The sequence below is a fragment of the Bos indicus genome, chromosome 3, assembly GCF_029378745.1.
Source record: "Bos indicus isolate NIAB-ARS_2022 breed Sahiwal x Tharparkar chromosome 3, NIAB-ARS_B.indTharparkar_mat_pri_1.0, whole genome shotgun sequence".
NCBI lineage: Eukaryota > Metazoa > Chordata > Mammalia > Artiodactyla > Bovidae > Bos > Bos indicus.
This window is the reverse complement of record NC_091762.1, coordinates 55,300,815-56,454,247: the sequence shown is the minus strand read 5'-3', so window position 1 is coordinate 56,454,247 and position 1,153,433 is coordinate 55,300,815. Positions and strand designations below refer to the sequence as shown.

The 1,153,433-nt window shown below is 38.4% G+C and overlaps 2 protein-coding genes, 2 long non-coding RNA genes and 1 pseudogene across 9 annotated transcripts; 2 read left to right on the top strand and 3 right to left on the bottom strand.

Moving 5' to 3' along the window:
• The first annotated feature begins 147,628 nt into the window (after positions 1 to 147,628).
• Positions 147,629 to 166,203, top strand: LOC109556820 (POU domain, class 5, transcription factor 1-like; annotated as a pseudogene).
• Positions 166,204 to 190,669: 24,466 nt separating this feature from the next.
• LOC139182202 (uncharacterized) lies at positions 190,670 to 195,219 on the bottom strand. The gene is made up of 2 exons (XR_011565814.1): positions 194,975 to 195,219; positions 190,670 to 191,022 (listed from the first exon to the last, which is right to left on the bottom strand). It is a non-coding gene; the product is annotated as an uncharacterized lncRNA (long non-coding RNA).
• Positions 195,220 to 200,701: 5,482 nt separating this feature from the next.
• On the bottom strand, positions 200,702 to 830,640 carry LOC139182201 (uncharacterized). 3 transcript variants are annotated; one of them, XR_011565811.1, is made up of 7 exons: positions 830,058 to 830,640; positions 800,082 to 800,163; positions 791,709 to 791,835; positions 668,247 to 668,321; positions 499,700 to 499,772; positions 382,223 to 382,390; positions 200,702 to 202,012 (listed from the first exon to the last, which is right to left on the bottom strand). It is a non-coding gene; the product is annotated as an uncharacterized lncRNA (long non-coding RNA). The 3 variants fall into 3 exon arrangements; XR_011565812.1 differs by lacking the exon at positions 830,058 to 830,640 and adding an exon at positions 801,214 to 803,122; XR_011565813.1 differs by lacking the exons at positions 200,702 to 202,012; positions 382,223 to 382,390 and adding an exon at positions 483,000 to 483,127.
• A 120,689-nt stretch (positions 830,641 to 951,329) lies between these two features.
• On the top strand, positions 951,330 to 1,087,057 carry PKN2 (protein kinase N2). Of its 3 annotated transcripts, none has more exons than XM_019957146.2 (22): positions 951,330 to 952,190; positions 999,371 to 999,671; positions 1,022,318 to 1,022,472; positions 1,030,193 to 1,030,310; positions 1,030,652 to 1,030,797; positions 1,030,883 to 1,031,096; positions 1,047,470 to 1,047,607; positions 1,048,619 to 1,048,728; positions 1,058,218 to 1,058,361; positions 1,058,686 to 1,058,761; positions 1,059,336 to 1,059,510; positions 1,059,732 to 1,059,852; positions 1,061,890 to 1,062,020; positions 1,062,102 to 1,062,177; positions 1,062,255 to 1,062,346; positions 1,069,820 to 1,069,996; positions 1,074,522 to 1,074,584; positions 1,076,155 to 1,076,231; positions 1,079,309 to 1,079,451; positions 1,082,910 to 1,083,017; positions 1,083,486 to 1,083,566; positions 1,083,653 to 1,087,057. In XM_019957146.2, the coding sequence occupies exons 1-22, from the start codon at positions 952,143 to 952,145 to the stop codon at positions 1,083,854 to 1,083,856; spliced, it is 2,898 nt and encodes a 965-aa protein (XP_019812705.2). In that variant the 5' UTR covers positions 951,330 to 952,142; the 3' UTR covers positions 1,083,857 to 1,087,057. The 3 variants fall into 3 exon arrangements, with proteins under 3 accessions (XP_019812705.2, XP_019812706.2, XP_019812704.2); XM_019957145.2 differs by having other exon boundaries at positions 951,332 to 952,190; positions 1,047,470 to 1,047,655; XM_019957147.2 differs by lacking the exon at positions 1,058,218 to 1,058,361 and having other exon boundaries at positions 1,047,470 to 1,047,655.
• An 18,429-nt stretch (positions 1,087,058 to 1,105,486) lies between these two features.
• GTF2B (general transcription factor IIB) lies at positions 1,105,487 to 1,136,555 on the bottom strand. 2 transcript variants are annotated; one of them, XM_019957143.2, is made up of 7 exons: positions 1,136,426 to 1,136,555; positions 1,131,513 to 1,131,619; positions 1,112,592 to 1,112,725; positions 1,110,259 to 1,110,405; positions 1,109,788 to 1,109,917; positions 1,108,375 to 1,108,656; positions 1,105,487 to 1,105,905 (listed from the first exon to the last, which is right to left on the bottom strand). In XM_019957143.2, exons 1-7 carry the CDS (start codon positions 1,136,440 to 1,136,442, stop codon positions 1,105,772 to 1,105,774), a joined length of 951 nt encoding a protein of 316 aa, XP_019812702.1. In that variant the 5' UTR covers positions 1,136,443 to 1,136,555; the 3' UTR covers positions 1,105,487 to 1,105,771. The 2 variants fall into 2 exon arrangements, with proteins under 2 accessions (XP_019812702.1, XP_070642268.1); XM_070786167.1 differs by lacking the exon at positions 1,136,426 to 1,136,555 and adding an exon at positions 1,135,242 to 1,136,380.
• Positions 1,136,556 to 1,153,433: the final 16,878 nt, after the last annotated feature.

Here is a 1,153,433-nt window from a genome sequence, read left to right as displayed (position 1 = left end):
CATCAAGTGGCTCTTTAGTTCTTCACTTTCTACCATAAAGGTGGTGTCATCTGCATATCTGAGGTTATTGATATTTCTACCGGCTATCTTGATTCCAGCTTGTGCTTCATCCCAGCCAGATTTCTCATGATGTACTCTGCATAAAAATTAAATAAAAGGGTGACAATATACAGTCTTGACGTACTCTTTTTCCAATTTTGAACAAAGCTGTTGTTCCATGTGCAGTTCTAAATGTTGCTTCTTGACCTGCATATAGATTTCTCAGGAGGCAGGTCAGGTGGTCTGGTATTCCCATCTCTTGAAGAATTTTCCACAGTTTGTTGTGATCCACACAGTCAAAGGTTTTGGTGTAGTCAATAAAGCAGAAGTAGATGTTTTTCTGGAACTCTCTTGCTTTTTCGATGATCCAGCAGATGTTGGTGATTTGATCTCCGGTTCCTCTGCTTTTTCTAAATCCAGCTTGAATATCTGAAAATTCATGGTCACAGACTGTTGAATCCTGGCTTGGATAATTTTGAGCATTACTTTGCTAGTATGTGAGATGAGTGCAATTGTGCAGCAGTTTGAACATTCTTTGGCATTGCCTTACTTTGGGATTGGAATGAAAGCTGACCTTTTCCAGTCCTGTGGCCACTGCTGAGTTTTCCCAATTTGCTGGCATATTGAGTGCAGAACTTTCATTGAATCATCTTTTAGGATTGAAATCGCTCAACTGGAATTCCATCACCTCCACTAGCTTTGTTTGTAGTGATGCTTTCTAAGGCCCACTTGACTCCACATTCCAGGATGTCTGGCTCTAGGTGAGTGACCACACCATTGTGATTATCTGGGTCATGAAGATTTTTTTTGTATAATTCTTCTGTGTATTCTTGCCACTTCTTCTTAATATCTTCTGTTTCTGTTAGGTCCATACAATTTCTTCCCTTTATTGTGCCCATCTTTGCATGAAAAGTTCCCTTGGTAATTCTAATTTTCTTGAAGAGATATCTAGTCTTTCCCATTCTATTGCTTTCCTCAGTGTCTTTGCATTGATTACTGAGGAAACCATTCTTATCTCTCCTTGCTATTCTTTGGAACTCTAAATTCAAATGGGTATATTTTTCCTTTTCTCCTTGCCCTTTGCTGCTCTTCTTTTCTCAGCTATTTGTAAGGCCTCCACAGACAACCATTTTTCCTTTCTGCATTTCTTTTTCTTGGGGATGGTCTTGATCCCTGCCTCCTGTACAATATCATGAACCTCTGTCCATAGTTTTTCAGGCATTCTGCCTATAAGATCTAATCCCTTGAAACCATTTGTCACTTCTACTGCATACTCGTAAGGGATTTGATTTAGGTCATACCTGAATGATCTAGTGGTTTTTCCTACTTTCTTCAATTTACATCTGAATTCAGCAATAAGTTGTTTATAATCTGAGCCACCGTCAGGTCCTTGTCTTGTTCTTGCTAACTTGTTTTTGCTTCTCCATCTTTGGCTGCAAAGAACATAATCAATCTGATTTCAGTGTTGACCATCTGGTGATGTCCATGTGTAGAGTCTTCCCTTGTGTTGTTGGAAGAGGGTGTTTGCTATGACCAGTGTGTTCTCTTGGCAAAACTCCATCAGCCTTTGCCTTGCTTCATTCCGTATTCCAAGGCCAAATTTGCCTGTTACTCCAGGTGTTTCTTGACTTCCTACTTTTGCATTCCAGTTCCCTATAATGAAAAGGACATCTTTTTTGGGGAGTTAATTCTAGAAGGTCTTCATAGAACCATTCAACTTCAGCTTCTTCAGCATTACTGGTCAGGGCATAGACTTGGATTATTGTCATATTGAATGGTTTGCCTTGGAAAGGATCAGAGATCATCCTGTGGTTTTTGAGACTGCATCCAAGTACTACATTTTGGAATTTTTGTTAACTATGATGGCTACTCCATTTCTTCTGAGGGATTCTTGCACACAGTAGTAGATACAATGGTCATCTGAGTTAAATTCAGGCATTCCAGTCCATTTTAGTTCACTGATTCCTAAAATGTCGATGTTCACTCTTGCCATTTCCTGTTTGACCACTTCCAATTTGCCTTGATTCATGGACCCAACATTCCAGTATTGCTCTTACAGCATCAGACTTTACTTCCATCACCAGTCACATCCACAACTGGGTGATGCTTTTGCTTTGGCTCCATCTCTTCATCCTTTCTGAAGTTGTTTCTTCACTGTTCTCCAGTAGCATATTGGGCACCTACCAATCTGAGGAGTTCATCTTTCAGTGTCCTATCTTTTTGCCTTTTCATACTGTTCATGGGGTTATCAAGGCAAGAATACTGAAGTGGTTTGCCATTCCCTTCTCCAGTGGACCACATTTTGTCAGAAGTCTCCACCATGACCCATCCATCTTGGGTGGCCCTACATGGCATGGCTCATAGTTTCATTGAGTTAGATAAGGCTGTATATCTTAGATTATCAATATTTCTCCCAAAATCTTGTTACCAGCTGTACTTCATCCAGCCTTGCATTTTGTATGATGTGCTCTGGATACACCTAGGAAACCCCTTTTATACTTTAAATATGTGCAGGTCTGTTAAAATTAAAAATTTTAAAGATCCTAATAAGGGTGTTAATTCTAAAATTTACATGAGGAGAGATATATTCAAGCGTTAAGAAATTAGGCAAATAATCTGTAAATTTCAAAATTTTAATTTAATGACCACAAATAATTCAAGGTCAGGAGGGGAAGCCGTGAGGAGATACCCCTTGTCCAAGGTAAGGAGCAGTGGCTGCACTTTGATGGAGCAGCCATGAAGAGATACCCCACGTCCACGGTAAAAGAAACCCAAATAAGACGGTAGGTGTTGCAAGAGGGCATCAGAGGGCAGACACACTGAAAGCATAATCACAGAAAACTGGTCAATCTGATAACATGGACCACAGCCTTGTCTAACTCAATGAAACTAAGCCATGCTGTGTGGGGCCACCAATGATGGAAGGGTCATGGTGGAGAGGTCTGACAGAATGTGGTCCACTGGAGAAGGGAATGGCAAATTACTTCAGTATTCTTGCTTTGAGAACCCCATGAACAGTATGAAAAGGCAAAATGATAGGATACTGAAAGAGGAACTCCCCAGGTCGGTAGGTGCCCAATATGCTACTGGAGATCAGCGGAGAAATAACTCCAGAAAGAATGAAAGGATGAAGCCAAAGCAAAAACAACACCCAGTTGTGGATGTGACTGGTGATAGAAGCAAGGTCCGATACTGTAAAGAGCAATATTGCATAGGAACCTGGAATGTTGGGTCCATGAATCAAGGCAAATTGGAAGTGGTCAAACAGGAGATGGCAAGAGTGAATGTCGACATTCTAGTAATCAGCGAACTGAAATGGACTGGAATGGGTGAATGTAACTCAGATGACCATTATATCTACTACTGTGGGCAGGAATCCCTTAGAAGAAATGGAGTAGCCATCACGGTCTACAAATGAGTCCGAAATGCAGTACTTGGATGCAATCTCAAAAATGACAGAATGATCTCTTTTCATTTCCAAGGCAAACCATTCAATATCACAGTAATCCAAGTCTATGCCCCAACCAGTAGCACTGAAGAAGCTAAAGGTGAATGGTTCTATGAAGACCTACAAGACCTTTTAGAACTAACACCCAGAAAGATGTCCTTTTCATTATACGGGACTGGAATGCAAAAGTAGGAAGTCAAGAAACACCTGGGGTAACAGGCAAATTTGGCCTTGGAATATGGAAAGAAGCAGGGCAAATGTTAGTAGAGTTTTGCCAAGAGAACACACTGGTCATAGCAAACATCCTCTTCCAACAACACAAGAGAAGACTCTATACATGGACATCACCAAATGGTCAACACTGAAATCAGATTGATTATATTCTTTGCACCCAAAGATGGAGAAGCTCCATACAGTCAGCAAAAACAAGATTGGGAGCTGACTGAGGCTCAGATCATGAACTCCTTATTGCCAAATTCAGACTGAAATTGAAGACAGTAGGGAAAACCACTAGACCATTCAGATATGACCTAAATCAAATCTCTTATGATTATACAGTGGAAGTGAGAAATAGATTTAAGGGACTAGATCTGATAGACAGAGTGCCTGATGAACTGTGGACTGAGGTTCATGACATTGTACAGGAGACAGAGATCAAGACCATCCCCGTGGAAAAGAAATACAAAAAAGCAAAACGGCTGTCTGGGAAGGCCTTACAAATAGCTGTGAAAAGAAGAGAAGTGAAAAGAAAAGGAGACAAGGAAAGATATAAACATCTGAATGCAGTGTTCCAAAGAATAGAAAGGAGAGACAAGAAAGCCTTCCTCAGGGATCAATGCAAAGAAATAGAGGAAAACAACAGAATGGGAAAGACTAGAGATCTCTTCAAGAAAATTAGAGATACCAAGGGAACATTTCATGAAAAGATGGGCTTGATAAAGGACAGATATGGTATGGACCTAACAGAAGGGATCACGACCATCCCCATGGAAAAGAAATGCAAAAAAGCAAAATGGCTGTCTGGGGAGACCTTACAAATAGCTGTGAAAAAAAGAGAAGTGAAAAGCAAAGGAGACAAGGAAAGATATAAGCATCTGAATGCAGAGTTCCAAAGAATAACAAGAAGAGATAAGAAAGCCTTCTTCAGTGATCAATGCAAAGAAATAGAGGAAAACAACAGAATGGAAAAGACTAGAGATCTCTTCAAGAAAATTAGAGATATCAAGGGAACATTTCATGCAAAGATGGTCTTGATAAAGGACAGAAATGGTATGGACCTAACAGAAGCAGAAGATACCAAGAAGAGGTGGCAAGAATACACAGAAGAACTGTACAAAAAAGATCTTCACGACCTAGAAAATTACGATGGTGTGATCACTGACCTAGAGCCAGACATCCTGGAATGTGAAGTCAAGTGGGCCTTAGAAAGCATCACTACAAACAAAGCTAGTGGAGGTGATGGAATTCCAGTTGAGCTATTCCAAATCCTGAAAGATGATGCTGTGAAAGTGCTGCACTCAATATGCCAGCAAATTGGGAAAACTCAGCAGTGGCCACAGGACTGGAAAAGGTCAATTTTCATTCCAGTCCCAAAGAAAGGCAATGCCAAAGAATGCTCAAACTACCACACAATTGCACTCATCTCACATGCTAGTAAAGAAATGCTCAACATTCTCCAAGCCAGGCTTCAGCAATATGTGAACCGTGAACTTCCTGATGTTGAAGCTGGTTTTAGAAAAGGCAGAGGAACCAGAGATCAAATTGCCAACATCTGCTGGATCATGGAAAAAGCAAGAGAGTTCCAGAAAAACATCTATTTCTGCTTTATTGACTATGCCAAAGCCTTTGACTGTGTGGATCACAATAAACTGTGGAAAATTCTGAAAGAGATGGGAATACCAGATCACCTGACCTGCCTCTTGAGAAATTTGTATGCAGGTCAGGAAGCAACAGTGAGAACTGGACATGGAACAACAGACTGGTTCCAAATAGAAAAAGGAGTATGTCAAGGCTGTATATAGTAACCCTGCTTATTTAACTTATAAGCAGAGTATATCATGAGAAACGCTGGACTGGAAGAAGCACAGGCTGGAATCAAGATTGCCGGAAGAAATATCAATAACCTCAGATATGCAGATGACACCACCCTTATGGCAGAAAGTGAAGAGGAACTAAAGAGCCTCTTGATGAAAGTGAAAGAGGAGAGTGAAAAAGTTGGCTTAAAGCTCAACATTCAGAAAACGAAGATCATGGCATCCGGTCCCTTCACTTCATGGGAAATAGATGGGGAAACAGTGGAGACAGTGTCAGACTTTATTTTTTGGGGCTCCAAAATCACTGCAGATGGTGACTGCAGCCATGAAATTAAAAGATGCTTACTCCTTGGAAGGAAAGTTATGACCAACCTAGATAGCATATTCAAAAGCAGAGACATTACTTTGCCAACAAAGGTCAAGGCTATGGTTTTTCCTGTGGTCATGTATGGATGTGAGAGTTGGACTGTGAAGAAAGCTGAGTGCCGAAGAATTGATGCTTTTGAACTGTGGTGTTGGAGAAGACTCTTGAGAGTCCCTTGGACTGCAAGGGCTGAAGGAGATCAGCCCTGGGATTTCTTTGGAAGGAATGATGCTAAAGCTGAAACTCCAGTACTTTGGCCACCTCATGCGAAGTGTTGACTCATTGGAGAAGACTGATGCTGGGAGGGATTGGGGGCAGGAGGAGAAGAGGATGACAGAGGATGAGATGGCGGTGGCATACTAACTTGATGGATGTGAGTCTGGGTGAATTCCGGGAGTTGCTGCTGGACAGGGAGGCCTGGCGTGCTGTGATTCATGGGGTCGCAAAAAGTCAGACATGACTGAGCGACTGAACTGAACTGAAAATCACCACAGATGTTGATTGCAGCCATGAAATTAAAAGATGCTTACTCCTTGGAAGGAAACTTATGACCAACCTAGATAGCATATGAAAAAGCAGAGGCATTACTTTTTCAACAAGTGTCCATCTAGTCAAGACTATGGTTTTCCAGTGGTCATGTATGGATGTGAGAGTTGGACTGTGAAGAAAGCTGAGTGCCGAAGAATTGATGCTTTTAAAACTGTGGTGTTGAAGAAGACTCTTGAGAGTCCCTTGGACTGCAAGGAGATCCAACCGGTCCATCCTAAAGGAGATCCGTTCTGAATATTCAGTGGAAGCACTGATACTGAAGCTGAAACTCCAATACTTTGGCCACTTGTTTGAAGAACTGACTCATTTGAAAATACCCCGATGCTGGGAAAGATTGAAGGTGGGAGGAGAAGGGGACAACAAAGGATGAGATGGCTGGATGGCACCCGCGACTCGATGGACATCAGTTTGGGTAAACTCTGGGAGTTGGTGATGGGCAGGGAATCCTGGCATGCTGTTTGTGATTCATGAGGTTGCAAAGAGTCGGACAGGACTGAGCAACTGAACTGAACTGAATAAATTGCTTACTTTGTGCTAGGTACTGTTCTATGTGCATTACAAGTATTGACTTATTTAGTCTCTGTGGTAATTCTATTCATTGTATATGGCATTATCCATACCTATCTTTGGGGTTCCCAAAAGGCACTAGTATTAAGAATCTGCTTGCAGTGCGGGAGTTGTAAGAGATGCAGGTTAGATTCCTGGGTCGGGAAGGTCACCTGGAGGAGGCAACCACTCCAGTACCCTTGTCTGGAGAGTATCATGGACAGAGGAGCCCGGCAGGCTATGGTTCATAGGGCTGTAAAAAGATGAATACTACTGAAATGACTTAACACATACCCATCTTACATATGACGAAATTGAGGCACAGAGAGTAGCAGTTTTATAAATGCAAAGCTTGGGTTTCAACCCAGGTGGTCTGGCTTCAGGGATACAGCTCTGTTTAATCTTGCTTAAAAAGAGAGTTTATTTTGACTACTTCACAGATTCAGTGACTGTACCATAGAATTTTCCTTTCGTTTTCTTACCGCCCACATACTGAATGGATTTTTGCATGCAGGTTGGTTCCTCACTGCCTTTTTATAAGATAATACTTCAACACAGACTATGTACTGCTTTCATTAGCACATGGTATCCTGCCCACCGCACTCCTGCTTTAAAACCTCTTTGTATCCCTATTCTTTACTTCTTTTCTGAATTGATTCCATTCTACAAAGCACAAATCTTCCGATTTTGAAATAAATACAGCAATATGACACCTATTTTTATTCCCACCCAAACGGATTCGTCTCATTGTAAAGCATTCATTATCCAGGTACGACTCATAGTTTTGATTGAGTACTGCTTCTAATGATTCTTAGTCTGAGAATGTAAATTTTGTGTTGACAATGACTTTGAGATCAGAAACCAAGTCTTCATCTTATGTCATGCATATGCAGAAACACATATTTCTGATACAGAATTACCAGCTTCTCAGGACTCAGGGGAACATACATGCTCCACTTGGAGAATATAATCATATATTTTTTTAAATCCTCGTGTTGAACAAGCAGCTCAGCATATGAGGGTTGGCAATGCATCTCTCCCATCACCATCTCCAAGTTTCGCCTTGGGTGTGTAATGAGGGATGTCCACTCAGGCATGAAGAATAGAGGCTAAATGAATTGTGTTGGAATTGTGAAAATGGTGTGCTTTATGTGGTTAGGGCACATTCCACATTTTTTCTTCTTAAAGAATGGGACATTTGTGTCAACTGGAGAAGTGTGGGAGTGTCCTTTTGGTATGGGTACAAGTTCATTAAGCTAGTTCAGCAGCAAACATCAGGATCCACTTCTTACCCAGTCCTTCCTTCTCAAATAGTTTACATTAACTCTCTGAGTTCTAAAACAAGTCTTTCTCATTTTTTCATTACATGTTTCATATAATTTATTGTACATAATAAATAGTTTGCAAGAGTTGGGTTTATGAATAGCTTGAAACAGGTTTTCCATGTCCAAATCAAGCTGCCATAGTAACCATTTTTCATTTCTGCCAAACGTATGGTCTTTTCCCTTTTTTTCTGCCTTGAAATATGTTGTTTAAAAAAATCCCAAATTATTCACGAAAGTTGATCAGGTTTCATTAAAATAATGACTTCATTGTTAGCAAATGCTCATTTCAATCTCTTATTAAATGACTCCTTCTTGCATTTTGGGCATCAAACTGAAAATAAAATTACATAGCTTTAAATTTTGACTTAATGATATTTATCATAAAATAAATTAAAATACATTTTCATTCTCCTCCCACTTCCCCATAAAAGAATCTCTGCTCCCTTAAAACAACAGAACAGGAACTCAACCAGGTTAAGTTTCTGAGATAGTTCCATGTAGAAAGTCCAGGAGGACAGTAGTCTGCTGGATATTTATATCCATACCTCCTCACACAGCCTCCAAATTCTTTGCCAAGAAAAAGAATTAAAAAAAAAAAGTTTTTCTACAGGTGTTTTCCAATGTATCATCATTATAATATTTTGACTTTTCAAAATCAGATCTCTTATCAAAGTAACAGTCCCTTCTAGGTAAATGCCCGAGTTCCAAAAGACAACTTAACTCAAAAGATTGCAAAAGCTGCACTCAACACCTATTTGCTTCAGATTCTCAAACAAAAAACTACCTTCAGAAGTCACTGTGATATATGACCCTTATAACAGTAAAAGTGTTATGGAGGTTGAAGGGAGCGGTTGTGTTTTGGCAAGTAAAGAGATATGTTTGTTATGACTCATTTACTTTGAGAGTTTTTCAAAAACTTTATAAAAACTTTTCTCCTTTAACCTCTACACACTATTATTTAGCTTAGAGAAAGAAAGTGATTTATTAATCAGTCCAGGTTTATTCTGTAACCCAGTGACACCATGAGATGTATATACTTTTACCTCTGCCCACTAAAGTGCCTTGTTTTAAAGTACTTTCAAAAACCTCATTTTTTCTCTATATACTCTAGACTTTTACATACCTAATCTAACTTTATTCCCTTCACAAGTTTTTCCATTTTTTTATTCAATAAATATTTAATGAGTGACTTCTCTCTGCAATATCTTTTGGTTCCATGGAGCCATAGATTCAAGAGTAATCTCTGAACCTTATCATCATGGATGTAACCAAAACATAAAGGTGAAATACACATAAGGGTTGGAACTAGATGGTGTAACACACTGCATGAGAAGCCAAAGAGTTTGGATTACACTATCCCTACTACTCCTAGTGATGGTGTCACTTTCACTATTACAATGACTACTACTAATTACAGTTTAAAACTTCTATTTTGTAAGTTTCAAAAACCAGTTGCATCCAATTTAACTTAGAAAATGCGTGGGGATAAGAATCTATTCAAATAATCTAGACTATCTCATGGAATCTGAAGAAGAGATCAACAATCAGCCTTGAGAACTGTAAGAAATAGGAAACTTGAACTTTTGGAACCTCAACTGCAAGAGTTTTGGAAAATTGTCTCCTGACTGCTGCCATTAAAGTGAAATAGCTTCTGGCTCTTGATTCACAAACCAGAATTAGTCCAGCTTGAGTCACTGTCCATTCCAAATTAGCTACGGTCAAATGAACAGAGTCAAGTATTACAGGCACTGCTTCTCCTCATTCCTGAAAATAGGGTTGGAGGAGGTAATTCCTTGAGAAGGGGAAATCTTATGAGATAGTTAGAAAAAGTCTTCTGTAACATCTAGCATTCCCTTGGTTAAGCATTGTGCTAAGTATACCTTTTACATTCCACTTAAAAACTCCCCAAGAAGTCTAACACGGCTGTTCAGTCACTAAGTCATGTCCATCTCTTTGCAACCCCATGGACTGCAGCACACCAGGCTTTCCCATCCTCCATTATCTCCCAGAGCTTGCTCAAACTCATGTCCATTGAGTCGGTGATGCCATCCAACTATCTCATCTTCTGTTGTCCACTTTCCTTCAGTGGACTGACTTGCCTTCAGTCTTTCCCAGCATCATAGTCTTTTCTAATGAGCTGGCTCTTCACATCAGAAGAATGTCCAAAGTATTGGAGCTTCAGCTTCAGCATCAGTCCTTCCAAAGAACATTCAGGATTTGTTTTATTATTATCATTTAACCTATAAAAATTACAATTTTAAAAGGGTAACAACCAATAAGTAGTGGAGCCTAAAGCTAAAGTCTACTCTTTGTGTCTGCACAGCATATTCTCTGTTCTTCATCTTGATGCTGTCAATCCGAAAGGTTTACAGGAAGATTGAGTCTGACACCTCTGTCTTTGTAAACTTTCTGTTGTCAACTCTTCATTTTGAGTAGATTAAGAATTGATTGATGGCAAGAGTCATTTGAAGAGCTAGTAAACATCTAACTGGTACCCTCAAAGCACCTACTGTTTCCTGTCATGTTTTAACACAATATGAGATGGGTGTGAGTTCCAGGTAAACACATTTGTGTATTTTCATGGACTCTATGTGATATATGGTACTCAGACATAGATGAACTGATGCTACCAGTACTGTATTCCAGACTAAATATATACCAGAGTAATACAGATTTTCTTGTATATGCGTGTGGAATTCAAGACACCAGTTATCATGCTGTCTAAACATTTTGACTTAGAACTAATGACAGGTCAGATACTGCTTGTAGACTGTTTCTTTTGGACAATCACCATGGTAAAAATAAAATATGCTTTTCTTTAATGAATCAACTTTTAATTTGAAAAATGGAAAATAATTCACATCTCTCTTCCAATCAGAAGTGTAGAAATTCACAATCTGAGGACCTATTAAAGATGGAGAGAGAACTCTGGTATTGGGTAGGATGAATCCAGACCAGTGATAACTTATCTGTCTATTTGGCACAGGAGAGGTAATAGTTTGGGTCTGGCACTCAGACTTTTGAAACAAAGCCCAGTTCATTATCTCAGCAGTGAGGGAGTGGATGGTGGGTGGTGATGGGAAGAAGGTACAGGGGGAGCAAAATTGTGGCCATCATTGCCACTTCCTATTCATAGTCTCAGGTTATTACCAGGTCCCAAATTCACAAGTATGGAACTTTCTATGAGAAAAGTCAGACTACCTTTAAATACTACAATAAAATGTGTATAAATCACTATCAGGGTCAGCCTTTTAAAAGGAATTGTAAGCTTTTCCTGTGGGCGGGGGGACCTGTTTTTGATAGCAAACCCTTTACGAAAGTACTAAACAGAAGTTTATTGACTTTCTTTAGGGAAAACCATAGGAAACAAATTCTTTGAAGAAATGAGAGTTTTGTCCTAGACGGAATCCAGGACTCCACTTGTGCAGTGGAATTCTCAATAATGGGAAGATGAACTGGACTCCCTCGGTTGGATAAACTTAGGGTGTTCCTAGCAAAGCTGATTGTCTGCCTCTGTTAGTCATGATGTCTTTATAAACACTGCAAATGAGTTAAGGAAGAGCTCAGAATGCAAAAATATCCAAATTTACATTGATGAATGAATTAAATAGGACACGACTAACTCAAAAATTCTGATAACAAAAATAGGAGCCAGTGGGAAAGTCAATTGCTTCTCCTCTGTTGGAGAGGGAAACACAAGCAGACCTTATCATTTTAAATTCAGTTTAAATATAGCCCAAACACAGTCCAGATTACTTTTTGTGATCATAGAGAACGTACTTTTGACTAATTCATCTGGCTTAGGTTTCCAAGAAGATTTTGGCACAGTAAGGAAAACTTGTTGTCTGAGGGGGTGCACAGAATGTACCTAAATGGCTTTGGTACTAAATGGCTCGGGCAGAAGGGTGAGGCGTCTTCACTTGCCAGATCAGAGCTGGAAGGAACGACGTGCAACTGCTAACATTCTCTCACTTTCTACACTGACACAGACATCCTGTTAGGAGGAGAGGGAGGGCACAGGGAGAGAGGAAGGGAAAGATTAGAGCAGAGAGCAAAGAAATAAAGGGAGAGAAACCAGATGAAATTTGTTCAGGACATTGGACATTAAATTAAGGTGTTTTGATATGGGAATATCCCCCCTAAACCTTGTCCCAATTTTTAGGATATTAGAAAATGATTCCCATTTAAGAGAGAGAGAAGCTTTCTTAAAACCTAAATATATCTCCCCAAAATTGGCTACAACTGTCTTCACACAAAGACAAGTTTGAGAGATACGAGTAGTCATGGGAGGAATATTTTATGGAACAAAATATTTATTCTTGCTTCTCTTATGAGGATATCAAGACATAAAATGGTCTCTGGAGGAAATCCTGCCTGTGCAAGATATTTTAAGATCAAAGTTTACCTGACACATAAAACAACTCACTAACAATGAAAATCATGAAATTCTGTTTTGGAAGGCACTGATTTTTCTTTTTTCCTTTATCAATTCAGCCCTTTGTCTTTTACAAAATATATGTGCAACTATGACACTGTGATCTTTTTTACTGTTAAAACTTGAAACTTGTAATTTGATCAGAGAATTCAAACCCCACATGGAACACTAGGAACTTCGTTTTCTTGACATACTTCTGATAATTTTTTGAAACAATGAAATTTATCTCATACTAAATGCCATCAATCTTCCCATTTATATATACAATGAATTCTAAGCTTTTGAAAGAAAAAAAAAACCTATTCAGTAGTATAATACCTTTTTTTGTGTGGCTCAATTTTTCTTCAGTTGCTGATGAGAAAATCAGAAATACATTATTCTTACTAACTAGAGCTGAATGAAAGTCTTCATTTAAAGTAACTTAATTATATACAGAAAGTATGTAATAAAATAATGACCTCTATTATAAATCATAAGTAGCAATCAAAATAATGATCAAATCAGATAATAAGTTTGATTATGTGCAGAATTCCACTTTCCTTAGGTATGTTATTACTCCCAGAACAGGATGGAAACAAAAGAACTTGGCTGGAAATAGGCTCTCTCTTGATCACATGCCTAGTACAGTTCTCTGTGCCCAGTGGGTTCTCAATAAATATTCAGTGATGATTATAATGAGTCTTCTGGAAACATTGAAATGTGCAGGTATACACAGATCTGAGATTAGGAAAAAAAGTTGTCAGTGTAATTGATTGTATCAGAAGAGAAAGAATTCTATATTGGATATCATCATATAAACTGTGGACTGAGACAAACAAAATTGCTGGATGGCTTTTTCTTCTAATCTTTTTTTTTTTTCCTGGCCACCCCACATACTAAATGGAAACTTGTTGGACATATCTGTCACTTGATTAAATTATCCAGGAGCAAAGCAGAACAGTCACACTGTTACTAAATGCTTCTGGACAGTGTACCTTATTTCCTGAATCAGGTCCTTGATTCTTGACTGTTCTCTTCCAGGGAATAGTTCTATGGAGCACAGTACTTTGGAAGGACCTGAGATTGCTGTCATTGTGCCAGACTTTAGGCCATTCGGAGGTTACAGAACCAAGTTGCAAGTGCCATAAGTCTGCATGTTAAGGAAATAAATGCTGAATTAAAACAAACAAATGTGAACCCTGGCTCTTGTTATTTGCAGATTGTGACAGTGTTTAGGACAAATAAATATCACACAAATATCACACCAGTGGAAAAGTGGGCCAGATATTTTGTTTCACTGCCACAACCTAACAACTTTACCTTTAGCAAATGTGAACCTTAGATCCCCAAAGAGAAAAGGAAGGAGTAGATGGTTATATTGTTCATGTGGAAGGTGAAAGTCAATCTTGACTCTTTCACCTCTACTCCTCTCCATGTAATCTATGGTCAAATTTTCTCTACCCTCTTGGAATACTTGAAATCTTTCTATTTCTTTCTAATTTGCTGTCACCTTCATTTCTTATATGGAGTGTGCTATAAACATGTAATTGCTGCCTACGCATCTTAATATTTTCAATCCATTTGCCTCTCTGTAGTTGGGATCATTTTTTAAAAGATCTGACATGATACTCTGTATAAGACACTATGCCAGGCACTATGATAGGTACTTTATTTATATATGTTCAATTTCATCATTTGATCCTCTTAAAAACCCAATTTGGTAAATGTAAGTGTATTCATTCTCTATTGTTTCTGTAAAAACATGATGAATTTAATGCTGTAAAACAATACTAACCTATCACCAGTCTTACATTGCCCAGTCAGGGCCGTGAGCCTGAAACATTCCCTTATGACCAGTGCTGAGACATAGCTCAGATTCTCCTTCCTTATTAGGGGAAATATTTCCCTATTCTGAGTGCAAAGTGAACTTCCTTGTACTGCTTAAGTGGTGCATGGCATAGCATCTGGCCAGTCCACTAGCATTTCTCCTCTGAGGGAAGGGAACGGAATTTTCACTCACAGGACAAGAGGGGCCTGTGCAGCTCACCACTCTGTATAGGCTATCCTGCTGCCCATGGAAGACAGGCTCATGCCACAGACCCTACTGTTGCTAGGCCTTTTCTTCCGTTTGTGATTGAAATGTTCTTCCAACAAGCACCTTTTGAGTGGAGTTCTCCTTGGTGACTCAGAGCTGCAATCTGTGAGTTCTTACTTCTGATGGTTGACAGTGTTATGCTCTTTGCTCTCTTCCATAAGGTATAAAACCTCACCAGTGATTGGTAGTTCGAACTTCCAGCTCAACAAACAGAAATGTGTTCTTTTTCAGCTCTTGAGGCCCAAAGTCCAAAATGAGCCTATGGGAAAAAAGTAAAGTCAATCAGTGGGGCTGTTTCCTTCTGGGGGCCCCAAGGAATAATCTATTCCTTGGCAGAAAGTGAAGAGGAACTAAAAAGCCTCTTGATGAAAGTGAAAGTGGAGAGTGAAAAAGTTGGCTTAAAGGTCAACATTCAGAAAATGAAGATCATGGCATCCGGTCCCATCACGTCATGGGAAATAGATGGGGAAACAGTGGAAACAGTGTCAGACTTTATTTTTTTGGGCTCCAAAATCACTGCAGATGGTGATTGCAGCCATGAAATTAAAAGACACTTACTCCTTGGAAGCAAAGTTATGACCAACCTAGATAGCATATTCAAAAGCAGAGACATTACTTTGCCAACAAAGATCCATCTAATCAAGGCTATGGTTTTTCCTGTGGTCATGTATGGATGTGAGAGTTGGACTGTGAAGAAAGCTGAGCACCGAAGAATTGATGCTTTTGAACTGTGGTGTTGGAGAAGACTCTTGAGAGTCCCTTGGACTGCAAGGAGATCCAACCAGTCATTCTGAAGGAGATCAGCCCTGGGATTTCTTTGGAGGGAATGATGCTAAAGCTGAAACTCCAGTACTTTGGCCACCTCATGTGAAGAGCTGACTCATTGGAAAAGACTCTGATGCTGGGAGGGATTGGGGGCAGGAGGAGAAGGGGACGACAGAGGATGAGATGGCTGGATGGCATCACTGACTTGATGGATATGAGTCTCAGTGAACTCTGGGAGTTGGTGATGGACAGGGAGGCCTGGCGTGCTGCGATTCATGGGGTCACGAAGAGTCGGACACGACTGAGCGACTGAACTGAACTGAACTGAACTGTCTCTTCCAGCTATGAAAGTTCTTGGATATCAGTAGTTCTTGCTTTGTGGTTACTTGTTTACCCTAGATGACCTTATGTTTCCAAAATGAAGCAGGGCAAAGGCTAACAGAGTTTTGCCAAGAGAATGCACTGGTCATCGCAAATACCCTCTTCCAACAGGAGGGTGAATACCAAAATCAGATTGATTATATTCTTTGCAGCCAAATATGGAGAAACTCTATATTGTCAGTGAAAAACAAGACCGGAAACTGACTGTGGCTCAGATCACGAACCCCTTATTGCAAAATTCAGACTTATATTGAAAAAAGTAGAGAAAACCACTAGACCATTCAGGTATGACCTAAATCAAACCTCTTACAATTATACAGTGAAAGTGACAAATAGATTCAAGGGATTAGATCTGATAGACAGTGCCTGAAGAACTATGGATGGAGGTTCATGACATTGTATAAGAGGCGGGGATCAAGAACATCCCCAAGAAAAAGAAATGCAAAAAGACAAAATGATTGTCTGAGGAGGCCTAAAAATAGCTGAGAAAAGAATAGAAATGAAAGGCAAAGGAGAAAAGGAAAGATACACTCATTTGAATGCAGAGTTCCAAATAGCAAGGAGAGATAAGAAAGCCTTCCTCAGTGATCAATGCAAAGAAATAGAGGAAAACAACAGAATGGGAAAGACTAGAGATCTCTTCAAGAAAATTAGAGATACCAAGGGAACATTTCATGCAAAGATGGGCACAATAAAGGACAGAAATGGTTTGAAACTAACAGAAGCAAAAGATATTAAGAGGTGGCAAGAATATGCAGAAGAACAACAAAAAAAAAGATCTTCATGACCCAGATAATCATGATGGTGTAATCACTCATCTAGAGCCAGACATCCTGGAATGTGAAGTCAAGTGGGCCTTAGAAAGCATCACTACGAACAAAGCTAGTGGAGGTGATGGAATTCCAGTTGAGCTATTTCAAATCCTAAAAGATGATGCTGTGAAAGTACTGCACTCAATATGCCAGCAAATTTCAAAAACTCAGCAGTGGCCACAAGACTGGAAAAGGTCAGCTTTCCTTCCAATCCCAAAGTAAGGCAATGTCAAAGAATGTTCAAACTACTGCACAATTGCACTCATCTCACATACTAGCAAAGTAATGCTCAAAATTATCCAAGCCAGGATTCAATAGTATGTGAATCATGAACTTCCAGATGTTCAAGCTGGATTTAGAAAAGGCAGAGGAACCAGAGGTAAAATTGCCAGCAACCACTGGATCATCAAAAAAGCAAGAGAGTTTCAGAGAAACATATACTTCTGCTTTATTGACTATGCCAAAGTCTTTGACTGTGTGGATCATAATAAACTATGGAAAATTCTGAAAGAGATGGAAATACCAGACCACCTTACATGCCTCTTGAGAAATCTGTATGCAGGTCAGGAAGCAGCAGTTAGAGCTGGACATGGAACAACAGACTAGTTCCAAATTGGGATAAGAGTACGTCAAGGCTGTATATTGTCACCCTGTACATTTAAATTATATGCAGGGTACGTTATGCAAAATCCCAGGCTGGATGAAGCACAAGCTGGAATCAAGATTGCCAGGAGAAATATCAATAACCTCAGACACCACCCTTATGGCATAAAGTGAAGAACTAAACAGCCTCTTGATGAAAGTGAAAGAGGAGAATGAAAAAGCTGGCTTAAAACTCAACATTTAGAGAACCAAGATCATGGCATCCAGTCCCATCACTTCATGGCCAATAGATGGGGAAATGCTGGAAATAGTGAGATACTTTATTTTTTTGGGCTCCAAAATCACTGCAGATGGTGACTGCAACCATGGAATTATACAATTCTTGCTCCTTGGAAGAAAAGCTATGACCAACCTAGACAGCATATTAAAAGGCAGAGATATTACTCTGCTAACAAAGTTCTGTTTAGTCAAAGCTATGGTTTTTCCTGTAGTCATGTATGGATGTAAGAGTTGGACTATAAAGAAAGCTGAGTGCTGAAGAATTGATGCTTTTGAACTGTGGTGTTGAGAAGCCTCTTGTGATTCCCTTGGACTGCATGGAGATCCAACCAGTCAGTCCTAGAGTTAATCAGTCCTAAATTGGAAAGACTTTCATTGGAAAGACTGATGCTGAAGCTGAAACTCTAATACTTTGGCCAACTGATGCGAAGAACTGGCTCATTTGAAAAGACCTTGATGCTGAGAAAGATTGAAAGCAGGAGGAGAAGGGGATGACAGAGGATGAGATGGTTGGATGGCATCACTCCCTTGATGGACATGACTTTGAGTCAGTCCCAGGAGTTGGTGATGGACACGGAGGCCAGGCATGCTGCAGTCCATGTGTTCACAAAGAGAGGGACACGACAGAGTGACTGAGCTAAAAACTGAACTGATATTTACCCATTCTTCATTGTCACATTACATTCTGTTTTGTGGAAGATGGTCAAGAGAATGAGAAGACAAGCCACAGAATGGGAGAAAATATTGGCAAATGATATATTCAGTAAAAGATGTTAGCCAAAATGTGAAAATAACTCTTAAAATTCAACAACATGAAAAGAAACAACCCAATAAAAGATGAGCAAGAGCACTAAAAGACAACTTTCAAGGAGTTTGCAGGGAGGAAGGTAGGAATAGGTAGAGCAGTAAGACTGTTTCGTGATACTATAGTGAATACATGTCATTATACGTTTGTCAAAGTCCACAGAATGTACAACACCCAAGAGTGAACTCTAATGTAAACTGTAGACTTTAGGTGATAGCGATTTATCAGTGTAAGTTCATCAATTGTAACCAAAATAAAAAAAAAAGGAGGGTGCAAGGGATTTATGAGAGACATTGCAGAAGCAAGATGCTAAGTTTTATTCCAGTCAAGAGATGGGACATGTGGTGGTGATTTAGATGAAAGAGTCAGAGCTTTATGCCTTAATGCTAGACAGAATGGTGGTGCCATCGGTAAAAATAGTGAAGTTCGAAGGCAATACTTTGTTTTAAGAGGGAGATAACCTCAGTTTAGATAAATAGAATTTAAGGAACAAGTAAGACAACTAAATGATCATTGTAATTTATGGACTAGAACTTGAGAGGATCCCTAAGGCTAGAGATAAAGATTTGACTATTATTTATACAGATGAAGGCCAATTCTCTGCAGCAATTAGCTTTCACTGGACACATTTTATTTTACAGCACTTGTTTAATTCTCACAGCAACCCTACGAGATAGATATTCTTTTCCCATTTCATAGATGAAAAGTCAGGCTCAGAAATGTTAAAAAACTTCTCAAGGTCACATACCCAGGAAGTGGTGGAACATGGAGCCATATCCTTCAGATTTCAAAGCCCCTACTTTTAATTACTTAATTTGCTAAACTGGTGTAAGAGTAAATACAATCATCCCAGGCAGTGCTTCTCTAAGGCAGTTTCTGGAAGGTACCTTGTGGCCAAGAAGTATGCTGCTGCTGCTGCTAAGTCGCTTCAGTCGTATCCGACTCTGTGCGACCCCATAGACGGCAGCCCACCAGGCTCCCCCGTCCCTGGGATTCTCCAGGCAAGAACACTGGAGTGGGTTGCCATTTCCTTCTCCAATGAATGAAAGTGAAAAGTGAAAGTCAAGTCGCTCAGTCGTGTCTGACTCTTAGCGACCTCATGGACTGCAGCCTACCAGGCTCCTCCATCCATGGGATTTTCCAGGCAAGAGTACTGGAGTGGGTTGCCATTGCCTTCTCCTAAGAAGTATGCTAGCTGATCCTATTTCTGCCTGAGTGAAAAGGTTGGTTATTAAGAAGTAGATAGGAACTCTCACTGAAAGAAGAAATTTCTTATCCTAAAAATTCATTTTAAGATTGAATTAATATAAAAATTATGGTTTCTACTCCACAGTGTCAAGTAAAATTTATAATCTAAGGAGATGTGTCTTATGTAACCTCTGCCTTTACTCTCAGCAGACTATCAGATGTTCTGGGGTAGAGAAGGAAGGATCCAGGCTGAGCAACATAGACCCCAGTAGAACACAGACAGCTAGGGGCAGAAGCCTATATATGTCAACATTTATGAAATAAAAGGAAGAAGGAGGGCTTAAAAGAGTAATGGAAGAGTTGTCAGAGAAGTGAGGGCTGAACTGGCACACAAAAATGTGGGTGAGAGTTTCCATTCTGTCAGACACATGCAAAGGAAATATCCAAAGTTTGAGAAATTAAAATAAAGTTTAAAAGACCTTTATATTTAGCAAGAAGTAACTTTCAAAAGTGGAGTTCAAATGAGTTAAGAGTCAGATTGAATAAAAGTAAGAAATGAGTAAGTGCTCAGAAATTGGAAGGGCAACCAGTGAATGCTCCTCATTTGTGAAGTTTGTAGCAAGAAATTAATACGCTGGTTCAAGTAAAACAAGAAACCCGGAAACAGCTGAGATGCTGCTGTTGCTTACAACACAGATTGCATAACCTAAGCAAAATAAGGATTTAGTACAATGAGATAGGGTAATTCTCGGAACCAAAATGATAGGTAGTTAGAATAGGAAAAGGGAGTCCAAAATGTCAGTGACTACAAGACAAAGAAGGGAAAAGCCCATGAAAATAGAACAAAGGATGGTCCAAGGACTGAAGTGAGGACCTCAGGTAAAACAAACAGCCTTCCTGGCTAGCACAATTTACATAGGGCAGGCTCATTGGGGAGGAGATAAATGTATAAAAGGAGGAAGCCTAGAAGGATTGAGGCCTCTCTTCTCTTCGTCTTTTGGGTCAGCTCACCCTCACTCCCTGAGGGCATACTATCCTTTGTTTTTCCTAAAAAAACTGAGCTGTAACACCGATTTGTCCGTCGCTTCAAATTTTTGCTGTGGTGAGACAGAACAGAGGAAATCACACACTCCCCCAACATATATGGTGCCATTTCTTGGATTTAACCTGGCTGGAACAACCTTGGCTTGGCCCCCGCGAGGCCAAGGCCAAGCACAGCAGAAGCCCAACTCGGCAGAAGCTCCCGTGGTGGAAGCTGAACACAAGAAAACCCAGCACGGTGGAAGTGACAATAAGCCCACCATGCTTATCCCAAACTGGGACAGCAAAAACAAACCAGGCAGAAAGCTCACACGGCTCAGTCTCAGATTCCAGAAGACCTCGGGTTAAGGTAGGAGGTCCTCGCTCCTATAGCTAGAAGGACATGTGGCTAACAAAATCTCAATTCCTTTACAATCTCTCATATCTCATTTCTTCAAAGCCCCTGCGAACAGGCGAGCAGCAGTGCGTGCCCCAGGGGGTCCTGAAGGCTCTACTATCTGTGGACAACCCCTAGCTGTTGTCCAAGCGCTAGGGGTTCTTCTATCCTTAATCTTCTTTGTGACAAAGATCAGGCCAATGAAAAATGTGAGCACAGGTCAGGTATTTAGCAGATTTTCTGGCAGGTTATGAAGAGGATTCCTCAGCACGTTTTCCTCACTGCTAAAGAATTAAACCTGAGAAAGTACAGGAACAAGATCAATTCTAACAGCAAGTAGCAGAGAGGAACTGGTGAACAGTCCCTTCAGAGCAATGCCATCTTGTGACTCCACTCCAGCCCTTTTCAAGCCTTGAACTGCTATGGTTGAAGATGTAAGTTCTTGGGGGAACATTTAACTGGCCTAGTTCTGGTCATGTAATCACACTTGGCAAGGGAAGGACAAGGTCCTTGAATTACGGTTTATCTACCAAGGCAAGGTTCATTCTTCAAAGAAAATTTGAAGAATGAGGTCCAAGAAGTAAAACACTACTAAGGAATAGAAATATACAGGCAGTTCTTACTTGGCACTGTGTGATACTAGCTGAAACCCATGCACACTGGCACTGATTCTTCACTTGGCACGGTTCTGTGGTAACTAACATTTGACCTCTGACACCATGGATGTTGCAGTGAGAAACTGGTATCAATAGGTACCAATTTCAGTTACCAGGAATCATGCAAAGTGACAACTGCCTGCATGTATGACCAAGAACAATTTATAAAGGATCCAAGACTTCAGAGACAGACTTGGAAAACAAACATGCTATCATAAAAAGGGAACTTACAGGTCATCAGATCCAGACCTTTCTTGTTACAGAGGAAGAAATGGAAGCCAGGGGAGTAACATTGACTTATCCAAGACTTCCTTCTTGGACAAACAGAAATTATAATAACAAAAGAAGTACTAAGGAAAAGAGTGATTCCCAGAGCTGGCTTCAACTTCAGAGGGAAAGCAATTTTGTGGGAAGTAAGTTTTGAGTTAGGGGTTGAAGGACTTCGGAAATGTGTTTGCTCAGGTGTAAATTGAGGGCTGATCTAAATCTATAAGAGCCTTTTCAGCTTTGACATGCTATGATTAAGAGCAATATGTGCTAAAATTAGCAAATAATAGATAGAGAATAGTAAGCAGGCTGGTGTGGTTGGAGCAAAGAGGCTTATTAGGGAATAATGACAGCTCTAGGATTGTTGGCTGATGGTTGTTTGACTGGAAGTCCAGGGTCCAAGGGGGTCAAGGGAACACCCCATCCCCAAGGTAATGTAGTATGCCCACTGTTTATGAAGCAATGGACCAACACACTTGTTAAACCATAGCGCCTGATACCTTTCCACAGAATGTGACTGAAACAGTATTGGGAAAAATTTTTCTGCAGGGCTATAATAAGCTGACATTCCCTATTGTCTTATTAGATGAAGCATCTATAATTTTTAATTTTGATTCTCACAGAGTGTATGTGACTTCCATCGGATGTGTGCCATCCCTAAGGCCAAGGCCCAGGGATATACAGAATGAACATACAAACTGAAGATTGAATATAACTCATTTTAGTAACCATATGACAAACTCACTTATAGATGCTAAGCAGGGTTTGCTCAGTGTTTTATTCCCTAGTGGAAACATTTACTTTTCATATGTATGGAAGTTAAATGATATTTTTAAAAAAGAAAATTGCTCTAATTCTTCTGGCTCTGTTATCTATTATCTTTACATAAATCCAAATGCTTTTTGATCAGATTATCAAATTAATAGACAAGGAGATATATTCAGTTCTTTCACTGAAGTCCAGTTATATTTAGATATCTTAGCATACAAAAAAAAAAAAAAAAAACCCCACTAATATCCTATGCTTGCTTCTCTGTCTGATCTCTTCATTTTTGGTCAGTTTTATCATTCTTCTCTCATTTCATTCTTTTTGTTTCTTGGTTTCCTTGTGCATTTTTTTTTTCCTTTCCTGTATCTCACTCTCCACCACTCACTCTGATTACCACATTCATGTTGTTTGTCCTGAGCTAATTAAGATGCTTCATCTTCCCCTCTTCCCCTCCAGTTTGGGCCACTTTTACCAACTTCCACTGTATTTTTATAAATGGAATGGAAATGTTTACTCTGTCCAAAGCTGCCAGATGTGCTCATTCCAAATCGAAGGGATTCTAGAAGCTTCACACAAGAGCCTGAACAGCCCTGGAGTGAGAGCAGCAGAGACTTTCTTATCTGGATGTCTACCCTCTCTGTGATACTCTCGTATTATGGGCTGTGGAACGCCTGCTCTCTTATTAGTAGGTCTCCTAGATTCACTATTTTCCTCAATCCACTTCTGACCTTAACTGAAACCAAACTTTATCCTCTGGATACCCATTACAGCCCATCATCCTGGCCAGTGCACACTAGCACTTGACTGAGTTGCCCAACTATTTTCCCATCATCATCGCTCATCAGCTTCCTCTTTTTTTTTCAACATATAAATACATCATAGGCCTATGCAAACATTTTGCCACTATTTCATGTTTTTAAATATATATAGGCTTTCCCTTTTCTGGAAGACATTGCATATCTCTTCATCATTGATTATTATCATTTTCAAAGAGTTAGACATCTAAACAGAGGTATGTTTCTCCAATTTCTTCTGCTTGCTGACTCCAGTGATCCTGAAATACAGTCATTCCTTAGATTGTGTTTTTATCAAAATGTCCATTTTCATACCTCAAATGCTAAGCTTCCCTTCTCTAATTTTCACTTTCTTTGATTCCACTTCCCAAAGTTTCTTTTCAAATGCAAATAAGACATTTCATCCTCCACCTACTAAAACCCTTCATTGACTTCTTTGCACTTGAAATAAAATGTAAATTTCTTACAAGACTTCTTCTAGGTAGCTATCTTAAACTACTCTAAAAAATAAAATTTTAATAAAATTTAAATAAAAAAAATCTGCATTGGTTACCAGCAAACATAAATTATAAATAATGCTAAATGAAGTCAATAACAAAAGCTTAACAACAACAAAAAAATGATACCAAATGGAAACTTGGGTCTCACAAAGGAATAAAAAGTGTGAAAAACATAAATATGTGGATAAACATAGTAAAATTTCCTATTAAAAGAAAAACCTATAAATACAGCTAATTAAAACAAGCAAAATAGTAGTGCATTTTGGGGTTTATAATGTAATGTTTTAATATTTTTATACTATATGAGAAGAGTAGTGATCCATTTCATTCTTGTGTGCCTGAGACTTTCCTGATTTTAGCATGAAAATTTCAAGCTGGGAATCCCTAAGACTTAGCACACTGCTATGGTTAGTCATCCAAAATGGAAAAGCAATTATGACAGTAAAATGCATTTTGTAAGCTCTAAGGCAATCAGTAAAAAATAAGCAAAAAATATTGCTAATAAGCCAATATGCAAAAGTAAAATAAAATACTAAAAATATTCAATCCATAAAAAGGCAGCAAAAGACTAAAAAAGGAATAAAAAATAGATGTCACAAATAGAAAAAATAGAAAACTAATAATTTAAACCTGTTAGGTAGTTAGAATAGGAAACAGGAGTCCAAAATGGTGGTGGCTAAAAGAAAAGGAAGGGAAAAGCCCACGAAAATAGAAAAAGAAAGGTCAAGGAAGGTCTAAGGACCAGAGTGAGGACCTCAGGTAGAATAAACAGCACTTCTGGCTAGCCTAATTTACATAGGGCAGGCCCAGGGGGAGGAAAAAACATATAAAAAGAGGAGCCAAAGGGCTCTCTCTCTCTCCCCCACATGCTGGCACGCTCCCCCACTCTTTTTTCTTCGTGTCCTTGGGTTGGCATGCCCTCATGCCTCAAGGATGATTCTCCTGCTATTTTCTAAATAAAATAGAGCTGTAACACGGAGCTGTAACACCGATTTGTCTAAGAGCTATAACACGGTCTGTTCAAGACCTGAGAGCTCTAACACTGTCTGTCCAAGACCCGAGAGCTGTGACCCACGGAGGGCTTTAATGTCCATCACTCCAAAACTTTGTTGTGACAAGACAGACCCGAGGAGTATACACTCGCCTGACAAACCTTAGCATATAAATACTCATATTAAATGCGAATGGTATGAACTTATAATTAAAAGAAATTATCAAACTGTATACTTAAAGTCCAAATTCTATGCTGTTAACAAGAAACTCATTTTAATATAATAACATAGCTAGGTTAAAAACAAAAAGGGAAATAAAGCCATATTATGCAAACTCAGCATAAAGCAACTGGAGTGACTATAATTAATATTAGATAAACTATAAAACAAGGTGTATTATCTGAACTTTCACGATGTTAAAGGGGTCAGTCCATTAAGGAAACAAAGCAATCTTAAATATCTATGCACTTAATAACAGGACTTCACAATGCACAAAGCAAAATCTGAATAAACCAAAAGGACAAATGTTGATGGAGCAAATTGACAGAAAGTCAGTAAGAATATAAAAGAGTTGAACTATGCTAAGCAACAATTATATGCTATAATTAGCTTTTTAGAATGCCCCAAAGTCCTTGGAATACATATCTTAAAATATGCAAATGTTCATTTAAATCAAACAGATTGCAACAATTTTTAAAATGAAATTGAAATTTCATAGTGTATGTTATCTAGCCATAAAACAAACTAATAACAAAGTTATCTGGGAAATCCTCAAACATTTGAAAATACAACAACATGCTTCTAAATAACTCATGGAAAAAACATGAGAAAAATTATAAAATGTTTTGAGTGAAACTTAAAATATTGCATATCAAAATCATGAGTGTAGCTAAAACTTGGAGCAAATCTTATAGTGTTAATTGTTTCTATTTGAAAAGATAGTTTAAAATTTAATGATCCAAGTTCCCAACTTAACAACAAGAAAAACAAGAGGAAGAATATGCATAAGAATGGAAATAATAAAGAGGAGAAATTAATGAAATAGAAAAAGAATATAGTGAAACAATGAAACCATGTATTATTTGAACAACAACAAAAAATATGAACTTCCAGCTAGACAAATCAAGATAAAAAGAGAGAAGACAAACTACTCACATCTAGAAAGAGAAGATATCATTATGACTCCTATAGAGATTAAATCACAATTAGAGAATATTATGAAATATTTTGTACCAATAAATACAACACCTTAGATTAAATGGACAAATTTTAAAAATGGAGAAATTTCAAAATTCAAATTTTTGAAAGACACAAATTATTAAAACTAACTCAACAAATCCCATTGCAGTTAGATCTACAATATTACTTCTATGAAACCATCTTTGATAAAGTCACCAGTGAGTGCCCAGCTACTGAATGCAAAGAACTTTTCAGGGCCCACTTCTCTAATTGATAGTATTGAGCAGTTCAGTTCAGTTCAGTCACTCAGTCACGTCTGACTCTTTGTGACACCATGGACTGCAGCACACCAGGTTTCCCTGTCCATCACCAACTCCCAGAGCTTGCTCAAACTCATGTCCATCAAGTTGGTGAGGCCATACAACCATCTCAACCTCTGTCATCCCCTTCTCCTCCTGTCTTCAAACTTTCCGGGCATCAGGGTCTTTTCCAGTGAGTAAATTCTTTGCACCAAGTGGCCAAAGTATTGGAACTTCAGCTTTAGCATCAGTCCTTCCAATGAATATTCAGGACTGATTAACTTTAGGACTGACTGGTTTAATCTCCTTGCAGTCCAAGTGACTCACAAGAGTCTTCTCCAACACCACAGTTCAAAAGCATCAGTTCTTCAGCACTCAGCTTTCTTTATGGTTCAACTCTCACATCCATACATGACTACTGGAAAAACCATAGATTTGACTAGATGGACCTTTGTGGCAAAGTAACATCTCTGCTTTTTAATATGCTGTCTAGGTTGGTCATAGCTTTTCTGCTAGGGAGCAAGAGTCTTTTAAATTCATGGCTGCAATCACCATCTGCAGTGATTTTGGAGCCCAAGAAAATAAAGTATCTCACTGTTTCCACTGTTTCCCCATCTATTTCCCATGAAGTGATGGGACCGGATGCCCTGATCTCAGTTTTCTGAATGTTGAGCTTTAAGCCAGCTTTTTCACTCTCCTCTTTCACTTTCATCAAGAGGCTCTTTAGTTCTTCTTCACTTTCTGCCATAAGGGTGGTGTCATCTGCATATCTGAGGTTATTGTTATTTTTCCCAGCAATCTTGATTCCAGCTTGTGTTTCATCCAGCTCAGCATTTCACATGATATTCTCTGCATATAAGTTAAATAAGCAGGGTGACAAATATACAGCCTTGAATCCTTTCCCAATTTGGAACCAGTCTGTTGTTCCATGTCAGGTTCTAACTGTTGCAGCTCTACCTGCATATAGATTTCTCAGGAGGCAGGTCAGGTGGTATGGTATTCCCATCTCTTCATAATTTTCCACAGTTTATTGTGATCCACACAGTCAAAGGCTTTGGCATAGTCAGTCAATAAAGCAGAAGTAGGTGTTTTTCTGAAACTCTTGCTTTTTCTGTGATCCAACAGATGTTGGCAATTTGATCTCTGGTTCCTCTGCCTTTTCTAAATCTAGCTTGAACATCTGGAAGTTCTCAGTTCACACAGTGTTGAAGCCTAGTTTGGATAATTTTGAGCATTACTTTGCTAGCATGTGAGATGAGTATAATTGTGTTGTGGTTTGAACGTTCTTTGGTGTTGCCTTTCTTTGGGATTGGAATGAAACTGACCTTTTCCAGTCCTGCAGCCACTGCTGAGTTTTCCGGAATATTGAGTGTAGCTGGAATATTGCTGGCATATTGAGTGCAGCACTTTCACAGCATCATATTTTAGAATTTGAAATCGCTCAACTGGAATTCCATCACTTCCACTAGCTTTGTTTGTAGTGATGTTTCCTAAAGCCCACTTGACTTCGCACTCCAGGATGTCTGACTCTAGATGTGATCACACCATCATGGTTGTCTGGGTCATGAAGATCTTTTTTGTATAGTTCTGTGTATTCTTGCTACTTCTTTTTAATATCTTCTACTTCTGCTAGGTCCATGCCATTTCTGTCCTTTAATGTGCCCATCTTTACATGAAATTCTTGAAATTCTTTCTTCCTCATTTTGGTTACATAAAGCCTTCTTTGATTTATTCCTACCTCTTGTCCTAGACTCTACTCTAGAGTCTAGAATGCTCTTTTGGTGATCTCATTTATTCTTGAGATTCCACAGCACTCTACAGACAGACCAATGGATCCCCTATTTATGACTCTCAGCTAACTGAATATCTGCACTTATGTGTACAATAGATACTGCAAGTTCAACATGTCCAAAATGGATTTGATCCCTGTCCAGACTGGAGCTTTCATCTTTGTTTATGCTTTCTCAATAAATGAATGAATCATCTCCACAATTCCTCTTTTTACCAAGACTGGAAACCGTCACCCTTCACTGTCTTGTCACTCACTCACACTTTCATCATTTAACTGTTCATCATGGATTCTTTCTACCTAGCTTTTTGCATGATTACTATCTGAGTTTCTGATACTGTTTCTTGCTTAATTTACTAAAATAGCCTCTACCACTCTACCAGGGCTTCCCTGGTGGCTCAGAGGTTAAAGCATCTGCCTGCAATGTGGGAGACACGGGTTTGATCCCTGGGTTGGGAAGCTCCCCTGGAGAAGGCTATGGCAACCCATTCCAGTATTCTTGCCTGGAGAATCCCATGGAGCGAGGAGCCTAGTAGGCTATAGTCCACGGGGTCGCAAAGAGTTGGACATGACTGAGCGACTTCACTTTCACTTTCACCACTCTTTTAATCCATATTTTTCCTTACTTATACCCATTCTCCACATTTTTCCAAAGTGATCTTTCAAAAGCAGAAATTATTCTCTTTAAGATCCTTTACTACGCCCTTTTCCCACCAGGATGAAAATCAAACCCTATTGTGGTGTGCAATATTCTTTACAATTTTATTCTTGCTTTTCTTTTTGGCCGTATCATCTATTGCTCAACCTTTACAATTTATTTTCTTTTCATAGTGAAATCACAGTTGCAGTTTCATTAGTTATTCTCCTTTCTCATACTCTTCTTGAGTTTCACACATAAGATGCCTTCTCTGCCAAGATTGCTCAACCTCAGCAATCTGAGGTAGCATGTCTCCTAAGTTTTTCTATATCATCCTCTTAATACAATTTATATAATACTTAGTACCTTTTGGAAAAACATTGAAAACAAAATTTGGAAAAACAAAATCATCACTCTACAGATACAGGAAATGGAGAGACATGTAAAGGGAAATATTAACACAATCCAACAGGATGAGCTTTGTTAAATGGAGGTAATGGAGGAAGATATAAACAACAGAAATAATTAATGGACTTTGACACATTTTTAAAAAAAAGAAAAAGGAAGATGTCTATAGAAATATCACGAGGCAGAAGAATGAAATTAATAAAAATGAACTGCAGGCTGATTCTCTAGGGGAAATATCTCAAGAATCAAATTCATTGGTCTCTGGCATCTTCTCCTTGGAAAGGTTGATAACTCCCAGCATTTAGGCATTTTTTACTGAAAATACCTAGCTCTTGAACCTTAAACTGAGTGACCAGGAAATTTTTTATTTTAAACTGAGATTTCTCAGATCTTTGTAGATCTTTCCTCTTTTTAATTTTTGCATGGCATTAATTGTGATGATGCACCCCCAGAAGGCTCAGCTCTGATGGCTCAGACTCTCAGAGCCAAATATGTAAAGTCTGCAACAACTCTCATTCTCCAGGTCTAGAACTTTGATTCAGCTTTGTGTCTAAAGGTATTCACATCACAGTCCCTGAACGCAGAGGAAGCATCTTCAAACTAGGATATGCTGTTGAGAAGATGAAAACTTATTCTCCAGACATGGTGCAAAACACTTAATGTGATTCAAAGGAAGCCTGTGGTCAAATTGAGCATTTTGCAGCCACAGGGAGCAATCACTTCCACAAAAGTTTGAGTGACTGACCACTAGAAACTTCTTACTCTAAGAGTCTGTTATGTTTTTAATTAAATTAGTTCAAATGCTAAATTTACTTGCTTTTTGCCTTATATAGGCAGCTGCTTAGAAGTATTTGATACTAAGTACTGAGAATTATGGCATGTGCCAAAAGGATTTTAGAATTGGGACCAAGTTGTGATCTAATTAAACAATAAGACCTGACAAAACAGTCACTACTAGTCTGTTAATGACTTCCTGGGGCAGTTCAACTTCCCGTGTCAAGGCAGAACAAGGGCAAGGTCATCTGCCTTTGGCTGGGGCTTTTTCCCCTCTTAAGAATAATGCCTCTACTGTTTCTCTCTTTCTCTCCCTCTGCTATAAAATCATACCCTAAACCAGTGACCAGAAAGTCTGATTCAGAAGTCTCAAAACAGCAAGACTAAAATTAAAAAAAAGAAAAAAGTTCTTAACAATCCTATAAAAATATGCAAGAAAGAAATAGCACACCACAGCCCACAGCTCTACCAAATAGAGGCATAAAGTGAGGCAAAGGAGTTGAACAGCTTGAAACACACATCACCACAGTGAATGACACAAAGGAAAAGGCAGAGGCAGACTCAAACCCCAACTCCCACACGTGGAAGCATCTGTTCACATTGTGGCCACACCTGTTGCCCTGTTCAGGACGCTAAGACAGACCTCAATGTATGAGAGATGCTTATCATCACCTACTTTATGTAGATTTCCTGAAGCTCTTGGAAGCTAGGTCCATTTTAGTGTTGGTAATTATTTAAAGAGCCACTTCACTTGTCTAGGTGAAAAATCAAGTACAACTTTGAGTTTGGAGGACAGATACATTTCTTTCAGATTATTTTCACTGACTAAAAATCTAGTTCTTTAAAAAACCACCACCACAACCATAAAGCATTGAATTAGGTTGAATTAAGGAACACAGTAAAATCAAAGTCTATAACAGAGGCTGTTACATTGTGAAAACGACTTTTGAACTCTTGTTTCCTAAATAAAGGAAACATTTTAAGATTTAGATTAATTATTTTAGGTGACAAATGCAATTTTCTCTGCATCAGTTCACAGGCAAGGTCATTTGCAAATAGTGTGCTGACTGCCTCCAGGCTGTGACATATGCTTTTTTGCATGGAGTAGACAGATAAAATATAGGACATTCATTTACACTGGAATTGGAGGTAAATAATGAATAATTGTTTAGTATAAGTATGTTTCATGTAACATGTGGGACTTTTTTACTTGCTAAATCCAGAAACCCTATTTTCACAGTATTTTTGCTTTTAAATACTTTGCTTCCTTCTGCCTTCATAAGGAAAGGAGATATGAAGGCAATACGCATGGGATATATTTGACACAAACCAAATTAACTGAAAAAAAAATTAGACACTGTTTGAGGAAAAAGAAGGCTCCCTCTGTAAGGGCCCTATCTGTCAGAAGTCTTCACCTGTCAATAGAACTTTACAGTCTCCCAAGGGACCTGTTGGGGGCGAGGACTGAATGCATCCTGGGGATAGGAGATTCAGCTTTCTTAGACCTGGGGTGGCTACCAGCATCTCAGGCGATCCTAGTGCACAGTTACTGTTGGTCATAATCTTCAAAAACATGTGTCTGCCTATTGTGTAGGGTAGCATTGTTAATTATTAAAAATTTCCTCTTAAGCTTTTCCCATAATTATCGTTACATCTCAGAGTATGGCCAGGGAGTCTCATTTAGACAGGTAAGACGGATTCACTCATTTAATCGTCCTCGGAAGGGTTTGTTCACCTTCTTGTCCTCTAAAACACCAAGCTTTCTTTTTAAGTTTTTAATGCAGCAAACATTACCCTACCTGCCTGCTTCCTTTGGGATTTCTGCATGGTTTACTCTAATTACTCCCGATGCCAGACCTTGTGTGCTATGAACAACTTCAAAGAAAAAAAAAAAAAAAAGAACAGTGTGGTGTTTCTTTCTTGTTTTTTTTTTTTTTTTTCCTTTAAGACACAGTATCAAGGAGACAAGATAGCATTTTGTTCTTATAATGTGATGGACAAATCATATGTATAATCTATTAGGATGATGGATGATATAAATTTTAATACAAAACATCAACCGTAGTGAATTTCTCCTAGAACGTCTTTGAAAGTGAACTGCCTCTGTTTGGTCCAAATTTAATAGTCAGGTCTCTAAGTTTAAAACTACTCTGGATATAAAAAAATGTGATTAACTTTAATTATGTTCATTGCAGGAACCAGTCAAGTCTTGGTTCAGAGCAATTGTTTTAGGAGGAAGTTCCTAAAATGAATCCCATTCCCTGCCTCAAGGCTAAATAGTAGCTGACCTTAAATGTCTGTTACCCTTCTGCCCTGATAAAAGCCTATTTCTGTAGTCTCTATTTTTCTGTTTTTTCCTGAAGCCAAATTAACCCAATGAAATTGTTTGTCTTATTCTGCTTTGCTTCACCCTAGATGCTGTATTTTCTTAAAATATATTTTGTTCAAAAGACAATTCTTATATGCCTACTGTGTGCCAAGATCCGTCTCTTGGCCTCATACACCACGACTGTTGTCCTCAAATCTTACTGTCTGTTGTTGGTCAGACAAGTTAAAAAAAAAGTTACAAGAAAGATGAATGTGTTGCTAGTTTTATATATGTGTGTATACAGTGCTTTGGGAGCAAAAATACAGAACAACTAACTCATAACCATTTTGTAATTCTAATCAAAATAGAATTTTCACAGAACCATAGAGCTAGAAAATATCCTTCCTAGTGGTTAAAATTAAACAGACCCAGTTTCAAAATCTGACTGTCACTTCCTAACCACATGACATTTTAAAAATTGCTTAACCTTTCTGAACTTTAGTTGCATCTATAAAATGTGGATATTAATACTTATAAAGTTTCAGGCTGTGAGAATTGAATTAAAGAGCTAGTTCCTGGTCCCCACTGCTATCCTCACTGCTACACGTGGCTGACATTTATGGTTAAGCTGTGGCAAACATCTCACATGTATTATTCAGTTAACCTTCACAACTACCCTCTGAGGTTCATGTTACTTGTGTTCCCATTTCACAGGTGAGGAAATTAAAGTTCCCAAGGTCACATAACTAGTTCTTTGAATTCAGGCAAACTTCAGGGTCTCACCAATAATTGTAAAACTGATTAATCTTGGGAGCTGCTCTTTTTTCCTTTTTATACTTACTATTGAAGAAAAATCTGGCATCACCTACTTGAAATACCTTCTTTTATAGATGAAAGATCAGAGAATAGAAAAGTTAAGACACTGGGGAAAGTCACAGCCAGTTAAAAAAAAAAAAATTTAGGACTAAAACTTCTGAGTAAATCATCATATTGCCATCTATTTTAATATCGAACATTGGTTGTTAACTTGTAAAATGATATCATAACTTTTAAAACAGAAAATTTAGGATTCAAGGCCTATCTCACATCAATCCTCAAAACAAATTTTTTGGAGATAAATTGAAAGTTGTCCTCTTCTTGGAGGCTGACTAGATCAGCTTATGTGAGCCTCCATGTCATGGGTGACTGATGCAAACCAGAAATGACTTAGTCATATGGAAAGAAGGGTCCCTCCTTGAGTTCAGGGAACTCAGGCTCATATCCTCTCGTATGTGCATCACAGAAAACTACCTTCAGGGACATACAGAAGCTGAAAATGCAAAGAAACAGCTCAAACAGCGGATGGGTGTTCAGAATATCCTTTAAATAAGAAAATTAAAATCAGATCACTACATTTCCTAAACAGGCTATAAAGCAATTATTTTTTAGGCTTACCAACTGGACTCACTTAACAATTTAATGTCCTCACTATTCCACTCAATGTTTGCATCAAAGAAGAGAAATAATATAAACTTCATTGTCATTTAGTAAAGGGAGAAACAAATTTCTCTTTCACTAGACAACTAATATTTCTTCAGAAGTGACACTGCATCCATTGAAAAAAAAAAAAGAAAAACAAAGATACCAGATCACAATACCCTATGTTTTTACTTATCTGTTTATGTTCTATTATTATTATAATTAGTTCCCTACAATGTAACTTATACTGTGCTGGTCACTATATTTATGAAGTTTAATTAAATTCTCACAAACAGTTCTGCAAGGTGGGCGATCTGATTTCCATTTTTCAGATAAGACTCTGAATCTCCAAAAGAATAAATAATTTGCCTAAAGTCTCACACCATATTCGTGGCAGAATCAGGACCACCACTCAGATTTTGCTGACCCCAAAGCTGGTGTTCTTTCCACCACATTAAGTGACCTCTAAAAAAACCATGGGCTTAAGTCTTACCTGAAAGAGAAAAACAAACAAATGAACAGACAAAAATCAACATGGTCTAGGGAGGAGAACATTGTATGACTGGGCCAGGAATAAAGTCCAAATTTTTCAATCCTTTTGTTCAGGGGCTGCGACATTAGTCCCCATCATCTGCTTTGGAAAAAAAAAAAAAGTGTACAAGCAGAAAGGAGTCAAAAAGGTCTCACCAAGAACAACAACAGTCTTTCAAATCCATGTTCCAATGGAACAGACCACCGTGGTTTGTAACGTAGTACCTGCATCAATCACATCGTGTGCCATGTAAGTCAGTAACATATTCAAATATACCTGACACCGGCAAACCGCCTCTGCCATTGTTGCACAGGGAGGTGGACGTTCATTTTGTTCATTTGCATTTGGTTGGTGATGCACTTAATACTGTTCTTCTTTCCAATTTCTGAAAAAAAAAGCCCATTTCCCATCAAATATATTTCAAACATATCCTCACTAAAAGAAATGATAATCCTTCCCATTGAGTCAGCTGCACGAAGGTTTTTTCTGTGTTCTTAGGTCAGCGTAAAAATGTGTAGGTCAGATCAGAGATGGTGGCATGGTAACTATGATGCAGTAGGCATGCCTTGTTTATTATGATGCATGTGAAAATGATGCACATGCATTTCATGCTGCCTAAAATATTTTCAAACTTGAAAGTGGAAGAAGAAAAAAAAAATCACCCTGAGTCACAGATTCTATATTTTGTGGAACAGAATTAAATTGTCTAAAATATTGCATAAGAAGGATCACCTAGGGACTCTTGTTCACACAATAACTTTTAAAATCCTTTACCCAATGTCACAGGTTTTTTTAATCCAGAAATTTGGTGGAGATGCCAAAGGGTCTTTAAGCAAAAAAAGAAGTAGAAATCAATGCTAGAATTATTATTTTCAACAGGGTATTGACAGCTATAATAAAGTTATTGCAACTGGACCTGGGAATGTAAAGTCAGTTAATGGACTTTATTTAGACAACATCAGATAAGGACATTAGTAATAACTGTTATCTTGATAGATAACCTTAAATTCAAGAAAATGTTTCCCCAAAAACAGCTTGTTGTGAATTCTTTTCCCTTTTATCTTAGAGTAGGCAGAAGATTGCAACCTCCTATTATGAAATAGCATCATAAAATGCAGAGCACAGTCACCCTGACTAAAACCACCGTTCTCCTTTGCTGATACAGACCAACTAGCAGTAAATGCTTTTTGAGTTCCTGGCGGGCAGATAAATTCCTGTGAATGTCCCCAATTGGACTGGGAGATTGAGAGACACCGGGGAGAGAATAGCTGAGGCCAGGAGAATTTAACATGGCAATTAGCAACCCTTTGGCTTCGCTAGACCCCACAGCACAAGATGGGATGCAAGGAACCAAAAATCTCTCTAGCAGAGTAGATGATAAATTGGTTGGGTCCCAGGGGTTGCTGGACACAGTTATTATCCAATGGCAGGCCTGGATGATGTGGAAGTCTCTGTAGTGAGGTCAGAAAATGAAACACAGGGCTCTAAATTCCCAAGGAGAGTGCCTTGGCTTACATCTCAATCGGTGTGCCCTTTCCCCTCATTTTAGAAGGCTCTGGATCACATCACATCATCTATATTAGCGTTCCTATCTTAACAACTTCCAAAGCATCAAGTATATAAAACACTGTAACCATTATCACCAGTGATTCCTTCTTTGAAAAGTTAAGAAAGTAAAAGATAATCTTTAAAATAAAGCTACTTGAAGACTTTCAGATGTATTTTTCTTTGAGCAGAGGGAGGGTATACGGAGGAAGAGAATCTTGATTCTCTTTCTGAATTTTGATAGCTGCTTTTAGTCACCATTTAAACCATCACATTATGGTTCATAACAACTTTAGCAGTATATTGAAATTCACTCTATAATTCCTAAGTTTTTAGAGCTTTAGTTTCTTCATTAGAAAAATGAGGCTAATATTGTCTGCTCAAAATGTTGTTGTAAAGATTAAATGAGGTGAAAAGTGAAAGTGAAAGTCACTCTGTCATGTCCGATTCTTTGCAACCCCATGGACTACACAATCCATGGACTTCTCCAGGCCAGAATACTGGAGTGGGTAGCCTTTCCCTTCTCCAGGGAATTTTCCCAACCCAGGGATCGAACCCAGGTCTCCCGCATTGCAGGCGTATTCTTTACCAGCTGAGCCACAAGGGAAGCCAAAGAATACTCGAGTGGGCCTATACCTTCTCTGAGGGATCTTCCTGACCTAGGGATCAAACCAGGGTCACATGCATTGCAGGCATATTCTTTACCAATGAAGCCCAAATGAGGTAATATATGTAAATGCTAAAAGACTACCTGGAACTGAAGAAATTCTCAAAATGTGTTAGCAATAATGATAATGAAGAAAAAGATGATGACCAAGGCAATAATAAAGATTGTTGTCAAATATCACTCTAGCTAGTTTTTATAATCCTTAGATCAAGGACCATATATACCTTGTTTATAGTTAAAGCCCCAGCACAATGCCTGAAGTGCAATTAATATTTATTGGTTGATGGAATGATTGATCACATTAGTTTTTTTTTAATGCCCCGTTCTCCACTTGTGCTACTATTGATTTAACTTAATTATGAAGATTATTAGGAGTCATTAAAAAGGAAGTGGGAAATAGATTTAGTAAAATCAATGTCATCATTTGCATTTATTGAAGGACTACTACATGGAGAGCACACTGCTTGGAATACTGTATCAATTTGCAATGGGCATAAAAAAGAAGCAAAACACAGAGGCAGCTTAACATGAAGATAATTTTCTAATAAAGCAGCCATGTAACAACTCCTCAGACATTTCAATTCTGTTTTGCAAATTTCTAACCAGTCCATTCTGAAGGAGATCAGCCCTGGGATTTCTTTGGAAGGAATGATGCTAAAGCTGAAACTCCAGTACTTTGGCCACCTCATGCGAAGAGTTGACTCATTGGAAAAGACTCTGATGCTGGGAAGGATTGGGGGCAGGAGGAGAAGGGGACGACAGAGGATGAGATGGCTGGATGGCATCACTGACTCGATGGACGTGAGTCTGAGTGAACTCCGGGAGTTGGTGATGGACAGGGAGGCCTGGCATGCTGCGATTCATGGGGTCGCAAAGAGTTGGACACCACTGAGAGACTGAACTGAACTGAACTTTCCTCAAATTGTTGATATGAAGGGTCCCTCCCTCTTTCCTCCCCTTTCTTCTTTCCTCTCTTCTCCTCCCCTTTCTTTATCCTCTCTCCCCACCAAAAAGTCTCTCTCTCTCTCTTTTTTTCTTTCCTTTACAGTGCTCTTACAGGCTACATCGTTAAATATTCTAAGTAAAAAAAAAAAAAAAAAAAAAAAACCCTGCAAATATTTCTTTTTCTATTAAAATTGGCCCTTGAAATTTTCCATTTAGATTCCACTTTATTTAAAACTCTGAGCCAATTCTAAGTCTGGGTTCTGCAGCTTTGGCCAAATAACATTCTTGATTGACCTGCGTCTCAGTATTAAAGGAAGTCTCTCTCTCTCCCCCCTCTCTCTAGTTAGTTTCTCTTATCTTCAGAGGTCTAAAGTGATCTTTGGTGAGTTGTTTATCAATGTCAATATTAAAATTGAAGAGTATTTAACTAAATAGTTGAGATTTTTATTTTTTGTAATACTTTGTGCCTACTACTTTCTTTATCTTCCACTGGCATTTTAAAATACACAATCACTGATTTTTGGAAACATTTAGGAAAGTGAAGCCCAGTCACAGATAGGTAAACACTGGCTCAAATTTTGTAGTCTGGTGTTTGTATTTAGGCTTCCCTCGTGGCTCATATGGTAGAGAATCTGTCTGCAATGCAGGAGACCCCGGGTTCAATCCCTGGGTTGGGAAGACCCCTTGGTGAAGGGAATGGCAACCCAATCCAGTATTCTTGCCTGGAGAATTCCATGGACAGAGGAACCTGGCAGGCTACAGTCCATGGGATTGCAAAGACACAACTGAGCAAGTCTGCATTTGGAGCTCTCTTGAACTTGTAAAATCTTAGCTTAGTGCAATAGTTTGAAAGGAAGTGCCTGAGAATGAATCAGATTTCCTGTCCTAATGCTACACATTGTCTGAACCATTTTTTTTTCTGCCCCAAACAAAATGCCATTTGCCTAGACTTGTTCCATAGCCAACTAATTTGCGATTGGTCTTTTTTTTTTTTTTACTCAGTTTTTTTTTTTTTTCTGTCTTCTGTGATTGCTTTGTCCTCTCATGAATACTTGATTCTATCATTATCCAGTTTACTTGATAGACATTTATTAATCAATACTATGGGTGAGTCACCCAGGAACACAGACTAAAACAAAACATGATCCCTGTCCTTCAAAGGCTCTCTACATGTAAAATGACCCTCTGCACCTTCACCTGGTGTCTCCCTAAACCCTCTACTTCTCTGCCTATCATGTATCTGCCTAACATGTTATATACTTATTTGCATATGGTTTATCTTTCCCACTGACTCTAAGGATTCCTATGATAGTGCTGGGCATAGTAGGGACATGAAAAATTTCTAAATTAATTTATGAATGTTGTAAGAAACACTTCAACAGGCTTTACGTTTTTAGGCCTAGGCAGTAGTCACAGAGAAGGCAATGGCACCCCACTCCAGTACTCCTGCCTGGAGAATCCCAGGGATGGGGGAGCCTGGTGGGCTGCTGTCTATGGGGTCACACAGAGCCAGACATGACTGAAATGACTTAGCAGTAGTCACACAGGTATTGCCTTATAAGAAATCATTGAACTGCACATTTTTGATTTGTGGAGTTTTATGTATGCCTTGTATTTCACAATAAAGAAGGCTACAAACTCCAGGCTTCTTTTAAGCTTCAAGTCACATTCAATTACATATTTGTTAGCTACACCAACTAGTTCTTGGACAGCAAGGAGATCAAACCATTCAATCCTAAAGGAAATCAACCCTGAATATTCACTGGAAGTATTGATGATGAAGCTGAACTCCAATACTTTGGCCACCTGATGCAAAGAGCCAACTCCATGGATAAGACCTTGATGCTGGGAAAGATTGAGGGCAAGAGGAGAAGGGGACGAGAGAGGATGAGATGACTGGATGGCATCACTGACTCAATGGACATGAGTTTGAGCAAATTTCAGGAGATAGTGAAGGACAGGGAAGCCTGGTGTGCTGCAGTTAATGGGGTCACAAAGAGTCAGCCATGACTGAGTCACTGAACAACAATCTAGGTAGCAAAACCTAGTTAGTCATTTACAACCAAAAGCTTTATTGAGCACCAACTCTGTTTATCTCTCACTATATAAAAGTAAGTTCAAAGAGCATAAAATTCTTTAGAATGTGACACTTCTTCACAGGCCAGGGGTATAAAGAACAACAGACTTAGCAGCCTCACTTCTCAGGCCCTGAAAATACATACTGAGCTGTAGATTTTGGAGAAACCCACTTGAGTGAGGGTGGTTCACAGAGGAAGGTGGATAGACCAAATACTTTGTAAGATCAGTCTTTTTCCAGACTGAAAGTGGGAACAAAACCGTATCCAGATTCATTGTAAAAAGTCACAGATGCAAAGAAAACTGCTAATTTGGCTTCAGTATTTAAAATAAATTCATTTGATGAGTTTGCTTTGTTTTTTAGAACCATAAATCTGTTTCGTAAATAAAATGTAGCTGGTAAGGTTGGTGGGGGTTCAGCATAGAGAATAAGATGGTACATGCCTTCTGCATGCTTCTCACTGTGACCCCCTCTCCAGTGTGTCAGCAAGACATGCCCTCCATCTGTAGCAGCATTGCCCACGTGCCTGTGAGCCAGTGCTGGGATTTTGTGCCTGGGGCTATGGTTACATTTGATAAATAGGTTAGGGCCAGTTGCATTAAATAAATATTTTTTATGGCTTATGATAGCCAATATTTTAGAAACCAAAGAAAATAATTATGTCCTACTTAAAGGAGTTTTATTTCAAACCCTAGCTAGGGCCCCACAGCGGTCACTGCTTACATTTTTCAAAATTGATTTTCCACCATATAAACAGTTAGTCTGAAGTTACGTGTGACACTTCCTCCAAGTAACAATGATACAATGTCTCTGAAGCATTTTCTGGTGTTTATCATTTTTTCTTTTTTCTGTAGCACTCATTTCTTTAACACAGTCTCTTTAGGAGAACTTGTTCCAGGGATTCTACCATACTAACTATTGACCTGTATGACCCAGGGAGCTAGGGAATTAGGAAACTTAAGCAGAATTTTAATTTATCCTTGGAAATAAAAGTTTAGCTTGCATTAGTCTCCCCTCAATAAGTGTTATTCACTTTTGCTATAAAGCATTAAGGCCTGCGTTAATCAGCTCTGATTGTATTGCTCCCTAAGGCAAACTTGAGAAGGAGAAGTTGGTCTTGAGAGTTTATCCAAGCTCTCTTTCTCCTCTATTAGGAACATCCACTATCTGCTTCTTCCCTGAGTCCCTGGTGTACTGGCTTCCCTGGGCCTGAAAATTGACCCAGGCATGATGTCACAGCACAAATCTAGACAACTTCCTCTAAGGTCACCTGCCTGTGTCTTCCTCCCTGAGATCTCTGCTTCCTGTTTTGCACAGCAGCTATAAAAAGAATTAAGTAATGTTGCTAATATTTGACAAAGGACCTATAGATGTTTTTGGAGGTAAAAAAAAATCAGTGGACTTAGAAAGAGAAGGTCTCAATTCTCATACCAGTTCTTCCACTTAGCATTTGGGTGGCAAACTGATTGTTTATAAGACTTGCTTTTCTCACCTATAAAGTGGAATTGACAATACATAGCCTACAGAGGCTCAAATTAGGTGAAGTAGGTGAATTTCCTTGCCAACTATAAGTTTAACAACAGTACAGTGTTGTTTTAATTCAGGTGACTGGGGAAGAAACGTTACGCTTTTTTACTTTCAGCACAAAAGTTGACCCTGCTCCACCCAGCGTGCAGGCCTTTTCCTGGAAAGCAGAGTACAGTGTGTTTTTCTGAGTTAAGGAACAGGGACTCAGTTGCTTAATTTGAACCCCACACCCAGCCCCCAGCACTCAAGCTTTTGATTCATAAATGCTTTAGCTCCAGCAAACCTTCATTGTGAAAACTCTGAGAAACCCAACCTCCCTGGACAGGTGACTTGCCTTAGAGAACCAGTGCATGCATAATGATAGTATTTATAACCTGGGAGTAAGAACCCAGCCTCTGTTCCAGGCCTATAGCCCCACTAAATAAATCCAGGGCAAGTAGCACTTGAAAGGGATGGAACATACCTCAAAGATACTCGGAACCTCTGGCAAGAGAGGCTGAGTGTAACTGAATATTGCGTGACGAGGTGTGACACCTAGGTAAGCTGGTTGTCAAAGGAGCCCTCTCGGTACAAAATCCTCAAGGATGGGGGTAGAGGGGTCCACTCGTCATGCCCGAGCCTTTGCTTCCTAAGTGTTTCCAAAATGTGTAAGTGTACATTTTGAAGTGCCAGAGGAGAGCAGAGAAAGCAGTAGAAGAGATATTCAAAAAATGAATACACTGAAAAACATATGTGCTGCTTACTCTTTACATGAGTGCTACTAAATAGAAAACCAAATATCATGAGAGGCCTCTAAAATGAAAAGGAACTGAAGCAAGTCTCCATTCTATAAGGCTCAGGTTAGTCATGAAGATTGTATGGCCAAGACTGCCGAATTCTGCAAGGCATTCCAGTGTTAGTGGGCTTTCTGGTCTCCTCTCATATGGAATGGGAAACATCCACAAGGGCCCATTTCAGTAAGAAAATCCTTTCAATTATTTTTATTGGCTTTCAAGCCACCAGTACTCCTAGCCATGTCTTGATATAATTTTGTTCTAGAAAAAGTCTTGAGTGCCTCAAATATATAATTAATCTTCTTTTCATGGGTTAAACTTAAGACACACATGTAATTGCACTATTTGATTTATTATTAAAGGAAATTCACAGAAATAGAGGATCCCGCATATCCTGCGTGACAATAAAATGATTCCTTATCGATATATTGTGTGAATTGGTTTCAATCAGTCCATTTAATACCAGTTAAATCTGTTGTAATATTATGCTGGTTAGCCTCAGATAATAAACATATTGTGAATAAGCTCTCCTTAGTTCCAAGGACTGATAGAAGACTTCCTCTGTGTGTGTGTGTGTGTGTGTGTGTGTTAGTCACTCAGTTGTGTCTGACTCTTTGCGACCCCATGGATTATAGCCCACCAGGCTCCTCTGTGCATGGGATTCTCCAGGCAAGAATACTGGAGTGGGTTGCCATTTCCTTCCCCAGGGAAGACTTCCTAGCCAACTCTGAATTACTGCAATTCCTAGAAAACTTTATTGAACAGTGTGTGAGCAGGGCAGCTGCCTCTGTTTTTCTAGTATTACTGCCCCTTTAGAGCAAGAGCTCATGGGCTCATTTGAAAATTCTTTTAGTGTTTTCATTCTAGCTCGTGGCATCACATTATATTTTGGTGTATAGAAAGCGCAGTATGTGAGGAGGATAATATCATATCAAAAAGAACCCTGGAGATAGCTTTAAAGTATACCAGTTAGCAACTCGGCAGAGAACCTTCCATCAAACAACCTGAAGTGAGGTTGCTTTGTTCATTAAACTGACCTACATGAACCATTATTGCTATTTGGCTCTGAATTATTAAAAATCAGTAGCAAGATTTAGCACACCTCTAACTCCAGGCTCTCCTGTTCTTTAAGATAAAAACAGTCTCTCTTTGAGCTAGTTAGAAAACATATGTGAACGTCCTAGCACTCAGCTTCTCGTGATAACCTTGTTAGTGTCTATATAACTGCATGTATCCACTCAGCATGACATCCTTTTCCATTTCTCTTTATGAATAATTTTGTTATACCTCATCCATTTTCCAGTGCTCTTTATTACAGCATGCTACTACATTTATTAGAGTTCCCATCAGAGAATTCTTCTTCTTGTTATCCTTAATAGTGCCATGTACTGCCCTGTCTTGACTGTAAACCTGGCACTGTTCAAAGCACATGTGTTAGTTTATAAGCCTTGCATTTTAAATTCCTGCCAAGAACTTCCTGGGTGAAGAATAAGTTTGCAATAAATATTCACACACACACACACACACACAGGAAACACCTCCACCATCATCACCACTGCTATTAGAATTACAGCACCAGTGACCTGCCTTTCAACCCACAACATCAGAAACCTCACAGGTTAATAACTTATTCATTTAAACCTATTATGACCAGGCACTTCAGCAGGCTCTAAGCAGAAGGTGCTTTCATTTAATTCCAGAGCACATACTTGGACTTGAAGATTTGGTTCAACAACCTTGCTGCCCTGGATTTTTATTGTGTGGACTACCTCACCCTGACTACAGGCAGTGAAAGGCTGAGAATAAGCAGAAATCTCCATTTTTGATGTCTTCTCAACAGTCTAAATTGAAATCCTTTTGAGGTTGGCCAGGTTTGGTATTAGTTGCTTCACACTGGCAACTTGCCTCTTTTGGGCTTCTTACAAGATCACATTTGAAACACAGCCATTGATACACAGAGATAATGGAAAATGAGTGGGGAGCATGTCCTTTTGTTCTTTAATCTGTATCTGTATCTGTATCTGAAGAGAAGCTTCTTCTCCCAAGGACCAGCTTATCTTCTGTTCTTTAGAAAGAGGAAGTAAAGTGATTGGAAAGGGAGGAGCAATGCCAACAGGAGCAAGAGGAGAAAAGCGGGCATCAGAAGGAGAAATGGGGGGAAACCATTACTACCAATACACACACAAACAAATCTTTCAGCAATGGAGTCTGCCAAATGTGTATTTACATACAACCATAAACATTACTAAAAGCTTTCACCACTTTTGCTTCAAGTAGATTTACTCCTTCTTTCTCCAAACGATAAAACATATTGTTACAGGAAGACGTAACTGCAGAGATGCTAAATATCTTATGATTTTTGGAGCTCACAAAAACCCGTGTTATGCAGCCGATTCCCCAAAGTCCTCGTAGATAGTAAGAGGCATTCATTGACAATAGTAACAGTACTAGGTGATGAGGGGGAATTCTACTGGGCTTCATTCATAATTAGATTCTGCTTTGATTCCCAGAGATGTGTATTCACTACCACCAACTCCAGGAACTGCTCTACATACCACCAGGAGCAGTCCTTCGACAGTCAAGAAACGCATCTCTCTGCCTCCTGTTGTTATTTAGCTATTACTATTACTCTATACTAAAACTTCTGTTGCGGCCTTTTTCTCCCTCTTATCACTGTTGATATCTAGAAATTATATGTTGGCTGCTTTCTATGAGGAGGTAAGACTACTAGCCTTGGGAAAGGTTAGCTACCATTTCAAGATGACAAACAGAGGTGGCAAATTTAGAAACAAAATATTCAGAGTTAGGAGGAGCTTGAAAGGGATGTATCCCAATTGGTTATTTTTGTACTTTTATACAATGACTGTCAGAATGGTAGCAGCCCTTTTTTGTTTTCTTTTTTTGTCTTGGTCATCTAAGAAAGACAAACATTTCATACCCCTTTTCCCCTTCCCCTATCCATCTGCTTCCTGATACTGAGTTCTCTACTACTGTATCCATAAATACTGCTTGCATGAGATGTTCCATTTTCAGCAAACTAGAGGTAGATTCTTGTGTGTAATTAAAAGAACTGTCTGCCAATCCCTGCAAGTATTTAGACATAAATTCTGGAGTATGCTCAGAGATGAAGCTCCAGTGATGTCCTAGAGGAAAGTTTAATATTAGTATTTGAGACATAATAAGAATTGGCTCATGAAATCTTAATGTAAGGAGACCTCTTCAACTAGAACTATATTCTATTAAAGAGAGACCAAATGAAATGGGCCCAGGACATGGAAATATCAGCTTCACAATCAAGAGAAGTACTAGAGGAAGAAAATCCAAGAAAATGAAAAACCTTCCAAGAGATCTGCCATGCTGGTGGGAACAGAAGACAGAAGAAAAAACAAACAAAAAGAGGCATAAATGTCAAGAAAATGAAAAGCTTAGTTTTAAGAGAAGAACAACCAAACCTGGGGTTACATCTGGGATTGTTGCTGCTGCTGCTGCTAAGTTGCTTCAGTCGTGTCCGACTCTGTGCAACCCCATAGACGGCAGCCCACCAGGGTCCCCGGTTCCTGGGATTCTCCAGGCAAGAACACTGGAGTGGGTTGCCATTTCCTTCTCCAATGCATGAAAGTGAAAAGTGAAAGTGAAGTCGCTCAGTCGTGTCCGACTCTTAGCAACCCCATGGACTGCAGCAAACCAGGCTCCTCCATCCATGGGATTTTCCAGGCAAGAGTACTGGAGTGAGGTGCCATTGCAATTAAAAGCTGGCAAAAGGAGAACTCGTCAGTGACTTAGAATGAAGTAAAGAAGACCAAGTGCAAGGGGCTTTGTTTTTAATATATTTCATTCAGAGTAGGCTCCGTTGCAGGAGTAGAAAACAGTAACAGAGAAAAAGAGGAAAACAGTCCATTTTTAAAGCCAAAGAAAATCTCAGTCAATTATCACTATGAAATTGTTCAAACAGATTAAAGATAAAATTGATCACTATTTGATGACAATTGATTTGTACATAATGTAAAATTTTCAGTACACACAAAACTTTCAGACTCACAAAACTGCCCAAAGATGCACATGAGTTTCTGTTTAGATAAACACAAGTGGCCAAAGATGTCTTCCCTCTGGAGCCTCTTTAAGTCTCTGGATGAGACTTAGGCCACCTAGCTCTCTTACTTCCCAAGCCCTTCCCTAATCAGAAGGTCATGGGTTTTTTACTCTTGCTTTTTTGCTCCCATATCACCTCATTTGTTTCATAAAAATGTTTTAATCCAGCAAACCATATTTTTGCATTTTGTTAATAGTAAGGCTTTATCATGGTAGGTCCCATATTTGATCCAATGGTTAAATTTCTTCTTGAATGATCATTTCTCCTTATCCTCATTACTCACTGATGAACCCTCTCAGAAAACTTGAGAACTTAGAAAAATTGTTTACCTCTACTTCTTGAGCCAACTTGGAAGCAAGTTAAGAAATACTATGGTTAGGTAAAATTCTGAACCCTTGTGATGATTATAACATTTTTTTCCTATAACTACTTGCATGTGTCCCTGATGGTAGATGATTAGAGTGGGCTGAAGAAGGTAGCTTCTCAACATTCTTACAGCTATACTTTTTATAAATATTATCCAGCTTCTAGACCTCTCCTACTACAACAAACAAGCCCCATCACTGCCACATTCTTCTCCGAATTGAGTTCTACCTGTCCTTTGCTCATCCACCAAAAATCTTAAATGCCAAATACAAATTCTCATAATATGCCACCTACAAAGCAGGTATTATTTATTTTTATCTCCAGCTTTGTAGATTTTATCAATTTTCCCCATAAGTTATGAAGAATATGTATTTCCTTAAAAAAAAAAACAAATTTACTATTGTCTCCATTTTTCTCTTTAAATTTTATACTTATTTTATTTATCGACAGTTATCTAATTCCTAAACATTAACATGTGTGCCTAAGTAGCTGCCACTGAAAGTCTAATCTTCAGTTTTACTGAATGTACTGCTACTACTTTCCTGTAGCCTTTTACATTCTGGGAACACACATCACTGAAGCAATTCAAGCCTTGAAGTTAAATGGAGTTCACACTGCAGTTTCTATTTTGGATTTACCCCTATAAACCTTTAACTAAGATTTCTAGTGAAGATTGCACTCTCTGATCACCCAGAACCAACTGAGGGCCATGGGAAGATTCATGAATCTTAACGATAGCCAGTATGCCAGTGTAAATGCCACAGCTTGAATATGTAGCTATATTGTTTATATGAAAGTTTACACGATTAAATGGAAACGTATTGATAAGTCAACTTTTCTTCATGGATTTCTTGTTATGAAAGACTTTTATGTTACCGAATCAAATAAAATAGTCCAAACAGAAACAGCTTGTTTGCTTAATGGACTGTGAAAGTAGGGCCAGTGATTGCACTTGTAATTTCTGGCACTAAGACTCTCAAACATTTAATAAAATCATCACATTGCTAAAATTTCTTCTCTTGCCTCTGTGCCCTGTAACAGCTCAGAGATTTAATTTCAATAATGAGATCAATAGTGTGATGAGAAGATTGTGGCTTTCTTTTCAGGGATGTGTTACACAGAGAAATAAAGTGAACTCCTTTCTCAGCTGGTATGATGAAGGGATATAAGCAGTCACAATCCCTTTTGACAATCCTTGTGTGTGTGTGTTTAGACGCTCATTTGTGTCTGACTCTTTGTGATCCTATGGACTATAGCTCACCAGGCTCTTCTGTCCATGGGATTTCCCAGGCAAGAATACTGGAATGGGTTGCCATCTCCTCCTCCAGGGGATCTTCCCAGCCCAGGGACCAAACCCGCATCTCCTGAGTCTGTTGCATTGCAGGTGGACTCTTTACCATTGAATTAACAAGGAATACTACTTGAAGGACATATTGACTCCTTCATTCACTGCTTTCCAAATCTTGTGGATTGTTCATTTCTACACTTAAAACATTTAAACATCAGAAACCAGTCTTCTATATATGTACCTTATTTGTTAATTACATTATATGATTGTCTCTGAATACCTTAAAATATAGGCACAAAATATAAGTTTACAATAATGAAATAAACATTATTTTTAAAGGTCATTAGCTAATATCTCAATTCATATTTTCTATTTGAAGCTCTTTGTCATGACAGTGGATGACAAGCTGTATTTCAAGTAGTTTTTCTTGATTTTTTTAAAACTCACTTTGAAAGAATATTGGAATATCCAAATAAATTTTCATTGTTTTTAGTTCCTGAGTTTATTCTGTGAGTGGACATGTCAGCTCTATACGTTTCCTGTGTCATCTATGGTATTATCTTTAGTCAACATTGTTTCCTTACTGGAAATTTTGTGAACTGCTTGCTAATTTAGAAGTATTAGGCTGCTAAGTTGCTTCAGTCATGTCTGACTCTTTGAGACCCCATGGACTGGAGCCTGCCAGGTTTCTCTCTCCATTGGATTCTCCGGGCAAGAATACTTGAGTGGGTTGCTGTGCCCTCCTCCAGAGGATCTTTCTGACCCAGGGATCAAACCAGTATCTCTTATATCTCCGACATTGGCAGGAGGATTCTTTACCACTAGTGCAAACTGGGAAGCCCTTAGAAGAGTTAGTTTAGTTGAAATCTGATAACATAATCTGTGGATTCTCATCACTGTCCCTATACCAACTAGAAAATACTACAATGCAAGTAAAATGAATGAGTTGAAGAGGACTCTGTTAAGTATTTTGCCTTATAGAACTATTATCCTCTTCAAAGGACTCTTGAGAGTCCCTTGGACTGTAAGATCAAAACTGTCAATCCTAAAGAAAATAAGTCCTGAATATTCATTGAAAGGACTGATGCTGAAGCTGAAGCTCCAATACTTTAGCCACCTGATGCAAGGAACTGACTCTTTAGAAAAGACCCTGATGCTGGGAAAGATTGAAGAGAGGAGGAGAAGGGGACAACAGAGGATGAGATGTTTGGATGGCATCACCTACTCGATGGACATGAGTTTGAGCAAGCTCTAGGAGTTGGTGATGGACAGGGAAGCCTGGTGTGCTGCAGTCCATGACGTCACAAAGAGTTGGACACAACTGAGAGACTGAACTGAAGGACTTTGAAACATGGACTGAGTGAGTTATTTTAATTTGTTATTAGATTTTTCTTATAAATTAATTGCATTCTTTTTCATAGTATGTACAATAAACATACTTAGAAGCTTCAGTATTTTCTTTCTGTACCTCAGTGGATCATTTTATACAATAGGTTATTATTATTTTTATTATTGGTGATATTAATGTTAAGATCCATTCATCTTTTTAGGATGAGGGTGTAATACAGAAAGCTGTTTGGAGAGCCATGTATATACAGATGTGACTTGTCCACTTGAGACCTCTGCTTTATGACAATTGCTCAGAGAACTCTCTTTAAAGGTATACTGTTTCTCTTTTTAATTTTTAATAATCTTTCTGGATGATTTTATAAATACTGAAAATGCCAGATATACCACCAGCTTGAACTTTACTTCTGTGCTACAGACCCAGTATGTAATAATTATCTATTGGGTATCTCCACATGAAAATCCTACATTTCCAAAATTGACTTACCTTTCTGATCAATGGTTCTACCATCCACTTTCTACCCAAGCAAGAAAGGTTGGCCTGTCCTCTGCTTGTCTCATTTATGACCACTTTGCTTGCTTCATTCATTTCTTTTATTCCACCTCTTAACATCTCCTCAAGTTGCCACTCTGACTTTGTCTTATTTAATGCTTTTATTATTTCTTCTGAAATGATGGCAAGTTGCCTGCTGATTTCCTCTAGTCTTATTACCATCTAAAAATTGATATTTATCATAGGGAAAATTACGTGTCTCCACTTTCATAACTCTACGTGAATGGTTCCCTTTTTCCCACAAGATAAGAGAGTTTGCTTCTCAAGGGCACAAAGACTTTCTAAGACCTGGATGCTGCCCTCTTCTCCTGCTTTATTCCTTGACACCCTTCTCTCATGCTATGAGATCTTGTCATTTCAAACTATTTGAAAATATTGAAGGTAAGATGGTTTTCCATAGAGCCATCATTTTAGGCTTAAATGTCTTCCAACTTCTATTTATGTTCATCCGGAAAACTACTCATTTGAAAACCTAAATTCTCCTCTCTAAATTAAAAAATGGCCATTATTCTACCCAAGCATATATCTTTTAATTTATTTAATGGATTTACTTATATTCTCACTTAGCTTAGGGTGAGTATCTTTTTATGAGGAGCCATTTCTTATCAATGTTGATAGAATATAGCACAAAAATCTAGTATATAATAGCAAAAGGTATCATCAGCAGTGTGTATCAGGAACTGTTCTAGGTGCTGAGCATTCAGGAGTGAACAGACTATACAAAAAAATTTCAGTTCTTGCAACACACATTGTAAGCTGTAATGGTTGTTATCATATATTATAATTTATATAACAATATATGATAGTTTATATCACATTGATGCAAAAGAATTGTCTCAAATAGTAAAAATCATTTTAGAGTCACCAAGCTGACTGTAGACTGAAATTTAACTCTGCCTTCAAGCAAGAAAACTTGTATCTTGTAATCAGATCAAGAAAAGGTCATATTACTGAATGCATTTTATATGGCATCAAATTTCTTTTAATAAAAGACAGATTTATGTAAAATGAAGCACATTACCTTTAAATACCTTTTTTGGGGTAATGTTTACTAACCTCTATCTTTTGAGTATACTTGCTCTGATAACTTTTGTTGTTTTATTTGTTATTGTTGTTCAATCACTAAGTCATGTTCAACTCTTTGTGACCCAGTGGACTGCAGCACAACAGGCTTCCCTGTATGTCACTATTTTCCGGAGTTTACGGAAATTCATGTCCATTGAGTTAGTGATACTATCTAACCATCTAATCCTCTGCTGCCGTCTTCTCCTTCTGCCTTCAATCTTTCCCAGAATCAGGGTCTTTTCCAATGAGTCCGCTCTTCGAATCAGGTGCTTGTGTGCTAAGTTGCTTCAGTTGTTTACGACTCTTTGAAACCCCATGGACTGAAGTCAGGTGGCCAAAGTATTGGAACTTCAACTTAACATTAGTCCTTCCAGTAAATATTCAGATTTTACTTCCTTTGGGACTGACTGGTTTGATCTCCTTGCAGTCCGAGGGACTCTCAAGAGTCTTCTCCAGCAACCACAATTCAAAAGCATCAATTCTTTGGTGCTCAATTCTTTACAGTCCAACTCTCACATCCATACATGACAGGAAAAAAACACAGCTTTGACTATATGGACCTCTGTCACCAAAGTGATGTCTTTGCTTTTTAATATGCTATCTAGGTTTGTCATAGCTTTCCTTCCAAGGATCAAACATCTTTTAATTTCATGGCTGCAGTCACTGTTCTCATTGATTTTGGAGCCCAAGAAAATAAAATCTGTCACTGCTTCCACTTTTCCCCCTTATATTTGCCATGAAGTAATAGGACCAGATGCCATGATCTTAGTTTTTTTAACATTGAATTTTAAGCCAGCTTTTTCACTCTCCTCTTTGACTCTCATCAAAAGTTCTTTAGTTTCTCTTTACTTTCTATCATTAGAGTGGTATCATCTGCATATCTGAGGTTGTTGATATTTCTCCTGGCAATCTTGATTCCAGCTTATGCTTCATCCAGCCTGGGATTTCACATGATGTACTCTGCATGTCCGTTAAATAAACAAAGTGACAATATTTGACGAACTCCTTTCCCAATTTGGAACCAGTCTGTTGTTTTGTGTTCAGTTCTAACTTTTGCTTCTTGACCCGCATACAAGTTTCTCAGGAGACAAATAAGGTAGCTTATATTCCTATCTCTTTGAGTGTTTTCCACAGTTTGTTGTGATACACAGAGTCAGAATCTTTAGCATACTCAATGAAGCAGAAGTAGATGCTTTTCTGGAATTCCTTTTCTTTCTATATGATCCAGGGAATGTTGGTAATTTGACCTCTTGTTCCTCTGCCTTTTATAAACCCAGCTTGTTCTTAGATAACTAGCTCTCTGATAACTAGCAGTAGTAAATACTAAATATTCAATAGTTATTTGAGATTATAACTAAATAATAATAACAATGATCTTGGATCCAGAAGCTAGAATATTTTTATATATCTTATAAGGCACAAACCCAGATTATGAAGGGAACAGGCTAGAGCTAGTGCTTAATTTCACCATATACATTTCCCATGATGCTCAGTGTTCTACGTCAGGCTTTACAAATCACAACACTACAGTCCTGCTGATGCTGGCTTTCACAGTTTAAAAAGTTTTGCCAGATATAACAATGATATATTATTGAGTGTCAGATCTTACATGAAGCATATCTTCCCTAGTTTTTTTGAGATATGATTGATATAATGTACGCAATATTTTATGTGAATTGTCTTGTTGAATCCACAACTCCATGAACTAGGTTCTATAATTCTTTAAATTTTACATGAGGAAATTGAGACTCAGTGAGGCTTAATAATCTGCCCATTATCACAGTGTTAATGACTAACAGAGTGAGAATTTGAACTCAGAGCAAGGATTTGAACTTGAAATGCCCCTAACTTGACTCTAACCTCTGCTTCACTGCAACTCATACAAGGCACTAACGCTGAAGAAGAGAATTCACAGGTTAATAAAATCACCAAACCCTAGGTGGGCAAATGTATCCATTATCTACTAGGACTGAGGTATGCGCACAAATAGCACAGTTAAGAGAGGAAAGAGAGGAGGGGAAAAGTGCTCAATGTGAACTGAACATAGAAGTTATCAATCTGCAGCCTCAAAAAGTTTCAAATAAGAGCTTGTCATTGGCACAGGAAGAATGAAGAGGAAATAGTTCCACACTGTCTATTGTGGAAGTTGTTTGTGGGAAAATACATCAGAGCTACTTTTTGTTTCTGCTTCATGTCAGTTTCAATTCATGCTGGCATGCTCCATGTTAAAGTGTCCTGATGGTGTTCGGAAGCAGTGGAGTAGCCTGGGTGGAAGGGCCAGAAATGCGGCTCTGCAAGTGAAACTGAGTAGATTTCCTATAAACTGGTCTACTAGATTAGCTCTAATTACCAAACATGGCCTTGATAACTGAGACTTCAGCAATTAGGTTTCAAATTAATTTAATTTGTTGAGTTTACAACAAAATGAGAAAAAAGGAACATGAGAGTGAATGATTGGAAAGGATGATGATAAGAAAATGAGTGAAAGGAGAGCCAGAAACAAATTCTACCTATCTCTTCTATACAACAACTAGTATTTCCATGATTTAGAAAGTTAGGAACTCCTAAAGGTAGTTCAGTTCAGTTCAGTTGCTCAGTCGTGTCCGACTCTTTGCAACCCCGTGAACCGCAGCACGCCAGGCCTCCCTGTCCATCACCAACTCCCAGAGTCCACCCAAACCCATGTCTATTGAGTTGGTGAGGCCATCCAACCAACTCATCCTCTGTCGTCCCCTTCTCCTCCTGACCTCAATCTTTCCCAGCATCAAAGACTTTTCAAATGAGTCAGCTCTTCACATCAGGTGGCCAAAGTATTGGAGTTTCAGCTTCAGCATCAGTCCTTCCAATGAACACCCAGACATGCCTCAAAAATGAGTTCATTATTAGAACAAGAGCCCATGTCTTTGAGTCATACCTGTGCTCAAGCCTAGGTTCCTTATCTAACTAGTTTTGCAAGTTTATCTTGTCTGGACCTCTTTCTCTTCTTTTAAATGGTAATGAGAGTATTTACCTCTCAATATTATTGTGAGATAATGTGTAATGCCCCCAGTACAGGCCTAAGACATAGTACAGATGAATGAGCCATCTAAAAAAAATTCACAAATGCTCATAACACACACATACACACACACTCACACCACATACACATCACTGACTTAGAGGGAGGAAAAAAAAAAGAAGCAGGCACTTTTACAATGTGAAAAATAGAAGCATTATGCTTTGACCCCATTTTTTCTTATATGTCATGCTAAAGATTTACAAAGATCTTTAGAAAGAGATTGTCATTCAGCAGTCAAAGAGCTCAAAGGGCAGCTTCTTACAAACATCAGCCTGCCAAGGGTTTACTGAGAAAGTGCCCTGTCTACCCACTAAACTGATTCTTATCTTTGGGAAAAGTTGTTTAGAAGAAACTTCATGTTTTCTTTAGAGCCAATCACATCTAATCCTAAACGATAAGACCCTTTGGGAAGTGAGATCGGAGTCTAACATCTGCTTGAGACTCAAGTTAACCAAAATCAAAGCCATGATCTCTGCTAGATACGTTACCTTGCAGTCCAATGCACACCTTCTACTCTACTTTGGAGTCAGCTTTGTCTGCTTCTCCCTTTCTGTGTGTATGATGGCATTTCATAGAGTTCTGTTTCTTGTCCCTAGACTGTGTCGAACAAAAATATAAAAGTGAGAAATGCTACTCACAGTTACTCTGACTATATAAGTCACATAATAATTATAAGAAGTATGCTTTGTGTTAACCTATATGTAACCTGAAAACATACCTTAATCATCAGTGAAGCTGTCTGGACAAGAATTTAGAGAGTTTAGCTGGCTCTCTAAGATAATATTAAATAACAAACACATAGTTGTTTTATATGCCGGGTACTATTCTAAACGTTTACCATATATTAATTTATTCAGTGTTCCCTGAACCTTATAAGGCAGTTACTGTTATTGTCCTCATTGTGCAAATAAGGAATTTCAGGGACAGAGACGTTCAACGATTTGTCCAAAGTGTATTAGCTGGTAAGTGCAGAAACTGTTCTGTGGTCTAGTGTACTTTGCCCTATGTTATCATTCCTATTGGCACTTTGAACACTTTGTGTAAAACAAGATGGCTTCTTCCTCTCACTGTCAAAATTTTCCAGGTACAATAAAATCTTATTCCGTTCCACCATTTTTCCAACTCCTTGAGGATGGACAAACAACTTTCTTATAATACAGAGAAGTATTATTACAAAATTTACTGCCAGGTTGAGACCTTGCATGCCATACTAAATTTTTATGACAGTTATAAACACCTAAAAAATCTAAGTCTATCATGGGACTGCTTATAAATCCTAATAATAACTCTCTGACCAAGCAGCATCATAAAAGAGTAGAGTGGCTGACTTCAAGTAAGCAAGAGCAAAGGTTTAGATAATTTTAGTTTGATGTTTGGTTCTTCTTCCCTTTCTCTGCACGATGCTAAGAGAAGGGGGCGGTGATGAGAGGTGAAAGAGAAAGAAGGCTTCCCATAAAAGCCCTGCTAGATCTAACTTTCTGAACTTCTCTTTTCTTTTAAGTATAATGGTATTCAATACATTGTAGCATCCTTAGAAATTCCATCTTACTAAAGCCACTCAGGATTTAGGAGAATAATTTAATAAGTGATTGTAGAATTCCCACCATCTGAGTGCTACCTCAGGAGTCATTTCCCTGCTGTGTGTTTATTTTTAAGTATTGGAAGGCCTGGGGAAATACTAAACAGAATTACAAAAATGAATTATACAAGATCTGACTTTAAAGTAATAAGACTAATTCTACAAGCCATACCTGAAAATCAGCACTATCGTCATAATCACACTTGTGCTTGCAGTCAAGAAGTCATAACACAAATTGGTGGGATTAGGAAGGAAAAATGGATTAGAAGAATACACATCAAACTCAGAATAGTGGTTACCTCGGAGATTAGAGGGGCTTCCACAGTGGATCAGTGGGTAAGGAATCCTCCTTCAATCTGCCTGCATTAGACACAAGAGACGGGAATTTGATCCCTGGGTCAGGGAGATCCCTGGAGGAGGGCATGGCAACCCACTCCAGTATTCTTGCCTGGAGAATCCCATGGACAGAGGAGCCTGGTTGGCTATAGCCCATAGGGTCTAAAGAGTCAGACACAACTGGAGCAATTGAGCATGCAGGCATGCTGTGATTAAAGAGGACTCTGGCTTACTCTATAATGTTATCATTTATTAAGCATAGTGTCTTTATATATTCTTAAAATAAATCAACTAACACATTTTGGTCTAAAGAGTACCTAAACTAATCTTTAAAATTGCTGTTCAATTTTTTTCTCATGAATTTTTCAAAGAAAAAGACTTCATGCTTTCAAGAAGTAACCATTCCAAGGCTTCAATTCTCAGGCAGTACTGTGTTCACATGTTACTTTCATTTTAGGGTTGTCATTATTATCACTACTAATCAGAAACAAAATATTTGTTTGCCATGAGTAGGGAATCTCACTGGCTTCTTTGATGTAGGAATCCAACCCTGTCATGTTTCTCACTAGACTTTATTAATATATTCTGTCACTCTCTCCCATATACTTGAGTCTCACCATTAATTTCATTTCTTTTAGTTGACTTGTTTCATTATCACCCACTAGACTAGGCCCAATGATTGATTTCCATATACATTTCTCAGATATTCAAGAAGAAAATTCATTTTCTCTCTTTAGAGGGAAAAAGGCAAAGGGAAATCATTTATTGCTAAACTTGAATTTGTCATCATAAGCAAGTTTTAATGGATGGTGGTGGGAGGAACTATATCTTCAAGCAAAAGTGATTTGTCCATTGGCTTGACTCTTTAGAAGTTAGGTATATACCCTAGAATGCCTAGTTCTTAAAAATACATATCTTGGTTAAAACACAGGAAAAAGTCTATTTTAATTTTACCCACAGTAAAAATATTGGTCAACATGAAATTAAAAGTGAAAACAATACTTCTCCTTGTCCCAGCCTCCCCCCAAAAAACTCAACCTCTTATAAAGTCTTTAAAAACAAAATAACATGCATTTATGTGTTTTTTCTACTAACATTCTTTTGGTATTTATAATGTAGTACAGAAAGACTTTTAAGAGGAGAAAATGGCAAGTTAGAACAACATACCAATGTGCTTAGCACTGAGATTACAGAGGGTACCCACTCACACCACAGTACTCTGACCAGGCGAGTAGAAGAGAGCAGCAAGGGAAGAAGAGAACTGCTCGCCATAATAGCTACAATGAGGCAAAATAGTTATTCAGAAAAATCACCTGGGAAAATAAGCCTCTGGCCCCCTTCATCTGGTGCAGGTGGGCATCCATGCATACATTTACATATATAATTATTGACAGTAAAATATAAGTACATTGGATCATAATCATTAGTGAGAATTTATCAAGCCTTACTGTAAAGGGTACTGACAGTATGAAATGGGAAGGCAAATCCCTGTGGAAGGACCTCTGATAAGACATTCTTGATTCTTTATCAAATAGTGAAATTAACTGAGAATGCCTCATGTGACTGCACCCTGAGGCCAAGTGATATTCATACATTAACACTCCAACCCAGGGAACTAAGGTATAGATACCTTCAATTCCTCCTCCAGCTTGCTCCTGTTAGACAAGAAAGCCTCACATTACTCTGTGTGTATAGGGGCAGCATATGTGTATTAACAGATGAGACATCATGGGAAAATTCACTTCTTAAAAAAATTCAAATGAGTATGCTTGTAAATATCAAATCTTAATATTTTTGAACTGAGATTTTAAGAAAACTGAGAAATAAAATGTTTACTATCAATAGAGTTCAGAGATATAAGAAAAATACCCAGACATTACTATGATGTCTATAAAGCTTAACCACTTTTGATGTATCCATTCCTGTAGTCATCTGTATAAATGATTGATTAACTTCTTAATTACAGTCTCTTGACTGACATGTGTGGACAAATAGAAAGAGTGTAAGCTGTAGAACCAGGCCTAAAACCACATGCAGCTTCAGTGACTAGCTATATGTTCCTAGACGAGTCATCCAGCCTCTCTGGGTTTTATTTCCTTTATCTGCAAAATGAAGATAATAAGGTTTACTTCACATAATTGTGTGATAGAGACCTTCTTAATCTGGAACAAAGTAGGTGTTCAATAATTGGTACATAACTTTCTTATTCTTACTATTGATAAAGTGAATACCATTTTCCAAAGAACCTGACCGTCTCCTAGGCATAAATCGTGTAAGGCACTAACAAGCACAGAAAGGACACAGCATCTATTCAACTCCTAGCATATGCAATGGCACCGCACTCCAGTACTCTTGCCTGCAAACCCCCATGGACGGAGGAGCCTGGTAGGCTGCAGTCCATGAGGTCGTGAAGAGTCGGACACGACTGAGCTACTTCACTTTCACTTTTCACTTTTCACTTTCATGCATTGGAGAAGGCAATGGCAACCCACTCCAGTGTTCTTGCCTGGAGAATCCCAGGGACGGGGGAGCCTGGTGGGCTGCCGTCTATAGGGTCGCACAGAGTCGGACATGACTGAAGCGACTTAGTAGCAGCAGTATATGCCAGGAATTTTATTTTGCACTTTATATACGTTATCTCATGAAATTGTCCCAGTAATCTGAAAAAGTAGGTATTCTTAGCTCTGTTTAAAGATGAGATGACTGAGACTGAATAAGATTAAGCATTATCCTTAAAATCAGACAACTATAAATGTCAAAGTATCAGAGAATGAGGATTTTTGGAATGCTGCTTGTTCGTCTTTGCTTTGCTAATTGAGTCTGTATCTTTCCAAATTCATTTTAACCACGAGATGGTGTCAGGTATAATATCTACGATCATAAAGTTCCAGTTCTTACTAAAGTTGTCTTCTGGCAAGCTTTGCAAAGAGCTGCAAATGCTCCTTAGAAGTTTAGTGATGATGTCCAGAAATCTTAGTATTGCAGAGCTTGGGATTTCAACCTCAGTGTTCCATAGATCTTCTCTAGAAGGAAAAGGGTAATTTTTCCTCCTCGTGGTGGAAGAGAAGAGTTTGCATTTTCAAGGTTCAAAATAGACCCTTCCTTTTCCTGCATTTCCTTCAAATCGCCTTGGGTGACAGTTGATCAAGTATTCTATACTACGTCAAAACTGTTTGTGGAAAGGCTCCAGGAAACTGTAAATCTCAAAACATCTAGGCTTGCTGTCTTCAGAGTATAATAGCCAATAAACTCATAAGGGCATCAAGGTTTAATTTTTACTTTGTGGTCCCCATATTTGCAAAAACCACAAAGATGCACAGATGCACACCCCACCCCCAGACAATCATACATAATTTCTTGCATTTGCCAGATCCCTGGAACATTTATATTTTCAAAGATTTGAAGAGATTTTATTCAAGATGACTAAATTTAGAATTGCCAGAGTAATTCTAAAACAATGCACGGCACACAATTGTTTTGTCACCCACTTGATGTTTAAGAACTACTTGGGTGAATCATCATAAAATGTGCCTAGTATAGTACCTTGCCTTAAAACATCTTAATAAATAGTTGCTAATTGAATGAATAAATTAGTTCAAGAGTTAAATATATCACAGTTATCTTTCTTCTTTAAAACATAAAAATAACTTTTGGTCAATGTGGACAGATAAATCATAATAAATATGTGCTTTCAGAATAGACAAGTTTATTCTCACTTAACTAATTTCATAGTGAATCTATTCTTAATATTTATACATGGAACAGATAAAATTGTATGAAAATCATAAAGAAGAGTGCATACACAGCATTATTCCTGTGTATTTATAAATGTCTTCATCTAGGCAACAATTATTATTTTGTGTTCCAAATATAAAAAGGGAAAGTACAAGGAGTGCTATGAGCTCGATATTCATTCATTCTTCAGCAAAATTAAATCATTTGGAAAGCTACAATGACTTTAATAGTATTAGGAAGAATAATAACGGTTGCCATGTTTTCTTTGTCTTACTGAGGGCTGCATGTTTAATATATTACCTTTACGGAGAATTCCAGATTCTTAGGAAGTTGGTAAGTTAAAGTGGCCAGACATTTTGACAAGTCATTTAGCCCCATTTCATTCATGTTTATTACCATTCTTCATTACCTTAAAAATAAAGTCCAAATTCCACAGCTGACGTTCAAGGCCTTTGATAATCAGGCCATGCTTTCTTCTAATATCAGCTAGGACTCCGATTTCAATCTATTGATACTGACTATAATTTATTTAATAAAAAATCAAATTTGTTAGAAGGATACATGGTGCTAATAGGTTGGAATAGAAGGCGGCAGAAGCAAGATTAAATGCTGGGGAAAACCAGGGTATTTCAAAAGGGCTCAAAGCTGGAAGCTGCTTGTCTGTTTCATATGGGAATGCTTCTGTAAACATAAGGATCTCAGTAATTTTCAGTCTTTTTCTCACTCTTTTTGTTCTCAGGCTAACAGAAACCAGGCATCATATTAGTCCTGCCTGATAGTTCCCGATGGAAAGAATCCAAATAAAATCAAATTCATATTTCCATAAGAAAGGTAGTGAATGCAGCTAAATAGCCACAACTGTCCATCTCTCCCCTCCAATTTATTTGTGCCCCTCTTTCTGTTTTTTCAGCCACATGGAAGAAATTTCAGGTCCATAAATTTCTTGGATCTGAAGATCTCATAAGACCTCAAGATCTCATAAGTGATCTTATGCCTCCGTGCCTCTATACATCCTTCCCTCTACGAAAAAACCTTCCTTTTTTTCTTCCCTCATACATAATTTTTCTTCTCTCATAACATAATTCTAACCAAGCCTCTAAGATTTAACTTCTCTAAGAGCCTTTGCCAACATATCTTCCTCCCACCCGCATTGCCCACCTGAGTTGTGTCCTTCTTCCATTTTCCATAGCATTCTCTGTTCACTTCCACCATACCTCTTACCATGGGTAGTGTTGTAATTCCTAATTTAACCTCCCTTTCTCAGACCTGTCCCTAAATGTTGTTTGGAGCTGTCCACTCTTCTCTTCCCGTCCTTTGCTGTTTTTTGCTCCATGTTGGCCTTTTTTTTTTTTCTTTTTCTTTTATTTTGCAGAAACCTATCTGGCCTAGGAATTAGTGGTGTGCCTTTGGGAGAATGAACCTGGGGAAGAGGCTCTGCACAAACCCAGGAAGCAGGGCTTCCTCACTGAGTGGAGAACTCTGGGTCTCAGGTACCTGGCGTGTGGTCTAGAAGGGATGGTGGCTCAAGTTCTAGGTGAACACATCTCCTTGGTCCTATGGGAAAAAACAAAAACAGTCAGAGGAGGGCAGTAGAATGCTCTAAAGCTCCATGTCTAATGCAGGGGCCCTGGATACCTGAGTCTAAGGACCAGCCAGCCTCATGTAGGCTATGAGTTACTGGAAGCAGATCCAGCACCTCCTGTGGCTCATATGTAGGCAGTGTCCTATCCAAGCATTAAATAGATTAAAAAACTTCAGTTTTCTTTGTAAAATAGAGATCATATGTAAAATAGAGATATTTTACATATTTGTAAATAGAGATCATACTATCATACAGGTATGATCTCATTCCATGGCTGACATGAGAAAAAGGAACTAATCGATTCAAGGGTGCTTTGAAAGAATTTAAGTTTTTAAAGGTTGTTTTTAACATTTTCCCAAACAGGTTATGAATTATTTTTGCTGCCTTCCCAGAACAAGAAATAGGAAAATGTTTAACCAAATCACACAGAATAAAGTTCAGATTATATATACTAAACCCTTAGCACAGAACCTTACAAATTGGGTTATGATTATGAACAATAGGATAAATAGAGACATTAATATCTTAATTTCCATGATTTATACTTTTACCTTTCCTAAAAAATAATGTTAGGAAATCTATAATATGAGACCTCTGACAGAAGAAACAAACACCAATTGGCACAGGATGCTAATTATTCTTAAGACACTCAGGTTCCTACAAGATAATCATTTCAGTGCAGCAATTTCAGGCTGAGGTCCATTTTGAATAGAGTGCCTGATGAACTACGGAATGAGGTTCGTGACATTGTACAGGAGACAGGGATCAAGACCATTCCCATAGAAAAGAAATGCAAAAAAGCAAAATGGCTGTCTGGGGAGGCCTTACAAATAGCTGTGAAAAGAAGAGAAGCGAAAAGCAAAGGAGAAAAGGAAAGATATAAACATCTGAATGCAGAGTTCCAAAGAATAGCAAGAAGAGATAAGAAAGCCTTCTTCAGCCATCAGTGCAAAGAAATAGAGGAAAACAACAGAATGGGAAAGACTAGGAATCTTTTCAAGAAAATCAGAGATACCAAAGGAACATTTCATGCAAAGATGAGCTCGATAAAGGACAGAAATGGTATGGACCTAACAGAAGCAGAAGATATTGAGAAGAGATGGCAAGAATACACAGAAGAACTGTACCAAAAAGATCTTCATGACCCAGATAATCACAATGGTGTGATCACTGACCTAGAGCCAGACATCCTGGAATGTGAAGTCAAGTGGACCTTAGAAAGCATGACTACGAACAAAGCTAGTGGAGGTGATGGAATTCCAGTTGAGCTATTCCAAATCCTGAAAAAAAGATGCTGTGAAGGTGCTGCACTCAATATGCCAGCAAATTGGGAAAACTCAGCAGTGGCCACAGGACTGGAAAAGGTCAATTTTCATTCCAATCCCAAAGAAAGGCAATGCTAAAGAATGCTCAAACTACTGCACAATTGCACTCATCTCACACGCTAGTAAAGTAATGCTCAAAATTCTCCAAGCCAGGCTTCAGCAATATGTGAACCGTGAACTTCATGATGTTCAAGCTGGTTTTAGAAAAGGCAGAGGAACCAGAGATCAAATTGCCAACATCTGCTGGATCATGGAAAAAGCAAGAGAGTTCCAGAAAAACATCTATTTCTGCTTTATTGACTATGCCAAAGCCTTTGACTGTGTGGATCACAATAAACTGTGGAAAATTCTGAAAGAGATGGGAATACCAGACCACCTGACCTGCCTCTTGAGAAATTTGTATGCAGGTCAGGAAGCAACAGTTAGAACTGGACATGGAACAACAGACTGGTTCCAAATAGGAAAAGGAGTCCATCAAGGCTGTATATTGTCACCCTGTTTATTTAACTTATATGCAGAGTACATCCTGAGAAATGCTGGACTGGAAGAAACACAAGCTGGAATCAAGATTGCCGGGAGAAACATCAGTAACCTCAGATATGCAGATGACACCACCCTTATGGCAGAAAGTGAAGAGGAACTCAAAAGCCTCTTGATGAAAGTGAAAGTGGAGAGTGAAAAAGTTGGCTTAAAGCTTGACATTCAGAAAACGAAGATCATGGCATCCGGTCCCACCACTTCACGGGAAATAGATGGGGATACAGTGGAGACAGTGTCAGACTTTATCTTTCTGGGCTCCAAAATCACTGCAGATGGTGACTGCAGCCATGAAATTTAAAGACGCTTACTCCTTGGAAGGAAAGTTATGACCATCCTAGATTGTATATTCAAAAGCAGAGACATTACTTTGCCAAAAAAGGTCCGTCTAGTCAAGGCTATGGTTTTTCCTGTGGTCATGTATGGATGTGAGAGTTGGACTGTGAAGAAGGCTGAGCGCCGAAGAATTGATGCTTTTGAACTGTGGTGTTGGAGAAGATTCTTGAGAGTCCCTTGGACTTTGAGGAAATCCAACCAGTCCATTCTGAAGGAGATCAGCCCTGGGATTTCTTTGGAGGGAATGATGCTAAAGCTGAAACTCCAATACTTTGGCCACCTCATGCGAAGAGTTGACTCATTGGAAAAGACTCTGATGCTGGGAAGGACTGGGGGCAGGAGGAGAAGAGGGCGACAGAGGATGAGATGGCTGGATGGCATCACTGACTCGATGGATGTGAGTCTCAGTGAACTCCGGGAGTTGGTGATGGACAGGGAGGCCTGGCGTGCTGTGACTCATGGGGTCGCAAAGAGTCGGACACGACTGAGAGACTGATCTGATCTGATAACATAATTATTTTCTCTGAAAATTTACTTATATAGGAAAGAACATCATCTTAGGTGTGAAGTGACCCTGGGAAAGTGAAAAGAATAACTAGGATTTGATGCACATAGGTCCTACTCCTGATTAAGCTGTGTTCATTCATTTGTTCATTCATTCATGTTATTCATCCAATGTGGAACAGTTCTTGAGCACTTTCCTGCTGCAGAAACTGTAAAAGATGCCGGGGACAAAAAAAGAAGAAAACAAAACAAAACATGAAAGCTGCCTTCTAGGAGTTTGTGATTTGGTGAGAAAGAAAAAAAGCAAGCCATACAATGTGAAACACACCATGCATGCTTGGTCGTGTCTGACTCTATGCAGTCCCATGGACTGAAGTCCGCCAGGTTCCTCTGTCTATGGAATTTTCCAGGCAAGAATACTGGAATGGGGTGTCATTTCCTTCTCAAAGGGACCTTCCAAACTCAGGGATCAAACCGGTGTCTCTTGCATCTCTTACACTGGCAGGCGGGTTCTTTACCACTAGAGCTAATCTGGGAAGCTGAAACACACCATAATGGTAACCATAAGCATAAATCTTGATATAGAGTTACATATCCACTCCACTCCTCTTAAACTTTTCCAGAACTTCCAGCATTGCAAAGTTGATGATAAAAAAAGGTGCTAGCCCATCTAGTTGATTCCTGTTAAGTTCTATGTTTGTTTGACTTTCAGGGTTTTTCTTTTTCTTTTTTATACATCTCATTCAATTTTGTCAACAGATCAGTTGAGTAGCTATCGCGTAACAAGATGAAGACAACTGTGGCTCACTCAGCTTCAGTGTCAACAAGACTGACTCCATCCTGGAAAACAGGTATAGGATATTTAATTCATTCTACTCACCACTTAGATTAGTGCCACTCAGACTCATTTCACAAGTATTACTTGATGAATGAGATGTCTGCATTTCTAACTGTGTGTCCAAGTTTCTATTGCCTGGCCCAGACCGTTGAACACTAGTGTAATGAACAGAAGCTGAACTTATACTTATTTTTATCCCCACTCCCAGCTCAGATTGGTGACAATGAGTTGCAGTCTTGGTTTGAATGAAAAATGACTTTAAATTGATTTGTTAAGAAAAGATTAAAAATAATGTGACACTTGAAAGTGAATCAAATCTGACAATGAAAACCAATAAAATTGGTTCTAGCTTTATGGTAATCAACAATTTTCACAATGAAACATTATGCCATGCTAAGAAAAGTGTAGCAAAATAACCTAGAGAACTCCAAAGAAAAATCAAATAAATGCCTTTTAAAAAATTATTGACTCTGATACACCAACCCTTGACACTTAACACCTGAAGTGATCATGAACCATGCCAGGCCCTTTGAACCATACCATTCCATTGTATACAGAATCTGTTCTGAGTTCCTGGCACAAGCCTATATTTGTTTAATATCAGTCGTGCATTTACTCTCCTCCAGCCAGGGCTTGCAGGCACCAGCTGCTTACGCATCTTCAGGAGGAGGAAGGGGAGTGACTTGTTCGCTCTGCACATTGTCTCCTGTCAGAAAACTTTCCAAGTCACTGAGGGTTGTGTGAGACTGCAGAGTTGAAGGAAAGTTTGGTCTTTAGTATTTCCTTTTCTGTCTTCTTACGTTAAAAGCACTAAACACAGACTCGACCAGTGTCATTTCATGGGGGCAATTGCACTGCCTCTGTTTCCTAATGACCTGGATGGTGTGGCAGTCAATTGTTAAAACAGTAGTGACTCTAAAACCTTTTGTAACCTCTCTGAGCTGTCTAGGATATGACAACATGCAACCATTCTTGAGGTGTTGTTTAGGCAGCTGAAAAGACTTTGCCAGGAGAAAACAAAGAGTCGGAGAAAACCTGCTGATGGTGGAGAGAAACTAAAGGTGTAAAATGCAAATAACATGAAAATTATACAATGGTCTTATGTAGGGTAATCATTGACGTTGACTTCCTGGCCAGCCACTAGAGTTCTTAGTTCACATGTGCCTCTAGACTGGGCACCAAGTCTTTGCCTTGCTACCAGGAGACTGGTGAATTGTGAAGGTAATGATTTGTTGCTCAGACGGCTGGATAAAAACTACATAATTTGAAACTCACTAGTTTGAGTTGTAGTTTTATAAGTAATTTTGAAAAGAGCAAGACATGCACTATGGACAAAATAATAGACGTGACAGGAAACAGGGGCAGAAGGCTTCAAACTGCTGGAGAGCAGAGACCAGTTCACCCGGATTTCACTCAGGGAGCCTGGCTGTGCAGAATGCCCTGCATGAGGGTGTGCAAACACAATTATAATCCAAACCTTATGCTCACCGAGTTTTACAAGCAAGTGTCAACTTACACTAGACATCCACTCTACAAAAGGCACTCACAAATGTTAGCTCATGTGATCCTCTGGGCAGGGCTACCTAGTGGAGAGAAAACCTCGGGAAGATGGTTTAAGCCTTGCTTCCTCAACACCTGAGAGTGAAGTGGAATGGAACCATGATTTCAGCAGCTGGGTTCTTTGTGCTTACAACAGGAGTAGTCTACACCTGTGTGTGCGTGCTATGTCACTTCAGGCATGTCCGACTCTTCATGAGTCTTATGAGTCCTATGGACTCTAGGCCACCAGGGATCCTTTGTCCATGGGATTGCCCAGGCAAGAATATTGGAGTGGGTTGCCATGCCCTCTTCCAGCAGGTTCTCCTGACCCAGGAATCGAACCTGAGTATTCGGCAGCTCCTGCATTGCAGGCAGATTCTTTACTGCTGAGCCACCAAGAAGCTCTAGTTTATACCAAGGAAGAGAGAAAAATATACCTACTGAGCAAGCCATAATCTGGGAGGTGATATTCTAGGATTAAAGTCTCATATTTTGTTTCCTTGTTTTCATCCATCCACAAATGTACTTGTGGCAGTCCTTTGAATCATCAGTTACTTACTTGCCACAACTGTTGGCCAATTGGAAATAAATACTGCTTACATTTATTACCAGGTGGCTCAGTTGTAAAAAATCCACATGCCAATGCAGGAGACTCAGGAGATGTGGGTTTGATCCCTGTGTTGGGAAGATCCCCTGGAGGAGGAAATGGCAACCCACTCCAATATTCTTGCCTAGAAAATCCCATGGACAGAGGAGCCTGGTTTGCTGAAGTCCATGGGGTCACAAAGAGTTGTACATGACTGAGCATGTGTACACATTCATTATATCATCATTATAATTTTCTTAGGAAGGAAAAAAATTTCTTAAGATGTGTCCATCTGCTTAATTTTGCTCTAAGAATTAAGATGATTGGATCTTTGTTGAATATCTTAAATTTCTTTTATTTTTTTTTAAATAAAAAGTATAAGACCATAGTTGTGAATTTTCAGAAACATCTTTCCATGGAAGGCAATGGAAATCTAAGGGAAACACACACACACACCCTTTTAATGCTTTACTAACATCCTGCAACATTCTTTCACCAACAAAGTACTAAAGATGCAAAGTACCAAATGGTAGATGATAAATCATAGTTCTCTGCCTGTTTTCCATTTGGTATGGCTGTACTCACAACCTTGATAGCAATAAGCAAACCGTCTGTTTCTTCTTCAAAAATTTTATGGGATAATCTCATGTCCTTTTCTTCCCCTATTCCTCCCTGCTACAATTCAGCTCACTCAGAAAATGCTATAAAGTTTCAGAGAAGAGGTTTGCTCAAAGCAACTACAAATAAAGTGCATGTACATAAATAACTTAGCCTGACTTTTTGTTTAATGTCCAAGATGATTGGAACAGATTGTATCATGAACTACTTTCCCTTTGGCTAATTAAATAGCAGTCCCCACTTACCATAAAGCATATTCTTATTAAAACAAGTATCTATAGTCACTCTGCTGGATAAATTACTCCCAAGTAGTGCCATAAAGCCCATTACATTCCTGCTTTAGGAATGGAGCAGGTCCAAACAGACAATCAAAGGATTTCACTGGGATTATTTTAGATTAGAAAAACTAAGGGAGACATGCGGCCCTGACAAAATCGTAAAGGCATAAAGGATAAATTAGCAGTTCCATACCAAACAAAGTGCTCTAGTGGTATCATAGTATATCCAAAAGTAAAAACAAATTCCTACTGTATTAACCTTCGCCAAAATGGAAATCTGTTTATGCAGAAATAAAAATGTCATGAACAACTGTTATCTTCTTGCAAATCAAAATGACTGTTTTGAATAATAATAAAAAAATCCTTTCAAACCAATGACTATGGAAAAGCGCCATAAGGAAGATGTCTTCATTTCAATAAATTGCTTTCTACAGTTAATAGAAAAGGTTATGTTATGATTTGTCATGTTAATGAACCATTATTGCATAACCATATTTTTATTGCAATATATTACCTGCTAAATGATGCCATTTTTTTCAGAAGAAAAAAATTTTGTCAAACAGATTCTATAGGAGTTTTTCTTGCTGCCAGTTGTTAAATCTTTCAAAAGCTGTCAGGAGTCTCAGAAATCAAGTTCAAAATAACATAACCAACATGAGTATAGGCATAAGCTAGTTCATTTTTAAATTGTAACACAAAATTGTCAGAGAAATATCTAAACACAAAAAATTATTTAAAAAATGAGATCATCTTATCTAACTTGTCAATATAAAGGACAAAGCCCGTGAAGTGAAATTTAACCCACAACTTCTATAAATATAGCTAGACATTTGAGTGCTATGTGATTTTTTTTTTCAGATTAATTTTTCCTTAAATGTATCATGCACCAGAGCCTTCATGCACTCAGCCTGCACAGATCTGGCCCACGGCAGCCACAGGTAGTATGGGATGCCAATCAGCCAAGGCAGTCAACTGGCTCAGTTCCCTACTTTGCCTCAGTCAAGCAAGCCCTTCTCTCACAGGATGAATGGGTGGCAAAGACATTGGCCTCTGCCCTGGAAACTTCTGCAGGAAAGGAGCCATACTTGTTTTTACAAATAGCATTCTGGATTTGCCCTGTGTCTGAGCACTGATTCACCACACTGCTTTTGACTGACAAAACTCTGTCCTTGGCATTACAGTAAGAGCGACACCAGCCGGGATTCCCTCAGAATATCCCAAGCTTGTGACAGTGAACTAGTGGCCTAATGGAAACAGAGGTGAGTTATTTAGGATTATCTTCCTGCTTAAGCTGCTGCTGCTGCTGCTGCTGTCATATTCTTGGAGGGAAGGGACAGGCAAAACGAAGGTATGAGCTGTCATTTCCTTAGGTATTGCCTGCCTTGGCTGTCAGTTTATGGGTGTACTCACCTTTGGCCGCTGCTGACAGACATTACAGCCCATCATTCATTCCAGACATATTTTTTTAAAGTATTTTATGTGACAGCAGTGCATTAGGTGCTGGAAACAAGAGTGAACAAAGTTCTTACTCTCAAGCAACTTTAAGTCTAGTGACGGAATCAAATATTTAATGAGTAGTCAAAGAGATTGCATATTTGGAATCTGCAAAAAAATATAGCTTGGAGAAATTCTTACCACTTTTAAAAATGATACAAATATTATACAAATTATGCATGTTGCAGAACACCTAAACAATTAATACTGTGAAAATTCTCTACCTTCTCCCTCCAACCTACACCCTTTCTATAGGTAAATATTGCACTTTTACATTTAAAAATAATATCTAGATAAGTTCCCACCTCTGTACTTATATGAACACACATACAGGCTTACTTTTCTTTTTCACATATATAGTCTAAATATTATGCTGCTTAAATTTATATCTTAGAAAAATTTTCATGTATATATATAAAGCCACCACTTATCGCAATGATTAAATTCCTGTATATCAACAGAACATAATTTATATGACTCTTCCCCTTTTGGTGGGTGTATTAATTTCCTGTGGCCACTGTAACAATTAAGCACAAACTAGATGAATTAAAACAGGATCTTATTTTTTTATGATACTGGGACCAAAAGCCTTAAATCAGTATTGATGGGCTAAAATCAGCTTGGCAGTTGGGCTATACTCCCTCCAGAGACCCCACTCCTTGCCTCTTCCATCTTTTGATTTCCCCAAAGGCGCTCAGGGAAAATCCATTCCTTGCCTTTTGAAGTCTGCCAGCACTCCTTGACTTGTGGCCACATCACTACAGTTTTTAAGGACAGCGTCTTCAAATCTCTCTCTGCTCCATTTTCATGTGGCCTTCTCTTCAGTGTGTGTCAAATTATCCTCTGACTCCTTCTTACAAGGCTACTTGTGATGGTATTTAGGGCCTATCTGGATAATCCAAGATAATTTTCTTATCTCAAAATTCTTAGCTTATTAATATTCCAATTTATAAGTCAAATTTGGAACCAAATTATGGTCCTTTTCTTGTCATAGAAAGTTATAGTCATAGGCTCTAGACATTAAAACTTGGTAACTCTGGAGGTCATTATTCTGTGCACTATGGTGGGTATTTAGGTTTTTATATTTCTTAATAAAACAACAGAGAAACTATGATCATTGAAATTTACATTTGTGCACATATATAAATATTTTGGTAGATGAGATTCCTAAAAGCAAAATTTAAAAATCATAGAGTATAACATTTTTTACAAAATATTGTTAAATAATGCCAAGTATTCTCTGAAAAATATTGTATCACAACACTGTATAGTCTACAAAATACTTCATGGAATTCTTTTTTCCTATTTTTGTCAAAATTATATATTTTATCTTTGTTCTTATAAATTTGAAAAGTGAAAACTGACAATTTATCATTGTTGATTTGAATTCTCTTCATTACTAATAGGTTTAAAATTTTTTATCTGTATAGTTTCTCATTCTTAATTTTTCAACTTTTTTTTTAAATTTGTAAGCAATCATTTTTAAATTAACATTATTATATATTTTATTCTTATATTTTTATGAATCTATTACTTATCTTTATAGACTTGTTGAAAGAAATTATAATTAAAGTTTATACTATTTTCCTTTTGCATATTTTAAGTTTTGCATCTTATTTAGAAATATCTTGCTCATTCTAAAAAGAGGAAATGTATTCTTACAATTTCTTCATTTTTTTCCCTAGTTGCCAGGAATTTAAGTGTAGCAGTCTAGTTTAATTAGCTCTCTTTCCAATGGATAACCAATTATACCACTGATATTTTAAAACTAATGCATCTGCCCTCTCACTAATTTTGAAAACTACCTTTATCATGTATTAAGTATTTCAGTACACCCAGAACTGTTTTGAACTATCTATTGATTATCAATTATTTGTTTTTATAATAAATCTCCACACTGTTCTCCATAGTGGCTATACCAATTTGCATTCCCACTAACAGTGTAAGAGGGGTCCCTTTTCTCCACACCCTCTCCAGCATTTATTGTTTGTAGACTTTTTAATGATGGCCATTCTGATGGGTGATATCTCATTGTGGTTTTAATTTGCATTTCTCTAATACTGAGTGATGTTGAGCATCTTTTCATTTATTAGCCATCTGCATTTCTTCTTTGGAGAAATGTCTGTTTAGTTCTTTTGCCCACTTTTTGATTGGGTTGTTTGTTTTTCTGGTATTGAGTTGCATAAGCTGCTTGTATATTTTGGAGATTAATTTTTTGTCAGTTGTTTCATTTGCTATTATTTTCTCCCATTCTGAAGGCTGTCTTTTTACCATGCTTATAGTTTTCTTCAATGTGCAAAAGCTTTTAAGTTTAATCGAACTGCCATACAACCCAGCAATTTCTCTACTGGGCATATACCCTGAGGAAACCAGAATTGAAAGAGACTCATATACCCCAGTGTTCACTGCAGAACTATTTACAATAGCTAGGACATGGAAACAATCTATATGTTCATTAGCAGAGAAGGTATCACAGAAAGCTGTGATACGTATACACAATGAAATATTACTCAGCTATAAAAAAGAACATATTTGAGTCAGTCCTATGAGGTGGATGAAATTGAAGCATATTTTACAGTATGAAGTGAGTCAGAAAGAGAAAGACAAATACTATATATTAATACTAAATATATGGAATTTAGAAAGCCAGTAATGATGATCCAACATGCTGGGCAGCAAAGGAGATACAGATGGAAAGAACAGACTCAGTGGGAGAAGGTGAGAGTGGGATGATGGGAGAAAATAGCATTGAAACATGTATATTACAGTATGTAAAATAGATGACCAGTGCAAGTTCGATACATGAAGCAGAGGCCCCCAAAGCAAGTGCTCTGGTACAACCCAGAGGGATAGACTGAGGAGGAAGGTAGGACGGGGTTTCAGGATGGAGGGACACATGTGTACCTGTGGCTGATTGATGTTGGTTGATGTATGGAAAAAACCATCACAACATTGTAAAGAATTATCTTCCAATTAAAATAAATTAAATATTTTTTAAAAAGTATTTGTTTTGCTATTTCAGAGAGTTCTATGAGGGTTATGTTCTATGAGGGTTATATTCTGAGAGTTCTATGAGAATTATGTCTGTCTCTCCATTCTGTACCTCAGTGGTATACAGGGTACATCTATATGCACACATACACACATACATATATATATATAACACACACACACACACACACACCTACAAGCATTCAGTTAATGTGCCAGTAAAGCATAAGACTTCCAGTCAAATATGAATTAGTATAACTGTGTTGCAAATATTGAATGAAACATACTTATGATAAGAAAAATTATTCATTGTTTACCTGAAATACAAATTTAACTTGGTTTCCCATATTTTTACCTGCTAAATCTAAAACTGTACAGTTAGGATGCATTGAACACTCCATTATAATTTTGTAATTATATTTGTTATTATATTTCATAAATATATTTATTATCATACAGGGAAAATTTCTTCTTAGTGTTCTTCTTTTATAAAAGATTTTGCTTATTTTTAAGAAGTCTCCATCCTGCATAAATCTCAGAATCATTTTGCTAAGTATTTTTATTGGGATTGCATTAAATTTATCAATAGTCTTTATTTTGCTTTCTGTACTTCTATAATTCTCAATACTCAGACATGTTGAAAAAAAGGTGATGAATAAATAAATAACTTTGGCCAATATATGTTTAATGTTTAAACACGAAGGGCATTATCATTTAACAAAGAACAAGAAAAGAATGAAAAACTGCCACCTTTAGAAACTTTAGCCTCTTTAAAAAACAAGGAAAAGGCATGAAATATATGAACACTGGGACATGAAAATTATTTGCTCATAATATAATTTCTTATCTAAAAGTTCCTATTTAGAAAACCCAAAGAATAATTAAATATATTCAAATTAATATGAACTAATTTAGTAAATGGATCAACTATAAAATAATTGTATAAAAAAGTAACTTTTATTGATTTTCAATAAAATCAGTTAGAAATCATGACCTAAAAATATAATTCTTAATAGGAAACAAAAATATAAAAAAATCTAGAAATAAGCTTAACCAAATATACCTGTTTATATAAAACACTCAGAATTATAAAATTTTACTAAGACATGTGAGAAGTCTTTAATACATGAAGAGATTTATCATATTCTTGGATAAGAAGTTTTAATGTTCAAAATGAGATTTTTATTGAAATTACTTTCAAATTTATTATAATCTTTATGATACAGTATAATTTTTGATGTCATTTGTAAATCTGAAAAATCTCTCAAACATGTCCTACACCCCTTTTAATAATGAAGTTTTATGACTATGTCTTCTCAAGTCTGTGGAAAACTATTATATCTCATAAATCAAGTTTGCTAACTTAAAATATATGTTATCTGAAATGATAAAATTGCTTGATTGATATTTTTACATATCAAAAACCAGTTGCATAGTGTACCCTGAGTTAATAAAATTACATCAATGAGAAAAAATGATCAAGATTATTTAGAAAAAATAATACCATTAATAACTAAGAAATAAAGAAGAATGAGAGAAGGAAATAGCAACCCACTCCAGTATTCTTGCCTGGAAAATCCCATGTATAGAGGAGCCTGGTGGGCTACAGTCTATACAGTGGCAAAGAGTTGGACATGACTGAGCAACTTCACTTTTTCAAAGAAGAATGAGGGGAACTTGTAGTAGCAGATATGGAAGAGCAAAATAAAGCTATGAAAATAAGAATGATTTTTTAATGAAAGAATAGACAGAAAACAGAGCAGATTAAAAAATGAACAGAACTACTAAATAAAAGCACAGCTGCTACTGCTGCTAAGTCACTTCATTCATGTCTGATTCTGTGCGACCCCATAGACGGCAGCCCACCAGGCTCCCCTGTCCCTGGGATTCTCCAGGCAAGAACACTGGAGTGGGTTGCCATTTCCTTCTCCAATGAGTGAAAGTGAAAAGTGAAAGCACAGCACCATACTCTAATACTCCTGGTCACTTTTTACCCCAGTACTGAGCCTGAGTAGTCTTTCTCCAAGAAATCATTTTATGAGAGACTGGTTCAAAATGGCAGACTTCATATGTGACTCAACCTTCCTTTCCTCTTGCGGTTCCACTTGGTGCAAGATATGTATATTTACAAACATATACCACTCAATGCTAGTAGAATAAAAAAATTGAGCAGGAATAGATTAGAAACAAAAAAAAACTGAGAAAAACATGAAAGTTATAAAACAGATGGTGCTTGATTAACCGGGAAAATATAACAGGGAAATAGAGAGCTTGAGATACCAGAGGAAGTGATTCTTTCTATCCAAAGCAATGACAAGTATAGGGCCATAAATTTCCAGACTAAGAGAATGGGAATGGGGTAAACATCAGGGGAACTGGCTGAAAGAAAGATTCAGAATAATTGAGTGGATTGTGCCTCTTCCTCACCACTTTCTTTGTGAAGCAAGGGAAGAAGGACTTGACTGTAATTTTCTCTTGTTCTTCCCTTGATTCTTAACAATCCCTTTTTTATGAATTCATCATTTTAAAAAACTGTATGTGTCCTTAGGTTATCTTGCTGCTAAGTCACTTCAGTTGTGTCCGACTCTGTGTGACCCCATAGATAGCAGCCCGCCAGGCTCCCCCATCCCTGGGATTCTCCAGGCAGGAACACTGGAGTGGGTTGCCATTTCCTTCTCCAATGCATGGAAGTGAAAAGTGAAAGTGAAGTCACTCAGCCGTGTCTGACCCTCAGCGACCCCATGGACTGCAGCCTTCCAGGCTCCTCCATCCATGGGATTTTCCAGGCAAGAGTACTAGAGTGGGTTGCCATTTCCTTAACCAAACCAAAATGTAAGAATAGAATTTAGGAAACAAGTTGTTAGAAGATATTCCTTTATGCTATTTGTAATTTGGTTGTTAATGATTCCTCTTATTGAGGAAACTAAAGAGTCATAAAGTAAAATAATTTAAAATTTTAATCAACTATATCCCATACTTATATGAAAAAGGCTAAGTTTGGGAAATGTAGGTGTACTTTGATCCACATGATCTAGGGGAGTGAGTATACACTCTGACACTAATTAGTTACTCATTTGTATGATAGGTTCCCTTTGTTTATGATTCTATTAGAGAACAATTGATTGTTACTTGATGACAGTCACCTTTCTTTAAGATAATACAACTTCATTCCTCATTGAATATATTTCTTAAATAGACTTCTCTATGAGGAACACAGTTCCACACAGCTAAGAGGGATATTTTTATCAGTTATATCTGCTGTTCTAAATTAACAGAATGGGCATTCTGAGATACAAATCTAGCCATTGTGAATGTGGTTGACAATAGTTAGTGTTCATTTCTACTTTGTTCTGCCCACCCTAATTGAAATTTGCAAATGAACTAATTATATTGTGCTGTTGAATCTGAGATACCACTCACATGATAACCCCTTCAGATAATCACTGGACTTTCTAGGATGTATTTACTGAAAAACTACATCATAACACAGAAGGCCCCAAAGTCTTAACTAGTCTGTGGGCCATTCTCATAATGCATTTTCTTCCTTCTTCTTTTTTTTAATAACTATTTATTTGGCTGCATCATATCTTAGTTGCAGCACAGATCTTATTTGCCCCACAGCATTCGGGATCTTCCCCTACCAGGGATGGAACCTACATCCCCTGCATTGGAAGACAGATTCTTAACCCCTAACCACTGGATCACAAGGGAAGTCCCATCATAGTTTATTTTCTGTCTTTCTCATCTTCCTGTTCTATCCAATCCCTGTTCACTCTGATAACCCATCCTCTCTTCTTTTACCCAGATGTGAAGTTACCCTTTGACCAACACAGTTTTTAAAACTGTCTTTAACATCACTATTATTCCATTGTCACATTAGTAGAGCTCTTGTGTTGTTTTTTTTTTTAGCATAAGTTTATAAATATCAGCCCATTAGAAAGTTGAGACTCTAGTTTTACCATTTAACTTGGAAATGTGTCTTATATCTGTTTGGGCTTACTATCTGGTTCTACTTTTACTCTTAAGATGGATTTTTTAGTGTGTCATTTTAGAATAGAAATTAATAGACAGACAATTATAAAGGTTGAACGGTAGGCAGTTGAAGGAAGCTGTGCTAGAATGGGAGCCCACAGCCGCACATAGCTGTGTCTCTAGCAAACCTTAGCCTTTAATAAAATAGTTTTTATGCATCATCCTGCTTATCTGTGTGTTCACAGGTGTGTGAAAGGCTATCATCTGCAGAATAAAACACCCCAATGGCACCAGGACAATAAAAAGTGGTGACTCTCATCTATCTTTGCCTGAGGAAAAGAAGGCTTGAGAACATATAGGAATAGAATGTGGGAGAGAAAGAAAAGGCCACAGGCAAAGTTTAAACGGTTTCCGGTTTGGGTCAGTGGAAGGGGTATGCACCACACGGAGCTAGGAGGCATTGACCTTGCCATCCAGCAGGTACACTTAGAGATGTGGCAAGATGGCCCAGTACAAGGCCCCACTTGGCACAAATGTAGCTGTGACCTAAATTAAGGAAGCAGAGAGCCACATTAAAAAAGCAAGATAAGACCCTAATCGCATCTTTCTGGAAAGAGAGAGAAAGATATTGTAAACAGAATAGACTGGAGAGAAAGGACAAAAGTACGCACAAATACATAGCCCAAAATGTAGACAAATTCCCTTTAAATTCAAAATTGAGAAATCCAGTCTAAGAGATACGTTTGGCCAAGTGGGCTGAGGGTTTATTTATTTCACTGCTATATTAGCTTTAGCCTCTCTGGCATATAAAACATTCTATTAAACAGGAAAAGGTCTATTTTTTCAAGTATAAGAAAACTTTTCTTCAAAAAAGTTTCTTTTAATTGTCCAAACTATTCCAAACCTTTCTCTATATTAAAAGATTAAATGAATCAAATAAATTCTGAACTGAAACTCAAAGTTCTTCTGTCATTATTTTCAAACTAATGCAGCCTTCAGAAGAAGGCAAAATAGGGATAAAGAAGTGAGACCAAAAAAATCTTGCCAATGTTTGTACCTAATTGTCAGTTCCAAAGTTGCCTGAATTTCATCTAGTTGCCTGAATTTCATTCTGAATGACTAAGGGAAGAGTGTCATTGTAACCAGAGTTCTGGGGAGACCTGAATGATATTATTTTATTTAGGAGAATGGTAGCCACCTGAGCAAACAGACAACCCAAAATTGGGCCTGATTTGAAACAACGTAACTTGTTCTCAGACACTTAGCCTCCTGGTAAGCGGGTTACCTGTTAGACAGGATAACACAGCCCCAGCATCCATTTTCAAAGATTTCATCATTTCAGATATGTGGGGGAAACACACATTGCCAGACACACAAAATAAACTCTAACATCCTGAAGGGCACCGATTTTCTTGTACCTGAAATGCTTATGCATTTGAGTCAAGTATTCTGAGTATGAAAGGGAGGTACATTGTAGAAACAGTGGGGTGTAATGATTTTCACTGCAGTGGAGTGAGATTTATATCATACTGAAGAGCATTCAAAAGAAAAAGGTCTATACATGGACAGGATGAACACATTTTACTAGGTTTCTCCCTCTCCACAATTTTACCTTCCCAAGCTTGAATTTATAGGCTTAGGTTTCATAGTGTAATTACTGGGCTTAATATCAGAGAGGAGAGCAGCTTTGGTTTTTGGAGTATGTTTGGTGTTTATTCAAGGGAAACAATCTCCAACGCAGTTTCATTTTCTTTTCATTTTCACTGGGGTGGGGGTGGGGGATGAATACTGATGTTTATGGAGTTTAAGGGTCTGGCAGCACTGGGAACTGCAGAACTTTGTTTATCCAGCGTCCAGTTTCAATCCAGAGGGTGCCAATGCAAACTTCTCCAGACCACCACGCCAAAAATGTCAGCCCTGTCTTGGAGGAGCAGCTTTCCCAAGCAGGGAGAGGTTCTCAGAGCCAGCTTAGTTTGCAACTGAACTGGGGAGAAAGCCCAAGCACTAAACCATGCTGTCTCAAGCACAGCAGTTTAAAAATATGCTTTTTATCAGATTTGCCTCATATTTTGCCTCATATTTTTTATCACAGCAGGAGCCTGCCATCCCCAGCTAAGCTGACTGACTGTGTCCTCTATCAGCATTCAGCTTTGATATTCATGTCTTCAGGAAGGCTCCCTCCCTTTCACTTATACTCTTGCTGGGGTCTCTTTATGCACCCACTATTACCGCAGTCACAGCATCTGTCCCCCAACTGGGAAGGAAGCTTAAACTCATCAGGATCACCTGCATATCTACTAACTGTGGGTGCCATCAGAAATGCAGTGCAGTCAGCACTTTCTTTCCATTCTTGAGACATTACAACTCCACAGCCCTTGGGGGGTTTCATTCTAACAGCTGGAAAGTCCTGATTTTCAATACAATTTGCTTCTTCCTCCTCATATTGCTTGGTATCAGGGCCAACTTCGTAAGGCAGTTTTTAATGAACCCGTAGCCAGTGTGTTAAATATGTTAGTTGAGTTTTTCCATAAAGCCAAGCTAATATAACCCGATTGTTTTCTTAGGCACCCTGTGGGGAGTAAGGAACATAGAGGGTAGGAAAAGTGGGGGTGTGTAGTTGATATAGTTGGTATGCTGCCAAAGTTACCCACCTTTCAAGACTTCCCACCCAATAGTGAGCTGATGGCCTTCATGTTAGCTGAGCTTTCTAAAGTAAGGAGCTCATCGATACAGTGGCGCCCAGAAAGACTCAAATTTGAAGTATAAGCCTTTGGAAAATGCTGCCGTACTGAGAAAAAACTAGCTCAGTAACCAGCATGGACAAACGCTGAAGTCAAACTCTATGCTTGCCGCTTTTATTCCTAGAATTCCTGTCACTGTAAAACTGTCTACGAAGATCACTGCCAAACTATTTGATGTTAATCAAGTGCAGTAAAAAGACTGATACACCGTATTTGTTTTTCTGTAACTTGTGCTGCCTGTGGCATTTGTCCAGTGCCTACTAGGCAGCACGTTCTCAAGTGCTGGGGACGGTTTTGGATTATTCCTATGTGAGTTCACTATGCAGTCCTGTGAGAGGTGGCAAATATCTGTCAGTAGTCAGAGCAGTTCATTTAAGTGCAAACCTCTAAAACTACGAAGTGAGAAGACAATATCAAAAATTAAAACAAGCAAACAAACAAAATATCCCAAGTGCAATAAGTTAGTGAAAATCCTGGACTCTTGAGTCAGACTACCTGAGTTTCAGTTCCAGCCATTCACTAGCCGTTATGGTCTCAGGCAAGAGTTCTAACCTTTCTCTGTCTCAGTTTTCTCCTCTGTAAAATCGGATATATACAAAAGATAATAATAGTATTTACTCATTTTATTAGAGTGATAATTAATTGATGATATCTATAAGAGGCTGGTGATTAGTATATAATAAGTTCATTTAGATAAATGTTAAATAAAATACTCTCAAGATGCGGTCACTGATTAGAGGATAATAGTCCCTTGTCAGATTTGAAAGTACTATACGTGGAAAGAATGCATACATTGCACAGAAGAACTAATTCCATCAATTATTAAATATTCCAGTATCATGGTATGTATTCAAATTAAAACAAATTATTGAAAACTAAGCATTTACAACATTGCCAATGACGATAATTTAAAACATTGTGTAACATTTAAAGCCGAACTGACAAAGGTTTTGAGTTCTAACTCTGATGGTTACAAACTTGTAACTAAAATTTCTGCATTCTACTTTCCTCATCTGTAAAAGGAGCTTTTATAGCACTTCTTGCAGTAGATTATGGTGAGAACCAAATAAATGTTTAGTACAGTGTTTGACATATAGCAACCATCCAGTAATACAGAGAATGTTATTTTTTTAATTAGGAGGCCATGATACATTTTTGGTAATGAAACTTCAATATAGTTATCAAGAAGTAGGGTTCTTATAGCATAAAATCTTCCTGATTTTAAGGACTCAAACTAACAAAGATCAGGTTTAAAGATTAACCAACATCTTATTTTGTGACAAATTTTGGGACTTGTAATTGTCAAGCAATGGCACCTATCAAAAGGAAAGATTTTATTCCCCTTTTAATCAACATTCAAAAAAAGAAATGGTTAATTATGACATGAGAGATGATAATTGTTCATGGTTAGCAATGGTGTTTCTAAGAAACATACCTAAAACTAGAAATTAGTAAAGGGCAAAGTATACAGCCTTTTAAAAGGATGTAAAATAATTATTGATAAAAATTTCTAAGAACTTTAGCCTGGAGTTTATATTTTTATTCCAGGTCTTTCAGTAGTTTTATTTCTGAGCCCCATGTTTTATTTCCTGTAAAAACTGATTTGGCTCCATCTTCCTTCAAACTCCTCCCATGTAAGGAATTCAAAGTTATGTAATCTTAGATCTAGGAGATGCCTTCTCAATCATCTAGTCAAGACTTCTTATGAGGAAGCTGAGGCTCAGAGAAGTGAAGTAGTCGGCCCAAGCCCACAGAGATGCTCAGAGGCAAAGGCAGGTTTAGCATCTAGGATTCCCGGTGTTCTTCCCACTTAATTTAGTGGAATGAAAAATTTTGTCAAAGTTGCTGGAGAGGTGACAACAATCATCAGTTTTAGTTTTTGTTTGCAAGGTATGCATGTGTAAGACTGTTTATTTCCTCTCAGATACCATTTCTACAGCTCCAGTACCTGTCACAGGGTGAGTAATGGTATCTAGGCTATGGTCTTCTGTGTAAGCAAATAGGTTTCCCAAATAGACTGAATATTTGATTTTAGTACCTGCTTCCATTCATGTGTGTATGTACTTTATACATACATATGCCGTTCTTACTGTGTTAACTTTTTGTTATTTTAATGTATATGTGTATATATATATATATATATATATATATATATGAAAGTGAAGTCGCTCAGTTGTGTCTGACTCTTTGTGACCCCGTGGACTGACTATGGCCTACCAGGCTCCTCGGTCCATGGGATTTTCCAGGCAAGAATACTGGAGTGGGTTGCCATTTCCTTCTCCAGGAGACCTTTCCGACCCAGGGATTGAACCCAGGTCTCCCTCATTGCAGGCAGACTCTTGAGCCACCAAGGAAGTCATATATATATATATATATATATATAAATATGTATATGTGTATATATATGTATATATATACGTGTATATATATGTAAATATATACATATTTACTTAAGTAAATACATATATATGCATGTATATACTTATGTATTTATATACAAATACCTTGCACACTGTACATACATATACATATTTACTTAAGTAAATTATATATATATATATATAAACTTAAAGAAATATAATGCTTAGGTGCAAGTTAATGCAATCAGTTGTTAACAATTTTTATGTCTAACCCCAGCCTTCTGTTCAGATAGAACACAATATTCCCAATAAGTTTGAACTTAATCTTGAAGTCCACTCGGATAAATAGGCTGCTACTGAGTCAAGCATTCGGGAATCTTCAGTTGAAGATGTTTAATTTTCTTATAGGATTCTACTGATCTCTGCTTATAACTCATCACAAATGAGGGATGACATTCCCTTGCCAAAACTATCAAGCAATTTTTTACTATCTGGATTCCCAGGTCTCCTAACCATTTTGAGAAAGGTAAAACTGATTTGGTTAAAAAAAAAAATAGAATATGTAATAAGAGGTTTGGTTCTTACAAAAGTTCTATGGAGTAGGTTCTGTTATTATCTCCATTTTACACATGAGGAGACTAAGACACAGAGAGGCTAAGTAATTTGTTCGATAAGTAACAAAACTGAAATTTAAACCCACACAATGGGGCTCCAGAGTCTACATTGTTAACCACAACAATTACAGCCTCTCTACTAAGCCAGCGGACTTCCTAAGAGGAAGGGTGGTTTCTGGTCTCTTCCATCTGAAATCTGTTAGAGAACCCAATTATTCAGTAGTCTTTATGGTTCCCTAGCTCATCTTTTGGAGAAGGCAATGGCAACCCACTCCAGTACTCTTGCCTGGAAAATCCCATGGACGGAGGAGCCTGGTAGGCTGCAGTCCATGGGGTCACTAGGAGTCGGACATGACTGAGTGACTTCACTTTTCACTTTCATGCACTGGAGAAGGAAATGGCAACCCTCTCCAGTATCCTTGCCTGGAGAATCCTAGGGACAGAGGAGCCTGGTAGGCTGCCATCTATGGGGTCACACAGAGTCGGACATGATTGAAGTGACTTAGCAGTAGCAGCAGCTTATCTTTAACCTAACTTCAAATTCAGAGAGCAAGATTATACTCTATTTAATAAATTATGCATTATTTCATATCATATATTGTTAATATTATACATCTTAGGCAGGAGACCTGGGTTCCATCCCTGGGTCGGAAAGATCCCCTGGAGAAGGAAATGGCACCCCACTCCAGTACTATTGCCTGGAAAATCCCATGGACAGAGGAGCCTGGTAGGCTACAGTCCATGGGGTCGCAAAGAGTTGGACATGACTGAGCGACTCCACTTTTTTATAACAAATACATGCAGACAAAATGTATGGAGTTTCATGGAGTTTCAAAGTATACTATACAAACTGCATATGTGGTTTTGTCAAGAATATCTTGCATTATCACTATATTTTGGATAAACATACAGATTAAAAAAATTTTTTTTTGCATGAAAAGAGCAACTAATCATGTTGCATTAAAAAATTATATTACTTGAGCAACAGATTTTGGAAACTGAACATAAAGAGAAAATAGTATATAATCAAATTAAACATATAAAATATTATTGCAAAATATGTATAAGAAAATGCATAATCATTGTGGTATAGTAGTAAGGTATAAAATCCAGAGAGCACGGTGTAAGTACTATAATGGTTAATACTCTTACATAGCAAAATTATGGTTTTCTATTTTTCATTCCCATTTTATTGGTTCCCAGAATCTAGAGTCATCATCATTATTAGCAGATTTTTTCCAGCATATATAATAAGGTCTTGTTACCTACTCATACTGTTATGCATATTAGAAGATCATGTCCTAAACTCAACAAGCTAGTATCTTGGGTTCCTCTACCTGTAGGATTTGCTGCAACCAGAAACAATGCTCCGTGCACATGGTATGCTACCGGGAGCAATGGAGTTGCTTCCTGACCAGAATGTAAAAGTCATCCACCAAGAGCTCCTGTGTCCCCAAAGTCTCAAGATGGGGATTCGGGGCTATCAGCACAAAGAGATGGAAACTTTAGACAAAGCCACTGCTCCTCCATCTCCCAAAGGAGTTTAATCACAATTCTGAGGGGAAGCAAACTGAGCTATTGAATGTGAGATGATAAAACCTTACTGGGAGAGGATGTCGTGAGAAGAGCCTTATGGAAGGCTGAAGTCAGTTGCATGTGGAGAGTGCTGGTGGAGAGCAGAGAAAAGCTGAAAGCTACGAAAGGGAGATGAGAAGGACTGGGGAAAGCAGTGGCTGGGGTAAAGTCCAGAATGGGAAGTATAGAGAAAAGCAGTGGCTGTGAACATGTGCTCAGCCCAGGGAAGATGGACTCTAAGTCTCTGGTCTCTCAAGCAGAAAGGTAAAGATCCCATTGCTGTAGAATGGTTCTCCTCTTACCTCCAGATGTCTTCCAGTGACATTCTGCTGCTTTCATGGGTCCTGGGATGGCAAATCTGAGACCACTGTTAGGTAGAATTACTGCTTTTAGATTCTCCCTGCAACCTGAAGGGTTAAAAAAAAAAAAAAGTGAGAAAAAGATTCTTTCCAGGTAACTAATACCATTAATAACTCTTTACCTCTAGACGGGGACTGATGGGGACAAATATGGTGTAATATTCCAAATCCAAAAAATTCCTGCTGCTTTAAATCCATTGCATACTCAAAATACACTTGCAACCAAAAAACACTTTGCTCTACTATCAGACAATAGCTTAAAATGTTTTTGCCCTTAGGAACAGTACCACATAATTTTTATTCTTAAAATGACTGAGTTTTCTTATGCCCAAATTTCAATAAATGTGGATGCAAGGAGAGAGGAGTCTGGATAACTGAGCCACTGAAATAAGTGTGAGGAGGTACCTGAAAAGGTATGTTGGGTGTCTTAAAGAAAACTAAATGCTTCTGTATTTCCACCTCAGATTGCTTCTTCAAGGAGCCTACCCAAAGGCAAGCCATAACCATAACCAAGAAGATAAAGAGCACTAAGGTAGAACTATGAAACTCTCTACTCTTCCATGATACCTGGTTTCCTCGTTAGTAAAATCAGTGTTTTAGTGGACTTCTATAGCCCTTTTGGAGAAGGAAATGGCAACCCACTCTAGTATTCTTGCCTGGAAAATCTCATGTACAGAGAATCCTGGCAGGCTACACTCCATGAGGTCACAAAGAGTTGGATATGAATTAGCAACTGAGCATACGCATGAAAGTCCCTTTAAATTTTAGTCTTATAATTGCTGGGGTTTTCTTCAAACATTTACTTTTTAAAGATTTTTTGATGTGGATCATTTTTAAACTCTTTATTGAATTTGTTACAATATTGTTTCTGTTTTATGTTTCAGCTTTTTGTCCACCAGACCTGTGGGGTCTTAGCTCCCTGACCAGAGATCAAACCCTCACCCTCTGTGTTGGAAAGTGAAGTCTTAACCTCTAGACTACCAGGGAAGTCCCTTAAGTATTTATTTTTAAGCCAGTAAAATTATTATTTTTCCAACAAAATCTGAAATAAGAAACAAATAAAAACACTACTCTGATTAAAAATAAGATCGGGAAGCCCACACCCTGTTTTCTCAGCCTCTTCATTTCCTCAAGGACCCCTGAAGGATCATCAAGGCAAAAAAGAAGTCCATCCTTAACATTATTGGAGCCCAGGGCAAGGGTACAAATGGAGACCATACATCTAAACATGTAAAATGAAGCATTTATAAATGAAATTAAATAATCATTAAAATAAGCATATTCCATCCTCCTACTTCATCAAATAAATATTCATAATGATGGAAACTAAGATCATGGCATCTGGTCCCATCACTTCATGGCAAATAGATGGGGTAACAGTGAAAACAGTGGCTGACTTTATTTTTCAGGGCTCCAAAATCACTGCAGATGGTGATTGCAGCCATGAAATTAAAAGACGCTTACTCCTTGGAAGGAAAGTTATGACCAACCTAGATAGCATATTAAAAAGCAGAGACATTACTTTGCCAACAAAGGTCCGTCTAGTCAAGGCTATGGTTTTTCCTGTGGTCATGTATGGATGTGAGAGTTGGACTATAAAGAAGGCTGAATGCTGAAGAATTGATACTTTTGAACTGTGGTGTTAGAGAAGACTCTTGAGAGTCCCTTGGACTGCAAGGAAATCCAACCAGTCCATCCTAAAGGAGATCAGTCCTGGGTGTTCATTGGTAGGACTGATGTTGAAGCTGAAACTCCAATACTTTGGCCACCTGATGAGAAGAGCTGACTTATTTGAAAAGACCCTGATGCTAGGAAAGATTGAGGGCAGGAGGAGAAGGGGACAACACAGGATGAGATGGTTGGATGGTATCACCATTTGATAGACATGGGTTTGGGTGGACTCTGGGAGTTGGTGATGGACAGGGAGGCCTAGTGTGCTGTGGTTTATGGGGTCGCAAAGAGTCGGACACGACTGAGCTACTGAACTGAACTGAACTGAATGATGGATAAGAACATGTTCAAATATAGAATTCTTAGATGCCTCAGAGTTTGTGATGGAAAATTCTGGAATGAGATGAGCCAGCTACTGGCCCCTAGTCCCTGGTGCCCAGCCTAGAGTCCACTCATTTTTTTCTTACTATTCACAGTTCCATCTCCCATGGTGGACATTGAGAGGCATCCTGTGAGCACCAAGCTTACAGTTAGAAACACTGCCTCAATTTCTGTGAAGTGGCTTTGGGGTACATCCTTGAATGATAAAACCTTGCGGGGGAGGATTATTTAGGTTCAGACCATCTGAGCAAAGAAATCCAGAGCCCAGAATGCCACCCAGACAATGGCTTAGAGAGCAGGCAGTGGCTCCTGGTGGGCACATGTTCATCAGGCCCATAGATCTCAGATAGTATTGCCTGGGGAGGGTTACACTCCCCAGGCAAGGTGCTTTACGTGTGAAACCGTTACCAACCAGGGTTCTTGGCTTTCTTAGTCAATGGAAGTTGACAAAAGGCCAGGCAAGAAATTCAGGCAAGGCTTTGTTGGGGCCCCTGCTGTAGTAATGGGAAGAAAACAAGTAGCAGCTTCCCTTGCTTGCTTGTTCATTGTAGAGGGGAAGCAAGCTGGTTCCTTATGTGAGGTGAGGGTAAGGGTGTGTCCAGAGGTTGGGCCGAAGGGGTGGCGTGGATGTTTTGCCCACCCCCTTGTTGGTGGTGTGTGCAGGAGGTATATGTAGTACCCTGATTTTGCTCCTAGCTCTTCGGAAGTGACAATTGCAAGTGGGATTTTTTTGTTGTTGTTGTTGTTGTCCATAATTTTCCCCCAACTGTGCATGCATGCTTATTTTTAACCCCTTATAATTTCTCTGTATTTTGTTGTTTAGGGACACATTTGTCTAGGGGCAAGCATTGCAGCAAAGCGTCCCAGGTCACAGGTCCCAACCTACCTCAGAGCCTTGACCCAAAGGCTCTCTTGCCCAAATCTGGGGCAGTACTGACTGAGCAGAGGTGGAGACTAGGAAACCATCCTGTGGGGCCTTGAGGGCTCTCTTTTGAATGCAGTTTGGCAGAATGTTTTTAGTGGACTTCAATGTCAGATCTTTATAATCAACTCCATTGCATATGCCTTTAGACTGCAATATCAGCTGCTGTTGAATCTCCAGCCTTTGAATCTCTGTCCTCCTCCTTTATACATTTCAGACTTGCCAGCCTCACAGCAGCAATGAGGCAATTAATTTCTTAAAATCATATACATATCAGAACTTCAGTATGACACTTATGTTATATGACCTGGGGTTGGTTCCTGACTTCTCTGACAGTTTATTACTTCATCAGTATCATCAAGGAGAAGGCAATGGCAACCCACTCCAGTACTCTTGCCTGGAAAATCCCATGGACGGAGGAGCCTGGTGGGCTGCAGTCCATGGGGTTGCTGAGTCGGACACGACTGAGTGCCTTCACTTTCACTTTTCACTCGCATGCATTGGAGAAGGAAATGGCAACCCACTCCAGTGTTCTTTCCTGGAGAATCCCAGGGATGGGGTAGCCTAGTGGGCTGCCGTCTATGGGGTCACACAGAGTTGGACACGACTGAAGCGACTTAGCAGCAGCAGCAGCAGTATCATCAAAATAGTAACAGCAACCTCTTGGCCAGTGAAAGATTAAAAAAAGATAAAGTATGGCAAGTTCATCATACTGAGTTTGACACAGGATAATGACTTCAAAAAAGTAACAACCACTACTTATTATTACTATTAACAATGAAGCAAAAGCTATTAAGCTGTAAGTTAGTTATAGAAATGTCAAAACATTCATTCAGTGTAATATATTAATAGTAACTGAGAACAGGGTCTTTGAACTCAGGTCACAGGTGTTTGTATGTTTGCTCTATCACCTACTACAGAATATTCTAGGCACAGTCACAGTCCCTGCCCCACAGAATCACGATCTGACTGACATGAGTGCAAAACTCATGAGAGTTTTTCATGATTATTAGACCCTACCATATTGACTTACTTTTACTTTTTTTAAAAAACTAAAACTCATTTTTAGTTTAGGCTCTTATATTTGAAAAGCACTACCAGATCTCAAATAGAGCACAGTCATTAACCAGTAGGAACTTAGGTTCATTTGGAAAACTGAGTCTGGCAATGGCAAAATTGTTCAAATTTTGCACGGCAGCTTAGAGGAAGCAGCTCAGAAACATCATCACAGTCAGGATGTATGAAAATCCAAAACGTTTCAAATACGGAATGTCACAACATTGAATTGGTCATTTTATTGATGTCTTTTCAGCGTTGCTCCCTGGAAGAAATAAAGTTTAAACAAAAAGTTTGGTTTTTTCCTGACTACTAAAAAATACTTAAGGATATGACATTTAATATGATAATGGCATAAATTTCTCTGTTACCTATCAACTGAAGGCTATTTTTAAAACATAAACATTACATTTATATGAAGGAAAGCAAGACCAGGAATGACAATTGTCATTTTTATGGGAGCCAGATCTCTCTAAGATAATTGCATGTGTACATTCAAGGACAGAGATTTATAGCTGAAGCACACTTTGTAGATTCCAGTGACAGGTACAGGCCTTGAAATACATCTCCAATACAGGAGATCAAACAGATTTTTTATTTTTAATTTTTGGTTAAAGCTCCTGATAGCATGGTAAGAAAATGAGCTGACAACTTACTGAGTTAATCTCTCCCTTTTCACCTCCTGTACAATAGATTTTTCACAATTCCTACGGCTTTTATTGTCTCTTATCTCAGAGATTCTCCCACATCACACCTGGAATCTGTGGCTACTGAGTCAGGTCCCTGAGCTTTTCTCTGTTGGTGGGAAGCTCTGGCACTGAAGGCTGTCCTGTGTTGTGATAGTAATAAGTGCTGCTAACACAAGGGATTAATCTAAACCAAGCCCAGGGGTTCAGTAACCCCTGGAAAAACTGGTCTTTTCCCCGGAGTTGCACCCTTGTCTGTAAGTGTTAAACCTTATAACAACCTAGGGAAATATAACAAGTACAGTTCACTCAATTTCTGGTTTATCAGGTATGGAGTGTCAAACTGCAGTGAGCTCCATATATTAACATACTGAAGAGCTGAATCAACACCTAAGCCTGTTTCCCTGAACAAGAGATTCATAGAATCTCAGTCATGCAAAGAACTTTTAATCATGGTGGGGGGTGTGAATAAAGAAGACTAAAAGGGACAAGGATAACAGAGAAAAAGGACTAGACAAGTGTGGAGCCCTTGGAAAATTGTACAGTGAGAAATGAAAATCTAAGCTGTTTGGGTTAAGTCTTATCATAACAAAGAAAATTTTCAATCCTCCAAAACAATTCCAAGTCCTAGAAAATGCCTCACTTATGTTAAGGGAGATTTTATATGGTAAAACTTGCCCACAGCAATGGAATTTATATGATCCTTTGGTGTGGTATAAAATAAGGATTGCATGGCAAAAAGGAAAGATGTCTTGGGGCCAGATGGATCCATGTTCAAATCTTTTATCAATTCATAGCTGGGTGGTCTTGGCCAAATCACTTAGTCTATAGCTTTAATTTCCTGGTCTGTCAAAAAGAAGTAGTTTATTATAGACTCTAGTCTATAAGGGGTGTTCTGTAAGTGGTGGTTATTATTATAAAAGAATATGACCTTCAATCAGAAAAATACTGGGCTATAATACCAGGCAAAATATACTGGGCTAAGCAGTCAATAGGTGGGTTGGTCATACATCCCAGTTTTCTCAGGACAGCACCAATTTATACCTGCTTCCTTTCATTCATGATGGATGATATGGTCTTTCTGGTAATAGGCTAAGTCCTCACTGGTCAGCTAAGGCAGAAAGGAGCAGGTACAGGCATCAACCAACTGAGTCCTGGTGAAGAAAGAAGAGGAGTCCTAGCAAGCCCAGAACTTTTGAGGCTGAGCTCTCAATATAGGTCAGTTGCCTCTTCATTTGAGAGTCAGAATCCATGGGTAAAAAATGTCCTTATGTATAAAACTTTCTGGATATAATTTTGTTTTATCAAATATTATTGGGTATATTGACTTCCCAGGTGGTGCTAGTGATAAAGAACCTGCTTGCCAATGCAGGAGACATAAGAGATGCAGAATCGATCCCTGGGTTAGGAAGATCCCCTGGGGAAGGACATGACAACCCACTCCAGTATTTTTGCCTGAAGAATCCCATGGACAGAAGAGCCTGGTGGGCTATGGTTCACAGGGTCACAAAGAGTTGGACACAACTGAAATGACTGAGCATTCATGCACACTGGGTATCTACTAGGTACCAGTTAGTGCCCTAAAGGGCTTCCCTGGTGGCTCAGATGGTAAAGAATCTGCCTGCAGTGCAGGAGACCTGGGTTCAATCCCTGGGTCAGAAAGACCCCCTGGAGAAGGGCATGGCAACCCATTCCAGTACTCTTGGCTGGAGAATCCCATGGACAGAGGAGCCTAGTGGGCTACAGTCCATGGGGTGGCAAAGAGTCAGACATGACTGAGCGACTGACACGCAACACAGTACCCTAAAAATGTCTCCTTTTAAAATTTTCTAGTTTATACCCAAAGAAAGACCCAGAACATTATTTCATATTATACTTGTTAAACTAGTGACTTTAATAAAAGGTCTAAATAGGAAGATTTGTAAGGAATATTTAACTTTGCCCAAGAAGAGAGCAACAGTATAGGCTTAGAGCCTGGCTTTGAAATTTGGGTAGGTAGGTATGTCTCAGGCAAATAAGGGGATACTATCTATTTTCTAGAGTCAAATGCTTGAGGACAGAGCCATGAAGAAGACTTGTCTGCTCCAGAAAATTCTAAGACATCAGACATGAGAACAGAGTAGCTTTTATAAAGGTAGATGAATCTAGAAAGGTTACCTGTGTCAGGCGAGGAGAGCTTATGTGCGCCAGAATAATCTTGAGCCAACTAAGGATTATTTTATGTAATGAAATGACTGAAAGGGATAAAGCTCTCAGTATGTGGTCAAAACCAAACCAATAACTCTTGGGTTTATTTTTAGTGCAATTCCTGAAAAATGAATATTTGAAAGGGAAAAAAAAAGTTGTAGGGAATATAACACATTGACACATTTGTTCAAGTTATATTTCATAACCACTAAAAATAAACAGAATTAGTTCTTCGTCACATTGCTTTCCTTGACTCCTTTATTTATTATTTTTCAGGAGCTGCTTCCTCTGAGTCTGGAGGTCCCTTCTAGACTAACTGTGGAACTTAATGTCCTTTTGCCATTAGTGGGTTAGGACAATATTCACCAGGCTGCTGTGAAAGAATTCTTTCAATAGAAAGAATTGAGCCAGTTTAAACTGTAAAATAGGCTTGGAAAGAAAATTAATAATTTTGTGAATGCTTTGTTGTGTTATTTTTATTCAGCTCTGTAGTCCTGGACAAGTCATTAACAGAATCTCAGACATCTAGAGATAATAAATCTTGTATGAGTTATATATCTAAACAGAGGTATCCATCAAAAATAGATTGTGGCAAGAAAATGCTTGTCCAGTTATCTAATCTTTTAATTAATGCATTTATTCAATAAGAATTCACTCCGGGCTAGGAAATATTATAGATATTATGAGGGATACAATGTTTGATGAACTATGCTTTCTGCCTTAAAAGAAGAAGAACCTCAGATAAACTCAGAAATACATGATAATATATAGAAACATTTGAGACAAACTGGTGATATTAAGAAACTATTAAACATCTTCCTCTTCTACTCCAAGTGCTTAGGTGTACCAAGCAAAATAGTTAATTTTTCTCTTCAAAAACATACAGCTGATCTTGAATGGAAGGAAGGGAAATATTCAGGTACCAGATAAGTTTAAGAAATCCAATGAAGTAACTGAAAGTCAAATGAGTTATGAAGGAAAATGTTGAAAGGGGGTTTTGACAACCATGTGGTGATGGTAGTTAAAAAATGCAACCTGGGAGGTGAAATGCACAAAGGGAGGTGAAGCTGGGATCTCAGCATCTGAAGATGGGAGCCAAGAACTGGCTAACTTCCATAAAAGGAAATTTTAAAACATCTTTATTCTGACTGGGTTGGAACCTAAAGATAGCTGTTAACTTTTGCCCATAAATATAAATAATAATCTATGATGGACAGAAATCCACATTTAGGAATTGAGCCGATTTAAGCCATGTGTTGGGGGAATATAAAGAGCAAAAACATTACTTAGAATACTCTAGGGCCTGATTACATAGTAACTGCAAAGCCATCGCATAGTGGATCTCCATAATCAAGATACACTTGGAAGAAAGCAATTATAGAATGTGAGAAATTCTACTGTTAAGAGACAATGTGTAGCAAAGGAAAAAAATTACTCCGAAGAGAATTAGAGAGAAGAGATATACTGTAACAGTAAAGTTATGAAACAAGAATAAGCAATAAGAGATAAAAAAGAATAAAAAAGAGATGGAGATAAGGTACTCATTAAAAAATCTAGATAGGTAAAAAGATAAAGCTAAAGAGAGAATTAATTAATTGGAAGATAACAGAGGAAATCATCCTTAGGAAAAAAATAGAGAAATGAGAAATGAAATGAATGAAAGAAAAGTAAAAATATTTGAAAAGTAGAATAAGAAGCTTTAACAAGTATATGACAGTTACTTTAAAATTTTATTTAAAATAATCATAGATTCACAGAAATTTTTAAAAACAGTAAACTGAGGTCCCATATACCCTTGACCTAGTTTCCTCTAAAGGTTACATCTTACATCTTAATATTTCATTTAATATAAATTCATATACATGTGTATTAGTTGCTCAGTTGTGTCCAACTCTTTGTGACCTCATGGACTTCAGTTTGCCAGGATCTTCTGTCCATGGAATTCTCTAGGCAAGAATACTGGAGTGGGTTGCTACATCATTCTCCAGGGGATCTTCCCAACCCAGGGATTAAACCTGGGTCTCCTGGATTGCAGGCAGATGCTTTACCATCTGAGGCACCAGGGAAGCAAAACAGGTAAATTAATAGCGGTATAATATGTATAATTGTACCAATGTCTCCTTATTCCTAATAATTTTCTTTACTCTGATGTCCACTTACTCTAATGTTAATATAGCCACTCCTACTTTCTTTGGATTAATGTTAGTATACCTTTTACTTTTAACTTGCCTATTTCTATATATAAACTTAAAGTGAGCTTCTTACCGGCAGCATATGCTTCAGTTAAGCCAAACTGCATATTAATTGAATATTGGGGTATTTAAATTATTCACTTATTGTTAAAGTTAAAATAAATTTAATTTTTTAGGACAGTTTTAGATTTATAGAAAAATTGCAAAGGTAGTATAGGAATGGTATCATATAACCAACCCCAACTTCCCCTATTATTTACATTGTTATGGAACTTCTGTTGCAATTAATGAATCAATATTGATACACCATTACCTTTTTCATGTTCATATTCTCTATTCATATTTTTTTTTTTTTTTTAGTTTTTACTTCATGTCCTTGTTCGATTTCCCACTCAGGGTACTAGTTGTCATGTCTCCTTAGGCTTTTCTTGGCTGTGACAGTTTCTCAGGCTTTCCTTATTTTTGATGTCTTTAATTGTGTTAAGAAGTATTGGGGAAGTATTTTGTAGAATTTCCCCCAATTAGGATTTGTCTGACCTTTCTCTCATGATTAGACTGAAGTATGATTTTCAGGGGAAATCCATGGAGATAAAGACATTTAACCCCATCATATCAAGGATACATACTACCAACATGAATTATCATTGCTGACTTTTAACCTTGACCTTTTGGTTAACTTAAAAGCACTGTCATTAAACTTGCTTTCCCTTAAAGGTAAAGTGCCATAGTGCTCTCAGGATTTTTTTCTTTGCTTGCTTTTTAGAAGTTTGACTATTATGTGTCTTGGCATGGATTTCTTTGAGTTTATTCTGAGTTTTCCTAGCTTCTTGAATCTGTAGACTTTATGGGTTGTTTTGTTTTTGCTTGTTTATTTTTCTAAATCTGAGAAATTTTCAGCCCTTAATTTTTTCAAATACTTTTTCAGCTGTCTCTTACACCTGCCCTTTGGACTTGAATTAAACAAATGTTAAATCTTTTGTTGCAATACTTAAGATCCTGGAGCCACCGGGTTTTTGCTTTGTTTCTTTTATTTTCTCTTTTTCCTTTTCTTTTTTCTTTTTTTACTGTCCCAGTCTGTTTTTGTCTGTTCGGATTGGGTGATTTTTATTGTTCAGTCATCAAGTTCATTGAGTCTTTCTTCTGTCCTCTCCATTCTGCTGTTGAGTTCATCCATGAGTTTTTCACTTTAGTTGTGTATTTCAAATTAAAAAAAAAAGTCCATTCAGCTTTTCTTTATATCTTCTACTTCTCTACTGAGACTTTCCATTTTTTCATTTGCGTCGTTTCTTTGTAATCCCTCACCCAAAACATTTTTCTGATGACTGCATTACAAACTTTATCAGATAATTCCAACAGCTATACCATCCCAGTGGTGGTATCCACTGATTCTCTTTTCTTACTCCAATTGAGATTTTCCTCACTCATGTTATGAGTTGTGATTTTCAATTATTCCCTGGCTATTTGGGGTGTTATGTTTTGAGATTCAAGCTTTTGTTTAAATCTTTTGTTTAACAGGCCTTCTATGATGCTTCATGAGTGGGAAAGGGAAGCATCACCTTGCTATTATTGCCAGGTGAGGTCAGGGGTCCAGATTCCCCACGGGGCTTCCACTGACACTGGAAAGGTGGGGGGACTCCATTACCTCTGAAAAGCAGTGAAGTTCTGGCTGTCCTCTAGGTTTCCTTTGACACCAGTGCAGGAAGGAGGGGAGAGGTGAGGCATGCCTCACCTCCAGTAAGTCATGGGGGAAGTGTAGGAGCCCCACATGGTGAGAGTTTCCTTGTTACTGTCTGTGGGTTGAAATCTTGTCTTCATACTTGGCCTTCTCTAATATCACCCTGGTGGTGGTGGGCAGAGAAACATCTCATTCAAGTCAGCCAAGAGTGAAGTCTAGATGCCCTAGACTTTGACGAGGGATGAGGTAGGGGTTAAGCCAAGTCTGGTTGGGGCTGAGTATTATTGTTTAAAAGTTTTCTATTTTGCTAGGCTTTTCTTCCTAGTCTTTGGTGCAAAATGAGCTAACATTTCTTGGGTCTTTTCTTGTTTATGCCCATCATGTTTCTGGATGGCTGGGCTCTCCAGCACCCAATAGGGCAAAAATATAGCCCACTACCCTTGTTGTCTGAAAGTGCTGAGGTCCCCAGTGCTCTGCCTTCTTTTTGCTTTTCAATCCTTTGATGTTCACTTTACACGTGATCCAAGTTTTCTTAGGTGTATTTAGCAGGAGGAACAGGAAGAGGTGCATCTACTTCTGACAGGAGTTTGTAGAAAGAATAGTGAGTAGGTAATATTTGAAGAACAGTTGAGAATTTCCAGATATGACAGAAAAAGGAATTTAAATTGAAAGGACACATTGAGGACTTGGTAGAATTAAAAATAAGTCTGTCACTTAGAAACACTATAGAGAATTTATAGAATATCATAGATAAATAAAAAAAATCATAAAACTCACGAGAGAGAGATCATCCCAAAGGGAACAACAATAAATTTAGCACCAAATTCAGCAGCAGCAGCAGCTATAAATGTCTAAAATAATCTAATTAATACATTTGAAAATGTCATAAATTTGTTAAAAATTGTCATAAATCTAGAACTGAAAACAAACCAATCTATCACTTAAACTGAGATTAAAATAGATATATTAATAGGCATCAGTTCAGTTTGGTCGCTCAATCATGTCTCTTTGTGACCCCATGGATTGCAGCATGCCAGGCCTTCCTGTTCATCACCAACCCCCAGAGCTTACTCAAATTTATGTCCATTGAGTCAGTGATGTCATCCAACCATCTCATCCTCTGTCATCCCCTTCTCCTCCCACCTTCAATCTTTCCCAGCATCAGGGTCTTTTCAAATGAGTCAGTTCTTCACATCAGGTGTCCAAAGTATTGGAGTTTCAGCTTCACCATCAGTCCTTCCAATGAATATTCAGGACTGATTTCCTTTAGGATGGACTGGTTGGATCTCCTTGTAGTCCAAGGGACTCTCAAGAGTCTTCTCCAACACCACAGTTCAGAAGCATCAATTCTTCAGCGCTCAGCTTTCTTTATAATCCAACTCTCACATTCATACATGACTACTGGAAAAACCATAGCTTTGACTAGACAGACCTTTGTCAGCAGAATAATGTCTCTGCTTTTTAATATGCTATCTAGGTTGGTCATAACTTTTCTTCCAAGGAGCAAACGTCTTTTAATTTCATGGCTGCAGTCACCATCTGCAGTGATTTTGGAGCCCCCCAAAATAAATTCCCATATAATGGGCAAATAATGTTTCCCCATCTATTTCCCATGAAGTGATGGGACCAGATGCCATGATCTTAGTTTTCTGAATGTTGAGTTTTAAGCCAACTTTTTCACTCTCCTGTTTCACTTTCATCAAGAGGCTCTTTCGTTCTTCTTCACTTTCTGTTATAAGGATGGTGTCATCTGCACATCTGAGTTTACTGATAATTTCTCCTGGCAATCTTGATTCCAGCTTGTGCTTCATCCAACCCAGCACTTCTCATGATGTGCTCTTCATATAAGTTAAAAACGCAGGGTGACAGTATAAGCCTTGATGTACTCCTTTCCAGATTTGGAACTTGTCTGTTTTTCCATGTCTAGTTCTAACTGTTGCTTCTTGACCTGCAAACAGATTTCTCAGGAGGCAGGTCAGGTGGCCTGGTATTCCCATCTCTTGAAGAATTTTCCACAGTTTGTTGTGATCCACAAAGTCAAAGGCTTTGGCATGGTCAATAAAGCAGAAGTAGATGTTTTCCTGGAACTCTCTTGCTTTCTCGATGATCCAATGGATGTTGGCAATTTCATCTCTGGTTCCTCTGCCTTTTCTAAATCCAGTTTGAACATCTGGAAGCTCACGATTCACGTACTGGTTGAAGCCTGGCTTGGAGAATTTTGAGCATTACCTTGCTAGCATGTGAGATGAGTACAATCGTGCAGTAGTTTGAGCATTCTTTGGCATTGCCTTTCTTTGGGATTGGAATGGAAACTGACCTAGAAATCTTAAAGTTTTCTACCTACAGGACTTCACTGAAAGGGCTACTTTTAAATTGCTTCTGTGAAGTAAAAATATACTAGGAGGAAAGTGTGGGCTTCCAGAAGAAAAGAGATGTGTCAGGACATTGATAAATCATGGTGGCAAAGCTAAAGCAGTAATGATGAAGAACATAATAAACATACTGTTACTACAAATATTTATAAATAACATGGATGTAATTATGATGCAACAATAGTTAATAATACTTTTACTATATTTAATAGCATTCATTACAGAACAAGAAAGAATAAAGCTTGAACATTAGAAAAGATGCTAATTTAAAGGAAAATTTAAAATATGTTAGGAAATTTACCTTTTTCAGGGGGAAAATAAAGATATTTATGCTAACTTGCTTAGAAAAATATTAATTTAAAAATATACTATTACTTAAGTATAAAGAATAAACTAAGTATTTTTTAAAAGAGAAGGGGGGAGAAAAAGAAACTAGCAAAACTCATTATCAAACAGAAAGCAAAAACAAAGGGGCAAAAAGCTAAGACTGTAGGAGAATAACAAACATATAAATTATAATAACTCATATAAGCAGCAAACTCATGGATTAAAACATAGAGTCTCTGCAATGAACATTGGGGTACACTTGTCTCTTTCCCTTCTGGTTTCCTCGGTGTGTATGCCCAGCAGTGGGATTGCTGGATCATAAGGCAGTTCTATTTCCAGTTTTTTAAGGAATCTCCACACTGTTCTCCATAGTGGCTGTACTAGTTTGCATTCCCACCAACAGTGTAAGAGAGTTCCCTTTTCTCCACACCCTCTCCAGCATTTATTGCTTGTAGGCTTTTGGATCGTAGCCATTCTGACTGGCATGAAATGGTACCTCATAGTGGTTTTGATTTGCATTTCTCTAATAATGAGTGATATTGAGCATCTTTTCATGTGTTTGTTAGCCATCTGTATGTCTTCTTTGGAGAAATGTCTATTTAGTTCTTTGGCCCATTTTTTGATTGGGTCATTTATTTTTCTGGAGTTGAGCTGTAGGAGTTGCTTGTATATTTTTGAGATTAGTTGTTTGTCAGTTATACACACTGAGGAAACCAGAAGGGAAAGAGACACGTGTACCCCAATGTTCATTGCAGCACTGTTTATAATAGCCAGGACATGGAAGCAACCTAGATGTCCATCAGCAGATGAATGGATAAGAAAGCTGTGGTACATATACACAATGGAGTATTACTCAGCCGTTAAAAAGAGTACATTTGAATCAGTTCTAATGAGATGGATGAAACTGGAACCTATTATACACAGTGAAGTAAGCCAGAAAGAAAAACACCAATACAGTATACTAATGCATATATATGGAATTTAGAAAGATAGTAACAATAACCCTGTGTACGAGACAGCAAAAGAGACACTGATGTATAGATCAGTCTTATGGACTCTGTGGGAGAGGGAGAGGGTGGGGACATTTGGGAGAACGGCATTGAAACATGTATAATATCATGTATGAAATGAGTTGCCAGTCCAGGTTCGATGCACGATACTGGATGCTTGGGGCTGGTGCACTGGGACGACCCAGAGGGAGGGTATGGGGAGGGAGGAGGGAGGAGGGTTCAGGATGGGGAACACAGATATACCTGTGGCAGATTCATTTTTATATTTGGCAAAACTAATACAATATTGTAAAGTTTAAAAATAAAATAAAAAATAAAATAAAAGCAAAAAAACACACAAAAACATAGAGACTCTCAGATTAGATACTGTCAAATCCAGATATATGCATTTTTCAAGAGACTATTTTAAAAGCAAATAATAGAGAAGGTAGAAAATAAAGATCTGGGAGAAAGTAAGTGGCTTTTCAGGTGGCACTAGTGGTAAAGAACCCACCTGCCCATGTAAGAGACGTGAGACTCAGGTTCAATCCCTGGGTCAAGAAGATCCCCTGGAAGAGGGCATGATGATCTACTTCAGTATTCTTGAGAATCCCACAGATAGAGGAGCCTGACAGGCTACAGTCCATAGGGTCACAAAGAGTTGGACATGACTGAAGTGACTCAGAACTGACAGATCAGGTAAGTGCCAACCAAAGTGTACCAGTAAATCACTGCAAATATAAAGCAGGGTTTCACAACCTCAGTACCACTGACACTGTAGGCAATATATTTGTTGTAGGAGGCTGATCAGTGCATTGTAGTATCCACCCTACTACACAGCAGTGGTACCCTCTCCCCTAGTTTTGATGACTTAAAATGTTTCTAGGCATTTTGAATATGACTTTGCTGGATATCAACATTACTGAATATTACCTGGGGCAAGTTACTTCTGGCTGAGGACACAGACTTAAAGAAAATTATATTAAAGGGAGGAAAGCAAGGACTTTCCATATACTCAGAATTCTAAGATTTTCTCTAAGATTACTGCCTCCTGTTGTACACACACAGTCTTCCTGTCATTTAAACAAATACTAATCTTGGTGCAGTTGAAGGATCTGCAGATCTAATTAAGGTCTCAAATCAATTGACCTTAAAATAGAGAGATTATGCTATATGGAAACTGACCTAACCATGTGAACTTTTAAAAGGGCCTAGGCTCTTCCTGGAGTTAGACATTTGAAGTGAGGGGGACTTCATGAAAGAGTCTCCACTACTTATCTTTAAACATGGATAGGACAATGTGGCAAGGAAAATGGCAAAAAGTGGCTATCCCCTGGAAGTTGAATCCAGCCTCTGGCTCTGATAGCCAGCAAAATATGGGGGCCTCCATCCTGCAGCTGCAAACAGCTGCCAACACCATCTCTGCTCATCTATTTCAAACTTTCTTGCTTAGTCTTATACTTTTACTCTTCCCCGTGAATTTGAAGAATTCATTTCTTGCGTTCTATAGTCCATTATTTTGCCTGTAAAATGGAGATAATATAAAGATTAAATAGTATTAAGAGACTGGAGAAGATATTTTTAATATGTGGTAGATAACTGATTATCAATTAACTTCCAGAATATGTAAAAATAACTTTTAAAAACAATAAGAAAAAGACAGCAGCAAAATCAGAAAATTAGTCAAGATATTGAATTGCAAAAAAATTCACAAGAAATTTGAAATATAATCTCCAAATAAAAATTATAAGCTCCCAATTTAGGACCTCTTCTATAGTATCTTTTCTTAATCAAAATGTAAAGCAATTTACATTCAAGTTCAAGAATATCAAATACTGAGAATGCTAAGAGTTGAATTGTTACCAACACTTTGGAGAGAATTTGGCAGCACTAGTAAAGTGTAAGGTAAATACCTGAGGATCCAACAATCCACGTTTGGGTGTACAATACAGAGAGACTCTTACAGTTGTGGAGAGTAGACACAGTTATAAAAAGCTATAAAAATATGCATTTTTAGAATTGTTTTAATGGAAAGAAAAACTTTCCTAAAAGATCATATTACTAGATAGGGAAATGCATAAATAAAATGTGGAATATTCACATGAAGAACAAACAACAGTTTAGTAAAATAATCAACTTGGCCATATTTTTTGCATAATCCTTAGAAGGGTTTAAAAATAAATAAGAAACAGAATGTTACGTCTATTACAAAATCATAGCAAAAATGTCATATATTATTTATGGAAGCATATATAGGTTTTGTTATTAAAATATAGATGGGAAGCATGCATGGCAAATCCATGATAATAGTTGCCTCTAGGGAGAGAGAAATAAACAAATAATCATTTAATATTTAATTAAATAATTTATTAGTTAATAAATACAAGTAATATTATATATTTGTGTGCAATATATATTCTTATATATGCGAAGTTTTATTTTTTTAAATATTAAAAGCAAATAAGATAAAATGTTACTAATATTAGGTTTTATAAATGTGAGCATTTGTTTTACTGTTTCTCTGTTTTTTCATAACTCTTTAATTTCTCAAAATAAAAAGAATGGAGGAACAAACTTTGGAGGAAAAAAAGCAGAAAAGACTTGGGGCTAGGATTTGGATGACATAAGACAGAAGGAAAAAATCTTCCTAGGAAGAAACTAGAGGAAAATGGGAAATCATTTCATTCAGTGGTTTTCTGAGGTGCTTTGTGGACTCTAAAGTGGAAGGTGGCATGGTATGGGGTGAGCAGAGCTCATGTCAACAGGGCTTTAGACATCCACACCCATTTCAATCCAAGAGATTTCATCTGTATCTGTTTCATAAAATGGGCTTCCATGTACACAACTTTGAATTCAGGGTTCCCTTGATAAAGACTTTCCCATCCTATGGTTCAGTGCAACTCTCTCATAGATTCACAGACTGGCTCAAGGTCATATTGGATGCAATATGGCCATCGGATGCAGTATTGGATCCATTGGAGCTTGATGTAGAGGCCCAGTTAAACTGTTGTCCTAACATTCTCTCCAGGGCTTATCTTTTCTGGCTCTTCTCAGAGTTAAGGAAGATAATCCTCAAAGTTATGGACTGGGCTTAGAGTTAATTCCTAAAATGATCTGAGGATACAAAATTCCCAGCATTCCACATGCTGTGGCCCATGAGAGACCACTTAGGGGCTGCCAGGCTACTTATTGCTGGTATCCTTTGGCTGAGAGTGAATGTCACAGATTTTAAGTTTCTTCTTTAGAAATAGTGGCACTGTATAATTTTGGTTGTCTTGATATAATTCAGTTGACATGGCATATTACTTGTTAGCACAAATAACCCTGGCCAAAGCTTTGTTTATGGAATGCAAATGGACACGATTTCAGTTCAGTTCAGTTCATTTGCTCAGTTGTGTCCAACTCTTTGCGATGCCATGAATTGCAGCACACCAGACCTCCCTGTCCATCACCAACTCCGAGTTCACCCAAACTCATGTGCGTCGAGTCGGTGATGCCATCCAGCCATCTCATCCTTTGTCTTCCCCTTTTCCTCCTGCCCCCAAACCCTCCCAGCATCAGGGTCTTTTCCAATGAGTCAGTTCTTCACATCAAGTGGCCAAAGTATTGGAGTTTCAGCCTCAGCATCAGTTCCTCCAATGAACACCCAGGACTGGTCTCCTTTAGGATGAACTGGTTGGATCTCCTTTCAGTCCAAGGGACTCTCAAGAGTCCTCTCCAACACTACAGTTCAAAAGCATCAATTCTTCGGTGTTCAGCTTTCTTCACAGTCCAACTCTCACATCCATACATGACCACAGGAAAAACCATAGCCTTAACTAGATGGACTTTTGTTGGCAAAGTAATGTCTCTGCTTTTTTAATTGCTATCTGGTTGTCATAACTTTCCTTCCAAGGAGTAAGTGTCTTTTAATTTCATGGCTGTAATCACCATCTGCAGTGATTTTGGAGCCCCCAAAAATAAAGTCTGACACTGTCACCACTGTTTCCCCATCTATTTCCCATGAAGTGATGGGACTGGATGCCATGATCTTCATTTTCTGAATGTTGAGCTTTAAGCCAACTTTTCCACTCTCCTCTTTCACCTTCATCAAGAGGCTTTTTAGTTCCTCTTCACTTTCTGCCATAAGGGTGGTGTCATCTGCATATTTGAGGTTACTGATATTTCTCCTGGCAATCTTGATTCCAGCTTGTGCTTCTTCCAGCCCAGCGTTTCTCATGATGTGCTCTTCATATAAGTTAAATAAGCAGGGTGACAATATACAGCCTTGACGTACTCCTTTTCCTATTTGGAACCAGTCTGTTGTTCCATGTCCAGTTCTAACTGTTGCTTCCTGACCTGCATATAGATTTCTCAAAAGGCAGGTCAGGTGGTTTGGTATTCCCATCCCTTTCAGAATTTTCCACAGTTTGTTGTGATCCACACAGTCAAAGGCTTTGGCATAGTCAATAAAGCAGAAATAGATATTTTTCTGGAACTCTATTGCTTTTTCGATGATCCAGTGGATGTTGGCAATTTGATCTCTGGTTCCTCTGCCTTTTCTAAAACCAGCTTGAACATCTGGAAATTCACGGTTCACATATTACTGAAGCATGGCTTGGAGAATTTTGAGCATTACTTTACTAGCATGTGAGATGAGTGCAATTGTGCAGTAGTATGAGCATTCTTTAGTCCATGTGAAATCCAAAGAACAGAATATGAGCAAAGAACAAAGAATATGAATATTACATTGTGCCTTTAAAAAATGTTCATCAATATTTCGTAAGTTTCTTTTCTATTGGTAAAGTGTTTTTGCACACATTTTCCCTCATGATCCTCAGGACACTGCTAGGCGTTAACATTTTATGCCTAAGGAAATCAGAAGTCAAGAGATATGAGTGCCATCCCTGAAGTTTGATTCCTACCTTGGTATTTGTAACATCATTACAGTTAAAGTACTAGCTTACATGTTATCTTAGTGACCGATGCATAGGGATCAGACAGATTTAACAGAGAACACTCCATGCACATAAGCTGGTTGCCATGTGGTTCAAGCTCCCTTTATAACGAATTTTAGAAGTTTTGGCCTTGAGGATCAACATGGTCTACAAAATACAGCTGAAGACCGTACTAAATGTCAAATTTTTTTAAAATGATGTTTTTATTTCCTGTTCAAAAAAGGCACACACACACATATAACACACACACGTATATAAATGTATATGCATAACTGAAATCATACAGAACTCTGCAAAATTAAGGAACATCTGATACCACTTGGAGAACTCTGAAATATATTTTTTTCAAAAGAGAACAATAGGATGCAATATAACTTTCATTTGCAGGGCTGCTTTCATGCTAATCATTGCCCCCAGAAGCTTTACAGATCAATATAATAGAAGGCAGCAGCAGAAAGCATATGGTCCAGTGTAAATTACTAGAAAAAATGAGTTACAAAGACATTATATGATGAATAAATTAAAGTATTCAGTCATAAATCCAATAAGAAAGGGAGAAATTAAGAAGTTGTGAATAGGAGGAAAGAAAGTGCTCAGAATTAACTCTGAGATGAAATGAAGAATACATGTTATGGATGTGTGTCTCCCAAGTGAAGTGGAAAGAGGGAGTGTGAGAGCCTTGAACTCCTCAGCCAGGCCTCTAGGAGCCATAGTGAAATATTGGCAAGAAGAGGGCCCAGCCAGGAAAATAAATATTGGGTCACTGCCTAGGATCTAAAAGAAATAAGGTTAAACCTAATGAAAATCAGACAGCAGATCTAAAGAAAAATGTATAATATTCTGTCCTTTCTTTTTTCTGTTTTGATTGGTTTTGATAGGAACATGTGTTTATGGGAGGGCTCTAATCTATGCATGCAGAGGTTTGTTTTCTTTTAAAACCCTGAGATGGAGAGAAATAGAAATGAGAGAACACTGTGCTGGGAAATTGGCTTAAGCCAGTGCAAATTTTGTGGGATATTAAATGTTGGCATCCAAATTATATTCTTAAATTATCTGTATATTCTTTATATGTTCTGGAGACCAGAGAGCCAGGATTTCGTCTCCGAGGTCCACAGAAGAGGCAGGTGAGCCAAGAACACATTCAGAACATTTGTTAGGTTCTTTAATTCAAAAATATTGGGAGGATTGTGGACCAGTATCAAAGTGGAGCTTGTGTAGGTTATCAGAACCAAGTTCCAGTGGGGGCTGCTACAGCAAATAGGCAGAAGAAATTAAAGTACCAGCAGTAGCTGGTTGCACATATAACCCATAAGTTTGCTACAATCCATGGACATGTGTCTATACATCAAATATTACTAAATTCCTAATCTATGGCATGGGAGAAACATCCAAAGTGAAGCCACTGTGTAATGCACATTGATACACATACATACACCCATATACATGCACAAACACATATACACACGTACACACACACACATACAGTGAGAATCACAGAGGGGTGAAAGGGGCCATCAATAGAGAAACACTGTTTCTAAGAGGGGAAAAAGAGAACGTGACCAAGAATGAGAATACAGATCTCTGTATAGTTGTGATAGTTTCCAAAGTTATAATATTTCTCTATTTACTCATTTATTGAATTACTAAACACCTATAGCTCATATGCCATGTATCAGGCACTGTGTTGGGTAGCGGGTGTAAGCAAAAATGAAGAAGGTACCACCATCCTTGGGCTGGGTCTTCCCAGGTGGCGCAATAGTAAAGAATTTGCCTATCAATGCAGGAGAAACAGGAGACGTAGGTTCTATCCCTAGGTCGGGAAGATCCCCTGGCAAAGGAAATGGCAACCCATTGCAGTGTTCTTGCCTGGAAAATTCCATGGACAGAGGAGCCTGACAGACTGCAGTCCAGGGGGTCGCAAAGAGTTGGACATAACTGTGACAGAGCATGCAGGCATGCATCCTTGGGCTACCTCGAACCTAGAGGAATGATTTTCAGGAGAAAACCACTGAAAAGAGGAAATTTGTGTGTGTGTGTGGTGTTATTAAAAGTGAAAAAGAGACTAACTCTAATTGAAAGAAGAAAAATAAAATCTGTTCAACAGCATTAGAAGGTGGGGAAGGGACATCAACCAAAATGGAAAGTGAGTTTAGGGGTACAAAGGAAAACCTGCCCTTGCTTTTAAAATGTAGAATTTTCACAAAATCAAAGCCACCTGAAGAAAAGAGTGTGGCTCACTTTCCCCGCTCTGCAGTCTGAAGGGAGCAAGCCACAGGAGATACATGCTGCATGTATAGCTCAAGTTTCTTGCTCTGAACAGAGTCTAGCTTACTGTAGGTGCTCACTATATACTTGCACACCTGGAGTGTCCACCTGGATCTCACCTTTCAGGTTAAAGTGGCAAAAGTCATCAAGGGAGGGGAAAGGGGAAGTCAGCAGCATTTTCCTGCCTCCCTGAGATTCTCCAGGGAGCGTCTCCCATCAGGCACGTGGTGTTCATCTGCTCTTTGTCTTGTGATACAAAGGTCTGTGATCACAGACTGGCAGGTGTGAAAGGAGCAAAGAGGATGATGGAAGGAGGAGAGTAGAAAATGATCTGATGTATATAATATAATGCCTTTTTCTGATTTCTTTGCTCTCTTCAGATTAAGAGCAGTCCTTAGTTAAACTGCAACTTGTTTACCTGATAGTTTATCAATCTCCCTTTTATATTCTCTATATTTGGTATCTTACTTATATTTTCAGCCTAGATTACTTTCAAACACACTGTAATTACGGTTAGAAGAAAGATGCAAGAAGGACAGAGATAGAGCATATACAAGATAATCTTAAATATAGTTGTTAAACTGAAGAGAAGCAAGGAAAAGAGAAAAAGGTAGTATGAATAACATTAGATTCATGATTTAGTTAAAAGAATATATGTTAACATCTCTGTATAGAAAGAAATGAAATCAACAGCAAATAAAATAATTTGGAATATTTTCTTTGTGGAATGGCTATAAATTAGTTTACTTTAAACTGTGAATGCTTCTTTCTTTTCTCCAGAGATCTGAATAAACACATTGACACTGAATCTTAGTAACAAAAAAAAAAAGGAAAAACAAAACAGACTTTAGAGACTGATCAATACATTTACTATCTGCTCAAGTTCTCCAGCAATGATTTTTCAGTGTTCATTGTTTTGGACTTTAAGAAAAAAAATTTAAAAAGAGAAAGAAAAGAAAAAGTGCATTTACATTCACTCTTCCAGGCTTCAGGGACTACCTTTTCTCTTGGATCCTTCATGAAACACTTTCTCTGCCTGCAGAGGTCTCTCTCTGGCACTCTGCTCATCGCAGCATATCAGCCCATCTTCCGATTGGCATCTTCCTTCATTCTAACAAGACTATCATTGGTGCCAAACTCCACTGATCTATGCAGGAGCATTTTTGAAAGGCCGGTTCTATTGGGACCTAAGCGCAGATCTGTGCTGTGCTCAGTCACTTAGTAGTGTCTGACTCTTTGTGACCGCATGAACTGAAGCCCACCAGGCTCCTCTGTCCATGGAATTTTCCAGGCAAGAATACTGGAGTGGATTGCCTTACTCCAGTGGATTGTTTCTTACTCCAGGGGGTCTTCTTGACCCAGAGATTGAATCTGTGTCTCCTGGGCCTCCTGCATTGACAGGTGGATTCTTTACAACTGCATCACCTTTGAAGCTCAAGTGCAGATCACCGTATTAGAAAACAAAGCATCTGACTACAAAACCAATTTACAGCAAACAAACTACATATTGCAAATCCCAGTGGTCTTCAGTCACATCAGCACTTAGTCATGCCATGCTTGGCCAGACATCATTAACCCATTGCTGTGAGCTATGGCAATGCTGATGCCCAAACTGTAAAGGATATTCTAGAAATAACTATCTTTATACCTGTTAGACTCTTATTAGATATCAGATTCTAAAAATGTTTAAGGGTCATCCACGCTGTGTACTGGAGTCCACTATCAAATTAAAATGGGCTGGAGGGAGGGCAGTTAGAGGGGAGACCGCTAAAACCATCTCACACGGTCTTCTCTGAAAAACAGACAATATTGCCAATGTCTGGATGTCTATTTAGCTATTCCACTCAAGTTCATTCTTAGGGGGGTCTTGTCAATAAAGTCAAACCAAGGCTCTTGGTGTGTAGCAGAGTTTCTGAGGGTCTTTTTGAGAGCTTCATTAAAAGCAGACAGTTTCTATAACCTTTTAGCAGAACCTGTTATCTGATGACGTGAATTAAAGTCTCTCAAATGACTAATAATCATATCAGGGCTGCCATGTCAGCTTGTAGATTTGAATAAGAGGGTCTGAAAACATTTGCATGCCTCGATGTGCCAGTGCTAAGAAGCTAATGTGATAGTGCTGTCATAAAGCACTGCAAAGACATGACTTAATGTAATCTGTCATGTCATATGCTAATCTTCAACCATTACTTGAGTGCTGTAAGTAAGTAGAAAGCATTTGGGAGAAATCCTTTCCAATTTCTCTGAGTACCACTTCTGCTGCTGGTCAGCTCAAATGGGTTTTATGCATTTAATGCAGAGCTCAAGTCAAGTTGGTTTAGGTCACACTTAATTAACCAGCACACTGATGGGCTGGGCCATTACAGCTCTATGGAAAATGGTTATTTCAGAGGCGGCCTAACAAGTAAATATTTCATACACTGAAGAAAAAGGGAAAAGGACACTTTCTCAGTCCTTGATAAAGAATATGTTCTTTTCAGAGAAAACACTATGAATCTTAACTAGACATCATTTTGGCTTCTGCTTGCCTTCTTCTATATTTAAGTTGAGTTTACAGAGAGTAGATAATAAATAGTTAAAGACATTCCTCTCACCCTGATAGCAAGAACTCCCCTGTTCACCAGATACGGACTTCTCACTCAAACAATAGAGGCTGCTGCAACTGCAAGTCCACGGAAACAGAGGACAAGTGATCAAAGGAAGACATCTACTTGGCACACTCTTTAATGAGATGACAGCATCTCTTAATATACCGTCATTAAGGAAGGAGACGGGTTCTCACAGCTAAGTACAGTTTGCGAGACAGACAATGAGGGAGACTAGAGAGACTGACAAATTTTTGCCCAATTTTTTTAAGAACGTGTGCATGGAATTGTGATTCAAAATATGAAGGTTATTTTTATCAGCCACACTGAGTCAAGTCAAAAACACGCCTAAAAACTCGAAGAACTGCCTTCTGGAATAGCATTTTTGAGGACGCTGAGCAGATGGTATGAGATTGGCCCCAACAATACTGCCTGAATTTCCCAACATTCCAGTGAGGCCCACTATTGGTAACCCAAGGGAACTTTCATTCACGTGGGAACTGTCTTTTTATAGGGTCTAATTAGAGAGCGCAACCAATTCCTACCTACAGAATTAAAAGAAAATGCTTCTATAAAATATGTTTCCTTGACAAATGTGTGTCAAATTCATACAGAAAAATGAGTATAAATCAAAATTGGTAGAGATGTGAGGTCAGTATTTTCCTTCCAGCCATGAGTTTTGCTAAAATTTGGGACTATCTCTCAAAAGAAGGACAAAAACTGATCACAGAAGTGGTGAGGATCTGTGCTACTTACACTGCTTCCAGAATATCTTGACCACTGATCATGAATTGATGGCTGCCTAGCATAGCTACAGTCTCCTTAATGTTCACTTACAAAATTTCAGCTGACATTTCAAAGAGGTGAAGAATGAGTGTGATTCTTGGTGCCAGTGAAATGTGGTTCCTTATCTAGTTCTTTTTGCTCCTGACACAACCTAATCACCAGGGGACCCTTTGATCTTTTCAGCTCTTATTCAACTGTGAAAACTGGTCAGATGACTTCTTTGGGCGGGTTGGAAGCTGGTCTCACTGGCACAGATTTCCAAGGCCAATCATCATTTGGACCAACCATTTAACAGCACTTTCAACTCCATCCAGGCATCTTGCATTTGTATATTGCTAGCTCTGGGAAAACTCATTATTATTAAGAGAACAAAGTAACACATTCCTCAGATTTGAGGTCAGTGGCTTCACCTTCCAAATGAGGGCAGTAAAATGCCTTCTAAGGCCTCTGGGGATTTATCAGCTTGAGTTTAACATCACAGAAGTGCGTAGGACTAGGTCCCAGAAAATGATACTCCCTAATAACATTAAGCCAAAGCCAGCCTCTTTCCCCCTCCTATATCTTCCTATTCTTAATAGACTATCCAAATAATCTGTTTGGGTTAATCCCTCTTAATTGCCATAACTTCCTGATAGCCTCTCAAAGTTCTGACTCAGTCAATTTAAATTATTCTTTACCCCAAGCTCCAATGTGTGCAACTTTCCAGGGCTCGCAATCACTCTTTCTGTGCCATTCCTTAACCCTTTCTCTTAAAAAAAAAAAAAAAAAAAATACTATTTGACTACCTTCTCTTCCCTGTGATTTCCTAGGCTATAACTTTTGCCTAAACAGTCTCATTTCTTGTGAAGCCTCAAATTATGTCCCTTCCCATCATTAAATTAATATTTTCCCCCAGTGTATCTGGCAAATATTCCCTGGTTAATCCAGCCAATAATTAATATTATCATTGACTATTTTCATCTATTCCTTCCTTCAAGGAAGCTTATATATATGATTAAACTCCTCTGTTGGGTCAGGTGCTATGCTAGCCAGTAGTAATGGTAATACAAATAAGGAAATAGTTCTCACTCTCATATTCATTTTGTCTTAAGCCTATGTACACAAATGTAAATTATGTTGGCTAAATACTCTTCCTTCTGACTTTTTATATTATGTTCTCCTTAAGGGTCTCATGGACTTCCCTTGTGGCTTAGTTGGTAAAGAATCCACCTGCAATGTAGGAGACTTGGGTTCGATCCCTGGGTTGGGAAGATCCCCTGCAGGAGGGCATGGCAACCCACTCCAGTATCCTTGCCTGGAGAATCCCCATGAACAGAAGAGCCTGGGGGCTACAGTCCATGGGGTCTCAAGGAGTCAGACACAACTGAGTGACTTTCACTTAAGGGTCGTATACAGAGAAAGTTTTTAGATCATACCTACTATTTTATATATCAATGTACTCTGTCGCTCCTACCTACTACCTTCTGAAAAAATCCAGGCAGCTTTCAGTTATGTAGAGGTGCTCATTCAGTTCTAAAACAACTTATAACCTTTAAGTTATTGTGTAAATAGCTCTGACTAAGGCAGTATAGAAGATAAACATGCATCGTGAGGCATTCCCCTGCTGTCAAATGATTGGGAATCTTTAGTGGAAGGTAATACTCTATATATTAGAAACTTGAATGGCTCAAAGACAACATGAAATAAAGTGCCAAACTCAGCATGATCAGATTGGGTCAACAGAGATGGTACAGGTGAAACACACATGTAAGGACTAGAGTTGATAGGAGAAGGAAGAAATGAAGATTGGCTGGAGTAACCCATACGTTTCTGCAAATTTATCATTAATTAAGTTTCATCAGAGGAGGAGGATATTAGGGAACCACGGATGCTAGTATGGATCCTGTTGGGCTAGAGAGAAACGAGAAATCAGGAGAAAGAGGGGTCTTTAATGTGAGAGGATCGGAGGCAGGGAGAAAGTTAGCTGAAAAGTATGAGACCTGGGAAATCTATTTGAGATACTATCACTCTAAAGTACTAAATTTATTAGTGTATCTCCAAAATCAGACTTCTTGCCATCAAAAATGGAAACAGAATTTAGAGGCAAATGGCTGAGAGCTGTAAGATATCTTATGTTGGTTCACCAATTAGGACTTTTAGTACGGTCAAGACTACTCCCTGAACTTATGTAGTTTTAAAAAATATATTTCAGAAATTATTAACTTACCCATTATCTTTCTTATCAAGCAACAGATTTATGGCAAAACATAATATAAACTCTTAACCAGTATCTGCTCTTCAGTCTTAATTAGGGGATTTAGGTTTTGCTAAAGGTTCACTGGTAAAGGCAGTTCATTCATTTCTAAATCAAGTTTTTACTTTTTAGATGCCATTGTGTCTCTTAGGCCCCTTGTCAGCTTCCTGCTGGGTTTCTATCCAAGAACTTAATTGTTAATGGCTCCCAGCTGTGCTACAACCATGCTTCTTTAACTCCTTCCTTCCTGGCTGCCAAATGGCATTCTATGCTTCAGAAATCAAGTCCCCAGTGTGAGCAGAATTAATTGTCAGGTAGGAAGACTTGATTGGAGAGAGCATACATGAATTTTACCAGATCCTTGGCTTGACAAGTACACCTCTGTTCCTGTCTCTCAGGCTGAAGTGAATAACTGAACTTTTACCTTGAATCTTGAACAACAGCATCAAAGATATCTTTTCTTGATATCTTATCTAGTCTTGATGGAGTTTAAAAAATTATTTATTAATTTAGGCATCAACTTCCTCCTGAAAGCTGCTATCTGTAGTCAATCCCTACTGGCAATTCTTCGGCTTCCTGTTCCCTTCCTCATCTTGCCTTGATGAGCTATGATCTTTCATGATCTTCAGTTCAACCCCCCAGTGAGTCTTGCTGTCAAACCCTATCCACATCAGCACATCAGGCAAGTTCAGTGCATCTTAACACCTGTGAAAGTCATCCAATTTTCTTTTAATTTCTGCACATGCTTGCTGCTAGTTCATCTTGCAAAGGAACATCTCCTTTGTAAAGGAACGTAGCCGAGGCAGCCTCTAAAGTCCAGGAATAAGGTCTTGTGATGGCATAGACTATGAGCACTTGACCCTGTCCAGGAGTTCTGAAAATTTTCTTCAACACAGTGACACACTGAGACCTGCTGGATGAGAGTGAAAGGCATTAGAGTTGTGATGGGGTGATTATTTCAGGCAGAAAACCAGCAATGGGCACAGACTCTAAAATAACAAAATACCTGGAGCCACAGAAGAAGTCAATGAAGACCAGCATTGGCTAAATGTTTATGACAGGAGGAAAGAGAGTGGTAGGAAGTAAGGCTGGAGAGATGGGCAGGAACCATACTATGTGGGACCTTCATGCCAGGGCAAAGATTTTGGTCTACTATTTGAAGTGCAATAGGAAACTCTCCCATAGTTTTAGTTGGAAAGTGACTTAGATTTATAGTCATCCCTTGATATCCATAGGGGACTGGTTCCAGGATTCCTCATGGATCTTATAATTCTTAGATGCTCAAGTACCTTACATAGAATGTATCTGTGGGTTCTATGTTCGAGAAGGCAATGGCACCCCACTCCAGTACTCTTGCCTGGAAAATCCCATGGATGGAGGAGCCTGGTAGGCTGCAGTCCATGGTGTCGCTAAGAGTCAGACACGACTGAGTGACTTCACTTCCACTTTTCACTTTCATGCATTGGAGAAGGCAGTGGCAACCCACTCCAGTGTTCTTGCCTGGAGAATCCCAGGGACGGCGGAGCCTGGTGAGCGGCCATCTCTGGGGTCTCACAGAGTCAGACATGACTGAAGCGACTTAGCAGCAGCAGCAGTGGGTTCTATGTGGTTGAATTTGATCTGAAGTTGGTTAAATCTCTGAATATATAACCCTTGGATACAGAGGTCAGAATTTACTTTTTAAAGTTGGCACCAAAAGAGAATAAATTAGAGGCAGTTGGATGCAGGTATAGCATATCAATTAGAATGTTTAACTAGCCAATGATATTTTATTGTAATGCTCATCTTACAGATGAAGAAACTAAGGTTTAGAGAGGCTATACCCTTTGCCTAAGTTGACTGAGTTTGTGCTGAAGTCAGGATCTGAATCCAGTTCTGTCTGACACTCAAGTTAATGTTACTTTCCACTACATCAATCTTCCACTTGTGAGTACAACATATGCCTCTTTACTCGCTGAATGTAACTTGAGGCTAGGGCTTAGAAAAACTTCCCCAGAGCACACACCTGGTAATTAGCACACTGTGAATTTTAACTCATGTCTTTGAGGGCAAATCCAGTGTTCTTTCCACATTGCGTTGTCTCTTGCTATTAGCCAACATGTTTCAAAATGATCCCTCTTTATGATGAAAATAGAAACCATTAAGTCTTAAATGACAGTACAGTCATAAATGCAATGTATGAAAATACCTGCCCAGTATACCTCACAGAATTGTTATGAGGTTGAGATAATATGTATTAAAACACTTCATAAATTGCCAAGTACTATGCAAAAGTAAGGCATTGCTCGTGTTTGTTACACAGGAAACCAGAATGCCATGGCAACTTGTCCAGTAGGAATGAGATCTCAGCCTCAAATTATTTTGATATCAGTTGCCAAAGAGCTCACAGATTTTCAAGTGTCAGTGAATTTCAGATTTTTGCAATTCAGGAATAGGGCCAAAGAAAAACATTTGACATCCATGTTTCTACCACACTCTATTACATGGTTATGCCCAGTCAGAGTTCAATTGGATAATCCTCAGTATAATTACTTGACCTAGAGAAATCTGTGTGTCCCAGAATGTTGCCTGGTGTGTCATTACTTCTATTTTATGAGGCAAAGGTATTTTTTTTTAAACATACCTGAAGGTGAGAATTTATCTTTGCAATTTAAATTCCCAAGGAGAATGAAACATGGATACACAAACCCAAATCAATAGTCATCTTTCTTCCATTAAAGAACTTTTAGAGTCTTTTATAGGATTCCATTTCTGATCATTAGCCCATTCCTAAAGATGCTTTTGGTCTGACTTGGTGTTTGTAAAAGGGCAGATCATGACCCATTGGTGGGTTGTAAAATCAATTTAATAGTCATATACAGTATTTTAAGAAATGAAATAGAAGCAAGAGAAAATATCCCAGTGTATACAACAAAGACATTGTTTTAGGATGCTTTTTTCCCCCAGCCATAAACCTCTGTGCCTGAGTGCTGGGTCACAGTAGAAAATGTTACTCTTACTGTAGGTCACTATCAAAAATTACTTGCAGCACACTGGCCTGTTGGCTTCAGGAAGAAAGCTGGTGCCTTTATACTTTAATGGGCTGGACTTAATCAAACCTTAGCCCAACTTTGGAACGGAGAGGTGTACAGATTCTATAATGACTAGGCTTCCTTCAGTTTCAGTATTCTCCACAAGCCATATCATGTGGAGAGGGTGATGAATGGGAAATCAGCACTACCCAACAGCTATTCCTGAAAAGATGCCTGAGCTGGGGGCTTCTTTAAAGGAGGGGTGCTGAAACATCTTCCAAACAATAGCTAAGAATGGAACTTCTTGATAATATAAATAGACATGGGCTATGTGCCAGGCTCTGTATTTATATGTTTGCTTTATCTGTCTACCATCATTTACAGTACTCACAGTGTGCCCAGCCCTCTTCTCAGTGCTCTGAAGACACTAATTCATGTAACCTATAAGGCAGCACTGTTATTGTTGCTGTTGGCTAGTCACTAAGATGTGTCCAACTCTTTGTGACCCCATGGACTGCAGCCCACCAGGCTCCTCCATCCATGGGATCTTCCAGGCAAGAGTACTAGAGTGGGCTGCCATCTCCTTCTCCAGGAGATCTCCACCCAGAGATAAAAACTGCATCTCTTGCATTGGTAGGTGAATTCTTTACCACTGAGCCATGTGGGAAGCTCAGGCACTATTGTTCGTCCCATTTAAAGGAGAAGACATTAAGACATGGAGAAGATAAGGAGCAACACAGGAAATACTTTTCAATGATGTGCTCTGCTGGTGTTGATGCCTCTCCTTGGTTCCCACACCATGCTCAGTAATAAGTGTGTTTTACCACTGATTCTAGTTCAACTCACATCACTAAATTGAGGCTGTATACATGTGTATGTGTGCTTGTGCTTGAGTGTGTGTGTATGTCTGACACTCAAGTTCATGTTACTTTCCACTACATCGATCTTTCACTTGTGAATACGTGTGGATGTGTGTGTGCAACATGGAAGCACTTATTACTGGGAGTGGTGGGAAAGATAATGTGAAAGAATCCTATTGACACCAATTTGTACTAAATTGACAAAATGCAGGGTCTTCCTATTTTTATTCTGGCATTCTGTTTGCCTGTTCTAAATGCTGATTAAAATAACAATTAAAAGGTGGGTCCTGAGCTCCATTTCACACGCATGAACACATAAGTATCAGGGTAACATTCAAAAAGGACAAAACCTTTAGAGTAATTAGACTGAGGAGTTAAAGGGGAAATTGAGAAGGGATTTGATGGGATGGAAGGCTCACACTCTGGGAAGGTTTTTACAAGGCCTTGTGAAGAGCGAAGGAAGAACAACAAAACCTTTTGATTTAGGACAAAGAGTTCCCTAGGCTGGTCAAACTGTTTAAGTGTGTTCTCCAATCAGAAACAGAAAGCAGACAGAAGAAAAAAGCACCAGGGGGCTAAGAAGGGGAAGAAACTAAGGGGAACAGAACTACAATTAGGTTGATGGAAAGGATGCTTATAATGTGCATATAATCAATGTGCCCTTTGCATATGAAAATATTACACAGAGTCCATTAGAAGAAGCCTCAGTGTGACTCGGTATCATTTGCAATTACATGTTAAGGGAAACGGAAAGACCTCATGTGAGAGAAGACTGAGACTTTTCCTCAGGTAAGAGTGGAGAGTAGAAATATTTGAGTCCTACAGGCGAAGAAAAGACAGCAGAGTTCCCCGAGGCCCCATGTGCCATTAAGTAAGTTGGTAAAAGTTGGTTATTGTTTCTACATGTTCTTTGGTGTCTATCTGGGGAATTTTCAGTATGACAGCAGCTGAGACCTCAGTCCTGAGTGTGGCACCTGGGAGTGTAGTGAGGGCAGGAGGGGGTGAGGACCTGTGGTCACCCATCACTCCAGTGAGATCAGGCAACCAGCTGGGCTTCCAGAAAGCCTTCCAGGTCATTCTGGCCAGCAGTGAATTCCCGCCTTTCCGACTCCCTTTATGTTTCTTTGTAGTAATTTTTCACTCAATATGTGAGCTAGTTTATCAGGTAAATTTCTTATACCCACGTTAGAGGGACAGCTCCCTGAAGGTAGAGTATCACGACCAGCACATACTACTCTGTGTATGTGGGTGTGCTCAGTCATGTCTAATTCTTTGCAACCGCATGAACTGTAACCCACCCAGCTCCTCTGGCCATGGAATTTTCCATGGCAGGAATACTGGAGTGGGTGTTGACAGATTCTCCCCCAGGGGATCTTCCTGATCTGGGAACTGAACCCACATCTCTTGTGTCTCCTGCATCGGCAGGCAGATTCTTTACCAGTGAGCCACCTGGAAAGTATATACTAAACCCTCAATAAATGTTTATTGATCGAAAGAGATGTGAGACCTCAGAAAGTTCTAGGCTAGAGGACTTTGCATATACCTGGAGCTGTCATTTCTGTTGCTATTTCATGTTTATATTACTTTGAATGGCCTTCTGAACATTTATTTTGATCACATCTCAGTCTTTGGGGATATTGGTAGGAAACCACTTCTCTACAATTCCAAATCCTCTCCCAAGTTGACTGTGGCCACTCAAATTAAGAGCCACAATGGAAAATTTAAATACATACAGACAATGGCTATCCCAAACTGATACATAGCTACTTGTTGTGTACACTGAGTCACTTTAATAGGGATTCTCCCTTGTGCTCAATAGCCTGCTCCAGACCATTGACCTCTCAAAGGCAGTTTGCCTGTTTCTTCGGAAGTGCCATGTACAGCTTTCCTGACATTGAGGTCAACCTCTTGGAAGTGTGTTCCCACAGGCTCCTATGTCCACAGGCTGCCCTCTTCATGTGTGTAGAAAGAAGCAAGTGTAGCCTAATCAGCTGTCATAATTATGTCATGAATAAAGGCCTTAGACCCTGGAGGTCTCAAGAAGTGGTATGTTTTCATGCAGGCCACCATTGTGTGGCTAAGCTAGGGCCAGCTGAAGGCTAACATCAGTACAGTGCCAACAACTTTGTTACTTAGAGGTAACAAGGTTCATTAGGAGACAGTGCAGAAGTGTTATCAGTTCCCCCACTTAATGCTTCTTCATACACTATGTGTTCATGGGAAATGTCAGCTCTAGCTTCTATAGGTTATGTGTGTGGGTAATTTATGAAGTTATCCGGCTTATAAAGGAGAAGTGGATTCTGGAGGCTATTCTGGTTTGGTTACTAAAAACATTAGGATAATGGCATTAACAGAAAGGAGAGATGAGAAAGAGGAAAGGAGAAAGAAGAGCCCACATCGTCACCTCCATGAGGCTTGTAAGGATCTGCAGGAATCTTCTCCCTCTACTTCTCGGAGAGCATGGGATAGTTTCTAAATCTTCCACTTTTCCCCATTTGGATTTTGTGAAGGAGAACAATCTGGGACCCGTGGGGTGGATGTCAGACCCCATGCTTTCCTTACTAAGTGCAAGTGAACATGTTCTGTATGACTTTATGAATGTGAGAGTCACTCGTCTTGCCCACCTCGCCCTAGTTTTCTTATTGTGTGGTAATCTGCCTGTTAGTTGTCTGCATAGTCTTTAATGGTGATGGAATTCCAACTGACTGAAGCCATGAAATTAAAAGATGCTTATTTCTTGGAAGGAAAGCTATGAAAAACCTAGGTGGAGTATTAAAAAGCAGAGACATCACTTTGCTGACAAAGGTCCATATAGTCAAAGTTATGTTTTTTCCAGTAGTCATGAATGGATGTGAGAGTTGGACAATAAAGAAGGCTGAGCACTGAAGAATTGATGCTTTCAAATTATGTTGCTGGAGAAGACTCTTGAGAGTCTCTTGGACAGCAAGGAGATCCAACCAGTCAGTCCTAAAGGAAATAAACTCTGAATATGCATTAGAAGGACTGATGCTGAAGCTGAAGCTCCAATGCTTTGGCCACCTTATATGAAGAGCTGACTCATTGGTAAAAACCCTGATGCTGGGAAAGATTGTGGGCAGGAGGGGAAACAGGATGAAATGGTTAGATGGCATATTTGACTCAATGGATAAAAGTTTGAGCAAACTCTGAGAGATGGTGAAGGACAGGGAAGCCTGGAATTGTGCAGTCCATGGAGTTGCAAACAGTTGGACATGACTTAGTGACTGAAAAACAATAGTCCTTAATACAAGGTTAGTTGCTTTTTCTTTCTTTTTTCTTTCTTGATATCTCTTTGAGTTAGTGATCTCATCATCTTTGTATGTATATATATGTATATACCCAGGAGTAGTATTGTTGGGTCATATTTTTAAATTTTTGAGGAATGTCATACAGTTTTCTATAGTGGTTGTACCATTTACACCCCCACCAATAGTTTGCTTGTTTTTTTTGTTTTTTGTTTTGTTTTTAATTCACTTCACCATTATTTTTTCTGAGTTTCTGTTTTGTAAGCATCATTGTGTTAGGCACTGATGAGGCAAAAATGAACAAATACATTCACAGCTCTCAAGATACCCCCAGGAAGACAGACATATGAACAAAAACATTTCAGTATTATCTGAAATGTATTTAAGGCCAGGTTGCCATGAGAACACATTGGAGAGGCCCTTACCCCAGTCTGGGGAAGAGGTGGTCAGGGAAGGATTCCAGAACAAGTGGTGCTTGGACAGTGGGAGAAGATAAGGAATTAGCTTGGGAATTCATGGGAGGAAAGGAAAGGAAGACCAGGAAGGAGGAAGCTCCCAGGAGTGGTCAGCTTCTGCAAAGGCTCTGGAGGGAGGAAAAGCAAAGCCCCAGTCCGGGGAATTGCAAATGGTTCAGTATGGCTAAAGCATCCAGTGTAAGAGAACCAGACAGAAACCAGATAATGAAGGGCATCTGAAGTCACAGTAAGGAGTTTGGACTTCCCTGAGGGCAAGAGGGAATCACTGAAGGGTTTAAATGGGCAATTGACAGATCTAATTTGCATTTTATATGGATCTCTCCAATTGCAGCATGGGGAACAGATTACCACCAGAAAAGAGACTGGCTAGATGGCCATCACAATAATCTGAAGGAGAAAGTTAAGCGCCTGACCTAGGGAGTAATAGGGGGATGGCTAGAAATGATTGGACCCAACAGGATGTGGTGCTGATTGGACATGGACGTGATGGAGGGAGGAGCCATGGATGACCCTGGATTCTGATGATGGAGTCCCGCAAGCTTCAGTGCATTGGTGGGTGAGACATGGAATTATGATACAATTTAATCTTTCCTTTTCCTCATATGTTACCATTTTTTATTTTATTTGTCCTGTTTTTATAGGATAAAATAACATTCATTTGACTCTTGGCTGCAATATTCTTTCTAACTTTGAAAACCAGTAATTTCACATAAAGATGAAGTAGGCTAGAAGAAAAGTTTGAAAAAAAAAATACTATTAATATTTTCAGGAAAAAAAAAAAAAACTATGCCATATGCAGAAAGTTTCCAATTAGGTTAATGTACCTTAAACTGTATTAGTAATTAAGTGCTTTGGGTATTAACATACCTAATCTAGCTGCAGGCTGTTTTTGATAAATCCTTTGACATTTTCCCAGCTGAGGGGAAGAGACAGAACAGAGGAGGTCTCGCCTGGGATTACAGAGCTCTTGGCTTCACTCTCCAGCTTATAGCGGTTTACCATGTGACCTTGGTAAAGCAGCTTTAGATCCCCAGCCTCTAGTTACCTTATCTGTAAAATGGCAAAAATAAGAATATGGATACATGACTATGTAAATAACTTCTAACAAAAGGTTTGGAACTCGGTGGGACAGAGCTTTTCTTGGGGGTGGGGTACGAGAAGAATGTTACTTTGGGTTTTGTTTCTATGTTATTATGCTACTTAGGGACATATTCACTTGTAAGTAACAAGATAGCTGATATTTCTGACTTGAAAACAATTTTTTTTTGATAACAAGAAACTGGCAGATAGGCAATCCAGGACACCCATACAAAATGCATACAGCTATGGTAATTCAGCCACGTCATCCGTGGCCCAAGTTGCTTCTGTCTTTCCACTCCAATGTCCTTAGCATTTCTTGTTGTTGGAGAGTGGCTGTATCTTTAAGAATCATGTCTACATCCAGCAGGAAAAAAGAAGGGTTGGTGCTAGCTTTGTTTCTCCCATTTGTCAGCAAGAGAATCACTTTCCCAGAAGCAGTGCCATGAATGGCTTGGATGCCCATCAATAGCACTGCTTCTGCTCCCACTACTGCTCAAATCCTAGGGAAGCTGGGAATGTGAGGAAAGCCCTACACAACTTTTCCTGCTTCCTCAGTGAAAGGGGCAAGAAAGGAGGGGCCGGGAATAGGTGTTGAGTGAGCAAATCAACAGCATCTGTCACACCTGCTAAACAGAGCACCATCAAACACAGGCAAGTGAATCATTTCTCTAGAAGAAAAGCATTGAAGGTTAGGCTGGAGCTGAGACGTTGCAAAGGCAGCCCCCACTGGGAGTTTGCTTCAAGTACAGTGGGAGTTTTTGAGTAATTTCTTTGGTCCAAATTTGTGAAAATCTGCCTGCCCCCCGCTCCCTCCGCCACTGGAAGGTGAATTATAGGAAAACCTGATTTCTTTAGCTAGCAGGTAGGCTTAGCAATGAATAAAAAGCACATGAAAAGAGGGAGAAAAAGAGAACGATACATCCATAAAAGTAGGATAGGAGCCCATTACTGAAGAAATCTAGTTTAGCATAGCCCTTTCAGACTTAGTCATTATAAGATATGACAGGGAGAGACTAAGCCGAGGAAAGAAAAATCAAATTGCTTAATTGTGTGAACCCCTCGAAAAAAATCTAACCCAGCATTTGAAGACACAGAAGGAGAAGGTGTGTACAGTTGCATGTGGCTTCCCCAGTGGCTCAGCAGTAAAGAATCCACCTGCAGTGTAGGAGACACTGGTTTGATCCCTGGGTCAGGAAGATTCCCCTGGAGAAGGAAATGGCAACCCACTCCAGTAGTTTTGCCTGGAGAATCCCATGGGCAGAGGAACTTGGTGGGCTGTACTCAGTGGAGTCCCAAAAGAGTTGGACACAACTTAGCGACTAAACAACAACAGAACAACAGTTGCATATGCTCCCAATTCCAAAATTGGTTGGCCCCTCTGATGTGCATGGATCCTCTACTGCTTCCCTGGAGAGATCCTTCCTTTACTCCCAAGAGGGCAGGGAGTGTGCAAGTGTGATTTCTCTATCAAATTTGAATAAGGTCTCAAATTTTCTGTTCAGATTATCTTCTAACAAGGTTTATCATTCATGCTTTTATGCCTCGGGCAGCCTATTAGGACATTAGGGCACAATTGCCCACCATTTTTTTTCTTTAACCTAGAAACAAAACATGCAGAATTCCAGTTTCTATTCCTAGAGTTGAGGAAGGACAGCTCCCAGGTCTGACCACCCACCTAAACCCCCTTCCCTCCTTGACCTCTGATCCCACGAATTGGAGAAGTTGAACTGTGCTACATTTGGAAAGTGTCTCCAACCACAGGCCACTTTTCCTCTGAGCCTTCACCTTGATGGAAGGTCCATAGTCTGTGAGATTCAAAAAAAAACTTTTTAAAAGGTCAGCTTTTTAAGCAAGACTGTCACTTCCCTTTTTTCTTTTTTCATGTGAAATGTTTCCCCAGGTAGGGATCCTGTGCACTTCCAGATGTGTCTGTCTGATGCCAGGTAGACTCAGCCGACAGGAGTGGAGCATGTAATTCTCACAGCTAGAGTAACGCAGGGTCTCTCAGACAGAGCTCAGTGAGGAGAAGCAGGCTCCTCAGCTGGTAAAAGTGAACTGGTAACTCAATTTAAGTACACAGGAGAATTACCACAGAGGCTCTGACTACAGACCAAAGCCTTGTCTGTGTATTTTTGCATGCATTTGTGCCACTACTAATCTGTCTGCTTGCGATGCAATTGCCCAGTTCTTTTACTAGAATTAAGTGCAGCCAGCAGAAGGGAAGCAAGCTCGCATACAATTAGGACACACTTCTGAACAATACAGTACTGAAATTAAGGTTGATGAGCACTGACTATATTTTCACATCCCTCTGCTAGCACTTGCTCCAGTGGCTCAAAGCCATATAGATCACACTCTGAAAATCCATTTCAGAGACACTATGATGCCCTTCATGAAGTTTACATATCCACTTTCATCAACTCATGGTGACACATTAAAGACCCCTAGCATCATGAGTGTCAAAGCCTGTTTAATGGAAAAGGGTCTGTTTCCATGATCCTTCAATTCTACCCAGAGAAGACATTTAAATACTCCAGAATCAAAAGTGGAACGGGAGCTCTAAAGAGACTCTCCTTGTGAACGGAGAATGGCCCTGGATATTCAGCACTCCTCCTCCTGTGGTTTCCCAGGTCAGAATTGAGGAAGGCAGGTGGAGCAGGGACATAGTGAAGAGTCGTTGGAAGAACAGGGGTTTCATATGCAATGGGGCTGGTGTATTTAGCTTCTGGTCCTGCTGAGCCGTTCTAGTGTGGTCAGAGTAACGTGCTTTGATCTCCCCTGAGAGCATCACCATTCAGGTCTGGGCCACAGCCATTTTGAAAAGTGCCTCAGGACTGGGAAACAACTTCTCTAATTTATGAATCAGGATAACTTGGTACCCTGTTCTGTAATGAACTGAGGGAGAATTCTCTCTCTCTGGGATTTTTCAAATTTTCCTTAAACCATTTGACATAATAGTGTTCCTTCCGGGATTCCTACTCCTTACCCAACCCTGTGTCTTCTGACACAGATACCGCCTGAGTTTAATGACCATATATTAACCTGAAATATACCCACTTAAAGTCTGGAAAAATGAGGACTGATACAAACATTTCAATTCTATTCATTGATCAGAGTTAAAAAAGAATGCTCATATTTATACTTTATACATTTTATTATAGTTGTTCAGTCCATTCTGATGCAGAAACATCATTCAAGAAGGTGCAACTGTCTATGTCTCCTTTCTGGACTGATCAGCCACTTTGATTATTATTGACTGTTGCACCTACGTGGCCCTTTCTCAGTTGTCTCTGGGCTCATGAGAGTCTTTCTGAATTTTTTTGCCATCCTTATACCCAAATAGATTTTTGACTTGGCCTGTGGGGTTTGGGACAGTAGACACTAGCTTTAGGGCAAAGAGCTGCTAGAGAGATTTGCTTTTGGGAAAGAATTTTAAAGTCCTATCTGTTTAGGGGCAGTTTTACAGGATGCTTTTCCTGGTAGCCATAGCTCCCCCTGCTGCCCAGTTAGCGGCAGGAGAGGCCAAAGGAACCTCTGAAAAAGGACAAAGCGTGGACTACCTGGAATCAGGGTGGCCCTGGGAGCTAGATACTGAAGGCTGTTAACCTCAGCTTAAAAGTCTACGGTCTCAAGCATGCTCAGGGTGAGGAAAGGAAGTGAATGACTCAGGAAGGCAGGTGTGGGTCTTTGAGCGTGGGAGAGCAGAGAGAGGGGGATTGGATTTTAAACATGGCACCACCAACTGTTGGTTAAAGATCAAAACTGCAGGTAAGAGAATCCCTTGGACTCCTATGCCCGTGTAATGCCCTGGCAAGTTCTGCAGGTCTCCATCACTTGCTCATGCATGCATGACATTATTCTTGACTTCTAATAGCAGCTCTGTCAGCTCTTTAGCGGAGGGCCTAAAACCTCTGCCTCAGTTTTCTGACCTGTAAAAAGGATTTATTTGTTGACTCAATGGAAAAAAAAATGTATTCATCACCATGCCCCACATATAGAAGCAGCCAACATATATTGACTATTGCTATTATTTTAGTTATTATTATTTTTAATTGGTTCTCAAACTTAACTGCATATTGGAGTTACCTGGAGTTGTTTCTCTCTTTTTTTAATGGTACTATTTTTATTTTTTAAATAAGGTATAATTGAGTTTCACTATCCATAACTTCAAACTACAGAGATTTTCAAAAACTTAATTTTTATAGTTGCATATTTGCCTTAAAATATACACTGATATGCTTTTATTAATGATGGAGTTGTTTTTAAAATGCTAATGCCTGGGTATCCATCCTAGAGATTCCGACTTAGCTGATGTGGGGAGTGGTGGCGGCATTGGGATTTTTTAAAGCTCTCAGGGGATTATAATATGCAGGAAGTCTGAGAACCATCTCTCCAGAGTCCCTCAGCATCCCTCTTCAAAGACTAATATTTCACAGGGAGATGGTCCCTTGTGCTAGGTAGAGTGAAGGGCCTTCTGCAGTGTTGGGCTAGCTATGGGTCTTGGGGAAACACTCTCTTTGCTCAACTGTGATCTCTGGATATGCAACATCTGAGTCACTTGGGAGCAGGTTAAATTCTCATGTCCCATCTCAGTCTTTGGGATCAAAGCCTCCATTTTAACAAGGTCACCATGCGATCTGTACACAAATTCAAGTTGGAGAAGCCATGCTCTAACACATACTTTCTCTCTCTCTTTCTTCTCCTTCTTGCTTGGATTTCTTTTTTTCACCATGGACAATATCCTTTCAAAGAAAGCCCCTGGTCTCTATTTCAAGTCTCCTCAGATTCAAATATCCTTATTATTTTTTTTTTCAGCTGCCACACATAGTTTGAGTTTTTAATACCTGTCTCAACTCACAAGCACCCACTTCATATCTGCTGATAGATGGGTACTGGGCCTCTTGTGTAGCTTCTAAAAATATTCCTTCTAGGGCTCTTGCAAATACCCTGATCTGGCCAGCTTTGGTCTATTGTTGAGACAAGGTTGGCATTTGATAGAAGATCTTCTGTACATCACAGCTGGGAGACCAAATTTAGAGGATGATTATTATTTACTAAAGGCTTAAAAGGGGAATAAAATCCTCCGTTAGAACCTAGTCATTAAGGTTAACAGTAAACCATAAAATGAATGGAATATTGGCCCTGTGAACAGGTTCCCAAAAAAGACAGTACTAATGTTTTTAACTAAAACTGGGGAGACCAGACAGGCCTTGGAAGGAGGGGATGGGAGTCGAGTGAATGATTAGAAAAGAGACTAAACTTCAACAGAAAATTAGCTGCTATGACATGAGCACTTCCCCTTCCCTCCTTCTCTCCCTTTCTCCCACCCTCACCCACTCCATTTCAAACAGAAAAAAAAAAAAAAAAATAAGTGTGAGTTTTAAAAGATTCATATTGAGAGAGAAATAACACAAGCATTACCATGGCTGTCTTCACTTTTTTCCTCTCTTATTCTCCTTCTAGAGACACAAGGTCCTGTTTATGATGCTTTTATGTCTATAAACAATTTAGGGAAAGACACTGAAACCAAATCTGTAAACGTGCAAGGCTCCTGGTTTGGGAGGAGTGGGGCGGGGTGAGGGGGAGACACAAATTGCAAAGAGCAGAATAATCAGACACAGAGGGACTTTGATCTTCTGGAGACCTCAGCTAATAGATGTTAAGTGCAGTTCAGTGGAAGTAATAACCCATGAAGAAAACAAAATCTGCAAAATGATAAAATGCTGTAGTCGACTGATCAAGGAAGACATTGGAAAATTACTATGAAAGCATCCTTAACCCAGCAGACCCAAGGTGAAGAAAGGGCTATGTCTGCCAACCAGCAGCCAGACATTCCAGGCAGACTTAGCTGTCTCCCATTCTGCGGCCAGATTAACACTCTGTGGAACTTGAGTGCTTTCTCACTGAAAAGGCATGAACTGGCACCATCTCAACCCTGGGCTTCATAATCTCCCCGAGTGATGCCATAGTGAATCACCCCACGGCTGGCCATGTGCTCTGTGGGGGCATTTCAGGCCCGTTGTTACAGGTAATCAATTAGTCCAAGGAAAAAAATTTCTGAATAGTCTCCAAATGAAGTGTTGGTCATTTTCTTTCTTTCTTTCTTTTTTTTTGACATCAGAACATAGTCAAGACATATTAGACATTCTGCAACGAATTAAAATCTTACCAAGAAAACCTAATTAAGCAGAAATTTATAAATTATAAACATTTTAAATGCAATTTAAAAATCCAGACACTTTATAAAAGGGAACTCCTTAACACAGTTTATTTAAATAATATTTTATTATGTGTATCTGTTAATTGAGTAATGACTCATTATACACATTGAGTAAAGTAGGACAGAATTAATTTAATCTGTCTATAGATGGAACTGAAATTTTATTATCAGAAGAAAATCTAAAACTTGAAGCAGTTTGATAAATTTAGTCTGAAAAGATTCTTTATTACAAAAAGATTTTTTTTTAAACAACAAAAAGCCACCAGAGAATGTCAGTTAAAATTCAGGAAACTGAGAGAAAATGGAAAAAATACTGTAAGAGCCACACCTTCCTACGTTTCATGTACTGGCTAATTAAACATATGGAATACATTATCTGGACCACGTATTAATGTGTTTGGATAGGGTGGGAGCAAACAAATGAAAATAAAGGAAAGCTATACGGTTGTAATCCAGACATGATGTGGACAAGCTCTGCTGGGCAAAAGCATTGGTTCATCTTTGAAAAATGTACGTTAGAACACTTAAAAGCAATAATCTTGCTTAGAGGATTCTTCTTATCAAGAGAAAAATTGAACTTGGCAAACCTCTGATAACATTACATTGGTATCTGCAGAGAATAATTCCAGGACTCCCTCAGATACCAAAATCCTCAGATGCTCAAATCTCTTACATAAAATAGCATAGTATTTACATATAACCTACACACATCCTCTCATATACTTTAAATCATCTGTAGATTACTTATAATACCTAATACAATGTAAATGCTATGTAAATAGTTGTAAATACAATGTAAATGCTATGTAAATAGTTGCTGGTGTGCAACAAATTCAAGTTTTGCTTTATAGAACTTTCTGGAATTTTTTTCAAATATTTCCTGTCTGTGGTTGGTTAAATCCACGGATGTGGAACCAAAGGATATGGAGGACCAACTGTATAGATGAGTCTGATATCCAAAAAGAACAAAAAATTACACCACGGATTTGTTCTGGTGCATTTAAACTCTCCAGACTATTTTCTCGTGTTGAAAGGGCATTGGTTAGCATGGACATGTGCCCTTAGTAACCACAATGCTGCTCCTCAATGGAGTTATTTACACAGACAAGCCCTTTAAAATATATTTCCTGTATGGCGAAACCTGAGATTGGGCCCACATGATGCCAAAGGAACTTAATGGAAAATTAAAACTCCAAGCCTACCAAAAATTGTTGGAAAAAATATTTTATTTGATATATATATATGTGTGTGTGTGTGTATATATATGTGTGTGTATATATATATACACACACATACTTAGTTCTTAAACAAATTGAATCCTTGTTTTGAAGGCCTGTGGGATGGGCCCAGCTCCTATGGCAAACTGGATGGTTAAGATGAGGACTGTCATCTCAGCCTCCGAGTTTCCAGTCCATTCCTCACCAACAACCATCCTTATCTATTATATGCATATAACACAATTTAGACTAAGCATGCTGAGTGGATTAACTAATGATCGCAAACCACTTTGGAAATAGAAAATAGCCCATACGTGCACAGAATTACTAATGATCAGACAATAGACTGTTCTAAATTTTACTTTTCATTCAAATAAACCTTTTCTTGATGAAAGTTGTGCCGTTAAACAAAAGACTTTTTTTTTTTTTACTAGAGGTTTTCATGGTATTTTCATTTAGGTTGAATTTCTGTTCTTCAGACCCATATTTCTGCCAATTTCTATCTCTTGTGCTTTCTCTGGCACAACTGAAAGAACAAAGTTAATAACAGAGAAAGGACAAGCTTTAAAAAGTGCTGCATTTATCGTCTGGTGTAATTCTGCTATTAAATGGTCTTGGCATTTGGGAAATTCTTCTCCATCTTACTTTTTTACTTAGAGAAAAAAACTGAAAACATGAAATTTATACTAAAAATAATTCTTCTCCATCTTTCACTTTCTCAGTCTTTTCCTCTCTTGCATTCAATGTTAGCCCTCCTACCTCTGCAAGATAGTACGAGATAAATGCTGGGCCTTTGTCTTCTCCTTCACTTTTCTAGAAGTAACACACACTCATGCTCTTACACACACACATACACGCATCCCACATACGTGGTTTGTGTAGAATTATTTTTCACTCTGATTTCTGCCTGTGGAACAGATTGAAGATTTTACCATCCAAAACCCACAAAGAGAAAACTCCTACTGTGGTCTTCAGAATTTCCATTCAGTTGGTTTGCCTGCCAAGTCCAGTGACCAGGACCACCGCTCCTGATGGTGGGGAGCATATGGTACTGCTGTGAATAGTTTTGCTCTCACTGCTGTGAAATCCCACGCCCTCCCACAGAAAGCGTTTGGAGGAGCTGATGGTAAGTGTTGCTATTCAGCACAGCTCTGTCTCTGCTTGTGGAACCCATTCCTTTAAACAATGCAACGAAGACATAACTGCAGGTCTTTGCAGGCCCTGGCTTACCAAGCAGCTTCATAATTAATGGTGACCTGTGATTGTTCACTGTTCCTTCTCCCAGTGAAGGGGAAATTATCCTTAACACATCTTAGATTTATTAGGATCCATAAGGGTAAATCAATCACCCATCATTTTTCTTTCTTTCTTTTTTCTTTGTATTTATTTTCTTCTTTCTCCTTCTTCTCCTAAAAAAAATCTCAAAGTAGGACGCAATCTCCAAGTTAAATTGGGGCTCCAAAAAGAGCACTGGACTTGGCATTGGAAAGCCTGAAGTATCAAACATGAACTAGCCTTGTAACTTTGGGCAAATGTATTCTGTGCCTCTTCTATGAAACAGATGGTGTGGGCCCTTTATGCTCCTTCCAGTTCTAAGACTGTATGTATTTGTCAAATTCAACCCCTCCCCACTCCCAACCTCATCTCTAGAAAAGTCTCTTTCTAAACCACTCAAAATAAATGATTCTCTTTCATTGTATAACACAGCTTTCAGGAACTTACTTGGTAGCTTGTTTCTGGGATTATTCACCTCTGAAGTCAAGGGCTTCTGTTTGTTGAGCGAAACTCTCTTTCCCGCTACAGTGTAAGATTGCTTTTTTCTCCTTCTGTTTCCTGTGAAAACAGAGAACAATTCTTTGGAATCTTGCTTATAATAACTTTTCTTACACATGCTAATTGTTACTGTCACTCTTTCATGCCTTGACCCTTAAGATGTGTATTCTAATGTACTTATTGTCTCTTCTACACCTCCTTCTGTCCTGATCACCATGCTCTTGCTTCATCAAAGGAGATGTGTGATGAGTGAGCCACTGACTTGGGCTGTTTGGAGACCTAGCCAACAGCTAGGCCCGATTCCGTGGGTGCCACATCCGCTGCTGTGCAATGGGAGGGGAAAGGAGAGAGCAGCCTTTCCTCGGCTGTTGAAGAGGGCTGTGGAAACTGAAGTCATAGACATGCTTCAGCGAAGGATGAGGATTTGCCCAGATGGGAAGCCTCAAGTACCCAGGCACTTATACATCTACTTATCTTGAGTCTCAATGATGCTGTTTATGAGTGAGCTATTCAAATGGAGAGAGAAACCCACAGAGAAGAAAAAATAACAGGTTGGAGTGATTATGTACAGGAGGAGAGGCCCTCGTAGAAATCCAATGAGAAAGGAAGAAGGGAATAAAATTAAGAATGATTAATGGCAGATCTTTAATGGTTTCATTGGATCCAAAGGACCAGGGCAATATAGAGTAAAAAACACTTGATAAAGGAAAGGAATATAAGTATGAAGGAAAATGCATCATTCTACAGATGTGGACAGGCTCTGAGGATGGGCACAGATTCCTCCAGAGCAAAAAGGAGCTGTCACCTCCTCCCAACCACACACAGAGGCACCCTAGCTGGCATGGCATCGTCTCCTGGTATTTCTGGGAAATTCTCTCCAGCTGTATTCCATCAGGGCCAAGCAAAATAACTATGGCAATAAATGAGGGGGAATAAAAAAAAAATGGATTTCAGTTTTTAGGAACATTTAGTTCAGGGGCCCAGGCACTTCTCCTTCTAATTGTGTCCTTAAATATACTGTAAGGGGCATGTGTGTGTGTGTGTGTGTGTGTGTGTGTGTGTGTGTGTGTGTGTGTGTGTTGCTCAAAGTATCTGCCTGAGAATTAGAACACAGATTCGAGTTTTAGTTGCAATGGACACAGCTGTAGTCTCCCGCCACCCCAGTTCTTACTACTCCCACCCCCCACATCAAGCTTAGAATGGCAATAATGTTTAAAGCTACTTATAACGGGAAATAATAATATCTGCCATTTATGGAGTTCTTAATATATGCCAGCATTGTGGCATATTTTCACATTTAATCCTCACAGCAATATATGAGGTAATTACAAACATTTAATAGCACTTTTTAAATGTCAGATGATAATCTAAATACCTTATACATGTGTATATATATACCTATATATAATATACATTTTATGTGGCTTCCCCAATGGCTCGAGCAGGAAAGAATCTGCCTGCAATGCAAGAGACTTAGAAGACGCAGGTTTGATCCCTAGGTAGGAAAGATCCCCTGGACGAGGAAATGGCAGCTCACTCCAGTATTCTTGCCTGGAAAATCCCATGGACATAGGAGCCTGGTGGGTTACAGTCCGTAGGGTTGCAAAGAGTCAGACACATCTGAGCACACATGGATCTCCAAACTTTATATATATATGTGTGTGTATATAAATTTATTTAGGTATATGATGGTACGTTTTTGACATATGAAGGCACTAAGGCACAAAGATGTAAAATACCTTCAACAAAGAGCTAGTGTCAGAGTCTAGATTCACAACTCAAGTCTGACTTATCTCATTAGACTGTAAGCTCCGTGAAAGTAGTAATTGCATGTGGTTTGCTGTCAAATCCTGATGCCTTGAACACAGTAAACACTCATACAGAAGGACTGAGTGATTGAATATAGAACCTATAACATTAACCTCTATGCCATATCAAGTGTTACGCACTTCAGTCGTGTCTGACTCTTTGTGACCCTGTGAACTGTAGCCCACTAGGCTCCTCTGTCCATGGGATTTCCCAGTCAAGAATACTGGAGTGGGTTGCCATTTCCTTCTACAGGGGATCTTCCTGACCCAAGGATCGAACCCAGGACTCCTACATTGTGGGCAGGTTCTTTACTGTCTGAGCCGCCAAGACACTGGGAAAATAGGCATCCCCCAACATCAAGGGAACCAAAACTAGACAAGCAATAGCACTAGAAAAATAGTCATTCATTTAATCATCATTCTTTCAACAAGTATTTTTCAAACACCTACTATTTGCCAGGGTGTAGCCTGGGTGCAAGTGGCACCTTCTCTTTTAGAAGAGAAAATTCTCTTTTAGAAGAGAAAAGTTGCGTAACTTATTCTGATACCTCCTATGCCCAGGAGGATTTACCTCCAACTTTCCTCCATATCTTTCATGTCCACCCCCCCAACCCCGATTACCTCCCATAGCTAATAAAATGGGCCCAGCAACGTGGGGGGAGGCAGTTCTGATCTCATGCAAGCAGGTCACAGACATATTCCACTTATTTTCCCTCAGTCCTAGGCTTGAAGGACCCTCTGGGGATAATGGCTCAGTGCTAGGGAAAGCATGGGGGCTGCATGAAGCAAATCTCAGAGGGAGGGACTGCAGATTGGAGACATTTTATTGTTTTCTCCTTTCTTACCTTGAAAACTTGCCAAAAAGAGAGATCTATTTGAGTGGTTTGCAAAATCCATCTTAAGGTCAACCCTAATTAACTTGAGATCTGGCAGCTGTATGGTTTTCCGTGTTGTTACACAGCTGCCAAAGGCAACTGAGGTGCCCACCTTCAATGGCAGCGGTGAGTCTTGGACTGCCTGCCTGGCTCCTGCAGCCTCCCAGACCAACTTGGCCTCCATGACATGTAGAATAGGTTCGTGCCAAAGAGAAAATCTGTGCTATACTTGGGTTGAAGTAGACTGATGCAGGAGTTTAGAATTTCATATTTTGGTAAAGTTTAGGAGAACATGGACACCAATTGTATCACATAGTAGGTACTCAAGCAGTCTTCTATTTCTCTACTCTAAGAGGCATGTGGAACAGAGCCATCACTAGCCATAACCAGCCTCGACAAGACAAATCCCAGTTAATTCGACCCTCAAAAGCTAAACAAATTCTGGCTTTAATCCACTGAGATGTGGAGTGGATTGTTATGTGGTAGTTGTATGACAGTAGCTAACTGATACATCATTGGTTTAGAAGACAGGAGTTGGAGATTGCTTTATTTTAAAAGAGGAGTTCATTAGTGAAATTTGCAAATATATTTACTTCCCCATATTTGGTGAAACTTCAGATATACTTTTATCTGAGTAAAATTTTGAGAGGAGAAGGAAGAAGTTTTGCTAAAATTATCTTTTTAGTTCAAATGACAATTTTAATGGTATTCGAAGCATTTTAAATTGCTGGATTATGAATGTTTGAAAACTTGCCATTAGGTCTGAGTATTCTAGCTTTAATTTTAGATTTGGGAATTTTAAGCAGGGAGGGACTTAATATATGTAGGTCCAAACCTGATTATAGAGTATGTCTGCATATTGCTTAATATCATTTTCTTTTTGTAAAACCTACATATTTTAGTAGGAGTTTTAGTCAGATTAACGAGGCTTTCAAAATACTGTGTCAAAAGATGGCCCTTGATGGGTCAACAGTAACCTCTGTTTACAAGGTCAGATACATATCTTAGAAAGAAGGACTTTGAAAGAAACCAATCACTCCCAAGCCAACACAATCACTTCTTAAATAAATCAGTATTCAAGTCTATCTATAAAACAGAAGCCATGTTCTTCTGGGCATTAGGACCAATACTAGCTGGTAAGCTTCTTCAGGGCAGGGACCGGAACAAATATTCACAACACCCGCCATATGACTGCTTGGGGAGCTGAAGATGAATGCTACCATCAAAGAAAGGCAAGTTGAAACTTCACTACGTAGGATCCAGACCAAATGTTGCTCCACCAGAAAGAATGCATTTTTTTCTCATCTGTGTTCCCCTGGGACCTGTCAGGTCTGTTTCCATGTCTGGCACTGCCACTAGGCTGTCAGCCCCTCAAAGACATGAGCCACATTGTACTTCTGTTACATCCCCTATACCTAGCAAGATACCTTATATACCCTGTGAGCTTAATAAGCTCTTGTTAGATAAATGAATGCTAGTACTGCCCCAGTTTATAAATGAGGAAGCTGAAAATCAGAAAGATTAACTGATTTTCTAGAAATCATACAGCTAGGCGGAGCCTGGTGGGCTGCCGTCTACGGGGTCACACAGAGTCGGACACGACTGAAGCGACTTAGAAGCAGCAGACAAAGTTGGGAAATAGATTTGAATGTAGCTCCAGGTGAATCCAGTCTATTTCTACTATATTATGCTTGAATCAGGGTTCTGGTGGCAATAAACAAAGATTATGGGTTTAGTACCTACTAACAGATACCAAAAATATGTTCCTTACCTTTTTCATGCCGTGCTCTAGGACCAGGGATCCCTCTATTGGAGATTTCTTTCTTTTCAGGTGAATTATTTTTCCTTAGAAGTTATCAACTTACTGCTCATTGAGGAAGTTAGAAAACAAACCAAATATCCTAGCAGAGTAATGGCTCGTTTATGACATTAAATATCAATTGGAGTATTGTTCAGTCATAAACAATTACGTATATAGGAAGAGCTTAAAATAACATGGAAATGCATTCAACAGTGATGTTGGGGTTTGGGGAATGCAGCATCTAATTTCTTTTTTAATGTATGCAATATTTTTGCAGTAGTATCACAATGCTTCCGAAATTAAATATATATATATATATATATATAGAGAGAGAGAGAGAGAGAGAGAGAGAGAGAAGAATGGAGGGAAAGATTAGAAGCAAGTTGGAAATATTTGCCTTTAGACAATAATAACAAGGATGATTTTTGTCATCTTTATACTTTCCTGAAATTTTCAAGTTTCAAAAAATGAGCATGTCTTATTTTTATACCTGAAAGGCTTTCACAGTAGCCCCCATAATGCCTTTTCTGCTTCCCAATCTGCCTTTGGTAGATGGACCACTGTAACCATTTTGTCCAACTTTGTCAATGCTTCCACTCTTTTCTTATGGTATCTAAACCCCTCTATTGAACTTAATGGTTTCCATATTTATCTCTTCTGTTACCTGATTGTGAGTTCATTAAGGCCAGGAATTGTCTGATTCCTCTGCATTTTTCCAGTACCCAACTAGAACATAGTCCAAAGTAGTACGCTCATAAATTTTTGTTGAATGAATGCTATTTCTCATGACTAAATTCATAATTGGCACCTTGACCTCCATGAAAAGGCAGAATAGGAAAATGTGTATGTTTATATGTGTGTATTTCAACAGAGTCAGAGCTTGCAAACACTGTACTACATGTTTTCACGTCTTCCTTCAATTTTGCACATTCACGAATTAGAAAATAAAACTAAAAATGCAGTTGAGTTTTTTTTTCTTCCACATTGCCTTTTCTGAATAATGATGACTAGTGCTCAATATGCATGTTTGTCTAACATGAAGTCTGTAAATTCTCTGAATACAGGCAAAATGTATGGAAATTATATCAAATCTAATTTAAGTGTGTTTTCTTAAAATTAGAATGTATAATATTTACTTTCATGAGCAGAACAAATAATACAATTAGTGTTTATTCTTTGACTGCTCTTTTCCTAAACAGCTCAGTTAAAACATGCAGGCAACACAAAAACACAGAGCTTCCCAGTCAATGTTCCAAGTTTCATATGTTAAACAAAGACAGGCCAACCTTAAACCTTTTGATAAATACGATGCTTGTGGTAACTGCAGCATTCACTTCGTATCCCATTTCTCCAAGTTCCTGTCAGCCAGATGTCACTTGCAATGCAAACACTAGAAAAATATGAAATAATAATTTCATACATCATCTATGTGTGCATGAGCCGGTCAAACATTCAATACAAATTCAAACTGCTACTACACACAAAGCAAATATCATCCAAATAATATTTAAAATGATTGAAAGGCTTTTGATTTGGAAGTGTATTCTCTTAAGCTAAGTGGTCCCCAAGACCATCTAGAAAATTCAATTGTTTCATTTTTAAAATGTTTTCTGCCCAAAATTATATCAAACCCTAATGTCTCAATAGAAACACATGGGATTGGATTGCTGACTGGGCGCCTAATGTCAAAGAAAAATCTAATTTCACAATGGCATTTCCTCATACTGTCTCACCAAAACACAAAATTGATAAAATTTTAATGGATAATTTTCAGAAGCAGAATGTTAACCATTGGAAAAATATGAAAGGAAAGTTAGCCTTGTAGCACAAGAGAGGCAAAGTGAAGGAAGGAATTGACTATAAATACAGATATACAATGCTGTATAAAACGCACCCTTAAAAGCTTTTTCTTATCAAAACCAGAACTTCAACTTTAAAACTGTCCTTACTATCAAGACATAAGCCTTTTCTGTGTCTGTTTCTAAGTTTCTCTTCCCAAATCTTTTCTATTTTGTAAAATGACATAGGAAAAAGAATCATACCGTAAACTATAGTATTAGATATTCATTTGTACTGTGTTGATTTCTATTTTTGATGTTAGCTGTAAAAACAGGCATGTCTACCCTCAGCTTCAATTAGAGATAAGAGAGTATGGTATTAGATTCAGCCCCATTTCTTTTCACCAAGGCCCTGAACATCATCTCTTTCTGCTTGCTGTTTAGTTGAATTTCCCTGCCTGCCTGCAGGGGAAAAGGTCCCATTCCCTTTGTTTTAAGGAGGGAACTCGATGCTATACAAAAAGCATGGTTCAGAGTAGATAGCTCTTCATCCTGACTGTGTGACCTTCAGCATGTCCCTTACCATCTTTGAGTCTCAGTGTTCTTATCTGTAAGGAAGAGAGAGCAATTCCTACCTTATTGTTTTCTTGTGATGTATAGGAATAAAACTTTTAAAATATCCGATGCAGTGCTTGAGGAAGAACTCAGATATTATCCTATGATGATTCTACTTTCTTTGTGCTTCTAATACTTGCTTTCTTGGGTTCTGCCTTTCCTAAACAAATCTCTTTTGGCCATCTTCACACAAGTTGGCAGAATGGGCAGGTTTCACATAAAGTGCTGAGGGAGGAAGGGGTAGCCTTCATTGGGCAACTTTGCCAGAGTGACCCTGGTATCAGTGAGGTGGGCAATGTGACAGCCAAGCCATATCAACTCTGAAAGTCTCTGTGTAACCTGGAGCCATGGACTTGAGGCATTGGTGACAGCACAAAGTGGCAGCTGCTAGTCTCTTACAGGAATCTTGCTCCTTGGGGACACTAAGGATGGTCATCCATTTTCCTCAGGACCCCACCTCCATACCACCAAGGCTCTCTAAAGTGGACCTCAGGATTTTTAAAGCGGAGTCAACTACAACACTGATGTTCCTGCTTAAAACACCTAAAATTGACTAGAAATATATTTAGCATTTCCCCTCTCTCTCAAATCCCTCTCCTTATCTCCCATTCATCTTCTCCACTACATTATATTTTCCTATGAGAGCCGGTCCTGGTTCTTAAAGTATCCTCATATGCATCTTTTCTTGTCTCCAGCCCTAGCACAAGGCTTTGGATTGGGTAGATCATTAATAAATATCTAGTATTTAATATTGAAGTTAGCTTTTTCTCTTGAGGCAGCTTATTTGACTGAATAAAATTGACTCTATTTATTAGCCTAGATGAGGAGACTGTATGGTATAGTTGCTGACACTATGGGGTTTAAAACCAAACAGAAACGGTTATCCCAACTCCTCTACCTTTACTTACCACTGTGGGCAATTTAAAAAAAATGTCTCTGACTCTTAGTTTCCTTAATCGTAAAATGGGAATAATAATTGTTTCTTCTTAGGATTCTTCCAAATAGCATTGCCAGATAAAATACAGGCGGAGGTAGTGAATTAGTCACTAAGCTGTGTCCTACTCTTTGCGATCCCATGGTCAGTAGCCTGCCAGGCTCCTCTGTCCGTGTTATTTCCCAGGCAAGAATAATGGAGTAGGTTGCCATTTCCTTCTCTAGATAAAATACAACCCCATCCTTAAATATGAATTTCAAGAAGAAAACAACATTTTTAAGTATAAGTATATCCCAAATACTGTATGAGACATATTTATACTGCAAAGAATGTGTTACTTATCTGAAATTCAAATGTAACTAGATGTTAACTAGATTTTAATTTGCTAACTACGGCAACCCTAATTATAAAGACTAAATGAAACAATACATTTAAAAATGAAGTTACTAGCTTGGTGCCCATTGGCTAGTAGGTGCTTATTAAGTTTTAGCTCATTATCTTCTACCTCATGGGGCTATTGTGCAATTAAATGCCTGGTGCATAGTACCAGTTCAATAAATCTGAGTGTGCTTTTCTTCTCAAGGCTCAACCCCAAAGAATATGCTTTATGCCTTCAACAGAGGAGAGACCTCATTGACTTGCAACATTTGTCTCCAGGTGGCTTGCCTGCTTCTTTCTCCTTCCCAGGGCATGTTAGCTTCATGGAGTCCAGATGGTTTGACATGGCCCTGGTGAAAGGGCGAAACTGAAGGGACCAAGTTGTTGATAGAGTTCCCCCTCAATTTAAGGCAACTTGATCTCTGAAAATCTGAATTTACTGTGGAAATAGATGTTAGAAATTCTTTAATTTGTGAGCCCTCTGAAGTGCTCCAAAACAAAATTGTAAAGAAGAGTTTGATTTACAAAAACACAGAAATAAGATAACCTGTTCAGCAAAAAATCTGCTGCCTAAAATGTGCTATAAAGGCGTCGCTAACAGCTCTATAAAACTCTGCCTTGCTTCCACAGGCACCCCTCACCCTGCAAGACAGCTCTTCCGGACACTGTTATTTATCAGGACAGAAAAGCTTTCTTCTGCGACTGTTGCCAAATGCCCTCCTGGGGTGGCTAGGCATGAACTTGGCTATCCGCAAAAGATATGGGCCAGGGTTTTAAGGACACTTTTTGTTTTCTTTACAAGTTCAGTGTTGTTCCTCTCTGAGAAGCCAGAGATAGTGCATAGGATATGATTCAATGGAAAGTCTTTGTATGAGAAAATGGCTTTTTCAATGTGGTCTATCTGAGGATCAGCACATTTGGAGTCTGTCCGACCCATGGTCCCAGACCTACAGCTGGTTCTGCCGGACCAGAGAGAAGCTGCCAGCATCCAGGGAGAAACTCCCTTTTGCCCCAGTTTTTTCCCATGTCTGGAAAATAGTTGGGGCCTAAAACTTTTGAATATTTCTAGATTACACATCAAATTATTCCATGGGAATCGAGTCCTTGGCTGACAGCAGAAAGCAGGTACTGTCCACTTCCTTCAACTCAAATTCTCATGTAAACAGGCGGCCACCGTGGTACTCAGCACCAGCTGCAGCTTCTGGGTGGTCCTGTAGGAAGTTCCAAGCAGATTGCAGTGGAGTCTCCTAGGCTGGTGGTCACAAAGCTCGAGTAAGCATCTGTGGGAGAGAGCACGCTCTCCAAACTCCAGTCTCGGGTGGAAATATCAAAGTAAAATCTAACTTCCCAGAGAAGGTCTGTGCTTCAAAATTAAAAAACAAAGCGGAACCAGAGAGAAACATAGAGGCAAACAGTGAGTGGATTTTTCTGGCAAGCAATCATCAATATAAAAATTTGGGTGTTCTGCCCTCCTTTTCTCTTGGGCATATGGAAGCAGAGTCTTCTTAAGTACATGCTAATTGATCAGTGTGATGGCACGCTAAGGTACAGTGTCCTGAGACTTTCCACACCTTTCCTTAGGAAGATAAACGGGGGATTGCTGGGGTGGAATCCCACCTCCACCACTTATTAGCTGTTTAACAAGTTACTTAACCTTTCTGTGTTGTTGTGAGAATATAAATGCATCAATATGCACAAAGGTTTAGAACACTGCCTGGCTATAGTAAGCCTTAAAGAAGTATTAACTATTTTCAACATAATTAAAACAACATTAGTAGCCATGCTCTGTGTGTGTATAGTGTTTTATAGTTAAAAAGTACTTCCTCCTCTCTTTTGGTGGATCTGTAGTGGAGCTGAAGTGGAGTGAGACTGAGAAATCTCCTTTTTTTTTTTTTTTTGCATTGAGAGAAGGGAGAAATAGAAGTAATCAGATGGCTCACTGGGATTGTTCCAGGTGGAAAGGGTCGTACATGTGACTTAGAGCTAGAAGAGGCACGTTCCATAGTTGCTGGGTTGGAACTGAGAACCCACAGTAACCCGGGGGCATGCACAGTCAGTGAATAGAAATGAATGGAAATGAAAATAAATGTTTATAAAGAAATTACAAAGAAAAATCAGAAGTTTAAATGTGATTTTGGAGACAACTAAGGTCATGGGTGATGATTTAACATTTTGAGAAGAACCTAAGTTGACTTGCTCTATACCTTACTCCAGATCTGTTACAGATGAAGGTTTAAGGGTTGAATGTATAAAAAAATTTAAAGAGCATAGAGTAACCAGAAGAGAAAATTTAAAATGAAAAAATATTTTGGGTGGGTTTAATTTTCTAAGCTTTGAATCAATAGATCAAATATTTTTGAGTGTTCACACTTTCCTTATGGTATTTATGGACCAAATCGGATAAATCAATTTTAGGGCATAAAAGTAGCCCTTCCAATAGAAGTTTGTTGTTTTCCAAGTTTCATCTTGCCATCAAGACCCTCAGGCAGGGGATGTATAGTCTGTGGTACCCAGTAAAAAATGAAAATATGGAGGCCTTTGTTCAAAAAACAGGAAGAAGTATAAAATTTTATTTCTTCTGTGGTATCTCCTTTGAATTGTCATATTTTAAATTTTCTATTAATGTAATTCAAGTAAACAAAAATTAAGATTTTTTATTATTAGCATGAATTTTATTTACTGTTCATCATTATATTGGCAATGCCAGTTTTAAATGTAAATACAAAAGTATTTATATTATGTGCAGAATTACTGAAATTGCATAAGTTTTATTTCATAGTTTGTACATGCATATGTATTTTGCTACCAAAGATTGGAAATGGTACACAACACTAACTCAACTGTTTTTATCACATTTATTTACACATACACATTCACCAACATGGTGCTTTCAATTTACTGATGAAAAGGTAAGGAAGAGGGGAAAACAAGGACTCTAGATTGCCCTACCACTTCCTTTACTTCTGCGTCGTCATTTTCAGCTTAAGTGATTGGCTAACACATGGACGTAACGTGAGTAAGAAGGATATGATATGATTGATTGCTTGCATTTCTTAGAACACCATGCCTTCTTTATGTGTTCTATGTTTGAAGCAAATTCTGGTGGGATGAAACCTAGCCTCCGGGACATATCAGCGTCCCCTCTCCTTTGCTTATACTCATGGATATAGCATTTTGACCTTGTACTTGCTTTGAGTCTTCCACAGTAACTCCCCCATATTGTAGGTCCACCACAATTGTACACACATCTGGGGCATTGTGAATTCCAAGTGTGAATGGGGCAGCAAGGACAGATAGACATGCATATTGTATATGTATATTCCCTGTTCATGTGCCTGCTCCATTCTACCTTAGAGTGTCACCCACGGAACACATTCAAAGATTTAATTACTAAGAATTTTAAGATAGTGACAGCCCAGTATCATTAGTCCCATGAGACTGCGCAGGTCACACACCAGTGAAGTAGGCCACATCTTTAAGCAAAGTTCTCCTTCATCTCAGTTTCAGTTACTGTACTGTCTTTGGAGCACCCTCAGCGTAATATAGTCCAAACAAGTCTTGTATAGTGGTTTCTATCATTTAAGCCTGTAGTGGTCTCTTTTAGACTCATCATAAGCTCTTGGAAAGGAAGAACTGTATTTTATAAGAATTTGCATCTTCAGCAGAATGCTGTGTATATGGGAGGTGTTGTTGTGAATATTGATGGAGGTGAGCACCCCACACAATGTGACTCACCAAATCCTTGAAACCAGAGTTAGTAATGCTTCTTATTCTATTCCTACTTGCTAAATCCTTTATGTCAAACTAACAAAAAAGTGAGGTACTCTGGCTCCTACTTTTGATGTTCCTTTTTAACCTGTCACATCTTGAGGAATCGCCAAAAGTTTACCTTTGTAGTATGGGTGAACTTTCTGGTTCTTTCCTAGTCTGTGGCTACAGTGTGCAGGTCCCCATACTATCTCAGTCCAAAAATTGTAGGGTGCTTCTACCACCTCCAAGTCTAATCCCTCTGAAGACACAGTGTATGCAACCACTGCTAGGATCTTGGACAATCAAATCTTTGTGTATGTATAAGACACAAATCCTACACATACAAATATTGAACCCTCAGGGGGAAAATGAAATGACACAATGACTTTAAAATATACAGACACGAGCCAGTTCACCATGGTGGAAAAAGACACTCCAAATTGAGGCCTAAATGTGTGACACATTACTCACCTTTACCCCCTTAAACCCAGGGACTGCAGCAAGCCCTATACTAACCGAGTAAGATGATACTGTAAAAAGATTCTGGGTGTATAGGTTAACTATATCTCTAGTATCAAATCATTTCCAAGAGTGGCCTCAAAAGGGGACAGTCTGAAAGATTTGCATTTTGTGTTAAAGGACCTAGAATCTATCTAGTAATAAGGGTAAAAGCCAGAGAAGCCAAAATGCCTACCTAGACCAAGGGGATGAACACAGGGTCAGACAGAGGAAATCAGAGAGAACTATGGTCCAGATATTTTCTAGACTGCAGAAGACAGCAAATGGAATGACATAGAGCAGATGATTTAGAATGACTTTTGGTGAGTAAGTGGTTCAGTGAATTTAAAGGCATTGACTCTGGTCTAGATACATGGCCAAGGATATGTCAATATGATCACTGTCCTTCTTGCTGGATAGCACAGCTCGTGGGATAAACAGGATTTACAGAATGAAGAAAAAACTCAGGAAATGCTATCCTTGTACTCACCATGAGGATCAGAGGAAGAAATCCAAGGCAACTAAGCAAAATAATAAGAGTAAATTTGGAAAAAAGAAAAAATAAGAAAACCACGAGGGAAGGAAGGAACAAAGGGAGGAGAAGAAAGAAAGAAAATGATGGCTCAGCTGGTAAAAAATCCACCTGCAATGTGGGAAACATGGGTTTGATCCCTGGGTTGGGAAGATGCCATGGAGAAGGGAACGACTACCACTCCAGTATGGGTTCCTCATCTGTGGATTCAAACAGCTGAAAATATATGGGAGAAACATTCCAGAAAGCTCTCAATAACAAAACCTGAATTTGCTACACTGGCAATTATGTACATAACATTTACACTGTATTAGGTATGTAGAGATGATTTAAAGTAAACAAGAGGGTGTGTGCGGGCTATATGGAAATGCTACGTCATTTTATATTCATATAAGGGACTTCAACTACCGCAGATTTGGTATGCACGGGAGTCCTAGAACCCGTCCCCTGTGAATATGGAAGGAAGACCGCATGTTCGTGAAAGTCCCCAGCCTTGCACAAGGCCTGACACATGGAAGCAATTTCAAGTCAGTGAAAGATTAGAGAAATTAGAAAGGAACAAAATAAACTATGATTTAGTTTCGATTAGTGCAATTTTTCTCTTCAATCTCTGCCTGCTAAAAATGTCAAAATTTACCCCATGATGAGAAACTCAAAAGACAAACACTTAATTGAAATCAGTTGATACCTTTCCTAAGGGTACTCATCTTCGAAGTGGGAAGAAGAGAATGAAGGAAAGATGGAAAATGAAAGAGAAGAGAATGGATGGCTCACTCATCGATTCCAATCAAAAACAGCTTGAGTTGCTCCGAGGGTAGCCTCTGAGGCGTGGTTGCCAAACAAAACATGGAGAAGTGGACCTGCTGTGATCCACAGAGACTCGGAGACGCTGAACGGCCACCTCACAAAGCTAAGAAAGATCTTCTTAGGAAAGCATCTCTGAGGGGCCATGGTTTCTGTGTTCATCAAAAATCCCCGAAAACCTAAGAATTGGGAGGTAGTCAGAATTGATTTAATCCTTTTTACTATAAATCTCATTTCTGCAAATGATTAACAGAGGCAGAGACATAAATGGTAAAGTCTCGATCAGGGAAAATGCTGTCAGCGTATCATCTAGATAGATTAGAAAATGAGCGCTCAGGTTTCTGTGAAGGAAGACTAATGACATTAAGTCAAGATGAAATAGAAGGGAGCGTTGCACAGGCTCCGAAATCATAAACCATGAGCTCACCCTGACAGAGGACCCTCAGCAACTTTCTGAACTGGAAAATTATCAGGAGTTTGGGCTCAGAGTAGGTTCTTAGGCCTCATTTAGAGTCCCTGGTTTGTTTGGGTTTGTTCTGCATGGCCTCGCCAAGGTTCTGACAATTGTATGAAAGTAAGATCCTTCTGCCTACAGCTTTCAGTGCAATTGATCGCACACTCCGAAACAAGAAAAGGAGGGTTTGGCTCACTACAATAAATAAACATTTAAGAAACTTCCATACTGTGCAACCATCTGATTTTCGAAGTGTCACAATTCTGCTGCCTTTCAGAAAGAGGGCTGTTACCCTGAAATCAGTGGTGGCTGAGACCAACATCCTTTGTTTAAGTTAAGATCAAATAGTGAAGCAAGTATATAAATTCCTGCCAAATAAAGCTAAACCAGGCCTTCTGCTCTGTTTAGTAGTGGGAACAAGCCTGTGCGTCTGCTTCACATGTGGTATATCACTTGATTACTTTAAGTGTGTCTCCCCTGAAACACACACACACACACACACACGCTTCCCCTTTTTAAAATAAGCCAGTAGAATAACTTCAAGTGTAAATAGTTTCCTACAATTTCCCTGTGATTTGATAGAGTAAATCTTTTGTGTTCTATTGCAGTGTCTTTAAGTTGATCCATCCTTTTTCAGTGACACACGATGATTAACTGTAAATTGCTCCCATCATCTTAAAAACTAAGAGTCCTTGCAAACTCACTGTGAGCGAGTCTTTCATACTTAGGCAGGGAGAACTGGCGTCCCTGACATTTGCTGTCCTGTGGCTAGGCCAGGAATGATTTCCAAGCCTCATAACACACCACTGATTTTTAGAAAAGATAGTCCTATTAATCTAATATTCAAGGTAAAATCTTTATCCAGTTTCAGAGTTGGAATGGTTATGTGAAAAATAATTCCCATTCTCTAATCCCAAACCCCTTATTATGGCTATACCATCAGCAGATAAAAATACACTGTTCCTTACCTCAAATTTCTAAAATATGCAATAGCTAGATGGATAGTTAGGTGGGTAGATACTTACTGTTCAATTCTAATGTTTCTGACTTAAAATTTTAAGGTCATTGTCTCCTTTCTGACACCTTTTATTACATCAATATCCCATTATATCATTATAGACTCATGAAGCAATGTACTTTTACATTTTGCAGGATAATGACTCTTTTGTATTTCAGTTTTTATCATAATATAAATCTTGAATTGCAATTTGCATATCTTTTGTTTAGAAAAAGAGACCCCTATTTAAGACTTTGTCATTTTAATACATAAGCTTAAAGTGGCTTTTTTTTTTTTTAAGAAATGCACCGAAATATTCCAATTTATTCTTCAACTGAATAACTGAATCTGATTCAACTTCTCCTCCGCATCAAGAAGTTAACAAATGTCCTGAACAATACATTTCCAACAATGATGGCTCCACCGCTTAGTCCTCTGTGCCAGTAGGTTTTTTGCCGTTATAAGACCAATCAAATTGGTAATGGTGTCTTGGACTGTACATCAGGCTAATTTTACACACACAGGTGTGAACACATGCATCTTTATGTATGTGTATGTATATGTATATATTACTAATTTATTTATTTCATGTGAAGATATGAAGAGCACATTATGTATGTGTGTGTGATCACTCAGTTGTGTCTGAGTCTTTGCAACCCCAATGATTGTAGCCTGCCAGGCTCCTCTGTTCATGGAATTCTCCAGGCAAGAATTCTAGAGTGGGTTGCCGTTTCCTACCCCAGGGGATATTCCTGACCCAGGGATCAAACCCACATCTCTGGCGTCTCGTGCATTGGCAGGCAGATTCTTTCACCACCCGTGCAGCCTGGGAAGCCCAGCACTATGTCTATATACAAATGTGTGTATATGTATATACGTTTGTTTATTTTTTTCACATAAAGAGTACACTGTCTGCTCATCAACTTTTTACTTCTATCACTTTGTTTCTTCCCTTTGTTAAACCATCTCTTTAAGAAACCTGAGAAATTTGTCACTGTGACAGAACTTGGGTAGATTTGAAAAAGCCTTTAAGAGACAGGTGGAGAAAGCAATGGCACCCCACTCCAGTACTCTTGCCTGGAAAATCCCATGGATGGAGGAGCCTGGTGGGCTGCAGTCCATGGAGTCGCTAAGAGTCAGACACGACTGAGCAACTTCACTTTCACTTTTCACTTTCATGCACTGGAGAAGGAAATGGTAACCCACTCCAGTGTTCTTGCCTGGAGAATCCCAGGGACGGGGGAGCCTGGTGGGCTGCCGTCTATGGAGTCACTCAGAGTCGGACATGACTGAAGCAACTTGGCAGCAGCAGCAGCAGCTTAAGAGACAGGGTGTGAGCAGCATCCTGTGGCCTCTGCACAGCAGGAAGGAAGCAGGCAGAGTGCTGAAGTATCTAGCATCCCTCATGCCTAATGCAGTGCTTAGCACACAGTAAATGCATACCAAATAGTTGTTGAATAAATGAATGGATGAAATGAACCAGAACTTTTTCCCACTCTTATCAAATTAGTGAACTACCTCAGTAGCTCTCCCTCTCAGAGACTGACAGACCCTTTACAGTTCCTTTGTCCTGCCCGGCCCACAGCCTTACTCAGTTGACTTTATTCCACTCTTGTGCATTCGTTCCATTCTACAAGGGTTTGGTGAGGTCAAGGGTTAAGGCTGTTGCAAAAAAGCTACCTTTCTGCAATAAAACAAACCCACCATCTTAAAAGTAAGTGTAACCTTGTACTTACAAATGTCCTGACGACACACCTGAACCCATTGCTTAGGTTAAATGAGAGTGAATGAAATGTGGAGCTCCCAACCAGCACTGGGAGGCCACAGAAAAATGGAGTTGAAATCCTGGTTCTTCCATTCACTAGCTGTCTTCCTTTCTGCAAGTGATTTCATTCTCTAAGCCTCAATTTCCTCATTTGTAAAGTGGGAGTAATAATACCTGCCTTACAGGACTGCTGTGAAGACTAAATGTGACAATACGCATGAAACAGTTTATGTAGCCCATACTACGTTTGCAACATGTGTTTACTTCCACTGCCAGCCCTTCTTTCCCTCTCTCCTTCCCTCATGCAATTATTTCAAATTATTTCTCTTTCTTCCTGGAGAGAATGGGACATTCAAATATGTCTTCAGACTTGGCCAGAATGAGGTAGATGAGCCAATGGGAAGTGGACCAAAACAGCCAGAGCAGAAATACCAATCTCATGCCCTGAGGGCTTTGTCTCCTCTGAGCCCTTCAGCTCTCCCTGACCTTCCCCTTGGACTAGGACATGTGCCCCAGGCACTCCAAGAAGTCCACATTTGGCCAACCTGGCTGACAGTGACTCTGCGGGGAGCTTTGCAAGCCCCGTAAACATAGGCAATTAAACCCCTAAAAGCTCTTAGGCTTATTGCCCAGTAAATTCACAATGAATAGTAACCTTAATAAATGTTATAAATCTCACCTCAGAGCCAACAGGAAATTCAAACTTTTGCATGTGTGGGAGGCAAAATGCTGCTGAAACAAAAGGGAGGTGTGTGGACAAGGAGAACATTGTGCTCGGCCTCCTTACCTCTGGCAGCACCAGAGCGCCATGGGCCTGGGAAAGGCCCTTAATTGTATTTTGTGAGGCAGTTCTCTGGACTTCTGTCTCCTCTGGTCCTTCACTTGCCTTAACTCTTTCTTGTCCCAGTGGCCCAAGAAGTCATCCATCCATAGACATCTCCTACGGATTGAAATAAATAATGGAAATAAGGAACAGGGACAAATTACGGACAAGTTGCCTTTTTAAGTCAATGTTTCAGTCAGAAACAATTTTAAAAACTTAATGAAACTCTAAAACTGAAACTTAAACTCAGTGCTATAAAAAAGGGGAATATTGAAGAAGAGAAACCACTGGATATTTTGATCCACACCCTCACTCACAAAAGGGTGTTAGTTTTAATAAACAGTCACAATTTGGGGCTGTTATGAACCATAAGGCACACTCCTGGCCGTGTTTCCAATTTCCTCTCTTGCCTTTACTGCTGTTATATTAAGGTCTGTGGTGAGGCAAATCTTTATTAAAAAAAGGTGAGGAGAGCAATATTCCAGATTAGATTATTTCACCTGTTCTAACTGTGCACCAGCCAATCGGAGATCTTCAGTGTGGGTTTAAATGCAGCAGCCCTCCCACCTCTGGGGTTGACAGAGGGGGAGTTTCAGCCGGTGGTTACAAAGTGAATGCAGATTAGGTCGTTTTAATTACTGACTTTAACTGAATATGGAATACATTTTCCAGTCACAGAGAGGGGCAAATAAATGCATCTGGAGCCTCCTCCATCATGGAAATAATTACACTGGGACTGAAAAACATCTCGGGAGTGATGAGCGATGTGGTAGAACAGTCTTCGGAGAAGGTGTCTTTCCTTGAAGGACGGGTTAACGTGGAGGGGACATTGAGTGACTTCATATGGAAATAAAAAATTTTCTCTTTGAAGACCCAATTCATGTAGGACTCTTGGAGAAAAATGAGGGGAAATGCTCAGCATGTTGGAAATTACCTAGAACACAGTCCTCAAATAGCAAAAATCCCATTAAAGCATATGCTTCTTTGATTCTCCTGGAGGTTTCTTTAAGACGATAGACTTTCTCAAAATGAATCGTCGGGGACTTCCAAATCCTTTAATTGTTTCTGAAATTTCTCTAATTGTGGGAGTTGCCGAAAAGTACTTTTATGTATTGAATGAATGGCTTCTATTCCCCAGTGTTAACACAGTTTCTTTATATCCTTTCCTTCTCTTCTTTTCATTTTGGTAGGTATAGGACAGTTCTATTCCAAGCCAATACATACATGGGATTTTATTGAATAGTGTTATTAAGGCGTGGGATAAGCTACTTAACCGATGGCATAGCCAATTTCACGTCATAATAAACTATGTTGTTACACCATCTTACAGAATTTATTTTGGAAACACAGGTTTTAAAATTCTTAACATAAGCATCCTTCTTATATCTACCCACATTCAAATACAGAGGGCTTGCTCCTGTGAGCAGTCCTACCCTATAGAAAGATAATGTACATTGTAAATGTGAGTAATATAAAATTTTCTTGCATAAATAATTTAAAATTTTCTGATAGTCATATTAGAAAAAACATAAACGAAACAGGTGAAATTAACTCAGTATGTTATTTAGTCCCACATTTCCACAATATTATTATTTTCACATATAAGCAGTATGAAACCTTTATTAACAAGACATTTTACATTCTTTTTGATAACTAAGTCTTCAGAACGTATTTTCTTGAAGACATTTTGCATCTTACATTTACAGAACATCTCAAATCAGATCAGCAACATTTCAAATGCTCAATAGCCACTGCGGCTACCAAATTAGTCAGTGCAACTGTAGACTCAAAAATCTCTAATGCTTTAAGGAGTTTATCTGATTCCATCCTCCCTTCTAGTCCCTTTGGTGTATATTGCTACCATTTTCTTACCAACTACATCTGCTTTAAAACCTTACATGTCCTGTGAGTTCTGAGTAAACCCAGGTCCTATCATATAACCACAGACCCTTGTAGTTTCCAGGGGGGGTGAACTTGATACTTCCCAATGTTTATTCTGAGAACATAAATCCTCATCTTTTAAGATGCCTGTTTCCTTCATGTGTGTTCATAGGAGTACCAGTCCCTATACGCCAATCACCACAGGGAAGAGAGACTCCAGTTTGGAATCAAAAGAAAGCCATCCACATTCTACAGGTGGGGTTTTATTAAGGCGGAACACCATCCCCACCTCCCTTGTCTGCTCCTTTAGGGCAGTCTCAAACCCACAGCTCCCTCTACATTGCATCCATTTTACCCTTTACCTTGTCCTTCTGCTATATATTCAATCTGACAGGCTGTCACCACAAGTAATTTAACACTGTCTTCACCTTGAGATAATCAAGAACTCAGGGGGTAGTTTTTAAGTACAAACTTATATATATATATACACAAAAACATATGTTTCTTTCTTTCTCTCACCCCTAATCACAAAGAAGACATAAAAAGTACCTTCATAGTTGTTTCCCGAAAAAAGATTTTTATTAGTCCACTAATGGATCTTTAAAGCTTCCTTCAGGCCTTCTCGCCCCTGCTGGGCAGTGGAGGCCATCGGCAGGGAGGGCCACAGCCAGGCTGGGTTGATCCTCGGACCTGGATGAGCTTCCAAGGGCCTCCGGGTGGGTCAGGAATCTGGCTGGAGCTTGTGCCCAGCACGAGGTGTGGGGGCTTCCCCTGTGCCCCCACCCTATGACTTGTGCAGAGGGATGGCCTGCTGTGCACCGCAGGTTAGAGTGGGGCTGGTGCCCCAAGGTGTCCTGGAGGGTGCCTCAGCCCGAGGGCGAGGCGGGAGCCAGGGTGGAAAGCAACTCCGAGGGGGCCTCCCTGGACCAGGTGCCATGAAGCTGGACAAGGAGAAACTGGAGCGGATCCTGAGGAGTCCCAGAACATCAAAGCTCTTCAGAAAGACCTGGAACAATTTGCCAAACTCCTAAAGCAGAAGAGGGTCACCCTGGGATATACCCAGACCAATGTGGGGCTCACCTGGGCTCACTTTTTGGAAAGGTGTTCAGCCAAAGGTCTACCTGTCAATTTGAGGCTTTGCAACTCAGTTTCAAAGAACACGTGTAAGCTGTGGCCTCTGCTGCAGAAGTGGGTGGAGGAAAACTGACAACAAGGAAATCTGCAGGAGATATGCAAGGCAGAGGCCCTAGTGCACGCCCAGAAGAGAAAGTGGACTAGTATGGAGAATCGAGTGAGAGGCAACCTGGAGAGCATGTTCCTGCAGTGCCCGAAGCCCACTCTGCAGCACATCAGCCACTTCGCTCAGCAGCTTGGGCTAGAGAAGGACGTGGTTCCGGTGTCGTTCTGCAACCATTGCCAGAAGGGCAAACCATCAAGCAGCAACTATTTCCAACCAGAGGATTTTGAGGCTGCTGGGTCTGCCTTCTCAGGGGTATCCGCATCCGTTCCTCTGACGCCAGGGCCCCATTTTGGTACCCCAGGCAATTGGAGCCCTCATGTCAGTATGCTGTACCCCTACATCCCAGTCCCTGAGGGTGAGGCCTTTCCCTCGGTGTCTGTCACCACCCTGAGCTCTCCTGTGCATTCAAACCGAGGTGCCCACTCTCCCCGGGAATGGGGTGTGGGGGGAGAGGAAGGGAGAGCTACGGAGAGAACCCTGGGGTTTGTACCAGGGCTTTAGGATTAAGTTCTTCATTCACTAAGAAAGGAATTGGGAACACAAAGGGTGTGGGGGCAGGGAGTTTGGAGAAACTGGTTGGAGGGAAGGTGAAGTAGGATGATGTTCTTAACTTTAATCCCCACATCACTCCTCACTTTGTTCTTATATGAAGGCCTGGGACCTAAAAACAAAACAAAGCTTCCTTCAGTGTTAATGAATGTGTCCTGCCACTTTTTTTTTTTTTTTTAATTAATTTATTTATTTGGCTGTGTCAGGTCTTGGCTATGGCACCCGGACTTTCTCCAGGGCATGTGGGATCCTAGTTCCCGGACAAGGAATCGAATCCATGTGCCTTGCATTGGAAAGCAGATCCTTAACCACTGGACCACCAGGGATGTCCCATCCTACCACATCCTTACCAGAAGTAAGGAACCCGAACAATCCAGAGGAGGAATGCTGAGGTGGAGGACCTATCAGCCTGTGAGCATGAGGATTTGGGGGCACTTAAAAAATACAAAACCCAAACAAAACAAAAAAAAACAAAACAAAAAAAACTTACATTCAAAAATATTCTGTCATGATATCAACATATGCCTGTAGTCTTGCTACTTCAGAAGCCCATTTATCTAAACAAGGCCTTTTGATGTCACCCGTCTTGAAGTATTTGATCTGGTCAGCAAAAGACTTCAGAATACTGGCTGTTTGTGAAAGAAAGTTCATGTGAACAAACAGCCAAAATAACTAAAGCAGAGACTGAAAAATCAGGTTTAGGGGAAAAAGAATTCAAAAGCTTTGAGTGTCATATATATACACACACACATATATATTAAATGTTATCCAACATTTTTTCAGTTATATAATTATTGATCATTGTTCTTAATTAAATAGTTAGGCTATTTTTTTTTGTTATAGAGAAAACATCAAATATGGGGGTTCATTTTTAGTACATTCTTCCTGGGCCTCAATCACTCACTTCTGTTACAGACCATTATCACCAATACAGCTATTATACAAGATGTCCACACCCAGTTGCAAGTATTTAAATGTACAGGCACTGTGTCAATTAGAAAAGGAAAAAGAAAGAAAAGAGATGAAAAGAAAATCCTAGCACGACAAATGCAAACCCATAAAGCAGCAGCAAGTGCCACAAAAGCAGTCTCCAACCTCCTCTCTCGCCAAGACTGCCGCTGTGTTCTGAGCTGGGTAAATAATGCCAGGTCCAGATAATGTGTCTTTGTTCAGGACCAGACTCCAGGGGCTCTCCAGGTGAGTAGAAAACTCCTGATGCTGAGACTGGGCAGCCTCCGACCCTGTGTGATCCTGTCCTGCCTGATCAACCATAATGCAAATGTCCTGAGGCTCTTTGAAGACAGTGAATCTGAAAAGATTTACGCTTGTCTGAAAGTATATTTTTGAGGTTTTAAAAAAAATCTTCCAAACATTAGCCAAAGGAATTGTACATGTGAGAAAAAATCAAGGTTTACAAAAGCTAAGTTACTTGTTTAAGATCATGTAACTAGTTGCTAGAATTAGGGCTAGAAATTGCAGGGAAACTGAAATAGGAAAAGAAATCAAAGTATACCACATGAAAACCAGCTTGTGGTTCTTCTATTTTCTTTTATGATTTCGATCACGTGGGGCCTTCATTATGTAATGAAAGTAAACTGCTTATTGATGACTATTAAATAGCTGTGTGGCTGGGAGTGGTTAGATTTTTCTGGGAGAAAGCTAGATCACAAGTGTAAGTGTGAACCCTTCCTTTTCTTGTCAGGTTAAACATCATGAGAACAGAAAATTCTCCTCTAGTGCTGAACCCTAGTTCCCAGCGCAGTGCCTCATCCATTATAGAGTCTCAATAAGCAGGTTTCAAATGAAAGAGTGGATAAATAAATTAATGAATAATCAAATGGGCTCTTGGAATGAAAGCTCTTTACAGTAGAGATGTGTCTGGTTTTACATATTTATTACATTCCTGTAAATGTGTGTGTGGGCCTGATTTTGGTTACTCATGTGATAAACTATTTTTTTTAATGTACTTATTTTTTAAACTTTTTTTTTTTTTGTATTGGGGTATAGCTGATAACAACATTGTAATAGCTGCAGGTGAACAGCGAAGGGACTCAGCCAAGCAAATACATGTATCCACTCCCCTCCAAATGCATCCACTTTGCATCTAAATTAGCAGTAGCCATTCTGTTAAGTCATTAATGATTTGAACCAAACACATACAACCAGAAGTGGAGTTCTATTTAGAGGAACTTTCCAAAAGTCAACTATTCTTTATGTGTTCGGGAGGACAGATATCCCCTTACCTATCTGTTTTGTAAGCTTGGATGCGTGCACGCAGCTCGGTTACTGTTGTTTTAATAGCTGGAGTCATCTGTTCAAAGGAAAAGGAGAAGCACCAACAACAAAGAACAAAAAGCAACACGCCCGAGGCCCTCCAGGAGTTGTGACAAGTGATTAAGAGCAGAACGGGGCTACGCCTCAAGAACTCTTGCTCTCGGCTGCTCCCCTTGAACCCTGGGAGACTTGGTTTGCCATCAATTCTGCACAAAGTGAGGCTGTATTTTTCAGTTGAGAGACAGTTGCAGGGACAGAGACAAACACCTTGGTATGTCAACCTTGAAGTACCACCTGGAGGGCGAGGACCTTTCACAGTTTAATAGTGGACAGAATGTTATGGTGATGATCTGGGTCAGGTGGTGACTGAAGCAGTCACGGATCCTGAAACAACAGATGTCACAGTGACAGCTGTAATATCCAAGACTTATTTTTCTCCTTCAGAAGCAGGACCAAATAACGGGGAACAGATCTGATTCTACAGAGGTGGTACTACGTTGACTTTATTAGTTCCCTCACTTGGACTGTACGATGTTAACTCCTTACACCATGTGTGCCAAATCCCGAGCAGTCAGATATGTCCTGAAGACACGAAGTAAAACCCATGATGCTAAAGGTAGGCCTTTAAAACCTAATTTTCTAAAAAGAGTTTTATCTTGGCATTTTTGTCACCAAATTCTCCTTGGGTCCCACAGAGAAAAATGATCTGGCTTTTAAAGCCTACTGGCAAATTGGTGTACAATTGCTGATAAAGTAGCTCTCTATCTAATGTGAAGTTCAGAATGTCATGATTATAAATATGTCATAGAATTTTTAAATGGCTCAACATACTGGATAGTCTATATCTATGAGACTATAAATTTCATTGATTCATAAAGTATATGGAATAGTTTTACAATATTAAACAATGGACAGATAAAATTATGTTGGCATAATATCTGGTATAGTAGACACTCAATAAATATAAACAAGCAAATAGTGGTCCAGAACTGTGTCTAGAGCCGTTGGTAACTGTATCAAGGCTTTTAAGTATTTACTACTTGCCCCCATCTTTTTCTACCTTTCTCTATATACACTTGCTTGATTAATACTGTTCTAAATGATATGATACACTGTAAAATTTTTGTTTATGCTTTATAATATATGGGATGCAATAAAAGTTAATTAAATACCACAAGGAAAAAGAACTCTCAAGCAGAAACCAAGGAAAACAGCATCTTTTAAACTAGACTTCCAAATGCCTTTACCCTTAGAAAATGACTCTGTGTTTTTCAAGGGATGTGGAACACAGTCACTGTCCATTGCTGAGTGTTTCTGTGGTTCCTAGTGTGAGGCTTTTTGACATCTTTTTGGGGCTGATCCACAAGCTCTTCTAGAGCTTGCTGTCTCTTTGTCACCTCATTCTCAAATTGCATGAGAATGTATTTCTCAGTGTTTCTCTTCCTGCCACAATTGTGTCTGGATCGGCAGAGCCCTTTCCACAACTACTTTTCCTACTAGCCCCAGACAAATTGGCCTAAGGATCTGGAATAATGACTGAGGATTCCTGTCATTCTAGTTTCCCTGTGGTGGGAGTGAGGAGCAAATTGATGAAGACTTGGCTTCATGTCCATGAGCATCATCCTCACTCATCAAGGGCTACTATTCATTGGATTCTGAAGACATAGACAAGTAAAACAATATGAAGTCCTTCAGAAACGTAGAGATGTCCTTGGGAAAATAACTAGCAACATAAGACAGTTCAAGAAAATATCCCAAATGCATGATGTGGGCAATAATTGTTGAATGAGGGCTGAGTGCACTGGGAGGCAGTGGTCGAACATACCTGGAGTGTATGGAGGAAAAATAAGGAAATCAAGACCAGAATGCTAAAAAAAACTAAACTGTGAAAGGCTAAGAAGAGTTAATTCTATTTCAAACCAAAGTGAAAAACCCTGAAAGCAAGAAAAAAGATTTTTATCTTCATATCTGGCCTATTCTAAACCAAGAAGTATGAGGAACTTCACAAGAATGAGTTTGATCGCATATGATTGACAGAGTAGAAATTTTAAAATAATATTGGAAAAATACCTGAGAGTGGCCCCCTCCTCCCTGTCTGTGGGTGGCCCCAACCTAATCATATGAGCGATTAGAACTGGAGGAGGCAGGTCATAGACTAGGTGAGTTCTAGAAATATAACCAAACATGCAGTGTTAGGAAGACAGAAGGAGAAGGAAAAAAGAAAAATCCTCAGTGGGATGAAACCCAATTTTAAGCCTCTAGAGCATAGAAAAGCCCCACTATTCATTAAGGGAGGTCCCACCAGCTATTTTCTCAGGCAGCTTGTATTCACATTAATGAATGAAAGAGAGAATTTTAATGTGCACCTCTGAGAGAAATAAGACCCCCAAAAAGTTCATTCCCCAGATCCCTCTGGGTCTTTTTTTTTTTTTTTTTTCCTTTTCCCTTTTCTAGTGCATAGTAATGAGGTTTCTTGGTTCTGTCAAGGTGGGGCAGGATAGAGCTGGAGCAGGCTAGGCAGGTTCTGTGCTCATTCACAGAGGTTTAGCATCAGAGAGCTCACCTTTATCTGTAACCCAGCACTTCCTCCCATGCTTGTAACTCAGACGCAGCCTCAAGTTCCATCCAGTGGGGCAGAGGGAGCTGAACACAGTCATCCCTCTGGGCCAGGGGAAGCCCAGGCTACTAATGGGACCATCCTTAACCTCCTCCGGAATAAACCTCCAAACATGCACCAACCTTGACTCTAGTCTCCTGGTATTTAATCCTGGCTTCTTAATGCCCTTTCCTCCCCCATCCAAATCAAAGAATAAACTTCTACTGGACATTATAAGAAAGGCTTAATTCAAAGAGCCAGAGGTCAAGATGTCAATCATATTTGCCCTGAAATATCCCTGAACGTGTAGAAATTCATATTTGTTTGCATTATAAATGCACTAAAATGAGCTAATTATAGTGATCATAACTCACAATTAAAAACAAACACAGTTAGAAATTTCAAAGACTTTTGATATCTTTTCTTTAATCATTCACCCAGGCTCAAAATATGCATTTTTTAGATTAAAGCATTAAAGTTGCTAATTATATTCTCAGAGCTAACAATTATTTCTTTACCCTTTTACTACCTTCTTCTGGCAACAAAAAAATGTCAGCACTGATTTAATTTTTTGTTATTATAGGATTAAAAGAAGTTTCTAAAAACGCAATTAAATTTGCCCTATAGCTAAAGCAACTTCCCTATCAGCATCTGAAACCTCTTCTCTAAGACAACAGCATAAAAAAAAAAATGATTCAGAATTTCTTGACTTTTGTGATACATTCCTTCGGTGATTATCTCCGATAACAACTCAACCGTTTTAATGAAACTCCCTGCACATCACGTCCTGGTGAAAGGTAGAACATATTAGATTAATAAAGAAAATGAAAGTTAAATTGGCTGTTGGAGTGTGAAGCCCTGCCCTTGTCATGCATGGGTTCTTCACCTTTGGGAGCCTAGTTCAACTTCAGCCCCAGGCCCTAAGTGAAAAGTTCAGTAGTCTTGAGTATGTCCCCACTTAATATATCACAAAATCAATTATTTTATGGTGGTACACTTGGTAACCTATGCTCAGACAGAATCAAGTTTTGTTCCCACTGGGGATTCACCAATTATCTATTCAGTGAATTATTTTCAGATAAAGCAGAAACACCTGCTGTCAGCAGAGGGAGTATCTGCCTAAGATGGGTATCGCTCTGAGCCTGACGTGTTATTGCATTTGTCACGTGCAGGATGGCACTGCGAGACTTTGGATGGATTTATCGCATTACCGAAATGCTGGATGGGACATTGTAGCATGATTCAGTGCCCAAAGTTAGAGCTAAAATGCTGTAGCAAAGAGATCTAAATGAAGCCACAGAAAAATTGGGGAAGGGGGTAATCAAGTGTGCAGATACTGCAACTCATCTGTCTTGCCTTATTTCCAATAAGTCAGCACAAATAAAAATTGTGATAATTCAGCACAATTTCCTTTTACTGGCTATTGACCTGGGCCAGATTCAAAGTAGCAACCAAAGAAAGGCTCCATGGACTTTGATTCTGAGATTGGGACAAAGGTCAGGCTTGAGACAAGCATAGTTTATGAGGGTTGCTATCCCTAACCATCTACTCAGGTAAGATTTTCATTCTTTCAGGTCTCTTTCTCAGCAGTCAGTCAACCTCAAAACATCAGTGCCATTTATTTTCTCTCTTTGTCAAAATTAATAACAATATCTGAAACTGAAATAAAGAACAAGCACAACAAACAAACAAGGTATCTCTGTAAGCTCAGCTGTATTTCATAATCTCAAAAAATTAACGCATGAATTCCTGGACCCACGCACAGTGAAGCCCAGAAGCATGTATGAGATACAGGCCACTGTATGAAGAGTACTTTCCACTGGTGGATGGAATAGGACAGCATTAGGGGGCCCTCAATAGAGTGATACTGAGGGATTAGTGGGTACTTTTCTATTATACTTTTGTTCTTCACTGGAATGATTCCCTATCAAAAGTATTATGCCAGGAATCATGGGGAAAAGTATCATTTTTCTGATTATGGGCATGGTTTCTAGAGCTAAGTTTAGAACACAGTTTCCAGGATTCAAATCCTAGATCTACCCAATTAACACCTGTGTTACCTTGGGCATTTATTAAACCACATATATAAGCCTTAGTTCCCTTAACCTCAATATGAGAAAAATGGTTCATAGCATTATCCTGAAAAGTGGAAGTGAAAGTGTTAGTCTCTCAGTTGTATTTGACTTTTTGTGACCCCATGGGCTGTAGCCCACCAGGATTCTCTGTCCATGGAATTCTGCAGGCAAGAATACTGGACTGGGTTGCCGTGCCCTTCTCCAGGGGATCTTCCCAACCCAGGGATCAAACCTGGGTTCAATCTGCCTGCATTGCAGGCAGAGTCTTTACAATCTGAGCCACCCAGGAAGCCCTAGAATTATCCTGAGGAGGATTGTTAATAATTTATGTAAAGGTTTTGCATGATACCTGTCACATGACAATACTCTGAAATTTTTACCTGTTGTAGTGGTGGGGTTATTACTCTCACTGTTATTGTGCTGTTGCTATATTATTAATATAGGAGAATATTAAATGATTCCCAGGACCAATCCATAAAACTCTTTAGTTGAGAGAAGTAGTGGAAGAAACATAATGATTGTGCTTTAAGCTGAAAGGAAAAGAGGCAATGCGTTTAGAACAGACATCAATCTTACTGCACAGGCTCTAAGTCAGCTCTCAAATTATCTTTGCTAATAGAGAGGAGAAAATAATTCCAAAACAACAGCTGACTCAACAAGCTGGCATTTTTTAAAAATTGAAATCCCCTCAGAGATACAGAAAAACAAACTGTCAGCTGATGCTCTTTGTACTGGCTCTTGGTCCTAGTCGCTGGCAGGTGCCTGATACTCATCTGCATCTCTGAGAGGGGACTTTACCTTGCTGGTGACCTGGGACCTGCCACCCTCATAGCACTCCAGGAGCCCTGACTGCAGAAGAGCCTCACTAAGACTACATCTCACATGCACTGTCAACCACTCCCTACCCAAATTTCCTCTCCATTCCAGCTCCCTTGACTTATTTTCTCAAGGCCAGAAGTTCTACCTATCTATTGAAAGAATTAACCTTACTGTGAAATATTTCATCATATCCTAAAGACATAGCCTACATGAAAACATAGGAACTTGCTCTGGAAAATATAGTTATTCCAGGCCTGGAGTTTCTTTGGAATCTCTGATGTCCAAGCTCTAGCCTTCCCCCACCTTCCTCCTCACCCTACCCCACTGCTATTATTCCCAGATATTGTTCTCAGCCCTGGCAAGCAGCATAAACACAAAGGCACTGTCTCTTGAAGTAGGGGCCAAGTCCCTCTATGACAGGGGTATCTGGAAAAGAGGCAAGTGTTGGGTGGGGATCATGATGGGAAAACACAGGATGAGTTCAAGCTCTTTATGCTTTAGCATGGAGTTAAGCAGAGTGAAAGTTCGGAGGAACATCAGGTAAATTTCAGTCCTGCCAGTCTTTTCAGCTGACCACCAAAAATGGTTTGCCTCTCTCTACTTTTACTGCAAGACTTAATAGAACAGATAGCTTAACTATAATAATTTGACAGAAATCCATTCATTATACAAATAGTATAATGAATAATAATCCACTCCTTATAAAAATCATTCAAAACTTAGTAATTTATTCACCTACAAATATTTATGTTAGCAGGTACTGAACTAAGTTCTGTGGGGAAGAGAAGCTAAGATAGATACACAAAACCTAGACCAGTGGTTCTTACCCTGGTGCGATTTTGTTCTGAGGGGAGGTTTGGCAAACTCTGGAGACAATTTGGATTGTTACAATTGGTGGGCTCATGGTACTGACATCAGGGAAGAAGAGACCAGAGATGTTGCTGAACATCCTACAATGTAGAGGATCGTCCCTATAATGAAGGATTATCCAGCCTCAAACACCATAGTGCAGAGGTTTAAAAGCCTGAACTCTACTGGAAGATGTTACAACCTACATTCAACACAAAAGACCAAAGTGCCCACATACAGTATTGTATGTGATCTAGATGGAGACGAAGAACAGTTGACTACTGTCTGCTGAATGGGGTCCAATTCTCCACTGGGCTCTGATTGCTATGGAGGAGAATGGAGGGAGCATCCATTCTCCCTACATGAATGCCTCCATTGTAGCTATTTCACAGTCACTTGAAGGTTTTCTTCAATTTATTCCCTTAGAGAGGCTAACTTGCCACCTGGGGAGATTCTAAGTTGTATTCATGAAACTTTGGAGAATCATCCCTTTGAAACTCATTGTCAAGTGGGAGAAAAGGTTGAGAGACTGTGTTATAGGTTTTAATAGGGAGCCTAATCTAATAAAATTCAGCTTACCTGGATTCTTGAATTTGGGGACAGTTTAAATTCTATATTATTGCTAATAGAGTTTACTGGCATATATTCTTCCAGAGTCTCTCAAAATTCTACTTGATATATTTATTTTTAAAAACCGAATGAAATTTATTTTATTTTGAGCCCTCCCTCCTTTAGTATGGCAGAAGTGGACATCTTTCAAAGCACAGGAGTCCACGATGGAAAAGAAGACACAAAGGGGCCCCTCAGTGCTGAAAGAGTTGGGAATGGCTGAGTTGTGTGTGTCCTGTGTCTTTTTTTTTTTTTCTATTAGGTCATGTCTAGTTAACAATCTTTTATGTGCAAGCTTAACCACTAGGTTAAGAGCAGACTATATCACTTCCAATCTTGGTTCTAGCACTAATTGGATGTGTGATCTTGGGTCCACCTTGCAACTTCCCTGTGCCTTATAGGAAGGACAAGATGATAAAAGTAATTAATATATGTAAACTGCTTCTAGGAGTAACTGGCTCACAGTTAAGTACCCTTTAAGTTTTACCCATTTTTGTTTCATTTAACAGAATTTAGTGGCACCATTTGAAACACATTGACTTTTCTTTATGTACTACTGGTCTCTGGCTCAAGGGTTTTCCCTGAAGCCCCCAGGCTTTCCATTTATGTCCACACCGACAGTCTTCTCCTTGGTGGCCCTCTAGGAGTCCTGAACAGCTGTAATTGTCACTATAATACTAGCACATAGGTCTTTAGCCAGAGTCTCTGGAGTCCTTGAGATCCATGAGGTTCTTTATTATTTTTCAAATCCTAATGTAGCTCATTTGCTTACTCATAATAAAGCTATATGTATAGTGCCTGGCATATAGTAGTCATTGTTAGTGAAATGGATGGACTCTAACTTCTGGTCTTATTTGTTTGCTTTCAGATGTTAATTAATCAGAGGTATGGTTATTCTATCCTGAAAAATAGATCAGTTCAGTTCAGTTGCTCAGTCATGTCTGACTCTTTGTGACCCCATGGACTGTAGCACGCCAAGCTTCCCTGTCCATCACCGACTCCTGGAGCTTGCTCAAATTCATGTCCATCGAGTCAGTGATGCCATCCAACCATCTTAACCTCTGTTGTCCCCTTCTCCTCCTGCCTTCAATCTTTCCCAGCATCAGGATCTTTTCCAAGGAGTCAGTTCTTCACATTAGGTGGCCAAAGTATTGGAGTTTCAGATTCAGCATCAGTCCTTCCAAAGAACATTGAGGGCTGATTTCCCTTAGGATTGACTGGTTTGATCTCCTTGCAGTCCAAGGGAAAAAGCAAATGAGTTTGTATAAATGAAGATCAGTTTGTGTAAATGCATGTCTCCTATGAGTAAAAATAAGGAAGTAAATTAATCATGTCTTTAAAAATGCTTATTGTTCAGAAGACTAAATGTTTTAAAATAAGGAGTCCATCCATGTTTGGGGGAAGGACTAATCAAAGGAATCTTCACTGACAAAAAAGGTTAGAAGTTGCTGAAGTCTAATGTAGTATACCTTGTTTTCTCTCTCTTTTTTATATTTGATTAAGTATATCTATGAAGGGCTCCCAGGTGGCGCTAGTAGTAAACAACCCGGCTGCCAATGCAGGAGACATGAGACCTGGGTTCTATCCCTGGGTTGGGGAGATATCCTGGAGGAGGACACGGCAACCCACTCCAGTGTTCTTGCCTGGAGAATCCCATGGACAGAGGAACCTAGTGGGCTACAGTCGATAGGGTCACAAAGAACTGGACAGGACTGAAGAGATTTAGCACACAAGTGTATCCATGAAATAACAAAAACATGAATGTCTCCAAAAAGCAGGCCCAGAAGTGAAATGGGAGGCACGGTGCCTGGCTGATGCAGGATGCATGGTTGAAATATAATCTTCTGTGTGCAAACTTAACGTGCCAGTTGTTTTATTTAGGGAGAGAGAGAGGCGGGGGGGATGCATTAGAGAAGAAGTCCACAGCATAATTAGGAAACAATCAACACGTTTTTCTTGCTGTCCTAATTTTTTCTTCACTTTAAAATGCTCCATTGAGTTTAATTAAACTTGCCCTAGGCTTATAAGCCTAGAAAACTGGGGAACATTTTTTTTTTTTTTTTTGAAACTCGCTTTCCTGTCAGAAAGGTTTTCTTCAAACTGGCCCAGTACTGCTGAACTTGAAGGTTTCAGGGGATGTTAAAACAACTGCAACCAAATTAATGTAGATTATCTTTATTTCTTCCTATTGATTTGAGCAGAGGGGACGGGAAGCTGGGCACTGCCAAATGAAAGACTTCTACAAGGTTATTAAGGATGCTTGGTTTGGAAAGCGGAGAGTGGCAAGATGATTTCACGTGGTTGTGAAGGAGAAAGAGAGGGATAAAGTGCCATGCCAATGATGAATGATTACTGTTATTTCAGTGTACTGCTATTAAGAATGCCATTTCTTCCCTTCTTTGTGGATGTCAGCATCCTATTCGCCATTTCCCCATTCTGTGAAGTCCCAGCAGGACTGCCAGCTATTTGGTCTGCCTGCCACCAGCTACCACTTTCCTTGGCAAAGGGGCAGATGGGTATGTGACCATTCTGGAAAAGTGAGAATCTCATTTTCTCTCCCTTAGGAATTTGGATCTTAATCAGAGAGACACATAATAAGGAGTTTGGGGAAAAAAATAATTTTAATTTCAAGGTCATGTAGAGTTTGTCCATGAGTCCTAGAATAAATTCTTTATAGTCACTTAGATTCCAGTCTGTTCTGAAGCATGCTTGCCCAGTTTGGGGTTGGATTTTGTGAGTTCTTCAGTATTTGTATTAGCTGTATTTCACTCATTTATGCTGAGATAGCGAGCAACCCCCAAATCTCAAGGGCTTACAACAATACAAGTTTATGTCTTACTCATGTTAAATGTTGCTTGCAGGTTGCCCGAAGCTGTGCTCCATACACCCTTCTTTCCAGGTTGAAGGTATAGCTTCTAATGGGGGAATTGCTACTCTGGTAGAAGATGGAAAAGCACTGTGAGGAAATCATAGGATCCCTGCTAAACCTTCTGCTTGGGAGTGGGCATGTGTTATTTCCAGTCATCCTCACTTGGTCCAAGCAAGTCTAATATCAGAAGGGCTGGAAATAAAATCCTCCTCCAGGGAGGAGTCTATTAAGAGTAACAGATACTCTTGAGAAATAGTACAATTTGAACTCCAGTTCTGCCAAATATTAAGTGTGAAAATGTGGGGAAATAACTCTCAGGGCTTCAGTTTCTACATTTTTAAACAGCGCTCACTAACATCTAATCCCCCTTTTCTGGGCATATGGAAAACTACACATCCCAGCACCCTTTTAGTTGAATGGGACAATATGACAAGTCCTGGCCAATGAAATAAGCAGAAATGATAAGTTTCATTTTCAGAATAAGATAAGGATAAGGTAAGCCACCAGGGCTTCCCTGGTGGTTCAGCAGTAAAGAATCCACCTGCATGGCAGGAGACACAAGAGATGGGGGTGTGATCCCTGGGTTGGGAAAAATCCTTTGGAGAAGGCAACCCATTCCAATATTCTTGCCTGGGAAATCCCATGGACAGAGGAGCCTGGTGAGCTACAGTCCATGGGGTCATGAAAAGACATGACTGAAGATAAGGATAAGCCATGTGAAATTCTCCAGTCAGCCTCTTCTCTGTTGTAGCAATTTAGAAGACCAGAAATTCTAATGGCACAAGTGTAATATATTTGAGCTTCTGTCTGCTTGAGCTTCAAGTGACTATGTTAAACATAATAAATTCCCTTCTATTGACCCAAGCTAGACATTGCAATGAGGAGCAAATGACAATCCTTCGTTACACTAAGCCATGAGTTAGAGGTTAATTTCTTTCTTCAATGTAACCTTGGTCTTCTGACTAGCATAGAAATTTGTAGTGATATTATAATCATCTAATACCTTTCTGCTTGAAATACCCAGGGTAGCTTTATTTTCCTGTATTAATCTGACTGATTCAGGTACCTAATCCAACCAGGAGATAATGGGAGAAACTTCTTGCACAAAGTCTTGTGCTAACTATATCTAAAAGAATGAATAGAATAAGTGATGCTAAGGAAAAGGACATTCCAGACTGGATTTATAGCATGAACAAAGAACAAGTGACAGCATGATGGAGATATATATTTAAATTTATATGCTGATGTTATAGAAAATGAAGTTTGGAGATAAATAATAAATTCTGTTGAGGTGGTTAGAGAAGGAGGATATTGTGTCTAATATTAAGACCCATGAAGTTACATTACATGACAGCAATGGGAAAAGCCATGGAAACATATTAAAGCAGGAAGAGTACAGGTGGTTACATATGAATTTTAGATAAACCATGAAACATGAAGGTTAAATTTGGCAGATCAGCTAATGGATAAAATAAAGACTAGAAAGCCAATTAGAAGGCTATTTTCTAAGTAAACTTAAACTGGAGGAGTAGAAGAGGACATCAGATTGAGGGAAATATCTGGATTCTGGAAATTTTCTGGATACTCGATCAATAGTACTTGTTGAACACTTGAGTATGGTAGTGGGAAAGGGGGAGAATTTAAGAAAAATTCTCAGATTTCTAACTTGGATGACTGCTTGGGTGAGATCCCTGAAGCTGAGGAGGATATTTTTGGAGAAGGTTAAGGTAATTAATTCAATTTTGTATTTATTGATGGTGAAGCATTAAGGGCATATCCAAATATATCTGTGAAAAAATATGAATAGCTAGGTTTAACATTCAAAACAGAGTCTAAACTGAAAATATAGTTTCATAGATTACAGAACCATCAACCTATAAGTGTCAGTTGAAACTGGAAGTGGGTGAGGTCACTCAGGATATTTGAGGAGAGTCATAGCCTAGAAGAAAATAAAAATTCAGAAAGGAGTACACAGATTAGATATAAAAAGAACTGAGAGGATCAAGGAAAACCATAGAATTGTGAAACAAGCTGATAATGACAAAAGTTTCAAATGCAGAGGTTTATTAATTTATGATCTGAAACATTTCCACTGGATTTGACATTAAGGAAGATTACAGTAGGATTTAGAAGGGAATTGCAAATCAAGAATAGAAAATCATATATTCATTTCTTAAAAGTATGATAATAAGAGAAGTATTTAATGGGAGAAAATTTTAAACATTTTTACAAGGCACAAAGATGGAATCCTGAAAAAGAAAAAGTAGAAGATACTTTAGGTAATGGTCATGTATGGATGTGAGAGTTGGACTGTGAAGAAAGCAGAGTGCCAAAGAATTGATGCTTTTGAACTGTGGTGTTGGAGAAGACTCTTTCGAGTCCCTTGGACTGCAAGGAGATCCAACCAGTCCATTCTGAAGGAGATCAGTCCTGGGTGTTCTTTGGAAGGAATGATGCTAAAGCTGAAACTCCAGTACTTTGGCCACCTCATGCGAAGAGTTGACTCATTGGAAAAGACTCTGATGCTGGGAGAGATTGGGGGCAGGAGGAGAAGGGGATGACAGAGGATGAGATGGCTGGATGGCATCACCGACTCCATGGACGTGAGTTTGAGTGAACTCTGGGAGTTGGTGATGGACAGGGAGGCCTGGTGTGCTGCGGTTCATGGGGTCGCAAAGAGTCTGACATGACTGAGTGACTGAACTGAACGAACTGAAGGAAAGATAGACTAAAACCTCAAAGGGCAAATGAGGAGTCAGAGTGTCAGGAAGAAAGATGAAGGTCAAAGGAGAAAGGTTTAGAACAGAAGGCGACTATACAACAAGAAAAAAGGGAGCGGAATCAGGCTGTGGATAGAGAAAATCTGTTGGTAAGACTCATGATACAACTTTTTTGAATTTCAGACCTTAGAAATGACATAGTCCATTCTGAGTAGTCACAAGTTTAGACTATGGCCATAGTAAAGGGAGAATGAAACAAAAGGTGGACAAAGATCTTTACAGCTGAACGAGACAGGAATCCAGAAGTTTAGAATTTTTGCATGGATACTACACATGAGCTCATGATGTTACTGAATTTGGTGTGGAAAGGAGGACCCAGGGACTGTTTCAGAGTCTCCAGTGACTCAAAGCTAGGGAGAAATGAGTAGGCAAAAAGCAGTGAGTTGATAAAAATTGTCTAACGTCATGAATCTCAGATTAGGGAATTTTACAGGTAAATAAAGAAAGTCACAGGAGAAATGAGAAGAATGCCAAGCCCATCCCCAGTTCAAGTCACAAGTATCTCAGTCTGATTATAAAGCATATAGTCCATCTAGCTTGGGGAAATAGATCTTTAAGGAAAACCCACATTTCCTAACAAAGGAAGTAGGGGAAATATTTTGTGTCTAGGTACATGTTATAGAAAAGATTAATGGGGATAAGTTTGTACAAGTAGTTTGAGTCCCTCCATAAATGACCACATGATGCTACCCTCCCTTTTTTCTGCTCTGGAAATTCTCAATAGCTTGTTATGGTCATTATCTTTTCACTGTCCTCACCTCAAAAGCGTTGCCTAATCTCTTAACCTACATTTAAATCTTTAAAGACCCAATTTGAATCCTACTTCTCTCCTGAAATCTTCTCAGATTATAGCAGTTTTTCTCAACTACGCTATGAACTTAGAGGCATTTTTTGGATATGTTAATGTGGAGTACCTCATTACAGGTGTCCTATATCCATGAGGAATTGGCTCAAAGACCCCCACAGATACCAAAATCTGAGGATGTTCAAGTCCTTTATGTAAAATGGCGTAGTACAGATGCCTCTGTATCCAGTTTCTGCATCCGTGGATTCAAACAATAGCAGCCTCGTTGGTTGACTCTGCAGATACCAAACTCATGGATACTGAAGGAGGGCAGTGTTGTTTTGAATCTCTGTGCTGGCTGGGTTCCTCCAGTAATTTGCAAGCTCTTTGAGTGCATGGTCTACACAGTGGCTTTGTATGGTGCTGCCTTCACTTCAGTACCCTACCCTTATTTCTTTTGAGAAACTGCCTTTTGCCAATTTTAACTGCATGCTCCTTCTGGGGATCAACATTACTAGTTAAAATACTAACCTCATCTCTCCATCACAGAAATAGCCAGGTGAGCAAGGTTTGATGATTTATAATACTACATTCTAGTAATTATAATGGTTCGTATATAGGGTAACTAATAAGAAGTTTTCTCTAGTATTTCCCAATGGCAGCTAGAAGGAAAGGAAGTATTTCCTGTCTCTTTGGTATTCAAGGCATTGGGGTGGGACTTCTTAACTGATGGCAGGTATGTTCCGTGACAGTTAATTTTACCTGTTATTTGATCAGGCCACAAGACACCCAGATATTTAGTCAAACATTAATCTGAGTGTTCCTGTGAGTGTGTCTTTGGATGAGATGAATGCTTAAATTGATATAATAAGTAAAGCAGACTGCTCTTCCTAATGTGGGTGGACCTCATCCAATTATTTGAAGGCCTAGACCTAACAAAAAGGCTGACCCGTCTCTGAGTAAGGGACCTTTTCCTGCCTGACTGAAAGCAAGAAAAAAAATTTTTTTTTCCTGCCTTCAGACTCTAACTGAAACTTTAGTTCTTCCTGATTTTGAAACCATTGACCTTTGGACTGGAAGTGCACCATCAGTTTTCCTGATTTTCAGACATTTTGACTTAGAATGGAACTAAATCATTGGCTCTCCTGGGCTTCAATTGTGCTGACTCACCCAGCAGATCTTGGGACTTCCCAGCCTCCATAATCATGTAAGCCAAGTCCTTATAATAAACCTCTTTACACACACACATACATATATGTACTGACATTCTATTGTTTCTGTTTCTGTCTCTCTGGAGAACGCTGACTAATACATATGTCCTGCTATGTGGAGAATGAGAACGAAACTGACATCCAGAGATAAGAGGCAGAGAAAGAGAGATGTGGCTTCAAGGCCTCAAGTACTGGATTTTTATTTCACTTCTTATGTTCCTAGTTCATGGTTGTAGCACTGTTTCCTTCAATTCTAAGGCTAAATTAGACTCTTCCAATAAATTCCCTCTGATGCTTTAACTAGCTTGAGTTGTGCTTCTGTGACTTGCAACCAAAAGAATCCTGACCAAAACATCTATGTTTTCAATGTCTATAGCCCCTGTAGGACTCAGCACTGTGCATATGGTTGATTTGATAAAAACCTGTTGAATGAGTGATTAATCAATTGATATTGGAATTAGATTACTCTGCTCAATTGGTTCCTGCTAAACTCCTGGCCTTCTCAATATTTCCTTCTGAGCCCTATAATGTAGAAAATTTATCCAGACTGCTCCTAACAGATAATCCAACTCTTGAGAGAACAAGGCCACTGGCAATAAATAGCCTAGATGCACAAAAAATAAAACAGATTAGTCTAACTAGAAACTTTTTGGCTGAAATCACAAAGATTATATTAGCTAAAGGGAATGTGGTAGATGATTATTTGATTTTGTGTCTTGATAGTGCACATAGTAAAGTGCTGGATACAGCATCTCATGAAATCTTGATAGCTAAATTAATTTAAATTGGCTGAATATGTAGATCTTAAATATCCAAATACAGCAAACATGGGGTGAATATAATATAGGAAGGTGTCAAGTTAGAATGCGCAGACTGGCTAATCAGATAATGGGGGATCAGTTTAACTCTGCTTTATTGGACCATCATCACTAATAGCATCTGAAGGGGTAAACAGCATGTTAATGAAATCTTCAAAGCATCCGTAAGAGCATTAATAAATTAAACACAGAACTTAAAGAGATATGAGAGATAAGTTAAATATCAGAGAGGAAAATATTCCTCAGATCACTTAGATCCCAAATACTTTAATTAGAAATAAAAAGAAAGTGACTAAGAAACATAAAATTGTCTGATTTTAAAAAGGTGCTGCAGATCAGGGCTTAATATGCTGGAATATAAGGTGACATGAGAGTCCAGAAAGCAAGTGTGTGCACCCAGCCTCACAATTTTTTAACAGGAAAAATTCAGATCTAATCTTAGGATTAGGGATGACTTTTAAAACATGAAATCAAAAGATGAATCCATAAAGAAGATATTGGTCAACTTAATGACTATACACTATTAAGTGCTGCTGCTTATTGTCAAAAACTAGAGTGAGTGAAAGTTGCCCGGTCATGTCTGACTCTTTGCAACCCTATGGACTATACAGTCCATGGAATTCCGTAGGCCAGAATACTGGAGTGGATAGCCTTTCCCTTCTCCAGGGGATCTTCCCAACCCAGGGATTGAACCCAGGTCTCCCACATTGTAGGCACATTCTTCACCAACTAAGCCATAAGGGAAGCCCAAACTACAAAATATAACAGAGATAATAATAATTGTATGTAAAAAAGCTTTCCAAATCCTCAAAGAATAAGGTAAATAATCCAATAGAAAATGAACACATTTTATGACAAAGAATATTCATAAGACAAAAAATAAATCATCAATAATATATAAACATTTAAAGCCATATTACTAAAAAAAATGAGAAAAAAAGATACGACATTTTTGACCTTGAGAGTCAACAGGTCTAGAAATAAAACTCTTTCACTTACTGCTAGTAGAAATAGTATTTAAAGCTAGCACTCACAGTGTTCTTAACGGCACAGAGTAACCTTTATGTCTGAGACTTTGGAGGGTAGAGGAGTATATTAGAATAGTAGAGTAGGCTAGCCTGCAATAACAAAGAGATCTTAAGCTTTTAGTGGCTGATTAAAAGGAAGTCTCCTTTTTTCATGTACGATTTCTGGGCAGATATTCAGGCTGGCGAAGCAGCTTTGATCTGGTCAATCCAAGACTCCAGGCTCCATCATCTCTTTGCTCTACTGTTTGCATGTCCACGGTTGTCATCTGAATCCAGTGCTGAAGAGTGAGTGAAAGCTCCTCTCACTCTCCAGAAAGAGGCAGGTGGCATTTCTGTTCACATTCACTGGGTAAATTGCCATCATGTGGGCTACAGTGAGTATGAGGGTTCTTAGGAAATGTCATCTAGCTGTGTGTTCCAAGAAACAGGGTTGGGCAGTCAAGCAGCAGTCTCTGAGGTATCAAGGAATCTGACTGAGCCAAGTGGAATCCAACAACTGTAGCTCAAGGAGTGATCAGCTCCAGAATAAATCAACAAACTCACATGTATTAACTCCTCGGGGGACTTCTCCCAGCATTCCCATTCTATCCTCATAACATCTCTGGAAGATAAGTATTAAAGTTTCCAAAAGGACAATACAGGTCTGAAAGTCTTTAAAAGTGTATTTAAGTCAGATAGCTATTAATAGGAAATGGGAGAGTCAAACTCAGATCTAATTCCACAGAAGATTGCTTTTGCTTTGTTTTTGTTTCTTTATTTTTTGTTTATACCTCTATGGGTAGAGTAAGCCCTCAAAGGTTTTAGCTGCTCCATCTAGCTCTACAATAACTTATATATATAGTCCCTCATCAATTGTATACTCACTCACTTACTTCAACATTTAGTAAGACATTACTATTTGCTTGATTCTGAACTAGCCCAGTTAACATGTATGACCTCTCAATTCCTTCAACCACCCACCTTGAGGAAGACATTTTTATTTTCCACTGTGAATAAACTTGGCAATAGTCACACAGTGAGTGGGCAGCCGATCCAGATTGCAAAGCTTAGACTCCTCACATTAACACCATTCAGATCCACACGTGCATACACATACTTCCCCAGTGAGACTTCACGGAGGCCAACTTTGTACACAGCACTGTGAGATTCTTTGAGACATGGCTCAATAAAAATCTACTCTCTGCTCTCAATAACTTTACAGATTAGTTGGAGGAGATAAAACACTCATACTCACATGTATACTCACATGACACTCACTACACATGCTGACATGATGCAAAAATTACCTATAGTTTGTATCTGACTGGAGGACAAAATGAACATTTATTAGAGATGGAAGGGAAACCTTCTTGGACTCAAGAGGACCAGAATGGGTGGACTGAGAGAGACATGGAGGTACAGAAGAGGAAACAAGACAGAGACCTTCTAAGGTGGGAGAACAGAGGAGCTTAGCAAGGGAAGCTGATAATAGTCAGAGCTGGTCCCACGCATTCAAGTCCCGTGGATCACTATCTGATCAATAATGTTGGTTAAAACAAACAAGCAAATACACCAAAAGCTTTTCAAATATAGGTTAACGAGGTCTTGGCTCCATTATTTTTCCTTCCAGGGTGTATGATCTGAATCCTAATTCAAAGTCTCCTCTAAAGGGCTCCAGTTCTTGGTTTGAAATACCTCCCCCTCTCCCCTTTTAATGAATGTGCAAATGTTATAATGCAAAGGTGAACTGAAAAGCTCTTTGTCTTCAGAGACCAAAATATATTGCCCTAATATTAGTTGGTGATATTGCTCTTGCAACAGCTCAACAGCTGTTTTCCTATTAATATATGTGCAGTTTACTTTGTTTAGCCAGGCTTATACCAAGAGATATTATTGGAAGGGAGAGTAGAGACCTCAGGGAGAAAGGAAGAAGAGAGTTCCATAGCTCCAAAAATCTTATTTTAATGTGTGGTCAATTTGCCTTCTGTCCCAGAAATGACATAAACATATTTTTTCAGAAAAAGCTTTACCAATCTTTTGGTGGAAGTACATGGGGGGGTACATTTTATTTACCAAACAAACAAACAAATAAAAATGATCCTAAACACCCACCTTGACTGAGAAGAGCTTAATTGTAGGAAGAAATGTATCACGAGGTATGTAGACAGTTTTAAACCGTAAGGTAGCCTATTTTAAATCAAGTGTTTAAAATAAAATCCTTACTAGGCAAGGTACTATTGTAAGTTCTCACTGCCCACCTCACCTTTGGTTCCAAAGATCCCAGCTAAGAATTGGAAGAGATCCTTTCTCACTGGCAAGATAAAACTTCTATTCTTTCCCAGGCACTTACTCATATTTAATAGATATATTTCTTCAACCATGTGCCAGACACTTTTCTAGGTATAAGTAATATTGCAGTGATCCAAAAGATATAATAAACATTCTAGGATACATTACATTCTGCGAGGCACAATAACTCAAAAGAAGGGGGTAAAGTCGCGGGAAAGGTGCTCTTTAGAATGGACGGGACAGGGGAATGCTCCATGACAATGTGAAATTTGAGGAAAAGTGGCCTGAATGAAATACATGGGCAAGTCCTCTGGACATTTGAGGGGATGAAATCTTAGGCAGAGCTATAGTAAGTTCAAATGGCCTGAGGGAGAAACATACTTGGAGTGTTAGAAGAACAAGGAAAGCAATGTGGCTGGGAAACAGCAAACAGGGAAAAAAGCAGGAAGTGAATCATAGAAAATGGGCCACTGGGTCAATGTAGGTTATTTTTACTTTGAGTGATGTTGAAAATCTTAAGAATGTTTTGAGCAGAGATGTGATAGTATCTAACTTATTTTTTTAAAGATAGTTCTAGTTGCTGTTTGAGACCAGATGGTGGAAGGGCAAGGATTGTAGCAGGGAAACCACTTAGGAGACTACGATATAATCCAGGAGAGAAAAGATGATGGCTTGGACCCAGGGGAAAGGAAATATGAGTGGGATAGAAGTGGCAAAAGAGGTAATTTAATGCATCTATTTGAACTTAGAACTAATAGAATTTTTTTGGTGGGCTGGATTTAGGGTATGAGAGAAAAAATACAAGGATGAAAAAGGATTTGGGAACCTGAGTAACTGAAAAATAGACTTATGATTTAATGAGCTGAGGAAGGCAGTGGGATGGGTGGGTAATGTTAACACAAGAACTCTGTTTTCTTGTGCTAAATTTAAGATGGTGATTAGATATATAAGTGGATATGAGAAATGAATGGTTGGATACAGGAACTTGGAATTCAGGTGACAAGTCAGGGCCTAGATGTAAATATGAGAGTTACAGGGGTGTAGTATACATTATAAATGCCTGGCAACTAGACAGTGAGTGCAGAATAAAGAAAGAAAGAATTCCAAGAAATGAGCTCTAAGGAATTCCATTACTTAGAGGTTGGGCATATAAAAAATCATCATGCAAAGGAGGTTGAGAAATTGCAGTCAGTAATAACAGGAGGAAAACCAAGACAGAAAGTGTCTTGCAGGCCAAGTGTATATATTATTTCTGGGAGGAAGGAGGATTCAGAGCAGACAAATAGCAGCTATGGCTCCAAGAACCACCATGAAGAGGCAACTTCCCAGATTCAAAAGCCATGATCCAGTGACTTGCTCTGGGGTCTGATTGCCTAACGGAGCTTAGGCTGAAAGTTACTTGATGTTCGGAGTGCACCTCCAGCTTTCTCTCTCTGAATGTTTCAGTTCTTGCTGCTGTCTCAAGGTTGACACCTTCTACTTTCTAATTATTTCCAACTTGAGAAGTTGGAATTTAAAAAGAGATGATTATACATTTTCACTCAGTTGAGGCTTCTTCCTACATCATCATCATTATTTAGTCATTGTTGACATTTTCATTGTCTAATCATTTTTGTAGGATCTATACATGCCCCTGAATTAAGATTTTTGCCTTTATTTCATGTTAACCCTAACAACAATCAGAGAGTTAGAAGGCTTTGTTTCTATTTTAATATATTGGAAAACTGAGACAGGTGGGTAGAGTGCATGCTTGAAAATAATAGAGCTAAGACCTCAGGGTGTCTAAATCCAGGATCCATGCTTTTAATCACTCCTGTACTTCTGATTTAATGACTCTCATGTGCCTGGCTTCAATTCAGTTCAGTCTCTCAGTCATGTCCGACTCTTTGCGACCCCATGGACTCCAGCATGCCAGGCCCCCTATCCATTACCAACTCCCAGAGTTTACTCAAACTCATGTCCATTGAGTTGGTGATGCCATCCAACCATCTCATCATCTGTTGTCCTCTTCTCCCACCTTCAATCTTTCCCAGCATTAGGTTCTTCACATCAGGTGGCCAAAGTATTGGAGTTTCAGCTTCAGCATCAGTCCTTCCAATGAATATTCAGTACTGATTTCCTTTAGGATGAACTGATTGGATCTCCTTGCAGTCCAAAGGACTTTCAAGAGTCTTCTCCAACACCACAGTTCAGAAGCATCAATTCTTCGGTGCTCAGCTTTCTTTATAGTCCACCTTTCACATCCATACATGACTACTGGAAAAACCATAGGCTTGACTAGATGGACCTTTGGTGGCAAAGTAATGTCTCTGCTTTTTAATATGCTGTCTAGGTTGATCATAGCTTTTCTTCCAAGGAACAAGTGTCTTTTAATTTCATGGCTATAGTCATGATCTGCAGTGATTTTGGAGCCCAAGAAAATAAAGTCTGTCTCTGCTTCCATTGTTTCCCCATCTATTTGCCATGACGTGATGGGACCGGATGCCATGATCTTCTTTTTTGGAATGTTGAGTTTTAAGCCAGCTTTTTCATGTGCCTGGCTTACTTTCGGTAAAATAAATTTAGTTCACATAAAGAAAAAAATGTACCAAGAACTTACCAAAATTCAGAGGGAAAGTATTTGAAAATCTTTCACAAACCCTTACCCCATCCATCTTTCTGAAAAAATATTTTGTCAGATTTCAAAATTTGAAAACTCTTTTAGATGTTAGCATACTTTACATGGCTCCACTCCCATTTCCACCACCATTCCCACTCCCAGAAATTTCTCTCCTTAAGGCAGGAGGTTGCTGTGTTATTTTTCTGTTTTGTTTTTGTTGTTGTTTTTTGGTGGAGGACAGGGATGTGAGATAAGCACAACTATGGTTTTCACTATACAAGTTAACATGCATCACCTCGTTTATATCACTTCTCTAAAGTCAGGCTTCCAATTACTTTTTTCTATGAACTTGGTTTTAAGTGAAAATATATTCATTTTGCAAATATGTGAGAGAACTTGATTTCTGCTACAATTGATAGCTTTGAATGTCTAAAGATTTTAGAGTCTATCATTTCTACTCTTGTTAAATCTTTATCATTTATAGAATATGCATATTGCATTTTATCTGGACTTCACTGATCATTTTTCTCCTACATCACATTAATAGGGCGAATATTCATACTAGAGTTTTCATCTCAAGATTGAAAATTTAGATAGTTCACCATTTTTGATGGCAGGAATTGAAAAAGTGAGATTTGTGCTTCTTCTCAGCCAATGTAACTGGGCTAAACTCCATTTACCTCTTTATGAGATATCCATTTCATTTCTCAGCTTAACAAAAACCAGAATAATATTTTAGTAGCCATGGAAATTATATCCCACTATTATTTTTGGTTAATGTGTGTTTTTTGTTCTAGTTGTAGGATTTTTATCTCATAATAAAACTTTCATTAATATTCCAATGACTTTTTCAGAGTCTGTCCTTCAAAAACCAACAGGAGCATGTTAATAATAAGCTCCACCAAGCTTCTCATCATTTCCAACAGCTCAACAAACACATATTCAGAGCTGTCCTCTTAGAATTTCCTTTTCATTATGGCAAATATTTCTGGAAGCTAAATTTTCATTTCAAATTTCACAATAACATAACAGCAGATTTCCATCACTAGATACAAACTAAAAGCAAGAGTCCAGAGGGGAGACAAGTTCTAGTATCTAATCTATGGACACCTCTTTAGCCTCATTTCTCATTCTTCTATATTTTTAAAATACATCATTTTAATTTTTCCACATCAAAATGATTGATACTCTGACTTTCCAGTCATATTCACCTTCTTTCAGTATCTTCCTCACCACTTAGCTCCTCTTCACCTTTCATGTTGGCACCATAAAGTCCCTCTGTCGGTAGTGCCTGCCCTGATGCACATAGTAAGCTCAATCCTTGTCAAGAGATTTTCTAGCACTTTGTAATTCCCCTATCAGAACATTTGTTAAGCTTTTTATTGACTTATATTGTTATATTAGCTTCAGGTGTACAACATGGTGATTCAATATATGTATTTGTTGTTTAGTTGCTCAGTCGTGTCCAACACTTTGAAAGCCCATGGACTGCAACCCACCAGTCTCCCCTGTCCATGGGATTTCTCAGGCAAGAATCATGGAGTGGGTTGCCATTTCCTTTGGCTGTGTGGATAACAATAAACTGTGGAAAATTCTTGAAGAGATGAGACTATCAGACCACCTTACCTATCTTCTGAGAAACCTGTATGCCTGTAAAGGAGCAACAATTAGAACTGGACATGGAACAACTGCTGCTGCTGCTAAGTCGCTTCAGTCGTGTTCGACTCTGTGCGACCCCATAGATGGCAGCCCACTAGGCTCCTCTGTCCCTGGGATTCTCCAGGCAAGAACACTGGAGTGGGTTGCCATTTCCTTCTCCAATGCATGAAAGTGAAAAGTGAAAGTGACGTCGCTCAGTCGTGTCCGACTCTTAGCGACCCCGTGGACTGGAGCCTACCAGGCTCCTCCATCCATGGGATTTTCCAGGCAAGAGTACTGGAGTGGGGTGCCATTGCCTTCTCCGAAAACATCATCTATTGACCTATTAAAGCAGTAAATGAAGATTTTAGGTCTTTTACACACATAAATATACATACAGCTGTTGTTCAGTCACTAAGTCATGTTCAACTTTTTCTGACCCCATGAATTATAGCATACCAGGCTCCTCTGTCCTTCACTATCTCTTGGGGTTTGCTCAATTTCATGTCCATTAAGTCAGTGATGATACCTAACTGTCTCATCCACTGCCACCCCCTTCTCCTTTTGCCCTCAATCTTTCAAAATAGCAAAAAAATGCATAAAGCAGAAATAAAAGCATTGATCCTCTCAGTTCAGTTCAATTCAGTTACTCAGTCATGTCTGACTCTTTGTGACCCCATGGAGTGCAGCACACCAGGCTTCCCTGTCCATCACCAACTTCCAGAGCTTGCTCAAACTCATGTCCATCGAGTCAGTGATGCCATCCAACCATCTCATCCTCTGTTGTCCCCTTCTTCTCCTGCTTTCAATCTTTCCCAGCATCAGGGTCTTTCCCAATGAGTCAGTTTTTCGCATCAAAGGAGGGCAAGGCCTTAACATTTCATTCAACAGATTGTCTACTAAGTTTTATGTACTTTATCAGTATGTATGGAAAAAATGAAGTGCAACATTAGAGGAGGTGGATAAAGAAAACTTTATAGTGATTGTATAGTGTGGTTTATAGGAGTTCAGCCTTGGATCTTCCCTGGTAGTCCAGTGGTTAAGACTCTGTGCTTCCACTCAGGGGGCATGGGTTCAATCAATGACCAAGGAACTAAGATCCCACCTGCCACCTGGCACAGCCAAAAATAAAAGAGTTCAGTCTTCCTTCACATGAATGCTGCATTCAAATCTCAGCTTGGGCACCACCAAGCTGACCTTGGATTAATTGCTTAATTCACTGACCTTGGATTAATTGCCTAATATTATTTGAATTTCAGATCCTTCAGTAAGAAAATGGAGATAAAAATAGACAACTCCTCAGAGACAGTGTATATACAGTTGCATAGTTCATATGGCACTGTATCTGATACATAAAAGTATTAAATATATATATACACAATTCTTATTATTTTACTAAACAATACTGTTACTAAATGATAAAATATGTTTACAGATCTGGCTGTGGATTGCATTTGTAACACTGGTTTTGAGTTTCAGTGGTAAATCCAAAAACAACTAATGGAAAACTTTATGTGGTAAAGACAATAATTGTACGGTAATTTGTTGAATTTACAACCCCAGACAATTAATGAAGGTTAAAATGTGGTATCACATTGGCCAAGCTGCTAAATTCTCTGTTAGGCACCAAGGACAATGAACGTTATGTCTTTATGCTAATCTTTGAGAATTAAAGAAATGCAGATTGAATTATGTATGTTGTAAACTAAAAGGCAACCATTAGTAGAATTAAAAATACAATGTCTATCTTCTGAATAAGTGTAAAGTCTGTAACAGTGAAACACAGAAAACCAAGGAAGGGGCAGATCAGAAAAAGTAAAACCATACAAACAATAAGAAGAAAAGAATATTCCTAAAACATGGCAAATGCAAGGCTAAATTTATGTTGTAAAATATATATAAATATATTGTGCAACCTATTAAAAAAGTAAGGCCTCTCAGATTGATATTTTAAAATTCAATATAATCCTCTAAGAATAAAACAACTTTATAAAAATTGAAATGCAAGATTTACTAAGGACAATCAGAAATTCAGTCTTTTATAATTTCAAGTTTTCTACAAGTAGGTATTACCTCCTTAATTAGGGATAAAATGGAGTAGATGAATACATGTTTACACCTCAAAAGAGTGCTTGGCATAAAGTAAGCTCTAAAGTATTGGTTCATGGTACCAGTCATTACTATGGCTATGCCATTTAAGTAATATATCAAAGCCAGAACATTGCAATACAGTCACCACAATCATGCAGCCTCCCTAGCTTTAGGGTGTAATTGCTCACATTTGTGCAAAGTCCCCAGGGTGAAATTCCTTGTGATTTCAGCTCTTTGTGGTACAGCTCATTCATCATCACCATATCCCTTATTTGTAGACTAATGAGTAGCACATAATGGATATTTACTTACATTATCTTCATTAAAACGGCAATAATGCTATTTAAACTGCTCTGCAGTTTACAACATGGCTTTGTCTCTATTTCCTAATAGAAAAATTAAGCAAAATTTCATTAAAAGTCTTTGCTCTCCCTCAACATGTAAAATTAGCTCGTATTTTCCTTTATTTCATTTATTAATTCATTTGTTAATTCCTTACCAGGCATTGTGCCTATATAAAGGTGAGTAAGAGCATGTGTGGAACTTGTCCTCATAAAGCTTATTATCTATGAGGAGACAACATTAATTTCGTGTCTCACCCAAAGAACAAAATACAGTTCCATGAGAGCAAATAAGCATATGACCAAGAAGTCTTCCCTTGTTGACAGGGGCAGGTGGGCCAGGGTTTTCACAGAAGAACTATTATAGCCAAGGGTTATTATTAGCATATCTTCTCTGTCATGTCCATAGTTCAATTCATCTTTATAACTTCCAGAATGCTGATTCACCAGAATAAGTACATTTATATTCCATGGATCCTTTGTTCCAATCTCTCAAATTAGCTCTATAATATATTAGTTTATACCTTTTTTATTAAACCCTGTATATCTTCTGAAAAACATGCTTTGCATTCATTAGTAAGAACCACATGTAACAGCCACAGCAGGAAAAGAATAGACACACTTAGATGAGCTATTATATATCTAGAGTGTTTTCAAATAGGTTTATGTTTGGGCAGGAGATCCAGCAGTCTTTGCCCCACACACTCTGCTACAGTAATGAATGGATGGTTTTGCATAAAGTCAATTGCTTTGTCAAGTCCCTAGAAATGTTCCCATGTTTGAAGGGCGTTATCTGGGCATAAAGAAAAAAACAGTGTAATAGACATTGCTATGCATTTCCCTTTGACTTTTTTCCAATAGCCATAGCAAGTTAAAAAAAAAAAAAGTTTAGTTAGTTAATATTAGAATGCATTTCCCTAATAAAAAGGAAGACATTGGAAATAAGATTAAAGTCTCTTTTGAAAACAAGCCCTGTATCGTATACCATTAACAGAAGTAATCATTGTCATCGATTTGATGTGTTTCTTCCAGGACAGTTTTCTCTGAATTTACACATACATATGGGGTAATAATTTTTCTGGTTTGGGTTTCTTTTATACACAAGTAATATGTATATATTTTTTGAAAAATTTTTGAATAAAGACTATCTTGTAACTTTTACATGAGGATACAAATAGATCTACCTCATTCATTTTTATTGTTGCACAGTATATGAAAGTGAGGGCATATCACAATTTATTAAATCTCCTACTCATGGGCCTTTGTGTAAGACGCGTCAGTCGTGTTTGATTCTTTGCAATCCTGTGGACTGTATCCTGCCAGGTTCCTCTGTCCATGGGATTCCCCGGGCAAGAACACTAGAGGGGGTTGCCACGCTCTCCTCCAGGGGATCTTCCCTATCTAAGGATTGAACCTGTGTCTCTCGTGTCTCCTGCATTGGCAGGTGGCTTCTTTACCACAAGTGCCACCTTTAGTTTCCCATTTTTTCCTATTACAAACAACGCTGCAGTGAATATTGTTGTCAATATGCTAATAACTTTGCTAGGCTATTGTTACAGATTTTATATTCTTGGGCTCTAAAATCACTGCGGACTGTGACTATAGCCATGAAATTAAAAGACGCTTGCGCCTTAAAAGGAAAGCTATGACAAACCTAGATAGTGTATTAAAAAGCAAGGGAACCCTCTTACACTGTTGGTGGGAATGCAAACTAGTACAGCCACTATGGAGAACAGTGTGGAGATTCCTTAAAAAACTGGAAATAGAACTGCCTTATGATCCAGCAATCCCACTGCTGGGCATACACACTGAGGAAACCAGAAGGGAAAGAGACACGTGTACCCCAATGTTCATCACAGCACTGTTTATAATAGCCAGGACATGGAAGCAACCTAGATGTCCATCAGCAGACGAATGGAGAAGAAAGCTGTGGTACATATACACAGTGGAGTATTACTCAGCCATTAAAAAGAATTCATTTGAATCAGTTCTAATGAGGTGGATGAAACTGGAGCCTATTATACAGAGTGAAGTAAGCCAGAAGGAAAAACACCAATACAGTATACTAACGCATATATATGGAATTTAGAAAGATGATAACAATAACCCTGTGTACGAGACAGCAAAAGAGACGCTGATGTATGGAACAGTCTTATGGACTCTGTGGGAGAGGGAGAGGGTAGGAAGATTTGGGAGAATGGCATTGAAACATGTAAAATATCATGTATGAAACGAGATGCCAGTCCAGGTTCAATGCACGATACTGGATGCTTGGGGCTAGTACACTGGGACGACCCAGAGGGATGGTATGGGGAGGGAGGAGGGAGGACGGTTCAGGATGGGGAGCACATGTATACCTGTGATGGATTCATTTTGATATTTGGCAAAACTAATACAATTATGTAAAGTTTAAAAATAAAATAAAATTAAAAAAAAAATAAAAAGCAGCCATCACTTTACCAAACAAGGACCATAGAGTCAAAGTGATGGTTTACCTAGTAGTCATGTATGGATGTATGAGTTGGACCACAAAGAAACCTGGTGAAGTGAACTGTTAGTTACTCAGTGGTGTCTGATTCTTTGCAACCCCATGAACTGAGACTTGCCATACTCTTCTGTCCATGGGATTCTGTCCCTGTCCAAAGAAAGCTGTGCATGGAAGAATTTATGCTTTTGAATTGTGGTGCTGGAGAAGACTCTTTAGAGTCTCTTGGACTGCAAGGAGATAAAACCAGTCAATCCTAAAGGAAATCAACTCTGAATATCATTGGAAGTACTGATGCTAAAGCTGAAGCGCCAATACACCTGATGCAAAGACCTGACTCATTAGAAAAGATCCTGATGATGGGAAAGATTGAAGGCAAAAGGAGAAGGGGGCAAAAGAGAATTAGATGGTGAGATAGCATCACTGACTCAGTGGACATGAAATTGAGCAAACTTTGGAAGATAGTTAAGGACAGGGAAGCCTAGCGTGCCACAGTCCATGGTGTTGCAAAGAGTCCAACATGACTTAGTGACTGAACAACAACAACACATAGAAGTGAGCTTGTGGAAACTTCAAAAGTGCTGTCTGTCACTTTATAATTATATATGCCACCATAAATGACATTAAAAATTTTAAAAATCAAAATGTCACAGGCATTGACCAATTAGAAAGGATATACAAAAGAGGCATGCAGACACCAGCCAGAAGCATTCAGTGTGCCATACATTTTCCTTCTGCCCAGATGCCTGCTCTGGGATTTAAACACTGGCATTTAAGAAACATTTTTACCCTCTTAAACATATTTCCTCGTGATCATATTTGGCTATTCATACTAGCAATGGTGCTCATTCATGGCCAAAAAATACAAGCCAAAGACTCTGTTTATGTGTGTGTAATGTGCATGCCATTGTTCATTATAGCTGATATAAAAATACATTATAGTTTTAATAAATGTTATAAATCTATTAAAATATCTAAATAAAGAAAATGATAAGTAGTAAAGCACATAACTTTTAAAGAAATATTTTTAAATAATATGACACACACAAATGATTTGGTATCTTTCTCAGTAAATCCTAACTATTTTTTATCCATATCAGTCTTAATATTACCTACAGAATCTGATCTGGTACTTCTTTCTTAATCATTCAGATTTTTAGCTTGGGCCTTTTCTCAAATTTTATATGCTTCTAGTGCTTCAGGTCAGTTTCCCTCAAAAGCTTCTCTAGCTTTGTAAATTGTAACTATGCATTCTTAAGGAACTAATCCTGTGACTAGTCAGCTTTCATATTTGCTTAAAAAATGTCAAAAGTTTCAGTAGTCTTCTTCTTAAGGCATTTCTTTCATCCTTTCCATGACATAGAATCACAAAAAAAAAAAAAAAAAGGAAAAGAAACACATGGGGTATTCCCTTTGCTGAGATTTCAAAAACTCCTTGTGATTACTTCAAAAGAATCTGAAAGAAGTTCTTTTCTGTTTAATTATTAAATAATAATGAGGAATATTTCTTCCATAGTTTTTCTTTTAGAATAACAGGAAGTGGGAATAGCATGGCATGTTGTAGTCAGTGAAGCATATTTCTATGCACCAAATGGAACTCCCTAGCAAAGTAAAACAATACATCTCAGAACACCATTTCCTTTAGCAATACCCTAACAATAATCCCTACCCTTACATGTGATCCCTACCCTTATACATGGGTATTGTCTTGCCAAAATTTTCATACTGTTAGAAAAAAAATTTATTAATTAATCCAATGAGAATTTTCAAAATCGGTTATCTGATGGTAGCCCTGAGAGAGAGGAGTATGGGTCAATCCTATTTTCTATGCCCATTTCCCCCAATCACTCAGAAATATGATTGTTTTGTACCTTCATGATCCAAAAGCAAATCAAAGTTGTATTTCATTCAAAGTGCTCATGGCAGATGGATCTTGGGAAGTAATTTCCAACCCATGATTTTAGAATCTATTAAACCTCTTGTTCTTATAATTATGTTCACATTTTTTCCATTACTTTACATAGATAGCAGAATAAAGCTGCAATTCTGATTACAAGAATGTTTCAATCTCATTACTTCTTCATATCCACTTTTTTCTCTTTAATTTCTAATTTGAAATATATTAAAATAGTAAAAAAAATTTCAATGATTCTAACACTAATTATTTGACAGGTCTAAGATCCTAATCTTTCAAACATCTTACTTATTTCAATGAAGCACATATAATTTTAAACATTAAGAAAAAATTAATTTTAATTTATTCTGTACATGAAGAACATTATATTTAGTTTGATAACACATTTGTCGATTCAAACTGAATTTGAAGGGGAGAAACAGTATACTGTTGGTAACCTAAAATCAAGGTTGCCTATACTAAGTTGTAAGGATGAACCTGACATTTTTATTTAAAACATGAAAAAATTCTACAGACTAGAAGATAGGTGTGTTCACTAGTCACACATAACTCTGACCCTGGCTCTGCATTAGGTTGTTGGATACAATGTTGAAAAGGATCCAGACTTGAGAAACTCACAATATAATAAAATACAAAGTGGCTGACACTAATAGACGTATAAATACTGGTGGGACATTATAGGTAGCAATGATCCCCTCCTCCAAAGGGAACACTGGGAAGGGCTTCACAGGGGTGATGTTTTATTAGAATGAGCAGCAGCAGCAGCAGCAGCAATTAGAATAAGCATACACTGAGATACATTTTAAATGAACTCGATATCCAGCTATTAAAATCCACTTTAAGGATTGTTTTTCCTATATAGATAAATTTAGTTTCCCCCTACTATAGTAACGTGCAAGCTGTATCTACAGGAGGTCTTCACGAGGGGCAAATGCAGGACAAGAAAGCTTCTACTTTCTTCTTCTACCTTCCCCTCAACATCTGTTTCCTCTTTTGCAAGAAAAGCTCTCCTTCTAGCTGTGCTATGTTTACAAGATTGTGCTACAAAAAGAAATCATTTTCTCAATTTACATTTTGTAAATTCAGACTTTTGGGTGTATATGTATGTGTAAGTGTACAGTTGCTCAACTGCTCAGTCGTGTCCGACTCTGTGACCGCATGGACTGTAGCCCACCAGGTTCCTCTGTCCATGAAATTCTCCAGGCAAGAATACTGGAGTGGGTTGTCATTTCCTCCTCCAAGGGATCTGCCCGATCCAGGGATCAAACTTCCATTTTTGGATACTGAAAGTGAAAGTGAAGTCGCTCAGTCATGTCCCACTGTTTGGGACCCCATGGACACCAGGCTCCTCCGTCCATGGGATTTTCTAGGCAAGAGTACTGGAGTGGGTTGCCATTTCCTTCTCCAGGGAATCTTCCCGACCCAGGGATCGAACCCAGGTGTCCCGCATTGTAGACAGACGGTTTACCGACTGAGCCACCAGGGAAGTCCAAGGGTGTGTTGCCTCCCCGTCGGGGAATCGAACCCCGGTCTCTGGCGTGACAGGCGGGGATATTCACCACTATACTAACGAAGACGGCTTTACATTTAAATCAGTGGACTTTGAGTAAAGAAAATTTCCCTCCATAATGTGAGCAAGCATCTTCCCGAATGAAACAAAAGTGTGACCTTCTCTGAGCAAGAGGGAATTTTCTAGCAGATTGCCTTTAAACTTCATCTGAAATACTGGCTTTTCCTCATTCTTAAGCAGACTGCCTTTGAACTTGAACTGAAACCCTTTCGGAGTCTTCATGCTACTGTCCACTTCAAACTCCACAACACACACACACACACACACACACACACAATCACATTTTTTTGATTCATCAAGTCTCCACAATCACATGAAACAATTCCTTAAAAATAACTTCTTTCTATTTTATACACATCCTATTGGTTCTGTTTCTTGGGAGAATCATGACCAATGCATACAGTTCTTATAATTTGTTCTGTTTTAATTGGGAAAGAGTCACGTAGATAGATAAACTGTTCTGCCTTGGAGGGAAGGAGCAGCATACTTGGGGAAGGATGTGAAAGTAGAAAGGAAGAGTATTTTCAACAAAGCAAGGGAATAAAACTGGTTGGAGAAAACAAATGGAAAATTTTCAGGGCCTGTTACAATCGAGGCTTCTAAGAAGAAAAAATAAGACATATAATTGTTTTTTTCTATAAGTTGGCTTTACCATATTGTGGTGTATCCACCTTTCAATCTTTCCATGATCCCATTTTCCATTCATTGATTCCAAATCCTCAGTAAAAATCTACTCATTCATAGCCTTCAGTAGGTGGCATCTCAGAAAGTTAAGAGATTATATTAGTGTTGAGAAGTGTGATTCAACATGGAAACTAGATAGTTATGCAAGTGATAACATGTAGAGAAATGACTGAGAATTTAGCAGAAGTAGCAATGTCTAGGAAAAAAATGAGCCCAAAGTTACTCAGGCATATGAGGAAAGGAAGACATTAAGTATTCCATCACCAGTAGGACAACAGCAAAGTGATTCTAGTGAAACTTGGGACTTTCAAATGTTTGACCCATGGATTATATTTCTCATTGTACCACATGGTTACTGAGGCCAATGCTTAGAAAGCAATAGAAAAGAAGGGAAGGAGGAAGGGGAGTAAAAAGGTAACAGGTAGAGATTAAAGAAAAGAAAAAGGAAAGTAATGTAAAAGAACTATGTTCCAAACCCCACCTTTCAGTTTGTCCCTAATATTTTGGTTCAGTTCTGTTCAGTCACTCAGTCGTTTCTGACTTTTTGTGACCCCACGGACTGCAGCACACCAGGCTTCCCTGTCCATCACCAACTCCCAGAGTTTACTCAAACTCATGTCCATTGAGTCAGTGATGCCATCCAACCATCTCATCCTCTGTTGTCCCCTTCTCCTCCCGCCTTCAATCTTTCCCAGGATCAGGGTCTTTTCCAATGAGTCAGTTCTTCGCATCAGGTGGCCAAAGTATTGGAGTTTCAACTTCAACATCAGTCCTTCCAATGAATATTCAGGACTGATCTCCTTTGGGATGGACTGGTTGGATCTCCTTGCAGTCCAAAGGACTCTCAAGAGTCTTCTCCAACACCACAGTTCAAAAGCATCAATTCTTCAGCATTCAGCTTTCTTTATAGTCCAACTCTCACATTCATACATGACTACTAGAAATAGTCATATATTTTGATAATTTCTATAAAATTAAATATTTTCTGTGAAACTTTTGTAAAATCAAATATTTTCTGTGAAACTTCTGTAAAATAAAATATTTTGGTAACTTCCATAAAATCAAAGACTTCATACATGTAAAATCAAAGACTATATATCATCCAGTGTTATACTATCCATCCCGAGCTAGCTCCAAAATTTCTTTTGAGCTACATCTCCCAGTAAATCTTTATGTTAAAACTCCAACCACTGGTTGCTGACCACTGGGACTAGTAAAGATTTATCCCAATTTTAATCAGGAAAACCCTCACCTTCTAGTGAAGGAGTAAAGCGTGGAGAAGGACTTTGATACAGTGCCTGCAGCTCCAATGCTGGCAGCTGGTAAGGTTAGGCATCTATCTTCTCCTTTCTGGATTTGATCTGGGTATGATAGGGTGCAAATAGAGTCCAGATAGTCTCCATCTACCCATCTAGGAAGATCTTACTGTAATCTTGGAGAGAAAATTCAATAATGCACTTCGGTATATATTATTTCAAATATATATATTATGTGTGTATATATATATATATACACACACAAATAATTAGTATATATATTATTATGCTTGGCTTTTTACTTTATTGAAAAACCAAGTTATTTCTTCATTCTCTGAGGTTTCTCTTTATTGGTATACTGGAAACTCACATCTATTGCCCCAAATTGGGAAGGTTACAAATTTGAAAAGAAAAGTGTGCAAAGGGGAAATGCATTGGTCATAACAGAACAGACTCATCCTGTTCCAGCCAGTAATTGACAATTGTGATGATTTAGTTACTGGGATGAAATGCTGTTTCATGCACTAGGGAGAGTTTGATAAACAAAGAAAGAATCAATGTGATTTGGTCCCTGGCCAGATTTTGCCCCTTTGTCCTACCGCTCTTTCTTTCATCACTAAGTTTCCAACATGGGATTGCAACACACCGAGCCTGTTCGCAACTTAGGGCTCTTACACCTTGCTTATCCGCTTGGAATGCTCAAATCTTAACATAGTTGGCTCCTTCTCAATATTTAGTCTCTGATCTGTTGTCACCTTCCTTAGAGCTTTTTCCTGACCCTTCTTAAAATAGCACTCAACATACCCCCAGAACACCCCCAGACACTTTCTATTTTCTGCTTACCATGTGTCATTATGTGACATCCATATGTCTCTATCTATCATCCATCTATCCTTCCATCTATCATCCATCTAATTATCTTTCTTTAAATGTAAAATATCCTAGTTTGAATCTAAATCTCATGAAAGCAAGGACCTTTTCCTCCAGATTCCTAGTCTATCCTTAGCATGTAGAACAGTATCCTACACATAGTAGGGATTCACTTATCTTGAATGAATAAGAGTATTTAAAGAGATTTTAAGAACAGTATGCATCTACTGTTCTTTGTTTCCAATACATCGGTCAATAACAAATGATTCTTATCTACTCTCAATATTGGACCAGTGAAACTTCTAGCTAAGCTGTTTTCATTCACTGTCTAATAAAGTTCTGCCTAAAATGTAATAAATGTATATGTAATTTAAAAATTTGAAACCATTCAGGCTTTTATACTAAATGTGATCAACCCCTTACCCAAATTAAAATGAATCATTAAGAATTTTTGTAATGTAAATCTCAAAATCCTTTTTCTTTGTTAAATAAAATTGAAAGGAAATGGCTAATTAGTCAATTTGAATGATTTCCAAATAACACACCAGCCTGTGTTTGTCTATACTACCAAGGTGAATTATTCATTAGCATTTATGAGAAGTGCCTGAAGAACACTAGCAGTGGGAGTAAAACAACCTAGAATGGTTTTTAAACGACCTTCCAAGCAACTTGGATTAACACTGGCATTATTCTCTCTGCGCAAATCGAGTTAAAATTTTCCATGTGTCAGTTCTCAGAAGAAGGCAGTGAAGGAGTGCTGTCTTGAGAGGAAAATGACCTTCTGCACCTCATACAATTAGATTCTGCTCCTTTCTCTGTATTTGGTGTCCATGTATATCTATGTGTATCTGGGCTGAGGAGGGAGAGAAAGAGAGAGAAACAAAAAAATTCAGAAAAGAGAAAGAGTCAGAGAGAGAGATAAGAGATGAGAAGGAAGACGAAGGAAAAAAGACAAAGATGAGTCAGAAAGAAATAGGAAGGAAAGAGAAGAGAGATAGGGCGTAAAAGAAAGGAAAGAAAGATAAAGAAGAGATATATGAAATTAAATCTAGAAAGCAGAAGGAAGAAAGGGGAGAAACAGGACTCGAGGAGGAAATGTATGATAAAAGGGATAGATTCTGAGGCAGGCTCTCCCTGGAGCTGACACACCAGGTTGCCAGGCTCCCAGGAGTTCTCCCAGGTGTGTAGGGTCATCTGACTTAATACGGATTAAAAGTGTAAATTGCAACACAAAAAGAAAAAAAAAAAGAAGTAATTGTCATATTTCTTCTCTCCTGTGAGGTCACACTCTCTGAGCCTGCTGCTAGGCACACCCCTCTTGTTTAATAAAATTGTATTAACTTTATCCCTGCCCTTGATTTGTGGCTTTCTCACGTTGTGAGGAATAAATAATAAATGATTGTAAAGCACTTGTACATATGAAATGCCACATAAATGCTTAATAATAATCAGCTTAGGCCAGGAAGCCAGGGGGGTTGAATAGAAATCATTGCATACAGCCGTTCTTGTTTATGGGACTAAAATCGTCCTGTGTGCTGTCTCCACTTCAAATCATACCACAGATTCAATTTTCACCCATTCAAGAATCCACTTCTCTGCAAACTAAACAACCTTTGTTCCTCCAGTAATGTCATGTGTAATGGTAGAATGTAACTGCCACAGCCCAGCTCTGCCTTTTCATTTCAGCTTGTTTTCTGAGGCAGTGCTTTCCTTGTTACCCTTCCAAATCCCCATGTGTGCTATTTTAAGTCATCATTTCTTACCCCTCAGGGATGCCTGTTATACTCTGGTTATCTTCGGAAAAATATCTGTTTTCTAGTCTTGGATTTCATTGTGTTTGCTTCTGGGAAATCCAAGGTAGCTAAGATGTTGTTCCTTGATGCTCTTCATTCATGCATTTCTTTAATCATTTATTCACTCAGCACGAATGGAGTGTTGTGCTAGGCATTGAGGATACAGTGAAAATCAAGAAGGAGAGAGTCTGCATTCTGTAAGAAAGACATGCAAGGTGAGTCTAGCAGAGTTTGGGAAATGATCCAGTCAGAGTAAGCACAGGGAGCTAAAGGGAGTTAGCACGGAAGCAGTACGAAGTAGGAAATTCTGCTAGGGTCTGAGTTGATTTTGCTTTCTCCTTTTGTGTTCAAATGTCTTTAAAAGTTTTTCTGTGTGGTACTTAACATGGCTGAAACTCTCTCGGTTTGACCTGGCTGTGGATAGAAGGAGGCGGTGCAGACCCAGGGAGACAGCCTGGACTGCCCTTTCCGCCTTGTCTCAGGGGAGCACAGGCACCCTCCGAGTCACCTCTGTCTGCTTCAATTTCAGGTAGAACTCAACCTTTGAGAGTTAGAAAGACTTGGTCTTTTGCTGATGGGACAATCTACTTTTAACCTGGAGTCTATATTTTCAAAAGAAGATATTGTCTAAACTTGTATTAATATGCTGCTGCTGCTAAGTTGCATCAGGCGTGTCTGACTCTGTGCAACCCCATAGACCCCACCAGGCTCCCCATCCCTGGGATTCTCCAGAATCCCAAGAATCTGGAGTGGATTGCCATTTCCTTCTCCAATGCATGCCATGCATGCATGCTAAGTCGCTTCAGTCATGTCCGACTCTGTGCGACCCCATGGACAGCAGCCCACCAGGCTCCCCTGTCCACGGTATTCTCCAGGCAAGAATACTGTAGTGAGTTGCCATATACTTAATGACAAAAAAAGGGACATGCCTACTGAAAAAAAATGAAAGTAAAGCAAAAATAAATTAAGTGCAATCAGATCACCCACTGGGACCATTTTTATCATTTAATATATATCCTATCATTCTTTCCATGCTTATATCATATAAAAAAGTACCTTACACACATATTCCTTAACCCCATAGCATTACATTTCTCATCAGTGTGAATTATACTATACTTTGCAGAATACGTATTATTTTATTGCCTATTTTACTTTTTACACAAAATATAAAAAATACAGTTTCATATCAAAAATATACTTAAACATGATTTCTGTGACTCCATATTCTATTATGTATGCCAATTATTTCAAACTTTTAGATATACAATTTGCTGAGATAAATTCCTAAAATTGAAATTACTAGGTGATATGCTATGTTAAAGTTTCTGTTACATTGCCAAAACGCATTCCAGAGATCAAACTGGCTCACAATCTCATCTCCCATTGATCAGACCCCTGCCCATGCCCCTTATCCTCTCTTATCCCTGAATACTCCCCTTAGCCAAAATCAAGTGCTCTCAAGGAAGATAGGCTTGAAGCTCAACAATTTTCATTTCTCCTCTACTTTCCCATGTGTTCCCTTGTGGCATGAGGATTAGTGGGCCTTGGGTTTTCAAACAGGTGGAGAAGGCTGTAGTGTGTATAATTGCTTTTGGTGAAACCATCAACGTCCACGTTTAGTTCTTCCTGCTCCACTTCCTCCAATTCAATTAGGCTGTTCTTACCAGAGGGAGAGTTTTCAAAGCATCAGATGAAGTGTTACCTCATGATTAATAATTCATGACAAGAAATGAAGATCGGGAAAGGTAATAATGCCCTCCAAGCTGTTTTTCTCCACCACTCCCTTGTTCTCTTTCGCATAAAATGCTGTGTCTCAATCATTAAAACAAACATACAAAGTTTCACTGCCCCATAAACCAAAGATCCAAAGCAGGGATTCATAAATTTTTTGAAGTTTTAAGCTGCTTCCAGAATCTCATGAAAGCTGCAGACTCTCTCCTGGTGAAAAAAAAAAAAAAAAAAAACCCGGTGTTGCAGCATGCACAGATATTGTACTTCTAATTCCCATGGGGCAAGCACCCCTGGAAGATCATTCAAAGACTCTCTTGGTAAAAATTTCTGGTCAAACAGGCTGGAAAATAGGACAAATCCAAAAGGAATGAAAAGTAGGATGAATAAGAAATTTCATGTGCCTTGCCTCTATTTTCTGTGCCCCAATTTTTAATTAAACAAAGCACTTTTCAAGTGTTATTTATTTCAATATTTAGGTGTTTACAAGGGGTCCAGTGAAGTAACTGAAAATTAGAAGAGCAGATTTTGGCAAATATATACCTTACAGGGCAAATCAAATAGGGATGAGGGTAGGGGCATGGTTGATGTTGAAATCTATTTGCAAGAGTACTATAGAGGCTGCAGATTTTTTCTTGCCAAATGCTATCAGCCATAAAATATCCAAGGCAGTGGGTCACACCCACTCCTTCATGCTCTACTACTTGGCATTTCTCTAAGTTCTTCCTCAATTGTCATATCTCCACAGGCCATAACAAGGGACAACAGTCAGCAGCAATTCAATTTCGGCCTCCATCTGCTGGCAATAAGAACATAAGGGGGAAATTAATGTACACTCACACACTTGTCATTATAATAGCCCAAATTTGTTTTTATAGTATGACTTTCTTCCAAGGAAATCAAAAAACAATTTATATTCAAATTCCCAAATAGCAACTCACCTGGTAGATGGTTAAAACAATCATCTCCATTTTTTGAAGGCACAGAAATGCTAAAAAATTGTCAAAGGCCACATAGCACTTTCATGGTGAAAAATGCTTATTAGAACAAGTCTCTGGAAATCATTCTAGCATCCCTTAAAATTGACATCTAATACGCAAGCCAGAGTATGTTATATTAATAGTTAATCATATTATATAAACATATAGCAAAATATTCCTGTTCTACTAGTTAACCTAGTGTTTCTTCACTCATTTTACTCTGTTTAATTTATTCTCCTTCCCTAAACCCAGGACTCATGATTTTCCATTTATGAGCCCTATGATGCTGTACAAATGACTTAATCTCCCTCTGCCTCCATTTATACCTCTGCAAAATGGAAGTAAAAAGAGACGTCAACTCATACACTTGTCATGAGGATTAAATGAAAAATTCTTAGAAGATCTTCTGTATAGACAGAGTGTCATTAAAATTTGGAAATACAAATACTGTAATTTTATGTTTTTTAAATATTGATAAAAAATGAATGGATCGAGTTGATACTGCTATGCAGATGAAATGGCTGATAATAACAATGAATAGCAGAACTCTTTAATGCACATCATTTTGAAAGAACTGCCATTTCCCACAGCACAACTGGAAAGCTGGTTCAAAAATTCAGAGATACAGACAGTGTGTTGGACACACACTTTTGTGAATTATCATCCATTTCCAACAAGGTGAATGAGACTGGCATAGCCATGGCTGTGACCAGTCCAAAGAGGTCAACTTGCCAAAGATTCAAGGAATTGAAGTTACCAGCAGAATGGTACAAGAGAGATCCCAGATACATGCCCTTCAATCGTACATAACGTAAGTTCTACAAAGTTTATGGGAACATGATCCTGACCATCATGATAAGGGGCAATGCACTGAATGTATCAGGTCAGATCATTGAACAAAATCATATATTGTAATATAGATAACTACTTTTTTATGCATTTTTGCCTACGTTTTCATACTTTTTGGCCATCTATAGTAAGTACTTATTAAATATTTATTAGTGGTATTCATTATTTAAGGAAAGAACAAAGATGTTTCATAATTCACTATGTTTTCATTTTAGATATAATCACATTTTGGCACCAGCAAGTAAAGACAGAGAAATCACTAGCTAGTACTAATGATTCTGCCCCACTCAGTTGGTCCCCTATTGACTTCTTTCTTCATTAGCTTGCTGATACCCGTCAATTCTTTAAGAAAATACAAAGAGTGAAGTGTGTCTGCACATGTTTCCTATCCTTCTCCCAAGAATCAAAATTGAAATGTGAATCTATCTGCATATTTTTTCTGTTTCCTAATGTTGATTTCCTTCTCATAAAGAGATAAAGTCTTGAAGTTGACTTAGACTCATGAAAATACTATACCAAGGAGCTGAAAATAATTATACAAATAAAACCAATATCTTTATACACACACAACACTAAAAGCAATTTATTTCTGATCACCTGTGTTATGCTCTCTGGAGAAGATTTAATGACAGATTTCTGATGAGCAATTCCATAAAAGCAATTATGAGCAAATTATACATGGGGCAATTTTGAAAAACCTGCCTTTGCTTATGCTCACCCTCAATAAAGATACAGAGAACTTTCTGAACAGAAGATACACATATATTATGTAGTAAAAATAATATGTAGCATGCTGTCATGTCAAATGGACCTATTTTACCAGGTACTTCACATTGATCTTAATTCTCTAGCTTAGACTTATTCAATCTGGCCAAAAAAGGAAGTTCAAGAAATGTTTATTGCTAAAATGCTGATGAGCTTCAATGGTAACAGGGGTGATCAAGTTTAAAGGGTCAAGTGTCAAAAGGACATCAGTAGTGTCATAAAGCAGTCTTTCTACAGGATCTATTAAAGGAAAGTCAAGTCTGAAAAAAACTGAAATATTTAAATTGCCATTTTCAAGCATATCTGAATTTTAGTCTGCCATCTAGCAGAAACTGAGTTTCAGAGACTAGAGAGAGGCTAGTAGCTCAATCAGTAAAGAATCTGCCTGAAGTGCAGGACACTTGGGTTTCATCCCTGGGTCGGGAAGATCCCCTGGAGCAGGAAATGGCAAACCACTCCAGCATTCTTGCCTGCAAAATTCCATGCTCAGAGGGACCTGGCGGCCTACAGTCCATGGGGTCACAAGAGTTGGACACGACTTAGCGAATAAACCAATATATACGTATAATCTCTGAAATTTTGTACTTCCTATGAATATGAGACTTTAGGGAAATCAGAGTGTCATGGACAGCAACAATGGCTAAAATACAGGCATGAAGACCAAAGGCTTTTTAATAAGTTGATTAGTAACTAGTGTAATAACAACAAAGACTGTTATAAATGGATCAGATCAACCAGGAAGCTTTTTAGTAACCATCCACAGGTATTATTCTTAGCCATAACTGTTCACAATTTTATTAGCAACTTGATGAAAGAAACAGAAGGTAGAATTTTTAAATTCAATATAGCACAAAACTGAAAGGGACAGATAATATTTTTTTTAAGACAGGAGTTCAGTATAGAGAAAGGATAGGTTGAAATTTTGATGTTAAAAAAGAAGAGTAGGAAGACTTAGAGTTTCAGTGTGATTTCCAGCTTAAAAGATACCCTAAAATTAGTATAATTTAGAAGAAGTAAACAAAGGAATTATTAAAAAGAGTGTGTATAGGGAAAACCATAAGGGATTGTGAAATACCCAAAAGAATAAAAAACTCAACCACCCCTTGTACACCTGAAAGTGTGAGAAGAGGAGCTGATTAAGGGGACACTGATACACAGAAGGATGGATGGAGAAAGTCGTCTAAGTCAGAGGAGATTGGAGGAAAGAAATAAGGGGAATAAATTTTTTGACCTCACTTTTTTCCTTTCCTCCAGTCTCCTAGGGCTCCTCATCCACGAAGCTGAACTAAAAATCAGAGAACAAGTAACTCATTGATGTTATGATTCCTGGGGTAGAACCCAGAAACCTGTATTTTGTTCACAAATATGGTAATGGTTTGGATACAACCCAAAGGTTGAGAACCATCAGAGTCCAGTGCAACTCTGAGTCTTGCTTTACTGTAAAGATCAGAAAACTGTTTATGCAAAGAGCCCGAGAGTAGACATTTTAGGCTCTTTGGGCAATGTAGTCTCTATTGTAGCTACTCCAGTCTGCCTTTGTAGCACAAAAGCAGCTTAAGCAAATGGGCTTGGCTGGAATTAATCCCAGCAGCTTGGCTTTGACCCATATGCTGTAAAACTTAAATTAAAAGCCTTTTAAATACACCGATAATTACACTTACTATATCATCATTTATTATCAATCAACAATCCCTGACAAATTTTCTGTGGTCTCAATAATACCAGAAGTGAAATTTGACAAAAGTCTATCCCAGAAAGTTTCATCTAGGAAACTCATATTCCAGGAAGACAATCTATTATGATACAACAGGGAATATTAGAACTTTTATATATAGTTACTTTTTATTGTATTTGTTTTAAATTTCTATTTTCAAATACTTTAAGATGTACCTAAAGAATTAGTATTTTAGTACATGGGAGTATTTATGAATTAAATAAATTACTCTGTTTATTGGAAAGCAACATTGGCAAAGTAAGGGTCTCTGAAAATCCACCCTTCCATAAAAGCGATCAGAACACTGATAAACAATTGTTAAATCATCTTTTTTAAGAACTCCTGGAATTAACCGAAGACTTTCAACAACCCAAGGAGTGTTTATTCAAGAAAACTGGTTGAATCTCAGTAAGAATATTGAGCTTTGTGGCATTTTAACTTACTGTATTCCCATCTTCTTTCTCCCAGGTTTATAGTAGCCTTAAGAACCATTCACTTTGGAACCACGGTAACTAAAAAACAGCAGTCCAGCAGTCATGGGAATGGACCAAATGGATTTGGAACTCTCCTAAAAATCCATTCCCAAAGAAATGTCATTATCTGATCTGTCTTGGAGCTTCATGGTAAAAAACATTCCCAGAGCTTGTTCTTACTCAAACTCACTTAGAGCTCAGTGGATGAGGAAAGTCCATGGGGCATTTGTCTAAAATAGTCAGAGATAATAGTTTAACCTCTGTCTCCTAGGACAGCAATGCCAGTTGGGGTAACTGAGCAGCCAAAAAATTAAAAGGGAAATGAGATCTCCATGAGGGTTTTTGAAGATACCTAACATTTTTCTGGGGACCTAGAAGGCCATCTGCATGTATAGCACAGTGACACATGCCACAGAAAGACTTGATGAGGTTCTACTCTCTATCCATAGCTGATCTTAAGGATCTGTGCAAGCAAGAACTAAAGGCTAAGGTACAAACTACTCCAGCGTTGAACGCCTACTCCAACACACACACTGGGTCCAACAGAGGTGAGAAGCTTACTGGTTCAGGCCATTCAAGAAAATCTCTGTCCAATCACTATCTGACCAGAAAGATAACTAAGCAGAGAGGAAACTTTAATGGCTACACATAACAAAGAGTAAGGTATTACATAATTGCCCAGAAAATTCACTAAACAAATAAACCACAATGATAAGAACAGTCTGGGGGAGGAGGCAAAGATTTATTCTCAGAGCTACCATGCTAGGTTACTTAAAATGTCCAAGTTTCAACAAAAGAATTACATGATATATGAAGAAATAGAAAAGCATGTCCAATAGTCCAAATACTGGACTTACAAGACAAAAACTTTAAATCAGATATCATATACATGCTAAACTAATGAAATAAAATTACCTTTTAAAAACTAAAGGGAAGTATGATAAGTCTCACACTTAAGAGTCTCTTGGACTGCAAAGAGATCAAACCAGTCAATCCTAAAGGAAATCAATCCTGAATATTCATTAGAAGGACTGATGGTGAAGTTGAAGCTCCAATACTTTGGCCACTTAACACAAAGAGCTGACTCATTAGAAAAGACCCTGATGCTGGGAAAGACTGAAGGCAGGAGGAGAACGGGACAATGGTGGATGAGATGGTTGGATGGCACCACCGACTCAATGGACAAGAGTTTGAGCAAGCTCCAGGCTATGGTGAAGGACAGGGAAGCCTGGTATGCTGCAGTCCTTGGGGTCAGAAAGAGTCAGATATGACTGAGTCAACAACAACAGAACAGAAAATATGAACAAAAAATTAAAATTATGAAATGAAACCAAACAGAAATGCTGGAGCTTAAAAGTCTGATTGTTAAAATGAAACATTCATTAGAGTGGAATAAGAGCAGATAAGAACTGACAGAAGAAAAATAAGTATGCTTGAAGATAGGTCAAATGAAATTATCCACTTTGAGGCATAGAAAAAATAATTAAAGGAAAATTACCAGAAACTCAGAAGCCTGATAGATACTCTGATGTGAAAGTTCCAGAAGAAAAAGAGAGAATCAGAAAGGGCAGAAACAATATTTGAAGAAAGAATAGCTGAAAACTCCCCAAATTTGATGAACCTATACTTAAAAGAATCCTGAAACACTACTAGTAGGATAAACAAAGGAGATCCATATCTAGAGACATCATAGCCAAACTGTCAAAAGACAAGGAGAGAACCTTGAAGGAGCAATAGGGAGAGAAAACAAACTCAACATGCACAAGTAATTTTCAATGAGAGTGACAACTGGCTTACCAAAAACCAGGAAAACTAGAATGTCGTAAGGAGGTGATAAACTCAAAGGACTGAAATAAGACTATAAACAACAACAACAACAAAACTATTGGTCAAAAATAAAGGTAAAATTAAAACATTGCAAGTAAACAAAATGAGAAAATTAATTGCTAGGGAGCCTGCCTTAGAAATACTAAAGGGAATCCTTCAGCTTGAAATAAAAGGACACTTCAGTTCAGTTTAGTTGCTCAGTCATGTCTGACTCTTTGCAAACCCACAAAGTGCAGCATGCCAGGCCTCCCTGTCCATCACCAACTCCCAGAGTCCACCCAAACCCATGTCCATCGAGTCGGTGATGCCATCCAACCATCACATCCTCTGTCGTCCCCTTCTCCTCCAGCCCACAATCTTTCCCAGCATCAGGGTTTTTTCCAATGAGTCAGCTCTTCACATCAGGTGGCCAAAGTATTGGAGTTTCAGCTTCAACATCAGTCCTTCCAATGAACACCCAGGACTGATCTCCTTTAGGATGGACTGACTGGATCTCCTTGCAGTCCAAGGGACTCTCAAGAGCCTTCTCCAACACCACAGTTCAAAAGCTTCAATTCTTTGGCACTCAGCTTTCTTTATAGTCCAACTCTCACATCCATACATGACCACTGGAAAAACCATAGCCTTCACTAGACAGACCTTTGTTGACAAATGTCTTTGCTTTTCAATATGCTGTCTAGGTTGGTCATAAGTTTCCTTCCAAGGAGTAAGTGTCTTCTAATTTCATGGTTGCAGTCACCATCTGCAGTGATTTTGGAGCCCAGAAAAATACTAGGCATTAGTTTTAATCCACAAGGATTCATAAAGAGTACCAGTGATGGTAACTCAGTCCAGTTCAGTTCAGTCACTCAGTCATGTCAAACTCTTTGCAACCCCATGGACTGCAGCATGCCAGGCTTCTCTGTGCGTCACCATCTCCCAGAGCTTGCTCAAACTCATGTCCATTGAGTCAGTGATGCCATACAACCATCTCATCCTCTGTTGTCCCCTTCTCCTCCTGCCTTCAATCTTTCCCAGCATCAAGGTCTTTTCCAGTGAGTCAGTTATTCTCATCAGGTGGCCAAAGTATTGGAGTTTCAGCTTCAGCATCAGTCTTCCCAATGAATATTCAGGACTGATTTCCTTTAGGATGGACTGGTTGGATCTCCTTGCAGTCCAAGGGACTCTCAAGAGTCTTCTCTAACATCACAGTTCAGAAGCATCAATCCTTCAGCATTCAGCTTTCTTTATAGTCCAACTCTCACATCCAAATATGACTACTGGAAAAACCATAGCCTTGACTGGACAGACCTTTGTTGGTAAAGTAATATCTCTGCCTTTTAAAATGCTGTGTAGATTGGTCATAGCATTTCTTCCAAAGAGCAAGTAACTTTTAATTTCACGGCTGCAGTCACCATCTGCAGTGATTTTGTAGCCCAAGAAAATAAAGTCTGTCACTGTTTTCATTATTTCCCCATCTATTTTCCATGAAGTGATGGAACCCAATGCAATGATCTTAGTTTTCTAAATGTTGAGTTTTAAGCCAGCTTTTTCACTCTCCTCTTTCACTTTCATCAAGAGGCTCTTTAGTGGTTGTAACTACACAGGTAAATATGGAAGACAGTACAAATATATTTTTGTTGGTAACTAATTCCTCTATCTCAGTTGAAAAACAACTGCATAAAGCAGTATTTATAAAGCTATTTTGATGGACTTGAAATGTATAAAGACATAATTTGTATGTCAATAACAACATAAAAGAGTGGAAAAGCAATGGGGCTTTGTTAGAACAAATTGTTTTGTATACTATTCAAGTTAAGTTGGTACTAATAAAAACTAGATTGTTATAAACAAGATGTCAGTTGTACTCCCTAGTGAAGTTACTAAGAAAATAACTTTAAAAACACTTAATATTCATAAAACAAACAGCAAAATAATTACATACTAGGAAATACATAGTTAATACCAAAGAAGGCAGTGATGAAAATAAAGGGAATAATATACGTATGGAAATCAAATAGCAAAATGGCAAACCTAAATCTCCCTTCATCAACCCTAGTTCATTGCTAGTGGAAATATGTCAATGTAATCCCTTTAAAAAAAGCTTATCTCAAAAAATTGAACATATAGTTACTTTATGACTCAGTCATCCCACTCCTAGATGTATATCAAGAGAAATTATACACATCCACACAAAAACTTGTACAGGATGTTCACAATAGTCAAAAACTGGAAAAAAAACCCAAGTGCTCACCAGCTGATGGACAGGTAGACAAAATGTGGCATATCTATAAAATTGAATGTTATTTTAAAGAAATAACAGCTGAATATTTTTCAAAATATGATAAAGACACAAATTTAAAGATTTAAGAACCTCAGTAATTCCCAATCAGGAAATATATGAGAGAATCATACTTAGATATACTAAAATAAAACTGCACAAAACCAAAGAAAAAGAGAAAAATAAACTGAAAACAGCCAAAGGAAAATGAAGCATTATATACAGAGAGAAAAAAATAGATCGTTATACCATTTATTTACCAGAAACTTTGGGACCCAGAAGAGAATAGGGAGATATCATTAAGGTGATGAAATCAAAATATCAAACAAACAAAATCTTTCAACAACTAGGAATTCTATATCTAGCAACAAAATCCTTCTAGAATGTAGGGAAAATACATTTTTGGATTAAAAATATATATTAGAGAATTTGTTGCCAGCAGACATAAATTAAAAGAATTGCCAAAGGCAGGTCTGAGACTAGAGAAAATTAAGCCAATTGGAAACTCATATCCTTAGGAAGAATAAAGACTATTGAAAATGGCAAATATGAAGATAAACAACTAATCTCTTTCCTCTAAATTTCTTTAAAATTCATATGATAATTTAAAACAAAAATTACAGCATTATCTCATGGAGTTTATAATGTATACAGAAATAAAATTTTATGTCCATGAGAACATAAAGTGAGAGATATTGTATGATCTTATACACAACTGCAACATTCTGCAGTTTGCATAAAATGGCATGATATTAGCTCTAGATTCACTGTGAAAATGTAAAGATGTATTTTGAATATCTAAAGCAATTACTAAAAATAATGCAAGTAGATATAAATGAAAACCAATAGATAAATTAAATTGCAATTTTAAAAATATTTAAAAATCCAAAAAAGACAGAAACATAGGAACAGAGGTAATTAAAGGCAAAGTAAGTAAAATAAGGGAAATTATCACAATAATGGCAGATTTTAATGAAATAAAAAACAGACAAGCAATACAAATATCACTAAGGCTAAAACTTGATTTTCTTTAGAAGATCAACAAAATAATAAGCCTCTAGTTAGACTGATCAAAAATAAATAAAGAACACAGGTTACCAATAACAGGAACAAAAGCGTTGCTATCATTGCTTATCCTACAGACATTAAAAGGACATTAAAACAATATTACGATCAACTTTGTATCACAAACTTATTGACAATGTAGATGAAATAGATAAATCCTGGGGGCAGAGAGGAACAGCTTACAAAAACTGACTTTAAATTAAACTGAAAATCGGAAATGTCCTACTATTAATAAAGTCAAATCAATCATCAAAAGACTTGCACAAGGAAAATTCCAGGTGCAGATGATTTCATTTGTGAATTCTACCAAAATATAAGGAAAATAGTACCAAATTTACACAAAAGCTTACAGAAATTAGAGGAAGAAAGAATATTTGCTAACTTACTTTATGAAGGCAGCATAATCTTGATACTGATATCTCACAAAAAATATTAACAAAAAAATTATAGACAAATATCTCTCATGGACATAGATACTTAAATCTTCAAAAATACTTAATAAAATATTATTGAACCAAATTATAGTTTTATTCAAAATAGCCCAATCAGATGTCCATAAATGGAAACATAAATCAATTGTGACATATTTATACAATGAAATATAACTCACCAAAAAAAAAAAGGAACAAACTGTTAAAATACATGATATGGGTGAATATCAGAAACATCATGCTGAGTAAAAGAAATCTTATGATATTTGTCTTTCTCTGACTTATTTCACTTAGTATTATAATCTCTAGCTACAAATGGTAAATATCATACATATTCAGTTCAGTTCAGTTCAGTCACTCAGTCATGTCCTACTCTTTGCAACCCCATGAATCGCAGCATGCCAGGCCTTCCTGTCCATCACCAACTCCCAGAGTTCACTCAGACTCACGTCCATCGAGTCAGCGATGCCATCCAGCCATCGCATCCTCTGTCGTCCCCTTCTTCTGCCCCCAATCCCTCCCAGCATCAGAGTCTTTTCCAATGAGTCAACTCTTCGCATGAGGTGGCCAAAGTACTGGAGTTTCAGCTTTAGCATCATTCCTTCCAAAGAACACCCAGGGCTGATCTCCTTCAGAATGGACTGGTTGGATCTCCTTGCAGTCCAAGGGACTCTCAAGAGTCTTCTCCAACACCACAGTTCAAAGGCATCAATTCTTCAGCGCTCAGCCTTCTTCACAGTCCAACTCTCACATCCATACATGACCACAGGAAAACCCATAGCCTTGACTAGACGGACCTTTGTTGGCAAAGTAATGTCTCTGCTTTTCAATATGTTATCTAGGTTGGTCATAACTTTCCTTCTAAGGAGTAAGAGTCTTTTAATTTCATGGCTACAGTCACCATCTGCAGTGATTTTGGAGCCCCAAAAAATAAAGTCTGACACTGTTTCCACTGTTTCCCCATCTATTTCCCATGAAGTGATGGGACCGGATGCCATGATCTTCTTTTTCTGAATGTTGAGCTTTAAGCCAACTTTTCCACTCTCCACTTTCACTTTCATTAAAGAGGCTTTTTAGTTCCTCTTCACTTTCTGCCATAAGGGTGGTGTCATCTGCATATCTGAGGTTATTGATATTTCTCCTGGCAATCTTGATTCCAGCTTGTGCTTCTTCCAGTCCAGTGCTTCTCATGATGTACTTTGCATAGAAGTTAAATAAGCAGGGTGACAATATACAGCCTTGATGTACTCCTTTTCCTATTTGGAACCAGTCTATTGTTCTGTATCCAGTTCTAACTGTTGCTTCCTGACCTACATACAGATTTCTCCAGAGGCAGGTCAGGTGGTCTGGTATTCCCATTTCTTTTAGAATTTTCCACAGTTTATTGTGATCCACACAGTCAAAGGCTTTGCTTATATGTAAAATCTAAAAGAAAAATGATACGAATAACATATTTATAAAATAGAAGCAAACTCACAGACATAGAAAACAAAAGTATGGTTACCAAAGGGGAAAGGGCAACAAAAGGATAAATTAGGAGCTTGGGATTAACAGATACATGATACTTTATATAAAACAGACAAGAAAAAGGTTATACTCTATAGCAGAGGGAACAACATTCCATAAGAAAAAGAATACGAAAGAGGATATATCTATAGCTCCATATAGGTATATATGCAACTAAATCACTCTGCTGTACTAACACTACATTGTAAATCAGCTATGAAAGTGTGAGAGTATTAGTCGCTCAGTGGTGTCTGACTCTGTGACCACTCGCCAGGCTCCTCAGTCTGTGGAATTCTCCAGGCAGGAATACTGGGTTGGGTAGCCCTTCTCTTCTCTGGGAGATCTTCCCAACCCAGGGATTGAAGTTGATCCTAAAGTAAATCAACTATACTTCAGTTTAAAAATAAACAAACAAATAAATACTTACTGCTAATTTTGAAGTTAGCCAAATTCACGGAATTATGAGAGAGTACCCATCATTGAAAAAAAGAGTTGAAGCTAAAAAGTCTAAATGGTTTATTGAAATCCACAAAATAAAAATATCAAATATAAATGGGGTTCCATTCCAAGCAGAACTTTCCAAGGAGCATAAAAAATAACTCACAGTAGCATTACAGAGGCTAGACCAGGAGAATTATTTATATATCAACCTGTCTCCCACTGATTAGGAGATGCACTTGGAAACATTAACATCGTGATACCTCTTGGTTTCACAGGCTGATTGTTCCTACCAGCTTCTTTTGTAAAATGAGAGAAGCCCAGCCAGAAATGAAAGACCTAGAGTTACTAGGTCCTCTAGTGTCTGAACAAGACACTGTCAGCATGAGATGGGTGGAAGGCTCAAGAAAATGTCTATTCTAACCACGGCCGAAATCAGAGGTGAGACAAAGATGATTTTACTCAGGACATGAAGATGAGTCTGATGTTTCTCTGATAGATCTTCCAAGATCTGTAAGCTTTGCAATTCATGATTAATTTCCTTCCATCCTCCCACTTTGCCCAATTCCCCAGAACTTCTTTTGGAAATAGTGACTTATGTTTCTGCTTACATGGAAGAGCAATTTAAACAATATTATTGGTGAAGGCAATAAGAATATTAAGAATAAACCAATGTATATGTGTAATTTTCATCTTTTTTACCCCAGGAGCAAAGGATACTAGTTCTTTTAAAATATATGTACAAGAATTCATATGCTAAAAAATTCTCATTGTTAAAAAATAAAAACTATAAGAAAAAAATGAAACTAGGACTTCTTTATGTAGTTTAAATTCTCACTTCTATGTTACACTATAACTTCCATATTCTTTAGTTTTTGCTGTCTGGCATACGTACTAGGCCAGACATTTGCTTATTTGCTCTCAACTCTTATTTTCTCTTCTGTGCTTTTCTGTATATCGAAAGTTAGAAGTCTGCAAGGTATGTTTCTCAGTTCTCCTTGACTGCTTTCTTTCTGATGAGTTCTGCTAATAGAAGGTACTAATGAGAAATAAGAAGAAAGCAGAACAAGCAGAGGTTCCTCCTTTGGCTCCAAAACTGTGGCAGTAGCTGGCAATTGCTGGCAGTTCTGTAGTAGCAGCAGGAATAGGTTGATTGATTCTAGATCAAAGAAGAGTGGGCATAGGTGGTCACTTTTCCTTGGTGTTAGCTTTGTTCCTCCAACTCTTTTTCCTTGTCTTTTTTGCTATCTTAACCTTTCCAGTATTCATCAACATGTCTTTATATAAAATTCTCTTTCTTGGGAGTGACCATCATTAAAAATCTACAAATAACAAAGGCTGGAGAAGGTGTGGAGAAAAGAGAACTCTCCCACACTGTTGGTGGGAATGCAATTTGGTAAAACCACTATGGAGAATAGTATGGAGGTTCTTCAAAAGACTAAAAATAGAGTTGCTATACAGTACAGTAATCTAACTCCTGGACATATATCCAGAAAAACCTATAATTTGAAAAGATCCATGCATCCCTATATTCATAGCATCACTATTTACAAACAGCCTATATGACCAATGACAGATGAATGGATAAAGGTGTTGTACATATATCCAATGGAATATTATTAATCAATAAATAGAATGAAATAATGCCACTTGCAGCTACATGGATGGACCTAGAGATTATCATACTAAGCAAAGTAAGTGAGAAGGAGAAAGATAAATACCGTATGATGTCACTTATATGTGGAATCTGACATATGACACAAACGAACTTATCTATGAAACAGACTCAGACATAGAGAATAGACTTACGGCTGCCAAGGGGGTGGTGCAGTGTGGGAGGAATGGATTGGGAGTTTAGGACTAGCAGATGCAGACTATTACATATAGAATGGATAAACAACAAAGTCCTATTGTATACCACATAGAACTATAGTCAATGCTGCTGCTAAGTCTCTTCATTCGTGTCTGACTCTGTGCGACCCCATAGACGGCAGCCCACCAGGCTCCCCCGTCCCTGGGATTCTCCAGGCAAGAACACTGGAGTGGGTTGCCATTTCCTTCTCCAATAATAAACCATGACGGAAAAAAAAAATTCTCTCTATTGGATGTCTCTATAGTGAATTTTGTTTCCCAGATTCTGAATAATAATATATTTTTTGAATAATTCTTAGTTCAAATTAGCATGACTTTATTACATTGCAAATAGGGCTTCTGTAGTAGTTCAGTCAGTAAAGAATCTGCCTGCAGTGCAAGAGACCCAGGTTCTATTTCTGAGTCAGGAAGATTCTCTGGAGAAGGAAATGGCAAAGTGAAAGTGGCTCAGTCATGTCTGACTCTTTGTAACCTTAAGGACTATACAGTCCATGGAATTCACCAGGCCAGAATACTGGAGTGGGTAGCCTTCCCCTTCTCCAGGGGATTTTCCCAACCCAGGGATCAAACCCAGGTCTCCTGCATTGCAGGCAGATTCTTGACCATCTGAGCTATCAGGGGAGGCAACCCACTCCAGTACTCTTGCCTGGAGAATTCTATGGACAGAGAAGCCTGGCAGGCTACAGTCCATTGGGTCACAAGAGTCAGACACGACTGAGTGACTAACACACACACACACACACACACACACACACAATGTCTTCTGTACATTTCATTTACTTTTTTGCACCATGCAACCTAAGACTTTGTCTACTCACTCTCCTTCTGTTCCTCCTCTCCTTTCACAAGTAGCAGATCCACTTCTCAGTAAAGACTCTCACTATCTTGTCCAGCTCCTTCCAATTTATCTTTACAGGCACACAGGAAATAGCCATAATGATGCCCTAGAACTGATAATTCGGTTTGCTGTTGCTTATCTGACAGCCTTAACACACACTGATGGGAAGTGCAGTTTAGACAGATTACTCCAGTGGTTGGTTGGAACCTGAAATTGAACAGAAATATCTGGAAGCAGGAAGAACAATATAGAAATCTTCCTTTAAAATGTATTTTAAATAGTAGTTCACCAAATTTAGAAATTAAGAGGGCTTTTATTTCCATACTTTAAAAAGTAAATTTATTTTAAAAATATGTACAAAACTAGTGCACATTCATAACAGAGCAATCAGGATAATGAACAGAACAAAAGATACTGACAGCATGTGAAGGGAATGAAGAAGAAAACAACACGAAGGATCTTAAGAGTGGTATACAAAGTGGGAACTTGGCTTCTTGTACTAAGATCAACTAATACAGGCTACAAGGACACAAATTTCACCTCGATCAAAAGCTTTTACAATAGATTTACAAAGCAAACAGCCCCTTTGTGGGATATTCAGAAAAGGACTTGACCACTTGAATCACAGGCCGGATGGCTGGAGTCTAATAATTTTGAGATTGTTCTAATGCTGTTAGTTGACTTCACAACAACTTCAGTAAAATGTAAGAATGCACTTCCTATCATTTAATTTCCTTTTTCCTAAGATCATTCTTATATTCATGGTGATGTCAACAGAACATGCCTGCAAGAAAGCACCCCCTCTGAAAATGCCTGTTTACTGTGTCTCAGTGAGGGCATAAATCCATATCTCAGTGGAGAAGAACATATGGTGCCCAAAGAAAGGAAGAAAATATATTGGTTTTAAAACAACTAATTAAAGCTGGTGACTGGACCAGAAATACCTTCCACCTTTACACTAAAACATTTCAAATTAGTTTCTAATTGACATAAAGTGGAAAACTTAAAAATAGTCCTATTTCTCTAGGTGTTACTTTTGTCATTGTTGCTATGAAAATGATGGGCTGGGCAAAAATGGCCTGGAAGATATGGCATAACCTAGCTACATAGTATTAATGTATATTTAAAGTTTAGTGCCTCTGTCCTATTTACCTAAGTCATAGGTCTCCTCTTATATTTCTCAAAATATATGAAGATAAAAGTAAATACTTATTAATACAAACTCAAGTTCCTCTAAAGAAGATGTAAATGTAGCCTAATTAGTCAATGAGTTGATATTTATTAAAAGCCCACAGTATGGCAAGATTGTGGACAAATATGAGGTCTTCCAGGTGGTTCAGTGGTAAAGAATCTGCCTGCCAATGCAAGAGACTCAGGAGACATGGGTTTGCCTGCTGGGTTGGGAAGAATCCTTGGAGGAGGAAATGGCAACCCACTCCAGTATTCTTGCCTGTAGAGTCCTGTGGACAGAGGAGTCTGGCGGGCTACAGTCCACCGGGTCACAAAGAGTCAGACACAACTGAGTGACTGAGCACATTTGATAATTTATCTCAGGCAATGGTATCGCCGTCTATAGTTACCTAACCTAGCTCATCAGCTCTTCAGACCTACTACCACTTTCCCAACATATGGTTTCATTGCTTCCTTTCTGGATTATTAAAATAGACTTCTCTCTGGATGTCCTATTCCTCAACTATTACCCTGCCAATCCACCATCCACATTATTACCAAAATTATCTAATTATCTCATTTCTGCATTTGAAAGCCTTCAATGTCTTCTCAGAGCCTCATAATAAAAATAAATTTTCACAAAGCCCACTTGTAAAATGTTTGGACTGTATTATTTCTATTCTTTCCACCTTTGACAGATTGTGGATTTATGCCCCTCAGTAAATTTTTACTAAATGAGGAGCATTTCCCAGACAACATCCTAGTTAAATAAACACATGTCTATGGCCATGTGGTAATTTTCCTAAATTACTGAACTGATTTTTATATCTGTGCCAGTTATCTATTTAAATACATATACAAAAAGAAAAAAAAAAGATAGGGTAATGATGAGTGCCCAACATCACTGAAAGTGTGTCAGAAATAAATTACTTTTAATAATTATCTCCATTTTAAAATCTTTATGCTTCACTTTAGAAGCTTAAAAAACCAATATTGATGGCAAAATTATCAATAATCCCACTATTTAGAGATAATTAATGCTGATATTTCAGCTTCTTTCTTTCCCTTTTTTTAGAATGCAAGAATAAACTATTTAAAATCAAAATTCTATGGCATACAGAGTTTGTCACTTAGGTAGCATGAATATTCTTTCATATCATTAAACTTTTGGGGAAAATGTTCTTTTAGTAACTATACAACTTATTTGGCTATTATCCTGTCTTAAACATCAATTAATTAATCCTTAACTATATTTCTAATTATTTCCTTAATATAAATTTCTAAAAATGTGATTGCTGGGCTGGAAGGAAAGATTAGTTTTAATGTTCTCAAATAGTGATGAATTTTTCCAGAAAGTATGCTAATCATGTAAGAAAATGTTCATCTCACCAACAACCTGCCAGCATTGTGCATTATCTTTTTAAGAGATTATTTTGCCATTTGAAACTAGGTTTAAAGTTTATTACTAAGATAATTTAACATGTTTTCTTATAGTAGCCATTTGTTTCGGTTCTGTTGTAAATTGCCCCTTCATGTACCTGGCCCATTTTTTTCACAGAGGTATGAAATAACACATATTTTGCCAGCAGGTTTCAACACACATGGGAAAAAGATATATTCATGGAATGTACCTTTGAAGCTGCATTCAAAAGATCTCAGGCAGAGGTTGGTGGTGAATAAAGCAATTGCTTTTGCTTAATGACACAGGTTGGGAAAGAGTTTGTAGAGCATGTTTTTCTTGAAAATAAAATATCTGTGGCTCACAATGTAGGTGTACATACAAATCAGCTTCAAAAGTGCTTTCATAGAAGGAGCTGCTGGAAACATAGTATAAATATCTGCCTTTTGTATCACAACATTTCTTTAGAAGGGCATATATAATAGTTCTTTCAAACCTAAATTTAGGAGTTGATAAGTAAAATATGAGAGGAGCTAGAAACTTCAGAGTCATCCTTGACATGTCCCCTATCCAACTGCTAACAAATTCCTATTCATTTTTCCTGCATGTCAGTCCAATAGAGCCCCCTAGATCCATCCCCTTTGCCACTGTCTTAATTCAATCCTGTCACATCTCCCAGAACCGTTGTAACAGCTTCTGAGCATCTAAAATCACTCCCAATTAGTATTTAGTCTTGGAGTTCTCTCAGAGATAAATCAATAGTTAAGTCACATTTTTTTCCTTAAAGTAGCAAAATCTCATATGAGAAAATGTAGATGTTAAAAAAGCAAAAAGGAAGTAGTATGTGTAGTTCCAGCTAACTGTCAGAGATAAAAACTAAACTTCCTGCATATATTCTTTCATTCTTTCCACATACACAAAATTGGAATCATCCTATGCATGTGCAGAATCTCTTATAGAGAAATCTATTCATTGTGACTATCTTCTTAAGTTTAGAGCATTTTTCTGTAACATAATTTTAAGTGGATGCATGGTATACCATTGTATGGACATTCAAGGCACTTTCAGTATTTCGCTATTATAAGAAATGTCACAGTAAATATTTTTGTAATTAAATATTTACTTTCATAAACATTTTTGTAATCAAATATTTACTTTCAGTTCTTAAGCACACTAATTTTTCTTCCATCCACTGTTGCTGTGGAGAAATCTGATGCCAATCTTATTCTTCTTTCCTTGTAGATGAGCTGCTCTTTCTTTCTGGAAGATAGTAAAGTCCACCACTTCTCTTTGCTAGTCCCTGTGGGAGGCTTTCCTTCTTTTTCTTGTTTGGTGCTCTACCAGCCCTTGTCATTCTAAGGTCTTGAAATTTTCAAAAATCCTGTTACATTTTTCTTTTTTCTTTAACTATTTCATTCCATTTTTCTCCCCTGGGCTTTCTGGTATTTACATAATGTCACTTCTAGTTCTAGCTGCTGTGACTCTTAGCTTTTCTGTCTTTTACTCCCTCATCCTACCTCCTGCTGACTGGGTGTGTGCTGTGTGTTGTGTGCTTAGTCGCTCAGTTGTGTCAGACTCTTGAGACCTCATAGACTGTAGCCTGCCAGGCTCCTTTGTCCATGGGATTCTCCAGGCAAGAATACTGGAGTGAGTTGCCATTTCTTTCTCCAGGGAATCTTCCTGACCCAGGGATCGAACCCAGGTTTCCTGCATAGCAGTCAGACTCTTTACCAACTGAGCTACAAGCGAAGCCCAGAGTTTCTCATTCTGATCTTTTAACTTATTCCTCGTTCTGTTTCCCAAAATGTATTTTAATCATACTTATTTTAGAATATTCATCCATCTCTTCTAAAAGTTTACTCTTAGAAGATGTATGTTGCCCAGTCTGATGTGTGTTCTGTAAGAAAGTTAACTGCCATAGTATGCTTGCTATCTCAGTCCATGAGTCCATGTTCTCTTGTGAGTGCCTATTGCTCTCTGTCTGGTAAAATGTGCAGTGGAAGAGCCCAAGGACCAAAGACAGATAAGCAAGCATAAGGAAAAATAAGGATGAGCCCAGAGCAGAGACGTGAGTCAGTATACAATCATTGTTGACCACTCCCTTTTGTTGCAAGCCCACCAGGTAACTCCTCTGGGAAAGTTTTGTTGCCAAGCAACAGTGTCAGGAGGCAAACTCTGCATAGTGACCCCCAACTCTGGGTTCAGAGGGCCAGGGCAAACCAGTGGGCACCTGAGGACAACTGATGGGCAGGAACCTGTTCACCCCAATTATTCATACCTTCAGGGATTTTTGCTATGCTACTTTGATCCTATCCCTCAGACCCAAATACTGAGAGTGTAGGTCTCTAGAAAAATAGCAGGCATTAATGATCCCAAGATAATGGAAGGAAAGGTGAGAACAAAAATTAAACCTTTCTAGCCAGGTTCACATATTTATTGCCATAACCAGTTATATCTTGTGTCTCCATTTACTGTCTCAAGAGCATCCAGTACTACCACACATTCAAAAGTCAACCATCCACTGTGGTCTTATTGGTTTTTCACAGTTTTCTGATATTATTTGTCCTAGAGTCTCTAATTTTTTCTTAATGTTTCTAGGATTGATTAGAGGCAGGGATCCAACAGCCCTTCTAATTTGCTATCTTGGTGAGAACCAGAAACTCATATCACAACTTTATTCTTATTTCATGGCAATTCTCTTAAAATAAATTCCTGCAAACAGAAATGCTATGGAATAGTGTACCTAAAAATTTAAGACTTTGGTTATGTTTACCAAATTCTCCAGAGTTATAAGAAGGAAAATACATGTTTTGGATCATTTACATCCAAACTCATTTAATCTCTATCCTCATAAACAAGCTGTTATGATCCATATATGTCCATATCTACAACTTGACACATGATAAACCCTCCTCTTTTCTACATGCATCTTGGTTTCTTAGAATGGTGCTGAGTTTATTCTTCATTGCACTGTAACTCAAATATCGCCTATTATGTGGATCCCTCCTCCTACTCCCCAAAGTTAATCTCTCCATTTTTCTGTTACCGTATAGTATTTTGTTCATGCCTCCATTATAACATAGTGTATTTTAATTATTTACTCTTGTACCTAAAAAAAAGCAAATGGCTGTCTGAGGAGGCCTTACAAATAGCTGTGAAAAGAAGAGAAATGAAAAGCAAAGGAGAAAAGAAAAGATATATCCATTTGAATGCAGAGTTCCAAAAAATAGCAAGGAGAGATAAGAAAGCCTTCCTCAGCGATCAATGCAAAAAAAAAAAAAAAAATAGAGGAAAACAATAGAATGAGAAAGACTAGAGACCTCTTCCAGAAAATTAGAGATACCAAGGGAACATTTCATGCAAAAATGGGCTCAATAAAGGACAGAAATTGTATGGAACTAATAGAAGCAGAAGATATTAAGAAGAGGTGGCAAGAATACACAGAAGAACTGTACAAAAAAGATCTCATGACCCAGATAATCATGAAGGTGTGATCACTCACACTCACCTAGAGCCGGACATCCTGGAATGTGAAGTCAGGTGGGCCTTAGGAAGCATCACTATGAACAAAGCTAGTGGAGGTGATGGAATTCCAGTTGAGTTATTTCAAATCCTAAAAGATGATGCTGTGAAAGTGCTGCACTCAATATGCCAGCAAATTTGGAAAACTCAGCAGTGGCCACAGGACTGGAAAAGGTCAGTTTTCATTCCAATGCCAAAGAAAGGCAATGCCAAAGAAAGGCAATGCCAAAGAATGCTCAAACTACCTCACAATTGCACTTATCTCACACGCTAGTAAGTAATTCTCAAAATTCTGCAAGCCAGGCTTCAGCAATACATGAACTGTGAACTTCCAGATGTTCAAGCTGGTTTTAGAAAAGGCAGAGGAACCAGAGATCAAATTGCCAACATCCGTTGGATCATCAAAAAAGCAAGAGAGTTCCAGAAAAAACATCAATTTCTGCTTTATTGACTATGCCAAAGCCTTTGACTGTGTGGATCACAATAAACTGTGGAAAATTCTAAAGGAGATGGGCATACCAGACCACCTGACCTGCCTCATGAGAAATCTGTATGCAGGTCAGGAAGCAATAGTTAGAACTGGACATGGAACAGCATACTGGTTCCAAATAGGAAAAGGAGTCCGTAAAGGCTGTGTATTGTCACACTGCTTATTTAACTTATATGCAGAGTACATCATGAGAAATGCTGGGGCTGGAGGAAGCACAAGCTGGAGTCAAGATTGCCAGGAGAAATAGCAATAACCTCAGATATGCAGATGACACCACCCTTATGGCAGAAAGTGAAGAAGAACTAAAGAGCCTCTTGATGAAATTGAAAGAGAAGAGTGAAAAAGTTGGTTTAGATCTCAACATTTTGAAAACTAAGATCATGGCATCCAGTCCCATCACTTCATGGGAAATAGATGGGGAAACAGTGGACACAGTGGCTGACTTTATTTTTCTGGGCTCCAAAATCACTGCAGATGGTGATTGCAGCCATGAAATTAAAAGACGCTTACTCCTTGGAAGGAAAGTTATGACCAACCTAGATAGCATATTCAAAAGCAGAGACATTACTTTGCCAACAAAGGTCCGTCTAGTCAAGGCTATGGTTTTTCCTGTGGTCATGTATGGATGTGAGAGTTGGACTATAAAGAAAGCTGAGCTCCAAAGAATTGATGCTTTTGAACTGTGGTGTTGAAGACTCTTGAGAGTCCCTTGGACTGCAAGGAGATCCAACCAGTCCATCCTATAGGAGATTAGCTCTGGGTGTTCATTGGAATGACTGATGTTGAACCTCAAAGTCCAAACTTTGGCCACCTGATGTGAAGAGCTGACTCATTGGAAAAGACCCTAATGCTGGGAAGGATTGAAGGCAGGAGGAGGAGGGGACGACAGAGGATGAGATGGTTGGATGGCATCACCGACACAATGGACATGGGTTTGGGTGGACTCCGGAAGTTGGTGATGGACAGGGAGGCCTAGTGTGCTGCGGTTCATGGTGTCGCAGAGTCAGACACGACTGAGAGACTAAACTGAACTGAACTGAACTTGTACCTAAATGAGCACCTAGACTGTGAAGTTCTTTTGGATAAAGAATTTATCTTAATCATCTTATTATTGCCAGAGGCTTGTGACTTTCACTGAAAGGTGATCAGTCAATGTTTGCAGAAACAACGAATGAATTTTCAACCAACAGAAACTGAACTAAAAGTACATAACACTGTATAAGCACTTTGGTTCCATACATCTTCAAAACCACTTGTTCTATTATTTCCACTTTGTAGATGAGAAAACCAAAGCTTAGTGAGGGTAGGTAGCTTCCTAGGGTAGAGCTGAAATTTGAATTCCCATCTAATTCCAGAGTTTAAGGGCAAAGTAGCAATGCAAAAATCCAAGAGGGGAAGAAGATCTGGGGCTAACAGGTTTCTACTCATGAGGTTAAGTTGAGACCTAGCCACTAGGGTCTTATGGTTCCTGCTTGTTCTGTGCTTGGATAAGTGTGGGTAAACAAAATCAGGAAGATCATTTAATAAGAAAGTTCACTTTTTTTTTTTTTTTGTAAAGTTACTATTTCTAACTCAATGCAATCCAGCATTTGAGACACATTGCCTTCACCATTCAAAATAAACCTTAAACTAGAAGGATTAAATTATGTCAACTGAGAAATAGTCTAAATAGTTTCTTTGTATAATAACCTTGCTAAGATACTATTAAAAGAACAGATTTGAAAACATTCATCTGCCAGCAACATGACATAATTCGTATCTTTGTAAAACAGTTCCATTTCAGAATGTTCCTAAATTTGCATAGTCTTCTACTAGTATTTCCTGATAGGGGAATGGAGTAGGAAGAGAATATAAGCATCGTAAGAGGCAAACAAACAAGTATTGAGATACTGAGCTAAGCTATGTGGATATGCTGTTTAATTTCTAGAATTACTTTAAGAAGTTTCAAGCATATAATTAATGGCATATATGATGAACTAGCTTAGAGATTTTTACCATCCTCATGAAAAACTCTACAGATGCAAACAAGGAACACATGTTGAATTGCATCATTTTGATGCCTCCGGTAGATACATATGGTTGAAAGATGACTGTATGATACCAAGTAGTCCTACAAGATCGAGTTTTCAGCTGTCTTCATCATCTACCACCTGGCAGTCAACCAGGCAGAGGAGGTGGAATGGATCACCTATGCCCCTGATCCGCTCTGACATGCTCTTGTTATTTCAGGCATGGAGACACAGTCCAAGGTAAATGTCACTGATATGTATTCCCCTAAAGCTGAATAAAAACAAAGGCAGAGCTTATTGATTTTTTAAAATTAATTTCTTTCTGCCAGACTTCATTTAGGCCCATTGCCTACTTTCCTTGAGAACACCTGGGCAAGCAGAAATTTCCACTGCTGATTTAGAACATGGGAAAATCAAACTATAAAGAGCAAAGTTTTTGTCATTTAATACAAGGGAAAAGTGATCTTCAAGAGGGGCGTGGTGATAAATTGCTAAAAGGAGTTAGCAAACATCCAGGAAAGTGCCCCAGAGGTATAAGAACGACACCACATTCTGATGTTATCCTCTCTGAAGGTAGAGATTCTTACTGTTGAAAGTTTCTTTATTTTTCTGGCATATTTCCATATCTACTTCTGCATTACAGTTGGTCATTTTATTAAATATGTTTTTGAAGCACTTTAGCAAAGTGTATGTCAGGATTCCCAAACATGAGAGGTGGGAATTTCTATCATCTTAGACTTCCTTGTCAAAAAGAGAGTATAATTTAAGATTAAGCCCTGAAAGAATGGGCTTCTCAGGTGGCACTAGTGGTAAAGAATCTACCTGCAAATGCAGGAGACACAGGTTCGATCCCTGGATCAGGAAGATCCCCTGGAGGAGGGCATGGTAACCCAGTCTAGTATTCTTGCCTGGAGAATCCCATGGATAGAGGAGCCTGGCAGGCTACAGTCCCTAGGGTTGCAAAGAGTGGGATACAACTGAAGCAACTTAGCATGCACACAGCTGAAGGAATGTGACCCAGTGAGCTCTCTTACTGTTGAAAGACTTATATAAGAATAAAACATTTAAGATTTTAAGAAAATATTTAGTCAAGGTGTTTTAACTTAGAAGCACAATGGTCTACAGACCCTCAATGCTCTAGACATGAAGTGAATCTCAACACGAAAGACAAGTGTGAAGGGTCACTGAAGAAAGAAAATAGATGAAATGGAAGAGCCACTGCCATGATTTCCTTCTTCACAAGTGTTGTGAAGTTAACCTTTGGAACCTGCTCTCTTCCTTGTGCTGAAAGGAACATCTGCTTATTAGAAGCAATGAAAATGAAATGTAACAGGTGCTGATGGTACACTTTTGAACATGGGAAGAGGTGATATAGGTCTGCTCAGGAACTAATGGCCCTGAGATACTACAGTTCTAACTCCTGGGTCATAACCCTGAGACTGAAAAATAAACTGAATTATATGTGACTTGATAGACAGCCTGATGACTTATGCCCTGCATATCATAACACTGAGTATGTAACTTTATTGAAAATCAAGACATTTTATTACTAAAGCTTTGGATTTCTTTCTCTTTCTTAAACACACACACACTGTTTTCAATAACTGAGATACAAAATTCAGGCCCATTTTACAATACCTTAAAGTTGACCCTGGCCTGATTGCTACACAGACATCCCTACTACAGTACAAACGTGTGGTAGACCAGAATTGTTTTGTGCTGGGAAGTAGATAAATGACATGGATTGAAATTATGGTAAATTTAAATTGATGGCCTAATTAGTATTATCTCTTTTTGTATTCATTGTAAGAAAAATTATCCAGGAGGAACTCATTTTGCATTAATGTTGATATAAAGTGTAATTCTCCAGGATTTTCATTGTAATTTGGCATTAATTAATGCATCATTATTTTAAAGTGTTAATTAAATTGTTACAGAAAAGGACATCTGCAGTGGCTCAGAAAGAAAATCACATGAACAATTAGTTTTGTATAGGTCTGTGGTGCAGAATCCAAGATCACATGCATGGCAGCAGCTTAGAGGCCAAGGTAGGTGGCAGACGGAAAGAGCCCTGCTCTTCCCCGCTCAGTGCACTGTTGACAGTACCTGCCCACTTCTGTTACCTTGGCCACTGTGTTCACTCTCTAGATGAACACTCTCTAGACCACTGGATATTTGTTCCATCCTTAGGATAGAAAGCACTTCAGGACTATGGGATTTTCCTTCATTTTTTTTCTGGGAGCTTAGTAGAAATAACTGACCATTCTCATGTCAGTAAAAAGAATAACAGTCTCCTTTTTCAGTTCCTTTTTTTTTTTTGCAATATTGTCTGAAGATTTCAGAAATAGGCTGCTGTTGAAGGTTAGGTTAATATTTCTTCTGATAATAAACTCCATACAAAACTGTGACAAATCAAAGGGGAGATAATCTGTGGTAATTCCTTACGCAGTGGACCATCATTGTGAAGGCATCTGGAAGTCATTGAATGCTATCCCGGCTTAAGATATATCATTCCAAGGAAATTCCACCATGATTTCATATATCAAGGAATTGTGGCAATCAGATAGCAATGCGGGTTGGCAGTTCAATGGAACTTGGGACTCGGAGGGAGTATATCAAGTAGGCCTCAGATACTCTGCATCACAGTCTCATAGGACACAGAAATTTGGGGAATCTTACTGTCAGCAATGTTATACTATATTTATCCCTGTAGGACTTTACTGAATGAGCATTCTTTGTCAAGAGTTGTAAACTAAGATTCCCAGAGGAAGAGTGTAAAAGAATAGTATAACATCATACCGTGTAAAACTATGAACCCCTTAAGTTGGTTACATAGTTTTTTTCTGGATACCAACTTAACGCTAAGGTTACAACATATCCGTTAGCAGCCACAATGAGAGTCTCTAATGTCTTAGGTTCTGCAAACTTTTCCTAACAGATAACCCTGTTTTATGAACCTATGAGGCAAAGCCCAAATTTCTACTACCAAGTTGAAGTAAAACCTTTCCTCTTTGCATTAAATAATAAATTGGATGAGAGTCACTCCATACTGTTCTGATGGTTCTCCTAAATGATTGGTATTTCACTTCCTTCCTCATGAAGATGCATACTTGCTGCAGATGAAGATTTCTTCATCTTTTGTCCAGTTTGCAGCCTGGTGCCAGGATTGTTCAATGAACAGTCAATTGATTTATTCATGTAACTCATGGATAATTGCCTTCCTAAAAGAGTTGACCACAAAGTTTCTACAAGTTCAATAGATTCTACTTGAGTGTGATTGGTTTCACACAAGTATTTCCAAATCTTTAAGGCCCCAAAGTTCTTCATTGTCTATACTAATTGCTAGAAAAGGCTATGAAATGAAACAGCCTGAAAATCAAATCTAATCGCAACTAAAGAGGACAATTTGGTTAGTGGAAAAAAATCTCTCCTGGTAGAGAAATAAGTATTTTTGAAAAATATGTAGTAGGAGGAAGAAAAGGGTAGAAGCCAGTCGCTACTGCAGAACTGGAAGAACCCATTCGTTGCCTGTGGCAATGTTACATGACCCTTAGTTCAGGATTCACTCTGTCCCCTGAGATTAAATTACTTTAAAAGGAGTCCTCATCTCTCAGCAAGGATTCCTCCCAGTCTCCCCAGAGATTTTGGAAGTTACGGTGAGTGCTGAGAAAACACTTCTAGTTACCTTTGGTTTTGTATTTTTGCTTTGACCAAAGACCAAATTATCTCAGTTTATCAATTATCACTATGTGCTTTTATGAAATAGTTTACTTCGGTTTGGACTCCCCACTTCCCAAAACGTTGATTTGGGAGCAAGCAGAGGCATTCACAACAACAAAGCATAATTGTCCAACTTGAATATGACACATGTCTGTACTCAAGGTCATTTCCCATCCTTGGGAGAAAACAATTTTCAGTGATCATCTTCTCTTGTTCACCCTCCTCTTGCATCCTAGATCTCAAACTTGTGCCCTCTCTCCTTTCTACAGTGAACTTCAGCCCTGAAAGACTGCTAACTTCTTTTGCAAAACAGTTTAGACTCCTCTTTGTTTTATTGTCTATTTTCATGCCATGCCCCGAGGCCCTACTCTCCTAACTGAAATGGGTCTTTCAAATCAGTTTTGCCAAACAAAGGACTTTTGAGTCTTTCTTAGCAAACAGAAGAATTTGCATTCACTTGAGTTTTTAATAACTTTTTATGTTTTGTTGAGCTTATCATCTCATAATTTCAAGTTACCTTGGACTCTTTAGAAAATTCTGGTTTCTTGTTAACCATGCTTCAGTCCCTCATATCAGATGCCAATTCCTTTCAGGCAATGAACATGTGTCTAGTTTCCTTCATAGGTGTTTGTAAATGCCAAGTAGACTCTCCTGCCCACTTTGGGCACTAAATAAAGACAAATGCTGCTGAGAAGCAAAAACTGACAGAATTTCAGAGAGATGACAAGTGTTTCAAAGAGATGAAAGTGTTTCCAGGCCCAAGGTTTGGATGTGAGAAAGGAATTGTGCAGAGGATTTTACTACCATCCTTGAAATAAGAAAAATCCAGAAAGAACACAAAACTAGCTTTCATTCTTAAAGCGTAAGATGCTCTACATTTCTTGCTCTAAATTAAGTGCTGTGGCATTCAGTTAAAACCACCTTGTGTCCAATAATATACTTCCTGGCCTGCCCCAAGGTCTTCAGGAAGCATTTTATCTTTCATATAATTGCCAGGGTGAATCCCTAGTTATAACATACTCTACAGCATATAAAATAATTGTTGCAACTGAACCGATCACATAAATATTAGTGATTGAAGAGATTGGTTGGGATAAATCAATGTGGGTGACATATTTAATAAACTTTGTATAAACATTGTTTGCAACAGCTATAAATAAAATTGTCTTTAGGAATTTTACATATTGCACATCTCCCTATTCAAGGAGAAGCATAGGCATGATTTTTAGCTGCACGAAATGACAAGCAATGCCTTTTCTAACCTGCCCAAATCAGACCAGGCAAGTTGAATCAGGGAGCGTGCCCACACCTGGCTCGGCCTGTGCTGGGGCTTGCTCTGGTGTCCGAGCTCTCCACATGGCTCACTTGCGAGTGGGAATGAGAATCAGTCAGAAGAGAAAGTCAAGCCAACATTCTGCTTCTTTTCTTTTTTTCCCCAAAGAAAAAACCACACCATAAATAAAGCATGATTGAGATGGCATTTTACATTCACACAGATTTTGGCATAAATAAATAAAAGGGATTTTGTTCAAATTCTGTCATCCTTACGTGCCATTTTAAAATTATCTTTCCCTACCAGTTCAGCATATTCAACTACACTCTGGGAGTCATCTTGGCTCCCTCCAGTGGCTGACTTAGTGACTGAAACCAACAGGGGTATTTCTCGAGGCCATACAGCCTAGTGGTTCAAGGCGGAAGCACTTAACTTCTGAGATAAAGAGTTCAAATCACTCTGGGAATTCTGCCTCACCCTTACCATGCATTACCTTTTCTGGAAAGGTTTGAGGTGTGGATTTTAATTGATCTACCTCATAATCTCCCATCCAAATTGATATATTTCACTGTTTCCATTTTATGAATGAAAACAACCCATTGGAAGGCAGTGGGAGGACTGGGGATGCTAAAAGGTCATGGCGATGCCTCATGTCTGAGCTCAGGACCAGGGAGTTTCCGTAACAGCCTTCTCTAGACTCAGATCCTATCATATTTTCTGCCTTATTATTGTTAGATTCCAAGGGATGACAAAGTGCAGAAATATTTAGGTTCCTTTTTTCAAAGAGGTCAGACATAATACAGTGTGTCTTCAGCTTTAAGCTTAATGAAATGTCACATACACATTTGGAAATTCAGGTATGAACTATGGGTCTTACATTGTTTGAAATTTACAACTTTCACATTTATTTTTATTAGTAATATTTTAGTCGCTCAATATATTTCCCTGGCATTAATGGAAAAAACATGGTGTCTTCAAGCAGCCAAAATAATCTCTCTAAACTCCCACTGAGTTTAAGCAAAGGCCTTGCAATTTAATGACTGAAGTTACAGCTACAGACTTCCAGTGTGGTGGGTTCAAATCCCATTAAATTAGACTCTAATTAAAATTCATCTGAGCTATTTTTTCATTGTGTAATCTTTTTAAAGTTCTTAATGACTCACTTTAACCTCATTTTACTCAAGGAAAACAAAGGGGAAATTAAAAAAAATAAAGCAAGGCAGGAAAAAAAGCAGATGAATTAGAGGATGATATGATGCCTTTTTAAAACGCAGCCTGAGAACTGGGTGTGCAGTGCAGACATCAAGAGGAGACTTAATTAGGGCTCAACCGCTCAGTTCATAGTTCTCGAGTCTTTATAAAAGCCAAGAGCAAAGCTAAATCACGTGTAATTTGCCATTATTTCCCCAGCTAGCTCTCTCTGAAATGTTATTTTTCACTTACCTTTTCCTTTTTTTCTCATCTTGAGAGCATGGTATCAGACCTTGTATATACAGTGTGCCACTTGCCTGCTGTCAGAGAGAGAAGTGACAACACTTGTCACTACCAATCTCTTCATGTCTGGTCTCATCTGAGCAATACACACAGCCTGATTTCCAGGTGTTTGTTGAAACTCCGAGTTATGTAACATGTCTTTGCTGTGCTCAGAACTGAAAAAGAAGCACCGCAGGGGGAATAAATTCTTATCTTTCTAAGAACTCTGAATGTGCATAATAGTGATTTTAGCCCAGTTCCACGTTACTGAAGGGACAACTGGGAGAAAGAGAAAGGAGGCATTGTAAAGCTAAAGAGGAAACTGATAGATTCAGGGACGGTCAAGTAGCAATGATGGCAAGGATCTACAAGCTTAAAAAATTAAAGAAATGTGAGTATACAGTTGAAGAATTTCACCATTACTAACAGCAATATATACTTTTTTTTTTTAATATATACTTTTTTTTTTAAAGATTATCCTTTCTGTTTACTACCCAGTTTATATATTGCCAAGGGCAACAACTTTTTTTTAATGTTTTTAACTATGTCTACTGCTACCCAGCTATATTGTGATTTATCAAAGTAAAACGTCATCTATTGACCTATTAAAGCAGTAAATGAAGATTTTAGGTCTTTTACACACATAAATATACATACAGCTGTTGTTCAGTGACTAAGTCATGTTCAGCTTTTTGTGACACCATGAATTATAGCATACCAGGCTCCTCCGTCCTTTACTATCTCTTGGGGTTTGCTCAATTTCATGTCCGTTAAGTCAGTGATGATATCTAACTATCTCATCCACTGCGACCCCCTTCTCCTTTTGCCCTCAATCTTTCCCACCATCAGGGTCCTTTCCAATGAGTCAGCTCTTCGCATCAGGTGGCCAAAGTATTGGAGCTTCAGCTTCAGCATCAGTCCTTCCAGTGAATATTCAGGATTGATTTTCATTAAGATTGACTGGTTTGATGTGTTTGCGCTCTAAGAGATTCCCACAAGTCTTCTCCAGCACCACACTTAGAAATCATCAAGACTTCAGTGCTCATCCTTCTCTCACATCCATGCATGACTACTGGAAAAACCATAGCATTTACTATACAAACCTTTTTGGCAAAATGATATCTCTGCTTTTTAATACACTGCCTAGGTTTGTCATAACTATCCTTCCAAGATGCAAGTTCAGTTTCAGTTCAGTCTCTCAGTCATGTCCAACTCCCTGCAACCCCATGGACTGCAGCATCCCAGGCTTTCCTCGTCATCACCATCTCCCAGAGCTTGCTCAGACTCATGTCCACTGAGTCAGTGACACCATCCAATCATCTCATCCTCTGTCATCTCCTTCTCCTCCTACCTTCAATCTTTCCCAGCATCAGGGTCTTTTCAAATGAGTCAGCTCTTTGTGTTAAGTGGCCAAAGTATTGGAGTTTCAGCTTCAGCATCAGTCCTTCCAATGAATATTCAGTACTGATTTCCTTTACGATGGACTAGTTGCAGTCCAAGGGACTCTCAAGAGTCTTCTCCGACACCACAGTTCAAAAGCATCAATTCTTCGGTGCTCAGCCTTCTTCACAGTCCAACTCTCACATCCATACATGACTACTGGAAAAACCATAGCTTTGACTAGTCAGACCTTTGTTGGCAAAGTAATGTCTCTGTTTTTTAATATATTGTCTAGGTTGGTCATAGCTTTTCTGCCAGGGAGCAAGTGTCTTTTAATTTCATGGCTCAGTCACCATCTGCAGTGATTTTGGAGCCCAAGAAAATAAAGTCTGTCATTGCTTCCATTGTTTCCCCATCTATTTGCCACGAAGTGATGGGACTGGATACCATGATCTTAATTTTCTGAATGTTGAGTTTTAAGCCAGCTTTTTCACTCTCCTCTTTCACTTTCATCAAGAGGCTCTTTAGTTCTTCTTCACTCTCTGCCATAAGGGTGGTGTCATCTGCATATCTGAGGTTATTGATATTTCTCCTAGCAATTTTTTTTTTAATTTATTTTTTATTAAAGGATAATTGCATTACAGAATTTTGTTGTATTCTGTCAAAGCCCAACATGAATCAGCCTTAGGAACACATATATCCCTTTCCTTTTGAAACTCCCTCCCATCTCCCTCTGCATCCTACTCCTCCAGGTTGATACAGAGCCCCTGTTTGAGTTTCCTGAGTCATACAGCAAATTCCTGTTGGCTATCTATTTTACATATGGTAATGTAAGTTTCCATGTTACTCTTTCCATACATCTCAACCTCTCCTCCCCTCTCCCCGTGTCGATAAGTCTATTCTCTATATCTGTGTCTCCACTGTTGCCCTGTAAATAAATTTTTCAGTACCATTTTTCTAGATTCCATATATATGCATTAGAGTATGCTATTTATCTTACTCTTTCTGACTTACTTCATTCTGTATAATAGGTTCTAGGTTCATCTACCTGTTTAGAACTGACGCAAATGTGTTCCTTTTTATAGCTGAGTACTATTCTGTTGTGGATTTGTACCACAGCTTCTTTATCCATTCATCTGTCGATGGACATCTAGGTTGCTTCCATGTTCTAGCTATTGTAAATAGTGCTGCATTGAACATTGGGATACATGTGTCCTTTGAAATTTTGGTTTCCTCAGGGTATATGCCTAAGAGTGGGATTGCTGGGTCACATGGTGGTTTTATTCCTAGGTTTTTAAGGGATCTACATATCATCTTCCATAGTGGCTGCATCAATTTACATTCCCACCAACAGCGCAAGAGCGTTTCCTTTTCTCCACACCCTCTCCAACATTTATTGTTTGTAGACTTTTTGATGATGGCCATTCTGACTGGTGTGAGGTGATATCTCATTGTAGTTTTGACTTGCATTTCTCTAATAATGAGCGATGTTGAGCATCTTTTCATGTGCTTGTTAGCCATCTGTATGTCTTCTTTGGAGAAATGTCTGTTTAGGTCTTTTTCCCACTTTTTTGATTGGGTTGTTTGTTTTTCTGGTATTGAGTTGTATGAGCTGCTTGTATATTTTGGAAATTAATCCTTTGTCAGTCATTTCATTTGCTACTATTTTCTCCCATTCTTAGGTTTGTCTTTTCACCTTGCTTATAGTTGCTTTTGCTCTGCAAAATCTTTTAAGTTTAATCAGGTCCCACTTGTTTACTTTTGTTTTTATTTCCGTTACTTTAGGAGGTAGGCCATAAAGGCTCTCGCTTTGATTTATTTCATCTAGTGTTCTGCCTATGTTTTCTTCTAAGAGTTTTATAGTTTATGATGTTAGCTTTAGGTCTTTAATCCATTTTGAGTTTATTTTTTTGTATGGTGTTCTTTTACATGTAGCTGTCCTACCTAAACAGTAAGACCTAAACAGACCTTACATGGCATCCGGTCCCATCACTTCATGGCAAACAGATGGGGAAACAATGGAAACAGTGGCTGACTTTATTTTTCTGGGCTCCAAAATCACTGCAGATGGTGACTGCAGCCATGAAATTAAAAGACACTTGCTCCTTGGAAGGAAAGTTATGACCAACCTAGATAGCATATTAAAAAGCAGAGACATTACTTTGTCAACAAAGGTCCATCTAGTCAAGGCTATGGTTTTTCCAGTGGTCATGTTTGGATGTGAGAGTTGGACTGTGAAGAGAGCTGAGCACTGAAGAATTGACGCTTTTGAACTGTGGTGTTGGAGAAGACTTTTGAGAGTCCCTTGGACTGCAAGGAGATCCAACCAGTCCATTCTGAAGGAGATCAGTCCTGGGTGTTCACTGGTAGGACTGATTTTGAAGCTGAAACTCCAATACTTTGGCCACCTGATGCGAAGAGCTGACTCATTTGAAAAGACCCTGATGCTGGGAAAGATTGAGGGTGGGTGAAGAAGGGGACGACAGAGGATGAGATGGTTGGAGGGCATCACTGACTCAATGGACATGAGTTTGGGTCAACTCCAGGAGTTGGTGATGGACAGGAAGGCCTAGAGTGCTGCGATTCATGGGGTCACAAAGAGTCGGACACAACTTAGTGACTAAACTGAACTGAAGTCCATTTTAGTCACTGATTCCTAAAATGTCAGTGTTCACTCTTGCCATCTCCTGTTTGACCACTTGCAATTTGCCTTGATTTATAGACCTAACATCCCAGTTTCCTATGTAATATTGTTCTTTACACCATCAGACTTTAATTTCATCACCAGTCACATCCAAAGCTAGGTGTTGTTTTTGCTTTGACTCCATCTCTTCATTCTTTCTGGAGTTTTTTCTCCAGTGATGTCCAGTAGCATATTGGGCACCTATCAACCTGGGGAGTTCATCTTTCAGTGTTCTATCTTTTGCCTTTTCAATCTGTTCATGGGGTTCTCAAGGCAAGAATACTGAAGTGGTTTGCCATTTCCTTCTCCAGTAAACCATGTTTTGTCATAACTCTCCATCATGACCCATCCATCTTGGGCAGCTTACATGGCATGGCTCATAGTTTCATTGAGTTAGACAAGGCTGTGGTCCATATGATCAGTTTGGTTAGTTTTCTGTGATTGTGGTTTTCATTCTGTCTGCCCTCTGATAGAGAAGGATAAGAAGCTTATGGAAGCTTCCTGATGTGAGAGCCTATTCAAGAGTAAACTGGGTGTTATTCTTATGGGTGGGGCCATGCTCAGTAAATCTTTAATCCAATTTTCTGTTGATGGGCACAGCTGTGTTCTCCCCCTGTTTGACCTGAGAGAACACAGCCCTGCCAATGGCTGCAGTCACCATCCACAGTGATTTTGGAGCCCAAGAAAAGAAAATCTGTCACTGCTTCCACTTTTTCCTCTTATATTTGCCATGGGAGTGATGGGACAGGATGCCATGATCTTGGTTTTATAATGTTGAGTTTTAAGCCAGCTTTTTCACTGTCTTCAAGTGGCTCTTTAGTTCCTCTTCACTTTCTCCCAATAGAGTGGTGTCTGAGTGTCAGAGATTGTTGCTATTTCTCCCAGCAATCTTGATTCCAACTTGTGATTCATCCATCCCAGCATTTTGCTTGATGTTCTCTGCATGTAAGTTAAATAAGCAGAGTGAAAATATACAACATTGTCATACTCCTTTCCCAATTTGAAGCCAGTCCACAGTGGAAATATAAAGAATTTCCACTTTATATTCTTTAGTCTTTTTTTTTTTTTAATCCCTGAATTATTTTAAAATAACTTCCTTGTCTTTATTTTCTCTGTTCTTTCTTTCCAGAATGCCTATTAAGTCTATGTTAGACCTCATTTTTGGGTCATAAGGTGTTCCAAAACATTTCCTCTGTTCATCTCTTTCTATTATCATTCTTTCTGGGATATTTTCTGACTGTATCTTATAACACTTTTATTCAAATTTGGCTATCATATATTAATTTTAAAAACACTTTATTTTTTTCAAATTGTTCCATTTTCTATTGTTGATTCATTAGTGAAAGATATTCATTCTTTCCATTGTCCAGATTTCTTATCAGTTCTGTTCTTTATTTGTTTCTCTATATTACAGTGTCTAATCATTCTTCTCTGTTCATAGTTAGGCATTAAAGAGTTGATGGGAAACCATACATTAATGTAGTGGTCAACTAATGAGTGCCTCTGTAGCACAAGAGTGACTGGCTGGCTTTTCATTGGGACATCTAAATATTCTCATCTGTAGGTCTGTACTGGTTTAATTTCAGTAGAGAAGCATCCTCCAATTCCCCCTCTGCTGCTAGCATTTTGGACTTGAACATACTGCTAAGTCGCTTCAGTCGTGTCTGACTCTGTGCAACCCCATAGACGGCAGCCCACCAGGCTCCCCCGTCCCTGGAATTCTCCAGGCAAGAACACTGGAGTGGGTTGCCATTTCCTTCTCCAATGCATGAAAGTGAAAAGTGAAAGTGAAGTCACTCAGTCGTGTCCGACTCTTAGCGACCCAATGGACTGCAGCCTACAAGGCTCCTCCGTCCATGGGATTTGCTGGCAAACGTACCGGAGTGGGGTGCCATTGCCTTCTCCTTGAAAATACTAGTGGAGCTCATATGGGGGTGGTCTCATGATTCTATGAGATTTTCACTTCATCCCCAAATCTGCATTTCCTGCCAGATTCCAGTTTACCTCTGTGCCTGGGATCCTCAAACTTCTCAATGAGTATTTTTTGTTTTAATGGTTTTGAGTTTTTTAAAAAGTTCTGATATTGTTGTGGCTGTTGTTTTACATCATGTATAGGTGCTTGCAGTAGAATTGGCGAAAAGACATTTATCATTTTTCATTCTTCACTTAACAATGCCAACTCACTTTCTGTGGGCAACAACAGGTTTGTCTATTTACCCTCTCTTCCTTTCTCAACCAATTTGGGTAATCATGTGATATTAAAGACAGAAACCTTTTAAATTTGGTTTCTATAGTCTAAGGCAACACAGTCTAATTAAAAGCATGGGATTTGGAACCATAAAGACCTGTGGTTGACTTATATTTATCACTTGTGTGAAGTTAAAAAACTTTTCTGGATCCCAAAATTCTCATCATTAAAGTAAGCTAAGTTCTCTGAGATTCTTTGTCAACTATGACATGGAAATAAAAAATTTTTCTACATGTCAGAATTATATGAGTTATTACATATAAATTGTCTAGCACATAAAATTGCCCCAATTCCCCTTTTCCTTGGAATTTTAATGGGTTAGTATATCAGTTAGAATTAGGTTTAGCTGTATAAGAAGAAAAGTCTAAGACAACTGTGCTTTAAAGGATATGTAGGTGGCCAGTCCTATTTATGATAGGAACTTGGGTTCTTCTAGCTTTTTGTTCCAACACTTAAAAATGAGAGTGATAATAATATTGTCATCATTAGGATCCTAGGAGGAGGAAACATGTAGGAAATATTTAGCACAGTATTTGTATACAAAAAATTACAATTAAAAAAAGAAAAATTCAGTCAGTCAGGTTAGTCATAACCAATAATTTGACAAAGAATCTCAAAATATAGGATGTTTATCACAAGACATGAAGAGTGCACCACCAAAAGTCTGAAAGTAAATTATGAATCACCTACAATGGTTTAGAGTGAAAATAAACCACTTGGCAAATTGTACTTCTAGTAACAAATACCCTGCTGTTCCATTTTAGAGCATGCAACACCACTCTCCTGGGGTTTCCCAGGTAACTTAATGGTAAAGAATCTGCCTGACAATGCAGCAGATGCAAGAGACATGGGTTTGATCCCTGAATCAGGAAGACCCTGTGGAGGAGGAAATGGCAACCCACTCCAGTATTCCTGCCAAAAAAAAAAAAAAAATTCCATGGATAGAAGAGCCTGGTAAGCTGCAGTCCAGGGGCCCCAAAGAGTTGGACATGATTGAGCACAACATCACTGTCCTTGGCTTATTTCCTCCTTTTTGGCACATCGTGTCACATATTCTCAGTCTATCAACTGGATACAAATGGCAATCACCATCAACAGCATCACTTCACAAACTCCATACAAGGTCATCTGTTCAGACAATTTCATTCATCCTATCTACATTAATGCCAGTTAACATGGCTTCTGCCTCATTCTTAAAAGACATTTAGTTTCTGTTTAAATTGGTAATAACCCCAGTAAATTCTAGATCTAACTTTTGTAAGTGTTTTATTGTTCTTTTAGTTTCTTCCCCCTAGGGCCTGGCAGAAATATTAAAATTCCTTCTAAGACAAAATTATGATAATGAATAAAAATGTTTTTACCTTTCCCACTAAATCTTCTCTAATAATTATCTGGAATGCTATAATTATTGTCTTCTAAATAGTAACTGAAAGAATTTGTTAAAAATCTCTTAGACTACTTTTTTTCATTTTTGCTTATTATTCTAGAAATTCTTTTTTTCCCAAATCTTTCCAGAATCAATAGGAGCCAAATAATTCATTCATGAGCACCAGTTCTTCACTGTACTACATGTAAATTGCTAAACGTAAGATTTCTTCATCTGATGCATGAATTGTGTCAATTAACAAAATAGAATATCCTCCCACAATCATGGCTTATTCCTTCACAATCTCAACCAGAGAGAGCAGGCCCAAACAACTTCTGAAGTCCACTTAGACTTGCAGCAGAGAGCAGTCTACTTTCTGCTAGATTCTGTACTCAATGCTCCAAATGATGAACAGACAGTGAAACTGTTGTGGAAGTTGGGGTTAGTTCAGGATTGGGTATCATTCGAAACTATACCCAAAAGAATCACAGGCCAAGTCCATTTTATTGTACTAAAACTTCCTCTTTGCACTAGTGATTATGAAAATGTAATTCTTAAAACACAAAACTTAAGAAAAAATGCACATTGGGCAGCACCAGCAAGGCCAGCTAATTCATCAAGAGCCAGATAAAAAAGTCCACATTTCCACTTTGCTAGTAAGCTTATCTGCTTTATCTAATGCCAACAACTCAATCCTCTGAACAGATGATATACTGAATAAAGGAATCTTTTCAGATTCATGGATTACTTCATTTCTCATCTTTTCAATGTATCATTTGCTACAAGGCTTCATTCTATCATTTTAGAGTCAGCAAATAGATTATTGTGCCAAGTCAGTATTCTGAAGGTGCTGAGATAAAAACTGCATTCTCCTCCTGAGAATCCTATCAGGACAATGGTTATATTTTGGAATCAATTTACCATGTATCCTGGGGTTTCCAGAAGTTCTATTACACAGAAAACTGAATACAGGATCCTTCCGTAAAGTTTTAACTTTCCATTCTTTGTCAACAATTGTTATATAATAAAGAGACAATAGACTTGTAATTGGGGAGGAGGAAAATAACTCAATTTAAACAATTATGTACTTCTGGGAAATTCAATTCTGTAATCACAAAACTTTTGATACAATGGTTCACAATAGAACTCACTTCTCTTGGTTTATTTTTCAATAGGAATCTATTAACAGTCACATTCCACATTGGAAATTCATTTTTCTGTAGACTTGAATTTGCTGGTGACCGATTGTGGAAGCTGATCAACCTTTACAAAGCTTACTAATTTCATTTTTCCCACCTTTGCACCAGATTGAAGGAATCATCACAAGGTCTCCAGAAGGTCCTCACAAAATCTCCATGCTTAAGAGGAAGGGGAGAACTTGTTATTTTACCCTCCACACAGAGAAGAACTGCATAGTGATCACAAGGGGAGGCTGGTGTTGATACAGTCACGGGTGCTGTGTGAGTGGAACAAGGCTGCCATCTGCACAATGATGAGCCTTTTTCTCTTGTGATGTGCAGATCTCACTCAGAAGATGCTGTGCATCTGTTGCACAGACTAATTGTAGAAGCTAAGCTTCTACTATTGGGAGCATGGAGACTGACAGTATGAGCTGTCTGAGTGAGGGGTGTTGAAGATCTGAATGCCTTGTGAAAGGAGCTGGTATGTTTAAATTGTTTTACATGTCATTGTTTAGTGCAAGGCCCTTCCAAGTGTTAGGAGAGCAATAATGTCCCCTCGCTTTGGAGAAGGCAATGGCACCCCACTCCAGTACTCTTGCCTGGAAAATCCCATGGATGGAGGAGCCTGGTAGGGCTGCAGTCCATGGGGTCGCTAAGAGTCGGACACGACTGAGCAACTTTACTTTCACTTTTTCACGTTCATGCATTGGAGAAGGAAATGGCAACCCACTCCAGTGTTCTTGCCTGGAGAATCCCAGGGGCAGGAGAGCCTGGTGGGCTGATGTCTATGGGGTCACACAGAGTCGGACACGACTGAAGTGACTTAGCAGCAGCAGCAGCAGCAGCAATGTCCCCTCCCTTAAAATTCTTTTCATGGGAGAACAGACCAGATGATCTCTATAGACTCCTCCTCCCTGTACCATAAGTCTACAGTCAAAGTTTGTGGTTCTAGGCCTCACATGTAAAAACAGAATGGTTGTGTGATGGGCTCTCTGCTCTCAGAAAGCTTAAGATCTATTGATGGAATGAAAGTTTAGATAAGAAATATACATCAAGAGCAATAAATTGCACCACAAATAAGGACCCAACCATATGGCACAAGGATGTTTGTCAGTGTGGTTCATTGTTGTATGTTCAGTATCTCAAAGTACCTGGTAAGTTGTAGGGGACTGACAATTAGTTTCAAATAAGTGAATAATTCTATACAAAATATACTTCAGTCAAGAACAGAATTTTCAAAGCTAAATAGATTTACCCTCAAAAGCAACATATCATACAATTTCACTTATATAACATTCTTGAAATGACAACAAAGTACAAGTGGAGAACTGAGGAGAGACAGCCAGGAGCTGGTAAGCATAGATAGGAAAGTGGCTGTGGCTGTATGAGTGCAGCACAAGGGATCCTGTGATGGAACGTCTGTGTATCTTAATTGCGGTGATTATCACATGAATCTGCATGTGTGATGCAGTTGCCTGGAATGAAATACACACATGCACACTCACACATGCTTGTGCAGGCATGCAGACACACAGACATGAAAGCTTGTGAAACTGGTGAATTTTAAATAAAGCTGGTGAAGTGTTTCAGTATCAACACCCCATTTGTGATTCTATACTATAAATAACAGGGAAACTGGGTGAAGAGTATAGGAGATATCTCTCCACTAGGTCTTACAGTCACATGTGAATCTATAATTATTGCAAAATAAAGAGTTCAGAAAAAATAGCAAAAGCCTGAATCAGTTCATTGGAGAAGAGTTCCCAGAGATGTAGGACTGAGCTGGCATTTGGATAGGAAGAGAAGGGAGGGCACAGGTGATGCAAGGAATGGGCTGAAAAGTAGTCTTATGAGAATCTCCAAGGGACAGTGGTCCATGGATGATAGCATGCAAGGGGCTAGCTGCATGGTTTGGCAATTTGGGTAGAGAAAGGATGAATTTTAGTCGAACCCCCTTCAATCTGTAGGTCAGTTCCCACACTCCCATTTTCATAAGGGCAGCAAAACCTCTGAATGAAGGGCTCCTCATTTATATCATGGAGAGCATGGTATGAGCATGAAAGGAGCTAATGTACACAGAAGCCTGGCTCAGATTTTGGCATACAGTACGTATTTAGCAATTATAGATTCCTTTTCCTGCCCTTGGACACAATCCTACAGGCAAACCAAGGGATTCTGAGTCAAGTCCAGGGCAATTTCTTGAACATTCCTACCACTTCTCCCTCTTGGGAAAGCTGAGAAGGAGGGCAGTGACAGGAGCAGAGACCTGTCATTCATGAGCTAGGCTTAGCTTCAGCCTAAGTCCAGTCTGAGGAGAGAAGGTGAGTGAGAGTTGGGAAGTGTCCCGAGTCTGCACTGAAAGGCATGTTGATCGGAAAGAAAGGACAGAGACAAAGTAGGGTGGCGGGTCACAGCCAGAGCCAGCAGTCGGGTCACCAGGGCCTACTGGCTTTACTGCCTCTGCTTATGCTGGAGAAGGCAAAGAAATCAAGCCAGGATGTCTTGTAAAGAATCCACCTGCTGCTTCAAGAAATATAAGAGAGGCAGTTTTGATCCCCTAGCCAGGAAGATTCCCTGGAGCAGGAAATGGCAACCCACTTCAGTATTCTTGCCTGGGAAATTCCATGGACAGAGGAGCCTGACAGGCGATAGTCCTTGAGATCTCAGAGTCAGACACAACTGAAGCGACTTAGCACACATGTCTTCTGGGCAGTGAAAGCAAGCTCCTGGCTGAGCCCGGGTAGGGTGTCACTGCTCAGGCTGTGTGCAGGGTCAGCCAGGATCCAAACTGGCCTAGTGAGAAGACTCCCCTTGGGCAACAACTGCAGCAGCCGTGGGAACAAAACAGAAAACTTTTAAAATAAAATGTTTGCTCACATACCAAAAATTTTTAAAAAATCTACATTTAAAATTAGTACCAATTTGGAGACAGATGAAAGATCTAAAATAATAACTTTCTAAGGAGTGTTTCTCCCTCATTTCCTCTAATTTCAAAATTCAAAATGATGACCGTTTTGAAATCTTGGTTTGCATGTGTGTCTCCTTGGGAGTGTCTGAATGTGTGTGTGTGTATGTGTGTGTTTTGTCTGCAGTGAATATTAGTACATTTTCTGCTATTTTCTTCCGGAGAAGAAAAACAGATTGGAGAGACAAAACCCTAGGCTGACAATATACAGTTGTGTAAATACAACATGTAATGATCCAAGCATTTACCAACAGGCATTAGCTGCAGCAGCACGAATTCCACGGCTGAGGGGTACAAAACATATTCGGAGCTATTGCTGTAAAGCACACTACTGATGGAGGAGGAATGCGTTTATTGAGATGTACAGTGAAACCTGAGGAGCTGATCACACACAGGAAAGGAATCTAAATTGATCTCCAAATTTCTGCGGCTTTCAGGAAATAAAAACCTAAAACTCTGGACTCTAAACAAAATCTCTGTCAAAATGGACATTTAGTTTAAGATCCAGTCAGAGACGTCAGGCTGGGAGAATAAGTCAACATTCTTTGTTACGGTGGTAGTGTTTTTGGTATTGTTTTCATAGTGCTTTTTCGTATAGTTCTATTTTTGCTGCTATTGATACATCAGGCAGCCAATCATGAAAAACAACGTCCATGTCACTGAAATGGCCTCCAGGCATCCAGTATATCTACATTGGGGTTAAACATCTGTGTGAAGATGTGACAGCACACCCTATAAAAGATATTATTGAGTCATATAGACTTTCTGTAATAACCAAACAGTAAAGAATATAGCTTTTTAAAGGTCTCCCCATGGCTGATCTCATGACTCAAAGATAAGACACTGTGCTGCAAGGTAAGTAATAAAATCTAGTGGATACTCTGGGCGAGCTTGTGACAAATCATATCAAAGTATTATTAAAGAAAGAACTTGAGACCCAAGACTATTATTGATTCTTGACAGAATTTCTTATAAATAAAGTGTTGCAATCAGGTCCTGGACTCACCAAGGTCCTGGTAGAATTCTTCCTATTATAGGGGAGGCAGCAAAATAGTAATGTTCCATTAGTGAGAGCCGAATGCCTCTGTGTGCAGCACCGAAAGGATGGGTCATGGTCAAAAGAGAGCCAGTAAGAAGCCAATTTCCAAAGGCATTTTAAGGCCCCTTTTACTGATCTCTTTTTGAAATGGGAAAAGCTGCTTCCAAGCTTCCATGGGAAACAGTCTGTGCCCTGACTGTGTTAGCAGAATGAATCTGTGACCCTTCCCAGCACTAAGGACACACCCCATTAGTGTCCATATTCTTACAGGGAAGAGCCTGATACAGTCAACTGAAATGACAGGGTGATAAATATAAAACCACTATCATCAATAAGACTGGAATGTAAAAGCACTTAGTTTCAGCCTAAGTAACTCACAGAAAGTTTGGTTTCAAGAACCAATGCGTCATCCATCACTGCTGTACCTTCTGTTGACAAAGTAATTGTAAGATATCTAGAATGGAGGTTCAATACAAGCTGACATTTTTGAAAGGAGGAATTGTGTGCCGTACTTACTCATTAAATGTATTTTTCCTCCACTAAAGATGTTTCCTTTTTTAGTTTATGTATGAATAACTTTAACTAAAGTTCCCTTGACACCCTGACTTTGCTCTGAATAGCACCTATGTTCATTAACATAAAACCTGAAAGAAAATAATTTTAATGTAGTTTTTTTAACACTTCAAAAGCCTCTAACAAATTGATCGAGCACAATTATGCATTCTAAAGGGAGTTATAAAGAGATCACAGAAGGTTGAAAAGTTTTAGCTTAAAAAAAAAAAAAACCTTGGGGTGAAAAAGAAAAGAAAAATAGGCAGTTAATGTGAAACTTGGATGCACACTGAATAAAAGTGAACTTATACATTTTAGACATTTTTAAAATTTCCTATAAATGCAGTGTTCACAGAGAAGAATAAATAAGAACCCATAGCAAGATGAAGCTCAGATAATTTGACAGAATGAGGTATACTTTTTGTTAGTGTATGGACTTTGGATTCAGACAGACCTGAGTTTAAATTTCTGCTCTGCCACTTATTATCTGTATGATAATGAGAAAGTCACTGTTATTTTCAAGACTTGGTTTTCTTATATAAGAAAAATTAAGAGAATTAAATAATACAATTTTAAAGCATTTAACATTCTGTTTCACACATGGTAGGGTGTCTGCCTGCAATGCGGGAGACCTGGGTTCGATCCCTGGGTTGGGAAGATCTCCTGGAGAAGGAAATGGCAACCCATTTCAGTACTCTTGCCTGGAGAATCCCACGGATGGAGGAGCCTGGTGGGCCACAGTCCATGGGGTCGCAAAGAGTCAGACACGACTGAGTGACTTCACTTTCACTTTCACACATACAAAGCATTTAACAATTTAGTCCTCCCAAACCTCATTCCAAGTAAATTGTGAAATGACCAGTTCTTCCTTTCTTAAACCATACAGAATTTTTTTTTTTTTGGAAGAACAAATTATCCCACTTAAAGTTCCAGGATAGAAATAGGAAAAACTTTATGTTATGATGGGTACATCAACTTAGGCTGAAATTTCTACCCCCGTTCAAGTGCAAGGGTGATCATTCTTAAAACTTCTTTTTTCTATATATTGTTCTCAATTCTATTGCTTTTCACAAAGTTCAGTTAAATCCTACTTTCTCCAAGGAGCCATTCCAGATTCTTCCAGGCAGATTTCCATCCCTCTAGAGGCATACTGACTATGCCAAAGCCTTTGACTGTGTGGATCACAATAAACTGTGGAAAATTCTGAAAGAGATGGGAATACCAGACCACCTGACCTGCCTCTTGAGAAATCTGTATGCAGGTCAGGAAGCAATAGCTAGAACTGGACATGGAACAACAGACTGGTTCCAAATAGGAAAAGGAGTTCGTCAAGGCTGTATATTGTCACCCTGCTTATTTAACTTATATGCAGAGTACATCATGAGAAATGCTGGACTGGAAGAAACACAAGCTGGAATCAAGATTGCCGGGAGAAATATCAATAACCTCAGACATGCAGATGACACCACCCTTATGGCAGAAAGTGAAGAGGAACTAAAAAGCCTCTTGATGAAAGTGAAAGTGGAGAGTGAAAAAGTTGGCTTAAAGCTCAACATTCAGAAAACAAAGATCATGGCATCCGGTCCCACCACTTCATGGGAAATAGATGGGGAAACAGGGGAAACAGTGTCAGACTTTATTTTTTTGGGCTCCAAAATCACTGCAGCTGGTGACTGCAGCCATGAAATTAAAAGACGCTTACTCCCTGGAAGGAAAGTTATGACCAACCTAGATAGCATATTCAAAAGCAGAGACATTACTTTGCCAACAAAGGTCCGTCTAGTCAAGGCTATGGTTTTTCCTGTGGTCATGTATGGATGTGAGAGTTGGACTGTGAAGAAGGCTGAGCGCCGAAGAATTGATGCTTTTAAACTGTGGTGTTGGAGAAGACTCTTGAGAGTCCCTTGGACTGCAAGGAGATCCAACCAGTCCATTCTGAAGGAGATCAGCCCTGGGATTTCTTTGGAGGGAATGATGCTGAAGCTGAAACTCCAGTACTTTGGCCACCTCATGCGAAGAGTTGACTCATTGGAAAAGACTCTGATGCTGGGAGGGATTGGGGGCAGGAGGAGAAGGGGACGACAGAGGATGAGATGGCTGGATGGCATCACTGACTCGATGGACGTGAGTCTGAGTGAACTCCGGGAGTTGGTGATGGACAGGGAGGCCTGGTGTGCTGCGATTCATGGGGTCGCGAAGAGTCGGACACGACTGAGCGACTGAACTGAACTGAGAGGCATGTTGTTTAATTTAATCTCCACTGTATTGTGAGTTCTTGAAGATCACTGTCTTATTTGCCTTTGGACTCTTCTGTACCTAGCCACTGGCCTTTTCTGATGGCGAACAACAACAAAAAAAAGGTGCATTGACTGTAGATCAATTATACTTCAATAAAAATAAATAAATGTACACTGAATGTCTATTGGCTTGCTGTCTTATAAAACCAGACTAAGAATAAAGCCTCAGAATCTGGAATAAAATTCTTAAGCAGCTGAACCATGGAACTAAACCCTTTTTTCATTTTGCAAATATGATCACTGTGACCACCATGCAGAGTTGCTGAAAGTCAATCAAAACCACTTACTAAGCCCCAAAGCTTTATGAATAAGGAATATACAAGAGAAATAAAGGGCTACACACAAATCTTTGGGAAACTTGCTATCTCACTGAGAAAATATACATGAGGGGGATGTTAAAAACACACCACTACCATATGCAGGTTGTAAATCCTAGACTGCCAGGCAATAAACTTCAGCGGATATGTTCCTGGTAGCCTCAAGCCATTGTATACAAGTTACAGTGCAGAGAGTGTATCAGTAAAACTCGACTGGACCTGTTGCTCTGCATGAGGCTAGATTTAAACTTAGCTAGAATGCCCAGGCAACCAGTGCAAGTCTGCTCTCTTTGTTTCAAGTGACAGGACTTCCTAGTGGTTAAGAACCTATGCTCTGGAGACAGTTAGCCTTGGTCAACATCAGTGTGAACTTGGACAAATCACTCAATCTCTCTGTGTTGTACTCTCCTCATCTGCAAAATGAGAGTGAAAAATAGGATCTTCCTCATAGCAATTGTGGGGGTGGGGGTGGGGGTGGGGAAGGAGGTTAAAGTAGTAAATTCAAGGGGAGCACTCAGAACAGTACCTGTCCCAAAGTGAGAACTCAAGAAACACTATCATTAATTGTTTCCTAGAAAGCAGCATATTTTGGCAAGAACACCATTTACTAAGGCTCTTGACTTCTTGGCAAAATTCATTCTCCCAAGTTTATGAGCTCACCTTACGCTGTATTGCTGGTTGGATTTTCCCTGTACTCCAAATTACATTGGCCTTGTGAATTAAAGCTGGAAGGACTTAAAGGAGAACAAGGCCTCAGGGCCTGGGAGTGGAATCTAAAGCAACTTTTACTTAGAAATTGGTGAGAATTATGAAATGGGGATGGTGAAAGGATTTGAGTTCACAGAGGATGTCAGTCATTTACCTGAGAGCATAGGGCAGGGAACTGCAGACCTTAGGTGTGTGTTGCTCTTGTTATAGCAACAGTAGGGTCAGAAACCAAGTCTGACTTCAAACTCAGTCTTTCAAAGATACTCTTCCCTATGAAACAGTTCTGAATGTAGGAGAAAATTGCTTTGCCAGGAATCAAACTTAGTACCTACCTTTCACCCTGCACACAGTTAGAGCCATCAGTAAATTACCTCTAGAATCTAGAGAACATTTGGTATTAACTAGAATTCAGTCTATGTGTCATTTGCACTAAAGAGAGAAACTCTGATTCTTCATCATGATGCTTTCTTTGTCCCAACGCAAAATTTTTTTTTTCTAATTTTATTTTATTTTTAAACTTTACATAATTGTATTAGTTTTGCCAAATATCAAAATGAATCCGCCACAGGTATACATGTGTTCCCCATCCCGAACCCTCCACCCTCCTCCCTCCCCATACCATCCCTCTGGGCCGTCCCATTGCACCAGCCCCAAGCATCCAGCTTCGTGCATCGAACCTGGACTGGCAACTCGTTTCCTACATGGTATTTTACATGTTTCATTGCCATTCTCCCAAATCTTCCCACCCTCTCCCTCTCCCACAGAGTCCATAAGACTGTTCTATACATCAGTGTCTCTTTTGCTGTCTCGTACACCGGGTTATTGTTACCATCTTTCTAAATACCATATATATGCGTTAGTATACTGTATTTATGTTTTTCCTTCTGGCTTACTTCACTCTGTATAATAGGCTCCAGTTTCATCCACCTCATTAGAACTGATTCAAATGCAAAATTTAAAAGACAAAAATTAAGTATACTCTTTTGCTGTTTAGATACTCTGTTTCTGCTTTCTGCAGCAGCAATTGGGTCCCTGGAGCACTTGAACCCATTTATTTCCCATCTGTTTCTTGCTTTCCTAAAGCCATTTTATTGGAGCCCAGAAGGCTTTGCTTCTCTCAATTAGAGAGGAGAGAACACTCAAAGACATACAGGATGCACCAGAGACTTTGCAGGTATGCAAAGAGGATAAATAGGTTCAAGAGTCCAGCAATGTAGATATCTGATCCTTTCTCACGTTGACACATGTTGACCTGGCCTACTTTTGTCTACAAGATTACAGTTCAAGAAGACCTGAATCTAGGAGTCCATTTTTGGGGGTGGGGAAGCTGACTTTGCCATTCAGGGGGTGATGCTTTGGGTGCTTTTAAGAAATAGAATAGACACACAAATTGGTGGGAGGGTGGCTTTTCATGCATAAGATGAAAATGTAAAGAAGAGTTTTAAAATGCGGCAGGGCGGCAGAATACTCAGAAGTCTTGGTGAATCAATTTTCTCCCTGAGGATGGCCTCAGGCTTTTCCCTCTGAAGCAAGAACATCTAAAGCCCATCATTTTGTACCATTGACTGCCTGCTCCTAGGGAGATTCCCCTGTGAAACTCTGGAAGGTGTTTCCCCAGAGCCATGCCAGGTTTAATGACTCCTGTTTGGATCCAATTAGGACTGGCTTGGGAAACTGGGAGAATACAAAATCAGCAGGGGTGGGAAGATGCAGTAGAAAGCAAAGGTAACTCATTCATAGCTTTTCAGAGGGCAAAGGGGATTCATTCATAGCTTTTCAAGTATCTGAAAACAGCACTCACTCTTGACTTCTCTTACTCCAAATTGTTATGAGAGCCAATTATTCCACCTATTAAGGTTTTAATGTGGCACCAATAAGTTAAAACAGGTTTAACAACTAAGAATTATAGTTGGTATAAAATGTTCGAATTTGGGCTAATAACATATACTAAGTTATTAGACAGATGAGATTTAAAATGACTAATGTAAGAAATTGGGTTTATAATGGACACATTAATAGACCACTAAACTGACTTTAATAGCAGGCACAGTCAAGACACAAAATATATAACAACTCCATCTATCTTGAGCTTCCTCATCATGTCACCTAATAGAATTCTGAACACTATTAGCACACTGATAAATGCTTATTACATATTACCCACGCATGCTGTCATTTGAATTAAACAACAGGAACAGGCATCTGCTACTTTGTCGGACTGGGTCATCTTTCCTTACTTTGATTACTTCTCCAGATTGTTAAAGGAACCACAGACTTTCTTCAAACTTCAGAAAAGCCCTTTTGTGACCAGAATGACCACAGTTCTGACTAGATAAATATTCAAAGCAATTTAAGAAAAAGACATCCAGGATAGCTTCTGTTAAACTGAACTATCTCGTGGCTTAGAGACTAGCCCTAATTTGCCATTGCTACCTCTGTCAGGCTAAGGACCATCATCAATCATTTACTCATCAAATATTTTTTTGAGCAACTACTTTAAGCTGGGAACAGTTACAGTTACTGAAAATACAATGACAAAATGTATCTGGATCTTAAGGGGGCTTAAGGTTTTGCAGGAGAGATAATCATTAAACAAATAACAATAAAAAATAACTTGATTATAACATACTTACCCTGTGGGACCTTAAGAAGAGGAAAAGAGCCCAATAATTCTTCTCTGAGGAATGACAGTTAATCAGAAGTCTGAATCATACATAGGATTTATTCAAGTAAAAAAAAAAAATGGAAGAAAGGGATGTATACAAAATGCCAGAAGTATAAAAGAGCTCTTCTACTCACCAAAAGAAAGGAGTAAGATTAAGAGACTGCTTCTTGGAGAGTATGGTAAAGATTTAGGGTTTTGCTTCAGGAGCAATGGGAAGTCATTGAAAAGATTTAAGCAGAGGAGCCATGTGGTTAAATTCCAGCTTTTGAAAAACACTGTCATTACTGCTATATAGAAAGTAGATTGAAGGGAGGGATCAAGAGAGACAGTTCGAAGTGTAATTAGGAAGTGATTTCAGTGAACCATGTCATTTGTGAGATGATTAAGGTCTAAGTCAGGATCAGAATGCTGACAGAAGAAACAAGGAGCCCTGGAAGGAATCAAGATCCATTTTGAAAGTCAGATCAATAAGACCTGTGATGTACAGGATATAGGGATGGAGAGAGAGGAAGATGTCAAGAATAAGTCCCGGATTTCTGGCATGAGGAACTGAAGGAATAGAGATGCTATTTAACCACCTGAGCTTATGGTAGAGGCATAAATTCATAGGGAAATTCCATTAAAAGTACATCAATCCCTTGTCTATTCCAATAGCTTAATTTTCTGGAAACCTTATTGATGGAGAACTTAGTTAAGTTAGAGATAACACTTCCATGGGAACCAAAATAGATATCATAAAATTCATGAGATAAAATTATGAACCTTAATATAGAAAAATCCCTTAATCTCTCAGTCAAAACCTTTTACTCTTTCTTTAAGCATAATATATTGGACTTTCTCATATAGTACATAGGTGGCCATAGAAATGATACAAGCAATATACAGAAACAAGTGAATGACACCACAAAGCAAGTAGAAACATCCATAAGAACATAGAAATGAGAGTATATAATTTGTGATGTGAAATGGCATATATGGGGAGTTTTCTTTGTTTTGATTATATTTGACCAAGAAAGACACTCTTTCTCTCAAATTTCCCTATATATTAATACCTCAACGCATTAAAATAATTTCTATTATTGCTTTTATTTCTCCCTTTTCTTTCTGTTCATTTTAGTTCCCCCTCCCATTCCCTGTTCTTATTTTTGCTGTGCATTTTTCCTTGGAAATTCCAAAATTAGACTTTTATTAATTATAGTTAGATCTATGAGAAAAGACACAGTGAAGACTGAGAAGAGTTTCTTAAAGGCAGCAAATACACACAGGAAGACTGTAGAATCTTTTTGAATTCCCATTAAAGAATCATTAGGCTATGATCTTAAACTCATACAGACTTATTTATTTTTGTATTCCCAGATTTCAACACAATACCCAGGAATATTGATTTGAAATTTCTTTAGTGAATGGGTATAATGATTACCTAAGAAGATAATATTGAATTATCAAAAAGGGTGTTAGGGTTAGTTTGGCAAGGCCAGTTGTAAAGGTCATGGATGGAAAGGCAACTTAAACAAAAATGACAAAGAAAGACTTTAAATTAGACACTAGAGGGCTTTTCTCATTGCCAGGGTAAAATATATTTTTCATGTTACATCACTCAAGATTGTGGTATCTCTTTCTTGTGGTATTTAATTTAATTTGATATTTTTTATTACAGAACAAATACTATTATGGCAAATGGAAATAAGAAGAAAACATGAACCCAAATCTGTAGAAACTCAACAAATTATATTTACATTTATGTGGTGCTCTTCCTAGTCCCTGTAAACACACACACACACACACACACACACACACAAACTGAGTAGTATCTTACAAGTGGTAATCATAGTATATAAACAATGAATGGTTTTGATTCTTTTATGTGAATATTATATCATAAATTTTGTACATAATGTTCACAATTGTAATTTTAATGACTCATTAGAAATTCAGTCAGTTTGAAAATGATGATCTGAGGACCTATCCACAGTTCAGAAAATTCCTATTGAAATAACAAAAATATATCAAAAAGAATATTTCAAAATCAGTTAATATATTTATTCATTCATTAACCCAACAAACATTTATTGAGTGTCAGTCATGTGCTAGATAACTTTATAGACTTTGGATACATAATGGGAACAAAAGTTGATCTTTGATCTCATACTGATTCCAGTCTAGTGGGATGAGAGACATTTTCCCAAGGAACCTCAGAAAGATTCAGTTCTGGAGTTGGCAGGAAAGATAATCAGAAATGGGCTTTGGTGCATTGTTCAGGACAATTAAATAAAGGAATGTCTATAAAACAGCTGGGGCTATTGATCCCTCCACCTTCTATACAGAAACAGAGTAACACCTGCCCCTATCTTAATTGAATACTTAGGAAACTATTTCCAAACAAAGTGTTAAATTTGCCTCAGAGGGTCTTTATTGGGAAATGGGATTAAAGAAAGACCTGAGCTGGGGATAATTCTTGACCCACACAACAGTCCAAAGCAGAGGTGGAGTTTGAGGATGGGTAGAAAGACAGCTCCAGCCTGGCACAAGAATGAAGTAAAGAAAGCACTTCACTCTGACGCCAGAGTAAATTCTCCCTTTCAATGGAATGGTTGGAAGTACTGAACGTGCCTGCCTGTTTCCTGCCCATACATTCCACAAGGAAGGCTGATTGCTACAAGCACAGCCCCCTGTCAGCCTCATCTGGAGGAGGAAGAATCCTTTGAAAAATCAAGTACAGGAGTGACAATAATAATCTTGCCACAATTTATGCTAAGTACACGGTCCTCATTTACTCATGTTAATAACAGCTACGTAACCAATAGCATTAAAGAGGATTATCAAAAGTAAACGAATATAACAGATAACCCTAGGGAAATAGAACTAGTTTAAGCTACAGAAGCGATCCTAAAAGAAAATCTAATTCATATCTTGGGAGATATTCAAGAAGATATTATATCCCTGAGTATATGTAGACCACTCTAAAAGAGAAGTAATCAGGAAGTTATATATTTTTTTAAATTAAATAAGATTTTTAAAATTAAAAAACTCAGTAGAAGAATTGAATCATGTATGAGCATGGTTGAAAATGAATTTGGGTGATTTGGAAGACATAATTGAAAAAAACCTACCAGAACTAAGTAATAAGAGACTAGAAACCATGAGCCAATATAAAAGACAGGAAAGGTCAATCCAGAATAGACCAAAATAACTAATTAAAATTCCTGAGAAAAATATTATTTTCTTTCCACAGATGGGAGATATAATCAAATAAATTATAGAAGGAGATTTATCTGGGCTAAAGATATAATTGACTAGGCAAATTGAAACAAAGACTTAGATGCATTTTAATGAAATTTCAGAATTTAAGAGCAATGAGAAATCCTTAGTCCCAGAGGGAAAATATAGATTATTTACAAAGCATCAAAACCCAGATTGACATCATTCTTTTAAATTAGGAGTAAAAGCTAGCAAGTAACTTATCAATCCTATTGGAAATCTCACACAAACTTGAGGATGTACTCCAGCAAAACAAAACAGAAATCGTGAAAAGTATAATTGAAGCACAGTAATACCAATATAAGACAGAAAAAGGAGAAGACAGTTATATAGCCAACTTAATCAGCTATGGGCAAAATTAGTGAGAGTGCTATACGGAAAAGTTTTTAATAAGAAAGACAATTCTATTACAAATCACGTGATTCAAAAATTGATCAAATAAAATCATGTGTCTTTTCCCTTTCTCAATGAGGAAAATAGAGGCATTAAGCAGTTATAGGATAAAACAGATGCAAAGTCATAGTCCCAATAGCAAACACACTATAAGGTGAATGACTAAGATGTAAGAATCCACCTGCTATTGATGTTTAGAATAGATATTCTCCTTCAAGGGGTAGAAATTAAGTGACACAGATAAACATAATTTTCTTTGTGGATCCAGTGGCTTCACTTAGATCTGAGGAGAATCATATATGCATTACAATGATATTATATATGTATTTATGTATTTTTAATTTATAGAATCAATTTACAGACAAAGCACAGCTGACAATTATAATTACAAATTGTGTAAATGTAATATTACGGTTATTGTGGTTTCCAATGAGCTGACTCATTGGAAAAGACTCTGATGCTGGGAAAGATTGAAGGCAAAAGGAGAAGAGGGCAGCGGAGGATGAGACAGATACCATCACTGACTCAATGGACGTGAATTTGAGTAAATGCTGGGAGACAGTGGAGGACAAAGAAGCCTGGCGTGCTGCAGTCCATGGAGTTGCAAAGAGTTGGACACAACTTAGTGACAGAATAACAGCCACAACAATAGTATGGTTACCAAGAGTTAAAATGTAGAGGAAGAGGAGGAGGAAAATAGATGGAAAAAGCTAGGTTCACTAATTATCCTGCTTATCTAATGAGGGGTCAATTGATACTCTCTAAATTGATAAATAAAGAATAAGTAGAGGCCCAAGTAGCAATTGTGGTAAAGAACCCGCCTGCCAATGCAGGAGATTCAGGAGATGCAGGCTCAATCCCTGGGTCAGGAATAGCCTGTGGACTAGGAAATGGAAACCCCCTCCAGTATTCTTGCTTAGAGAATCCCATGGACAGAGAAGCCTGGCAGGCTACAGTCCATGGGGTCGCAAAGAGTCAGACAACTGAAACGACTTAGCATGCATGCATGCAGAGGCCTATATCCATTATTAAGTTATAAATGTAACTGCTAGAAGTATAAATAGTATAACTAATAAAACAGAGATAAAAGTGTATCAAAATACTAACGTTTTATAGTTTGGCATAAACAGATACAATCTAAAGTTGATAAATCAAGAAATGGACATATAAGTATATTATTTAGAATTTACATAGCAATTCATGGTGGATGAACTTGATTATCATTACAACCTTGCTATATTGTTTCTTCTCAGCAGATTACTCAAGAGAATATCTCTCAGTAATAAGTAATAAAAGGGCTCATAATTGTGATTCAATTTTGTGTCATTTCTCCAGGAGGAGATTGCCTATGGTTTTTGTTCTGTTGCCTGATTTTAATCCCTATGTGAAGCACAAACTGATATAATGCCCAGTTCTGATGCAATGAGAATGATAGGAGAACTCTTTTAAGTAGAAGAAATAATTGGTGAGGAATCTGGTCCCAACACTTCATGGCAAATAGACAGGGAAACAATGGAAACAGTGACAGACTTTATTTTTGGAGGGCTCAAAAATCACTGCAGATGGTGACTGAAGCCATGATTAAAAGATGCTGTATCCTTGGAAGAAAAGTTATGACCAACCTAGACAACATATTAAAAATCAGAGACATTACTTTGCCAACAAAAGTCTGTCCAGTCAAAACTACGGTTTTTCCAGTAGTCATGTATGGATATGAGAGTTGGACTATAAAGAAAGCTGAGCTCCAAAGAATTGATGCTTTTGAATTGTGGTGTTGGAGAAGACTGTTGAGAGTCCCTTGGACTGCAAGGAGACCCTACCAGTCCATCCTAAATGAAATCAATCCTGAATATTCATTGGAAGGACTGATGCTGAAGCTGAAACTCCCATATTTTGGCCACCTAATGCGAAGAGCTGACTCATTGGAAAAGACCCTGACCCTGGGAAAGAGTGAAGGCAGGAGGAGAAGGGGACAACAGAGGATGAGATGGTTGGATGGCATCACTGACTCAGTGGACATGGGTTTGGGTGGACTCCTGGAGTTGGTGATGGACAGGGAAGCCTGGCATGCTGCAGTCCATGGTGTCACAAAGAGTCGGACATGACTGAGCAATTGAACTGAACTGAATAGGAATTTTCAAAGGAAAACTAACTCCCCTGGGAGTACAAAAAAGACAATGAAGACCATGTGTCCAAAGTTTTTATTCTTGGTAATGTGTTCTGAATATGACACAGAAGACGTGATCTTGTTAGGGTCTTTCAAAGTTCAGGCATCCTTCTCATGGTTTGTGACTAGAGTTTTGTTCGTTAGGCTATTTATTTTTCCAAATACATGTAACTGATTTTGAAGAAAGATTTCACTTGAGACAGTTAATAATATTCATCCGTCAAATGCAATGTGGATTCACTCTGGACAATTCAAATGACACTTTAAAGAAAATCTAGGTCTGCTATTTAGGGCCCTCCCTCTTAAGAATATTTGGCAAAGGCTTACAAAGTGACTGTGTCCAAATGCTCAGGGTATAGTGTCAGGTACATATCACCAGCAGTTGCAAACACCTAGGGCTATGATCTCTCTTCCTACCACCTATGGCATCAACGTGCAGTATCGTAAGCCAGACAGACCAGAGGACAACTTGTGAATCTTTCATAAATTGTGTGACCACTGGTAATTACAAATCCTCTCCAAAATCTCATTTTCCTCATTTGCTAATTGGACATATTGAAGATAATTTGGCATAACCTGCCTACTCATTGATTTGTTACAGTAATTAAATGAAATCATTTGTTAAAAGTTCTTTGTAAATTTAATGTGCTCTATTTATTACTAGTATTATCGTCTACACCATTGTGGGATAGATTTTAAGAAAACTCTTCTATTTGGCCTATTCTTCTCTATTTTGCTTTGGTCTAGACATGAACATGTTGATGGTACAAAATTTCAGAAGGTTATGCCAGTGGCTTTCCTGCTCCCAGATCAAAGATGCTCCTCAAATCTTCCAAGCCAGTGAGATGGAATTTAAGTTACTTTGCTATAAACCATGACATGAGAGTTACAATTCAGAATCTTTGTGGTTGGCTACTACTTCCATAAGCCAACCTCACATTTGGTATTTCCTTTTTCCGTCCTTCATTTCCAAGTTCTTCATCTTGTATTATTTCTAAATATGTCTCTCTCTACAGTTAATGGCTGGAAAAATTTTCTCTCTGATTTACTGGTCCCTTTGGCATTTTGGATTACTGTGATATTGAATGGTTTGCCTTGGAAATGAACAGAGATCATTCTGTCATTTTTGAGATTGCATCCAAGTACTGCATTTCAGACTCTTTTGTTGACCATGATGGCCACTCCATTTCTTCTGAGGGATTCCTGCCTGCAGTAGTAGATATAATGGTCATCTGAGTTAAATTCACCCATTCCAGTCCATTTCAGTTCGCTGATTCCTAGAATGTCAACATTCACTCTTGCCATCTCTTGTTTGACCACTTCCAATTTGCCTTGATTCATGGACCTGACATTCCAGGTTCCTATGCAATATTGCTCTTTACAGCATCAGACCTTGCTTCTATCACCAGTCACATCCACAGCTGGGTATCCTTTTTGCTTTGGCTCCATCCCTTCATTCTTTCTGGAGTTATTTCTCCACTGATCTCCAGTAGCATATTGGGTACCTACTGACCTGGGGAGTTTCTCTTTCAGTATTCTATCACTTTGCCTTTTCATACTGTTCATGGGGTTCTCAAGGCAAGAATACTGAAGTGGTTTGCCATTCCCTTCTCCAGTGGACCACATTCTGTCAGATCTCTCCATCATGACCCGCCTGTCTTGGGTTGCCCCACGGGCATGGCTTAGTTTCATGGAGTTAGACAAGGCTGTGGTCTTAGTGTGATTAGATTGACTAGTTTTCTGTGAGTATGGTTTCAGTGTGTTTGCCCTCTGATGCCCTCTTGCAACACCTACCGTCTTACTTGGGATTCTCTTACCTTGGGCATGGGGTATCTCTTCATGGCTGCTCCAGCAAAGGGCAGCCATTGCTCCTTACCTTGGATGACGGGTATCTCCTCACGGCTGCCCTTCCTGACCTTCAACGTGGGATAGCTCTCTAGGCCTTCCTGCACCCGTGCAGCCAGGGTTCCTTGGACGTGGGGTTGGTCCTCCCGGCCACTGCCCCTGGCTTCGGGTGTGGGGTAGCTCCTCCCACCAGCTGCCCCTGGCTTCGGGCTTAGGGGCATGCGGTGGCTCCTCCTCTCGTTGCCGCCCCTGACCTCGGATGCTGGGTATCTCCTCTTGGCTGCCCGCCCTGAGCTCGGACTTAGGGTAGCTCCTCTCAGCCATTCCTGTGCCGAAATCAGATTGATTATATTCTTTGCAGCCAAAGATGGACAAGCTCTATACAGTCAGCAAAAACAAGACCAGGAGCTGACTGTGGCTCAGACCATGAACTCCTTATTGCCAAATTCAGACTGAAATTGAAGAAAGTAGGGAAAACCACTAGACCATTCAGGTATGACCTAAATCAAATCCCTTATGATTATACAGTGGAAGTGAGAAATAGATTTAAGGGCCTAGATTTGATAGAGACAGTGCCTGATGAACTATGGAATGAGGTTCGTGACATTGTACAGGAGACAGGGATCAAAACCATCCCCATGGAAAAGAAATGCAAAAAAGCAAAATGGCTGTCTGGGCAGGCCTTACAAATAGCTGTGAAAAGAAGAGAAGCGAAAAGCAAAGGAGAAAAGGAAAGATATAAACATCTGAATGCAGAGTTCCAAAGAATAGCAAGAAGAGATAAGAAAGCCTTCCTCAGCGATCAATGCAAAGAAATAGAGGAAAACAACAGAATGGGAAAGACTAGGAATCTCTTCAAGAAAATCAGAGATACCAAAGGAACATTTCATGCAAAGATGGGCTCGATAAAGGACAGAAATGGTATGGACCTAACAGAAGCAGAAGATATTAAGAAGAGATGGCAAGAATACACAGAAGAACTGTACAAAAAAGATCTTCACGACCCAGATAATCACGATGGTGTGATCACTGACCTAGAGCCAGATATCCTGGAATATGAAGTCAAGTGGGCCTTAGAAAGCATCACTACAAACAAAGCTAGTGGAGGTGATGGAATTCCAGTTGAGCTATTTCAAATCCTGAAAGATGATGCTGTGAAAGTGCTGCACTTAGTATGCCAGCACATTTGGAAAACTCAGCAGTGGCCACAGGACTGGAAAAGGTCAGTTTTCATTCCAGTCCCAAAGAAAGGCAATGCCAAAGAATGCTCAAACTACCGCACAATTGAACACACCTCACACGCTAGTAAAGTAATGCTCAAAATTCTCCAAGCCAGGCTTCAGCATTATGTGAACCATGAACTTCCTGATGTTCAAGCTGGTTTTAGAAAATGCAGAGGAACCAGAGATCAAATTGCCAACATCCACTGGATCATAGAAAAAGCAAGAGAGTTCCAGAAAAACATCTATTTCTGCTTTATTGACTATGCCAAAACCTTTGACTGTGTGGATCACAATAAACTGTGGAAAATTCTGAAAGAGATGGGAATACCAGACCACCTGATCTGCCTCTTGAGAAATTTGTATGCAGGTCAGGAAGCAACAGTTAAAACTGGACATGGAACAACAGACTGGTTCCAAATAGGAAAAGGAGTTCATCAAGGCTGTACATTTTCACCCTGTTTATTTAACTTATATGCAGAGTACATCATGAGAAACGCTGGACTGGAAGAAGCACAAGCTGGAATCAAGATTGCCGGGAGAAATATCAATCACCTCAGATATGCAGATGACACCACCCTTATGGTAGAAAGTGAAGAGGAACTAAAAAGCCTCTTGATGAAAGTGAAAGTGGAGAGTGAAAAAGTTGGCTTAAAGCTCAACATTCAGAAAACTAAGATCATGGCATCCGGTCCCATCACTTCATGGGAAATAGATGGGAAAACAGTGGAAACAGTGTCAGACTTTATTTTGGGGGCTCCAAAATCACTGCAGATGGTGACTGCAGCCATGAAATTAAAAGACACTTAGTCCTTGGAAGGAAAGTTACGACCAACCTACAAAGCATATTCAAAAGCAGAGACATTACTTTGCCAACAAAGGTTCGTCTATTCAAGGCTATGGTTTTTCCTGTGGTCATGTATGGATGTGAGCATTGGACTGTGAAGAAGGCTGAGCGCCAAAGAATTGATGCTTTTGAACTGTGGTGTTGGAGAAGACTCTCGAGAGTCCCTTGGACTGCAAGGAGATCCAACCAGTCCATTTTGAAGGAGATCAGCCCTGGGATTTCTTTGGAAGGAATGATGCTGAAGCTGAAACTCCAGTACTTTGGCCACCTCATGCGAAGAGTTGACTCATTGGAAAAGACTCTGATGCTGGGAGGGATTGGGGGCAGGAGGAGAAGGGGACAACAGAGGATGAGATGGCTGGATGGCATCACTGACTCGATGTACCTGAGTCTGGGTGAACTCCGGGAGTTGGTGATGGACAGGGAGGCCTGGCGTGCTACGATTCATGGGGTCACAGAGTCAGACATGACTGAGCAACTGATCTGATCTGACTCCTGTGCCTAGGGTGACAAGAAATTCTGATTTGCCCTGGGGTACAATTAATGTCAGCTGGTGTGATATTTATTTCATTTTATATTATGAGTCCCTGATAACAGTTTCTTAAAATAAATTGGAATAGGTTTGATAGGCTTCCATTCTGTAATAAATGCCAGTTCTTGGCATGGTCTATTCCATAGTGTGTAAGTAATGTGTGTAGTGAACCAAGTTTTCACTTTAACATGTGGTGAGAGATGAAAAATGACCAAGAACATTCTGCTACATTTATTTCCAAATGCAGTATAACTGAGGCTTCCATTTCAAGGGAGCATGCACAGGTCCTTTAAGTACCTAGCTGAGGACAGTCTACTTCTTTCTGGTCTCAGGTGGTACTGCAGGGAACATATGATGCCACCTACTCTGCCAATCATTGGTGTACAGGAGCCCCAGCTCCAGCCTGTGAGATGCATAAAGGTACCATTTGCCAATAAAGGATCAATGAGAAGTGAGGGAAACATGGTTTATGTATACATGAAATGTATGCATGAACTAAGACTATACAGTTCTTCTATAGAACATATATTGTATATGCTGAATATCCTTGGTATAGAGATTTTGCTATTGCTTTATACTGATATACAACTATTTAATTTTTGGCAAAGTTTGTCAATTTTTGAAATACAACATTTCAATAGCAAGGAGCTCAAAATGTATGTTAAAGAAAGTGAAAGTGCTATTTTTTTATTTCTCTTGGTAATTTTCATGCTTAATTTCCTCATAATGCTTATCAATGTTTACTGCTTATTCTGGAAGCCATAAATTATATCACCAACATGAAAACTGAAAGATAAAAATCTGCCGATGTAACATCAGTATCTATTTCAAAAGTTAGTGATTATTTCAAAATCTGGGCTGAAAAAAAGATAATTTAACTGATGCAGCTGCAGAATGTATGTTTTACAAATCACTCTAAGAACCAAGACTTTTCATTTAGATCAAAGGATTATAGTTTTAAATTAATTGTTTTTACTTTCAACTTACATTTTATTTTGAATGAATAAAAAGTGAAGTGATAGCTGTTAACATGTTGAGTTCATTAGCAGAAAAAGTAATACCAGTTTCCTAGCAGAATCATTAGATGCTTCAAAAAGAAAATAAGTTAATTTTAATGCTGGTTAAAATTGTCATACCATACCTCAAATCTAAGTAAGGCTTTGGAAGTTAATAACGTTAAGGATAAAATATTGCCATTGTTGAATGCTATTGTGAAATAAATTTAAAAGGAAAACCTTGAAAGTCACAATTGTTTTGTTTGATAACAAAAATATAAAATTTTCAAAATACATTAGTATGGTAAAAACAGAGTTCTTACTAAATTAAGAGGTGTATGGAAAAATAGAATTACCATATTATCCAGCAATCCCACTCCTGGGCATATAACCAGACAAAACAATAATTCAAAACCTACTTGCACTCTTAGGTTCAAGCAGCACTATTCACAGTAGCCAACACATGGAAACAACCTAAACGTCCACGGACAGACAGATGGGTAAAGAAGATGTGGTGCATATATACAAAGGAATACTATCCAGCCATAAAAATGAACAAAGTAATGCCGTATGCAGCAACATGGATGCAGTTAGAAATTATTATATTAAATGAAGTTCAGTCAGAAAAAGAAAGACAAAGACCATATGACATTACTTATATATGGAATGTAAACTATGGCGCAAATGAACCTATCTACAAAACAGAAATAGACTCACAGACATACAGACATAGAGATCAGATTTGTGGTTGCCAAGGGGGAGGGAGGGAAGGAGAGAGACAGACTGGGAATTTGGAGTTGGTAGATGCAAACTATTACATTTAGCATGGATAAACAGCAAGGTCTTACTGTATAGCACAGGGAACTATATTCAATCTCCTGGGATAAGCAATAATAGAAAAGAATATTTTAAAAAGAATGTGAAAGTGAAATGAGAGTCACTCAGTCGTGTTTGATCTTTGCCGACCCCATGGACTGTAGTCCATGGAATTCTCCAGGCCAGAATTCTGGAGCAGGTAGACTTTTCCTTCTCCAGAGGATCTTCCCAACCCAGGGATCGAACCAGGTCTCCTGTATTGCAGGCAGATTCCTTACCAGCTGAGCCACAAGGGAAGCCCAAGAATATTGGAGTGGGTAGCCTATCCCTTCTCCCGGGCATCTTCCCAACCCAGGAATTGAACCAGGGTCTCCTGTACTGCTGGCAGATTCTTTACCAACTGAGCTATCAGGGAAGCCCAAAATATATGTGTAAAACTGAGTCACTTTGCTTACCACAGAGGTTGACACAACATTGTAAATCAACTACACCATAATTTTCTAAAAGCCTGTGAAGCAGATATATACTAGGGATTGATTTTGATGAACACATAATTTGTGATCATGTTCAAATAATTTGAGATAGATCACCAAGGAAAATAGAAGCTATAGTTGTGTGTGCACATGCACACACACACACACACATACACAGAGTAGCTAAACAACAAAATTTGACAACACTGATATTGAATTAAAAAAAATAGAACTTCTATATGGCAATACAAGTTTTGTCTCTTCATTATCTATATCAAATGGGTTTTAGAAATGTTTGCACTTTTGAAGAACTGCTTTTTAAAGCAAACTTGTTGTTTCGTAAAGATACTATGTGTGTTTATAAATGATCCCAAATTTCAGTTGTTTGTGCAAAAGCAGTTGAAAATATTTAATCAAATTACTACACTAATAGAGTATCAATAACCTTTTGAATTTTTTCATAAATTGTAGTTGTGAACATAAAGGACAAATAAGATGATAAAATTTGTATAATTGTAAGATGTTATACGATAAAAATCTTATAACTGTGCTTGGGAATAGCTGTTTGTGGGAAGAATCCTACAATAAATTTCCTATTATTAATTGAATAAATCTGTGTTATATACTGAAATTGGATGAAATTGAGAAGTTTTATGATTTTACAGCATCTATAGCTGGCAAAACATCCAAAAATCACAAATGGAAAAACTTATTTGGAGTTGTCAAATATTGCAAAAATATTTGTTAAAGAACAGACAAAAATATAGTAATTGTGGAAATATTTGTCCTGAACTACTTACATATTTCCACATAAAAAAAGTAAATTTGAGAAGATTCTTCATTTTGTGGAATAAGATCTGAAGTTACCTGATACCTTAACATTTATAGATAAAACATTTTTTTCATTTCAAAATATTGTAGAATAACAGAAAAATTAATTGAGAATGTCAAAGATTTCAAGTTTATTAACCTTAGACCACAACTTTGAAGAACATTGCAAGGAATTTATGACAGCAAAAATAAAGAGATCATAATGAAAAAAATATATTCTTCTGAAAAGAACATCTTGTATTAGGATTCACCATGGTAACTGAAAGAATACAATGGTTTATATGTATATAAACAGAGAGAGACAGACAGACAGATACTCATGTGATTATGAAGGCTTAGAAGTTCTGCTAATGGTGTACTTCTAGTCCAATGGCAGAAGATTAATGTTCCAGCTTAAAAACAGGCAGAGAGATGGAATCTCAAGCTTCCATCAGGTTGGATGAGGCCCACTCACACTAGGAGGGCAATCGCTTTACACAGTCTACCAGTTCAAATGTTCAGTTCATCCTGAACACTATTATAGACACATCGAGAATGAGGTTTAATCAAGTCAACCTGAGGCTAAGACAAACTGACACACAAAATTACCTACTACATGGCTATAACATGGTGTTAAGATTTCCTGTTGTTCAGTCACTAAATCATGTCCAATTCTTTGCAATCCCATGGACTACAGCACATCAGGCTTCACTGTCCTTCATTATCTCCAGGATTTTGCTCAGACTCCTGTCCATTGAGTCAGTGATGTAATCCAACCATCTCATCCTCTGTCATCCCCTTCTCCTCTTGCCCCAATCTTTCCCAGCATCAGGGTCTTTTCCAATGAGTTAGCTCTTAGCATCAGATGGCCAAAGTATTGGAGCTTCAGATTCACATCAGTCCTTCCAATGAATATTCAGGACTGATTTCCTTTAGGATTGACTAGTTTGATCTCCTTGCTGTCCAAGGGACTCTCAAGAGTCTTTTCCAATACCACAGTTCAAAAGCAACACTTCTTCAGTACTCAGCCTTCTTTATGATCCAACTCTAACATCTGTACACAATTAGTTGAAAAAACATAGCTTTGACCATACAGATCTTTGTCAGCAAAGTGATATCTCTGCTATTTAATACACTATCTAGGTTTATCATTGCTTTTCTTCCCAGGAACAGGTGTCTTTTAATTTCATTGCTGTAGTCTCTGTCCACAGTGATTTTTGAGAGGCGTTAAGATAGGCAAGGCTAAGAAATTAATTGAAGTATCTAAGTTCAGTCATTTCAGTCACTCAGTCATGTCGGACTCTTTGGGACCCTATGACTGCAGCATGCCAGGCCTCCCCATCTATCAACAACTCCTAGAGTTTACTCAGACTCATGTCCATTGAGTCGGTGATGCCATCCAACCATCTCATCCTCTGTGATCCCCTTCTCCTCCTGCCTTCAATCTTTCCCAACATCAGGGTCTTCTCAAATGAGTCAGTTCTTCGCATCAGGTAGTCAAAGTATTGGAGCTTCAGCTTCAGCATCAGTGCTTCCAATGAATATTCAGGACTGATTTCCTTTAGAATGGACTGGTTGGATCTCCTTGCTGTCCAAGGGACTCTCAAGAGTCTTCTCTAACACCACATTTCAAAAGCATCAATTTTTCGGCACTCAGCTTTCTTAATAGTCCAACTCTCATATCCATACATGACTACTGGAAAACCATAGCTTTGACTAGATGGACCCTTGTTGGCAAAGTAATGTCTCTGATTTTTAATATGATGTCTGGGTTGGTCACAACTTTTCTCCCAAGGAGAAAGTGTCTTTTAATTTCATGGCTGCAGTCCCATCTACAATGATTTTGGTGCCCCAAAATTAAAGTCTGTAACTGTTTCCATTGTTTCCCCATCTATTTGCCGTGAAGTGATGGGACCGGATGCCATGATCTTAGTTTTCTGAATGTTGAGCTTTAAGCCAACATTTTCATTCTCTTCTTTCACTTTCATCAAGAGGCTCTTTAGTTCTTCTCCACTTTCTGCCATAAGGGTGGTGTCATCTGCATATCTGAGGTTATTGGTATTTCTCCCAGCAATCTTGATTGCAGCTTTTGCTTCCTCCAGCCCAGCCTGTCTCATGATATACTCTGCATATAAGTTAAATAAGCAGGGTGACAATATACAGCCTTGACATACTCCTTTCCCAATTTGGAACCAGTCTGTTGTTCCATGTTCAGCTCTAACTGTTGCTTCCTGACCTGCACATAGATTTCTCAAGATGCAGGTTGGATGGTCTGCTATTCCCATCACTAAGAATATTCCACAGTTTATTGTGATCCACACAGTCAAAGGCTTTGGCATAGTCAATAAAGCAGAAGTAGATGTTTTTCTGTAACTCTTTTGCTTTTTTGATGATCCAACGGATGTTGGCAATTTGATCTCTGGTTCCTCTGCCTTTTCTAAATCCACCCAAATCTGGAAGTTCATAGTTCATGAACTGTTGAAGCCTTGCTTGGAGAATTCTGAGCATTACTTTACTAGCGTGTGAGGTGTGTTCAATTGTGTGGTAGTTTGAGCATTCTTTGGCATTGCCTTTCTTCGGGATTGGAATGAAAACTGACCTTTTCCAGTCCTGTGGCCAGTGCTGAGTTTTCCAAATTTGCTGGCATATTGAGTGTAGCATTTTCACAGCATCATCTTTTAGGATTTGAAATAGCTCAACTGGAATTCCATCACCTCCACTAGCTTTGTTTGTAGTGATTCTTCCTAAGCCCCACTTGACCTCGCATTCCAGGATGTCTGGCTCTAGGTAACTGATCACACCAATGTGGTTATATGGGTCATGAAGATCTTTTTTTTTTATATAGTTCTTCTGTGTATTCTTGCCACCTTTTCTTAATATCTTCTGCTTCGTTAGGTCCATACCATTTCTGTCCTTTATTGTGCCTATCTTTACATGAAATGTTCCTTTGGTATCTCTGATTTTCTTGAAGAGATCTCTAGTCTTTCCCATTCTGTTGTTTTCCTCTATTTCTTTGCACTGATCACTGTGAAGGCTTTCTTATCTCTCCTTGCCATTCTTTGGAACTCTGCATTCAAATGGGTGTATCTTTCCTTTCCTCATTTGCCTTCACATCTTTTATTTTCTCAGCTATTTGTAAGACCTCCTCAGATAACCATTTGCCTTTTTGCATTTGTTTTTCTTGGCGATGGTCTTGATCACTGCCTCCTGTACAATGTCACAAACCCCTGCCCATAGTTCTTCAGGTACTCTATCAGATCTAACCCCTTGAATCTATTTGTCACTTCTACTGTATAATCGTGGAATTTGAGGACTTCCCTGGTGGCTTAGATGGTAAAGCTGTCTGCCTACAGTGCGGGATACCTGGGTTCAAACCCTGGGTTGGGAGGATCTCTTGGAGAAGGAAATGTCAACCCACTCCAGTATTCTTGCCTGGAAAATCCCATGGAGGGAGGAGCCTGGTAGGCTACAGTTCATGCAGTCACAAAGAGTCGGACATGACTGAATGACTTCCCTTTCACTTTCTTTCACTGTATAATCGTAAGAGATTTAATTTAGGTTATACCTCAATGGTCTAGTGGTTTTCCCTATTTTCTTCAATTTAAGCCTGAATTTGGCAATAAGGAGTTCATGATCTGAGCCACAGTCAGCTCCTGGTCTTGTTTGTGCTGATTCTATAGAGCTTGTCCATCTTTGGCTGAAAAGAATATAATCAATTTGATTTCGGTATTGGCCATCTGGTGATGTCCATGTGTAGAGTCTTCTACTATGTTGTTGGAAGAGGGTGTTTGCTATGACCAGTGTAATCCCTTGGCAAACTCTATTAGCCTTTGCCCTGCTTCATTCTGTACTCCAAGGCCAAATTTGCCTGTTACTCCAAGTGTTTCTTGACTTCCTACTTTTGCATTCCAGTCCCCTATAATGAAAAGGACATCTTTTTGGGGTGTTAGTTCTAGAAGGTCTTGTAGGTCTTCAGAGAACCATTTAACTTCAGCTTCTTCAGCACTACTGGTTGGGGCATAGAAGTATCTAAATATAAATTTAAATAATTGCTCTGCTTATGTGATTTTAAAAAGTTAAGATGGCTAAAATTCTATTTTTACTTTGCTTATGTTATTTTAAATGTTCAAGTAATTGATAGCAATACCTTTTTTTTCTCTTGACTTTCTGGTGATGCGTTAGTCTCTAAGTCATGACCGACTCTTGCAACCCCATGGACTGCCAGGATCCTCTATTCATGGATACTGGAGTGGGTTGCCATTTTCTTCTCCAGAGAATCTTCCCCACCCAAGGATTGAAGCCATGTCTCCCTCATGCAGGCAGATTCTTTTACCACTGAGCCACCAGGAATTCCATCTTGTCTTTCTAGATACATGAATAAATATGAAAGACTATAAACTCTGTTTTGTTTAAAACAGTTTGAGTTGGATTCCCTGCAGTTTGCAAGCCAGTGAATCCTAACACCATACTTACTAGGACTCTTTGGAAGAAGTTGGTAGATAATGTTTGTGAAGCATAGCATCCTGTGTCATAAATTCTCCACCAAGGCAGCTATTCCTATAAATCTGGCAAATAATTTCCAACAGATATGTATACAAAATGCCAAGATAGCATCAAGTCCCTAGTAATATTTTAATACCATTTGGATAATGCTAATTACAGCTCCCATGCATTCAACTTTTTCCCTACAGTTTCTCTACTTTCTCTAAGTACTCTGCCCTCCTTATAGCAGTAATCAATATTCATGGTAAAGAGTTTGAAAGAGCTGGAGGAGTAGGCTGAGAAGTTAATAATCTCTATAGAGTAATTTAAGACCCCCTAGAATACCTATTATTCAAATATAGTTTCTGAATCATACATGAATTTAGGTAAATCTAAATAATATGGGATTTACACCCTACTTAACTGTTGTCTCCTCCAGCTTTTCTTAGATTTTGATGCATATGCTGGTGAAGAGGAAACTATTATAAGTAATTAGACATCTAGTCTTTCACCCAACAAAGATCTATTTATTTATTTATGAAGCACTTGTTGTATATCAGAGTTTGATTTACCTGTTATGCACCAACCTGAAAAATAAAATTCCAACCTTTGTGGAATTTATAACCTGTGGGTAAGAGAAACTAACAACACTATTTTTAAGTGAATTCAATAATACATTATAAGGAAATAAGTTATATGGGGAAAAAATAATATATATATGGAAAGAGAGATCTTCTTCTTGGTGGATGGATCAAGAGAGAGACGCAGAGGTTGGATTTTAGCAAAGACTTAGAGTGGACATCTGGGAGGAGAGAGTCCCAAACAGATAAAACAGCTAGGATAAATGCCCTAAAGAGGGAGTGGGCCTAACCTGTTTGAGAAAGAGGGAGACAGTGTGGTTGGTTTGAGTGAGCAAAAGACAGAAGAGGTGATGGCATTGAAGGCCTTGACTATAACTCTGACGGAAATGAATTAATTTACAAATTTATCTTCTTCCTGGCAAGGGAGTTCCCCTCTACTTAGGAAGGAACTGAAAGCTGGCTGCCATGTGTAAAAAGGCAAAAGCACGTATTTGTTGGTAAAAGATGAAATAAAAACTCATCATTTTCCATAGAACACTCTTGCAAATAGAATACATTTCAACAGAATGACCTGAAAAAACAAACAGATGCCAGCTGGAGGAGGAAAAGTGGCAGTTCTTCAGGGGCAAGTGACAGAACATCAAAGCCTTGGACGGTGTTATTAGACCGAATGAGCCTCAGTCCATTTCCATGGTGGCCTGTGCACGAAGTGATTGATTCTCATCATCTTAACCTGGTGTACTTCCCACAATGCCAGAAGGCTGATAGAAAAGAGAATGAGATGTACTATTTCTTAACATGTGGTCCATGGACCACCAGCATAGTATCACTTGGGGACACTTACGAAAATGCAGATAACTGGATCCTTCCCAAGCATACTGGATTATGCCGTCTAGGTCACTTTTATGCATCTAAAGTTTGAGGACACTGAATAAAAAGACAACTTCCTAAGCAACCCTCTGGATTTCTATAAGCAGAGTGTCCTATGCCAGGTCCCCCAAATGTTTAACCCTGGTGTCTTTTGCTTACGACTTATCAGGGTCACTGATCTTTGAATTAGATGGGGAGGAAGTAGTTGAGAAAACTACTGTAAGATGTGATTTAAATAAACGTTTAAATCACGGTTCATTTCTATAACTGTACAATCATTTCAAAATGTGCATTGTCATTGGGTAGAGGTCACCTTTTCATAGTGATGTTTAGATTCAAGTGTGTATTAGTTTCTCTGAGTGTGCTGTTGTTGATTCTGAAGATTTGAGCCAAAGAGAAGTAATGATGGCTAAATACCCGAGATCTATTGCCTTGTTAGTGATGTTAACGGCCAATGACAACACAATCTAAAGAGATTTACTGTTTGGCTTTAGAAGAAGTATCAAGCTAAAAGTATAATTAAAACGTTTATTAACCTGCCAAGTTGAAAAGGGTAGGTTAAGAATTATGGTGTCTGAAGGGTAGCAATGATTTCTTTTCATTCTTTCCTATGCCCACGTTGTCTCATGGAATATCCCCACCTAGTCTATAGGAACTGAGGAGATGGGCTTACTAATTTTCTTTAATTTCTAGTTTGAGCTCCAAAAGACTTTGAAAAAATTCTTTCTTGAAAAGCGAGCAATTGTTGAAATTCTCTAATTACCCTGTCTGAGACCTTTCTTCATACTGGGGTGATGCAGACGGTCTCTCAATTTTTTAAAGGCCGAATTACCTTGCTTCAGGATCCTCTGGTGATGGGCCAAATGAGATGAGCCTAATTTAATATGTCTCTGCTGCTTTTCTTTCAATCCAAAGGGGCATCCATCATGGGCTTCTCATTCTGACTGGTATTGATTAGGTAATTGCCCTCAGCTTGTCAAACTATCATGATTTTTTATAAGAATGAGTCTTTTCTAAAGGAAAGTGACCTAAGAGAGAGAAAGATGTAGATTTCAATTAGAAGTTTGCCCAAAAGACAGTTAAAGTAGAAGGCAAGGATGGAGAGAGGAGATAGGGGCCAGGGGAAGGAAGAGGGTAAGAGGAGAAAGAAAACATAGTGTTGTATCCTTCTAAAAAGCAGTTGTGTGAATTACAACGATCCACTGTGTACAATTGAGAAAAAAGTTCCAGCCCAGCACATAACGCCACTTAGTGAAGGCCAGTTATGATAAAGCCAACCATGTGCTTGCTCAAAGCAAGCATTAAAAAAAAAAAAAAATACCAGCCTTACTTAAGCTTCTGTCTCAGGATAAAGGTGGAGACTATTCTCATGGCTCAGGACAACTGCTTTCTTTTTCTCTTCTGCTACTGCTACTGCTGCTAAGTCGCTTCAGTTGTGTCCGACTCTGTGCAACCCCATAGATGGCAGCCCACTAGGCTCCTCCATCCCTGGGATTCTCCGGGCAAGAACACTGGAGTGGGTTGCCATTTCCTTCTCCAATGCATGAAAGTGAAAAGTGAAAGTGAAAATGCTCAGTCCTGTCCTAAACATTACCCAACGCTTTCATTTATCCTAGATTATTAGGGGGAAGACAGAACCCCAAAAAGAAAGGAAAAACTCCTGTCAGGAAAGGAGTTTCTCCAAGAAACCACATAATGTAGATTTGGGGAAAGTCTTAATGGGACAGACATCCCAAGCCCAGGGACATCTTGAGAGAAAAACTCTTCCTTCAAGACACGCTGAGCTGTGTACAAGACAAATTTGGCCCATATGGCTTTATGTGAAATAGAGCAAGGTTACGAGAGCTCATGTGAAGAGCCTAGAAAGTCAAAGAGAGCCTACATCTAGGGTATCATTATAGTTAACAACCTGTTCCAGGCAGTGCTGGGTGTCCATGAGCTGTATCAAGCCAGCAGGGAGAGCCTTCCTGCTGCAAAGGTTTCATATAATCATCCGCCATCCCCGCAGATATCCAAGACTAGCTGGATGCCCTTCAATTGAGAGTGCTTAAGAATAAAGGATGCAGCTTGGTCACCTTCAGACAATTCTAGAAATAATCCCTTAAAACACCAGTGCCTTCTATAAAGTCACTTTAAAACAACTGACTCTTTAATCAGATTCTTTCTCAGACTTCACTGGCCTTAAGCCCTTTTACATTTGGAAGTCTTGCCCCTCTCCCCACCATACATCAACATTTACTAAAAATATACCCAGGATCCGCATTTAACCTAATATTGGTATGATTTTTTTCAAAAAAATACATGTAAATTTGCTTTTGAAATCATTTGGCTACTAGTAACTGACTTGATTCACAACTTGTTCTGAACTCTCAGCAATTACCATGCACAGTTGAAAATTTCACAAAGTGAGAAAATCTAAACCTACAAATTGTTTTCAAATGCAGTGAAGTTTTAATGAATACTAAATTTAACATTTAATTAAGTTGGCATAATATCACAAAGTGTTGGTATGTAATACCACATTTATTAAAATCCATTCTGCGACTTTCTTTGTGTATTTTGGAGCCAATTTTCTGAGCAAAATGCTCAGTCTTGTCTCCCATCTCAAATGAATATGTGCTCTGACCTTGGTTCTTTCAATGGTAGTAACACGAGTACAATGGAAAATATTGTTTGTTGAATCTTTATAGGAGTTTTGCAGTATAAATTGTTAAAGTTTGTCCCTTGCAAAGTGAATTTCATATTACAGCTCATCTCCTACTGGGGACCAAGAATGTCTGAGCAAATGGACAATTTTGTTGGACTAGGTACTTGGTACTGGATGTTCTATTACCCTAAGAAAATATAAACCAAGGATGAGTCTCGGCTCCACCTGAAACTACTTATCTGTTACCCAGAGAAAGATCATAGTAAGTTGATGTTACTGAGGAAGAAAGATACAGGAAAAATAACTAAAGGAAGTGGAAAGTGTTTTTTTGTTTTAGCTTGCATTTCTGGGCTTCAAGGTTGCTCTTTCCATTTTAATTTCTTTTTCACACAATCTCCTTTTTCTTATCTATGTCTCAAAATAATTGCCAATGGCATGTTGAGCTAACACAGTAAATACACGTAGATGAAGCAGATCAAAGATCTCTTCCATGCATTCCTTCATTCTTCCAGGTTGCCTTCCCCCAGGAAAACTCCAATTACTGGTTTAGCTGACTCGTGTACCTGTGCACATCTGCACATGCACTTAACAGGTACATGTGCACACTCACAAGTGGGCACTCTTGGTGTTTTTCTGCTGGGAGTCACCCTCCTTGGATGGCAGCTAAGGCTATAAACCTTGCATCAAGCTCACCACCTGACCTCCCCATTCCACACTCTCTCCTTTCCTGGCTCCTGGCTCCAGCTGACTGGGATTACTAAAGAAATGGTCCACCACCTTGTAGTGTGCAGTCTTACTGCTGTACATTTTCTGTGAATCTAGACAAAACTACTGAATAAAGAGTAAATGCTGTTTATTTATTTTGCTCATATTTCTTCCACTTACACGATATTGGATTTTTTCTCTCGTGTTCAATCATAACGTCTATGTATATGTGTATGTGTACATATGTATATATATAGTCTCTGTGTGTTAATGTCTAGCCAATTTTACATTTATATCCTTTCATATTTTCAGAATTAATCACATTTGAGCCTTCTCTCTTAAACTGGATGTCGAATGTGCCTTTTGGATCTTCCCTATGTAAATAATGTGTGAAATAATCAAAGCAACATCATGACCCGAAGGCTGAGTCCTTTGATTAACAAGACTTTATATGGGATTATCATATGGCATTTCCAAACTAAATTATGAGTCATGTAGAGTACTGTTGCAATATCAGCCCTCAGTTTGGAATTTATACATTTTACAAGGAGTAAAATAAAGGAATAAAGTAAAAGACTTGGAATTGGGTGCCCTTACTTTTAACACGACATTTTTAAAAAAGAAAGAAAGGAAGGAAAGTCATCATTTAACATCCCCCTGACTGTCCAGGTATGGTTCCTGAAACTTTGAAGGGAACCTTATGTTCTATATTGTCTCTTAGATTCTATTACCCCATATACTTAAAATCAACATGTTGAAACATCCTTAGAAATTAGCTAATCTAACACTCCCTCTTTACAAATGAGGGAACTGAGCAGAGCTAGAAACACAATCCAAAGCTCCCAACCCTTGAACACTTTTCCACTAAACCTCACAGCTTCCTTAGACAACCATATACACAGACAAAACTTCATCAAAACATCAAAATGACAACACATAAGTGAAACAAAGCAAAGGTATCCTACATATGAAATATCAGTTTCCTAAACAAAGTTATTTATACAGTTTGTGAACCATTTCTGAAAACACTGCACCATTCAAGTGGGAAAATATTTTATTCTTGGCTAAATTCAATTTTTCCTTGCTTTGACTATATTGCTACTGCTACTGCTAAGTCACTTCAGTCGTGTCCGACTCTGTGCGACCCTATAGACGGCAGCCCACCAGGCTCCCCCGTCCCTGGGATTCTCCAGGCAAGAACACTGGAGTGGGTTGCCATTTCCTTCTCCAAAGCTTGACTATATTACTACTCTATAATTTCTTAGAAATGGTAACAGAGAAAACAAATACTGTTTCCCTCCCCCCCCTTTTTTTTAATTGGAGCCCTAAAAGAGAGTGACGTGTCTTTAAGTATCCCCCTCATATTTCCTTCCAGTGGTCTGCAGCATAGACAGCCATTTCTGCCAGCTCTAACCCTGGTCTACTTGATACTGGGCTTGGTGTTGGAGAATTTACATCATCTCTAGGAGTGAGCAGATTAGTGGTAAATTGTATACACTGACGTTTGTATATCACATCACTCTTTAAATGTTCCTCCAAGGCTCCTTGTGGACGATTAGTTGGAGGTTCCTTGTGGACCATTCTTCTGTAAAGACAATGCTATCCAATCAACTCTGCATTTGATAGTGTTGATATTCCAACAGGTAAGACCACCATATAATGTAGCAATAAAATCTAGATATAATTGCTGCTTTATCAAAAGGATGACTGTAAAAATCACTTACAAATCCATGAGTCACAAGAAGAGAAAATGCAATCCAGATATAGAACTACAGTCCTATGATACAGAATAAAATGGTTTCTTCTGCCCAGACCTACTCCGTATAAAAATACAGTTCATCTGATCTCACAGCTGACACACGTTGGATTGCCTGTATCATCAAAGCAGGATAATTTGACCTAAAATAAAATATATTATAGGGAAAGAGGCTTTATCAACCCTTATGGAAGAAATGTCTAAAACAGGGTACAGTCTTTCAAGAAAGTATTTTAAAAGTCCTTTCAGTTATCAAACTGAAAGTTTTGCCAACTGCTGGGATATTTCCTTGGTCCCTTCAGTGCGGGCTAATATTTCAAGGAGCAAGAGGGTCATAAGGCCAAAACTGACAAAGGTGTTGTAACTTCTCTCTTTGATATTTCATAAATATCAGCACTGGGATTTCTAAATTCTCAAAGCTTTCTTTCTTACCCTGATTCAGAAGTCGTACCTCTTCACTGAAAATGGCATAATCACTAAACCAGAAATTGACTGTAAATACACACAAACTTGTGTGACCCAAAGGGGTAAAACAGAAACCATGACAAAGTGAAGAAGTAAAACAAAACAAAACAAAACAAAAATCGCTGGTCACAATTTCTTTTCCTTTTTATATATTTCTTCAAAGCAGACAGTCATGGTATCACTCCAGTTCACCAGTATTGAAGTAGACACATTTGGTTAAATGATGGGCTTCTAGTATGCTCAGGCTTAGTGTTAATATCTCAGATTTGTTTGTTAAAGTCAAACAAAATAACCTACATTATATTATAACATTCACTTAGCAATAAACTGAAACTTGCCAAATCCTCTATTTCTCCTGAACCAGTTCAGACTATGGATGTTCATTCAGAGAAACTCTGTCTTCATAATCAATTATTTTCAGAGAATTAAAAATATTTAGGAGCCAGGACCAGGACTCTCTTCATAGTGATCTTTAACAAAACTGAATGGCTTCAACATGGAACTGTGGCAATCAGAAAACCTCTCATGTTCACAATTATGTGTGAATGCAAATATCTCCTTACTCTAATGAAATAATGATGCCTTATTTTCTGCAGTTTCATTGACAAATAATATGAAAGGTGTTTAAATGGGTGTGGCAGGGTGAGGGTTAAATCAGATTGTAATTAGATTGCAGTATGCATGGTCATGTGGTTAATAGTAAATTTTCCTTGATTAACTGGTCCTGTTTGTTAAGAGCCCCTATTAACATTAGTACTCTCCATGTTGGCTGTGGAGACACACCATGGACCAGTGCAAAATTAATGAAGGCAGGTACGCATGCTGATTAGAATGTGGCAGTTTAATAAACTCTTCCAACATTAAATTATTTAATGCATTCATGCTCATGCAGGCTATTCGATGGTCAGCTTGACCACCTATGTGTTAATATTGGGAATTGAAATGCAGAGAGTGGAAGAGATATAGTGGTGTATGAGATAATTAGCTCTCATGTCTGATAAATGGGGCAATACCTATGTGTGCGCATGTTTTAGGACACCACAAATGGTGCTTTCATTAGCTGGAATCTTCTGTGGAAATTTTTATAAACGTTTAGTTTGATTTTTGCACCATAAACAGTGGGTCTGATAGCTGTAGTCACTGTCAGATGAATATTTGAGGCAAATTTCAAGTCAGCTATAAAGTAAACTGTCTTATTAAAATAAATAGGTCACAAAAATTAAATAAGAAGCTTATCAATAAACATCTCCAATCTGGACATAATCTCTATCAATCATATAGAAAATATTTTATATAAATATAAATTATTTCAATATAGTAAATGCAAATACCTATTAGACTGTGAGCAAAATAATAAGATCTTACATTTGTACAATGCACTATAGTTTATACAATGCGTGTACATATGTTTTTCCATTTAATCCTAATCATAGCCATCTTTGGTGCACAGTATTTGATAATAAGTAGCCAATCAGAGTCTTAAAATCTCTCAGTTCTTGTAACTCAAAATCCAGAGCTTTCTAGCACAATTCCACAACTGCCCACAAAACCAGTGTTTATAAGAATAAACTATTGTTTATGAAACAAGTTCGTTTTTAGCAGTAAATGAGTATTCTACAAACTTAACTTCTCTGGGAACAGGATGCTACTCAGGTTTGGTGGAAACACAAAGAGGAGATTTCTATACTTTAATACAGTCTAAATATAAACAGGCTTCTCTTGTGGCTTAGTGGTAAAGAATCCACCTGCCAGTTCAGCAGACGTGGGTTTGATCGCTGGGTAGGGAAGAAACCCTGGAGAAGGAAATGACAACCCACTCCAGTATGCTTGCCTGGGAAATCCCATGCCCAGAGGAGCCTGGCGGGCTACAGTCCACGTCATCACAAAAGTGTAAGACACAACTTAGTGACTTAACAACAACAACAAGTATCAACAAGTCCTTTAAATGACTTACATTTTCCTAGATCCGAGGATACTTTCTGGATGTAATTTAGGCATTCGTAGGAACTTTCGGTGTTTGCCTGGAAATAAGCATGCTAACACAAAAACAATGCAGACTCTGGACCTTGGAAATAGTGTAGAAAATATAAACTATGCATTTGTGAAGTCACCAAATCTAGGTTTACTGAGTGAAAAGACCACTCACTGTAAAAATAAGTCCCGGAAGAATGACAATACATTTCTCCATCTGGGATTTCTATTATTTTGCCATTCCCATCTTCAGTTCTTCTTACAATCTTAGGATGCCAGCTCAAAGAACAAGGAGAAAAGGATTCTTGCTCTTACAAAATCAAAGGAGAGTAGACAGGAAGCCTGGAAAGACTAATGTACGGAATCTAGTATAGCAAATCTATCTTCTAGTCTTGGACATTCCCAAGAACTGGCAGCATGACTTTGAGCAATTAGTTAGCTTCTCTAGGTCTCAATCTTTTCAAATGTAATTGAGGGGATTGGGGATAGGAAACTCTCAAGTTCCTCAAATCTCTAGCAGGATCTTCTAATTGTCTTTTACCAGGAGAAAGGATGCCAAGGGTCTTTTTTCCCACCCCCAGTGGATGAAAAAAGAGCCTGTGAAAATCTGTAGCAGACAAAAACACACCACCTTTGAACCACAGCCTCTGCAATTCCCCTTCTCCTAAGAGCCTGAATGGGTAATTTGGGGTTTTGGCTGGCCTCTGATTACTCCGTGGGCCTTAACCAGCCTGGATGGTCTGATTGAATTCATTCTATTGTTGCGGGGTTTTTTGTTTTGGTTTTTCCATCTCTGGCTAGCTTCAAAGGCTGCCATGATCATGAATTAATATTGTCCTGTTGGTTAGCTGTTACAATGTTGGTTGTGGTATCACTGCTGCTTGTCCTCGCTGCTTTCCTTTGACAACGTGGACAGTTATTGATGTCTGGCACTTGTTATAGGTGGTTGGCAGCTATGTGAATATTGTAACTTATGATAGGCTTTCCACAACATTACTGTGGTGTCCATGAATTCTGACAGTTATTTGAAGGATATAAGAGGTGCCAGTCCACTTTTTGCAGTCATGGTGTTTGCTGACAAAATGGATTTTATCTTCCTTTGGAATTAGCAGAAAATCTGTACAATTAGGAGAATAAACAATTTCCATTTGTTTGTATATTTTGAGTCAATGAGCATTGTGGAAAATCACTGTATCCTATCCATCTAAATTATTTACTACAAAGTAAAAGTAGCAGTGGCTGCGCTATGCTGGAGCAGCCGTGAAGAGATATCCCACATCCAAGGTAAGAGAAATCCAAGTAAGATGGTAGGCACTGAGAGAGGGCATCAGAGGGCGGACAGACTGAAACCACAATCACAGACAACTAGCCAATATGATTTCACGGACCACACCTTCTCTAACTCAATGAAACTAAGCCACGCTGTGTGGGTCCAACCAAGATGGATAGGTCATGGTGGAGTGGTCTGACAGAATGTGGTCCACTGGAGAAGGGAATGGCAAACCACTTCAGTATTCTTGCTTTGAGAACCCCATGAACAGTATGAAAAGGCAAAGTGATAGGACACTGAAAGATGAACTCCCCAGGTCAGTAGGTGCCCAATATGCTACTGGAGATCAGTGGAGAAATAACTCCAGAAAGAATGAAGGGATGGAGCCAAAGCAAAACAACACCCAGTTGTGGATGGGACTGGTGATAGAAACAAGGTTCAATGCTGTAAACAGCAATATTGCATAGGAACCTGGAATATCAGGTCCATGAATCAAGGCAAATTGGAAGTGGTCAAACAGGAGATGACAAGAGTGAACATTGACATTCTAGGAATCAGCGAATTAAGATGGACTGGAATGGGTGATTTTAACTCAGATGACCATAATATCTACTACTGTGGGCAGGAATCCTTTAGAAGAAATGGAGTAGCCATCATAGTCAACAAAGAGTCCAAAATGGAGTACTTGGATGCAATATCAAAAATAACAGAATGATCTCTGTTCATTTCCAAGGCAAACCATTCAATATCATGGTAATCCAAGTCTATGCCCCAACCAGTAATGCTGAAGAAGCTGAAGTTGAATGGTTCTATGAAGACCTACAGGAAATAACACCCTAAAAAGATGTTCTTTTCATTATAGGGGACTGGAATGCAAAAGTAGGAAGTCAAGAAACACCTGGGGTAACAGGCAAATTTGACCTTGGAGTATGGAATGAAGCAGGGCAAAGGCTAACAGAGTTCTGCCAAGAGAAGGCACTGGCCATAGCAACATAGCAAACACCCTCTTCCAACAACACAAGAGAAGAATCTACACATGGACATCACCAGATGTTCAACACTGAAATCAGATTGATTATATTCATTGAAGCCAAAGATGGACAAGCTCTATACAGTCAGCAAAAACAAGACCGGGAGCTGACTGGCTCAGATCATGAACTCCTTACTGCCAAATTAATACTTAAATTAAAGAAAGTGGGGAAAGCCACTAGATCATTCAGGTATGACCTAAATCAAATCCCTTATGGCTATACTGTGGAAGTGAGAAATAGAGTTAAGGGACTAGATCTGATAGATAGAGTGCCTGATGAACTATGGACGGAGGTTCGTGACATTGTACAGGAGACAGGGATCAAGACCATCCCCATGGAAAAGAAATGCAAAAAAGCAAAACGGCTGTCTGGGGAGGCCTTACAAATAGCTGTGAAAAGAAGAGAAATGAAAAGCAAAGGAGAAAAGAAAAGATATAAGCATCTGAATGCAGAGTTCCAAAGAATAGCAAGGAGAGATAAGAAAGCCTTCCTCAGCAATCAGAGCAAAGAAATAGAAGAAAACAACAGACTGGGAAAGACTAGAGATCTCTTCAAGAAAATTAGAGATACCAAGGGAACATTTCATGCAAAGATGGGCTCAATAAAGGACAGAAATTGTAGGGACCTAACAGAAGCAGAAGATATTAAAAAGAGGTGGCAAGAATACACAGAAAAACTACAAAAAAGATCTTCGTGACCCAGATAATCATGATGGTGTGATCACTCACACTCACCTAGAGCCATACATCCTGGAATGTGAAGTCAAGTGGGCCTTAGGAAGCATTACTACAAACAAAGCTAGTGGAGGTGATGGAATTCCAGTTGAGCTATTGCAAATCCTGAAAGATGATGCTGTGAAAGTGCTGCACTCAGTATGCCAGCAAATTTGGAAAACTCCACAGTGGCCATAGAACTGGAAAAAGTCAGTTTTCATTCCAATCCCAAAGAAAGGCAATGTCAAAGAATGCTCAAACTACCACACAATTGCACTCATCTGACACGCTAGTAAAGTAATGCTCAAAATTCTCCAAGCCAGGCTTCAGCAATACGTGAACCGTGAACTTCCAGATGTTCAAGCTCGATTTAGAAAAGGCAGAGGAACCAGAGATCAATGGCAAACATCCGCTGGATCATTGAAAAAGCAAGAGAGTTTCAGAAAACATCTATTTCTGCTTTATTGACTATGCCTAAGTCTTTGACTGTGTGAATCGCAATAAACTGTGGAAAATTCTTCAAGAGATAGGGATACCAGACCACCTGACCTGCCTCTTGAGAAACCTATATACAGATCAGGAAGCAACAGTTAGAACTGGACATGGAACAACAGACTGGTTCCAAATAGGAAAAGGCGTACGTCAAGGCTGTACATTGTCACCCTGCTTATTTAACTTCTATGCAGAGTACATCATGAGAAATGCTGGTCTGGAAGAAACACAAGCTGGAATCAAGATTGCCAGGAGAAATATCAATAACCTCAGATATGCAGATAGCACCACCCTTATGGCAGAAAGTTGAAGAAGAACTAAATAGCCTCTTGATGAAAGTGAAAGAGGAGAGTGAAAAAGTTGGCTTAAAGCTCAACATTCAGAAAATGAAGATCATGGCATCTGGTCCCATCACTTCATGGGAAATAGATGGGGAAACAGTGGAAACAGTGACAGACATTTTTTTGAGCTCCAAAATCACTGCAGATGGTGATTGCAGCCATGAAATTAAAAGACACTTACTCCTTGAAAGGAAAGTTATGACCAACCTAGATAACATATTAAAAAGCAGAGACAATACTTTGTCAACAAACTTCCGTCTAGTCAAGGCTATGGTTTTTCCAGTAGTCATGTGGATGTGAGAGTTGGACTATAAAGAAATCTGAGCACCAAAAAATTGATGCTTTTGAACTGTGGTGTTGGAGAAGACTCTTGAGAGTACCTTGGACTGCAAGGAGATCCAACCAGTCCATCCTAAAGGAGATCGGTCCTGGGTGTTCATTGGAAGGACTGATGCTGAAGCTGAAACTCCAATATTTTGGCCAACTTATGCAAAGAGCTGACTCATTTGAAAAGACCCGGATGCTTGGAAAGATTGAGGGCAGGATGAGAAGGGGACGACAGAGGATGAGATGGTTTGATGGCATCACTGACTCAGTGGTATGGATTTGGGTAGACTCTGGCATTTGGTGATGGACAGGGAGGCCTGGCATGCTGTGGCTCATGGAGTTGCAAGGAGTTGGACATGACTGAGCGACTGAACTGAACTGCAAAGTAGCTCAAACCAGGTTAAGTGTTCCCTTTTTACTTTCAAACCTTTGGCTTCTTGGAAACCCAAGTGTTAGAAAGCATTTTATCTGAATACCTAAACGAGAGAAGTCTACTCCCAATAGACAGCAAGGTCACAGCAAACACACAGAATGAGTTCAAAACAGCAACAATAATTAAGCATTTCGAATGGCATGATTAGATGGCTGGGGTAATGATGATGTGGTTAACATGGAAATACAACTTTGATATCATACACAAAGGGCATTTTCAAAATGCCCTTCTAAGCTCAAGTAGTTTTCTTAGCAATATCATTTCCTTTGCATTATCTAGTGTAGTATATTCAGTATTTTCCAGGTATATTAAATTCATTTAACCCTTATGACAACTCAATGAGATGAGCAATTTTTGTCCATGGTTCACATATTAGGAAACTGAGTCTCAGAAAATTTCATTAACTTTCCCATGTTCATGGAAGGCCAAGATAGAGGCAAGATTCAGACTCAGAGTCTTAGAGTTCTTAATCTCTGTAAGTGTACATCAAAACCTATACAGTTCAATATGTAGCCACTAGTCACATGTAGCTATTGAGCAGTTGAAATGTGCCCAGTCTGAATTCAAATGTGCTACTAGGGTGAAATATAGGTGATTTGAAGCCTGGGTATGGGAAAAATTAATATAAAATATCTCATTATCAATTTTGTTATATTGAGAACATGTTAAACTGGTAATGTTTTACATATTTGGAGTTAAATAAAATATTTTGTTAACTAATTACACCTGTTCCTTTTACTTTTTAAGGTATCTACTAGAATATTTATGCAAATATTACACACACACCAGCTATCGGTAGCTCAGCTGGTAAAGAATCTGCCTGCAATGCAGGAGACCTCAGTTCGATTCCTGGGTAGAGCCCCTGAAGTAGGGATAGGCTACCCACTCCAGTATTCTTGGGCTTCCCTGGTGGTTCACCTGGTAAAGAATCACCTGCAGTGCAGGAGCTCTGGGTTTGATCCCTGGGTTGGGAAGATCCCCTGGAGGAGGACATGGCAACCCACTTCAGTATTCTTGTTTGGAGAATCCCCATGGACAGAGGAACCTAATGGGCCACAGTCCATTGGGTTGCAAAGAGTTGGATATGACTGAGTAACTAAACACACAGCACATTGATTGATTCAGATTCTTCACCCACGTGGCTTCAGTTCTATTTGTTTTCCATATTTTCCATCATGGGAATATTTAATTTGTACAAAGACCCATAGACAGTGGAGGGGTGGAGGGGTAGGAAAGCCAGAATGCCTTTTCCTTCAACCAAAAACCACGATGCTCTCAATATTGTCTATCTCCTGCCATGTTTCATGGACACAACCTCATGTGGAATTTAGAATAGTAGAATAGTTGTCCATCAACAGTAATTATAAACCGAAGTGAGCCTCTTCACCCTGTCATGGAACTCTTCTGATTTACAACAATAACCCATGCTGGCATCTTTTAAATGTTGGGAACTCCTGGCCAATCAAATGTCAGCTTCTACCAAGTGCAATTACCTAAGCTAAAGTCTTCAAGAGTAGGCATTATATATTACTTATTATTTTGTAAAAGAGACTAGCATAGGCTCTTAGGAGAATACAATAGTGGTAGTCAGAGACTTTGGTCCCACAGCACCAGTGAAATCCATTTAGGGAGCGAGAAGAAGAAACCCCTCACAGGGTATGGAAAAACAGCTCATTGTATTCACAACTGTACAAATATCTTATAACCAACATAATCAACCAAAACACATTTAGGCCATTTTCACACAGCAGTTACGCTTTGAGGGAAAAAAAAATTGTCATAATTAACTTTGGGGAAAGTATTTGTTGCTGACTGACTGAACTTATCTTCTAAATGAAATTAGTAAGTCCACAAGAGTCATGAGGTACATGCACCAGAAGGAAAACTTTTAAAAACAATTACGCGAAGCTGTGTCAAAAGCAGAGTCTTGTTTACATTCCCACCAACAGAGCAGAGGGGTCCCTCTTCTCCACACTCTCTCTAGATGAATTGTTTGGAGATCTTCTTGATGAGGGCCATTCTGATTGATGTGAGGTGATACCTTGTTGTAGTTTTGATTTGTATTTCTCTAATAATGGGTCATGTTGAGCATCTTTTCATGTATTTATTGGTCATCTGTGTGTCTTCTTTGGAGAAATGTCTAAGTCTTCTGCCCGTTTTTTTTTTTTTTATTATTATTTAATTGTTTGTTTTTCTGATATTGAGCTGCATTAACCTATTTGCAGGGAAGGAATGAAGATGCAGACATAGAGAACAGACTTGTGCACACACCAGGGGAAGGAGAGGGTGGGATGAATTGAGAGAGTAGCATTGACATATATACACTATCAGTGTAAAATAGATAGCTACTGGGAAACAGCTATATAACACAGGGAGCCCAGCCTGGCACTCTGGGTGGGGTGGGATAGAGGAGGGAGGCCAAGAAGGAAGGGATGGGTGTGTGTGTGTGTGTGTGTGTGTGTGTGTATAATTATGGCTGATTCACGTTGTTGTACAGCAGAAACCAACACAACATTATAATTACCCTCCAGTTAAAATATAAATAAAATAAAAAAGCAAAGCCCAGGAACTGTCTACATCCTCATGATAAGGAAACAACACATATGAAAAGCCAGAGAATAAAGGCTTGTAAGCTTTAATGAACATGCATAGGACACGGACTTATGCCCACATTGGACTTACATACTGCACATGAGTTAAGACATGAAAGAAGACTGAGACAGGTAGATGTAGGGGGAAAGGTATCAAACCTCCACTCATAAGATTCACTTTGACTTGAGTGGCAAATACATGCCATTTTAGAAATAACTGATCAAATAGAAAAATCCAAATTTAATTGTTTTTGAAACAGTAAAGACAAAAGCAACAAAATCTTAGTGTTTTTTTCCTCACCTCTAGCTATAAACCAGCTAAATTATCAAACCAAATTTGGCAGGCCCTTGATGGCATGCTTTCAGCATGATGTTTTAAAAATTAAACTCTGGAGCAATCTTTAAACATTAATGGAGGTCACATGCAAACTCCATTCCTGCAACAGAATCATCGTGTCCATCTCTTCAAATGTGAGTCTCAGGGCCCAGAGCTGGAAGAACACAAAGAGACGTTCTTATCCTCCCTCGTCTTCCTCTTCTTTGGGTTCTCGGAACATCTTTTAAACATTTCTGTAGCACATCTAATTCTTCTCTAATACATTTTGCTGGCTTTGGTGTTCAATTTAATTTAAATCAGCAGAATAATCCAAGTGAATCTAGGTTGCTGTAATGTTACATTAGTAAGATCTGATCCATTTGCAGCTGAGGTAGACCCAAATTCATTAACATTTACTCAATAGGCTTCGAGCAGGTGACTTTATGAGAGGAAGCAGACGCATCTGAATGTCACCTTACCACACATGCGACTATTAATAGATTTCTGCTCTGTCCATATACAATTGCTGCATCCCATTCTAAGGGAATGGATAATGCCATTAGTTTAATTTATTTTTAAATACATGGAATTATACAGAAATGTTCTTTAAGAAGCTTTGACAGTTAAATGGGTCCAAATTTTACACAGGAGCAGTGGGGATCGACCTCAATGGCTTTCTAAGTGCTAATTACTAAACTTCAATGCTGCATGACTCAAAGAGCTAAACCACAGAGAGGGTGGTGAGAGGTTGTGGGTTCTAGTTTCCACATCAATATAACGACCTAAAGCTGACTTTCTAGAACAGAAAAGTAAAAACAAGCACTCCAGCTGTCTGACTTCTGCACCAGGGCAAGGAAATTGGTTGGAGACCTGTAGCCTCAGATATAGGTTCACACATCCTGAAGAAACTCAGCCCCTTGCCAAAAGGAGCTTTTATAACCAAACTATAAACCAAACTTTATAAAACCAAGCTAATTAATTAGTACAAAAATAAAGGAAAATTATGAATGCTGACAAAAATGTAGAAGGAATTCTATAAGTCCAGAGAATGAAGAAATCACATGAGCCCATTAGGCTTGTGGAAACATTTGGGGATATTGGGATGAGGTAAAGGGAATACATAGCAAGAATCACAGGACGTTATTAGTTCTAGTACTGGCATATCTCTGAGCCATGGTTTTCCTCCTGTATTAAATAGGAATGATAGTTCGTTCCTGACCTATCAATGCACAAAAATATTGTGGAGGAAACAAGATCATGAGTATGAAAGCATTCTAAACACTATAAAGAACTGAAGTGCTATGGAAACTGTTATGTATTATTGGGTTGCTGAATTGCAAGTGAAATGAAGCCTTCCTAAAACACACTTATTAAAAAGACAGTTTTCAACAGCACACTCAGATGGTTTGGGAGTATGTGGCATATGCCTCTGTGCAGAGCCCCACAAGACACAGAGGGAGTGATGTTGCTAGTATCTGTATCTGTGGCGTGCTCATGATCGGAGGAAAAATGGTCCTGCACATAACCCCACCCTATAAGTGAATAAACCCCACGTTAAACTAAGAGGAGAAGAAGAAAAAAATGGGTAAAAGAGAGGAAAGGAAGGCTGGAAGAAGTGAGGGTGGGAGAGAAAGAATGTAAACTTCTCCAAAGTCTCCTGGCTGATGGGAGTGTGAGCAGCAGTGCCTAGAGCTCAGTGGTCCAGCCAGTCACACCCGCTAAAGCTCCTCTTCAGCGTGGTGCCTCCTCCCCTCCTCTGGTCTCCCCTCCTTTTCACTTTCCCCATCCTTCCACATAAGTTATCTACCTAAGTCTGGCCTCCCATTTTCTAAACAAATTCTGTTCCCTGCATTCTGTGTGACCCTTCTAATCCAGGTCAGTCTGGTCTTTCTTAGTTCTCTCCCTTTATTCACTTGCCCATGAACCTGAACAGCAAAATAAGGTCCTAAGGACTGAGGAGACAAACTAAGATCTGTCTTACAAGGTGAGAGCGTAAGGGAGACTATAAATACCTCTATACAAATATAAGAGGATGACACACAAAGGTTTGTGGGATTATAATAGTTTTCATTTATTGGTGCCTATCGTAGGCTAGGCATTGCTTCAAGTACTTTACTTAACTCCTTTAATTCCCTCAACCACCCTATGAGATAGGTAGTGTTCTTATCCCACCTTTATAGAAGAAGACAATGAAACCCAGAGACGGTACCTAATTTGCCCAAAGTCACAAAGCTTCAAGTCTGACTAAGGAGTTTGCACTCCAGCCACTAGAGGAGACGGGTGACTAGTTAGAGAAATGAATCAATGATTAACATATTGAAGCGGGCTTTGTAGGACTAAGAAGCCAGGGCTGGAACATTGTGAAGAGAGGGTGATGCCTGCCGAAGGGGTCAGAGCCAAACCCGAGAGCACAAACTCATTGCAAGCTCCTGACAAGGTACAATATTGTCCAAAGTCAACCCCTCTCTAGGCGATGTTTTCTCCAAGGCTGATTTGTAGGGTGAGTCATGTTTGAGAAATTAAATTTGTATTGGTTACCAATCTCATTAAACTCAGGGAATAGGAGAGTCAAATGAAGCAGAATGAGAACCAAGCTAAACTCAGTGAAGGCCCATATATTAAATGCAGCCCAAACCCCCAAACTTATTACGGATCTGGGAAAAACCCACTAATCAGGGGCAGTAAAGCGTCACATTCCCAGGGGCTGGTATGGCATGAAGGTTGATGTGTCATCTATTTTGGCTCATGCAGTATTCCCCCACCAACCCTGTCTATGTTTAATAAGATGTAAAAGCAATAGGAATTTGTTCCACAAGCTCAAGTAATCTGTATTAAAGGTGGTGGTATCTCTTCTTTTTTTTTAATATTTATAACTTTTTTCTCTTTGGTTTCATGAAGGTTTATACTATATGCAATATTGAGAGTTACTAAAATGAATTGTTTTCATGTATTTAGTCTTCAGGAGAAATTATTCAGATACATTCCAGAGACTAGTAATTGACTGTTATTAGTACTAACAGGAATTACACGGCCAAATCTCAATGCCATGCACTAAAAATTTACCCCTTAGGATCAAGCCTCAAGAATAATTTGAACATGTTGAAATGTAATTTCCAGTTCACAGACCTTTCATAGAGGCTAAACAGATATGGGAGTTTAGTTTTGAGATAATAAAAAGAAAACTTCCTAGTTTGTGCTGCTTGGAATTAGAAATATGTAATAATTAATCATATTTTTTCAAAATGCAGGAATCCTTTTGGTATAATTCATACGACTGAACTGATACACAGGACAAGCAATTAATTCTATGAGGAACACTTAATAGTGGGTATTCTCTATGCATTTCTTGAAATGAAAGGTACCTCTGGCTATATTTCTTTCTTTAAGAACCATTTCCTTAGCTTTCAAATTTCTATAACAGAATATTTGAGTATCTTAAAAATACATTATTGCCTTGTAAGTAGGTTGTAAAAATTACCAGTCCACACAAATTTTATCAGTTTGTCTCATGCTAGATTTTACTTCTAATGCAAAATAAAGATTTTGGCCTTCTTGCCTTTTTAACTGATAGATACAATTTGTTCTGTACCTTGGAAGAAACTGTAAGTCTGCTATAAACAACTACTGATACATAATTTAAAACATCAGTAAAGTCTAAGGAGAGCTTCCCAGGTGGCTCAGTGGGTAAAGAATCTGCCTGCCAATGCAGGAGACGCAGGAGACATGAGTTCGATCCCCGGGTTGGAAAGTCACTCTGGAATAGGAAATGGCAATCAGCTCCAGTATCCTTGCCTGGAAAATTCCACGGACGAAGGAGCCTGGTGAGCTACAGCCCATGGGGTCGCAAAGGGCTGGACATGACTGAGCACACACACATGTGAGGAAGTCTAAGGAAAGGCAATCTTGATTTTGCTGATTTTGCCTATTGAGACAGGAAACAGGCAGCCCCTTTCATGTGTATATCCTCTGTGTTAGTCTGGTGCTTTCTGTTATTATACCACAAATCAACCTGCCCCAGTTCTTCCACTGCTCTATATTAGCATCTTCCATGTTTTGAAACTTGATTCAACAATCATTCCACACCAGAGGATATATCGTGACTTGTGAAATGCTCAGTACCTTTCCATAAAAAAAGATGAACTAATTTTACATAAGCAAGTTTAAAATGTCAGGAGAACAGAAGTGGATCTGTATGAAATTATTTCTGAAAAAGAATTTGATTTTTGTCCATAGTGCATGAAAAACAATGAAATAGCCAAGAAAATATTTTGATATTTTATGGTTCTTTTGGCAGGTCAGTCTTAGACTCTTAAAACTTGGTATTCTAAAATCATATCTATATGTTCAGTTAGAAGATAAAATATTCTCTGAAAGTTTGCTTTCAATAAAACCCAAATAGGTGAATGATAACAAAAAGGATTAATAAACTACAACATGTGCTGTTTTACTGATGTGATGGGGAGTTAGGTTTATTACTTTTCAATTGCCTTAATTTTTCAAAAATTCCTGAATAAGAGGTCCTGGTAACATTTCCATTGTGAAGTATACAGTCATTGGAATTCTAGTCCCCAAAACTTTAAACAGATCTACTGTGAACATATGGATGTCTTCTTTTCAAAAATAAAAAATGGAGACTTCTGTGGTGGTCCAGTGATTAAAATCTGCCTTACAATGCAGGGGTTGTGGGTTCAATCCCTGGTAGGGGAGCTAAGATCCCACATGCCTCACGGACAAACAACCAAAACATAAAACAGAAGCAATACTATAACATAGTCAACAAAGCCTTAAAAAATTAAAAAAAAAAAAAAACAACTAAAAGTGATTTTACTAAAGCATCCTGGTAACCATGCTGCTGCTGCTGCTGCTAAGTCACTTCAGTTGTGTCCGACTCTGTGTGACCCATAGACGGCAGCCCAGCAGGCTCCCCCGTCCCTGGGATTCTCCAGGCAAGAACACTGGAGTGGGTTGCCATTTCCTTCTCCAATGCATGAAAGTGAAAAGTGAAAGTGAAGTCGCTCAGTTGTGTCCGACTCCTAGTGACCCCATGGACTGCAGCCTACCAGGCTCCTCCGTCCATAAGATTTGCCAGGCAAGAGTACTGGAGTGGGTTGCCATTGCCTTCTCCACCTTGTAACCATAAGCCAGGTCAAAATGTCTTGGAAACTGCACATCTCACGTGTCTCCTGATAAATTCAAAAGTAGTGCCTTTCACCAAGAGGTATGTGAGAAAGAACATCATTTATGAAAAGCCAACTTTAGGTGAACCATAATTTCCTCTTTAATGTATCTATCCTGGTTTGAGAAAATTGTTCTACTTTCATATCAACATTAGGTCTTTGAGTGTGTGTGTGTGTGTGTGTTTTCCTGAACTGCAAGTGAACTCATGAAGGTCTTTTTTTTTTTTCTCTTCTATAAGCTCTGAAAAACAATTATTTTCATTTTTAAGATAAGCATCCACTGGTAATTGTGGTGATCTGTATTTACGGAGTAATATTACCTAAAAAGACCACAATGCTCTGCCTCTTGTAAAGTGACTCTTATTTCAAGAATCTCCAAAGAACGTATCCCTGAAACTTCACACTGAATAAGTTTTAATATGTCAATATTTTAAAGGATAACATGATTTGTAAAGAGCCCAGGAGTGAAGTGGAAGCACTGCTATCAATGATACTTTTGAGAATGGAATATGTTGTCCAGGTTCCTTGAAATAGGAATCAGGAATGGGGAAAATTGCTCCTTTGTTTTTCATAAATTGGAGGAGATAACCTTCTAAGCAAGGAATGAGGGACACAAAGACACGGTGCTAAAAACAGTCTGAGGGAGGAATAGAGAGGAAATTCCACTGGAAAATTCTAAATAGTTACATTTTTTCAAAAGGCAACAGGCCCATTTAGCATGATCAAACCCCTTTACTCCTCTCTTTTTGAGATTTACTAGTATTGCCGTCTACGGGGTCACACAGAGTCGGACACGACTGAGGTGACTTAGCAGCAGTAGCAGCAGCAGCATTCCTATATTTTCTTTCCATTTTTCAGTGTTCTTCAACATTTCTCTCTATAGTTGCGTTTACCTAGCGTGGACTAAGCTCAGACAGCAGAGTGGCCTCTCCTGGCCTAGTTGGTCTTCCCTGGCCACACCTTGAACTTTGGTGCCCTGATATTTTTGCAAAAGGAATGCCTGAAGTAAGAATTGTCTCTTTCCCTATATCGCAATCCTCCCTTCTTCCAGGCCCCAATTCAAAGACTTCTTCAGTTGAGGACTTACCTTTTGTCTCCTGACATGTTATACACTGCGCATAAGCTTGCTATGTAATGGTTATTTTACCACTCGCATGCCACGTATCAATGTCACTATGTTTAAATGTCAGATTTAGTGTAAGTTCCCAGAAGAATGAAGACGTCTTTCACTTTGGTGCATCTTCAGTGTGTATGGCACAGATCTTTTCATATAATAAGAAGTCAATTATTGTTTCTTGAGTAAAAAGTAGGCAAGAGATAATATGAACAGAAAATATGAAGACTCTTAACCATGAGAAGCTACTCATATTTTAAAGCATATTCACACTTGGAAACAAGCACTGTAAGACTAAAGAAATCTGAACTAAGCAGTGATCTCAAAGATTTCACTAAAGTAGATGTTGAAAGTGGAATGAGATTAAACTACTAAATTCGATCAGCAGTGCTCTAAATCTTTCAAAAACAGATCTTTGAAAGACACACTTAAATGAGGAAGAGGCAAACTATGATCTGAAAAGCTAACAATGTGTACGTCTTGATTCAAAATACAAGTTACACTCCACCTTTTGGGCAACCTGGAGGGCAGAAAGGAAGGGAAAAGTTATGCATTTTAAAAAGAATTTCCTTTAATTCCAAACAATCCTTCACATGGGAAGCTTAAAACCTGTTAAAATGTCTTATCTGATAGTTTGATCACCTACTATGGTCATGTTCCATCTTGGGGCAGCAAAGCCAGAAGGTGCAGAAACTCTGAAGTCACACTGAGTGTCAGTAATCTGGCTAAGAGAACAATGCATCCCTTCCAAATCCTTGACTCATTCTTGACCATGAGGCTATATTTTCGACACCTCTCATATAAGAAAGATAATAAGAAACATACTTTTTAAAGAGTTAGTCAGTTCAGTTCAGTAGCTCAGTCGTGTCCGACTCTTTGCGACCCCATGAATCGCAGCACGCCAGGCCTCCTTGTCCATCACCAACTCCCGGAGTTCACTCAGACTCACGTCCATCAAGTCAGTGATGCCATCCAGCCATCTCATCCTCTGTCATCCCCTTCTCCTCCTGCCCTCAATCCCTCCCAGCATCAGAGTCTTTTCCAGTGAGTCAACTCTTTGCATGAGGTGGCCAAAGTCCTGGAGTTTCAGCTTTAGCATCATTCCTTCCAAAGAAATCCCAGGGCTGATCTCCTTCAGAATGGACTGGTTGGATCTCCTTGCAGTCCAATGGACTCTCAAGAGTCTTCTCCAACTAGTAATCACCAAACTTAAAATTTTCTACAAACCAGCTGTCCACTCTCATTGTCACTGCATTACCCTAAATTCTTTTAAATTTACCATTAGATTATTGCTATAACAAGACTCTCCAATGTCAGCCTCTTCCTTCACCAAAAGTCCCTCTTAACACTGTGATGTTCAGTTCAGTTCAGTCGCTCAGTCATGTCCGACTCTTTGCGATCCCATGAATCACAGCACGCCAGGCCTCCCTGTGCATCACCAACTCCTGGAGTTCACTCAGACTCACATCCATGGAGTCAGTGATGCCATCAGCCATCTCATCCTCTGTCGTCCCCTTCTCCTCCTGCCCCCAATCCCTCCCAGCATCAGAGTCTTTTCCAATGAGTCAACTCTTCGCATGAGGTGGCCAAAGTACTGGAGTTTCAGCTTTAGCATCATTCCTTCTAAAGAAATCCCAGGGCTGATCTCCTTCAGAATGGACTGGTTGGATCTCCTTGCAGTCCAAGGCACTCTCAAGAGTGTTCTCGAACACCACAGTCCAAAGGCATCAATTCTTTGGCACTCAGCTTTCTTCACAGTCCAACTCTCACATCCATACATGACCACAGGAAAAACCATAGCCTTGACTAGACAGACCTTTGTTGGCAAAGTAATGTCTCTGCTTTTGAATATGCTATCTAGGTTGGTGATAACTTTCCTTCTAAGGAGTAAGTGTCTTTTAATTTCATGGCTGCAGTCACCATCTGCAGTGATTTTGGAGCCCCAAAAATAAAGTCTGACACTGTTTCCACTGTTTCCCCATCTATTTCCCATGAAGTGATGGGACCAGATGCCATGATCTTCGTTTTCTGAATGTTGAGCTTTAAGCCAACTTTTTCACTCTCCTCTTTCACTTTCATTAAGATGCTGTTTAGTTCATCTTCACTTTCTGCCACAAGGGTGGTGTCATCTGCATATCTGAGGTTATTGATATTTCTCCCAGCAATCTTGATTCCAGCTTGTGCTTCTTCCAGTCCAGGGTTTCTCATGATGTACTCTGCATATAAGTTAAATAAGCAGGGTGACAATATACAGCCTTGATGTACTCCTTTTCCTATTTGGAACCAGTCTGTTGTTCCATTTCCAGTTCTAACTGTTGCTTCCTGACCTGCGTACAGATTTCTCAAGAGGCGGGCCAGGTGGTCTGGTATTCCCATCTCTTCAGAATTTTCCACAGTTTATTGTGATCCACACAGTCAAAGGCTTTGGTATAGTCAATAAAGCAGAAATACATGCTTTTCTGGAACTCTCTTGCTTTTTTGATGATCCAGCGGATGTTGGCAATTTGATCTCTGGTTCCTCTGCCTTTTCTAATACCAGCTTGAACATCAGGAAGTTCACAGTTCAGATATTGCTGAAGCCTGGCTTGGAGAATTTTGAGCATTACTTTACTAGCAAGTGGGATGAGTGCAATTGTGTGGTAGTTTGAGCATTCTTTGGCATTGCCTTTCTTTGGGATTGGAATGAAAACTGACCTTTTCCAGTCCTGTGGCCATTGCTGAGTTTTCCAAATTTGCTGGCATACTGAGTGCAGCACTTTCACAGCATCATCTTTCAGGATTTGCAATAGCTCAACTGGAATTCCATCACCTCCACTAGCTTTGTTTGCAGTGATGCTTTCTAAGGCCCACTTGACTTCACATTCCAGGATGTCTGGCTCTAGGTGAGTGATCATACCATCGTGATTATCTTGGACGTGAAGATCTTTTTTGTACACTTCTTCTGTGTATTCTTGCCACCTCTTCTTAATATCTTCTGCTGCTGTTAGGTCCATACCATTTCTGTCCTTTATTGAGCCCATCTTTGCATGAAATATTCCCTTGGTATCTCTAATTTTCTTGAAGAGATCTCTAGTCTTTCCCAGTCTGTTGTTTTCTTCTATTTCTTTGCATTGATCGCTGAGGAAGGCTTTCTTATCTCTTCTTGCTCTTCTTTGGAACTCTGCATTCAGATGTTTCTATCTTTCCTTTTCTGCTTTGCTTTTCGCTTCTCTTCCACTGTGATGTAAGTCTTCCTAAATCACGCAGTCCAAGTATAGTACTGTTACTTTCCTCCTTTCTCTAGTTACTAAGGTGTTGTAAAATCTGATCACACCTAACTAACCAACATTTTTCTACCACTGAACAGTTGAATATGTAAAATACTTTTCTAATGAATCAAAGTAAAATAATCTTGACTTTTCAGATGTATCTTAAATGTCTGAAGGCTCACCACAATGCCATGCACAAAACAGAGGTCTAGTGTACACATATATTAACTGATTAAATAACTGAAACATTTTTTCAAAAGTGCTTGTGAGGTACTGGTAAATTGTTGCATATTCTATAAGCTACTTTGTAATGTCACCATCTAACCCTCTGTATGTAAATATTTATAGGTTCAACAGCTCTAGAAAAGTCAACAGAGGTCCCTTTCCCCATCAAAACCACTGTGGTCTAAAACATTCCCCTAACAAGATTCTGGTTTCATCATCTCTCTCAGACAAGATTCTAAAGGCACTTCCACATTTAGAAGTGCTGAATTTATTTGAATACCAAAAGCCTAAACCAGAGTTTATTTGCCTTCTTACAAACACTTCAGTAAGACAGATCCAACAGCTATCAATTTAAGAGCAACATCTGGATCTCTCATAACTGCCTAATAGATGCAGAGTGTTCTGTTCAAGGATTTTAAGACAATACACAAGAAACAGGATACAAAGCTAGCAAACCTTATGTACTATAGAATAAAAAGCACAGCTCATTCTTCCACAATTGAGAGGAATTGCGATTCTCATAGAGGCTTCCATTGCAATTACTTGGAAGATGGAATCTCTCAAAGGAGAGTTTGCATCTGTCTTGAGAGTTTGTCCGCAGGACAGGTATTTATAAATTTCCACTTCCCTGGTTTAATTTCAGTCTTAGGTGAGCAAACAGGCATTTGTTTCACAATGCATCTCTTCTTGCCAACCCTTCAGATTATCTCCTTTGCAGCTTGGTGATCAAACCCAGTGAAAGCTACAGTTGGGTCACTCATGGGTCACTTTCTTAAAATTCTCCATCCTGCTCTACTTGCATCCAGCAAGGAGACAGCATTTTTGGTCACTTGTTATCAGACCATTTCTTAGGTAAAGAGCAAGAGAAAATGCACAGTTGCTAATAAGCTCATTATTAGTGATGCAGACTGCCAGTCAGCTATTGCCAGTTAATGACCAAAAATCACCATGTAGACAACTGACATTTTGCCTGAACACACTTCTCTGGCCAGTGATAATTAACCTGGAGGTACAGAACCAGTCATTTTCTTAATACAACAAGGCACCTCTTTCAAAGTTGGGGCTCTTCCTGTTTTAATAATCAAAACGAAAAGACCTTTGGTACTTAATATTTAAACAAAATGTTTAATATTTACACAGTAAAGTTCTTCTTCTGATATTAAACCCACATTAAAGCAGGGATGGAAATTGGTTTATAATCTCTGACACTAGGCCTGGAGCCTTGTAGTGTAGTAAACAATGTCACTCTTCAGATGGGCACCACCTGCAATGGGTTCAGAAATGTCAACTGTAATTAAACATTTTATTTCAAGGATAATTCATAGGTTACGTACATGAAGGTTATGTACTGCTTTCTGCCATGAGAAATTTCAAAGTACTAGGCTGTGTAAATAAGAAGCAGGTCTTCCTTTTTTTTCTTTATTGCATGTTTCTTAAAAAGTGCATGCAAACTGACAGAGACCTAATTAATTTTATCCTTAAACACACCCATCGTATTTTGCAAAGATTTTTAAAGTGAATTTCATGAAGTTGACTGGTAGTGATATGTCTCTGCCTTACCAATTATTTCTTCTAACTGCAAGTAAGAATACTATTGTGGGGGAAAAAGGACATGATTTGCCACAAACTCACATAAAGTAACAGCAACATTAGGATTGGCTGAATTTTCTAAATTTTTCTTTGGGGCTTTAGTTTTAACTTATGGTTTCAGTGAAAGTCTAAAGAATATTTATTATTTTTAAAAGGATGGCATGTTATTTAAAGGTGTGGGGGTGACCTAGCACCTCCAACAATGGCTCCCAATTGTAATGAGAATTTAAAATGAAATCAGTCAATTAAGAAATATGTGTTTGTGCATGTGTATGTCTGTGTGTGTACACACACATATACATGTATGTAAGAGGAAAGTTATTTAACTTATATGCAGAGTACATCATGAGAAACGCTGGGCTGGAAGAAGCACAAGCTGGAATCAAGATTGCCGGGAGAAATATCAATAACCTCAGACACACAGATGACACCACCCTTATGGCAGAAAGTGAAGAGGAACTCAAAAGCCTCTTGATGAAAGTGAAAGTGGAGAGTGAAAAAGTTGGCTTAAAGCTCAATATTCAGAAAACGAAGATCATGGCATCACTTCATAGGAAATAGATGGAGAAACAGTGGAAACAGTGTCAGACTTTATTTTTCTGGGCGATTGCAGCCATGAAATTAAAAGATACTTACTCCTTGGAAGGAAAGTTGTGACCAACCTACACAGCATATTCAAAAGCAGAGACATTACTTTGCCAACAAAGGTCCGTCTAGTCAAGGCTATGGTTTTTCCAATGGTCATGTATGGATGTGACAGTTGGACTGTGAAGATAGCTGAGCACCAAAGAGTTGATGCTTTTGAACTGTGGCGTTGGAGAAGACTCTTGAGAGCCCCTTGGACTGCAAGGAGATCCAACCACTCCATCCTAAAGGAGATCAGTCCTGGGTGTTCATTGGAAGGACTGATGCCGAAGCTGAAATTCCAATACTTTGGCCACCTCATGCAAAGAGTTGACTCATTGGAAAAGTCCCTGATGCTGGGAGGAATTGGGAGCAGGAGGAGAAGGGGACGACAGAGGATGAGATGGCTGGATGGCATCACCGACACGATGGACATGAGTTTGGGTAAACTCTGGGAGTTGATGACGGACAGGGAGGCCTGGCGTGCTGCGATTCATGGGGTCGCAAAGAGTCGGACACGGCTGAGCGACTGAACTGAACTGAAGAGGAAGGAAGCAACTCTTCATTCTTTCTGTACAAGTAAAAATTCCTTCACTGTTCCTTAATAGCAATTTCTTAAAAGCTAATATAATGATTCTGAGACTTTCAGTACACTTTCCTCTCCCTCCAGCTTAATAGTCTACATCTTTTCCTCAAAAACAAGGCTCAAGGGGAAAGATCCTAAGTGAAAATGTTTAAATATTTCATTAAAATAATAATAAAAAAATCTGGGTTGAAATGGCACTTTTTTATGCTTTTAACACAGCCCATTCTCTTTAAAGAGTACTCTTTTCTCTAATTATTTAAGGCAAGAAGAAAAAGAATAATCTGTTTATGTCTCATTTGCTCTCTCTCCCTGTTCCTTCTGAACTACTTCACAGACAAATATTTTATGACCTATGTCATCTACCAAAAAGAAGTCCTTACATACCTAAATGGGCTTCCCTGGTGGCTCAGATGGTAAAGAATCTGCTGGCTTAGGTTTAATCCCTGGGTCGGGAAGATACCCTGGGGAAGGGAATGGCAACCCACTCCAGTATTCTTGCCTGGAAAATGCCACGGACAGAGGAACCTGGCCTACTCCAATCCAAAGGGTTGCAAAGAGTCTCTCGCAATTGAGCAACTAACACGCATATGTCTACCTAAACAAGCTTGACCAAAAAAAGAAGAGGCATTTGCTAAAAACAAGCAGAGCCCCACTTCCACCAGGTGGGACTCTGCAGAGACGCCCAGTACTGACCCAATGAAAACATGCCCCTGTGGCACCATTTCTGAAATAAAATGCTAGTCTTTGTCTCTGTGAAAAATTTGCTTATAATAACAAAAAGCTTTAGACATAAACTCTTCAAAATCACTATTATAAGATGAGTGTTATACAGATATTACTACTAAAAGAGCTTTAATTGTCCTTCCTTTAATTAATGGTCTTTTCTTTTGAAAATATGATAACTGTAAAAGCTATGTGTAAATATGGGAAAAGGAAATCATACATTAAGAGATAAACACTATGAATTATATGCTTATTGATTTTAAATTACATTATAATTTAAAAAATGATATTTAAGAGAAGTACTTGAAGGAAATATGACAAGAGTATGTTAAAATGATGGGGTTATGAGTAAGAATTTTTTCCATTTCCCAACTTTCTGTAATGTGATTGTATGACTTTAATTACTAAACAGTTATGTCAAGTAAGGAGATAATCACCTTGGGGAATTAAAAAATCTGCAATGCACTTGTTCATTGAACCACAGTAATAAGAGGTGAAGAAGAAATTCTGTGAAAGCTTGAACCAGACACAATCTGTCTCCACATCTCTCTTGCAACATAGAATAATCCAAGAGTGTTGGCAAAACACAATGAAGAAAGAAGGCAGAACATAGTCTCAGAATATTAGTTGGTTTGAACCTGGAGCTTCTGTTTAACTAACTCTAGATTCGAAATTCTAAAGATTTCCTTTCTCTTCCTATTAAAATGGTGCTGTACTGGCTGCAAGATAGAAGACAAAAGCTTTCCTAGTTCAGCTATAACCAATCTTAGTTAGAAAAGTAGTAAGGACTGTGGTTTTGGTTACCTCCTGGTAGGCTGCAGTCCGTGGGGTCACTAAGAATCGGATACAACCGAGGGACTCTCACTTTCACTTTTCATTTTCCTGCATCAGAGAAAGAAATGGCAACCCACTCCAGTGTTCTTGCCTGGAGAATCCCAGGGACGGGGGAGCCTCATGGGCTGCCGTCTATGGGGTCGCACAGAGTCGGACACGACTGAAGCGACTTAGCGGCAGCAGCATAGCTATCACAAAAAAGGATTACAGCACAAACAACACATTTCAACTGCATAAATCTCCACTGAATCGGATCAGCCTTAAATGTTAAATTTACAGTGCATTTTTAAACTCAGAAAGTAGAAAGGATATGTCTAAAGCCACAACGCTAGCAAATGACAGAACTGATAATATGGCACAAATGATCACCTGACTGTTCCATGAACTTCTTCATTCAAGCCACATATGTACACATATGCATTCTTTGTCTCAGTCAATTAACATGTGGTGAATACTTGTCATGTGACTTATGTGAGTATCATGTTACTTATCATGAGTTCAATCTCATTTTACCTCTCAACCTAACATAATTCCTCACTGCCTCTTCCAACCACACTCTCTTCTCTGCAAAAAATTCTATGATTGGAACAGATCTGCTACAATGCCAATGCCAAAAGCCTCCCATGCAATAAACCCCATTAGCCACCCTTGCAGTCTTCCAGATACAGGGTTTGAGCTTGAGACTTCTTACATAAAAAATGAGGTGAAGCTCATGGCAGCCATGGAAGAGTAATTAGAAAGAATATTCTTCCCCTAGAGACTTCTTTGCCTACTGAGATGGAAAGGCTTAGGAAGAAGAATCCTAAAGCACCATACCTGATCAAATAAGAATTCATTTAGAACAAATGCAACATTAAAAGCTAATTTTTTTCACCACAAAATTAATTGATTAACTTTTCACTCTACAAATATATTACTAAAACTTTCTCACTGCACAAACTCTCCAAACAAAATTAATGGTTTTGTTTTGAAAATTAATTTAGATATTAAAAAATTATATTTTCCACCAAGATCTCAGTTACTCAGATTAAATATTAACCAAAAGCTGTCTTCTGCTTAAATAGAATTTAGCCTTTGAAGTGTTTTTATTAATCTCTTCTGATGTAGGTGCTTGAAATTCTATGAAAGTGCTGCTGCTACCCGTTCTGTGCATCACTTACTGTAATTTATTTTCAGAACATAATTCTATTTATAAATGAAAATCCTATTAAAAGAAGACAAGAAAAATTAGTCCGAGACTTTGCATTGGTAGAGTAGAAGCAAAATGAGCGGCCTAACCTGAAGTGACATTTACAAATTACCTGTTAATTTAAACCAGGTTGAGGGATGACAGAATTTAGTCAGACTGACAGGAAGTACCGAAGGAATGACAGTTGGGTCTGGAGTGGTCATAAAGCTCTCACTGCTGGCACATTTATCTGTGTTCCTCTCCTATCCCACCACCTCCCCTGAAGCTTCTTGCCTAGTAAATAATATATTGGTAAAAATATTTACATTTTTGTCAGATTAGTGAGTAAAGGTTTTACACAGCCGGAAGCGCTCCTCTTTTGTTTAAGGGGAGGAAATCATTTATTTAAAAAGCCTTCAGGCTTTAGTCATGTGAGTGACCCCACTATACACACACACCATCCTATTATTTAGGTCCACATATCAGTAGTTTTCTTTATGAGGGTTTTTGAATAAGCATGAGGGCCCAAGAAGAATACAGACAGCTGAATACCACTCATGGGCATATAGATACATCCCTCTCACTGTCCTCCTCAGTGTTTCTGAGAATAAGCTATCAGAAAGAGCTGGTGCTCCTTTGACTCCTTTTACTCATTTTTTGAAATGCAACATCCAAAAATATTTTGTAAATAAAAGTATAAAATACTTTGAAAAGGAAGCCAAAGAAGGGAAACTGCAATAGGCTTGGATTTTTTTTTTTTTTTTTTTTTTGCTCTTTAGTTGCTCACTTATGTCCAGCTCTTTTGCAACCACATGGACTATAGCCCGCCAGGCTTCTCTGTCTATAGGATTTTCCAGGCAAGAATACTGGAGTGGGTTGCCATTTCCTTCTCCAGATGGACTTTTTTTAGTTCAATTTAAATTACTACCCTCCTTACTAAGTATCTACAGATATTATACATTTTTAAGTAGATTTTCAGTTCAGTTCAGTCGCTCAGTTGTGTCCGACTCTTTGCGACCCCATGAATCGCAGCACACCAGACCTCCCTGTCCATCACCAACTCCCAGAGTTCACTCAAACCCATGTCCATCGAGTCAGTGATGCCATTCAGCCATTTCATCCTCTGTCATCCCCTTCTCTTCCTGCCCCCAATCCTTCCCAGCATCAGGGTCTTTTCCAATGAGTCAACTCTTCGCATGAGGTGGCCAAAGTATTGGAGTTTCAGCTTCAACATCAGTCCTTCCAATGAACACCCAGGACTGATCTCCTTTAGGATGGAGTGGTTGGATCTCCTTGCAGTCCAAGGGACTCTCAAGAGTCTTCTCCAACACCACAGTTCAAAAGCATCAATTGCAATACAAATATATTATTTACAGTCATCTGTTTTCTCATGAACAAGACCTCTTTTTACCTTAAAATACAAAACTGGTGTTTATTTTTAAGTAGGGGACCACCTTTACATTCATCAATTAATGACAAATACATTTTGATAACATAAATATACGTTAAATAAAATGAGTGATAATACAAAAATAGATCATCTTTGCATCCTTAAATTAATGACAATAAAACATATTGCTGTTTTATCTGCCTGCATACTAGCTAAGGCTCCTGCTCTTTTTTGTCACTTTTACATGGATGTCAAGAAATTTATGTATTCTTTTTTCTTGTTTACCCATTTTGGAATTCTATGGGTTGTGCAGGGATAATTCTGTAACAGAAAAGTAATTGCTATGGATTATTCACACCCTGATTCTCAGAATCTTTACGCAACTTTCAGCAAATATTCTGGGCTGGAAAATTATTGGGTGTAGGCTTTCTTCTCTAAACAAATATCTATTTGTGATAATGGTGCCTACCAGAGACTCTGAACCATGACTGTTGTTTCAAGAGCAATGTTACCAAAGTCAGAAAGAACTCTATCTTCAAATTTTGATCCATTGTTTCTGATGCTGTACCATTTGTTATCTAGCAATAAGGAATAATTCAATCTCTTAATACTAGCATAATCAGAATAATCACAGTAATTTTAGCTTTTCCCAAGAAGAAACTAGTTCTTTTTTTTAAGTTTTTTAAAGTTTTATTATTGGAGTATAATTGCTTTACAATCTTTAGTATTAGTTTCTGCTGAACAACAAAGTGAATTAACTATGTTGTTGTTTAGTCACTAAGTCATGTCCCACTGTTTGCAAAACCATACACTGTAGCCTGCCAAGTTCCCGTATCCATGGGATTTCCCAGGCAAGAATGGTTTGCCATTTCCTTCTTCAGGGGATCTTTCCCAACCCAAAGATGGAACCTGTGTCTCCTGCATTGGCAGGAGATTCTTTACCCCTCCCTCTTGCGCCTCCCACCCCCACCCCATCCCACACCTGTGGCTCATCACTGAGCATGAGACTAAATGTTAAATTTGAGTGAAAAGTTTTGAAATCTGTGATTCTGACAAAGAGTCTGTTGGAAAAACAAATCCAGTTTCATTCAGTTCCTCAACCTAACTGGGTGAGAGCCAGCCCCATACAAATTCCATAATTTGTTCTCTCCAAACAAATTTCATAATTCCAATTATCAGGTCATTTAAAATTAATACCAAATTTAAAACAAAGTTCAGAAAGGATAATAAAGAGAAATTATTCAACTCTTCCTCATTCCTCCACAACCCAAATGCCATAGGAGCTTTCCTCCCACTTCCATCTTCTATAAAAGTGAAAGTCAAGAGACTCCCTTGTCCTCTTTGGCACATAGAGAAACACTTGTTATGCTAAGTGCTACTTTTGAGTCTTTCTTTAGTTTGAGTTTAGAGATAAATTATAAGTTATCTGTGTCTTAGACTCCTCAGTCATATTGCTGTCAAGAAGCATATGCCTGTTTGGACCTGGTTACAAGATTTATGAAATGTTACTCTGCTCCAAGATTGATATCCACGTCCTTATTCAGTATATCAAGGGCGTGTGATAATGGTAGCGATCAATGTTGTTTTAACACTGCACAAAGGCCAGAGTGTCAAGGCCATCACTTCATTAAACAACAGGACTATTGATTATTAACTAGAGACTGGCTAAAATCGAAGTACCTGTACAATCTCCCCATGCCAAAAAATTACTGGTAGGCAAACATATTACATAATCTGTCAACCACTGAAACTTTCTCAAAGCTAAACAGAGGGTATGAGGAACATTCCAAAGCGTATTTCATGAGCAATTCTTCTTTATGATCCCTAAGCTTCTGTTCTCCTATCTCCTAAAGTTGAAATAATTTAAGATTTGCAGCATTGCTTGAATCCTGACCTTATGGTATAAATGCTCATTAAGAAATGAGGAAAAGGGGTATGAGAAACTGCTAAGGTTTTATTCAGTAGGTATGGAAGGGAAAGAAAAGAAGAAAGAGGTTACAGCTGTGAAGGGAAACAACTAAGGACTATTTATCCCCTACATTTCTCTAATCTTCCGATTTCTGCCTTTTAAAAAATAGTAAATGTTTTCTAAATATCACTAGGCTAAAGGAAACCACACAGTTTTCCTTCCCTATCCAGAGATGTATTATCATTTAAATACCTGATCATTTTTCACACGCAAATTTATCAGATGCCCGTTCTCTTGGCCCTAAGCTACCAGCTATGAAATTTATACTCTTGCTGCAGGTGTTAAAGAGGCTTCTCTATACTGGAGTTATATATTTGGACACTAAAGCAATTTCCCATCATGTCTTCTTTAATTGGGCCATGCTTCCTAAACAGCACAATTTCCCCCTTGACCAGTCCTCTCTGTGCACACACTTAGAAAACAGGGAGTGGGTTAAAAGGAGGGCATTGGGAGAGGAAAAAAAAAAAAAAACAAAACCTGTTTGAAACAGTGATTTGAACACCTCTAATGGAGCTCTAAGAACTCATCCTAAGTAAAGCAAATGGCATGAGGCATGTGGAAAACTGATTAGCGAGGACCAAAGCAGACATTTATTGCCCAGAGGTAGAAAGTCCACTAATCTTCCTGTTAAACCTCTGTTTTCATTTCCTTCTCAACTAACCTCACTCTGGACCAAATTCATCACCTGTCTTAAGCTTCCAATTGCTACTGAAATCGACGTCAAGGGAATAGTGAATGGGAATCTCATGGGGCGTTATTTCCCCCTTTCCTCCCCGAATTCCCAAAGATCATTTTGAAATGCTGAAATGTCAGGGCCTTGACCCTTTACAACTTTTATTACATTTCTGCTTTTCAGAAGTAGCCTTAGGAATCCCACATCATGGTCTGAGACCATTAGCAGTAGCCTTGAAGAAGGGTGATAAGACTGACTTTGGTGAGTTGTTGACCACACAGAGCAGAAATCTCTAACTAATTACAACATGAGGATACAATGGAAGCCTTTGGTGTCATGAGATTAATTCCCAGGTCAAGCAATTTTTCTTTGGTGGTACTAGACTGGTATGGTGGAACCCTTTTGGCAAGTGAGAGACCCTAAAACTGAAAATCTTAAAATAGATCATCAGGGAGTTCCCTGGCTGTCCAGTGGTTAAGAATTCACCTTCCAATGCAGGGGGTTTAGTTTCCATCCCTGGCTGGGGAGGCTAAGATTCCCACATGCCCTGCAGTCAAAAAACAAAACATAAAACAGAAGCTATATTCTAATAAGTGCAAGAAAGACTTTTAAAATGGTCCACATAAGAAAAAAAAAAAAAACTTTAGAAAAAGGATCATCAAAGCTGGAACAATTTGAGTAACAAAATAAGCAGCCATATTAGATTATAACTCTAAATATAAAATAAATATATATGAGCCCATATTGTTATAAATAAATGAAGGAATAAATAAATGAGAAGAGAAAAACCTCTTCGCAGAAGAATTTTTAATAATTGACACAGATATTCTCCCTTCCAGAAGGAGGCTTTTAGTGCCCTGTTCCCCATCCCCCACCTTCCCTACCCTTGACCTGGACTGGATTTAGTAACTTTCTTCCAAAGAACAGAGTGTGCAGGGGAGGAGTAGGGAGTGAGTTTACAATGGAAAAATTTGCCAAATATTACCTAGACCAGATGATCAAGATTAGTGTCACCAGTGATAAGGTATGTTGATAAAACAGAATCTGACAAGAAGAGCATTTCACTTTTGTGGTGCCGTGCCCTGCCAAGTCGCTTCAGTCACGTTCGACTCTGCGACCCTATAGACTGTAGCCCACCAGGCTCCTCTGTCCATGGGATTCTCCAAGCAAGAATACAGGAGTGGGTGGCCATTTCCTTCTCCAGGGGATCTTCCCAACCTAGTGATCAAACATGCATCTCTTATGTCTCCTGCTTTGGTAGGCGGGTTTTTTTTCCCACTAGTGCTACCTGTGAAGCACTTTGAAAACCTTTGTGGTTTTCTTCCTAAAAGGTCTTCCGGTCTACTTCCCTCCAGCCTACTCAGAAGGAAAACATCAGACAATACCAAATTAAGGAAGTACAAAATAACTGACCACTAATCTCTAAAACTGTCAAGGTCATGCAAACAAAGACAGACTAAGAAACTGTCACAGACTAGAGGAGACTAACATGTGACATTTGAATACAATATAGTGTCCTGAATTTGATCCTGAGACAGAAAAAGACATTCATAGAACAACTAGCAAAATCTAAAGTCTGAAGTTTAATTGATGGTAATATGCCAGTGTTGGTTTCTTAACTTTGACAAATGAACTCTCCTGTATAGAATGTGGACATTAGGGGAAGCTGAGTGAGAGGTACAGAGGAACTCTTTGCATTTTCTTTGAAAAATTTTCTGTAAGTGTAAAATCATTCCAAAGTAAAGAGTTTATTTAAAAAATCCAAAAATGTTTTTTAATGATCCACTAGAATTTTTCCCATTCTGTAAAGAAGAGAAATAGAATAGAAAATAAATACAAATGTTAAGAAAACCATGAAAGGGTGATAATCCATTTATACAAAAAAAAAATATATATATATATACACACACATATGCTCACATGTACATATGTAGATGTATATGTGTGTGTGTGTATATATATATATATATATATAATACAGACACATGTATATTCAGTTCAGTTAAGTTCAGTTGATCAGTCGTGTCCGACTCTTTGCGACCCCATGAATCACAGCACGCCAAGCCTCCCTGTCCATCACCAACTCCCAGAGTTCACTCAAACCCAAGTCCATTGAATAGGTGATGCCATCCAACCATTTCATCAATGTCGTCTCCTTCTCCTCCTGCCCTCAATCTTTCCCAGTATCAGGGTCTTTTCAAATGAGTCAGTTCTTTGCATCAGGTGGCCAAAGTATTGGAGTTTCAGCTTCAACATCAGTCCTTCCAATGAATATTCAGGATTGATTTCCTTTAGGATGGACTGGTTGGATCTCCTTGCAATCCAATGGACTTTCAGTCTTCTCCAACACCACAGTTCAAAAGCATCAGTTCTCGGGACTCAGCTTTCTTCACAGTCCAACTCTCACATCCATACATGTCACTGGAAAAACCATAGCCTTGACTAGACAGACCTTTGTCAGCAAAGTAATGTCCCTGCTTTTTAATGTGCTGTCTAAGTTGGTCATAACTTTTCTTCCAAGGAATAAGTATCTTTTAATTTCATGGCTGCAGTCACCATCTGCAGTGATTTTGGAGCCCAGAAAAATAAAGTCAGCCACTGTTTCCACTGTTTCCCTATCTATTTCCCATGAAGTAATGGGACCAGATGCCATGATCTTAGTTTTCAAAATGTTGAGCTTTAGGCCAACTTTTTCACTCTCCTCTTTCACTTTCATCAAGAGGCTCTTTAGTTCTTCCTCACTTTCTGCCATAAGGGTGGTATCATCTGCATATCTGAGGTTATTGATATTTCTCCTGGCAATCTTGATTCCAGCTGTGCTTCCTCCAGCCCAGCGTTTCTCATGATGTACTCTGCTTATAAGTTAAATAAACAGCGTGACAATATACAGCCTTGATGTACTCCTTTTCCTATTTGGAACCAGTCTGTTGTTCCATGTCCAGTTCTAACTGTTGCTTCCTGACCTGCATACAAATTTCTCAAGAGGCAGATCAGGTGGTCTGGTATTCCCATCTCTTTCAGAATTTTCCACAGTTTATTGTGATCCACACAGTCAAAGGCTTTGGCATAGTCAATAAAGCAGAAACAGATGTTTTCCTGGAACTCTCTTGCTTCTTCCATGATCCAGTGGATGTTGGCAATTTGGTCTTTGGTTCCTCTGCCTTTTCTAAAACCAGCTTGAACATCTGGATGTTCACAGTTCACGTATTGCTGAAGGCTGGCTTGCAGAATTTTGAGCATTACTTTACTAACGTATGAGATGAGTGCAATTGTGCGGTAGTTTGAGCATTCTTTGGCATTGCCTTTCTTGAGACTGGAATGAAAACTGACCTTTTCCAGTCCTGTGGCCACTGCTGAGTTTTCCAAATGTGCTGGCATATTGAGTGCAGCACTTTCACAGCATCGTCTTTCAGGATTTAAAATAGCTCAACTGGAATTCCATCACCTCCATTAGCTTTGTTCACAGTGATGCATCCTAAGGCCCATTTGATTTCACATTCCAGGATGTATGGCTCTAAGTGAATGATCACACCATAGTGATTATCTGGGTCATGAAGATCTTTTTTGTACAGTTCTGTATATTCTTGCCACCTCTTCTAATACCTTCTGCTTCTGTTGGATCCATACGATTTCTGTCTTTTATCGAGCCCATCTTTGCATGAAATGTTCCTGTGGTATCTCTAATTTTCTTGAAGAGATCTCTAGTCTTTCCCATTCTATTGTTTCTTCTATTTCTTTCCATTGATTGCTGAGGAAGGCTTTCTTATCTCTCCTTGCTATTCTTTGGAACTCTGCATTCAAATGGGTATATCTTTCCTTTTCTCCTTTGCTTTTCACTTCCCTTCTTTTCACCTTTATTTGTAAGGCCTCCTCAGACAGCCATTTTGCTTTTTTGCAGTTCTTTTTCTTGAGGATAGTCTTGATTCCTATCTTCTGTACAATGTCACAAACCTCTGTCCATAGTTCATCAGGCACTCTGTCTATCAGATCTAGTCTCTTAAATCTATTTCTCACTACCACTGTATAGTCATGAGGGATTTGATTTAGGTCATACCTGAATGGTCTAGTGGTTTTCTCCACTTTCTTCAATTTAAGTCTTAATTTGGCAATAAGGAGTTCATGATCTGAGCCACAGTCAGCTCCCGGTCTTGTTTTTGCTGACTGTATAGAGCTTCTCCATCTTTAGCTGCAAAGGTTATAAGCAACCTGATTTCAGTGTCGACCATCTGTTGATGTCCATGTGTAGAGTCTTCTCTTATATTGTTAGAAGAGGGTGTTTGCTATGACCAGTGCATTCTCTTGGCAGAACTCTATTAGCCTTTGCCCTGATTCATTCTGTACTCCAAGGCCAAATTTGCCTGTTACTCCAAGTGTTTCTTGACTTCCTACTTTTGCATTCCAGTCCCCTATAATGAAAAGGACATCTTTTGGGGGTGTTCATTCTAGAAGGTCTTGTAGGTCTTCATAGAACTGTTCAACTTCAGCTTCTTCAGCATTCCTGGTCGGGGCATAGACTTGGATTACCATGATATTGAATGGTTTGCCTTGGAAATGAACAGAGATAATTCTGTCTTTTTTGAGATTGCATCCAAGTACTGCGTGTTGGACTCTTTTGTTGACTATGATGGCTACTCCATTACTTCTAAGGGATTCTTGCCCACAGTAGTAGATACAATGGTCATCTGAGTTATCAGTTCAGTCGCTCAGTCATGTACGACTCTTTGCGACCCCATGAACCGCAGCACGCCAGGCCTCCCTGTCCATCACCAACTCCTGGAGTCTACCCAAACCCATGTCCATCGAGTTGGTGATGCCATTCAGCCATTTCATCCTCTGTCATCCCCTTCTCCTCCTGCCCCCAATCCTTCCCAGCATTAGGGTCTTTTCCCATGAGTCAACTCTTCACATGAGGTGGCCAAAGTATTGGAGTTTCAGCTTCAACATCAGTCCTTCCAACGAACACCCAGAACTGATATCCTTTAGGATGGACTGGTTGGATCTCCTTGCAGTCCAAGGGACTCTCAAGAGTCTTCTCCAACACCACAGTTCAAAAGCATCAATTCTTCAGTGCTCAGCCTTCTTCACAGTCCAACTCTCACATCCATACATGTCACTGGAAAAACCATAGCCTTGATTAGACAGACCTTTGTTGGCAAAGTAATGTCTCTGCTTTTGAATATGCTATCTAGGTTGGTCATAACTTTCCTTCCAAGGAGTAAGCGTCTTTTAATTTCATGGCTGTAACCACCACATGCAGTGATTCTGAGTTATAGATAGTTGATAAATACATAGAGATATAGATCAAACCATCATGCCAATCAATCATACACTCATTTATTATAGTATTCATTCATTCACTATTACTGAGTCACTGCTATTTTGAAACTACTACATGTGAGGCACTTGGCTATGGACTTGGAATTCAACCATGACAAGAAGAATATGGATCTCCAAGGAGCTCTTATTTAAGTTCATTCTTTTATGTTCCAAAAGAATCCTCCAAAACCTTCAAGGATTTCATGTATTCCTCAAAAGCATTGTTTTTTGTTTTATTTAGTAAAATTCCTGGATTTCTATCTGAATATATCACTTATTTAGTCTGTGTTCTGAACAAGATTCTTAACATCTACCTGTATTTCTGTTTTCTAGTCTATAAAATGTGAATTATATAATTACTATCTCCCAAAGCTGTCTTAGATTTCCCAGATGCACAGTGGTAAAGAATCTGCCTGCCAATGCAAGAGACACAGTTTCTATCCCTGGGTTGGGAAGATCCCCTGGAGTAGGAAATGGCAACTCATTCCAATATTCCTGCCTGGGAAATCCTATGGACAGGGGAGGCTGGTGGGCTACAATCCATGGGGTCACAAAAAGTCAGACAGGACTGAGTACACACATACATACACACACAAAGCTATCTTAAGGATAAAGTAAATCCTCACATATATTATAAATTGTTATGCAAATGCTACCTATAACACAAAGAACAGTTACTGTGCTATGTAGGAGTATCCATTAGGAATAGGTAGGAGGAGGAAATCAGAGTACCAAAAAAAGTCTTCTCTACTACAAAATTTTCCTTGGTGTCAGCTCTGGAACTGAATATGTAAATATCCAGAAGAAAAGAACACAACAATCTTGCAAAGTAAGTAAAAATTACACATTGTTAGCCCCCTAGATAGATGAGGTACCTGAGGCCAAAAGGTATTGAATAACTTGCTCGAAATTCCACACTGAGCCAGAGACTCATGAAAATTTAGAATTTAGTCCCCTTCATGTTGAGTGTTAGTACAAAGATTTTGTCATTTAGCTCACCTTTTGTGTTTATGCTGACTTCATCAGGACTCAGGATCTAAAACTACAACTTGGATTTATCAGTGACTGTGATTGGGAGATTTATGTATAATTGTTTCACCAGATGACACACCAAAGCCCTCAAATTGCTATTCTTCTATGCATTTGCAATTAGCTAGAAAGTTCCTTACTGATTGCGCATGCTCTGTTTTATCATCTCAAATACCATATCACTAACTATCCATGAGAAGCTTCTACTGCAAGTTATATGCCAGTCCTTTCTTCTCTTCCTTTCCCTGTATTGTATGACACAATTAAATTATGATGTATACTGGTATTTTAATGTTATATTTATAACTGTACATATGCCCAAAGGCTTTAGCAGGAGTTACATTTTTATATCTTGAAAGAAATACATATTCAAAACATCAGTTTTTGAAAAGCAAGAAAATTCCTTTAGTAGTTTTCTTCTTTTTGCAAGACAAGACTAAAGTCAAAGTTTTCCCTAGGTTACTTTATGAAGCATTAGATCAATTTGAAAAGTTTTTTGCCTTTAATGAAAAATATTCCAGTGGTTCTCCTAGCTATTCTTTTATACACAGGGCACACAGGTGACAGTCTATTTCAAGTCAACATTTCAAGTCCATGGTCATTTAGTGAGTTCTAAGTTCTTGAGATACAAAAAAAAAAAAAAAGATGAGTTTTATTCCTCAGAAAGTTTACTATCCAGTGAAGACAGAAAACAAAACAAACAGGAAGTGATATAATAATCTTGTGTTAGGCATACATATAAGTTGCTGCTGAGGTTTATTTTAGCTGGGGTTGTTGGGGAGAAAATGATGAGGAAGAAAAAAGGTGAAGAAGGAGACATTTTCAAGCTGGATCTTGGAAAATATGTGTGGGTTTAATAGGAGAACAAGAAGAAGTACATATCTAAGCAGAGACAGTAATAGTAGCAGAGACGCAGAAAAATTTAGGATATTAAGAAGTGCATAAATTTAAGGAAACTGACACCAATGATCTCAGCTGTCTCTAGCATCTAAGTGGTGCTGAGGGATGGCAAGAGAATACCCAGAAACCTCTGGCAAACCTCATCTTTGCCATTACCCAATGCTTCACAGAAGCAAAGATGGTTTCTGATTCTCTTTTGCTTTCCATCTCCTGTGCAAATGTCTTTCATTGTTGGAACTACAGCAGATTTCTACTGGCAGAGACTCTAAGAAACTTGGTTCTTATGCTTCAAAGCCCTTGCAGCATTGGTAGTGCATAGAAGACTGGAAATGGTATTAAGCTGCCCATAGACAGTCTGGTTCATTGTGTAAGGAAAGTCAATATCTGGGGTAAATATTATTTAAATGTAACCCAATGTAACACTTTCAGTTCTCAAATGTACTGGAAAAACAAACCAACAAATATAAAAAAAAGAGGACCAGTTTCCAAGAACTCTTGAACTCTGCTCTGTTTTATTATTGGTTAGTCGCTAAGTCATGGCTGACCTTTTTGTGACCCCATGGACTGTAGCCCACCAGGCTCCTCTGTCCATGGGACTTTCCAGGCAAGAATACTGGAGCGGGTTGCCATTTCCTTCTCCAGGCGATCTTTTCCACCCAGCGATGGAACCAGGGTCTCCTGCATTGCAGGTGGATTCTTTACCAGCTGAGTCACCAGAATTCTGCTTTACCCTTTTCTAATTCCCCAAAGTTTTTGCCAATTCAGGTGAATCAAAAATCAGTACATCAAGCCCCATCCACTCATTGGGCCTTCTGAATCCAGTTCCAACTAACTCAGTCTCCACAATTACTCATAATGATTCATGAGACTTCTGAAGGTTTGAAAGACACAGGAAATGTTTAGTTTTGACATATTGAAATGGGATCAGGCTTAAGCATAAAATCTTATATGAGATTGATTGTGGATTCCAACAGGATTTTTTTTGCAATGTTCTTAAACTTATAGGAAATTTCCAAAAAATATTGCAATTCTGACCACTTACACAAACACACATACATAGATACTAGATTCGTATATCCTTCTCTTGCTTCCTCTTGCTCTTAGGATAAAGTTCAGATTTGTAAATAATGTCTACTGGGCACTGCAAATTATGGCCCTTGACTACCTCTCCAGGTTCCACATCCCTCTGCTCCCCACAAGGACCTCAGAGTCTGCTTTGTCATTGTTCAGTCTTTCCTTACAGATGTCTGTCTTCATCTCCCAGGGACCTCTTTGTCCATGCCTCCTCCCCTGCCTTCTCCCATTTATCTCTTCAGTATTGGTTTACATGGGACTTGCCTTGTGCATCTCCCTTGCTCATCAGTTTGAAGCTCCCATCATGGTCTAGGACTGTTCCCCCATCATAGTCTATGTTTTTTCTACATAGAATTTACCTAGTATAATCACATAATTTTGTGCATAATTTATTGCTAATTGTTCACTTTCTATCTCTTTCAGTAGCTTTTATACAGGCTATGAATTCTGTTCATCTTGTTTATAATTGCATCTTCAGAATCTACCACAGAGTGTATTATAGTAGGCATTCAATAACTATTTGTTGGAACAAAAGACATAAAGAGTAAGGAAGGAAGAAAAAGAAGGAAAGGAAAGGAAGAAATACTAGCACTTTCCCCCCATTATCATTTTGCACAATATCTACTCTTTCATTAAAAAAAGGTGGTGGAGGGGAGGGGGGCATTATTTCCTTGCATTTTCCCTTGATCTACAAAAACACTAGAAATTAGTGAGTTCTTTGATTTCAATTTGTTTAATGTATACATGTAAAACAGCAACCCTTAATTCCTTTTCTTAGAGCAATTGAAATCTCAGTCTTTGGGGGGATATTCTTGAAATGTGGACCACTGCCTTGGGAATGAATTTTCTGTGTGAGAAAGAATGACAAGTTTCAACAAAAGAGAAACAGGAAGCCACATCCATAGACTCTGGATCAGACTCTGCCAGTGGACAAACTCTGGGGGGTCTGACATCTGGTCTAGGAATGAGAAGGTTTTTTGAGCAGCCGCAACACTCTCTTTGCTTGCAACTTCTGATCTGTGGCAGCTGCATCTTCAGAGTGGCAGTAAACCAAAAATGGGTGAAATTAGCAGAAAAACACAGTTATTTGCATGTTATAATCTAAAATAGGCCACGGGATGGTGAGAAGGAAAGAACGATTTGATCCAAAATTACTGTAGACTGTAGCCAGAAGTTGAACTGCTTCATTTCAAATGTGTTATCAATAGGTGATTGTTAAACAGCTTGTGCTTTTATATATAAACTAAATCAGAGATACAAATGCAAAACCCAGCATCCAGGGACATCATTTGGATTTTTAAATGCTCCCTAGGGAACCCAGAGCCCTTAAAGCAATGAATGGATTACAATGAAGCAAAATACACTATTTTCATTTCTGAAAGATATAATCTTATTCGAAACTGGCCTGTTACTTAAAAGAAAATGATATCCATTTTTAGGAACCCAACATTGAAATTTCAAGAGTTAAGAACCCCCTCAGCTTGAATAAACTCATAAACATATGAAATTTAATTTTGTATTATTCCTTGAAACTTCACACTTAACAAGCAGCAAAATTGGCATTGACTTTGTTATTCCATCAGCTTAAAAGGAAAGAACACAATTAGGGATGTGGCAATTTTTCCACTCCTTTTTCTGTCCCTCAGCAGCTAAATGGCACTATTGTGGAGCAGTAACTTAAACAGCAAGCAGAGATGTTGATGATCTATGCATTGAGCAAATCTCACAAGATCAGGTTCAACAGATACATTTAGGAATCTGTTATTGGGAGAACCAACACACACACACACAGCATCTAGCAAAGAAACAACTACTAAAAAGTTGCCTGGATAGAAGTAAATCACAGAGATGAAGCTAGACTGCCTACGCATTCCGCCTCTACTACTTCACAACAATGCAATTCCAAGTCATTTATACCCCTGTGCCCTAATTTTCTCATTTATAAAGTAAGATGAAAACTAGTATCTTGCCCAGTGATTTTTGTGAGCCTTCAATGAGCTAATGAATGTGAAGTGGTTATGATAGTCACCTGAAGCATGGTAATACAGAGATTTGTTATTGTTTGTTTAGTTGCTAGGTCATGTTCAACTCTTTGCAGCCACATGGATTGTAGCCCACTAGGCTTTCCCAGGCAAGAATAATGGAGTAGGTTGTAATTTCCTTCTCCATGGGAACTTCCTGACCCAGGGATTGAATCGATGTCTCCTGCAATGGCAGGTGGATTTTTTTTTTTTTTTTTTTTTACCACTGTGTCACCAGGGAAGCCTATAATGTATAGATAAAAGGTCTTATTAAGATGAGGACACTTTCCAATGAAAGTTCTAATTCTTGGACTTTTCCTCCAAAACAATCATATTTATGAGTACCTTTCAGGATCTTCATTCATTGCTAAGTGCTCTGTCCTTCTGTATTATCCCCTGTTCAGTTCAGTTCAGTTCAGTTACTCAGTCATGTCCAACTCTTTGTGACCCCATGGATTGCAGCATGCCAGGCTTCCCTGTCCAAAACCAACTCCCAGACCTTACTGGCAGTAAGGTCCATTGAGTCGGTGATGACATGCAACCATCTCATCCTCTGTCATTCCCTTCTCCTCCCACCTTCAATCTTTCCCAGCATCAGGGTCTTTTCCAGTGAGTCAGTTCTCTGAAGCAGGTGACCAAAGTATTGGAGTTTCAGATTCAACATCAGTCCCTCCAATGAATATTCAGAACTGATTTCCTTTAGGATGGACTGGTTGGATCTTCTTGCAGTCCAAGGGACTCTCAAGAGTCTTCTCCAACACCACAGTTCAAAAGCATCAATTTTTTGGCACTCAGATTTCTTAATTTTCCAACTCTCACATCCATACATGACTACTGGAAAAACCATAGCTTTGACTAGATGGACCTTTGTTGGCAAAGAAATGTCTTTTGTTTTTAATATGCTATCTAGGTTGGTCATAACTTCTCTTCCAAAGAGAAAGTGTCTTTTAATTTCATGGCCACAGTCACCATCTGCAGTGATTTTGGAGCCCAGAAAAATAAAGTCAGCCACTGGTTCCACTGTTTCCCCATCTATTTGCCATGAAGTGATAGGTCCATATGCCATGATCTTAGTTTTCTGAATGTTGAGTTTTAAGCCAACTTTTTCACTCTCCTCTTTCACTTTCATTAAGAGGCTCTTTAGTTTTCTTCACTTTCTGCCATAAGGGTGGGGTCATCTGCATATCTGAAGTTATTGATATTTCTCCTGGCAATCTTGATTCCAGCTTGTGCTTCATCCAGTCTGGCATTTCTCATGATGTACTCTGCATATGAGTTAAATAAGCAGGGTGACAATATACAGCCTTACGTACTCCTTTCCCAATTTGGAACCAGCCTGTTGTTCCATGTCAAGTTCCAACTGTTGCTTCTTGACCTGCATACAGATTTCTCAGGAGGCAGGTCAGGTGGTCTGGTATGCCCATCTCTTTCAGAATTTTCCACAGTTTATTGTGACCATACAGTCAAAGGTTTTGGCATTGTCAGTAAAGCAGAAGTAGGTGTTTTTCTGTGACTCTCTTGTTTTTTCAATGATCCAACAGATGTTGGCAATTTGATCTCTGGTTCCTCTGCCTTTTCTAAATCCAACTTGAACATCTGGAAGTTCATGGTTCACATTCTGTTGAAGCCTGCCTTGGAGAATTTTGAGTATTACTTTGCTAGCGTGTGAGACGAGTGCAATTGTGCAGTAGTTTGAAGATTCTTTGGCATTATCTTTCTTTGAGATTGGAAGGAAAACTGACCTTTACAAGTCCTGTGGCCATTGCTGAGTTTTCCCAATTTGCTGTCAAATTGAGTGCAGCACTTTCACAGCATCATCTTTCAGGATTTGAAATAGCTCAACTGGAATTCCATCATCTCCACGAGCTTTGTTTGTAGTGATGCTTCCTAAGGCCCACTTGACTTCTCATTCCAGGATGTATGGCTCTAGGTGAATGATCACACCATCATGATTTTCTGGTCATGAAGAGCTTTTTGTATAGTTCTTCTGTGTCACCTCTTCTTGCCACCTCTTCTTAATATCTTCTGCTTCTGTTAGGTCCATACCATTTCTGTCCTTTATTGTGCCCATCTTTGCATGAAATGTTCCTTTGGTATCTCTGATTTTCTTGAAGAGATCTCTAGTCTTTCCCATTTTATTGTTTTCCTCTATTTCTTTGCACTGATCGCTGAGGAAGGCTTTCTTATCTCTCCTTGCTATTCTTTGGAACTCTGCATTCAAATGGGTATATCTTTCCTTTTCTCCTTTGCTTTTTGCTTCTCTTCTTTTCACAGCTATTTGTAAGGCCTCCTCAGACAGACATATTGCTTTTTTGCATTTCTGTTTCTTGGGGGTGGTCTTGATCCCTGTTTCCTGTACAAAGTCATGAACCTCTGTCCACAGTTCATCAGGCACTCTATCAGATCTATTCCCTTGACTCTATTTCTCACTTCCACTGTATAATCATAAGGGATTTGATTTAAGTCATACCTGAAAGGTTTGGAGGTTTTCCCTACTTTCTTCAATTTAAGTCTGAATTTGGCAATAAGGAGTTCATGATCTGAGACACAGTCAGCTCCTGGTCTTGTTTTTGCTGACTGTATAGAGCTTCTCCGTCTTTGGCTGAAAAGAATATAATCAATCTGATTTCAGTATTGACCATCTGGTGATGTCCATGTGTAGAGTCTTCTCTTGTGTTGTTGGAAGAGGGTGTCTGCTATGACCAGTGCATTCTCTTGGAAGAGCTCTGTTAGGCTTTGCCCTGCTTCATTTTGTACTCCAAGGCCAAATCTGCCTGTTCCTCTACGTAGCTCTTGACTTCCTACTTTTGCATTCCAGTCCCCTAAAATTGAAAGAACATCTTTTTTGGATGTTAGTTCTAGAACATCTTGTAGGTCTTCATAGAACGATTCAACTTCAGCTTCTTCAGCTTTACTGTGTAGGCACAGACTTGGATTACCATGATATTGAATGGTTTGCCTTGGAAATGAACAGAGATCATTCTGGTTTTTTTTGTTGTTGTTGTTGATCCCTGGGTCAGAAAGATCCCCTTGAGAAGGAAATGGCAACCCAATCCAGTTTTCTTGCCTGGGAAATCCTATGGACAGAGGAGCCTGGTGGACTACAGTCTATGGGTGGCAAGAGGAGGACATGACTTAGCGACTAAACCACCACCACACTATCTACGGTGTAAAATGTGAATTAAAAAGGCTTACAATTTATTTTATTTACTAAAACCTAGCCTGAAATATTGGGATATTGTGTTCATTTTGGGATATCACATTTAAAGTACATTGATAAGTCAGAGTGTATCCATAGGAATTTTAAATAAAGAAAAGAGGGCGTCAAAGTACCAGAGTTCAAGAGTATGAAGAGCTGTCATGTAACACTGTTTACACTATTCATATGCAGTGGGTAGTGTTAGAGTGAATGAATGGGCTTGCTCAAAGCAGGTTTATACTTTCTATGACAAAATAATTAAGTGATTAGATCTGCCTTTTTTTTTTTTTTTTTTTGTTTCATACATGACATTTCACATGTTTCAATGCCATTCTCCAAAATCTTCCCACCCTCTCCCTCTCCCACAGAGTCCATAAGCCTGTTCTATACATCAGTGTCTCCTTTGCTGTCTCGTATACAGGGTTATCGTTACCATCTTTCTAAATTCCATATATATGCATTAGTATACTGTATTGGTGTTTTTCCTTCTGGCTTACTTCACTCTGTATAATAGGCTCCAGTTTCATCCACCTCATTAGAACTGATTCAAATGTATTCTTTTTAATGGCTGAGTAATACTCCATTGTGTATATGTACCACAGCTTTCTTATCCATTCATCTGCTGATGGACATCTAGGTTGCTTCCATGTCCTGGCTATTATAAACAGTGCTGCAATGAACATTGGGGTACACGTGTCTCTTTCCCTTCCGGTTTCCTCAGTGTGTATGCCCAGCAGTGGGATTGCTGGATCATAAGGCAGTTCTATTTCCAGTTTTTTAAGGAATCTCCACACTGTCCTCCATAGTGGCTGTACTAGTTTGCATTCCCACCAACAGTGTAAGAGGGTTCCCTTTTCTCCACACCCTCTCCAGCATTTATTATTTGTAGACTTTTGGGTCGCAGCCATTCTGACTGGTGTGAAATGATATCTCATAGTGGTTTTGATTTGCATTTCTCTGATAATGAGTGATGTTGAGCATCTTTTCATGTGTTTGTTAGCCATCTGTATGTCTTCTTTGGAGAAATGTCTATTTAGATCTTTGGCCCATTTTTTGATTGGGTCATTTATTTTTCTGGAGTTGAGCTGTAGGAGTTGCTTGTATATTTTTGAGATTCACCATTGCAATGAAAAGAATAAAATACTTAGGAATATATCTACCTAAAGAAACTAAAGACCCATATATAGAAAACTATAAAACACTGGTGAAAGAAATCAAAGAGGACACTAATAGATGGAGAAATATACCATGTTCATGGATTGGAAGAATCAATATAGTGAAAATGAGTATACTACCCAAAGCAATTTATAGATTCAATGCAATCCCTATCAAGCTACCAACAGTATTCTTCACAGAGCTAGAACAAATAATTTCACAATTTGTATGGAAATACAAAAAACCTCGAATAGCCAAAGCGATCTTGAGAAAGAAAAATGGAACTGGAGGAATCAACCTACCTGACTTCAGGCTCTACTACAAAGCCACAGTTATCAAGACAGTATGGTACTGGCACAAAGACAGAAATATAGATCAATGGAACAAAATAGAAAGCCCAGAGATAAATCCACACACATATGGACACCTTATCTTTGACAAAGGAGGCAAGAATATACAATGGATTAAAGACAATCTCTTTAACAAGTGGTGCTGGGAAATCTGGTCAACCACTTGTAAAAGAATGAAACTAGAACACTTTCTAACACCATACACAAAAATAAACTCAAAATGGATTAAAGATCTAAACGTAAGACCAGAAACTATAAAACTCCTAGAGGAGAACATAGGCAAAACACTCTCTGACATACATCACAGCAGGATCCTCTATGACCCACCTCCCAGAATATTGGAAATAAAAGCAAAAATAAACAAATGGGACCTAATTAAACTTAAAAGCTTCTGCACATCAAAGGAAACTATTAGCAAGGTGAAAAGACAGCCTTCAGAATGGGAGAAAATAATAGCAAATGAAGCATTCTGTTGTTTTTGAGATTGCATCCAAGTACTGCATTTCAGACTCTTCTGTGGACTATGAGGGCCACTCCGTTTCTTCTAAGAGATTCTTGCACACAGTAGTAGATATAACGATCATCTCTCTTAAATTCACCCATTTCAGTCCATTTTTAGTTCGTTGATTCCTAAAATGTTGATGTTCATTCTTGCCATCTTTTGTTTGACCACTTCCAATTTGCCTAGATTCATGGACCTAACACTACAGGTTCCTATGCAATAATGTTCTTTACAGCATCAGACTTTACTTCCATCACCAGTCACATCCACAACTTGGTGTTGTTTTGCTTTGGCTCCTTCCCTTCATTCTTTATGGAGTTATTTCTCCACCGATCTCCAGTAGCGTTTTGGGCACCTACGGACCTGGGGAGTTCATCTTTCAGTGTCCTATCTTTTTGCCTTTTCATTATGTTCATGGGATTCTCAAGGCAAGAATACTGAACTGAATGATAATAATTCTCTCTTTATGATACTGAGTGACATATGATCTAAGGCAGTTGCTGTAAAGGGCTAGAGAGTAAATACTTTAGGCTTTGCAACTACTAAAGTCTGTTATTGCAGTGTAAAAACTGCTCTAGACAATACTTAACAAATGAGCCTGATGTGTTTCCAGTAAAACTTTATTTATAAAAACTGGAGGTGGGCTAAACTTGGCCCCCAGACTGTAGTTTACCTACTCCTGATCTAATGGTTCCTACAACTAAGAAAACTTTGCAAAAGTAGTTTCCTAAATGAAAGGATTTAGAAAAGTAGAATTCACATTTCTTTAGATATTTAATCCAAGGTTTCACAGGGCTTTCTCTCAAAAGAAGTCCTTCCTGATATTGCATTTAAACTCTCCGGAGGCATTTAAGAAGCCTCGGTTTCCTATCAAAATGCAAAGGACACTTCAGACTGATACCAGTTTACCTGTTAATAAAAGTTTACTCTGAGACAGTCAGTGTTTCAAGGGCGTTATGGATTGTCTTATGCCGGGAGCCGGCATATTGCATGTTGAGTGCATATCGCATATTGCATATTGAGTGCAGCACTTTCCACAGCATCATCTTTCAGGATCTGGAATAGCTCAACTGGAATTCTATCACTGCCGGGAGCCAGCGTGAGGGACTCCGCCCATGACAAAGGTCATGAGGAAGGAGGCTCGGCATACGCAAAGGCGGGATCGAGCCTCAGGAGTCCCCCTGGAAATTCTCGAGCATCTACCCCCAAAACCAGAGTCTGCCTACTTTCTGCTTTGTGCTTTCACCTACACCTCTGACTTTACGGGGGGCTGTCCCCCACTACCTCTCTCTGAAAAAAGAGTTAGCTCACAGCTCCAGTTAATTCCTGGGTGTGATAGTGTTTCAACCTACAAACTCCTTTGGAAGTCCTCTAGCCTGCCTGAATAGGTTTTTCTGGCCACATGTGATCATTCAGAGCCTCCCAACTGTGAGAGGCAGGAGATGTTCTAAACTGTCTAAACACAGATTGTTTTGAGTAGTTAAAAGATTGATTAGAAATTGTATTGGTGAAGGGTTTTTCACTTATTGGGCCAATGTTTGCTGCTAAGTCTCCATATCCCTTACCTACTGTGTCCTTGGCAGTGTATTGATTGATATAATGGGTGTATAGAAATGTAAGTAGTAGCCTCAATGTTTGTAACCTTGGACCCTTGAGTTAATTCTTTTCTTGATTGAGCCCACCTCACCTTTGCCCTATAGGAATGCAGCTTTGTCCAGTGCTTTTTTGGAGGCTGGCGCCTGACTTTGGAATAATCACCTTTAGAGAAAAATAAGTTTCTTAAAATGTTATCAGGCCTCCTGGCCAGAAGATGATGCAAATCACCTGAACTTTTGCATATGATAAGTTTGAAAGCCTGGCTTAGATTAGAACCAGGAACTGCTGTCCTTGCATGACTCCACCCCTTCCCCCATTATCCTCTATGCACAACTTAAGGTATAAAAACTACTTTGGAAAATAAAGTGCGGGCCTTGTTCACCGAAACTTGGTCTCCCCATGTCGCTCTCTCTCTCACTTTGGCTGAGTCTCCATCTAGAGCGCGGAATCCACCGTGCTTACTAATTATGCCTGGGCTTCTAAGATCCGACCGGGGAGGCCTCAGTGTCTCCCCTCCTTCGGGAGAACGGAAGGACGCCTGCGGCCTACGTAAGTGGTGCAAACTTCTTGTCTTGAAGTTTTATTGGTCTCCCGCGTAAACCAAGCTACTCAGCCTCTTTTCTCCACTGAATTTCCTCACTGAGCTATCCTCCTTCTATTACTCTTTATATCCTTAATTAACGTTTAATTAAGCAGTTGTTTCCTGATCCTCGCCTAAGCCGTCTCTCCTTCGAATACCCTGGATCAGCCGGGGCTGGACCCCGGCAGTCTTATTTAACAATGATGATGGAAAATCTCAGCATCAACACTTTCAGAATGTATCCACATCCTGCTCACTTCTCCTTACCTCCACCAGTACCATCCTGATCCCAGAAAGCTTCAGGCCTGATCTGGTTTTATTAGAATAATAGCTGCTCTCCATGTTCTTACTTTTACTCCCTATGGTCCATCCCTAAATTTAACAGCCAGGGTGGTCTATATAGAATGTGTCAGATGATGTCATTCTTCGGCCTGAAACCCTTCAGCAACTCTCCTTCTCAACTCAGAATAAATGCTGAATGCCTGATGTAGCCTGTGAGACCTCCAAGCTGGCCGTTATCTTCTCTCTGACCTCATCTTTTACTATCGTCACCCTCTACTTATTCTGAGTCTCTTCCTGCTGGGTGGTTTTAAGTCACATATGGCTTTTCCTAGGCGATATGAGCCTCCCGCCTTCACATGGTTGTTTAAATGACATCTTCCAAGTTAGCCTACTTTGACTTTTCTATTACAAAATGCATCCCACTCACCTCTCTCCTTATCCTTTCTCTCTACTTCATTTTTCTCTATAACTCTTGTTATATATTTATTTGCTTTTCATATGTGTGTGTCTCCTTCCACCCACTAGAATGAAAGCTAAAGGGAGTAGGGATTTCTGTTCACTTTTGTGTCTCCAGCACCTACACATGGTAGGTACTTCACAAATACTTGTTGACGCATGAGTCTATGAGACCCTTCCATGTTCCAGAGGCAGTTATAATGCTTTATGAGTATTAAGGTACTTTAATCCTCACAACTTTGTGGGTGCTTGCTATTAGTAACATAATCCACATTCTCAAATGAAACAAAAGTATTGAAAGATTAAATGATTTGCCCCAAATCACATGGCAAGTAGTGGAAGAATGCACTTGAATGTAGGCTATTTTGCCCCAATGTCTGTGCCACCAATGACCTCCTCCCCTTATATATCCTCTATTTTCCTGAGTGAGGGATGATAATTATCTGATTTTATAGGTAAGAATGGTGAAGCTTATAAACATTAAGTAATTTGCTCAGGGTTACAAAGCCTGGATATTACAAGGCTCAGATTCAAACTTGTTTGCCTATCTCAAAAACTGAAAATATTAATCACATTTTTGAATACTATGAGATGTGATGGGCTTTGACAAAGGAAGGCTGATAAAATTTTACAATTACACCATTCACATAGTGATGGGTAAGCCAACCATCTAGAAATCCTTTTTCCAACATTACTGGATATGACTAGTTTTTTGAAGTTTCTTCCAGAATTCAGGGGGTTGTCAGACAACATCAATAAGCCTGGGTAAAGACGCTGTTATCATACTCACTGCATTAAGGAGAAAGAAAGACAGAATGGTACAACCTAGGCACAAGGTGACACAGCCGCCTGTAACAAAGGAGAAAATAAATCTAAGAACTTAACACTTCAAATTTGACCAAGTAGCTCATTCTGATGCTCCCAAATTAAATTCCAGCCACCTTGGTTCAGATATGCACTTGCTGGGATTCAAGAAGGACTCAAAGATGGTGGCAATGTGCAGAGAAAAAGAATTACTCCACTTGGAGCACAAATAAAAACAATTCCTACCACTGAGCATATGTTGAGTTAGGATCTCGTTTACATGAAGGGAAATGACAACAAAGATCAGGAGCAGAAGCAATGGCTGAACTGGACCCCTCGTCAGAAACAAGCATGGGCTGAGCAAATCCAAACAAAGGTAACAAACATGAAAGAAAAGTTGTTTTGATTTGTAAAAGCATGAAAAAGAAGGGACCATCTGGAAATTCTAATTTTTAAAAGGACATGGATAAACACAAATGCTTTATTTCGTATTTTATAAAAAAAGTTAGGTACATAAGGAGGCTATAAATACTAAGGATGTGCTCTTGCTTGTATTTTAAAGCAGCTAAAATTACAATGATGCATCAAGAAGTATCACAAAAGACCTGGAATTTTAATAATTTGGAGAGGGCTTCTGATGCATGAAGGCAAGGGGAGGGATTAGATTCTTGATATCCAGTTCTCATCACACCAGGACTCTCATATTAATGTTTGTTAGGAAAAGGAATCCACCATAATTCCTGCTGCCTTAACGTTGAACAGAAATGTCAATATGTTTTATTCAACCTTTTATTTTTCTTCATAAGGTAAAATCTGGCTCATATATCTCAGTGCATAATAACCCTCAAAAAGTCTAAAGAAAGATAAGAATTTATACTTTGATAATTACTAAGTTCTTATCATTATTTAGAATGTACAACTACAAAAATATTTTACGCACATGTGTGTCTGTATATGTGTGTACAATGTGTGTATATATAAACACACAAAATCTTTTAAAACATTTCTCAAAAGGTTAAGGAAATAAAATCCTATAAGAAAAATCTAATATTATTTTAAATGTTACATGCAGAAGAACATTTTAAGCTGGTTCCGCTGTGTCTAGATATACATATGTCTGCACACAATCAGGATATGTATAATGAAAAGCAGTCACAAAATCTCAGAAACTTGACAATGATGAACAGAAATAATTTGATTAGAGAACATAATCTTTGAGGATAAAGCAAAGTACATAAAATCCTCAAAGCTGAACTCAACATTTGTGGGTTGGAGGGAAAGAGATGAGATTTTAAAAATATTTTGCTAAAGTTTCATAGTTCAGAATGCTGCTCTGAAACTGATGAAAAAATATGAGCTATATCTTTACTATTATCTACAGCCACAGCCATGCATGCATGGGTGTGCACACACACACACACACAGTCACACACACACACAACACTAAATGGAATTTGTCACTATGGGATATTTAAAAGCCAGACTTGCTGCATTTAAAATGTATGGAATTTATTTTTAAACCAACCATATCTGAATTCAATGCCTTATATTTTGAGTTTTAATTCCAATCATGCTAATTTTAAGTCACAAACATATATCTGCCGGTAATGAAGGTTGTTTAATTAGGTCCAGATAAAATAGCTCCAATTCTGTTTCTGATCCACCTGTCAAAGCAAATCAGTCTTTTACATGGCTAAAAAAAAAACAAATTAGACTAGCTGATGACTTTTTGAATATTCAAGTAGACACACCGAGGATAAATCCAAACAGAACTTGTGACTGAACAAAAGCCTGAAACGTGACCTCAAAGATGAAGATATCTTATTCTGCCAAAAGCACATTTGCAGGCAGGGTTCTCCCAGTATTATGCAGTCAAGGACGGGGTACTAAGTAATGGAAGGATAACAAAGACTAAGCAAGCACTATAAGAAATCAAATTTGCCGCAGCTTAGAGCAATGCACCAGCTCAAACCAGTGCAAAATAAACACAAACAATGACAAAATTGTTACAAAGGGGGTCAGTTTAACATTCTTTCTTCCAAGGACATTTCAAAACCAGAGACAGCCTAACTCATGGAGGATACATTACCCAGTTACATATAAATTATTTTCAAGGCTACTACAGATAGAAAAACTATCCCCCTTACAAGTCTAGTATGACTAGTTCTAGTCTTATGGACTCTAGTTTACTTGTGTATAAAGCACTATGCATTTGATGATAGATCCACAATGCAAAGGAGTAAAGTGTTTTGAAATTGGTACACTGGACACAGGAACAGGGAGCTTTAGATGGATAGATGCAGAGAGGAGGAGAGAAAGAATAACCAGAAACCCAGATCTGTGGAGTCTGACTACTAGTTGCTTCTACATAAAACTTTCAGTACATTCTGTCCTCATGTGGTTAGCACCTGAGCAGAGATGCGAGATGGAGTCAAGGCTCCAGATGTGTGGCTATCCTCCTAATTCCTCATGACTGCATTCAGAAAAGAGATCCATGCTCAGCTCTCTCAGTCCCAAAGTGCTTCACATAGAGACACAAATATAAAAATGACCTATGCTGTAAACATTTCACAGAAGATACATAGATTTTATACACATACACACACACACACACACACACACATATATATATACAATCTCCTTATTTTATTATATATATTACTTGTAATATATAGTAATGTTTTACATATATATACATTGCATATAATTTACTGGGGGAAAAGATAAAAATAATAGAAAAGTTGACTTCATTTGAAATAAAATTAGTTTCCATTCTTACCTTATACTATACACAAAATTAACTCAAAATGGATGATAGGTCTATATGTAAAAAATAAAACTAAAATTTCATTAAATAAAATTATCAGACAAGTGTAGGATAGAAGACTTCCCTGGGATAGATAAATGGGGTAGATAAAGATTTCTTAGAGTAAAGACATCAAACCCACGAGTCATAGAAGAAAATACTGATAAACTGGACTTCAAAGTAAAAGTCTTTGCTTTTCTAAACATATCATTAGGAAAATAAAATTCAAGGCACAGGCAAAATTGTCTTTGTTATATCTACGGTGTGTTAGTCACTCAATCGTGCCCAACTCTGCGACCTCATGGACTGCAGCCCACCCGGCTCCTCTGTCCATGGGATTTTCCAGGCAAGGACACTGGAGTGGGTAGCCATTTCCTTCTCCAGGTTGCTGTATCTATAGCTGATGAATAAGAAAAACAACTGAGCTATAAAAATGGTTAAAAGATTTGAATACAGACTTCCCCCAAATTGAATTGTACAAATGGCTAATGAGCACATAGAAAGAAGTTTATCATCATCAAGTCATCAGGGAGATATGCAAAGTAAAACCACAATAAAACACCACTCTACACACATTGGAATGGCTAAAATTAAGAGACTGACCAAACCAAATCTTGGCAAGGGCATGCAATAACTGACATTTTCATATATGCTGCTATGTGCTGTGCTGTGCTTAGTCGCTCAGTCGTGTCTGACTCTTTGTGACCCCATGGACTGTAGCCCACCAGGCTCGTCTGTCCACTGGGATTCTCCAGGCAAGAATACTGGAGTGGGTTGCTATATCCTCATATGCTGCTATAAAGTGATGTAGACACTTAGAAAACAGTTTGATAGCCTCTTATAACATTAAAAATACACCTACCACATGACCCAGAAAATCTATTCAAATTTCACCCCTGGCTTGGGTCAAATTTAAAAGTTACTTGACCCAGAAACTAGAAAAAAAACCTACATATCTATCAAGAGAATATTGCCTGGGAAGGAGCACAAGGTAACATTCTCAAAGATGGGGATCTTTCTGTATCTTAAGTGTGTTAAATGTGTCAAAAACTCATTGAAATATACATCGAAATGGGTACATTTTATTATACATAAATTATACCTCAATAAAGTTAATTTTAAATTGGAGTTGAAAACACTTTAGAAGACATGTATTTTAACCTTTTTATATTATAGATGAAGAGTGAAGACCAAAGAACTTTGTCCAGCTGAGTCAGATGGTTTATATATCTTATAGAAGTCAGCCAAAAATCCCACATCCTAAATCCCAGTCAAATACCCTGTGAAACCACTACCTAAGCAAGAGAATCAATTTAAATGTGAGTTAGCTTAAAATCGTCTGGAAACGCAGAATTTTAATTCCTTGAAAGTTAAGAGATTTTTTGAGGGGAACAATGATGATGATGATGATAGTAAAGATGATTTTGTTTCTACATGTCCATTCTCTCATTTCTAAAAAATAGACCCTAGTTTCCATCCATTGCTCCCCATTCTCCAGTCATGTAGTGTGGGCATTGAACTTCAACTCCTGCTCCAAGGGACTGCATGTGACCCAAGTCACATTGGCCATCATTCTAATATGGCTGCCACTAGCCACATGTGGCTACTCAAAATATGGCTGTGCTATAAATAAATACATTGAACTGATCTTTTACATGTCCTTTTTGGTAAAAAAAAAAAAAAAAAAGACTGTAAAATACATTTTATGTTGATCATATGTAAAAATAGTAATATTTAGTATACATAATGAAATATAATATAATATCAAATTAATTTCACCTGTTTATTTTAACATCTCTGGAACCAGAGATCAAATTGCCAACATCCGCTGGATCATAGAAAAAGCAAGAGAGTTCCAGAAAAACATCTATTTCTGCTTTATTGACTATGCCAAAGCCTTTGACTGTGTGGATCACAATAAACTGTGGAAAATTCTGAAAGAGATGGGAATACCAGACCACCTGATCTGCCTCTTGAGAAATTTGTATGAAGGTCAGGAAGCAACAGTTAGAACTGGACATGGAACAACAGACTGGTTCCAATAGGAAAAGGAGTTCGTCAAGCCTGTATATTGTCACCCTGTTTATTTAACTTATATGCAGAGTACATCATGAGAAACACTGGACTTGGATCCCAAACTTGGTGTAAATCAAAATACTGAACTGCATTGTATAAACCATGGTAGAGTTCTCGGGCACTTTCACATTCATTACCTTCTTTTATCAGGTAGTTATTATTATTATAAGGAAGCTGGGGTTCAAAGAGATTATGTGAGCTGACCAAGGACAAACTAAGAAATAAACTGAGTTGCTAAACCAGGTGTTTGGATTTCAGACTCCAAATCTTTCCCGTTTGGTACCACACTTTGCTGATCCACTTAGAATGTTACCTTTTGATGCTGAAGGTAACAGAATCAGAAGGTAAATGGAAATTACTTGCCATGTGTGGGTCTCTGCCCAGGAATGACTCCACCTAAAGGTGATTTGCAATGTGCCTCTGATATTAATATGCATTCCAAATGTTACTAGGCCATATAAAGCAACTTGTGGCTACTTGAAATAGTCAGAAACACGATATTGTAACATAAGAAATAGAAATTAAGAGAGAGTTCATTCGTGAAATGAGCAAGGGTATTTTTTGGAAGTTTCTAATAACAATATAAAGCCGTGGAAGGTTGGATAGTAAGGAGTTTATACCTCTTCAGGGCTGTTCAGTGGAGAGTTAGACTCTATACATTGGGCCCAAGAATACAGGCCACCAGGTTCCATATAAAAGGACTGGGAATAATTCTGTGGGTTCAACCATAGCCTTGGAAATTTCATTCTATGGTCTCTAAGCTTCTCAGATTATTTGGTTTCCTAGATGCCATGACTCAGATATTTCATGGAGACAAAATTTTAAAAGTGCAATTTTGAATGAAAATAAATAATTTATATAATCTGTATTGTGTATTAACTTAAACAAATTCCCTGGAGAATGAATGTCCCATAAAGAGTGGTGATGTTGATATTTTGAATATGTAACACAGAGTGAGAGCGTGCGTGCTAAGTTGCTTCAGTCGTGTCTGTCCCTTTGCTACCCTATGGACTGTAACCTAACAGGCACCTCTGTCCATGGGATTCTCCAGGCAAGAATACTGGAGTAGGTTGCTATGCCCTCCTCCAGGGGATCTTCCCAACCCAGAGATTGAACCTGCATCTCTTATATCTCCTGCATTGGCAGGCAGGTTCTTTACTCCTAGTGCCACCCAGGAAGCCCCATAACAGAGTCAGTTCAGTTCAGTCACTCAGTCGTGGCTGACTCTTTGCAGCCCCATGGACTGCAGCATGCCAGGCCTCCCTGTCCATCACCAACTCCCAGAGTTTACTCAGACTCATGTCCATTGAGTCGGTGATGCCATCCAATCATCTCATCCTCTGTCATCCCCTTCTTCTGCCTTCAATCTTTCCCAGTGTCAGGGTCTTTTCAAATGAGTCAGCTCTTCACATCAGGTGGCCAAAGTATTGGAGTTTCAGCTTCAACATCAGTCCTTCCAATGAACACTCATTGGACTGATCTTTAGGATGGACTGGTTGGATTTCCTTGCAGTCCAAGGGACTCTCAAGAGTCTTCTCCAACACCACAGTTCATCAATTCCTTGGTGCTCAGCTTTCTTTATGGTCCAACTCTCACATCCATACATGACCACTGGAAAAACCATAGCCTTGACTAGACGGACCTTTGTTGGCAAAGTAATGTCTCTGCTTTTTAATATGTTGTCTAGGTTGGTCATGGGAGAAGGCAATGGCACCCCACTCCAGTACTCTTGCCTGGAAAATACCATGGACAGAGGAGCTTGGTGGGCTGCAGTCCACGGGGTCGCAAAGAGTCGGACACGACTGAGCGACTTCACTTTCACTTTTCACTTTCATGCGTTGGAGGAGGAAATGGCAACCTACTCCAGTGTTCTTGCCTGGAGAATCCCAGGGAGAGGGGAGCCTGGTGGGCTGCCATCTATGGGGTTGCACAGAGTCGGACACGACTGAAGCGACTTAGCAGCAGCAGCAGCAGGTTGGTCATAACTTTCCTTCCAAGGAGTAAGCGTCTTTTAATTTTGTGGCTGCAGTCACCATCTGCAGCAATTTTGGAGCCCCCCAAAAATGAAGCAGTCTGTAACAGAGTACTAGGGCCCAATTTCTACCAAAATGCACAAAATGCACAGTTGCTAAGTCTTGTCAACTGTTTGTGACCCCATGGACTGCAGCACTCCAAGCTCCTCAATCCTTCGCTATCTTCCAGAGTTTGCTCAAATTCATGTCTATTGAGTCAGTGATGCTATCTAACCATCTCATCTTCTGCCACTCCCTTCTGCTTTTGCTTTTAATCTTTCCCAGCATCAGGGTCTTTTTCAATGAATCGGTTCTTCGCATCAGGTGGACAAAGTACTGGAACTTCAGCTTCAGCGTCAGTCCTTCCAACAAATATTCAGGATTGATTTCCTTTAGAATTCATTGGTTTGACCTCCTTGCAGTCCAAGGGACTCTGAAGTCTTCTTCAGCACCACAATTCGAAAGCATCAGTTCTTTGGCACTCTGCCTTCTTTACAGTCAAACTCTCACATCTATACATACTACTGGAAAAATCATAGCTTTGACTAGCTGGACTTTTGCTGGCAAAGTGATGTCTCCATTTTGTAATACACTGTTTAGACTTGTCAAGTTTTCTTTCTAAGAAGAAAGTTTTTTTTCGTTTTTTTGTTTTTAATTTCATGGCCACAGTCACTGTTTGCAGTGATTTAGAAGCCCAAGAAAAGAAAAATCTGTCACTGCTTCAACTTTTCCAGCTTTTATTTGTCATGAAGTGATGGGATCTAATGCTCTAATCTTATTTTTTTTTTTATACTGAGTTTCAAGCCAATTTTTTCACTCTCTTTCACCCTCATCAAGAGGCTCTCTAGTTCCTCTTCACTTTCTGCCATTAGAGTGGTATCATCTGCATATCCAAGGTTGTTGATATTTCTCCCAGAAATCTTGATTCCAGCTTGTGATTCATCAAGCCCAGCATTTTGCATGATGTACTCCGCATAGAAATTAAAAAACCAGGGTGAGCATATATAGCCTTGACATACTCCTTTCCCAATTTTGAACCAGTCGGTTTGTTCCCTGTGTGGCTCTAACTGTTGCTTCTTGATCCATATACAGGTTTCTCAGGGAACAGGTAAGGTGGTCTGGTACTCCCGTCTCTTGAAGAATTTTACAATTTGCTGTGATCCACACACTCAAAGACTTTAGTGTAGTCAATGAAACAGAGTGAGTGAAGTCGCTCAGTCATGTCCGACTCCTTGCGACCCCATGGACTGTAGCCTACCAGGATCCTCAGTCCATGGGATTTTCCAGGCAAGAATACTGGAGTGGGTTGCCATTTCCTTCTCCAGGGGAATCTTCGTGACCCAGGGATTGAACTCAGGTCTCCCGCATTGTAGGCAGATGCTTTACCGTCTGAGCTACCAGGCCCTGGATAATGTTTTTCTGGAATTATCTTGCTTTTTCCATAATCCAATGAATGTTTGCAATTTGATCTTTGGCTCCTCTGCCTTTTCTAAATCCAGCTTGTACATCTAGAAGCTCTCAGTTCACGTACTGCTGAAGCCTAGCTTGAAGGATTTTGAGCATAACCTTGCTAGCATGTGATGAAAGTGAAAGTTGCTTAGTCATGTCCGACTCTTTGTTGACCCCACGGGTCCCTGGAATTCTCCAGGCCAGAATCTTAGAGTGGGTGGCCGATCCCTTCTCCAGGGGATCTTTCCAACCCAGGGTTCAAACCCATGTCTCCCACATTGCAAGTGGATTCTTTATCAGCTGAGCCACGAAGGAAGAGAAATGAGTGCAATTTGTACAGTAGTTTGAACATTCTTTGGCATTTCCTTTCTTTGGGATTGGAATGGCATTTTCCAGTCCTGTGGCCCAAGGATACTTTGGGCAAAGGGTGATTCACTTCCCAAGGGGAACAAAGTTTGGCTGCATCACATTTTATTACACTATTCAGAATGGCCACACAATTTAAAATTTATGAAATGTGTTTTTCTGCAATTTGCCATTTAACATTTTGAGACCACAGTTTATCACATTAACTGAAACAGCAGAAAGTGAATCCATGAATAAGAGAGAAAACAGTAGTTGCAGTGATACACATCTTGGATTTACCAGAATAGCCCTGATTTCAAAATCCTTTATCATTGTCCCCTTGAGAAAACAACTTGTATCCTAATTAAAATATATGTTCTTGTTTTTAGTTATAAAAATCTGCTTTATAAGGCTTCCCTGATAGCTCAGTTGGTAAATAATCTGCCTGCAATGCAGGAGAGCCCTGTTCAATTCCTGTGTCAGGAAGATCCCCTGGAGAAGGGCTAGGCTACCCACTCCATTATTCTTGGGCTTCCCTTGTGGCTCAGCTGCTAAAGAATTCACCTGCAATGCAGGAGACCTGGGTTCGATACCTAGGTTGGGACTATCCCCTGGAGAAGGGAAAGGCTACCCATTCCAGTATTCTGGCCTGGAAAATTCCAAGTTCAAATCCTCATCCTCATGGAAATTACAATTTAGTGGCAAACTGAGGAAACTACATGTATCAAAGGAATAGAAGGCAGGGGGAATTGTAGAAACTGCCAAAGGCAGGGGATACTCTTAGAGCATGTGCTAACAGTTGCCCAGCTTACCCTAGTCTCTTCAGCCTGAAACCTGGAGGGGCAGAAACAATTCCTATTAGGTGTCTGGACAAGCAGGGATAGTTGCCTAACCTCTCTGTGCTTCAGTCACCCTATCTATAGAATAAATATGATCATACCAACTTCACAGGGATGTTGTGGAAATTAAACGTGTAAGTATAAGCACTTAGTGCTTGTTGTTATTGCTATTTAGTTGTTGTTGCTATTTAGTTGCTTAGTGTCTGACTTCTTTGCAACCTCATGGACTGTAGGCCCCAAGACTTCTCTGTTCATGGGATTTCCCAGGAAGAATACTGGAGTGGGTTTCCATTTCCTTCTCCAGGGGGTCTTCTCATCTCAGGGACTGAAGCCAAGTCTCCTGCGTTGGCAGGTAGGTTCTTTATCACTGAGCCACCAGGGAAACAGTGCTAGGTACACAGTAAGCACTTTGCCATTGGCAGCCAACAACAGTATAGCAATATTCATTACCACTTCCTCTTTAGTGGGACTTAACTTCACACCATAAGGAAAGAAAGACTTATTTGTTGCTCCTTAAAAAACAAACTAACAAAACTTTGCTTGGATACCCTGGGGAATATGTAAGTCCAGGAAGCTTTGGACTGAAATTTCCCAAAGTGTGTGACAATTAGCTTTGATTCTGCCCCTTGCCCCCAGCATGGTAGTGGAGCAGCAGCAACACTAAAAAGTTATGAGTCAGTAATTTTACCTCAAGTATGTCTTTACAGCTTCCTTTCCAACTCAGTTTTCTCTAATGAAAGTTGCTGTATAAGCAAAAAATATTATTAGTATTAATAAAAATATTTCAGCCATGCTGCTTCTTGCATCATATGTAATTCATTAGCAGCAGCTCATAGATGAAGCAAAATTTTCATGTCAAATAAGGTTTTATGGGTGTTTTGAATATTATACTCACTGGGTGTCCCCACATCATGATGAGACCTCCCTAGGAGGGAAGACAGACAGTGGAGGCTTTTTGAAGCCCTTTCTTTTTCAGATTTGCTTGGGGAAAAGGTTTGTTTCTGTTTTTTGTTCAGCATCCACAGTGCGGGGAAGTTTAGGTGCTTCTTAAAGGGCATCTGTTGTATTGTTCATGGAAATAGGATTTATAATGATGTTAACTCAAAACAAGAAATTAAATATAAAAAGGTTAATGAAAAGTTTCAGTCATGATTATAGTCACCATGATCAATCAAAGGCCATAGAAATGGTCTTTTTACAATTAAAATATCCCAACACATTGTTATTTATCACAATTGCTTTATTGCAGCAGCAGGCCACAATTAATCATATAAATCACCCCAATGAACTAAATTCTGAGATTTCCCTTTTGTCATATAAGAGGGCTATGTTATTGTTAAAGCTGATGAAAAGAAATTTTTCATGATATTCTGATTTAAAATACTCTTATTAAAAGGATCTCCAGTGCAAAGATTATAGGGAAAACCTAAACAGGGAACTTTAGTAAATTTTTGAAAGCTCATTAGGTTTTAAGAATAGATAAATACCTCCCATGCAAACGCACAACAATGTTTTCATAAAAGTCTATCAAAAGATGAATTAACTGGGCCTTATGCTTGGCAGCCATTCCTTCCTTCATTCATTTATTTATTCATTTATCAACCAGCTTGAGTACCTACTATGTACCAGCCCTCAGCTGTGCCCCAGAGCTGCAGCATCCATGGTTCTAACCTCATGTAATTTAGAGTCTAGCAAGCAAGAATGCTATTGCAATAGTTATTGCAAAAGTGGAGAATGCTATGATAGAGTATAAAAGACCCCCAAAATTTATAGGAATTTGGGCTGGTGGGTGAAGAAAGTGAATTTCAACTGAGACGTGACAGACAAGGAAGAGTAGTTAGATAGGTCATGGAGAAATAGGCAGGCAGAGAAAATAGCTTGTACAATTGATTACTGCTGTATGGCTGGGACCTGGCACATTGTAGATACCTGATAAATATTTATGGAATAGATTAATGTCGACTGTTATACTTCCAGAGGTACTTGACTTCTTATACTCAGTCATGCTCTAGAGATGTATGTGCCCCAGGACAAGGCCCACTCAGCCACCTCCTTCTCTTGCCCATATTCCTGCACAGATAAAACCTCACCAAGATGAAAATGCCAGATTGAGGATAAAGAAAGAGAGAGATGTCATAAAAGGGCAACAGAGAATCTATGTGGGGTAGGAGACAGGTGGAGAGGAAGGAACTTTGTATTGACAGTAGCCGCCCTATAGGTTCACCTGATGTTGGCATTGGGGAGCCAAGTATATGTCTATCAGAGCCTGGGGGCTTTGTCTTCCCATTAGAAGATGCCAAGTTCCTCTCTCAATGTTGTCTGATTTTCTAGCAATCAAGAACATCACCTTTTTTTTTTTATTGCTTCTCCCCTTCTCCAAAAGCCAGAACCCAGGGCTATTATTCTCCTGGCCCACATGGTAGGATGAAGTCTGCTTCTGGTCCACTCTCTGCTCAATGGCAAATGAGCCTGAGCCCTTAGGTCCAGGGTTACTATGTGAAACTCTGCAGTTTGCCCTATGCACAAAGGCAGTGAGTGGCAGCTGAAACAATCCTGGACTCTACTTTCCAAGCTGAAGGTCTTCGCACTGCCTGTTCCCTCACAGAGGTGGCATCTTTCTCTAATTTGTTCACTTGAAGATGATGCCTTTTTAAACTCCTACAAGTCACTGTATAATCCAGTTGCATCCCTGTTCTTTCGTATTCCCCATCCTTGTGGACAGTTGGATACATGGATATTAGCTTCATATTTAACACAAGAGTTTTCACGTTAAAAAAAAAAAAAAAAAAAAACGATCTAAACCAAATGACTACTTCAGCAAAATGGAAAAGTGGGACATGGCTATACTGGGGATGGGGATGATGTTATCAAAGTGGAGGTCTTTGTAGTCCGAGGTGCAAGGCTGTAATTTGTTCTTCTAATGTGTTCCTGTGTAGATCCAAAGGCATGTTGTAACATCACTGTCTCCATGGCAAAGCACCACCCAGCACTGGAAAGCCCTAATCTCACAAGCCTAATACATAAAGATTAAGGACATAGTTAATGCCGACAGTGTATATCCCTCAAACCAAACAACCTCCAAGCCACCAAGAGAAGACACATAAAGCTAAAACACTTCCCCAAGACTAGGTTTCATAAAGGAACAAAGAAGAATGAGATTTTGTCTCTGCTGTCCCTGCCTTTAGATAATTTAGTCTTCCCAGGTGGCAACAGTGGTGAATAACCTGCCTGCCAATCCAGGAGACATAAGAGACATGGGTTCGATCCCTGGGTCAGGAAGATTCCCCTGGAGAAGGAAATGGTAATCCACTCCAGTATCCTTGCCTGGAGAATTCCATGGACAGAGGAGCCTGGTGGGCTACAGTCCATGGGGTTGCAAAGAGTCGAACACTACTGAGCGACTAACACTTTCACTTAAGATAATTTACATACAGTAAAAAATGGGAAAACAACTGTGTTTTCTACTGTGAATATACAGATAAAAATTGCCCAACAGCACAAATATAAGATGGAAAGTAAAAATACTTCTTAGTGTATATGAATATAATCAGGGAAATTCATGTCAAGAGTAATCACATGCCACATTTTGCCCCTGCTTTATTCATTTAAGAGTGCATGCAAATATGATTCCCATTGAACCTCACAATAATCTTGTGAAGTTAGGCAGACCAAATATTTTCATATTCATTTTATACCCAAATGAAGTAGTTTCTGGGAAAAAAATTAGTGACTTGCCCAAAGTCACAGAGAATTCAGATCAGAAAACAGGCAACCTGACCCCGAGCTTTCTTTGACAAGGATGTAGACTGGAAAACAAAGTTACATGTCCCTTGTATGTATGTTTGTGAGGCCACGGGGTTGCTGTGACTATTCCTGGCAGGACTATTTTTGCCATAAATTATTATAAGTATCCAACAGAAGAAAACCTGGTGGATGAGAGGTGCCGACAACATGTGGCAGTTAACTGAACATATAATCAGGGGCTGCACCACTGTGGAGGCTCTGGATTATATCAACAGGCATAATGATGTTGCTAAAATTATGCACCCACAATTATCCCTCGAAGGTAAGGTGATAAATGGATTAACTAAGTACCGGGAGCACAAACCTTCAAATATTTAGAAATTGACTGCTGCAAAGTGTACAGAGACAGCAATATATCAAAGAGTAGACATTCCAGGTGATTAGTATGCTCTTTATTCATGACAATAATTTAGTAATATGTTGACATGTGTGCTCCATGTAGTTGAAACATTTTTTAAAAAGAAAAAAATTAAGCATTTATATGTTGGCACTGGCAAAAGGAGGCAAAAGCAAGTAGAAAATTGAAAAAGCATCAGATTAAAGCAGAGATGGTTTCCCAGACTGTATAGACAATCACTGCTTTGTAAAGAATGGTTATCTCAAGCACCAACAGCATTTCATATTTAAGTACCAGAAATCTGTATGTGAGGATTAACTAATCTTTAGAGGATGTCAAATCAAGATACAGGAAGAGAAGATGTGTGCTTGCCAAGAGGATGGTGAGCAAGCAGGTATCCTGGGCATTGTTGTGGTGGATTCCTGTGAGCCTCAGAAGAGGCATGGCAAGGTGGGAGTGGCCCGTCCGGAAGCACAGGAAATCTCAGGGATCAGACATGCCTTACTTGCAGTCCTCACGTGGTTCTTACTAGCATTGCATACAATGCGCTTGCGCTTAGTCACTCAATCGTATCTGACTCTTTGTGACCCTTTGAATTGTAGCCCATCAGGCTTCTCTGTATATGGGATTTTTCAGGCAAGAATACTGAAGTGGGTTGCCATTTCCTCCGCCGGGGATCTTCCCAACCCAGGGATCAAACCATATCTTCAGCATCTCCTGCATTGCAAGCAGATTCTTTACCCACTGAGCCACCAGGGAAGCCCCAGGTGAGTACTTAATTCCTGTTAAGCCTCAGTTTCCTCGCTCAGTCATGCCCGACTCTTTGCGACCCCATGGACAGTAGCCTGGACCAAGCTCCTCCATTCATGGGATTTTCCAGGCAATAGTACTGGAGTGGGCTGCCATTTCCTTCTCCAGGGAATCTTCCTGACCCAGGGATCAAACCCAGGTCTCCCACATTGTACACAGACGCTTTACCATCTGAGCCACCAGGGAAGTCCCATCTAAAATATAGGAGTAATAATTGCTCCAACCTCATTGATTTGTTGTGAAGATTAAGCAAATAAATGTGAATGTTTAGCTCACTACTTATGGAGTACGTACTCAGTAGTCACTGTCACCTTCATTATCATTATTGCTGCTCTGTCTCAGGCCACCAGGACATATGTATGCTATGGATGATTAGGAAAGCCTTACTTTTCTCATGGCATTGTGTCATTAATCAAGTGAGTTCCTACATCTGTCTCCATCAGTATCTTTACACTCCTTCATGTTTCAAAGGGATACACATGGTCATCAGGCAGCAGGCTTCTTTTGTTTGTTTATAACATTTGATGAGAGGCTTTTCAGTCAAAATAAATAGGAAAGTGACCAAGATCAGCCACTGTAGTAGTTATAGCTCAGTATTTGATAAGGATGGAGGTTTTAAATTAATCACATAAATAAGGATAGAGAACTGCCTCTGTTTTATGCTCATCCGTGCTGGCCAGGTCCCCATTACCATAGATAATTGAGAACTGACTGTATTTATTCCCAAAGACTTCCTCAAAATGGAAACATCTCTGTGGCATCTATAAGATTCAATTAGAGGACCTTTATAAGCACACATCTAGTTGAACCAAATGAGAGATAAATTAACCTATAAACAGCATGCTCTTTCTTGTGGAATCCTCTAATGGCCTGATTTAGGATATCAGCAGATGGGAGGTCAGTGCCCAGTGCTTTCAGAGTTCAACCCATTCATTACAATAAGGTTCACAATGCCACGAAGAGGTTCTAATGAAATACACTCCAGTAAGCCTCAGAGGGGGACAGTTCATGCATGTGCAAAGCATGAGTTTAAGGCGGCAGACGATGATTTTGTATTTTTAGACAGGTAGGGGGTCCAAACAGAGCCACTGCACATTTATTAAGTTGTATTCTTTCAGAGGAGTAACTCTTGCCGAAACATCTTACCTGTAAGCTCCTTTAAGCTTTTAGCCGAAATGCTCTAGTTCACATACAAAGAAAATTGCACTGTTTGTCACTAGTCAATGTCCTCTAACATCAGGGTTTTAGTGGGAAAAAGACACATTAAAAAGGTACCTGATCTTCCTTGTATCTCTCCTTACTCCAGCTGAGAGTGCCCTCTCTGAGTCCTTTCTTCTCAAGACTGGGAGAATAAAAACTATATCTTGGATCCTGCCATATTATAGCCCCAAATAATACGTGCTTGTTTTTTGCTTTTGTTTTTTTTAACCAATGCACTCCAGAAGCCTGAAAAAAAAATCTGCTTTTGTGGCCATGTCCACTAACAAAAAACTTTATAAATTGTCTATAAACCAAATTAAAAACATCACAGTAAGAAGACATCCACGTTTAGCATACATGTATAAGATCACAGGGCATCTTGTTGGTTTAGAAATGCCCTGTTTTATATGGTGCTAGCAGATAAGGATAGCCTTTTACATGTGTTGTACAGATGATCCTGGGGTACAGTGAGATGGGCATGTCAATGAACTGTAAATAACAAATTGGAATCTTGATCTAATGCTTCCCCTGAGAACCCATGCTGAGAGGGACTCTTAAAGATGACATGGCTTCTGAGCCTACATTAGTACTTCAGTAAATGCATCCCTTCAGATATAAGTCTCTAATGGCTCTGTTTTCTACTAAATTCCAATGTATAATTAATAGTTTTACGGTATAGTTTACAAAATATTTTCTTCATATTTTATTATTAACTTTGTATTTTTCCCATATAAGTATATTTATATAACTACTCTTTTTACCTCTCTTTTCAACTAATCAAAATCTTTATTGAATCCTGGATATACTTTCACTATGCCTGTAGTTTATAGTAGTAGGTTGGTTGATTAGCATTCATGATATCCAAGTTAAAATATTAAAATCTGAAATTTTGGCACTTCAAGATATGCATTTTAGAATAACTAAATGGCCTGCTCTGCCTGAAATATGTGGTGATGCATATAAATTCTTCTCTCCTAAAAACAAATTAGTAGCTATAGTATGCAGCTTTCTTCCTGGTAACAATGGTTATAAACCACCAGGATAAAAGATTTCTTCTTCATAATAATTAATATCTACCTCTCTGCCATGTATTCACTATCATTCTCTTGACCACTCTTGATTCCATCTCAGGAAAAAAATTCCAATCGTATATAGATTGTGTACTTAGTGTAGTCCCTTCTCTGTGAGGTTGCAACATGGCTAGGGGTTCCTTCAAGAGAATTAAATGGCTCCCCTCTCTGTTGCACAAAGTTCTTCAAAAATTTTAAATGTTTGCTCATGCAAACTTAACTATCACTTAACTACCCACTTAACTGGGTAGATCCTCCCCTTTTTTCATCTCAATTGTAATTGAGCAACTTCACTTTCACTTTTCACTTTCATGCATTGGAGAAGGAAATGGCAACCCACTCCAGTGTTCTTGCCTAGAGAATTCCAGGGATGGGAGAGCCTGGTGGGCTGCAGTCCATGGGGTCGCACAGAGTCGGACACGACTGAAGCGATTTAGCAGCAGCAGCAGCAGTATTCTTTCACTAAATGTGTGTTTGATAAGCATTATATACCAAGCATTATGCAAGGTATCTGGGAAATAGGAGAAAATGAAATAAACCACAACTAGGGTTCTCACAAAGTTTCATGTGCCAGGGACTATAGGGAATTATTACACAGTGTTGGAAAGAGTACAGGAACCACATAGGAAGGGAACCTAATCCAGACTTGGGGAAGGCAGCAAAGGCTTCTAGGAGAATGAGACATCTCAGTTTGACCTAATGGAACATAGACACCAGACAAGGAAAAGAGAGAAGGATAGAAATTGATTCAAATCATCAAGGCAGAAGAATAGCATGTGTGAAGATTAAGGAACAAGAGCGTGAGCACTGCATATTAAAGCACCTAAAAAGACAAGCCAAAGTTTCCAAAGAGAGTGCCAAAAAATGCCTGTACTGATCACCCAAACTAATGTAGTCCATAAACCCACACCCTGTGCTGCCTCCACAAGATGAGCTTGCTGTATTTTTTCATAGATTTTGTAAGTACAGTAGAAGCTCACTAGCCATTAAGATTTCAAATCTGTGTAATAAACTATACTGGAAAAATATGAAAAAGAATATATCAGAATCATTTTGTTATACACCAGAAACTAATACAACATAGTAAATTAACTATACTTCAATTTTTTAAAGTAGATTTGGACTCTGTATTTGATCACTTGATTTAAAGTGGCATTTAAGTGAAGAAATATAAATGTGATGTTAAAAACCATAAATGCTTTTTTAATATACACCATAAACATATATTCACTTATCAATAATTTGATGTAGAGATAAGGCCTTTTATTTAAGAAGGAATCCTCTCACCAGCATTTTATTTTCTCTCTGTTGCATAAACCACATCTGTAATACATTATCAACAATTTTCAGTTTAGATTTTCGAGGGATAGAGGAAGAAATTAAAGACAATGGGAAGTAATTTGAATGCAGATTTTTATAGAATTCTCTCAAACATTTTATAGTTGTCTTATCTACATCTGATTTAACAATTAATTTTTAGCAGATTTTGTTGGATATTTTCAAGTATGTAAAACATTTTTTTTACAGAAACAACATTTTAAAAAATTATCCTAATCCTTTATTTTTTCAACTCCTCCTAAAATCAGGGACCTTAAACTTAGAGGCCTATTGTATATGTACCATTTAAAATATTGCATGATACATAATTCAGTTCAGTTCAGTCACTCAGTCATGTCTGACTCTGCAACCCCATGAACCACAGCACACCAGGCCTCCTGTCCATCATCAACTCCCGGAGTTCGCCCAAACCCATGTCCATTGTGTCGGTGACGCCATCCAACCGTCTTATCCTCTGTTGTCCCCTTCTCCTCCTGCCCTCAATATTTCCCAGCATCAGGGTCTTTTCAAATGAGTCAGCTCTCCATAACAGGTGGCCAAAGTATTGGAGTTTTAGCTTCAACATCAGTTCCTCCAATGAACACCCAGAACTGATCTCCTTTAGGATGGACTGGTTGGAACTCCTTGCAGTCCAAGGGATTCTCAAGAGTCTTCTCCAACACCACAGTTCAAAAGCATCAATTTTTCGGCGCTCAGCTTTCTTTATAGTCCAACTCTCACATCCATACATGACTACTGGAAAAACCATAGCTTTGACTAGATGGACCTTTGTTGACAAAATAATGTCTCTGCTTTTTAATATGCTATCTAGGTTGGTCATAACTTTCCTTCCAAGGAGCAAGTGTCTTTTAATTTCATGGCTGCAATCACCATCTGCAGTGATTTTGGAGCCCAGAAAAATAAAGTCAGCCACTGTTTCCACTGTTTCCTCATCTATTTGCCATGAAGTGATGGACCAGATGCCATGATCTTCATTTTCTGAATGTTGAGCTTTAAGCCAACTTTTTCACTCTGCTCTTTCACTTTCATCAAGAGGCTCTTTAGTTCTTCTTTGCTTTCTGCCATAAGGGTGGAGTCATCTGCATATCTGAGGTTATTGATATTTCTCCCAGCAATCTTGATTGCATCTTGTGCTTCCTCCAGCCCAGCGTTTCTCATGATGTACTCTGCATATAAGTTAAATAAGCAGTGTGACAATATACAGCCTTGACATATTCCTTTTCCTATTTGGAACCAGTCTGTTGTTCCATGTCCAGTTATCAGTAAATATTTATTTAATGACAAAATAAAAACATGATGCTAGTGAAGCAAATTTTGAAAAACAAAGCAAGTCAGGGTAAGGGGTGTGAATATTATTCTAAGAGCAATGGGTAGTTAAAGAAAGATTTTGAAAGAGGATAATGGCACAGTAGAGGTGATACAATTTTATTTTTAAAAAATACTTTTCACTTGGGAGAGAGTGTGAGAGAATGAGGCTCACCAGTTAAGAACAAACAGTAGCCATGATGTAGGCAATATGATGGATATGAATTGTGAATAAATATTAAGTGAATGGTTAGTAAGAAGTGTTTGGGAGACAGAATTCACAGTGGCACTGATTGTTTTCTTAGGCCTCCCCCATAACATTAATTCTACCCACTGACAGCTCTAGAAGGAAGGAGCTAGAAATCCCTTCTCATTCATCTTGGGATCCTCCCATAAAAACCAGCTGAGTTCTCATGTACAATATACGTTCACCAAATGTTCCAGGTTCCAATAACGGTTTAAACTTTTGGTATGTTTTGACCCATACGGGAAATTTGAGCTGAATGTCAGGGAATCTGAATAAGGTTTTATCCATGTTTTCAAGACCTAAAAGAAACAAAGATAAGTCCAAAGAAATCAAGCAGAAAAAACATTTGGAAATCAAGCTGTTTATATTGTCTTTTTCTTCTTCTGGGATAATCTGTAAAACTGATGGATTGGAGGATTTGTCTTAGAAGGCGAGAATAGAGATGTTTTGTGCTTAACTGTTATTTGGGAGAGGACAGTGCAATAAGTTAAAGAGCAAAAGTGAATGCAACCAGCAACAGCATTTCCTGAAGCCAGCAGTGAATTAGACTCTCAGAACTTTCATCCTTTCAAAGATGCTTCTAGAAAGAAAAACTTTCAGGAGAACATAAAGGAAAGCAAGGACTAAGATCAGTAGAGAGGAGGCAAGAATCCTTTAAGCATAGAAATAAGAACATATATAATATCAACAGGAACACTTTTTTCAATTTTCTCACTAGCCTGTAAGTTTCCTGATTGGCAGAGACTTTGTCTACTTATATAAAAATTGTTGTATTAACACTACTTATTGTGATGTCTGGCATAAAATAAATATTTGACAAATGAATGAATGTAAGGTAGTGATGAAAAGTGAAATTAAAGTCTTAAATGTCTGATAAAGTGTCTCTATACTTCAGTAGGCAATGGTTTTTAAAGAGGTAGTGGGAGTAAGAATGATAAGTGAAGAGCAACATTTTGGAAAGAGTGATGTAGTATCTGTGCACAGGAGAAGTAGGAAGAAGGAGGAGTTCACCTGTGGAATACTGTGAAACTGGAATAGAATTGGAAGGAAAGTTATGACCAACCTAGATAGCATATTCAAAAGCAGAGACATTACTTTGCCAACAAAGGTTCGTCTAGTCAAGGCTATAGTTTTTCCTGTGGTCATGTATGCATGTGAGAGTTGGACTGTGAAGAAGGCTGAGTGCTGAAGAATTGATGCTTTTGAACTGTGGTGTTGGAGAAGACTCTTGAGAGTCCCTTGGACTGCAAGGAGATCCAACCAGTTCATTCTGAAGGAGATCAGCCCTGGGATTTCTTTGGAAGGAATGATGCTAAAGCTGAAACTCCAGTACTTTGGCCACCTCATGCGAAGAGTTGACTCACTGGAAAAGACTCTGATCCTGGGAGGGATTGGGGGCAGGAGGAGAAGGGGACGACAGAGGATATGATGGCTGGATGGCATCACCGACTTGATGGACGTGAGTCTGAGTGAACTCTGGGAGTTGGTGAGGGTCAGGGAGGCCTGGCGTGCTGCGATTTATGGGGTCGCAAAGAGTCGGACACGACTGAGCGACTGATCTGATCTGAATGAGATCAGAAAGGAAGTGACAGATGTAAAAGATATAATAAAGAATTGTCTGAACTTGAAGATGAAGTGATGTGGCAAGAGAGAGAAGATAAGGAGCCCAGGATAAATACAGGATTTGGAGTTGCTACAACTGGAAGAGAGTATGTGTAATGAGTCCAAAACAGAGAAGACAATTCTGAGTTCCTATGAAAACAAATTCATCCAAATCTTGGGTCTGTGGGCACATGGCCAAAAAGCAAAGCACAAGGGATAATGAGACAATGTAAACTACCAAGTCAGAATTAAAGGCAAAAAAGAAATGAAACAGATTCATTCAAGAGACAGCAAATCCATTTCTAGGTTCTCAGAATCAGGAAGTAAACCAAGGTAAAGTCAGAGTAAAGAAGGAGGTAGAATTCCAGCTCATAAAGATACCAATAACTAACATTTATATAGAGTTACTATATGCCAGGCACAGTGACATTTTGTCTTTACATAGATGATGACTTTTTACCCTAACTGTTTGATTTCTAGTTTACAGATGAGAAAACCAAGGTAAAGAAAGGTCAAATTTCTTGCCCGTGGTCACACAATCAGTGCAATGCCAGAATTTATGTTCATAATCACCTGACCTTGCTCCCGTGTAAGTTTATTAATCAGAGCAGTTCCTACTCGAAAAACCAGATTACCAACAGAAAGAGAAAAACCTGTGGTCTCTTAACACCCTTAAGGGATCTCTCCTCTATGTCAGCCTGATTCACTGTCTACCTCTGCAAGGTCAACCAACACCATTCCATACCTACCCTAACAGAAACAAGTATAAAAATCTTTTAAGCCAGGATAGATATTTTAGGTTCTTGTTAATTTTGAAAAATATGAAAGCTGCTTATAAAGAACACAGAATGTCTAGGCTATACTAATAGAGACTCTAAAATACTTAACTGCATAATTTATTTGGAGCTATAATTTACATCTTTCTTAAATTGCTTATCAATTTCCTAAGTTTTTACATCTCACAATTGAACTGCTTTCTAGTATTCCACTATCTTGCCATGCAAACCTATACATGATTCCATCTATTTTTACTGTTTAAAATGTATATATATGTAAATTATTATTCATTGCATCCTTTTGCATCTGAGATATAAATGCTGAATCAATGTGGGAAACATCAAGTGTCTGTTTCAACCTGACTTGATTATATCTAAATATAAAATATAAATTAGCATTTTATTTTTGGTTGTATTTATTGTTGTATTATATCATGCATTAATTAAAAACATATGTGTTTTAAAAACACCTAATTTACAATTCACCAGTATACACCACCATAAGTTCAAAATTTGTAAAGGCTGAAAGATTTACACCAAATATTTAACAATATAATATATACTTATTGATTATTTTTCAGATTTAGTATCGATTTTAGCTCAGTATTAAAGGTTTAAAAAATAGAAAATAAACAGGTTCCAAGAAGTCTGTGTTTTGTAACATTGCCAAACATCATTTTTCTACTCTATTGATATGATTGACATATAGATATAATTTAGAGGGGAAACCATTATTAATATGAAGAAAAGTTATGACTATTGAATCATGACACTTTGCTGTTTTAAGTAATTTGCTGGCTCTGTGTTCTCAAAGAGAACATCGTTCAAATGGAGAACAGGTTAAGAAGTTTGCACCTTTTAAAAAAATCAAAACACTAATGGAATGAGACATTGGGATTTAAAATAAAATAAGTACCCAGAGGTGGAAAGTGTCAGGATGGCTACAACACCAAATCAAGCTCTGTTCCCAGTTTTCCACTCCCAACCCTCCCTTCCTAAGCCCCACTCCTGGTTACAGAAATGTGAACCTTCCACAGTTGTCATGCAAATGAAAATTATGTCCACACGAATGACCATGAATTATCAAAGAAATTTCATTTCATAAATTATGACCTACCTACAAAATTTGAAAAAAGAACTCTCTGAAATGCAATGAGAGATTCTAGGGGGAGATATCCCATAATTTATTCTGGTGGTTCTTTTTGTTCAACTGTAGAATTGATTAAAATATAGGGCTAAAGAGAAAAGATTTCAGTTTTATCCTTATTTTGGTCCACTGAATTGTGATTTTTTTTGTCTCTATCCTGTAGTTTCCTCCTCAACCTTAGAAATAATGAGCTGCTCTTGGACATAAGAGAAGTTGAGGGTGGTGGGGTGAATACAACCCTACAAATCCATCATTAGAATGAGAGGAAAAAATAACTGAGATTATAATACAATATTTGACAATATATACACTATGGTACTGGCTCCCTGGTAGCTCAGTGGTAAAGAATCTGTCTGCAAATCAAGAGACACAAGAGATGCGAGTTCGATCCCTGGATGGGGAAGATCCCCCGGAGAAAGAAATAGCAACCCATTTCAGTATTCTTGCCTGGGAAATCCCATGGACAGAGGAGCCTGGCAGGCTGTTACAGTCCATGGGGTCACAAGAGTCCATCACGACTTAGCGACTAAACCACCATACTATAGTACAGGCTTCCCAGGTGGCATCAGTGGTAAAGAACCCGCCCGCCTTTGTACACAAGCACATAATGCAGTTATTGACAATATACACTGTCAATTGATGCATCATCTTGGGAATTTGTCTTATCTCTGAAATGTGTTTGGAATTCATCCATTCCAAATGTGTTTGAAATCCATTATATCCCTACTTTAAATTCCTAGCATTTATTGTTTGAGCTTAATATTGACCCCAAGCTGGGTTCCTTGCTCCCTGGCTCCTGCACATGAAACCATTTGCCATGTTTCAAACAGATTTTCTTTCAAAAGCATGGTTCTCGTTATGCCATTTGCAGTTCCCAAAGCTTTGACGTCTTCCCATTGTCTCTCAGGGAAAATTCAGAGCCTTTACTTGGCACTCAAGACCCTATTTGCACTGGCTCCAGTCTCTCCTTCCAGCCTCATCTCCTTCCACCCTCCCTCAAGCTCAGACCATCCTGTTCTACTTGCTAATCCCTAAATGTGCACACCCTATCACGCTCCTGAGTCTTTGTTTATAATGTTTCTTCTATCTGGAATGCTTTTCCTTTTATTTCCTTTTTTCCTTTATTTCCTTTTATTCTTCACCTTGTGAAAAAGTATTCCTCGTCAATGCTGAAGTCAAAAGTTTCCTTCTCTGTAAAGACCTCTGACTTCTACCATCCCAGAGAGAAATAATTTCTTTCATCATAGTCAATTGAATGTCTTCATTTCCCCCTAAGGGATATTTAGGTTTTGGGAAATCATGGCTTATTTATCTTTATATTCCTATGACTTAACATACAATAAGTGCTCAGTAAATACTTGTTAAGTTTAATTGTAGGGAAGTTAAGTTGTGCTTTTATTCCACACAAAATAGAGTAGTTATAAGACAAGTAAAATAAAATACCTACATATCTGGCATTCTTTACTGAGTCACAATCAAAGATAAAGTTTATAGGTTTGCATAAGATGTGATCCCTAACATTTATAATGTTATAAATTCATTGGGAAAACTTACAAATAAAATAACACATGCGTTCATTTGACAAGGATTTGTTAGGAACTACGTATAAGCCCACCTCATGTGAAGAGTTGACTCATTGGAAAAGACTCTTATGCTGGGAAGGATTGGGGGCAGGAGGAGAAGGGGACGACAGAGGATGAGATGGCTGGATGGCATCACCGACTCAATGGACATGGGTTTGAGTGAACTCCGGGAGTTGGTGACGGACAGGGAGGCCTGGCGTGCTGCGATTCAAGGGGTTGCAAAGAGTCTGACACGACTGAGCGACTGAACTGAACTGAACTGATGTATAAGGCATTTTAGTAACAAATACTATTGGTAAATATTTAAGAAATTCATAAGAGGTTGAGATTATTATCAGATGGAGCAACTAGGAAAGGCTCCATAGAGGCATGAATACGTGACTTGGACTTATAATAAGATTAATAATTTTTAAAAAAGCAGCCAGTGTATCATGAGTGTGAAAGATTGCAATAGAAAAGCAAGTTGCATAATAGAAGAAGCAGTTAAGCCCATTTGGCCAGAAGGTAGCATATATTTAAGGCTATATTTAGAACTGGACTAGACATTTAGTGAAGATTAGATTGGAAAGGACCCTAAAATAAAATTTAGCAAATGGATCTTATTTCAAAGTCTTTGTTGAGTCATGGACAGTTAGAGTAGACAATAGTAGTTTGAGACCATTGTAAAAAAACAAGGAAAGAGAAAGAAATGAAGAGAAAATTTTTGAGTAATATTGCAATAGTGCAGGATCAAGGGGAAGAGGAAACAGATTGGGTGGCAGTAATGGAAAGAAAAAACTCCCAGGTAGTAAATAAAAATGAAAAGTTGTTCTGAGTCTAAGCTCGAAAGTCTAATATACAGATATGGGCTTAAATTTCAGCTCCATCAAATTCATAGTCATCTGAATTTGATGAAATAATTTATTCATGCCTCAGGGGTTTTTTTAATTCTAAAATGGGACACTAATATGCCTACCTATATACATATGTATTTATATATATTACAGTACAATTCATAGGTATGCTATGGGAACTAACATGAGACAATGCATATAAAGTACATAGAAATGCATAGAAGACAAATGTATATAAGGCAAATAGAAAGGAGTTAAGAATGAGTCAATAATTGAGAATCTTTGTAACTGGGGAGATAATAGGTTCACTGGCAAACTGAGAAGCTGTATTCAGATATGTTTGGGAAATAATGACAGTTTGGTTTTAGACATGTTAAGTTTCAGGTGGCAGTAGACACTAAAATACTGACATCCATTAGGCAACTAAAGACCTAAGACCAGGGCACAGGAGAAATAACAAAACGGAAACATAGAAATTTCTCATTTATTCATTAATTCTTTCAACAAATAGTTATCAAGTGTTTTTCTCCATCCCAAACACTGCAAAATGGGAATGCAATGTGCAGTGTGCTCGATGGGAACTGATGAGAAAAGTAAACACAAATGCTGTGTTCTTATGGCAAGCAATCTATTAAGGACTCAATAATCACAAATAACTACAAACTATGGCTAAGAAATGTAAAGGAAAATTCACCTTCTTAAAAAATCACGCAGGACACTGCCAATATGGCTAACACAACCATTTCAAAGTACAAAGAAATATATGCAGAAACTAAACTTTGAGATATGGTTTGTATCCAAGTCCTTGGAAAAGATAATACAGTCCATGAACAAGATCAAGCAGAATAAGTCAGAGAGGTAGAAAGCAAACTCGGGCATGAAAGGATTGTGGAAACCATGGAAGAGAAGGACCTTTCAAGAAAAGAGGGAATTTCCAACCATCTTAAATGATGCAGTAAGGTCAAGGAAAAAGGAGGATAAGTACAAACAATTAGGAATATACTGAATAGCTTTAAAAGAACTGCAGAGAAACAATCAACATTCAATGGGTTAGGAAAATGTTGGCGGAGATGATGTGGTACTATAATTATGCTCAGATCAGATATTGGAGAAGTCCAATCCAAGAAATCAGCAAAATTAATAAAGTAAATGAAGAATGGGAGTCTTAAGGGGCCTCTGAGCAGTAGATTAAAAACAGGATGGGATACAAAAGTAGAGCTTATATTATTGTTGAGATTATCAATGAACACTTGCAATGTTTCATTTAATTTAAAAGCATCTGTTATCCTAATGGTTCTTCCCCCACTTAAAATTTTATGATTTTTGATGATTTAATTTTCCACTAAACAAAGAACTAAGACTTCTAAATATGCTAAGTGAGAAAACTTTATCATCTGCTCTTATGGTTTTGGGTAACTGAGAAAATAAGCGTGAATGATGTAGTTCCAAGATTTTTCAGTCGCACCAGCCCACAGAACATTTAATATGAAATGATGCAATTGTAATATAGGAGAATGAGTAGATCTTCATTGCCAACACTAAATGAAATTCAGCTACAACAGAACAAAACACCACCAACATGGTTTTCTCAGACAGCCTCAGTTATCCCCAGCTCCTTTGATTCACCCTATCAAATGAATGTTCATCGTATTAAACCTGTGGCCACACAGACAAAAAGCATGAAAACTTGTGTGGTAACCACATCAATACATCTGACCCATGTGGATCTTCAGAGAAAAAGCCAAGAATGGAGGGTTGGACTAGAAATAATCTGAAAACAGAAATTTGTTGAGTGCTGCTGCATTATTTGATTTACCTCTCACATCTGATAAAATTTGAAAGAAAAAAAATATGAGAAGGAGAATGAAGAAATAACCTCTGCACACACACACACACACACACAAGGGGAAGGATGAGGAAAAACTTTCTTATAAATCTTGTTTAGAACATTATATGGAGATGTTTAGTATTCCTATCTAGGCTTCCTCTGTGGTCTTAGAGTGGATCAAGTCTTATAGCCATTCTTCCTCCTTAACAATATTTCTGGAGGCTAGTGTGACAATGAGGGTTCATCTTTACACACCTCATCCGTACTTTACTGTAAACTTTATGCAAACTCAAATTTTCCAAAACACAAAAGAATCTCTAAGATTTTCTGCAGCCTTTCTCTCAGATATGGCACAGTCTGTTGTCAGACATTTTTTAGGGCAAGAAGAAACTTGAAAAGCATTGGCTCTCCCAGAGATGCTGGACCAGAGTCATTACCAGGTCCACTGGGCCACTTCATAGGGGGCTGATGACAACACTAACATAAAATTTCCACTGATACATAAATTCTTACCTAAGCACTAGAGCAACAATTATTTTCCCTAAATTAAAAAATAACTGAAATTCCCCCATTACATCTCATGTTTATTTTATTGGCATGCAACAAACATCTCAGATTTTCAAATAATCCAAGTCAATCTACGCTCACAAATTGAAATGCAGAAAACGGGGACCAAGTCAGAGCAATTATTCTTGCCCGCATCATCTTTCAGCACAGTGACTGAACACACAGGCTATAGAGACAGACTGCGCATGCATGCTCAGTCATGACTCTTTGTAACTCCATAACTATAGCCCACTAGGCTCCTCTGTCCGTGGAATTTTCCAGGCAAGAATACTGCAGTGGGTTGCCATTCTCTTCTCCAGGCAGAGCCAGACCATTTGAGTTAAATACAGCTCTGTCACATAGTTTCTTAAATACTTTCCCCCAAATTTGGCATTTGCGAATGTGGGCAATGATTGTACTTATCTTGTAAAGTTGCTGGAACATTAAATGAGATTATTTTACTGTACTTACAACAGTGCCTATCATATAACAAACACCAAAAAAAAAAAAAAAACTTTTAGTTGCTATCATAATAGATCATTTTATTCCATTTATTCAACACTCAACACACTTTGAACATGTTTTTATATTCCTTTATTGAATACCTGTCTCCACATAAATAACCAAGGTTACTGTTTTTAGGAAGCTTATGGTTTGAGCAGTGAATTTTGATTCCAGCAGGTTAAAGATTGGGGTATTCGGTAGAAGTGGGCAGTGACTCATGGTGTCATATGTACAATCCAGCACATGTGAGAACAATTGTTGGGGTATTGTTCCTCTGCCCACAACGATGCATACAAGAATCACATTTTCTTCTCACCATTTGCTTTTGTATTTATCTTCCAACTTGAGCTCATTGAGTCGAGCTTCCCTGCTGCAAATCCGGTGCAATTGCACAGGGCCCCACACTCAATAGGCCCCACACTTGACTTAATGCTCTGTCATGAAATCCTTGATGATTGTTGAATTCCCATTTTCACTTTGTGCTATTCCTTCAAATTATACAGCTGGTCATTCCTGGAACCATGTCCTTTTCATCCCTATAACTCCATGAATAGTACTAAAAGCTTGATAAATTTTACTGAAGGAATGACATTTATGAACAGATGAATGAGTTAACTGCATGGAAGAGTGGATGACTCTGAAAACAGTCAAGTGAGACATTTAAACCCAAATGTGCTTCCCTGGTGGCTCAGGCGGTAAAGCGTCTGTCTACAATGTGAGAGACCTGGGCTCGATCCCTGGGTTGGGAATATCCCCTGGAGAAGGAAATGGCAATCCACTCCAGTACTGTTGCCTGGAAAATCCCATGGACAGAGGAGCCTGGTAGGCTACAGTCCATGGGGTCGCAAAGAGTCGGACATGACTGAGCACACTTTCACTTTCATATTGTTTTTTCCTTAAAAGGCACAATGAGTGGTCAAGCCAGGATCCCATAAAGCATTGCCAGGGATGCTAACCTTCCAGTGGCACAAAGTCCCTGGCATTGCTTTGCTGGGTTTCAACCATGGAGTTCCCACCAACGTTAATGGGCATTGGGAAAGGGAATCAATGGTGGGCCTGAGCGAGGCCTGCAGTATTCTTTTTGATAACTGGATTCAGTCACATTTACTCCTTAAAGGTTATTAGTTATTTTAAATAATTTTGTTAAATGCTCGAGAGGGAAAATGAAGATGTATTAATAAACACACAATTATACAGGTTAGAGCAACAATGCAGTGCTGGTCATTCAGGAACCTTGTGCTAATTTTAATTAGCTGCTTTCCCTTGCTTTCAAATGTAATTAAAGGAGCTTAGTTGTGCTCAGTGATGCAAGCCACCTTATTTAATCACTAACATTATTTCCCTGAACTATTAATGATTTTCAAAACGCTTGTTTATGCAGAATTAGAACAGTAATTACCTTACCAGTTAATTTTGTACCTTCACATTTCACACCTAGCTCAAACGTCATTCATTTACCACGGCTTCTCTGTCAAAACAAAGAAATGCTTGTTCTAAATGTGCTTCTGAGTGCCAAATTGAAAGCCAAGTTTTGTAACACTAATAAAGTAGCTCCCAAGTGAAACAGGTGTAGTAATTTAGACCCTTCCTGTCTCGAGCTTGCACGTACATGCTATGTCTTTTCTTTATTAGCTTTAAAATGAGAGCTTGGTGTGCAAAATAAGCTATTTAATTCAGACTTGTGGAGCAGAATATAATCTTTAATTTAAACTAGTGCAATAAAAAGAGGCCTTTAATTTTAACTGGCATGTGCGTGTGAATTTGAATTAATAATCCAGAAAATTGAAACTGTTTTGCCGCTGTTGCTGGATATTGACTGTTCTTCACATGCCCTTAGTTTCACTCACTCGATTTCTCCCTAACCATAGCTAGTGCTTTCTGTCCCATTTTTTTTTTCCTCCCTTATGATGTAGTTGCCTTACGTAAGGCAGAGCTTTCTGGAAAAACGTCTCAGTTGACTGAACTCCCCTTTCCAAAAGAAAAGCACTTTATTAAAGAAACACTAAACCTGCAAATTTAGTTTACAAAAAGAAAATAATTGGTGTATTCATTACAGCTACTTAAGATCTAATTCAAGTGTACTCTGAATTCATGCCTGTTTGAATTCTTAGATGGGAAGAGTATCTACCCACATTCCTAACGACAAGAATCCAAAGGCACCAATTTCTGACCTGAAGTTTGATCTCCTATCAGAAACAAATTTTTAGAAAATGTTCAATTTTACCTATGATGCTATAGTGATTATGATTTAGATAGAATGCAGTCTTACCTATCTTACAGAGTTGCATGAGGATTACCTATCCAGGAAACCCCCAGGTTTGCTGCTAACCCTGACTGGACACTCCTTCCCTGCATCCCAGAAGCACTGAGCATGTGTGCACACAATCAGCTCCTTATCACTATGTATGAATTCCTCCATTAATGTGGGGCCTTTGTAATTGATCACGCTTCTTTGCTAAAAACATTTCCCAAGGTCTCAACACCTCAGGGCTGGGGCTATGTCTTTTCAGTTAATATTTGCATATGATGTAATAAATTTCTGAGGTGGAAATTAATACCAGAAGCATAAGTGTGAACTCCAAAATGTCAAATAGGTGGACTATTGTGCAAAAAACCACTGAACTGAAAGAATGTCAAGAATATTGGAAAATATAAAATATGCATTTTAGGGCAGTGAAAGGGAGAAAATAATTTCATTAGGAATTACGAGAGTTTATTGCTTTTATCTGATAGCATTAAGACTAGGAGAAAAAAAAAGGAAAAGTAAAAAAAGGAGATTCCTCAGGCTAGTATATCTGGAATCAAACAACACTGTAGGCAAGCTCCTGACAGAGTTGACACTGAATACATGCAGCCTCCTCTTCCCCACGAAGCATCCCACCAGGCCTTCAGCAGGAGGAGCCAAAATCTGCAGGAGAGATGACAGCACCCTTCCATCCATGGGAGAGACCATGGATGGAATCCCAAAGGCCCCACTAACTGCCAAGCCAAATATAGCTAGATGATAAACAGCCAGCCAGCCAGAAATAGATATGCACTTATGTAAATATCTTACCTTTCTGATAGTTCATAAAGCTCTCTTAATAGAAGGCAAAGCTTTTCATTAATTAAAGCTCAAAATTTAAATTGCTATAAGGCAATCATTTGTGGAGGTAACACTCCTTGACACCAGAATGCAGTAGTCAACATGGGTAAGAAACAGCCTTACTTGATTTCAGCTGGGTGGTTACACAGAGAAGACTTGTGCAGAGGCATTTGAAGCCATACAGAAGATTTAGAAAAGGCAGAGGAACCAGAGATCAAATTGCCAACATCTGTTGGATAATAGAAAAATGAAGAGAGTCCCAGAAAAATATCTGCTTCTGCTTTATTCACTATGCCAAAGCCTTTAATTGTGTGGACCACGACAAACTCTGGAAAATTCTTCAAGAGATGGGAATACTAGACTACCTGACCTGCCTCTTGAGAAATCTGTATGCAGGTCAGGAAGCAACAGTTAGAACTGGATGTGGAACAACAGACTGGTTCCAAATAGGGAAAGGAATACATCACGGCTATATACTGTCACCCTACTTATTTAACTTATATGCAGAGTACATCATGTGAAATGCTGGGCTGAATGAAGCACAAGCTGGAATCAAAATTCCAAGGAGAAATAGCAATAACCTCAGATATGCAGATGACACCACCCTTATGGCAGAAAGTGAAGAACTAAAGAGCCTCTTGATGAAAGTGAAAGAGGAGAGTGAAAAAGTTGGCTTAAAACTCAACATTCAGAAAACTAAGACCATGGCATCCAGTCCCATCACTTCATGGCAAATAGATGGGGAAACAGTGGAAACAGTGACAGACTTTATTTTGGGGGGCTCCAAAATCACTGCAGATGGTGACTGCAGTCATGAAATTAAAAGACATTTACTCCTTGGAAGAAAGCTATGACAAACCTAGACAGCATTTTAAAAAGCAGAGACATTACTTTGCCAACAAAGATCCATCTAGTCAAAGCTATGGTTTTTCCAATATTCATGTAGAGATGTGAGAGATGGACTATTAAGAAAGCTGAGCATGGAAGAATTGATGCTTTTGAACTGTGGGGTTGCAGAAGACTCTTGAGAGTTCCTTGGGCTGCAAGGAGATCCAACCAGTCCCTCCTAAAGGAGATCACTCCTGAATATTCATTGGAAGGACTGATGCTGAAGCTGAAGCTCCAGTACTTTGGCCACCTGATGTGAAGAACTGATTCATTTGAAAAAACCCTGATGCTAGGAAAGATTCAAGGCGGGAGGAGAGGGGGAGGACAGAGGATGAGATGTTTGGATGGCATCATTGACTCAATGGACATGAGCTTGAATAAGCTCTCAGAGTTGGTGATGGATAGGGGAGCTTGGCATGCTGTAGTCCACGGTGTCACAAAGAGTCAGACATGACTGAGTAACTGAACTGAACTGAACTGAGCGCCACCTGGGAAACCCATGATGGGAAGCCCATGGTTTTGTATCAGATCAGATCAGATCAGTCGCTCAGTCGTGTCTGACTCTTTGCGACCCCATGAATCACAGCACGCCAGGCCTCCCTGTCCCTCACCAACTCCCGGAGTTCACTCAGACTCACGTCCATCGAGTCAGTGATGCCATCCAGCCATTTCATCCTCTGTCGTCCCCTTCTCCTCCTGCCACCAATCACTCCCAGCATCAGAGTCTTTTCCAAAGAGTCAACTCTTCGCATGAGGTGGCCAAAGGACTGGAGTTTCAGCTTTAGCATCATTCCTTCCAAAGAAATCCCAGGGCTCATCTCCTTCAGAATGGACTGGTTGGATCTCCTTGCAGTCCAAAGGACTCTCAAGCATCTTCTCCAACACCACAATTCAAAAGCATCAATTCTTCGGCGCTCAGCCTTCTTCACAGTCCAACTCTCACATCCATACATGACCACTGGAAAAACCATAGCCTTGACTAGATGGACTTTTGTTGGCAAAGTAATGTCTCTGCTTTTGAATATGCTATCTAGGTTGGTCATAACTTTCCTTCCAAGGAGTAAGCGTCTTTTAATTTCATGGCTGCAGTCACCATCTGTAGTGATTTTGGGGCCCAGAAAAATAAAGTCTGACACTGTTTCCACTGTTTCCCCATCTATTTCCCATGAAGTGGTGGGACCGGATGCCATGATCTTCGTTTTCTGAATATTGAGCTTTAAGCCAACTTTTTCACTTTCCACTTTCACTTTCATCAAGAGGCTTTTGAGTTCCTCTTCAGTTTCTGCCATCAGGGTGGTGTCATCTGCATATCTGAGGTTATTGATATTTCTCCCGGCAATCTTGATACCAGCTTGTGTATAGTATAGCTTTTATTTCTTGTAATTTGGTCAAATCTCCCCACACTAGGATTAACTGCAGAGAACAATCTCCTGGATGGCAGGATTCACGTTGTATGCACCTATTTCCTCTTTTGTACTGTGTTCAGTAAAGTAAAATAGTAGATAAACCCCCAAGTTAATGATATACTAATTGATATATTGTTTAAATCATTGGCTAAACAAAAGCTAAATCTTATGATACTTTTCAACCTGCTTAATTCCCTGTGTATACAGTTCAGCACTGGAAATCCCCTTAGTTTGTGTCATGGCTGTGTACTGTACATACAATTTCATTTAGTGTTGATTATGGGCTTGCCAGGTGCCAGGGATTGTGCTGAGCCCTGAGAAAGCAAAGATTAATATGGCCCAACCCTTGCCCCTAGTGAAGGAGAGAGATACATGAAATAAGTTGAACATGATGTGGTATGAATCACAGAGGGGGAAAGTATCCCTCAGAGTAGATTATCAAGGACTTCTCTGGTAGTCCAGTGGTTAAGGTTTTGCCTTCCTATGAAGAGGGTGCAGGTTCGATCTCTGGTCAAGGAACTAAGTTTCCATAAGCCTTATGGCCATAAAACTCAAAACAGAAAAAAAAAAAAAAATATATATATATAGTAAATAATTCAATTAATACTTTTAAAAAATAGTCCACATCAAAAAAAATCTTAAAAAAAACAGATTATCAATTCTTTCAAAACTTTCTAGGAATATTTGGTATATACATGCTCTGTACGATGTTTTGGCTTTATTCTTTACTATAGTTCTAGAAGATGATTGAGGATTTTTTCAGTTCTGAAATGTTGACTACATTTTCCTTAAGTCATACCAGAATACATTCTAATATAAATCCACTTCCTATTATTAAAATCTCCTTACTATAGTGACAAGAGTCTTTCTTCATTAAGATTATTTCCCATTCTTTAATAAATGAACCCTACTGCACTCTTGGTGGGAATGTAAATTGATACATTCACTGTGGAGCACAGTATGGAGATCCCTTAAAAAAAGGAAAACTAAGAATAAAGTGACCATACAACCTAGCAATCCCACTACAGAGCATATACTCTAAGAAAACCATAAGTGAAAAAGACACACATACCCCATGTTCATAGCACCACTATCTGCAGTACCTAGGGCATGAAAGCAACCGAGATGTCCACTGAACGAAGAATACATAAAGAAGATGTGCTACATACATGCACAGACTATTACTCAGCCATAAAAAAGAACAAATTTAAATCAGTTCTAGAGAGGTGAATGAACCTAGAGCCTGTTACACAGAGTGAAGTAAGTCAGAAAGAGAAAAATAAATATGGTACATTAACACAAATGTAGGGAATGTAGAAAAATAGTATTGATGAACCTATTTTCAGGGAAAGAATGAAAATGAAGGTGTAGAGAATGGATTTGTGGATAATGAGGGAAGAAAAGAGTGGGATGAACAGAGAAAGTAGCATAGACATATATACACTACCATGTGTAAAATAGATAGCTGCTGAGAAGTTGCTGTATGACATAGGGAGCCCAGCCTGGCACTCTGTGATGACCTAGAGGGGTGGGCCGAGGGAGGGGGGGAAGCTCAAGAGAGAGCTGATATATGTATAATTATGACTGATTTATGCTCTTGTGCAGCGGAAACCAACACAAAATTGTAAAACAATGTTCTTACAATTAAATTTTAAAAATAGAATGGATTCACAACAAAGTCCTACTATATAGCACAGGGAACTATATCCAATGCCCTAGAATAAACCATAATGGAAAAGATTATAAAAAAGTATGTGTATCTATATTCATAACTAAGTCACTCTGCTGTACAACAGAAATTAACACAACACTGTATATCACTATACTTAGATTTAAAGAGAGAACAAAAAAAGAAGAAGAAAGAATACTTTGCAAATATAATTGAAAGTAATCTTCAAGTTACTTTTCACTTTTCTGTATCCTTCTTCTATTTTCTCTTGTATTTTTTTTTCCCTTTCCTTTCTTTCTCCATCCCTCATTTCCTGTAAACATATGGTCTTGTAAGACATTCTTCATTGAATATAAGGGCTGATGAAACCACTATCTACCCTTAAGGATCTGACAGCTTTGTGAGGAAGATGTGATCAGGTGTTACTAAAGTAATCACAAATAAAGTAACTTGGGAATTCAAAGTGAATAAAAATGAATAATCAGAAAAAGAGTGATGGAAGAATTAGGTAATTCCCAGAGGAATGAGAGTTGAGGAAATGCATTCTAGGATAAGAAAGCAGGTAACAAGGAGAGAAAGAGAGAGAAAGAAAGAAAAGAAGAAAGGAAGAAGGAAAGAAAGAAATAGGGAGGGAGGGAAGGAGGGAGGAAGGAAGGATGAAATTTGGTGTCCTTATGAAATTCCAAATAATAATCATTATTGGGTGGAAGAAGTAAGACATGTAATGGAAAATGAAACTGCAAAAGCAAGTCAAAGTCAGAGGTTGGGTACCCTTGCACGTTGTTTAAGAGAACATTCTCCAGGCCACTGAGGCCTCAAGAAAAACAATAAAAAATAAATGAGTATCTCCTTGCATTTTAGAAGATAGAAATGATAAAGCATGAACTTTGAAATTAGGAAGAAACAGTTTAAAGTTTAGCAATTCCATTTGCTAACTGCTTAAGCATAAGAACATTTCTTTTTTTTTTTAAGTTTGCTTCTGGTTTTTATTTTTCCAGATTATATCAGAAAACACAAAGGAAAACAATATTCTCAGGGTATATTAGGCAATAGTGCCACACAATACATTTCTGAAAAGTAGTGAAAACATAGCCTTGGTAAATAAATGTAGTATGTTGATTTGGTTGATTTATTCATTCCTTATGTACTAGAAACAAAAGGCTACCTATAAAATGTAATAACTGACTTGAGCATTAATATCTGGTTTGATATATTCTGAGTCACTAAAATTATAGAGAAATCCAACCTTGAAATAAAGTTTTACTTTTTTTCTGTTTGTTTGTTTTAATTTAAATTTATTTATTTTAATCGGAGGTTAATTACTTTAAAATATTGTATTGGTTTTGCCATACATCAACATGAATCTGCCACGGGTGTACACGTGTTCTCCATCCTGAACCCCCCTCCCACCTCCCTGCCTGTACTATCTATCCCTCTGGGTCATCCCAGTGCACCAGCCCCAAGCATCTTGTATCCTGCATCGAACCTGGACTGGTGATTCGTTTCTTATATGATATTATTTCTTAAAACTCTCCCTTAGCCTCAGTTTCGCCATTGGTAGAATGGGATAATAAACCTCCCTCGTGGATATGTCCTGGAAGTGAATCCTTGCACTGTTGCAAGATGCCTGTGCCTGGTATAGAGGATAAGCCATAAAATGTTTCCCATCCCCTTCCTTGTGTTTCCTATTTTCATTAATGATATGTCTTATGTGTTTTGACACCTCACCTCCCCTTCCCCACCCAATCAGTGGACAAATCCTGTCAATTCTGCCTCTGCACTAGCTCTTGTATCCATATTTTTAGTGACCTTATCCAATCATCTTGTTCAGTCACTTAGTCATGTTTGACTCTTTGCAACCCCATGGACTGCAGCACGCCAACCTTCACTATCTTCAAGAGTTTGCTCAAACTCATGTTAATTGACTCAGTGAGGTTATTTAACATCCTCTACACTATCTCAGACCTTGATTTCTACTTGTTTGAGCTATTGCTTTAGGCTTCATTCTGATTTAGGCCACCTCTAAGCCGTCTACTTTCCAGCCCATCCTGCTGAGAGGCTGGATTCATATTCTTGTAGCCCTTTCCTGGTTCTATCAGTGCCCTAGCTAAAATGTACCCATGGTTCTGAATAGTCTGCAGAGTTAAATCTGAACTCCTTAGTTTCATATTCAGGACCCTACAATGCCTGGATATACCTTTTTCAACATAAGCTCCCATTAATTACTATATTTCAGTCAGATAAAGAAATTTCTTGTTTCCTACATCGCCCTGTGGTCTTCAGACTCTGCATCTTTGTTCATGTCATTCACTGCCTGGAATCTGTTCCTCTTAGAACAGTTCATTCAACCGTGAAGGAAACTGACTTGATGAGAAAGACATTGGGGGAAGTTAGAAAGAAACTGCATCCTTGATGACATCATTGAACCACTAAAATAACCAATCTTAGGACCACCCAACCTCAGAACTTCTTATCTAAGCTAATAAATTATCTGTAGTTTAAGAGAGTTGCATTGGGTTATTTTATAACTAACAATTAAAAGCATCATTTATGATAGTATCGGAGAAGGCAATGGCACCCCACTCCAGTACTCTTGCCTGGAAAATCCCATGGAGGGAGGAGCCTGGTAGGCTGCAGTCCATGGGGTTGCTAAGAGTCGGATATGACTGAGCAACTTCACTTTCCCTTTATGATAGTATGGCCACTCCCTTAAAGAGCTCATAATTTAGCATGATAATATAGGACAAATAACTTGCAAACAACTATTTGTATATTGGGATAAAAATAAACTTATCTTCCAGAAGGATTCATGTCTCCATTCTCTGTACCCCTGTGAAACTAGAATTGTTGAATCATTCTGCTCCATTGGCCACAAGAAAACCAAAGACTTCAGAAATAATTACAAAGTTTACCAATGTTCCAAATACACCAGTAACCCCACTCTACTGGCCTAGAAGCTGTCTGACTTCTCTTCTAAAAAGACATAAAGGCAGAAGAGATGATCTGTGGCCTTCCTTTCCTGCAAAGGATACATACACAGTACCTGCTGTGGTTCCCATGCCTGGCTTTACTGTTGCTCTCCTTTCAGGAGAATTCTCTCTCCTGGTATGCAAATCATTTCAGAAAATTAGATTTTACAACTTTAGAATGAATAAACAATCCCTTTCATGTCTAAAATTTAACTTTCCTGCTCAGGGGACTTCTAGAAGCCTTTCTCTAAAAAAGCTAATATGGCCATTTTCTCCCCCTACTTCTAAGGAATCTCCCCCAAAATAAGACTTTGATGTTACAGAGTTCCTCTGTTGGATAATCCAACATGAATCTTGTGTTCTAAACATCTCCAACTTCATTATTAACTTTTACATAATAGTGTTATTTACTTGAGTGAGTACATGCCTTGACTTCTAAAGCAACACGTTTTCTGAGGGCAGTTTTCTTATCTGTTTCATCTTTGTTGTCCTGGCATAGTTTCCTGAACATCACTGTTGCTGTCAAAAATAAGGAGAATATAGAGTAGCTAGGTCTTCCCAAGTGGCTCAGTGGCAAAGAATCCACCTGATGATGCAGGAGTTGCAGGAGATATGGGTTCAATCCTTGGGCCGGGAAGAACCTATGGAGGAGGGCACCCACTCCAGTACCTGAAGAATACCATGAACAATCTCATGGACAATCCCAGGGACTGTAGCTTAGAGCCTGCCAAAAATAAGAAAACTCATATTTTCTCTTTTCTCTGATTATCTCAACTATGAGTTCTGCCCTCCTGAACCAAATAAGATATTTATGTCACTTTAAATAATTTCAAGGATGAAATGAGACATAAGAAAAAAATAAATAAAAGCATTTCAAAAATAGCCAGTTTTATAAAACTGAAGTTTTATATGCAGAATCTTTAAATTCGAAGAGACAATGTATACTGTTTCTAAGGTGATTTCAAAACAGCACCATTTGGATAATCTACTTTGTAGCCAGCAATTTTCTGCTTTTTACATGAGGGAATATATTTATTAAGCTATTTATAGATTTTTAACATATAATTTACTGTACTAAACACTCATTTCTTGATCTTTGCTCTTTATACCAGACATCCATTTAGTACAGCATATATAATTCAACTGTCATAATAAGAGAGGCAAAATGAAAACATTGTATTAATTTAGTACAGAATTATGTTTTAGTAACTTTTTTCCTGCATTTTGGTTATATTATTTATACATATAAATTAAATAAATCATTTTCATAAGAGTTTTAACCAAATTTGAATGGGCTTTTTGTAATGGTTTCTACCTCCTACAAGTTTAATGATACCATATTGAAGGAATTCTACAATCACTGAAAGGATTCTAGAAGGTGGCACAGTAGCTGTGTTGCACTTATTCAAAAGTGATACGAAAGGTCAATTCCATTTAAGATTTCAAATATAGACCCTAATTTTAAAGCTGTTGAACACCTTACATGTAATCATGAACACTTTATATGTAATAGTGGCAGTGTTAGTTTAAGAAAAATATATATTGAACTTTACACTAAATATATTTAACATTTAAATATGTTCTGTATCTTAAAGAGCTAAGGAAACTTAAGGTGACAAAAAATATTTCTAATATTTCTGCAATGCCCAGGATTCATGGTCTCCAGGCAACTAGGAGCACATAGCTGCACAGGGTATGGCCTGTTCTTCAGCACCATTGTGTGTTTGGTTGATGATTTATTCAAACCCAGTCTCAAACCTGCTATTAGCTCCCTCACTGCTTTAACACAGCTAGTCCACCATTCATAACTGTCAAGGACCAGTTCATCAGAACCGGGACAGTTCAGGCTTCCAAACTTGTAAAAAAATAAGTATTTTTTTCTTGTTAGCTATATGACTACAAACACTATTGGTCCATTCTTTCACAACCTCCACTTTTTGTAAATACTTTCAAAAACATTTACCCAGTTTTTAAACTATCTGTCAAAGGAAACATACTTGAACTATAAGTACACACAGAATTTGTAGAGATATTTTTTGTTTGTGGTTGATAGTGGTGGCCCTTGAATGCCTCTCAACTAATCATGGGCGAATAATAGTGGCTTTCATAAAATTCAAATAAACCACAGCGTGCATAACTTGAGAGGAATAAGTGACCAAGCAACTAAAAACTTGATGAGATCTTCTTAAAAATGTAACAGAGAAATGACCCTTGAACTTAGATTTTTGGTCTTCTTCCATTAAAAAAAAAAAGAATGTATAGTAATGGATCAATCTCAAGAGCATAACACTTCAGGAAATAATTAAAACACAGAGGAATAAATAGAGCATATGTCATTTATATAATGTTAAAAACTGGCAAAAAAAAAAAAAAAAAAAAAGATTAACCAAAAATCTAGGTAATGGTTACCTGGAGGATGCAAAGCTGAGAAAGTGAGATTTAAAGAGGCAAATAAAAGACTTCCAAAATTCCTGTGATAACTTTAGAAAACAGCATAAATCATAGAACCACACTCTGAAATTAGTTGGTAGATAGTAGGCAAAATTGTCTTTCTTCATAATTATTTTTGGTGAGAAAAGCTTATTAAGATTTTCAGGGGGGCAAAAAGGCTTATGGCTTATGGCAAAAAGGCTAGTTCACTTTGAAAATGTCAGTCTTAATATTATAAAGCTCAGAAAGTCTTCTCAGGAGAACCTCCTGATGTTTTGCACATCTCATCAGGAATGTGGACAGAGGAATAAAGTGGCATTTGATCTGCTGGACAGTGTGGTGTTTGTCTTTGGCTATCAATTTAAAAGGGCTGCAATTCCACTCATCTGGAGAAGATTAGAATACTCTGCAAAATCAGAGAAAATGCAACCATAGAACGCTGGCCAATCATAGAATGCTCCCCAGCTCACTCGGGAAGAGAGCATAGTCCTACCTAACTGCACAAGGATTAATAAACTACATTCTCAACACACTAACGCCACGAGACAAAAATGTTCCTGGGCCCTCACATTTCAAATCATGAACCATAAAGATTACCTGACATGGAAATTCTTCATTCAAAAGGAAAAAAATTCACTTTATATACAAATAACATTTTATTTTTGAATCTGAAACTTCAAGAAATTAATCACTTATTTAGATAATCTGGAAGGTTTTATGTGTTAAAGTGAATATACTTAGTCATATGCTGTCTGTTGAAAGAAAGCTCACATTTTAAATTCCAAGTTTAAAACTGAATAATTTCAATAGTTTTTCATATGTTTCTCTAAAAGCACATGCACCTGTTCCAAGAAGAGAGTGTTTATTGCTATAATTATTTACAGGTCATTCAAATTCAGGATGAAGCATGTATGCCTGCATATATACATACATACCTAATGATACAGATACACACAGACACATGCACACATGTATATACATATTACATAGATACATAGATACATAGATATATGTATTTGAGTAAAAATTTGAATAAAAATATACTTCTTTTTTGTTGCCTTAAAATTAATTTTGTGCTGTTGTACTTAGTCACTCAGTCGTGTCCAATTCTTTGTGACCCCATGGATGGTAGCCTACCAGGCTCCTCTGTCCATGGGATTCTCCAGGCAAGAATACTGGAATGGGTTGCCATGCCCTCCTCCTAGGGATCTTCCCAACCCAGGATTGAACCCAGGTCTCCTGCACTGCAGGTGGATTCTTTGTTGTTTGAGCCATCAGGGAAGCCCAAAATTAACTTTAAAGGATTTCAAAATTGCATTCCTCGTTAAATACTATGTGCCTTGGTGGTAAAGAATCTACTTGCCAATACAAGAGGCGTGGGTTTGATCCCTGAGTCAGGAAGATCCACTAGAGGAGGAAATGGCAACCCACTCCAATATTTGCCTGGGAAATCCCATGGAGGAGTCTGGTCAGCTACAGGCCATGGGCTCTCCAAAAGAGCTGGACTCGACTAAGCAATTAAACAAACAACAAATATGCTATAAGCCTTCTATTACATCATTATATCACTGAACACAAATATTCCCCCAAAGAACTGGTTCAGGAAAGTGCGAGAACACAGCTGTCTGTCCTATCCTTGTTTGGGTTGAAGTCCAACTAAGTCTACCAGAAGAAAATGACTTCCTGCCAAGAGCAGAAACAAAGGCAGAGGACAGTGTTAGCCTTGGACCATGGGGAAATTAAAGGCAGTCATGGAGACTCATGCTTTTGGACTTGCCCATCTGATCTAGACTGGGAAATCCTGAAGGGATTGGTGTGAATCAAGCATGTCCTCTTAGGTTCTGATGTGTATGTTTATTTTTCTATAATAAACCTTCAGTACATAAGGCTTTAGGATGAAACTCCAGAACACACAGGCTAATATAAGGATGATATCTCCTGGATCGAGTGTTCTAATCCTTGAGCCCTTTCAACACCACTCCATCTCCTAGAGCTTAGTGAACTACACTGAAGCTAGGCTTCCACAGTGAGAAATGAGTGGAGACCTTGACATTTGTCATCCTCAAGTCACAATGTGGGCAGAGTTGTTCCTTTAGTAATTGAATCTAGGTGCAGTGTAGGAACAGAGTAGCTGAGTTCTAACACCACGTCTGCCATCAACTTACTGTGTGCCCCTGAGCAAGTCACTTCACTTCTCTGAGCCGTTGTTTCCTCCTCTGTAAAATAAGACTTTTTAAATTGCTTTAATGTGGCCCAAGGACCCTGGAAGTCTCTGAATTCCTTTCAGATTGTTGGTGAAATCAAAATCTTTTTGAATAATAATACTAAGAGGTCATCTACCTGTTTGACTTTCACTGGCTCACAAGTATCCACTGGAATTTTCCAGACACTGTGTGAGCCAGTCATTAGACAGAGGTATGTCTAATACCTTGGTAGTTCACATAAGCAAATCAAAACCTAAGCAAGAGCCATCTCAACCAAATCCAGGAAAGTAAAACTTAAGAACACTAATCACAAATAGCTGAGGTAGGTTTCCCAAACAAGACAACCTTGCTGCTGCTGAGTCACTTCAGTCATGTCCGACTCTGTGCGACCTCACAGACAGCAGCCCACCAGGCTCCTCCATCCCTGGGATTCTCCAGGCAAGGACACTGGAGTGGGTTGCCATTTTCTTCTCCAATGCATGAAAGTGAAAAGTGAAAGTGAAGTCGCTCAGTCGTGTCCGACTCTTAGCGACCCCATGGATTGCAGCCTACCAGGCTCCTCCATCCATGGGATTTTCCAGGCAAGAGTACTGGAGTGCTATAGGCAAACAATTTCTTTGCTTTGCTTTCATCTTCTCTATGAAAACCTTGCCTCTAGTTCCTGTTGGTGGACCTCTCCTAATCACTTTCTTTGGCAGTGCCCAATTTCAATCCATACGTACTCAAATTCTTGAAAAGTTTAACATGCCTTGATTTACCTTTTAACACACATAATATCAAAATAAAGGTAGAAGTATATATGAAAATCTAGCTATCTTCCATTAAATCATACCTTAAAAATATTTACCAAAGTAAAACAATGTCACTCTTCTCATTAATAAAAATATAGTTGCTTCTCATAGAAATGTGTTATTTTATTTATTGACAACATATTCAGTAATATTATTTTTAAATGAATGAATAAACACTTGAAATTTTCACTTTTAACATCTAACAAATAATAATGAGAGCTACAGCTCACATAAACCAAAACTCTTTGGGGTCCTCAGTGATTTTTGACATTGTAAAGTAGCCCTGAGGTCAATAAGTTTGAGAACTACTGAATAAGATTATATCTGAGACCCTTTTCACCATTATGATTCTTTAATGTTTTATATATCATCAGATATTATTACCTAGAGTGAGCAACACCACAGGAGAACTAAAATCTCCAGTTTACCTTGTCCTGTATAGATATAATCTATAAATAATTCATTGAAAATATTTCCTAAACTAAACAAAAATTGGTAAATAATTATCTACCCTGAGAACTTATTAGATGCAAAATCTTCCCCTGAAGAGTCACCCACACCTAACTATCTATATATGGTTTAGCCTGCATTTTGACATCTCTGTTCCTAAAATTTTTATTTTCAATGTGTTTAGCAGATTAGTACCTATTCCAAAGTCAGCCACTTGTGGAGTACAGGAAGCCCATACAGTGACTCAGTGCAAAATTCTAACCAAGAGTGTCTTTGTCTTATTGAAAACAAATTAATCAATCAGGTTTTCACCTTGAGGAACTTGTAGGTGACATGTGGAGAGATCTATAAAAAGCCCTGTTTCACACACTCTGAAAGGCACATGGGCAGAACTGAATCCGCAAAGTAGGAAGAACCATATAAGAAGCAACAATTAAACAGAAACCATGAGACAGATGGAGAAGGCAATGGCACCCCACTCCAGTACTCTTGCCTGGAAAATCCCATGGATGGAGGAACCTGGTAGGCTGCAGTCCATGGGGTTGCGAAGAGTCAGACATGACTGAGCAACTTCACTTTCACTTTTCACTTTCATGCATTGGAAAAGGAAATGGCAACCTGCTCCAGTATTCTTGCCTGGAGAATCCCAGGGACAGCAGAGCCTGGTGGGCTGCCGTCTATGGGGTCGCACAGAGTCGGACACGACTGAAGCGACTTAGAAGCATGAGACAGAAGAAACCAAGAGAAAAGCCACCAGTGAATAAAACAGGGGAAAGGGGAAGTAGAAATGGAGGGAGGAGCAAGGACAAAAATAATCTGCTGCACAAGAAGGGAAAACTGCTAGAATTGCTTCAGCCTGCTGGAATAGTTTCCCACATGATGGTTCAGGTGTCCAAAAGCCAAGTGCTCAACTGCTAGAGTTCTCCTTACATGTGTTCTGTCCCTAGGTCATATCCAACTCTTTGCAGCCCCATGGACTGTAGCCCACTAGGCTCCTCTCTCCATGAGTTTTCTCAGGCAAGAATACTGAAGTGGGTTGCCATTGCCTTCTCCAGGGGATCGTCCCAGAACAGGGATCAAATCCATGTCTCCTGCACTGGCATGCGGATTCTTTACCACTGAGCCACCAAGGAGGTCTTATACCCTTTCTTATTTTTATGTATATGTGCAAAAGCTGGAGAAGGCAATGGCACCCCACTCCAGTACTCTTGCCTGGAAAATCCCATGGACAGAGGACCCTGGTGGGCTGCAGTCCATGGGGTCACTAAGAGTCAGACACGACTAAGAGACTTCACTTTCACTTTTCACTTTCATGCATTGGAGAAGGAAATGGCAACCCACTCCAGTGATCTTGCCTGGAGAACCCCAGGGATGGGGGAGCCTGGTGGGCTGCCGTCTATGGGGTCTCACAGAGTTGGACACGACTGAAGTGACGCAGCAGCAGCAGCAATAGCCAGGGCTTCCCAGGTGGCGCAGTGGTAAAAAAAAAAAAAAAAAAAAAGAAGAAGAAGAAGAAGAAGTAAGAAAATCCACCTGCCAATGCAGGATATGTGAATCCTATTCCTGGGTCAGGAAGACCCCCTGGAGAAGGAAATGGCAAGCTACTCCAGCATTCTTGCATGGGAAATTCCATGGACCAGAGGAGTTTGGCAGGCTGCAGTCATGGGGTTACAAGGAGTCGGATACAACTGAGCACACAAGCACATGCAGTAGCCAAGGAAACTGTGATGTGTTTCTTTATTTCCTAAAAACTCTAATTAACACAGCTCAACAGGGCTGGAGCATATATTAGGAAACTGAAATTTAAAAGAATGAGCAAGGGAAACACAGTGTATTTATCTAAAGCAAATTCACATATATAACCTTTAGAGAGTTATGTATATTACTTCCTACATACATTGTATATTACATTCAAATGAATAATATACAAATGCATAATCTTAGAGTTGTAGTCTCCCTCCTATTTAAAGAACTCACAAAATATCAATAAAATTCCAATTACTAGCAGGGATTGGAGAGAAACTGACCAATGCTAAAACAGGGTGAAAGAAAAGGAGAAAGGACAGTTACTCAAGGGCAATGAGTTCTACCCTTTGGGAACTTGTAAGAGAGAGAAGCTAAGAATAACAGCTGAAAGCAAAAAAACAATAATGAATTGATATTAATTATTAGAGATCAAAATGGGTTAAAAAAGCCTACATTTCCAAAGAATCCCTTCTGTTGTTCCTGAGAAACAGGATACTTAGATTTTTATATTGCTTATCTGCCTCCACTGCTAAAAGGTATCAAGAGTAAGGATATCATAAATTTCACTGGCTGATCATCTGTTCATTATCACATTTCTCCACCTATTTACTACTTTATTCAGTATATTTGTGTTGAGTGTCAGGATTAGTGTTGGAGGCCCAAACAGATTAGGCATTCAGGGACTTTTGGGGAATGAGAGGAATAAATAAAGACTGCCGGGCACCACCATGGCTGCAAGCATGGTACAGTCATGGCCCATGCTTCCAAGAGTTGATAATCAAAGAAACAAGAAACTAAATTCTTAAGGTGCAAGGTAGTTGTGATCCATGTCTTGAAATGGCCATCAAGTCTTGACCAAGGCTATAGATGACTTCTACCTGCAGGGAATAGGAAAGCTTTGTGAAGGAATATTTCAACTAGGTCTTAGAAAGTGAGTAGGTTTATGACAGGTAAAGATGACATAAAAATGGATGGGGAAGGCAAAAATAAGGCCACACAAACAGACGCAAATGGGGCCTATTTGAAAGACATCAAAGAGAAGTCCTAGTGAAGAAAATTTTCTTAACATTGTTTCATAGGTACTAGTACAATAAGGGGAGAAGGCAATGGCACCCCACTCCAGTACTCTTGCCTGGAAAATCCCATGGATGGAGGAGCCTGGTGGGCTGCAGTCCATTGGGTCACTAAGAGTCGGACACGACTGAGCGACTTCACTTTCACTTTCCACTTTCATGCATTGGAGAAGGAAATGGCAAGCCACTCCAGTGTTCTTGCCTGGAGAATCCCAGGGATGGGGGAGCCCGGTGGGCTGCCGTCTATGGGGTTGCACAGAGTCGGACACGACTGAAGCGACCTAGCAGCAGCAGCAGCAGCAGCAGCAGTGCAATAAGGACAAAGAGTTTCAAACCTGGATGACTGCGAGGATGACTGTGGCTTTAATAACAATCTGGAAATAAAGAGCTGGAAACAGAGCATCAGAGCCCAGGACAGGTTAGCACTAGAGATGGGAATTTGGATACATTCAATTTCCAATGCATTGCAGGAGACACAGAAGATGAGGGTTCAATCCCTAAATTGGGAAAAGCCCCTGGAGGAGGGCATAGCAACCCACTCTAGTGTTCTTGCCTGGAGAATCTCATGGACAGAGGAGTCTGACGGGCTACAGTCCAAGGGGTCGCACAGAGTCGGACACAACTGGAGCCTTGTGTCCAAGATAGCCTTGAAGTCATGACAGGGAATGAGAGGGAGAACACAGGAAGAGAAGAAGCCTGAGGAAACAGCAGAGCTAAAAGCTGTGATAACGAGGCAAAAGCAGGAAAAGATCGAGTGGAAAAGACAACAAAGTCAGAAACAAAGAAGAGGACACTGAAAGATGTTCTCCTGGAAGCCAGACGAGGAGAGTTTCACATTGCTCAACTGTGCAGGCTGTATCCAGTCCATCAGATCAAATTGACCCAACCTTCCAAATCTGTTCAGTTTGACTTTTCACCCTTGTCATCCCCACCAGGTCTCATCCAAACCCTCATCTCCTCCTGCCTCGGACTGATACAGTCACCCTGCTTCTACTTGTATACCCGCAGTGTTCTCAGACCAACACGACAATCCCAGTGAGACTTTTCAAATGGAAGGCAGATCACATCAGTCCTCTTCCCAATAACGCTTCACTCGCTCCCCAGTCTTTAAAAGCCAAAGAGCTTATAATGACCAACAACTCTCAGTCCCCACGTGATCTCTCCATGTGTTACCTCTCCGAACTCATCTCTCACTACTTGCCCCAACTCACTCTCTCCATTCTATCACTGCCTCTCCTAAAACCTAACACATTCCTGCATTGGGGGCCTTTGCACTACTGCTACTGCTACTGCTAAGTCACTTCAGTCGTGTCCGACTCTGTGCGACCCCACAGATGGCAGCCCACCAGGCTCTCTCATCCCTGGGATTCTCCAGGCAAGAACAGGTCTCCCTTTTAGTTCAAATGAGAAATCTAGGGCACAAAATTCAAAGAAGTAAGGTAGTACAAATGCCAATCCTGAGAGGGACTGATGTCTTAAATTTTGAGACATCTCATTTGCCTCATCCAGTCCTGGCTCTCTGTATGTTTCACTATTGATAATACAGTTCTTATTTAGTATATCAATTACTTACTGTCTACATTCTTCATTTAGAATATAAGGACAGAAATTTTTAGTTTCCATGTTCATGGATACATTTCCAACGCAGGAACAAAAAAGGGTGGTATGGCCCAGAAACATCACATGCTGCAGATACGTCATATAACTTAGAGATTAAAAAATGGTTGAAAGATTTGGGAGTCAATCTTCCCAAGAACACAGTCAAGGCCAGAAAGCAAAGTCTGGATGGTTAAAGAAAGATGGTTAAGAAGTGACAGCAGTGAATAGAAGGTCTACTTTTTAGAAACAAAACAGTAATATCCTGAAGAGTAAGGTGGTAAGCATCAGTTCCTGTTCTTAGAGTTTTTCAGGGAAGGAAAGTTGAGGAGCAAGTTCTTAGCTTGCAGGGCAGAGGCAGGCTGGATAGTGGGGCTGGGCTGGTAAACAAGGTTTGTAAGGAGAGGAATATCCATGGTTTACAGAAAAAAAGGAAAGATCCAGAGAGGACTGAGTTGTTGGAGATGTGAAAGACAAGTAATGATTGGTTTGGTGAAACCTAGGGTGAAGGAAAAGAGGGGAAAACAAGCCAAGAAGAAGAAATAAAAAGACAAGAAGCAGATTAATAAAAGGAATTTTTTTGAAGAGACAGTCACAACCACAAGGACTTGGTGTGACACAAAGCTCATGAAACTATTACCACATCACTTATTAGTAGCTCTTGCTCCTGTACTGAAAGCAAGTTTACAGCTAGGAGGAATGTCAACCAAACTGAAGACTAGTTTACAGAGGAAAGGTTCAAAGTAACAGGTAAAAGCAGGTAGTCAAGTCTAAAGATACATTCTCAGACAAAGGAGCCTTGCAGGTATTACTGACTCAATGGTCATGAATTTGAGCAAACTCCCAGAAGATAGTGGAGAACAGAGGACCCTGGCATGCTGTAGTCCATGGGGTTGAAAAGAATCAGATGTGACTTAGCAACTGAAGAACAACAAAGATAAATGCAACTGACATGTCCAACTGTGTGTGTGTGTGCTCAGTCACGTCCAACTCCGCAACCCCATGGACTATAGCTCATCAAGCTACTCTGACCATGGAATTTTCCAGGCAAGAATATAGAGTGGCTTACCATTTCCTACTCCAGGAGATCTTCCCAACCAAGAGATTGAACCTGTATCTCTTGCATCTCTTGCATTGGCAGGCAGATTCTTCGGCACTATACCACGTGGGATGTCCAACTAGTAACATCAAATTAACAATCCTTTTTAGTTCTTCAACAAGGGATTCCCAGTTTCTGTGGCCACTAAGAGATTCACTAATCATCTAAACTTGAAAATTCATTTACAAATTAGACTTGCTACCACAAGCTGTGAATGAAGGGTTCTGATCTAGGACGTTGGAAAACAGGGTGAAAAAAAAAAAGAGACAGGCAATTTTCATCAGTGTCTGCAGCCAGCTAGAGGGATATTCAAAATCACATTTCAGATGAAGTATGAGCACAAGCAATATATTCACCTGGTGCTCACAAATCCCAGGGAAAGTTAATTAGCCACTTGGGGATGCAGTTACATTTTCTCTACCTTAGATGTACTGTGGGAAAAGGGCAAAAAGTTGGAATCACTTCTACTAGGAATGAGATTAGTTTATACATTGGTTTCAAGCCCTGGTTTCCCACATATGTGAAAAATGAAACTAGAAACATATGTGCTCTGAGGTTGTACCTGGTTCTCTCCTTGTTTTAACAAGGACATCTAGAATGGTGATCAGGTCTGCTGTTTCATAGCAGGACTCACTCAAGCTTCCCCAGAGGATTCATCAAAGTACTCATCAATATTTCACACAAGAAAACAGTGGTGACTTTTCCCAGGATCTTGAAGGATATCTATCTATCTATCTATTTATCTATCTATCTATCTATCTATATATATATTCCCCCTGCCCCTGTATTCCTAGAAACTCCAGCTACACATTGTGTCACTTAGCTTTTTCAAATCTGCCCCAACTGGGCACATTTTCATTGTTACAGCTTCAGACAGTCCTGAGTGGTGAATTTCATTTTTACTGTATGAAAAACATGTAAAAATAGGAATGCTTCAATGAAAACAAATATCACATGCATCCAAAGCAATCAACTTATCTTTCCAGGTTTACTCAAAATCTTGGTTAGCGCCTAAGAGACATGAGTTCAATCCATGGAAAGATCCCCTGAAGTAGGAAATGGCAACCCATTCCAGTATTCTATACTGGAAAACTCCATGGACAGAGGAGCCTGGCAGGCTACAGTCTGTGGGGTTGAAATGAGTCAGGCATGACTGAATGACTGAGCACACAAACACACATTTTAATTGGGTGCAAGTGTTTTATCTTCTAAAGCATGACATAGCTAACTTACACATCCATGAACAGTATGTGCACACCCTTTTCAACAAATCCTTTACTATATAGTTTCAGCCCAATAGCCACAGGTATAAGAGGCAGCATGTCTGCAGTTCTCAATCACAGTCTCTTTTATTATAGGCTAAGAGTTGGACATGACTGAGCGACTTCACTTTCACTTTTCACTTTCATGCATCGGGGAAGGAAATGGCAACCCACTCCAGTGTTCTTGCCTGGAGAATCCTAGGGACTGGGGAGCCTGGTGGGCTGCCGTCTATGGGGTTGCACAGAGTCAGACACGACTGGAGTGACTTAGCAGCAGCAGCATGTCAGTCTGCATGATCTATAGTGAATGTATTGGGTTTTGTGCTCTTTCAGAAGTTTCAGCCAGTATCTACAAGCCCTTCACTTGGTGTTCCTGAGAGCCGGAGAGCCTCAGGGAGGGGTGGACGAAAGTGGAAAATATAAATAACAAATCAAAAATTACAATTGATTGGATAAACAATTTCCCTTAGTCTGTTTCTTAATAAGTGATCGATTTTATGATCAATATTCATTATTTCCCAGAACATACCAAACTGCTTATTGAACAAATGAATGGCTGAAACTACAATGACACAGAATCAAAAAGGTGAACCAATTTCTTTAATAACATGGGTTGAACTGACTGTCTCATCTTACCTGGTTGTTCCACATCAATGCACTTTTCTGCATAGCCCTTTGGAAAAAGGCTGAAGTTCAGGAAAACAGGGGAGGTAATTCATTATTCATTGCAAGAAATGGGCTTTGGGAGCACATGTTTATATGTGTGAGGGTTGAGTTGCAGTTTGAGTTGCAGTTGTCTTTTGTCTGTTCACAGTAAATTCTCCAAGCTGCCAAGCCAGGCTCTTTCTAAAGGCATTGCCTTTTGAATCTGGTGAACTCCATGGATGTGTCGAGGGTTGGAAAACCCAGAGCATATCTACTTTCTAGAAATATTTTTATTAAAACTCAAGAACATGACTAATACAGATTTGAGGTGAAATCATTAAGGTTAAACAAACTACTTGGTAGCCAATATCATCATTTTGTTTGCCCATTCTATGATAAATTTCAGAGAAATTAGTTGAATTTAACCAATTCTGATAAATTATGATAGACATCCAGAATCTTCTACTCTGTTGTTGTTGTTCATTTGCTAAGTCATGTCTGACTTTCTGTGAACCCATGGACTGCAGCATACCAGGCTTCCTTGTCCTTCACTATCTCCCAGAGTTTGCTCAAATTCATTGAGTCAGTAATGCCATCCAGCCATATTATCCTCTGTCACCCCCTTCTCCTCTTGCCCTTAATCCTTCCCAGTATTAGGGTCTTTTCCAATGAGTTGACTCTTCACATCAGGTGACCAAATTATTGGAGCTTCAGTTTCAGTATCAGTCCTTCCAATGAATATCCAGGGTCAGTTTCCTTTAGGATTGACTGGTTTGATCTCCAGTGGTTCCCTTCATCATTTTGAAATAATATGATGACCCAAAGAGTTTCAGATGACTGTCTTCTCTCTAATTTTTAGTGATTCCCAATAGTCTTGTGTACATAAAAAGAGACTGTGGAGAAATGCAATTGCTCTGGCAGTTGATATTAGTACTAACGTCACCAAACTGCTGACACTAGTGTGTGAACAAAGTCCATCGTTTGGCAGCAGTAGTTAGCATCATCCTCACCTGGTGATGAGCAGTGTCCAGGCAGGCCTCCAGCTCTGCCACAGTACCCCTGCCCTTTGCAGCCTGCAGGGGAGTGAGGAAACACAGCAGCCTGTAAGTCCCTTTGGGGTTCTTCTTTCTCATCTCTCATCTCATAGTCCCATAGTGTCTTTAATAAATGCCTAATTACCCAGCTCTATGAGTAATGCTGGACCGATCAATTATGAAAGAAAGAAATGATTAACTGGTTAAAAACAAAACAAAACAAAAAAAAAAACCACATCACTTATTTAAAGACAGTCATCCAAGGCTTATCCAACTACTTAGGAAAATCTCATTAAATCAGGCTCTCCTAATTAGAAATTAGATAATTCTGACAGGAGCAAAGCTCAGTTTTACCTTTGTACTGTCTGTAAAAAAAATATTTTTGCAAAGCAAAGGAATAATATGTTATACAAGGCTTAATGATTTTGTAAATCTCAAGTTCTAGGGTAGATTTAGCATTCCCTTAAGTATCTTGACAGCAAGTTGTCAACCTTGAAGCTATCTTCATACTGTATATAAACCTGCATCTACAGAAAACACTCAAAGCCTTAATTGTAAAAACATGCTTATCTATCACTAAAGGAAATCTGGGAAAGACTTTACTAGGTAACATAACTGCAGCTGAGTGGTAATTAAGGCTATTTTAATACATGTTTAAGTGTCTCATTTATATTGCATCATCAGGAATCCATAGAGTAAAATTTCTAGACAACTGAGCTTTTAACTTTAAGCAGAAGTATTTATTTACTTCAACAAGTGGGGGCTCGGGCTGAGTCCACTGCCTCCACCCTGCTCAAGTTCAAGTCTTTTTCCTCAGCTTCTCACCTGTAAAATGGGGATAATGATGGTAACTCTTTTTGATGTTGTTCCACTGTTCTGAATATTTAATAAGATGATACATAAAAAGTCTTTAGATCAAAGTTTGTTCCACAGTAAATGCTCAGTGAGTACAAATTACTATTATTTAATCCTTTTTGAAAGAACTTAGAAAAATATATTGCCTTTTCCAACAGAATGAACAGAGCATAATTTAACCCATTCTTATTTATTCAAGGTCACCATCATGAAAATAATCCTATTACGCTATAAGGGACTGCTTTTTCCTTTATTCACTTCAGTTCAGTCACTCAGTTGTGTCCGACTCTTTGTGACCCCATGAATTGCAGCACGCCAGGCCTCCCTGTCCATCACCAACTCCCAGAGTTCACTCAGACTCACGTCCATCGAGTCAGTGATGCCATCCAGCCATCTCATCCTCTGTCATCCCCTTCTCCTCCTGCCCCCAATCCCTCGCAGCATCAGAGTCTTTTCCAGTGAGTCAGTTCTTTGCAGGAGGTGGCCAAAGTACTGGAGTTTCAGCTTTAGCATCATTCCTTCCAAAGAACACCCAGGGCTGATCTCCTTCAGAATGGACTGGTTGGATCTCCTTGCAGTCCAAGGGACTCTCAAGAGTCTTCTCCAACACCACAGTTCAAAAGCATCAATTCTTTGGCTCTCAGCTTTCTTTAAGTCATGTCAAATTATCATATTTATATTGGCCTTCAATAGTTCTCCCTCTTGTCATCACTGTTCATTATCTGTTATCAGTATGTCCCTGGTGTTTATAATAAAGTGCCTTATTTTATACACAATGGTCCAGACGAGTTTCTGTGAGTAAAGCACTGCTTTCCTAGGAAGCACATTACATATGCTTTCTGGAAGGTTTTTCGGCACTGTCAGTAAGACCTTTTCTATGTTCTGAATTTTAGTCTAGTCTTGATGACTACATTTGCTAGAGACCTGGGATCTCCATAAATAGAGTGCCATTATGTTTAAAAGCACTAGGTATATATTTAAAGTTCCATAATCCAGAATTTTCACTGATATTGATCATCCCCTAGTTATTAATATTTTATAGAATTTATTTCTGTGTCTCACGAGCTCCTTTTAACCAGTACAAGGCCACTGTAATCAGAGTTGCTTGTATGGATTCTGTAGAGGAGGACTTGATAATGTACTGTTTCCTCTTCCTCTTCACCACCCACTTTCACCTATGAGTTATATCAATCTGAAAAGTACAAGTTTGGGGGATTTGTTTTTTTGGTAGAATTTTTACCCAGTCTTTCATCATTTAATCTGAACTCTCTGAAATAAGGCTCACATTAGAAAAAAGAGATATGGAAAACTGTTAACAGCAAAGTTTCCAAGCATGGTGACTGCATTCCTCTAGTAAGTTTTCATCCATCAGCATCAGACTCAGCACAGAGTACAGACTTTATCTTACATGTGTTATATTGAAGGTTTTTTCATCTCATGAAGTGTAACATAAGCTGATGTGGCACTCAGTATTTACAGAAAATAGATGTATTTTGACTCACAAGGGTAAACACGTTTTCTCCAGAGAACAGGTAGATGTTAAAAAACACGGATGTTTTTAAATGTTATATTATAAAATACCCATCCTATTCCTCCCAATTTCAAGTATAAAGGGACCATGATCTAATTATGTTATTTGATGGCAATCATCTGTGATAGTGAATACAAATGGTCGTGCCTTCCTGTATCTGATGACAATGTTTCAGGGAATGGGTAAAGGAAATCAAGAAGAAAATGGAAGAAAGAGGTGAGGTGATGGCCCACCATCCCAGAAATTAAAATGAAACCCTCTACTTCTGCTGCCAGGCTCAAGGACAATAAGAAGAAGAAGGTAATCAACCCAGCAGCTTTCCTGAGAGGACTTATAGTCTTTGAAAATAATGGTTTTCTCTCTACCTTGCTGTGGGACCCTACTCTAACACAGTTAAACTAGACAACCACAATTCAAACTTCCCCATTGAAAGCAGGCATAGGTCAGAAAAACTATTTGAATACTTACATTTTAGACCTCAGAAGAAAAGCCAAACCATATTCATAATTCAAGGGAGGGCAACAAACCATCCATGGGAAGGTACCATCATTTGGGATTCAAATCACCTACAGTTTGACCAAACACCGTTGCCATGGCTGGGGGCCATGTCCAGGTCCAGTCTGAGGACTGGCTGTTCCTTGGCCTAACCCCTTTTCTTCTGGTGGGCTCAGTACAGAAGCGCACTCTGAACTGGAATATTACAGCTGCAGTGAGTGCTTTGTCCTGCCAGGCAGTTCTGAATTTCTACAAAAGTAGAAAGAAAAAATCGACTGCTACAAAACCCTAGAATTTATGCATCATTCCCCCAGCTTCTTAGTTTTGTACATTATCGTCTCAGTCTCTCCTTGAATTTCAATAACCACTCACCATCTCCAAGGACTGAGTCTATTTACTCCACTCATGTTCTCTATCAAAATCTGTTTTCAAAAAGTCAAATTAATTCATTCTGAGTGACATAATTTCTTCAAGGACTTCCATAACCCAAGGAGATTTGCTTTGTGACAGAATCAGTGCTATAAATGCAGTTTCTGATTTGGGGTGTATAGTGATACACTCTGATAGAGAAGGAAAATATCAGTTCTTCTACTGGATTGACCAAAAGTTCATTTGAGTTTTTCCATAAGATGTTTTAAAAGTTTACTAATATCTAACAGAGATATTAGATTGACCCCAGTATCCCCATGCAGTCTGCTTTTCAAGTGGTTACATACCATGTGAGTTACACAAGGTACCCTATGGACAGAAAAGGAAATCAAGTGTAGAAGGGGGGAACTCAGAATGCTTCCCTTGTCTTGTGAGATCGTGCAGCTTGCTTAGCTTAAGAGATGTGTGCATTGTTACCAAGTTGTAACTAAACAAAGCCTTACAAATGGATGAGATTTTTAAATTTTTGCAAAAAAATCTTTTCACTGGCATTATTCACAAGCTGTTACAGCAAAAAGTTGAAGCTAAAAGTGTCAAAGTCCTACTGGATTAATAATAGCAATGACAACCACAAAACTTTTAAAATATAATAAAATATTTAAAATTCCCTACAAAGAGATACAAAGGGCTCATGAAAATATTTTGTATCACATAGAAGTTAGCTAATTATCTCACGACCAAGAACTAGAAAATCTTGAGACATTAATTATGAACTTCCTGACTTTTTTGGAAATAAAATACTTGATCTGGCCTTTAATGTCAACCATGGGTAAGAAACTGCATTAAAACCAAAAGCAAAAAATTAAAACTTAGACAATGGAAATAATGTTTAAAAATTAGTATTTAGAATCATTTCCATTTTAATATGCTTTTATTAACAAAAATGATATGTCTGTCACCTGTAAAAAGTTCTCATATCTTCATACTTCTTAACAACTTGAAAATAGAATATTGTGACCTGTTTAAAAATCCTCTAGGACAAAACTCTCAGAGGAATTTAAATTCATTTGTTAAAAAATATTAAAGTGTATACCTTCTAATTAGCTTGCAAAGACAACTAATTAGCATCAAGAAAGATGGACATTTGCTTGCCAAGGAGCAACACAATTGCCTGAATAGTGCTGGAGGAAAAGAAAAACTGGGTGTCACAAATTGGTAAATGCAGCCACGTCTTTTTTCATTTTACCTACATACTTTAATGAAGCATTCCTCTTAGCTATAAAAGACATTAAAATAAACTTTTAAAATAAGCTGAACTTAGAACCAAATCAAGTAATATCACAAAGTATTTAAACCAAGATGATAAATATTTTTTAATTATAACTAATCATACTCATAATAATAATAATTTTGTGACAATAAAGGGCTTTGCACCATTACTAAATAAAAAATTTTATTTCACTTTTGTTTCCTCCAGTTAAAATGTTTGCATTTGTTCTATTATGTATGACCATATTCCTGCAATACTACATTTATAATTTATAAATCAATAAATATGCATATTTGGGGCTAAGTACTCAAAAAAGTTTATTGATACGATATATAATTTTAGAACTCTGAGCAGCTACTACTTTTAGGAGGTTCACTTTTACTTCCTTCTTCTAACCCTTTCAATAAAATTTCTCAGATGGAATTTCCAATTTTAGCAAATAAATGAAAAATGTGGGCAGAGCAAAGTCTTTCCTTTTACCTCTGAAGGTGTGCTCAGAATCCACCTATGTGTAAAGCCATCTTTAGAACTAATCCCACCTCAAAGCTCAACTAGATAAGTGTGGTGGGGCTAACAGACATAGATAAAAGTCTGTATAGTCAGTAGCTGCCCAGTATGCTACTGGAGATCAGTGGAGAAATAACTCCAGAAACAATGAAGAGATGGAGCCAAAGCAAAAACAACACTGAGTTGTGGATGTGACCTGTGATGGAAGTAAAGTCTGATATGTAAAGAGCAATATTGCATAGGAACCTGGAATGTTAGGTCCATGAACCAAGGCAAATTGGAAGTGGTCAAACAGGAGATGGAATGTCAACATTTTAAGAATCAGTGAACTAAAATGGACTGGAAAGGGTTAATTTAGCTCACATGACCACTGTATCTACTACTGTGGGCAAGAATCCCTTAGAAGAAATGGAGTAGCCCTCATGGTCAACAAAAGAGTCCAACATGCAGTATTTGGATGCAATCTCAAAACTGACATAATAATCTTTGTTCATTTCCAAGGCAAACCATTCAATATCACAGTAAACCAAGTCTATGCCCTGACTTAGTAATGTTGAAGAAGCTGAAGTTGAATGGTTCTGTGAAGACCTACAAGACCTTTTATAACTAACACCCCCCAAAAATGTCCTTTTCATTATAGGGGACTGGAATGCAAAAGTAGGAAGTCAAGGAACACCTGGAGTATCAGGCAAATTTGGCCTTGGAGTACGGAATGAAGCAGGGCAAAGGCTAATAGAGTTTTGCACTGGTCATAGCAAACACCTTCTTCCAACAACACAAAAGAAGACTTTACACATGGACATCCCCAGATGGTCAATACCAAAATCAGATTGATTATATTCTTTTCAGCCAAAGATGGAGAAGCTCTATACAGTCAACAAAAACAAGACTGAGAGCTGACTGTGGCTCAGATCATGAACTCCTTATCGCCAAATTCAGACTTAAATTGAAGAAAGTAGAGAAAACCACTAGACCATTCAGGTATGACCTAAATCAAATCCCTTACAATTATACAGTAAAAGTGAGAAATAGAGTGAAGGGAATAGATCTAATAGAGTACCTGATGAACTATGGATAGAGGTTCATGACATTGTACAGGAGACAGGGATTAAGACCATCCCCAAGAAAAAGAAATGCAAAAAAGCAATATGGCTGTCTGAGGAGGCCTTACAAATAGCTGTCAAAAAAAGAGAAGCAAAAAGCAAAGGAGAAAAAGAAAGATATATCTATTTGAATGCAGAGTTCCAAAGAATAGCAAGGAAAGATAAGAAAGCCTTCCTCAGTGATCAGTGCATAAAAATAGAGGAAAATAATAGAATGGGAATGACTAGTGATCTCTTCAAAAAATTAGATATACCAAGGGAACATTTCATGCAAAGATGGGCACAATAAAGGACAGAAATGGTATGGACCTAACAGAAGCAGAAGATATTAAGATGAGGTGGGAAGAATACGTGGAAGAACTGTACAAAACAGAGCTTCACAACTCAGATAACCACAATGGTGTGATCACTGACCTAGAGCCAGACATTCTGGAATGTGAAGTCAAATGGGCATTAGGAAGCATCACTATGAACAAAGCTAGTGGAGGTGATGGAATTCCAGTTGAGCTATTTCAAATCCTGAAAGATGGTGCTGTGAAAGTGCTGCACTCAATATGCCAGCAAATTTGGAAAACTCAGCAGTGGCCACAGGACTGGAAAAGGTCACTTTTCATTCCAATCTCAAAGAAAGGCAACGCCAAAGAATGCTAAAACTATTGCACAATTGCACTCATTGCACATGCTAGTAAAGCAATGCTTAAAATTCTCCAAGCCAGCCTTCAGCAATGTGTGAACCATGAGCTTACAGATGTTCAAGCTGGTTTTAGGAAAGGCAGAGGAACCAGCGATTAAATTGCCAACATCTACTGGATCATCAAAAAAGCAAGAGAGTTCCAGAAAAACACCCATTTCTGTTTTATTGACTATGCCAAAGCCTTTGACTGTGTGGATCACAATAAACTGTGGAAAATTCTGAAAGAGATGGGCATACCAGACCACCTGACCTGCCTCTTGAGAAACCTATATGCCGGTCAGGAATCAGCAGTTAGAACTGGACTTGGAACAACAGACTGGTTCCAAATAGGAAAAGGAGTATGTCAAAGCTGTATATTATCACCCTGCTTATTTAACTTATATACAGAATACATCACGAGAAACTCTGGGCTGGAGGAAGCACAAGCTGGAATCAAGATTGTTGGGAGAAATATCAATAACTTCAGATATGTAGATGATACCCCCCTTAGGGCAGAAAGGGAAGAACTAAAGAGCCTCTTGATTAAAGTGAAAGAGGGGAGTGAAAAAGTTGGCTTAAAGCTCAACATTCAGAAAACTAAGATCATGGCATCCAGTACTATTACTTCATGGAAAGTAGATGGGGAAACAGTGGAAACAGTGGTAGACTTCATTTTTTCTAGGCTCCAAAATCACTGCAGATGGTAACTGCAGCCATGAAATTAAAACACTCTTACTCCTTGGAAGGAATGTTATGACCAACCTAGACAGCATATTAAAAAGCAGAGACATTACTTTGCCAACAAAGGTCCATCTAGTCAAGGATATCGTTTTTCCAGTAGCCATGTATGGATGTCAGAGTTGGACCATAAAGAAAGCTGAGCACCGAAGAATTGATGCTTCTGAACTGTGCTGTTGGAGAAGACTCTTGAGAGTCCCTTCACTGCAAGGAGATCCAACCAGTCCATCCTAAAGGAGATCAGTCCTGGGTGTTCATTGGAAGGACTGATGTTGAAGCTGACACTCCAATACTTTGGCCACCTGATGCGAAGAATTGACTCATTTGAAAAGAGCCTGATATTGGGAAAGATTGAAGGCAGGAGAAGGTGACAACAGAGGATGAGATGTTTGGATGGCATCACTGACTCAATGGACCTGAGTTTAAGTAAACTCCAGGAGGTGGTGATGGACAGGGAGGCCTGGCGTGCTGCAGTCCATGGGGTTGCAAAGAGCTGGACACGACTGAGCGACTGAACTGAACTGAACTGAATACAACTGGGTTAGTGGTTAGCCTAAAGTGGGAAAATGTAATATTTCTAGTTATTCATTTGTTTCAAAGATTTTTCTTGAGTTCCATCAGGCTCTACCCCAGATTTCAGAGAAACAGAATTATCTTTAAAATTCATTCATTCTTGGAAGTAGACACAGCTCATCCTCTTTGCCTAGGGAGGACCCACAAGAATCCTATCTTAGAAATAAGGAAGCCATGTAGCCCCGCTGTGTAATAGTTATACAAATTGCATTTGCAGTGTATCTTTAAATTGCAGGGAGCAGAAGTGCACCTGTGATTTTAAAATATTCCTAACAGTGTCCTCTGGATATGCTCCACCTTCAGCTACAAACATTCTGCCGGCAAAGCTATTCCAGTCACTCTATTTCCTTCCTCAGCCCTTCTGTTCCTCTGCCCACACGTTTCAGGAAACTACCAGAAGCCACCAGGCAGGCAGCTGCCACCAAGCACCAAGTTAAGGATGATGATTTTAACTTCTTGGGGTACATTTTCCAAATGCCAGAAAAAGCAGAATCAGAGAAAACTAGCCATCTGACCATGGCACCATGCAGGCAAGAGGGCAAATTCTATTCTGCCCCCAGTTATAGAAGCGGGCAACTATTTCAAGATCTGTTTTATGTGCTTGTGGTTCAGAAACATTTTTCCTTGAATATACACTGGCAAAATCACTCTGACTTTTAATACAGCCCTGAGAAAATACCCAAAATCTGTAGAACAGGCTTACCACTACACAACACACTCCCATGGGAGATTGGTGCTATGGTTTCCCTCTTTAGGGTTCTTCTTTCCAACTTGCAAAGAAACATCCATCAGAACTTAATGAATAGCAATGTGAAACAACAAGATACATCGTTTCAGGATAGACATGTATGTAGAGAAAGTATAAAGAAATGCACCAACCAAATTCATTATCCTTTTTCTCACATAGAGGAGAAGAGCAAGGTCAGCAGAGAGGGAACCCTCTACTAGGAAGTAAGCTCTGTGTCCAAAACTGGGGTGGAGGAGCTGCCGGGTGATTGTCCCAAGTTTCACTATCTCTTGGGAGTCTTAAGTATAGTTTGTATTACATTTTTTTTTTAACCCTAATGTCTTTTATTCCATATGACACCAATGTTTTCATTACCTAAACTTCTCAGGAGAAAGAGACAGACCTGGAATCAGATAAGCCAAATTCAAAACCAGCTCTGTCACTTACCAGGTTAGGTAGTTTTCTTAACCTATCAAAGCATTGGTTTTATTTATCCGAAAAATATGCGGAAATCATAGTATCTATTTCAAAGATGGTTGGAAGAAATAAAGTCATGAATGCAAGAACTGAGTACTGTGCCTAGTATATATGAAGTACTCGATAAATGTTATTTTAGTAGCTAAATCATGTCCAACTCTTTTGACACCCCATGGACTGTAGCCCACCAGGCTCCTCTGTCCACGGAATTTTCCAGGCAAGAATACTAGAGTGGGTTGCCATTCCCTTCTCTGGGGGATCTTACCAACCCAAAGAATGAACTCATGTCTCCTGCACCGGCTAAGCGAATTCCTTGCCACTGAGCCAACAGAGAAGTGTTAGTCATCATCAGTTATTACTTTATGCTTTCTTAGTGACTCACCTACTAACAATCTACTCAAATTTGGACTGTACTCACTGAGCAGCCTTTTTCATCTGGTCCTTCTTAAGTAGCAAGCAATGTATAGAGTACCCAAAGATGTGAATATCCATCAGAGGAAGCCATGCCCTTTCAGCCCAAATTCCACATTCCCCAATGTCTTAAAACAAACATCTTCTGCATCAGAAAGCAGCCACTCATATTATTTTTAGCTTCAGGGATTAGGAATGGATTGGCTCTAGTGTTAATGCACCAGAAAGTGGTTTTATTTGACACTAATACCAGAATAGTTTCACTGTAAGCTAGATACCATATACATATATTCAGCATGTTGGTTTTTCCCACAGTTCTAGACCTGAACATTATGATAACAATATACACAAAAATATAGTGACCACAAACAGGTACTCAGTATCAGTGCCTTTAGCTGTCTGAAACCAAGAACTTCCATAGCATGTAAGGCAACTTCTAAGAATCTTGCCTCAAGACAAAACTGCCCAGCATTCACCAGTACTACCTGGCAGCATAAAATACCATCAGATATCCTTCCCACTGAAAGGTTTCCCGTGGAATAATGCAACTCTGATATACAATGGGATGCATTCAGCCCTTAAGTTGCCATCTCTGCAGACATGCTGGCTGTTCTCCATAGACTGAGGATGGCTCTTTGTCAGACCAAAGAGGTAATTTCAACAGCACCATCAGTCGCTTGGCTAGTTGTTATCGGCATTGCTCAGGGAGCCATGAGGGCGGGAGTTAATCCAGGAGAGGTTTCAAAGCCTTTGCTACTAGCATAAAGAGCACATCTGCTGCCTGACCACTGTCCATGGCCAATGAGCAGAGCCAAGATGCGTTCTATTTTCACCTGATTTTGTTCACTCTCCTCGTAGTGGTAAATCTACCCACATTAACGTGGAAAGTTTATTTTACATACATTTATCTACAGGATTTGTGGAAAGGCTACATTTTTCTTTGGAGTTGCCTAATGCAGGAACTTTAAGCAGGTGTGTCCTCTGGTTTCAGGAGGTGGCTGATAAATAAAGAAGGCCACTCCTTTTATCTTTTATGTTGATTATCCCTGATCTTGAAGATAAACTGACTCAATTATTATCATTGAGTTTCAGTTCTCAGCCACAGCCCACACCAGTCAATCTTTGTATTGTGATCAAGTTCTCTTATTTACCAGCACTTTATCTGTCTTAGCCTGTGGCTCCATGGAGGTTTCTGTTACCCTAAATCCAAGTCTGAGTCCTGTTTAGAACCAGGATTTCGTGACCAAAGGCCTAACTTGGCCAACAGCAGGAATGCCCTATCTGAATAAATCCACTGTAGCTGCCATATTCTTTATAAGATGTACACTTGCATCACTATCTTTAGTTTGAGATTAGTCCTTCCAGGTATCTAATGACAGCTGCTCTTCAGCTCAGAGATCTCTACTGGAACATAACTGAGGATCACAAGGGAGAGGCAGTGTCTCATTATCAAAAACAGCATTTCTCTCCACCAGAGTCTGTCCTCCCTTCCACGCCCCCAGACCCCCACTCCCACTGTTTCTTCCTAATCTACAGCTCTTGGACACTGATATGAATGAGATCCAAGTTCAGAACGCATCATTACTTTCTACTTGTTTGTATCAAGCATAATATACTGAGAGTCAGGATGTCTTTTAATTACATGAAGATGAGAGTCTACTCTCAAGGGACTTTCACTTTAAAACACAAAAACAGCCCAGATGTAAAGAAATTGACCTCAAACACATGAAACATAATTTAAGTACTAAAACAAAATATACAGTTTCATCTATAAACATGTCTTTCGGTCTGTTTTGATGTAAAACTTCCATTGCTTTTCTGGACTGGCTTCAAAACAGTCCTTTTTTCTCCAAAAGCTCTGTTTAAGGAAAGATCTATGTTGGTCTGAGCTCTTACACTTCTCTGATTCAAACCTAAGCAGACTGGCATTGTGCGTATCATGCATATAAATTTATAAGCATACAATTTCTCGAAAATTGACCTCAAAAAAAGTGTGTGAATGGGCCTCAAACAATGGCTGGTAAATAATAATAATGGGCACTCAATACATCTGAAAGATGAATTCAACCATTTGGTCATAAATTATGATTTACATTTTTTTCTATGTAAGATTCTACAAGAGACAATGATTATTTTTTATTGCAGTAATATCTAAATTCTAGCTCCAGAAAAAAACTTGGAAAAGAGAGTCAGGGACACTTACATATGCATTCCAAGAGGAAAACAGAAACACAGGCAAATTCTATAAGAACAACCTATAACTGGTGAACCTGTTATTAAACACTTTCTTCCGAAATTCTATAGCATTAAGAGGTCTATTTTCATGGGGTTAAAAAAAAAAAAAAAAAAAAAACAGAAATCCCCTTTAAAAAAGTAAAACTCTCACAAGAAAAAAAATTAATTAATTAAGAAACATGGTCATTCATTCCATTTTTCTCTGGCAGCCATTTTGTTTCCTACTCAGCATATAAAGTCAGTAACTCTAAAACAATAAAGATGGCATGGGGAAACTCCTTACTAATGAAACACTTGAAATGAGCTCCCTAAATACTTTAACTAGCATTTAATTTATTTTTAATCAGGTGCTTATCATTTGTTAAATAAATTCCAAAGGCCCCAAGATTCCACAGCCCTTAGATAGGCTAATCTCCCATTGGGAAGCAACACATATTAAATAGTTGCTAAACCTTGGTAAATACACTTTTAATAATTAATTCTAGAAGTATTTAACTTGCAGTAATATACCGGATATTTTCAGCAATATTGTAATCCATGGGATATTGCCGAGGGATTTCTCAGATTAACACAATTGGGTCCCCGAGTCCCATCTGTATCCCTCATTCTGAATTAACAGCAGGTGATTCAACACATGGCTCCCAGCCTCTCTGTGTCTGAGTGACCAATGATTTTATTACCCTATCAGTGAGATCAAATCAGTGAAATGCATCAGCTAAGGAAATGCTTACTAAGGGATGAGACAGACAGTGGCTTGCAAGTCAACCTGGGTTTTCGAAAATGATAACTACTGAAAAGAAAAATTACTTTTCCTGTTGGGATGTGTAAATATTATGTAGATAATCTAACTCAATCTCTATGATGGATGGTGCTCAATTTTAAACACATTTCAATAATGCTTTAATAGGATGGAAGATACCCAAGATGTTGAAGGATCAAGGTGAGAATAAATTTTCTTGCACAGATGGTTTGGTCTTGTTTTTTTAAAATCCCTGGGATTCTTACACTTCTCACTCCATAAAAACAAGGCTCTGCTTTCTTTCCTTCTTTAAAAAAGACATGAGTAGCCAGTTTCACATATACTCTATATGGCCGGTCCAGTTCTACTGAGCCTTCTCTAACATGATTTTTGTTTCCCCTACCCCTTATTGGTCGTAAATTGCAACTCACAGTTTAGTTCAGTCGCTCAGTCGTGTCCAACTCTTTGTGACCCCGTGGACTGCAGCATGACAGGATTCCCTGTCCATCACCAACTCCTGGAGCCTTCTCAAACTCATGTCTATTGAGTGAGTCAGTGAAGCCATCCAAACATCTCATCCTCTGTCATCCCCTTCTCCTCCTGCCTTCAATCTTTCCCAGCATCAGGGTCTTTTCCAATGAGTCAGCTCTTCGTATCAGGTGGCCAAAGTATTGGAGCTTCAGCTTCAGCATCAGTCCTTCCAATGAACACCAGGACTGATCTCCTTTAGGATGGACTGGTTGGATCTCCTTGCAATCCAAGGGACTCTGAAGAGTTTTCTCCAACACCACAGTTCAAAAGCATCAATTCTTCGGCACTCAGCTTTCTTAATAGTCCAACTCTCATATCCATACCTGACTACTGGAAAATGATAGCCTTGACTAGACAGACCTTTGTTGGCAAAGTAATGTCTCTGCTTTTTAACACACTGTCTAGGTTTATCATAGCTTTTCTTCCAAGGAGGAAGAGTCTTATAATTTCATGGCTGCAGTCACCATCTGCAGTGATTTTGAAGCCCCCCCAAAATAAAGTCTTTCACTCTTTCCATTGTTTCCCCATCTATTTGCCATGAAGTGATGAGATGAGATGCCATGATCTTAGTTTCCTGGATGTTGAGTTTTAAGTCAACTTTTTCAGTCTCCTCTTTCACTTTCATCAAGAGGCTCTTTAGTTCTTTGCTCTCTGCCATAAGGGTGGTGTCATCTGCATATCTGAGTTTATTGATATTTCTTCCAACAATCTTGATTCCAGCTTGTGCTTCATCCAACCCAGCATTTCTCATGATGTACTTTGCATATAAGTTAAATAAGCAGGGTGACAATATACAGCCTTAACATACTCCTTTCCCAATTTGGAACCCGTCTGTTGTTCCATGTCCAGTTCTAACTGTTGCTTCCTGATCTGCACACAGATCTCTCAGGAGGCAGGTAAGATGGTCTCGTATTCCCATCTCTTTCAGAATTTTCCACAGTTTGTTGTGATCCACACAGTCAAAGGCTTTGGCATAGTCAATAAAGCAGAAGTAGATATTTTTCTGGAACTCTCTTGCTTTTTTGATGATCCAGTAGATGTTGGCAATTTCATCTCTGGTTCCTCTGCCTTTTCTAAAACCAGCTTGAACATCTGAACGTTCACAGTTCACGTACTGTTGAAGCATGGTTTGGAGAATTTTAAGCATTACTTTGCTATCGTGTGACATGTGTGCAATTATGCAGTAGGTTGAGCATTATTTAGCATTGCCTTTCTTTGGGATTGGAACGAAAACTGACCTTTTCCAGTCCTGTGGCCACTGCTGAGTCTTCCAAATTTGCTGGCATATTGAGTGCAGCACTTTCACAGCACCATCTTTCAGGATTTGAAATAGCTCAACTGGAATTCCATCACCTCCACTAGCTTAGTTTATAGTGATGCTTCCTAAGGCCCACTTGACTTCACATTCCAGGATGTCTGGCTCTAGGCTAGTGATCACACCGTCATGATTATCTGGGTCGTGAAGATCTTTTTTGTACAGTTCTTCTATGTATTCTTGACACCTCTTCTTAATATCTTCTGCTTCTGTTAGGTCCATACCATTTCTGTCCTTTATTGAGCCCATCTTTGCATGAAATGTTCCCTTGGTATCGCTAATTTTCTTGAAGAGATCTCTATTCTTTCCCATTCTGTTGTTTTCCTCTATTTCTTTGCATTGATTGCTGAGGAAGGCTTTCTTATCTCTCCTTGCTATTCTTTGGAACTCTGCATTCAAATGGGTCTATCTTTCCTTTTCTCCTTTGCCTTTAGCTTCTCTTCTCAGCTATTTGTAAGGCCTCCTCAGACAACCATTTTGCCTTTTTGCATCTCTTTTTTTGGTGGGTGGTCTTAATCACTTCCTCCTGTACAATGTCACAAGCTGTATGTTAAAACTGAAGTCAGGCAGTGACCCTTGTCTGGAACGGAAACAGGCCACTTGCCCAACCGGACTGACAGAGACCACAGGCTGACCAGCAGATGGTGCTGCTGAGCAGGCAGCCGCAGGGGCTGTGAACTCCTCGGCGCTCCAGGACTGCCTAACGGACTCTCTCCAGAGAATGTCTTCTATTAATAATACAGCTAGTCAGTTATCCCACTGAGGAAGGGCTTCTCCTTTCCTCATCTCCTTCTTCTCCACTTCTTTTTTCAGTTTCATAAATGTGTTCTTTCTAGTCTCAAAAAAAAAAAAAAAAACAACCAGCCATGGCCTGTCCCCAGCACCGTTCCTGCAGGGCATGGTGGAATACCTGTGTAAACAGGCACGTGCCCAGCGGCCTTTTCACTCAAAAAGAAGTCTCCTGCTTCCCGCACTGGCTAACGGAAGCTCGCGCCAACGGCGATGTTTTAGTAGTGATAAAAATCAAACATTTTCTGGAGCCATTATAGTCTAAAATGTTAATGCAGTTTACTTTTTAAAAGGTGATCGATAGATGGGGGAAAGTGCCCATAAATTACTAAAGGCAAAAAACGGTCGCGGTGGATTTTGCAATATTTGTCCGTCACTGTGTTTTACTGGGGGCGTGGCTGGAGGGGAGAAGATTTTTAATTTGCTGAAATCTTGAGCTTTGCTTTGTTTTGTTTTTAAATACCTGTCTTTGTCTTTCTCTTTTCAAGAGGGCTATTTTTAACATGAGTCATTCAGGAAATGTAATTCTAACGCAGTATAGCTGTAGGTTTCAATTAAGGTTCTACCTTTCTGACAGCCTTTACATTACATGTTTTATGAAATCATTAACTATTGTCATGTTTCTATTATGATACTATTAGGAAATAAAGAGACTTATGTAAATGGAGATGTAAAAGAAATGTATGACAGTTACTCGGAGCAACATCTGTGCACTATCATACATGCTCACACTAATTTTCTAAAGATTGTTCCATTCATTATAGAGCATTGTTAGTTGCAGTGGCACAACCCTTATTTCCATGCATTTAGGGAATGAGGCAGAGAGTGGGTAAATGAGAGCCTAATCAATACCACTTTTCATTTTGCATCTAATGTGCTGCCTTTCCCTTTCCTTTCCTCATGCACAAATCCAAAAAAGATCCTGACGTTACAGTCATAAAATGTAATTCTTCTGCAGAAACACAGACAATAATGCTTTCTGTATTCAGGCGTATTGCATATTCTAATGGCATTTGGCTAAATTGAGTATGGATTTAACATCAAAGGCTTCATGAATTTTTCAAATGAGATATTAAAGTCAATATTTCAAGTGAAAGATATTTCAATTTAGTTGCATACACAACAATAAAAAACTTCTACAAGGTGGAGGTACTAGTGGCTGTAGCAGTATTAGTTCATTCAAGAAATTATTAGTTTATAAGAAAATCAAACACAAGGTTGTGATATGGCAACGACTCTGAATAAATTAGACTAACCGATATGTACTAGTGTACTTTATCTCTTGCAGGCTAAGCAGTATGCTTGCCACAGGCATGTTCAGGGCTCCTGGCTGATTTTTTCTAAACTCTGTTGATTAGCGTGAAGATTTGCATTGCCATTTCATAAATCTCCTTATTTTCATTTGTACGCGTGAGAGACTTAGAATATGTGAAAAAGAGCAGTTTTTCACCTCGTATTTAAAGTGGATCTTACTTCAAGGTGTCAATCCCTGAAGTGGTTCTCCACGGAGATTCTGAATATCGCCTTCCGGGCAGGCTGGAGGATGCTCAGATGTAGCGTGGATGTGTAGGGCCGTGGCTTGCTGACAGGCGTCCACACCATGGCAGGTGGCTGATACCTTTAAACAACACATGAGTCCTTGTATTTCTATAGCATCTTTCCAAGGAAGAAGTCATAGCTCATCCACACATGTTATCTCATTCACTTAACCAAATCTCCAATGAAGAAGGGAATAGCATAGAATATCGCCGTTCCCATTTCACAGATGGGCAAATATAAGGCACAGAATATGAAAATGACTTGCTTTCCTGCTGACCTGTGGCTTTGGGGGAATGCTTTAATAGAGAAGTCAGCACTAAAACCAGGACTGGGACTACATCTCCTGATTTCCAGACCAAAGTTTTAAATATTGAACCCACATCCATCGTCTTCAGCTATGATGCCAGCTTAAATGTGCATTGTCTACCTGGCTTTGCTATAGGCACACAGAAAGGCCTTAGTTTGCATTTTCTGCATAGCAGTCCCCATCTTCCTTCTTCATTTTGACTACCGCAAACTTACAGTGCCTTTTATTCAGTATTTTCAAGCTCCTCATCAGTTTAATTATGGATTAACTCTCAACCTCAGATAAACACTCTGTATTCACAGATACTTTAGGTAATAAAGACTAAAGCAACTCACACACCCAGCATCCTAGAAGAAATGACCATTCCTGGGTGATGAGAAGCAGCCCCAACCAGCTGACCTGTATGCAAAATGCCTTTCTGGAGTTCACAGCTAAGCAAGACACTGAGCAATGCCTATGCACTCAGCTCTGCTTCATGCCTGTTAACCCGTCCTCTACCAGTACATTATTTAAACCAGCTTCATTGTCAGAATCCCTCATTTTACGGAGGTTTCTCAGAAGAGATGGCATTTTAAAGACCCAACAACCCTGAAAAGCATGAAGATTTCATTCTGTAATTTGAAGAATGACTGCCCATCTTTAGAAGAGGAAAAATCCTAACTCCATAAATACTCTGTAATGAGGAAAATAGGAAGATACACACCCACCACAAGTGCTTTTTTTTTTAACAAGAGAAAAATACTAGAACCATCTCTTCTTGCTATTTCAGAGGACATGGAGACCCCTAGGAGACTGTTTTCCATTGGCCTAACACACACTGTGCCCACAAAATACTCACTTCACCTGTTTAGTAAAGACTCACATGACAGGACTGATTTTGCAATTGGATTGCACACAGCTATTTTTCAATGTATCTATACCCACCCTGATAACAACAACAAAAAGCCTCCAGAACTGAAGATTGTTTCTTTGCTTCATTACATCTAAATGATCAGACTCATTTCAGTCTCAATTCTCAAGCTTCCCTCCCTCCCTTTATTCTTCTTTTAAGGGACCCTATTATAGGGAGGAAAAACAAACGAGAACAAAGCTACAATTCAGTGCTCCTTGTAAGGCTTTCAGTTATAACAGTGCTCCTGGGCATGACTATTACATATTGGCTTCTTTGGAAAACTGTTGATCTTTTGATGTTTATCATTTCTTTATTTAAACTGTAAAAGGGAACTTTGTGGAGAACTAGACTTGTCTCTAACCAAGGTCTGTATTAAAACTTAGCTCAGGCAATGAATGAAAGTGGAGGCTGTGGACTCAAACTATTCCCTCATCAGCCCCTGCCCATATCGTAAAACCAGTGAGCTATTTGGCACAGAAGGAAAGAGATGGGAAAACTCAAGAACCGAAAGCCAGGCCGACCACGTACCTAAGAGCCACGAATATAAACACAGAAGGAAGTGTTAGCTTAGCTCTAGAAGGTGGCAAGGGGAACATCAGAGGTTTATGTGATATTCAGTGTTCATATTCCTAAAAGAAAGTGCACATTTAAAAATTTTCACTGCACATCTGTGCATTGCTACATTTTTAAGGGCCTGCTAGGACTGGAATTACAGGAGATTTGAAGCCCACAACTGAGTAGCTCTGGCAAAGCTGCATGGGGGAGGAAGGCTACTGAAAATCATAGGGGGAAAGGCAGAGCCTGTGCCAAAGAGGAACATTAAAACGGGTTCTAGCCGAGGAAACTGTCAGCTTTATATATGGGAACTTGAAATGGAAAAATTGGTAGTGCCACTGAACCTGAACAGCAGCTGTGAAATCAGAATTTACTCCCTAATCTGAATTAACTAATCAAAACCAGGTCACTCCTCCACCTTCCCTCCACTACCCACCGCATCGCCCCTGGGTTATTTTTCATGACCAATCGCCTTTTGCAGCAAAATAAATAAAGAGCAACAAAACCAGAAATACTAAAGGTCAAAGTTTCCCTGCAAGACCCAATGCACTTGAGATTTATCAATGGAGGAAAAAACACAAATTTTCTACCTTTCATCTTTGCATCTTTGTGATACATACACTTAATGAAAAAGAGCAAGGTGACGTGTGTGTCCCCAATGTACACAAATACAAACCAAGAAGGGTTTTTAAATGATGATTTCTGAGATCTAAGCTCGAAAACTAAAAGGGAAAGACTGCATGGAGCCAACGGATCACTGTGCTAGTGATTTTTAAAAATTCAGTTTTGCAGCTAATTTCATACACAAGCACTTTTTGATCAAGCATAAGCATTAAATAAAATGGTACTGGTAAATTATCCAAAGAAATACAGTAAACGGTGTACACTAGCCAAAGCACGATTTGAAGCTCTTATTAACTGGTGATTATCTTCACTGATTCACATTACCATTCCGTTGCAGATGTTACTGACATTAAGATGTATGATACAGAGGCTGGAGAAAAAGCCCATTTAAGACAGGTGAATACTTAATAGTAATTCAACATACGCAGCACAAAATGTCTTTCACAGGAGTTCAAGGATTTTTTTTTCTTTTTCTCCTTGAAATTTTATGTGAATGTTTATAAATAAAATGAGAAATGAAACTCCATTTGGTAGCCATTTGACTTGCTCAAGTTTAATGGCCATTTAAAACTTTGCAATTTATCATTGTAGGCTTCTTTTTCATCTGGCTTTATTTTTATTTATTTATTTTAAAATCTTCCTCACTTCTGAATTCTCATGAAAGACCCATATTTTAAGTATGCTGGTAAAATTTATCTGCCTTAGAGCAGTTGTTTATCTTTTGGCTTTGGTAATTTCACATCTGATGTTCTTATAGTTAACTGACTGTCCACTGGACGCAGAACCTGTAAAACCTGTCTCCTTGCTGTTCACCTGCTCAGTATATAGAAGGACCCATTGCCTTTGCCCCACTTATACCCCTACCCCATACTATGTAGCACAGAGTAGATAGAGAAATAGATCTACTCCATGCATTTCTTGGCACAACAGAACAGTCAGTGGATTACTAGGGATGCCTTTGTCAAGTTTTCTCTTTTCTCTTTTAGGAAAGAGAACCTAGATATTTCAGTAAGAAGGAAGCCAGTCAACACATTCAAAAAACTAAGATCATGGCATCCTGTCCTATCACTTCATAGATGAAGAAATAGGGAAAAAATGGAAAAAGTGACAGACTTTATTTTTCTTGGGCTCCAAAATCACTGCAGATGGTGACTGCAGTCATGAAATTAAAAGACACTTGCTCCTTGGAAGAAAAGCTATGACAAACCTAGATAGACTATTAAAAAGTAGAGACATCACTTTGCCAACAAAGGTCCCTATAGTCAAAGCTATGATTTCTCCAGTAGTCATGTACAGATGTGAGAGTTGGAACATAAAGCAGGCTGAGCACTGAAGAACTGACCCTTGTGAACTGTGGTGCTGGAGAGTCCCTTGGGCTGCAAGGAAAGGAATCCTAAAGGAAATCCTAAAGGAAATCAATCCTGAATGTTCACTGGAAAGACTGATGCTGAAGCTGAAGTTCCAATACTGTGGCTATCTGATGCGAAGATCTGACTCATTGCAAAAGACCTGGATGCTGGGAAAGTCTGAAGGCAGGAGGAGAAGGGGATGAGATGGTTGGATGGCATCACTGAGTCAATGGACATGAGTTTGAGCAAAACTCTGGGAGATAGTGAAGTACCAGGAAACCTGAGTGCTGCAGGCTTGTACTGTAGTCCGTGGGGTCGCAAAGAGTCAGACACGACTGAGAGGCTGAACAACAACAACACAATTGAAAAATCTCTAGTATGATTCAGGCCATCTAATCAATCTCCCTCTGTATGAGTGTCTTTATACAAATGCTAATTGATTACTGATTTTATGCACAGGTTGAAAGTGAAAATGAAGTTGCTCAGTTGTGTCTGACTCTTTGCAATCCCATGGACTGTAGCCTATCAGGGTCCTCCATCCATGGGATTTTCCTGGCTGGAGTGGATTGCCATTTCCTTCTCCAGGTGATCTTCCCAACCCAGGAATCGAACCCAGCTCTCCCGCATTGCAAACAGACGCTTTACCGTCTGAGCCACCAGGGAAGTCTGGTTGCTGCTGCTGATTCTCCAGGCAAGAAAACTGGAGTGGGTTGCCATTTCCTTCTCCGATGCATGAAAGGGAAAAGTGAAAGTGAAGTCGCTCAGTCGTGTCCGAATCTTAGCGACCCCATGGACTGCAGCCTACCAGGCTCCTCCTTCCATGGGATTTTCCAGGCAAGAGTACTGGAGTGGGGTGCCATTGCCTTCTCCGGGAAGTCTGGTTATATTCACACAAACCCTAAGTAGTTATACAACTGCAAGAGTAACAAAGTTTTTTTCAGCATATCTATCCTCCTTTCCGGATAGTTCTGATGTTAAATGTTAGACTGTCTCTGATAACCTATGTCATACTGCAGCTGGTCAGTCTCTTCCCAATCCAACCTAAATGATTTTCCCCAAATGATTTTCTCCATACTCTTTATTCTCTTTGAAAAATCTTTTCAGTCTTGTACTTCACAAACTCTCCTAATCTTCCTCTCTGCAGGCTTGGTTGAAAATAGAACATTAAAATCCAATAATGGCAAACTATATGCCATAATTCAGCTGATAATTCTTTTTCAGCCATTTCCTCTACCTGAAGAAGTGAGTAATGGGAGACCCAACACATGCAACAGGGCCAGTGGGAAGTATATTTTGTCTGAGGAGGTTTTTTCCTAATTACACAACATAAGCATCTACTTATTCTGCATAAGCATAACTCTGATCCTATAAACATACACATATGTGTATTCATAGTTTCCCTTCCCATATTTGGAAATATATGTGTGTTGCCAGTTATTGTTGTATATAAACAGAAATTCTACTGTCTTTAGGGGAATCTATATTGTAAAATGTCTTGCACATTCAAACATGGAGTTTCCAGTATTTTTCTTTATTTTATCAGACAAAATAGAGAGCAGAGATGACTTCTCTTCAGGTCAGTGGAAATGTGTCTCAGGAATTCTGAGTTGCCTTGAGTCAGTGATTTTCATACTGTACTCAGGGAAGTCATTAGCTTCCACTGAGGTTTCTAAGGAGAGAAGACTTGGGGAAGACAAGATGTGGAGGCTGAGTTTGAAGGAGATCCTGTCCTTCAAACTCCTTTCTTAGCCAAAGCAATTCTACTTTTATTGACTTCTCATAAAAGAGGTGTGAGAAAGATTTTGCCTATGGACAGGTCTCCTCTACCCAAAGACAGAGTGTTAGACTTATTCTCGGAGAATGGTACTGAGGAGAGGAAGACTGACTCCAGAGGCCCAAAGAGAAAAGAAACTATTGAACCATCTTTCTTCTGTCATTGTAATCTGCAGCAAACTTCCATATACTGGACAATGATCCCGCCAGATTCTTTTCAAATACTAGGCCCAACTCAACTCTGTGTCTTCCTAGACCTCATAGAAGTTCACCTAGACTCTGTACTCAAAGGCTTTCAGCAGACTTCATCCTTGAACTCCTTCTCAGAAACAGAAATGAATATATAAATAATATGTTTATTTTACTTGCAAAAGGACAAAGACTTGTGGGTAACATCTAATTTGTTTTTAATGTCGATACACAAGATATAATCTAAAACATCTTTGCAAAACTATCACTAAAAGATGGCCCTTATCCCAAGCTATTAAATGTTTTGCTGTCAAGTTCTACTTTTTTCTTAAGTGTCTGCACCATCAGGGTTAGATATGCATTTTACATTTGTGGGAAGAGAAAACCATGATATACTAAATAGGTTTCTTTCCTCCTAGACAACCTGTTAAGATAGATGGTAGCATAACCATAGCTGGGATCAAAGGAACACAAGACACCAAACTTAGGGTAAATATTTTCTAAAAGCAAGTGTTCTCTCATACTGTATGGCCCATCATCATGGCAGAGTACCATTTGCCTTTCTCACTGGAGAGTTGTTCAACTAATTACCTCAAATTCTGAAAATGAGGGTAAAAGAAACAATAAAAACAAAATACTAGTAATGAGGATTAAACAATAATAATGTGCTCTAACTTTGTCAAAATCTGAGAAATTTCCATTTTGCAAAAGATTTCACACTTTCTACATCTCTGTAGAACAGATGGTATGTTCCAGTGCAAGTTAATTAGAGTTCATTGATTCAGCCTTGTTTCAGAGCCCAGTGGCAGGAAAAGGTGAGCACACAAGTGTGGCGCTATCGAGCACCAGGGAGTCCTTCATTTAAACTGATATGCAATCTATTAAGTCCCACATTTGAAATTGCATCAAAAGTACAGAAAGAAAACACTTGCAATGGGTTACCACTCTGTGCATGTTCAACAAAATGCTTCCTTTGGTTCTACATTTGAGAAGGCCTGTTGTCCTTTTTCTTAACAAAGGAAGGCAAAGGTCTAGTGGAACATTAAGGACACACAGTGCTTCCCTTGTGAGGGCAATTACATAGTACAGGAGGAGCTCTTTGTCATCACGTTGCTGTATCACCACCAAAGAATGCTCTTACAGAATAGTGTGGTGCTTAAAATACAGTAATTACTGTTACAGTGTGTGCACAGCAATGTAAGAACCATATCTAGAGCTATACGTGGTACCAAGAGTCGAGAAACAGCTGTAATTTTGGCTTTAAATATGTTTATGAGCATTTTGAATGGTTTAAGCTTGCTGTGCGGCATATGATTTTAATTTTCTTTATGGATATAGGGGGGCTATGAAATGCTGACTTTTGATATAATAATCTTTCAGGTTTCAGAGAAACTATAGGAGGCCAGTCAGTCCTCATGCCTGCCCTCTTAAATCTCAACTTATAAATTTCTCAGTTAGATGTAAGCTAAAAAAATTATACTGCACATTATATAGTAAGTCTTATATCTCTGATTTGAATAAATCCTTTCAGTTGACTACTTAGGCTAGGGAAATCAAAGAAAACCTGTAAAATGGAGGCACATATCTTATTTACCAAATCCTGACTCCTTCCTTTGAAACATAAGAAATAGAGCATTCCAAAGGAAAATTCAATTTCCTTATTTACCATACACAAAACTCAAGGAATAGTCATTTTCATATTGAAACTCATATTTAAACACACTTCAAAGCAAGTGCTAAATTGGTCACTTCTTTGGAACTGCTAAAGCAGATTTGCTTACAATTAAAAAAAGAAAAACATTTGAATTGCCTCTAGTTATTGTAAGTTAATTGTGCCTACTTTGGTTTGTTTCATTTAAAAGAACACATCCCAGACCAGTTAGTAGTTGAAACATTAGTGATGGAGAAGAAATGGATCCAACAAAAAAAGATGAACTCAGTGAAAAAGGAATGATGTTATTTGCCTCAAACGATGTCTATTGTGAGAGACTCACAAATACTTATTTGACTAAAACTAGAGAAAAGTAATAAAGGTAATACTTGATAGGCAAGTATTACCAGATATGGTGTGGGCTCAGGCAGGTAATTTCATCTGCTCTTTAAAAATATTTTACTGCATTATAATTTTTTCAGCAACATGTCTTATTTCTGTCATCAAGGTACAAAGTTACTTCTCAAATTAAAAAAAATAAATTTGTCAATCAAATATCCCTACCAACTTTTGTTCACATCAAGAAAGTATAATAAATGACACACTAAAAGCCTAGGGATATGTTGACGATTAAATCCCAAGTGGCTGATAGCCAATATGTCATGATTTTAAAAAGAAAAAAATAGTTGTGCTATATAACCCATTACATGACAGGAGTAGCTAGGTTCTATACTTCCTGGATGGCAATATGGTTAGGTTACAAGGCTAGATTAACCAAACTGAATTTTATTTTCTCCTGGAACATAACTGGATTCCATTTTCAAACCTTCCTTCCAACAAGTTGGAGTCATAGGATTGAGTTCTGGCCAATAAAATATGCCAATAAAATATGGCAAATCTAGTCTTTTTCATTCTTTCTCATTTTCCATACACTGAGGGAAATGACAGAGCCACATGACAGCGTGTCACCTGTCCTGAATGACTGCATGAGCCAAGACATAAGTCCTGAATGAGCCACCTGTATTGAACGACTGCAAACAGCCAAGATATGAGTAAGAAATCTGCTTTTATTATGTAAAATCCCTGAGATTTTGACTAATGCAAACAGGGACATTGTTGTGTCTCCCACATATCAGAAATTTCAGTCTTTTCAAAGAACCCTCAGAGAAGTAGTGAGTACATTTGTTCGAAAGTCTGCATTTAGAACTTACTCCAGGCACCATGGCCACAACTAAGCGACTTTCACTTCACTTCCAGGCACCACACGGAGTTGAAAGACGTAGGCTCTTCTCTCAGTCACGTCCAACTCATTGCAACCCCTGGACTATATAGTCCATGGAATTCTCCAGGCCAGAATACTGGAGTGGGTAGCCATTCCCTTCTCAAGGGTATCTTCCCAACCCAGGATCGAACCCAGGTCTCCCGCATTGCAGGCAGAGTCTTTATCATCTGAGCCACCAGGAAAGCCCAGGAATACTGAAGTGGGTAGCCTATCATTTCTCCAGCGGATCTTCCTGACCCAGGAATCGAACCGGGGTCTCCTTCATCACAGGAAGATTCTTTACCAGCTGAGCTACCAGGGAAACCCGGGGGTTGGGGGATGTTTGTGGGATTACAAAAAATCGTGCCTGATACATTGTACAGGGTGCTAAGTGTGAACGTACAAAAGGTTTCTAACACAGTCTGGAAGGTTATTGAAGACTCCACATTGGTGGTTATAATTCAAATGAAAGGGTTAGCGGGGTGGACCACAAAAAAAAAATGGGGCTGTGAACTTCTACTTAGGCCCTTAGTAGAAGGGCCTAAGCATGTACTTGACTCTGTGCCAGGCTCAGGGTCTAATCATTCAAGGAATTCAGAATCTAGTGGAATTACAACACATCAGAGACATGCCATAGGTTCCATCAGATCAGCTTCATCACAGAAATATGTATTTTGCTATATACAAACATATAAATTCTCTCCAGAAAAAAAAAGTACATTCACCAAAAAAAAAAAAAAAATCCAAATGAAGGTCATACAGATTTTCCTGAATGTGGTAAGTCTGACCAATTCCTTGAAAGGGATGAAGATGAGGCAGCTTTGTTAGTCTTCAGTTCTAGAAGAAACATCTTTAAGTCCTACCTATATGACACTCAATCTTTTTATGCTTTTAAGAATATTACTAGAATTATTTCTATGCTTTTAAAATTCAGACTAATATTTGTGTATGATTATATATAGATATTGGGCTTCCCAGGTGGCTCAGTGGGTAAAATAACTGCCTGCATTGCTGGAGACGCAGGAGATATAGGTTCAGTTCCTAGTTCAGGAAGATCCCCTGGAAGAGGAAATGGCAACTGACTCCAATATTCTTGTCTGGGAAATCTCATGGACAGAAGAGCCTGACTGGCTTATGGCTTGATGGCAGAAAGCAAAACTTGCTAGTATGTTCTATAAAGATGGCTTAAAACAAAAGATAACATAGGGACTTCCCTGGCAGTCCAGTAGTTAAGATTCCATGCTTCCACTGCAGGGAGTGAGGGCTCTATCCTTGGTCAGGGAACTAAGATCCCACATACTGCACTGTGCAGCCAAAAATTCAAAACAAATCCAAACAAAGATAACAATGTAGCATAGTTTAGCATCACAAGCAAAAATATATTGCTAACCAGCATGATCAGCAATATATTTTTTAACCAAGCCAGTCATTGGTTAAATGAATGCAGCTATGAGATTCCCAGCATCACTATAGAATGTAAACCAGAAATAGCATTAGATGACAGCAATCTGGAAAGAGGTAGAGGTGGCAGTCACACACACACACGCACACACATACACGAATACAAATGCAGGCAAGAATGCAGATAGAAGGAAAAAGAAAGGCTTAAAACCCAACAACAAAAATGATAAAATCTCTCTCTCCAAATGAGTCATTAAACCAAAAAATTACAAAACTCATTAGGAAACAGTGGGAAGAAAGATAGCTAACAAAATATTCAGAATAGTAACATTCTAAAGAAATAATTGTATAGAGCATGTATTTTGAGGATGCCCAGTGAGATAAATGAAGAAAGAAATTTGCTTAAAAATAAATGTTATTTTTAAAAAAGATATAAAATAAAAATGGATATGTAAAAGAATCAATTAGAAGTCTTGGAAGGAAAAAAAATTTTACAGAAAAAAAAATTAATAGTATGGTAAAGTCTGGACTGAAAAATAGTTGAAGAAACAATCGGGAAATTGGAACACTGAACTGAAAAATTTTACCCAGAGTGAAGCATATAGAGAAAAAACGGTTTTTTTTATTATGAAATATTAGATACAAGACATAAACAATAGATGACAAGATCTAATTTATGTCTACTAAATGCTGCATAAACTGGAAATAAAATGGAAATATTATGAAAAGGTATTACTTGAAAAATTAATAACTATGGATTCTGTAAAAACTAAACAAGACACGAATACTTATATTTGAGTATTCTTCTGGGTATTGAGCAAGATAAATAAATGTAAACCTAGCCAAATAACATCTCATCAAACCTGTAGGGCATTGAACATTGAAGATATTAAAGAAAAATGAAACTAGTAGGGAAAAAAACTGAGATTGCCATGATAATTATACTGAGGTTAAACTTGTCAGTAGTAAATAAATGTCAGAAAAGAAAGAACAAATATTTTAAAAGTTCTCAGGGAAAATTTCTGTCAATTTATCAGTTTTTACTCACTTAAGCTATTGTTCAGGAAGAAAAGAAAAATGGAAGTACTTTCAGATATGCAAAAACAAAAGGAACTTACTACTCACATTCTTTACCTAAAAGATCTTTAAAGAATATATTTAATACATCAGAAAATTGCCAAATTAACACAGAAGTTGCAGAAATCAAAGAACAATGGTGAGACCAGAAACTGATAAAATATGTGAATAAATGTAATCAATGATCGTCTGTTCACACATTTTTTTTTAAGCAAGTTAAAAACTGCCATAAACACACACATAATAACTATTGTTGTGTGTTGGGAAGAGGGAGACAAGGTACTCAGTAGCTGCTAAAAACTTGATCAATCCAAAGTTAATTTTAAAAAAAGGAAAACACAAACAGAAATCCAAAATAGGATTATAGAAATAGGCCCAAATATAACAGCATTCTCAATAAATAAAAATGGAAAAGAGAGAATACCAGAACAGCCTGAAAAAACAATAGCACTGTATAGCTTATTCAGCTCAGTTCAGTTCAGTCACTCAGTCGTGTCCGACTCTTTGTGACCCCATGAATCGCAGCACGCCAGGCCTCCCTGTCCATCACCAACTCCTGGAGTTCACTCAGACTGATGTCCATCGAGTCAGTGATGCCATTCAGCCATCTCATCCTCTGTCGTCCCCTTCTCCTCCTGCCCCCAATCCCTCCCAGCATCAGAGTCTTTTCCAATGAGTCAACTCTTTGCATGAGGTGGCCAAAGTACTGGAGTTTCAGCTTTAGCATCATGCCTTCCAAAGAACACCCAGGACCGATCTCCTTTAGAATGGACTGGTTGGATCTCCTTGCAGTCCAAGGGACTCTCAAGAGTCTTCAACACCACAGTTCAATAGCATCAATTCTTTGGTGCGCAGCTTTCTTCACAGTCCAACTCTCACATCCATACATGACCACTGGAAAAACCATAGCCTTGATTAGATGGACTTTTGTTGGCAAAGTAATGTCTCTGCTTTTCAATATGCTATCTAGGTTGGTCATAACTTTTCTTCCAAGGAGTAAGTGTCTTTTAATTTCATGGCTGCAGTCACCATCTGCAGTGATTTTGGAGCCCCCAAAAATGAAGTTTGACACTGTTTCCACTGTTTCCCCATCTATTTCCCATGAAGTGATGGGACCAGATGTCATGATCTTCGTTTTCTGAATGTTGAGCTTTAAGCCAACTTTTCCCTCTCCTCTTTCACTTTCATCAAGAGGCTTTTTAGTTCCTCTTCACTTTCTGCCATAAGCGTGGTGTCATCTGTATATCTGAGGTTATTGATATTTCTCCTGTCAATGTTGATTCCAGCTTGTGCTTCTTCCAGCCCAGTGTTTCTCATGATATTAGACATAGAGGAACTAAAAAGCCTTTTGATGAAAGTGAAAGTGGAGAGTGAAAAAGTTGACTTAAAGCTCAACATTCAGAAAACGAAGTTCATAGCATCCAGTCCCATCACTGCATTGGAAATAGATGGGGAAACAGTGGGAACAGTGTCAGACTCTATTTTTCTGGGTTCCAAAATCACTGCAGATGGTGACTGCAGCCATGAAATTAAAAGACACTTACTCCTTGGAAGGAAAGTTATGACCAACCTAGATAGCATATTCAAAAGCAGAGACATTACTTTGCCAACAAAGGTTCGTTTAATCAAGGCTATGGTTTTTCCTGTGGCCATGTATGGATGTGAGAGTTGGACTGTGAAGAAGGCTGAGCGCCAAAGAATTGATGCTTTTGAATTGTGGTGTTGGAGAAGACGCTTGAGAGTCCCTTGGACTGCAAGGAGATCCAACCAGTCCATTCTGAAGGAGATCAGCCCTGGGATTTCTTTGGAAGGAATGATGCTAAAGCTGAAACTCCAGTACTTTGGCCACCTCATGCGAAGAGTTGACTCATTGGAAAAGACTCTGATGCTGGGAGGGATTGGGGGCAAGAGGAGAAGGGGACAACAGAGGATGAGATGGCTGGATGGCATCACTGACTCGATGGACGTGAGTCTGAGTGAACTCCGGGAGTTGGTGATGGACAGGGAGGCCTGGCATGCTGCGATTCATGGGGTCGCAAAGAGTTGGGCACGACTGAGCGACTGATCTGATCTGATCTGATCTGAAAACAAAATCACACTGAATGGTTAAAATAAAGAAACTGGAAAATATCAGAAAAATATATATTAATACAGAAGAAAGTCATGGGAATTAAGGAAATATAGTGAAACCAGAAATCAAAATAAGCTTGTCTTCCTATACTTTTTAAATCATAAGCATCTACAACAATGTGTTACCATTTGATCAAACTGACTTTTTTAAAATTTCATTGCTCCCTAGAGCTTTCTGTATAGTTGTAATGTTTTCTAATAAAAACATTGTTAAAAAAAATTATATTGGATTCAGGGAACCAGGAGTTGTACAATAAATTCTCAGTTATGTCACTAATTTTGGCACCTCTGTAGCCTTGAGGTAATATACCTAGAAAATGAGAATTTTGAATTTTCAGTGGTTCATGCATCTCCTGTATCAATATCATTGTCACATATTAAAAATTACCTCCTGCATCGGGAGGAGGGGCCTGGATCTTCAGATGGGGCCAAAGTAGATACAGGGTAGGCATGTCTATTTTTAAAAGCCCACTCTGCACCTCCATGAAGGACATCTGGATTTGGAAACTATTAGTAAACTATCTCTCATTTCAAAGGAAACTTTGCCTATGATTTGTCATAATCTCAGAAACAAACTATTAACAGTCTTTACTCTTCCTTTTATTTGGAAAAGATGCAAAAAACTAAAACAAGTTAAAGGCTAAAGATATGAGATTTACATATATTAGCAAAGAAAAAGCAGAGCAAAATAATTATTTTGTTAAGTAAGTAATACTTTAAAAGCTTTCTAGTATCTACTCAGATGTTCTTAACCCAGAGTTGATAGGAGTTCAGAGGGTCTACAGAATCCCCTAAAACATGCATGCATGTATGTGAGCATGTTCAGGAGAACAGGGTCATCACTTTTCATTTAGTTACAAAGGTTTGTAATGCTAAATAGACTAGAAACCACTTATTTAAGAAAATGACTGTAAGAAACTAAAAATACTAGAAAGAAACTTCTCCAAACCTTGTAGCATTTCAGTGTGATGTTAGAAGTTGTGATTAGATGTTGTTTGTGGGCAGGATTGAGGTCAGCACCAATTCATCAGGAAGCAGTGACTAAGGATCCAGAAGAGGTCATTTACAATGACATGCCCTGATACCTTGAAATGCCATCAATGGAAGAGGGGATCCTTTAAGCTGGCACTGGGTAGAAAAGGATGGTCAAATAGGAGACCGTTGTAGGAGGCTAGAACCTAGGTTCTAGTCCTACCTAGCCCCACAGTGAGGAGTGTACCTGGGCAAGTCTCTCCTCATCAAAATGTGAAGGTAGTGGCAGCAGGTTACTTAAAAATTACTTCTTTTCTGAGATTCCATAATTCTACCAAAAAACAATGTTCTCTCCTCCAAAACAGAAGATAAGCCAACCACACACCCCAAGTACAGATCTAAATGCAGTCCAAAAAATCCAGTGAAGGATCAGAGATAGGAAAATCCAATTTTAGAAACAAATATATTAATTTTATTAATCCAATAACTTGAACATTAATTCCATGCAAAACTAGCACCACACACAGTACCTCTGAGCAAATAATTAAGTTTCAGAAAGCAGACAAAGGCCATTAGGATGACTGAAAGCAAGGGATGTGCTTTTCCTTTCAAGGTGTTCTTATTTCTCTTGAAAGTTCAAAATTAACAAATCAGATAAGCTTGGGCAAGCTTCGATTCACTGGCAGTCAGCCAAACCACCATTCATCCTAGGCGTCCTACAGTCAAAGCACAATCATAAGAGTTTATGCCCACTACATCCCTTGAGTTGTGACTGCATTAGTCTTTAACTGACCCAAACTATTAGTATTTGTTATTCCTAAAAGTCTATCTAGTTAATCCTCTGGTTTCCAAACTGTGTGCCAAGCCACCAAGGAATAACTGCAGCAAATTCACAGGGCACAGGGATATTTTGAAATTTCAAGGGACACACATCCATATTTCTCAGACCTCCCTTGAACTACTAGCATCATTTCAACTTAAGCCTTGCCTCATTCCTTTCAATGACATAGAATATTTGCAAAGTTTGGTTAGGTTTTTGATGATTGCTATGTAAAATATAAGTATAAACTAAGTGACACACAAAATTCATGGTGGAATAAGAAATGGGGGAGGTGATATCCAACCTGGATCCAGAGTTTAAAAAGTTGCAAGGTATCTACCAGGTACACATATTTCATTAATAAGTAATTGTGGTTATTTAAGAATAAAATAAAAATATGACTCTGGGTTTCAATTTCTGTGCATTACTTTTTTTTCAAGTGTTATGTTGGTGTGTTAGTCGCTCACTAACACATGTACGACTCTGCAACCCCATGAACTGTATGTAGCTCACCAGGCTCCTCTGTCCATGGAATTCTTCAGGTAAGAATACTGGAGTGGATTGCCATTCCCTTCTCCAAGGGATCTTTTCAGGGATCAAACCCAGGTCTCCTGGGCAGGCAGATTCTTTATCATCTAAGCCACCAGGGAAGCTGCAAGTATTACTACTACTACTACTACTACTGCTGCTGTCACTTCAGTCGTGTCCGACTCTGTGCGACCCTACAGATGGCAGCCCACCAGGCTCTCCTGTCCCTGGGATTCTCCAGGCAAGAACACTGGAGTGGGTTGCCATTTCCTTCTCCAATGCAGGAAAGTGAAAAGTGAAAGTAAAGTCGCTCAGTCGCATCTGACTCTTAGCGACCCCACGGACTGCAGTGCACCAGGCTCCTCCATCCACGGGATTTTCCAGGCAAGAGTACTGGAGTGGGGTGCCATTAGGACATAAATACTAAGCTATTTGGACTTAGCTACCTCATAAACAGAAAAATCACCAAGATAACAAGAGTTGTGAGAAAGTTTGGGAAGCACCTTTAAGAGTGGTCCAAAGATTGGATGGAAAACAAGTTTTACATTTGAAGCTGTAGAACATGTATTTGTTCTTGGATTAAGCAATATAATAAGAGGGGAGGAAAAGGATGGCAAGGAGAAGAATAAGGAGGAAGAGGAGCAATAGAAGAACAAGAAGAGGAAATAAGGTGGTAATATTAATAATAATTGGAGAAGGGAATGGCAATCCACTCCAGTATTCTTGCCTGGAAAATCCCATGGACAGAGGAGCCTGGCGGGCTACTGTCCATAGGGTTCCAAAGAGTCAGACACGACTGAGCGAATAAAACATTAATAATAATAGTATTAACTGAGTACTTATTACATGACAGGCATTGTGCTAAGCACTTTAACTTAATTTTTTTCAATCTTATGACTATTTGCCCAGCCTGTGTGCTCTCATAGGTACTAAATTTCCTCTGTTCTGTTTAGTAAACAGGTGTTATTTCAACTCCTCAAGGGTTCCCCCCTTACTCTGGCAGTCCCAGCCCCTTCCCCAAGTGCATCCCCTATATCACCCTACAAAACAGAAATTAAAGTAGTCAGCAAGGGAGTCAGTCTTATAACTGGCATTGATCAAGTCCTGGGCTTTGTTATGTGTTAATTAAATATTTAGAATTTGCTTATGTTGACGCCTCATGGCAATACTATGAGGAAGAGGTGCTTCTACTCTCAGATTTAGATGTTAATCTTGATCCCAGTTCTATGTGAATTCTGAGTCTGGGTTCTTCACCAACATATGTAGCACTGCCTTGTTAGAACTGCCCCACATTTCTGACACATGCTTGGCCCAACGGGCCTAGATTCCAGTGCGCAGCACACTTTGGACCTGTAGCCACTTCACATTCCTCTTGACTTGAGGTCTAATATTAAACATAATGAACTCTTTCCATTGAAGTTCCTCATTAGTTGACATCAACTTTCCAACATGTACACACACTTTTAATACTCCACAGTAGAATTTTAACAATCAATAAGCATCATGTATCCTGTAAGAGGCAAATCACAATGGTTTAAATCCCCCAGTCTCTTGCTTTTTAATAGTGAATGATAAGAATTTTCTTAGGAGCAGGCTTTGCTGGCAGGAGCAGCTTCCAAAGTCAGCTGTGCCTTTCCCAAGTGATGCTGGCAGAATGGCCTTTTCCTGGTCCCAGGCTACATATAGTCTCTTGGGGTACTCACAGTGTTATTAATACTGGGAGGAACCTTGGAGTTTACTTTCTGATTTGACATAGGAGTATAATGGCTCCAAAATTGCTTCCTCTCCTTGTCGAATGGGGTCTGGATTCCCATGCCTTTGAAATTGGTGGGAGAAGTTGTCAAGGGTAATTCCTCTATTTTTAAATCAACTATCCTTCAGTGAAAAAGAGCAATTACTCTATTTTTAAATAAGGAAGGGTGAAATCCCACCCCAACTACATTCCTTTGTCTATCAACGACAGTACATGGTTTCCTCCCTCCCCTAGTCCATGATTTCTTCAGACTGACCCCACAGCCTGCTCCTATTGAATAATATCACAAGACTCTGGATGGAACAATACAGCCCCCTTCCCAGAGGAAGGTCTTCACTCTTCTGTTTGTATCTGTTCCCATCCATCATGAGGCCACCCTTCCATTCTCCTAATATAGATCTGAATTTTCCATTAAAACAAGCGATTATAAAATGATCACAATAAAACAAACAGTATCAGGCCTGATTTTGTGTGAATAAGAACTTTCTGGAAACAACATACCCTTCACTTTTCCATTATTAAGTAAATTTCCTTTTTCATGGCTCTAATCAGCATCCTAAAAGGGCAAATTCATCTCCCATGGGTAATGATTTGCTCCCACTGAATAGTTTAACTACTTCAGTTCACCAAAGGTTCAGGTCCAGTGTAATTAGAATACTATAAACTTCAACTGGTAGAGCAAAGACAGCCATTTGTATCTCTGCTCTAATTTTACAAGTTCTCAAAGTAAGTTTTCAAAACTCCAGATATTCAGAGTGGATCTGTTTGATGCAGTTAGAAAAGATCTCCCTGGGCTGAGAAAATTGGAGAGTGGGTTAGCTGCTTGATAGAAAATTTAGTAGACTTTATAGAATTTATAAATTTAGTAGAATTAATTTCCAAAGGTAGAAATGAATCAATACCTTTATTTTGGTAACCAACACGGGTAAGAATTAGACCTAGATAACAGCAAAATAAGTATCCAAATGAAAATATTTTAAGCATTTAGCTTCCATGGTCTGAATTTGAAGTTAAGGCAAATTAAAGCTTGGTGGAGGTTATCAACCAAAGACATACAGCTGGTTAATGGCAGGGCCAAGTTAGTCTCTTGCATCTCAGGTTTCCATTATTTCCCATATACAATATGGCCCCTTGATAGCTCAGTTGGTAAAGAATCCGCCTGCAGTGCAGGAGACCACGGTTTGATTCCTGGGTCAGGAAGATCTGCTGGAGAAGGAATAGGCTACTCACTCCAGTATTCTTGGGCTTCTCTTGTGGCTCAGCTGGTAAAGAATCCGCCTGCAATGTGGGAGACCTGGGTTCAATCCCTGGGTTGGGAAGACCCCCTGGAAAAGGGAAAGGCTACCCACTCCAGTATTCTGGCCTGGACAATTCCATGGACTACAGCTGATGGGCTTAGCAAAGAGCCGGACACTACTGAGTGACTTTCACTTTCATATGGCCCAGCAAATGGTCTAGAAAGGAAAGCTACACTTTTTCTTTGTAACTTACTCTTTGTATATTCTCTGAAATAAAATACAAAGAACCAAGTCCAAACATCCAATTTCACTCAAAACCAACTTACTAAATATTTCTCATGTGCCAGATTATATAAGGTACTAAAAAGTGGTTAGAAAGTTGACCAAGATGTATCTTCTGCCCTCAAGAGACATATGTTCTTAACAGAAATAGTGGTGCCGTTTTTCCCTGAACAAAATTTAGTTATCCAGGCTTATTCTAGTTAGTCTCTAAATTCTTTATTAAGATTTTCAAACAGAAATTATTTTTTTTTGAGATTTGACAGCTTTTAGTAGACTATAATCCTTCCTAATAGGTAATATTATTTTTAAATAGGTCTTGTCCTTAAAACTAAGCATTCCCCTTTTCCCTTGCAAATTTTGAAGTCAATTTACAGGAGCCACACCTGAATGAATTCCTAATGACCTATTTTAACTATTGTGAATTTGCCTTAAGTAGTGTGATTAACCTCTCCTGCAAAAGATCTTTTTCTAAATATAGAGCTGGGTTACCTTAATGAGAGAAGCCCATTGGATACTGAAGTTCTTCCTCAGTGAGGGAGGAATGGGGCGGAGGGTGGGGGGTATGCATGTACGTTACCTAGAGAAACTGCCAAAATTGACTCCACTATTTTAACAAGCTCTGAAATAATCCCATACATTCCCTGCCAAAGAATAAATGAGTTTCTTAGTGGAGATGGGAAATAAAGAGCTTCCACGGTGATAAAATTCCATTTTTTGCTTATTTATAAATTTTATAGATAGAAAATTGTATTAGAAAGAAGACAGGCATAAGTCAAAGAAGGAATATGTATATTTTTAATTCCATCACTAACTTATTGCAATTGAGCAGGAGCAGACCAATGTCCCACATGATCTATAACACATATGCATCCTATGCCTACTAAGAGTCAAAGAATAACATAAGTAATTAAGGACAGTGTTTTTTTTGCTGGAGTCTTCACAAGAGAGTATTTGGATTGTGAAGCTTAAGAAGGTGAAAATCAAGAGGATACAATGCCAGCAGAGCTATAAAAATCAAACAGGCTGAGAGTGTAAGCAAGTTCAGGACAGAGCTGACCCTTCTTACTCACAAACTTCAAATGATGTGTCAAGACCTATTTGTGCCATTGGGGACTTGGAATCTAACAACTCTCAGACTCCATGTGTGGCCTAAAAACATCTGGCATGAAATTGCAACTGCTCTGGATCAGATTGTCTAATGCTGAATTGCACAGTCGGTGTCTCAAATTAGTCCAGGACCAATGTCACAATGGTGCTTTATCTTCTGTGCAGCCAACTCAGCGCAGCTGTTTTCCCTTCCACCGCCATGAGATTTCTCATGTCAGGACTGCCTTGGAAGTGCCAGTCCTATCTTGCTCATACAAAGTAGAAGGATTGGGAGTCAGATGTTCAATCATGTAGTGCATGTTTATTGAGCACCTGTAACCGGCATATGTAATGCAGGGCACTGAGAAAGCAGGATAAATGAGAGTCATCCAACTCCTCTGCCATTCATAGTAGTAATGATCCCACAAACAGGATTCCATGACATATCTTTCCCCAAATATTCTGTTCCAATGTCAGACATGTCCTGCCTGTTAATTAATTAAATGGAGTCACTGTGGATGTTAGCTCAGTCACTCAGTCTTGTCTGACTCTTTGCGACTCTATGGACTGTAGCCCATCAGGCTTCTCTGTCCACAGGTCTTCCTAGGCAAGAATATTGTAGTGGACTGCCATTTCCTCCTCCAAGGAATCTTCCCAACTCAGGGATCAAGCGTGTGTCTTCTGCATTTCTTGCTTTGGCAGGCGGATTTTTTACCACTGAGTCACCTGGGAAGTAGAGTCCCTGCATAACTCCTGAAGAACAGTAAACAGAGCCATTGAGATTTCATTATATGGCATTTAGTATGTAGGATTCCCTGGTGGCTTAGATGGTAAAGCGTCTGCCTGCAATGCGGGAGACCCGGGTTCAATCCCTGGGTCAGGAACATCCTCTGGAGAAGGAAATGGCAACCCACTCCCAGTACTCATGCCTGGAAAATTCCATGGATGGAGAAGCCTGGTGGGCTACCGTCCATGGGGTCGCAAAGAGCTGGACATGACTGAGCGACTCCACTTTCACTTTCACTTTCGTATGTAGATATTTGAAGTGGGAGAAGAATTCTTGTACTTTTAAAGGTAAGATGGCATGGAATTGAAAAAACCTTGGTGATAAAAGGCAACCAAGAATCATGAAATTTCAGATCATGTTAAATAAACTTTTTTGCACCCTGTTGAACCAAATAAGTTAGAAAACATGTAATAAGGCCAATTCATTGCACTACATGGGGATGCCCTTTATATCACAGTCTAAATCAATGGCATTCTTGAACTTGCACACTCCACAGCATGGATGGACTACATGCAGAAGGTCTCTGTGGATGAAAACAATACTTGATGAACTATCGGTCACTTTTGGACCTGCACCCTTTCCCAGCTACATTTAATGTTCTCCAAGCTTCTTTATCATTGCCTGTCACCGGCCCAGACCCAATAGAATGTGAGCTATGAAGATTTGTCTTTCCATTACTCATACCATAGAACAAGGTGGCTTTAATAGGAAAGTCCAGCACTTCAGGAGCCTTCCTATATGCCAGATACTTTACTAAGTACTTCATCTTTAATGTTTAATCCTCAAAACCATAAGGCAATTATTATTAATATTCCCATTTTATAAAGAGAAAATTTGTCCATCCTTACTTCTTCCTTTTTCTTCATTTTCCACGTGCAAGCCATCCTCAACTTTTCATAGCTGTACCATTGTACCATAGCTGTACTTTATGTTCTTGGTCAAATTCCCATTCTCTTACTGTGGGACTGCAGTGGTCTACTCAGGGCAATTAGATAGAGGTGGTGCCTTTTGCTGATCCAGGGAAGAGTGTGGAAGTCTTGGTTTGGACAGATATTTGAAAAAATAATAATTTGTTCTTGCTCTTGTTAAGCCTGAAATGCCTTAAAGACATTCAAGTGGAGATGCTGAGTGGATGACCCAAACTCAGAAGGAGTCATCCATGTAGAGATTTGAAGGTGATCAATTTAAGAGTCATAAAAGTAGAGGTTTAATAAGTCATCAATATGGAGTTACCAATGCATTCAGTAAAATAGGACTAGAAGAATTCCCTTAGGAGATATAGTGGGCAAAGTTAAAATAGAGAAGAGGGTTGGAGACATGCCTTCAACCTCAAGAGGAGCACCCAGGGGACATGGAAGAGAAACTAGCAGGCAGGGAAACCCAGAGCAATACCCTCAAGAGTCTCTTTCCTTATCTTTAAAATGAAAGATAAAATACCAGCCTTCATTATCACCCCAGGAGAGTTATAAATGTCAAGTGTGACACTACAGGTTAAAGAAAGGAATTGTAGTTTACAAAAGCAACATGATTGGAGATTTTTTAAATTAGCTCATCTCTGCCATGTACTAAATTTATAAATTTGAGCAAGTAGTTTTCCTCTCATTTTCAGTTTACAAATCTGTAAAAGGATATCAGCCTTATAGCATTTTTGTATGTTTCTATAGATTAAATGAATATATGCTAAGCACTGGATTACAGCAAAAGCTTAAAACATGGTGACTTGGAGATGCTTTATTGGCATCATAGTCTAATAGAAAAAGCCTGAACTTTGGCCTTAAATAGACCTTATTTTTAAATCCCAGCTCTGCCAATTGACCTTTAGAAAGTTATTGAACTTCTTAGAGTCTAATTCCCCATCTGTAATACAGAGAAAATAATACCTACCAGTTGGTGGCATAGTGAGGATTAGAATGACAGATACAAAGTACCTGGTGAATAAAAACCACTTCATAATGTGTAGCTTTTATCAATTTATTACTTTTATTACTTATTATTATTTATTTATTAATATTACTCTTATTTTTATAATCCTTATCATTGCCTAAGTCACATGGTTAGATTATAGCACAACTCAGAGCAAAAGTTCCAAATTCCAGTCCTTGGACTCTAAGTTCGGTGCTCTTCCTAAAAGATTCTGTCACTCACTAAGCACTCTCCAAGCAATCTTTCATCTTTAATGACATGAACAGCACCTCCCTTAAAATTCAGAACACTCCACTACACCCAGATCATAAGTCCACAATCCTTAACATCGATGATCTAATAGTTACACAATGCTTTGGCACTCAAAACAGTTTTCCTGGAAGGAAGAAACATCCTCTTGGCTTCTCCACTGGGGCTGTAAAGGTGAATAACAAAACTCTAACTGCACTGAGTAACTAGCTAGCAGGAATGGAGAGAGAGTTGAATTTCCATATTTACCCATAAAGAGAGCGTGCCCTCCCATGTACCCTACCTGTACTTTAAAATTTAAAAAAATAGTGTGGAGTCTTTAGACAAAAACGTTAACTGCATGTTTGACCCATCTCTGTCTTGACATTAAAAGTTGATGAGAAAAGAATAGTTATTAAGAATATGCATTATAATTATCTTCAGTGAAAATTCAAGTTCCTCAGATGAAAGATGTTTATATGGAGTATAGATGATGATTCTTCTATGATTAGCTATATTCTATCCCAAAAGCACTCAGTAAAGTGTGTGAATACATTACTAACCCTAGATATTGTATTTTATATTTACATTTTCAAGGTTTTATTGCTATATGAATATTATTCAAATAGTTTTCTCTAGCCAAGTTCTGTGTGTTTACTTTGAATAACAGACCTTCACTTGAAACAAATACTATTAAAATGGCTCCAACACAAGGAAATAAAAAGAAGTGTGATGAAGTTGACTGGTGTTACACACATATATTGAGCATGAAATGAAAAATGAGAAAGAAATAGAAAGCTTTTGAGGGAAATGTTTTGAGTGGTAGATGTAATAATCTGGGGAATCAGAAACAAATTCTCTATGAATTAAGCTAGGCTACATTTATGCCCTTGCTAGAACCTAAATCCATCTGATAGGCTCTATGAGTGATTTTAAAAGATGTTTAAGTGTTACCCTCAAGGAGTTTATAGGCTAGTCAAGAAAGCAGTGCACACAAACACATACCCAAAGGAACACAAGTACACACATACAGACACTTAAAATACCTACAAAGAAATGTAGGAAAAATGTGTGAATCATAAAGAAAACAAAAAAACAGAGTTTTCATTGTTGTTTAGTGGCTAAGTTGTGTACGACTCTTTTGTGACCCGATGGACTGTAAACTGCCAGGTTCCTCTGTCCATGGGATTTTCCCATGGCAAGAGTGGTGCCAAGGCAGGAATTTCCAGGCAGGAATACTGGAGTGGGTTGCCATTTTCTCCACCAAGGGATCTTCCTAACCCTTTTCAGGGAAAGCTTTGTAGTAAATAGGGAAGCCCAGTTTAGGGATAGCTTTGTAATAAAACCTGAAAAGTAATTTATGTATATAACTGGCACAAATACTTGATTTAAGTGTGTGTCACTACATTTGCGGCTTCCCTTGTGACTCAGTGGTAAAGAATCTACCTGCTAATGCAGGAGACATGGGTCTGAGTCCTGGGTTGGGAAGATCCCCTAGAAAAGGCAATGGCAACCCACTCAAATTCTTGCCTCAGAAATCCCATGGACAGAGGAGCCTGGTGGGCTACAGTCTATGGAATTGCAAGACAACTGGACACAAGTTAAGGACTACACAACAACAACACATTTGACTTACTTATTCTTATGAACTAACTTACAGTTCTTTGGGGCAATCAAAACTATGTTGTTTTGGAGTCCTCAAATTAATGTAATATTATTCTACCTTCTAGATTCTCTGTCCTGTTGTCCTGATGCCCTGTTGTGATGCATTAAGTAGTGGACAAGCTGTTAAGAATTCCTGCTGCTCAGTCAACTAATTGAAGAGGCCACAGTTGATAGGCAGTGAGAAATATTTGAGGCTCTTTAGGTTAATATATATATCACTAAGGGCTTCCCAGGTGGTGCTCATGGTAAAGAACTCGCCTGCCAATGCAGGAGATGTAAGAGATGCTGATTTGATCTCTGGATCAGGAAAATCCCCCAGAGAAGGTCATAGCAACCTATGCCAGTACTCTTGCCTGGAGAATCCCATGGACCGAGGAGCCTGGTGGGTGACATTCTATAGCTTCTCAAAGAGTCAGACGTGACTGAAGCAACTTAGCACGCACGCATGCACGTATATCACTAAATAACCTAAGACAAAGATTTTCTTTGGAAATCCCAGAGTAAAATCAGAATTTTAGGATCAACAGTATAACAGCCAATTAATATGGCTACCTAGTCCTCCTTAAGGGGAGTGATGGGGCAATGGGCCACACTGTTGAGAAGGCTGGACAGTCTGATAATGCAGCTAAGACATGGAATGAAGGGCTCTGTTCATGAAAAGCTGGGTGAATTTATGACAGCTGCTTCTCTTTGGAGTCTCTGTGCCACACTGACTGCAAATGACTAATCTCTTTCTCGTCTTCAAAGGAAAGTCTCATACAAGTGATTCCATCAAGGTTGGAATGTTTGTAGGGTACTAGAGTTCTTCCAAGGTCTTCCCTGGTAGTTCAGCTGGTAAAGAATCCACCTGCAATGCAGGCGGATCCCTGGGTTGGGAAGATCCCCTGGAGAAGGAAATCCTTCTCCAGTACTCTAGCCTGGAGCATTCCATGGACTGCATAGTCCATGGGGTCACAAAAAGTCAGGCACAACTGAGCCACCTTCACTTTCAGAGTTCTTCCACAGAAAAAAAAAAAGGCCAGTTTCCCACATTAAGGCCTGTGGAGGCCAGCTCTGTACCTCTATACATTACCCTTTTCATTCTTTGCAAGTTCTGTGCCCTGATTAATGCCCAGACCAAGACCCAGTTTCTCCAGGTCACACTCTCATCCTCCCACTACCTGGTTTCCAATAACACTTCCCATGCCACATGATCTGTTCTTCTTATTTAATATTAAGTATTGTGAGAAGGAAATGGCAACCCACTCCAGTGTTCTTGCCTGGAGAATCCCAGGGACGGGTGAGCCTGGTGGGCTGCCGTCTCTGGGGTCACACAGAGTCGGACACAACTGAAGCGACTTAGCATAGCATAGCATAGCATAGCATAGCATTGTGATTTAAATGCTTTCTCAAATTTTCCTTCTTCCTTTCCCTAGAATGGTAGCCTTTTCTAAAATGTGGACTATATTTCATATTGTTCTTTATTTCCTGGGGACCCTAAGATGGTCCTTTGCATTGCTTCTTTTAGATTTCTATGGTACCTATTAAGTGAATCATGAATGATTATTGAATTGAGGTTGTTACACCTTGTGTCTTTGGTAGATAACCAAGGATAGCATCAGACCCAGGACTGAGGACAGTCATGAACACCAGTCTTCTCAAGGAGCAGCAACCATGATAGAAAGCAATGCGAAAACCACAGTCAAGGACAGTGATTGACTGTTCAACAAACATGACTATCTTCTAAATTAGGCATTAGAGATAAGATGTGCTATCAGCTCTTTGCTTCAAAGCACTGGGTTCCTGCAGGTGCTCTTGGTCTGATATCTAAAGTCAGTGAATGTCAGGCCACACATAATCTCTGAAATGTGTTAAAATTGATGATTACAAAGGAGCCATAAATACATAAACTAAAACTACTCTGGGTCCACCTATGAAACTAGGGCAATATTGCCTAGCCACTCAAATCTGCAAAATGCTTCAAATATTTTCTCTAATTGGGTAGATAGTTCTATGCCCAAAACCTTTCTCACGTCAAAGGAACAAATGAAAATGGATGGACACCAAGGATGGCCCAGTCTCTTCAATGCTCTCCATTTTTTTGATGTGCTCCAAACAAGACCCATATTTGGCTTGGGGATTTTCTCGAAATGTGTTATCTAAGACCCGAAACCATTTTTAAGTAAGAAATTTCCCCACTGAATTTGTACAACTGTCAAAACTTGTTCACTTAGGAATTTGGTCTTAAAAAACCAAATTTTGCTGAACTCTATGTAATACTAAAAAAAAACAAATCTGAGTCAAGTTTTGGGTGCCCCTGGGATAAACCTTGAGTGAATGTGCCCCTCATAACTAGGAATTCACAAGAGATTTATACCTTCATCTAGAAACCATTCAATACCTGATGATTTCTTTTGATTTGGCTTTAGCCAGGATATAAAATTCTCCTTGAATAACTTGACATTTGGGCTAAGATTCCAAGAAACACATGGGATGCAAATTCATTCTGTCTGAGCTCAACAAAAGATTTTTGAGCTCCTTGCTAACTGGGCACACACACACTTCTGATATCGTCTGTTATCCCTATGATAAACCCAGCCCATAAATCAAGTATATCATATATAAGAAATAGCATGTAAAAGATACTGAAAAATATCATATAACTACATGAATAATTGTGTTTATAAATTTAGTCCTACCAGTTATAGAGAAATCTAAAAGATACCAAATTTCTAGGGAGAAGCAGCTATATAATAGAAGGTGAATTATTCATTACTCCCCTGGAATAACACATTGTCTACAAGCTAATACTCTACTACACCTAGGCAAGTATTTCCTGTAAGATTCTACCTAATGCTCTCATATATTTGCATGCTACTTTGGAGATCATTCCTTAATCTGTGTGTTTGAGTGCTCAGCCACTACAGTCATATCCAACTCTTTGTGACCCTATGGACTGTAGTTCACCAGCCTCCTCTGTTCATAGGATTCTCTAGGCAAGAATACTGGAGTGGGTTGCCATGCCCTCTTCCAGGGAATCTTCCTGACCCAGAGATGGAACCCACATTTTGTATATCTCCTGCATTGCCAGTGGGTTCTTTACCATTAGCACAACCTGGGAAGCCTCCTTAATATGAGAGTCTCATATAAAAAAGTTGGAGCTATGTGTCTGAGACCAGGGCCAAGTGATTAGACTAAGTTCCTTTTTTAAGACTGAAATGAGGAAGGCACAGTTCTTCTGGCTCTGCCTTTGTCAGAGGATATGCAATCTCACTTAGTACATCATATTTTTGTTCTCTTTGGTTTGTTAAATAATTATTTACGTGTTGTGCCAGGTTCTGTGCTAGGTACAGGAGATATGAAGGTGACTAAGACATGAACTCATTCTTGAGATAAAGGTAAAACTGGCCACATATGCACAGCAAAGCTCACACAGTGAGTCTCTGTTTCCTAGGCTCTGTGGCATTCCTCACAGTTGGCTCAGGTCTACCTACTACCACCACTTCTTTTGTTCTTAGGATCGATCCTGACCAAACGTAGACATTCAGGAGCAGGTCATCAGTCTTCCTGGCCTTGACTCACAATTAGCCTTCCAGTACTAATAACAGGAAGGGACTAGACTCAGCTCTTTCCAAAGATTATTTTTTCAACTCCTCACAATAATCCAGAAAAGTATTTTTCAATCCATCTTACAAAAGCAGAAATTGAGAATCTGAGGAGTAATATATGTTTCCCCAAATCACCCTGTCAAGTAAGTGATGGAAAAAGGATTTGGACCTTGACTAGTAGGACCTCAAAAATCTACTCAAGAAGCTCAAGGTCTGACTGCAAAGCCCAGTACTACACCCACCTTTAGTTTTCACCAATGATTCCCCCTCTTTCCTTACTTCCTGTTCTTCCAAGAATTAACACTTATTCCCGGTGACTGTCAACCATCTCTTCCACCTCCTCAAGCCAATCACCATAACCGACTATTTGCCTGACCAAGCAATACCACTAGAAGGCCTTTGCCTTTCGGAAAGCAGTTCACACAGCTCCTGTCCCTGCTGGCAAGGAAATAAGTGCCTAGTCCCTACCCGATCCCAAATGGCTAACTGGCCATGGTTGGCCAACAATTATTGTACAGTTTTCAGGGTGTACAGCTTTTCAGATTAACACTTTTCTCCGCCTTTTCTGCTGCTGGGTAAAACTGAAGAGTATAGAGGGGAAACTGCTGTGTTTATAAAGTGCCAAAAAGGACATGAAGTATCAACCATAATTGCCCCATTTTTTTTCTGAGAATAAAGCCAGACTTGAGGCTTTTTGAAGATTCTGGACTTCTCATAGCATATCATGCTGAGTAGTGCATGAATACTATTTTGATTAAGATGCAATTGTACATTTGGAAGCATTTTAGTATATTCAGTTCTTCTTTCTTCCTTTCCTCCCCCATGCCCTTTCCAAAATATCAATCAAAATAACAATATCACAAACATAGAACAAAGAATAACCCATGATCTAAAATAATTCTAACTTGGATTAGTGGTCTCACAAATGAAATCTGTTGAATGTCCCTTGTAGGTTTTAGGTAGGTCCATGATTATTTCTTATATTATTTAAATTTAAAAACTCTTTTTGTTTAAGAATTCTTGAGAGCTTTGAGGACATCAGCATTTATTATATCCATTTTATAGAAGAAAAACCAAATGTCCAGAGAGGTTAAGGCACCAGCAAAGAACCACAGAATGATGTATGGGAAGTTCTGTGAGGAGGTTTCAAGAAGCCTAATTTCTAAAGCAGTGTTCTATCCACTCAGCCATGCTGTCACTCAGTAAGATGTACCCCTCAGTAAAATGAGGCATAACCATTAAAAATCCTTTAGCGTTCTAACATTAACTACCTTTGTGTATCTCAGGTCTAATGCTTCACAAAGGCTCAGAAGTGAATTAGACATTTTATTTAAGTGCTACTTAACTAAAAGTTAAAAAGTATAATTTTCTATTGCAGAATAAGAACCAGAGAGACTAATTTGGTGGAGTAGTTAAATTTTACAAAGCCTGAGTCTCAATTTTCAAAAAATATTGTACATTTATTTATTGAAGTGAATGAAACATTTTCTATAAAACTATTCAACGGAAAGTTTTTTAACAAAGCATAATTTACTTTTCATTTGCAGAACAATGGAAAGTAGAAGGAAATCTCCTCTAAGGTATTAGAATCATGTACAGTTTCATATTTGACTAAAAAATTATTTCCCCAGCCTGTTTTCTCAACATTAAAGATATGCAGAAAAGTATCACCTGCATTCATCATGAAAATTACAGAAAAATGACTGAAACTACTGAGAACATTATTAAATAAAACATATACTTATTATCTATTTTTTTGTCTTTTTCTATGGTTTACAGAACACTGACTTTTCCTTACCAGTCCTCCTACTTAGAAATTATATTTCACTCTAACCTCCAAGGTGGGAAGTCAAAGAATCCCCCTCCAAATACATGTGGGGCATGTGAGGGTGAAATCTACACCGGGGCTGTGGATCCAAGCTCTCGATTGCCTGCTGGGAGTGCACCCTTCAATTTAAGTACGGTAAGTGGGGCAGTGGGAGGCCTTCTCTTCCCCCAGCAGATGGTAAGCAGAATCAGGGGTTCTTTGTTCCAGGTGCATTGAGTTTCAAAATGAGAATGGGGCCCATTTCTCCTTATCTGATTATGCACAAGCACAGCATTTCAACCCAGGAGGCAAAAGCAATGAATATGCACTCTGATACATTCAATGCCAGTGTGTGTGTGTGTGTGTGTGTACATGTTTGTGGGGAACTTTTCAGTTACACAGGGTATGATGATGCCCTTATAAAGTCAAGAGTAGCCATAGGGGCTTACTGCTGACTTCAGCAAGCACAGGCTTCCAAGGTGGGCTCACAGGGTTCATGTACAGGACCTAAACAGCAGAAGGGGGGTGGTGCTAAGAGGGATGGGGCCAGGTCCCAGAGGACAGACAGAATCACTGGGAACCAGGAGAAACTCTTGAGGAAGTTTTCAGCAGCAAAGAGATGAAAGTATTCACAGGAGAGTGGGGTGCCACTAGACCCTGGGTTTCCTGAGCAAGGACCAATATTTTATCCATTATTGTTTTCTCAGCAATAGAGTAAGCATACAGTAAATGTATGTGCCTTGAATTAATGAATGAAAAACAAGGCAATAAACAGAGGCTTAGGTAGCTACATCCAAAGATCCAATGCGTGTGTAGCAGTGTGTGTGTGCTAAGTCCCTTTAGCTGTGTCTCTTTCTTTGCAACCCTGTGGACTATAGCCCACCAGGCTCCTCTGTCCATGGGAATTCTCCACACAAAAATACTGGAGTGGGTTGCCATACCCTCCTCCAGGAGATCTTCCCAACCCAGTGATCAAACCCATGTCTCTTTATGTCTCTTACATTAGCAGGTAGATTCTTTACCACTAGGGTCACCTGGGAAGCCCAAGTTAGTGGGGCTCAGGTCAAAAGTGTTTCTCTTCAGAATTTGGTGGGATCAGGAAACTGGGACACATAGGGGTTGGAAGGTGCAAAATGGAAATCAGTGATTGCAAATGGAATAAATGGACTCAGCCACTCAGAACAGCAGAAGAGTTCAGATCTGGTAATTGGCATATACTATCAGAGAAAATCAGTAAAGAGGGTGACATGATGTTAAGACCCTGAATTGGTGAGGGAAGGGATTAGTGCATGGACCTTGGTGCATAACTGCAGAAGAAGAGAGGGACCAACTTTGGGGTTTTTCCTTATTTACCATTTTATTCAGTCACCAACTATGTACTGAATGCCTGTTTTATATTAGCCACTTAGATATTGGGGAGGCAAAAAGTTTATTTCATTTGGGAGGATATTCATTCACAAGGAGAATCAGCAAGGTGAATGAACAAGCGTTAACAGATGTTTCTTCCAGAACCTGGGAAAGGTCAGGCTTGATGGCAGTAGCCATCAATACAATTCATTGGTGGAGATGGAATGGGCAGAAGTGTCACCTCAGACAGTGTGCAGGTCACTACCAACTGACCCTTCCCTTTCCATCTGTGTACTGCATCCAGTCCCTTAGGAATCAGAAATGTATCTCTCTATCAAGATCAATTACTGCTCCAGGACCAGAAGAACAGCCAAATCAGGAAGCAGAGAATGATGGTACAGAGAAAGTTTATTTTCCTCTGAAGTTCCTGTAGAACTTCTCAGAGAAGTCCTTGTACTTGAAAGCTTTAGTCTTTAAGAGTAGAAAAAACATTTCTGAAGGTTATCAGATAAACATACTATTTAGTACTAAAAATAAAATGATAAATGTATCCTGAAAAGATAATATATAACATGAAAAGACTCAGCAAAGACATGAGGTCTGTGTTCAGACACTTGAAGACATGAGATTTGTCATGTGGAAGAGAAATCAACCCTGTTCTGTGATACTCTTAAGAAGTAGAATTGGGAGCATTGGGTTATAAGTTCTGCCTCAGTATTAGCAATAAGTTGCCAACTCAGAGTTACTTGTGGAAGAAATAGACTATCACAACATGGTTGGTTCAAGCACACAAAGCATGCCTAGACTGCTCCAAGCAGACAGTAACTTGATCATCTGCTGAGTCAGTATCTACAGAAATTGACCAGCAGCCTTTAAAACTGAGAACTAGAGTCCAAAATGCCATCTCATAATGGTGAGCATGGTGGAAGTAATAGAACATAGAGGACACTCCCAAATCAGGTTAAGTTATTAGTCACTGAGAGCAGGATTCCAGCCAAGACCTGGTCGACAGAAAGTGTGAGCTAAGGATAGTCATCCTGAGCAGGCCTATAGAGGCGTAGCCCACAAAGCTCATTAGGATGAGGAGGCAGAAAACTAGGCTGGTGTGTTCACCATACTGTCTTCTAATTTAGTGATTTTCAGCTATATTATGGGAGAAGGCAATGGCATCCCACTCCAGTACTCTTGACTGGAAAATCCCATGGACAGAGGAGCCTGGTAGGCTGCAGTCCATGGGGTCGTAAAAGAGTTGGACACAACTGAGCGACTTCACTTTCCCTTTTTACTTTCATGTATTGGAGAAGGAAACGGCAACCCACTCCAGTGTTCTTGCCTGGAGAATCCCAGGGACGGGGGAGCCTGGTGGGCTGCTGTCCATGGGGTCTCACAGAGTTGGACACGATTGAAGTGACTTAGCAGCAGCAGCAGCAGCTATATTATGAAGATCTTGTGGTCTAAGAAGATGTCTCATTGGAGCCTTGAGGAGGAGAGAGCGGAAAAATTAAGAATCTGAGATCCCCATTTCCCACTTTATTTTTTATTTATTTTTTTAAATTTTATTTTATTTTTAAACTTTACAATATTGTATTGGTTTTGCCAAATAAAGCCTAGCTTCTTATCTATTTTATTTATGTAAGATTTCATTGAAGAAATCCTTGACTCCAAGCAGAGTGTAAAGCACAGGGCTCCACTGAAGTGTGGAGCCATATAGACACATAAGAGTTTTAAGCCCTTCACATATCATTCCATCACTCCAAGAAGGAAAATATAAGAACATAATGAAGTTCTCCTAGATGCACAGTTGGTCTATGATAACTAGAGGAGGTGATTTAGGTATGAGCAAAAGAATTATCTCTGCTTCTCTACCATACTTGAGAGCCCTTATTTGGATGGATTCACATTTCCTATCTTCCTCTTTCCTATCCTCCTCCAATGTTACTGCTTTGCTAACTCTAATTGCAAAGTCTAGGAGAACCAGAAAGGCATAGGAAAATGGAAACAACTTTAACTAGCTCTGTTCCAAACTCCAGAAGGGTTGCTATCTTCATCCTTCTCTCACTCTGAAAGTAATGTTTCTAAAGACCGTGATCATCATATGTGGCTTAGGGAAAGAGACTTCAAGTTAGATAAATAACAGCAGTTTAGTAACTTGTATGTAGACTAGCCTGCCTGACCAATGCAGAACAAAACAGATATCAGTGTTAAGGCCTAAAAACACTGTTTGCTCACCCTGATTGATCAAGATGGAGAAGGAGCACTTGAAAATCACTTCCCCACTCAAACACATCAAACATACACACATCTACAGGTGGAACAAATGTCACTGAAAACTAATAGGAAGCTGGCAGAAAGACTCCTGTAGAACCAAGGCTGTAAGAAAGATTAAAATGGAAGGTAGTTTCCCACAACCACTCTGGTTGTGCACCGCAGCATTGAGCCAGCAAATGCTTCAGCCCCACTTACTTTACCTTGTACCTCTTCTGCAGCAAAGGCTATAAAAACCTGGAAGAGAGCTCAGCTATGGGACACACAGGACCTGGGTGGCATCTTAGGAGAGTGGGGGTGCCTATTGTTTGCATTTACGTAGACAGTGCATAAGAGGTGACCCATATCTCTGAAAGAGGCCAAACCACCATAGCTCTCACCCAGACAAACACCAAATGTCCATCCAGGACCAGCCTGCTCAGCACCACAATGGCTGTAAGGGGCAAAGGAGTCTTAGACGCAGTTGGCGGGGGCTGGCTGCCATTGCTGATGATTGCAGTCAGCACATCAGATGCAACACAGACCTCCATCTGTGGCTACCCCACAGTAGGCCATGGCTCATCAAAGCTGAGAGACTGCACAAGCCCCTCTTTCTCCAAGACTGCTGCCCCCTGAGACAAGAGTACCAGTGCTATGAGAGAGGCAATCATATACTTAAACAGGAGAAAGTCAACTTAGACATGACCCTCAGGACTTCTGCTCCATCAACTTGGGGGATACAACCCCACTTCTGATAGAACAGTGATGGCCACTGAGCAGACAGGAAACCCTGCCTTACACATGACTATGGCCCTAGCTCCTCCATCTCCAGCTTCAGTCACTTCAGGTCAGTCGCTCAGTCATGTCCGACTCTTTGTGACCCCATGGACTACAGCATGTTAGGCTTCCCTGTCCATCACCAACTCCCAGAGCTTACTCAAACTCATGTCCATCGAGTCAGTGATGCCATCCAACCATCTCATCCTCTGTCATCTTCTCCTCCTGCCTTCAATCTTTCCCAGCATCAGGGTCTTTTCCAATGAGTTCGTTCTTCACACCAAGTGGCCAAAGTACTGGGGTTTCAGCTTCAGCATCGGTCCTTCCAATGAATGTTCAGGATTGATTTCCTTTAGGTTGGAGTGGTTGAATCCCCTTGCAGTCCAAGTGATGCTCAAGAGTCTTCTCCAACGCCGCAGTTCAAAAACATCAATTCTTCAGCACTCAACTTTCTTTATAGTCCAACTCTCACATCCATACATGACTGCTGGAAAAACCATAGCTTTAACTAGAAAGACCTTTGTTAGCAAAGTAATGTCTCTGCTTTTTAATATGCTGTCTAGGTTGGTCACAGTTTTTCTTCCAAGGAGTAAGAGTCTTTTAATTTCATGGCTGCAGTCACCATCTTCAGTGATTTTGGAGCCCCTAAATATAAAGTCTGTCACTGTTTCCATTGTTTCCCCATTTGTTTGCCATGAAGTGATGAAACTGGATGCCATGATCCCAGTTTTCTGAATGTTGAGTTTTAAGCCAGTTTTTTCACTCTCCTCTTTCACTTTCATCAAGAGGCTCTTTAGTTCTTCTTCACTTTCTGCCATAAGGGTGGTGTCATCTGCATATCTGAGGTTATTGATATTTCTCCAAGCAATCTTGATTCCAGCTTGTGCTCCATCCAGCCTGGCATTTCACATGATATACTCTGCATATAATTTAAATAAGCAGAGTGACAATATACAACCTTGATGTACTTCTTTCTTTTTTTTCAATTAGACTGTTGTGCTGTGTCCAGTTCTAACTGTTGCTTCTTGACTTGCATACAGATTTCTCAGGAGGCAGGTTCAGTGTTTTGGTATTTACATCTCTTGAAGAACTTTTGAGAATTTCTTGTGATCCACACAGTCAAAGGTTTTGGTGTAGTCAATAAAGCAAAAGTAGATGTTTTTCTAGAACTCTCTTACTTTTTTGATGATCCAACAGATGTTGGCAATTTCATCTCTGGTTCTTTTGCCTTCTCTAAATTCAGGGTGAACATCTGGAATTGCACAGTACACATACTGTTGAAGGCTGGCTTGGAGAATTTTGAGCATTACTTTGCTAGCATGTGAGCTGAGTGCAATTGTGCAGTGATTTGAACCATCTTTGGTACTGCCTTTCTTTGGGACTGGAATGAAAACTGACCTTTACCAGTCCTGTGGCCACTGCTGAGTTTCCCAGATTTGCTGGCACATGGAGTGCAGCACTTTTACAGCACTGTCTTTCAGGATTTGAAATAGCTCCACTGCAAATACATCACCTCCACTAGCTTTATTTGTAGTGATACTGCCTATGGCCCACTTGACTTCCCACTCCAGGATGTCTGGCTCTAGGTAAGTGATCACACCATCATGGTTATCTGGGTCATTAAGATCTTTTTTGTATAGTTCTTCCATGTATCCTTGCCACCTTTTCTTAGTATCTTCTGCTTCTGTTAGGTCCATACCATTTCTGTCCTTTATGTGCCCATTTTGCATGAAATGTTCCATTGGTATCTCCAATTTTCTTGAAGAGATCTCTAGTTTTTCTCATTCTATTGATTTCCTCTATTTGTTTGCATTGATCACTGAAGGCTTTCTTATCTCTGCGTGATATTCTTTGTAACTCTGCATTCAAATGGGTATATCTTTCCTTTTCTCCTTTGCCTTTCACGTCTGTTCTTTTCTCAGCTATTTGTAAGGGCTCCTCAGACAACTATTTTGCCTTTTTGCATTTCTTTTTCTGGGGGATGGTTTTGATCCCTTCCTCCTGTACAGTGTCACAAACTTCCATCCATAGTTCTCCAGGCACTCTGTCTATCAGACCTAATCCCTTGAATCTATTTGTCACTTCCACTATATAATTGTAAGGGATTTGATTTATGTCCTACCTGAATGGTCTAGTGGTTTTCCCTAATTTCTTCAACTGAAGTCTGAATTTGGCAATAAGGAGTTCATGATCTGAGCCACAGTCAGCTCCTGGTCTTGTTTTTGCTGACTGTATAGAGCTTCTCCATCTTTGGCTGCAAAGAATATAATCAATCTGATTTTGGTATTGACCATCTTGAGATGTCCATGTGTAGAGTCTTCTCTTGTGTTGTTGAAAGAGGGTGTTTGCAGAAGGAATGAATATCAGACTAAGTGATATAAAGAACACATGACTGACTTGCAAGATAGAATGATGAAAATCACCAAATCAGAATAGCAAAAAGAAAAACAAATTTTAAAAAACAAGAAAAATTTAGATGTCTGGAATAAAATCAAACATACCAACATTCACAGTATAGGGGTCTCAGAGGGAGAAAGAAGGAAAGCATCAAAAATGTAACTGACAAAATTATGGGTGAAAACATCCCACTACTGGAGACGGAAACAGATAGCCAGGGGCTGGAGGAACATAGAGTTCCAAATAAGATAAACCCAAGCAGACCCACACAAAGATGTGTCATTACCAAAACAGCAAATGTTAAGAGAGAATTCTACAGGCAGCATGAGAAAAACAGAGAGTCATAGAGAATGAAATCCCCATAAAACTATCAGCTGGTTTTTCTGCAGAAAAGTTGCAGATCAGAAGGGAGTGGCATGACATAGTCACAGTACTGAAAGGGAAAACTCTATTGTTTAGGACATCCTCCACAGCAAGGTTTTCATTTAAACTTGAAGATAACTTCTCAGACAAGCAAAAGCTAAAGAAATTCACCTAAGCCTGGCATAAAAGAAATGTTGAAGGATCTTCTCTAAATTGAAAAGGAAAGCTATATCAAGAAGTAAGAATCTATAGAAAATGAAAAATACCACTAAGAAAGAAAAATACATAGTAAGGAATGAGGATCAACCACTTAAATAAGCTGGTATGAAGATTAAAATAGAAAAAATTATAAAAGCAACTATGTGATGGTGTTAGTTGCTAGGATGTATCCAACTCTTTGCAACCCCATGGACTGTAGCCTGACAGACTCCTCAGTCTTTGGAATTCTCCAGGCAAGAATACTGGAGTCAGTTGCCATTTCCTCCTCCAGGGAATCTTCCCAACCCAGGGATTGAACCAGAGTCCTGGGTACAATAAACAGTGAAGGGATAAACATGAACACATAAAATATGACACCAACTGCATAAAATATGTGTGGCAGGGAGTAAAACAGACAAATATTTTAGAATGTGTTTGAACTTAAATGACTACCAGTTTAAAACAAGTAGCCATATTTATAGGTCAACATATATAAACCTCAAAGTAATGACAAATAAAAAATCTACTTATACATACACAAAAACTAGAAAGAAATGAACAAAGCAAACTATTAAAAAATAAACCATCAAACCCACAAGAGGAAACAAAAAGAAATAAGCAGAGAAGAACTACAGAAACAACTGTAAAATAAGTAATAATATGGCAATAAGTACATACCTATCAACACTTACTGCAAATATTAATGGACTAAATTCCCCAATCAAAAGACATAGGGTGGCTGAATGAACTAACATGTTGCATACCAGAGACTCATATAAGAGCTAAGGACACACAGAGACTGAAAGTTAGATAATAAAAAAAGATATTACATGCTAATTAATCACAATGAAGCAGGGATAGCAATACTCATATTAGACAAAACACTGTAAAACAAAGACTATAACACAAGACAAAGAAGAACATTATATAGTGATAAAAGGATCAATATAAGAAGAGGATATTATGCATGTATGTACATACATGCACCAAATGCAGAAGCACTTAAATATATAAGGCAAATATTAACAGACATAAAGGAAGAAATTTAAAATAATACAGTAAGAGTTGAGATGTAGCATCTCACTTATATCAATGAATACATTATCTTAGACAAAACTAAATACCAACATTGGACTTAAATGACATAATAGACCAGTTTGACATAATAAATACCTATAGGATATTCCACTCAGAATCATCAGAATAAGCGCTGTTTTCAAGTGCACACAGACTATTTACCAGGACGGATCACATGCTAGGTCACAAAAATAAGTTTCAACAAATTTAAGGGGACAGAAATTATATAAGCATTTTTCCAACCACAGTAGTATAAAAGTAGAAATCAATTACAGAAAGGAAACTAGGAAAAGCAACAACACGTTGAGACTAAACAACATGCTACTAAAAAACCAATGGAATCTAGAAAGATGGTATCGATGAACTTATTCTCAGGCAGCAGTGGAGAGACAGACATAGAGAACAGACTTGTGGACACGGGGTAGGGGGAAGGAGAGGGTGGACTGAATGGAGAGAGTAGCTTGGAAATATATACACTACCATATTTAAATAGAGAGCCAGTGGGAACTTGCTGTATGACTCAGAAAATTCAACTGGGGCTCTATGACAACCCAGAAGGGTGGGATGGGGTGGGAGTTGGGAAGGGGGTTCAAGGGGGAAGGGACATATGTATACCTATGGTTGATTCATGTTAATGTATGGCAGAAACAAACAGAATATTGTGAAGTGACTGTTCTTCAATTTTAAAAAAATAATTTTTTTAAATGAAAATGAAGAAATAAAAAAAATCATAAAATACCTTAAGACAAATTAAAATGGAAACACAACTTTCCAAAACCTATGGAATTCAGCAAAAACAGTTCCAAGATGGCAGTTTATAGTGATACAAGCCTTCTCTAAGAAACAAGAAAAATCTCAAACAGTCTAAATTACCATCTAAAGGAATTAGAAAAAGAAGATCAACCAAAGTCAAAAAAAGTCAGGAGAAGGAAGGAAATAATAAAGATCAGAGAAGAAGTAAATAAAATAGAGACCAAAAATGCAAAGATCAATCAAACCAAGAGCTGGATTTTTTAAAAAGATAATCAAAATTGATAAACATCTAACCATGCTCATTAAGAAAAGAGAGGACTCAAACAAAATAAGAAATGAAAGAGTAGAATCAACGACAAATACCGTGGAGATACAAAAATCATAAAAGAATGCCACAATTATACGCTAATAATTTGGACAACCTAGAAGAAATGAACAAATTTACAGAAACATAAACCTACAAGGACTGAATTAGGAAAAAACAGCCAATCTGAACAGACTGATCACCAGTAGTAAAAATACATTTGCAATTTAAAATACTCCCAGCAAGCAGAAGTTTAGACAAGATGGATTCAAAGGGGAAATTTTACCAGACATACAAAGAAGAGCTAATACCTATCCTTCTCAACCTATTCTAAAAGACTGAAGAGAATGGAACACTCCCAAATTCATTCTAAAAGGCGACCATTATCCTGATACTAAAACTGGACATGGCAAAACTAATACAATTATGTAAAGTTTAAAAATAAAATAAAATTTAAAAAAATAAATAAATAAAACTGGACAAAGATATTACAAAAAAAATCATTACAGGCCAATGCATTTGATGAATATGGATATACAAATCCTCAACAAAACATTAGCAAACTGAATCCAATAATATGTAATTACACAAAATGGCAAAGGAATATGGAAGCCTTCCATCTATTAGAGATGTGTTTACTTATGACTTATAATTAGAAAATCAGACACCAGGCCTATGGCAGCAAAATTAATTCCTGCTTCTCCATACTGGTGGGACAGAACCCATACAAGGATTAGATTTGATTTGCTCAAATATATTACTGCAAATCATAAGTAAAAATACCTGCAGATACATGTTCATTTGAAACATATCTGGAGCTTTGGAGGAAAAAAAGCAAAAATACCTAGGCATTTGTATTTTTCAAAAAATTCCAAGATAATTCTGCTATGCATCTGGATTTTAAAACATGATTACAGATTTTTCTATTAAATGTTAGTTCTGGTGGTATGGAAATCTATTATTCTTCTGTTAAGCTCAACATTCAGAAAATGAAGATCATGGCATCTGGTCCCACCACTTCATGGGAAATAGATGGGGAAACAGTACAAACAGTGTCAGACTTTATTTTGGGGGGTTCCAAAATCACTGCAGATGGTGATTGCAGCCATGAAAGTAAAAGATGCTTACTCCTTGGAAGGAAAGTTATGACCAATCTAGATAGCATATTAAAAAGCAGAGACATTACTTCGCCAACAAAGGTTCATCTAGTCAAGGCTATGGTTTTTCCAGTGGTCATATATAGATGTGAGAGTTGGACTGTGAAGAAAGCTGAGCACCAAAGAATTGATGCTTTTGAACTGTGGTGTTGGAGAAGACTCTTGAGAGTCCCTTGGCCTGCAAGTACATCCAACCAGTCCATCCTAAAGGAGATCCGTCCTGGGTGTTCATTGGAAGAACTGATGCTGATGCTGAAACTCCAATACTTTGGCCACCTGATGTGAAGAGCTGACTCATTTGAAAAGACCCTGATGCTGGGAGGGACTGGGGGCAGGAGGAAAAGGGGACGACAGAGGATGGGATGGCTGGATGGCATCACCAACTTGATAGACATGAGTTTGGGTAAACTCCAGGAGTTGGTGATGGACAGGGAGGCCTGGTATGCTGCAATTCATGGGGTCGCAAAGAGTCAGACATGACTGAGAGACTGAACTGAACTGAACTGAACCAATTATGATACAATGGTATTGAATAATAGTTACATAATCACAATAGTAAGATATTTTCTGGACTATATGATGATCTTTTATCTAATTTGTTTCAATTTTTTTACTTCATATTCAGTGCCCTCAATGCATTCAGCATATGTTTTCCAATTTCCCCATCTCTTTTTTTGTTCTGATGTCCTTTCTTAAGCCTTTATCAAGTGTAGTGGAAAAGCTTATGTATATGTATGTATACATAATATGTATAATACACATATTCTAGAAAACTTAGGATTTTTGCCTAACCAAAAAATTTATAACATTTTGATTCCACTTGTTTGACTTAGTATGAATAGAAAGCTAGGTTTCTAATATTAAAAAAAAAAAAAGATATGCAGCAAGCAGCAAAGGTTTACTATATAGCACAGGGACCTATGGTCAGTATCTTGTAATAACCTATGTTGGAAAATAATCTGCAAAATCCCTGGGAAGACAGACACAGTCCTCGTTAGATGTGTTCAAATTTGAGCTGGAAGTCTGGTTTTTTTGTGGAACTTAAGAAGGAATTCAGATATTGGAACTCATGTTCTTTTTTCAAGCCCCATTACTTCCACTCCCATCTCCAACTTGCATTGCCAAAAAAGTTCTCTCTGATCCAATTCAATCTGTGCTGTGTTGCTCTAGTCAAGTCCAATTCTTTGTGACTGTATGGACTGTGGCCCACAAGGCTCCTCTGTCCATGAGATCCTTCAGGTAAGAATACTAGAGTGGGTTGCCTTCTCCAGAGGATCTTCCCAACCCAGGGATTGAACCCACATCTCTTATGTCTCCTGCATTGGCAGGTGGGTTCTTTATCACTAGGGCCACCTGGGAAGCCCCAAATTCAATCCAGTAAGTACCAGAATGACTCCTGTGTGTGTGAACACAATAATATTGATTTGTTGTCTATGTACAGTCCACTGAGAGTATTCTGGTTGATGAGTAGATTTCTAGTTTCAGGAAAATATATTTTTCCCATTCCAGACTGTAACTTATTACAGTTTACTTGTCTTAATGTTTTATTGGTTCAAATGAAGTGTAGAAATATTATTTCCATTTAGATTTATCTTCTCCATTAAAAAAATAATCTTATTAAGCAATTCTTCTATGTATATATTAAGCACCACATCAGAAGTTGTATTTTATTTTATTTAACCGTCAAATATAATTTAAGAAATTCATGAAAGCAGTTTATTATAATTGCCCTAATTTTTACCCATTCTGGTGTTCTTTCTTCTCTAAAGTTCCAAACCTACTTCTGTTTTTTTTCTTTCTGTTTAGAGAACGTCCCTTAGCCACTCTGTAAGGGTAGGCTTACTCTTAGTGACAAAGTCTTAGTTTTACTTGTCTGAGAATGTCTTGAGTTTATCTTCCTTCCTAAGGATATTTTTGCTGGATACAAAATTCTGGGTTGAATGTTCTTTTTTTTTTTTCAGCACTTAAAAATTTTTGTGCCATCCTTTTTCTGGCTTCCTATGTTTCAGATGAGAAATTTATTGTCATTTGAATTGACGTTCAATTAAAATTGGAGTTCAGTTCAATTGATAAGTAACGTGTCAATTCTCTGCTTTAAAGTTTTTTCTTCATATTTAATTTTCAAAGGCTAATTTTAATATATCTTAAAATAGATTTTTTGGAGGATATCCCACTTAAGTTTTGCTCTGATTCTTGAATGTGTAGGTTTAAATTGTTCATCAAACTTAGAAGATTTTCAAACATGTTATCTTTAATTTTTTTATCTCAACTCTTTCTCTGTCTTCTTTTTTCAAGACTATTTTCTCAGTTCTTCAATTTGTGTAAATTCTATTTACACAGTAGAAGTGTAAATTCTATTTGCACAATATAACGCTTAAGTTTACTGATTCTCTTCTCTGTTATCTCTACCCCTGAGCCAGTATTTTATTTTTCTTTTAATGATTTTAAATTTTATAATTTCCATTTGGTTCTTTTCTTAAATAACTTCTTTGCTGAGATTTTCTAGTTTTATCAGTCAAGTCAAAAAAATTTGTTATTTTTGTATGTTTATGATGGCTACTTTGGAATTCTGATCAGATAATTCCAACATCTGATTCATCTTGGTATTAGTATCGGTTGACTATCATTTTTTTTTCAAGTTGTAATTTTTAGGTTCTTGATAATGAGCAATTTTTAAATTGTACCTAGACAATTTGTATTAGTGGACTTTAGATCCTATATGATCTTTTTTGTAGACAGTCACTCTGTTAAGGTATAGAATAAAGGCTAGGTAAGTTTATATGTTCAGCTTTCCACTGGGTCCTACTAGTATCCCCCAGGCAAAAATGGAGTACTAACTCATACTGCCACATTGCAGATGAGTGGTGTAAAAGTTCAACTACCTTTTCAGCCTCTAAGATACCTTCCTACTTAAATTAAGGAACTGGTTCACGCCATTTCATTGCCGTTGAGTAGGGATTTAAGCTCACTCCAGCTCCCCAACTGTGCCCAACTGGTACCAAGAAGGTCAGAAGCTTAGGGGTGATTAGTACTAACTCACTTCACCTTGTTCAGTCTCACTGATTCCCAGTGGGTGTGGGAGAGTCACTTTGCAGTACAATCACACTTTTTTGTTGTTTCCTTGAGTACAGTGTAAGTTCCAGAAGACAAGGATGTGTTTGGTTCATCTTTATAGTCTTCAGTTCAGTTCAGTTCAGTTGCTCAGTCATGTCCGACTCTTTGTGACCCCATGAATCGCAGCACACCAGGTCTCCCTGTCCATCACCAACTCCTGGAGTTCACTCAGATTCATGTCCATCGAGTCAGTGATGCCATCCAGCCATCTCATCCTCTGTCGTCCCCTTCTCCTTCTGCCTCCAATCCCTCCCAGCATCAGAGTCTTTTCCAATGAGTCAACTCTTCGCATGACGTGGCCAAAGTATTGGAGTTTCAGCTTTAGCACCATTCCTTCCAAAGAAATCCCAGGGCTGATCTCCTTCAGAATGGACTGGTTGGATCTCCTTGCAGTCCAAGGGACTCTGAAGAGTCTTCTCCAACACCACAGTTCAAACGCATCAATTCTTTGGTGCTCAGCTTTCTTCACAGTCAAACTCTCACATCCATACATGACCACTGGAAAAACCATAGCCTTGACTAGACGGACCTTTGTTGGCAAAGTAATGTCTCTGCTTTTGAATATGCTATCTAGGTTAGTCATAACTTTTCTTCCAAGGAGTAAGAGTCTTTTAATTTCATGGCTGCAGTCACCATCTGCAGTGATTTAGAACCTCATAAAGCATGATGCAGCCATTCTTAATTATTAAATGAATTTAAAAGATGGGATTAAATGAACTTTAATGGGGCAGAGTTTCTGAGGTTCTATAGTCTACAATACTAAATAAAACATCACTAGAGGCTAAAGTATGTGTTTCAGTGATACAGATATTTATGAAGTGTCCTGGTGACCTAGTGAGTAGGATTTTGGGCTTTCACTGCCATGGCTAGGACTCAATCCCTGGTCAGGGAACTGAGATCCTGCAAGCCATGTGGCATGACCAAAATTTTTCTTGAATACCAAAATATTTTTTTTTTAATTTATAAAAATTTCCCATCAGTGATAGGGAAGGAAGAGTCTTGATAAACCCTTCTATAATTCATTTAATATTGTACACACAAGATTTCAAATTGACACTAAAACAGTAATCCCACACTTTTCTGGGAAGAAAATTTGATTTGAATTTTCAAAAATTCACCAAGTAAAGTTTCTATTGCCTCTTGTGAGAAGCAATTTGAACTTTTCTTAACTCAAAACTACATATGTCCTTCCCTTTTCTTCATATAAATCTAATAGGATGCCAGAAAGTCACTAGTTACACCTTTACTGGCTGTTTCCCAGTGGCCTGCTTTCAATTTTAAAGAAGAATTATCTGGAGTCATTAAATTAACAACACTCTCCAGTGTACCCACTCTGTTATCCATCTGCTTAAGATGCTTGTCAGATGATACCTTTCTGTATCTGCAGTCTTCATCTGATATTCAAAGCTGTCAAACCTGGCTCCAAGGTAGTCTACCTTCTGTTCCTAGCTACAAACTGACTCTCATCTTTCAATTCTAATGACTGCCTAATGACTAATAACCCTCTCTCATCACTCCCCATTAAGGTTTTTGGGTCTTTGGAATACATTTATACCTGGAGGATAGTAAGTGGGAAACATTTTAGAGATCAAAATATGTAGAAAGGTGCTTCTAAAAGAGACTCAGATCGTCACACTCACTCTCCTTCAACCACAACCCTGGATTATTTTATTTTACCCTTTCATATATGCCAGTCTATTTCTTACAACTTGGAAACTTTTTCCTATTCATCCCCAAGAATAAAAATAATAGAAGGTTCTGGTCATCACTAAAATCCAGTCAAGACTGTGTGTTAAAAGCAAATTAAAATATAAACATCAACTGCAGAGAAATTCAGGGAGTATGGGGTAAAAGAAATAAACTTCAATTGATTTTTAAACAAAATTATTTTTAAAAACTTTCAATGGCATCCCTTTATTTCAATTCCTTGACCTGGCAATCAACGTCCTACACATTAATATAATCCCAATCCCACACCCTCTTCCCCAAATCACAATTACACATTTCCACACCAATAAAACGAAATGTAATTGTACTGCAAAAGATCAATTATATATTTCCCATTCATACCTCTGCTCATATCTTTTCCCTTGCTTGGAAAACCTGCATTGTTCCTTTCTGAATGCCCAGTTTCTCCATGAACATCTCTGTCATCATTGGCATCTTCAGTCTTCAGAGGCCTCTCATGCGGAACTCCTAAAAAGTTGTTTTCTACATTATTAACCTAACACCTAACTTCACAGTTTTCCTAGTATCCTTCTAAGCTAGTAGTTCTCAAAGTAGATTTTCATCAGAATCGCTTGGAGTGGTGTTAGAAAGACAGATTTCTTTGGCTCCACTGAAGAGACACTGATTTAGTAGGTGTGTTAGGCAGAATTCTGCTGCTGTTGCTGCTAAGTCGCTTCAGTCGTATTCGACTCTGTGCGACCCCATGGACTGCAGCCTACCAGGCTTCTCCGTCCATGGGATCCTCCAGGCAAGAACACTGGAGTGGGTTGCCATTTCCTTCTCCAATGCATCAGTCGTGTCTGACTCTTAGCGACCCCATGGACTGCAGCCTACCAGGCTCCTCCGTCCATGGGATTTTCCAGGCAACAGTACTGGAGTGGGGTGCCATTGCCTTCTCCCAGGCAGAATTCTAACCCGCCCCCCCCCAAGATCTCTATATCTTGTTTATTCAATCAAACACTAATCAAAGTACTGCTATGAAGGAATTTTGCAGATATAATTAAAGTCTCAAGTGGATACACCTTAAAATTTGGAGATTATCTGGTTGGGTCTACACTAATCATCTGAGCCCTGTAGAAACAGATTTTTCTCTGACATGAAACAGCAAAAGAAGAAAGATTCAAAGTATGAGGTGGCCTCCACATGACTTTGCTGGTTTGAAAATGGAAAGAGCCAAGCAGGAAGGAATGTGGGTGGCCTCCAGAAGCAGAAAGCCACCTCCAGCTGACAGCCAAAAAGGACCTGAATTGTGCCAACAACTTGAGGGGAGCTTGGAACTGGATTTTTTTCCCAGAGTCTTCAATAAGAACTTGGACTAATGCAACCCTACTTTTGGACTTGTGACACCTTAAACAAAAAAACTCAGTCATACCAAGTAGACCTGCGACTTTCAGAACTAGGAGATAATAAATAGTTGTTGTTTTACACTGCTAAATTCATGATGATTTGTTACATAGTACTAAAAACCTAACATAATAGATATGGACCTAGGCTCAGGAATCTGTGTTTCAACAAGTGGGTGGTCCCTGACCACAATTTAAAAGAATCATTGAAAAGTTTTATAATTTTCATTTCATTGGTCCAAAAGACTAGGTTCACCACTAATTTCCAACTTGGGAAAATAATATAATTGTCCCTTAATTCCACCTCACACAGATATATTCCTGAATATCTAACTTTGCAAAATTCTCCAAAGGGGATAAATTATTTACATCCAAAATGTGAGACCCCAAGTTTGTGTCTGGACAAGTTCACATTCATGGAAGCCTATGAAAGCCAAGGATGACTTCTGGATGGGCCTCAACTTCTCTGTAGCTGTACACTGGCCACACAGTAGTAATAGGAATCCCTCAGTCTGCTAGTCAGTGTTCTGTATGAAATCTTGACAATGACATCCTAAAACTAGAGTTTTAAGTGCCATGCTTTCTCCTGGTCTCTCAGCAAGACCACCCCATGTGTAAACAGAACATTTTCTAGGTAACATATGGTAGCAGGGAGCCTGCTTTACAGGCTTCCTAATATGTTAGATGGCAACCCACTCCAGTACTCTTGCCTGGAAAATCCCATGGACAGAGGAGCCTAGTAGGCTACAGTCCATGGGGTCGCTAAGAGTTGGACATGACTAAGCGACTTCCCTTTCACTTTTCACTTTCATGCATTGGATAAGAAAATGGCAACCCACTCCAGTGTTCTTGCCTGGAGAATCCCAGGGACGGGGGAGCCTGGTGGGCTGCCGTCTATGGGGTCGCACAGGGTCGGACAAGACTGAAGCGACTTAGCAGCAGCAGCAGCAGCAATATGTTAGATACAGAAGACCAAGGGCTTGAGATTCCTGAACATTGTGAAATTCTATCATCATGGGAATTCTCCCACTTTGCTTGATAGAGGCAGTTGAGCACAGCCTTTCCAGTCAAAAGAAACTTCATCAACATTATTTATGGAAAGGAACTAGGAGCTCACACAGTTCAAGCTGCTGCTGCTGCTGCTGCTGCTAAGTCCCTTCAGTTGTGTCTGACTCTGTGCGACTCCATTGATGGCAGCCCACCAGGCTCCCCCATCCCTGGGATTCTCCAGGCAAGAACACTGGAGTGGGTTGCCATTTCCTTCTCCAATGCATGAAAGTGAAAAGTGAAAGGGAAGTCGCTCAGTCATGTCCGACTCTTCGCCACCCCATGGACTGCAGCCTACCAGGCTCTTCTGTACATGGGATTTTCCAGGCAAGAGTACTGGAGTGGATTGCCATTGCCTTCTCCGAGTTCAAGCTCCCAGACCAAACTCTACTTTACTACTTTTGATGGTGGGGAGCTCACCATCTTCCAAGTCGGCCCGTTCCAGGACTGGACAGCTCTGTTAGAGAGTGCTTCCTCAGGCTGTGCATCCCCCTTGGGCTTTAGGATAGCTTCTGCACTGCTTCATAGTGCTGATCTGGCCTTGAGCACCCTGATGACACTTGAAGACTACCATCATACCTCATCCCTTTGTCATGTGTGTTTTTAGGTAAATATTCCCACTCTCTCCAATAATGTCTTTTTCCCACTCACTCCACATGGTCAGTGTCTCAGAAAATCAACCACATCAGGAGTAGTAGGAAGAAAGATGCGGGAAAGGCAAAGTGTTAACAAAAATAGGAGATGATAGTGACTTAACAAAGGGGAATACAGAGACAAAACAGAGACACCGACACACAGGCCAAAGAGCTGGTATCTAGTCCTTCATAGTTCTTAAGTTCCAAAAGAATACCCATGATTCAGAGTAGCATATTGAAACTCATTGCTCCCTTACAAAAACAATTCCCTATCATCTCGGCACTATTTCACAAACCCCACTGCATTCCCGTCCTTATTTTTGCCAGAATCATAAAGCAGCTGCAGTTAGAAGCCCTAATGGAGTCTCTAACCTGAGCTAGAAAACAAAGAAGATTTTAAAGGCTAAAACGAATAGACGGCAGAGGAGGAAAAGCGGCCCCAATCCTCTTTCGTCCAGATAATATAACATAATCTTTGTCTTATCTGTCAATATCTGCAAGTCTGAAAACCTAAATATGTACAGTGCTTATGTGTCTAGACAGACAGACAGTTCTAGACAAATCACAGGGTTGAATTTTTATGCTTTGGCAATATTTTAAACAAAGGTACCGCTGCAGTGGTTTTAAATCGCACATGCTGGTAGCTCCACTGCAGCAGGAATTAGAGCAAGTGTTTTCAGGCTCTGATGAAAGGGGAAAGATCTGACGCTACAAAAAAAGTTTCTTTTCTGTTTCTCTCTCCCCTCCCAGCAGCCAGGCGCAACACCTGTCTCATCAGCAGGGGCACTCGGAAGGGATGGGCCTCCAGGCACCTCAGTCCCAAGATTCTCTATGCCTCATTCTTCATCCACGCTGCTCGTAATGTTCCATCACTGGCACAGTTACACCTGAACACTCTGGTGCTGCCAAACACCTGGCTTGATTTTCCACTGTCCAAATGAAAAATAAGCATAATCTGCTTTTTGAGGATACAGCAAATGAGGGAGTTCATGACAAATTGTGTTGGTTTATGCAGAATAGTGATAATAAGATACAAATGAGAATTTTTTGCTTAATGAATAATACTAATCACGTTTCAACAAATGCTGTGCCCTTCTAATTAGAGAGACTGCATAAAATCAGCTTAATTTATTTGTGACTAGTTATACAGAGTTTAAATATTTACTAGAGATTTACTCAAATGTTTGAGAGGATTTTAAACATTTCCTACAGTTGAAGCGGCCTGCCTAGTTCTTCGAGGTGTGGAGACAGCTCTCACTTGTGGGAGCTCTCTGATTCTGCTGTGTGTCATGCAAATCCTGGTTTCAGAACAAAAAAGAAAGGGTATTATTGATTTACATACTAATTCTCCAACTGTTACTCGTTTTCTTGATTCCAGCTTCCGAAGTTGCTCTCCCAACATTCATCACTGCAGTGCAGTACACTGGAGGGGATGAGCATCTTTTTCAATAAATTAAAGGAACTATGACTAATTACAGCGATATTAACTATGCAAAGTAATGTGTAACTTAAAATGGATACGTTCATCATTTCAAATTATGCCTTTTGATGGTCTAATACAGACATGCTCTTTTTTGTACTGAATGTGTACTATGTGTTCTAAGAAACTCTTTGTAATTCTAGATTCTGCTTCTGAACATCCTGACCTATTAAAAGTAAGCTTCTAGATCCTCTTTTATGATACAGAGGATTTAAAAGGGGGATAAGCAGATGACCACGGGATGAAAGATGATAAGAAGATGATAAGAAGCAGACACATATGTCTAAATATACATATATACATATATATGTACATATATGTTTTTACTCCCTGGTATGGAATTAGATATAAAAATCCTGGTTATAAGAAGCTGTGCTGAAATGCCTTATTATTTGTATTTTTCAAAAGCATTTTTACCATAAATCACTTTATTCAATCTCAATAGCAATCCTGGGTGTTTTAGGTAACTGTATCCTTACCTTCTGGGTGAAGATACGGAGGCACTTATAGGCTAGATGGGGCTTCCCAGTGGTAAAGAACCTGCCTGGCAGTACAGGAGACACAGGAGTTGTGGGTTCAATCCCTGGGTCTGGAAGACCCCCTGGAGAAGGAAATGGCAACCCACTCCAGTATTCTTGCCTGAAGAATCCCATGGACAGAGGAGCCTGGCAAGCTATAGTCCATGGGGTTGCAAAGGGGCAGACACAACCGAGCGACTAAGCACAGCACAGCACGTGGGCTACGTGAACTGTCCAAGGCCACAGGGCTACTTAGTGACAGCCTGGGACTAGACCCTAAGCTGTGCCATCTGGGCCTTTTTTATATTCTTTATACCAACTGAACTGATATTTAAGTGGGCTCATTATAAAAACAAAGAAAATTTCCAAAATTCTCCCTTTACTTGAGCAATATGATTTGTTCCATCATTCATTTGTCCATTCATTCCTCAATTCACAATCATTTATTGAACACATTTTCTGTCTTAGATACTATGTTAAATACTGCAGATAGAACATGCAGACACAATTCTTCCCTTACAGGGCTCTTCCTCTGGTTAGGAAGATGGACATCTAGTCCAAGAACTACCAAACACATGGGGAGGGCTATAATAAAGGTTTGCATAACGTGCTATGAGAGCACAGAACTGAGAGAATTATTTCTGACTAAGGGATTAGTAAGGAGGTGGTCAAAGGAGGATTCTCCAATTAGGGGATGGTTAAACTGAGTCTGAAAGAATTCACGGATTTCTCCCAGCACAAAAGAGCAGAAAAGGCATTCCAAATGCTTGAAACAGCAAAACATGAAGGAAGAAAAGTTTGGAAAGCCAAGCAGAGGATTTTGTGGAGGGCCTTATATGTCATGGTGAACAGCTCAGGCTTTATTCTATGGTGAAGAGTCAGGGGAGGGTTCTGAGCAGAACAGAACTGGGGTCAGTTTTCTGTTTCAACAAGGTCACGTGGAAAGGATGTGGAAAATGGATTGGAAGGAAATACATTGGAGAAAGAGAGACCAAGTGGAAGGCTACTGCAGTGCTGTAGGAGCAAGTGGCAAGGACCTGAGTCAGCACTGGGGAATCAAAGGCAGGGGCTGAGTAGGGAAAGTCGAGTTAAAGGATATTTAAGAATAGAATGGTTTACTGGATTATACTTATGGTATTCATAGGCATATTTGCCCCAGTCTTCTGTTTCTTTTTTCTTTCTATGTTTAGGTGGCATGATTCATTAGCCCTTAAGCTTCTAGAAGGCAGGAGCGGTGTTTGTCAAAGGGAAATTCTTGTTATTCTCTTGAAATTGCACCTTGTACAGAGCTCACAATGTAACAGGTATATCCTAGATAAGGCTTTTTGACTTATGATTCACTGACATATTGTGACATGATGGACTTTCCTCCAACTTACAAAGAAACCAAACAAGTACATCACAATAAAAATGTGTCCATCGACCCATATGCTTAGTGGAAGGACATATTAAATTCCCAAGTGCCAACGACAACAGCACTGCAAGCTTCAAAGAATTTTTTTTTCCTATACTATAATATATAGCCCAGCTTTTAGGTGTTTAAGATGGCATACTGTATTTCAAGATAGCTGTGACATCACTTAACTCATAATTAAGAAAATGACTGTGTAATAAAGAAGTGGGTTAAGTGCAGACTCTGAAGCCAATAGCTTTTTTTTTTTTTTCAAATTCTGACTCTTAATAAACTGAGTGACCATAAATAAGTCATTTAACCTCCTTGTATCTCAATTTCCTCATTTGTAAAATGGGGGGGGGGGAGTAGTACCTCTAGAGTTGTTATGAGTATTAATGAGTACTGTATGTACAGAGTTTAGAACGACTTTGACATTATTATCATTGCTGCTACAACTTTCACATTAAAGAAAAACAGACTTAGGCCTTAACAGTAAAATGTGGTTCTATCAGAAATCCTTAAGTACAACAATAATAGATAGTACCATCACTATTAATTATAATGAGACCAAAGAAAGTGTGTTTCAATCATAGCCAGGTTCCTAACTCTGATGTTAAGATGTACTTGACTGAGAACAGCAATATCTAACTATTAGACTTGCTTCGAATTTTGTTTCCCAGTTTTCCTTTCAGTTCAGTTCAGTTGCTCAGTTGTGTCCAACTCTTTGCAACCCCATGAATTGCAGCACGCCAGGCCTCCCTGTCCATCACCAACTCCTGGAGTAGAGCATCTTTTAAAATATAAAAACCTTTTTGAAATTAGTGAGACTTTCAGTCTTGAGGTGAAAGACCCATTCTTTTTCTATCCAGTATTGCCTTTCATAGGTCCTATGTCTATTTTTTCAATATTCAGAAGATTTTTAAATCCACATAAACTCCTGATATTTGATAGCTAAATCTGTGTTTAAAATAAACAGAAGGAAACATTTATGGAAAACATAGTAGTACTCAATAAATGTTTGTCTGGCTAGACTCTTGACATGAGTAGCATGTTTGCTCACTAGATACATGCACTGCTATTTGGTCCTTATGACATGAGGTCAGGCAGCAGTGTTGATCTCTGCTATGCAGGCAAGAAATCTGGGAGAATCAGAGCCTTACCCAGGATCACACAATTAACAGGTCACCCAGAAGGAATCTGCCCTGAAGTCACCTGATTCTAATTCCCTGTGCCCAGCCCCAGTGATCAAGGTGATTCTTGGACTTCAGCTCCTCACGCTGAAGAATCTTATTAATAATTATTTTAGACAAAGTTGACCCTTCCAACGTGTTAAGTATTTTATTAGGCTTTTCTCAGATTATTCAACTCCATCGTGTCTTTTTCTTCTAAGGTCATCTCAGCAGCCTGAACAACATGCAGATGCATCATGGTAGAACAGAATATTTTAAACAATCCTCCAAGGATGCAGCATCCTCATCTAAAAATCAATGGACCAAGAAGAGTAGGTGCTAACTCAGAAACTAGTATGATTTTAGACCTTGGTCATCTCAAGTGCCTCTCAGTGACTTCACGTGCTCATACTTTATGACTGTTACAAAATAAAGATTAGGTAATTAAATGGAATTTAAAAGATCACTGAACATTTTTTAAAGTGTTTAATGAAATGACCCTTTAAAAACAACCTACTAGATGTCACATGCCTTTCAAAAACATGGAACATCCTAATAAGAACAGAACAAACAAATAAACAGCTGAGGCCTTTAGGGTCCCTGAGATCATAAAACTTTTGGCCTCTTTTCTGACACCAATGGCTTTCAACTCCACTGCACCCCCTCAGACAGTTGGTGCCAGAGGCTGCAGCCTTGAAAGGCAGCCGGCAGCAACTCGGACTGAAGTTGTTCTGGCAGCAGGAGGCCCCAAAAGCATCTGATTATTTTAAAATGTGCTTTCATTGTGCTGCTTGCAGCTGTGAGTAAATTTTGTTTAAACAAACAAAAGAAAGGACCACTTGCTTCTTTAAAATCCAGGTTTTCCCCCCTCTGCAGAGCAGCTGCAAAGAGCGCAGCATTGCCTTCACAAGCCCCCTGCCTTCCTGAGAGCACCACTTTGGGAGGATGCCTTCCTCTCCAGCAGAGAATCAACACCGAGCTCCCAAGGGCTCAGGCTTCCAGGGCTCTCCTCATTGGCTGATCCGTGCAGACAGGCAGATGAATGGACCAACTTAGAACTGTAGAGTTTCAAAGTTGGCAGAATCCTTAGAAGTACTCTGGTCTGACTAGCAGGTCTTTTACAGATGAGAATACTCAAGGACAGAGAGGTTATGTGGCTGGCCTAAGGTTTCACATCTAGTTAATGGCAGCCCCAGTGCATATAATCTGGAACCAGGAGTAATGGGGTGCAGGGAAATAGAGATGGGGCACCATCATTAGACAGAATCTGCCATTTTTCTTCCCCAAGGCAGTATTTACAAGAGCTGTCTGCTTGGTATCCTAAAGATGCTTGGCCACTGGCTCCCTTGTTCCTCGCCAGTTCCATTTCTGAATCACCTTCTCAGTTGAATTCTGGAACTACTTCTCTCTACCCTCACCATCTGCCACAGGATCACCTCTCTCAATAAAGAATCTTCCTGCCAGTGTAGGAGAAGCAGGATCGCGAGTTTGATCCCTGGGTATGGAAGATCTCCTGAAGGAGGAAATGGCAACGCACTCCAGTATTCTTGCCAGTAAAAAATCTCACAGACCGAGGTACCTGGCAGGCTACGGTCTGTGGGGCACAAAGAGTTTGGTGCAACTAAGCACACATGCATGGTGCTTCTCTTAAAAAGTATCATCTCCCCAATGCATCAGGCGTTACAAATTTGATATGACTGTAATTCATAGATGTGAATATGTGCCTTGTTTAAATTTATTTCTGGCCTTTGCAATCCACATTACTCATGGGGTTTATTCCTTTGAGAACACTACCAAATTAGGCAAGAGAGTCTTAGAGCATGGCTTCAGAGCTTCTTCTTAGGTCAGCACACAGGTAACCAGTGACCATGAATCCTCCCAGGCATCTATGAGTTCAGGATGAGCCACATGGTGATAAATGGTGATCAATTTCATTTATGCCATTGCCCCTTTAGCAAGAGGGTAGCTCTGCCAATCACTTGCCAATCAATTTAACAGAATGCAGATTGTGTCTCACCCAATTCAAGTCTCCTAATTAATGGAGCAACAAAATTTTGACATTTTGCTGGCTTCTCCAGCTCTTGTGGGAATTGGGGAAGAGAACTGAAGGAGGTTCAGGAGAAGGGGGAGAGTAAGGAGAGAAAAATACATACTGATTTAATGGGTCTTCACCAATTCTTAGCTAATAACAACTTTTTAAATAAGCAATTTTTAAATTATAAAAGCAATATGTGTTCAGTGCAGAAAATCTTTATAAAATACTGGGAAGTATAAAGAATAAATAACTTTGATCTTTTTTTTTTTTTTCATGTAATTAAAACCTGAATGCCATTTAGCTTAAATGGTTAGGTAATATATTAGCTCATTCTAAAATTAGGGCACAATTTAGTGCTGTTTTAATTCAGAAATGTGACAATGCCATCAGATACAAGGTCTCACTACACCTCTGTTCCATCTCCTGTGTGTCAGTTACCCTTAAGGCCAACTTCCTTCCCCAGGGGATTTCCCACAAAATCTCTTCCAATATCACCTGGGACTTCATGTTTCCTCATCATGGTCAAGGAAAGAGAATGTGTATCTACCACCCAACTAAATGTCTGTCAAGTCTTTTAGTTGGATCAAATGAGAGGACATGCCTATATCTGAATCAGACATTAGTGCCAAGGTAGTGCTTGCACTAAATGGCATGGGCCTGGATTATGTGTCTATTTCTAACCTAGTAACCATAACTAGACAGATGGGGTCATGCTGACTGACTTCAGTCAATGATAGACCACCTATAGAACTCAAGGTAAAAGTCAGCCTTATCAAATTATATGGCTGTTGCATATGGTATGAAGGTAGAAAGGATAATGGGATAGATGTTAGGGAGTCAATCACAATGTTTTCCATACACTGGAAGTCCAACTGCCTACTGAAGAACCACTTTAGGTATTTTTTCTATATAGCTCTGAACATAACATATATATATTATGTATGCATGTGTTTGTGTGTGTACATTAGAAATATACTATATATACTGTTTTATGTATTTTTTATTTTTAACTGACAAATACATCATCAGTGTTTTCTCATGCCACTAAATATTCTAAAAAAATTATTTAAAAGGCTGCATGGAATATAATTACTTTACAATGTTGTATTAGTTTCTGCTGTACAACAAAGTGAACAGCCATATGTATGCCAATGAAAAAACAATTAAATTAAAGAAAGGCTGCATGGAATTTAAATAACTCCCCAAGTTTGAAGATTTACTGAGTCATTTCATCCTTTATCCTTACAAATTAAGCTATAATAAATAAATCTGCACATGTATCATTGTCATATCCAAGCTTGCTTCCATAGGACAGACTACAAGAAGTGGTATTGGAGAGTGAAAGGGAATAAACAAAGCTGAGAAGCTAAGACCCCAGTTTCCAAAACCTGAGTCTGTATTTTCTTACTAACAGAAAGCCTCACCTAAGCCTTGATTTCAAAGATCCAGGGATATACCCTGATTGGTCAAGCTCAGTTCATCCACAGATTCCTTGCTGTGAAGATAGTTGAAGTAGAGTTCTGTAGAGTTGCTACTTGACTGGCAGCCCCTTACATCCCTGGTAGCTCAGCTGGTAAAGAATCTGGCTGCAATGCAGGAGACCCTGGTTTGATTCCTGGGTCAGGAAGATCCCCTGGAGAAAGGATAGACTACCCACTCCAGTATTCTCAGGCTTCCCTGGTGGCTCAGCTGGAGAAAGGAACAGCTACCCCCTCCAGTAGTCCGGCCTGGAGAATTCCATGACCTGTATAGTCCTTGGAGTTACAAAGAGTTGCACATGACTGAACGACTTTCACTTCCACTTACATCAGAGACATGATCTAAGTAGCAAGGAGCAGCTTCTCTAGAGGAGAAAGTCATGATCAGAAGGAGAGGGAAGACAGGATAAGTGGACACTAACAACTCAGCATATAAATGGCATCTTTTAAAATCCTTAATGCCATGACATAGTTACTACCATAAATTGGGTAGAGAAAGAAACTAAGATTCATAGAAATCAAAGTAATTGCCTTGGATCTCTGTGTCTCTCTGTCTCTGTTGCTCTCTCTCTCTCTCTTTCTCTTTCTCACACATACACCTTTCAGTCATTTTTCTCTTCTGCACTCCAGGACGGTGTGCTAACTTTTCCCAAAAGTGTTCCAAATGGCTTCTTAGCATCACAGAAGAACCTGTAGACTCAGTCTAGTCTGTTCATCTTATTTTCTAGCCTAGGAGAATAATATAACCAGAAATATTAAATACCCTGCCCAAGTTAAAACCTAATGTCATAAGCAAATTCAAACTCAAGGCTTCCATCTCCCAAGCTAGGTGATCTCCCATTCACACGTGGATATTTCTGTCACTTCAAAGAAGAGTGAGCTCTGAGGGTAAAAATTAGTGTCAGGAAGACACTCCAGAGAAGAATGACAAAGGACAATGAGCACCTGTGCAGTCTCCAGAGTATCCTCCTGTCTCCTTAGAAAGAGATGAACTCACATCTACTGATAGCAGTGTTAAAGGAGTAACTGAGGACAGCAGTGTAGTTAGAAAGTCAACAAACATTTATCACATACCTCTTAGGTGTCCAAACACCTTTTGCATGCAAGGTCCTGGGGAGAGAGTCATAAACAACGCAGGTATGGTCACTTGCCTCACAAAGGTAGAAATCTGGTGAGGAAGGTTGATGTTAAACAAAAAGTCACAGGTGTGATGGCTATTTGGAAAGGTCAAGTGCAGGATACTGTGGGAATGCAAAGCCCAGCCCATCAATGGCAAGTAGGAATGGCCACTCAAAAGAGGGGAGTTTAAGTTGAGACTTGAATGATGTGTAGGATATATTCAAGGGCATTTGGAGTGGAGTAGTGAGCCAAGTAATAGTATATAAAGGCCCAGAGGAGAAAGAAAGTGATGGTGTGGGATATAAGGTCCCTGTGGTTGGAATATAGAGTAAAGAAGAGGGTGGAACAACTGCCTAGAGAGGAGAGTAGGGACCAGAGAACATAGAGCTCCATGAGCTATGTTCAAGAATTTGGTATTCATTCTGAGGACAATAGAGTTTTAAGCAGGGAGAGACATAACCATCTGTGCATTTTTAAAGATCTTTCTTCCAGCAGCATTGAGAGCTCAGAAGGAACTGAAACTGAACATGGTGAAAAACCTCTTAGGATGAGCTTACACTGGTCAGATTAAACCATGGTGGTGGCTTAGATGTGAGTGTTAGCAGAGAGGAGCTCAGCATTTGCTTCCACTATTCCTTGAACCATGCGTAACAGGAAAAGCAAAATCAAACCTGAAGTCTATGCATGAGGGGGGTCTCTGAGAATTAAGATAAAAAGGAATTAAAATTGCCTTCTGTTTGCTAAGAAAGGATTAGAGAAATGAGTCCACAGAAGAAAAATAAAATTAGGTGTAGTGTTCTGATTCACAGACACTATTTCCTGGCCAGATGCTGCTGTGAAAATTTCAGAAACACTCGCTAAAAATCATAAATGAAAATCACATATTCACAACATTTAATGAGAATACAGGCTGAATTTACAGCTGCTGAATGTACAATATGGATGAAGATGTTGATTTACCCATGGAAGATGGAAATATATATGATAGAGGAAAACAGTACCCAGAAATGTGATAAACATTTGCATGAAAATGAGTCACTGGAAAAATTCAAAACTTCTCCAATACTTTATGCACCAAATTATCTTCAGAGCAGTCAAAAAGAAATAATAATATATAATAATAGTGCATTTTCCTGCCATTAATTTTGTCACAAAACTTCTGTTGACTTCAGTGGAAGTTCTGCATCTAGAATGTGGCCCAGGAAATTTATAGTCTGTAACTCAGAGACCAAAGACCTTGAACATCAAGAAAATCTCTTACCCTTATTTATATACACTGTTCTTTATCACAAAAGAAGAGCTGGTACCCATTCCAACTAACCAATCATTATGCAAGGAATATTCTGACTCACCCAGCATCTTTAATCAGTAAATGCTGTGCCAATGGAAAGAGAGTGGGAAGAAGTCACAGCATCCATTAATAAAAAATGACTGGGGCTTTCTATCAACAGAAGCATCATTAGAAAACGTATGGTAGGAAAATAGTAGGCTGTAGATTTGTGGTGGCAGGGATGGCAGTAGAATACTAACATTTATACCCTCTTAAGCACTTTGTTTTAAAATGATGCAGATTTCAGGTAACTACATATGTACTTAACACAGCATTTTGCATTTCCAATTTCTTCCTAAATTCCTGACTATAGTCTCAAAAGACAGGACTGCCTTACCTGACTCTGGCTCGCCCTCCAGCCTCCAAACACAAATATTTCTATTTTTTCCAGTTTTATTGAAATAAAATTGACACATGACATCATATGATTTTAAGATATACAACTTAATGATTTGATATATGTATTTAGTACAAAATTGTAATTCATAATAAGTTTGGTTTAAAAATAGTGCTTCATGAATGTGCATGTTATCTTTGCATAGAGACCATGCTTAGTCTTCTCTGTTTGGTTCAAATTTTGTAGTGTACATGCTTTGGGGGCAAACATCAGAGGTATTTTTAACAGGTAAGTGACTGTCACTGTCGGAGTACATCTTCCATAAAGGCTTTTGGTCAATTCTTGGCAAAAGACATATCAGATATAAAGAAGAAGAACCTCAGATTAATATAATATTTTCTTGAACAGTCTCCTCTTTGCTCCACTTCTCCTCCCAATCATGATCTCTTGAGTAAGTAAAAAAATATAATTCACATTTCTAATAAACTGTGCAATCTGTATTTTAACTGAGGGTACTTCTTGGTCACACAGTAGAGTTGTAATTCCAAAGTAACTGTACTGCATTTTGAAAGAAAACAAGGCAGTCACATTCCATTAACAGTATGCCTTATCAAGTGTGTCTCTTGGTAGGTTAAAGGGAGTGAGTCATTCACTGAGGGTAAATGGGAGGATCATACATTCATATAAAACACCTACAAATCTTAATAAGGGAATGAGCTAAAACTACAAAAGTCCTCATTATCTGTATAACTTTTCCAGTATCACTAACACATGTCACCAGTGGATTAATAGTATTCTGCCCTAATGGCATTTCTATCCTAACATTAACCCAAGCACGGTCCATAAAGTTACTCAAATATCCATGGAGGAGCTTACTATAGTTTATGCAACTTCCAGTTCTAGCAGTTCAATAAGAACAACAGCATCAAATTCCTCATCTAAGGCTCAGTTGTACAGATCTGAAGTCTAGAGACTAGATAATAATATCAAATATTATTCACAATGAATTTAGATTCCCGTTGTATCAGTTTTCCAAGCCTTGTTTTCAAACGATCATGGCTCTGATCCTGTTATACATAGTAGAAAACGACTGCTCATGATATTTCACTATTAACCTATATTCTATCTTCAGACAGAAGAGGGATATATGGTGTTCTCAAATCACTACTCAGTCTATACTGGAAATAAAACTGGCTTTTATAAGAAGTAGTTGGAACGGGACTTCCCAGGCAGTGCTAATGGTAAAGAACCCACCTACCAACGCAGGAGATGCAAGAGATGTGAGTTCAATTCCTGGGTTGGGAAGATCCCTTGAAGTAGGCAGTGGCAACCCACTCCAGTATCTTGCCTGTAAAATTCCATGGACAGAGAAGCCTGGAGGGACACAGTCCATGAGGCCACAAAGAGTCAAACACAACTGAGTACACGTACATGCACACACATGCACACACACACATATACACACAGTTGGAATATACCACCCACCAAAAGAAAAAAAAAATCCTATTTAATCCACTCTTTTATTGGAATTCCAGGATTTATGTCACTATTATAGAAAAACTCATTTTGGTTATAGCACCAACATGGCCAAACAAATGACTTCTAGATGGGAGAAGAAAATATTTGGCCAAGATAAATAGGTGTTCAAACAGGCCTCCCCAGCTTACTCATTTTGCTATATGGAAAATGAACTAACCGAGTTTAATGTACACCAAATGAGATTTGGAAGCATGTTCTAATTCACTTCATTCTGTACCAGGAATGAGCAGTTTTTGATTTCTCTACACCCACATTTAGCCCCTACAGTATATTCTCAACAAAGTGGCCAGTGATCCTTTTAAAATATACACTAGGTCATAAGACTTCTCTATTCAGTCTCCTCCACATCTCCCATTCTAGAAATAGCAACCCTGAGCCCTGGCAATGGTCTACAGACCTATGCAATCTGGCTTCTCTGGTCTACTTCTTACCCTCCCCTGCTCACTTTACTCCAGTCCCACTGAACACACACTTCTCAAACATGCCCAGCATACTCACAACTCAGGACCTTTGCACTATTTGTTCCCTCTGACCAGAGCACTCTTTCCTCTGACATCACATGACTCATTCTCTCACCTTCTTCAAATTTTTGCTCAAAAGTCAGTATCTCAACAGGCATCCAACCTATTTAAAATTATCTTGTGCCTCCTCTCACCCATTCCCCTGGTCCTATTCTGTTTGTCCTCCATCAGTTCAGTTCAGTTCACTCGCTCAGTCGCGTCCGACTCTTTGTGACCCCATGAATCGCAGCACGCCGGGCCTCCCTGTCCATCACCATCTCCCGGAGTTCACTCAGACTCACGTCCATTGAGTCGATGATGCCATCAGCCATCTCACTCTCTGTTGTCCCCTTCTCCTCCTGCCCCCAATCCCTCCCAGCATCAGAGTCTTTTCCAATGAGTCAACTCTTCGCATGAGGTGGCCAAAGTACTGGAGTTTCAGCTTTAGCATCATTCCTTCCCAAGAACACCTAGGGTGATCTCCTTCAGAATGTCCTCCATAGCACTCATCGTTTCCTAACACTCTACAGAGTTTACGCGTTTACTGTGTTTATTGTCTCTCTCCCTCACTAGAATGTAAACTTCACAAGGGCAGAAACTTTAGTCCATTTTATGCACTACTATTTACTCAGAACTTGAAACAATTCATGTTGTGTTACTGTTGCTGTTTACTCGCGCACTCATGTCCAACTGTTTGAAATTCCATGGACTGTAGCCTGCCAGGCTCTTCTGTCCATTGGATTTCCCAGGCAAGAATACTGGAGTGGGTTGCTATTTCCTTCTCTAGGGGATCTTCCCAACCCAGGGATTGAACCCAGGTCTCCTGTTTCCTGCATTGGCAGGCTGATTCTTTACCTCTGAGCCACCTGGGAAGCCAAGAAACAATGCACAGCACACAGTAAATGTAAGTTTAGTAATATTTGTTGAATAAAAGAATTCATTCCAAAGTTGCTGAACTTAGCAAAGATCTAGCACGCTGAAGAGTCACAGCTGTTTTACTTCAAGCTGTAATTTAAATTCTGAAGCCTTAGTTTTATCATCTGTGAAATGGAATAATTATGTTATTTAACACTTAGGCTTGTTGTAAAGATTAAGGGCATTAAAGTTTAAGGGATCAAATATAAATGGAAAGTATTTTAGGCAATGATTCATATACTGATGATTTTGATTAGTCCAAGAGTAATAGGAACCATAACTAACACTTGTATAGAATTTTACATCTTACAAAGAACACCATTGTTTTCATTAGATCCTCCCAGGATCCTCCCAGGTTCACTCTGGGAAAATTTTAATAACTGAATCCTCAGTGTCTGTGCCTCAGCAACGTCAGGGGTGTATCTAACCACAAGGCTCTGAATGAAAGAGGCAGATTCAGACTGAAGTCCTCTGGGTCCAAGCCCTATGCTCTCTCCTCAGTGTCAGAGAAAGAAAATATACTTCTAGCACAAGATTTTAATAAAACAAGATGCTCTCTACTGTTTCTGTTTTTGTTTTGCTTTGTTTATTGAGCCTGGATGTACGCACAGAATGTGGCTTATATGAGGTGGTAGCATCAACACCAAGTACTCCCTGCAAATCCCAAGAAGTCAAGACTCAACCATTGGAAGAGACTTCTTATCACCGATCACTGACTTAATCACGTGGGTGCAGACGAGAGTACCTTTACTAGGTCAGTGTTTCCTAACATCCTACAAACATCTCTAGAAAAGGATCAGGTTTTCTAAGAGCATCCAAATTCCTGATTCAGTCTGGTTTACATGGTTGGCATTTAGTAAATTCTTAATGCATAAATGAATGGATTTTAAAAATGAATGTGTTTATTGTTGCTGCCCACATTAGCTTGCAACACAACATTTTCTCCCTTCTTTTCTTCTACAGTAATTAGAGTACAAGCAGATGTCTACAGCATCATGCCACACCCCATCCCTCACTACTGTGCTAACTGGAAAACAAGTTCCCCAGAATGTTGTGCATGAAAGAATAACACACTGAGGAAATGCTGAATTAAACAAGTTCAAACAGGATTTTTCAATACAGGACTTCTCAGATCTTTTATCCCATGATGCACATTGCAAATCTTCAAAATCTGTAGCATTTTGCAAATTTATTGAAAAATTTGTATACTCCCTTCCCCATGAAACAAAGCTTTTTGCACAGAGTTTCTCTCAAGTCAAGCTTACCAAAGAATGTGTTTATCTATAACAAATACACAGAGGATCTTCAAAAGTAGATCCACAAAAAAAGTAAAATAAAATGTGAAGAACATGAAGAAGTCAAGAGGAGTCCACATATTTTCTGAAACTGAATACCTTACAAGGTAATTTTACTTAGATTTACTATTCAATTTCCATTAAGTCTTGGCTTCCCCAGTGGCTCAGCGGTAAAGAATCTGCCTGAAATGCAGGAGCGGCAGGAGATATAAGTTCGATATCTGGGTCAGGTCAAGATACCTGGGAGGAGGAAATGGCAACCCATTCCAGTATTCCTGTCTGAAGAATCCCATGGACAGAGGAGTCTGGTGGGCTACAGTCCATGGGGTCATGAAGAGCTGGACACGACTGAGTGACTAACACACTTTTCCGTTAAGCTGAATGAAAGGTTTGCTTAAGCCCCAGATTCTGAAAGTGTATTATTTTGGAGGATGTGCTAAAGATTGATATTTATTTCACCTTTTTTTTTTTTTCAAAGGAAGGCACTGGTTTTGGGTCCTTACATAATCTCGTGGATAGACCAAAGCTCCTCATAGACAAAGTAGTTAAACTTACGGTGGGAAGGAAAACAAAGGATGCCCCTGTCCCACTGGTCTTAGCACAGGGTCTCTTGGCCCATGTAGATGAAAACTTCCATCAAAAGGCAAAAGTTATCAAAAAACCTTTTTCAGTTAACAGCATGTTATTTATATTTGTAAGATTAAATAAAGCTAACAAAGTACTGAGAACATAGGCCACAGACTTACACATTTAAATGAGGCCAAGAAGAGGATGGTTGAGGAGTGAGGTATGTCAGGGAAGGATGGCTGGGATTGGGCTCCCTAAAGGGGGTGATAGGAAGGTCTTATCATGAAGGAGGATCAAGTAAAATGGGAATGAAAGACCCTTGAAGTCCACTGTGTCCACTGTGTACATTAGCCTTGTGGCAGCCATGTTGATTGGCTCAGCAGTAAAGAATCCACCTGCCAATGGAGGAGACGTGGGTTCGATTCCTGGGTTGAAAAGATTCCCTGGAGAAGGGAATGGCAACTCTCTCCAGTATTCTTGCCTGGAGAATCCCATGGACAGAGGAACCTGACGGACTACAGTCCATGGGGTCACAAAGGAGTCAGACACAACTTAGAAACTACACAACAACAACAAAGCCATGATGACAGATTTTGAGTTTTGAAATTTTTTGTAGGAAACAGTAAGCAGAAAGCTAGAAGACTAAAGCTGGCTGTGTAGATGCTTCTGGCTAAAGATACAAAGATACATAGGGACAGAAGTTACGTCCAAAGAGGACCCTGCCTTTAGCTAGTATGAGAAGCAACTGACAATGTGAGGTCCCATTTGATGTAAAAACCAAACAAAACAAGCCTTTTTCTCTGGCTTATCCAAGGGAGTCCAATTCCCCCTCTTTCTCCACTCCACCCCACACTTACCTCCTTAGCCTTAACCCCTGAATAAAGAGGACAGAAACTAACCAGATTGTCTCTGCTGCTGTGACAGAGTTTTATATATGCATTAAGAAATACTCCACTCATCATCACTGCCCTATCTTACATTTCATTTTTCAAGCTATAGAAATATACAGACTGTTTGAATAGCAGGTAAATCCCCTTCTCTCTTTCTGAATGTAGACGGTTAGTGAATCATTAATGAAATCACTTGACATTGAGATCTTGTTATGTTATACGGAGACACTTTTCATGGGCTTTATCTGCAAATCCAAACCAGAGTCCAGTTCCTTTTTGTCCTCAGCGTTCCCACTATGCTCTTCCTTCCAGGCTTTTTAAAATATCACGCAGAGTCCTTTCCAGGCAATCCATATTAAGCATGCAGCTATCTGAGGCAAAGGCTTTCTCTTAGTGCACCTGGTTTTGGAGTGTTTTAATGGGACCATTTTAAATAGGTTAACCCCAAACCTCGAACAAATCTTCATGCTGTTGAGAGAGAATGCACTGTCCCTAGACCAACACAGCTATCCGTCAGCCCACTCATTGTCACCCACAGCTCCCTCCTCAGAGCTGTTGAAATCTGCTCTTCCTTTGTCTTCTTAAGAAGATCTAGTTTCCCCTGGATTCTTTCCAGGATAAAACCCACTCATTTCCTTGACTTGCAATGTCCTCTTGAAAGCTAAGTAATGAAAGCAGATGCTCTAATTCAGACACATATTTTCTCACTCAAATGTTCATCACATCTTCCCACCTAAAGCTGAAGTATTAGCTCTTGGGAAAAATCAGTCTCTAAAGGCCACAGAAAAGTTGGTCAGGATGTTTTGGTGGGTTCTGTAACTTTCAATTAATCCAAAACTTTATTTCATAAAGCTTTTGTGTATTCTGTTTTCATTCCTATAGGATATCCATGGAAAAACAAATATGCTTTTCTTTCTGAGTATCCCGTACTCTTTCCACATCCTTGAGTGCTAAGTTGCTTCAGTCTTGTCCAATTCTTTGCAATCATATGGATTGTAACCCATAATCCACCTCCCCAACCCAGGCTATCCATGGGATTCTCCAGTCAAGAATACTGGAGTGGGTTGCCATGCCCACTTCCAGGGGACCTTCCCAACCCAGGGATCAAACCTGTGTCTATTATGTCTGTTACATTGGCAGGTAAGTTCTTTACCACTACTGCCACCTGAGAAGCCCTCATACCATTTAAAAATAAAAACAACAACAATGAAGGTATTCTTTTTCTTGGAAAGAAAACCTGCAACCTGGAGATTATCTTCTTTTCCCAGTTGCAAATAAACTAATATCCTTTCAGCTAAAACCCCAAACAATACCCACAAAAGAAAGATATGAAAAATTATTTCCTCATATTCCTGATTTTCCTTTATCTTCCATGATGTGGGGAGAGAAGGAGCTAATATAACGGGCAAGTAATTTCTAACTTGTTCCCATAAACACACAGGCCTTACGCTGCGGACATGACCCTTCTTATAACTGTATTATCTGCTATAGATCAAAATTTTTCCAAGTTAAAGAATCCAAAAAAGCAAGACTATTACAGTAACCTTGTGTGTCTTACTGCATGGCTGATTCTAAAAAGCTAACTAAATAAAATTAATTAATTAAAAGACTCACATCCAGTATTTCCTGTGACTGCTGTTTATCCTCCATGGCATGCACAAACTTTTTTTTTAGAAATTGCGGGAAGTGTCAAGACCCTTACTTGTTACAATTTAATTTTCTGCTTCTAAGGCAATTACAGTTCAATGAATGATGATTCAAACACATCGAAGTTTTCATTACTCTTTGCTTAATTTGTCAGTTAATGCCTTTGAGTTCTATGGTTTCCCCGGCAGTCTTAACTTGCCATTAAAAACCTGTCAAAGAAACAACCTTCTGATTCTGGTGGGTTTAAAGAATGTACCTCTTTTCATTGTTAAGTTAGAACTTGCTCCTCAACCAAAGTATTCATACTCTAGGAATTCACAGTTAGGAAAGGTTGCAATAATTCTGCTTAGTGTTTTTTAATATAACAGCACTGCAATAAATAGCGGAAATAAGAGTTCATGCTTAAAATACTATATATCACAAGAATGTTACTTTCTATCAATGTTTCGTAGTGGTTTATGGTTACCTGATAAATGTTGGACTTTTACATTCCTCTCCATGTCCCAAGCATCTATTATATTTACACATTTTGTACTTCTCTAATATTTTTGCAATACATTTTCCTGAATCGGCTGATGACATTTAATAGAATGTTTAAGACACAATATAAAACCTTAAATGCTTTTGCTTATTCTGGGGGAAAATGTACACATAGATTGGATTTCAGATTAAAACCTATGATGGTGTACCCAACATTTTTGCTTCTGCTATACATATTAAAATATAACTAAGCACTCCTTATGCAATACTGCAGCATCCAGACAAATAACAAGCTCTCATACTTACAAGCAAGCTAGATGATTAAGGAGCTATTAATGAAGGGAAACAAAACCACAATGCTGGGATGTAATAGTCCATGAAATTCTTATTGGTAGAAAGAAAATCTGCAGCAAATAAATATTAACCTAAATGCTATAGAAAATATAAAGCAAACAGGGGGAAAATGTATTCTTTAAGCTAAAATATAGGTTAAAAATTGCTGACAATGTGAGGAAAGTCTATTTGCATACCACAGGGCTCCATCTGCTGTGGAAAATATATGCTGCAAGAATGATTTAATATTTAATAGAAGTAGTAGCCACTGTTAATTATAATTTGCACATTTACAAATCAGCACTGATAGCAATACAAATTATGAAATATAAGGGTGTTCTGCTGGATACTAGGGAAAATAAGATGACAGACAAAGTTAATGGAGTATCCCTAACCACAGCTCTGTCAGAACACATCAGAGAACTAATCCAGTTACAAAGAGCCTGCAATGGAAAATCTATTTAAAATATTAAAATGCTGTTTGGTAAAAGCTTTTTCATAGTGCATTTTACTTAAACAGTTGCTTATTGCTCATGGGTCATTAGCTGTACACCCAGATGCATTCTGCAAACTGCCATTTAAAAGAATAGTAGAAATTAAATAAGAAATATATTTCTGCAGCATTTTTCTTGATATATAGAAAGAGTTCGCTTAATATCTAGTCTGGATATGGAAAAATTAGCTTGTGGTCACACCATAAGTGGAAAGCTGTGGAATTAAGCACTACACTTTGCCTACACAGAGCCATAAAATTCAACACAACTTTTCCCTCTAGACTCAATCTTATTCCCATTTATACTGAGATGCTAATAGTGATGATACAAATCGACTCTTATTTAGTAAGAAGACAGAAATTAGCATTGATTTTTTCATTAATCTTCTATTTCACCTCATTTCTCTCATCATCATATAATATGGATTAGTAGTGAGTGCATTTTATGCACAATGTTTTAATAGTAACTTTTATTCTCTACATCATGAATACTGTTAATTTTAGCCCCTGAAATTTTTAATTTATGGAACCGATCCTGTATCCAAATTCCTTCAATTTACTATGATTAGGAAATCTTTACTCTGTGACCATTATCTTTAATGTATGGTAAAGATGTTTTTGCATCTTGGAAAAAATAGAGAACAAAGGCTATACCAAGAATAGTTTTAAATAGTCTAAGGTGGCTCAGGGATAAATAATCCACCTGCCAGTGTAGGGGATGTAGGAGACAAGAGTTCAGTCGCTGGGTTGGGAAGATCCCCTGGAGAAAGAAATGGCAACCCACTCCAAATTCCATGGACAGAGGAGCCTGGCAGGCTATGGTCTATGGGGTTGCAGGAGTCAGACATGACTTAGTGACCAAACCACCCCAGTACATCAGGAAATATTAGCATATAGTTAAGTCTACTTAAAGTATATTATGAAGGTGCTTGTTGGCTGCAGGTAGAGGTAAAAAATTAGCAGTCTCAGGGTCAAGTACTTATAGGAAACATTTTCTTAGTCATCTTCTTTTTAAAACTGGAATTGGAAGCTTCTAAACAAAGCACCCATCACCTTTTACTGTCTTATTTTTAGAACTTTATACCTTCACATTTTCTTCCTGACCTCTGTATTATTCCTGACTTAAAAAATATTTACATCACTATTAATAAGCTATTTTATCTGTTGTGGGATGTATTTTTTTTTTTACCACCCAAAGCATCCAGTTCATGCAAACAACCCAAATGAGGACCCATGAGATATGGACTTCATTAATCTGAGGCCTGAAAGGTGCTACAGCACTAATACAAAGATATTGAAACCTATGAGGAATTTGTCTGTTTTCATCAGGACTCTGGATGGAAAACATACATATACAAAGTATAATAGTTTCTCCTGAGAATCAGCCCTGTGAACTTGCTACCATTCAGGTCACAACTTCAAATATATAATATCTGTGCAGCCACAGAAACCTGAAGCTAAAATATTATATTAGAATGGTATCACCTTGGTGGTTTAGTCACTAAGTTGTGTCCGACTCTTGCTACCCCACAGACTGCAGCCTGCCAGGCTCCTCTGTCCATGGGATCCTCCAGGCAAGAATACTGGAATGGGTTGCCATTTCCTTCTCCAGGGTATCTTCCCGACCCAGGGATCGAACCCAGGTCTTCTGCATTGCAGGCAGATTCTTTAGCAAAGGAGCTATAGTATCACCTTAGTACCATCCAACTGTACCCACCAGGAGCAAGAACAAGATCTTTCTGGAGGAAAATATCCCCGAGCTAGGCCCTCAAGATACCCACAGAAGTTTAAAAAAATACGAGCTCATAGTAAAAAAAAAAAATTATCAAGCATGTGAAGACATACTCCACTATTTATGAATAAACAGAAACAAACTACAGGTTTAAACCTGTAAGCCTTATAGTTCTAAAAATATTAGTTATAGAATGTAAAATAATTACAAGTGGAATGTTTTGAAAAGAGAGAGAAATAGAAAAACAAGATTTATGAGCAAAGAACAAACATGATCAAAAATGACCCGATTTGGAAAAGAAATAAAATGCATTGAAATAATACACATACACATACTTTGAATTTTTTAAATCACTTGGAGTTCTGCTTCCAGTGGTGGCAAACTAGATATTTCAGATCAACTCTCCAACTCAAAACAACTAATAAATGTGAGCAATTATTTTGCATAATATGTTTTAATTCATTCAAAAAATAACAAAACAGTAAAGAATTATGAATTCAAACTGCAAAAATTCAGAGAATTCATCCTACTTTTAAGCATAGCTTGCCGTATGAGTCTCTGCTCTTTCCAGAATAAACTTTTTCACAGAGCTTTAATAGACTTGTGAGGCTAAATGGAAAGAAATTCAAGTTCAGAATCTGCTAACAGGGAAGAGACTGACACATCTCATAGGCTTCGAATAAGAGTGAACAAAATAAAAACTACTCTCAAATGACCTAAATTCCCACTTGGATTAAAGCAAACCTTAGAAATAAACATAAATTTTCTCAGGTGGAAGATAGCATCACCCTAAGCCTCAAGTTATCACTATATTTTTTGATAGGCAGTGATTAGATTTTAGCACAAAAACAATAATAATAGGTGTATAATTAAGCAAGGTAATATACTCAAAATGTAAGAGAAACAATAGGATGTAGAAGTAGATCCACAGAGAATCTGAATAATGGAGTTATCATCTAGTAACTTCAAAATAACTATGCTTAGTATGCTTAAATAAATAAATAAAAAAAAGATAAGCAATTTTAACAGAAAACATAAACTATAAACATGGAAATTCTAGAAATTAAAAATACAATAATTTAACTCAGAATTCCATGACTAGGATTAACTGCTGAACAGACAGAATTAAAAGGACTGATACTGATTTAAAATATAGAAATAGATCTAGGATAGGTTAGAAAACATATCAATATTTCAGCAGAAATATCAGTGTCAATAAACAAAAATATGCTAATAGAAAATATACATGATAAAGCACAGATCAGAAAAAGATAGGGTGAAAAACATAGGCGAGTATAAGAATTAAGGTCAATGAAATTAAAAGGCTTAATCTATATCCAATTAAAGTCCCCAAAGAGTTGAGAGAATGAAGTTGAAGTACTAGGTGAGAAGATAATAACTGAGAATATTTTAAAATTGTTGAGAGACATTAAGCCATATTTTTGAAAGTACTAAAATGTCAAGCAAGATAAGTATTAAAAATGTCACACCAAGTGTAACTGTAGATCCTATAACCAACCAGAGAAAAGATAGTTACCATAAAATAAGCACCACTAAGGGCTAATAGCCAATTTCACCAAGGAAAAAAGTCAAAGCCAGAAGACAATAAAATGATTTTTCAAATGCTGAAAGAATATATCTGCTACAATAAAAGAGAAATAGTCCTCAAAAACAAAAACTAAAGACATTTTCAAGCAAAAAAAAAAAAAAAAAACTAATTAAAAGTTTAACAAAATAAAATAGAAAAAGTATTTTTCAGGGAAGAAAGATTCCATGTGGAACTGAAATATACATTTCTCATGTGTTTGTTTGCCATCTGTATATCTTCTTTGGAGAAATGTCTATTTAGTTCTTTGGCCTATATTTTGATTGGGTCATTTATTTTTCTGGAGTTGAGCTATAGGAGTTGCTTGTATATTTTTGAGATTAGTTGTTTGTCAGTTGCTTCATTTGCTATTATTTTCTCCCATTCTGAAGGCTGCCTTTTCACCTTGCTAATAGTTTCCTTAGTTGTGCAGAAGCTTTTAAGTTTAATTAGGTCCCATTTGTTTATTTTTGCTTTTATTTCCAATATTCTGGGAGGTGGGTCATAGAGGATCCTGTTGTGATGTATGTCAGAGAGTGTTTTGCCTATGTTCTCCTCTAGGAGTTTCATAGTTTCTGGTCTTACGTTTAGATCTTTAATCTATTTTGAGTTTATTTTTGTGTATGGTGTTAGAAAGTGTTCTAGTTTCATTCTTTTACAAGTGGTTGACCAGTTTTCCCAGCACCACTTGTTAAAGAGATTGTCTTTAATCCATTGTATATTCTTGCCTCCTTTGTCAAAGATAAGGTGTCCATATGTGCGTGGACTTATCTCTGGGCTTTCTATTTTGTTCCATTGATCTATATTTCTGTCTTTGTGCCAGTGCCATACTGTCTTGATAACTGTGGCTTTGTAGTAGAGCCTGAAGTCAGGTAGGTTGATTCCTCCAGTTCCATTCTTCTTTCTCAAGATAGCTTTGGCTATTCGAGGTTTTTTGTATTTCCATACAAATTGTGAAATTATTTGTTCTGGCTCTGTGAAGAATACCGTTGGTAGCTTGATAGGGATTGCATTGAATCTATAAATTGCTTTGGGTAGTATACTCATTTTCACTATATTGATTCTTCCAATCCATGAACATGGTATATTTCTCCATCTATTAGTGTCCTCTTTGATTTCTTTCACCAGTGTTTTATAGTTTTCTATATATAGGTCTTTAGTTTCTTTAGGTAGATATATTCCTAAGTATTTTATTCTTTCCGTTGCAATGGTGAATGGAATTGTTTCCTTAATTTCTCTTTCTGTTTTCTCATTATTAGTGTATAGGAATACAAGGGATTTCTGTGTGTTGATTTTATATGCTCAACATCACTCATTATCAGAGAAATGCAAATCAAAACCACTAAGAGGTACCATTTCACACCAGTCAGAATAGCTGCGATCCAAAAGTCTACAAATAATAAATGCTGGAGAGGGTGTGGAGAAAAGGGAACCCTCTTACACTGTTGGTGGGAATGCAAACTAGTACAGCCACTATGGAGAACAGTGTGGAGATTCCTTAAAAAACTGGAAATAGAACTGCCTTATGATCCAGCAATCCCACTGCTGGGCATACACACTGAGGAAACCAGAAGTGAAAGAGACACATGTACCCCAATGTTCATCGCAGCACTGTTTATAATAGCCAGGACATGGAAGCAACCTAGATGTCCATCAGCAGATGAATGGATAAGAAAGCTGTGGTACATATACACAATGGAGTATTACTCAGCCATTAAAAAGAATACATTTGAATCAGTTCTAATGAGGTGGATGAAACTGGAGCCTATTATACAGAGTGAAGTAAGCCAGAAAGAAAAACACCAATACAGTATACTAACGCATATATATGGAATTTAGAAAGATGGTAACAATAACCCTGTATATGAGAGAGCAAAAGAGACACTGATGTATAGAACAGTCTTTTGGACTCTGTGGGAGAGGGAGAGGGTGGGAAGATTTGGGTGAATGGCATTGAAACATGTATAATATCATGTATGAAACGAATCGCCAGTCCAGGTTCAATGCACGATACTGGATGCTTGGGGCTGGTGCACTGGGATGACCCAGAGGGATGGTATGGGGAGGGAGGAGGGAGGAGGGTTCAGGATGGGGAACACATGTATACCTGTGGCGGATTCATTTCTATATTTGGCAAAACTAATACAGTATTATAAAGTTTAAGAATAAAATAAAATTTAAAAAAAATTTCTAAATTGCCTAAATAAATTGAGAAATATACCACATTTATGGATAGGATGGCTTAATGTATTTAATTTAGCAATTTTCCTCAAAATTAATCTTCAGTTCAGTTCAGTCACACAGTTGTGTCCAACTCTTTGCAACCCCATGAATTGCAGCACGCCAGGCCTCCCTGTCCATCACCAGCTCCCAGAGTTCACCCAAACTCACGTCCATCAAGTTGGTGATGCCATCCAGCATCACCAGCATCCCTCTCAGCATCAGAGTCTTTTCCAATGAGTCAACTCTTCGCATGAGGTGGCCAAAGTACTGGAGTTTCAGCTTTAGCATCAGTCCTTCCAAAGAAATCTCAGGGCTGATCTCCTTCAGAATGGACTGGCTGGATCTCCTTGCAGTCCAATGGACTCTCAAGAGTATTCTCCAACACCACAGTTTAAAAGCATCAGTTCTTCTGTGCTCAGCTTTCTCCACAGTCCAACTCTCACATCTATACATGACCACTGGAAAAACCATAGCCTTGACTAGATGGACCTTTGTTGCTAAAGTAATGTCTCTGCTTTTGAATAGGCTATCTAGGTTGGTCATAACTTTCCTTCCAAGGAGTAAGTATCTTTTAATTTCATGGCTGCAGTCACCATCTGCAGTGATTTTGGAGCCAAGAAAAATAAAGTCTGACACTGTTTCCACTGTTTCCCCATCTATATCCCAGGAAGTGATGGGACCGGATGCCATGATCTTCGTTTTCTGAATGTTGAGCTTTAAGCCAACTTTTTCACTCTCCTCTTTCACTTTCATCAAGAGGCTTTTTAGTTCCTCTTCACTTTCTGCCATAAGGGTGGTGTCATCTGCATATCTGAGGTTATTGATATTTTTCCAAGCAATCTTGATTCCAGCTTGTGCTTCTTACAGCCCAGCGTTTCTCATGATGTATTCTGCTTATAAGTTAAATAAGCAGGGTGACAATATACAGCCTTGATGTACTCCTTTTCCTATTTGGAACCAGTCTGTTGTTCCATGTCCAGTTCTAACTGTTGCTTCCTGACCTGCATATAGGTTTCTCAAGAGGCAGGTCAGGTGGTCTGGTATTCCCATCTCTTTCAGAATTTTCCACGGTTTATTGTGATCCACACAGTCAAAGGCTTTGGCATAGTCAATAAAGCAGAAATAGATGTTTTTCTAGAAGAGGTGATAAGATTCGACTCAAACTTCAAATCAAATATTTGAGAAATTAAACAAGTATTCTAAAATTAATGCAGGTAAAGTTCTAAGAAAAACCAAGATACTCCCAAAAGGAGGAGAAACAAATTAAGTGGGATAATACTATCAAAAATCAAAGCTTATTAGAAAACTGTATTAATCAATGATGTTTTACACAAATATACAAGCATTAATAAAAATATAATAAAGAGCGCAGAAACAGACAGACCCACATACACCCACATATGTCAGTGACATTACAGATTACTGAAGAAAGAAAAACTAGTCAATAAACTATATTAGAAAACTGACAATTCACTTGGGAAAAATAAAATTGAATCTCAGTCTGTATTCTAGATGGATTAAGTAAAAGCAAAAGAAGTGGGTGGCAGATTATGAGATGGTTAGATAGCATCACCAACTCAATGGACATGAGTCTGAGCAAAGTCTGGGAGACAGTGAAGGGCAGGGAAGCCTGGAGTGCTGCAGTCCATGGGGTCACAAAGAGTCGGACATGGCTTAGCAACTGAACAACAACAACATTTAAAAAAAAATAATCTTTACAAAATTTAGGGAAAATATAAGAGAATATCTTTATCATCACTGGTAGAAAAGGACTTCTTAAACAAGAACTTGAAATCTACTAACCAAATAGGGGAAAATTGATAAATTTGCCTACCATGGCATTAGTAATGATTAGCAGAACATTTCCTCAGCAGAATACTGACCACTGGTTGACTTTCAGAAGCTATTGACCTGCTTTTCAGTTATTCCATATTTGAGCTGTGTTTAGAAAAACCATTTCAATTTGTTCACAAATCTGTTTCTTCCCAGTTATATTTCTTTTTATATCATGTTTTAGGATGGCCCACTTCAACTTTTTTTGGTTAAATTGTTATTTACCAGAGTTAACTGTGTTGCATACTAAAGGTTTTTATTTTCCACAGACATGATTTAAATAAGTAGGCAGAATGCTCAACTTAATTTTTTTTCTAAAAAGTTGACTTTATTATTTAAGAAATTATTAACATATATTCCTCAACAACAACAAAAGATTAGCAAAAAATTTCATAAGGAAATATTAAAAAAAAATTCCAAACGTAAACTTAGAGAATGCACTGATAAAATATAAAACCAAAAGTTCACTCTTGTTTAGTTGCTAAGTCATGTTCAACTCTTTATGACTGCAAGGACTGCAGCAAACCAGGCTCCTCTGTCTGCCTAGAGTTTGCTCAAGTTCATGTCCACTGAGTCACTGATGCTATCTAATCATCTCATCGTCTGTCACCCCTTCTCCTTTTTCCTTCAATTTCTCCCAGCATCAGAGTCTTTTTCATTGAGTCGGCTCTTCATATCAGGTGGCCAAAGTATTGGAGCTTCAGCATCAGTCCTTCCAGTGAATATTCAAAGTTGATTTCCTTTAGGATTGACTGGTTTGATCTCCTTGCAGTCCAGGGGATTCTCAAGAGTCCTCTCCAGCACCACAGTTCAAAAGCATGAATTCTTTGGCACTCAGACTTCTTTATGGTCCAATTCTCACATCCATACATGACTACTGGAAAAACCATAGCTTTGACTAGATAGACCTTTGTCAGCAAAGTGATATCTCTGCTTTTTAATACACTGTCTAGGTTTGTCATAGCTTTCCTTCCAAGAAGTAAGCATCTTTTAATTTCATGGCTACAGTCACTATTCACAGTGATTTTGAAGCCTAAGAAAATAAAATCTGTCACTGTTTCAACTTTTTCCCCTTCTATTTGCCATGAAGTAATGGCACCAGATGCCATGATCTTAGTTTTTTAATGTTGAGCTTCAAACAAGCTTTTTCATTCTCCTCTTTCACCCTCATCAAGAGGTTCTTTTGTTCTTCTTCAGTTTCTGCCATTAGAGTAGTATTATCTGCTTATCTGAGGCTGTTGCTATTTCTTTGGGCAATCTTGATTCCAGCTTGTGATTCATCCAGCTTGGCATTTCACATGATGTACTCTGCATGTAAGTTAAATACGCAGGGTGAAAACATGCAGGCTTGTCATACTCCTTTCCCAATTTAGAATGAGTCCATTGTTCCATGTCCAGTTCTAACTGTTGTTTTTTGACCCACGTACAGGTTCCTCATGAGACAGGTAAGGTGGTCTGGCATTCTTTAAGAATTTCCCAGTTTATTGTAATCCACACAGTCAAAGTCTTTAGCATAGTCAATGAAGCAGAAGTAGATATTTTTCTGGAAGTTTACCATTTATATTTAAAAATCCAGGAAATCAATAAGAGCAAAGAAAAAAAACATAGAAAATGAGTAAAAGGTACAAGTAGTTATTTCATAGTAAAGATCACACAAATAGCGAATAAATTTTTTTAAAAACTCACATTTGTATCAGCAACCAAAGATAAGCAAATTAAGGGCTTCAGTGTTATGTAATTTTATAACCATTCAGTTCAGTTCAGTTCAGTTCAGTCACTCAGTTGTGTCCGACCCTTTGCAACCCCATGAATTGCAGCATACCAGGCCTCCTTGTCCATCACCAACTCCCGGACTTCACTCAGACTCACGTCCATCGAATCAGTGATGCCATCCAGCCATCTCATCCTCTGTCGTCCCCTTCTCCTCCTGCCCCCAATCCCTCCCAGCATCAGAGTCTTTTCCAATGAGTCAACTCTTCGCATGAGGTGGCCAAAGTACTGGAGTTTCAGCTTTAGCATCATGCCTTCCAAAGAACACCCAGGACTGATCTTCTTCAGAATGGACTGGTTGGATCTCCTTGCAGTCCAAGGGACTCTCAAGAGTCTTCTCCAACACCACAGTTCAAAAGCATCAATTCTTTGGTGCTCAGCCTTCTTCACAGTCCAACTCTCACATCCATACATGAACACTGGAAAAACCATAGCCTTGACTAGATGGACTTTTGTTGGCAAAGTAATGTCTCTGCTTTTCAATTTACTATCTAGGTTGGTCATAATATAATCATTAGACCAGCAAAAATTTAAGAATCTGGCAATGTTGAGGAATATGAAATCAGCAAAATGGTATATAGAATTTCCTTAAGTTGAGATCACTGGTGTAGATTCTGATAAAGTTTTGAAAAAAATTAATGTGTTTCAATAAAATTTCCAGGATTAGAGGCTGCCAATTTGTTGTTTATTGTCATTGTAATGACTGCACCAATTCCCTGGGACTCTTTGGTGATCTTCCAGCAGATGCTATTCTGAACAAGTCAGTGCTAATACAGTAATTTAAAATAATTCTGCTTGCCAAGTAATAGATTTTAATAACTATGTCGTCTGAATTTCCACTTTATTCAGCCAGTGGTAAACAAATTTGCTTAAATATGTGCCTTGGACTTAAAACAATTTAAAAATAACTGTTTAAGGTATATCCAATAGTTAAGAACACTAATTTTGTCTGTTAAATGAGATGTAATCATTTAAACGGAGAAGGCAATGGGACCCCACTCCAGTACTTTTGCCTGGAAAATCCCATGGATGGAGGAGCCTGGTAGGCTGCAGTCCATGGGGTCGCGAAGAGTCGGACACAACTGAGCAACTTCACTTTGACTTTTCACTTCCATGCATTGGAGAAGGAAATGGCAACCCACTCCAGTGTTCTTGCCTTGAGAATCCCAGGGATGGAGGAGCCTCGTGGGCTGCCGTCTATGGGGTTGCACAGAGTCAGACACGACTGAAGCGACTTAGCAGTAGCAGCAATCATTTAAAACTTCTTTGTAGACAGCAAAAATGAGTTACAAAGAAAAAATTTTGTTGTTACTATATTAACTACAAAACTATTAGCTAAGTTCAAAGAATGAAATTCAGAAAAAAAGTCAGCTTGAGATTTAGGGCAATGTTAACAAGTGAATCACATCAACTCCTTGGTTCCCTAGATTCACTGTCTGTACATATAACATCAAGATAGCAAAAACAAAAAACAACAAAAGCCCTTCAAGTTTTCTGAAAAATAATAGACTTGGTGACTGCATATCTGGGGCCTTAGTTTTTTCATCTGATGATAAACATAAACATAGCTGCTCTCTCATGGTTGTTGTAAAGACAAATTAATAATTCTTAAAGAAGCATTTGGAAAATATTAAGTGTCCTATTTATGCTAAGCATCAATATTTGTGGAATAAAATGCTTTAACTGGAAGCCTAACAAGTAGATGTTTTCTATCTATTCCTCAATAGGCAATAATTTCAAAAGGATTAAAGGAATTACTGGAACCAGTATTACTGGTTCCCTTTTTACCTCAGTACCAAAATGAAATAAAAAATTCCATTTTGGCTTATTTATTCAAAAGAATGTCCAAAATATCTACCAAAATTTGCCTTATGTTCTATTCATTATTTACAATACAGTAGAAAGAATATTTAATATTCTTCCTTCCATTTCTCTCACCATAATTTTTTTTTTTTCATCACTCACCCCATATGTTCTCATAGTGGCAGGGAACTTTTCTTTCTTTTTTTTTTTTTCTCTTTTATTTATTTATTTATTTATTTTTTACTTTACAATATTGTATTGGTTTTGCCATACATCAACATGCATCTGCCATGGGTGTACACGTGTTCCTCATCTTGAACCCCCCTCCCACCTCCCTCCCCATACCATCCCTCTGGGTCATCCCATTGCACCAGCCCCAAGCTTCCTGTATCCTGCATCAAACCTGGACTGGCGATTCATTTCTTATATGATATTATACATGTTTTAATGCCATTCTCCCAAATCATCACCCCCACACACAGAGTCCAAAAGACTGTTCTATACATCTGTGTCTCTTTTGCTGTCTTGCATACAGGATTGTCATTACCATCTTTCTAAATTCCATATATATGCGTTAGTATACTGTATTGGTGTTTTTCTTTCTGGCTTACTTAATAGGCTCCAGTTTCATCCACCTCATCAGAACTGATTCAAATTCTATTATTACATTAATCAATATTTTGTGCAGCTCTCTTTACTAAGAGAAGATACAAAAATAAGGCAGTGTTTGGACCTGGCATTGGAAGAAAGCTTACAGATCATCTCATCTAGCTTGCCATCAATACAGATTTTCATTTCATTATATCTCTGACAAATGACCACCTATCTAGACAGTTGAAACACTCAGTGAAAGGGCATTTACTATGTAGATGACAGGGACTACCTCAACTGTTTGTAGAACAACATTTTCTGATTTGAGTCAATTTTTGACTCACCAAGGGCTTCCCTTGTGGCTCAGCTGGTAAAGAATCTGCCTGCAATGTGGGAGACCTGGGTTCAACCGCTGGAGAAGGGAAAGGCTACCCACTTCAGTATTCTGGAGAATTCCTTGGACTAAGAGTCAGACACGACTGAGCGACTTTCACTCACTCACTTGCTTGACCAAAATCTGTTACCGTTGATGCTGTTTCTGCTCTCTAAAACAAGAAAGAACAAACCTACTCACTCTTCCATGATCTTTCAAAACTTTGAAGTTTTCTTTTTGGAGGGGATTTCTTTTGTAGTCATGTCTTGTCTAGTTCCTGTGTGATAAGGTTTCTGGAAAATCATAATTAGTGTTCTCAGAGCATGCTGTAGTTTGTATGTCACTTTCTAAACCTAAGAAATACTGAGCACTCGACTTTAATTATGTACTTAAGCTAACACTGTTTTCGGGGAAAGGTTCCCCAACTCCAGTCTTTTTCCACTGACGTAGAACAAGGTATTTGATTAGCTTTTTTAGTGGCGATGTTAGATATTGTTTCACAGATATCATGAACAACTACAACTCCAAAACTATTCCATGGGTCACTTGTAAAGGGAGGTTGCCCTGATGCTGCCTTACTATATTTTTTGAAAGCAAGTTCAATTTTACTTTGTTATTTTTGACTCAGAATTTCTATAATTCCATGTTCATGTTTAAATTACGTAATTTGCTCTCTAATGAAACCATATTTCATCGTCACTAATTTAGATGAGCCAGATTTGTATGACTTTATCCATCACTGATGAATAGTTCAGTTCAGTTCAGTTCAGTCACTCAGTCGTGTCCAACTCTTCGCGACCCCATGAATCACAGCATGCCAGGCCTCCCTGTCCATCACCAAATCCCGGAGTTCACTCAGACTCACGTCCATTGAGTCAGTGATGCCATCCAGCCATCTCATCCTCCGTCGTCCCCTTCTCCTCCTGCCACCAATCACTCCCAGCATCAGAGTCTTTTCCAATGAGTCAACTCTTCACATGAGGTGGCCAAAGTACTGGAGTTTCAGCTTCAGCATCATTCCCTCCAAAGAAATCCCAGGGCTGATCTCCTTCAGAATGGACTGGTTGGATCTCCTTGCAGTCTAAGGGACTCTCAAGAGTCTTCTTCCACACCACAGTTCAAAAGCATCAATTCTTCAGCGCTCAGCCTTCTTCACAGTCCAACTCTCACATCCATACATGACCACTGGAAAAACCACAGCCTTGACTAGATGGACCTTTGTTGCCAAAGTGATGTCTCTGCTTTTGAATATGTTATCTAGTTTGGACATAACTTTCCTTCCAAGGAGTAAGTGTCTTTTAATTTCATGGCTGCAGTCACCATCTGCAGTGATCTTTGAGCCCAAAAAGAAAAAGTCTGACACTGTTTCCACTGTTTCCCCATCTATATCCCAGGAAGTGATGGGACCGGATGCCATGATCTTCGTTTTCTGAATGTTGAGCTTTAAGCCAAGTTTTTCACTCTCCACTTTCACTTTCATCAAGAGGCTTTTTAGTTCCTCTTCACTTTCTGCCATAAGGGTGGTGTCATCTGCATATCTGAGGTTATTGATATTTCTCCAAGCAATCTTGACTCCAGCTTGTGTTTCTTCCAGTCCTGTGTTTCTCATGATGTACTCTGCATATAAGTTAAATAAGCAGGGGTGATAATATACAGCGTTGATGTACTCCTTTTCCTATTTGGAACCAGTCTGTTGTTCCATGTCCAGTTCTAACTGTTGCTTCCTGACCTGCATACAGATTTCTCAAGAGGCAGGTCAGGTGGTCTGGTACTCCTGTCTCTTTCAGGATTTTCCACAGTTTATTGTGATCCATACAGTCAAAGGCTTTGGCATAGTCAATAAAGCAGAAATAGATGTTTTTCTGGAACTCTCTTGCTTTTTCCATGATCCAGCAGATGTTGGCAATTTGATCTCCGGTTCCTCTTCCTTTGCTAAAACCAGCTTGAACATCAGGAAGTTCACGGTTCACATATTGCTGAAGCCTGGCTTGGAGAATTTTGAGCATTACTTTACTAGCATGTGAGATGAGTGCAATTGTACGGGAGTTTGAGCATTCTTTGGCATTGCCTTTCATTCTTTGGGAATGAAAACTGACCTTTTCCAGTCCTGTGGCCACTGCTGAGTTTTCCAAATGTGCTGGCATATTGAGTACAGCACTTTCACAGCATCATCTTTCAGGATTTGAAATAGCTCCACTGGAATTCCATCACCTCCACTAGCTTTGTTCATAGTGATGCTTTCTAAGGCCCACTTGACTTCACATTCCAGGATGTCTGGCTCTAGGTGAGTGATCACACCATCGTGATTGTCTGGGTTGTGAAGATCTTTTTTGTGCAGTTCTTCTGTGTATTCTTGCCAACTCTTCTTAATATCTTCTGCTTCTGTTAGGTCGATACCATTTCTGTCCTTTATCGAGCCTATCTTTGCATGAAATGTCCCCTTGGTATCTCTAATTTTCTTGAAGAGATCTCTAGTCTTTCCCATTCTGTTGTTTTCCTCTATTTCTTTGCATTGATTCCTGAGGAAGGCTTTCTTATCTCTTCTTGCTATTCTTTCGAACTCTGCATTCAGATGCTTATATCTTTCCTTTTCTCCTTTGCTTTTTGCTTCTCTTCTTTTCATAGCTATTTGTAAGACCTCCCTAGACAGCCATTTTGCTTTCTTGCATTTGTTTTCCATGGGGATGTTCTTTTTTTGTGTGTGTGTGTTTATTGGTATTATTATGTAACATGCTTTTTATTTATTTATTTTTTATTTTATTTTATTTTATTTATTTTATTTATTTTTTTTTATTTTTAAAAGAAAATCCATCCTGAACCCTCCTCCCTCCTCCCTCCCCATACCATCCCTCTGGGTCGTCCCAGTGCACCAGTCCCAAGATGTTCTTGACCCCTGTCTCCTGTACAATGTCACGAACCTCAGTCCATAGTTCATCAGGCACTCTATCTATCAGATCTAGGCCCTTAAATCTATTTCTCACTTATACTGTTAATCAGAGGGGATTTGATTTAGGTCACACCTGAATGGTCTAGTGGTTTTCCCTACTTTCTTCAATTTAAGTCTGAATTTGGCAATAAGGTGCTCATGGTCTGAGCCACAGTCAGCTCCTGGTCTTGTTTTTGCTAACTGTATAGAGCTTCTCCATCTTCGGCTGCAGAGAATATAATCAATCTGATTTCAGTGTCGACCATCTGGTGATGTCCATGTGTAGAGTCCTCTCTTGTGTTGTTGGAAGAGGGTGTTTGCTATGACCAGTGCATTTTCTTGGCAAAACTCTATTAGTCTTTGCCCTGCTTCATTCTGTATTCCAAGGCCAAATTTGCCTGTTACTCCAGATATTTCTTGACTTCCTACTTTTGCATTCCAGTCCCCTATAATGAAAAGGACATCTTTTTTGGGTGTTCATTCTAAAAGGTCTTGTAGGTCTTCATAGAACCATTCAACTTCAGCTTCTTCAGCATTACTGGGTGGGGCATAGACTTGGATTACTGTGATATTGAATGGTTTGACTTGGAAACGAACAGAGATCATTCTGTTGTTTTTGAGATTGCATCCAAGTACTGCATTTCGGACTCTTTTGTTGACCATGATGGCTACTCCATTTCTTCTGAGGGATTCCTGTCTGCAGTAGTAGATATAATGGTCATCTGAGTTAAATTCACCCATTCCAGTCCATTTCAGTTCGCTGTTTCCTAGAATGTTGTCATTCACTCTTGCCATCTCTTGTTTGACCACTTCCAATTTGCCTTGATTCATGGACCTGACATTCCAGGTTCCTATGCAATATTGCTCTTTACAGCATCGGACCTTGCTTCTATCACCAGTCACATCCACAGCTGGGTATTCTTTTTGCTTTGGCTCCATCCCTTCATTCTTTCTGGAGTTATTTCTCCACTGATCTCCAGTAGCATATTGGGTCCCTAGTGACCTGGGGAGTTCCTCTTTCAGTATCCTACGATTTTTCCTTTTCATACTGTTCATGGGGTTCTCAAGGCAAGAATACTGAAGTGGTTTGCCATTCCCTTCTCCAGTGGACCACATTCTGTCAGACCTCTCCACCATGACTCGCCCAGACAAGGTTAAAGACAGAGTCCTAACCCATATTCTTAGATAATTCTATTCACTTTGACACAGTCCTGGTTTATCATTAACCTCAAAAACCACCCTTAAATCCAGTTAACTCTATCAACATGTAGCTAGCCTACATTTTTCAATTTATCCACATGAATATCCTGATTTTTGTGCCAACTTCCTAAAATCAAGTTATTCTATACTTATGAGGATTCTTACACCTAATACTACTAGTAATAGATATTCCCTCAATATGTACTGGTTTCTCCATGAGGCCTTCTCTGTTATCCAGACTTCAGCTCTGTGTCATATAATTTCTCACTTAATCATTGTGTGTGATAATCATTATTGTGTGATTAGAAACCTTCATATCTTGGTTTGAGATACAAGGCTTCATATCTGCTTGTCTTTATTGCTTTCACAGTATTTGTATTTTATTTAATTGAAGAAGGAAGAAGGAAAGGAGGAAGAAAGAGAAGAAGAAAGAATGAGAAGAAGGAAGGAAGAAAAGGAAGAGAGAAGGGATTAAGAGGTTCAGGTCTTCATCTACACTGTAAACTCTGAAAAGTAAGAATCTGCGCTTTTTACACAGTTTGTCTGCCCACAGTACTCATCTCAGTATAGAATCCACAGTCAGAAATCTATACCTTATATAAGGACTAAGAACAAACCTTTAGAGACCACTGAGGATGGAGTTAGTATCATCTATGGACTGATATAAATGGATACAAAGGGATAATAAGAAAAAGTTGAATGAATTAAAATATTACAGCAGGTTGTTAGAAGATGTGCAAAATTACAAGGCAGTGAAACAGATCTCTAGGTATGCTGAAACAGTTTTGACAGAATTGAGACCATATTGAATCAATCTGTAAGATATTCACTGCTGATGCTGAGGAAATGGAGAGCTCACTCATGCAGATTGATTAGCTAGCAGGTTCTATACCTGGTGAATGGAAAGAGGTATTAATGAGCCTATAGTAGAAGGAAATCTCCGTCCTGGAGTTAAAGTTAGGGAGAAAGGTCAATGAAGGAAATGAGGTGAACCAGAGGGTCAATCAATTGCCGGTCACAGTGGATCAATTACACCCCCATCTATAAGACTCCCAACCAGAAACTCAGTGTCAACTCTCTCCCCTCTTTTTCTCTCACTCTTTTATGGGTATCAAGACCCATCATTTCTAATCCTGAAATCAGTCCTTTTCCTCCCTATTTACAATTCCACTTCCTTAATTTAGGCCTCATTTCTTGCTTAAATATTGTGAAGGTTTTTCAACAAATCTCCATGCCTTTAGTCTTACTCTTTCATCCCAATCACTCCACAAGAATTATCTTTTAAATCACAAATCTGATCATGTCACATTCCTAAATAAAATCTTTTGATGGTTCCTAGTATTCTTCCCTGGAGAATCCCATGGACAGAGAAGCCTGGTAGGCTACAGTCCACGGGGTCGCAAAGAGTCAGACACGACTGAGCGACTTCACTTTCACTTTTCACTTTCACTTTCAATTACCTACAGGATAAAATTCTTGGCATGGCATTGGAGGTCCTTCATTATCAGTTTCAATGTATCTCTGGAACATCATTTTCTACCACTCTTCAGCACACACTGTGCTAGTCACCACAAATGACCTCCTCAAGTTCTATACCTCTTGCCCTTGCTCAAGTTTTCCCATCTTCCTAGAAAGCCATTTCTCGTCTCTCTACTTGATATACTTCTACTATCATTTATAGCCAAGCTGAAATGTCAAGTCCTTTCAAAGATTTTCCCACTTCCTCAACCCCTCTTCTGAACACAGATTATCTCTTCTATCTCAGTATTCCCACAGTACTTTTCCAATGCATCTTATTTGAGACCTACTGAACTGTGAATTTCTTCATCTTTATATGCCCAAAGGTTCTCAGCAAGTGCTGAATGAGTGAATGAATAAATGATCCAGAAAACAGGTTCAGAAGTGAGAAGTACAATATGACAAAAAAGGAGATGATGGTATCTATCCTCTCAGATATAACTTTCATTCACTCTTACACTGAGTCCTATAAAATGACATAACATATGTAATCTGAATATACATATTTATATATTTATCTGAATCTGTTTATAAATTTTATGATACTGTATTTTGATTATTTTTATTCATAATCTTTATTATTTTAAAACATTCAAATATATAGCAAGCATACCCCTACTTATCCATCCCCAAAATATCTGTACCATGAGTTGTTCTAGGCATTGTGATTATAATGGGGAATAAGACATGCAAGCTACCCTTGTAAATTTCACACTGCAGTGGCAATGGCAATGACAGACAATAAATAAACAAATAAACTTAAATTGTGATCCATGCCAAATACAACACCATAATGTGATAAGAATGGATGGGCACAGGTATGGTTAGAAAAGAATTTTCAAAAAAAGTTGAAATTTGAACTAAATGATGAGAAGGGGTCAGCCATGAAAAAATATGGCTGAAGAGCATTTCAGGCTGAGGAAAGAGTAAGGACAAAGTCTCTGAGGAGGCAATGACCTGCATTTGAAGATGAGTATGTCACTTGCTGGTGCTCAATAGAAGGGCAGCAGGAAAGCCGGGGGGCAGGCAGAGACCCTATCATGCAGGACTTCATAGGCTGTGAGAATACTCAAATTTATTTTCAGTGAGATGAACATCCAAAAGACTCCATCATAAGTCATTAAACTTGTAACTAGCCAAACCATAGCAACAATCTCTTTAACATATGCTCTGATTTCCACTCCACTGCCTTAATTCAAACCATCATTATATCCTGCCTAAACTATTGAAATAACCTCCACTGGTCTCCTTGATATCAAGTTATCCCTCAATTAGACTATATTATTATCAGAGTTTCTTTTTTGATAAAAACCATGCTATCAAGGTATCCACTGCTTACAAATCAGTGAAGTGTCTGCATGTTTACCCAGTACTCAGTCTTTTTTCAGCTATTTGCCATGATAGATGCCATTCAAGAGCAAACTATACTCCCTTTGGTGTAGAGACACTTTGATGACACCAAAATAATCTCAACTAGTGTAATGGAGAGATAATATTTGTTAAGCTTTATATAGTAATGTTAAACACCTTCCCATTTTAGATAAGTATTTTTAAGGGGATTATAACCTAGAATTTAGAACTATCTTTCCTACCAAAGTATTTAACCAAAGTTAAATTTTCTACCAAAATTCACATAACTGTGTTGGAATTTACAAAACCTGACATAATATGGCTATACCCTAGCGTTATAATTTTGTTAGAAATATCTCTTAGCATTTCTCCTGTTTATATATATAATGTACATGCAGCACTATCAAGTCTTCAGTTGATTTTACATAACTCTTCACGTAAAGCACAGACAGTTAGTTTGATGCACTTTTACAAATATATACAGTTGCGTAACCACCAATCACTTCATGGGAAATAGATGGGGAAACAGTGGAAACAGTGTCAGACTTTATTTTTGGGGGCTCAAAGATCACTGCAGATGGTGACTGCAGCCATGAAATTAAAAGACGTTTACTCCTTGGAAGGAAAGTTATGACCAACCTAGATAGCATATTCAAAGCCGAGACATTACTTTGCCAACAAAGGTCCATCTAGTCAAGGCTATGGTTTTTCCTGTGGTCATGTATGGACGTGAGAGTTGGACTGTGAAGAAGGCTGAGCGCTGAAGAATTGATGCTTTTGAACTGTGTTGTGGGAGAAGACTCTTGAAAGTCTCTTGGACTGCAAGGAGATCCAACCAGTCCATTCTGAAGGAGATCAGCCCTGGGATTTCTTTGGAAGGAATGATGCTAAAGCTGAAACTCCAGTACTTTGGCCACCTCATGCGAAGAGTTGACTCTTTGGAAAAGACTCTGATGCTGGGAGGGATTGGGGGCAGGAGGAGAAGGGGACGACAGAGGATGAGATGGCTGGATGGCATCACTGACTCTATGGACGTGAGTCTGAGTGAAGTCCGGGAGTTGGTGAGGGACAGGGAGGCCTGGCGTGCTGCAATTCATGGGGTCGCAGAGTCGGACACGACTGAGTGACTGAACTGAACTGAACAGAACCACCAATCAAGGAATATCAAGAACATTTCCGTTACCCCACAAAGTATCTTTGTACCTTTCCCAGTCAGTTTTTCCAACCTACAACCTCAAGTAACTACTTATCTACTTTTTTCTTTACAGATTACATTTGTCCTTTCTAGAGTTTCATAAAACTATGATCATGCAGTACATGTGTATTTATGTGTCATGTACATATATATCCATAAATTATTTACCCAGTATAATGTTTTTGAACTTTATTCACATTGTTGCATGTGTCAATAATTTTCCCCTCATTTCCGAGTAGCAGTTAATTGGTTTAACCAACCAACTTTTGCATGTTTATATTTTGGAAAACTCAGCAGTGGCCACAGGACTGAAAAAGGTCAGTTTTCACGCCAATCCCAAAGAAAGGCAATGCCAAAGAACATTCAAACTACTGCACAATTGCACTTATCTCACATACTGGCAAAGTAATGCTCAAAATTCTCCAAGCTAGGCTTCAACAGTACATGAACTGAGAACTTCCAGATTTCAAGCTGGATTTAGAAAAGGCAGAGGAACCAAAGATCAAATTGCCAATATCAGCTGGATCATCAAAAAAGCAAGAGAGTTCCAGAAAAACATCTACTTCTGCTTCATTGACTATGCTAAAGCTTTTGACTGTGTGGATCACAACAAACTGTGGAAAATTCTGAAAGAGATGGAAATACCAGACCACCTTACCTGTCTCCTGAGAAATTTGTATGCAGGTCAAGAAGCAACAGTTAGAACCAGACATGGAACAGTGGACTGGTTCCAAATTGGGAGAGGAGTACATCAAGGCTGTTTTTTTTTTTTTCCTTTGTTATGTTAATTCCTTCTTTTGAAAAATATGGTTTTTCTTTTTTGTGTTCCATTTATCTCTTATTTTAATTGGTTAGGGTATACCTCTTTGCTTTACTTTTCTCAGTTGTTGCTCTAGGGTTTACAATATCATACCCTTATAGCAATTTACCTTCAAATAATATTATAGTACTTCTTAATTTAAGAATCAGACAACTGCATTTATCTTTAGTCTCTATCTCACTTCAGCAGGACCACTGGATTTTGCTTGGCTTCTCCTACATTTGCTGAGGAGCAATAAATTCTTCTAGGAAGAAAGTAGAGTTATCTAAATATAGCTTTAAAATCACACCTCACAACATAAAAATAACTCAATCCCCACAATTAGTAATGCTCAATCAATAAGTGTTCACTTCAGTTTAGTCACTCAGTCATGTCTGACTCTGTGACCCCACCGATTATAGCATACCAGACTTCCCTATCCATCACCAACTCTCAGAGCTTACACAGACTCATGTCCATTGAGTCAGTGATGCCATCCATCCATCTCATCCTTTGTCATCCCCTTCTCCTCCCACCATCAATCTTTCCTAGCATCAGGGTCTTTTCCAATGAGTCAGTTCTCTGCATCAGGTGGCCAAAGTATTGGAGCTTCAGCTTCAGCATTAGTCCTTTCAAGGAATATTCAGGACTGATCTCCTTTAGGATTGACTGGTTTGATCTCCTTGCAGTCCAAGGGACTCTCAAGAGTCTTCTCCAACACCACAGTTCAAAAGCATCAATTCTTTGGCGCTCAGCTTTCTTTATAGTCCAGTTCTCACATCCATAGTGTGGCCTGGGACTAAAACAAACTGAGAGGTAGGTTATGAGTGATTTCCTGCATACCTGCTGTATCCTACCCTATTTCCTCATATTTAAGGAGATCAGAATACCAGTGAGAAATGTAATGTTACAGTATGAATAAACATGCCTCTAATTTTTATTTTATTCATAACATAACTCAAATAATTGCAGATCATCAGTGTGTACAAATACTAGTGTTCAGAATCACCACCATTAATTTAAGGGTGAAAATACAACTCTAAAACTTAGAACATCTGACTCTCAGAATCTGGCTTCCAGCAATGGCAGAGCCACATCTCCCTCTGGTTTGTTTTATTCATACCATGTTCCAACCTCAGTGAATTTACATCACTCCCAGAATGCACCATGTCTTTGCTCGACTCAACACCTTTACTCCTGTGGTTTCCTCTCTCCTCTTTGTGAGGTGTCTAATTTTTGTTCTGCAAACCAATCCTTATCCTGCTTTTAAGATCCCAAACCTTGAATTAATAATTAAGCTAATGTTAAAATATTTATTGAGTGCTCTCTGTCAGTTACTTTTAACTTTACCTGTATTAACTCATTTTTTAAACTTACAGTAACATTATACACTAACTTTAAAGATAAGGAAATTAAGGGTTAAAGAATATATACTTGCTTAAGTTACAGTAGAAAGGAAACAGGGATATAAATCTAGATCTGTATGAGTCCAGAGCTTGTGCTTTTAATTAGGAAACTGATTATTCTTGAATTTTGTTATATGCTAGAATTACCTGGAAACTTTCAAAAATCTCCAAACCAATTATATCAGAATTTCTGGGAGTGTGGCTCAGACATTAGCTTCTGCTAAAATCCTGCAGGTAATACTAATGTGAAGTCAAATTTGAGAATCCATGTACTACCCTTCAATTTTTCTTCAAATCAATTTGGTATTGGTCAATGAGGACTTAAGAATGTAACCAAAACTAAGTATATTAGACTGGAATTTAGCATTTACCAAATGATTACTGCTTATAACGTGTAGAAATCAACTGCTCAAAGCAGTCTCAAACCCAAGCACCAGGCAACTGTTGAGTGATTGAATAGCAAAAGTCTACCATTAAAGCAATAATAAAATATGCCTAGCTTGTTACTGTGGTTGGCTGATTTTAAGTTACTATCCCCTAGGCATTGCAGGATACCATAAAGTAAATAAGAGATATTACAAAATTGCTTTGCAACTATAACTATAAAAGAGTACTGTTAGATTGTTAAGTACAAGCACTGAGCACTACACACTACTAATAACCTTTGAAGGAAAAAGTGAATCTGGGTTCATGCTTGTCAGAGAAATTTCCATTCACCTATCCAAAATTTTTTGCCTTTTCATACTGTTCATGTGGTTCTCACGGCAAGAATACTGAAGTGGTTTGCCATTCACTCCTCTGGTGGACCATGTTTCGTCAGAACTCTCTGCTATGACACGTCCATTTTGGGTGGCCCTGCACGGCATGGCTCATAGCTTCACTGAGTTATGCAAGCCCCTTAGCCAGAACTAGACAGTGATCCAGTTGGATGGCATCCCTGATTCAAAGGATTTGAACTTGGGCAAACTCCAGGAGAGAGTGAGGGACAGGGAGGCCTGGCATGCTGCAGTTCATGGGGTCACAAAGAGTCGTACATGACATAGCTACTAAACAATACCAGTAATCCATAATTATCAGGGAATATAGCATTTAAATATTGGATGAGAATGTGATTCTTTCAAGTCTTGTGTCCCGGCTGTCTCCAAGAATTGCCTGTGCCCAGTGATTCAGTAGAACTTAACATATACACCCACCCACCCATCTCCCCCTCACACACACATTGTGTTTCTAGTCACTTGCTTAGAACAGAATTCTTCCAGGTCCCAATAGGAAATCAGCTTCAGGATTAGAAATAATGAAATTCGATTAACTCTCTAAATTGATTTGTATGTTTACAAATACTAATGTGTCTAAACTCTGCCTGTTTATCCCTTGATCAAATTCTGAGATACATAGATTTACTTAGCATTACCAGAATTCAACCAAGATGACACTTTTTAGCATCACGATAATGAGACACTTTTCCTATAGAGAGCAAAGCTGCTTTTGAGAAACTTAAGTATTTCTTGTCTCTTGTTTTGTTTTGTGGGGAAAAAAAAGTACCAATGTTCAACAACATGTTATTAATATCCACTTAACATCCCCATTTTCCAGTTGGGGGTTGGATACATCAGGATAAAGTAGAATATGTTGTGGTAGCAATAAGCCCTCAAATAATGGTGGCTTCAGACAGCAATAGTGAACATTTTACATACACTACCAACCATTGCAGATTAGCGCTGCAGGCTTTAGGTTCATAGTTCACAGGGATTTGAGCTGATGGAAGGATGCTTCAAAGGTGCTGGTAACCACACCAAAATTAAAGAGAGAGTTTATTTAACTACGCTCTGAGTCTTTAAGCTTTAACACAGAAGTAATTTCTGTTTACACTTCTTTGCACAAAGGGACCAAGAAAACACCAACTTACCATGTGTTTAAAAAGAAAACCAGGAAAATTTGGTAAACAGAAATGATGACTACTAGAAACTGTCCTGATTATCAAAGATTTGATTCATAATCACTCCTGAATGCAAAACACATCTACGCCTACCCAGGAGAAATAACTCAGATTTTTTATTTGATTACAGCATCAAACTCACAGTCCAGGATCTTGGGATAATGCACAGTGGTCTCTTTATCATTCATCATCACTCCATCCATGAAACGAAAGCAAAGGGCACACAGGAGTTACTGGTCCATGACAAATCTAAAATCCTAGACAGATATTTTGAGGGTCCCTATTCTAGAGTGAAGACTATTCCTTGATTAGTCCCTGATGACTTCCTTGTCCATGGTTCACTGTGGTCCTTGGATTTGTCTTCTCAGTTTGTTCCTTTTTATCATATTCTTTGGCTACATAAAAAATAAGCATCAGAGAGGGGCCATGGAAGTGCATGGAAGTGAAAAGTCAAAGTGAAGTTGCTCAGTTGTGTCCAACTCTTTGCGACCCATGGACTGTAGCTACCAGGCTCCTCTGTCCATGGGATTTTCCAGGCAATAGTACTGGAGTGGATTGCCATTTCCTTCTCCAACACCAAACTCAAAAACAACTTCAAATCTCAGTTGGAGTTAGAAGGGAAAAAGGGGGGTTGGGGTAGGGAATAAGGACTATTTCCTTTTCAAGCTGTATAAGCATTACAGATTGTCAGGGATATCTATTCATTGTTGTCATTCAAGGTCCCAGCCACTACCTCAAAAGTTGCTGATCATCACTCCAGGCATAAAGAGAGAACGTGCTAAATCACATACCAGCTCTTAAAGAAATCACCCAGAAGATCCATGTATCACAGAAGCCAAAGTGAGCCACATGGCCACAGTTAACTCCATGGGAGCTGGAAGCATAACCCTACCATATGCCCAGAAGGAAAACTGGATATACTTAATGAACAACATGGATTATCACAGAGGAGGACTTAGAGGAAAAGATTTAGCGACTTAATTAATAAGTAATAAAATAGTTCAGCAAATCAAAGGAAGAAATTCTCTTCCCACCATCAACTTAAAGTCACAGAGTTTCAAGATTATAGACACTATACAAAACCAATACAATGTAAAGGAACAGTTTTTTGACAGCTTCTACTCAAAAGGGAAATATAAAATCACTGTTATATTTTAACAAAAATAAATTTTTTTCATTCCCATCTCTTCTATTTACCAGAGGGGAGGACTTATTCTGAGAAAATTTCTTAGATAAAATAATTTAGAGCTTAGCTTTTTTTTCCCCCTTATACTACTTTTGAATGTTCTATCTCAGCACCCTCTATAATCATCTGAGATAATGTGGACCACACACAAGAAAGAAATCTGAGATGGGCTTAGCATAGGAGAGAAATTAGTGCTTTACTTAGGCATAACATTGGGCGAGTCACTTGCTATTAGGTGCTAAGGTTTCCTATTCATAAATATTTGACACCCACATACACTGCAGGGCTGTTGGAAAGGTTAGTGTGACAATGTCTGAGAAGTGCCTTGAACCGCTGAACAGTGAGGTGCTAGAGCCAATTTAAGAGATCATCTTTTTGAATAAGACTCAATAAACTCATCTCTTGTTCCTCTACTCAAAATATTAACAGGAGCTACAAAATGCCACAGTTTAGTAGAATTAGCAGATTATTCTTTATCATACCTCAACTGCATAATCAGTACAATTATGTCCCATTATCCTGCCTTTCCTCAAGCTGTTTAGTACCTAAAAGCTCTTCAAGCCTTGTTATTCAAAAGCTGAATATGGGCCATCAATTTCTCCTTCTGTGCTACTTTCAGTTACCACAGCCTGAAGAGATCTTCAAAGAAATAGTTATTCACATGGCACTCACTCCCATCAATAACTCATTACTGCCACATTCTGCAAAGCCAACTGGACTGTGTTTACAAGACTCAAACAAAGGTCGAGCAGAGCAGGGGGGTTATGCCACAAAACTTCATAAGTAGTATCAATGCCCAGCTGACTTGACCTTAACTTTTCAGGTCTCAATTTTATTGCCCATCACTAGCCTCTACTTGGCCCCTTTTTAATGCCCCATTCCATCATACTAGCTTTAGTGCCTGGAGTAACTTTCTAATTAAGACCTTATTCATCAATCATACACCATTGTATTCACAGACATAATTCTTCTTCTGTTAAAAAAGGAATTTTTTCTCAAACTGTTAAAATTAAATTAGGGAAAATTTTATAGTTTCATACGATTACTCAAGCCCCAAGCCTACCAATATCAGGTATATTGGAAATCCTTAGTACATGATTTGCTTATAAAATATGGTATGTGGTTAACCAAAGATTCATCATCATATTAGTGCATAATACCTATCAATAAGTTAGCAATGTTTAAAGAATGAGAATATGATCAAAAGTTTTTTTTCCTGTGGGAAATATACTTCAAGATCATAATGAATCTCAAGCTTATCTTTATAAAACTATCATTACACCCCAGTCAGAAGTGGCAGATACTGTTAGTGGCCCCAGTTGATGGATTTCCTGTATCAATACCCATTTGCTCTGCCGTTCTATAAGCTTCTCATATTCTGACACTGGGTTCAGTCAGGTCACTTGATTTGGCCAACTGGACAGGAACAAACTTGACACTAGCAGAGAGTTGAAAAAGTACTTGAATGTTTTTGCTTTTTTTCTTGCGCTTCTGCCTTCAGGATAGGAACACTCCTAGGCTAGCTCACTGATACATGAGACATACAGAGCTGAGTCAACCCAGTGTCCCAGCCAAAGCCTCAACCACGTCAGAGAATGCAGCTGCCTTGCTGATCTGCTGCTGTCCATAGAGAGCTTTACCCATCCCAGTTCAGATCAGCAGAGCCATCAGTCACATGACCCATGAATAAAAACACATATTTACTAGAAGATCCCACTTGGGTTTGAAGATAACATCACATAGCGTTTTCACTGCCATACATCACTGATACATGGAGGTATTATTAAGTAGAGATTTGAGGTTAATAGAATGCCAGGAAACAGAGTTCATGATGCCCAAAATTAGTCTTGAAATCTGTTAGTACAAAATTCTTTTATGGAGCTTCATAGTAACATATTATGAAACTTCCGAGGAAAAAAATATTAATCTAAAATGTTCTTTAAATGTCATTTTACCATATTGAGCAAGCAAACATTGCTTCTGAAAGTCAGTCCACTTCTCTCTTTTTTCTCCTAAACAGATAGATACATGTGCAAAGCCAGGAAGACAGTTTGAAGGAATGAAAAGTTTTTAAAAGCTGAGCAATAAGGGAAGCTATGCCTCTATAATGATTGTATTGCTGCTGAGAACTCACACCCTGGATCTACCAAGAGATGAGAATGTCTGTGAAGGGGACCCCAGAAAACTTCTCTGACGACCTTGCCACGACTGAAGGGTGTGCACACTACCCCACCTTAGAAATGGTCGACTATGTTCTCCCCTATACTGGGGTTCTTTAAACCACAAGACTCCACTCACTGCTCAGAATCTTTGCTCTTTCAGAAGCTCTGAAATGGAGCATCTAATACCAAATCATCAACCTTCCATGCCCATCCATGGAGTATGAGATATCACACAAGTTCAGCATCCCACAAAGCCAAATCAAAGGTTTGAATTTGGCAGCAGGCAACATTTCTTGGACTTTGAACTGTACCTGCCTTTAAACTTGACTGGCTGTCATGGAAAAGTAGATGTCTCAAATGTCCTCTTAGGAGCTGCAATGAATTGGAGGGCATCCCTTTCTCAGTTGATGAATGAGATGACTGCTCTGTCCTTCTTATCAGCTTGATACTGAAGCTTTCAGTCAAGAATTTCAACATCCTGCCCTGCTCCTCACTGCTTCCATTACCTTAAGTCTCTTCTCCTCTGAACAGTTCCCAGATACAGGCTTACTTATCCCCACTGTATTCTATAGTCTGAGGAAGGAAGCTTGGAAATACAGAGTTTTTACCACCCAAAAAGGTAAAAGCAATACTAGGGGAAAAAAATGGATATTCTAACTCTCAATCTAGTACTTTTGCTATAGACACTGGGTATTCACTGCTGAAAAAACAGTGAAACAAACAATATACACTTGTCATTCTGAAGTAGGAGGGAAATGTTATGAATATTTTTTAGCCAGAGGTACACACCTGATAAACGCATAATGGTAATGATGCTCCATTTAATCATTTCTACAATCATTTTATTTTTTAAGGGAAAAATATATATTTTATTACGCTCCTTCCTCCTTTCCTGGCCTCTCTCGTCTGTCACCAGCTTCTTCTCCAATAGTGTTAGTGTTGGAAGAGGTTATCTAAAGAACATGATCACATGTTGTCCTATACAGTTGGTCCAGGCAACTGAATGCTTCTTACCCTCTCCCTTGTCCTTGGGATGTAAATCCTGCCCACTGTTCCTACAGTAGGAGCCATTTCAAGGACACAGCCTTGAGACAGTAAATTTATGGAAACCATCTGACAGTGTATGTAACGCATCCTTGTTGAGGCCTCTATATAAACTTTTAAGACTCTGGCTGATGGGTATGGAGACCTACTCATCTTGTAGCCACCTTAGACAAGCCTCATATGCAAGTTCTCTGGCTTATTATGACTGCCACCTACTCAGGTGGAATGAGCTGCCTCTTTTTTCTGTCTTCCTTTATCCTCCATCTATGGGGACTGGTTTCAGATTTCAACCAGGGAATTCCAAAAGTTGGGAACTAAAAGTCAGGAGTTCTAATTATGATTTAGAACTTTACAAAAGCAAATCGATTACTGAAGAATTTACTCCTACCACCTGACTTCAACCCTTGGAAAGAAAGATCCCAAGACTGATGGAGAAACTGTAAAAGAAATTTAGTCTAAAGTTTAACTGCCCAAACTTCACTGACTCTGAATATCACAGATGGGTTTCAGAAAATGATGTGAATTCTCAAAATATACAAATTTTAAATATACAAATTCACATGCCTTTCTTTTGAGGAAAAGTTAATGTGTATTATAAAGATTAAAAATGAAGAAGAATGATATTTAAAGAATGCTGCATGCATGCCCATAATGAATTCATTATATATTTCATAAAGTAACACAATTATACCATTCTTACCCCAAAATTTTTCATAAATGCTCCTCTTAAACTATTTTATTGTTTCAGAAAGATTTTCCATATAGCATGCAATTCCAACTTTTATCAGTAAAAATCCAAGAAAAATCCCCTGTAATGTGCTTACGAATTTTCTTTTCTTTTCCAAGCAGTAATAATAATACCTATAGCAAAAAATACAGGTGGTACTGTTTCAGCCTTTGTGGCTGATTTGATGTTAAGGTATTTTTCAATTTTCAACTATCTTCTGACACACAAGTTTCCCAGCCTCATCAAGGGTTTGCATTCCAAACCACCTTGTTTCAGAACACTCCCAAACCTATCACAATTTCACGAGTGATTTGTCCTACTGATAAGTTCTCCCTGGTTAGAATAATACACAGTGGAGTAATTTGGGAACTAGCGGCTTGGTCTAATTATTTGAAATACATTTTTGCTTAATAGCTATAAAAGCACTGGAGTCTCTTAAAGGTTTCTATGACTAGCATCAATTCAGAAATCATGCTTTTGTACACTCATCCCCCACCCCCAGCACAACTGGAACACAGCCCAGCCACTCCTGAAACGAGGCTTTCCAAAGACACAATATACATTTTTGTTTTTCAGAGCATGTTCCCAATTTTCACTTTCAATAGGAATATTTTTAGAGATCATTGAAAGCAAAATGTCTCGAAAATGTCTTCAAAACTTCTCTAAGTTTCTTTCCAAATGTCATGATTTTTGGAAAAGACCACACCAAGTGGTAAAGAGATGGACAAGACTGCAAACACTTCTAAAATCTCTTTGGAGATATTCCATGTACCACATTATATATGAACTGAGAAATGAAACATCTGTGACTAATACAAAATTGAGTCTGTCTTAAATTATAATTAACAGCAATGAGAAAATCTTGCCTGTTCACTTCTTCAGAGAATCAAATCATCTTTTTACCAGTAAAAAGCTTGAGTCAATGATCATTATTTGTATAATTGCCCTGCCCAGTGCTTTTCCAAATTGCAGCTCAAGACTCACAACAGAATAAGAACAATGAGGACTCATGCCACAATTGAACAAGACCTTCAAAAATTAGTTTTCAGAGGACTTTAAGCGCTCCATAATACTTAATCTGTAAGACCTCCTTTTGGCCTCATATCAAATATTCATACCATCTTTTTCTTTGCACCAGACACTAAGTTGATAGAACTTAAGCTTCTAGCTTAAGAAAATATATAGTACTAATTTTTCTCCTGACAAAATCTCCAAGAGAATGTAACAAAGGAGAAGGGAATAAATTAAATGTCTTTGGGGACCCATGCTGAGGGCTCTAGGCTGTGCTCGTATAAGAGGAAATAAGTCCTTAGTATATCAGTGCTTCATCACAGACATGGCACCTGATCCCCAAGGCCTCCCCAGCCTTTCCCCACTCCAACAGCACTGACACAGGCCCTTGCCTTTAAATAGTCTAGTCTACACCTGTCTCCCAGTGGTCTTCACACTTTGGGACACATCACTCCTCCTTTCTAACTATCTAATTGCAATGCACTCTTCAAAGCTAGTTCTAGCCTTGCCTTCCATTTGAAGTTTCTTTGACAACTGATAATATTGCTTTCCCCAGGAACTCTCTGTCCTCCAAATTCCTATTATAGCCCCACGATCTTGCCTCCTTTAGTGCGTGGGTGTCATACCTCAACTCAACAAAAAGCTACTCAAAGGTAGGGTGCTGTTCTAGTCTTCATTAACAAGAACAGCAATTCCTTGTACCTGGGAAAACAATTTGGAAAACCATAAATTACTTTTCAAATTTCAACCTCCTTATATATTCCTTTCTATTTGAGTTTCACAATATTTTGTGAGGTAAGCCAGGACAGTCTTTTAATAATCATATTGTACAGACTTGAGAAGTTAAAAGTTAGATCTATTTGGTGACAAACCAATGGTACCCTTGTTGAGACTATAAACCAGGTCTAGGGTTCTGTACATTAACAGTAGTTTCAAAGTTTTCATATGAGAATACCATTCAAACATCTAAAAATTCATAGACCCTGAAATAATTGTTGTTGCACTTAATTTATGTCTCCCTTGACTCTGGTGCTTACCTTCCAAATTTTTGGGCCCCTCTGATATCCAGTAAATCTGTTTTGTGTCCATGCCTCCACCTACCTCCACTCTTGTTCAGTTCAGTTCAGTTGCTCAGTCGTGTCTGATTCTTTGCAACCCCATGAATCACAGCACGCCAGGCCTCCCTGTCCATCACCAACTCCCAGAGTTCACTCAGACTCACGTCCATCGAGTCAGTGATGCCATCCAGCTATCTCATCCTCTGTCGTCCCCTTCTCCTCCTGCCCCCAATCCCTCCCAGCATCAGAGTCTTTTCCAAAGAGTCAACTCTTCGCATCAGGTGGCCAAAGTATTGGAGTTTCAGCTTTAGCATCATTCCCTCCAAAGAAATCCCAGGGATGATCTCCTTCAGGATGGACTGGTTGGATCTCCTTGCAGTCCAAGGGACTCTCAAGAGTATTCTCCAACACCACAGTTCAAAAGCATCAATTCTTTGGTGCTCATCTTTCTTCACAGTCCAACTCTCACATCCGTACATGACCACAGGAAAAACCATAGCCTTGACTAGACGAACCTTTGTTGGCAAAGTAATGTCTCTGGTTTTGAATATGCTATCTAGGTTGGTCATAATTTTCCTTCCAAGGAGTAAGCATCTTTTAATTTCATGGCTGCAGTCACCATCTGCAGTGATTTTGGAGCCCCAAAAAATAAAGTCTGACACTGTTTCCACTGTTTCCCCATCTATTTCCCATAAAGTGATGGGACCGGATGCCATGATCTTCATTCTCTGAATGTTGAGCTTTAAGCCAACTTTTTCACTCTCCACTTTCACTTTCATCAAGAGGCTTTTTAGGTTCACCCAGTTAGTCTCTTGGCTGGCCCTCTTCCACTGACAAATGGGACTCCTTGTAACGTAAATCATAGTTTCACTTAGAAAAATAATCACCTTCTCCACATCCTCCTACATCTTGGCCTTCCAGACTACCAGAGCTGCTTGTCCCTAGAGAAGGGGGTTTCTGTATTCTCTAGGCATAAGAGCCCATTGCATATTTTGGCAGCAAGCAATGTCCATCTAAACTTCAGAAGGGTGTCTGGCATTCACATGAACAACTGGGTAAGAAGGACCAGTCAGGAAGGTATTGCATGAGCCTAAGCAGTGACGAAGTCCTAAGGCAGTAGGAGTCATGTTTGGAAAGAAAAACAGGGGCTGTGACCAAGGAAGCCCTGAGCAATATACAATAGGGGATACAAAGATGGCATAATATTGCATAAGAAAGATATGATAAATAGAGAAAACAGGAAACTGTTTATTTAGCCAAACAGCATCTCACTTTCTTTTCCATTCAGAAGCTCCTTCAAACCCGACCTCCTATATAAAGTTTCTGCAGACTGTTGAGATGGACACCTTTCAGGTAAGTAGAATGAGGAAAACATACCTCTTTAGTATAATAAATGGGCTTCTTAGAAGTTTTTTTTTCCAGTTGGTGTTAGGACCAGATGGTAAAGAATCCTTGAATGCTAGTGTTTGAGCTCATTAGTTGCATGCACCATTCAGGAAAGCTGAAAAGAAGAGAATGCATGTGTGCTAAGCCAATTCAGTCATGTCCAACTCTTCAAGACCCTGTGGACTGTAGATTACCAGGCTTATCTATCCATAGGATTCTCCAGGAAAGAATACTGGAATGGGTTGCCATGCCCTCCTCTAGGGGATCTGCATGACCCAGGGACTGAACCCACATCTCCTGAATTGGCAGACAGGTTCTTTACCACCAGTACGACCTGGGAAGCCCCAAAAGAAGAGAATGCATATACTTAGTCACTCAGTCATGTCCGACTCTGCGGCCCCATGGATTGTAGCCCGCCGGGGTTCCTCTGTCCATGGGGATTCTCCAGGCAAGAACACTGGAGTGGGTTGCCATGCCCTCCTCCAGGGGATCTTCCCAGCCCAGGGATTGAACCCAGGTCTCCCACATTGCAGGTGTATTCTTTACCATCTGATCCACCAGGGAAGCCCATGAAGAAAAGAATACTAGGAGTCAAATGATCTGCCATCCTTGAACCTCAAGCATGAAATAATGTGTGTATGGTGTTGCTTTGAATACTAGAAGGTGTTATTGTAATGTGACAGTGAATGACATCTCTGAGACACCTGAGATGGACTGAATATACAGTCTTATACCAGTCTCTGTGTATGGACTGATTGACTGGCTGATTATTATCCAAATCAGGTTTACCTGATTTCAACTCTTTTTCCATTAGTACTCCTCTATGATATTTATTCTTTCCAATATATCAGATTTAAAATATCAACCCTGTTGCCAAGTATTGAAATATTCATATTAAAATCACTGGCTTAAAGTTTAATTGTATTGATCTGATTTTTACAGGCAGCACTCACAAAAAATATTAACTATGCTATGCTGCAATGCAACATTGACTCAAATTGGCTTTGAACATAAAACCCACCCTGCAATTATGCAATCCGTAAACCCTCAGAAGCAAAGACAAAGCATAATCCATGCTGAATTTCACCTCCTCCCCTACTGATTCCATCTCTCCTTCACTGTCTCTGTAGTGGTCCGTTAAGGAGCCCTGAAGCAGTGAGTGGTGCTCCATTTACTGAGAAACTGAGTAATCATGCGACAGGAAAGCATCATCAACTTCTGACTGTCAGAGGCAGGTAAAAGTAACAGGAAGTATGAAAGCCTGGGAAACAAATAAATACATTTTCTAGTTTTGGTTGGAGGTGTTAACTTAGATGAACTACAAGCAAATCACTTATACTCATCTCAGACTTCATGACCGAAAATTAGGTAATAATCTTACCCAACTCACATCTGTGGAAAGGACAGAAGTAAGTTTGGGAGCCATCCGAGCAGGGTTCAAACCCAGGATTCTCACAAATCACACCATTAGTCGTCATTTCCTCTTGAAATTAGGAGAAATAATTTTTAAATCATCAGTGCCATACAAGGATTAAGTGAGATAATGTGGTGAATATATTTTGAACAGAAGATATTCGCTAAGGGTTCTTTTCCTTCCGTCCTATTTTAAAGAACTGTTACGGGAATCCAATTATAGCAGAGATAAATATAATTGAAAAAATTTTAAAGATCGATGCAAGTGTGTATGTGTGTGTCTACCAGTGGTGTCCAACTCTTTGTGACCCCATGGACTGTAGTCTGCCAGGCTCCCCTGTTCATGGGATTTCCCAGGCAAGAATACTGGAATGGGTTGCCATTTCCTTCTCCACTATGCAAGTGTAAAGCATTATTATTATGATTATGATCCTTCAACTCAATTTTCTCATTTCATCCAGACACTGGTGTTCTTTTAAAAAAAATGGTTTGTGGATAAGAGACAAGCTGAGAGGAATAGAGTTAAACAAACTAAAGCAGACAGTAGAATGCTAATGTTTCTTCATTTGTTTCCAGTTCCATGGTATTTGGTAAGTCAGCAAATAAAACCAATCAGTTCCAATTAACTTTCCTGGAAGTGAGTAACCAAAAATAAAAGAGTAAGCTATATATGTATTTTTTTTTAATCTTCTTGGTGGTGAAAAAGACCTCGAAGTCTGTACAGTGAAAAAAAAAAGAAGTGCAATGACATTACTAACAAAATGTGACTTGCTACCTGAAACAACACATAAGACCCTCTGGTGACTGCGAAAGAGCAACATTCCTGGGTTTCTGTGGGTATTGTTCACAGCTGACTCATACAATCACTAATAGCAGGAGCACTCCAAGGAGCGCTGCTGTGTGGTTGCCAAAAAAAAAAAAAAAAGTGGATTTCCAAGGGCTGTATCCTAAATTCTGCAGTAATGATACCTCCAAAAATAGCAATAAAAAGCAAGGACTTCAATCTGCTCATGGTGTGAAGCTACCAGACCTTTAGCATGTATGTATCAGAAGCTACCAGAAATAGTCTCAGCAATGCCACAAGTGGAATAACTATCCTTATAAAGATAACATAAAAGGAACACCCAGAATTGGACATGACCCTGGGAGTATAGGGAGAAAGACTGGAAGTCAAGACACTCAGTTTAACTTCAGAAGAGATTTATTTCAAGGCTCAAGTTTCAAGTTTCAACTAGTTCATTTCTTGTTTAAGTAAAAAAAAAAAAAAATGTTACTCTTTCTCTATATGCCTTTAAAAACAGAATTCTTCAGTGCTGTCCCCAGAGAAGCTTAGTTATATAGGAAGGGAGATCTTTTAACTCCTGTAGAACTACATTCTTCATTTAAAACATGGAAGGAGAAGGAACTAAAGCTTTAAAAAGTGTTAAAATACAGGGAACATTGTAAAATGGTCATTTTAACTTAAAATCCTAACATTTTCTTCCACCAGTTTTCCGAATCAATTTCTTCTCTTCACCCACAAATACAGTTGTATTCCATTAAGAGTCCTATGCCTTCAAATCAAAACATATGGAATAGGTCTCCTCTTTAAATACCCTCATTTCTCAAGTAGGAAATACCTCACACTCATTACTGAACCTGAAAATTCCTTGTCTTAATGCCATTGTAAGTCCACTGGATATGGAATTGTTAATGTTATAAATAGGAAAATACTAGCCAAAAGGGAAACAAAATAGCATTGATGAGCTTTGCTCCAATGCTGTACATTAAAATTCTCTTCACTGTAGAGCTTTTTCATCTTTTGAAATTTGAAAAAGGGCTAAGATACATGCTAATTTTTTTTAAGTTCACACCATCTCGCAAAACCATCCAAATCATTTTGGTGTGCAGAGATTTTATTTCTAATCTTTCTCTGCAAAATGCTTTGTTAAATCCTGATGACAACTTTTATGCATAATGCATAAAATAAACTTTGCCAAAATCTAAGTCACTTTCAAAAGCATGTAAACCCCTTTAGAAGCAAAATGACACATTACAGGACATGTCGTTGCAATACACTGGGAAAACCACACGGCAAGGTTGACAGAAAGCACTGAGCTCTGTATCATTAACTTCCAAATGTCTAATATGTGTAGTTACCTTGGTTTGCCTGCATTCAAAATTGTGTGCTATTTCTTATAAGATTTTTCATATATTGATGCGTCATTTATGTACTACATAAATTCAACTCTTGCCTTCCACACTTCTGGGAATCTTTACACTTTAAAAAGACCAGGTACTTATTTCATATAACCGAGAAAATCTTGTCACTGACCAAAAATAATTTTGAAAATGTTTGTGTGTGTGAATTAGTATTTCTACACATGTATCTTTCATTTGATAAATTAGATAGAGTTAACTCCAGTTCAAATCTTATGGCTGTTTTTGCTTATTTAAAACCATAAAAATAGAGACCGGGAAGGAAAAAGACTTAGCATTCAAAAGTAGGTACTATAAATCCTGTCTTGCAAGAGCCAAATAAAAAAAACAAACAAATAAAAATCAGAATAATAACAGTGTATCACTAGCCAGTGTCACTAAAATGATTTGTTTTACTCCTTTAATCTTTACCGTATCTAAACTGACTATAATAAATGAATAATCGCTCTGAATACAGAGCAGTTAATTGAAAAACTGCACCAAGTATAAAACCAAGAAATCATAACACACAATACAAGGTTTCATCAGTGTTTAAGAACTTGTCTTTGTCAATATTTTTAAGGTTCAGTGTAAATGATATTGTTACTATCATATATAACAGACCCTCCTGAATTATGTTAGATATCCCGTGAATATTAATGGCCTTAAGTTAAAGGACATTTCATCCGCACACATTCAGGTGTGAAATTCTGACAGAGTTTGGTTTCTTCCTCAAAGGAAATGGCGTGATCGAAACTAGCTTTATCTTGAAAGCCAAGTTTCTGAGGGCAACCCCTCTTCAAAAGGCATGTGCCAATTTGACAAAGTGTGGGCATCATCTTGAATGTGGAAGATGTGGCCTCTAGCTTATGGGCAGGTTGTTTTTCAAAGTTCCCCTCTGGACATTCATTTAGCATTGTGTGTACCAAACAATGCAAATCCTGAGAGGGGGGTGGATATTAGAATGCAGAAACAAAAACTGCATTGTTGATTTCAAACAGTGTTGTCCTGGGAGAGCACACATTTGTGCGGGCATCCCGCAGTAGACAAAGTAAGAATTTGTTGAATGGAAGCAAGGGGACAAAGACAAGTTGTTAATTATTTGGGCCAGTGGAAAATGTCCTTTCTGGAAAATCTTTGAAAACCTATAGCACCTGAATTTGCATGAAAGTAGTATTATGTGAATATTTCTGTATTGAAAATAAAGCATTTCTGGCTCAGTTCAATAATAACAGCTTACAGGAGAGTGATTGAAGTTATCCAATTCTCTTCCCATTGAAAATGACCTACAGTACATACATACGGAGACACACACAGAAAAATCTGTCATGCCATTTTATTGATACTGAAGTAAAAAGGAATTGGGGTGAGGCACTGTGTGAGCGTTTAACGCACACCAAATGATGATATGGTCGGGGAAAATTATCCCTTTTTCTTCACGTTCCTTTTCCAAATTCTCATCTTGTTCTACCCCCTGCTGAGCTCCTATTGACTTCAAAGAGAGGTCCATGGGGGTCCAGAGCAAGATGAGAATTTGGCCCCGCATGCATAATTTCTGTGCTCTCTTATTCATAACATACACAATAAGCACTGGATTTGAAAAGGCTCTAACAGAGGCTGGTAATGGCTCCTGAATCACCACGTATCTTCTTGGTATACTAAATGATATCTTCAATTGTGCCAGTGGAAACACTGAACACTCTGAGGATAAGACCATGCCAAGTCTTTACCATTCTCCTCATCTATCATTATTACTCTAGCTAATAATAACAATATTTATGCTGTATTAGAATCATAATCTCTTCACTGAAACTTTTATAAGACCACAGGCATATCTGAATCTTTGTAATAAGGAGGATGTACAGAAAATTCTGAAATCTGCTCCCAGGAAATCTCACCATCCCAAGGTGCAAGAAGACATCATGTGGACCAGCATACAACAAAAATCACATCAAATTCCTGTGAATAATGATGAAGAAATAATGAGATGAAGTCAGTCACTTTTTAGAACACTGGTAGAGAAGATAAGTTAGTCTATTCTGTGATTGCAAATGTCATAGATGACATCCAAAGGAAAAGCTGAGAGATAAAGCTGGGGTGAGGCTGAAGGATGCACCTGAAAATTGCAGCATTGTGTAAAGAATATTATGGGAAGGGGGGAATGTGGGAATGTGTAATCAAGTTACAACCTGATGGAATCTGACCATCTTGGGAAGCAAGACACTATACCATGACATTAGTTTATTATTCACAAATGAAAGCATTTGGTCAACTACAGACAAATGAGGAGCAGGAAAAGATAATCCAGTCTCCCTAGTATATGTTCAGTCCATCATTATTTCATCCTACAAAGTTTTTACCTAAGTGTGTGGTTAATCTAATATTGCCTCTTATTTTTCACTGTCCTGTCCTTAAAGGATAATTTGCATTCTCAAACACTGATGCCTTACTATCTATACTATACTATCAAAGACAGCCAAGAATGTGGATTTGCTGAGCAACTCATTTCCTTACATAATTTTCAGATAATCATTTTGACATTTCTTGGTATCCAGGATCCTCAAAAACAGCTGATATCCCTTCCTACTTAAAGTGCATTTATAACTTCGATGGGCAGCAAAGTGCTCTCCCCTATTTATAGATAAGGCCTGCAACTTACAGAAATTAGTATACAAAAATTAGAGTGATGTCACAAATCCAGAAAGCACTTTATGGTTTGTTTACAAAGAAGTTTAAATATTTTATTTCATTTGTTTCTCAACACTATTGGAGGTCTGTTGAAGGGAAGAAGGAGGAACTTCTAATTACCAGGGCAGCTTGCAACAGACCTCTTTGCTCTGGCAGATAAGGCACTTAGTTAAGAAGTAGACATACTGCTTCTCTTGTTACTGACTTCCCTTTCCTGGATATCTCCCAGTAGCCTTAGCATTCAACCTTTTTCTCAGTTGTCCTTGCCTGGAGAACCCCAGGGATGGGATCCTGGTGGGCTGCCGTCTATGGGGTCGCACAGAGTCAGACACAACTGAAGCGACTTAGCAGCAGCAGCAGCAGCAGTATTGGTATTATCACCAATACATGCAAAAAGGAAAAAATGACAGTAACTCAGAGATGCTATTATAAGTGTTGAGCTAGTAGTGTATACACTCTGCTTTTACTTCTTTGAGATGAACATTGTATCAACATAATGTTATCTGTTGTTCTAGCTCTAGGACTCAATAATGCATGCTTCTGAGGACTAAAGAGGGGAAACCAGGCTTATTTGATATCCACCTGTTTTTCCCTCCTGATTCACTATTTAAAATGAAATTCATGGACAAGAAGTTCTATGGGTCCCCAGCACCTGACTAAGCACTTAGTACAAAGTAGGTAATCAATAAATACCTTTAAAATGAATGAATCAGTCAATGTGTATATTGTGTGCAGAGACACTCTTTTAAAATAATTATTTGATTCATTTGCCTTTAAGACATTACTCTCAACTTGAAGCCAATTTAAAATTTTAGGCTCTGTGATTTCATTTACTGATGGGTCTCACTACTGTAGGCATTTAAGGTGGACCTAAAAAGGAGAATTTCAAACAAAGGCAAAGAATTATAACTCAGGCTTCTTCCTAGCTCATGGGGAAAGATGCCTTTCCTTAAAGAGACCTTTTCTCCTGTCTCTCCATGGTTGAGAAATTCGAAACAAAACACAACACACAGGCGAAAATCACATGTAAATGGTTGAAGCACTTGGCATGCAACTGTCTCACATTCTCACAGCCTTAAGTAGTAGAAGATTATCCTTTTAACGAGGATAATTTTATTTTTCACTAGATATCTATCAAAGGAAAGATTACAACATAGCAGCTGGAACGCTGGAACCTACATAATGTATTGCGCATTTTAATCATGTTGGATAAAACACTCTTTCTATGGATATCAATTATACTAATGACTCTTATATAATACTCTCATTGTGCCTACGGGATATGTATTGTCACCTCTCCTTTGTCATAAAAATAGTAGCTCTGGATCCACACTGAAGTGGTTGCTTTCATTTTTATATAATGAATGAGTAACACTGTAAAAAAAGACATTTTATCCCATATTAGTTTAACAGAGTGAAGAGATTTCACATATGACAGTGCTAAATATACTCTTAAGCTGCTAATAAAGCCAAAGCCTGCAGGGAAAAATTCTAATGATGAGCAATGCCAGAAGTTTGTATTTCTGAAACTAAAGCAAAAATGTTCCACTTAGGTACATCCTAAATATCTTAAAAAGGAACAGGGATTTCTAATAATTTCATTTCCAATAAATCTTCCTAGTCAATTTGGAATCATTTTATTTGCAATAAATCTCCTCAGTCAGCCTGAAAGATAAGCACAAATTTTTTTTTTTCCTCTTCCCTGAGTGCAATGTTATGGAGGAAGCTTCTTTTAATGTGTCCTTAAAATTAATAATGACAACAGAAGGTATGATTCATAGCCAGACTACTACATGCTTCCTATTTGTCAACAGAACAAAAATTTCTGCTAGAATGGTTCCAGATTATTCACCTAAAAATAAATAAATGGCCACGTGACCAAATTTCTCAGGTTGTGTTCTAGAAATGCCTCTGCCGAGAGTCTATCAGTGCTCCCATTCTTTAGAGTACCTGCTAGCAATGCTGGAGTTAAGGCTTTATGAGAATTTCTATTATAAACTTCTAGTTTCCAGGTTTAATAAATCAGTCATAAAAATGTGCTCAAAGCTGAAACTTGGCAAAGCAATTTAAAGACAAGAAAAAACTTCTGCCTGGTCATTTTTAAGTTACACAAGTATAAAAAGATACGGCTAGGAAGGAGTCTCAGAAGCATTCCCCTACTAGTGGTTTTGAAGGCATATGATTTCAATTATACAGAAAATTGGTCAAGTGATTGGTCCATAGTGTAGTCAGGATATTTGGGGTGGTTTGAAGGAAAAGGTAAAATAATGAAGTTATTTAAATTCCACCTAGAAGCTTTTAGATGTGCATTTTAAATGTCATAGTCTCTCCGGTTCACCGGAGTTTTTAAAAAAGCACTGGATCATCACTTGCTTCTCTTTTTGTTCAACTAAATAGGGTATCAATCTGAAAAGATCTTGGAAAATTCTCTCCAATTTAAGTACTGACATTTATAAGATATGTATACATTTAATTATTTATGTAGCAAAATGGAATTACCTGCATTAATAGAAGTTTCTGGTTTCTCCAATTTCTCTTTACAAAAATTGCCTCTAAATTTTGTGGGTAACATTTAAATATGTCAATAGATCCATTTCAACACTAAATCTTCAAGTACATATTGAGTGTTTCTTGGACTCTATTCATACAATCAAATAGAATATTTGTTAACTGATTATATCCCCCATTCAAGTTTGATGACCATTGGAACTACTGAAGATTTTGCCACAGCCATCCAAACCTTACTACAAAAACAGGAGGACTAAGGAGAATTTTGTAAGGCAAACATCTTTTTAATTTAAATTTCTTCCCTTTCTCCCAAAATGGAGACATTAATTCCTTGGTAGTTACATATTTAATCTTTGACTGTTAAGGTCAAAGATTTTGAATTCTGAAGGTTCACGCATTTTTTTTCAATTTTGCTCATGTCCGCTGTGAGATCCATATATATAGGAAGAAGGACTTAGCTGGTGAGCTAGCCAAGCCAGCTGCCCCGAATCTCTATCCTAACCCAGTTTTCTTTTCTAATTACTCTCATGTATCCAGTAATAACATGATCATTTCTTGTAAAAAAATATCCCTTAAAATAAAGATTACTGGTATTGAAAGTGACACAGGCTAAAAAGTTATAATTATTCATACTAAACAGAGCAGTATAGTTTGGTATATTTGAATTACACTGCCTGGATTCAAATCCCAGATTCATTCATTTTCTATTTGTGTGACTCTGGGCACATTATTTATTCTAAAGCTCAGTTTCCTTATTTGAAAAAAAGGTGATGAAAATAATAATAATGCTTCCTCATAAGATTTTTGTGAGAACTGAGTTTCAGCACTTATCAGACTAGTTATCAGTAACCTATTTGTTATAATTATTATTACCATCACCGTCATTGTTAATATAATCATCCTCATTAAGGAGAAATAAAGAGGTGGGCCAAATATCTCCCAAGATTTTACAGTTCCCACAGTCAACGTCAAATAGTTTTTATCCCATCTCCTTTTTTTTATTTCCTTTTGGTTTCTTTATGCTCAGTCTCTGACAACACTTTAAAGTCTAAGTGAAGTGAAGTCACTCAGTCGTGTCCGACTCTTTGCAACCAACAACTGTAGCCTATCAGGCTCCTCCGTCTTTGGGATTTTCCAGGCAAGAGCGCTGGAGTGGATTGCCATTTCCTTCTCCAGGGGATCTTCCCGACCCAGGGATCAAACCCGGATCTCCCGCATTGCGGGCAGACGCTTTACCATCTGAGCCACCAGGAAAGCCCTACTTTAAAGTCTAACTTTCAAGCAAAACAAAGCCAAGGGTACCTGTCTACTTACTAGTGAATAGCAAGAATAGTTCACAACTTGGATAAAGATTTAGAAATCATATCTGTCGAATTGGTATTAATATATAACATAAAGTTGGCACAATCACTAATATGAGAGATGAAAAAAATAAAACTATAAAGACTCCAACAGATGAAAATAATAGGTAAGAACTAACAAGGTAGTCAAATCACATTTGGAATATTGGGCTAGTTCTGGGCAAAAGCAGACTAAATTTCATCTAAAATACAATCAGAATGACAAGAGGCCATAAAAGTCCCAATATCTGAGGAAAGATTGAAATATTTGTGACCATTTTTCCCAAATAAAACTGAGGAGTCAAACATACCGTTTTCCAAATATCTGAAAAAGCTATTATTTTAAATAGAGATTGTTTTTATTCTGCATATTTCCATAAATATTGATCAGGGCCACTGGATATAAACTGGACATGGATTTCAAATTATTAAAAGATTTTTTTCAAACTATTAGATATTTTTCTAAAAAAAAAAAAAAAGATTACCCTCATGAAGTGCTACATGCACAGTTTTCTCATCTTGATTTTGTATTTTATTTTTATTTCTATTGGGCAATACCAGTGATTCCTACATGCTTTGTATGCTGGCCTTTCTCCTGACCTCTAGGTCCAAATGTCCCCTGGATTTCCAAGCCTCTCAAAGCAGATTCACTGTCTGAATATGCCAACATGCTTCTATTCTGGGCTTCCCTGCTCATTTATCAGTCACTGAAGATAAAAACTTGAAGGGCTCAAAATTTCCTTTTCTTCATGATGATGATGGTGACTACTTTCTGTTGAATTTTTACTATCTGAAGTCAATGTGCTAAATTTTACATATATTACTATATATAATCTTTACAGTGATTTTTTTTTTTAAAGTTTGCATTATTTTTCTCATTTTATAGGGGATCAGATCAGATCAGATCAGTCGCTCAGTCGTGTCCGACTCTTTGCGACCCCATGAATCGCAGCACACCAGGCCTCCCTGTCCATCACCAACTCCCGGAGTTCACTCAGACTCACGTCCATCGAGTCAGTGATGCCATCCAGCCATCTCATCCTCTGTCGTCCCCTTCTCCTCCTGCCCCCAATCCCTCCCAGCACCAGAGTCTTTTCCAATGAGTCAACTCTTTGCATGATGTGGCCAAAGTACTGGAGTCTCAGCTTTAGCATCAGTCCTTCCAAAGAAATCCCAGGGCTGATCTCCTTCAGAATGGACTGGTTGGATCTCCTTGCAGTCCAAGGGACTCTGAAGAGTCTTCTCCAACACCACAGTTCAAAAGCATCAATTCTTCGGTGCTCAGCCTTCTTCACAGTCCAACTCTCACATCCATACATGACCACAGGAAAAACCATAGCCTTGACTAGACGAACCTTTGTTGGCAAAGTAATGTCTCTGCTTTTGAATATGCTATCTAGGTTGGTCATAACTTTCCTTCCAAGGAGTAAGCGTCTTTTAATTTCATGGCTGCAGTCACCATCTGCAGTGATTTTGGAGCCCCCAAAAATAAAGTCTGACACTGTTTCCACTGTTTCCCCATCTATTTCCCAGGAAGTGATGGGGCTGGATGCCATGATCTTAGTTTTCTGAATGTTGAGCTTAAAGCCAACTTTTTCACTCTCCACTTTCATCTTCATCAAGAGGCTTTTTAGTTCATCTTCACTTTCTGCCATAAGGGTGGTGTCATCTGCATATCTGAGGTTATTGATATTTCTCCTGGCAATCTTGATTCCAGCTTGTGTTTCTTCCAGCCCAGCGTTTCTCATGATGTACTCTGCATATAAGTTAAATAAACAGGGTGACAATATACAGCCTTAACGTACTCCTTTTCCTATTTGGAACCAGTCTGTTGTTCCATGTCCAGTTTTAACTGTTGCTTCCTGACCTGCATACAAATTTCTCAAGAGGCAGATCAGGTGGTCTGGTATTCCCATCTCTCAGAATTTTCCACAGTTTACTGTGATCCACACAGTCAAAGGCTTTGGCATAGTCAATAAAGCAGAAATAGATGTTTTTCTGGAACTCTCTTGCTTTTTCCATCATCCAGCGGATGTTGGCAATTTGATCTCTGGTTCCTCTGCCTTTTCTAAAACCAGCTTGAACATCTGGAAGTTCATGGTTCACATATTGCTGAAGCCTGGCTTGGATAATTTTAAGTATTACCTTACTAGCGTGTGAGATGAGTGCAATTGTGCGGTAGTTTGAGCATTCTTTGGCATTGCCTTTCTTTGGGATTGGAATGAAAACTGACCTTTTCCAGTCCTGTGGCCACTGCTGAGTTTTCCAAATTTGCTGGCATATTGAGTGCAGCACTTTCACAGCATCATCTTTCAGGACCTGGAACAGCTCAACTAGAAGCTGAGGCTTAATAGGGTAAGCTGAATAGCATGGATTTGTAGTCATGAGTATATGACTCTAAAGTTGATATGATTATTCCCTCCCCTATATAGTCTTTCCAATTATTTATCTGTTCTTCTGTAAAATGTTTCTCCCTGCAGCCTTCTCACTTTTCATCTCTCTGAAAGTGAGGGAACTCTGGCTCTTCACATGGCTGTCTTTTTCTCTCAACCTCCATGCAGCAGTTTGTATGTCATCCTAACTGAGAAGACCCCCTTTACTCTAACCTCATGGCACCCTAAGCACAGTGTCCATCATTATTAGTTTTCTGTTATATTTACTTATTTATTGCACCAATTCTCTTAAAAAAAGAGAAAATTCCATGGGGGAGAACGTCCTATCTTGTTCTTCTCTGAATCTCTAGCACCTAGATTGCACTTAGTCAATATTTGCTGATGGACTGGTTGATGGGATATGGCTTTTACCCCATCCCCTCACGTGCAGTCTTTCCACCACTTGACACGGTTCAAGCCCTTATCGTCTCATTTCAGCAACACTGACAGTCACCCATTTTGCCTCCAGTTTCTTCTCACTTGAAGATACAGATACAGAAAGAATCATGTCCCCTGCTCAGAAATCTTCAGTAGCTAGAAAATAAGACTAAACTTCTTAACATGACACTGAAAATGTGATACTAACACTACATGTGTTGCCTTCTATGTTCCTCACTCCCAGTGTTGTTTGAGTGAGCTGTATAATAGTAAGCGGTATAAATTCATGTCCTCTTATCTATTTAATGTTGTTTCATCCCAGAAACCCTTTTTTCCCTCTACTGAAAAAAAAAAAATTCATTCTTTAGGAATTATCTCTTCCACACGTGTTTTTCTGGTTCTATCCTTCAGAGAAAAGTTAAACATTTCCCCCACTCGCATACATTTCCGTTGCACTTTGTCTACTGTCTTTATATTTGTAGAATATATTACAATTCATTATACACTTTTTTTATATTCCCAACTGGATTTAAGATTACAGAAATGACATATAATAAATGCTTAATAAATGACTAAATTTTGAGTAAAGGAGAAAGTGTATTAAATGATATCTAATACCCTTTCATATTTGATATTTTATATATCTTTAATGATTCCATTATTTTAAAAATAAAAAGTATTTTGGCAGCCCCTATCACATTCTTTTACTTTTGATCCATGTCCACTCATTAAAAGCAGTTAATGTTAAAAATAAAATTATAGTGCCAAAAGTGGGGAAGGGATTCATATAAAAAAATTCTTAGGTTGTTTAATGCTGACACTTATTAAGCAACTACATTTTTCATTTAAATTAAAAATCTCCTCATACATCTCTGGTGGAAATTTAAATTGATGAATCTGTTTGGAGGACAAGCTGGCAATATGTATCAGGAGTTTTATAAATGTTTATGGTCTTACATTCAGCATTTGACTTCTAGGAAATCAAAGGAAAAACAGCTAGGAAAAACAAAGGTACAAAATCAATTGTATCATCAATTTACTATTATATTATATATTATTTTATACTAAAATAGCCAGATAAAATTGGAATCAAAAGTTCAATAACAAGAAAATGAAGAAAATTTAAATAAATTAGAGTATCTGCATACAATTAGAATACATCTTTGAATAATCAAAGGCACAAAAAACTAATCATAACAACATGAAAAAGTGGCAAAAATTGTTTATCACATAATCCCCAATATATACATATGTATACATATATACACATATATATACACATGAATGCATACATACATACATGCATGTGTGTGTGTTGGTGTCTGTATGTGTGTGGGGAGGAGAGGGGTAATTAATCTATAATCTCCAGGGGATGAGACTATGTATAATTATGATTTTTTTCTTTATTATTTTTTCTTTATTTTTCAGCTCAACAAAAATAGATATTCCTTATGCATAAGATTTTAAAAATTATTTTAAAAGCTTTCACACTCAGTCTGATTGACATTCAGACAATCTAAAGTGCAGTTAATGATCCAGAATCCTCCCAGTCTTGAAGCCTAGTAGGACTACCAGCTAACCACACAATATAAATTCTGCTTCAAACAAACATACACTTCACACAAAAAATCTTCCATGCAGCATAAGTTATAAAATGTCTTATGAAAAATTAACACATTTTAACCAAAGAGCTCAATAAAAAGTAGTGTAAAGAAGGGGGTAATCTAAGAAAGAAAGAGCATACATAATTCTTGGATGAAGTTGATATATGGAAGTGATGAATGGTTAACATAATGTGCCAAGGAGAAAGGGATATGTGTGGGAGAGATGGCCTAATATAATATGTGTACATATTCATGTCTGAGTAAAAAATGCAAAATATATCCCATCTGTTTTCACCCTCTTTTTATTCTCTTTAGTTCCTCAAACAGCTGGTTACCCAGCAGTGGACTTTCTTGGTGATCGCTTGTTAGAGAAGGTTTCCAATATTACTTTAACAAACCAGAGATGGCTAATGGGGCCAATTCAAGGGGACAGACACTGTCACAGCTTATGTACAAATTTCCTTACGTAATGAGTGGTCCTGGGTTATTAATTCGGTCTTTAGTTTATTGCTCCTGCCAGGCACATTTTGTCTGCCTTTAGTATAAATTATTATGGTATCAGGACACTTGCAACAAATTCCTATCTAAAATAAGGTGGCAGAAGGTAAGAGACTTGCACAGATTAATTTCATTGCAGTACAACTTCAAACATGCTATGTGAGCAGTTTGACGCTATTATCATCACCTGAAGTATCTGCAAGACTGAACTATAACAAGTAAAACTTTTCTGAATATTTCTATTTCATTCATATAAATAATGCGTTCTTTCTGACTTACTCAGATGGCCACCATCTCAAGGCACCTAGGATGTTCCTGAGTAATGACTTTAGTGTTCATGGGTCAGTGGAATATTCCTTCCACAGTAATACCCAAAGTTAATCTGCTACAATGGGAAGAATACTATAAGAATAATAAGATCTAGGTTTGGGTTCTACCTCAACTTCTAATCAATTGCATGATCTAGGACATGTTATTTAGCCAACTCACCTTCAAATTCAATACCTAAAAAAACTAAAATGGAGTAGAGCCCTAGAAGTCTACGCTTCCACCCCAGTGGTTCTTAAGCAGGCATGGTTTTGTCCCTCTGTCCATCTACCCAAGGGACATTTGGCAATGTTAGGAGACATTTTTGGTCATTATAATTTGGATGAAAGAGCTACTGACATCTAAGAGGTAGAATCCAAGGCTGCTGCTAAACATCCTACATGCCTAGGACAGCTCCCCAAAACAAAGAATTACCTGACCCAAAATGTCAATAGCACAATATTGAGAAAGCCAGCTCTTATCCTCCAGTTGCATCATTACAGAAGAGAAATTTCAAATGATACATCAGAACTTTAAACATTGACTTTTTTATACTATGAAGCTTGAACATTTATGGTGGGATTCTAGATGGTTGGTGAACTTCATCTTCTAAAATGAAAAAATTTAAGAAAGACTAGAATATCACCATCTATTTCAACTGTCTCAGGGACTTAATTTAATAGGTGCTTATTTATATAAAATGAGTCTTCTAAACCTTAAGTACAAGTGGCATTTTCTGCTGTCTTAGGAAAAGATTTCAAAAATCTGTTTTCAAGTGACCAAAACTCTTAACATTATGAATGTGATAGCATTTGGAAATCAATGTGGGTTTCTCTATCAGTCTATTTAAATAGCTGACCATTTACTTGGTTATTTTCCTTAACTCTGAGCTTGGCTATTTTTTCTAATACTAAGCTTGTCAATGGCCTCATATTACTGAAGTAATATGAGGATTAGATGATAATATTTCTTGTTGGAATTTCATTCCTTAAAGGACTCAAGATTCTAATATAAATGATTATTAATTAAATGTGAAGATTAGGAAAAGTTCACAGTTAAGAATCTTCTTAAAAATTATTTTTAAAAGCCAGAGTTTTATGAGATTAAAAAAAAACACATTGTATAAAAGATTCTTTTTGTTAATTTGTTTTCCTTTAACAGGAGAACAGTGAAAAATCTGTTATTAACATTAATGAACATTGTAGTTCAATGTGTTCTTTGAAAAGGAGATGGAGAAAAATCTTGCCTTATTTTTTCTTTAAAATTGTAATAATTTTGAAATAATTCTGTCACCATGGGTCCTAAGTATGGATTTATAATAACTGAAGTTCCTATAACTCACCTTGAAGATTTCATCAGAGATGCTGTCAACTTCAAAGATTCTGTTTTCTATTGATTTCTCGTGTTGCCACACCCTATCAAAAAAAGTGAAGAGGGTAAAATTTGCTTTAGATTAGAAGTTCCAAGTTAGAGTTGCAAATACATATCTCAACAAGAGTCTTACCTAAATAGATCTTCTGAAAGTCCTTCAATAAACACAAAACTATTCTTTAATATTCATAAATTTAGACCTCAATGTGTCCCTGAGCGTGAGAACTATAGAACATTGTGGGAAAACCAAATGAACCTGTATATTGTAGGAATCAGAGAATTGTTGGGTAGACATATACATATCTGACTATCCTACCATTTGTTCTTTATGTCCTAGGCTTTGCTTTGAAACTCTGTGTAGATAGTTCCATTTCTTTCACTTATAGTTTAAGCAATTTTAGAAAGCTTTAAAAGCCTTGTACTAACAGTCAATCAACTCTTAAAGTGCCTCGTCATTCTTGTCAAATCAGCCTTAATGTTTCTTGGCAGAAAATCCAATTGTTTCCGTAATGGTGGACTTAAAGAAACCCCAAGTTAATGCTGAGGAGGATTCTTCAATTTCTAAAAGAAAGACTGGTACAAATGCTTTAACTTGATTTGAGTGTTCAACCCTCAGTTGTTTGACAGTATAAATTCTGCTATGGCAGTCTGACATCATAGGCAGAGCACAGAAGTTAGGGACCAAAAATATCTTCCTTAGAATCACAGCTCTGCCATTTAATAGTGGTGGGTCTTTGGATATATTACATCACATTACTGAGTCTTAGTCACTATTATGGGATAAAAACACTTAATTTTTAGGGTTACTGTTGGCATTAAAAAGAAAAATGTTGTGAAAGTACTCTATATATTGCAAATCACTATACAACTGTCAGTCATAATTTCTGCCTTTAAGGATACATTGAATAGATACACTGAGCAAACATCCAACGGTAGATGTGGTAGAACACACACCACTATGAGCTGGTGTGTTAACATAATGACAGCACAGTCTCTACATTACAAGCAACCTATTTCTGTAAACTGCAGATGGAGGAAGAACTAGCTCCTACTCCCCTAGAAGGTTAATGTCTTTTTTCCCCCTTAATATAAAATATGTAGCAAGAAGATTACCTCATGAGCTTCTATTTTTATGCAGATGTAGAAGGAAAAGGAGTTGATAAACTAAGGGTTCACAATAAGAAGGGACCCTTTCCAGGAGAGATACCACTGCTAAGGAAAGTGGTTCCTGATATTCAGAAGTAGGACTTAGATGCATATTTTTGTAGAAGCAGGGTAAGGTGCAGTAAATGTAGCTGAAATAATATTTGCCGTCATTGTTATACGTCTGGTTTCCAATGGTGTGCAAAAGAGGCTCTTATAAATAGCCTCCAAACCTAACCATCACACATGGCATTCTTTCTACAGGAAAATGTGTTTAAAATACAAACAGATAAGTTTAAATTAACATTTAGATTTCAGCTTCACTCAAAGTTAGGAAGTGCTTGTACAATCAGTACTTTGGCCACCTCATGCAAAGAGTTTACTCTTTGGAAAAGACTCTGATGCTGGGAGGGATTGGGAGCAGGAGTAGAAGGGGACGACAGAGGATGAGATGGCTGGATGGCATCACTGACTCGATGGACGTGAGTCTGAGTGAACTCCAGGAGTTGGTGATGGACAGGGAGGCCTGGCGTGCTGCAATTCATGGGGTCACAAAGAGTCGGACACAACTGAGCGACTGAACTGACTGAACTGAACTGTACAACCAATTAAGTATAATTATATTGAAAATTCTACCAGGTTTAAATTTCCTGAGGATGGAATCAAAGACTTGCCTGCTAGTGAAATAATGGTGAGCAGCTGGCCCATGATGTGCTATTAAGAATCCTGGTTTCATGGAAACAGTCCCTGTCTGCTTTGGTGCACATCATCTTTCTCTGAGTTTTCCTATTACCTTATATTGTGCTTATCTGATGAAACTAGTGTTTTAATACAATATTCTACTTGCTTGAATAAGAGGAAGGGATAATTAAATTGACTTTTCCTTCTTCAATTACCAATGACTCCATTCTTAAACCCCAGTGTTCTTTACAACCTGATGTGAATATTACTAAATAAATCACTTTTCAGAATTATTAATAAATTAATGACTATAGTCCAGATAATTTTATCATCGCAGCTTTTTCTATCATGCCAATAAATATTTGTGACTGATTGGTAGTATGAGGGTATAAAATGATTCTTATGAGTACTAATATTATTGTGGCATATTTGCTGTTGTTCTGTGTTAGTCGCTCGGTTGTGTCCAACTCTTTGCAATCCCACGGACTGTAGCTCACCAGGCTCCTCTGTCCATGGGATTCTCCAGGCAAGAATACTGGAGTGGGTTGTCATTCCCTTCTCCAGGGGTTCTTCCTGACCCAAGAATCCAACGCAGGTCTCCTACATTGCAGGCACATTCTTTACCATCTGAGCCATGAGGGAAGCCCAGCACTTACGTTATCACTTTATAAATACCTCTTTAGAGACCATTTCCTGAGTGTAGGGAATATGTTATTCACCTGTAATAATTACTATAGAATAATAATTATTTTATGATTACATAAGAGATATTGAGAGTCAAGAATTGTGCTCATGATGTTTTAGCTTCTTGACAATTTCACAAGTCTCATAAGCTGATCAGTTTTTTCATTCAGTGAATCATTTGAAGGGTAGTTGTGGTTTCTGTGCATCCATTGTGTGGACAGAAGACCCTGCATTAGTCATATCCTTCTACCTTATATTTAACAGTGATATCGTGAGTCTCTCACAGGAATTCTCAAGCCGTTGATTCTACTCTGATTGTTCCTAATAATAGGTCAGTTGCAGATCTGAGGAGACTGGTTGGACTCTCAACTCTACTCACTATCTACATAAATTTGAGAAAGTTACTTAACCTCTCGAGACCTCAGGTCTCACATCTGTAAAATGAGGATTGTTGTAATAAGACAACTTGTGTAAAAACCCTAGAGGGCACCTGCATATGGCTAGGGTGCTATGGCAAGAATCATGAAATGTTTTATCTGCCTGCTTCCCTCACCATTCTCATCCTTCTTCAATAGCTAAATTTGATGTAACCATGTTGGATATCATCCTCCTAATGGCTGTGATGATTCTACCAAGGGAGAAAATGTAAACATAAAAGTGGAAATTTCTAAAAACACAAATTAAATCACCTACTTTGAAAAGAATCTATAATTCCCAATACCTCATTCATTCATTTATTCACTTGAGAATATTTTACTGAATGTCTGACATATGCCAGAACTTAACTAGCTTTGAATACACAGTAATTAGTAAGACAATCTTCCTTACTCCCATAGGGCATTTAGTCTAGTGGCCTTCAAACTATGAAGACATCAAATGCCTGGGTTTATGTATAAAGCTGGAGAATAGTTTATATCTTCCAATCGTGAAAGTATTTTATTGTTTCTTAACTAAGACAGAATTTCCATGTTGAATTGTTTCCCAGTAACATATTTTTAATTATCACAGTGTCTTGTACATAGTGGCTGCTGAAAGAAAAAAACACTTATTTAATTAATGAAATCTTAGGAAACTTGTATTTAACTTTAAAATGCCTATGAAGATACAACAACTCCAAAAAGACCTTAGAAATAGTCACTGAATGTTGACTGAGGAGCAAAGAATGTGAATTTTATGCATCATGCCAGCTCTCCTGCCTCCTCTAGGAAAAACAGACAGGTTGGATATCTAAATAAATAAAAATTTTTCACAGCTGGTGATTTGGGGTATTTAATTATGAGAGGAGAAAGAACTGCTTTTCCTACCAGAGAGGAACATGAATTGGTCTTACCCACTGAAAAGATTTTAAAAAGTATATTTTACTGAGAATAAGTTACACAAGAGAAAGGAAAAAATATCCACCCACTGGTACATGAGCATACTAAATATTCATTCCATTGAGCTTGCTGTCAACTTCCTCCTTTTGCTTCTGTGAAGAGACTTTGGGAGCCTTTCTATTTTGTTCTTTTGTAGCTAGGGTGGCTAATGGTGCTTCATTGAGTCTCACTGCACTTAAGATGTATCTGTATTTCTGCAGGAAGTGAAGAGGCTCTCACTGCATCAGATGATGAAGAATACCCTTGTTCCAACACCTACATGGCATTGTGCAATGCTCACTGAGGCAACACTAACTCCATCCTCTGCAATGGAACAATGGTAAAATTTGGGAGCTATATATGTACTTAGGATTTCTTAGTTGTTTGATCACATCAGTGAAGGGATATGCAATCAATCTACCCCTAAGACAGTGAGTGGTATTGGCCTTAACTCATTACTCCGTCAAGGATTTGGCATTTCAATCGATGGGAAATGATGTGTGATCATTCTAATTTATTATACATCATTTCCCATCAATCGACAAGCTGAAGCCTTGACATAATAAGTACTTACAGACACTGTCAATCATTCTTGGTTTAAATACCTCCCAGTGCTGCCTCTTGGGATATCCTCAAATAGTCATGAAAATAGGATGTACCCCCAAATCTCAAAATGCAATGACTTCATCCAGCAGAAGAAGACTTTGAGATGACCTCTTGCTGGTTAATTCCATCCTTTAAGTAAGGCTGGACCATCCACCAAGCTAAAGGGGATGAAATTGATGAATATTTTCATTACCCATGATTTTCTGCCCAACAAGTCCAAATGCAATTCAAAGCATGGTGGTGTTACCAGAATCATAGGGGTACACATCTGTCTTTGGAAAATGCCAATCTACTCAACCTACTTCATCTCAAAAAAATTGCTATTTCCTGAGTGCTTTTTGGAATAATGTCAAAGCACATTTATTTTCCTGCCTTTTGGCACTGTGGGTAATGACATCACAAGAGAGCAGATCACTAAATAGTATCAAGAAAAGAGATCTCATGAATTGCCAGTCCTTTTAAATACCACAAAGGATGAGAACTGTCTGGTTTGAATAGTTCTAATTGTTTGAAGCTGGATTCTCATGAAAATAACATAAAATAATCCTCAAGTGCATGTGCTAAAGTAACAATGCCCAAAGTCATGATTTTGGACATGGCATGTTGCATATGGTTTTCATGGTGACTCCAAAAACTGCCTGCTGCTTCATATAAGCACTTTTTGGTAATTTTGAAAATATATTATGGCATTTTCAATCTACTTTGTGATGATTTTCAGAAACAAAAACATATTGCCATGAGAATTTGCATATATAGTAGGAGGAGAATTTTTATTTTCACCAGGAGAAAAAGGGAACATTTTCTGAAGAAAGGAGGGTGATGTACTCTAGAACTGACACACATGGCAACATTCTTGTGAGGACAGAAAGAAAAACACGGCATTTGGGCAGGAAAAAGTTTCTTTGCCTGTGAATATCTCCATTAAAATAGCTTGGAAAAGAAGGAAGTCAAGCTGCAAAGGACTTTTCAATCTTAATAAATTTTTTAAAAGGGGGAAAGAAAAGGAATAAACTCTACATGATATTTTTTCACCAGCAACATTTGCGGCATCAGCTTTTTCAAATTTTTTTAAGAATCCAGCTGTGGAAGTCTGATCATTGTGGATAAAGTCTAGCACAGTGCTTTGCATGCAGTGTGTGAGTATGACCTAGAAGTCAGTTCAGAGATGCTAAACCATCACCAAGAAAGTCTGATTCCACCCTGTACGAGGACCCAGTCAGTACCCAAGAGATTAAAAATGACAAACTAATACAATGGATAGACTCCCTCTATCCATTAGTCTAGTTAATAGACTCCCTCTCAATGGGTTTCAAAGCATTCATTAGCTCTTTGAATCTTCACAATCTGCCTTAGCCAATAACTTTCTAATCTTGGGGGTGAATGCCCTCCTCAGTCTTCCCAGCACCAATGTTTCCTCTTTGCTTCCTCATCAGGAATCAGTGGGTCTTGGCAGAACCAGGGCTTGCTGGGGAGCCAGCTGGCTCTGTTAGCTCTTCATATGCTCTGGGGCTTATCCAGACTAATGGAGTAACACAGTTCATTATGCACCTTCCTCCTTTACCCCCTCTGAAGAAGTTCCAGGGTATACCAGGTTTAGGGTAGGAGGCATCGTTGCCATGGAAGCTGCCAAAAGGAGCTGCCAATATCCTATGGAGGAGCTGAGGGATATCAATACTTGTAATAAAATGTACCCTGACCTCAGAAGAGGCTTAGAAGGGAACCCAAGGATGCGGGAAGTCTAGTGTTAGGGCCTAATTCTACCTGAGTCTATATTAGTAGGGCACCAGAAACCATCACTTAAAGGGCAAGCCCTTTACACATATTAACTTATTTATTTCTTTCTATAAATATATATAAAAACAATGCTAGATATTGGTATTGTTATTGTGCCTGTTTTTTTTTTTCCATGAAGTAACAGAAACAGGGATTACATAGTCAAAATAACTTGCCTAGAATCATGTGGCATGTGTAACAGCTGCCATTGCAACCTGAGTTTCAGTAAGACCATCTTCTTACCTGTATTATTGTTGTTGTTCTTTAGCTGCTAAGTTGTGTACAACTCTTTGCAGTGCCATCGACTGTAGCCCGCCAGGCTCCTCTGTCCATGGGATTTTCCAGGCAAGAATACTGGAGTGGGTTGCCATTTCCTTCTCCAGGGGATCTTTCCAACCCAGGAATCAAACCCATGTCTCCTGCTTGGCAGGCAGATTCTTTACCACTGAGCCACCTGGGAAGCCCTCTTACTTATATAGTACAATCTTTAAGAAAGGAGAGAGTTGACATTCAATTCAAAGACAAAGAGGAAAGCAAGTCAAGGAGGCATTTTTATGCATGGAAAGGGGAACAGGCAAGAAGAGAGGAGGGAAATGGCAAACACCTAAGTGATCAAGAGAAGCTTCCAAATATGGTACAAGTGCATAAAATTATAAACTAAAAGAGCATAAGGGTGTCCTTATGATAATTAAGACTTTTTTTTTATATAAATATCTATTTCAAGAGAAGAAAAGGTATAAACATGCAAAAACATTTTAGAGAAAAGTTGATTTCAAAAAAAGGGAAGCTTTTTTCAAAAATCTGATGCAGAATCAATCACAGTCCTCACCACTCCATAAGAAATGAGGCCCCTGCTTCAGAACCCTTGCTAACAAAAGAAACAATGCAGAGAGTGAATGCTCACACATGATGTCTGAGTTAGATGCGATTTGAAAAGCTTGAGTAATAAACTCCTGAAAAATGGGGTTTGGTAATGAGCAAGCCTTTAACTATATAGACATGTTGCCAGGTACTACTTTAATAAACTATTACAAATGATCGATGCAAAGGTGTTTCCAACAGCTGTTTATGCAATGTGGCTGGAAGAATTCTTCCCTAAAGAAACTGTTAGTGGAAAAATTGGCTATGCATGGTTGTGATGTCAAATCCATACATAACAAACTTTCTCCTGTCAATCAACAATCTTGCCATAAATTAATCCATTTATAACAGGCTTTTTTGAATTGACAACGTCGATGTGAATAATAAAAAGGACTCTTTAAGGAACATGAACTCAGAATGGCTTTTTGCAACTCTTTAACACATAGGGAGAAGTGGCAAAGCCTTGTGACTTTTAATTTATATTGAAAAATGTTGGCAGCAGCTCCAAACACCAAAGTAGCTATCCAAAGACATCTGAATACAACAAAGCCAGGGTGACCTCTAACGTTCAACTTACAGAGGTTAAGCAGGATCAGTACATATACAATGATGGAAACAAATGCCAGAGCATTTCTCTTGACTGCCTGAGACACAAAGATCAATGTAGATGAGGTTGTTATGTAAAAATATTCTTGTTTTCATTCTGTCCAATAGGGTATTGCCCCACCAGAGCCTCATGTAGGAAAGTGTGCCTGTGTCGTTACCAGCATCATATCAGGTGCATGAAGCAGACACTTCCATCCTGATTTAGGGTTCTGTTGCCCTGCCCTTTGACCTTGCTTTGATCTTACTTTTCACTCATCTTGTTTCTCAAACTCAGTTAACTCTGCTTTCTGATGTTGTTTCAAAGAAGTCCAGTTTACAAAAATCACAGGGTTGTAAAGAATGTCTCCATGATATCAGATATGTGCTCAGTGTCCCAAATTAAACAATACCTAAAGCAAGAGTTGGGTTCTTAGACAGCTAGAGATGAAATGTCATAATCCCTTCAGGGATCTCTAATCCAACATTTCTGAGTTTATCTTCATGTAGTACAATGGCCCTTCCTACCATCACTACAGTGAAAATTTGACTATTTCTCGTGTCTAAATTCAACATGTTTTTTCTGGCTAACTAACACATATTTCTGGAACCAGGGTTTCCTTTCTCCGAAGTTCTTTTAGCATATATAACATTTCTGTCCTCTTCAATCCTCTTCTACCCTCCACTTAGTCAATCTGATCAAAAAGTAGATATGAATACATGACTATAAGCAGACATGAAAGGCAAAATTATGTAACACATTAATAAGATTTTTGCAATGTATTAGGAGTATCTGGTTGATTTATATTTTGTTTTCCTGCACTGGATAAGAACCACTGCTTTAAATTCTCCACACTTTACCCTATTTCATCTGCTCTTAAAGAGAGAAGCCAATTCTGCTGCTGCTAAGTCGCTTCAGTCGTGCCCGACTCTGTACAACCCCATAGATGGCAGCCCACCAGGCTCCCCCATCCCTGGGATTCTCCAGGCAAGAACACTGGAGTGGGTTGCCATTTCCTTCTCCAATGCATGAAAGTGAAAAGTGAAAGTGAAGTCACTCAGTCGTGTCCGACTCTTCGTGACACCATGGACTGGAGCTCACCAGGCTCCTCCGTCCATGGGATTTTCCAGGCAAGTATACTGGAGTGGGTTGCCATTGCCTTCTCCAAGCCAATCCTAGACCCTATCCAAACATCTCTTTTCACAGGTGCTCTGTTAAGAAAGATTACTCTGAGATTATCCTTTGTTCTTGCTTTGCCCACCAATTGGCACGCTAGCTGAACTGCTCACCTGCTTCCAGTTGATCACACCCCTTTGCCTGGTGAGTCTTTACAGGCATAGTCACACAGAAAACCAGTGTCTAGGCCTATCCATTTATTTCTTAGATGCTTGAGTTTTTGCCACTAATTTTCAATCTCTTAACTTTCCCTCATGTGTTCACTTTGTCAAGAGCATATAGTACTAAAACTATTTTCCAGTGTAGCCTCACCCAACTAAGCCATACATGCCTCTGTAGAGTGCATTTTCTCAATTCCACCATCAGGGCCATTGATGAAAATGACTAAGTCTGATCACAGGGAGGGTGTAACAGACAATAGATTTTAAGATGGAATATAAAACACTAAATTTTGAAAGACAATGAAACATTCTAAATGCATCCCTTCTCCCTTTATCTATCACAGTGTGTTTTATACCTTGCAGACTCTTGCGTTTGTTCAGTAAGTAAGTGAATGGACAAATAAATAATTGGTCCAATGGAAACTTCTGCTGGGCAGGGAACATACATTCCCAACCTCAATGCATTAGCTTTAAGTTTAAATTTACTCAGATTAAGTTTCTATAATGTGGACAAATATTTCCATTTAAATATCTCAACCTACCCTATGAAATTCTTTTAAGGATCTTCTTCAATATATCAATACTATTAACACAACTATAACTATTTCTGTAGTGCTACCAAAGGCCGAAATGCTAGTATATTCAGAGACAATTACAGCCATACCATTCAAAGCAGATAAAGCAAATCTGTGCCTACTTTTAAGAAATGCATTTGTTCAAAATGTGGGGAGCCCTTTACACATTAATGTTGAAGATGTAATAACATGCTCATCCTCAGTATCTCAATTATTCATTTGAAGTTATTGCCCAAACCAGTATATTGCTCTCAACTTGTTTGAAGTTAAATGTTACCTACTATTCTTCTCCTTCCTTCTTTCCTTCAATATTCACTGAGCACTTAATGTGCAGACACAAAGAGAATACGTGATCCTGCTCAAAGCCAGATGTTCCTGGCTACAGCACTCCAATGAGACTGTAATGGCAGGATAAAGGAGGCACAAGTAACAAACAAGATTTCTTTTATATTCCTTCACAAACATGTATTCAGGGCCAGGCACTGTCCTGTCAGTGTTCTATCAGTGTCAAAAATACCTAAAAACAAACAAAAGTCCCTACCATCATAGGGCCCATTGAAGCAAACAAGTCCTATATTTTATTTTACTGATTCTGAACTGGTTCAATTCAGTTCAGTCAATTTAGTCACTCAGTCATATCCGACTATTTGCAAACCCATGGATTGCAGCACACCAGGCCTCCCTGTCCATCAGCAACTCCCAGAGCTTGCTCAAACTCATGTCCATCAAATTGGTGATGCCATCCAACCATCTCATCCTCTGTCATTCCCTTCTCTTCCTGCCTTCAATCTTTCCTAGCATCAGGGTCTTTTGCAATGAGTCAGTTCTTCCCATCAGGTGGCCAAAGCATTGGAGTTTCAGCTTCAGCCTCAGTCCTTCCAATGAATAATCAGGACTGATTTCCTTTAGGACTGACTGGTTGGATCTCCTTGAAGTCCAAGGGACTCTTAAGAGTCTTCTCCAACACCACAATTCAAAAACATAAATTCTTCACTGCTTAGATTTCTTTATGGTCCAACTCTCACATCCATACATGGCTACTGGGTAAACTGTAGCTTTGACTACATGGACCTTTTTCAGCAAAGCAATGTCTCTGCTTTTTAATATGCTGTCTAGGTTTGTCATAGCTTTTCTTCCAAAGAGCAAGTGTCTTTTAATTTCAAGGCTGCAGTCACCATCTGCAGTGATTTTGGAGCCCAAGAAAATAAAGTCTGTCACTGTTTCCATTGTTTCCCCATCTATTTGCCATGAAGTTATGGGACTAGATGCCGTGATCTTAGTTTTTTGAACCTTGAGTTTTAAGCCAGCTTTTTCACTCTCCTCTTCTATGGCTCAGCTGGTAAAGAATCCACCTGCAATGCAGGAGACCTGGGTTGGATCCCTGGGTTGGGAAGATCCCCTGGAGAAGGGAAAGGCTGCCTACTCCAGTATTCTGGCCTGGAGAATTCCACGGACTTTATAGTCTATGGGATCACAAAGAATCAGATACAGCTGAGTGACTTTCACTCACTCACTCATGAACTGATTCAGATAATGAAAAAGATGAAAGAAAGGACAAAGAAAGCATGTCCAAAAGAGAAACATGAGACAGGCAGTCAGGGAAATGGGCCTGACTTAGGTTAAGAAAATCAGAGGTTTCTTCAGTCACCTATTTTCTCTCTTCCCTGCCAGGTTAAATTCTGGATGCTCCATTACCACCCAGTCATGAGCAGTTTCTCTGCAGGAAACCTAACAATCTGAAACAGGCTAAGTTTACCATTTGTAGATATCTAAAACTTCCCTTCAAATCCCTAAAATATGGAGAGCTCATTGCCTATAGATCAACTGTTATCCTTTAAAAATCCATGAATAATGAAGAATAACAACAGTAATCCAGGTAAGTATATATCTCCCCTGCTCTCAAGTCCACCACAGTTCTTTAGTAGGGGTGTTGGAAAAAAAGTTGTCTCTACTCTTGTAGTTTCTTCTGTCTAGCTGAATAATTAAATTGACATGATACAGATAAATAGCTAAAAAACAAATTTAATTACATATATATGGGGAACTAGAATACAAGAGTTTCCAAAGGCGGTTGGATAAAATGAGATATATTTGTCCTCTTGGACTAAGTAGAAGGAGATAGGGGTTTGGGACTTCAAGGAAAGAAAGACAATCACAGGAAGATGGAAAAGAGCAAATGCTTGGTCAACAGATATTTGCTAGACCATGCAGAGACAATGAGTGACAGAAAGTTTTTGGTCTCCAGGGCCTGCCAAGGTGCCTCGACCACACCTAGCCCAGATTCTGTGTAAACATCTCAGAGGACTGTCCTCCTCCTAGTCTAAACCATTTATATAAATATTTTTAGGCATTTAGTCAAGTGAAAGTCACTCAGTCATGTCCAACTCTTTGCAACACTATGGACTATACAGTCCATGGAATTCTCTAGGCCAGAATACTGGATTGGGTAGCCTTTCCTTTCTCCAGGGGATGTTCCCAATCCAGGGATCAAACTCAGGTCTCCCGCATTGCAGGTGGATTCTTTACCAGCTGAGGCACAAGGGAAGCCCAAGGTAAGGCGGAGGCAAAAAGAAGGGCTTCCTGAGTCTTCTGTTCTTTAAAATAATCAGCCTAAAATAATCCTTGAACCCAAAAGACATATACTGGGATAGCAATGTCTGCTCCCTTACAAAAGCAAGGGTCTCCTTTCCTGTCTGCATTGCTTCTTCATTTTATACCACCTATTCAATTAAACAAGAATTGACTAGCAAAATCTGAAACTAAATTTCCTGAACTTATTATTTGAGAACTTTTCCCAAAAAAGACATTTGGAAAGAACTGATAAGACTCAAAAGCTTAGGTGAACATTTTTGCTTTAACTCTATAGTTTCAAATTAGGAGCAGTGCAAATGGAGATCTTGGGATAAAGTTAATGTAAATAAGATCTTTGTCTCTAAATGATACTAGTTCCTCAAAACTCTTTTTTCTTTTGGACTTAACTGTTCGGCATGGACCTAACAGAAGCAGAAGATATTAAGAAGAGGTGGCGAGAATACACAGAAGAACTATACAAAAAAGATCTTCATGATGCAGATAACCATGATGATGTGATCACTCACCTAGAACCAGACATCCTGGAATGTGAAGTCAAGTGGGCCTCAGGAAGCATCACTATGAACAAAGCTAGTAGAGGTGATGGAATTCCAGTTGAGCTATTTCAAACCCTAAATGATGATGCTGTGAAAGTGCTGCACTCAATATGCCAGCACATTTGGAAAACTCAACAGTGGCCTCAGGACTGGAAAAGGTCAGTTTTCATTCCAATCCCAAAGAAAGGCAATGCCAAAGAATGCTCAAACTACTGCACAATTGCACTCATCTCACACAACAGCAAAGTAATGCTCAAAATTCTCCAAGCCAGGCTTCAACAGTATGTGAACCATGAAATTCCAGATGTTCAAGATCATTTTAGAAAAGGCAGAGGAACCAAAGATCAAATTGTCAACAACAGTTGGATCATCAAAAAAGCAAGAGAGTTCCAGAAAAACATCGATTTCTGCTTTATTGACTATGCCAAAGCCTTTGACTGTGTGGATCACAACAAACTGTGGAAAATTCCTAGAGAGATGGGAATACCAGAGCACCTGACCTGCCTCCTGAGAAATCTGTATGCAGGTCAAGAAGCAACAGTTAGAACTGGACATGGAACAACAGACTGGTTCCAAATCGGGAAAGGAGTATGTCAAGGCTGTATATTGTCACCCTGCTTATTTAACTTATATACAGAATACATCATACAAAATGCTGGGCTGGATGAAGCACAAGCTGAAATCAAGATTGCCCAGAGAAATAGCAATAACCTCAGATATGCAGATGACACCACCCTTAAGGCACAAAGTAAACAAGAACTAAAGAGCCTCTTGATGAAGGTGAAAGAGGAGAGTGAAAAAGTTGGCTTAAAACTCAACATTCAGAAAACTAAGATCATGGCATCTGGTCCCATCACTTCATTGGAAATAGATGGGGAAGCAGTGGAAACTGTGACAGACTTTATTTTGGGGGGCTCCTAAATAACTTCAGATGGTTACTGCAGCCATGAAATTAATAGAAACTTGTTCCTTGGGAAAAAAAGTTATGACCAACCTAGACAGCATATTAAAAGCAGACCTTACTTTGCCACAAAGGTCCATCTAGTCAAAGCTATGGTTTTTCCAGTAGTCATGTAAGGATGTGAGAGTTGGACTATAAAGAAAGCTGAGCACCAAAGAATTGATGCTTTTGAACTGTGGTGTTGGAGAAGACTCTTAAGAGTCCCTTGGACTGCAAGGAGATCAACCAGTCCATCCTAAAGGAAATCAGTCCTGGGTGTTCATTGGAAGGACTGATGCTGAAGCTGAAACTCCAATGCTTTGGCCACCTGATGGGAAGAACTGACTCATCTGAAAAGATGCTGATGTTGGGAAAGATTGAAGGCAGGAGGAGAAGGGGACAACAGAGAATGAGATGGTTGGATGGCATCACTGACTCAATGGACATGAGTTTGAGTAAGCTCCAGGAGTTGCTGATGGACAGGGAGGCCTGGCGTGCTGCAGTCCATGGGATTGAAGAGTTGGACAAGACTGAGAGACTGAACTGAACTGAACTCTTAGGCCCACTTGCAGTGAAATTCAATCACATTTATTAGCATTTCTAAAGAATGTAAGCTACTCAAAGCAGCTGCATTGTCTTTCCCTTTCAACTAAAATGCAGCTTTTTCCTCTAAAAGGAGAAATCTCCCTTTAGTTACAGGATTCTTTCTTCTTGGCACCCATAATTTTCAATGGTGGAGCCAACCCTCATGAAACAGGAAGTGCAATCCCATTTCATCTCACTTGAAAGAAATTGTAAATACTTAGTAAGGATGGAAACTGTGGCTCAAAGAAAAACACAATAAGAATAATAATAGCAGTGGAAGAAAAAAATGCAAGTGAGACAAAGTAACAGTCCCTTAAATGAACTAATTCTTTGTCCCTGTACTAACACTATCATTATCAAAGGTATTTAATATATTCCCTGTGGAAAGCAGGCTGTAGACTGTCAGACTTTCTTCTTTTTCATTTTCTATTTCACTGGAACATTTGATATAGCCATTGGAATTCATCTTTTTAATTTCTTAGGTCTATATGAATAATATTCCATATGCTTCAAATCATAAAATTACCTACTTTTTTTACAGGTGGGTATTGATGGAAATATTATTGCAGGAAAGAACCAAGCGTTTACAAGTTAATCTTTTTTTACTGACATAGAAAACCATCTTTCATGATGCCCAGTTAAAAATTCTGCCTGTAATTCAATGTAAATCCAATTTTGTGCAGCTAAAGCCTAGAGAATATGCTGTTATTTACAAAGGAAAATGGTGCACTAATCCTTCTTGAGAAGGACAAGCCCTGGACCTGTGTTTCAAAGAAGTTTCTCCATGACCTATAAGATGTTCTGCTGTATCCCTTGTGACAGTACTATCAGACAAGGTTAGAGGGGCTTTGTGTTACCATGGGCTGGAGACTCTACTAGTTTCAAGTCCTAATCCAATGAACGAAGCAGGCACAGAGATTAGGAAAGTGGTGGGCATGCTGGAAATATGGAAATGGATCATTTATAATCACATCTGAATGACACAAAAGACAATGCAAGATTGAATCAATCTTCTGTTTCCAGTAGATGTCATATTGAATTAAAACACTGTAATTTATAAAAAGCTGACCAAAAAAACTTTTGGAAATGAAGCTGCTCATTAGTGGAATCTACTAATAGCAGCTGGGTCTGGTGCTATAGACAGTAGGAAGAGCAGCAGTCAGGGCTCTCGCCACTAATGGATGTTTTTGGTTTTTTTTTAAAGTGTTTCACATGTGATTTGCTCAAATTACTGCACTTGTGAAATTAGTAAATCCCTAAACAGGTGTGTCAGAGACACTTTCTATGTTTAAACCTGGCACACCAATTCCCTTCATAGAAACTGCTGCTGACCTGGGCTGAGTAACTCTCTAATAAGAAAGAAAACATGAATCTGAGACCACAAGTGATAATCAGACTGATTCTAAAATTTCATGAGATGTAAATCCTTCTTAAAGGAATTTTTCAATTCATGCATATGGGGAACAGTAAGTCAGAAATGTCAAACTGCAAATGACAATTCCCTGCAAAAGTGCTTCTTCAGAGACTGTCATCCCTGAAAGACAGGCTGGTTAACTCTCCAGCATCCCTGTGATGAAACTGAAAATTGTGGGTAGTTACTCACATGTTACAGGAAACTGATTGGAGAATAGCTTTATAAAGAAACACAAAGGATCCAAGAGAGGAGTACTAGCAAATTCGTGCTGTATTCCATTAGGGACTCTCCCAGCTAGGGAGAAACAACAGCATTTCCTTGTCCTGTCAGCCCAAGGAGAACAAGTATCTGATGCTGTAGTTCTAGAAGCAGCATTGGACTCCCAGTGGAAACTGCATCCATCAACTTTCCTGAGTTTCTGTCATGGTGGATGCAGAGATCCAAGCTGAAAGTGTATGGTTCTAAAAGATTTCATCCATTCTGCAGCAAATTTTGCCAGATAAATCCTACTCTTCAAAACTCATTTTGACCCTGTTCTGCTAACATATTTGCCTAGTATGTATGACCCTCTTGGCTTCCCTGGTGGCTCAGTGGTAAAGAATCCACCTGCAATGCAGGAGATACAGGAAACAAAGGTTCGATCCCTGGAAGGGGAAGATTCCCTGGAGGAGGGAATGGCAACCCACTCCAGCTTTCTTGCCTGGAGAATCCCATGGACAGAGGAGCCTGGTGAGCTATAGTCCATGGGGTCGCAGACTCTGACACAACTGAAGTGACTTAGCACACATGCACATGTGACCCTCTTACTCAAGTGTTGGTATATGTAGAAAAAGAGACACTAGTGTTTAAGAGCATGATTGAAATGGAAGGACACAAAAGTATGGGTATGTGCCCTCCTCCTGAAGATATATATATAACATAATAACAGCAATAATAATACTAGCTGTGGTTTACTGAGCTTGTATTTTGTACTGGAGACAACGATAAATACTTTAAATGCATCCACCTTCTTAATTTATACAACAACACTATGAGTAAGGTATTACTATTAATCCATTTTACAGTTAAGAAAATGGAGAGAGGCAAAAACAGATGGAATTCTTGCTCTTGACATACAGCTGTCAAACACTATAGCAGGACTAGTCTTCAAATCTCTCCATCACCAACTCCATGCATTTAACTAGGATGTTAAACTCCCTTGCTTCATAATAGTTAAAATATCTCTCTGTCCTAGTTGAGCAATTGTCCTGTGTAATCTTACAAGACTGTCAAGAGAATCATCCAGTCCTTTGACTACATTATGCCTGACCCTTGCTCAGACAGTAAAGAGACTGCCTGCAATGAAGGAGACCCAGGTTCAATCCCTGGGTTGGGAAGATCCCCTACAGAAGGGAATGGCATCCCACTTCAATATTCTTGCCTAGGGAATTCCATGGCAGAGGATCCTGGTGGGCTATAGTCCATGAAGTCACAAAGAGTCGGACACAACTGAGCAATTTCCCCATTCACTACTATCTAAAATTTCTTTTGGGCTTCCTGGTTGCTCAGCTGGTAAAGAGGAGGGAGGAGGGAGGAGGGTTCAGGATGGGGAACACATGTATACCTGTGGCGGATTCATTTTGATATTTGACAAAACTAATACAATTATGTAAAGTTTAAAAATAAAATTAAAAAAAAAAGAGGCCACAGAATAACTCTGCTCTCCCAAGTCACTGAAGCCAATAAACATAGCTGAAATCATAAAAAAAAAGAATCTGCCTGCAATGAGGAAGACCTGGGTTTGATGCCTGGGCTGAGAAGATCCCCTGGAGAAGGGAATGGCTAACCACTCCAGTATTCTAGAGAATTCTATGGACTGTATAATCCATGGGGTCACAAAGAATTGATATTTTGGGGCTTCCCTGGTAGCTCAACTGGTGAAAAATATGCCTGCAATGCAGGATATCCTGGTCCGATTCCTGGGTCAGGAAGATCCCCTGGAGAAGGGATAGGCTACCCACTTTAGTATTCTTGGGCTTCCCTAGTGGCTCAGCTGGTAAATAATCTGCCTGCAATGTAGGAGACCTGGGTTCGATCCCTGGGTTGGAATGATCCCCTGGAGAATGGAATGGCTAACCACCCCAATATTCTGGCCTGGAGAATTCCATTGACTGTATAGTCCATGGGCTCACAAAGAGTCAGACATGACTGAACAGGTTTCACTTTCACTTTCATGACATACATGGCTTAGACTTCAGCAACTGAATTTAAGCTCTCTAGAATAGTGCTAATCTATAGAACTCCCAGCAATGTTAGAAGTATTCTAAAAAGTTGCACTGTTCAATGCGGTAGCCACTAGTCACATGTGACTATTGAGCACTTGAAATGTGTCCAGTGTGACTAAAGAACTGAATTTTTAATTTACTTTAATTTTAATTAATTCAAATTTAAATAACCACATATGGCTAGTGACCACTATAGCATAGCACATCTCTAGAGGGAAAACACGGTGCTCACTGAACTGAAACTATCTAACTTATTCACTTAAATAACATTTCTTGAGAGCCTACTATACATCAGATCCAGTAACAGACATTATAAAGAATACAGTGAACAAAATAGACATTGATTTCTGACCAAAAGGGAGAATAAGATAAAGGAGCCAGAGAGATTAGAGAAGATTAAGAGAGTGTGGCATCATGTAAACTCAGAGAGCCTGGGTCCCTGCTCTACTGTGTAGATGGCTATTGAAAAGACAAGAAAAAAACACAATTTTGAGCTGGATCTGTCAATACCAAGAAAGGTTATCACCTTATCTAGAGTAGTTTCAGTGAAATAAATGAATAAGAATCCAGACTGGAATTGGTTAGAGTAAATAGGAGTTACAAAAATGAAGACAAAGATGACTTACATAGACAATACTCAAGAATTAAGACTAAAAGGGGGAATAAAGAAATGAGGGTGATATCAGAAAGAATATGCATGATCCAGGCATCTGTTATTCTGCATATTTGTAGGCCCAAGGAAATAATCTCTTTAACAGAGAAGAGAAAAACTGGCAAAGCAGAAAAAGTTGGGGGGGGTAATGGAAGGGAATATTATCCAGGTAACAGTGAGTGGTCTGGCCTGGCTCACAGGAAGGACACTCCCCCAGATAAGAGAAGGAGGAAGAAGATAGTACAAGTGAAGAGAGGCTTGCAGTTGTATCCGCTTCATCCAGTTGAGCCTGGCTCCCCTGGAGCCTTCCTGAGCCAGGTTGTTGTTCAGTCACTAAGTCATGTCTGACTCTTTGCAACTCCATGGACTGCAGCGCACAAGTCCTCCCCACCCCTCACTATCTCCCAGAATTTCCCCAAGTTCCTGTCCATTGAGTCAGTGATGCTATCCAATCATCTCATCCTCTGCCACCATCTTCTTTTGCCTTCATTCTTTCCCAGGATCAGGGTCTTTTCCAATGAGTTGGCTCTTTGCAGCAGGTGGGCAAGGTATTGGAACTTCAGCTTCAGCATCAGTCCTTCCAATGAATATTCAGTGTTGACTTCCTTCAGGACTGACTTTTTTAGTTGCACTCTAAAAGGTCAGTCTAATATCCAAACATAATTGAAAAGCAATTAAATATTTTTGCAGTTTCTGGAGAAATCGCCAAAGGAAGTTACATTAATAACATACAATTAAAAAAAAAAAAAAACTTCCTAAAACTTCTTCACCTGTCTCTCCCTGTCTCTCTCTCTGCCTCTGTCTCCTCTTTCTCATTTCCATCCCTATCATTTCCCACCATTCCAAAATCTCAAGAAAGTCTCTTACTAAAAATATAAATGGAGTGAGATGAAATGATGTCTAGCACTAGCTCTAAAATTTTATGATTCTATAAATGATAGAACTTGATATTTAAAACTCCACCTTTTCATTTATGAGAAGCACAGCAAGCTTGGAGGAATTTTGAAGGTTATTTAGGTTTTTAATAAAGTTACTAAGATACCATATCATACAGTATGTAAAAATTTAATGTGGAAAATTCCAAAATTGCAAGGGACATAATATGAGGGGGAAAAAGGTTTAGGGAAGGCCGGGTTTGGAACTGGAGGAGGAGGAGGAAGAAGAAGAGACCACAGAAATAAGTAGGAGAACCAGGGCCAGTATTGCCAAGCCCTGAGGAGAAAATTAGAGATGTAGATGGAGGCATAACATCTGCTTTTTTGTTCCAAGCAGCTCTTGTTTCCAAGTTCACCTCTTCTTTCCTTGCTTCAGCCAGACCCTGGCTTCCTTTTCTTTGAAATAATCTAAATAGCAAAAAACTCACCAAACAGTGGAAATTTCTGTTATATCACATCCCAAATGAGATGGGTGTACTTGAGCACATACAATGATAATAATACAATCAGCGTTTTCTGGGTTTTTTGTTTTTTTATTGAAGGGGATGCAAAGGGAGGAGGTAAAGTAACTTACCTCTTAAGCTGTTTGTTTGAAAATAATATGCAGAAAGGGAAAAACAATCCTCAGCTAACAACTGCCTTCCTTGCCATCTGCTTAATCTAAACATTAGCATATCACATATCTGGGTGAATTCAAATTGCACTAGAAACAGAGTGTTCTGTTCTACTTTTTCAGGCCCTTAATGGAGGAGTCAAGTGAGAATTCTCTATGGGATTATATGGGCTTTATGGGCTTCCAACACATGCATTTAGGGCCACGTTTTCAGTCCAGCCTTAACTCATCATACTATGACTGGAGGCAAAATTGTGCCTGGCTTAATTAGCACAAGTACTAATCAAGTACTAATGAAATTTGCCCACAAGCATTTCTTCAGACTAGGGCACAAGTAGTGCGCACAATTTCTGTATATATCACTTAGCATGTCAGCACAAAAGGAGGGAAGAAATGAACAATTCTTTCCTAAAATTTGCTTCAGGCTAACCACAGGCAAATATCATCTCTACCCAGAAGTAATACATTAGTTGCATCAGTGTAAACTTAGTAAACCCCAAATGTGCAAACTGCATCCCAATTTGCCATATTAGGTTGCAAATTTATAAAAATATAAACAATGCTATTAATGAAGACACTTCATTCTGTTTTATGAGCTATTTAAGACCTGAATTTGGAAATGAGTGTGATCTATAATATACCTTAAAACACACAGGCACCCTTTCAAGCTAAAACATCAATTCTCAAAGGTAGTAGTAATGTTGGAAAACAGACCGATCTATTTAAACTCAGAAGAGCGGAAAAAAAGGAGGCCCAATTTTTATCCCTTCCATCAGTGATAGGTCCTTAGTCCTCTTACTGTGTTTTAAATCTGCTATTTAGATCTGTCCAAACCTAAGAGCTTACTTACAACACAAATATCAATTACGCTAAGGAAGATGCCTTCAATCTATCAATTAAATCATACTAATCAGAGATGTGGTAAGCACACTGACATAAGTATTTATGTAATTGAGCTTCACAAATAAGAAACATTTTGTTTTGGGTATCTCACAGTTTTGCCAAAAATGAAATCCTGGGTCATTCCAGTGATTCATTCTCAAAGCAAGATCACATTAAAAAGCCAGGCAGAAAATTAAGAGAGAACTCTAGGAGGAAGGAAGCTGCCATCTCTTCTGCCCTGTAAACTACACCCCTTCCTCAAAGAGCTGTCACATTTCTCCTGGGGAAACATGTCACCTTTAAGGAGCTGAAACTTACCCACTTGAACAGGTGCGAGGGCCAGACAACCGGTTGTTCTCTTTATGGACTATCGACAAAGATCACTTAAAAAAATCATGATCATTGGTGAGTGGTAAAAACCAGCCAATTCACACAAAGCCTTCAAAAAATGAAACTCAGGAGAGAGGAAAGAAAATTGACCAGAAGCAGGGTAACTCAGATACAACCTGTCACCTGTGGTCGCAGTGAAAGCCTCCTACAGGGCCACCGAAGTTAAAAACAGGTTAATTTTGACACTGACTTCTCTTGCCCTTTCAAAGATGAAGTTGTCTAGGTATTATGTTATACTCATTTTGTGGTCTGTAAACAGATCTAACATCTCTACAGAACAGTAGAAAGGGGAAAAAAAGAAATTTCTTGTCATTAATGAGTTTTGTTTTTCTTGATTATATACATGTTTGTGAACTATAAAGAGTAGGCAAATTTAACAAGCAAAATTCATGTGGACCGCAGACATTAACAAAACCCATGTCTGACATTCTTCAAAGGAACCAAGGGCCCCATCTGCTGATGTTTAAATGTACTACAGTAGCAAACAGATTAAAAGGAGCATATGAGACAAGAAATTCTGGCACTAAAATACAAATAAAGTGCCTAAAGATGCAGAATCTGAGCAGCAGAAGGCACCTTTAGAAGTCGGAGACTTATGTATTGGGGCATACCTGCAGGGCAGTCTTTCCAAGCAGATAAGTAGTTATTTTGGTTTTTATATTAGTCCTCAGGAAAGGAGCTCCAAGCATACAGTCTTCCCCAGCCACCACTTCTCTCCTGAGAGACCGCTGGTTGGAGCAAGTGTTCTTGTGCCTCTAATGGGGGCATTCTTGCTTTTAAGGGACTTTAAAGAGTTTTTTATCTTAATGGGTTTGGAAGCTTCCCCTTTTGATGAGAAAGAAGACATCCCAATCACTTCTCAGCCTTATCTCCAATATGAGATAACTCTGGGTCCTCTCTCTCATTTATTCTGTTTATTACCATTGCAGCAGCTGAATGAGTAAAGCATAAGAGGAAAAAACTGAGATAGATTAGAATCATGTATTTTGGAGTTCCGTTCACAGCTGTGTCAAATATTCACTATTTGACCTTTTTCTACCTAGTTTTATTCACCTTAAAAGTAAGGTGTCAGTCTGTGTGAACTTTAAATGCCTTTCTTCCCAGCTCTAAAATCCATTGTATTATCCAGAAGGGTAGAGACAGTATCATATAGATCTTTATATCAGCATAGGACATTGCATACATTAGGTGCTCCATAAAAATGTGTTAAATGGACATGTTTTCTGTCAAAAAAATATTTGTCATGTAACTATCTTCTTTATCCAATTTTGCCATTTAAGTTTATTATACCCCTTTTATATTTGGAACTTAATAATACCTGTAGCTAATCCAGCAGTAAAGAACCCACCTGCCATTGCAGAAGACACGGTGGGTTCAATCCCTGGGTTGGGAAGATCCCCTAGAGAAGGAAATAGCAACCCACTACAGTATTCTTGCCTGGGAAATCCCACAGACAGAGGAGCTACAGAGCTCCTCTGGAGCTACTGGTGGGCTACAGTCCATGGTGTCGAAAAGAGTCAGATATGACAGCAACTAAGCATACCCGGAGCAGACAGTTTACTTGGGGTAACACAGACTCCCTTCCCCCTTTATTTACAAAACTACCTCAGTGCTCTTAGGAACAATGATCTGCCCTCCACTATGAATAGTTCTGGTGGGACTATCAGGCAGGCTTCTCTCTGATCTCTCTTATATGAGTTGTGAGCATGTGAACCAAGCCTGGCCCACTCTCTACCATGGCTTTGAGTCATATGCAGAGTAAAAGCAAAAAGGGTGATTCATTCTAGAAGCATGCTCTGAAATAGCTGTCCACTGGTGCCTGTGACCTTGGCCCCTAGACTCCAGGAGCTGACCTAGTTTCTGTCCTATTTCTGAGATGGATTCTCCAGCCTTTCCTTCAGGCAGCTGAAGCATGAGGCCAAGCTACTTTCCAGGCTTCTGAAAACATTTATTTTCTGCATAAGCAGTGTGGTGGACATTTGCTGGTTGTATTTCCCACGTGATTCCCCCTTGCCTGCTTTCTAACAGCATCCGGATGTCCCAGTCATGCAGTTAGTGTAGAATTGACTCCATCTGTCTCTCCAGGGGTAGATCTTGATTGGTTCAAGCTAATTATCACATCTCCTCCCTTGGCCACAGCAAATGGTTCAGAAATGGACATTTAACTATATAACTGAATTTGGGCCAATCAAATATAAGACATGTTTACTGGGGACTCTGGGGAAGAGGTTACTTCTATTTTCTGTGGAAATTATTTTAAAACTTGCTCTCTTTATCGCTGGACGTGAAGCATGAAACCCTAGTTGTATCAGCATCAGTAACTACCTTATTATCAAAAGAGGAACCAGTCTCAAAACGAGGCCAACACTTTGAAAACTATAATGAAAAGAAAGAAAGAAGCTACATCCTTGGAGATAATGTAACAAGCCTGAAACCTGGACTTTTTAGTTGTATGAGATAGTGTATTCCCTTTATTGTTTAAGCCATTTTGATTTGGATATTCTATTACTTAACATTGAAATTATCCTAAACAATATCCAGTCTGTTTCTCTCGGTAAGAACCAAAGCACTTCAGCAGACACAGTATTCATTTAGGAATCTGACTTTCTAGGAAAATGAATCATTTTTGTTCTTACAGTCTATACTATTATCTAGTTTCTTCAGTGTTATGCTTGATGTGGTATTTCAATATCATGCTTGCTTTTTTCTTTACATTGGTGAATCCTGTTCAAGTCTGCAGTCCACTATCCCCACCATTCTCCTCTAAAGCCAATAGATCATTTATTCTCTTCTATTGGGAGATTGTCTTTTTTCTTCCTTTATTTGCTTATTTCAGTATTTACCACTTATCTTGTTTTCCTAAGTAATTCTCAAGTATATATAAGTCTTTTGCAGGCAGTAAGCAAATTTTGCCTTCTAAAGTACCTGGCAAGTATACCACACAGTAGGTGTCCGTGTGAAGAATGAGCGAAGGGCTTTATGTCCCAAACCACTCTACTTTATTAATTTAATGAATACTCTCCTACTGCTTCTCTAGGGTCAAAATAAATGAATTTTATCAGAGGTCCAGCAAGGTCTTAGCTTGGGAGCATGTGGTTATTGAAACACTAATGACGTGGTCATCTGTGACTGGGAGAGTCAACCTAAACCATTTTTGGATAAACTCTTGATTTTCCTCTCTTGCACTTACCCCACCTGTTCAGCTTCCAACTGTCCTTTCTCTCGGTAATAGAAGGGAAACAGGATGGACCACCTCACTGATTACAACACCAGTTCTCTCTCATCATCTGAATCACTTATTTCACACCTCGTTCCCAGGTACCTCGAACATATCAGCTCATCCTGTTTCACCTCTTTCCAGATGCCTCACCCCCAGTCAGTCTCCTTTGTTTCTGATCCATCTCACCTGTGGGACCTTCACTCCCCAACTAGCTCAGACTAAAACACCAGCTTTTCCTGTCCCTCATCGACCACATATTAAAACCATTGAAAACAGTTGACTCTATTTAAGCAATATTTAGCATATTACCTCCTCCACTCCTATCTGCATTTTCTGTTTGGGACTCTTTTAAACTCTTAATTGAACTATCATTCTACTTCCTGTCTCTCCCTCCAGTCCTGCCACATTTATATACATCTTTCATTTGTCTCCATGGTGATGCATCTAAGATGTAAATGTGACTGTCATTCCCCTGAATAAGGCAATGGTTTCCTATTACTTCCACTATGCACTCTAACCTGGATCCTGCCTGCTCTGTTCTTACCTCTCACCACTTTGGACGCAGCTACTAAAGTTCCAGGAAGATTAAACAACATGTGGTTCAGTCTCTGAAACATATTTCTTCCTACTCTATTCCGTATGGCTCATGCTATTTTCTCTGCCTAGTATACCTTTCCACCACTTCTTCCCTAACTTTGACGAAACCTGCTTGAGTGTCATCTTTCCCAGGGGGTATGTTCTGACTTCCCCTAGATTTGGCCAAGTGATTAAATTCTATTACCCTAGAGATTCTGAACCCCATCAAGTTTTAGCATTACCAAGCCAAATTTGAAGTAGACATATCAACACACGGCCTATACTCTGCCCCCTTGTGTAGCCTTTAATGAACTTAGACTTGATTTTACCATGTGATCTTACTTTCCTGTTCCTACTGATTGGATCAGGGGTAGGTACACAGTGTCAAAGGGCAGCCAGGATTGCATTTTTAAAAAATGGGTTGGACCAATTCTATCATGCTTGTATTTTGAACTAAGTAATACAGAGAAAACTTTAGAAACATGGGAAAATTCTAAAAACCCATTATGTAGAGAAAAATATTGATCGATTCCCTCACCCCTCACAAAAAAAGATTTAAGTGAGCAGAAATCACGCATAAGTAGAAGGTATATGATAGAGAAGTAAAGAGAGCCTGCTTAGGACTAGTGAAGTCCCACTCTGAAATGAGTGAAATCGCCAGGGCCACCTGCATCCAGAACCACCTTTCAGTTCTTGCTCTTCTAAGTCAAGAGGCTATTGTGTGCTTATCTTCTTACAATAATCTTTGTAACACAAGATGTATGAGCTGAGTCTTAGTTCTAGTAAGTAAAGGGGTCTGATCAAAACAGCACTGAATTTTCTGCTGTCTTCATTGGTGTTTATTACCAGCTTACATGCTTTCTAGGGAAAAAAAATATATAGCATGTGCAATGTAGTAAATACCAAATAGATTAGATATTAAAATCCAAGAATGAGAAATTAAATAGAAGGTGTATAGAGCGGGTGATGGGGATCTATTGCCAGTAAACTTACCTTAACTATAAGGAAATGTACATAAAACAATAAAACAGTATATTTGTCTCATCAATTACTTAAAGATTCTTTATTTTCAAATGATTATTATGTAAGGGAAATTTTTCCACACTACCCTGTATCCTGTAAAATATGGTACTTGCAATTTGTGTTATATAAAATTTTGTAGGTTAAACAAGGACTTAATGATCACCTACTATGTGTTTAGCACATTGCTGTGCTGTGCTGTGCTTAGTTGCTCAGTCGTGTCCAACTCTTTACAACCCCATGGACTGTAGTTCACCAGCCTCCTCTGTCCATGAGTATTCTCCAGGCAAGAATAGTGGAGTGGGTTGCCATGCCCTCCTCCAGGGGAACTTCCCAACCCAGGGATCAAACCAGGTCTCCCACATTGCAGACAGATTCTATACCATCTGAGACACCAGGGAAGCCCAAGAATACTGGAGTGGGTAGCCTATCCCTCCTCCAGGGGATCTTCCCGACCCAGGAATCAAACCGGTGTCTCCTGCATTGCAGGCAGATTTGTTACCAGCTGAGCTACCAAGGAAGCCCCAGCACATTTCGAGCCACCAGGGAAGCCCGCTATGAAAGATACTAAAATATATAAACATAAAATTCCTGTTACTGAGACCCTTATTTTCAGCATCTGTCCTTTCTAATGTTTCATAATCACCCTGTTCCCTGATCTTTACGATGTATTTTGAAAGTAATTTAATCATCCTATACCTTGCTCATAAAAGCTTTCAAAAATGGAATATTTTTTAAATGCCACAAGTTCTAGCTTCTTGCCCCAGTTAATCTAGTAAAGGCACAGTGAAATATTATCAACCATAGACAATTTTTTTGACTACTTCAGCCACAATAAAGAGATTATGAAAATTCTAAATGCCTTGCAACTTAAAGTATATAAACTCTATTTTTCAAACTATATGAATAGCTGGAAGAAGCAGCTAAGAGGAAAGGCAAGCAGGGAATTGTAGAATAAAACTTTCATAAAGTCTCTGAGATGTCTAGTGAGGAAGTCTCAGGGCTGACTGTTAGGATGATTTAAAACCTTAAACACTGTTTTGTTGACACATAATTCTTTTATATATTTTCAGTATATAAATTGTGAGCTTCTCTAAAGGAAACACAGTTTTTCACAGCAAAAACAAAGCAAAAAGCTTCTAACTCTTATTACATTTTAAGCACTAGATAACTTTGCGAGTGGGTAACCAAGTTTATGAAATCATGTAAGTCAGCACTCTGTGAATTGGTGTGGCAGGAAGCGTCTCCAAAGCAGGCTTTCTATTGACATGTATCTAACTGTTTTCACATTTAATATTTTTCCTTATGGTTGTTAATGTGCCACAAAAATATGGAAATGTGAAAACCAATAGATTCTGTGGGTGCAGATTGGATAGTAACTAATGCAGACAGGAGTTGTTTTTTTCCCTTTGGAACCTCTGAAAGCTTTGAGCAGTAACAGGGTTTTTATTCCTTCAAAAGGAGCCTCTCTTATTCACAACACTATTTCCAGTAAATATAATATCAGGATAGAGGTTGTTTTTCCTTTACTACATTGGGAGGACAAACAGTGCTCAACATATATGTATTGAATATTCAATGAAAAAATAGATTAAAAATTAAGAAAGCAGTAGGGGATAGAAATGAGGGTATAGTGGGAATTGAGGCAAAAGCTTTCTTTTTTTTTAAACAAAATTTTCTAAAACTCTAGGCCCTACCTAAGGTGGCTATCACCATGGCATTTCATAACATGAAAAAGAACAATGAGTAGTTCTTGGATCAGATAAAGTTGTTTTCAGAAATCAGATGACCGTTCAGTTCAGTCGCTCAGTCATGTCGGACTCTTTTCGACCCCAGGGAATTCAGCACGGCAGGCCTCCCTGTCCATCACCCACTCCTGGAGTTTACTCAAACTCATGTCCTTTGAGTCAGTGATGCCATCCAACTATCTCATCCTCTGTCGTCCCCTTCTCTTCCCACCTTCAATCTTTCCCAACATCAGGGTCTTTTCCAATGAGTCAGTTCTTCCCATCAGGTGGCCAAAGTATTGGAGTTTCAGCTTCAATAACAGTCCTTCCAATGAACACGCATAAAGGACTGATCTCCTTTAGGATGGACTGGTTGGATCTCCTTGCAGTCCAAGGGACTCTCAAGAGTCTTCTCCAACACCACAGTTCAAAAGCATCAATTCTTTGGTGCTCAGCTTTCTTTACAGTCCAACTCTCACATCCATATAGGACTATTGGAAAAACCATAGCCTGGACTAGATGGACCTTTGTTGACAAAGTAATGTCTCTGCTTTTCAATATGCTATCTAGGTTGGTCATAACTTTCCTTCCAAGGAGTAAGCGTCTTTTAATTTCATGGCTGTCATCACCATCTGCGGTGATTTTGGAGCCCCAAAAAATTAAGTCAGCCACTGTTTCCACTGTTTCCCCATCTATTTGCCATGAAGTGATGAGACCGGATGCCATGATCTTAATTTTCTGAATGTTGAGCTTTAAACCAACTTTTTCACTCTTATCTTTCACTTTCACCAAGAGGCTCTTTAGTTCTTCTTCATTTTGTGCCATAAGGGTGGTGTCATCTGCATATCTGAGGTTATTGATATTTCTCCCGGCAATCTTGATTCCAGCTTGTGCTTCATCCAGCCCAGCGTTTCTCATGATGTACTCTGCATAGAAGTTAAATAACAAGGGTGACAATATACAGCCTTGACGTACTCCTTTTCCTGTTTGGAACCAGTCTGTTGTTCCATGTCCAGTTCTAACTGTTGCTTCCTGACCTGCATACAGATTTCTCAAGAGGCAGGTCAGGTGGTCTGGTATTCCCATCTCTTGAATTTTCCACAGTTTATTGTGACCCACACAGTCAAAGGCTTTGGCATAGTCAATAAAGCAGAAATAGATGTTTTTCTGGAACTCTCTTGCTTTTTCCATGATCCAGCAGATGTTGGCAATTTGATCTCTGGTTTCTCCACCTTTTCTAAAACCAACTTGAACATCTGGCAGTTCACAGTTCATGTATTGTTGAAGCCTGACTTGGAGAATTTTGAGCATTACTTTACTAGTGTGTGAGGTGAGTGCAACTGTGTGGTAGTTTGAGCATTCTTTGGCATTGCCTTTCTTTTGGATTGGCATAAAAACTGACCTTTTCCAGTCCTGTGGCCACTGTTGAGTTTTCCAAATTTGCTGGCATATTGAGTACAGCACTTTCATAGCATCATCTTTTAGGGTTTGAAGTAGCTCAACTGGAATTTAACCATTCATTAATCCATTCACTCATTTATCCACCAAATATTTGCTGAGCAGGGGAGGAGGATGGGGGGTGATAGAAGCTATAATTTTAGGTAGCATGGACAGAGAGACCAAAGGACAGGGAGACCATTCTTGACCTCATCACAGAAGTGAAAAAGGAAGCCATGTGAGCATCTGGGTGAACAGTAGGAATAGCAAGTGCTGTTCTGAGCCGGTAGCAAGTGCAGTGTGTTCAAGAAGCAAGAAGGAGGGAGGTGGGAAAACAGCAGGAAGCTAGAATAAGTAGGGCCTTACAGGCCATGGTAATATCTTTGGATTCAATGCTAAGTGTGATGGGAAGCCAGTGTAAAAGATACTCAGACTTGTCCTTTTGTAGCTGGAATCTAAAATCTCAGGAATGAATAGTGTGGGGTTCAACTGCATCAAACAGGGTTCACACTATTTACCTCAGGCTCACAACAATTTTCCAATCATTTTCCAAATGTAATTCCAAACTTTGTACTTGAGGAAAGGTAGACATTTTTCTTCAACCACAGCAATCAACCAAAGGTTTATCAATTAGGGACCTTAAAAAAAAAAAACAAAAAACCTGACAGCATCTGATCAATAATAAATATTTTCAGGATCCAATTAAGGGTGAGCTTCAGGAACATGCCATTGACAATCTCAGTTTGCAGAAGCCCAAGATGTAACTAGGCTCTGCTGAAACTTGGTTTATGCATGGTCAAGTCATACTGAGCCTCTAGGGTAGACCTCTATGGTAGATATAACTTCTGTTAATAATTCTGCATGATTTTCAGATCTAGTTCAAGAAAGCACAAATCTGATGATAAATCATCTTTTAAAACAGTATTCTGTTGCATTTGAATATATAGTTCTAAAATCGAGGTAATCTAAGTGAAAGTACTTCTTTAATGACTCATTAATAATGAATAGCATTCATAGGTATAGCAGCAATTAAAATTTGCTAAATCTTTCAAAATAAGATGCTGACACCTTTCGAACAGCAGCAGTTCTTGTGCTAGTCAGGGTACACCAACAGTTGTTTAAAAAAAAAATCCCCAAATCTCGGAGGCCCGGCACAGTACAGTGTTGCATCTTGACCTCATCACAGTTCAGGCTGGCAGCGAGGGCCTTGACTTCATGTTGTCATCCAGTGACCAGGCTCCTCACACTTCATTACTCTGCCCTCCTCTGGGTCCTTGGAGTCCTCTGCATTCAGCCAGTGGGTGGGAAGGGGAAGACATGTGTGAGGTTTTCACTCCACTTTCACGTCAACACCCCATCTCCTTGATATGCCTCCAACTTCCCTGGTCACTGCTTCTTGGTCTCCTTTTGCTGCTTTCTCTTCTTCTCATTAATTTCTTAATGTCAAGGGATGAAGGAAGAAGGAAGCTAGAATCAGTCCCAGAAGCTCCCCTCTTCTCTATCTAGAGTTGCTCCCAGTAATATAGCCCAAGGCTGTATATATCAAGGCTTTAATAGCATCTAGTGGTGGCACCTCCCAGGTGTACTTCCCTCCTTGGACTTCGCTCTCCAGTCTCCAGATCATACATCTACTTGCCTAGTCAACATCTCCATATCAAAGACCTTATTTTAAAAAATAGACTTTCATCTTTCATGCCATTGACTGTACTAACTGATTTCTTCTCTCTGATAGAACCTAGTTCTCTTCTTTGATTTAATACCTTTTCCAAATGGCTGCACTGCCAATGCCCAACACCATGTTTCTCTTCCCACCCCAAGTTGCAGTCAGTCTGGTTGTCATGGAAAGAGGAGAGGTTAAGTATTATTGCATAATGCTAAAAACTTTGCACATAGAGAAAGGAAGAGAATTGGGTTCATAGGAGGGTAGAAGGAAATGAGTTTAAAAATAGAATGGGAGATGGTGGAATAGAGCAGGCAAGAATTCAAGGTTGATCTCTCTTGTAGAACCAGCTTCACAGTTTCTTAAGTCAACTCTGTTTTTCATTTATTTTGAGTTCCTTGGAGATTGAACCTCAAGACCCTTATGTATAGTCTTGTGTTTGTGAAACCTAGAAAGACTGAAGTTTCAAACTGTGTACAAGGCTCAATTCCAGTAGCCTAAATGTAATGTTTACAATAAATACTTAAGGAAGACAGTGCTATATGGAATAAAACCATGGTAGTACAGTCATTAGGTTTGCGGAGATTACACACTTGCCAAATTTTACTACCAGATGCTTAGGAGAGAGAGAAAATTACAATTCCAACTAGTCAGTGGTCAGAGGTAATATTCAAAACATCCCACCACATGGATAAACAACAAAATAATTAGAAATCAAATGTTAGAGAATTCTGCAGTGAGCATGAATGTAATCCACAGGATAAACAACACTTGGTTGACATTTGACTGAATAAATTAAAACCCAAAGTAATTTAAATAAAAATTCAAGACATGTATCAGAGAAGTTCAGGACAGGAAACAAAAGATAAAACTTCTTCTTACCATTTGAGCTTTATTGGAGTTCATGGGTAGGCCTGGAAAAGAAGGTCAAGATCTTTTTCCTTGTAGTTCTATCCCACTGCACTCTGGGATGAACTTCACTGTAGCAAGGCCAGAACTTGACTTGAGAAATCCATTAAGCTGAACTGTGTACATTCAAGACAGTGTGTGGCTAAAATTGCCTTACTCAAAGCAAATAAAAAGTCAATCCAAACCATCAACGTTGTCTCGTGTTTCTTTGAAACAAGATTAATAATAACAAATCAGAAACATTCTACTAGGTTTTCATTACTCTCCATAAAAGAGCAACAATAACTAGTTACCCAGGTAAGGTGAAGGAAGTCTGCCTGTCATATGCATTAACAGTGTACACAGGCACACACACACACACACACACACACACACACACACACACACACACAGGCTTTCTTTGGAGAATAAGGATTCTAATATCATGAGTTATACAGAATTGACTGTTCAGTTGATTTTATTATCCTACAGCAAATACTTTCTTCGACAAAAATGGTTCTATGAAACTTCCACAGAGTTTGAACTTTTGTACTTTAGGTTTACAGAAAAAATCATAGCCATCTGCAAACCTGGCTCTCAACACTGAAAATATGCACTATATCACACACGCATGCACACACGCGCACACACACACACAGATTTTTGCTTAAAGAGACTTAACAAATACCTGAATTGATGGTTATGTCACTAGGGTGACCACAGGTTCAGGGTTTCCGCTTTCTTGAATCTCCTCATTTCAGGCAGACTGAAACCCTCTGGTCACTCTGGTGATATACTAGGGTGCTGAACTTGATATTGAGAGGAACAAAATATATGCTGTTGTACTTGGAATTTAGAGGAAAAAAATCACAGATAATAGGAATTCTGATCGGAGAAAATATACAATAAAAGGTTTATTCTGGTGACCAGTGAAGCTATAGCCATTCAATGATTGTACAGAGTGAACAAGGCCATTGCCTAATATATCAAATCCATCAAGAAAAATAATTACATCCATATCAATTATTGGTCTATTAGAAATGAAGACCTGGTGGAAGGACACTATCCAAAGGTGATTGTCTAGTGCTTTAAAAATAAATGTCTTATCTCTGCCTTGGCATTTTCTGTACCATCAAAAGGCCATTATCCCATGACAGTTCCATTCCACAGACATTAACATTAGATACCAATTCTTTCTAAAGGCTCTTTACAATGCTTTGTCTCATTTGGTGGGTTTGCCAAATGTTCTTCACATTTCATTAATAAATTGACCCACACAGATCCCTTAGGACTTGAGGGGAAATTAAGTCTCATTCTTTTTTTTCCTCCTACTCTAATTAATACTATTAGGAATGAAAAGATGCTATCAATAGATCAATCGAGTATAGTAAATTAAGCAGCACAATTTAAATGAAATAACATTAAGTGGGAAACTATATTAATAAATATAACTATATATAGCAATTATATGTCCCCCCAGTTATGCTAAGAGCTTCACATGTATTTCATTTATGCACACAATAATAATAAGGCAGCTGTTATTTGTCCACATTATAGTTGAGGAAACAAAGGCTTAGGGAGTTACTAAGTGCTGACCTCAGAATCTAGGTCTGTTTGACTTCAAAGCCTGGGCTGTAAACATTCTCTTTCATTGCCTCTTAGATGGTATGTTATAGGACTGTCTTAAACACTGACCTTAGGCAAATCATATAGGAACTCCATATCTCAGTTTCCCACTAGTGAAAGTAAAAGTAGATAAACTGGTCCATCTCATAGTCCCTCCTTAGAGGATCTCAACCTCACAGGTGGTTGGCAAGAACAGAACTTACATCTTTAGGCTATGATCAAATGTGCTGTACAACAGTAGTCCCCAACCTTTTTGGGATCAGAGACTGGTTTCACGGGAGACAATTTTCCCCTGGACCGGGTAGGTGGGGATGGTTTCGGAGTGATTCAAGCACATTACATTTATTAGTGCATTTTATTTCTATTATTATTATATTGTGACATGTAATTAAATAATTATGCAACTCACCATCATGTAGAATCAGGGGGAGCCCTGAGCTTGTTTTTCTGCAACTAGACAGTCCCATCTGGGGGGACGGGAGACAGTGACTCTTGAAATGTGTTGCTTATGTCCAGTCTACTCCCTAATCTTGCTTTGGTTGCTGTCACTGCCAAAAAAACCAGCTTCACAAAGCTGGAAATGGAAGCAGGTTTTTCAGAGCATTTGTGCCAACTTCAGGGCATTCCACCTTGACTTTAATCCAGAATGTACAGAGATTTGAAGCTGTCTCAAACATACTTTTAAGGCCACCTTCATTTGTGATCTCAAGCGGTAACGTGAGCCATAGGGAGCGGCTGTAAATACAGATGAAGCTTCGCTTGCTGATCCACTGCTCACCTCCTGCTATACAGCCTACTTCCTAATAGGCCATGAACTGCTGCTGCTCCACGCCCAGGGATTGGGGACCTCTGGTGCAAAACATAAAGTCATGTCATAAGAAGGAGGAGTAATACTAAAATCTTACTAGAATGTTATATCTAGCTCCTCTCTTTTCCATTGCTCTAGGTGAGTGTCAATTTATCATTCATCAAAATACAATAAGACTCTCATCCTCTGTAAAGAATCCTAGGGAGGTCTGGTCCAATAAAGCACTAGAGCCAAGTGTAGAAATGACACTGCACACATTGGCTGCCAAGTTCATGAAACTTGTTCATAACTTGATCCTCCACTTGATTTAATTTTTTTCCATAGGAAAATGCAATTTATTCCCTTGAGCTTATAAGCCTGCAATAACCATCCTACTGTTTATGATAATCTCTGTACTGTTCACATGAAAAACCACTCTAAGTAATTATAAATCAGAGGACCTCCACATAGGAGTTTTTGTCAGTAGGTCCCAAGCAAGAAGAAAATCAGCTGGAGGTTTATCTCTTTCCAGATCCGGGACCAACTTTCCACAAGCACAGTCGAGGGTCTGAGGATAAAGGAAAGATTGCCAGAGAGTTTATCCTGGATGGAGGAAAAAAACCTTTCCTTAAGACTTTACAGACCAATACAAATCAGTTTCCCCAGTTACAGATAATACAGACAGACTAAAGAAGATTAAGAACCAACAGCACTTAGGAGCTGGAAAGAACCGTGAGAATCTATTTGACCCAACTCACTGCCTTCTGGCAAGTGAGTGTCAAAACCTTCCAAGACAAATGAGGGAACCCAACCTTTTAAAAATGTAATATTTTACAGAGTTGTTGTCCAACCATGAGGAAAGGGAAGACAGAGAGAAAACTTCACTGAGAAGCTCAGAGGCAGGCCAAGTTTCCCTTTCCCCTTCCCTTCTTCTCTCTGGGTAACAGCCTGAAACAGCAAAATGGTCTTTCCCAGGGTGAGGTTGATGACCTTCGTGCCAACCTCACCATTTCCCAGCATGCTCCACCACCACCTCACACGGTGCTAATGGCAGCCTCCCTGAAAGTTCAGTTCAGATATTTTTGCAATAGTCCAAACACAGTCTAAATATTATCTCTTTTTTCTTTTAAAAATGTATAATATTAATTTTATTAATTTTGGTCCCAAATATACTTTTGTAGGAATATTTGAAATATATGAGTCAGACACAACTGAGCGTGCACACACACACACACACATACCATTTCCATTATGATGTCAACAGGAAATGACAGTTAGATTCCAAGGAATTGATTTGCGGGTAGCTCTGAGAATTTATTTGTTGCACAGGCTGGAGGAACGCTGCAGAGCCCATAGTGTTTGGAATATAATGGAATGATGAACATGGAATGGAATATAATGGAATGGAACATGGGAGACAGGGAATCACATTTAAACAAGATCACAAGTGAGACTCATTTCCCTTAGTGTGAAGAGGGAATAAAGTCCCAAATAAAAGCCTTCAAGTGATAAAAGCCTTAGACTGAATGATACAATCGCCCATGGATTGGGGAGGGGGGCTGGAAATAAAGTGAAAAGAGAGAGGAAATAAGGTGAGAAGAGAAGGAGAAACTATTTATTTGATTATACTTTGATTCCAAGTCCCTTGTTCTAGCTACTTCTTCAGGTAAAGTTATGTACAAATTATTTTCGGCATATGCCTGTAAAACTTAAGTGAAAGAAACTAAACCATCAAATTGCATTAAAGCTCTGATCTGACAATTTAAGACAAAGATATTCAGAGAGAAGGTTGCTTTTCAATCCTTTAATCATCTGTTGTGTCCTGACATTCTAGGTGTCTCAGAAGAGTGCATGACAAATAACATTCCATATGTGCAGTTAAAACTATCTGCAATACGGATAAGTGACGGATAAGTGAAGCACCCTGGCTATAAGTGATTAATACCAACACACTGGAACCACCTCTTCAATGACCTACATGATGGATAAAGTCATACACAGAAAAGGCATGAGCTGGTTTGCTTGTGTGACCCAAAGAAGTTGCACTGATTTCCACCCTCCTGGGTAAAATGCTTACAGTTCACTCACTATACAAGTTTACTTGGAGGTTTGTGCCCACAACTGATGGTTACCTGCCTATGAATTCTTCAAACCAGAATCCAGTACACTTCACTTCCCTCCCTCCCTTTCCTTACCAGGGTGCTATTACTGAACTGATACAAACTATCACTTTTTTAACACTGGATGAAGAAAAGGAACTTCCCAAAGCACCTTACAGTATGTCCAAAACCAAACACGAATGAGTTGGCTGTGCTTTGGGATTATCTGATTCCCTGGTGGCTCAGAGGATAAAGCATCTGCCTGCAATGCAGGAGACCCGGGTTCGATCCCTGGGTTGGGACGATCCCCTGGAGAAGGAAATGGCAACCCACTCCAGTATTCTTGCCTGGAGAATCCCATGGACAGAGAAGCCTGGCAGGCTACAGTCCACAGGGTCGCAGAGTTGGACACGACTGAGAGACTTCACTCACTTTCCAAATGCACAGATATTTGAGAGGGATGCTGCACAGTCACCATTGGCATGGCTTCTATAATCATGCTTGTTTTCCCTTAAGACAGAGGTCTCCGAACTGCAGGCATGGACTGGTACCTCCTGTCAGATCAGTGGTGGCATTAGATAGAAATAAAGTGCACAGTAAGTGTCATGTGCTTGAATCAGCCTGAAACCATCCTCCTCACCCTTGGTCCGTGGAAAAATTATCTTCATGTAATTGGTCCCTGATGTCAAAAAAAGTGGTGAACCTCTGCCTTAGGACATACACAAATACTCAATATACATCATTTTTATCAGACCTGCTCCCAGCATACAGTAGACATCTGAGTAATTAGACAGGATAACACACTGTGTAAGTTCCAAGAACATTTTCATGTAAAAAAATAAAAGAAAGGTGGATATTTCCCATTATTCTATGTGAAAGTAAATAGACTTTGGTGCTTGTGAGTGGATATATATCCTCATGATCAGAGTAATTTATGAATATTTTTGTGGTTAAAAACACCAGCACTTGTTTCTGCTAAAGATCTGTAAGCATAATGTATATAGAGTATGCCTGTCCTATTGAGTTTTGTTTTTAATATTGGGTCATGGAAGCGTAAATTGTTTCCTAAATCCATATTGGGAATTTATGTGTGTGTATTTCCTGCTGGAATTTCTACAATATTCTAAAGTGACATGATAGAACTTTTTAAGATTTAAATGCATCCCCAATCAGTATAAGAAATTATTCCAAACAAGTTAAAATATATTCAACTCCTTACGGGAAAAAAGAAAGTTGTGCTTTATTTAATGAGAGCAATGTTTTGCTACAAAGGGAGTCATTTTTATGCTTCAACAACCAAATATTTTCTGTTATATGCACATGTGATATGAATGTACAATTTGGGGCAGTTATTCAGAGTCAAGTTCCTAATATTCAGCATTGTTCTGTATCCTATCACACCGCACCCTTTCTTAATCATACTATATGTAGTTGCTCATATAAATTCTGTAACTGAAAAAGGGAAGGAGGAAATCTAACAGAAAATTTCTTGCCAGATGGAGAAAATTGAAACATTACCCTTGTTTCTTTGCCAGCACAGATCCATTTTGACAAGCTGGAAATGATTTATGGGGAAAAAAATGTATTTACACTGGCAGAGATGTTATTAATTGCCATACAATGTTCACATTTTTGCATTGTTTTGTATATGATTACTTACGAGGCTTAAATATACAGTCCAAATATGTGACTTTTTTTGCATGCTGATTATTATATGACAGACAAACTTACAATACATGATGCATGCTATAAATTTCATTTAAACCCTCACAGACAACACAACAGCAAAAACACGAGAAAACGGCAAACCCACAAACAGCATTCAAAGAAAACAGGTCATTTTGTCTGTGCATTCACACACAGAGGCATGCACACATGGATGCAAATGATTTAAGGTATGATGTACAGTATATGGGAGTTGATGAATAATATAACATTCAAACACATAAAAATATTACTTTTATTACTTCTCAGGATGACTCTTGCTACATGAAACTATTACTAAAAGAAGGCCCCAAAATGTTTGAAAATGAAAATATTAAAGCAATATATAATTTCTGAGTTAGATAAATTTTACAACATAAAAGACTGCTAGATGTGTTAACTTCCATAACAGAAATTTGAAGAGTACTTTTTAGGCATTTTATTTCAAATAGTTTGAAAATAATATCTTTAGAATGTAATTTTTCCTCATATGCATATGTAGTTATAGGAAAAAGAAAAATTAGACTATTTAGTGAGAATAAAAGTAATTGCAATAACAAGGCAATTTATCATAGACACTAACCATTAGCTGTCTGTTTATTGCTTTTACAATACTGTCACATTTCACACTAATATAGATGGATATATTTATTACTACTTGAAATTCCAGATTTTAAACTCATATTGGAAAGATATTCCCATATAACAGCTATTTTGTCCAGGAATTACTACAATATATCTGTGTCCATTGAGAACATTTTAAGATACCCTTATTCTCAGCTGTGGAAATTAATTTCTAAGGTCTCTATTTCAAGCAATCATATCAGCATTCTTACAAGTGTTCATACATAGCTGTCCCTTAGGTTTAATGTTTTAGTAGCACAGTCTCTCTGCAATTAGTTTTATACTCCTTAAATGTAAATCAGATGTAAGTCTCTATAAACACTCACTCTCTATAGTGTTCTGCAGACTGTTCCCATTGTATTAGGTTACTCTAGGAGGCAAATAATTCTAAACACGAAACAAAACAGTGTGCCTGTGCCAAAACTATAATTTAGCTGCTTATGATTTACCCAATTCCATTCTTGCTTGGGAAAATGGATTCAATATGTCTATTTAAAATTAGTTCATAAGTAAGAGCTTATTGTGAATGATTAATGAGTGGTCCTGCTTATATAAGATTAATTCTGTCCAAGGTCACTCTATCCTACTGGGAGTTTGGGCATTTGCCCAGTGACCCCCTGTGGGTGGTCTTTACTTTTCCAAACTGGGACACCCAATAGGAAGCAGAATCACCCAGCTGCCAAGCATCACATTCAAGCTACTTCTTTCACTTTATCTTGCCTAGCAACTCTTGTACATTTCAGTTCCTAAGGAGCTGAGTACAGACCTGGATTCATAGGATTTATTACCTGCATGTTCCTACATATGCAATCACTGGCTCAAAAAGCTTTTATTGAGTATCTACTTTGTATTCAGTGCTCTACTGAGCATCATTGGATGGAGGGAATCATAATACAGAACACTGTTGTTTTAATGAGGCCAATTGCTGATGATTCAAGAAACCGGCATTTCTTTATTTAGAGATGTTTTAACATATATCAATTCAAATTAATAGATCTAAAAATAATTTTTAAATATGTATTCTGGTTAATTGGAGAAGAAAATGGCTACCCATTCTAGTTCTAGCCTGGAGAATTCCATGGGCAGACGAGCCTGACAGGCTACAGTCCATGGGGTCACAATGATTGGACATGACTGAGTGATTAACACTTTCTGGTTAATAGGCGATTTAGAAAACAAGGGAATGAGGCTGGAAGAATGAAAAGGAACACCTAGAATATTGTTTTTCTTTTTTCCTCTCATCAGAAAGAACTCTGTTTTCAGATGGTTGTCATTAGAGAGACAGACGATACAGCATCATAATTAGAGCAAGGGTGCTAGGGCCTGAAACTTAGCTCTACCACCAACCAGCTGTGGAGCTCTTTAACACATTCCTTAATCTCTCTGTGTTCCAGCTTCTTCATCTGTAAAATGGAGACAATGATGATGATGATAATGATGATGACAATATCTCGAAATGCTGTTGCAATGATTAAGGCAGTTAATAAATACAAAGCATTTAGCATAGTGTCTGACTTTCAGTAACTACTCATTAACATGTGTTACTACTTTTATCCAGAATGCATATGCTTTATGATCAGTTCGGTTCAGTTCAGTCGCTCAGTTGTGTCCGACTCTTTGCAACCCCATGAATCGCAGCACACCAGGCCTCCCTGTCCATCACCAACTCCCGGACTTCACTCAGACTCACATCCATCGAGTCAGTGATGCCATCCAGCCATCTCATCCTCTGTCATCCCCTTCTCTTCTTGTCCCCAATCCCTCCCAGCATCAGAGTCTTCCAATGAGTCAACTCTTCACATGAGGTGGCCAAAGGACTGGAGTTTCAGCTTTAGCATCATTCCTTCCAAAGAAATCCCAGGGCTGATCTCCTTCACAATGGACTGGTTGGATCTCCTTGTAGTCCAAGGGACTCTCAAGACTCTTCGCCAACACCACAGTTCAAAAGCATCAATTCTTCGGTGCTCAGCCCTCTTCACAGTCCAACTCTCACATCCATACACGACCACAGGAAAAAACATAGCCTCGACTAGACGAACATTTGTTGGCAAAGTAATGTCTCTGCTTTTGAATATGCTATCTAGGTTGGTCATAACTTTCCTTCCAAGGAGTAAGCGTCTTTTAATTTCATGGCTGCAGTCACCATCTTCAGTGATTTTGGAGCCCCCCAAAATAAAGTCTGATGCTATTTCCACTGTTTCCCCATCTGTTTCCCATGAAGTGATGGGACCGGATGCCATGATCTTCGTTTTCTGAATGTTGAGCTTTAAGCCAACTTTTTCGCTCTCCTCTTTCACTTTCATCAAGAGGCTTCTCAGTTCCTCTTCACTTTCTGCCATAAGGGTGGTGTCATCTGCATATCTGAGGTTATTGATATTTCTCCCGGCAATCTTGATTCCAGCTTGTGCTTCTTCCAGTCCTGTGTTTCTTATGATGTACTCTGCATATAAATTAAATAAGCAGGGTGACAATATACAGCCTTGATGAACTCCTTTTCCTATTTGGAACCAGTCTGTTGTTCCATGTCCAGTTCTAACTGTTGCTTCCTGACCTGCATACAAATTTCTCAAGAGGCAGGTCAGGTGGTCTGGTATTCCATCTCTTTCAGAATTTTCCACAGTTTATTGTGATCCACACAGTCAAAGGTTTTGGCATAGTCAATAAAGCAGAAATGGATGTTTTTCTGGAACTCTCTTGCTTTTTCCATGATCCAGCAGATGTTGGCAATTTGATCTCTGGTTCCTCTGCCTTTTCTAAAACCAGCTTGAACATCAGGAAGTTCACGGTTCATATATTGCTGAAGCCTGGCTTGGAGAATTTTGAGCATTACTTTACTAGCGTGTGAGATGAGTGCAATTGTGTGGTAGTTTGAGCATTCTTTGGCATTGCCTTTCTTTGGGATTGGAATGAAAACTGACCTTTTCCAGTCCTGTGGCCACTGCTGAGTTTTCCACATTTGCTGGCATATTGAGTGCAGCACTTTCACAGCATCATCTTTCAGGATAGACTCCTTTAAACTAAGAGGGATTGGAGAGATAAAAAGATTTTATGGAAAGATATTATAAGTATATATTTGTTTTCATAACTCAACCGTGAGGTCCCTGACATTAGGACTTGCATATATTTCTCTCTGAATTCCCAGTTACTAACAAGATGCTGACACTTGTAGATGCTCTATATTGTTTGTTGAACTTAACTGAATTATGTACACTTTTGAATACTTTTCAAACTGAGAGTTCTCAAATGTTCACATTCCAATCTCTGAGCCAAGGAGTCTTAAAGACTAACCATCTAAGATTGATTGATTAAATAAATAAAAATAAGAAATAAACATAATTCTCAGGAAGGAAAAACTTTTTTTTATTATAAAATGGCTCCTGTAACAGCAGCAAGAAGATTGGAATGCACATAGAGGCTGGGAATCAGAGCAAGGACACAGCCATAGTTATGTGAGGAGAAATGCTAAGATAGGAAACAGAAACAGTCACTGAGAAGTAGGAAATTTTACCATCAGGGACCATGGAAAGAGTTGGTAAATGCACTCCAATAGCCTACAGTCACATGGAGGGGAGAGCTGAACTAGACATTTGTCAGGTATATATGTTGACCTGCCCAGCATGCAAAACCTTCCCATTTGAAAGCAGCTTCAAAAGAAGGTGGGAATCGGACTTCCCTGGTGGTCCCAGTGGTTAAGAATCTGCCTGTCAATGTAGGGCACATGGGTTCAATCCCTGGTCCAGGAAGATTCCACATGCTGAGGTAAAACTAAAGCCATGTGCCATAACTACTGAGCCTGTGATCTAGAACCCACAAGCTGTAATAAGAGAAGCCACCACAAGGAGAAGCCTGCACGTCTCAATGAAGAGTAGCCCTCACTCGCTGCAACCAGAGGAAGTCAGCATGCAGCAATGAAGACCCAGCGCAGCCAAAAATAAATAAATAAATAAGTGGAAATCAGGGTAAAGGGAGACAGACAGTTAATTCCTTTCCTCTCCTCTCAGACTCTGGGTTGTAGGCATGTGACCCAGGCTTGACATGGAGATGAAGGGGCTGAGAGTGATGGTTGGCTGTGGCTGTCGGTAGATCATCCAGAGGTCCAAGGGCAAGTAGCCACTGGCATCAATTTCAATAGTAGCTTCCCAAGTTGATGATTTCTGTGGCATTTTCTACAGAATTTGCTGCCAAGTATCCTTTGGCTCCTGCCTATTTTTGAGCCTGGTTCTTAAGAATTTCCTGGCTCTTCTATGAAATCCTTGATATCCTTCCAGTAGATTTCTTTCCTGCTTCAGTGAACTAGAGTTGGTTTCCCTTACGTGCAACCAAGAACCCTGATTAATACAAAGACAGAGCTAAATGCCTATGTGACTGTCACCCAAAATTATTGTCCCAACTTTATAATACTTACTGGCTATGTGACCTTGGGCATGCTACTTGTTCCCAGGTTCCAGGAATAGTGACAGTGAATATATTAGGTTATAACAGGGTTCAATTAAATAATGAACATAAAGCACTTAGAAGAGTGCAAGTACATAGTACCCAATGTAGGCCACCTGTCATCTTTGGCTAATCCTAATGAAGGAAACAGTAACAAATGAGACCCCAATTTTATCCTGAATTTTATCCTGCTTGAGTTAGATATCTCAAGACTCCATCTCTTCATCAATGAAAATTATTCAATCATATTTTAATAGCTTCTCAATAATTGCCTGATATATCACATATAAAGATTTTTCCAGGTGGCTCAGTGGTAAGAATCCACCTGCCAATGCAAGAGACACAAGTTTGATCCCTGGGCTGGGAAGATCCCCTGGAGAAGGAAATAGCAACTCACTCTAGTAGTCATACCTGGAAAACCCATAGACAGAGGAGTTTGGCAGGCTGCAGCCCATGGGGTTGCAAAAAGTCAGACATGACTGAGCAACTAAGCACACACAGTCCACATAAAGGAAAGATTTTTAAGGAATACATTTACTAACACACGCATCATTTCCCTCACATATTTGATGCTACACAACTTCACAGAAATTAAAATAGAAGTTGACTTTTGTCATCTGTCCTCTGGCAGTCTTATGTCTCATAATTAGACTGCAGACTCACAGGAGAGGAGAAATTGGTCTTATATTTCCTTTGTATCCTCACAATGTCGAGCACATAATAGATGCTAACTATACGCTCATTGATTGATAGCCCAGCATTTTGTTTCATTACTAGAGCCATCTGGGCCACTAAATGATGTAGTTTGCACCCAACCATCTGGAACTCCCTCTGACCTCAGTCTGGTCCCCGCTTGCTAGGACTAGGACACAGACCACAAAGTCACCCAAAGATGAAGGTGTGGCTCATAATGACCTGTCTGATTCAGGTGGAGAAGTCCAATTCAGCTTTCTCCTCTATGTCCCTTCTGCTTCCTTACACTGTTAAATGAATGAGAACAAAATGGACTTCTCCAGGACAGAAGTAGCCAAGGATCATCAGATTTTCCTAAGCGGGTACCGGTCCAGCATCTCACTTATCCAGATTGCAGGCAGCTGTGAGGTTTGCTCCTCTGGGTCACCTCAAGGAACACTGGAATGATGAGTTTCAGTATCATTTTTTTCTCCTTCGGGAGAATACTGCCACTGATTCCTCTCAGCATACACTTTATTATCATCCAAGTTCCCAAAGGCACTCAAGAATATATGATTAAAAGAATTCCCTACTGTCATATATATGATAAATCTAACTGGCTTTATTATCCAGCAAGTTTTTTTTTTTTTTTTAACTCCTTCAATCTAATGTCTACTAGCTAGAGATGAAGCCATTCACCAAACATCTTAAACTCAGTCTTACTTTTTTGACATTGAATTGAGGGTGCATAGGTCAAGTGTCAAACTTCCAGCATATTGGCTATTCAGATTTGGTTGGCTTGAAAAGAGGCTTACAGGATTTGAATATTCTAGTGTTATATGGGCAAACTGAATTCAGAATTCCCACACCTTCAAAGTGGAGCTTAGATTTGAAGGCAATGGTACCAAAAAGGACCCTCCTTTCATTTCTATTTAAAGCTTTATTTTCACATTCCCATTTTTAAGTGGGTGAAAAACATCTAAACATATTATTTCCCTCCTCCACTGGTCTCTTCACTTTCTGTCTTGGTCAGTTTGAGTAGCTATAACAAATTCCCATAGACAGGGTAGGTTATAAATGACAGACATTTATTTCTCACAGTTCTGAAAGGTAGAAGTCTGAGATCAGGGTGCCAGCATGGTCAAGCTCTGGTGGCAGACTGCTGACCTGCTATATCCTCACATGGCAGGGACCAAAGAGAGGAAGCAAATGGTCTCCTATTATAAGGGCACCCATCCCCTTCATGAGGGCCCCACCTCCCTGATCTCATTAAATCCCAATTACTTCCCAAAGGCCCCAGCTCCTGAGCACAGTAGAGTTTCAACATTTGGATTTTGGGGAGGAGACACAAACATTTATTCCATAACACCTTCTCCTTATTTTCTTACCAATTCAATCTCAGTCTTTTAAGTAGTGGATGGAGAACACGGTCAGGTCAAAGACCTAGTCGAGGACCTTCACATCTGAACCCCGAGCTTTGGATAAGATGAGTGTGATGAAAATAAACCTTCAAGCCCAAAGGACCATTTTCCCGGTAGTTATTTGCCAGTTTGACTTGACTACTAATTCTCCTCCTGTGTTACTACACCAACCGAACCGTTCTGTCAAAGGATTTTTCATTTTCCATTGTTATTGCTGTCCTTGCCTATCTCTCTCATGCAAATGAGTGCTCATTATCAAATTTTATGTCTGCACAGCCTAGGATGGGACCCGATATATGATGATTATAATAGATTGGGAAGACACTTAATCATAAGTGTCTTCCATCCATGTATGCACCTCTTTGCAAGGGCACTAAGCTGTTCCTACCAGCAAAAGGTAGAGCTGATTTTTTCTTGTCCCTTTAACTCAGATTGACCTCATAGCTTGTCTGACTAATAGAATAAGGCAGAATTACAGAGTGCCAGGTCCAAGCCAAAGCCTCCAGAAGCGATAAAGTTCTGTTTTCAGGTTCTTCAAGGGATGCTGCCACCTTATGAAGAAGCCTGGACCGACCGCTTCCAGAATGAGAGGCTACATGGAGTCAAGATACACCATTCTGGCTGAGGCTTCTTCCACCAACCACTTGACAGAACACCACTTTCTAATCATGTGAGCAAGGTCTTTTGAGGCTATCCAGATCCTTGTTGAGCTGCTATATAGGATAGCAACCACATGACTAAGCCCAGGAGAGACCAGGAGATGACCATCTGGCTGAGCCAGTCAAACCACAAATTCACATAAATATAGGTAAATAAAATTATTATCCTAGGTCATTGATTTTTGATGTATTTTGTCACATATCAGTAACTCTTATAGGTTTGTAAGATGAATGAATAAATGAATCAGTTAATTGAGAAGAGAAAATCTCATCAATTGCAATCCCTTGTCCTCATGGCCAGTCCAGAGCATCAGCAGAATAGGTTAGCATCTGCTTGATGTGACAAATTTATCTATACTTTTTCATGGTCATGATCACACAGACCTGAAAGGACTAATTTCCTACACTATCCTTAATTTCACACTATCCCCTAAAAATTCTCATAGATTTTAACATAGATTCATTAGGAAATTTGCCTTCTTGTCTCAAATCTGTCATTATCAAGTCAAATGGCTTTGGAGCAATCATAAGCTGTAAGGTACATCCAAGCCTACCCAGTACAATCCCGATTTAGTGCCCCTTTCATTCCCAAGGAATCCAAGTTTGGGTAAGAAATTATATAGTAACATTGTCTTGAGTCTCAGTTCTTTATAAATGAAAAACAATGTTAAAACAGAAATAATATCAGAGCTATTTTCAGAACTAAAGAGAAAATATAGGGGTAAGTAAAAAACACTATTACTACAATAGTAAGGTATTACTCCTCCCACCTGACATAACTATAATATTAACTATAGCTGTACATTGAGTGTCTACTGGGTTCCAGGCACTGAAGTGAGGTTAATATCTTAACACGTAGCTATGTCTGACTCTGAAACCCCATGGACTGCAGCCCACCAGGTTCCTCTGTCCATGGAAAAGGGGGTTAGACGTAATATAAATGCCCCCTCTCTTCAGCTATTGATGAATATAAATTAACCCTACTCATAGCAACCAGTTACATTTCTCTCCCAATTGGTTTCTGGCTTCTATGCAAAAAAATTAATACTCATTTTAAAGCCACCAAATACTGTGTGCATGCATGTTAAGTCACTTCAGATAGATCAGTCGCTCAGTCGTGTCCGACTCTTTGCAACCCCATGAATCACAGCACGCCAGGCCTCCTTGTCCATCACCAACTCCCGGACTTCACTCAGACTCACACCCATCGAGTCAGTGATGCCATCCAGCCATCCCATCCTCTGTCGTCCCCTTCTCCTCTTGCCCCCAATCCCTCCCAGCATCAGAGTCTTTTCCAATGAGTCAACTCTTCACATGAGGTGGCCAAAGTACTGGAGTTTCAGCCTTAGTATCATTCCTTCCAAAGAAATCCCAGGGCTGATCTCCTTCAGAATGGACCAGTTGGATCTCCTTGCAGTCCAAGGGACTCTCAAGAGTCTTCTCCAACACCACAGTTCAAAAGCATCAATTCTTCAGTGCTCAGCCTTCTTCACAGTCCAACTCTCACATCCATACATGACTACAGGAAAAACCATAGCCTTGACTAGACGAACCTTTGTTGGCAAAGTAATGTCTCTGCTTTTGAATATGCTATCTAGGTTGGTCATAACTTTCCTTCCAAGGAGTAAGCGTCTTTTAATTTCATGGCTGCAATCACCATCTGCAGTGATTTTGGAGCCTCCCAAAATTAAGTCTGACACTGTTTCCACTGTTTCCCCACCTATTTCCCATGAAGTGGTGGGACCAGATGCCATGATCTTCATTTTCTGAATGTTGAGCTTTAAGCCAACTTTTTCACTCTCCACTTTCACTTTCATCAAGAGGCTTCTCAGTTCCTCCACTTTCTGCCATAAGGGTGGTGTCATCTGCATATCTGAGGTTATTGATATTTCTCCTGCCAATCTTGATTCCAGCTTGTGTTTCTTCCAGTCCAGCATTTCTCATGATGTACTCTACATAGAAATTAAATAAACAGGGTGACAATATACAGCCTTGACGTCCTCCTTTTCCTATTTGGAACCAGTCTGTTGTTCCATGTCTAGTTCTAACTGTTGCTTCCTGACCTGTATACAAATTTCTCAAGAGTCAGATCAGGTGGTCTGGTATTCCCATCTCTTTCAGAATTTTCCACAGTTTACTGTGATCCACACAGTCAAAGGCTTTGGCATAGTCAATAAAGCAGAAATAGATGTTTTTCTGGAACTCTCTTGCTTTCTCTATGATCCAATAGATGTTGGCAATTTGATCTCTGGTTCCTCTGCCTTTTCTAAAACCAGCTTGAACATCAGGAAGTTCACGGTTCACATATTGCTGAAGCCTGGCTTGGAGAATTTTGACCACTACTTTACTAGTGTGTGAGATGAGTGCAATTGTGCGGTAGTTTGAGCATTCTTTGACATTGCCTTTCTTTGGGATTGGAATGAAAACTGACCTTTTCCAGTCCTGTGGCCACCGCTGAGTTTTCCAAATTTGCTGGCATATTGAGTGCAGCACTTTCACAGCATCATCTTTCAGGATTTGAAATAGCTCCACTGGAATTCCATCACCTCCACTAGCTTTGTTCGTAGTGATGCTTTCTAAGGCCCACTTGACTTCACATCCCAGGATGTCTGGCTCTAGGTCAGTGATCACACCATCGTGATTATCTGGGTCGTGAAGATCTTTTTTGTACAGTTCTTCTGTGTATTCTTTCCACCTCTTCTTAATATCTTCTGCTTCTGTTAGGTCCATACCATTTCTGTCCTTTATCGAGCTCATCTTTGCATGAAATGTTCCTTTGGTATCTCTGATTTTCTTGAACAGATCTCTAGTCTTTCCCATTCTGTTGTTTTCCTCTATTTCTTTGCATTGATAGCTGAAGAAGGCTTTCTTATCTCTTCTTGCTATTCTTTGGAACTCTGCATTCAGATGTTTATATCTTTCCTTTTCTCCTTTGCTTTTTGCTTCTCTTCTTTTCACAGCTATTTGTAAGGCCTCCCCAGACAGCCATTTTGCTTTCTTGCATTTCTTTTCCATGGGAATGGTCTTGATCCCTGTCTCCTGTACAATATCATGAACCTCATTCCATAGTTCATCAGGCACTCTATCTATCAGATCTAGGCCCTTAAATCTATTTCTCACTTCCACTGTATAATCATAAGGGATTTGATTTAGGTCATACCTGAGTGGTCTAGTGGTTTTCTCTACTTTCTTCAATTTCAGTCTGAATTTGGCAATAAGGAGTTCATGGTCTGAGCCACAGCCAGCTCCTGGTCTTGTTTTTGCTGACTGTATAGAGCTTCTCCATCTTTGGCTGCAAAGAATATAATCAATCTGATTTCAGTGTTGCATCCAACTCTTTGCAATCCTGTGGACTGTAGTCTGCCAGGCTCCTCTGTCCATGGGATTCTCCATGCAAGAGTACTGAAGTGAGTTGCCATGCCCTCCTCCAGGGGATCTTCCCAACCCATGGATCAAACCTCGGTCTCTTACATCTCCTATGTTGGCAGGTGGGTTCTTTCCAACTAGCACCATCTGGGTAGTGACTAAGATATACCCCAACTGCTCTTTGACAAAAAAAAAAAAAAAAAAGGATACCTAGACATCATATAACCATGATAGAAAATTTTATTACTCATCTCAAAAAATACTCTTGGTACATACATTACCTTATTTATCTACAAGTCCTTATTATTACACCTATTTTCCAGATGAGGAAATGTGAAGCCTAGAAAAGTTAAATACCTTGCCCAAAGTCACATAGTGAGGAAAGGGCAGATTCAACCCAAAATCTAAGTCCAAACTCTGCTCTCAAATCCTCTTCTACAGTCCCACATTAAATTATGTCTTGTGAGAGATGACAAATGCAGTGTCATTACAAAAAAATCATCTTTAAAACTGTTTTTAAATGTTATTAGGGATATATGTGAAACCAAGAAAAATGGTAATACATAATCTTATTTGCAAAGCAGAAGTAGAAACACAGATGCAGAGAATAAATGTATAGATACCAAGCAGGAAAGGGGTGGGGTGGGGTGGGAGGAATTAGGAGACTGGGATTAACACACATATACTATTGATACTATGTATACAATAGATAACTAGTGAGAACATACTGTATTGCACACAGATCTCTAATGCTCTTTGGTGACCGGAATGGGAAGGAAGTCCAAAAGGGAGGGGATATATATGCATATATGGCTGATTCACTTTGCTGCATGGTAGAAGCTAACACAATACTGTAAAGCAACTACACTCCAATAAGAATTAATTTTAAAACGTTATTAAGGACAAGTACATCAGATTAAGGTCTAATACGTTAGAGCCCCACATTAAGACATTGGGCTTCCCAGGTGGCTCAGTGGATAAAGAATCTGCCTACAATGCAGGAGACAGGAGACACTGGTTCGATCCCCGGGTCGGAAAGTTTCCCTAGAGGAGGAAATGGCAACCCACTCCAGTATTCTTGCCTAGAGAACCTATGGACAGAAGAGCCTGGCAGGCAATAGTCCACAGAGTCACAAAGAGCTGGAGATAACTGATGCAACAGAGCACACATGTGTGCACAATTCAATAAATTTTAGTAGAATTATGGGTGAGGAGAAAGGAGACCAACAGACAAAGTATTTAGGTGGTGAAAAAGGAATGAGAAAAAGAAAGAGGGTATACAGAGGTGAGACCAAGTCAGGAAAACAGTGGGGTGCGACAGACGACATGTAGAAAGTAGGCTGAGGAAAAGAGGCCCTGGGACTTTTCAGATAGCTACCAGCTTAGAACAAGGTCTAAAAATGAAAGGGAGGAGAGCCTCAAAAACTAATTTTTCTTATGCTGACAGGGGCTAGCAAGCCTTTTCCATTTTCATCTAAAAGAAGCTGTGTTTTAGATTTAATTTGTAAGCAAAAACACTAATGTCCTCCCATTATCCGTTGATGGGTACTTTATACTTGTTTTACTGTTGCTTAATAAATAAATTAGAACATAGCTGAACTTGTTCAGCAGCCAGTCATTAGTGCAGTTATATCCACTGTTCAGAAAACTGAAGGGCTATTGACTCGGCTCGGTTTAATGAAGGAAAATGAGTCACAGGAGATCTGGGCAGGAATGACTCATAGCTACACCAGCAGCCTTCTCTCCATTGTAAACTACTTTCCATCATTTGTAGTCAGCAAGAAGCTAAAAGAATGTTGATGTTTCTTTCCTGAATGTTAACTTCCTGAGTTCAGACATACTGAAACTGCAGACAACAGGAAGTCAACATTTCTATGGGAAGTGGCCAATTATATAAAAGCTAGCAGGCAGCCAGATTTCTCGTTTGATTTTCAGAAATAAAGAGTGGTACTGTCCTAAGAGAAGTCCGGAAACCATCTCATAGGAGAACTGTCTAATAACAAGAGATCCTTCTGATACAGAAGTGATCAGAAGGGAGAACTCTCTATTGAAACTAACAAAAACTGAATTCTGTTCTAGGGTAATGTTACTAGAAGGTCATCAAGTAGTTTCTTGGCTTGTTATGAGAGCAGTTCCTCTTTTTGGTGCCCCAGTCTTAGAAAGATGCTTGTGACACAATCAAATATGTTATTAATAGGGACAATGAAAAAATTTGTCATTCTTCAGACATAGAGACAGCAATCAGTTGTAGACGTTGATAGGTGGCCCTAGTAGTGGGATTCTGTAAAGCTATGGGAGAAGGCAGATTCTTATAAAGACAGCTGATGGCCACCACAAGACAGGGTAATCTATAAATTATATATAATTCTTGAATTAAGGGGAAAAAAGTATTCATGGAAGTACTCAGACTCCAGATAGTTCTCAGAGTTTGTCCTGAGATAGTTCTCAGACTTGGAGATAGAATTAAGGTAGGTTTCCTTGGGCAATACCACATCTCTGTTACCCTTGGCTTCCCCCAATCTCAATGTTACTGAGACCATCTTGAAAAATAATTGGAACTCAGGTTAGAATTTCATTTTCAAAGAACCATATAAAACCAAATTATAGATAAGCCCGTAAAAATATCTCAAACTTTCCTGAAAAGAGAATTTTCTATAACATACCTTAAACTTCAGAACTGTGGAGCTGATCCCCTTGTACTGAAGACACACAAGGTGTAGCAGGGGACACCAGCAAGTAGACAGGTATTTATTACACACCATGGTGAGAGTTACGACAAAACTGCACAAGGTGCTGTGGAAAGAGATCTTAAGCCAGACTTTGAGTTAGGTGAAGGTTCCAGTATAAATCAGGATTTTCCAGAGAAACAGAACCAACAAGATGTGTGTATATAGACAGAGAGTGGGGGGGACTTATTTATTTTAAAGAACTGGCTCATGTAATTGCAGAGGACTAGTGAGTTCGGACACGACTGAAGCGACTTAGCAGCAGCAGCAGCAGTGAGTTCAAAGGGCTTCCCAGGTGGTATAGTTGGTAAAGAATCTACTTGACAATGCAAGAGATGCAAGAGACATGGGTTCAATCCCTAGATCTGGAAGATTCCCCTAGAGAAGGAAACGGAAACCCACTCCAGTATTCTTGCCTGGAGAATTCCATGGACAGAGGAGCTTGGTGAGCTATAGGCCATGGAGTTGCAAAGAGTCAGACATGACTGAGCATGCACTTCTTCCTTAGTGAGTCCAAAATCTGTTGGGGTTAGGTCAACAAGCTGGAGACTCAGGGAAGAGTTGCAATTAAGAGACCAAGGAAAGTCTCCTGGCAGAATCACTTCTTGGTCAGGGGATATCAGTCTGTTCTATCAGGGCCTTCAATGATTGAACGAGGGCCACCTACATCAAAGAAGGCAATTTGCTTTACTTAAAGTACACTAATTTATATGCTAAAAGGGGACAACAGAGGATGAGATGGCTGGATGGCATCACTGACTCGATGGACATGAGTTTGAGCGAACTCCGGGAGATGGTGATGGACAGGGAGGCCTGGTGTGCTGCAATTCATGGGGTCGCAAAGAGTCGGACATGACTGATCTACTGAACTGAACTGAACTGAGTTAGAAAACATTTTCACGTAAGCATGCATAATACTGTTTCATCAAATATCTGGACACCTTGGCCCAACCAAGTTGACACATAACATTATTTGTTTATAGAATAATTTCATTGATATCCATTAATATTTGAATCCCCACTAGATCAACTGATCAGTCACTCCCGTGTCCCCTCCCCTGAGCCCCTGCCAACGACTAATCTGCTTTCTATTTCTATGGATGTATCTATTCTAGATATTTCACAAAAATGGAATTGTACAATAAGTAACTTTTATGCTTATATCTTTCACTTAGCATAGTATTTTCAAGTTCATCCATGTTGAAGCATGGATCAGTGCTTCTTTACTTTTTCTGACTGAATACTATTCCACTGTATGAAAGTACCACATTTTGTTTAGCCACTCATCAGTTAGTGAGTATTTTAATTGTTTCCACCTTTTTAGCTATTGTGAATGGTAGCTTTATTGACATTAATGTACAGGTATTTGAGTATTTGTTTTCCATTCTTTTAGTATGTATATTTTTGTTGTTATTCAGTCACTAACTCATGTCCAACTCTTTGCAATCCCATGGACTGCAGTGTCCCAGACGTTCCTGTCCTTCACTATCTTGCAGAGTTTGCTCAGATTCATATCCACTGAGTTGGTGATATCCATACAACCATCTCATCCTCTGGTGCCCCCTTCTCCTCCTGCCCTCAATCTTTCCCAGCATCCGGGTCTTTTCCAATGAGCAAGTTCTTTGCATCAGGTGGCCAAAGTATTGGAACTTCAGCTTTAGCATCAGTCCTTCCAGTGAATATTCAGGATTGATTTCTTTTAGAATTGACTGATTGGATCTCCTTGCAATCCAAGGGACCCTCAAGAGTCTCCTCCAGCACAATTCAAAAGCATCAATTCTTCGGCGCTCAGCTGTCTTTATAGTCCAACTCTCACATCAATACCTGACTACTGGAAAAACCAGAGCATTGACAATATGACCTTTGCTAGCAAAGTCATGTCTCTGCTTTTAAATATTCTGTCTAGATTTGTCATAGCTTTCCTTTCAAGGAAAAAGTGTCTTTTAATTTCAAGGCTGCAGTCACCATCTGCAGCGATTTTAGAGTCTAAGAAAATAAAATCTGTTAGTGTATCCATTCTTTCCCCTTCTATTTGCCACAAAGTGATGGGACCAGATGCCATGATCTTCATTTTTGAATGTTGATTTAAGCCAGCTTTTTCACTTCCCTCTTTCAACCTCATCACCAGGCTCCTTAATTCTCTTCACTTTCTGCCATTAGAGTGGTATCATCTGCATATCTGAGGTTGTTGATATTTCTTCCAGGAATCTTGATTCCAGTTTGTGATTCATCCAGCTCAGAATTTCACATGATGTACTCTGCATATAAGTTAAATAATCAGGGTGACAATATACAGCCTTGACGTACTCCTTTCCCAATTTTGAACCAGTCCATTGTTCCATGTCCAGTTCTAACTATGGAATTGCTGGGTAATATGGTACATTCCAGGAAAATTAGAGATACCAACAGAACATTTCATGCAAAGACGGGCTCAATAAAGGACAGAAATGGTATGGACCTAACATAAGCAGAAGATATTAAGAAGAGGTGGCAAGAATACACAGAATTGTACAAAACAGACCTTCATGACCCAGATAATCACGATGGTGTGATCACTCACACTCACCTAGAGCCAGACATCCTGGAATGTGAAGTCAAATGGGCTTTTAGGAAGCATCACTATGAACAAAGCTAGTGGAGGTGATGGAATTCTAGATGATGCTGTGAAAGTGCTGCACTCAATATGCCAGCAAATTTGGAAAACTCAGCAGTGGCCACAGGACTGGAAAAGGTCAGTTTTCATTCCAATCCCAAAGAAAGGCAGTGCCAAAGAATGCTCAAACTACACACACTTACACTCATCTCACACGATAGCAAAGTAATGCTCAAAATTCTTCAAGCCAGGATTCAGCATTACATGAACCGTGAAATTCCAGATGTTCAAGCTGGTTTTAGAAAAGGCAGAGGAACCAGAGACCAAATTGCCAACATCCACTGGATCATGGAAAAAGCAAGAGGGTTCCAGAAAAACATCTATTTCTGCTTTATTGACTATGCCAAAGCCTTTGACTGTATGGATCACAATAAACTGGAAAATTCTTCAAGAGATGGGAATAGCAGACCACCTGACCTGCGTCTTGAGAAATCTGTATGCAGGTCAGGAAGCAACAGTTAGAACTGGACATGGAACAACAGACTGGTTCCAAATAGGAAAAGGAGTATGTCAAGGCTATATATTGTCACCCTGCTTATGAGACATGCTGGGCTGGAGGAAGCACAAGCTGGAATCAAGATTGCCGGGAGAAATATCAATAACCTCAGATATGCAGATGACACCACCCTTATGTCAGAAAGTGAAGAAGAACTAAAAAGCCTCTTGATGAAAGTGAAAGAGGAGAGGGAAAAAGTTGGCTTAAAGCTCAATATTCAGAAAATGAAGATCATGGCATCTGGTCCCATCACTTCATGGGAAATAGATGGGGAAACAGTGGAAACAGTGACAGACATTTTTTTGGGCTCCAAAATCACTGCAGATGGTGATTGCAGCCATGAAATTAAAAGACACTTACTCCTTGGAAGGAAAGTTATGACCAACCTAGATAGCATATTAAAAAGCAGAGACATTACTTTGCCAACAAAGGTCCATCTAGTCAAGGCTATGGTTTTTCTAGTGGTCATATATGGATGTGAAAGTTGGACTGTCAAGAAAGCTGAGCGCTGAAGAATTGATGCTTTTGAACTGTGGTGTTGGAGAAGACTCTCGAGAGTCCCTTGGACTGCAAGGAGATCCGGTCAGTCCATCCTAAAGGAGATCAGTCTTGAGCGTTCATTGGAAGGACTGATGTTGAAGCTGAAACTCCAATACTTTGGCCACCTGATGCAAAGACCTGACTCATTTGAAAAGACCCTGATGCTGGGAAAGATTGATGGCAGGAGAAGAAGGGGATGACAGAGGATGAGATGGTTGGATGGCATTACCTACTCAATGGACATGAGTTTTGGTGGACTCCAGGAGTTGGTAATTGACAGGGAGCCCTGGTGTGCTGCGGTTCATGGTGTCACAAAGAGTCAGATATGACTGAGCGACTGGACTGAACTGAACTGAACTGATGGTAACTCTGTGTTTAACCTTTTGAGGAACTGGCAAATAGTCTTCCACAGTAGCTGTGCCATTTTTATTTTCCTACCAACACTACATAAGCATTCCAGGTTTTCCATAACCTTATAAATTCTTGTTATTTCCCTTTAAAAAATTCTTGTCATCTTAGTGGGTATGAAGTATTATCTTACTGTGGCTTTGATTTGCATTTTCCTAATGGCTAATAGTGTTGAGTATCTTTTCACATGCTTGCTCATTTTTATATCTTCTTTGAAGAAATGTCTATTCAATTTTGCTCATTTTTAAATTGGGTTGTTTGTTGCTGAGTTATATGAGTTCTTTATACATTCTGAATACCTTATCCTTATCAGATATGTGGTCACTAATATAATCTCTCACTGTGTCACATCTGTTTTCCCCACAGTTATATCCCCAGGACCTCTTACAATTCCTAGAAGAAAATATGTATTGAATGAATGAGGAGAAACATTTGGAGATATAAAGAGTCTGTACAAGGTATAAAAAACAAACAAAGTTATTATCAAGTGCAATATTCGTAGCATTAACTGTGTTTATCTGAAAGTTGTCATATTGAAACTGGGATTAATAGGCCACAGTTCAGTTCAGTTCAGTCACTCAGTCGTGTCCGACTCTTTGCGACCCCATGAATCGCAGCACGCCAGGCCTCCCTGTCCATCACCAACTCCCGGAGTTCATTCAGACTCACGTCCATCGAGTCAGTGATGCCATCCAGCCATCTCATCCTCTGTCGTCCCCTTCTCCTCCTGCCCCTAATCCCTCGCAGCATCAGAGTCTTTTCCAATGAGTCAACTCTTCGCATGAGGTGGCCAAAGGACTGGAGTTTCAGCTTTAGCATCATTCTTTCCAAGGAATCCCAGGGCTGATCTCCTTCAGAATCGACTGGTTGGATCTCCTTGCAGGCCAAGGGACTCTCAAGAGTCTTCTTCAACACCACAGTTCAAAAGCATCAATTCTTCAGTGCTCAGCCTTCTTCACAGTCCAACTCTTACATCCATACATGACCACAGGAAAAACCATAGCCTTGACTAGATGGACCTTTGTTGGCAAAGTAATGTCTCTGCTTTTCAATATGCTGTCTAGGTTGGTCATAACTTTTCTTCCAAGGAGTAAGCATCTTTTAATTTCATGGCTGCAGTCACCATCTGTAGTGATTTTGGAGCCCAGAAAAATAAAGTCTGACACTGCTTCCACTGTTTCCCCATCTATTTCCCATGAAGTGATGGGACCGGATGCCGTGATCTTCATTTTCTGAATGTTGAGTTTCAAGCCCACTTTTTCACTCTCCTCTTTCACCTTCATCAAGAGACTTTTTAGTTTCTCTTCACTTTCTGCCTAAGGGTGGTGTCATCTGCATATCTGAGGTTATTGATGTTTCTCCTGGCAATCTTGATTCCAGCTTGTGCTTCTTCCAGCCCAGTGTTTCTCATGATGTACTCTGCATAGAAATTAAATAATAAGGGTGACAATATACAGCCTTGACCTACTCCTTTTCCTATTTGGAACCAGTCTGTTGTTCCATGTCCAGTTCTAACTGTTGCTTCCTGACCTACATACAAATTTCTCAAGAGGCAGGTCAAGTGGTCTGGTATTCCCATCTCTTTCAGGATTTTCCACAGTTTATTGTGATCCACACAGTCAAAGGCTTTGGCATAGTCAATAAAGCAGAAATAGATGTTTTTCTGGAACTCTCTTGCTTTTTCTATGATCCATCAGATGTTGGCAATTTGGTCTCTGGTTCCTTTGCCTTTTCTAAAACCAGCTTGAACATCTGGAAGTTCATGTTTCATGTATTGCTGAAGCCTGGCTTGGAGAATTTTGAGCATCACTTTACTAGTGTGTGAGATGAGTGCAATTGTACGGGAGTTTGAGCATTCTTTGGCATTGCCTTTCTTTGGGATTGGAATGAAAACTGACCTTTTTCAGTCCTGTGGCCACTGCTGAATTTTCCAAGTTTGATGGCATATTGAGTGCAACACTTTCACAGCATCATCTTTCAGGATTTGAAATAGCTCCACTGGAATTCCATCACCTCCACTAGCTTTGTTCGTAGTGATGCTTTCTAAGGCCCACTTGACCTCACATTCCATGTTATCTGGCTCTAGGTGAGTGATCACACCATCATGATTATCTGGGTCATGAAGATCTTTTTTGTACAGTTCTTCTGTGTATTCTTGCCACCTCTTCTTAATATCTTCTGCTTCTGTTAGGTCCATACCATTTCCGTCCTTTATTGAGCCCAACCTTGCATGAAATGTTCCCTTGGTATCTCTAATTTTCTTGAAGAGATCTCTAGTCTTTCCCATTCTGTTGTTTTCCTCTATTTCTTTGCATTAATAGCTGAGGAAGGCTTTCTTATCTCTTCTTGCTATTCTTTGGAACTCTGCATTCAGATGCTTATATCTTTCCTTCTCTCCTTTGCTTTTCACTTCTCTTCTTTTCACAGCTATTTGTAAGGCCTCCCCAGACAGCCATTTTGCTTTCTTGCATTTCTTTTCCATGGGGATGGTCTTGATCCCTGTCTTCTGTACAATGCCACGAACCTCAGTCCATAGTTCATCAGGCACTCTATCTATCAGATCTAGGCCCTTAAATCTATTTGTCACTTCCACTGTATAATCATAAGGGATTTCATTTAGGTCATACCTGAATGGTCTAGTGGTTTTCCCTACTTTCTTCAATTTCAGTCTGAATTTGGCAATAAGGAGCTCATGATCTGAGCCACAGTCAGCTCCTGGTCTTGTTTTTGTTGACTGTATAGAGCTTCTCCACCCTTGGCTGCAAAGAATATAATCAATCTGATTTCAGTGTTGACCATCTGGTGATGTCCATGTGTAGAGTCTTCTCTTGTGTTGTGGGAAGAGGGTGTTTGCTATGACCAGTGTGTTCTCTTGGCAAAATTCTATTAGCCTTTGCCCTGCTTCATTCCGTATTCCAAGGCCAAATTTGCCTGTTACTCCAGGTGTTTCTTGGCTTCCTACTTTTGCATTCCAGTCCCCTATAATGAAAAGGACATCTTTTTTTGGGTGTTAGTTCTAAAAGGTCTTGTAGGTATTCATAGAACCGTTCCACTTCAGCTTCTTCAGCATTACTGGTTGGGGCATAGACTTGGATTACTGTGATATTGAATGGTTTGCCTTGGAAATGAACAGAGATCATTCTGTCGTTTTTGAGATTGCATCCAAGTACTGCATTTCGAACTCTTTTGTTGACCATGATGGCTACTCCTTCTTCTGAGGGGTTCCTGCCCACAGTAGTAGATATAATGGTCATCTGAGTTAAATTCACCCATTCCAGTCCATTTTAGTTTGCTGATTCCTAGAATATCGACGTTCACTCTTGCCATCTCCTGTTTGACCACTTCCAATTTGCCTTGATCCATGGACCTTACATTTCAGGTTCCTATGCAATATTGCTCTTTACAGCATCAGACCTTGCTTCTATCACCAGTCACATCCACAACTGGGTACTGTTTTTGCTTTGGCTCCATCCCAAAGGCCACACATAAGTCTAATTTGTGCTTCTCTCATAGCTCAGTCAGTAAAGAATCTGCCTGCCAATGCAGACGACCTGGGTTTGAGTCCTGATTGGGAAGATCCCCTGGAGAAGGAAATGGCAACCCACTTCAGTACTCTTGCCTGGAAAATCCCATGGACAGAGAAGCCTGGTAGGCTACAGTCTATGGGGTTGCTAAGAGTTGGACATGACTGAGTGACTTCACTCACTTTCACTTTCACCCAGGTCTAATTGACAAGAATGCTATGTTTGGTTTAAAATGTTTTTATTAATAAACTTTTGATAATACAGGGTTTTAAACAGTGATATCTGAGCATGATAATACATCAAGAGTGAAGCTTCAGGTAGAGTTGATAAGGACCAGAATGCCATAGTGCTGTTTTGTTTTGTTTTTGGTAGCATGGAAGTAGTAATATTGCCTTGTGCTTGTTTATAGAATGTTTTTTCATCTTCAAACTGCTTTTCAATCATTAATTAATACTCATAATGCTACTTTTAGCTCTTTTATTGCATCCCTACTTATTGTGGCATAAAACAGTTAAGGCAGGAAACCTACACACATGCACATACACACACATACCTATAGGAGAGCTTCTTCTCTATAGTACTGAGATACAAACATACACATACGCTCATACATATACACACACACATACACATACACACACATACCTATAGGAGAGCTTCTTCTCTATAGTACTGAGATACAAACATACACATACGCTCATACACATACACACACACATACACACACATACCTATAGGAGAGCTTCTTCTCTACAGTACTGAGATACAAACATATTTGATTTTATCATGTTAATATCTAGTTTTAATCTTTTCATTTCCTAAAGAAATGTTCCCTCTAGATGCTAACTACTGAACTCAACAAGAGAAACTATAGAGGAAAGTGAAAATGGGGCAGAGGACCAAATGTTCTCTTTGTTCTTTCTTTATCCAAACTCCATTTTTGGAAGACATGTGGATTTATGATACAATTGCTAATATGAAGGGGTGATGCCATAAACACTGATATTCAGGGAAAAGGAGCAACTTGAGGACATATCTCTAAGAGAAAAAGACCTGCTTAGGATCCTAAGAGATATCCTTATCTTTTTAGGGTGGAAGCCAGATCTTTAGTGAGGACTGAGTTGCGTTCCCCCAAAATTCACATTTAAGTCCTAATCCCCAGTACCTCAAAATGTGACTGTATTTAGAGACAGAGCCTTTAAATTTGCAAATAAGGTAAAGTGAGCTCACATGGGTAAGCACTAATCATGACACAGGGAGAAGACAGCTAACTACTAACCAAGGAGAGAGGCCATGGAAGCTAGCCAAGCTGATACCTTCATTTTGGACTCCTAGACTCAAGAACTGTGAGGAAATAAATTTCTGCTGTTTAAGTCTGTGATGCTTTGTTATGGCAGTCCAGAAAACCTTTCATATAGTATCAAACTTGCTTTATTATTATAAGACTCCTTTCCAGAGAAATTTTGGTTATATCTGAAGTAAGTCCTTTAAATACAAGGTTTTGTGTGTGTGCGTGTGTGTGTGTGTGTGTGTTTTCGGCTTGGCTGGTGTAATCAATCATTGATTTATTTTTCTAACTATACTGCACAGTCAAATGAGATCCAAGCTAGGGTTTTCACTGAAAGAATAAATCAAGAATTGGATTATTTTAAACCCAATGGATATTCAGGAATAATTTTCACTAATACTCAAATGTCTTAAAACAGAAAGTGTTTTTAACTTCTTTCATTTCAACATATGGGAATTCTTATGTCTATGAGAAGCAAAGGGTCACAGCTGTATTCAATGAGCATTTCTATATACTCTTAAAAGAATATATGTGTACACTGTCTTATAGCTTACAAAGTGCTGATAAACCATTATCCCATTTGATCTTTAAAACAACACCAAGATAAATCAAGGCAGATGGTATATTCTTGTGTTGTCTTTTTTTTAACTGATGAGAAAACACAAGTTACTTTCCAACAGTCACACAGCTAGTAGGATGATTGTAGAAGAGAGTCTGCCATGGGCTGACCAAACCAATTCTTTTTATCTCCTAGATCAATGGTTAGCAAACTGTAGCTCACTCACAAAATCCAGCTTGAATGTGAAGTGAAAGTGAAAGTCTCTCAGTTCAGTTCAGTCACTCAGTCGTGTCTAACTCTTTGCAACCTCATGAATCACAGCACGCCAGGCCTCCCTGTCCATCACCAACTCCCGGAGTTCACTCAGACTCACGTCCATCGAGTCGGTGATGCCATCCAGCCATTTCATCCTCTGTCATCCCCTTCTCCTCCTGCCCCCAATCCCTCCCAGCATCAGAGTCTTTTCCAATGAATCAACTCTTTGCATGAGGTGGCCAAAGTACTGGAGTTTCAGCTTTAGCATCATTCCTTCCAAAGAACACCCAGGGCTGATCTCCGTCAGAATAGACTGGTTGGATCTCCTTGCAGTCCAAGGGACTCTCAAGCGTCTTCTCCAACACCACAGTTCAAAAGCATTAATTCTTCAATGCTCAGCTTTCTTCACAGTCTAACTCTCGCATCCTTACACGACTACTGGAAAAAAAAAATAGCCTTGACTAGACGGACCTTTGTTGGCAAAGTAATGTCTCTGCTTTTGAATATGCTATCTAGGTTGGTCATAACTTTCCTTCCAAGGAGTAAGCGTCTTTTAATTTCATGGCTGCAGTCACCATCTGCAGTGATTTTGGAGACCCCAAAAATAAAGTCTGACACTATTTCCACTGTTTCCCCATCTGTTTCCCATGAAGTGATGGGACCGGATGCCATGATCTTCATTTTCTGTATGTTGAGCTTTAAGCTCACTTTTTCACTCTCCTCTTTCACCTTCATCAAGAGACTTTTTAGTTCCTCTTCACTTTCTGCCATAAGGGTGGTGTCATCCGCATATCTGAGGTTATTGATATTTCTCCCGGCAATCTTGATTCCAGCTTGTGCTTCCTCCAGCCCAGCATTTCTCATGATGTACTCTGCATAGAAGTTAAATAAGCAGGGTGACAATATACAGCCTTGATGTACTCCTTTTCCTATTTGGAACCAGTCTGTTGTTCCATGTCCAGATCTAACTGTTGCTTCCTGACCTGCATATAGGTTTCTCAAAAGGCAGGCCAGGTGGTCTGGTATTCCCATCTCTTTCAGGATTTTCCACAGTTTATTGTGATCCACACAGTCAAAGGTTTTGGCATAGTCAATAAAGCAGAAATAGATGTTTTTCTGGAACTCTCTTGCTTTTTCTATGATCCAGCGAATGTTGGCAGTTTGATCTCTGGTTCCTCTGCCTTTTCTAAAACCAGCTTAAATATCAGGAAGTTCACGGTTCATATATTGCTGAAGCCTGGCTTGGAGAATTTTGAGCATCACTTTACTAGCGTATGAGATGAGTGCAATTGTACAGGAGTTTGAGCTTTCTTTGGCATTGCCTTTCTTTGGGATTGGAATGAAAACTGACCTTTTCCAGTCCTGTGGCCACCGCTGAGTTTTCCAAGTTTGCTGGTATACTGAGTGCAGCACTTTCACAGCATCATCTTTCAGGATTTGAAATAGCTCCACTGGAATTCCATCACCTCCACTAGCTTTGTTCGTAGTGATGCTTTCTAAGGCCCACTTGACTTCACATCCCAGGATGTCTGGCTCTGGTGAGTGATCATACCATCGTGATTATCTTGGACGTGAAGATCTTTTTTGTACACTTCTTCTCTGTGTTCTTGCCACCTCTTCTTAATATCTTCTGCTTCTGTTAGGTCCATATCATTTCTGTCCTTTATTGAGCCCATCTTTGCATGAAATGTTACCTTTGTATCTCTAATTTTCTTGAAGAGATCTCTAGTCTTTCCCATTCTGTTGTTTTCCTCTATTTCTTTGCATTGATTGCTGAGGAAGGCTTTCTTATCTCTTCTTGCTATTCTTTGGAACTCTGCATTCAGATGCTTATATCTTTCCTTCTCTCCTTTGCTTTTCACTTCTCTTCTTTTCACAGCTATTTGTAAGGCCTCCCCAGACAGCCATTTTGCTTTCTTGCATTTCTTTTCCATGGGGATGGTCTTGATCCCTGTCTTCTGTACAATGCCACGAACCTCAGTCCATAGTTCATCAGGCACTCTATCTATCAGATCTAGGCCCTTAAATCTATTTGTCACTTCCACTGTATAATCATAAGGGATTTCATTTAGGTCATACCTGAATGGTCTAGTGGTTTTCCCTACTTTCTTCAATTTCAGTCTGAATTTGGCAATAAGGAGCTCATGATCTGAGCCACAGTCAGCTCCTGGTCTTGTTTTTGTTGACTGTATAGAGCTTCTCCACCCTTGGCTGCAAAGAATATAATCAACCTGATTTCAGTGTTGACCATCTGGTGATGTCCATGTGTAGAGTCTTCTCTTGTGTTGTTGGAAGAGGGTGTTTGCTATGACCAGTGTGTTCTCTTGGCAAAATTCTATTAGCCTTTGCCCTGCTTCATTCCGTATTCCAAGGCCAAATTTGCCTGTTACTCCAGGTGTTTCTTGACTTCCTACTTTTGCATTCCAGTCCCCTATAATGAAAAGTACATCTTTTGGGGGTGTTAGTTCTAGAAGGTCTTGTAGGTCTTCATAGAACCATTCATCTTCAGCTTCTTCAGCATTACTGGTCAGGGCATAGGCTTGGATTACTGTGATATTGAATGGTTTGCCTTGGAAATGAATAGAGATCATTCTGTCGTTTTTGAGATTGCATCCAAGTACTGCATTTTGGACTCTTTTGTTGACCATGATGGCTACTCCATTTCTTCTAAGGGGTTCTTGTCCACAGTAGTAGATATAATGGTCATCTGAGTTAAATTCACCCATTCCAGTCCATTTTAGTTTGCTGATTCCTAGAATGTTGACGTTCACTCTTGCCATCTCCTGTTTGACCACTTCCAATTTGCCTTGATCCGTGGACCGAACATTCCAGGTTCCTATGCAATATTGCTCTTTACAGCATCGGACCTTGCTTCTATCACCAGTCACATCCACAACTGGGTATTGTTTTTGCTTTGGCTCCATCCTTCATTCTTTCTGGAGTTATTTCTCCACTGATCTCCAGTAGCATTTGGGCACCTACTGACTTGGGGAGTTTCTCTTTCAGTATCCTATCATTTTGCCTTTTCATGCTGTTCATGGGATTCTCAAGGCAAGAATACTGAAGTGATTTGCCATTCCCTTCTCCAGTGGACCACATTCTGTCAGACCTCTCCACCATGATCCTCCCATCATGGGTGGCCCCACAGGGCATGGCTTAGTTTCATTGAGTTAGACAAAGCTGTGGTCCTAGTGTGATTAGATTGACTAGTTTTCTGTGATTATGGTTTCAGTGTGTCTGCCCTCTGAAGCCCTCTTGCAACACCTACTGTCTTACTTGGGTTTCTCTTACCTTGGACGTGGGGTATCTCTTCACGGCTGCTCCAGCAAAGCACAGCCACTGCTCCTTACCTTGGACGAGGGGTATCTCCTCACTGCCGCCCCTCCTGACCTTGAACGTGGAGTCGCTCCTCTAGGCCCTCCTGCAGTGATATCCAATTCTTTGCGACCTTATAGACTATACAGTCTATGGAATTCTCTAAGCCATAATACTGGAGTGGGTAGCCTTTCCCTTATCTAGAGAATCTTCCCAACCCAGGTCTCCCACCATTACAGGCAGATTCTTTACCAGCTAAGTCACCAGGTAAGCCCAAGAATACTGGAGTGGGTAGCCTATTCCTTCTCCAGCAGATCTGCCTGACTCAGGAATCAAACTAGGGTCTTCTGCATTGCAGGCAGATTCTTTACCAGCTGAACTACCTGGGAAGCGCCAAATCCAGCTTATTTCCATAAATAAAGGTTTATTGAAAAGCAGCCACACCTATTCATTTACATATTGTTAGGGACTGCTTTTGTTCTACAGTAGCAGAGTTGAGTAGATGAAACAGACTATAAGACCCACAAACCTAAAATATTTACTATCTGGCCCTTTACAGGAAAAAGTACGCTGTCCCTGTACTAGACATACAACTAAACTACATTTCCCTGAAACTCCTCTCACAATCCAGGATTTCTCTCTTGCTTATCCTGGGGCTGAATGCGGAGGATGCTATGCAGCATTCCAAGGCTTCAGGGAAGGGCAGAACCACTGGATGGAAGAGAGGGTAGAGAGGCATAGAGCACATCCATGCTGCAGTACACCATCGATCTAGGACCCACATGAGAAACGTTTGCTTCTTGCTTTTTGTATCAAGTCACTAATATTTGGTAGTTTTTACATCAATTAATTTATCATGGTTAAGAAAAAACAGTAACTTTGTCTTTTTTAAAATCTAAATCCAGAACTGTTCCCCTTCTTGAGAAGGAATAATGAGTCAAGAGCAAGGTCTGGAGCCAAGAGAGCATCACCCTGACTTCTAGGCAGAGTAGCTTTAGTGCACAGGTGATTATGGGTTTCATCTCATGTGGGCAGTGCGGCCATTTCCAGTCTCTAAAGAAGTAGCAGCAGGCCAGTTATCAATACCTACCATGGGCTCAGGAATGGGGAGAGGTATGACAATCAGGGATTTCGCCATGCACACCTCAGAGACAACCTGAATGATGAGAATACCTGTTCTACCTTTAAGGATATGAAAGGGAGAGTTTTCAGTCCGAGCCACATACTTAAATATGCTGATACTAATTAATACAACCAGAAGAATATCCTAAATACCAATTTCAAATGATTTGGAATGGGGGCAGGGGAGGCAAGGGGAGCTGTTTAACCCAGAGAATTGAAAAATTAAAATTAAAAAAGACCCCATAAACTGAATTTTACCACTTAAGATATGCTAGGCTTCATACTAGAAATTTGATTGCATTTTTGTTTTGCGAAAAATGACAGCTGCATTCCAAGTATTCACATGGTTTACCCAAGCTACTTACTTGCTACAAAGGCAGAGACTTCTCAATGGCCTTCCCTGGTAAGCAGGAAGGGTGTTTATCATTACTGTTCTTATTATTTACTTTCCTAAGCTTTTCAGTGTTTAGTTGGCAGAGTCTCAGAAGAAAGATTCTCATGAAAAAAATTCCATTTGATTGGTAAAAAGATGCAATTAAGAAAAGGAAAAAGAAATTATCTTTATGTCTCTTTCAACTTGAAGTTATTGCTCAAACAAACCATGGATCTCAAAACTCTGCTTGTGTCTTCAATGTTTTCTCATGGTTTCTCCCCGAGTGAATGCAGAAATCCTCATAAATATGGTCTGTTCTGAAGTTTCATTATGTATCTTCCATGAGTGTTTATTTTTGAGGCAATTATAGTAAATAGAAATGAGGTGGCAATAGGCTATTTTCCACCAACCCTCTTTTCCCTTATTTTGGTAACACTATTGTAGGTCATTCTCCCCTTGCTGAAAATTTTCCATCGTGTTTTCCAGCATATCATTTTTATGTATTTGCCAGGTTGCTCACAGGCACTGCAGCACCAGTGAAAGGTTTGTGAACCATTCGGTAAGTGGTTCCTGCTCGAATGAATTACCTAGCTTTCATGAACAGCCATGCAGAAGCAAAGCAGGCAGAAAAATAATGAATACATTTGTACCTTGGCACTCTTCTCAGCTATGAGCTTCTTACAACCATACAATTTCCCCACGAGGAAAGACAAGATTGCACTGTCATTAGAATAGGTAATCATTAGATTTATCTTTTATATAATTTGTAGCATCTTAAACTATTCTATGTAGCCTCATTACTGCCAGGAGTCCTCTTTAAGTGAGATGATAAGTAAATAAAGTAGAAATTACACACCAACAAGAACCTGGAATATGTTGTTTTAGTGTATGTCTGAGAGCTCCCTTTAGCAAACCTAATCTGCACAGCAGTTACCATTATTTCTACCTCAATGAGCATCTCCTAATTGCTGTGCTATTGCTTGTGAAGAAAATATATTATTAAAGTCCACAACTCATGACTTGTTGCATATCTACCCATGAAAAGAACTTAAATTTCATCAGCTTTTAATCTGTTTCACATGGGATGATATGGAGAAGGGGTATTTTCCCCCTCTCTTGAATATCTGTTCATTGCCATTTCCTAATATCAATGTATCCTTCTAACAGTCAAGATGCATTCATAATTTATTCAGAGACCTGAAGATATTATTAAACTAAATTTATTTAATTCTCCATGAATTGGCTAAGGATGATTTTGGTAGTTTTTGTAATGAACAACAATTAAAGGGCTCTGAACCCCCTTTTAGTTGTTAATGTTTTATACTCTGTTGTTGGTCTGCTGCCAGCTAATGATTCACAGAGCATTAAAATCTTGTATTAATATTATCTTTACAAATGCAGTGCTGCTCAGTGGAGGACAAACTTTCCAAAGGTTTCTTTCTGTATGTGTTAGGTAACTGTTAGAAATTTTAGGCAGTATTTGAAGCTGACATATTGGACTCTGGATTAGGGATTTAAAATCTCAAGACCCATGTTCTTCATTTCCTATTGGATATTCTAGCACAGGTCGGTCACACCAGCTGGCTTTCAGTCAAGGTGAAATCAGAACAGCCTTATGGTCTCTCAATGAATTTGAGCAGAGTAATAAATTTTAAAACTAGAATGGATTTCATTATTCAATAACCAATTACAAATTATTTAATGATTCAAACAACATGGATCAAGGGCCATATGTAAGTATCAATCAACAATACAGACAATTCAGGAATGCTAGGTTAGTACATTATTGTTCACTTATGGCAGGAATTTGGAAGAGTTATGATCAACAGTCAGTATATTTCTCCCAATATATATTGAGTGACTAAGCACAGCATACATTCCAATAAGTATTTGATTTTTCTAGGACCGTTGAGATAATGTTTTGGTCAGAACTCAGATAAGTCTAAAATATTTATGAGAGTCAAAAACCAGGGGTAAAGTTCTCTTTCATTAAACACCCTTGCTTCGGGAGTGACACATCAGGTGGTAAAAGATTAGGCTGGCATCAGCCTAGAGGAGCTAAATCAGTCTGTACAGTTATCCAAGCCAGTGATCCAATCTTGTCCCACAGGGCTCAAATGGATAAATCCATCCTATTATCCTTAAGGTTCAAGGTCAGTTTGGTTTGAGAATGGGTGATGAAGAGCTCTCCTTACCACCACCACTCAACACTCCCAAGCCCATCAAGAGCCTGCGAATGAACCCTATAGATACAAATGTCAGAGTAGCTTTAGTCTAAAAAGTAGGGCTCTTTAAAAATAATACGAACCTGTTGAGAAGAAAAGGACAGAAAGCAAAGGAGGGAGGTCCTGCAGTATTTCCTTCATTAACCTTTGCCTTCAGCTTTTTGCAAATGTTCCAACATAAAAGCTTTGCCTTTAAATTTTCCACAAAGAACATGAAAGATATTATACATGTTAGTAGAGCATATGATTAAGAGATTGAAATCTGAAATCATATCACTCAACATTCAAATTCTGGCTCTACCATGTACTACCTAGATGAATGATCTCTTGCAATGTTGTGCTTCAGCTTTCTTTTTTTATATACAATTTTATTTATTTATTTTCCACTATGCTGGGTCTTTGTTTCTGCATACATTTTCTCTAGTTGCAGCAAGCTGGGGTTACTCTTTGTTGTGGTTTGAGAGCTTCTTACTGTGGTGGCTTCTCTTGTTGTGAGCACAGACTCTGGGGCACATGGGCTCAGTAGTTGTGATTCCCAGACTCCAGAGCACAGGGTCAACAGTTGTGCCACACAGGTTTGGTTGCTCCACAGCATGTGGGATCTTCCCAGACCAGGGATAGAACTGGTCTCTCCTCAATTGGCAGGTGAATTCTTTACCACTGTACCATTAGAGAAGCTCTGCTTTAGCTTTTTATCTATAATGGACATAATCATAGTTCCTACCCCATAGACTTCTTGGAAGAATTAAATGAATTATTGCATGTAAAACCCTTAGAACAGCAAATAAGAAGTGTTCACTAAATGTTAGTCATTATTTATTCAGTGGACAGATACTTATTGAGTGCACACTATGTTTTAAACATTATATAGGCACTGGAGATTTAGCAGCGAGTGAAACAGATGAAATTTTCTGCTTTCTTGGGGCCCATTTCAGACAGTAGACCAATAAGTAAGACATAAAGTATTAAAATGATATACCAAATGGGTTAAGTGCTTTAGAAAAAAATTAAGACAGTAGAAACAGAAAAAAAAAAAAAAAACACTGACATTGTAACCTTGAGTGTAAAAAGAGGAGGCTTTACTAAGAAGGCGACATCTTAGAGCAGACCTAAGATAAAGGACTTCCCTGGTAGCCAGACGGTTAAGCGTCTGTCTACAATGTGGGAGACCCGGGTTTGATCCCTGGGTTGGGAAAATCCCCTGGAGAAGGAAATGGCAATCCACTCCAGTACTATTGCCTGGAAAATCCCATGGACAGAGGAGCCTGGTAGGCTATAGTCCATGGTGTCACAAAGAGTCAGACACAATTGAGCAACTTCACTTTCAAAGGAGATAAAGGAGTGGGCCAAAAAATTTCTGGAGGAAGAGAGGTTTGTGCAGAGGAAAGAGAAAGTACAAAAGATCTGATGCAGAGCACATTTGATTTATGATGTGATTTAAAAACAGCACAATAAATATTATCTGGCAGCCCAGTTGGTAAAGAATCTTCCTGCAACGCAGGAGATCCAGGCTCAATCCCTGGGTTGAGAAGACTTCCTGGAGAAGGAACCAATTCCAATATTCTTGCCGGGGAAATACCATGAACAGAGGAGCTTGGTAGACTGCTGTCCATGGAGTCATAAGAGTCAGACACAATTTGGTGACTAAACCATCACCACCATTAGCTACTAGTATTTGGGTTATATTTGCATTCCTAAACTCCATGATGGCAAATAGACGGGGGAAAAGTGGAAACAGTGACAGATTGTCTTTTCTTGGGCTCCAAACTCACTGCAGATAGTGACTGCAACCACGAAATTAAAAGACGCTTGCTCCTTGGAAGAAAAACTATGACAAACCTAGACAGTGTATTAAAAAGTAAAGACATCACTTTGCCAGCACAGGTCTGTCTAGTCAAAACTATGGTTTTTCCAGTAGTCATGTATGGATGTAAGAGTGGGACCATAAAGAAGGCTGAGTGACGAAGAATTGATGCTTTGAATTATGGTGTTGAAGAAGACTTTTGAGAGTCTCTTGGACAGCAAGCAGCTCCGGTCAGTCAATCCTAAAAAAAATCAACTCTGAATATCCATTGGAAGGACTGATGCTAAAACTGAAGATTCAGTATTTTGGCCACCTGATGAAAAGAGCCAACTAATTGGAGAAGACCCTGATGATGGTAAAAATTGAGGGCAAGAGAGCAGGCGACAGGGGATGAGATGACTGGATGGAATCACTGACTCAATGGACATGAGTTTGAGCAAACTCGGGGAGATAGTGAAGGACAGGGAAACCTGGCATGCTGCAGTCCTTGGGGTCACAAAGAGTCGGACACAACTTAGCCACTGAACAACAACAAGCTCCTTTAACAGTAGAGACCATATCTATAACTTCTTTTCATCCATTATAAGGCTTGGTTCACTGCTAAGTGAAGAGTAGAGCTGGTGTTTCTTATAATAAATTACTGACTCTGTATCAGAATGACAGCATTTGTTTAAAAAGAGTAACCCCCATATCAGGTCTATAGAATCATGAGGTCAGATCCCTGGAATCTGCACTCAAGTGTTATTGGTAAACACATGCTAGGCTGATTCATTCCTTTTTATTTCTATACAGATCCATGGGTCCACATTGCTCTAGTCCTGCCTTGCAGATGCCCTATAGATGGATGAACTTGGAATCTACTTTGGAGAGAGACGCAGTGTTTGATAAAAGTCAGAAAGCATGCTGGCATACATTTACATTGGATGAAATACAAATTCCATTTAGCTACAGTGTGAAATGCTTCTTTTATTTGCATGGGAGATCAACCATATAAGGCATAATAACTTCTTTCAAAAGTTCATTGCTAGTCCCATACTAGCTTCTCCCAGCAGGGTTGGCTGGCAGCTCTTCTTGCAGTAAGTGGAAAGCCATAGTCTGTCAAAGCATCAAGCACTAATGAAATAAACAAAAACTTTCCTTACCTGAGGCAGGTGCCAAAGCCTGCTAGTCTAAGTGCCCCCACTGGACACAATTTAGACTTGCTTTCAAATGCTAAAAACAAATAGGTTCTCCTAAGAGCAATTAAAGCTAAGCCACACATTGAATCTACTGATACTGATGGAGTTATTTTGACTCCAAGGCTCTTAAGAGTTTTTCCTGAAAATATCACATAATTTGGTAATTATTGTTTTATACTAATATATGACAGGGAATGTCAAAAACAGTCATGAGCTTCCTAGTCTTTCTTTTTAATAATCTTGAATCAATACTGAGTATTTCTCCAAAGAACAAAGTAGTTACTGTGCCATTATTGTACAGTATGATTTAATTTAAATGATTAAATATGCTGTTTTAATAAGAAGTATTTCCATATTAAAAATACTTGCTATTTCCTCCTGTTCCATAGCTCCCCCTCTCTACCCTGGAAAAAAAGCCTAATTCCCAACCCATGCCAATTATTTTACTATTTCTTTTGACATAAGGGTTATATTTGAGAGGTTTTGTTCTTTTTCTGTTATTCAAGCCAATCTGAAAAAGCTCTCTACTCCCAAATATCTCTAGTTATTACCATCAAAAATTTAGACTGTGGGCAAATGAAACTTCTATGGCAGGATGAAAGAGGGTTCTATTAATCAGTATGTCAGGACTCAGGCTTAATTAAACCAGGACTGGCCTCAGCAAACCAGGAGATATATCCAATCTAAAAGCTTCCAAGGGGATGCAGTGGTAAAGAATCAGGCTGCCAATGCAGGAGACACAAGATATGTGGGTTTGATCCCTGGGTCGGGAAGATGCCCTGGAGAAGGAAATGGCAACCCACTCCAGCATTCTTACTGGGAAAATCCCAGGGACAGAGGAGCCTGGTGGGCTACAGTCCATGGGGTCGCTCCTAAGTCTAATGGAGGGTGTTGATGAAGATGCTTAGAAACTACTGCCCACAAAGAAGAGAGAAGAGGATACTGCCATTGTCTTCCCTAACATGGGAGAATTCAGCCTGCTAAGCACACTGCTCAAGGTCCTGAGGTTCTCTCTGCCAGCCCTTCCCTAGCCCCATCTTTTCTCCCCATCCAGTCTCCTCATCTCCTCTTAGGTATCCAAACCCTAAGCAACTGTAGCAGACACTTCCTTCAAGCCCAGGTATAATGAAATCCTTTACTCCCAGAGCCATAATAGACTCTAAGCATAATGTATTTCATAATCATTCTCCACACACATTCCAAGTAGCCCCTAATAATTTATTATTATTGACCGATGGGATGGAAGTTACCAATTTGTGACTGTCACTCTGGTCCAATCTAGTGTCATGCCAACATCCATTGCCCATACTCTCTAGTGGTAAAGACTGAAAATTATACTATCATAGGAATGGGTTATAATTTAGCTAATGACTTCTCTGTGAAACACTCAATACCTCCTAGTTTTCTTACCCTCAAAAGCAACTTGGCAGTAAAAAATAATGTTACTAAAATTTACAAGAATATAAGCTGCATAACGTAAGATGATGAGCCTGTTCTGCTCATCTAACACAAAGCCTGGCACTTAGTAAGTAGATGCTTATTAAGGACTTGGTGATTAGCTAACTGATGGAGGGAAAGAAATCAAGAAATACTACACTCCAACATTATAAATGTAAAGAAGGACAGACGAAGGAAAATTAATTTACTTATGAGGAATTAGAAAAAGATACAGACAAGAACTAACATTTGAGTGGACCTTAGAAGGATAATTAGAAATTGAATAGAATAGGAAAACGTGGAGGCAAACATTTCGGATAGAAAGAACAGTAGGAAATAAGAATTAAAATGTAAAAGTACATTGGCTTTTTAGAAAATGTGAGTCAAGGTAGTTTTCATTTTGGGGTAATGATGTAATTCTAGAAGAGTAATAGGTTAAGACTAGGTTTTGAAAAATCTTATAGAAATGCAGGAAAAGGTCCTTTAGACACAGTTATTATACTTTTAAACATTTACTTTTAATATTAGACAAGTGTATAAAGACATTTGTTTAGGAATGTTTATCAGAAATTTTATTACAATATTTAAAAGTCTAAGTAACATAAATGACCATTAAGGGGATTTGAAAGTTAAATGAATGATGGTCCACCCATAAAATGTACCTGCTAAAAATGATGATGAAGATCTTTATTTATTGATATGAGAAAATATCTGCACTACATTAAGGGGGAAAAGAAGGCTACAAAATATGCAGAGCATGGTCTCATTTTTGTTTTGTTGTTTTGTTTTAGGTGATATATTCATAGAAAAGAATATGGAAGGAGAAATACCAAAATGTTCAGTTCAGTTCAATTGCTCATTCGTGTCTGACTCTTTGTGACCCCATGGACTGCAGCATGCCAGGCCTCCCTGTCCATCACCAACTCTCAGAGTTTACTCAAATCATGTCCATTGAGTCAGTGATGTCATCAAACCATCTCATCCTATGTTGTCTCCTTCTCCTCCTGCTTTCAATCATTCCCAGCATCAGGGTCTTTTCCAGAGAGACAGTTCTTTGCATCAGGTGGCCAAAGTATTGGAGTTTTTTCTTCAGCATCAATCCTTCCAATTAACACTCAGGACTGATTCCCTTTAGGATGGACTGGCTGGATCTCCTTGCAATCCAAGGGACTCTCAAGGGTCTTCTCCAGCACCACACTTCAAAAGCATCAACTCTTCAGTGCTCAGCTTTCTTCACAGTCCAACTTTCACATCCATACATGACTATTGGGAAAACCATAGCTTTGCCTAGATGGACCTTTGTTGACAAAGTAATGTCTCTGCTTTTTAATATGCTGTCTATGTTGGTCATAACTTTCCTTCCAAGGAGCAAGTGTCTTTTAATTTCATGGCTACAATCACTATCTGCAGTGATTTTGGAACCGAAAAAATAAAGTCTGCCACTGTTTCCACTGCTTCCCCATTTATTTGCCATGAAGTGATGGAACCGGATGCCATGATCTTAGTTTTTTGAATGTTGAGCTTTAAGCCAACTTTTCACTATCTTCTTTCACTTTCATCAAGAGGCTCTTTAGTTCTTCGCTTTCTACCATAAGGGTGGTGTCATCTGCATATCTGAGGTTATTGATATTTCTCTTGGCAATCTTGATTCCAGCTTGTGCTTCTTCCAGCCTGGCACTTTGCATGATGTACTCTGCATATAAGTTAAATAAGCAAGGTGACAACATACAGCCTTGACGTACCCCTTTCCCTATTTAGAACCAGTCTGTTGTTCCAAGTTCAATTCTAACTGTTGTTTCTTGATCTGCATACATATTTCTCAAGAGGCAGGTCAGGTGGTCTGGTATTCCCATCTCTTGAAGAATTTTCCACAGTTTGTTGTGATCCACACAGTCAAAGGCTTTGGCATAGTCAATGAAGCAGAAGTAGATATTTTTCTGGAACTCTCTTGCTTTTTCAGTGATTCAACAGATGTTGGCAATTTCATCTCTGATTGCTCTGCCTTTTCTAAATCCAGATTGAACATCTGGAAGCTCACAGTTCATGTACTGCTGAAGCCTGGCTTGGGAATTTTGAGCATTACTTTGCTAGTGTGTGAGATGAGTGCAATTGTGCGGTAGTTTGAGCATTCTTTGGCATTGCCTTTCTTGGGATTGGAATGAAAACTGACCTTTTCCAGTCCTGTGGCCACTGTTGAGTTTTCTAAATTTGCTGGCATATTGAGTGCAGCACTTTCACAACATCATCTTTTAGGGTTTGAAATAGCTCAACTGGAATTCCATCACCTCCACTAGCTTTGTTCATAGTGATGCTTCCTAAGGCCCACTTGACTTCACATGTCAGGATGTCTGGCTCTCTGTGAGTGATCACAACATCGTGATTATCTGTGTCGTGAAGAAGTTTTTTGTATAGTTCTTCTGTGTATTCTTGCCACCTCTTCTTAATATCTTCTGCTTCTGTTAGGTCCCTATCATTTCTGTCCTTTATTGAGCCCATCTTTGCATGAAATGTTCCCTTGGTATCTCTAATTTTCTTGACAAGATTTCTAGTCTTTACCATTCTATTGTTTTCCTCTATTTATTTGCATTGATCACTGAGGAAGGCATTCTTATATTTTAGGAATGGTTATTTCAGGATGGTGTGATCATATAAAATGTTTACTTCCTTGTTTTATATATATATTATATATACATATATAAAATAATATAGTATATACACAGTGTTTTTTACAATGTATATGTATTATTTGTACAATCAGAAAAAGCAAACATTTTTAAGAAAGTTAATTTTATTGGTAAGTTTACTTACCAAGTAAGGCTTACTTCACCTTTCTTTTGTTTCTGTGTCTCTGACTCTCTCTTTAGATCATAAATATGTATATCTATCTTTCATGGTCATCTTCACCCTGGCTAGGAACACTTGAGGTCAATTTACTTAATTGTTCCTAAATGTCTGAATATCACTGCAAGAAGATTAGCAAGAAAATTGTATTCTACTTGCAAGATAATAGTCATGATTTTGGAATTACAGGTCCAACTGCAACCTGGTAAGAGAAGTGAATTTTTAAAAAGTAGTCATTAAAGGCACAAGCATTGTGAAGACTCAGAAAGGAAAAAGGACAGTCTGAATGAGAGAATGATCAAATTGAATGATCACATTGGGAAAGACACATTCATAACCCAACAATGGTTGTATAAAACTGTGGTAATTGTAGAAAGTCAGAAAATGAGATCAGATTTGTCAGACAGCATTAACATCAACTCTTCAGAGACCAATTAGAGTCTACAAAGACAAAAGTATATTCAAACCTTAAACTGGGTCTATCCCAGCTCTCTTACAGGTCATATACAAGACCCACCAGTTCTTAAGACATAGCTGTAATACAACTGGGCTTCCCAGGTGGCTGGAGCAGTACAGAATCTGCCTGCCAATGTAGGTGACACAAAAGACACAGGTTTGATCCCTGGGTAGGGAAGATCCCCTGGAGTAGGAAATGGCAACTCACTCCACTATTCTTGTCTGGAAAACTCCACAGAAAGAGGAGCCTAGTGAGCTACAGTCAAAATACAGATAGTGAGGGAAGACATGATAAAAATACATATTTCTGAAATTTAAAAGTACAAATGATAAACTGGAAAAAAATGAATGAACAAAATTCTCAGAAATGAAAATGAAAGCAAGATATTTAGGAAATTCTTACTTTTAATTATTTTAAAATGTGACAAATATATATATAGCACTTGTTTTATTATTATTTATACAATAAAAAGGTACTTATACTTCACTACTATATCCTCAGTGACTGGAATAGTGTTGGGAACATAATAGATACTCAACAAATGCTTATATTATGAATTTTATATTAATAACTTTAGAAGGAATATGCAACTGGTTTAATTTCCTCCAAATAATCAAATCAGAGAACTCAAAAATAATGATTCTGGTGAACTATATTAAACTCTGGATAATAAAGACATGAAGTTTGAATAATTAAAAAGTCACTTATATTTGATGCTGAGACACAGAAGGGCCCTGCCACTTCGAGCATTCTATGATGCTGGACAGGATAGAGTGAGAAAGTTTGGAATTGAAAATCAAGTGTATGAATTCTGGCTCAACACTTAACACTATGGCCTTAAAAAATGATTTATTTACTCTTGTTACTGACAGCTCCAGTTACCTCATCTTTAAAACGATAATAATAATATTTGCCCCACTCATGTGACTAGTTTTTATACTCAAACTTGATCATATGTAGTGTAACACTAAAATTCTAAAGAGCTATTTTGGTATAGAAGGGGATTTGAGAGGCAACCTTGCCTCCATTATATTTTGTTAAATAAAGGCCTTAAAAATTGAGTAGTTGGAAAAAAGATCAAGCTATTGTTTTCTATTAAGCACATTATAAACATTATCTCTTTATTCTGATATATAAACAGTATCCCTAGTTTAGGGATGAAGAACTGATGTTTAGAGAGGTACAGAGAATAGGTCAACACTATACAAGCTGTAACTGATGACTCTGTTCAATTAATATTAAAATGCATTTCTTTAGTAATTTTATAAGAAGAATCATAAGAAAAATATGTAGAGGTCCAGACTTATGTCAGAAGCCATTGTTCATCAAAAATAACCATTTAAAACCCAATAGAGGCAAGGTTAAGAAGAAAATTTTAAAAGGCACCCAGAACAGCTCCTAATTGTATTCACTCTATGTAAAAAGCACCTAAAAAAAAAAAAAAACCTCTGTAAAGGTTACTAGACTTCAGTGTTAAATTTAAATAAGCAGTTTAATTACCATATGAGACAGGGATCTAACTCTATACATCTCCCCACATGCAAATCATCCTGAAGATTACTTACCAGAGAATTGAAATCTGGAAGAGAGAAGCCCCCTCATTCTGTCATCAATGTCTGCTGATTTCAGTGAAGCATAAAGGCAACCAAGCACAGAAAGGGAAGTAGTAGGAGTAGAAGGCTTGTCATTGCCCAGCAGTACAGACTGTGTTATTGTGTCTGACCCTGAGTTCTGCATGGTCACCCAACTCTGCATTGAATACCCAGGGGATAATTTATCATAAATGAAAATGCTCTTGGTAAAGGTGGGGGAGGAGTCAGTGGTCGTGGCTAGAGCTGGGATTTATGACTTTATAACAAGTTAATTAACTGTTGCACTCATTGCTTTTTAAAGGATGAGAATAACATCCAAAAGTACATGCTTATTGGGAAGGATATCTTAAGGCATACCAAATGCTTGTTAGAGAAGGTGTCTTAAGATGAATTAAAATATGGAGTTTTATGAGGTGTAGGCCTGCACATTAGTCATAAGAATTAGAGAATTACAGGCTAATGGTGTCATAAAGATTTGATCGGGTTACATTTGTGGATATGTGGTGAGATTGTCAGTTAAAAAATACAAAGGGAGTACTAATAGGAATGAGTTAATTTCATTCCAAAATAACCAGTATATCTGAATATTTGGGAAGATTCTGAAACTAGCGAATAGGATGTTAATAAATGGAAAGAAAAATATTGATGCATTATTCTGCTTTGTGTAAACTAAAACAGAATGCTTTATGTGAACTATAATATATCAAAATTATTAATAGCACAATTCATTAAAAATTAAAATAAATTGAAAAAGTCATCTGAAAGCCACATCTGAGCCCTAGAAAGGGAACTCTGTGTCATAACACATTTACATTGAAGTAAATTCCTTCAGACTTTCAAGGGACAAATCTTTGCCACATTATATAAGCTATTTCAGAGAATTGAAAAAGATTAAAAATATTTCAGATCATTTTAAGAAAAAACATACCCTAGTTTTTACAATTCCAACAAATTCCAGAAAGAAATATAGCTGCATGTCATTTAATAAAGATATTTTTAAACTTAAATAAAATGATAGCAACTAGACTTCAGTAATATAGAAAAAGGAGTCTTTTACTTATAGCCAAGTAGTATTTATTATTGGAATCCACAAATAGTCTGAAACTAGAAAACCTATTTGTATACCACATTAGTAGATTTAAATTCGAATCAAAAACATTTTAATAGTAGTATATCTTCTTAACATATCTTTAAGATGTCCAGTTCAAACCATCAGCCAACATTTTAGTTAACAGTGAAATAATAAAATAATTCTCATTAAAATACAGATAAATGAAATCACTGTTACTATTTGATATTATTATTATTAATAATATCATCTGACGAGTTCTCATATATCAGACACTTGCTAAAGGATATACATACATGTTATTTATTTAATATCATTTCAAACATTCTTAAGATATAAAACAAACATTAGAGGGAAGAGACAAAATATGGTTATTTATTGTGATGATTTTATAACATAAAAATAGAAAGAAATCAAATGAAAAGCTATTGAAATTAAATTAAAGATTTGCATAATAGCCAGACAAGATATAAATATTCTCGTATACCAAACACAATTTAATAGAAAAAACATAAACTGAAAAGATCCCTTTTATAATCACAAAGCAAAATTTAAATTAACAGAAAATAATGTCTTATGTGACAATAAGCTCAATGTTTTATGAACAGATATAAAAGACAAAAAAGCTGAATAAAGGAAGAAGGAGGTCTAATGTGATTCTAAATAGGAAACTAATTTTTACATAATAAAAGTTTTTATTAAAATGTTTAGTGCATTCATTAAAATTCTACATCACATCCCAATAGGATCTTTCTGGAATTTGACCAAATAATTCTAAAATTGATTTGAAAGTATAAACAGATTTGTGGATTCAGAGGGTGGGGGGAGGAGAGGGTGGGACAAATTGAGTAGCACTGAAACATACGTATTACCATATGTAAAATTAGGTAGCTGGTAGAAATTTGCTGTATGACACAGAGAGCTCAAATCTGGTGCCCTGTAACAACCTAGAGGAATGGGATGAGATGGGAGGGAGGTTCAAGAGGGAGGGGACATACGTATACTTATGGCTGATTCATGATATATGGCAGAAACCAACACAATATTGAAAAATAAATAAATATATTTAAATTGAAAGTATAAACAGAAGAGTAACAATTGCTTTAAAGAGGGAGGGATTACTTTTAACAAAATATTAAAACACATAAAACTAACTACAACTTAATGGCAAGTATAAGAAAAAGGCAAATGAGTAGAAAAGAATAGACCACTCAAAATATACCGCAATACCCATATGTACTCAGGGACTTCCCTGGTGGCTAAGACGGTAAAGCGTCTGCCTACAGTGCAGGAGACCCGGGTTCGATCCCTGGGTCAGGAAGATCCTCTGGAGAAGGAAATGGCAACCCACTCCATTTGCCTGGAAAATCCCATGGATAGAGGAGCGTAGTAGACTACAGTCCATGGGGTCGCAAAGAGTCGGACACAACTGAGCGACTTCACTTCACTTCACTTCATATGACAAAACAGAAGAGAGATAAGATTTCAACCAAAAATAATCATAATTTGTCTATAAATTTATAATTTAGTCTATTTTAAACCTCTCAAAAGAGAAGGAATTCCTAACCCAAAATCAATTAGAAAAGAGAAAAGGAACAGAAGGGAGAGAAAAAAGTAACAGAAAGTTTTCTAAACCAAAAGAATTAATTAAAAAGAAGGAGGAGGAGAAAGAAAGAAAAATTATAGCAAAGTAAAAGATTTGACTATGTAAAAAGTAAAAATAGTACCAGAAAATTTTAAAGCAAGATTAAAAGATAAGCAATATGTTAGGAGAAAATATTTGTAGAGAACACATCAATTCAAAGGTATACCATCTTTATTTCATACAAAGTTCATATGAAGTGATACACATCCCTTAAGCTAGATAGGTGCCACACTGCTGAGGCTAAATTCAAGTGCTGAAAGGGTCCCAGATGAATAGAGGAGGCAAGTGAAGAGGGCAGCCAGCCATGAAGAGCACATGAGCAACGAATGGGAGACTGGAGGTGATAGGGGGCATTCTAAGCAGTGTTCTCATGCTGGAGTGGAATGTGAACCTGTATCCCCAGATCTGCTTTTTTTCTGGAGAAACCAAAAATTTAGATCTTTTTTTAATGCTGGAAAAAATTATCAACAATATGCTGACAAAACAGAGCATGCATAGTTAGCTACATGCCATGTAATCCACCAGTTTACAGTCACTAACTGGCATGAATAGACAATTAATGAGAAAATACTATTAGTAAACAAACACTATTAGCATTGATTGTGAGTTAGTCATATGGCTCTCATCTATATGGGGACTCTTCAGGATATAAGAAATTTCCAAAAAGCAAGCAGCAGTTAAAGCAGCATCGTGCTGTTTATTTCTAATACTCACTGGCTCAGCATCTCACTGTGGGGTCTACCCTGTGCCCAGCCATCAGCAGTCCTACACTGTAGCTATCCTGAATTACATGCAGTTACCCAAACACTTGCATTCTTTTGTTCCTGCTGTTGCTTCCTCCTGGAATGTTCTCTATTGTTGATAAAGAAAATCTTATTTACTCTTTAAAGCTTAGTTCAAACATTACTCCACTGTAAAACCCAAGGCAGAATTAAGCATAAAATCAACACATCTGTTGAGTACCTGCACAGTGTCAGGCAGTGGGAACTATAGCAGCAAAAAAAGAGAGAATCATTTCTGCCTTCATGGAGCTTATACTCTGCCTTCCCGCAGCACTTAGCTCCTGTCATGGCTCTTAGTGTGCTCATATTTATAATTATTAGAGTAATGAGAGGTTGTTTACTTCCCTTCCCGGACTCTAAGCCCCTAGAAAGAATGAATGTGTCTCCCCATAAAAGCTTCTCCAATCGTGCATACCTTTTTCTCCCTACAATTTCAAGGTTTGTAAATTGTTTGGGTATAAAATAGACATTTGGACTTCCCAGGTGGTGCTAGTGACCCACCTGCCACTGCAGGCGACATAAGAGACACAGGTTCGATCCCCAGGTGGAGAAGATCCCCTGGAGGAGGAAATGGCAATCCCATCCAGTATTCTTGCCTGGAGAATCCCCTGGACAGAGGAGCTTGGTGGTCTATGGTCTATGGGGTCACAAAGAGTCAGCCACTACGGAAGCAACTTAGAATGCATGCACATATAATAGACATTCAGTATATTCTATCCTGAGAGGTGAACTATCCTGTTATAAAAGATCACCATGACAATGGAGTCTTAAACTTTCTGTGGGTAAATTTTTTAAGTTATTTAGAAGTCAAAACTATTCATCACAATTTCCCAGTACTTAGTGCCACACTGCTGCATTCTGCTTTCCCTAAAAAAGTGACAAAACACTGAAACATTAATCAATCCAGATATCTGCTAATCACTCTTACAGTTAATTTGAGCAACAGAAAAAGGAGTCGGTATTCTTAAATTATCAGAGACATATTAGCATAGAAACACAACACAAATTCGTTTCAACATCTGGAGTTCTGTGTAGTAACTACACCTAAAACACAAGTATATTGGTCATGTCCTCTTAAAAAAACTGCCAATTCATTTCTTCTTGGTATCAGGTCACTAGAGATTTCTATCACAGGGTTATCCTGAGTCACCATGTCTAAGGTCCACAGTTTTGGCTAGAAAAAAAGGGAAGTGTTAATTATCAAGATAGGAAATAAGAGGCAGAATTTAGAATATATTTAGTGCCACTCTGGCTTGGGGCTCCCTAGTGTATTTTGTAAGGGGGAGTTATGTGACTCTCCCTGGGTCTATCTTCCTCTATGGACCAAAAGTTCTCTGAAAGTGAGAAGACCCAGAACATGTATCTTTTAGGACAATGACTTGTATTTGATGGGTGTGCAGTGAAAGTTCTATCATTGTTGAATATGTATTATATTTCATCATATAAAACGTAATATGAACACTGCATTTGAGATTATGCAATGCCAACATTTGGTCTTCCCAGGTGGCACAGTGGTAAAGAAACCTGAAGGAGGCTCAAAAGATGTGGGTTTGATCCTTGCCTCAGGAAGATCCTCTGAAGAAGGAAATGGCAACCCACTCCAGTGTTGTTGTGACCCCATGGACTGCAGCACACCAGGCTTCCCTGTCCTTCACCATCTCCCAGAGCTTGCTCAAACTCATGTCCATTGAGTTGGTGATGCCATCCAACCATCTCATCCTCTGTCGAGCTCTTCTCCTCCTGTTGTCAATCTTTCCCAACATCAGGGTCTTTTCTAACAAGTCAGTTCTTCACATCAGGTGGCCGAAGTATTGGAGCTTCAGCTTCATCATCAGTCCTTCCAATGAATATTCAGGATTAATTTCCTTTAGGATTGACTGGTTTTATCTCCTTGAAGTCCAAGGGACTCTCAAGAGTCTTCTCCAACACCACACTTCAAAGGCATCAATTTTTCGGCATTCAGCCTTCTTTATGATCCAACTCTCACATCTATACATGAATACTGGAAAAATCACAGCCAACCTTTGCCAGCAAAGTAATGTCTCTGCTTTTTAATATGCTGTCTAGGTTGGTCATAGCTTTTCTTCCAAGAAGCAAGCGTCTTTTAATTTCGCAGCTGCAGTCACCAACTGCAGTGATTTTGGAGCCCAAGAAAATAAAGTCTCTCATTGTTTCCATTGTTTCCCCATCTCAGATCGTGAACTGCAGTATTCTTGACTGGAAAATTCCATGGACAGAGGAGCCTGGCAGGCTCCAGTCCTTGGGATTGCAAAGAATAGGACACGACTGAGTACACAGCACAATGCCAACATTACCACGTTTTCATTGTTTGACTTTTAAATCATCTGCATTTTATTTGTAACACCCAGTATAAAATATAGAAATGAGTGGAAGAGAGAAGACAGAGGACCTAATCAAACAGTGAGAAAGCCAGTAAATGTGTCCCTCTCTCAGGCTAGAGTCTATTTACAGATCATCAGTGAAAGATTAAAACTGATACGCCACAGATATCTCATAGTGAATACTAGAATCACCCAGCGCCACAAAAATATCCAAGTTATTTATGCTAAAATATTGACTGAATGCAATAAATCATCCTTAAGTACAATCATTCAAAGATAGGAATTGGCTCATTGTTGGGAGCGATAATCATTTGTATAGACATTGTTCAATCACTCATTTATAAAATGTTTTTGAGATTCGATAGTGTAGAAAGGTGAGTCATCACTGAGAACATCAGATGTGGTTGCTATCCCCAAAAGCCTACAGTCTGAAGGAGAAAAGATAGACATAACTGGAATATCAGATCCTCATGCTAACCAGAGTTACATATAGAGTTGCTGACTTGGAGGTATTTACAAAGTACTATTCACATTTGTTTCTCTACATCTCTGTGTTAGAAGGCCATGTCAGAAAAACAACAAATGCTTCATACAGTCATGAAGTGTTACGGTTTGAAGAATTCATAGAAGTCATGTGCATGCATGCTCAGTCGCTAAGTCGTGTCCAACTCTCTATGATACCATGGACTGTAGCACAATAGGATCCTCTGATCATGAAATTCTCCAAGCAAGAATACTGGAGTGGGTTACCATTTCCTTCTCTAGGAGATCTTCCTGACCCAGGGATCGAACCTGCATCTCTTGCATTAGCAAGTGGACTCTTTACTACTGAGCCACCTGGGAAGCAAATGTCATGTAGTTACTTTCTTTTTTTACGTATTAAAAAAGAAATTCCATAACAGCTAAATGCATTGTTCAAAATTATCCATAACAAAGCAACACATCTTAGACAAAAACATAAGTTTTTAGCCCCTTTGTTTTTCTACTAACACCACATTGAACTGTCTTTAAGAGAAGTAAGGTATTACATTTATACCAGAAAATACAGATTGCTTCTAATATTAACATGCCCAACTATGTACGCTTTTGTCTTTCAATTGACTTTTAGCAATTCTAGCTCAGCTATAGTCTAGTGACCCCATACAACAAAATGCTCATCTCTTTATACATATTTTATAATTTGTTTTAAGATGTACTTTACAAGGTGTCTAAGTCTTTCTTTGGTATCCTGATTTTAGTTAATAGCAGAAAACAACAACAAGAGCAAAAATATAAAATAACAGTCCTTGATCTAGACCTGTTTAGTGCACCAAAGAAAAAATGCATCAGGGCTGCAGGCACATGAAAACATGTCAATCAGATGTAATTGCTCTCCAAGAGAGACACTTTTCAGGCAAGTAAAAAAGAACTCATCCTGAACACAAGGCTTTGTAGCAGCAACTAATCTACTAATGACAAGCTCAGTTTGTTATTCCCAAACTCGTTGTTCAAGATTCAACATTTGAATCATGACAGAAAAGGACAACCTGACCAAGTCAAAGCTCTTTAACAATTACAAAAATGATATGTGCAGACATTTATAGATTATGTATTTATATACTGTATAGAAAGATTATATGTGTGTGTATATATATTACAATGATATTTTATTATATCATTAATAATTGCTGAGAATCAAAGTAGCTTTTAAGTACTTGATGGTTACTTATACCAGTGCCAACAAATATCTGAACTGTAGTACATTAAAAAAAAAAAAGCTTTTGCTTTTTTGCACAATTACTCTTAAGGACACTCAATAGGCCAGATTCTGCCTGAAGACAGTAAAGCCCACATCCCAGGGGGTAGTATTTGAAGGCTATATTTGGCTGGATGCATATAAAGATACCTTTAAAATTCTTTCAATATCTTTTTCCATTATTGCAGAGTCTGCTTAAATGGAAACTTAATAATCCTTGTAACAAAGGACAACTGCTAACTCCAAAAAGAAGGTGGTGGCCTCTATTTTTGCTGCTTGCATTCATTACTCAAAAACTGAGATGTCATATTTTTTTAGCACCAGAGTTGGGATATTCACTAACTAAAAGACATAAAAGTTATAAAAAAATAAAACAAATAATGGAAAACAACAACAACAAATCTTATAGTAAGCCTGAGCCGACAACTCCATTGTAATCCCAATCTAAATTCACTAAAATTGGATGCCACCCATTAAGATACTGTCATTCTCTCTCTGGATGCCATATTCAGGACAACCCACAAACTATTTGTGTACAAAACCCATCTGAAGTTTCAAAATAACAGATTTTCAGTCAGGTGGGCAGGCAGGATTGTAGGAATGGTATTTTCTTCTCTCTGCCCATCAGATGCCTCAGTTCATAAGAGAAGAAACCTGAAGCTGAACAGCTGGTGGCTAATCTGTTCAGCCTCTACAAGCTCTTTCCAACAGTGCAAAAATGGCTATCACATTGTTCCTGATTTGGGTTAAAGATCAGCCGTGTTTCATTAGTGGTTATGATTGTGGTGGCATTTACAGGTAGAGTTAGACTCCACCGCTCGCTTTCCTCTTCATATACTCAGGCCATAGGATATCTCTGCAGGTAACTTCCAGGTTGTAAGTGCAGTTTCTAAGGGGAAGAGCAGCAGCTTTGCCATGTGGACTCTTGGTAAGAGCATTTGGTTGGTACGGTAGACACTGTGATGAATCACCCAGATACTCCTTGCAGGAAGGACTTGTTACATCAACTTCTGGGATCACTGTTAGCTCCTCTGGAGCCTACTTAGTCTTAGAGAGTCACCACCCTCTCCCCCCAAGGTCACTTATCTTCCCAGGGCAGCCCACATCAGACAACTTATTAATGGAGCAGTGTAAAAGCGTGGTCATCTCAGCCTACCTCAGGAAAACTCTGAAGGCTCATTCTAGTTCCAGAACTCCCAAGGAGTCAGCCTAGACTGTCCTTGTACCTGCATCACAGCTCAACTTTGTCCTCTCTGCACACCTGCTTCCTAGATTTCCTTTCCACGGGTGTGGATTCACAGGCATTTGTTAATAAACATTTCTGCACACTGAGTCTTGACTGAGATGTTGCTTCCTGGGGAACACAGTCTGAGACAGTAGGGCTCTGATCTTCCATTCTAGATTCCACGAAGTGGGACTCTCTGTTCAGTTGTCAGCTCTAAGAGTCCTGCTGCAGCTTCATTTACCAGAGAAGTTCTGCCCTTGGATGTGACTGTGCACACTCTAGCTATTAATAAAAATGTATCTCATTTCCCTATTGGATGCTGCCATCATGTCAGAACCTACTTGTCATCGGAACAGATTAGAAGTGGCAATAAAATTTAAGTATCAAAATCCCACTCAATATCCCTAATAAGGCCTACTCCTGAAGTCAACTGGAAAGAAACACCATGAGAATCCAGGAATGTCAAGCCTTCATCTTGAAATCATTTAAATTTGCCCACTTGAGATTCATCATTTCCATGACAACTATAAGGAGAAAAGTTACCTAATAGTTTGCAAAATGCAGAAAAGCTGTGAAGACTGAGAAATTTAATACATTTAATTAGTTAAATTAAATTAAGGTAAACTTTCTTTGCTATTTAATAAATGGAAAGAATATAGATATGAAAGAATATCTTTCCTTCCCAGTCCCAACAAAAAGGAAGAAGACCAATCCTCAGGAAAATCTTCATTTGACTAGTTGGAACGTCATGAGAACTTTCAAATTTCAACACATACTCCATGGCCAGCATTTGTCAGTAGGGGCAAATGATACAAAATAAATGCACATTTCAAATGCATATATCCATGGTCTGATATTTAAGTACCTTATTACCTTTGTGTTGCTGAAGAAAGTTTAACCATTAGATTTATGAATTCTACCTACATGAAAATAAAAGATTATATTCCCTTTATTTTGCTGTTGTTGCTCAGTCACTAAGTCATAACCGACTCTTTGTGACCCCACGGACTGCAGCACACCAGGCTTCCCTGTCCTTCACTCTCTCCCTGAGTTTGCTCAAACACATGTCCATTGAGTCAGTGATGCCGTCCAACCATCTCGTCCTCTGTCCCCACTTTCTTCTTTTGCCTTCAACTTTTCCCAGAATCAGGGTCTTTTCCAATGAGTCAGCTCTTCATATCAGGTGGCCAAAGTACTGGAGCTTCAGCTTCAGATCACTCCTTCCAATGAATAGTCAGGATTTATTTCCTTTAGGATTGACTGGTTTGATCTTCTTGCAGTACAAGGGACTCTCCAGAGTCTTCTCTAGCACCAGAATTCAAAAGCATCAATTCTTCAGCACTCAGCCTTCTTTATGGTGCAATTCTCATATCCATAGATGATTACTAGAAAAACCATAACTTTGACTATACAGATCTTTGTCAGCAAAGTGATGTCTTTGATTTTTAAAACACTGGTCTAGGTTTGTCATAGCTTTCCTTCTAAGGAGCAAAGTGTTTTTTAATTTCACGGCTGCAGTTACTGTCCACAGTGATTTCAGAGCTCAAGAAAATAAAATATGTCAGTTTCCACTTTTTCCCCTTCTATTTGCTGTGAATTGATGGGACCGGATGCCATGATCTTAGTTTTCTGAATGTTGAGTTTTAAACCAGTTTTTTTTCACTCTCCTCTTATATCTGCTATTTTGATCTGGTTGATATGAAATTTCAACGTACAGCATTCCTATGCTTGTATTAAATATAAACTTACAGGATTATTTATATAAACATTAACTTGACATTCTTGCTAAAACTTTAAACTGAAAGTGTTTGCTGAACAAACTTAAACACAAAGGGCTTATACTGCTATTAAAGTAAATTATTTTTAACTTCTTTTAGGTCATTTGTAAAGCTTCTTTTAGTTTATAATACTAGAATTGAAGAAAAATGTCTTCAGATTGAAAAAGCCCCCTGAATAGGTATAAAAAACAAATTCTGGGAAAAATGTTTTCAATTTTAAATTCTATAACTCAAGTAAGCTATTATCAAATTTGAAAGAAGAATAAAGATACTTCTCAATGTATAAGCATTCAGAAATTTTCTCCGTCTCATATGTTCCTTTTCAAAAAAATTACTTAAGGATATATCCAAGAAAAATGAGGAAATATACAAAAAACAGGAAATCCAGAAAAGAAACAGTTCCAACCAAGGAAAGCAGGCAAAGTAAGTCTGAGAATGATGCCTACACATGAACCCATCCAGCCTAAAAAAAGACAGAAAACTCTGTAGAGTATCTTAGAAAAAGAAGGAGGATTGACAGAAGAGAGAGAGATTAATTTAAGGGGACTGGAGGAGAAAAATCAAATAATGAAAAGAAATAATATAACAGTTCAGAATATGTGCCAACTAGTAGCCTTCCAAATATGAAACAAAGTAAGATGACAATCTACAGTACTCAAAAAAAAGATTCAATTTATAATTAATGCAAGGAAGAATTCTCTTCTTGTGGCCCAGGTACTTCTCATATTCATTTGGTATTCTAGAGAAGGAAATTTAACACCCTAACTGAACCAAAATTAAACAATGGGCATAGTCATGCAAATACTATTCACTCCTTTTCAACAAAGAGTGGAATATTTGTTTGTAAATGTAAGACAGAATATGTCATTAACAGTCTTAATGTAAAAATAAAAGTGAAGCTGACAGAGAATGTTATGTGGAAGGAGGAAGAAGGGGACAAGGGTAGGAATAATAATACTTTCTTGTTAGAAATTTGGAAGTCAAGAGATAATAAAGGAAATTGAAACAAGAAATAATGTTTAAGGATATTATTTAAAGTGATAAAGATAAACAATGTAAGACCTAAAAATTACATAAATGTCATGTATTTGGAGGAAGAGAGGTGGTATAAATGAACCAGATCTTCATCTTTCATTTCAAAGAGCTAATAGATATTGCCAAGCATATGGAGTCTGAAACAGAAGTAAAAATACACTCTCTAGTCATTTGAAGAAATATTTGTATTATTTACTGTCACGTGATACAAATAATTTAAAAATGAATACAAGTGTTAAATTCCAGAGGAAGAAAGGTGTGTATTTTTTAATTAATTTTTCTTGTTGTTGCTTTATGATGTGTTAGTTACTGCTGTACAGTAAAATGAATGAGCTATACGTCTACATATATCCCCTCTTTTCTGGATTTCCTTCCAATTAGGTCAACACAGAGCACTGAGTAGAGTTCCCTGTGCTATCCAGTAGGTTCTCATAGTTATCTATTATATACACAGTAGTGTATATATGTCAATCCCAATCACCCAATTCATCTCAGTCCCCTTCCCCCACCCCCTTAGCGTCCATATCTTTGTTCTCTACATCTGTGTCTCCATTTCTGCTTTCAGAGAGGTGTGTGTTTTGAGGAGTAGAACTTTCACTCTCTCCCAAGATAGCCCATCTTTGTTTCTACCCTTCCCTTGGTCCGTGTACTCCTTTTAGCTCCACAACTCTTTAGTGCCTACTCTCAACTCTCTTCTTTGACTTAGAAATCACTTCTAATTGGGAAACTTGTAATATCACTGCAACTTCCCTGACTTTTTCTAACATTCTGAGCCTCTTCCCTTTACATTTAATAGAATATGATTATGAATGTGATAGCATGACACACACAATTTTTAAAAAGGCAAAGTGTCTTGGTGCTTTAAATGATGATAGAATATTTTTTCACTAGCATAAATCAGTCCAAACTCTTTCAATTCCAAGTAACAGAAACTACATTCAAACTGGCTAAGAAGAAATACTGCCTCCAGGACTCCAGGAATAGTTAAATGACCAAACCACAGGAGTAAGGCCTCAAAAGAGATGGAACCAGGGTGATCACTTCTCTGGTTATCCAGTGGTTAAGACTCTGTACTCCCAATCCAGAGGGCTGGGTTCGATCCTTGGTCAGGGAACTAAGATCCATGCATACCATATGGCACAACCTAAAAAAATTTTTAATGGGACCTGGAAATTCAGCACTGCCAGAATTACCCATCTCCATCGTCATCTGATTTTCTGCATACCGACTTTATCTCCCTCACTGAAGACTAGAGTCAGCCACAAATAGGGGCAAGCGTGACAGCAGGCAGCTCTCAGTCCTCACAGCATCCAACTTTACCATCAGAGAGAGACTTTGCCAGCTCAAGTTTTAAAGCTCCTAGGGAAGAACTTATTGGCTGACCGTGGGTAAGGTGCCCAACTCTGGACGAATTAGTTATGATCAGGAAATACTACAACTGGACAGGTTGTATGACTCCTACTCCCCTGACCAATCAACTGTTATAACGAATACAAATTCATGTGAGAACAGCCAGCTCCTACTGGAACTGTGTGGTTAGAATAGAGGAAAGAAACTCAAATGAAGAGAAGTGTGGGGTTCCCTGGTGATCCAGTGGTTAAGAATCAATCTACCAATGCAGGAGACATGGGTTTGATCCCTGGTCCAAGAGGATCCCACATGCCACAGAGCAACTAAGGTCATGAGCCACAACTACTGCACTTGTGCTCTAGATCCTGCCAGTCGCAACTACTGAGCCCATGCGCCACAACTACTACAGCCCTCATGCCCTAGATCAAGTGCTCCCCAACAAGAAAAGCCAACAGTGAGAAGCTTGGGCACTGCAGTGAAGCCCCCACTTGCCACAACTAGAGAAAGCCTGTGCTCTGCAACAAAGACCCAGCAAAGCCAATAAATAGACAAATCCTTTAAAAAATATATATAAGAGAAATGTGATTCCAAGGAGTGGGATTCTGTGATAGATGTATTAGAAAGATAAAATGATAAGTGCTTGCTATGTAGGAAATAAAACTATTTTAAAGAAATTACCTGGTGCCTAATAATTATGAAAAAAGTTATCATAGCATTAGGGCTTTGCTCTTGAAAAACAACAGTTAAAACATTAATTCAACTTCACCTTTCAAAAAGGCAGAAGAAGAAGAGGAATGATTATTTATGCTCTTAAAGATTATCTTGAAGAAGAATGATTAAGAAGAAGAATGAATTGAATGAGAAAAAGAATGATTATTTATGGTCTTAAAGATTATCTAACTTTTGCCCACAACTCCCCTAAAATAATTTCATTTGAATCTTCTCAAAGCTGACAAGATTTTGTTCTTAGGATATATATATAGTTTTAAAACAACTAAGTATCAGTTAGATATATGTGTGAGGACAAATAAGAAAGACAATCAAGCTAAAGATTTTTATTTCAAAACATTTTAGCTTTTAAAAAATAAAATACATACATCTTTATTCATTCCTCTATTCATGGACGTTTAGGTTGCTTCCATGTCCTGCTATTGCAAATAGTGCTACAATGAATATTGGAGTGCATGTGTATTTTTGAATTATGTTTTTCTCCAGATATATGCCCAGGAGTGGGCCATATGGTAGTCTACTTGTAGTTTTTTAAACAACTTTCATATTGTACCAACTGGTTCATATATACAATGGAATATACAATATACAATGGAATATGACTGTACATATACAATGGAATATTACTCAGCCACCAAAAAAATGTCATTTGCTGCAAAATGGAGGGATTGACTGTCATAACTAATTGTCACACTGATTGAAGTCAGTCAGTCACAGAAAACAAATACCATAGAATGTAGCTTATATGTGGAATCTAAAAAGGGGGTATAAATGAACTTATTTACAAAATAGAAGGAGAATCATGGATGTAGAAAGCAAATTTAAGGTTACCAAAGGATAAGGGCAGGGGGTGGGGATAAATTGAGAGATTGGGACTGACATATACACAATACTATATATAAAATAGGTAATTAATAAGAACCTGTTGTATAGTACAGGTAACTCTAGTCAATACTCTGTAATGGCCTATAAGGGAAATGAATCTTAAAAAAGAGTGGGTATGAATATGTATAAATTATTCACTTTGTTAGGTACCTGAAACTAACCCATTGTAAATCAATTATACTCCAATGAAATTTTTAAAAATAAATAAGTAAGTAAATCTTTAAAACAATACAAGACTACATGATACAACCAGTTTTCCTGTGTGACTCTACAGATAATTCCAAAGAAGGATTACAGAAGTCATATTTGGAACAAGAGATGTATTTTTTACACAAGTATGTATCATATGTCTATCATCAGTCTTGCTCCTCTATGCTGATATTGATAAACTTTCCTTTATAAAGAGCCAAACAATTAGTTTAGGCTTGTCCTAAACTGTCTTATCTCTATAAGGACTAACCAACACTGATGTTGCTGCTTAGAGACAGCCATAGTCAGTAAGTATATTAACTGATATGGTTGTGTTGTAATAAAACTTTATTTACAAAACCATACTGTTGGATTTGGCCTACAAGCCATAATTTGCTGACCTATGCTCTATACTAAGCAAATATTTGTTATCTCCATTCCCTTACTCTTCTTCCACATATCCTACCTACTACTTTTATTCTGTTCTAAAGCACAAATGTGATCATATCACAATATTGCTTAAAAACGTTTACTGACAAATTCCAGTTCTCACTTCATTTGAGGTGTTGGCTGAATCCTAAGTTACAAAGGACTGAGAGGTTCAGGAAACAACTTTTGAGCTTGAATACAGTGTCTTACTCTGTGCTTTGTACACCATAAATATTGACAAAACAGATATTTACTCAAGAACCAAAAGACATGACCTTCAACTTTCACATGCTTACTATTATTGGAAAGTATCTAGTGTTAGGAAATTAAATGGCATTAAAGCAATCAATCACAAAATAGTGAATCAAAAAATAGTGAAATACAGGCACTGATGAAATATCAACATCTTTAGGGTTCTTCAGCCTGTTATTCCCTAAGCCTTTATGATTTTAGTTCCATCAACCCCACTGTCAGTTACAAAATAGATTCAATCGATCTTACTAAATTATTTTCCTATGGATCAAGTTCAACTTCCTTGCCTTGTTCCAGAAAGCACTTTAGGACTAGTCTTATTTTTAAACTCCTCAAAACAATGATAGTCATTTATGAACTGAGGTAACAAGCTTTAAACAATATTCATATTTGTGTTTGTAATCTCACACACACAAAAAATCAAGGTATTATTTACTTTGTAGATATCAATCCTTTTAAAACTATCTCTAGTCTGCTACTCTCACTTGTCACTTGATTTAAATATCTTCTCAAATAACATATTTAAAGAATATTAAATGTATTATTTCTATAGAAATAATACAAACTCATTATGTAAAATTGTAAGCAATATGGAACTTTCTAAAATTTTAAAACCCACTTGATATCTACCACTTAGTAATAAGTATCCTTAATATTCCTAAAATATATGGATTGATGGATAGTGTGATAGGCAAAATAATGACTCCTGAAAGGTGTCCACATATTAATCCTCATTGCCATGTTACCTTACATAGAAAAGGGACTTATAATTAAGGTTATGGACCTTGATACGGGGGAGACTGGGCTTCCAAGGTGGTGCAGTGGTAAAGAACCTGCCTGCCAATTCAGAAGATGCAGCGTACACAGCTTCCATCCCTGGGTCTGGAAGATCCCCTGGAGGAGGAAATGGCAACTTGATCCAGTATTCTTGCCTTAAAAATTCCATGGACAGAGGAGCCTGGTGGGCTACAGTCTATGGCGTCATAAAGGGTCAGATATGACTGAACAACTGAGCACACACACACACATACATACACACATATGGGGAGACTATTCTGCATTACCCAAGAAACCCAAATTTAATTACAAGTCTTTAAAAGCAGAGAACTTTTTCAGGTTGTAGTCAGAAGTAGAATCAAAGAGATGAAGCATGAGAATCCAGTTTGCCATTTCCGGCACTGACAATGAAGAAAGAAGGGCATGAGCCAAGGAATGGAGTGGCCTCTGGAAGCTGAGAATGGCCAGATTATAGCCAGCAAGAAAACAAGAACCTCAGTCCTATAAATTAAAAAAACTTAATTCTATCAATAACTCAAAAGAACAGGAAAAAGATTCTCCACTAGAGCATATATACAAAGAATCATCTTGATTTTAGCCCAGTAAGATCCATGTTAGACTTCTGACACATAGAACTGTAGTTCTGGTGACAAAAGAAATTTAACAGAATTAATACATACAGGTAGATAGATGCAGGACTTTTTCAAAAATGAATCATTCTATATATCCCATTTTAGAATAAAAAACTTTATTAAGTTATATGTGCATTTTAAAAAGAGCAAAAATTAAAATAGAAACATTTTCTTACCGTAAGATGTGTTTCTAAAAAATAAATTCATCTAATATTTAAAAATTATGAAAAACTGTGAAAATTTGGAAATGGAATGAGCTTTTAAAAAACTATGTTTCTGATTTAGGCAATATCTATCAAATTTGCTATAAAAATAAGTTAGTCTATTCCCACTTCTTCCCATTCCTCTCCCATATCACCAAATTTTATTGCTTATACTATTGATTTTACTATATCAAAGTTAATAATATTTACACTTTGTTCTCTAATCAATAATTCCAATAATTTTGAGTTATTATTTTTAGTTTTAGTGCTTAAAACCAGTCCTTTTTATCATGGATTATTTATTCAGGAGTTTTTAATTTTTATTCAGCTTTTGGTTGGCTGAAATTGCCTAATATGCTTTCAAGAATGATTCATGACTACTATATTCTGAGTTCTTGCATATGAGGAATACTTAAAACTTGAAGGATAATGTAGCCGGGTATAAAAAACTTTGATTAAATTTATTTTCTTCAGTAATTTTTAGCTATTGCCCCACTCTTCTCTGGCATTTGATGTTGTTATAGAAAGACTGAGGCTAGCCTAATATTACACTCATATATATTTTCATTTTTTTATTTTTCTTCTCCTGATAGAAAAGTAATCTTTCTTTATCCCTGCAATCCTCTAGGAAATATATTTTTGTGGATAGTTTTATATCAATTGTTTTCAAGGACAGGATAAACCTTGTTTATATATTCAGATACTTTTTTCAGAGAATTTATTTGCTATTACATCATTTTTCCTGTTTTTCCCCCTGTTCAATTTTTTTATAGGCTTTCCTAGTTATGCTTACTCATTTATTCATCCCTGCAGTATATTCATTTTATTTTCCATTTCTTTTCCAGTCACTGCAAATTCTGTCTTAACTTCCTTCAGTTTATTATTTTTTCTTTGAAGATTAGCATATTTTCCTTGAACTTCCACTGATCTTCCTTTTAAAGAGAGATCAGTGGCCTAAATTTTCTTAAGTCTGAAAATTTTGTCTCTTCCCACTTAATTATCCCTGCAATATTTTTTTCATTTGTCTTCAGGTTATGTTATTGTTCTCTTTTATTTTATATTTTATGCTTATAGGCCTCATGATAATTCTGCCATGATTATTACTTATCTTGAAATATATCCAGCTATTTATGGAAGTATGAAATGAAAAGAGGGTTAAGTCAAAGCAGTCAATGACTTCTATGGGGTATGTGTTTTAAACACTCTCTTAAGAAATCTATTATCATCTGGGGGAAATGGTATGGCTAGGGAGAAGGCAATGGCACCCTACTCCAGTAGTCTTGCCTGGAGAATCCCATGGACAGAGGAGCCTGGTGGGCTGCAGTCCATGGGGTCGCGAAGAGTCGGACACGACTGAGCGACTTCCCTTTCACTTTTCACTTTCATGCATTGGAGAAGGAAATGGCAACCCACTCCAGTGTTCTTGCCTGGAGAATCCCAGGGATTGGGGGAGCCTGGTGGGCTGCCGTCTATGGGGTCGCACAGAGTTGGACACGACTGAAGTGACTTAGCAGTAGCAGTAGCAGAGATAAGCAAAGGAAATCCTTGCTGCTCCTGAACACATTTTCAAAAAATAAAGTACATTTTCAACAATGTTTTAAGGAATATGTTGAAATGATGCCTATAATGAAAAGACATTACGGTTGGTCTGTTCATTGTACAATTAAAATGTCAATGTTCAAAATGTGCTGACCTTTTAAACTTCAAAGCATCCCCTCTCATACCACATCATACCATATCACCTCTCCTTCATACCATATCACCTCTCTTTCACCTACATATCATCTCTCCTTCATACATATTCATACCATATTCATACCATATCACCTCTCCTTCACCTAAAGCAATCTTTCCTTAGGACAGATGATTTTAAAATAAAAGAGTAAGAAGATTTGTTGACATGTTGCCTCCTTCAGTACCAACTTACAGTTCTGTAGTATTTAAGTTTCTACAGAGCTACTTCCCACTGCTTTCTGGGCCCACTCACATCCCTAGATTTTACTTTTAATGAAAATACTCTTAGATAATATCCATTTAGATCAAAGATAATTTTAGGGAAGTATAGTTCTGCTCTGGTTTCAAGATGGCATTTATGGGCAGCTTCCTTGTCAACTCCCATTCAGATGTCACACTAGGTAAGTATTTATAAAAGTGTTCCATTGTAACTGATAATTTTTTGATGGAGTGTTTCTTTTTCTAGTTAAGAGTTTTACTGTTTTGATTTGTTAATTTTGAGGGAAAGAAGCAGAAAACAATGATTTTATTTATCATTTTTAACCATGAATCTCAGATAATCTTTCCTAAATCAAAATTAATAAAACCCTAGCCAATGGGTTATGGAATTGAGGTAAAATTTGGATATGGGTAAACAATTCAGATATGGGTAAACAATTCGTGGACCACAGCCTTGTCTAACTCAATGAAACTAAGCTATGCCGTGTGGGGCCACCCAAGACAGGACGGTCTTGGTAGAGAGGTCTGACAGAATGTGGTCCACTGGAGAAGGGAATGGCAAACCACTTCAGTATTCTTGCCTTGAGAACCCCATGAACAGTATGAAAAGGAAAAATCATAGGATACTGAAAGAGGAGATCCCCAGGTCGGTAGGTGCCCAATATGCTTCTGGAGATCAGTGGAAAAATAACTCCAGAAAGAATAAAGGGATGGAGCCAAAGTAAAAACAATATCCAGTTGTGGATGTGACTGGTGATAGAAACAAGTTTCAATGCTGTAAGAGCAATACTGCATAGGAACCTGGAATGTTAGGTCCATGAATCAAGGCAAATTGGAAATGGTCAAACAGATGGCAAGAGTGAACATCGACATTCTAGGAATCAGAGAAGTAAAATGGACTGGAATGGGTGAATTTAACTCAGATGACCATTATATCTACTACTGTGGGCAGGAATCCCTTAGAAGAAATGGAGTAGCCATCATGGTCAACAAAGAGTCCGAAATGTAGTACTTGGATGCAATCTCAAAAACAACAGAATGATCTCTGTTCGTTTCCGAGGCAAACCATTCAATATCACAGTAATCCAAGTCCATGCCCCAACCAGTAATGCTGAAGAAGCTGAAATTGAATGGTTCTATGAATACCTACAAGACCTTTTAGAACTAACACCCAAAAAAGATGTCCTTTTGATTATAGGGGACTGGAATGCAAAAGTAGGAAGTCAAGAAACACCTGGAGTAACAGGCAAATTTGGCCTTGGAATACAGAATGAAGTAGGGCAAAGGCTACTAGAGTTTTGCCAAGAGAATGCACTGGTCATAACAAACACTGTCTTCCAACAACACAAGAGAAGACTCTATACATGGACATCACCAGATGGTCAACACCAAAATCAGATTGATTATATTCTTTGCAGCCAAAGATGGAGAAGCTCTATACAGTCAGCAAAAACAAGACCAGGAGCTTATGGCTTAGATCATGAACTCCTTATTGCCAAATTCAGACTGAAATTGAAGAAAGTGGGGAAAACCACTAGGCCATTCAGGTATGACATAAATCAAATCCCTTATGATTATACAGTGAAAGTGAGAAATAGATTTAAGGGACTAGATCTGATAGACAGAGTGCCTGATGAACTATGGACTGAGGTTCATGACATTGTACAGGAGACAGGGATCAAGACCATCCCCATGGAAAAGAAATGCAAGAAAGCAAAATGGCTGTCTGAGGAGGCCGTACAAATAGCTGTGAAAAGAAGAGAAGTGAAAAGCAAAGGAGAAAAGGAAAGATATAAACATCTGAATGCAGAGTTCCAAAGAATAGCAACGGGAGATAAGAAAGCCTTCCTCAGCGATCGATGCAAAGAAATAGAGGAAAACAACAGAATGGGAAAGACTAGAGATCTCTTCAAGAAAATTAGAGATACCAAGGGAACATTTCATGCAAGGATGGGCTCAATAAATGACAAAAATGGTATGGACCTAACAGAAGCAGAAGATATTAAGAAGAGGTGGAAAGAATACGCAGAAGAACTGTACAAAAAAGATTTCCACGATCCAGATAATCACGATGGTGTGATCACTGACCTAGAGCCAGACATCCTGGAATGTGAAGTCAAGTGGGCCTTAGAAAGCATCACTACGAACAAAGCTAGTGGAAGTGATGGAATTCCAGTGAAGCTATTTCAAATCCTGAAAGATGATGCTGTGAAAGTGCTGCACTCAATATGCCAGCAAATTTGGAAAACTCAGCAGTGGCCACAGGACTGGAAAAGGTCAGTTTTCATTCCAATCCCAAAGAAAGGCAATGCCAAAGAATGCTCAAACTACCACACAATTGCACTCATCTCACACGCTAGTAAAGTAATGGTCAAAATTCTCCAAGCCAGGCTTCAGCAATATGTGAACCGTGAACTTCCTGATGTTCAAGCTGGTTTTAGAAAAGGCAGAGGAACCAGAGATCAAATTGCCAACATCCACTGGATCATCAAAAAAGCAAGAGAATTCCAGAAAAACATCTATTTCTGCTTTATTGACTATGCCAAAGCCTTTGACTGTATGGATCACAATAAACTGTGGAAAATTTAGAAAGAGATCGATATCAGACCACCTGACCTGCCTCTTGAGAAACCTATATGTAGGTCAGGAAGCAACAGTTAGAACTGGACATGGAACAAGAGACTGGTTCCAAATAGGAAAAGGAGTACATCAAGGCTGTATATTGTCACCTGCTTATTTAACTTATATGCAGAGTACATCATGAGAAATGCTGGGCTGGAAGAAGCACAAGCTGGAATCAAGACTGCCGGGAGAAATATCAACAACCTCAGATTTGCAGATGACACCACCCTTATGGCAGAAAGTGAAGAGGAACTAAAAAGCCTCTTGATGAACGTGAAAGAGGAGTGAAAAAGTTGGCTTAAAGCTCAACATTCAGAAAACTAAGATCATGGCATCTGGTTCCATCACTTCATGGGAAATAGATGGGGAAACAGTGGAAACAGTGTCAGACTTAATTTTGGGGGGCTCCAAAATCACTGCAGATGGTGACTGCAGCCATGAAATTAATAGTTGTTTACTCCTTGGAAAGAAAGTTATGACCAACCTAGACAGCATATTCAAAAGAAGAGATATTACTTTGCCAACAAAGGCCCGTCTAGTCAAGGCTATGGTTTTTCCAGTGGTCATGTATGGATATGAGAGTTGGACTGTGAAGAAAGGTGAGCGCCAAAGTATTGATGCTTTTGAACTGTGGTGTTGGAGAAGACTCTTGAGAGTCCCTTGGACTGCAAGGAGATCCAACCAGTCCATCCTAAAGGAGATCAGTCCTGGGTGTTCATTGGAAGGACTGATGCTGAAGCTCAAACTCCAATACATTGACCACTTTATGTGAAGAGCTGACTCATTGGAAAAGACCCTGAGGCTGGAAGGGATTTGGGGCAGGAGAAGAAGGGGACTACAGAAGATGAGATGGCTGGATGGCATCACCAACTCGATGCACATGAGTTTGAGTGAACTCCGGGACTTGGTGATGGACAGGGAGGCCTGGCGTGCTGTGATTCATGGGGTCGCAGAGTCGGACACGACTGAGCGACTGAAATGAACTGAACTGAAACTTTTCAGACATCAGAATGATGGTGATTAAGTGAAAGGTGGGGGTAAAGTCAATGCCCATGGGCATTACTGTGATAAAGAAGATTTAAGAAGCAATATGTTCAGGTTACAATATTTTTAACCAGGAGAGAGGTGATGAAAAAAATATCTTCAAAGACGGAATGTAATATAAACTCAGGTTACATTTTTAAACAACAGATAGATCTTTGGCAGTATTCTGAAGAGCTCTTGGAGGTTCTGCACAAAAAGCATGAAGAGTTTCAGCTGAAAAGATCATTTCCATCAAATAGGTGTGTGAGTTGGTCTATCATAGTTTTAAACCTTTGTCTACATCATATTATGAGGCATCTTTTTCTAAAACAGAAGAGTTTCATCTCTGTTGACAATCCAGTAAATAAGCCTCTTTGTGATAATCACAGCAAGAGTAATAGTGAACTCTTCAGTAGTTACAGTTTCACCTTCAATGTCCTGACCACTCACTTTGATGTTGCACAGATTAAAATAAGTTCCATCTGGTGCTTGACCAAAGTTTTTTCGGTGGTAGACTATGATTAGCTTTTAGGTTCTCAAAGTCTTAACTTTCCATTGAATTTATATTAAGCTAACATGCACTGAGAATTTACTTTGATCCTCTGAAAGAAAGTGAAAGTGAAAGTGAAGTGGTGTCCGACTCTTTGCGACCCCGTGAACTGTAGCCCACCAGGCTCCTCCATCCATGGGATTCTCCAGGCAAGAATACTGGAGTGGGTTGCCATTTCCTTCTCCAGGGGATCTTCCTGACCCAGGGATCAAACCCAAGTCTCCCACATTGCAGGCAGACACTTTAACCTCTTAGCCACCAAGGAAGCTACACTCAAAATATTCTCCATCAATCATATTTTTTCACCTCTTGTTAATTATAGTTAAATATATATATATATATATGCTGTACTCACATTATGGCTGACTCATTCTGTATTTCAGAATTTTCTCACTGTCAAATGACTAATTCACAATAAATTATGATACTTATGCATCATTGTCTCATCCTTTTCCATTTTTTAAATTATCTCAGTTTTGTTTGCATCATAACCTATACTTCTCCTTACTAGCATTTGCAACATTACTATTACGTTGGGATTAATAATACTGCTGTAATTCCTTAAAACTAAATAAGAGCACAGTCAACATATAAGCATACACAAATGATGATGACTAAGTCAGCTGCTTGTACCCAGTATCACATCTCTTGGTTTAACTATAGTGTGCTCTAGCAGGTAGCTTTCTTGCTCAAAAATTGGTACAACTTATACCTCTCTGAGGGGCTTTCCTGGTGGCTCAGATGGTAAAGAATCTGCCTGCAATGAGAGAGAACTGTGTTCAGTCCCTGGGTTGGGAAGATCCCCTGTAGAAGGGCATGGCAACCCATTCCAGTATTCTTTCCTGGAGAACCCCGTGGACCGAGGAGCCTGGCAGACTATGGGGTCACAAAGAGTCAGACATGCCTGAGCAACTATCACACACACACACACACACACAGCTCTTTGGGTCTTGAAAGGCAAGCAATGAGGCTAAATTACTTGCTAATTTAGTAATATTGCTTTTCTTGGCCAGTGGTCTCAGTTAGAAATATGGATGGAAAAAAAGTGAAAGTGTTTGTTAGTTGCTCAGTTGTGTCCAACTCTTTGAGACCCCACGGACAGTAGCCTGTCCCTCTTTCCATGGGATTCTACAAGGAAGAAGACAAGTGGATAGCCATTTCTGTAAATATTGCTAAATATGTTCCTAAAAGTATTAGAATATTTGGCTAAAAAAAAGGAGACAGTTGGCATTACCAGGATCGTTTTTGTATCTCAGTTTTTACATGAGGAAAACCTTGACCTCCTAATCTGAGGAGACAGAACTTGTTTTAATGATTAGTAAATTCTCTTTCATACGGCAGCATTTTCTCCCTTGAAATTTTAGAGATTTGTTGCTTAATGCTCTTAAAGTTAGGCAATGGATTGTAATAGTCTTATTTCCATCAGTATAAATGCGAAGGTTGCCCATGGGAACTCAAGGAAACTCTGTTGGCATCATTGACATTTAGATGGAAACCTGCTGTAGTCATTTACTTCCAATCTGGTGAACTATTAAGCTCGTAGATTTAAAACATATACTTCCTACTTTTCCTCTTCTTAGTGCAGCACCTGATACAGGGCATAAAGGCATGTCATAAAACATTTTTATGGTAAGAAAGAGATTATTATTTGATATTTGTGGCTACCACACAATAAAATGGTATCAAAGTCTTCTAACTCTCTGCTTGAGCTCCTTAAAAATCCCACAAAAGTAGCTTCTCATAGGTTCATCATAGCCATTAAAGTCAGATGGCATATACCATGGTATCTGTTTATTCCTTCCAAATACACACCTTTCCAAATGGAATTCTATGATTTTCCTAGAAAGGAAACAAATGTGATCTTTGGTATGATTGCTGTTATCCAGTATATCATTGAAATACATTTAACTAGGTATCTACTGTTTGGGGAATTTGCGGTGATTGAGTTCCAGTTCATTACTTTAAGGGCTGCGATGCTATTGTCATGGCCTCAAAATCAGTGCAATGGCCTAAACCCAGGTCAGAGAGGCTACGATAGCACAAAGGCAATTATGCTGCAAGAAAAATGTTGTCCACTAATCAGCTGGCAATCAATTACTAAGAAGAGAAGATAACCCTCTCCCCACTCAAGCTCTTCAGTATTAATAGTGCCATCGTGTAATTACTTTTGGCTTGGGCAGGTGCATGAAAGGACAGACTATAGCACACTGCATTGAAGATTAATGAGTTCTGTCAATTTGCCCAGCAGACATCTGATTCTCCAGCTTTCTGTAGCTACTAGTTTTACACATGCCTCAGGGTTTTTTCCTCCTGAAAAAATTAGCTAGTAATTTAAATACATTCAATAAGCATACATCTTTAAGGAAAGAAAAAAAAACCCACTCTAATTTTGCAATGAAGTACAAACTAAAAAGACTCTTCATCTGAATATTAACATAGCAAGTAGTTCATAATGGCAGTATTCTTTTAAGTCATACTTTATTTTTAGTTATTGCAATTAGTGATATACAGGATTCAGAGGCCATATAAACTCTTTAAAGTAGGATCATGTACACCACACATCCCTAACATTCTCCCTTTACTTTTGTGGCCCAGAAGCTAAAAAGGGAAAAGCTGTGAGAGCTCCAATAATTTATAGGACTGTTTTAAAGCCTCCTATAATACAAATGGCCTAACAAGGAGGAGACTTTAGCCCACAGATTTTCTGGGTAAAAGTCACTGAGACTTCCCCCACACTCCCACCCCAAAGGAAAATGCAGCATTGGCCCAGAGAACTTGGTCATCCAGGCCTATACATTTGTGTCAGAACAGGAATTGCCTATAAACTGAAATGAATATCAGGAAATTTGCTGTTGCTCCAAATTGATATTTTATAACCCAACTACTGTAAAATCTCATAATCTTTAAATACATGAGGTCAATGTACTAAATGGCTATTTTATGATGTTACCTAAAGGCTCTGATTTGTTTCTGAGGATCTAAGTCTTTCTAGTTCATGGCTCTCTCTCGATTGCTCTTTCAATGAGTATATGAATAAAAGGATGAGAAAAAAACTGATTCAGAAACATTATTTGTTCCTTTACCTCTGCCTGCATTTAATGTTACAATCATCCATCCATGAAATTTTTTTCCAGACTACATTTATTGGATATTAGATTCTGCTAATTAATTCTTTGTATTAATTTCTTTTGAAGTGATGTTATCAATTGTTTCCAGAAGAAGAAAAAGAATAAAACAAAGACAGACATTAAAAAAAAAAAAAACAGCCCAGCCATACTTGATTTTTGCATAAATGGATTTAAGCCTACTCAAATGCTATAGGCTTTTTTATCCTTGATCTGTATTCATTGGTTGATGCTGTTTGAATTATTATTTTCCACAGTAAGAGACAATAGAGTAGGAAATACTTTTGATCTGGAAAACTGTGTCTAAGAAGATACCAGTACCTGTGCTTCCTTAAAAAAAAATAAAGTCTTATGCCTCTAAAGTTACTAATCTTCAAAGTTGGAAATATTTTGAAACCCACATCAGACAGAGAATCTTCATCAAAAAAAAGATGAGAGACATTATAAAAACCACAATCTCATAGTCAACAAGGACTAATGCCACCATACCCCTACTATAAAATGATCTTCACTGTTTGAGTTTTCATCCTGATCATATTTTTAGTTATGCTGATATCTTTATAGCCATCTACGGGTTACAAAAGAGGTTATTTTTCCCAAATATCTGTTACCTTCTAACGAAGCTCTTAGCAGGTACTTCATAGGGCTCAACTAGAAGAATGTCCAGCCCAGCGACAAGAGCTGTCCTGCCTGGAGACACAGTTCTGGGAACTTACCCCTGATGTGTGATGACCCAGGCCACCAGCTGTACTGCCACAAGAAGTGTCAAAGGTAGAGCTAATTTCAATCATAATCATTCAAATATGTACACATGTAAGTATGCATACATGTACATTTAAGTAATACTTCAGTACCATTCTGACTACTAATTTTGGTCAACATTGTTATGTTAGTCACTCAGTTGTGTCCGGCTTTTTGACCCCATGGTTGGTAGCCCACTAGGCTCCTCTGTCCATGGAATTCTCCTGGCAAGAATACTGCAATGGTTAGCCATACCTTTCTCCAGGGGATCTTCCTGATCCAGGAATTGAACCCAGGTCTCCCACATTGCAGGCAGATTTTTTACCATCTGAGCCACCAGGGAAGCCCCTGGTCAGCATTACCTGAGTACTGTAGAGACCAACATTTAAGATCTATTTGGCTATTCTGCCCAAGAAAATCTAAATAGTGTAAACTCAATAGATATGTAAGGAAAATAGGCAGTACTAAACTCAGCACACATAAGAAATCTCGGGCTTCCCTGGTGGCTCAGACAGTAAAGAAGCTGCTTGCAATGCAGGAGACCCAAGTTCAATCCCTCGGTCAGGAAGATCCCTTGGAGAAAAGAATGGCTACCCACTCCAGTATTCTTGCCTGGAGAAGTCCATGGACAGAGGAGCCTGGTGGGTTACAGTCCATGGAGTTGCAGAGTCCAATACAATGGAGCGACTAATACACACATATAGGAAATCTTAGCACTCTGGTCCAAAGGGAACCTAAGTTCAGTAGTCTCTTCGCATCATTACTCCATGACTGGAAATTGATTAATCCTAATAGGTATATTATTATTCTAAGATGAAGAAAGATAATTCTTGCTGCTGCTGCTGCTGCTAAGTTGCTTCAGTCGTGTCCAACTCTGTGCAACCCCATAGATGGCAGCCTACCAGGCTCCACCGTCCCTGGGATTCTCCAGGCAAGAACACTGGAGTGGGTTGCAATTTCCTTCTCCAATGAATGAAAGTGAAAAGTGAAGGTGAAGTTGCTCAGTCGTGTCTGACTCTTCTCGACCCTACTAGGCTCCTCTGCCCATGGGATTTTCCAGGCAAGAGTACTAGAGTGGGTTGTCATTGCGTTCTCCGAGATAATTCTTAGCAGACATATAAAATGTCTAAACCCCCTCCATCCAGACTACCAAGGGGCAAAAAAAAAAAAAAAAAACCAACGAATTTAATTTTAATACAACTTTGAGCAAGAGGGGATATGGAAACTTAAGGGGTTTGTCATAGGAAAACAAGGGTATTTCTCATCTCTAACCCTCATTAGTCCTGGAACATGTTTTATCCAGATGGTTTTCTATTAACTGGTCAGAGTACTTCTTAAGTAGGGGCCACCTTTAACTGGAAAGAGCTCACTATGGCAGCCAAAGGCAGTCTTTCACTCAATGCACACCCTGTAGGTGTTGGCATGTAGAGATATGTTTACATAAGTATAGACGTAAGCCTGGATAAGTATAGAGGTAACTCTGAATCTTCTGCCTGCCAATGCAGGATACATGGGATCCCTGGGTTGGGAAGATCCCCGGGAAAAGGAAATGGCAACACACTCCAGTATTCTTGCCTAGGAAATCCCATGGACAGAGGAGTCTGGCAGGCTACAGTTAGGAAGTCACAGAGTTGGATACGACTTAGTGACTAAAGAACAACAAGAAGCCTGGATCTACTTAAACAGAGGGACATTTCTTGCAATCCCAAACCTCCCAGCTTCTTCCATCCAGGAAACAGATTTAATTAGCATGCCTTGAAATAACATGGGTGAAAGAAACAAACACAGTCTCTATTTCCTGCTCTGTGAAAACTATCACCTACAAAGTCCTTGTACAGAATTTACCTAGTACATACACGAGGGGCTAAATCCCCTAAGTAGGACACATTTACAGTTTAAGCCCCTTTGAACATTTTTTTCCTGGTCTACCATCCCTAGAAACAGCCTCATCAGGTATTCCAAATATAAAACCTATTACTTTGTAAATTATAATTTTGTATTTAAAATTCAACATGGTCTAAAAACTTTTACAACTATTAGAGTAATAAACATAAAGGCTAACACTTTGGCCTTGCTAAAGTCGGGCACCATGTAAGTGTCTTACATGCATTAACACTTTAAATCCTCATGATGACTTCATGAAATTGGTACTACTATGATTTTCACCCTAGAGATGCAGAAACCAAGGTGCACAGAAGTTAGCAATTTGATCGGGACCAAACACTAAGTGGAAAAACTAAGATTCAAACTCAAGGAGTTCTCTTCAGAATCTGCTTTTTACCATTACATTAGAATAGAATTTTTAAACAATCATACCATCAAAAGATGACAAAAACAATAGAAAATATTTTTAAATGTTATCAAATATTAGACTCAAAAATGAACATATAATTGAGCAATATTGTGATAGAGCTATTTAATCAATGTAATGTATCAAAACACCCTATTTATAAGCCCAAGGCTGAGTCAACTGAGTTTTCTGAACTCACCGAAGTTTGTCTTTAGTGCTCAATCTAAATGTTCATTTTTCATCCAGATAATTTTTGTGGTGGGCTGGCATTGAATTAATTGCATGCATCATTGGATTTCATCCACAAGACACATAATTATCTTTCTTACTTTTTCTGATCAGGGTATCTATGAAGATCAGCTTGAGAACTGAAGTACTGACACGCATCCCCTCTTAAAGGACTTCCTGGAGATTGCAAGAAATCATCAAAAACTCCCAGTACACAGATATGGACCACACATCCTTCCTCTCATGCCTCAGGTGTGCTAGGTTTTGGATGGAGTCCCAGGACACACTGCCAACAATTTAAGCAGCTATCTTCCTATGTCATTTCATAAGCAGGTTCAGCTACACACAACAGAAAATTGAACTCATGATGACTTAGCCAAACAGAAATTGGTTGGTTGGTTTTCACACAGTAAGAGATTGGATTGAAAGTTGCCAGCTGATCTACTGTATAGTATACAGAACTCTACACAATGTTACGTAGCAACGTGGATGGGAAGGGAGTCTGGGGGAGATATATGGATATATGTATATGTATGGCTGAATCCCTTTGCTGTACTTCTGAAACTATCATAACATTGTTAATCAGCTATACCCCAATACAAAATAAAAAGTTTAAGAAAAAAAAGAAAATCCCAGGCTGATGTGGCAGTGACAAAATGTCATTGGTAACGCATCTTCTGTCCCTATTTCACCACATGCTTGGGGTGTGGACTCAGTTTGCATAGTCTCATACACTATGTTTCTGGCACAGATAGAACAAAGCGGGGAGGACAAGGTGAAAGGCATATGCCAGATGGGCATGGCTGTCATCTAAGGAACGTCACTGAGAGTCTTGTGCTAAGACTTTTGTTTACATCTCATCGTCCAAAATTGCAGCATCTTGCCAATCCCAATCAGCAAAGAAGTCTGGGAAATGTGTTTTTCAGCTGGGCACTTTGCCACCTAGAAAAATAATTTGGATTATGATAGTAATAAAAGCAAGAGTAAAATTGGGTTGTCAACTCTCCGTCTGCCGCACTGATATTAGTCATGCATGGGAGAATCCTTACACTGATGTATCTTACCTCTGCTTAACCAGTTCCAAAGTTTGGAATCTGTTGACTGCAATTCTGATATGTAAGCACACTATTAGTTATAAATAAAAGAACTCATTTCAAAGAAGCTTAAGTGTAAAAGGAAATTCAATAAGTTCACATAAATTAAAATTCTAGGGCATACTGGCTTCAGGTACAGCTAAATCCAGGAGCTGAAACAGTGTCATCAAAGTCCTTCCTCTCTATTTCCTTTTCCTCATCTTCCTCCTCTTCCTCTTATATAAGATTTTTCTATTAGAAAAATAGAAGTAAAAATGGCTGTTAGACATCCATATCCTATACACTTAGCATTTGCAGTGGAAAGAGTGATTACGTATAGTACTGAGGTTCCAAAGAGGAGTTAAAAATGACACTATATTTAAGGGGTTCACAAATCTAAGGAAATGCTTTAACTTTCTTGGATGAATCAAGGTATATGAAAGTAAATTATTATATTATACTCCTACTAATTTGAAACACTTTTTTAAAACTATTGTTCATCTCTAGTCTGTACTACCATCTATCATTACATAAATATCCCTTCAACTCTAAAACCATAAGACTGAGCATAATATCTCAAAGGTATACCAAAAAGCAGCAGATCTGTCATGTTATATAGAAAAGGGTTTCCATGCCAAGTAAGTGTCAGAAACCATGCATACTCATTCTATTCTTATATATTTAAAATGTTCATTAACTTTTTAAAGGTCCTAAAATTAGGAAACCTGTATAATTTTATAAAATCCAGTATTGTCCAAACTTTACCAAACAATAGTTTTTTGAGTTGAGTAAATGAAATTCAGCTCTGAAAAGCAAGTTCTTGGATTTGAACAAAATTTTGAAAACAGGAAAGAAATTAGAATTGTAATTTATATTTTATAATATCTCACATTATCTTTCTCTTACCTGTAAAGACATAATTCCATGTTCATGCCATGATACACATCATTAACCATAGCAAAATAAGCAGGGAGCAGAGCAATGAAAAAATGAGAGAATGGTTCACTTTGGTATGAATTGGAAGATTGAGTTATTTCTTTTAAAAGCAGCTTTGTCTTCCAACAGGAATCTAAGTGCATTTTGACAGAATAATGCTGCATGGTTCATGTTGTTTATGATACAGTGTTTCAGTTACTTAATTATACACTGAAGTACCTAGAAATGAAATATCTCTTTTATGTACAGCTTGCTTAGGAGAGCTTCTAGATTGAAACTACATGGCTCTCTTTGTATTCTGGCAAGTTGCTCACTGCCTTATACATTAATAGGCTCTCTGTGTACTTGATGTTGACAATAACCATGAGCAATCAGGAACAACTAACCTGACCTAGTGACCCTCTCTCAGCACACTTTCTGCTTCGTTACATTCACACCATTGTGCAAGCTGTTCCTGCTATGTGAACCCCCTATTCGGAAGCTAACGAAAAACCACCCAAAACTAATCCCACGTCTTCTGTGAAGTCATCCCTGACAATAAAAGTAATAGTTAATATTTGCTAGGCATTTACCATGTGCCCTGGTCTAAGTGTTTTGCATACATTATTTATTTGATCTCCATGTATCTTAAAGCCCTATAGAGTCAGCTTATTGATTATCTCCATCTTATATGAGGCCTAGCCATCATACTCCAGTCATTTCCCAAGAACCACTTTGGACAATTTCCACTAGGCATGGCTCTAAAATAGGACAGGAATTGTTCTCATCCCATGGCCACTCTGGCAAGCACAGTGCTAGTCGTAAGGGTTTTGTGTCAGATTGTAAATATCAAAGGTTACACAGAGTGTATGAACTGAGGTTGACTGTTGAAGGACATGGTAGATTGTTAAAATCAAGTAAACAAGAGCTTATTGGGGCTCATGGACCTTGAAAATCCTCATCATTGAATGACTCTCAAAGCTGTCTAAAGTCTGGATCTCTATATATAACGTCCATTACATCAAAAGAAAGAGGCAGGAATCCATTCACTGAAACTGATATTATGCCTTTAAAAAGTATTTGATTTGAGCATTTAAAATACTGTGCTTCACTGCTGGTTTAATTTTTACAAATGTTCCCCCTCTTATAGATCTTCTCAATAGCCACATCAGAGGAGAGTAAAGCAAGAATAAGCTCCTCATTCAGGCTCTCAGTACACTTCTGCTTGATTAGAATGGATATGGTACATAATATGTCCCTACAGATGTTTCCTCCAGTGGGGCACATTGAATTTCATTTAAATGCCAAGGCACAAAATCTAAAACAATGTGACTTTAACAAAAAATCTGATGAGGAATTTGATGAGAAAATGGCAAGAATTCCTGTGGCATTTGGGTAACAATTTCAAGCCTTCATTTTAATAGAATAAACAGGATCATATTTCATTCAAATCTGGCAATGAGATGAGCTTTGGGTATTACATTGATATAAACCAATAAAGAATTTGCAAATTTGAAGCACTAATTAACAGACATAATATTAAATGAAAAAAGTTTGCTCCAGGGGCAAATATATTTTGAAGACTTTAAACTTTTATTAAAAGACATTTTTTTGAATCACTTCTTTTGTAGTTTGCTCTTCTGCTGATTTTTATAAAATATGGGAATATTGTGATATTTTCAAAATGATACCTTTAACACAGCATCTGATATTCCTTTTTACCTTTTTGAGGCAATACATCAATGTCACAGTGTTTTGAAATCTAGAGAAAAATAAGCCAAAACATGAGCTCAAATATCACAGAATAATCAGAGCAGGCTTAATTTAAGATATTCTGTCAATGAACAAAGTGCAACAAACTATAGGTATTCAACTTGACTGTAGTAGGTGCATACTATAACAGTCACAGGGTCATTCTCACAATAGAACAAGTTAAGCCAATTATCCCCAAGGGGAAGGGCAGGTACTCAGAAAGAGCATTATAATGGTGAAAAGATGGAGTTCCACCTTTTTAGACTGGAAGAGATCTCAATATTTTATTCATGTAATCAGATAACACTTAATTCCCCCACCACCATGTCAAGAGCATCCATGTAAATGCTTTTGTGACTCCTTGCCCCAAAGATGTCCTCAGGATGTTAATTTGGACCTGATTTCCACCTGGATAAATATGTGAAGGAAGATGAAGGGATGGATGTGAAGAGATACAGTAGATTTGACTCGGGTCTTGCAAACAGATAAACCTTTTTAAATGAATAACCCATTAATTTTAAACTCCATGTGAAAATCATTTCATCATAATTCTAGAGGAAGGACTCTGAAGCTTGACTTACTGGTCACAAATGCACTACAAAATGTTCTCTATCTAATTGCAATGCTGCACAGTTACTTTCTTGAGACTACAATGTCTAAGATATATGCATCTAAAGACTCATACTTCAGAAAGCAGGAATGCCTGAAGAATGTTAAATAATCAAATACAGGAGACCAACCTTCACATAGATATTGTGGCCTGGCTCTGTGTGTGTGTGTGTGTGTGCTCATGCGCATGCATGCACATACAAGTGCACATTTTTGGTCTTGGTTTGAGTGTGTGTATTTTTAAAGTAGTTATTTTATGCAAAGCAGTATTCAGCAAAAGTCAGCTGCTGTTAATACTACCTGTACCAACAATTCTGCAATCTGTGCCCCACTTACGGGTTTTCACAGAGAATAAATTTGTTTGCATAATGACTAAATACCACATTTTCTAAGAGGAAAGGAAAGGGGGATTAAGTATAGTACAAAGATCTTTATATACATTTTATCCTTACAACCACCTCATGAGAGAAATATCACTGCATCCACATTACAGATGAGGAAAGTAAGACCCAGAAAGATAAAGTAGCCTGCCCAATGTCACACAACCAAAAACAATTTTTAAAAGAGCCAGAATCTCAAACCAAACAGATTTGGCTCCGGAACCCAGGCTTTTTTCCTACTACACCAGAACATCAGAAAAATTGGTTTAAAAGTGAAAGATTTGATCAAATTAGTTAGACCATCAAACAACCAATTTAACTTATATTAACTCATTTTTTGCTCAGAAGAAACTCTTATCTGATCCAATGCCAAGAATACCCATTTCATGAAAACTGTGAGCCAGCTTTTGTTGTAGAAAGCTTAGAAATAAATTTGTGCTTGCCCACCCTGTCCCTTTGGTCTGTCATGTTATCAAGTAGAACCTTATCACTAGCCTCATTCAACCTCAACCTTTCTTCTGTTTTGCCACTTTGTTATATTTTACACACCCTTATAGGTACAAGAATTGCTTTCTGGAAGAAAGTATACTATAAATAAGCAACAAAAATTTATCCTATTGCACTAATCAGTCCTTGGGTGGAACTTATGGCTCAACCAGTGTCTTGAGTATCATTTTCCCTCCTCCAGTTTTTTATATTCATCACCCTGTCTGCACTGTATTTAATGCAGTACAAATAAATGATATTCTATTGTAACTTAAGATGTATTGACTTTATATCCTAGTATTTAAAGATGGTTCATTTTACATCATCATATTTAAGTTACAGGATATCAAAGAGAAGAGTAAATATTATTCAAGGATTTTACCTCATTTTCCGGGGAAGGAATTAGTGCATTTCCAGTTGTGCACAGGATAATTGTATAATGCTGGATAGAATTATGACCTTGCTACTATTTTTATTTGGAGATTAAGTATGGTTTAAGTTAATACATATGGGTACCAATTGACAAGGGGTGGACTTGTGATGGTTAATTTTTGTGTCAACTTGACTGGACCATGTGGTATCCGAATATTTGGTTAATGTTATATCTGAGTGTGTCCACAGGGGTGTTTCTGGATGAGATTAACATTTTAATCAATAGAGTAAAGCAGATTGCCCTCCCCAGTGTGGGTGGGCTTCATCTAACCTGTTGAAGACCTGGAGAAAGTAAAACGCTAAGAAAAACTTTTGCTATCTGGCTGTCCTCCTGAAACTAAGCCATCAGCTCTCTTGAATCTCCAGGTTGCCAAGTGCAGATCTTGGATTACTCAGCCTCTAAATTCAATCATATGAGCTAATTCCTTATAATAAATAAAAATGTGTCTCTTTCTCTAAGATATCTCTTTCCTGTTTATATACATTTATTGTATCATAATAAATTATGTTATACCTCCACACACAGTCTCTGTTTTTCTGAAGAACCCAGACTAACACAGATTTTGGTTCCATGACAGGGGCTTGCTGCTGTAATAAGTACCTAAATGTGTGGAACTGACTTTGGAACTGAGTATACACTGAGAGGGTTTCAAGGTGTCTTCTAGAAATATGAACATTAAGGGCAGTTCTAGTGAGGTCTCAGATGGAAATGAGGAACATGTTATTGGAAACTGGAGGAAAGGCAATCCTTGTCATAAAGTGATATTGAGCTTGGCTGGGTTGTATTGTGTTCTAGTGTTTTGGGAAAGGTAGAAATTTCAAGTGATGAAATTGGATATTTAGCTGAGGAGACATCCAAGCAAAATATATGAAGTGGGGTTCTTTTCCTCTTGACTGCTTATAGTAAAATGTGAGAAGAAAAAGATGAATTGAAAAAATAATGTTAAGCAAAAATTAACCTGATCCTAAGGATTTGGAAAATTCTCAGACTGTTCATACGGCAAAAACCTAAGAAATTATATTCAGAAAAGAACACTAAAAATATAACTGGACTGTCACTTGATAAAACAGTTCATTGTATTATAAAAGCAAAAGCACTATCATTTTGAACTGAAGGGGATGGAGACAGGATGAAATAAAGAAAGCTGACAGATTTCTTAGATCCTGCAGGACTGGAAAATAGAGCTATTCAGCTGCACACATGCACTATCCTTGAAGTTTATAAAGAGAAGAATCTCAAAAGTAATTTAGAAATTATCATAACCATGGGAAGGGAGGTGGGAGGGATATCCAAGTGGGAGGGGACATGGGTAAACCTATGGCTGATTCATGTTGATGTTTCGTAGAAAACACCAACAAAATACTGTAAAGAAATTATTCTTCAATTAAACATAATTTTTTTAAACAAGAAATTATCAGAGCCACTACCTCAGTCTGAACAGGCAACACCCTTGGAGTTCAGGTCATCCTGTGGAGTCAGGTCCTGGGACTTCCACTTAGACCCAGAAGGAGTGGTGCTTCTGTCTCTGTGGGCGGAGCTTTGAAAGTTCAGTTCAGTCACTCAGTCATGTCCAACTCTTTGCGGCCCCATGGACTGCAGCATGCCAGGCCTCCCTGTCCATCACCAACTCCCGAAATCTACCCAAACTCATGTCCATTGAGTCGGTGATGCCATCCAACCATCTCATCCTCCATCGTCCCCTTCTCCTCCTGCCCTCAATCTTTCCCAGCATCAGGGTCTTTTCAAATGAGTCAGCTCTTCGCATCAGGTGGCCAAAGTATTGGAGTTTCAGCTTCAATATCAGTCCTACCAATGAACTCCCAGGACTGATCTCCTTTAGGATGGACTGGTCAGATCTCCTTGCAGTCCAAGGGACTCTCAAGAGTCTTCTCCAACACCACAGTTCAAAAGCATCAATTCTTCAGCGCTCAGCTTTCTTTATAGTACAACTCTCACATCCATACATGACCACTAGAAAAACCATAGCCTTGACTAGACGGATCTTTGTTGGCAAAGTAATGTCTCTGGTTTTTAAGATGCTGTCTGTTGGTCATAACTTTCCTTCCAAGGAGTAAGCGTCTTTTAATTTCATGGCTGCAATCACCATCCGCAATGATTTTGGAGCCCCCAAAAATTAAGTAGGCCACTGTTTCCACTGGTCCCCCATCTATTTGCCATGAAGTAATGGGACTGGATGCCATGATCTTAGTTTTCTGAATGTTGAGCTTTAAGCCAACTTTTTCACTCTGCTCTTTCACTTTCATCAAGAGGCTTTTGAGTTCCTCTTCACTTTCTGCCATAAGGGTGGTGTCATCTGCATATCTGAGGTTACTGATATTTCTCCTGGCAATCTTGATTCCAGCTTGTGCTTCCTCCAGCCCAGCGTTTCTCATGATGTACTCTGCATAGAAGTTAAATAAGCAGAGTGACAACATACAATCTTGACGTACTCCTTTTCCTATTTGGAACCAGTCTGTTGTTCCATGTCCAGTTCTAACTGTTGCTTTCTGACCTGCATACAAGTCTCTCAAGAGGCAGGCCAGGTGGTCTGGTATTCCCATCTCTTTCAGAATTTTCCACAATTTATTGTGATCCACACAAGCTGGAATCAAGATTGCTGGGAGAAATATCAATAACCTCAGATATACAAATGACACCACCCTTATGGCAGAAAGTGAAGATGAACTAAAAAGCCTCTTGATGAAAGTAAAAGTGGAAAGTGAAAAAGTTGGCTTAAAGCTCAACATTCAGAAAACGAACATCATGGCATCTGGTCCCATCACTTCATGGGACATAGATGGGGAAACAGTGGAAACAGTGCCAGACTTTATTTTTTGGGGCTCCAAAATCACTGCATATGGTGACTGCAGCCATGAAATTAAAAGACACTTTCTTCTTGGAAGGAAAGTTATGACCAACCTAGATAGCATATTCAAAAGCAGAGACATTACTTTGTCAACTAAGGTCCGTCTAGTCAAGGCTATGGTTTTTCCTGTGGTCATGTATGGATGTAAGAGTTGGACTGTGAAGAAGGCTGAGCACTGAAGAATTGATGCTTTTGAACTGTGGTGTTGGAGAAGACTCTTGAGAGTCCCTTGGACTGCAAGGAGATCCAACCAGTCCATTCTGAAGGAGATCAGCCCTGGGATTTCTTTGGAAGGAATGATGCTAAAGCTGAAACTCCAGTCCTTTGGCCACCTCATGCGAAGAGTTGACTCATTGGAAAAGACTCTGATGCTGGGAGGGATTGGGGGCAAGAGGAGAAGGGGACAACAGAGGATGAGATGGCTGGATGGCATCACTGACTCAATGCACGTGAGTCTGAGTGAACTCCGGGAGTTGGTGATGGACAGGGAGGCCTGGGTGCGGTTCATGGGGTCGCACATGAATCGTGCTGCGATTCACGGGGTCGCAAAGAGTCGGATACAACTGAGCAACTGATCTGATCTGATCTGATTGTGATCCACACAGTCAAAGGCTTTGGCATAGTCAATAAAGCAGAAATAGATGCTTTTCTGGAACTCTCTTGCTTTTTCGATGAGCCAGTGGATGTTGGCAATTTGATCTCTGGTTCCTCTGCCTTTTCTAAAACCCGCTTGAACGTCTGAAAGTTCACAGTTCACCTACTGCTGAAGCCTGGCTTGGAGAATTTTAAGAATTACTTTGCTAGCGTGTGAGATGAGTGCAATTATGCAGTAGTTTGAGCAATCTTTGGCACTGCCTTTGTTTGGAATTGGAATGAAAACTGACCTTTTCCAGTCCTGTGGCCACTGCTGAGTTTTCCAAATTTGCTAGTATATTGAATGCAGCACTTTCACAGCATCACCTTTTAGGATTTGAAATAGCTCAATTGGAATTCCATCACCCCCACTAGCTTTGTTTGTAGTGATGCTTCCTAAGGCCAACTTGACTTCACATTCCAGGATGTGAATTTGGTGAGTGAATCACTCTAGGTGAATGATCACACCATCATGATTATCTGGGTTGTGAAGATCTTTTTTGTACAGTTCTTCTGTGTATTCTTGCCACCTCTTCTTAATATCTTCTGCTTCTGTTAAGTCCATACCATTTTTGTCCTTTATTCAGCCCATATTTGCATGAAATGTTCCCTTGGTATCTCTAATTTTCTTGAAGAGATCTCTAGTCTTTCCCATTCTATTAAACATCAAAACAAAGAAAATTATTCTGAAGGTTTAATATCTCATGGAATTTGCCTTACTAGACTTTGCATTTGCCCGATTCCATCATCCATTCTTTCCTTCTTATTATTCCTTTTAGAATGGGGATGTCTATCTTATGACTGGCCCATCATTGTATTCTTGAAGCACGTAACTTTTATAGTTTCACTGGATCACATCTGGAGGAGAATTTTGCCTCAAGACAAACTGTACCTCAAGACTCACTCATATCTGGCTTAGATGATAATGGGTTGAGATTTTAGACTTCAGAGCTAATGTAAAACAAGTTAAGACTTAAAGGTTGCTCCTATGGAATGAATTAATTTTTCATTCAAGAAGAACATTAGAAATCCACGGGTAGAATATTACGGACTGATATTTGCTCCCTAAATTCATATGTTTAAAGACTTTACCTAAACATGATGGTTTTTAGAGATGTGGCCTTTGAAAGATAATTAGGTTTAAATAGGTCATATATGTTATATATGTAAGGCCCTCATGATGGTATTAGTGCTCTTAAAGGAGATCAGCACAGAATATTCACTGGAAGGACTGATGCAGAAGCTGAAGCTCCAATGCTTTGGCTACCTAATATGAAGAGCTGACTCATTGGAAAAGACCCTGATGCTGGGAAAGATTGAGGGCAGGAAGAGAAAGGGATGACAGAGGATGAGATGGTTGGATGGTATCACTGACTCAATGGACATGAGTTTGAGCAAACTCAGAGAGATAGTGAAGGACAGGAAAGCCTGGAGTGCTGCAGTCCATGGGATCACAAAGAATTGGACACAACTGAGTGAATGAATGACAACAAGGTGGTAGAGAGAGTTCTGGTTTGTATTCTCTCAGCATGCACACCCTTAGGAAAGCCCACCTGAGAACATAGTTAAAAAGAAGCCATCTGCAAGCCACAAAGAGAGCCCCTAACAAACCTGCTCATGCTGGCACAATGATTTAACTCCAAAAACTATGAGAAAATACATTTGTGTTGTCTAAGCCACCCAGCCTAAGTTATGTTGTTATAGCAGCTTGAGTAGATCAAGATATGAATTTTAAAGGCCAGAGTTAGGCTGAGTATGTCTATTTCAATTATTCATTCCAGAACTGAGCAAACAACCACAGATGGGTTTATGTCTTAGTCCACTTAGGATGTTATAACAAGAATATCAAGACCTAGGTGGGTTATAAACAACAAACATATGTTTCTCACAGTCCTGGAAGTTGAGAAGTTCAAGATCAAGACTCTGACAGATCCAGTGTCTGGTGAGAACCCACTCTATGGTTTAGAGATGTCACCTGCTCACCATGTCCTTTGTGATGAAACAGGCTAGGGAGCTCTGCAGGAATTCTTTTATAAGCACACTAATCTTATTCTTGAGGGCTCCACCCTTACCTCCCAAAGGATCCAAGTCCTAATACCAACACACAAGACATCAGGTTTCAGTATATAAATTTTGAGAACATTCAGTCAATAGCCATTCAAGAACCCACTAAACCTACTGTGAGATGGTCCTCGGCTAAAATTTCATCAATCACCTGACCTCCTTAAAGCTTCAACGCTAGCTGGTAGATCACAGTGACATCCTTGGTTTCCTGGAATTAATTCAATTTCAACAGCAATATATGTTGAAAAGTATATCAGAAAAATGTGATTATTTTTCTTTTTTTTCAGTACACATTAACCTTGTTTAAAGGCCATAGATTCCTTTGAGGAAACTGGGAGAAAGGCTAACAGTATAAATTTTTGCCCTGTAGTATGGTTCTTCCTCAAGGAGGGATACCTGACCTCTCTTTCATTCATGGGGTTCTGGGTCTCTAAACTAGCTCAAGTCTGATAATTGATTAAGGGATCATGACTCTATCATTAAATCATTAGATCATTTTAATGATTTCAGTTAGACTTCTATTCACTTGACCTTGAACTCACCCAGATAAACAGATTAAGTAAGAATTTAGTAGACTGCCCATCTATTTCACTGCTAGGGACACCATGATCAACTAGTCAAGGTTATAGGTCTGTAAAAGTCAAGACTATTCTGATTACTGCTTTGACTCTGTTGTCTACAATGGTAATCACACCCACCTTGTAACATGGCCCTGTCACTCTGAGATTCAGTTGTCTACACTGCATTTAGTTGTTCAATTCAGTGGCATCACAATTTCTGACTCACAAAGAAAAGTGACCAGAGGGAATTTTTTGGCAGTCTAGAGGTTAGAACTCCATACTTTCACTGCTGAGGGCCTAGGCTTGATCTCTGGCCAGGGAACTAAGATCCTTCCTCAAAAAAAGTGACCACAGACACCAAGAACCTGGGCTCCCCTCACAAATTTATCCCTTGCAGTGGTGGTGAAAGATAGGTCCTCTGGCCTCTCCTGGAGTAGATGAGAAGAAACCCACTTTAACATGACAGAGTTGAATGTATGGGTGTATGACAGCAAATGACCAAGATGAGAGGGATCAGTGGATAGTATTTAAAAATTAAAATAAAACATAACTCTTAGGTAGAGACTTAATTAAGAAGTGCTTTATTCCTTACAGAGCTAATTCTATCAAACCACAATCTTAAAAGCAAAGACTTGGCTTTTTCTTTTGGTTGAATATAGTCTTTCCAAGTTCAAGACACCTCAGTACCTTTCACACTAATTTCCCCTATCTTCCAAAGATAGTGACAGCTTTTTTTTTTCCCATTTGCAAGCAAGAGTGAGTGCATTCTAAGTCATGTCAGTTGTGTCTGACTCTGCGACCCTATGGACTGTACCCCACCAGGCTCCTCCTGTCCATGGGATTTCTCAGGCAGTACTGAAGTGGGTTGTGATGCCCTCTTCCAAGTGATCCTCTCAAACCAGGGATCAAACCCGTGTCTCTGACATCTCCTTCACTGGCAGGTGGGTTCTTTACCACTAGCGCCACCTGGGAAGCCCAACAAAAAGTAATGCCTACAAATATAAAAGAGCCTCACCTTGCAGATGAAGGGCCTATCTTTTTAGACACTGCCATGAATCAGAGCTAAAAGAGGAGGAAAGTATTGCCTGTCCAGCACTGATTCTATCAATAACACTTTAAGAAAATTTACCTCTGTTTCTAAAGTGCTATTAACTATGGACATAATTTAACTGACATGCAAAAGAAAACAAAACAACTCTAAAAGTTTTACCCAATACCCATTCTAATAGTTTAGCCTTACCACATCAGTATACAGAGGAATACAGAGCTGAAGCTGGCTTTTTATTTTTTTCCACAGAGACACTGTTTATATTAGTTATGGACAGTTAATCATATTATAGGGTCCTAGGTCCTATATTATTATACTAGGGTCCTAGTATACATTATACTAGGGTCCTCATATCTGCTGCTGCCTTTTTTTTTTAATTGGAGGCTAATTACTTTACAATATTGTGGTGGTTTTTGCCATATATTTACATGAATCAGCCATGGGTGTACATGTGTCCCCCATCCTGAACTCCTCTCCCACCTCCCTCCCCATCCCATCCCCCAGGGTTGTCCCAGTGCACCAGCCCTGAGCACCCTGTCTCATGCATCAAACCTGGACTGGCGATCTATTTCACATATGATAATATACATGTTTCAATGAAGCTGGCTTTTTAAAAATTAAATCTACATACCTTCAAATAAAAAACCATCCAGGAAAGTGATTTGCATATTATACAGTTTAAGTGCAAAAAATCTGCCAAGACTTGCCTCCTAGCCTACTGCATTTGAGACGTAAACTTTTCTTATCATGTATAAGACTATTCTTTTACAAAATCTGGGAAACATTGGCTTTACATAATAGAAAAGGAACCAAAGTTTTTTCTCTTTCTTCCCTGTGGGTACCTTTTAGGTCCATGAACATGGATGTTGATGAGACACTCTGTATCATTCAAAGAAAGATATGGAAAGTTTGAATTTTAAATATCAATGTTGTTTTTTAATTCCAACTGATATATATGATTACATATACCATGTCATTTTAATTATTTATATATTTATATATTTATATTTCTGTCTGCCCCAGTAGACTGTGAGCTTTTTGAAGACAGATTCTTTCTCAATTTTTCACACCCAGTGGCTAGGACCATTCCTGGCATGAATCTCTCTAGGCAGCATGTTTTCAACTTAAGCTTCCCATGTGAACATTTGTTGAATCCTAGTGATTGTATAGAATACATCAATTCAGTGGAGTAGAATTCACATGAAAAACTGGCCATGAAACAATCTATCTAGCAGATTGGCTGCTCCCTTGTCTACAACTACTGCAACAACTATTAGCATTACGAAATAATAGTTTATAGCAAATTGAATCCTAGAAAATCTCTATTTCTGTTGAATATAGAGTCCAATGTAGCAGTTTGGGAGCAGAACTTTTGGGAACCATGCTATTACCTCCAAGACCTAAGCTGTCAACCCTATCCCCATATTCTTATTATTTTTAAACCTTATGTGCAGAATTTAGTTATTATACACTCCAGTTTATGACACACTGCTGTCATCTGTCTACCAAAAAAACACACATTTTGTTTTCACCCACTATATTTGATATATTTTTCCCTAAACATACAGGTTTCCTTGAAAAGTAGCGTGTTTCAGATTCACAGACAAAACACAGCTTATGGTTGCCAGCATGGAAGGATTTGGGGAAGGGATAGTTAGGGATGGACAGATGCACACTGCTATATTTAAAGTGGATAATACAACACAAACCTACTGTATAGCCCATGGAACTCAGCTCAATGTTATGTGACAGCCTGGATTGGAAGAGAGTTTGGGGGAGAATGAATACATGTACATGTATGGCTGAGTCCCTTCACTATTCACCTGAAATTATTACAACATTGTTTGTTAACTGGCTATACCCCAATACAAAATAAAAAGTTTTAAAAAAAAGTATCATGTTTCATAGTTTAAGGTATAATCTTATTGTATATATACATTAATATTTAATCATTGATCACTAATAATTACATGTTGTTTCCTGTGTTCCCTAAACATTATGTTTTTGAATTCTGCTCATTTTGCCAGTTCAGTTCAGTTCAGTCACTCTGTCATGTCCAACTCTGTGACCCCATGGACTGCAGCACACCAGGCCTCCTTGTCCATCACCAACTCCCGGAGTTCACTCAAACTCATGTCCATTGAGTCAGTGATGCCATCCAACTATCTCATCTTCTGTCATCCCCTTCTCCTCCTGCCTTCAATCTTTCCCAACATCAGGGCCTTTTCCAATGAGTCAGTTCTTCTCATTGGGTGGCCAAAGTATTGGAGTTTCAGCTTCAACATCAGTCCTTCCAATGAACACTCAGGACTGATTTCGTTTAGGATGGACTGGTTGGATCTCCTTGCAGTCCAAGGGACTCTCAAGAGTCTTCTCCAATACCACAATTCAAAAGCATCAATTCTTCAGCACTCAGCTTTCTTTATAGTCCAACTCTCATATCTATACATGATCACTGGAAAAACCATAGCCTTGACTAGACGGACATTTGTTGGTAAAGTAATATCTCTGCTTTTTAATATGCTGTCTAGGTTGGTCATAACTTTTCTTTCCAGGACTAAATTGTCTTTTAATTTCATGGTTGCAGTCACCATCTGCAGTGATTTTGGAGCCCAAAAAACCAGAGATGAATGTAATTCATGGTTTCTGACTTCTGCATCTCATCATATGCATATACTCACAATTTATTTATCCTTCTTCTTTTTTATAATTTTTAAATTTATTTTGGTTTTGTCTTTTTTGTTTTCTTTTTCTGGCTGTACAGCATGTGGGAATTTTAGTTTCCTGGCCCAAGATCTAACTGGCACCCCTGGAAGCACAGAGACTTAACCACTGTAAAACCAGGGAAGTCCCACTTACTCACCTTCTTAATACCTCTGAATCCTCACCACCGCAAATAATCCTGCAGTGGATATCCTTGCACATTTCCCCTTGGAGACTTTATCTACATCTTTCACTGAGCACTGCCAGATTTCCTTTCAAAGCAGATGCACTAATTTATACTTCCATCTATAGTTCCTAGAAGTTCTCACTTGCCCACATCCCTGTCAACACTTAATATTATGCATTTTCTAACCTTTGCCAATACAATGGATATAAAATTATATCTCATAGTTACAATATAGGTTGAACATAATTTCATATAGTTTTGGTCTTCTTTTAATTCCTCCTTTTTTTGAATTGTTGTTTATATTCTTTATTTTTCCTTGTGCTCTGTTTGTGATATTCAATGCAGGAGTTTCTTATATAATCCAGATTTCTTTGATGGTTTTAGGTATTGCAAAATCTCCTCCCAATCTTTGGCTGTATCCTTATTCCACAAGTATTGAGACTGACTGTATAAGAGTTACTGTTCTAGAATCTGCAGAAAAAATAGTGAACAAAAAAGAAAAAGCCTCCACACTTAAAGTAGGGGGGGAAAAAAGAGTAGGAAAAAACCCCATAATCTAAGTGAGAAGTTACACAGTAACACACACTAGATCAAGATGAACCACCACAACTTCTGGATCCCTCCCAAGAACTAATTCACTTTAAAAATCAAGATGTTGAGAAAACTTGGAGAAAATCCCTGAACATTGGTAGGAAAGGGTTGAACTAACTGGTGTATGTGGAGTAGCAGCATTGGCCTGAGGCCAAGAGAAAGGATACCAAAAGGTTGTTGCTGAACCACGAAAAGACCCGGGATTCTTGGCCTCCAGAGGAGAAGAATTCAATCCAGAGCCAGAGACGAGGCTTGATCACTTAGAGCTTTTGTGTAATTAAGTTTTATTTAAGTATAAAGGAGATAGAGAAAGCTTCTGACATAGACATCAGAAGAGGGCAGAAAGAATACCCCCCTGCTAGTCTTTAGCTGGATGTTATATAGCTACTAGCAGTCTGCCTATTAAAGGAAGGAAATGTCTCAAAACTCAGAGAATGGCATCAGACCCCTCACCCACAAGATGCATTTTGAGATCATCTTGGCACCAGGTGGTCATCCTGGGCCATAAAATGATTGACATGAATCTTGAAGAAAGGCAGATTCCCATACAAATATGTAGTTTCATTAACACAGATTAAGAGAACAATGTATGAATATTACATACTGGTTTGTCCAGTCAGTTCTGAGCCTTTAGGAGAACCCACTTGAAGACACAGTCTGGGGTAAATGCATAGTACATTAACATAGCTTAAGACAAACATTTCCATAAGAAAAATGCATTGGTTAGCTCAAGGTTTGAGAATAGTTAAGTTCAGGTGGAACCACGTGTCATTATGGCAACACAGTATTTTAAGAGAAACCTCTTTTTAAATTTGTATAGAAAAGGGGGGGGAAAAAAAAAAAAAATATATATATATATATATATATATATATATCTCACTAGTTTATTTCCTCCTGCCACTTAACAGAGAGATACAAAATGTCTGACACTTGCAGCCTATTTCCTCCATTTGGAAACCCCTGGCCTTCCTGCCTGTTACCCTCTCAATACCACTGTTGGGGGTTCTGCCCTTGCATCCCCTTCCCCTTTGCTCCTCTCATCCTCACTGCACCCATACCTATATAACTCACACTTCTGGTCCAAGTGTTTTCAGAAGTTAAATAAAAACAAGACAAACTCCTATACTTGAAAGCTGCTGAGAGAAACAGAGAAGAACTAACTGCAGACAAGTAGCATCTCACCCTAATCCTCCAAGGACCTGGTCCTAGTGACTTATAATCTATGTATGTCTCATTCTACAGCTGCTTCTCCTTGGGCCTTGGGGTGCAAAGTGTGAAGATTTGATCTAAGGAACTGTTTAGTAGGTTATGGTTTTCTAGTACCTACTCTCTTCACCCAAGCTCACTCATTCTCTCTCTCTCTCTCTCTCTCTCTCTCTCTCTCTCACACACACACACACACACACAAACACACACACACACTCGCTCACTCTTAAGGTAATGCACACTAAAATCTCTGCAGCTGACTTTGACAAGGGTCTGGGCTTCCTCTGTTTAGTTTACCTAAGAGCATTGGTGAGATTCCCAGGGGAAAATGAACTCACAGGCCCAGAAAGGAGCACAACTATTTCAATATGGATATCATTAAGAAGAATATTAGAAAAGACACACGAAGATTTCAAAACTGAAAAATATGTTGAAAGAAAGAAAGATATTAGCATATGGAACAAACACATAAGCAAGGGATGAAAGACTGGCAATTTCAAATAACATTCAGGGATGGCTTCACTAAAAGGTAACATTTAAATAAAGACCAAAAGAAGAGAGTTTGTCACATGAATACCAGGGAGACCAGCAAAGCAATCCAAGTTGATAAAAGTCAAGTGTGAGCTGGAGCCAAGAGAAAGGAGGAAGAGTGGCAGGAAATGAAGCCAAGAGGAAAGAAGACAGACTACAGGGGTCATAGATACCATTGTTTAGTTTTGTTTTGTTTTGTTTGTTTTTTGGAAGCTCGGAGTCTTAATCACTGGATTGTCAGGGAAGTCCCTGGATGCCATGCCATTGTATAGCTTGATTTTACTCTAAGGGAGTCAGGAAAGTTATTGGAGGGTTTTGAGCTTAGGAATGATATGATCTAACTTGTTTTAACATAATTACTCTCTTAAAATAGACTATAGGGGAGAAAAAAATTGACAACAGGAATACCAGCCAGTAGGATATTCTAGGTGAGATGAAGGCAACTAGGACTTGAGTAGCAGGTGCTGAGAAATGGTCAGCTTTGGGATGGAATAGAGAAAAGAGGCAGCCATTTACTGAGTTGAGGGAAACTGAGAGAGGAGCAGGTTTGGGAATAAATAATAGCTCAGTTTTAGATGTGCTAATTTTGAGAATGCTTAAAGAATATCCAAATGAAATGTCAATTAGACAGGCAGATATAGAAAGTCTCTATGTCAGAGGAAACATCAGAAATAAATATAGAAAGCCTTGGAAGTCATATACTATTAAAAAACTAAAAGCTTTTCAATGTGATGGATTAAATGAATAGACTTTCTGATTTTGAACAATCATATCATTCCTGGGATTAAAAAGTACTCAGTCATGACATATTAGTTTTAATACAATCTAAGATTCAATTGGGCTTCCCAAGTGGCATTAGTGATAAAGAGCTTGCCTGCCAATGCAGGTTAGAGGTAAGAGACGTGGGTTCAATCCCTGGGTTGGGAGATGCCCTGGAGGAAGGTACAGCAACCAACTCCAATATTCTTGCCTGGAGAATCCCATGGACAGAAGAGCTTGCCGGGTTACAGTCCATAGGGTCGCTAAGAATCAGGTATGACTGAAGCAACAGCATGCATGTGGAAGATTCAATTAGCCAATATTTTATATGTATAGATTTTTGCATCTATATCCATGAGTGATATTGGCCTATAAGTCTTTTTTCTTAACAATATTTCCCAAAACTTAAACCGCAAGTGTTGGTAACAGGTTTTAATTACCTCATAAAATGACTTTGGCAACTTTTCCTCTTTTGCTATTTTCTAGAACAACTTGTGTAAGATAAGAGTATATGCCTTATAAGCAAAGAAAAAGACTTTGGGATATATTCCAAGTGTGATGGGAAAGCATTGGAGGATTTTGACCAAGAGGATTACAAAATCCAATTAATATTTTAAAGAGACTAACTCAACTGTGAGATAGAGAGGAATTATCAGGGGCTATTGCAGTAATCCAGGTGAGAGATAATGGTGCCTTAGACCAGAATCACAGAAGTAGAGATGGAAGAAAATGAACAGATTCACAATATATTCTGGAGAATCTAGTTAGTGACTGTGTGTATATTTGAGTTTCTAAAAAAAGGAAGTGGTGACCATTGTGATGACAACAATTTCTTAAAGGTCAAAAGACTCATGTATAAATAGGACAATCATCATACCATACCCATGGCACCTTTATCCCTATCCCAAATACAAACTAAATGTATAAATTATATTAAAATTGGTGTTAATATAGGTCAGATTAATCTCAAATCTCTCAGTAATATGTTTCACACTTGTGAGGAGACACTTTCAAGTGCATTTTGCATCACTGCCATGTGTTCATAACTATTTCAAAAAATATTAGACTGTATTTTTTTTAAAAATTAGGTTTCATTTTTGTGGAACTGGAAGATCCAACTACCAATCCCAGGTGAAGATTCCCATTGTGTAGAGGATGCCAAAGAGTATAACAATGCCAACAACCAGAGGTAGGAACCCATATAGCTTGGCCCACTGTATCTTCTATGGGTTCAGAGTTGTTGAGAAGGACTCCACACATAAGACACTGGTTGGAACAATGCTTATCTCACAGAAAGGAGAAGAGATACAACAATATCCTCATCTCTAGTGTGCTCTGGTCTCCAATGGCCAAAAGGTCTCTCCAGAGAGCTTTCTTAGAGCAATAAACTGCATATACCCCTCTCACACTGCAGAATAAAGGAGAGTGGGACTAGCCAGATGCTATATGACCACATGCTTGAGCAACATAAAAGTTCACTGCACACCCAGGACAAGAAAATATTTCTCCTAATAAGTAAGAAGAATCTAGGGTCAAGTGAAAGCTTGGAACCTGGCCTCCATATAAGAGAAAACTCCAGACCCAGGGCACTGATTGGGAATCCTAGGACAGGCAACAGGTCATATGATGATTGCTTTTCCAACAAATGTTATAGGCAATGGTATTTCTTCTAACTTTTCCATTCTCAGGTACTTTTTAACATCCACATGAGAAGGGTTTCTGATAGAAAATCATAAAACACGATTCATAAAAAGCTACCCAAGTGTTGTATGATGACTTCAAATTTTCTAATCCACCTTTCTCCTACACATCCTGTTGATTAAGAAAATTCATTGATTTATGAAGTAGTAAAATATAACTAAGTTACACTGACTTGTAATGCATCAAAAATATGTATATCACAGAGAGTCAAGGAGGAAATACTTGTAAGAAAAATTTCATTGAAAATAAAAGTATCTGCAAAAAAAAAATGTTCTCAATATTTCAAAGGCAGCAGGTGGGTTATGGAATTCTACCAGCTCAAGTAATTTTAGTCTCCATTTGGAGATGAAATTTCTTAAATCTTTACCACTACAGTGCTAACTTGTAAGACATAATTGAATCAGAGCAGGCTTGGTATCTGCTAAGAATCTTCTCTCAAACTTAAGAGCTATTGTCACTGGTTCCCCGAGGACCATTCATGTTTATGAGTTTACATGTATCAATTATGCCTTTTTCGACAGACTTTATCTATTTAAGACCATCAACCAAGCTTATATTAAACTGCAGACAGGCAAAAAATCTAATATGCTATCAATGAGAGGATCCATGGACAAAGATTGAAAAGGTCAAAAAGAATTTACTGCTGGCTTTTTTTTAAGTGTTGAGTGGAAAGCTGTCTATCCTGTCTATTTCTGTTCCTGAGAAAGAAGAGGAGGCTTAATTCCCAAGTATATAGGGCTAACATATTAATACTACAGTTTCTGAAAACATATGGAAAAAAAACAGGAATCAAGACTTTAAAAAGGAAAAATATACTGATCCTAAAATATAAAAGCCACACTATCTGAACTTGTGACCCCAATTGGGAGTGTAATCTAGTGTTTACTGGTATCATATTTTGGTGCACCATGCTACTATGACATTTTATTTTTCAATTACACTCTTGCCACACTTGTGGCTGTGTATATTTCTGTCACTTTAAAGTGAAAGGTTATTTAGGGCAGAGAATCTGGTGTAATGGATTCCAAAGTTGAAAAACTGACACTTTTTATGTAATAAAACTTAAATAAGTCACTGGGCCTCAGTTTTCTCCTCTTTAAATGGGGATAGCCATAACAGATTCTTCTCAAAGTTTTAAATAAGATGTCTGATAAGTAAATGTAAATTTTTAGATCACTAAACAAATACTGATGACTACTGTTGCATATCTATGTATACCATAGGGTGAAGCACAGTTTTTTGAACACTCAGAGCACTTATTAAGCTTTTTGTTGAATGTGTGTGTTAGTCACTCAGTTGTGTTCAACTCTGCGACACTATGGACTCTAGCCCGCCAGGTTCCTCTGTCCATGGGATTTCCCAGGCAAGAATACTGGAGTGGGCTGTCATTTCCTTCTCCAGGAGATCTTCCCAACACAGGGATTGAACCCAGGTCTCCTGCACTGCAGGAGCCACCATCTGAGCCACCAGGGAAATCTCTTGTTAAATGGAACACACACAACTGAAATAGTGAATTAATCTCCAGTTCAGTTCAGTCACTCAGTTGTGTCCAACTCTTTGCAATCCCATGGACTACAGCATACCAGGCCTCCCTGTCCATCACAAACTCCCAGGGCCTACTCAAACTCACGTCCATTGCATAAGTGAGGCCATCCAATCATCTCATCCTCTGTCATCCCCTTCTCCTCCTGCCTTCAATCTTTCCCAGCATCAGAGTATTTTCCAGTGAGTCAGTTCTTTGCATCAGGTGGCCAAAGTATTGAAGTTTCAGCTTCACCATCAGTCCTTCCAATGAATATTCAGGACTGATCTCCTTTAGGATGGACTGTTTGGATCTCCTTGCAGTCCAAGGGACTCTCAGGAGTCTTCTCCAACACCACAGTTCAAAAGCGTCAATTCTTCAGCACTCAGCTTTCTTTATAATCCAACTCACACATCCATACATGACTATTGGAAAAACCATAGTTTTGACTAGATGGACCTTTGTTGGTAAAGTAATGTCTCTGCTTTTTAATATGCTGTCTAGGTTGCTCACAGCTTTTCTTCCAAGGAGCGAGTGTCTTTTAATTTGATGGCTGCAGTCACCATCTGCACTGATTTTGGAGTCCTCAAATAATAAGTCTGTCAGTTTCCATTGTTTCCCCATCTATTTGCCATGAAGTATGGGACCAGATGCCATGATCTTAGTTTTCTGAATGTTGAGTTTTAAAAAGCCAACTTTTTCACTCTCCTCTTTCACTTGCATCAAGAGGCTCTTTAGTTCCTCTTCGTTTTCTGCCATAAGGGTGGTGTCATCTGCATATCTGAGGTTATTGATATTTCTCCCAGCAATCTTGATTCCAGTTTGTGCTTCTTCCAGTCCAGCATTTCTCATGATGTACTCTGCATGTACGTTAAATAAGCAGGGTGACAATACACAGCCTTGATGTACTCCTTTCCCTATTTGCAACCAGTCTGTTTTCCAGTTCTAACTGTTGCTTCTTGAACTGCACACAGATTTCTCAAGGGGCAGGTCAGGTGGTCTGGAATTCCCATCTCTTGAAGAATTTTCCACAGTTTGTGGTGATCCACTCAGTCAACAGCTTGGCGTAGTCAATAAAGCAAAAGTAGATGTTTCTCTGGAACTTTCTTGCTTTTTCAATGATCCAACAGATGTTGACAATTTGATCTCTGGACCTCTGCCTTTTCTAAGACCAGCTTGAACAACTAGAAATTCATGATTCAAGTACTGTTGAAGCCTGGCTTGGAGAATTTTGGGCATTACTTTGCTAGCAGGTGAGATGAGTGCAATTGTGTGGTAGCTCAAATTTGGAAAACTCAGCAGTGGCCACAGGACTGGAAAAGGTCAGTTTTCATTCCAATCCCAAAGAAAGGCAATGCCAAAGAATGCTCAAACTACCACACAGTTGCACTCATCTCATACACTAGTAAAGTAATCCTCAAAATTCTCCAAGCCAGGCTTCAGCAATATGTGAACCATGAACTTCCTGATGTTCAAGCTGGTTTTAGAAAAGGCAGAGGAACCAGAGATCAAATTGCCAACATCTACTGGATCATCAAAAAAGCAAGAGAGTTCCAGAAAAACATCTATTTCTGCTTCATTGACTATGCCAAACCCTTTGACTATGTGGATCACAATAAACTGTGGAAAATTCTGAAAGAGATGGGAATACCAGACCACCTGATCTGCCTCTTGAGAAATCTGTATGCAGGTCAGGAAGCAACAGTTAGAACTGGACATGGAACAACAGACTGGCTCCAAATAGGAAAAGGAGTATGTCAAGGCTGTATATTGTCACCCTGCTTATTTAACTTCTATGCAGAGTACATCATGAGAAATGGTGGACTGGAAGAAGCACAAGCTGGAATCAAGATTGCCGGGAGAAATATTAATAACCTCAGATATGCAGATGACACCACCCTTATGGCAGAAAGTGAAGAGGAACTCAAAAGCCTCTTGATGAAAGTGAAAGTGGAAAGTGAAAAAGTTGGCTTAAAGCTCAACATTCAGAAAACGAAGATCATGGCATCCGGTCCCACCACTTCATGGGAAATAGATGGGGAAACAGTGGAAACAGTGGCAGAGTTTATTTTGGGGGGCTCCAAAATCACTGCACATGGTGACTGCAGCCATGAAATTAAAAGACACTTACTCCTTGGAAGGAAAGTTATGACCAACCTAGATAGCATATTCAAAAGCAGAGACATTACTTTGCCAACAAATGTTCGTCTAGTCAAGGCTATGGTTTTTCCTGTGGTCATGTATGGATGTGAGAGTTGGACTGTGAAGAAGGCTGAGTGCCGAAGAATTGATGCTTTTAAACTGTGGAGTTGGAGAAGACTCTTGAGAGTCCCTTGGACTGCAAGGGGATCCAACCAGTCCATTCTGAAGGAGATCAGCCCTGGGATTTCTTTGGAAGGAATGATGCTAAAGCTGAAACTCCAGTCCTTTGGCCACTTGATGTGAAGAGTTGACTCACTGGAAAAGACTCTGATGCTGGGAGGGACTGGGGGCAGGAGGCGAAGGGGACAACAGAAGATGAGATGGCTGGATGGCATCACTGACTCCATGGACGTGAGTCTGGGTGAACTCCGGGAGTTGGTGATGGACAGGGAGGCCTGGCATGCTGCGATTCATGGGGTCGCAAAGAGTCGGACACGACTGAGTGACTGATCTGATCTGATCTGATCTTGAACATTCTTTGGCATTGCCTTTCTTTGGGATTGAAATGAAAACAAATCTTTTCCAGTCCCATGGTCACTGCTGAGTTTTCCATATTTCCTGGCATATTGAGTGCAACATTTTCACAGCATCATCTTTTAGGATTTGAAATAGTTCAACTGGAATTCCATCACCTCCACTAGCTTTGTTCCTAGTGATGCTTCCTAAGGCCCACTTGACTTTGCATTCCACAATGTCTGGCTCTAGATGAGTGCTCACACCATCGTGGTTATCTGGGTCATGGAGATCTTTTTTGTATAGTTCTTCTGTGTATTCTTGCCATCTCTTCTTAATATCTTCTGCTTCTGTTAGGTCCATACCATTTCTGTCCTTTATTGTGCTCATCTTTGCATGAAATGTAACCTTGGTATCTAATTTTCTTGAAGAGATCTCTAGTCTTTCCCATTCTATTGTTTTCCTCTATTTCTTTGCATTGATCACTGAGGAAGGCTTTCTTTTCCCTCCTTGCTATTCTTTGGAACTCTGCATTCAAATGGATATATCTTTCCTTTCCTCCTTTGCCTTTAGCTTCTCTTCTTTTCTCAGCTATTTGTAAAGCCTCATCAGACAACCATTTTGCCTTTTTGCATTTATTTTTCTTGGGGATGGTGTTGATCACTGCCTCCAGTACAATGTCATGAACCTCCATCCATAGTTCTTCAGGCACTGTCACATAAGAGGGTTCTTCTTCATGAGACACATTTCAAATTTGTGAAGCAAGCCTAGTTTTCCCTAAGACCCACAGTCTGTTTTATGACCTCAAGCTGTTCCTCTGACACCCTAGAGCTTATTACCCGATTTAACCCAAAACCCTCTCCTTTCCTTGGTTGTCTATTTCTCTAGAATCTTGTCTGTATAAAACTCAAAATTGTCAATGGGCCAACTGGGTAAACAAAGCTTTGCAAATAGGGAAAAGAGCTGTATAGACATAAAACAACCCCCTTTCCAGCCATTTTCTCAATGTTCCCATTTTTTGTGTATCAGTTTCTCATAAACACTGGTCCCACTCTGAGTAACATTAAAAGTATGCTTTAAAACATTTAAAAACTAAATTCAAATTTTATATTTAATTTATGTTGCTGTAGTATTGCAAATTTCTGTAATGGTTATGTAAATGCTAGGTTCTACCTAGGGAAGTCCATGATTCCACCAGTAGTATACTAACCAACAGTTGAGAACCACTGACCTAACAAATAAACATTAATGCCTGATAAACACTTTGGCCAAAGGGGGATATATTCTTCAGATATATCTTCTGCTGGTAGACCGTCAGAGGTTTTATGTTAGAGGAGTATTCAGAAGTCTTGCAAATACAATAAAATTCTATTATATGATATTCCTCTCTTCTTGAGTTCAGATTTGTTGTTAGTAGTTGCCGAGTCATGTCTGACTCTTTAGTGATCCCATGGACTGCAGCCCACCAGGCTCCTTCATCCATGGGATTTCTCAGGCAATAAACCTGGAGTGAGTAGCCATTTCTTTCCCTAGGGAATCCTCCTGATCCAGGGATCAAATCCTCATTTCCTATGCTGACAGGTGGATTCTTTACCACCGAGCCACTAGGCAAGCTCAGCAGTGCTATAATATTTACTATTTAAAAAATTGTATGTATGTGGACCCACAGAGTTCAAATCCATGTTGCTCAGAAGTCAACTGTACATGTATATATACAAATCTACAATAACCACCAGTGTAAATGATAATTCCTACAGTTTATGCAGTGCATAACCATGAGGTGATGACCCCTTCCTCATAAGTAAATGAGATTTTACTTTGCCATTTATAGCATTTAGTACAATTTCAGTAAATGTCTATTATTAATATATAGACAATGCCCAGCCTACACTATTGATACAAAAAGTCTAGAACATTGATATTGTGTTTCCTAGACAATAACACAGCATCACTGTAGCAAAGTTGCACTGTATAAATGCTTTTACATTTCTAAATGAGAAACACACATGCTAAGTTGATTCAGTTATGTCCAACTCTTTGCGACTCTATGGACTGTAGCCTGTGAGGCTCCTCTGCCCATGGGAGTCTCCAAGCAACAATATTGGAATGGGTTGCCATGCCCTTCTCCAGGGGTTCTTCCTGACCCAGGGATTGAACTCATGTCTCTTAAGTTCTCCTGCATTGGCAGGCAGGTTCCTTACCACTAGTGCCACGTGGGAAGCCCTCTAAATGAGAAGTGAAAACAGTAAAAACATCAAAATCATTTTCAAGACACTTTTCAATATTTTTGAGCCTGGTAAAACTTCTAATCAGTCCAAAATGTTTGCATTAAGTAACATACTTCTTAATGCCACTCAAGTTTTTCTTTTTACTGTTCAACTCTTCTCAGATATCTTATATTTACAGAAAACAAGTAAATAGCTACAACAAAGTTATGCTTGTAGTTCAGATCTGGACTTGATTTTCCAAGAAAAGCAAGCACAGAAGAAATATCAAGAGGAAGCAAAATATATTTAACTTACATTAGGTTTCCCCTATTGAAATAAAATTGGAATTTCTTTGGAAAGATAAAACTTGCTTGTTTGCTCCCCTTGGTTTGGTTTTGTTGATTTTATTTGTTTTAGGGTAGATGAGGGTCATCAAGGATTAGGAACAGAAGACAAAACCCTTCAATTTTAAACAGATTAAACTTATAAATTATATTAATTTGTATATAGAAATGTTAAAGAAATCTTAGCTCAGCCTTTGAGCTGAACTCCAATCTCATAGCCACACTCTAGTCCTAAAGCAGCTTCATTCACATTAAATGCAAAAGAAAAGAACACGTTTATAAATGGAAGAAAATAGTTTATAATTAAGCAGAGCTAAATGCTCTAACAGACAATATGCAAGGAATAAAAATGAAAAACATTTCAATCCTTCGTTTGCTTTCTTGGTCTAACACATCTCTCCTTGATGAGCTGGCGTGACCACAGCTGGGCCTTACATTCTGTAATTAGCACAGCACAAGCACAAGCGAGGGTGCAGCTTTTCCTCTTCTATTGTTTGCACACTGGGGGGCAGGATTTGAAATGTGAGAGGCTATTACAAAATGGCCTACTAGCTCCTCAAAACAAGTTTGAAGACCTTTTAAGAATTACTGAAATCAGACCCCATATCCCCCATTAGATAGGGATTCTAGGCATCAGGAACTTCCAAAGGGCTTGTCAGTTTTCTGAGGGAAAAACAAGAATAAAAATAAATGAGCTTTTAGCTTGCCTTGTGGAAAGCTCTGATGTAAATTTTGAGGTGCAGGACCCTGCCCTTTGATTTCATCTTCACATCACTTCATTGAAGGAGAGATGTTTTCCTTTAAATCAGAGGAAAAAGCTGGAGGAAAAGCCAAACTGTGACTTCTGTTTGAAAGTTTTATAATTCCTAGACATTCATTTTCATACCCACTTACTGACAGCTAGATCTCCTAAGTCAGTAAATAACCTAAGAAGAAAGAGTTTGGATCTCGTTTCCCTGACAGTTACATAATATGTAGGCCCTGTAAAACACTAGGTACTGCTTTTACATCACGAGAAAACTGCCAGGTATCCAGACACCTAAAAGTTTTATATAGTCCTAATTACCGCAGTGCAGGGTGGCAAGGAACTAAATCAACCATCCCATTTTTTTCCCCTTGTGAGTTTCCAACTCCTAGAAATAAAACTGAGGATTAACTTAAATGGGAAAGAAACCCCACGTTGCTTAGGTTATTTGAGAAGTCCATGTAACTTGGACAACACACTTTCATCTACTTCCCTATTTTTCTAAGTTAGATGAAACCCTAAAGACCATAATGCAAAACAGAAAACTAATCTTTATTCTGGAAGTTGTACAGGTCAGCCTTGGCAGAGAATCTATGGCCCATTAACAAGTAACATGGTATAGATTCCACTCAGCAAAGCAATGTATGCCACCACAAAACCAAAGGACAAGATCAGATTCATAACATGAAGAGCAAGAATCAGGGTGATGGGGGGAAAGAGGATGGAAAATATCAGGATCATGTAGAACAACTTTTCATCCATACACTGACAAAATGTGCTACACTTTCATTGCTTCTCTTCTACTGAAAAGGGAGGAATTTGGTGAAACCACCACCAGGAGAGCCTTGATGGAAAGGGGGAATAATATCCAAGATAGGAACTGCTCAACTGATGAAGGACAATTTCATTCTCGCTTATCAGTAGGCTCATAAATAGTCAAGTGCTTACTGTGAGATTTTTTTTAAATTTTTTAGAAAACAAAATGAGATAGACAGTCTAAGGAGAGATAAAGAAAGAAGAGTAGCACCTGTAGTTATACTTATGTCTGGTCCATCCTTAATCTCACTTTCTAGTAATAATGTTCACCACTTCCCCATGAACTTCCATAATTTTTCATCAAACCAACGTATCATTTAGCCAATCATAGAATAAACATTGTGGAGAGTCACAATTCATGCATTTGGATCCATTAAAGTTCCTTCACTTTCATATGTGTGTATATGTGTTTATATGTATGTATAAGCATGTACATGCATACTCAAGGGGGTGTATGTGCCTCTACAAGCATTCGTTCTCAACAGTACAGCTCAGTTCTGACCATTAGTACTTTCTATTTTGATGGAAATGGTCTGTATCTGCACTGTTCAATATGGTAGCCATGTGTTTATTAAGTACCTGCTGGTTGAGTGTTTTGTTTGCTTCCTACTTGGCTTGTTTATTTTAGGTTTGTTTAGGTTTTTTTTTCCTATGTGGTAAATAACACAAACAGAAGTATACCTATTCAATCACTGTGGAAGAGGAAATGATAATCAAGTCAAACTAAAATTCACACCCAGTCATCTAATGACTAGATGATGTATTCACGTCACAGTACGTTTCCTCTCTTAACACTTTTTTTCAATGACAAAGAATGGTGAGTGCCAGGAGAGAAAGTCGCTCAGTCATGTCCAACTCTTTGCGACCCCATGTACTATAGTCCATGGAATTCTCCAGGCCAGAATACTGCAGTGGGTAGCCTTTCCCTTCTCCAGGGGATCTTCCCAACCCAGGAATCGAACTCAGGTCTCCCACATTGCAGGCGGATTCTTTGCCAGCTGAGTCACAAGTTTGAGTCAGCTCCAGGAGTTGGTGATGGACAGGGAAGCCTGGCGTGCTGCAGTCCATAGGGTCAAAAAAGCTGGACATGACTGAGCAACTGAACTGAACTGAGCCACAAGGAGTGCCAGGAGAGATAGCTCTAAATACTAATCCAAAACTTGTTTAAAAAAATATGGAGGCGGGGTGTCTCAGTGTTGCCAATACCAAAGGGATCAGGATGGCTGAATTTACTAAGGAAGAAGACACTGTTTTCAACTGCCATTGTTTCCAAACAAGCGCTAGCTATGGAAACAAATAATAAAACAACAACAACTGCATCTCCCAAGCACCTATCTAGAACATACTCTATGATAAAAGCAAAAAACAAGGAACAGATGTGTCTCAAACCAGAAATGACTTTCCAAATCAATAAAACTAATGTTTTGAGCTACTTTCAAATATTTTTAATCCAGGACAGATGATGACACTGCTATATACATCAGAATAATTTTACAAGAACCAACTTGGTGGTCCTGATGTTGCACTGGATTGATAATGATGATGTTTTTATCAGATTTTATTATAGAATATTGCACCTTTGAGAGTAAGAAGAAACTGAAAAGTTACAGAATTATTTTGAAGTCTTAAAGTGACCTCTAAAATAAGCATAATCCAAGTTTTCTTCCTAGTAACTGCTTAACCTTATATGGCAAGGGAAGTTATAGTCTTTCCTTTTAGTACAGCAGTTAAAATTGCCACTTTGCAACATCAAGCCATTGAATTTATTTTCTTAAAGGATCATCTTTAGATCCCATAACTCTAGCATTCCAGATAATTTTCTACTCTCTTTTCAATACAAAAAATTCTGGCTAAAATTGCACTATCTGACCTTTGCATTAATAGTCTTGCTTTTTGCCTGTCAAGCTAATAAAGAGTTTGGGGAATCACAAGGACTCATCTGGAAATGATACAATTTCTGCCTTTGTCTTTCTTCCCTGGACACTAATGGCTTTTTGTCAGTTGTCCTCACTCAGTGCATGACACATGAAGCCATTCCATTTTAGTTGTCCATTAACTTCAAGCATTATGACAAGAACAAAGCAACCCCCCCAAAGAAACTGAACTCAAACACTCACAATAAATTTCTCCAGTTTCTAAGCTTATAAGGTGCTGTTTTCAATTGTCAATAATGTTCATAAGAGTAAGCGATATCCATTACTAATTAAAACAAGCTGTTTAAACAAACACAAAAGGTCACCAAACCTGTAGATCAACATATTCATGCTATTGCTTGGTTTCCTGGTGCATTATCATCTGATGATTTGTTTCTATCTTCTAGTCACCTATTTTTCTAAGTAACAAACATAGAGAATAAACACGCAGAAAGCTACCTTCCCTAATAGGTGACTTGAGGCCCAGGGCTTCAATGTACCAGTGGATATTGTTTCCTTAAATCAGTAATGTGTATCATATCATTGCAAATGAAAGCAAAGAAATTTTCATTTACTTTTCCTGAGTTTGTAGGGATGAAAGGCATAAACTACAGGGAAAATGCAGGTTTTATTAGGAAAAGTGACATCTGTAGTTTTCTGCCAGATGTTTAAACAACCATTTATCTGTATGTATGTGCTAGTAAGACACAAATAAATGTAATATTAATACCTTGTCTGACATGCTGAACAATGGCTTACTTTAAAAGTTTTCTTTATTTTTGTGCCACAAAGTTCCCTATAAAATATTTTGAAACTATTTACTCAATCATGGCTGGAGCTCTGACATTTGAAACTGACTTTTCTTTTAAAATTGTATTGCTTAATAGTTTATGAATTACACAGAGGATATGATCTCTGAATTGGTATCAAATCAATTGAGTAAGCTGGTTGATATAAGGAACCAGAAAGACTTTTTAAGCTACTTAATATGAAGTTGTATGATTCAATTATTATAATTAATTCCAAATTATCGACAGAAATAGAAGGAAGGAACAATTTAAATTAACAAAACTCAGAGATAATTCCCAAACCTCACTTTAGCCAGTAGTATCAACATTCTCCTCCAAAAGTTCTATCCAAAAGTTTTATGAAGACTAACTTACAGATTTTTATTCACCTTAAGTTTTTTTCTGGCCTAAATTATATGAAACATGTAAATGAAGTTTGAAAGAAGGAAGAACAGAAAAGAATCTTTGTTGCTCATCTACTACATTCTTGTCTAAGCGATAAACCCTTTACTTACATCATCCCATCTCACTTTTTTGCCGTTGTATGAGGCTGGTAATATTATCCACAATTTGCAAATAAGGATACAAAAACTCAGAGAGTTTACATAACTTATCCAAAGCCATTCGCCAGGAATGAGTAGAATTCATGCTAAGAATTCAATTATATAATCAAGTCCAGCAGCCTGAGGAGTTGACTAAAGTCAATATGATTCTTTGGCATTAGCTAAACCAGAAGGCATACTGAGTTTGAAAGTTTTAAATGGTGTTTATTTGCAGTAAATAACGGAATTGCCTTGTTTCACTCTGACCCTCTGATTATACATATTATGACTTTGCTTCCAGCTTTACAGCATTGTAGTCATGTGGTGCGGGGAAGCACTTCATTAGTTACTATACAGTGAAAACAATACAAGTTGGATAGTAATGTTGACTTGGCCATTCAGTACAGAAAAAAAAACCTTCAGACATTTGTATATAGAAAGCTACAATGTTTAGACATTTGAAAATTGTGATTCTTGTCATATTCGGAGTTTCTGCCAACTTGTAAACATCATTTGAACTCCACTTATCCATATTCTCACTTCATTGCCTACAAAATTTAAAGAGCAAACACATTTTGGGGTACAGATAACACTGAAAAACAAGCAATCTTCAAAACAGAATCTATAGAACAATGCACTGAAATCTAAATCTTATTTTCTTCCTGTTCATTTAAGCAGTTTCTAGTTAAAAAGCTATTGTATCAAGTACAAACTAACCAAACTGAGCATGTTTTGCCAACTTCAGGATCTACTTAGAAATCATTATTTTGTTTTGTCAAATTCATTTTAAACATTTTGATGACTAAAAGCATAACAAATTGTGAATTGCTTCCAACAAAAAATTAAGTTTCACAGATATTCAAAATAATATAGTAGTAGTATGTTTGATTTAAGAAGGAATAAATCAGAAAACTGGATTAAATGCCATTTAATAATCTTTATTTCTAAAAGTATAAGCAACATTCCTTTTTTTTTTTTTTTAATTTTCTGAAACATAAAACATAGTAAAAGGAGCATGAGGATATTTTTGATAATAAGGAAACAAAAGTTCACCCAACTGACTACCTCCATGAACACCCACCATTGTTCTTCATTTTTTTTTCTCTTCCTTCCCACATTCCTGGGCATTAACATATTCACCAGAGCCTTATCGGGAAAAAATCAAAGGAGGTGAAATTCAATTCTATTGATTCTTGCCATCTCTTAACTACTCTGATAAAAGGTTCAGTGGAGAAAATGGTTTAAACCGCAAAGTAAAGTGCACCACTTAAGGACTTGTAAGATTAAATTCTCCAGGCAATTGAGATCTGGCTACAGACTGTTTTACTCCTAACAATATTGGGAAGAAAGTAACTCCATGTGACAGAAAACACATTTTGTATAATATACAGTTAGTTGTTCAGTGAACTTTAGGAAAACAAAAACTTCATTAAAATAAAGACTGAATGTCGCTCCTGCTTTCTTTTTTTTTTCATATGGACACCTTATCTTAAACAAAGGAGGCAAGAATATACAATGGATTAAAGACAATCTCTTTAACAAGTGGTGCTGGGAAAACTGGTCAACCACTTGTAAAAGAATGAAACTAGAACACTTTCTAACACCATACACAAAAATAAACTCAAAATGGATTAAAGATCTCAACGTAAGACCAGAAACTATAAAACTCCTAGAGGAGAACATAGGCAAAACACTCTCCGACATACATCACAGCAGGATCCTCTATGACCCACCTCCCAGAATATTGGAAATAAAAGCAAAAATAAACAAATGGGACCTAATTAAACTTAAAAGCTTCTGCACAACAAAGGAAACTATTAGCAAGGTGAAAAGGCAGCCTTCAGAATGGGAGAAAATAATAGCAAATGAAGCAACAGACAAACAACTAATCTCAAAAATATACAAGCAACTCCTACAGCTCAACTCCAGAAAAATAAATGACCCAATCAAAAAATGGGCCAAAGAACTAAATAGACATTTCTCCAAAGAAGACATACAGATGGCTAACAAACACATGAAAAGATGCTCAACATCACTCATTATCAGAGAAATGCAAATCAAAACCACTATGAGGTACCATTTCATGCCACTCAGAATGGCTGCGATCCAAAAGTCTACAAGCAATAAATGCTGGAGAGGGTGTGAAGAAAAAGGAACCCTCTTACAGTGTTGGTGGGAATGCAAACTAGTACAGCCACTATGGAGAACAGTGTGGAGATTCCTTAAAAAACTGGAAATAAAACTACCTTATGATCCAGCAATCCCACTGCTGGGTATACACACTGAGGAAACCAGAAGGGAAAGAGACACTTGTACCCCAATGTTCATCGCAGCACTGTTTACAATAGCCAGGACATGGAAGCAACCTAGATGTCCATCAGCAGATGAATGGATAAGAAAGCAATGGTACATATACACAATGGAGTATTACTCAGCCATTAAAAAGAATACATTTGAGTCAGTTCTAATGAGGTGGATGAAACTGGAACCTATTATACAGAGTGAAGTAAGCCAGAAAGAAAAACACCAATACAGTATACTAACGCATATATATGGAATTTAGAAAGATGGTAACAATAACCCTGTGTACGAGACAGCAAAAGAGACACTGATGTATAGAACAGTCTTATGGACTCTGTGGGAGAGGGAGAGGGTGGGAAGATTTGGGAGAATGGCATTGAAGCATGTATAATATCATGTATGAAACGAGTCGCCAAGTCCAGGTTCGATGCACGATACTGGATGCTTGGGGCTGGTGCACTAGGACGACCCAGAGGGATGGTATGGGAAGGGAGAAGGGAGGAGGGTTCAGGATGGGGAACACATGTATACCTGTGGCAGATTCATTTCGATATTTGGCAAAACTAACACAATATTGTAAAGTTTAAAAATAAAATAAAATTAATTCAAATTCAAAAAAAAAAAAAAAAAGACTGAATGTCAGACTTTATAACATATTAGAAAGTACATAGAATTTAAAAGAAGGCCTAGATTCAAATCCCAACTCTCCTACTTTTTAGTTATATTATCCTCAAGTAGTCATTCAGGATTTCCAAAACTCAGTTTCTTCACACATAAAGTTAATAATACACTAATGTACTGCAAGAGATACATGAGATAAAACACTTAAAGTACTTAACACATTATCTGGAACCTTGTTATTGTTCAGTCATTAAGTCATGTCCCACCCTTTGTGACCCCATGGACTGCAGCACGCCACGCTTTCCTGTCCTTCACTATCTCCTGGAGTTTGCTCAAATGTATGTCCATTGAGTCAGTGATGCCATCCAACCATCTCATCCTCTGTCACCCCCTTCTCCTCCCACCCTCAATCTTTCGCAGTATCAGGGTCTCTTTCAATGAGTTGGCTCTTTGTATCAGGTGGCCAAAATACAGGAGCTTCAGCATCAGTCCTTCAAATGAATATTCAGGGCTGATTCCCTTTAGAATTGACTGGTTTGATCTCCTTGCAGTCCAAGGGACTCTCAAGAGTCTTCTCCAGCACCATGATTGAAAAACATCAATTCTTCAGCACTCAACCTTCTTTATGGTCCAACTCTCAAATCCATACATGACTACTGGAAAAACCATAGCTTTGACTATATGGACCTTTTGTCAGCAAAGTAATGTCTCTGCTTTTTAAAACACTATCTAGGTTTGTCAGCTTTCCTTAAAAGGACCAAGTGTCTTTTAATTTCAAGACTTCAGTCACTTCAGTCAAGTGAAGTGAAGTCACTTCAGTCACTTCAGTCAAGATTTTGAAGCTCAAGAAAATAAAATCTGTCACTGTTTCCACTTTCTCCCCTTCTATTTGCTGTAAAATGATGGGACCAGATGCTATGATCTTAGTTTTTTGAATGTTGAGTTTTAAGCCAGCTTTTTCTGAATGCAGAGTTCCAGAAAACAGCAAGGAAAGATAAGAAAGGCTTCTTAAGTGACCAGTGCAAAGAAATAGAGGAAAGCAATAGGATAGGAAACACTAGAGATCTCTTCAACAAAACTGGAGACAACAAGGGTGCATTTCAAGCAAGGATGAACACAATAAAGAAGAGAAATGGTAAGGACCTAACAGAAGCAGAAGAGATTAAGAAGAGGTTACAAGAATACCAAAACTATACAAAAAATGTCTTAGGGGGTCTTCATGGCCCAGGGATCGAACCTGTGTCTCCTGCACTGACAGGCAGATTCCTTACCACTAGTGCCACCTGGGAAGCAAAAAGATATTCAATATATGGGATAATTCTAGGAAAGTGACATGTTCCTGACCTCCAATGACTTCATTTTACCCATCTTCATGTCCCATAATAAATATTTTTATAATCCTACCACATGCAATTACAGGGTACAAGAGACCAAAGGAAAAGAAGAGGAATCAGATAGGCTACAGTAAAAGCACCATTTCTGTCATATGTCATGTGTACACATTCAAGGACTCATGATTAAGGGAAGGAGAAAGTAGAGTAAGAATATTGACTCCATTTTTAAGGAAAACTCAAATGGCTACTTTATTTGCAGAAAGTCCTCAGCAGCAAGTCTTATTGACTTATAGGTTACTTATTAATTTAACAGTGCATTATATGTACATGTAATTCAGTGGTAGATTAGAGACCTCTAAGCCATAAAAGAGTGGGCACAGGAGGGCCGAGAGGAGCTACTCCACATTCAAGGTCAGGAGGGGTGGCCAGTGAGGAGATACCCCTCGTCCAAGGTAAGACACAGCAGCGGCGCTTTGCTGGAGCAGCCGTGAAGAGATACCCCAAGTCCAAGGTAAGAGAAACCCAAGTAAGACAGTAGGTGTTGCAAGAGGGCATCAGAGAACAGACACATTGAAACCATAATCACAGAAAACTAGTCAATCTAATCACACAGACCACAGCCTGGTCTAACTCAATGAAACTAAGCCATGCCCTGTGGGGCCAACCAAGACAGGTGGGTCATGGTGGAGAGCTCTGACAGAATGTGGCCCACTGGAGAAGGGAATGGCAAACCACTTCAGTATTCCTGCCTTGAGAACCCCATGAACAGTATGAAAAGGTAAAATGATAAGATACTAAAAGAGAAACTCCCCAGGTCAGTAGGTGCCCAATATGCTCCTGGAGATCAGTGGAGAAATAACTCCAGAAAGAATGCGGGGATGGAACCAAAGCAAAAACAATACCCAGTTGTGGATGTGACTGATGATAGAAGCAAGGTCCGATGCTGTAAACAGCAATATTGCATAGGAACCTGGAATGTCAGGTCCATGAATCAAGGCAAATTGGAAGTGGTCAAACAGATGGCAAGAGTGAAGGTTGAAATTCTAGGAATCAGTGAACTAAAATGGACTGGAATGGGTGAATTTAACTCAGATGACCATTATAACTACTACTGTGGGCAGGAATCCTTTAGAAGAAATGGAGTAGCCATCATGGTCAACAAGAGAGTCCAAAATGCAGTACTTGGATGCAATCTCAAAAACGACAAAATAATCTCTGTTCATTTCCAAGGCAAATCATTCAATATCACGGTAATCCAAGTCTATGCCACAACCAGTAACGCTGAAGAAGCTGAAGTTGAATGATTCTATGAAGACCTTTTAGAATTAACACCTAAAAAAGATGTCCTTTTCATTATAGGGGACTGGAATGCAAAAGTAGGAAGTCAAGAAACACCTGGAGTAACAGGCAGATTTGGCCTTGGAGTACAGAATGAAGCAGGGCAAAGGCTAACAGAGTTTTGCCAAGAGAACACACTGGTCATAGCAAACACCCTCTTCCAACAACACAAGAGAAGACTCTACACATGGACATAGTAGATGGTCAACACCGAAATCAGATTGATTATATTCTTTGCAGCCAAAGATGGAGAAGCTCTATACAGTCAGCAAAACAAGACCAGGAGCTGACTGTGGCTCAGATCATGAACTCCTTATTGCCAAATTCAGACTTTTGAAGAAAGTAGGGAAAACCACTAGACCATTCAGGTATGACCTAAATCAAATCCCTTATGATTATAGAGTGGAAGTGAGAAATAGTTTTAAGGGTCTAGATCTGATAGACAGAGTGCATGATGAACTACGGACAGAGGTTCATGACATTGTACAGCAGACAGGGATCAAGATCATCCCCATGGAAAAGAAATGCAAAAAAGAAAATAGCTGTCTGAGGGGGCCTTATAAATAGCTGTGAAAAGAAGAGAAGTGAAAAGCTAAAGAGTAAAGGAAATATATAAGCATCTGAATGCAGAGTTCCAAAGAATAGCAAGAAGAGATAAGAAAGCCTTCTTCAGTGATCAATGCAAAGAATTAGAGGAAAACAACAGAATGGGAAAAACTAGAGATTTCTTCAAGAAAATTAGAGATACCAAGGGAACATTTCATGCAAAGATGGGCTCGTTAAAGGACAAAAATGGTATGGACCTAACAGAAGCAGAAGATATTAAGAAGAGGTGGCAAGAATACACAGAAGAACTGTACAAAAAAGATCTCATGACCCAGATAATCACAACGGTGTGATCACTCACCTAGAGCCAGACGTTCTGGAACGTAAAGTCAAGTGGGCCTTAGAAAGCATCACTACAAACAAAGCTAGTAGAGGTGATGGAATTCCAGTTGAGCTATTAGAAATCCTGAAAGATGATGCTGTGAAAGTGCTGCACTCCATATGCCAGCACATTTGGAAAACTCAGCAGTGGCCACAGGACTGGAAAAGGTCAGTTTTCATTCCAATCCCAAAGAAAGGCAATGCCAAAGAATACTCAAACTTGCACTCATCTCATATGCTAGTAAAGTAATGCTCGAAATTCTCCAAGCCAGGCTTCAGCAATATGTGAACTGTGAACTTCCAGATGTTCAAGCAGGTTTTAGAAAAGGCAGAGGAACCAGAGATCAAATTGCCAACATCTGCTGGATCATCAAAAAAGCAAGAGAGTTCCAGAAAAACATCTATTTCTGCTTTATTGACTATGCCAAAGCCTTTGACTGTGTGGATCACAATAAACTGTGGAAAATTCTGAAAGAGATGGGAATACCAGACCACCTGACCTGCCTCTTGAGAAACCTATATGCAGGTCAGGAAGCAACAGTTAGAACTGGACATGGAACAACAGACTGGTTCCAAATAGGAAAAGGAGGACATCAAGGCTGTATATTGTCACCCTGTTTGCCGGGGACCAGCCCCGGCTGATCCAGGGTATTCGAAGCGGGGATGGCGTCAGCGACCTATTTATTTAAATATTTTATCAAAGATATAAAGAGTAATAGGATGAGGATAGCTCAGTAGGAAAATTCAGTGGAGAAAAGAGGCTGAGGAGCTTGGTTTACGCGGGAGACCAATAAAACTTCAAGACAAGAAGTTTGCACCACTTACGTAGGCCGCAGGCGTCCTTCCGTTCTCCCGAAGGAGAAGAGACATTGAGGCTTCCCCGGTTGGATCTTAGAAGCCCAGGCATAATTAGCAAGCATGGCGGGTTCTGCGCTCCAGATGGAGACTCAGCCAGAATTTGGGAGAGAGCGACATGGGGAGACCAAGTTTCGGTGAACAAGGCCCGCACTTTATTTTCCAAAGTAGTTTTTATACCTTAAGTTGTGCGTAGAGGATAATGGGGGAAGGGGTGGAGTCACGCAAGGACAGCAGTTCCTGGTCCTAATCAAAGCCAGGCTTTCAAACTTATCATATGCAAAATTTCAGGTGAATTACATCATCTTCTGGCCAGGAGGACTGTTAACATTTTAAGAAACTTATCTTTCTCTAAGGCACCAGCCTCCAAAAAAGCACTGGACAAAGCTGCATTCCTATAGGGCAAAGGTGAGGTGGGCTCAATCAATAAAAGAATTAACTCAAGGATCCAAGGTTACAAACATTGAGGCTACTACTTACATTTCTATACACCCATTATATCAATCAATACACTGCCAAGGACACAGTAGGTAAGGAGTATGGAGACTTAGCAGCAAACATTGGCCCAATAAGTGAAAAACCCTTCACCAATACAATTTCTAATCAATCTTTTAACTACTCAAAGGAATCTGTGTTTAGACAGTTTAGAACATCTCCTGCCTCTCACAGTTGGGAGGCTCTGAACAATCACATGTGGCCGGAAAAACCTATTCAGGCAGGCTAGAGGATTTGCAAAGGAGTCTGTAGGTTAAACACTGACACACCCAGGAATTATTAACTGGAGCTGTAAGCTAACTCTTTTTTCAGAGAGAGGTAGTGGGAGACAGCCCCCCGTAAAGTCAGAGGTGTAGGTGAAAGCACAAAGCAGAAAGTAGGCAGACTCTGGTTTTGGGGGTAGATGCTTGAGAATTTCCAGGGAGACTCCTGAGGCTTGATCCTGCCTTTGCGTATGCCAAGCCTCCTTCCTCATGACCTTTGCCACGGGAGGAGCTCGCTCCCCGCACCTGTTTATTTAACTTATATGCAGAGTACATCATGAGAAACGCTGGACTGGAAGAAACACAAGCTGGAATCAAGATTTCCAGGAGAAATATCAGTAACCCCAGATATGCAGATGACACCACCCTTATGGCAGAAAGTGAAGAGGAACTCAAAAGCCTCTTGATGAAGGTGAAAGAGGAGAGTGAAAAAGTTGGCTTAAAGCTCAACATTCAGAAAACGAAGATCATGGCATCCGGTCCCATCACTTCATGGGACATAGTTTGGGAAACAGTGGAAACAGTGTCAGACTTTATTTTTTTGGGCTCCAAAATCACTGCAGATGGTGACTGCAGCCATGAAATTAAAAGACGCTTACTCCTTGGAAGGAAAGTTATGACCAACCTGGATAGCATATTCAAAAGCAGAGACCTTACTTTGCCAACAAAGGTCCATCTAGTCAAGGCTATGTTTTTTCCTGTGGTCATGTATGGATGTGAGAGTTGGACTGTGAAGAAGGCTGAGTGCCGAAGAATTGATGCTTTTGAACTGTGGTGTTGGAGAATACTCTTGAGAGTCCCTTGGACTGCAAGGAGATCCAACCAGTCCATTCTGAAGGAGATCAGCCCTGGGATTTCTTTGGAAGGAATGATGCTAAAGCTGAAACTCCAGTCCTTTGGCCACCTCATGCGAAGAGTTGACTCATTGGAAAAGACTCTGATGCTGGGAGGGATTGGGGGCAGGAGGAGAAGGGGACAACAGAGGATGAGATGGCAGATGGCATCACCGACTCGATGGACATGAGTTTGAGTGAACTCCGGGAGTTGGTGATGGACAGGGAGGCCTGGCATGCTGCGATTTATGGGGTTGCAAAGAGTCGGACACAACTGAGCAACTGAAATGAATGAACTGAACTGAAGCCATAAAGTAATGTAACATAGTAGTACATATTATGGGATAAGAGGTAAGAGTGAGTGACTTTTGTGATTGGGGGATGGATTGAAAGATACAACATCAACTAAATATTGAATACAGGTAATTTAAATAGTATTAAGGAAAAGTTCAAACATAACACTGAAAGTCTGCATTTCATATAAGGGGAGGGTGAAGTGAGAAAAAGAAAGAAAACAGAAGGAAAGATGTTATGACTAGTGATTTAAGGCAGTAAAAATGTATGAATATGTTCTGCACTGTCATTTTATTTCTGCAGCAGGTTGTAATATGAAACTTTAATGACATAGCCTTTGGAATAAAAAATAAGTTCAGCTGATAACTATATTTGACATTAGCAGGTACAACTAATATGGAATATCACAGCACAAATATTGCTAAGATAATATATAAACTCACAAAAATCACTCTCAGGATGATGCTCAATAATCTTTGCCACAAAGTTTTCTCACTCTCTTTCTTATATGTAATAGGGGGTCCAAAGACCTTTTTTGTTTTGAATTGTCTCTGTCATTTATAGACCAAGTTGGCAGTGGTTCCATCAGTATAATTCTCTTAAAAATTTTGTGGATCTTCTACAAATCTTATTAAAATTTACTCATTAGAGAAAAGCCACACCCACAAATCTTGTTTAAATAAATCCTTATTTATGTTGTTTCCCATAATGCTGCTATAGAAAAACATCTTAAAGATTCTTAGAAACTATTGTAAAACTAAAAATACTTTGTGAAAAAATACTCTTAAAATCTGTACAGGGCTATTTGTCTATTAAAGGCAGTACTTTAAATTTTTTGAATTTTTCCACAAAGAGTTTCACCCTTATCCTCAAGACTATGTCTTCCTAACAGCGCCTGGATTTAATACTTACCCAGATGCCTTTTCTTATTTTCAGCATTGTTTGCTATCTAGAGAGTCTGGACAGGAGAAACAATTTTTTTAACTCAGCTCCTATGTATTTAATGGAACTTTTTTGAATTTATCTTGCTCCTCTTGCATTTTACTCTAAACAAAAGAAATGGCAGGGTGGGAATTTCAACACTCTGCCTGAAAATATCCTTAGCCAGATCATCCAATTTATTAAATACATTTACCATTTTCAGTATAACCACAAATTATGGTGCTGCATTTTCCATAAATATATAACAATAATACTCTTTTTTCCAGCTTACTATATGACATGTTTCTCAATCTCTTAAAGCTCTCAGGAATAACCTCCTCAAGGGCTTCCACCAATAATTTCTTCAAAGTCTTTCTAACTTCCATTTCCCACCCAGTCCCAAATCAACTGCCACATATATTGTTTCTTTTTAACAATACCCCACTTCTGGTCCCAAAATCTGTATCAGCTATTATGGTTGTATGATAAATATTCCTAAAACATGGCTTAGCACCACAATAATCATTTATTATCTCTTGTGGTTTCTGTGGATCATGAATTTCAGAAAGGTGTCAGCTAGAAAGTTATGTTTTGGGTTTCTCATGTGATTTCAGTCAGTTGTTTGGTAGACATTTAGTCATCTAAAGACCTTTTTTTATTGAAAAAGAAGGGCAATTCAAGAGGTAGAACCCAGAGCCAAGAGGTCAAAGGGAGTTATTTCCAGGCAGTAGAACTGAGCCTTAATCAAAGGATTGGTGATATGTTCCTGCTTGGGCTCCAGAATTCTTTGGATTAGTGAGTGATTCCTGTGTGCGTCTTACTTTTCCCACTTTGGAATAGGAAAGTCTACAATGCTTATTCTTGCCTAGAACACCATTGTACATTGGTTGGGTGGGGAATCAGATAATATATTGCTTCAGTTCGAAGTCTTTAATCAAGAACTATACTGAAGAAGTGTTAGTTGGCGAAGCTTATTTATAGCTAGACCTGAGTTAGATGACGAGATCCCAAACCTAGAGCTCGAGTCAAAGCTGTAATAGATGTGCTTTTAGAGCCTTAAGAGAGAGAGAGGCATATTTTGCATTTGGGAAGAATATGAAGTATCAGAGACTGGACAGAGTACTGTGATAATCAGCCTCCAAGGTCCTTGCCTCATAGGGTTTATGTCCTGGATATTATTCTCTTGCATTGAATGAAGGCTGGCCTAGATGATCAATAGAATATGACAGAAATGGAATTTGACTTCCAAAGCTAGGCCACGAAAAGTATTTTGGTTTCTGCCTTAGCCTCTTGATTCTCGCCCTCTGGATGAAGCCAGTTGCCATCTTATGAGGATACACAAGCAGCCCTGTGGCAACAACTATGGCTTGTAGCCAACTGTCAGCACAATGAGTGAACAACCTTGAACGTGGATATCCTGGCTCCAGTCAAACATTCAGACGACTACAGCCCAACATCCAACTACAAATGCACACAAAATCCCAAGTGAGAACTATTCAGCTGAGCCCTTCTCAAATTTCAAATCCATAGGAAACAAGAGATGTAATAAGTAATTGTTGTTTTGAGTATCTAAGTTTTGGAATAACCTTTTACACAAAGTACCCTATACATAAATACAAGACTAATTAAGTACTGAAAATAGACAATAGATCAGATCAGATCAGATCAGACCAGCCGCTCAGTCGTGTCCGACTCTTTGTGACCTAATGAATCGCAGCACGCCAGGCCTCTCCGTCCATCACCAACTCCCGGAGTTCACTCAGACTCACGTCCATCGAGTCAGTGATGTCATCCAGCCATTTCATCTTCTGTCGTCCCCTTCTCCTCCTGCCCTCAATCCCTCCCAGCATCAGAGTCTTTTCCAATGAGTCAACTCTTCACATGAGGTGGCCAAAGTACTGGAGTTTCAGCTTTAGCATCATTCCTTCCAAAGAAATCCCAGGGCTGATCTCCTTCAGAATGACTGGCTGGATCTCCTTGCAGTCCAAGGGACTCTCAAGAGTCTTCTCCAACACCACAGTTCAAAAGCATCAATTCTTCAGCACTCAGCCTTCTTCACAGTCCAACTCTCACATTCATACATGACCACAGGAAAAAACATAGCCTTGACTAGATGGACCTTTGTTGGCAAAGTAAGGTCTCTGCTTTTGAATATGCTATCTAGGTTGGTCATAACTTTCCTTCCAAGAAGTAAGCATCTTTTAATTTCATGGCTGCAGTCACCAACTGCAGTGATTTTGGAGCCCCAAAAAATAAAGTCTGACACTGTTTCCACTGTTACCCCATCTATTTCCCATGAAGTGATGGGACCGGATGCCATGATCTTAGTTTTCTGAATGTTGAGCTTTAAGCCAACTTTCACTCTCCTCTTTCACTTTCATCAAGAGGCTTTTGAGTTCCTCTTCACTTTCTTCCATAAGGGTGGTGTCATCTGCATGTCTGAGGTTATTGATATTTCTCCTGGCAATCTTGATTCCAGCTTGTGTTTCTTCCAGTCCAGCGTTTCTAATGATGCACTCTGCATATAAGTTAAATCAACAGGGTGACAATATACAGCCTTGATGTACTCCTTTTCCTATTTGGAACCAGTCTGCTGTTCCATATCCAGTTCTAACTACTGCTTCCTGACCTGCATACAAATTTCTCAAGAGGCAGGTCAGGTGGTCTGGTATTCCCATCTCTTTCAGAATTTTCCACAGTTTATTGTGATCCACACAGTCAAAGGCTTTGGCATAGTCAATAAAGCAGAAATAGATGTTTTTCTGGAACTCTCTTGCTTTTTCTATGATCCAGCAGATGTTGGTGATCTCTGGTTCCTCTGCCTTTTCTAAAACCAGCTGGAACATCAGGAAGTTCACGGTTCACATATTGCTGAAGCCTGGCTTGGAGAATTTTGAGCATTACTTTACTAGCATGTGAGATGAGTGCAACTGTGCGGTAGTTTGAGCATTCTTTGGCATTGCCTTTCTTTGGGATTGGCATGAAAACTGACCTTTTCCAGTCCTGTGACCACTGCTGAGTTTTCCAAATGTGCTGGCATATTGAGTGCAACACTTTCACAGCATCATCTTTCAGGATTTGTAATAGCTCAACTGGAATTCTATCACCTCCACTAGCTTTGTTCGTAATGATGCTTTCTAAGGACCACTTGACTTCACATTTCAGGATGTCTGGCTCTAGGTCAGTGATCTGGGTCATGAAGATCTTTTTTGTACAGTTCTTCTGTGTATTCTTGCCACCTCTTCTTAATATCTTCTGCTTCTGTTAGGTCCATACCATTTCTGTCCTTTATAGAGCCCATCTTTGCATGAAATGTTCCTGTGGTATCTCTGATTTTCTTGAAGAGATCTCTAGTCTTTCCCATTCTGTTGTTTTCCTCTATTTCTTTGCACTGATAGCTGAAGAAGGCTTTCTTATCTCTTCTTGCTATTCTTTGGAACTCTGCATTCAGATGTTTATATCTTTCCTTTTCTCCTTTGCTTTTCACTTCTCTTCTTTTCACAGCTATTTGTAAGACCTCGCCAGACAGCCATTTTGCTTTTTTGCATTTCTTTTCCATGGGGATGGTCTTGATCCCTGTCTCCTATACAATGTCACGAACCTCATTCCATAGTTCATCGGGCACTCTATCTATCAGATCTAGGCCCTTAAATCTATTTGTCACTTCCACTGTATAATCATAAGGGATTTGATTTAGGTCATACCTGAATGGTCTAGTGGTTTTCCCTACTTTCTTCAATTTCAGTCTGAATTTGGCAATAAGGAGCCACAGTCAGCTCCTGGTCTTGTTTTTGCTGACTGTATAGAGCTTCTCCATCTTTGGCTACAAAGAATATAATCAATCTGATTTCGATGTTGACCATCTGGTGATGTCCATGTATAGTCTTCTCTTGTGTTGTTGGAAGAGGGTGTTTGTTATGACCAGTGCATTTTCTTGGCAAAACTCTATTAGTCTTTGCCCTGCTTCATTCCGCATTCCAAGACCAAATTTGCCTGTTACTCCAGGTGTTTCTTGACTTCCTATTTGCATTCCAGTCCCCTATAATGAAAAGGACATCTTTTTTGGGTGTTAGTTCTAAAAGGTCTTGTAGGTCTTCATAGAACCGTTCAACTTCAGCTTCTTCAGCGTTACTGGTTGGGGCATAGACTTGGATTACTGTGATATTGAATGGTTTGCCTTGTTATTCTGTCGTTTTTCAGATTGCATCCAAGTACTGCATTTCGGACTCTTTTGTTGACCATGATGGCTACTCCATTTCTTCTGAGGGATTCCTGCCCACAGTAGTAGATATAATGGTCATCTGAGTTAAATTCACCCATTACAGCCCATTTGAGTTCGCTGATTCCTAGAATGTTGACATTCACTCTTGCCATCTCTTGTTTGACCACTTCCAATTTGCCTTGATTCATGGACCTGACATTCCAGGTTCCTATGCAATATTGCTCTTTACAGCATCGGACCTTGCTTCTATCACCAGTCACATCCACAGCTGGGTATTCTTTTTGCTTTGGCTCCATCCCTTCATTCTTTCTGGAGTTATTTCTCCACTGATCTCCAGTAGCATATTGGGCACCTACTGACCTGGGGAGTTTCTCTTTCAATATCCTATCATTTTGCCTTTTCAAACTGTTCATGGTGAAAGTGAAAAGTAAACTTGTAATAAAAAAACATAGATTATATTTTGTAGCAGAGAAGCTTCATGAAGAAAAAAAGAAAATATGGCAGGAGGAAAGATACCGTGACTCAACAGGAAAACTTACCTGTGTTTTGCAAAGCTTTTTATTTCAGTAACAGGATATAATACGAGCCATTAATAAGACACTACATATCTGCTGCTAAGTCGCTTCAGTCCTGTCTGACTCTTTGTGACCCTATGGACTGTAGCTTGCCGGGCTGCTCTGTCAGTGGGATTCTCCAGGCAAGAATACAGGAGTGGGTTGCTATTTCATATCACTCAAAAAAACAAATACAATAATTATATAATAGATATTAACTGGTACAATTAACTCAGAATTTCATGGTACAAACATTATAAACATGTCAATGCCATACATACTAACAAAGTATACAGAATCAGTTTTTAAAAGGCTACAGGTATCTAAAAATGCACACTGAGACCATGTGACATAATTTCAGAATGTAAACAGTTACTCTTTTTTGTCATTTTAACAAGAATTTAAAATATTGTTAGAATTTCTTTTAAATGAACTTGTATTTACTAGAACATGGCACCAAAAGTTTGTTTACTTTTATTTTGTCTGCAATAAGCAATATGTATTAACCTATCCAACTTTACATATAAACTAATTGTAATTATTAAAATCCATGTAATTTAGCAGGTTTTTTTAAAAAAAAATTACACCCAAGCAACACCTTTCCATATGGCCAATTAGTAGAGTCATAAAATGCAACAAATATATGATGCTGTATTGAACATCTGTGTTGGTTATCCTATGGGAATTTTTAATAAAGGACCAAGCAGCATATTGATGTTAATTCTACGTTACCGGGACTTTAAATAAAAAACTAAAATAAATAGCATCCATTAAACTGATCATACTGTTGTAACTCAAATTGTGTTTATTATGCTAATGGAACATGAAATTAAGAAAAAGACCTTTATGCCAGTGGAATTAATTAATGAGCTTTATGAAGGCATTGGGATGTAATTTATTTCTAGATAAGTAAGTCTAATTTGCAGTTCCATGGGTCTCTGCAATGCTGATTGTAATAGTTATTCCTGCAGATGTGCAACTCACAGCATGTCTTTCCATTAGAACTGAACACCTCATTATATAAACTGTACCTAATTAAACATAATACAGTGGTGACTTGTTAAACTGGCCTTTTTAAGTCAGCAGCTGCCTAAGCTAATAATACCATACACAAGATTTATATCATCTTCCCTATAATACTGATATTAAAATATACTGCCCAAGGGATTGATAACTAATTTACCAGTATGTAACAGGTACATTTCTGATTCTGTGATAAGAGATTAAAGACCAGCAGCCCATAAAAGTAAAATGAATTCAAGTCCATTTGAAACTCAAGAGTACTTGGGAAACTTTATTAAAACTACATAACCATTTTAAAAAATCAGTAAAATAGTCATGAAAGAAAGTGAACACTAAAAGTAGAAAATATAAATAAATAAATGTGAAAGATATAGAGGTCCTTTGGGTATTTTTTCAAGTGTATGAAAAATTTTCTCAGAGTCAACAAGACACAGTTACATTCGTCACTTATAGTCATATCTGGATATGAAATATGGCATTTACCACTAGAGATAAGAAAAACACTTATAATAGCAGATCTTCCTTTTTTTAAACTAGGATTTTATTAGACATCTTTATAGACACCATAATACTCTTCTTTTTTTTTAATTGTTGACTGGCAAGGTGAAAATATAGTCATAAGACTTGAGCTCAGTAATACAAAGCACATACACAGAAATACTCATGTTAATTCATGTTCTTCTCCAACTCCCCATTCATATGGTTCAACTATTCACACTTCACCACTCAACTTCGTACTAAAATGCTCTGAAAAGTTATTCTTGACCACCACCCAATCTATCTTAGCTATTTTTTGTTATATCTCCTAAATATCACTATTTCTATTTCAGGTAAGATAATGCACCATTATAAATGTCCAGAATGTGTTTCTATCTTTTCACTCCTGACCACTCATAAGACAAGGTCTATCTATAATTTATCACTTCAACCCAACTCCTCTTCAGAACCTAGTGTTGCTTAATAAATATTAGTTGATTGGATGATTTAAATATGTAACTTTGCTGTTAATCCATTCTTCACCTAACTCTTTACAACTTTATAAGGATATAGGAGATAACTTGGTAAGTATTTTTCAATTTAACCCATCAACAGACCCTATTAAAACCATAGTCCATTTAACTGTGAACCATATTTAAACATCAGAAATTCCACACTTGACCAAACCTGGTACATCTCATTTCCAACAGCCACCTCACTTAAAATATATACTATTTGAATATAAAAGAGTCTTCTTTCAGCAGTTCCAAGTATCATATCTAGAAATTGGGCTTCCCTGGTAGCTCAGGAGTAAAGAATCTGCCTGCAATGCAGAAGATGCAGCTTCAATCCCTGGATCAGGAAAATCCCCTGGAGAAGGAAATGGCAACCCACTCCAGTATTCTTGCCTAGAAAATCCCAAGAACAGAGGAATCTGGTGAACTATCATCCCTGGGGTCTCAAAAGAGTCAGACACGACTTAGCAACTGAACAAAAAATAAAAATATTGCAAAGAATCCGTATGGCCATTTTAGAATTTTAAACATAAGGCATAATAAGTTTTGACAAATTGGTATTTATTTGTAGTATATAGTGGAGCCACCACAATCCCTATTATTGTTCACTCCTCCTAAAATGTCCTAAAAGTCCTGCTATCCTTATTTTAAGTTAGCAAAAGGCATTAATCAAGGGTTAAAAAATAGTCATAGGTTAGCCAAGGACTAGCAGCCAAAACAGACTGACTTTAAAAAAAAAAAAACAAAAAACTAGGCAATAGTAGGGGACTTTAACACTCTATTTACACCAATAGATCATCCAGACAGAAAAGTAATAAGGAAAAACAAACCTTAAATGATACATTAGACCAGATACACTTAATTGATATTTATAGGACATACCATCCAAAACAGCAGAATACACTTTCTTCTCAGGTGTACACAAAACATTCTCTAGGATAGATCACATCTTGGGTCACAAATCAAGCCACAGTAAATTTAAGAAAACTGAAATTCCATCAGGCATCTTTTCTGATCACAACATTGTGAGATTAGAAATTAATTATAGAAAGAATACTCTAAAAAACGCAAATACATGGGGCTCAATAATATGCTACTAAATGACTAATGGCTAACTGCAGAAATAAAAAAAGTAATCAAAAAATGCTATGCTATGCTATGCTAAGTCACTTCAGTCATGTCCGACTCTGTGCGACCCCATAGACGGCAGCCTACCAGGCTCCTCCATCCATGGGATTTTCCAAGCAAGAGTACTCGAGTGGGGTGCCATTACCTAGAAACAAATGACAACAAAAACACAACCCAAAAGACTACAGGATGCAGCACAAGTGGTTCTAAGAGGGATCTGAGAGCAATTTATTGACAGCAATAAAATCCTACCTTAAGAAACAAGAAAAATTTCAAATAAACAACCTAACTTTACACCTAAAGAAACTAGAGGAAGAACATCAAATCCCAAAGTTAGTAGAAGGAAATAAATCATAAAGATTAGAGCAAAAATTAAGGAAGTGGAATTGAAGAAAAAAGTAGCAAAGATCAATAAAACTAAATGTTGCTTCCTTGAGAAGATAAATAAAATTGATAAACCCTTAGCCAGATTCATCAAGACAAAAAGAGAGAGAGCCCAAATCACTAAAATTAAAAATGTAAAAAGAGAAGTTACACCTGACACTGCAGAAATATAGAGCCATGACAGACTACTACAAGCAACCACATGCCAAAAAAATGGGCAACCTGGAAGAAGTGAACAAATTCTTCAGCTCAGTTCAGTTCAGTCGCTCAGTCGTGTCCTACTCTTTGTGACCCCATGAATTGCAGCACGCCAGGCTTCCCTGCCCATCACCAATTCCCTGAGCCTACTCAAAGAACCTGGAAGAAGTGTACAAATTCTTAGAAAGACAAATTCGTAGAAAACTTTCCAAGGCTGAACCAGGAAGAAACAGAAAATATTAACAGACCAATCACAAGTAATGAAATTGAAACTGATTTAAAATTTTCCAGCAAACAAAAGTCCAAGACCAGATGGCTTCACAGGCAAATTCTATCAAATATTTAGAGAAAAGCTAACATCTATATTTCTCGAACTCTTCCAAAAACTTGTAGAGAAAGGAACACTCTCCCACTCATTCTATGAGGCTATCATCACCCTGATACCAAAATCAGATAAAGATATAAAAAAGAAAATTACAGGCCAATATCACTGATGAACATAGAAGCAAAAAACTCTCAACAAAATACTTAGCAAACAGAATCCAATGACACATTAAAGGATCATATGCCCTGATCAAGTGGGATTTAGCCCAGGGATGCAAGGATTCTTCAATATATGCAAATCAACCAATATGATACACCATATTAACAAATTGAAGAATAAAAACCATACGATCATCTTAATAGATGGCCAACAAGCACATGAAAAGATGTCCAATATCACTAATTACTGCTGCTAAGTCACCTCAGTCATGTCCGACTCTGTGTGACCCCATAGACGGCAGCCCACCAGGCTTCCCCGTCCCTGGGATTCTCCAGGCAAGAACACTGGAGTGGGTTGCCATTTCCTTCTCCAGTGCATGAAAGTGAAAAGTGAAAGTGAAGTCGCTCAGTCGTGTCCAACTCTTAGCGGCCCCATGGACTGCAGCCCACCAGGCTCCTCCGTCCATGGGATTTTCCAGGCAAGAGTACTGGAGTGGGGTGCCATTGCCTTCAGCCATTAAATGAATGAAACTGTGCAATTTGCAGAGAAATGGGTGGACCTAGAGACTGTTAAACAGGGTGAAGTAAGTCAGAAAGAGAAAAATAAGTATATAATATCACTTATATGTGGAATCTAGAAAAATGATACAGATGAATTTATTCACAAAGCAGAAACAGAGACACATAGGTAGAGAGCAGATGTATAGATTCTAGGAGGGGAAGAGAGGGTGGGATAAACTGGGAGATTGGAATTGACATACATACACTGCCATGTATACAGTGGATGGTTGGTGAAAGCCTGCTGTATAGCATGGGGAGCTCTGCTCGGGGCTCTGTGGTAACCAGGATGGGAAGGAAATTCAAAAGAGGGGGGATTTATGTGTGCATGTGGCTGCTTCACTTTGCTGTGCAGCAGAATCTAGCACAGCATTGTGAAAAGGCTGTAGTCCAATAAAAATTAGTTTTTAAAAAAAAGACTCCATATCAATCCTTCAGTGTTTTTACTCTAACTGGAAAACACCTGCCAGTCTTTTTTTTTTTTTTTTTAGTGTATGTGATTTGCAGGTTGTGTTGTTTTCAGGCCTGCAGCAGATTGGGTCAGTTATGCATATGAATATGAAAGTCTTAGTCGCTCAGTCGTGTCCGACTCTTTACAACCTCATGGACTATAGATTGCCAGACTCCTCTGTCCATGGGATTCTCCAGGCAAGAATATTGGAGTGGGTACCCATCCCTTTCTCCAGGCAACCTTCCTGATTCAGGGACTGAACCTAGGGTCTCCCACATTGCAGGCAGATTCTTTATCATCTGAGCCATCACGGAAGCCCACAAATGAATACATCCACTCTTTTTTTAAATTCTTTTCCCATGTAGGCCATTACAGAGTACTGAGGGAGTTCCCTGTGTTATGAAGTGGGTTCTTATTGGTTGTCTGTTTTCTGTATAGCAGTGTGTATATGTCAGTGTGTTTTTGGAAGACCTGGCCTTACTGTCAAAGAAGAATTTTAAGCTAAAAATAAAAGTCCAGAAAGACCGAAAAAAATAAATAAAGTGCAGGAAGAATGTAAAAATAAGATGTATATACATGGATGTTTCCAGACAATGCATAGAAATTATTTTCAATCATTACCATATATGACTTATGAAAGAAATCTGGACCTCCAAATACTGATTATGGAAGTCATTTTTTGATTCTTCAGATACTTTAGGCAAGGCTTTTAGTTATATATAACCATGCAAGAAGAACTACACATGATAAGAACACAAAGGAATAAATAATGATGAAAAATTCCTGATTTTACAGTTAATAATCTGGCACTGTAATTTACACTGAACAATAAAATTATAGTCAATGTTAAGTTAAAAAATAAAGCTGGCAAATTACATTTTATTTTCAACAAAACTGGAAAAATAAACATGACTGGTTAGTTAGAAATGACGTTGCATGTGAAAATATTCACAGAATTGGGTAAGAGCCGTAGCAGGCCAAAGCTATTTACAAGCTAAAGATGTGAGAGAACAGAAAAGGCATACAGTACAAGAACTGGAAAAGGTCAGTTTTCATTCCAATCCCAAAGAAAGGCAATGCCAAAGAATGCTCAAACTACCACACAGTTGCACTCATCTCACATGCTAGCAAAGTGATGCTCAAAATTCTCCAAGCCAGGCTTCAGCAATATGTGAACCATGAACTTCCAGATGTTCCAGCTGGTTTTAGAAAAGGCAGAGGAACCAGAGATCAAATTGCCAACATCCACTGGATCATTGAAAAAGTGAGAGAGTTCCAGAAAAAACATCTATTTCTGCTTTATTGACAATGCCAAAGCCTTTGACTGTGTGGATCACAATAAACTGGAAAATTCTGAAAGAGATGGGAATACCAGACCACTTGACCTGCCTCTTGAGAAACCTGTATGCAGGTCAGGAAGCAACAGTTAGAATTGGACATGGAACAACAGACTGGTTCCAAATAGGAAAAGGAGTATGTCAAGGCAGTATATTGCCACCCTGCTTATTTAACTTCTATGCAGAGTACATCGTGAGAAACGCTGGGCTGGAAGAAGCACAAGATGGAATCAAGATTGCCAGGAGAAATATCAATAACCTCAAATACGCAGATGATACCACCCTTATGGCAGAAAGTGAAGAAGAATTAAAGAGCCTCTTGATGAATGTGAAAGAGGAGAGTGAAAAAGTTGGCTTAAAGCTCAACATTCAGAAAACTAAGATCATGGCATTCAGTCCCATCACTTTATGGCAAATAGATGGGGAAACAGTGCAAACAGTGGCTGATTTTATTTTGAGGACTCCAACATCACTGCAGATTGTGTTTGCAGCCATGAAATTAAAAGACGTTTATTCCTTGGAAGGAAAGTTATGACCAACCTAGACAGCATATTAAAAAGCAGAGATATTACTTTGCCAACAAACGTCCGTCTAGTCAAGGCTGTTTTCCAGTGGTCATGTATGGATGTGAGAGTTGGACTATAAAGAGGGCTGAGTGCAGAAGAATTGATTCTTTTGAACTGTTGTGCTGAGAAGACTCTTGAAAGTCCCTTGGACTGCAAGGAGATTCAACCAGTCCATCCTAAGGGAAATCGGTCCTGGGTGTTCATTGGAAGGACTGATGTTAAAGCTGAAAGTCCAGTATTTTGGCCAACTGCTCTGAAGAGCTGACTCATTTGAAAAGACCCTGATGTTGGGAAAGATTGAGGGCAGGAGGAGAAGGGGATGATGGAGGATGAGATGGTTAGACGGCATCACCAACTCAATGGAGAGGAGTTTGGGTAAACTCCGGGAGTTAGTGATGGACAGGGAGGCCTGGCGTGCTGCGGTTCACGGTTCACAAAATGTCGGACACAACTGAGTGACTGAACTGACTGACTGACTGACAAGGTGAGGTGAACTCTTGGTCAAACAAGAACAGTACAGTCACTCAATTGGAGTAGAGATGTGACAAAAGAGACCTCTGGACTTCCCTATACAATTTCAATCCACACAAGAAAAAGTCTTCCTTTTCTTCAGGCAACCTTAGTAGGCATCTGTTTTTTATACTTAAAAGAACCAAAATCAAATGCATTATTAGATGAGAGGCATATAAATTAGTATAACGCTAGTTACTATAACAAACAAGGTCCAAAACTTCAGTAGCTGTTCTATTAAAAAGTGTGTAATCTCATGGATGCATTCAAAAGTCAAAGAAACCAGTATTTCCAAACCATTACCAACAATTGAGCTAAAAGTGTTTGGTTCAATGTGAAATGAAGATAGCAACTCTACCAAGGAGAAGAAATAACTCTGACAAAGACAAGAAGGAGAGAGATTTTTAAGTTCTATTTGTTTTTTAATACAATTCACACTATGTGCGCATGCTCGGTCATGTCTGACTCTTTGCAACCCCGTATATTGCACCTTGCCAGATTCCTCTGTCCATGGGATTGTCCAGCCAAGAATATTGGAGTGGGTTGCCATTTCCTCCTCCAGGGGATCTTCCCAACCCAGGGGTTGAACCCGTACCTCCTGCTTCTCCTGCATTGGCAGGGTCATTCTTTATCACTGAGCACCCACAATACATGCATAACATCACATAATATTGGATCCAGACAAGGGAAAGTAGATTATGAAACTTAATAAATGTGAAAACTTGACTGAACATAACTGAAACTAACAGAAAATAAACTTCATGTTGCAAAACATGTAAGGAATGCTATTTAATTTTAGATACTCATGTTAGCAGCTTCTTTTCTTCACTGTTCTGTCACTATTGCGACTACCTTGAAGGTAAGCAACAGGGAGTCATGGAAGAAATCAGGGACCTGTTTGAATTCTTTCTTAATAGTTATGGAGCATTTAGAAAGCTTTTGGAATATTTCTGAGCTTAAGTTTCCACATGTAGAAATAAAGTAACAACAGCAATCAAATAGCATAGAATGGACATAAAAACAAACACAGAGATCAATGTAACTGAATAGAAAGCCCGGAAATAAACCACATGTATACGTTTACTCCTTGGAAGGAAAGTTATGACCAACCTAGATAGCCTATTGAAAAGCAGAGACATTACTTTGCCAACAATGGTCCGTCTAGTCAAGGCTATGGTTTTTCCAGTAGTCACGTATGGATGTGAGAGTTGGACTGTGAAGAAAGCTGAGTGACAAAGAATTGATGCTTTTGAACTGTGGTGTTGGAGAAGACTCTTGAGAGTCCCTTGGACTGCAAGGAGATCCAACAAGTCCATTCTAAAGGAAACCAGTCCTGGGTGTTCTTTGGAAGGAATGATGGTAAAGCTGAAACTTCAGTACTTTGGCCACCTCATGCGAAGAGTTGACTCATTGGAAAAGACTCTGATGCTGGGAGGGATTGGGGGCAGGAGGAGAAGGGGACAACAGAGGATGAGATGGCTGGATGGCATCACCGACTCAATGGACGTGAGTTCGAGTGAACTCCGGGAGTTGGTGATGGACAGGGAGGCCTAGCATGCTGCGATTCATGGGGTCACAAAGAGTCGGACATTAATGAGCGACTGAACTGAACTGAACTGAACTGATATGGTCAGTTAATTTATGACAAAGGAGCCAAGAATATACAATGAGGAAAAGACAGTCTCCTTAATAAATGCTGTTGGGAAAACTGAACAACCACATGCAAAAGAAGGAAAATAGACTATTATCTTACACCATACACAAAAATTAATTCAAAATGGATTAAAGACTTGAATCTAAGACCTGAACTAAAACCACAAAACTCCAAGAAGAAACCATGGCAGTAAATTCCTTGACACCAGTCTTGGCAATGATTTTTTGAATCTGATTCCAAAAGCAAAGGCCACAAAAACAAAAATATACAAGCAGGACTACACTAAACAGAAAACTTTCTGCATGGCAAACGAAAATTATCAACAAAATGAAAAGTCAACCTACTGAATGGGAGAAAATATTTACAAATCATATATCTGATAAGAAGCTATATCCTAAATATGTAAAGAATTCATATTAATACAATTCAATAACATAAAATATCCAACTTAAAAAATGACCAGAAAACATAACTAGACATTTTTCTAAGAAATATAAATGACAGACAAATACATGAAAAGATGTCAACATCCATAATCAAAACCACAATGAGGTAACACCTGTTAGAATGGCTATTACCAAAAACAAGTGTGTCATGGATGTGGAGAAAAGGGAACCCTTGTATACTGTAGTGTGAATGTAAATTGGTGCACCCACCATGGAAATCAGTGTGAAAGTTCCTCAAAAAATTAAAAATAAAACTACTATATGATTCAGCAACTCCAATTCGGGGTATTTATCCAAAGAAAACAGAAACACTGATTTGAAAAGATATATGCACCTCCTGATGTTCACTGCAGCATTATTTAAAAGCCAAGATATGGAAACAATGTAAATGTTCATTGATGGATGAATGAATGGATAAAGAAGATGTGGTATGTCCATACATACAGTGAAATACTATCCAGCCATAAAAAATAATGACAGCTTGTCACTTGTGACAACATGGATGGAATGTGAGGGCATTATGCTAAGTGGAATCAGTCAGATAAAGAAAGATAAATACTCTATAATCTCACTTACACTTGGAATTTTTTTAAAAAGCTTATATATTCAAAGAATACGCTGATGGTTGCCAGAGGCAGGGGTTGAAGATGAGCAAAAATAAACAAGGTATGAACTTTCAGCTATAAAATAAATAAATCATGGGGCTGTAGGTACAGCATGACAATAGTAATTAATAATACTGAATTATATATTTGAAAGTTGCTAAAAGGACAGATTTTAAAAGCTCTCATAACAGGAAAAAATTATTTATCATTATAAATAAAGTTATTCTTCTTAAACAGTATCAGATCAGATCAGATCAGTCACTCAGTCGTGTCCGACTCTTTTCGACTCCATGAATCGCAGCACGCCAGGCCTCCCTGTCCATCACCAACTCCCAGAGTTCACCCAGACTCATGCCCATCGAGTCAGTGATGCCATCCAGCCATCTCATCCTCTGTTGTCCCCTTCTCCTCCTGCCCCCAATCCCTCCCAGCATCAGAGTCTTTTCCAATGAGTCAACTCTTCGCATCAGGTGGCCAAAGGACTGGAGTTTCAGCTTTAGCATCATTCCTTCCAAAGAAATCCCAGGGCTGATCTCCTTCAGAATGGACTGGTTGGATCTCCTTGCAGTCCAAGGGACTCTCAAGAGTTTCTCCAACACCACAGTTCAAAAGCATCAATTCTTCAGCGCTCAGCCTTCTTCACAGTCCAACTCTCACATCCATACATGACCACAGGAAAAACCATAGCCTTGACTAGACGAACCTTTGTTGGCAAAGTAATGTCTCTGCTTTTGAATATGCTATCTAGGTTGGTCATAACTTTCCTTCCAAGGAGTAAGCGTCTTTTAATTTCATGGCTGCAGTCACCATCTGTAGTGATTTTGGAGCCCAGAAAAATAAAGTCTGACACTGTTTCCACTGTTTCCCCATCTATTTCCCAAGAAGTGGTGGGACCGGATGCCATGACCTTCATTTTCTGAATGTTGAGCTTTAAGCCAACTTTTTCACTCTCCACTTTCACTTTCATCAAGAGGCTTTTGAGTTCCTCTTCACTTTCTGCCATAAGGGTGGTGTCATCTGCATATCTGAGGTTATTGATATTTCTCCCGGCAATCTTGATTCCAGCTTGTGTTTCTTCCAGTCCAGCATTTCTCTTGATGTACTCTGTATATAAGTTAAATAAGCAGGGTGACAATATACAGCCTCGATGAACTCCTTTTCCTGTTTGGAACCAGTCTGTTGTTCCATGTCCAGTTCTAACTGTTGCTTCCTGACCTGCATACAAATTTCTCAAGAGGCAGATCAGGTGGTCTGGTATTCCCATCTCTTTCAGAATTTTCCACAGCTTATTGTGATCCACACAGTCAAAGGCTTTGGCATAGACAATAAAGCAGAAATTGATGTTTTCTGGAACTCTCTTGCTTTTTTGATGATCCAGCGGATGTTGGCAATTTGATCTCTGGTTCCTCTGCCTTTTCTTAAACCGGCTTGAACATCAGGAAGTTCACAGTTCACATATTGCTGAAGCCTGGCTTGGAGAATTTTGAGCATTACTCTACTAGCGTGAGAGATGAGTGCAATTGTGCGGTAGTTTGAGCATTCTTTGGCATTGCCTTTCTTTGGGATTGGAATGAAAACTGACCTTTTCCAGTCCTGTGGCCACCGCTGAGTTTTCCACATTTGCTGGCATATGGAGTGCAGCACTTTCACAGCATCATCTTTCAGGATTTGGAATAGCTCAACTGGAATTCCATCACCTCCACTAGCTTTGTTCGTAGTGATGCTTTCTAAGGCCCACTTGACTTCACATTCCAGGATGTCTGGCTCTAGGTCAGTGATCACACCATCGTGATTATCTGGGTCGTGAAGATCTTTTTTGTACAGTTCTTCCGTTAAACAGTATAGTCATTTTTAAAAATGAGAACACCTATTCTGAAGTTGTGTGTAAATTAAAAGGATAATATATAAAAAGCTCCTCTTACCTTCTATACTATAGATCTTAGCTTAGTGTGGCATGGCTAGTCAGCTTCAAAATGTAACCTGAGCATGGCACTATTATTTTGATAACATGTTTAATCTAGATTCCTTTGAGGATCAGAATTGCTACGCTTCTGCTTTCCAAAACAACTGAGGTCTCAAGCTGTGGCTATGCCAACAAGTTCTGAATTTAAGAACACAGCTCCTCAAATATGAAAGTTATCTTAGCTGTGTTAGCCATTAAACTAACAGTGCAAATTATTCTCCAAAGCTATCTCCAGCCATGACTCATTCAGTAGAATAGTTGATACTTTATTCTGAATTGTAACAGGAATTATAATCCAAAATCTTCCCAGTCCTCTACAAAATGCTGACAGCAATGAGGTTACCCAAAGAGCAACAACCCAAATTTCAGTTACCTCTGTATAATGCTGGAACTCAGCCTCCACTCAGTTCTCTCAAGCTATGTATGAAGGGCTGGGGGTTTTCTCACAAGTTCTCAGAAATACAACATCTTGTATTTACCATGTGTCTCTTCTTCCCCCCACCCCACCCTCTGCTTCTAGATTTCTATTGCTCAGAAATTTACTTGAAGGCAATTTTTCACCTGCATTACTACCAGTACCATCCTTTTTAAAACAAAGGTTCCCTGCCTAAGATGCTGTCCCCAGGGTACCCAAAACTACCAGCGCCAAAGTGTTGAAGTTAGGCTGTGTTCCTAACTACACTGAAGCCTCTCTAGGCTTTCATAAAAGTGAACAGAATGTATCCCTCCATTATTCTATCATACGGGCCCCCAAAGAGAACTACCTCTGCCTTCAGAGCTAATAGCAGATCCTCTCTAGAAAAGTGAGCTACTCCTTTCTCCTAAGAGAGAACAGTGTGCAGTCTTCCTCAGGCTCCCCATTCCCTTTGTCCTACTCCACTTTCAACAGAAGTTATCTTGCGTATCTCTGTTCTTTAAATAAATCAACTCATATAAATAAACACTAAGGGCAAAAGGCCCTACCAATGTTTCACACAGGCCAAGATATGGAAGAAAGTCAATGATGATACCACCAGTGCCTTGAATATAATAAAATATACAGAAATTAACATGCTAAGAAATATCCAATCAAAATACTCTCTGGTGGTCCAGTGACTAAGACTCCATGTTCCTACACAGGGGGCCTGGGTTCAATCTCTAGTCAGGGAACTGGAAACCACATGCCACAAAGAATGTCAAAGATCCCATGCGCTGTAACTAAGGCCCGATACAGTCAAATAAATACTTTTTAAAATACCTTAGAAAACTATTTCACTCTAGTAGTCCCAGGTGTTCATTTTTCAAACAATTTTAGACTCAAGATGTACCAACTGGCAAATAAGCTAATAATTGGGCCTTCATAAAGATGGGGCCATATAAATGCTTCATATAGACATCATTACAGATTGACCAAAGAAAACCAAACTACTAGGTAGAGAATTCAACTCTCAGAGCCAAACCTTCCTAAATCTTTTAGCATCAGAAGTTAAGCTGTGCTCACACAGATAAATACATTAAGCAAATTTTGATTTTTTAAAATTTGTACCTTACCTACATCTAGCAGTGCCTGCAGTAACTCCACTGAAGAAGATCCTATTTGATTCTTCCAGGGTCAGTTCTCAGAATCTATAAAACAAAAACATTTCATAGGCATTCTTAGGAAATAAAGACAGGAAATTGAATGTTGTGACAACAACAAAACAAAAACATAACTAACAGGAGATAATAAGGTTACATTTCAGGGCTTGAAAATGAACTATTACTATCTTGAATATATCTATTTCTCTCTAATTTTACTGCCACCCTTTTTGGTTAAGTCAGGCTTATTGACCATCTGAACTATTGCAATAGTCTTGAACTTGCTGTCCTGCATCCTCACCTATATCCCTGTTTTTTCTTCTTTTTACCTGGCATATTTACATCTATTCTTCAGGTTTCAATGTAAATGTCAATCAGTATAAAAATGAAAGCTTACTCTGACACTCTTTCTCTAGGTAGATTAAGATTATGTTATAGGCAGAATAATGGCCCTTCAATGATGTCCTAATCCCTAGAAATTGCTTAATTTGTTATATTACACAGTAAAAGGAGAATTAAGATTGCAGATGGAACTAACGTTGCTAATCAGCTGACCTTAAGATAGGAAAAGTAACCTAGATTATTCAGATGGGTCTACTGTAATACACCATTCTTAATACGGAAAAAGGATCAAAAGAGGTGATCAGAGTAAATGTGAAAAAGGACTCAATCCACCACTGCAAGCATGGAAAATGTAGAAAGGGATCCACAAGCAAAAGGATGCAGGTAGCCTCTAGAACTCTTACTCCTTGGATGCTTACTCCTCGGAAGGAAAGTTATGACCAACCTAGATAGCATATTCAAAAGCAGAGACATTACTTCACCAACAAAGGTCCATCTAATCAAGGCTATGGTTTTTTCAGTGGTCGTGTATGGATGTGAGAGTTGGACTGTGAAGAAAGCTGAGCACCGAAGAATTGATGCTTTTGAACTGTGGTGTTGGAGAAGACTCTTGAGAGTCCCTTGGACTGCAAGGAGGTCCAACCTGTCCATCCCAAAGGAGATCCGTCCTGGGTGTTCATTGGAAGGACTGATGCTAAAGCTGAAACTCCAATACTTTGGCGACCTCATGCAAAGAGTTGACTCATTGGAAAAGACCCTGATGCTGGGAGGGACTGGGGGCAGGAGGAGAAGGGGACGACAGAGGATGAGGGATGCCATCACCGACTCGATCGACATGAGTTTGAGTGAACTCCGGGAGTTGGTGATGGACAGGGAGGCCTGGCGTGCTGCAATTCATGGGGTCGCAGAATCGGACATGACTGAGCGACTGAACTGAACTGAACTGAGCCTCTGCTGCTGCTGCTGCTGTCACTTCAATCATGTCCGACTCTGTGCGACCCCATGGATGGCAGCCTACCAGGCTCCCCCGTCCCTGGGATTCTCCAAGCAAGAACACTGGAGTGGGTTGCCATTTCTTTCTCCAATGCAGGAAAGTGAAAAGTGAAAGTGAAGTTGCTCAGTCGAGTCCGACTGGAATAAGCAAGGAAGCAGATCCTTGCCTAGAGCATCTAAACACACTGATGATAGCCCAGTGAGACGTATGTTAGACTTCTGACTTCCAGAATTGTAGGCAATAAAGCTGTGTTGTTTTAAGCCACGATGTTTGTATTAATTTTTTATAGCAGCAACATAAAATGAATCCATCCCTTTATTATAAATTCTCATGGGACATGTTTAGCTAAAAAAGTCATTACACTAATTATTTGGTCAATGTCTGTTTCCTTTCTTAAAAAGAGCGTATTTTCAGTCTGTCATGTTTATAACTGACTTAGCACATTGCCTGGAATTTTGGGTTCTCTGTAAATATTTGTCAAATTTGTTGCTGTTCAGTCACTAAGTTATGTCCAACACTTTGCAACCCCATGAACTGCAGCACGCCAGGCTTCCCTATCCTTCACTATCTCCCTGATTTTGCTCAAACTCATGTACATTGAGTCAGTGGTACCATCCAACCATATATTCTCTGTTGCCCCCTTCTCCTCTTGCCCTCAATCTTTCCCGCATCAGAGTCTTTTCCAATGAGTAAGCTCTTCACATCAGGTAGACAAAGTATTGGAGCTTCAGCTTCAGTGCCAGTCCTTCCAATGAATATTCAGGATTGATTTCTTTTAGGATTGACTGGTTTGATGTCCTTTCAGTCCAAGGGACTCTCAAAAGTCTTCTCTAGTACCACAGTTCAAAAGCATCAACTCTTCAGTGCTCAGACCTCTTTCTGGTCCAACTCTCACATCCACACATGACTATTGGAAAAGCCATAGCTTTGACTAGACAGACTTTTGTTGGCAAAGTGATGTCTCTGCTTTTTAATATACTGTCTAGGTTGGTCATAGCTATTCTTCCAAGGAGCAAGCGTCTTTTATTTCATGGCTGTAGTCAACATCTGCAGTGATTTTGTAGCCCATGAAAATGAAATCTGACACTGTTTCCACCTTTTCCACATCTATTTGTCCTGAAGTGATGGGATAGATGCCATGATCTTTGTCTTTCGAATGCTGAGTTTTAAGCCAGCTTTTTCACACTCTTCTTTCACCTTCATCAAGAGGCTCTTTAGTTCCTCTTTGCTTTCTGCCATAAGGGTGGTGTCATCTCCATATCTGAGGTTGTTGATATTTCTCCCAGTAATTCTGATTCCAGCTTGTGCTTCATCCAGCCCAGCATTTCATATGATATACTCTGCATATAAGTTAAATAAGCAGGGTGACAGTATACAGCCTTGACATACTCTTTTCCCAATTTTGAACCAGTTTGTTGTTCCATGTCCAGTTCTAACTGTTACTTCTTGTCCTGAATATAGATTTCTCAGGAGGCAGGTAATGTGGTCTGGTATTCCCATATCTTTAAGAATATTCCACAATTTGTTATGATCTATACAGGCAAAGGCTTTAGAGTAGTCAATGAAACAGATTTTTTTTTTTTTTTTTTTTTTGGCATTTCCTTGCTTTTTCTATGATCTAGTTGGCAATTTGATCTCTGGTTCCTCTGCCTTTTCTAAAACCAGCTTGTACATCTGGAAGTTCTCAGTCCACATACTGTTAAAGCCTAGCTTGGAGAATTTTGAGCATTACTTTGCTAGCATACGAAATGAGTGCAATTGTATGGAAGTATGAACATTCTTTGGCATTGCCTTTCTTTAGGATTGAAATGAAAACTGACCTTTTACAGTCCTATGGCCACTGCTGAGTTTTCCACATTTGCTGGCATAATGATCGCAGCACTTTGACATCATCATCTTTTAGAATTTGAAATAGCTCAGCTGGAATTCCATCACCCTCACCAACTTTGTTCATAGCAATGTTTACTAAGGCCCACTTGCCTTCACACTCCAGGATGTCAAATTAGTGAACTGTATATGTAGTAAAATATTCCTATCCAAGTAATGCCCAATCCACCCCCAAAGCTGAGTTTTTTGTGACTAAATGATATATGCAAGGCCTTAGATTTTTTAAAAAGGATCACTTTAAAAAGAGAAACACTTTTAATTTATAAACATTAAAAGGATGCAAGAGTGAGTGAGAAATATGAAGGACAGCCAAAGAAGATCATGGTCGGAGGAGCCTGGTGGGCTGCAGTCCATGGGGTCACAAAGAGTCGGACATGACTGAGCGACTTCACTTTCACTTTTCACTTTCATGAACTAGAGAAGGAAATGGCAACCCACTCCAGTGTTCTTGCCTGGAGAATCCCAGGGATGGCGGGGCCTGGTGGGCTGCCGTCTATGGGGTTGCACAGAGTCAGACATGACTGAAGCGACTTAGCAGCAGCAGCAGCAGCAGAGAAGACCAAGTATACATTTAAGTCCCTAAAGAATAAAACCAAAACAAAGAAATGGAACAAATTTTAAAAATTGTAACTCAAAAATTTTCTAAAGTTAAAAAAATATTTGAAACTATATATTGAACAGCACTCATACTTGAGAATATCAACTTAGAAAAATCAACATTAGGCATATTTTAGTAATTATGGAGTATTTTAACTTGACAATTTCCTATGTCCTAAAGAATCAGATTCTCGTGCAGAAGAAATAGAAATAAGCAGAGTGGAAGTAAAAATCTTTAGTTCAAGAGATATTTAAAATTTAAGGACACATGCACACACATTTCCTAGATCTGTCTACTGAAAAGGTCTAGAAACAATGACTAACCCAGAATCAGTGAACATCATTAAAGCCCATACTATCCACAATGTACCATTTCCCTATAAGAGGAACCATGATTGTTTAGACTAATGGCTAATTTCAGGTCAGGAACAGTAAATGTATAAGGTTGGCCGAGAACATCTTCATATACCAGATAACAAAATTATCAAAGACTGCAAGGGTGAGATATGGAGAGAGAAAGATATTTATCAACAGATAGATTCAAACATATACATACATATATATGTGTAAGTGTGTATATATATACATATATATAAACTTAGAAGACAACTTAAAAGGAGAACCCAATGGCCCAAAGACAGGAAAGTCTGAGCTTTGATAAGGAAAAGACTTGCAGAAGGGCATGGCAACCGACTCCAGTATTCTTGCCTGGAGAATCCCAAGGACAGAGGAGCCTTGCTAGCTATAGTCCATAGGGTCTCAACGAGCCAGACACTACTGAAGTGAATTAGCATGCACACAAGGATAAGATTACAATGGATTGAAATCTATTAATTATGCTTAAATTCATGAATTTATAGTATCTATGAACAAAAATTTTGATTATCTTCTGAGAATGACAAGGCATAAATTCAGTATCTTGAAAACTGAACAAATAAAAAGAAAATACCAAGATTTAATCCTGTCTACCTATGTGATTTGTACTAATAATAGACTATGAAAATAATAGGTGAGAGGAAGTATCTCCTTATAAAATATTACCGCTAGTAAATAAAAACAACTTGGTAGAATTAGAACATCACCATTTTACAACCATCAAGGAATTAATGCTTCTAGGTATTGAGCATCAGTGGCAGTAAAAAACAACTATAAAAAGAGCAAAAACTGGATATCATGTGCTTCCTGATTAAAAAAAAAAACATACTACTACCTATAACATTGCCAAAGGATCAAACCTAAATCACATGCTGCCTCTGGATCCAGCAGCCAACTTACAGGAAATACAAAAGAAAGGACGGGAGTGGGGAGGGAGGCTCAAGAGGGAGTGGGTAGATTATAAATTATAAGTTATGACTGATTGGTACAGCAGAAACCAGCATAACACTGTAGAGCAATTATCCTCCAATTAAAAATAAACAAATAATTTTTTTTTTTAAGGGAGAACAAGCAGAAGTGCTTCTTGAGTATACAGTCAAGAAAATCCAGAATGTGGACAACTTTACAAGTCAGATGGCAGGTTTGCTGATACATATGTTGTAAATAAAAGAGTGACAAATTATGTTAATTGTAGATTAAAAGATACTTAAAAGAATTTCATGTTTCTAACATATAGAACTGAACTACTAGAGTGTCTAGGGAAGTGATGAAACCATAAAGAAGTTCAAAGAAGTGACAACTACAGCAGTCAGATTAGTTACTTTTGAAAAGAGGAAAAGACTGTGACGAGGTACTAGGATGGCTGAAAAGTTCAATTTTGTCCCAGATGCTGATTGCCGTGGTTTTTACCTTGAAACAATTTACTAGCTTTATATTTTGGTGTGATTTCCTATACTTGCATTTTACTTTACAATAAAAAGTTTTTAAAATATAAATGCAGTTTTTAAGAATACAGACAACTAAGAATAGAGAAGCAACATCTTTCTCCCTGAGTTGGTCACAGGTAAATAGAAATCAATGCTGAGCAAATTCAGAGCAATAGAATTCATAAAAGATTGTTTAATTCTTATGAAAATACGCTTAAAGAATGAGGGTAAAGTCAGATGCATCTAGACAGTAAAATTCTGAGAACCTAATCATCCTTTCCCCCAGAACTTTAGCATGGTTACAGGGATGGGGGTTGGGCCCTTGGAGGGAGGCCAGGGATGATAATTTGTGATTGCTTGACAAAATCACAGCTACAAATTTCCATGGAAATTTTAATCTACACCATGGAAAACTGGAAAATTTGGCTTTTTTTTTTTTTCTTTGTAATCTCATTTCCTAGATTCAGCTGAAATCAGGGGTAGAAATAGCAAAACCAACTACTTGAACTGAACATGATCCTATTTAATTAAATAAAGAAATAATACAGTTAACCCTTTTCAATATAATTATTAATGATTTTATATGCTTATTTGAAATTATTTTAGTTCCAAAACATCAAAAAATTGGGATTCCTCTCAAAACCGAATTTCTAAAATACATACAGGATCAATGCAATCACTAAATACAACCCATGAACAATTTAGATCCAATTGCGATGAAGTGGAAAAAAATTAGATATTGTCCTGAAAATATGTTAAAATTAATAGAGACAGAAAATAGGTTAATAGTTGCTAGAATCTGGGAGGAAGAAGGAATGGAGTGACTGCTAATGGGTATGTGATAAAAATGCTCTAAAATTGGGTAGTGTGATGGTCACATAAGTCTGTGAACAAACTAAAAGCCATTAATTTGTACCCTTTTAAAGGGGTGAATTTTATGATATGTGAATTATATCTCAATAAAGCTGTTACACAGAAACACACGCACACAGATAAATATTTCTGCTGCTCTTACTCCTGCTCTCACCTATTCTTTTCCTATCTTTATTCCCTTGCTCCTTCACCTGAAAGGTAATCAAATTAATTCTTTAAAATCTTTTAAGTGTGCTTTCTCTAAATATCAGGTCATGCATATAGTCGTAAAAGATTGCATCCTTTTACTGCAAATTAGAGCTTTGGAAATTTGTCATGCAAATTTATGCAAAATAAGAATATGAGTGTGTTAGTAACTTTCAATTCAGAGAAAAGAACACTGTCACTTTAAAAAATAGATCAAACCTACCTCACTGTTATCCTGATCTTTCTGATTTCAAGAAATAGCAACTGTTTCTGATTTAAATGCCTTCCTACTATTATATGTATTTTTAATAGGCATTAATAGCACATTACACATATTACATCCATTAAGTGAAACACATATCAGCAAATTTGTGTGCTGCATGCATCGAATGGAGCAGAGATGATAACATACTTGATTAAAATACTGGGTAAAAGTGTTTCTATCCAAGAAGTCTCTAGTATGGATATAATTTCGTTTATGTACATATAAATTATACTAACTGCCTTGGTTTCTAAGTGTTTAAGTGTAATGCTACAGTGATTTTCAGCAACATGTACCTCTACTACATTTCTCATGCCACTATAGATTAGATATGTCTTCAAAACATAAATGTAACACCAGAATTTTATCTTATCTTTTCATGACTGCTATCTATAAACCAAACACTTCAAGAATGTTTTTGAAATCCAAACACGACCACTACAGTTTTTGCATTGGAAATTTTTAAGTTATACTGGGCTTTAACTGAATTCTAACTGCATATTCTCCCTGATTATTTGAAAAGCATATCAAATTTTCCTTATAGCAAATGCTTCAAGCTTAAACATTATATTTGCATTTGTTTCAAGGCCAGAGATTTATTGAAACAATATCAAAAAAACATTTTTTAAACTTTAGTAAATACAGTGTCTCATTTTATAAAGCAAAATACTCAAAATTTGTGCCAGTTTTCCTGTGGTTTGTAAAATCTGGTGTACAGTATGTTTGGTGAGTGAAGCCAAATCATTGGGATAGAAAACACAGTCCCAAGTTAATACATCACTTTACCATCTAGCATTTATCAAACATGTACAGAAAAGTAGGAAAACAGTATGAAATATGTTTTACATTTTATGGTAGTAGATACATCAGGGCATTTTCTTAAAGTTAGATACCTTTGTTTAAAATAAGCTAATTCTCATTCTTTAAAAAAGGTAAGTAATTCATTGAAAATGACAAAATTAAAAGAGAGGTCTGTCTTTCATCATTTCTTTTTTCCTTACTAGGACAAAATGGAACATATTTACCCCATTGCTGTCCCATTTGGCTTTGTGATTTCAGTCACAAAGATATTTCAAAAGCAGAATTTGAAATATTGCTGTAAGACAGACAACATTAGCGTAACACCATGGCATTCTCTGTCCATGGGATTCTCCAGGCAAGAACACTGGAGTGGGTTGCCATTTCCTTCTCCAGGGTATCTTCCTGACCCAGGAATCGAGCCTGGGTTTCCTGCATTGCAGGCAGATTCTTTACCGACTAAGCTATAAGGGAAGCCCAGCAAGACACTAACTAAAGCAAAACCAGTCATTTATGTGGCAAGGATTTACCAAAATATAAAATATCCACTGTTTTATATTACCAGTGATGATTCTTCCTCAAAATTAGCAAAGCCTGTTAGAACACGCTACCCATGAGGCAGAACCTTTGTCTCATTCACCACTTTATCCCCAACACCTAAGATGGAGTCTGGCATATATCACGGAGTCATTACATATGCACTAAATAAATAACTTGCTAGTGAATTAATAAATTAATGAAACTGATGATGATTTATAACTGCATCTAAAATACTTCATGTAAACACCTGAAATTTGAATGCATAGAGAGGTAGCATAGAACAACTGTGAGTTTAAAAAAATTTAATATCCCTTGTTAGCTCTTCTTTCATTTTTCTACATTTTTACTATCATCTAAAGTTTATGCAGATGTAAACTAATACTTTTTTGGATGACAATGTATAATATACATTATAAGCTTTGCATCCAGAACTATTTTTACAAATTTATCTGAAGACAATGATCAGAGATAGGCACAAATGTTTACTGACAAAGATAAAAGGGTTATTTATAAGAATGAAAAGTTGAAATAAGTTATTCATCTAAAAGTAACAGAGTTGTAATCTACAGATGTAATGTAATTCGTATCAAAACACCCATGACATTCTTCATAGAATGAGGAAAATATTTCTAAAATTCATATGGAAATACAAAAAAACCAAATTGCCAAAGCAATCTTAAGAACAAGCTAGAGTTATCACCCTTCCTGACTTCGGATTACACTACAAAGCTATGGTAATCAAAACAGTATGGTACTGGCACAAAAGGATATCAGTGGAACAGAATAGAGAGCCTAGAAATAAACCCACACACTTAGTCAATTAATTTATGACAAAGAAGGCAAGAATATACCATGGGGAAAAGATAATCTCTCAAACAAGTGATACATGGAAAACTATACAGCTATATGTAAAACAATAAGATTAGAGCATTTTCTCACACCATATACAAAAATACAGTCAAAATTTATTAAAGACCTAAATATAAGACCTGAAGGCATAAAACTCCTAGAAGAGAACATAGGCAGAACACTCTGACATAAGTCATAGCAATATTTTTTTGGATCTGTCTCCGAAAGCAAAATAAATATGTGGGACCTAGTTAAATATAAAAACTTATGTATAGCAAAGATGACCACTGACAAAATGAAAAGACAAATTATTGAATGAGAGAAAATACTTGCAAATGATATAACCATCAATAGGGTTAATATCCAAAATACATAGACAGCTCATATAACTGAATATCAAAAATAAAAATTAAAAAATGAGTAGAAGACCTAAACAGACATTTTCCTAAAAAAGACATACATATGGCTAACAAGCACATGAAAAGATGTTCAGCATCACTAAATTAGTAGAGAAATGCAAATCAAGACAGCAATTGGATATCACCTCATGCCTGGCAGAATGGCTATCATCAAAGAGTCTACAAATAACAAATGATGGTGAGATGTGGAGAAAAGGGAACATTTATACACTGTTGGTAAGAATGTAAATTGGTGCAGTCACTAGGGAAAACAGTATGAAAGTTTCTCAAAAACCTAAAATAAGAACTGCCATATAATCCATCAATTCTACTCCTGGGTATATATTCAGAAAAAAATGAAAACACTAATTTGAAAAGATACATGCACTCCAATATTCAGAGCAGCACTATTTATAATAAGCAACCCAAGATATGAAAGATATGGAAGCAACTCAAGTGTTCATCAATAGATAAATGGATAAAGAAGATGTGATGCATATAGACATAGGCTTCCCAGGTGGCACTATTGGTAAAGAACCTGCTTGCCAATGCAGAAGACATGGTCACAGGTTCCATGGATCCCTGGGTCGGGAAGATCCCCCGAAGGAGGGCATGGCAACCCACTCCAGTATTCCTGCCTGGAGAATCCCATGGACAGAGGAGCCTGGCAGGCTACAGTCCATAGGGTCGCAAAGAGTCAGACATGACTGAAGCAACTTAGCACACACACAAACATATATATATGTATATGCAATGGAATATTGCTCACTATAAAAATAATAAAATTCTGCCATTTCAGGATGTAGATGGACCTAGAGAATATTATGCTTAGTGAAATAAGTCAGATAAAGACAAATACTGTATGATATCACTTATATGAGGAATCTAAAAGATTAAAACAAAATGTATATTGAAAAACAGACTCACAGATCTAGAGAACAAACTAGCGGCTACCAATGTGGAGAGGGAGAAGAGGCAAGATGGGGTATAGGATTAAGAGAAACAAACTACTATATATAAATTTGATATGCAACAAGGATATATTACACAGGACAGGGAATTATAGCCATTATTTTGTAATAACTTTTAATGGACTACAATCTATAAAGATACTGAATTACTATGTTGTACACCTGATATTAATACTGTAAATCAACTAATACATCAATAAAAATCACATAAAATAAAAAAACAATAGTAATGGAGCAGTCAATAAAGTTATGGAATACCTATAGAATGGAATAATATGCAGCAATAAAAAACTGTCGAAGTATTCAATAACACCAAAAAAAGTTCTAGAAATTTTAACTTAAAAAGTCAGAAAATAGTATGATCCCTTTCAAAATAAAGTTAATAGGCATATTCTTAAAGAATGGAAAGGGCTTTCCTTGTGGTTCAGATGGTAAAGAATCTGCCAGTAATGCAGGAGAGCTGGGTTCGATCCCTGGGTTGGGAAGATCCCCTGGAGGAGGCATGGCAACCTACTCCAATATTCTTACTTGAAGAATCCCCATGGACAGAGGAGCCTAGCAGGCTACAGTCCATGTGGTTGCAAAGAGTCGGACATGACTGAGCAACTAAGCACACACAAAGAATGGAAAAAACTTCAAAATATTCATGGTGGTTATTTCTTGGTGGTGGACTATAGGTGATAAGCATTTTTAATATTTTGTTATCATTTTTTTCAATATTTTCCAAATTTTATACAATGAGAAAACATTAATTTTGAGGCTAGATGATTTTGATGATATTGATTTAAAAGCAAAATGTCTCAATTCCAGAAAAATAAATGACCTAATCAAAAAATGGGCCAAAGAACTAAATAGACATTTCTCCAAAGAAGACATACAGATGGCTAACAAACACGTGAAAAGATGCTCTTCATCACTCATTATCAGAGAAATGCAAATCAAAACCACAGTGAGGTACCATTTCATGCCAGTCAGAATGGCTGTGATCCAGAAGTCTACAAGCAATAAATGCTGGAGAGGGTGTGAAGAAAAGGGAATCCTCTCACACTGTTGGTGGGAATGCAAACTAGCACAGCCACTATGGAGAAGAGTGTGGAGAGTCCTTTAAAAACTGGAAATAGAACTGCCTTATGACCCAGCAATCCCACTGCTGGGCATACATACTGAGGAAATCAGAATTGAAAGAGAAACATGTACCCCAATGTTCATCGCAGCACTGTTTACAATAGCCAGGACATGGAAACAACCTAGATGTCCATCAGCAGATGAATGGATAAAAAAGCTGTGGTACATATACACAATGGAGTATTATTCAGCCATTAAAAAGAATACATTTGAGTCAGTTCTAATGAGGTGGATGAAACTGGAGCCTATTATACAGTGAAGTAAGCCAGAAAGAAAAACACCAATACAATATACTAATGCATATATATGGAATTTAGAAAGATGGTAACGATAACCCTGTATGCTAGACAGCAAAAGAGACACAGATGTATAGAACAGTCTTTTGGACTCGGTGGGAGAGAGAGAGGGTGGGATGATTTGAGAGAATGGCATTGAAACATGTATAATATCATATAAGAAATGAAAAAAAAAATAAAAGCAAAATATCAATACAAAAAAAAGCTTGAAACTAGGTTTAAAATTAGATTTAGGCAAAATGTTCTTATCCTGTCCCTTTATGTATATAATGCCATCTACATTGAAAGGCTTGATTTAGGATCCTGCACATAGCAAACGCTCAATAAATACAGCTAATATGAAATACATCCAGTTAATACTACACATCAACATCTACAGATGAAGATAAGAAATGCATTTTTTTAATTTTCCCTTTTAACATCTTTATACTCATCAAAAATGTATTTCATTTGTTACACAGGGTCAGTTCAAAGAACACTTAATTACATATGGAAGAACCATGTGAAATTACAGCCAAAGCAATTGCTAATGCAGTTCGTGAATGTATTTTTGAGCATATTGCTCAAATGCTTAAAATGTCATTTAAAAAAAAATCTATCTAAAACATTTTATAACTGGCCAGCTTTTATGACAATTTAAATTTTTCCATATGGCTAACAGCTGACAGTATTACGCCAGCTTTAGTGTTCCTCTCCATTTTTATATAAATATGAACTTTCAAAAACAGATTTAAATTATTGAGAAGAGAACTATGAATTTTTATAGAGCTCATGTTGACCTAGAGCTTCATATTACTTAAGCTAAACTTTATATCTTTTATATCATTTTTCTCCATAGAACACATGGAGTTGTAACTCTATGAAAATACTTAAGAGGTCAGTTTCCAATCTCTTTAGTGCTATTGATTCTTCCATAACAAATTTTGTGCTAATAGCCTAGCTCAATCTGAGCTTTTGACTGTCGAAGGAGATCCAGATTAGAATCTCCCAAATGTTTATCATCGAGCAAGCCCTAGCTCCACATAAAAACATGAAAGTAGGATTCTGTGCTCATAGGAGCTTGGGAAACAGTTTTCCCATTGGCGAGTCACTGGCACATTAACACACTAAACCCGCGATTCTCAAGACTGTTGAGGAGGCTGGTGGAGAGGACATCTGGAGGACATCATCAGAATCAACATAAAATCTCATTCTCCTACCCCCACATATCCAACAACCCAGCAATCTTGAGGTGAGGATACACTTTGGGGTGAAGTAAATTAATCTTTTTTTTTAATTGAAGTATATTTTATTTACAGTATTATATTAGCTTCAGGTATACAACATAGCGATTCAATATTTTATAGATTATACTCCACTTAAGATGATTACAAAATAAGGGCTATATTTTCCCCTGTGCTGTATAATATTTTCTTGTTGCTTACCTATTTTATACAGAAGAGTTTGCATCTCTTAATCCCATACCCCTATCTTGTCCCTCCCCACTGCCCTCTCCCCACAGGTAACCACTAGTGTGTTCTCTACATCTTTTGAATCTGTTTCTGTTTTGTTAAATACATTTTTTAAAATCTGTTTTTTAAAAGTATCTCAGAGATTCTGAAATAGGGGCATGTCAGAGCGTTTAAAACTTTTTTATTAAAGGTAAGAATTTCTCCATTAATATACAGGCTGGACTTTTTAATCTTGCTATTTAACACACTGTTATAAGTAATATCTGGGCTTTCCTGATGGCGCAACAGTAAAGAATCTGCCTGCTAATGCAGGAGACGTGGGTTCAATCCCTGGTCAGATAGATTCCCTGGAGAAGGAAATGGCAATCCACTCCAGTATTCTTGCCTGGGAAATCCCAAGGATAGAGGAGACTGGCAGGCCACTGTCCATGGGGTCGCAAGAGTCAAACATGACTTGTTGTTGTTAAAACAACAAGTAACATCTATTAATACCCCACATAACTGTTTTTCAGAACAGGGCTTAGAAAACACTGCACCCTGAAATGTAAGTTAACATCATTGCAATTATTATTCACCACACTGGCTTGAGAAAACCACCTGATTGAAGAGGTCACTAAAAGATGTAATCCATGCATGGGGCTCTGAAAGGTCTATGTGAAGTTTTCAAAGGTTGCCAGTTAAGATTTATTCTGAAACTGGGCAAGTATGCAATGAAAATACTCAACTAAAGGAAAATATAAAAGATGTCTATGACTTTGGGATAGGAAAAGCTTTCTTAAAATTCAGGCATCACCTTAAATATGACACAAGATTAATAAGCATTAGGCAAGTCTGTTTTTTACAACTGTATTGTCAAAAAGAAAATTAAATCCTTAGGTCTAAGTGTGCTATATATCCTTTTCTTTATGTACTCATTCACCAAATAGTTATTGTATACCTACTATGAAAGTTTGGAAATGATTTTTTTCAGAGACTTGTGTATTAGTTATTATTTTTTCACATAGAATTTCCTGCAGTGATCATAAGCCAAACTTTTCAGTCACAACAGTTAGGTAAAGTTTGAAACTGCGCTCTCTCTCTTAACACTGTTCTGTTTACTTCTTCCTTGGTCTTCACAACACAAGGCTTCTAGTACAAAACCGCACTATTATTCACATTTGACTTGGAGAGATTACATATTCCCCCAAAATGACAGATTGAACCTTCAGGTAGGAGCAATCACAATGCCTCATCCTATATAATAGAACTATAAAAAAATTTGATTTGAGGGTTTTTTCCAACCATTGGGCTTCCCCTGTGGCTCAGCTGGTAAAGAATCAGCCTGCTATGCGGGAGATTGTGGTTCCATTCCTGGGTCGGGAAGATCCACCAGAGAAGGGATAGGCCACCCACTCCAGTACTCTTGGGCTTCCCTTGTGGCTCAGCTGGTAAAGAATCCACCTGCAGTGCGAGAGACCAGGGTTCGATCTTCCCTGGGTTGGGAAGACCCCCAGGAGAAAAGAAAGGCTACCCACTCCAGTATTCTGGCCTGGAGAATTCAATGGACTAGTCCATGGGTGTCGCAAAGAGTCAGATACAACTGAGCGACTTTCACTTTCAGCCATTATTTCTTTGAATACTTTTTTCAGCCCCACACTTCTCCTCCACACTTTCTGAAATTTGGTTTAAATGACTGTCAGATCTTTTGTTATAGTTCCATAGGTCCCCGAAGCTCTGTTCATTATTCTTTAATCTATTTTCTCGGTTTTTCAAGTTGGGTAATTGCTATTACTCTAATTTTAAGTTCATATTCGTTCCTCTGTTCTGTGTATTACATCACTGAGCCTATCCAGTAAGTTTTTAGTTTTAGTTAACTGTATTTTTCCATTCTAACACTTCATTTGGTTCTTGTCCATATCTTCTATTTCTTTTTCTTTTTTGTAATTAGCTCTCATTCAATTTATTGTGCTTTGTTAATTACAACAAATTATACAGACATATGTAACCAAAGGGAGAAGGCAATGGCAACCCACTCCAGTACTCTTTTTGCCTGGACAATCCCATGGATGGCGGAGCCTGGTAGGCTACAGTCCATGGCGTCACGAAGAGTCGGACACGACTGAACGACTTCACTTTCACTTTTCCCTTTCATGCACTGGAGAAGAAAATGGCAACCTACTTCAGTATTCTTGCCTGGAGAATCCCAGAGACAGAGGAGCCTGGTGGGCTGCTGTCTATGGGGTCGCACAGAGTCGCACCAAGTTGGACACGTGACTTAGCAGCAGCAGCATGTAAGCAAACACATAGGCTGCAATAGTCATGGTGCTGATTTCTGTCAGTCGGAATTATGGAATTTCCTCCTTTATTTTTTTAATTTATTTTTCATTGAGGGATAATTGCTTCACAATGTTGTATTGGTTTCTGCCAAACAATAAGGCAAATCCGCCATAAGAATACACATGTCCCCTCCCCCCTGAATAGCTTCTATTTCTTTGTTGATACTTTCATTTTATCATTTGTTTCAAGTGTGTTAACAGTTGCTGATTGAGGCATTTTTATGATGGGTTGCTTTAAAACTCTTGTCAGATAATTCCAATATCTATGCCACTTTGGTGGGCTTCCCAGGTAGCACTAGTGGTAAAGAACCTGCCTGCGAATTCAGGAGACATAAGGGATGCAGGTTCAATCCCTAGGTTGGGAAGATCCCCTGGAGGAAGGCATGCCAACCCACTCCAGCATTCTCGCCTAGAGAATTCCATGGACAGAGGAGCCTGGTGGACTACAGTCCATGGGGTCACAAAGAGTCGGACACACCTGAGAGACCCAGCACACATGCAGGCACACGCCGCCTCGAGGCTGCCTGGCTTCGGTTCATTGTATTTTCTCATTCCAGCTGAGATTTTCATGGCCTTTGATAGACACATGATTTTTTACTGAATTCTGAACATTGTGGGTATTCAGTCCTGAGAATTTTGGATGGAAGAAGTCGTCTGTCTTAGCAGGCTTCTGCGGACACAGCCCCAGCTGGGAGAGAGAGAGCTGCCTCATTTCTTCTGGGTAGGAATGAAATTCAGTCTCCCTACTACACCTTCCTAACATCATCCCAGCTGGGAAAAGACAAGGTGCTTTGTCACTGCTCCACACATGGCATCCACTAACACCTCGGCTCATGCGCAGTGGCTCATGACCCCTGGAGGAAGGAGCAAGCCTCAGATCCCCTCAGCCTCTCAGGCACAATCCTAGTGAGGAGTGGGAGAAATGCCTCCTTCCATGTGAGAGTGGAAGTCCTGGCTGCTCACTCATCTTCTGCTGGCAAGGGTGGAAGGAAGACCTCAATTTTTTTCCCATGGTATTTGGATAGAGCAGGGACCTTATTTTCTAGAAGTTTTCCTTCTTACTAGGTAGATGCTTCCTGGGACTTTTGCTAAAGAGATCAGGCTTTTACTGAACTTCTTCTGGTCTGTAATGTTGGCGTTTCTTGGTTCCTGGCTTCTCCAGCTCCAGTTTGGGATATATATGGCAAAGATAAAACCCTCACCATGTTGTTCCTCAGACCCCAGGGTTAACTGGGCTGCCTTCTATTCTTCTTTCAGAATTTTCTTACACTTGTTTCATATGTAATTTCCAAGAGTGCTTAACAGTATTTAACAGGAGGAATAGGGAGAAGGGCATGCATCCTAGTTTTTCTAGAACCAGAAATCAATGTATTTAATTCTAACATTCTACATATTTTATGTATTTCATTTCTCAAAAAATTTTTGTGATCTATTTCATTCATTTGGAGGCTCACTTAGAAATGTTTTTCATAACTACTGTATCTTTACATATTTCTCTGAGAAATTTTCATTGTACCGTTACAATTTTCTTAATCTGCAATGCACATCAAATTGCATTTTTTATGCAAACCTATGTTTCTTGGAAGGTATAACATGCACAATCACAAACTCAATTTTAATGAAAGTACAGAGATAGTATATGATCATTCCACATGGGCGAAGGATGAGATTCTACTCATCATATCTTTCATAGACTTTTTCCAAATGCACACAACCTGATTATTCTCTTAATTTCAGCCTCACCTGAACAGATGTTCCTAGTTGATTTTCTTCTACTTGTGCACTGATAGTCTCATTTATTCTGATTATCATTTTGTGTTTTTATTGAGCATGATCTTCTATTTGCTCATTTTCATTCCCCATTCTTGTCTGAGCACCTCCATCATCTTTCACACAGTTTGCTTTTGATGTCTGAAAAAGCCAATGATACCCACAAATCTGCTGTGGCTCAGATGCTCACTACAAAAGTCTTTTCCTTTTCAGTCCATCTCCTGAAGATATTTTCCTGGCAGGCAATAAAACAACTTTGGAGAAATAATGTCTCATTTACTTCTTTCTACTTAATTTGCTTTAAAAAATTTTTCTCATCTTGAGAATTTATATGAGAGCAAAACTTCATTGTTTTGGGCCTGTCTCATGAACTAAACATAACCTTTGACAACATTTCAGTGATACAATGCTCATTTGGATATTTTACTAAAAATGTAAAACCTGTTTGGTGTAGCAAGCCATGCTCACCACTGGGTTTTTCACATCTGCACTATTTTGAAACAAAGGATCTTAACATCTAAATAATCTTGTCCCTGACTGTTGTTTTGGTTTGCACTGGGGTTTCACGAAACTTAATAGACAGATAACATAAATTCACACAAGTAAATTAATTCTAAAGCTGATTTGTACGCTGTGCGACACCACTTTTTTTATTTTTTGCAATCACCTAAGAAAGGATATTTTTAAGCAAAGAAAATAGAGTCTAAAAAAATCATAGAAATACTAGGCCTGCTGTTCTGATTTTTGCTCTTCTTGGCACGTATAGATTTGCAACTGAAGTCCTTTTGGCTCCTATGATGTCATTATAGAAATGCCGTCTTGCAAATCCTTCCCATTTGTCTCTTTCACTGCCTGCTCTATAGTTGAAACAATTCTTTTCAAAATAATTTATAATTTGTTTTGTATGACACCAGTGACATTTATTACAGGTGTCAAGTTCAGCAAAAGATACCCAATTATTTCCATTTAATTCATTTATCAAATGCTAAGGTCTATGGCAAGAATTTAGAGGTCATGTCCCTTAGTATCTCACAGTAAAGAGGAAGGACAGTTTTGTTCTCAGTCAGATTAGCTAACTTGGAAGACCATGGTCAACAGGAAATCTTCCAGAGAAGAAGAAATGGTGGCTTTGAACAAAGATGCTTTGGATAAGGGTCAAAGAGTAACCACAGTACAAACAGTTAATTTGATTTGCTGTCATTTTTTTCTTTTAATTTCAGAAGGTGGCTGTTTTCCATTATTTCTCTAAAACTGTGTTAGTTTATTTTTTTTTCAAATTGTTAAATTACATGGGTAAAAGTGATTCTTCGGATAAATCTGACTCTTCAACCTCAATTATTATCTAATGAGTGTACTATTACACACACAGTGGGATTAACTTTGAAATGCAGGTGGAAACCATGTTCAATTTATCTCCCATTACTGCATATCATAAAGCTTTAATGCAACACAAATACTGCCTCCAAATTATTTCTCTTCATTGAAATTTTACTTGAAGAATTTATCATCACAAAATGGAGTTTATAGGACTCTGCATCTATCTGTTAGACAACAAATTTCCTTATCCACCATCTTTGCCTCCACTCATAGGAGAGAATATTCCAAACCATAGGGCTCAGCACCCGCTTTAGTTTCATTCACTCCATCCAATATAGGACAAAAACGATTGTTAGATAAAACTGTAGTATCACTCTCTTATTAACTTTCATTCATACTTGTTTATAACTGGAGCTGAAAAAAACTGGCCATCCTCGCATTTTAGATGTAGGAATGCTCAAACTCAAAGAAGAAAGTATTCTAAATTTGTGTTCAATGACATCTTAAGTTGCACTATTTTTTAAACTAAACCATTTTTCACTCGTATTTCAATATTAACTGCTTTAATGTATTATGAGTATTACAAATCTACTCAAAAAATAATATTATTTGGGCAGATTGAAGCTCTTCACTAGTCTTTACAAATAAAAGATTCTCAAACTGATGGCCAGAAAACGTCTACATTCTGGGAACTTGCATGTGCATGCACACACCTGCTCAGTGGTGCCCAACTCTTTGCATTTGCAACCTTATGAACGATAGTCCTTCAGGCTTCTCTGTCCATGGAATTTTCCAGGCAAGAATAATGGAGTGGGTTGCCATTTCCTACTCCAGGGGAATTCGCCTCCCAGAATTGAATTCCCGTCTCTTGCGTCTCCTGCATGGGGGGTGGATTTTTTTTTACTGCTGCAGCACCTGGGAAGCCCCTGGGTCCTTGGAGAATGCGTAAAAGAGATGTCACTTTGAATTGCAACAAAGATCACTAGTGAGGGAAGGCCCTTCAAATAGACCCCTGACTGGCTATCACACACAGTTGTATTATCATGGAAGCTGGTCTTTGGCTAAGAATACTCCACTGCATGACCCTCACACTGGCACCTGCACTCTAGAGTCTCTTTTTCTTGCAACATGAGAAAGTAGAAAATTTTCTTTCTGGGATGCTGAATGCATTCATGTTTAATTCTTCATATAACTAATCAAACATCTGCAAGTTAATAGCACCTTGAGGTCTTTTAAATTTATTTTTGTGCATTTTTTCCCTCTCTTGGACCACATATTCCCTTTTCTTCATCCATCTGCCTTTATTTCTCCTACTATATCTACCTATTTCTTGCAAAGAAATGGGACTCAAACATTTTCACTTGCAGCACTCCTTCCCCAGAGTCAGTGCCAACAAACTGCAACCATTCACCAGCCCTGGTGTGCTCAAACACTTGCGTACATCCCCACTAGAAACACTAAGAGACAGCAAGCAAGCATCTAGTGTGGATACAGAGCTAACATCCACCACTTGGCAAGCTGTGTTTGGGGAGGCTTACTTAGCTCTCATTCTGGGATTATTATAAAAATAAATCTTTTAGCATTTGTTTGGGATTAAAAGTGAGGGAATCTAGACTCACATTTTAAAATGCACATTCTGATGAATAATAAATACACTTAGTAAATATACATTAAGGGAGAATTATATTTTCTGCAGCTTGTTGTGTTTTACTGAAAGCATTCTCCACATAACAATGAATTAACAGAACCCAAATATCAGATGAAGTTGGAGTGGTGAGTATAATTTGTATCATCTAGTAGAAATTAAAGAGGTGGAAACAAGAGCAGATCAAAATGAAAGGGCTTGTTGTGAGAGGACAGAAGAGCGGCCTGCAGGGCGATACAGCCCAACACATAGGAGGCTGCCCAGGGTGTGTTGGAGAGCCCTGGGCTCAGAGCAAACAACTGTGAGTTCGAATCTTGGGTTCATCACCAGTCCCCAGTCTCTCAGGTTCCTCAGCGGCCAAAGGGAATTAAAATGTCTGTGAGGACCTCAGAATTACTTGTAAACTGTTTAATGACAGATAGGAAGGGCAGAAGTCCTTTAATTTCAGGATCAAGGAGACATCTGAGAAAACGATTCCATCAGGTCAACCACAAGCATATCGATGAAATCAACGTTCTGCCCCCTTCACTCCTCCCCTTTTTCATGATCATTTCCATAGCCCTTGCCTTCCAAGCCCCAAGCTGTGATCATGAGCACAAAATATTCACCTTCTCTCTGCTTAGTCTTCCCTTCATGCATACTCCGTCATCTGCTGGACAACACCCTCCCCAACTCACCACATCAAAGTTTAATTGTCCTGTACCCCCTTTATTGTGAACCCCATTTGCTGTCAACACCACACAGGAAGAACACACAAGTTCAGGAATCAAAGACTCTAAATTCAAACCTAGCTCTTATGCTTGTGAACTGAGACTTTGGCAAATAATTTAACCCCATGTGCCTTAGCCTCCTCCTCATCATACCTGAAGCTCATAACAGTATCAGTTTCATAGCACTCTTGTGAAGGTAAATAATAAGGATAAAATCTCTGGCACAGAGCCTAGCTCATAAATAAATACTTAATAAATGTAAGTAGTATTATTTGATCTAAAATGTTAATAGACATCAGCTTAAGGTCATTCCTCCAAAGCAACTCCCAATTTTACCAGCAGCCTTAACGTAAAGGACAGCATAGTTGTGTGATTTTTAAACACCATAACAAAGTGCTAGGGGAGATACTTAGGGGCGAGAGCAAAGGGTCCCTTAGGATAGGCTATTCCAACTTTAGTACCGGATAGTCCACCATCCAGACCAGCCCACTGGCTGTGATTGTGTCCATACATCCCCTGCCTCCTTTGCAGAACAACAGAATATGCAGAGACCTGGACCAGAAGACACAAGGGAATATCTGTCAGGACACAGTTTCCTCTGGGACCTTGTTAAATGATCTGCTTTTTATCCAGAACTGGGTAAACAGAAGTACTTCCTCAGAAACAAGTAAACATTGTACTATGCAGTGATTTCACAACCACTCTTTAATAGTCCATTACCAGCTTTTCCAGACAAGCAATCAGTGAAAGGACAGTCGTTGCTTTGTTTATGGCTTGGGGGTGTGGGGGAAGACAGGAGGGACAAGAGAGGTGACACTAAAACTACTTGCCCTCTTTGAAGCTTTCCAGGTGAGCTGTGCCCAGACTCAAGGACAGTGTGTTAAGACTGACTCCTATGTCGCCCCGGAGAAGCCCTGGGAATTTTAATTGAAATTACTTTTCTGCACTGGCATGCTGCCTTATTTACAATTTGTATTATGAAGGACAATGCTAAATAATAAGGGTGACTTTTTTTAAATACAGACTTCAAAACTGTATATTGGCTGCCCTCCCCTCTCCACCTAAGAAATAAACACAAGATTTTTTTTTTTTTTTCCACTAAAGGACAGTAAACTTCTTTGGTTATCGATATTCAAAAACCAAACTAAAACAGCACAAAAACCAAACTAAAACAGCACAAAAACCAAACTAAAAAAGCTTTAATGGGAGAATGTCCCCAAAGCAGATAGCTACTCATGGAAATGGAAACAAGTAGAAGAACAAACAAAAAATCTTCCGGGGTTTATTCTATATTTCAAAGCTGCATTAAAGTCACAGTTCTTCTCATTGCAAGATGGTTCCTAAAACTTCATGAAACTGCCACAAAACAGGAAGTTCAGACTATTACTTTTTCAGTATTATCTTCCTTTCTCAATTCAGCTTTAGTTTATCCACTAACTTAACAGAATAATACTTTCTGAATAGGAAAACCTGGTAACTTCCCATGAATACCTTTCCTGCCAAGTCCCCTGCCCCTGGCTCTCATTTCTAGAGTGTTCTCAGCTGGTGGCTATGCTGCCTTCCTGTGACTTAAGAACAGCTTTTTCCAGAAGGAAATACAATGCTAAACAAGATTTATCTTTTCAAAAGCGCATCTGGCTTAGAGAAAATGATGCTTACCTAGTTGTAAGATAGAATGGTAATATGCGGAGGTGGGTAAATCAAAGTCTGCTCTTGAGAGGAGACAATCTCAAAAAACCTTCCAACTTCTCAATGTAGGAACATGGAAATCCTTTCTCAGGGCCCAGATATGTGCCAGAGATAATATGCCAAGAGATACATTATTTCCCTGGGATAGGCTACTATGATTATCTATCCTATTATGAGTCAAGCCCTTGAAAATCCAAAGGTAAGTAGCAGTTAAACAGCTATAAACAGTGGCTTATGAGAATTCTGAGGAAATATGATGAGGTGACAATGCTGTGAAACTCACTGCAGAAATAAATCCCTCAGTATGGAAAAAAAAATGTGTCCTATATGGCAGATTCTAAGTTTTCTCTCCTTTTTCTTTCATGATCTTCTCTCTTCTATCCACCTCTTCCATTCTTTTTCCTTCTTTCTTCCATTCTATTTCATTTTTCCAGTTTATTTTTCTCTCTCTCTACCCCCTCTGCCTCTGTATCCCCATCTTTCTTGCTTGGATTTTCCTTTTTTTTTTTCATTTCCACATGTCATTACTCACCCCAGTGACGTGTCACAATATTGCATGCAAGTTCATTGTAAGCACATTTTGGTTCCCTGTTGTTACGTTTCTAATCCATCAAAGTTAACATTTTTATATCACTCTTTCTCTGCCCAAAAGGAAACCAAGTTAAGATACTTTTGATTTTTATATGATATGTCTCTACACTTGAAAATCACTCACCCAAAATGGGGAGAGGAAGGAGGTGAGGAACGGAAGATACAATCCTTATCCTCAAAAAAAAAAAGCCAAAGCTGTAAGGAACTCTTCAAACTAGATCCCTTTTATCCCATTTGTCTTGTTTCCCAGCTTTTTTTTTTTTAACATTTACTCATTATAAATTTATTGAGTACTTAACGCTTGCCAGGAAGTTTAGGCATACAAACAATAGGTTGGTAGAAGGATTATAAGGAAAGGAGAAAGGTTTTTCTACTTTTTTCTCCCAAATGTATTCCTTTTCTTTGTGAGGAAACCAGAGCAGAAAGAAATAAAAGGTCAGAAACAAACCCGTACACACACACCCACACGCACCCACCTGGATCTAGTGCAGGAACATCTGCTTGCCTCCTTTCCCCAGCCCCACCCTCCCTGTAGACCTCACCCTGAGAACTGACCTTTCTTCCAGGCACACTGAAGAAAAAAATGTGAGAGAAAGCATTAACCAGAGGCCAAATTCTTTCCTTCACCAATCTAAAGAACTCTGAGCAAAAAGTTCAGATGTGCAGTTTGTTGGTGGTACTCTGACAGGTATATATGGCCACCTGCCCTGCAAGGTGGATATTACCGTTCTTGAACGTTGAGTTTCAGGGAGGTGATTGAAACACTTGGTTCAGCAAGTATGTGGCAGCTTCTAACTCAGTTATCTGACTATGAGACCCACTCTAGTTCACTGCCACCTTCTCTACCTTAACAAACTCCAGCTCTGACTTGAACACTCAGTCAAGTTTCCTTCCTACTAAACTGATCCTTCCTTCTCTTGCCTCAGGCCCCTGACACCATCTCTGTTACACAGCACATTGTTGACAATTCTTTACTCCTTGGTTATTTTGCCCACTCACTTTTGCACTGCTACAGGGCAGAGTAACCATCCTGTTCACCTTTGAGGCTCCCAGACTCTCCATGCAGCACCTTATACTCAGGGTTTCAATAAATGTCAGTCGCATCAAATTAAGTGGAACACCAAAATACGGTAAAGCACATTGGGTTTACAAAACCTATGTTATCCTCAATAAATGAATAAATGGTAAAGCAGTATGATAACCATGGAAAGAAAAGAGGCTCTAAGTCTGAAATAGCACTTCCGCTGCTTCAGATGGACAGGCAGCTCAGGAAACACAATTTTCCATGGGGAACCCATGAGAGACTGAAGGACAAGAACCAGAGAACCTGATGGGTGGATTCGGGGTTATAAAGCTGATAAATAAGACAGAAAGTGTGTTTGGGCAAGCCTAACAAGATAAGGGTTAACTTACTGAGGAGAGAGGTAGAAAAGACATATTCTCTCATCAGTGATTCCAAAATAACCTCTAGTAATTGGGGCTCTGAAACCATGGGTTAAATCAGTGTCACCTGCCTTCACTAATTAAGGTTGTTTTAAGACTTACTTGTCCTACAATCTGGCACGTGGCCTGAACAACAGGATGCAAACTCCAGTTACTTTCCGGGACCTAGCAGTCAGCGCCATCAGATTTGAGCTGAGCAGAGAGAGTCAGCAGAGTCGCATTGAGACCTCCCTGCCCCCAACCCTTCAACTGGGCATGCGCGTGTGTCCACGGGGTGACCTTTTGACGTAAACTCCACCCTCAGAAGACGTCCATAGTCTAGTCACACCTGCAGGATGACAGTTACCACAACTTTTTCCAAACACTTTTCCCCACCCTCCAGATGCTCCCCACACCCTGGACCGCTCAGCTTCCTTATTCACTGTTGCAAAAATACCTCAGCCCCTTTCTTGAGGAGGCAGATTTGAGAATGGTTCTCTCTTCGCCTTGCTTGACTGCCTTGTGAATATCCCCCTCGGCTGCAAATTTCAGCATGTCAGTGTTTTTGGCTTGCTTGGCTTGGGCAAAAAAAACCTAGTTGGGTTACAGTTCTAATGTTATACCCAATTAACTGGTTATGTAGAGGACACATAATCTTATACTCACCCTTAGACAGAATTTTTCCTAGCCAGTATTTTTGTTCAGCTTTATTGAGATACAATTGATGAATAATATTGTAAGATACCTAAAGCATACATCATGGTGACTTGATATACATTTACACTGTGAAAGGATCTGTCACGTCACACTTATATTTGGGGGAATTGAGAACATTTAATTCTGTCTCTTAGCAAATTTCAATTATATAATACAGTGTTAACTGCTGTAGTCATCATGTTTTACTTTATATCCTCAGACGTTATTCATCTTATAGCTGAAAGTTTGAACCCTTTTACCAACCTCTCCCTATTTCCCCCACCCTCTCAGCCCCTAGCAACTACTTTTCTACTCTGTTTCCGTGAGTTTGACATTTTTTAGATCCTATGTGTAAGTGACTATGCAGTGTTTGTCTTTGGCTTATTTCACTTAGCATAATGCCTTCAAGGTACATCCATGTTATTGCAAAAGCAAGATTCCTTTATTTTTTAAAGCTAAAATATGCATATATATATATATATATACACACACACATACACACACACACACACATAAAGTCACATCTTTATCCATTCATCTGTTGCTGGACACAGGTTGTTTCCATATCTTGGCTGTGGTGAATGATCTTAGCTGAAGTTTTAATTCAGCTTAAACTAACAGATATAGAGGTAAGTTACCACCCTCCCACCTTTAACTGAAGTTTGAGCAGATCTTTAAACAAACCTCTCTTTGAATTGTATCAACCATAGATAACAAATACAACCTTCACTATGAAGTGACATCACTTGTCTTATGGTTTTTGAATGGATTCCTACTACTTTAAAACATTTCTCAAATTTTTTTCAACATGTGATAAACTTTTATCATTGAAATTATGAAATTCTGCCTAGATTTTTTTATTTCAATTTGGAAGAAAATGTCACTTATTTGTATATAAAGTGCTTTTGTGTATGCTATGTTTTTGTGTGTGCTACACTTTTGTGTATGCTTAGTTTTCTGGCACTGAAGATTGAAAGTGTCAGACTTAATTTGGGGGGGGGGCTCCAAAATCACTGCAGATGGTGATTGCAGCCATGAAATTAAAAGACACTTACTCCTTGGAAGGAAAGTTACAACCAACCTAGATAGCATATTCAAAAGCAGAGACGTTACTTTGCCGACAAAGGTCTGTCTAGTCAAGGCTATGGTTTTTCCAGTAGTCATGTATAGATGTGAGTGTTGGACTGTGAAGAAAACTGAGTGCCGAAGAACTGATGCTTTTGAACTGTGGTGTTGGAGAAGACTTTTGAGAGTCCCTTGGACTGCAAGGAGATCCAACCAGTCCATTCTAAGGAGATCAGTCCTGGGTGTTCATTGGAAGGACTGATGCTAAAGCTGAAACTCCAGTCCTTCGGCCATGTCATGCGAAGAGTTGACTCACTGGAAAAGATTCTGATGCTGGGAGGGATTGGGGGCAGGAGGAGAAGGGGACGACAGAGGATGAGATGGCTGGATGGCATCACTGACTCGATGGACGTGAGTTTGAGTGAACTCCAGGTGGGAGGCCTGGAGTGCTGCAATTCATGGGGTCGCAAAGAGTCGGACACGACTGAGCGACTGAACTGGAATGAACTGAACTGAACTGAACTGAAGATTGAAAATTCAATTTTTTAGGTCTGCAAAATAAAATGTGATTTAGTAAGGTAAATTATTTAGAATGGTGGGGAAATGTTGTATTTTGCTTAACTCTAAGTTAAATGAACTATTCCTATTCACCATAAGAAAGAGACTGATTCTCAAAATGTGGGCAGTATTCTCACAAGACTTAATAAAAGTTTATAAATCTGTCTTGATTTCACTGGGGTCTTGAGTTCTTAGAAAGTCATTACAAACATTACAGTCATTACAAATTCTAATTATACAGTATGATCAGGGTAGAAGTTATAAGATTCTAGCCATTATCCATGAACAGAAGGTACGTGGATTATTTTAATGGCATTGTTGGAAGAGACCTAGCTGGGCCCTAGACAAGCTGTGAATAGTTCATTTCAGGTACCTCCTTTCCGCCCTCATCCACATCTCCATTCTATTTTTCTGCTTTCCTCCTCCCATTTCCTGTCTCTATTCCATCCCCCAAATTCCTCTAACTTGCTTTTGTTGTGGTGGTGGTTTAGTTGCTAAGTCATGTCTGACTCTTTTGCAACCTCATGGACTGCAGCCCACCAGCCTCCTTTGTCCATGGGATTTCCCAGGCAAGAATATGGGAGTGGGTTGCCATTTCCTTCTCCAGGGGATCTTCCCAACCCAGGATCAAATCAGAGTCTCCTGCTTGACAGACAGATTCTTTACCACTGAGCCACCTGGGAAACACCTAACTTGTTTTATGTTACAGCTGATCACTGCTAACATAGATATTAGTTAGGGATGAGGATAAGATTGCTATGATCCAGGAATATGTATTTGTCCTCTCAAGGAAGCTGCGTAAATAGGTGTCTCCAACACCCCCTCCTCTCCCACCCATGACTGAGACAAATGGAGACATGACCTATGCTTCATGGTGGTTTAGTCGCAAAGATGTGTCAGACTCTCGCTACCCCATTTACTGTAGCTCGCTATGCTCCTCTGTCCATGGGATTTCCCAGGCAAGAATACTGAGTTGGTTGTCATTTCTTTCTCCAGGTTATCTTCCCAACCGAGAGATCAAACCAGAGTCTCTTGCGTCTCCTGCATTTGGCAAGCGGATTCTTTACCGACTGAGCCACCAGGGAAGACTTATGCTTAATTTAATACAAAAAGCACTTACTGATCTGACCTCTGGCTTTGTAGTTCAATCTACGGCGCTCCTGAGCACAAACCTACAGCCAGCTTTCATTTCATGTCATGCTGTCTTGGCATCCCACTTGCTTTTTCTTCTACCTGGTAAAACCTAACTTGCACCCATCCCTCCCCACCCTACCCCACCCCAGACCACAATCACCTTCACCTTAATGACTGCCTTTGGAGGAGGGCTCAAATAAATACGGCAGGGAGAAGCTCTCCCAGGCCTCCCAGTCCACTTTAGATGCCCCTCCTCCACACATCCCTGGCACTCTAGGTGCTTTAGGACACTTACTATTTCATACAATAATTATTGGTTCCTTTCTCTGTTTTTCCCCTAGCTAGACTGTAACCTCCTTACAGCCTTATCAGTCTTCATATTTTCAACGTCTAGCAAATTGCTCAGGACTCACAGCTCATTAAGGCTGAACAAATGAAAGATTGCAAGGAAATGAAGGAGGTTTGGGATACAGTGTTTCAAGGAGGGTGGAATTTTTTAATGCTGGAAATACTCATTTAAAATGTTGTCAACCTCCACTGTAGAATATAAGACTTAATATGCACAGAGCCAATAGCACTATAAAGTTTCCTGGGTTTTTTTGTTTAAAAAATTCCTGATACTAGCTTATTAACTTTTCATTTGTTCCTTTCTCACTAAAGAAGAGCACAAAGCAATCCCATTATTTAGGCTTCCCAACTGTCTAAGTTCCAGATAAATAGGCTCACCGAGTTTGTGTGTGCTTTTATGCACTTTAATCAATATATTTCCCAGTCTGAACAAGACAATAAATTAATTCCTGTCTTTTTTAAACTAGTTTCCACTTACTCAAAGATGTCACTACCCAACTTGGAAGTAGCCTTGAAGAATGAAAAAAACAGATTCCTTGAAGAAGTTAGTACCCTTGCAAGTTTCAGTCCTGACTCTGCCTCTGTAGACTTGGGAAAATTACATAACATTTACGGACCTGATTCCTCACCTATAAAACATAGGAGTTGGACCAGTTGATTTTTAAGCTGCCTGTCAGTTTTAAAATTCTATTATTGTATAAATCTTTAATTCTAACATACAGCAGGTAGACCCTGAAAAGTGCTAGAAATGACAATGCTGTACTGTCACACAAAGAAGATAATCTCCATCACAGGCAATTCATTTTAAAATTCACGACCAAGTCAAGTTGGCACGTACTACATCTGAGAGGGTAAGAGTAATAAATGCATCTATGGAAAGAGCAGGAAGCAAGGGGAAGCAGACCCATGCACTCTATGAGACAGTACACAGCCTAAATGTATTTTCTCACACTGATGTATTTTAAATTTGTGACTATGAATATACCACAGTGAACAGCTTGAAGTTCTTTGGAACAAACATCGTCTCGTCTAAGGTCACTCCTGAAGGAACAGCAATAATAACATTTGGCATATGTAGATAGAGTTCTCTGCAAAGTGGAGCATGGAGAATTATACTCTGCATGTTCCAGAAAAGATGATCCATGATTCAGGTGAAAAAAAATGTCAGGTACATTTTTGACAGTGGCAGCAAACCCAAGCACCATAACCATACAATCAATATGGACGCCCTCATTAAAATCCCCAAGTAGCTTCGAGTTTGATTTTCAGCAAGTCTGGACAGGAATAATGGATTTCGTGGCCTGGAGGAACATTAGAAGTTTTAATAAAAGGAACTTAGAATTACCAGTGCTGGCCCTGGTTCCATGGAAGCCCTGGCTCCCTCTATACAACAACACAGGATGAACCTAATTCCTTGCCTCAGATTCTTGTTATTCAATTTAAAATGCCATTTTATAGACAGCCTGATAATTTCTTCTCAAAAACACATTCATAAAAATTGCTTTAAAATTCTGATCAATGTTTTCAGTTCACATAGATATTAAACTGAATTTCCTAAAGCCTGAAAAGCTAATTATGCATTCAATTAGAGTTTCTTAATAAAGATTAAAACTCTGAAGTCTATTACAAGCACATATTTAATTCAACTGCCATTTTATCCATGCCATGGAAGTGTAAGTGGTAACAATGAATATAAATTATAATACATGCCATAGAAAGAATGCTATTTGTCCAAGTACGTTCCTATAAAGAATTAAATTTTGCTATCAGTTCCACGATCTAGTTAAAATTGGTATTCTTTATTTGGTCTTTCAATGTAGTCCAATTTCCTACTTTGAAAAACAAATTCTAGGGAATAAAGAAAAGAGATTAATTTATCATTAAGACTCTGCTTAATTGAAGTCAATTCCGAACAAACTTGAATTCAATTTCTGCTCATTAAATTGAATGTGCTCTGCGTTCCTCTCTGCATTGCTTTGAGCAAGCAGCTGAGAACAAGGGACTAACATCAAAATTATTAAATTGAGGAGATTTTATTTGGTCTTCACATGCCAGAGCCGCTTTGATGAGGAGCTGTTTTGGCACTGAAAGGAAAGAAGAGCAGCTGGAGGAAAAATCAAATGAAACTAAGCCTTGGAAAATTGAAGAAAACGCAAGCTTAATAATATTTAATAATTAAATTTCCACAAACAATAGCGGCAAATGAAGTAATCTGCAAAGTCTGTGAACTCATTTGCATAATTGATGCCGGTCCCCTGTAAATGAATAATGAAGATAATAAAAGATGTTGCTAAAAATGGGCACAATAACAGCAAATTTCATCAAGCCGCGCGCTCTGATTAATCTGCTCTTGCAAATCAGCAGCGAGAGGGGAGCGCGTGATTAACCGCACCGAGGCCGGCAGCAGGCGGCGGCGCTGCCCTTTCTCCGCGTGTCTCTGGGCGCGTCCTGCCCGCTCCCCGCGCCGCCCGCGCGCCTCTCGCCGCAGCTGCCGCTGGGGCCGCCCCGGGAGCGGCTCAACGGGGCGCACCGCCGCCGCCTGCCCGCCGCCCGGGCTTCACGCCTCGGCCGCTGCGCCGCAGCCTTTTGTCGCGGCTGCGTGCGGGGTGATGGCCGCCTTGCCCCGCGGTCCCCTCGCACCTCCGCTCCGGGAGCTTCCCGCCTGCGCCTTGGTAGGGGGGAGGCCCCGGAGGCGCTGAAGTCCTCGCTACCCCCGTTCACTCTCCCGATGCAGAATAAACTGGGAAACAATTAGCTAGCCGGGTGGGAAGGTGGTGGGCTACTCCAAGGCCGGCGGGCTGTGTACCCCCGCCCTCGAATGGGGCTGGGGGTCCCGGCAGTTGGGAATTGCTAATTAGGAGAGAAGATGAGAGCTGCCCGTTGGGCCCGTGAGGGCAGCCACTTTCGAAGAAACCAGGAATGGCGCTGTGAGATGCGCGGGCCCTGTTCCACCCAGCTCCCCATCACGCACAAAAAAGAACGGGCCTTGAAGGAGATGAGTTTATTATCCCCTTTTAAACGACTGTTCAGAAAAGATCAGGAGAGGGAAAAAAAAAAAAAAATGCTTCCACCCCGCCAATTTCCTTCCCTTGAAGAAAAGAGAAAGAAAAAGCAACCCACAAAGGTAAGCTGAGCATTTTCAGATTTTGTGGGTTTTGCTTTGTTTTTTGAAGAATCAAAATAACAGTTTCCAGTTTGCGACTTAAATTTTCGTGTGCTTTTTTTCTCAGGGCCAACACAAGGGGCTAATAAAATCTCTGAGAGCTGTAGTACTCAAATACATGTTGTGTGGGAGTTTGTGAAAGCAACTTTGCTGAGTACAAACCCTAGACGATGAAACTGAAAACACTTCGAAAATCACAGGATCCTCTCCCAATCACGGCGCCGCACTTTTCCAGCTTTCTAGGATAAAGTTGTCTCAGGAAAATAAAAACTGTTGATAAACCATCGTTCCAGACTGTTACTTATTTTGCAACTCTCCGTTTGCAATCGATCATAGCTCGGGCCTAACAGAACTGACTCGGGCTTTTCATTTGTTTATAGAGAGTGCAGTGTTTTATACCTCAAATGTACCATGTCAGCTGTGTAATAATGCGTTATTTTTGTTCGCATCCTGGATCCACCTCTGCAATGGCTTTTGTTTAAAATAAAAGCCGTGATTATTTTCCATTATTACAGAATGGAAACTTCGATCCTAGACATCTAACATATCTTAAAAATCCAGTTGGGAAAAGTAGAGAGGAGCTCATGTTTACTTCATTTGTAACATGCAGTTGACTATTTAACTGGACCAGTTTTAATCCAATCTAATAAACCACTAGCTTGCTTCTGCTTCAGAAAAAGCGAGTAAGCGACCCTGAGGCCCAAATCCCATCTTTCACAGTGTCAGGTAAACCTGTGATTACCTTGTTTTTGCTAAATGAATAGCTCATACAGTGGCAGTTAATTTTTCTGGTGCAAGAATCACATTGTAATTTTCCCTAATTCCTCTAAGTACAAAGAAATCCTAATATCATGGAATTGTGAGCCAGAGGCAACCTCCTTACTTTATTTGGTAAGAAATGGAGACAGCATTAAGTACTGCCCACTCTCCTCTGGTCTCACCCTCCACACTCCAGGTTTCCCTACTCCCAGGCCAGTGGTCTCTCTCCACCCCTAACCTCTTGTACAGATCAAGGGAAAGAAACTGGGAAAGGACTCCAAAGCAACGTTTCAGGAACCACAGGGAAATCAAGGGAATGCAGTGACAGAATTCATGGGATGTGGGAAGGGTTCAAACAATAAATCCAGATGATAAAATGAGTTCTCAAAGAATTAGGAGCCACATGGTAATAGGGAAGCTATGTGAAGGGCAGAGATTGTGTAAAAAATGATCTGGAAAAAATAAGGACTGTGGCGAGAAAGTAAGTGGTTTATATGATGTATAAAACATGGGACCAAAGTTAGAACAAGAGAAGAAAGGAAAAGTCCATGGGATGTTTGTAGACAGGCAGATGGAGAATTGGTGTCCAAAAGATTCCTTATGTGATGCTTTTGAGGAAGAAAGGCTGACATACCGGCTCATGAGAATAAACTAGTAAGGAGGCCAGAGACACCGAAATGGCCAGACAGTGACACAGTCAAGGTGAAGAGTTTCATCCAGGAACATGATAGGAATGCCAGGGCTTGACCCACATCAAGGGTACTTTGTCTGCTCAGACATGGAGAGTGTCCTAAAACCCACCAATCCTTAGATGAAGAAGCACACTGTCCAGGGTCACCCAGCAGCTCCATGCCTGGCATAGAAAATTCAGGCTTTCTCATCCCTGTGGGTGCACCCTCTAGTGATGCCACTTCTCTTTCCTATGATTAGGATTTGTTCAGTTAGGTGGGGTTCTGAAAAGATGCCCTCAGAATTCTTTGCTTTTTCCTGTTTCACATTACCCTGATGTATAAATTAAAAATGTATTCTACAGGGTTCTTCAATTTATTAGCTTAAGTATAAGAAATGAATGTCTCTTGTTGTCACTTGAAAACATCCACATTTTAGAAATGTCTGGGCCACTCGAAAGTAATAAAAAACAAAATTTATTTCAGTTCATCAATATGGAAAGTACACTGACCAGTCATACTTTATCTAATTACTCCTGGTTCACACTGAAGAGATGGAAAAGAAGGTAAGATTTTACAGCCAAAATTCTTTGGTTTTTTTCCTGTCCTAAAAAAAAATAATAAGACTAACCAGTTTGAGCAAGAGTCTAATGCTCTAAGCAGGTAAACTGTGCAGCTGTGTGTCTGAAACCCTGGGTTCTGTGATACTTTATGGCACTTAATCTCCTTCGAGAGCCATTCCTCCTTAAGGGGCCAGGAATCTGAGTTCTGTATGGGCAGAAAATGTACCCACACAGTACTGTTTGCCTGGTTACCCTGGTTAACTGATGACGACCACATACAATATAAACCAGTGTCTAATTCAAAGGTTATTATCAGAGATGCCAGCTCCCCTTACACAGAGCAATAGACAGAAATTGCTGCTAATCTGACAAATGAAAATATTCATACCCTGTGATGTTTACTGTCTGTTCATAGACAAACCTGCACACAATCGTGAGTTATCATTTCCTCACAAATAATTCATCTCTAATGAATAATGATGTCTTTGTTTCCCCCATTCAATTAAAATTTCCTTACAAAAACAGAACATTTTATTAAAATAGATATTATATAAAGTTAGTATGTGGACTAAAAAAAGTATTTAAGTAGGAGATCCATAAGGCATGTAAAGCATTGTTTATGATTATATAGATATTTTAAACAATTAGGGATCTTCCCTCCCTGGTTATTAAGTTTTTTTAAGGATAGCTTTGCCATCTACATTCCTCCAAAGGTAAAAAGTACAAGTTATTTATCTGTCCTGGTTTGACCAAGATTTTCTAGGATTTACAATCCGCTAAAAACAAGTGTCAAAACCCCTACATCTGCCCTATTTCTACTCATTCTGCCCTTCTCTCTGGAAGCCATAATGAAAAGGAATTAGAAGAAAAAAGCATGCAATTCAAAATTCCTTATTGACACTCTTTTCCTTCCTCACTATATTTGATTCAATCAGTATGTGCTGAGCACCCACCACATGACAGATGCTGAGGAAGCAGGTGAATATCTATGATCCCAGCCAACCAACCTGCCACCAGGGGGATACTACATGTACATAGATAATGTACTTACAGGGCTTCCCAGGTGGCGCTAGTGATAAGGAATCTGCCCGCTAATGCAGAAGATGCAAGAGACGTGGGTTCGATCCCTGGGTCAGGAAGATCCCCTGGGGGAGGGCATGACAACCCACTCCAGTATTCTTGCCTGGAGAATCCAATGGATAGAGGAGCATGGCGGGCTACACTCCATAGGATCATGGAGTCGGACATGACAGCACAACAATAGTGTAATAAGTACTCTAAGCCCTTAGCTCAGTTGCAGAACTGTGGGATGTTTTCTTAAGAAAAAGTTTAAAAAAAAAAAATGGGGGAAATTGTTTGATAGCTTAATTCATGATCTGCTTGTTAACTTCATGATGGTTTCTTTCCAACCACAGACATCACCTTGTAATATTCCCCATCTCCAATATGTATCAGAAAAGTCACTTATTCATAATTCCAATGGGCTATTGGCAATCACAGTTTAATTCTACATGATCCCATGAACACATTTTTTCAGAGGGCTTAAGTTTGAAAAAAGAATCCCAGGCATACTTTGTTCAGCACTGAACTGTATGACATTGATTTGTTAGAGTGCTGTATACATAAGACCTGTTGTAAATATGTGTATGTGTATACCTGAATATATACATGTCTCACTCTGGATATTAAATTACACGTTTTATGGTGACTTGAGACACCATTAAGAAATTGGTCTAAGAAACCAAATGTAAGAATTATTAGACAATTAAGAACTAGTAGAAGTTCTTGGACTTTATATATGGCATTATAAACATTATTGTAGCCTGAGAGGATTAGCCAGCAAATGTATGACCAACAGCCAGAAGAAACTTTGACTACAGTGTGTCATGACTTCAGGGGATATGAAAAGAATGTAAGAGTGACTGCCAAAGCAGAGTACTGGGAATCTGTATTCTCAGAAACCATAACAAAACTATTGTATCAGACTCTATTGCTTTCACCTGTTTGGAACAGGAACCCTACTCAGCTAGCTTAATTAAATAGTTCTTTGCTTTTCACTTACTGGGAGACCAGGCAGGACTAGTTCAGCAGCCCTACAATTCCACAAGAAACTCAGTTTCCTCTCCTTCCTGTCTATCATCCTTAACATGCTTTTTATTTTTTGTTGTTGTTGTTGTGGTCACAAGATGGCCCCTTTACCATCTTATGGTAAATAAAACAGAGATGTTTTGCCCCCAAGATGTCTATTCCAAGAAAAAAAAGGGGGTGGGGGGAGAGTAAAAGATATGTACCAGCTGAGTTTGGCCTTTTTTTATAGAAAAAAGTTTGCCAAAAGCCTCACCCAGTAGAGATTTCTGTTTACATATCACTGGATAGAAGTAGGTCTAGGTCACATGGCTTTAGCTGGAAAAGAGTCTGGTGGGGGGCGGGGGTGGTGAGAAATTTTAACTGAACACATAGCTGTCCCAAGAAAATCCAAATTATCTTGGTAAGTTAAAAAGGAAAACTTGATACTGAAAAGAGAACCAGTGCGGCTTCATTAGGGTTTGCAATTCTGGAAGGTGTTGGTTGCCCCCACGCTAATTCATACAACCACTCTGTGTTGGTATACCATGTAGCACTGTTGTAAAATAAAGATATCAAATAATGTTCATACCTCCCTATGAGATATGGCATCCCCATACGTCTCCTGGGTAAAGAATTAGCATATTTGTAAAGTTATCAAGTGGCCTGACCATTTTTAAAGGCTGTCAAGACCCCCAATATTACTATAAAGATACTATACTCCATGCTGAATCTTAATCCCACACTATGCTATATTTGTAAAGGGTTTTTCATCCTTGCTGCTGGAAGTTTATTTGTGAGCTTATCATAAATGCATGAGTAACATAAAGTAATGTTTTAATACACAAGACAAGTATGAAGGTATCTGAATGGGCTCAGGAATTGGGACCTGAATCAGTGATATAAAAGGAAGACATATGAACAATATGTTTTTATCATGGGACATCTTTGTCATGAAAAGCACCAACATGCACATATCATAGTTATCAAAATAAAACAGAAAGATGTCTTACTCCAATCAACTCAATTTTATTTATCCTGTTACCTATTTTTTTATAAACTCTTTATCCACTCAGTAGTACCTCAACCTGAGTAGCAGTTCAGAGTTGGGGGACAGTGACAAACCTCAAATCAGTCAACCTAATTATGTTATTAGCTATGTTGTTGGCTATAGTTTGAGGTTTGCTGAGAGAGGAGATTGAAGCTACTTGTAAAATAAAGCTTGTGTTTGTGGATTTCAATTATCCATGCTATTCCTAGTCCCTATTTCTATGGATAAACAAGAGTTGATGAATCTAAAACTATTATTTTGAAGCAAGATTTGGTTGCTATCTTTCAGAAATCATAGTTTGTGTAAAAATCATTTATCCCACCCTACTTTTATGCCAGGCATTGTACAGTGGGGTCTTTTGGGAAAACGGCAATGTTATAGCAGCCCTCTTACTACATGCACATTTTCTTAGAAAAAGCAAGTAATAAGTATATAAGTGTATAACCTTCAACATTATGGAAGGAAAAGTACATATATTTTTTTCCTCAATAATTAGATGCAGATTCTTAGGAGTCTGGTTGAAGGCGTCGGCCGAGATGTATCATCTCATCTAGTTATCCCAAAAGGGAAGTTTGAGTGTTCAGTTTACACAAATGTGCTGACTTAGGTTTTACAAATGAACTTTTTTAAACGTCTCATGCAATGCTCCACACCAGACCCTGCTCTTTGTCTTCCTTTGATTGCAGTGCAAAGAGACACAGCACTGCCAATTACAATGTGACCTTCTGCAAGTTACTCATTTAACCTTTCTGAGCTTCCCTTCCTTCATCTTTAAAATGGGGGCAACAAATTCCACTCTGCAGAGTTGTGATGGGGAAGAAAAAAAGTGATTTTGGTTGCAAAAATCACTGTAAAATGTAATGGGCCAAACTAATATAAGGTATATTATCATTTCATTAATCCAAACATACTATTGGGGAATCTTTATCTAATGTTGAAGCCACTGAGCATTTGAAAGATTTAAAGCTTTAAATAATTTTGTTGAAGTACCAAAGACCAGCCAATGTCAACCAGCTCATTAGAAAATCTCTGGTTTTGAAATGAATGCCAAGGTAGTATACAGTGCACTTCTGCTTCAGAAATCCTGTTTAGCATAATCCTACTTTGGAAATAGTCACAAAACATTTTGCAGGTTTGCTGAAATAAACTTTCTTCGGCCTTCAGAAATAATAGATACATGAGTAGGTATGCTGCTGCTAAGTCACTTCAGTCGTGTCCGACTCTGTGCGACCCCATAGACGGCAGCCCACCGGGCTCGCCCGTCCCTGGGATTCTCCAGGCAAGAACATTGGAGTGGGTTGCCATTTCCTTCTCCAATGCATGAAAGTGAAAAGTGAAAGTGAAGTCGCTCAGTCGTGTCTAACTCTAGCGACCCCATGGACTGCAGCCTACCAGGCTCCTCCGTCCATGGGATTCTCCAGGCAAGAATACTGGAGTGGGGTGCCATTGCCTTCTCCGATGAGTAGGTATAGTCATCATTTATTTATTTAGTGGGCATGTGTGCTCAGTGCTTCAGTTGTGTCTGACTCGGCAACCGTCTGTTCTGCGTCCACCAGGTTACTCTGTTCATGGGATTTTTTAGGCAAGAATATTAGAGTGGGTTGCCATTTCCTCCTCCAGGGGATCTTTCTGACCTGGGGATTGAACCCTCATTTTCTGCATTGCAGGTGGATTCTTTACCCGCTGAGCCACCTGGGAAGCCCTTATTTAGTATTGAATGTTACTAATAGCCTTTAAATGTTTCAGAAGAAACCTTCACATTTTATGTACATTTTTCCTTTTTAAGGAATGCATTAACTAAAATGAAGACATTGCTCGATGGGGTGGGTTAGACTTCACAGATTCCTACCACCCAAAATATGATTATTGTTTTCTCCTTTATTACCTAAGTTTCAGCTTGCCCAACTCAAGGAACACCAAACAATAAAAATACTGTGTAATCCTTGTCTGATATTTTGCATTAAATCATCCATGTTCTTTTAACACTTAGGTTGTTGCTATCACTATAAATCTCTTGGGTCACTCAGTTTTTATCTCAAGTATATATAAATTTCACAAACATTTGATGGAAAGGTTTTTTTTTTTTTAATTGTTACTTTCTTAATTAATGCTCAGTTCCTCTAGCATTTTGTAATGATAGTTTCATGCTAAATAAGCATCAGGCATTGCGTTAAACTATTTTCCAATGCATGCTTCCAAACATTTGTGGATAAAGTCTAAAATGGATTTTGAGTAGAGGGTCTTAGGAAAAAGTATCAGTAGTATCCCTCCTCAGCTAATTTAGCCAAGTACATTCCACAACTCTTCCAATCAGTATATTAAGCAGATGTGGTCTTTGTCCACCTAGTAAGTTGAGTTAGACCTTTCAACACTCTGCAGTCTTTTTATCACTCAGCTGCCAAGTTCCCTAGGGTAATCATAGACAGCTTGTCAATTTAATTGCAAAGAAACAGGCTTTCTTGTGACCATTCCAATTTTAGCTGCTACTTTAAATTGTACATGATAGTTCTTCCATGCTGTCTGCCCTTTAAACAGTGTGGATCTCTGCAAGCCTCTTAATGGTGATGGAAAGAAGAGGCAAGGCTGAAAATCTGGCTAGCTGATAGAGCCTATAACATGCATTTTATTAAGTTGCTGCTTTCGAAAAAGAAGCTTTTCCTTCAGTCCTGTACGTTGCCATTACAATGCCAACGCTAAATTATTTATTTTTTCTTTTCAATGTTCCACTTTCATGCATATTTTCTTCCTTTCTGGGTGATAGAGGATTCATAGGCCATCTGGCTTCTGAAACATCTGGACACTGAATTTCTGCAGAGGAGAATCAGAGGGAAGAGACGATCACTGGTATTTGGTGTCTCCAGAGAGATTTAAATCAACGATGATATTTTGGTTGTCTCCCTGTTGGAAAGTTAACACAAAAAGTGAAAGGAAATAACACCACATCACAGGAACCCAGAGTTCCACGAAAACTAGGAATATATAAGAAGGTAGGACTTTTAGATATGAATTTAGGTCAGTAACTATTTAGTTACCCTGTATCGAATATCTCTATGTTAGACACCATTTCTACAATATCCCCCATTTTTTCAATTGCCATGAATTTTTGGATTTAATTTATTTAGATATAATTTTTAACAGTTATAAATTTAGATGGTATATTATTGAGCACAACATATTTTGCCTCAGATTGTGTATAATTCAAATCTATAAATTTTTATTAATCAAGGGCATGCTGTGGTTCATGGGGTCGCAAAGAGTCGGACATGACTGAGCGACTGAACTGAACTGAACTGACATGTATGTTGATATGTTCAGCTAGATAGAAATATTTACCCAAATAGACTGGGGCACTATTTGGGTAAAACAAGAAGAGTTACTTTTCTAAAATATATAGAAGAAAATTAGAACAAAGAGAGAACAGTGATTCCCAAGACAGCTCAAGTTGCAAGCTTCTGGACCCCAAAATCCAGAAGTAAGATGATAGCACAGGAGGGAGAGAGGGTCTCATCAGAACTTTAGAAAGTTCAACTGCCCTCCAACAAGCTCAGCCTTGAGCACAAGCACGTGTGTGTGTGTGTGTGTGTGTGTGTGTGTGTGTGTGTGTAAGGATCGGCATAGAGACAGAGGTTGCTCTGGAAATGCACAGGGGTCACCTCTTCTAGACTATCAGTCTTGGTGTTATACCACATATAATGTGACTATGCAGTTCGGTACAGTCAATCATGCTGCTGCTGCTGCTAAGTCGCGTCATTCATGTCCAAATCTGTGCGACCCCATAGACTACAGCCCACCAGGCTCCCCCGTCCCTGGGATTTTCCAGGCAAGAACACTGGAGTGGGTTGCCATTTCCTTCTCCAATGCATGAAAGGGAAAAGTGAAAGTGAAGTCGCTCAGTCATGTCCAACTCTTAGCGGCCCCATGGACTGCAGTCTAGCAGGCTCCTCCATCCATGGGATTTTCCAGGCAAGAGTACTAGAGTGGGGTGCCATCACCTCCCCCAAGTCAATCATGAGCACAGTGTTAATCACTGTCACTTTTCCCCATTAACGTAGCCTGGTCCACAGCCTTCCTTCAAGTTGAGATTCAGAACCAGAACAAGGGCTAGTTTCCCAGATTGTCCAACAACTCACAACAACAAGCCCTTAGATGACTCTTAAAGTATCTCTATGTTCAAAGGTACTAGACTTAGCTGCCAGGCAAGTGTGAGGAGATGTTTAGATCCTGTGATTTATTTCCCATGCTCTTGCAAAATTATATTTTTTTCCTTTCACTATATTTTCTCTGGTAAATATTTGGGCTCTTAATTAATAGATGTTCTTTTCCCCAAATAATTGAAGTTGCTACAGAGTACTCTTTGAGAGATATGCATTTGAAGCAACTAATCTCATGCACCTTTCTGCTATTTTCCTGAGTATGTGACACTCTGCCATATATAAAAACAGAACTGTCAGTTTAAGTTGATTTCTAGGAAGCCAACAGTAAAACTGTAGTAACTATTCAAAAGAAAAAGAATCCAACTGTAAAATTTAAGTAACTATTTTTTAATTAGGCTATGTACATTTAAATACAATAACTCTCAAATAAGGGACTACAGATATATTCTCTGGTTTCTGCCAGCTCATTGTGTCCTTAATTTCCTCTAACTGCATCCTCGCTGAGCCCCACAATGAAGCACAATATTAGATGTTCAATTGTAAGATATCAACCTTGTATGAAGAGAATGAATAAAAAATGAAGTTCTTAGCTGTGATCTATTTCAGATTAGCAATTTTCATTTATAAAACTGTTTATTTTACTTTGTCAGCTTGAAGGTCAATCTAACTTCAAATTGCATTTTGCAGAATTTCAACAAAGATATGAGCCCCATCTCTGCTTCCTTTAAAACTAAAGGTAAAAAACTAAGTCTTAACTGGGATATTACACAGAACTTTATGAAATGGACCAGATCATATTGATATAAGACTTGCAAAGACAGTTCACTTTGAAGTCAAAGCATCAGAGCTTGGACAGTGTGGTAGATGGCATCGGGGTTAGCAGGTATTAACTGTAGACAGTAACCCAGGACAAGCTGTAGGAGCAAATTCAATGAAATAATTGTCATACCCTAAGGAAAGAATAAACAACAATCACAATAGCTACCATTATGATTAGGCTTCCCAGGTGGTGCTCCTGGTAAAGAACCTGCCTGCCAGTTTAGGAGACATAAGAGACATGGGTTTGATCCCTGTGTCGGGAAGATCCCCTGAAGGAGGAGGGCACAGCAACCCACTCCAATATTCTTGTCTGGAGAATACTACGCACAGAGGAGCCTGGTGGGCTACAGCTCATAGGGTCGCTAAGAGTCAGACATGGCTGAAGCGACTTAGCATGCAGCATGCACTTTAAATACTTCACATGTATGAGGGACTATTCTATGCATTTTCGATAGATTATCTCCCCACATTTCTACAATAAAATTTGAGGTAGATACTGTTTGTTATCACATCTTACCAATGAAGAATCTGAAGGACAAGGTGGTTAAGAATCTTAGCCAAGATCACACAACAAGTACACGAGAGAGCACAGATTCAAAACCAGGCAGAAAAACTCCAAAATCCATATTCTAAATGACAAGGCTGTGTGTATATACCTGTAAAGGATATAATGAAGGCCACCACTAAATATGCTCTGACACTGACCTACATTTTTAAAAATCTCCAGCCCCTCTTACATATTCCCATAGCACTTAAGTCCCCCTTCATTATCTCACACCTACCCCACTTGACTCTAAGCTTCACATGGACAGGGACCACCATGCCTGTTTCATTCACTTCTATAGTGTCAGTGTCTAACCCATTACCAGACCTGCTGTGGCCTTTTGATGAATATTTACTGACTAAATATTTAATAAATAGATTTAGTGAGTATTTATTAAAATATGATTTCTTGTGAGACACTGCCCACTCGTCAGGGTGTTTTTAAATAAGACCACGGAGTCTAGCAAAGAGAACATGGGATTCAAATACAAATAACAGGTTCTCGGCCAAACACTGCAACATCCCACTTCTGTGGTCTTGGACAAACCACTAAACTCTAGAGTCTCAATTTTATCATCTGACCAGCAAACGCAATAAAGATACATTTCTTAAGAAGTCTTTGGTGCCATACAAATTATCATTATTGAAACTATGGGTTCTTGTAGCTGATGATGAAATATCTATCAAGATAGATATAAATAAGAAAGCCAACTCATTGTGTGTTTGTGAGAGTGTGTGTGTGTGTGTGTGTGTGTGTGTGTATTCTGGGGACAGGAACACAAAATAGGAAACCACAAATGCTAAATGCCCATTTCACTGACAAGACCCAATGTCCTCAAACTTGGCCTGAATAAGCCCTGGGGGCTTTTCTTGTTAACGGCTTCCCTGGTGGCATAGTGGTAAAGAATCCACTTGCAATGCAGGAGACACGAGAGACGAGGATTCGATCCCTGGGTTGGGAAGATCCCCTGGAGGGGAAATGGCAACCCACTCCAGTATTCTTGCCTGGAAAACCCCATGGACAGAGGATCCTGGTGGACTACAGTCCACAGGGTTGCAAAAGTCTTACACAACTGAAGCAAAGCAGCTTAGCATGCACACTCGCTTTTCTTGTTAAACACACCTTCCGGTACTTGTTCTGAAGTAAACAGCAGCCTACGTATGCCTCTGGGATTACAGCATTTCCTGCTTTGGGTCATTCTGCCCCTTAAGATAGGCTGGATCTTTAACCATTTTTAAATGCACCCCAAATTCTTTGTCCAGAGGTAACTTCCCAAAGGCATCTTAGAGCTCTGACTCAAGCAGACCTTCTCAACGCTGCAACCATGCTTCCTGAAGATCTGCCTCCTCTTTAGGTAAGCTTATTTAAGAAGCAGTCTTTTGTCTCTGGTAAAATATACTTCTGCTTTTTGGTTAATTATCTTCCCTTTCTGAAAGGCCAACCTCAGAAACTATTGTGAGATAAAATTATAGATACACTTTTTCATATGGAGTGAGCCCAGATTTATTTTTTCTTTGACAGAAATTTTAGTAATCCCCACAGACTATATCAGTTCAGTTCAGTTCAGTCGCTTGGTCATGTCTGACTCTTTGCAACCCCATGAACTGCAGCACGCCAGGCCTCCCTGTCCATCACCAACTCCCGGAGTTCACTCAAACTCACTTCCATCGAGTCGGTAATGCCATCCAGCCATCTCATCCTCTGTCGTTCCCTTCTCCTCCTGCCCCAAATCCCTCCCAGCATCAGAGTCTTTTCCAATGAGTCAACTCTTCGCATGAGGTGGCCAAAGTACTGGAGTTTCAGCTTTAGCATCATTCCTTCCAAAGAACACCCAGGGCTGATCTCCTTCAGAATGGACTGGCTGGATCTCCTTGCCATCCAAGGGACTCTCAAGAGTCTTCTCCAACACCACAGTTCAAAAGCATCAATTCTTCCGCCCTCAGCTTTCTTCACAGTCCAACTCTCACATCCATACATGACTACTGGAAAAACCATAGCTTTGACTAGACGGACCTTTGTTGGCAAAGTAATGTCTCTACTTTTGAATATGCTATCTAGGTCGGTCATAACTTTCCTTCCAAGGAGTAAGCGTCTTTTAATTTCATGGCTGCAATCACCATCTGCAGTGATTTTGGAGCCCCCCAAAATTAAGTCTGACACTGTTTTCAGTTTGCCCTTCTATTTCCCTTCTATGAAGTGATGGGACCGGATGCCATGATCTTAGTTTTCTGAATGTTGAGCTTTAAGCCAACTTTTTCACTCTCCTCTTTCACTTTCATCAAGAGGCTTTTTAGTTCCTCTTCACTTTCTGCCATAAGGGTGGTGTCATCTGCATATCTGAGGTTATTGATATTTCTCCTGGCAATCTTGATTCCATCTTGTGCTTCTTCCAGCCCAGCGTTTCTCATGATGTACTCTGCATAGAAGTTAAATAAGCAGGGTGACAATATACAGCCTTGACGTACTCCTTTTCCTATTTGGAACCAGTTTGTAGTTCCATGTCCAGTTCTAACTGTTGCTTCCTGATCTGCATATAGGTTTCTCAAGAGGCAGGTCAGGTGGTCTGGTATTCCCGTCTCTTTCAGAATTGTCCACAGTTTATTGTGATCCACATATAGCTTTCCTAAATCAGTCAGTTTAGGAAGTGTGTCTGCATTTGGCAAGTGAATTTAAAAATGGATTCTCATTTTATAATAATCCATTTATAAGTAGAATTACTTATTAAAACTATTTGATAATTTTATGCTTACCTTACACCAATTAGGAGTCCATTCAGGCCCATCTGAAACCCACAACTTTTAAAATATTCTTTAAAACCAAATTTTATTATTAAAAAACTATGAATAGTTCTTTGTTATTAGATATAATAGTAGCTGACATATTTTTTAAATCGTAAGCATTGCTAGTATAAAAATAGATTTTAATATTGCAAATAAATCTTTTATTTATTTTTTTAATTTTATTTTATTTTTAAACTTTACATAATTGTATTAGTTTTGCCAAATATCAAAATGAATCCGCCACAGGTATACCTGTGTTCCCCATCCTGAACCCTCCTCCCTCCTCCCTCCCCATACCATCCCTCTGGGTTGTCCCAGTGCACTAGCCCCAAGCATCCAGTATCGTGCATCGAACCTGGACTGGCAACTCATTTCTTACATGATATTTTACATGTTTCAATGTCATTCTCCCAAATCTTCCCACCCTCTCCCTCTCCCACAGAGTCCATAAGACTGTTCTATACATCAAAATGACCTATGTAGGGATTCTTAATGTGGTCCATGCATAGAATTAAGAAAGTCCCTGAATTTGGATAAGAACAAAACTTGCATTTTTATTTGTATAACCTCTAATTAAAATGTTGCATTTTCTTTCATTAAGAATACCAAGAACCAGTCACAATAGTATTAGCAATACTTGTGATTTTATCACCAATAAAAATCACAAACATTTAAAATTACATTACAGTTACTACAGGTATTTCAAAATATTATTTTTATGCACCACTACATCAGAATTATGCTAAAGCTGAAACTCCAGTACTTTGGCCACCTCATGCGAAGAGCTGACTCATTGGAAAATACTCTGATGCTGGGAGGGATTGGGGGCAGGAGGAAAAGGGGATGACAGAGGATGAGGTGGCTGGATAGTATCACTGACTCGATGGACGTGAGTTTGAGTGAACTCCGGGAGTTGGTGATGGACAGGGAGGCCTGGAGTGCTGCGATTCATGGGGTTGCAAAGAGTCGGACATGACTGAGCAACTGAACTGAACATCAGAATTACGGTACTTATTAGACAAACTTTTAGAGCATGTTATTTAATGTATTAATAAAGAAACACATATTTCTAGATCACAATGTTTCAGTATTTTGCTAACCACCTCTCCATACAATTGGTTTCTATTGTAATGTTGTATAATTTACATTATGCATTTAAAAACTTTACTCTGAAAGGGGGTCCATAGGCTTTACCAAATTGCCAAAGGGTCTTTGGCTCCAAAAAAGCCTTATGAACCCGTATTCTAAAACCATATTAAATAATTCAGAGTATGCTATAGATTGGATTTATTAATATCTCCCCCAAGTTCAAATTCACGTGAAACACGAACCCTCAATATGACATATTGAGAGACAAGGCTTTTATCAGAAATAATTAAGGTTAAATGAGGTCATTAGGGAGGAGAGATGATCCAAATGTATTAGTGTCCTTGTAAGAAGAGATCACAGAGCGCATTCAAGCTCTCTCCTAGTGAGGGCATGAGATAATGGCCATCTACACACCAGAAAGAAAGTTCTCATCAGAACCTGACTATGCTGGCACCCTAATCTTGGACTTCCAGCTTTTAGAACTGTGAAAAAATACATTTCTGTTGTTTAAGCAACCCAGTTTATGATATTTTGTTTTAGCAGCCCAAGCTAACTGATACCAGCTTTTTCCTTTTTAATACTTCCTTGCTATTAATACTTCTTTTAGTTGCAAATCTGGGTGCTATTGGGGAATTCACTGTACTCCTTCACCAGGATTCAAGACCCAGAGTTTCTTTTAAGAAAAAAGTTCTGTGAGTTGCTATTTAAATAAATATCACAAAAAAGAACCAATCTATTGGACAATAATAAACCACATTTTCCCCTGGTGGCTCAGATGGTAAAGAATCCGCCTGCAATGTGAGAGACCTGGGTTCAATCCCTGGGATCAGGAAGATCCACTGGAGAAGGAAATGACTATCCACTCCAGAAAATAAAATATTAGATAAATAATAGAAAATAATATTTTAAATACAGTCATCATTAGTGTCAGCTAAGTAGGTGGCAATTGCTGAAACAGCTATTAGTGTCTGCTTCCATCAGCAACATTGTTTTTACAAGTCCTTTGTGATTCAACTCCCTTCTGAGATGCTCAACAGTTCCTTTATACAGTGACTTTGCAGGCCCCTGTCCCACAGGGAACTAACCCTAACCCAGTTAGGCATTTGGATATCCCTGACTGTGTCTAATGGTGCCAAGGATTTTTGTTAAGGACCCATATCCCTACATCAGTACTTTTAACCAGTTTCAGGAAACACACCACACCATTTCTGGTTAACCTTAAAACAATCCCATTAAAATAAAGAGGACTGTCAGTAGAGCAATTTTATAAATAGCTAAAATTAAACAGAGTAAGACTGGCAGTGCTAATACATAAGCAAAGAACTGACTTCCTGCATTTCATCGAGAATTCCTGATAGCAAACTGCAGTACGTTTATTATACATTAATTCAACACAGCATTCAAAATGAATTTATGCCCTGGCTGAAGGGTGCAATATTGAAACTAAGTATTATTTATTGTCTTAATATTAGTAATAACCACACTAAAAAAATTGTGTTAACAATTCAGGGTGTTTAGAAAGCTAAAGATACCATAGCTCTACTTACCAATCAACTGCTCTTGCTTTAATTTATGCAAGTGTAGCCTATAGCTAAGAGCTTTGTATATTTGTTTCCCCATGGTATTAGTGCTCAAAAATAGGACACTCTTTCAAGGGCACCTTATAAACACAGAACTATAATTTATTTGGCAAATTAAAGCTCATATAAAATGTGCACACAGAGGTACAGATTAACATATTTAATTTCAATATTACCTGCAAACCTATTTTTTCCCATACACTGTTCTAATTAGTCATATAAAATCGAGTCTATGTATTATAAGCAATTATTTCAGTGGAAATAGAAACTGGATCTGAATTAAATATACTGTAAAAAGATATCACTTTTATGGAAATGAATATATCCATTTGTATCTAGAAAAATGTGTTCTAGTTAAATGGCATGAAAATGTTGAGCACTCAAAACCTGATTGCAGGAAAAGTCGAGATTTTTATGATTTAATAATACAGAATAATATGCAATCTTGATAATACACCAATATTTATATTTTGATGATATTTCTGAGTTTCCAAGTCCCTCGTTAACTATTATATTCACTTTATGCAGTGGAATTTTTCCTATTATGAATATTCACTCCCCCTACAGTTGAATGTGCAAACTGTTCATGAACATTTTATTTCACAAATGATTCTTTTCCTATTAAGCCTGTACTAGGAATTTTAGTGGTGTAGGTATAAAGCTTATGTTGCATTAAAACTGTTGCAAATTGATGTCAATAAAATATTATGCCTATAAGTAAGTAGAATCTATAACTTTAGTGGCAGGATGGTTAGGCTTTCTAAAAGTTGTCATAAACTGACATAAAGGCTTCACCACTTAAGATTTTTGAAAAGAAAAAAATTAAATTGAAGCCACTTGACCTAACACAGGACATGTGACTGGTGATGACCTCAGACTGTAAGCTTTCATTCTCAGGTCTTAGGTCAAATGTAACCTTCCCAGAGAAACTTCCCCGGAACCCCTGACTTCAGATGGTTCTGCTGCACATGCCCAACCCACTACTTCTACCTGCCTATCTGCCATGTTACTTTCACGGGACCAATCAAGAATTTAGCACTGCTCCTTGTACCAAGAAGGGGCTCAACTACCAGTTTTTTGAAGGAATGGATGAGCAAGCTAATGTGATTTTTCTTTAAGACATTTCTATAAGATGATTTAGTATCTAGTTGTCAAGAAATCTTAGATTTCTAAAAAGGTTTTTCAGATATTCCCTTTGATTCAGGATTAGCTGTCCATTATATTCACACACACACACACACACAAAAGCAGCCTAGAAGAATCATGTCCTTCCCCTTCTGTTTACCTACCCAAACATGAGAATCTTCCTTACAGATTTAAATCGTACTGTGTGAGGAGAGCTCACAGAACTCCGTCATTGATATCCTGTTGTTTTTACAGCTACCCCTTGGGCCCAGGTAATGTTTTCTACAAAATACTGTAAACTTCCACAGCTCACATATACCTCTCTTCCGTGCTAACTACGATAACACTCATTGCTCCCAGCCCCCTGGAATGGTTTCCTACTTTGGTCCAATTACAATTAACAAGTCCAGTTGGCAAAACACTCTAAGATTCACTGTCCTTATTCACTTCTGTTTAAATGTTGCCAACTGTAAGTCTGTCCAGCTTCTAAAGACTTTCAGAAAAGGCAACCCTACAAAGTCATTGTAATGTATTCTAATGTCAAATTTTTTTTCCGCCTACCTCTTCTACTCAGTGGAGGCTTTTTTTTCTTTTAGGATTCTATGGGTAGATAGAAAACAGCTTGTCACCACTCATTAACCATGACCTGTTCCAACAGTAAAACACAGGACAAACACGACCAGCTACCCAGTCTTTTCCATATCATTCATTATTTTACACGCCTGCTTCTATTCTTTCCAATTTAAAAAGGTTTTTGCAACTCTCAGTCTGAGAGTCACACCACCAGGCACACCATACCTGGTTTCTATTATTCCTCCTTGGTCTTTTGTGTTTCTTTTTATGTTTTTTGTATTTCTTTTTATGCTTTTTTAAGTAAAATAGTGGCAATATTAAATATTACAATCCTACCTTGTTTTGGTTTGCAAATTTTCCATTCATCCTGCTTTCTCCCATGCCTCTCATATACATTTTAAGCAGAAACTTCTATTACACTGCCCTTGAAACACTCATTATTAACTTCTTTCCAGCTAAAGGCTTCTAATATGTTGTTTAATACTTTTTTTCTTAGCATTTTAAATGGCTTCTCATTGCTCTTAAATTCAAAATCCTCAGAAGGCTGGTAGCCCCTTGCTCAGTCTGGTCCCTACGTTTCCCTTCAATCTCATTTCACAATACCTGCCCCTGGCACACAAAGCTCTTGCCACACTCTCTCATGCTGTGTTTTGCAAGCACACCAGGCCCCATCCTACCGTAGGTCACTTGCTTAGGCTAGCACTCTACCCTGCTCTCTTCTCCCAAACTCTCCTCTCTTTTTCAGGCCAATTCTTTCTGACTCATCCTTCAGGTCCTTTTGAAAGTGCCACTTTCTGCAGGAAGCTTGCCCAGACCAGCTTATACCTCAGAACCCCATGAAGCTCTCTTTCAGGGCACTTGTTCACAATTGCAATTACACAAGTAGTTCTCTAGGTGTATGTTTAATGCTGGTGGCATTGCAGTCCTCCCAGCTCCTTATATTCTCATCGCCTGAGTCTCATCCATCCCAGGGCTTTAAATATTGTCAACATACTGACCATTCCCAAATGTACATATCCAATCCAGACTTCTCTCCCAAACTCAAGATACATACTTCAAATTTCCTACTTTGACATATGTGTGTGTGCTCAGTTGTGTCCTACTCTTTGCAACCCATGGACTGTGGCTCCCCAGACTCCTCTGTCCATGGGACTTTCCAGGCAAGAATACTGCAGTGGGTGGCAATTTCCTCCTCCAGGAGATCTTCCAGTTGACCTAAATAGACTTTTAAGCATATCAAATGCCACATGTCCACCTCTGAAGTCCTTACCTTCCCCCCAAACCTGTTCCACCTGCAACCTTTGCTCCATTTCAGTGGATGACGACTCCGTTCTTCCAGGTGCTCGGACCAAGGAACCTTGGAGTCCTTTTCCACACATCTTCCTCTCTGATCTTCATCCAATCTCTCAGAAAATGCTGTTGGTAATTTCTTCAAGCTATCTTCAAATTTTGTCCACTTCTCCCTATTGCACTGTGCATTCCCTGGCCTGGGATGCCTCACCTGGATTACTTCCTTCACCTGATGACTGGACTCCTGAATACACTCACTCTTTACAGTCTATCTCAACACAACAGGTGGAATTTTTAAAATCCAAGTGAGATGGTCTCACTTGTCAACTTGAAATGCTGCAATGGTTCCCCCGTTTTCCTTCAAAAAGGAACCAAAGACCTTACAACCATCTGTGTTATCTGTCTGATTTTATCTCTTCACTCTGCTCCAACCACACTCAGTCAGTTCAGTTCAGTCACTCAGTCATGCATGACTCTTTGCAACCCCATGAATCGCAGCATGCCAGGCCTCCCTGTCCATCACCAACTCCTGGAGTTTACCCAGACTCATGTCCATTGAGCACTAATCACCTTCAATTTCCTCAAATGGCCAGCCCGGCTCCTGCCTTGGGGTCTTTGCACTGACTGACCTTTCATCTTGGAAGGCTCTTCACCCAGCTATCCCCATGAATAATCCCTCAGTGCCTTCAAAACTTCTCTTTTGTTTATTTTTCCATAGCAATTATCATCTTCTAACATTGTTTATCGGAGAAGGCAATGGCACCCCACTCCAATACTCTTGCCTGGCAAATCCCAAGGACGGAGGAGCCTGGTAGGCTGCAGTCCATGGGGTCACTAAGAGTCAGACACGACTGAGCGACTTCACTTTGACTTTTCACTTTCATGGATTGGAGAAGGAAATGGAAACCCACTCTAGTGTTCTTGCCTGGAGAATCCCAGGGATGGGGGAGCCTGGTGGGCTGCCATCTATGGGGTCGCACAGAGTAGGCCACGACTGAAGCGACTTAGCAGTAGCAACATCGTTTATAATCTAGCTATTTTTACATCTATTTATTTATTGTCCATATTCCCTACTCATCTATTCATTAGGTTAGAGATTTTGTTCACTGATATATCCCAAGCAGTTGAAATATAATGGATTCACAACTAATTGTGAGATGAGTGTAGGGAAACTCCTATACAAGCTGCAGTGTGTAAGTGTTTACAAGGTTGTTTTAAGGATAAATGAAATAGTGTCTGTGAAAGTGCTTTGTAGGCTAAAGTCTCCTTTGATAAATACCTCAGTCTTGATTCTTTTCACAGAAGTCACCAATGTATCAGTCAGTCATGCATTTTTTTCATTTTTAATATGTGTACATATACTAATAAAATATAATATTGTTTAATATAAGCTTTTCTAATAGTGAACAGCATTACAATATTGAAAAACAAAAACCCTTTGCAACCTGTAAAGTTATGTGTGTGATACTGCTGTTACTTTGGAGTAAGATTAAGGGACTCTCTAAACAAGGGATGAATTACAAATTTTTGCAGTAACCCTGTACCTTAACTCCAATGACCTTTAAATATACCTCTCTGAAAATAAAGTACCCTATAAAAATAGAAATAAATGCAGTTTCCTTAAGGTTGAGGCAAAGATTGAGGAGATAAAGTTCACTTTTCTAAGATATATTTTATCTGGTTTGTCATTCTCCATGTGTTCTGAGGGATTCTAGTGGAATTTATATTCAATTTCTGAAGAAATGCTGAGAGTTCTAGATTCAAAAAATCACAAAAGAGGTTGTTGTCTCAATCTCCTGAAAGTTTAATTTTTATGTCTACTTCTAATTTCTGACTTCAAAATTGATGTAAGTCATAATTTATTGCTACATGTTTCTAAAACATTTGACTATTTTTAGGTCACCTAATTTGCTGAATATTTTATCTTTATTACCCACATATAATAACCATATAGCACTAACTTCAATATTTTCTTGAATGAAAAACATTAATTGGTTCCTTTGAAATGCTTTTCCTTTCTGAATGCAGCTTATTTACCTTAAAAGTAGATAATTCTGCTTTCTCTCTTAAAGACTTTGTCTTATTTGTTTTTATGTTTGTTAATTGTCATATAATTTTTGCAGTCTCCATCAAGATTGTTATTTCTAAACAAGTTAAGATAGGTTTGTAATAGGTTCATTGTAGTTTAACCCAATAAATCTAGCAAGCAAAATTGAAAGTTTGAGTCAGTGAAGCCAATGTGGGTTATCATTGCCAATTTTGCTATCAAAAGTAATCCATTATGATATAGTTTATTACAAAGTACATTTAACACATTAATTATTAACCCCAGTCCAAAGCTTTTATGAAAAGCCTATCCTTGATTGCTTTGTTTTCCCAAGTAATTAGATTCCACAATTTTGTAATCTAAGATTAGTATTTGGCGCCTTGATCAAATTCCCAAAGTTCTGTAATGTCTCTTTCTATTGCCAGTAAATCCAGATGGAAGTGGCTTTTAGTGTGAGTTTATTAATGTTATCTATTAAGCCCACACTGCACATTGCCCATGTAAGAACTTTCAAAATCATACTAAATGATTTTGATAAATGAACCATACAAGTCCAAAAGGTTTAAGAACAAAATGAAGACTCTATTACATAAATTAAAACATTCTGTTGGTGCTTTCAAAGCATCTTGGACACAGAGTTCTGACTCATTAATTATATACTAGAGCACAGCCTCTCATAAGTAAAGTTTTCAAGCTATAACCACAAGTTTCCAAAATGAACTTTAAAATTAAGGGAGGAGGAGAGAAATAAAGCCAGTCTGAAAATAGTAGCTCCTCACGTGGGAATAGGGGTGAAGGATGGCTTGGGCCCTGCATCAGGAGGCAAAAATAAGCTGAGCTACAGGAATCATCTGCTGTTATAGAACATTCCTACACAAGAAGATCAACAGAAAATTAGCAGAGCCAATGCCTACAGAGTTGCCCAGAAAATAACTTTCACAGAGGCCAGTATATATTCTCTAACTGTTGATAAACACCCAGAAAACATCACTCTATTCACTTCTAAAAATTAACTCACATGCTAAGAAAATAAAAAGTAAAATCATGGAGCATTTAAAATGTTTGCATATCCCTGGACTCTTCCTGATATTATTTTCTTGAATAAGTTTGCTTTATAAATCAAGTTGTTCATTTAAAAAGCTAAAATCACACCTTTCTGGGGCTCTGTCTGATGGGCATTGGAATTGGAGATAAGCTTCATAGTTCCCGCCTCCCCTGAAATGTAGACTGTGAGCTCAGTGGAAAGCAGGAGTGCAGATGAAGCATCAGGTTGGGGTCAGGCACAGGGGTCAGGCTAGGTTCCAGCCTTAGGGCACAAGCTAGAGAAGAGGATGGTTTTTACAACAGCATGTGAAGAGCAGCAGGATGGTCCTCAACATGCACCCTACTCTTTCCCCTGTGTCCAAAGCCAAAACTACAGCTATAAGAACCTATAACGAAGAGTATATACAAAGGACAAAACCCTGCATTAGTAAAGCCTCTGCAAGAAATAGCACACAAGCTGTTGCATTGCCTAAAACCAAGGTTGACATAGTGAGAGGGAGGTCTGTCTCCACTTTGACAAGGGTCAAGGAGCTGGCATGGATGCATGGCTAAGGCCACATCTCAAGTGGTGGTGGTGTCACAGCCTCCTCCCAGGCCTAGGCGCACCATCTGAGAGCAGAAAGAGATGATGTCACAATGTTGGAGTATAGAAGATCCACTTCCTTTACCCCTTTCCCACCAAGGACTTCCTACAATCATCTGAAAGGATTCCCGATTCTTCAAGGTGGAGAAGGAGGAGTGGAGGTATTGAATTGAAATTTACTTTTTGACTTTCCATGGAATCCTATTACACACTCTTGACTGAGTGACACAGAGCATTAACACTGCATCCTCTCCTTTGCTTCTGGAACACATAGCATCCTTTAGGTGCACCCCACTGAGCATTCAACCTAAAAGGTGGAGTCCAAACAGAATCCCCAGTTACGTCAACACATGGCTCGCAGAAGTTCCATGATGGAAAAAGACTGGCGATAGAGTAAAGTATACCCCTCCAAATATACTCCCCCAGTTATCTATACAGTAGTACTCTTTATCTTCAAGGGATACGTTTCAGGACACCCAGTGGATGTGCTAAACAAAGGGATAATTTACGTCCCCAGTCCCAGAAGGGAAAAGGAAGATGCAAGATTTTTACATTACTCAGAAGAGTGTGCAATGTAAAATTTATGAAGTTTATTTCTGGAATTTTCAATTTAATATTTTGGGACCATGATTGGCCACAGGAAAATGAAACTGCGGAAAATGAAGCCACGGATAAGGAAGACAACTGCACCTAATAGGTGAAAATCATGTCGAGTAAATGGCTATTTAATAGTTCCCTCCTACCCTGCAATTTGTGCAAATTCTTTAAATCTTCTGTTAAGAAAGTCAAACGCAGATTCTTACCTGCCTCTGTGAAGCATGGCGGCGCATGGCACTACAGCAAGCCACTTGCTTAAAGTACAGTCATAATAAAAAGATGACCAGTTTTTAAATCTATCTCCATCCTTTGCTTCTCAATATTCCAATCTTTGTTACTTACTGGTAGTTTCTAGGTACAGGTTCATTCATCTTTTAAAAAGTCAGAATTTGTTACTTGCACTTTATCAGCAGGATTCACTCCCAGAGTTTTAGGTCAAAATAGCTCTGGGCAGCTGTAGGTGACCTCTCTGGCCATCAAACGGCTAAAATGGGCCCTCTCTTTTTATTGTAAAGGAACTTAAGATATGACAGTTGAACCAATGCCTCACCATAAAGTGCAAGGGGAGTGACAGAAAGAGTGACAGACAAATTAAAGAGTAACTTCTGTTTAGCAATTTTGGGTGACAGCACTTAAAATTTTTAGCTCCAGGGTTGTTTAGGAATGACAGTGTGCTGCTGAGAAAGGCAGTCTACCCATTATAAAAAGGAATTGGTGTGCGAACTTAGAACAAGCAGTTCTCAAAACTGGAAAAAAAACTCTTTACCTATGTTATTTAAATAGTAACCCATTAACCTTTCACACAGTCTTCACATCATTTATTGCCACATTTCCTCATCAGCCCAAAGCTTGAATCAAGGCGTTTGAACAGATTTTATTTCACCAACCCTATAGAATGTCATAAGAAATTGAATTTCAATTCAAGTCCTTGTTGTTATTATTGTCAACCTTCTCATTTTTCCAACCAATGACCTGTGCCATCACAAAGGTCACCTTCTAACCAGAAAAAAGCTTCAAGATGAAGGCTCCCCTTAGTAAGATGCTCATTGCCTGTGATAAACTTGCACTGATCTCGTAAGGGACAGTAATAACTTATTATGTACATTTTATATACTAGACACAATATCATCTGTCTCTGGCATATATAATGGACACTCAGTAAATGTGTGTTGGTGGGAAAGAAGACAAAAGAACAAGCTGAGAAAAGAAAGGAGGGAAGGACAGAAGGAAAAAAGCACCACTATAATTTATGACTTTTATTGAGCATTACTTTTTTAGGGAATTTTAAGAACTTGAAAAACAAGTTGTTTAGCAGGTGGAAATAGCCCTTTTTTTCTCAACAGGATGTACTGAAGCAGGACTCAAACCTAACGAGAAACACGCCCAAACTGCCTTTTTATTTTCGCTCTTACAGCTTTCAATCGTGGGTAACTTGCTGGCAACAACTAAAACTAATATCTCAGAAGAAGTGAGCAACACCGTTCTCCTCACTTCAGAGAAATTCTGAAATGAATCCAGTTACCATAAGCTCCTTGCTTCCCCTTTGCCTTTCTCACTCTGAAGATTTAGAGTCAAGAAGCAACTTGTAAGGTGTACACAAGAGATTCCTCATAGATGGTATAAACAGAAGATGAGTGCAAAGGTTCAGGCCAGGACCTAGCTGTCATCTAAAGAGAGGATCAGCTCCAAAGCTTTTTCAAACATTCATCAAAAGCAGGTTTCGGAATGTCTTATATGGGTTTGAGCCAGGTTTTTACCTTGTCCATATCCCCAAAAGTATGATCCATCCCAGTGCCAGGGACTTTCAAATAACAATAAAAATTATTTGATTATAAGAAAAAAGGGGACAAGAAAATGACCAGTCTTTAAGGACTCAAACAGAGCCTGAACAACAAGGGGATAGGTTGATCCCTTGGAGAATCTATAACATATTACAGATTGCATTCCAACAAGCTGTTTAGTAGGATTTTGTGACTAAGCATGAAGTTGCATTTATACTGTCTCCCATGTCACATTGTTGTGGCACATATATTTTCTCTTCATTATTTCAGCTTTTTTTTTTCTATGCTGGTGCTTCATATAAGCTCACAAAATAATTGTTACTTTATAAGCTACAAAAGAAAATATATGTCCTTTTATTTCTATAGTGTTGGAAGGATTTGGTTGGAGAATGTTATTGTTAACTATTAGTGATTGTGTTGTTATTATCCTTATTCCCAACTTTAAGCTAGTCCTTCACATCCACATAGTTTTCATCTGCAAAACAATAAAGGCAAACAGCCATTCAAAAGTAATTTGTGCTTCTTTCTTTGTTCTCAGCCTATTCTGATTCCAAGATAGTTTCCACTCACCTCCTAACCCACAGCCTGAACTTTCAACTGGTGCTGATGGCTATCTTTGGGGCCTGATACTGCAGGAAAAATCACAATTATCTTAAGAAATGCAGGGGGAAAAGTATTTAAAACCGATTCAAATTTAATTTTAAAGTACTTTAAAAATTAGACTAGAATTCTTAACCTGAGAAATGACATCATCGTAGACCATTATAGACCTAATCATCATTTAAATGATAAAATTATAGTATAATTCCCATTTAAATCACCAACAAACAAGATGCCCACCATTCTCCTATCACTGCTTTTGTTCAATAATATCTTGAAGTCTTACAATAATTAGGTAAGCAAGTAAAATAAAATATATAAAAACTAGGAAAGAAAAAACAAAATTGCCTTTTCCACACCATGATCATCTGTAGAGTATATTCAAAATAACCTGCAGACAAACTAATGAAACCAATAATAGAGTTCAGCAAAGTAGTTAGATAAAAGTAATTTGACTAGTTAACACACTGATTTTTACTCTAGGCCAGGAATAGTTAGAGGTACTTTCTATATATTTTTAACTAGTAATATTAACTAATTTAATAGCCACAATCACCTCAGATATGCAGATGACACCACCCTTATGACAGAAAGCAAAGAGGAACTAAAGAGCCACTTAACGAAAGTGAAAGAGGAGAGTAAAAAAGTTGGCTTAAAACTCAACATTCAAAAACTAAGATCATGGCATCTGGTCCCATCACTTCATGGCATATAGATGGGCAAACAATGGAAACAGTAAAAGACTTTATTTTCTTGGGCTCCAAGATCACTGTGGATGGTGACTACAGCCATAAAATTAAAGATGCTTACTCCTTGGAAGAAAAGCTATGACAAACCTAAACAACGTATTAAAAAGCAGAGACATTACTTTGCCAACAAAGGTCCATCTAGTAAAAGCTATTTTTTTCCAGTGGTCATGTATGGATGTGAGAGTTGGACCATAAAGAAAGCTGAGCATTGAAGAATTGATGCTTTTAGACTACAGTGTTGGAGAAGACTCTTGAGAGTCCCTTGGACAGCAAGGGGATCAAACCAGTCAATCCTAAAGGAAATCAACCCTGAATACTCATTGGAAGGACTGATTCTGAAGCTGAAGCTCCATTACTTTGGCCACCTGATGTGAAGAGCCAACTCATCGGAAAAGACCCTGATGCCGGGAAGGATAGAAGGTAGGAGGAGAACAGGTGACAGAGGATGAGATGGTTGGTTGGCATCATTGACTCAATGGACATGAGTTTGCACAAGCTCTGAGAAATGGTGAAGGACAGGGAAGCCTGAAGTGCTGCAGCCCATGGAGTTGCAAAAAGTCAGACACGACTGAGCAACTGAACAACAGCAACAATAAAATATCATATAAAAGCTATAATTATATATATATATACACACAGACACACACACACACATGCACCCACACATACAGCTTCCCTGATGGCTCAGCAGATAATCTGCCTGCAGTGAAGAAGACACAGGAGTCTCCAGCTCAATCCATGGGTTGGGAAGATCCCCTGGAGGTGGAAATGGTACCCAGTCCAGTATTCTTGCTGAAAAATCTCATGGACAGAGGAGCCTGGCAGGTTACAGTCCAGAGTGTTGTGAAGGGTCAGACACAACTGAGCCTCTCAGCATATATATATATGTAATTCATAAATATAAGTAAGAATTCCATGTATATAAAGTTTAAAACAAAACATATATACTACTTATTGATAGATATATGCATGATAATACAAGGCATCCATGGGAATAATGAACAACAAATTACGGACATTAATAATGTTTTCTGGGGAATGGAACAGTATTGGGAGGGCTAGTCAATTATATCTACTATTTAATATTGTAATTTTTAAATCTATAGCAAAAAAATTGGTAAAATTTAAGAGTTAACAGGAGAGACGGGTGGGTGTTTGTTGTAGTCTTCTCTATACTTTCTGGGTGCTGGCATTATTTAATCTAAATAAAAAATGTTAACGTCTGTTGAAGTTGGCAGGAACTCAATGTCAGTTTAAGTCCTAAATTCAGCACTTGCTGTTAAAATTTAGAGTCTGCCATCAAGTTCTATAAATAAGATAATAGAATGTAGGAATTATACTTAATCCTCTAATTACTCTCAGCTTTAATCAAGCCTTTATTAACATAATGTGTCTAGCTTGGGGTCTTAAAACCTGAGAGGGGATTTAGGGAAGAGTAATCAAAACAATGAAAAATAAGTAAGTGATAGAAGGAAAGGCAAAGGGAACTGGGATGGTTTAGACTAGGGAAAGAAAGCAAAGGGGGAAATGTATTGAGGAGGATGAACAGTTTCCTCCTTTTATAGTGATGTCTGTGCCTCAAGTAAGGCCTGAATAAAATCAGCTGTTTTAGTTATCTAGCGCTATGTAACAAATCACTCTAAAACACAGTGACTTAAAGCAATAGTAGTTATCTATTTTGCTCATGAACTGTCATTTGGTCAGGACTTCAGTGAGAATGGCTCCTTGCTGCTACACGAGGCATCAACTGCAACAGCTCACCTGCGGTTGGATCATCCACTTGCACAACTCATATGCTAGCAAGTTAGTGCTAGCTATTGACTGGAGCTATGTCAGGACTGTGGGCCATAATCCTCAGTCCCTCTCCTTGTGAGGCCTTTCCATGGGTTTCTTGGACTTCTTCACACCATGATGTCTGGATTCCAAGCGCAAGAGTCTCATGGAGGAAGTGTGTGACATTTTCATATGCTATCCTTAAAACTCCTAGAGTGGCATTTCGTTGAACTCTAGTGGTCCAGATAGTCACCAAGACCCATCCAGTTTCTAGGGAAAAGGGCATACATTTCACTTCTTGATGGGAGAGTGGCACAGTCATAGAAGAAATTTGGGTGGGAAGATATTGTTGGATTCATCTTTGTAAAATATAATTTGCTACACTGACCCCCTTGCTCAAATCTCTTTCAGGGTCAACTTATTTTTCTTGCTGCTCCCAGAAATAGATCTGGTCATACCATCCTCTTGTTCAACAAGAGAGATTGTTTTCTGCTCTTCATCTTGCAAGTCTTCATGGAGTTAGAAGGTATATAATAACTCACTGAGAATCGTGAAAGATTTTCTTTTGTGACCAAAACTTAGGAAAGGTTGACCAAAAATATTGATGCCTCAGATGGTTTTCCTCTTGAGTTAAGTTAAATAATGTGACAGAACATTCATATTTAATGTAAGCTGGTGTCAAGTCTACATGCAGACATATCAGCAATGCAGGTGAATTTGGAGGAATTCACACAGCAGTATTTCTGTCACACTCTAGACATTCAAGCAGAATGTCATCAACTGAATCAGATTTTTAAATATTTTTTAACCTAAAGAAAGACCAAAGAGGCCTTGGCAAGTTTCCCTTTGATATTCCTTAAGTTACTGGTTTTTTTCAGCACAACAGTCAAAAGTGATGTTTGTCAGTTCAAGGATCTGATAGTTGGTCACACCATTAGATTTCTATTTTCACCCTACCCTTCAAATGCATATATTTCATTCTTGTTTTTTTCTTACAAAAGTTGGAAAATTAAGTGTCATTTTTAAGCCATAACAAGTTCTACCACTTCTTTCTTGCTGAAACTGTTAAGCATGCCACCTGAACAGATACCAACTGGAGCTAACTGACATGAGAGACTAGGATGACCTAGGGACAAATTTGATTAAGATGGTTCTCAGACTCTACTTCTATTACACTGAATCACATTAAATCTCTGAGAGTCAACCAATGTTGGCCAAAAAAAAAAGGGAATTGCAAATAGTATACATGCCTTGATCAGACTGAGAAATGACCCAAGAATTCAGAGATTTGATTCAAGGTTGGTCTAGAGTGAGTCCTATCTGTAGATTCAAACTGTTTTTCCATGTACACAATGTTCTGATATGAAACTCCAGGAAAGTGGTACTACTGAATCTTTAGTGAGTCATCACATAGGGAAAAAACAAAAAACGCTTGTTTATTTTTACTGTTTTTTTCACTGCTGTGTAAATCAGTGAATAAAATTTCACCATAAAAAGAAACAAATTTAAGTCAATTCTAGTGAGGTGGATGAACCTAGAGCCTGTTAAACAGAATGAAGTAAGTAAAACAAATACCATATCTTAAAACATATATATGGAACCTAGAAAAATGGTACTGATGAGCCTATTTGCAATGCAGGAATAGAGGTGCAGACATAGAGAACAAACTTGCGGACACAACGGGAGGAGAGGGGAGGACGAACTGAGAGAGTAGCATTGACATATATGTATATATATAAAATAGATGGCCAGTGGGAAGCTGCTGTGGAGCACAGGGAGCTCAGCTCAGTGCTCTGTGATAACCTAGAGGTATGGGGTGAATGGGCGGGAGGGAAGCTCAAGAGGGAGAGGACATAGGTATACTGCTAGCTGATTCACAGTGTTGTATAGCAGAAACCAACACAACATGGTGAAGGAATTATACTCCAATAATAAATAAATTAAAAATAAAATAAAATGTAAATATGAGAGCCTATAAGAATAGGTTTGATGTCATTGGATAAAGCCTTTGTGGAATTTTTAATAAACCAGATTTAACTGGAATGGTTAAAGATTTTTGTTTTTAAACTGTGAGGTGAAAAAACTAATCCTGATTTATCCTAGAAGTTAGAAGAATCCTTAAGCAATACTTAATAAGTACTTAATGCTATAATTATGATTTATGAAATAGACATCCATAAAAAAATGACCACATGATTGGGGATTATGATTAGTATGACATAATAACAAGTCTGTGGCAGAGTTTAGAAGGTAATCACCTATTTCAATTGCTAAAAAACAAAAAGATGTGCTAAGAAAATTAAAATAAAAGACATGTATAATTTTCAAATACATTAACTTAATTTGATATCTCTGGGAATAAATATAGGTATAGGATAAAGCCTCTGTGAGTATTTTGGAGAAATACAAAATTTATCAAAATGGTTGAATGTTTCTAAGTTTTGGCACTTTTCATGTCCTTTTATAAATTCTACTTGATGTGCTCCTAGTTGAGTGATGTAACAACAAAAGGATAAAAATTACATGGAGTCTAATATGCCAGTATACTACTCTAAGTGTCTCTTCAAAGTGCAGTAAGCAAATAAGAGCATAGCTCTCTGGGTGTGTGAGACAACAGGTTGTTTTATGTACCCAGTCATGCAATTCCATCCCAATATTCTTCTCTCCAACCACAAGATTTTCCAGAGAGAGAAAAGGGTGGAAGGATAAACTGGGAATTTGTGTTTACTAGACATACTGCTATACATAAAATTGAGAAGCAAGGACCCACTGAGAGTTGGACCATAAAAAAAGCCCAGTGTCAAAAAATTGATGCTTTTGAACTGTGATGTTAGAGAAGACTCTTGAGAGTCCCTTGGACAGAAAGGAGATCAAACTAGTCAATCCTAAAGGAAATCAGCCCTGAATATTCATTGGAAAGACTGATGCTGAAGCTGAGGCTCCAATATTTTGGCCACCTGATGCAAAGAACTGATTCATTGGAAAAGACCCTGATGCTGGGAAAAATTGAAGGCTGGAGGAAAAGATGACAGATGATGAGATGGTTGGATGGCCTCACCGACTCAATGGACATGAATTTGAGCAACCTCCGGGAGTTGGTAATGGACAGGGAAGCCTGGTGTGCTGCAGTCCATGGGGTTGCAAAGAACTGGATGTGACGGAGCAACTGAATTGTATAGCATAGGGAGCTGTATTTGATACCTTGTAATAACTTACAATGGAAAGGAATGTGAAAATATGCATGTATATCTGAATCACTTGGCTGTACACCTGAAATACTGTAAATCAGCTATACTTCAATACAAAATGAATAAATAAATAATTTTTAAATATCCCTTGCCTTACAGAACTTACATTTAGTTAAAGGATGTATCAATTTACACATAAACAAATAAATATCAAGATTGCAGATAATGGTAACTGCTAATGAAAAATAAAAAGATGAACTAGAGAGTTTCTTGTGGGTGAGAAGTGTAACTGTGGCATTTTAGAAAGGTGATCAACATGATTTCTTTGAGAAAATGACTTTTGAACTAAAGGAATGTGAAATGAATCTTTTTTCATTTAAAATTTCTTTCATCCTTTGTATCATGTTTAATCAAAATAATACTTGTATATGGTAAATGCGTATACCCAAAAAGTTGACAATAAAAATAATTGCTGCCCTAACCCATGCATCCTAGGTCCGATTTCAGAAGCATCCTCTTTTAATTCTCCTTTTCATCATTATATGAAAGCCATAGGTGGAGGTTGACAGAGTTAAAATAGGGAAAGATCCTAGGTTCCTCAATGATCTCAAAGCCACTATATCATCCCTGAAGTTCCTTCTTTCATGTGGGAGAAAATAAATCTATCGTAAGCCTCTGTTCTTCAGCAGTACTAGTTGGGGCATAGACTTGGATTACTGATATTACATGGTTTGCCCTGGAAATGAACAGAGATCATTCTGTCATTTTTGAGATTGCATCCAAGTACTGCATTTTGGACTCTTTGGTTGACTATGATGGCTACTCCATTTCTTTTAAGGGATACTTGCCTACAGTAGTAAATATAATGGTCATCTGAATTAAATTCACCCATTCCAGTCCATTTTAGTTCACTGATTCCTAGAATGCCGACGTTCACTCTTGCCATCTCCTGCCTGACTACTTCCAATTTGCCTTGATTCATGGACCTAACATTCCAGGTTCCTATGCAACATTGCTCTTCACAGCATCAGACTTTACTTCCATCACCAGTCACATCCACAACTGGGTGCTGTTTTTGCTTTGGCTCCATCTCTTCATTCTTTCTGGAGTTATTTCTCCACTCTTCTCCAGTAGCATACTGGGCAGCTACTGACCTGGGGAGTTCATCTTTCAGTGTCATACATTTTTGCCTTTTCATACTGTTCATGGGCTCTCAAGGCGAGAATACTGAAGTGGTTTGCATTCCCTTCTCCAGTGGACCACATTTTGTCAGAACTCTCCGCCATGACCTGTCCATCTTGGGTGGCCCTACACAGCATGGCTCATAGTTTCATTGACCTAGACAAGGCTGTGGTCCATGTGATCAGTTTGGTTAGTTTTCTGTGGTTATGGTTTTCATTCTGTCTGCCCTCTGATGGATAATGATAAGAGACTTATGGAAGCTTCCTGATGGGAAAGACCGACTGAGGGGAAACTGGGTCTTGTTCTGATGGGTGGGGCCATAGTCAGTAAATCTTTAATCCAATTTTCTGTTGATGGGTGAGGCTGTGTTCACTCCCTGTTGCTTGACCTGAGACCAAACTAAGGTGGAGGCAATGAAGATAATGGCTACCTCCTTCAAAAGATCTCATGTATACATTGCTGCACTCAGTTCCCCCAACACTGCATCAGGCCACTGCAGACTCATGCCTCCAGTGGAGACTCCTGGTCACTCATGGCCATGCCTGGGTAAGTGTCTTGTGTGGTCACTTCTCCTTTCTCCTGGGTCCTGGTGCACACAAGGTTTTGTTTGTGCCCTCCAAGTGTCTGTTTCCCCAGTCCTGTGTAAGTTCTGGGAGTTCTATGATAGGGTTGGTGGCGACTTCCTCCAAAAGGCTTATGCCATACCCAGGTCTGCTGGACCCAGAGCTCCTGCCCTTGCTGACCCATACCTCCACAGGAGACAACTCAGACACAGTTCTGGTTCAGTCTCTGTGGGTTGGGCATGCATCTTGTGCCCTTCCCAGGTCTGAGAAGCTCAGGTAACCAGGAGATTGGCGAGCAAACTGTCCCAGGTGGGCCATACGTCTTAATCACCTCCCTGGTCCCGGCCACTCAGTTTCCCGGGTGACCGTGAGAGCACCGTTTCAGGTGCGCCATATGTCTCCTCTGGAGAGCTAATCTCAGGCTTGGACCCTCCTGGTGGATGTCAACCATCCAGGATCTCAGGAAGACATGGTTAGCAGCTAGGAGCCTGCTGACAGTTTGGTGGAAGATGCCATCTCTGGAGTTGAGATTACAGCAGCCCCTTGCCTTCCAGCTCTGGCTATTGCAAGCCTGCCTCTCTGCCTCTGGGGGGGAGGGGCCAGTAGGAAGCCTACTAGCTCTCCTTTGGTATTCACACAATCCTTTGTTCTGTGAGAGGGCCAGGCTGTGTGCTAGGTCAGGTTAGAACCTTTCGCAGGAAAGTTCTCTTTTCTGCAGTTGCAGTTAGGCATGTATTCTGTGGTTGTTGTTGTTGTTGTCTTCCTGGTTAGGTTGCCTTCTAAGATTCCAAAACTCCACACAAACCCGCCTGTGAGCGGGTTTCATACTGTGTGGAAACTTGTCCTTCACGACTCCCTTCCCAGGACAGGTCTCCATCCCTAACTCTTTTGTCTCTCTTTTTGTCTTTTATATTTTGTCCTACCTCCTTTTGAAGAGAATGGTCTGACTTTCTGGATGATACCAAGGGAACATTTCATGCAAAGATTAGCACAATAAAGGACAGAAGTGGTATGGACCTAACAGAAGAAGAAGATATTAAGAAGAGGTGGCAAGAATACACAGAAGAACTGTACAAAAAAGATCTTCATGACCCAGATAACCATGATGCTGTGATCACTCACCTAGAGCCAAACATTCTGGAATGTGAAGTCAAGTAGGCCTTAGAAAGCAGTGGTTAGAGGAAGTGATAGAATTACAGTTGAGCTATTTTAAATCCTAAAAGATGATGCTATGAAAGTGCTGCACTCAATATGCCAGCAAATTTGGAAAACTCAGCAGTGGCCACAGGACTGGAAAAGGTCAGTTTTCATTCCAATCCCAAAGAAAGGCAATGCCAAAGAATCTCCAGCTACAGCACAATTGCATTCATCTCACATGCTAGCAAAGTAATGCTAAAATTCTCCAAGGCAGGCTTCAACAGTAAGTGAACCGTGAACTTCCAGGTTTTCAAGCTGGATTTAGAAAAAGCACAGGAACCAGAGATCAAATTGCCAACATCCGCTGGATCATTGAAAAAGCAAGAGAATTCCAGAAAAACATCTACTTCTGCTTTATTGACTACACTAAAGCCTTTGACTGTGTGGATCACAACAAACTGTGGAAAATTCTTCAAGAGATGGAGATACCAGACCTCTTGACCTGCCTTCTGAGAAATCTGTATGCAGATCAGGAAGCAACAGTTAGAACCGGACATGGAACAGAGTGGTTCCAAATTGGGAATGGGGTACGTCAAGGTTGTATATTGTCACCCTGCTTATTTAACTTATATTCAGAGTACATCATGCAACATGCCAGGCTGGATGAAGCACAAGCTGGAATCAACATTGCTGGGAGAAATATCAATAACCTCAGATAGCAGATGACACCACCCTTATGGAAGAAAGCAAAGAAGAACTAAAGAGCCTCTTGATGAAAGTGAAAGTGGAGAGTGAAAAAGTTGGCTTAAAGCTCAACATTCAGAAAACGAAGATCATGGCATCTGGTCCCATCACTTCATGGCAAATAGATGGAGAAACAATGGAAACAGTGAGAGACTTTCTTTTTGGGGGCTCCAAAATCACTGCAGATGGTGACTGCAGCCATGAAATTAAAAGATGCTTACTCCTTGGAAGAAAAGTTATGACCAACCTAGATAGCATATTCAAAAGCAGAGACATTATTTTGCCAACAAAAGTCCATCTAGTCAAGGCTATGGTTTTTCCAGTGGTCATGTATGGATGTGAGAGTTGGACTGTGAAGAAGGCTGAGCACTGAAGAATTGATGCTTTTGAACTGTGGTGTTGGAGAAGACTCTTGAGAGTCCCTTGGACTGCAAGCAGATCCAACCAGTCCATTCTAAAGGAGATCAGCCCTGAGATTTCTTTGGAAGGAATGATGCTGAAGCTGAAACTCCAGTACTTTGGCCACCTCATGTGAAGAGTTGATTCATTGGAAAAGACTCTGATGCTGGGACGGATTGGGGGCAGGAGGAGAAGGGGACAACAGAGGATGAGATGGCTGGATGGCATCACTGGCTCGATGGACGTGAGTCTGGGTGAACTCCGGGAGTTGGTGATGGACAGGGAGGCCTGGCGTGCTATGATTCGTGGGGTCGCAAAGAGTCGGACACAACTGAGTGACTGGACTGAACTGAACTGAAGCCTCTGTTATTTGGAGATACTGTTGTTGTTTAGTCGCTAAGTTGGGTCCGACTCTTTTGCAACACCATGGACTGTAGCCTGCCAGGCTCCTTTTTCCATGGGATTTTCCAGGCAAGAATACTGGATTTCCTTCTCCAGTTGCCATTTCCTTCTCCAGGGGATCTTTCCAGACCAGGGATTGAACCCATGTCTCCTGCACTGCAGGTGGATTTTTTACCACTAAGCCTCCAGGGAAGCTCCAGAGATACATGTTACATGTAGCCAAATCTTAAGTGATACAGGCTCCAGTGTTATAACTCCTGGAAACTTAAAGAAAATATTCTAAGCATCTAAGTCAAATGCATTATGTTTTCCATCTAGACAGTAATTGCTCAAAATCATGCTACCTTTTAGTTTGCTTTCTATTTGGATTGTGACATCCCTGTACAGTTTTTTGCTTTTTTATCCTTTTCTAATTCTCTTTTCTGCTTTTTTTTTTTTTTTTAAAGAAACATGACTGCTTCAACCTGTCATTCATACATCGGCTTTTTTTTTTATTTTATTTTATTTTTAAACTTTACAATATTGTATTGGTTTGCCAAATATCGAAATGAATCCACCAAGGTATACATGTGTTCTCCATCCTGAATCCTCCTCCCTCCTCTCTCCCCATACCATCCCTCTGGGTCATCCCAGTGCACCAGCCCCAAGCATCCAGTATCGTGCATCAAACCTGGACTGGCGACTCGTTTCATACATATTATACATGTTTCAATGCCATTCTCCCAAATCTTCCCACCCTCTCCCTCTCCCACAGAGTCCATAAGACTGTTCTATACATCAGTGTCTCTTTTGCTGTCTCGTATACAGGGTTATTGTTACCATCTTTCTAAATTCCATATATATGCGTTAGTATACTGTATTGGTGTTTTTCTTTCTGGCTTACTTCACTCTGTATAATAGGCTCCAGTTTCATCCACCTCATTAGAACTGATTCAAATGTATTCTTTTTAATGGCTGAGTAATACTCCATTGTGTATATGTACCACAGCTTTCTTATCCATTCATCTGCTGATGGACATCTAGGTTGCTTCCATGTCCTGGCTATTATAAACAGTGTTGCGATGAACATTGGGGTACACGTGCCTCTTTCCCTTCTGGTTTCCTCGGTGTGTATGCCTAGCAATGGGATTGCTGGATCATAAGGCAGTACTATTTCCAGTTTTTTAAGGAATCTCCACACATACATCGGCTTTTAACCCATTCCGCCTAATCTTTGAAATCTGTTTCTTTCTTCTATTTTGAGTCATGCTTAAAGGGGGATTCAGAAGCTTTTAGGATAAACGTCCTATTGTGTTGTCTTTTACTTGGACTCCTGGCTAAATTCCATAGTTTATGTTGTGTCTCATTTTTTTCTTGCATGGATTTTACCCTCATTGTTCCATAGTGTGCCATAAAATAATTTTCTAAACAAGAATGCCTGCAAATAAATGTCCCAAGTGCTTATAGGCTGGAAAAAGTCTGCTTTTCACTTCATACTTGGATTGATTATAACTTTTTCATAGAATTTTGCAGGCTTTGTTTTGCCCTATTGTCTTCAAGATCCCATACATTTGGGATTGCCAATTATCAGCCTGATTCTTGCTCCCTTTTTTTGACCTGTATTTTCTCTCTGGAGGCTTCTCAGACATACTGTTCATTTTTGGATCTGAAGTTTCACGATGCTGCATTTAAATATGGAGGTCTTCTTGCACTTATTTATCTCAACACTAGGTGGGATTTTTCCAATAATAAAGATGTGTGTCTTTCTATTCTGCTCTGGACATTTTTCTTCAATTGTTTTGATCATGTCCTTTCCTGTGTTCTTTCTGGTACATCTATTAGTTAAGGTTAAATATCTGGATAGATCCACTGTATCTGTCAACTCAGTTGAAGTTCCTACAGAGTTTTTCCTGGCAAGTAAGTTCTTTCCATTGTTGCAGTCCCTGCTTCAGTGTCCCAGAATTGCATTTTCTCAATTAAAAAAAAAAAAAAACCATCAACAGGTTTCTGTTCTTCCAACTTCCGCAAATTGTTGAAACATGGCACTCACAAATGGCATCCCTCTCTTTTGTTTTATTCCTTGGTACTTCCTATATTTTCTTTTCTTTTCAGATCTTTGTGTTCAGTCTGCCATCTTGCTAGAACACTTAAAGTTTACGTTGTGTGACAGAGTTGAAATAAAACAGCTGCACCAATTCCTCAGCAATGCTATTTTTAAATACAAGAATATGTTGGACAACTTAAGTAATGCCAGAACACAAGTTTAAGTATTTAAGTATTTTATCATTGTAAAATAGGATATGAAAGGGAAAATATACCCAGGTTTTCCTTTCTTAAAAAATAAAGCAATGAATAGAGTGCTATTCTTCTTCTGTTATTTTTCATTTCCATGTAGAATGTAGCCTTTGAACTCATATTGCTTTTAAAACATTTTTTTTAATTTAGGTGATATCTTAAAAGCTTCTCTGTAGAAAAGCTTAAATGATTTTCAGTAAAGATTTTTCGTGTCCTTGGACCATTTCTGATTCCTTTTAGATGTGTTTCCCACTGTGATATTAACGTATTACTATAAGAATTGTAACAGCAGGAGATAGATTTTTTTCTTCTTCAGGAGAGATGGAAAGAATGAGTGCCTACACTTTGTATGAGAATTTCCTTGACATCTAACTTATACTCTTGGCAGTATAAGTGCTACAGTAACATTTCTACCCTTTAGTGGGCTTCTGATGAACTTAAGGATATATAAGCAAAACATATTTCTGTATATCTATAAATTTCATAACTGTTTATAGATGGCTGAAGTATATTTAATCAATAAATATTTGTGCTGAGCACTGTATTTTTCCCATAGATACCACAGTAAACAGGGCTTCCCTGGTGGCTCAGATGGTAAAAAATCTGCATGCAATGCGGGAGTCCTGGGTTCAACCCCTGGGTCAGGAAGATCACTTGGAGAAGGGAATGGCAACCTACTCCAGCATTCTTGCCTGGAGAATTCCATGGACAGAGAAACCTGGTTGGCTACAGTCCATGGGGTTGCAAAGAGTTGGACACGACTAAGTGACTAATATTTTCATACCACAATAAACATGTTCATTGTTTCCTCCTGAGGGGTTATTAGGTCTAATGAAGGGATTTGTTGTTGTTGTTGTTGTTTAATCACTAAGCTGTGTCTGACTCTTTGTGACCGCATGGACTGTAGCCCACCAGGCTCCTCTGACCATGAGATTTTCTAGGCAAGAATACTGGAGTGGATTGCCATTTGATACAAAACATGTGATAATGCTATTGTGGAGTAACCATAAGAGGCCATAAAATCGTATAACAGGAATAGTGAATTCCATAGTAAAGGATGGAAAGTTTAAGTGAGAGGTGAGTTCTTGGGAGGGTGGCTCCTGAGCTGAAACTCAAAGGACCAGCACAAATTAGCCAGCAGAAAGAAGTTGAGATAAACAGGATAAGAGGAACATTTTATGTGTTTAGAACAATATGTGTGAACGCCAATAGTCAGGACTAGACATGAAACACAAAGAAAGATGGCAGGCAATGAAAATGAAGCAGAAAGCAGAGGCCAGACTCAAAAACATTTTCAATGTACTATATCAATGAAGATGGACTTTCTCCTAAAACCAGCAGCAAGAACTATGCTCAATATTGGTGCAAGTCCTTCACGCTGTCTTCGAGCAAGTTCCGATTTTTTCCTACAGAGAAAGTAATAATATAACAAACTTTCAGTATGTGCCTATTGTGTGCAAGATACCATACCTGGCAGGTAGAGAGTAAAGGAATTCAAACTCAAGAATCAGTGTGAAAATAAGTCAAAATATTTGGGGCTGCTGAGTATTCTGGTGAGAAGAAAACACATGTAGCAGGAGCACTGGCTGTAGAAGAAAAAACTGAAATGTTAGGTTACAGACTAACATAGTAAGCATTTGGACTTTAATAGATTTACTCAGTGAGTTCAATTCAGTCACTCAGTTGTGTCTGACTCTTTACGACCCCATGAATCACAGCACGCCAGGCCTCCCTGTCCATCACCAACTCCTAGAGTTTACCCAAACTCATGTCATTCGAGTTGGTGATGCCATCCAGCCACCTCATACTCTATTGTCCCTTTCTCCTCCTGCCCCCAACCTCTCCCAGTATCAGAGTCTTTACCAATGAGTCAATTCTTCGCATGAGGTGGCCAAAGTAATGGAATTTCAGCTTCAGCATCAGTCCTTTCAATGAACACCCAGGACTGATCTCCTTTAGGATGGACTGGTTGGATCCCCCTGCAGTCCAAGGGACTCTCAAGAGTCTTCTCCAACACCACAGTTCAAAACCATCAATTCTTCGGCGCTCAGCTTTCTTCACAGTCCAACTCTCACATCCATACATGACCACTGGAAGAACCATAGCCTTGACTAGATGAACCTTTGTTGGCAAAGTAATGTCTCTGCTTTTCAATATGCTAACTCAGTTGGTCATAACTTTCCTTCCAAGGAGTAAGCCTGTTTTAATTTGATGGCTGCAATCACCATCTGCAGTGATTTTGGAGCCCCTCAAAATTAAGTCTGACACTGTTTCCACTGTTTCTCCATCTATTTCCCAGGAAGTGATGGGACCAGATACCATGATCTTAGTTTTCTGAATGTTAAGCTTTAAGCCAACTTTTTCACTCTCTTCTTTCACTTTCATCAAGAGGCTTTTTAGTTCCTCTTCACTTTCTGCCATAAGGGTGGTGTCATCTGTATATCTGAGGTTATTGATATTTCTCCCAGCAATCTTGATTCCAGCTTGTGCTTCTTCCAGCCCAGCATTTCTCATGATGTACTCTGCATAGAAGTTAAATAAGCAGGGTGACAATATACAACCTTGACGTACTCCTTTTCCTATTTGGAACCAGTCTGTGTTCCAAATCCAGTTCTAACTGTTGCTTCCTGACCTGCATATAGGTTTCTCAAGAGGCAGGTCAGGTGGTCTGGTATTCCCATCTCCTTCAGAATTTTTCACAGTTTATTGCAATCCACACAGTCAAAGGCTTTGGCATAGTCAACAAAGCAGAAATCGATGTTGTTCTGGAACACTTTTGCTTTTTTGATGATCCAGCGGATGTTGGCAATTTGAGCTCTGGTTCCTCTGCCTTTTCTAAAACCAGCTTGAACATCCGAAAGCTCACAGTTCATGTATTGCTGAAGCCTGGCTTGAAGAACTTTGAGCATTACTTTACTAGCATGTGAGATGAGTGCAACTGTGTGGTAGTTGGAACATTCTTTGGCATTGCCTTTCTTTGGGATTGGAATGAAAACTGACCTTTTCCAGTCCTGTGGCCACTGTTGCGATTTCCAAATTTGCTGGCATATGGAGTGCAGCACTTTCACAGCATCATCTTTCAGGATTTGGAATAGCTCAACTGGAATTCCATCATCTCCACTAGCTTTGATCGTAGTGATGGTTTCTAAGGCCCACTTGACTTCACATTCCAGGATGTCTGGCTGTAGGTGAGTGATCACAGCATCATGATTATCTGGGTCATGAAGATCTTTTTGCACAGTTCTTCTGTGTATTCTTGCCACCTCTTCTTAATATCATCTGCTCCTGTTAGGTCCATACCATTTCTGTCCTTTATCAAGCCCGTCTTTGCAATAAATGTTCCCTGGGTATCTCTAATTTTCTTGAAGAGATCTCTAGTCTTTCCCATTCTGTTGTTTTCCTCTATTTCTTTGCATTGATCGCTGAGGAAGGTGTTCCTATCTCTCCTTGCTATTCTTTGGAACTCTGCATTCAGATGCTTATATATTTCCTTTTCTCCTTTGCTTTTCACATCCCTTGTTTTCACAGCTATCTGTAAGGCCTCCTCAGACAGCCATTTTGCTTTTTTTGCACTTCCTTTCCATTGGGATGGTCTTGATCCCTGTCTCTTGTACAATGTCACAATCCTCCATCCATAGTTCATCAGGCACTCTATCTATCAGATCTAGTCCCCTAAATCTATTTCTCACTTGCACTGTATAATCATAAAGGATATGATTTAGGTCATACCTGAATGATGTAGTGGTTTTCCCCACTTTCTTCAATTTAAGTCTGAATTTCGCAATAAGGAGTTCATGATCTGAGCCACAATCAGCTCCCAGTCTTGTTTTTGCTGACTGTATAGAGTTTCTCCATCTTTGGCTGCAAATAATATAATCAATCTGATTTTGGTGTTGACCATCTGGTGATGTCCATGTGTAGAGTCTTCTCTTGTGTTGTTGGAAGAGGGTGTTTGCTATGACCAGTGTGTTCTCTTGGCAAAACTCTGTTAGCCTTTGCCCTGCTTCATTCCATACTCCAAGGCCAAATCTGCCTGTTACCCCAGGTGTTTCTTGACTTCCTACTTTTGCATTCCAGTCCCCTATAATGAAAAGGACATCTTTTTTGGGTGTTAGTTTAAAAGGTCTTATAGGTCTTTATAGAACCATTCAACTTCAGCTCTTCAGTGTTACTGGTTGGGGCATAGGCTTGGATTACCGTGATATTGAATGGTGTGCCTTGGAAATGAACAGTGATCATTCTGTCGTTTCTGAGACTGCATCCAAATACAGCATTTCAGACTCTTCTGTTGACTATGATGGCTACCACTTCTTCAAAGGGATTCCTGCCCACAGTAGTAGTTATAATGGTCATCTGAGTTAAATTCACCCATTCCAGTCCATTTTAATTCGCTAATTCCTAGAATGTCAACGTTCGCTCTTGCCATCTCCTATTTGACCACTTCCAATTTGCCTTGATTCATGGATTTAACATTCCAGGTTCCTATGCAATATTGCTCTTTACAGCATTGGACTTTACTTCTATCACCAGTCACATCCACAACTGCGTATTGTTTTTGCTTTGGCCCCATCCCTTCATTCTCTCTGGAGTTATTTCTCCACTGATTTCTAGTAGCATATTGGGCACTTACTGACCTGGGGAGTTCCCCTTTCAGTATCCTATCATTTTGCCTTTTCATACTGTTCATGGGGTTCTCAAGGCAAGAATACTGAAGTGGTTTGCCATTCCCTTCTCCAGTGGACCACATTCTGTCAGACCTCTCCACCATGACCCGTCTGTTTTGGGTGGCCCCACATAGCATAGCTTAGTTTCATTGAGTTAGACAAGGCTGTTATCCATGTGATCAGATTGGCTAGTTTTCTGAGATTATGGTTTCAGTGTATCTGCCCTCTGATGCCCTCTCGCAACACCTACCGTCTTACTTGGTTTCTCTTACCTTGAACATGGGGTATCTCTTCACAGCTGCTCCAGCAAAGCACAGCCACTGCTTTTTACCTTGCAGGAGGTCATCCCTCCTGACCTTGAATGTGGAGTAGCAACTCTTGGCCCTTCTGCGCCTGGCCAGCCGCCACTCATTGGACGTGGGGTTGCTTCTCTTGGCCACTGCCCCTGACCTCAGAGGTGGGGTAGCTCCTCTCAACCACTCCTGCACCATCACAGCCTGGCGCTCTCGGTCACCGACCCTGATAAATACACTACTCAAGTCTTTTTAAGCAAGGAAAAGTCCTGACCCTATGTTTGTTTTGCCCCAATTGTGTATTCCTATTCCTTATTATACTGACATGTCAGGAAATATATCACTTGGCTTGAAGCAATTTAAGCTTTGCTTCTCTTTTAGTGAATTATGGACCTGGGTTATCTAAATGAGCTGCTATGGCTTACTTTATATATTGATCCCTGCTCAGCATTCTCTCCAAAATCAAATTGAACATTTATTCAACTTGCCCTCAAGGAGCTTACAGTCTAAAGTTACACATTTTTCTCTGTTTTTATTCAATGATGGTGAAGCCAAATGGGCACAAAATCTCATGGTAACTCCATGGTTCTTTCTACATTTCCCCATCCACTTCTCTGGGCTTCTCATTTGTAATCAAGTTACATGAATGGCAGTGGTTTAAGTCAACCCATAGTCCTTCTATTAAAATATAATTTGTCAGAGAAAAATAAATATCATATATTAATGCATATATATGGAATCTAGAAAGTAGTACTGATGAACCTATTTGCAGGGAAAGAATGGAGATGCAGATATAGAGAATGGATGTGTGGACCCAGTGAGAGAAGGAGAGGGCAGGGCAAATTGAGAAAGTAGCATTGATATATATATGAAGTGAAGTGAAGTGAAGTTGCTCAGTCATGTCCGACTTTTTGCGACCCCGTGGACTGTAGCCTACCAGGCTCCTCCCTCCATGGGATTCTTCAGGCAAGAGTACTGGAGTGGGTTTCCATTTATATATATGCTGCTGCTGCTAAGTCGCTTCAGTCGTGTCCGACTCTGTGCAACCCCAGAGATGGCAGCCCACCAGGCTCCCCCATCCTTGGGATTCTCCAGGCAAGAACACTGAAGTGGGTTGCCATTTCCTTACCCAGTGCATGAAAGTGAAAAGTGAAAGTGAAGTCACTCAGTTGTGTCCGACTAGCGACCCCTTGGACTGAAATTTTACACATGTAGTATTAAAAAAATACATGTGTAAAATAGATAACTAGTTTGAAGCTGCTATATAACACAGAGAACCCAGTCTGGTGCTCTGTGATGACCTAGAGGAATGGGACGTGAGGGGGGAAGCAGGCTCAAAGGGCTGGGGTATATACACAATTATGACTGATTCACATTTTTCTATGGCAGAACCAACACAATATTGTAAAGCAATTTTCCTCCAATTAAAAAACAAAAATACAAAGTTAAAAAATAAAATAAATATCACTTGTCTTCTAAAAACCAAAAAGCACTTTCTACCTCCTTCTCACAGACATGAGCAGATTCGGTTGTGTGAACAGAGTTCACTCATTTGAGGGGGGGAGGAGGACTTTTTAAGAAAACAGAATATAAAATTATACATACAGATTCCTAGATTTCCTCCTTGGAAGAACTTGTCTTTACAAGTAAAGGGCCAAGCTCAATTAGTTTCATAGTAAAATTCTCCTCTTGTGAAGAGCAAATATATAAACATGCAACATACTTTCAAGAGTTGTTAATAAAATTACACCTACATTGGCCATTTGGGTATAAAAAATATGTCAGAAACATGTAGGACTTAACAGTCGTTAAAGGCCTCTGCTTTCTGCCATAGTCACCTACATTTGCCAAAACCTTGACTTGTCACAGGGAGCAGTTCTTATCTGAATATTCAATCAATAAGAACATTTTTATTCATGGTCTCTCCACTATGTCTCCACTCCCTGTCTTCTAACTATTTTACTAATTCTATATTCTAGCTCCTCAGCACTTCACCAATGAACCTTTGCTCCATATCTGTCCTTTCAATAAGCTCTACCCAGAAAGCGAGCCCATTTTTAAATGCTGGCACTGATATAGCTGAGATAAGAAGGTAGACAAGATGTGCCTTATCAGATAGAAACAAAAAAAATTGGGGGCAGTATCCTTAAAAGTCTAGTTCTGAAACTACTGTTGGCTATTGTATTTAGCTGCTTAGTTCCATGGAAACCAGTTGTATGACTCCACAGATGAAAGGTTGTAGACCTCTGGAATACAAGCAAGTAGCACCTCATTATACAAATAGAAGCAACTCAACTATGCATACCCTCAGACTGAGCTCAGTGTTCTGCTGCATTTCAAAAATATCCATCTGTTCCAAGAGAAGAAACAGGAAGTTCTGTTAATTATCTCTCACAACTCACTAGTTAGTTTCCAGAAAAATCACTAAAGCCATCTTTCCTGAATAAATTTAATAAGTAAGTTACAAGATGAAGCACAGTAGATAAACCTCACATTACTCCTTTTCAATGAACCAAATCTATCAGTTAACCAATTGCACACTTGCTGTCCCTAAGCCCCTTCCCATGACTTCAGCACTCAACAGACATAACTATAAAAAGTATACAATGTTTTATACAGCAATATTGGTTAATAAAGTAATACCACACTAGAAACATGCAAAACACTAGATATTATGTAAGCACTTAGATATTTTCTGACTTATTAACGTTGAGTATAATTAGCTTCACGATTTCATTAAAATATCTCACAAATTTTTACACTATTAGACAAAATAGACTCATTGAAAATATTCTGCTGTCATTTATTAGCGAATTTAAATAGATATCTCTAAAACTTCTTCCTCAGCCTAATTATGTCTTCTCACCTAAGATTTCATGGCAGAGAGCTATAATTGTATTAAGAATACACATGCCCAGTTGGACTCCTGCCATCATTCTATAAATCATTGCCAATTATGCCAATAAAACAGCCTGGACAATGATTGATATCTTAGTTATACTGTCAGCTGTTACTTTGACACTTTGTTTTCCTTTAAATGTCTCAACCGTGGCCTAGTTTCCTAAAATCATGATGGCTTACATTTCCCCCAAAGAGACATTTGTACACATCTGTTGGTGAGAAGAAGAATTTAGAAATTTACTGAAACCTCATTTAATTCCATCTAGCTGCTGAAGAGGATTACCCAAATCTGTGAAAACTCTAGATTGTGAAAGATTAAAATATATATATATATATAAAGTAGGGTTTTCCCCTACTTTTATATATCCATAACTACTCAAATTAATCTAACAAAGAATCACTTTTTGAAGTGCTTACCATCTGTGAATTATATGGTAAGTTTATAAAAATGTAACAAATATTTGCATTATCATGACAATTGACTGCTAACTAGAGTTACATCCTCACTAGCAAAGAGAGGCATAATATTATAGAATCTTTGGTGCAAGAGCTCTTTTATTTTTAGTAGAATTAATTATTTGCCACAACTGAAATGTGTTTCTGGTCAAATATCATGGCTCAAGATGGGCTATTTGATATTTATCCAGATATTAACCACTAGACCCAGCTGGAAAACAAAATGATAGAGTGGAAAGCCAAACTTGAGTTCAAATCTCAGTTCTACCCTTCACTAGCTCTATAGGATTTATCCATTAATTCAGTCAACAAATACGTTTTATACAGCTACTCTGGGCTGCAGATTATAGTGGTAGTGGGCCAAGTCTCTATTTCATAAAGGTTAAATTCTCTAGGTAGGGGGAAGAAAATAATCAAATAAAGGAACAAAATAATGCCAGATAATGTTAAGTCTGTAAAGAGTGAGCAGAGTGATGCTTGGAGTGGGATAACATGTATTAGGGAAGACCTCAGGAGCAGACAATGCCCCAGCTGAGGTCCAGTGACACAAAGGTGAGTCACACAAAGGCTAGGATGGGGCAATTTATTCAAAGCAAAAGGAACAGGACAAAGGTCCTGAGTTGGAACAAGTCTGGTATGTTCAAAGAAAACATATAAGGCTTGCTGTCTCTGAGTGACAATTATCTTCAGATATGAGATGGATATAACAATCATGCTGATTTTACAGGATTATTGCAGAAATTTTGTATGCACAGTCCCTCAACAGTGCCTAGTACATCTTAGATACTCAAAATAAATAAATGTTATTATTATAATTATATTTTATGTTTGGGACACTGAAGTCCTGTGAGTAACTCAATATCTATAAAACCACTCAGAATTATGGATAACTTCTAAAAAATTCCAGCAGACCATATTTATCTACAGTGCCAAAACTGATTTTTGTTTTATCTCCTTGTGGAAGCAGATACTCATATTTGATTTCAAATGCCTGTGAATATATCGTTTAACTTTAAATACTCAGAAATATACATCTGCCATATTCAAAACATTTTAGCAAAAACCAACATTTAAAGGTACTCCACAAATCTTGCAGATTTGTAGTAAAAATTGATATTGATAAAGTGGCAATGTGTCCACCTGGGTCATTTATAAATATGCACATTCTCTGCATTAACAATATAAAAAAGCTCAAAACTATAGACTGTGTTAGAATTGTTGTACTGATGTAACTAGAACTAAGTGTTCATAATACACCTTCTAAAGTAGCACCATAAATCTGTTAATTGTGCTAAGCATAATCAATTCACAAGCATCCCTCTTAACATTTAAGTCACCCCAGGTGACTGAGCAACTGAACTGAACTGAACTGAAGCTACTTAATTTTCCAAAAATAAAAATATCCTTACACCAACAAAGCTACAGTTCAGTTCAGTTGCTCAGTCATGTTCAACTTTTTGCAACCCCATGAACCGCAGCACACCAGGCCTCCCTGTCCATCACCAGCTCCTGGAGTTCACACAAACTCATGTCCATTGAGTCGGTGATGCCATTCAACCTCATTCAATCCCATCCTCTGTCGTCCCCTTCTCCTCCTGCCTTCAATCTCTCCCAGCATCGGGGTCTTTTCCAATGAGTCAGCCCTTCACATCAGGTGGCCAAAGTATTGGAGTTTCAGCTTCAGCATCAGTCCTTCCAATCAACACTCAGACTGATCTCCTTTAGGATGGACTGGTTAGATCTCCTTGCAGTCCAAGGGACTCTCAAGAGTCTTCTCCAACACCACAGTTCAAAAGCATCAATTCTTTAGTGCTCAGCTTTCTTTATAGTCCAACTCTCACATCCATACATGACCACTGGAAAAACCATAGCCTTGACTAGACAGACTTTTGTTGGCAAAGTAATGTCTCTGGTTTTCAATATGCTATCTAGGTTGGTCGTAACTTTCCTTCCAAGGAGTAAGTGTCTTTTAAGTTCATGACTGCAATCACCATCTGCAGTGATTTTGGAGCCCAGAAAAATAAAGTCAGCCACTGTTTCCACTGTTTCCCCATCTATTTGCCATGAAGTGATGGGACCAGATGCCATGATCTTAGTTTTCTGAAGGTTGAGCTTTTAGCCAACTTCTTAATATCATCTGCTTCTGTTAGGTCCATACCATTTCTGTCCTTTATTGAGCCCACCTTTACATGAAATGTTCCCTTGGTATCTCTAATTTTCTTGAAGAGATCTCTAGTCTTTCCCATTCTATTATTTTCCTCTATTTCTTTGCATTGATTGCTGAGGAAGGCTTTCTTATCTCTCCTTGCTATTCTTTGGAACTCTGCATTCAGATGCTTATATATTTCCTTTTGTCCTTTGCTTTTACTTCTCTTCTTTTCACAGCTATTTTTAAGGCCTCCTCAGACAGCCATTTTGCCTTTTTGCATTTCTTTTTCTTGAGGATGGTCTTGATCCCTGCCTCCTGTACAATGTCAAGAACTTCCGTCCATAGTTCATCAGGCAGTCTATCTATCAGATCTAGTCCCTTAAATCTATTTCTCACTTCCACTGTATAATCATAAGGAATTTGATTTAGGTCATACCTGAATGGTCTAGTGGTTTTCCCTACTTTCTCCAATTTAAGTCTGAGTTTGGCAATAAGGAGCTACATTCAAATGCAATCAAATCAAATAGGCAACACCTTGGAGTCATAGGTGAGAAAAAAATAGTTTCTAATTCAGTAAGAAATATTACTAATTAAAAGAAGCCATCTTCTTTATCTAAAAGTGCTCTAACACAACACTGTAAATCAACTATAATCCAATAAAAATTTTTATAAGAAAAAAAATGCTAGTTGTCTAGAGATAAAATGAAAATGTACTAGCAAGCATTACCTTCTCTCTCTCTCTCTTTTTTTTTTTTTAGGTTCATAAGCCACATAGAAAATAAATAATCTCATTTTCACTTAAACGTCTGTATTTCAAAATCAAAAGTCAGATCTAAAATATGTAAGTTAGTAAGATGGCAGAGAAATAGGACTGAGAAACCACTTTCTCCCTGACAAATTCATTGAAAGATCATTTGAACGCTGAGCAAATACCACAAACATCTTCTGAACACTGGCAGAGGACACCAAGCACCCAGAAAGGCAGCCCATTGTCTTCGAAAGGAGGTAGGGCAAAATACAAAAGATAAAAAGAGAGACAAAAGAGAGGGATGAAGACCTATCCCAGGGAGAGAGTTGTAAAAGAGGAGAAGTTTTCAAACACCAGGAAACCCTCTCACTGGCAGGTCTGTGGGGAGTTTTGGAATCTCAGAGGGCAACATAACTGGGAGGAAAAAATAAATAAATGAAACCCACAGATTACGCGCCTAACTGCAACTCCCAGCGGAGAAGTAGCGCAGACACTTGCATCTGCCACCAGCAAATGGGGGCTGAACAGGGAGGGGTGGGCTGCATTGCTTAGGGTAAGGACCAGGCCTGAATGCCCTGAGAGTAATCTGAGGGAGCTAATGTGAGATAGTAACCCAAACTGTGGGATAGCCAGAGAGAGAGAGAAATAAAAAAGAGGAAAGAGAGAGAGAGAGAGAACTTTCCTGGGAAAAGCTCTAACCTAAGGCACTGCCAGGCCTGCTCATAGAACAAAGGACTGAGCGAATACCAGAGGAGAGCTAGCCGGCAGCGGACCAGCCCATTCCCTGCCAGAGGCAGGGAGGCAGGTGGGCGACAGCCAGAGCCAGAAGGCAAGGAGCAAACTCGGCCCCAGAGATGGCAGCCTCTCCCAAACTGTGAGCAGGCTCCCGGTTGCTAACCAAGTCTTCCTGGGATCCTGGACGGTTGACATCCACCAGGAGGGTTGCAGCCAGAGATCAGCTCCCCAGAGGAGACACATGCACATCTGAGACGGTGCTCCCACTGTGCACCCAGGAAACCAAGTGGCTGGAACGAGGGAAGTGATAAGACGCACCACCCCACCTGGGGAGTGTGTGCTCGCCAAGCACCTAGTCACCTGAGTTGCTCGGACCTGGGAAGGGCACAAAACCCAGGCCCAACCAAGTCTGCTTTTGTGGAGTACCCGAGAACCTGAACCTGAGCAGCTTAGACCTGGGAAGTGCATGCAACCCAGGGTCCGCTTAGACAGTTACCCTGCAAAGCAACCTGGAGCCTGAGCAGTGTAAACCAGGAAAGCACACACACCATGAGCGGGGGCAAACCCCGTGTGGCCCAGACACTGCGAGCACTCCCCACACACACCAGTGACATTTGCTTGCAGTGTTCCTCCCTTCCTGCAGCACAATTGAACAAGGGAGCCTAAATAAATAACTACCTTTGCCCCCTTATGTCAGGGTGGAAGCTAAATACTAAAGAGACTTACAAACAGAGGAAGCCAAAATAAAGAAGAGGGATCCACTTTGGAAGTGAAAGGTGCAACAGATTAAAACCCTGTAGTTAGCATTGGCTACATTGGAAGGGACCTATAGCCATTGAGAAGAAGTATAAGCTGGAACAAGGAACTATCTGAAATTAAATTGACTCCACACTGTCCTCAACAGCTCCAGAGAAATTCCTAGTTATATTTTACCATTATCATTTTTTTTATTTTTAAGTTCTTTATTATTCCTTTAACTTTCATTTTTAAAACCTATTACCTTGTTAAAAAAAAAGACCCTATTTTTAAAGCAAATTTCGTATATATTTTAATAACTTTTGCAATTTTCTTTTTTTAATATTGTATTTTTGAGAGTCTAACATCTACTCTAGATTTTTAATCTTTGCTTTTTGGTATTTGTTATCAATTCTGTACCTTTAAGAATCCAATCTTCAGTATCCATTTTTACTTAGGAGTGTGATTACTGGCTTGATTGCTCTCTCCTCTTCTGACTCTCTTTTCTCCCCCAGGTCACCTCTATCTCCTCCTCCCCTTCTCTTCTCTACTTAACTCTGTGAATCTCTTTGGGAATTCTGGGCTGTGGAGAACACTTAGGGAACTGATCACAGGCTAGATTGGTCTCTCTCCTTTTGACTCTCCCTCCTATCCCCCTGTGGCTCAGATGGTAAAGCATCTGCCTGCAATGCAGGAGACCCTGGTTCAATCCCTGGGTTGGGAAGATCCTCTGGAGAAGGAAATGGCAACCCACTCCAGCACTCTTGCCTGAAAAACTCCACGGACTGTTGCCTGAGGAGCCTGGGGGCCGACAGCCCATGGAGTTGCAAAGAGTTGAACATGGCTGAGCAACTTCACTCACCTCTCCCCCTGGTTACCTCTATCTCCTTCCTCCCTCTTCTCTTCTCTATGGAACTCTGTGAACCTCTCTGAGTGTTCCAGACTGTGGAGAGTAAATAGGGAATTGATTACTGGCTAGATTGCTCTCGCCCCTTTTGATTCCCCCTCTTCTCCTCCTGGTCACCACTATCTCCCTCCTCCCTCTTCTCTTCTCCATGTAATTCTGTGAACCTCTCTGGGTGTCCTCCACTGTGGAGAATCTTTTCACCATTAACCTAGATGTTTTATCATTGGTGCTATATGGATGGAGAAATCTTGAGGCTACTGTAAGAATAAGACTGAAAGACAGAGGCAGGAGGCTTAAATCCAAAACTTGAGAACACCAGAAAACTGACCAGGGAACATTAATTGACAAGAGCTCATCCAAAAGCCTCCATACCTACACTGAAACCAAGCTCCACCGAAGAGCCAACAAGTTTCAGAGCAAGACATACCAAGCTAATTCTCCAACAACACAGGAACATAACCCTGAGCACAAAAATACAGGCGGCCAAAAGTCACACCAAACCCATAGACACCTCAAAACTCACTATTGGACACTTCATTGCATTCCAGAGAGAAGAGATCCAGCTCCACCCACCAGAACACCAACACAAGCTTCCCTAACCAGGAAACCTTTACAAACCACTCGTCCAACCCCACCCACAGGGAGAAACCTCCACAATAAAGGAACCACAAACTTCCAGCATACAGAAAGGCCACCCTAAAACACAGCAACCTAAACAAGATGAAAAGGAAGAGAAACATTCAGCATGTAAAAGAACATGATAAAAGCCCACCAAACCAAAAAAAAAAAAGGAGGAGATAGGGAGTATACCTGAAAAATAATTCAGAATGATGATAGTAAACATGATCCAAAATCTTGAAAACAAAATGGAGTTACAGATAAATAGTCTGGAGACAAGGATTGAGAAGATGCAAGAATGCAAGAAAAGTTTTAAAAGGATCCAGAAGAAATAAAAATGAATCACTCAATAATGAATAATGTAATAACTGAGATCAAAAGCACTCTGGAGGGAACAAACAGTAGAATAACTGAGGCAGAAGATAGGATAAGTGAGGTGGAAGATAGAATGGTGCAAATAAATGAAGCAGAGAAGAAAAAAGAAAAAAGAATTAAAAGAAATGAGGACAACCTCAGAGACCTCTGGGAAAATGTTAAATGCCCCAACATTTGAATCATAGGAGTCCCAGAAGAAGAAGACAAAAAGAAAGGCCATGAGAAAATACTTGAGGAGATAATAGTTGAAAACTTCCCTAAAATGGGGAAGGAAATAGCCACCCAAGTCCAAGAAACCCAGAGAGTCCCAAACAGGATTAACTCAAGGCAAAACACCCCAAGACACATATTAATCAAATTAATGAAGATCAAACACAAAGAACAAATATTAAAAGCAGCAAGAGAAAAACAACAAATAACTCACAAGGGGATCCCCATAAGGATAACAGCTGATCTTTCAATAGAAACTCTTCAAGCCAGAAGGGAATGGCAGAACATACTTAAAGTGATGAAAGAGAAAAACTTACAACCCAGATTACTGTGCCCAGCAAGGATCACATTCAAACATGAAGGAGAAATTGAAAGCTTTACAGACGAGCAAAAGCTGAGAGAATTCAGCACCACCAAACCAGCTCTTCAATAAATGCTAAAGGATCTTCTCTAGACAGGAAACACAGAAAAGTTTTATAAACTCAAACCCCAAACAACAGAGTAAATGGCAATGGGATCATACTTATCAATAATTACCTTAAAGGTAAATGTGTTGAATGGGCCCCAACCAAAAGACAAAGACTAGCTGAATGGATACAAAAACAAGACCCCTATATATGCTGTCTACAAGAGACCCACCTCAAAACTAGGGACACATACAGACTGAAAGTGAAAGGCCAGAAAAAGATATTTCATGCAAATGGGGACCAAAATAAAGCAAGAGTAGGAATACTCATATCACATACAATAGACTTTGAAATAAAGGCTGTGAAAAGAGGTAAAGAAGGACACTACATAATGATCAAAGGATTAATCCAAGAAGAAGATATAACAATTATAAATATATATGTGCCCAACATAGGAGCACCACATATGTAAGGCAAATTCTAACAAGTATGAAAGGGGAAATTAACAGTAACACAATAATAGTGGGAGACTTTAATATCCCACTCACACCTATGGATAGATCAACTAAACAGAAAATTAGCAAGGAAACACAAACTTTAAATGATACAATGGACCAATTAGACCTAATTGATATGTATAGGACATTTCACCCTAAAACAATGAATTTCACCTTTTTCTCAAGTGCTCACAGAACCTTTTCCAAGATAGGTCATATCCTGGGCCACAAATCTAGCCTTGATAAACTCAAAAAAACTGAAATCATCTCAAGCATCTTTTCTGATCACAATGTGGTAAAATTAGATGTCAACTACATCAAAAAAGCAAGAGAGTTCCAGAAAAACATCTATTTCTGCTTTATTGACTATGCCAAAGCCTTTGACTGTGTGGATCACAATAAACTGTGGACAATTCTGAAAGAGACGGGAAGACCAGACCACCTGATCTGCCTCCTGAGAAACCTATATGCAGGTCAGGAAGCAACAATTAGAACTGGATTTGGAACTACAGACTGGTTCCAAATAGGAAAAGGAGAATGTCAAGGCTGTATATTGTCACCCTGCTTATTTAACTTATATGCAGAGTACATCATGAGAAACGCTGGGCTGGAAGAAGCACAAGCTGGAATCAAGACTGCCAGGAGAAATATCAATCACCTCAGATATGCAGATGTAGATACCCTTACGGCAGAAAGCAAAGAAGAACTGAAGAGCCTCTTGATGAAAGTGAAAGAGGAGAGTGAAAAAGCTGACTTACAGCTCAACATTCAGAAAACTAAGATCATGGCATCTGGTCCCATCACTTCCTGGGAAATAGATGGGGAAACAGTGGAAACAGTGTCAGACTTTATTTTTTGGGCTCTAAAATCACTGCAGATGGTGATTGCAGCCATGAAGTTAAAAGACTCTTACTCCTTGGAAGAGAGGTTATGATCAACCTAGATAGCATATTAAAAAGCAGAGATATTACTTTGCCAACAAAGGTCCATCTAGTCAAGGCTTTGGTTTTTCCAGTGGTCATGTATGGATGTGAGAGTTGGACTGTGAAGAAAGCATAGTGCAGAAGAATTGATGCTTTTGAACTGTGGTGTTAGATAGGACTCTTGAGAATCCCTTGGACTGCAAGGAGATCCAACCAGTCCATCCTAAAGGAGACCAGTCCTGGGTGTTCATTGGAAGGACTGATGCTGAGGTTGAAACTCCAGTCCTTTGGCCACCTGATGCGAAGAGTTGACTCACTGGAAAAGACCCTGATGCTGGAAAGATAGAAGGCATGAGGAGAAGGGGACGACAGAGGATGAGATGGCTGGATGGCATCACCAACTCAATGCACATGAGTTTGGGTGAACTCCCAATGTTGGTGATGGACAGGGAGGCCTGGCGTGCTGTGATTCATGGGGTTGCAAAGAATCGGACACGACTGAGCAACTGAACTGAACTGAACATGAAAAGCTATTAAAAATATAAACATATGGAGGCTAAACAACATACTTCTGAATAACCAACATATCACAGAAGAAATCAAAAAACGAATCAAAATATGCATAGAAACAAATGAAAATGAAAACATAACAACCCAAAACCTATGGGATTCAGTAAAAGCAGTGCCAAGGGGAAGGTTCATAGCAATACAAGCCTACCTTAAGAAACAGGAGAGAAATCAAATAAATAAGCTAACTCTACACCTAAAGCAACTAGAAAAAGAAGAAATGAAGCACCCCAAAGTTAGTAGAAGGAAAGAAATCATAAAAATTAGGGCAGAAATAAATGCAAAAGAAACAAAGTAGACCATAGCCAAAATTAACAAAGCTAAAAGCTGGTTCTTCGAGAAGATAAATAAAATAGACAAACCATTAGCCAGACTCATCAAGAAACAAAGGAAGATGAATCAAATCAACAAAATTAGAAATGAAAATGGAGAAATCACAACAGACAACACAGAAATACAAAGGATCATAAGAGACTACTATCAGCAATTATATGCCAATAAAATGGACAACTTGGAAGAAATGGAAAAATTCTTAGAAAAGTATAACTTTCCAAAACTGAACCAGGAAGAAATAGAAAATCTTAACAGACCTTCATAAGCACAGAAATCGAAACTGTAAGCAGAAATATTCCAACAAACAAAAGCCCAGGACGAGATGTGAATTCTACCAAAATTTTAGAGAACAGCTAACACCTATCCTACTCAAACTCTTCCAGAAAACTGCAGAGGAAGGTAAACTTCCAAACTGACTCTATGAGGCCACCATCACCCTAATACAAAAACCAGGCAAAGATGTCACAAACAAAGAAAACTACAGGCCAATATCACTGATGAATATAGATGCAAATATCCTTAACAGAATTCTATCAAACAAAATCCAACAACATATTAAAAAGATCATACATCATGACCAAGTGGGCTTTATCCCAGGGATGCGAGGATTCTTCAATATTTGCAAATCAATCAATGTGATACACCACATTAACAAATTGAAAGATAAAAACCATATAATTATCTTAATAGATGCAGAGAAAGCTTTTGACAAAATTCAACATCCATTTATTATTTAAAAAAAAAAACCCTCCAGAAAGCAGGCATAGAAGGAACATACCTCAACATAATAAAAGCCACATATGATAAACCCACAGCAAACATTATCCTCAATGGTGAAAAATTGAAAGCATTTCCCCTAAAGTCAGGAACAAGACAAGGATGTCCACTCTCACCACTACTATTCAACATAGTTTTGGAAGTTTTAACCACAGCAATCAGAAAAGAAAAAGAAATAAAAGGAATCCAGGTTGGAAAAGAAGAAGTAAAACTCTCACTCTTTGCAGAGGACATGATCCTCTACATAGAAAACCCTAAAGACCCCACCAGAAAATTACTAGATCTAATCAATGAATATAGTAAAGTTGCAGGATATGAAATTAACACACAGAAATCCCTTGCATTCCTATACACTAAAAATGAGAAAACAGAAAGAGAAATTAAGGAAACAATTCCATTCACCATTGCAATGAAAAGAATAAAATACTTAGGAATAAATCTACCCAAAGAAACAAAAGACCTATATACGGAAACTATAAAACGCTGATGAAAGAAATCAAAGATGACACAAATAGATGGAGAAATGTACCATGTTCATGGATTGGAAGAATCAATATAGTGAAAATGAGTATACTACCTAAAGCATCTATAGATTCAATGCAATCCCTATCAAGCTACCAACGGTATTTTTCAGAGAACTAAACAAATAATTTCACAATTTGTATGGGAATACAAAAAAAACTCGAATAGCCAAAGCAATCTTGAGAAAGAAGAATGGAACTGGAGGAATCAACCTGCCTGACTTCAGGCTCTACTACAAAGCCACAGTCATCAAGACAGTATGGTACTGGCACAAAGATAGAAATATAGATCAATGGAACAAAATAGAAAGCCCAGAGATAAATCCATGCACCTATGAACACCTTACCTTTGACAAAGGAGGCAAGAATATACAATGGAGAAAAGACAATCTCTTTAACAAGTGGTTCTGGGAAAACTGGTCAGCCACTTGTAAAAGAATGAAACTAGAACACTTTCTAACACCATACACAAAAATAAACTCAAAATGGATTAAAGATCTAAATGTAAGACCCTGCACAAGGATGACATGCAAATGTAAGACCAGAAACTATAATACTCCTAGAGGAAAACATAGGCAAATCACGCTCTGGCGTAAATCATAGCAGGCTCCTCTATGACCCACCTCCCAGAGTAATGGAAATAAAAGCAAAAATTAAAAAATGGGACCTAATTAAACTTAAAAGCTTTTTCACAATGAAGGAAGCTATAAGTAAAGTGAAAAGACAGCCTTCAGAATGGGAGAAAATAATAGCAAATGAAGCAACTGACAAAGAATTAATCTCAAAAATATACAAGCAACTCCTGCAGCTCAATTCCAGAAAAATAAGGGACCCAATCAAAAAATGGGCCAAAGAACTAAACAGACATTTCTCCAAAGAAGACATACAGATGGCTAACAAACACATGAGAAGATGCTCAACAGGACTCATAATCAGAGACATATAAATCAAAACCACAATAAGGTACCATTTCATGCGGTCAGAATGGCTGCTATCAAAAAGTCTACAAACAATAAATGCTGGAGAGGGTGTGAAGAAAAAGGAACCCTCTTACAGCGTTGGTGGGAATGCAGACTAGTACAGCCACTATGGAGAACAGTGTGGAGATAAAAACTGGAAATAGAACTGCCATACAACCCAGCAATCCCACTGCTGGGGATACACACCGAAGAAACCAGAATTGAAAGAGACATATGTACGCCAAAGTTCATCACAGCACTGTTTGCAATAGCCAGGACATGGAAGCAACCTAGATGTTCATTGGCAAAAAAATGGATAAGAAAGCTGTGGTACACATATACAATGGAATATTACTCAGCTATTTAAAAGAATGCATTTGAATCAGTTGTAATAAGGTGGATGAAACTGGAGCCTATTATACAGAGCAAAGTAAGTCAGAAAGAAAAACACCAATGCAGTATATTAACGCATATATATGGAATTTAGAAAGATGGTAACGATGACCCTATATGTGAGGCAGCAAAAGAGACACAGATGTAAAGAACAGACTTTTGGACTCTGTGGGAGGAAGCAAGGGTGGGATGATTTGAGATAATAGCAATGAAACATATATATTACCATATGTGAAATAGATTGCCAGTCCAAGTTTGATGCATGAGACAGGGTGCTCAGGGCTGGTGCACTGGGATGACCTTGAGGGATGGAATAGGGAGGGAGGTGGGAGGGAGGGTCAGGATGGGGAACACATGTACACCCATGGCTGATTCATGTGAATGTATGGCAAAAACCACCACAATATTGTAAAGTAATTAGCCTCCAATTAAAATAAATTTTAAAAATAAATAAAATAAATCAGAAGTCAAAGATGAAAACAAATTTAAGCAGAAAAATAAAGTAGCAGTGGATTATAGTCTAATATAGAACAGATATCCATGAGTCTATAGCAATATAAATAAATGATTGAATCAATAAATAAATGGGGGAGAAAATACAAATCTCCATGAAGAAGATTTCTAATCTATGTAGATATTTTCTCTGCAAAAAGATGAAGCATATCTCCTCATTTCTGCCTTCTAAAGAGTAAGGATGGGAAGTGGACCAAAGAGAACTTGACAAGGGAGAAATCTGACAAGCACTACTTCTGCCAGGTCAGGTAATCAAGGTCAATATAAAGAATGATGAGTTGTCCTGGTAGTATTCGCTTTTGAGACAACGCTCTGAAAAATGATGTGTTGAGAATGGCACTTTACCTCTGTGGTCTTCTTCCTAAAAACCCATAACTTCAGTCTAATCATGAGAACACCATCAGACAAATCCCAGTTAAGGGACAATCTACAAAATACCTGACCAGCACTCCTCAAAACTGTCAAGGTCATCAAAAACAAGGAAAGTCTGAGAAACAGACAGTCACAGTCAAGAGGAACCTAAGGAGTTAGAGGAACCTAACAGAGTTTAGTGTGCAAGATGTTTATTAAGGAGTGGCAGACAGTGAAAGGACTGGTCAAAAGCACATGTGGGTAGAGAGAGAAGTCAGCCTGTGATGCAGGGCTAACCAACCCCCATGGGGTCTCTGGGTCTTAAATGGCCCTTAGAGTTAAATCCAGGTGGACCAAGATGGCCAGGCTTTCAGAAACTGTGTGATAAAGTACCTAGTCACCCCACCTGAGATCCACCACAATCAGCGCAGAAAAAGCAAACTCTTTGATTCCCTCAGTTGCTGCTGCTGCTGCTGCTAAGTTGCTTCAGTCGTGTCCGACTCTGTGCGACCCCATAGACGGCAGCCCACCAGGCTCCCCCGTCCCTGGGATTCTCCAGGCAAGAACACTGGAGTGGGTTGCCATTTCCTTCTCCAGATTCCCTCAGTTAGCTGTGCCTATTCTAGAGCATGTGTGCCAGGTTCCTCATGGGTACGGACTATTGGAGTGTGATTTCATCTGACAGTTCTCTCCCTCTCTGCCTATGTGTTCAGCATAAAGTTTGAAATTCCACCATTAGAAATTCATCCTTTTTCTATTTGAAGACTTTTGGTCATCAAAACTCTTTATCCATATTGCACATGCCCCTTCAAAAAGGCAATGTAAACCATTTTCAGCTAATCTTAGTGGCCCTCAACTGATTGGAGCTGAAAGCAGAAAAGAGAACACTTAGAAAGAGAAATGGGGCACTAAAAAAAGAAGTCAGAGGGTGCCAAGAATAAATACTATCTTACTTCAAAGCTTTGCTGACAGTTAGCTCTGCCCCTGAGTTCTCACAAAGAGGCTATGCTCTTCTCTTTTCCTACATGTCATTTTAGTGCCCTCAGGCCTCTAGAAAACAACATAAAGACATTTCATGGAACATCGTATGTCTCATAATTGCACTGTAGTGCATAAAATAGAGTCTATTTCTCTGAAACTGATCTCTTCCTAAATGGACAATGTTTATTCCCACTTGGATCTTGTTTTCTGTTGCATAATGCCAGAAATATCTTTGACACAAACTTCCTAGCAGATCGTGAGCTCCACAAATATGACTAAGGATTTAATATGTTCCCTTATATTTACAGATGTCAATGCAAGTTGAAGAAGATGTGAAAATTACTGAAAACCAATTTACAGCAGCTGAAGTAAATTAGGGCTTTAGGGCTCATTGCAAACTTTAAAAAAATAAAAAAGAAAGAAATGAAACAACCAGCTCTAGGCAAACCATATGTGCCATCCCAAATCTTTATTAATGGAATTATAGCTATATGTTAAAGTGAATTTAATTTCACAGCAAAGATTCTAATAATGGCATGCACAGATTGTAACCCTTTATTCTCAATGTGAGTTCCCCAAAATGTATACAGTGATTTAGAGGTAGGTTCAATAGTGGCCTTATATTCAATATGCTTAAAAGATTTCTGCATTATTTGCTACTCTGCCCCAAAAAATCAATATTCTTTTTGAAATTTGGGAAAATGACACATATTATTTTGCCAATTTTGGAAAACTTCACTACCTACAAAGAACAGTCAAAGTAGTTGGCCTATACATCTTGACAACAACTGAGATTTTTAGCAATTACCAGAAGGATATCAAAGCTTGAAACATTGGTAACAGGACAAAAGTTGCCTTCTTCCAATATTAGTAATAATGTAATTGGGTCATAATTTTCATATATTATGAGACTGGGTAGAGAATGTGGCACCTCTGAACATAAATGATGGCTAAAAGGAATTTTCTGCTCAGATGACACTAAAAATGACCCTTCGAATGAGCAAATCATGTACCAGCCCTCATCAGCATACAACAGAAACATAAAAGATTATCTGCAGGCATATCATAAAAGTCTACTTGACCTCACCACATCCTAGTGAGTTGGATTGTGACTCATACGCCTTACTCAACTTTTTAGAACTGATCCACCCATTTCAGACTTTCTCTGAAAGATTCTCCATCCCCAAATACTCATATTTTACAAAGTCAATTTAGTGCAAAAGATGAAACTATGGAAATACCACAGCGGATGAGAACTGAGTCAAGACCTAATACAGCATATCCTCACCAGTATGATTTTCTTCTGATTGTCAACCCCATTCATATGCCTAATTTCCTCTGGTTAAACTTTTTAGCTTCCAAGTGTTGTTTTGTATGTGAAAACAAAGCCAGATTGCCAGATTTCTCTTCAGCTTACCTAGAAATCCACCTCAGTTACATTTTCAAAAATGTTGTTAACAACTATAGCTCATTACTAACTTGAAGTACCATTGAAAATAACACTGAAAAAATATGTAGATTATCCAATAACAAAATTTTTTGTAAACTATCATGAGTATAAATTACATTATAATTCCTATAATACTACCCTGATTTTATCTACTATGTTTGAAATGTACTTGATATTCTTATTTCTATCTATGATTTAGGATAAAACATTATCAGAGGTTGACCCTATAATTTGCTTTCTAAAGAGGAATCAGCTGCTCTTCGATTCCTCCAACTGCTAGTGATCAAGATTGCTCTTAAACATTTGAAGGTACCAGCACAAAATCCACCAATCACTAATCATCCATATACATGTCTCTCTGGAACACTCTATTACCAAAGCAATAAAAAATGATGGTGCTTTTGAGTACAGCATCAGTATTTATATACTGTAGATAGTTTTACAGTCGAACATGTTGTTATGTTTATGCCTAGCAGTTATAGCAATGTTCCCTGTTTAGTGATGACATACTAGAGCAGAGTACTCATAGTAAACTGACTAGAAATAATTCACACACTATTATGAGATGGACAGTCTGACATTAAAAATCCTATTAGCTACAACATTTAATGGTCCTTTGTACATTACTTATCCCAGTATTAAGATACTCTGAGGTCAACTAATTAAAAAATTAGACTCAGTTCAGTTCAGTCGCTCAGTCGTGTCCGACTCTTTGTGACCCCCTGAATCACAGCACACCAGGCCTCCCTGTCCATCACCAACTCCTAGAGTTTACCCAGACTCACGTCCATCGAGTCAGTGATGCCATCCAGCCATCCCATCCTCTGTCATCCCCTTCTCCTTCTGCCCCCAAACAATTATTCTAGTCCTATTTTCCTGTTAAAATGTTGAATGTCCATGTGTGGTTTTAATTACTTTGCATCATTAAATACTCAACACCTATGTTATATAAATTATAATGGCCTCAGAAGTTTTGATCCATGAAATATACTGATCACATAATTGTCTATTCATGTGATTCCCTTAGTAGGATTCTTGCAAAGTTCTCTCAGTTTCTTCATTTCTCTCCATATGTGGTGGTACAGAATTCTTTCAACTAATGGTATGCACCTATCAGAAGTTTCACTATTCTGTTTTATGAAAAGCATGGAGGGTGTGATTTCCAATCCTTTATAATTTCCGGATTTACTAATTAAATTGCTTCAGTCGTGTCAAGGCACTTTCTATCACTTAGAATATTAAAATCAGCCGTTTTTGGAGAACAAAGTCAATCAGAAAAACTCTAAAAGCATGAAAAAGTGTTTCCTGTGTTCAGATGACTTAAAAGGAGCTCAAAGGAAATTCACCAAATTTAAATAAAAATTCATTATCCTAAAGAAAATAAGCCTGCAAATTAAAGCCACAGCAGCCAGCACCCTGAAAACAAGCCTAGGTAAAAGGCAGCACCACCCACCAGGAACACACTCTCCTACTATTCTCATTATCATCTTTTCTCCAAGCCCTTAAATCTGTTAACATAATGGTAAATTCTTTAGCTGACATGGTCAGCCGATAGGGTGTTTTGATTAATGTATTGTACCAGGGAAACTGGAATTAAACATTTTCAAACAACTGTGAATAGAAAGCATGGTCCAATGTATTTTTATATCATTTAGTCCTCACCTCACTGTAAGGTAGGTATTGTTTAGCCATTTTTCAGATACAAAGACCAAGAGTAAGTGATATTACATAACCCTTCTGAAATCACAGGGCTAGCAAATGAAGAGCTGTGACATAAATCAGGGGTTTGAGTCCAAAGTCTCTAATTTTCCTTTTGATGTGTTGAACACATGTATCATACCATATACAAATTACCACTTTTCAGAGAATTATACTATGATTAAAATAAATTTGGATCATGAGAAATACAGTTTATTCTCTGTGAAGATTCAAAAACATTTAAGAATTTTGTCATGCCTTGGTGTCAGTATTAGAAACACTAGTCATCCTTTCATTATCAATACATCAGAAGTGCCTATTAACAGAGATTTATGATGAATGGGATGACAAGGAATATATCTGTACATGCATATTCTTTCTGTAGAAACATGATAAATTGCAGACTTCCAAGACTATCTGAGTAATCATGTCATTCACAATTGTACATTAAAGTATGATTTCTCATTAAGTATGATTGTATGGTGCAGAGTGCACATTGCCCTCACATGAAGTCCTTAGAATTTACTCAATGCACAGAGCATGACATGCCCATCATCATATTTTCCCCCTTTAAACTCAGTGGCACATTAGGTCCAAGTTTATCATCCAAATTCCCAGAGACTTACTGCTTTTCATCTTTAATTTGGGAATGATCTCAAGTAGCTGCTAACATTATCCAAAGAAAAACATTGTTTCCTTTGTTTTTCAAATTTGTCAAACTAAAGATAATCTTAAACAAAGTCACTTTCATCACACCTACCATCCTAGGACAAATACTGCTCAGCTCCTCTAAGCAAAATTTCTTTTTTAAAGTTTTTAATGATTGAAAATTTTCTTGACATAAAACATAGATTCTCCAGCAATAGTCTTTCTAGTCCTGACTGTGAGTTGAGGAGCAATTTGGAAGACAAAGAGGCTTCCCTGGGCTTCCTCAGCTCTTCCTAGCATTTGGGTGGCTGCTACTCCACTAAGCTGAACCTGATTTCTCACACCCTAAAATTGAATCTTAGTGGACACTCGATCTTATGCCAAATACAAAGTTTCAATCGTTTCTGTTTCAGTATCTGAGTATTTCTGCATTGCTATGGAGTGTCAGAATGGGTACGCTGATAAGGCAGAAAAAAAATAATGTATAAATCTATGCATATTCACAGTGTGAATCAATCTAGATTTATTGGTGTTTTCTCTCCAAGTTGCATTTTAAATGATACTACGGGTACATGCCACAGGTGGAAAATCTTCTTCAGATGATACAGCTAAAACTAGGATAAATACCATTTTGATTTATAGGAGTTTTCTGAAAGATCTCCTATTTGATGTGTTGCAAAAACTAGGAAATATACAGCTGTTAATAACAGAGAAAGAGGTAGTCTGGAAAAAATCACATGGTCAGATTTATGTGGTCTAAGAGGTGCAGAGGAAGCAAACAAACTTGAAGATTTGCATATAATGTGAAGCTTAGGATGTATCTCAAACTTTCCAGGGCTAAGGATATTTAGAAAGGAAGAGTAACAATTTAGAAAATTAAGGGAGTTGTATTAGCTTGCTAAGGTTGCCATAACAAAATACCACAAGCTGGATAACTTAAATAGCATAAAATTATTTTCTCACAATTCCAGAGGCTGCAACGAGATCAAGGGTTGGTTTCTTCTAAGACCTCTCACCTTAGCTTGTAGGTGTCCATTTTTTGACCTGTGTTTTCACATGGTCTTCCATCAGTGTGTGTCTGTGTCTGAATTTCCTCTTCCTTTAAGGATACTAGTTGTATTGGATCTGGGTCCATCCCTAATGATCTCAGTCCAGTTCAGTCCCTCAGTCTTGTCCAGCTCTTTTCGACCCCATGGACTGCAGCACGCCAGGCTTCCGTGTCCATCAGCAACTCCCGGAGCTTACTCAAACTCATGTCCATTGAGTCAGTGATGCCATCCAACCATCTCATCCTCTGTTGTCCCCTTCTCCACCATATCCTTCAATCTTTCCCAGCATCAGGGTCTTTTCCAATGAGTCAGTTCTTCACATTAGGTGGCCAAAATATTGGAGTTTCAGCTTCAGCCTCAGTCCTTCCAATGAATATTCAGAACTGATTTCCTTTAGGATGGATCTCATTTGAACCTAATTATCTCTTTAAAGATGGGCTTCCCAGGTGGCACTAGTGGTAAAGAAACTGCCTGCCAATGTAGAAGATGTAAGAGTCGAGGGTTCGACCCCTGGGTCAGGAAGATACCCTGGAAGAGGGCCAGGCACCCCACTCCAATATTCTTGCCTGGAGAATCCCACGGACACAGGAGCCTGGTGGGCTACAGTCCATAGCATCACAAAGAGTCGTACATGACTGAAGCTACTTAGCATATCCATATAGCACACATATCTTTTAAGATCCTGACTCCAAATACAGCCACATACTGAGGTACCGGAGGTTAGGATTTCAACATATGGATTTCAGAGGTATGCAACTCAGCCTATAACAGAAAGGACATTAAAAATATAGTCCCATCCCAAGACTGCCTGAGCCTTCAGATGATTTTCATTATGAATGATGCAGAGGGAAGTGACCATTGTGGAAAGAGAGATAAGGACCTGAGGTATAGATACCAAAGAGGTTGCCATAGCTACATGAAAAGGCAATATTAAAAGCAGCATGAGTAGATAGGGCAATAATTTAATCACGAAAACTTTTAATAAAGTATGAGGTTTGATATAAATTTTACAGATTTTTAAAGAAAGCACATATGATCATCTATTAAAAATTTGGTTCACATGTTCAAATAAACATTCCAGATACTTTCATTCATTCATTTTATTCTGTCCATTTCTAATATTAAGAGCCTACTAGGCACTGTGATGGAACCAAAGCCCAAATAATAGCGTTTTGTTTTCTGGTGAATGATACCTATTCAAAAGTGAGCCATTTGGCAAATCACTAGTATTAAACCAGTTTGCCTTTTGTTTTAATTGTTTAATTATTCTCAGTTCCTATCAAGACTAGACAACATAAATTTTAGCCAGTTTTTAAATGCATCATATGTAGGAAATAATTACACATACATATATATGCCATCACCCTTTGTAGTTAAACATACCATGGCTAAAGCAAAGATTTCTCAGGTGCTTCTGTGTGCTTAGAATAGTAATTATTAATGGGTGCCCATTTCTCAGGGGCAATATTTGTGTTAGCAAGAGTCACAATCAAGATCTGCAGTTTTCAATGGTACCATGAAATTTACATTCAGATTGTTCCCCTTAGTGACTCAGAATTCATATCTGACTTTTCCCTTAGCTCTATATTTGAATAGCATTTATAAGGAAAATAACAAAAGAATGTAAAGCAAGATATCTTCCTGAAGTATATCCTAATCCTGAAAAGTAGTAGTAAGCATATAGTCACAACTAAGAGAGGTCCTTTCAGGCTACCAAATGGCTGCTGAATATTCTGTGTCATAGGTTTTCAGGTAGTTAAATCCAGTGTTCAAAATATCATCCTCAAACACCAAAACTTTGTAGGAAAATTACAAAACCCATAAAGGGAGAAATCACTATAATGCAGGTTGTCTCTGTTCATTCTAAATGGACTCCTATTACTTAAACAGACCTGGTGACTTGGAAAGTCTTTGTCTGCATTAAATTGGAGAGTGGTTTGAATATAGTGCAGATGCTATGGAAAGCAAAGATGGACATTTTTTTTCAAATTGAAAACATGTAATAGTTGCCTAGTACAGAAATAAAATGTGGCTGATGAAGTAACCCAAATTGACTTGTAAAACTCTTGAAAACAAACATTTCATTACACATCTCATTTCTCATCTACAAGCTTTGGCAGTGAGCATTCTTTTTCTGGAGAACTGGTCTGATGAAGAAAGATTTTACTGCTACATTTCCTGAAAACCATTGTTTGTGTTTTTTAGTTCAATGAAAAACCAAAATTAGCAAGAGAGCAGGAAGAGTTAACGTGAGAAGGCTTCAAAGATCCTCTAGAGATTATTAATCAGTTAGATGAGAGCATTGCCTGTTCTCCATGGAATTTTTTCTTATAAGTGAAGCAAGTCTGGCAGTGCCAGCAAATGTCAATGCCATGCAGAGAGAATTAGATAAATTTAGAGCAAATGATTTCCCAGTTAAATAGGGACCAACAGTGAGTTTATAATAAAACAATTTGCACACAGTTTGGAATATCACAATGGTAATTGTTCTTATGTTGAAAACAGCTTTTTTTCTAATGTGTGCTTGTGGCAGAACAGAGAATGTACTAATAGAGCTCTTCCCACATCTATAAACAGTACAAGGAAGGCCATTCAGTATTAGTAACACTTGGCCAGCGTACCAAAGAGGACAACACATTGGGAGGCATGATTACACATAAGAGTTTTCAAACCTTTATTCTGAGCTAGAAATACAGTGTTCAATACTAAACCCTTGAAAGCAGATAAAGAATGGAATGTCCTTTCATTTTCAGCTGGTGGTTGATATTCCTGTTATTTGAAACTTCTGAAGATGTTTTAGTCCTACCACAGCACTGACTTTCACCCTAGCTGCACAAAGAAACCACCTGAGGAACTTTAATAAACTGATATCTGGAATTTACCCCCAGAGATTCTGATTAAGTGGTTTAGGGAGTGGCCAGGCACTGAAATTTTTAAAAACTCCCCAAGTGATTCTAAAGAACAGACAGAGTTCAGAAAGACTTTAAAAAAGGGGGGTGGGGGAGAACTATCAGATGACATTTTGTCATTTGTAGCTACAAAAGTTAAATCTACTTAAGTAGTTCATGCCCTGTTTTTACTAGCAATATGACAATCACTCAAATCATCACAGAAAAATGTGAAATAATAGAATATTTAAGTGAAAAACCAAGGGATCATTTAATACAGGGATTCTCCAACCAGGGGTTCTTGGGCTCCCAGGAAACTTGTAGGTGGCATATCAACCCCTTGAAATGGCAGTTACGCACATTTTTCTGAGAAGACTATCCATAGATTCCATCAGTTTCTAAAAAGAGCTTCTGGCCTTAAAAGGTTAAGAACTACTTACGTGGTGTAAATCCCTCTGTTTGCAAACAAGAAACTGAAGACCAACAGGAAAACACAAAAAAGTATACTCCTTACCACATGCTGTAGGACATCTCGGAACCAAGTTCATGATGGCACATATGTTTTTGCATGAAGCTGATTAAAATCCTAAACAAAAATGGAACCTCAAAACAGACTGACATTTTGACTAAATCAAAATCTCAACCAGGTATCGTAAGTATCCAGAACCACAGAAGTGGTATTCTTTTTGACTTCCCTAGACTTCACAGAGAAGAGTCCCATAGAAGGAGCTGCTAAGAACTTTGTTCTCAAAAATTTTTCAGATTAAATATAAAGTCAGGAAGTGAGCAAACACTAGCCAAGCCCCAAAAGAGATTATCTAGTGTTCCCAACATAGTACTGTAACCTTAACTTGATTTCTCCAAAGTTTGCAGCAAGTTTAATTTATACTGTTCCATGATCTTAGCAAAAATACACAGAAGAACTGTACAAAAAAGATCTTCACGACCCAGATAATCACAATGGTGTGATCACTGACCTAGAGCCAGACATCCTGGAATGTGAAGTCAAGTGGGCCTTAGAAAGCATCACTATGAACAAAGCTAGTGGAGGTGATGGAATTCCAGTTGAGCTATTCCAAATCCTGAAAGATGATGCTGTGAAAGTGCTGCACTCAGTATGCCAGCAAATTTGGAAAACTCAGCAGTGGCCACAGGACTGGAAAAGGTCAGTTTTCATGCCAATCCCAAAGAAAGGCAATGCCAAAGAATGCTCATACTACCACACAGTTGCACTTATCTCACACGCTAGTAAAGTAATGCTCAAAATTCTCCAAGGCAGGCTTCAGTAATATATGAACCATGAACTTCATGATGTTCAAACTGGTTTTAGAAAAAGCAGAGGAACCAGAGATCAAATGGCCAACATCCTCTGGATCATGGAAAAAGCAAGAAAGTTCCAGAAAAACATCTATTTCTGCTTTATTGACTATGCCAAACCCTTTGACTGTGTGGATCACAATAAACTGTGGAAAATTCTGAAAGAGATGGGAATACCAGACCACCTGACCTGCCTCTTGAGAAATTTGTATGCAGGTCAGGAAGCAACAGTTAGAACTGGACATGGAACAACAAACCGGTTCCAAATAGGAAAAGGAGTAGGTCAAGGCTGTATACTGTCACCCTGTTTATTTAACTTATATACAGAGTACATCATGAGAAACACTGGACTGGAAGAAACACAAGCTGGAATCAAGATTGCCGGGAGAAATATCAATAACCTCAGATATGCAGATGACACCACCCTTATAGCAGAAAGTGAAGAGGAACTCAAAAGCCTCTTGATGAAAGTGAAAGTGGAGAGTCGTGGAGCAGGTCCTCATCCCGCTGTCCGGGAGCTTTTTCGGACACGCCGGCTAGCGAACCGTCCTCGCAGCCGTCTTTCTTCCTCAGCAGCTCTTTCCTCGCTGAGTTTTCTGGGAGCGTAAAAGGAGAAGGCCCGGGGACGCCCCAAACAAAAAAAAAAAAAAAAGAAAGTGAAAGTGGAGAGTGAAAAAGTTGGCTTAAAGCTCAACATTCAGAAAATGAAGATCATGGCATCCGGTCCCATCACTTCATGGCAAATAGATGGGGAAACAGTGGAAACAGTGTCAGACTTTAGTTTTCTGGGCTCCAAAATCACTGCAGATGGTGACTGCAGCCATGAAATTAAAAGACGCTTACTCCTTGGAAGGAAAGTTATGACCAACCTAGATAGCATATTGAAAAGCAGAGACATTACTTTGCCAACAAAGGTTCGTCTAGTCAAGGCTATGGTTTTTCCTGTGGTCATGTATGGATGTGAGAGTTGGACTGTGAAGAAGGCTGAGCGCCGAAGAATTGATGCTTTTGAACTGTGGTGTTGGAGAAGACTCTTGAGAGTGCCTTGGACTGCAAGGAGATCCAACCAGTCCATTCTGAAGGAGATCAGCCCTGGGATTTCTTTGGAGGGAATGATGCTGAAGCTGAAACTCCAGTACTTTGGCCACCTCATGTGAAGAGCTGACTCATTGGAAAAGACTCTGATGCTGGGAGGGATTGGGCGCAGGAGGAGAAGGGCACAACAGAGGATGAGATGGCTGGATGGCATCACTGACTCGATGGATGTGAGTCTGAGTGAACTCTGGGAGTTGGTGATGGACAGGGAGGACTGGCGTGCTGTGATTCATGGGGTCGCAAAGAGTCGGATACGACTGAGCAACTGATCTGATCTGATCTGATCTGATGATCTTGGTAAAGTGTGGTGCCTAGGCATTGGACTGGCCAAAATGTTTGTTCAGGTTTTTCCACTACATCTTACAGGAAAACCCAAACTAACTTTTTGGCCAAATGACTTTATTCACTAATGATGACCTCATTGTGAGTTCACAGCCATTCATGGAAGAAAGAAAGATTCTCTAAGGTGGTCACTCACAGACCTCCCTATCACTTACATAGCACATTATGACTTTGGATGGCAGAAATCAGAGGAAGAGAGTTGAGTCTCAACTCCAGGCAGAGTCAATATAGGAAAAGGTAGAACTGTATATGACATTTATTTTGTTTTTAGCTCTTGGTGAGACCACTGGGAATTATTCTAATGTATAATTTCTGAAATTTTCTGAGTCTGGCATATGCTAGCCAAATTTTTTAGGAGCTTCCTCTGGTAAGGTGTGCATGTGTGGTCTGTCACATCAGTTGTCTGACTCTTTGCAACCCTATAGGCTGTAGCCTGCCTGGCTCCTCTGTCTGTGAGATTTCCCAGGCAAGAATACTAGATTGCCATTTCAGTCTCCAGGGTTGGTAAAGTATACAGAATATTAAATATCTATTATTAAAAGCTATTCTTCTTAACTCAGTATCCATATATAGAGAAATTCATCAGGCTAAACAGGTATTAAGTGGGTTTGGAAGATTGGAGTAAACCTGTGTCTAGCTGATTCCCATGAAAATTATTATATAGTTCTGATTATATACAGAAAATATACTGTATATATTAAATACAGTAAAATAAGCATGGGTATTAGAATCAAGGGCTTCCCAGGTAGCTCAGTGGTAAAGAATTAATCTGCAATGCAGGAGACATTGGTTTGATCCCTGGATCGGGAAGATCCTCTGGAGAAGAAAATGGCAACCCACTCCAGTATTTTTGCCTAGGAAATCCCATGGATGGAGGAGCCTGGCAGGTTATAGTCCATGGGGTTGCAAAGGAATCGGACATGACTTAGCAACTAAACAACAACAATTGGAATCAAACTTAGGTTTAAATTTCAATCCTGCTACTTATTAGCTCTGTGACCCTGGGCAAACAATTTAACCTCTACAAGCTTCAGTTTAATTTTTACTAAATAGGATTAATTCCATCTTCATCAGAGGGTTGATACACTGATGTAAAATACCTAATATAGTGCTTTGATACCACAGATATCCAAACGTGATTCACTTTCTCCCAAAACCTTCTAAAGCTTGTGTTCTTTGCACCAAACTAAAGTTACTTTCAGAACTTTTCCTCTACTGCTTTCTCACTTCAGCACTACTAACCAAGTTAGTGTGTGTGTGTGTGTGTGTGTGTGTGTGTGAAGTCGCTTCAGTCATGCCCAGCTCTTTGTGACACTATGGACTAGAGCTTGCCAGGTTCATCCGTCTAGGGGATTCTCCATGCAAGAATACTTGAGAGGGTTGCCATGCCTTCCTCCAGGGGATCTTCTCGATCTAGGGATCGAACCCGCAGCACTTTACATCTTCTGCATTGGCGGGCAGGTTCTTTACCACTAGTGCTACCTGGGAAGCCCAACCAAGTTATTATGAGCATTTTTTAAATTCTTAAATCATGGAAGAAATACTGAAAATGGTCTTTGATTTCTTGATTTTTTTTTTAGATAGAATTTACATTTATTCACTGAAGTTTTTAAAATCCAGTGCATCAAATATTGCATTAAATGAATAAAAGATGTTGAACACATTCTTCTCATGCTGAATTCTTCTCATTGGAATTCTTACTCAACTCACAATAATAGGTCAAAAATTAACATCGTGGTTCAAAAAAAGGGATGGGGAAAGAAAAAAAGAGTCACATTTACAGGAAAATTAGGAGAAATTTAGAAGAAATGTATTTTGGCACCTAATTATATTTCTGAGCTGAGGTTTGCTTTAAAAAATGATGCCCAGTTTATTCCCTGATTCACTAAATGTTCTCTGAACAAATTAACATGCAATCAGAACTATGGTGGGCTGAGTATGAAGTAGGGTGTCTGACAAATATTTCACATGATACCATTTTGGCATCTGAGAGTTTTTGCTTTGTTTTGTTTTTATCATAGAGGACATAGACTATTCAGTAAATCTAAGGACGTGTAATTTTATTTAATGGTTGGACTTCCCTGGTGGCTCAGCTGGTGGGGAATCTGCCTACAATGCGGGAGACCTGGGTTGGATCACTGGGTTGGGAAGATCCCCTGGAGGAGGGCATGGTGACCCACTCCAGAATTCTTGCCTGGAGAATCCCCATGGACAGAGGAGCCTGGCAAACTGCAATCCATGGGGTCACAGAGAGTCAGACACGACTGAAGCAACTAAGTACAGCATAGTCCAGTTCATTGCAGTTCAGTCACTCAGTGTGTACAACTCTTTGCAACACCATGGGCTGTAGCACACCAGGCTTCCCTTCAACAACCAACTCCTGGAGCTTGCTCAAACTCATGTCCATTGAGTCAGTAATGCATTTCATCCAACCATTTCATCCTCTGTCATCCCTTTATCCTCCTGCCTTCAATCTTTCCCAGCATCAAGGTCTTTTCCAATGAGGCAGTTCACATCATGTGGCCAAAGTATGGGAGTTTCAGCTTTAGCATCAGTCCTTCCAATGAATATTCAGGACTGATTTCCTTTAGGATTTACTGGTTGGATCTCCTTGCAGTCCAAGGGAATCTCAAGAGTCTTCTCCAACACCACAGTTCAAAAGCATCAATTCTTCAGCACTGACCTTTCTTTATAGTCCGACTCTTATATCCATACATGACTACAGGAAAAATCCATAGCTTTCACTAGACAGACCTTTGTCGGCAAAGGAATGTCTCTGCTTTCTAATATGCTATCTAGGTTGGTCATAGCTTTTCTTCCAAGGAATAAGCGTCTTTTAATTTCATGGCTGCAATCACCATCTGCAGTGATTTTGGAGCCCAAGAAAATAGTCTGCCACTGTTTCCATTGTTTCCCCATCTATTTGCCATGAAGTGATGGGACCAGATGCCATAACCTTTCTTGTTTGAATATTGAGTTTTAAGCCAGCTTTTTCACTTTCCTCTTTCATTTTCATTAAAAGGCTCTTCGGTTCCTCTTTGCTTTCTGCCATAAGGGTGCTATCATCTACGTATCTGATGTTATTGATGTTTCTCCCAGCAATCTTGATTCCAGTTTGTGGTTCATCCAGCCTAGCATTTCACATATGTACTCTGCATGTAAGTTAAATAAACAGGGTGACAATTCACAGCCCTGATGTACTCCTTTCCCGATTTGAAACCAGTCCATTGTTCCATGTCCGGTTCTGTTGTTTCTTGACCTGCATTTCTCAAGAGGCAGGTCAGGTGGTCTGGTATTCCCATCTCTTGAAGAATTTTCCACATTTGTTGTGATCCACACAGTCAAAAGCTTTGGTGTAGTCAATAAAGCAAAAGCAGATGTCTCTCTGGAATGCTCTTGCTTTTTTGATGATCCAATGGATGTTGACAACTTCATCTCTGGTTGCCTTTTCTAAATCCAGCTTGAACATCTGTAAGTTCTTGGTTCACATACTGTTGAAGCCTGGCTTGAAGAATTTTGAACATTACTTTGCTAGAGTTTGAGATGAGTGCAACTGTGTGGTAGTTTGAGCATTCTTTGGCATTGCCTTTCTTTGGGATTGGAATGAAAATGGACATTTTCCAGTCCTGTGGCCACTGCTGAGTATTCCAAATTTGCTGGCATAATGAGTGCAACACTTTCACAGCATCATCTTTCAGGATTTGAAATAGCTCAACTGGAATTCCATCATCTCCACTAGCTTTGTTCATAGTGATGCTTCCTAAGGCCCACTTGACTTCGCATTCCAGGATGTCTGGCTATAGGTGAGTAATCACACCATCATGGTTATCTGGGTCATAAAGATCTTTTTTGTATAGTTCTTCTGTATATTGTTGCCATCTCTTCTTAATATCTTCTGCTTCTGTTAGGTCCATATCGTTTTTGTCCTTTATTGTGGTCATCTTTGCATGAAATATCCTTAGTATTTCTTAATATATAAGAGCCATTATATATAGTATTAAGTAAAAGTGAAGTAAAGTCGCTTAGTCATGTCCAACTCTTTGAGACCCCATGGACTGTAGCCCACCAGGCTCCTGCATCCATGGGATTCTCCAGGCAAGAATACTGGAGTGGGTTGCCATTTCCTTCTCCAGGGAATATTCCCAACCCAGGGATCAAACCCAGGTCTCTCGCATTGCAGGCAGACTCTTTAACCTCTGAGCCACGTCTTATCTATATAGTATTAAGAGATACTCTTAAATATCCCTTAGTATCTCTAATTTTCTTGAAGAGATCTCTAGTATTTCCCATTCTATTCTTTTCCTCTATTTCTTTGCATTGATCACTGATGAAGTCTTTCTTGTCTCTTTTTGCTATTCTTTGGAACTCTGCATTCGAATGGGTATATCTTTCCTTTCCTCCTTTGCCTTTCCCTTCTCTTCTTTTCTCAGCTATTTGTAAGTCTTCCTCAGACAACCATTTTGCCTTTTTGCATTTCTTTTTCTTGGGGATAGTCTTGATCCCTCTCTACTGTACAATGTCACGAACTTCCATCCATAGTTCTTCAGGCACTCTATCTATCATATTTAATCCCTTGAATCTATTTGTCACTTCCACTGTATGATTGTAAGGGATTTGATTTAGGTCATACCTGAATGATCTACTGGTTTCCCCTATTTTCTTCAATTTAAGTCTGAATTTGGCAATAAGGAGTTCATGATCTGAGCCACAGTCAGCTCCCTGTCTTACTTTTGCTGACTGAATAGAGCTTCTCCATCTTTGGCTGTAAAGAATATAATAAATCTGATTTCGGTATTGACCATCTGGTGATGTCCATGTGTAGAGTTTTGTCTTGTGTTGTTGGAAGAGGGTGTTTGCTATGACCAGTGCATTCTCTTGGCAAAATGCTGTTAGCCTTTGCCCTGTTTCATTTTGTACTCCAAGGCCAAATTTGCCTGTTACTCCAGCTGTGTCTTGACTTCCTACTTTTGCATTCCAGTCCCCTATAATGAAAAGGACATCCTTTTGGGGTGCTAGTTCTAGAAGATCTTATAGATCTTCACAGAACCGTTCAACTTCAGCTTCTTCAGCATTATTGGTTGGGGCATAGACTTGGATTACCATAATATTGAACAGTTTGCCTTGGAAACAAACAGAGATCATTCTGTCGTTTTTGAGATTGCATCCAAGTACTGCATTTCAGACTTTTTTATTGACTATGATGGCTACTCCATTTCTTCTAAGGGATTCCTGCCCACAGTAGTAGATATAATGGTCACCTGAGTTAAATTCTCCCATTCCAGTCCAGTTTAGTTCACTGATTCCTAAATTGTCAATGTTCACTCTTACCATCTCCTGCTTGACCACTTCCAATTTTCCTTGATTCATGGACCTAACATTCCAGGTTCCCATACAATATTGTTCTTTACAGCATTAGACTTTACTTCTATCACCAGTCACATCCACAACTGGGTGTTGTTTTCCCTTTGGCTCTGTCTCTTCATTCTATCTGGAACCATTTTTCCACTCTTCTCCAGTAGCATATTGGGCACCTACCGACCTGGGGAGTTCATCTTTCAGTGTCCTATCTTTTTGCCTTTTCATACTGTTCATGGGGTTCTCAAGTCAAATATACTACAGTGGTTTGCCATTCCCTTCTCCAGTGAGCCACATTTTGTCAGAACTCTCCACTATGACCCGTCCATTTTGGGTGGCCCTAAAGGGCATGGCTCATAGTTTCATTGAGTTAGACAAGGCTATGGTCCATGCGATCAGTTTGATTAGTTTTCTGTGATTGTGGTTTTCATTTTGTCTGAACCTATGATGGATAAGGATAAGAGGCTTATGGAAGTTTCCTGATGGGAGAGACTGACTGTAGGGGAAACTGGGTCTTGTTCTGATGAGTGGGGCCATGCTCAGTAACTCTTTAATCCAATTTTCTGTTAATGGGCAGGGCTGTGTTCCCTCCCTGTTGTTTGACCTGAGACCAAACTATGGTAGGGGTGATGAAGATTACGAAAATGAAAAGGTAATGAAATGCTGTAATTACTCATTAAAAAAAAAAAAAGTAGATTAAGCTGGGCTAGGGGCAATAGTCCTTGAAATGAGAACTTAATGACTGAAAATATTAATATAGGGGATACACATTTTGGAGCAACTGGAGAAAGCAAATATTAAATGGAAGCCTACAGCCCAGAAGATGTCAATGTTGAAGCAAAGTTTAAAAACTTTCCATGCAGGGGCATTAATCCTAGGGTTGAGACTCATTCAGGGGGCATTAAAGAAACTAATCTCTGCCAGATGGTGCTTTGGAGCCCCAAGGGATAAAACAGTGAATGGATTTCAATGTCACAACCATGTTATGTGGCCCTTAGTTTCTAAGTTTAATAAGTGTATTCAATGACACAAGAAAGCAATAATTAATAGCAGAAACAAAATTCTTCAGAACTTTTCTAAGAACCAAAATAAAATCTAAATAAAGGTTTAGATAAATAAAATAAATCAAGCTAAGTAAGTCTGAATATGGCCCATTTTAGGGTTCTCTTATGTAAAACATGTAGCCATTTCCCAATCACTTGCAAGATGCTTCAGAATTTCAAGTAAATCTGACTACACAAACAAGAGACAAGACTGTATTTCTGCTTGGTGATTCCAAGCTTGATATATAATTACTGCTCAGCATTCAACTGTTAAAGTCACCTAAATATATTTGTGCCATTTTAAAATTTATCCATCATTTTTAAAGTAGCAGACTCAAAAGTGTTCGCCAAAGCACACAAGACCTTATTTATATAATTTTACATTGTTCCACTTGACAAAGGGAGAAATTGGTTATTGACCACATTATCCATAATTCTTAAGGAACAGTCATACTTTCTCGGTGGTTCTCATCCATGAATTTCCTACACTAGTAATACTCTAGGCTGGAGATATAGCTCAGTCAGACCTCAGAATATTGTCTGTGCCTAGAATCACTGTCAAGGGCTTACTTAAACTTAAGTTATAAGACTTAATGTGAATGATTTCTGTGTTTGCAGAGAAAAAAGGACTAAACGCTGTCATTTTCCTCTTGGCCTCAAGCTTAAGGTTGGTTGCCAAGGGAAACTGGCCCTACTCAGTTTCCCTTAGAACTATATGTAAACAGCTTGAAACCATGGGAAATCAACTAATCTTAGCTAGTAAGATCAAGGGTTATATCCTTGCACTGGGAATGCTAGCCCACCCTGCTTATGATGGAACACAGAGGGAAAGCTCCAATATTATTATATGAATGTCTGCTTCTTCTTTGTAGGTGGGAAAAATCAGGGGAGCAGAAACAAAACCAAAAATGTTTAAGTAAAGCAAGGGACTTCCAGGTGGTCCAGTGGTTAAGAATCCACCTTGCAATGCAGGGAACATGGGTTGGATCCCTGATAAGGGAAATAAAAAGCACACGCAATGAAAGCAGCTAAGCCTTAGTGCCACAATCACTGAGCCCGAGCGCCACAACTAGAGAATCTGTTCACTGCAATGAAAGATTCACACGATGCAACAAAGATTCCATGTGCTGCAACTAAGACCCAAAGCAGCCAAATTAATAGGTAAATATTTTTCTAAAGCAAATAAAGAGTAAATAAGCAGAAACAAAGTTAGATATGAAAGGAAGGAAGCTGGTCAGAAGGAGAGTAAATACAAGATGAAAACTTCATACGAATAGAAATAAAAAGAATGATGGAGATCCAGACAACGATGCTTCACTCAGTGTTAACACTACTTTTTTCTCCTACTTAAAACACCCATGACAGACTTCCCCAGTGTCCAGTGATTGAGAATCTGCCTTCCAATGCAGGAGACATGGGTTCAATCCCTAGTCCAGGAAGATGCCACAGCACAATTAAGCCTATGTGCCACAACTACTGAACCCATGCTCCAGAGCCCATGCTCCACAAGAGAAACCACCGCAATGAGAGCCCCATATACTGCAATTAGGGAAAGCTCATGTGCAACAGCAAAGACCCAGAGGAGCCAAATAAATAAATAATAATTTTTAAAAAACCTTGGCACCTTTACAAAAGTTGCCATCTCTTCCCAAAAAGCGGAGTGCAATTTATCGTAAAGGCATCTTACTGGTTAATATATCTTTACAATAAACTCTCTGCAAAGTGTAAACAAGCAAAGAAATAAATTGAAGTGGCTTTTAGTGGTGGCTGGGGTTACCAGATTGACAGCTTTGGAAATGGATGGCTTCTTTTTCTCCCAAGAATAGATGCAGCCTGATAAACAGAAATGTAAGATTGCCCCAACTGCTTCACCAATATGCCTTCTCCCTGACAAAGTAATGGCTGCAAGAAAGAAAGAACAAGTCACCTTTTCCAGCCAGTTCTCTGCTGACACTGCTCAAGAATTGCCATTTAGCACCAAGGTGATAGAAACATTTTCCTTACTACCAGCAAAACAGAGGCACAACTCACTTATTTCATTTGGAACTGTGAACAGTCAAATCAGATAGTAATAACTTTTGACTACCCTCAACTCCACTGGATTCAAGGTGCTGAACTTAAAGTGAAAACTAACTTGAGTTTCCCATTACAATTTCCCCCAGCCATCCAGTTCTCCACAGTCCCTAGCACTAAATCAGGCAATGCAGGCTAGTGTAGCTATTTTATCTGGTTCTCCCAAAGATATTTGAAATGAGTATGCTACCATCCATGAAATCAAATGAATTTCAGGGACATTTCTATTTATGCAGTGTGAGGGGGATCTTTCAAAAGAGAAAGGGAAAGCATTTAAAAAGGACATGGAAGGTTTCCAGGAGAACAAGTAATGTGCATTTTCCTTCCTGAAAGAAAAACAGCAAATACATATGAAAAATGGAGGGGCATAAGTTAAAGTGGAGTCTTAACATCATTTATTTATGTACTGAACCACTAAAGTCATCTTCCTCACATAACCTTAAAATGAGCAGAGACCAATATAACAAGACTATCAGATTACATAGTCAGTAGATGTTAGAAAACATATGCTTTGTTTATCCTATACTTTGCTAAACAATCATGCACAGCTTTCTTTTGTTCCAAGAGTCACTCAAGCATATAATAAGAGTTCCTGCAAGTTGAAACCTCTTATATCTGGTTATTTTCAGGGAATTGTAAACCTGCTGCCACCAAGTCAGTAGTTGTCAGCAAGGATATTAAAAAATGTCATCATTCCAGCTCTCATTAGCAAAAAGCTTCTCCCTTCAGTCCCTTCCATTAACCTTCACTAACAGTTTGCACTTACTTTTAAAACAATTTTTAAACATCACTGATGCTTTCAAGTTAAAAACTACTCACAATGCAATCTGCAGTTCTCACTTATTTCTCCTTCCGTTTTCATAGTTTCTCACCCTGACTTTCCCCTTTTGCTGCTGCTGCTGCTGCTAAGTCACTTCAGTCGTGTCTGACTCTGTGCGACCCCATAGATGGCAGCCCACCAGGCTCCCCTGTCCCTGGGATTCTCCAAGCAAGAATACTGGACTGGGTTGCCATTTCCTTCTCCAGTGCATGAAAGTGAAAAGTGAAAGTCAAGTCACTCAGTCATGTCCGACTCTTCGCCACCCCACGGACTGCAGCCTACCAGGCTCCTCCATCCATGGGATTTTCCAGGCAAGAGTACTGGAGTGGGGTGCCATTGCCTTCTCCGTCCCCTTTTGCACCTGAGAGCAAATCTCCAGTCATCAGCCTGTTGGATTCTCAACAGGTTTTCCCATACATTTCAAACATTGTCTTGTCTTTGCTCATCTATTAACTCATTCACTTTCTTTCTTTCACTTGACTGACATTTACATAGCATCTCCTCAAGTATTTTCTTGTCCTGTGTACATGTTGAATCAAATTCAAGAGAAAATATTATGCAGTTGAAAGGCACTAGAACAGAAGCCCTGGATTCTAGCCTCAGCTCTGTCATCTGAGAAGTATGTGACCTTGAGGAAGTCACTTCCCTTATATATATTAAAACCATTGTTAATAGGGTTGAACTATGCTACATCAAAGATCCTTTCCAGTTTTGAAATTCTACAATTTCATTGTCACTGCAGGGATCCAGTGCAAACAGACAGGTGCATACCACAATGTTTAATAATTCTGAGATACCAATTTCAGGATATTTACATTTTCAGTGGTTGAATACAGAGATACTCCTAAAGGGAAGTAAGAAAATTCTAACTTTGGTTCTTTGGGCACATTATTGGGCCAACAGAGGAGTACTTAAGAAGAAAGGTATCAAATTCTATGTAAGACCACCACTAGTTTTGACCACCAGTCTACTTGCTGTCTCCAATGTACTCCCTTTACCCACTCCAAGCAGCCTTTCACTCCCACAGACTGCTCTCATCAAGCTCAGCAAATGACTTTCACAGAGTTAGAGCTCAGTAAACTGTTACTCCTCGTCTTACTTGGCCAATCATTAGCACTGATTTATTTTATCACACTGCTTAACACTTTCTCCACAGGGCATCCACGACTCACTCATTTCTCCACTTACATCACTGGTCAGCCTCTCTCAGTGTTTTTTTTTTCCTTCACCAGATCCCCTAATGTTGAGCCTCTCAAACATTGAGTTATTGGTCCTCTTTTCTTGGTGCACTCACTTCTCTGGTCATCTTATACAATGTCATAGCTTTAAATTCCATCTATATGCAAAAAAAAAGAACAAATTTGTATCTTCAGCCAAGACCTGTTTCCTGAACTCAAAACTTGTATCTCCAGATGATCAATAGACCTCTAAAAAAAAAATCTCTAATGTTCTTATCCAAACCTAATCCAATCATTTCAGCTTTTAGAAGCTACATCTGTTAAAAAAAAAAAAAGTCTTTGGGGCACTCTTGGCCTCTTTATTTCTCTCACACTCTACTTCTAATCCTCTAGGACAGGGGTCTCCAACCTTGGGATTTAATGCCTGATGATCTGAGGTGGGGGTGATGTAATATTAACAGAAATAAAGTGCACAACAAATGCAGTGTGTTTGAATCATCCCCAAACCATCACTTCCTCCCCAGTTTGTGGAAAAAGGGCCTTCCACAAAACCAGTCCCTGGTGCCAAAAAGGTTGGGGACTGCTACTCTAGGATATTAGCCCTAGAATAAAAACATGTCCGAATTGAACTACTTCTTATCTCTATGGCCATCTCTGACCTGCAACTGCAGTAACTTTCTAACAGTTCTCCCTGCTTCTATCTATCCTTGCCACTGAAAAATCTGTTCTCAATAAGGAAGTCAGAGTGGCCTTTTAGAACACTAACTCAAGCTCTTCATTAGATCATTAAAGTTTTCACAATGGCCTACAGGCCTAACATGGTCTGGCTCCCCATCACTCCTCTGAATTCATCTTCTACAACCTTCTCCCTTGCTCACTCCACTCCAGTCACACAAGCCTTCTTACCTCAAGCATGACAGGTATAGGCTTGGTGCTGGTTCTTCTTCTGCCTGCAGGTATCTGCATGGTCAGTTCCCTCACCTCCTTTAAGTCTTTGCTCAGTTCTCACCTGTTCAATAAATCCTCCCTTGACCATACTACTTGATCAAACATTCCTGATCCCCCTTACCTGGGACTATCTTTCTTTTTCCACAGCAGTTATCACCTTCCAATGTTCTATATAATTTACCTAACATATTTGTGCTTATTTTCTGTCTTGCCATGCTAGAATGCAGACCACAGAAAAGTAGGAATCTTGTTCTTTTTGTTCATTGAGGTATTTCAAGTACTTATTAAATGCATGATAAATCAATAGATCACTGGACAACGAATAGGTAGGACTGTTCCTATGGCAATCAGGTTATAACCAACATCTTGGGGAGTTACACATGAAATAATAAGCCTAATACAGTCTCATTCTAATTATTCAATCAATGCTCAATCCTGCTGCCTCTTCTTTATCATTTGATGCCACTCATGGATAGAGGGTCTCTGGAGCTCACGTCTTCCTGTTGTGGAGGCCCTTGACTGTAACCAATCAGAATCGTCAGAATAAATTACAATCTTGGGCTGAAGAGACATGAAGATTTCTGTACCCGTGCTTAGTGACTTAAGATAAAGGCTATAAAATAACTACCTCACTTTCTGCTGTAACAGCTATTTAAGCTTAACGATGTGGCAGACATTATTCTAAGACATCATAGGCACACATTCATTCCTTCTTTGCAACAATCCCTACCTCCCGACCTCACACCTCTCTTCCAGTTATTGGATGTGATCCATCTAGACAACATTCAGAAAGCAAATGGGTCAGAAGAGAAGATATAAGTCTGAAGAAGGAGATCATGGCCTTTAACATTTCTAAAGAAAATTATTATCTCTGTCGAGCACAGTTAACCATATCTCCATGAAGCCAGGCTGACAAAATGTTTATGTTGACACATTAAAGGTCAAATATTCAAGGGCAATTAGATTTCTTCAAGATCATCACAGAGATGACCTAGTAAGAAGTGGATATAGAATTTTTGCTGTCCAGTCGTAAGTCAGCATTGACTTGCCAAGTACATTTAAACGCATTTCTAAGTACTCCTCAAAGTTGAATAACTTCAGTTAACTCAGATATTTTCATCAAAATTCATTCATTTGAATGTCTACTGATTTGTAGTTACGGTGCTAAACACAAAGAAGCATAATCCACAGTCCTTTAGTTAGAGAATTTAGTCTAATACAAAAAGAAAAACCAATTCACTAAAAAAGTTTTCTAACTTTTGTAACTTAATCATCAGAACACTAGTGTCTGTAAAAAGAGGACTAGATAAATAAGACATTTAGGATTATTACATGGAATGCTACAATTTAAATGAATAAACTAGATTTAAATGTGTTAATGTGACAATTTTTTTAAAATATTGAGTTAAAAACACAGATTTTCAAAAGACATATGCATTCATTGGGCTTCTCAGGTGGCTCAGTGGTAAAAGAATCTGCCTGCCAGCACAGAAGCACAGGAGATGTGGATTTGATCTCTGGGTCAAGAATATCCCCAGAGGAGAAAATGGCAACCCACTTCAGTATTCTTGCCTGGAATCCCATGGACGGAGGAGACCTGCAGGCTCCAGTTCATGGGGTCGCAAAGAGTCGGACACGACCAAACACACACTAATGCAGTAATTACACTATGTTCTCTTACCAAAATATTACAAAACGGCATTATATATTCACAAATATAAGAATGTGTAACAAAAAATTAAAAATCTAGACTTAGAGATTAGGTACCCAATTCAGATTAGTGGTTACCTCCCTCTCGGAGGAGGTGAATAGGATTGGAAAATGTATAATGTAAACATCAATTTGATTGGTCAGGTGTTATTTCTTTATTTACAGAAGAGTATTTGAAGCCAGTATTTTTAAATGGTAAATTTTGCTAATTTGAGGTAGTAGAATACCCGGTATTTTTCCTGTGCTTTGTTTCCCAGTATCTTCCAAATTTATAAATGAGAGACAGAGAAGAGAGAGAGAAGCATCACACTGAAATGTGATTCACAATAGATGGGAGATAACAGAAACCATGAGGATCGCATGAGAGATACGAGCAGGTGCCAAGTGAGCAGCATGGTAGGAAGGGCCAGGAGGTTGTACTTTGGAGAGACCAATGGATGGGAATGTTCCTGGAGGTCTTCCTAAAAATACTAGACCGGAGTCAGGCCTAAAGAATGAGCTTTCAAATAAAAAGTCACACAGACTGAGATGAGCAAGAAGGGTATTCATTCCAAAAAAGAAACAGCTGAAGGAAAGACAAAGATGCAAGGAAAGAACATGGAGCTTTCAGACAAAGGAAAGAATATGGAGCATTCAGCAGAGACACAGCCTCAGGGGACACTCTTGAGTCTGAATTTTAACTCTGTCTTTACTAACTTAGTGATCTTGGGAAAGTCATTTAATCTCTCTGCAATTCTTTCTTCAAATTGAACATGGTATAATATCTTCCAGACTAAATTATTATATAGGCTAGAAAAGATGCCCCACATGTAGTAAGATAATAATTGCTCACAAATGAAGATTATAATTAATAATTATTTCCTGGGACTAAGACTCAGGTCTCCTGACTTCCTGAGGTAGTGACCTTTTCATATACTTAACTGTTGATTTTGTAACATAGCATGATCCTAATTTCATATGTCCAACAATTTACAATAATAAAGCAAGAGAACTAACTGGAGTCCTGGGCAACTCACTAATTCTGAACTCACAGATTCACCACTTGTGTCTTGTACAACAGCTCCACACTATACTCTGTGCTGTTGGTTCTTCTCTAAGGCCTGATATTTCTGATTATTGCTATTCCTTGAAATAATCAAATCAAAGCTAGAATTTCTGGAAAACTGGCTTCTCAGTTGTTGAATCTGTGGCTGGCTAAATCCTGGAATACCAAAGTTGTCTTAGCCAGGAAATTAAAACAGAAGGGTTTTAATGCGTTGAAGTATTCATAACTGGCCTTCAATGTTTACAAAAAACCTAAGTGCACATGACTTGGGTCACATTGCTGTTATTTATAAAGCATTTACAAACCTCCTCAACAGCCTCTAACATATTTTCCATTTTATGCAGGTTGTAATGAAAGGAAGTTTAAACAGCATTAAAAAAAAAATTCACGAGAGTTACAGTGCTGTGTTATGTGAATGGTATACTCCCTCTGAAAGACCCTAGGACTCTTTCATCATATCCAGTATCAGTAAAGGGAGGCTACATCCACACGATTCCCAAGTAGATACTTCTCTCCAAAGCAGACTGATGGTCCCTTGCCACTCTACTGAGCCAGCCGCAACATGATCTAAGCCCAAATTTGGGCATTGGAATTGTCTTTCTCAGTGAGGTTTTAGCAACCATTATCACGATCCCAGGAAATTGTTCATTCTTGGAGATAAACTGCCATAGGAAACTATGTTTTCTCTTTCAGTGAACCTCCAAATTTCGTTTCTCTGCATGGAGGAGAAGAAGCATATGTTGCTTCTCAACAGCACTCACTTCAAATAACTGAGAATCGCAGGGTTATTGAGGCCATAGGATCAGTGGATACACACCATCCAAAAATCTTTTGTGTGACAGGCTCAGCTAAAAATGCCACAAACTTGCATTATACCATGCTGTTTTTGTCCACCATCAACCCACTGCCACTGCCACCAACACTTCAAAACAGTATCAGATATGGAATCTAGAAAAATGGTACTGACGGACCTATTTGCAGGACAGGAATAGAGAGACAAACATAGAAAACAGACTTGTGGACACAGCAGAGGAAGGAGGGAGGACAAACTGAGAGAGTAGCATTGGCGCATACACACTACCATGTGTGAAAGAGGTAACTAGTTGGTAGCTGCTGTGTAGCACAGGGAGCTCACCTTGCTCAGCTTGCTGTTGCCTGATGACCTAGAGGGGTAGGGGAGAGGATACATGAATACAAATAGTCGATTCATGCAGTTGTACAATAGAAACTAACAAAACATTGTAAAGTAATTATACTCCAAATAAAAAAAATCAATTAAAAAGAAAACAGTAACAAGACTCTCAAATATTCTCAGCAATCTCCCACCTGAGAGGGAGATACCTTTTATTTTGCTTCCCAAACAACAAAGAGACTGGTCTAAGACTTTACCAGGTTTAAGTAAGGATACTTATTAAAGGCACTAACTTTATTAGATTGTTTTTGGTTTGCAGTAGTTTTGTCACGGAGAGTATTTGAAATGAACTGAGATGACATCTTAGCCCTTGAGGAAAAACCTGCACAACCACTGGTTCTAGTGGTAGACATTTAGGTCTATACTCGAGACAAGACAGCCAGACAGGGGATAGGCCAAGAATCATCATCCTTTTAACCCAGTGTCCTTCTAAAATGAGGGGTAGCAGAACATGCCACCCCAAAATATATCTCTATGGCATGAGAGCCATTTTGAGCAGAAAGCAATTTAGAAGAAACAGAAGAGCTCTCTGCCTGCCCCTGTTTGCCTAAAACCTGAGGTAAATTTGCTAGTGTCTCCTCTCCTCTCTCTACCAGGAAGAACAGACTTTACCAAAGACACCTTTAGAACCCTTGTCAGCCCAGAAAAAGCTGGAATCCAGAGGAATATCAGAGGAATCCACATAACAAACAACTAACTAGCTTTATCTGCTATTAATTCCCCTACAATTTGCCACCCTAGAAGCTCAAAGCCCTTCTAACCATATGTTATCACTTCTCTAAAAATGTCTTGTTCTTTTATCAAGATGCTGTATAAGCCCACATACTTGCCACGCTTTTGAGTTACTCATCACTGTTCTATGTGAATGCATGATATACATGCTAATAAGGCCTTCCCTGGTGACTCAGTGGTAAAGAATTTATGTGCCAATGCAGGAGACATGGGTTCAATCCCTGGGTCAGGAAGATCCCCTGGAGAAGGAAATGGCAACCCACTCCAGTATGCTTGCCTAGGAAATCCCATGGACAGAGGAGCCTGGCAAGCTACAGTCCATGGGGTCACAAAAGAGTCTGACATGACTAAGCAACTAAACAATAACATACTAATGAACCTGCACATTTTTCTCCTACTAATCTGTCTTTTGCCAGTCTAATTTACAGGGCCCCAGCCAATGAAGCTAAGACAGGTAGAAAGAAAGAGAGGTATTTTTCTTTCCTACAAAACACACTAGAGAACAAGGGGTGTAAATTGCTTTTCTCTATCTGCTCTAATCAGAGACATTACTCATCTTTGAGATTGTTGGTCTAGTGTCTTTTATGGCTACAAACCTCCCAACAAGTATTGATAAGGTATAAATGAAGAAGGGACAAATGAAGATAGGAAAAGACATGTTTTTCTTTTCATTTTCTAATTTTGAAACAAATCCTAAAATTAAAGGAATCTTTTCTCTTTCCTTAAAAGGAGAAGAGACCAATAGTCACAGTACATCTACTGATGCATTAAAGGTAGCATTTTGGAGTTCATTCCCAAAGACAAGCTAGCCAACAGCAGAGAAATCTATGGGAATTCGATTAGCCATCACAGTTTTTCATTTTATTTTTTGATTAACTTTTTTCATGCATAGCTGAGAAACACTAAACAGAATGAAAGGCAAGTTTTGTAATTAGACTAGATTGCCCAAGGCAAGAGAAAAAGAAAGACAGACAAACCCTGTAATTCAGCTCCTAAGTAACATCCTCCACATGACAGAGTTTCTTCATACATTTTTAAATCAGGTGTTAAAGTTTTGCATGTATGCATTAAAGAATGTTTCTGTTGGGAAAATATATTATTTTGCATCAAGTCTTTCATTTTCTTTCAAATACACTTTTCCCCTGTATTTTAAAACAGGTAGTATATGGAAATATTTGGAGGCAGAAATAAAAGGAAAAATATCATGAGGGAGAAATAGATGACAAAACTTACATGTACACATAAAGCTTTTTCATTAGTACATACATTAAACTAAAGTATGAACCAAACCATAGCCTCTGGAATAACAAATTAAAAGCTAATTGTTGTATGCTTACTATACGGGAAACAATTCAACTCATGTAGAAAAACATCTGATTTAAAACAAAATACACTTTAATTTGCAAAGCTTTTCATGTTATCTTTATGGTCAAAATGGAAAAATGTGGACTACATAATAGAATAGTTGAACAAATGTACCCAAGAAACATTGATGAGTGGATTGATGTCATTCTGGAGCAAGGTTTCTCACAGATGACACAGCTTTCCATCTTTGACTACCAGTATTTCTCATCAATAAATTATATGAAAGAATATGCTTAGCATATTAGTAACAAGTACACAAACTGAAAGGAATAGCTAAAATGATAAATAACCATATTAAGAATCCAGAAGGACTCAACAGGCTAGAAGTATAAGCCAATATTAACCAGATATAATTTCATAATAATAGGCTATAGTTCTAATTCAGGATCAAGAACTCAGGTACAAAATTAGAAAATGATGGGAAACCAGGAGCTAGGATCCCTATTTTAAAAAATCACAAACACAATTAGAGCACATCTGTGATTTTCATTATTTTAAATATCATATCTCTCTCTGTTTTCTGATCTAAAATCTGGACAAAACAATGTCTACCTCTCAGCCTTCTTGAGCATTTTAAATGAAATAACAAATGAGACAGAGTCTTACAGCAGTCTACGTGGACCAAGGGCTTGTGAGCCCACATACAATGTCAGCATCAGAGCAAGCAGTGTGATGTGTTTGCTGAAGCTGAAATGTGTTCTCAGTCACATCCAACTCTTTGGGATCCCATGGACTGTAGGTTGCCAGGCTACTCTGTGCATGGAATTCTCCAGGGAAGAATACTGGAGTGGGTTGCCATTGCCTCCTGCAGGGGAGCTTCCCAACCCAGTCAAACCCACATCACTTGACTTGGCAGCTGGATTCTTTACCACTGCACCATCTGGGAATGAGGTTTAGGGGCCTCATTTTCAGAGGAATGGAGGAAAATCAGAAAACATTTATTGAATATCCACTTATGTGTCTGCTCCAGGAATACTTAGGCAATGCCATGGTCTCAGCCCTCAAGAAGGTCTAAATCTAGAAACATACAATAGGATAGTTTATTCAGAAGAAGGTGATGTGTATTGACAGTTCTGTAAGCAAAGTCAATGAGAAATAGTTCTTTGAATCACCCTTACATCATCCACGGCATCTAAGCCAATGTTTGCTCACGTAGCTATTCAGTAAACATTTTTTTGAATGAATGAATGATGTAAGTTTTGCCTGAAAAAGAGATTTAGGGAGAAAAAGAAAATTCCTTTTAATATTTTTGAATTCTAAATTAACAGGGGTGGACACATACTTGTAGCTCCAGAACTGAGGCAAAAGGGTGAGGGGACAAGGAGACGAATTTGAGTTTTCTACAGAAAAACGTTCTAAGTAGAGCCACTGAAACAAAAAATACTAGAAAGAACTTGCGAGTGCCCGGTCACTGAGACCATTCAATAAGAGGCTATATAGGATGATCATACCACTGTAGAAGGAATTCTTACCCTGGGATATTGGAAGCTGAACTATATAAGACAAAAAAAATCTTTTCAGAGATTCTGATCTGAGGCCCAGGTGGTACAGTGGTAAGGAATCTGCCTGCCAATGCAGAAGACATGAGTTCGATCCCTGGGTAGAGAAGATTCCTTGGAAGAGGAAATGGGAACCCAATTCATTATGCTTGCCTGGAAAATCCCTTGGACTGAGGAGCCTGGTGGGTTGAAGTCCCAGGTCAGAAAGAGTCAGACATGATTGAGTACCACCACCACCATGACCAGTCCTGATACTCAGTGCTGGTATTATAAAGCCTATCACACCAAGTGCTGGGAAATTAAACTGGACAATAGTGTTTGGTTTAAACTATCAAAAAAAAAAAAGAGGAAGATGATAGTTTACAAATTAGCTCAGGTTATAACAAGGGTGCCACTAAATGCACAGCATCTACCTCTGGTACGTAGAGCTGTACAGCTTTGCCTTCATGCCATTTGACGGAAACTTTTCCTAAGTCCTTGGCTCCATCATGGAAGACTGAATTGGAGCAACTATTCCACAGCCAATCAAGCATATAAAAGGAATTCTTGCCACTCAGCTCATAGGAGAGTTGTCCTTGCTTCATGTGGAATGAGAATATGTAACAATTCCCAGATTCGGGTGCAGGTCCACTAAGACCACAACTTCCCCCATACCTTGAATAAAAGAAGCAACTCTTGTTAACTCTAGACCAGAATAAAAAGTGTATCCATGTCCTCTTTGTGGGCTGCCCTCCAAGCCCCAGTATGTGGACCCTTCATTCTGAATCAATCTAAAGAAAATTACTAATAACAGCATTGCTAGTACTCAGTCACAGCAAATACCAGAAACGCATAATGATAAACATTGTTCTATAACAATAAAGATATCTATTGCTATAAGACTAATTAAGATTATTCTATTTTTTTCTGTATCTTCAAACTCTAAAGCTTGGCCTCTTTTGTGTACCTCTGTTCAAAGATCACATGGTGTCTTCTGGTGAGACATCTGCCTCCATAACTAGGACAAACTCTCTGAGACCTTAAAGAAAGATCTGAATAGTAGATCTGAATAACCTTTCAGGGAATGTGTGTGCTTGTCCTTCTCTAAAAGTTATATTTCTTTGCTTTAAAGAAAATCCATTTAGGATATTAAAAAAAGGAAGAAGCTTGATCTTTTTTTTACTAGGCCAGTTAATTGAGATCTGGGTTTGTGAATTTATCTGACAATCTGCAGAAGCCTTTGTCCAGTACCCTGCCCTTTTATGTTTGTTATTATATCAAGGAACACTGATTATATCATAAAACAAATATATTTATTTATGGTTCCTAATGGCTGTATCCATTGTTGCTTCGCCTGGGCCAATTAACTAGAATCAAAGTAAAAAGCACAATCTCAAGTTTTCTATCAATTGCATTTAGAAGTAAAACCAAAGGCTTAAGACAAAAGAGAAGTAAAACTGTAAAAAGTCTATTTCCAAAATTAACAAATAGAGATAGCCTGAAAACCACATACCCCAGGGCCTCATTTCATCTTTAAGAAAAACCAAGATCTAACTTTTCACTTGAAAGTTTCCAACCCAGGCCACTTCTGCAGCACAACATTTCAATTCTATTATTTAAGGCACGGTTTGAAATATTCCCCAATTCAGTTTAACACCATCCAGAGCACATTTCCAGTGTGTATGTGCACTGCCAAACAGCCAGCAAACACAGGTAAAGAGACACCAGGCGGACAGAAGAGGTTACATTTGTTTGGCAACTTCCTCCAGGCTGTTAGAGTGGAGCCTTTAAGAAGCTAAAACAAAAAGTCCTTCTCGACGTTTGCAGTAAACTAAGCAAAACAGCAAAGAGCACAGCCCAGGGCCTAGAGCAAACGACAACACAGGAGCAGTGATGTTCTCCTGGCCCCACGGCTGTAACTTGAAACTGTGGCAGCTTCTGAGTGAACACCACAACCCGGCCCAGCAGGCCACAAACAAGGACTTCATCCACCTCTCCATCCAGCACTCAATTGTTTCAGTGAACACAGTGAGAGATAAATGAGGTTGTACTTCAGCTGTCAACGGCCTCACCACCTTACCTCTACAGAGGACTCTCAGCTCGTTGGCTCCACCCTCCTGCTCCCTTCATTGTCACAAGTTGTTACATCAGCTTCAGGCTCAAAAATGCTTAGGCTGTAATCCACAATCCATCTTTTCATTTAACTTCTAAACATTAAGATAAATAGAAACCTCATCAGTAAACATTGTGACAGTTATCTTTTTAACTGTCATTTCTATAAACTTACACGCATCCTTTTCTAAATCATGCTCAGATGTATCAGTTGTTCAAATATAAACATGTTTAGCAGAATTCTGTCATTTCCTCACATGTATATTCATTTGTGAATGACTCACTTCATACATCTTCATAAACCTGAGAAACAACCATTTGACTTGTTCACAGATTCAGGCAGTGATGTAGGCAGAGTCCAAGGTTGGCAAGGTCTACAGGGTCAGCTGTGGGGAGACAGTAGCCAGAAGTCATGGCTCTGGGATTGTTCTAATCTGTCTTCGGGTACGAGAAATGTTACAGAGGTTCACCCAAAATGAAATTCTCTCTTTCTCTTGGCTTGTGTTGTACCACCTTATCCTCCAACTCTTGATTAAACATTATCTTTCCCATCTGCTCTAGGGAACGTTCACCACCTTGTGGACCTCCAGGCTGATTGGTTTTTATGGGCAACCTGATCACAGTTGTACGCACATACTTAGGATTATCTCAAGGACAGAGAAGACAAACAATCTATTAACTATAATAAGCAACCACACATCTCATGGTAGCCCCAGCATATATTTGATTTCAAAAGAAAAGGCTGAATTAAAATATGTCTGTCCAAAAATGTCTCACCTCCAACACATAGAAATAGCATTTTCTGTTCTTCATGCTCTGGTGAGCAGTATTACTAGAAATCACATCTCGGCCCCACTCAATCAGACTTCCCAGCCCTTAAATCTTATTTTAAGATCTGACACTAGAGCAAGAAAAAGATCCTCTTGAAAGATCACTCTGTGATGATCTGTGGGCAAAGCATGCAGAGTGTACACACACACAGTTTTTTTTTTTCTTTTAGGAAATGCATCACTATTGCTTTATGTAGACAACTCATTTCTTCAGTTACCTTGCAATTATACTCATCCCATTGCTTAAATTTATAAAACATCAATCTTGAAAATTTAGTCAAATACACAGAGTTCTCTGAGAAAGTCAATTTATGTAGCTAACCAGTGCTAATTACAGACATTAGAAAATCACTGTTATTATTTGTCAATATTTAATTCAATGCAGAGTAATTTATCAGGACCTCATTTGCCCACTTCCTCATTTAAGTTGAACATTATTATAAAAGTCTTTGCTCACTTGATTTTCAGAAGAATTCCTTATAAATGCTCATCTTTCTTTTCACCCCTGTTTTATTGATGAGCTCAGTCTGTTGTTTTTTTTTGGCTGACCTTTCAAACAAAGGTACTTGCTTTTTCTGTTACTCTGAAGTTTTATGATCCTGTAATAATGACAATTATGATGCCATCTGATCACACTGTATATATTAATGACCAGTCATATCTAGCCACATGTCTTCACAGCTTACTGAGCACATCAGTGAGACCTGTCAGGCTGCCTTCTTGCAACTTGTATCTCAAGGTAATTAAAAACTAGCTTTTTTAGCAGTTTGAACTTTGTTTTGCAGTGAATTGGAAATATCGCATGCTGTGGAAAGAGAGAATGTACCAGTCACCTGCTCAGCTTTGTGCAACAAAAGGTGTGATAAACAGGTACAGGAGTTAATCATGTACCCATAGTGAGGGCTTGCAAGCTCTCGCATATGTTTCTTTATTCATTACTTTGCTTAAGCAGAGAATGAGAAAGTGAAGAGCTGAGTGTCATCTTCAAATTGCAATTTAGGCCCTGACTTAACAGGTCCAAGTCAAGGTCAGGCCAAGGGGAAGAAGAAGACAAGCATGCTTAAACGGGCACAGCTGCCCACAAGAATTCACAAGACGGTTGTGGTGGCCTCTGGGGACAGAAGAGGAGGGGTGACGGTGACAGGGAGAATTACTCTTCACTGCGTTCTCTTTTGTTCCATTTGAACGTTTTACCTGGTGCTCATATTACTTCCCTGGTGGCTCAGACAGTAAAAGCGTCTGCCTACAGTACAGGAGACCCGGGTTCGATCCCTGGGTAGGAAAGATCCCCTGGAGAAGGAAATGGAAACCCACTCCAGTACTCTTGCCTGGAAAATCCCATGGCCAGAGGAGCCTGGTGGGCTACAGTCTCTGGGGTCACAAAGAGTCAGACATGACCGAGCAAATTCACTTTCATTTTTTCACTTTTCATATTTCATTAAAGAGTATTTAGCAAATGACTATGTAATATTTGCCCCCCTTAGCACTGCAACAACCCACACTGATCCCTAAAATCCACACTAGTGAAATGACACAGTAGCTAGGGTCGCCCTCCAGGGGCCCAGCCCCTCACTCCTTTTCCTCCTGATTCCTCTTCCTGTCCCCACCCACCATGTCCTTAGATTTTTACCCCATCAAAGATAGTTTCCAAGACACCATCTGATTTATTGAATACAAATGAATGATAACAGTTTTGCTTTCCTACATGTACATAAGAGAGCCAAGTTAGACAGAAATGAACTGTTCGAATCTTTGTTTCGAGAACACTGGAAACAAATTGCCCTAGATTCAACTGTTGGGAAAGATGTCTGTGTGTGTTCTGGTTTGGAATGAAGAGGGATATCGCCACATGGAAGGGAAGAGGGGCTGAGATCATAAGTAGAAGGATTAGCAACTGTATGGGCTGCTGTGCTGGAGAACAGCCTCCAGCCAGGCTGACCGACCACACCTTTGGGCAGAATGCTAAGAAAACAGGATCCTTGCACTCAGCCTCTCTGGAATCTAAAAGAGCCCTCAGACATTGATACTCATAAAACACCACTGTTGGGTGTCTTCAAAGTGGTGCAGCACTTCCATCTACCAAGACCCTGGATGGTGAAAATATGTTCTATTGGCTTCTTTGAACACTCTCCATGAGATGGCCCTAACCTTCCTTAGCTGCCTGACTTTGCTACTTTCTGCCTTTTCAATGCCCCACTTTGATACTGCCTCAAATCCAAGCAAAAGCAAACCTATAACAAGCTATGACAAATATAGACAGCATATTAAAAAGCAGAGACATCACTTTGCCCACAAAGGTCCATCTAGTGAAAGCCATGGTTTATTCCAGTAGTCATGTATGGATGTGAGAGTTGGACCATAAAGAAAGCAGAGCACTGAAGAACTGAGACTTTCAGACTGTGGTACTGGAGAAGATACTTGAGAGCCCTTTGGACAGCAAGGAGATCAAACCAGTCAATCCCAAAGGAAATCAACCCTGAATATTCATTGGAAAGACTGATGCTGAAGCTAAAGCTCCAATACTTTGTCCACCTGATGTGAAGAGCCACATGGAAAAGACCCTGATGCTGGGAAAACTCGAGGGCAAGAGGAGAAGGGGGCGGCAGAGGATGAAATGGTTAGATACCATCACTAACTCAATGGACATAAATTTGAGCAAACTTTGGGAAATAGTAAAGGACAGGGAAGCCTGTGTGCTATAATTCATGGGGTTTCAGAGATGGACATAACTTAGCGACTGAAAAAAACAAATCCAAAGTTTCTCCTTCTATTCACTTAAGCAGGTTAGAACATAGTAAGACAAAAGATCGCCTACTTGAGAATTAAACATCTCACCTTTAAGTAGTTACTAAGGCCAAACTCAATAATCTTCTATTTGCTGTTTTCTGCAGTATAATTACGTGGCAGAGAAATTTCTGGTTAAAGGCTTGTGCAATGATTCTGTGGCTGCCTTGCATGCCCATGTCTTTCTGTAGAGAAGCTGACTTGGGAATACCAGCTCCTGGAACTGAATAATCCATGTAAGATCTACTAAAAGACATCTGCTTTTTTGTCAGTATGAGAAATTATTATATTAACATTAAAACATCACTGACTTTTTTCCCCAAGATGGAAACATTTTTATGGCTTTTTCTGATTTTTAAAGTAAATTAATACCTATTTTATAAGATCTTTACCCTAGAGAACAGTACAAAATTGTAAATGAAAGACCTTATCATAATCTTCCTTGACTGGGATATCCACTGTTAGCATTTTGGTGTTTATCTTTAGAGATCTCTGTTTAGAAACACAGACACTAATGAAAGCAATTTGTACATGCTATGTCAGAAGTCTGTTGTAAGTAACAAAATCAAATTAATGCTAGCTTGAGCATAAAAAGTATCACAGGTTAAAAAACTCCAGCTAGTTTCAGGCAGAGCTTGATCCAGGGACTCAAAGATTATCACCAGGACTTGGTTTCTAACCAGCCCTCACCCTTGCTCTTCTCCATGTTAGTATTAACTCTCGAACTCCAGATGCGGCCTACCAGTAGCTCCAGGTTCACCTGACCTCAAGGTAAATTCTAGCAACAAAAGGCAGATCATTTCCTCCTGCTTTTTATTACACAAGTCTTATGTTTTGTATGGGTCAGCATGATTCAAATGTTCATCTCTAAACCACTTATTACGACCAAGAAGATGAAATATTCTGATTGAGCAAGCTTGAGTCTCACATGTACCTCTGAAACCACCAATGAAATCAATTGCTTCCTAAACACATGAACTATGTGTGTGTGAGAGGGAAGAGGGTTCCAGAAAATGAGGGACTGTTGACAGAGGAGCCAATGAATGCTGATAAACAAAAGTAACAGATGCCCCCAATACATTTGCTTCTTTCACCATTGGAATCAGGGCCTAATTTGTGAGGCTCAGTTCAAAGTGAAAATATCAGACTCCTTCTTCAAAAAGTAGTTTTTAAAAAAATAATGGTATTATATTAAAATATAAAATTGTTTTTGCTCTTCTGCAGTCTCTCCTTCAACCTGTCATGGTATTTGGGTTTTACTCTATAAGGTTGTTCTAAGAAAAATTAAAAACTCACGTTACTACCATGAATATTATCACTCATACATATATTTTCTCTATATCAGTTTTAAATACAAATATAAAGCTTTTAGCTCATATATGTGGAGAAGCCAATGGCACCCCACTCCAGTACTCTTGCCTGGAAAATCCCATGGACAGAGGAGCCTGGTGGGCTGCTGTCCATGGCGTCACTAAGAGTTGGACATGACTGAGCAACTTCACTTTCACTTTTCACTTTCATGCATTGGAGAAGGAAATGGCAACCCACTCCAGTGTTCTTGCCTGGAGAATCCCAGGGACGGGGGAGCCTGGTGGGCTGCTGTCTATGGGGTCGCACAGAGTCGGACACAACTGAAGCAACTTAGCAGCAGCAGCAGCAGCTCATATATGAATCAACAAAATTACACAGTTTGTATTTTGTAGCTCACATCTGACTCTGTATTTCATTCTTATCAGAACAATGAAAATGAACTCAACCATTTTAATTTCCCCTCTTGAATGTGCACCCTGTACAACATTATCTACCTGCAGCTTACCAAGGAGCTAGGAAAGGCTGAAAGGACAAGTCAGTATGTGTTGCTCTTCCCCTTTACTTCTATATCATCATTTGTAGCATAAGTGGCTGGCAAGCACACAGAAGTAACAGAAGTATGAAAGGATATGACAGGATGTTGGTCATTCATGTTTCTTGGAATGCCATTGTCTGCTCTCTGCATTCAGAGCAAGTTCTGGTTTGAATGGAAAACATGGCCTTTGAAGGGCTGTCAGGGACCCTCTTGCCTAGCTATAGTTGGAACTTCCTTCCCTTGTATTTACTGAGTCTCACTTACTCCCACATATGTTGGGCTCACTGGAATTCAGTGTTCAGGACATCAAGAATGGTATGTGCAGATGGGGCAGCAAAGAATGCAGACACATATTTCACTCACAAAAAAGCAAGTACAAAACAAGTTCTTAAAAATTCCAAGAAAGCAACAGCCAAGTATTAAACTGTGTTCAGGGCCCTTCGGAGTGCAGGCTTTTACAACGGCACAGGTCACAGGCCCGTGAAGTTAGCCTTGGGTCTCAACAAACAGTGACAGAAAGTTCTGCAAAAAGAGTGAGAAGTGCCTAAGGGAACCCTCTGCTCAGAAAGAGAGATTCCACAGAGTAACAGTTATTAAGGGGAAAAAAAGGAAACATTTCAAACATCTGCCCTGCAATCTATCAATATGACTCTTTAATCAAATCTATTACATATGCACAATTCATTTATTTTTAATGGTTTTGTAGTATTCCACTGTATGATTGCACTATATCTTAACAGTTCTAGATTAACATTTAGCTTCTTTCTAATTTTTCAGGAGAACTTTTAGGAATATTCTTGAAAACACAGATAAATTTCTAGGAGTGGAATTTCTGAGTCAAACAAGATATGTTTTAAATTTTTTATAAACATCTTCAGGCTGCCTGTCAAAATGATATACCAGTTTATACCAGTAAAGCAATGTCGGAGAAAGCCTATTTCCTCATACCCAACACTTAATATTATCATTCTTAAAAAAAATCTTTGGCAATCTGACTGGATATGTGGAAACTGATACCATTATACATTTCTTAAATCATGACTGAAGATGAACATCATTTTATGCTTATTATTAAATTTTACTTTAACATTTCTGAGCACTCAAACTCTGTTTGAAACCATTGTCTCACTCTCCATTAAGAGTGAATTGAAGCAATATGCTATTATTTCCTACCAAAATAGGAAGTAGTAGTTGCAGCAGCCAATCATTTTGCTTCCTACATACCAATCATGTTATATACATCATCTCTTTAAGTCCTCACAATCTTACTGAGTCTTAAAGATCAGGCCTGTTATTATCCCCATTTTACAGAGGAGAAAACAGGCTTGGAAAGTTTAAGTGACAGTTAAGTGGCAAAATAGGTACTCTGTTGGAGCACGTCTATCAGAAACCAAAGTCCGTGCTCTGAAAACCATGCTACACCACTATATGTTCCTAAACTCAATTTGATGTTCCTAACTTTCATATTAATATGGCAAACGGTCCTGCATCTAATTGAATTAGAGCATAAGATAATCCCTAACCACAGAATGGCATTGTCTAATACCTAGCAAACTCTGAGGTTGTTAACCAAAAGGAAGAATGTTACCTAAACTTTATCTGTCTGGCCAGGAGCTGAAAGGCATCTAGGAAAACCGAGTGTGCATCACTCATCTTGAAGCCTCGTAAAAGAAGGGAAATTGTATTTGCAAGTCCAATGTCTGAACGTTGGAGGAAGCCTCACAGGAACACTGCAGTGAGGAGTTAAAATGAGGGTCTGGAGAGAGGATGTGGATAATATAGTGCGTGGGGCTCTCCACTGCAGGGTATGTACATACTTTATACACTAATTCAATTACATTTTTAGATTATGCAGAGAGACTGATTTAAGCAACAGCCTGCACTGCTGTCCCATCACCCATGCATACATGCAGGAGAACAGAGTTAAGAGAGCTGGGCTGATCTTAACTCTGGATTTCTTGACTTTTATGGGCTTAAGTTCGAACTTTAATGTTTTATTAATGTCAGGTTTTTGGAGATGGTATTCAAAATGCTTCAAGCAGAGATATGATGGGTCTCAAAGACCTGGAATCTGATCACATTGGCAGATAGGGTAAAAATATATATATATATACACACTATTTTAGACAAATTATCAACCACCCAAAGAACCCAGTGAGATTATTCTTGCATAAATTATTAACCTTGCAAAAAGTAAAAATATTTATCTTGCAATTATTGATAAATCATGGTAATGTATGTAATTATGAATTTTGTCCCTATTACAAAATATAACTAGATACATTCTTAAATTGATCATCTTCAGAAAAAGGGAATTAAGAAACCATAGAAATAAAGAGACTTGCTCCAAGCACAAAAGAAATGAGCTAACTTGTAAGTGCCTCAAAGAGTCAAGACATTCTAGATTGTCTTTCGTATTATTTATATCTTATACTGATTCATGCAAGACCTTACAAAACCTTAAGGCCCTGGTGGTATGTGTGACTTTTCTAGTAGGAAATTCCAAAGTTGACTCAATTTCTAAAAATAAAAGCTTTTTTACCAGACTGTTTCTCTTTCATTTCAAAACGTTTGGCCTTTGGGGAAAAGGTGAGATTTATGTAATATGATACTGATGGAAAAGGAAAAAGTTGCATTAAGGGTTAATTTCAACTTCTTTTTTTGCATCTGAATAAATAAATGTATTGATAGTCTATATTTTCCTTGAAAATATTAACAACACATTTCTCTTTTGAAAGATCAAGGATGAATGTGCTACAAAAATTTTAATCAGATTGCTACCATTAATGAGTGTTAACACTTTTTCTCAGTGTTACTTCTGTTTTTGCCACCGTTAACATGACTTTCTTTACCTCTTTCCCAGTTCATTTGCAATACTCACAGATTTTAGGGGAGAGATTTTTATTTTTCCGGAAACTGAAGATCCTGAGTTACATGTTTTCATATTCATAAATGTCTTGACTCTGAAGAATAAAGTGAAAAGAGATTTAAACTGGGCAAAATGCTGCTTATAAAACAGTCAGGAATAATCATCTCAACTAAAGCAATTGTTTGTGCAAAGACAAAAGGGGCCAAATTTTGTCCTTGGATGTGCACACACAGCTCCTATTAGCTTTTGAAAACAGCTACGTGAGTGTAGCCAAGAACAGTGTTTAGCCCAATTTGGTCTAATTTATCCAGACCACTACAGTCATGAAAGATAAAGACAGATTATGAGACATTTTGCATGTCAGTACAGTAGCATGCTTTGTGTTTTTCCAGTCCCCAGGGCTTCCTTCATCAGGCCAGACGTCAGGGATCACATCTGAGAAGTTTGAAAAGTCTATAGATCAAATTTATTTGCAATGCTACTTGCCGTAGTTGGCAGTCCTATCTCAGAGGATGCCATTCTTTCTGTGCTGGGTGCCAAACTCTAGCAAATTAAATTTACCGAGAAGAAACAGTCTTAGTCATATGCAAATGAAATTAAATGCTGAGACAAGAATAAAAGGACATTGGTTTTAAACAGCCTTTTTTTTTTTTTAATACCAATTGAGAGGTATTGAATTAATATGCTTTAGACAGTCTCAATGCCCTAGTTTATAAGATACATCCCAAGGAGAGTTTTTATAGTTTACTAAATTAAATTTCCATCAGAAATGCTTGTACCTATATACATGGTAATCTATACGGTTATTTACTCCAAAATGGGGCCACAAGTCACAGGACTGGCTTTGTCTAAACCAGTGCTGAGTAGGTGGGTGATTTCCCTGCCAAATGGCTGCCTCTGGGCACTACACATATCTTGAATATCAGAAGACCCATCCCTATTGTATGAGATTATACAATTATCCAATAATGGGACCACCAGTGCCCCCCCCCCTTTTTTTCTCTCATTGATATTTTATAAAGAAACAGGAAAAGTTTGGCAACCTATTTTGCAAACCCATGTCAAAGGCCACACTGCTGACTACACTCTGTTTATTGCAGCTGAAGGGTAACCAGGGGTGTTTGCTCTCAAAATGGACACTTACTTGACACTTTCATTTCCTGGCACTTTTAGAATGCTTCTTGTCTGCTCTTCGTGTCTGGGGTCTTGATCCAGGACCTTTTCTAAGAGTAAAATTCCTTTGTTGTTGTTTTTGTTGTTGAGTCACTAAGTCATTTCTGACTCTTTGCAACCCCATGGACTGCAGCGCCCCATGCTTCCCTGTCCTTCACTATCTCCCAGAGTTTGCTCAGATTCATGTCCATTGAGTTGGTGATGCCATCCAACCATCTCATCGTCTGTTGACCCCTTCTCCTAATGCCCTCAATCTTTTCCAGGTTCAGGCTCTTTTCCAATAAGTCATCTCTTTGCATCAGGTGGCCAAAGTTTTGGAGGTTCAGCTTCAGCATCAGTCCTTCCAATTAATATTCAAGGTTGATTTCCTTTGGATGGACTAGCTTGATCTGCTTGCAGTCCAAAGGACTCTCAATAGTCTTCTCCAACACCACAATTAGAAGGCATCAATTCTTCGGTGCTCAGTCTTCTTTATGGTTCAACTCTCACATCCGTACATGACTTCTGATGTCAACAAAATGCTTGACATGAATGTAAGATCCATCACTAAGGTCATCAGAACCTCTCAGGATGTTTCGAGTACACATTAAGAGAGAAGGAGAGATTTCTCAGTAATTTGTCAAGTTTTACAAATCATGAGTTGATATGTTTTACAAATGTTCTACCAGTTTCTGAAGGAAACAAAAAGTCAAATACCATGAATGTGTCACAGCTACACTACGTGCTCACACCTGTATGGTTTATTTTACAGCAGGACTTGGTGCAATTGGCTCAGTAAGATATTTTTTTAAAAGTTGAATTTTTCAGCTGAAATAATGCAACTGAATGTGGTTTTCAATTATCCATACTATACTTAGTCTTTGCTGAAGATAACAAAGAGTTCAACTGTCAGACACCAGCTGACAATGGATTAATAATGATGGTAGAATGAAGAAGGAGAGGTTCAATAAGAGTATCAACCTATACCCTTCTATTCCCTTGAGAGAAGTAACATCCAAGAGCCTCCATGGTTCTTTTATTTTTCCTTCCACCTGAATTTGCAAGTTAGCTGAAAAAGTCTGCTCCCAGTATTTAAGGCTGAAATTGGACATCTGGATCATGAGCAAGTAGAAGATAACAGGCTATGGGATGCACATCTTGTGAAACAGGAACCAAGACCTGTGCTGGTTATACACCAACTTCAGATTTCAAAGGCACGGGAAATCAGACAGCTTCAGGAGCAAAGGGTTAACAATACAAAGTCAAACCAAGGGAGGCTGGGAGTCCAAGAAATTGGGCTATGAAGATGTGAAGTGTTTGCGCCTATGAGATATTAGCCTCACCCCAAAGGGTAGTTTTTCTCTGCTCTCTTCTGCCCTTTGCTGAGCATGGATAGTCCTGGAACCACATGTGAGTCCAGGACTCACATGAATAGTCCTGGTGAGTAAAGGGACTCCTGCTTGGCACAAAGACAGATGTGCTAACTCTATCAGGAAGTTTCACAGATGCCATGCTATAAATTGAACAGTCTCAGAGCTCTGAGGCAGTCCCCTCAAGGTCATCATCACATAGGAGACAGACTGGATCTCAATGGGCAAATCACATAGCAAGAGATTTGAACACTTGGGATTTTCTTTCTGAATCATGTGACTTGGGATCAGTGTTGCATGTTTTTGCCAATTTCTCAATCTGTGCATCAACATTAATAATAAATGTACTAACATGTCTTGAGCTTTCAGAGGAGCATTTGAGAAGTTAATAGGAGTGCTCTTTTGTACAAAAATAATAATAATAGCAGTAATAGTTTTCATTCTTTGAACACAGACCATGGTCCACATAATATTTTTGTGTGTGCTTGTTCACTCAGTCATGTCTGACTCTTGGTGGCTCCATACTGTAGCCTGTCAGGCTCGTCTGAACATGGAATTTTCCAGGCAAGAATACTGGAGTGGGTTTCCATTCCCTAGTTCAGGGTATCTTCCTGACTCAAGGACCAAACCCATGTCTCTTGTATCTCCTGCATTGGCAGGAGGATTCTTTACCACTTGCAAGCACCATATGCAATATACTAGGTATTTAATACATTATTTTATATGTGCAACAATTCAAGGAAGTGTGTTTATTATTGAAGTCATGTAATTTTTTTTAAAAAAATTAAGGATTCAGAGAGGGTAAGAAACTTACTCAAATTCACACATAAGCGATTGAAGGCAAAAGTGGCAGAGCTGCTCCTCCTGAGTGAAAACTGGTCTCTGGATTCATGCTTACAAGATGTGGGAATAATATACATCCAAGGTTAAATACTCACAAGAAGCATGCTATTTTTGCTTATATGTCTACTCTTTCTTACAGTCACCAGAAAGATTCCTCGTTCCAGAAATACGAACTTATCCATTTCTTTTTCTCAGTACCTTCATGGATATAACTGTTTTCTGTTCCCTGTAACATTAGGTGTTGTAGATTTCTTTGTGCTTCTCTGTTTTTTTAAAAGAAAAGCAAGATAAGAAGGAAAAAAGAAATCAAGAAATACTCATAACATGTTTGTATCTACAAATAAAGCTGAATTGAGTTGGTAATAAATGGCCTCTCAAGCACTGTTTTCATTTGTTACTGCTACACCTAATGACTGACAATTTCCTCATCTTTATTCTCAAACAAGCTCAATGGCATTGGTGTTCTTTGCATTGTGTGAAAAAACACAAAGTCAGAAATTTGCTTTATTTGATTGTCAAACTGATTTTCCAAGATTGGCAATTTGTATTCATGCCTTGATGTTCTTTGGGAACTCATCAGGGGCCTCAGTTATACCAAACAGAGTGATAACACAAAAGCAAAGAACTATTAATGGCTTATTTGATACTAGATATGTCCCCAACATGCCACACAACAAACTGGAGCTTTGCCAGTTGAATTTTTAAAGTCATCCTTGAAACTTTCTCCTTAGACTTATTGTTTGTAATGTCTCCTTTTCTTTATGTCAAACTTCTGGGAAAAAAACTCATCAGTGTTTAATCAGAATAATTTTCCAACCCTATCTGTGGGGCTCTATTCCTTCTGAGTCAAATTGGTCAAGGCCATCAGTCCTTTGAGTGTCTCCTTGAGCCCTCCAGAATTCAAGGCTGCTTTTCAGAAAGAAACGGAAATGGATATGGACATCTCTCTGAGCATTTTGGTCCATATGAGTAGAGATGATGACATCCTGTCTTTCCTCTGTCTTCCTTTATTCACCAAAGTACAGGGCAACAAGAGGAAGGTCTGAGAAGACAGGAATATAGCATGCCTTATATAACTTCTTATTTCTGGTGCATAGGATAGTGCCTGAGAACCTGGTGAATGCTCGTGAATACTTATTGAATAAATAAAGAGTCATATCTGAATACAGTGGTTATCAGGAAATTTTGATATCAAAAAAGTTGTCACTCCTGCTCCTCAAGATAACAATATCATTAATTAATCTGATTACATCAGGCTAACACCGTCTCCCTTCTGTTTACCTATGGCTAAAATCGTCTTTATAAATGTTTCACGTCACAAAATCAGATTTTCTGTAACACTGAGATATTACTATCCAGGCATCTTGGTGTTGACTAAAATATAAAATGCACAAGGTAAGAGCTGTAAGTTTCAGTTTTATTTGGGGACTTACTGAAGACAATAGCCTGAGAGGTAGCCTCTTGGGTAGCTTTGAGGAAGTGCCCTAAAGCAGTAAAGGAAGAGGTCTGTATACACGGGATTTTGGAGAAGGGATATGTGCAATCGAACATACATCTTGAAAGGGTGTCAGTGATAGTCAAGGCATAGATACCTTGTTGCTGTTGTTCGGTCGCTCAGTCCTGCCTGACTCTTTGTGACTCCATGGACCACAGTAAGCCAGGCTTCTTTGTCCTTCACTATCTCTCAGAGTTTGCTCAGATTCATGTCCTTTGAGTCAATGACGCCATCCAATCATCTCATGCTATGTCGCCCCTTCTCCTCCTGCCCTCAATCTTTCCCAGTATCAGAGTCTTTTCCAGTGAGCCTGCTCTGCCCATTATGTGGCCAAAGTATTGGAGCTTCAGCTTCAGCATCAGTCTTTTCAATGAATATTCAGGGTTGATTTCCTTTAGGATTGACTGATTGGATCTCCTTGCTGTCCAAGGAACTCTCAAGAGTCCAGCACAACAACTAGAAAGCATCAATTCTTCGGTGCCCAGCCTTCTTTGTAGTCCAAATCTCACATCCGTATGTGGCTTTTGGAAAAATCATAGCTTTGACTATATGCACCTTTGCTGGCAAAGTGATATCTCTGCTTTTTAATACACTGTCTAGATCTGTTATAGCTTTCCTTCCAAAGAGTAAATGTCTTTTAATTTCATGGCTGCAGTCACCATCTGAAGTGATTTTGGAGACCAAGAAAATAAAGTCTGTCATTGTTTCCTTTGTTTCCCCACCTATTTGCCATGAAGTAATGGGACCAGAAGTCATGATCTTAGTTTTATGAATGTTGAACCTTAAGCCAACTTTTTCAGTCTCCTCTTTCACTCTCTTTCACTCTCATCAAGAGGCTCTTTAATTCCTCTTCACTTTCAGCCATTAGAGTGGTATCATTTGCATACCTGAGGTTGTTGATATTTCTCCCAGCAATCATGATTTCAGCTTCTGATTCATCCAGCCCAGAATTTTGCATGATGTACTCCGCATATAAGTTAAATAAGCAGGGTGACAATATACTTGAAGGACTTCCTTCCTAAGTCCATTGTTTCATGTCTGGTTCTAACTGTTGCTTCTTGACCTGTATACAGGTTTCTCAGGAGGCAAGTAAGGTGGTCTGGTATTCCCATCTCTTGAAGAATTTTCCACAGTTTGTTGTGATCCACACAGTTATATCTTACTTAATAATTTTAGTGCTGCTCTAAGTATGGGATGATGCAAGAAATTAGGTTTATATAGTTTTCTCCTGAAAATATCAATCTGAAAGCTGGTTCTGCCAGTTTTTCCAGAGCACAAAGTACATCATTCCTGCCCTCCACCCTGAATTCCTTTCAGGGCGTTTTGAAGGTTAGTGATTGCAGTGGCTAATGACTTAGTCCTTGGAAAGCCAGGTGGCAAGTGACATTCTTTAGCTGGCCTTGCCTGCTGAAGACTTGATCCTTTTCCCATTTTGAAGAGTAGTTTAAACAAACTACTAGTTTCCCCAGTGGCTCAGATGGTAAAGCATCTGGCTGCAATATGGGAGACCTAGGTTTGATCCCTGTGTCGGGAAGATCCCCTGGAGAAGGAAATGGCAATCCACTCCAGTACTCTTGCCTGGAAAATTCCATGGACGGAAGAGCCTGGTAGGCTACAGTCCATGGGGTTGCAAAGAGTTGGACACGACTGAACGACTGCACTTTCTTTCTCTTTCTTTTCTTAAAAGTACTAGGTAGGTAGGTTAAACAACAAGTAAATCTATATTTTTCAGTAAGTGACAAGGAGATATATTGTTGTTGTTCAGTCACCAGGTTGTGTTCAACCCTTTGCGACCCCATGGACTGCAGCAAACCAGGCCTCCCTGGCCCTCACCATCTCCCGAAGTTTGCCCAAGTTCGTGTTCCTTGAATCGGTGGTACCATCCAGCCATCTCATCCTCTGATGTCCAAATAAATGGGACACTTACTCAGAAAAAATTATGCCCAAAACTATTTATTAGTTCACAATATGATATTATAATGATTCCTATTTATTATATAATTTTTCCAATTTAAATTAAGATGTTGTAGACAGAATTTCTAAAATGGAATTCCAAAGATGTCTCATCCTAATTTCCAGACTGTGAATATGGTGAAATATCACACCCATGAATGTTATTATTACATAGCAAAAGGGCCTCTGCAGATGTAATTAAGATCACTAAGCTGATGAATTTAAAATAAGGAGATTATCCTGAATTATTCAGGTTGGCCCATTGTAATCACATGAGTCCTAAAAAGCTGACAGCAGGATTAGAAGAGGAAGTCAGAGAAATTCAAGGCATGAAAAGGACTTGACTAGGTATGGAAACAACCTCAATGTCCACTGATGGATGAACAAATGAACAGAATGTGGGACGTAGATACAATGGAATATTACTCAGCCTCTAAAAAAAGATCAAAATCCCATCACTTCCAGCAACATAGATGAACCTAGCAGGCATTATACTGACTGAAATAAGCCAGACAGGAAAAAGACAAGTACTATAAAGCATCACCTAGGTGTGGAATCTAAAAAATAAAAAAGCAGAACTCACAGAAACAGAAAATAGAAAAGTGGCTGGGCATAAACTTTCAGCCAAAGATGAATGAAGCCTGATGGTCTAAAGTAACACATGGTGATTGCAGTTGATAACATTGTCCAGTATAATTGAAATTTGCTAAAAGAGTAGAACTTAAGTGTTCTCACCCTCCCCCCCCAAAAACAGTGAGGTGATAAATGTGTTAATTAACTCAAGGGGGGAATCCCTTTACAGTATATATTTATAGCAAATTATCATATTGTACACTTTAAATATCTTACAATTTTTGTCAATTATATCTCAGTTCAGTTCAGTTCAGTCACTCAGTCACGTCCGACTCTTTGCGACCCCATGAATCGCAGCACACCAGGCCTCCCTGTCCATTACCAACTCCTGGAGTTCACTCAAACTTACGACCATCGAGTCGGTGATGCCATTCATCCATCTCATCCTCTGTCGTCCCCTTCTCCTCCTGCCCCCAATCCCTCCCACATCAGAGTCTTTTCCAACAAGTCAACTCTTTGCATGAGATGGCCAAAGTACTGGAGTTTCAGCTTTAGCATCATTCCTTCCAAAGAAATCCCAGGGCTGATCTCCTTTAGAATGGACTGGTTGGATCTCCTTGCAGTCCAAGGGACTCTCAAGAGTCTTCTCCAACACCACAGTTCAAAAGCATCAATTCTTCGGCGCTCAGCTTTCTTCACAGTCCAACTCTCACATCCATACATGACCACAAGAAAAACCATAGCCTTGACTAGACGGACCTTTGTTGGCAAAGTAATGTCTCTGCTTTTCAATATGCTATCTAGGTTGGTCCTTTCCTTCCAAGGAATAAGTATCTTTTAATTTCATGGCTGCAACCACCATCTGCAGTGATTTTGGAGCCCCCAAAAATAAAGTCTGACACTGCTTCCACTGTTTCCCCATCTATTTGCCACGAAGTGATGGGACCAGATGCCATGATCTTGAAAGCTAAAAAAAAAGGTGGGGGGGGGGGGGGGGTTTGACTCACCCTTGCTGACATTGCTGGTTTGAAGATGAAGGGGCCACATGAAAAAGAATGCAGGTGGCTTTAGCTGCCAATAGCAGCTGCTGGCTGACATCCAAAAGGGAAACCAAGCTTTCAGTCCTCCAGCTACAAAGAACTGACCTGACACACAACCCAAATGAGTGTGAAAGCAGATTCTCCCCAGAGTATACATGTAAGCTCTTCCAAGAGCATGGAACCCCATTAGGCCTGCCTGACTACCAATCTATAGAAATCGTGAGATGATACATTTGTATTGTTTAAGACTCTGCGTTTGTGGCAATTTTTACAGCAGCAATAGAAAGGTAATAAAAAGACAATAAAGCATTTGCCTTCATGTTATTAAAAATAATATTTATGGGCTTCCCTTGTGACTCAGTGGTAAAGAATCTGCCTGCCAGTGCAGGAGACAGGTTCAATCCTTGATCTGGGAAGATTCCACATCCCTTGAAAAAACTAAGCCCGTGAGCCACAACTATTGAGCCTGTGCTCTAAAGCCTAGGAGCTGCAACTACTGAGCCCATTGTCTGTAACTACTCGATGCCCACGTGCCCTAGAGCCTGTGCTCCTCAACGAGAGAAATCACTGCAAAGAGAAGCCGGCCCTTAGAGAATAGCCCCTGCTCTCCACACCTAGAGAAAGCCTGTGCAGCATCAAAGACCCAGCACATCCAAAAATAAGAAACCAATTAAATTATTTTTAAAATGTTTATAAAAGATTTAAACACAAAAAAAGTTTGTTTTGCAACTTTGTTTTCAACTTTCAACAGGTGAAGCAGCTCTCTGTGGTTGTATGATGTATGAGCAGGTGACGGGGGTGGGGATGATAATCTGGCAGACTATGATAAAAACTAACAGTCAACATTACCCAAGAAGTTGAGTCACTCAGCCAACCAGCACTTATTGTTTATCTGCTGTCCACAAGGCATTATTCTGAGCAATGGAGATGGAGATTAATCAGGCAGGGTCCTAGTAATAGAGCCTGTAAGTAAGAGAAAACTAAGATGTGAGAAATGCTCTAATTTCTATAGGTAAGAATGCCATGATAAGATAGCAAGCAACTGAAGACAGTTACAGGGGATAGTTCAAAAATTACCAAGTCTTTTCCATTATTTCTCCTTAGTATCACTAAAATCCATCACTTCTTTTCACATTTTTCTACCCACATTACCTTTTCCCCATATTGAGCCAGGACCACCAGGCCTAGATTTTTGCCACAGCCTTTTAATCACTCTCCCTGCCACCACTCTTACCATCACCCAATTCATCACCTACTCAGCAACCAGGGCAATATTTCTAAAATAGATTTTGATCATGTCACTCCACTGTATAATATTTTTCAGCAGCTTCTCATTGTCTTTACATAATTTCCAAACTCTTTAAAATGGTTCATGTAGCCTTCCAAGATCTGACCCTTGCTCTCTTCAGCTCCATTTATCATAATACATACATTAAACCCTTTGTTCCAACCACACTGAACTCTTGAAACTATCTGGACATTCATGGTCACTCTCCTTTGTACCTTGAAAGTGAAAGTGAAAGTGAAGTCATGTCCGACTCTTTGCGACCCCATGGACTGTTGCCTATCAGGTTCCTCCATCCATGGGATTTTCCAGGCAAGAGTGCTGGAGTGGATTGCCATTTCCTTCTTCAGGGGATCTTCCAGACCCAGGAATCGAACCCAGGTCTTCTGCGTTGCAGGCAGATGCTTTACCATCTGAGCCACCAGGGAAGCCCATACCTTTGTACCTTAGTGTGTAACAATCCTTCTTCCTGGAACTCTCACCCATGGCCCCATCCAGTAGAAAGAAATCAAGTCCTCTTTGGCCCTATGGGCACAGAAATGAGTAACCTTTTATGCGTAGACTTTATTTCCTGACTTGTACTTGCCTACTTATTTGTCTTTCTTTTCCCCTACATTGTTATACTTGGAGGCAGAAAACATGTATTATTCCTTTTTTATCTCAAATATCAAAGCAATCAGTGTTCAGTAAAAATGTGTATATTGATTGGTGTCTGGAAGCCAATGGAGGAAAAGCATCAAAAAGTCAAAAAAAGTCAACAATGTTAAAAGTTGAGAAACGTTGAAAATTTGAAATGGACTGTTGGATCTAGCAATTAGGAAGTCATCAGCGACCTCAGCAAGACCAGGTATTTCAATGGGATAAGAGGTGACTGGAAGCTGAGGAAATAACAAAAAAATGTTTCAAAGTGCTTTATAGTTCAGGAAAATATCTGACACCTCCTTTCCTGGTGGAAAGGGCCAAATTTTGGCCCACCAGGTCAGATTAGGATAAATAGGGAGGTTCATGAAAGTTACAACCAGAGAAACACACAAGACCCAAAGCTGAGGACCCAGAAACAGCTCTCTAAAGGTGGGGTTAGGAATACGGAAAGAGGGAACAAGGACAATGAAGTAGAAAAATGAATAAGTGGCAAGAGCTCCCAGGTGATTGCCTAGAATAGGTATGGTCTACATGTCCTAACACCCAATACACAGTGAATGAGGTACTGGGGGTTGCAGGTAGAAAAGAGAGTTGGCTACACCCAGAGGGCCAAGAGTAGATAAGATAAGAAGGTAGGGTGGGGCAGGAGTGGTTTAAGATTATAGCAGATGGTGAAGGCCAGACTTGTTCATGCCTGCAGGCTGAGAGGGAGCCAAAGGAGAGGGAAAGAAAGAGACTGGTGTCTAGATGAGAGGACAGAGGAGACAGAATCCAAGGCTTGCAAAAGGCTAGTCTTAGAATTAAGGTAAAACTTTCTCCCTTCAAGACTGAGAGAGAAATAAGTTAAAATCTGTGTGCTTCTGTAGATGAACCTAAAGGTAGAAGCAAGGAAAATCCAATGAAACTGCTCAGAAACTGTTATATACTGTCTGTAAATTACAAAACAGGACTAAAGGCTGACAATGAGGGGGATGAGAAGAATGACACAAGTTTAAAGGTTTGGAACATGGTTTCCCTAGTGGCTCAGCAGTAAAGAATCCACCTGCAATGCAGGAGACACGGATTGGAAATGTCTACCCATTCCAGTATTTTCGCCTGGAAAATCCCATGGAGAGAGGAGCTTGGAGGGCTACAGTCCATGGGGTTGCAAAGAGTTGGACATGACTGAGCTACTGAGCAAAGGTTTGGAACAGATGACTCATGAGAAATTCTAGAAGACAAACGGACAAGTAAGAGGATTGCTAGGCTGCATTGAGAGCCCCACTGAAGTCAGATAACTAAAGAATAATGATATTTTCCTGAATTTTAATGTCTATACATGTACAGAAAATATTGTCCTGCTTGCATATGTTCCTACTTCCACAAGAGAAAAAAGTTTGAAAGAAAGAAAACCTGATTGAATTTTTTATTAATTCCAGTATTAAAATGATTTTGTAGGTATTAGTGATTGAATTATAAAATATTGGAAAGGCAAGCATTTTTATAAATCACAACCTTGTGTATTTTCTGCTTTTATGTGTGTATTTCTGCCTTTTCACATTTGGTTAAAAAAAAATTACAGGTGGAGGGAAGAGCATCAACCAACAGGGTTTTGTGGATCACACAGCCCCATGCAATTAAGGTGCCATTGTTAATTTTCAAATTGTCATAATCCATTTGAGAATTTAAGACAATTCAAAAAACAATTATGACTGAATGAAAAGTGAATTGGGCAATCAACTGAGATGAAATTCAGCCCAGAGAAACAAAACGTTGAGAAACAAAACCCTAGAATAAGGGAAGAATGAAAGGCATATGGAAGTGACTGATTGTACCAGGACAGTCTTTAAAGACCAAGGTTACTTGACAAGAACGTGGTAGGAGTTTGTTTTATACTTAATGAGATTTAGCTATTTTGCTAAGGCAGTGGATCGGGCTTTTTCATATTTAGGTTGCATAATAAAAATGTTGAAGCCTACCCAGATGCACATAGATAGAGCTATATGTTGTTTACCTAAGACTGTTGTATAGCAGCAAATAAACAAAACCAGTCTCCACAGACATTCTGGAGCAGCTTTCAGCAAAACAGAATTTCAAGTGTTTATTCTGATTTTATGAAGGAAGATTAATTTGTGATGCATCTAAATGAATTCTTTTACCCTAGATCAGCAAACTCAAATCATCACATCCTGTGTCTTTTATTTTTTGAAGTTGAAATAAATGTAGGTAGCCAGATCATCTTCATCATCAAACAACCTCAACAGAATACCCTGGAAAAACCTCGCAGAAGGCTAAACTAATGTAATCTGTATGGATTTTTTTTTTTTAATTCTTGCTCTCTAAAATCTTATCTTCCACCCAAGCCAATAGAAGGTCCACATAGAAGAGTCAAATAGTATTGCATTATGTGCTGTGCTTAGTCACTCAGTCATGTCCAACTTTTTGCAACCCAATGGACTGTAATCTGCCAGGCTCCTCTGTCCATGGGGATTCTCCAGGAAAGAATACTCAAGTGGGTTGCCACATCCACTTCCAGGAGATCTTCCCAACTCAGGGATCAAACCCAGAACTCCCGCATTGCAGGCGGAATATTTACCACAGCCACCAGGGAAGCCCATTGTTGCATTCTGGTTTCTGTTATTTTAAATTCTTGCTATACCTTTGTTTATTCTCCTCCAAGTCACTTCCTCCTGTTTCAATCTTTAGTCTATGCTTTTTTTAAAGGCATTAGCCGAGATTCATCTCTAGTCTCATGCTTTCCTAAGTAAATCACACCCCATCATGATCTTTGTCATGGTTTAAATTCCCTCTGAACTCATTCATTCATTCACTCACTCATTCATGCATCATTGTGCATCTAACATATGAGACCCCCACAGCATCGAGTTCAGTGTTCTCCATGCAATCAAAGAACATGTATTCTATGCCTCCTTAGGGCCCCAGAACTATACTAGGTGCCATAAAATTTACAGAAAGAAGCATATGTAATTATCTGTTTCCTTCAAAAAGATTTAAAGCAACTAGCTCTTTAAAACAAATTACAGTACAGCAACAGTCCACAAAATAAAAGAAAAAAATCAAGTAATAAAGGAAAAGGAGAAAATTATATCAAAAAAAGTCCCTTGAGTTTCTAGCAACTAAAAGGGAAATTAAATGGATCATAAAGCTCTCATTTACTAATGAAAGAAATGCTACTACTGAAAAAAGATTCTAAGTTGAGCAAAGATAACAACAACATGGCTGTGTTGGGATTGTTAGTGACACAACCTCAGAATCCTTCTTTACATAGCATTCTAGTGAACAGCCATGAATTCATCAGAGATGCTCCTTAGAGTAAATCTTCATGATCTCTTGTATAAATGGTGTTCTTTTACCTCAAGAAATTTGTCATTTAAAACTAATAAAGCATGCATATCTGTAAAAATGGAAGAACATTTTAGTGCTAAAGCACATGGTGCTAATTGATTAATTCATACTTCTTTGTATCCCCCATAGTACTGGGTGTACTCTTTGCCCATAATAAGCACATAAAAACCTTCGTTTGATTGACTTATAATGCAATATGAGTTCAGAGAAGAAAGAGCATGGTAATGGGAAATTTTTCTTGAAGAGGAGGAACTGAAGCTGAGCATGGACTGTAGCCCACCAGGCCCTCTGTCCATGAGATTTCCCAAGCAAGAATACTGTAGCCATTCTCGTCTCCAGGGGATCTTCCTGACCTAGGAATCAGAACCGGGTTTCTCCTGCATTTCATTTCCTTTGTTCATCTCATACTGAACCTGACATTCTTCTCCTTTTAGACTGCAGTACATTAAAAATTCATAGTTCACAACTTGGTTTATTAGCCTGTATTAGCCACCAACTCAAGAAGTTGGGGGACCTTTTTGATGTTCTCAACTTTATCTTTCCAAGATCCAAACAGGTTTGTGTCATCTAAGGAAGTTGAGGTTCCTTGTAAAGTTAAGAGTTCAAGGAGTAAAATGGCTATTGATTGCATCAATAATCCACTAGGCAGCATCTTTAGATTTGTCTGCTGGATCATCCTTTCAGTTTTCACCAAAAAGAAACACATTCTCATTTCCCTCCTGTTGCTACTAGAGGTTGCAATATGCAAAAACCTATATGCTCTAGCCCTCAAATCAGTAAGTACTCAAAATTGTGTGCAAAATATGAATAAAATATTGATTTCATTAAAAATGTTAAGGACTACTTAATTCAGAAACATTTTATATGTTTGCATATTTATTTCTAAATTTGCATATTTGTTTGCATATAACTTGTAAAGATGAATGTTAATTATACTTTAAAATCATTTATAAATTGTAACTAAGAATGTTGTATGAATTTTTAAAACTGCCAAATTCTCAAGTACCACTAATTATAAAGTGTCATGTAAAGTACACTGGAGCAGACCTCATATTGAAAAAATATTGAGATCTCGACAAATGGAAAAGCAGAATTATTAACTGTGCTTGCTGATTAAATGATTCCTGAGGCAAGTGAAACTTAAGTGACACTCTGTGCTTTTCCAAAGCATCCATTTACCTCCACGGTATTATGATGAGAAACTCATGTCCCTAAGCACACAAATATTTCACCTGATGCCTCCACAGTAACCCATGTTAGCATGTGAGCTTCTGAGTATCATTCCATATTTTAGCTGTGCATATTTATTTTCTGAAAGTGACAAAGAGAAAGTAAATAAGAATCACAATAAGCAATAAGGCCACCTCACCAGCACCCTGCGTCAGCTGAGGTGAGCTGAAAAGATTTGACTGTGCATGCACTAATTGGATTTGTAAAATGTTTCAGAGTAATTTAAAAAACATTTGCACAAGGTCAGATATGAACTGGTTTCCAAAAAGAACCACAGAGAAGAATGAAACATCCGAGTAATTACACTGGACATGTAGATCTAACGCTCTATTAAATTGGGCATGAAATTGGACTTTTTAAAAGTACAGTAGGTTTTACACTATAAATCTCTGGACAGTTTTCTATATTTTTGATAAAATGTTTAATAACTGTAAGCACAGATATGCCAGAGATAGGTGCTATTGCTCATGTATCATTTTTCCCAAATCAGCAACTGCTGTAAGTGAATTTCTTTTCAGAAATTGTTAAAGCATTGCAGCATATTAAAAACTGACTAACTGGATTCAGCTTATTCCAACATCTACAGTCTTGCCAATAGAAAGCAACATATTGTTACCAGTTTTTACTTCTCCTCCACCACCATGCCCCTTATCTCTATTAGTTTAAGGTTGACTTGTAAACATCTTACTACAGGAAATAATTATGCTAAATTATTCCATGTTGTTATATTATCAGTGTCCTATCTGATCCATACTAATATAATTAGAGATAAAGTCGACACTGAAATAACAAGTAGCTCTTAAAGTTCCATGCATGTTAAGTAGCATTTGCTGGGCTGGCAGAACAGAACTTAGATCTTGAAAATAATTTGATATTAAAAGACAAAAGTAAACAAATTAGATTGTAAGTTTGTTTTTTTCCCTTGTGTATTAATCAGCCCTAGTAAACCCTGTATTATACTCTTCAAACCTGTGCTAATCAGAATTTAGGTTTTGAAAGGCAAAGTAAAAAAATTGTCTCCCTCTGGTGGGGAATATAACAAGTTTTTCTTTCTGAATTGTTTTTTCCTACAGTCAGTGTCAGATAAGTCTCATGATGCTCTAAAAAAGTACTCTTGAATAACCAGATTTTATCATGTTTTGATCACATTTTACTATCTTTTGAACATGACCAACACTCAGAAAATTCAGATTCAGAAATGACATTTACTATTTTCATCTTTTTTTTTTTTTCAGAAGAAAATAAAAGGATAAAGAAAGAAAATATAAAACCATCACTGGAGCTAAAACCTGGATGAGTTTGTGTATGTGTTAGTTGCTCAGTTGTGTCTGACTCTTTGCAACCCATAGACTGCAGCCCACCAGGCCCCTCTGTCCACAGGATCCTCCAGGCAAGAACACTGGAGTGGGTCGCCACTTTCTTCTCCAAAAGGAACTATAGAAAGAAAGTGAAGTCACTCAGTTGTGTTCGACTCTTTGCAACCCCATGCAGTGTAGCCAACCAGGCTCCTCCATCCATGGAATTTTCCAGGCAAGAGTACTGGAGTGAGTCTAGTCAAGGCTATGGTTTTTCCAGTGGTCATGTATGGATGTGAGAGTTGGACTGTGAAGAAAGCTGAGTGCCGAAGAATTGATGCTTTTGAACTGTGGTGTTGGAGAAGACTCTTGAGAGTCCCTTGGACTGCAAGGAGATCCAACCAGTCCATTCTGAAGGAGATCCAGCCCTGGGATTTCTTTGGAAGGAATGATGCTAAAGCTGAAACTCCAGTACTTTGGCCACCTCATGCGAAGAGTTGACTCATTGGAAAAGATTCTGATGCTGGGAGGGATTGGAAGCAGGAGGAGAAGGGGACAACAGAGGATGAGATGGCAGGTAAGGCATCACTGACTCGATGGACATGAGTCTGAGTGAACTCTGGGAGTTGGTGATGGACAGGGAGGCCTGGCGTGCTGCGATTCATGGGATGGCAAAGAGTCAGACACGACTGAGTGACTGAACTGAACTGAACAGCTAACTAGAGATTTTAAGGCAGGAAAAAGCTTATAGGCAAAACTTTAGGACTAACTAGACATGTGATCATATACAAGCCACTTCACATTTTGGGCTACATAAGTAAAATGAACAGGCTGGACTGTGATGATCTCTAAGCTCCCTTTTAGCTTGAACCACTTAGGATTGCTTGAATTTCATGATTCCACTTCCTCTTGTTATCTCTCCCATGATACTTCAATGGCATGAGTGCAAATTGAATGGTATAAATTAGGGCTTGCTTCAATTTTCTGAGAGTTGACAGTCCCGAAGTAAGGAAAAAGTAAAACTTGGAAACTGTCCTGATCTCATCCATGGAGTTTGGAGCAAAATCTCTGGCCTGTGGATGAGAGCCAATTAGGAGACCTGCTTCATGTCACACACAACCTGACACCTCTTTATGGAAAATGATTTGATTAAAATCATCCCAAGTACATCATTTACTCCCTTTGAAGAGTTACCAAAGAGTTTTTTCCATTTTTAAAACAACTCTTTACAAGTCACATTTTAAGGTTCATGAAAAAAAGCTCAAATTACATGGATCATCTTTTTCTTGCAACTAACACACATCAGCACTTTATTGTGACAGTCACAAGTGATGTGCACAAAATTAAATTATTATTCCCATCTCAACTGATTCATTGGGTGGGAACAAGTTCACATATGGGCTGATCCACATGACTGTACCACTGGAAAAAAAAAAAAAAAACATAAAATAGCATAGTATTTATGTACCAATTGACTAAAAACTGATAGACTTCTCTCTTTTTTATCTTTTTGCTTGTTTTCATGTAGACTAATTTATAGCTGGATTTTATACATCATGTCAGGAAGCAGTGGTAAAATAATAGACATTTGTCAGCCCAAATATTATTCATTCACTCATTCATTCATCAGTACTGACTTACTAAATGCCAGGTACCAACATTTGTGCATTTAATGGTAAAGATTAGCCAGTACTAGTTTTCACAGAGTTAATCCATCTAGTGGGAGCTACCACCACCAGATGTCACTAACTTCACCCCTCATAGCATCTGTGAGAATAGGAATGCCTGTCTAACACTAAAAAGCTTCATATTCACTTGCATTTATTAAAAAATAAGTACATTTTAGTGTCTGTTCATTGCAAGTATATAAAATGATACAAGTTATTATGAATTTAGTAATTCTTTTAATAAATGTATATGTATTCATCAAAGTCTATACATACATTTGAAAGGAAATATTGCATCCATTTGGAAGACATACTATTTTGCCCATCAACAGTATATTTTATACAGGTGCAATTGTGGTTCTCTTGCCTTGGAGCTTAACTCCTTTTCCAGCAGGTTTCAGATACCAAGAGACTCTGCTAAAGCCTGTGATGAAATAAAGTCAGACAGTGATCTCTGCAGTTCTGATATACTTGCTGAATTATGGCATTGGAATAATACTGTGTCCACACAGTGTTACTGTGTATCTCAGTTCCAAGTAACACTACTTTCTTATCCCAAAAATCTCAAGGAGAGTTTGTATGAAAACCATTTTCAGATATTTTAGTTACAGCTTCTTCTACATCCCACCACTTTCTGCCTCAGGCTCAACTAGATGAGGGCTGGAGGAATGCTGAACTCATAAAGGAAACCTATCCTCCTACCACAAAAGTAATGTTATTTTGCACAAAGGATATGTTTCTGATTCTGATTTTTTATTTACCCAACCTTATCCCTTGTTCCTGAGACTTCTCCAACTCTTAGATAAATGGACTCCTAAAAGACCATCTCACTAGAATGACCCATATGCTCAGAAATGTCCAAATCCCAAAGGAAAACACACTTTGATTTGCCAATAGGATACTCCCCTATGCTTGACAGTAATTAACAAGTACCATAGAGATGTATGACCTCTGTGCTGGCAGAAAAGTGAAAAGGTGGTACTAATTCTGATGGTGGAGTATTCCCAGAAAGTGCATTGGCCTGAACCTGATAAAATAAGTAGACTTTGAACACTTGGGGAAGAGAGAAGGATCATCCAGGCTATGAAAGAAATGGGAGGAGAAGGGATCTGGAACACAGAAAGTAGCCTAGAGACTAGGGTTTCTTATTAGCTACACTCATTGGCTTAAGCAAGTTATGATGTCAATGGTGACTCTTGCTTCTGGAGACAGAGGGCAAGCCAGTTGGGAAAAAAACATCCCTAAAGGAGCAGATGGAAGAAGAAAAGAGATAAATGGCAGAAGTAATCTTTTCCTCATTCATACCCTTTGGTGTGCTTCATTCCACACATATGATACTTATCAGAGATTACCTTGCTCTCCATCCTTTGTGTTCCTGTCTCTTCTCCTCTATTGGATTGTAATTAAATTCACACAGCAGGGCAGCGATGTGATAGAGTAAAAATAGCAAAGAATGTGTAGCCGAACAACTAGTTACATCCAATTAGTAGCACTTCCATGTTGTGCTGTTGTTTAGTTGTTAAGTCGTGTCTGACTCTTTTGCGATCCCATGGACAGGGCCCACCAGGCTCCTCTGTCCATGGAATTTTCAAGGCAAGAATACTGAAGTGGGTTGCCATTTCCTTCTGCAGGGGTTGCTCCCGACCCAGGGATCAAACTCGCATCTCCTGCCTTGACAGGTGGATACTTTACCTCTAAGCCACTAGGGAAGCCCAGCACTTCCATGTATGTGACCTCAAACAAGACTCCCAACCTCTTTTAGACTTCTGTTCTTTATCAAATATTGATGGCAATGCCTACATCTTAGGGTTATCTTAAAGAGTAAGTGAACTAAGTAAAGCATATGAAGTCTAACATACAATAGACACATAACAAATACGTTTCTTTCCCAATCCTAGCTCCATGTTATATCCTTAAAATTTATCTTCATGTCTTTCCTATAGTTCAGTTATGGGTTCATTATGAGCTAAGTACAAAGCAGTTGCATTGCATTCTAGATCACCCTAGATAATACTGCTTCAGACAATTTGGCTTGGTTTGCAGTCTATATAAACTCTATTCCAAAAATCATTCATTAATCACCTTCAATGTCTGGCACTGCTAAAGCCTAGGACCATAAATGTATGTTCATCATGAGCCCTGGTCTCAAGGAGTTCAAGTTTAGTGAGTTATTCCTTTGATGATTCATCCTTATGGAAGGACTTTTAAGGAAATAAGCCAATGGTATGCTGAATGAAGCCATTAAACCTGAATCATCCAAGAACATATTTTTAGAGCCAGGTAACTCCTTCACGAGAACATTCTGTTAATGTTAAAAGAGCCTTAGACTAAAACTAATGCCATAGTTAAAATCAAGGTCCTTAGCCTGGAGAATCCCAGGGATGAGGGAGCCTGGTGGGCTGCCATCTATGGGGTCGCACAGAGTTGGCCACGACTGAAGCGACTTAGCAGCAGCAGCAGCAGCAGCAACAGAAGAGAGCTCTGGGGAGAAAATATTTTATCCTATACTAACAAAATTATGTTTGATCTTATTGGTGAATTTGCCTTTAAGTGTAAGATGGATAAATAGATTTAAAACTGGCTCAAGGATGTGACAAAATACATGTTTGCATATTTTGTATAACCTCAACAGCTAGAAAACAACAGCCCCAGGTGATCTGAGATGAAATACCTTTATGTAAGGTAGCACCCAGCAAGCTAGAAGCTTAGAGAAAAGAGGCCCAGTGACAGACATGTCAAGCTGCGGCCATAGTCATGTCCTGAGGACAGACTTTCCACCAGCCTAGAAACAGCAGCACTAAGTGGAATGGTAATTATGGACAAACACAGCAACCTAAAAAGGTAGAACAGCAGGAAGGGATATGAAAATACAAGTGCCTTAGATAATCAAAACCAAGAGACTGTAATTAAAACTGAAGTGACTCAAAAAGAAATTTTAGGGACCTCCAGAGCAGTCCAGTGGTTAAGACTCTGCACTTCTAATGCAGAGGGTGTGGATTCAATCCCTCATGTCACTAAGATCCCCTATGTCACGCAGCAAGGTCCCAAAAAATTTTTAACTAAAAAAAAAAAGAAATTGTAAATTAGTAAAATTAGAGAGAAACCCTCTCCCTCACACGATCATGAAACTCCTTTCTCTCTACTTTTCTTCACTCCCTAGGATCCTGATTATTCCTTTTTCTTCTTCTACATCTGTACAGAGAGCTTATGTAGGCCAGGTACTCTGAAAGGCATTTGACACATGGTATCATTTTCATTTTGCAAATAGCCTAGGAATTAAGAGTTGATATTAGTCCCACTATGAAGATGAGGAAAGTAAGGCGTAGAAAAAATCTTTGAATTCACATACAACTCAGTTTGAGAGCCAGGATATGAACTCAGGTCTTTCTGAGGACAAAGTCTAGGCTTCTTAGACTGTTCAAGTTTAATATGTTACCCTTCAAATAGATAACAACATTTTATAAATTTATCAGTGTTTCTTCAACTTCAATTTATCAGATACTCTTGAAAATGAAAATTCCATTTAGAACAAAAAGAATAATGATGAGATTTCAGCTGAAGTCCTGGGAGAACTAGAGGTCAGAGAGGTTAAGATGGGCAATAGGAAACCATTCTCAGGGAACTCAAATTTTACCCCATAGGTGGTTAATAGTCAAGATGCAGGGCTAGACAAGAGTGAGAAATAGAATGTTTATGAACTTGGAACAGAGTTTCAAAGCGGTAAAGTTAAAGGAGAATGATAAAGTCAGACAAAAGTGTCTCCAATTTAACCTCAGAAAAGGGGGAAAAGGTGGGAATATGCTTCAAAATAGGGATAAGAACTGGATACATTGTACCGAGTTTCCCTCCTCCCTAAAGTACATCCCATGGTTGTACTATTCATGAGTATAAATGTTGTCTAGGTTATTCCCAGTTTAAAAAAAAAAAGCAATTGACCGTCTCCTTTTCACCATTTTAATGTTGAGCTATTATAATCTCACATTCCAGTGGCCTTCTAACTGCATGGTTATAGTCTCCTTACACTTACTCTGAAATTGTTTTTCCATTGTTATCCTACATTATAGTCGCATCGTAATGTCATGTTTAAAGGTTCCCCATACACTTGTAATGAAATCGTTTTGCAGTTCAGAATGGCATCATATTGGCACTTTAAGCAGGGTATCCATCACCCTGTATTGATAGTTTTCACAACAAAACACCCTATTTTAGTGACTGTGAAAGTAAATAGCTGTTGCCAGTGATCTGTTCTTCCATTTCAAACTTAAATGGTCTCATCTGTTTTATTTTACCTTGCAATTTTCACACCCACTGTGGTATGGGCCAAATTTATACTGTATGCTTTCAAATGAGGACTGTCATTCCACTGGCTCATAAATGTTTATATGACAAGCCACTTATCTGTTTTGGTGTGGCCTTTGTGTCATAGATAATTCCTTGCACTCTGATAATATAGTTTGGCCACTCCATTTGCAATGCTAATATAGGCAAGTCTGCTAATTGAAATCTAGAGGCAAATTATTTGGTAAATGTTTTTGAGGCAAACTAACTGCATATCTAAAAATAATGCATGCGATTATGTTACTACACAATAACAGCAAAAAAAAAAAAGGATTCTATTTCCAAATAGCCACATGTGAAAATTTTGAGTAGTGTTTAAGGCAAAGGCTTAAAGACAGGAAATTTGAAAAGAGTAAATGTTGTATTATTATGATTATTACTGAGAATCAGGCGTTTAACACCGTTTTCCCCCCGGGGTGGTTAAATTTTGAGAGGTGAGCAATTTGATTCAAATCTTCCCTTCAGAATTAAATGCTACCCAATCCAAGTGTAATCCAAACTAACTCAGACTTGGAAGTTGGCCAGGGCAGGCTCAAGTCTCCCAACAATAGGCGCTTCACTTTGAGATCTTTCTATTCTCTGCTGTTAAAAGAGCCATTACTGCCCACAACACAACTCTATAGCTAGTTTGACGTTTCTTTACAGGTCCAGCTAGAAGTCAGGAGAGCAAAAAGAGAGCAAAAGTGTACATTTAAAAAATAAAAGAAAAAAAGATTTCTGCTAGCATTTTCATACTCAAAAGCAAAATGGCATTCAGTCGGAACTGGGAGTAAACTTCAGATAAACCCTTATTTTTTTCTATAGAACCACTTCTCTCTTTTTAGGAGCTGATTGTAAGGATGACGCAGCCAGCAAATCAGCAGGGCCCAAGTGTTAACTACTGTAAATCCCCTTGTTTTAGGTGTTTGTGCCTGAGCTAATGCATGAATGTATTTCTACCAGAAAAAAAAATGGCAATACCTGCAGTAATGATTTTGGTTCTTGGAAAATCCAAGTTGCCCAAGAAGTGGTAATAAATTCTTTAAAATATCCCCCCAGATTCGAATTTGCTTTATTTAAAAACCAAACGTATGTCCTCCAAAGGAGAATATGGTGTAAATTGGAAAACCAAACAGTATGTGAGACAGGGATGTGCATCACTCCACAGTGCCCAGCCCAAACGTCACTATCTCAGTGTGAAGCTCTCCCAGTTCTTTCGAAATTGCCTTTGGAATGAATCCAATGAGGAAAATGTGTACTTGAGTGACCACACATGAAAAACCTGACTGTGGATTTAAGATACTAGCTAAGTATCGCCACCCCAGAATCTCACATAACTTTGCAGAAGGGCATCCCACATGGTCATGGTCTCTGAATTTCTCTGCCCTCTAGCTCTGTTAAACAATTTATCTGCTTATAAGCAGCTCCCTCTCCCACTCCTGAAAGCAACCGCTAATTCCAGACTCCTGCAGTCTCCTCAAGGGCTCAATCCTGCACCTCTCCCTCACAGCAGTTGACACTGCCTCCCTCCTTACTGGGAAAACTGAATTCATAGTCGTGACCTCATCCTCTAGCTCTCCATTCCACCATAGCCACCACAGTCTATTAATATGAGTGTGTCTATGGCCGCCCACATTGACCCTTTTCCTCTGGACTCAGAGAATGAAACAAGTTTTCCTTGAAGACTCCTCTCCCTCTTCTGGGACTTCATTAACCAGTTGAATGCTCTCTCACTTAAATCTCACGTTAATCTCAAGTTAATGTCCTGTCTCCTTACTGTCTGTCTCCTTGTCAGCCCATAAACAATGTCAAGTTGTTCCCATCATATGAAAAAAGTAAAAAAGTTCCCCTGATTCCATACCTCCCTTGTCCCTAAATCTCCCTCAACTGTGTCCCAGCCTCTCTCTTCCCCCATCATATCTCCTTCAAAACTTTTCAAAAGAGCAGTATTCATTCATTTTCACTCACAGCTCCACTATAACGTCTCCTTAACCCTTTTTCTACTGAAACTGCCCTGGGTTCAATAGTCACCTTTCTGTGTTTCATGGCTACATTGAATTATGTTGAAGAATTACTTTCTTCTCAGCAAAACTCTAGCCTCCCTTGGCTTTAATTTTACCATCTTCTCTTGATTTTCTTCATTTCACTCTGACTAGCCCTTCTGTCCTTTGACATGGGCTCCTCTTCTTCTGCCTCCTCTGTCAGTGGTGTTTCTTGACCAGCTGAGTACTAGTCCTCCTCAGCTCTTACATAATCTCTTCCACCCTTCAGACTTCAGCTATCACATGAAGGTGAGAGTGTTCTCTACCCCTACCCTGACGTCCCCCCTAGACTTCACTTTATACATATAACTGCTTCCTGAACAACTCTACTTGGATGTCCTGTCGACATCATAAACTGCATATCCAAAATGGCATTTCTCATCTTCTCCCAAATCCATCTCTTCCAGCTGATTCACTTTCAACAATGATATCACCCCAATCCTTTGAAGCACACAGATTAGAAACTTGGGGTTCATCATGGACTGCCCCTTTCCCTTTCTACATTAATCAGATATTTCAGACTTAGCCAATTAAAATTGTATTGAACACCATAGCCTCTTTTCCATTTCTCTAGCTGCTCACTTATTTAAAGCCCTGGCGATCAGAAGTCAATCTACTTAGCAGTCTCTATGTCTGTCTCCCTTTAGTTAAAACCATCTGCCTAAAAAAATCCACCCATATCTTTCCCTTCTTAAAAACCCTCTAAGGGCTTCTGCAGCCATAAGATATTGTCCAAGCTCCTCCACATTTTGCAATTTGCTTCCATGAGCTTGTCTTACTGACCTCTCCAGCTCATCTTCCACTTCTCCATTACTTGTAGCTTATGGTCTAGAAACACCACACCCTTCACATATCCATGACTTGAACCCTAGAAGAAATATCTAGGATTTTTTCCCTAAGTTACCTTGATCTATAGATCAAACAACATTATTCACTGGGCTTTTTCAGATGACACACTGAAATTACTTCAGTTAAAGGGAATTTGTTGTAACATAAATGGGGAATAAGAGACAGGCTCATATAAAGACATCATAGAACCAGGCCTGCAGGAGAAATGGAAATCATTCTAGACACAGGGAGCAGGGAATCCTTCAGTGCTACTCATAGAGTCTCCCGTCCAAAAGATGTGTCTATTGCTCATGACTCAATTGGCCTACATTATTGTGGCACAACTTTTCAAAGAAGTTCTACTTTCCCACTTTGGGCACAAATGACTTGTTTACTGTCACCATATTATGGCTTCTTTCTATTCTTCTTTCTAACTCATGTTGCTCATTGCCTTTTCTCTGTACATCATTCTGCTTTTACCACCCTCCTGCCTTATTTTCTTAAAAAAAAAAAGTTATTTAATTACTTTTTGGTTGCACTGGGTCTTCGTTGCTGCATGTGGACTTTCTCTAGTTGTGGCAAGCAGGGGCTACTCTTCCTTGCAGCACAGGGGCTTCTCATTATGGTAATTCCCCTTGTTGCAGAGCACAGGCTCTAGGCAAGTGGGCTTCAGTAGTTGCAGCACATGGGCTTAGTTGCTCTGCAACATATAAAATCTTCCCAAACCATGGTTCACAAACCCAGGATCGAATCCATGTCCCCAGCATTAGCAGGCAGATTCCTATCCACTGCACCACCAGGGAAATCCTCTTATTTTCTATATGACTAGAATTTAAACTTCTGATTGGTTGGCCAGATGCCATCTGTATAAATGCCATACATACTTCTCTGGACAGCCCATTTTGAGTGACATGTCCTTTCCTGAGTGTGAGAGTCATGAAGAAAACTTGTGAAGATTTCTGAAGAAGTCACCACCAAGAAAACTGAGAATGTAAGTGCACCCTGAGACCTCTCAACAGGAGGTAATACAACTGGAAGAGACTCTCCATGACTTATAAGTTCACTTTCTAAATGCTTACAAACACATCATCATAATAACATTCACCATTTATTAAGCAACTACTATGCACCAAATGCTTTACATATATTGTTTTTAATTCTTACAAAAAAAAAAAAAACACTGAAATACAGTAACCACTAACACCTTGCTGAGAATCAGCAAAGATAATTAGCATGTTCAAGTTTGCACAAATAACCTAATATATGGTAAAAACAATTTGAATCCAAAAATGTGTGGCTCCAAGGCTAATGTCATTTCCTCTGTACCTGGCTTTATCTAGACTGTATTCCTCCAGTCTCACAACTCTAATTTATTACAGATCACTCTGTAATACTGTTGTTGTTCAGTCACTCAATAGTGTCTGACCCTTTGTGACCCCAAGGACTGCAGCATGCCAGGCTTCCCTGTCCTTCACCATCTCCCAGAGCTTGCTCAAACTCAAGTTCTTTGAGTCACTATGCCATCCAACCATCTCATCTTCTGTCATCCCCTTCTCCTCCTGCCTTCTATGTTTCCCATCATCTTTTATTATAGATGCTGGGGAAGATACTATATTATTATTAGATCCCAGCATCTAATTTATTACAAATCACTCTGTAATTCTAACCGCTTTACAGCTGTCCTCAGCCACGTCTTTGAACAATAGTAGAATAAAGTTGCATCTTTTGACACGTGATAACTCAGTCTCACTGTCTAACGGATGTAAGAACTCCCTCTCCAAAATTCTGTCTGGTATCATGCTCAATCAAAAATTGATCAAAGTTGAAAACTGACAGTATGATGTCCTCATTAGTCCAGTTCTTCTCTCACTGAGAAGATGGCTTCAGTGTAGAAATTTCCCAGTAGCATTTTTCTTTAGAATGTGGCTGTACTTTAAATATACAAATATGCTCACATCTAAGTCTCTTTAAAAAGATAAAAATGAGTGTCAAGAGTTAAATTCTGTTGGCTCAGTAAGGAGGATGGAAGAGTTTATATTTTTAATAAATGTATATAAAATAGAAATGCACATTTGAACAGAGCAGCAAAAAATTGTACTATAGTAGAAATGCAAATATTCCCTTCTTTTTTCTATGTGGAGTTTTTAAAACTGAAAAGTGAAAGACCATGAACAATTATGCACACCCGGGTTTAGCCCGGTTCAAATACCATTCAGAGGTGCTGAGTGGAAAGGAACCCATCCTGAAATCAGAAGGCTATACAACCAAACATGATTGCCAACATTTTATTTCCACTTTTCAAATTGTGTTTATTTCCACAGCTGCTTCCTTCTATTAGAGGTAAGGGCAATCACATCTCTGCTTTTAAAGTGATATTACAAAAGAAAAATGGTCAAAGTTTGCAAATTCCTTTTGGAATTCTCAATGGAAACCAATCTCTATTTACCTTGTCCCGTAGCTGGCATCCCCCGAATTACTACCTGGGAATAGTAGCTTACAAATTTTTATATTAAGTAACTGTAAAGCATTAGTACTGAAGCAAAGTACCATTATTTTGACATACTCTAATTTGAAAAGGGTAAATCAATTTAAACCATTTTTGTTTAAAATCAGCTCCTTAGGCTGTATACTCATAGTGGTTGCCAAGTTTCAACCCAATGTGAATGTTAAGGTCTATGTTATTAACCCTTGAAAAATGAGCTCTATCATGGAAACAATGACAGACCTGGGGACTACCAGGTGCAGGGGCTGAAGCTGACAGTCAGTCAAGCAAGAGTAATGCCTGCTTCCTTCATATGCAAATCACATAATATGTGCTTACCTTTAAAGGGCAATGTCAGATTATTGTGAAAGTGCTTAGATATAAATACCTTTTTTAAAGAAACTAAATTCATTTATATTGAACTCTCTATGGCTGACATACCATGATAAATCACCTCATTACTCAGGAAGCCACAAATATGGCTATTGAGGATGAGTGTGATTGCAAATGAGACCACTGGAATTCTATTGTGGCTTGCAATGACCCTCAGTAAAAAGATACCTGTAGGTCACAGCAATAGTTTCTCTTGGAATTATCTTGAAATAGTGAGCGCCTTGTACCCCACACTCAAACAATGTTATCCAAACAAGTTTTCTAGGGCTTGGCTTTTGCTTCTTAAAATGAAGCTATTGGGATATATTTTTTCTAAGCAGTATCTCTGAATTAAACAACTATAAGCCTTCTTTTAAACATGTTGCAAGAGATTAAGAAATACAAATTGATGAATTTATACGCTGAGAGGGGTCACAAAGTAGCCTTCTGGGATGTTAAGGAGTGTGTGTGTGTGTGTGTGTGTGTGTGTGTGTGGAGCTGTACACCTCAGATTTGTATACTTTATTTTATATAAATTATTTCACAGTTTTCAGAAAGTTAAAAATCAAAGGAAAATACATTCTGACATCACTAAGTCATTTTTAAGGGATTGCCTAAAATGAGAATTGCTAATGCAAACTCTAAGCACATGTGCGTGCACGAATGCTTGCTCAGTTGTGTCTCACTCATTGCAACCCTAGGGACAGTAGCCTGCCAGGCTCCTCTGTCCATCGAATTCTCCAGGCAAGAATACCCGAGTGGGTTGCCGTTTCCTCCACCAGGGGATATTCCCAACCCAGTGATCGAACTTGCATCTCCTCTTTCTCCTGCATTGGCCACTGGATTATTCACCAATGAGCCACCTGGAAACTCTAAGTACCATTTCCCAAAATGGAAATCCATGTCCTGCTTTCTAGCCCTTGCCTCCCAAGTCTTTTCTTATATTCTTCAAATATAAAAATGTCAAGGTAAAATTCTTTCTGGTGTGGAGTTACTATTCAACTCTAAAAATATTCATGTTAAAGTGAGATTTCAAAAAATTAGAATAGAGTGTCTGTATAGAGTGGAAGTAAGATGAGAAGTTGCTCAAACAGTTGGCTGAAAATAAAGGACAGAAAGAAGGGGAAAAGCAAAATGTTCTGAAGGGTATAGAGAGCAGGAGATCAACTATCCCTGGCTTTTCTGTTCTCAGGAGTCCCCACAGCCTTCTTGATCCTCAGTTCATCATCTGCCACTATTCATAATCTTATAACCTGTGCTTCTGATATCTACCTCACCCCTTAGCTGCTCCATCACCAGGTGTAGGACAAAAGGCACTGAGGGGCCCCCAGCTGTGCTATCTGCCCAGGGACATGGGTGTGTACCAATTGTTCAGACTTCTGTTTTAAAAAATCAAATCATCCATTTATTTTCAGTTTATTTTCAAGTTGGAAATTTTTATGGCCCTAAGTAAAGAAAACCCAAAGTATTTTCAATATCTGTATTTATGCAGCATGTAGACACCTGAGTATATGGTAAATGTAGTTTCAATAGCACATGTCATTCCTTATTTAATTCATCTAGCCTTACAGAGTTGGTAAGAATGAATGCAACAATAATAATATTTCATTTAGTTCCACTGGCATTTCTCACGATGTACATTAAAAAGATGTAATATATATTATGAATGTGAGAGCAGGTAGATACACAGACATGCATTTTATTCCAAGGAACATTAATAGAATGATAAATTCCATGTATTAAATCTACAAGAACCAAAATACTCTGAGTTAAGACATCTGTACAGAATAAGGTGCCAAATGAAATGTCACAATCAAATAAAACATCCCTTTATGAGAATCAAAAGCTTTTTTTAGAGCTAAAAGGAACCTTTGAAATCATCTAGTAAAACTTACTCATTGACAGACATCCTACCTGAGCTTAAGAAAAATTAAATGACTTAAATAAGGTCACAGCTAGCTAGCAGAAAAGCCAGGACTAGAAACTCTCTTCTCCAGGTACAATGCTCTTTCCATTCGCAGAAACTTCTCATGAAACAAAAATATGCAAGGGCTTACCATTCATGTGCTCACTTCAGTGTGTGCCTGGATGGTCTTTGTGACGCATGCGCACATTGTATCACACTGTAGCTAATTCAGTCCACCTCTCTTCTCAGAGTGAGTCTGGAACCAAACCGCAGTCTTCATAGTACAAACCAACCCAGGGATCCTATGGGCATGCGGATGTTGGTGATGGAGCCAAATATTGGCCATTGGACTTCCCTGGTGGCTCAGACGGTGAAGCTTCTGCTTACAATGCAGGAAACCTGGGTTCAATCCCTGGGTCAGGAAGATCTCCTGGAGAAGGAAATGGCAACCCACTCCAGTATTCTTGCCTGGAAAATCCCATGGACGGAGAAGCCTGGTAGGGTACAGTCCGTGGGGTTGCAAAGAGTCGGACACAACTGAGCAACTTCACTTTCACTTTCGTATTCTATACAGATAATCACACAGCACCCACTTCAAACAGACAAAATCAAAATAAAATCTATTTAATATAGTACCTCTGTCCTAACTAGACCAAACTAACCTGAAAGCTGAAAGAGAAGTATCACAGATCAGGATGTCTCAACTCAGAGCTCAAGACCAGGGCAGACGGATGCCTGGTCAGTGACGACTATGAGGGAGGGACCGTTTCAAGTTTCCAAAGCACGTGGGTGAACCCCCATCAAGCTATGGTCACAAAAGGAGCTCCAAACTGAATCATGGGTTTAAAAGTTCTTTGAAGTCTAATCTCTGAAAAGAATATGAGTATCAAAACTGCCATATTTCAGCAAATGTCTGACATGAGATTACCAAAGACTCATGCTGAAGGCCAGGGAGAACGTTAAAATAAACATTCAGCATCACTCCTGCCCAATTTGCTGTTGAGAAATTGAGTCATGCAAACCCCAGTTGACCTTCTGTCCAGCAACTCAAAAGTCAGAATATGTGCCTATATCTCTGCTGAAATGTTGTTTGAGCTGAAGTGCAAGGGAGCAAACTCCAGCTTAGACAATGCATTCTTAAAGCAGTTCTTAATACAAGGACAGTGAAATCCAACAGTAGGAGCAGGTTGCTAGCTTTTACACATGATTATAGGATTTAGCATAAATGATTGAGTTTTGAAGATTATCAAGGATGCAAAAAAGACCATACACAAGGCTAACACAGGACAGGTTACTTTTTGTTTTTTGTAAAAATGTATAGCTGGAAACCACTAGCAACACTGCCTTGGATACTAGTAAAATTCCTGTAGAGTGTTTTATAAAGGTAATGAACTTGTATGTGCCTCACTGAACAGGCCTGCTAGTAAATCTTCCCTAGAACACGGGACAAGATTACTGGGGTGTTTTGTGAGTGATCTGAGCTTTTTCTGTAGCAGAGTCAGGAATTTTAATTGCTGGCCCCTAAAATTATGATTTTCACTAAGTAAAATAGAAAGCAACTCAGTACATATTCCACATCATCAATTTTTAATCTACCTTATTTTTAAAAGATTTCTCTTGTTAGAAGTAGATTTGGGGGAAAGGAGTAAAGAAGAACTCTCAAATGACAAATGTCCAGCCATGACAACCCAATCAGAAACAAATTAAATGTCCATCTCTGTCACAGCTGGCAACCCCAGCCTGGCCTGGGGGAAATCCTCCATGTAGTTCAGAACAAATGTATTGGAGGCTAATCAAAATTTAATGAATCCCTCAGGAAAATAGCTTCCTTTGTCCACATCTATAAGAATTATACTCAGTTTGAGGGAGGTATCTACCAGTTGTTTTCTGGTATAGAAACTGTTTCGTAAAGAACAGAACTGGACGCCTCTAGGATGATACTTTGGCCAAGTCTATTATTCAAAGCTATGTCTTCATTCACCAAAGTGTCAAGGTGATGCATTTGTTGATCTGTCTCACAATTTATTTTATTACTGACATGTAGAGATTGAGACAACCAGAGGAGGAAGTTGGACAGAGCAAAGGAAAGAGAAGTGATTTTTGACTTCCAGACAAAGCCTGTCTGTGACTAGTTGGTCTGATTAGCACCGCCAGTTTCTTTTGTCTAAATGGATGAAAGGAAAAAACAAAAGAGAGGGTCTGATAAGAGTGAGTCTGGGACATTAATTTAACCCAAGGAAAGCCAGGGACATGAGAAGGGCAAAGAAATAAGAAAAATGCACTGAGAGTTATCATCAACATGAACCAGATTTGTCCTGAATCCTGATACTTTTCAGAACCTTTCACTGCTGGAACAGTGGGTGTTAGTCGTTCAGTCATGTCAGACTCTGCAACCGCATGGACCGTAGCCTGCCAGGCTCCTCTGTCCATGGAATTTTCCAGGCAAGACTACTTGACCATGTTGCCATTTCCTTCTCCAGGGGATCTTTCCAAGCCACCTGGGTCTCCCATATTGCAGACAGATCCTTTACCACCTGAGCCACCAGGGAAGCCCCTACTTCCCTGCTTCCCTACTAGAAAACAAGCTCTTTCAATCAGAATAAAAACTATCATAATTGTATCAGGTATTTCTTAGCTAAACACCAGACACTTGACACACTTTAAATCTCATGATCACCTGGCAAGGAAGAAGGTATTATCTCATTTTGTAAATGAGGAAACTGAGCTTCAGAGAGGTTCAAAGCTTGCTGACAGCCAACCACAGAGCTGTTAAGTCACAAACCCAAACTCAAACTCAGAGCCTGAGCTGTTCTGCTTTCCCACACTAGAATCCATTCCTCTTCTCTCTCTGGTCTACTTGATAGTTTTCTCTCTCAAGAAAATCCTATTGCTTATTGTTTCATATTTAAGGTAAATGAAAAAAAGCTACCTCAAACCAAAAGCATTCCTACTCCAAACCATGTAATCAGCAAGATAGGTAAAAATCACTTGGCTTTCTTACTTTGCAGATTATATTATTAGTCAAAGCAAATTAGTCCAAGGCACGTGGAAGCAAAGAGTAGTGCAGGACTACACTCCTCTCATGTATATTCAGCCTTTGCCCCAAGACTTATTGTTCTCACCTTTCTTAGCAGATGGAAGGGTGCTGGGTTCCAACATCACTTTAAGGTTTACAGCCCCTGGATGGACTCAGATAAAAATGAGGCAGCATCCATATGGTTCCGTTTTTTGTTTTTTTTTTTTTTAAACAAAGCATACTACACACATCTAATTAAAGTATATAAATTAGCACTGGAATGGCAATTAAAGGACTTTACACATCTAGGGTCCTCTGACAACATGTTCATTCACACTACCATCTAAAATTTTGATTTGTTCCCATGGGAACTTACAATTTAAATATTTTATGGTCTATTCCAAATACATGTTTCAAAGAGATTTGAGACATCTTGAAAAAACCTAGAAATCTAATTTTGCTTTGAAATGACAAATATTTTTTTAATTGCTTGTGAACTGTGTTGGACTTCCCTTGTGGCTCAGCTTGTAAAGAATCTGCCTGCAGTGTGGGAAACCTGGGTGAGATCCCTGCGTTGGAAGATCCCCTGGAGAAGGGAAAGGCTTCTGCCTCCAGTATTTTGGCCTGCAGAATTCTATGGACTGTATAGTCTATGGGGTTGCAAAGAGTCAGACGTGACTGAATGACTTTCACTTTCACTTGAACTGTATCAGTAATCTTTGTTAAAAGTCATTTTGGTGCCTACATGCTTCCTGGGGGACAATGTGATGTCAGTGAGTGTCAGGGAAGCTGGGAACCACAGCCTGAGAGCTGGTGTCAGATATAGAACAGCTTCAAATTCTAGCTTCTCTTCTCACTGGCTGTTAACATAGGGCACATTATTTAAATTCCGTGAGTCTCAGTTTCCTCCTGTGTAAAGTGAGATCAATGTATGTTTCACGGGGTGGTTTTAAGGATTGAATAAGGTAAAGCCCATCAAATGCCACAGAATGCCTTGGCACATAAGAGGGTCAAAAGCCTTTCCAGTCTGTATTTTCTTCTCTAGATTCTAGTAACAGATTTGCTCAGTCAGTGTTTTAACCAATGCTTTTTGCACTTAGCCTAGCTAACAAGGCACAATTCTAAGACTCTAAGCGCTAAAATAAATAAATCATTGTCTTTTCTTATTCTTAAAGAGCTGGTAGAATATTGGAGGAGTTTTTTACATATTACCTACACATATAGACAAATGTTTCTCTCAGACATTGTGTGGTAAGTAAAACTAATGGCTAATATCTAATGAATATTTTCATTGTGCCAAATACTGCATTTTACACTGCTTAATTTCTACAATCTTTATGCTATAGGAGATAGAAGCAAAGTGCTATAAAAGCTTGTTGTTTAGTTGCTCGGTTGTGTCCTACTCTGGGATTTTCTGGGCAAGATTACTGGAGTGGGTTGTCATTTCCTCCTCCAGGAGATCTTCCTGACCCAGGGATCAAACCCATTTCTCTTCATCTCCTCCATTGCAGGTAGATTCTTTACCAACTGTGCCACCAGGGAAGCCCAGGTGGCATAGTGGTAAAGGATCTATCTGGCAGGGCAGGAGGCCCAAGGGACGTGGGTTCAATCCCTGGGTCAGGAAAATACCCTGAGGGAGGAAATGCAACTCACTCCAGTATTCTTGCCTGGAAAATTCCATGGACAGAGGAGCCTGGCAGGCTACAGTCCATCAGGGTCGCAAAGAGTTGGACATGATTAAGGGACTGAGCACACACACACTCACACACACACACACAAAAAAAGGCTTAGAGAAAGAAATTACTAATACCAAGAAAGGAAATCACAAAGGCTCTTCCAAAATACTTGCAGTATTTAAGTCAGGTCCTGAAGGATGAATAAATGTTAATGCGCTGACATGTTTAACAGCCTAAGAGGATAAGACTATTTCAAGTGGAAGGAACAGCAAAAGTAAACACGAAGCACTCATGGGAGTGCTCAGTGTGTTCAGAAAGCCCAGAGTGGCCACCAGACAGGGAGATGCAGCTGGAAAGATCTACTGCAAGGAGCCTAGAGTAGAGGCCACACTAAGGACTTCAGATTGTTCCCTACCACAGGACTTGTGAATTGCCCAATCAGATCTAAGTTTGTTTGCTTGTTTTTTTACATTTTTATTCTTTTGAATTTTTTTATTTTGTATTGGGGTAAAGTCAATTAACAATGTGGCGATAGATTCAGGTGAACAGTGAAGGGACTCAGCCATACATATACATGTATCCATTCTCCCCCAAATCCCCCTCCCATCCAGGCTGTCATGTAACACTGAGTAGGGTTCCCTGTGCTATACAGTAAGTCCTTGTTGGTTACCCATTTTAACTATAGCAGTGTGTACATGACCTTCCCAAACTCCCTAACTGTCCCTTCCCCCTGGCAACCATAAGCTCTTTCTCTTAAGTCTGAGTCCCTATCTGTTTTGTAAGTTCATTTGTATCATTTCTTTTCAGATTCCAAGTACAAGGGATGCCGTGTGATATAACTCAGATCTAAGTTTTAAGAAGACCATAGCAGTGGATAGGGCAGATTAGAAAAAGGACTAGCTGGAAGTAGGGAGCCCCACTCTGAGCCTAGAAGTAATGGTCAATGTTATGTTCAGTGCTATCCTTGCCAAAGAATGGGGGTAAGCAGTGCTTTCTAGTGGTATTGGTCTGTAGAGGGGTAAATAAATGAGTCAAGCTAAATTTGTGTCTGTCATTGTCTTTCAGAAAAGTCAGACTCCTAACAGCACAAACCTTGGATCTAAAGGGAACTCTTGTAAATCTGAGAGGCAAATAAAAGCTTGTTTAAAATAAAAGGAAGGAGAGAGCAGATATGAACCAAATGTAGGTCTCTGGAAGACTTGTATTGATTTTTTTTTTTACATATCTGAGCCTTTTTTTAGCTACATATCACACTAATAAAAAGCCACCAGCAAAGCATCATCCTTTAAAGACTTCATAGCCTTTTTTCTCTTTTTTGCAGTGAATAGAAGGGTAGATACTGTTTACCGGTTCAATACCCCTCAGCTCCTCAAGGGAAGGTTCTATTTATTCTCATCCTTATTCCCCCAGCTTCTACGCAGGACATGGGACATAGCAGGACATGCTGCATAACTCAGCAAACATTTAATTATTTAATCAATCAGTTCAAGGCAGGAGATCATAAGAGGCTAAACCAGATTTCAGCTGGTTCCAGTTGTGTGGGAACCATCTCCTTAGAATTTCAAACAAGAAGTGGACTCAATAAGGAGTTGAAGTCCATATCTAGACAATCCCTGCATCTCTTAAAAGGGGATTCATAACAGAAGGCTGTTTCCTCCTCCCCTGACCCCATGATCTGTATAAGACCCCATCTTTTACATATAAGACACTATCAAGTACAATAGAATCTTTGCTCCTGAACAAACATTTTTCCACTCCTGTAGACTTTCTATGCATGGAGTATTGGCATTTATGTGAATTGGTCTTTCCTGAACAGGTAAATGCCTGAACATGCTAATATATATGAATTACATGTCTTTTTAGATAGGCCTATATATAAAGTCCAGAAGTTGTTGAAAAACTCATTTTCCTCCTCAAATCTCCTTATCATTCAGTAACTGAGCCCCTCCTCTTGGTGTCTCTCTGTCTTCATTTTTCATTTATTCCTGATCCCTTTGCACAGTGTCCCAGCTCTTTCCCCTTGACATTGGACATATAATTTCAGTTAGTGGTTCTAACTAGCTTTCACCCCACTGGAACTACATGTGGCTCTTCAAATTCCAGGGTAACTGAGAAGATGAAGGAAAATAATCTTTCCTAGTCCAAGCTCAAAATTAAATATGCAAAAGAGATAGTTTGTTTGATCATATATTGAATTAGAACTCTGTTGTTAGGCTGATACTCTCTATAATCTGCTTATTTTTTCAAATCTTTTCTGTCATCCTTAGAAGGTATGAGCCAGGACTTCCCTAGTGGTCCAGCAGTTGAGAATCTGCCTGCCAGTGCAAGGCACAGAGGTTCAGTCCCTGGTCCAGGAAGATTCCACACGCCATGGGGCAACAAAGCCCATGCCCCACAGCTTCTGAGCCTTCACTCTAGAGCCTGTGCTCCACAATAAGAGGGGAGGCTGCACAGAACAAGAGAATGGCACCCACACACCACAAGTAGAGAAAACCCATGCACAGCAACAAAGACCCAACACGGCCAAAAATAAATAAATACATTCTTTTTTTAAAAAAAAATTAAAAGGTGTGAGCCAGGGCTCCAGAAAGTATGAGTAGAACCTCACTCGGCCCAAGAAAGAAGTGGAGAAAATTCTATCTGCCTACAATATTATAAAGATATAAAGTAACAAAATTAACAATTTTCATGATTTCATGATGGGATTTTTCATGTTTAAAAATTACTCTACTATTTAACAAATACTGCTCAACATATTTAACAATTATGGCTCTACTATGAAACTAAGCTTAACCAGCTGGGACGTATCATGAACAGTGATGACATGCTTCAGTTGCAAACATAAGCTTGGACATGGCCTTAATTTCCATGAAAGGACACAAATTATTAGGAATATAATCTACAGACAAAAAAAAGGCTGGGGCACAGAGGACTTTGGATGAATTATGTTCCATGAACATGACATTACTTTTAACTTTGCCCTTATTGGCTACTTTGTAAGCCATTTTTTTTTTTTTTAACAAAGGATGATTGCTGAATCATCTCCAATTTTAAAAGAACAAAACCAGAGAAAGTGGAGTTAAATTTCAGCAGAAGAGACTTGGGCTACGCATAAAGCAGAGTATCATAGTAGAATGTGAGGGTCCTTGCTTGAAGAGTAAGATGAAGAGAGGGGCTAGTCACAGAGAGATAGGACTTCAAGTCTTGTAAGCATTCAAATCTTGTCGCCTGGCACGAGTAGAGGATTGATCATCAGAATCAATAGTAGGAAAGCAGTTCCTTGAACACACCAAGCTTCTGGACATCCCATTCCCACTCCTTAAAATGACTTTCCCACTTGGCAAACTACTACTCATTCCTCAAAACCCAGATCGGATGCCACCTTCTCAGAAGCCTTCCTTGTCCATCACCCCAGCTGGAGTTAATCACTCCCTTCCCCGTGTCACCCATCTTCTGTGTGCATACTTCTGATGCAGCATTTGCACTAAACTGCATTTGTTTGCAGGTTGGCTTCCCTACTAGAAATATTAATTCCTTGAAAGCCAGCCAAAGTCTTATTGAACTTTGAGAAAGTAAAATATCTGAAACAGAGCAAGCACGTTTTTTAGTTTGTGGCACTGAGGAAACAAAGACTAAATGTGCAACATTGCTAAGCAGTTCTTGGAGCATATTTTGCAAAGCCTGAGAAGTCACACAAGGTTTCATCTTTAGCACCCCGGCTCTTTTTTGGCAATTTTTTTTTACTCCCTTGATTTCAGTTGTTTCTCTTTTGATTGCCAAATCTACATCTCCAGCTCTGAACTTTTGTCCAAGTTCTAGACTCACATCTCCAACTTCCACTGAAGATGTTCACATGAATAGCTCACGAAGTCCTCGAAGTTTCAACATACCCCCAAAGAACTTATAATTATTTTGCGACAAAGTTACCCATTTCACTGTATTCTCTGTTTCAACTCACTTTCCCTGTATAACATCTTCCCTGTGTTACAAGATGAACATTTAGTCAGCTTTTGCCCCTCTTCTCCATCATCTACCATGTTCAGTCAGTCACTGCTGCTGCTGCTGCTGCTAAATCGCTTCAGTCGTGTCCGACTCTGTGCGACCCCAGAGACAGCAGCCCACCAGGCTCCCCCATCTCTGGGATTCTCCAGGCAAGAACAGTGGAGTGGGTTGCCATTTCCTTCTCCAATGCATGAAAGTGAAAAGTGAAAGTGAAGTCGCTCAGTCACTAAGTCCCTTTATCTGCCCATTCATTGTCCCTGGCTTAGGTCTTCTCTTTTCCACTTCTACTGAATTATTTTAAGCTCTCAATATATTTCTCCTGACCAAATGCAATAAACTACTAAAAGGCTTCCTGCTTCCAGCCCTTGTAACCCAACTCCCATTATGCTGCAAATTACTTTCCTAAAACAAAGATATATTTGTGTCAGTTCTCTGCTCAAAAACATCACTGATGGCTCCCCACTGATACAATTCCTTTTTCTAGCATGTCAAACCCTTCACAATTGCTTCTCTTCCTATGCATTCATCTTTCTCATTCTGCTCCACACAATGCACATTCTACACACACACACACACTCAGACACACACTCATAAAGGTCTTAGCCATACCTATCTACTCCTCAAATATGCAGGGCCCAAAGGTAAAATTAAGGGGATTTGTGAACTTGGATTAAAGAAAATTGCATCTTGATTTTCACTAACTTCTGACTGAAGGGTAGCCTTTCCTTCTATTATGAATCTATAGGCAATAAACTATAGATATATTAGAAGTACATGTGACTTTGTCACAAATAGAAATCAGATATAGCCATATCCCATTACAGTCACTGCAAATAGCATGAATTCTCACTTGAGTTCATCACTATTTTGATATTACAAGAGCTATTAGATTTGCAACTGGAATTTTTAAATTAATTCCATAATAAAGAAGTGTACCTTTTATGATTTCACAACTTTTTGATATTTCAATAGCTGTGGTTCAATTGAATTGGATTTTATCTTTGTGCTTTATTTTATATATAATAAAATAAACATAATATATTACATAATATAATAAATATATAATATATATTTCATATATTTCAAAACATTGTTCTGAGACTGGGTCAATAAGTATAAAAAACATCAAGGATGCCTCTCGGAGTTTATCCCAAACTACCTCTTTAAGAAGTTTTCCCGGATGTCTCCGTACTACACCATGCAGTTTAAATTAATATTTCCTTCCACTATGAACTCATAAACTGGTTGAAACTCCCTCTGAAGCACTTATCACCCTCCCATCCTTTGTAGTTATTTATTAGTCATTTACTAGGTTTTGAGATCCTGAGGATAGGGATACTTAATTCCCATTTTTTAGTATCATGGAGTCTGTGTATATGGTAGGTGATGAACCTAAGCTGTGCTAAACATATTCCTATTTCAAGGAATGTTTTAGGTTAAAGGAATTCAAATAGAGAAAATACACATGATGCTGATGTATTTCTGTGGTTGAAGTGAGCTTGCCTACTTGAACCTGAACTAAACAGGCTCTGTCTTGATACCTGATTTCAGAACAAGACAGGGAAAGATGAGCAAGGACAGAAAAGGTGACTCTAGAAGTTTTCCTTTAGGAATCCAGATGCATGGCAATGAATGATTTGAAATACACACACACGTGGTTTTATGGTGCTTGTTTAGTTGTTAAGTATGTCTGACTCTTGTGACCCCATGGACTGTAGCCCACCAGGCTCCTCTGTCTATGAGATTTCCCAGGCAACCCAGTGGGTTGTCATTTCCTTCTGCAGGGGATCTTCCCAACCCAGGGATCAAATCTGGATGTCCTGCATTGCAGGAAAATTCTTTACAACAGAGCCACCAGGGAAGCTCCATCACATCTAACAGTTAAAACAAGTTGAATTTGAACATTCACAAGATAATAAAAAAGCATTTGGAATACTGACCATTCAATGACCATCTATGTTGCAGTGTCAAAGAAGTAATTTTGGAACAGTGACTTTTACTGTTACTTGCAATTGCATGGCATAAGGTCTTTGTGTGAGGATATAAAACAGTTCTTCCCCAATGAACGTGTTTTATGTTCAGTTCAGTTCAGTCGCTCAGTTGTGTCTGACTCTTTGTGACCCCATGAACCACAGCACGCCAGGCCCCACTGTCCATCACCAACTCCCAGAATCTACCCAAATCCATGTCCATTGAGTCAATGATGCCATCCGACCATCTCATCCTCTGTCATCCCTTTCTCTTCCTGCCCTCAATCTTTCCCAGCATCAGGATCTTTTCAAATGAGTTAGCTCTTCGCATCAGGTGGTCAAAGTATTAGAGTTTCAGTTTCAACATCATTCCTTCCAATGAACACCCAGGACTGATCTCCTTTAGGATGGACTGGTTGGATCTCCTTGCAGTCCAAGGGATTCTCAAGAGTCTTCTCCAACACCATAGTTCAAAAGCATCAATTCTTCTGTGCTCAGCTTTCTTTATAGTCCAACTCTCAAATCCATACATGACGACTGGAAAAACCATAGCCTTGACTAGATGGACCTTTGTCGACAAAGTAATTTCATTGCTTTTTAATATGCTGTCTAGGTTGGTCATAACTTTCCTTCTAATGAATAAGTGTTTTTAATTTCATAGCTGCAATCACCATTTGCAATGATTTTGGAGCCCCCCAAAATAAAGTCTGACACTGTTTCCACTGTTTCCCCATCTATTTTATGTTCAGTGATACCTAAATCCATAACCTTAATATAGTGTGCTTTAGAAAAATAACATACCATAACATAGGCATAGGATACTCATTTCTGAACAATTAACTGAGACTGATAAAAATCAACACCAGATAAACACTCTTTTGACAGTGAGCCTCATGATATGATGTTTGAGAAAAACAGAAATAGTGAATGATAAAGAAAATACCAAAAAAAAAAAAAAATGCTACATACATTTCCAAATTATTACAGAAATAAACATTACAAGCTATACCTGGGTTCAATCCCTGGTTTGGGAAGATCCTCTGAAGAAGGAAATGGCAACCCACTCCAGTACTCTTGCCTAGAAAATCCCATGGATGGAGGAGCCTGGTAGGCTATACTCCATGGGGTCACAAAGAGTCGGACACGACTGAGTGACTTCTCTTTCTTCTTTATACATTTAACCAAATAATCAGGAATTTTGTCATTCTGTGTTTTTATCCCTAGTACAGAGCCTAAGATACAACAAATGGCCCCCAAACCATCTGCAAGAATAGACGTCTGCATGCTGATTTTTTTATAATTCATAATTTTTAGTTACTTGGGCAAGCTCCTTGCTCTTCTTCTTCCACTTTTAGCCATTTCAATGTTCCCTGACACAATCCTGCTTTTTATGATGACTGGCAACAGAACTACTGATGTTAGTAATAATGATAATAATAATAAATATCCCCATGCCCCATGTCTGCATAATGTTTTATAGCTGTTAATATTTTAGCTATCCATTTAGCTCTCAAAATTACATGTGAGGAAGATAGAACAGTTATTATACAATAATATACAAATATACAAATAAAAACAAATATGCAAATAAATATACAAATAATATATAATAATATACAAATAAAAGGACCAAAATTCATGGAGATTAAGTGGTTTGCCCCAGTTTCAGAGCTCTTGAACAACATAGTCAAATCATAAACCCAGGTCTGCTGCTGCTAAGTCACTTCAGTCATGTCCAACTCTGTGTGACCCCATAGATGGCAGCCCACCAGGCTCCCCCATCCCTGAGATTCTCCATGTAAGAACACTGGACTGGGTTGCCATTTCCTTCTCCAATGCATGAAAGTGAAAAGTGAAAGTGAAGTCGCTCAGTCGTGGCCGAGTCTTAGCGACCCCATGGACTTCAGCCTACCAGGCTCCTCCATCCATGGGATTTTCCAGGCACGAGTACTGGAGTGGGTTGCCATTGCCTTCTTCGGCACCCAGGTCTACTGAGTCCAAATTCAGTTCTCTTCCCATGTGTCCATTCTATCCAGGGAAGAGTCAAAAATCAAATAATTACATTTGGGTGATTTCTGAGTCTAATTCAATTTTTCATTATTCACTGTAGTTAAAGGCATAATTGACCACAGATAGAGAGTAAGCATTTAATCATTTGTTCATTTATTTACACAACAAATAATTCTTTAGCACCTCACATTTGTCAAGCACATAAAACCAGTTGGCAGATCCAATTGTTCTTAAGCACATAGGGCATTTACATTACAAGGAAACGACTTGGACGGGTACATCTTTAACCTTTCAGGAGAATTCCCAGGAGGGAGTCATCTGTCTCATGCTTGTACCCACCCTGATTGTAAAAGGTAGAGAGTGGAGAAGGACACTGCAGGTGCACTGAAAGGTGGTGATGAATGCGCTAATGCACCCCCAGATGCTACAGCCCCTTCACTGATCCACGTGCTGGGACTATGGTGGCAGACAGCTTGGAGCTGAGTGCCTCTCCAGACATTGCCTTCAGCTGAATGAAGAGAGTCACCTCATCCAAAGCCATGCTCCCTCCCTCAGTGGCAGCCTATATCCAATAGCTGGTCTATGCTCCATAGTTACCATCAGGTCAATTGTGCAGAAGATCCCAGCATCCCACCCCCCTGCCACAGACTGGCAGCCCATCCCTGCTTCCTCCTGTCATGAACGTTAGTCTCATCATACAATAAAGAAGACTTATACATGAGACAGAGGGACTGAATTCATCCATTATCTCACTGGCATTGAGGGTCTCCTCACAGGTAGTAGATGGAGCATGAATAGCCCATGGTATGTGTTACTGTGATATTGTTAAAACTTCCACTACTGGAAAACTGAAATGATAACCAAGTGGAAGGGGATATCCTGAAAGGAGTAATAGCTCCTATGCTGGAGAAACATGGGAGAAATAGTATATATAAAGATAATAGAATTAGGCTGTTTCTGGGAACAATCAGGGCTTTTAGAAAAAAGATAAAAAACTGAGGATGATTAATTAGCAATTAACTATCAAAGCCAGAGCCCCTCTTTGCAGCATAGAAGGAGACTCATCTCCCACAGCCAAAAGACAGGTAAGGCCAAGGACCACAATCAGGTTTTACTACACAAGCAGTAGAAGTCCAGAAAAGGCTGAATTCTTGGCCATAGCAAGTCTGCTTTGTCAAGGACAGGACTCTGATTGGGAAGAAGTGAGACCTTAAAATATGAAACGGCAAATCTTCAAACACCATGAATTACCATGTTCTCTGGACTCTCTGGAATCACAGAAATGACCCACTTCTCCCAGGTAGGATCTAATACTTCCCCTCCTCCACACTTGAAGATGCTGTAGAGGCCTCTGCCTTTCAAAACAACATGAATCCCCTCAGAATATTCCGCAACCTCTCTTCCTGGTTACATAGCCATAATCTAATATTAAGTCACAACCAAACCTACTTGAAGTTGAGTTCAGCCTGCTAACAAAAAAGAGACTATATCTGGAAGGAGCTACAGGATCTAGAAAGCAGGTACCTTTAGAAAGCAAGCAAGTTCATTTGGGATAGATTCTGAGTGTGCTGGACCAAAAAGATGGTATATAAATTTGGATTAAGAAGAATTTATTGATTTGGGAGCCCAACTCAGGATTACATATTCAGCCAAGTATCCTAAAAAATCATGCTAACACTCTACTAGAATGACCCTTTATTTGGAGAAAACAATGGTACCTACTAAGTCTAATAGAAGTGCCACAATTGTCCTGGCAGACCATAGAAGAGGAATCAAAAGACTTAGAATGCTAGAGCACAAACTCTAACTAGAAAAGCCACCAGCTGATTATAGCCTTCTAGAAGGCCCAGAGGGCATTCTGTTACCAAAGCAATAAGAAATGTACTGCCTGAGAGACACCAGCATCACTGAGAAACTGAGTAGTGGCTGTCTTTTTTTGGTCAGAGCTGATAGTAAGAGATTTCAGACCACTTGATAGCAGATGGGATGATAAGACCCCCCAAATAATAGAAGTCAGGTAGTAAAAGATAACCATTAAAGTGAACACAGCAGCAAGATTGGAATGTCAGCCTGTAGGGTCTGACCCACAGAGAGCTATAGAGGTGATTAATAGGATGTGGTGCCCACAAGGGCAAGATATATGGGCAACTAAGAAGGGTACTGCTCAATCTGTACAATCAAAAAAAAAAAAAAATCAAATATAGATGACCAAGAAGCTGAAAGTAAAAAGAGTTGCAATCACTTGCCCAGTTTCTGGACCCGAGCCAGTTGTCAGACCCAAACTAATTGACTGAAAAATTTACTGTGTCCCCAGGAGAAAGGCTCCTGCAACACTATGCAGGCACACATGGTAATGATTCCCCGGTCCCTCTCAAAGGGACCAACAGCCATTTGCTTAGGTAACCGTAAACTGCAGACAGGGTAATATCAAATATTTGTAAGATTTATTGAATTGAGTGTCCATATTGACATACTAAAAGAACTGAAGTATCATCCATAACTGCTTATTAGAACAGGGGTATGTGGCGACCAGGAAATTTTCAAAAGCGCAGCTCACAAACGATACAGTGGGTCCTCTAACCAGAAGAGACTTTCTTGGTAGCTGGTACAACTCCAAAATGGGCTTGGCCAACTGAGATTGCAAATCAAAAACAATACTAAAACCTGTGGGAACTGGCAGAAGTTGGTGCCATCCTTAAAGATCTAAAGACTTAGGGGTGGTGGTCACCATAATTTCTTCATTTAATTTCTTCATTTAATCAGTTAAGTTCTGAAGGATTAGGAGTAAACTAGGGGCTTCCGAGATGGCTCAGTGGTAAAGAATCCACCTGCCAGTGCAGGAGATGGGGGTTCGATCCCTGGGTCAGGAAGATCCCCTGGAGGAGAAAATGGCAATCCACTCCAGCATTCTTGCCTGGAAAATCCCATGGACAAAGAAGCCTGGAAGGTTACAGTCCATGGGGTTGCAGAGCAGACACAACTTAGTGACTAAGCATGATCATGAGCACCACAGCCTCAACCAAGCAGAATCCTTGATTATAACTACTGTACTGGGTGTGCAACTTTGCTGGAGCAGATTAGCACAGACTCGGTATATGGTATGCAGCCACTGACCAGGTTTATGCATTTCTTTCCATTTCTATCAGAAACAGTTCTCACAACCATGTATATTCAGTCTTGCCTCAAGGCTATGGTAACTCTCACATTATATCATCAAGTGGTCTAAAGGGAGCCGGGTCATCTGGGTACACTGCAGAATATCACATTTGGTCTGCCATATCAATGGTAAGTAAATTGGGCCAAAATACCAAGAAGCAGCAAGTATGCTGGAAGGTTTAGTAATAAACATAACACTCTGGTGGGTAGAGATAAACCCTGCAAAGATTAAGAGGTCTGCAACATCAATAAAATGTTGGCGGTCCAGTGGTCTGGGAGCATGCCAGGACCACCTCTCAAAATAAAGGAGAAAATATTGCATCTCCTACCTCCTACCTCAAAGAAGAAAGCATAATATCTGTCAGGCCTTTCGGAAGGCCTAGAAAAAGCATATTCCACACTTGGACTATTATTCTGACCCGTATACCAGGAAACAGGAAAGGTGGCCAGTTTTGGATGCATCCAGAGCTGTTAAAGTCCAGGTCATGGTATAGGTAGTCTTACCACTTGGGCCAGAAAAAAACAGCAGACCTGATGGATTTTCAGGTATCTGTGGAAGGGAAAGACACAGTGCAGAGTTTATGGCAAACTCAAATACGAAATGGAAAAGAAAATGGCAATCCACTCCAGTATTCTTGCCTGGAAAATTCCATGGACAGGGGAGCCTGGTGGGCTTCTTCATGGGGTCGCAAAGAGTTGGATACGACTAAGCACTCAGATATGCAAATGACACCACCCTTATGGCAGAAAGTGAAGAGGAGCTAAAGAGCCTCTTGATGAAAGGGAAAGAGGAGAGTGAAAAGGTTGGCTTAAAGCTCAACTTTCAGAAAACTAAGATCATGGCATCTGGTCCCATCATTTCATGGCAAATAGATGGGGAAACAGTGGAAACAGTGTCAGACTTTATCTTTGGGGGCTCCAAAATCACTGCAGATGGTGACTGCAGCCATGAAATTAAAAGACGCTTACTCCTTGGAAGGAAAGTTATGACCAACCTAGATAGCATATTGAAAAGCAGAGACATTACTTTGCCAACAAAGGTCCGTCTAGTCAAGGCTATGGTTTTTCCAGTGGTCATGTATGGATGTGAGTTGGACTGTGAAGAAAGCTGAGCACCGAAGAACTGATGCTTTTGAACTGTGGTGTTGGAGAAGATTCTTGAGAGTGCCTTGGACTGCAAGGAGATCCAACCAGTCCATTCTGAAGGAGATCAGTCCTGGGTGTTCATTGGAAGGAATGATGCTAAAGCTGAAACTCCAATACTTTGGCCACCTCATGTGAAGAGTTGACTCATTGGAAAAGACTCTGATGCTGGGAGGGATTGGGGGCAGGAGGAGAAGGGGACGACAGAGGATGAGATGGCTGGATGGCATCACCGACTCGATGGACATGAGTTTGAGTAAACTCCGGGAGTTGGTGATGGACAGGGAGGCCTGGTGTGCTGCGATTCATGGGGTCACAAAGAGTCGGACACGACTGAGTGACTGAACTGAAGTACACAGTACTAATAAGAAAATCACAACGAAGAATCCCAGAATTCTGTAGTAAAGCCTCACCACCAGCAGTGGAAAATTAGACACCTATCAAAAACACACAGCTCTTGACATGCTACTGGGCCTCAGTTAAACTGCAGCACCCAACTATAGGACAGCAGTAACCATGCTGTCAGTACTGCTCACCGTGGGCTGGATTCTGTCCAGCCTCAAAACCAGCTGCAACAGTGGGGGCTGTGACTCATCCTATTAACTTTCCTCTTGAAAATTTTCCCCTAGGAAAAGAGGTTCAGCAAAACCCAAAGGAGCAGTCCCTAGAACTGGTACAAGGCAAATGGATTTCAATGGCACAAGGAGGCGATTTTGGTAAACATTTAAATATGCTGTCCAGCTCATCCTTTTCACTTCGGTCCTGAAGCACTCATTCCCCCAGCTGCCCAGGGTATCAGCTAACGAGAGCCTTCTCTTTCCATGTCATGTTCCCTTCCCAGGGACTGGTCAATATAAAATAGAAAGGCTCAGTTCCCTTGGTGCAGTGCCATTTTAGCTCCAGAGCTCCCAATGGGTCAGCTGAGGTCTTCATTGCGACGACATCAGCTCTTTCCTCTGCACCATTCTGCATTCTTCACTGACCTATAGGTATTGACGCAAGAATGGTAAACTTTCTGCATGCTAATCTTCTCAGAATTTTCTTCCCAGGGAATCTGACCTGTAATAGCTGTACTTAGAGTGGGCAGCCTTCCCTTGACATACTCCCTTTCACAAAAAATGCTTTCCAAAAGTTTTGAAAAACAGAACTAATGGTCCATCCACAATTCAACAGTGTTTTCATTTTTGTTCTTGGGTACACTGCAAGATATGAGGGATCTTAGTTCCCAGAATGGGAATTGAACCCATGCTCCCTACAGGACATGGAATCCTGTGGAAGCATGAATTCTTAACCACTGTACTGCCAGGGAAGTCCCCACAATTCAAGAGTTTAATCTTTCCAATTGCCTCTGAAAAACTAAAGTTAAAATTAAGAAGCCATATATCTCTTTATTGAAATAGTTGTTTCATTACTCTATAAACGTATTTCCCATTCTATGAAATTAACATTATTGCTACATTTTCATACATCTTTCATAAAAAGATAAAATCATTGCCTTTTATTTCATTCAAACTTTAAATCTTTCTACTAAGAAATAACTATAAATTCCTAAAACTCTAGTTGGCAATATTGCCAATTACTAGAGCCTAATGACGAAAGCAAACATTAAACAAATAATAACATAAATGATCATTTGAATAACAATTGTGATAAGTGATCTGAAGGAAAAGCCAGTGTGTTCTTTGCTCATACAACAGAAGACCCTAACACAGGGGTGCTTGGGCTTCCTAGAAGCTGTGGTATTTATGCTGAGAGCCAAAGAGTGAATGAAATTAGCAAGATGGAAGAGGGGGAAAGGGATGTGCAGAGCAGGCAAGAAAGTAAGACGTGATAAAATTTCAAGATGGATGGAGGAGATGGCTATCTTCTTAGTACTTCTTTCTTAGCCCTTCACACTATGTTTCAAAATACTGAACACTTAGTTTTAGGAGCCTCATAAAAGTAGTGAAAGAGTACTCTTTGGTCTCTGGTCCCATGAGCAAAATGGCATGAGTCATTATTTCCTTTTGAAACACAGGAAATGTTCCCATCTTGTTGGGTTTTAGAATATCACTGCCACAGACCCATTTTAACCATGCTACATTTTTGCAAGCACAGGCTTTAATTGCTTAAGAGAAGAGTCTATTGTCCATTGTTTCTAGTAGTTTGAAAGCAAAAGAACATTACACATATAGAGATGTTCCCTCACATTTGCTTCTCCACTTCAGGAGAAAATTTTCTCCCACCTTCTATATACACTATATTTCTTAAGGGCAAGAATCATACAAGAACCAGGTCTTACCCAGCTCTGCATTTTCAGCTTTCAGCACAGTATCTGATACATAACAGATGCTACATTTAAATCAAACTTTAATAATCATTTGTATTGAATCATACATTCAGATAATAACTGTGATAGATAACAGGACAAGATTTTATCCAGTTCGAAATTTAAAGAATCTTTGAAACATTGTTTTAAATAGTCAAGCTTAATTTACAATTTTAAAAAATCTTCCATACAATCATTTGTGAAAAAGTGTTACCTGAGAGTATAAGTAGAAAGTACAAGCAAACAACCAATGCTTTCTCCAGGAATTAATCTCCTGAAATGAATCCAAGCTAGGGTAGTGCAGCCTGTTGATTCCTTAGCAGAGATTTTAGTAAAGATCACCTGACTAACATTCAGAACTCATATAATTTCAGCATCAAGTGATGCAAGGGGAGGCCTAGCGTTACCTGGGTGATACTCCTGCTCCTTACTGCCTGTCCCTCACTCCACCATGAGATGACAGGTGCTTGTGTTCTCAAAGTGCCACCACTTATGCCAGCTCTTTCTCATTTTTGTTAAAGTATGGAAACAATTGCTATATGACTTCAACCATCGTCTCGTCATCACATTCTCAGCAAGTTATTTGGGGACCCAAGTGGCATTTTGTACTTCTATATATATTTCAGCAAAGTGTGATTCTCCTTTTTAGCGACTGTACAATATAAAAAAGTTACTGCAGAAGAGATCAGTATGACATTTTGATAAAAGAAGTTTTTATTTTAAGAGAGAAGAGAAAAATCATTGCAAATGTGAATGCAAATTTCCTTGAGAACAAAACAAAATAGTAACTATGACAATGATAGCACTGTACATTGAAGATTACATCAGGCAGTACAGCTTCACAAAGTAAAAATTCTATGTCAAGTATAAACTCTAAATATCCATCTCCTTCAAGTTAATTATTAACTACAAATCTATATAGCAAGCAAGAAATGTCAAGTTATTGCTCTTATTCTATTACTGATAGACTGTGAAACATCTTAAAAATAATGTTCTAGGGGCATCCTTGGTGGCTCAGACTGTAAAGAATCCTGCAGTGCTGGAGACCAGAGTTCGATCCCTGGGTTGGGAAGATCCCCTGGAGGAGGGCATGGCAACTCACTCCAGTATTCTTGCCTGGAGAATCCCCTTGGACAGGGGAGCCTGGTGGGCTACAGTCCATGTGGTCGCAAAGAGTCGGACATGACTGAGAGACGAAGAACACACACACCCAGGGCTTCTCTGGTGGCTCAGTGGTAGAGTCTGCTTGCCAAAGCAGAAACATGGGTTTGATCCCTGATCCGGAAAGCTCCCATGTGCCATGAAGCAAGTAAACCTGTGGGCCATAACTATTGAGCCTGTGTTCTAGGGCCCAGAAGCCACAACTGTTGAGCCCATGTGCCACAGCTACTGAAGCCGAGAGCCCTAGAGCCCGTGCATCACAAGGAAGAGTAGCGCCCAGCACTCTCCACAACTTCAGAAAAGCCTGCACAGCCATGAAGACCAAGCACAGCCAAAAATATATCAATAAATAAATGTTTTAAATATAATAATGTCCTAAGCCATAATTGTATGAGTGTGTACATGCAGTACTTGGATACAATCTCAAAAATGACAGAATGATCTCTGTTCGTTTCCAAGGCAAACCATTCCATATTACAGTTATCCAAGTCTATGCCCCAACCAGTAATGCTGAAGAAGCTGAAGTTGAAAGGTTCTATGAAGACCTACAAGACCTTTTAGAGCTAACACCCAAAAAAGATGTCCTTTTCATTACAGGGAACTGGAATGCAAAAGTAGGAAGTCAAGAAACACCCAGAGTAACAGGCAAATTTGGCCTTGGAATACGGAATGAAGCAGGGCAAAGACTAATAGAGTTTTGCCAAGAAAATGCACTGGTCATAGCAAACACCCTCTTCCAACAACACAAGAGAAGACTCTACATATGGACATCACCAGATGGTCAACACCAAAATCAGATTGATTATATTCTTTGCAGCCAAGATGGAGAAGCTCTATACAGTCAGCAAAAACAAGACCAGGAGCTGACTGTGGCTCAGACCATGAACTCCTTATTGCCAAATTCAGACTTAAATTGAAGAAAGTAGGGAAAACCACTAGACCATTCAGGTATGACCTAAATCAAATCCCTTATGATTATACAGTGGAAGTGAGAAATAGATTTAAGGGCCTAGATCTGATAGATAGAGTGCCTGATGAGCTATGGAATGAGGTTTGTGACATTGTACAGGAGACAGGGATCAAGACAATCCCCATGAAAAAGAAATGCAAAAAAGCAAAATGGCTGTCTGGGGAGGCCTTACAAATAGCTGTGAAAAGAAGAGAAGCGAAAAGCAAAGGAGAAAAGGAAAGATATAAACATCTGAATGCAGAGTTCCAAAGAATAGCAAGAAGAGATAAGAAAGCCTTCTTCAGCGATCAATGCAAAGAAATAGAGGAAAACAACAGAATGGGAAAGACTAGAGATCTCTTCAAGAAAATCAGAGATACCAAAGGAACATTTCATGCAAAGATGGGCTCGATAAAGGACAGAAATGGTATGGACCTAACAGAAGCAGAAGATATTAAGAAGAGATGGCAAGAATACACAGAAGAACTGTACAAAAAAGATCTTCACGACCCAGATAATCACGATGGTGTGATCACTGACCTAGAGCCAGACATCCTGGAATGTGAAGTCAGGTGGGCCTTAGAAGGCATCACTACAAACAAAGCTAGTGGAGGTGATGGAATTCCAGTTGAGCTATTCCAAATCCTGAAAGATGATGCTGTGAAAGTGCTGCACTCAATATGCCAGCAAATTTGGAAAACTCAGCAGTGGCCACAGGACTGGAAAAGGTCAGTTTTCATTCCAATCCCAAAGAAAGGCAATGCCAAAGAATGCTCAAACTACCACACAATTGCACTCATCTCATACGCTAGTAAAGTAATGCTCAAAATTCTCCAAGCCAGGCTTCAGCAATATGTGAACCGTGAACTTCCTGATGTTCAAGCTGGTTTTAGAAAAGGCAGAGGAACCAGAGATCAAATTGCCAACATCCGCTGGATCATGGAAAGAGCAAGAGAGTTCTAGGAAAACATCTATTTCTGCTTTATTGACTATGCCAAAGCCTTTGACTGTGTGGATCACAATAAACTGTGGAAAATTCTGAAAGAGATGGGAATACCAGACCACCTGATCTGCCTCTTGAGAAATTTGTATGCAGGTCAGGAAGCAACAGTTAGAACTGAACATGGAACAACAGACTGGTTCCAAATAGGGAAAGGAGTACGTCAAGGCTGTATATTGTCACCTGTTTATTTAACTTATATGCAGAGTACATCATGAGAAACGCTGGCCTGGAAGAAACACAAGCTGGAATCAAGATTGCCGGGAGAAATATCAATAACCTCAGATACGCAGATGACACCACCCTTATGGCAGAAAGTGAAGAGGAACTAAAAAGCCTCTTGATGAAGATGAAAGAGGAGAATGAAAAAGTTGGCTTAAAGCTCAACATTCAGAAAATGAAGATCATGGCATCCGGTCCCATCACTTCATGGGAAATAGATGGGGAAACACTGTCAGACTTTATTTTTCTGCACTCCAAAATCACTGCAGATGGTGACTGTAGCCATGAAATTAAAAAGACACTTACTCCTTGGAAGGAAAGTTATGACCAACCTAGATAGCATATTGAAAAGCAGAGACATTACTTTGCCAACAAAGGTCCGTCTAGTCAAGGCTATGGTTTTTCCTGTGGTCATGTATGGATGTGAGAGTTGGACTGTGAAGAAGGCTGAGTGCCGAAGAATTGATGCTTTTGAACTGTGGTGTTGGAGAAGATTCTTGAGAGTCCCTTAGACTGCAAGGAGATCCAGCCAGTCCATTCTAAAGGAGATCAGCCCTGGGATTTCTTCGGAAGGAATGATGCTAAAGCTGAAACTCCAGTACTTTGGCCACCTCATGTGAAGAGTTGACTCATTGGAAAAGACTCTGATGCTGGGAGGGATTGGGGGCAGGAGGAGAAGGGGACGACAGAGGATGAGATGGCTGGATGGCATCACTGACTCGACGGACATGAGTCTGCGTGAACTCCCGGAGTTGATGGACAGGGAGGCCTGGCGTGCTGCAATTCATGGGGTCGCAAAGAGTCGGACACGACTGAGCGACTGATCTGATCTCTGATCTGATCTGTACTAGCATTAAAATCATGGACAGAAAAATGCAAGAATAGAAGTGATCAGGGATGATCTATGCCATAGTTACCAAAATAACTAATAAATAATATTTCTCTCTCATTCTAACAAATATGTAGTAATAAGTATAATGTATTATCAATATGTTTAATATATACATATTATACTGATTTAATAATAGATTCACAACTTGAAAATTCATTTAGAGTGTTCTGTTTTAAAACTTTAAAATAACATCCTTTTAAGACTGGGGAACTTACTGTCACACAGGAACACTTAATGAAACACACATTTTTAACACCAGGGCAGAGCAGACAGCTTCGATTAGGAAACCTAGAGGATATTTCATTTGATTGCTCTAAAGATGAAAAGCCAAGAAAGAAAAAGGATGAAACAACTTCAGATGCTTTCAATGCAGTTATCAAATCAGAATGAACTGCTTTTGACTATGGGTGCAATAAGTCAGAAGGCATTCACTAAACCAAAAAGCAAGAACTTCTGTTCCACCATGACTAATTCAACTTAATGAAATTATTTAAAAAAAATAAAAACTACACATATGAGACATAAGGAAAAAAAGGGAAGATAGAAAGGCAAGCAACAGCTGGTATGTTTCATGAAAAGACAATGGCTACAATTTTGAACCGATTAATGTTAGAATTTCTGCCTGACCTTGAATTTGACAAAATTCAATATAAAGACCAAGCTTATAAAAGGCCTTCAATTATAAGAGGTTATCTAAAGAGCACTTAAGCTGGTTTTCAAGATGAAATACTAACTGAAGTTTGTATTTATTTCGTAAACAACCATGTTAACCTTGCTATTTGCACTGCCAATGACATCTTCCCAAGACTATAGAATCCCTTTGCTATAAATCTTTATAGATAAGCAGCTCATTCCTTGTTTGTCAAACTATGGTAGGAAGTTGTACCAGGAAAATAATATAGAAATGAATCAAATGCAATACTGTATATTACAGAAACAAAATATATTATAGAACATGCCATATACTTCATAATAATCTTTTCTCCCCTAGAAACAAAATTGACATTACAGTAACCAACATTTATACCTCAGAGAAAGGCCTTAAGAGCTAATAAAATATAATAATAGTATTAATAAGCCCTTGCATGTGTTTATTGCTTTATGGTTTACAAGCCTCTTTTGTCAGTATTCTATCAGTTGATCTTTACAAGAGTCCTGTAAGACAGGTTAAGGCTTGTCTTAGAGAGGGGACTTGATTTGCCCAAGGTCATATGGCTAATAAGAGGAAACTTAGAATTCAAACACAATCTAATTTTTCTTTGCAACTATTTCTCTGAAGTTACTGTGCTTGGTCAGGGATAGAAGATAGGAAAAAAGAAAATATTACAATGTCAATGCTCATAAAACTTTATTTGATCTATTATAAAAAACAGAAACCCAAAATTCTTTCAGCATTTAATATTTTTTTAAATATCGTCCACAGATTTATTTAATCAAGCAATACTGCACAGAATTTCTTATATAGTAGAAACTTTATCAAATGTAATCAGGGCCAGTATTAGGGTGCTAATTGAAGAAATCAGTGGAAGTATGAAATTATTGAAAGATAATAAATACTTAAAATATTTAATTTTGTTAAAACATATAATGTTTTAATATTTTATATTTATATGTTAAACATATAAATGTTTAAATATTTTATATTAGATGTTATATAAAATATTTATTCACCAATTTTTTATAGGTGCAGATTTTTATTTGAGAATGGGCCCAGTGATTGTCATCCTAAATGTCTATCTTACAGCAGTCCCATATATAACTTATCATGTACAATTTTCAGTTTCAGTTTATTCAGTTTGAAGCAAGAACTTAATTACTTGAGTAGAAACTGGATTTGCCTAATGTCAAACTATCTCCTCCATGAAATATATTGACTAGAAAGGGAAAAATGCAGTCACTACCTTAACCAAGTGATAACATAACCAGTAGTGAAATGTATCAACATCATGAACCCTTTGATATCAAGCACTGAGAATGGCAGAATATCACTTCTATAGTATTTTTGCCCAAAATGTATATACTGCTTCCAGTCATAAGGAAACAGGAAACAAACACAAACTGAGGGTATTCTACAAAATAAATGATCAGTTCTCTTTAACAGTGTCATGGTCACAAAAAGCAAGAAAAGATTGTGGAACAGTTACAGATTGGAGAAGATTAAGGAGAAATAACAGCTAATTGCAATGTGAGATCCTGAATTGCATGCTGGAATAGAAAAAAGGAAATTAGGGGGAAAACTGATAAAATTCAAACAAGATCTGTTAGTAGTTAGTCATGCACACTCAGTTCAGTTCAGTTGCTCAGTTGTGCCCGACCCTTTGTGACCACACGGACTGCAGCACGCCAGGCTTCCCTGTCCACCACCAACTCCCGAAGTTTACTCAAACTCATGTCTATCACATTGATGATGCCGTCCAACCATCTCACCATCTGTCATCCCTTTCTCCTCCTGCCTTCAATCTTTCCCAGCATCACAGTCTTTTCCAATGAGCCAGTTCTTCACATCAGGTGGCCAAAGTATTGAAGTTTCAGCTTCAGCATCAGTCCTTCCAATAAATATAGAGGACTGATTTCCTTTAGGATTGACTGGTTGAATCTCCTCGCATCCCAAGGGTCTCTCAAGAGTCTTCTTCAACACAACAGTTCAAAAGCATCTGTTCTTCAGCACTCAGCTTCCTTTATAGTTCAACTCTCATATCCATACACGACTACTGGAAAAATCATAGCTTTGACTAGCAGACCTTTGTTGGCAGAGTATCGTCTCTGCTGTTTAATGTGCTGTCTAGGTTGGTCATAGCTTTTCTTCCAAAGAGCAAGCACCTTTTAATTTCATTGCTGCAGTCACCATCTGCAGTGATTTTGGAGCCCAAGAAAATAAAGTCTGTCATTTTTTCCATTGTTTCCCATCTATTTGCCATGAAGTCATGGGACTGAATGCCATGATCTTAGTTTTCTGAATGTTGAGTTTTAAGCCAGCTTTTTCACTCTCCTTTTTCACTTTCATCAAGAGGCTCTTTAGTTCCTCTTCACTTTCTGCCATAAGGGTTGTGTCATCTGCATATCTGAGGTTATTGATATTTCTCCTGGCAATCTTGATTCCAGCTTGTGCTTCATCCAGCCCAGTATTTCTCATGATGTACTCTGCATATAAGTGAAATAAGCAGAATGATAATATATATCCTTGATATATTCCTTTCCCAATTTGGAACCAGTCTGTTGTTCCATGTCCAGTTCTAACTGTTGCTTCTTGATCGGCACACAGATTTCTCAGGAGGCAGGTCAGGTGGTCTGGTATTCCCATCTCTTGAAGAATTTTCCACAGTTTGTTGTGACCCACACAATCAAAGTCTTTGCCATAGTCAATAAAACAGAGGTAGATATTTTTCTGGAGCTCACTTGCTTTTTTGATGATCCAATGGACATTGGCAATTTCATCTTGGGTTCCTCTTCCTTTTCCAGCTTGAACATCTGGAAGTTCTCGGTTCATGGACTATTGAAGTCTCACTTGGAGAATTTTGAGCATTATACTTTGCTAGTGTGTGAGATAAGTGCAATTGTAGGGTAGTTTGAACCTTCTCTGGCATTGCCTTTCTTTGGGACTAAATTGAAAACTGACCTTTTCTAGTCCTGTGGCCACTGCTGAGTTTTCCAAATTTGCTGGCACTTTCACAGCATCATCTTTCAGGATTTGAAATAGCTTAGCTGGAATTCCATCACCTCCACTAGCTTTGTTCATAGTGATGCTTCTGAAGGCCTACTTGACTTCCCACTCCAGGATGTCTGGCTCTAGGTGAGTGATCACACCATTGTGATTATCTGGGTCATTAAAATCTTTTTTTGTATAGTTCTTCTGTGTATTCTTGCCACCTTTTCTTAATATCGTCTGCTTTGTTAGGTCCATACTGTTTAAGTCCTTTATTATGCCTATCTTTGCATGAAATGTTCCCTTGGTATCTCTGATTTTCTTAAAGAGATCTCTAGTCTTTCCCGTTCTATTGTTTTCTTCTATTTCTTTGCATTGATCACTAAGGAAAGCTTTCTCATCTCTCTTTGCCATTCTTTGGAACTCTGCATTCAGATGGGCATACATTTCTTTTTCTCCTTTGCCTTTAGATCTCTTCTTTTCTCAGCTATTTGTAAGGCCTCCTCAGACAACCATGGCTGACTCTTCATGATTCCATGGACTGTAGGCCACCAGGTTCCTCTGTCCATGGGATTTTCCAGGCATGAATATAGGAGTGGATTGCCATTTCCTTCTGCAGGGAATCTTTCTGACCCAGAGATCAAACCTGTATCTCTTGCATTGGCAAGTGGATTCTTTCCCACTCTGCCACCTGGGAAGCCCAGTTAATATAGTAGTATTATGCTAATGTCAATATCCTGGTTTTGTTGATTGTACTATGGTTATATAAGATTAACACATTAGAGGAAGTTGGGTAAAGTGTATACAAGAACTCTATGTACTATTTTTTTTTTTTATTAATGGCTGAGTAATACTCCATTGTGTATATGTACCACAGCTTTCTTATCCATTCATCTGCAGATGGACATCTAGGTTGCTTCCATGTCCTGGCTATTATAAACAGTGCTGCGATGAACATTGGGGTACACGTGTCTCTTTCCCTTCTGGTTTCCTCAGTGTGTATGCCCAGCAGTGGGATTGCTGGATCATAAGGCAGTTCTATTTCCAGTTTTTTAAGGAATCTCCACACTGTTCTCCATAGTGGCTGTACTAGTTTGCATTCCCACCAACAGTGTAAGAGGGTTCCCTTTTCTCCACATCCTCTCCAGCATTTATTATTTGTAGACTTTTGGATCGCAGCCATTCTGACTGGTGTGAAATGGTATCTCATAGTGGTTTTGATTTGCATTTCTCTGATAATGAGTGATGTTGAGCATCTTTTCATGTGTTTGTTAGCCATCTGTATGTCTTCTTTGGAGAAATGTCTATTTAGATCTTTGGCCCATTTTTTGATTGGGTCATTTATTTTTCTGGAGTTGAGCTGTAGGAGTTGCTTGTATATTTTTGAGATTAGTTGTTTGTCGGTTGCTTCATTTGCTATTATTTTCTCCCATTCTGAAGGCTGTCTTTTCACCTTGCTAATAGTTTCCTTTGATGTGCAGAAGCTTTTAAGTTTAATTAGGTCCCATTTGTTTATTTTTGCTTTTATTTCCAATATTCTGGGAGGTGGGTCATAGAGGATCCTGCTGTGATGTATGTCAGAGAATGTTTTGCCTATGTTCTCCTCTAGGAGTTTTATAGTTTCTGGTCTTACATTTAGATCTTTAATCCATTTTGAGTTTATTTTTGTATATGGTGTTAGAAAGTGTTCTAGTTTCATTCTTTTACAGGTGGTTAACCAGATTTCCCAGCACCACTTGTTAAAGAGATTGTCTTTAATCCATTGTATATTCTTGCCTCCTTTGTCAAAGATAAGGTGTCCATATGTGCGTGGATTTATCTCTGGGCTTTCTATTTTGTTCCATTGATCTATATTTCTGTCTTTGTGCCAGTACCATACTGTCTTGATAACTGTGGCTTTGTAGTAGAGCCTGAAGTCAGGTAGGTTGATTCCTCCAGTTCCATTCTTCTTTCTCAAGATCACTTTGGCTATTCGAGGTTTTTTGTATTTCCATACAAATTGTGAAATTATTTGTTCTAGCTCTGTGAAGAATACTGTTGGTAGCTTGATAGGGATTGCATTGAATCTATAAATTGCTTTGGGTAGTATACTCATTTTCACTATATTGATTCTTCCAATCCATGAACATGGTATATTTCTCCATCTATTAGTGTCCACTTTGATTTCTTTTACCAGTGTTTTATAGTTTTCTATATATAGGTCTTTAGTTTCTTTAGGTAGATATATTCCTAAGTATTTTATTCTTTTTGTTGCAATGGTGAATGGAATTGTTTCCTTAATTTCTCTTTCTGTTTTCTCATTATTAGTGTATAGGAATGTAAGGGATTTCTGTGTGTTGATTTTATATCCTGCAACTTTACTATAATCACTGATTAGTTCTAGTAATTTTCTGGTGGAGTCTTTAGGGTTTTCTATGTAGAGGATCTATGTACTATTTTTATAAACTTATAAGTCCAAAAAAATCAGTTCAAAATAAAAAGTTAAAAACAACAAATACATGAAACATTTGCAAAGCAATCTGACTGCAAATGAGTAGGAATGCAGCCAAACCCCAATAGTTAAAATAAACAAAAGGGAGTAAAGCAAGTTGTAAAATAAAAGGAACCAAATGGCCAGCATTAAACAAAGAGAAACAAGATTCTAACTTCATAGATAAAGAAATGCAAGTTAAAATATCTTTGCTTTTTCAAACTGACACATTGGTTTTACATATAAAATTCAGTGTTTTATTGCATACAATTCAGTGTGTGAAGATACGGGGAGAAAGGCATTCATAACCACTACAGGTGGGAATGTAAATTGGTATAAACTTCTTTGAGAAAAATTTTTTCAATTTAAATGTCCATATCCTTAGGGCCAGCATTTCCATTCTCTAAAAAGTTATTTTGAAGAAATAAATGTCAGGAATACAAAAGACATTTATTGCATGAAAAATTTTAAACAACCTAAATGTTCATCAATAGGGAGAAGAAATTATTATGATGTATTCATGAAATATTATGCAATAATTTAAAAATATAATCTAGAGTTATATTAGTTGACATAAATAGATATACATGAATTATTATTATGCAAAATATGGATAGAAAAGAACATGTATGGTAATTATCAATTATATAGTATACCTGTTTATACTATATATACATAAATATATTTGATTTTGTTTTTTCATATTTTGATTTTCTATTTCTTCTACAACTAACATATATGACCTTTGCAATAAAACTTTTTAAATTCATGCCCCACTCAAACTTTATTTACTTTTCAAGGATCTCTGTGTGAGGAGGGTCACTAACTCCATTCAGCTAACAGACGGAAAACCAACTATGGGATAGGCCTGCACTTTTAGGGCATGTCACTTGGTGGTACACTGTTTCTCTAGCAGATATTCAAGACATTTTAATTTGTTTGCCATACACACTTTGTGCTATGATCCAAAGATAAAAATCCAGTCCCATATAGCCATACCTCAGAGATACTGTGAGTTTGGTTCCAAACCACTGCAATAGTGAGTCTTGAGAATTTTTTTATTTCCCAGTGAACAAAAAAATGTATGGGGGCTTCCCAGGTGGTCCAGTGGTTTAAGACTTCACACTGCCAAGGCAGGGGGCATGGGTTCAATCCCTAGTTGGGGAACGAAGATTCTACATGCTATATGGCACAACAAAAAAAATTTTTTTTGATTCTTGAAAAGTTATGTTTATACTGTAGTAGTCCATTAAGTGTGCAAAAACACTATGTCTACAAAAAAAAAAAAAAAGACTCTAAGTAAAAATTACTTTATTCCTAAAATTGCTAACCATCATTTGAACCTTCAATGAGTCATAATCTTTTTGCTGATGGAGAGTCCTGCTTGGAAGTTGATGGCTATTGATTGATCAGGGTGGTGGTTGCTGAAGGATGGGGTGGCTGTGACAATTTCTTAAAATGAGGTTTGCTGCACTGGTTGACTTTTCCTTTCATGAACGATTCTTCTGTAGTATGCAGTGCTGTTGGATGGCATGTTACCCACAGCAGAACTTCTTTCAAAATTGGAGTTAATCCTCTCAAATCCTGTTGCTGCTTTATCAACTTAGTTTATGCAATATTCTAAATCCTTTGCTGTCACTTCAACAACCTTCACAGCATCTTCATCAGAATCAGATTCCATCTCAAGAAACCACATTCTTTGCTCATCCATAAGAAGCAACTCCTCACCCATTTGAATAGTATCATGAGATTGCAGTAATTCAGTCACACCTTTAGGTTCCACTTCTAGTTCCCTTGAAATTCCTCCTTGATCCATGTGTTGCAGAATGGATGTTGTGTTAGCAGGCATGAAAACTACCTTAGTCCTATTGCACATCTTCATCAGAGATCGTGAGAAATCAAGTGCATTGTCAATGAGCAGTAATACTTTGAAAGGAATGTTTTTGCTGAAAAGTAGATCTCAACAGTGGGCTTAAAATATTCAAAAACAACATTGTAAACAGATGTCCTGGCATCCAGGCTTTGCTGCTTGCATTTGTAGAGCACAGGCAGAACAGAGTTAGCATAATTCTTAAGGACCCTAGGATTTTCAAAATGGTAATTGAGCATTGGCTTCAACTTCAAGTCATCACCTGCGTTAGCCCCTATCAAGAGAGTCAGGCCATCCTTTGAAAGCTTGAATTCAAGCATTGACTTCTCCTCTCTAGTTATGAAAGTCCTCTATGCCATCTCCTTCCAGTAAAAGGCTATTAGATGAAATAGAAACTAGACAAAGTTTAAAATCTGCTATTCGGTGCAGCCACTTTCATTAATGATCTTAGCTAAATCTTCTGGATAACTTGCTGTAGCTTCTTTGTCAGTACCTGCTGCTTCACCTTGCACTTTTATGTTTCAGAGATGGTTTCTTTATTTAAACCTCATGGACCAACCTCTGCTAACTTCAGCCTTTCCTTCTGCATCCTCCTCACCTCTTTCAGCCTTCATAGAACTGAACACAGTGAGGGCCTTACTCTGGATTAGGCTTTGGCTTAAAGGAAAGTTTTGACTGGATTGATCTTCTATTCAGACCATTAAAACTGTCACCATACCCGCAATAAGGCTATTTCACTTTCTTATCATTCGTGTGGTCACTGGAGAAGCACTTTTAATTTCCTTCAAGAATTTGTCCTTTGTATTTACAACTTGGCTAACTGTTTGACACAAAAGCCTAGTTTTCAACTTGTCTCAGCATTTGATATTCCTTCCTCAGTAAGCATAGTCATTTCTTGGTTTTGATTTAAAGTTAGAAAAATGCAACTTTCTTTCACTGGAACACTTATAGGCTATTATAGGGTTATTAGTTGGCTTAATTTCAATACTGTTATCTCAAGGAATAGCAAGACCAGAGAAGAGGAAGAGAGGTGGGAGAATGGGCAGTCAAAACACACAACATTTATCTGTTAAGTTTGCCATCTCATATGGGCACAGTCTGTGGTGCCCCCAAAACAATTACAATAGTAACTTCAGAAATCTCTGATCACAGATCACCATAACAAACATTTGTTGTTGTTCAGTCACTAAGTCACGTCTGACTCTTTGTGACCCCATGCACTGCAGCATGCCAGGCTTCTCTGTCCTCCACCATCTCCCAGAGTTTGCTCAAATTCATGTCCATTGAGTTATAGAGGCTACCTAACCATCTCGTCCTCTTCTGTCCCCTTCTCCTCCTGCCCTCAATCTTCCCCAGCATCAAGGTCTTTTCCAGTGAATCAGCTCTTCACATCAGGTGGCCAAAGTATTGGAGCTTCTGCATCAGTCTTTCCAGTGAATATTCAGGGTTGATTTCCTTTAGGACTGATTGGTATGATCTACCTGCAGTCCAGGGACTCTTAAGAGTCTTCTCCAGCACAATTCGAAAGCGTCAATTCTTTGGTGATCAGCCTTCTTTATGGTCCAACTCTCATATCTGCACATGACTACTGGAAAAATTATAGCTTTGGCCATATGGAATTTGGTCAGCAAAGTGATGTCTCTGCTTTTTAATAATATGTTTAGTAACAAACATAATAATAATGAAAATTTGAAATATTCCAAGAATTTCCAACATGTGACACATAGACACAAAGTGAGCAAATGCTGTTGGAAAAATGGTGCCAATAGATTTGCTTGATGCAGAGTTGCTACAAAACTTCAATTTGTAAACAATGCAATACCTGAAAAGCACAATAAAACAAGTTATGCCCTCTTTCATTTATCTAAAAATGATTTTACCTTCCCTCAAATCACTGTTAATTTAATAGTCAGTTGCTCCATTGCCTTACGGTAGGCATTCAAGAACTCATATTTGGGCAAAAAAGACATAATTAAAAACAGAAACAACAGATGCATTAAAAATTGAACAGTTTCTTCACATCATTTTACTGTCTTTGTAAACGAAGTTGAACTGGTTTCATGGGGGCCTTTAATATGATATTCTGCATTGTGGATCTACATTAGAAGAAAAGATCAGCATTTCTCAAATGTATTTCAGTTCCCTTCTTTTGTATAAAGTATCTTTGAAGGAATGACATTCCAAGGAATACAACTTGGGAAACCCGCCCTCAACACTTGTCCATCTTGTTTAATGAAATCACCCTAGCATCAGTCCAGCTGAAGTTTCCATCGTCCTCACTTCTTGTTGTGGACTTCATCTTGACTCCACTCATATTCCCCGCTGCTATCATATCCCATCTTTTCATTTGCTATAAGTTGCCCACAAGGTGCTGAAGTCTGTCAAATACAAATCCTCTGTACTTAAAGCACTTCTTGTTTGTCTCTCCTACTAGACTATGAGCTCATTGAAAATAGTAAATATGTATAGCTCACCTCAGTACCCCCCTAATAACTAGCATGGTGTCTGTAACATTGTAAGTCTTGTTATATCTATTTATAATTATATAGACATTATCTATATCTATATATAATGTATCTATTTGAAGAATAGACACATTAAATAAGTAAATGAGTGAATAGGGTAATATGTTTGTCAATAAAGACTAGAAGGAGCAGCTCAGTTCTAATAATACAAAAACATAAAACTTGCATTAAATATGCTAACATTAAAATGGCTTCCTCATTCATTCATTCAATCAAAAAACGTTAAATACATTGCAGACATTGTGCTAAGTATACAAAAGTCAATAAAAAATAATTCAGCCTTCAAGATGTACAAAGTGTAGTAGATAAAAATTTATTTAATGCTTCAAATATTTTCATGTCTGATATTCACAATAATCTAACAATACATATTTTTCATATCTACATTTTAAATCTTTTAAAAAGTCATTTGTAGCTACAAAAGAACCTTATACAATTGTGTAAGATATAAAGTAGAATGACTAAACAAGTTTCTGTGTAGGCACCACCCAATTTAAAAAGCAAAAACATTCAGATCCTCCATCTCCCCTTTTTATTTCCCCCAAGAGAAAATGCAAACTTGAATTTTCTCTTTACCTTTTTTTTCCACTTTATATTTAACTATATTGGTTTTACTAAGCAATATACTACATACTTTTCCATGTTTGGACTACATGTGGAAACATACTGGAAACTTGCTGTTTCTACCCAACATTGCAGTTTTGTCTTGTTCATGTAAGTCTTAATCCACATGGATTTCATTTTTCTATATGTGGTATGAGATAGATCTCCAAAGTCATTTTTTCACTTTCAGATTACCAGTTGTCCCAACAGCATTTATTGAAAAGTTTATCTTTTCCTAACCAATGTGCAGTGTCAATGTCATCTCAGTCATAGGTCAAATTTCCATTTTTGGTATAGGTCTGCATCTGAGCTCTCTTTTCTATTTTGTTGGTCAATGTGTATACCCCTGCACCTAATCCCAGACCAAATGAAGAAATAGAGATGCATAGTAAATTGTTAATTTCTCATTAAAAAAAAAAACTAAACAGTTCTTTCACTTTGTACTTCTTCTTTAGGAATGTCTCTTTTATTCTTAATCATTTGCTCTTGCATATACATTTAAAACTCATTTTGCCATATCTCCTTTCACATGTAACTGACTTGTACCTCAAAATGGTTCACAACGAATTATGGTGAAGCCAAATATTGAACCCATTCCAGGGTTTCTTCCATCTAATACCAAGCATTACAGAGGAGATCTATTCTCACATCTTCCAATAAAAGACAAACTTATAAAGCTACTTCAGAATGTATCATGAAACAAATTTACCAGGAGATTCTTCAAAATGTAAAATGTTCTTTAAAACAAAGGGTTCCCTACGCCCATACTAAGGTTTTTCAACATATAGTTATGACGAGACTGCTAGTACTGATTCATCATTCATTCTCCCATTGTTTCTCACTGACAAAACCTTCATTTTGTTGGGAGATGAGGGCAAAGTGCCCGGCTAATAAAAACTAAATTCCCCAGCCTCCATTGTAGACAGACCTACACACGAACAGAGGTATCCATGTGTCAGAGTTCTGGCCTAGGAGATAGATATAAGTAGGTGTGTGAGGCAGGAAAAATGAAAATACCTAAGGGAGGTGGGGACAGACTCAGCTGGCACACCCATTCTACACTCTGTGTCCTTTGCTCTCTCACCTTTCTGCATCTTCAAGTGCAGACACGATGGCAGGTGCTACAGCAGCCACTTGCATTTGATCACAAAGGAAAAGCTAGCAAGTCCTTAGAGAACTGATATCCTGCAGTTTCTTACCATGCCTGCCTTCCTGCATATTTTTTGTATCATGAAATAAAATTAAAATTTTGTCTAACTCAAGCCACTATTATTGATATTTGGGTGTTTTACTACACACAGCCAAATTTAAGCCATACTTGATAAAAGAAATAATTGAATTGCACATTTGTAAAGTTATACCTGCTTACAGTTATCTCTCCCATAGTATATAGCACAGAACTTTAGGGCTTCAAGCAGCCATTAAGTTAAAGCTCTTTGCCAGAGCATAAAAGAGGCTCCAGCTATAGGTATGCCTACCACTCAAGTTGATGGTCAGAGTTAGCCACCTATAAAGCCTTCCTTGGACACGACTGAGCTACTAAACTGAACTGAACTGAACTGAAAGCCTTCCTCAGCGGTCAATGCAAAGAAATAGAGGAAAACAACAGAATGGGAAAGACTAGAGATCTCTTCAAGAAAATTAGACATACCAAAGGAACATTTCATGCAAAGGTGAGCTCGATAGAGGTCAGAAATGGTATGGACCTAACAGAAGCAGAAGATATTAAGAAGAGGTGGCAAGAATACACAGAAGAACTGTACAAAAAAGATATTCATGACCCAGATAATTACGATGGTGTGATCACTCACCTAGAGCCAGAGATCCTGGAATGTGAAGTCAAGTGGGCTTTAGAAAGCATCACTATGAACAAAGCTAGTGGAGGTGATGGAATTCCAGTGGAGCTATTTCAAATCCTGAAAGATGATGCTGTGAAAGTGCTGCACTCAACATGCCAGCAAATTTGGAAAACTCAGCAGTGGCCACAGGACTGGAAGAGGTCAGTTTTCATTCCAATCCCAAAGAAAGGCAATGCCAAAGAATGCTCAAACTACCACACAATTGCACTCATCTCACACGCTAGTAAAGTAATGCTTAAAATTCTCCAAGCCAGGCTTCAGCAATACGTGAACCATGAACTTCCAGATGTTTTTAGAAGCTGGTTTTAGAAAAGGCAGAGGAACCAGAGATCAAATTGCCAACATCTGCTGAATCATGGAAAAAGCAAGAGAGTTCTGCTTTATTGACTATGCCAAAGCCTTTGACTGTGTGGATCACAATAAACTGTGGAAATTCTTCAAGAGATGGGAATACCAGACCACTTGACCTGCCTCTTGAGAAACCTGTATGCAGGTCAGGAAGCAACAGTTAGAACGGGACATGGAACAACAGGCTGGTTCCAAATAGGAAAAGGAGTACGTCAAGGCTGCATATTGTCACCCTGCTCATTTAACTTATATGAAGAGTACATCATGAGAAACGCTGGGCTGGAAGAAGCACAAGCTGGAATCAAGATTGCTGGGAGAAATACCAATAACCTCAGATATGCAGATGACACCACCCTTACGGCAGAAAGTGAAGAGGAACTAAAGAGCCTCTTGATGAAAGTGAAAAAGGAGAGTGAAAAAGTGGGCTTAAAGTCCAAAATTCAGAAAACGAAGATCATGGCATCTGGTCCCATCATTTCATGGCAAATAGATGGGGAAACAGTGGAAGCAGTGACTGACTTTATTTTTCTGGGCTCCAAAATCACTGCAGATGGTGATTGCAGCCATGAAATTAAAAGATGTTTACTCCTTGAAAGGAAAGTTATGACCAACCTAGATAGCATATTCAAAAGCAGAGACATTACTTTGCCAACAAAGGTCCGTCTAGTCAAGGTTATGGTTTTTCCAGTGGTCATGTATGGACGTGAGAGTTGGACTTGAAGAAAGCTGAGCACCAAATAATTGATACTTTTGAACTACGGTGTTGGAGAAGGCTCTTGAGAGTCCCTTGGACTGCAAGGAGATCCAACTAGTCCATTCTGAAGGAGATCAGTCCTGGGTGTTCACTGGAAGGACTGATGCTAAAGCTGAAACTCCAATACTTTGGCCACCTCATGTGAAGAGTTGACTCATTGGAAAAGACCCTGATGCTGGGAGGGATTGGGGGGCAGGAGGAGAAGGGGATGACAGAGGATGAGATGGCTGGATGGCATCACCGACTCGATGGACACAAGTTTGAGTAATCTTCGGGAATTGGTGATGGACAGGGAGGCCTGGTGTGCTGCGATTCATGGGGTCGCAAAGAGTTGGACATGACTGAGCGACTGAACTGAACTTAGCTGGATGCCCCATATAAACTTTGATTGTTACTTCCCTCCAATTTCCCTCATTCTGGGGTTTGACATAAATGATGCTATTTTAATAAGCAGATATCAACACTTCATATACTTTTCAAAAGAGTCATAAGCCCTTGAAAATGAAAGTGAAAGTCACTCAGTCATGTCTGACTCTTTGCAACCCCATGTACTAAACAGTCCATGGAATTCTCCAGACCACAATAACTGGAGTGAACAGCCTTTCCCTTCTCCAGGGGATCTCTCTAACCCAGGGATCAAACCCAGGTCTCCCACATTGCAGCGGATTCTTTACCAGCTGAGCCACAAAGGAAGCATAAGCCCTTAAACACAGAAAGAATTGTTGCATGAAGGGGGACCCCTTCCAGGGCCCGAAACTGGGCTCTTGTCTAACACTCAGAAATGAATTGTCTAAGGAGACACACATGTCCATTGGCAGGCAAGCTGGCCCCTAGGTACCCCGAGTGGTCAGGATGTCAGTCTCAGTGAAGAAGAGTCCCCACCAGAGTCGCCATTTGTTGCATGAAGGGGGACCCCTTCCAGGGCCTGAAACTGGGCTCTTGTCTAACACTCAGAAATGAATTGTCTAAAGAGACACATGTGCTGACAAAGCAAGAGATTTTACTGGGAAAGGGCACCCGGTGGAGAGCAGTAGGGTAAGGGAACCCAAGAGAACAGCTCTGCCACGTGGCTCGCAGTCTCGGGTTTATGGTGATGGGATTAGTTTCTGGGTTGTCTTTGGCCAATCATTCTAACTCGGAGTCTTCCCTGGTGGCACACGCATTGCCCAGCCAAGATGGATGCTAGCGAGAGGGATTGTGGGAAGTGGACATACACGTGGTGTCTCCTTTTGACCTTTCCCAAACTCTTCCAGTTGGTGGTGGCTTATTAGTTCCGTATTCCTTACCAGGATCTCCTGTCATAAAACAACTCATGTGAATGGTTACTATAGGGCTGGCCAGGGTGGGCAGTTTCAGTCAGTGTGCTTCCCCTAACAACTCCCCCCTGAGAGACTTCATACTCAAGATACTTCTTGGGAATTGGGGCAGAGGTCTCTTTCTTCTGTAACTTTTTCCTGCTGTGCATGGGTGTAGGCCTGCCTAGTAGAGCAGAAGTCTCTCTCTACCTGATCAAGGTATTTTTTGCCTGAAACCAGCATTCACCCTTGTAATAACAGCAATTTAGTTTGAAACTGTTGGCCCCTCTCAGAGATGAAATAGACAGGGGCCAAACAGGAGACCTAACAGGATGGTCATTTCTGGTCCCTGGACACAGAAGGCAACATTTGGGGTGAGGGTGGCAGGGTTTGTGACTCTTTTTGATTGGTTGGTGGTGAGGCAACAGAGCTGTGCTTCAGAAATCTTGAGTTCTGTCTGAAGTTACCATCCTCCACCTGGGTGGGGGCTCAAAGACGTTGTTATGCATGGAGGCTGTACCAACCTTTGATTGTTTCTCCTGTTTCTGTATCCCCTCCCTTCCCTGATTAGCAATTGTTTGAATCCGCCCTTTGGAATTCAGGGAAGGTCAAGGATGCTGAATGAAGCCTATATCCTACAGACAAGAAATGGAGAACACAGAGCAGATCTCTACTCCAGAGCCCAACAGAGTCCTGCTCAGTTTTAATTTAGGGAACTGGGCAACTATGACTGTGGTAACTCCCTGTCAAAATGGAGCATAGGACTGCCTCAGCTTGGAGAATAGACACTGAATTGGAAGTATTTCTGAGTTCCAAGTTCTAGATCTGAGTCTTGTATGATTAAAATCTCAGTCCCTTGGTCTGCCATTTTTGTGTAACAGATCCAGTTAGAAGTAGTTGGAGGAGTGATAACTGGAATTTAGTAGACAAAATAAATCTCATTTTTTTTTAGAAGAATAAGCCTGAAACCCAGTCTGGACCTGGCACTTCAGGGAGACTTGTAGCCAGGTAGACAGTTGCCTAGTTTTATGAAAAGTAAGGTTGCAGTTACTAGCTTCCAGAAGACATTGTTTTGAGAATGGTGGCATCCAAGCCTGACACGACTCAGAAAACTCAAGTGTTTAGCAATACAAGGTCTAATCTGAAAGTACACCCATAGCATCACCCAGTTATTTCCCAGGATGTCTGAACCATAGCTACTCTATTTGGACTTTTAATTGTGAAGTTTTCCTTAATAGCCAAAGCAGATTTCACTGTTAATGACATCAGTGTTTCTCTAGGTATGAGAAGATGCAAGAATTGGGACTTATAAAATCTTCTCCTGAAAAGATCTAACTATCTGAAGGACTGTTCTGCCAGTTTTTTTCCCAGAGCACAGAGTGCCTCATTCCTGATTTTTACCCTGAACTCCTTTCAGGGAAGTTGAAGGTCAGCAGTTGCAGTGGTCATGATTTAATCTTTGTAGATGTAGATGGCAAGTGTCAGTTTCAGTTGGCAGAGTCTCTTTTGGCTCATAAACTTGACCATGATTTTGAGGGAGGCATTTCATGACCATTTTATCCCATGGTGCTGAGAATGTCCATTCTCAGGTTTGGCAAAAATTTTGTTGACAGGCCACTCAATGTGCTTGCTGTTATTGGACTAGGCCATAAAACAGTATCCAAAATTCTCTGGACCACCGGTCTTACTAGCCTTTTGGTCCAGGAAAACATTCCCTCTTGTTGCTTCTTCCAATATCTAGAGTTACACTGTTACCATCATCGATCTCATGTGGAACTATATATTATCCTATCAAAGGCCTCAGTCACATATTTGGCAGTGTAAGAAACAGCAATTCTGTAAAACAGGTGAAATACAAATAACATAGCCAGCAGTATTAGTAAAGTCACAAGTAAGACTTAAGAGCTTCCATTAGATGTAGCCTAGTATATCCCAGGTCATCTGACTTAGTCTACTCTGTACAAATCTTTATCTTCCAGGGAAATTATATATTGGCACTGTCTATAAGGCACTTAGCCCAGTGTTCTAGTGTTACTAGACTGAGATTTAACATTTTTTGAAATATCTTTTTTTTCCCCTAAAGTTACTCTCATTTTTATCAAATATAACCAAATTAAGGCTAGTTTGTTTGCAAAATAAGTCTGTTCTCACTAATTTTGGTCTGATGATTTATATAACCATAATTGATCATAGACTTTTTATTTTGCTGAAACATTTATAGAATCTCAGACTGAACTTTTAAAATAAAACAGGACTGGGAAACACACCAAAGGCTTATCACAGATTTTGCCTAACAAATCTAGGTGAATTCTTCCCTTTTTAAGGTCTCAAAAATTCCTTGAGATTTTTGTACCTGTTAGTGAGATAATCTTCCTAGCTCATTTGATAAACTTACTGGAAACCTAAGAGTTTCAAATTTCTGGAGGAGTCAGATAGAGAGAAATATAATTGTTTTGTTTATAACGTATAATTTTACCAAAGCATTGTCATAATTAGAGAGGAAGGTTTTCTCTACTCCCAGAAAACATAAGATTCAAATCCGTAATTTTTCAGATAGAAACCATAAAAGTTATAAGCATATTCGCTGGTTCATTCAGTCCTTTTGGTAACTTTTGTGAAGTCATCAGGTTTTCCATTAGAATACCAGGACAGATCAGAATGTTAAGAACTCCATATAATTTCTAGGATATCTGTATTAGTAATTTTACCATACATTATAACATGAGCAGATGTATTACTCATTTGATAATTTTTTATGTAATTTAATGAACCAAATAAACACAGTTTAATATCTCTCTTTGGGATGTTTCAGGGGCCCTCTGAAGCACCCCGAAGTTAGCTAGAGGTCAAAAGAACTTCAAAAGAGTTCTATTTAGGAAGTTTTATCGAAAAGATCAATTAAAAGGATTTAGAACATTTGGTCAGATTTAGTCCGTGTTGATGGGTGTATCATTTTGCTTGTTGATATGTCACAATAGGCTTAAATACCAAGGCTCAAGATCTAGTGAACATCAGCCATCTTGGACCCAGTTGACTCTAACCAGTTTTCTTATGGCTGTGTCATTTCTAATAAAATCCATTTATCTAACTAACTGTAATCCAATTTTAGAAAACCCTGATCATGCATAACTTTTTAGTATTTTTTCATACCTTTTTCTTTTTTTTTTTTTAACTGAAAACACACTTCTTACTTTCCTTTAGCAACCAAGAACTAACTTTTATATTAGCATTTTATAGATTGGTGAGCATAATTACCAGTGATAATTTCTAAAACCCCTGCTTTCTTAGAACATTTTAGGATGGCACCAAACATTATTCATTTATAGTCCCAAATGTCTTTAGTTTCTCTGTAAAAGGAAATTAGTATTTAGTAGTAAATGTTTCAAAATCTTATTTTATTTGGAAATGGCCTAACTATTCAATAGACTTCCAACACTTAGCACACTTGGCACAACCCTTAGAAATTTAAGTTATGCCAAGCTGGAGAGACAATTTTAGACAGATATTTCTAAAGAATAATCATTCTTAATAGAGTTTATATAAAAGCTCATATCTCATTTACATTTTTTTTAGAAGTTTCTTCACTTGAGGTAATTTCCTTGTTGACAAACTTGTAATAGAAATAATATTTAACTTATATTAAACCTAGGTACAATGAAAATATTCTACTTAATGTTAATTACTCTAAGACATGTCTATATTAGATAGGTCAACAAACAAACATTAATATCAGGTATTTAATACTGAATATTTCCCAGTTCACATGAACCTGGAATTTATTGTTTAATTTAGAATTATTTGATTTGTAAGCGCTTACTTTTTTTTAAGCCAATTAAATAGAGTTCATTTACAAATTAACCTCAAAAATATTACTCAGAGACAAAGACATACCAAGACATATTTAGACAGACACAATGCAAGATCTAGCTTCATTTTCTAAGTTTAGTCATGAATTAGATATTACAATATAAAATTTACTAGTCTATAAAAAAACAGTTGAAAGAGATGGTCTAGATAAGTGTTCCTGAGAGCCCTGGTCTCAAGGCACAGGGAAAGAAAATCAAGTTCTAACAAAATGGCAGCAGATCTAAACCAAATGGTAGCCAGACAAAGCAAAATGGCCATCAAAAATCACAACATAGAACACAGAGTTAAAACACACATACATTCCTGGCAGTCCTCATCAGACACTCCCTTAAATACAAGTATACAGTCTCTCAGAAAACCTCCTATAAAGACACAAAACTTCAGATCCAAGTACTAACAGAGTAAATGAAAATATCTCAGGTCTTCAAACATTTCAAAGGGAGGAAAGGAAGCCAGGTTGAAAGAAGAAGGGGGAGGAGGAGGGAGAGGGGGGTGAAAGGGGTGGCCTTACGGACGTCTCCTGCCACCTGCAGATACCCAGGCGTTATGGGACTTTACCCTGGGCCTCCAGAGAAGGGAGGACTAGAACTCGGCCCTACCAGAACCAGAATTCAAGTTCTCTGCCAAGAGGAGGTGATCAATCTCCAATCCTCAGCTCAGGCTGAGGCCCTTCAACCAGATTCCTGCGTCCAGGACCCGGGGACTAGAAAAATGGGGAAGGATAGGAAAGGTTAAGGAGAGGAAAAAGAGAAGGAAGGGGAGAGAGGTCAATAAAGTCTCTTGTTCCTTACCAGTCGAGGCACTCTGGCCAGTTGTCTGCATCAGGAGGAGACTAGGGACAAAAGGGTCCCAGTTGCGGCTGCTGGGTCTGGTCCATTGGCAGGCAAGCTGGCCCCTAGGTACCCCGAGTGGTCAGGATGTCAGTCTCAGTGAAGAAGAGTCCCCACCAGAGTCGCCATTTGTTGCATGAAGGGGGACACCTTCCAGGGCCTGAAACTGGGCTCTTGTCTAACACTCAGAAATGAATTGTCTGAAGAGACACATGTGCTGACAAAGCGAGAGATTTTATTGGGAAAGGGCACCCAGGTGGAGAGCAGTAGGGTAAGGGAACCCAGGAGAACAGCTCTGCCACGTGGCTCACAGTCTCGGGTTTTATGGTGATGGGATTAGTTTCCAGGTTGTCTTTGGCCAATCATTCTAATTCAGAGTCTTTCCTGATGGCACACGCATCGCCCAGCCAAGGTGGATGCTTGCGAGAGGGATTCTGGGAAGTGGATGTACATGCGGTGTCTCCTTTTGACCTTTCCCAAACTCTTCCAGTTGGTGGTGGCTTATTAGTTCTGTATTCCTTACCAGGATCTCCTGTCATAAAACAACTCATGCAAATGGTTACTATAGGGCCTGGCCAGGGTGGGCGGTTTCAGTCAGTGTGCTTCCCCTAACAGAATGGTAGGATTTAGTCCAATTTCCCTTGCAGATCTCTGTCATTCTAGACACTGATCATCTGGCAAGGCATCAAGCTAAAAGTTATCAGGGAATCAGACACTTAAGATATAACCCTTGTCCTGAAAGAGTTTATAATGTAATAAAGAAAATAGACTCACTTGATGATTCAGCCTTCTGAGGTTGGGACTCAAATAGCTGAGATATGAGATTGAGTGAAAGGTCAAAGGGAACCAGTTCATTTCTACAGTTCATTTTTCTGTCATGGACCCAGAAAAAAAAAAAAAAAAGAATTGTGGCAACATTTTGCTTATCTCAGATGTCAGAGAATACCTGTTTCCTTAATTTTACATATAAGATTTCTGTTCTGTTTTATTCCTATTTCCTTATTTTGCATAATGAGTACTATCCCCATTAAATCTGTACGTCCCCAATCCCTTTAGAAAAAAGAACATAAAACTAATTTATGTGATATAATGCAAAGATCATTTGTTTTTGAATGGTAAATATTGGTTCTAAGACTCATTAGCTATGTGATTCTGAGCAGGTCATCTAACTTTTCTTAACACCATGCCTCTCCCCACAGCCTGAGTAAAGCCCCTTACCATAAGGAGTTCTTATGAGGCTCAAATGATAAAAACAGGAATTGAGCCAAAAAAAAAAAAAAAAGCAATGCATTGCAAATCTATCATAAACAAGCACTATTCAAAACATAGTGAATGAAAAAAGACACTTCCTGCCCACATGTACTTACAGTATGAAAGTGAAAGTGAAGTCGCTCAGTCGTGTCTGACTGTTTGCGAATTACAGTATAGAATGTGAAAAAAGACATGTATAATAGTATCAGTAGTGAAAGTGTTAATAGGAAAAATAAAGCAGGCTATGTAATTATCATTATAGTTGAAAATAAGGCACTATTAGGGGGAAGTACCTTTTTTGGTATGCTCAACAAAGAGGAGCATCATTTGAACAGAGTCCTAAATGAAGTGAGACAGACTATGCAGGTATCTGGAGAAAAGCAATTTCAAAGAGACAAAAAAAGGTAAAGGCCTAGAGGCTGGAGTGTGTTTAACCTGTCAAGTACCCAGCAGTTATCTAGTTAGCAGGACAGAACAGTTCCTTTGCAGCTCTGGGAGTTCCAGCTGACCGTTCTGAAACGAAGTTGCATCACTGCTTTATCTCCTTTGCTCTGGACTTTGTACCATGACACAAGCTCTTTCTTCTAGATTCCAATAACACAAGCATTCTCTCTCTTCTTCTTTTACTTTTAGCTTAAGCCTAGATTCTCACCACGGATACTTATAGTGTTCCCTTTTTTTAAGTTAACACACATTGAGAGCTAAACATATATCGAGCACTTTACTTACTAAGCAGTTTGTGTATCTTAGGTTATTTGATCCTCACAAAAATCCTAGAATGTAGCTATATTGTGTTCCACAAATGGAAATAGCTTTGAGAGGTTAATGTGGTCACGTTCACACAGCTAATCAGAGCTTGAGTTGGAACTTGAACCTAAGCCATCTCAGGTTTATGCCCAACAGATTAACCACCATTCTACGCTGCTTGCTTGCAGTTGAAGAAGGATCCTGCAAGCCCATTGATGAATAGATTTGACATAGTCTGTTTCAGAGAAAATCCATTTTCATAATGAAATGATTCCCAGCTCTAGCCTTTCAGAACTTCTAGGGTATTTGCATTCATGCATACAACATTTCTTGAGCAAAAATTATGTGTAAGGAGTTACGCGGGGTTCTGGGGACACAGTAAGCTGCTGTGAGTTGTCTTTGTCCTAACAAGTCAAAGGTATAGAAAAACCATAGAAATGAAATTCATTTTCTTCCTTTAAGAGCATGATGTCACACAAATAAAATAACAAAATAATTATAAACAAACCGTTACTAAACTCAACTGCAAAGAAAAGTTGAAAATCACCTCTCTAAAGAGGTGGTCTTAAGTAGTCTGCCCTGTCCTAATCAGGTCCCATTTACGATCCCAAAGGGACTTCTCTCTACTATAGATTTTAAAATATCCCATTATAAGAATTAGCATTAGGTCCAAACATGTTCTTTATTGTTTGATGGTCTCCATCTATGTGCATTTTTACTACTTAGGGTTTGACAGGCTACAAACTAAATTTCAAAAACCATAAAATCTTAAAATGCTATTAACTCTCAGTGAACTTATTCTTTCATTTCCTGCTCCTTCACCCTTATTAGAATTTCACCTTTTCTCTTTCCTCTATGAATTCCAGGCTCTGTGTGCCTATGCGGGTGAATGGCGAGCAAGCAGCAAGACTATATTGATTCTGTTCTTATGCTCCACAGAAGATTAAATCCTGTCCTTCAACTACAGACTACAAGCCAGTGAAGCTGAGGAGCAATCGAATAGCACACTCTGTTAGGCAGCAATGAATTTTATGACGTTTAAATGATCCCTAATGACTTTGGGGGAGAAAATCCAAGCTAACACCAACAGCACTGTGGAAGAGCATTTTCTGGGATGACAGAAACAGTCTGTGTGTCCAGTTCAATACAATAGCCACTAACAATGGTGACAGAGTATTTGCAATGTGGCCAGTGTGACAGAGGAATTGAATTTTTAATTTCATTTCATTTTAATAAATTAAAATTTTAAACCCCATATTTGGCTGCTGGCTACCATATTGGTCAGCACAAACACATAAGGGAAAGATTTCCCTTGATGTTTAAATATTCCTAATGGCATGAAGACTGCTAAAATTCTTAAACTGACTTCTATCATAAAACAATCATTTCATAATCCTCATCTTAGGGCCTGTACTGCGAATAAAAGGTGGCACTAACCTGATTTGTAAAATTACATTTTCTTCTCGAGTGGCAACTGCAGATGTTATAGCTTGTTCATTAATGCCACAGAGCTAAATGTGCTACTTTAAAGAGATAACATTTACTAGAGCAAGATTTGGGGCATATTCAAAATGAGACTCTACCTAAAAGGCCAAACAAAGCTTTTCAGTCCATCAATGAAAGAACTGACAAAATGTGGTTTATACATAAAGTAGAATATGATTTAGCCTTAAAAAGGAAGAGATTCTGACACAGTCTACAACGTGGATGAACGTTGAAGACATTAAGTGAAATAAGGTGGGCACATAAGGACAAATACCACCTGATTCCACTTACATGACTTCCTAGAGTCATCAAAACCCCAGAGACATACTGTAGAAGAGTGGATGCTGGGGGCTAGAGAGAAGGGGTAATGGGAGTTATTGTTTAATGAGTGGAGACTTAAGACTTCCAGTTAAGGAAGAGGAAAAGTTCTAGTAATGGATAGTGGTGATGATTGTACAATAACATGAATGTAGATAATGCCATAGAACTACAAACTTTAAAATGTCTAAAATGAAAAATGCTATGCTATATATTTTTACCACAATAAAATATTTTTAATAACTAATTCTTTAAAAAGCATTTCACATGATGAGTTCTTACAGAGCAAATCACACACTACAATGAAGCTAATCCTCAGTCTAACCAAAGCTCATAAAGGAAAAGTACAGCTCAGATTCAGCAAATAGTTCAGTTCAGTTCAGTTCAGTCACTCAGTTGTGTCCAACTCTTTGTGACCCTATGGACTGTAGCACATCAGGCTTACTTGTCCATCACCAACAAACAGAGCTTGCTCAAACTCATGTCCATCGAGTCGGTGATGCCATCCAACCATCTCATCCTCTGTCGGTTCCTTCTCCTCCTGCCCTCAATCTTTCCCAGCATCAGGGTCTTTTCCAATGAGTCAGTTCTTTGCATGGCCAAAGTACTGGAGTTTCAGCTTTAGCATCAGTCCTCCCAATGAATCATCAGGACTGATTTCCCTTAGGATTGACTGGTTGGATCTCCTTGCAGTCCAAGGGACTCTCAAGAGTCTTCTCCAACACCACATTTCAAAAGCATCAATTCTTTGGCACTCCACTTTCTTTATAGTCCAATTCTCACATCCATACATGACTACTGGAAAAACTATAGCTTTTACTAGAAACCTTTGTCAGCAAAGTAATGTCTCTGCTTTTTAATGTGCTGTCTAGATTGGTCACAGCTTTTCTTCCAAGGAGCAAATGTCTTTTAATTTCATGGCTCAAATTCCTAATAACTCAGACACACTCCTTAACTTGAGAATGTGTGACTGGGTGATTTTTACTTTTTGTCTTGGGATCAACTTCATCAGTAATGTTGGCCTGTGGAAATATTGAATTGCCCTAGGGTGCACTACTGACAGCAACTGGTAGCAGAGAAATTCTGATCTAACTTAACTTCCAGTGAAAGACTGCACTGAGCACATAAACCACAGACTGATAATGTGAAGGAGGAGGGAGCTGTTAGATTGGATGGGCCAAGGTCATGTCAGTGGTGCTCACAGCTGCAAACTTAAGACCCAGAATATGCCTCTATGTAGTAGACATTTAATAGATGTGCTGATTGTTTTCAGCAAAACAATGAATTAATTAATCAATAGGAAATATTTCTGCTTTGAGCCTAACCTGCATCTCCACATGTTGGGCTGGTCAGGAAAATAGATGGTATGTTATACCTGAATTCTATTCACTTGTGGGATTGAGGAATAATCGGGGGAAATAATTCTTCTAAGAGTCAAGCATGTACCCTTGACTCAATAACAATGTTTCAGTTACACAGAGAATATTTATTTTGAGAACATCAAGGTTTGTGTTACTCATAATTGTCTTCCATCCCAACACCTAGTCTTGCTGTGAGCCCTAAGGAGAGAAGAAACCATGCAGAAAATCTCGATTCACTAAAATGTCTATGGCATCTTGGAAGCCCTCATCAGGATTTCATCAAGACCAAAGATGGGGGTGGGAAGTGATTTAAAGTGTAGCAGGATGGGTAGTGGCTTGAGTTGACACCGCTGGTTTTAGCAGAAATGGCAAGGCTAACATTCTGTATCAACAGCTTTGGAGAGAAAGCTTTGAGAGAGACTAGAAATTACACCTGACACAGACTTCAGTGCCCTCAAAATGGACACAATGAAAACATTATTTGGATCTCCAAGTTTCCCATAGTTGAAATTAAAGGGATGTTTACAAATATGAAATGCATCCCGAAGAGTTTCAGAAATATTTGAGGACAGTTTTGTAGAATCCTGGAGGTGGATGAAGGCAAAATTTCAATAATTATTATCTGTTATCATCATTGTGTTCCCAGGTTGATGTTAACAAAGATGGCACACTTCCACTTGAACACTGTGACTGAGAAGGTTACTGGGCTCATTCTTGATGGCACAAAGCCATCAAAAAAAAAAGAAAAGGATCACACTCCCCAGTCTCCTTTGTAGCTGTGAATGACCACATGACTCGGTTCGAGCCAAAGAATGTGTGCAGAAATAAAATATGCTCCCCTAGCGGACATTTCCCCAGAGTAGGAAATTGTAACCCACTCCAGTATTCTCACCTGGAAAATTTCATTTCTTAGCACCTCGCAACCCTTTCTTCTTTTATGTGCCGGTTTCATCTTTGGGCTGTTTCTTTAATCAGACAAAATGGTAGAAACATTTCTAAGCTTCATATCTTCACCTTCAAAATCCAATGGAGAGCTTGGAGAGAGGAGCCTGGCAGGCTACAGTCCAAAGGCTCTCAAAGAGTTGAACACAACTCAGCAAGTGAGCATAGTGGATATTTGGCAGGCCTGGAGTTACTTTCACTGATGCAACCAGGGTAAGGGGGATGCTACCAGCATCTAGTGGATAGAGGCCAGGGATGCTATTAACCATCCTAGAGTATACAGAACATCCTTCATTAATAAAAAATAATCTGGCCCAAAATGTCGATAGTGCTAATGTTGAGAAACTGATTTAAAGAAAACAGACATATCCTTGTCTTCTTTGCCCCTTCCATTGGAATTGGGACACAATCATGACCCATGTTTGACCGTGGAGATGAAAGCAACACCCTGGAGAAGATGGAGCAACATCCTAGTCCTTTACAGTTTTACAGCACAAAGTTACTACACCATATCAGATTTTAAATGAAAGTGAAATACACTTCTATCTTGTATAATATACTGTTATTTTGAGTCTTTATTTCATGTACCTGAAATTATTCCAACCCATACAAAAACTAAAAAAAATTTAAGTAATTCATTTGTTTGTTGGTTTGTTTTTTAATTTTTGGCTGCACTGGTTCTTCATTGCTGCCCACAGGCTTTCTCTAGGTGTAGCAAGTAGGGGCTACTCTTATTGCAGTGCACGGGCTTCTCACTGTGGTAACTTCTCTTGTTGCTTGTTTTCTCCATGGCATGTGAGATCTGAGCGCTTCCTTGGTGGCTCAGTGGTAAAAGAATCTGCCTGCAATGCAGGAGACCTGGGTTCAGTCCCGGGATTGAGAAGATCCCCTGGAGAAGGGAATGGCTACCCACTCCAGTATTCTTGCCTGGGAAATCCCATGGACAGAGGAGCCTGGCAGGTTACAGTTCATGGGGTCGCAAAGAGTCGGACACGACTGAGCTACTAACACTTTCACTTTTCATGTGAGATCTTACCAGTTCAAGGATTGAACCCATGTCTCCTGCATTGGCAGGCAAATTCTTTACCACTGAGCCACCAGGGAAGCTCTCCATTGGATTTTGAAGGTAAAGATATGAAGCTTAGAAATGTTTCTACCATCGTGTCTGATTAAAGAAACAGACCAAAGATGAAACTGGCACATAAAAGGGGAAAGGGTTGTGAGGTAATAAGAAATCATTTGATCCCCCAGATCAAACTGCACCTATGACAAGACCTACCTCTGGCCCTTTTATTTGAGCCAATAAACGTTTTGTTACACAAATTTGAGTTACTTGGTCACCTGCAACCAAAAGATTTCCAAGAGATACAGAAAGTTTTATGGTGGAAAGAAAATTCTGATAAGAGAAGGTTCACATGTGGGATCTTTGCATTTTACTCAAGAGTTAGGACATCATCTGCAACATTTCCTGTATCAGGAAAACAATTACAACAGAAGTTTTGCCACTGCCTGTGTACTAGGGGACTGGGTGTAAAGAGATTTGAATCACTAATGTTTCTTGGTGTGACATATGCCTCTTAGACTTTAGTCTACTACCCTCATGTATGACACACCTGTTTGTCTTCCCCTTACTTAACTTTACCCAGGTATCCAAACAATCAGACTGGAGAGGAACTCTATTTTCTTTCATGTTGTTATTCTTGTGTGTTTCATGTTGTTAGTCAAGGCTAGAGATGTTTAGCAATCATTCTGAGTATGTTTGATTGCTCAATTTCCCTAGGAATCATAAACTGTCATCCCTAAATAAATTGACCCAAATTTGTATTTGGGTTTTGTAAACTTCCACTTCATTTGCCTTTTTCTTATTCCTCAGTTCCAGGTTCCCATTTTTATTAAATATTGCTTAGGAATTTATTTTCTGCTCAACAAGCTATCAACTTTAAGAGAACTTTGGGAGAAAATTCTTGTTTCCAAGATTTAACTGTTCTAATAATAGGATGTTAGGAAGGTGCCATGGCAGGTAATATTGTGGATGCTTTCAGACCAGAAGACTTGATCACTCAGACCAGACAGTTAATATGCTTGTGTCCATGATAAAAGTTTTAGTTCCCTTGTTGTCCTGTATTGTTGCAGTTAGTGGTCAGCCTCTGTGGTTGTTCTTGATCTTCATATATTACAGTGGTCATGCTGCTCTTGATTCTAATATATGGAGAACATTGTTGCCCCAGGTCTAGCCTATACTCAATATAATAGCCATAATTGAATGGCTCTGTAACCTAGGAAAGAACACTGGAGTGGGTTACCATTTCCTTCTCCAATGCATGAAAATGAAAAGTGAAAGTGAAGTCGCTCAGTCATGTCCGACTCTTAGTGACTCCATGGACTGCAGCCTACCAGGCTCCTCTGTCCATGGGATTTTCCAGGCAAGAGTACTGGAGTGGGATGCCATTGCCTTTTCCTAACCTAGGAAAAGGTATCGAAATGCTCCAAGACCCAAATGAGAACAGATGGGAACCCAAATGAGAAGAGTGGTATTGGGTACCACTGGTAATTACAGTGTTTCAATTCAAAGAGTCATATCCTACAACCAAAAGCTTTGGAATCTTAGCAATCCACTTCCAGGGATTTATTTTAAAATAATAAAAGACCTAGAGAGCTGTCAGGGATGTTACATTTCAATCTAAGACTTGAGGTCAAAGAACAGTTGCAAATGGATAAACTCCACACCTTTCACACATCAGATAATCAATGGAACTAACTACTACATTGGGCTTCCCTGATGGCTCAGTGGTAAAGAATCCACCTGCCAACGCAGGAGACACAGATTCGATCCCTGAATTGGAAAGATCTCTTCGAGAAAGAAATGGCAACCCATTCCAGTATTCTTGCCTGGGAAATCCTATGGATAGAGGAGCCTGACAGGAGTCAGTCCATGGAGTCGAAAAGAGTTGTAAACAGCCACTAAAAACAACAACTACTACATTATTCATAAACAATTCAAGAGAAGATTACCTGGCAGAGCAGCTACCTTGACATTTTTATTAAACTACATTGACTCTTGCCTAGGGCCTTGGCATACAATGTTCTCTCTACTTGGAACACTCTGTCTCCTCTCTGCCCTGCTGTTACCTGTACTTCCCACGAGACCTCAAGATAGCTCATATTTTCCCATGAGAGCTGAAAGATCAGCTCTCACCCCAGACATCACTTTTTGTGGAAAACCTTCCCTACCTAATCTAACCATCCCATGGTTTCCAAACTATGGTCTTTATAAAACTTAACATAAAACTGAGTTTAAATTGTCTATTTATTACTTACACAAGAGTATAACTTCCATGAGGACAGAGATAGCTGTTATACACAAATATTAAGTTCTCAATAAATACTTATTGAAGCAGCAGATTGATGGATAGCTGAATAGTAGGAAGGATGAATAGATTGGCACAGTGCATTTTCTCATGGTTGCACATTGTAAATCTGAAAAATGACAGGCCCACATACACTTGCAAAGCATTCTTAATTTTCAAAGTGTTTTCTTTACCTTACTTCCCTGAGTGAGAAATAAAACAAAGGAAAATCTTTTAAAATATGTGTGTAAAGATGGCTTAAAAGATAAGAAAGTACCAAGAGTTTTAAATGACTTAAGAAAACATAATTGTATGGAAATCTGGATTTCTGAATTCTAACTCTGTATTTGTCTTGTTTATCCATATTCCTCTCCAGGATTTGGAACAAGGGCTTGAATATTGAAAAGGCCATTGAGAAACCCAAATAGCGTGACTCTTAATACACAATAAGATGTTATTCTACTGCCATCTTAATACCATCAATCATTTGTACTAGTTAAAATGAAGATATACTCAATGATGTTATCAAGAAAATGAATGAGGTTAATTGAATATGACCAAACTGCAAACATATATGATTGCTTTGACTCTACACAATGGCCATGTGTTTTGCATATTGTTGTTTTGTAAGGGGCTGGAGATTACAGTTTTGATTAATTCTACTAATTCTGGGACTTAGAATCAAACTAAGAGGTATGCAATTCTTAGGCCCTTTCTTGTCCTTTATAAACCTTCCTTGGGAGGTCTTGAAAATGACTTTCAAAAACTGAAATTAGTTTTCTTTCTAATCCCCTAGAGATCAATGCAGTGAATTTCATCATGCCATGATGATTAAAAATGCTGAAATGAGTCATGATATAATTAGGAATTTCTTTGTCCAAATCAAGCCCCATGAACTATATCTCACACTGATTCAATTTATAAAAATCAGTCTGTTCTTCCTGATGCAGGAGATGAATTTTGGCAAGGAGATTTAAAAATCTCATAACTTTAAGTATATTTATTTAATCAGTCAATTTTTCTAAATGGTACTAAAGTGACTCAGGATTTTCCAGGTGGCTCAGCAGTAAAAAATCCACAGGAAACGCAGGTTCTATCCCTGGGTCAGGATCCCCTGGAGTAGGAAATGGCAACCCAGTCCAGTATTCTTGCCTGGAAACTTCCATGAACAGAGGAACCTTGCTGGCTACAGTCCATGGGGTTGCAAAGAGTCGGACACAACCGAGCAACTGAGCACACAAAACATCTCAGGAAGTTGGCAGCTTATGCAAAGACATAGTAACAGAGAACAAGGAACACTACAAAACCTGCAGGAAATTCATGCAGTACATGCAGCATGAAGTACATGTAACAAAATGAAGGAACTTTTCCTCTTAGCCACTGGTAGGATAATTCCTCTAGGAGCTTAATTGACATCATATTTTTATTAATAAATAAAAAGTTTAATATGCTACTTGGGATGAGAGGTGAGACTACAAGGGACATATTTAAACTAAAAATAATGGCACTCAACAAGAATGGAATCTAGAAATAGAAGGCACTTTGTTTTGTTGAGCTCTTGGATGGAGTTGGGAATGTATATTTATAAACAGGGGTTAGAACAAAGCCAAATTGCTCAGTATAATAAAGGGATGAGTGTAAAGAGCTGGGGTGTGGTGCAGGCATGAGTGGATCCAAGAAGACTATATACCTTGGGGGGAAAGTAAAGACAAAGGGAAAAAAATTCTAGGAGTTCCATAGAAGAAAAGAAACTTCGGGGGATAAAAATGTCAAATGGTAAATTGGGGATTGTTACTCTACCACATGTGATGGAATATTCCCTTCCTATCCCCTGTGAATTCTTAGTGCTTCCCACTAAGACTTTTGTAAATATGAATTTGGAAAGAGAATGTGAAGACTTGCAAGTGTTCTATGTCCATGTGGGTGTAAAGTAAAAATAAGGCTTGCTTTTACAGAGGAGACAGCTGGCCCCTGGGCGTCTATACATCGTAAGAGGACAGTGAGAAGGAATGAGTCTGGAAGGATAAGCAGGGTAATTTTATGACAGATCATGTGAGCCATCTAAAAATGTGTGCATCTTATTTCAGGGCTAATAGCAGTGAAAAAGATTGAAGGAGAAGAATGACATCATCAGGTTTGTACTTAAAAAAAAATTACTCTAGCAACAACTCAGAGAATGGGTTAGAAGAAGCAAGATAGAGGCAAAGAAAAGTTACAAAGCTTTGCAGCAGTCTAGACAAGAAATAAAATTGGCACTTAGTAACCTTAGTTCTTGGAGAAGGAAATGGCAACCCACTCCAGTATTCTTGCCTGGAGAATCCCAGGGACAGAGGAGCCTGGTGGGCTGCCGTCTATGGGTCGCACAGAGTGAGACACGACTGAAGCAACTTAGCAGCAGCAGCAGCAGCAGCAGACAAGAAATGGGAAAGCCTTTTACTGATTGCAGTAGCAGTGGAGATGGAGAGAACTGACAGCTGGACATACTAAAAAGCTAAGAGTCAGTGGGTCTCAATGACTGACTGGATGAGGGGGAAGGGGTGACCAGCCTCCTTAGTTTGCCCAAGATGGAAGGGTTCCCAAGATGTGAGACTTCCAGCTTTAAAATGGGACAGTTCCAGGCAAGTCACTCCAGTTTCCATAGATGTAGGAACTTTTATGCTAAAACCCAGAAAGTCCTGGGAAAACTGAGATGAGGTAATTATCTTAAATGGGAGTTGAAGTTGTGGATGAGTGAGTATGATATCTAATTTCTGGCTTGGGAATGGAAGTATCAGTCACTGAGACAAGGAAGACAGGAATAGGAACAAATTCAGGTGGGAAAAAAAATACCATTTCATTCTGGGACATGTTTCAGAAGCCTATAGAACATGAAAGAGGAATATCTAGGAGACAATTAGAATTTTTAAAGAATCTGGTATTGGGGTAAAAAATGAAGGGAAGAGATAATTGGGGACTTTGGGATCAACATGTACATACTCCTATATTTAAAATGGATAACCAACAAGGACTTACTGTATCACACATGGAACTCTGATCAACGTTATGTAGCAGCCTGGATGGGAGAGAAGTTTGGGGGAGCGTGGATCCATGTATATGTATGACTGATTCGCTTTGCTGTCCACCTGAAACTATCACAGCATTGTTAATTGGCTATACTCCAGTGTGAAATAAAAAGTTTTAAAAAGATTAAAAAAAAAAAAAAAGAATCTGGTACTCAAGCTATCTTTCTTAGGAAAGGAGATTGAATTTTAAGTATAGTGTTGGGAGTTATTGGCATATAGTTGGCACTTGAAGCTATGAGAATGAATAATATTGCCCAGGGATAGTTTATAACTGAGAAGAAGAGTGGAGGAAAGGAAGAGGAGGGAAAAGAAGGGATAGGAGGGGAGGGGGCTGAGGACAGATCCCTGGGAAACATCAAGACATATTCACAAGACATAAAAGGTGACTGAGATGGAGCAGCTATAATGGCAAGATAAAAACTAAGAATGCACTGTCTAGAATTCAGGACAAGACAATGTTGGAAGGAGGTGAGGTCAGTGTCAAGTGCTGCAGGCAGATCAAGTAAGATAAAGACTGAAAATTATCCTTTGGATCTAAGCACAACAGATCATTATTGATCTTGGTGAGAGTACTTTTAGAGAAATGGTAGAGAGATGTTAGACTGAAGAATGAATGGCAGATAAGAGAACAAAGATAAAGAGTAAAAAAAAAAAAAAAAAAACAAGTCTATTTCAAAAAGTTTCAAAGGAAGAGAGATATAAGTAGAATATATGGAAGAAGATGTGGGGTTGAGGAAAATTTTTTTATAATCAGTATCTTAGCCCAGGTCCTCTAGGAAACGGAGCCTGAAGTAAAGATCAAAACACTCTTGTTTGTGAAAAGTGAGTCCAGGGATGTAGGGGTAAGGAAAGGGGGAAATAAGGCAAGCAGAGGTGCAAAGCAATGTGATGAGCTGCTTGGAGCCCTGATTGCCACTTTATGATGATGCACAAAGAAACAGGGGAATCTGCAGGCCTTTTTGAAAAGCTGTCAGAAGCAATCACACCTCAGCAGAGCCCGCAGAGGGGAAAGGTTGAGGAATTTATTTTATCCCTTCCTACTCTTAAATCTCACTGGTCATTTCATTTCACTGGGCACTTACTCCTCCACATTCTAGGCTATATCATCTGGCCTTAGCACTCATCAGGATGTTAAATTCCATGCCTGTAATGTAGTTTTTAATCCAATATGAATGAAACATTAAGGGCACCTTGGAACAGAGGATTCAACGTGTGGATCCAGGTGCTAGTGATGGCTGTGGTTAATAGCCCAGACCAGGGACCAGCAGTGTCTTTGTAAAGAAAGTAACCAGGATAGTCTCAGGTGGACAGCAAAGGGACAATCACAACATTGTTTATCAGATATAATCCAATATAAAATAAAAAGCTCTTAAAAAAATAACCAGGAAAATCTGAGAAGGTGCCCAAAGTTTGTGTTTCAATTACTGGAAAAGACTTAACACATTTAGTCGCTGGGGTGGAGTCAATAGAGAAAAGGTTGAAGGCACAGGAGAGAAGGAATCTCTTTGAGAGGTTTGGCTACTGAAAAAAGAAGGTGGAGACAGAAGTAATTTCAAAGGAAAGATGAAAGGAGATTGTCAATTCCCCACTTAAACTCTATTAAATTTCCTCAGTCCTTGAACATATTTATTTAGTGCTCACCTCCCTGATACTATTTGAGCTGGGCACCAAGAAAAGTCAACACTATAGTCCACCAACCTTAATCTAATCTTCCTCTAACTTTAGAAATCGTATGTAAAGTTCTGTGCTCTTTGGGGACAGAGACAAAAATATAGGGTAGAATAAGATATTATAGGGCTTCCCTGGTGACTCTGATGGTAAAGAATCTGTTTGCAGAGCAAGAGACCCAGGTTTGATCCCTGGGTTGGGAAGATCCCCTGGAGGAGGAAATGGCAACCCACTCCAGTATTCTTGCCTGGGACTTTCCATGGACAGAGAAGCCAGGTGGGCTACAGTCAATGGGGTCGAAAAGAATGGGACATAACTGAGCAATTAACACTTTCACTTTCTGGTGGCTCAGTGGTAAAGAATCTGCCTGCAAGGCAGGAAACCCGTGTTTGACCCTGGATTGAGAAGATCTCCTGGAGGAGGAAATGGAAACCCACTCCAGTATTCTCACCTGGGAAAATCCCATGGGCAGAGGAGCCTGGTGGGCTATAGTCTACAGGGTTGCAAAGAGTAGGACATGACTGAGCAAGCAACTGAGCACACACGCAAGCTATTATAATCAAATATTGTCAGGAAAGTAACAACCCAGATAATATCATCAAGGAATAAGGAATGGCACACTGCAGTTTTCTGGGAAGGCCTCTTGGGCAAAGATTGGAGAGACTGGCAGTGAGCCACCATCTAGGCTTTTAGCGTTTCTGTAAGACCTGGGTGCTGATCTTTCTTTGTCATCTACTGATTGTATCTGCCAAAATTACTTAAGCTTTTTAAGTCTTAGTTTCCTCTTTTGCAAAATGGAGATGATAATAATTGTTCCTAACACATTGAGTCAGAGAAGGTAGTGGCAAGCCATTCCAGTACTCTTGCCTAGAAAATCCCATGGACAGAGGAGCCTGGTAGGCTGCAGTCCATGGGGTCGCAAAGAGTCAGACACAACTGAGTGACTTCACTTTCACTTTTCACTTTCACACATTGGTGAAGGAAATGGCAACCCACTCCAGTGCTCTTGCCTGGAGAATCCCAAGGACGGGGAAGCCTGGTGGGCTGCTGTCTATGGGGTCATACAGAGTCGGACACGACTGAAGCGACTTAGCAGCAGCAGCAACACATTGAGTTTCTGTATTAGATAATATATGACAGGAAAACAGTTTGCACAGCACCTGGAACATGCTAGGCATTGTTTTTTTATGGAACCTAAAGCTGTGCTAAGTGTTGAGGACTAGCATGATGAAAAAGTCACAGATCCCTAAACTGGATAACCTTGCCAAAGAGGTAAAAATGTTCATATCGGAAACAGATCATCGATGGGGAAGCCTCTGCACTCTCTGCTTCTGCCCCCTCGTGACACCTCTGCCCTGGCTCTAAACACATAGAAATTCTGGACACAATTTAACAACAATGACAAACTTTAAATACACAGCTAAATTGTGAACAAGAAAGAAATACTATCTAGTTGTTAGAAATAAAGACAGAATTCAAAGTGAGAGCCATGAGCAGAAACTGAAGCCAAAATTTTATAAGGTGATTCAAAAAAATAGAGGCCTTGAGTCTTTAATACCTACCTGAGGGACAGGGGAGTCTAGGGCTCAGACACCTGATCTCTGCGACCTGGAACCAAGCTACCTGCATAAGCCTAGGAGCAAGGAAGGCTGCTCACTATGTGACATGGGCCTGAAATAGGATAATCTAGGCTAGAAGCAGTTCTCTGTAGAGTACAGCAGATTAAAAACTTCTAAAAAAAATTAAATCTGTGGTCTAAGTTGCACAGGGGCATGTGGTCTGAATTCAGACTACCTGTAAGTGAGGAAACCTAAGCTAGGAAGTTGACATAAACTTGGGCCAGAACAGATGGAACTTTTAAAAGTAAAAGTAAGCTGGACACTGTTCATAGGAATATTTCCAGGACCTAGGACTCCCATGAAAAACAACTTACAGGAAGAATCGATGCACATTAAAAAAAAAAAAAAAAGAATGTTTATCTTTAAGAACAAGAGGAAAAGAAAAATCTAAAATAAACTTCAAGATAAAGGGAAGTGTTCAAAATTATAAAAGAAGAATCTAATAAGGCAGTAAAAGAACAGTGCTTCTGTAAAACACAGACCAAATAAAAAGAAGCCTGGAAATTAAAAATATAAGCACTAAAATTAAATATACAATGGATAGGTTGAAATGTAAAGTAGACACAGCTGAAGAGAGAATTGATTAATTAAAACACAAAATCTAGAAAAATCACTCAAAATGCAACCTAGAGAAAATAAGAGAGGAAATAAATGAAAGCAAAATTAAGAGAAATAATGGATAGTGTGCTGCTGCTGCTAAGTCGCTTCAGTCGTGTCTGACTCTGTGCGACCCCATAGACGGCAGCCCACCAGGCTCCGCCATCCCTGGGATTCTCAAGGCAAGAATACGGGAGTGGGTTGCCATTTCCGTCTCCAATGCATGAAAGTGAAAAGTGAGAGTGAAGTCGCTCAGTCGTGTACGACTCTTAGTGACCCCATGGACTGCAGCCTACCAGGCTCCTCCGTCCATGGGATTTTCTAGGCAAGAGTACTGGAGTGGGGTGCCATTGCCTTCTCCGAATGGATAGTGTAGGAAATTCCAATAGGAATTTCAAAAGAGTAAGAATCAGAAAGATGTAATATTGGAAGACAAAATGGCAGGAAATGTTTTAGAATTGAAGAGAGACCCATGTATAGAATATGAACGGTATATACACCATTTTAGGATGCACAGCACATATACCATTTTAGTGTGTTTGACTCTTGTCTGTCTCAAGTCTACTGTCTCTGAGCTACTACCGCAGTGATTGACCTCATTCAGGCAAAACACTTACCTCATCCTCATGCTGCACACTGTCCCTTGTTACCTTGGCGCTTCTATATTGATATCAAGGTCCAGACGCTCCAGTGCCCGTATATGTATACCCCATGAATGAAAGGGAAAAAACACTCCACGGGTGAATCTCTGACATCAGCTAGGTTGTGTGCTTATCACGAATCAATCTGTGGTGTTTTCATTACTCTAATTCTTTACCGAATTAAACATTTTATAAACTGATGAAGTATGTGTGAGGAAAAAAAGAGAATTTTTTAATGAAATTTAAGTGGAAAACTTTCATAAGACTAGATGAAAGCAGTTGCTAAAAAAACCTTACTGTCAAAGGTAGATGAGACAAGCATAAAAAATTGGGGAAAAAGTTAAAATCTCAAGGGATACAACACTAAGATTGCTTTGCAGGTATCTTTAAATTTTTGTTTGGCTTTCAGGAAATGAAAATTGGAAAACATAGGCAATGCGTTATGATCATGACTGAAGAGGAAAAAAAAAAAAACTTTAGAACAAGGTTACATTTTAAAAACAAGTCCTTTACCTAACATCAAAATATTGATGAACTAAGACATCCCTGGTGGTCCAGTGGTTAAGAATTTGCCTGCCAATGCAGGGGACATGGGTTCAGTACTCTGGGCCAGAAAGATCCCACAGGCCATGGAGCAACTAAGCCAATGCACCACAACTACTGAGCCCTGTGCCCTAGAGCCCGTGCCCTACAACAAGAGAAGCCACCACAGTGCGAAGCCCAAGCCCTACAATAAATTAGCCTCCACTCATCACAACAAAAGAAAGCCCAAAGGCATCAACAAAGACCCAACACAGGCAGAAATAAAAATAAATAAATACATTAAATTTTTAAAAATAATGGTGTATATATGTACATCTTTGGGATTTAATACAATATAAAGTAAAATGTTAATGGCATTCTCAATAGCCTTCCATTACATACTACTTCCATACTTGTCTTCCAAATGCTGTGTTTGTTTCCCAAATCCAATCACTAAGCTAAATCCAGTGGTTTAACCAATTCTACATAATTTTACCTAGCTTAATTCTCCAATTTTATTTTCTAATCATATACCTTAAGTTTAGCTCAATTAGACCTGTAATTCTTTGAACACAGGCTCTAATTTTAAGCTCATGCTAGTCTCTTTAACTGGAAGAAAAGAAAGGAGAGAGGGAGACAGAAAGGAAAGAAGGGAAGGAGGAAGAAAGGGAGATGAAGCAAACAGGAAGAAAGGAAGAAAAGGAGGAAGGGACAGAGACAGGAAGGAAGAGAGGAAGGAAAGGAGGGGAGGAGATAGGGAGGGAAGGAGGCAAAAAGGATTAGCTGGATGAGCTAATTTCATCTCATCACCAATGCTCCCAGGACATCTGTCCTCCCACTCAGCTCAAACTACCCCATTTATTGTTAGTCTCACTCAGTCGCATCTGACTCTTTGCAACCCCATGGACTATAGCCTGCCAGACCTCTCTGTCCATGGGATTTTCCAGGCAAGAATGTTGAAATGGGTAACCATTCCCTTTTCCAGGGGATCAAACCCAGGTCTCCTTCACTGCAGGTAGATTCTTTACTGTCTGAGCCACCAGCGAACCCCATTTATTACATGTATTAAAATCTATGGATTCACAGTAATGGGTTATTACATGGGGCAAGCACAGGAATGTGGGCTTCCCAGGTGGCTCAGTGGTAAAGAGTCTGTCTGCCAGTACAGGGAACCGTAAGAGACGCGAGTTCAATCCCTGGTTCAGGAAGATCTCCTGGAGTAGGAAATGGCAACCCACTCCAGTACTGCCTAGAAAATTCCATGAACAGAGGAGCCTGGCGGGCTACAGTCTTGGGGGGTCTCAAAGAGTCTGACACAACTGAGCACACACACAGTTACACAGGGAACACATCAACCCATGAAAGAGTATAAATGAAGCCAACCCTGTGGAAGAGAGCAGAATTCAAAACTTTTGTAAGTAAAATATAGGTAGCTAACTTTTAAAAGGACAGATGTAAATTTCAAGTGATATAAAGAGCTAATGTTCACTTGACTGTTTTATTCTGTAAATTTGCTTCAGTTCACAATCAAAAGAAATTTGTCAATATATACAAAATCTTCTACGAGATGAGACGAGTTGTGAAGTCAATTAGGGGAAACTAAAGTACTCTGGATTGGAAAGGAAAAGACAGGACCCTCTGTTGGTTAACAGTCAGTTAAGCCCCAACAAAGGACTTCTAAAACAACTGACTTTGTGATTTCAAAATAATTTCTAACTTAAATATTGAAGCTTTTGAATCTCTTCACTTCTTTCTCACTCCTGACCCAAGAAAGTTAATAATTTCGTTAGTTTCCCCCCTTTTTTTTTGCATTACATTTCTGTCCGTAATTTTATTTTTCCATTGATCCAATAAAGTTTTTCTTAAAAGTGACAGAATTATAAACACTCCAAGTTAGAAAAGACCTTGGGCTATTATCTTCCATTTCGCTATTTTCAGACAGCATCACAATAAAGCTATCCCAGGCAGATGAAGATCTATGTTGTTTTTTAACCTCCAGAGAAGATGCTACAATCTGCCAACACTGACAACTCACACTGTCAGAAAATTCTTCCTCATATAATCTAAGTCTCTCATGCTGCTGTTCAAATCAGTTTCCACTCGGCAGAGCTGAGTCAATATTGAGAACAGCTGGTCTTCAGTCTCTATGTAGAAATTCTTCATTTGCTGCCACTGTAATGTAATAAGATTGAATTTTCTGTATAGCTTTGATTTAGTCCTTAGCTTATATCCTTCTCCAAGCTGATTAACCCCTGTTCCCCAACCTACCTGGAGAGTTCATTCAAACTCTGATCTGTACTCCCACTTCACTTTATAAGCTTCTCTACCAGAACATTATTTCAATTTAGTGTGATTATATGTATACAGGACTATTTCCCCACACTTCCTCCTGCCTTATTTGTGTGCCTATCTCTGTGATTAACATACAATAGGTCCTCAATAAATGACTATTGAATGAATCAGTGAATTAATAAATGCCATCCCGATAAACAATTTTCTTCCAACATTTCAGGCATGGTTGTGGCCATCTTCTGTTAGCTAAGTTTCTTTGTATAACACATAATATAAACCAATTCTAGCAGTAAGAGCAAAAGCAGGGAAGTGAAAGCAAGAAAATCTTACAGAATCCAAGAACTAAAGGGAGGCTCAGAAAGGATAGGATCTAGGGCAACTCCATGTATTTCTTCTGCAAGAAATTGTGGACCTTCCTTTCAGAGCACTACACTGTGTCTCAGCTACCAACAACTTCCAGTAACACTGATGCTCTTCTAGCAACATTTCCATTTCATGGGAGAAATAAGCCCATTGTCTCACTTTAGGTGAGATGACAGACTGGAATCAACAAGCCATGGTCCAGGGAACTCTTTCCTAACAATGAGATGGCTGTCGAGACAAGGGCAGAGAGAGCCCCTCTCTGTGTATCTTGGCAGCTCCTCAGAGAAGCAGAACCCTAGACTGTGGAGTCACCACGAGAAGTGCCCACTCAGGCTCGTTGTCACCACTGAATTCTTGTGAGGATGTCACAGCTAAATAAATAAGGTAAACCTTAACCTTTTTTAAAACTATTTTCTTTAGGCCTTCCATTACCAAGATTTAAGAAGATAAAACATTTATATTACAGTGTTGCAGTGTAAATTTCCTTTGAATTATGGATCGGTACTTGAGTTAATGACAAATATTATTACAAGGTTTACGGCACACAGAAAAATCTCCCTTTCTGAAATTTGATGCAATTTATGTATCACTGAATTGGTAGCAGACTTATATGTGAAATACTGATTAGCAAGAAACAAATAGTGGCCAAGGCCACAAACATGCCCCAATTGGCTCAGTATCCCTGAAGTATCTGGTCTTGAACTTCCTCAAGAGCATACCTGCCAAAAAGACCCTAGAAAAGAAGGGGAGGAACAATGGACCAGCTATACGGCAGTAACACTCTGCAGTGATTCAGGAGTATTCCATTTAAGTCAGATTCTTTCATATTGTTTAGCCCACTTTGTAACTGAGTTAAATACTTAGAGAGGTGAAAATAAGCCACCAATTCTTTCTATCCCCTCTCACAAAGAGGAGGCAGCTTCTCCACTCCCTAAATAGGGGATGGCCTTGAAACTGGGTCTAACTGAATGAGGAGGAAATCAGATTGTGTGCATTACAAGGCTATGCCTCAAGAGACCTTATGAATAAGCCAGATAAGAGGATAAGAAACCATGTGGAAACTTCCATATTTGGGAGGGTGGGGGATTGCAGAAATAGATAACATACATCACAAAAACTCACAGCTAATTTCAGACTATAATAAGAAAATAGGGATCCAATAAGGCATTTACATTATATATATATATTTCAGTTTAGTTCAGTCGCTCAGCTGTGTCTGACTCTTTGTGACCCCATGGACTGCAGCACGCCAGGTCTCCCTGTCCATCACCAACTCAGAGCTTGCTCAAACTCATGTCCATAAAGTCGATGATGCCATCCAACCATCTCATCTTCTGTCACCCCCTTCTCCTCCCGCCTTCAATCTTTCCCAGCATTAGGGTCTTTTCCAGTGAGTCAGTTCTTCACATCAGGTGGTCAAAGTATTGGAGCTTAAGCTTCAGCATCAGTCTTTCCAATGAATATTCAGGACTGATTTTCTTTAGAATGGACTGGTTGGATCTCCTTGCAGTCCAAGGGACTCTCAAGAGCCTTCACCAACACCGTAGTTCAAAAGTACCAATTCTTCAGCACTCATTTATTCTTATAGGCCAACTCTCGCATCCATACATGACATTTGCAAAAACCATAGCTTTGACTAGACAGACCTTTGTCAGCAAAGTACTGTCTCTGCTTTTTAATATGCTATCTAGGTTGATCATAACTTTCCTTCCAAGGAGTAAGTGTCTTTTAATTTCATGGCTGCAATCACCATTTGCAGTGATTCTGGAGCCCAAAGAAAGTCTGTCACTCTTTCCACTATTTCCTATCTATTGCCCATGAAGTGATAGGACCAGATGCCGTGATCTTCATTTTCTGAATGTTGAGTTTTAAGCCAACTTTTTCACTCTCCTCTTTCACTTTCATCAAGAAGCTCTTTACTTCTTCTTCACTTTCTGCCACAAGGGTGGTATCATCTGTATATATGATTCCAGCTTGTGCTTCATCCAGCCCAGTATTTTGCATAATGTACTCTGCATATAAGTTAAATAAGCAGGGTGACAATATGCAGCCTTGACGTATTCCTTTCCCAATCTAAACCAGTCTATTTTTCCCTGTCCAGTTCTAACTGTTGCTTCCTGACCTGCATACAGATTTCTCAAGAGGCAGGTCAGGTGGTCTGGTAATCCCACCTCTTGAAGAATTTTCCACAGTTTGTTGTGATCCACACAGTCAAAGGCTTTGGCATAGTTAATAAAGCAGAATTAGATGTTTTTCTGAAACTCTCTTGCTTTTTCGATGATCCAGTGGATTTTGGCAATTTGATCTCTGATTGCTCTGCCTTTTCTAAATCCACCTTGAACATCTGGAATTTCATGGTTCATGTATTGCTGAAGCCTGACTTGGAGAATTTTGAGCATTACTTTACTAGTGTGTGAGATGAGTGTAATTGTGTGGTAGTTTGAGCATTCTCTGGCAATGACTGTCTTTGGGATTGGAATGAAAACTGACCTTTTCCAGTCCTGTGGCCACTGCTGAGTTTTCCAAATTTGCTGGCATAGTGAATACAGCACTTTCACAGCATCATCTTTTAAGGCTTGAAATAGTTCAACTGGAATTTCATCACCTCTACTAGTTTTATTCGTAGTGATGCTTTCTAGGGCCCACTTGATTTCACATTCCAGGATGTCTGACTCTAGGTGAGTGATCATACCATCATGATTATCTGGGCCATGAAGATCTTTTTTGTACACTTCTTCTGTGTATTCTTGCCACCTCTTCTTAATATCTTCTGCTTCTGTTAGGTCCATACCATTTCTGTCCTTTATTGAGCCCATCTTTGCATGAAATGTCCCCTTGGTATCTCTAATTTTCTTGAAGAGATCTCTAGTCTTTACTATTCTATTGTTTTCCTCTATTTCTTTGCATTGATCACTGAGGAAGGCTTTCTTATCTTTCCTTGCTATTCTTTAGAACTCTGCATTCAAATGGGTATATCTTTCCTTTTCTCCTTTGCTTTTCACTTCTCTTCTTTTCACAGCTATTTTTAAGGCCTCCTCAGACATTTTGCATTTCTTTTTCTTAGGGATGGTCTTGATCCCTGTCTCCTGTACAATGTCATGAACCACGATCCATAGTTCTTCAGGCGCTCTCTCTGAATCTATTTGTTACTTCCACTGTATGATCGTAAAGGATTTGATTTAGGTCATACCTGAATGATCTAGTAGTTTCCCCTACTTTCTTCAGTTTAGATGCTTCAAGACGATGCTTCGATAAGCCTCTTATCCTTCTCCATCAGAGGGCAGACAGACTGAAAACTTTGGAACTCGGAAGGTCATAATGGCTGAACTCTTACCTATAAGAAATTGGGGACATAAAGACCTTTGTGCCTGGAAGCCCCACAGGGCCCTGCTTGGTTTCAGTACCACTTGCTTTTTATTTGTGCTAAGTCTCTTCATTTGTGTCCAACCCTTTGTGACCCTATGGACTGGAGCCCACCAGGCTCCTCTGTTCATGAGATTCTCCAGGCAAGAATACTGGAGTGGATTGCCATTTTCTGTCCCAGGATATCTTCCTGACCCAGTGATAGAATCTGTGTCTCCTGTGTCTCCTGCATTGGCAGGCAGATTCTTTACCACTGCGCCACCTGGGAAGCCTTTTATTTGGTATGACACAAATCATAGTCTTCCTTCAGAAATTTTTGATATGTGTTTTTCTTTACCATAAAATTAATAAGTAAGTCCAGCTTAGTTTCCTAACGTTTTCGAATGATGTTCATACTTAAAATGTGGTTAATTCATGATCATTCTTCTCTAGGTTATTTAAGATATTCAGACAGCCCATAAAATCTTTTTCCAAATGTAAAACCATTTGCAAAATTCTTGCCTCTCTTTTTGCATCATTTACTGAGAGAATTAAACTTATGTTTTATACGCTTCCAGTTCTGTTCTCCTGAGTGAATTATCTGAAAGTTAACTGGGTAGTTGAAATCTATGGTCCATCTCCCTGGATGTAGAGATTTGGCTTTGTTCCACTTCATCTTCCCTGACTTCCTGATTTGGAGATCTGTCACAAGCCCCTGCTGTGAGAGTGTCTTTATTCTATTTTCCTTATCTTTACCCAGAGACTTTCAAGAACTCTTTGTTCCTCCTATTTCCATAGTTACTTTGGTATTTGAATATCTTCCTAGGTCTCATCCTGCTAGAGAGAGAAGTTTATGGATGCTTAGCCTGAATATGGAATGAGAGCTGGGATACTTTATAATAAGCACAGAAGCCAGCCTAGGAATTCCCACAGCTGGTCATATCATATAGCCTTCTGTACTCATTATTTTTACTATGTTCTTTGATAATATTCTGCTTCTCAAAGACTAAATGAGTCAGTTTCTTGCCCTGAAAAGAAAAAAATCTTATTCATTTTGTGTGGTTCCACCTTTTATTCATTTTTAATCTAATATCTTTATTGTCCTTGTTTCCAGTTTCTGATTTTCTCTTCTCCTATAATGATTATTGGGTTTTCTTCCCAGGTGGCTCAGTGGTAAAGAATCTTACTGCCAGTGCAGAAGAACTGGATTAGATCCCTGGGACAGGACAATCCCCTGGAGAAGGAAATGGCAAAACCACTCCAGTATTCTTGCCTGGGAAATCCCATGGACAGAGGAGCTTGGAGGGCTACAGTCAATGGGATCACAAAAGAGTCGGACACAATTTAGCCACTAAACAACAACAACAACAACAAAATACCTTGCTTACTCTAAATCGAGCCTCTTTTTTTACCTCAGAAAAGAGATAGTAATCACTCTGATAAACAGGAGACAAGAAAAACTAAGTTCCATAGAATAAGAGTTGGAACATTATTTTAAGAGATTCCTGCATTCTTACTATTTCTCCAGGCATCAATATACCAGGCACCTCTATTCACATTCATCACTTGCTCTTCCAAAAGAAATAATGCTTTTCTGGAAGGTTGGAAAGAGGGTGGGAGGGTACTCCATGAGAAGACCAAGACACTATTGCCTGAAAACATCAAAAATAAATTACAATCCTTTTTATTTGGAGTTTACATTAGGGGGAGGAGAGAGAAAGCAAAACTTTGATCTCTTTCTTCAAAAAGCACTTATTGACCACTTTGGCTGTACAGTTTACATCTGCATGTCTCAGTTTCCAAAGTGCTCCATGTAAATTATATGTGAGATAAGTAGGCAGATAATGAGTTATTGCACATGAAACACTTTAATGATAATACACTGTATACATGCAAGAAATATTTCCATTTTACATGTTAAGCAAATGGCGGTCTCAAAGAAGCTGTGAGACCTGCCTAATCTGATATGCCTGTTCTCCTGACCCCTGGGAACCTCTGCATCACACCTGTGAGTCTCCTCTGTGCAGATCTCTGACTTTAAAGAGTTTACATGTATGTTATGGGAAAATGCTGTACACAAAAAAGAACAAATAACATCACCACCACCACTATCATCATCATCATTTAGTGCTTATTTTCTGCCAGGCATTGTTTTGCCTGCAATGATTCATTTAATTCTCTCAGCAATCTTGTTAGATAGGCATTATTTTTATTTTCAGTGTAGCATAGAAATAATTAAGATGCAGAGAGGTTTAGCAACTTGACTGAGATCACCAGGAATAGTGAGTGGTAGTACCAGGATTTGAAATCAGTTTCCTGGCTCCTGAGTCTATACGTCACAGACCACTATACTTCACTGCCTTTCTACAAAACAGTATATGGAATTCCATATTCAGTATATGAGTGTGGTAGAGCATCAGGGAGATTCATGTTAAGGAAAAGAAAGAAAAACAAAGAGAGATGGATAGAAGGAGAAAGGAAGGGAATGGAGAGGAAGGGAGGAAGACAAGAATTTGTGTCCCAAAAAAAAACTAGTATAGAACAGAAATTTAAGTTAAGATTTACTTAACTGGAAAAAGCTAAGAAAATATCATAAGCAAAAAAAGAAAAAGAAAGTCTGTGCTCGGTATTTTCAGGAACTACCAATGGAACCATCTGACTAAAACTGAGGATTTAGGTAAGGGCATAATAGAAATTAACACTGGAGTGTTAGGTATGAATAAGTTGTGACTGGTCTATAATAACAAGCTAACTTTAGGACTCAGCAATAAACAACAGAAGACCAAAATGCCTTCTTAGCAAGAGGCTGAAGTCCTCAAAAATCTGTTTTTCTGTCATAAACAGAATAGATTAGGGAGGGGAAGACACAAGACCTGTGGGGATGAGTTAAGCAACTCTTGCACCAGCCCCTGGAGGTCACAAGGGCTTGAACTAGAGCGATGCGAAGAGGAAGGGAAGGACAGAGAAGCCCAGTGGACATCATTCACAGAAGATTCATAGGTTCTGGTGACTGACAGGATGGAGAAAATGGGGAATGCAGAGCTGACTCGACACTTCCAAGCCTGTGAGAATGAGAAAATGATAAATGTCATTCATGAGAACAGGGTGTTCATAAGGGAACTGAGTTGGAGACACATTTGATTTGGACATAGTAGATTTGGCATGACAGGGTGACATCAAAGGGGAAACATCAAGGAGTCAATCAGCAAGTATCTATTGAGCCCCTACTTTGTGTTAAGGCCATGTGCTGGTGCCTGGGGCTACTGCTGTGACAAGACAGACAAGGTCTCTATGCTTGTGGAGCTTGGGGTAGAACCTGGACAAATAGAAGACTAGGCAGACTTGAAGAAAAGTCAGGGACAGAGATCAAGATTTCGAAACTCCCTATCCAAAGTGGTGACTAGAACCAAGATGCTGTCCTATACTCTTTCTCTTGCTGGCTCTTTCTTTTTTAACCTTCTAAGAGGTTCTTAGAAAAGACCCTGATGCTGAGAAAGACTGAAGGCAAAAGGAGAAGGGGGCAGCAAAGGATGAGACGATTAGATAGCATCACTGACTCAATGGACATAAATATGAATCTGAAAAGACTCTGGGAGATAGTGGAGGAGAGAGGAGCCTGGCATGCTACAGTAGTCCATGAGGATGCAGAGTTGGACACAATTCAGCAACTGAACAACAGAAGAGATTCCGTTATTATTATTTAGGCTCTCACCCCATCAATTGAATTACTGTTAAGAGTTGTTTTTCTTCACAGAGAATTAAATTTTTTAAATGCTTACTTAGGAACCCAAAGAAGCAGGGAGGTATTCCAGGTCAAGAACTTGAGTTTGCTACATCCTACAAATAGGGATGATCAAGCTCCCGTCACAGCCAGCATCAAACAAGAAGAGAAGAATTTAAAAAAAAAAAAAAAGTAAAACAGACAATTTATTTTTAAATTCTACACAACAATCTATTTGCTGATAAATGAGCTATGGCCCCTAATGTTGGCCACACAGTCCCTAGGCCAGTGATGACTTTGCAGCTCATATCTGTGCATATCATTAGACCTTTTGCTTTCTTAATTACAGAGCAGAGAAACCAAGATCTTGATCATTTTTGATGTATAGGTCAAAGGTTGAAAATGGTGCCAAGGGTTAGATTGGCCCATAGGCCTGTTTTGTTTGGTCTGCACAGTGTTTGCTTTTTTTTTTTTTTTTTTTTTAAGTTTGGGTCAATATTTAAAATTCAAGTTTTGAATTTAGAGGTTATACACAAGACTCAGGATTTCCAGATGCTCTTGAAAAATCAGAGTACCCATCAACAATGGGTTAGCTTTTCTGGCTGACAATATTGGAACAGAATTAAGTCAGATCTGTTCTTTTGGACACAGCTCATACCTTCACACGAGAAATACAACCTTTCAAATGTGTAGATCTCTGCGGAAGTACAGCAAAGGCCCTTGTCTGCAGGAGATAGTAGAGCAGAGGTCTGTGGCCCCATGCTAAACTGATATATTAGTAGGAATAAAAATGAAGGAGTTAACCAATAACCAATAGAGGGCTCTTTCAGGAGAAAGGGGCTTTGGTCATTAACAGTGAGACCTTGAACAAGTAATTTATATTTTCTAAAACTTAGGTCTCTAATTTGTAAAATGAAATTAATAGAATTTATCCCCCTAAATTGTTGATTCCATTTAATGAGGTCATGTTGCATAAAACCCTTAGTACAGTACTTAGCTTCAGGTGCACATACAAGCTGGTTTTTCTATATATTTTATTCATCCATGTTCATTGTGCACCTCTTGGGGCACCCCCCCCCCACCCAGAGAGTTAAAAAGCTGGCTTAAGACTCAACATTCAAAAAACTAACATCATTGCATTCAGTCCCATCATTTCATGGAAAATAGATGGGGAAACAATGGAAACAGTGACAGACTTTATTATCTTGGGCTCCAAAATCACTGCAGATGGTGATTGCAGCCATGAAATTAAAAGACGCTTACTCCTTGGAAGAAAAGCTATGACAAACCTAGACAGCATATTAAAAAGCAGAGATATTACTTTGTCAACAAAGGTCCGTCTAGTCAAGGCTATGGTTTTTTCCAGTGGTCATGTACGGAAGTGAGAGTTGGACTATAAACAAAGCTGAGTGCCAAAGAATTGATGCTTTTGAACTGTAGTGTTGGAGAAGACTCTTGTGAGTCCCTTGGACTGCAAGGAGATCCAACCAGTCCATTCTGAAGGAGATCAGTCCTGAATATTCACTGGAAGGACTGATGCTAAAGCTGAAACCAATACTTTGGCCACCTGATACAAAGAACTGACACTGGAAAAGACTCTGATGCTGGAAAAGACTGAAGGCAGGAGGAGAAGGGGACAACAGAGGATGAGTGGTTGGATGGCATCACCGACTTGATGGACATGAGTTTGAGCAAGCTCCAGGAGTTGATAATGGACAAGGCAGCCTGGCACGCTACAGTGCATGGGGTCACAAACAGATGGACACCACTGAGCGACTGAACTGAACTGACTGTGACATCGGAAATATATAAGAATAAACATCATTCATGTCCTTGGGGAATTCCCTAGTAAGAAGTCAAAGAGTTCAACAAAAAAGAATTAGCAAGAGAAAAAAGTTTCTGAAGTGGACAAAACCATCTAAGATGAAAAATTAGAAATAAACAACTGGAAAGAAGCAAAAGAGGCTCAAGACCATAGTCAAGAAGATTGTATATGGGAAAATATCACAAAAGGTGAAAGCGAAAGAATATTTTAGATTATGCTGAATTGGGGATTTCTGTAAAGAAAGAATGTTTTAGATCATGTTAAATTTGGAATTTCTATAAAGAAACAATATTCTTGCTCCACAAAATATTATCTTCAAACAATAACTCTGTGACAACTAACCCCTATAGCACTTGCTACATATCAATCACCATTCCTAGTGATTTGCATATATATATATGTATTAGTTTATTTACTTTGCAGAACAACTTTTCAGATAGGTTCTATGATTTACCTTTTACAAATGAATAAATAACAGCACACAGAGTTCAATAATTTGTCCAGGGTTATTCTACTATTAAATGGTGGATCTAAAATTTATAATAAAACTAGGCATGACCATAACCGATGCTCATAAGAGAATCTGGAAGTAGATCCAGGAAGAAGGGAGGTATTTTCATAGCGGAAACCCTTCCAAGGGAAAAAGAAAATGTGGTCTAACACATCAACCCAAAGTGCTGTTCTCCTGGGATACATATGCAGGTAACTTCACGGAATCTGTCCATACACTTTTTCTGATCAACTTTGCCATCAGGAAATCTTGGCTTTAGTGCCAAACCATGCTTTTGAAGGTCTGAGGAAGAATGAAGGGAAGAAGATCTGACTTCGGGCATGTCCAGGAGCAAGCACACCATCTCTGCTTTCCAGCTGACTGCTAAGATTTTAGGAGAGAAAGCTGGATTTGGAAAGTGAATGACTGATCACATAAACAATGTCATAGGATGGGATTTGGGTTTCTCTCACACTGAAGATATTGCAATGAAGAGACCTTCTCAGAGTAGGAACACGTTACTAGCTCAGGGAAGCAAGAGATTCCCAGTGGCTTTCCAAATGGATCCTGAATACGTGTCATGATTCAGTTACATGCCAAATCAATACCAGGAAATCCACAAACACACAAAAGTCAATAATAATACTAGGACAATTTTACGGAGTACTTATTCTGTGTCAGATATAGTCCCAAGTGCTTTCCATGCAATATGTAATTTAACCTCACAACTCTATGAGAGGGGCAGTATTATTTTCATTTTATGGATGAAGAAACTGAGACACAAATGCCTCCACAGCTAATAAGGTCTGACATTAGGGTTTGAACCCAATTAGCCTGACCTGCAAGCTCTGTTCATTTCCAAGGCAAACCATTCAATATCACAGTAATCCAAGTCTATGCCCCAACCAGTAATGCTGAAGAAGCTGAAGTTGAACGGTTCTATAGAGACCTACAAGACCTTTTAGAACTAACACCCAAAAAAGATGTCCTTTTCATTATAGGGGCTTGGAATGCAAAAGTAGGAAGTCAAGAAACACCTGGAGTAACAGGCAAATTTGGCCTTGGAGTATGGAATGAAGCAGGGCAAAGACTAATAGAGTTTTGCCAAGAAAATGCACTGGTCATAGCAAACACCCTCTTCCAACAACACAAGAGAAGACTCTACACATGGATATCACCAGATGGTCAACACCAAAATCAGATTGATTATGTTCTTTACAGCCAAAGATGGAGAAGCTCTATACAGTCAACAAAAACAAGACCAGGAGCTGACTGTGGCTCAGATCATGAACTCCTTATTACCAAATTCAGACTTAAATTGAAGAAAGTAAGGAAAACCACTAGACCATTCAGGTATGACCTAAATCAATTCTCTTATGATTATACAGTGGAAGTGAGAAATAGATTTAAGGGCCTAGATCTGATAGATAGAGTGCCTGATGAACTATGGATGGAGGTTCGTGACATTGGACAGGAGACAGGGATCAAGACAATCCCCATGGAAAAGAAATGCAAAAAAGCAAAATGGCTGTCTGGGGAGGCCTTACAAATAGCTGTGAAAAGAAGGGAAGCGAAAAGCAAAGGAGAAAAGGAAAGATATAAGCATCTGAATGCAGAGTTCCACAGAATTTTAAGAAGAGATAAGAAAGCCTTCCTGAGCGATCAATGCAAAGAAATAGAGGAAAACAACAGAATGGGAAAGACTAGAGATCTCTTTAAGAAAATTAGAGATACCAAGGGAATATTGCATGCAAAGATGGGCTCGATAAAGGACAGAAATGGTATGGACCTAACAGAAGCAGAAGATATTAAGAAGAGGTGGCAAGAATACACAGAAGAACTGTACAGAAAAGATCTTCACGACCCAGATAATTACCATGATGTGATCACTGACCTAGATCCAGACATCCTGTAATGTGAAGTCAAGTGGGCCTTAGGAAGCATCACTACAAACAAAGCTAGTGGAGGCGAGGGAATTCCAGTTGAGCTATTTCAAATCCTGAAAGATGATGCTGTGAAAGTCCTGTACTCAATATGCGAGCAAATTTGGAAAACTCAGCAGTGGCCACAGGACTGGAAAAGGTCAGTTTTCATTCCAATCCCAAAGAAAGGCAATGCAAAGAATGCTCAAACTACCGCACAATTGCACTCATCTCACATGCTGGCAAAGTAATGCTCAAAATTCTCCAAGCCGAGCTTCAGCAATACGTGAACCATGAACTTCCAGATGTTTTTAGAAGCTGGTTTTAGGAAAGGCAGAGGAACCAGAGATAAAATTGCCAACATCTGCTGGATCATGGAAAAAGCAAGAGAGTTCCAGAAAAACATCTATTTCTGCTTTATTGACTATGCCAAAGCCTTTGACTGTGTGGATCACAATAAACTGTGGAAAATTCTGAAAGAGATGGGAATACCAGACCACCTGACCTTCCTCTTGAGAAATCTGTATGCAGGTCAGGAAGCACCAGTTAGAACTGGACATGGAACAACAGACTGGTTCCAAATAGGAAAAAGAGTACGTCAAGGCTGTATATTGTCACCCTGCTTATTTAACTTCTATGCAGAGTACATCATGAGGAACGCTGGACTGGAAAAACACAAGCTGGAATCAAGATTGCCGGGAGAAATATCAATAACCTCAGATATGCATATGACACCACCCTTGTGGCATAAAGTGAAGAGGAACTCAAAAGCCTCTTGATGAAAGTGAAAGAGGAGAGTGAAAAAGTTGGCTTAAAGCTCAACATTCAGAAAACGAAGATCATGGCATCTGGTCCCATCACTTCATGGGAAATAGATGGGGAAACAGTGGAAACAGTGTCAGACTTTATTTTTCTGGGCTCCAAAATCACTGCAGATGGTGACTGCAGCCATGAAATTAAAAGATGCTTACTTCTTGGAAGGAAAGTTATGACCAACCCAGATAGCATATTGAAAAGCAGAGACATTACTTTGCCAACAAAGGTCCATCTAGTCAAGGCTATGGTTTTTCCTGTTGTCATGTATGGATGTGAGAGTTGGACTGTGAAGAAGGCTGAGTGCCGAAGAATTGATGCTTTTAAACTGTGGTGTTGGAGAAGACTCTTGAGAGGCCCTTGGACTGCAAGGACATCCAACCGGTCCATTCTGAAGGAGATCAGCCCTGGGATTTCTTTGGAAGGAGTGATGCTAAAGCTGAAACTCCAGTACTTTGGCCACCTCATGCGAAGATTTGACTCATTGGAAAAGACTCTGATGCTGGGAGGGATTTGGGCAGGAGGAGAAGGGGACGACAGAGGATGAGATGGCTGGATGGCATCACTGACTCGATGGACGTGAGTCTGGGTGAACTCCGGCAGTTGGTGATGGACAGGGAGGCCTGGCGTGCTGCAATTCATGGGGTCACAAAGAGTCGGACACGACTGAGCGACTGAACTGAACTGAGCCTGACCTGAAGCCCATATTCACCACAATTTATTACAGGTACACATGTAATCTTGATTTCTAAATACCTTTTAACTAGACTAATATTTTTCACTCAACTCACAGCACATTTCAGGCCTTATTAAGGCCTGAGCCAAACTTGTTTCTAAACCTCAGAAGGGCTCCTAGCATTTCTCTCCTGCTAATGCTTCCCTGGTGGCTCAGTGGTAAAGAATCCACCTGCCAGTGCAAGAGTCGTGGATTCAGTCCCTGGTCCAGGAAGATCCCACATGCCACAGAGTAACTTAGCCTGTGGGCCACAACTACTGAGCCTGGGCCCTAGAGCCCAGGAGCTGCAAACTGCTGAGCCTATGTGCTGCAACTAGTAAAGCCCGTGCTTCCCAGAGCCTGTGCTCTACAGCAAGAGAAACCACTGCAATGAGAAGCCCACGCACCACAGCTACAGAGTAGCCCTTGCTCAGTACAACTAGAGAAAAGCCCACGCAGCAATGAAGACCCAGCACAGCCCAGAAAATAAAATAAATATTAAAATTTTAAATAAAATAAATAAAATGTAGGTATAGACATAGATAGCAATGTAATGCTAGTTCCTAGACTTATTGAGAATGAAATAAGTATTTGAAGTTTGATTGGTGAGCAAATACATCTTTAAGTCTATAAAGATTAAGTAGTGATGTTTTCTATTTATGTGGAGTAATTGTCAATTAAGTGGCATAATAAGATAGTGAGTCTATTACATAGTTACCAGATCGAAGTTGAATAAAATCTTACCCATGAAAAACTAAAATCTCTTCACTAAAGTCATATAACGGTTCACCACTAGATGGAGCAACTAAATTTTGTATTTTTTCACTAATGGCAAACCTTCAAGCTTGTTTTGAATTTAGTCCTGATTTTAGGTTACTTATTAACTGTGCTATTTTTCCTTATCAGATGTTTTGACATTTATTACAGTGTCTAGTAGAGAAAATTTAATGAAACAGCATTGCTATTTAGTGCATCTGATGCTTGTAGACATAAAGCTTTGTGAGAAAAAATTGGTCAGATAAAAGTTCACAATTTCAAGGAAAATACATAAGAAATTCAACTTAAACAGATTTTAATATGCTTAACAACTGCCTTAGCTGCCCTCCTATCTGTAATCTCCTACCGAACAATGTGCCTCATCCAGTCAAACCAAGCAAAAAATACCCTTGACCCACTAGAACAAATTTCACAGAGTTGGTTTACAGATGGCTTCATGTACTGATCGTTTTGTATGTGCATTAAACAACGTAAGTCCTGGCTGGAAGAGCCAGGATGCTGTTTGACAGTGGGCATAGGAAACACAACAGTTTAGGGGTAATGATTTCTGTGTAATTGAGGGTCATTTTCCTAGACAATGTGTATTATACTTTTCCCATTGAAAGCCAGAGTAATCATCATTTATTTAATAGATATTTATCGAGAGACTGCTAGGTGCTGGGCATCATAATCTCTATGACTTTCATCTCAGAGATAGAACCTTGTCTCAGAATTGGGCTGAGCTGACTGTGAGATATCAAACCCCACAGAACATTATTCTGAGCATCATTGTTAAGATAGCTACTGATAATATATGTGCTTATATTTCAAGCTGAGCCATATTCATATAATTTTGTGTTGTCATTATAAATACCTGAGTTAGAGAACGCTTTTGTATATAACATTAAAATTCTCTCTGGGCCGATTATAAGGGTCAAGATTCTGTTGATCAAAAAAAGCGAGTTAGGTAAGCAGCCCCTCTTAACAGAATGCTGCTGCTGCTAAGTCGCTTTAGTCGTGTCCGACTCTGTGCGACCCCATAGACGGCAGCCCAGGCCCCTCTGTCCCTGGGATTCTCCAGGCAAGAATACAGGAGTAGGTTGCCATTTCCTTCTTCAATGCATGAAAGTGAAAAGTGAAACTGAAGTTGCTCAGTCGTGTCTGACTCTTGGTGACCTCATGAACTGCAGCCTCCAGGCTCCTCCATCCATGGGATTTTCCAGGCAAGAGTACTGGAGTGGGCTGCCATTGCCTTCTCCCTTAACAGAATGATACCTCATTAAAGCTTTTTCCTGCCTGAATAGGCCAGCTGCACTAATGCTGGCTTTCCTCATAAGCTGGTTGGGTTAGGCATTCACTCACAGACCGTTTCATTTTATCTTATTTAGACTTTGAATAAGCCTGATTATCTGGTTTCCTAGTCCTTAGCAGATTTGAAATAACAAACAAGAAAGAGAATGATAATAACAAACATTTATTGAGTATCCATTATTTTCCAGGCATTGTTCTAGCCAGTTTTATTTCACTTAATCTTCATGACAACCTCATGAGGTAGGTGCTATTATTATCTGCCACTTCATTCATGAGGAAACTGAAGAGCAGAAAGGTTAAGTAACTTGCCCAGGGTTTCCTGCTCTTACAAGACACATCCGAGATTTCTACCCAAACAGCCTGGCTCCACACTCCCTCTCAAGTCCACTACCTCTACTGTGAAGAAGGGATATTAGCTGGCAGGCCTTAGACAGCAGCAAGAAATGGCTTGACAGCAGGGGAAAAGAGGACATTTGAATGGCAGCTGAATTGATTTAAAATTCGCAGTAACCTTGGATCATTTAAAACACCAGAAAATTGTTCTTTAATTATATGTTTTCTGGATTTTTTTCAGGATACTTCAGATTTTAAGTATTTATTTCCATAATCTCCATAGTGACACTCAAAATTTTCCCACTGTTTTTCCTAATTTTCAATTAAGAAAATAGTTACTACACACAAAACTTTCTTAGCAGTAAGTGCAATCAATGATGTAGCTCAGAGATCATGAGAGTCAGTGTCTGAATGTGCCTGTGTCCTGGAGGAAATATCACTGATCCAAGTTCTCTGAAAGTTATTTGTGTTCCGAGTACTAGGGCCCATGATTAGGGGCCAGGATTTCTATAAATGGGGCCCTGGGGTGTATGCAGATGGCCTCTGCTAAGGGGAAAACTTAGAAAGAAGCCACCACAAATCTTATTCAGGTGGCAGGGCATGTGCCCCACCCCACTTGCAGAGCTAGTTACCGGACATGCAAGTGTGCATACTAAGAAACCAGTTCTCACAGCCAGTCCTGTGACTCAGCCGAAGACAGGAAAGCTGTGGTAATACAGACCCCTATCCATAAGACAAGTGAACATGAGGGAACACTGGGGTACTACTGCCTGCTTCCCCAGAATCAACATCCCGAGCTAACTTTTTGGGGTATGCCTCCCCTTTTTCCAAGAAAGGAAAAACTAGAAAACCTTTGGTGGGATTCCGTCAACCTCCTATTGTTGTTTAGTCAGTAAGTCATGTCTGACTCTGTTTATGACCTCATGGACTGGAGCGCTCAAGGATCCTCTGTCCATAGGATTTCCCAGGCAAGAATACTAGAGTGGGTTGCCATTTACTTCTCCAGGGGATCTTTCCATCCCAGGGATTGAACCTGCATCTCCTTCACTGGCAGGTGAATTCTTCACCACTGAGCCACCAGGGAAGGCTGTTAACTTCCTATAGGAAGACAAAAACAGTATAAAATAAAAAGCTCAGTGTATAAATTATGCTAAGAGTGGGGTGGGTACAAGGATGGGTCCACGTTTTATGATGCCTGATGCTAGCACAATTTGGGAGTATCTTTTAAGAAAAGGAATAAAAACTTATGAATTTAAAACAGGGTCAAAAATGAATATTTATACAGAATAAGAACAGAAATTACAATAAATTACAAATTTTGAAAAGCTGAAAAATATCACAAACTTCCCTAAATCCAGAAATATAACATTTTACTAATTAATTTTATGATAATGTAAAATAGTTTGCTATACTTTTGGCTATGTATTCTCTGATAACATCTTTAAATGATAACGATTTTATAAAATTATCTATAAAAGAAATTAAAAGATAATTTGTCTTTCCTCTAGAATGACTGATCAAAGATTTTTAGTTCCCTGATCAGGGAGCAAACCTGTGCTCCCTGCTTAGGGAGTGCAGAGTCTTAAACACTGGACCACCAAGGAAGTCCCCGAAGTTTTTTATTATTATATTATTATCAATAGATTAGAAAAGTTTCTTCCAGGTTCACAGTTTATTATTCCCAATGTCATTTTTAGGACTGCTGTCAACTCTGAGAATATCAAATTTTTATTATAAATCAACTACAAGATTTTAGGGCAATTCAAGTTTTTTTGGCAGGAACTATGTTAAGAATTTTGCTGGCATATTGAGTGCAGCACCTTCACAGCATTATCTTTCAGGATTTGAAATAGCTCAACTGGAATTCCATCACCTCCACTAGTTTTGATTGTAGTGATGCTTTCTAAGGCCCACTTGACTTCACATTCCAGGGTGTCTGGCTCTAGGTGAGTGATCACACCATCGTGATTATCTGGGTCGTGAAGATCTTTTCTGTACAGTTCTTCTGTGTATTCTTGCCACCTCTTCTTAATATCTTCTGCTTCTGTTAGGTCCATACCATTTCTGTCCTTTATCGAGCCCATACTTGCAATAAATGTTCCCTTGGTATCTTTAATTTTCTTGAAGAGATCTCTAGTCTTTACTATTCTATTGTTTTCCTCTATTTCTTTGCATTGATTGCTGAGGAAGACTTTCTTATCTCTCCTTGCTATTCTTTGGAACTCTGCATTCAGATGCTTATATCTTTCCTTTTCTCCTTTGCTTTTTACTTCTTTTCTTTTCACAGCTATTTGTAAGGCCTCCCCAGACAGCCATTTTGCTTTCTTGCATTTCTTTTCCATGGGGATGGTCTTGATCCCTGTCTCCTGTACAATGTCACGAACCTCCATCCATAGTTCATCAGGCAGTCTATCTATCAGATCTAGGCCCTTAAATCTATTTCTCACTTCCACTGTATAATCATAAGGGATTTGATTTAGGTCATACCTGAATGGTCTAGTGGTTTTCCCTACTTTCTTCAATTTAAGTCTGAATTTGGCAATGGTTCATGGAGTTCATGGTCTGAGCCACAGTTAGCTCCTGGTCTTGTTTTTGCTGACTGTATAGAGCTTCTCCATCTGTGGCTGCAAAGAATATAATCAATCTGATTTTGGTGTTGACCATCTGGTGATGTCCATGTGTAGAGTCTTCTCTTGTGTTGTTGGAAGAGGGTGTTTGCTATGACCAGTGTGTTCTCTTAGCAAAACTCTATTAGCTTATGCCCTGCTTTATTTTGTACTCCAAGGCCAAATTTGCCTGTTACTCCAGGTGTTTCTTGACTTCCTACTTTTGCATTCCAGTCCCCTATAATGAAAAAGATGTCTTTTAGGGGTGTTAGTTCTAAAAGGCCTTGTAGGTCTTCATAGAACTGCTCAACTTAAGCTTCTTCAGCATTATGGATTGGGGCATAGACTTGGATTACCATGATATTGAATGGTTTGCCTTGGAAATGAACAGAGATCATTCTGTCATTTTTGAGATTGCATCCAAGTACTGCATTTCGGACTCTTTTGTTGACCATGATGGCTACTCCATTTCTTCTAAGGGATTCCTGCCCACAGTAGTAGATATAACGGTCATCTGAGTTAAATTCACCCATTCCAGTCCGTTTTAGTTTGCTGATTCCTAGAATGTCGACGTTCACTCTTGTCATCTCCTGTTTGACCACTTCCAATTTGCCTTGATTCATGGACCTAACATTCCAGGTTCCTATGCAATATTGCTCTTTACAGCATGGGACTTTACTTCTATCACCAGTCACATCCACAACTGGGTATTGTTTTTGCTTTGGCTCCATCCCTTCGTTCTTTCTGGAGTTATTTCTCTACTGATGTCCAGAAGCATATTGGGCACCTACCGACCCAGGGAGTTCCTCTTTCAGTATCCTATCATTTTGCCTTTTCATACTCTTCATGGGGTTCTCAAGGCAAGAATACTGAAGTGGTTTGCCATTCCCTTCTCCAGTGGACCACATTCTGTCAGACCTCTCCACCATGACCCATCCATCTTGGGTGACCACACATGGCATGGCTTAGTTTCATTGAGTTAGAAAAGGCTGTGGTCTGTATGATCAGATTGGCCAGTTTTCTGTGATTACGGTTTCAGTGTGTTTGCCCTCTGATGTCTTCTTGCAACACCTACCGTCTTACTTGGGTTTCTCTTACCTTGGATGTGGGGTATCTCTTCATGGCTGCTCCAGCAAAGCACAGCCATTGCTCCTTACCTTGGATGAGGTCACCCCTCCTGACCTTGAATGTGGAGTAGCTCCTCTTGGCCCTCCTGTGCCCATGCAGCCACCGCTCCTTGGACGTGGGGTTGCTCCTCTCGGCTGCCACCCCTGACCTCAGACACGGGGTACCTCCTCTCAGCGGCCACTGACAGAATGACGACTTGTACCAAAAAGCCTTCAGTTAGCAATTATTATTAAAGTCTGCTCACGGTAAAGCCAATCTACTGACACCGGGTTGTGTTGAAGGAAAGTGCAGGTTGCAGTGATGGAAGTGTACAAAAGAGTCCAGGAGAGCTAGTGCTGAAAAAAAAAAAAAAAAACCTGAATTCAATATGCCAGCAAATTTGGAAAACTCAGCAGTGGCCACAGGACTGGAAAGGTCAGTTTTCATTCCAATCCCAAAGAAAGGCAATGCCAAAGAATGCTCAAACTACCGCATAATTGCACTCATCTCACACGCTAGTAAAGTAATGCTCAAAATTCTCCAAGCCAGGATTCAGCAATACGTGAACTGTGAACTTCCAGATATTCAAGTTGGTTTTATAAAAGACAGAAGAACCAGAGATCATATTGCCAACATCTGCTGGATCATCAAAAAAGCAAGAGAGTTTCAGAAAAACATCTATTTCTGCTCTATTGACTATGCCAAAGCCTTTGACTGTGTGGATCACAATAAACTGTGGAAAATTCTGAAGGAAATGGGAATACCAGACCACCTGACCTGCCTCTTGAGAAATCTGTATGCAGGTCAGGAAGCAACAGTTAGAACTGGACATGGAACAACAGACTGGTTCCAAATAGGAAAAGGAGTACGTCAAGGCTGTATATTTTCACCCTGCTTATTTAACTTATATGCAGAGTACATCATGAGAAACGCTGGGCTGGAAGAAGCACAAGCTGGAATCAAGATTTCTGGGAGAAATATCAGTAACCTCAGATATGCAAATGACACCACCGTTATGGCAGAAAGTGAAGAGGAACTAAAGAGCCTCTTGATGAAAGTGAAAGAGGAGAGTGAAAAAGTGGGCTTAAAGCTCAACATTCAGAAAACGAAGATCATGGCATCTGGTCCCATGACTTTATGGCAAATAGATGGGGAAACAATGGTAACAGTGGCTGACTTTATTTTTGGGGGCTCCAAAATCACTGCAGATGGTGATCGCAACCATGAAATTAAAAGACACTTACTCCTTGAAAGGAAAGTTATGACCAATCTAGATAGCATATTAAAAAGCAGAGACATTACTCTGCCAAGAAAGGTCCGTCTAGTCAAGGCTATGGCTTTTCCAGTGGTCATGTATGGATGTGAGAGTTGGACTGTGAAGAAAGCTGAGTGCCGAAGAATTGATACTTTTGAACTGTGGTGTTGGAAAAGACTCTTGAGAGTCCCTTGCACTGTAAGGAGATCCAACCAATCCATCCTAAAGAGATCAGTCCTGGGTGTTCATTGGAAGGACTGATGGTGAAGCTGAAACTCCAATACTTTGGCACCTCATGTGATGAGTTGACTCATTGGAAATGACCCTGATGCTGGGAGGGATTGGGGGCAAGAGGAGAAGGGGACGACTGGATGGCATCACCGACTCAATGGACATGAGTTTGTGTAAACTCCGGTAGTTGGTGATGGACAGGGAGGCCTGACATGCTGTGATTCATAGGGTCACAAAGAGTCAGACACGAGTGAGAGACTGAACTGAACTGAACGTTAAGAAACTCCTTGAATTCACAACATTCAGTTGGCCAGGTTGCTAGGGTCTTGGAATCAGCCCAGCCAAGTGTTGAGCCCTGAAGCTTAAGCTTCAGTGACTTCATGATAAACCCTCTTCTGGGTAAGCAGACAATTTCCAGCTGAGATTTGGGAACCAGTAGAAAGCTCAGTGGAAGATGTCTAGCTACGCATAGCGGAACACTCCCACAAGTGGCCATCTGAAGACTGGGAGCCACTTCTAATCTTAACGACTAAGCCACACAGCATCAGCAACAACACAGAGGCTTCAGCTAGGGGATAAATCTCTGCAAGCAAAATAAGGAAGCACTGCGTGAATTTGGACCATGTCAGTCAGTGGTAAGAGTGGCCAGAGCTATCATACATTATTGGTCAAAGGGAAAACATATTCCTTCTATTTCCTTTCTCAAGGCCTGACTCCTTTAGAAGAGGTTTAATAAAATGCAGAGGGAAAAGGAATAGTGCATCATAATAGGTGGTTTTCAAAAATCAATACTTTACTTCATTTTAGAGGAGACCTAGAAAATATGGTATTGCAATTGATGTTTGGAGGTCACTCCTGATAAAACAGTGTATTGGCTTTGGAGGCAAGTGGACTTAACCTCAGACTTCATCATCCAGTTTAAATTATTTTAATATTGATTGATTAATTGATTTGGCTGTGTCAGGTCTTTAATGAGGCATGCAGGATCTTCATTGCATCATACAAGATCTTTCACTGTGGTGAACAAATTCTCTAGTTGGGGTGCTTGGACTTCAGTAGTTGTGGCCCAGGAGCTTAGTTTCTCTGCAGCATGGGGAGTTAGTTCCCTGACCAGGAATCGAACCTGAGTCCTCTGCATTGCAAGGTGGATTCTTAACCACTGGACCATCAGGGAAGTCCTCAGTTTCAAAATGTATTAACTCATGCTACCCTGGTTTCTCCTATACCCAATCCACACCCCATCTCCTTCATCTCCAAACAACTGTAAAAACAAATTCCAGGAATCATAACTGCTCATTGGCAAATATTCTAGAATGTATTTCTGAAAGAAAGGGCTTGTTTTGTTCAGCTTGGGCCACTCTAACAAAATACCATAAGCTGGGTAGCTTATAAGTGACAGAAATTTCTCACCATTCTGGAGGCTGAAAATCAGAGATCAGTATGCCAGCACATCAGGTTTTGGCCCTCCTCCAGGCTGCAGACAGCTGACTTCCAATTGTAACTTCACACGGCAGAGCCAAGAAAGGAAGTAAGCTCTCTCCTGCCTGTTATAAGGGCATCAATTCCATTCATGAAGGCTCCGCCCTCATGCCCTCATCTAACCCTAATCTCCCAAAGGCCCCATCTCCTAATACCATCACATTGGGGGAAGGGGTCAACATATGAACTTTGGGGGACGCAAGAAATAGCTAGTCATATCTTCCTTTAACAATGTAAAAAACCAAAAACTTAAAAGATGAAAAACAAAAATTTTTAAAGAGCAATGAACTGAAAGTGAAAAAAAAAAATGTTTAAATCAGTTTTTTCCAGTATGCATACATGGCAAATTCTGGACTTTGATTCATCCTTATAAAATGAAGACAATTCCTATCCCACGTAACTCTCATTCTCTCATCATTATTACAAAGAGCAAGTAACACTTCTCAGAGCTTTAGTGCTTCATCTATAAAATGGGAATAATATAAAGTTAACCTTATAAAGTTGCTATGAATATTGGAGGAGATGAAACATTTGAAATATCTGGCACATACCACCACTGAGAAAGAGATTAGTTCTCTCTCACTTTTGAATCCCAACTTCAACTTCAAACAATACTGCTACATTTCATGGTGTACAATCCTTGCTCTGATATTCTCTCTCAAGTATTCACAACAATCTGGAAAAGTAAATAGCTCAGGTTGTGTGTAATCCAGGGATCAGAGCGATTGACTTGCCCAAAGTGCACAGCTGTTTAACGATGGAACCAAGATTTGCATAGAAAAAGCTCCTTAATCTTCTGTGTTCTTTTGAACCTGTGACTTCAAGTGAAAGTTAAGTTTTATTCTGAATATTAGTTCACAAAGGCATATATATATATATATATAATAGTCTTAAGGAAAACTTCCATCTAAAATGGTTATATATTTAAAGTTTTTCAAACTATTTTATCTCAGAAATTTGTTTCTTAGATGTTCAGGACAAGAGGTTTCAGTTTTATCTATGCCAAAATGAGCTATGTGAAGGCTTTTAAAAACAACTACATTGACACTCAAGTGTCCAATTTGTACATATTTCAAGGGCAGTTTTTTAAAGTTGAATGTCTATTGGTTTTAAATAATCACATTTTAAATCTGTTAATGATAGTTCACAATGATTTTTAATTTCTTTAACAAACATGCCTATATTTTCCAGTAAAATAAAACCAGAAACCATTCCTGCAAGAAATACCACAACCTGACCAAATGCTCATTCTAATTAGAATGTTTATTGCAATTCAGGTTGCAGGTGGCCCCAAACCCTTTAAATTTCCTTGATTTGGTGTACTTAGAAAGTAACAAGTCACAAAGTGTGTAGCTTTCCACCACAGCTCTTCCACTAGAAAGAACAGCATGAGTTCACTTAACCCACTTCATGTGGGTGAATACTATGTTTTTCTCAGCTACAAACCTGTAGGAAAAGTTATCTTACAGCTCAATAGTCCTGTATTTTCTTTACATGAGTCTCACATGATTCTTCTTAAGGTCATTTCTAGGTATTTTATATAGTTTCCTGCTATTGTAGGTGAAATTCCCCTAGAGGGATTTTTTTCACTGATATTTGCTGTGCCTGAGGGCTTAGTCACTTCAGTCGTGTCCGACTATTTGCGACCCTATGGATTGTAGCCCACCAGGCTCCTCTGTCCATGGGATTCTTCAGGCAAGAATACTGGAGTTGGTTGCCATGCCCTCCTCCAGAGGATCTTCCCAACCCAGGGATCAAACCCACGACTCTTAAGTCTCCTTCATTGGCGATTGGGTTCTTTACCAGTAGCGCCACCTGGGAAGCCTGGTATTTGCTGATACATAAGTAAATGATTGGGCTTCCCTGGTGGCTCAGTGGTAAAGAATCCGACTGCCAATGCAGAAGACTCAGGTTCGCATCCCTGGGTTGGGAAGATCCTCTGCAGAAGGAATAGAAATGGCAATACAATCCGATATTCTTGACTGGGAAATCCCATGGACAGAGGAGCCTGGTGAGCTACAGTCCATGGGGTCACAAAAGAGTCAGACATGACTTAGCAACTCAGCAACAACAAGCAAATTATTGCAAACCTGGGTGACAGAAGCTCCTAAATATTTCTGGTAATGGATAATCACTAGCCAAAAGATTACACCAGAATTCAAAATGACCTTGAAACATTAGCAAAATGTTAGAAACAAAGAATACAGTATTTAGCGGACCAGGCACAACACAAAACGACAACCACCCATTTTTCAAAAAGAAAGGGATTCTGGAGAAGGCAATGCCAACCCACTCTAGTACTCTTGCCTAGCAAATCCCATGGACGGAGGAGCCTAGTAGGCTGCAGTCCATGGGGTCGCTAGGAGTAGGATACGACTGAGCGACTTCACTTTCACTTTTCACTTTCATGCATTGGAGAAGGAAATGGCAACCCACTCCAGCGTTCTTGCCTGGAGAATCCCAGGGATGGGGGAGTCTGGTGGGCTGCCATCTCTGGGGTGGCACAGAGTCGGACATGACTGAAGCGACTTAGCAGCAGCAGTGGCTATACAAAAGACTGTCAGCAAAACATGTAGGGTCAAAGTGAATAAGTAGCTGACCATGAATGAGCAATGAAGCCCTATGTTTTTTCTTATCAGGAATCTGGTATGTGAGAACCGTCAGTCCACATCCCTGGTGTGTTCAGTGCTAGTGGAACCTCTACCATGACACACACTAATGCTGACAGGCACCTCTTTAAGAGCAATGCAGAGATCTTAGAACCTAAGTTGACATGACAATGCTGAGGACACCTATATGTTTTTTTAAAAATTAGAAGATGGAATTACCAAAAAGATAAAGGTGCTATAATAATAAGACAGAGACCAACAGTAGCCATGTACACAGATGACAAAAGATAAAACAGGCTTAACCTACAACTTGAAGTCTTGCCATAAATGGCAATGTTTTTGGATAGCAGGTTTATTAGTCACTAAAATGGATTAACACATGAGATTGTCAAATTTCCTGTTCTGGAAATGTAATTTATTAAAGTTCTCTACTGTGTTTCTCAATTCTAAGAATACTGACAACTCCAGTGACCTCAGGCTGTTTTTGAAGATGCTAGTGGCTAAGATATCCACAGCTAAGAAAGTAAATAATTCACCTTGCTCCTGAATACAAACAAAAGGATAGTCCAGCTAGTGAGTGACTGGGAAAGAACAGAGTGTTTATCTTACAGTGCTTAGTGGAAGAGGAACATGGCGTGTTTGTTATACCCAGCAACCATCCAGGTCTAGTCTGTGGTGTCTGCTGTGTTTCACAAGAAAAGACAAGGAGAAGCAACTTGGAAATAAGGTAGGATCTTGTTGGATCAAATACAAAACTACCTCCTAACACAGGCAAAAAGAGACTCCCAGCATCTGAGAAACAATCCTTAATCGAGAGGGACAAATTCATTTAAAGAGGTTTTGGACCAAGGTATGAGAGTTTAAGGTTGGTATGACCTCTTAGAGAAAAACGTTAAGAATTGATAGGGAAACATAAGAGCAGTGCTAAAGATTATAGCACAGATGAAGAATTACTCCATGCTTCATTTAAAAATAAAGAGGAATATACCTTTTTTTTCATGGTATATTTAGGATTATTTGAGATATGGCCTCTTGAACTGCCCCAGGTCAGTACTGATGTTTTTATTCACCTCTTTCTGGAGCCCCATGAAGGTCACTATTCATTTTTTTTTTTTTTTTTTTGGTACATACCAGTATGTTTTCCTTTCCCATAATCCTATGTTCTTCCCTTTGTAATATGCCCTTTTCTTACTTAAAACTTATTCTACAATTCATTACATTCATGCTAACAACTGTTTCCTATTGTCTTAAACTTAACCTCATGAAAATGTGCAGATAGATCTGTAACGCAAACTGACTCTCCCTAAATTGGCTGTCTTACAGTTTGCCCCCTGTATTTATATCATTTCCTGACCTATAATTCACTACACTAGCAGTACAGAGCAATGACACTGAGTAAGGCTAGATGTGAAACTGGAAATACATGTGGAAGAGTCAGTCTTCTACTTACAAAGGAAAACTATATTTAGAATACCTATAGTACAGAGACTTGAGTTGGCATAGTTTGGAACAGAACATGTGCTCTCATTTTGAATACAGGGAAGTAATACTTTTTCCCTTTGATTTTCTTTGTCAAAATTTTCAGGAGATGTCCTTAGATTATCAGATTAATGCTGACCTGAGACAGCAGAGAAAGGATTCCAGTTCTTACTCTGCTGACAACAGATCTTTACATATGGCTAGATTATAGGATAAGTCAACATATTTTTTAGAGGCACGCTCTTGTTCATAAGGAATCCTTGGTTTGGTCTAAGTTAGGCTTTAATTGTTTTCAGAACATTTTATTAAAGCTCCAAATATTATAATTAATACACACTAATAAAATATTATTTTAGGGTCATTAAAAATGATGAAAATAATACAATATTCGATAGCTCAGTGAAATCTAAATTTGCATTTTTATCATTTGAGACTTGGCAGAAATAGCAATCAAATATTACTCTGAATCAATGTAGATTACAAGGGGCCTTGTAGGAATCAATGTAGATCACAAGGGGCCATACAAACAGATAGGATTTTCACTGAGAAGTAATGGGGAGCCACCTTAGAGGAGCAGCAAAATCTGATTTGCATTTTGGAAATGCATCTCTAGTGGAAGTAAATACATCTAGTGGATGTATTAGGAGGAAGTGAGGCTAGAGACTGGAAGCCTTTTTGAAGGTGATTGCAGAAGCCCAGAGGCGATAACAAGCATCTGAGGGAGGATCCTAAGGCAATGGCCATGAGGATGATGAGAAGATTAATCTGAGCTAAAGAGTAGGTTTGACATGACTAGTACTAGACGAGAGATAAAATACAGAAATGAGGAGGCCTTACAAATAGCTGTGAAAAGAAGGGAAGCGAAAAGCAAAGGAGAAAAGGAAAGACATACCCATTTGAATGCAGAGTTCCAAAGAACAGCAAGGAGAGATAAGAAAGCCTTCCTCAGTGATCAATGCAAAGAAATAGAGAAAAACAATAGGATGGGAAAGACTAGAGATCTCGTCAAGAAAATTAGAGATACCAAGGGGACATTTCATGCAAAGATGGGCTCAATAAAGGACAGAAATGGTATGGACCTAACAGAAGCAGAAGATATTAAGAAAAGCTGGCAAGAATACACAGAAGAAATGTACAAAAAAGATCTTCACGACCCAGATAATTACCATGATGTGATCACTGACCTAGAGCCAGACATCCTGGAATGTGAAGTCAAGTGGGCCTTAGAAAGCATCACTACAATCAAAGCTAGTGGAGGCGATGGATTTCCAGTTGAGCTATTTCAAATACTGAAAGATGATGCTGTGAAAGTGCTGCATTCAATATGTCAGCAAATTTGGAAAACTCAGCAGTGGCCACAGGACTGGAAAAAGTCAGTTTTCATTCTAATCCCAAAGAAAGTCAATGCCAAAGAATGCTCAAACTACCGCACAACTGCACTCATCTCACACACTAGTAAAGTAATGCTCAAAATTCTCCAAGCCAGGCTTTAGCAAATACATGAACCGTGAACTTCCAGATATTCAAGTTGATTTTAGAAAAGACAGAAGAACCAAATATCATATTGCGAACATCTGCTGGATCATCGAAAAAGCAAGAGAGTTTCAGAAAAACATCTATTTCTGCTCTATTGACTATGCCAAAGCCTTTGACTGTGTGGATCACAACAAACTGTGGAAAATTCTTCAAGAGATGGGAATAACAGACCATCTGACCTGCCTCTTGAGAAACTTATATGCAGGTCAGGAAGCAATAGTTAGAACTGGCCATGGAACAACAGACTGGTTCCAAATAGGAAAAGGAGTACATCAAGGCTGTATATTGTCACCCTGCGTATTTAACTTATATGCAGAGTACATCATAAGAAATGCTATGCTGGAGGAAGCACAAGCTGGAATCAAGACTGCCGGGAGAAATAGAAATAATCTCAGATACGCAGATGACACCACTCTTGTGGCAGAAAGTGAAGAACTAAAGAGCCTCTTGATGAAAGTGAAAGAGGAGAGTGACAAAGTTGGCTTAAAGCTCAATATTCGGAAAACGAAGATCATGGCATCTGGTCCCATCACTTCATGGGAAATAGATGGGGAAACAGTGGAAATAGTGGCTGACTTTATTTTTGGGGGCTCCAGAATCACTGAAGATGCTGATTGCAGCCATGAAATTAAAAGACACTCCTTGGAAGAAAAGCTATGACCAACCTAGACAGCATACTGAAAAGCAGAGGCATTACTTTGCCAACAAAGGTCTGTCTAGTCAAGGCTATGGTTTTTTCCAGTGGTCATGTATGGGTGTGAGAGTTGGACTATAAAGAAAGCTGAGCGCTGAAGAATTGATGCTTTTGAACTGTGGTGCTGGAGAAGACTCTTGAGAGTCCCTTGGACTGCAAGGAGATCCAACCAGTCCATCCTAAAAGAGATCAGTCCTGAGTGTTCATTGGAAGGACTGATGCTGAAGCTGAAACTCCAATACTTTGGCCACCTGATGTGAAGAGCTGACTCATTTGAAAAGACCCGGATGCTGGGAAAGATTGAGGGCAGGAGGAGAAGGGGCGACAGAGGATGAGATGGTTGGATGGCATCACCGACTCAATGGAGATGGGTTTGGGTAGACTCCAGTAGTTGATGATGGATAGGGAGGACTGGCATGCTGCAGTTCATGGGGTTGCAAAGAGTCAGACATGACTGAGCAACTGAATGGAACTGAACTGAGGATAATTCTAAGTTTTCTGGCTTGACCAATTAGGTGGCTAGTGGTGTTAATAACTAAAGTAGATAATATAGAAGGAAATGTAGATTTGAACAAAAACAATAAAATGAGCTTGGTTGAAGATAAATGGGGTTTGAGGTAGAACTATTTGGTTGTTCTTTAGAAATATTGTGATTAGGACAAAGATATGAGCAGGATAAACATATGCATAAGTAAGTAAGTGTTAGTTGCTCAATCGTGCCCGACCCTTTGTGACCCCATGGACTGCAGCCCACCAGGCTCCTCTGTCCATGATATTTTCCAGGCAAGGATACTGGAGTGGGTTGCCATTTCCTTCTCCAGGGGATCTTCCCAACCCAGGGATCGAACCCATATCTTCTGCACTGCAGGCAGATTCTTTACCAACTGAGCTACAAGGGAAGCCTAATTAACAGGAGTTGATGAATTGGCTCAGGTGTGAAACACTGATTCCTAGCCACTTCCCAGGCCAACATACCTGCATGATATATCACAGCCCCATTGGTGGCTGTGGCAATAGTGGCTTTATAGGTATGTGATCTTAGCACTCTCTCCTTTGAGTGTTGAGAAAGAAAGTGACAGAATCCTTAAGAATGGATATACTTAAAGCACTACTGCTTAAACTCAATGTCTACAGATCACCCAGTAAGCTTGTTAGAAGGAAGATGCCTAGACTCACCCTCAGAGACTTGGATTCATGGTGTAAGACCCAGGACTACACTTGTTTAAAAAGTAACTTCTACTATGTTGTATACACACTGAAGTTTGAGAGGTTCTAATAAAAAAAAATAAGAAAAGGTAGTCAGAAGTTTGCATATGTGAATTGTACCTTTAAAATGACCATGTATTTTACTTCAATCCAATTATTCTTTTTGTTTGTTTTAAGTTCATGGTTTTAGTCAAAATCTAGAGACTATTTTTCCTAGAAAAGTTTGTAACAAACACATTTTCCTGCTTTGATTCATAGCAGCATGATTCCCAAGACTTAACAAGGAAAAAACCTAAAGTTAAAAACAAAACAAGCAGTGAAAAAGAACTGGTTTATAAAACCTGGAAATTCCTAATTTAAAATTTTAGACTCATTATGCTTAGTGGTAAGGGTGCTAGACTGAAATTCAGAAAATCTGCATTATTTGGTATTAGTACTAACCTTGAACAAGTCCTTGGAAGTTTCTAGGCCTTAAACCCTTGCGTTGGGAAAGTCTCATAAGATTCTAGATAAAGATGAAGTGTGATCTTTTAACTTGTATAGTAAGTTGAGTCAAGTAAAAATGATGCTATTAGTATTTAACCACTTTGACCTACAAAAAAATGGCAATTTCATGTTTCAACATATCTAGGATCAAGCTGGAGGAGGCCATGGAAACCTACTCCAGTGTTCTTGCCTGGAGATTTCCCATGGACAGAGGAGCCTGGCAGGCTACAGTCCATGGGGCGGCAAGGAGCCAGACACGACCGAGCAAACTAAGCACAGCACAGAACAGCACAGGATTGAGCGGACCCACTAGGCAGGAGCAGCCCAGGGGCTCTATATCACCCCATCTCACAGTCACAGTTGGCTTTATGTTCTCCAGCTACAAGTAGTCTTTCCCTATGGCCACAAGCAGAGCAGACACACATTTCCATCCTTCAGGTTCTGTGATTTCAAATTGAATACTCCTGAAGAAGGATTCAGATTATCATGGCTTGGATCATACCTTCACCTCAGCCAAATGCTGCAGAGTACCATTTCTGGATGGAAATGGATCACTTTCCTGTCTTAGTGACTAGAGGTATAGAATATCATGAATGGCTGCTGTTAGTCCCCTCAAAGAGGTGTGGTACTGAACAGACAAAAACTAGATATCCTCTACATGTCTGTATGTCTCTGGGTGTGTCATGACTTAAACCATACTTTATTCATTGAAAGTAGACATTATGAACAAACCAGCCAGAAGGAAGATGATTTTGATTCAAAATCTTTATGACTTGGGAAGTTATTTCCTTCTTTTGAATCTATTTTCTCATCTGAAAAAAATTTATTATATATACCTCAAAGGTTTATTATAGGATTATATGACAGTATGTATATGAAAATTTTCATGTGTATGACATTATAAAATACTACAGAATTTAAAGAATCTTTCATTCAATAAACTATTGAGTACCTACTAAGGGCTGTGAACCTTGTTAGGTGTTGGGAATATAAAGATGAATACAATATGGTATTTTTCCCCTTTGTAATATCACAATAGAGTAGTATAACACCCAGTATTTAAATTACCTCAGTGCATCTTTTAAAATATTTTAAATAGATCAAGTGCTTGACAGTTGAGTCAAAAGAGTACAGTAGTTTAACAAATGCATGCATGCATGTTCAGTCACTTCAGTCATGTCCGACTCTTTGCAACCCTATGGACTGTAGCCCACCAGACTCCTCTGTCCATGGGATTCTCCAAGCAAGAATACTGGAGTGGGTTGCCATTGCCTTATCCAGAGGAACTTCCCAACCTAGGGATTGAGTCTGCATCTCTTATGTCTCCTGCATTGGCAGGCGGGTTCTTTACCACCAGCGTCATCCAGGAAGACCTTTACAAATGCAGGGGTAGGCAATATATTACAGAATAGAGATATTACTAAAAATCTGAGTGTAAAATGAATTTCTTCAAAGCAAATCTTTCACTTGATTTACCTGTATTGACAACACTTTATTTGGTTCTGTTCACCTCTTCAGCAAATGATTAATTTCTTCAAGATTAACATTTATTGCCTCAAAACTGGCTTTCATCAATAAACAATCATATAGCTAGTATTCTATTCTGTGTCTTATCTCTATACACACTTAGCCTGAAAACAGCAATTCTTACCACATAGTCTCTTGCACACACAATTTTCAAACTCTTTCCTAAACAAATCAATTTTGAACTTGATTTGTGTTAGTTTTTATTTTTATCTTTTCTTGGCACAATTCTCTTATTAAATTGTATTGTCCCACTCAAGCTCATGCCTTGGGAAAAGGTTGGTAAAACTGAGACTTGTCTATAAAATGATCTTACAATTGTCATGCCATTTGGAATCTAAAATTACCAATATCACTCAGGACAGTCAAACATTTCTCACAGTGGTCTACATTCTCATCATTATGAAATACACTTTGAAACAAGACTCATTCAAAATGTTCAGATCAGATCAGATCAGTCACTCAGTTGTGTCCGACTCTTTGTGACCTCATGAATCGCAGCACGCCAGGCCTCCCTGTCCATCACCAACTCCCAGAGTTCACCCAGACTCATGACCATCGAGTCAGTGATGCCATCCAGCCATCTGTCGTCCCCTTCTCCTCTTGCCCCCAATCCCTCCCAGCATCAGGGTCTTTTCCAATGAGTCAACTCTTCGCATGAGGTGGCCAAAGTACTGGAGTTTCAGCCTTAGCATCATTCCTTCCAAAGAAATCCCAGGGCTGATCTCCTTCAGAATGGACTGGTGGGATCTCCTTGTAGTCCAAGGGACTCTCAAGAGTCTTCTCCAACACCACAGTTTAAAAGCATCAATTCTTCAGCACTCAGCCTTCTTCACAATCCAACTCTCACATCCATACATGACCACAGGAAAAACCATAGTCTTGACTAGATGGACCTTTGTTGGCAAAGTAATGTCCCTGCTTTTGAATATGCTATCTAGGTTGGTCATAACTTTCCTTTCGAGGAGTAAGTGTCTTTTAATTTCATGGCCGCAATCACCATCTGCAGTGATTTTGGAGCCCAGAAAAATAAAGTCTGACACTGTTTCCACTGTTTCTCCATCTATTTCCCATGAAGTGATGGGACCGGATGCCATGATCTTCGTTTTCTGAATGTTGAGCTTTAAGCCAAAATTTTCACTCTCCATTTTCAAAATGTTAACAAGATTAAACAATAAAGTCTAAGAAAGTTTTCAGGAACTTCCTGCTAAACAATATTTGCTTGCTCTGCACAGTTTATATGACAATCACATATTTATTCAGCATGAACTGGCCACACTGCAATGAGTTCCTGTCACTATTGCTGCTGCTGCTGTTGCTAAGTCGCTTCAGTCGTGTCCGACTCTGTGCGACCCCAAAGACAGCAGCCCACCAGGCTCCTCCACCCATGGGATTTTCCAGGCAAGAGTACTGGAGTGGGGTGCCATCGCCTTCTCTGCCTGTCACCACTAGAACTGTATAAAATTCTCAAATGAAAGGCTAGCTTAGTGTTCATAATGCCACTCCTTCTTGCTTGTACTTTATACTTATTGTTCAGTTTGGCATGGGTTCCTAGCTCACTCTTCTTGAAATGCTTTGCCTGGCTTTGCATATTCATTTCTTCAGCAAATATTTACTGTATCTTTGAGGGGTACGTACAAAATTAACAAGGCACAATCTTTGTTCTCAAGGCCCTTACAAAGCAGTAGAGGAGACAGAGACCTAAAAAGACAACACAGGAGAACAATGTAATATGGGAAGTATGGTTTGTGTCTATCTCCTCCTAGTTCCTTTAGGTGATTCTTCCTCAACTCTACTGGTCTAAAAACTCTACTGGCTGATCATATGGGTTCAAGGATGGGCATGAAACTGGCCCACGTCTATCAAAGGACTCCTCAGAGCTTTCCTGCTGGAGTTAGAAGGGGAGGAGTATCCCTATGTCACAAGCTTCAGGTGTGGAGCCTGAAGCATGCAGGTGATTTCACTACTCGAAATGAGAAGTAGCACTTTTCCCACCATATGCAGAAAACAATTCAGGAGAGACCACAGGTAACATCCGGGGAGTAGCAGAGGAGAGCAAGACCTGAGAGATGAAGAAAGCCTCGCTGGTCCCTCGGTCTGGTATGCCTGAAGCTGTCACTTCCCTAGACTGACCATATGGGGTGGTAGGCAATTCTGGGACAGTATGGGTGGCTCCATAGTCATCAGGGATCCAGGCTCCTTCTGCTTTTCTGCTCTGCAGTCCTTAACATTTGACTTCCATCCTCATGTATCAACTGCACTTTCAGGTGCACTTTTACTACAGTCTCCATCATTTCTTAACACCTCTGGCACAGACACTGTGTTCTGTGCCAGTTGTCATTTATCCTCAAGTGGTGTTGTTTTCCTTATGCTCTGCCCACTTCACTCATTACTCACTTAAACTCTGTAGCTTTGAGAGTATTGTCCCTAATAAAAATCAAGAGGGTCATCTACTTAAGTACACTCCTATTGGGCTCAAGCAAGAAGTCTAACCACTCCTTTGTTGTAAATCTTCTGAAGAAAAAAAAAGACTCATCAATGGCAATATTCTCAACTCCAAGGGTATGGGACAATGCTGTATCTACCTATGGTGAAGGAGATGAGGTATATCTAGTAAACTTACTAGATAGATGTAATTGTTTTTAAAGTTTGCTAACAGTGCTGTCTTTCTTTTTAGATAAGACTAAAGTTCATTCATATAATAACATCATTTTCTGTCTGTTGTATTCTTGTATGCTTGATAAAATAGGAAGATAAAAGGGTCAGAAGTACTGGTTAATTTACAACCTTGAAGCCTATTTAAATATATTCATAAGTGTGTCATGGGGGGATGGGTGGGAGGCTCCAGAGGGAGTGAATACAGGTGTACTTATGGCTGATGCACATTGTTATACAACAGAAACCAACACAACATTGTAAACCAATTATCCTCCAATTAAAAAAAAGTGTGTCAGAGATTTGAGCATCCTTTATATGCAGTAGCAGCAGAATATCTTAAGTATAACCCCAAAGCAGGCAGACATTATGATAAAGCTTGGAAAGGGACAGGGAGTAGAGACCAACTGTCATCACTAAATATGCAGGTCATTTCACTAGCCATGAAAAGTGCCAAATGGGATTCGCTTGTTGGCCAAATGGGGCCCTGTGTGAACTTCAGCATATGTCAGTAGTCTCCTGGGAAAGTCCCACCTTAAGTTTAGGAAAAGAAGATTGATGTTAGATTTAGGAATGGAGTGTTGTGAATAAGGAAAGGGAATGATCTAAGACCATGGCTTGCTCCTCTAGTAATTTGGAAGGAGCAAGCTGTAAATAAAGGGTATCTAAGATGAAGAATTTCAAATCGGAAATGGTGCTGCCAGAGATGTGGACTCTGCTACAAAATTTGTCTTAATAGAAAAATAGAAGGAATCTAGGCCTTCAGGTGTAGCTGTTAGCCCCAAACAATGAAAAAAAAAGACAATCACCTGAGAAAAATACTGGCAAGAACCTAGATAATAATTTGATGTTGGTGATGATGGCAATAAGCAGATTTTAGCAGCAGAAAGTGGAGCAGCCAATTTTATAGGAACAACTCATCCAAAAATTGTGTGATTTGGGAGAATGCTTAGTAAGAGATATTATGAGCCTATGAGATATATTAGAGACTGTGACTAGCAAAGTGGCCTTAGGAAAAAAAATAAGGGATAGAAGTAAGAAAGAAGTTCAGTTCAGTCGCTCAGTCGTGTCCGACTCTTTGCAATCCCATGAATCGCAGCACGCCAGGCCTCCCTGTCCATCACCAACTACCGGAGTTCACTCAGACTCACTCACGTCCATCGAGTCAGTGATGCCATCCAGCCATCTCATCCTCTGTCATCCCCTCCTCCTCCTGCCCCCAATCCCTCCCAGCATCAGGGTCTTTTCCAATGAGTCAACTCTTCGCATGAGGTGGCCAAAGTACTGGAGTTTCAGCTTCAACATTAGTCCTTCCAATGAACACCCAGGACTGATCTCCTTTAGGATGGACAGGTTGGACCTCCTTGCAGTCCAAGGGACTTTCAGGAGTCTTCTCCAACACCACAGTTCAAAAGCATCAATTCTTCGGTGCTCAACTTTCTTCACAGTCCAACTCTCACATCCATACATGACCACTGGAAAAACCATAGCCTTGACTAGACAGACCTTTCTTGGCAAAGTAATGTCTCTGCTTTTCAATATGCTGTCTAGATTGGTCATAAGTTTCCTTCCAAGGAGTAAGCGTCTTCTAATTTCATGGCTGCAGTCACCATCTGCAGTGATTTTGGAGCCCCCCAAAATAAAGTTTGACACTGTTTCCACTGTTTCCCCATCTATTTCCCATGAAGTGATGGGACCAGAGGCCATGATCTTAGTTTTCTGAATGTTGAGTTTTAAGCTTACTTTGTCACTCTCCTCTTTCATTTTCATCAAGAGGCTTTTTAGTTCCTCTTCACTTTCTGCCATAAGGGTGGTGTCATCTGCATATCTGAGGTTATTTGTTTCTCCCAGCAATCTTGATTCCAGCTTGTGCTTCTTCCAGTCCAGCGTTTCTCATGATGTACTCTGCATATAAGTTAAATAAGCAGGGTGACAATATACAGCCTTGACGTACTCCTTTTCCTATTTGGAACCAGTGTGTTGTTCCATGTCCAGTTCTAACTGTTGCTTCCTGACCTGCATACAGGTTTCTCAAGAGGCAGGTCAGGTGGTCTGTTATTCCCATCTCTTTCAGAATTTTCCGCAGTTTATTGTGATCTACACAGTCGAAGGCTTTGGCATAGTCAATACAGCAGAAATCGATGTTTTTCCGAAACTCTCTTGCTTTTTCCATGATCCAGCAGATGTTGGCAATTTGATCTCTGGTTCCTCTGCTTTTTCTAAAACCAGCTTGAACACCTGGAAGTTCACGGTTCATGTATTGCTGAAGCTTGGCTTGGAGAATTTTGAACATTACTAGCGTGTGAGATGAGTGCAATTGTGTGGTAGTTTGAGCATTCTTTGGCATTGCCTTTCTTTGGGATTGGAATGAAAACTGAACTTTTCCAGTCCTGTGGCCACTGCCACACTAATGGATTAATAAACAGAGAGGACTTGGAAACTGACAATGGATAGGTGGGAAGGGAGTAGAGAGGTAAGGAATAAAAATTCACTTTGTTATTTTAGGTCTAAATAACTAGAAGAAATATATTAAAAAATATAGATATACTACCTTCATATAAATAGAAAACTGGTAGAAAGATTATTTTAAGGGGAAAGGTGATATGTTCAGCTCTAGATAATGAGTTTGAGGTGAATGAGAAATATTCAAGTGGAAATGTTCAGAAGAGTCAGTAACAGGAAATGTGAGACTGAAGTTAAATGAGAGAGGTCAAGGTTACAGTTCTAGATTGGAAGCTATTCTCAGTGATATTAGTGGAAGCCGGAAGAGAAGATGACATCACCAAGGGAGATGCTAGAGACCAAATTGTGCCACGTGAGCATGTCTTTTCCCTTGTTCATGCATATTAACCTTAAATATGCATACTGCAAATACTCATTTATTGCCTTGAACTGGTGATCATTTATAGCCTATCGTCTGAAACATAACACAACAGGGTACTTGGTTTGAATTTGAATTTCAAAATTAAATTAGTGCAATCAAGAAATTTAAATATATATGGTGGGTGAGAATATTTGGATACCAAAAAGTTGCTCCTAACTTGTGTTATAACCTAAGTTTAGTGACAGGTACATTAACATTTAAGCTTGCTGCTGCTGCTGCTGCTAAGTCGCTTCAGTCGTGTCTGACTCTGTGCAGCTCCATAGACGGCAGCCCACCAGGCTCCCCCGTCCCTGGGATTCTCCAGGCAAGAATACTGGAGTGAGTTGCCATTTCCTTCTCTGCTGCTGCTGCTAAGTCGCTTCAGTCGTGTCCGACTCTGTGCGACCCCATAGACGGCAGCCCACCAGGCTCCCCCGTCCCTGGGATTCTCCAGGCAAGAACACTGGAGTGGGTTGCCATTTCCTTCTCCAGTGCATGAAAATGAAAAGTCAAAGTGAAGTCGCTCAGTCGTGTCCGAAGTCAGTGACCCCATGAACTGCAGCCCACCAGGCTCCTCCGTCCATGGGATTTTCCAGGCAAGAGTACTGGAGTGGGTTGCCATTGCCTTCTCCCATTTCCTTCTCTAGCCAATACTAAATGCATAGGTTGACTTTCACATAATATTTTTCCTTAATTCTATTGCGATATGTTTTTTTAAAGAAGAATTTCAAAATCACTTCTGAATTTTTTAAATTGTATGGCTTTAAGTTAGATGAATGAAATATGCCTTTTCAAATATAGCGTTAAAGATTTTAGTACATGGTATTATCGAAACTATTAATATCTGTGTTCATGTTTAATTATATAAAGAACATTATGCAAATATTTACCTGAACAAGTAAGATATCATTATTAATGATGACTTGTGAATATAATTAGAAATGAGTAATTAGGAAAAATACAACAGTAATAAAGAGTATATTTCAAAAGTAGTACACTAGGGATATGAAAATAAGCCCTCTATATGTCCTTTATATACCAGTAGAATATGCATATGGTGTTCCTGCCTATGAAATGCTTTGAAATGGAAAGGTAGGAATAAAAGAATCATAATGATCTCTTATCCTCAGAGTAATTTTAATCTTAGCTACTGTATTCTATTACTCAGATTTGAATAGACTAGGTATCTTAGAGAAAGTCTTATCCTCTGAAGAGCAGATTGTTATCTTATCTTCCAAAATAACATATTAAAAAAGGAGTTTTGAGGCTGGTGGATCAAGATGGAGAGTAGGAATACTCTGAGCTTACCTTCTCCCATGGACACACCTAAACTACAACTACATATAGAACAATTATCTCTGAGAATGACCTGAAGTCTAGCAGAACAAATTTTCTATAATTAAGGATGTAAAAAAAAGGCCATACTGAGAAGGATGGGAGGGGCAGAGATATGGTCTAATCAGAACCCACATGCCTAGTGCAGCAACCCACAAGAAGAAGGGTTATCAGAACTAGGAGGTCTCCTCTGAGGAGAAAGGGGTCTGAGCCTCACATTGGGCTCCTCAGCCCTAGGAACCAGCACCAGGAAATGAGCCCCCATTACACCTAGCTTTTAAAAAAACAGTGGGGCTTACCTCTGGGAGAGGAGGAGGGCTGTGGGAAACCAAGACTCCACTCCTGAAGGGACTTGCATAAAAACTTACTTACTCCAAGTCCCAGCAGAGAGGTAGCAGCTTGGAAAGCACAAGGGTCATATGAAAAGAAAATTCAGATTTTAATTTTAGAGCATGTGCCAGAGGGAAGGGATCTGATGGAACTCTCTCCAGGTATGGAAGCATTCAAGGCACCATATTTTCTATTAAACTCTCCTTCCATCTAGCTGGTACAGAGCTGGTAGCTACCATTTTTGTCACTCTCTATCAACCTTGCTAACATCATGCACCTTGCCCAGGCATTCTTCTGAGGACCAGCCCTGCCCAATAGGCCTGCCCTAGGAGGCCCGTCCAAAATGGTTCCCACCCCTCCCCACTTGGTGGGCAGCACTGGCCTGCACCAGCAGTATCCCCCCAAAATGGCTCCTGCGCTGGGGGGTCCAGCCCACACATCACCATGCTCACAACAGCTATAGCTGGACATCACAGCCAGTCATGCTGGGGACAAGTCCTGCACATTAGTGTGCCCATAATAGTCATAGCCAGGCCTCTCAGCCAGCCAACTCAGGGGCAAACTCACCCACCAGCAATCCCACAGCAGTCACAGCCTAAACACAACAGTGAAATACATGCAGCACATACAGGGGATACCCCTAGAGCACCTAGCTATGGGGACGGGGGGCTGGGGATAGTTCCACTGGCCCCACTGAACACTTCCTACATTAGGCCACTCTTTCAAGACTAGGAGACTTAGCTGACTTACCTAATACATCGAAACAAACATGGAGAGTTAGGTAAAAACGAGGAGACAACAGAATACCTTCCAAAGGGAAAAATAGGACAAAACCTCTGAAAAGGAACTAAAGAAATGAGGGTAAACAATCTACCAGGGAAAAGGTCAAAGAAATAGTCATAAAGACACTCACCAAATTTGAGAGAAGTCAGTGAAAGTGTCAACAAACAGAAAATATTAAAAAGAACCAATCATAACTGAAGAATATGATAACTAAAGTGAAAAATACACTAGAGGGAATCATCAGCAGATTAGAGGAGGCAGAAGAGTGGACTGAGATCTGGAAGACAGGGTAACGGAAATCACCCAATCAGAACAGCAAAAAGAAAAAAGAGTTTAAAAAACGAGTGTAGTTTAAGGGACCCCTGGGACAATATCAAGCATGCTAACATTTTCATGATAGCGGTCCCAGAAGGAGAAAAGAAAGATATACAAAATCCACTTAAAGAAATAATGGCTGAAAATTTCCCTCACCTGGCAAAGAAAACAGACATCCAAGTCCAGAAAGCAAAGAGAGTTACAAATAAGATGAAATGAAAGAGACTCACACCAAGGCATATTAGAGTTAAAAATAAAATAGAGAATCTTAACAGCAGCAAGAGAAAAATAACTAGATACGTACAAAGGAACTCCCATAAAACTATCAGCCAACTTTTCAGTATTGACTTTACAGGCAAGAAGGGAGTTACACTATACATTGAAAGTACTGAAAAAAACTTACAAATAAGAACACTCTACCAAGGTTATCATCAGAATTGAAGGAGAGATAAAGAGTTTACAGACAAGCAAAAGCTAAAGGAGTCTGTCACCACTAAAATGGCCTTTTAAGAGATATTAAAAGGACTTGTTTAAAAGAAAAAGAAAAATCCATAACTAGAAACAAGAAAATTATGAAAAAAAAAATTCACTGGTAAAGGCAAACATAAACTAAAGGTAGTGAATCAACCACCTACAAAGCTAACATTAAGGTTAAAAGACAAAAGCAGTAAAAAATCATCTATATCAAAAATAACTGAGTGTTATATAAAATTAAAAGATGCAAAATATGATATAAAAACATAAGGCAAGTGCTTTTAGAACATACTCAAACTTGAGTGACTATCAAAACAGACCCTACATACATAGGTTGTTACATATGACCCACATGTTAATCATGAACCAAAAACCTGTAATGGACACACAAAAAATAGAAAGGAATGCAAACATATTAATAACACTAAAGAACATTATCAAATCACAAGAGAATAAGAAAGGAACTGCTGCTGCTGCTGCTGCTGCTAAGTCGCTTCAGTCGTGTCCGACTCTGTGCGACCCCATAGACGGCAGCCCACCAGGCTCCCCCGTCCCTGGGATTCTCCAGGCAAGAACACTGGAGTGGGTTGCCATTTCCTTCTCCAATGCATGAAAGTGAAAAGTGAAAGTGAAGTCGCTCAGTCGTGTCCGACTCTTTGAGACCCCATGGACTGTAGCCCACCAGGCTCCTCCGTCCATGGGATATTCCAGGCAAGAGTACTGGAGTGGGTCGCCATTGCCTCCTCCAAGAAAGGAACAGAGAACTACAAAAAAAAAAAACCCTAGAAAATAACTCACAAAAGGATGACATGTACATACTTATCAATAGTTACTTTAAATGTAAATAGGCTACATGCTTTAATCAAAGGATATAGGATGGCTGAATAGATAAGAAAAAAACAAGATCCATATATATGTTTACCACAAGAGACTCACTTCAGATTTAAAGACACACATATACAGATTAGTGAAGGGATGGAAAAAGATATTTCATGCAAATACAAATAAATATGAATGGAAATAAAACTGGGGTACCAATACTTAGACAAAACACAAATATTTGTCTCTCCTAACAAGAGACAAAGAAAGACATTAAATAATGTAAAGGGTTCAAGCCAACAAGAAGATAAAATACTTGGAAATGCATATGTACCCAACATAGGAGCACCTGAATAAATAAAACAAATACAGACATAAAGGGAGAGAATGGCAGTAATATATTAATAGTAGGGGATTTTGACACCTCACTTACATCAAAGGATGGGCCATCCAGACAGAAAATCAATCAGGAAACACTGGCCTTAGACAACACACAGATCAGACAAACTTAATGGGTATATGTAGAATATTCTACACCAAAACAGAATACAGATTTTTTGCAAGTGTAAATGAAATTTTCTCCAGAATAGATCAAATGGCATGCCACAAAACAAGACTTCATAAATTTAAGAAGGTTAAAGTCATATCAAGTATCTTTTCCAACTACATAGTATGAAACTAGACATTCATTACAAGAAGAAAACTGGAAAAATAGGATAGTACTTGGCATAAATGTTTATTATTGTCATAAGAAATCTATTCAAGCCATGCAAATACACATATACACATAACACATACGTATTATATTTTGTTGTTTGTGACAGTTAGGTACAAAAAGTACCAAGGTAAACAGGTAGGCACAAAAGGAAGCTTCGATTCACTCTCAAGAGTTACACTTAGAGCTAGTATAGGTCCTCTGGAGAGAGGTAAAATTGAATGTGTGTTTTATTTAACTTCAAGTTCTACTGTTGTTTTAACCTCTTTGCTTCTTTATTCTTTACTGTTTACTCTTTGTGACTCAATTAAACAGATGCCAATATAGTCATGCAGAGAAATACAAAATAGTGCCAACACAGTCAGGTGAAAACAATAACAATAAAATTGTAGGAGCAATTTGAACTAAAGCTAGAACTCAGATCTTAAACTCTGTCTAAAATGAAAAGGAAGAATTTTCTTTTCTCTAGGTTGGCTGGTCATATTGATCGCATTCACAGGCTAATTCAAATTAAGAAGCAAATGGGACTCTAATACATTCTTTTGATATTTAAGGAAACTGAATTTGGGTCACAAGTAACAAGTTGACAATTGATGGACAGAGAGTTGAATAAGTCATCCAATTAATTTAATTCTAATATATACATATATCTGTAAATATTTTTGCTTTCAATTGCTAAATGTAAACATAATTATTCTATTTTGCTATCTATTCAGATACTCTATTTGACAAGTTGAGAGTGGTGAACTGATGTAAATTTGAAAAAAATGTATAGATTTGACCAAAGGAAGAATTTTAAGATTGCAATTCATGGGGAAAAGGCGGATTATTTTCTTTTGGAAATTTTAAAGTTAGAGTTATTCTCCTAGTTGGGTTAGGTACAAAACACTTTAGAATTCTAGATTCTTAAAGTATAACAGTTCAGTTCAGTCGCTCAGTCGCTCTTTGCAACCCCATGAATCGCAGCACACCAGACCTCCCTGTCCATCACCAACTCCCGGAGTTCACCCAGACTCAAGTCCATCGAGTCAGTGATGCCATCCAGCCATCTCATCCTCTGTTGTCCCCTTCTCCTCCTGCCCCCAATCCCTCCCAGCATCAGGGTCTTTTCCAATGAGTCAACTCTTTACATGAGGTGGCCAAAGTACTGGAGTTTCAGCTTTAGCATCATTCCTTCCAAAGAAATCCCAGGGCTGATCTCCTTCAGAATGGACCGGTTGGATCTCCTTGCAATCCAAGGGACTCTCAAGAGTCTTCTCCAACAGCACAGTTCAAAAGCATCAATTCTTCAGCACTCAGCCTTCTTCACAGTCTAACTCTCACATCCATACATGACCACAGGAAAAACCATAGCTTTGACTAGACGTACCTTTGTTGGCAAAGTAATGTCTCTGCTTTTCAATATGCTATCTAGGTTGGTCATAACTTTCCTTCCAAGGAGTAAGCATCTTAATTTCATGGCTGCAGTCACCATCTGCAGTGATTTTGGAGCCCCCCAAAATAAAGTCTGACACTGTTTCCACTGTTTCCCCATCTATTTCCCATGAAGTGATGGGACCAGATGCCATGATCTTAGTTTTCTGAATGTTGAGCTTTAAGCCCACTTTTTCACTCTCCTCTTTCACTTTCATCAAGAGGCTTTTTAGTTCCTCTTCACTTTCTGCCATATGGGTGGTGTCATCTGCCTATCTGAGGTTATTGATATTTCTCCTGGCAATCTTGATTCCAGCTTGTGCTTCTTCCAGTCCAGCGTTTCTCATGATGTACTCTGCATAGAAGTTAAATAAGCAGGGTGACAATAGACAGCCTTGACATACTCCTTTTCCTATTTGGAACCAGTGCGTTGTTCCAGGTCCAGTTCTAACTGTTGTTTCCTGACCTGCATACAGGTTTCTCAAGAGGCAGGTCAGGTGGTCTGGTAATCCCATCTCTTTAGGAATTTTCCACAGTTTGTTGTGATCCACACAGTCAAAGGCTTTGGCATAGTTAATAAAGCAGAATTAGATGTATTTATGGAACTCTCTTGCTTTTTCAATAATCCAGTGGATGTTGGCAATTTGATCTCTGGGTCTTCTGCCTTTTCTAAATCCACCTTGAACATCTGGAAGTTCACGGTTCACATATTGCTGAAGCCTGGCTTGGAGAATTTTGAACATTACTTTACTAGCGTGTGAGATGAGTGCAATTGTGCAGTAGTTTGAGCATTCTTTGGCATTCCCTTTCTTTGGGATTGGCATGAAAACTGATCTTTTCCAGTCCTGTGGCCACTGCTGAGTTTTCCAAATTTGCTGGCATATAGAGTGCAACACTTTCACAGCATCATCTTTCAGGATTTGAAATAACTCTACTGGAATTCCATCACCTCCACTAGCTTTGTTTGTAGTGATGCTTTCTGAGGCCCACTTGACTTCACATTCCAGAATGTCTGGCTCTAGGTGAGTGATCACACCATCGTGATTATCTGGGTCATGAAGATCTTTTCTTTACAGTTCTTCTGTGTATTCTTGCCACCTCTTCTTAATATCTTCTGCTTCTGTTAGGTCCATACCATTTCTGTCCTTTATAGAGCCCATCTTTGCAATAAATGTTCCCTTGGTATCTTTAATTTTCTTGAAGAGATCTCTAGTCTTTCCCATTCTGTTGTTTTCCTCTATTTCTTTGCATTGATCACTGAGGAAGACTTTCTTATCTCTTCTTGCTATTCTTTGGAACTCTGCATTCAGATGCTTATATCTTTCCTTTTCTCCTTTGCTTTTCACTTCTCTTCTTTTCACAGCTATTTGTAAGGCCTCCCCAGACAGCCATTTTGCTTTTTTGCATTTCTTTTCCATGGGGATGGTCTTGATCCCTGTCTCCTGTACAATGTCACGAACCTCATTCCATAGTTCATCAGGCACTCTATCAGATCTAGGCCCTTAACTCTATTTCTCACTTCCACTGTATAATCATAAGGGATTTGATTTAGGTCATACCTGAATGGTCTAGTGGTTTTCCCTACTTTCTTCAATTTAAGTCTGAATTTGGTAATAAGGAGTTCATGATTAAAGTATATATATGGACAAAAAGATCCAGACCCTGAATTGAATTGATGCTGTAACTGTGGGATATTACACTTATTCTGCATGTCTGTCTTCACCAATCTATTGTGAGTAATTTCTAACCATGTGAGGTAAAGAAGGAGGTGAGTAGCGGAGAGCAGGGGGTCTGTGTCAGGGGGAAAATGATGGTATGTTGGAAAACATATTTTGCCACTTATAGATATAACTACCATTTTTCTACAAGCTACCTCCATCAAAGAGATACATTGATATCTCAGCACGTGTAGAAAGAATGAATATGTAGAAAACCCTGACTATCACACTTCAGATCTTTCTCAGGAATGTCCTATCTTTCATCCATTAACATTGCCTTAGACAAAGATGTTCTGTATGCAGTGCATACTGGTAACACATTACATATTTAATATATTTTAGCTTCGTTTTTCACAAAAATTTTTATAGCTCCTGGCCTCATTTACTTTTCAAAGAAAAACAATGAATTGAATGTATTATTACAGCTAAGAAATTTAAATTTCTTTCAGCATTTAAGGGATAAGAGAAAGCCTGAATTGAAATCAGCTTTCACTTGGTACGTAGGGCAAGGAAAACAGGTGTTAATGAAAAATGATTCACTTAGAGCTGTCATTACCAGCATTGTTAATCTATATCAGAAGCCAGTGGGAGGAGAAAAATGCATTAGAAGGTTAATAGTTTTGGAATGACAGTTCAAAAATGAACATTTGAAGTAATGCAAGATCTGCTAAATAATCAACAGGCTGTAAAAAATTATTTGCTTTATTTTTCTGTTAACTATACTCAATGCCAAACTGAGAAGTTGAAAATGAGAAAATTTTATCTGCTGGTTTTGTTAAATATAACAGAATTTTATCATTATACAGTTATATGCAAACAATGTCTACACTGTGAGCTATAACATATGGGCATAACATAAATAGTATCTATTAAAATAACTGAAGAAAGTAACAAGTGAGCATTTATTTCCCATTATGTATCTCCTCTTGGAGAAGGCAATGGCACCCCACTCCAGTACTCTTGCCTGGAAAATCCCATGGAAGGAGGAGCCTGGTAGGCTGCAGTCCATGGGGTCGCCAACAGTCGGATATGACTGAGCGACTTCACTTTCACTTTTCACTTTCATGCATTGGAGAAGGAAATGGCAACCCACTCCAGTGTTCTTGCCTGGAGAATCCCAGGGATGGGGGAGCCTGGAGGGCTGCTGTCTATGGGGTCGCACAGAGTTGGACACAACTGAAGCGACTTAGCAGCAGCAGCAGCATGTATCTCCTCTATGTATCTATGTTCCTTTGTCTTTATTCATATACTGATGAATATATTATAATGAATTTAAAATTTTAATACTGTTTGATCAGTATCAAAAGTTATAATGGAAATGATTAATGTAATATTTTATTAACTGTTTTAGTACAAAGAAGTATTTATGAGAAGTGTTTCAAGTCAGGAAGGCATGCATTTCTTAGGTGAATTACTCCAAGTACAGATTTTATCAGCAAAAGAAAACAGTGCAAATGGATATTGATAATATAGGTAAGCCATTTACCACTATTTAAGAAGTATTTATACTAAAACAAACATAATCTGGAAAAAAAACTTTAAAAAACTTATGTTCCTTTGAGTGAAAGCCCATAAAATATGTTTATACCCAAAATAGGTTGTATGATTATATACCCATTACTAAAAACTTTAAAAAATTCTCATTTATAAGGTCAGTCATTTTCATTCTTTGTTTTAATATAGATAGCTCTGAAGAGCTTTCCATTCTTAGCATGTGAAAAATAGGAAGTGTTTTTCTATGCCACAGATGAACTCATAAGAAAATCTTTGAATATCTTCTCTGCAGCCCCAATTTCAAGTCAATAGATTAAGTGCCCACATTGTTTGCAACTAAGTCACAGCTGTCTAAATTGCTTCAGAAATGTTTAGCAGATTGCTTTATAGCAGGATAACACAGTTTGAACCACAGTTTCTTGAATACATCTTGCTGAGAGCTTATCTCATTCAAATGATGAAGGCAGCTGAAGCATGGTATTTGAATCAACCACATTTTGTTCTAATAAAGGAAAATTTTAGGAAGCTCTAGTTGTGATAGGCAACACAGTAAAGCAATTGAAATGTGGATATTATATTTTACACCATTCAAACTACTTGCGTATATGTGTGTGGTGATATTTTAAAAATAAAATTTTTTCATTTGGCGAGAAGCTTACAGTTAAACTGTAAAAGCAATATACAAATCATGTGAATTGCCAACATATAAAAATAAATATGCAAATGAGTATAATATTCTTTTCCAAAATAGCATCTTTAATAGGAAACACTTCATAAGAATCTTTACAGAGTGATGTATTTTAAAGTCATTTTTATATTTCATAAGTACTTATAACTAGCAGTTCTTATTTTTAATTAGAAAATACACATCTCTTCAGCCATACCTGAATAAACTATAGATACGAACATGAGGAATGGGTACATTCACTTCTAAATTTTAAAAATTCTTATCAAAGAAGTTCTTATAAAGTACTTTCTACACATGAGCTTTACATATACTAGATGCTGTTGTGATTACAGAAGTCTGATATATATTTTTTTCACTCAAGAAGCTAAAAATCTACTTGGGAAACATGAGTATAATAGGATCCTAAGGTGTGTGGCTTATAAATATAAACCCAGTAAGTTGTAGATACTTCAAAAAGTTGTTGAGAAAGTGAATGTGTTATATACAAGTTAAATTTTGTTTTTAACTGATTAGAGAATGTATTTAAATATTTCAGAAAAAATCTATCAATGGCAAGTTTGAGAAGAAGGCTTATCTAAATATCCAGCTTGGAATGTATGCTCCAACTATCTATTGCCATGTATTGAGTTGGTCAAAAATTTCCTTTGATTTTTTTTAAGTAAAAATAAAAAGACACATTTTTCATTTTCACTAAGAACTTTATGGAACAATGGATTCACCATTTTATTACACTACCTTATGCCATTTTTCAGGTAACTTCATAACTCCATGTTCCCAAAGGTTTATAAGCAAAGAACTGTTACAGGTGCCTTTTCCAGTCTTCCAGGAAATTGAAAATTTTTTCCATTAAAAGAATTTTGTAAAGACCAAAACAAATGGATATCCAAAGGTGCAACATCTGGTGAATAGGGCAAATGAATCATAACTTCCCAGTCAAGCTGTAAGTTTTTGCCTGGTCATCAAAGACACATGCAGTCTTATATTATCCTGAAGGAAGATTATGCATTTTTGACTAATTCCAGATGCTTTTCATTGAGTGCTGCCTTCAGTTGGTCTAACTGGGAGCAGTACCTGTTGGAATGAATAATTTGGTTTTCCAGAGGATCTCATAATAGAGGACTCCATTCCAATCTCACCATATACACATCATCATCTTCTTTGGATGAAGACTGGCCTTTGGTGTGCTTCATGGTGGTTCATTTGCTCCATGAACTCTTCCATTCCACATTATTGTACAGTATCCACTTTTCATTGCCCATCACAATTTGTTTGAAAAAATGGAACATTTTCATTACATTTCAGTAGAGAATCACATGCAAAAATAAGGTTCCAACGGTTTTTTTGGCTTACCTTATGTGGAACACAAGCATCAGAGTGATTAACAAAACCAAGCTGGTTCAAGTGATTTTCATCACTTGATTTGAATATTTTGAGTATGTCGGCTATCTCCCAGGTGATGTAACATTGATTGTTCTCAACTAATGTCTCCATTTGATCACTATTAACTCCAACTGGTCTATCTGACCATAGAGCATCATTCAGCAAGAAATCTCCTGCAACTAGAATTGTCTTACAGAAAAAACAAAATGGACTTTTTGGCCAACCCAATATACCTATTGCTCCCAACCCCTGAAACAAACAATTCTATTATGCTCACAAATTATAAATTCAGAAATTTGGACAGAATATAGCAGGGATTGTCTCTTCCCATAATGTTTATGGCCTCAAATAAAATGATTCTAACATTTGGTGACTTGAACAAACAGGGGCTGAAATTGCTGAGACAAGATTCGTTACCAAAATGGTTCTTCACTCACCTGTTTGGGGCCTGGGCTAAGATGATTTGAAGGTTGGGCTTAGCTGGGACTGTCGACCAGAATATTTACATACAGCCTCTCCATGAGGCTTTGGCTTCTCACAGAACGGTGGCTGGATTCTAAGAAAGCTCAGATTAAGAGGGAGTGTTTTAAGAAATAAGTGTGTTAACATAGTAATGTCTGCAGGAGGAGAAGGGATGACAAGATGAGATGGTTGGACAGCATCACTGACTCAATGGACAGGAGTTGAGCAAAATCCGGGAGATAGTGAAGGACAGAGAAGCCTGGTGTGCTGCAGTCCGTGGGATCTCAAAGAGTCAGACACAACTTAGCAACTGAACAACAACGCTTGCCATGACTGTGAAAAAAAAAAAATTTTTTTTTTTTAAACTGACACAATGTATGTTTACTCTATGACACAATGTAGTCACTCAGTGACTAAAGAATCTGATAGTTACAGATCTGGAGCTTCCATTTTAAAGCTTGAGAAATAGAACACTTTGCTGACTATAAATTCTATGTAATGGATACTGTGAATTGTCAACCAAAATCCAAATTCCTCTTCTTCAGTAAAAGGGTTGACCCATGACTAGCCAGACAGCACAAGTCTCAGCCTCGTTTTAGGCTGTGTGGTCAAGTACCTACATTCTCATAATGGAAAGGAAACAGAAATGATGTGTGCTACTTTTGAATCTGGGCCTTAAAACAAAGTACATATCATCCTTCATGCTCTTTTTTCCTTCCTACAAGGTAGATCATGGAGTTGCTTGACCCAGCTTCAACCATGCAATTGAAAATAATGCCACAGAGGATAGTAGAGCAGTAAAATAGAAAGCCCCTGGATTTCTGGATGACCTTATGGAGTATAGCCATTCTGAAAATTTGGATTTCATGTGTGTGAGGGAGTAATACATTTTAGTGTTTTTTAAATCACAGTGTTGTCTGTTAAAAGTTTAGCTTTACTCTAATTTAGACAGTAGATGCACATGACTTAATAGTAGCTGGGTGCTAAAGAAATGATGGTAAGAAAAGCCAATTCCCTGTTGTCCAGCTCCCAAACACTTTAAAATGCTTGGTATGACTGATGTTGCATTCTTTGTGTCCACTCACTTTTATTGACATTTTGCAGTTGCCGAAGTTTTCTTCTTGAGGAAGTGCCACTAGCAAAACGGTCATGTTTTACATGATTCTTTTTTCATACCTATACTCCTTTTCTATTTTGAAAAGGATACATTCTTCATGTACCACATCAATGTTCCACTTGAAAACTACAGAAGTTTGTAATTATTTTGATGTGGTTGTAGAGCTTAAACTCCGGAAATACAGAGATCACACATCCATATTCGCATTCAGAGAAATTGTACTAATTCAGAATCATCAGAAGTAGCTTCACAGGTTAGAAGAGCAGTTCACAAAGTGTGGTTCAGGTGGTCAGCAAGGTCAAACCTATTTTCATAATGATATTAAGGTGTTGACTCATCTTTTTCACTTTTATTCTCCCACAGATGTAAGGTGGAGTTTTTCAGAGGCTAAGTTCATGGGAAGAGGTCATCACTCTGATAGACAATGAAACGTGAATTTGTATATACTTGTACTTTAAAAACTTCAGTTTTTAACTTCTAACACAGTATACATTAGGAGCTGTAACCCACATAAAAGTTCTTTAGTCTCCAATAGTTTCTTGGTCTAGAAAATTTTAATTTTTAATTATTAAAATGCATTACAGAATACTTTATACATTCCAAAAGAACAAAAAGTTAACAGAAATCTATATACTAACTACCAGATGGTTTGCCAATTATAGAGTATATTTCACTTGAATTATGTAAACATAGAACACCTTTTTTGCAACAGGCAAATGAATGGCTACATATTAATTTTTTTTTTTTTTTTTGTCCAGTTGACATTTACTCACCAGTGAGACCTCAGAATAAGTATAAAGTACTTGGGAAAGAATCAATTGACCTGTGTTTAAGGACTCTGAAATCACCTTCTTTGTTATTATGTCTCTTTAAACTACAAGCCCCATGAAGACAAAGACTAGGTATGTATTGATAACCATTATACAGCAAGTGACAAAGAGGAAGGACTTTTCTCTTTCCAAACAGCAGCTTTTTCTGCATCTTTGGACACATGGCAGAAAATAGTCTTTCTAGCACTAGGACCTAACACTTCCCACTCTAGAGCCACCAATTGACCAGCATTTCAATATTCTATTTCCAGTAGAGTATTCTATTCTAAACTTGGACCTGTTCTATCATGGTCTATCCATAATTTTATGGATGATCTAGGTAAAGACAAATCAACATGGCTACAGAGACTTCTCTGGTGACAGAAGCGATTCTCAGAGAAGGGAATGAGGCTGAGCAGATGCCTCCAAAAGTACCTGCTACGGTCACTACAGAACTCATGTGTTCTGAACTTTAACAATCTTGCTCTTGAAATTATCTTCATAGAGCTTGACAAAGGGTTCCTAAGGAAGAAAAGGGTGGTGACCAAGTAGCTCTGACTCTGTGTCTCTTCTGAGTTTGCCTCTCCTTTGGGAGTCTCTAACTTTGATTACCACTGTTACTTTACTTTTATCCCTTGGGAGTAGGGAGTTACTCTTTCTTTTTTTTTTAACACTAACGTTGCAAAAACAATAATAACAAAACAAAAACAAAAAACCTCTCCATGAATGCTCCATAATGCTGTTGGAGAATTTCAAAAAACACTTTACTATTTAAGAACAAAAGAGAAATTGACAAATACAAGTAATAAAAACAGTGTGACTCACAAAGTAAAGGTTTCTGACCCTTTCCCTGGATATACAGTTCTTGTCTCATTTCTAAGAGAAAACAGAAGCCTTACCATTTGAATAGCTGACTGTCTCTTGCCAGCAGCCCAGAACCCAACAAAAAATAAAGTTCACTAGGATTTTTACTGTAACATTTCTTCTTTCTTAAGAAAATAGAAGATACTTTCTAATTATTGTTAATTAAAACTATTCTACATGTTTGGTCATTTCCATTTCTTAAAGACTTTATTTTCTTGGACTCCAAAATCACTGTAGACAGTGGTGACAGCCATGAAATTAAAAGGCACTTGCTAGGATTTTTACTGTAACATTTCTTCTTTCTTAAGAAAATAGAAGATACTTTCTAATTATTGTTAATTAAAACTATTCTACATGTTTGGTCATTTCTATTTCTTAAAGACTTTATTTTCTTGGACTCCAAAATCACTGCAGACAGTGGCGACAGCCATGAAATTAAAAGGCACTTGCTCCTTGGAAGGAAAGCTATGACAAACCTAGACACTTTATTAAAAAGCAAAGCCATCACTTTGCCAACAAAGGTCTGTATAGCCAAAGCTATGGTTTTTCCAGTAGTCATGTACAGATGTGAGTTGGACCGTAAAGAAGACTGAGAGCCGAAGAATTGATGCTTCTGAACTGTGGTGTTGAAGACTCAAGAGTCCTTGGACTGCAAGGAAATCAAACCAATCAATCCTAAAGGAAAGCAATCCTGAATTTTCATTGGAAGCACTGTTGCTGAAGCTGAAGCTCCAAAACTCTGGTCACTTGAAATGAAGAGCCAACTCATTGGAAAAGACCCTGATGCTCATGGCAAAAGGAAAAGGGGGTGGCAGAGGATGAAATAGATAGCATCACCAACTCAATGGACATGAATATGAGGAAACCTCAGGAGATAGTGGACGACAGAGAAGCCTGGCATGCTGCAGTCCCTGGGGTCATAAAGAATCAGACACGACTTAGTGACTAAATAACAAAAACAACTTCTTAAAGACCTTTAAAATATCCATGAAAAAAATTAATAGCTACCTTCATAACTAGTGACACAATTCAGATACTTTTTAGGTCTTTAATTTCTTATATGGGAATAAAATTTTAAAAACCCTCTTTTTCATTATTTTTTCCATTGTTAACATAAATGATACCATAACTTGAGATGAACTGTATTTAGGATTCTCTAAAGACATTTGCAAGTAGGGATTGAATACAACTCATTTGAAGCAACATGATATATGTGTCCATTAAAACTTTATCAAGTGTGCTTCATTTTGATAAATACATTACACATTCTATTACTTGGTCTTTCTCCTCACTATTCCCCCCATCATAGACTGGGATCTGGGTAGTAGTACCTTAAGCTAATTTACTGTTTAAATCACCACATTTTTTAGATTCTCAGGCAGTTTTTATATTGTCTTGATTCCCTTTTGTATTGTTCTCCCCAATATAAACTAACATCAGAAATAATTCCCATAACTTTAAAAACTTTTTATGCTGGTTGCTTACATTTACATGTGATACCTGAAATTAAAATTACTATCAATACTTGATTTAGCATTGGAAACATGTAAAGTTTGAAGTCTTTTTCTTTGGTAAAAAATATTAGAGAGATTATGTTTTGAGTTCAATTTAAATGAGGAATCTCTTTTAAAGTACTTATAGCAGCATGCTGTAGGTTTAAACAAGCACAGAATTGGCAATTAGGAGACTAAGATTCCAATTTCCATCTCTGCCACTAATAATGTTTCCATGCTAATTAGTTAAGTAAATTATGGCTTATTTTCTTCTACCTATAATAAGAATTGGACTCAACATTTTAAGTCTCTTCTAGTTTTAAAATTCCACAGTACTAATAGGTGAACACTTTTATATCTGTTTATTTTTAAAAAGAATGCTCATTGGCTATCTAACTCCTTACATAGGTATTTTAAAATTACATCATTATTAAGCACTTGCTATGTGTGTCAGCCATCTTAAATCCATTCTGAAAAAAGGCAAAAGAAAAACAAGCAAAATATATCTCATGCATTTGATGCCATTGAACTGTACACTTAAAGTTAGTTGATATATGTTTACTACACACAGACTATATATATATATGTTCAGTTCAGTCGCTCAGTCGTGTCCGATTCTTTGTGACCCCATGGACTGCAGAACGCCAGGCCTCCCTGTCCATCACCAACTCCCGGAGCTGACTAAAACACATGTCCATTGTGAAAGTGATGCCAACCAACCATCTCATCCTCTGTCATCCCCTTCTCCTTCTGCCTTCAATCTTTCCCAGCACCAGGGTCTTTTCAAATGAGTCAGTTCTTCACATCAGGTAGCCAAAGTATTGGAGATTCAGCATCAATCCTTCCAATATTCAGGACTGGTTTCCTTTAGGATGGACTGGTTGGATCTCCTTGCAGTCCAAGGGACTCTCAAGAGTCTTCTCCAACATCACAGTTCAAAAGCATCAATCGTTTGGCACTCAGTTTTCTTCATAATCCAACTCTCACATCCATACGTGACTACTGGAGAAACCATAGCTTTGCCTAGATGGACCTTTGTTGGCAAAGTAATGTCTCTGCTTTTCAGTATGCAGTCTAGGTTGGTCATAGCTTTTCTTCCAAGGAGTAAGTGTCTTAATTTCATGGGTGCAGTCACCATCTGCAGTGATTTTGGAGCCCCCCAAAATAAAGTCTCTGTTTCCATTATTTCACCATCTATTTGCCATGAAGTAACTGGACTGGATGCCATGATTTCTGAATGTTGAGTTTTAAGACAACTTTTTCACTCTCCTCTTTCACCTTCCTCAAGAGGCTCTTTAGTACCTCTTCACTTTCTGCCATAAGGGTGGTGTCATCTGCATATCTGAGGTTATTGATACTTCTCCCAGCAATCTTGATTCCAGCTTGTGCTTCATCCAGCCCGGCACTTCGCATGATGTAATTTGCATATAAGTTAAATAAGCAGGGTGACAACATACAGCCTTGATGTACTCCTTTCCTGATTTGGAACCAGTGTGTTGTTTCATGTCCAGTACTAACTGTTGCTTCTTGACCTGCATACAGATTTCTCAGGAGGCAGGTCAGGTGGTCTGTTATTCCCATCTCTTGAAGAATTTTCCACAGTTTGTTGTGATCCACACAGTCAAAGGCTTTGGCATAGTTAATAAAGCAGAAATATATGTTTTTCTGGAATTCTCTTGCTTTTCCAATGATCCAATGGACGTTGGCAATGTGATCTCTGGTTCCTCTGCCTTTTCTAAAAAGAGCTTGAACATCTGGAAGTTCACAGTTCACAGTACTGTTGAAGCCTGGCTTGGAGAATTTTGAGCATCACTTTACTAGTGTGTGAGATGAGTGCAATTGTGCAGTAGTTTGAACATTCTTCCGCATTGACTTTCTTTGGGATGGAATGAAAACTGACCTTTTCCAGTCCTGTGGCCACTGCTGAGTTTTCCAGATTTGCTGGCATACTGAATGTAACACTTTCACAGAATCATCTTTTAGGATTTGAAATAGCTCAATTGGAATTCCATCACCTACCTCCACTAGTTTTGTTCATAGTGATACTTCCTAAGACCCACTTGACTTTACATTCCAGGATGTCTGGCTGTAGGTGAGTGATCACCCCATCATGATTATCTGGGTGGTGAAGATCTTTTTCGTATAGTTCTTCTGTGTATTCTTGCCACGTCTTCTTAATATCTTCTGCTTCTGTTAGATCCATACCATTTCTGTCCTTTTTTCTTGAAGAGATCTCTAGTCTTTCCTGTTCTATTGTTTTCCTCTATTTCTTTGCATTAATCACTGAGGAAGGCTTTCTTATCTCTCCTTGCTATTTTTTGGAACTCTGCATTCACATGGGTATATCTTTCCTTTTCTCCTTTGCCTTTCGTTTCTCTTTACTCAGCTATTTTTAAGGCCTCGTCAGACAACCATTTTGCCTTTCTTTTTCTTGGGGATGGTCTTGATCACTGCCTCCCGAACAATGTCACAAACCTCCATCCATAGTTCTTCAGGCACTCCGTCTATCAGATCTAATCTGTTGAATCTGCCTGTCACTTCCACTGTATAATTATAAGGGATTTGATTTAGGTCATACCTGAATGGTCTAGTGATTTTCCCTACTTTCTTCAGTTTAAGTCTCAATTTGCAATAAGGAGTTCATGATCTGAGCCACAGTCAGCACCTGGTCTTGTTTTTGCTGACTGTATAGAGCTTCTCCACCTTGGCTGCAAAGAATATAATCAATCTGATTTCAGTGTTGACCATCTGGTGATGTCCATGTCTAGAGTCTTCTCTTGTATTGTTGGAAGAGGGTGTTTGTCATGACCAGTGCATTCTTTTGGCAAAACTTTAGCATAAACTCAGGCCTCGTGGTGGCTCACTGGTAAAGAATCTGCCTGCAACGCAGGAAACGTGCAGGAGACACGGGTTCAATCCCTGGGTTGGGAAGAAAGGAAATGGCAGCCCACTCCAGTATTCTTGCCTAGAAAATCCCATGAACAGAGGAATTTGACATATATGTATATGTATATATACATACATACACATATATCTGAATTTGGTGGGACCCCAACATTTCACAATTGCCATATAAAATTGCATTACAGTTTTGGATACAAGTTGGTTTCTCCAAAGGACTCAGTCACTTTGGGGACAAAGACTTTCTTAATCCTAGCTGTAGCTCCAGGGTCTAGAACACTGTCTGGCTTACAGGGAGGACATTCGTTCTGGCTTTTCCAAGTATTTGATATATTTTAATTATCATTTTCAACCAATCAACGTACTAAACATGTTGTTACTGTTTAGTTGCTAAGTAGTGTCCAAGCCTTTGAGAGCCCATGGACCGTAGCCTGCCAGGATCCTCTCTCCAAAGGATTTCCCAGGCAAGAATACTGGCATGGGTTGCCATTTCCTTCTCTTAAGAGCTCCTTCCCACCCAGGGATCAAACCCACATTTCTTGCTTGGCAGGCAGATTTTGGCGAATTCTTTACCACTGAGCCACCTGGAAAGCCCAATGTATTAAACATATGATCAGTTTTTAAACGTATGAAATACTTATCAGAAAAAATCTTTATCACGTGGAGTTCAGAAAACATCAAAGAACACTAAGCCTTCAACAAATGTTTGTAAAACAAATGCATTAGACTTTAGAAGACAAAAAGATAAACTTAAGCCCTAGCATCAGCCCAACAGATCTTACATGCAGCAATAAAAGTTCAGGACAGCATACTTAAAAAGTATGCTCATGAAACCATCCGTCAAGTAGCTAGCTAACTAAACAATCGCTATCACTTTCCTTAAATAGCTTTTAACAAAGCCAAGGTGTCTCAGTCTCATATAATAAGTCACCCAGTTGCCTAGAATATCCATTCACTACTCAGACAAAAGCTAAGGGTCGGAGATTTTACAGTGTCATTTCTTGAACCCAAACTTAAGACTATCTAACTCTAGGTTACTAACAGACAGGTTAGCTTGGATGTTTACTACACCAGGGAAAGCTGGCTTTTCCCCATTCATGAGGGTAAAACCGTCCCACCTCCTTCACTTTAGATTCAGTTAAACAATTCAAAAAACTACCTAATTAAATTCTAAGTTCAGCGGAATGCTACAGTCCAAACCATAGTGCTAGCGGTAATCGGTCTGCCAACGCAAGAGACTCAAGAGAGACGGGTTCGATCCCTGGATTGGGAAGATCCCTTGGAGGAGGAAAAGGCAACACCCTCCAACATTCTTGCCTGGAAAATTCCAAGGACACAGGAGCCTGGCGGGCGACGGGTCCATGGGATTGCAAAGAGTCCGACACGAGTGAGCACACACACACACACACATACATACATATACCATAGTGCATTGCTTAGGAAATGATATCTTTAAAACACCGTGCATTAAAAGTTGCCAAAGGTCGAGAGCCGCTAACACGTCTTGAAATGTACAGACCACGCCCAAGTTTCACCAGCTGAGCACCTTACTGGTCGCGGAGCGGCGCAAAGCAGGAGAGAGAGCAAAACGCACGAATTAATCGCTTGGGCTGCGGACTAATCTGTAAGGTTTGAGTCTCGAAACTTTTGGCGTTGTGGAGGTTAGAAAGGGGTCCCTTTGCGTTAGGCCTAAACTTGGGCTAGAAAAGAGAAAGGGGCCTGGCGAAAAGAAAAGGAGTAGGCTCCCGACTTCCAGCGTTCTCGGCAGGGCCGTTAAACGCAGCAGGAAAGCGGGCGTGTGTTTTCTTCTTCCATTTCCCGCCTCCCAGGAGACGCGAGCCCAAGCCGTTCCCCTCCTTTTCACCCCGACGGGGTCCAATGGCAGTCCCCGCCGCGGAGTCGTGTCGAAAGCCATCCCGCCCTTGGGGTCCCTACGCCCCACCTTCCCAGCCCGGCGGGAGGCGGTGGCCGTGGCCGTCACGTGACCTGCCTGCCGCCAAGTGAGGCCGCTTTTGCGACGAGGTGACAGCCAAATGGTGCGACAGGAGGAGCTGCCGCCGCGGCCGCACCGCCCTGCACCGAGAGGTTTAAGGCGGCTCCTGGTGTCGCCCAGAGGCAGCGACTGAGCAAGGGAGTCCGGCGCAGACGGGCGGGCGAGCGGCGGCGGCGGCGGCGGGCGGCGAGGGGGAGCCCGCTACTAGTACCCTCGCTCCCCGCCGCTCTCCATGAACCTAAGCCGCGCCTCCAGCGGGGGCTGCGCCTCCATGAATCCCTAGGTTTTTTCTTTCTCTCCCCACTCCTCACCCCCCACCCCGGATCCCGTCCCGCCTTCTCCCTTCGCCGGCAGCGGCTGCGTCCAGGTGCGGAGTTCAGAGCGGATCGCAATGGCGTCCAATCCCGAACGGGGGGAAATTCTGCTCACCGAACTGCAGGTAAGGGCCGCGGCCCGGGCGCGAGGCGGTGGCGGAGGAGAGAGGGAAGGAGGGGGAGGGTCTGGCTCCGGGTAGGGGGCCGTGGGGAGCCGTGTGGCCGCCGCGCCCCTAGCCCGCTAAGTGCGGAAACTCTGGGATGTCACTCGGGAGCCGCTTCCTTCTGAAGCCAGAGCCTCTGGCCCCGCTGGAGCCCTGGCCTGCCACCGCTTTAATTTGACTCTACCCACCAGAGGGACCCCATCTTGCGGCCGAATTCCGCTCTCACTCGGTGCGGGGGCGGCCAGCCCGCTGCCCCCTTCTTAGTGTCAGAGCCGCCCGCGGACACCCCTGGCGCCCCCTCCCTCCTCTTGGCGGGGCCCCGCCCCGCCTTTCCCTAGAACACCGCTCCTTAAACTCCTTTGAATGACTCCCAAGCTGTTTTCTCGTCCCTCCCCTTCCCCTCCGACTCCGCACAAAGAGCGCCCCCATAACTTCCAGCCCCCAGACAAGTTTTTTTTTCTTTCTTTTTTTAAGGGGAAAAAAAAAAAAAAAAAAGGGAGGGGGGGAAGTATCTCACCAAATGCTTGCTTCACTTCACCAGCCCTCTTCAGGTGACTAGATTTTTTTTTTCTTTTATCTTGCGGGCTACTCTTTTTTTTTGTTGTTGTTAAACGAATAGATACAGGTCCCCTTCTCAACTACTCCCCTGCTCAGATCCGGAAGCCCAGATGCTGATGCTTTTCAGGCTTTCATTTTCCCTCCTGTTTGAATACCAGAAAAAGAGCTACAGAAGTTGTTTACAAAGGGCAAAGCAGTCGACTCAGGGAAAATGTTGGGCACCACATGCTTGCAGAAGACGAGAACAAAATAGATCGCTTAATTAGTTAAGTCCACGTTAAGTAGCAATATTATTCTTTCCATTTTCCAGCTAAATATTTGATGATGTAGGCATGATTTTTGTTTTTAGATCTCTATGATGTGCGCTACCTTGTAGAGTTTATTTTTTTACTTTGGAGTGTACCAGAGATGTTTACATCTGGATTAAAGTTTCATGCTTGTTCTCTGACTTAAACTTATTTTGGTTTGTTTAAATATAGTCGTTTTCTAGCTACTTGAAGATTGAGATGGAAATTAAGAGAAGAAAAAAATAGCCCACTTACATTGATGTTTTGTGTATGTGCTGGGCAGTTAATTTTTTTGAGAAGGCTTAATCTAGGCACCCTGAAGGATTGATTCTTGATTTCAAAATTCAGTTGCTTCTACATTTTTTGCTGTTTAAATATATTTTTCGGTAAAATCCTGTATTAGTTGGTTTATTGTGCATTTAGATGTAAGCTTGACAGCACTGTTGTAATACTTGATATTTCCTCCATAAAAAATAGAAATTTCAGTAAGGTGTATCAATGCACGTTTGTGAATTTGGAATCCTTTAGAAACGCACAGCTGAATTTCATATTACTGAACATGTTGCTGTATAGTGTTCTAATTACTCTTAGCTTTTTCTAAGGAGGTCTTACAACATACCAGTTTGCTAAATGAATGGAATTTATTACTTTACATGAGCTTTTGAAGTGAAATTTGAGGCACATTGGAAACGCTTTCCATTATCTAGCCTTGAAATATGAAAAGCATACTAATGACTGAAAAAAACCTTGGAAATGACAAGAGAATTTTCTTTGAGTAGAGTGGCTTCAGAATCATAAAGTATTTGGTATCCTTATTTGTATTTATAGAGAGTTGACATAAAAGATTCTTACTTTAGCACTGAATGTGAAAATATATTTTCATCTGTATTAAAATATAAGATTTAGGAACTTTTGATAAGACCGGTTTTTACAGTAACAAGGAAGCATGTTAAATAAATAGAAATATTTAAACATGAGTATTTTAAAAATGGGACCAAACTAGGGGAACATCCAATCTAAAGCTCAACTTTTAAATAAGCTAAAATATAACTCCCTCCAGAAAAAGCATAGTTTTTATTAAGTGTTACTGATAGGCTGTCATGTATATCCAGGGCATTTTTCTTGGTATACTTGACTCTTAGTTCTAATAAAGGTTATTGCATTTGAACTTTATCATGTTTATTAAAATAATTGAGAATAGTATTTATATCAGCACTCAAATAAACCATGATAAAATTTGCTTCACAAGTATTATGCATCTGTTCAGACATTCTATTATTTCATTGGGTTATGAAACTAGAATATAGTAACCAAGTATTTATCAAACTTGTTTGGAGAACCAATTTTTAAAAACCGTCCAAGTTGTTTGAATTTATTTAAATTGAAAAGTTGTTTAATGTGAGGTTCTTAATGCTTTTCTGCTGTAAAGATTTTAAGTATTTAAATAGTCATTTGTATAGCAAAATTTTAAATTGTTTAGTTGAAAACTGTTACTTTCCCTTATCTCACTGAAAGTTACATGTTACAGCCATTTCTAATGAAATTGATATTTATTTAGAAATATTGTATATCCAACTTTTAAAAATTTATTTTTCAAATTATATTACGGAATTTGAAATACTTTACTACTTGAGATGAAACCAATAACTTTTGGTTATGAAAAGACAAAGAAAACCTGAAACCAGTCTTATTAATTACTGTAATATTTTTGTATAATGTAATGTTCCTCATTCTTGTTAGTCATTTAGGAGGCTTATTCAGCAAGGAATCATTAGTAAAGTATACACAAACTTTGATGGCTGGAGGCTTTAATGTGTAAGGAAGAATATTTGCTGTGGTAAAAACAAAAATAGGCTGTTAAAAAATATAAACTTGGTTGGTAATTTCTAATTATCTCTTATAATTAACTATGTCCTGTTCTCTTGTTTTTTATTTGAAGTGTAGTGGGAAAATTAGTGAGATACTTTTGTAAAGCCAAAGAAATTAAAGTTTAATACCACAAAAACTGAATGAAAACTATATAAAGAATCTCAAAATGAAAATGTTGGCTATGACAGTAATTTTGTAGAGTGCAGACTCAAATATTGAGTAGCATACTAATAAAATTACCTGGTTGATTATTAGAAATTCATCTTCATCAGAATGGTTAATAAAGTGTTGGGAATCTTAAGTTCCCTTCTCAGCAGAATTTGTTTAGGTAGAGGTGACTTGCTTAAGTGGAAGGTTGAGTTAATTAGTCTTAAATTACAGGGATTCATTTCAAGAAACATTTATTGAGTAGCTACCAAAGGTCTATCAGAGGGCATAAAGATGACAGGATATGGCTTTCACTTTCTACAGGAAAGTACAAAAACATTTCTTGATTATCTGCACTATGTCAAACAATGTACTTGGTACCCTGTGTACTTTATATAATCTTGAAAACCATCCAGTAAAGTTAATGTTGTTATTTCCATTTTACAGATCAGGAAACTTAAGTTCAGAAATAGTAAGTCATTCATGTTCACACTGTAAGTCTTGAGTTTGAGTTTGAATTTATATCTTTCCCACTATACCATTTGTAATATGTGGACCCATAAATAAATGTTTTGTATTCTGATGTTGTAAATATGTGAACTTTCTAAAAATTGGCCCAGAATATAGTTAAACAAAGCTAACTTTAATTTAAACTTCTCTTTATTAGGTTCCTCTATAACAAGGAAAAGTGATTTCCACATTTAGTTAGGTCATTTAACAGTACTTTATTACTGCAAATAAGGTGTAGCATTCTATAAAGAATAACAGTACAAATAACCTTTTTTTCAGGTTTTCTTCATTTAACAATTACTGTTTCTGATGAAAGTTGTTAAATGTTTGCTCAAAACTTTCCAAAAGATTTCATAGTTCTCTGTAGACTATCCATAAGATAAACTTTGCTTTAAAAATTTAAGCTATGTAACCAGGCTATGCATTTAACACTGAGTAAGTACTCAGTACATTGATTCAAAGGTTCAGTTTGTTACCTAGGATGTCTTGACTGTTAGAAGTTGCTTATGATTACTTAGTTTTCTTTAGTTTACATAGCTAATCCCTTGTCCCCAGAATATTCCCTTTAAAAGTTCAAAAGGATTTCTGCACTAGTTATGTTAAATCTACATGTGAAGTGAAGTGAAGTCGCTCAGTTGTGTCTGACTCTCTGCGACCCCATGGACTGTAGCCTACCAGGCTCCTCAGTCAATGGGATTTTCCAGGCAAGAATACTGGAGTGGGGTGCCATTTACTTCTCCAGGGGATCTTCCCACCCAGGGATCAAACCCGGGTCTCCCGCATTGTAGGCAGGTGCTTTACCGTCTGAGCTACCAGGGAATTTTACCCATTTGATGGGAAGTTAGGAGGTGACATCTATTTTGCAGTGATACTGAAAAGTAGACAGTGTCTGTGTTGTGAGGATTAAGACGTCAGTGTGAGTTGGAGGAATGTAGTATGAGAATGTAGGCACATGCGTAAGACAAGTTTCACAGCTTTTTTCAAGTTATCAATGACTGGATGGCATCACTGACTCGGTGGATGTGAGTCTGAGTGAACTCCGGGGGTTGGTTGATGGACAGGGAGGCCTGGCGTGCTGCAATTCATGGGGTCGCAAAGAGTCGGACAAGACTGAACGACTGAACTGAACTGGATGTAATACAGGTTTATTCTAGAAAATCAGGAAAATGCAGAAAAGCACAAAGAAAATAAAATGTGTTCATAGACTCATAGTTCTATCAGTCAGTTAACTGACAAACTTTTCGAACGTATGAGTCCCAGGGCATTTGAGTTCATTTCCTCTTTTTCTTCGCTTTTATTGAAAAAAAAGAGGGAGAGATATTTGACATACAATGTGTAATTTTAAGGTGTACAACGTACTGATTTGTTATTTTTTCTTCCTTCTGTATCCTATATTGCTGCTGCTACTGCTGCTGCTAAGTTGCTTCAGTTGTGTCTGACCGTGTGCAACCCCAGAGACGGCAGCCCACCAGGCTCCCCTGTCCCTGGGATTCTCCAGGCAAGAACACTGGAGTGGGTTGCCATTTCCTTTTCCAATTCATGAAAGTGAAAAGTGAAAGTGAAGTCGCTCAGTTGTGTCTCACTCTTAGGGACCCCATAGACTGCAGCCTACCAGGCTCCTCTGTCCATGGGATTTTCCAAGCAAGAGTACTGGAGTGGGGTGCCATTGCCTTCTCTGATATTCTATATTACTTACTAGAAATTTACAGAGAAATGAGGTTCATAGAGTTTTAAGACAGAAATAACTATAAGTTAAAAGTTGCCACTAGTTCTTGATAAATGGATCTAATTAGTTTTATTGACTGTTTTTGTCTCAAAATATTTTGATTTTGAGTAAGTCTTTGTGCTGAAACTAGTATTATAAAATGATAGCTCTAAAATGGTCATGTTTTCTTATTGTCTCTAATTAGTACAATAGAGATTAGTTCTAGTCTCCTTACAGCTCCTACTATTCACAAATGATCAATATATATTTTAAAATTATTTTAAGTTTTTATCTATTTTGTTTTTGGCTGCGCTGGGTCTTCATTGCTTTGCAAGAGCTTTCTCTAGTTGCCGCCAGTGGAGGCGTTGTGGTGTGTGGAGCACAGACTCCAGGTGCACAGGCTTCAGTAGTTGTAGCACGTGGGCTCAGTAGTTGTGGTGCATGGGCTTAGTCGCTCCACACCATGTGGGATCTTCACAGACTAGGGATCCAACCCACATCCCCTTCACTGGCAGATGGATTCTTATCCACAGAGTCACCAGGGAAGTCCTGTTACCAGTGTTGAGTAGGAAAGGTATGGACAGGGAGGCCTGCTGCTGCTACTGCTGCTAAGTCGTGTCAGTCGTGTCCGACTCTGTGCGACCCCATAGATGGCAGCCCACCAGGCTCCCCCGTCCCTGGGATTCTCCAGACAAGAACACTGGAGTGGGTTGCCATTTCCTTCTCCAATGCATGAAAGTGAAAAGTGAAAGTGAAGTCCCTCAGTCGTGTCCAACTCTTCGCGACCCCATGGACTGCAGCCCACCAGGCTCCTCCATCCATGGGATTTTCCAAGCAAGAGTACTGGAGTAGGGTGCCGTTGCCTGGCATGCTGCAATTCATGGGGTCGCAAAGAGTCAGACAAGACTGAGCGACTGAACTGAACTGAACTGAAGGGCCTTTTCCAGGTGTTGTCTTTTGGCCCCAGGGCTTTGCATCTGATTCCTTGGGCTCTCCTTTCTGATTTTTAAATTTGGCAACAGTAAATTTTCATGTCTCTTATCATGTAGTTCCTCTGTGTCTATTTTTAAACAAATGGGAAGAGTGGAGTGGTAGTTTGTAGAGATGAATATCACTTAAAATAATGTTACTTCCAGACGCATATATGATGTGTGAATAGAGTAGTTAATTTTGTGTCATTTTCTAGTATTGTGTTCTATGTTAAACAATTGTCAAGTGTCTACTGTTTTTCAGAAACCCATCTTACTCTAGAGTATGACAAAATCATGTGACATTTAATATGGTTATATACAGCAGAGTTCAAACTTGGCAACAAAGAAAGTTAAAACTAGTTAAAAGCTTTAAAAAGATATGTAAAATCTTGACTGGAAAAAAATATACTAATGGAAAAGTAAGCTTCTAATGTCTTAGAAAAGCAGAAATAGAGAACATTTATTTTGATACATGTCTAGATTCCCTTAATTTTAATCTAATGAAATCTTACTTGAAGCTATCTCGTCACATTTAGTTTTTCACAATCTCAGAAACCTTAAAGTTTTCTAACAGTATATACATAACTATTATCTGTTAAAAATGAAGAACAGGAAAGCCTGAGGAGTGTATTTGATGATGATAATAAATACCTTAGATCCGAAGGTAACATCTGAAGGTAACATCATTTAGACATCAACATCTAAATGTTGATGTCATGTTATAGAGATGAACTGATAGATAAGAATTACATAATATATACCATTATTATAAGAATTTGTCTATTTTAGGAAATGGCAATGTTTAGTTTTTATAATTGGTTGAAGCTTTACTGCTCTGGCTTACAGACATCTTAATTTATTGGAATGTTGTTATTATAGAATTAAGAATTTATTTTAGATTGCAGAAAATATACTTATAACCTAATATGTGTGCTGAAATTATGTATTTTACAATTAATCATATTGTTTTCCCTTTGCTATAGTTATTTGTGAAGTAATTCTCTAAGGAGGTGCTTCTTTTGTCTGTTTCAGAATTTTCATTGAACAAATTTCATTAAATTTTCAGATTTTATTTTTCTTTTTATTAAACCTTAGGTACACTGGTTTGGATTAATCATTATCCATCTATATATATTGTAATAAACACCCAGGAATCACTACACACTCCCTAACTCTCCCACAAAGCTAGGATCTTAACCTACACATGGCTTTTCTTTATTGCATTCCCCTACCTCCACTTTCTTGTCATCCAGAGTAACCATCATGTTGAGTTCTGTGTTCATTCTCTTTCTTTGAATTCAGTTTTCTTGGACATATAATTCTAAAAGTTGTATCTCTTTTTTTTTTTTATTTTTTAATTTTATTTTTAAACTTTACATAATTGTATTAGTTTTGCCAAATATCAAAATGAATCCGCCACAGGTATACATGTGCTCCCCATCCTGAACCCTCCTCCCTCCTCCCTCCCCATACCATCCCTCTGGGTCGTCCCAGTGCACTAGCCCCAAGCATCCAGTATCGTGCATCGAACCTGGACTGGCATCTCGTTTCATACATGATATTTTACATGTTTCAATGCCATTCTCCCAAATCTTCCCACCCTCTCCCTCTCCCACAGAGTCCATAAGACTGTTCCATACATCAGCGTCACTTTTGCTGTCTCGTACACAGGGTTATTGTTATCATCTTTCTAAATTCCATATATATGTGTTAGTATACTGTATTGGTGTTTTTCCTTCTGGCTTACTTCACTCTGTATGATAGGCTCCAGTTTCATCCACCTCATTAGAACTGATTCAAATGTATTCTTTTTAATGGCTGAGTAATACTCCATTGTGTATATGTACCACAGCTTTCTTATCCATTCATCTGCTGATGGACATCTAGGTTGCTTCCATGTCCTGGCTATTATAAACAGTGCTTCGATGAACATTGGGGTACACGTGTCTCTTTCCCTTCTGGTTTCCTCAGTGTGTATGCCCAGCAGTGGGATTGCTGGATCATAAGGCAGTTCTATTTCCAGTTTTTTAAGGAATCTCCACACTGTTCTCCATAGTGGCTGTACTAGTCTGCATTCCCACCAACAGTGTAAGAGGGTTCCCTTTCCTCCATACCCTCTCCAACATTTATTATTTGTAGACTTTTGGATCACAGCCATTCTGACTGGTGTGAAATGGTACCTCATAGTGGTCTTGATTTGCATTTCTCTGATAATGAGTGATGTTGAACATCTTTTCATGTGTTTGTTAGCCATCTGTATGTCTTCTTTGGAGAAATGTCTATTTAGTTCTTTGGCCCATTTTTTGATTGGGTCATTTATTTTTCTGGAATTGAGCTGTAGGAGTTGCTTGTATATTTTTGAGATTAGTTGTTTGTCAGTTGCTTCATTTGCTATTATTTTCTCCCATTCTGAAGGCTAAAAGTTGTATCTCTTATTGAGTTGTTTATGGTCTCTCCAAACTTGATTTTTCACTTATATTGCTGATTTAACCATATTGTATTTGCTGTGTAACATTTCAATGAGTAAAATATTCAGCTCTCCCCTTATGGGATATTTGGATAGTTATCCACTGATTTTTCCTTATTGGGTGTTTATTTTATGGTTTTTGTAATTGTGAACAATGATGAATGTTCTGTGCATATTTTCTTCTTGCATATATATGAATTTCTGTTAATTATACACCAACATGTAGAAATTGTCAGAGAAGGCAATGGCATCCCACTCCAGTACTCTTGCTTGGAAAATCCCATGGACGGAGGAGCCTGGTAGGCTGAAGTCCATGGGGTCTCGAAGAGTCGTACACGACTGTGCGACTTCACTTCCACTTTTCACTTTCACGCATTGGAGAAGGAAATGGCAACCCACTCCAGTGTTCTTGCCTGGAGAATCCCAGGGACAGGGGAGCCTGGTGGGCTGCCGTCTATGGGGTCGCACAGAGTTGGACACGACTGAAGCGACTTAGCAGCAGCAGCAGCAGCATGTAGAATTGTTACTTCACATGGTAATGCCCAGCTTCCAGTGTGGTGGTGCCAATTTATATTCATGTCAGCATATAATAGATAAAAGATCCTTTGCTTATCCATCTTCTCTGACATTTGGTATTGTCTTAATGTTTTGCAGATGAGGAAAGTGAAAAATGCGATCTTATTATGGTCTTGATTTAGGTCTTGATTTACATTTTCCTGAATTGGTTATTCAGTTATATGCATAGCTTGTCAATAAAGTGCTGTAGTTGATCAGATTTAATATTGAATATAAATAGAAAATAGTCTTCTCTTGCAGGATTTATTGGTATTTACAGATCTAGAATACTAAATACAGTTCTTATCATTTCTGTGGTATCTTTTGATGAAAAAATTAATCGTTATTTTAGATAAATTTATTGATGGTCTGCCTGAAAAACTTTTTGACAAATTGAGCACTCCTTAAAATTCCACTAAGAAAAATGCATTTGTTGAATATATAAATATATTTATATCATATAATCAAGAAAACTTTATAACTTAAGGTACCTTTTTGATAAATAAGTAAATTTACTGATTGATCATGTAGCATTTTGATCCACTGGCAAATTAGCCTGCTTCCTATTTTGCAACTCTTGTAACTGAATATATTATCCAATATGGCAAGTATGTGTCAATACTCATCCAGTTGTTAAACTGGATGTGTATCCAATTGTTAAATTATATGTGTATCAGTTTCAGGACAAGAATTAAATCTTACTGGATTTTCTGTCCCTAGCACCTGACATATGGCTTATAGTTAATATATGCTTGCATAAACAAATGCATAATAAATGATGTCTATGACTAATTCTGTGACCAGTTACTACATCTGACTTCTCTGTATCCCTAAAGGTGATCATTCTTTCCCTGGTTGACCAAACTAAAAAAATCTACTGGTCACTTTTACTTGACTGCTGTCTCAGCCTATTCGGTTGATTCTTCTACTTATGTAAAGTGAATTCATTCATCACTTTGCCACTATGTAAGTTTGGACTCTGATTATCATTTGGATTGGATTGCAATATTCCACCTCTACCTTTTCAGTCTCATTCTGTTTTTGTTTAGACTGTGTACAACTGCTAGATTGAGAAGTTGTCTGCAGCTTCCAGGGACTCCTGACTGCTTGTGAGATATAGTCCTAATTTCTTAGCTCAGCACTGAAAGCTGTCATTGTTGTGGCCTCAAAATACCTTTTAATTCTTAACTCTTTTCATGCAACCTGTTTTTTAGGCATACTGTGATTAGCGATTTTTTTCTCACCTATATTCTGTCTATATTGTTACATTTTATCAACTGGAATGCTTCTTTAGGACATAGTTTAAATCAGCTTTTTAATTTTTTTCCCTTATATTCCCCTAGTCATGAATAATGTCTCCTCAAAACTTAAGTAGGCTATTTTCTATCTCATGACTTTTACCATACATTGTATTCCACTGTAGTTGTTTGTATCCTACCTCATCTTCTCTCCTGTGTTGAATGCTTAAAATCTTTGATGAAAAGAACTATGTATGCTGTCTTCATCTTTACCGTTTTGTCCTGAGCAGAGCAACTTGTACACAGTAGCTATTTATTAAAGTTTGAGAAGGCAATGGCACCCCACTCCAGTACTCTTGCCTGGAAAATCCCATGGATGGAGGAGCCTGGTAGGCTGCAGTCCACGGGGTCGCTAAGAGTCGGACACGACTGAGCGACTTCACTTTCACTTTTCACTTTCATGCATTGGAGAAGGAAATGGCAACCCACTCCAGTGTTCTTGCCTGGAGAATCCCAGGGACGAGGGAGCCTGGTGGGCTGCCGTCTATGGGATCGCACAGAGTTGGACACAACTGAAGTGACTTAGCAGGTAGCTCAGTAGTAAACAATTCACCTGCCAAAGTAGGAGTCACAGGAGCCACAGGTTCAATTCCTGGTTCAGGAAGATCCTCTGGACAGAGGAGGCTGGCAGGCTATAGTCCTTGGGGTCACATAAGAGTTGAACACGACTGAGCCTTTGAGCATGTACATAGTACTTTAGGGATCCTAAATTACCATGGGATTACATAGTAATCCTAAATTCTTGAGGAATTCAGAATTTCCATAGGACAGAGGAAGCAGGCTCCTCTGTCCATGGGATTTCCCAAGCAAGAATACTGGAGTGGGTTGCCATGTCCTTCTCTAGGGGATCTTCCCAACCTGGGGATGGAACCCATGTCTCCTGCTTGGCAGACAAATTCTTTACCAGTGAGCCACCTGGGGAACCCAGTATGTAAGTTACAGTGTACAATATAGTGATTCACAATTTTTAAAGGTTATGCTCCATTTATCAGTTCAGTTCAGTCGCTCAGTCATGTCCGACTCTTAGCAACCCCATGGACTGCAGCACACCAAGATTCCCTGTCCATCACCAACTCCTGGAGCTTGTTCAAACTCATGTCCATCGAGTCGGTGATACCATCTAACCAGCTCATCCTCTGTCATCCCCTTCTCCTCCTGCCTTCAGTATTTCCCAGCATCAGGATCTTTTTCCAAGGAGTCAGTTCTTCGAATCAGGTGGCCAAAGTATTTTAGTTTCAGCTTCAGCATCAGTCCTTTCAATGAATATTCAGGACTGGTTTTCTTTAGGATAGACTGGTTTGATCTCCTTGCAGTCTAAGGGACTCTCAAGAGTCTTCTTCAGGACCACAGTTCAAAAGTATCAATTCTTTAGCACTCAGCTTTCTTTGTAGTCCAACTCTCACATCCATATATGACTACTGGAAAAACCATAGCTTTTTACTATAAAATATTGACTGTATTCCCTGTATTGTACACTGTATCCTTTTTGTACCTCTTAATCCCCTACTACTGTATTGCCCCTACCTCCACCCCTCTCCCTACTGGTAACCACTAGTTTGTTCTATCAGAGTCTGCTTCTTTTTTGTTATTTTCACTAGTTTGTTACATTTTTTAGATTCTACACGTAAATGACACCATACAGTGTCTGGCTTATTTCACTTAGCATAACACCCTTCAAGTCTATCCATGTTGCTACAGATGATAAAATTTCATTCTTTTTTATGGCTGAGTAGTATTCCTTTGTGTGTGTGTGTGTGTGTGTGTGTGTGTGTGTAACACGTGCACGTACCACAATTTCTTTTATCCATTCATCTGTGGGTGGACACTTAGACGCTTAGATAGCTTCCATATCTTGGCAAATATAAATAATGCTGCTGTGAACATTGGGATTCATGTATCTTTTTGAATCTTTTGTGGTTTTTTTGGATATACAGGAGTAGAATTACTGGGTCCCGTGTAGTTCTATTTTTAGTTTTTTTGAGAAAACTGTTTTCTGCAGTGGCTGTATCAATTTACATTCTTACCAAGAGTTTAAGAGGGTCCTCTTTTCTCCATATCCTCACCAACGTTTGCTTATTTTAACTTTTTATTTCATCTTGAAGCATAGTCGATTAACAATGTTGTGTTAGTTTCAGGTGTACAGCAAAGTGATTCAGTTATATAATACATGTATTTATTCTTTTCACATTGTTTTCCCAGTTAGGTTGTTACATAATGTTGAGGGGAGTTCCTGTACTATACAGCAAGCAGGTCCTTGCTGGTTATCCATTTTAAATAACAGCAGTGTATATACATGTCAGTTGGAGAAGGAAATGGCAACCCACTCCAGTATTCTTGCCTGGAGAATCCCAGGGACAGAGGAGCCTAACGGGCTGCTGTCTATGGGGTCACACAGAGTCGGACACAACTGAAGCAACTTAGCAGCAGCAGCAGCAGCAGCATATACATGTCAATCGGAAACTCCCAAACTATGCCGGAGTGCATAGTTCTCCCTACCCCCACCCCTCACCTCTGTTAACTATAATTTCCTTCTCTAAGTCTGTGAGTCTGCTTCTGTTTGGCAAATAAGTTCATTTGTATCTTTTTTCTTTAGATTCTGCAATAGGGGATATTATATAGTATTTTTCTTTTTGTTATTTGTGGTGTTTTTGTTGCTAGCCATTCTGACAGATGTTAAGTAATATCTCATTGTGGTTTTGAGGTGCATTTCCCTGATGTGTTTTTTTGAATGATTTACATAAAATTCCTGGTATATAGTAAACAGTAATCTTTCCCTTGGAAGTTTATATTTTAGGATTACTTCATTTTTCTTTAAATATTTAAGTTTTGTGGTTGACAGGCTGACCCAAGTTGGGCATAAAAGCTCTAGAGAACTGATCATACTTCATAGGTTGTTTTCCCTTTTCTTCCCTCTTTTGCTTCATGTAGAATATAATGTGGATAGCTGTCTAAAAGGTGTATGTGTTTCCATGATTGTCTTAATTTAAAGTATCAGTATGCTGAAGTATGGTGTGTAAGAATAATAAAAGAAATCATAGATAAATGATGAACTTCCAGGATTAAGCTTTCATTTGAGAATCTGTTTCTTTGTCATGCAAAAAATATGCATTGTAAATATTGAGCAGTAAAACAGTTCAGAGATTTCATGAAGCAGTTTAAGTTCAGATTCTTGTCCTTTCCCAGAGGACTTTTTATAAATTTGAACTAAGATTATGTAGTTCAAATTCCAAAATGGTCCTGTACATTTCAGCATTGAAAAAACAGACTTGTGGCAATAGACTTCTGAATTTTAATAAGTAATATCAACTCTAATTGAATATACTTGAGCTTTGATGTGTAAGTTATAGTAAATGTCCAATTGTCTGTTGCTTATTTGATAGCATAATTGACTTTTCATTTTATTTCTTTGGAGACCTTGTCTTTGTACTCCGGCATCAAGAGAGTTCTTTTTACTATAATTTTTTTTCTGGTGTGTGTTTTCATTGTGTTAAAACCTCATAAAACACTGTACAAAATTCTACAGTTAGTTTTGGCTTGTCCTTTTAAGGACTAGAAATCTTAAGTATCAGATCTAAGGTAAAATTATTTTAGTTACCAAATCCCTAAAAAAAAAAGCACTTAACTAAATCTTAAAAAAATGGACCTTTCCTTTCCTTTTCTTTGAAGTTGGCCAGATGGTGAATAGCCTGTATTTGACTATACTGTAATGGTAATCATAGAAATGGAACTAGTATTAGTTATAAAGTTCTCTCATATAAAATAAAGAGGAAAACATTGAAAAAATATGAGTAATATTACTAATGGCAATATCAGTCTATGTTTGTGAAGCATTTTTGAGCACTGTTATATGTATTATTTCAGTTGATTCTTAATCCTTTTAGTTAGGCATGAGAAGAGATTATTATACCCAGTTTACAGGTGTTCATGTTTACTCAGCCAATGCTTGCTTTAACATGAACTGTTGTCTTCTGATTCCTACCCTTCATTTTAGTCTTCTATACAATTCTAGTTCATTAACTTTTAAAGTTGTAATTTTTTCTTTAGTATACCTAAAAATGGTTAACATTATTAGAGCTATTTTTAAAATGCTTGTCATTTTTTTTTCAAGAGAACAGAACTATAAAGGTAATATATAGTTTCCAACTAGCTATTAGTATTCATGGTAGTATCAAAGTCCTCTGTAGAATTTTTGTAATATAAAAATACTGTAGAGGTGTAGTGATGCCGGCAGCAGTAGTATGTAACTTCTGGAGAGTTTATCATGATTTAAAACTTATACAAAATTTAAAAATCATTTAAAGAAGCTATTACTAATGAAGTTGAATCATATTATGTAAATTATGTTAAAATGGGCCAGTCATGTTCCTCACAATATCAACCTGCAAAGTGTTTCATTGTGCATGAGATGCATTAGTGCACTGAAAAAATACTTGTTTGTTTTATATCATTTAAAGGAATAATATATTTATTCCTATAAGTGATGTTAAAGTTTAGTCTGTACTTTTTTCTAGTTTTTGACTGTGGGGTCAAATATAGTAACAAACTGCTTTAAATATAAAAGTTTTTAAAATTTTTATACAAGCTTCATTTTATATACCCTTTTCCACTCAAGTGGATGCTCAAGCATCTAATAACTTTCCTAAAATATTTTGTTGTGATGGTTTAATATTTCTAGTGATTGGAGCATTTGGGCCTAAATACATTCAAATAGATGTGTGAGAAAAAAGATGATCTGTTTGTTTTTGTTATCTACATTAATTTTATCCTCCTATCTTGCACTTAAGCAATTTCTCATTAGTGGTAGTATTCTCATCTCTACCCTAGTTTTTCCCTGCTAGGCTCTTTACAACCTGAGAGCTGTACTTTTATTATGCCCTTTTACTAAAATAGAATTCATGTTATCTTCTAAGAAAGTTAAAAATAACTGTACAGTTAACTGAATGTATTTCTGTTTTGTTTTTCTTGTTGCTCATTATGTGACTCGCCCAAGGCCAGCTCTATTGCCAGGGCCTAAAACCAAATTAAACCAAACAACAAAACAGACAGTACTTTACAACTCAGCTTTGACTTTACTTTGTCTAGCCTTGTGCCTTCTTAAAAGAGACAATACTCTCTGTCCAGCTACATCCTGAGGAAGTAGAATGCTCAGCTCTTGGCTCTAGTGGGTTAATCTAATACACCTTTATTCCTTATGGGCTTACTATAGCTTTTTCTCAGCAGATCTGATGTTTTCATGTGTAGGAAGCACGGTATTCCCTTTTTTGGTGACTTTAGATTTCCAGTTAGCTATTTTATCAGAAATACTTATTTGGTCAGATTATGATGCTTTTAAAAAGTTTTTTGATTGTGGTGAAATGTACATGACATTTGCCATCTTAATAATTCTTGTGTGCCTTAAGTTCGGTGGCATTAAGTATATCCACTGTGTTGGGCAGCTGTCACCACCATCCATCTGTGGAGCTCTTCTCACCTTAGAAAACTGACATTGTGCAACCATTCAGCACTAACTTCTCATTACCATCTTTCTTCAAGTCCTGGCAAAAACTGTTCTACTTTCTGTCTTTATGAATTTGACATATCAATGGAATTATGCAGTGTGTATCTTTCTGTGGTTGGCTTATTTCACTTCACATAATGTCCTCAAGGTTCATCTTTGTTGTAGCATGAATTTCCTTCCTTTTTAAGCGTGAATAGTATTCTGTTGTATGTATATACCATATTTTGTTTATTCACCCATTAACGGACACTTGGGTTGCTTACTTTAATGCTTTTCTCTTCATATGTATTACACTGAGGTATTATACCTAGTTGTGATCATTTGATAGGCTGTAACTGTTCAGTACAGTAGCCACTAGTCATATGTGGCTATTAAAACAAATTAATTAAAATTAAAATTTAATTCTTCAGTTGCATTAGCTACATTTTAAGTACTCAGTAGCCATATGTGGCTAGTGACTGCCTTAGGAAAGCATTGATATAAAGAACATTTTAATCATCACAGAAAATTCTGTGGAATAGTACTATATAATGAATGCATAGGCCTATTTTAATATTTTTAAATTAAGGAAAACAGAAAAGTCTCTTGTGGATTATGGAAATATTTTTATTTGTATTTGAATAAAGAAATGTTTTCGTTTTGCTTAGAAAATAATTACGTCTGTTTAAAAATAGTGTTCTTTTGTGTTTTTTTTTATAGTGAGTCGAGGTTTTGGTTCACCCTGATGGGGAGGTGTTAAAGTACTTTGTACTGAATGAATGTTAAGTAAATTGGTTTTCAAGGGAAGTAAATAATGTCTTAGGAGTTTAATACATTAAAAATGTATAAAGTGTCATATATATTTATATATATCAGAGATTTTCAGAAAAATAGATTGCGTTTAAAATGCTGTTTTGTGTCCATCATTCTCTTAGGACAATATGTGTTGTGTTCTCTTTTAAGAGTTGGAGTTTAGTTGGTCTCAGGTGTAGAAGACAGCATATGATGATTAGTAGTAATTTTTCCAGTTTTTCTTCATGTTGAAATCTTAAAACAGCTTTATCCTAGAAATTTTATGTTTAAAATTTTTAATTGTGTTTTTTATCAAGATATAATTGCTATATAACAGTGTAATAGTTTTAGGTATACAACATTAATGATTTGATACAGTATATGTTGCTAAATGATTATCATAATAAATCAGTTAACATCACTATCACACATAGTTACACATTTTTCTTATAAGAACTTTCATAAGATCTGCTCTTAACTACTTTCTAATATGCTATACAACATTGTTAACTAGAAATTCTGTACTGTATTCTAAGCATTTTTACTGTCATTGAAATTAGATGAAGCTTTTCTCTTTTTTTGCTGACAGTCTCAAATGCCATCTTTAGAAAACTAGGGGGCAAGTAGGGTGTGTGTGTGTGTGTTTAGCATTCCTTCTATTATTCTGCATTGTGTGTGTTCATTAATACCAGTTTGTTGACCTGTCTTTTTAGATTACTTTTTAAAAATTTATCAGAGGACATTTTTAAATGCATGAAACAGTTTTTTAACCTACTGGTTATGTTTAGAAATTATTTTGATTGCTGAATAATTACTTGAACTTGAGAACTTATTTAAATCTAGCATTTTTATAGTAATTTAAAAAATTTTATTAATTCTGAGTATATTATTTGAAAGACTGTAAGTCAAAAATAAAATTCCTCATTTCTTATGAATAATGGTTCATATATTTCTTTTCAGAAGTAAATGGGAAATTGATCTAATTTCATTTTTCAAAGTCTATCAAATGACTTTTTTTATATCAAAACTTTTAACTGTTATTGCACTAATTTGAAAACAGTTTTTAGTTTGAACTAATATTAAGGAGCAAAAAATTAGGCAGTGTTTGTTCTGATCTAGTGGAAAGAGAATGGAGTGATATTGACAATAAGCAACTTTGGAATAGGTATCTTTTTAGGCTTAATTATTGAAGTTGGACTAAGAAAGGATACCAGTTCACATTCCAGCTCTTTGTAAAACAGAAACTCTTTGTTTTTCTGTGAATAACTTGGCTTCCTATAGTTACAGTTAATGAGCTGGTATGATAATGAGAAGTGGCTGAAGCTGAGGAAAGTAGATAATTTTTTAAATCTTGTATATGTAGATACCATAAAACACCTACAAATAATATACATTGAGTTCAGGAAAGAGTTATAAAACCAGAATTGCACAATTCACTATTTGAACATTAACATTTTATTTTTATCTGATGTGCTTAAAGCAATTTTTTTCATATCTAGACAAGGATAGAATTCATTAATTCAGTCAATAGGAATGCCTATTGTGTGTCTGCTATTGTTATCAGTATAAGCAAATGAATTTTGGTATTATTGTGAAATTAAAATAAGCACCTCTTAGTTTCAGTAGTCCTCAAAGGAAACTTTTTAAAAAATTAGTTTCAAAAGTTGCATTATTAAGATGTGTTTTTGAGAGACTCTCCTTGAAAGGCAGTCATTAGGCATTGCCAACTAGACAGCATACGAAAATTTTTTATTCAGAACTTTTCATTTCTAAAAAAAGAACAGTTTATTTTAAGGACTTGTAATGTTGAAAGGATTATGTGTCAAACTGGCCATGCGATTTTAAGTGCACTATAAGTTTAGAAAACTGATCAAAATTATTTCTTATATTACTCAATAAAAAATAATTTTTAAATGTCCATAGAGTTTAGAGCAGAGGTCGCAAGTAATATGCCTTCACTGTCTAGGCAAGTAACAAAATAGTGAAACAGTTGAGTGTAAAGAACATACACACAACATGGAATTGACAAGTGTAAAAGCAACTGGCAGCAATCATTTCTTGACTGTGGTCATTTGTTTCCATGCTTTTTTTTTCCATTCTCTCATTGCTTTTTTGGGAGGAGAGATGCTCTAAATTTTAAAATATTTGTTTAAATTTTTAAAAGACTTCAACAAGGCATTTGTAGGACCCTCTCTTCGAGTACAGTAATTTGTCTTTATTAAATATTGAAGTGCCTACCATATTCAGGTACTATGTTAAGTACTATAGGGTATACAAGTAAACATTGGACCTGGCTACTTCCCTTTAGAACAATAGTACTTCTTGGGATGGTAGAAATGTCATATATCCTTATGGTAATTGTTCCATATGGTAGCCACTGCTGCTGCTGCTGCTGCTGCTGCTGCTAAGTTGCTTCAGTCGTGTCTGACTCTGTGCGACCCCATAGATGGCAGCCCACCAGGCTCTCCCGTCCCTGGGATTCTCCAGGCAAGAACACTGGAGTGGGTTGTCATTTCCTTCTCCAATTCATGAAAGTGAAAAGTGAAAGTGAAGTCGCTCAGTCGTGTCCGACTTTTCGCGACCCCATGGACTGCAGCCCACCAGGCTCCTCCATCCATGGGATTTTCTAGGCAAGAGTGCTGGAGTAGGGTGCCATTGCCTTCTCCGATGGTAGCCACTAGCCACATGTAAATCATGGCTGGAGGTCACACAGTTTCTAAGCGTGTTGTCCAGGCAGTTGCTATAGGACTTCAGAGAGGGGAGTGGTCACTTAAAGATAAACTTTAGAGAGGAGGTGAAGTTTAAACTGGCTCCAGGGATAGGTGGAATTTTATTAAGAGGAAAAGATGTTCTTGGAGAGTGGGATAATGGGAACCAAATGCATGCAGGCAGGGATAGTTAAAGAAAACTTTTCATTCTGAAGGCTGCCTCAAATTATGTTTCTTGTTTTTTTCCTATTTTGACAGGCAGATACTTTAATAGTTGAAGTTGGCCTTGATGTATTTGCTGGTTCTAAACTTTGGTCAATAGCTCAAGAAATAAGGCATTGTACTATTTTTTATTCTTTGAGGTGAACAGCCAAAAAGATGTAAAGAATGTAAACTTTAAAAAAATAGCTTTAGTACCTTTCACTCAGTTTCACTGTGAGTCTAACACTACTGTAAGAAATAAAGCCTTCTACTTTATATCATATTTATTCCTTTTCCTTGAAATATGCAGATTTCACCACTTTTAAAGTTTTTTCATCAGTTATGCGTTTTCTTTCTTGGATGATGAAAGATATTTTAACTCAGAGAGCTAAGGGGAAAGCAAATGAAAGCTCTCAAATGCTTAGTTTTCATGAGATATCCTAGTTTCAGTTGAAAATTTTTTCTATTTAATAGTTGCTGAATCTTTTTGGGGGGGAATTTAACTTGCAGCATAGTGTTTGAAGTATTATGTGTCTGTTCATTCATATATCACTTTAAAGGGACTTCTTAAGTAGTTTAGACAGGAAAATCTTTGGCTAATGCACTGATATTTTGTGTAGAAAAATGTTTTGTGAATTAAAATACTCTAAAACCCTCTTAAATAATACCTTGTGAGAGAGCATTTCCTTGATTGTCTTATGTAAAAGTAACAGTACTTTCCACTCTACCTTCCAGCACTCCTTTCCCCCTTCTGCTTCTGTGGTTTATTTATGTAGATTACATGAAATAGAGCATGTATTCCTCCTTTATGTGCCCCATACTTAGATGGGCACTCAGTAAGTAGTCTCCTCTAACCTTCCTCATTCATGATGAGTAAGCAAACTCTTGCCTTTTAAAATTTATAGTGAGAGATACTTTTTAAAGTGGTAGTAGTTATTTTAATTTATGCTAATAAATGGAAATTGTTTTCATGTATTACAATAAAACCTAAAGCACGCAAATAGTTTTATAACCTAAAGCACTGTTTCATCATTGTTATTACCATTTATTAAACACTTGTTATGTGACAGTCATCTGCTGGACATCTTACCCTTTTTATTTCACTGATCCTCACAATAACTCTATGAAGTGTTATTTTCTTTATTTACATATGACAAACTGAGGCATAGGAAATTAAAATTACTTGCTGATATTACACAGCAAGTTAGCTCAACAGGCATATGAAACTAGGGCTGTCTAAGCCAGTGCTTTTGTTTGTATATTTTATATTTTAGTTTTTTCTTCCAGTTTTATTGAGCTATAATTGATATGTCATACTATATAAGTTAAAAGGTATATAGCATAATTATTTGACTTAACATACACCGTGAAATAATTATCACAGTAAGTTTGGTGAACATATATCATCTCATTTCTTAAAGAGAAACAGGAAAAATATTTTTTTTCTTTTTGGTGAGAACGCTTAGGAATTTACTCTAATACCAGTATATGTATATGTATATATGTATATGTGTATATGTATATGTGTATATGTATATATAACACAGAGCAGTGTTAATCATATTTATCATGTTGTTTGTTATATCCTTGTCTTCATTTATGTTATAATCCATTTCCTTCTCCCTCCACCTGTGGTACCACCTGTGGTAACCACAAATCTGATCTCTTTTTCTATAAGTTTGTTTGTTTGCTTGTTTTTGAAGTATAATTGACCTACAGCAATATGGTAGTTCTTGTTACACAACATATGGTTTGGTATTTCTGTACATTTCAAATAATCACCACAATAAGTCTAGTTAGAATATGTTACCACACAAAGATATTACATAGTTACTGACTTTATTCCCCAAATTGTACATTTTATACCGATTACTCATTTATTTTGCAATTGAAATTTATATTTCTTAATTTCGCTCACCTATTTTTTTTCTCCTCCACTTCACCCAGGGATCAAACTTCAGTATCTGTTCCATGATATATTTATATACACACCATACCTTCTTTATGCATTCATCTATTGATGGATGCTTGAGTTGCTTCCATATCTTGGCTGTTGTGTATTGTATAGGCACAGAGAAATAAAATTACTTGTTTATGTTACATAGCAAGTTAGCCCAACTGGAATTTGACAGTAGGTCTATCTAAATCTAAATTTATGCTCTTTTCAGGTATAGTTCATATTTTAACATTTTAAACAATTATAGAGGTGTACTGTTGAATTTTGTAATAAACATTTTCCCCATCACAGATGTGATTTGATTTACTATGGAATTTTTAGAACAACATAGTGTGATAAAAAGCTGAGGCATCTTGTCTAGTCTATAGATCTATAAAGTATTAAGTGAGAGGGCAGTATACCAATTTAGCCTACAGTATATCAACTTAGCCTAATCTAATTTTACAGATAAGAAAAATGAGACCCAGAGAGATTAAGTGATTTGTATGCCATCACTAAGTAAGGGAATCGAGACTAGAACTAAGGTATACTAACTCGAGTAGAATATGGTTTTTAATAAACAACCTTGAATGTAATAAAAGGAAAATATAACCATGTCTAGGATAAGGCAATAAGATAATTAAAAGGCTTTCTCTTTAAAAAAAAAAACCTTTCTTTGTTGAGATCTAATTGACATACAGTAAACTGCACAATTTGATATAGTTTTGGCATACCTCTACACTCATGAAACTATTACTCATGAAAGCAATCATCATAATGAAATATCTGTCACCCCCAAAATTTCTTTTTGACACGTTGTGATCTTGCCATTACACACTCTTTCCTCAGTTCCCAGGCTCAGAAAACTGCTCTCTTTCTTTTTTTTTTTTTTTGAAGATTTTTTTTTTAATGTGGGCCATTTTTAAAGCCCCTTTATTGAATTTGTTTCAATAGTGTTTCTATGTTATGTTTTTTGCTTTTTGGCTGCAAGTCAGATGGGATCTTAGCACCCTGACCAGGGATCAAACCCACACACCCTGCACTCGAAGGCAGAGTCTTAACCAATGGACCACCAGGGAAGTCCCTTTCTAAAGTATAGATTTATTTGCATTTTCTAGAGTTTTACATGAACGGATCTTACAGTGTGTACTTTTTTTTAAAACATAATTTCTTACACTGTAGTGATTTTTGAGATTTTACCATGGTATTGTGTATAGCCATAGTTTGTTCCTTTTTGTTGCTGAGAAATATTCCATTGTGTGGATATACCACAATTTATCTATCTGCCTGTTCATGGATATTTGGATTGTTGCCAACTTTTCATTACAAATAAAGCTACTTACTAAGTTGGACTTCCCTAGTGGTTTGGTGATTAGGCCTCCATGCCATTACTTCAGGGGGGCATGGGCTTGATCCCTGGTTGGGGAACTAGGATCTGGCATGCTGTGTGGCCAAAAAAAAAAACAAAAAGCAAAGCTGCTAGGAACATCTGTGTGCAAGTATTTTAATGTATTTATGCTTTTATTGTTTTTGGGTAATTGCTTATGAGAAAAATAATTTGGGTATGAAAAATATCTCACTATTTTAATGACGTCTCCTAACAGAGGTTTGGTGGGTTTCACTTCCTTATTGTTCATTCTGAATTTTCCTTGGTTGTGGTTTTTTGTTTGTTTTATTAACCAAAATATTGAAGGAAAGCAACTCTAATATTTTACATTTGTTCTTCCCAGGGTGCTTTAGATAATGTCAAAAGTAATCCACGAATAATTTACATTTGAATTGCTGCAGCACTTGGATCAATAATTGTTTTTACATTTTTCTTTTGAATCATTTTAACTTATTTTGTGTATTTGAAGAAAATCTAGCTTATCAGACAGTATGTGGGAAGAAAACTTACTTGCCATTTGGTTACATTCAGTAGCATGACTAGCACGAATGCTGATTGACAACTTGGAGTGGGGAGGGGAATCTCAAATTATTATTATTGTTATTGTTTCCTTGATACATAATGCCTTAGTGCCATTCTATAGATTTGCAGTAATAGCCTACCTGTTATCCTCTAACTACGGTGTTTGTGGTTTAACCTGTCCAACTTGTAGTTCTTGTGTTAATGTGAATAGAAATAAGGAAACTAGTTATGGCTATTGACTGGCTCTCTGGAGGTTTTTGTTATCTAACCCCACCCATAATGGAGTATGTCATTTTATAAGCTGTGTTCTATTTAGTAATAAAGAATAAGATAGTTCAAAGTCTTATTGTAACTATTTATCTTACTTTGGGGTACTGCTTATATCAGTGGAAAAGTTGGTTTTTCATTTTGGAGAATGTGAAATTGGATGTGTTGTGATATGATAGTCATATCACTTCAAAATTACCAATTTTAAATTGTGATTAAAATGTAGTTTAATTAAGTATTCAGACGTAATTCATCGATGGGAATAAAGTATATGTTTTCCAAATAAAGTAGTCTAAACCCTTTAAACATATGAAGCATTGATTTTTAACATTGTTTTTAGAAATTACATTTATGCCATAAATGTCACCTTTTGCTGCCTGATTTACATAACATACATAGAAAATTTGACGCGTTCTTGAAATATGTAGTACTTCTTATTTCTGTACCGGATGACTTCAGTGGTAATTCTTTTTTCTTCTTTTCCACTCAGGTATTATTTCTCACTGAAGTATGTCAACTTTACTCCACTCAAAGCCATTTCTCCATTCAATAAATATTTACTGAGCACCTTCTGTATTCAAAGCATTTTGGGGCCTGGTCAAAATGTTCAATAATGATCAAATATACTTCCTTCTTTCAGGGAATTTAAATTTTGAAAGGGAAGATAAATGTTAAGAAATTATACAGGGATATTGGGACTTCCTTCTAAACTAAGATAATGAATGGGGGGTTCAGTTCAGTTCAGTCGCTCAGTTGTGTCTGACTCTTTGTGACCCCATGAATCACAGCACGCCAGGCCTCCCTGTCCATCACCAACTCCGGGAGTTTACTCAAACTCATGTCCATCAGCTCAGTGATTCCATCCAGTCATCTCATCCTCTGTCGTCCCCTTCTCCTCCTGCCCCCAATCCCTCCCAGCATCAGGGTCTTTTCTGATGAGTCAACTCTTCGCATGAGGTGGCCAGAGTATTGGAGTTTCAGCTTTAGCGTCAGTCCTTCTAATGAACACCCAGGACTGATCTCCTTTAGAACAGACTGGTTGGATCTCCTTGCAGTCCAAGGGACTCTCAAGAGTCTTCTCCAACATCACAGAGGAAGCATATAATCCCGGATCATCACTAAAGCAAAACTTGTTTGTAGGATTCATAATGGATACAATGTAAAGTTTGGATTAAAATTAGAACTAAAGACCAATCTGTTGGTTAAAAAAGTTAAAACAATTTAAGAATTTTCCATTGGTCTTATAGCAAACCAGTGACAGATCCATGACTAGAATTTCAGTTTTCTTATTCCTAATATCTCTCTCTGTCTACTGCCTTTAATATCCTACCTTTGCTTTATCCATTGTCGATAGTTTTGGTTGTGAAAAGAGTTTCTGTATTGGAAGCATATGAGAGCCTGATATTTGCACATGCTCTCTCTTAAAATAGACATGATTTTCAACTACATTTTTTATTGAGATGTCATTTTGCCAGTAATAATTTTAGTAATATGGAATAAGAGATACGCAGATGACACCACGCCTATGGCAGAAAATGAAGAGCCTCTTGATGAAAGTGAAAGAGGACCGTGAAAAAGTTGGCTTAAAATTCAACATTCAGAAAACTAAGATCATGGCACCTGGTCCCATCTCATGTCAAACAGATGCGGAAACAATGGAAACAGTGAGAGACTTTATTTTGGGGGGCTCCAAAATCACTGCAGATGGTGACTGCTGCCATGAAATTAAAAGACGCTTACTCCTTGGAAGAAAAGTTATGACCAACCTAGACAGCATATTAAAAAGCAGAGACATTACTTTGCCGGCAGAGGTCCATCTAGTCAAAGCTATGGTTTTTCCTGTAGGCATGTATGGATATGAGAGTTGGACTATAAAGAAAACTGAGCACCAAAGAATTGATGCTTTTGAACTGTGGTGTTGTAGAAGACTCTTGAGAGTGCCTTGGACTGCAGGGAGATCAAACCAGTCAAGGGAAATCAGTCCTGAATATTCACTGGAAGGACTGATGCTAAAACTGAAACGCCAATACTTTGGCTACCTGATGAGAAGAACTGACTCATTTGAAAAGACCCTGATGCTGGGAAAGATTGAAGGCAGGAGGAGAATGGGATGACAGAGAATGAGATGGTTGGATGGCATCACTGACAGAATGGCAATGAGTTTGAGTTAGCTCCAGGAGTTGGTGATGGACAGGGAAGCCTGGCGTGCTGCAGTCCATGGGGTCACAAAGAGTCAAATACGACTGAGCGACTGAACTGATCTGATAGGAGATATGATTGAGCTGAAAAAATGATTTCCATATTAATGAAGTTATTAAATCATAGATGTTTAAGTTATTACTTTGGATATACCAAGCATTTTAATAAAATGAAGATACTTCAGGAATGTTTACTGCTGTTGTTGTTCATCTGCTGAGTCATGCCTGACTCTTTTCAATCCCTTAGAATGCAGCAGGCCAGGCCCTCTATCCTCCATTGTCTCTCAGAGTTTGCTCAGATTCATGTCCATTGGGTAGTTGATGCATTTTAACCATCTCATCCTCTGCCACCCCCTTCTTCTGTTGCCTTTAATCTTTCCCAGCATCAGGGTCTTTTCCAGTGAGTTGACACTTCATGTCATGTGGCCAGAGTATGGGAACTTCAGCTTCAGCATCGTTCCTAACAGTGAATATTCAGGGTTGATTTCCTTTAGAATTGACTGGCTTGATCTTGCAGTCCGAGAACAGCACCGCATTTGGAAAGCAGAAATTCTTTGGCCCTCAGCCTTCTCAGTGGTCCAATTCTCATGTCCATGACTACTAGAAAAATCATAGCTTTGAGTATATGGATCTTTGTTGGTAAAGTGATGTCTCTGCTTTTTAATATGCTGTCTAGGTTTGTCATAGCTTTCCTTCCAAGGAGCAAGTGTCTTTTACTTTCCTGGCTGTAGTCACCATGCACAGAGATTTTGGAGCCCAAGAAAATAAAATCTGTCACTGCTTCTACTCTTCCTCCTCCTATTTGCGGTAAAGTGATGGGACTAGATGCCATGATCTAGTTTTTTTGATGTTGAGTTTCAGGCCAGCTTTTTCATTCTGCTCTTTTACCTTCAAGAGGCTCTTTAGTTCCTCTTCACTTTCTGCCATTAGAGTGGTATCATCTGCATATCTGAAATTGTTAATATTTCTCCTGGCACTCTTGATTTCAGCTTGTGATTCATCCAGCCCAGCATTTCACGATGTATTCTGTATAGAAGTTAAATAAGCAAGGTGAGAATATACAGCCTTGTTGTACTCCTTTCCCTGTTTTGAACCAGTCAGTTGTTCCATGCAGGGTTCTAACTATTGCTTCTTGATCTGTATACAGGTTTCTCTGGAGACAAATAAGGTGGCTAGTGCTCCATTTCTTTAAGAATTTTCCTCATTTTGTTGTGATCCACACAGTCAGAGGCTTTAGTGTAGTCAATGAAACAGAAGTAGATGCTTTTCTGGAATTCCCTTGCTTTCTCCATGATCCAGTGAATGCTGGCATTTTGATCTCTGGTTCCTCTGCCTTTTCTAAGTCCAGCTTGTACATCTGGGAAGTTCTTATTTCATGTACTGCTGAAGCTTAGCTTGAAGGATTTTGAGCATAACCTTACTAGAATGTGAAATGAGAGTAATTGTATAGTAGTTTGAGCATTCTTTGGCACTGCCTTTCTTTGGGATTGGATTGAAAGCTAACCTTTTCCAGGCCTGTGGCCACTGCTGAGTTTTCCAAATTTTCTGACATACTGAGTGCAACACTTTAATAGCATCATCTTTCAGGATTTGAAATAGCTCAACTGGAATTCCATCATCTTCACTAGCTTTGTTTGTAGTAATGCTTCCTAAGGCCCACTTGACTTCGTGCTCCAGGATGTCTGGCTCTAGGTGAGTGACCACACCATCGTGGTTACCTGAATCATTTAGACCTTTTTTGCATAGTTCTTCTGTTTATTCTTACCACCTGTTCTTAATCTCTTCTGCTTCTGTTAGGTCCTTGCTGTTTCTGTCCTTTATTGTGCCCATCTTGACATGAAATGTTCCCTTGGTATCTCAGGTTTTCTTGAAGTGATCTCTAGTCTTTCCAATCCTATTGTTTTCATCTATTTCTTTGTATTGCTCATTTAAGAAGGTCTTCTTATCCCTCCTTGTTGTTCCTGGAACTGTGCATTCACTTGGGTATATCTTTCCCTTTCTCCCTTCCGCTTTGCTTCCCTTTCTCAGCTATAATGTTTGTAAAGCCTCTTCAGACAACACTTTGCCTTCTTGCATTTCTTTTTCTTTGGGATTGTTTTGGTCACTGTCTCCTGTACAGTGTTCCGAACTTCCATCCATGGTTCTTCAGGCACTCTGTCTACCAGATCTAATCCTTTGACTCTGTTCTGCACCTCTACTGTATAACCCTAAGGGATTTGATTTAAGTCTTAGTTGAATGACCTAGTCATTTTCCCTACTTTCTTCAATTTAAGCCTCAATTTTGCAACAAGGAGCTCATGATCTGAGAGCCACAGTCAGCTCCAAGTCTTTCTTTTTGCTGATTGTACAGGGCTTCTTCATCTCTGACTGCAAAGAACATAGTCAAGCTGATTTTTGTATTGACCATCTGTTGATGTCCACGTGTAGAATCATCTCTTGGGTTGTTGGGAAACGGTGTTTGCTATGATCAGCATGTTCTCTTGACACACCTGTGTTAGCCTTTGCCCTGTTTCATTTTATACTCTTAAGGCCAAACTTGCCTGTTATTCTGGTATCTCTTGACTTCCTACTTACACGCTTCAGTCACCTGTGTTGAAAAGGATATCTTCTTGTGTTAGTCCTTGAAGGTGTTGTAGATCTTCGTTGAACTGGTCAACTTCAGCTTTTTCAGCATTAGTGGTTGGGGCCTAGACTTGGATTACTGTGATGTTGAACGGTTTTCCTTCGAAGCAAACCAGTATCATTCTGTCGTTTTTGAGACTGCATCCAAGTACTGCCTTTCTGACTCTTGTTGACTGTGAGGGCTAAGCCATTTTTTCTAAGGGATTCATGCCCATAGTAGTAGATATAATGGTCATCTGAATTAAATTTGCCTGTTCCCATCCATTTTAATTCGGTGATTCCTAATATGTCGATGTTCACTCTTGCCATCTCCTGCTTGACTATGTCTAACTTACCTTGATTAATGGACCCAACATTTCCAGTTCCTTCTTTCTGGAGCTGTTAGTAATTGACCTCTGTTTTTCCTTACTAGCATATTGGACACCTTCTGACTGGGGGGGGGGGCTCATCTTCCGGTGCCATATCTTTTTGCCTTTTCATGGGGTTCTTGTGGCAAGAATACTGGAGTGGTTTGTCATTTCCTCTCCAATGGACCACGTTTTGTCAGAATGCTACACCATGACCTGTCTGTCTTGAGTGGCCCTGCACAGCATAGCTCATAGCGTCATTGAGTTACGCAAGCCCCTTCTCCATGACAAGGCTGTGATCGATGAAGGGAGGAATGCTTATAAGACCCTACAATTGTAGATAGAAATATGATCATTTACTAATATATTGCTGAGGAGATAGAGAGATGAAATCTCCATAATTTCAAACATACAGTATTAAAATGAGGTTTGAGGAATAGTAATCAAAATTTGAGGAGGAAGGAACTGTATTTTATGTACTTTTCTTTCATTGCCCACTACAGTTCTAATATAAACATATTTATGATTTGGTTGGTTTATAAAATTACTATATTTGGTATATTTATGTATGTGTAAGCCTGCTAAGAGAAATGGAAACTTTAAGATAACATGGCTGCAATTTTCAGATAAAGTAGATATGTTTCTGTGAATTTCAATCTGAGCCACTGCTTTATAGGAAGAATGGCATGATCATCTTTGTATCATCAGTGTCTAGAACTCTACATTTAATAAATTGTTGCTGAATGAAGCAGTTTTGAAAATGCAAACCTGTATGCTATGTTATAGGACAGAAGATGAGAGTTCCTATGCCAAGACCCAAATTATGGTTTATATCTGAACAGACTACTCCCACTTCTTGTGAATGTTTTTGTAGTACCTTGTGGAATATGACTTTTGTAGGAGGAACATGCTTGCAATTATGATTATTGTATACTACTATATAATTTGTCAAGAGAACTAAACATTCCACATTCTAAATTGTTAAGAATGTGTGATTCCTTCAGATGGGTAATAATCAGGGGTTTTATGAGTTATTAAAAACAGTATATTAATGTACTGTTATATGTACCATAAAATATAAAATATTTTAAATTAAGGCTGTAATTCAGAATCCGTTTACGATACCAACTTGACTCCTAATATATTGGTGTCATTTTATTTGATATATTAATATTTGTGAACATCATCTTTACAGTATGAGAAAAAATCAGTGAGATACCACTAAAAATGTAATTAAGTAATAGCTAGGAAGCTTCATTTTTAGTAATTATAAAAGAAGCTTATGTATTACATTGGACATAAATTTAAATATGTATTTAATACTTACATTCAGTATACTCTGTAACATGCCATTTAAACTTAATTCTTATCATGTTTTCAAGCAAATATATTCTCTGAGTAGAACAATTTTAAGAGGTTGGGGGGCCATTACCTTCAAAATTTCAGACAGGGGACTATTCTACATTAGATGACCATCCCAGAAATCTGTAGTCTTCCGAAAGTACCTTCTCAGTAATGAAATCTAGTATCTTTTACTGTTAGATAGCTCCTCCTTTATTTTTTGTATCATTCTTTCAAATGTGCATAGGGAGTATTAACTACCCATCTAAAGAAGTAAACATTACAAGTGCAATTGAATGAAGCCTTCTGGATACCTCTCTCTAGCATTTTTTCCCTTCCCATCCAACTACTTTACTTTATCCCCAACTACTTTACTAAATCTGGTATATTTAGAAATCATTTCCACACCAGATGTTATTTCTTGATAAAAACTCTAACTCTGAAACTGTTTTTTCTTGTGTAATCAGCAGACCTGAAGACCAGTATGGACGGTGTAGTGGTTGCTCCTGTTTTCTTTCATGTACCACATTTCCATCAACTTGCCAGTAAAACCCTGTAACTTATCCTTCACTAAGTTTTAACTTGTTTCAACCAAGTCACTGGGTTCTTTTTTATTTCTATTTGTAAACAGGTGTTACATATCTAGCATTAACTAATTAGGTTTACTTCTTCAGGGACCTTCTTTTGTGTTCTGTATAGTTTCATTGTTGTTCCCCAGGCCCAGCTCTGAGTAACTGACAACTTGCTTTCTATTTCTTCACCCTAATCAGTAAAATAAAACATTAAATGAGAACCCCAGGTCTGTTCCCCACTTCCGTCCTCTCCCTTTCTCCCCTCCTTTTACCGTCCTTCCTCCCTCCCTTCTTCTCTCCTGTCTGTCCGTCTGTCTATAATCTGTTTATAATCTTAGTTTGATTGCCTTTTATTGTATACTTTCAAACAACATGGGCATCTCTGGGCTTTTCCTTTCCAATCTCTTTTCTCTTAATATCTCTTTATTCTTACGCTGCCAAATTCTTACATTATGCTTGAAGGAAATATGCTACATATATTTTGTTTATGCCTATGTTTTAAAAAAATATTTGCCATTTTAGCTAGCACATTGGAGTTTTTGTGTGATAGGTCTGCTCTAAATTAAGCATGACAAATAAAAATTAATTTTAGTTCCATATTTTCTTCACTTTGATATCCTATAATCTTTTGCCAAAACACTTTTTGACTGGTTTTAGTGATAATGGTAATGATTGAACTGATGAAGATTTTTGTATTTTACTAGTTTAATCAGTCTATATTCTCTCAAGATAAAACTTTGATTGGTCTTGACTCTTCTGGTATACTTGTAGTTGTTACTATTTTATTAGAGGCTTTTGGCTTTCTTTGTCATAGTATTTGACTCTGCCTGGTCACCACTTCCCTACCTATCTGACTGTCTCTATCTTATTGTCATCATTATAACCAAAATTTCTGAGTATTTCCAGAATTATCTTAGGAGGTGATAAAGCCCCTAGTAGAAACTCTGGCTAGAAGAAATGACTTGTGGTTCACAAGTATAGATGAAACAAAAATACAGTGTGTAAGTAGACCTTTAAAAATTTTGTTTACCCTTTGTTTTTAAAAGTTTCAGTTGAGGTTCAAGAGGGAGGGGATATATGTATACCTGTGATTGATTCATATTGATGTATGGCAGAAACCAACACAATATTATAAAGCAGTTGTCCTCCTATTAAAAATAAATAAATCTTTTTAAAAAGTTTCAGTTAAAGTATAATAGTAATAGGTGTTTGCAACTGTTATCATTATTTCTTTTAGTATTAGGTCTAGGACTATAGACACAAAACAGGGTTTGTATGTTTTATCTCCTGGGAAGCACAGGAATGGGGAAGGTTTGGAATGAAGATCACCAGTTTTACCTTCAGTCCTGTGAGGACAAATAAAATCTAGACACTGAGAAGGATTTGTTTCTCTGATCGTCTAGAGCACTGCTTAATATAATTTTTGAAGTTGTTTAAATTTTTAACATGATTAATTTTGTATAAAGGAGGTATTCTGGGAAGTTAATTAGTCAAGGCCTTGTTGTATGCCTTTTTGTGAATATGGTGTATTTTCCTTAAAAGTCCTTTTTGCATATTAAGCTCCTAAGAAATAGGTAATAGCTAGAACTGGTTGACAGTTCTATTCCTCGTGTTTTGAGAAGTCTCCATACTGTTCTTAGTGGCTCTATCAGTTTACATTCCCACCAACAGGGTAAGAGGGTTTCCTGTTCTCTACCCCCTCTGCAGCATTTATTGTTTGTAAGTTTTTTGATGATGGTCATTCTGACTGATGTGAGGTGACACCTAGAAGTATGATTGATTTTTGAGTCTTCTTGTATCCTGTGATACTATTGAACTCTTTTATCCTAAAAGTTTCTGGTAAATTTCTTGGGATTTCCTATGTAGATGACCATGTTATCATGTAATAATGACAGTTTTACTTGCTTTTCAATCCATATGCCTTTTATTATTATATTGCAGTAACTAGATTGTCCAGTACTGTGTTGGATAAGAGTGCTGAAAGTAGACATGCTTGTTCTGATCCTGCTCTTATTTAGCCTTTCACAACTACATATAATGTTAGTTGTAAGCTTTTTCTAGGTGCTCTTTATCAAAATGGGGAAGTTCTCTATCCTAGTTTACTGAATTTCTGATTGTGAATGCATATTGAATTTTGTCAAATGCTTTTTTTCTGAATCGTTATGAACTCTTGTTCAGCTTAAAGTAGATATGAATGTCTTTTTTAAACCGTATGTCCAGTGTCAAGTACAGCATCTAGCACAGGTAATAGGTATTTGGTAAATATTTGTGGGATAAATGGATCAGTCCTGTTTGGTCAGGATATGGGACAGTCAGATTTAATCAGGTGTTTATCCTTAGAGATCTGTAGGATCATGTAAGAGCATCAAGGGGCTTCCCTGGTGGCTCAGATGGTAAAGAATCCACCTACAATGCTGGAGACCTCGGTTTGATCCCTGGGTTGGGAAGATCCCCTGGAGGAGGGAGTGGCCACCCACTCCAGTATTCTTGCCTGGAGAATCCCCATGGACAGAGGAGTCTGGCAGGCTACAGTCTGTGGGGTCGCAGAGAGTTGGGACAACTGAGCAACTAAGCATAGCACAGCACAAGAGCCTCAAAGACCTCACTAAAATCATATGGTTTGAGTGAGATAAATATTTCCCAGAAGCTCAGGGGAGAAGAGCATGCAAAATGAGACAAAAAATTACTAGTGGCATCCTTTAGAACAGGGTGGAAATATGACCCTGAGTTCAGTTTTGTGGTGTAAAATGAGATTATTTAGAGTGATAGAGAAGACAAACATTTATTGGGGAATATTTTTCTTAATATTGGAGAAAAATCATATATAGAAGTTTGAATTGAAGTTATCATTAATAAATTAGAGAAAATTTTAGGTTTCAAAGCAGGGTGCTAGACCTGTCAATATTATTTGGAACTCTGATTTGTGGTAAGAGAAAACTTGAAGTCACACTAATTCAAGCAAAAAAGGAATTGGTTGGCACTGTGACTAAGAAGTAGGGGCACAAGGGAATGTTTGCTTTCAGTTCAGTTCAGTCGCTCAGTTGTGTCCGACTCTTTGTGACCCCATGAATTACAGCACGCCAGGCCTCCCTGTCCATCACCAACTGTCGGAGTTCACGCAAACCCATGTCCATCGAGTCAGTGATGCCATCCAACCATCTCATCCTCTGTTGTCCCCTTCTTCTCCTGCCCTCAATCTTTCCCAGCATCAGAGTCTTTTCAAATGAGTCAGCTCTTTGCATCAGTTGGCCAAAGTATTAGAGTTTCAGCTTCAACATCAGTCCTTCGAATGAACACCCAGGACTGATCTCCTTTAGGATGGACTGGTTGGATCCCTTGCAGTCCAAGGGACTCTCAAGAGTCTTCTCCAACACCACAGTTCAAAAGCATCAATTCTTCGATGCTGGAAATTGCTTATTTCAAGTACATAACTACTGCTAAACCAATCACTAAATCTAAGGATTGAATACTCTCATCCACATGCAGCTTATGCTTCGTTTTGTGACAGGAATGGTGGAGAAGCCAGGCAAATTTTTTTAAACAAGTCTGTTTTTTAGAATAATGACTTTATTTTTTGTTTTTTAAGAGGATTGTTGTCTGTGCCTGCGTCTTCTCAAAGCGTTAGGATGGTGAGGTAGAAAGTGGGAAAGAAAAGGAAAATTGTTTTTTCTTTTTTAACGTAATGATAATGTTAAACCACCCCCATTCCCACTTTTTATCTATTGAGAACCAACAAAATGCAAATCATAATCAGAATTAAAGAGACTGCTTAAAAATCTCATTGTCTGTCACCTGGATTACTGCAATAGCCTCTGTATCATGTCTATTGTAGTGTAATAAACGCACCTCAGAATTCTTTGGGTATAAGAGGTGTTTCTTCTGCCAGTCTTGCCTGTGCTTAATTATGGAGCATCATTCATCTGGTGGCTAAGCTGGACTGGAATGTCCACTGTGGCCTCTCTCACAAGCCTGGTGCCTCAGCTGGAATGGCTGGGACAGCTGGAAAGCTTTGGTTCTCTTCCACATGGCCTTTCTCCACATGATCTCTCTCATTCTCCAGGGGCCTGCCGCTAGCAGAATAATCAGGACTTCTTTAAATAGTAGTTGAGTTTTCAAGAAGCAAAACAGAAGCTATTAGGCCTCTTGAGGCCTCTTCTTGAAACACCCTGCCCATCATCAGAATGTTATTTCCACTCTACTATTAGTTAGAGTAAGTCAAAAGGTGCACTTTGAGTCAGTGTGGAAGGAGGCTACATAACGATATGAATATAGAGAAGCAGGATTCGTTTGAGGCCATTTAGTAACAATCTGCCATAGCTTCATAGCAGGTTTCCCTGCCTTTCCTTGCCCCGCTCAAATCTACTTTTAACACAGGAGGTCATATAGTGTCACTTCTCTGCCTAAGCCCTATACCATTTCATTTTGAATAAAAGCCAAAGTCTTTTTATTGGCTTATGAGGCCCTATATAATCCTTAGTCAGATTGGGATTTATAGTTCATCTGAAACACAAAGTACAAAGTAGGCAGTCTTGGACTTGTGTAGCAATTCAAAAAAGCTGTCAGTGTTCTGGGCTCTTCCTCTGCTTTGTCATCCTTGTTGTTTTTGTCCTGTTGACCTATTACTGTCATAGGATGGCTCCTGCACCTTTGCCTAGGCTTTGGGTGTGCATTCTAGGCAAAGAGAAATGGAAAAGTGGAAGCTTCTTCCAAAATCCTGGGTGTCTCTTTGACAAGGATTTTCATATGACTACTTCTAGCTGCAAGGGAGTCTGGTAAAGTAAGAATTTTATCTCTGCACTTTGTTGCATCTAACAAAATGGAAATTTTCTTAGTCAGGAAACAGGGGCTGGATATTATCTGTCAGTGTTATGAGCCAGGAACTGTACCATTGCTATAAAAGCACACTTAGAAATAATACAGTCAAGGTAGTTATAATAATTCCATTGTACTGAAAAAGAAATTGAAGCTTTAGCATGGTTACAGTATCAGAATATATGCATGGCCAGTCTGACTCTAAATGCTCAGTCCTTTCTGTCACACTGTATTCAGACTGAACTTTTTGTTAAAACACATGTGTGTTCACATGTGCACCACACATACACACAATATAGCCAACATTTGCTGCTTCTTTAGATTTTGTTTGGTTTTTGTGTCTGTCTTCCTTAATAAATAGAATACTTGAAAGAAAGTAGAATTGTGTCATTTCCATTATCTGCTGTTGCTGCTAAGTCGCTTCAGTCGTGTCCGACTCTGTGCGACCCCATAGACGGCAGCCCACCAGGCTCCCCCGTCCCTGGGATTCTCCAGGTAAGAACATCCATTATCTAGCACTCAGTGAATATTTGAATAAATGAAGTTTTGTTTTGTTTTGTTTCTTTTAAATTAAAAGATGGGAGAACCAAACATAATTTGGCAGATGGGCAAACAGGTACAGAGGGATAGGATAACATGCTTGGGTTGTATAACTAGTGACACATAGTTGGTGTTAGAAGTGGCTTCTTGCTTTCTGGTGAGAGCATTCTCTCCTTAGATGTGGAAGGTTGGATTAGGATGATATGAGAGAATAAGAGGAAATAGGTCCTGTTAGTATCTCTGAATTTAGGCACATAATAGTCCTTAGTTAATGCAAATCAGTAAAATAAAGGGAAATGGATACTCCTCTCAGAAGGTAGTATGGAGTAAAAGAGCACCAAACTAGGAGTTAAGAGAATAATATGCTAAACATAGCCAGGTCACTTTTTATTTGTGACCTTATGTGCTTTGACCCTGCTTTCCTCAAAACTAAAATCAAGGGAGTTATACTACATGATCTTTGAAATCTCTTCTAGCTAAATAGTGTATGAATCATTATACCCAGTGAGTTTTTATGGGTTCTCTAACATTTCTTGGCATCTATCAGGTCAGGCTGTTTTATATTTCTATAATATAGAGAAAGTAACAGCTTTTTCACTTCTTCTCTGGGAACTTGGCCAGTGAAAAGTAAACATCCTTTCCTGTTTCTCCCTAAATAAAGTACTTGGTCATAAGTGACAGACTTTTTTCTTCATTTTGTTCATTGAATGTGATCCTGTTCTTATTTTAATGTTTTTCTTAACTTCACTGTGAGTTTGTTGAAATATAGTAAATTGAAAATGTCAAGTTTATGTTTAAGCCTACAGATCAGAATTTCAGTATTTTGTAAAATAAAAATAGTTGTATTTATCAAATACATATTAACACATTTGTGTATTTGAAAATACTTGGCTGGCACATGATGTGGTCTAGTTATAATAAGTGGGATGTGTAGTCTCATTTTTTGCAGTAGAATTGTATTGACTTGAAATATCCTAGTTAAATAATAGCAATATATTATATCTTATATAATATATAATTATACTTATACTTATACTTATACTTATATCTTATACTGTAGAGTATAAGATATCATTATAAGCTTTTATATGTGCCAAAAGTGAAATAAAGGGAAAATTACTTTTGATGTCTTTAAAAAATAAAGACTTTTTTTTATTATAAATGTCTTTTTAAAAGAAAGACATTCCTAATTAGACAGGCAGCATATATTAATTGCTCTAAAAATTGAGAAAATATGGAAAACTTTGAAGAACAAAATGAAAATCCTTCTTAGTTTTTTTTTCTTTTAGCTCAGACATAATATTTTAATCTCTCCCCTTCCAGTCTTTTTTTTTTTTTATTCTTATTTTAAACATATTTTTAAATAAAATTGTGTGTACACAGCAGCAGTACACTGAGGTGGACATACTACTGAGAAATAATAAACAGTATAAGTAAAAGAAACTTTTCTTTATTCCCCATTCTGTTTGAAATTCTTTTGTTATGACACTTGGCATTTTGAACTTTCTCTTTCCTATATGTTTGTTTAAAGCCCTGCTACTTGTAAGTTTGTATGGGAGTCTGTCTGTGCCTAGCATATATTATTATTTTAAAAATTACTGCATTTACCATTCTATAGAGTAATTATCTTATTAGTTTACATTTGTCAAAGTAGAATTACTGGGTCAAAGGGAATCACTATTTTAAAATTTCTTCTTACAATCTGGATTATTGCCAACAGTATGATTAGAAAAGTCTTTGTCAATTTAAAAGGTGAAAATGGTACAGTCTCTTCTGTGATAGCACAGGTTTTTTTTTTCAATAGAAATTAACACATACATGAAAGTGAACAAGGGAATGATGTTAAAAGTATAACGTGGGCACTGGCTTAGTTCATCTGTCATTTTCCCAAGAATGTTAATATTTTGAAGCAGCTGGGTTTTAGATTTTTTTAATTTTAGAGAAAGCCTTAGCAGTATATGAAGACCTTAAGATAAAGGCTGAAAATCCTGTTTGGTAGTTTGGAGCCTCTGTTGTTATTAAAGAATAGTCTTCTGTTGATCTAATTATCATTCATTTGCAGATGAAAATACTTCTGTTTTCTTTGTTGTTTTTGCTGTTATATTCATTTATTTTATTTGCAACTTGGGATGACCTTCCAGTCTAAGGGTATATCATGCTTCAATTCTGGAATATTCTCATGCATTTATTTCTTCTTGTAGTGCTTCTCTCTCCTTGTCTTTATTTTCTTATTCTGGAGCTCTTATTAGGTGGATTTGGATCCTCTCATTCTGTCTTCCAGGCCTTTTAATTTCTCTTTTATCACTTTATGATGAATTCAGAGTAATTCCTTCAAGTTATCTCTCTGCCAGTATACTAATTTATTAGCTTAGTCTAATCTGCTATTTAACCTATCCACTGAGTTTTAAATTTTGGTTCTTTCGAACTCAATCTAATTTTTGTTCTTTTGTTTTTTATTCATTAAAGTCTCTATTCCTCCTTTTATCTGTTTCTCTACATGAAATCTACTAACCTAAAAATCATTTGATTGTACTGCTATAAATCCAAAGTGTTAATTTTACTAATGGTTTCCTTGATTTTGGATTTGATCCATCTGATTTGAATGACTGCATTAAGGATATGGATGATATAAAATTTAAAGTACATTAAAAATAGGTAGGATGAGTCATGAAAGAGTTGAAATATTTTTTGAACAGTATTTTGTGACAGTGGATTTGGATTGATAGTGAAAGGAATAGGGTATAAGAAAAAAGATATAAGAAAATATAGCAGCAAAAATGTTAGATTAATTTATGTAGAATGGAGTGGCTAACTAAGCTTGTTGATTTCAGTGGTAATTAATGGTATTTCTTTTTTGTATAGATGCCTGGAGAGTCATGAATATTATTAGGAGTTTAGTTTTATGTTTAGGATTACGTTTGGTTTTTCCTTTTCCTTCCTTTTATCTCTTTACTTTCCGAACATATTAATGAATTTAAAAAGGTGCTTGTGATTAGAAGGTGGATCAAACTTTGCTTCATTTTGAAAACATGGGAAAAGGTTACCTACAATTTACTTTTGGAGGAGACCTGAAGTTCATTATAATAGGAACACAAAGACTTGACTAGTGGATGAAAGTGAAACACTTGTAAATGTAAATTAATATAATGTTCCTACAGCCTTTCAGAGAACCTACTGCGACAGAGATTATCACTGAATATTTTCACTGGTTAAATAGCTGTTTATTTTCCCGAGGCTGATTTATTTCACTGTGTCAAGATTATTATTACATTGCCTAGTATTGATTCCATTCATGATGTAATTGCTCTTATTATTTTTTAGGGTAGAGACATAATTTAATAGATGGAATAACTCATTTCAGTGTTCCAAATGGAAGAAAATTATATTTTCCAATAACTTTCACAGTTTATTGCAACTAAAATTTTCAGGAAAGGAGTAATAGTACTGTAACCTTTTTTATCAGCTGTTAGGGGGCATAGTTTATCTTCAGTTCAGTTCAGTAGCTCAGTGATATCTGACTCTTTGCAGCGCCATGGACTGCAGCACACCAGGCCTTCCTGAAGATCACCAACTCCCGGAGCCTACTTAAACTTATATTCATCGTGTCAGTGATGCCATCCAACCATCTTATACTCTGTCGTCCACTTCTCCTCCCCCTACAATCTTTCCCAGCAACAGGGTCTTTTCAAATGAGTCGGTTCTTTGCATCAGGTGGCCAAAGTATTGGGGTTTCAGTTTCACCATCAGTCCTTCCAGTGAATATTCAGGACTGATTTCCTTTAGGATGGACTGATTGGATGTCCTTGCAGTCCAAGGGACTCTCAAGTCTCCGACACAGCAGTTCAAAGGCATCAGTTCTTCGGCTCTCAGCTTTCTTTATAGTCCAGCTCTCACATCCATGCATGACTACTGGAAAAACCATAGCTTTGACTAGACAGAACTTTGTTGGTAAAGTGATGTATCTGCTTTTTAATATGCTGTCTAGGGTGGTCATGGCTTTTCTTCCAAGGAGCAAGCATCTTTTAATTTCATGGCTGCAGTCACTATCTGCAGTGATTTTGGAGCTCTCCCACCCCACCCCCCAGAAAATAAAGTCTGTCACTGTTTCCACAGTTTCCCCATCTTTTTGCCATGAAGTGATAAGGCTGGATGCCATGATCTTAGTTTTTTGAATGTTGAGTTTTAAGCCAACTTTTTCACTCTTTTCTTTCACTTTCATCAAGAGGCTCTTTAGTTCGTCTTCATTTTCCGCCATAAGGGTGGTGTCATCTCTGTATCTGAGGTTATTGATATTTCTCCTGGCAATCTCGATTCCAGCTTGTGCTTCATCCAGCCTGGCATTTCTCATGATGTACTCTGCATATAAGTTAAATAAGCAGGGTGAAAAATACAGCTTTACAGACTCCTTTTCCTGTTTGGAACCAGTCTGTTGTTACATGTCCAATTCTAACTTTCTTCCTGACTTGAATACAGATTTCTCAGGAGGCAGGTCAGCCTCATCTCTTTAAGAATTTTCCAGTTTGTTCTGATCCACACAGTCAAAGGCTTTGATGTGGTCAATAAAGCAGAAACAGATGTTTTTCTGGAACTCTCTCACTTTTTCGATGATCCAGCGGATGTTGGCGGTTTGATCTCTGTTTCCTCTGCCTTTTCTAAATCCACCTTGAACATCTGGAAGTATGTTCAACACAGTTCACAGTTCACGTATTGCTGAAGCCTGGCTTGGAGAATTTTGAGCATTACTTTGCTAGCATGTGAGACGAGTACAATTGTGTGGTAGTTTGAGCATTCTTTGGCATTGCCATTCTTTGGGATTGGAATGAAAACTGACCTTTTCCAGTCCTGTGGCCACTGCTGAGTTTTCCAGATTTGCTGGCATATTGAGTACAGGACTTTCACAGCATCATCTTTCAGGATTTGAAATAGCTCAACTGGAATTCCATCGCCTCTACTAGCTTTGTTCGTAGTGATGCTTCCTAAGGCCCACTTAACTTCACATTCCAGGATATCTGGCTCTAGATGAGTGATCACACCATCGTGGTTATCCAGGTCGTGAAGATCTTTTTTGTATAGTTCTTCTGTGTATTCTTGCCACCTCTTCTTAATATCTTCTGCTTCTGTTAGGTCCATACCATTTCTGTCCTTTATTGTGCCCATCTTTGCATGAAATGTTCCCTTGGTATCTCTGATTTTCTTGAAGAGACCTCTAGTCTTTCCCATTCTTTAGTTTTCCTCTATTTCTTTGTATTGATCACTGAAGAAGGCTTTCTTATCTCTCCATGCTGTTCTATGGAACTCTGCATTCAAATGGGTATATCTCCTTTTCTCCTTTGCTTTTAGCTTCTCTTCTTTTCTCAGCTATTTGTAAGGCCTCCTCAGACAACCATTTTGCCTTTTTGCATTTCTTTTTCTTGGGGATGGTCTTGATCACTGCCTCCTGTATAATGTCACGAACCTCCGTCCATAGTTCTTCAGGCACTCCGTCTATCAGATCTAATCCATTGAATCTATTTGTCACTTCCACTGTTTAATTGTAAGAGATTTGATTTAGGTCATGCCTGAATGGTCTAGTGGGTTTCCCTACTTTCTTCTATTTAAGTCTCAATTTGGCAATAAGGAGTTCATGATCTGAGCCACAGTCAACTCCCTGTCTTGTTTTGCTGACTGTATAGAGCTTCTCCATCTTTGACTGCAAAGAATATAATCAATCTGATTTCAGTATTGACCATCTGGTGATGTCCATGTCTAGAGTCTTCTCTTGTGTTTTTGGAAGAGGGTCTTTGCTATGATCAGCATGGTCTCTTGGCAAAATTCTGTTATTCAGTTCAGTCACTCAGTCATGTCCGACTCTTTGCGACCCCATGAACTGCAGCACGCCAGGCCTTCTGTCTGTCACCAACTCCCAGCGTCCACCCAAACTCATGTCTATTAAGTCGGTGATGCTATCCAACCATCTCATCCTCTCTCATCCCCTTCTCCTGCCCTCAATCTTTCCCAGCATCAGGGTCTTTTCTAGTGAGTGTGCTCTTTGCATCAGGTGGCTAAAGTATTGGAGTTTTGGCTTCAACATCAGTCCTTCCAATGAACACCCAGGACTGATCTCCTTTAGGATGGACTGGTTGGATCTCCTTGCAGTCCAAGGGACTCAAGAGTCTTCTCCAACACCGCAGTTCAAAAGCATCAATTCTTCGGTGATCAGCCTTCTTCACAGTCCAACTCTCACATCCATACATGACCACTGGAAAAACCATAGCCTTGACTAGACAGACCTTTGTTGATAAGTAATGTCTCTGCTTTTTAATATGCTGAGACATTAGGTTGGTCCCAACTTTCCTTCCAAAGAGTAAGCATCTTTTAATTTCATGGCTACAATCACCATCTGCTATAGTTTATCTTAAGTTATTGATTATATTCTATTTATCTCCTGTTCCTTTCCAAAAGGTATTTGAGCCATGTCACAACAAAAGATGGGAATAAAATATGGTTACTAAAAATCCTTTTAGGAAAGGAAGTAAACATGGTAACTCCATATGGTTTATATCTAATATCAAATTCTAGCCAGTATAGTTGCTGTGATTGAATGTCAATTTTGCCTTTGAGCTTCCTGGACTATGAATTCTCGTTATCACAAAGAGGAAAGCATGACTTCCTTAGCAGTGATAGATTTTCCTGAATTCTGAACGAAGAATATTAAATAATTATATCATAATCAACAAATCATTAAGAAAACAAAACAGAACCACTCTGCCAGGCGTAAACTCTGCTCTCAAATTGTTCACAGTCTTTGGAGTTGTCAGATAAGAAAAGGAATACTTGTTTAAATAAAATCCACATTATCAGAGTACACAGGAGAGAGGCATTTAATCTAAATTCTAAGAGAGGGCATAGGCAGGAAATTCTTTTCCAGGAAAAAAATTATGGTAAACTTTGAGACAAAATTAAAGTTAACTAAGAAAAGAAGGGACTAGGAAGAGAGAATTGAAGGAAGAAGGAAAAACAGTACATCCTAAAGGTGCAGCATGCATAGTAGCTAAGCCAGAAGAGATTGTCTTTGGCAGTTAATTTCTGTAATTTGATATGATTGGAATTTAGGGAGCAAATTGAAGTAGGAGTTGAAGTAGCCCAAGGGTAACTGTGTGTGTGTGGGGGCGGGGGGTTGTTTTTGGGTTTTGGTTTGTTTTTCTTTTGTTTTTGAAGGTGATAGTCTTTGTCTGACTCTTCATGACTCCATGGACTGTAGCCCTCCAAGCTCCTTCATCCATGGACTTCTCCAGACAGAAATATTGGAGGCATGGGTTGTCATGCCTTTCCCCAAGGGATCTTCCCAACCCAGGGATCCAACCTAGGCTTCCTACGTTGCAGGCAGATTCTTTACCATTTGAGCTATCCAGGAACCCCCTTTTGTTTTTATTAGCCTTTAAATATTAGTACCACAACTTCCAAACCTGCCACAGAACTCTCTAGTGTGTCTCAGCAAACTCTCAGGAAGCTGCAGTATACTTTAAAATTTTCAAGGCAACACAGTGATACCATTTGTTGCGTACCATGTGAGCTAACCAGAGTCTGTAAAACTTCAATATTAAGGTTATTCTACAACCCGTATGTACTGGCAGAATAGGTGATGAAGGTGGGGAATGTCCAATCTGATTTCAGGTTTTGAGAAATTCCAAGTTACCCAGTGTGCAGATCTTGTTAATAAGTAACTAGTTATTAAAGAATGAAATAAAAATTAATTTTTCTTTCAATGTGTATTATTTTAAAAAGATACTAAATTATTACAAGTATTGATTAAGTTATTTAGACCTTCAGATCAGATCAGATCAGTCGCTCAGTCGTGTCCGACTCTTTGCGACCCCAGGAATCCCAGCACGCCAGGTCTCCCTGTCCATCACCAACTCCTGGAGTTCACTCAGACTCACGTCCGTCGAGTCAGTGATGCCATCCAGCCATCTCATCCTCTGTCTTCCCCTTCTCCTCTTGCCCCCAATCCTCCCCAGCATCAGAGTCTTTACCAATGAGTCAACTCTTCGCATGAGGTGGCCAAAGTACTGGAGTTTCAGCTTTAGCATCATTCCTTCCAAAGAACACCCAGGGCTGATCTCCTTCAGAATGGACTGGTTGGATCTCCTTGCAGTCCAAGGGACTCTCAAGAGTCTTCTCCAACACCACAGTTCAAAAGCATCAATTCTTCAGCGCTCAGCCTTCTTCACAGTCCAACTCTCACATCCATACATGACCACTGTAAAAACCATAGCCTTGACTAGATGGACCTTTGTTGGCAAAGTAATGTCTCTGCTTTTGAATATGCTATCTAGGTTGGTCATAACTTTCCTTCCAAGGAGTAAGCGTCTTTTAATTTCATGGCTGCAGTCACCATCTGTAGTGATTTTGGAGTCCAGAAAAATAAAGTCTGACACTGTTTCCCCATCTGTTTCCCATGAAGTGATGGGACCGGATGCCATGATCTTCGTTTTCTGAATGTTGAGCTTTAAGCCAACGTTTTCACTCTCTTCTTTCACTTTCATCAAGAGGCTTTTGAGTTCCTCTTCACTTTCTGCCATAAGGGTGGTGTCATCTGCATATCTGAGGTTATTGATATTTCTCCTGGCAATCTTGATTCCAGCTTGTGTTTCTCCCAGTCCAGCGTTTCTCATGATGTACTCTGCTTATAAGTTAAATAAACAGGGTGACAATATACAGCCTTGACGTACTCCTTTTCCTATTTGGAACCAGTCTGTTGTTCCATATCCAGTTCTAACTGTTGCTTCCTGACCTGCATACAAATTTCTCAGGAGGCAGATCAGGTGGTCTGGTATTCCCATCTCTTTCAGAATTTTCCACAATTTATTGTGATCCACACAGTCAAAGGCTTTGGCATAGTCAACAAAGCAGAAATAGATGTTTTTCTGGAACTCTCTTGCTTTTTCCGTAATCCAGCGGATGTTGGCAATTTGATCTCTGGTTCCTCTGCCTTTTCAAAAACCAGCTTGAACATCAGGAAGTTCACGGTTCACATATTGGTGAAGCGTGGCTTGGAGAATTTTGAGCATTACTTTACTAGCGTGTGACTACTTAATAAATGGAATTGTTAGGTATTTCTTTATACCCCTAGTCTATGGGGCATAAAGAAAAAAATTCCTGAGACACTTAAGTTCTGGATTAGTACCTAGTATTAAAGTACAGATTTGTGAAAGCAATTCATGTGGTATTTTCTAAGTCTATAAAGATAGAAGCAAAAATATCAGATATCTAGAGGAATGCAGTTAGCTTAAACTTTTTCATTTAAGAATTGTTTGCCTCAGTTTACTTTACCTAAGCTAGACAACAGAAATTTGGGATTTTCTGTTTTTATAATAATCCTTCGTATTTGATGACCAGTCAAAGGTGGATTTATAAAGTTTGGAAACTGAATAAATAGATGTTAGGACTGACATTCCATTATAAATAGTGATAAACCTAATAGACATTTTAGTCCAGATAGGAGATCACTCTGTTTGTATTTAAGGCCAGTTGGTGTAGATCACCTATTTCAAGAATTTGTAAGAGCTAAATTGTACATACAGATATGAAGTTTTATTTGTTCTCCCTTTTTTTTTTTTTGGTCAGAGTTTCAAAGGAGCTCTTGGCCCTAAAAGGTTAAGAACAAATTTATACATCAACTATATACTTCATTTTTGGGCTTCCCAGGTGGCACCTGTTAAAGAACCCTGCCTACCGATGCAGGAGACTTAAGAGACTCAGGTTCAATCCCTGGGTTGGGAAGATCCCCTGGAAGAAGGCTTGGAAACTCACTCGAGTATTCTTGCCTGGAGAATCTCATGGACCAAGGAAACTTACTGGTGGGCTACGGTCCATAGGGTCTCAGGGAGTTGGGCACAACTGAAGCGACTTGGCACACACATACTTCGTTTTTTGCATAGTATGTCTGTTGGCACCAGGTAAATTCGTACCAAAGCCAAGACAAAATCCTGGTCTTTGCATCTGTTAACACACTATTTTGCAAAATACATGTTTTTCAGAGGTTAAGAATTAGACATAATTCTTGCACCAAGAATTTAAATAGAAATAATTTTATGGGTGTGATGAATTCTCAAAAAAATAAAAGAAAATCTTTTAATTACTTAGATCTATGGTTCAAAAGATACATAAAGGGTGAACATCTCTTCTGTGTCTTTCACAAACTTAATTCCTCGTCCCAAAGGTAAAAGTTAACTTAAAAACCAATAGTGTTATAGTATTCGAATTTAAAATAGTGAATGATGTATCAGTACAAATAGCCAGAACATGTTTTCTTGTTTTAAATATGGATTAGATGTGCTTACCTGATTTGATTTTCATTTTAAGATGAATAACTGATACTTTGTATTGTCTTAGCTTCTATCAGTAGGATATGGTTTAGACTTTTTTTTTTTAGTACTTATTTTTATGTAATGTCAACCAAATTATCAATTGGGATAGTTAGCCATGAAATATATAGAGTTCTAAAATAGTTTTCCCAAGCCCTAATACTTTTAATTGCTTAACTAAAAGGTGGTCATAAGGATATAATTTTATTTTTGCAAATATTATTTTATTTTTAAGAGATTTCTTATAGAAGATAAAATAGAATTTTATCTTACCTATGGAATTTAATAATAATCTTTACTTATTAAGTGACTATATACTGGGCCAGGAATTATATTTGGAATTTCACATACGATATTTTAAATTACCATGTTACCTCTGAAAACTGCCTAATATTTATATGTTGCAGACAATTAAACTGAGTATTTGAAAGGTTAAATAACTTTCTCAACTTTCACCGTTTAGGTGCTGCTAGAATCTAATTTGGGCTTGTGGAATATCAAACATTCACTGTTTTTACAGCCCAAAGATGCCTTTGTGTGCAGATGTGTTTATTTTAATGTAAATTTGTCAGGTAATGCTATTTAGTGAGTGGGCAGAGATTTTGAAGAATTGCCTTTAGTACAATTTTATTCTTATACTGAATATTTTACTGAGCAAATAACTTTTTCTAAACTCCCACATTTGTATGTTTGTTTTTTTTCTCTAGGGCGATTCCCGAAGTCTTCCTTTTTCTGAGAATGTGAGTGCTGTTCAAAAATTAGACTTTTCAGATACAATGGTGCAACAGAAATTGGATGATATCAAGGATCGAATTAAGAGAGAAATAAGGAAAGAACTGAAAATCAAAGAAGGAGCTGAAAATCTGAGAAAAGTCACAACAGATAAAAAAAGTTTGGCTTATGTGGACAACATTTTGAAAAAATCAAATAAAAAATTAGAAGAATTACATCACAAGCTACAGGAACTAAATGCACATATTGTTGTATCAGATCCAGAAGATGTTACAGGTATTTTATTTGATGTTTATATAGTGTACTAACAAGAATGTATTATTTTACAAATAGTAAGATTTTTGCCATGTATAGTCTTTAGCCTTAACAAAAGTACAGGGGCTATATTTTCTCCTACAGTTAAGGTCTTATTTATATTTTATTCAGAAGTGCATTGAGTTGATGGATGTGAAGATTAAAATATTTACTTAGAGATGAGTAATTCTGCTGTCTACTCTCTTACTCTCTGTCACTAAGACATTACTTATTTTCCATTATTTGTGTTTTGTATTGGATCAACCACATGCTCTTACCTGATTCATTCTTGTGATCAGCAACACAAGTTTGCCAGATGACTTTTTAAAGTTAAAAATGCACTGTATGACCAAGGGATATTTTTATTTTTTTGCAAATGTCGTTGTTCAAACCTGTGACCTCTGTTCTTTGTGCTCTAAGTGACTGAATTAACAACTTACACTACCAGGCGTTTTGTTTGAAAAGAAGAAAAATGTTTAAAAAGCCAAATATTACTTTTTTTCCTTCGGTATAGAAAATGAAAGGAAAATACAACCTATAAGTCCAGCTTAAGAGCATAATTTCTAAACATTAGAATTAACAGATGTTCATGTTGGAAATTTTTCAAATGGTACAGAAAATAAAAATAGAAAAATGACCTCTATCAAGTCTAGGCCCTCTCCCTAAAGGTACTATTGCTTTTTTGTTGTATATCCTTACAGAAAAAAAAAGTCTGTATTTGTATCAGTGTTCATCCATTTATATTTATACATTCTTTCCAAACCTTTTTACTTAACAAATCATATAAGACACATTTGATCTAATAGTTTTGTCTTTGCAAAGAAAATATTTTAAACTAGTAATTTAATGTCTATAATCCTTAGTTTATTTATTTGCAAAGACAAAGAGTGGTATATGTAGAGTGATGTATCTAGCACCATAGAAATTTTAGAAGAACCTGTGTGATTAGCTAAGAAAAAATGATATAAGTAAAATTAAAGTGAAGAAAGTACATAAATTTGATTAAGATCCATAAGTTGCCAATCTTAAATGTTGTACTTCTGATATTCCATGTACTTGATAGAACTTGTTTTAATACATTCCTTTCAACATCTGGGACTTACCTTAGGGGTTTCATTTGGAGATTCAATGTAGAGATTTTAATCATGTAAGAATAATTAAATCTTAAAAGTGAAAGAAATCATAAAGAAACCAGTCTTCTTATTTTAGAACTGAAATAATCCCAAAGATGTAAATTAGTTTGCCCAGAATTACAAAACTAGCTAAAGAACTCTTCAATCTAGTATTTTTTTATCCACGTATTCAATAATTACATTATAAATGGAAATTTGTATTATGAAATGCTTTTTTTAGCAATATCATATAAACTTGGAAATAGCCTGTTCTGTTGGAACTCTGCCGAGCTCTACATTCTTTGCCCATTACTTCTTTAGGAGAGTTCTAAAATAAGAAACTGTGCTGGAGCTTTAAACTCCATTTAGAGAAAACATTTTGCTAATCACAGAATACCAATGACTACCTTCTAATTGGAATATAAAAGTGTTTTTGCCATACAGAGAATAGCCCATTTGGTTTCCCAAGTCATTTTTAAACAACTAACTTTACTGAAGTGTATAAATTACTTATGATAAAATGCACATATTTTAAGAATATGATTTGATGTGTTTTAACAAATGTCTGTATCCAGGTAACCATCACTACAGCTAGGGATCCTGACCATCACTTCAGTGGTTCTTGTATAGTATACATAATAGTCCTGTCGATCTCTGATTCCCATGTTTGGGTTTAGGTAACCACTGGTTTGCCTACTATCACTTTAGATTAGACTTGTCTTTCCTAGAGTTTCATATGAAGAAATGACCTTATAGACCTTCTGTCAGATTTCTTTTCTACCTCAACACTCAATTTGGATATCACTGAATCCTTCCTTGACTTTCTCTGATTCTCTATTCTGCTTTGTCCACTCATTGTTGTATTATGTTGTATTACAATTTATTTTTGCACATTTTGATAGTACTTACTAAACTGGATGATGCTTGAGGACAAGACCATTGTTTTTATTCAGGTATTTTCAAGGTTTATCATAAAAGAGTGGAACATAGTAGGTGTTGTGAATATTATATCTCAAAAAAAATCCCAGTAAATAAATATATTAGTTTTTATAATTATAATAATACCAAACCATAATTTATCATGGTATTTTATTTAATAACTTGGGGAATAAAACCTTAAATAAAGTTTTATGATAAATATTTCCAGAAACTTTCTTTGCTGTTCATTTGACTTATCAGATAATTACAGGGCAGATGTTCTATGAAACATAACTTTCTAGTGTTACTTCTTAATGCTTAAGTTTGTTGCAATGAACTTGACAAGTTGGTTAAAATTTGAATGTATTAAAAAAAATAGTTCTCTTCACAAATGCCATATGCACACATCTTGGTGATGTTTGTTTTTTTTTTGCTTTTGTTTTCATTTTCTCTTATAACTTGACTGCATTAAAATCAACAATAGCACAGGGGATTAAGGTAGTTAATCATTAATTTTTACGTCAGATTGCCATGAAATTTTATGTTTTACATCACATACTAAAGTAGACAAAATCATTTAACTTGATTAGATCTGACATAAAGAGTCAAGGACCTGGTGTTTGCTTTCAGTTCTCTAAAGTATAAGTATGTGCACATACTTACATGCAGAAGTATTTGGCTAATTCCTGTTGACTTGAGGGTATGTGAGCAGAATGAATGATTCAAGGAGATAGGGATAGAATATAAATTTGCATTGTATATATGATTGCCATGTAAGCAGTTAGGAGACCTGCTTTCAACTCACTTCTGCAATAATTAACTCCTTTAGCCATTAGTTTCTAATTTGTAAAATAAGGACATTTATCAGATAAAATTTAAGACTTTAGCCATAAAAGTCTCTGAAATGTTGCTTATTATAATGTGAAGATGATCATTTGAGACTGTTAATGTCTAAAATATATGTGTTCGTTTATTCTTGAGTAGTAAAAAGCGAATTTTTTTTATGTTCTCTTCATGTTTATGATATTATAAGCTTCCTATTCACCTTCCATATATTTATAGGATAGTCTCATGGAGTATTATTATTATTCCCACTTGGAAATGAGGCTGACTGTACTTTGTGAAAACAGTTTTGAATCTCTGTAAAGTGGATTTGTAATCTAGGTCATAGTTGATAACTAAAACTCTTAAATATTTAAGAAAGAACTGATTTTCTGAATCTTTGGAATCTTATATGTTATCCCTAAAGAAGAGGACAAGAATATTTCTCATATTTTATTAGGTATAACTAATAATTTGTATAGTTTAAATCCCTCTGTTTTTACCTTATTTCCTTCTCTTTCCCTCTTCCCATTTCCATTTTCTCTGACCCCAACATGCTTAGATTGATTTTTTGCCATTTGAGGTGGGGAATATTTTCTTTAATATGTAGAATATTCAGAAAGGCAGTATTGATTTAATATAGAACTAATAGTGTTGGAATTTTGTGTGTGGTTTTGCTTGTTTGTTTTGGCCGAAGTGCACAGTGTGCATTATCTTAGTTCCCCAACCAGGGATTGAACCCATGGCCCCTGCAGTGGAAGCACAGAGTCCTAACTATCAGACTGCCAGGAAATTCCCTGGAATTTTTTGGAATTAACTTTGGAAACTTCTCAATTTCTGAGCTGTATCTGTATCGAGGGAGCCAACTTAATAACTAAAATGTAGTTTATGAAGTCTTTCTTGAATGAGTACAAGTGAGAATTTAAATTTCTTTTTTATTATTGGCCTATCCACCTAAATGTAGCATAGAAATTATAGTTGACTTTTATGTTTATTAAAAGGTGTAGCTTGATTTATTATGCTATTTCTACATAATCCTTATTTCTGATTGAATTTCTCATTTTGAGGTAAGCATATGTTGAATTAAGTTGTGAACTTCTAAGGAAAGGATTGCTATTAGGTTGATAACTATAATCATTAATTAACAAGTCACTTTTAATGCCTCTTTATTTTCTTGTCTTTAAAATCATGAAATTAGTTGATTTGTAGACATCTAATATGTGAATTCTTGATGATATATTTTTTAAAGTTAATACACAGTAAAACTGATTCTTCCTGGGTCCCTCATTCAGTGAATTTTAATACACAGATAGGTTCATCTAAATACCACCACAATCAGGAAAAAGGGCAGTAGTATCCCTTTGTAGTCACACCCTCTTCCTACTCCATATCCCCTGGCAACCACTGATCTGTCCTCTGTCACTTATAGTTTGCTTTTCAAGAATATCATATAAATGCAGCCATAAAGTTTATAACCTTTTAAGTCTGACTTCTTTCACTCAGCATATTTCTGTTTGAGATTCATCTAGGTTATTGCATTTAGCACCAGTTTATTCTTTTTTACTGCTGAGTAATAGTCCATCATATAGATGTACCACAGTTTATTTATTCATTCTTCCACAGGAAACTTTAGAGTTCTTTTAAATTTTTTGGCAGTTATCAGTAAAGCTGCTATAACTGACCATTAACAGGTTTTTGTTTGAACATGTTTTTGGTCCACCTAGGTAAATACTTAGGTGTGTGATTGCTAAATCATATATTAATATGTGTGATAATACAAGAAACTGCCAAAGTGATTGTATTATTTTTCCAGAGTGGCTATATTATTTTTCATTCTCACCAGCAATATATGAGAGTTCCAATTGTACCACATCCTCTCCAGCAGTTGGTATTGTTAATGTATTTTTTTAAGCAGTCTAACTGGTGTGTAGTCATTGACCATATATATTATTATAATTAGGAAGAGGAAAGAAAAAAAATGGCACCATCTTAAGCAGAATTTATGAAAGAATTGTGCATGCTGTAGGTACAGAATGTAGGCCTTTTCTACCAACAGTTAAGCAATAAGCAGTTTTTGAACATTAAGGTGTCATGTAACAGATGAAGGCAGTTATGAAATTTTAATGCCTAAGTCGCTTATTTTAAACAAAAAAAAATTACAGCCCACAATCTTGTTTCTTTTTTTCTTAATCTCAAGATCATCAACTAAGTTTTGTTTGTTTCATATCTGTATCACCTAACATCATGCCTGAGAGTAAGCAGGTCCTCATTACCTGTTTGTTGAATAATCAAAATGAGTTATCTTTTAAGTCTATATATTAAAAGCAGTCTTTGAGCTGAAGATTGATCAAAGACTGCCAAACTCATAGCTTTGTGCTTCTCCCTGATCTTAAGTTGCATTGGATTTGTTGTTAAAAAAGCCCCATTTTCCCATCTCCTATGTGGGTTAGCTAGGGCATAGTCTAGATGTTTCTGCCACATGCCAGATCATCCTCAGAGCTCAGAAGGATTTATAGCTACTCAGTGGTTCTATCAGAGAAGGCAATGACACCCCACTCCAGTACTCTTGCCTGGAAAATCCCATGGATGGAGGAGCCTGCTAGGAGGCAGTCCAAGGGGTCGCACAGAGTCGGACACAACTGAGCAACTTCACTTAAACTTTTCACTTTCTTTTTTTTTTTTTGACCTGGTGAACAAAGAAACTTTAGTTGCTCAGTCATGTCCGACTCTTTGTGACCCCATGGACTGTAGCCTACCAGGCTTCTCCGTCCATGGGATTTTCCAGGCAAGAGTACTGGAGTGGGTTGCCATTTCCTTCTCCATCATTTTTCACTTTCATGCATGGGAAGCCTGGTGGGCTGCTGTCTATGGGGTTGCACAAAGTCGGACATGACTGAAGTGACTTAGCTTAGCAGCAATGGTTCTATCCAGCTTCCCTGGTGGTTTAGCCAGTAAAAAATCCACCTGCAATGTGGGAGACCTGGATTTGAACCCTGGGCTGGGAAGATGCCCTGGAGGAAGGCATAGCAACTATAAAATTCTTGACTGGAGAATCCCCATGGACAGAGGAGCCTGGCAGGCTACAGTCCATGGGATAGCAAAGAGTCACACATGACTAAGTGACTAAACACAGCACAGCACAGTGGTTCTATCATTTCATAGACATTTTTTCCATATGTTTTGACTCTAAACTTCAGTCGTCAGTTTTGTTTTCACACTTGGGGCCCAGTTACTGACTTTTATAAATTAGCTCTGGGCCTTCTCAGTACTTCATTCCTTTTTAGTGCTGAATAGTATTCCATTATATGAATATACCATGTTTTCCTTAGTTATTCACCAGCTGATGAGACATCTGGGTTGTTTCCACAGTTGAGCTTTTATAGATATTGCTGATACGAACATTCACATACAACTTTTATATAAACTTATCTTTATGAAGGTATTTAACTTTTCTAGAGCATTTTATTTCTTCATGTGGATTTAAGTTACCAGCTGGTGCCATTTCTTCTCAGTCTGAAAGACTTTTAATATTTCTTGTAAGAAAGTTCAGATAGCAATAAATTCCCACTATCTTTGTTTAACTGGGAATTATTTCGCCTTCATTTTTGAAGGATAGTTTTGCTAGATATAGAATTGTTGGTTAATGGTTTTTCCATCTAGGACTTTGGCTGTGTCATCCCACTTCTGGTGGTCCTTTATCCTTTCATATGAGGAGTCTGATATTCGTAGTTATTGTTCTGTATGTAGTGAGTCTTTTTCCTCTTGCTGCTTTCAAGATTTTCCTCTTTGTTTTCAGTTTTTAATGCTTTGACTATGATGAGCTTTGGTGTGAATTTCTTTTGTATTTATCTTGAGCTTCATAGGTGTGTAGATTAATGGTTTTCATCAAATTATGAAAGTTTCTGGCTTTCATACATTTTCCTTTCCTTTTTCTGTTGCTGGTATTTCTGCTTAATTAAAAAGCATCACTACGAACAAAGCTAGCAGAAGTAATGGAATTCCAGTTGAGCTATTTCAAATCCTGAAAGATGATGCTGTGAGTGCAGCACTCAATATGCCAGCAAATTTGGAAAACTCAGCAGTGGCCACAGGACTGGAAAAAGTCAGTTTTCATTCCAATCCGAAAGAAAGGAAATGCCAAAGAATGCTCAAACTACCGCACAGTTGCAGTCATCTCACACGCTAGTAAAGTAATGCTCAAAATTCTTCAAGCCAGGCTTCAGCAATACGTGAACTGTGAACTTCCAGATGTTCAAGCTCTTTTTAGAAAAGGCAGAGGAACCAGAGATCAAATTGCCAACATCCACTGGATCATGGAAAAAGCAAGAGAGTTCCAGAAAAACATCTATTTCTGCTTTATTGACTATGCCAAAGCCTTTGACTGTGTGGATCACCACAAACTGTGGAAAATTCTTCAAGAGATGGGCATACCAGACCACCTGATCTGCTTCTTGAGAAACCTATATGCAGGTCAGGAAGCAACAGTTAGTACTGGACATGGAACAACAGACTGGTTCCAAATAGGAAAAGGAGTCCATCAAGGCTGTATATTGTCACCCTGCTTATTTAACTTATATACAGAGTACATCATGAAAAACACTTGGCTGGAAGAAGCACAAGCTGGAATCAAGATTGCCGGGAGAACTATCAATAACCTCAGATATGCAGATGACACCACCCTTAGGTAGAAAGTGAAGAAGAACTAAAAAGCCTCTTGATGAAAGTGAAAGAGGAGAGTAAAAATGTTGCCTTAAAGCTCAACATTCAGAAAACGAAGATCATGGCATCTGGTCCCATCACTTCATGGGAAATAGATGGGGAAACAGTGGAAAGTGTCAGACTTTATGTTTTTGGGCTCCAAAATCACTGCAGATGGTGATTGCAGCCATGAAATTAAAAGACGCTTACTCCTTGGAAGGAAAGTTATGAGCAACCTAGATAGCATATTCAAAAGCAGAGACATTACTTTGCCAACAAAGGTCCATCTAGTCAAGGCTATGGTTTTTACAGTGGTCATGTATGGATGTGAGAGTTGGACTGTGAAGAAGGCTGAGCACCGAAGAATTGATGCTTTTGAACTGTGGTGTTGGAGAAGATTCTTGAGAGTCCCTTGGACTGCAAGGAGATCCAGCCAGTCCATTCTAAAGGAGATCAGTCCTGGGTGTTCATTGGAAGGAATGATGCTAAAGCTGAAACTCCAGTACTTTGGCTATCTCATGCAAAGAGTTGACTCATTGGAAAAGACTGATGCTGGGAGGGATTGAGGGCAGGAGGAGAAGGGGACGACAGAGGATGAGATGGCTGGTAAGGCATCACTGACTCGATGGACATGAGTTTGAGTGAACTCCAGGAGTTGGTAATGGACAGGGAGGCCTGGCGTGCTGCGATTCATGGGGTCCCAAAGAGTTGGACTTGACTGAGCAACTGAACTGTACTGAAAAAGTATAATATTCTTATCTTATTTTTATACTTAAGCTTGGTTTGTTGGGGTTTTTCCCTGTGACAGCATATCATAGTCACAGACAATGATGGGTTAGATGTTATGCTCAAATGCTTTGGGTCAGATAATCTTATACCCTTTGCTGGTAGGAATGCAAAAACAGTACAGTCACTTGGGAAGACAGGTTTGTTTTTGTTTTTTTTTAATTGGAGTATAGTTGCTGTACACTGCTGTGTCATTTTCTGCTATACAGCAAACTAAATCAGCCATACATATATACTCCTTTTTTTGGATTTCCCTTCTAGTCAGGTCATCGCAGACACCAAGTAGAGTTCCCTGTGATATACAGTAGGTTCTCATTACTTATACATTTTATACATAGTAATGTGTACGTATCAATCCTGATTTCCCAATGCATCGCACTCCCCCACTTCCCGTTGGTATCCATTAATTTTTTTTATACATCTGTCTCTTTGTTTCTGCTTTGCAAATAAGATTCCACACATATGTGTTAACATTATTTTTCTTTCTGACTTACTTCACTCTGTATGACGTCTATGTGTCCATGTACATCTCTGCAAATGACATAATCTTTTCCCTTTAAATGGCCAAGTAATATTCCATTGTATGTATGTACCACATCTTCTTTATCCATTCCTCTGTTGATGGACATTTAGGTTACTTCCATGTCCTGGCTATTGTAAGTAGTGCTTCAGTGAGCATTGGGGTGCATGTACCTTTTTGAATTATAGTTTTCTCTGGGTATATGCCCCGGAGTGGGATTGCTAGATCATGTGGTTCTTCTGTTTTTAGTTTTTGAGGACTTTCCATACTGTTCTCCATAGTGGCTGTATCAGTTTACATTCCTACCAGTAGTGTAAGAGGGTCCCTTTTCTCCGCACTCTCTCCAGCATTTATTGTTTGTAGATTTTTTTAATGATGGCCAGGTATATCACCAGTGTCAGGTGATATACCTCATTGTAGTTTTGATTTCCATTTCTCTAATAATGAATGATGTTGAGCATCTTTTCATGTGTTAGCCATCTGTATCTTTGTCTTCTTTGGAGAAATGTCTAGGTCTTCTGCCCATTTTTTGATTGGGTTGTTTGTTTTTTTGAAATTGACCTGCATGAGCTGCTTGTATATTTTGGAAATCAATCCTCTGTCAGATGCTTTGTTTGCAACTATTTTCTTCCATTCTGAGGGTTATCTTTTTGTCTTATTTATGGTTTTCTTTGCTGTGTTCAAAATTCTCCAAGCCAGGCTTCAACAGTACATGAAATGTGAACTTCCACATGTTCAAGCTCATTTTAGAAAAGGCAGAGGAACCAGAGATCCAATTGCCAACATCCGCTGGATCATTGAAAAAGCAAGAGAGTTCCAGAAAAACATCTATTTCTGCTTTATTGACTATGCCAAAGCCTTTGACTGTGTGGATCACCACAAACTGTGGAAAATTCTTCAAGAGATGGGAATGTCAGACCACCTGACCTGCCTCTTGAGAAATCTGAATGCAGGTCAGGAAGCAACAGTTAGTACTGGACATAGAACAACAGACTGGTTCCAAATAGGAAAAGGAGTCCGTCAAGGCTGTATATTGTCACCCTGCTTATTTAACTTCTATGCAGAGTACATCATGAGAAACGCTGGGTTGGAAAAAGCACAAGCTGGAATCAAGATTGCAGGAGAACTATCAATAACCTCAGATATGCAGATGACACCACCCTTATGGCAGAAAGTGAAGAGGAACTAAAGAGTCTCTTGATGAAAGTCAAAGAGGAGAGTGAAAAGTTGGCTTAAAGCTCAACCTTCAGAAAACGAAGATCATGGCATCTGGTCCCATCACTTCATGGCACATAGGTGGGGAAACAGTGGAAGGAGTGTCAGAGTTTATTTTTTGGGGCTTCAAAATCACTGCAGATGGTGATTGCAGCCATGAAATTAAGAGACGCTTACTCCTTGGAAGAAAAGTTATGAGCAACCTAGACAGGATATTAAAAAGCAGAGACATTAGTTTGCTGACAAAGGTCCATCTAGTCAAAACTATGGTTTTTCCAGTGTAATGTATGAATGTGAGAGTTGAACTATAAAGAAAGCTGAGTGCTGAAGAATTGATGCTTTAGAACTGCGGTATTGGAGAAGACTCTTGAGAATCCCTTGGACTGCAAGGAGATCCAGCCAGTCCATTCCAAAGGAAATCAGTCCAGAATATTCATTGGAAGAACTGATGTTGAAGCTAAAACTCCAATACTTTGGCCACCTGATGCGAAGAACTGACTCATTTAAAAAGACTCTGATGCTGGGAAAGATTGAAGGTGGTTGGAGAAGGGGATGACAAAGGATGAGATGGTTGGATGGCATCACTGACTCAATGGACATGAGTTTGAGTAAACTCCGGGAGTTATTGTTGGACTGGGAGGCCTGGCGTGCTGCAGTCCGTGGGGTTGCAAAGAATCAGACACAACTGAGCAACTGAACTGAACTGAACTTGGCTGTGCAAAAGATTTTAAGTTTAGTTATGTCCCATTTATTTTTGTTACTCTAAAAGGTGTGTCAAAAAAGATGTTGCTGAAATTTATGTCAAAGTGTGTTGTGCTTATTTTTTCTCTTAAGAGTTTTACAGGATCTGACCTGTAACCCACAATCCTATCCATGCTGTTTTTGTAAAATACTAAGAAAGTTCAATTAAAGGTTGTAGTAGTTATAAATTATTTCAGCAAAATTACTTCAGTTGAGTGACATCTGACAAAGGTCACCCTGAGTACACAGAAATTGTGATTAAGATCCATTAATAACTAATGAGCATTTATTATAATCTGGACAGTTTCCAGATGACTGTATAAGGTAAGCATATCTGTTTAAACAAGAAAGCTGCATCTGGAGGGAAATAACACAGTTACCATAATTGTAACACAGGTCAAGAATCTGGAGCAGCTTATTTTAAAAATCAGTGTATAAGTAAAAACCAAAATGTTGACCAGTGAATAGTAACTGAGAGACATAGATTGTCTTTGTGAGAGTGGTAAATAAATAGGAAGATAGTGCTTCAGTATATTACTGCCTTTATTAATTTAGATTTGGCTAGATTTACTTCAATTATATTCAATTATATTTCCTCTTATTTAAAAAAAATTAAATAGTTTTGTTCCCTAAACAGACATCCTGGCTATACAAGACAACATTATGAATATTGAGCATTGGGAGTCAGCTAGGTGTGAAGACCATAGTTTATATAATCCAAGGTCTCATCCCGGCTGGGCCATCATGTATTTATGTGGTTGTATACCACTTGTAGTGGTACAGTCTCTCCAGGCCTTGTTTCTCATTCATAAAACAGAAAATACAGACTATTTATGCTCTTTCTATGGTGTTTGGTGAACAGGGGTTTTAATAGCCTAAGAAAAGGTCAAGTATGAGGCATTTAATTGTTGTTCTTTAGTAACTAAGTCATGTCCAACTCTGCAACCCCATGGACTGTAGCTTGCCAGGCTCCTCTGTCCATGGGATTTCCCAGGCAATAATATTGGAGTGGGTTGCCATTTCCTTCTCCTGGGGGATCTTCCCAACCCGGAGATCGAATCTGTGTCTCTTGCATTGCAGGCCAATTCTTTACCATTGAGCCACCAGGAAAGTCCATGAGACATTTAAGCTTTTCTGAATCTGAACATGAAACCTGTATTGGCATGTAAGTAAAATCTGAGGAAACTTTCCTGAGGCTGGGAAGTAAAGATTCAGTTACAATACTAACCTCCAAGAAAATCAAGGAAACAGTTTAAGGCTGAGCCTTAGTTAGAAGTCTTCTATGGATGAGGACTGCTCCTGTGTTCTAGAACTCTTAACTCATTTTGAAAGCCAACCGCTCAGTTGTGGATTCAGAGAAAATACTAAAAGCACCAGAAACAGTATATCTGTTGCTCTGCACATTGTTGGGGAAACTACTAGCAAATTCCATTTTTATTCATCTTTCTGCCCTTGGAAAATGTTATCCCTAAGGAGAATAACACGAATAATTAGAGAATTGGAAAAAACATATACTTCTGGTTCATTGACTAAGCTAAAGCCTTTGAATGTGTGGATCACAACAAACTGGAATATTTTTCAGGAGATGGGGATAGTAGACCACCTTACCTGCCTCCTGAGAAACCTGTATACAGGACAAGAAGCAACAGTTAGAACTGGACATGGAACAATGGACTGGTTCAAAATTGGGCAAGGAGTACGTCAAGGCTGTATTAATGTCACCCTGCTTATTTAACTTATATGCAGAGTACATCATCCGAAATGCTGGGCTAGATGAATCACAAGCTAGAATCACAATTGCTGGAGAAATATCAACAACCTCAGATATGCAGATGATACCACTTTAATGGCAGAAAGGGAAGAGGAACTAAGGAACCTCTTGATGAAAGTGAAAGAGGAGAGTGAAAAAGTTGGCTTAAAACTCAACATTCAGAAAACTAAGATCATGGCCTCCAGTCCCATCACTTCATGGCAAATAGATGGGGAAACATGGAAAAAGTGACAGACATTTTTTTCTTGGGCTCCAAAATCACTGCAGATGGTGACTGCAGCCATGAAATTAAAAGACGCTTGCTCCTTGGAAGAATAGGTATGTCAAACCTAGACTGTTTTAAAAAGCAGAGATGTCGCTTTGCTGACAAAGACCTATATAGTCAAAGCAACGGCTTTTCCAGCAGTCAAGTATGGATGTAAGAATTGGACCGTAAAGAAGACTGAGTGCTGAAGAATTGAACTGTGGTGCTGGAGAAGACTGTTGAGAGTCCTTGGACAGCAAGGAAAGCAAACCAGTCAATCCTAAAAGAAATCAACCCTGAATATACCCATTGGAAGGACTGATGCTGAAGCTGAAGCTCAAATACTTTGGCCACATGATACAAAGAACTGACTAATTGGAAAAGACCCTGATGCTTGGAAAAATTGACGGCAAGAGGAGAAGGGTGTGACAGAGGATGATGATGTTGGATGGCATCACTGACTCAATGGAAATGAGTTTGAGCAAACTCAGGGAGATAGTGGTGGACAGAGTGGCCTAGTGTGCTGCTATCCACGGGGTTGCAAAGAGTTGGACACAATTTGGTAGCTGAACAGCAACAAGGAGCTTTTAACCATGTCGTATTTTCTGCTGACTTCTAGAGTGGTATTTCAAACCAAGATGGATTTTCTGGGCTTCATCTGAGAATTTATAGCCTTATTACCTTTTGGATAATTAGAATATAGGTATTATCCTACTGACTTTGCCTTTTGTCATGTTTAAAGTTGAACTCTTCTTTTCTGGAACACTGCCTCTAAATCTTTCCCTTTTGTTTTCTGCCTTGTTAATGGCATGGGCCCCATAATCTATAAATGAAATCTGACATTTACTATAGATTTCTTTCTCTCTTTTTTACTTTCAGGCTTCAGTGTAAGTCATTTCACCAAGCCTGTAGATTCTACCTCTGACACAGGTCTCGAATTTGTATTCTCAATCCTCACTGCTAAAGCCTCCAAGTTCAGGTTTAATCCAACCTAAACAGTGCTACCAGTAATTTTTACTTAGTATTCAGTTTTGATCCTGTTACTTTCTTGCTTTAAATCTCTCAATGACTTTCCATTCTTTACAGAATAGAGTACAAATTTGTAGCATTACAGAGATACCCTTCATATAATCTGGGCTCTGTCTCTTACTTCAATTCTGACGCTGTTCCTCCTAAATCTAATTTTCCCATCTCCTCCTACCATTTATATTTGCTTTCTCTCTCTCTCTTTTTTTAATCTTTCTTCACAAGTGTTTGGGGTGTTTGTGTGTTTGTATGTGTGTGTGTATTGGTAGAATCTAGGTGGTGGGAATATGGGTGCTCACTACACAATTCTTTGAATTCTTCAGTATACTTGAAAATGTTAATGTATGCACACATATACTATTTAGAAATGGACACGCATACCCCTTTATGTACGTTTATAGACTGTATCTTCTAAGCTGTCTGAGAAAAGGAATTTTTTTCTCAAGTCCTTTGCACAATACCTGAATATTTATGATGTAACCATTTCCCTGTGTTAAATTCCCTTTGTTCGAAATATCTAGGGTGGTTTCTGTTTGTCAACTAGACTCTTAGTGGTATACCTTCTTTGCATACCATGTAAGAAATTTAGAATAATTTCAGTCTACTTAACTCCACTTATGTGCTGTCATCGTTCATATTCTAGTTCTATCATTGTATCTTCAATTCCATAAATTAGATTAATTATTATTTTATATAGTCATTGTTGGTTTACATTTATTTTCTTTGTACATCATTTCCTCATGCTTCTCAGACCTTCCTTCATTTTGTTTCTTTTTCTTCTTAAAGGTATAGACTTTAGAAAGATATTTTCTCTGGTATATCATTCTAGGTTGGAATTTAATTGCTATCAATAGCTGTAAACTATTATTTTATGTCTTCTGGATTGCCCTGTAGTTGAATAGGCAGCTACCAGTCTAATACTTAAACTGTGCTGATATTCTGCCCTTTCTCCCTAGATGTTTTTAACAAGCTATTTGTCTACAGTGTTCTGTATAATGGTATAGGTTTCCTTTCATTTGATCTGCTTGGGATTTGTTGGGTTCCTGAATCTGAGATTTGTGTGTTTCATTGATTGTGAGAAGTGCTTAGCCCCTCTCCAATATTGCTCCTCCTCTATTCTCTCTTCTGTTTCATTTTGTTGCTCTAACTAGACGAATAGTAATTTCTTCAAGTCTTTGCTCATTTCTGTAATAATTTCTTTCTGCGTGTCCAGTTTGCTCTTGACCACGTATATTATATTTCTAATTCTGCTGTCCATCTATCTATATACATATATATATATATTTTTACTACTACAATTTATGCTTAGTTTTGTTAATCTTTGACAGTCTCTTGCTTTAGTCATTCTTTTGATACGTTTTTAATTTAACTTTACCTATAAAATATACTTTTTCACATTTTGTGCAACATAATGACAACAAATGAAATCTTTGCTATGCTACTCCTAGATTTTTCCTCACTCGTGGTGAATTTCTTTTTCTGCCTGTACTTTGTGATTTCTAATTGTTGTACATTTTCACTGGAACTTTACCTGTGGGAATTATTTTAGTGCCTGGATTTAAAGTGCCTTCTTTCAAAAAGGATTTGAATTTGTTTCTGTAAGATGCCTGAAAGCATTAATCTGAAGCCAATTAAAATCAATGCTTAGTTTTGGCAGGGTTGCATAGATAGTATGGTTTCCTGTGTCAAACCTGTATGAGAGCAATAGGAATTTTGTTTTTTGTTTTTTAAAGAATATCTATTTCCCTTCCCCCTAGTCACCCCAAGCCAAAGGCAAGTCAATAAATTCAGCTGTTATGGATGACAACTTTGAGGTTCCTGTCTTTAATCATGTTTTTCCTGATCTGACTACTTTGTAAGAGTCCTTAGGCCTTTTCTTGAACTCTTATTAAAATCCAAGCTTTCCTTTATTAGGATGATGAGAACCCAATAAGTACTTTTGTTCAGAAAAGCAAAACCATTCTCAGAAGCACAAAGGTACAAATGTCTACTTATATCTGTCCTGGAATTCTGTCACATGCATCATGAATGCACTGCCTCCTCCCTAGCCCCCAAGTGCAAGTAAGTCTGAGAAATCTTGCTTTTTTGTTTTTATTTTCCCCTTAAGCTGCCTCTTATTTTAAGCATGAAAGAAGGAGATTACACATGGAGTATTAAGTTAGTCAACCTACCTTGTCAGGTACTTAAAGACTTCAAATATTTGCTAGCTAATTTATTTGAGGTGTTTTGTAGCACTGTGATTTTTTTTATAACTGTTATCTCTTCTAGAGTTATTTTTGTGGAATTATAATTTCCTAGAATGTTTTCCAAAGCTATCACACACACAAAAAAACAGTTACAGGCCAATATCACTGATGAATATAGACACTAAAATCCTCAATAAAATACTAGCAAACCAAATCCAGCAATACATTAAAAGAATCATACACAACGATCAAGTGGGATTTAGCCTAGGGAAGCAAGGGTTTTTCAGTATACACAAGTCAATCAGTGTGATACACAACATTAACAAATTGGAGAAAAAAACTGTATGATCATCTCAATGGAAGCAGAAAAGACTTTTAATAAAATTCAACATCCTTTTATGATAAAAATTCTCCAGAAAATGAGTATAGAGAGAACATACTTAAACATAGTAAAGGCTATATATGGCAGTCCCAGAGCTAACATCATACTCAGTGGTGACAAGTAGAAAGCACTTCCTCCAAGATCAGAAATAAGTCAAGATTCTCACCGCTTTTATTTAACATCATTTAGGAAGTCCTGCTGCTGCTGCTGCTAAGTCGCTTCATTCGTGTCCGACTCTGTGCATCCTCATAGATGGCAGCCCACTAGGCTCCACCGTCCCTGGGATCCTAGCCACAGCAATCAGAGGGAGGAAAAAAAAAAAGGAGTCCAAATTGGAAAGGAAGAAGTAAAACTGTCACTGTTTCCAGATGACATTGTGCTATACATAGGAAATCCTAAAGATGCCACCTAAAAATGCTTATCAATGAATTCAGTAAATTTGCAGGATATACAATTAATATACAGAGATCTATTGCATTTCTATACATTCACAATGAACAATCAGAAAGATAAATTAAGGAAACAGTCCCATTTACCATTGTATCAAAAAGAATAACTAAGGAGGCAAAAGACCTGTATTCCAAAAACTATAAGATTCTGATGAAAGAAATTAAAGATGACACAGATAGAAAGATAAACCCTGTTCTTGGATTGGAAGAATCACTATTGTTAAAATGACCATATTACTCAAGGTAATCTACAGATCAGTGCAATCTCTTATCAAAATACCAATAACATTTTTCACAGAACTAAAACAATTTTAGAATTTATATAGAAACACAAAAGTCCCTGAATAGCCAAAACAATCTTGACAAAGAACAGAGCTGTAGAAATCAAGCTCCTTGACTTCAGACTATACTGCAAAGCTACAGTTATCAAAGCAGTATGGTACTGGCAAAAAATCAAGGGAATAGGCTAGAAAGCCCAGAAATAAACCCATATTCTTATGGTCAATTAATCTATGACAAAGGAGGCAAGAATATACAATGGAGAAAAGACAGTCTCTTCAGCAAGTGGTGCTGGAGAAACTGGACAGCTGCATATAAAAGAATGAAATTAGAACATTGTCTATCGTCATGTACAAAAATAAATTCCGAATGGATTAAAGGCCTATTTAAATCCAAAAATGTTAAACTTCCAACAAGAAAACAGGCAGAACACTCTTTGACATAAATCATGGCGATTATTTTTTGGAACCCTCTTGTAAAGTAAAGGAAATAAAAGCAAAAATAAACAGATGAGATCTAACTAAAAAGCTTTTGCACAGCAGAGGAAACCATTGATAAAACAAAAAATGTATTGAATGGGAGAAAATGTTTTCAAATGATACAACTAATAAAGGATTAATACCCAACATACGTAAACAGCTCATACAGCTCAATGCTTTTAAAAAAATTTTAAAATAGCCCAAAGAAATGAATAGACACTTAGCCAAAGAAGAAATGCAGATGGCCAACAGGCACATGAAAAGATACTCATTATTGCTAATCATCAGAGGAATGCAAATCAAAACCACAAAGAGGTATTGCCTCACATCTGTCAGAATGGCTATCATCAAAAAGCCTATAAAAAAACAAATGTCTGCAAGGAGATGGAGAAAAGGGAATCCTTGTACACTGTTGATGGGAATGTAAATTGGTGGAACCACTGTGGAAAAAAGTATGGAGATTTCTCAGAAATAATATGACTCAGTAATTGCACTCCTGGGTATATATCCAAAAAAAACCCAAACCATGAATTCAAAAAAAATGCATGCACCCCAATGTTCATAGCAGCATTGTTTATAATAGCCAAAGTATGGAAACGACTTAAGTGTCCATTCTCTGATGATAAAGAAGCTGTGGTGTGTATGTGTGTGTGTGTGTGTGTGTGTGTATATATATATATATATATATATATATGTATATAATGGAATACTACTCAGCCATAAAAAGAACAATTTTGCCATTGTAGTCACATGGATGGACTTGGAGGACATTGTGCCAAGTGAAATAAGTCAGAAAGATAAATACTATATGATACTGCTTATATGTGGAATTTAGAAAGTATGACAAATGAATATAACATAAAATAAGCAAAGTTGTTGCTAACAGAGAACAAGCTAGTGGTTACCAGAGAGGAGAGGAAAGTTGGGGGAGGGCAGTGTAGGTGTGGGAGAATGAGGTACAAACTATTGAGTGTAAGATAAACTCAAGGATATATAATACAATGCTAGTAATTACAAATATTTTGTAATAACTGTAAATGAAAAGTAACCTTTAAAAATTGTATAAAAGTTAAAAAAAATTTTAAATAAACTAGAGAAAGTAGCAGGTTGAAAGAGAAAACAGCTAAAATCTAAAGAATACAGCACAGTGTTTTTCTAACCTCTAAATGAGTAAAAAGTGGGCTTTATAAAATAAGACATTTCTAAAGTTGAATTTCTGATTGGCTTATGTATACTTGTGACTTTTGCAAATTACTTAGTCTCTCTGAGTATGCTTTTTTATTTGTAAAATGAGGTTATATTACAAAATTTGTGAGTTCCTTTGGAGATGAGATGGCAGAAATATCGGCTGCTTAACTGAGCCCTGACACGTAATTTTATTGAGCCCTACGTTTTAGCCTAAGCACTATTCAGGATTTATCTTCACAGTAACACCCAATTTGTGGTTAGATAATTATAACACAGATATTAAGTATCTGATTAAGATCACACCAATAAGTAACAGTCACAGGATTTTAACTCAGACATTCTGACCTCAAGAGCCCAGACTTTAACCATTGTGTTCTTTGTTTTTTTAAATTTTATTTATTTATTGCCTGTGCTGGGTCTTTGTTGTTGGTTACGGGCTTTCTATAGTTGGGGCAAGTGAGGGCTAGCTACTCTTTGTCTTGGTGTATGGTCTTCTTGTTGTGGAGCACAGGTTCAGTAGTTGTGGCACACAGGGCTTATTTTCCCTGTGGCATGTGGAATCTCCCCGGATCAGGGATCGAACCTGTGTCCTTTGCATTGATTGATAAGTGGATTCTCAACCATTGAACTGTCAGGGAAGTCCTCCAGTGTGTTATTTCTTATGTTCTTAAAATTCTTTTAAAACTCAAGATGTAATTTTCCGTGGAAACAGTATTAGACATTATAATATTACAAATTGACCAACTGATAGAATGAATGGCTATTTCAGTGTTGTGGACAACGTGCTTTAAATGTGTGAGAATTTCTTATTTAGTATCTTTAATAGTTTATAATCTAGTTTCTATGTAAATGCTTCCAGAGACAAGGGATTTTATTACATTTTTAAGGTAAACCATTTAATTTTTAGATAACTCAAAATATAAGGAATTTCTCTTTTTCTGTGATAAAAGTTTTGCTATCGCTACCTTTACCCATTGTTTCTAACTCTCTACCCTAAGAGAAGATTGTGAAAGGACAGCTTCTTTCATAATTTTTTAAATGTTTAGGCAAAAATCATTTCTCTTTCTCACTGTATGCTAAACACCATCAAATATTTTATAAGTAATACATTTCCATACATGTCTCTAATGAGGACCTTTTAACTCTGATTTCATTCCAGTTCTTTTTAAAAATGTGCTTACTAGAAATTAACTTTATGTACCAGATTTTTTATAATTTTTTTTCCAAGAGTCTTATATCAGTTATGTTTTAAAAAAAGGGAAATGGAGGAGAAAACGTAATTGTTCATAAATCTGAATATACTTTTTAGTCATTACTGTAACGTGCATTTGATTTATGTATTCAGCAAACACTTGTACACGGACTAGTTCTAGTTAATGTTTATTGGATTTACTATGCACCCTGCCCTTTTCTAAGCTCTTTACACATAACATTTAGTCACAATAATTCTGTGGGGCAGAGGTCATATTCACTATTTAACAGATGAGAAATATGAAGCACAGAGCTATTAGATAATTTATCCCATATCTCATGGTTTGTACTAAATCTCAGGGCCCAAACTGAGATTCAGACCTAGGCACAACCTCTGAAGTGTGTGTGGGGGGGTGTGTTTGTGTGTATAGTTATGTCTTAATCTAGGCTACTTTAACAAAATACCATGGGGACTTCCCAGTGGTCTAGTGGATAACACTCCACACTACAAATGAAGGGGGGCCTGGGTTTGATCCCTGGCCAGGGAACTAAGATTACACATACCACAACTAAGCCTGTGAGCTGCAACTCCTGAGCCCACACACTGCAGCTAGAGAAGCCCTTGTGCAGCAATAAACACCCAATGAAGCCAAAATAAATAGTAAATAAAAATATAATAATAATTAAAGGAACTACTTCTTAGCAATTAAAAAAAGAATTTAAACAAAATTTTAATTGTTTTAAATTCTTTTTGTTTAAAGAATTTAAACAAAATACCATAGACTATGGTTTTTAAACAAAATACCATAAACTAGAAATTTGTTTCTCATGGTTCTGGAGGCTGAGAACTCCAAGATTAAGGTGCCAACATGGAGTTACAATGATGGCCCTCTTCCTCATTTGTAGACATCTTTTCACCATATCCTTACGTAACTAAGGGAGACTACCCTTATGACCTCATTACTCCTGAAAGCCTCACCTCCCAAGTTCTCTCACATTAGAGGTTCAACATATGAATTTTGGGGGTGAACAAACATTCTGTGAAATATGTTTAATAGTTCTTTTGTGTGCCTGAAAAATTATCTACCTTTTATAGTGGTTTTAAGTGTATGTCACTTATTAAAAAAATCAACTTTCGGAGCAGTTCATTTGTAATATGAGAATTTAGTAACAATAAAAACCATTCATGAATTTCAATCCTAGTTAATAACTCTGACTCTACCTATTTCCTGATGTGTAAAGTGTGCCTAATATCTGTCTCAAATGGTTGTTTTTCTTAAAGAATTAATATGCATGTATACACATATTTGTGTGTATAAATTATACTGTTAAATATGTAAGTATACACACAGAGTCTAGGACACTTGTTTACAGGACTTACAAACAGCTAAAAGGTAGCATAGCACAGCAATTATTAAGCTAGACTTTGGAACAGAACTGACTTACTAGCTGTATGACCTTGGGCAAGTTTCTTAACTTCCCTGTGCTGTAGTTTTTTTTCTGTAATACAAATATAATACTTGTTACAGGGTGGTTTATGAGGCCTAGTGAGTCAAGAAAGTCCTTAGATCAGGACTTACACCTTGTAAAGTAGCTATATAAATTATAAAATGGTATTATTTTGTATCAGTATATAACATAGTATCTGTATTTTTGTAAGTTCATTAACTTGGTGTGGATAAAACACAAAATAGTGAACTTCAATATGAGGAATTTTAGATATGTGGTCAAATTATTAGATGTGTTTCAACAATAATGGATTATCAAGAATAATTAGAATGTTGTATTTGAAGTTTTTGTTTTTGTTTCCAAATAAAAGTACCATGGTATGCTTTATGAAAAGCAGTGGACTTAAATTTTTGGTCTTCCTACACCCCCTACCATCATAGTCGAAAATAAAATGTGAAGGCTTTATGCATACACTTAGATTATTACTTAATTAATGCTAGTATGATATTTGAAGTACCCTTAGTCCTGTTTATAAGTAATTATTTTAGTAGAGTTTGTTTGAGAATGCTTTATTTTCTAACTAATCAGGTAATAAGTAGGGAATTTAGTTTAATTGTTGAACAGATTAGTCAAAATGATTTAATTATAAAGTAATTGTGCTAGTAAAACTTTGAACAGTGATTAAACTCAGCTTCAGACTCAGGATAGTCACTTCTATAGTATCCTTGGCAGGTGGTCCTACAACTCCACTTGAATATTTTCCTGACTTAAATTCTCATATTATCTGTAAGCGTGAAAGTGAAGTTGCTCAGTCGTGTCCGACTCTTTGCGATCCCATGGACTGTAGTCTACCAGGCTTCTCTGTCCATAGGATTTTGCAGGCAAGATTACTGGAGTGGGTTGCCATTTCCTTCTCCAGGGGATCTTCCTGAGCCAGGGGTCAGTCAAACCCAGGTCTCCTGCATTGCAGGCAGACGCTTTACCCTCTGAGCCACCAGGGAAGCCCATATAATAAATTCTCATATTATCTGTAAGCATAAGCAGATTCTATTTAAATGACTTTAAGCTTATCTCAAACTTTATAATTCTTTATTCTTTGAAAATATTAACTTGCAATTTTAAGCAGCAATTCATCCTAGTAAATAATTTTTAATGTGCTGTTTGACTTACAGATTGCCCACGGACTCCAGATACTCCCAGTAGTGACTCTCGTTGTTCCACCAGCAATAATAGGTTGATGGCCTTACAAAAACAATTGGATATAGAACTTAAAGTAAAACAAGGTGCAGAGAACATGATACAGATGTATTCGAATGGATCCTCAAAGGTAAGTACAGTAAATAAATGTAGGCGTATACAGTTGATTCTTGTTATTCACAGATTTCCCCATGTGTGATTTAGCCTACCTGATAAAATTTATTTGAAACCCAGAATCAGAATTTGTGGCACTTTCACAGTCATTTGTGGACAGGGTACAAAGGTATAAAAAATTTATCTGATGTGAATGTTCACAGTCGATGTGAATGAAGTGATACTCTTCTTGTTTAAGCTCTTATACTGTAAACAAGTATCCTTTTCATGGTTTGTTGAGTACTACATTTCTTGCATTTTTTGCTTTTCATAATTTTACTGTTTAAGCACTATATTAGGATTTCTGAAATCTCTTTAACCTCCAAATTTATAAGTATTGACAATAAAACAAGTTGGAAACTAAAGATTTCTAAAGTAATACTTTCTAAATTGCTCATTTCTACCAAAATCAATCAGTACAACTTTTTTAAGTAGAATTGTCTGAGTAAAGGGTGCAGAGGAACTGTCCACAGAAAACTGCAACTTTCCTGTAAATCTATAGTTGTTCTGTTAATAAAACAAAATTTATTTAAAAAGATTTAAGCTATAATGAGTTTTCCATCACTACATACAGATCTTTAAGAAAGAACAAATGAAAAGAGAAAACATTCTATTGTTAATGATTGGACTCATCTTTGGGTGCTTTAGGGCATCTGGTATGGACATGTTACTCCTAATTGAAAACTAGTGTTATAGGGAGCACTTGTTATTAATGGGAGTGTGTCCTTTTTCTGAGATGTAATGTGAAAGAGAAAATGTTAGGAACAACCAAACCAGTTTAACATGAAGGTCCTTTCCAATCTAAGGTTTTATAGTTTTATAATTTTCAAAAAGTTTTAGAAAGGTGGATTTATTATAAAATCCACCCTTTTACTTTCAGCTTATTTATTTTAAAGATTTTTGTCTCTGTGAATTAGTTTCTTCCATATTTTAATAGAGATTTCATAATTTCAGAATAAAAGTGAGTAGGAATTTTTTTTTTTTTTTAAGTTTAGCAGGAATTTAAAATTGGGGGAAGAGAAGGGGACAGTGGGCGTCTTTGCTTGGAGACATGTACCTTACCTGTGTGTGTGTGTGTGTGTTTATAAATAAGATTTTTTTAAGCTTAATTGTGAAAATTAGTTTCATTATATGCCATATTTCAAAATAATTTTAAAATTATTTTTAGAGAAATGTATTGTTCCTACTTGATATATTATTTACATGATTTAATAATAGTATACTACTTCACTAACTTTGAACTTTTATTATGGGGTAGTAGAGTTGATTTTTCTGTGTTATTATTTTTAGTATTGATCATTAGTTTGGGTTTTTGTTTTTTTCCCACTTTTATCAAATGTTATTTTGGGCTACCTTTTTAAAAAGCAAATATGGTGTTCTTGAAACTGTGAATGCACCATATTATGCTGAGTGTTTTGAAATGAAAACATTCTGGAGTAAACTTTTAACCTAGGGTTGATGGATTAGATTGAGAGATTGATGAATCCTTGAAGTTATAAGAAAATTGTAGCCTGCCAGGCTCCTATCTCCATGGGATTTTCCAGGCAAAGATACTGCAGTGGGTTGCCATTTCCTTCTTCAGGGGATCATCCTGACCCAGGGATTGAATCTGCATCTCCTGCATTGGCAGGTGGATTCTTTACCACTGAGCCACCAGAGAATCCCCATATTCTGATACATAAGATGAATAAGAGGATGAATAAGAGTGCCACAGGTTTCGCCGTACTCTCAAAGTGGTCTGTAAGCAACACCCTCCCTTTCCCAAATTTAATAGATTTATGGATGTATTAAAAGGAAAACATAACTTATAATAACCACAGGTTGAAAAATAAAGAGGCCTGTGAGTAGAATCTGATAAAACAAATGGGTAATTTCCATTTGTTTTTAATTAGCCTTTTATTTTTGATTAGATTCATTAATTTGAGAAGGGGTCAAGTTCAATATCCAGAGCATATCAACAGCCATTATAGTCTTTGAGATAGGTCTGTGAGTTATTCTTGTCTAGATTTGGTTCTAATAGTAATAGTCATCAGTTCTAGCAGTTATTCTTGATGAAAAGCCATGAACTAATGGGGAAATATCTGAATCTCCAGAAAGGCACAATAAGACTTTTTCTTTTTTCCTTTTCCCCCACTGAAAGAACTTGAAGCAATGAGGTATAGTGAGAGGTGTAGCTAGCATAAAGACAAACCAGATTATAAGTACTTTGTACAAAATTAAGCAGTTGAAATTCTATCTTATAAGATGTGTGGAGCCGCTAAAAGACTTTTAGCAAAGAAAATATGTGTTCAGATTTAAAATTTAGATAGTTCACATCCATCTTCCTCAGACTTGAAAAATTAATGAGAGGGTCAAGTCTACAGACAGCAAGTTTAAGGAAGCTTTTGTAGTAGTTCAGGTTAAACATGCTTAAAGCCTCTTACAGCACCAGTAAAAAAAAGAAAAAGACAGAGTCAAGCAGTTTTGGTAGAATAAATATTATGTACTGTCTGGATATGAGGAAGAAGGAAGAATCAAAGATAATTCTTAGATTGGTTATATCAACAGACTGATAAATGGTAGTATCCTTCACAAAAATAGGTATTTCTTAATGAGGAGCAGATTTAGGGATAGGTATGACTAATTCAATTAGGCAGTAGATAGTCCCCTTCAGAATTTTGCTTATTTGATTCTGTGATACAGTTTTTACCCCTGTACATGTTAGAGCCTGAGTTGTCCTTTTGAAAGGTAAGTCAGATATTTTCACATGCTTATTGAAAACCCTGCAGGGACTTTCTAGTAATTTTAGAACAAAATCTTACAAAAGAGTCCTTACTGTGATCTGCAAGTTCATACATGATTTACCCCTGGCTACCTTCCTACCTTATCTTCTAAAACTCTCTCATTCGCTCTCATTACACTCTAGCCATACTGGCGGCTTTACTGTCTTTTGGACATACCAAGCACACTTACCTCAGAGCCTTTGCATTTACTGTCTCTGCCTAGATAGCTCTTCTCCTAAGTACTTTCATGGCTTTCTCACTTCATTACAATCTGTGCTCATATGGTACCACTTCGAAAAGTTCTTCGTTACTATCCTATGTAAAATAGCACCCCCTGCCTCTCTTTATCCCTTTCACTGCATCACCTCTACCTGAAGTAATACACAATTTCTTTATTTTCAACATTAAAATGCAAATTCATGGCTCTTAAATAGTACATTGATTTTCAGAATAATTTCTGAGGGCTTGATAAGACATGTTGAAGAAATGTTCCCTATTCTTATATTCAGATGACAGACCAAGGTGTTCATTAATATATTGGATTATTTCTAGCCTCTACCACTTTTGAAAAAAAATGCCTCTACGTTTTTTCATTCTCTTTCATCATTGAAAGTACCTGGCCATCTGTCTAGGCCTTCCTTTCCCAATCTTTTAAAGCAGATAGCCAGTGGGAATTTGTATGACTCAGGAAACTCAAACAGGGGCTCTGTAATAACCTAGAGGGGTGGGATGGGGAGAGAGGTTCGAGAGGGAGGGGACATGTGTATACCTATGGCAGATTCATGTTGCTTGGCAGAAACCAACAAAATTCTGTAAAGCAATTATCCTTCAGTAAAAAATAAAAATAAAGTTCACATATTCCAGTCTTATATATACCAAGGGAACATTTCATGCAAAAAAGGACAGAAATGGTATGGACCTAACAGAAGCAGAAGATATTAAGAAGAGGTGGCAAGAATACACAGAACTATACAAAAAGATCTTCACGACCCAGGTAATCATGATGGTATGATCACTCACCTAGAGCCAGACATCCTGGAATGCAAAGTCAAGTGGGCCTTAGGAAGCATCACTACAAACAAAGCTAGTGGAGGTAATGGAATTCCAGTTGAGCTATTTCAAATCCTAAAAGATGATGCTTTGAAAGTGCTGCACTCAATATGCCAGCAAATTTGGAAAACTCAGCAGTGGCCACAGGACTGGAAAAGGTCAGTTTTCATTAGAATCCCAAAGAAAGGCAGTGCCAAAGAAGGTTCAAACTACTGCACAATTGCACTCATCTCACACACTAGTAAAATAATGCTCAAAATTCTCCAAGCTAGGCTTCAACAGTACGTGAACTGTGAATTACAGATGTTCAAGCTGGTTTTAGAAAAGGCAGAGGAACCAGAGATCAAATTGCCAACATCCACTGGATCATCAAAAAAGCAAGATGGTTCCAGAAAAACATCTATTTCTGCTTTATTGACTATGCCAAAGCCTTCGACTGTGTGGATCACCACAAACTGGAAAATTCTTCAAGAGATGGGAATACCAGACCACCTGACCTGCCTCTTGAGAAACCTGTATGCAGGTCAGGAAGCCTCAGTTAGAACTGGACATGGAACAACAGACTGGTTCCGAATAGGAAAAGGAGTACATCAAGGCTGTATAATGTCACCCTGCTTATTTAACTTCTATGCAGAGTACATCATGAGAAATGCTGTGCTGGGTAAAGCACAAGCTGCAATCAAGATTCCCAGGAGAAATATCAGTCACCTCAGATATGCAGATGACACCACCCTTATGGCAGAAAGTGAAGAGGAAATAAAGAGCCTCTTGATGAAAGTGAAAGAGGAGAGTGAAAAAGCTGGCTTAAAGCTCAAAATTTAGAAAACTAAGATCATGGCATCTGGTCCCATCACTTCACGGCAAATAGATGGAGAAACAGTGGAAACAGTGGCAGACTTTATTTTGGGCTCCAAAATCACTGCAGATGGTGATTGCAGCCATGAAATAAAAAGACACTTATTCCTTGGAAGGAAAGTTATGACCAAGCTAGACAGCATATTAAAAAGCAGAGACATTCCTTTGTCAACAGAAGTTCGTCTATTGAAGGCTATGGTTTTTCCAGTGGTCATGTATGGATGTGAGAGTTGGACTATAAAGAAAGCTGAGTGCCAAAGAATAGATGCTTTTGAACTGTGGTGTTGGAGAAGACTCTTGAGAGTCCTTTGTAGAATGTGGAATGCTAATTACTAATAGTCAAGTATTTTATCTAGTCTGTTAGGCTGTGCGCTCAGTCACGTCTGACTCTTTGCAGCCCCATGGACTGTAGCCCACCAGGCTCCTCTGTTCATGAGATTCTCCAGGGAAGAATACTGGAACGGGTTGCCATTTCATTTCCTTCTCCAGGGGATCTTCCTGACACAGGAATCAAACTCACATCTCTTGCATCTTCTGCATTGGCAGGCAGATTCTTACAACTAGTACCATGTGGTCTGTTAGGTTGAACCAAATGAAATTGCTATTTGTTTAGTTAAAATCAGTCAGATATTGGCATGTTCTTATGGTTCAACCTATTTATATAAAATTTTTCTCATAATCTTAGGATAAAAATCAATATTTTTGTAATGTATAAACCAAGTCTTATGCTTTGGATCTAGCTTTTCTCTTGCCTTGAATGTATTAGGTGCTCAATAAATAAGTCCATTGAATGCCTGAGAAAATACAACTGATAGTAAAAATTCATTGAATGCTGGAAAGCATTAGACTGACATTCAGTAACTGTCAATTGCCTGTGATAGGTAACATCCAATATCACTTTTAAAAACCTTTTTCACACTTTAGCATCTGTGCAGATCTTTCAGAAGTCCATGTGGAAAAATCATTTACCTTGTAAAATGAAATACAAATACTTGTCTTTGTGTGTTAAATTAAAATAGTTAAGAAGAGTATTTCTAAAGAAGTAAATGACAGAACTACTGTTTACAGATAGTGATAAAAGTAATAAGAGGAATAGCTTATTTGAAAAGCCTAGTATTTTAAAAACACTTTACTTAATATTTATACTTTTACATTAGAACTTCATTAAAATAATATAATCATTGTTTTTATTCCTCTAAAAGACAACGTTTTAATGGCAATCATGCTAGGCAATATCATTTTAGTTTTATCTAATGCTTACAGCAGCTCTCTATTGTAGAGAATGGTATTCCTATTTACATGATTTCTTTAGGAAAGCTATATATCCCGTTAAATTAGAAGTTTTGAAGTATTAATATTTCTATTATTTTAATCTGGTCTCAAAGAAATAGAAAAGTTATTTTGAATCTTTAGTCTGATTTTCCTCCTGGATAACAGAAGGAAATTTTAAAGTTTTTTTCATTTTAAACTTGGAAGATTAATATGTATATTCATAAAAGCATATATAATGAGTCATAGACAGCAATTAGATTCAAACTAATGTCCTTAATGGTAAAGCATAGTTTTAAAAAAGTATAGTGTGTGTGTGCACGTGCATGCATGCACAGATACACATACACATTTCATGTAAATGAGTATTTAAAGGACTTAGTAAACTATTTAAGCCCAGCTCCTTAATGTGAAATCTGAATATTTTATTTAATAAACAACAAAGTGTGACCAGATGCTTGTTCCTAAATTATTAACTGTAGGAATAGGAGAGAAATGAAAGAAAAATTCATGTATTTGCTAATTGCTTTTGCCTTCAATGCATGTTAACCTAGTTTGGTGTTTAACGTGATACATTTTTCACTTCACTTTTTTTTCCTTATATATATTGTCTCTCCCATCATAAATACCTCCATCCTCCCCTTTATTCAGTGTCATGATATATTGTGTGTGTTTGATTTATTGAAATGATGCTGCACATCTGATGCTTGTCTCTTAGCTTCTAGTATTTTCAAATTAATACAGACTGCCTTAGTAGAGATGTGTAAACAATATGAAAAACTTGGTCTTTCCTATGATTGAGTGCTTTCTAACTTGATGCTTAGTTGTATTTATCATTCCTTTTTTTTTTCTTGTAGATTGAAGCATACTAGACTTTGACAGCTAATATAACTAACTAGGAGATGGCATTAACTTCTGTTACTTGTCTCATGACTTTAAAAAAAAAAGAAACCCTATATTGGTTACTGTGGCTGCTGTAATCAGTTAACAAATTCATTGGCTTAAAACAACTCAACTTTATTATGTTACAGTTTTATAATTGAGAAATTGGAAATGGATTTCACATTCTGGAGTATGTAGGAGAAAGTTTGTTTCCTTGCCCTTTTTAGCTTCTGGAGGCTGCCATGTTCCTTGGCTCATGGCCCTATTCCTCTGTCTTTGAAGCCGAAAACAGTGGCTCCTGTTCTTCTCACATGACCTCCTCTTCTGCCTTCCTTTTCTACATTTAAGGACCCTTGTGATTACATTGGGCCCATCTGACTCTGTATTTTAAGATTGGGTGATTGACAGCCTCAGTTCCATCTGCTATCTTAATTCCCCTTTGACATATAAGGTAACAAATTCACACAGTTTGGCGGATTGCCCCATGGACATCTTTATGTGGATTGTTATTTTGCATACCACAGTTCCTAAAATGTAAGTTTTTTGTGATTCAGTGTTACCGGAACTTGAATGAGAAGAAGGACATTATTTCACTTAATTCAGGCCCTTTCTTGAAGTCTTGAGACATATAACAGAAGTTTATTCAGTAAAACTAACTCCCTAGCTTTTAACTAATGGAATTGTTTTTCTTATTTTCCATCCGATCAGTTTGATAGTTTTTGAAAGTAAATATATCTACAAGTATATTATAGTACTCAGAAATATATTCTTTTGATCTTTGTTTTTCACTTGCTGATATCATTTGATGTTACTTAGAAGTTATAAAAATGTTTTATTTGTCTGTGTTTCTGCTTACCTTTTCAAACTTACTTTTCATAGGATCGGAAACTCCATGGCACAGCTCAGCAACTGCTCCAAGACAGCAAGACAAAAATAGAAGTGATACGAATGCAGATTCTTCAAGCAGTCCAGACCAATGAATTGGCTTTTGATAATGGTGATGGAACAGATAAAATTGTCATTTCTTACCATTATGGGCATATATAGTACTAAATTAATTTTATATAGGAAAGAAGTGGTGGTTCAGAATTAGGGAGGAAAGAGGCATACTGTTTTTTATCTTGAGTTTTTATCTTTGAGTTTGGGTGGCAAAAATAAAAGATTGTGTATTTTAACATTGTATCTGTTAAGTGTTTATTTACTTCAATGTTTATTGATTTTTAAGTACTAACTTTTCTTTTAGAATAAGGATTACTTTCTTTTTCTTGAGTTTTAGTTACTATGTATTAGAAAGTCAAAGAAATGGTTCAATTAAGTTTTCTTTTTCCCCTTCTTTAGCCAAACCTGTCATAAGTCCTCTTGAACTTCGAATGGAAGAATTAAGGCATCATTTTAGGATAGAGTTTGCAGTAGCAGAAGGTGCAAAGAATGTAATGAAATTACTTGGCTCAGGAAAAGTGACAGACAGAAAAGCACTTTCAGAGGTAATTTTAAATAAAAATTTTAGCTTAATAAATACTTAAAGAATATAATTATTTAAATGATAATGTTATCTTTTCCCTTTGTAAGGCTCAAGCAAGATTTAATGAATCAAGTCAGAAGTTGGACCTTTTGAAGTATTCATTAGAGCAGAGATTAAATGAACTTCCCAAGAATCATCCCAAAAGCAGTATTATTATTGAGGAGCTTTCACTTGTTGCATCACCAACACTAAGTCCACGTCAAAGTATGATATCTACCCAAAACCAATATAGTACCCTGTCCAAACCAGCAGCACTAACAGGTATGTAGCATATATCTTCCTGATTTTTTTTCATGCGTTTTTAGTCTATATTTGGTTCTGATTTAATAATAATGAATAAAAATGTGTTTATACAATTTTTAAGTATTGTGGTGAGATAGAACAGAGTTTATTATTTTAACCATTTTAAAATAATGGTTAATAACATTTTAATAATAACCAGATAATGGTTAATAATATTTAATAATATTTTAAAATAATCAGAATTCATAGGCATTTAGTATACCCACACTAATTGTACAACTCTAACCGGTTTCTGGTTCTGGGATATTTTCATCACTGCATAGGGAAACCCAGGACCCATTAAGTAGTCATTCCCAATTCCCCCTTTCCCCTCAACCCCTAGCAGTCAAAGTTGATTTTCTGTTTCTATAAATTTGTCTATTATAGATGTTTCCTATAAATAGAATTTTATAATTTGTGGCTTTCTTTGTCTGATTTCTTTCATTTTTCTGTACTGTTTTCAAGGTTCATTCTTTTTAAGACATATATCAATACTACATTCCTTTTTATAGCTAAATATTCTGTTGTACAGGTATATGTCTGGTTTTATTTATCTGTTCATTAATTGATGGACATTTGGGTTATTTCCACCTTTTGACTACTGTGAATAGTGTTTCTGTGAATTTTTGTTTGCAGGTTTTTGTTTGAACACCTATTTTCAGTTATTTTTAGAATATACCTAGATGTATAATTACCAGGTCATATGGAAATGTTATGCTTATATTTTTGAGGGACCATCAAACTATTTTCCATAGGGACTTCATCATTTTACATTTCCAACAGCAAAGCATGAGGGTTCCCATTTCTCTGCATTCTCCTCAACAACACTTGTTACAGTAAGTCTCCTAGATACAAACATGTTCATAAGTCCAATTGTTTATAAGTCTAACAAAGTTAGCCTAGGTTACCAAACACAGTCAGTTGTATAATGCTGTACTGTAATAGGTTTATAATGCTTTTCACACAAATAATACATAAAAAACAAAACATTTTTAATCTTACAGTACCTTGAGAAGTACAGTCGTACAGTACAATAGCTGGCATACAGGGACTGGCATCAAGTGAACAGGCAAGAGAAGTTACTGAGTGGAGAAGGGAAAGGGGGTGTGAGATGGTAGAGTTGAAGATTGTCAGCAATAGGAGATGGAAGGCAAGCTGCTATTTCACTCACGCCTCATGTTGATGGCACAGGTTCTGGTTCTTTGCTGGATTCAGTTCTATCTAGCTCCTGGAAAAAATGATTCAGTGATGTTTGTTTATGCTCAGCCTCTCAGTCATGTGCAAATCTTTGCAGCCCCATCAGCTGTAGCCTGTCAGGCTCCTCTGGCCAAGCCAGTGTCTGGTTAGTAGCTCTTGTCTTTTCTCCTCATAGATGACACCATAGCACAGGATTGCATTCTGAATGGTTGTTGCAACCTTTCATGTACTGTTCTATGTTCAAGTCCTGGCCTCAAAAACTAATAGTGCCTCCTCACATAAAGAAAATCCCCTTGCCATTTCCTGCAGCATGAGTCTCTTCGGTTCTTCAGTTACTTCTTCTTCCTCCTATCTCTGTTTGTCCTTTCTCTGGGCCTCCAATTCTAATAGGTCTTCATTAGTAAGCTCCTTATATGGAACAACAAGTTCAATGAAGTCATCCTCTTGCAGATTTAGCTTAAAATAATGATAATGTGCTACTGTACTCTATATAGTGTGTGCATGCTAAGTCACTTCAGTCGTGTCCAGCTCTTTGTGACCCTATGGACTGTAGCCCGCCAGGTTCCTCTGTCCATGAGATTCCCCAGGCAAGAATACTGGAGTGGTTTGCCATTCCCTCCTCCAGGGAATCTTCCCAACCCAGGGATCGAACCCACATCTCCTATGTTTCCTACATTGGCAGGCAGATTCTTTACCACTAGTGCCACCTGGGAAGCCACTCTATACAATACGGGTACAGAAAAATCACAGTCACTTGTAGAGGATGCATACACATGACGGTATACCCCAAACGCGTGAGCTAACTTATATGAGCATGACTGGACATGAACACATGTTCACATCTTGGAAAGTTCTCAACTTGAAGGTTCATTTGTGGGGAATTTACTGGATTTTTCCTTTTTTTAAAAAAATTACTGCCATCTTAGCTTCATTTTTGAAAGTGTGGTAGTGGTAGCAAAGTCTCCAACTATTTTTGTAGATTTGCTTGTTTTTCCTTTCAGTTATATAAGTTTTTGGTTCATATGTTTTCAGGCTCTGTTGCTCAGTGCATATATGTTTATAATTTTTATCTTCTAAATGGATTGACTATTTTATCAAAATGTAATATCCTTTTTCTACTGTAACAATTTTGGATTTAAAGTAGTCTATCTGATGTTAGTGTAGCCATTCTAGCTCTCTTTTGGTTACTGTTTACACTGAGTATCTTTCTGTTCTTTCTCTTTCAATTGATATATGTCTTTGGTTCTAAAATGAGTCTTTTTTAGACAGCATATAATTTTGTCACGGTTTGGGTTTGTTTATTTTAATCCATTCTCAGTCTCTGCCTTTATTTTGAACAGTTTAATCCATATATGTTTAAGATAATTACTGATAAGGTGCAGTGCAATTCTGATGCTGACTACCCAGAGTTAGGTCAAATTTCATAGGTTTATGGCACAGTCCCCCACAAGACTGCCTTCACTTCAGACACAAGCTGCAAGCTTGGGGTTTCCCCAACCACTCACACTTCTGACCAACTGGCTACAAATTTAGGGGTTCCTACTACCACCTCAGACAAAGTAATTCCATGGAACAAGTCACAGAACTCAGAAAAGCTCTATATTTATAAGTAAAATTTTATTATAAAGGCTACAAATTAAAACCAAAGAAGAGACAATAGGGAGAGATCTGGCAGTTTCCCTGCTGTCAATATGCATCACCCTCACAGAACATCAATTTCTGTTTTTAGCCAGTAATAGCTCTGACTATTCAGAATTTTTATTGTGGCTTTATTAGTGGGTTGGCGAAAGGGTTTGTTCGTTTTTTTCCATAAGTTGGCTCTAGTAGTACTTAATTGTCTTTAACTTCATTGGAAAAAATTTTGTTGGATTGTATTGTGACAGCTGTCATATCAGCATGCATTTTTTAAAAACTTATCAAAATTAATGAATTTTTGTGTAGCCATTTTAATATTGAAGGGGGCAGGAAAGAAGTAACATTTTAGCGTATTATGCTTTATTATTTCAAGAAAGGTAAAAATAACAACTGAAACACGAAAAAGAAAAAAATTTGTGCAGTGTATGGAGAAGGTGCTGTGACTGATGGAATGTGTCAGAAGTGGTTTGATAAATTTTGTGCGGGAGATTTCTCACTGGATGATGCTACATGGTGGGGTAGACCAGTTGAAGTTAATAGCAATCAATCAAGACATTGAGATCAGTCAATAGTATACTATGCAGGAGACAGCCGACATACTCAAAATATCCAAATCAAGCACTGAAAATAATTTCCACCAGTTTACTTATTTTAATCACTTTGGTGTTTGGGTTCCACGTAAATTAAGCCTTCTGGTCTATATTTCTGCATGCAATTCTCTACTTAAATGTAACAAAAACGTTCTGTTTTTAAAACAAATTGTGATGGGCAATGAAAAGTGGATACTGTACAATAATACAGAATGGAAGAGATCATGGAACAAGTGAAATGAACCACCACTAACCACACCAGAGGCCAGTCTTCCTCATAAGAAGATAATATTGTATAAATGGTAGGATTGAACTCTTTCCAGAAAACCAAACATTTAATTCCATCAAGTACTGCTCTCAGTTAGACCAACTGAAGGAAGCACTCAATGACAAGCATCCAGAATTAGTCAAAAGAAAATGCATTATCTTCCATCAGGATAGCCTAAGACCACATATGTCTTTGATGACCAGGCAAAAACTGTTACAGCTTGGCTGGGAAGTTCTGATTCATCTGCCTTATTCCCCAGACATTGCACCTTCAGATGTCCATTTACTTCAGTCTTTACAAAATTCTCTTAATGGAAAAAAAATTCAATTCCCTAGAAGACTGTAAAAGACATCTGGAACAGTTCTTTAAAAGATAAAAAAATTTTGGAAAGATGGAATTATGAAGTTGGACTGAAAATTGGCACAAGGTGGTAAAACAAAACAGTGAATATATTGTTGAGTGAAGTTCTTGGTGAAAATGAAAAATGTGTCTTTTATTTTTACTGATAAAAAACCAAAGGAACTTCTTGACCAACCTAATACATAGGAGCGAGTGATTGAATCATTGGCCACTTGATTGAAATCAGTCTCTAGACCCTGACCTTTTCCAAAAGACCATAGTTCTGACTGATACGTGGGTCAAAACATGAGCCCTCTAACCATATAGTTGGTCTTTGTGTTATAGCCAGCCCCCATTCTGGAACTGTGCACAGGCCTACTGTGAGTCATTTTGTTAGCATAAACTCACATGTGGTCTGAGGAGTCCACCATGAATAACAAAGATACTGCTATTACTAGGGAACTGACAAGGGTTTAGAAGATCCCTCTTAAGAACCAGGGAAATAAACCAGCCAAATTCATTATTATGGAACAAAAAGGTTTACTTCTACCATTTTCCTATTTGTTTTCTATAAATCTTCATCTTTTTTTCTGAATTCTTTTGCTTTCTTTTATGTTTGATTGAATTTTTCTAGTTTACCTTTATTTTATTCTTTCCTTGACTTCTTTTCTGTATATTTTAAAATTATTCTTAGTGGTTACTCTAATGATTACAGTTAATATCCTAAGTTTATAACAGTAGGTCACAAAAACTCTGCTCCTATACGTCTGTGCATCCTCATCATTATATTTTTGTTGACATAGAGTATGTCTTTATGCACTGTGTGCCCATTTGATTAGATTGTATTATATATTATATTACAATTATTGTTTTATCCATGTCTTTTAAGTCATAAAGTAAACATGGAGTTACAAACTGAAAATATATTAATAGTGATACTGGCTTTTTAATTTACCTATGTAGTTAGTTTTACTGATGCTATTTTTTTTTTCTATGATTTCATGTTACTGTCTAGTATTCTCTTTCATGTCAATCTGGATGATTTCTTTTAGTATTTCTTCTAGGAAGATCTGCTAGTGATAAGCTCCCTTAACTGTTGCTTATTCTAGAATCTTTTATTTCCTTCATTTTTTTTTTCTAATTTTATTTTATTTTTAAACTTTACATAATTGTATTAGTTTTGCCAAATATCAAAATTTTTTGAAGGTTAGTTTTGCATATATAGCATTCTTGGTTGACAGGCTTTTTCTTTCAGCATTCTAAAAATATCATCCCAGCCCCTCCTGGCTTTTATGCTATCTGATAAAGAATCAAGTTTTAATCTTATTGAGGATTTTTGGTAACTAATGATTTGCTTCTCTCTTGCTGCCTTCAAGATTCCCCTTTTTGTCTCTGGTTTTTCACAATTTGATTATAATGCATCTCAAAATGGTGATTTCTTTTGAGTTTATTCTACTTGGATTCTTTGAGCTTCTTGATGTGTAGATTCATGTCATTCATCAAATTTGGGATGCCTGTGCATGTGTGTGTGTGTGTTTATTACTTACTTTAGAGATTCACATATGCATATTGAACTTAATACAATCTGTGATCATAGTATATACTCTCTTCCAAATTAGTTGCTGACCCTTGAGTAACGCAGGCTAGGGATGCCAGGCCTCTGCAGTCACAAATCTGTATATAACTTCAATCAACACCCACATGTCTTCAGATTCAACCAACTGTGGATCATAGAGCACTATGGTTAAGTATTTAGTGAAAAAAATTCACATGTAAGTGGACTTGCTCAGTTCAAAGCCATGTTGTTCATTTCCAATCTATATCTTCTAGTTTTGTTTTTACTTTAAAGAGCAAAAAACTTTAAAGGTATAGGTGATCCATGTTTGATTGAATTAGTGCATATGGGATTACAGATATGGAAAACCTACTATGAAGTTACATGCACATTTTTGACTCTGCAAATGGTCAGTGTCCCTAACTCCCACATTGTTCAAGGGTCAACAAAGTATTTTTTTCAAAAAACAAAACAAAGCATTGTCCTTTATATCTAGTGACTCATTATTCTTTCTGCTCTTGTTGTACTTGAAATTTTCTGTTAAAATTTTCCTATAGCCTATTGTCCTTTCTTTAGCATTTATTGTAGTAAACATGTGCTAGAGTCTAATTTTTCCAGTTTTTCTCTTCACAATAACATCCTTCATTCCCCAACATTGAATTTCCTTCATTTTTTTTTCCTTTTCTTTTCCTAAGACTGCACTTTCAATTCAGATATCTTTAAGTTTTCTGATTTTTCAGCCTGCTCAAATATGGTGTTGAACAACTCTAGGAAACTTTAAAAATTTCAATTAGTGTACTTTCCAGCTCCAGGATTTCTATTTGGTTCTTAGTTATAAATTCTATGTCTTTATTAATATTCCCTATTTGTTGAAATACTATTCTCCTTTTTCGCTTTTGGTTTCTTTTAGGTCTTTGACCACATGTAAGCTTTGACCATTTGTAAGACAGTTGGTATAGTCAGTCCAACGACTACTTTGTGTAGTAAATCCAATGTTTTGACTTCCTTATGGATGGAGAAGGAAATGGGAACCCACTCCAGTGTTCTTGCCTGGAGAATCCCAGGGACGGGGGAGCCTGGTGGGCTGCAGCCTATGGGGTCGCACAGAGTTGGACATGACTGAAGCAACTTAGCAGCAGCAGCAGCAGCGGGGATTTGAAGTGACTGAGCACAGACACCGTCATCAGGACTATCACCAAGCCATTGGGGTTGGGGAGAGGAGAGATGAAGCTGAGATAAATTAAAGTGCCCCAAAGCTTTCCCACCAAGTGTTCATTGCATTGTACTTTTCTTGTGAATTGGCCATACTCTCTTATTTATGTGCTTGCCTCATAATTTTTTATTGAAAGCTGGTTATGGTGAATATTATTTGTAACTCTGGAATATAGTCCCATTTTCTATAATTTCTTATTGCTGTTTGACACAGGATGTAGTTGTTTAGTGACTTTGTAATTATGTGTGGTCACTGAAGTCTCCATTAAGTTATTAGTCAACTAGTGTTTTGACAGACATTTTTTTTTAATGCCTACAGGTAGAAAGAAAAATTTGCCTTACGTTTGCAGCTGAATTCTTTGTTTGTGTGCCAAGGCATACTTTCAGCATTCACCCAAGCATTTTATAATTCTGCCTTTTCTTGTACAGAGCTTGAATATCAGCCTGATGTGAAAGCTTAGTGCCTTCTTAGATCTCTTCTGAGGATGTCTGCTTTTGCAGCTAGTCTTCTGGTTTTCCAGTAACATGTAGAAACATTGCAGAGCTCTTATTCCCTAAAACAGCTTACTTCCTATCTCCCGCCCCCCTAAGACTATAGGATGTCTCTTAAATAATGTAGACAACTGATACCCTTTGCTCCAGGCTTCATTTGCCTTTCAATGCCTTGTACTTAACTGTTTCTCTGCTTTGAAAGATTTCTTAGTTAGTTGAAAGAAAGGTAAACCTTTTCCGTTAGTCCTCCAGGGAGCCTTCAGAGAGGTCAAAGCAGGCATCCAGAGTTCTTTGAGAATGTAGTCTTCTATGCTCCCTCTGGCACCAAGAACCTGAATCAGAAATAAAGCCTGCTGTCTTCGGGACTCCTGGGCTTCCCTTGCGGCTCAGTGGTAAAGAATCTGCCAGCGGTGCAGAGGACACTGGAGCCGTGCTTTTGGTCCCTGGGTCAGGAAGATCCCCTGGAGGAGGGAGGGCAAGGCAACCAACTCCAGCATTCTTACCTGGAAAATCACATGGACAGAGAAGCCTGACAGGCTACAATCCATAGGGTAGCAAAGAGTTGGACATGATTTGAAGTGACTGAGCACAGACACCGTCATCAGGACTATCACCAAGCCATTGGGGTTGGGGAGAGGAGAGATGAAGCTGAGATAAATTAAAGTGCCCCAAAGCTTTCCCACCAAGTGTTCATTGCATTTTTTGATCAAGCATTTGCTTGGTTGCAGTAAACCTTTGACTGTTTCCCAGATTTCTGGTAGTGTTTATTCTAACCAGTTTTCCTGATTTTGTTTGTTTTCCTGTGTTTCTGTAAAGAAATTGCCTTTAAAATTTGCTACCCTACCATTTTCTTACCATTACCTACAGAGATTTTTATGGCCCATGTGAATGTGACATTCTGGATACACAGGCCTTCCCCATCCCCAAGAATCTTTAAATTATCAATATGAATGTCAGCAGGGGCTTTGCCTTAAAAATAATGTCATTAAATATTTTGAGGATGTGAAAGTGTTCTTCAGAATTGTACAGCATACTGTCATATTCTAGTAGCTTTGGATATCATTATCAGTTTTATATTATGGCAGACTTCTACATTAAATCTTGAAGGACAAATTTATAGTTGGACAGTGCTGTTACTACTATTAAGATCACTCTAAAGCTTCAGTTACCAAATTGAGTTCCTAAATTTGTGGTACCTTGGGATACCAAGTGAATTCACGAGTTACCCTGGGATGCCAACTGAATTTTCCTTCACTGCTATATTAATAAATACTATAGGAAAATCAATATGGAATAGAAAATAATGGTGGCACTTTTCAATCTAATTCCAAAGTTTGATAAATTGTACAGTGCCCAGTAGGTACACATATCTCATTAGGAAGTGATCATGGTTATTTAAGAATGAAATATGATTACTTTTCAGTATATTTTTTTTCAAATAGTTATTTATAATATCCTATAAAACAGAACTGTTCGGTGTATCATTTAGACTACTAGCACAATGAAAAAGTTGAGATACTAGGCTACTATGAAACGGAAAAGCTTGGAAGCCTCTGGCCCAAACTTTCTATTGTATTTTAAATGTTTAAAGTATTTATTGTTTAAAGCATTTATCTTATGAGGTATCACCTCGCACTGGTAAGAATGCCCATCATCAAAAAATCTACAGACAGTAAATGCTGGAGAGAGTGTGGAGAAAGGGAACCCTCTACACTGTCATGGGAATGTAAACTGGTATAGCCACTATGGAGAACAGTATGGAGGTTCCTTAAAAAACTTAACAGTAGATACCATATGATCCAGCAGTCCCATTCCTGGGCATATATCTGGAAAAAAACATAATTTGAAAAGATTCATGCACCCCAGTGTTTATTGCAGCACTATTTACAATAACCAAGACATGGAAACAAGCTAACTATCCATCAACAGAGGAATGAATAAAGATGTGTTACATATAAACAAAAGAAGAGACTTTTGGACTCTGGGAGAAGGCGAGGGTAGAATGATTTGAGAGAATAGCATTGAAACATGTATATTATCATATGTGAAATAGATCACCAGTTCAGATTTGATGCATGAGACAGGGTGTTCAGGGCTGGTGCACTGGGATGACCCTGAGGGATGGGATGGGGAGGGAGGTGGGATGGGGGTTCAGGATGGGGAACACATGTACACCCATGGCTGATTCATGTCAATGTATGGCAAAAAACCACTACAATATTGTAAAGTAATTAGCCTCCAATTAAAATAAATAATTTAAATTTGAAAAAAGTAAAAAAAAATGTGTTACATATAAATAATGGAATGTTAGTCAGCCATATGAAAGAACAAAATAATTCCATCTGCAGTGACATGGATTGACCTAGAGATTGTCATGTGTATGCATGTGTGCTCAGTTGTGTCCAACAACTGTAGCCCGCCAGGCTTTTCTGTGCATGGAATTCTCCAGGCAAGAATGCTGGAGTGGGTTGCCATTTCCCACTCCAGGGAATCTTCCCAACCCAGGGGTTGAACCTGCGTCCCTTGGGTCTCCTGAATTGGCAGACAGATTCTTTACTACTGTGCCACCTGGGAAGGCCATAGACTATCATACTGAGTGAGAAAAGCAAATATATGACATTGCATATGTGGAATCTAAAAAACAGGGTACAAATGAACTTACCTATCAACACAAAACGGAAATAGAGTTACCAGTATAGAAAACAAACTTATGGTTACCAGGGAGTAAGGTGGGGCTAGGGATATTGGGAGATTGAGATTGACATATATACACTACTGTATATAAAATAGATAATTAATAAGGACCTATTGTATATAACACAGAGAACTCTACTCAATACTCTGTAATGGCCTATATGGAAAAGAATCCATAAAAGAGTGGATATTTGTATACATACAGTGATTGACTTTGCTGAACACCTGAAGCTAGCAGAACATTGTAAATCAACTATACTCCAATAAAAAATTTTAAAAGTAAATAAAGCATGTATCTTTCCAACCACATCCTCTATAACTTGTATCACACATCTTCTGTCACAATCTGATTTGTGCACAGTGCCTATTAAATGTCTTTGACTTATTATATGTCTCCTTTTTTAAAAATCAAAACTGGAATATAGACCTGTGAAGAACAAAGTCTTTGTCATCTACCTACATGTACTCTTAATCCCCATCACAGGGTACTTTATACATTCATTTCAGTTCAGTTCAGTCGCTCAGTCGTGTCTGACTCTTTGTGACCCCATGAATCGCAGCACGCCAGGCCTCCCTGTTCATCACCAACTCCCGGAGTTCACCCAGACTCACGTCCATCAAGTCAGTGATGCCATCCAGCCATCTCATCCTCTGTCGTCCCCTTCTCCTCCTGCCCCCAATCCCTCCCAGCATCAGAGTCTTTTCCAACGAGTCAACTCTTCGCATGAGGTGGCCAAAGTACTGGAGTTTCAGCTTTAGCATCATTCCTTCCAAAGAACACCCAGGACTGATCTCCTTTAGGATGGACTTGTTGGATCTCCTTGCAGTGCAAGGGACTCTCAAGAGTCTTCTCCAACACCACAGTTCAAAAGCATCAATTCTTCAGCGCTCAGTCTTCTTCACAGTCGAACTCTCACATCCATACATGACCACTGGAAAAACCATAGCCTTGACTAGACGGACCTTTGTTGGCAAAGTAATACATTCAGTAGATACTTGGTAAACATTATTTGATAATAAGGCAGGGACTGTACTTATCTAAGTTTCCCCACCTAATGGCTCAGGACTGAACATAATATTCAAAACTTAAGAAAGATTCACTGGTTAAAATACAGTTGCTAAAGTTATACTTTTAGAAAAGTAATAAAGCTACAATTTAGAAAATCAGCTCATGTGACTGGAAATTATTTTCCTTTTCTAGTCTAGATGGTGCCTCTTCCTAACTCTTTAACCTTTTTTTAGTTCTGTCCATGTTCTTCATTCCCTTACTTTACTTTTAGTGATGTAAGTCAAGCCTAAAAGGAAGTATCTTAAGATATTTTGGTTTTTTAAAAAATTGCTCTAATTATCTACTGGACTTTAAATTTGGAATTAACTAGAAAGAGAAACAGTAGTGGTATTAATAAAGGATTAGACATGATAAAGGATTAGTCTAGATAAGTAGTTGGAGTATTTACTGCCCTGACTTTTTACTGCATGCTATTATTTATGGTTTGTCTCATTTACACTTGTTTCTTTTGCAATGCTGTGCTTATAATACTAAAATTTACAAATTACTTTGATACAAAGTGTGATTGAATTTTTCAGTCCAAAATTTCAAGACTAGTTTCAAGTTTTTATCAAAGATTTCCTCAGAATTAAAACAAAAAAAAGTTACTCAATTGTACCAAGTTGAAATATTGAATTAGTAAAATTGACGTAAAATAATTTTTCCAGAAAGTAAGAGAAATTACAAAATATTTACTTATTCTAATGGAATTCATAGCTATTGCTTATGAATATTTACTTCTTGGCTTTGTTTGTTTTTAAAATTTCATATTATGGGTTATAAAAGTAAAAAATTTAATTTTAAGCTATTTCTTATATGGTTATATGCAGATGCAATTGTGTCACCTCATAAAAGAAAGAAATTTCTATATACTTAATAAAGATCTTAAATATCTCCAAGTTTTTTCCTAAATGAAAGCAGGTGTTGAACATTGTCATCTCCTAATACATTGAGATTACTAAAATATTTAATTATTTACCAGGATTTGAAGTAGTAACCAGATGTTTTCAGTTTTCCCAGGATGACTTTTACATCCAAACATTTACAGTGGAAATGAACTAAGTTTACCACCTTAACAATAACAAAAAAAAGCAAATAAAACACACAGACACAAGTTGTTGCTTTTGAACCAGAATTGAAATGATATTCGTTAAACTTACAATGAGCCTTCATGCTTTACAGTGAGATAAGGTTTCCATAGCCAAACCAAAAATAAGTTTGAACTTTTCCCTCATGCTTAGCCATCTTTATTGGGATATATTTGAAGTAATACACAAATTTTTCTGGTTTTAAATATAGTTTTACAATTTTTAGTGAATAAATATACCTGAGCTACCATTATCGATATCCAGTCTGTAGAACAGTTTTATTGCATATATTTGAATTATATAATTTGAGAAGTTTTGTTATATATTTAAAGTATGAAACCATCACCACAAATCAAGATAATTATATACATCATCTCCAAAAGTATCCTCATGTGCCTCTGTGAAACCCCTTCTTTCTCTTTTCCTGCTTTCTTTCCCCATACCTGTCCCCAGGCAAATCACTGGCCTGTTTCTGTCACTAGATATTAGTTTGCATTTTGTAGAATTCTGTATTAATTGAATCATACAGTGTATACTTTCGTGGGGGAAATCTGGCCATTTTCACTCTGAATAATTCAGAAGAATTGCATGTATCAGTAGTCCCTTTCTGTTTATTGTTGGTACTATTTAATTGTGTGACTATACCATAACTTTTTTACCCATTCACCTCTAGTTGATAGTTGGGTTGTTTCCATTTTGTACTTTTTTCAAATATAACCGCTAATAACATCCTTGTATAATTTTTGTGTAAACGTGCATTTCACTTCACTTGGATAATACCTAGGAATGTTGTAGCTGGATCACATGGTAGTCTTCTGATAATGGGTTCTTTATCCACTTTTATATTTGAAAAAGCTTCATTTTTGAAAGATATTTTCAGTAGATTTAGAATTCTAGGTTCATGGTTTGTTTCCTCAGTACTTGAAAGATATTGCTTCTCTGTCTTGCTCTCATTGTTTCTAATGAGACATCTGCTGCCGTCCTGATCTTTGTACGTACTTGTCTTTTTTTCTCTGGTGGTTTTTAAAACTTTCTTTTTATCATTTGTTTTGAGAAATTTAATTATGTTATGCTTTGGTGTAATTTACTTATTTTTCTTTTGCTTAGTGTTTATTGAACTTCTTGGAAAGTTTCAAGCACATTATAGTTTTAACCATATTTGGAAAATTTTTAGTCATTATTTTTTCAAATGTCTCTTCTGTTCTCTGTCCTCTCTACTTTTCATGAAGGTCTTTCAGTACTCATATATTAGGACACTAGAAGTTAAACTCACAGCTCACATATGTGTTGTTTTGGGAGTTTTAATTTGTTTTTTGTCCTCCAAGTCTTTCCTTTCTATCTTCTATTTTTGATCATTTATATTGCTCTAGCTTCAAGTTCACTAGCCTTTTCTTTTGTGATGTGAATGTGCCACCAATCCCATCCAGTTTTTTTTTTTTTTTTTTTTTTATCCTCAGACAGTGTAGTTTTCATTTCTAGAATTTTTTTCTGTTTTTTTTTTATTTCTTTGATGTCTCTCTTCAACATTTTAAATAGAATATATTTATAGATAACTGTGTGAATGTCTGCTAATCATAATATTTATATCAGTTTTATTTTTTAAATGGGTCCTACTTTTCTGTTTATTTGCTTTCCTGGTATGATAGGCAGAATATTAAGAATGACTTCCAGAATCCCTCCCATGTGAATATGATGGAGCATCACTTCTGTGATGTGGCAAAGAAGAGTTTTACATACGTGATTAAGGTTACTACTCATTTGAGTTAATGTAAAGGACAGTTATCTGGATCAGCTTAATACAGTCACATGAGCCCCTCAAAAAGCAGAAGAATTTCCCTGGCCAATTATTATTATTAAAGCTGCTCAGTCATGTCTGATTCTTTGTGACCCCATGGACTATATAGTCCATGGAATTCTCCAGGCCAGAATACTGGAGTAGGTAGCCTTTCCCTTCTCCAGGGAATCTTCTAAATGCAGGGATTGAACCCAGGTCTCCTGCATTATGGGCAGATTCTTTATCAGCTGAGCTACAAGGGAAGCCCAAGAATAGTGGAATGGGTAGCCTATCCCTTCTCCAGTAGACCTTCCCCACCCAGGAATTGAACCAGGGTCTCTTGCATTGCAGGTGGATTCTTTACCAACTGAGCTATGAGGGAAGCCCTCCCTGGCCAATGGAAGAAGGGAAAGTCAAAGAGATATGAATCATAAAAAGGATTTTATGTGCCCTTGCTGGCTTAGAGATGGGGTGGGGTCACATGACAAGGGATGCAGGTCACCTCTAGAACTTGAAAATAGCTCCTGGCTGTCAGTAGCAAGGAAATAGGATCCCTATTCTTATGGCTTCAGGAAACTAGATTCTACCAGTAACCTGAATGAGTTTAGAAGCAGGTTCTTCAGAACTTCCAGATTAAGAGCCCAGCCTGGCAGACACAATGATTTCAGCCTTATAAAATCTTTAGCAAAGAATGCAGACCCTCCCACTCAAGCTCTGGCCTACAGAACTATTGGGTAATAAATGGATGTTGTTTTAAGGCACTGTGTTTGTGATAATTGGTAATACAGTAATAGAAAACAAATACACCTGGTAATCTTTGAGTGAATGCCAGACATTTTGAATTTTAGCTTGTGAGGTGCTGGGTATTTTTGTATTCCTACAAATATTACAAATATTTTTGAGCTTTATTCCAGGTCACAATTAAATTACTTGGAAACAGTTTGATCTTTTGGGTAATGCTTTTTTTAATTTTTTTTTTTGAATTATTTTTGGCAGTGCTGGGTCTTCGTTGCTGCACACAGGCCTTCTCTAGTCATGGCGAGCAGGAGCTACTCTTTGTTGTGGTGCCTAGGCTTCTGTTTATGTGGCTTCACTTGTTACAGAGCACAGGTTCTAGAGCCCACGGACTTCAGTAGTTGTGGCTCGAGGAACTAGTTACCATGCGGCATGCAGAATCTTCCCAGGCCAGTGATTAAACTCGTCCCCTGCATTGGCAGATGGACTCTTAACCACTGGACCACCAGGGAAGTCCCTGGGTAATATGGGACTACAGCATTGTTTAGTCTAAGGGTAATTATTCTGTGTTCCTGAATCAAAACTGAATACTTAGTCTGAGGAAGCTTCTGTACGTCTCAGGAATTCTGTCTCTGGATAGCTGTATTTTTTCCTTTATGCTGGCTATGAAGTCTAGCCCTCTCAGTGCAATCTCTCTCGTTTCTGTCTCCTTAACTCAGGTAGTCCACTTGGCTCCCCCTTTCTGTACTGTACTGATGTCCATTAGCCTTTAACACTTTTTTTTGTACTCTTTTTTTTTTTTTTAAGTTGTTTGAGTTGAGAGTAAATACAGACTTTCTTTACTTTGCTGAAAGTCCTTTGGTTACTTTTAAATAATTAAAAACTTTAAATAAAATTAAGTTTTAATTATTTAAGTTTAATGGGACAGCTTTTCCCAGAAGATACTCTTCCTAAAGTGCTTACTATATGTAGTATCTAAAATTTTAATATTGAAGAACCATTTTAAAATTTTAGTACACTAACTCTAGCCCAAATGATGACAAAGCCATATCTCCAGATAGCTAAGCTCAGATGTCCTCAGTTTCATTTGAACACCTTTCATATGTATTTGCCTAAGAAAACGACAATTATTTTATGCTTGGATAATTATAGCCCATTATTACTTGACTAACTAAACTATTAAAGTGAAAAGATAATGTTATTTTACATCTCAAATAGAACAGAAATCCATCTATTCAACCCCCCCCAAAAAACCTGTAGTCATTTTCTATGTTAACTGTGCAATTATTAAAAACAACTGTTATTCACATAGTCAGATTTCCTTGTTTCTAATTTCTGTATGTCTGTTTTAATAGGCATATTATTTAGCTTTATATTTCCCCTCCCACTTGTTTTATCCATATAATTCTGTAATTCTTCCATGTAATTACAGAAGTGACTATTCATATACACTAGAAGATGATGTAACTAGTTTTGTTCTGTGCCCTGTAGACAGCTTTTGGGAAGTGCTTTTCTTTCTATAAATTTTTTTTATAGTTGTCTTAAGTGAGAGTTTTTAATAAATTTTCTAAATAAAGCAAGAAAGAAGATAGTTACCTCAAAGAACCTCTGGGAGAAGAGATGTTGTTATTTTAGCAAACATTTCCCCCCCTATTTCTTAACAAAGACATAATTCTATGTGTGGAGAATTAATGTTTTCTTTCTTGATACTTAAATATGCTATAGGTACTTTGGAAGTTCGTCTTATGGGCTGTCAAGATATCCTAGAGAATGTCCCTGGACGGTCGAAAGCAGCATCAGTTGCACTACCTGGTTGGAGTCCAAGTGAGACCAGATCATCCTTCATGAGCAGAACAAGTAAAAGTAAAAGCGGAAGTAGTCGAAATCTACTAAAAACTGATGACTTATCCAGTTCAGTAATCAGATTTTTTTTTTAACAATCAAATAACAAAGTAAAGTCCAATACAGAGGGCTGAGCGGTGGGGACAGAAGAGTGAGAAGAGTGAAAATTGGACAACAAACTTTACAATTATGATTTCCATAATTTAAAATATCAAAAGCTGTAATGACAGGAAAATTTTAAAGGCTACAGAATTTACCATACTGAAAATGTTGGAAAACTGAATGACATTTAGCATTAATTTCTTTAGAATAATGAAATACTGAACACCACTCTTTATGACAAACTCTTTGTGTCACATCTTGATTCTTTAAATGGAATAATGACACTTCTAAAGTAATGAAGAAATTTTGATAAATAACCGTGTTAAATTAGGATTATAGCCTAGTGTCCAAGAAGTAAACTGAAATGGGGGAGTGGGTAAAGAATAAAATACAAGAGGTTTATGAAGTACTTTGGAGATACTCTGAAGTAGTCATAATCTATGATATATAACTGGTGGGAAAGGCATGTAACAATTCAGCCTAGTACAGTATATCTGCTTTCCTGTATATGGAGAGAGACTTTAGGAAAAATGTAAAAATAAAAATCATTTAAGGTAAAACCTTAATAAATAGCAAATGTAGAGGGAGAAAAACTGGGTGATTGATAATAATATATAAAAATACACCCACACATACATGTGTGGCAAACAACTACTGGCCACCTGTAAGTCCTTTCAGTAATTTTCTGATGTAAACGAAATAGCAATTACTATTTATGTTTTTATAAAACACAAAAGATAACTTGGAAGGGTCTAGTAGAAGTGTGTGTGTGTGTTTATATACAGCTAGCTGTTTAAGATTTAAAAGCTTCAGTAGTGAGTAAGAAAAACTTATTTCAAAGTCCCATAAGACTTTTGTTGACATAAAACAGTGTTATTTCTATTTTAAAGGTTTTAAAATACTTAATCAAATTTTAAATTGTAATTACAGATGATGTCTGTGCAGTTTTGAAGCTGGACAATACTGTGGTTGGTCAAACTAGCTGGAAACCCATTTCCAATCAGTCGTGGGACCAGAAGTTTACACTGGAACTAGACAGGGTAAGATGAGAAACTTTTTACCTGAATTTTCATTATATTTATAATTCATTTTTCATGCATATTTTATGTTTTAGAAGAGTTTGATAAATTTTATTCTTAACAGAATCTAAGAAGAACCTAGGTATTTTTGACATTTCCCATCTGATGAGGTATATATAAATCTACCTTATCAGATTGCTGCAGGAGCTTTCATTTGTGCAGTGATTTGAAAATATATACTTTGTACTAACCTGAAAGATCGACAACCAGGTGAGATCTAATATTGAACTATTTTTTGAATTTTAATAATGTGCTGTCTAACCACTAAGGAGATTTTTCTGACTCACCACTTGTGGGTTATATTATCAAAGCTGCATTTGAAGTGAACTGTTGTGCTCAGACAGACATTCCTCCATGTATCTCAGTGGATTTCATGGATACTGTGAGTGGCTAGAATGTAATCTGTAATCTGCTGCAGAACCCAGCAGAAGTAAACTTGGTCCAGAGTAGAGTTAAATCCATGGTGATAATTTTACTTACATTCTGATATATCCATTGGTGTGTGGGAAGAAAATATTAAAATTTAATCATAATTTTATCTAAAAGATAAGAAAGATGTTTTTATCATTTAGTATTGAGGTTAATGGTACATATGTCTTTAAAAAATTACATATATTAGTGAAAGCAGATTTATAGTGCTTAATAATGATATGATGTGGCACTTACTACTCTGGCCTCTACTTTTAAATATTTTTTCTGGTTTATTTCTTTTCTATCTCAGAGGCAGCATCTTAATCAGGCCCTCACCATTGCTTTTCTTGGTTCAAATACTATGTCACCCACTTAAATGTATTTGGACAAATGCTTAACTTTTTGTGTATATCAGTTTCCTTATCTTCAATACTATCCACCTCACTGAAGGGCTTTCCTGGTGGCTCAGCTGTCAGAGAATCTGCCTGTAGTGCAAGAGACGATTTCCCTGGACAGGGAAATGGTAACCCAGTCCAGTATTTTTGCCTGAGAAAGCCCATGGACAGAGGAGCCTGGCAGGCTACAGTCCATGGGGTTGCAAGGGTGGGATATGACTTAGTGACTAAACTACCACCACTAAAGAGCTTTTGATAGGGAAATTGACATCTGATTTAGATGATCAGATGTAAATAATACAAATATTGTTGTTGTTGTTCAATCGCTAAATAGTGTCCGACTCTGCAATCTCATGGGCTGCAGCATGCTGGGTTTCTCTGTCCTTCACTTTCTCCCAGAGTTTGTTCAAACATATCCATTGATTCATTGATGTCAGCCAACCATGTCATCCTCTGTCACTCCTTTCTCCTCTTGTTCTCAATCTTTCCCAGTATCAGGGTCTTTTCTGATGCTCTGAAAGAGCTCTGGAAAAGAGCTCTTTTCCAGAGTCAGCTCTTTGCATCAGGTGGCCAAAGTATTGGAGCTTCAGCTTCAGCATCAGTCCCTCCAATGAATATTCAGGACTCATTTCCTTTAGGATTGAGTGGTTTGATCTCCTTGCAGTCCAAGGGACTCTCAAGAGTCTTCTCTAGCACCACAGTTAAATGCATCAGTTTTTTGGCACTCAGCCTTCTTTATGGTCCAACTCTCACATCTGCATGACTACTGGAAAAACCATATCTTTGACTATGTGGAGATTTGTTGGCAAAGTGGTGTCTCTTTTTAATACGCCATCTATGTTTGTCATAGCTTTTCTTCCAAGGAGCAAGTGTCTTTTAATTTCATGGCTTATTGTCACCATCTGCAGTGATTTTGGAGCTCAAGAAAATAAAGTCTGTCACTATTTCCATTGTTTCCCCATCTGTTTGCCATAAGTGATGGGATCGGAGGCCATGATCTTCGTTTTTTAAATGTTGAGTTTTAAGCCAGCATTTTCACTCTCCTTTTTCACCTTTATCAAGAGGCTCTTTAGTTCCTCTTTGCTTTTTGCCATTAAGGTGGTGTCATCTGCATATCTGAGATTGTTGGTGTGTCTTCCGGCAATCTTGATTCCAGCTTGTGATTCACCCAGCCCAGGATTTCACATGATGTTCCTTGCATGTAAGTTAAATAAGCAGGGGCTTCCCTGGTGGCTCAGACTGTAAAGAATCAACCTGCAGTGAGGGAGACCTGGGTTCAGTCCCTGGATTGGGAAGATCCCCTGGAGGAGGGCACGGCAACACACTCCAGTATTTTTTGGAGCTTCCCTGGTAGCTCAGTTGGTAAAGAATCTGCCTGCAGTGTAGGAGAACTGGGTTTGATCCCTGGGTCAGGAAGATCTTCTGGAGAAGGAAATAGCAAACCACTCCAGTATTCTTGCCCATGGACCAAGGAACCTGGCAGGGTGACAATATACAACTTTGATGTACTCCTTTCCCAATACAAATATAGAAGCTAATAAAAAAGTTACTAGCCCATAATGGGAAAAAGTTTATAAAGGAAGAAAAAAAAAGCTCTAACAATCAAATCTTAAGCAGTGTCCCTAGCATAGGAAAAGAAGGAAGATTTGCCAAGGAGAAGTAGAAAACTCTGGGTAGAATCAGATCATAACCTTATGAAAGCTTATCCAGTATCTAGTGAACAGTTGCTAGGATGTTGAGATGATGAAATTCCTGTTACAAATGAAACACTTCAAAGCAAATGGGATTTAAAATCAATTATAGATTTAACTAAGATTTGGTAACTGTCTTTAAAGTGAAAAGGAGGGGCTTCCCTTGTGACTCAGTGGTAAAGAATCCACCTGCCAATGCAGGAGACATAGGTTCAATCCCTGATCCGGGAAGATCCCACATGCCACAGAGCAACTAAGCCCCTGCACCACAACTGTTCAGCCTGTGTTCTGGGAGCCACAACTACTGAGCCCATGTGTTACAACTACTGAAAGCCCGTGTGCCCTAGAGCCCATGCCTGCAACAAGAAGAAGCCACAACAATGAGAATCCAATGCACTGCAATTGGAGAGTAGCCCCCACTTGCTCCAACTATTAGGTTCGTACAAAAGTAATTGCAGTTTCAGACCACGAATTTTAAATCATTATGATTAGGTTCAAACCCATTTTTAGCTATCAAAATAGGAACCATTGCAATCAATACATTTTGCCAATGAGAAATGAGATTGTTTTTTCTTATACCTTAACAATCATGCTTCAGGATTCAGTAAACTTTTTGAAAGCATTTTCTGCCTCCTGCTGGTTGTGTGTTTTCCCTGCATAAAGTTGTTGAGATGCTTGAAGAAATGGTAGTTGGTTGGTGAGAGGTCAGATGAATATAGCGGATGAGGCAAAACTTCATAGCCCAATTTATTCAACTTTTGAAGCATTGGTTATGCAATTACGCAGTCAGGCATTGCTGTGGAGAATTGGGCCCTTTTTGTTGACCAATGCTGGCGGCAGGCATTGCAGTTTTGGTGCATCTCATCGATTTGCTGAGCATACTTCTCAGATGTAATGGTTTCTCTGGGATTCCAAAAGCTGTAGTGCCTCAAACTGGAAGCAGACCACCAGAAACCATGACCTTTTTTTGGTGCAAGTTTGGCTTTTGAAAGTGTCTTGGAGCTTCTTCTCAGTCCGTCTGCTGAGCTGGTCATTGCTGGTTGTCATACAATCCACTTTTTGTCGAATGTCACAATCTAATTGAGAAATGGTTTGTTGTTCTTGTGTATAGTAAGAGAACTTGTGTACAGTAAGAGAAGACATGCTTAAAACAACAGTTTTTTTTGATTTGCAGTCAGCTCATGAGGCACCCACTTATAGAGCTTTTTCACCTTTCTGATTTGCTTCAAATGCCAAATGATTATAGGATGGTTGACGTTGAGTTCTTCGGCAACTTCTCACATAGTTGTGAGGGGATTGGCTTTGATGATTGCTCTCAGTTGGTCGTTGTCAACCTCTAATTGCCAGCCACTATGCTCTCCTCTCCTTGGCAAAACTTCTTGAACCACCACTGCACTGTCTATTAGCAATTCCTGGCCAAATGCATTGTTGATGTTCCGCGTTATCTCTGCTGCTTTATGAACTCAAAAAGTCATTCAAATAAAAAATGTCACTTGAATTTGCTTTTTGTCTATCATCATTTCTATAGTCTAAATATAAAATAAACCTCAATTATTAAGTCATCAGCAAAAAACATAAAGTAAGAAATTCACATTAAAGTGATGTATAGTGTTGTTGTTCAGTCACTAAGTCGTGTCCAACTCTTTGCGACTCCATGGACTGCATCACACCAGGCTTCCCTCTCCTTCACCATCTCTTACAGTTTGCTCAAACTCATGTCCTTTGAGTCTGTGATGCCATCCAACCATCTCATCATCTGTCGTCCCCTTCTCCTGCCTTCAATCTTTCCCAACATCCAGGTCTTTTCCAATGAATCAGTTCTTCACATCAGGTGGCCAAAGTATTGGAGCTTCAGATTCAGCATCAGTCCTTCCAATGAATATTCAGGGTTGATTTCCTTTAGGACTGACTGGTTTGGTGTCCTTGCTGTCCGAGGGACTATCAAGAGTCTTCTCCTACACCACAGGTTGAAGGCATCAGTTCTTTGATGCTCAGCTTTCTTTATGATCGAACTCTTAACATCTGTACATGACTACTGGAAAAACCATAGCTCTGACTATATGGACCTTTGTAGGCAAAGTAATGTCTCTGTTTTTTAATTTTTATCTAGGTTTGTGATTGCTTTTTTCCCAAGGAGCAAGTGTCTTTTAATTTCATGGCTGCGTGAAATTTATACATCATGAAATTAAAAGAGCAGGAGTCACCACATTTATTTAAGAATATATTCCAGTATCAAATGGCAAAGTTCAACAATGCGAAAGCGCAATTACTTTTGCACCAACCTAAACAGAAAAGCCTATGCAGCAACGAAAACCCAGCACAGCCGAAAATAAATAAAATTATTGTTATTATTATTATTTTTAAATTATACGGAGGAACACATAAAACAAAAATTAAAGTAGGGATAGCAGTGAGATGTCCATTTGTGTGTATTGACTAAATGGATTGGTAATAACTTCCTCAAGCTCACTGTTAAGGTTTATTGGATGAGTTGTTGTTTATGCTGATCAAGTAGCAGTGTTTGCCAAGTGCTTTAAAAGGGGCAAGTGGTAGGTTGTAGTACGTGTTCTGTTCATCCTTGAACATCCTTGACTGTATGCTTTGTGAGTGTGGAAGATAAAGCAAAATCAATGATGATAGATTTTATTTCAGTACAAAGAATAGTACTGTTCAAAAATAAATTGCTACAGTAAGTTCTCTCTCAGTGAGGTTTTTTAACTTCTCATTTTATATCAGAGTATAGTTGATTAACAATATTTTATTAGTTTCAGTTCAGTTGCTCAGTCGTGTCCGACTCTTTGTGACCTCATGAACCACAGCACACCAGTCCTCCCTGTCCAACACCAACTCCCGCAGTTCACCCAAACCCATGTTTGGGTGAACTCAAATCCTTTGAGTCGTTGATGCCATCCAACCATCTCATCCTCTGTTGTCCCCTTCTCCTCCTGCCCTCAGTCTTTCCCAGCATCAGGGTCTTTTCAAATGAGTCAGCTCCTCGCATCAGGTGACCAAAGTATTGGAGTTTCAGCTTCAGCATTAGTTTTTCCAATGAATATTCAGGGCTGTTTTCCTTTAGGATTGACCGGTTTGATTTCCTTCCAGAGTGATTATATATCGATAAATTTCAGAGCTGATAGTAGGCCAGGAGTGTCCTTCAGAATGTTCTTTCTTCCTTGATAATTTGTATGAGATAGACAGTTAACAGTGGCAAAAATGAAGAAACAGCAGAAGATGATGAAAACCTGGTAAAGAGTGAATAATTTACTATTATCCAACCTATACACTTAGAAAACTACAAAGTTTGATAACTGTTGTTTGGTAATGTTTTACTTGCACTGTAATCTTCATCTGAAATTGTTTTTCTTCTTCATGACATGAGACTTTCTTCCCACTTTGGAGTAATCTCTCTTGAAACTTTGAAGACACTGCATAGCTAAGTAAAGCTATTCATCCCTTAGGTCAGTTTGACCTTCTGGGTTCCTAATGTGCATGTTACCTATCCCTGACTGGATTAGAAGCTCCTCTTTGGGGAAGGCCACATTGCTAAGCATGATAAATACTTCTGTTTATGTAGTATATTTTACCTTTCATGTGCTTTTTTAGTTTTTATTTTATCCCTTATATTTTTAGAATATTTATTTATAGAAAATGTTTATAGAAACATTTATAGAAGATATTATTTTAAACTGACATGTTCATGCTCAGCATTTTGCCTAATGTCAAGCTTCTTTGCTATGACATTCTAGAACTAAGTTGTCTATACTGTTTCTTTCTTTTCCAAAATACAAAAGTTCATAGGTCTTTTCATTTATTTTTTAATTTATGTTGTATTTTTGGTCATGCCATGTAACTTGTGAAATCTCAGTTTCCCAACAAGGAACTGAATCCAGGCCATGGCAGTGAAAGCCCAGAATTTAAACTTCTAGGCCACAGAGAACTCCCAGATAGATCTTTTTAGAGTTTTGAGATACTCTAGAAATTATCTAGATTTAGAATGATCTAGAAAAGTTAAAATTATGTTCCTGGGAGCTCGGGGCTCTTGTAGAATCATTTCAGATACAACACAAACTATTTTTATGTATGTGTTTTGATTTTGTTTTGAGATTCAGGGTAAGATGTCATTTGAAATTTGGCAGTTTAAAAAAAAAGTTTTGAAAATTACTGATGTAATCCAGCCTCCTCATTTTACAGATTAATAAGGATATTTTGTGTTCTAGAGGTTAAATAACTAGCCCAAGGTATAAACTAGGATTCTGAAGTGTACTATCAGTTCCGAGTTCTTTCTCTTCTTATCAGGTTACCCTTTTTATATTTTCTTATAAAATTTCTTCTTTATTAATGTTTATTAGAAACACAATAGCTGTCTAATTTCACATTTTTTCTGAATTCCCTCAGCCTTCCTCTAGTAAAAAGTTTAGTCCTTCCATGAGAGATTGAAATAAAAAGCAAGAATTCTTATATATAACCTCTTCCCATTCACATTTCCTTTTGATTAACTTTGCTAATGTAATGGGGAATCATCTTTATCAATATTAGAAACAGGATGAATTGAAGCTTGGAAAAGTTTTAACAGGAACCAGTTCTGGAGAAGGCAATGGCATCCCACTCCAATACCCTCGTCTGGAAAATCCCATGGACGGAGGAGCCTGGTAGGCTGCAGTACATGGGGTCACTAAGAGTCAGACACGACTGAACGACTTCACTTTCACTTTTCACTTTAATGCATTGGAGAAGGAAATGGCAACCCACTCCAGTATTCTTGCCTGGAGAATCCCAGGGAAAGAGGAGCCTAGTGGGCTGCCGTCTATGGGGTCTCACAGAGTCGGACATGACTGAAGCGGCATAGCAGCAGCAGCAGTTCTGTTAAGAGCAGAGTACTAGAGAATGTTCACTGATCAATGGAAAAAGAAGAAGAGAATATTGACAAAGTGGGAGCCAGTAGAAAGGTTGTAGAATTAGTGGATTAGAAGTAACAGTGAGGTTGAAGGATCAGTGGATGTTGAGGGGCTAGAAAGATTGAGCTACTAGAATGTTAGGAGGTGATGGTCAGAGAGAAGGATGCAAACAGCTGAGGCTGTGGAAAGATTATAGATACTGGTGGGAGTGAGAGGCTGAAATGTAGGAATGAGGACAAGATTAGTAGAGAACTTCTCAAGGGATTCCTATTTATTGTTTTTGCATTATCAGAAATTGCCAATACATACTATTAAACTATCCACACTCCTGTCCTCATTCTTCCAAATAATTAAATCAGTAACTTAGGGTTTATATTATTATGAAAGTGAAAGTGTTAGTCACAGTGTGAAAAGTATAACAACTTTTAAGTATTACTAATTCCATCCCCAGCATCAATACTACTTTCATTTGCCTGACTCAAAACAAGTTTTCCTCCCTGATACTGTTGGAGAATACAGAAAGTAGACTTCTCCATTTCTAGTTTAAAATAATGTAGTCTAAACTACCAACCTCTGGTTCAATTATGTAGTTTATAGTTCCGAAGATAACTGTTTTCAAAATACTTAAAATTCTAACTTGAATAGAATAATATAGCATTAATACTTATCACTTCTAAATGCCATTGTTGATCTTGAAATAATTATACTTCCCCTTTCATGACAAATATTCTCTGCATTAGTAATATCAGAAAGAAGCAGTGAGGTAGGAGGTCCTCAGCTCATGTGCTCACTGCCAAGGTGTCTTTTCCTCGTCATTTTTCCTGATTGTCTGTGAGACCTTCTAGCACATTGTGTCTTGACTGATTTTTTTCATGTGTTGTTTTTTGTTAGTATTTTCTGTAAGTCAAATGATTTTATTATGCATACTAGGAGTTTAGATAATAAGATGCATAAGTTCACAAACTGAAAGTTTTTATATGAAAGAAATAATGTATTACTTTGTTGAGCCTAAAGGAAAAAACATTTATCTCTATGGATGATCCACAAAATTCTGAAAAACAAAATAATGGAGAAGTCATGCTTTATAATTTAAATGTATGTAGATTATGACTTGTATGTAGAGGTCTATTTATGGCTTTGCCTCCAAATTATAAACTGTGTTCTACAAGTATATTTAATAATTGATTGTTAAAACCTTAAATATATTTTTCCACATAAGCATTATTTTTATAGAGTTTTCCCTCATGTAGATATGGTATAATATACTTGTCCCTGGTTCTGTGCAGCTTTTTTGTTTTGTTTTGTCTGATTTTGTAATAAATGAACATCTTTCTGTAAAAAACTTAGTTTTCTGTTTAATGCTGACCTGATCAGACCCCTATTGGTCCTGTTACTCAGTATTATTCTTTAGAAGATTAAATGATCTAACATTCTTAAAAGTGTTTGGCATAGTGTGTGGCACACTGAAAGCAGAGAATAAATGCTGTTTACAGATGTTTTCCTGATTTAGCATTGAGATTATAAGGTTTGGACTTCCCTGGTAGTCCAATGGTTAAGACTCCACACTCCCAACACAGGGGCCACAGGTTCAGTCCCTGGCCGGGGAAGATCCTACATGCCACATAGCCAAAAAAATAAGAAAGAAATAAAAAGGTTTGAATTGGGTTCTTTGAGGTGAACACTGAGGTCATATAATAGCACAACAGATGATACCAGTTAGAAGAGGAAAATCCAAAAGATATTGAAGCTGTGAGATGGGGAAGAGTTTCTGTGGTCATTCGTCTGTATTGTTAGTTCCCAGTTATGTATTCTTTATCTAAAAGAAATACCTTAACTGAGGAGTGTCAGAATATGAATTTCTTCCTTTTAGTAAAATATATGTTTGTTAAAGTAATACATAACAGAGAAACATTATAAAAGCACTCTTTAAAATAGTGTGACCGTTGTGTATGTTATCTTTGTTTATTGTATTTGTACTTTGTACTTTTTGTAATATTTTTTCACGTTTGTCCAATGATGTCTTCCCTGTTTTCTTTATTTTTTATTTAATTATTCTAGTCACGTGAACTGGAAATTTCAGTTTATTGGCGTGATTGGCGATCTCTGTGTGCTGTAAAATTTCTGAGGTTAGAAGATTTTTTAGACAACCAACGGCATGGCATGTGTCTCTATTTGGAACCACAGGGTACTTTATTTGCAGAGGTAATAAATGTATTTTATTTTAAGTATGCATAACTGCAATTGAAGTTATATATGTAAGCAACATGATGTAGAAATGGGAAGAGTATTTAGGCTGAATGACAGATAACTTGAATTCTTGGCTCAACTCTGCCACTAAATAGTATATTACCCTAAGACAAATCATTTTTCTTTTCTAGGTCTGTTATCTTATCTAGAAAATGAGGGGATGGAACCAAATTATATCTTAGATTCTCTTAAGTTTTTAAAACTTAGAAAGTTTACTGAATTTCATGAACCATGAATCTAATGCTGTATTCATGTCAACTTAAATTTTCTTCACTGCAGGTTACCTTTTTTAATCCAGTTATTGAAAGAAGACCAAAACTCCAAAGACAAAAGAAAATTTTTTCCAAACAACAAGGTAATTACTAAGAAATCAGGTAGAGAGTGTTTTGGTGTTATCTTAAATATTTTAAATGTACATACTGTTTAAAAAGTGATACCCATCTTTGCTTTTTGCTTATTTGTTCAGTTATTTACTTAATTTTATTAGGGAAAGTTTTAAACATATATATAGAGACTAGTGCAATGTAACATCACTCAGTTTCAACAACAGTCAACTCATGTCCAATTTTGTTTCATCCATGTTCCATCACTCACAACTTCCTCAGCTTATTTGAAGTGAACCCAGACATCATATTGATTCATCCATAAATATTAGAGTATCTCTAAAAGATGAGAATTCTTTTTTTTTTTCAACCTTAACCACCTATCATTACTAGACTTAAATGAGCAATTCCTACCTATTTATTTTTTAAACAGATTTTGCTTTTTTGCACTAGCCTTTAATAACAAATAGTTAAGAACTTTTTTTAAATGACAGATACTGTTTGTTCTTCATAAATTATAAACCAATGAATATGAATTTTTCAGTTATGGCTTTTGGTAATAAAAAAAATTACTTGTTCGGTTTTCTTTATTTACAATATCCACAGGCAAAACCTTTCTCAGAGCTCCTCAAATGAATATTAATATCGCCACATGGGGAAGACTTGTGAGAAGAGCTATTCCTACAGTAAATCATTCTGGCACCTTCAGCCCTCAAGCCCCTGTGCCTGCTACAGTGCCAGTGGTTGATGTACACATCCCTGAATTAGCACCTCCAGCTAGGTATGCATTTTAACATTATTAAGCTTTTATAAAATAATTATTGTGACGCTCATACATTTTGATTACAGTGAATCTATTACAAGTCTCATTTTTTCCAAATAGTATTTTGAAGTTAGTGCTCGACTTTTAAAAACAATAAAATTGTTTGCTTTAATTTTAAAGCTATTTAAAATATATACTTTTGATTACTGCTTTTGGTGAATTGCTTTATCTTTTATAAGTGATTCCACAGTAACCAAGTTGGACTTTGATCTTGAACCTGAGCCTCCTCCAGCCCCACCACGTGATTCTTCCCTTGGTGAAATAGATGAATCTGTAAGAGATTTGGATACACCAGGACAGGTAAGGCATTTTAAACCTTGTATAATTCCTTTCACCAAATAAATTACCAGTTATAGCATCATGGTAATTTATCAGCTGTAGCATCATTGGGCTTCCCTTGTGGCTCAGATGAGAAAGAATCTGCCTGCAATGTGGGAGACTGGGATTGGATCCCTGGGTAAGGAAGATCCCCTGGAGGACATGGCAACCCACTGCAGTATTCTTGCCTGGAGAATCCTCATGGACAGAGGAGCCTGGAGGACCACATGGGGTTGTAAAGAGTCAGACACAACTGAGCAACTAACACTATAGCATCATAGTGAATGAGATGCACTTTTAAGCTGTTTCTTGTGAGTGAAACATAAAAACCTCTGGATGCCCATGAGCCACTAGAGATGGAATAGGTTGCTTATTCTAGGAGCCTGGGAGTATTGCTGATATTAGATGAAGTATTTCCTGACTGTGCATCTTCTAACTAGGTTAACATAATACCTGAAAATGCATATAAAATGAAAGTAATGTATTCATTTTTTTAATTGAAATATTGATTTACAACACTGTTTCAGGTATACAGCATAGTGATTCAGTATTTTTTTCAGAGTCTATTTCATTATAGCTTTTTACAAGATAATGGTTATAATTCCCTGTGCCATACAATATATCCTATTATCTGTTTTATTTATAGAAGTGTGTATCTAGTAACCCCATACCCTTAGTTTGTCCCTCTCCTATTCCTTCTCCCCCTGGTAACCACAACTTTGTTTTCTAAATCTATGAGTCTATTTCTGTTTTGTAAATACATTCATTTATATTATTTTTTAGATTCCACATATGGGATATATACCATTTCTTCCTCTGACTTACTTCACTAAGGGTAATATTCTATAGGTCCATCCATATTGCTGTAGAGGGCATTATTTCATTCTTTTTGTGGGCAGAGATTAATTTTCCATTCTATATCTATATACCACATTTTAAAACAATTTTATTGAAGTATAGTTGATATACAATGTTATGCTTAATTTCTTCTGTAGAGCAGAGTGACTCAGTTATACATATAAATATTTTTTTCCATTACAGTTTATCGCAGGATATTGAATATAATTTCTTATGCTATATAGTAGGACCTTGTTGTTTATCCATCCTGTATATAGTAGTTTGCGTCTGCTAATCCCACATTCCCAATCCTTTCCTCCCCCAACTCCGTTGCCCTTGACAACCACAAAGCTGTTCTCTATATTTCTGAGTGCTTTGTTTTGTAGATATGTTCATTTGTGTTATATTTTAGATTCCACATATAAATGATATCATGTGGTATTTGTCTTTCTCTTTCTGACTTAATTCATGTATCATGATAATCTCTAGGTCCATCCATGTTAGTGCAGACAGCATTATTTCATTCTTTTTTAATGGCTGAGTAATTCCACTGTGTGTCTGTGTGTATATATACACACACACACACCAAGTGTTCTTTATCCGTTCATCTACCAGTGCACATTCAGGTTGTTTCCATGCCTTGGCTATTGTAAATAGTGCTGCAAGAACATAGGGGTGCATGTATCTTTTTGAATTAGAAATTTGTCTCAGTATATGCCCAGGAGTAGGATTGCTGGATTATAGGGCAACTGTATTTTTAGTTTTTTTAAGAACCTCTGTACTGTTTTCTATAGTGGCTGCACCAATTTACATTCCTACCAACAGTTAAGAGAATACCCTTTCATGTGCCTATTGGCCATCTGTGTATACCGCATCTTCTTAAACCAATGGTCTGTTGTGGACACTTTGGTTGCTTCCATGAAACTAGCTATTGTAAATAGTGCTGCTGTGAACACTGGAGCTCCTGTGTCTTTTCAAATTAGTATTTTTATTATTCATTTTTTACATTTTTAAGATAAGAGTAATATATAATTAATGACCAAAAAAATGAATATCTAATAATAATATCTGAATTTTATTTTCTCATTCATATTTATATTGACAACATTTTTTCTTTATTCTTACCTAATAAGTTGTTTTCTGAATGTTTCTATGATTTAATGAGTGTTTAATATTTTGCAGGATTCAGAAACTGTTTTTGATACTGAGAATGACAGAAACAGAATACTTCCAAAATCTCAATCTGAATATGAGCCTGATATCCCTCAGTCAGGCCTAGAGTATAGTGGTATTCATGAACTTGAGGACAGAAGGTAAAGAATATATCCACAGCTTTACTTACCTGTTTGGTCCCATGCTTTTGCGTTATTTTTAATCGGCATTACTGTTTTCAGATCTCAACAAATGTTTCAGTTCAGTCTACAAGACTTCAGATGTTGTGCTGTCTTGGGTAGAGGACATTTTGGAAAGGTAGTCTTTTAAATTTTCTTTCTTTGTAGGCATTCTAATCATTCAAATGAGAAATAATTATTTTAATCTAATTTCAGGTGCTTTTGGCTGAATATAAACACACTAATGAAATGTTTGCTATAAAAGCCTTAAAGAAAGGAGACATTGTGGCACGAGATGAAGTAGACAGGTTAGTTTTTAAAAATGAAATTGTTACACTTTTCTAAAGTTATAACTTATGAAAATCAATGTATTCAGTATATATCGAAATGACAAAATTTTCTCTTTCAATAATACAGTCGATTGTTGAATAACATGGTCTTCAACTACGTGGGTTCACTTAAATATGGATATTTTGCATTTAGTAAATGCTGTAATATTACGTAGTTTGTAGTTGGTGAATTCATAGATGTGGAAGAACTGCAGATACATAGGGCTGACTGTAAATTATGCACGATTAACCCCCATGTTGTTCAGGGATCAACTGTTATAAGTAAAGAAACTAAATAAATTAATGCGTGAGGTGGGTATTGATTAAATATTGTTTTTCTTTTTAGCTAATTCCCTCTTCCCATTCTTATGACATTTTACTGCTTGGTGAATACCAAAAAAAGTCGATGAAATCTTTAAAGTAATTCTAATAAGTTTTTATACTTGGAAATGTTGAAATATTTGTATGAATTAGGAACTATTACACATCTGTGGTTGGGTGAGGCTATTTCTCATTTCATACTACAGAAGTAATAAGATGTCATTTACAAGTAATCTTCAGTTAAGTGGTTAATTCCTTCTGCTTTTTAAAATACACCTGTATCTATTTTCATTTCTCTTAATATGGTAGCTTTTGACCACAGCATCTTTCCTTTCTGTGTGTAAATTGGTATGGATTCATCTTCATATATGATTATTAAAATGTAAGGACTTTGGGGATAATATTGTAATTAGGTTAGAGAATATATTTTAAAAAGACTATCTCAAATTAATGGAGTGGTTCAACCTGGAAATTGTTGTATAATAAAATGGCATTTTATTACAGAAAGAGACATTTTTTTATATTTAGAAGAACCAGGAAGCATCAGTTGATATTACTAAAAGACAGCCCTATGTAATGAAAACAGCCTGGGATTATAAGTGAGAAGATTCTCTAGTCCTGATTGTTCCTTCTTAATTAATGATTTGATCCCAGGGCAATTCACTGAACATCTTTGAGCCTCAATTAACCCACATATTTTTAAAATACATTTTTTGGTAATACTTGCCTTACTGAATTGGATTATTGCCATGTAATATATCAAATTGCTATTTTTAATATATTTCCATTGTATGGGAAGTTCTTAGAATTAGGATCAATCTTAAAAGATGAGCGTTTCCTTTATGTAAATCTTTTCCTTTTGGATTTGCCTATTTATTTTTTATCTGTTTCTCATACTCCTCAATTATGTCAAAATAAACTCTTCCTTGATCTAAAACAACTCAGGATTTTGCATAATATTTATAAAATATTCTGAACACCATAGTATATGCTAGCAGTTACATCAGTAGTTAAAGCAAACCTTTAATTACACTGTCAGTCTGTTTTTAATTACAGTAATAGTACGGTCAGATGTTTTTCTGGAAGAATATTTGCTTTATTCCAGATCCATAATGGTAAATTCATTTATAGCCTAAAATAATAGTTAGTAATATGAAAGTGGTAATTACTTGGTGGTTTATATAACTTTCTGCTACATTGTTACTGTTTTGAGCCACATCTCTGTAGGAAAAAAAACTTTGCAATTAAATATAGATAGAATAATGTTAATATTACTATTAAAGAAGAATGTCTGGATCAGAGGATGAAGCTTTAGCCAGATTCAGTGGACATGGGTTTGGACTCCGGGAGTTGGTGATGGACAGGGAGGCCTGGCGTGCTGCAGTTCATGGGGTTGCAAAGAGTCAGACACGACTGAGCAACTGAACTGAACTGAGGACATTACCCCTATTTTAAGAGGTGGCAAGAATACACAGAAGAACTATACAAAAAAGATCGTAATGACCCAGATAACCACAGTAGTAGGCTCACTCATCTAGGCCAGATATCCTGGAGTGCGAAGTCAAGTGTACCTTAGGAAACATCACTATGAACAAAACCAGTGGAGGTGATGGAGTTCCAGTTGAGCTATTTTAAATCCTAAAAGATAAGGCTGTTAAAGTTCTGTACTGAATATGCCATCAAATTTAGAAAACTCACTCAACAGTGGCCACAGGACTAGAATAGGTCAGTTTTCATTCCAGTCCCAAAGAAGGACAACGCCAAAGAATGTTCATATTACTACACAATTGCACTCATGTCACACGCTAGCAAAGTAATGCTCAAAATTCTCCAAGCTAGGCTTCAACAGTATTGAAACCGAGAACTTGCAGATCATCAAGCTGGATTTACAAATGGCAGAGGAACAGAGATCAAATTACCAACATCCTTCGGATCATAGCAAGCGAGGGCTTCCCTCATAGCTCAGTTGGTAAAGAATCCACCTGCAATGCAGGAGACCCTGGTTTGATTCCTGGGTCAGGAAGAGCCGCTGGAGAAGGGATAGGCTACCCACTCCAATGTTCTTTGGCTTCCCTTGTGACTTAGCTGGTAAAGAATCCACCTGCAATGCGGGAGACCTGGGTTTGATCTCTAGGTTGGGAAGATCCCCTGAAGAAGGGAAACGCTACACACTCCAGGTTTCTGGCCTGGAGAATTCTATGGTCCATGGGGTCGCAGAGTCGGACATGACTGAGCGACTTTCACTTTACTTTTCATTGGATTATAGAAAAAAGCAAGGGAATTCCAGAAAAAAAATGTCCTTCTGCTTCACTGACTACGCTAAAGCCTTTGACTATGTGGATCACAACAAACTATGGAAAATTCTTCAAGAGATGGGAATACCAGACCACCTTACCTGCCTGCTGAGAAACCTGTATGCAAATCAAGAAGCAACAGTTAGAACTGGACATGGAACAACAGACTGGCTCCACATTGGGAAAGGAGTACGTTGAGGCTGTATATTGTCACCCTGCTTATTTAACTTATATGTAGAATACATCATGCGAAATGCTGGGCTGCATGAAGTACAAGCTGGAGTCAAGATTGCTGGGAGAAATATCAATAACCTCAGATAAGAGGAACTAGAGAGCCTCTTGGTAAATGTAAAAGAGGAAAGTGAAAAAACTGGCTTAAAACTCAACATTCAAAAATCGAAGGTCATGGCATCTGGTCCCAAATGTCATTTGTCACTTCATGGCAAATAGATGGGGGAACAATGGAAATAGTGGGAGACTTTATTTTCTTGGGCTCCTATTACTGCAGATGATGACTGCAGCCATGAACTTAAAAGACACTTGGCCCTTGGAAGAAAAGCTATGACAAACCTAGACAGTGTATTAAAAAGCAGAAATCCTTTGCCAACAAAGGTCCGTGTAGTCAAAGCTATGGGTTTTTCCAATAGTCATGTACAGATGTGAGAGTTGGACCATAAAGAAGGCTGAGTGCCAGAGAATTGATGCTTAACTGTTGTGTTGGAGAAGATTCTTGAGAGTCCCTTGGACTGCAAGGCGATCAAACCAGTCAATCCTAAAGGAAATTAATCCTGAATATTCTTTGGAAGGACTGATGCTGAAACTCCAATATTTTGATCACCTGCAGTGAAGAGCTGACTCGTTAGGAAAGGTTGTGATGCTGGGAAAGATTGAAGATAGGAGAAGGGGACGACAGAGGATGAGATGGTTAGATGGCATCACTGACTCAATGGACATGAGTTTGAGCAAGCTCTGGGAGATGGTGAAGGACATGGAAGCCTGGTGTGCTGCTGTTCCATGGGGTCACAAATAGTCCAACATGCCTGAGCGACTGAACAACAACAAAATTAATCTCAGTTCAGTCCCTCAGGCGTGTCCGTCTCTTTGTGACCCCATGGACTGCAGCACACAAGGCTTTCCTGTCCATCACCTACTCCCGGACCTTATTCAGAATTAATCTAGCCTTAGTGAAAGGTTGATGAGTGATCTTCATTTTACTTCAGTTATAAATTCACTTATTTGGTAACATGGAAGTAAAATAATCTCCAGTAGAAACAGGGAAATATAAAATTCAGAGTGAGAAATAAAACTCGCTCTTAGAGGAATTTGAGGAAAGCATCAGAAAGAGAACAATTATAGGAAGGCAAGAAAAAAATTAATTTAGGAAATAAGAAAATAGATTAGCATGTTTTTAAAAATAATGTAACTTGAAAGTCTGAATAGTAAATAACTAAACAGAAATCCACTATATCCACTTTTCAGTTCATTCTTTTAATAGATCCATAGAATTCAATGTTATTGCATATAAGTGCAGTTTTTTAATAGGTATTTCTGGAATACTTGATGGTTCTTAATGTCAGTTTTATTTTCTAAATTTTATTTTTCTAGTATGAATCTTATTATTTTACTTATAGAAAATTCCAGACCAACTTATTTTTTGTTTTTTTGGTTTGTTTTTGTTTTCTGCTGCTTTTATTGAGACAGAATTGACCTGCAGTACTGTATAAGTTTAAGGTGTACAGCCTCATTATTTGATTTATGTACATCTTGAAATGATTATCACAGTAAGTTAAGTGAGCATCATATAGATACAAAATTCAAAAATAGAAAAATACATATTTTTCCGTGTTATGAGAACTCATTATTCTCTCAACAACTTTTATATATAACATACAGCAATGTTAATTTTATTTATCATATTGTACATTATATCTCTAGTACTTACTTATCTTATAACTGGAAGTTTGAACATTTTTTACTGCCTTTACATAAATTATGCACTAACTTCAAAGTAATGCAATTCATGTACGAAGATCACGTTTTCCACCTACCAATAGTTGAACTTCCTGAGTGCCATCTTCCCCTACTCCTAAGTAAGAATGTTAAATATATGTTACAGTTATGCCTCCTCATTCAGCTTGGTTTCTGTACCAGTTCAAATTTCCAAGCAAAAGAATAGACTTGGAAGTACATTTTTGCAGTTGCAGAACAAAAACATGGCTAGCCAGATTTTTTATATATATCATATATACATATATATGCTTTAATCCTAAGATTAGCCTTATTAGTGATGTAATTTTCTACTGACCAAAATAACTATTTATATAGTTTTTAAGTTTCTAACATATCTAATAATGTACTAAAGGAAATATGCAAAAAAAAAATGTTAGAATTGAACTAGTCACTTAGGGAGATAAACCATAAATACGTTATGCAAATAAAAGAAATTAGATATGCTTGAGTTAAAGATAAACAACAGACAGTCACAGCTCATAAAAGGGGAAACATCAAAGTGACAATGCACTGGTGGATGTAGGTAAGACCTTGTAAAGAAGAATGGATTGTGCTGGTCTTTGGCAGATGGAAGATATGTGGGAACATGGAGAGGAGAAATGACAATTTAGGGAAAAATGTTTTGGACAAAATGAATAAAGTTTCAAGTTTTTCATGGACTTTTAAGGAGAACATACAATTTAGATTAAATTGGGAAAATTTAAAGACTTATGGAGCAGCTTTTTGGTGTGATGTAACATGCTTAAAATTATTATTCTTGTTTGGGTCTGTAAAAGAGCTTTCCTCCTTTACCTAAGATCTATATCCAGTCCTCATCAATATTGTCAGTCCTCATCAAAGAATTCTATGAATGGGATTAAAACCATTTTAAGGAGCACTCTCATCAGTTCTTTAGACCATTTATATGTTCAACACAGGTCTAACCTTATAGTTACCCATCCAGTTGAGAATCAGTAACTCACCAGTAGTGGATTAGTAATTCATGCATGACTGATACACAGTGAAGAGGCCATGTTTGTCGTCTGCTTGACAACAAAACATCTTGTCAGTTTGTTATTTCATGTGTATATTTTATCCTAATTAGCCACAATTTAGATAGACTGAGTAAATCACTTGTCTTAGAATCTAATTTGCAGATCTTGCCCAATTGTACATTATTTTCCAATACATTTAAATGGTGATAAAGTCAAAGCTATTAACTTTTCTTTTTAATCATCTGTGAATTTATTTCTAATAGTGACTTAATTTGCAGTAGCATTTAGAAACCTTGCAAATGTATGTAGACATAAGCCAAACACTCTAGAAGCAATTATAATGGGGGTTTCTGAGTATATATAAAATTATAAACAAACTGTATGAAATAGAGGGTAAGAACTCATCTAGAATATGACCATATTAGATCTACTGTAAACACTATTTCATAGGAGCTATATTTACTGTATTTAAAACTGAAGAGATGTTTTAGTTCATCATTCAGAATACAACTATATTAACAGCATTGAAAATTCCATGTTCCTTCTACACAACAGTTATACTTTTAAATGTTTTAAAATTCTCTTTAATTTTCTTGAGTCATAGCAATATAGTCTGGATATCCAGACAAATGCTTTAATCTTTAACCTGTTAAAATTAATTCTTAAGAGATCCCAAAGAAAGGAGAATGAGTCTACCTCCTTCTAACATTAGAATTTTGGTTTGGTATTTTGAAATCAACAACCACATATACACATAAACACAAATCTAAACAATTCGTTAATTTTAAAAATAAAAGCATTATTAATGCTTTTCAACAAACTTTAATAGCAGTTTTTTATTCTGGTCTCAAAAACAAACCAAAAAATGCCTATTTTATGTTAGAAACATAAATGTAAAATTAAATTTGTATATTGATGAGTCCTTAAAACGTTAATTCAAAGTTATATTTGAATAATGTTTGACCTGGTTTTCTTCTGCTTTGAGGTTTTTTTTTTCCTTTCAGTTATATGTATACGTGTGTCTATTTTTCAAATTCTTTTCCCATTTAGGCTGTTACATATTATTGAATAGAGTTCCTTGTTGGTTATCCACCGTAAATTTACCAGTGTATATATTTCTGCTTTGAGATTTAAGTCAGGTTGATTTACTAAATGTTTTCAGGGGACAGAAGGTTGGTATTTCTTGCCATTTAGGCAAAATTAATGTTTCAGAGTCAATAAGTTTGACCACTGTTCTTTTAAACAGTTTATAAGAATTCTTACAGGGAAAACCTGTGATAGCTATATAGATTTTATAGATAAATTGTATCATTCTCCAAGAGCTTCCTATAAGCATGTTATAGAATTCTCCATGAACTCCTTTATTTTCCAGTAGCCTTCTAAATTAAAATACTATATAGTGTATTTTTACCTCTCAGCTTTATATGATAGAATATTTGGATACCATAGTTTGTGAATTATACACTATCCTTGAAATCACCTTGATGACAAAGTCTATATTTTAAAATTATGCTTTAGGTTCCTAAATCCTCTGACCAATTTCTGAAAAATGTTCACAATTCACTTGCAATTAAGACATTTTTATGATTACCACTAGTCTTATGTGTGCTACTCTGATACTATCAATAGTGAATTTTATGTCATGGTAATCATATTTAGATTAAAGTTATTTATATATCACATAGCCCAAATTTTCAAAGCATTTATAGCAAAATGACATATTTTACGGTTTTAAAGTCATAATGATTAAGAGCTTCGCTTATTTTAAGAGTTTAGTAATTTTTAAAGAATGTTATTTGCAACTAGAACTTTAAAAAAAAATACCAGTGATATTTTAATGTTTTCTCTTACAGCCTGATGTGTGAAAAAAGAATTTTTGAAACTGTGAACAGTGTAAGGCATCCCTTTTTGGTGAACCTTTTTGCATGTTTCCAAACCAAAGAGCATGTTTGCTTTGTAATGGAATATGCTGCCGGTGGGGACCTAATGATGCACATTCACACTGATGTCTTTTCTGAACCAAGAGCTGTGTGAGTATTTAGACGTTTCTCTGAGTTTCTTCATGACTGATTGCTTTCTGGGAAGAAAGAAAACTCTCTGAATTTTAGATTTATTTTTTTCCCTCAAATGGAAAATAGAGGAAGGAGTCTTAGAACTCTTTACTTGCCTTTTTGCCATATATAAATGTATCTATTTTTCTCTGTTGTTCATGTTGAAAATTTCATGTATTACCCTAAGTCACACTTGATAAGTTAGATATACCATATAGGTTTGTTTTAGTAGAATTTCTTTTTTTTCTAGTATATTTTATCCCTAATTAATGCCACCTGGGACCATAACTTTAAATATTAACTATACTCAAAGTACATTGTTAAGTGAAAAAAAAAATTTAGAAGAGTTCTTATCTTATATTTGTATGAAATATTTATATTTGCATTTTAAGGGGTAGTTTAAAATAGTATGCCTTAAGTATTAAAATACTTAATGCATATGCTTAAAATATCTCTGAAAAAATATAAAAGATTGATATGCATGTCACCTCCAATGAAGGGTGTAGAATCCAGATTTTTGATAATAAATAACTGAGTATACTGTTTAAAATTTATATTTCACTGAATACTTACTGGATGTCAGGTACTGTGTTAATTATTTTAATTTATCACCATAATCCTTTTTGTAGTTTTTGAGTGTGACATTATATGGAAGTTTTGCTTATTCAGATGCAAAAGAATAAATAATAACAAACACTTGTGACTAAACATAATGTGTATATATTCTCCCCTGTTGTTATCTCAGTTCTGTAGCTCTTAAGTGTGGAGCTAGGTATTTGACCCCAGGAAAATTTACTCTTAATAGCTATACTCTATGTGCAGGTGTTCACCAAATTTATATGTCCAGCCCTTGTATCGTTCCTAAACTTCCAACTCTAATAGCATTCAGCAGCCAACTTGACTTTTCCCTTTATGTAGCTGATAAGTATTTCAAGTATCTCAAAATGAGCTCCTGATGTTTTCCATTTCCCCCCACTTCACCCACCACTCCCCAGCCTGTTGCTCTTCTAGTCTTCTCTCTCATTAAATGGTAATACCATGTACCAGTTGTTCAGACCAAAACACAAGGAGTCATTCTTGATTCTCTTTTTTCCTTACCTGCAACATCTAAATTCTGCCTCCAAAATATAAAAATCATAAACCAGTGATTAGTAAATGTTTGTTGTTGTTGTTCAGTCACTAAGTTGAGACCAACTCTTTTGTGACCTCATGGACTGTAACCTGCCAAGCTCCTCTGCCCATGTGGTTTCCCAGGCAAGAATACTGGAGTGGGTTGTCGTTTCCTTCTCCAAGGTATTTTCCTGACCCAGGGATCGAACCTGCATCTCCTGAATTGGCAGGAGGATTCTTTACCACAGGGAAGCTCAGTAAACCTTTATTGGGTTTATTATAAAATCTTTATCTCTTGTCTGTATTCTGACAACTGACATTTGTGTAACATTTTTACTTTCCTCCCTTTATTTGATTCTTACCATAACCATTAGAGGTAGAACAGATAGTAGTACTGTCATATTTTCAAATTTCAAATAAAGAAATAGGGCATTAGTTCTGGTGGATAGTGAAGCTTTCAATAAAGGAGGCAAAAGCCACAAAATAATAGGCGGCCATTAAAAATTTGTTCCCTGCATATTTAAAAATTAAAAGCAGGCCATCTAGACTATGCCTAGCCCTGTACTAACTGCCATGGACATTTTGTTTTTGTTTTGTTACGCTTCTTTTTTGAGATAAATGTAAATTCCTATTCTGCATTAACACACTTTTTATTATTTTTGAGAGTACAGATTACATAGTACCAATGAAACAATTAACCCCAGTGAAATACAAGAATAAAATGCTACATTGCAATACTTTATATCTGCAGTACCTCCCTTTAATCATTCAGATCTCACCTGCAATGTCATTTCTTTGAAGGTCCTTTCTTGAGTACTTTATCTAAAATATCACTGTATCAATAATGTCTAAATCAGGCCATTCTATTCTGTTTTATATTTTATGTTCTCCATTCCACTTTATTTATATCTGAAATTGTCTTATTTATTTTTTACATTTTTGGTTGTCTGTCTCCACTCACTAAAGGGGCACAATGATCACTTATGTCTATCCTGTGTACTAGTAGAACACCTCGAGGGGAGGGGTGGCTCACATATGCTAGGCAAACATATTATTGCTTGAGACAATAGAATCAAAATTAGTCCTAGCCTTGCTGTGTTCTAGCTATGTGATTTTAAAATAGTTACTCTGTGAGAGCTTCATTTTCTGTTTCTGTGAAATATTTATCTTAAAGGTTTAATTTGAACATACTCCCTGTACTCAGTTATTTACTAAGTATCATTAGGACAGTCTTTTTACAAATAAAAGAGAAATCAAGGTATTTTTATAATTGTCACAGTTTTGTTTTGCCACCAAAATAAGTTTGCTTTAAAAAAAAAATACCTTAAGCAAGTTTAGAATCACATTGTTTTAATGGACTTCACTTCTGATAATTATTTAAGATCTAATGTATAATAAAATATTTATTAATAGTTGAATTTTAAAATTCTCAAAATTATGGCTCCATCTTTATAAAAATAAACACAAAACATATCTGCATTATCTATATGTACAAATAAATGCATTCTAAAAGTTTGGAGAACAGTCACCAAACTAATAAGAGCAATTATCTCTATGGATAGTAGTGGCGTTAGGATGAGATGGAGATGTATGAATGAAAAATTGTGCTTTGGGGTACGGGTGTTATGTGTTTTTTATAGAGGAAATATCCTTGTATTACTTGTAAAATTAAGATTCTCTTACGTGTCTCCTTGTAGGCTATTCTACACTGAAGACAGCCCTGCATTTTTTAATTCATTCATTTATTATTGACCTACCTCCTCATTCATTAAGGCTATTGTGTATCAAGCATTTTGCTCAGCATTTAGGCTGAACTCTGAAAAATACAAACATGGTCCAGTCTCTCAAGAGTTAATATTCTAGCTTGGTTGAAGTTTTCCTAAGATCGAAACCTATTTAGCCAATTTCCAGACGTCTTCACCTGTCCCGAGGCAATTTGAGGTCAATAGGCAAACACAAACTCACTTTCCCCACAAAACCTGGGCTACTTCTATTTCTTCACCTCTTCATTATAATAAAAAGGAAACCTTGAGAATCATTTTCAGCTTTTCCTTCTCCCTCATCCTTTATATTAATAGCTAATGAGACACTAAGTCCTGTTGTGCTCATTTTAAAGTTTCTCTTAAATCAATCTCTTATTCTCTTTGTGGTCACTACATTAGAGGTTCTAATGATCTTTCATCGGTACTATCACTTCAGCTTTATCTGTTCCTTATCCCTCTGGATATCTACCTACTTGCACTCCAGCCTTCACACTACTGTCAAGAAATTTCTCTCTAACATAAATCTGATCATTCTGCTCTCTTTAAAATGGTTTGATTCAGTATTGCTAAAAGAAGAATTTTCAGTACAGGCATACCTCAGAGATATTGGAAGTTCAGTTCCAGACCACTGCATTAAAACAAATATCATAATAAAATGAGTCATGTGAATTTTCTGGTTTCCCAGTGCATTTAAAAGTTACATTTACACTATACTGTAGTCTATTAAGTGTATGATAGCATTGTCTTTTTATTTATTTATTTTTTCTTGTTTTTTTTTTATTTCAGTCACTTACTCCCAGCATTGTCTTTTTAAAAAATGTACATACTTTAATGAAGAAATACTTTGCTAAAAAATGCTAACTATCACCTGAGCCTTTGCGATAGTAATGTCAGAGATCACAGATCACCATAACGAACATAATGGTGATGAAAAAGTTTGACATATTGAGAGAATTACTAAAATATGAAACAGACACTTGACGTGAGCAAATGCTGTTGGAAAAATGGCACCCATTGTGTTTCTATTCAGGGTTGCCACAAACCTGCAATTTGTTTAAAAAAAAAACAAACAGTTATCTGTGAAACACAATAACAGTGAAAATGCAGTAAAACAAGGTATGCCTTTGTTCATAATATGACAATCAGGGTCTTTTGCAACTAAATCTCAGGCTGTCTTCTCAGCCTCATCTTCCACTACTTCTTACCTCAGCATTTACTTCAGCCACAGACTTGTTATTGGTTGTCAAACATGCTATGCCTTGTACACCGCTATTCCTTTCCCTCTTAGGGAAATGCCCTATATTTCCCCCACAAAAGTTCTACCTTTTATAACATCCTTCTGCCTCTATAATGGCATATTGTAATTTTTTCCAAAGAACCAGATCAAATATCTACGCTTAAGGACTTAAGTGACCCCCACCCAGACGAAGTTAATGGCTTCCATTTTAGAGACTGTATTTTTCTTATTTTTAAAAGACTTAGCACATATCTTACATGTCTGGCACATAGTAAGGACTCAATATTTGTGAAATTAGTTGACTAGAGTTCTGCTCCAAAGCATAAAGGTATAAACTCTGGGATTCAAAAACAGTGGAATTTATTAAAATTCTTTGATTTAATTCTTGAAACAGATTTTATGCTGCATGTGTAGTTCTTGGGTTGCAGTATTTGCATGAACACAAAATTGTTTATAGGTGAGTAAAATTTTGATATCTTCTAATTGCTTATTGATATGAAGTAGAATTAAAGATAATTAAGAATAGTTTGTGTTTAACCATCTTCATAATTTTCTCTTTCATATGGTAAGTGACCACTAAAAAAGTTAAAACCCAATTTTGAAAGACATAGTTAACATAACAATTATATGATGAACTTCTCTGTTACTGGTCCTCTGACCATTACCTAATTAGAATAGTCAAATTGTAAGCTGGCCTGCTGCTGCTAAGTCGCTTCAGTCGTGTCCAACTCTGTGCAACCCCATAGACAGCAGCCCACTAGGCTCCTCTGTCCCTGGGATTCTCCAGGCAAGAATACTGGAGTGGGTTGCCATTTCCTTCTCCAGTGCATGAAAGTGAAAAGTGAAAGTGAAGTCGCTTAGTTGTGCCCCACTCTTAGCGACCCCATGGACTGCAGCCTACCAGGCTCCTCCACCCATGGGATTTTCCAGGCAAGAGTACTGGAGTGGGGTGCCATTGCCTTCTCTGGTAAGCTGGCCTATGATAACACAATTTACCAACAATATTCATCCTGGTGAATATTTCTATTCAGTTGATCTACTATAGAAAATTTCTATAGACTACTACTACTGAAAATTTGTTCATGATAAGTGGCTTGTGCCATTTTGCTTCCTTCATTAAGCCTTGCTTAATGAAGTGTACTTGAGGACATAGCTGATTAGCTGATTTATGTACTGACACAAACTCCTTACCAAATTGTAGACCAGTTAGAAATACTTCATAGTCCAGGAGCTCGTCTGTGGCTAACACCTTGAACAGCATTGCTCTAGATCAGACAAATTGTAGGAAGGCCAGTCAGAATTAAAAGACTATAAACATGAGTTTATTCAACTTCTAACTATGTTTTCAAGGTAATGGTTTCCTCATGACCTTATTATACTCAAAGAATAAAATATTTTCAAGTTAATTTGTAATCATTTAGTATGACTTAATAACTCCCTCTTTATTTTGAATTATTCTCTTAGAATGTTAAACCTGCTTGCTCATACCCTATTTATGCTGTTCATTTGACAGTTCTTTCTTATGGATGGTATGTAGGGAATTCAAACAAGTCTGAGAGTTCCCTGGTGATCTAGTGGTTTGGATTCAGCGCTTTCACTACTGTAGACCAAATTCAGTCCCTCGTACAGTAACTGAGATCTTACATGCCACGTGGCATGGCCATTAACTTATTTATTTATTAAGCTTGAATAACATGAAAGTATAGGTATCATGAAAGATACATGAACTCTTTCTAAGCTTTAAAATATATATTTAAATAAATAAAACATTTCTCTTGGATACAGTCTTACTTTTCTACATAATGGGGGAATATTCAGAAATTATATTTTGTAAAGTAATAATCTTGCCCCAAAATGAAAATGCATATTTACAATATAGTATTTATAGTATATCTCAAACCATAATATGAAAAAACTCATTTTTTAGTAAAGAGAAAGTATAACTCATATTAAAATGATGTTTCTACTTTATTATCTACTGATTTTATTGATTTTTTTTCATTTTGCTTTTTTTTTATCCTGAACAGAGATTTGAAATTGGATAACTTATTACTAGATACAGAGGGCTTTGTGAAAATTGCTGACTTTGGTCTTTGCAAAGAAGGTAATTGGATATTTTAAAGTGCCTTTTCTAATAAATTACTATTGCTTTGTTCTTTGGAAGTTTTCCTGATTTGTCTATGGAAAGCAAAATGTATTTTTTAATTTATTAAAAATTAAACTTTATTCTTTATTGAGATATTACAGATTGCTCATATAACCTAATCTATAACAATTATTAAGAATTTATTCTGTGAACATGAATAAGATTAGGTTTTCAGAAATCACAGTATGGAAAATAAGACTTTCTTTGTATGGTTAATAATTTTGTCACTACTCTAAGAAAGCATTGGTCAATCACCAGATTTTTTGCTTTGCTGTGATTGTGCAGAGTAAATTTAAATTACATATGCCTAAAAACCTCTCCTGCCTCTTAAAACTTTCAACATTTTAAATAGGAAAAAATGCATATGTATTTTATGTATATATATGTGTGTGTGTGTGTACACAGAAGTAAATAAATACCTAAACTGGGACAATTTGAATCATATGTAGCATAAGAAAGTGTAAAAAGCATGGGCTTAGGCACCACCCTTGAAGCCTGACTCTGCCACTTATTTGCTCTGTGTCTTTGGACAAGTTACTTCTAACCTCATGGAGTCTGTTTTCTCAGCTATAAAATAAGTGTAATTCTTCTTGTTTAGGAGTATTATGACAGCTAGAGATAGTGCCACAGTTTGTGGCACTGTGCCTAATTCAGTAAATAGGCACATTTAATGCATTGTATTGTAGGAAACATGGTCTCCCTCTCTACCCTGGTACTTCTTGTTTCTTATTCAGCTTTCTTCCCACCATATGCTGTAGTGCTCGGCACATCTTGAGTATTCAGTGAGTATTTAATTAATAAGTAGTTGGATGAATGAATGAATGTCTTTTGTAAAGCTTTGTCCGTTATTTACCCACTGACCTCCTAATTATTGAATCCAGTGAGTTTTTTTCTTTTATTGGATCTCTCTGTATTGGACATGTACCAAACACTGTTGACTGAAATGGTTTTGTTCCTCGGAGTCTGGCCTTAGCCCATTGCTATTCTTAGGTAGTTTTTAGCTAGCCATTATATACTGCTGCTAAGTCGCTTCAGTCGTGTCCGACTCTGTGCAACCCCATGGACTACAGCCTACCAGGCTTCTCTGTACATGGGATTCTCCAGGCAAGAACACTGGAGTGGGTTGCCATTTCCTTCTCCAGTGCATGAAAGTGAAAAGTGAAAGTGAAGTCGCTCAGTCGTGTCCGACTCTTAGCGACCCCATGGACTGCAGCCTACCAGGCTCCTCCATCCATGGGATTTTCCGGGCAACAGTACTGGAGTGGGGTGCCATTGCCTTCTCCTAACTAATGATTCCCAAATCTATCATTTCCTTTCCAAACATATATAGTCAGCTATCTACTAGACAGTTTTACTTGAACAGTCAAGTCAGTAGGTACCTGAATCACTATCCAAACAGAAATAGTTTCTTTTCCTCAGTCTCACTGGCAGTTGATGGTGCCATAATCCTGTCTCCCAATCCGAAAATGTGAAATTGTTCTGGACTGTCTCCTCTTCATTACTTTCCACATCCAGTTAATCACCAAATTGTATTAACATCTACCTCCTTAATGTTTGTTTTTTTTTTCAAACAATATTTAAGTTTTTCATCTCCCTTCTATTTCCAATCATCATCTTGTTTTAACAAGGCTACTTTAATAGCCTCTTAACTTTTCTGTCTCTATTCTTTTTCTTCCTCAAATCTCAACCTGCCATATAATTGCTAAAATACAAAAGAGGCCCGTATAAATTCAAAGCTGAACATGGTACGTCCCTACTAAAAACCTTCAGTGACAAAGACGTGATATATCTTGCCTCACCTGATCTGCCTGCCTCCTTCTCCAGCCAGATCTCTCGCAGCTTGCTTCTTAGTACCTTCTGTTGCAGCAAAACCAAACTGCTTACAGTGTTTGTCTCTCCACCACTATCACTTATCTCAACTCTATTTGCTTCTGCTCATCCTTTATGCTTCTCAAGTATCACCTGCACATATAAGCTACCTGAGACTCATCTCCTCCTATCCCAAGTACCAAGTCAGCTTTCTAAGATGATCTGATCATCATAAGATGAATGAGCTTTTAACACTTTAGAATACGTTCAGACATTTTCTTCAATAAGTAGAATTTTATTTGACTAATTTATTACTGTATTATGAGAAACATATTTGGGCTTCCCTTGTAGCCCAGTCGGTAAAGAATCTGCCTGCAACGCAGGAGACCTGAGTTCGATTCCTGGGTCAGGAAGATACCCTGGAGAAGGAAATGGCGCCCTACTCCAGTATTCTTGCCTGGAGAATCCCATGGACAGAAGAGCCTGGCAGGCTATAGTCCTTGGGGCCGCAAGAACCAGCCACAATTTAGTGACTAAATATGAAGAATGTATTTAGAAAACCAGTTAGCTAAAATGTTAATACTGTATCTCTATATAATATAATACACTTATTCAACTCTTGATTCAACTCTTGATTATCCAAGGGTTTGCTTTTGGTAGTTTTCAGACTATACTCAATGCTATTTTTATAATAAAGCAAGTAAGCATATTTTAAAAATTTAATTGACAGGGTAGAAATTAAAGTTTAGAATAAGTTTTTTTTTCTTTTGTAACTTCTTAGCAGCACTTATAAAGTAATGACAAGAAAGAAAAAATAAGTAGTAAAGTGAAACACGGAAATTTTATTTTTATCCATTAATTAAATAATAGAGTTGCAGTTTACTCCATATTAATTCATAGCATTTTCTTTAAAATCTTTTTCATGGGCTACCCTGGTGGTCCAGTGCTCAGGACTCTGAGCTCTCAGTACAGGGGATCTGGATTTGATTCTGGATCAGGGAACTAGAGCCCACATTCCACAGCTAAAAGATTCTATGTGCTGCAGCTACGATCTGGTGAAGTAAAAAATAAATAAATAAATATAAAAAAAGAATCTTTGATGTATTTTGAGTTTGATCACCATGCACAAATGTACACCTTTAATTTTGCTTCCTAGCGATATCTTCTGACTCTTAAACGCTAGATTTTTTCTTTGCTAACAAATACCTGAATTTTATCTTTTTCAGGAATGGGATATGGAGACAGAACAAGCACATTTTGTGGCACTCCTGAGTTTCTTGCCCCAGAAGTTTTAACAGAAACATCCTATACAAGGGCTGTAGATTGGTGGGGCCTTGGTGTCCTTATATATGAAATGCTCGTTGGTGAGGTAAGTAGTATAAGATAGATAAAAGGGAAAGATGATTGAGAGAACAAAGCATGGCATTTATAAAACCACTTAATATGTTTCCTGCATAAATAGAACTTAAGCTTTATAAATACTTACATGTATTAGTAATGCTCATGATCCTATGTCACCTTCACTGTCTTTTTTAGGTTGTTATGTTTGTGGAATGTATACCAGTGGTTTGAAAATAGTTTATCTGAGTGTTGCTATGGGCTTCCCAGGCGGCGCTAGTGGTAAAGAACCTGCCTGCTTGTGCAGGTAGACATAAGAAATCAGGTGCAATCCCTGGATCAGGAAGATCCCCTGGAGGAGGGCAAGGTAACCCACTCCAGTATTCTTGCCTGGGGAATCCCATGGACGAAGGAGCCTGGTGGGCTCCAGTCCCTGGGGTCACAGAGCGTAGGATGCGACTGAAGGGATCTAGCACACTTGCATGGTTATATTGTATGATTTTTAAACACAGTCATACATGACTGATCATTTCATAGGAAATAGAAAGCAGGAAGACTGATAAAAGGAATGTACTCTGTATCTATAAAGAAAAGTCAGCTATGCATTGGTCAGAAATAAATGTTACCTTCAGAAGCAATATAGCAGAATTGAAAAGATTAACATTTTTTTCCTACTATTTTCTTTATATTAATTTAAAATAAATTTCTGGGAATAACTTAGTTTTACACAGAAATTGTTACCACTTAGAAAACAGTGAATTATATCTAATTAATAAAATAGTAAGAAGAGATTAATCTATTTTGTTATAAATTGTTGAAAATGATTAATTAGGGTGGAATTAAGAAAGAGTAAATATTTTTTAGACAAGTAATTGAAAACTACCTAGATGGGCTTGATGGTCTTGAGATGAAAGAAAAATTTTCTTAGGGAATTGGTTCCTTGTTCTGCAGTTTTTCCAATGCCAGTGACCAACCTTCTAGGCATGACAGAACTAGTAGCTGAATGAATGAATGGCTAAATTGTTGAATGTCAGAAATTTCTAGTTTTGCTCTGTGATTGTCATTTAGTGGCACTTATCCCAAACAAGTAAAGAAATGATTTTAGTTCAACCACTGACGGTGCCCTTTGATATGTAAATTGGAATGGAAACTTGGAAAAGAAATAGTGAATTAAAATATATACTATGTGCTAGGTAGGCACGGTTCTATGTGCTTTATAAGTATTAGCTCACTTAATTTTTCACCAACCTTTAATGAGCTCAATAGTAGTCTTATGTTTATTTCCAGATGCATAATTAGAGACACAAAGAAGTTAGGAACTTTAAAGTTTTACAGCTCTCATATAGTGGAGCTTGGATTTTAACTTAATCTCTAAACCATTGTACTTTGCTGCCTCCAAGATAGGGGATCCACACAAATTTATTTCACCTCTGTTTAGAAAAGAGAAACGCATACAGTGCTTTAAGACAGAAAGATATATTTTACACCTTATTCACAGTTTTCTTTACTTTCTACAAGTGCCAGAAGTACCATAATAGTTGTTTCTATAAGCTCTGATATACTTAAACATTTTTTTAAGTAACATTTTTGTTGCTTTTTTTTTTTTTTAATTTAGTGTTCAATTATGTATGAGATTTGTTACCAAAAATTAGGTGCTTGCTTAAAATTTACTCTTTGGAGATGACATGCAAAAAATGAGAGTCTGTTATCAAATACTATAGAATTAAGAGCCAGCTAATTTTACTCCCCCTGATTCTAAAGTATCAGGGAGATTTGGCAGTGAATAGTGAGGAAGTTCCTGTTTCATATTGTTTAAAGGAACTTCTCATTGGTTAAGCTCTTACTAGGAGATAAAAGACAGTGAATCTGGCTATTTCTTCACAATTGCCTTTTGCAATTTAATTTCTTTTTAGCACCTCCATAAAAGGAGAATTGGGAAAAGAAAATTAAAACTCACTGGTACATATATTTTGTAATTTTATAGCACTGGTGAAATCTTAGCATTACCTTTTCTTAAATTTATAAAAGTGAGGTTTGGCTAAAGTTTATATCTAATTCCTCTATTAAAACAAATGATTGAAAACTCACTGGATATATCATATTTTCAAATTTGTATGAGTTGTGAGGACTTGAATCAACCCTAGGAATAAGCTAACATCAGGTCCCCTTTCTCTGTGCCAAAGAAGAGTGAAGGTATCAGAGAAGTTTAAAATAACCTTAGATACTAGACTTAGATCCTTGACATCTGAACAGACTATTGAATTCTTTTAATATGTGCTTAAAATAGATTTGTTAACCTTCCATTGTTAGTACTGTTAGCTTAAAATCTATTTACAGAAAAAACTTTAACAGCTTAACAAGTATGTAAATATATTTTCACTATTCAAAGACTTGTGGAGTGAGTTTTCAAATACAAAATTTACTTATCACATAGGAGTCAAAATTGCTTCGTATTACCATATGAAATTCTCATTGAAAATCCTTGTGAAATAGGATTTTCCCCTGACTTATTGTATCAATCCCAGAAATTATATTGTCCCATATAACAGGTGTTCAGTGTATGTATTTTGAGTGAGTAAATGAACAAGCCTGATTTTGTACAACAAGCCTGAGTTTTATCAGGCCAAAACTGAAATTTTGATAACTGAAAAGTTTGAAATTTTCTTAGATACAAACAATAATATTAGCAGTTCAGCTTTAGTATGTTGGGTTCTGAAATGATTTTCATAGGTTCCTCAGGTCAGAGATCCCTCTCTTGATACCGCTTTCTGCTTGGCTCTTGTTCTTTAACAACCAACAGGAAGTAAGCAGCCAACTCTAAGGTGTCTAAAATTCTGAGGTAATAAGTCATATCTCATAGCCATATTTTCAGTGTAGTTGAGAGTTTATCCCTATGTACATCAAATTGTTATACTGAATGTTTATTTAACTACTTTTTTTATTACTCAGCATAATTACTGTCACTATGAGCAACCATCTTAACATTCTTCTGCTGAACTGCCTCAAGACCTGTTGTGTATAGAGCATTAAATATGCCTGAAAATAATGTGATTTTTGGCTCCTTTCAGTTTAATTTTGTTTACAGTTGCTTCTTAGTACAGTCAAATTGTCTCTAATTGTGTTTTGCCATTATTAATTTAATACTGACTGGAATTCAGAACACATTCATGTCTGATGTATCTCCACAAACTGTGCTTCCCCCTGTAGTAACACTTCACCTTTTGCATTTCCTTCTGTCTTTCCACAAGATTTCAATAAGTGTATATGGTGTGTCCTCTGGATTATAGATACCTATCTGTTGTGTATCTGTTGTAGCTTCTTGTAGTCCTTATTTGTTTTGGTGGAGGGTTCTTGTTTGATTTTGTTTTTCCTTTTCCTTTTTCTTAGTTTCCTCACTACATGGTTCTTTGTTGTATTTCAGAACTTTGAATAGATAAGATTTTACTATATTGAAACACATTTTGACTAACTCAGGGATATTTCTTCTAGTCTCCCTTCCCTGGTGATGATGAAGAGGAGGTCTTTGACAGTATTGTAAATGATGAAGTAAGGTATCCAAGGTTCTTATCTACAGAAGCCATTTCAATAATGAGAAGGGTAAGAATTTTGTTGTAATATATATATTTTATTTATAAAATAAATACGATACTCAAATACTTTGGCCACCTGATGCAAAGAACTAACTCATTGGAAAAGACCCTAATGATGGGAAAGATTGAAGGCAGGAGGAGAAGGGGACAACAGAGGATAAAAGGTTGGATGGCATCACCAACTCAATGGACATGAGTTTGAGCAAGTTCAGAGAGGTGGTAATAGACAGCGAAGCCCGGTGGTAATGGACAGGGAAGTCACGGGGTTTCAAAGAGTCAGACACGACTGAGTGACTGAACTGACTGATATTAAGAATATGTCCCAGTAGCATTTTAGAAATTGTTTTTCAGTCTTAGATGTTCATGGTTTAGACAAACACATACTAAAAAAAACTCTAAAAGGTTGCAAGTTACGAGAATCCTTCTCAGTGAATCTCTGGTTTTATACTTACTTTCTTCCTTTGTATTGTGTTAGTTATTAAGAAGAAATCCTGAGCGACGCCTTGGAGCTGGTGAAAAAGATGCAGAGGATGTGAAAAAACACCCATTTTTCCGAGTAAGTGTGAAAGTTTACAAATTTTCTGAAACTCTAGCAGTTAGAAGTAGGAAACTAAACTGGTCATTTTATATTTTGTAATCCAGCTAATTGATTGGAGCGCTCTGATGGACAAAAAAGTTAAGCCACCATTTGTACCTACAATTAGAGGACGGGAAGATGTTAGTAATTTTGATGATGAATTTACCTCAGAAGCACCTATTCTGACTCCACCTCGAGAACCAAGGATACTTTCAGAAGAGGAGCAAGAAATGTTCAGAGATTTTGACTACATTGCTGATTGGTGTTAAGTTCCTACACACTGTGAAACCAAGCAGACTGACTCACAAGAAGACCTCTTAAAAATAGCAGCCCTTCATTTGCTCTCTGTGCCAACAAAAGCTGAGTTTTTTTAAACATATGAAGATGTGTTTAAAAGTACTATTCTAATACCTTCTTGAAAAGTGGCTTTTCAATGTATTTTAAACAAAATTCTGAACACTGGAAACAGTTTTAATGAGTTTAAGCTGAATGAACATCGGCCATGAAAGTCTATCACAAATGAATACTTTTGGATCAATAGTCTTATTTTTTAAAATCAGAGGGGAAAAAAAACACTCTTCTGCAGTCCCTAGCTTTGCCATATGCCTGCCTTAAATGGAAGGAAAGTTAATGAGTTAATTTTCCTTAGGTGTGTTTTACAAAAAGAGGAAAAGAGGGCTTAGGATGTTATTACTATTCACACGTAGTATGATTCTGTTTGAATAAGGCAAATGCTCTTATTTTTTTAAAGAAATTACTGTAGTATCCAAAAAAAATGTATTAATAGTTTGTGCACATTTTGGGGCTTTTTTAAAATGAAATGAATTGATGTCTTGTATTATACATTTTCTATATTTATTAGAAAATTTTTATTGCCTTATCTTTACCAACCATGTTAACAGAGCCTCATAGCTTTCCAACTGAGCTACTTGCCAAACGATCTTATTAAATCAACCATGCTGAAACAAACAGGAACAACTAAACATCTGCATTTACTTAAAATTTTAAGAATGAGGACTTAATGATCATCCTGAACCAAGACACTGTTACCTGTATGCATTCCCAAAGTCTAGATGCCTAGTATATTCAGTCACACTTTCTTCCAGAATCAGTGAACTGATTGCTCCTTTTTTTGATATGCATTGTACATTTATCAACCTAGTTCATCTTGTTCTTGTGTCTACTGTAGAAGGGAACTATATCTTTGTTAAAACATATGGATTATCATTGTATACATGCTGTGAACATGTATATGTGCAAGTTGTAATGTATTCTATGTTGTAGGTTTATTATTTAATTTCACCACTTCATCACTTTTGTACAGTGGCCAAGCAGACACCTCAGACTCCAGCATTTACATTAAGTGCATTTGTACATTTTAGGCCACTGGATCCAGATTTTATATTGGCAGTTACTGAGGGCAGAAGCAATATATTATAACAGAATGTATAAATATTTTTGATAAAACAGTCTATATTTTATAAAAATTATTATAACACTAAAGCTGTACCTCAAAAGTCTCAAAAATAATTTGATCAAATACTTTGTACAAGGATCCATTTGTGGCTTTTTAATGCCCTTATAGGAAAGTCTTTTTGCAAGCCATGACTTTTCTACTTGCCTGGAGTTTTGGTTTTTTGTTTTGTTTTGTTTCAGTTATTTTCCCTCCTAGTCCATGACTTTATTGTTTTTCCTTAGTTCAATAATAACATCTTTGATTCCGTGCTTAGTGTGTTAGCGTTGTCATACCTCAGGAAGAGCAAGTTGTTAACTAACCAATAATGAGTTAACCATTTAATCACTATTGTCTTATGTCTTAAAAATGCTGAAGTTTAAATCCTATGAGAAAATGAAATCCTGTTGATTTATAGAGGTTTTTTGAGCTTAAAACATATATGAATATTCCACCTTGCCAGGGTATGTTGGCATGTTTTTGCTATACTCTGAGAACAGTTAAAATTGTTCAGAGATAATTTCTATTTCCTTATAAATTGATTATAAACCATGATCCCTTTGGGGAAAATCTTATAGGAAAAGGGAGCAATATGTTGTTTTAAAATTATTTTAAAATGCCAGTTCACTTCCTTGGTAAAGGACAATAGAGGATCTTAGCCAAACTGTCTGCTTTTAATGTAAACAGTGTTAATACAACATTAAAAAACACTAAATACTTTTGAGGTACAGTCTGCTCACCTTTTCTGGTTCTCAAATATGCATAGAAAGCAATGTCTAAAATAGGTTTTTAGCATTAAAAACTGACATAGCATTTTGTAACTACACAGTGTACAGAATTTTTTTTTTTTTAATTAAAGTCAATCACTAAAAAAATTAGAGGGCAGGGTATATTCACACAATTAAGCTGAAGAAAGCACTAATTTTTTTCTGTAGTTTTAAAAATATATATATTTTAGTCAGATTTAAAATTTTTAAACTCTATAGAGTGTAAATATATTTTGTTATTACTGTATGTGTAAGTGACTGCTCAAGCACTTTGTAAGGAAATTAGGATATTTTAGAATGGTACACTATGCATTCAAATGAAATGTGCCTTTATGTCATTTTAAGAAAAAGTGTTTTGCAGTCATAAATTACCACAAATGCACAAATTAAAGTTTAAATAGATTGTAATTTGTAATTTTGTTTTTAAGTATTATTTCCTTTTGGAAACTTACTGTTGGTCAAAATATGTATTAGCTTTACTATATTCAATATCCTGAAGACAAGTTAGCTTTAGTTAATCTTCTTGCAGGTACTTTTAGTCCTGGGGAAGGGCAAAATCATTAAGAATCAAACCGAATTTTCTACTTCACTGGTAATACTGGGAACATTTTGCATTTTTTTCCTATAAGTTTAGTAGCATCTTTCATTCAGTGGTTACTTATGCAATGCCTTCCGTGTGCTAGACACTAAGTATAGAAAAGTACAAAAAAGAAAGCACCAAAGTCTTCATAAATGAAGAATGGTATACATTAATGCTAAAATGTATTATATGTACTTTTGTTTGAGATTAATTTATTTAATTTTAGGACATGACTTTTTGAAAATAGGTAAACGAAAACAGATTACTAGCCATTTTGTAGTCATCTTATTCAAAAATTATGAATGGAATATTTTAGAAATGTAAAAAAGATCCATGCTATCTCTGTGACACAAATTAAGGTCGTAGTGTAAATCACATTATATGTTGACTAAGTGAAAGCTGCATTATAGATTGAAGTCTAACAGAAGTTTTACAAGTGCTGCTAATCTTTCCAAAGCACTGAGGGGTGAGTATGAGAAACCCAAAAGAGCAAATGCCAACCCATGGATCGTATTTTTAATTCAGAATTCTTATTTACCTTCTAGCTATTTTTTGATATCTAGTGTTTCTCTGATATAAGCTTCATATGTATATACAAATATAACTGTGTATTTATAAACATATGTATATAAATATATACATATATAAATAGAGGTAAGTTTTTAAAGTATCTTCTAAGTGTCAAAAATCTTGCATGATTTCTACTTCTAGTATCATGACTAAGTAGAAGCTCTCAGACATCCAAAAGGACAATATTTTGAGTCATGGCTAGTCTCATTAAAGATAAAAGTGGTCTCTGGCAATTCCTCACTCCACAGTAGTCAAACAAACTTTTGAGCATGAATTTGGACACACTAAGGCTTCAGCATCTAAGAGTTAGGGAGTATCCAAGCACAAGAGTGAGAATACTCAGAGATGGGGAGATTAGTCCAGAGAAGTTGGAAGTTGGAGAGGATAAGAGCCAGGATGGAGGGTAGCTGACTTTGGAAATGCAGGCACCCAGAAGAAATAGAGTTGCCAAGGATGGATTTCTGTAGCACCGCTGTTATGGGGATAACAAACTTTGGAATTGCAATAGAACTTACATTCTGTGCTAAAATTCTCTAGAGGAGCTCAAGTTCTATTTTACATATCACTGTCTGTCTACTAGTAGAATCAAATATTTTCTGAATGAAAACTTCTCTGGAATGGAAATATATAGGATTTTCACAAATCAAAATCAAGCAGTACACTATCACAGATCACCAAATAGATGAGTGACAGGAAGTTATCTTTAGTGAAACCAGTAAAAAAAGCAAATATAGACATCCCCTTCAAAAGACTGCAAACATTAGGACCCTTAGATGCAGAATATAACTATATAAAAATGTTTATATGTCTAAAATTTATCAGCATAAATATGTAAAATGCTATTTGAAAGAAATTAACATTTTGAAAAAAAATTTTTTTAATATATATAATTGACCAAGTTTGAAACTCAGTGGAAGCATTACAGCAGATGAGACAGGTGAAAAAAGAACTTAGTAAGTCAAATAAAGCAATGAGAAAATGAAAAATCTGAAAGGAGGTTTAAGAGGTGTGGAAGATGGGAGGGAGACTCAATCAGAAGAAATGGAAGAGAGGCAGTATGTACAGAGATAATGGCTGCAAATTTCCCAGAGATGAAAAATATTTAAGAAGTACCATATTCTCCATGCAGAAACATAAATTTATGCATGGAATCATTGTTGTGAAGCTCTAAACCACAAAGGCAACATCTTGAAAATACGCAGGGGGAAAGGACTAATAGTTTAAGGCTTCCCTGATGACTCAGACAGTAAAGAATCTCCCTGCCATAACAGGAGACCTGGGTTCCATTCCTGGGTCAGGAAGATCCTTGGAGAAGGAAATGGCTACCCACTCCAGTATTCTTGCCTGGACAATTCCATCATTGTAGTGAAACTGCAGACAGCAAAGACAACATTTTGAAAATACCAGGGAGAAAGGACTAATTATCTATGAAAGAAAGACAAACAGTTAACTTTTCAATAGCAGCAATAGAAGCAATGGAATATTTTCAGAGCATTGAAAAATGAAATGTCAACCTGGAATTGTGTAGAAAGTAAAATTATATTTTTTAAAAATCAGAGCAATTTAAAATATTTTTTAAAAGAGTTTGGATCAAGAGTCGTACTCAAAAGGAAGTGCTTCAAGAAGAAAGAAAATGATCCCAAAATGATGATCTAAGATACAAAAAAAAGGCTTGTAAGCAAATAAAATGGTAAACAAGGAAATCTAAATAAACCAAGTCCACACACAGAAGCCTTTTTTCCCCTAGGTTAAGTCAGCAGAAACCTGGATAGAAATGTAAGAAAGTGGAGAGAAGAGCAGAGCTAAAGTATTCTATTGTGTTGTTGGGGTGTCAAGGTATTGATTAACTTTAGTTAAATGTATAATCATAAAATGTCAAGATATTCACTGAATATAGTGTATATAAATTTCAAATCAAAGATAAGATGGTAGAAGTCTAAATGTATAGCAGTGTAAATAGAGAAAGCTGGTTAAAGGCTTTAGTTAAAAGCAAAGTAAAAAAGGAAATTGGCTTTCTAATGTTTACAAAAAGATCAATCTAAAATATACATACATAGAGAAGTTGGATGTAAAAGTAGGAGGAAATGTATATGATGCAAAAACCAGTCAAAGTGAAGGTGTGCTAGCTTTACTTAATATCGAACAAAACTGATTTTCGATGCATCTTGAAAAAAAGACATTTTTGTTACCAAGAGTGGAGTGTTTCTACACAATGATAAAAGATTAAATTCACCAAAAAGGTACAGTAATTCAAAGCACATATGTATCTAATAAAGTAGTCCCTAAATACAAACTTTAAGAGCAACTTAAAAATAACAAATATTCATTAGGGTGGAAGAGTTCAACTCACATTCTTGGACAACAGACTTTTTAATTAGCAAAGATATAAAATGTTGAAGAAAACAATAAGCTTGGTCCAGTGGGCATACATAGATTTCTGCATCCAACAATTAAGAGAATCTACATTCTTTTCAAATACGTTTACAAAATGGAGCATTTACAAAAATTGCAGAAAATTATAAAATTATACCAATTATATTTTCTAACTAGTTAGAATAAAAAGATTATATATGAATTTTATCTCATAAATATTGATATAAAAATACTAAAAAATATTAGCAAATCAGATTCAGTGATATATATAAAACACACTATTCCATTAGCAAATTAAGGATGACTTAGTTTAGAAAATCTGTAATTGTCATTTACCATAGTAACAGGTTATAGAAGAAAAGGTAATAGATTTAGAAACAGCTGATCACATTCAAGCTTTAATAGGGCATGGCAGAGCTGGTTAAACTGATAAGTGATATATATAGTAAAACAAAAAACACAAGTAACAAAACTCAATGGCATCATCCCATATGAGGAAACATTCTCTTTAAAACTGGGGAATAGGGCTAGGATGCCTGTTATTACTACTTTTCAACATTGAACTCTGCTACTCTCAATCATATAAGCATTCAAAGGAGGATGTAAAATGGTTGTTATGATTATCAACCTAGAAAACTCAAAGACTACAATTAGCTAACAATCATAGTTGATCTAAGATTCTGGTTATAAGATGAAGATACAAAAAGCCGGTGACATGTCTTTGGATCATTATCAAGTAATTAGAATACAAAATATTTTTAAAAAACAACCTTTCAATAGCAATGAAATTTAAGTTACCTAAAAATAAATTTAACAAAAGATGTGCAAAATCAGTTGTTTCTGTTTTTTTTAAATTCTTTACAGGGAGACATTAAAGAAGACCTAAGTAAATGTAGAAATATCCCATCTTATCATGTGCTACCAAGTTTTCCTCAAATTGCTCTGTAGGTTTAATGCAACTCCAGTCAGAGTTTCAACATCTTTTTTTGGTAGAACTTTACAAGTTCATTCTAAAATTTATATGGGGCTTACCTGGTAGCTCAGCTCTTAAAAGAATCCACCTGCAATGCAGGAGATCCCGGTTCGATTCCTGGGTTGGGAAGATCCCCTGGAGAAGGGAACGGCTACCCACTCCAATATTCTGGCCTGGAGAATTCCATGAACTGTATAGTCCATGGAAAGTTTATATAGAACAAAAAGTCAATAATAGTAAAGAATAGTTTTAAAAATTTCTGAAGAACAAAGAGGAGGAGAAGGAATTTACCCTACCACAGATGAAGAATTTAAAAAGTCTAGCAATTATTTGTAGAATTGGTACATATTACAAATTAAACAATAAGGCCAAGGAGCAGACCCACACACATATATATATATAACTTGATATACAAAAGAAGCAACCTGGGGACTTCCCTGGTGGCACAGTAGATACGAATCCGCCTGCCAGTGCAGGGGACACAGGTTCAATCCCTGGTCTAGGAAGATCCCAGAGACAACCGAGCCCATGCACTGCAACAAGAGAAGCCTCCACAGTGAGAAAGCTGCACACCACAACTAAAGAGTACCCCTGCGCACCACACCCAGAGGAAGCCCACACAGCAATGAAGATAAAGTCAATAAAAAGTTCTAAAAAGAGCAATATGACAATTTAGTGGAGAAAAATAATGTTCCATAGAGCCAGGAAAATTGCTTACCCATATGGAAAGGGAGAAAGAAACTGAATTTCTGTGTCACACCATCCTAAAATTTCAAATGAATTTAAAAAAATGTCGAAAATAAGACATCAATCAGTGAAAATACTATATACATAGGATAAGAAAGCACTAAAATGTAAGAAAAATTCATAATTCAACCATAGTAAAATTCAAAAGTTCTCTTTATGAGAAGACATCATAAAGTAAAAAGGCAAGTCACAAACTGGAAGATTATTTCCATCATGTAACAGAATGATAGCTAATATACATTGAAAGTTCCTGAAATTCAATAAGGAAGACAGTGACAAAGTTCAAAAGATATGAACAGATATTTCACATGAACAGTATATGTGTCCAGTCTCAACTGTTCTTAGAAACTACAAAATCAAGACCATACTGAGATAAAATTGTGTGCTGTGCTCAGTTGCTCAGTCGTGTCCAACTTTTGTGACCCTGTGGACTGTAGCCCACCAGACTCCTCTGGCCATGGGATTATGCAAGCAAGAATACTGGAGGTGCCATTTCCTCCTCCAGAAGATCTTCCCAACTCAGGAGTTGAACCCACATCTCCTGTGGTTCCTGTATTGGCAGGCAGATTCTTTACCACTGAGCAATTGCACACATTCAATTGACAAACATTTTACATTCAGCTCATATCAAGTGGTAGAGATGGAGTGGAACAAAGATCTTGTGTAAATTGTTGTGAGGAGTATAAGAAATAGCCACTCTGGGAACACAATTTGGTGTTATCTTGTAAAGTTGAACATTTACATACTTTGGTTCCCAGCAGTTCCACTTGGGTACTATACTATAGCCTTCCCAGGTGGTGCAAGTGGTAAAGAATCCGCCTGTCAATGCAGGAGATGCAAGAGACATGGGTTCAATCCCTGTGTTTGGAAGATGCCCTAGAGGAGGAAATGGCTACCCACTCTGGTATTCTTTCCTGGAGAAAGTGCATTGACAGAGGAGCCTGGTTGGCTACAGTCAGTGGGATGGAAAGAGTTGGACATGACTGAGCATACAGTGCACTGTATCCTAAAGAAACTCTTTCTACATACACACAATACTGTTCCTGGCACTATTTGTAAGCAAAATTGGAAACACCCCAAATAGTTATCAATGGAAGAAAATGGTTTAATAAAATATAATTAAACCGTGAAATATTACAGAGCAATGATGATCAACTGCCCCTATAGTGAACGGTACAAAACAGCAAAATATGTGAAAGAAGCTAATAAAGACTATGTACAGTGTCATAGGAGTTTTTGAAAGTTAAAAATTAAGCCAAACCAAACATAAATGTGATAAATTGCTTTTCTTTTCTTTTTTAAGCAAGTAATTGTTGAAAAATAAAGATAGGATTATCTGATGAAATGAAAGAATATGATAGGGGTGGAATACACATGATGATGCAAAGAGCTGACTCACTGGAAAAGACCCTGATGCTGGGAAAGATTGAAGACAAAAGGAAAAGAGGGAAGCAGAGAATGGGAGAGTTGGATAGCATCACTGACTCAGTTCAGTTCAGTCACTCAGTTGTGTCTGACTCTGCGACCCCATGGACTGCTGCACACCAGGCTTCCCTGTCCATCACCAACTCCCGGAGCTTGCTCAACTCTTGTCCATCAAATTGGTAATGCCATCCAACCATCTCATACTCTGCCGATATTTGAGCAAACTCCGGGAGATAGTGAAGGACAGGGACGCCTGGCCTGCTGCAGTCCATGGGGTTGCAGAGAGTCAGACATCACTTAGCAACCGAACAACAATAATACTGATAGGTAGAAGTTTAGATCTTCCGTTTGGATGGTGATTTAATTAGTTCAGTAATATTAATAAATTATATACTCCTCACCATCTTGAATCCTCACTTTTCTCCTCTTCTACCTTATATTGCCATCTCCATCATACTGTTTAATGTATATCCTCAGCCCCCTGCTCCTCTCTTGCTTCTTAACCCTGTTAAACCCATCCAAAGCTGTATTAAATCTGTTTCTGCATCTAAACAACCATGCTAGCTTGTCTCACTACCATGAAGTGAGCCAGTACGAAATTTCCTTAGTCTGGTGGTTCTCAAACTTTAAAGTGTATTAGGATCTCAGAATCATTAGATCAACTTGTACATGAGGCTTATCAATCAGATAGTTCGTTTTGGTTTTTTTTTGATATTGGTTTGTATGAGTTCTTTGTATATTTTGGATACTAACTCCTTCTCTGATACATGGTTTGCAAACACTTTCTCCCATTCCATAGGTTGCCTTTTCATTTTGTTAATTTTCTCTTGCTGTGCAGTAGCTTTTTAGTTAATGTAGTCCCACTTACTTATTTAGCTTTTGTAGCTTATGCTTTTGGTATCATATCTAAAAAGTCATTGCTCAGACCAGTGTCAGGAAACTTTTCCTATGTATTTTTGAAGTCTTATGGTATTAGATCTTAGGTTTACATCTTTAACCCATTTTGAATTAATTTTTGTGAATGGTTCAGAGATCCAGTTTCATTTTTTTGCACATGGTTGTCCAGTTTTCCTAGCACCCTTTATTGAAGGGGCTATCTTTTCCCCATTGAGTGTTCTTGGATCTCTTGTCAAATATTAATTGATTATAAATGTGGCGGGGGACATATTTCTGGACTCTGTACTGTGCTATGTCCACTTTTATGCAAGTACTGTGCTGTTTTAATTAGCTATGTATTTTAGTTTAAAATGAGCAAGTGTGAATGAATGCCTTTGGTTTTGTTCTTTCTCAAGATCACTTTGGTCATTCGAGTTTCCTTTTGTGGCTCCAAACAAATTTTTAGTATTATTTTTTTCTATTTCTGTGGAAAATATCATTGGAATTGTGACGGAGACTGCAGTGAATCTATAGATAACTTTGAATAATACAGATGTTGTGTATAGAAACACAACTGATTTTTATATGTTGATTTTACATCCTGTAACTTTACTGCATTTGTTGATTCTAATTTTTTTTGTTTCAGTCTGTAGGATTTTCTTTATATAATATCATGTAATCTGCAAATAACAATTTTACTCCCTTCTTTCCAATTTGGATGCCTTTTCATTTCTTGCTCAACATTTTTCTCACTCCAGTTTTGATCGCTTGCTGACTTTGCTGTAGCTTTATTTGCTTATACGTTGGAGCCAGAAATACTGTCTTTATGTTAAAGCGATCAGTTTGTCCTCCAGCATCAAAACACATTGCCGTTATTAAGATGAGCATTAGTTTAAGTGATGGGCTTGCATCTAGGAACTATGTTGTATACCCCACCGAAAAGTAAGTAAGTAAGTAAGTAAGTGTGTGTGTGTGTGTGTGTGTGTGTGTGTGTGTGCGTGCGTGTGTGTGTGTGCACGCGTGTGCCTCAAGTTTTTAAGTATTAGGATCACTTAGCACAAACACCTGTGAAAGGCATGTGAAATTGAGACCAGCTGAGAGACAGTTCACTTCCCTCCCTCCCTTATCATGTTCACTCTGAAAAATAGATTGATTAAGATATGGAGTAAAACAGGAGACAAACTGGTAGCAAAATTTACTTTTCTTTCTCTCTTGTATGGGTGTACATGCCAAGTAGGTATTTGTATAAATGAAATATGTGCTTGATGTTGCCAAGGATATATAATTATGTAATTTGTAAAACACCCCTCCTCTCTTCAAATAATCAGCACTGTGTATCTCCTAGGCATGAACATAAACAGAAAGAAATCTAAGAGATCAAGATCACCATCTTGGCACTGGGCTTTCCAGGGCAGTTTAAGCGTTCCCATTTTCACTGACATTTTAGATCTTGCCTTTTAACCCCACCCACTTTCTATTCAGTTCTATTTTATTCACTTGCTTGTCATCCTAATCAGATCTCTGACCTGAAACCATTGCCTGCTTGTGACCTTAGTATTACCACTTTTCCCTGTTTTTAGAAGCACAACAGTAATATTTAAAAATTTCAGTATTCTACCATATATGATCGCATTTAATCCCCAAGGCTATCCCTGTGAAGGTGGCCGAGTGAAGTAAGTTGCCCCAGCTCACACAGCTGCTAGGTGGCAGAGCCAGAACCTTGAGCCCTTCTTTGCCCAGTGTTTTTTTTTTTTTTTTTTTCTTGTTATGCTACAAACCTTTTAAGTTGGTTTTAAATTAGGCCAGTAGATAGTCAACTCCCCCTGAAAGTAAGATAAGACAGAATAAAATTAAAACTCCGCTTTACTTTCCCCCAGGAATACTAACTACATCAGTGGTATTACATACTTCTTATTGTATTACATCAGGAGAAATGTAATATCACATTTTTCCACTAAGTTTGATCACTTGTTTAAGTTGATGACCATGAGAGCTCTGTTTGTGAATATATATTTTTCCTTTATAACTAACAGACAATCTGAGACAATACATTTTTTTCCCAAACAACCTTCCTCCCAATACTTACCTGAATAACTTACTACATTGGGAGTTGCAGAATAATTTTCCAACGCTAGTATTTCATCTACATGTGATAACTGCCATTCCTGTTAAGTTTTCCCTTTATCCTCCTAACCTCACTTAAAAAATAAAATTGAGTATTGTGTGGGTTTTTTAAAAATCATTGTATTATAATCCATTGCTATTACTATTTTTTTTCTTGGATGCTTCAATTGTCCCCAGACTTGAACCCATTGGTGTTTGAGTACCTCCTTGCTTGCTTGTGCTATGAGATGTTCTTGTCCCACTATATGCAATCCCTGCAAAAGCTGGAATTAGCCCTTTTTATGAGAAAGAATATTTAGAAACTTAAAATCTGCTGTTGTGAAGTCATGATTTCTAAATCCTTTCAGTTGATATAGAAATAAACCTTTTTCAAAATTATGAGTTTATGCTGATTTAAATGGAACATTGCAGGATTCTTTATCAACTTTTCTTCATTTCATATTTTTATGTCTGTTCTGCCATTATAGACCCTCATTTTTAAGAGTCTGTATTTGTGATTCAGTTTCATACTAGAAAGCATTTTTCACTTGTTTTAGAAAAACTTGTTCAGTTTACCAAAGTGATCACTATATTTGAAAAGTAACAGGAGGGACTTCCCTGGAGATCCAGTGGTTAATACTCATTGCTTCCACTGCAGAAGGCACAGGTTTGATCCTTGGTCAGGGAACTAAGATCCCACATGCCACGCCACATGGCCAAAAAAAAAAAAAAAGAAATGATATGAAAGCTTAAAAGCTTCATGTCACTACCTTCAATGCCTCAATGGGAAATAGGCAAACACATCAATGGTCCTGAAAAAATCCAATTTTTAGGTAATTGTTGTTACAGTTCCTAATTTCTATTTTCTTTTTTGCTATTTATACAAAGTCATCACACTCACAAGTTTATTTCTCCTAGTGTACAGATTCATATTTTAGATTCTCAGTGGAATCCAGGTCAGTATTTTTGACATTGATAGCATTATGGTGAATTATAGTATTTGCTTCTTCATGCTTTTTATATTTTAGTGAGCCGTTTTTGAGTTGCTGGTTTATTTTGTGAAATATGGATATAATATAAAAAAATTATGAAAAATGTGACTAACCAAGACTAAACAATATGCAAATGAAAATACCTTATTGCCTTATCTGATTGGCACAGTCTGTGTAGGTGCATGCAATATTTAAGAATGTAATTATTAACAAGAGTTAGGTTTCTATGGAAATAGTAACTACTTTTATCTTTTACAAATTTGAAATTGTGTGAAAAAACCTTAATCCCAGTAATTTTATCTTTGGCCCCCAAACTGCTTATAAACCACTTAGTAGACTTCTAGGGATTTCCAGCATTTAAACACTGTAAAAAAAAAAAAAAAAAGTCATAGCGTTTTCTAATCCACCATCCTGGGCTCATCAAAACCCAGGCTTTTCTGATAAAGCAAATAAGTTGCAATTTGATTTCTAAAGAACCCCTGATGCCTCCTTGGTACCTGCTTTTTCTTTACACACTGATACTACTGCTTCACTATTCCTTCAAGTTGTGTTATAGTCTAGTTAGAATAGGTAAGAAAGAAATGCCAAAATGACCTTTTAAATGTTGTCATTTGAGGCCAATGCTCTAAATCGGAGACCTTTGAAATGAGGCCTATGAAGAAAAAAGCAGTCTAAAGTGTGCATGAACTGTTTGAACTGGAAATTACTTCTAGTTTAGTTAATAGAACTATATAAATTAAAAGTAATGCATATATATGTATTTCTTTATTCTGTGTTGTGTCTTTTCCATGTTGAGATGTCCAAGCCTAGAATTCGGGAAGAGGCCTGGGCTGGAGAGGTTTACAGTGGGAACAAGGGGCGATCTTTCAAGAAGTTTGGCTATGAGAGCAAGAAAGTGCCAAGGAGCAAAGAGTTTAGGGCCCAGAAGAGACTGCACTGTGCTTACGTGTTGATGGGAGGGTGCAAGCCAGCCAAACTGCTGTCATGCCCACAGGGTCCAGGCAGTAGGAGGCCACCTGGTTTGATTCATGGTGATCATTTTCAGTCTTCCCAGAGATGGGCCTAAACCCAGTGAACTCAATGGTAATCATTTTCCAGATTCTGCTAAGGGAAAAACAATCTTTCTCTGACCACTCACTCTCAATATAGAATTAATCAAGTTCTCACTTGATCCCCCACCATAATCTGCACAATACTCTCCATGCTGTATTGCATTTATTTGTGTACATGTCTCTTTTCTCGATAAGTTGTGTTTTATTCAGCTTAGATGCCAAGTGCACAGCTCTGTTGCTGATGCACTATAGCATTCAATAAAGAGTAATAGGCTTTTATTAAGTAATAAGATTCATTAAAAATAAAATCAGGCCTTTTGTGTTACTCTATGGAATCTTCACAACAACCTTGTGAAAAACGGTAAGTATTCGCAGTTTCTAAGTAAGAAACCTGAGACTTAAGAAAGCTAAGTAACTTGTGCAAAGTCACACAGTAAGTGGAAGAGTCAGGACTCCAGCCCAGTCTTTCACAAGATTCATGTTCTTAAGCTCACTATAGTCAGTTGGTGATTGAATAAGTGAATGACTGGATGGGTATAAAGGAATTCAAAGGGATAAAATTCCCATGAATGAACTACCACAGCACTTTTTAAACATAACACATACTCAGAATGTGTAGTTGCTTAACAATGCTTTTTGTTGGGAAAAAAATGGAACAGTTGCAAAACTGAAATTAAGGGTAAACTGTTAACCACTGGAGGCTTCTTGCTGTCTTATTCTTTGTAGAATACAAAAAGGATTAACATCCATCCTATCTTTGTTCATCTTTGTATACATTGCTTCAAGAGTTTAATGATACTAAAAAGACCAACTCTTCATGGGAAAAGAAAGTGTCTTTTGCTTTAAAACTTACCTGCAAAACAATAAGGCCCTATAGCAGAAAACTATATTCAATATTGTGAGATAAACCATAATGGAAAAGAATATGTATACATAATATGTATGTATATCATACAAGAATGCTGCTGCTAAGTCATTTCAGTCGTGTCCAACTCTGTGCGACCCCATAGATGGCAGCCCACCAGACTCCCCCGTCCCTGGGATTCTCCAGGCAAGAACACTGGAGTGGGTTGCCATTTCCTTCTCCAATGCATGAAAGTGAAAAGTGAAAGTAAAGTCGCTCAGTCGTCCAACTCTTCGCGACCCCATGGACTGCAGCCTACCAGGCTCCTCCGTCCATGGGATTTTCCAGGCAAGGGGACTGGGGTGGGGTGCCATCACCTTCTCCATCATACAAGAATATGTATACATAAAATAAATGTATACATATATATAAATATATATATAACTGAATTTGCTGTGCAGCAACTAATGCAATATTATAAATTATGTATCAATAAAATACAAAAATAAATTTTTGAAAAATAGCACTATTGCCTGAAAAAACCACACAAACCTATTTATCCTCTCCTGCTTCAGGCATAAGGTTGACTACATCTGTAACTGTCTCAGAGGCACCCAGAGCAGTATGTGAAGCCCTTGCTTGCAGTACGTGCTGGGTGCGACTGCCGCTTATGGTCCCCAAGGCCACCAGCCTAGGCTTGTTGGTCCCGCTGGCATTGTGTCAAGCCACCCCATGACTGAAATAACATGGGGATGTCATGATCTCAAATTTGAGATCTTAATTTATATCTAAATTAAGAACTCAATTTTATATCTAAAAAACTTCAAGAAAGTCTGGGATTTTTGGTTTGTTTTTGGTGGGTAGTTTTGCTTTCTAGCCTCTGCTATTCAGGGATGTATGCTAGAAAGAAGTTAGTGAAGTGAAAGTCACTCAGTCATGTCTGACTCTTTGCAACCCCTTGTACTATGTAGTCCATGGAATTCTTATCATTGCATAATAATTACACTATATTCTACAGATTGAACTTTACTTAAATCATTCTAAAAGTGCCCTTTGTTCCCCTTCCCCCATTTTTTTTTTCTTTCAGCATTCTGAATTGTTTCTTTAGGTTTAACCTAAAGGCAATTGTAAGAAAATAACCCAAAGAATTCACCTTTATTTCAGGTTGCTTCTTCAGACAATACAAGGTAAGCTTTTACCAAACCCGCTCATTATTTTCTCTGAATCATTGCCAGGGTCATTTTCATAGTAAGAGTTGAAAGTTTCTCTTTTTAAGTAAACTACTCAGTTCTAGAAACTTGCATAGAATGAGAAAAGAAACCTAAAAAGTTTAGTGCTTAACCATTTGACCTATAAATGAATCATTTTAGTCATAAGGATATACTCCAGTGTGGTTTCCTATCCCAAAAAACAAATCAACCCTCTTAATTAAAGTCAACCAATTTTTCCTATTGAGGTATAATTGAAAAATGTCACATTTCATTATATTTATATAGTTTCAGGTATATGACATAATGACTTGGTATTTTTATTGGATTGGCCAAAAGGTTCATTCAAGAAATTGTGTTGTAAAGTTATCACCACAATAATTCTAGTTAACATCTGTCACAATACATGGTTACAAAATTATTTTTCTTGTGATGAGAACTTTTAAGATCTATTTTCTTAGCAACTTTCAAATAAGCTATAATCACCACCTATATTTTACATCCCCATGACTTACTTTTTAATGGAGTATAATTGCTTTACAATGTTGGGTTACTTTCTGCTGTACAACGAAGTGAACTAATTTTATGAGTTTATACCCTTTGGTCACCTTCAGCCATTTCTCCCACTCTCCCCACCCAAGCACCAGTTTGTCCTCTGTGAAGTCATTTTGGTTTTTGTTTTTGGATACCATGTGTGAAATTGAACAGTGTTTGTCTGACTGATTTCACTTAGCATAATGTCCTCAGGGTCCATCCATGTTGTCACAAATGGCTGAAGACTATTCCATTGTATCTGTATATCGCGTCTTCTTTATCCGTTCAAGCATCAGTGGACACTAAGGTCATTTCCAGAGCTTGGCTGTTGTAAATAATGCTGAAATGAACATGGAGGTGCATGTATCTTGAGTTAGTGGTTTCATTTCCTTCAGATAAATACCCAGAAGTGTAATTGTTAGATCATATGGTAGTTCTATGTTGTTTTTAAGGAATCTCTATACTGTTTTCCATAGTGGCTGTACCAATTTACATCCCCACTGATAATGCATGAGGATTCCTTTTTCTTCACAGCCTTGTTTAACACTTGCTTATTGTCTTTTTGGTAACAGCCAGTCTAATAGTTGTGAGGTTATACCGTACCGTGGTTTGGATTCGTGTTTCCGTGATTATAGTGATGTTGAGCACCTTTTCATGTACCTGTTGGGCATCTGTATATCATCTTTGGAAAAATGTCTATTCAGATCCTTTGCCTATTTTTTTAATTGAATTGTTTGGGAGAGAGGTTGCTTTTGTTTTGGTATTGAGTTGTATATTATTTTGGATATTAACTCCTTATCAGAGAGATGACTTACAAATATTTTCTCCCATTCTGTAGGCTGCATTTTCATTTTGTTGTTTCCTTTGCTGCACAGAAGTGATTTCACCTCACTAGTGATGTGAACATTTCACCCTAATGATGTTCTTACTGTAAAATGAAGGAGTTATAGTAGGTCATTCATTTTTAACCTTCCTTTCAAAATCTCCAACACGTAACAAAGTCAGAGCAGAAGCAGGCTGGGGGCCCAGGTCATCACACAGTGGAAGCCTGTCTTCCATCGAAGCCCTAGCCTACATAGTTTGATGTCCATGCTACTGGAAAACCCTTAATGAAATGCCTTTTAGAGTTGTCATTCAACATCCACCATCTCCAATATGATGGCAGACTCAAAAGTCAGAGAGCTAAATTGTGGTGTAAGAGCCCAAATCCAAGCCCCTATTTTGTACTGAAGAATATACCTCTGCTCACATTGACAAATTAGGAGTGAGAGGAGCTGTTCAAATACCAGATGTTTGTTGGGCCACAGCAACGCAGCAGGATGTTGAAAGTTCTGAGTCCTTTTCTGATATTTCATTGTTAAAGAAACTGATTTCTGCATGTTAATCTTGTATCCCACTTCAACATCCTAAGATAAACCATAATGGTAAAGAGTATTTTAAAAATGTATATATGTGTATAACTGAATCACTGTGGCTATACAGCCACAGTGATTTACACATTGTAAATCTTCAGTTTAAAAAAAAAGAGGAATGATGAACTAAAAAAAAACCCAAACCAAATAATGGCTGTACCAACCATAGGTTGTTGCAGGTCAGTATGAGGTTATGGTACTCTGCAGAAAAAAAGTTTTATTGTCAGTTTTTCCCTTCTCCTCTTTCCCCAAGTATGAGCTTGAGCCTCCCAGAATGGCAGCTAAATGTCCCCCCAGCCAGAGAAATGCCAGTAAGAATTATGAATGAAGTTTGTGCTTTTGAGAGACGCTGGTGCCCTGATGGCCTGGAGATCAGCTGAATGGCAGTTTCACAGTGACACCTTAAGATCTTGAGATCCTGATGAAAGAAGTATGTATGTGTAATATCTGAGATGGGGAGAGCAAGGTGTTTAGGGGGCCAGGGAATCTCTCAGTAGCTCTGCAATTGGCAGATAAGATTAAAACTCCAGCAACAGGAAAAGTCAGGGCCACTGACAATTGGAAATATTGGCATGGGGCACAGAGGCCTCTTGGCTGGATTAGGACCAGATGGGTAACAGGCTGACCCCTCCCAGCTGTTCATCTTGATAATTAAAGTAAATCTTGCACCTGTGATACAAAATTAGCTCAGAAACCAAAGATAACCCTGGGTAAAGTACATTTGTTGCTCTGAACACAAAGGCTTACTATCAAGAGGCATTTAGTTTAAGCAGCATTTCAATTAGTCAGATAAAAGAACAGTTTCTAGCTATTAACTCTTTGTCATCTGAGCTGATTTAAAAATAATGCAAACCTCACTCTGAGGAACTTTCCCCAGAGCCAGATACAAATACTACATTGAATAATTCTGTTCATTTAGAAACCGGTCTATTTGAAAGCTACGACTAAAATCAGTCCTGAAGCAGCATCCTATGAAATAAACTTCAACTTTATGGTTTAGTAGAAAAGAACACTGGATTGAGAGACCACCAGACCTGAGTTAGTCCTCTCTCTGCTAAGCAAACTTGGACACAGCTTTTGGTTTCTCTGTGCTTCTCTCAACTACAAAATAGGGAGATTAAACTGGAGTAAACTCAGATTCCATGAAATTCATAATCAAGTCCTTGAATGAGATTATTAGCAGAGAATGCCAATTATTGTGGCTTTCAGTTAAACCTTTGTTTCAAATACCCAAATGGAAGGGGCCACAGTAAACAAGTTTTCTACTGTTCAAAAGACGCTGGCATGCACTTTACCGTCATTGTTCATAGAAATGGCTTGCACAGCTCACTAATATCCCTAAGTTGCTGAAATGTAGGCCCTCGAACAGAAGGTGGCTTCAACTTCTACAGCTCTCAATGAAGTGGCGAGCTTTTGCCACCTTGAGGTTTAAGACTCTAAGTGCTGTTCTCTAAAAATGCAAATACACCTCCTGCCTACAGCTTACTCTTTCAACAGTTTCATTGATCCATTTTTTAAAATATATTTTTAAAAAAGACCAAGTTATTGATATAGCTGAGTAGCAGGAGCTAGTTCCCTTCTCTTTTTGCTTACCTACATTTTTCTAGTTATCTTATGGCATCTGGTCCCATCACTTCATGGCAAATAGATGGGAAAATAGTGGATGACTTTATTTTCGGGGGCTCCAAAATCACTGCAAATGGTGACTGCAGCCATGAAATTAAAAGACACTTACTCCTTGGAAGAAAGTTATGACCAACCTAGACAGCATATTAAAAAGCAGAGACATTACTTTGCCAACAAAGGTCCGTCTGGTCAAAGCTATGGCATTTCCAGTGGTCATGTATGGATGTGACAGTTGGACTATAAAGAAAGCTGAGCCGAAGAATTGATGCTTTTGAACTGTGGTGTTGGAGAACACTCTTCAGAGTCTCTTGGACTGCAGGGAGATCCAACCAGTCCATCCTAAAGGAGATCAGTCCTGGGTGTTCACTGAAGGACTGATGATGAAGCTGAAACTCCAGTACTTTGGCCACCTGATGCAAAGAGGTGACTCATTTGAAAACACCCTGATGCTGGGAAAGATTGAAGGCAGGAGGGGAAGGGGATGATAGAGAATGAGATGGTTGGATGGCATCACCAATGATGGACATGAGTTTGGGTAAACTCCGGGAGTTGGTGATGGACAGGGAGGCCTGGCATGCTGAAGTCCATGGGGTTGCAGAGTCGGACACGACTGAGCGACTGGACCGAATACATTTTTTAGCCAAGAAAATGAAAAGACTAAACAAATATTACTATACCCAAACTGCAGCTTTATTTTAAAAAGAAAATATAACAAACAGAAAGAAATTAAATACCAAAATGCTGGTGACTATTTCCAGGTGGCTCATGGGTGTTTTCATTATGCATTTTCTAAATTTCTGTAATGCACATGCACTAACCTTTGATTATTGCAAAAATAACTTTTAAAAAGATCTATTTATCTGGTTGCAGCTTGTAGAACGTCATTACTGAACAGTGGTTTTGTGGTCAATCACTAGAAATTGTGGAGCATTAGAGGAGGGAGGCTACTGCTCTCAATCTACACTTGGAAAGATGGAGATGTGTGGTGCCCAGGAAGGGAGATGTGATGCCCAGGAAGGGAGAGTAACCTAGGATTCTGTTTCTTCCTAGGCCCCACTCTGGGTGAGATAGGCTCTATGTGCCTGGAGTCTACATTTCATCACTATCCTTGCAATCCTTTATTTGGGTTATAGTGTTCTTCTGTTGATTTGTCTAGTATTCTCCCACAGCTGTGAGTAGTGCTATGTCAATGTCCTACATTTTGTGCAAGGGAGAAATATCATTTGTCTTCATCGTCTGATACCTTTCCCTTCCATGGTCAACAGAAATGACAGGGGAGGTCTGATCTTCTAATAGGGAAAATTCCTTCCTGGACCAGGGCTGGAATTTGCCCACCAAGGCCACAACAGGAGACTGTCTTTTAAATCTAGTTAGTACTGAAAAGTGAAGTGTTAGTCACTCAGTCGTGTCTGACTTTTTGTGACCCCCATGGACTGGAGCCCACCAGGTTCCTCTGTCCATGGAATTCTCCAGGCAAGAACAGTGGAGTGGATAGCCACTGCCTTCTCCAGGGGATCTTTCCTACCCAGGGATTGAACCCTGGTCTGCTGCGCTGCAGGTGGATTCTTTACTGAGCCACCAGGGAAGCCCAAACTAGTGTTAACCTCTTTACAAATGTGTAAGAACCATGAGACCTATTTTGAAGCAGTACAGTTTATAGAGATGTTTAGCATGGATTCAAGGCCCCAGTACAAACTACCTAATTAGCAAAAGGGCAAAATGTTGGTCTTCGCTTACACTGCCTAGCAGTCAGTTCAGTTTAGTCGCTCAGTCGTGACAAGAAACCTTAGTGTTTGTCAAAGAGTGATATGCAAAACATCTTCACATCACAACCACCGAGGGGGGGTGCTTGATAAAAAAATTCCTGGACATCCTTAGGCCCAATAGTTTCCATTTTAAATACTGTTTTAGACTATGAGTATCCAAAATGTAAAAATAACAAAGAAGTATAGATATGCAGATTCTATAGACTAAAATGTAAACATCTGAAAACTGACATCTGGCTCTACTACTAATTATTTCGCTCAACTAGCTCACTGAGAAAAAACACATACTTACACATTCTTACATTTCTAAAGCCAGTGCCTTTCAAGGCCCCATTTAATCACTTCTTGCTTATTAATACACAAGTATTAAAAAATCACACACATACCCTCTTTCAAACTGCAAACTAAATATGTTCAACAGTGGTTCCTCAAAAGCCTATTATTTCCACAACTTTATTAAAATAAGAAAATTAAATATATATGAAAACAGTAATGGAAAACAAGGACCTCTATCAGCTTTATTAGCTGCAATATGCATTATATGTGATTATATATATAAATTAAAAAATTACATATGTAACATAATTATAACAAAAACTTTAGTTTTGAAAAACATTTTATTCAAGAATTTCAAATATTTTCCAAAATACAGTTTCCTAGATTGCTACAAAAGAAAGCAAATTTAATATGAAATTTAAATCATTAAATATGTTTCACTAGTATATACATACAGAATGCCAAGCAATTTATATTTAGCCCTGGAATGCGTACCATGTCTTTTGTTTTTCCTTATTAAAGGCTCAATCCAGCACTTGGTATATATAGGCTATGTACAACAGGCAAAGTTCAGTGTTCACAGGAATTTCACATTAGCTTCCTCAACTTATAGCTGTGGTAATTTGTCCACAGGGGTGTCAAACTTGAAGTCTGTAGGAAACAGATCTGGGGCCCGAGGATAGATTAGTCTGTACGACTGCCTGATTGTAACATCAGCAACACCAGCAATATCTCCAATCTCTAAAAGACAAAAATCAAAGTATTAAGTATAACTTCCATCCTACCTCCCTTCCACCTGCGTTCTAATTTTGGGACCTGGTAGTATAAAATGTCTAAGTGAAAAAACAAAAATACTTTTTAACAGTTAAAAAGTAGAAAGTAGGGCTACAGTAACAATAATGGTCTCAATATCTATTATCTCAAAGGGTTGTTGTATTAACATTAAAAAGTTTACTATATGTAAAACATCTGAACAGTTCAGGGCATAGCAGAATGTGTTGTAACTATTATATTGCTTCCTATATTTAGAACTGACTTCTTCACAATAAATTTTTTTGAGGATCACAGAAGTAATCCACGAATACATTCTTATAAAGAAATTCACTTTATTATTTCTGTGTTTTAAAGTTCCCCTACATCTCCCCTAGCAAACCTCTGTTAAGAGGTTCTTATAAGGTTAAAACCAAATGGGATCACACTATAAATATTCTTCTCCAAACTTTTTTCTATTTAACACATCTGAGATCAAATAGCTATATATTACAGCATGATGTAGATGGTTTTCACTATTATACACATACTGGAGCATATATATTGAGCTCATTTGAGTTATTTCTATAGTCTATTAAGGAATCCAAGAATGTGCATTTACCATTCAAACTCAAGTGTCACTTTTTTCTTTTTTTAAATGAAGTCCCAAAGGACTGCCACATGACAATTATTTGGTTAGTTATACTTAAAATAGATTTTTAAAACACATCCTTTAATACAACCTCATTTTATCTTTTCAGAATTTTATCTTTTCCAGTTCAAACTAGTGAGATTTTATGGCTTCAAAGTGTGGATGTGGCCATCAATAAATAATATTAAATTTCCTTACCTTATGTTACATTATATTTTTCTGGACATAAATACCAATTTATATAAACTATTTGTATATCAACTAGCTGCTGGGCAGGGAAAGAAAGGACCTTATATTTCAAGAAAACCCTTCATGTGAAACACAAAGTGTCAAGAAGATTAGAATAAACTTTACAACTATTAATAGGAATGAGGGTAAGGACAATCTGTCCAGCCACAACTTCTCAATTTTCTAAGACGACTCAAAATTTTCTTGAAAAATGCAAGTGGAGCCCAAAGGGAATGGATAATGGCACATTTAAATAACTAATGGCTGGCTTCTTCTGCCTAATCCTTCTTCTATCTAATTTATTACTTTTATTAACATAGGAACATACAGCGTAAGCTGAGGTAAAAGGCTATTCTGAATAGGGTATTAAGTTATTGCAGCAAGTAATTTCACTACCTCACTTTTAAATTTAGGACTGCTCCTTTTTCTTTACAAAACTTTTTGAGGATCACAGAAGTAATTAATTACTGAATGCCGTGTGTTGTGCTGGAGGAGAAAATGGCAACCCACTCCACTATTCTCCCCTGAAAAATCCCATGGACAGAGGAGCCTGCTGGGCTATAGTCCAAAGGGTCGCAAAGAGTCAGACACAACTGAGTGACTGAGCAGAGCACAGCACACAGCTTCTCCTTCTTTATAAATCTTTTTGAGGATCATAGAAGTATTAACAAATACATGCTTATAAAGAAATTCACTTAATATCTGTCTGAAAGTTCTACAACAGTAAATTAAAAAATAGCTGAAGGCTGAACAGTATTTTCATGAAGAAACTGAACAGCATACAAAAGAAGAAAGGGAATAGATTTCACAGAAAGGTAAAACCTGATGGTCAGCACACATTTATAGTGTGCGTATCTGTAGGGTTCAGGCCAGCTCCAGAGAAACAAAGAATGGCTGCCTCCTATCAAGATTCAAAAGGTAAGTTTTGAGGTGGGAAAAAAACAAGACTATTCCAAATAGCCAGAAATATTTAGGGGATACAAATAAAAACAACTTCTAAAAATGAAAAAAAATATATGAACTAAAATTACTTAATTCAAAATGAAGAAAAAAGTACACGGGGTTATGCCTGCAAAATATTTTTATTTATGAGCCACTTAAAAGCAAAATATTGTATTTTCTTAAGTTTTGATGCTAAGGAACTACCTCTTAAACACAGGCTCTGGATATTTACTGTCACACCTCAGAGAACTGCAGGTTCAATTCCAGACCCCTAAAATAAAGCCAATATTGCAATAAAGCCAAACACATGAATTTTTTGGTTTACTAGTACATCATAAAAAATTATGTTTACACTGTAGTTTATTAAGTGTGCAAAATAATTTTGTCTAAAAAAAGAATGCACATACCTTAATTAAAAAATACTTTATTACTAAAAACCAAAAATGTTAACCATCATCTGACGAACAGAATTGCCATAAATCTTCCATTTGTTAAAAAAAAAAAAAAAAAATGCAGTGTCTGTGAGGTACAACAAAATGAGGTATGCCTGTACCTGCCTCATAACTTAAAATGGAAATACAATCACATACTACAGCCTTCACAATTTTATCAATACTCTTCCTGATGAAGAATCCTACCTTTTTGGGTCCTTTTCTCAGCTGATGCCTGTGAGGCCATGTAAATAGCAGCTGCTGCCACAGATATCGGGCTCCTTCCAGGAACCAAATCCAGCTCCACAGCTTTACGGGCTATATGAGTCGCTGCCATCTGTACTTGCTTAGGAAGACAAAGGTTGGAACAAAACCTGGACATGAAGTCCCCAGTTGTAATCAAATCCACACTGGTTTCTAAAGCTTTCAGAATAAGTTTAAAACATCGACCAATTTCTTTCTTAGAAATTCGTGATACAGCGCATATTTCTAAAAGACAAAAGAAGTTTAAATAAATCAATCCACCTAGGCCGTGTAGTTCACCTTAAAAATCTATCATTTTTTATTATAAAAGTAATATACTGCAAACTTCTATCCTGCCTTAAAGATCAATCTAATTCTGAGTGACACTTCTCACAAAACTAATTTAAAATTTCTCAATTAATTTACATGTTTACAAAAGCTTTTTAAAAAAAAAAAGCTAAATGTAGGTCTTAATATTTCAAAATATTAACTTCTCTGAAGTTTCAATTCATGCAAGTTTCTTCAATCAATCAAAAATGTCTTTGATATGTATTAATCTGTTGTAAGGGGTGTATCAAGAAAATGAAAGAAAATATTCAAACTAAAGAAAGCCTCTCAAGTTACACAATGTCATACATACATGTAATCCCTGCAATTACAGATACATCAAAATGTGATTAAGTATTTGACCCTGTTCTAAAATATCAACTAACATTAAGAATAAATTTAACAGAAGTCTTAGTTTTAGTTGCAAGAACCACTGCCTCTTCAGTCTGACACAAGAAAACATATAAAATATTCTTGGATGAATAAAGGGTAATTATAGTCTTAAGCTAAAATGTACAAGTATCACAGCAACACTGAATAAGCTGTCATGTTTTCATGCATAAACTGAAAACTACATGAAAAATATTAGTTCTATCAAAGCCTTCAACCTAACTGAAAATGAAAACTGTCTAACTCAAGAGAAAAAATTTCATTGATTCTAAGACTTGACTCTCTCACCTGTAGAGACCTGTGCTTGCTGGGAGTGGAAACTTTGCTGTACATCCAGTGTACAGACTTGCAACAAAGGATTCTGAGGCCAGGCCTCAAAGCTCACAAAATACAGTCAGAAGACCTTACTAGCAAAGAACATGGGGCTTACATGAACTAACATGACTTTACATGGGAAAACAGCCTGAAAAGAACATAATCAATATGATCATAGAATTTTTGTCAAGGAACAAAATAAGGTGCTGTTTAGAAAGATACGTAAGTGGATTACTGTATGTAACCAGGAAGCTTAATTTACTAAGCATCCAAGCTGCTTGACTTTGGCCTGTCACTTTAATATGAAATAGATTAACATTTATATCTAAACAATTAAAAACTTACCTTTAAATGTTCTAGGAACCCCTTCCTGTCTGCAGGCAATATAAAGACAAGCAGAAGCTATGGCATCATTGGCTCTCCCCTTTAGGCTCTTCTGTTCATACACTTGCTTGAATAGGTTATTTGTTCGATCCTTCAAAGCAGAGAAAAGTGAAAGTCGCTCACTCGTGTCTGATTCTTTGCGACCCCATGGACTATATACAGTCCATGGAATTCTCGAGGCCGGAATACTGGAGTGGGTAGCCTTTCCCTTCTCCAGCACATCTTCCCAACCTAGGGATCGAACCCAGGTCTCCTGCCTTGCAGGTGGATTCTTTACCAGCTGAGCCATGAGGGGAAGTCCTCAAAGCAGAGAAACTAAGTTTAATTAATTCTAGGCCATTTAATTAACCATAATAGCAAAATTTCATGTGTTCACTAAAATTATGCTAAGTCAAAGCCAGCACAGTTTACAGAATATAGACAAGAACTTACAACTATATTTCGAGGGAGGTTGATTCTGTCTGCCATGGTAGTGATTTCTTTAAATGCATTCATCATTGCCCGATCAGAACTGCTCATGGTTCTCCTATTCTGGTACTTAGAATTACCAAATTCATCAAAACTTGCAGCTCCTGTACCCTATAAAACAAAGTTTTATAACTTATGCAAAAAAAAATCTGAAAACCTGAATGAACAATTATTCTAAGAAAACAACTTGCACAATCTGACTCCATATTACCCAAGAAATCTACCCTGAGCAACCTCTATTCCTCAAAAGAAAAAATACCAGGTTAAGGTGGTTTTAAAGAGTTTTTCTAGCAAATACTTTAAATGAAAAATATTATTATAGAATTAATAACATAAACCATGAAACTTCACAGACCTAGGAGAAAAATCACAATTATCTCCAAAAGGTGCTTAAAAAGGTAAGCAAACAAATCTCCCAAGTCCAGCCCCAGCACACTGATTAATGGAGAAACATTAGCAGCATTACCACTAAAAGTCAGAAGACAAAAATGCCTCCTGTCACTACCATTTTCTAACACTGTACTAGAAAAACTAGCTAATATAACATAACTATAAAATGTAATTATATAGCAATTATATTAGTATAATTATATTAAAATTCAGCAGGAAAGAGACGAGAAGTACAAATCTGAGACCAAACTGATAAACTATCTTCAGATAATATCTTTGTATATACCTAGAATTATTCAAGAAAATCACTCAAACTGTAATGAATTCATCAGAGTGGCAAGGTCAAAATTAACAAAGGAAAGTCAATAGCCTACATACATGTAATCAATCAGAACATGCAAGAAAAACCTGCAATTACAACAGCAACAAAAAAAGCAAAATATCTAGATTAACTTAGAAAGAAAACTTTAAAACACCCACTGAAGGATAGATATGACCTAAGGAAATACATACTATATTTCTGGATAAGATTTTTCATTAAGAAGTCAGTTTTCCCTGAGCCAATTTGAAAATAAATCTAACCAGTGAAAATAATTACCAAGTTTTTTTTTTTTTTTTTAATAAACAAAGTTATCCTAACATTAAATGGAAAAGACCAGTGAAGAAAATGCTGAAAAGGTTATAAAACAAGATTAATGCTCCCAAATACTAGAATAGCATAGTGTGTCCTTAGACAACTAGACCAGGTTAAGATAAAGGATAGGAAGTCCAGAAATATTCCCAGATACATACAGAAACTTAACATATGACAAATGTAGCATCTTAAAAAATTTCTTTGCCACAAACACATAAATAATTGTCAAAGGAATCAGAAGAACCCAGTAGCAGTGGTTACCTGTTTCTGATAGGGAAAAGGGACTGCGGTAGAAACAGAGTTTAGGGGTCAAGAGTGAGGAAAACTACTGTTCTTTTTACATGTTTTTGAATCATGTATCTCCTACTGGAAAAACGTAAACATTAAAAAAAGTAACAGTATTAATTAGTTGCAATCTTGAAGTTTATAAACGTTCTTAGTAATTTTTCCAGCCACATGCAGAAACTACCTACTTTAAAATACTCTTGAATATTGTCAACTTTTTAACTTAGCCACACCATGTTTTTCAAACTTAGTATGTAAATTATAGGGCATGAAAATATGACCTGCTTTTGCCTAATTTCTTAAAAATGGACTATGCAGTAGTATAAATTAAGTCCTAAAATAGCATATGCTTCCTGGATGAGTTCTTTGAAATAATGCCACTATTACTTCCAATTTAGATAGCAGAGCAAAAGCCAGCCAGGCTGCCAGGAAGATTATGCTACTGCTTCTATATAACAGCAGCAGGTACCATTTACTGAACACATTATATACACTACATGTGTATAGATACTTTATACATATTTCCATGTAACCCTCAAAATGTCTCTAAGGTTGCAGTATTCTCACTTTACTGATGAGAAAAGTAAAGCTTAGGAGAGTCATAAATTCACCACTATTAGCAAATAGTCTATTATACAGCGATCCAATTTATCTTAGTGGTCTTGAGGGAAAAGAGAAAAGATTACTAATATTCAAGGAGCATTTTAATATGAACTCAAAGAGCCTACAACACTCAAATTTTGGGGGCAAAACTGCTTCGTTAAAACAAGGGCCTGAGATAGAGAGTCTGTAACTTCAATGTATTAGTTTCCCATTTAAGACAGAAGAAATAAATAAGGCAACCATCATTACCAGTAGTCTTACTGCTGATCTTACTCTCAGACAGAGATTCCTCACTGGGAACAGTGACTGATAATTTTGCAAAGTTTCCAACTCCAGGTCTTTGGTCAGTCTGCACCTGGCATTTCCTGCCCAATGGATTTATTACCTTGCCAATCATAGTAGACAAATCTCCATCACTCAGAAGAGGATTCTGAGAATCTCCAACTCGAGATGGATCTTTTGTTGCTTTATCATTGCTGAAAGTTCTCCACTCAGATCCTACATCGATAACTCGGTCACCTGAGAATATAAATGGAAATCTGAATTGTCTCATCAAGACAGGATTTATTTAACACAGCCTAATGCCCAACTTAGCTCTTTTATTCCCAGAAAATCTCAACACGAACATCAGGCTTCAGCTTAAGTATCTTGTCTCAGATATTTATCTTAAAGTATTCCTATTGTGACAGTTCTATAATAACCCTCTTTAAACATTACGCTATGATTAGTTGTATTTTAACTCCTGGAATAAAGAAGTAGACAAAATAAAGACAAAAATAAAGTTAAGCAATGTGGTAAAAAGATAAAGTAACAATGAAGAATCAAGATTTGAAAAAAAAAAAAAGAATCAAGATTTGAACAAAACGTGCAACAGGCACAGAAATAAAAACCAAAAAACACTGTTCATGATGTTATTAATACACAGTTTAAAGAAATTACAAAGTTTTTATGGGCAATGCTCTGCAAAGAACTAAGCCTAAGAGGATACTTTAGTAACTATCTGAAAATACTGAAAATATTTGGGGGTCAAATAATTCATACAGAATAAACTTAAGCCTAGAATCAGTAAGCAGAAAGGTAGGTAAACTTTTCTTTTTACACAAAAAAGCAGTGGCTAAAAACGCCATGCCAAGAAACCAGACGGGTAGATTTGGTGTAGATTACTGCTTTGAGGGGAATGCTCAATGGCTGGTAAATACCTCTACCAGAGACAAGCGTTAACAATAATACCTGCATATGCTAGTCACTGTGCCCTTTGTAAATGTTATTTTTCAATCCTTAAAGCTTTATAAAAATAGATATCACTTTTATTTTATTAGAAATAAAATTAATTTGCCTAACATCACACAACTAAAACTGAAATGCAAATGGGATTCCAGAATCTGTTCTATACTGCATTTATAAAACATTAGCTTTTCCACCAATATGATAAAATTAAAAGCAGGAACCAGACCATTTTCATCTGTGGCTATATATAGCAAACAGAAAGGAATGGAAGAAATAAGTTATCTCAGTAGTTAAAAAAAAGTTGGTATTGACAGCCAATTAATATAATGGTTAAAATTATGGACTCTTATCAGTTGCTGCTTAGCCTTGGACAAACTTCCTCATTTCTGTAGTAGTGCAATGATTCAGCTTTAAATTTCCCCAATTACCTTATTTTAAATTAAGTAATACATTTTCAATCCATATGAAGTGCTTAAAAACCAGTTCAAAGTAAGTTGCTTGTATTAGCTATTTAATGCTATAAAAATAAGATGACATTCTGACAGTTTGATATTAATTCTGAATAAGAAGAGCACCAGTTATAAAACATTAACCTGCATTAGAGTGCTCTGCTGCAGTATCTGGTATGTAGGACAGCAATGGCACCCCACTGCAGTACTCCTGCCTGGCAAGTCCCATGGATGGAGGAACCTGGTAGGCTGCAATCCATGGGGTCGCTGAGGGTCGGACACAACTAAGCGACTTCACTTTCACTTTTCACTTTGATGCATTGGAGAAGGAAATGGCAACCCACTCCAGTGTTCTTGCCTGGAGAATCCCAGGGACGAGGGAGCCTGGTGGACTGCCGTCTATGGGGTCACACAGAGTGGGACACGACTGAAGTGACTTAGCAGTAGCAGCAGTAGGACAGCAAAGGAGGTGGGGAGAAAACAGAAGGAAGGAACTCAACGCAGACTGCTGCACTTTCTATATACGGTAAACTAAAATGCTTGTTAACAGAGTAGAGTGATCTGCCCTTAGGGTTTTATTTTAGAAAATAAGTAAATACATAACAGAATCATTCCTGATGATTTTGAGAAGATGTTTTCTTCTTTGAATACTCAAATCACTTGGGAATAACCAGATCTCACTTGGACTATCACGTGTCCATGTCACAAGGCAAGTGGGATAGAGTTAGGAACACCACTTGCCACACCTTAGGAAGTGAAAATGGCCAAGGAAAGCAGAAGCAAGGAGATCAGGTAAGGCAACTTCTGTGGATCAGAGATTCAGCAGGTGGCCCAAAATAAGGAGAAAAAGTTACATGAATAGGATGGTCAAGATGCATTTCTCTGCTTCCTCCTCATAAGAACAAACATCACTAAACATGAGAAGCAATTCTAATTAATTAAATTGAGTTTTAAAACTTAAATGACATTAATGTAAAATGTGTAATTGTGCAGAGTTTTACTACAATACTAAGCAAGGCCCTGTCTTAGAGAGACTACTCTAAAGAGACTGATTTTTGTTCCTTTTTACAGAAGAGTAACTGCTTACAAGAAATAGTTATATAAGCAAAATAAAATTACCTGTATTCCCAACACCCAAAGATAGCCACTGTCAATACTGTGGTATATATTTTCTTTTCCATTCATCTGTATACATATGTCTTTTTGTGAGATTAAAATTATAGTGTCTAGTCCATTACAAGCTCTTTTCACTAAATTTCTAATCAAAACACCAAAACAAAACTTTTAGACAAAGTTCAGCCCTTTCAATAGTATCCACTCATCAAAGTGTTGCCATGTCTCCATTCTTCCAGTTTTCAAAGGGAGAAAAGTGAATCTAACTTTCCTAGTCAGTAAAATAAAAACACACAACAAATAACTACTGCAGCCTTCAAATCCAGAGTTACTTAAAAATTTAAGTGAAAAAAATCAAATGCCATCATTAACTTTTAACACTTTAATTTACACAATGGATGTAAGAAGAGAATACCTTCCTTATCTTACTAGCGTCTTTTCAGTCTCTCTGGAACACTAAAGATAAAGTACTAGTTTGCTAGTAGCATGCTTCATTTCACAGCATTTTCCTTTTGACCCAAAATTAACTTACCATGAGTTTCTTTTGTACTTGCTTTTACTGCCTCAAAAAAGACAAATTGGATTAGGAGGGGGAAAAAAAAAAAGTTGGCCTAGGATAGTATAAATAGAAAGCCCAGAACTGGGTAGTGATGTAATTTTTCCACATACGTGGGAATGGTCTACATGACTCATTCAACAATCTGTAGTTTGTGCTCAGAGTCATTCCCTCTTTTTATACTTTACTGCTCAAAACATAGTATTTATAGAAAATAAAATTTCCAAAATAACTCAAATAGCACATCATGAAACTACAACTAGACCATCAGATTATGTGCATGAGTAATAAGAAATACAGCAGATCATTCAGAAAAAAAGTCAGAACACATAAAAGATTTTCTTGAAGAACATCTAAATGCGGTAGCATTTTTAAAAGTTGCTCTGGAAAGAAACTGCATTACAGAATCTTTTCAAGGAATAAGTGTACAAGGCAGCCATACTGTTTAGGTATAGTCAACCTTTGACATGCAGAAGCCCAACAATTAGCACATACGTGCATAACATACAACCTTACATAGCCCTCTGTTCTACCAACAGAGAAACATGCCAACTTTTAACAGTTCCTTTTTAAACCACACCCTGATTTTTATAAAATCAACATCAGATAAAAAGTCTGTATCACAGCACTACTACACTATATATAATACCACTATTCCTCCCTCCATCTATATTGTGTGATCTCTTCACACTCTGATCAAGTTTCCCATCCAAAAAGGTAAAGAGATTCAATAGTATACACACATGCACAGTTCTCAATCCATGTTATCAGAAAGGTGTCTAAAGAGTATCAACGAAGATATTTTACTATATTCTAAAGGAATGAGTTTCATCTCTCTTTTTTCAGGAAGAAATTGAGAGTAACTGCCAAAATCATTCACACTAGTTTAAAACTGTTCAACTACTTTGGCACACACCTACCTTATGATTTGTGCACCACAACTACTGAGCCTCTGCTCCAGAACCCAGGAGCTGCAACGATTGAGCCCACATGCCGCAGCAACAGAAGCCCAAGCACCCTGGAGCTCGTGCTCCAATGAGAAGCATGCTCACTGCAACTAGAGCGCAGCCCTTGCTCTCCACAACCAGAGAAGGCCCAGGCAACAATGAAGACCCAGCACAGCCAAAAATAAATAAATTGTTTAAAAATCTCATTTTCTAACTAGAAATTGCTATTGTATTTCACATGCCTATATTCAGCTACTTTTAATAGACTTAATTTTTAAAAAATGATCTAAACAATCCAGACATAGAGTCCCATCAATGGCAAGGAATTGTTCCCTTTCCAATGCTTAACTCCCATTTATAATTTGTATCTAAAGCACTTGTCAGAACCTTCAAAACAATGCCTTTAACACAAAAATGTCCCCAATACTTTGACATTATGCATGAAAGTGACAGGTGAACTGAAAGTCTTCCGTTAAAGCATCAAGCATCATTGTACTCTACCTCAGAGCATCTTAAATGAGGAAAAAGTGTTGTGCTTATTAAATGTCTATCATCTCAGTAGACTACAGTATTTATTACATATTATCTTCTTACATAGCACATTGTAGGCCATTATTCTTCTAGTACTTTCGCGAAACTAAATTATTTGGAGATAATAAACAGATTCAGCAGTTAGGTGGCTTAAAACAAAGATTTCTTTCTTATTCATATTACCTGTGTATAGCAGGGGACAGAACTGCTTTCTATGCAGTCCTTACTCAGGATGATGGAATTGCTACTTCTTGAGGCAAGCCAGTCATCATGGCCGGGGAATGAATTATGCACTGACTTAATCGTTTCCAATAGTAACATTTCTACTCACAGGCCACCAGCCACAGCCAAAGCCAGCCATGGGATGTTTAAATTCAGAGCGAGCGGGGAAATAAAACTGTACCATGTGGCCCAAGAAGTATCAGTGAGTGGTCACTGGTACTCAGCAAATAAAATCAGCAAATAAATTTGACAATCAGCAAATAAAACTCAAGCTCTGTATTTTTGTGGATTTATGTATAATTTTTAAAAGATTGTTCTATGACTTCCTTCTGTGTCACAAGACAAACAGGACTGAGAGTTAACTTCACTGTATTAGCATTTGTCACAGAGAAGTAATTCATCAGTAAAATTGTAGGTCCCTTCAAGGTAACATTTTTACTGGTTAGCTGCATACAAATTTCTGTTAATAAAACTTTTTAAATGTTAAGGATACATTCCCCAGTGGTGCACAGGAGTCTTGATTTTGCAACCCTAAGGTCTTCTGTGAGCAATGTAAAGTTTTCTTGTACCTTTAATACTTGATCATATTCACCTGCATCTTCAAATAGTACCATAATGGCTATCCTGTCTTTACCACTTTCCAAAATTCACTCTCTATATTCTCAGGTTTGTTTTCTGTTTTACTGTTTCAATTTTCTAGAATGTTAAGTCAGCTTATTGCTATCTAAAACAGTTTTACTGTGTTTGTCTCCTTGTGCTATCTTCTTTCTTTCTGACCCTTGTTAATAGAGACATTAAAGAAGCTTTATTTCACTGATCACAAAAAAGTAGTTATTTTCTATAATTTTTTACTGGTAAACTGTATCAGGAGAGGGCTTCCTTGGTAGCTCAGCTGGTAAAGAATCCGCCTGCAATGTAGAAGACCCTGGTTTGATTCTTGGTTCAGGAAGATGCCCTGGAGAAGGTAATTGGCTACCCACTCCAGTATTCTGGCCTGGAGAATTCCACAGACTATCAGTCCATGGGGTTGCAGAGTCAGACACGACTGAGCAACCATCACTATTATCAGGAGAAGAATTTTCTGTTAAGTCCACAGGACTACTGTTCCTCCATTGTAGCTTGTATTCATAAGCCTCAGGTTGATTTTTATGCTTATTCATCCTATAATGAATTATCAATCAAAGTCCACTGGAAAACCTTCCAATCCACCACCTCAAGTATTCTCAGCCTCTCTGGATACTCACAAATCCCTGGCAGACAAAAAAGAACCCAAACAAAACTAAACTTCTGATATGATTCAAAAAATGTATCAATATTAGAAAAGATACAGGTAGACTTGTAATTAAAGCAAAAACAATAAAAAGTAACTTCAACAAGATAGAACTTTCTCAGGTTACCAGTCCATGAGTTATACTAATAGTTTTGGATTAGTGTGACTCCCTATCTTTTTGATAAGCCATCCTCATGATGATCTGCATTCTGCAGCATATGATGACTATTGGTAGTTCCCTCCATCATATCTGTATTCTAGCCAATGGGAAGCAGAAAAAGGGAGAGCACATCCCTTAGGGCTGGTTCTAGAGGTGCACAAATCTTTTCTACTTTACAGTGCATCTTAGAATTCAATCACACGGCCACAGCTAACTACAAGGGAAGCTGGGAAATACACGCTAGCTGAGCAGCCATGGAACCAGTTAAAATTCAGGGATTCTTATTATTAAAGAAAGAACTGGGGCTTCCCTGGGGGTTCAGTGGTAAGGAATCCGCCTACCAATGCAGGAAACAAGGGTTCCATCCCCGGTTCGGGAAGATCCCACATGTGGAGCAACTAAGCCTGAGTATCACAACTATTGAGCCTGTGCTCTAGAGCTCATGAGCCGCAATTACTGAGCTTGGAAGCTGCAACCACTGAAGCTTGCATGCCCTAGACCCCGTGCTCCACAACAAGAGAAGTCACTGCAATGAGAAGCCCACGCAACACAAGTAAAGTAGCCACCACTCACCACAACTAGAGAAAAGTCTGTGCAACAACGAAGGCCCAGCACAGCCAAAAATAAATAAATAAAATTACAAAGAAAAAAACAATATATCAATAATACAGTGATCTTAAAAAAAAAAAAAAAGAGTTCAGTAATAGCTACTGGGAAACAACCAGCAGTTTCTGCTATATGGAGTAATGGGATCAGGAGAAAGAAAAGTATATCTCCTAGAAACAAGGTACTTTGCCTGACAGTCTAAAGGAAACAGTACACGGGGGCAAATTAAACATTTAACCTTTGTACCAGGCAAGCTACTAAAGCTACAACCAATGGTATTTTGTAGTACAACATTAAAATCATAACGGCTTAAGATAGCAATTTTAATAGAGGGGAAAACTGCAACATACCAAAAGCAGCCAGGAAACCAATATTGGAGATATAGTCTGACTTTCTAGCCTGACCTAGACTCAGGATATTTTTGTTTTCTGTTTTCTATTGTAAATTACAAAAGAATTTTTTAAAAAGGGATACTGAGAGGAACTGCCCAAAATTCCAAATCTTTCTGCCATCTTTCTGGAAAAGGATTTAAGTTATTTTGGTGTACCACCCACCTCTACTAGAGAATTCAGAAGAGTCTTAGAACAGTATTTCCCAAGCTATTTGTTTTCATATGTTAGATGTATCTAAAACCATTTAATTTAAAACAACAAAAGTTTTAAAAAGTGCTGGTAAGTCTAAAGCTTCAATAATCAAAATATATTATTATTCAGGACTTCCCAGGTGGTGCAGTGGTGAGGAATCCACCTGCCAAGCAGGAGACATGGATTCAATCCCTGGGTTGGGAAGATCCCCTGCAAGAGGAAATGGCAACACACTCCAGTATTCTTGCCTGGGAAATCTCATGGTCAGAGGAGCCTTGTGGGTCTCTAGAGTCTGACATGACTGAAGCGACTTAGCACACACTGGGCTTTTACTAAGTTTCAGGCACTAAATGCTTTACATATGACATCCAGAACCTTTCCTAATATTTGAGAGACCTGAGGCAAAATTATAAGCGGAGATCAACAGGGTCAAAGAGTCAGATACGAAACTATTTAGGACTAAACAACAAACAACATTTATTATTATTTAAAATGGTTAAGTCCAAAGCATTGAATTTTTAAATTAGGTGCCCTGGAAAACTGTTTAAGCCATCACACTGTATTTTTTTAAATCTAATGCTGAAAATGAAATGCATCATTAGCTTCCACACCTTCCTCAGTCATCTAACCTTTCTCACATTTCAAAGAATCCAAATTTTTAGTCTAGGGTTACTATATATTCTTATCAGAAATCGTACATTGATGATATCTTTGAAGGGAACTTTGGTCAAGAGATACTTCATAAAAAATACTATTAATAATATAGTCAGTCTCTAAATCAATTTATGTTTCCACAATGCAAACCAGGTACCAACTCATAATGAATTATCCTTTAGAAACAAACCAAATCATGGTTAATTTCCCAGACCAGCCCATAAAAGCCTATTTTATCCATGTTTAGACCCTTGGAGATGGGGAGAACCTGTACAAGTCAACAGTGATAATTACCATTTGGAAAATAGTTCCATCCTTGAATATGTGAACAGACCTTGCTTCTCCTGAAATTGGCAGATTTGCAGCAGCAGCATCTAAGCTAAGGAGCTATGGCTCTGGTATAAGATGCATCTTAACTTAGCCACAATAACATTTAGTCATTCACACACTAATCCTTTCAGGCCTCTATCCTATGGCATATGTTTCTTTACCCCTCTACCTGGAATGACTTTCCCTCCATAAACCCTAACATTCTTAATGATCGATCATGTTTTCAATGTAAATTCAACAGTAATTTCCTCAGGAAGTCACCACTTCCTTCCTAGTGCTCTCCTCAAACTCAAACTCGGAAGATCTGTAATAGAACTTTTACCACTTTGTTGTTTTAATTCACCCCTTCCTTCCACACACTAGCCAAAGAGCTAGTCCAGAGCTTGCTTATTGCATCTCATCTTTCCAACACTCTCCCTGACCAGCAGTGCTTAACAGAAGTACAATGACCAAAGGCCTTTCAAGTCCAACAGATCTAGATTTAAGTGACTGTGTCACTTACTAAACAGAGAATCTTGAATTAATTACCCAAACACTCCAAGCATCAGTTTCCCTTTCTGTGAAACAAAAACCTACCTCAAAGAACACCTGTGTTACCCAAACAAAATTAGTTATTCTCTAATGCTTAAGTAGTGTCCATATTAAAAATTCTGAATTAGGTAAAAACACTGTGTCTGAGGGCTTACAAGCCATGACAAAGCAAGAATCTGAAAATGAATACAAATACTCCTTACTTTAAAAATATAACTTGGCCATCTTAAACTAAATGTTTTCCTTTAGGAAACATTGCTAATTCAAATTTAAAGATGATAATCTGATAATGTTTAAAATACTATAATTGCAGCATTAAATATGCTAGACCAATAACAATCTCTCAAACACATTTTGCAAATGACCTGCTAGGGAGAACGGCATCTCAGACTTAGAATCATCCTTTTTCCTACAAGGTTAAGAAAAAAGGAGTACTTACATTCCCAAAATATGTATCACTGAAATCTCATACTAAAATTCTACTGTTTAGTTTATACATTACCTCATTTGATTCTTAACAGTTCCTAGTAAACATGAGATTTATGGTACATGCCCTTGAAGGGGGGCCATACTTATTTTACATATAAAGAAAGCTAAGCTTGGAAAAATTATACAACTTGACCTAAGTCACATAACTCATTAAGTAGTAGAGCCAAGTCTAGACTCCAGGGCCAAGGACTACTAGTTTTTCCAGGAGCTATGGACACACACAGATATCTGGTTTACAGGAATAATTTGAAGTCTAGGTCTTGAGACATGGGAAACATGAGGGCAAAGATGAAAAGCCTAAAGAGGTACAGAGATCTCAAAGAATGTGGCAATTTCTAAAATTTACAGAATAGATCTGTTTAGAGTTTCTGAAAGTGGAGCCTGCAGTCTTTTTAAACTGCTTAATGCATATTCACATTCATGTCTCAGATTAACTGGTATTAATAATATCCAGAATAACTTAAGAGGGGAAGGTTAAAGTGATTCATTTTTCTCTTTCAAATTCATCTATTCTCCCAAGAAAAAGAAATGCAAAACAGCAAAATGGCTGTCTGAGGAGGCCTTACAAATAGCTGTGAAAAGAAGAGAAGCAAAAAGCAAAGGGGAAAAGGAAAGATATACCAATTTGAATGCAGAGTTCCAAAGAATAGCAAGGAGATATAAGAAAGCCTTCCTCAGCGATCAATGCAAAGAAACAGAGGAACACAATAGAATAGGAAAGACTAGAGATCTCTTCAAGAAAATTAGAGATACCAAGGGAACATTTCATGCAAAGATGAGCTCAATAAAGGACAGAAATCGTATGGACGTAACAGAAGCAGAAGATATTAAGAGGTGGCTAGAATACACAGAAGAACTGTACAAAAAAGATCTCCATGACCCAGATAATCATGATGTTGTGATCACTCACCTAGAGCCAGACATCCTGGAATGTGAAGTCAAGGGGGTCTTAGGAAGCATCACTACGAACAAAGCTAGTGGAGGTGATGGAATTCCAGTTGAGCTATTTCAAATCCTGAAAGATGATGCTGTGAAAGTGCTGCACTCAATATGCCAGCAAATTTGGAAAACTCAGCAGTGGCCACAGGACTGGAAAAGGTCAGTTTTCATTCCAATCCCAAAGAAAGGCAATGCTCAAACTACTGCACAATTGCACTCATCTCACATGCTAGTAAAGTGATGCTTAAAATTCTCCAAGCCAGGCTTCAGCAATACGTGAACCGTGAACTTCCAGATGTTCAAGCTGGTTTTAGAAAAGGCAGAGGAACCAGAGATCAAATTGCCAACATACGATGGATCATCGAAAAAGCAAGAGAGTTTCAGAAAAACATCTATTTCTTCTTTATTGACTATGCCAAAGCCTTTGACTGTGTGGATCACAATAAACTGTGGAAAATTCTGAAAGAGATGGGCATACCAGACCATCTGACCTACCTCTTGAGAAACCTCTATGCAGGTCAGGACGCAACAGTTAGAATTGGACATGGAACAACAGAATGGTTCCAAATAGGAAAAAGAGTACATCAAGGCTGTATATTGTCACCCTGCTTATTTAACTTCTATACAGAGTACATCATGAGAAACGCTGGGCTGGAAGAAGCAAAAGCTGGAATCAAGATTGCCGGAGAAATATCAATAACCTCAGATATGCAGATGACACCACCCTTATGGCAGAAAGTGAGGAAGAACTAAAGAGCCTCTTGATGAAAGTAAAAAAGGAGAGTGAAAAAGTTGGCTTAAAGCTCAACATTCAGAAAACTAAGATCATGGCATCTGGTCCCATCACTTCATGGGAAACAGATGGGGAAACAGTGGACACAGTGGCTGACTTTATTTTTCTGGGCTCCAAAATCACTGCAGATGATGACTGCAGCCATGCAATTAAGATGCTTACTCCTTGGAAGGAAAGTTATGACCAACCTAGACAGCATATTAAAAAGCAGAGACATTACTTTGTCAACAAAGGTTCATCTAGTTGAGGCTATGGTTTTTCTAGTAGTCATGTACAGATGTGAGAGTTGGACTATAAAGAAAGCTGAGTGCCGAAGAAGTGATGCTTTTGAACTGTGGTGCAGGAGAAGACTCTTGAGAGTTCCTTGGACTGCAAGGAAATCCAGCCAGTCTATCCTAAAGGAAATCAGTCTGGGGTGTTCAATGGAAGGACTGATGTTGAAGCTAACACTCCAATACTTTGGCCACCTGATGCGAAAAGCTGACTCATTTGAAAAGACCCTGATGCTGGGAAAGATTGAGGGCAGGAGAAGGGGACGACAGAGGATGAGATGGTTGGATAACATCACCGACTCAATGGACATGGGTTTGGGTGGACTGTGGGAGTTGGTGATGGACAGGGAGGCCTAGCGTGATGCAGTTCATGGGGTTGCAAAGAGTCGGACACGACTGAGCGACTGAACTGAACTTAAACTATTCTCCTGTATTTTCCTTACATTACTTTTAAGAAAAACGAAGGAATTCTGTTTTAAATGGTATTCAAAAAGTGGCTTTAAGTTGATAACACTATTTCTATACAACACTTCACTGTGAAATCCTAATTTATAAAACCCTTGATAATTTACTAACTTAATACTTTACAGCCTATAAGTCATGTATAAACAATGTACAAGGTCACATTTATGAACAAATTGATAATCTAAGTATGATTATACTGCCACCTAGTGCTCGACTTTTATGGTGACATAATCACACAGGACTGTTGGGGGGGACCCACAATCAGTGCTGGTGGGGCCAACAGTTTCATGGTAGAAATGACAAAGCTTTGCTTTAAAAATTGGCCCTATTTGAGAGATCACTACCAATGTCTTAAGGGTCACTGACAAAACAGCCGATGACAAATACTTCAAATGTCTAAAATAACAATCTTAAAATTCAAATGTCAACTGTTACATATGTAAGTAGTTTTACAAAGAGCTAAAAAGAAATTGGAAACAATCTAAAGTATAGGAGAGACTAAATACTACACAACCATTTAAATACTGGGGAAAAATTAAACAAGACATCAAATTGTATTTTCCAAAGATAGCAGCAATAATATCTCCCATCCACATATTCTTCTGCAATATGACATTGTTACCCTCACACTGGGGCTTCCATCGTGGCTCAGCTGGTGAAGAATCTGCCTACAATGCGGGAAACCTAGGTTCGATCCCTGGGTTGGGAAGATCCCACAGAAAAGGGAATGGCTGGCTACCCACTCCAGTATTCTGACCGGGAGAATTCCATGGCCTGTATAGTCCACAGGGTCACAAAGAGTCAGACATGACTGAGCGACTTTCAGTTACTACCCTCACACTGAGGTGGGGCTATTTCTTCTCCCCTTCCAGTCTAGGTGGGTCCTAGGACTGCTGTGACTAACAGAATACAAAAGTGACCTTGTTTCAAGGCACAGCCCTTAACTACTTGAGTCCAGCTTCCATTCTCCCTCAGAACACTTGCTCTTGGGATATCTTTCTTAGAAACCAACCATCATGTATGAGCTATTCTAATACAACTACGGAAAGGCTTTAGAGGATGACACTTCAACACAGGGAGGGTCAAGGAGCAGAAAGGTACCAAAATGCAGGTGAGAAACCATTATGGAAGTGCACCCTCCAGGTCCAGTTAGGGCTGAAACAGTGGCCTAAGTGACTCCTTCACAAATTAATGACATATAAAATTTTGAGCAAAATTAAATGGCTGTTACAAGCCATTAAATTTTAAAGTGGTCCATCATGTAACTGAAACAGAAACTGGTTCCAGAAAGTATGATGTTGCTTTAATAAAGTCCTAAAATATGTGGCACTGGTTTTAAGACTGAGTGATGGGCCTCAAGTAGCCTACAAATGATGGCTTGAAGGACAGTGAGAAGTGTTATTAGAGACTATAAAAAGATATTTTATATCACACAAAACATATTTTTTGTATTATGAATTATTTCACTTAAAAAAAATAATAGTAATGGGCACTCTTACTTGATGACTCAGTAGAGAGGGGTACAATATGGCTCCAAAAATGACAGTTAAGCAGTATCTGGTCTTGAGTTTAAAATTAAAGGGAGTTAGTGACAATGGGATGCCCTAAGTTTCAAGAACACATTAATATTAAATATTAAGTACAAAGTTGTCCAGAAACAATTCTAAAAGGGCTTGTTTCTAAAGTTGTCTGGTGACTATTTAAACAAAAAGCTATTCAAAGTGCTTGTTCAAGAAATGTTATAGCCTAAATACTAAAAACTTTGAGGCAGTGTAAAATTTCATGGCAAGTATAATCAAACTATGTACACCAAAATTATTTATTAGAAGACATATGATGATGCTATCTAAATATAAATCACTATGAACATCAATCTCTCAAATGTTTAAAAAGTTACAAATTTTACGCCCTCAGTGGACTACAGAATATTTGCCCAGCTTAATTTCTTCTCTATCTCCAGAGTATTAGAGATAAAAGTTGAACTGAGCTGACAAAAGAAGAGCATATGCCTTTAAATCAAAATGATGATGGAAATCTGATTTATTATTAATATATGACAATGATATATGTTTCTGTATATATGTACATATGTGTATGTATTTTTAAAATTTAGACTCATGGAAAGTCATGATCAATTAAACTATTTTCAACATAATTTGGCTGATGGTAACATCAGCAAAATGGAACTTTCTGTTTGCAGACTCTTTCTTGCTTGCCTCCTCTTGTCTGGTCATGAAATATATTCTTCACTTGCAGGGCATCATATTATACATTTAACCACAATACCTGTGAATGAGGCTACTGTGTATGTTAAGACAAAAGTTTGTTATATTTTATGTCAGAAAACCCAGCATCACAAACAGATATTTCTATATATAGAAAAGTTTAATCAGATTATACTTCAAATTTTTCAGGCCTTCAAATCTAGCCTAGGGACTCCCCTGGTGGTCCAGTGGTTGAGATTCCACCTTGCAGTGCAGGGGACATGGTTTTGATCTCTGGTCGGGGAATAGAGATCCTACATGTCATGGGGCAACTAAGTCCACATGCCACAACTAGTGAAGTGAAGAAGTGAAGTCACTCAGTTGTGTCCGACTCTTTGCAACCCCACTGACTGTAGCCTGCCAGGCTCCTCCGCCCATGGGATTTTCCAGGCAAGAGTACTGGAGTGGGGTGCCATTTCCTTCTTCAGAGGATCTTCCCAACCCAGGGATCGAATTTGGGTCTCCTGCACTGCAGGCAGACTCTTTACATCTGAGCCACCAGGAAAGCCACAACTACAGAGTCTGTGCACCACAATGAAAGATCCTGTGTGATGCAACTAAGACCAGATGCAGCCAAATAAACTGGAAAAAAAAAAATTAGCTTACATCGTTAGAATGAAAAATACCATTTTTGATGCTGTTCAATAATAATAATAAAGCAAAATTAAAAGGAAATTAACTGTCTTTGGTTAGAGATAGAAAAAAAAAAAAAAAAAGTAAAATTTAGGATTCCAAGCACTAAAAAGAATGTAAGACTTGAGAATTATATCTTCCTTCTCCAGTTACTTAATTTTATCCAACTATCTTGCTAGTTACAGCAGAAGTGAAGCTGATGGAAAGACTGGAAATATAATACAGTATTTTTCCACTATTTCTTTTTAAATGGCAACAGAAGTTAAGAGAACCAAGAAACTGAAATTCTAATTAATCTTCTGTCTCTGTCTCACTCTTACATATAATCAGTTCAATTTTACTACTTGGTAAGAATTAGAATGCTCTCATTTAACTTGGGGGTCAGCAAACATTTTCTGTAAAGGGCCATAGAAAACATTTTATAAAGGCTTTGTGGGTCCAGAGGCCAAACTGAGGTTATTATTATATGTATATATATATATGTAATTAAACAAAAAGAGAAAAATCCACTAGTTTTTAATTGATTAAGAATATAATAATGACCGAATATAATTTGTTATAATACAATTTCTACTACTAGGAATAACAGAATTCTCTTTTGAAGGGATAACATATCACTTAATCAGAGTTCAAAGTTAGTGTTCCTTAACCATCAAAAAAAATTTTTTTTCATCAATTACAAATGGTCATCTGTCAGTGTTATATTAATAACATTTTATATATCTTACTTTTAAAAATGTCTTCCCTCATGCAGACAAGTACAATCAAATACTGACATTAATCCACAAGCATTTCTAATAGAGCATATTCACTGTTTGGAAGGCATTTATAGAATCTTATTACATTCTTCTGATATTTGCCTTTTATCATGTCACTATATTGTAGATTAAAAAATCACTTCTAATTAAAGGTTAGGTAGAATCTCCTTAATTGCAGTTAAGCAGCTTTAAAATATGAAAATTTCCTTTGCACTTGTATCCTGGTCTGAAAAACACTGACTAAAGTTTGAGTTTGGAAAATATATCCACTGCAGATTTGGGTGGGAATTAAAATCTTAGTTTTTGTTTTAACTTCTGACAACCATGAAAGTACATAAGATGTATTAAAGCAATTTGACATTACTTATGTTTTAAATAATGCTAGTTGTCAAACTGGCTTTACTACAGTGTAATCAATCACCACTTTGCCTTTGCAGTTCTAGATTGAATTTATTAATAAACACTAGCAACTCTGCAGGAAAACCTAATTTCTGAAGCCATTTGTGTTCAACAGTAGTGGCTGAGGGCAATACTGGCTCAGAAAAACTTCAACCTTGCCCCAGAGCTTTAAAAAAGGTCACAAGAAAACTTTGCCATTATTAAGTTACCAAATGACTGTGTGGTTGGGCAAGTCAAGATACTCAGCTTCTATTTCTGACAAAAATTTATAGAACTGATGACAGTTAAGTCCATGAGACTGAATGAAATTCACTACTGACATTATATATATGGATCAATAACATGTGATGAATTCAAACCTTTTCCACAGCATAGCAGATAAATAATACAATGGATAACTATACACTTGAAAAATCTTCCATTTTCACAATCTTTATAAGTTTGTCCAACTAAGTCTTCTGCACTACACCTTATTTTTAACACATCCTAGCAGATTCCACTTCAGGTTGTACTGAATCAGTATTTTGGCAATTTAATTTAGAAGTAGTTTCTCCTGTAGTTGTTCCATGCAGCTGATTCAATCTATGAAACTCTGCACTGACTCTGTGAATAAACAAATCAGCAATATCAACAACACCTGTCTAGTCATCAAGAGTCTAGGAAAAATACTTGAAATAAATTATCTTGTTTTTAATTTACTACTGATGTCACTGCCAACGTCCTCAACTCTTCAAGCAACTGTTTCTTCTGAGAGGCTAGCAGTCTTAACTAAGTTTATAGTCTCTGGACACATTTCTTTAGCTATTACAAACACACACAAATAACTCATCATTGGTAAATGATCTTCCCTGTTTGGCCCACAAATGAGCCACTCAGAAACTTAACTGCAGCCTTATTTTTATTCTTTTACTTTTGTGAAGAAATTCAGCTGTGATGAGATTTTCTACTTGACATTTTCTAAATTTTATGATCACTGTTTTCCTGAATTAGCAGTACTGTGATAAGTGCTTAGCCTGATAATGTCAATTGTCTTCTTCTGGTGTATCTATAGTATGGACCACATGATAAGGACAATGATTCGCCATTTCATCCAGTTACAAAACTTATGCTCTGCTGCTAAGTCGCTTCAGTCATGTCTGACTCTGTGCGACCCCATAGATGGCAGCACACCAGGCTCCCCCGTCCCTGGGATTCTCCAGGCAAGAACACTGGAGTGGGTTGCCATTGCCTTCTCCAATGCATGAAAGTGAAAAGTGAAAGTGAAGTCGCTCAGTCGTGTCCGACTCCTAGCAAGCCCACGGACTGCAGCCTACCAGGCTCCTCCGTCCATGGGATTCTCCAAGCAAGAGTACTGGAGTGGGTTGCCATTGCCTTCTCCAATGCATGAAAGTGAAAAGTGAAAGTGAAGTCGCTCAGTCGTGTCCGACTCCTAGCAAGCCCACGGACTGCAGCCTACCAGGCTCCTCCGTCCATGGGATTCTCCAAGCAAGAGTACTGGAGTGGGTTGTCATTGCCTTCTCCGACTATGCCTTAAAAACATGACTTTCAGAGTTCTTTTTTTTTCTCATTTTGACTTGATGGGTATGCAATGGTAACAAAATAAATAAATAAGAGTTGCAGTATGGAGGTATGCCTGGCACTCAAAATGCTGCGGATTTATAACTGGGATTTGTAGTGCACTGAGCGGCAGTATGATGTGATGAGAACAACATGTAAGGTTTCTTTTTTTTTTTTTCATTTTAACTGGAGGCTAATTACTTTACAATATTGTAGTGGTTTTTGCCATATATTGACATTTTCTTTTACAACCACTAAACTCTGCTATGCAACATGAAAGCAGCCACAGACAATACATAAACAAATGAGTGTGACTATATTCCAATAACATTTTATTTTTAAGTTTGACTTTGATAATATTTTCACATGTCCCCAAATATTATTTTGATTTTTTAACTATTAAAAAAATGGAAAAGTCATTCTCAGCACACAGGGCATATAAAAATAGGTGACAGGTCATAATGGAACTATGGCAGTGGAACTAGACTGCTGGACTACTTAATCCTCAGTTTCTGCCATCTCTAAAATGAAGATATACCTCATAGGTGTCACTAAGGAAAAACTGAGTGAATATGTAAGTCATTTAGAACAGTGCCTAGCATATAAGCTTATTAACTGTTAATATACTTACTGAGTAGAATGTAATTGCAAATGGGTTTCAATTGCTACTAACAACTCTGTATGATTTAAAACTCCCACTGGAGGTCTGAGGCAAGCAGCCTACTCGGATGAATATTGCACGTGCTCCAAAAAAGACACTTCCACAGTGTAACGCTATCCATGTTTCTGTTACACTGCCCACAAGCCTGCTAGCAGTTTCATTCTTGAGTATTTCAAACCTTGAAGTATTATACCTTTTCTCAGGTGCTGGAGACAACCCCACCATAAGAAAAATTTCTGAACAGACTATCTCTATCCTAAAGTTATACTACAGATCTAGATTAGTGAGCAAGTAGGAATAAAGTGAAATTTTAAGAAGCAGTATTTTGGGCAATAACAATTTTACACTAGAAATTCATAAATAAATCAGTCTGTATGAGCAAATGAAATTTAAACCAATCTTTTTTTGATGACTAAAAGGCCTTGCATGAGACTCAATACCTCTATAAAGACATACCTTTATTACTGCAAAATCATTCATGCTTATCTAATTTCATTCCTCTGAAACAAATCATGTTTAAATATAAGAAAATCACAAAAGGTAGATTACATTTATTCATTATTTCCATATGCACAAGTGTGCATCAAATATTTAAGCCAAAAAACTCAGGAAACAAAGGACTAAAGGCCTTTCCTTCTGGATTAATTACCTCCATTTTAGATGTCCATCCTACCCCACATTATGAAGTATATGTGTTTCTATAGACAGTAAAATATGGTCTCTGATTTTACTCTCACTTATTTCCTTTCTTCTAAATCTATTTGCTTTACAAAAAAATATGTATTACCTGTAAGAGGAAAAAGTAAAAATGTATTCATTAAAAGAGAGTTTGGAAAATATACAAAAGCAAAGTACCCAAAAGAGTGTTTTCAATTAAAATCATAGTAACTGCTTACCTACAACCAGGCCACATTCAGGACAGATCATATCACCAGCTCTGTAGTCCTCCACTAGGATCGCATCTGGATGGTTTGGACATGTGACTCTTGGAAGAGCATCCAAACTACGTGGGAAAAAAAAAAATTTTTTTTTAAATATCCTTCTAACCAATATGCAACACACTATTAATCTTTCGGAGGGGGGAAGAGGTGGATTCTGAACACTTTCCCAATAAATTTACAGTACATTTACACTTATAAGACATTTAAGCTCAGATTTCAAAGTAAACATCTTAGTTACTTTAAATCCTACTTAGTAATTAACAGATAATACTGGAACTGCCTTTTGTAAGAATAGTTCCTGGTTTGCAGAATGGAAGGTTTTAAAAATGTAAACAGAAAACAAGCTTTTTTTTAACATGCAGACTACTAAAATGTTTATAAATCTTGATTGGTATGGAAATGACTACCTACCATCATAACACGGAACATATACATATAACCATCTGGTCTGCGACCTTTGACACTTCTCTGGTGAGAGAATAAATTTCAAGTCTGTGTTTTTCTACTCGCTGGATACCTTAGTAATAAACTTGAATGTACACTGAACCTAAAAAGGATACAAACCAAGGTGGTAGATGTGGCTCTGCTGAACTTAGGATGATTTCATTTAGTCCAGAACTGAGTTTGTTAGCACTCAAGAAATGACTTCAAAAGCTACTTTTAAATCTATTTGTGATATTAATAATTTGCTTATTTTATTTTGAAAGTAAGGCAGTATGGGAAAGACACATCAGCCGTAAGTGACCTGAGAGAATCGGTTCTAAAAACTATCCAAGATATTTAACATAGATTTAATAATTATTTCTATGGCTGTGGTGTCTTACAATCACAAATGTCTGCTATCATTGAAAATAAGCTCTTTTTAAAAGTACACTTGAAGTAATACAGAACAAGCTTCACAAACATATATATAAAAGATAACATCAACTATTCTTGAAGTATGTAAACAGGTATCTGTGGTTTTGGATAAAGTTTCTCAAACTAGCAAACACAGTTCAGAATGGTAACTTTCAACAGAGGTAATATCCACTGAAAAACTGATAAAATAATCCATATTCCCAAATGTACACGTTCAGGTTAACCAGAACACACCTTGAATCTTCTCACTGGGAAAACAGGGAATGGAGGTTTAGTTTATATTCATGCTTATTAGACTCTTAAGAGTCCCTTGGGCTGCAAATCAAACCAGTCAAACCTAAAGGAAATCAATCCTGAATGATGCTGCACCTAAAGCTAAGCTAAAGCTCCAATACTTTCGCCACCTGATGTAAAGACATAACTCACTGGAAAAGACCCTGATGCTGGGAAAGACTGAAGGCAGGAGGAGAAGGGGGTGACAGAGGGTGAGATGCTTGGATGGCATCACTGACTCAATAGACGTGAGTCTGAGCAAACTCTGGGATATAGTGAAGCACAGGGAGGCCTGGTGTGCTGCAGTCCATGGGGTTCCAAAGAGTTACTGAACAACAACATGCTTATTCCATAAACTTCTACTAGGAAAATATTTTCATAAATTATAATAAATAAAACATTAAGAAATTAGTATAAATTATTTTTTTAAAACTGTGTCAAAATAAAGGACAGTGTTAGAAAAGTAACAGTAATTACAAATGTGTACAATGGGCAGCCATGTGGCACACAGCATTCAAAGGACTGATATATTTTGTACTATTAAAAAGTAGAATATTGTGTGCATGTATATGTATATAAAAATGATATGGGAACAACTCAAAGATATGCTGAATGAAAGAGTAACATAGGGATTTCAGAGAAAACTGAAAAAAGAACTACAGTTATATGCAATAACATGAGTAAATCTCCAAATGCTGACCAAAAGACACCAGACACAGAGGAATACATACGCATTTATATATAAAGTTTAAGTTAGGCAAAACAAATCTATAGTGTTAAGAATAAGGATGTGGTTTTCTTTGAGAAAGAGTACTGACTGAGGGCATAAAGGAGGTTTCCAGAGTGCTGCTGCTGCTGGTGGTATTTGATCGAGAGACTTGGGTGACAGCTACGTGTATGTGCTCACTTTGTAAGTGAACTGCACACTTAAAATCTGTGTGCTAAATAACTTCACAAAAAAAGGTAAAAAGCGAGAGAGCATTCATTTTTTATATTAGACTACTTTTTGGAAGGAAGAGAGGTTAGGATTATATGCATATGTTTGTGAAACCACAGAATCACTAGGAAAACACCAAGAAACTGGTTACGATGACTGCTCTGGAGAATTAGATGGTTAGGAGTGAGGGAAAAAAGAAACTGCTTTTCTTCTTGCTTTTTATGATTTGCATGTGTTACCTATTCAAAGTAAAACTGTGCTCAAGCAGTTAACTTTTAATTAAATAACCCACAAGGGTAATACAAAAGAGGAAGCACAAGAGTAGGGCAGTGGGGGAAGTAAGGGAAAGAAACGAGAGGGAAGGAATGGAGTAAACCACCACCACTGACATTAAAACACCTTAGGCTGCCTAAGAAGCCACGAAATTCCAAACTTCATTTTATAGCTATCCTTTACTGGGTGCCTACTATGTGTCTGCGGCTGCTGCTGCTGCTAAGTCACTTCAGTCGTGTCCGACTCTGTGCGACCCCACAGACGGCAGCCCAGCAGGCTCCCCGTTCCCGGGATTCTCCAGGCAAGAACACTGAAGTGGGTTTCTATTTCCTTCTCCAATGCATGAAAGTGAAAACTGAAAGTGAAGTCGCTCAGTCGTGTCCGACTCCTAGTGAGCCCATGGATTGCAGCCTACCAGGCTCCCCCGTCCCTGGGATTCTCCAGGCAAGAACACTGGAGTGGGTTGCCAGTTCCTTCTCCAATGCATGAAACTGAAAAGTGAAAGTGAAGTCGCTCAGTCGTGTCCAGCTCTAAGCAACCCCACGGACTGCAGCCCACCAGGCTCCTCGGTCCATGGGATTTTCCAGGCAAGAGTACTGGAGTGGGGTACCATTGCCTTCTCTGACTGTGTGTCTAGTACTGTACATATATTATTAATCTTCATTAGCAACCCTTCAAATTAAGCATTACCTCTATTTTAAAGATTATGCTCAGAGAATGATTTTCCTGAAGTCACAGAACTAATGAGTGGTAGAGTTTAGATCTGAACTCATAACATTTGTGTTCTTCTCTGTGAAAACACCAAGCAGTTTCATAGTCCAGTAACTGTCCCTCTTTCTCAGGGGAAAAAAGCTATCACAGAAATACTAACATCCACCTTTGTTCTCATGGGTAGAAAAAACTCAGAGATGGACAACTGCAATAAGCCTAGGAAGAATTTATTTCAAAGAAATATCTGAGATTTTTTCTTTTAAAAGAGAATAAAGCACACAAAGGAAATGTATTTTTTTTTGGTAAAGAATCAATCAAGTGAATTTACTATATTTAACTACTACACTATGTTATAATAAAGCCCCAATATAACCATATTCATAGTAGATCTGCCATAGGAGAATGTTATATATAGGTGTCTTTGGGAAGCTAGTTCTCCATTTACCTACAAGGAAGCCTAACCTGACAGAGCCACACCCAAATAGAATGATTGAGCATTTAATCACAGAATTACAATCAGTAAACAAGTGTCACTGGCCTTAAGAGTTGTTTCCAAGTAGTTTAGTTAAGGCTGCCTCCTGCCCCATCTTTTAAAAATACAGTAACATAAAGTAGTAAGGCTTGGTACTCACCAGAAAGGGCCTGGACTACTCAAAGCTTATTATTTTGTGATGATGGTTTTCATCAGGAACTCAATTCCAAAGATGAGAACAAGTTCAGAAAAATTATGCCAGAGTTACCTTGGCTTCCAGAAGCTACAGAACTTAATCTGATACGTTTAATACATTATGAGTTACCAAGTGTGATACCAGGAAACATATCTGAGATTCTATACTCTGTTCTAATACTAACCTTGGAAAAGTCAACATGGGCATGACTCAGTTTACACTTAGGCAAAAATCCTAATATCTACCTCATACTAGTCATGAGAGACATAATTAGGGTCTGCAAGCATTTTTCATGTCACAGGATTAAAGGCTGTCTCTAATGGCACTGTATGCATTTGCAGTAGGTATCAATCAGTACATCACATTTTTAAAATATATTAGTGACTTTCCTGCTGCGGCTGCTGCTAAGTCGCTTCAGTCGTGTCCGACCCTGTGCGACCCCACAGATGGCAGCCCACCAGGCTCCCCCGTCCCTGGGATTCTCCAGGCAAGAACACTGGAGTGGGTTGCCATTGCCTTCTCCGAGTGACTTCCCAGTATACGTTAATTTTCTGCAGGCAAAATTTTCTTCAGGAGTATACAGATGACATTTCTAAAGAAATCTCTTAAGGAGACTTATCAACTCTTCAGAAATGCCTTAGCTTCCACTTCAAAAGGCCTCGGGGATGGCTATCAGTTTCCATCAGGTTTACCAACGCTGACGTCCCTAACTTTTTGCCAGATGGATAAAGGCCTAGAACTAACCCCTTCCCGCTCTCTAGAAGAGGATTCAAGGACCCTCGGCTGGCAGACCAACAGATTAAAAAAAACAAGCGTGGAAAATTTAAGAAAAAAGGACAGTTGGATCATACGCAAAAGACCCGAGGCCAGAGGCTGGGGACACCGGAGCCCCTCCACACGATAATGCCTGGGTGAGAAAACGACCAAGGACGCTGGAGGAGAAACGCCGGCGGCTCGTTACCCCCTGCGACACCCCTGACAGCCCTGCGTCTGGATGTGCCTTTGTCCCGAGCGGCCAGCGGCTCCGGCTGCCTCTCCCCGCACTTCCGAGGCGTTCTGCTCGATGAAGCAGCGGGAGCGGCCGCCCTGCTAGCCCCGGCACTCGACGCCCGCCCTTCAGCTGGCTGGGCTCTACATGACGTACTAACCGGCTGGTAGACGCCATCTTCACGGCCACTGCGGCTCCAGCTACAAACAACGACAGACGCAACCTCAGACAGGAAGAGACAGTGGCGACGAAACGCAGCGAGACTGGCTTTTATAGGCGAGTCGCCCACGCAGTCGTAATAGGGCGTGGCTACGGGTCCGGAGAAGAGCCAAGAACAGTGAGCTCGGGTACGCCCCGTGCTTTGCGTTTTGTTATTTCCCTATTCACTTTCGGTCATTTTCTATGTGGCTGGGCAAATATAGGAAATCACCCGGAAAAATTCCCAAGGGCACCCTGCAAACGTGCTGCACCAGAGATACCCTCAACTTGACTGAGTTACAACACAAAATACTGAGCTTCGTGGAGGGGGCAAAGCCCCCATCAGTTCAGTTCAGTTCAGTTCAGTCGCTCAGTTGTGTCCGACTCTTTGCGACCCCATGAACCGCAGCACGCCAGGCCTCCCTGTCCATCACCAATTCCCGGAGTCCACCCAAACCCATGTCCATCGAGTCAGTGATGCCATCCAACCATCTCATCTTCTGTCGCCCCCTTCTCCTCCTGCCCTCAATCTTTCCCAGCATCAGGATCTTTTCAAATGAGTCAGTTCTTTGCATGACCAAAGTACTGGAGTTTCAGCTTCAATATCAGTCTCACCAATGAACACCCAGGACTGATCTCCTTTAGGATGGACTGGTTGGATCTCCTTGCAGTCCCAGGGACTCTCAAGAGTCTTCTCCAACACCACAGTTCAAAGGCATCAATTCTTCGGCGCTCAGCCAGATTCTTTATAGTCCAACTCTCAAATCCATACATGACCACTGGAAAAACTATAGCCTTGACTAGACGGATCTTCGTTGACAAAGTAATGTCTCTGCTTTTTAATATGTTGTCTAGGTTGGTCATAACTTTCCTTTCAAGGCAAGTGTCTTTTAATTTCATGGCTGCAATCACCATCTGCAGTGATTTTGGAGCCCAGAAAAATAAAGTCAGCCACTGTGTCCACTGTTTCCCCATCTATTTGTCATGAAGTGATGGGACCACATGCCATGATCTTAGTTTTCTGAATGTTGAGCTTTAAGCCAACTTTTTCACTCTCTTTCACTTTTGTGAAGAGGCTCTATAGTTCTTCCTCACTTTCTGCCATAAGGGTGGCGTCATCTGCATATCTGAGGTTATTGATATTTCTCCCCGCAATCTTGATTGCAGCTTGTGCTTCCCGCAGCCCAGCGTTTCTCGTGATGTACTCTGTATAGAAGTTAAATAAGCAGGGTGACAATATATAGACTTGACATACTCCTTTTCCTATTTGGAACCAGTCTGTTGTTCCATGTCCAGTACTAACTGTTGCTTCCTGACCTGCATACAGGTTTCTCAAGAAGCAGGTCAGGTGGTCTGGTATTCCTGTCTCTTGAAGAATTTTCCACAGTTTATTGTGATCCAGACAGTCAAAGGCTTTGGCATAGTCAATAAAGCAGAAACAGATGTTTTTCTGGAACTCTCTTGCTTTTTCCATGATCCAGCGGATGTGGGCAAAGCCCGCATCCCCGAAGGCTAAATACCCCTCCCCCAGCCTGGAGTCAGCTACTCCAGTTTGACCACAATTCTTACTTGGCAAAGGGGCGATTCCACCAAGGTATTTAGAAAAAAGAGAAATTCACTTAGATCAGCTCCAACAAGTGTCAATTCAGGCTCTATCATCAGCTAGCAAGCTTCTTAGGCACGTCCTTTGCACTTTGGGGTAAGCGGTAATAGTATATCTGCCTTGTGTACCCTTTTAGAATTGGCAGGAGATGAAACAAAAACCATATGAGATCACTGTACCTGTGAGGCAGGGAGATGTGGGTCCTACCCTGACTGTTGTTTTCATGATCTTTGCAAATGCGGCATAGCTGAAATATAGAGAACTTAGCAAAACTGGTTAGATACTGCAAAAGGTCTCTAGGTTTATTAATTAGCCAAACTAATGTCAGAATAGTAATAAAAATAACAGCAACACTATCACTACTTTGCTGAAAACAAATCACCCTTGACCCGGAGGGAATTGGAAGAAAAAAAAGGTGCCCCGGGGCTTCTATGGGGAGGAGAACTTAGAATATAGTGGCTGCTTTGTTCTTTGAGAATGGGACTTAAATGCCACTGAGCCCTCATTGTTTTCTTGCAAGGTGGGACAAACTCGTTTCCTTAGAAAGAACAAGAGGCCAAAATTTAGGCACTAAAATCCAGATGGAGTTGGGAGAGCATTTTGTGTGTGTATGTGTTGGGGGGTGTCTTCTGTGCCCTAATACTGTAATTTAAAAACTTGATTGTGCTTTTGTGGGGGATTTCTCCCTCAATATCTGGCAAAGTTTCAAAAGACCAATTTTTTTGAGCTGTGCCAAGTAAAACCCCAGAAAGAGATTGGGGGTGCTGCATCCTAATCCAGCAGAAAGTTTTCATAGTGGAGCATTTTGGCTTGGGAGAAGAAGAGAGAGAGGAGAAGGAAGGGAACTGGGCACCCCTTGAGAATCAAGATAAGGACCTAATTGTTTATAGTAGGCATTCAGTAATGTTTGTGGAAGGAAGAAACCATCAAAGAAATTGAAACCTCAGAGGAGGTTTCAGTTTCAATTTCCACACCACAGGATTTACCTGTTAAGAAATCAGTGATTTTTAGTAATTTTACGGAGTTGTGCAACCATCCCCACAATCGAGTTTTAGCACATTTCTGTCATTCCAATAAGATCACTCATGACCATGTACAGTTAATGCCCACTCCATTTCCAAGACTAAGAATCACTCATCTACGTTCTGTCTCTATGTTGTTGCTGTTCAGTGGCTAAGTTGTATCCGACTCTTTGCAAGCCCATGCATTGCAGCATGCCAGACTTCCCTGTCCTTCACTGTCTCCCTGAGTTTGCTCAAATTCATGTCCATTGAGTCAATGATGCCATCCATCTCATCCTCTGTCACCCCTTTTCCTCTTGCCCTCAGTCTTTCCTAGCATCAGCGTCTTTTCCAATGAGTCGGCTCTTTGCATCAGGTGGCCAAAGTATTAGAGCTTCAGCTTCAGCAGCAGTCCTTTCAATGAACATTCAAGACTCATTTCCTTTAGGATTGACTGGTTGGATCTTCTTGCAGTCCAAGGGACTCTCAAGAATCTTCTCCAAACACCACAGTTCAAAAGCATTACTTCTTCAGCGCTCAGCTTTTTTTATGGTCTGACTCTATAGATTCGCCTTTTCTGTACTTTCCATGTAGCTGGAATCATAGTAAATGTGGTCTTTTATGTCCAGCTTCTTCTTCTTGGTTTAATGTTATGGAGGTTCATTAGATTTATCTTATGGCCTCTTTTGGAAGCATTTATATGTAAGTGTCTGTTATAAAAGTGTCTATATGATGATATTGCAAAGGTGACAAATTCCTAACTTAAGCAAGATTTGACAAATATTTAACTGGAAATTATGGAATATTTGAAATATATCATGTGACATATTCCGCTGGACTAGGAATAACTGAGGATTCACTGAAATGTATGACTGGCTCTGACTAGGATTCTTTTGGAAATGAGATAAAATGCCTGGAACATTAGACAAACCTTGCTTGCCTGGTGGCTGAATGGCCATATGTATTACTTCTAGAAATGTGAGGAGTTCGTATTTTAATTTTTAAAATGTTTTATTATGTATGAAGATTTTCAAACACACTAAAAATTAGAGAAAATACTATAATCCTCATATACCTATCATCCCAATTAACGTTATCATGGTTATCATGAATTTTCCACATTTGTTTTATGTATCCTTTTCTTCCATGTTTTCTCCTTTTGCTAGAGTATTTTAAAAAACAAATCCCATATATCATCTTGGTGCATACATTACTCTACATTTTTAAAAAACGTGGACTTTTAAACCTTTTTATACAGCTAAATTGTTGTTGTTGTTGTTCAGTCACTAAGCCGTGTCCGACTCTCTGTGACCCCATGATTTCATGGGATTCTCGTGGTAAGAATTCTGGAATGGTCTGCCATTCCCTCCTCCAATGGGCCACATTTTGTCAGAACTCTCCACTATGACCCATCTATCTTGGGTGGCCCTGCATGGTGTGGCTCATAGCTACATTGAGTTATGCAAGCCCCTTTGCCACAACAAGGCTCTGATCCAGAAGGGGATAGAGCATAATAACACTTACAAAATTGCCAATGATATTTTTGCTCACTAAGTTTCCAGGTGGTAATGGTCCTGGGCCTGCTTCTTGCTGGTTTGGCTACACTGGGCAGAAAGGTAAAGCCCTGCTGAAGGTGGCAGGGGGCCAGAGAGGGAAAGGGAAGGCCCCACATGGAACTGCAAAACCTAGGTAAGTTCTTGAAAGTAACCCTGAGCTGCTTCTGCATTGGGCCATCTGTGAGGCACCTCACATTCATCATCTTATCTAGTTCTTAGTTATCTTGTCAGGCAACAATTATTAGTCTCCTTTTAAAATCTTAGGTTGAATAGGTACATTGCCCAGGGTTACACAAATAAGTTCGTGCTGATGATAGAATTCAAAGCCAGGAATGACTGACACCAAAATTGTCCTACTTCTCTGCAGGCCTACTATGTAACTGTTACTGCAGGACTATATTTTTAAGCCCAAATCACTGTGCCCCAGGAAATACAGGTTACATCTGTAGAAGCATTCATTATCCTTTTGATTCTTTAATAAAGGCATAAAGTTTTATTTAAATTCAGGTAGAAGTAGTAATAAACATTAATAATCATGATATTAATAGTATTAGTAAGCACTCATATAGCACTTACTATGTGCCAGGTACTATTTTAAGGCTTTGCATATATTAAATATTAACTTATTTAATCTTTCCAACAACTTTATAAGTTGGATACTATTATTGTCCCCACTTTATGCATGGATAAATTAAGGCACAGAATGGTTAAGTAACTAGCCTGAAGTCACACAGCTTGTGAATAGAAGAGCTCGGATTTGGAGCCCAGCAATTTGGCTCCAGAGTCCTATTAGAAACTCAATATACAGAAATTCAGCTTACAGATTTTAAGATCAGGAAATGAGTTTAACAAGCAGTGTACCTGCAGCTATTGTATGGGCTTGATTTTGTGGGGCAGCTGTACTCCAAAATATTCTAGCCAGCTGTCTGCCTAGGGACCCTTGTGTTTGTCAGTTCATTACTACCTAAACTGAAACGTGCTTGGCTCATGTGCTTAGTCCCTGCCTGGCCAATATCCCATTGCTAAATGTACTTGCATACGTGATCCTGAATTTAACCTTTCCATTTGTTTGTTGGTTTCTTTGAAAGCTTTGATTCTCCTGTACTTGCAGCTTGTTGTCCATTTAAGAATAAATCTATTTTTCTACTGAGAAAAGGCAGCAGCTTCTTCAAGTGTTAGTTAGGATGGAGAATATAGGCTTAAAACATTAATATTCTATAAGTAGAAAATATTGTCATTTTCTCCCTACAGAATCAAGGAAGAAGAGTGCAGAAATTAACTCACTTTTTAATTCAGTGTTCAGTGGGCAGTAGTTTCTTTTAAACTTCTAAATTACTCTGCTAAAACAAAACAGAACAAAACAAAATAACTCTAAAGGGTTCACACTAGTAGCCTGTGACTTTTAATATCAATATTTTTTCCAAAAAGATGTCATTTGACAATAAGTATATGACTTCAAAAGTTATGCTACACTATTTAATGTCATTTTATTATATGTCTTGAAGTCAATATTTTTTTCAAAAATAACAACATTCTCATTTTATAATTTAAAAAAATGGGGATATTGAATGATATATGAGACTATAATTTTCTAAAAATGTTTCTTAAGTCATTTATTTAATGTAAATAAGATTTGGCTTTAAAGTCCTACAGTGGTTTTTGTGTAATGAATTGTTGGGAGAAAATGAGAACATGAAATACATTCATGTGATCCATTACTTGATACTTTTTAAAGACAGAATTTTAACATTACTGTTTCCATGAAAATCGCATGTTAAAAACCTTATTGTATAAAATGCCTATTTTCAAATAATCTTTTATTATTTGTGTATTAAATTGAGTTTATTAATTATAAAGTATAACTATGTGATAAGAATATAAAATTGCTCTCATTACTGTTTCTCCTAATGGCCACTCATTGCTCACAGTATTATAAATTGATACAACTCCTTTAGAAAGCAACTCAGTGATACTCCAAAATGATTTACATGTAAAAGCCTCTTGAGCCAGTAATCTCACTTCTGAGATCTGGAGTAAGGAAATAATCTAAAATATGAGATACTATATTCATGAAGATGTCCATCGCGGTGTTATTTATAATTTTAGCAAGATAAATGATAAAAATAGGAAAATTGCAATTTTTGTTGTAACATTATAAAACAGAAGCAACATTTACCTTTGAAACAGGAGAATAATAAAATCTCAGTGCAATTTAGGCAGCAAAACCAAGGCATGTGCCGAGACCCTTTTCTAAGCAACGCTTTACCAGGGTTGATTCTGTTTCTACAGGTGCTTGAAAATAAATGGTGGTGAGCTCACTGAGAGGTGAGGTATCCTAATTTATTGTTTGGACCTTTGTGACTAATCTTTCACATAGAGAAGACATCCAATAACTGTGGTTTAAGTGAGCTATTGGTTGATTGAATGAAAGAATAGATTTTAAAATATCATAATATCAGTATTCTGACTATTATTATTCACAATAATTAAACCAAATTAGTGAAGTTTTACAAAGAGTTTTCCCATTATGGCTAGCTTTTCCTCTCCAACCCCCCCAGTACTTTCTCTTATCTATAGAATTGTATATTACCTGCTCATTCTATTTTCTGATCTTTCCTACTACCTAAGATTTTGCTCTTTTGCATTAATGAGATGAAAGGACCCACCCCACACTTGTGAAATAAAGCATTTTTCACCCCCTGTCTTGCCACTAATCTTAGCCAAAATGGGTAGTCTCTACTCAGTTTCTCATGTTCAGACATCAAAAAAGTCCATGTTATCACTACTAGTATCATTATTATCTGAGTATTAACAGTGTGCCCACTATTTTTTCCTTTATTTTATTCATTTTTTTTTGGCTGCTCTGCACAGCATGTGGGATTTTAGTCCCCTGATCAGGGGTCCAATCCACATCCCCTGCACAAGGAGTGAGGAGCCTTACCTACCAAACCAGTAGGGAAGTCCCAACAAGGTGCCCACTCTTAATGAGTATTTTAAATGACAGTATGGTAAGTAATTTCCATATATAGCTTAATAGATGTGGTGTTCGGTACACTATCAGTTATTTAAAATACTTTTATTGGGATGGGTTCTTTCAAGTTAAAAAAAAATGAAAGTTAACATGATTGTAGTTTTTCTATTAAAACCGCAAAACTGACAAAGGGTTAGCGATCTTCTACAGTCTAAATGACTTTATGGCTTTTATATCCAGATGCAGTATAAAAAGCTGCATAGGAAGCCCCTGTCACTTAATTGAATTCATCTGTTCCCACCCAGTATTTCAACACGTAAGGCTAATTTTGTAGAATTCTCATCAAAATGCTCACTTCTAATATGTCTTTGGACTATCATCTTTACTTTTTCAGTTAGGTTAAATTCTGACTGTAGTCTGATGTTGTTGTCTACTTTGTGAGTGAGGGGTTGGCTATGTCTCTCTGAGTTCTTTTCTGTTATGTGGAAGTTAATGTTTTTTTAAAAAAATCCCCTACAAACCCGAGGTTGGTGGTTTGATTTTACAATAGAGATCCTAAGAATTTCCCACTAAACTAAATGGTCACAACTTTCTACATCTAAAATAACTAAACTTGCTTGAGTCTTTCCAATTTTCATAAAATTGTTCCAGAGTAAAATGATACAAGCTACACTTTGAGTTAATGAGAATTTAGTTAAAACTTGCTTTCAGACAGCTACATACTCTGTGATAGATTATTTCTTTTACTCAAAAGGATTTGGATCTATTAATATGGCAATATACTTTTCCACTTAATTGATTATGAAATAGAGAGAGAGAGATACGTAATTTCTTAAGATCATTTGTTGAGCACTGTATACAGCTATTCCTATTTCCTGAACAAAATGCTATGCATGGGGATGTGACATCACACTGGCAGTCATTCAGTTCCTCTGACTTCCCAAGCTCCTTTCACCTCAGCATCTGGGCCAAAAGATGTCACTATTTACAGCTCAACTCATATTGCTATGTTGAAATTGTATAAGCAACGGCCTGACAGTCTTGAAATTATGTATTTTTTCAAATATTTTATTTGAGGAAATTAAAACTAAATCTGAGCATAAGAAAGATTTTATTACTATTTTGATATGGTCCAATAACTAATTTGCATAATTTAAATTCATGTAAAAGGCATACATATCCTGCCTGGGCATAATCATCTATTAATATATTTTTATTTTTTTTGCACAAACAGGTCACATTTGCACAAATAGTCTCTTCATTTTTTTCAAGTAATAGAGATGAACTGCATTCTTACTAGATCTCATAACCTAACAATTTTGCCAATAATGGAGGAATTAGTTATTTCCAGTTTTGTGATATTATGGTAATGCTGTCATGAACATCCTTGTTCATAACTGTGAGTGACAGTTTGCATGTTCAAAGTGTAAATACCTAACAACAGAATCAGGGTATCAAAGGACATGTTTTACAATATTTTGATAGATACTGTGGAATTGCCCTCCTCCACCATTTCAAGTGTCCATTTCCCTATGTTCAGAAGGAGATGAGACAGCATTATCAGCATCATTTCAGACTGAGAACCAAGCCCTAATTTATTTCAGTTCAGTTAAGTTGCTCAGTCATGTCCGATTCTTTGCAACCTGATGGACTGCAGCACACCAGGCTTGCCCATCCAACACCAACTCCCGGAGCTTCCTCAAACTCATGTCCATCAAGTCGGTGATGCCATCCAACCATCTCATCCTCTGTTGGCTGCTTCTCCTCTTGCCTTCAATCTTTCCTAGCATCAAGGTCTTTTCAAATGAGTCAGTTCTTCACATCTGGTGGCTAAAGTATTGGAGGTTCAGCTTTAGCATCAGTCCTTCCAATGCGTATTCAGAACTGATTTCCTTTAGGATGGACTGGTTGGATCTCCTTGCAGTCCAAGGGACTCTCAAGAATCTTCTCCAACACCACCGTTCAAAAGCATCAATTCTTCAGCGCTCAGCTTTCTTTATAGTTCAACTCTCACATCCATACATGACCACTGGAAAAACCATAGCTTTGACTAGACGGACCTTTGTTGGTAAAGTAATGTCTCTGCTTTTTAATATGCTGTCTAGGTTGGTCATAACTTTTCTTCCAGGGTGCAAGCATCTTTTAATTTCATGGCTGCAGTCACCATCTGCAGTGATTTTGGAGCCCCAAAAAATAAAGTCAGCCACTGTGTCCACTGTTTCCCCATCTATTTGCCATGGAGTGATGGGGCCGGATGCCATGATCTTAATTTTCTGAATGTTGAGTTTCAAGCCACCTTTTCATTCTCCTCTTTCACTTTCATCAAGAGGATCTTTAGTTCTCTGCTTTATGCCATAAGGGTGGTATCATCTGCATATCTGAGGTTATTGATAGTTTTCTAGGAAATCTTGATTCCAGTTTATGCTTCATCCAGCCTGGCATTTCTCATGATGTACTCTGCATATAAGTTAAATAAGCAGGGTGACAATATACAGCCTTGACATACTCCTTTTCCAATTTAGAACCAGTCTGTTGTTCTATGTCCAGTCTAACTGTTGCTTCTTGACCTTCATACAGATTTCTCAGGAGGCAGGTCAGGTGGTCTGGTATTCCCATCTCTGGAAGAATTTTCCACAGTTTGAATGATCCACACAGTCAAAGGTTTTGGCATAGTCAGAAAAACAGAAATAGATGTTTTTCTGGAACTCTTTTGCTTTTAAGTGATCCATCAGATGTTGGCAATTTGATCTCTGGATCCTTTGCCTTTTCTAAATCCAGCTTGAACATCTGGAAGTTCATCATTAACATACTGTTGAAGCCTGGCTTGGAGAATTTTGAGCATTATTTTGCTAGCATTAGACAGTGAAATTGTGCGGTAGTTTGAACATTCTCTGGCATTGACTTTCTTCAGGATTGGAATGAAAACTGACTTTTTCCAGTCTTGTGGCCACTGCTGAGTTTTCCAAATTTGCTGCCATAATGAGTGCAGCACTTTCACAGCATCCTCTTTTAGGATTTGAAATAGCTCAACTGGAATTTCATCACCTCCACTAGCTTTGTTCACAGTGATGCTTTCTAAGGCCCACTTGACTTCACATTCCAGGATGTCTGGCTCTAGGTGAGTGACCACACCATTGTGGTTATCTGGGTCATGATGATGTTTTTTGTATAGTTCTGTGTATTCTTGCCACTTCTTGTTAATATCTTCTGATTCTATTAGGTCCATATCATTTCTGTCCTTTATTATGCCTATCTTTGCATGAAGTGTTCCCTTGGTAGCTCTAATTTTCTCGAAGAGATCTCCAGTCTTTCTATTGTTTTCCTCTATTTCTTTGCACTGATCACTAAGGATGGCTTTCTTATCTCTCCTTGCTATTCTTTGGAACTCTGCATTCAAATGGGTATATCTTTCCTTTTCTCCTTTCCTTTTAGCATCTTTTCTCAGCTCTTTGTAAGGCCTCCTCAGACAACCATTTTCTCTTTTTGCATTTCTTTTTCGTGGGGACGGTCTTGATCACTGCACCTGTACAATGTCACAAACCTGGGTCTATAGTTCTTCAGGCACTCTGTCTATCAGGTCTAATCCCTTGAATCTATTTCTCACTTGCGCTCTATAATCATAAGGGATTTGATTTAGGTCAGATGTGCACGGTCTAGTGGTTTTCGCTACATTCTTCAATTTAAATCTGAATTTGGCAATAAGGAGTTCATGATCTGAGCCACAGTCAGCTCTCAGTCTTGTTTTTGCTGACTGTGTAGTAGAGCTTCTCCATCTTTGGCTCCAAAGAACATAATCAATGTGATTTCGGTATTGACCATCTGGTGATGTCCATTTGTAGAGTCTTCTCTTGTGTTGTTGGAAGAGGTTATTTGCTATGACCAGTGCATTCTCTTGTCAAAACTCTGTTAGCCTTTGACCTGCTTTGTTTTGTTCTGCAAGGCCAAATTTACCTGTTATTCCAAGTATCTCTTGACTCCCTACTTTTGCATTCCAGTCCCCTATAATGAAAAGGACATTCTTTTTGGGTGTTAGTTCTAAAAGGTCTTGTAGGCCTTCATAGAACTGTTCAACTTCAGCTTCTTCAGCATAACTGGTCGGGGCATAGACTTGCATTACTGTGATATTGAATGGTTTGCCTTGGAAACAAAGAGATTATTCTGTCGTTTTTGAGATTGAATCCAAGTATTGCATTTCAAATTGTTTTGTTGACTATGATGGCTACTCGATTTCTTCTAAGGGACTCTTGCCTACAGTAGTAGATATAATGGTCATCTGAGTTAAATTCACCCATTCCAGTCCATTTTAGTTTGCTGATTCCTAAAATGTCGATGTTCACTCTTGCCATCTCCTGTTTGACCACTTCCAATTTTTGATTCATGGACATTTCAGTTCCTATGCAATATTGCTCTTTACAGCATCAGACTTTCTTCTGTCACCAGTCACATCCACAATTGGGTATTGTTTTTGTTTTGGCTCTGTCTCTTCATTCTTTCTGGAGTTATTTCTCCACTGATCTCCAGTAGCATATTGGGCACCTACCGACCTGGGGAGTTCATCTTTCAGTGTCCTATCTTTTTGCCTTTTCATACTGTTCATGGGGTTCTCAAGGCAAGAATACTGAAGCAGCTGCCATTTCTTTCTCTAGTGGACCACATTTTGTCAGAACCCTGTACGATGACACGTCCATCTTGGGTGACCCTACATGGCATGGCTCATAGTTTCATTGAGTTAGCCAAGGCTGTGGTCAATGTGACCAGATGGGTTAGTTTTCTGTGATGGTGGTTTTCATTCTGTCTGCCTTCTGATGAAGAAGGATAAGTGGCTTATGGAAACTTCCTGATGGGAGAGACTGACTGAGGGGGAAACTGGGTCTTGTTCTGATTTCTTACCTGACCTGCCTCTTGAGAAATCTGTATGCAGGTCAGGAAGCAACAGTTAGAACTGGACATGGAACAACAGATCTATTCCAAATAGGAAAAGGAGTACTGTATATTGTCACCCTGCTTATTTAACTTCTATGCAGACTACATCATGAGAAACACTGGGCTGGATGAAGCACAAGCTGCAATCAAGATTGCGGGGAGAAATATCAATAACCTCAGATATGCAGATGACACCACCCTTATGGCAGAAAGTGAAGAGGAACTCAAAAGCCTCTTGATGAAAGTGGGAAAAGAGAGTGAAAAAGTTGGCTAAAAACCCAACATTCAGAAAACTAAGATCATGGCATGCGGTCCCATCACTTCATGGCAAATAGATGAGGAAACAGTAGAAACAGTGGCTGACTTTATTTTTGGTGGATCCCAAATCACTGCAGATGGTGATTGCAGCCATGAAAGTAAAAGACTCTTACTCCTTGGAAGGAAAGTTATGACCAACCTAGACAGCATATTAAAAAACAGAGACATTACTTTTTCAACAAAGGTCCATCTAGTCAAGGCTATGGTTTTTCCAGCAGTCATATATGGATGTGAGAGTTGGACTGTAAAGAAAGCTGATCACCGAAGAATTGATGCTTTTGAACTGTGGTGTTGGAGGAGATTCTTGAGAGTCCCTTGGACCGCAAGGAGAACCAACCACTCCATCCTGAAGGAGGTCAGTGCTGGGTGTTCACTGGAGGGACTGATGTTGAAGCTGAAACTCCAATACTTTGGCCACCTAATGTGAAGGGCTGACTCATTGAAAAGACCTTGATGCTGGGAAAGATTGAGGGCAGGAGGAGAATGAAACAACAGAGGATAAGATGGTTGGATGGCATCACCAACTCAATGGACAAGAGTTTGGTAAACTCCAGGATTTATGATGGACAAGGAGGCCTGGCATGCTGCAGTCCATGGAGTGGCAAAGAGTTGGACAGGACTGAGCAACTGAACTGAACTGATGGCCATGCTCAGTAAATCTTTAATCCAATTCTCTGTTGAGGGCTGTGTTCCCTCCCTGTTGTTTGACCTGAGGCCAAACTATGATGGAGTTAATGAAGATAATGGCAACCTCCTTCAAAAGGCCCTGTGCATACACTGCTTCACTCAGAGCCCCCAACCCTGCAGCAGGCCATCGCCAGCCCATGCCTCCACCTGAGACTCCTGGACACTCAGGGGCAAGCTTGAGTCAATCTTTTGTGGGGTCACTGCTCTTTTCTCCTGAGTCTTGGGGCACACAAGGTTTTGTTCGTGCCCTCCAAGAGTCTGTTTCCCCAGTCCTGTGTAAGTTCTGGTGGGGCTTAATGGCCACCTCTTCCAAGAGGGCTTATGCCATACCCAGGTCTACTGCACCCAGAGCCCCTGCCACTGCAGCAGTCCACTGCTGACCTGTACCTTTGCAGGAGACAGTAAAACACAGTTCTGTCTCAGTCTCTGTGGTGTCTCTGGGTCTCTGTGGCTCAAAACAAGGTTTGTTTGAGCCCTCCGAGCATCTCTGGTGGATATAGGGTTTTATTTCTAAGCCCTGATTAGAAATATTTATTTGCCAGGCCAAAGGAAGACAGATGTAATTCCAAACTTGCATACGTGTGTGTGTGTACACAAATTTGTGTGTATATGTATATGTGTGTACACATACATGTGTGTGCATATGCACATGTACATATGTACTCACTGACATAAAAATGCTTGCAGAACACTACTCTATTCAATTTAATTGTCTTGGAGCCAGGAACCAAGTGCAACTTTGAGTCCTGTATTCTGAGACTGGGCTTCCAGAGGTCAGATAGAGAGTCCTACATAATTGATTAGCTGAGGACTTCAGCACAGGTGATTCAGAAGCCTGGCTAATCACATCTGCAGTTTTAGGAACAATCTTTGGCACTTTAGAAAACTATTATTAAATGAAAGACAAGGGCCAAAGAAAGACCCAAGGTTAAAAACAAATCAATATTAAAAAACAAACAAACAAACAGTGGTATTCTGAGAGCCAATTTCAATTGCAGATACTCATTTATTCAGTGATACTTTTTGTGGGAGTCTGCTTTAGGTGCTGCGGATACAGCCTTGAACAAAAAAATAAAAATTCTTGGCCTCATGGACTGTAAATTAGGAGGGGATAAACATGATAAATAGATTGAGAGAAACATTTTAAGTTCAATAGTAGTAAATGCTAAGGAGAAAAATAAGGCAGGGAAAAGGTATGAGAAGAGCCATGATTTATAATCTTAAATGGAGATCAGAGAAGTTCTCCTGAGATGACATTTGAGTAAAGATTGGAAGAAGCCAAGTGGACACTGGGCAAAAAGTATGCAGGCAGACGGAATCTTGGGTACAGAGGACCCAAGTAGGAGTAGGCCCGGTGTTCAGGGATGAGCAAGGAGTGCACGGAGGGGAGGGTGGAGTGGTAGGAGGTGAGGTTAGGGAAGAGCAGGGTCAGGTCTTACAGGGCTCCAAGGTCAGAGTGAGGATTTGGGCTTATATTCTGAGTGAGACTGAGTGGCGTTGAACGGCTTCCACCAGCAAAGTGTCATGTGCAGACTTTCCTTCAGAAATGTTCACTTCCCAGGGTAGAGCAGGCAGACCAGTATTTCACCAGGGCGTTTCAGAGAAAAAAAGACTTCAGAAAACTGAATGGTTTTCATGAGTTTAGTACTCTTCCATATATATATATATATTTTGGTCAGCAGAGTGCTTCAAGAATAATTATAAAAGTAGTGTTATAAGTCATCAGGGGACATTCCCTGGCAGTCAAGTGGTTAGGACTTAGTGCTTTCATTGCCAAGGGTATGGGTTCAATCCCTGGTCAGGAAACTAAGATCCCACATGTAACGCAGCACAGCCGAAAAAAGAAAAAACAGAAGTCGTCTCAGTAATTTACATAGAAAATGAGGTTATGGTGTTAGAAGTTATAGATCTAAGTTTTAAGCTAATATATGATGTTTATACTTCCAATGGATAATGAGAAGGGTAGATTTTTAAAAGGATAACCACTCTCATTGACAAAAGGACAAAATTATTAATCTTTTTTACCATGAGATTTTGCTACAAACGACAAGTTTTACATGTTATAAGAAAAAGATGCTGTATTAAATATAAAAGAAAGTAGCAGCTGTATAATATGATAAAGTTAATATTGATTAGAAAATCCAATTATTTCTACAATTTATTCTGATCTATCCCAAGATAGCTGTTTGTCAGCAGGTGGAAGTTCCTATTTAATTGGCATGATTGAGTAATTAGATGTATTCTCAGAGCAGCAATAAAATGAAATTCTCATGTCTCAGGGATGTGGTTGAGGTTTTTGTTTTACCTAGGTTTATCCAACTGAAACAAGACTTGTTTTATTTGGGAACAATTTTTGATTTAAAATATTTGTTAATTGTGTGGTTATGTAATTGCTTTTTATCATAAGAATGATAGGGAAAATTGTATGAATTTGACAAATATTTGTGATGATATATCTTTCTCTCATACAAAATCCTTCAGGCCCTCACTATCTCCTTCCTGTAAGACCCTTCTGATTGTTCTCTCTCACTACCTCCAGACCTTTCCATCAGGTCAATTTATATTCTAGAAGAAAAATTTGGTCTGTGTATCATATGTTCTATATCATGTAGTAATTTTATTCATTCAGGTAGTAAAATTCATTCATCTGTAAATAACAAAAAAAAATGCTATTCTGGTGGATTAAAAAATAGGGGTTCATTTGTCTCATGCATTACAAATTCTGGGGATATAGTAACTCTGGATTGCTTCCAGGGTCTGTCTCTTCTATGTTTCTGCTCTATAATTCTTATTATGTAGGCCTTCACTATGATGCCATTTGCTGCCTGAATGCAAGATGGCTGTTGTACCTCCAGACCTTACTTCTAGAAAGTTAGGAAGAAGGTAGAAGGATGAAGAGGACAAGAAAGACAAAAAAGCCTCAGGATAACTTTGTCTCTTTTTCCACAAAGAGAAGCTCTTTCCAGGCACTTTGACTAGTTCCAGGGAAGCTGAAGAATTGGATATTTTGGCTTTTAGCCTCAATAGTAGACACAAAGGATAAAGTAGATTATTATTGGCTTTTGGATAAGCAAACTTATCTTCCAGAAAGAATCCTTAAAAATTCACTATTGCTTACTGTGTGAAGTTCATATCTTTTATTACTAAATGATATAATGTCACAAAATGAGTTCTTACATAACTGGGAATTTGTAGATATCTTAGGGCTTCCCAGGTGGCTCAGACGGTGAAGAATACACCATCAATGCAGGAGACCTGGGTTTGATCTCTGGTTGGGACGATCCCCTGGAGAAGAGAATGGCTATCCACTCCAGTATTCTGGTCTGGAGAATTCCATGGCAAAAGGAGCCTGGAGGGCTACAGTCCACAGGGTCACAAAGAGTCAGACATGACTGAGTGACTAACACAAGTACACAAATACAAGTACACAATAGACTGACTACATTAACCATGCCTGAACGTTAGGAAATGACATTTTCTAAAAGGCAGAGAACAAAGGGCTCACTAGACACTGACATGAGTTCTGTAAGACTGGACATTTGAGTAGGAAAAGATGAGAAAGATGAGACTCGGGGAGGAAAAGGGAAATACAGGGCACTGTAAGCCCTGATGAGGAGAGTCTGAGTAACTGAGGAGAAATGACCTCCACGGGTGATTCCCTTACCTGACTAAGTAATGAACCCATTCTTTCCTCAATCAAGAGTTTGCATCAGAGAATGATCTTCTAAAACCCCCAGACACCAACAAAACAAAACAATATCGCAAAGCAACAGCAACAAAAGACTAATTATGTCAAGAGCAATGGGGAGTGAAAAGTTTTAAGTCACTTAAGGCATTTTCACATCCGTTTCCTCTCTTTTTCATTCTGTCCCTTCTTTCAATGGGACATTGAATGTAGTTCATGTAGAGTT

Excerpts from the sequence above, each read along its gene's own strand:
- PKN2 (XM_019957145.2), top strand. The coding sequence starts at position 952,143 with ATGGCGTCCAATCCCGAACGGGGGGAAATTCTGCTCACCGAACTGCAG. Across the intron at positions 1,062,021-1,062,101 it reads CATGAACTTGAGGACAGAAG|ATCTCAACAAATGTTTCAGT; the intron begins GTAAAGAATATA and ends TACTGTTTTCAG. Across the intron at positions 1,076,232-1,079,308 it reads CTTTGGTCTTTGCAAAGAAG|GAATGGGATATGGAGACAGA; the intron begins GTAATTGGATAT and ends TATCTTTTTCAG.
- GTF2B (XM_019957143.2), bottom strand. Across the intron at positions 1,110,406-1,112,591 it reads TGTCTACTATGATTGGCAAG|GGTACAGGAGCTGCAAGTTT; the intron begins GTAATAAATCCA and ends TTTGTTTTATAG. Across the intron at positions 1,105,906-1,108,374 it reads TGAGAAAAGGACCCAAAAAG|AGATTGGAGATATTGCTGGT; the intron begins GTAGGATTCTTC and ends TTTGTCTTTTAG.